Source organism: Vespula vulgaris, chromosome 20 (genome assembly GCF_905475345.1).
Source record: "Vespula vulgaris chromosome 20, iyVesVulg1.1, whole genome shotgun sequence".
Taxonomy (NCBI): domain Eukaryota; kingdom Metazoa; phylum Arthropoda; class Insecta; order Hymenoptera; family Vespidae; genus Vespula; species Vespula vulgaris.
In genome coordinates, this window is record NC_066605.1 from 1 (window position 1) to 922,500 (window position 922,500).

The 922,500-nt window shown below is 38.9% G+C and overlaps 77 protein-coding genes and 10 long non-coding RNA genes across 244 annotated transcripts in view; 43 read left to right on the forward strand and 44 right to left on the reverse strand.

The window, feature by feature from the left end:
- Positions 1-5,867: 5,867 nt before the first annotated feature.
- LOC127071013 (uncharacterized) lies at positions 5,868-17,909 on the reverse strand. Of its 34 annotated transcripts, none has more exons than XR_007784800.1 (14): positions 17,603-17,909; positions 17,004-17,088; positions 16,681-16,831; positions 15,819-15,898; positions 14,922-15,738; positions 14,374-14,518; positions 14,185-14,194; positions 13,213-14,032; positions 12,752-12,841; positions 12,488-12,573; positions 11,343-12,401; positions 7,420-11,249; positions 6,199-7,084; positions 5,868-6,119 (listed from the first exon to the last, which is right to left on the reverse strand). It is a non-coding gene; the product is annotated as an uncharacterized LOC127071013 (long non-coding RNA). The 34 variants fall into 34 exon arrangements; XR_007784797.1 differs by lacking the exon at positions 14,185-14,194 and having other exon boundaries at positions 11,343-12,039; positions 12,116-12,401; positions 17,603-17,908; XR_007784783.1 differs by lacking the exon at positions 14,185-14,194 and having other exon boundaries at positions 7,420-7,603; positions 7,937-11,249; positions 17,603-17,908.
- A 6,011-nt stretch (positions 17,910-23,920) lies between these two features.
- Positions 23,921-34,419, forward strand: LOC127071005 (synaptotagmin 1). Of its 4 annotated transcripts, XM_051009698.1 has the most exons (10): positions 23,928-24,425; positions 27,699-27,846; positions 27,940-28,065; positions 28,316-28,461; positions 28,543-28,641; positions 28,820-29,014; positions 29,103-29,279; positions 29,428-29,679; positions 29,843-30,063; positions 30,269-34,419. In XM_051009698.1, the coding sequence occupies exons 2-9, from the start codon at positions 27,702-27,704 to the stop codon at positions 30,035-30,037; spliced, it is 1,335 nt and encodes a 444-aa protein (XP_050865655.1). In that variant the 5' UTR covers positions 23,928-24,425; positions 27,699-27,701; the 3' UTR covers positions 30,038-30,063; positions 30,269-34,419. The 4 variants fall into 4 exon arrangements, with proteins under 4 accessions (XP_050865657.1, XP_050865658.1, XP_050865655.1 ...); XM_051009700.1 differs by having other exon boundaries at positions 23,921-24,425; positions 27,684-27,846; positions 29,843-34,419; XM_051009701.1 differs by having other exon boundaries at positions 23,926-24,425; positions 28,549-28,641; positions 29,843-34,419.
- A 479-nt stretch (positions 34,420-34,898) lies between these two features.
- LOC127071007 (pancreatic lipase-related protein 2-like) lies at positions 34,899-40,063 on the reverse strand. The gene is made up of 7 exons (XM_051009704.1): positions 38,677-40,063; positions 37,812-37,923; positions 37,086-37,234; positions 36,679-36,933; positions 35,953-36,144; positions 35,589-35,757; positions 34,899-35,221 (listed from the first exon to the last, which is right to left on the reverse strand). The coding sequence occupies exons 1-7, from the start codon at positions 38,741-38,743 to the stop codon at positions 35,107-35,109; spliced, it is 1,059 nt and encodes a 352-aa protein (XP_050865661.1). The 5' UTR covers positions 38,744-40,063; the 3' UTR covers positions 34,899-35,106.
- Positions 40,064-40,695: 632 nt separating this feature from the next.
- Positions 40,696-51,481, reverse strand: LOC127070996 (vesicular glutamate transporter 1). The gene is made up of 9 exons (XM_051009681.1): positions 51,226-51,481; positions 49,408-49,588; positions 49,062-49,282; positions 48,634-48,947; positions 48,370-48,544; positions 47,987-48,279; positions 47,317-47,697; positions 46,976-47,185; positions 40,696-46,897 (listed from the first exon to the last, which is right to left on the reverse strand). The coding sequence occupies exons 2-9, from the start codon at positions 49,479-49,481 to the stop codon at positions 46,643-46,645; spliced, it is 1,923 nt and encodes a 640-aa protein (XP_050865638.1). The 5' UTR covers positions 49,482-49,588; positions 51,226-51,481; the 3' UTR covers positions 40,696-46,642.
- Positions 51,482-51,556: 75 nt separating this feature from the next.
- LOC127070992 (uncharacterized) lies at positions 51,557-58,633 on the reverse strand. Its single transcript, XM_051009671.1, has 3 exons — positions 56,121-58,633; positions 51,773-55,935; positions 51,557-51,687 (listed from the first exon to the last, which is right to left on the reverse strand). The coding sequence occupies exons 1-2, from the start codon at positions 56,417-56,419 to the stop codon at positions 53,046-53,048; spliced, it is 3,189 nt and encodes a 1,062-aa protein (XP_050865628.1). The 5' UTR covers positions 56,420-58,633; the 3' UTR covers positions 51,557-51,687; positions 51,773-53,045.
- A 209-nt stretch (positions 58,634-58,842) lies between these two features.
- LOC127071011 (uncharacterized) lies at positions 58,843-60,562 on the forward strand. The gene is made up of 5 exons (XM_051009709.1): positions 58,843-58,998; positions 59,168-59,263; positions 59,339-59,720; positions 59,914-60,098; positions 60,159-60,562. The coding sequence occupies exons 2-5, from the start codon at positions 59,189-59,191 to the stop codon at positions 60,228-60,230; spliced, it is 714 nt and encodes a 237-aa protein (XP_050865666.1). The 5' UTR covers positions 58,843-58,998; positions 59,168-59,188; the 3' UTR covers positions 60,231-60,562.
- A 126-nt stretch (positions 60,563-60,688) lies between these two features.
- On the reverse strand, positions 60,689-62,320 carry LOC127071009 (uncharacterized). Its single transcript, XM_051009706.1, has 5 exons — positions 62,063-62,320; positions 61,887-61,999; positions 61,511-61,754; positions 61,236-61,434; positions 60,689-61,116 (listed from the first exon to the last, which is right to left on the reverse strand). Exons 1-5 carry the CDS (start codon positions 62,318-62,320, stop codon positions 61,040-61,042), a joined length of 891 nt encoding a protein of 296 aa, XP_050865663.1. The 3' UTR covers positions 60,689-61,039.
- Positions 62,321-62,718: 398 nt separating this feature from the next.
- LOC127071006 (intraflagellar transport protein 52 homolog) lies at positions 62,719-64,536 on the forward strand. 2 transcript variants are annotated; one of them, XM_051009702.1, is made up of 6 exons: positions 62,719-62,906; positions 62,976-63,193; positions 63,259-63,367; positions 63,434-63,716; positions 63,826-64,074; positions 64,160-64,536. In XM_051009702.1, the coding sequence occupies exons 1-6, from the start codon at positions 62,767-62,769 to the stop codon at positions 64,454-64,456; spliced, it is 1,296 nt and encodes a 431-aa protein (XP_050865659.1). In that variant the 5' UTR covers positions 62,719-62,766; the 3' UTR covers positions 64,457-64,536. The 2 variants fall into 2 exon arrangements, with proteins under 2 accessions (XP_050865659.1, XP_050865660.1); XM_051009703.1 differs by lacking the exon at positions 63,826-64,074.
- Positions 64,537-64,670: 134 nt separating this feature from the next.
- Positions 64,671-66,894, forward strand: LOC127071008 (nuclear transcription factor Y subunit gamma-like). The gene is made up of 5 exons (XM_051009705.1): positions 64,671-64,836; positions 65,124-65,256; positions 65,349-65,816; positions 65,962-66,135; positions 66,244-66,894. Exons 1-5 carry the CDS (start codon positions 64,814-64,816, stop codon positions 66,415-66,417), a joined length of 972 nt encoding a protein of 323 aa, XP_050865662.1. The 5' UTR covers positions 64,671-64,813; the 3' UTR covers positions 66,418-66,894.
- A 6,189-nt stretch (positions 66,895-73,083) lies between these two features.
- LOC127070998 (eyes absent homolog 4) lies at positions 73,084-82,654 on the forward strand. Of its 3 annotated transcripts, none has more exons than XM_051009684.1 (9): positions 73,084-73,881; positions 77,050-77,171; positions 77,409-77,574; positions 78,161-78,344; positions 78,460-78,595; positions 78,751-78,834; positions 79,082-79,347; positions 79,481-79,937; positions 80,012-82,654. In XM_051009684.1, exons 2-9 carry the CDS (start codon positions 77,060-77,062, stop codon positions 80,191-80,193), a joined length of 1,587 nt encoding a protein of 528 aa, XP_050865641.1. In that variant the 5' UTR covers positions 73,084-73,881; positions 77,050-77,059; the 3' UTR covers positions 80,194-82,654. The 3 variants fall into 3 exon arrangements, with proteins under 3 accessions (XP_050865641.1, XP_050865640.1, XP_050865642.1); XM_051009683.1 differs by having other exon boundaries at positions 73,084-73,858; XM_051009685.1 differs by having other exon boundaries at positions 73,108-73,216.
- LOC127071015 (uncharacterized) lies at positions 74,133-77,052 on the reverse strand. Its single transcript, XR_007784808.1, has 2 exons — positions 75,877-77,052; positions 74,133-75,757 (listed from the first exon to the last, which is right to left on the reverse strand). It is a non-coding gene; the product is annotated as an uncharacterized LOC127071015 (long non-coding RNA).
- LOC127070997 (digestive cysteine proteinase 1) lies at positions 81,493-85,872 on the reverse strand. The gene is made up of 12 exons (XM_051009682.1): positions 85,658-85,872; positions 85,361-85,484; positions 85,117-85,269; positions 84,864-85,036; positions 84,676-84,780; positions 84,412-84,571; positions 84,133-84,325; positions 83,817-84,034; positions 83,624-83,724; positions 83,399-83,530; positions 83,112-83,301; positions 81,493-83,039 (listed from the first exon to the last, which is right to left on the reverse strand). The coding sequence occupies exons 2-12, from the start codon at positions 85,398-85,400 to the stop codon at positions 82,855-82,857; spliced, it is 1,650 nt and encodes a 549-aa protein (XP_050865639.1). The 5' UTR covers positions 85,401-85,484; positions 85,658-85,872; the 3' UTR covers positions 81,493-82,854.
- Positions 85,873-86,066: 194 nt separating this feature from the next.
- LOC127071003 (caspase-8) lies at positions 86,067-88,636 on the forward strand. Its single transcript, XM_051009691.1, has 6 exons — positions 86,067-87,233; positions 87,331-87,575; positions 87,657-87,849; positions 87,931-88,056; positions 88,128-88,265; positions 88,334-88,636. Exons 1-6 carry the CDS (start codon positions 86,654-86,656, stop codon positions 88,522-88,524), a joined length of 1,473 nt encoding a protein of 490 aa, XP_050865648.1. The 5' UTR covers positions 86,067-86,653; the 3' UTR covers positions 88,525-88,636.
- A 142-nt stretch (positions 88,637-88,778) lies between these two features.
- LOC127071016 (sodium channel protein Nach-like) lies at positions 88,779-92,947 on the reverse strand. The gene is made up of 10 exons (XM_051009714.1): positions 92,790-92,947; positions 92,494-92,700; positions 92,216-92,381; positions 91,978-92,129; positions 91,758-91,869; positions 91,326-91,635; positions 91,178-91,228; positions 90,874-91,066; positions 90,661-90,767; positions 88,779-90,556 (listed from the first exon to the last, which is right to left on the reverse strand). The coding sequence occupies exons 1-10, from the start codon at positions 92,945-92,947 to the stop codon at positions 90,390-90,392; spliced, it is 1,623 nt and encodes a 540-aa protein (XP_050865671.1). The 3' UTR covers positions 88,779-90,389.
- Positions 92,948-119,007: 26,060 nt separating this feature from the next.
- LOC127071004 (putative mediator of RNA polymerase II transcription subunit 12) lies at positions 119,008-132,136 on the reverse strand. Of its 5 annotated transcripts, none has more exons than XM_051009695.1 (7): positions 126,947-132,136; positions 125,241-125,625; positions 124,473-125,040; positions 123,213-123,759; positions 122,647-122,972; positions 121,613-122,159; positions 119,008-120,672 (listed from the first exon to the last, which is right to left on the reverse strand). In XM_051009695.1, exons 3-6 carry the CDS (start codon positions 124,554-124,556, stop codon positions 121,680-121,682), a joined length of 1,437 nt encoding a protein of 478 aa, XP_050865652.1. In that variant the 5' UTR covers positions 124,557-125,040; positions 125,241-125,625; positions 126,947-132,136; the 3' UTR covers positions 119,008-120,672; positions 121,613-121,679. The 5 variants fall into 5 exon arrangements, with proteins under 5 accessions (XP_050865652.1, XP_050865651.1, XP_050865650.1 ...); XM_051009694.1 differs by having other exon boundaries at positions 122,638-122,972; XM_051009693.1 differs by lacking the exon at positions 124,473-125,040.
- Positions 132,137-132,269: 133 nt separating this feature from the next.
- On the reverse strand, positions 132,270-136,834 carry LOC127070993 (coiled-coil and C2 domain-containing protein 1-like). Of its 7 annotated transcripts, none has more exons than XM_051009673.1 (11): positions 136,640-136,834; positions 136,430-136,565; positions 136,263-136,363; positions 135,820-136,159; positions 134,970-135,737; positions 134,514-134,884; positions 134,249-134,424; positions 133,914-134,180; positions 133,416-133,454; positions 132,882-132,972; positions 132,270-132,793 (listed from the first exon to the last, which is right to left on the reverse strand). In XM_051009673.1, the coding sequence occupies exons 1-11, from the start codon at positions 136,694-136,696 to the stop codon at positions 132,674-132,676; spliced, it is 2,466 nt and encodes an 821-aa protein (XP_050865630.1). In that variant the 5' UTR covers positions 136,697-136,834; the 3' UTR covers positions 132,270-132,673. The 7 variants fall into 7 exon arrangements, 4 of the variants coding, with proteins under 4 accessions (XP_050865630.1, XP_050865629.1, XP_050865631.1 ...); XM_051009672.1 differs by having other exon boundaries at positions 134,514-134,887; XR_007784767.1 differs by having other exon boundaries at positions 132,735-132,793; positions 132,882-133,111; positions 134,514-134,887.
- A 30-nt stretch (positions 136,835-136,864) lies between these two features.
- LOC127070991 (DNA-directed RNA polymerase I subunit RPA1) lies at positions 136,865-142,699 on the forward strand. Its single transcript, XM_051009669.1, has 5 exons — positions 136,865-137,184; positions 137,294-141,690; positions 141,775-141,930; positions 142,011-142,314; positions 142,397-142,699. The coding sequence occupies exons 1-5, from the start codon at positions 137,007-137,009 to the stop codon at positions 142,495-142,497; spliced, it is 5,136 nt and encodes a 1,711-aa protein (XP_050865626.1). The 5' UTR covers positions 136,865-137,006; the 3' UTR covers positions 142,498-142,699.
- A 65-nt stretch (positions 142,700-142,764) lies between these two features.
- On the reverse strand, positions 142,765-144,432 carry LOC127071012 (thioredoxin-2). 2 transcript variants are annotated; one of them, XM_051009710.1, is made up of 4 exons: positions 144,265-144,432; positions 143,407-143,523; positions 143,209-143,322; positions 142,765-143,062 (listed from the first exon to the last, which is right to left on the reverse strand). In XM_051009710.1, the coding sequence occupies exons 1-4, from the start codon at positions 144,295-144,297 to the stop codon at positions 143,000-143,002; spliced, it is 327 nt and encodes a 108-aa protein (XP_050865667.1). In that variant the 5' UTR covers positions 144,298-144,432; the 3' UTR covers positions 142,765-142,999. The 2 variants fall into 2 exon arrangements, with proteins under 2 accessions (XP_050865667.1, XP_050865668.1); XM_051009711.1 differs by lacking the exon at positions 144,265-144,432 and adding an exon at positions 143,593-143,613.
- Positions 144,433-147,092: 2,660 nt separating this feature from the next.
- On the forward strand, positions 147,093-153,677 carry LOC127070994 (oligo-1,6-glucosidase-like). Of its 5 annotated transcripts, none has more exons than XM_051009678.1 (8): positions 147,093-147,576; positions 148,179-148,312; positions 148,499-148,712; positions 149,223-149,359; positions 150,780-150,961; positions 151,017-152,034; positions 152,100-152,368; positions 152,458-153,677. In XM_051009678.1, exons 1-8 carry the CDS (start codon positions 147,561-147,563, stop codon positions 152,681-152,683), a joined length of 2,196 nt encoding a protein of 731 aa, XP_050865635.1. In that variant the 5' UTR covers positions 147,093-147,560; the 3' UTR covers positions 152,684-153,677. The 5 variants fall into 5 exon arrangements, with proteins under 5 accessions (XP_050865635.1, XP_050865633.1, XP_050865634.1 ...); XM_051009676.1 differs by having other exon boundaries at positions 147,094-147,576; positions 150,768-150,961; XM_051009677.1 differs by lacking the exon at positions 147,093-147,576 and adding an exon at positions 147,583-147,759 and having other exon boundaries at positions 150,768-150,961.
- LOC127071014 (uncharacterized) lies at positions 148,275-150,316 on the reverse strand. 2 transcript variants are annotated; one of them, XR_007784806.1, is made up of 4 exons: positions 150,014-150,316; positions 148,883-148,991; positions 148,490-148,746; positions 148,275-148,423 (listed from the first exon to the last, which is right to left on the reverse strand). It is a non-coding gene; the product is annotated as an uncharacterized LOC127071014 (long non-coding RNA). The 2 variants fall into 2 exon arrangements; XR_007784807.1 differs by lacking the exon at positions 148,883-148,991.
- A 5,017-nt stretch (positions 153,678-158,694) lies between the features above and the next one.
- On the forward strand, positions 158,695-161,769 carry LOC127071010 (odorant receptor 4-like). Its single transcript, XM_051009707.1, has 6 exons — positions 158,695-158,793; positions 160,375-160,660; positions 160,819-160,918; positions 160,984-161,094; positions 161,175-161,330; positions 161,486-161,769. The coding sequence occupies exons 1-6, from the start codon at positions 158,730-158,732 to the stop codon at positions 161,534-161,536; spliced, it is 768 nt and encodes a 255-aa protein (XP_050865664.1). The 5' UTR covers positions 158,695-158,729; the 3' UTR covers positions 161,537-161,769.
- A 183-nt stretch (positions 161,770-161,952) lies between these two features.
- Positions 161,953-171,689, forward strand: LOC127070990 (small subunit processome component 20 homolog). 3 transcript variants are annotated; one of them, XM_051009668.1, is made up of 12 exons: positions 161,953-162,069; positions 162,169-162,384; positions 162,464-162,744; positions 162,834-167,978; positions 168,099-168,354; positions 168,442-169,047; positions 169,128-169,691; positions 169,780-169,962; positions 170,060-170,399; positions 170,495-170,907; positions 170,987-171,256; positions 171,337-171,689. In XM_051009668.1, the coding sequence occupies exons 2-12, from the start codon at positions 162,340-162,342 to the stop codon at positions 171,484-171,486; spliced, it is 8,253 nt and encodes a 2,750-aa protein (XP_050865625.1). In that variant the 5' UTR covers positions 161,953-162,069; positions 162,169-162,339; the 3' UTR covers positions 171,487-171,689. The 3 variants fall into 3 exon arrangements, with proteins under 3 accessions (XP_050865625.1, XP_050865623.1, XP_050865624.1); XM_051009666.1 differs by having other exon boundaries at positions 162,016-162,086; XM_051009667.1 differs by lacking the exon at positions 161,953-162,069 and having other exon boundaries at positions 162,081-162,384.
- A 35-nt stretch (positions 171,690-171,724) lies between these two features.
- LOC127071002 (probable cytochrome P450 305a1) lies at positions 171,725-178,749 on the forward strand. Of its 3 annotated transcripts, XR_007784771.1 has the most exons (9): positions 171,727-172,825; positions 173,023-173,277; positions 173,510-173,747; positions 173,823-173,982; positions 174,078-174,189; positions 174,250-174,430; positions 174,516-174,772; positions 178,219-178,363; positions 178,453-178,749. XR_007784771.1 is itself a non-coding variant. In XM_051009689.1 (8 exons), exons 1-8 carry the CDS (start codon positions 172,732-172,734, stop codon positions 174,889-174,891), a joined length of 1,317 nt encoding a protein of 438 aa, XP_050865646.1. In that variant the 5' UTR covers positions 171,725-172,731; the 3' UTR covers positions 174,892-175,020. The 3 variants fall into 3 exon arrangements, 2 of the variants coding, with proteins under 2 accessions (XP_050865646.1, XP_050865645.1); XM_051009689.1 differs by lacking the exons at positions 178,219-178,363; positions 178,453-178,749 and adding an exon at positions 174,872-175,020 and having other exon boundaries at positions 171,725-172,825; XM_051009688.1 differs by lacking the exons at positions 178,219-178,363; positions 178,453-178,749 and adding an exon at positions 174,892-175,371 and having other exon boundaries at positions 171,744-172,825.
- Positions 175,364-177,894, reverse strand: LOC127070999 (methyl farnesoate epoxidase-like). Its single transcript, XM_051009686.1, has 8 exons — positions 177,757-177,894; positions 177,383-177,634; positions 177,032-177,320; positions 176,537-176,775; positions 176,258-176,469; positions 176,076-176,162; positions 175,864-176,005; positions 175,364-175,793 (listed from the first exon to the last, which is right to left on the reverse strand). The coding sequence occupies exons 1-8, from the start codon at positions 177,842-177,844 to the stop codon at positions 175,600-175,602; spliced, it is 1,503 nt and encodes a 500-aa protein (XP_050865643.1). The 5' UTR covers positions 177,845-177,894; the 3' UTR covers positions 175,364-175,599.
- Positions 178,750-179,258: 509 nt separating the features above from the next.
- Positions 179,259-183,750, reverse strand: LOC127071001 (uncharacterized). Its single transcript, XM_051009687.1, has 4 exons — positions 182,714-183,750; positions 181,823-182,524; positions 181,019-181,134; positions 179,259-180,865 (listed from the first exon to the last, which is right to left on the reverse strand). The coding sequence occupies exons 2-4, from the start codon at positions 181,844-181,846 to the stop codon at positions 179,521-179,523; spliced, it is 1,485 nt and encodes a 494-aa protein (XP_050865644.1). The 5' UTR covers positions 181,847-182,524; positions 182,714-183,750; the 3' UTR covers positions 179,259-179,520.
- Positions 183,751-186,594: 2,844 nt separating this feature from the next.
- LOC127071142 (uncharacterized) lies at positions 186,595-191,427 on the reverse strand. The gene is made up of 4 exons (XM_051010077.1): positions 191,413-191,427; positions 189,985-190,167; positions 189,567-189,628; positions 186,595-189,456 (listed from the first exon to the last, which is right to left on the reverse strand). The coding sequence occupies exons 1-4, from the start codon at positions 191,425-191,427 to the stop codon at positions 187,893-187,895; spliced, it is 1,824 nt and encodes a 607-aa protein (XP_050866034.1). The 3' UTR covers positions 186,595-187,892.
- Positions 191,428-197,535: 6,108 nt separating this feature from the next.
- LOC127070977 (forkhead box protein C2-B-like) lies at positions 197,536-198,527 on the forward strand. The gene has a single exon (XM_051009653.1). The coding sequence runs from the start codon at positions 197,679-197,681 to the stop codon at positions 198,525-198,527; it is 849 nt and encodes a 282-aa protein (XP_050865610.1). The 5' UTR covers positions 197,536-197,678.
- Positions 198,518-201,250, reverse strand: LOC127070974 (GDP-mannose 4,6 dehydratase). Of its 2 annotated transcripts, XM_051009649.1 has the most exons (7): positions 200,939-201,236; positions 200,520-200,762; positions 200,239-200,431; positions 199,931-200,163; positions 199,642-199,857; positions 199,497-199,565; positions 198,518-199,396 (listed from the first exon to the last, which is right to left on the reverse strand). In XM_051009649.1, the coding sequence occupies exons 1-7, from the start codon at positions 200,990-200,992 to the stop codon at positions 199,334-199,336; spliced, it is 1,071 nt and encodes a 356-aa protein (XP_050865606.1). In that variant the 5' UTR covers positions 200,993-201,236; the 3' UTR covers positions 198,518-199,333. The 2 variants fall into 2 exon arrangements, with proteins under 2 accessions (XP_050865606.1, XP_050865605.1); XM_051009648.1 differs by having other exon boundaries at positions 199,931-200,431; positions 200,939-201,250.
- Positions 201,251-201,399: 149 nt separating this feature from the next.
- LOC127070976 (uncharacterized) lies at positions 201,400-202,916 on the forward strand. 2 transcript variants are annotated; one of them, XM_051009651.1, is made up of 3 exons: positions 201,400-201,672; positions 201,736-202,017; positions 202,091-202,267. In XM_051009651.1, the coding sequence occupies exons 1-3, from the start codon at positions 201,547-201,549 to the stop codon at positions 202,121-202,123; spliced, it is 441 nt and encodes a 146-aa protein (XP_050865608.1). In that variant the 5' UTR covers positions 201,400-201,546; the 3' UTR covers positions 202,124-202,267. The 2 variants fall into 2 exon arrangements, with proteins under 2 accessions (XP_050865608.1, XP_050865607.1); XM_051009650.1 differs by having other exon boundaries at positions 201,736-202,916.
- LOC127070980 (protein SGT1 homolog) lies at positions 202,644-204,199 on the reverse strand. The gene is made up of 5 exons (XM_051009656.1): positions 204,032-204,199; positions 203,820-203,930; positions 203,529-203,730; positions 203,230-203,429; positions 202,644-203,097 (listed from the first exon to the last, which is right to left on the reverse strand). Exons 1-5 carry the CDS (start codon positions 204,071-204,073, stop codon positions 202,990-202,992), a joined length of 663 nt encoding a protein of 220 aa, XP_050865613.1. The 5' UTR covers positions 204,074-204,199; the 3' UTR covers positions 202,644-202,989.
- Positions 204,200-204,577: 378 nt separating this feature from the next.
- LOC127070981 (transmembrane emp24 domain-containing protein bai) lies at positions 204,578-206,449 on the forward strand. Its single transcript, XM_051009658.1, has 5 exons — positions 204,578-205,010; positions 205,202-205,331; positions 205,479-205,549; positions 205,641-205,767; positions 205,862-206,449. Exons 1-5 carry the CDS (start codon positions 204,831-204,833, stop codon positions 205,981-205,983), a joined length of 630 nt encoding a protein of 209 aa, XP_050865615.1. The 5' UTR covers positions 204,578-204,830; the 3' UTR covers positions 205,984-206,449.
- A 27-nt stretch (positions 206,450-206,476) lies between these two features.
- LOC127070984 (iron-sulfur cluster assembly 2 homolog, mitochondrial) lies at positions 206,477-207,479 on the forward strand. The gene is made up of 3 exons (XM_051009663.1): positions 206,477-206,693; positions 206,915-207,136; positions 207,219-207,479. Exons 1-3 carry the CDS (start codon positions 206,617-206,619, stop codon positions 207,394-207,396), a joined length of 477 nt encoding a protein of 158 aa, XP_050865620.1. The 5' UTR covers positions 206,477-206,616; the 3' UTR covers positions 207,397-207,479.
- Positions 207,480-207,672: 193 nt separating this feature from the next.
- On the reverse strand, positions 207,673-210,093 carry LOC127070970 (protein phosphatase 1 regulatory subunit 21). Of its 2 annotated transcripts, XM_051009626.1 has the most exons (6): positions 209,626-210,093; positions 209,435-209,482; positions 208,634-209,308; positions 208,386-208,532; positions 208,067-208,300; positions 207,673-207,994 (listed from the first exon to the last, which is right to left on the reverse strand). In XM_051009626.1, the coding sequence occupies exons 1-6, from the start codon at positions 209,686-209,688 to the stop codon at positions 207,968-207,970; spliced, it is 1,194 nt and encodes a 397-aa protein (XP_050865583.1). In that variant the 5' UTR covers positions 209,689-210,093; the 3' UTR covers positions 207,673-207,967. The 2 variants fall into 2 exon arrangements, with proteins under 2 accessions (XP_050865583.1, XP_050865582.1); XM_051009625.1 differs by having other exon boundaries at positions 208,634-209,482; positions 209,626-210,090.
- Positions 210,094-210,445: 352 nt separating this feature from the next.
- Positions 210,446-300,850, forward strand: LOC127070968 (RNA-binding protein Musashi homolog 2). 15 transcript variants are annotated; one of them, XM_051009618.1, is made up of 6 exons: positions 231,445-231,469; positions 243,340-243,461; positions 269,846-269,954; positions 272,417-273,204; positions 282,032-282,272; positions 283,464-300,850. In XM_051009618.1, exons 5-6 carry the CDS (start codon positions 282,039-282,041, stop codon positions 284,328-284,330), a joined length of 1,101 nt encoding a protein of 366 aa, XP_050865575.1. In that variant the 5' UTR covers positions 231,445-231,469; positions 243,340-243,461; positions 269,846-269,954; positions 272,417-273,204; positions 282,032-282,038; the 3' UTR covers positions 284,331-300,850. The 15 variants fall into 15 exon arrangements, with proteins under 15 accessions (XP_050865567.1, XP_050865572.1, XP_050865571.1 ...); XM_051009619.1 differs by having other exon boundaries at positions 272,417-273,200; XM_051009610.1 differs by lacking the exons at positions 269,846-269,954; positions 272,417-273,204 and adding an exon at positions 210,446-210,665 and having other exon boundaries at positions 231,290-231,469; positions 243,293-243,461.
- On the reverse strand, positions 263,387-307,938 carry LOC127070982 (uncharacterized). 7 transcript variants are annotated; one of them, XM_051009659.1, is made up of 5 exons: positions 307,096-307,938; positions 281,593-281,684; positions 281,445-281,520; positions 278,274-278,372; positions 263,387-263,936 (listed from the first exon to the last, which is right to left on the reverse strand). In XM_051009659.1, the coding sequence occupies exons 1-5, from the start codon at positions 307,198-307,200 to the stop codon at positions 263,766-263,768; spliced, it is 543 nt and encodes a 180-aa protein (XP_050865616.1). In that variant the 5' UTR covers positions 307,201-307,938; the 3' UTR covers positions 263,387-263,765. The 7 variants fall into 7 exon arrangements, 2 of the variants coding, with proteins under 2 accessions (XP_050865616.1, XP_050865617.1); XM_051009660.1 differs by lacking the exon at positions 278,274-278,372; XR_007784764.1 differs by lacking the exons at positions 263,387-263,936; positions 278,274-278,372; positions 281,445-281,520; positions 281,593-281,684; positions 307,096-307,938 and adding exons at positions 276,225-277,804; positions 278,708-281,008.
- A 214-nt stretch (positions 307,939-308,152) lies between these two features.
- Positions 308,153-312,941, forward strand: LOC127070965 (dipeptidyl peptidase 9). The gene is made up of 11 exons (XM_051009605.1): positions 308,153-308,539; positions 308,646-308,905; positions 308,982-309,116; positions 309,181-309,343; positions 309,424-309,665; positions 309,725-310,036; positions 310,112-310,386; positions 310,475-310,803; positions 310,881-311,132; positions 311,213-311,485; positions 311,559-312,941. Exons 2-11 carry the CDS (start codon positions 308,733-308,735, stop codon positions 311,904-311,906), a joined length of 2,502 nt encoding a protein of 833 aa, XP_050865562.1. The 5' UTR covers positions 308,153-308,539; positions 308,646-308,732; the 3' UTR covers positions 311,907-312,941.
- Positions 312,930-313,887, reverse strand: LOC127070983 (39S ribosomal protein L51, mitochondrial). Its single transcript, XM_051009662.1, has 2 exons — positions 313,727-313,887; positions 312,930-313,481 (listed from the first exon to the last, which is right to left on the reverse strand). Exon 2 carries the CDS (start codon positions 313,477-313,479, stop codon positions 312,988-312,990), a length of 492 nt encoding a protein of 163 aa, XP_050865619.1. The 5' UTR covers positions 313,480-313,481; positions 313,727-313,887; the 3' UTR covers positions 312,930-312,987.
- A 53-nt stretch (positions 313,888-313,940) lies between these two features.
- On the reverse strand, positions 313,941-315,994 carry LOC127070979 (uncharacterized). Its single transcript, XM_051009655.1, has 6 exons — positions 315,273-315,994; positions 315,004-315,147; positions 314,790-314,918; positions 314,432-314,575; positions 314,243-314,362; positions 313,941-314,136 (listed from the first exon to the last, which is right to left on the reverse strand). Exons 1-6 carry the CDS (start codon positions 315,334-315,336, stop codon positions 314,072-314,074), a joined length of 666 nt encoding a protein of 221 aa, XP_050865612.1. The 5' UTR covers positions 315,337-315,994; the 3' UTR covers positions 313,941-314,071.
- A 685-nt stretch (positions 315,995-316,679) lies between these two features.
- On the forward strand, positions 316,680-324,458 carry LOC127071143 (uncharacterized). Its single transcript, XM_051010078.1, has 15 exons — positions 316,680-316,833; positions 317,563-317,730; positions 317,803-317,937; positions 318,023-318,160; positions 318,228-318,497; positions 318,621-318,767; positions 320,167-320,403; positions 321,690-322,007; positions 322,227-322,355; positions 322,916-323,056; positions 323,143-323,271; positions 323,344-323,601; positions 323,683-323,778; positions 323,851-323,922; positions 323,999-324,458. Exons 1-15 carry the CDS (start codon positions 316,764-316,766, stop codon positions 324,088-324,090), a joined length of 2,400 nt encoding a protein of 799 aa, XP_050866035.1. The 5' UTR covers positions 316,680-316,763; the 3' UTR covers positions 324,091-324,458.
- On the reverse strand, positions 324,400-327,225 carry LOC127070966 (glucose dehydrogenase [FAD, quinone]-like). The gene is made up of 5 exons (XM_051009606.1): positions 326,568-327,225; positions 325,793-326,145; positions 325,431-325,697; positions 325,023-325,315; positions 324,400-324,863 (listed from the first exon to the last, which is right to left on the reverse strand). The coding sequence occupies exons 1-5, from the start codon at positions 327,128-327,130 to the stop codon at positions 324,507-324,509; spliced, it is 1,833 nt and encodes a 610-aa protein (XP_050865563.1). The 5' UTR covers positions 327,131-327,225; the 3' UTR covers positions 324,400-324,506.
- A 785-nt stretch (positions 327,226-328,010) lies between these two features.
- LOC127070973 (cystinosin homolog) lies at positions 328,011-336,435 on the forward strand. 4 transcript variants are annotated; one of them, XM_051009645.1, is made up of 11 exons: positions 328,011-328,365; positions 328,441-328,783; positions 329,264-329,353; positions 332,243-332,293; positions 332,358-332,442; positions 332,679-332,864; positions 333,654-333,894; positions 333,994-334,113; positions 334,194-334,482; positions 334,563-334,665; positions 336,317-336,435. In XM_051009645.1, the coding sequence occupies exons 4-11, from the start codon at positions 332,254-332,256 to the stop codon at positions 336,396-336,398; spliced, it is 1,146 nt and encodes a 381-aa protein (XP_050865602.1). In that variant the 5' UTR covers positions 328,011-328,365; positions 328,441-328,783; positions 329,264-329,353; positions 332,243-332,253; the 3' UTR covers positions 336,399-336,435. The 4 variants fall into 4 exon arrangements, with proteins under 4 accessions (XP_050865602.1, XP_050865604.1, XP_050865603.1 ...); XM_051009647.1 differs by lacking the exon at positions 336,317-336,435 and adding an exon at positions 335,230-336,238; XM_051009646.1 differs by lacking the exon at positions 329,264-329,353 and having other exon boundaries at positions 328,441-328,639.
- A 60-nt stretch (positions 336,436-336,495) lies between these two features.
- LOC127070986 (39S ribosomal protein L55, mitochondrial) lies at positions 336,496-337,482 on the forward strand. Its single transcript, XM_051009665.1, has 2 exons — positions 336,496-336,820; positions 337,061-337,482. The coding sequence occupies exon 2, from the start codon at positions 337,062-337,064 to the stop codon at positions 337,392-337,394; it is 333 nt and encodes a 110-aa protein (XP_050865622.1). The 5' UTR covers positions 336,496-336,820; position 337,061; the 3' UTR covers positions 337,395-337,482.
- A 1,991-nt stretch (positions 337,483-339,473) lies between these two features.
- Positions 339,474-351,678, forward strand: LOC127070962 (uncharacterized). Of its 3 annotated transcripts, XM_051009601.1 has the most exons (9): positions 339,474-339,821; positions 340,174-340,409; positions 345,774-346,020; positions 346,402-346,601; positions 346,792-346,995; positions 347,604-347,831; positions 348,271-348,596; positions 348,728-348,862; positions 348,946-351,678. In XM_051009601.1, exons 2-9 carry the CDS (start codon positions 340,352-340,354, stop codon positions 350,638-350,640), a joined length of 3,093 nt encoding a protein of 1,030 aa, XP_050865558.1. In that variant the 5' UTR covers positions 339,474-339,821; positions 340,174-340,351; the 3' UTR covers positions 350,641-351,678. The 3 variants fall into 3 exon arrangements, with proteins under 3 accessions (XP_050865558.1, XP_050865559.1, XP_050865560.1); XM_051009602.1 differs by lacking the exons at positions 339,474-339,821; positions 340,174-340,409 and adding an exon at positions 344,869-344,988; XM_051009603.1 differs by lacking the exons at positions 339,474-339,821; positions 340,174-340,409 and adding an exon at positions 345,031-345,144.
- Positions 350,792-367,419, reverse strand: LOC127070963 (probable serine/threonine-protein kinase DDB_G0282963). The gene is made up of 6 exons (XM_051009604.1): positions 365,882-367,419; positions 363,343-364,947; positions 359,087-359,208; positions 355,743-356,289; positions 354,804-355,337; positions 350,792-354,633 (listed from the first exon to the last, which is right to left on the reverse strand). The coding sequence occupies exons 2-6, from the start codon at positions 364,513-364,515 to the stop codon at positions 354,109-354,111; spliced, it is 2,901 nt and encodes a 966-aa protein (XP_050865561.1). The 5' UTR covers positions 364,516-364,947; positions 365,882-367,419; the 3' UTR covers positions 350,792-354,108.
- Positions 367,420-368,096: 677 nt separating this feature from the next.
- Positions 368,097-370,711, forward strand: LOC127070967 (guanine nucleotide-binding protein-like 3 homolog). Its single transcript, XM_051009607.1, has 8 exons — positions 368,097-368,264; positions 368,417-368,521; positions 368,600-368,967; positions 369,045-369,432; positions 369,507-369,861; positions 369,925-370,144; positions 370,209-370,380; positions 370,461-370,711. Exons 1-8 carry the CDS (start codon positions 368,246-368,248, stop codon positions 370,553-370,555), a joined length of 1,722 nt encoding a protein of 573 aa, XP_050865564.1. The 5' UTR covers positions 368,097-368,245; the 3' UTR covers positions 370,556-370,711.
- A 765-nt stretch (positions 370,712-371,476) lies between these two features.
- Positions 371,477-373,429, forward strand: LOC127070978 (uncharacterized). Its single transcript, XM_051009654.1, has 4 exons — positions 371,477-371,791; positions 372,051-372,232; positions 372,341-372,507; positions 372,586-373,429. The coding sequence occupies exons 1-4, from the start codon at positions 371,563-371,565 to the stop codon at positions 372,785-372,787; spliced, it is 780 nt and encodes a 259-aa protein (XP_050865611.1). The 5' UTR covers positions 371,477-371,562; the 3' UTR covers positions 372,788-373,429.
- Positions 373,430-373,565: 136 nt separating this feature from the next.
- Positions 373,566-395,926, forward strand: LOC127070971 (cardioacceleratory peptide receptor-like). Of its 16 annotated transcripts, none has more exons than XM_051009641.1 (8): positions 373,566-373,630; positions 376,046-376,457; positions 389,090-389,225; positions 390,574-390,771; positions 392,783-392,877; positions 392,978-393,233; positions 394,812-394,992; positions 395,125-395,926. In XM_051009641.1, exons 2-8 carry the CDS (start codon positions 376,278-376,280, stop codon positions 395,321-395,323), a joined length of 1,245 nt encoding a protein of 414 aa, XP_050865598.1. In that variant the 5' UTR covers positions 373,566-373,630; positions 376,046-376,277; the 3' UTR covers positions 395,324-395,926. The 16 variants fall into 16 exon arrangements, with proteins under 16 accessions (XP_050865598.1, XP_050865584.1, XP_050865588.1 ...); XM_051009627.1 differs by having other exon boundaries at positions 373,575-375,698; positions 375,912-376,457; XM_051009631.1 differs by having other exon boundaries at positions 373,575-375,698.
- Positions 381,508-382,292, reverse strand: LOC127070988 (uncharacterized). Its single transcript, XR_007784766.1, has 3 exons — positions 382,231-382,292; positions 381,831-382,136; positions 381,508-381,743 (listed from the first exon to the last, which is right to left on the reverse strand). It is a non-coding gene; the product is annotated as an uncharacterized LOC127070988 (long non-coding RNA).
- LOC127070987 (uncharacterized) lies at positions 383,716-394,950 on the reverse strand. The gene is made up of 6 exons (XR_007784765.1): positions 394,801-394,950; positions 390,867-392,855; positions 389,794-389,952; positions 389,059-389,230; positions 386,443-386,818; positions 383,716-386,361 (listed from the first exon to the last, which is right to left on the reverse strand). It is a non-coding gene; the product is annotated as an uncharacterized LOC127070987 (long non-coding RNA).
- Positions 395,927-398,159: 2,233 nt separating the features above from the next.
- On the forward strand, positions 398,160-399,195 carry LOC127070985 (uncharacterized). The gene is made up of 3 exons (XM_051009664.1): positions 398,160-398,497; positions 398,562-398,673; positions 398,876-399,195. Exons 1-3 carry the CDS (start codon positions 398,325-398,327, stop codon positions 399,032-399,034), a joined length of 444 nt encoding a protein of 147 aa, XP_050865621.1. The 5' UTR covers positions 398,160-398,324; the 3' UTR covers positions 399,035-399,195.
- Positions 399,196-405,390: 6,195 nt separating this feature from the next.
- Positions 405,391-417,135, forward strand: LOC127071168 (pleckstrin homology domain-containing family M member 2). 2 transcript variants are annotated; one of them, XM_051010114.1, is made up of 9 exons: positions 405,391-405,666; positions 406,877-407,072; positions 407,212-407,399; positions 407,888-408,082; positions 408,144-409,841; positions 409,964-410,188; positions 410,258-410,839; positions 410,936-411,055; positions 411,138-417,135. In XM_051010114.1, exons 1-9 carry the CDS (start codon positions 405,427-405,429, stop codon positions 411,252-411,254), a joined length of 3,561 nt encoding a protein of 1,186 aa, XP_050866071.1. In that variant the 5' UTR covers positions 405,391-405,426; the 3' UTR covers positions 411,255-417,135. The 2 variants fall into 2 exon arrangements, with proteins under 2 accessions (XP_050866071.1, XP_050866073.1); XM_051010116.1 differs by lacking the exon at positions 405,391-405,666 and adding an exon at positions 405,936-406,540 and having other exon boundaries at positions 407,195-407,399.
- A 14,414-nt stretch (positions 417,136-431,549) lies between these two features.
- LOC127071144 (uncharacterized) lies at positions 431,550-433,456 on the reverse strand. Its single transcript, XM_051010079.1, has 2 exons — positions 431,675-433,456; positions 431,550-431,580 (listed from the first exon to the last, which is right to left on the reverse strand). The coding sequence occupies exons 1-2, from the start codon at positions 432,691-432,693 to the stop codon at positions 431,550-431,552; spliced, it is 1,050 nt and encodes a 349-aa protein (XP_050866036.1). The 5' UTR covers positions 432,694-433,456.
- Positions 433,457-440,508: 7,052 nt separating this feature from the next.
- LOC127070953 (uncharacterized) lies at positions 440,509-441,083 on the reverse strand. Its single transcript, XM_051009593.1, has 2 exons — positions 440,755-441,083; positions 440,509-440,659 (listed from the first exon to the last, which is right to left on the reverse strand). Exons 1-2 carry the CDS (start codon positions 441,081-441,083, stop codon positions 440,629-440,631), a joined length of 360 nt encoding a protein of 119 aa, XP_050865550.1. The 3' UTR covers positions 440,509-440,628.
- An 11,823-nt stretch (positions 441,084-452,906) lies between these two features.
- Positions 452,907-455,210, reverse strand: LOC127071155 (uncharacterized). Of its 11 annotated transcripts, none has more exons than XR_007784909.1 (4): positions 455,065-455,210; positions 454,643-454,757; positions 453,588-454,546; positions 452,907-453,280 (listed from the first exon to the last, which is right to left on the reverse strand). It is a non-coding gene; the product is annotated as an uncharacterized LOC127071155 (long non-coding RNA). The 11 variants fall into 11 exon arrangements; XR_007784911.1 differs by having other exon boundaries at positions 453,588-454,335; positions 454,432-454,757; XR_007784910.1 differs by having other exon boundaries at positions 453,588-454,124; positions 454,221-454,757.
- Positions 455,211-456,258: 1,048 nt separating this feature from the next.
- Positions 456,259-457,820, reverse strand: LOC127071125 (39S ribosomal protein L47, mitochondrial). Its single transcript, XM_051010053.1, has 5 exons — positions 457,428-457,820; positions 457,161-457,328; positions 456,879-457,093; positions 456,645-456,804; positions 456,259-456,565 (listed from the first exon to the last, which is right to left on the reverse strand). The coding sequence occupies exons 1-5, from the start codon at positions 457,547-457,549 to the stop codon at positions 456,427-456,429; spliced, it is 804 nt and encodes a 267-aa protein (XP_050866010.1). The 5' UTR covers positions 457,550-457,820; the 3' UTR covers positions 456,259-456,426.
- Positions 457,821-457,959: 139 nt separating this feature from the next.
- On the reverse strand, positions 457,960-477,513 carry LOC127071122 (plexin domain-containing protein 2). Its single transcript, XM_051010048.1, has 8 exons — positions 476,729-477,513; positions 462,149-462,732; positions 461,575-461,979; positions 461,299-461,491; positions 460,987-461,196; positions 460,240-460,638; positions 459,976-460,112; positions 457,960-459,768 (listed from the first exon to the last, which is right to left on the reverse strand). The coding sequence occupies exons 1-8, from the start codon at positions 476,868-476,870 to the stop codon at positions 459,700-459,702; spliced, it is 2,139 nt and encodes a 712-aa protein (XP_050866005.1). The 5' UTR covers positions 476,871-477,513; the 3' UTR covers positions 457,960-459,699.
- LOC127071127 (uncharacterized) lies at positions 462,727-474,048 on the forward strand. Of its 7 annotated transcripts, none has more exons than XR_007784846.1 (8): positions 462,727-463,060; positions 463,159-463,675; positions 463,830-464,250; positions 464,316-464,539; positions 465,721-466,474; positions 466,725-467,014; positions 467,094-471,986; positions 472,326-474,048. It is a non-coding gene; the product is annotated as an uncharacterized LOC127071127 (long non-coding RNA). The 7 variants fall into 7 exon arrangements; XR_007784847.1 differs by lacking the exon at positions 466,725-467,014 and having other exon boundaries at positions 467,094-471,719; positions 471,816-471,986; XR_007784848.1 differs by lacking the exon at positions 466,725-467,014 and having other exon boundaries at positions 467,094-471,677; positions 471,816-471,986.
- A 227-nt stretch (positions 477,514-477,740) lies between the features above and the next one.
- LOC127071145 (cilia- and flagella-associated protein 69-like) lies at positions 477,741-479,890 on the reverse strand. The gene is made up of 6 exons (XM_051010080.1): positions 479,822-479,890; positions 479,465-479,721; positions 479,079-479,386; positions 478,800-479,014; positions 478,298-478,729; positions 477,741-478,229 (listed from the first exon to the last, which is right to left on the reverse strand). Exons 1-6 carry the CDS (start codon positions 479,888-479,890, stop codon positions 478,038-478,040), a joined length of 1,473 nt encoding a protein of 490 aa, XP_050866037.1. The 3' UTR covers positions 477,741-478,037.
- On the reverse strand, positions 479,673-481,812 carry LOC127071126 (uncharacterized). The gene is made up of 4 exons (XM_051010054.1): positions 481,579-481,812; positions 481,007-481,436; positions 480,585-480,825; positions 479,673-480,505 (listed from the first exon to the last, which is right to left on the reverse strand). Exons 1-4 carry the CDS (start codon positions 481,810-481,812, stop codon positions 479,959-479,961), a joined length of 1,452 nt encoding a protein of 483 aa, XP_050866011.1. The 3' UTR covers positions 479,673-479,958.
- On the forward strand, positions 481,713-502,541 carry LOC127071120 (protocadherin-like wing polarity protein stan). Of its 5 annotated transcripts, XM_051010042.1 has the most exons (14): positions 481,713-481,840; positions 482,616-482,814; positions 483,171-483,303; positions 490,817-491,392; positions 491,487-493,040; positions 493,148-493,988; positions 494,054-497,022; positions 497,117-498,649; positions 498,714-499,286; positions 499,359-499,785; positions 499,876-500,113; positions 500,179-500,496; positions 500,592-501,171; positions 501,666-502,541. In XM_051010042.1, exons 4-14 carry the CDS (start codon positions 490,944-490,946, stop codon positions 501,694-501,696), a joined length of 9,513 nt encoding a protein of 3,170 aa, XP_050865999.1. In that variant the 5' UTR covers positions 481,713-481,840; positions 482,616-482,814; positions 483,171-483,303; positions 490,817-490,943; the 3' UTR covers positions 501,697-502,541. The 5 variants fall into 5 exon arrangements, with proteins under 5 accessions (XP_050865999.1, XP_050865997.1, XP_050866000.1 ...); XM_051010040.1 differs by lacking the exon at positions 483,171-483,303; XM_051010043.1 differs by lacking the exons at positions 481,713-481,840; positions 482,616-482,814 and having other exon boundaries at positions 482,851-483,303.
- A 640-nt stretch (positions 502,542-503,181) lies between these two features.
- On the reverse strand, positions 503,182-538,086 carry LOC127071121 (dedicator of cytokinesis protein 3). Of its 2 annotated transcripts, XM_051010046.1 has the most exons (18): positions 537,865-538,086; positions 529,904-529,987; positions 529,520-529,713; positions 528,966-529,114; positions 510,308-510,392; positions 509,698-510,156; positions 509,273-509,572; positions 508,966-509,170; positions 508,673-508,855; positions 506,803-508,528; positions 506,675-506,692; positions 506,438-506,600; positions 505,687-506,124; positions 505,467-505,608; positions 504,705-505,380; positions 504,187-504,548; positions 503,724-504,067; positions 503,182-503,620 (listed from the first exon to the last, which is right to left on the reverse strand). In XM_051010046.1, exons 1-18 carry the CDS (start codon positions 537,899-537,901, stop codon positions 503,456-503,458), a joined length of 5,730 nt encoding a protein of 1,909 aa, XP_050866003.1. In that variant the 5' UTR covers positions 537,902-538,086; the 3' UTR covers positions 503,182-503,455. The 2 variants fall into 2 exon arrangements, with proteins under 2 accessions (XP_050866003.1, XP_050866004.1); XM_051010047.1 differs by lacking the exon at positions 506,675-506,692.
- On the forward strand, positions 513,811-528,544 carry LOC127071124 (innexin inx3). Of its 2 annotated transcripts, none has more exons than XM_051010052.1 (5): positions 513,811-514,517; positions 525,068-525,256; positions 525,687-526,114; positions 526,244-526,639; positions 526,719-528,544. In XM_051010052.1, the coding sequence occupies exons 2-5, from the start codon at positions 525,094-525,096 to the stop codon at positions 526,923-526,925; spliced, it is 1,194 nt and encodes a 397-aa protein (XP_050866009.1). In that variant the 5' UTR covers positions 513,811-514,517; positions 525,068-525,093; the 3' UTR covers positions 526,926-528,544. The 2 variants fall into 2 exon arrangements, with proteins under 2 accessions (XP_050866009.1, XP_050866008.1); XM_051010051.1 differs by having other exon boundaries at positions 513,811-514,298.
- Positions 538,087-539,471: 1,385 nt separating the features above from the next.
- On the reverse strand, positions 539,472-542,206 carry LOC127071123 (dihydrolipoyl dehydrogenase, mitochondrial). Its single transcript, XM_051010049.1, has 7 exons — positions 542,041-542,206; positions 541,418-541,703; positions 540,976-541,342; positions 540,530-540,874; positions 540,351-540,442; positions 539,951-540,276; positions 539,472-539,870 (listed from the first exon to the last, which is right to left on the reverse strand). Exons 1-7 carry the CDS (start codon positions 542,080-542,082, stop codon positions 539,805-539,807), a joined length of 1,524 nt encoding a protein of 507 aa, XP_050866006.1. The 5' UTR covers positions 542,083-542,206; the 3' UTR covers positions 539,472-539,804.
- A 749-nt stretch (positions 542,207-542,955) lies between these two features.
- Positions 542,956-564,131, forward strand: LOC127071163 (uncharacterized). Of its 5 annotated transcripts, none has more exons than XR_007784919.1 (7): positions 542,956-543,400; positions 543,680-544,113; positions 557,956-558,013; positions 562,316-562,475; positions 562,587-562,758; positions 562,902-563,873; positions 563,979-564,131. XR_007784919.1 is itself a non-coding variant. In XM_051010093.1 (6 exons), the coding sequence occupies exons 2-6, from the start codon at positions 543,691-543,693 to the stop codon at positions 562,992-562,994; spliced, it is 906 nt and encodes a 301-aa protein (XP_050866050.1). In that variant the 5' UTR covers positions 542,956-543,400; positions 543,680-543,690; the 3' UTR covers positions 562,995-564,131. The 5 variants fall into 5 exon arrangements, 3 of the variants coding, with proteins under 3 accessions (XP_050866050.1, XP_050866051.1, XP_050866053.1); XR_007784920.1 differs by having other exon boundaries at positions 562,902-563,753; XM_051010093.1 differs by having other exon boundaries at positions 562,902-564,131.
- Positions 564,132-564,878: 747 nt separating this feature from the next.
- On the reverse strand, positions 564,879-567,298 carry LOC127071162 (methionine aminopeptidase 2). The gene is made up of 6 exons (XM_051010092.1): positions 567,116-567,298; positions 566,553-566,642; positions 566,126-566,463; positions 565,633-566,037; positions 565,299-565,566; positions 564,879-565,209 (listed from the first exon to the last, which is right to left on the reverse strand). Exons 1-6 carry the CDS (start codon positions 567,258-567,260, stop codon positions 565,004-565,006), a joined length of 1,452 nt encoding a protein of 483 aa, XP_050866049.1. The 5' UTR covers positions 567,261-567,298; the 3' UTR covers positions 564,879-565,003.
- A 938-nt stretch (positions 567,299-568,236) lies between these two features.
- On the reverse strand, positions 568,237-572,031 carry LOC127071160 (coatomer subunit gamma). The gene is made up of 7 exons (XM_051010091.1): positions 571,709-572,031; positions 570,429-571,533; positions 569,775-570,354; positions 569,387-569,706; positions 569,132-569,330; positions 568,660-569,048; positions 568,237-568,335 (listed from the first exon to the last, which is right to left on the reverse strand). Exons 1-6 carry the CDS (start codon positions 571,746-571,748, stop codon positions 568,662-568,664), a joined length of 2,631 nt encoding a protein of 876 aa, XP_050866048.1. The 5' UTR covers positions 571,749-572,031; the 3' UTR covers positions 568,237-568,335; positions 568,660-568,661.
- A 441-nt stretch (positions 572,032-572,472) lies between these two features.
- LOC127071043 (protein shisa-5-like) lies at positions 572,473-577,718 on the forward strand. 2 transcript variants are annotated; one of them, XM_051009835.1, is made up of 5 exons: positions 572,473-572,819; positions 575,299-575,458; positions 575,599-575,729; positions 577,172-577,282; positions 577,370-577,718. In XM_051009835.1, exons 1-5 carry the CDS (start codon positions 572,762-572,764, stop codon positions 577,447-577,449), a joined length of 540 nt encoding a protein of 179 aa, XP_050865792.1. In that variant the 5' UTR covers positions 572,473-572,761; the 3' UTR covers positions 577,450-577,718. The 2 variants fall into 2 exon arrangements, with proteins under 2 accessions (XP_050865792.1, XP_050865791.1); XM_051009834.1 differs by having other exon boundaries at positions 572,474-572,819; positions 577,169-577,282.
- A 402-nt stretch (positions 577,719-578,120) lies between these two features.
- LOC127071038 (transcription initiation factor IIB) lies at positions 578,121-580,740 on the reverse strand. The gene is made up of 5 exons (XM_051009827.1): positions 580,567-580,740; positions 580,030-580,140; positions 579,764-579,950; positions 579,217-579,687; positions 578,121-579,130 (listed from the first exon to the last, which is right to left on the reverse strand). The coding sequence occupies exons 1-5, from the start codon at positions 580,617-580,619 to the stop codon at positions 578,969-578,971; spliced, it is 984 nt and encodes a 327-aa protein (XP_050865784.1). The 5' UTR covers positions 580,620-580,740; the 3' UTR covers positions 578,121-578,968.
- A 2,028-nt stretch (positions 580,741-582,768) lies between these two features.
- On the reverse strand, positions 582,769-597,661 carry LOC127071032 (eukaryotic translation initiation factor 4 gamma 2). 6 transcript variants are annotated; one of them, XM_051009815.1, is made up of 8 exons: positions 597,517-597,661; positions 587,360-587,471; positions 587,020-587,236; positions 585,931-586,873; positions 585,657-585,791; positions 584,686-585,572; positions 584,271-584,576; positions 582,769-584,084 (listed from the first exon to the last, which is right to left on the reverse strand). In XM_051009815.1, the coding sequence occupies exons 4-8, from the start codon at positions 586,832-586,834 to the stop codon at positions 584,010-584,012; spliced, it is 2,307 nt and encodes a 768-aa protein (XP_050865772.1). In that variant the 5' UTR covers positions 586,835-586,873; positions 587,020-587,236; positions 587,360-587,471; positions 597,517-597,661; the 3' UTR covers positions 582,769-584,009. The 6 variants fall into 6 exon arrangements, with proteins under 6 accessions (XP_050865772.1, XP_050865771.1, XP_050865773.1 ...); XM_051009814.1 differs by lacking the exon at positions 597,517-597,661 and adding an exon at positions 597,350-597,510; XM_051009816.1 differs by lacking the exon at positions 597,517-597,661 and adding an exon at positions 595,403-595,551.
- Positions 597,662-598,222: 561 nt separating this feature from the next.
- LOC127071039 (syntaxin-12) lies at positions 598,223-602,379 on the forward strand. Its single transcript, XM_051009828.1, has 6 exons — positions 598,223-598,382; positions 599,306-599,509; positions 599,596-599,761; positions 599,857-599,993; positions 600,443-600,576; positions 600,772-602,379. The coding sequence occupies exons 2-6, from the start codon at positions 599,307-599,309 to the stop codon at positions 600,945-600,947; spliced, it is 816 nt and encodes a 271-aa protein (XP_050865785.1). The 5' UTR covers positions 598,223-598,382; position 599,306; the 3' UTR covers positions 600,948-602,379.
- Positions 602,266-624,601, reverse strand: LOC127071030 (ankyrin repeat and BTB/POZ domain-containing protein BTBD11). 4 transcript variants are annotated; one of them, XM_051009803.1, is made up of 15 exons: positions 624,210-624,601; positions 623,721-624,063; positions 616,365-616,603; positions 609,034-609,238; positions 608,402-608,647; positions 607,660-608,139; positions 607,047-607,377; positions 606,606-606,841; positions 606,320-606,522; positions 605,417-606,139; positions 605,045-605,313; positions 604,758-604,963; positions 604,396-604,689; positions 604,139-604,321; positions 602,266-604,064 (listed from the first exon to the last, which is right to left on the reverse strand). In XM_051009803.1, the coding sequence occupies exons 3-15, from the start codon at positions 616,568-616,570 to the stop codon at positions 603,858-603,860; spliced, it is 3,789 nt and encodes a 1,262-aa protein (XP_050865760.1). In that variant the 5' UTR covers positions 616,571-616,603; positions 623,721-624,063; positions 624,210-624,601; the 3' UTR covers positions 602,266-603,857. The 4 variants fall into 4 exon arrangements, with proteins under 4 accessions (XP_050865760.1, XP_050865759.1, XP_050865761.1 ...); XM_051009802.1 differs by having other exon boundaries at positions 623,721-624,601; XM_051009804.1 differs by lacking the exons at positions 616,365-616,603; positions 623,721-624,063; positions 624,210-624,601 and adding an exon at positions 615,144-616,343.
- A 213-nt stretch (positions 624,602-624,814) lies between these two features.
- LOC127071044 (ADP-ribosylation factor-like protein 1) lies at positions 624,815-626,220 on the forward strand. 2 transcript variants are annotated; one of them, XM_051009837.1, is made up of 5 exons: positions 624,815-625,058; positions 625,129-625,228; positions 625,449-625,565; positions 625,673-625,784; positions 625,880-626,220. In XM_051009837.1, the coding sequence occupies exons 2-5, from the start codon at positions 625,173-625,175 to the stop codon at positions 626,087-626,089; spliced, it is 495 nt and encodes a 164-aa protein (XP_050865794.1). In that variant the 5' UTR covers positions 624,815-625,058; positions 625,129-625,172; the 3' UTR covers positions 626,090-626,220. The 2 variants fall into 2 exon arrangements, with proteins under 2 accessions (XP_050865794.1, XP_050865793.1); XM_051009836.1 differs by having other exon boundaries at positions 624,816-624,987.
- Positions 626,221-626,803: 583 nt separating this feature from the next.
- Positions 626,804-632,034, reverse strand: LOC127071031 (DNA polymerase delta catalytic subunit). 5 transcript variants are annotated; one of them, XM_051009806.1, is made up of 14 exons: positions 631,881-632,034; positions 631,627-631,729; positions 631,429-631,470; positions 630,997-631,108; positions 630,741-630,913; positions 630,400-630,659; positions 630,073-630,299; positions 629,841-630,007; positions 629,516-629,761; positions 629,120-629,422; positions 628,581-629,051; positions 628,105-628,511; positions 627,379-628,032; positions 626,804-627,286 (listed from the first exon to the last, which is right to left on the reverse strand). In XM_051009806.1, exons 1-14 carry the CDS (start codon positions 631,931-631,933, stop codon positions 627,190-627,192), a joined length of 3,315 nt encoding a protein of 1,104 aa, XP_050865763.1. In that variant the 5' UTR covers positions 631,934-632,034; the 3' UTR covers positions 626,804-627,189. The 5 variants fall into 5 exon arrangements, with proteins under 5 accessions (XP_050865763.1, XP_050865764.1, XP_050865766.1 ...); XM_051009808.1 differs by having other exon boundaries at positions 627,176-627,286; positions 627,372-628,032; XM_051009807.1 differs by lacking the exon at positions 631,429-631,470.
- Positions 632,035-632,163: 129 nt separating this feature from the next.
- On the forward strand, positions 632,164-639,195 carry LOC127071036 (tyrosine-protein phosphatase corkscrew-like). 2 transcript variants are annotated; one of them, XR_007784814.1, is made up of 13 exons: positions 632,164-632,341; positions 632,745-632,867; positions 632,964-633,158; positions 633,292-633,454; positions 633,581-633,693; positions 633,811-634,082; positions 634,155-634,234; positions 634,319-634,498; positions 634,576-634,752; positions 634,879-635,095; positions 635,177-635,328; positions 635,403-635,549; positions 636,403-639,195. XR_007784814.1 is itself a non-coding variant. In XM_051009825.1 (12 exons), exons 1-12 carry the CDS (start codon positions 632,328-632,330, stop codon positions 635,454-635,456), a joined length of 1,740 nt encoding a protein of 579 aa, XP_050865782.1. In that variant the 5' UTR covers positions 632,164-632,327; the 3' UTR covers positions 635,457-639,195. The 2 variants fall into 2 exon arrangements, 1 of the variants encoding a protein (XP_050865782.1); XM_051009825.1 differs by having other exon boundaries at positions 635,403-639,195.
- LOC127071045 (60S ribosome subunit biogenesis protein NIP7 homolog) lies at positions 637,251-640,325 on the forward strand. The gene is made up of 5 exons (XM_051009839.1): positions 637,251-637,392; positions 639,265-639,468; positions 639,576-639,801; positions 639,892-640,032; positions 640,105-640,325. The coding sequence occupies exons 2-5, from the start codon at positions 639,413-639,415 to the stop codon at positions 640,222-640,224; spliced, it is 543 nt and encodes a 180-aa protein (XP_050865796.1). The 5' UTR covers positions 637,251-637,392; positions 639,265-639,412; the 3' UTR covers positions 640,225-640,325.
- A 54-nt stretch (positions 640,326-640,379) lies between these two features.
- Positions 640,380-642,126, forward strand: LOC127071037 (uncharacterized). The gene is made up of 2 exons (XM_051009826.1): positions 640,380-641,621; positions 641,697-642,126. Exon 1 carries the CDS (start codon positions 640,584-640,586, stop codon positions 641,613-641,615), a length of 1,032 nt encoding a protein of 343 aa, XP_050865783.1. The 5' UTR covers positions 640,380-640,583; the 3' UTR covers positions 641,616-641,621; positions 641,697-642,126.
- A 305-nt stretch (positions 642,127-642,431) lies between these two features.
- On the forward strand, positions 642,432-648,624 carry LOC127071034 (zinc finger MYND domain-containing protein 11). 2 transcript variants are annotated; one of them, XM_051009817.1, is made up of 9 exons: positions 642,432-642,750; positions 643,481-643,545; positions 645,637-646,049; positions 646,135-646,465; positions 646,546-646,859; positions 647,062-647,094; positions 647,209-647,709; positions 647,864-648,046; positions 648,152-648,624. In XM_051009817.1, the coding sequence occupies exons 3-9, from the start codon at positions 645,654-645,656 to the stop codon at positions 648,272-648,274; spliced, it is 1,881 nt and encodes a 626-aa protein (XP_050865774.1). In that variant the 5' UTR covers positions 642,432-642,750; positions 643,481-643,545; positions 645,637-645,653; the 3' UTR covers positions 648,275-648,624. The 2 variants fall into 2 exon arrangements, with proteins under 2 accessions (XP_050865774.1, XP_050865775.1); XM_051009818.1 differs by lacking the exon at positions 647,062-647,094.
- A 396-nt stretch (positions 648,625-649,020) lies between these two features.
- LOC127071042 (protein LZIC-like) lies at positions 649,021-650,316 on the reverse strand. Its single transcript, XM_051009833.1, has 3 exons — positions 649,972-650,316; positions 649,769-649,904; positions 649,021-649,700 (listed from the first exon to the last, which is right to left on the reverse strand). The coding sequence occupies exons 1-3, from the start codon at positions 650,070-650,072 to the stop codon at positions 649,356-649,358; spliced, it is 582 nt and encodes a 193-aa protein (XP_050865790.1). The 5' UTR covers positions 650,073-650,316; the 3' UTR covers positions 649,021-649,355.
- An 84-nt stretch (positions 650,317-650,400) lies between these two features.
- Positions 650,401-654,089, forward strand: LOC127071147 (uncharacterized). Its single transcript, XM_051010081.1, has 9 exons — positions 650,401-650,537; positions 650,605-650,860; positions 650,942-651,402; positions 651,476-651,664; positions 651,743-651,854; positions 651,959-652,243; positions 652,805-653,260; positions 653,341-653,692; positions 653,777-654,089. Exons 1-9 carry the CDS (start codon positions 650,497-650,499, stop codon positions 653,998-654,000), a joined length of 2,376 nt encoding a protein of 791 aa, XP_050866038.1. The 5' UTR covers positions 650,401-650,496; the 3' UTR covers positions 654,001-654,089.
- LOC127071041 (short transient receptor potential channel 7-like) lies at positions 654,055-656,063 on the reverse strand. The gene is made up of 5 exons (XM_051009832.1): positions 655,924-656,063; positions 654,936-655,063; positions 654,715-654,863; positions 654,502-654,655; positions 654,055-654,426 (listed from the first exon to the last, which is right to left on the reverse strand). Exons 1-5 carry the CDS (start codon positions 655,931-655,933, stop codon positions 654,211-654,213), a joined length of 657 nt encoding a protein of 218 aa, XP_050865789.1. The 5' UTR covers positions 655,934-656,063; the 3' UTR covers positions 654,055-654,210.
- Positions 656,064-656,069: 6 nt separating this feature from the next.
- Positions 656,070-669,962, reverse strand: LOC127071046 (serine/threonine-protein phosphatase 6 regulatory ankyrin repeat subunit A-like). 3 transcript variants are annotated; one of them, XM_051009841.1, is made up of 14 exons: positions 669,153-669,961; positions 668,944-669,045; positions 667,851-667,952; positions 667,650-667,766; positions 666,905-667,105; positions 665,962-666,345; positions 665,558-665,878; positions 664,111-665,338; positions 662,920-663,095; positions 662,412-662,840; positions 661,070-662,084; positions 660,313-660,426; positions 656,789-657,056; positions 656,070-656,645 (listed from the first exon to the last, which is right to left on the reverse strand). In XM_051009841.1, the coding sequence occupies exons 1-14, from the start codon at positions 669,468-669,470 to the stop codon at positions 656,189-656,191; spliced, it is 5,232 nt and encodes a 1,743-aa protein (XP_050865798.1). In that variant the 5' UTR covers positions 669,471-669,961; the 3' UTR covers positions 656,070-656,188. The 3 variants fall into 3 exon arrangements, with proteins under 3 accessions (XP_050865798.1, XP_050865797.1, XP_050865799.1); XM_051009840.1 differs by lacking the exons at positions 656,070-656,645; positions 656,789-657,056 and adding exons at positions 657,505-658,184; positions 658,421-658,688 and having other exon boundaries at positions 669,153-669,962; XM_051009842.1 differs by lacking the exons at positions 656,070-656,645; positions 656,789-657,056; positions 660,313-660,426 and adding exons at positions 657,505-658,184; positions 658,421-658,688 and having other exon boundaries at positions 669,153-669,962.
- LOC127071047 (uncharacterized) lies at positions 658,695-660,269 on the forward strand. Of its 2 annotated transcripts, none has more exons than XR_007784815.1 (3): positions 658,695-659,573; positions 659,654-659,797; positions 660,112-660,269. It is a non-coding gene; the product is annotated as an uncharacterized LOC127071047 (long non-coding RNA). The 2 variants fall into 2 exon arrangements; XR_007784816.1 differs by having other exon boundaries at positions 658,695-659,272; positions 659,337-659,797.
- Positions 669,963-670,449: 487 nt separating the features above from the next.
- On the forward strand, positions 670,450-675,051 carry LOC127071035 (medium-chain acyl-CoA ligase ACSF2, mitochondrial). 4 transcript variants are annotated; one of them, XM_051009822.1, is made up of 9 exons: positions 670,450-670,506; positions 670,962-671,167; positions 671,257-671,794; positions 672,610-672,793; positions 672,999-673,208; positions 673,297-673,428; positions 674,033-674,146; positions 674,226-674,462; positions 674,684-675,051. In XM_051009822.1, exons 2-9 carry the CDS (start codon positions 671,056-671,058, stop codon positions 674,975-674,977), a joined length of 1,821 nt encoding a protein of 606 aa, XP_050865779.1. In that variant the 5' UTR covers positions 670,450-670,506; positions 670,962-671,055; the 3' UTR covers positions 674,978-675,051. The 4 variants fall into 4 exon arrangements, with proteins under 4 accessions (XP_050865779.1, XP_050865780.1, XP_050865776.1 ...); XM_051009823.1 differs by having other exon boundaries at positions 670,474-670,556; XM_051009819.1 differs by lacking the exon at positions 670,450-670,506 and adding an exon at positions 670,653-670,878.
- Positions 675,052-675,160: 109 nt separating this feature from the next.
- On the forward strand, positions 675,161-676,772 carry LOC127071040 (splicing factor U2af 38 kDa subunit-like). Of its 2 annotated transcripts, XM_051009831.1 has the most exons (5): positions 675,161-675,325; positions 675,409-675,496; positions 675,577-675,643; positions 675,704-675,992; positions 676,077-676,772. In XM_051009831.1, exons 1-5 carry the CDS (start codon positions 675,282-675,284, stop codon positions 676,309-676,311), a joined length of 723 nt encoding a protein of 240 aa, XP_050865788.1. In that variant the 5' UTR covers positions 675,161-675,281; the 3' UTR covers positions 676,312-676,772. The 2 variants fall into 2 exon arrangements, with proteins under 2 accessions (XP_050865788.1, XP_050865787.1); XM_051009830.1 differs by having other exon boundaries at positions 675,577-675,992.
- A 77,815-nt stretch (positions 676,773-754,587) lies between these two features.
- On the forward strand, positions 754,588-760,434 carry LOC127071157 (uncharacterized). Its single transcript, XR_007784915.1, has 4 exons — positions 754,588-755,212; positions 755,415-755,617; positions 755,788-755,964; positions 760,209-760,434. It is a non-coding gene; the product is annotated as an uncharacterized LOC127071157 (long non-coding RNA).
- A 43,021-nt stretch (positions 760,435-803,455) lies between these two features.
- The window catches only part of LOC127071019 (hemicentin-1), a 149,446-nt gene continuing 30,401 nt past the window's right edge, over positions 803,456-922,500 (forward strand). For 2 of the 6 annotated variants that reach the window (XM_051009772.1, XM_051009773.1), the window contains exons 1-2: positions 854,135-854,152; positions 857,710-857,824. In XM_051009772.1, coding sequence (XP_050865729.1) covers positions 854,150-854,152; positions 857,710-857,824 — 118 coding nt within the window. In that variant the 5' untranslated portion in view covers positions 854,135-854,149. Of the gene's footprint in view, positions 804,593-854,134; positions 854,153-857,709; positions 857,825-922,500 lie in introns of those variants that run through there. The other 4 variants (XM_051009776.1, XM_051009778.1, XM_051009775.1 and 1 more) reach the window with 4 other exon arrangements.
- LOC127071029 (uncharacterized) overlaps positions 890,890-922,500 on the reverse strand; it is a 70,620-nt gene continuing 39,009 nt past the window's right edge. Inside the window, exons 3-4 of the long non-coding RNA XR_007784813.1 lie at positions 892,233-892,441; positions 890,890-892,164 (exon numbers count right to left, since the gene is read on the reverse strand). This is a non-coding gene — a long non-coding RNA (uncharacterized LOC127071029). The remainder of the gene's footprint in view (positions 892,165-892,232; positions 892,442-922,500) is intronic.

Sequence of the window (922,500 nt, forward strand, 5' to 3'; positions counted from 1 at the left end):
CCAGACGCAACCCAGACGCAACCCAGACGCAACCCAGACGCAACCCAGACGCAACCCAGACGCAACCCAGACGCAACCCAGACGCAACCCAGACGCAACCCAGACGCGACCCAGACGCAACCCAGACGCAACCCAGACGCAACCCAGACGCAACCCAGACGCAACCCAGACGCAACCCAGACGCAACCCAGACGCAACCCAGACGCAACCCAGACGCAACCCAGACGCAACCCAGACGCAACCCAGACGCAACCCAGACGCAACCCAGACGCAACCCAGACGCAACCCAGACGCAACCCAGACGCAACCCAGACGCAACCCAGACGCAACCCAGACGCAACCCAGACGCAACCCAGACGCAACCCAGACGCAACCCAGACGCAACCCAGACGCAACCCAGACGCAACCCAGACGCAACCCAGACGCAACCCAGACGCAACCCAGACGCAACCCAGACGCAACCCAGACGCAACCCAGACGCAACCCAGACGCAACCCAGACGCAACCCAGACGCAACCCAGACGCAACCCAGACGCAACCCAGACGCAACCCAGACGCAACCCAGACGCAACCCAGACGCAACCCAGACGCAACCCAGACGCAACCCAGACGCAACCCAGACGCAACCCAGACGCAACCCAGACGCAACCCAGACGCAACCCAGACGCAACCCAGACGCAACCCAGACGCAACCCAGACGCAACCCAGACGCAACCCAGACGCAACCCAGACGCAACCCAGACGCAACCCAGACGCAACCCAGACGCAACCCAGACGCAACCCAGACGCAACCCAGACGCAACCCAGACGCAACCCAGACGCAACCCAGACGCAACCCAGACGCAACCCAGACGCAACCCAGACGCAACCCAGACGCAACCCAGACGCAACCCAGACGCAACCCAGACGCAACCCAGACGCAACCCAGACGCAACCCAGACGCAACCCAGACGCAACCCAGACGCAACCCAGACGCAACCCAGACGCAACCCAGACGCAACCCAGACGCAACCCAGACGCAACCCAGACGCAACCCAGACGCAACCCAGACGCAACCCAGACGCAACCCAGACGCAACCCAGACGCAACCCAGACGCAACCCAGACGCAACCCAGACGCAACCCAGACGCAACCCAGACGCAACCCAGACGCAACCCAGACGCAACCCAGACGCAACCCAGACGCAACCCAGACGCAACCCAGACGCAACCCAGACGCAACCCAGACGCAACCCAGACGCAACCCAGACGCAACCCAGACGCAACCCAGACGCAACCCAGACGCAACCCAGACGCAACCCAGACGCAACCCAGACGCAACCCAGACGCAACCCAGACGCAACCCAGACGCAACCCAGACGCAACCCAGACGCAACCCAGACGCAACCCAGACGCAACCCAGACGCAACCCAGACGCAACCCAGACGCAACCCAGACGCAACCCAGACGCAACCCAGACGCAACCCAGACGCAACCCAGACGCAACCCAGACGCAACCCAGACGCAACCCAGACGCAACCCAGACGCAACCCAGACGCAACCCAGACGCAACCCAGACGCAACCCAGACGCAACCCAGACGCAACCCAGACGCAACCCAGACGCAACCCAGACGCAACCCAGACGCAACCCAGACGCAACCCAGACGCAACCCAGACGCAACCCAGACGCAACCCAGACGCAACCCAGACGCAACCCAGACGCAACCCAGACGCAACCCAGACGCAACCCAGACGCAACCCAGACGCAACCCAGACGCAACCCAGACGCAACCCAGACGCAACCCAGACGCAACCCAGACGCAACCCAGACGCAACCCAGACGCAACCCAGACGCAACCCAGACGCAACCCAGACGCAACCCAGACGCAACCCAGACGCAACCCAGACGCAACCCAGACGCAACCCAGACGCAACCCAGACGCAACCCAGACGCAACCCAGACGCAACCCAGACGCAACCCAGACGCAACCCAGACGCAACCCAGACGCAACCCAGACGCAACCCAGACGCAACCCAGACGCAACCCAGACGCAACCCAGACGCAACCCAGACGCAACCCAGACGCAACCCAGACGCAACCCAGACGCAACCCAGACGCAACCCAGACGCAACCCAGACGCAACCCAGACGCAACCCAGACGCAACCCAGACGCAACCCAGACGCAACCCAGACGCAACCCAGACGCAACCCAGACGCAACCCAGACGCAACCCAGACGCAACCCAGACGCAACCCAGACGCAACCCAGACGCAACCCAGACGCAACCCAGACGCAACCCAGACGCAACCCAGACGCAACCCAGACGCAACCCAGACGCAACCCAGACGCAACCCAGACGCAACCCAGACGCAACCCAGACGCAACCCAGACGCAACCCAGACGCAACCCAGACGCAACCCAGACGCAACCCAGACGCAACCCAGACGCAACCCAGACGCAACCCAGACGCAACCCAGACGCAACCCAGACGCAACCCAGACGCAACCCAGACGCAACCCAGACGCAACCCAGACGCAACCCAGACGCAACCCAGACGCAACCCAGACGCAACCCAGACGCAACCCAGACGCAACCCAGACGCAACCCAGACGCAACCCAGACGCAACCCAGACGCAACCCAGACGCAACCCAGACGCAACCCAGACGCAACCCAGACGCAACCCAGACGCAACCCAGACGCAACCCAGACGCAACCCAGACGCAACCCAGACGCAACCCAGACGCAACCCAGACGCAACCCAGACGCAACCCAGACGCAACCCAGACGCAACCCAGACGCAACCCAGACGCAACCCAGACGCAACCCAGACGCAACCCAGACGCAACCCAGACGCAACCCAGACGCAACCCAGACGCAACCCAGACGCAACCCAGACGCAACCCAGACGCAACCCAGACGCAACCCAGACGCAACCCAGACGCAACCCAGACGCAACCCAGACGCAACCCAGACGCAACCCAGACGCAACCCAGACGCAACCCAGACGCAACCCAGACGCAACCCAGACGCAACCCAGACGCAACCCAGACGCAACCCAGACGCAACCCAGACGCAACCCAGACGCAACCCAGACGCAACCCAGACGCAACCCAGACGCAACCCAGACGCAACCCAGACGCAACCCAGACGCAACCCAGACGCAACCCAGACGCAACCCAGACGCAACCCAGACGCAACCCAGACGCAACCCAGACGCAACCCAGACGCAACCCAGACGCAACCCAGACGCAACCCAGACGCAACCCAGACGCAACCCAGACGCAACCCAGACGCAACCCAGACGCAACCCAGACGCAACCCAGACGCAACCCAGACGCAACCCAGACGCAACCCAGACGCAACCCAGACGCAACCCAGACGCAACCCAGACGCAACCCAGACGCAACCCAGACGCAACCCAGACGCAACCCAGACGCAACCCAGACGCAACCCAGACGCAACCCAGACGCAACCCAGACGCAACCCAGACGCAACCCAGACGCAACCCAGACGCAACCCAGACGCAACCCAGACGCAACCCAGACGCAACCCAGACGCAACCCAGACGCAACCCAGACGCAACCCAGACGCAACCCAGACGCAACCCAGACGCAACCCAGACGCAACCCAGACGCAACCCAGACGCAACCCAGACGCAACCCAGACGCAACCCAGACGCAACCCAGACGCAACCCAGACGCAACCCAGACGCAACCCAGACGCAACCCAGACGCAACCCAGACGCAACCCAGACGCAACCCAGACGCAACCCAGACGCAACCCAGACGCAACCCAGACGCAACCCAGACGCAACCCAGACGCAACCCAGACGCAACCCAGACGCAACCCAGACGCAACCCAGACGCAACCCAGACGCAACCCAGACGCAACCCAGACGCAACCCAGACGCAACCCAGACGCAACCCAGACGCAACCCAGACGCAACCCAGACGCAACCCAGACGCAACCCAGACGCAACCCAGACGCAACCCAGACGCAACCCAGACGCAACCCAGACGCAACCCAGACGCAACCCAGACGCAACCCAGACGCAACCCAGACGCAACCCAGACGCAACCCAGACGCAACCCAGACGCAACCCAGACGCAACCCAGACGCAACCCAGACGCAACCCAGACGCAACCCAGACGCAACCCAGACGCAACCCAGACGCAACCCAGACGCAACCCAGACGCAACCCAGACGCAACCCAGACGCAACCTCGGACACAACCTTCAGACACAACCTTCAGACACAACCTCGGACACAACCTCGGACACAACCTCGGACACAACCTCGGACACAACCTTCAGACACAACTTTCAGACACAACCTTTAGACACAACCTTTAGACACAACCTCGGACACAACCTTCAGACACAACCTTCAGACGCAACCTCGGACACAACCTTCAGACACAACCTCGGACACAACCTTCAGACACAACCTTCAGACACAACCTTCGGACGCAACCTTCGGACGCAACCTTCAGACGCAACCTTCGGACGCAACCTTCAAACGCAACCTCGGACACAACCTTCGGACGCAACCTTCGGACACAACCTTCTGACGCAACCTCAGACCCAACCTTCAGACACTACCTTCAGACACAACCTGCAGACACAACCTCAGACCCAACCTTCGGACGCAACCTTCGGACACAACCTTCAGACCCAACCTCAGACCCAACCTTCAGACACTACCTTCAGACACAACCTGCAGACACAACCTCAGACCCAACCTTCAAACACAACCTTCAGACACAACCTCAGACACAACCTCAGACACAACCTTCAGACAATACTTTTTCTACAACTTTTACAGAATTTTCTCACAAGTTTTACGCACCTTTTACGTAAGTCTCACACAACTTTTACACACATTTTGCACATCTCACACAACTTTTGCACAACTCTCATACAGTTCTTATACGTCTCTTTTACAATCTTTCCACAGCTTATGCCGCATAATTTAACATGAAACAGAAGGAAGTCTGATAGAATACTGAACGCAAATCAGACGTACTGCAGGCGGAATGTCATGGAAGCTCAGTCGTGTCTCTTATTCAATAAAGACGCAAGCTTGATGTAACCGTTTTCTTTTTAGACGATTATTCAGAGGCGTCGTATAAATGATCAATCACAAACATTCAAATTCTGATGTCTACTTATAGTTTCTCCTCTGTTTAATATTATATAATAAAATCACACAAATATCATGCAATAAAATTAAACAAATAGTATATATTAAAATGAGACAAATATTATACAATAAAATCAGGCAAATAGTATACAATAAAATGAAACAAATATTAGACACTAAAATCAGTCTGAGAGTGATTACACGGAAATTACGGAGGCCTGCTACCTGTTTTAGAAAATGGCCGGTAGAGGCACTCTACGCTCTCATTCGTACGTACACACTTACGTTCACACCCATATGGCGGTGCCCCTGGGATTATGCAAATATGTTGTCATTTATCGATTCTACGTAATATTTAGAAAAATAAGCTGGGCATTACAGATAAACAGGAAAAACCAATCGATTACCTAAGAGAGAGGAACATAAGAAAAATAATTACTTCATATCACTGGATGGTTTTTATGCGATTACTGTGGAATTACGTCGAACCACTGTAAACCACCATAATACGTACTAGAATTTTTGCAAAATTTGTAAGGGTTACATAGAAACGAGCTTTATGGAAATGCTGGTGGTTACGCCGATTTTTCGATAATAACGCAAACGCCCCACGGACTATGCTAATTGCTGTTTATTAAATAACTACGTTAATATCTAGGATTAGTAAGTTGGTGGATGAAGATACCGTGGAAATTACACGGACATTTAGGAATTATGCAAAATCGACAAGCATTTTGACAAGCATTAGGTAAAAACAAATTTATTCGCTTATGCGGACACTATGACGTTACGCCTGACGCTCGGAGGCCACCTAAATACGTTCTAGGATTGACGACAAATCTATGAGGATATACAGAAATGCTGCACTTTATGAAGACGCTGGTCGTTACTTGATTCGTAGGAAATAACGAATATGCCCCTGGGATTATGCAACGATGTTGTCGTTTAAGTAACCTCTCTAGAATCTAGGGAAATAAGATGGGTACTACGGATAACCTAGAAATTACGTCGGTATATTAGTAATTATTGAAGACAGATATTACATAAAAATAAAAAATAAAGCACAAATACTTACTTCAAATCGCCAGTCGGATAAGCCAAAATCTGTAAGGGTTACCCAGAAACGATGAGCTTTATAAAGATGCTGGTAGTTCGTATAGTCTACGTAAATAATGCAACCGCCTCAGGGACTATTCAAAAATGCTATCGACTAAATAACCTCGTTAATATCTAGAATAAGCTGATCGTTACAGATATCCTGGAAAAAAATGAGATTACGGAGAAAGCTCGGAGGCCAAAAATGTCGTTTAAGTAACCTCGCTAGTATCTAAGAAAATAACCTGGGTATTGCTGATAAACCTAGGAACTACGTCGGTACGTTAGGAACTATTGAAAAACCGAGGGATTACCTAAAAAGAAAACGGACAAATACTTCTAATCACCGGATGGTAAAGCGAAAACAGTGGGGTTAAGTCCCACGCTGTAGATTGCGTACTTAGATTTTTGTAAAATTTGTAGGTTACGCAGAAATGCCGGACTTTATGAAAATGCTAGTAGTTACGCAAATTCGTCGGATATAACGAGTGCCCCGCGGATTATGCAAAAAAAAATGCAGTCGATTAAATAACCTCGGTAATATCTTCGATTAATAAGCCGACAGTTGTAAATACACGGGAACTACACGGTCATCTACGAGTTATCGAAAACCGACAGGAATTTACACAAGTATTACGTACAAAGGCAAGTACTTACGCGAAATCACAGGGTGGTAACGCGGAAACAATCGGATTACGCCGCATTCTCGGAGGCCACCTAAATACGCCCTATTACCGACGCCAAATCTACAAGGATTACACAGAAACGCTGCATTTCCTGAAAACCCTAGTATTTACGCAGATTCGTCGAAAATAACGCGAGTGCCCCACAGATTATGCAAAAAAAAATTCAGTCGATCATATAACCTCGGTAATATCTTCGATTAATAAGCCGACAGTTGTAAATACACGGGTACACGGTCATCCACGAGTTATCGAAAACCGACAGGAATTTACACAAGTGTTACGTAGAAAGGCAAGTACTTACGCGAAATCACAGGATGGTAATGCGGAAACAATCGGATTACGCCGCATTCTCGGAGGCCACCTAAATACGCCCTATTACCGACGCCAAATCTACAAGGATTACACAGAAACGCTGCATTTCCTGAAAACCCTAGTATTTACGCAGATTCGTCGGAAATAACGCGAGTGCCCCACAGATTATGCCAAAAAAAAAAAAATGCAGTCGATCATATAACCTCGGTAATATCTTCGATTAATAAGCCGACAGTTGTAAATACACGGGAACTACACGGTCATCCACGAGTTATCGAAAACCGACAGGAATTTACACAAGTATTACGTATAAATGCAAGTACTTACGCGAAATCACAGGGTGGTAACGCGGAAACAATCGGATTACGCCGCATTCTCGGAGGCTACCTAAATACGCCCTATTACCGACGCCAAATCTACAAGGATTACACAGAAACGCTGCATTTCCTGAAAACCCTAGTATTTACGCAGATTCGTCGGAAATAACGCGAGTGCCCCACAGATTATGCAAAAAAAAATTCAGTCGATCATATAACCTCGGTAATATCTTCGATTAATAAGCCGACAGTTGTAAATACACGGTAACTACACGGTCATCCACGAGTTATCGAAAACCGACAGGAATTTACACAAGTATTACGTATAAATGCAAGTACTTACGCGAAATCACAGGGTGGTAACGCGGAAACAATCGGATTACGCCGCACTCTCGGAGGCTACCTAAATACGCCCTATTACCGACGCCAAATCTACAAGGATTACACAGAAACGCTGCATTTCCTGAAAACCCTAGTATTTACGCAGATTCTTCGGAAATAACGCGAGTGCCCCACAGATTACGCAAAATAAATACAGTCGATCATATAACCTCGGTAATATCTTCGATTAATAAGCTGATTGTTGCAGATACACATGAAAGTACACGGTCATCTACGAGTAAAATCCTAGTATTTACGCAGATTCGTCGGATCTAACGAGTGCCCTACGAATTATAAAAAAGAAAAAAAGAAAAAATGCTGTCGTTTCAATAACCTAGCTAGTATCTACGAAAATAAGCTGCTTAGAGTATTCTACGAATAACGCAGCTGTTAAGAATGTCAAAAAGAAAAACCTCCGACAACCATTATGAAAAAAGAAAAAAGAAGTACTTTCGACAAATCTCGGGATCGTTATGTAAAAATACGTTACGCTACGTTACACTAGGGCTTTCAAATCGTGCAAAGGTTTCGCAAAATCGCTTGGCGTTGTAAAGAAGTTGGACATTGCAACGATTCATCGGAAGTACCCCTGGGACTATGCAAATATTCTGTCGGGTAAGTAACCCATCCAGTATCATGGAAAATAAGCTAGGGCTCTAAATACCCTCCAAATTACTATATACGCGAAGAATTACGCGACGAATAGAGATCACGTTAAAAAAAAAAAAATACGGTCGATAACTAAGTGATAATGTGGAAACGTTAGAGTTAAGTAGACACGCTAAAATGAAGCTAAATACACGCCACGGTTTACACAGAGACGTTAGGCTATATAAAAACGCGGATTCTTCGGATAAAACGAAAATATCCCGAACTATGAAAAAAAAAATGCCGCAGTTTAAATAACTTCGCTGGTACCTAGGAAAATGAGCTGCGGGTTGCAGATACTATGCAATTTACGCAACACGCGTAGAATTACGGAACGAACATAAAGGCATTTAAGTGAGAAAAATACTTACTGCAAATCGTTGGGTCGCGTCTGGATTACACCGAAGTTAGACCACAGAAGTTCGGCTGAATACACGCAAAGGTTTACACAAAATTTGTAAGGATTATATAGATACGGTGGGCTTCATACAAAAAAAAAAGAAACTACTGATTACGCGCATTCGTTCAAAACGCAATGCCCTTAACATTATGCAAAAAAAAAAATACCATCGCTTCAGTAATCTCGATAGTATGTAGGTAAATGAATAACTCCGAGGTTGCAGATAACCTGAAAAAGACAAAACTCTGGGTGTCCACGTCGGACGTTGCGAAAAATCGATAGGACTTACGTGTAAAAAAACCATACCTTGCCAAATGGATACTTACGCCAAACCACGTAGTGGGCGAAATCGCTGCGTTGCGTCTGGCAGAGCCAGAGAATTTACCTAAATAAGGGTTAGGGGTTTACGCAATATTTCTAAGGGTTACGCCAATCTGTTCGGAATTACGCAACACGCTTAATTACGCACGAATGGATTCACGGTAGTTGAAACGCTCTACCATGCCCTAAAATTTCCGGTACACGCGTTGGACCGCGTTGAACCGCGCTAAACCTAGATCATTTTTATTTTTTGTCGTTTTACAATCATTTAAGCAATGTACGCTACATATGTACGCTCGGTAGTATCAAACTAATATTTACAGAATACAACCCCGCCGCTCAAGCTTTATACCGCTCGTAGTACGTAGAAAATAATTTTAATCGAACGTTTCGCAGAACAGAAATCTGCTTACATACTGCCTTCCTTTTTTTCGACGCTTTCTTATTACAATGATAAAAATAATATTTTTTCTTTTTTAGTATATGAGCATTTCAATTATTCGCGAAGCTGGGGTCACGCGATATCCTAAGAATTGTCTAAAAAGATGTTTGTTGTTACGGATAAATACTGGACGACGGTTTTCGATACGCCCAACGGTGGTCTAAAATTCTCTTAATGCATCAAATTTATGTATGCTTTCTATCACTTTACAATTATTTAAACAATTTTACAATATACGTTTGTTCGGTATAAAATTATAATTAAACGATAATTCTCTCAACGCATCAGAATTTATGTATACTTTCTATTAGTTTAACTAATTATTTGAACATTCTATACTATACGTTTACTCGAGTTAAAATTATATTTAAATATTTTTCTCAACGCACCATTGTTTATATACGCTTCTTATCACTATACAATTATTTAAACGGTTTACAATATACGTTTGTTCGATATAAAATTATACTTAAATAATAGTTTTCTTAACGCACCCAAGTTTATGTATGCTTTCTATCACTTTACAATTATTTAAAGAATCTATAATATACGATTGGTCGATATAAAATAAGATTTAAACAATAATACAACCGCTTAAACGTTGCACCGCACGTAATATCTTGTGAAGTATAAAACAATTTTATGTTAACATTCCGGAAAGAAAAAATCAACTGATGTACTACCTTCCAATTGAAGTTTCATTTTTTCAACGCTCTATAAACTCCAACAATATTATAACAATGATTCTAACAAATTTGTTTCTATCTTGTAATTTTTCGTAAAACATCGCAATTATGCGCAAGACTAAAGCAGGGGAATCGTTTGAAATGCTGGTGGTTACGCAAAACGCCTGAGAATTGAACAGAATACGACGTTAGGGATTGCGCAGGTACGCTGAGGGTGTCGCAGAAACGCTCAGGGTATCATGCAAGATCGCTTAGGGTATCCAAGGTACGCTCAAGGTAGTGTCGCAGAAACGCTCGGGGTGTCGCAGAAACGCTCGGGGTGTCGCAGAAACGCTCGGGGTGTCGCAGAAACGCTCGGGGTGTCGCAGAAACGCTCGGGGTGTCGCAGAAACCCTCAGGGTGTCGCAGAAACGCTCAGGGTATCGCAGAAACGCTCAGGGTATCGCAGAAACGCTTAGGGTATCGCAGAAACGCTCAGGGTATCGCAGAAACGCTCAGGGTGTCGCAGAAACGCTCAGGGTGTCGCAGAAACGCTTAGGGTATCGCAGGATCGCTTAGGGTGTCACGCAGAAACGCTTAGGGGTGCGCAATATCGCCGAGAATTACGTAGAACGTTGGAGCTTAAGCAGATTTAAAGAAGCAATACGCACGAAGGAGAGGCGAGTCTTCTTTCGGTTCGGTAAAATGAAGGAAGCGTTGTTTTCCTGCTGATTTTAATCCAATGGAAGATTCTTCAAGATTCCATCCTTCGTTATTGCTTCCATCGCATCTTCCTGGCTCCTTTCCTTTCCTTTCTCATCTTCATATTCATGATAGATCCTAGAGGAAGGAGGCTTTCCTATTTTAGGAAAATAATAAAAATGCAGTATTGAAACCTATAATAAAGTACATGGCGATAAAAAATACTAAAATATCATTAAACAATGCTAACCATGAGTCGCAATTTTACAAAGACCATTTCCAACTAGAGCGTTGAATTGTTCTTTTATCCGTATCCAAACAGTAGAACGAAATTACAACATAGGCTTCCTAAAAGAAAAAAAAAAAAAAAAAAAAAAATTAACAAAGTTAATAAAAATAGTGTTATAATAAAAATATCAAAATGTTAAGTATTCCTCATCAGACAAGAGAATAAAGAACCATCTTGCTCTAACGAGCGTGATACTTAGGAACTACTATCCGGGAATCCACGACCCAATTAACACATATATTTCGATTTAAACAGTGTTCGTTCTGTCGTATACTATCGACGAAAAGCCTATCGTTTCTATTTCGCAGCGATATTTCAAGAGAGACCATATGATTCGTTGAAATAGTGTTATTTAAGACGCGTTCGCTTAAATAGATTTTTTCATCGATTAAAGGAATGAAGTTACGATAACGTTATCCAACTTGAATAAACTTTGAATTATCAGCTACTCTATGTATATTAAATGAAAAATGTAATCGGAAGAAAAATATACTCGGATGTAAAAGTATCGTTAACAGAACACTGTTTAATCGAAGAATGAATGTGTAAACAGATGTCAATTCTGTTCGACTGTAACTAAATTCACCATGCTTATTTCAAGGAACACGGGCCACGATGCATTGTTAACAATAACGGACGAAATCGCAATGCCTATAACCTGAAAAAATAAATGTAGAATTAGCTAAACGTTATCGTAAAGGGTAACGTGAAAATAAATAATAATATATGTCAACTATTGCTTATCAGTTGTCGTCCTGTGTCCAATACCATTGCTTATCATAGATAAGTAAAACTCATGACGAAAATTTTGAACTTTATACTTCTTTCTTTCTATCATCGAAAATAATGATTCCTTAGCTGGTTGTTAGATCAAGGAACGCTTCCTTCCACGATTTAAGTAGCGTTCGTAATGTCAAGATGTCAATTCTGTTCGAATGTAACTAAATTCATCTTGCTTATTTTTAAGAAAACTAGCCACGATGTAATGTCAACAATAACGAAAGAAATCACGTCTACATCCTGAAAAAGTAGATATAGAATTAAGTAAACGTTCTCGAAAATATTATAGTGACAATAAATAACTATTTTTTTCAACTAACGCTTACCAGTCGTTGTTGTGTGTCGAACACCATTTATTATTGTAAATAAGTAAAATTGATGACGAAAATCTGGACGTCCTACCTCTTCCATTCTATAATTGAAAGTAACGATGACTTAGATGGTTATGTTACGTTAAGGAACGTAGTAAAATATGTTATATTTCGTAATTGAGCGTGATCGATGTTAATAAATTTACCAGCGAAAATTGTTTTCGATATTCTAGCGGTATATAACATAGGAGTGTACGTTAAATAAAATATTCTAATTACCTGCAATCAACGAGGATTCTGAGGCAGTAAGGGGGCTGTGGACCGCCGCGCTTGCGCATTACGTCACCTTTGCAATGGCTTCCCCACGTGCTTGTAACATTTCGATCCATTTGTACGAAAATATCGGAATATTAAAAATATGATATAAATTTTTCAATTTAATATCTCTCAAAATAAAGCTCCTAAGCGTGAAAACTATATTTTTAAGGAAAATGTACATAAGCCTGCATGCAATTACATATTTCTCCTAGATCATTTCTATATAATATCTTGTAGAATTTCTTCTAAGATCATATCTAAGTAGAACGCAGATCTGCACTATTAATGGTCGAAAAAAAGAAAAAAAAAAAGAATGAAATCAAGAAGATCGGTTTTCTGAGAAACCCACAATAAAATAAACTGTAGAATACAAAACGAAATACAGTTGCAGTAAAAGCATGAATAATTCAAAAATATCTTACGGCTAAAGAACTGTCAACCGCATTACAGCAATCAGGAAACGATCCGTCGAATGATACATCCACTCCGTGATTTAAGCAGTATTCGTTCTGTCATGTACTATCAACGAAAAGTCTACAATTTTTATTTCGCAGTGATATTCCAAGACGGACGTCGACTCGTTAAAATAATGTAGATTAAGCGCGTTCGCGTACATAGATTTTCCCATCGATCGTCCTCGACGTGAGATCAATTAACGACATCTGAAGCAGGTCTAAAAAATAAGGAGGAGAGTAGAATGTCCTCGGTTATTTTATAATGCTGGACGAAGGCAGAGCAACCAGCGTAAATGCACAGAAAATGGTACGAGACAAATCTCGACCATAAACAAGTGCTCGATAAAAAGTGGGTTGCGTCTAGAAAGATTCAACTGCGCGGTGACGACCGTGCACAACTCCTCCCTATCCTGATGATGTCGATTATTAATCACATGACGACGATGAAGGTTGAAAGAATCCATATAAAATCCACTAATGTAAAATTAAAGAAATAATGTTACATCAACGTTAATCAATTTGAATGAATTCCGAATTATCAACTATTCCACGTATATAAAACGCACTTCCCAAAAAATGTACAATCGAACAAAAAATATACTCTGACGGCAAATTACTAAAAGAAGTTTCGCTTAAAGAACACTGCTTAATCGAAGAATGAATGTATAAACTTAAACGGAAGACGTCTACTCTGTTGAACTCTAGCCAAATCAATCTTGCTTCTTTCTAGGAACATGGGCCACACTGTGTTGTTAACGCTGACGAACAAATTTACAGAATCTACGCCCTGAAAAGGTAAATATAGAATTAACTAAACGTTCCCAAAAAGATTACAGTGACAATAGCAATATTTTTTAACTATTGCGCATCACTCGTCGTCCTGTATCGAATATCACTTCTTATTGTACGTAAGTAAAATTGATAATCCGAACATCGTACCTCTTCCATCCTATAATCGAGAGAACGATGGCTTAGATGATTATGTTAGGTTAAGGAACGCAGTAGAATAAGTTATATTTCGCAATTGAACGTGATCGATGTTAATAAATTCACTTGTGGAAATCGCGTTTTCGACATTCGATCGGTACATAAAATTAGAGCGTACGTTAGATAAAATATTCTAATTACCTGCAAGAAAAAAGCTTGGTCATAACACGTGCCAATCATTATTCAAAATGGTGGATTCTGAGGCAGCAAGGAGGCTGTGGACCGCTGCGCTTGCGCATTACGTCACCTTTGCAATGGCTTCCCCACGTGCTTGTAACATTTCGATCTATTTGTACGAAAATATCGGAACATTAAAAATATGATATACGAATTTAAAAACTATCTAAATTGATATCCGACTACTCCATACTATGAAAATTAATCGTTTCAATTTAATATCTCTCAAAATAAAGCTCCTAAGCGTGAAAACTATATTTTTAAGGAAAATGTACATAAGCCTGCATGCAATTACATATTTCTCCTAGATCATTTCTATACAATATCTTGTAGAATTTCTTCTAAGATCATATCTAAGTAGAGTGCAGGTGTGCACTATTAATGGTTGAAAAAAAGAAAAAAAAATGAAATTAAGAGATCCGTTTTCTGAGAAACCCACAATAAAATAAACTGCAGAATACAAAACGAAATACAGCTGCAGTAAAAGTATGAATAATTCAAAAATATCTTACGGCTAAAGAACTGTCAACCGCATTACAGCAATCAGGAAACGATCCGTCGAATGATACATCCACTCCGTGATTTAAGCAGTATTCGTTCTGTCATGTACTATCAACGAAAAGTCTACAATTTTTATTTCGCAGTGATATTCCAAGACGGACGTCGACTCGTTAAAATAATGTAGATTAAGCGCGTTCGCGTACATAGATTTTCCCATCGATCGTCCTCGACGTGAGATCAATTAACGACATCTGAAGCAGGTCTAAAAAATAAGGAGGAGAGTAGAATGTCCTCGGTTATTTTATAATGCTGGACGAAGGCAGAGCAACCAGCGTAAATGCACAGAAAATGGTACGAGACAAATCTCGACCATAAACAAGTGCTCGATAAAAAGTGGGTTGCGTCTAGAAAGATTCAACTGCGCGGTGACGACCGTGCACAACTCCTCCCTATCCTGATGATGTCGATTATTAATCACATGACGACGATGAAGGTTGAAAGAATCCATGTAAAATCCACTAATGTAAAATTAAAGAAATGTTACATCAACGTTAATCAATTTGAATGAATTCCGAATTATCAACTATTCCACGTATATAAAACGCACTTCCCAAAAAATGTACAATCGAACAAAAAATATACTCTGACGGCAAATTACTAAAAGAAGTTTCGCTGAAAGAACACTGCTTAATCGAAGAATGAATGTATAAACTTAAATGGAGGACGTCTACTCTGTTGAACTCTAGCCGAATCCATCTTGCTTCTTTCTAGGAACACAGGGCACACTGTATCGTTAACGCTCACGAACAAATTCACAGAATTTACGTCCTGAAAAGGTAAATATAGAATTAACTAAACTTTCCCGAAAAGATTAGTGACAATAGCAATATTTCTTAACTACTACGCACCACTCGTCGTCCTGTTTCGAATATCACTTCTTATTGTACGTAAGTAAAATTGATAATCCGGACATCGTACCTCTTCCATTCTATAATCGAAAGAACGATGGCTTAGATGATTATGTTAGGTTAAGGAACGCAGTAGAATAAGTTATATTTCGCAATTGAGCGTGATCGTTATTAATAAATTCACTCGCGGAAATCGCATTTTTGGTATTCGTCGCTATATAAAATCTGAGTGAACGTTAGATAAAATATTCTAATTAACTAATAATTCTAATTAACGAGAGGACGAAGCTCGAGTGCAACGCTTGGCACGAGACAATTTAGAATGGCGGATTAAGCGGCAGGAAGGAAGCTATGGACCGTCGCGCGTACGCGTTACGTCATCATTCCAATGGCTTCCCCGCGTTTGTTGTTTCGATCTATTTGTATGAGAATATCGAAACGTTAAAAATATGATATACGAAATTAAAAACTATCTAAACGGATATCTTGTTACACCAAACTGTAAAAATTATTCGTTTCAATTTGACGCCTGTATAACTAAACGTTCATGTAGAGACTATTGCGACGATAAAAAATAATCTTTTTCAACTAACGCTTACCAGTCGTCGTTGTGTGTCGTACACCATTTATTATTGTAAATAAGTAAAATTGATGAGGAAAATGCGAACGTCGTAGCTCTTCCGTTGTACGATCGTAAATAACGATTGCTTATATGGTTATGTTAGGTTAAGGAACGCGGTACAATTTACGATTCGCAGTTGAGCGCGACCGATGTTAACAAATTTTATCGGAAAAATCGCGTTTTCGGCATTCGATCGGTATATAAAATAATGGTGCACGTTAAATAAAATATTTTGATTACCTGCAATTAACGAGAGGACGAAGCTTGGTTGGGACACGTGCCACGAACTGATTCAGAATGGCGGATTAAGCGGCAACAAGGAAGCTGTATCGTCGAGCATGCGCGTTACGTCAGCTTTGCAATGGCTTCCCCGCGTGCTTGTTGTTTCGATCTATTTGTATAGAAATATCAAAACGTTAAAAATATGATATACGAAGTTAAAAACTATCGAAACGGATATCTTGCTACATAAAATTATGAAAATTAATCGTTACGATTTGATAAAATGTTCGAGTAAGGATTACAGCGATAATAAATAAGAACCTTTTTCGACTAATGCTTACCACTCGTCGTCGTGTGTCCAACACCATTTCTCATTGTAAATAAGTAAAATTGAAGACGAAAATCCAGACGTCGTACTCTCCCATTCTATAATCAAAAGTAACGATGGCTTGTATGGTTGTTAGGTTAAGGAATGCGGTAGAATAAGTTATATTTCGTAGTCGAGCGTGATCGATGTTAATAAATTTACCCGCGGATATCGCTTTTTCGACGTTCGATCGGTATGTAAAATAATGGTACACGTCAAATAAACTATTCTAATTAACTGCAATTAACGAACGGACGAAGCTCTGTTGCGACGCGTGCCACGAAACGATTTGGAATGGCGGATTAGGCGGCAGGAAGGAAGCTATGGACCGTCGCGCGTACGCGTTACGTCATCTTTTCAATGGCTTCCCCACGTGCTTGTTGTTTCGATCTATTTGAATGAAAATATCGCAACGTTAAAAATATGATATACGAAGTTAAAAATTATCTAAACGGATATCTTGTTACGCCAAACTGTAAAAATTATTCGTTTCAATTTGACGCCTGTATAACTAAACGTTCATGTAGCGACTATTGCGACGATAAATAATAATCTTTTTCAACTAACGCTTACCAGTCTTCGTTATATGTCGAACACCATTTATTATTGTAAATAAGTAAAATTGATGACGAAAATCCAGACGTCGTACCTTTCGCATTCTATAATCGAAAATAACGATGGCTTGTATGGTTGTTAGGTTAAGGAACGCAGTAGAACATATTTCGTAGTTGAGCGTGATCGATGTTAATAAATTTACCCGCGGATATCGCTTTTTCGACGTTCGATCGGTATATAAAATAATGGTACACGTCAAATAAACTATTCTAATTAACTGCAATTAACGAACGAACGAAGCTCGGTTGCGACGCGTGCCACGAAACGATTTGGAATGGCGGATTAGGCGGCAGGAAGGAAGCTATGGACCGTCGCGCGTACGCCTTACGTCATCTTTTCAATGGCTTCCCCACGTGCTTGTTGTTTCGATCTATTTGAATGAAAATATCGCAACATTAAAAATATGATATACGAAGTTAAAAACTATCTAAACGGATATCTTGCTGCATCAAACTCTGAAAATTAATCATTTCGATTTGATATCTGTAGAAATAAAGTTCGTAAACGTGAAAATATATTTGTAAGGAAAATGTTCGTGCGCCCGCGTACGATTATTTTTCATATAAATGTATATTATTTTCGATGTTAGTACGAGGAAAGTATTGATTTTGAAGTTTCTGCTTTTAGAAAGAGAAAGAGTAACCATCCGATTCGTTGAAAGGTCCGTTTTTGTTGACGGTCCATCGCTCGTTGTTTTATGTTGGTTTACGCCAACGATAAATACATGTATAATTTTTTAACGATTTTGACGAACGAGATCGCTTTAAAGATATTCGAGTGAGAATACGATTCTTCCGAACTTTCGAATACGCGCTTCGTTTTGTTTGAAAAAATCGTGTCAAAAAATGATGTTTTCTCGACGATAATTCAGGCATAAAAGTAAAGAATAAGGTTAATTTTAAAATTAGATAGTTTAAATCGTCGTTATAGCAAAGTCTCGTTGCGCGCACGTAAGTTTGTCTGTTTTTGAATACATACAAAGAGGCTCTTCGTAGAAAAAGAAAGATAACATTAGTATATAGATAATAGCTTAAAGATTCCTTTACCTATTGTTTCCGGCAAACAACGAAAGAAAAATCGGTCGAGCGTGATAAATTGTCGTTACTACGTGTGTATATATACGTCGTACGTGTATACAATTCGGAGAATTGGGGAAGTCTTGTAGTGAAAAGTATTTGTAAATAAACAAGGGACGATCGGAGAGATCAACCGTGGCACGATTTTTCCACATTCGTCGTCCTTACTAAGGCGTTGTTAGTACGCAGTATTCGTTCCTCTAAGCATCTCTCTGGACGTGTTTTATCTGGACGAGGAACGAGTCTAACAACGCTTGCATCGTGTAAGTATCATATTTCTTAACTATTTCTCGTAACTTAATTTACATTGATAATCCAGTTAACACTGGATATAGTTTCACTCGGAACGATAAAGATTATGCTAGTAATGAAATTCAAGTTGCAAGACATTCGTAACTTGGTATACTGTTGCATATGCGCATACATCACATGTGCAATTCAAAGAGAGATATGGAAACACGATATTATAATTGTTAAATTTCTTATCGATTTTTAATGTATAGATTATAAGTAAAAATGAAAAAGCTTTTATAATGAGGATTAATTTAAAAAAATACTAAATGTGCTCTGTGTAATATATTTAAATTTCATAAAAAAATGAATAGTTTATTCACTTAATTGTAATTGTGTATTCGGTAAAAAGTAAAGAATAAAATATATTTAGTTTTATCATGATCATTTATCGTGCACATAAATTTCCAACTATGTCCAGTTGACAATAGAAGAATTCGTAGTCCTAGGATGCAATTTATACGATTATATAAAACTTAACATCTTCGATTTTCAGTAAATATTTATCATTGAATGAAATAAAAGTCTTATGCCTCGATATTTCTTATTCCGATGATGTTCATCGCTAACTACACGTCAACAATAAATGTTGAAAGAATCCATATTAAATCCATTACTGTAAAATTAAAGAAATGAAGTTACAAGAATGCTATGAAAGTAAAATGAATTCAGAATCTTCAGTTATTGGATATATGTACAACACATTCAATAAAAAATGTATAATCAAAAGAAAAGGACGAAAGAAAGTTTCCATAAAAAAATATTGCTTAATCGAAGAATGAATGTATAAACTTAAACAGAAGACGTTAATTCTGTTAGACTCTAGCCAAATCCATCCTGCGTATTTCTAAGTACATACGCCACGCTATACCGTTAACGATAACGAACAAAGTCACAATGCATACGTTCTGAAAATATAAACATAAAATTAATTACACATTCTTGTAAAGAATACAGTGATAATAAATAACATTTGTCAACTATTGCTTACCAATTGTTGTCGAGTGTTGAATACCATTTCTTATTATGGATAAGTAAAATTGATGATGACGAAAATTCCGAACGTCGTACTTCATTCTATCATGGATAAATAACAATTGCTTATATGGTTATGTCAGGTTAAAGAACGCAGTAGAATAGGTTACATTTCGCAGTTCAGCATGATCTATGTTAATATATTCAATTGCGACAATCGCGTTTTCGGCAATCGTTTGGTATCTGAAATAAGAGTGTATGTTAAATAAAATATTCTAATTACCTGCAATTAATGAGAATGAAATAATTCAAAATAGCTGAATCAGCAGCAGCAAGGAAACTAAGTTGACTGTCGCATATGCATATTGTATCATCTGTGCAATGGTTCCCCACGTGCTTGTAAAGTTTCGATCTATTTACATGAAAATATCGTAACATTGAATATATGACATACGAACGGATGTCTTATCTAAACGGATGTCTTACTAGTCCATACTAGGTAAATTAATCATTTTAATTTAATGCCTGTAGAAACAAAGCTCGTTAAGTTTAAAACAAAATTTGTAAGAGAAGTATTCACGGGCGTACGTATTATTTATTTCTCATACAAATATTTTCTATTCTCGAACTATAAAAGTATTAATTTTGAAGTTTTCATGTTTAGAAAAAGAGTTCAGTCATTCAAAAATACATTTTTTTGACATGATTTAACCATCTTCACGCTGTAATAACGTCATTATCGTTCCAGTTTGTACCAGGTAGACACGAATCCTTGCTAATTACGGATAATTAATAGATTTTTTCTAATTACGCTTTTAAACGATGTCTTGATCAATAATTTTGTTTATAATCGTAATGGATCAATATTTTATATTATATGAATATTTTCATGACAGTCATATGCGCACGCACGCACACACATGCACGTACACACATGCATGTACGCTCGTACATACGCACACGCACGCGTGCGCATACACACACACGCAGCTATGGATATTCCATACGCGTTACATACATACACTTTTCATCTTATCCTGTTTAACATGATCTCATACTCTTTAGATTTCTAAGAATTGTACGAGGTAGAATAGTAAACACTACCACGCCAGTTATAGACGTACCTTCTCTTTGTTACGTACAGGTATATTCATTTCTTTTCTTTACATAGAACGAGATTTAACAGGAAGAGATAAATAACATTCAACGTGGTATTAGCAGTCGAGTGTATTTCTAGGAAATTCTCTGGTCAAAACAAAAACAGTGAAATGTTTTGATTTCCCTCAAGGATAGGAAAGAGGTCTTCATTCGTATACAGCATTTCGGCGAGTACAAATCTACGATAGCATTGGTTAATATTGATTTAATTACGCATTTTATTACCGAACATTTTTATTCTAATTTTACCAAGATTAATATTATAAGAAGTTTACTAGTACATAGAATAATATAAAAATCTATATACTTTCTAGGTTATTCACCATTGCATTTATTCTTCTCGTCATTGTTTTATTTTAGAAAATGTATTAGATTTTTGTTAACAATTGGGTCTTGGTATTCAGCTACCTCCGAATGATAAGAACTTGAATCGATAATATTTGGAATATATCAAAATATGTATGGGAAATATCTATGAATAATATATCAAAATAGTAATGCGATGCAAGTACTACATATACAAGCGAATATAACACAACATATCAATCGGTCGCAACTATTAATGCGAAATTATTGATCGGATTTTATTTTTACGAATATCTTTTAAATGCGATGATATACAGATTTGCGAAGGCGGCCTCTTAAAAATCGCACGTTTATTTATGGATTGGAAAAGGGTGTACGTTAGAAAAAATCTACTGATTATCTTTAATTTCTATTTACAGAAAATGTACATTTTTATTTATAGAAGTTTCGTTTGTCATTCGGAATACGTATTGACTTTTATTGATTTTATACCAATAGTTCTGTAAAAATTGATGATCATATGTTGTCTGATGCCACATTATCAGTTCAGTTTTTCAATTCACGCACACCGATACAAGCGCACATATACTTACATACGCATATGTAATTTATATAAGTATACGCAATGTAATTTGTACTTGATACAACCATACGCACTGATAAGATGAATCGAGAGAAGAGACAGGGTTTCCTAACACGCTTTTGGTTTATTTTTTTTCCGTATTCGTCTGTGAAGTCACAAGCGATACATTTCGAGCGATATTGAATGAATAGTTTTAACCTGAGCACTGTTAAAACACAAGATTAGTTATGTGATTAAGATTAGTTATACAACTAAGAGATTACATAAAGAGTCTTTAATTAATAATTATCACTGGATATCGATTCGAAGAAGCGGGATCTACATGTGTGAGGAAAATATATACATATGATAGTTGGACTGTTTCAAAGAGAACGTTTTTGTTTAACTATCTTTATAGAGAGCGCGTTTTATTTTTCCAAAAATTTGGAAAAAATCGATACGCTATTCGCATCTAATCGTCAATTTTTCGACAGGATATATTTACGTCGTTCGGAGCGAGAGAGTTAATCCGTAGCTCAACGATTGCACCACTTTTAATTACGACTATTGGTCTTATTTTTTCTCCTTCTCTCTCTCTCCCCCCTCCCTCTCCCTTCCTCTCTCTTTCTCTCTCCCCCCCCTCCCTCCCTTCCTCCCTGCCATTAGTTTATTTTTATAGCTTGCGATTATTTATCATAAATTTGTTTTGTAAGCATTAATGAAGGTGGTTTAATCGATAGACGATGTTCTTTGAGAAATGCAATTATTCTCGATTTTCGCAGGCAAAACAAGTCCGATGCAGAAAATATCTTGATTTATTCGTTTCCTTTGTCGAAACGTAATCGATAGTATCATAGAATAGCAACGGAGAAACCGCTGTTACAATTACATATATATAAGAGTACTTTGTGAATACCTATAAAGTACATATAAGAATAGACCGTGATGTCCAATTATTGAAATGATTATTTCTAAATAAAAAAAGTCAATATTTAAAAATTATTGAAATTATTTCAAATAAGAAAATGATCTAAGTTAGTAATATAATGATGATACAATAGTCGCAAATCTTTATCGAATATCTTGTCGAAAGTATGATAGATCAAAAGAGAAAGTCAAAATGTCAAATCGGCTATCTCGTATATGCCTAATTCATTCTTATTTCGAAACATCAAGATATTATGCATATAAGAGCAAGGTTAGCCTAAAAAAGTTTTCTTCTTCATTCGCAAAGAATTATCCATTTCGAAGAATGTAAAGATTCGAGGGAAAAACAAATTCTTTTCACGAATGATCGTAGATTTAAGATAATTCCATGAATGTCGCGCAACAAGGGTAACTACAAAAATCAATTAAAGGATAGTAAATATAGATAGTAAATATAGATATATATATACATTGTACACACATATACATATATATGCAGACAAATTTTAACAGAGGAACGACACACATTTTTTATATAAAAAACATGTAAGAAATTCATGAAAAATGAAGCGGCAATTAAATGAACTTATAGTTATTGCGAGTGATTCGAGAGGAGAATCCGCAGCTTACGTAGAGTGACACCCTTGTCGTTCTTTTCGTAGGGGTTGCTATCGGTTCTCCTCCTGCAACGACGTCGGCGCGAACCAGCTCCTCCATAAGCGCAGGGGGTTACCGCGTTATCATCCCTCTCTCGGAGCTTCTTCTCCATTGTATTTCTCTCTCCCTCTCTCCCCCCCTCTCTCTCTTTTTCTTTTTCATATCCTTTACGTCGTCTATCTCCATCATTTTCTTTCCCTCTCTTCTCTTCTCTCTCTCCCTCTCTCACTCACTCACTCCCTCCCTCCCTCCCTCCCTCTCCCTCTCTCTCTCTCTCTCTCTCTCTCTCTCTCTCTCTCTCTCTCTCTCTCTCTCTCTCTCTCTCTCGGCGCAAAACGCCGGAAAACGTAACGTGTTTTATCGATTTCGTCGTACGTGGGTCGGCCATGTTCGCGTTTGCCATCGGTCAGGCGCACTCGCGTCCTACCTACCTCCTCTGTAGAAGAGCCGTGCCACGGATAGATTTTCCACCGTTCTACCATCGTCGTGGATGTCGCAAGGGCGTTCGACGACAAAGACGAAGACGAGGTGGATGAGAACGATGCGTCTCTAAACGCGAAATAACATTTGTGCGAGTTATCAATCTTCTCCAATACCATCGTTTATAGTTTTTTCCTTCTTTCTCTGTCCGTCTATTTCTCTATCCATCTATCTCGGTCTGTCTACGTCGAGAGAGAATACAACGACGAAGTATCCACTACTACGATCTTTTCTTTTAACGTCATTTGTTCTTCTATCGGACGGCGGCACAACGACGGGGTGGATCCTTGGGCTGGTGGAGATAACGCACTAAATAAAAAATCACGTTTGATAAGGAATATTAAATTACGTGAGTACATTTATTTTTACATCTATCTTTTCTCTCTTTTTATTTATTTAAGCCTTAAGTCTTTTAAACGAATCTTTTATTAATGTATTTTTCTGTATATCGGTTTATTTGTATAAGCGGCTATTGAAATGGTGACACGCCACGCTCCCTAGAATCGATTTCTCTCTTTCCCTACCTCTTCCTCTCCAACTCTCCCTGATTTTTCGACCCAAATTCGAGATCCGATCTCTATTCATTTTACACGAACAAAGTTTGATCAACCATGATCTCTCTCTCCCTCTCTCTTTCTCTCTCTCACTCCCTTTCCTTACTTTCCATCTATTTACCTGAAGTATCAATATTCATTTCATTCGTAATTTTCGTTAGGATCGTGTGTTTCGTGTACGAGCACAGTTGGCAACATTAGGCAGTTTCGAGAGTCTACCTCGGAATGATTTAGAAGCCCGATACGAGGCTCTCCTTTTTTAGAAGATGAGACAAACTTCTCTCCGATCTTTCTCTATTTTTCTCCATTTGTCTTCAAGTCGCGTAGTCTCAAATTTCTGAGGCTTCCATGGATCATTACCCCTTTGTCGTTCGATTCTTTCGTGCAATATATCCAACCGACTTTATATTAACCGATTTAAAGAGGGCAAAGCAATAAGATATTTTTTCTACGATATAGTTACGCGATCTAGACGTGATTTCATATCCAACACGTGATTTTATCGAAGAGAGATCATCTTTTCTGAATGCTTCTTTGTAAGAAGACGGAGGGGGTGGTTTATTCATTCATGTTGGAAGGGCGTTGGATGCCTCCTGCGTGACGATCGTGACGAGGACGTCCTTGAGAAAAGGATGTGGGACAGTCGATAGTGTTAACGAATGACCGTTATCGTAAAAGGGGGGAACGCCGAGAGTTGGCGAAAGTATCAACGAAAAGAAAGACCGAGTGTTGTTGGAATTGAATCAAATCTTTTTTTTTTTCCTTTTTTTTTTACCAATCATCGTAATCTTTCGCTTCGAAAAGCAACGCCATTTAAATGGCAGTTTTTAATCTCGCATATTTAATACGATGCACGCGATATGTTTTGACTGCTCTAATGATCAATGTTTTTCTTATCATTCAAATGTTAATCACTTTCATTTTGTAGGGATCAGTTAAATTCGCCTCGCGAGCTCGACGTTCGAGGAGCCTTTGAAAACGCGTGTAGACGGAAGTGTCGTTGGTAATATTATTGGACCGGCAGAGTCTATAACTATCCGCTTGGTATCGATTTACCTTCCAAGCATACTCATGGATGGGTACATACGTAGACACAATACTAACGTAAGCGTACATAATACCGGGATGGACTCTGGTTAGTTCGCGCGAATCCAATCCCAATATCATTGTACGTTCGGCCAACGATCGTTACGTTCTTATTTTAAACTAGATCAAACGGTACATTTGGATAAAAAAAGAATTTATCGAAATAAAAATTGAAAATGTTCTTTTCGCATATATAAGATTTTTTAAATACTTATACATCGGCTTATGAACGCTCCGGGAAGTGAAGCTCAGAGAAATATTATATTTTATATATAAATTCGATCCTTAACATTTTATGGTTATTATCGGTCGCAGAAAAGAAGCACGAACCTGTAGATATAGGATAACCTTTGGCAGCGGTCGTAGCGTCAGCGGTCAGAGCGTTATGAACAAGTTCACCGGGCGGTGAAATAATCCTATTGAAAGACGTCCGTATCGATTTTACATATATTACGTGCCACACAAGTAAGATGCTGTGCTGCTGCCTTTGGGATTTGAAAAAAAAAGAAAGAAAGAAAAAAAAAGAATATGTCAACGTTCACTTTGATTTAATCTTGTCTAAATGTAAAAGAGCTATTACTTAAATGTGACGGATAATGTCCTGCTCGATGGGAAGGGGACGGTGGTACTCGGGGAGAGAAGATTCGAAAAGAGAAAAAATAGTTCGACCGACTCTACCTATCCTAACGAAATGGGAAAGCTTATCAACGTCATGCTTGTCACTCATATCGTCGCGACGAGTGTTCCCCGTCGTGTTGTCGAATCATTACGCTCTCGCCACTCTCCTTCGCCACCTCTCAGCTTTTTAACCAAAGTGCTTTAACCATGCATGTATGTACACATACCTATGTACACGTGTAGATATATATCGGCAACTATTCTAAAGATACGGATTTATCTCATGAAAGAGACAACGTAGGACGATAATTCATCGAAAAAAAAGCTATGCTGCAGGGAGTCAGCTATAAGATGATTTTATAGCGGACATCTATACTAGTGGGTACTTGGAAAAGAAATAGAAATCAATAATTTCGAAGGCCCTCGCCAGACTCAAAGACTCCAGACGGAAGAATGGTTACTCTCCAACTTCTCTTTCTCTTTTTTCTCTTCTCCCTTGTCGTTCCAACTGCTTTTGTGGAAGAAGTGTATAGAATAGGAAAAAAAAAAAAAAAATAAAATAAAATGAACAGAAAGGTACTTGAAGTAGAACTCACGATATTACCGAGACATTGTACGAACGACGAGCGAAAAGTAAGAAAAAAATATTGACTCCTCTCGATAAGTTTTGGCACCGTACCTAAATAATGATTTTCCTTTTTCTCTTTTTCGCAATAGATACTTCCTGCTTTTTCTCTATTCTACGATCCTTCTACTTCCTTTCTTTGTACCTTTCTCCAGTTTGCTCAACGTTTCCTCATGGATGGTGTACACCGACTCCCACGCATTGATCGATAACGTATTGTGTCGTGCGTGCTGGACTCTGAATTTCTCTTTCGCATCATCGTTCCTCCTTCTACGTACTGTCATTCGATCTTTTACTCTTTCATCCACTATCATTTGACATTTTTGTTTGGAACTTTCCATCGAAATATATGATGTTTTTACTCGATATAATCGCTCGATTTGTAAGAGAAAAGTCAGCGCGACTTTGGCCTCGAAATGCATTTTAACCACGATAAAAGAAAAAATTTATTTATCAGGACTCGCTGCGCGAGCGATACGCATACGAGTTTTGAATGCAGTGCCTTCCGCGGAAGCGGACAACAGATTAGGGAGAAGAACGAACGCGTACGAGCACGAGATTATTTCGAGTCGAGATACTATTTCCAGTTAAGAAGCAATGAAAGCTACTTGCTCATATTGTCGTTTTCTCTTTATTGATCTTTTCCAAACTTTCCGGACTGACGTAGACGTAGCTCGTATGATGTACGTGATAAAAAATATACATAGAACTATCTAATGGATAGTTTTGAATCGTCTAGAAAATGCCACCTGTTAAAAGAGAAGCACCATCAGAACCGGCGCCTGCAGCAGCTACCTCAGAAAATGTGGAAACGCAAGAGGAAACGTCGAACCTTCCGCAATTGACGTTGAAGGCGATGACGAGTACCGAGGAAGCGGTAAGAAGCGGTGAGTTTTCAAAATCCTCTATCTATTCGATTCCATTATTCTTGCCCTAACATTATTTAGACAATCTTTTATTTTTTCTTTTCTTTCACCCAGAGACAGAATCGGAAGTCACGACGGAAAGTACGATGAAAAATTTAAAGGATCAACTCGGAACGTTATCGAAAGATTTGGCCGAAGAAATGGGAATACCAACGTGGGGCTTGGTCGCGATTTTAATAGGTATGGACAAATTTGGAGTTAAATGGTTTGCATTAAAATGTTGCCAGACTCTGATAGGACGAAACCTTTCTTGATGAAATTATTTCGGAAAACTGTTCGTATTTGCTCGTAATCGCGTAAACTTTTTCACGTAAAAATGTAGAGGAAAGAGCCTAGCTTTGCGTAGGCTCTTATACATATTATACGTAGACATTTATTGCACTCGTATATAATCGGTGATCGAATTATTTATTTATCATGTCGGACGCAGCCGTCGGCGTAGTCGTTCTTGGAATTTGTTTCTGCTGTATAAGAAGATGCTGTCGCAAGAGACGTTCCAAGGACGGCAAAAAGGGCCTAAAAGGAGCGGTAGATCTAAAATCAGTCCAGTTACTTGGAAGTACGTATAAGGATAAGGTACGTAGTCGGTGTGCCGTGGTTATCTGTAGATATTAGAAATACATTCTACCCTCGTGGAATCCACTTCGATGTCCTTAGGTACAGCCGGATATGGAAGAACTCACGGATAATGCGGAAGAGCCCGACGAGGCTGAAAGCAAGCAGAGCGAAGTCAAACTCGGAAAGCTTCAATACAAGGTAGAAAAAAGAAAGAAAAATAAATAAATAACAACGATACTCGATACCATCGTATCGTGTATATACGTTTTTTTAGAAAACTAGCATTACGTCTCGTTAAAATTGCTCAATATTTCTATTAAATTCCTCATATCTTAGTTGCGCCGACTCGATCGACCTCAAAGTATTGAATTTTCAGCTCGAGTATGACTTCAATTCAAACAGTTTGGCAGTGACGGTGATACAGGCCGAAGAATTGCCAGCTTTAGATATGGGCGGCACTTCGGATCCTTACGTAAAGGTATACTTGTTGCCCGATAAGAAAAAGAAATTCGAAACGAAGGTCCACAGAAAGACGCTGAGCCCAGTCTTCGAGGAGACGTTCGTTTTTAAGGTCCGTTTGATTTTCATTTGATTCTTTCATTTGGCATCGATCGATCATTGACCATTTGTCATTTCTCTGTCTATTTTTATCGTTACAGAATGTACCGTACGCGGAGGCCATGAACAAGACTCTGGTATTCGCGATTTTTGACTTTGATAGATTCTCGAAGCACGATCAAATCGGTGAAGTGAAGGTACCGTTGTGTCAGGTCGATCTCGCACAGACCATCGAGGAATGGCGAGAATTGCAGAGCGTCGAAGGAGAGGGTGGACAGGTGGGCTCGGCTTTCCTTTCTCAAGGAAAAATAATTAATTATACTTTACATTTGTCGCACAGGACCTAAGAAAGAAAGCTGCCATTTTCATTTTTTTTGTTTTTTCAATCGTTTCAAGAAAAAAAATTTTTCAAATTGTCTATTGCAGGATAACAAATTGGGTGATATCTGTTTCTCCCTGAGATATGTACCAACGGCTGGTAAACTCACGGTGGTCATCCTCGAAGCTAAGAATTTAAAGAAAATGGACGTTGGTGGCCTCTCGGATCCTTATGTCAAGATTGCGCTCATGCAAAATGGCAAGAGGCTCAAGAAGAAAAAAACATCCATAAAGAAGTGCACTCTTAATCCCTATTACAACGAATCGTTCACTTTTGAAGTTCCCTTCGAGCAGATCCAAGTAAGGAATATAACATTTGACGATTCAGTTCTGCATTTCTTGCAATATCATATAATTTTAATATGTAGAGAAAGGGAGAACGAAAGAAATTGAAAGAGAGAGAGAGAGAGAGAGAGAGAGAGAGAGAGAGAGAGAGAGAAATCATATAACTTGTATTTTACAGAAAGTGCAATTGGTCGTAACAGTAGTGGACTATGATCGCATTGGTACTTCGGAACCGATCGGCAAGGTCGTATTGGGATACAACGCGAGTGGAACGGAATTGAGACATTGGTCGGATATGTTGGCATCTCCGAGGCGTCCAATTGCCCAATGGCATACCCTCAAGGATCCCGAGGATGGAGATAAGAAGGATTAAATTGATTAAAAGAATATCCAATCGAGGTAACGTCCCTCCTCTGCTACACCTAACCAAAAACATACCAAAACTTTCTATAAGATGGGCTCAAGAGATATAGACGGCGCCTACACGCATACCACATCCACATTATAATTTCTTTCGAAACGAGATCCGAGAAAGCGTTCGAGAGAAGCGAGAACTCTGAGTGTCGAGAGAATTCGTTGGCAATAACTGATCGTTTCTTTGCAGGAATATATCGCACGAGAGAGACAGAATAAAAGGAAACAAAAATGTGTGAGAGTGTGAGAGAGAGAGAGAGAGAGAGAGAGAGAGAAAATTATGCAGAAGAAAATAACATGATTAAAAGAAAGAGAGAGAAAGATAGGAAGTAAGAAAAAAATACTTAGCAGATATTAAACGATCTATGATTAAACTAAATAACAATAAATACCACCAAGGATTTAGAATTAACAATATGTTCTCATGGAGTGTAGTGTCTTGTATATATACATGCATACATACATACATATATCTACTATTACTTCTCTCCGTAGTTGTAACACATTTGAATAATAATTTCCCGAATGAACACGCGTTCTCTATTCAACTACGAGAAGCATTTTGAAAAAGGAAAGGAAAAGCACACGCAACATGTATGTGTATATATGTGTGATGTGTGTGTATGCTACATATATATATATCCGCACACACATACATTCATTCATACATACATACATATACAGACGTATATATTTATCCAGTTATCCCGAATAGAATTCTTTATAAAGCTAAAATAAGAAAGATAATAAGAAAAAGACTATTCTAAGGCTCTCACGGTCCCTTTGACGTTCCAGCGCAGATTTAATAAGACTCTTTGTAAAGTAATCGATATTGTTCGTGTTAAATACGTTGAACTGAATGAGAAGCACATAAAACAACTGACATTATATACACGCATATGTACGTACAACACGCGTGTCACGAAAGGCGTGCACGTTGGGTAACCAATGTGTGAACATTTCTCGGGAGAATATAAGTAAATCGTAAAATGTAATAAAAAGAACAAAAAGAAAAAAAAGAGACATAGCGAGCTTCGTGCGTAATTAAGTAAAGTAATTAAGTAAGTAATCACAAAATAGTTGTCTTTTTGTGTACAAAATAACGAGAGAGAGAGAGAGAGAGAGAGAGAGAGAGAAAGAGCGAACGTGCAGAAGTGCGAACGTGCGAACGAGCGAACGAGCGAACGAGCGAAAGAGAGAGAGAGAAAGAGATGAATAAACAAAATATAGAAAAGTAATATTTAAAAGGATGACAACGAAGCTTCCGTCGATCTTTCGACGCTTTTAATTCGCCACGTACCATCGACGCCTATGACATGTGGAGAGACAAAAAAGAAAGAATACGTAAAAAGGGTAAGAGAGAAAGCATCGAGCGACGGCTTCCGGTTGTGGCAAAGATTCTCGAAGAAAGATGTTAAACACAATGATTCAGAAAAAAAAACGAAAGAAAGAAAAGAGAAAAAAGACGGCTATATCCGTCACAGAGAAGACGCGTTATCAAAGCAGACCAGAAGTGAAAGAGCTATGGAAGAAAAGGAAAACATAAATTTAGAGAGACCTGGAGATGACATTTTTTGCTAGGTTGTCAAGATCGAAAGCATGCAAGGGTTGTTTCATGTGAAGCACTCGTGAAAAGTTTTCCCTCATTGAAGAAATGTCTGCTTTGATGAATGTCTTCCAAACTTCGTAAAGATGATGCGACGAAGCACATATATATGTGTGTATATATATATACACATATATACATACACACGTATACATATATGCATATGTATATATACACATCGTACATAGCATAGTATACGTATAAGTAGCAACGCGCTCGCTCGTTCGCTCGCACTACGCATACTCATATGTGATAACACTTACGATTTTCTTTCTTTCTGTATGTCGCGTATGAAACGAGTGAGAAATAATTACAGAAAAAGAAAAGAGCGTAAGTCGTTTCTATGTTGTATACACGTGCAACGCGAAGGTGAGCGCGCATACGTATACGTACATACGAGTGTATATCACGTAACACATACACAAACACACAGAGATACAAATACCATAAGTTATATCCGCAGATATTGTTATTATTGTTTTACAAAAAACAAGAAACTATGAACAGGCCTATCCTATTGTATGTACGTGCTTGTCACACACATTTCGCCCAATAAATTATCTCGATCGAACGCGGACTTGAAAACAATAAAGAAGACAAAATGGCGAAGATAATAAAAAAATAATTGATTTAAAAAAATTTAAAAAGGAATCAGTGACATGAAGAAAAAACGGATAATAAAGAGAAGAAACGGAAAGAGAAGGGGAGAGAGAGAGAGAGAGAGAGAGAGAGAGAGAAATACAACCTACATTCTACGCATTAAACAATATTTTTAAATATTTTATGAATTACAAGGGTAGAACCGTATCGCCGTGATATCCGTCTTAAATGATTGTAATAGAATTTTATGGAAGAGGAGGAAAGTTGAAGGATTGAAAAGACAGTGAAGCAAATAAAATAGAAAAAAGACAAGAATTTGTCTGACGTATGTTATCGGAATGTTGCAACTCCTCGACCATCCACCAAGAAAATTAAGACAAAACCGTCGTTTGGTTCTATCGTTTTCCATTCAGGACCAATTATCTCGCTAACGCGTTTCAGATAAAGTACTCATTACTATTATTATGCAGCATTGTACTTAAATGAAAAGCAAAAAAAAAGAATCTTTAAAGCGAGTTCGTAAGTTTAACTGTTAAAAAGCGTCGCGGTTAGGACGATGACATCGATGAAACGACGACGAGAAAAAAAATATTAAATCGAGCTCCTCGTCGATTAATTCTCGTTAATTAGCATCCTTCTATCTTTTTCTTTCTCTTTCATACGAGCGAGAATAAGACGACGTTACGCTAAGGCATTATAACAATACAAGCAGTAGACATTTTGTTAAGACGTGGAGAAATTACACGTACTCGTTGCATGTTTAGAAGCTAGATTTTGGTAATATTCGAAATTATGGTGGGTACAGTGTGCGGTATACATAGGTCGGAAGTTGTGGCTCACACGGCGACAGTTTATTATTATCTTCATTATAGCCTTTTCTCCTCGTTTCGAAAATCTCTGTCTCGACGAAATTTCACAATTGCGGTTTTTCCGCGTGCGTGCTTTTTAGTAATACGTGACGTAACGTCTTTCTTGCGACAGAAATATTTAATGAAGGATAGGGAAAGAGGGAGGGAGGGAGGGAGGGAGAAAGTGAGAGAGAGAGAGAGAGAGAGAAAAGCGATTTTAAATAAAAGCGTACGCACCGGTTACCCCTATAATTTACGATGGTGGCGTGGACACATTAGCTATGCAATAAACGGCCGCCTTTCATTCCTTTCGAAATGATTTCCGCGCATTCGTATTGCGTATTTGCCATGTTATCGCAACCGATGATGATGCTGGTAATGGTTCATCAATGTCATCGACCACGTCTTTTCGCGACGTTACTTCAAATATTTAATTGGAGATTAGGGTGATGAGAATAAAAAATGAAAAAAGGAGGACGCGTTACAGGTGAAGTTTGTTGGTTTTGTGGTTAGTTTTCGCAAGGGAGGAAAATTGTCCATTTTTTACAGTAGATCCTGTGCGTTCTTTACATATAAGATAGGAGGATGCTTGTTTCTTGTTGTATAATATCTAAATTAAACGAATGGTGAAAAAGTGAAAAATCTATAAAAGCAACAAAAAAAAAGCAACTTTCCTGCGTTTTAAGGGGCCGATGCTTGATTTCGTCCGCAGGATCTACTTCTCTTTTTCAACGTAGACGCTCGCAGACTTCTTCAGATCTCCATTTAAGAAATTAAACAATTAATGAAAAAGAAAGTTAGAGAGAAAGAAAAAAGAAAGAGTACGTCTTGAAAAGTGGGAGAAAGAAAAGGAAATAGTGATCCTGGCGGCAAGCATCTTTTTGAAGCGTCCCATCTGAAAAGAGAAATAATATATAAATATAGATATATATCCCAGATGCATATATATCTTCTTCGAAGTAACGTGGACTTTTAGAAGAGATAGAAAATGAGAAAGAAAGCAAGACAGCGAGAAAGAAGCAGTTGAAACTCGTATACTTTATTGTCTCGTGCAAATGAAATCTTTAAAAGAAAAGAAAGGAAGAGAAAGGAAGAGAAGAGAAGAGAAGAGAAGAGAAAGAAATCCATAAATGAAGTCATCGATTGAAACGAGGATTGTATCGGGAACTTGTAATCATTCCATTGCATATTATACATATTAAGGTTTAGTGCGACAATGTACTGTAAATCCATAGAAGTTATTATGTCCTTAATTATTATGTAATAAATATTGTTGTTAACATAAAATTATACGAGCATGTTCTCTGGTAACCAGGAACGATGTGAAACAAGGTAAGTTGGTTTTATATGAGAAATGCAATAAAACATTGTATAAAGCGCACATCACGCACAGATACGTAAATATATTTGCTTGATCGTATTTCTTGAAAAATGTGAAAGACGTTAAATTCGAGCAATCGATAGATCGAACTTACGCAATATCATTCGAAAGGTATCTTCATCGAATTGATTAATATTACAACGAAGCCGCACGACGCGACGTTAAAGTAATCAATGAATAATTCATTAAGACGATTTCATAGATCGACTTAAGAAAAAGAAATTACATCGTATTTATCATATCGTATCGTATCTCTGAAAAAAAAAAAAAATATTGAAATTAAAAAAGTGAGAACAGTCTCGCGTGGTTATTTTTCTTTTTATTTTAGCCAACAGAGAGAAAACTTAACGGAGCCATGATTGGATCAAAAGAAAAGTATCGGATGTGAAACGCGATAGAAAGATGTTACGTCTTTATTATCGTACAACTAATTGACGAACGTGAGAAACTGAAGAGAGAGGAGAAACATAGAAGGAGCGTCGTTCATCGGGCCGATGAACGCTTAGGCGATTAATGATATTAATTAATTAATCGATAAGTAGGTACACAGATTCGCTATTCTATAATTATATTGATAAGCTGCTTAAGCAAGCTTAATACTGGCGGTAGGACGATTGCTTCCGACTTGTCTGTCGCTGCTTTTTTGCGGGAAGTCCTCGGGCGTACGGTCTGTGTGCGTTTGTTGACAGATAGAAGATGCCTCGTGCTCTTTTCGAATGCAATCGATGAAACAAAAGAAAGACGATTAGATAAGAAATAATGTAGTAAAAGGACGTTCCAATAGCGGATTTATTTATCAAGAATTTCTAAACGATCTTCTGATAATCACGTCGTTTAAATGGACCATCTTGAGAAACGTTTGTTTTCTTTTTTTCTTTCAAGTATACTTTTCCAAAATCCCAACGATTTCTTTACATTTTTAACGATAATAAGATTTTTAAACAGCAATAGGATTAAGTTTCTTTTTTCTATTTTCTGTTTTTTTTTTCCTCTCCGAAACAGAGATCGTCCGACAACATGACCGAGGTAACATTAAAAAGAGGCGTAAAAGCTCAGATTAATTGTGAAAACTAACGTATGTGGCGTGTCCTCTCCCATGAGAATGTACTTCTCCAACGGCGGATTGCACCAGCCGATCAGGTAAGAGAAAAGATTGCCGCAGGGTGCTGCCCAAAATCCTTTCTTCGTTACGATCGACTCGATGTAATACGGGGTCACTTTGGTGTGGTCGCAGGAGAGCGTTTCTAAGAGGTGAAACTTTTATTCGGCTCGTAATACCGATAGGTATAGTATGACGAATAATGAGGAATAATAATATATATCGCGAGACAGACGGACTCTTTCTATTCTTTAAAATTATCTTTCTAAAAGATCCAATTATTTTTCTAATAAATGAAACGATTCGAATGACGGAAAGAATGGCTGGCGATCGTACTCACGGAGCAGAGAAGAGGTCGCGCATCCTGGTTGGCTCGATCCGCCGTTAACGTAGAAATCCGCGTGTCCGTTCGGTCCCCATTGGCCTAAAATCCCTGCGCCGGTGTGTATAACGTCGACGAAATGGGCGTCCGTCTCGTCTAAATCCATCGAACGATTCCCGTTCATGTAGAAAAATATCGTCGGATCGAGGCCTATCCCACAAAAGACATAGACGGTTAGACGATTCTCGATTTCTCGAAACGAGATACTTTTCGACTTTGTCATTCGATTTTATTCCTTTTCAATAGACTTTTCTTTCCGTTGAGTTCGAAACGTGTTCTTTTAAACAAGTTTTCGTTTGGTAGAAACACTTTCCCAAATAAATGAACGGCCAAGTCCAATAACGAGATTAATATTGTATAAAGGGGACGCGAATGAACCAAGTGAAAGTAAATGCCGATGCGAATTTATACACGAAGAGATAGGAAAGCTCGAGTGAATCTCTCTTTCTGCCTTCTTCGAAAGCGTGCCGGACAACGATCGAAAGTGAAACGAATATATTCGAGGTGCAAATTTATCGCGTGGGAGAAAGGTTGGTTAGAAATGACATGCGAAATAACTACGGTGCGAGTAAAAGACTATAAGAAACAAAAAGAAAATGTATGCAATATTGGTGTATAGGAATAAATACTACATAGAGAAAAATAATGACGAAGAAGAATGGATAAGAATATTGGAAAATTTACCCGTTATTCTGCCGAGCTTATCATCGGGCAAATAATTGGCGATCAGTCCGGCGATGTGAGCGCCGACGCTGTATCCAAGGACATGAATATTCTCCGGCCTTGTGCCTCGAGGATGATCCCTCAGGTACCTCACCAATTGCGCGATACATCGCGAACAGAAATCTGGTCCCCATTGTATTTGAGAGAGACAGGGTTCGCGTACCAGCGTGCCGTAATCAACAATGATGATATTATAGTCGCCTCGAGTGAAGTACGCTAAAACGTACGAGGAGTTTTATAACGAAGATCCCTTGTAATCTTAGTCAATCATAATAAATCGATTGGCGTTGACTTGCATTTATAGAGGTGATATCAATTTTTTTCTTTCTTTTATTTATTTATTTATCTTTTTTCTTTTTTTTTTTTACCACGTCTAAGATCCGTACTAGGGGCCAGGTTTCTACCGCCACCAAAACCGTGAATAATGATTTTGGTTGTATGGGATTTATTGAATCTGGAATAGTAAAGCGACTCGAAGCTTCGGACGTCCAAGAGTAAAGGATCCTTTTGCGTCTCCCTGAAAGTTTTCAGACTTAAGTTAACCCGATTAAGTTCTCGATTACGATTTATTTCATTAATCATCATTCGATTAAAAATACAATCAGAGATTATATCTACGTTGAATTTATATCGCGAATATGCGTACATTTTCTCATGCGTTTCACCATAGTCAAGGTGACTGTGACGTAAGCAGGGTCAATGGTAAGCATTCGTATTAGTGTAGTGAACGTTGTTGTTCGTACAGAGCATAGCGTTCGTGTTTACACGAACGTAGATATCGGAGAAAGGTGAGCTACGAAAGGAGGACACTTTCGTTACGAGAGATGAGAAACGGTCGTGATCTTGAAAACGAGAGTCTCTTTATCCGCGATAGCAACGCTTCCTCGCGAGGCTTTTCAATACGAATACGAGAAGCTCCTTAATAATTTTACGTCAATTGTCCAATACGATCGCCTTCGCAATTTTTTTCATAAACTTAGTAATAAGCGAATAACAAATTAGTGAATAACAAAACTTAGTAATAGCGAATAACAAAGGATCGCGAGAGGGAAGGAAGACGATATGCATGTTTATAAAGAATATAACAAGTTTACCTGGTGTACAAATAAAATTCGATTTGAGGATGTGGACACTCGAAGGGCGGCTTAGCGCAGGACGTGCTGTTGAAGAGATCCTTCAGGGTTTTGTTATCTGCGCCTACGTGGTCTGCGAACAAAATGGATAACGCGATAGGATGGAAGTGATAAAGGATTAATTAACGGACGTATCAACGGAGTTATAAGTCTGAAAACTTAATCAAGTAACGGAATACTTAATATCCGATGAATCGCGCAACCATTATTATTATATCTCTCGTTTTTATCGGATCGTTGAAAAAAAGAAAAGAAAACAAAAAAAAACGAGGCAAGTGGGTGAAGGTCGAGCAATCGTAGCCGAGCACGATCGACCTTTCGGATTTTTTCACGATTTTTTTTCCAAGATGTTACCAATCGATATTCTTGCAAGAAAGAAGAAGAAAAAAAGAAAGAGAAAAAAGAAAGAAAAAAGAAAAAAAAATTACAGCATGTATTCGAAAGAAGTTCACCTTTATCTCTCTCGTTATAACAGTTGTAATAAATTTGTTTAATATCAACGTGCGTTTTTGTAGATGTTCAAGTTTGTAGCGTTTCGTAGAAATGCAAAGCCACGTGTAACGTCGCTATTACCGCGAATCAAAATATCCATTCGTTATCTCACATATGAGAAACGGGCAATTAGAGGAAGACGTGTAACGGATTATCGATTCGAAACTTTGTCTTCGCTTTCACGCTTTTCAAATACGTACGTACGTACGTTCGACTTAAGACGAATGGTAATCGTTCGGCTCGTGAAAACGCTTCTGGCGCCGATCCAAGATAGAGAGATATAGGTATTCAACCGAATCGATTAAATTCGGAAATGAATTTTGATTTTACTCACGTTGACGGACGAAGATCGAGGAGAAGAGGACGAGAAGAAAAAGGTATCTCTCGAGACTGACCGCCATCTCCCGCGCTCCTTTGGTTCGTGATATAACATTCAGGCACGTAGGTGATTGAAAAAGAAAAACAACGTTGAATTTGTTTTACCAAAGAAAAAAGGTGCACAGTGTCAACGAAGTTGGCGGCTTCTTCGTTCGCAGAAGGAGAAAGGAATAAGGAAGACGGAAGAGGGGAGAAACGTTCGAAATTAATGGAACGTTCTCTGCGAGACGAAACGCGCAATGAGCAAAGCGTAAGAAAGATGCGTGCCGGGCCTCCGAGTGGCCGAGAGCGCTGCTATGAGCGCAGCGCGGCTGCGCCTACGGACGAAAGAACTCGAATGTGCTCGCGTGCCGGCGAACACGTGGAGGACCCACTTTCCCCTACCATTCTTTTACCTTTTTTTCCCTCCTCAACGATTCTCGCCAGAGATCCACCACGTTGCTCCGGTTTTATGCAAATAGTCGTGGTTTTATCTCGACCAATTGGAAAATAATACTAATACTCCCATTTTATATTTTGAAGTATATTTGAAGTATTAAACAAGAATTAGAGATTAAGCAGAACGATCGAAAGGGATTTTTGCTTTTAGACTTGTCCACGATAAATTCATTTTTTCTTTTGCCTTCTTTCACTTTGCGATAGAATGACAGCTACGTATGTGGCACGTGTGTATAATGGCCCGAGGAAAATGTATTTCTAGTCAGTCTTCTTTCTCCGATTGAAAGCTCTCTCATTTTTCTTTGGGTCGTTACTTAATACGTAAATAATGGAATATACGGCCGCATTGACGTCGTCATATCTTTCCTCACACTATCGAATAAAATATTACATAACTGTGATATATCATTGATCTTATTATCCGAATAATTGTGAAAAATTAAAATATATCTTTTGTGACTCATATTGTTCGTTATCCCAATGAAAAGTTTCTAGCGCTGATCGTTTTGTGACAAGTGCAACAAATACGTGTCAAGGAATGTTTCTTCCACGTTTCGAATGGCAGCTGAAAAGGAAAGAGGAACAGGAAGAGGAAGCTACGTCGAAAACGAGCGATCTCCTTAAACGTCACACGAGAAATTCAAACGCGAAAATGATCTTTACTATTATCGAGCTCGGTAATTGCTCGAACGTTCCGACGATCTTTTCTTTTTTCTTTCTAATTAAAACGTTGGATCGTTAAACCGTATGTACGTAAGTACGTACATACATACGAAGGGCTAATTATGCTCCCTCGTGTGCGTAAAACCGCGTATCACGTACTTGTGTATTGTAAGTACATCCGTCGACGATTTTGCATGACGTGCTGTTGCAACGATTTTCCAAAATGAACAAAAATTAAAGGTATTAGCTCGTAGAAAGTGAGAGTCGATTATCGATCGGTTATTTAAAAAAAAAAAAAAAAAAAAAAAGAAAAAAGAAAATTAATAAATTGTATCAACGATCATAATACCATTTAACAAGCTCAAGGCTTAATGAGTCTTGAAAAGATCGGCTTGCACTTTATTGTCAATAGCCGTCAATAGCAGTGTTTCACGGTTTAATTACACAATACACTCACATTACAATATACATACATATCTTACATAATTGTCGAGATAGTAATTATCAACAAACCAGATGATACCGGCGTGTAACAAGAATTTGATCGCTTCTAAATTTTGCAGCTATGGTTACAGAATTCGACTTTTTAACGTTTTTATGCATTTTCTTTTGTCTTTTTGGCATTTTCTTTTCTTTTGGAGATATAACAGGTATATCGATCGAACGTACGTTACTTCCTCGACTTTTATATTTTTTCCTTTGTATACGTCACTTGAATTACACACACACACACTTGAAAAGTTTATACATATACGAGAAAAAGAGAGAGGGAGAGAGAAAGAGAAAGAGAGAGAGAGAGAGAGAGAGGGAGTGAGAGAAAGGGTGGGAGGGGGAGAGAGAGGGATGAAGGGAAAAAGTAAAAACATCGAAGAAATAATAAATTTCAATTGCGGGATATAATCGATCTTTTTTCCATTGAGAAGGAAGAATAATAACAAGTTTCTATCTAATTGCAAATCGAACACTACTGTATCTACGGATTTTCTTCTACGGCATACAAGAATAACCATCTTTCAACATTAGGAATGGAAAAACGCGTAAAATGTGAGATCGGAGATGTTTTCGCCACAGCACGTAAGAGCAAAAGATTTATTTTGACCCACACCGCGTCTTTCTACTTTATAAACGCGAAACGTATTAATAGAGAATAATTTATGCATATTTATTGTTCGCGAAAGAGTAAACCATCTCTCGGATGACGTGCATATATCCTTGGAATATTAGGATGAATCCTACGATCGATCTACATATAGATACGCAATCAAATATTCTCTTCAGATTTAATTTATCAATTTAAGTAAATAATTAGTATACGCCGCATCAGGAAGTTTTCTTCGCGTGTTAAATTTAATAAAAATTTTTTATCAATTTGACGATGAATTCTCAATCAAAAATGAAAATTCCTTATTCCGTTATTATTACCGAGTTCGCCTCATCGTTGTAATTTTATCCAAACATCTGATAGAAGCTACAAACTGACAAGCTGATATATTGTCATCGAGCGGGTTGGAACGTTCGTACCGAACGATTCGCACAGGAAACGGTCTAGCTACTATTCCTCGGTGCAGGAAGCAGACGAAATGACAAAACGGTTCGCGTGACGCAAAACGCTCTCTCTCTTTTCTGACGAGGCTCGTCGCTTGTAACGCGGAGGCTTATAATTTTAAACTTTCACGAAAAAACAGAAATACAAATACGATATAACAATAAGAGATTGTGAATGTCTATCTTTATCTATGCGTGTCGTATGCGTGTGCGTGTGCGTGTGCGTGTGTGTGTGCGTGCGTGTATGTATGCTTTCATTTATTTATATATTTCTTTTTTCGAGATTTAATATACATATAACTAACGGCGAGCCATCGAAAGCTTAAAATTGTAATAATTTCATCACGCCTATCTCGTCAGTGCAATCGTCGATACAGTCGATTGGTGTGAAATTTCAATTAACGCCAAACGACTTTAAGAAAACTTTTCGTTCAAACAAAACGATCGGAAGAGAACGAGAAAAAGAGTGGTGTATGGCCAGCAAGACTCGACGATGCTTTTCAAAAACCATCGATTGAATTGAAAACATGTAATCTACCAAAAAAGAAAATATCTACCGATTGCGATAAGACGATCGCATGACGAAAGAGAATTGATTCTTTTTTATTTATCACCTTATTGTCATTATAACGTATTACTTTATCTGTTAACTTTGTCCGTTATTGTCTATTATGATAATAATGATAACAACAATAACAACAACAATAATAATAATATTGATAATAATAACAACAATAACAACAACAATAATAATAATAATAAAACGAATAATAATAATAATAATAACGATAACAATAATAATAATAGTAATAATAATAAAAATAATATTAATCCATTATGAATTCTCGAACGATCATGCATACCTAACTACATCCTTACATATGTATATATCACATACGAAAGAAAAATTCAACTATAAATAGATAAACGCTTATGATTGCTTGTCTGACAATGCCATACGATGTCATTGTTATATATTAATTTTTGTTTATTATTAATTTTATTATTATTATTATTATTATTTTGTTGTTGTTGTTGTTGTTGTTGTTGTTGTTATTATTATTATTACTACTACTATTATTATTATTATTATTATTTTCATTATCATTATCATTATTACTTTTATTAGTATCGTTAATATTATTGGTTTCTTGGGGAGAAGTGTCTTGGCAAACTTTACCATTTTTCTGTTCAATATCTTTTATCTTTTCGATCGATGACCTTTCCCCATTTTTCTTTTTTATCATTTTCGCTAATGATTTCAAAGTAACATATAGCATTACATGTGTATACAAGTATTATGTCATGTATATGTAGGTACTTAGGTATATGTAAAGCTAACTATTATAAAGCGTTCTCTACCGAGTGTACCGATTAAAATAGAACACAAAAATGAAGATTAATGAGTTAACATCGATGTATACGTATATTATCCATACCTATCTTTATAGTGAAACATAATGGAACATATTGTGTAGCGTATTGTCTCTGAAAATATTGTCCTCTCGAATACACATTTATCTAATATATTCTAAATGCTTTTCTATTCGTCGAGCGAACGACATAATATATTCGCAAGGCGATCGTTCGCAGCACATCTGCGTCGGTACACTCTATATTGTTTATACATACATATGTATATTGTCTCGTTAAATTATTATCATTTTTCGAGCTATATTTGTATTACGTATGTACGTATATGTATACATATGTGTATATATGTATATATATGTATATATATGTATATATATATATAAATGTATCAGTATTATTGTTCGAACAGCATTAGAACTTATCCTAGATATTTCGTGTAATAATTCTTACAATCAACGTCACGTTACAGTACAATCTCATTATATCTTCGTTTCCAATTTCCCATATTCCATCAACGATGAAACCGCGTGTTATCTTTAGGCCGGTCACTACTCCAATGTATAATGGTGAATATTACATATAGTACACTCTTAACGAAATAATATTAATTTTATTTTTTCTTTCCACATTAGGACGAGCCACGATTACGATTTATTTACAATTATAAAATAACCTTGTTGACATCGAGTATTTGCGAATAAAATCGTAAATTGGTACGTATGAAAATGGTTCGCATTGATAGTTAGTATTCGATATAAGACGACTTCTTTCAACTCGAATTTTACTCGAAAAATACAAATGCAGCATTTTATTGTGGAATATTATTGAACATTATTGAATATTATTGTCAGAGAGAAGACGACGTAATCGTGGCTCCAATTATTATCAGCACAGTCTCTATTGTCGAAAAGGTTTTTAGATCGAAGCGATATATATATATATATATATATATATATATATATATGCATATATACCTGTATAGGTGTATATACTTAACGCGCGAACGATATACACATGTATAATAATTTGTTCTAATAATCAAAAGGCGCGAAATAGGCGAGTTAAACGTGTAACGTTGAATATAAATATTTCATTAAAATCGATTTAACGACTCGATATAATAGATTGATAATGACGCAAGAAACGAACGACTTTTAATAATAACGATTCGAGTAGTCATAACCGCCTTCGCACTTTTTTCTTCTCGTAGAAAGAGAATAAATTGCCCAAAGGACCCATAACGAGCGCTAATCTCTCGATTGTGGCCCTTACTACTCTCTCGATGCCGGTATTGTCATAAGTAGAAATAACGAATATCGCACAACAAATCCTAATCTACTCTCCAAGTGTTGCTCCGTTCGTCAACACGTATAAACGATTACAAGTGAATTCGTCATTATTGTCGACACATTGCGAATCTTATAAGAAAATCAATTAATACACCAACAATTTCTCAATCGTAATTCTAAATTTCTGTTTTTTTTTTATATTTTGTTTTTTTTTGTGTTTTTTTTTTCCGTTTCTTTTTTATTTTTTTTTTGTGCTTTTTTTTTTTGAGAGACAGAGATTCTCCTCGATATAAATGTCTACCCACGTGTACCTTGTTTTATTTGTAATCTTTAATTAAACGCACGCTCAAATCAAACCTTTCAAAATCATCCTAATCTACGATGGATATAGACGTAACATTTGCAAGTAGATACGCGCTGAAAAAGAGTCATAATCAAAGTGTAGAAATCAGACGACATTTATCTTATTAAATGCTTACACATAGCTATATAACCGGGTATGCAACGTTTCTCGTAAAGCTCTTGTCAACTTTAATTAACGTTCCTAACACGATTATTATCTTTGCTCGCCCATACGTATTGCCCCCGATTTAATATAATTATTATAGTCGTTACTCACGATAATTATTACGCAACGATGCGTATTCTTCTATAAACTCGTTCGCGTACATTTCCTCTCTCGTTTCTTTAAATACGAATTACGAACAGTAATAATAATAACAATAATTATAACAATGGGTGTATATACCTATTATGTGTTTGTGTATTTGTGTATATGCGTACGTAACACGAATTTTTCATTTCATTAGATTTACACGTATATCAATATCTATATATGTATCTGTCATCTTAAAAAGGTCTCGCATAAATTGACTAATTCTTTGGATGTTCGGGCAACGAAAAAGATGCTGCTCGATAATTGGTTTCGCACACCTCCCTTTTTTTCTTAATACAGACACACATCTGAATCAATACGATTCACTCCGCGAAACTATGCAAATAGGTGAGATCCATTCATTTTCCCACATAATCTCATAATTTCTCTCAACTTGTGGTCAAAAACGATCATGACATGCCTACGTATACGTGCATACGTTGTATACGTAAGTACACTGCAGTAAATTCAGAACGTGACATAAATGACATCATTTTAAGGGAGGAAAAAAGAGAGAAAGTATCGTCGGTACCGATAGAATGACTACGTCAATTTTGTTAAGTGAAGATTGAAAGTAGGATCTTTTTTATCTGAGGAATTAACGCGATAAACTTACGTCAGAGATTCAATACAGGTACTTAGTAAACACCCTGCATATATACACGTATTATAGTTACGATCTCGTGTATATGTGTATAAGTAGAAGAGGAGCATTTATATATCCATATACCTATAATATCAATAGATAATAGAAATACATCTAAACCATGTATAATGTAATATATTTTTTCTTAATTTCACGATTAAAACTTTCAATTTACTTTCATCGATTTCATTTTGTTTTCTTTCTTTGCATCTTCTTCGTCTTTTTTTCTCTGTTTTAATTAATAATACTTTCATCGTGTTTCATTTTACGACGCTAATACTTTCAATAATATTATCACTTCCTTGTGAATACTTTCATTCGATTTTCGCAAATCACGCGTTGAGCTTTCTCGCGTGTTTTTCGATTCGGGAAAATTCTCCTAATATCCGTATCGACGAAATAAATCTTTCTCTAGTTTATTGCTATATTTCTACGGTCACGAGACGACTTTGATTCGTCGGCTTTTAGAGAAATTGATGGATAGATAGATAGATAGAAAGAGAGAGAGAGAGAGGGAGGGGGAGAGACAGAGAACTGAATAAACTAGATAAATAACGTGGCCAAAGATATCAGCCGCATTCGTAGGAAATTCCGACTTTCTTCCTTTCGTTTTTTCTTGAAGATTTGCCGAATTAAATGCCTCTGGGCATTTTTTTCGCGTAATCACTAGCGCATACCTATGGGTACGTTCTCTATTCGATTATTGTCGTAAAACGATTCTTATTGTCGGCAAAAAGATTCTTATTGTCTTCGCTTTGATTTCAAAGCGTTTGCCTATACATAGGTAGACGAGTACTCATACCCGTCCTCTAGATTTTCGATAACTAACGAAGAGAGATCGTTTCTCCTTTTCTCAATATTCTTTACCATTAACGGCTTCTTATCTCGCGATGGTTCGAGATTAAACTCTTCCAAGTAAAATCTTTCCAAGCTAACAAAAGTTTCTGATATTGTCACGGTTATTTTCATTAATTATCTCTTGTTGCGTCCGCAATAGCGAACGACTTTCTGGAAAAAGTTTCCTTCTTAGATCGGAGAATTCGAATTGATTCGCACGCACCGAATCTCCACTTTTCCATCGTTGATAGAGCATCGTTCTCTCGATCGTTTAGGCATCGCGATGTTTATTGAAAACGAATACGCGTCTGTGCCGACGGCTGAACGCAAGTTGAAGAAATTCAAGTGGGGATTAACAAACGAATAAAGTAAACTTTCGAAAGTGGAAGGAATACTTTCCTCGCTCAACTCCGTCCTCCCATTTCTTTTTCTCTACTCGTAGTCAGCTTCGAGAATCAGCGCGAAGAAATCAACTTCAATTCCATTGATTCTGCGTAAGGTCGTGCGTATAATCGTCTCTGGCCGGTGGCTGAACCAAAATCGCGTTTAGATCCGTCGCGAACGGATTCGTCGAGTGGAAAGGATTGTTACTGTTTGTCTCCGTCGATCCGTAATTTATAACGGGTGTCTTCTCTTGTGGTTGACCGTACGTATGATCGGCGGTCGTCGTCGGTTGAGCATAATTGTTCCAATCATCGGCGGTGGTGCCATCGCCGAGGGACGGCTGTTTCTGAAATATACATGATATCGTAAAGAGAGCATTCGGAAACATTTACGATACGTAAACGTCAATGGCGTTAAAACTCACAATAAATTCTGACTGCATCGTCGCCGGGGGCGGAGGTACAGGTGGTTTCGTCTGACTAAATTCGTCCATGGGATTCCAGTTCTTCTGTTCCTCGACCGTGGAATCGGCCCAGGGTTGCAACTCTCCGGAACAAAATATTCCATAAAATACGACACCGAAAAAATGAACGCAAGCGGCAATGATGAATACGTTTCTCCACTCTTCGGAGGCCTAAAAGGTTGTTTCTAAATTAGATTCTAGATCTCTTTCTTTTCGTCTCCGCCCGTGTAAATGTTGCATTTTGTGAAATTGCCTCGATAAGGAACTTCTTCAGATTCGATCGATCGAGCGAGCTTACTCACCTTATTTTTCGTGATGTAGTCGACAAAAAACGGTACCAGAAGGCCGGCTACCGTACCTATACCGTTTGACATGCCCATCAGGATGCTCGCGTATTTCGGTGCGATGTCCAAATGATTAACGTTGAAGCCGGAAATGGCGAAGCCACTGCAGGCGACACCAAAAATGAGAGCAAAATTCGCCGTCGTAGCGTCCCTGTGCATGGTCGCGTTCGCGACTAACAAGAAGGAGATTGCCTCCATGCCGAAGCCACCGCAATTAAAGAGCTTTCTAACGTTCGTCGTCGACATGATGCCGCGTCTACGAAGATAATCAGCCAACAAACCTCCGCACGGGACGATGATCGTCATCATCAAGTGGGGGAGCGAACCGACCATGCCAGTCTGATGAAAAAAGAAACAAATATCTTCGATCAGCCGAACGGATATCTTTGTTTTCGAGTAACGAAAAAAAAAAGTTGAACAAATTCAAATGCTACGACGACGACGACGACGACGACGACGACGACGACGAAAAGATGAAACAAGCTTTACACAATTCGGCTTGTTCCAATTACAACATACGTTTACTCTTTTTTAGGTACTAATTGAAGGAATAAATGGACATCGTGCTACGTATAACTACATATAACTTCGAAAATAGAGAAAAGCGTTAATAATAACTCGTAGGTACTTCGACGAGAGGAATATCGAAGGCCTCGTGCAGGAAGCGAGCTTGGAAAAGAACCAAGAGGTAAAAGTTCCAGGATCTGCAAAAGTTGGCGACGATGATCGCGTAGACAGGCATCGACGTTAAAAATTTCTTCCATGGTGTTGTGGCGAACGTAGGTATCGGTGCTGGAACTTGTCCTTGACCCAACGAATCCTCGATATATCGTAGCTCCTTCGCGGAAATCGAAGGATGCTTCGATGGTTTCTCAAAAGCCAGCCAAAGCCACAAACAGAACCAAATTAAACCGGCGATACCTAAAATGTGAAAATTATTAAAATATTTCGCGTATGCTACGTCGATAGGATTCTTCGTCAACGTTCGAACTTTATTATCGAAAAATTTACCGTAAAAGTAAAAGGACGCCGTCCAACCGAATCCGTCGCTCAAGAGACCGGAAAGCGGCATTCCTATCACCATCGCGGCATAGGATCCGCAAAATGCCAAGGTAGCTAATCGTGATCTTTCCAGCGGGGGCGCCCAAAATTTCCAGATCCCGTGACAGGCTGGATATGTAACGCCCTGAAGAAAATGAAAAAAAACTTGATGCGTCCGTCAAGTATCTAAATACGTCCGTATATGTAGGACATGAACTCGGAAGGATATCGTACCTCGACAAAACCTTTCAAGACTTGAACGAACATCTCGACTACCGGATGGACCGTGAGAGCAATAGGCACGAGAAGATTCAGGAACGAAGACATCGCTATAGCCATACCAAATATTTTATTTGCGGGATAACGGGAGGCCAGAAATCCACCCGGGATTTGAGTTATAAGATAACCCCAAAAGAAGGACGAATCCATGGCACTTTCCGTAGCGACCGTCCAGTTGAACTTCATCGGCTCGCCTTTCTCGGTCGAGTTCATCATCGCAAGTTTTGCCATTCCCATGTTACACCTCATACCAAACGAGATAACGAATCCTACAATCCGATCGTTTCCCTCTGTGATCTCTGCCGGCGATACTTTTCGACGGAGAAAACACTATTTCTCCCATTCGGAGTGAGAGGTACTAGAAGAGGTAAGAGAAAACTCACCTCCACAAGCCATTACGGCGATGGTATATCTCTTGGACAAACAGGGACATTCCGGTTTGCAATAAGTATCGATATGTCGTAACGGTGGTCTTTCTGGTTCCGGAAGCGAATCGTAAGACGCTTGTCTACTGTATCCACGCTCGTCCTCGAATCCTCTGTTGTCTTTGCTTGCCTCTGGAGGCATTTCAAACTCCTCGTAGCCGGCATTACTCCTTCTGAATCTGTATTCGTTATGTTAGAAAGAAACGTTAACGACGACGTCGAACGCAACGGCGTTTCATACAAAATCCACAAACAGAAAATGATTAAATTTTTCGATAAACGTTAGAAGATGCTGATGCATTACCCGGAAAGTTTCTCCGATGCTTTAGACTTCAAGGTATTGAAGGCCACAAGACTCGCCGCCGCGAATTCAGACATTTTCCAATTATTGGGCTTGCTTCGGGACTTTTTGTCGTTGCGTTGTTATTCGGCAGTCCCTTGAGTAGGCCAAGTCACATGATTTTTCATTTACGATACGAAATCCCCTGAAAGGATTAGCAACAACTCGTTACGCATGGACTAAAAATTCTCTTCTTTTTCTCATCGTCCAAGATTTTTTAATCTACTTTGCCTAGGTACGTGCATCTATCGAATAGAGAGGAATAAGAAGAACTGGAACAGGAAGAACTAGATGGTCGACAGTTTTATAATTACTTGGGGAAAACAGATCGGGACGAGGACTTTGGAGGATTATATCCTGTTTAATACCTTCTTTTACTCTATCGAGCTACGTGCTTACATACGTATATACATAGGTACATTTATATATATACATATATACATATATATACATACATATCTTCCTATAGATAGATATATAAGGGTGGAAAAGTACGGGAGTGTAGGGGTGTTTATTTGGAGTGGCAGTCTCTCCATCCCTAATCCCTGAACTCTCCGGGGAATCTCTATCTCGAAGGGAGCAGGATCGTGAAGAGAGAGAGAGAGAGAGAGAGAGAGAGATAAAACTCAGCCTTGTCTTACGCTCGTATTTTTCACTTCAACTCTCAAAGTTTCGTCCGCCCTATTTTCATTCTATCGCCATGCTTTGAACAATTTCTACTTTCGTCTTATTCGTAGAATATCAATTTGGAGATATTATACGATTCCTCCAAAGCGTACGTACATAACGTGCGAGAGAAATAAAGTATCGATTTCCACGTGAGAAATTACGTAATGGCTTCCTCGCGCGCGTATCAAATCGATGTATACGTTTTGTAAATCGAGACTACGTCGTTCTGCTTTTGATAAGAGCTGCAAAAAGAAGAATTTGGAAGAGAGAGGAAAAGTCGCGTGACGCGATGATCGAGGAACGATCTTTGAAATGGAAGTGTAAAGATTAGAAGGGTGCGCCAAGATGAGGAGATAAAGAAAGTTATAAAGGACATCGAACGCGAAGAAATGACAGTCGGATATTAAAACGGCACGTGACGAACAAAAGGCACAAAATGCACAGCACGTGTTAACGAATTAGGGTGGAACGACGTCGATGGGAAACGCTGACTCAACTCTTAAATGGACACTGAGCATCCTCCATGTCGATAACTACTCCCCAAAATCTTTTCTTCTCGCTTAGATCGGTTTTATCGATCTCTCTCGAAAGGACGAACGAACGAACATAGTCTTTTTTACTTTCATCTTTCCCAGTTAATTAACATAGTTATCATCTTGTTCTTCTTTCAACGAATTTTCGCAACCCCGATATATAGAATTTTTAACTCCAGAGAGAGAGAGAGAGAAAGTACTATCGAAATACAAAATTCTTCGAAATCTTTAGAAACCTCCACTAATGATTATTCTTGACTGAAGAAAAAAGAGAAAAACGAATAAACGTACCGATCGATAGTCTTTCCAGGGGACGACTTTGTCTGATCCTAAAAACTTTCGGAAAATTCACTGAAGAAAATCACGTCACCAGAAACGTATCACCACTCATATGTAACTTGCAATGCACAAAGACGTAATTCAAGAAGAAGCAAGATTCCTGATCCCTGACGGACGAAACGTGTTCGACTCCACAAGATAATGGAAAATAAAAAGCAAGCATATCGTGAAAAGTTAAAATGAAGATTGGAAAGGGGCGTAAAAATTTAATTCGAGAGAAAAATAAAAGAGAAAGACTCACCAATAATGCAATCCGGATATGATTACGAGCAGGACGATGCGGGGTACGCGACGGAGAACGTCGTCTGACGCTTAGGTCGCCGCCGCCGCCGCCGTCGTCGTCGTCGTCGTCGTCGTCGTCGTCGTCGTCGTCGTCGTCGTTGTCGTCGTCGTCGTCGTCGCCGTCGTCGTAGTCGTCGTCGTCGTCGTCGTCGTCGTCGTCGTCGTCGTCGTCGTCGTCGTCGTCGCCGTCGTCGTCGTCGTCGTGGTCGTGGTCGTCGTGGTCGTCGTAGTCGTCCTCGGCGTCCTCGAGGAGTCGACTTGGAAAGACGTTGTCGGCGCATCACGACGAGGTTGATCGCTCCCATTGGCCGACGAGCTCGACGCATCGATATCACTGGCCAATAGAGTTTATCCAACGACCCCACTCGTGGCCACCCCAGGCGGAGCTTCTTCCACCCCACCTGCCCTTCGACCACCCACACTGCCATGGGAAAACCGTTTGCAACAACAAAACGGCACGCGCAAACAACCATAGTAATGGTATTAAGGACGTTCAACGATCGTACCTTGGATCGAACTCCGATCGAACGATTCACCTCTCTTCCTTCGTTCCTTAATCGATATAGTAACGAGTTTGATCAATTTCAATCGAGGCTCGCGATTTCTTCGACGTTTCAACGAACCGTCGATATTTAATCCTCAACGCGGGTGATTAGCATTTTGCAAGATATTTCTTCAAATATAACTTTTTAAGCGATAAGCTCGAGACGATAGCTTTCCTAGAAAATATACCTTATCAAACATGCGACGTTATTATAGGTATTTCTTTCTTTTGCTTCTTAAACTTATTACTTTACGTTGAAATATCGCTTGCTTCGAAAAGTGATTCAAGAGGTTCCGCAAAAGGATATCATTAACTACGAGTTGAGACGAGATCGTCTTATTCCGACGAAGTAGCAAGCTCGTTGTCGTCGAGAAAAATGACAAATCCTCGGCAATTAATTTCGACGTCTCTTATGTAAATATCGTAGGTTTCTAAAAGGAAGTCGATGTATTTTAATGAAAATATACACGTAGCTCGTTTCTTAGCTCGCATCTTCTCTTCGGGGTTTCGACGACTCGCAAAAGCGAATACTCCTCTCTTTGATCGATCTTAATTATCTCGTTGTTAATATTAAAAGAATTAATATCGGCGAAGGAGGAAGGACATTTGAAGTCAACGCTCGACGATATAATACGATATAAGGTCGAACGATAGAACGAGGCTCGAGAGGAAAAAAGCGATATATCTTTGGTGAGCGAGGAAACGAAGACGAGTCTTGTCCGTCGGTGCGCCGGCTCGAATCCATCGCTAGACGTTAGGAGGCGACTCGCATTGTTACAAACAGAGGGTAAAGCGGCCGCGGCGTGGGCACCCTCTCCACGGTTGCCAGGAAATATCGATCTGCTCCAGAGGCTGCCTGCTATTCTCCGAATGGTAGCTCCGTCATTCTTTATCCTCGCATCGGCAGTCCTATGACCCGAATACGACTCGAATTTCACTATCGTCTCGTCCTCCTCGCGGCTAATATCCGCCTATTCCTTACTGGCGTGTCTTACCGCTGATCGTTAATCCGTCCTCGGTAGGTACGTACTATCAATCGGTCGTTTTTAAATATATAAGATAGGACAAGGATTTGATTGGGAAAACGAGACTCCAAGTCCCGAGCAAGCGCGAGATATAAACGCTACGACTAGATTCTCCTCTAACGTACGCTATTTGCTCTCGTTAAGAAATTTCCTTCCGCTTATTTCTTATTTTAACGAATAAGAGCTCGAGCATCGACCTCGAATAAGAATTTATTGTTTGGTCATAACGCCACCGACATCCTCCCCTTTCCCATTACCCAACAAAGAATACTTAATGTTCTTGCAGAGCGCCACGTATTGTTCCAGCTTGGATCGAAAATCTAAACCAAGATCGCTGATAGATTTCTCGTAATCGTTCATGAATCGTTCGTTCGAAAGAACATCTTTTCTATCTTCGCACGATAATCGTTGAAAAATGTGTTCGAACCGTTTCCCGTTGGTCGAAGTTCCGTCGACGGTCTTTCGATCGTTTAGTATCTGCTTCGATCTTTTCGCACTCTCTCCGTCCGTGAAATTTCTTTTCGAAACCAGATCGCAATTACGAGAACGAGATGTGGATCCGTCGACGAGTTTAATACTTTCCTCGTTCGATCGTCGAGCGCCAGTCGGTAGAAAGCTATCCCGGCGAGTCGACGATCCCTCTCCGATTTTCGATAGGGAATAGGTGGTCGCTCGACGACCTATCGGGGATCGATCGTCGAGGGACGATCGTAAATCGTAAATCGTAATACGATCGAAATGCTTTTCCGGAGTTTTCCGCGAATCTCTCGCTTCCGTTCCTTTCCGATCTCTTCCATCTTCTCTCCCTCGATGAGGTTTCTTGCTCGACGGTCCTCCGGAGGAGCGCCTATCGTCGGCAGTCTCCTCGACGTTCCCCTCGGCCCTTTGTATCAATCTTCGTAAATTCGCACGGAGCATATTCCTCAGTCGACCAATGGACCTCCTTCCACCGTAGAAGGAGCTCAGACAGAAATTCTTCGAAACCAAGTTCGAGCCTCGAAAGCCAATGTAATTTTCTATTCTCGACGTCCACGACTCGTCGCTCGAAAGCTTCCTTCGCTTTCGATCGTAGGAACATTTCCAAGTGTCGCAGGTACAAACGTAGGGCAAACGACTTTTGTATTTTCCCGCGAGGAATCGTTTCTCGTAATCGGCTTCTACAAACGGACGCCTCGACTCCTTCTTCCTCCCCGGCGTTTTCACGCTCGATGACTCTTTATCGCGAAATCTCCCTTCTCTCAGCTTTTCCTTCGATCGCGTTCTCCTCTCCCTTCGCTCGCCGACGGCGGCGACGGTAACGGTCGAACTTGCGTTCGCGTACCTCGACGACGTTCGCGCTCTCGACGTTTGAATCGACGACGATACAAAGTCCCTGTTATCCCCCCTATGACTTTCTCTCAACACCGGACAGAGGAGGCGATCTTGATCCTTTGGGATATCCTTATGGAACGAAGCACCGATCGTGGATGCATTTTGCGCTCGTTCGATCTCTTCCCCCGACGCGCTTCGAAGCTTTTCCTCGTTTTTCGAGGAAACGACGCTCGATGCAGCAGCACTTTTTCGTCCCACGTGAGAAGTAGAAGAAACTTTCGAACCGCAGCAACACCTCGAGTCGCAATCGATCGTCGCTTCTCCCTTGGAAAAGATTTTTCTCGTCGTTGAACGATCCGTGCTCGTCGAAGAACAGTCACAACTGCTAACGATTTCTTCGTTCTCGTCTCTCGTATCGACCGGACGAACGATTTCTTCGGTTTCCAAACCGCATAGCCTTCGAGTACAAACGTCTTCGATGATCTTCGAATCCTCGCTCGTTTTCTCTTCCCTCGGTAACTCCGTCAAATTCAATGTGTCATCCTTGTTCTTGCGGATATCCGACGGAGAAGAGTTCATCTCCTTCAAAATATTCGCGTTCTCGTCGATCCACGGATGGGACAGGACGATCGGAGTTTCGCAAGAAGGAAGACAGGAGCACTCGGTGGTTCGATCGAATAGAATTTCTTCGTTTGAAAGACACGTAGGGTCAACATCGAGTCGTTCGCCTGTCGTTGAACGCGTCAACGAGAAATCCTCGCTGATATTCCCTATTAACGATTCACGTCTCGTACGTACGGAGAGATCCTTCTTTTCCTCTTCTTCTTCTCCTTCTCCTCCCTCTGCCTCTTCGTTTCCCTTTGCTTCGATCGATAAATCATTCATTTCGTCGTTATAATCGTTAGTTTTCAAAAAAACCGTACCTTCGTCGATCGGGCCAGCCTCGCCGCCTTTGCCAGCAACGCCTACGTCACGCCCGTGCACGCTCTGACGGATCGGTACTCGGACTCGATTGGAAAAGAACAGAGAGGCCCTCGCCTCGTCACTTTTTCTACCTGTCAATTTGAAGTTGATGTAACCTGTACGAATGTCCAAAATCAAATGTAGCTCCACGATAGTAGTTTGGCTGAATGTTTTTCGAACGACGTCGTTGAGGCATGAGCATAGATTCAAGATTCCCATTTCGAATTTTCTTTTAGTCGCGATCAGGCACGATTCGCGGAGGAGGCTTGGATCGACCTTGAAAATCTCCCGCGTCACATCGTCGGCTTTAAAGGGCAAAGATAAACGACGTTGTCTTCTTATCCTTGGCTTTAAAGAGATCAAGCAACGGCAACGACGACGACGACGACGACGAGGACGAGGACGTCGACGACGACGACAATCCCAGGTTGAATTCGGCGTAAATGAACTTTGACATTTGTTCCCTTTCTCATCGTCTCGAGGAGACACGTTCGAGGCATTCGATCTTCCGGCATTATCGTTTCCATCGTAGCGTACTGCATCGGGCAAGTCGGAAGAATTTTTCAATCGACGAGAATACTCCTCGTTCGATTCAAAGATGCCCCGCGATTCCACACGTTCGGTACGATCGATTTTTTCGTTGCTAGGAGAATCGTAAGTAGCTGCTCTTTTGCAAGCGCTTCCGTTCAACGGATGGATGGATGCTGCGGATGCTTTCACACTTCCTAAAATAACTTCTGCTCTGTGATCGCGAGAGAAATCTTCTCGACTCTTTCCCGTGCCTTTTTTTCTCATTTTCTCCCTTCTTCTTCTTTTCTCCAATAACCTGCCAATGAAGGAAGAACTCCGTTGAGATCGGTAAGCGTATTTTCGGAGAGAATTTTAATCACAGACGATAATGTCATCCGAACGAGACAGCATTGCCTCTTTCCTAATTTGCCTTTTTATGCTTCTTGAAACGACACGTTAGGAAACGATTATTCATTATCATTAAGCGTTTCGTCTACTCACACGCGATCTTTCTCGCAGTCTTCTCTCGACAGATTGAAATTACTAAGGACGTTCGAATCGAAACCCAAGGCGTCCAATTCTCGGCATATCTTGATCAATCTGTTGTTCAAAACGATCGAATTGACGAAGCAGCCAAGCAGTCCGTCGTTGAGCAAACATTTGGTCGTGTACTTGATGATCTCCTCCATCGCGTCGATCTCCCAGTACCTGCCACGAATCATTCCCAAAGGTACGAGCACGTCCAAACGTTTCTTCGCCCATGAACATCGCTTCGCCAAATCGGAGCCCCATGAATTCATCGAATTCCTTTGATCCACGTTCGATGCTACGATCTGAGAGCCGAAACGGGATGTTTAGTGTACGTCTATAATGTACAGGACGAACGGTCCGAACCATCTTTATTCATTTGGAAATTTTAACAATTATCGTAACACGTACTCGTAAAGATCGAATAGATCTTTTTCGGGCTTCCCAGGGATCCTCAATCCTTTTTATCAAGGACAAAAAAAAAAGAGAAAGCCATTTATGGGAAAAGTGATTTTCTAACTTTTTTAACGACGAAAGAGATAAAGACGATAAAGACGTTCCGTCGGACGTCAATAATTAGATAATTGCGAGGAAAGGTTATCTTTCGCTCCTCCTTGCAGCCTAAATATCTTTCTACCGCCAAAATTACTTCTCTGTCGTTGGAGAGGTGGTATGTACGTACGATTGATCTTTCGCCATGATTCGATCCGATCGAGGAACATGCGGTGCTCCGGAACTTGCACCGTAACCGTTATGAGATTAAAACGTCCGATTAAACGTAATCGATACTCGTTGTCGGATATCGATTAAAAGTAGATTGGCACGATCCGATAAACTACTTTATTATTTTACTATTCGTCAAAAAAATTTAAGTACCCGTACACCCTTTGATATCAAAGGGAATACACGCATAATACCGAGTATAATAAACTAGTTTCGGTCGAACCACCTGACTTCGTTAACTCGGTGACTTGCAGCGACAGCAAAATTCAGGGTCCACCGAATATGCTAATGTGTTTTACGTTAAGTGCCTCAACGCATTGGTGCGAGACCCTTGACGCGGCGAGATTCCGATAGGGGAGAGACATAGAGACGGAGAGAAGGGGAGAAAGGAACGAAGAAGGGACGACGAAAGCGAGGAATAAATAAACGAAAAGAGAATTTCAAACGGTTCGAAATACGAGAGAAAGCCAGTGAAAGGATCCAGTTTGGACCGAACTAACTAACAGGACTAACGACGAACGTTCTACGTTCCGTCGAAGAATTTTTGCGATTTTACAATAGGATTAAAATCTCAAGAAAATTAAAAAGTGATATAAACTTTTCGGAGAAGAAAGGAGAAAGGTCGCAACATTTGAAAGAAATACCAAAGTACGTGTATATTAGATAATCGCACGATCTAATTCGTGAGAAAACGTGACAAAGCGAGGACGGAATAAATACCCAGTTGAAGAAAGGAAGGAAGAATGAACGAGAGAGATGGGAATCTATTTCCGAAATTTTTCGGAGAGACGGGTGTACTCCATTCGCATAGCCGCTCCGTGGGGATCAATACTCGTGACGCCGAGACAAAGCGTAACAACCCCTCAACGCAGACGTCATTAAACAATGTATTTATACTGGTTGCTATTTAGTACATATTCTATTTCTCTCGATTTTCCGCTCATCCGATCTCTTTCTCATTCGCGTAGATAGCAGAGAAAAAGGAAAGGAATAATTCAAGAAAAAAAGAAAAAAGAGAGAAGACGAGCCAATCGAAAGAATTCTACGGCAATTTTACAGACGCGATCTCTGGCCTTTCGCCATGCGAGAAATCGGACGAGCTATGTCTAACGATGATTTTCCACGTTTGACCTCTCCTCTGCTGACCCGTATTTTACACGCTAACGATGGATCGAGGAATTTACAGGGAGCTATAAACCTCTCGGGCGAGATTGAAATCTCTCTCTCTCTCTCTCTCTCTCTCTCTCTCTCTCTCTCTCTCTTTTAACTTTGCTCCCATATCGAGAGCTACACACACCACACAAACGCATATCCTTGGAATCTTGCAAAATGATTTCATACGACGAGAGAGAGAGAGAGAGAGAGAGGGAGAGATCCATCGATTTCCATCGGTATACCAAACTAGGAATTAAATTTGAAGAATTGCATTTGAAAGTTCGTAAACGCGGGACAACGACTAATAGACGTTTATACACCGACCGTAATGAGAAGGGTCCTTTGATATCTTCCCCTTTTATCTCTGGCAAAAATGATCCCTTCGACTCTCCATTTATATTTGATAAAAGCACGGAACTCCCTCGAAATTTCAGCCGTGATTATCGAAGTAATTATCATATTATTTCGATCGAACATGAACGATAATGTACGATAACTACGAAAGAAATTAAAAAGAAATTCTTTGGGCTTTTCTATGATGCAAGTGGAATAAGTTGCCACTAACGTAGATTCGACTGCTCTAAAGACATCTTTGAATGCGATAAGAGAAGAATTATTTTGCGAGTAATTGCAAATGACTATCCAAGTACGAACAAATATGAAATTTGATATGTTATAGACATATGTATTCATCCCGCTCACAATCTTCGCTCGTAATTCGGTTTCACGAATGTGGGTTGCCAGAAACGTAGTGGAGCAGCGAGTGGGAGGTTCGAAGGTTCCCTTTTTGCTCCCGTAAAATCGAAAGGATCAATACTTTGATACTAGCTGAGACCACCAACGGCGCTCTCTTCTCGAGGATTCCGAGAGTGCGATTGACGCGAATACCGGCAGCCATCGGAGAAAAAATCTCGTCAAGGACCCGTTCGTTTGTTCCGTTCGTCTACTTGGATCAACCACCTATCGTATCCCGGTAATTAAGAAAACGTTATTCTCTCGTTTCAGACCAGTCTGAAAACTAATTTTTCTTCGCTTCTCGATGACCTTTTTCCTAGATTCTGTGCATGCGCGCGCGTGTGTCAATCAAAAAATTGGCATGTTTCATTGTCGTACCAATAATCATTTTCTCCTCTTAATTACAGCTATAATTCACTCCTCTCGCTATGCCGTACTGTATTCTACTTCTCTTGATAGCCGTTGCTACCCAGGCATCGTTATATTTACCACCTACGATTCAGGTAAAATTAATCGAGCGCTCTTGATTGTCACTAACGAACAAATCGATTTCAATTAGTCAATCTATCGATTTTTAGGAAGAACATTTCCTGGAGAAAAGACATCATCAAAATACCATCGATACGTTGAATGATTTTATCGACGCTGTCAATTCCTACGCCAAATATTTTGGCAATTCTCGATTGTCCGATGACTTTGACAAGGCCAAGGAAATACCGGTAGATTTACCGGCTGATTACGAAACCGTCGATACGTTCAATCCCAATCCAAGTATTCGCGATCAAGAATACCTGCAACATAGTACTTTGTGGAGCCATCAGCATGCGAATGATTATTACAGGGGTAATGACAGACATAGGATACAGGCTGCTAGTTTAAAAAGTGGAAAAGATGAGAAAACTGAAAATGCATTACCTGCTTATTGCACACCACCGAATCCTTGCCCGATAGGATATACCAGTGAGTTATATTTTCTCGTATCTTCCACGTATTTTCCGATTAAAGTAGCGCACCCGTCGTATCAATCTTTTTTTTTTTTTTTCTTCTTTATCTCAAGCGTTCTTCTTATACAAGCAAACAATTAGCTGCCTTGTAAAACCTTATATAATATATATATAATATCATAGAAAAAACCGTACTTGATTTCAATCAGGTGAAAACAACTGTCTTGTCGATTTTGAGAACACGGCGGCGTTTAGTCGTCATTATCAAAGCATACAGGATTGCATGTGCGATACCGAGCACATGGCAGATTGTTCGTCTAATTCTATTAGCAATAGTGGACTTCCTGGTATGCGTATTTCAAATTCCGATTTTGATCAGATCGTCGAATTTCAGGTAAGTCGACGAACGTTTGAATCTGAACTTTTTAGCTTATTCATACGATTTTCTTTTTAGGAAGAGAATCCGTTCTTCCAAGGAGAAAAATTACCGATAGCTGCGAAAAAAGGTACAAATGTGGTTTACTAAAAAGGCAAAGATATAGAAATGTTATCTATCGAGTATTTACGATCAAGTCACATTGAATACTATGCACTATGCTCGATGGAAAAATATTATATGTGTGTTAAATAAAAGGATTGTAATACATGCTTATGTCATGGATATATACACATACATACATGTGTGTATGTATGTGTATATAAATATGTACATATATATATATGTATATATGTATATATATATACATATATATATATATATATATAGAGAGAGAGAGAGAGAGAAAGTTACATACACATAAAAATTTGTTCTACATAAATTATTCAAGATTTTTTGAATATATTATACATTAAAATGATCGTCGTCGCAGTAAAAAATGCTATTATTAAAAGGAACCATTTAGTTTATGGATGTAAACAAATGTAATATATATATATATTACATACAGACACACACGCGCGCACACGAAGCAGGCAGACAGACGGACACAGACACAGACACACGCACAAATTATACGTATCTTAACGTGACATTTATCGTTCAATTTTACCCGAAATTCCATGAAAAAAATGAATTTGATATAATTACGTACAAGATATCTCACATTCCGTTTCATTGCATTCTTTGAAAATGCTACCGATAAGATATTCAATAATTAATCATTATTTATCATATATATGATGTATGAAAGGCATCGGGTCGCGAGGGATTGCACCTTATTAAGTACATCTCTATATTTGAAATGTAATATCTCTAGCAAAGTTAACAATTGATAAATTACGAGAAATATTATCTTATAAAGATACAACGCGAGCGTACAAAATGACGATACCGTCTTACTGCTTTCTAAAACTTTTCAATATCGGATAAATGTTATTTAATGCGTCCTGTAATTCGGACCGTTTCTTTGCACCTGCAACATAAGGTAATCTTAATATTTACATCTACAGACAACTTAACGGGAGGATAATCCCTTGAATCGCATACACACGCTAACTATTATTATATCGATTTAACATTGTTCGATCTTACCAGTTAATACAATCTTTCCATTTACAAATATGAGTAATACCACTCTTGGTAAAACCATCCTATATATTAAACCTGAATAGAGCTCTGGTTCGTAACTAGAAAACTGACCGTGCATTTGATTTAAATTTTCCAATTTAATAGGAAATTTAAGATCGCACGTGGCAACTATATTTTGTACTTTAAAATTATAAAATTTGGCCTGCAACGAACGAGCCGTTATAGTAAGAATATAAGTAAAAGATCAATCTTTTAAAAGATATCAAGCGACGTCTTACTGGGAAACCCAATTTTTGTATAATCCTAGCAAACTTTCTTGCTGCCAAACAAGAATCCGCTTCGCTTCTAGCACCGGTACAGACTAATTTTCCAGAACGAAAAATTAAAGCCGTCGTCGTGGGATTGCGTATTCTCATTATTAAACCGGTGAATCTTGCTGGATTGTATTCCGAATTCCTAGTTCTTGTATTAATGTACATCAGTCTTAATTCCGTACCTAAGTTAACGGTAGAGACGACGTTTCTGAAAAATAATGATAAAGAGGAGTAATCGTTTAATAAAATTGGACGTTAAAGATATAGCGAGGGTAAATGGACGAAGATGGATAAAGATAAATTTATTCTATGCCTCAGAGATCTAGGACGGTTTTCTTACTGTACGCAAGCCTCTGGAATTTCTTTTGTACCGTTGGCCGTATTGGGTACCACTGGATTCATGGTAGTAGATGGATTAACATTTTGAGATGTACTGGGCCGTGGCACGTTAGTCTGTAATCAAGCATGTAATCAATCTGATTTCTCAAAAAAATTGATTCGCATTTAATAACCTACCGATAACGGCGGAGCCATACATATATCCTCGGTGATATTTCTCACAGGAGCGTTCAATAATTGTTTCAACTCTTCGTTATCGTCTTGCTCGAGAGTTGCCATTCCTCCTTCTTTCTTTCGAACTAAGTTTGTAAATTTGTTGAAAAAAAACAGAGTTGTCCAAACACGTGGCTGCACCGGTTGACAACCGTTGTGCCTGAAGTTGGCCCAAAATGATCCAAGCAAGATGGAAAGAGTCGAAACCATCTTGAAACGCATGCGTGATACTTTATCGATTGGCCCAATTCAAATAAAGGCGGCAACTTCGGATAGATGCGTATATCGGTTAACGTTAGCAGGTGTTATCGTCATAATTCAAAATATTATATTACCGTTGCAAGCCAAATCGAATTCCATAGGCAATAAATAGTTCGATATTTGTGCGTAACTCTCCCCTTAATGCTATTGGCTGTTAACAAGCCTATCGTTTAGCCAGGTTTTGATGTCAATTCGTTGCCGTTGACAACGCGACGTAGCGTTAAGGTTACGGAGTAAGTGGTTGCGGAGTCGGAACGAAGGGACGACAGGAAAACACCGTTTTCTTCTTTTTTCGAGTGGACGAGTGTAACGCCACGAGAGTGAACTTTTAACTCGATACTTTGAAGTAAGTACTTTCGTCGATCTATCTCTCTCCCTCTCTCTCTCTCCCTAAAGAAGAAAGGAAGATGAGTTCGATCTTTGGTGGGGGGAGTAGCGACAATAACGTTAACGTTGTCATCTTCGATACGTCAAAGAATGAAAGAAAATTGAACGAGGAGTTCAAAGTGTTGCAGAGAAAGTTAAAACCAAAATGGAAATTGGTCGAGTAAGTAACCTTCCTCGATCGTTTTGCGCGAACGCTGTACCGTTTGATCTTCCATGGAATTTCTTTCAGAAACAACGATACCATCACCGAAGAGTCACTGACGAGTGGAAGGGTCTTTGTACTCCCGGGACCAAGAAATAAGTTCACCGAAATCGAAATGAACACTATCCGTAATTTTGTCAACAACGGCGGCAACGTTCTGGTGATGTTAGGCGAAGGTGGCGAAAACAAATCGAACACGAATATTAATTTCTTGATCGAGGAATACGGGGTGATGGTGAACAATGGTAGAGTTATATATCGATCGACTTTTCTTTTCGATAGTACATGCAAATGCTTTGGAATGTTTCAGACAGCGTCGTACGTATGGGCTATAATCAAACGTTGCACCCGAAGGAATGTCTCGTCTCTCAAGGCTTGTCCAACAAATCGACGTTTTTGAAGAATCACAACGAATACTCGTAAGAACATCCGATGAGATAAACAAACGGTCGCCGTCATTAATGTTATATTCCTTGATCGATCAGAGACATCAATTTCCTATATCCATACGGCGCAACATTGAACGTTGTGCAACCATCGGTGGTCGCGTTGTCAAGCGGCTCGATTGCTATTCCAATGAACAGACCTATCTGTGCTTACTATTCGGGTAAAAGCGGATCTGGTAAACTGGTTGTTTTGGGCTCGGCCAGGATGTTTACGGATCCGTATATCGAGAGGGAGAAGAATAGTGCCTTGCAAGAAATGATTTTCGATTTCTTCGATTCGAACGATACGGCCGAGAAAGATTTTCAATCGGACGACGTCGATGTAAGTCTACAAAAAAAAAAAAGAAAGAGGGAAAAAGAAAAAAAAATCAAAGATTCACGATCTATGACCTTACGATTTACGACTCTTCGTCTTTGGGGTATTTTTTTAGTTTTGGGAGTACAACTTTGTACCCGATATAACGCAACAAGCGGACAATCCAAAAGTTTGTACGCAGGATCTCGACAACATCGAGGTTCCGCGAGAATATACGAAATTGTTTAAACATCACTTTTATTCGATAAACTTGAATATGGTACCGGCTGCTATAAAGGCATACGAAACTTTGGGAGTAAAGCACGAATCGTTGAGCTTGATACCACCTCATTTTGAGGCACCTCTACCGCCGACCCAAGCATCGGTAAAAATTTTACGGAGAGATCGATTCGATTTCGGAACTCGTTGGAAAATAATCATTCTCGTTGTTAATATATAATCGTTCTCAGGTGTTTCCACCGAGCTTTCAGGAATTACCACCACCAGCGTTAGAGTTATTTGACCTGGACGAAGCATTTAGTTCCGACTTATTAAAGTTATCCCAATTGACGAATAAATATATGTCGACTAAGAATTTAGCGAGCGACACCGAATTAGATCATTATATTAGAGAATTTGGCAGTATATTAAGGATCAGCAGTTCCGACACTCATACGGCCAGCGAAGTATTGAATCGTGTTTTTCAAAAGATATCCAGCTATAAGACCATGCAAGAGAGAAACGAATACGAAACCAAAATTTTCTAAGATTTCTTGTATATAATTATCTTTTTTATTGTAAATGTTACAAAGTGAAAAATAAAAATTTGTATGACGTTGAGAAAAAATATCACAATATATATAATTTTGAAGAAAGGAAAAGAAAAGGTGTGTTCCAGCGCCATCTCGCGTAGCGGCGGTGAACTTTCGTGTGATGCGAAAAAATGTTTGACAAAAGATGGCAGCAACGTTTCCATTACAAACATTGGATCTGTTGTGCATTTTCTCTGATAAAAAACACTGTTGTCTGTTTTAGATCGTTAGGTGAAAATTTTCAAAGATTAAAATGCTTTGTTTAATGTAAAAATTAATGATTTGTTCAAACGTGTATATAGTGAAGACAGAATGTCGGTATTCTTCGTGAATACGTAAGTATATGTATACACGCGCACACGCGCGCGTGCACGCACACGCACACATTAGTCCACACACGTACGTATATGCATATATGTATATATGTATATACGGACGTGTATATAAAGATGGTGTTTTAATATGTTGAGGTTATATCTAAAATTATGCCTTTTTCCCAATAAATATTGCACCTTATCGCGCGTATCTGTGCGACATGTGAATTCCTATAATAAAGAATTTATAACAATTTAATCGTACAACTCTACTCGTTGTTAAATATATTCTATATTTGTCATGATAGTAACCAGGACAGCGAAGTTGAAGGGGACTCGAACGGGGATTTACAAATTGCATCACCTGGCAGTTCGGAAGCCCAACAAAACTTAATTCAATTTTGGCCAAAGGTTACGGAAGAAATAAAAAAAATTAGGACCGTAAGGAAAACTTGTTTTGATTTGATCGTTAAATACGCTTAAATAAGATAAGGAATAAGTAAGTTTTTTGACGTAATCTTATTGATTCATAGATAGATCAAAAAACTCAATCTCTACCACTAGCTAGGATAAAAAAGATCATGAAGTTGGATGGCGATGTTAAAATGATAAGCGCGGAGGCTCCAATGTTATTTTCTAAAGCGGCAGAAATCTTTATTCACGAGCTTACTCTCAGAGCATGGGTTCACACCGAAGATAATAAAAGGCGTACACTTCAGAGGAACGACATAGCGATGGCAATAACGAAATACGATCAGTTTGATTTTCTTATCGATATTGTTCCTAGAGACGAATTGAAGCAAAGCAAAGCACAAACAGAAAGCACAGTGCGCACGTCCATGAACTCGGATCAAGTTCATTATTACTTTCAGTTAGCGCAGCAACAAGCTTCGGCGAATCAAAACGTACAAAATAATGGCACGGCCACGCAACCTATACAAATTGTACAACCTTCGACGGGACAAATACAAACGATTAACATTGGTAGTCCTGTGGAACAGGTAATCTCTTTCGCGTTTATTGTCTTTGTATTAAATGCCGTAAGAAAAAATCTTTGTTAATGATAACAAGTTCTTATCGCTGAATGATTTCTTATTTCTTTTTCTTTTTTCTTTTTTTTTCTTTTTTTTTTTTTTTTTTATCAAGGAAACATCTAACGCGAGTACAACTCAAACCGTCACTGTGCAAAGTCCGCAGCAATCGTCGGGCCAACAAATAATTCAGTTACAACAGGCGCAACAAACTCCATCTTCTCAGACTGGAGGAATTCAAATTGTACAACAAATTGTAACTCCCACTGGGGAAATACAACAGATACCTGTAACTATACTATAGAAACAGATACGCGATCATTATACAGCAAATTTTTAATGAAATATTATTAAATTATTCGTTATTTTCTTCTATTCATATTCGTGTATTCTACAGATCCAGTTGACTCCTCAGCAACTACAAATGATACGCATGCAGGTTCAAGGAGGTAGCAATCAGCCTATCATAATCCAGACCGCTCCCATTCAAACTCAACCACAACTCATACAAGTCGCGCAGGGTGCACAGGCGCCAGTTTTCTTACAGACCAGTGCCGCCGATAACGAGTAACAATAACATATAGTTTTAACTAATATTTAACTCTTTGCGCTGAAACCCCGAGATATTTCTGGTACGAGTGAACAGGTAAGCTGTATTTAACAAGTGAACTCTATTTCTGAACGCAACTTACTCGTTACTGTTGTGCTACATGCAAGTTCTCTTACAATTCGCTTCATAAGCTGTGCATATGAAGTATGTATAAAGAAAGAGAGAGAGAGAGAGAGAGAGAGAGAGAGAGAGAGAGAGAGAGAGAGAGAGAGAGAGAGAAATCTTTGGGAGATGCTTAATCGATAGGAGGGGCAAAGTTTCCGGGCAATAATCGATCGAAAGTACGTCACTCGCTGTACGAGCAAAAATCATTACGACCAACAGGGTAGCCAGAGGAAAAAGTATTAATGACAGCAAAGAGTTAATTATTACTCAAAGTATCAGGTTAAATGGTTAATATAAGATTGTATGATAACGAATAAAATCTTTTGTAAATTATTCCTAATATTCTAGAGAGATCCTTTTACCGTATATCCTGGCTTAATAAAAGAAAAACGTATGTATGTCAGACGACGTGGCCAAATCATCGACGTGGGAAGCATCTAAAAAGGGCGGATTATCAAGATTCAAAAGGCCTATCTATAAAACGGTTTACGCGCGGATTCGAATCATTCGTAATCGCCTATTGAATATTTCTCCAAGGACGATCGAATATCGCGAGCACGTTATAAGACGCCTCTCGAAGGGTTGTCACTGAAGTGAAATGAGGTGAATTGAAGCGAGGTAAGGCGAAGAATAAAGATAAGCAGCGAACGCAAGATGTAATCTGATTCGTGCGTCGCGTTTCTTGGCCGCTGGCTGCTTCGCATGGTTGAGCTTAGGACTGGCTGGTGCAACTTGTATTATGTTTCACGTTACTGTGGTTCTTGTCTGGTAAATCTCGAGACTCCTTGCTGCCTTCGACGATCTCGAAATATCGCGCAGCGATAAAATAATAACATATGAAAGCTTATAAATCCGGTTAACTTGCATACGTACATGTATACGTACGTAGTACATACGTCCGCCTTAACGTACGTTGGTCGGAAAACGCATAGATCGGAAAAAGAGATCGATCTCGCGAGAAGTGGATATACGCGCGTATGTACGTACGATACGTCAATGCGATATCGAGGAGAGAAGGAAAATTCAAAGATGATGGCAAGGACGACAGTTTTTAATGGGAAAAATTCGGAAAGGACGAACGAGATAACGGAGAAGATCGATGATGGCTTGCTCGAACGTGGTTTACTACTGTAGTCGTTGACCCTCTGGGTTAACGGAAAAGAGAAGAAAGGAAAAAAGAGAAGCTTCTATTAGTACGGAACAAAGATGTACTCCATTTAGTGACGTTTCTCGAGCATAGTCCTCGGGGTCGTCAAGGATACCAACGAAATGCGCACGCAACATTGCGGTCTCTCTCTCTCTCTCTCTCTCTCTCTGTCTCTCTCGGCCTTTCTCTCTTTCTCCCTGAGAAAAGAGACAGAGAGAGGGTGAGAGAACGAAAGATGGAGAGGGGAAGTGGGAAGGCGAAGAGGGCCGAGGAGGATCTTGGAGGCGTCTGGAATACGCGCCTTAGCTCTTACATTAGAGCACCAAGAGATATATATCCCAACCAGGCCACAATCCTACGCCACTGCCTGGATACTCGGATTTCACGACATGTTTACAAAGATCCTAGAGATAAGTTGAGAATGGCCGCCGCGCAGCCCCATGCCTTCTCCAGCATGGGTGTAAGGTGACAGCTGCCTGCGCCTGCGTTATGCTTGCACACAGGGTGTCCGAAAATTAGCCGCCCCGGGGGCCCTCGTAAATCACGAGTTCGCGCCACGCGATTGACCCGTTCCAGTAACGCCTCGTAACTTTCGCCGAATTGAAATTTCCTCCGTGATCCATCCTCTTCCTTTCTCTTACTTCCTACCTCTATCTTTCTCTAGCTTCGCAGATGACATTCGAATTTCGTTTTAATATTCGGATATATGTATATTACCGCGATCGTTTCGTCCTTCCTTACGTTTCACTCGATTCGAATCGAGACACCGAGATTTTCTACGAAACCAAGGGAAGAGTTAAAAAACTGGTTTGGCGATTAACAGACCGATAACCGACGCAATCGTTTTAATCCGTTCCCTCGACGGGGGAACGCGTAAAAAGCGTTGATAAATTTCTACGATAGCCATCGATGGATTTCGGCGATTATTCTTTTGTCTATTACCTTGCTCTTAATAGATAAAAAGAAAAAAAATAAATTATGTTAAAATATCACAAGCGTCCAACGTCGCGTTTCTTTCTCTCGTACGTGTACACCAAAATGGAGGACGGTGGTCGCGGTTGAAGCTAAATGCGCGAATGCCATAAAAAAGATACGTGTACGTTTCTTAACAAGCCGAGACACCCCGTATAACGTGGCGAACGCGCGCGTTCCCGTGTTCGTCTACTCTCGTCGACGTTCTCCAAAGTGTTCTCATGTGAGAGTATGTCCCCCAATCCGCTCTCCCACACAAGGAAACAAGAAAGGGAGAGAGAGAGAGAGAGAGATGTCGTTTACTTAGTACCCTACGAGCCCACCTTCGTACCACAGCTCTGTGCATCTGTACGTACATGCGATCTTTCTTGCGTGTACGTACGTGCGTGCGTTGGATACTTTTGCAAGTAAAATGTATACAATGTTATCGAAATTATAATCTTTTTTGTTTTGCTTCGATACGATATCGTTGATTGCTGATAATGCGAATAATAATTTTACGTTATAATTCTAATTCTCATATTACATCCTCTATTACACAACGTTCTAAATGTTGTGCGCAGAATCGTTAATTACGTTTCTTCCACGTACCAACGAGAACTTGACCGATAGTTTGTGCATTATCCTAAGTTCACGTATCGCGGCTGTCCGCGCGCTCGAGCGACTCTCACGAGCATCGAACTTTGTTGAACAGTTAAATTCATTCACGTACGATAGCTCTATGAAAACTGTTCGAATCGTGAGCTTTTTTCTATCAATTTCGAGTAACTCGGACGGATCAACTACGAGTTTACGTCCGATCTGCAACGTTCGGAGGACTCCTGGGACAGGCGTGAAACGTGAACAGGCATCCATAGGAAGACGTGCCCAGAATTCCCCTTTTCTTTTCGTTTCTTCCTTTTTAGAAGGATGCTCGTCCAACTTCCATCAGAGCTCACAAATTCAACGGCACCCGACGTCTCGTTGTTACAAGAGGACGTATTACTTTGATTATTACGATCATTGCAATTGTTATTAGACTAAGAACTTTGGGGACACGCTTGAAAATTTCTTATCGTAGTTCTACCTAGGTCATTTTCGAGGACTCGTATCATTGTAGAGTCATACGAAACCTTATCTCTCGATATGTTCGGCGTGTACGCGCGCACGCATACGAACAAATTTGCACGTGCGTTCCTACGAGTTAAACGTGCAACAACGGCGCGGGCACCGGTCGATAATACGAAAATTTCTGACGCGCCTTTGGAGGAAAGAGAGAAAGAGAAAGAGAGCGAGCACGTGCTGCCCTTTTGCAGCACGACAAATAGGAATTATCCGAGGGATGGGAAAGCGAGCCGCGTTGGGGGTTGCTTCGTTGCGAATATTCGACAAAGGGGATTAGTACGTTCGCATAATGAGGGATAAGTGCGAGGAGGGTAGTCGGAAGAATCATTCGCCGACTGTAATCTCTTTCTCTCGAACCTTTTCCTTCGTTTTACTCGAAGGATACCTACCGCTAGATCGTACCCGGGAAACTTTCCTTGCGTCGGGATTGCATCTCCGATGAAAGACGAACATTTGAGGCTATATCGAGAGGAGAGTTTTGCAATTTTCTTATCATAATGTTACGTTGCACATATCTGATACGTACAATATTTCCTCGTTATTCATAAAGCGTCGTGCCAAACAAGGGCACGTCGTAACTCATAATATAGTAGAAACTTGCGTAAGAAGAAAGTTAGATGCTGAACTATATGCATTGCAAATTAGGAGTATGTTAGCTCACGTTGTCCTTGGGAACTTTATGTAAAGTTTTCAGGGAAATTTGAGAATCCATCTAACGGAGAACGCAACAACCCACGACGATGGGGACGATGTAAGTGATGGAAGCGCTGAAACAAACTTCCTACCCCTATTTCGCTTCCTCTTCATTAGCATAATCGAAAGACGCAGGTACAAGTTTCTTATCTTGTCTCTCTCAGACTTTTTTCTCCTTTCGAGGAAGCTTCATTTTTAAATAGCTTCACATCTCGTACGAACGATAACGGAGTTTTTCCACAAAAACGTCCAATTCCGTGATTCAAATTACTTCATTTCAAATTGGAAAATTTTAATCGTCGTTTTGGTCGCGTCCAATTATTAGAATATTTCACATTGTTATAAAAAAGGGAAAAAAGCGGTACGCGTACCGCATTATTTTGTTAACGAGATAGCTAAAATAAATTATATTGTTATCGCTCGATATTTCGTTATCGGATAGCATTGCGAAAGGGAAGAAAGCCGAGAGTTTATTTTGACGTTAGGACAAACGGAAGAAGCTAACGCATCTCGACTCGAAGGCTCGCTTATCGTACACCGTGATCGATAATAAACGAGAAAAGAGAAGACAGTCTTCTTTCTCTCTTTCCCTCCGCAGTTCCGAGAAATCGAACGTTATGACGCACCGACGCGGACGGCGGACCTCCCGTCAAGAGGAACGTGTCCTTTTACGAACTTTGACCTCTCTTCTATAGACGTGGAAGAAAAATAACACGTAATGGTGTCCAGACGGAGCTCCAAATTTCTCGGTGCACTTTCGACAATAACAATGCTTTCCGTTGTTTTTTCCTGAAAGTATCTACATACGTACCGTTCGTACGTCGCATTGAGAAAAAAATATGAAGGAACTACCAAACCTGACATAATAACTATGACTATAATAATTGATCGAAGAAACAAACGTATCTTGAAACGTCTGCTTGAAAGGTCAGTTGCGTTATGTGATTTTCACTTGGATTTCGATAGATCGCGAGTAAGTCCGGATCTTACCACGCGAGGAGGTTGTCGCGAAAATTTTTTGCTCATGAAAATCCTCGTTTAAAGATGAATCAGGAATGTGCGCAGATAAGAATTGTAGGGAATCGAGGAGAGACCGTTTGTCCTATCGAGTACCACGTTCAGATAAAACAATAACGAGTGTTTTTCTCGGCTGAAGGCCAAGAGCGCGACCGTCTTCCGTTTCGTTTAGATGCCCTCTTGTTTCGCTCCAAGCCTTCTCTTCCACACACTCTTTCTCTCTTAATGCGATGACAGTGTACGGTGTAAGCCTACGATCGAATTTGATTTTCTTATATTTTTTAAACGGATGCGTACTCTCGAATGTTCTTCGACAATGGCCTATAGAACGAATATAGAATGATTCGACGATTGAATTATTATTCTTACTCATCGAAACGGTACGATATGCATAGGTACGCTTTAATCGAATACTAATTGTAAGATGCCGATTGGTTTCTAGCGGAAGTGGAATGAAGTAGAATGAAAAATAAGTAGATAAAGAAGGAGAAAAATATTTGTAATCGATCTATCACACGAGAAGGAAATAAGAGAAATCGTGATAAGAAAGGAACGAGGATGACAAATAGGAGGAAAAAATAAAAGACCACCCTGAGAAGGGACGCGTCGTCGCTAATTCAGCAACTATCGAAATTTACATTCCACCGGCCTTATCAAGATCGTCCCCGAATCGTTTCCCTTAATTACTCCTTCCTTTCCCTTCTTCCTTTCGCTCTTCCAGACACTTTTACCATTCCTCTCCAGTTCACCTAAAAAAACCTGTCCTTAAAAGCCGAAAATGCGACGATCTAACCGATTCTCGCCAACGAACGGAAACGTCTATGAGCGTCGCGTTAGAAAATTTCGCCAAGATTCCTTTTTTCTTTTTGATTTTTTACTAAAACGCAAATTAAAAGTTCCCTTAAGACACGCCATTTTAAAGAGTGAAACTCGAAACGAATAAAAAATTTGTCTATACCACGTATCACTCTTTGCTTCCTAGTTTTGATTCGATTCGGGATACTTTCTTTTCTCCAGATCGACGACGCGTGCGAAAAGACAAACGGACGACGGATAAAAGCGCTTTTCCATTTTCTCCCTCCCTCTCCCTCCCTCTCTTCCCCTTGGGATCCCTTCCCCTTGGTGTGTATTGCGTTCACGTTCTCGAAGAAATTTCAAGCGATAAAAGTAAATACGATCTAATCGATTCTGTAACAAAGAAACTCCAAATATCGTAGTATTAATCAACATGTTTTAACCATTACTGACAACAAATTTATTTTAATTTCTTTAACCCTTTGATAATAATCTATAAAAATTGCATATCCGAGTAGACAGATAAACACAGTCGGATGAATAGAAGAAAAAATTGGCCGAAAGGTTGTGATTTTGAGCTAATATTTATCACTTTTGAAAAAATTGCACGCACGGGCGCGCACCAACATATTCGAATTCTTTGGAGGATGAAGAGAGAAGGACCGAATACATGGCAAGGAATCAACGTAGACAGAGTGAGGAAGATAAAGAGATGGGGTAGTAGGAGAGGGGGTAGTAGGGAGATGGAGGGAGTCGGACGACCACGTGACCACCGGGCGGGGGTGGCCAGGCGACATTTCGCATGCTCAGAACACGCCAGGCTGCGGCGTATCGCACATTGAGGGACGCAAACAGAGGGAAAAAGAGAAAAAAGGAGATTAAAAAGAGAAGAAAAAGAGGGAGAACAAAAGGGAAAAGATAAAGAGAGTGAGTTCGCCGATTGCACACCTCGTGAAAAGTTGTGCTCAACGTCGTTCGGAAAATTCGTTACAAAATCGCTACAAAATAATATCTCGTACGAGAGGGAGAGAGAGGCAGAGAGAGAGACAGACAGACAGACAGACAGAGGCAGAGAGAGAGAGAGAGAGAGAGAGAGAAAGAGAGAGAACAAAGTGCGAAATAAATTGTCGAGGAAGAAAGAAGGTGGTTACGTTCGTGTCGCGCGTGTCATATTCGTTTGTTTCGTTTGAAAAGGAAGAAAGAAATCAAAGAGCAGAAAGAGGAGAGTGAAAGGGTTGTTTGGAAAGATTCCTTTTTCATTCGAGAATTGTGCATCGTTCTTTCTCTTTGTAATTGATTCTTTCTCCGATTTTTTTCTTCGATCGACGACTGAGAAGAACAAAGAAGAACACAACAAGTTTTATTCATTGAGGAGCGTGCTTGCAACATCGTTCTGGACGCGAGTCCTTCGTTGGCGAGATGCTACTATGGATGTGGAAAGTGCGAGAAAAGTGAGATAACGAGAGACAAAGAGAGAAACAAAGGAGATCTCTCTCGCAGGAAAGAGGAAGGGAGAGAGAGAGAGAGAGAAAGAAAGATTTAGACAGAGGAAGAAGGTATACCGTGAAAGTACGTAATTGCGCTTCTGCCAGGTAGGATACTTATTTGTTATTTCAATTTTTAAGTATTTTATCGGCAATTTTAAAAAGATTCTTAGATGTTTCTTTCTTTTTTCTTTCTTTTGTTCTTCTCTCACCATGTCAAAATCACATGGCCCGTCAACTTCGAAAAATATCCTTTATGGAGGCAGCCTCTTGTTTCTTGAAGAAAAAAAACTCAAAATATAAATATATAAGATTAAAAAAAAAAAGAAAATAGCAAGCCGAATATGTTTTCCTCGAGATTTCGTATTTCATAGAATTTAGGAAATACGAGAAAAACTAGAATACACAGACTGGTAATATTTTGTAAGAAATTGTTATTGGGTTTTTCGCCTTACACTGTTATTTATATTGACAATTAGTAACAACACTCGGAAGGCACGTAGACGAGCATGTATAAATGTTAACGCGTACAAGCTAACAGCTGTTGAAAACCGTCATTATCAATTGAGCATGCGTAACATATGCATCTAATTCGGCTCGTTACCAGTAATGTATTTTAATTGGCCGTACGCGCTCGCAGCATCAAGGAACGCGAGCGTTTACTAAAAGTTCTTCCGCGCTAAGGATAATCTCCTAATCCCGTTTAGTAGAAAGCCGCGTTGCTTTGCGAAAGAATGAAGGATTGATTTTTGATAAACGAAGTTTTGGGATAATTGTTGTTCGGATGTATGCGAATTAGCGAATCAAGTTGAAAGAGAGACGTAGCATTTCGAGAATATTTAATCGATTAAATAATTCATTGGTACTAAAAATCAATTGGAGATGTTTCTTTTGTCAAATAAATGGTATAATTGTAAACTGCTTCTTTTTTTTTTTCATTATCAATATCCTTAGAGTGTAACAAGGAGTTACGACTTCGTCAATTTATTTAATTATTTATATTTGTTTTTTCAAATAAATAAATTTTCATGGTATTGTTGGGTCGAGCGATAAGAAAAGAAAAAAGGAAGACAACGATATCGCGGAAAGAGAAAAGTGTTTTTGGAAAATCGACGAACACGCTTTGGTAGGCACGTCGAGTCGAATCCATCGAAAAGCAAGCATCTTAAAAGCGGTTGGTCTCTCGAATTTCTTCTCTCTATCCCTTACACATTGGTAAGGTCTGCCAAAGGACCCGTACCAAAGCCCCTGGGTCCTTTCGGACAAGAACCTTTTGTCTTGCCCGGCTGCAACTATCCCTCTCTCTCTCTCTTTCTCTCCTTATTTTTCTTTCCCTTCTTTCGAGCGCGTAAACGGAGAAGGAGCTAGAAGGATCGAACGTGTGTCACGGCCAAGAAGGAAGCTGCGAGTCGCACGCGTTTTCGTCTTTTCCCTTTGAAAGAGAAAGGATCTTAACGAGGACTGACGAAGAGATTAGGTATAATACGTACACGTGTGTGAGCTTCATAGAAGCAGTTTGTATGCTTGAAATAAAAAATTAGATAAGTATATATCCTAATTACAATAGAACTGTCAAAGTGTGATAACGATATACGTACATGCTCTCGCGTCTTCGGTTATTATAGTATGTGCGAACTAAGCAGTTTCTTCCAACGACGGATACATTGCTGGTAACGTCTGTCTGTCTGTCTGTCTGTCTGTCTGTCTGTCTGTCTGTCTGTCTGTCCGTCCGTCCGTCCGTCCGGCCGGCCGGTCGTCCGTCCGTTGTCTCTCCGTGTCCGTGTGTTCATGTGCGTACGCACACCGGTAGATAGTCCGTTTAGATAAGCGGAATTCCGTTCATCTCGTTTCTCTTGCTTATCGTTCTAGCGAAACTTGCAACGCGACTCGCAAATCTTTCGGCCGAATCAGCGACTATTATTCTTTTTTCTTTTCTCTTCTTTTTCATTTCTTCTTGCTTTTGCGAAACTCTCCTTCGTCGTTCCTTCTCGATCGTAAAAAGATTACAAGCGATTAGAGAAAAAGTATGAAACATTAATACGCACGCGCACGCGCACACGCCTAACTCGAGTAGTGAAATTGAAAAGGAATTTCTGAGCGTACCAATAAAGAATATGTAATAACGTCTATGCTCGAAAACGTATCAGAACGAAGTAGTAGTTTCGGTCGCCTCTACCCTCGTTACCTCCGCTCTGAAGATTCTCGACTTAACGAGAGAAAAGCTGACTCCGTTCTTTCTCCTTCGTTTTATTTCTTTTCTTAAAGCAAAGTCGTGGAGCTCTCGCGCTTGATAGAGTTACGAGTTGCGTTCCGAGACTCGTCCGTGGTGTGAAAGGGCCCTTACGCAAGAGTCTCTTTCAGCCACAGCGATGGAGCTAGCGATGGAGCTAACGACGGAGCCGGCGGCGAAGGTCGGAGGTGGTCGGAGGTAGTCGGACTTGGAGGTAGACTCACGCACAAGGGCGGAGCACGCCGAGAAAAAGAGAAAGAGAGAAAGATAGTGACTTGGCAACATAAAGAATACGTAATGCAAAACGACGCGAAAAGAGATTTCATTGGCCGACTCCAAAGGTGTTCCTCGTGCACGCCTACCGATCCACCGTTCTCTCCACCTCCTCTTCTTCGACACGCAATTGGCAGGGCTTAATGACGTTCTTCGTACTAAGGCCGAGACCCTTTAAACGTCCTTCCTATGTCCTCCCCATCGGAACCATCGGCAACTTCGAAATCGAGTAGCCAAAGACTTTGACCACTACTGCCGTACTTGCTCCTGACGGAATTCGAAGATAAAATCGTCCGACTATTGGGACTGATCTACCAGTTTTATTGTTAACCCTTGAAAGTTTAATACGTAAAGAAATCATGTTAATGCCATCGTGGGTGAAATTTCATCCCACAGTATTATCTTTCATTTTACATAGCAATAGGAAAAATGTGAATGCGATTAAAAGTTTTTATTTTATTATTTAATATCGGATGAAAGTATGGAGATTAATTATTGGGCTGAAATTTCACCCACGATAGCTTTTAAGGGTTAACGAAGTAATTCATTTATTTATCAGATTTTTCATCCTACATGGAGATCCACATATTGCATAACAAATTACATAAAAAAATATTCACGGAATTATCGTACGAACGTCCCGCAGAACCACGCCGCGTCTCCATTATAGAAGCCATTTCTCTTTCCTTTGTGCGATCATAGATCGAATACTTTTGAAAGAACGATCTTCGAAAGTAAAATTTTCAATCGGCTCGTGTGCGTTCGTGTTTTAGGTAGAGTGATATGTTAACCGAAGACAATGACCCGACGAAACCAGCAGGCGTTTTAGACAATGCTGGCAACGTGTCTTCCTCGACGGAGGCCTCGGTACAGCACCCTCGCAGCACAAACAATGGTGGGCAATATTTCTCTAACTCCATTGGCGTAGAACCCGAGAGAAAATGACGTGATAACGTTTCGAGTATCAATATCATCACATGCGATTGTCCAATCGCTTATCGTTTCATTCATTATTTTCATTTAATTCCACGGAGTTCGATCGGTTATGAACGAAAGAGCGCTCTGATGAATTTCGCTTGGAATAGAAATATCTGCTTGACTGTGTTATATATTTGCTTGTTCGTACGGGCAGAAACCGAAGTTAAAAACGAAGTCCAGGACTGTCCGGAGAACGAAAGTGTGCCGGGTAGCGAATTGTACATCGACGAGAATGCCGAGGAAAAGGAGCAGGAGTATCCGGATTCTATGGAAAAGGCTGACTACGGTACTCTCTATGGCGCCAATCAATACTATAACAGGTATGCGATTGATTATCGCCGATGGAATAGTATGCCTCTAGATAGTTCCATTATTTCCTGGTCGCGTTGTGATTATGCGATTAATGATGACGACGGCGACGACGTCGATAGAACGTCGTTCCCTAATCCGTTCAGTTTCGAGTGTCAAGAATATTGCGTTTTGTATTTTACATAGAAACAGCCCGCGGTGATTCAGGCTTTCATTTTGCTTGGATGTTTCTACGTATATACGTACGTCACGTAATTTGAACTCTGTGGTTAAACTTGGTTTTAATCAATGGCGGATGATCGTTTATACTTTATGTTATTCGTAACTTTATTCGAAGCCCATAAGGAACGTCCGCTAAAAAAGTGGTCACTTTTGATTTTTATTCGAACTCGACAGATCGATAGAACAAACGTTTTACGACTATATCATAAACCGCTGGAGATAATCGAAGATACTAAGTAAAAAGGATGACGTGTTTTTTTTTTTCTTTTTTTATGGCTAATCGCGATACGATAAAAAAGGTTTCGTACGCGAACGCACTTTTTCGTCGTTGTTCCTTCGATTAATTGAGATTAGCATCTATTAATTCGATTTTAGCATATACAATTCGCCTACTTACGGATCGACGACGGGCACCAAGAACACGTCGAGCTTGCAAAGCTCTTATCTAACTTCGTACACAACCCCAAGCACGATGACGCAGTATTCGTCGTATGCCGGCTACAATAGTGGTACCACGACGTTCCCTAACGTAGGACAAAATATATCCTCGGCTTCCCAGGTGAAAAGCAAGAGAAAAAAATATGCGCGCGTGTACACGTTTCAAACGTTGCGATGAAAAATAGACTCGAACCATCTGTTTGTTTAAAACCGAACGCATTTATCTTCCTTCCCAGAAGCTGGACTATACCGCTTATGGTAGCAGTTTGTACGGAAACGACAGGGTACCCCTTCAATATTCTGGCTATTATCCGATGCCTGGTTACCACACGACTCATACGTCCTTCAACATAGGAAATCTCAACTTTGCTGGTAAATTAAATCATCGCGTGCATGCGTTACACGGCTCCAAAAAATAAGTCTGAATAATTATTCTTATCGTTTCATTCGTACGATCATTTTTAAAATTGATTTATTGCATCTTATTAATTGTCTTTTTCACGCAAAAACAAAAAAAAAACAAAAAGATTCGACGAAGACAGCACTCACGCTGGACGCGAGCGCTCATGATGCGAGTGACCCGACCGCACGAGAGACCACAAACGTCGAAGGTAATACGAGTCATTTCGGATCGATCGTATCGCTTTATCGCTGGTATTTTCGATAAACGTCAACACCGGTTCGGAGGATCGAGCGCACGAGTCTGTAAACTTACTTTGACGAGCATACGCTCTAATTCAAAGTTTATCTGCAAAAGTAACAATATTAATTAATCGTTCGTGATCATCGAGAAAAACTATTGAATCCTTTAAAGAGCGATTGAAAGATCAATTAAATCGAACGATATTTTTTCCATAGGGACTACAGCGAAGCCCTGCAGACGCGGTAGGCGGCAGAGCGGAAGCGGAAACAGTATCGGTTCCGCGGACACGACGGAAGCCGGCCCCGATCGTATATTCATTTGGGATCTCGACGAAACCATAGTCGTGTTTCATTCGCTTCTCACTGGTCAATTCGCTACGAAGCACCGAAAAGATCCTACCTTGCTCGCACAGGTAGCCTACAGGATGGAGGAAATGATATTTAATTTGGCCGACACACACTTTTTCTTCAACGACATTGAGGTCAGTCGAGAGGTCTCGAATATCGTTATCTCTCTCTCTCTCTCTCTCTTCTAGATCTCGATCGAAATACGTTTGATGTTCTCAAATACGTCCGGACACATCTTACCCAACCACGTATCTCGTTGTTTGTCAGGATTGCGATCAAGTACACATAGACGACGTATCGTCAGACGACAACGGACAGGACCTATCCTCGTACAATTTCGCAACGGACGGCTTTCAATGTGCTTCGGCGAACAACGGTATATGCCTAGCCTCCGGGGTACGCGGTGGCGTAGATTGGATGAGAAAGCTCGCCTTCCGTTATCGCAAGATAAAGGAGATCTACTGTAATTATCGCAACAACGTTGGCGGTCTGCTCGGAGCGGCGAAACGCGAACAATGGGTCCAGCTGCGTTCAGAGATCGAAGTTCTCACCGATAATTGGCTGACGTCGGCCGTCAAGTGTCTCAGTTTGATCAACAAGAGAAGCCATTGCATCAACATTCTCGTAACCACCACCCAACTTGTGCCGGCCCTCTCCAAGGTCCTTCTATTCGGTATCGGTGGAATATTTCCTATAGAGAATATTTATTCCGCATCTAAAATAGGTCGGTGTACTACCTCAATTCGTACAAGTTGTTATCGAAAAAATACGCATAATTTTGTTTCCTCTTTGCTTCAGGAAAAGAGAGTTGCTTCGGAAGGGTGGTGGCTCGTTTCGGTCGTAGATGTACGTACGTCGTGATAGGAGATGATTCCGACGAGGAGACGGCAGCGAGAGCGCACAATTTTCCTTTCTGGCGAATAAACAGTCACTCGGATACTCAGGCGCTTTATAACGCTTTGGAAATGGGATTCCTTTAACCTGCTTCCCTGATGAGAAGACAAAGGCAAGAGAAAAAGAGAAAGAAGAACGAGGACGTTTCTTTAAAGACGAGTTCTCTTTTGTGAAAAAGAGTGAAAAGCTTATAGCAAAAAATCAACGATAAGGATGAAATGAAAAAAATGGGTCCAGGGTCCACAAGTGATATATAACAAACGAATGAAAGTATAACGAGCGGAGATAATTAAAAAGGGGTGAAAAAAAGATGAAAGTATACAAAAACAGGGTGTTTTCTGAGTATCTGCGATAAATTTCTATCATAAATATATAACGAATTTATCATTTGAACGAAAAAACTAATGTATCGCTGAAAGCTTCGAAAGTACGTATATCTCGGCAGGATCACTTTCAATCCTGAAGAAATAATAAACTCGTGTGTTAACTTCTATCGTTAAGATACGGTTCGCAAAAAATGGGTACGCGCATACATATCTGAAAAGTATTCAAATAAAAATTGAACCTTTTCGTTAAGCGTTTGACTCCAATCGTCGGAGATCCTTGAATAGATCTAATTTGTCGCGTACGATCAGTAAACACCCTGTAAAATTGACAGTCGAACGAGCTTATTTTCAGTCGATCGTTCAAGATCTTTTCGAGAAGAAATTTCATTTTTTTCTTCTTTTCCCTGTTAATTGCGACAAACGATTCATCCTTTCTGTGTACTTAAAACAAAAAACGGAGCACGGTACATACCGGCTTTTTTCTCTTCTTCTTCTTCTTCTCCTCTCGTCTATTCATTTCCTTTTTTCTTGCCTCGTTTGTCGATACTCGCGTAAAAAACAAAACTAGCAAAATCTAAAACGTCGTACGTCTCTCGGTTCGAATTCATTTTACTGTTTTAATTGTTCTTTTCATTGTTTCCGTTTATTTTCAAATGTAAAATAAGAACGAGCACAAAGTTATATTGATTTTAAAGTTATACTTTAGTATTAAAAGAACGATGTATAAACTTTCGCCTCTAGTACATACAATAGCGTGACACTCGACGTGCGTTGCGAAGAAGTTAACAAACACGTGAATTTTATTTTTGCCGTGGAAGCGATCGACGTGAACAAGCGTGAGATTAAAAAACGATAGGAGATTAATAATTATTAAGAAAACAGAAATTAATAAATATAAATATGTGTGTATATGTACACTATAATGGAGAGAGAAATTGAGAGCGGAAGGGAGGGAGGGAGAGAGAACAGAAACAAGTGCGAGAGTGATCAAAATTAATTAGATAATCTTATTAAAGCATAGGATGGGACACGATTAGCGCAAAGTTAAAGACGTTGAACGACTGTGAAAGTAATTTAATGTAAGTTTCATGAAATATAAGCTCGTTAGGGGGAGACTGTAATTCGAAATATAATCAAGTTACATTGTACAGCGGCATTTTATGTTTTATCGATCATCGAGAGAGAGTTAACGAAGGGAGAAAGAAGCAAGACGAGAAAGAAGAGACGAAACGAAAGTAAAATAACGAAATAGATATTTCTTCCTGTTGAGATCGTATGTACATGCAACGTATACGAGCGAATCGCTATCCGTTTCAATTCGCCAAATAGTTTGCGTTTCTCTTTCCTTTTTTAAATTCTATTTAAAGGAAAAGAAAGTAAAAGTATATCGTTGCAAGTTCGACGATCGTAAAAATGTATGTATGTACGTATGTAGATACTTCGAAATAAGTATGTACTTTACTTTTTTCCTTCTTACGGACAAACGCACAAACGGCATACAATTACATCTCTCTAATTTTTATCATTAATAAGAATAATTAAGTGTCTTTTAACAATTCGAACAAGTCGAAAGGTAAAGATCGCGTATCGACGTTCCAAAATTTTGTTTAATGCATGTTACCTCTTTGTCGCTGGTTGTGATGTAGCCATTATTGACCTATAAGAACCGTTTATAAGGAAATATTTATGAAATCAAACATAATTACTTTGTTATAATAGATTCTTATCGTTAGAAAATTTTTAGCAATTTTTATAGCGACAGCGTATTTTTATAAAACGCTTTCATTAAAGTCTGATAGATCTTTTCTTACTTATGGTATGGCTGCATCACCATTCGCCGCTTACGAAGCGTGCGTGCATCGAGTAAAAGATACGACACAAATCAATTTACCTGTACTTACGTCAATCTTCTAATACACATACGATACCATATCATACCACGCCATACGTCAGATAATTTGCATTTCTTTCTGGTAATATATCCCGACCGATCAAAACGAATTAGAGGCTACTTCTTTGCCCAAACAAACAGCACATTTTAATTTCCAAATTACATAAGCATAGATTAATCGAGCCTCTTCAAATATTTGACTCTACGATTAAAGATATACAAAAACAAAAAAAATCTCACGAGAAAGCGATATCGAGTAATTGTTGTTAAAAATATTTTTTTCATTTCCTTAATCCTTTTCTTCCCTTCTTCTTCGTTTTTTTTTTTTTTTGCATTCAATAAAAAAGTAACATGCTACTAAGAAAATATGAACAGTCAAGTTCGTACATAGTGATACGCGCGCACGCACACACACACACACAGACAGACATCTATAGAGCGTGTAGTTTACCGCATAGAGAGAGAAAGAGAGAGCTAAGATCGTTAAAATCTATTCTCCGTAAGAAGAAGAAAAAAATAATAAATCCCTGTTATATCGTAACATACGTCGGTGCGGTCAAAACGCCGCAATTGTTATCCTGTTGCGCCATAAGTATGTAACCATCGTTACCCCAGTAATTTGACCATGAATTCTTTATTAGCCAATAAGCCTTTCCTTTCAGTATACCATAGCCAACAGCTAAGACGGCGTGATCCAACTTGTCCTCCGTATTACCTAAATCACAAAAACTCGATGCATGCAAGACATAACTACTAGAGTTAGAAGTTAAAGATAAAGATTACTTACCGCACGCGGCTTCGTAATAGACACCATGCGAATAAAAGGAAAATGTTTTGTGAGATGCGTCGATAGCGACAGAAATTGGACCATGGTTCGCTAGAGCTATCTTTAAAGCGTCCACGTTTCCCGGTGTGACATTAACGTATCCCGAAATCTTAGCTGCCATAGTAACATTGTTAACATGACAAAATCCATCCTAAAAGATATCGCAAAATGATTTACATTTCTGAAGAATAACGACGAACGAAGTTGCACCAGGACAAAACTTGAAGACTTTGTCAAACTTTTCTCACCTGGCCTAAATAACCGCCATATTCATCTTCGGATGGTAATCCGCCATGCTTCATAATCCACTGATAGGATCGAAAATCCTCACCGCCATCGCATCCGTTATTACCAAAGCCCCATGAACAGTCGATGAGGGCCTTGTAAATAAAAGAAGAAAAAAAAAAAAAGATCGTAATTCGGCACGGTGAAAGGAAGGAAGATTTCTTTTGTCATCAATCAAACTGTCGTACCTGTTGAGATAAGCGTACTAACTTTCCATATCTCATATAATACGCCCCTTCCACCGCACCGGTTGTGCCAAAACTCCAACAGGATCCGCATACAGATTGATCTGCGGTATAGACGATTTCGTTATACGAAATCTTTCCTCTCATTTTTATATACGCGATCTTTGTCATCTACATTTATACCGATATACGTCACCTTTAACGGGTGTCACAGCACCATACAGCCTCCAATCCAAATTGTCGGGAACGCTGGCTATCTCTCTTTCGATATCATGAGGAAATGGTTCACCGCCATTGTAACCTTTTGTATACTGTTTGCCACGCAAAGCTTTCATTTCAAGAGCAGAACGATCGGCCAGATGATTCACATCCAGTTGATATCCCAAGTTCGCACGGTTGATCGAATGAATGAATCTGCAAGATTTCACACATGTTCGACTTTGATCTTTTGCCCTGTTATCGCAAAATTTAATATGGAAGAAAAGGAAGCGAGAAGAGAAAACGATATAGACCTCATATTCTGTCGAAATAATTCCTTGCGTTTAATATGTTCGGTTTCGTTCTTGTAATATTTTTTATGTGTTTTCTTAAACTTCTTAAATGCTACATTTACGTGCTCATCATAATTATGAATAAATTCCTGCATAGGATTGAACGTATATATATGTTTATCTCCAGGTCCAGGGAAACTAATGCACGTAGAATCTAAAATTGCATATCATATATATTTTTGTATGGCAATTCATTAGATTTAGATTTATTAATATTATGAGAAAAAATAAGACAAGTACTTTCCGTAACTCTGAACACATCTGGGCTGGGAGCATCGAAGGAGTACCAATCGTAATCCAGATAATAATGATCGTAATGAGAACCGAGCAAGCTGTTAAAACCGATCATTTCGTATCTCACCGGTATAGGTTCCTTCTTTTGCGGTAGATATGGAGATTTCTGTGGTGCAGTAGATTCGTATATTAAAAAGGACAAACGAACGAACGAACAAAGCAAGAAACTTATCGACTAAGCTCCATTATCTCATCTTATCATTTCAATACCTTATAACGTATCCACAACGTATACTTATTCTGTTTGTCACCAAAGTTTTCAACAAGCCTCCATTTTTCACACGACAAACCATTTAAAACATCCTCTCCGATACACTAAATATTAATTTTTTATTATATCACTATATTCCATTAACGTATAAATTGTCAAGGGTAACGAGAGAGGAATAATCGTATACCTCCATTCCAGTTGTATCAGGAATAATACTCTGCGGATGAATCTTAAAATCGCTAGAACCATTTACTTGAAGACACGTTTCTTCATTCGTGATAGATTCCGTAGTAATAGGTGCAACTTTGATACTAGTACCATACAATCCTTTACTGGCAAGTTGGAAAGTCTTAACTATTCCTGGAGAAACGAATTGAGCTTGTTCGCATAAATCTAACAAAACCGACATTCATTTGAACCGTTAAAAATCCATTGATTACCTCCATAATAATCAATTCGACTAGATCCACTTTTCCCATCGTACCATGCATAAAAAGGTTCGCGTATTTCGGCGTACGGAATGTACAATGTACCTTTTGCAGTGTAAGCTTTACTAAATGTCGGAGATTTTAACTTCTCGGCATAAACAATACCTGAAATAATATAATTGGAGAGTACAAATTTGATAAACGTGTAAGGAGCGTCTTATATTCTATTAGAATAAAGTAATTGAATTAAACTTACCGAGAAGTATTAGAACCAAAGCACATCTAATGTGAATCATTGCACACTAATGTCTATAACAGAAATAATAGTTTCCACAAGAGTCGAGTTCGCTCGATTGTTGCTCGAAAGATAACAAGGTGACCTATGTAATTTATTTTATTGTTATGTATCATAATCTGTGATGATATGAAAATACTTAATACAATATAACAAACAAGTTAAATAACGTTTAAACGTAACGAAACGTAACATTTATAAAACACATTTTTAATTTAGTTCTTTTTTTTTCTTTTAATAAGAATTATCAGAAAGTACCTTGAAATAAGTAAATAAATTTTTTTCTCGATTTGAAACTCCTTATTCTCTAAATGCGTAATTCATTTTCTTCTAACTTGTTATCACCTTCTCTTCAATTTTTTTATTCTTATACTTTAGTCTTTTTGGCTTATAGTGACTTATCTGTAATAAGCAAGAAAAGAAAGAAGAAAAAAAGAGCAACAACAAGTAATCATCTTTCTCTCTCTCCCACTCTCCCTCTTTCCCTCTCCCCCTCTCCCTCTCCCTCTCCCTCTCTTCCTCTTTTTCAATTCAATTAATGTCAACACGAGCGTCGTATATACATTAGACATACACAAGTATATCAATCAGTATTACCAAGCATTCGATATTGAAAATCCCCAAACAAAAGCCTATTCGTATTTACTTAGATAAAAGTATAAACATAGAACTTACTATTTATTATTTATAACAGATTACAAGTTAATGCTACTAGTGCTGGGATGAATTTAAGGAGAAACGGTTGACGTGATACGTATCACGAGTATCGGATTCTTAAAAATATAAAACTTTTGTTTAAATGGCGAAAGTAATAAACGACGAGTTTTCAGACACTTCCGTTTCCTTTTCATTATCTCGGTATTTCTACGAGATTAAAGAAATGCAGTTATCGCTAGTTACATCGTTGTCCATGCATATTTGACGTTGTTAACAACGATAACGTACTTACGACATATGCGTATATGTTTGTCGTACGTATATTGCGTATTATTTGCAACTTGCTACCGTCGAATTTTTATAATCGTCAAAAATGTGAGAAAAGATAGTGAAAGTATTAGACCGTAAGATTTATTTGACATTAAGATATAAAGGAAGTATTTTTTATCGAAAGAGAAATTGTCAATGGTGTTATATTTACGGTATTATATCTCCTTTTTTCTTTTTTCTTTAAATTAATCACATTACCAAACGTGTTTTACTAATCGTACATCTTTAAATTTATCAACGAATCGTTAATGCGATATAATATCAACGATGTCGTTGGTCTCCGATGCGATTCCTCATATGGACGTAGAAACAAATATGGCAAAAGAAAAAATAAATTTAGATATCTTAGAAAAGATCGAAAACGATCTTGACATAGACGATATAATTTCTATATTATTTCTAATGGCTAGCGATTATAAGAATGTATTTCCGAAAGTTTTCGAACTTTATTGCAAAGCTAAGGAACATGGAACGTTTGTGATAATAGAAGTTGTCAAAGAAAATCAAGAAAATTGGGAGGACAAATTATTAGAATCTATTTGTATTTGTAACAATAGAAAAGTCATAAAAAAATTGGGACTACGATATGAAGATTTGAAGAAATACTACCTGTCAAATTGCGGATTGTATACAAAACAATTAAATCCGATTGCAAAGTGTTTATACATATTATGCGAATCGTTAACCGAGGAAGAAACAAAAGCGTTGTTGCATTCCGTCAAAGAGGATAAAATCTTTCTTTCCATCGACAAGGATAAAAAGTACGAAGCAATGCTGGAAGATATAGATCAATTGGAATTACATCTATTATATTGGATGAACATAGGATATATCTCTATTTTTTCAGGTACATTATCTTCCGATTCTTTCCTAATATTTCTTTAACTTTAAAATATTTTTTTTTAAGTTCTTTGGTATCTCATACAAGACTAATCGATCTACAGCCAAGGAAGGAAATTTAAAAGATTTGTTAAAACATTTGAACGCCTTTGACGATATAAAACAAGTAATTCGAGATTTAAAATGCTACGACAGGAATCGAAATATATCGAGCGCGGGTACGTTGGAAGAAGCAACTTCTTTCTGTCAGACTAATGTAATAGAACCTGGCTACAGTGACAAGAGCATACGTAAGATAAAAAAGGGATTGTGCGTAATTATAAATGAAATAAATTTCCGTGGACTGCAGGTAGTATGAAATTTTTTGGGAAACGTTATATATAACTTAAAATCTCCCCTTACGATCGATTGCTGTCATTAAAAATTTTAGTACGAAACCCGTTTTGGAACAACGGTAGATGCCGATGCATTATTGAAAACGTTTAAAGGATTTGGATTTACCGTTGATATCGTCGAAAATTTGACGAAACATGAAATACTTTCAACTATCAGGAATCTTTCCAAGCAGTTTGGATGCGACTACGACTGTATCTTTTTATGCATATTGAGTCATGGCTATAAAGGTAATCTCCACGAACCAATATCGCGTTCCAATGTGCGCTGTTCTAATAAGTATATGCAACTTGACAAAGTTTATATTCAAGGAGGTATCATCGCGGTCGACGAGAAAGAAGTATCTATCGAAAGTATCAGTAATGCTTTCTGCTGCCCAGAATTTAGTAAAATAATAAAGATAGTTATTATTCAAGCTTGTCAAGGAAAAATAAGAGGTGAAAGTATAAGTATATTCAACGGTATTTGACGAAGAAGCACAGTATATTTAATAGCTATATCGTTTTAGGGAAAGTTCTAAACCACGATAGCATAACAACGGATGGGCTAGATGAACCTGTGACAGCCGATATAACGGCACGCATGAACTTTTGTATTTTTATGTCTACGTTGCAAGGTTTTGTGTCCTTGCGCGACAAACGAGAAGGTATTGGGCATGAATTTCGACATTTTCAACAAATTCTTACAACCCGTCTATTTTTTTTCTGTACGTAGGTTCGTGGTTTATTCAAGGATTGTGCAATATATTCCAACGTAACAAAAGCTTTTTTGAGTGCGTAACGAAAGTCATCGAAGTGATACAAAATAAGCGTGGAACTATAAACGACGATTGTATCGCCCAGTTGCCTGAATTACTCAGTTGTCGTTTACATAGCGATTTTGAATTACCGCAGTACAATCCTTAGGACAAAGGGAAGAAATTCTTTTAATATAATGTCTGTTTTGTGTATTTACTCTTTCAAAGTATTTTATTACTCGTTGTACACTTCTGCATATTATATATTTATAGTATTTTTATGACGTGATACACACACACACACACACACACACACATATATATATATAGAATATTTATACATCGTGAGAACGTAATGAAAAAGAAAAAGCAAAAAGATCATTTCAGCAGTGATTTTAAAATCCGCGGTACGATTCCCAAAGAAATCATAATAAAGTTATATATTATATCCGTTGCGATAAGCGATATGTAATCGTTGAATAGTACGATATGATGTTAAAGATAAAAGAAAAAACATTTTGGAAACGTACCAAAGTATGCGACCGTTGCACGGTGCTTTTTTACGTTGCTATTCGATCGTCACGGATAGCAATTGATACGGAGTAAACCCGAAGGCCACCACGCGGAGCTCGTTGCTTCCGAAGATGCACGGAGCATCGTTAAATCTACTAAAATTGTCGTATTTCCAAGCACCTTTGCTACGTCGTGTTACCGATCAATTTATATTTGGAGCTTTACAAGTCAAACGAGACGGTTGAAAGTATCGTGTGGGTGTATATGGGAGATATATAAGAGGAGGGTCTACGTTAGAAAAAAGAAGAAAACTAATTACCTGAAATTAACGAGAACGATACGGAGCCACGTCGAACGCAAAAACGGTTGAATAATTCGCGTCGCGTATGCGCACAGCGCCCCTTCGACGTACTCGGCGCCGATAAATGTGTAGGCTTTGTTTTGTCTTCCCGACTGTTACGACGAAATAGCGTGCGATATAGAAATTGCAAAGGAAAAAATCCACGAGGCACTTCAACGATCGGTATCCGTACGTCTCGTATCGGTGGATGGGTAGTTTTTAACTTTGCTAAGATTCCCGCCGCGCGCGCACTACTTCGTCATTGGGCATACGCGAGTACGCCGTGACGTACACTTTGAATCGTACACCGTGAATCAAAAGACGAACGATTAATAAATCGTACGAATAGTTGAAGAATTAATCTCTACATTCGTCGTACGTCTATCTCGCATATAATATTCTGAGACATCGACATTTGCAAAGTTCGCGTGTGAAAATCGAGTGTCCCGAAAATGACGTTTAACTTATAATTTAAAGTCGTGGATACGGACTCGGTAGTACTCGGAAATAATTGAAAATGCGTTCGAAGAAGCCGGAACGGGAATTTCTTCGAGGGAATGTTCCGATGGCGGTAAGAAGAAAGATGATCTACGTCGGACGTCACCGAGGAATATGATATTTGGAAAATAGCCGTCTTCTCTCCGTGCCAGGGTAAGCGAGCAAAGTACTCTCTCGCGCTACTTATCGAGCGGACGCGAACGCTCGACGCACGTACTTGAATTCTATGGATATCGCGGACAAATCTTTTCGTTTCGACGTACGTTCGCTGGATGATTCGTGCTTTTTGTCTTTCGGAAGGGAATAAGGGTATCGGGGACGGAAAAAAATGAAATTCGATGAAAGGGATGGTTTGCGCTTTTACAGAGATGAAAAAAAATTGCAGAAGCACTGATCGGAAAAATAACATCGTCTGCCATCTCGAGACGTATATTCGAAATCGTGCTCGTTGCGTTGGTAAAAAAAAAAGAAGATTAGGACAGCGATTTTACCTCGAGTCGATAATGCAGATGCGTTCGCGATAAGAAACAGCGCGGCGTGGATCCGCGACGAATGCACGATCGAGCGACGAGATGCTTGTCGATGACGCGGAACGCGGTAACGTTCGGAAATTATCCTTGGCGATCGACGATGAGCGTCGACACGGTTTTAGCGTCGAAAGCGAGACGATCCGTGGGTAATTTCTAATTACTTTGTATCTCGGAGGGGAAGCTTCGCGATTTGTTACGATTCTCCCGATCGTTGTTTACGAGTCTATCAGTGATTATTCGAATGATAAAGAAATATATTATTTCGAAGCCGGACATAAGACTGAATCCAACGAATAGTCCCAAGAGTCCGCCGAACGAAGCTGAAACATCATTCGGACGATCAGACGAGAGTATTTAACACCAATAGGAATGGATAATAGCCGTCCGTTCGATCGGTTCGCTTATCGTTCATCGTAGAACTTACCGAACAAGTTACGCCAATTATAATGAACTCTTCGACGATACTGAATGGCTATCAAATCGCTAAAGAAGACATGGATTATGCTTTGATTTTGGGATCCTTCGTGTTTCCTTCGAAGAGAAAACTCATCGTTATTATCCTCGTTAGAGACGACATAGGAATAATGAAAAATTGCGATTCCATGGGCTCGACAAAAGTCGAACATTTGTCTTTTACCCGGTCTTCCTTAGGTAACGAAATCCATCGAAGGAAACGTTGGTATCCAGAATCCCTTGGGAAACGTCTACCGGATATCGAAACAAGGTACAATCGGGGATACATCCGCAAGGTCTCTCGTACACCACGTCCACGTTATCCTCGAGCGTAATTCGTTCCGTGCCCTCTCCGGGCCACGACGTGTCGTACCAAGCTGCGAGAGAGAGAGAGAGAGAGAGAGAGAGAGTGAGAGAGATCTTTTCCTCATTCGGCGTTACTTCAAACGAGTCGGAGAGTCGAACTCCGCCATTGGAGTTATACCTACGTCTGTACATCGACAAGCACTCGACGTCCTTCAAATTGCAGACTCTGGCATCTGAAACGTTCAATGACAGAGGTATAAGGACGTCGAAGAGCGTACGAGTTCTAGTTACTTTCTCCCGAGCGAAGACGGACGTCGTCGATATACTGACCGTTCGATGGAAAATAATATGGGATGCAATCGCACTTATTCCTAATGGTATTGGCACGGCATTCGGCCATGCAATTTATGTAGGAGTATCTTCCGGACGTTAATCTTCTGTAGCCAACGTCCTTATCCTTCGGTATCTCATCCCCTTCGTCGCTAAAAATGCAATTTCTCGTTGATATCGCGAGATCCTTAACGTCCAACATCGCGTAAGTTTCTTCGGGCGAGACGCTGAGGAACGCTTGCCTGTTCAAACCGATCAGCTTGTCGTTCGCGTTGTGGTCCGGATAATCGTACGGATAGTGAACCAAGACCTTCGACAGAACGCGACGAACTCGTTGTTAACCTCTTTCGATAATCGTGAAAGATCGTTTGACGATTGAGAACGCGCGAAGGAATCTAAGGAAACGTCACGTGGCTCGCTCGCGAGATTTACCTTGACACCGAAGGATCCGAGAATGGTCGCGAAGTAGTCCTCTGGATCGGGATTCACCGTTACGGCCAGACCAGTTTGATATCCGCACGCTGGTATCTTTCTCGGCTTCGAGCTTGAACAAGAGAATAATACGAGTGTAAACGCGACGCACGCGTCCTTCTCCGCTCGAATTAAACGGATCGAAACGATCCTTCGTATATCGACTCAAGCATTTTCGTACTCGTACGAATTTTCGACGTCGCGCGGCGAGACGTAATTGAAGCTGCAACAGATACCGTCCCTGGTCAGTATCCGATCGAAGAATTCCTCGCACTCGAACGAGTCGTCGTTCCACTTGCACGACGTTAGGAGATCGCTGCAGTTCTTCGTAACCTTGAAAGTTTGACGTTTCTAGAAAAGAGGGCAAGACCCTCTCCGGGAGAGAAGGATCGTCCGTTAGTTGTAAATTCCATCGTTACCTTTTCCATCACCTCCGTTATCGTTAGTCCGTTATCGTCAATAATGTCCTGCAAACGAGTAAGATTTTCCGTAACGTCGTGCTCGAACACGCCAGGATCGAGTAACTCCAAAAGCAATCGAAATTCTTGAACGAGAAACTCCTTGGACACATTCGACGGATATGACCTACGGAGAAACGTCGACGGTCTCTGAAGCGGACGTCGAGACGAGATGAAGCAAACGAGCGATGAGACGAGGTAAAGCGATCGCGCGTATCCCAAACCGTATATATACTCACAGCATCTCGACCAAGCTTCTCGTCAGGTTGAGGGATATTCGATTGATATTGCAAATCGTTACAGCGGGAAACGGATAATTCCATATACCTCGATGAGTCGTCTCTATCACCGTGAGCGTTGGATGAGAAGCGTAGTAATCCCAAGCGATCTTCATAAGGACGATCGCACAGCACAAGGAGCCGAACAAGACGATCGCCCAAATTATTCTGAAGGAACGATACGAGAACGAAAGAGAGGTTGAACGTTGAGTATTGGGAGTAAGTGTTCGGGAATCGCTTTGGAAATGGCTCCGTACCGTTCGATTTTCGAACGTTGAGATTGCGCGACGTACTTGTACCCGTGGAGTCCTGTCGCGAGACAAAATTCTCGGGCTTGATTCTTGAAAACGTTCCAGCGGATTTTCTTTGGCCCGGAGGAATCCCTCCTGCCGTTCTTCCTCAGCAACCTTTTCATATTCCTTCCGTCGAATTCGAGAATTTCTTTATTCCCTCGTCCTGTCTTTCCTTCGCTCGAATCGAAAGCTCGTTCCTTTCCCTCTCGCGTTGGAGGAAAACGCGTAGACGCGAACTGAGCGGTATTTGAAGCGGAATCGTCGTGCGTGCGACGGCCACCTCGTACGACTATAAAATATTCATTCAATGTTTTTCATCGATTCTGCTCGTCGACGCGATAAATCCAACCTAACCGATTACATTCGATATGCAAATGGTAAGGGCATCGATCGGGAGAAACAGCACGCGTGTGTCGTATAAAGGTGGACGTAAACCGAGAGCCTTCCTTCTGGCGACCTTGACATTAGATGGCAGGATATTCCCTTTCCATTCCGGAGAATAATCAACGTTAAAATCATTTCTCTGGAGATATCTGGAAATGGGAAAAGAGTCGTCCTACGTATGGATGAGTCTACCGCGGAGCTGTATGGGGATAGAATTCGGAGCGATTGTTTCGTCTCGAAGGGAATGGATGGCACGTATCTCGAACCTCGAAAGGAGGAGATGAACCTCGTGGAGGAACGGAATATTTGGACGTATCGAGCCACTCGTCGTCCTGGTCCTTCGATCGAAATTAAATGCTCTCGATGCGACCGCGACGCCAGGAGGAAGGAAGGCGATATTGAAAGTCGAAACGTATCCTCCGCAGCCGTCTCCGTAGATTCCCTTTCTCTCTGTCTCTCGTTCACTCGAGGACTGTCTCGGCCGAGTGACTCGGTTGTTCGGATATTAAACTTTGAAGATGCCGCTTCTCACCGCTCTGCCGTGTCTGACTCAGCGAGTGTCATTAATAACTCGGAGGAGATAGATAAAGTGTTAAACACCGTGAACCGTGTGCTCGAGCACACGTCATTAGCCAGACTATTGAAGGGCTCTGATGCTAATGCGGCTCGCGAATCCCACCTAGAGAATACCCGGTCGCGTATCGCACCTTGAAACGACGATTTTCTCTTCCGGACGGAGAATAAACGCGAGAGAGACTCGGTAAGGCCTCGATCGATGCGCTACGATCGAGAAGACGTAATAACAGGCAATGTAGCGTTCTTTTCTCTCTCTCTCTCTCTCTCTCTCTCTCTCTCTCTCCCCCTCTCTCTCCTACCGTGTAAACGATATCGATATAATCCAATATTAGGGCGATATCACGGCGGCACGAATTCAACGAGCCGAGGAACTTTCGTTACGCGACGAGAGGGTGGCCGCGTGCGACGTTTTAAATCGGGACCGGGGATGGGAATACTGGAAAGGGGCGAAAACTGGTATTTGATATCAGCCACCCTAACGATTCTCCGAGACACTCGAACGAAGCGACGCTTCGACTTCGGGGCGGGGATGAAGGAGAGAGAGGTTAACGGAGACGAATTCGAATCGACTCTAGATCGTTTCTCACGCAACATCCGATTCGATTACGATTTAATTGTCGATCCGTGCGAACGATTGCATCGTTGACAGCCGATTGCCGTCTATTATAAATCGAAATGACGTCAATCGTATCCCTTGAGGACAAGAAAGGTGCGTTGATCCGGCAGAAAATGTTTTAAACCGGTCGCAAAAGCGAAGGAACGACTGCGAGGAGTTGCTTCAGGGAATCCCGCAGTTCGGTCTTTAAACGCAAGTATAGTGGGGTAATTTTAATTATGAGATAGTTCATCCAGCCTTCTCGTATAGGGAAAATTACTGATCGCTGGGTCGTACCGGGCTTGGTGGATGGGGTAACAATGTATTATGCGTTCACCCTGTCAGCCCCTCGTGCTAACCGCAAACCCCTTCTATTCATCCCCAACAATTCGTTAACTGCTATCGAATTGACTTCTACGGCACGGTTGGTTTAGAGCGCACGCTCGTTAAACCTTCTCCGTTTCGGTGTTTCTAGCATTCGACGTTCGTGTCCTCTTTTTCCATCCATCTTTCTTCCTTCCTTTATTTTTATATTTTGTCAGGATTTCGAAGCGAAAGCGCTCTTATCATCGGAACCGGGAGAACGCGTAGCAATTTGTCAAACTTTCGGAAAAAATCTAGCGAGGGGTCGCGCGTCCGATGGAATTGTTTAAAACTACCCCGCTGGAACGTTTCACGGGTTCTCGAAGAGAAGATGGATAAAAAATAGATAGCATAACCGTACGAAGAGTTTCCCGGGGATTTGTGTATCCGTCCATACAGCGTCTGTATTACGAGGGCGAGATTGCATTATGGGGACGACGTATTTCGCGGCACATTGAGTCGACGGACTTAAAAATACACCCGCTCTTTTCGTTCTCGACGAAAAACGAATCCAGCTCTCAGTCCCCGCTCGGCTCCCGCAGATTATTATCATCCGTCGTCGTCGTTGTTGTTGTTGTTGTTGTTGTTATTTCGTTTTCTTAAAAAGAATAACATTTAAAGGGTTGACGATCGAAACTCGACCGATCGAATTCCATTGTCATCGTTTCCAAGTTGTCTATACGACGTTTGGTCGTAGGATCTTTTCGTGGAACATTTACGTCTATTTCGTAAGCCGTCGTTCTCGTTTTTTTTTCTTTTTTCTTTTACCGTTTTTTTTTTCTTCCACGAGACTTCTTCCTTTTGGAAGACTCGGTCTTATCCTTTGGCATGTGCACGTCGCCGTTCGTCGATTCGTAAAAGAAGGGAAGCACATAGTAGAAGGGAAGTACATACGGAGCATATAGGGGTTTGCACGCGGGGAGAGATTTTATGGGGGCTCCGAGTATATTTCCTGATTGAGCGAACTAATCCACGCAAAGGAGGTTTTATCGTTGAGGTATACCTAATCGAAGGGGCTCTGAGTGATCGTCCTCGTGTCCTAGTATCTTCGATCGGTACCGATACTTTCCGAGAAACGACGAAATATTCCGCAAAAAATTCATTCCTCGAGAAGTTGAAAGTAGCACTGTACACTGTTACAAGCTGCAATTATTCTTATCGTTAAGAAGAGGTTAAGAAACTTTGCTGGGAAGAATGTGTGGAGAGAGAGAGAGAGAGAGAGAGAGAGAAAGAGAAAACTTCGGAATCCCTCGTTAGAGAGATATTTACGAGAACGTATCGGAGCGTATCACGAGTAGGTTCGAATACCTCCGAGCGAGTTCGTCGAAATCGTTTTCCTTCTGATCGCTCGAGACGGGCCTTGTCTACGCCGATGTTTACGATAAACGTAAAACCATCCTCCTGGTATCGTTTCGATCCTCTTTTTCGGTTCCGAAACGACAAAGGAAAAGAGAAGGAAAGAGAGTATCTTTCGCAAAATCGAGTCTTTTCTTCCTTTCTTCCTTGCTTGAAGCTTCGCAGCTCGCAACCTTGAATTCGAAACACGGTCTGGGCGGTCCTCCGATGCTTTTAATCGTAACTTTTAAGCTGGGCCAGTGACGCGAGCCGAATCGAAAGTTTACTCCCACGGAGAGGACTCGTGCACGCTTTTATCGTTCCTGCGATAGTTTCGCTATTCCGATCTACTTGTATTTATAGAGATTGGGGTAGAGAGAGAAACGGAGAGAGGGTTGGAATTTTTCTCTTCTTTCAACGTAACCCTGAAAAGAGGAAGAAGAAGAACAGAAAATTATATGACAAAGAATGAAAGGAATCGTTCTGGTCTATCGCTTTAGACTCTGCTTTAACAATCGTACGACTTTGGAATATCGGCGTTCGTGCTTGCTCGCTACGGAGGTACGTTAAAAAGAAGAAAGTAGTCACGGTAAACGTATGGTCAGCCCGAATCTGGTTAATGTGTGGACACAGAAAGAAGGAGAGAGAGGGGAGGTGGGGGGGGGAAGAGACGCGTGTTCACGAGCCGCGTCGGGATCGAAGAAATGAATATTCAACGGTAAACACCGCTTACGCTTGTAAAGGGTTCCATACGAAGATGTGAGCGGAGATAGAGGAGAGAGAGAGAGAGAGAGAGGGAGCGAGAGAGAAAAGTCGACTCATCTCGCTTCATCTCCTTCTCGTTCTCTCTCTCTCTCTCTCCCCCCTCTTTCCTTTAAAACAGGGAGACGAGAGAGCTCGTGACTTGTGCAGATATAAACGCCCTCTCTCTCTCTCTCTTGGTCTCGTGCAAGCTGAGAGAAACGTTGTTTACGATATTACATCTATAATACCGGTCAAGTGGGCAACGTCCAGGCGTGGTGTAATCTCCTCTGCGGCAGAACCTCGTTCCTGGCCAGATACAGCACGTTGACTCTTTTGGAATTATGATAATGCGCTACTAGGCTTTCTAAACCGGGAAACTATCGTTCTCTCTTTATTCCTCTCGCTAACAATAAGACGCGATACCAGAGCGTACCGATGAAATCTTGGAAAGTAACTTTACTTTTGTAATTTATTACGACTAAATGCTGGAAATGCTTATTTTCTGATAAATTTGGAAAGGGACGCGGGAAACGTTAGAGAACCTCGAAGAATCGGGATTATAATATCGGGAATAGTCCTTTCCCTCGTTTCGATAAGTTAACTGTAATTAATGCAAGCAACATCCTTCGAGATAGCTACTCGTGTCTACTGCAGAATCCAAAGGACGTAGGAACCGTAGAACAACGTTCTACTCGGCTAAGGGGAAAAGAACTGCCTGTTTTGATTCTGGACGTTATAGGAAAGACATATATCACTTGGTCCACCCCATTGCCATGGATGGCAGTAGTTAGGGGTGGCGATGCCGGGTAAGGGCCGCTGGACGCGACTCGATTTATTGCTTCGTTCGATATATATGATTATTTAAATCTCATTCGAGTTCTACGTCGGAAGAACGTCTACCATCGGAAGAAACGCCGTTCCTTCGATCCGTCTTTCGTTGCTTTTTCGAAAGGACGATTCATATCTTTGTCTTATCCATTCGTATCTTTTTTTCTTTCTCAAGGAAGTGGTTACGTTGATCGAAGTTGAGTCGAGAGACGTTAACGAGCACGAGGATTACGTACGATCCTTTCATTGGGAAAAGAGCGTGGGCAAAGGAGGAACATAGGTGAGGTAAGACGGTAGAGTGAATTTCTTAGTGGCAGGAGTAACACAGGAGGAATACGAAAATCGTTTCGATCGATCATTCGCAAAGGATACGTAGCGGTATGCGCGCGTGTAGTGGCAGACGCGTACGCGTACTAGTCGACGGTTATAGTCGGAAATGCGCTCGCGAGTGTTGTTGGAAAATATTCGAAGCACACGGCGCATTTCACGCCTAATTTCGCGCAAATTCGCCGTCGAATATTCCACTCGTGGTTCTCCTTCTCGATCTCATGCGAGCCACGTGCCATTTATCTCGCGAAGAAGACGTTAGACGTGGTATCTACGGTTATCTACTACGCGCCGCGCGAATCCATTTTATCGTCCGCTTCGAACGACAGCCGCCATCGCTCGCGTATAAGTGGAAGAAGACGTTCGCGATCGAACGTTATTCGAACGTATCCAAATTCCTGAAGGACCCGCGAGAATCTCCCATCGTATTCCTTCTTTCTTGTTTTTTTTCGTCGACAAAGATACGTTACGAATTTAGAAACAATTTCGGAGACAAATTTAAAACGCAAAGGAAGATAAAAATGCGAACGAACCTCTTTCGGATTAATTACTAAAAGCGCCTGAAAAAAGAGGAGAAAGCTAGCTACCCTATATTTCTTCCTCCTCCTCCTAGTGGACCAAGAGAACGCGCGAGCGCACACACGCTCGCAGAAATTCATTAGGGGTATCTGATATTTCTGGTGGGTGCTTCGCGCCGGAATAAATCATAGCGAGCAGAGAAGCGGAGCGAGCGAGAGAGAGAGAGAGAGAGAGAGAGAGAGAGAGAGAGAGAGCGCGAGAGGGAGAGAGTATCGGCTCGCTTCTTTCTCGCTGCACGCGCGATCCATTCGTTTATCTTCGATCTCGCATGAAAGAGACAGAGAGAGAGAGAGAGAGACAGAGAGAGATGGGGAGGCAGGGGAAGGCTAAACGATCGAACGTGATCCGAGCTTAAAGCGTTCGTGGACATGGAGAAAATCTCGTTACGGATTCGACCATCCTTTCTTCGTCCTCTTCTCCGTCTCTAGAAGAGTGTCCCTTACACGGAGATGTACCCATACAAGCGTACGTCTGCACGAGGAGAAAGAGAGACGGTCGGAAAGTTGGAAGGAGCTTTGCTCTGTCTCAAGGATATCGGATCGACTCAATCTTAGGAGGCATATTCGTGATCGTCGAAGCGTGTTAGAAAGCGTCTTACCAGCTGGGTACCTACGCGTACGAAGATTGAAATTAATTTCGATATTGGACGATTGAAAACTCCTGCCTCTTACGATGACCATCCTCGGAATCTCTCGATACGAAGATTACCAAGAGAGATAGCAGCGGCTTCTCGAATATCTCTCAGGGCGATATAGGGATTTGAATATCACCACCCCTTTTCTCGAAAAGCGGTTCAGCCTCGGACGAGATATCCTTTCGTCCTTTGAAGAGAGTCGTCCCTTTGAGCTGTACATAGTTTCGAACGGTTGGATCTCGTCAAATCCTTTTTCCTATCGCAAAGGTGCACTCGACGACTACGATGGATTTTCACGGATATCTCGCGCGTCGTACGGCTTCGATGCGAATTATTCATACATTACCGAATTGAAATTAATTTCACGGCGCGGCGTGGCGCGGCGTAAATCAAAAGCGTTCCGCTCTATAACGGGTAGGCCCTAAATCACGTCGCGGTAATTGCGGTACCGCTCGGCCGGATCCGTGCGCGTTATACGTACCGGAACCAACGCTTAACGAAGAACGGATATCGAACGGGACGCGATTTCGTTTCGTCGAAAAGAAGCCGAATAAAATCGAAAGGAAACCGAGCGGAATTTTCTCTTTGGCGAGAGAATCGAGAGAGAACTAAAGAGAGAGAGGGCTGAACGAAGGCTGCGGGAAGGCGAAGGTAGCGCGCAAAGGAAAGGCGGGAGGAAGGAGGGAAGGAAGAGGCAGAGGGAAAAGGAAAAAGGAGAGGAAAGCGTTTCGCGAAAAGCACCCCTTGGCGAGCGAGCAAAGGAATACATTTTCTCCAAGGTTTTTTTCTCTACCCTTCTCTCGCGGCTCGCGCACCAGTATAAAGGGAAACGATTCCTCGCGTGGGTTAACAAGGAAAAGGTAAAAAATTCCGAGCTGGAGGCACGTCAACGTACGGCGTACGTACGTTCGTGTGTCGGACCTGTCTCGGCTCGGGTCAGTTCGAACGAAGAACCTATGCGCGCGTACACGTACACGTCGGATACGTACACGCTTACATAAATTTTTCCCTTTTCTTTTGGCGCTTGAGAATAAAAGGGACCGCCACCTTTGCCACCCCCGTTCGGCAACAAGGCTAATTTATCCGCAAAGACCCCTCTCCGGATCGAGATCACGTATGCCATTCTCGCCCCCGGGCACGATCTTCCTTGGAATTTCACGCATACTCCTTTCGAATTCACGTGCGATTTTCTTCTAGCTGCCTCGGCAGCTAGACCGAAGCGTCTACGTACGTAGACGTCCGATCTGTGTATTTTCGCGCGAAAGGAGCGATAAAGTCGGTGCGTAGCGAGACCGTGAACGTGTCTCTCGGTCAGAAGATTGCACTCGAGTAACGATGGCCACGAAGAACGATGGAGCGACTCTTGGGGCTCGACGAGAGGGAGGATACCGTGTGAGACGTATAGAGGACGCATATAGACGCTTTTCGCCGAGAGAGAAAGAGAGAAAGAGATAAGGAGAAGAAAGGAGCGTGGCTAGTGATTGGATTACAGTCAGGGAGTCCCCGTGGACTCGGCAAATGACCGGGACAAATTGCCCCTTGCCTTCGGGAATACTTATATATCCAACGGCGATCGAGCGTGTCTCTTTTTGCTTCTCTCCTTCCATCTTTCTTCTCGTTCCATCGATAAAAAAGACTTTCTCTTCGGCAAGGAGCCTTCTACGTTACAGAGAATGTAGAATGAGTCTGGGATTAACCTAGAATCGAGTAATTTCTACTGCTCTTTCGAACGCATCGATCCTCCTCCCTGTACTTCGAAAGGACACCGGCGTACGTACCTCCCCGATCCGCCCGGCCTCTTCCTCTCCTCGCGACATAATAACCGGGCGTTTACCCCCGTTGTTTATGGTCTCTCAGGATCGTAAATTCTGGCGGTGGTAGTTGGGTGTTACACCGCTCGGCTCGAATTCGAAACGATTCGACGAGGAGAAAGAGGTTGGCTCCTTCGGTAAGGTCACTTAGGGATGGGATACGATCGTTGCATCGTCTCGCCGTTGCACCCCGTGCATTCGTAAAAAGGGGATGGAAAAGAGAAGGACGGACTTGGTAACGACTCTCTCAGGGGCTCTGCGAGTGCCATCTCGAAGCGCTGTCGTCGTCGAAACGCCGTCGACTCGAGCTTTTACATGCCCGCTCTCCCAGGACACGTAGAAAAAAAAGAAACGGAAAGAGGAGCGAAAGAAGGAAGGAGAAAAAAGATGGAACGAGGAGACGTCGGAGAACGTCGAACGAATCCTCGACGAGTCCGATCGCCCGAGTTTCCTCGCGGTTCGTTGCCTTCATTCCGACAATGAGTCGTATCCTTCGACCGTGGATGAATATATTTGAGAGAGAAAATCGTTCTCTCTCTCTCTCTCTCTCTCTCTCGGTAGGTGTACGATGATTTTTCCGACCATCGTTGATCCTACGTCCGAACGCGAAAGCGCGTGGATTAGACGAATTCGAGGAGAAAGATGGAATAGGAGAAGAAAGACTCGAACGGATCGAAGAAGAAACGAAGAAACTGGAAAAAGGTTCGAGCCTGGTCGAGGTACCAGCAGCGATTAGTTCGGCCATTAAAGAAATCGCTGGCCATGGGAAGGTTATTACCCGGGTAGAAATCGACGGTATTATCTCCGCGCTCAATTAGATTTCTAAAGAATCGCACATAGCCCATTTGGTACTCTCGTTTGATCGACCTCTTTCTCCTTTCTCCACGTCCTCTTGGCCATACTTTTTTTTTCTCTTTTTTCCTTAACAGGAAGCGAGTCCTCGCGTTCTGAGATATCGAGTTAATCGTTCGCAGCTTCTTTTCTTCTTTCGACGAAAGACCTCGCGCTGCTCCTAGGCGCGTGATGTATCGTAGGACTTTTATTCGGCCAACGGCGCTCTTGCTAATCTCAATCCGATTGAAATCCAACCGCGATTACGCCGAAATCTACGCGAACCGCTTTCGAAGCGAGAGACGCGAGCAATGGCAAGGCTCGTCGTCGGTCGAAAGCGTACTTCGAATATCGTTCGCGATCGAACGATATCGGAAACAACGAGATATACTCCTTCTCTCCTTTCCGTCTCTCTATTTACAGAATATTCGTCGTTATCGTCGAAACGAGCGCTAAACGCTGACTTACGTTTCGACCTCTCCGACGAAGAACGGCTATGAGAGTCTAATCGTTACGAGATAAGCGCCGTTCCAAGCGTAACTTTGACATCGCTTCTCTAAGAAAACTTTTCGATCGGTCGTCCCGATAAGGATGCCGAAAGTAGCGCGGTTTCTTTCGTATCCGAACAGACGAGTCTTTCGTTCTCCGTGTCAGTGGGTTGCGTCGAATCGGTCTGACCGAGCCGTATCGACGCGTGGGCTTTGGAATAAGAAGGAGCTCGGACCGTGTGGATCTTTCGGTGTGAACGAACGAAACGATCGAAAGAAGAAAAGAGATGGAAAGAGAAGAGATTTCCCTACGTATCGTACTTTTCGAACCGTTCCCTTTCTCGGTTCCATCGCCTGGCGTAATAGACGCGAGAGAAAGAAACTTTACACATTAATGTACAATTCGATCTAAAATCGCAAACTCGATCGCGTCGATTATTCGGGATAGATTTGTACGTAAGAACGACGCGAAGAATCGATCGGAGTCACGGATCAGGGATATCAAGAAATCATCGTTATCCCATCGATAGGGCATACGATCGAGAGTTTGGCCAATTAAGTAGTTGTAGTCCTCTCCTCCCAGTTGACGAGCGGAAGAAGAAGGGTGGAGAGGATTTACTGCCGTTTAACCCCACGGAAAGTTCTTCGATAAATAAGCTATACAAGCGCTGGCTTCCGAGGCGGGGATGCCGAGAGGCAGAAGGGGCGAAGAAGGGGTGTCAGAGAGCAGTAGGAGGAGGAGGAGGAGGAGGAAGAAGAAGAGATCGAAACGAAGGGTAGGACCACTCCGTGTTGTCCCAACAGAGGCGATCTGATTGCCCGTTAACGGACTCGAGTTAGCGCCAGTTCTGACTTTCACGGCTCCGCTCGAGCTTCCGAAGAGCGAGCGATCGAGCGAGAGAGAGAGAGAGAGAGAAAAGACGTGGCTAAAGCGTTGCTCCAAGGACCAAACTCGTTTCGACGAAGAGAGGGCCGAGTGCAAGCTCCTGATTAGTGGCCTTCGTTGGTCCTTCCGAGAGCCGAACAATCGTCGTCCAATTTAGCCGCCGATTCGATCTACTTTCCGCCATTTATAGCCTCCTCCCACTTCTTTTCCCTCGTCTTTCAAGCGTCTTCTTCGTCTTTCGATGATCGATCGCGTTTAAGAAGGATCCTTCGTTCGGGGACTTTAACGCGTTAAAGCGAGATCGCTTTCGAAGGAAGAAGGATCGAGACGAAGGTTCTCGTAAAGTTCACGTTGCTTTCTTAATTTCCACGAAAAGGAGAAAAACGATAACGTTCCGATGGTAATCGATCTAGAGGAGCATTCGAAAAGATTTCTCATCGAAGCTCGTTTGTCTTCGAACGTTTTCCTTTTGACCCGAGACCCCGTTCCCAAAGGTGCATTACCTAATTGCTTTCCCCGATGATTTTCCGCCGGAGCGACTAGACATCCCGAGTACGTTCCAATCCAATCGGTTTACGTTCGAGCAAATCTTTGCGCGTATCTCGCTGGCTCTTATCTCTCTTTGTCCTTAACGTTTTAAGAAGAATTTTCAACGAAAGGATCATTTTTCGTAGTCCCTTCGTCGTCGAAGCTGACGCTAGTTCGTTAGCGGCGGACTCGCGAATGGTACCTTCGAAGAAAAACAGAAAAGTAAAAGAAAAGGGAAAAAGAAAAATAATCTCAATAGGACGAAGGAAGTTCAGCCGAATATCCGGGACGAAGCTGAAATATGTCCGTGGCAGTAAATCCTATCGCTTTCGATCCCACCTCCGGCACGAATCATATAACTGTCTTTGAGGGGGATAGTTGTTAAGGGGTTGACGTATCTCTAGGTGAAGGGTCGTGGGAGGCCTTAAAGTCGTAGGATAGTCCCAGTATGGATTTAATATGGCAACGGTCTCTTCGTATCCGAGCAGTCACTAACTCACGATCTTCGACGTTGCAGGAAGCAAACGGCTAACCTCTTCGGAATAAAGGCCAGACGACGTAAAAACTTTAGCCCCCTCCGACTCGGCATCCCGATGGCGCGACTTTAGCCACGCCATCCTCTTTTCATTTTTCCACCCTTTTCTAGGTTAGTGCCGGTAAGGCCGCTTCCCTCTCTTATGCCTCGTAAAAATGTGCGATCTCTTAATTTCGACGAGGCGAAGAATCGTATCGCTCGCGATCGGTTACAAATTTTCCGCGTAAAGGAAGGTACCTACGTGGATGAATATACGTGTACGTACACACATCCGCATATATCTATACGGATGGCAGGTGTAGCGTCACGGACAAAAGAGCAATACTCGCTTCTCTCGACGGTTCCGATAGCGTATTGTCGGTTCTTGCCGGCAGCGTGCAACGTGTATTGTCCTCGCCATGGAGGTCCACTTGATCACGATCCAGCGGCACTCTAAGCTCGCTCGTGTACCAGATAAGATGTCGATTGAAATTCATGCAGACCTCTTCACCATCTTCCACCCCCGAGCCACCCTCCATCGGCGTAGCCCTACTCTTGCCACCTATCGCAGCCGCAAATCGCTCCACGAGTATTGTTTCCGGCCTCGAATCCGCGACTCGATCGAGCTCGAACACACGACTCGACGCTTCTCTCTCGGATCCACGCTTTTCTCGCCTTTTCCGTCCAATAGGATTGACACTCCTTGGAGCGGTTCTCCTGTCGTAATCGGACGATCGTACGTTCTCGAGAGCGACTCTCTTCGGGATTTATGCCGAAAAGGAGAGGGGGGGGGAGGCGAGGGAAGCGCGAAAGAAGAAACGACTTGGCATACGTACTCGCGTACACCCGGTATAGATCTGTCGTCGGTTCGCATTGTCTCTCGGACTCGAGATAACGCGAAAGGTCTCGCGTATGTGCGTCCCCGAGACAATCGTTCGGAGAAAGAAATACTCTGACGAGTTGATGGAAAGAGAAGGAAAGGAAAACGTCGCGAGGTATTAAATAACGTAAGAAAGAAGAGAACGAAGAGAGAGAGAGAGAGAAGTAGGAAAAGGCGCTCGGTGGAGGGCGTAAAAGCGAGATCTCGGGGTTAGAAGCGCGCGTCAAATTGACTGACATCGTCGACTTCTTCGACGGAAGGATTTGACTTTAGAAAAGTAGAGCGAACGTCGATAACGATTTACGTCGGTAACGTGCGAGCATCGTCGGAAACGATCGATCAAAAGCTCGAGCGAGTTAAAAGCTAAAGGAACCGAACGACGAGGGTGCGAGAGAGTTGGATGGATGAAGCTGGACGGGATAGGATAGGGTGGGAGAGAGAGAGAGAGAGAGGAGTGTCAGGAGGGTCCTTTCTTTCTTTCGCATCCCCGAGGAGTAACTAACTGAACGAGAGTCGGGATAGAGGGTGTTAAGGTAATGCCCCATTAGTATGTGGAACCCGTAGTAACACCGTAACACCACCACAGACGGTGGTCAAACCGTGGTTTGTCCCTTTTTCCTCTTGCACCAATACGTACAAGAACGAAAGGTCTTAAGCACTCGTCTCTCGGATTTCCAGCGAGCGACGTACGCCGCACACGTATGCGAGCGTCGTAGGAGAGAACGAGACCTGTCAATAGCCGGCTTGTTACAGCGACAATGATCGGCTTAACCAACGGGAAAGATCCACCCGCACGTACTGGATTTTCACGAGAAAGGACACGGGATAGCGATGTCAACACAGTTTCCTTTCCTTTCCTTTCCTTACCTCGACTCCAGAAAACTCTCTTTCTCTATTCCTCGCGTCTCTCTTTCGGAAATTTAGTAGCGATACCAATCGTACGTACGTGTAATTCGTTTATTCCTGCTTCCCTTTTAGGCGCGTTCGACCCATCGATATACGAACCATAATGTATACCGCTATGCCGAAATCTTTTCTGAAATCTACGTGGAATCTACGATCGCGCGATTCGGGATTGGGAGCACTCTCGAGAGTCGCAATGAACTGGCATAGAATTTCCGAGATTTTTTCTCGACGTTGAGCGAGGGATTAGGTTCTCTATTTTTTTTCTTCTTTTCTCTTCCTTTCCTTTCTTTTCTTTTCTTTTCTTTTCCCTCTAGGTTCGGTGGGTCACACGAGACGCGTGCGTGACGAGAGGCTTGCTTGGTTATCAGCGTGCAGAACGGCGCGGCGTACATCGGCTATCGCAAAAAGCACCGTCGCCATCTCTTTTGCTTTCGTCTTCTGAGAAGCGAAACTGTACTATATGTATATACCGTACGTTCCGCTATTCTATTATACGTGTACGTGTAGGTGTGATATCTATCGGTCGAGTTTATCCTTCGTATACATACATTTATTCGTTATTTCGTAGTACGCGTCGAAGGTTTCGGGGAATAAAAACGCGTTTTAACGAAGACGCGACCATTATCGATTAACCGTACGATGCGTATCGAAAACAATTTTTCCGTTATTATTATTATTACCCATTCGAAGGGACTTTTGAGACGATATCTGGACAGTTTCTTAGCGACTCGCGATCGTCACCGTTACGATTATTTTTATTTCCAAAGACGAGTGTCCCGTCGAACGATTTCACTCCCTTCTCTTACTCTTTACTCGCCGAACTTTTCAAGATAGCGGACACTTTGTCCTTGTTTCGGGACAGTTAGACTCGTCCACGAGGGATCCTTCTATCGCGATTTTCTCTCCCCCCCCCCCTCTCTGTAACGTGCCAATCCGATTTTCCTTCCCTTTGGTTCTAGCTCGAGGATCGTCGTACATACGTTTTCCTGTTTTTCTCGCTCTTCGAACTACACTCGTATACATCGATCGATTGGACTCTCGGAAAATGATATTGTTCTTTGCGAGATAATCATTGTTCGAAGAAAACTTAACGCACACAGACACACACGTACACGTGTTTATATATCGATAACCTTATCCTAGGAAAGTTATAGGAAGGAACGTGACGTAAGTAGAGGTATCCTCTTTCGAGAGCACCCATCGACTTATCTCGATTCTGCAACAAGGATGCAAGTCACCCGCCTCGTACTGTAGGAAGACGTTGATGTGAATTAATGGAGGCTTTAGTCGTAGTTAGCTCGCGCGGGAACGAGCGAGAAAGATGGGGGAGGGGGGATTTGTCGGCGGTACGATATTAATTAACTCGACCCCAAAATCGCTTCTTAACCCCCGTGAACTCTCTTCTAAACGATGCCGCGTCTCCCGCGCCGGGAAACGCAAAAAGGGGGAATGTCGGAGACTCCGCCGTGATTCTCCTACAAATCTCTCATAAATATTACCTCTCCTCTCGCTAATATTATAAATATGGCCGTTTGGTATGCAACGATAGTCGATTAGACGGTCGCTTTTTTTCTTTCCTTTTATGTTTCTCTTTTTTTCTCCTTTATCGTTCGTTGAGTTTAGACCGATTTCCATGGGAATTGCCACAACTCGAGGAGGTCCGCGATAAAAGAGTAAATTACTTTGAAAAGAGCTTCGACTAGGATAGTATCCAGATTCGTTAAGGAAAAAATAATATTTCACGGATTAGAAGGATCGACCTTCCACGCATAGGAATGATTTAATGGGAGGGAGAAAAGGATTTCTCGAAGACGTACGAGAGGAGTTCGTCGAGGAGTCGACGCGCGACCGGAGGAGAAAGGAAAGAAAATTTCAGGTGGAGAAAAAGGGGTGTGAAAGGAGCCGAAGGAGCGACGGATCGGCTTCGAGGGAAGTAAAAAGCGAAATTTATAATCCGTAAAAACAATTATGGAGCGGGTCTCTCGAGGAGAGTTTCGCCGGGGCACCGCTACCGTCGCCATCGTCGACGACAAAAACGACGGCCAATATCTCTCCTTTGATTTATAACTCGGTGGTGTCCGTATTCCCCGGCAAAGACCTCGTATTAAATAGAATATTAAAGATTTAGCGTGTCCGCCACCCGACTCGTACGACTTTTCTTAAATCGCGTAGGCGCGCGTGCGTCGTTATACGCGAAGCTTATACTACGAATCGAATTTTGGGGCGAACGTCGAGCGACGAGAGAATGGGGTTGCCCGGCGAAGGTGAAACCGGCCTAGCCGTTTCAATAAATTCAACCCCATAAATCCTACGTCCTATGTGCCGGCTCCTTTGTGTACGTATGCGTGTACGTATGCACTTATGCATATGCCGCCCATCCGGCGCCACGACGTTTTCGCGTTCTACAAGTTGCCTAACCTGGACGGCTCCGTTCGTTCCTCGAAACTTTGGATCTTCGATTCTTTTCGTCTTTTTTCCTTTTCTTTTTTTTTTATGCGGAAGCTCACTGATTTATGCTACGCCCAGACCGGCGGACAAAAGTTATGGGACGTTTTTTACGAAGATGAACGATCCCGGAGAACGTCGTTGAAGAAGTTTTCCGCGAGAGAAAGAATTAATTAGGAGTTACGCCGATGGATTATTTTGCAAGTTTTCCGTCGGAATTTCGTCGTTTTCAAACCGGAAACGATCGTCCGCGAGTCCATACGTTCGTACACCCACGCGCTTTTTCCTCCTCGAAATGCGAATCTTTCCATCCCTTCGGTCGAGTTCGTAAAATTCGTACGCGCCTTTTTTTGCACCTCGAATTTCTCTCCGTTAGTATGCCTGCGTCTCTCTTTCTCTTTCATCGACGAACACCCCCACCCCTTCTGCGGTCGGGCAATAAAATCGGACTGTGGGCAGTTTCGGCCAGGCGGGACGAACGCCTTATTGCATGTAAAACATTTATGTTCGGCGGATATTGGCATAGCCTTGCGTCGACTCGACGCGCGTTACTTCTTCCTGCGTTGTCCTAGAGAAAAGGAAAAAGCGATAAAAGATGATAACGATCGGCGAACCGATGACTCGAGAAAGAAAAAAAGAACGGATGGAACAAAGAAAAGAAAAAGAGAAATGGAAAATCGTAATTTGCCGGGGCGTATGTACGTACGTCGTGGAGTAAGGAGTTATTAGGCACGTCACATGGCACAGCACGCGTCCCGTGACAGGATTATAACGAGCGGTTCTCGCGTCTCCCGTAACGCAACGCCGTTGAACCGGTCACGTTGACGTTCAACAGTTGCGTGGTGCGTCGCGACGGCCGACATTAATAACGCGTCGAGACGTGACGCGTCGAGGCCTTCCGTTTCGTCGTTGACGAGCTTATTACCCTCGTTAGCGCGACCCGGCGAGACGTTTCCAACGCCTTCCTCTTTCCTCCCAGATTCCTCACCGATACTTCTTCTCCTTTGTAGCACCTCTCGATCGGGAATGGATCCTTTTCCGTATTTATTCGGAGAAAGGATAACGAAGAGTATACGAGTAACGTAGAATCGAGGACTTTTGCATTAAACGGGGACCGCGAGAGTCGTTCGAGCGATATGAACTATTTTTCGAGTCGATGGCGAGCATAAATATCGTTGTTTCGAGGATCTGAGAGCGGGCTAGTGGAACGCCGTTTAGGGTAGAACGCGCACGACCGCCTCGTTACCGCGTCCGCCCGGGGTGGGTACCCTCGGAGGCTCGTCGCGGCGGGCTTACACGCTTGAAAATTCGATTCACTTTGCAGTCGGTCTCCCCGCTTGTCTCACCCTTGAAAATTTCACGCGGCTCGCACGCGCCCAGGGACCGTTTAAATGCCCTTTACCTCGTCCGTTTTAAACAATTCTCCTCTTATCCCGTTTCAAGGGCGATAAATCAAACTCCCGAGTGGACGAAACGAGAAGGACGTTTCTCGCTTATATCTTAACCCCTTTGGCCGTTCGTACTTTTCATCGAGAGCATTTTTTTAACGATCAGCTGTTGGCTCGTGGAGCGCCGTGTCAAGTATGATCCAATTATCTCTGACCCTACGCTATTGACATAATACCGGTGGCAAAGTAGCCCGATGGCCGGTACAGTCCGGACTCTGTCCGCTCGTTTGCGACACAACACGCGCGCACGCACACGCACACGCGGTGGGGCTTCGATTCGCAGCGTCCGTTCGTTCGTTGTACGAAGAGACGGAGAGCCGGCGATGAGGTAACTCCGACCACATTTCTACCCTTAACGCCAAACGGTCTTACGCCCTCGTCCGTTGCATCCGTGAGGCTTCCGTTCTCGACTCAATCTGCACCTACTTAACCTTATTCGACCGCCGTTGAATTCCTGCTCCGTGTCCGAAAGCGTAAAAAATAAGAAACTTCCCGCGGTCGTGCTCGGAGAGAAAGCAACGACAAAACTTGCCGAACGAAACCGAAAGAAAAATAATAAAAAGGAGAACGGAGGAGTCTTTGTCTTCGGTATCGAGTTTTTCCTTTTCGGTCCGGGGACCTCTAAAGCCTTCGGTAAATTTCTTTTTATGGGTCGAATCTCTGACATCATCGACACCCATAAAATAAGACAGACGAACCTCCTTCTTCCATTCTCTTTTGTCTCTTTCGAATCTCGAAGCGACTAAATCAATCCTGTTCTTACCAAAAAGAAAGAAAAAACAAAAAATAGAAAATTCTTCGTCGATCTCTCGATAATACGAGCATATCGAATGAGAAATTAAATACCGTGGTGACGTTAATATAAGACGCGATCTCGAGAGGGGATCGACGTTTGCCGATAGATCCTTCGGGGAGAACGTAGAGTGAAACACAAAGTGCCATATGAGTTTGATTTTTTGGAAGAATGCCATAGTGATTCGGGGTAGAGAAGGCACCCTCTTTTCTCTCTCTCTCTCTCTCTTCCACCCTCTACAAACCTATCCTGCCGTTCCAAAGCTATCTGATGTCGGTGCGCTATCTTTATGGCAGTGGCGCATATATGTAACAACTTATGTACACGAGACGGACAGAGGGAGAGAGAGACAAGTTACAGACGCTACACTCCGTCGACGGAAATATATTTTTAGCGGATTAACGAGCATCGAAGGAGTGACGTGGCTCGATTAAAAGAGGCGATCCCATAAATACGTAACCTTAGGATCTAACGATAAACCGCGAACGCGAGACCGCCGAAACATGTTCATGCTAATAAGAGGAGTAAGTTGGAACAGTCGGACATTTCGTAGTTCTTTTCTTTGTCCCTGTCGAAAAAGTGTGAGAGAGAGAGAGAGAGATCGTCAACGGCACCCTTCTTTCCGTCTCTCCACTATAGCAAGGGATGATCTGGCAGTGCGGCGATCGCGCAATAATACTAAAAAGATAAAACCTCTGGGATGAAGGAAAAAGTAGCGAAGGCGAGTGAAGGACAAAGTAGAAGGAGAGGGAAGAGAGGAAGGAAGAAAGGAGAGAAATGGAGGGTGGTTCGATCCACCCTTCGGACAGTGTCTCGCTATTGCCTCGGAGCCCGGCAAGGAGAACCATAAGCTGCCGACCACCGACTCGCTGGCTTTGCGTGCTTCCAGACGCACACAAGGATTTCTTAGACGATCGGACGTCCGATCGGGCGCGTGTTTGTGTGCTGCGCTAATAATGGGCGGGTGGTCCGATCAGCCAGTTGACCGTGACTAGATAAAAAATACTGCCGGACAGCCCTGGACCGTTCTATCCACTCCTCTTTCACCCCTTGCAAACTACCACGAATATATCGTAGGGGTAACTCTCGCATGGCCCGTCCATGTGCGAACGCATAGATCGACACGAGGGAGGGTAAGAAACTGTCTCCTACTCCCGGAACGCGTTGTCATGCTAATCGCGTGCAAGTCGACGGTGATACGCGATCGGGGATGGTTTTACGAAGCTACCGAGAAAAAAGAATAGCTGAGAGACGTTAGGTGCGCCTTCGACACTCGTAAATCCAAACGAGGAGATTCAGGACGAGTTTGCGATCGACTAGATCCCACCGCTTTATTTTCCGAGAGCGTTAACGGAGAAAAATCGAAATCGTCATGCTCGTGTCCGCGTTCTCTGCCTCTGCCCCTGCCCCTCCCACATATCCGTGCAAGGACTTGACTTATGAATTCTCCCGGAGGATGGACGATGGTCAGATGCCTCGAGACATAATAAAATAAACTGTCAGCGGCAGCTCGCATAAAAATGCTAAAGAACCCGATGGCCCATATCGCTCCCTGCGCGTGCACCGCACAGATGTTCCATCGAGTAGAAGAAAATAAAGAAAAATCCCGAACTCGAGACCTACCGAGAATTTCTTTAAACGTTTTCGAACCATTATCTTATCTTTGATACGATAGACGATAGACGTCTTCGAATGCCAATGGACTCCACCGAATGGAATTGTTTCCAGCGCTCGATGGTCATTCGCGAGTGCGTCCTTGATAAACGCATCGTCGATCGATCGATATCTCCGTTTCACCCTCCTCTAAATCATTGCCGAAACATTTAACCTTTGTATCGTAAACGACGTCGCCGATTCCGTCCTATATCGTAACGATCCATTCATAAATTGGTATTTCGTTATATTCGCTCTCCTTTTTCTTCGATCCCAAAGAAAAGAAATCTTTTACGGAGCAATGATTAATTATAATCGATGATACTACTTTGGAAATTATTATCACGTTCGAGCGTTACTTTCGACCTCTTCCTACATGCGTTTGTACGCTTTCGGGCAAAAAGAAAGAAAATACCTTGATATAAAGATATACCTAGATTCCAATTTTGAATATCGCTACGGATTAAAGAATTTCACTACGGCGGGAAGAGAGAGAGAGAGAGAGAGAGAGAATAAGGATAGTTCAAGACAGTGTGCGCCGAATAATGATGATAATAACTGGACGGTGCTCGGGGTAAGTGAGAAGTGGGGAAACGGGAAAAGTGGAGAAGTGGAGGGTAAAGGGAAGAGATGGTCGAAGGTTGTATCGCGAGTAGGCGGAGCAAACGATGGCTGAACTGGCGCCAGGCGCCTCGATCGCAAACCAGGAGTACCAGAACCACCCTACGAGCCGATAGGTATTTCCCTGTACCTCGTGGGAACACCTCGTGAAGAGCGACGGCGCGAGAAAACCCTGCTACCCTGCTACCCTGCTACCCTGCTCCCCGACTACGATCTCCCTCTACGATCCTCTCTCTCTCTTTCTCTATCTCACTCGCTAATTCTAAATTGGTCTTACCCTCTTCGTCTTTATAATACATTTTTATACTTTTCCTAATGCCTTTTCAATGACAGATTCTTAGTAACAATAAGGTGTACACGTGCTACTTAGCTATTTTTATGTAGAAGAATTTTAAATAAGAAGAGTATCGTACAACTTGTATATCGATCGAAGGGATAAAAAATACGGTTGGATTTACGTAAATGAAAGAAGAAAAAAGTAAAAAAAAAGACGCGGGAGACTGGGGGGAGGAAAAGGACCGACAAGATCTCTAACGAGATCATCGCGCTAAATCGCTCTCGCCATCCAGGGGGTTACGTCTTTTAAAACCGTTAACGATATCACTCGTCAATCACGGTTGATGACGAGCCGGTGAATGAGTGATGTATACGAAGCGAGAAAAACGCGAAAAAGAGAGAAAGAAAAGGAGTTGAAACGCAATCAAATTTGTCTTTTGGCGGGGGGTTGCTTCGCACCAGTGGGTGTCCCTCGTGGCTACTCGCATGAACGATCGCGAATCGAATTCACGACAACGACGACGACGAAAGCAATTCCATCTGGCCAAAACGGACAGGAACTTGCCGCATCTTACCTCTCTTTCCCTTCGTCTTTACAACGCGCTATTTCTAACGCATTTCGTTGTATTAAAAATGAACGAAAGATGAGAGAGAGAGAGAGAGAGAATAAAGAGAAGGTCTAAAGATTGTGGCGGATGGTTTTCGTCGAGGCGTCGTCATAGTTGCCACGAACAATTTGAATCTCACCCCTTGCTATTTCTCTCTCTTTCTCTCTCTCTCTCTCTGCAGTCTACTCTTAAAGGGAAAAACGAGTGCCGGCACCCCGTAGCTGTTTGACTTAATTTTATGAGGGGTCGCCTGGGACGCTGGGAGGGTGCCGAAGTCATCCTCCACCCCCGTACAGCCCCGTTCGCCAGAAGCACCGACGACGGGAGTCGTTTCTTCTCATCTCGTGGCAATCGGCCCTCGGTACGAGGAGGATGAGGAGAGGGCTGGGAGATGAAATCTACCAGCGTGGTGGCTTAGCGGATAAAAATTATCCGTTTAAAGTCGGGAAGCGCTATAAAAGTGTAGTTAAGCTAGGCGACCGAGAAGCGAATCGCGCGATGTGTGCTCTCTCTCTCTCTCTCTTTATATATATATATATATATATATAATTGGTAAATATCCAAGCAAGGGTAGCGTCTTAAAGACTGAAACTTTTGAGAAATTAACGACGACGTTTATCTTCTCTTCTTTTCTCTCGTAGGCCGAGGTAAGATATCTCGAATATAATCAACGTGAATTTGACGAAACTATTTGACGATGAAAAGAAAAAAATTAAAACTAAGAGAAGGAAAGAGAGGGAGAGAGAGAAGGTAGAAAAAGAGTCGGTCGTTTGTAAAGAATTGAAAGAGATCCTAAGAAGAGAAAGAAGAAGAGGAGGAGGAAGAAGGAGGAGGAGAGAAAGGGATGTTCTCGGTAACGAGAAGACGAATGTGCTGGTAGTCACCGAGCTTGACTCCCTCGGTCAGAGGTCACACATTGTTCGAAAAAGAGGAAGGAGGACGAAGCTATCGCGTTACGTCGTCTCACTTGCGCGAGCACCCTCGTCTGCGTGGTAAAAAAACACCTGATATTTATGGTCCAGCTGATCGGATGCTGGACTTTACTCGCTGATCGGATCGCACTAAATCACTACCGGTCTACGCCTAGGAAGGGCCTGGCTCCGTCTGCCATTGCTGGAACGAACCCCAACAGTCTTTCCTGAACAGCAACGACGACGAGATTGAAATTGGAAAAAGTTAAATCCTTATTCATTTTAAAATGTGTAGTGTTTCGCTTTAATATCGATGAAAGGGTGAAGCCAAAGATTATCTCAAGGGATTCTTCTAATTCGAATCGAGCGATATTATATGCAACGTAGATCAAATGAAATTAAATCGAAGGTAAATCAAGTAGCTCGAATCCGTCAGAAATGCGTGAGATCTTCGCGTTCGACGAGAACCACTCGATCCTATCTGCGGGCATCCGCGATAGAAAGGAGTGGTAGGGTAGTTTGATCTGATTAGCTAGTATCGATTCTTTTTGACGAGCCGACTCTACGACTGGGTCAGGGTGGTCTTCTTCAGGGTCGTTAAACCGGGCCTCCGTCAATGTCTCTCGCTCGACATGTCTGAGAAAAATATCAAAGTATTGTCTCCAAGAAATTTTCACAAGATTTCAACGAATCAATTAATTCGACCAATCGATCGGCCATAGAACGTCATCGTTCGACGGTATACTTTTAGCACGCGAGCGTCGACGAAACGAAAGGAAAGTTCGAGAATGGTATTTTCGGTATCGATCTACGATTGGTGGTCGCCGAGACTCGGTCAAGGTGCTCGTCTTCGTGATCTCTATACTTCCGCGTCTCTCCGCAGGTTTCGTTCATTCGTTCATTCGGTGAATGCGGAAGCTTCCATGTGTGTTCCCCCCCCCCCTTCTGTTTGTGTGTGCGTGCGTCTGTGTGTCCGTTCGTAGGTACGGATATAACGTACGTGCCGCGTCATCAACCACCGCGAACCTACATCGTCATCAGAAGTGAAAGATGCTGGCGTCGCCGAATCTTCCCTTTCTCTGGATTCTCCGTCGCGGCGAGAGTAAACGTGACGTCACCGGCTTAAAGCTGCGACGACGAAATGAGTCGGACCGATTGATTTGTCCTTCCTTCGACCCTCTTTTCCCTTTCTATCGTCATCTCTCTTTCTTTCTCCCTTTTATTCCTTCTTCGAATTTTTCTCACCTTCCGAGCATGGACGAAAGACGCGAGAACCGGAACTCTACAAAGTATTTTTTTATCCGCGTAAAGTTCGACGTCCTCCTCGAAAGGACGTAGATCGCTAAAGCGATCTTTTCCCGAAACGATCGGATAATTCATAATTCCAATTCTTACACTTTTCTCTTTCCCATCCTCCAACGTTCCTAGTCAGCCAGAAGGCTTATGTAGAGAGAGAGAGAGAGAGAGAGAGAGATGGAGAAAGATATATACGTATGTAATATTACGTAATAGTTACACGTGTGGTCCACGATAAAACATCAGATTCGAGATATCGAGTTGCGAGAAGAAATGCTCTCGAGATTAACGACTGTAAACAACGATCGTTCGACTTGGTAGCAATGAATTGACTCCACTTACAATCCCGAAGCCCGGTGTCGTATTTCTATCGACGTTAAGAAAGACGATAAACAGCGTGGCTGGCGCGATCTCCTTCGACATTGACGACTTGGTCAAGATTCGCATGCCGACTCGTAAATCATAATAAATATTATTATCGTCAAATAGAAAATTCGTATATCGATTTTTCCGCCGGTACTTGGGCCAAAGTACTCGTTTGCTTCCAACGGGAGATACGAAAAAGACGAAAGAGGAAAAGCACGGACGAGCGCTAAGAGCGTAAAAGAGAGGAAAGTGGAAGAAGGCGCACGTGCGCTGCACTATCGCAGGAAAGAAAGAAGAGGAAGAGAGGTGAGCGAGAGTAGCTAGAGAAGGGATGTTGGTAGGATGAGGCCATCTACGTCATGGACGAGAGAGAAAGAGAGACAGAGAGAGAGAGAGAGAGAGAGAGAGAGAGAGAGAGAGAGAGAGAGAGCTGGCTGCAAGAAGGGTGAAGCTGGAAGATAGAGATAGGACACGATGCTGGCGTGACTTGACAATAAAGCTCGTCTCACCTCCAACTCGTTTCCTGCCTAGTCCTTTCCACCCTTCAACCCCTCGCCCGCTCTCTTTTACTCTCTTTCTCTGCAACCCCTTTCCGACTGCCCGTCTTTCTCTCTTCAACATCGTTCGTACCTAGTTCTAGTCCTTTTTCTCGATGAAGTCTCTTTGAAATATATAAGCATCGATTAACGTTTATCGATGTTAATCGTTAATGTTTATAAAATGCCAGTCGTGATTCGTGACACGCGATGCCTTCATTGCCCCATTTTAATTACAGTCGAATTATAACTAGGTCCCAGAAAAAGAAATGACAAAGGATGCGAGTCTCGAAGAAAATTTGATTATTTATTCATACTTCGTAAATGTCTTCCTTATTCCGCGTATTTAAGAATTTTGGAAAGAATTTCCAAACGTAAATACGAACCTGTTGGAAGTAACGATTAGTCGATCCAGTCGAGTAACGAAGCAACGTCTGTCGTTAAGGGAGGGTTGTCCGGAATCGAAGACAAGCCCATTGTCGAGCAACCCCCTGTGTGGACGAGTCGGTTAAATCCTCGTTAGAAGTTTATCAAACTTCAAGCCTGTCAACTCGTGCGATCTTTCGCGCTCTCCTACGTTGACACTCTTTTAACTCTAGTTTCTTTATATCTAAACGATGTAAAAAAGAAAATCAAGGAAGAGCAGACTTTCGATGTGTATAAACTTGCGTTCAAGGGTCTTAGAAAAATATGTATTTCCGTTAAAATCCGCGCTCGCAAATAATAATAATAATAATAATAATAATAATAATAATAATAATAGTAATAGTAATAATGATAGCAATAATAATAGTAATAATAATAATGATGATGATAATGATGATGATAACACTGATAACAATAATAATATAGACGTGAATTAACTCCGTAGAGAACTGAGATGGGGATAGAGACGGAGATAGAGATAGAGATGGAAAGAATCGTGCAACGCAAACTCGATCAAAGTTTATCGCGAGCTACGGGCTTCGGGAGGTAGTGCTCGTGGAGGTGGATGGTGGGGTCAGGTTGGAAGAGGTGAACGTTTTGTTTACCGACGTTCCATCCCGATGGATTCATCGTCGAAGCGACGCAGTCAGCAGAAATGGCGTTGCAAATAAAGCGAGGGAAGCGCGAGAACGCTAAAGTTACTCCATTCTGTTCGTTTTCTGTTTCTCTTTTTTTTTTCTCCGTTTTCTTTCTTTTTTTCTCCTTTCGCTTCCTTTCTTTTCTTTCTTTAATAAGCCTTGTCTTTCGTTACTATAATACATATTTATTACGTACGCGTGTACGTATTTCTGACATTATTCTTGAAAAGAAACGATCAATGACGACAATTTATTATCAATAAATACTTGACGATTTGTTCTCGATTGTAAATTGAATTAAAGGCGATTAAAAATTCGCGGGACAAGGGAATATCAAACGATTTCATTGACAAAAAAAGGAAAGGGAAGGACAGAAAAAGCTTTTAACGAGAAAAGGAGAGATTTCGATATAAACGATTAAGAAAGATAATCAAGGAGAGTCTACCCGGAATTCTTTAAATAAAGATTAACTCGGTGCGTGACACATAGCAGTAGGATTTAATTACCACGACGTAAGCAAGATATTGGTTTCGCTACTTGAAATCCGAGTAGGTAGAATGCGCGAAATTGTGACGGCGGGGGGGAGGGGACATCGCAAATGGAGAAAGAAGAGGAGGAGAAGGAAATTTGTTGGCTGGAAGAATATTGTTACACAGAAGAACACGCGATAAGCGCAAAGAGGGCTTTTCCCTTCTCTCGGTTGCGTGGGTTCAAACGAAACGCTGAATCCACGATTTTCGTGCGAAATGCGAATCGCTCGGCTGAAGCGAGTCCTCGATTTTTCTTTCTTTACTTTCATTCCTCTCCTCCTCTTCTCTCCTTAAATCTTTCTCGTTTATCTCTAATCTCTAATCAATCGCGTTGATTAAAATTAGCGGTCAACGGGTCATATCGACGGGAGCTAGCGGTCAAGGGAGATGGTTTTGGATGTTTCGAAATAATACGACTCCGTCGGCTATCTGAAACTGTCGGATTCTGTGTCGACGTTTATTTATAATAAGAAGTATAATAATTACTTTTATGTACACACGAGAGACGATGTAACGGGAATTAAAACATTCTTAAATCGAATCGGACAAGTTTCGGCCCGTGGGGTCGTGGCCGAGCGTGGTCCGTACGAGAAAACAATAATATATTTATATATATATATATATATAATATGTATATATATATACTTTTTTTATATGCATAATATTCTTCTAATTAGGATCGGTGGCGTAGCTTTGCGCGTAGGTAAGCGTTTTCGTTGAATAGACGAAGACCATTGGCCCCGACTCGATTTTTCACTTTATTTTCTTCTTTAATTTCGTCCTGTTTTTGAAATTTCGTCGAATTGAATATTTCCCTGGTTTTTCTTACCTTGTCCTTCTCACGCAAAAGGATCGTCGTTCTCCTCAAAAGTCAAAGTTACGCCATCGTCTAACGCACGTTAATCGCTCGACTTCTTCGTTCGTTCTGTCCAATTTGTAGAATCGAGATGGAGATGGAGATCCTTCTTCCTTCCTTAGTCTTTCCTTCTTCCATGATCGAAGAAGCCAAGTCGTAGAGAAATACCGTACAGGTATACCGTATACCGATTATTTTTTGTGCCATAGTCATATTAAAACGATGTATGCCTGTTTTTCGGCCCTTTGCGCGGGAGATCTAATTACGCGATAATATATATTAACGATCAAAGTTTCGCCCTTCTCTTTCGTTCTATTCGACTCACGGAAGAGACAGATCGATCTAGATATAGGTAAAATAGAGTTAAAAGGAGTAAAGAAAGTAGAAAAAAGGGAGAGAGAGGGGGGGGGGGGAGACTAACGTCGAGATAAAGCGAATAGACAATCTCGTCTAGGGAAACGATAACAAAAATACAAACGATAATAAAGAGATGGAGAAAGGAGAAAGAAGAGACGGGACGAACTCGTGTCTCGTATCGAAACTTCCGTGAATGCCCTAATCGTAAGTAAAATTGACGTTAGAAGAGAGCGCGAGTTTTTTGCTCGCGATAGTCTTGAAAAATACTGTCGACGATGGCCTCGCGACGATCGATAGGCTATTCTTCAAAGCGACGCGATCATATATTACATAAACAATGTAGGATGAATGTAAATATGTACACACGTAGCTCGAACGCCAGACTCGGGGGAAAAGAGCCGTCGGCGTTCGTTGGAAAGTAAGCGAGAGAAAGAAAAGAAATCCGTTCATATTCCTTTCGCGTTCCTTAATTCTACACTTTTGCTTAACTCAATTATAAGTGTCCTATCCTCCTATTTCTCCGTTCCTCTTGCGCGAAACGCCAATCCGTCTCGTCCCTTTTGCACCGTTTTCATCAATTTTCTTCGTATCGAACGTAATTCCATGCGGACTGCGTAGATTCGAGCGCGACGGAGGAACGAGGAGAACGCACAACGAAGCGTCGTGAAAAGAAAAACGAAAAAGAGTAACCGAAAGCCATCTATCCTCGTATAAACCTTTTTTATAACGTGTATACACGCACGCATAGAGCGTTCTCGCTTCTATCGTTTTTCGGAATCGAGGCGCGCCGTCGAGATAACGCCATCTCTCAGAGGTATCGCTCGCACCTTCCTTCCATCTTCAATCCCATTTCTCGATCCACGATCGTTCTCGAGAAGCTGTAAAAAGAAAATTATCGAGAAACCACAAGCGATGAAAAAGAAAAAAAGGAAGAAGGATAAGAGAGAGAGAACGATCCAACGCCTTGAAAATTTGCCGACGAACGTTTCGGATCGGTTGATTTTTTAATCGACTTTTAAGGAACGTTTAACACCACGCGTCGACACGTCGCACACGCTTGAAACGTAAATTTCTAATGGAAGGTGTCCTGGCCCGTGGGAAGCAACGAGGGATTACAATGTTGATCCGATCCGGAAAAGCTGCTTGGCGCGGGCTTAATCTTATTTAAATGCTGACCCCGAATCGACCTCGACCGTAATGTCGTTAAAGCGAGTAACCGCGACGCTTTTTTTCATTTATCCGTGAAAATACGCGAATCGAATCTTAATGAAAACTGTTTCGATCGTTCCAAAGGTATCCTAGCAGAGATCGCTACGAAGCACGTAAAGGGTGTCGTTCGTATCTCGCAAGTGGATCGCCGCAAACTGGAAAAAAGGAAAAAAAGGGCAACGATATAACCGTTTACGGCAGCATCGATCTCTTTACTTTTCCGACGGAGCACGGGACGGGGCCAGACCGACCCGAGCCGACGACGCGGCCTCAACGACCACGATGATAAACCTGTAACGCTCGCGGAACGATGATGTAATAATTTTTACGAAGGCGTTAACGTCGGCCGTCGCGTCCGTCGTTATCTCGTCGCACATCTTTCCGCGTGCCGCGCGTAAACGTTTTTAAACGGGTCCCGGCCGGCGATGCTATCGCGCGCGACGTGATTCCCGGTTTAATGAATTTTTATGCGTTGATAACGCTCGGCCGGAATTTTCCCACAAAGTCGCGTGTCTTTTACTACGAAATATCTACGAGGTCGCCAGTTCTTTAATCGGTTCCGTTTACTATACCCCAGCGAGGAAGAACGAAACGTTTCGATCGACTCACCGGCTCAAGGATTCGACATCGAGATAATCGTTCAGGTCCAGCAAGCGCCTCCTCGGCGCTGTCGATGTCATAGATAGACCTCCGGGCTGGCCGGTGCCGGTTGTTGTTGATGCTGCTGTTGCTGCTGTTGCTGTTGTTGTTGTTGTTGTTGTTGTTGTTGCTGCTGCGGCTGTTGTTGTTGCTGCGGCGGCGGTGGTTGCTGTTGCTGCTGAGGATGTTGATTCTGGGACTGATGTTGTTGCTGAGCCTGCTGCGGCTGTTGTTGCTGCTGCTGCTGCTGGGTCGGCTGAGGGGCTTGCTGTTGATGATGATTGTGACTGTGACTGTGATGATGACTTTGACGAGCCCTCAATATTTCACAGCGTTGCTTGTAGAGATCCCGCTCTTGCTGGGTCCGAGCCAACTCGACCTTCATTCGTTGAAGCTCGTTTTGTAGATTACTGTTGGTCGTCTCGAGATCGTGACGTTGCTGTAGTCGTTTACTGCGACAGTTTTGCGCGTATCCCCGATTCTTCAAAGTCCGACGTTTTTGCTTCAAACGGACGACCTTCGCAAGAGGATCGATCGCTTATAACGTTTTCGTTCGTCCACTTTTGGCTTAACTTTTCTGTCATCTAATTTCTCTCACACACACACACACACACACACACACACATCGCACTCGCATTCGCACAATTTTATAGAGAAATCACCACCTCGAGAACCATTGACTTTCGTAGTCTACGCGGAAGGGAAAAAATCACGATCGTGTCCTTTTCCTAGTTTCAACTTGGATCAAATTGTATTTGTCAATTTTAGGACGTCGCGATTTGAACGAGTCGAAAGTATAAATTTGTCCGGTTCTCGAGGTAGTCAAGTTAAAAGCGACAGAGTTAAATTCCCGATCGATCGAGACGGACAGTGATAAGTCAAATGATCGAATTAGCCCGTTCTCGTGTCTTGACGGTAAAGCGATCGAAAAGCAGAAAGATCGATCGAGATTTGAGCCGCGTTAGGTCGATCGCGTGCTTGAAAAAATGAGAGACCTGACTCACCTCTTCCCGCGGGCAACCATGGAGGCGTTTGTTCAATTCGCGTACGGAGAGCGACATGAGGAGCTCGTCGTTCATGAGCTCCTCCTGCGAATTGGCCGGTCCACAGCTCGAGTAAAGTCCATTGGCAGTTCTGTGAGCAGGACTGGGACCACTGGCTCCACAAGAACTGACCGAGCAAACGCTCAACGGTCTACCCGGTTGCATGGGCATCCCTTGCATGCTATCCTCCATGCTCTGCATCACACCCCCGCCCGCGGGAAGCATCCCGCCGCCTGAACCTGGACCGCCATAGTACTCGATGTGACTGGACATTGTGATGTACCCACCTGTGGGCGATAACGAGCCTCTCTCGTCGTTAAATTCTTTTATCCGGTCGCGTTATCTGATACGTCGTCCGATCTATCCGACGAATCTCTCTCTCTGCTATATCGCATAATCTAACCCATAGATATCTATGTCGTTTATGACGAGATCTTTATCACCGAGCGTGATACGGATCATAAATTTCTATTGTTTTCGATCTAAGAAAGAAATTACGACGGTGGAACAAGTAAAGGAGACGTTACCGGGATGCCTGGTATGTCTAGGCAAGTGTTGAAGCTCCTGAAAGTGATGATGGTTCGCGGTCGACGAGGACCAACCCTCGTGATGAGGTTCCTGCGCTTGTTCCTGAGGACAGTGAGGTCTCAGATCCAGCGGTTCCTGCCTGAGGGATTGGGTGAGCCAGCCCATGCCGACCCCGGGACCGACTTGCATGTCATCTTGCAATATGGATCCAGGCTGTTGCAGATGCAATAGGAGTCCGCTGCGTTCGCGAGGATCTCGCTCGGCGCGATGCAGCTGCAACGGGGGTGGAGAGGCAGAGACCGGCGGCGTGTCCGGTGGTGTGCCTGGATGCGAAAGGGTCGTCAAATGTGGAGCACCACCGGGTGGTGCCTTCACCAGCACCCCGTGTTGCACCTGTATATGAGGTTGCCCGTACAACGGATGAGGTTGCTCTAACTCGTGAGCCGGTGGCGTCAACGGCGCCAGAGCCAGGCCCTGAGCTTGTACTTGTCCCGGAATTTGCACCACGCTTCCGTTCACCATCACGTTCGGCGAACCCATTCGTACCTGAAACCAAAGACCCAACGTCGCGAGCTGTAATCGTTATCCGAATAGATTGATGTACCGATAGGAGACGGTGTCCCAAACGCTCGAAATTCATTTCTTACGCCGCTTTCTACAACGGATATTACGCGCGTACGATAACAACAGTGATATTCGCGCGGTACAACGTAATCGATCGATCTCACGATCGATAATAACGTTGGAACGTTGAAAGAAAGAGAGTCGTTAAAAGTTTATGACGTTATACGCTGTAATTGAGCGAGCAGCGATACCGTCATTATCTCTTGAACTTCGCTAATGAACTTCAACTTTTATGAATGGTACCAGAGAGATAAGGATATACAAACGTAATACTCGGACCGTGCGACATGCTGCAACGTCATCGATAATTCCTGTTATATAACCAACTTTAAGATTCATTCTTCAACGTTTCGCGAAGGGGAGCACGTGCGTTCGCCGGCAAATACACGATTCCTTCGAGTCATCTCAGCGACTCGTCCGACTTTGTTTAAAAATATTCCTTTCTTCTTACTATTTTTGCGGCGAACACGTCCCTTTTCGATGTCCTTCGGAAGGGGTTTTAGAGGAGGAAGGGGAATTGAAAGAAAAAAAGAAAAAAAGAAAAAAAAAGAACAAACGAACGAACAAAGAACAAAAAGAAAGAAGGGAAACTAAAGCGGAAAAAAAGAAGATCGAAGAAGTGAAAAGGGGAGCACCTCTCGCTTGACGTCGGCGGGATCGAGATGATCGAGGACAAACTCCTGGACGTATTCCCTCGCTAGATGGTCCTCGGCTTCCATCTTAACCTCGTCGACCTCAACCTCCACCTCCTGCGCCTCCACCTTCTCTACCGCGTCCGTTGCAGCTGCATACGTGAGCGTCTCCTCGGTGACAACGGGTATTCCTCCGGCACCTCCTTGACAACTCGTCGCTGTTTCCAACGTCGTCGTGATCACTTTTCTTTACAGCCCTCGAGCAAAAAAAAAGAAGAAAAAAGGGAAAGAGCTGCAGAAGATCCACGTGAGTCTGAATCAACGATGCACCGACACTTTCTACGGTTTCTTCTAAAAGATGCGTTCCTTCGATCGACGAACGGAATGATTTTCGTCGTCGTCGTCGTCGTCGTCGTCGTCGTCGTCGTCGTCGTCGACACTTAACACTTTTCCTCGCACTTCGATGCCACTCGACGTTTCCTCTTTCCCGCCAAATAATAATCCTTCTCCTCAGCCTTCCGAGCAGGACTTTTGCTCGCCGAAATACGCGGAGAACCGAGCGTCGTTTTCACTTCGAGAAATATTTCGATATTAAAACGCGAAACGAAGAAATGGACAGAGAGAGAGAGAGAGAGAGAGAGAGAGAGAGAGAGAGAGACGAGTGGAGACACAGAGAGAGAGAGACAGAGAGAGAGAGAAGAGAGAGAGACAGACAGACAGAGAGAGAGAGAGAGAGAGACATTAAGAGAAAAAAAAGAGAGGGATGCGCACCGGCAGAGCAGAGAGATGCGTCGTCGTCGGTGTCTCCGTTATCTGAGTGGTGGCCGATACGCTCGAGCGCAGCGCGACGCGCCGAACGTGACGGGGGTGACATGACATTGGCGCGCATGTCACTTGGTGACGTCACCGTTAGGGTGGGCGTGCTCTTTGGGACCACCCCAAACGATCCACGCGAGTTGGGATTCGTTCGGTTGCCGCCATTTGCTCACGCCCCTTATCTCCGACTCCTTCCATTTCCAACCACTTCTTCTCTTCTTTTCTCTTCTTTTCCCCTTTCTTCTTTATTTTCTTTGCTTCTTTGGGAACGTTCCTCTTTTCCAAAAACTCTTATATTATATACAGGGTGGCCCACCTAACTGGAACCACTTCGACGTCTCTGGAAATATTAACTTTAATCAAAAAGTCTCAGTCGCGCGATGCACCATTTCGACTTTCTTCTTCCGTTCTTTTAGTTTTTTAAACGGTGAATACTTTTACTTCCGTATCCTCACTTTCGAGAGAATTATTCAAATGAAAACTTTTCAACTTTTGCATGCAAAGCTTCAAATACGGAATCGCAAATTAAGGCAAATTGTAAGATGAGTACAAATGTATAGGAACCTCGGTAGGTTACCCGTAGCATCGTTTCGATATATCTACTTATCTCGATCGACTCGCTCGATGAAAGTCGTATCGCAATAGTCTCTCTTTCTCTCTCTCTGTCTCTCTCTCTCTCTCTCTCTCTCTCTCTCTCTCCGTCTGTCTGTCTTTTTCTGCATTTCACGTAAAGGACGAACGATAAAATTGGAGCGCGCGTATTCTCGCGCGAACGAGGAGAAAGCTCAAGGATCACGAAGCGTTTATGAAGAGACGGTGATTCGCGAGGACAAGGGAAAAGAGGAAATCGCGGCCTCGTATCTAAATAGCTTTCCGCAGACGTCCACGGGTCTTAACCTTTAGCCCTTCTTCCTACCCATTTCCGAGATGCCACGACTTTAAAATACTTCATGAATATCAAATTTTCCTTATTCGCTGTCGCACCTCTACCTCTCAAGCCCTCGCTTCTCTTCCTTCTCTCTCTGTCTCTCTCTCTCGAGCACGATACCAAAGATCTTGGCCATTTTGTCTCTAATCCTTTACGAGCGTCTAATCGAATCGAATTCAAACAAGATGCGTCTAATATCATTCGCGGTACTATTTCTTAAGGCTCGAATCTTTAAGGTCCTATCCGTGCTTTAATCCGACGAGAAAAGAAGGTGACGAGAGATCGGAGAAAATTTTGTTGGTCTAGACGGGGCGAATGTCGGCGAGGGCCGAAATAGAAGGAACAACGCCGATAGGATTGGCCATTTTGTTTGAGCGAGGAATTTGTCGACGCTGCACCTCCGACATCCTTCGGTCCCCTCCTCGTCCTCTTGCTCCTCTTTTCCCTCGTACGAGACCGCCGCGCACGATTTCTCGACGCGATCGCGAAATTTTCCACGATACCAAGCTCGACGTTCGACTTTAAAAGCGAGAAACTCGATGCTTATTTTTTTCGAAAGGGCTTCGATCGTATTAATTAGTGAAAGAATTCGATCGACCAATCGTGCGTACTTTTCGATAATAACGAAAAAATTGGCAAGATGCGACTTGGACGAAGACCTACGCGCTCGAAGCACACGTTTCCAAGCTGAGCTCGGATCAATTATTCGACGAAGAAATAAAAATATACCTACCTATGGCCTACGTCGATGAACGGATATAATTCGTGGTAATCCTAGCAAAGCGAAGACGTTCTCGGTGAGTCCTTGCAGAGAACGATTCCACGAACGAGAACGAGAAAAGGACAATCGAATCGGAAGATGCAAACCGAACGACGTTTGCTCGATATCTATGTCGACGGGCGAGATCGATCTTCGTCAAAGGCGAATAAGTTCGCTTGACTTCGCGATGCTATTAAATCTTTATACCGCGAGGTCAAGAGACCGATCTATCGTATCGTTCGGAAGAGAGGAAAGTCTGGCCGTGGTATTGCCGCACAACAAACTTTACCGCGAGATTTACGACGGCAATTGCATTCGAAAGGCAAAGAGAAGGACGAAGAGAAAGAGAAGTTTCGCTCGTCGAAATCCGACGAATCGTTCTTTTCGTCTTAACTCCAATGCCAATCTCGGACTCGTTTATCCATCGGCATTCAAGATTTCGGAAGACTGGTCAGAAAATTACAGACTTATCCGATCTTCGTGTATACCTATACGATAGAAGAGTTGTTCGCCCTGGACGAACGAGATATGCTCTGGCGACTAATATCAATTAGCCGATATTTATTTTGCATCAGCCTCGAAACGAATCCGACATCGTCTTTAAAAATCGAATTAAAGTCGATACTCTCCGACGATGACCCTAAAAAATGACTCGATGATCCATTACTTTCTAATTTAACTCTTACGACGACATTTCCTTTTTCTTTTCTCTCTTGGTCATTGCTCTTTCGTCGTAGAAATTAAGTCATCCGAGTAGGCTCGATGGCTCTAAGAAGGTTAAGTTTATGGACGAGTTTCGGGACGATGTCGAGACCGAGGCTGTCCTAGGACCAAGAGAGTAAAGCTGCACGAGAGAGAAAGAGAGAGAGAGAGAGAGAGAGGAGCCGGGGGATGAGAAGCAGGAGAAGGAGGTGGAGAAGGAGGAGGAGGAGAACGGATGAGGAGGGTAGCGGAGGAGGAACGAGGGAGAGTGCTGAGCCAGCATAGCCGGCTTGCCAGGCTGCACATCGATACCAAGCAGTCAGCCAGCGAGCCAACCTACCGATGAACCCACCTATACTCACCTAACACCCACAACTCTCCCTCTCTCTATCTCTCTCTTTTCCGAGAGACGACGCCATCGACGACGATACGATACAAATTATTGCAGCGATATGATACAAGAGAAATTCTTCGATTTAAGAACGTTCGATATGATCTACCGCAGAATAATATATAATTTATATCTCGTATATGTAAGAGAGAGGAAGAGTATAAATGATATTTGCCGCTTATCCAATGAATAAATTATTATTTCTCTTAGCGACAGCGCTTCGTTCGTATAGCGAAGAGCGGTTCTACAGCGACTACTCGTCGCAAGTAGAAAACTCATGGATTGACCAGCCGCGAAAATATATATATCCATTTAAATCTGAATCTTTCGTCATTTATTCGCGATAAAAGAGTGCTTCGTCTTGGAAGCCGTGGTCCTTGTCGGAAGTCGGACGTTTATACCGTTAGTCGAGCGTGCATCGCTTTGGTCTTCCTTCGAGACTCGAAGATGAATCGAGATAATGCCTCGGATACGATCTCGGAGGTCTATGCGCAAACTGTTGCGGTGATCGAGTGGCCACGGCCGATATTTCGAAGGAAACGCTACACCCTCGTTCCATTCGCGAGCGGATGAAACGAGAAAGAGAGAAGGAGAGGACTATAAAATATCAAGAGAAAGAGATATGACGAAAGGAAGACGAAGAAACGAAAGGGAAACACGCACACGCGCGCGCACGCACGCACACACACACACACACACACACAGAGAGCACATTCGAAGGATAATCCTCGAGTCATTTGTCTGGCAACCGTTGAGACGTTCATTTGTTCGTGGCGCGATGACGGATGACACAATGAAGTAGAGATCGTGCGACGGTCTTCGAGCGGTAGTCGAGAACAACCCTCTCCCTGTGACTCGCCAACCCCTAGCTCGTACTTTATACTCTCCCTCTCTCTCGCTCTTACGAATCTGTTTGCCGTCGGTGGCTCAATTATTCTCGGATCATCGCTTTGCATCGGCTTCGCGAACAATCGAATCCTCGCTATTTGTGTCGCAGCGATTAAAAACATAACGTTCATTGACAACAGTTCGGTCCTTCTACGATTTTAAATGGGGGTTGACAGGACCTAACGATCGCTCAGAGCGAGACGAAAAAAGTTTATCTTACTCTCCTCGAGTTCGTTCGTCATCTCCAGGATCAAATCGCCGCGATCCCTACATTCGACGACGAATATTAAAGATCGCGCGAGAATTTCGTTCGTGTTTTCCCCAATTGTTTGATTTCTACCGAAAGCTCCTGCTCCTTCCCCCTCTCTATCTCTCGTTAAAAAATCGCTTAGGATTAGCCGATAATTAAACGCGTTCGTCTCGCGTGTAATGGTACGAAACGGTTGGCCGATCGTTCGTCAACGATCGAGATTTGCGCATCGACGATCCGCTTCGTATTCACGGCGTAAATCATCGAGCGAACTATCAATCGACGGAGGTAGATAACTATTTGATTCGATGAGAAAGAATCGCGTCGGCCGAGTAAATATAAAGAGATAATCGGTGGAAGGCGACTTGGGACGGACGTAAACCACGATGCGGAACGCGCGAGAAGAATACGAAACGGAAGCAAACGCATTTGGTGATCTCCGGCTCGGTGCCGGAAGTGCCGTCATATTCGTCACCGGAACGTTATCAACGAGCGGCACTTTATTATTTCAGCTCGACGAGAAAAAAGCGAAAGAGACGAGAATCGATCGCAAGAAAGAATCGTTGCTTCCCTTTCTTTCGCGGGAGCTATTCGATTTAATAGCCTCCGCTTTTTCTTTCTCTCTCCCTCTTATCGTCTTCCTCGAAATCCGCTTTCTACGTACGTACCTCTACTTCTCCACGTGGAGTATTCGCCGCTCGACCGCCGTTCTCGATAGTTCGACGATACGCCCGACTATGAATAAAACGGGAAAGAGAGCGTGGGCAGTTTTCGTGAATTTCGCTTAAAAAAATTATTCGCACGGAAGCACAACGATACGTTTGATCCGTAAAAATATTACTCCATCATCCGAGCGTTCGCTTGCGTCAGCCTCGATTTGCTCGCTCGAAGGAGCAAATTGGATCGATTTAACGTTGAAAGAAACATTAAGATGTTATAGAAGAACGAGGCCGGTATATCTGTAGCGTTGGTTACAAACATTATGTAACAACGATCCGTTACGCGCTAGTAAAGCGATATTTACGCGGAAGTACTTCGGTACCTAGTTGGGTTTGCCTTCGAATGTATTAGATCGGCACAATCGAGGTGTCGTATCACGACGAAGGCATTCGCGTTACGTTCGGGTTTCGGGTTATATCGTCTCCTCCTTCCAAAGTACCTCTCGCGAACGAGCTCTCCCAACTCGCATCTCGGTAATGCCTCCTTTGACGATTAATGCGAGCTCGGAAAGATCGACGAGATTCTTAATTCCATTTCCAGTAGGAATGTACCGACGATCGAAGGAAGGGCTATCGTTTACGATTCGTAACAACCTGGATCATAAAGCGAGACCAACGTTAACGAACGTGTTACTCGCATTGATATATTTTCATACGTTTCGCGTGGGAAGGAGTCGAAGGGAACGGAGAAGCTTCTGGTGTCAAGTCACACCTGGCATCCAAGATCCACGGCCGTGAGTTCCAGTGACGTCACGTCCGGCAGTATGCGGCATAAGCAGAAATCGCGTAATCGGACTCCGCCGCGTCTTGCAGCGTCCGATTTGGAAAAAGAAGAGACACGCGTTCGCCACGTCGAACGACGAATTTAAAAAATGTGCGAACTTTACCAGCCGATCTCTCGCGAGAAAAATTTCTGCTTTATAAGAGAGGAGGAAAGAAAAAGAAAAGAAAAAATGAAATTTCTTAATTTCATTATCTTCAATGACTGTGTCAAAGAGCTCTCCGATACATCGCTTCTCGCAGAGTCGACTAATCGCCGCTAACGTTGTTATACTTTGTCTAAAGAAAAATATTTTAATTGGTCTTCTCGTTAAGCAATTTTGCAATATCCTAAGCGATCCGATACGAAGAGGAAAAAAGAAACGTTATCTTTGAAATGTTGCATTTCTCAAAGGCTATCTTATCGCGGACCTTGCAATTTTTCTACGCTTTCGCTATTTATATACATACACGTATATCGTTCCACGTGGCACATTCTTTCCATTTTCATTGCACAAGGCCAATTCTCCTTGTTGCTTTATTTCAGACGCGATCCAAACGCGTCGCTCCGATATTTTCGCAGGAGAAACGATCGAGACTAAAAAATTCGTCTAGGAGCTAAATAAGGAGAGCGGACGCAGCGGCGAAAAATAAGAGAGAGAGAGGGGGGGGGAAGGGGGAGATTAGGAGAGGGTTGCGCCAGGGTCGAGAGAACGGAGAAGAGGTAGAATCAAGACAGGGCGAAAGGGTTGAGAGCAAACATCGTTAATTTGCACGCAGAATGGATCTGGCAAAAGGTCAACATTACCGCGGTATGTATATGCTCGGCAAATACTCTGCACTGGACCGTGTAATCCCGTTGGATATTCGCTCGCTCTTCTTCCAGCGGCGAATTTCGCCAGGTCTCGCGTGCGGCCCTTGCCCTTTTCGATCGCTCTTAATAGTCTAATTGGCAAATAGATCCCGCTGTTTTCCAATCGGCCATTCGTACGTACGATCGATCGATACGTAACTCGGAGTTCGCTGCGGGCGCTCGCGCTCTCCTGCATTTCTTTTTTCCCCCCTTTTCAACTCGTAACACTTTAACTCGACATCTGCGAATGCGACGTCCAACTAAATCGATCTATCATTACTCGATGTCACTCGTTTCGCTATTTGCGATTGGAAACGCATGCGATCCGAAAAGATAATTTTCTTGCAGCGATTAACACGATCGTTGATTAAATTCGCGCGTGGAATCTCTAAATCGTAGCGCAGCTAGCTGAAAAGAGACAGAGTCGGGCGATTATCGGACAATAGTTTGTTAGTGGGGATTCACCTGGATGTATTGTTCTCTGGAAAATGTCGATTCAGCTTTAATCCCGCGAATCGTTCCTTCTCGAATCGTGTAAATCAAACGATGCACGTGTTTGCCAATTCTTTCCAAGGGCTTACGTCCCCTACGTACCCACGTGTACGTACAGGCACACGCACGGACGTCTACTTCGGGCAGAATCGTTCGTCGTCTTTAATTTCAAAGCTTCGAGGAACCCGACCCCCGAGAGATCGAAATTTGTATCGCGAGATATAAAGTAACCATAGTTCATATTATTTCCGTAGAAACGTGCCATAAAGATTCGTTTATTCATAGAACTTTGTCAATTCTTTTCGTATAAACGCAATTAAATGCAATCGCAAACTTTTCATTATCGTTTCTTATATCACACGCGTACATTCGATACATATTTATAATATAATATATACAAGCGAAGTATAACGGAATAGATAGGCTTAAAAAAAAAGGGCTTATCTACATACACGTATTCGTCTATCTACGAGAGTAAGATAATCGATTAATTACACATTTACATGTTCGCTTGCGAGATAAATAATATCGCTGGCTGAGAGAAACCACGCGTTCTACCATTTACGTAGAAAAACCACAGTGCGCATCTTGCCGAATCAAATACGAGTGCATTCCGTCGATTTCTCTTCGACGAAACGAGAAGGCATCAGTTGTCGATGATCAACCATTTGTCGGTTATTTGTTCTATCTGTTTCGTGAGAATCGGATTTCTAAGACGTATCTTCAACTCGAGCTTTCCTCCCGTTGGCTTCCTCCCCTCCATCAACTGCCACAAAGAGGTCGCATTATGAAATATGAAATAGGGAGTGTAACGTCGACTTTACGATCGTACGATGTGGATTGAAGAAACTTACTGGAAACGAATCGTGTAGAATACATTGCATCTCGAGCGATTGCAATTTTACCGTCACGGTACCCAGCAAACTATCGCTTCTGAAAAATCCTCTATAACGATACAAACGTATTGATTGAGTTACGACGGGATTTTCGTTAAAAAGATCTAAGTCGTTCGAATAATGCAGCACAATAGTCGTAACGTTGCTACAGCTTGCTCGTAAATGCTCGTGAAGACACGTTCGAGAATCTGACGCAGCATACGAAAGTTGGAGAATATTTGAGAACGAACGTTTTACATTTGTCTTTTATCGATTGATAATTTACTGTCTCGATTTACAATCAAGCTTACGTGAAATGAAACGTTTCTAATTATGCCAAGCGAGACGATCGAATCGATCGTATCTAAGCACTTATTTCAAAGCACCGTGAGAACGACTACGCGTTCAAAGCTGTTTGCTCGTACGCATTGAACATCGAGCAAACGAAAAAAAAAAAAAATAAATAAATAAAAGAAAAGAGATCTGTATTCCTTGAGTATGAAAATTTCATACCTTGGATGAGTGCAACACAGGATGGGGTTCAGCGAGCATCTGTAAGCAACGTCCTAATCCATTTACTGCAATAATCTAATATCGACTAGTGAGTAAGTATATTGGAATTTTCTCGACGTCCAAGATTTTTCATATTTTCTATTTTCAATAAAATTCGATAATTAAGCGCAATCAACCTCGAAAGGAAAGTTTACACAGGGAATGAAAAAACTCCAGGAGAGAGAAATAGGGGACCATTCGTCTCTAGCCAGTGGAAAATGTTTGCTTATTAGGAGCTGCAAATTATAGCCTGTAAATTATTAGACACGCATATGGTATGGAACGCAACTCTCTCTCTCTCTCTCTCTCTCTCTCTCTCCCATCTTTCGAACAAACGATTCGACTGCTTAACGAATCGATGAAAAAGCAAAATCACTATCGTATCTATGCCTATTGAGGAAAATCAAATAAAATCAAATGAAATAATAAATCATTTTTAAAGGGAAACGTAAACTTTACCCTTTCGCCCAAACTTGACACTTGAGAGCGTGTCGTTTGAATGCCCGTTGACATTGCCGCGAGTTGCGATCCAGGATGCCAGTTAGCGGAAACGTAGCTTGGTACTCGGGATTGCATGTACCTTTGACCGTCGATGTTCTGTCTGCAGGAGGACTGTCCGAAGGATAGGGAAACTCAAACATAACGTAAGTATCCGCGTCACGCGGATAATTGATACCTCTTATTATCGAAATTTCAATATCGCTATCGTTCAAGTCGGTGCAACTCCTAGAAAATAAATAACATGAGCTTCGAGCTGTTTTATCGTTGTAGAAAGAAAATAAAATCTCTCGTACTGAACTATCGCGTATGTTTTGGTCTCGTAGTGATGCAGCGGAGGCGGTAACGAATCGCGTCTTCTAACGCGTAACATGTCCAAATCCCTGGTATATCCTAACGCGAGTCGTTCCCATCTGTTATATCCTGGAACGTCTCCCAATTGTTTCGAATGATCTCTCGTAGAAAGACACCACTGAGATAGAAAGATATATATATATATATAGGTTTCGATTTCGATCGAATTTCAAACGTCGATTGAAACGGGAATTTATAACGTCGTACTTTTATCTGTTTGATCAACTGGTTCTCCAAGTTGTCGTAAATTTGTTCGTCGCTGCCACCGGATTCCTCCAAACAATCTTCGCTGTGGATCAATTGGAAATTTTCGTCCGTTTGTCCGGTTAAACCGTGCGCACTGAGTTCCATTTTGGCAACTGGCGATAAGGGTATAGAATTCATATCGACCGGTAGACCGGCGATGCTGGCTTGGATCAAGGGCTGTATTCCCTTCGCTTGTCTCAAATAATCGCGTGCCAAGTCCAAATCTCCGTCATTCTTAGCTTTTAACGCGGCCTCTTTCAATTCGTATTGACGTTGTTGCAACATCACCATCTGTTTATCCGCTCGTGTAGCGTGCTTTTTATTTTTATTTACTGCTTGAAGAAAAGAAGGATATACGAGTAATTAATCGCGATGGCGAAAAAGCAATGTACGAATTATTGTTAGATTTATAAATACCCATGCTCGTTCGCGGAGGTGGACTTGGCACATTCGTCCCGGGCGTTCCCTCCGAATTGGATTCCGGTTTGGATCTCTCGTCTTCCTTCGGTCCCTCCGATACGCTAGACTGGACACCCGTAGAAAGCGGTGAAAAACCCGGTGGGACAGGAAGTTCGTCCAGAGGCACGGGCTTCCCACGCGCGTGCAGTTTAATCGCTTCTTCGAACTGCTTGCAAATACGAGCGTACCTTCGAACTTTGGAAGAATTCCCTTCGTTCTCTGCAATCGCTTTTGTTCGCTTATATACGTCGAGACGCTCTTTAAGGGCACTTTCTACGTCTTCCAAGCCATGCCGTTGTTCCGTTACTTCGTCCATTTTATTTGGAGCCGGTGTATCTGGCTCGGCACGTTGTTGAACCTCAACGTCTTCTTTCTCGATGGAAGGCGACGCGGAAGGTGCAGGTGATACGGAAGCCGATACAGAAGGTCCGGTTGGCGCAGCTGGCATATCGGATAAATCGATTGCTTCTCCGGCATTAGTCGCCGCGATAACTATATCAAATTGTTTTGCAACTTTTACACACTTCATAGCCTCTTGCATGTTACCAGCCTTCTTCCACGCAAGCGCAGCGACTTTATACTCCTGCTGTCGTTTGTTTAACAAATCTAATGCTTCCTGATCGACCTGAACAACTGGTGCCGCAGGACTCGGTTCGGAATCGACGTCCCCTTCGGGACTCGGCGACGTAGGATCTTCCACCGGTACTTTGGGGGACGCGGCATCGTCTATAACGAACAAGTAGACGTACAAGTTTGTAGATTCTTCCAAGGGAGGAAACGTAACGAAAGATAAAAAAAGAAATTATACCCGTAGGTCGCTCTGTGAATTCGGAGATAGCCGAAGGAGGTAAAGGAGGTGGAATATCGGCCTCGTTTATAACAGTACCCATCTCAGCGTCCTTTAACAGCTGTTGCAACGTCTTAATACCCCTACCGAATCTTCTGGCCTTACCGGCTTCGTTTCCTCGCTTCGCCTTCTTCTCGGCCTTTTGATAAAGTTCTAGCCTTTCCCGTAATAACTTTAGCCTATCGTCTCCTACAGGACCGTCATTTTCTTTACGAAGACCATTCTCAGAATCGTTTGCTTCCTGGTTCGTCTCTTGATCCGACAAAGCAGACTCGTGTTCGGTAAGCATATCGAGTTCCTCCTGTTGTTAAAAAGTTCTTGCACGTAATTGTGCGAACAAAACGTTTATTCGTGCTACGAATGTGAAAGCGGCGAAACTTGCAATTCTACACGATTCTACATACCAGTAAATCTGGATCGTCCTCTCCGTCAGAAATATCCTGGTCCATGTCCTTAACGCTTTCAGACACCATGGCGTTTAAGTCGGAAGAATCCGTTCTCCGAACTGTTGCGACAACAGTTTCCATAAAGTTATCGTTACAGCGAAGAAGCTACAAAGGATCCTACTTACCCCTATGCTTTTGTTCGAGCGACGTACTGGCACCGCTCGTTAAAGCAGCCAATTCGGCTTCCAAATCCTCGTCGTCCTCGTCTTCTCCTGCACCTCCAAGATCGTCCAAACTTTCGGGTACTTCGAATATTCCATACTTCGAAAGAAAGTATCATTGAGAGAATGCATCGTGAAACGTAATACGAACGAAAATTTATCGAGGAGTTTTACCTGAGCAAGATTTCCAGACCTGGACTGTCCCTTTGGCTCTTTCTTTTTGCCAAACATATCGAAACGAAGGTATCGTCGAAAGTTGCAACTCTTCAAAATTTCATTAAATTATCTGCGTACTTTTATCGATGCTAACGACAGAAAAATATTTGTTGCCTCTGTCATCAGCGCTCGCACACAATGACTCAGTCGTCGTAATCTATCGATATATCGAGTTTTCGATTTCATTTACGTACGACCAATCGAGAGCTTGCATCGTTCGAGCCGACTCGGTCGATTCGCTTCAAGCGTTTGCCATGTGCCGAGCAGGAGTTTGAGGTTAAGTGAGTTACTGGTGCGTTACTCGACGTTAAAAATCTTTCTCAAAATGCAAAAGTATCAGAAGAATCGTTCGAGCCCGAAACACCTGGATCCGAAATGCCTGACGTTTTCGATTTTTACAACGGAAGATGTGATAAATTTGAGCGTTATAAAGATTAGAACGCCTCTCTCGTTCAATATTTTGGGCCATCCATTGAAAGGTGGTTTATACGATCCAGCATTAGGTAATTTCTCGTCTATATCGCGTGGTATTATTTGGAAAATTATATGTATCTATATATATATATATATAATACGTAAGGTATATAATACGGTCCGATCGTTAAATTTCAGGACCTCTGCTCGAAAGTTCGGACCCTTGTGCAACGTGTGGCTCCACGGTGTTCAAATGTCCCGGTCATTTTGGCCATATAGAATTACCTATGCCAGTCGTCAATCCGTTGTTTCACAAAGCGTTATCCATGTTGATCAAGCTGTCTTGCTTAAACTGTTTCACTTTGCAAATCCCGACTCACATAAAGATGCTGCTACGCGGAAAACTAAAGATCTTAGAAATGGGATTGCTCAGCGACATAGACGGTTTGGAAGATGAGATAACATCCGCCAAACCAAAGTCGCAAGACGTACACGAATCGGATCTGGTATATATAAGGGACATAATAGAGACTTATATAAGGAATCTTGCCAACAGAACGAGATATACCCCTAGCGACGATCCCAACGGAATTCTCTTAAATACGAAGAACGTTAACGCTCAGTGGCAGTCTTACGTCGACGGCGTCCTGAAGCAGTACACCGCCGGCAAGATTTGTATAAATTGTCAAGAAGCTATACCGAAAATTACAATTTTAAGAAATAAGATTATGACGACCAAAATCAATGACGCCAATTTTGCATCGACGAACGTAAAGTCTCATACGGTAGTAAATAAATTGGAAACAATCATCGTAATGCCAGACCAGTCGAAGGAGTACTTGCGAAAGTTATGGCAGAACGAGAAAGAATTTCTCAAAGTGATTATACCTTGTTTGAACGATGTAAATACGGAGTACGCAACCGACGTATTCTTCTTCGACGTTGTACCAGTTTTGCCGCCCATAGTAAGACCCATCAACTTTCTCCACGGACAAATGATCGAACATCCCCAGAGTCAAGTGTACAAAAGTATCATACAGGACTGTCTCATCCTTAGGAACATCATACAATCGATACAGGACGGTGACACGAGTCGGCTACCGGAAGAAGGAAAGATCGTTTTCGAACAAATAAAGGGCGGTACGGCCGTAGAGAAGCTACACAACGCGTGGCAAACGTTGCAAACGGACGTGGATCACTTAATGGACAGAGAATTGAACAAGACTCCGGATTCGGCAAATTGTCACGGATTGAAACAGGTTATCGAAAAGAAGGAGGGCGTCATAAGGATGCACATGATGGGTAAAAGAGTGAATTACGCGGCACGTTCCGTCATTACGCCCGATCCGAACTTGGACATCGATGAGATCGGCATTCCCGAGACTTTCGCGCTTAAATTGACCTATCCGATACCGGTGACACCCTGGAATCTGCTCGAACTGCGACAGTTGGTTTTGAACGGGCCGAATGTTCATCCAGGCGCGGTCATAATAGAGAACGAAGATGGTTCCGTCCAACGTCTTAGCCCTTTCGACGTGACCAAGAGGGAGGCCATCGCGAAGCGTCTACTACCGAGCAGCGATAAGGCCAATCGTTTCTTCAATGGCATTAAAATCGTGCACAGACATCTGCAAAACGGCGATATGCTCTTGGTGAATCGTCAACCGACGTTACATAAGCCCAGTATAATGGCGCACAAGGCGCGCATCTTGAAAGGTGAGAAAACGTTGCGTCTCCATTACGCCAACTGCAAGGCGTACAATGCGGATTTCGATGGCGACGAATGCAACGTCCACTTTCCGCAGAACGAACTCGCAAGAAGCGAGGGATACTTGATCGCGAACGTGTCCAATCAATATCTCGTGCCAAAGGACGGCACTCCATTGAGCGGGCTTATACAGGATCACGTGATATCCGGCGTACGTTTAACCACGAGGGGTAAATTCTTTTGTCGCGCCGACTACATGCAGCTGGTCTACTGCGCGTTGGTAGCGCATAAAGGAAACTTGAGGTTGTTACCGCCGACCATTCTGAAGCCCGTACCGTTGTGGTCGGGCAAGCAAATAATATCGACCATACTTATCAACGTCACTCCCCCGAACACCGCACAAATCAATCTGAAGTCGAGCGCGAAGATCGGTGCCAAACAGTGGCAAACGGGTAAGGCTCGCCGATGGAAATGCGGCACCGAACTGAAGAATCCCGAAGAAATGTCGGAGGCGGAGGTCGTGATAAGGAACGGGGAGCTACTTTGCGGCGTACTCGACAAAACTCATTACGGCGCGACCCCTTACGGTCTGGTGCATTGCGTTTACGAGTTGTACGGTGGATCGTCTTCCAGCAAATTGCTAAGCGCTTTCGGTAAACTTTTTCAGGCATTTTTACAACGAGATGGATTTACGCTCGGCATCGAGGATATTTTGATAGTTCCGAGCGCGGATGCGAAGCGCAAAGAAATCGTATCGGAATGTAGAAGATTGGGGGAAGAGATGCAAAGGAGCTTGTTGGAAATGCCCGGCGATGCGCCTTCGGACGTCGTATCGTCAAAAATGGAGGAATCTTATAGGACCGAGCCAAAGTTTCGCGCCCAGGTTGATCGGAAATACAAGAACGTGTTGGACGTTTACACGAACGATATTAACAAAACGTGCTTACCGGCAGGACTCTTGAAGAAGTTCCCCCACAATAACTTGCAATTGATGGTACAGTCGGGAGCTAAGGGGTCCATGGTAAATACCATGCAAATCTCCTGCTTGCTCGGTCAAATAGAGTTGGAAGGTAAAAGGCCGCCGCTGATGATAAGCGGCAAAAGCTTGCCGAGTTTTCCCGCCTATGATCCAACGCCGAGAGCGGGAGGATTCATAGATGGCCGCTTCATGACGGGCATACGACCTCAGGAATTCTTCTTCCACTGCATGGCCGGTAGGGAAGGCCTGATCGACACCGCGGTGAAGACCAGCAGATCCGGTTACTTGCAAAGGTGTCTTATAAAGCATTTGGAAGGCCTGGTGATTAATTACGATTCTACCGTTAGAGATTCCGACGGTAGCTTGATTCAAATTTATTACGGCGAAGATGGCCTCGACGTACCCGCCTCGACGTTCTTGAAAAAGGATCAAATGGATTTCCTGGTCGACAATAGAAATGTCATCGTCGATCCGAATCTGGTGACGTACCTGAAGGAAGATTCCAATTACGAGTCTACCTTGAGGTCGATAAGGAAGATAAAAAAGTGGTCGAAGAAAAATGGCGGTAGCACGTTGAATAGAAAGAGAAGGAACGAGTTTTCGTTATTCTCCGCGGACAACTTCAATCCCAACAGTTCGAAATTTAAACGCATCGACGAGAACAGCGGGAGGAGTAAGGGAACTCTTTCGTTGATAAGGAAATGGATAAGAATGGACGAGGAGACGAGAAGGTCCTACAAAAGGCAATGTACCGGGTGCCCGGATCCTCTAACGTCCAAGCTCAGGCAGGACGTAGAATTTGGGGTACTCTCGGAGAGATTGGAAAACTTGATGGACGAGTATGCGTCGAATAAATCGTTCGACCGCCCGATAGGAAAGACCGAACTGAGAGATCTTTTGTCTATGAAGGTAATGAAATCCATATGCCCACCGGGGGAACCCGTCGGTTTGTTAGCGGCGCAATCCATAGGAGAGCCGTCGACGCAAATGACGCTCAACACGTTCCACCACGCGGGACGTGGCGAAATGAACGTCACCCTGGGCATTCCTCGACTGCGCGAGATACTGATGATGGCCTCGAAAACCATAAAGACTCCCACGATGGAAATCCCTTTCAAAAGGGACTTGCCAAGTCTCGCCAAACGATCTAACAAATTGCGACAGAAATTGACCAAGTGTATACTCACCGACGTACTGAAGAACATCAGAATCGACAAGGAAATGGAACGTTTCCCTCAGAGACGTTTGATCCATACGTTGCGCATCGAATTTCTACCCCACAAATATTACAAAAACGAATTTTCGGTGAGCCCAGAGCGGGTGATCGAGAAAACCGAGCAAATCTTTTTCAAGGCGATGTTTAGAGAGATAAAGAAGATTGCCAAGGTAACCGGTACTCTGATACACGTCGAGGACGAGAAGAAGAGACGCGGGAACAAGGAAGATTCTTTATTGGACGAAGACGAACCCGAGGAGCCGGACGACGAACCGAAAGCGTCCAAATCGACGAACGTTAAGAGAGATTTGGGAGAACAGCACGAGTCGTCCGACGAGGAGGAAGCCGCGGAAGATGCGGACGCAACGGTCGCTCGAACGATGTCGCGTCATCGAGAGAATCAAGAGTACGAGGAGGATACGGAAGAAGATGAGGTCGAGGATAGAAACGAGAAGGACGACGAGGACGACGTCGCAGAGACGATAACTCGTGAAACGAGGATCGAGGAAGGCGAGACGGAGGAGAATGACGACGACGACGACGACGACAGTTCCGAGTTTGGAAGAAGCGGCGCGAATGACGACAAACGTACAGCGAATACGAAACGCAAGGATATAGTGAATACGTACACGTATGCGCTGGAGTACGAATACGACCAAGTTAAATCGTTGTGGTGCGAATTAAAATTCTGGGTCGGTAAAATTATCTTCCACTTGTATCGTATCGCCGGTACGCTCTCGTACGGTTCAACGAGATAACGTTTCGCCGCGTTGCAGTTGCCGCTCAAGATGACCAAGATAGACCTGCCAACGATCATCAGAAACGTAGCCGGCAAAGTGATTCTCTGGGAGACTCCCGACATCAGGAGAGCGTTCACGATCGAAAGTTCCGACGGGGAGACTATTCTCAAAACCGATGGAATAAATATAATAGTGAGTAACTCTGCGACGAGCGAAGGTAAAGACGCGGGACGTCGTAGGTACGCGTAACGCGGTTTTGCTGCTTTTTCCAGGAAATGTTCAAATACGACGAGGTTTTAGACTTATCCAGGTTGTACTCCAACGACATCTATGGAATTTCTCAAACTTACGGGATCGAGGCCGCCAACAAAGTGATAATAAGAGAGGTCAAAGACGTATTCAAGATGTACGGGATAACGGTGGACTCCAGGCATCTGTCGCTGATCGCCGATTACATGACGTTCGACGGTACATTTCAACCTCTCAGTCGCAAAGGCATGAACGATTCTGCCTCGCCTTTGCAACAAATGAGTTTCGAAAGTTCTCTCAATTTTTTGCGAAACGCTATATTACGAAGTGAGAAATTTCTCTTCGTTTTCTTCCTATATCTTTATTCGCCAAGTATCGTAACAATTATATCTTGCCTCTTTATTCGCAGGAAAACAAGACGACTTGAGGTCGCCGTCCAGTCGATTGATGCTGGGTCAACCCTGTAGATCGGGTACAGGTGCATGTTCTTTATTAACGAAAATACTTTAAAAACGAAACGTTCGAATACATCCGCGATGGCAATCGCTCGACCTGGGAGGATCCTTCTTATCCATCATGGGAATATCGCTCGCTGGAACGGCTATAGCTCGAGTCTTACGACGGAATCGCGATAAATCGAACTGCATAAAAAAAAAAGTCGCAAATAATGTATATACTGTACAAAGAATACAAGTATCATATCTTTCTTAACGTTGCAGAGCGAACGAACTCTCTTCCATATCCATAAAGATTTATAAAAATCATGCTTAGTCCGTACACATGGTAAGCCGAGTACACTTTATTTCGCAAAATAGTAGACATACAAACGGTAGAAAGGATAACGTGTTACGAAAAACCTAACCTCTTGAGATGTTATGCCATATGCATCGTAAAAGGAATACTGTCGTTAAAAGTTATAATACGCTGATCGTGTGACTCGTGCGTGCATATCGTTGCTATGTAATAGATTATTTCGCTTAAAAATACAACGCATTTAAACGCTTTATTTCGTCTATTTGTGAGTTTGGATCGTGCTTAACAACAAATCGTAATTAGCACCGGAGAACGTTTCCAACTAAAACAAAGATCATCGACAAGAAGTGTTAATAAATGTCCCCAACATTTGGCGTAAGAAACTGTTACGTAGAATCTTTGATCGTGCACGACATATATATATATATATGTGTGTGTGTGTGTGTATGTATATGAGCTCATACGTACTATCTTGCCTTCTTTGATAAAAACGAAAGTAGGCATGTTGGTTATTTTGTACTCGTTCACGATGTCCTCGCATTCCTCCACGTCGACTTTCAGGAAAATAACATCCTCCGTTTCCTAAAAGAACGAGAAAAGGTGGTATGACGGCGAACCGTTGTCTCCGGAGAGAAGGCATTCCGTTATCGAAGAGAATCGACGTACCTTGGCTAACTCTTCGATCTTTGGCCCGATCGCTTTGCAAGGACCGCACCACGTCGCGTAAAAGTCGATTACAACCAAGGTCGAGCCAGCCTTTTCGAGTTTCTCCTCCAAATCCGCCTGCAAGTAAAGCAAAAACGATATACGCTTCGGCGTGCAATAGGAGCGTCGTCGTTTCTTGGAACGCACTCGCATGGAAAGGAATCCGTCCGAAATAGACCGCGTTAAATTTCGTGTAAACGAACAGACGTAGAGAGGGCCGAAAGGTTACATATCGAACGAGATAGAGCGATTACGATGCGTTATCGGAGACCAGATAACGAGTCGATATCTCGAGTACACGTGTCGGGAGGATCGGTGGCGTCGCGACGAGTTCGTTTCCTCTCCCGATCGAGGAAATAACCTCGACGAATGCTCGATCGATCTACGATCGATCAGCGAGCTCGAGGAAGGGCTTGGGAGAGAGATATCGAACGACTATCGAACGAAAATAAGTAATTAGTTAAAAGTTCGATAAAGCGATATCGTGTGACGTAGTAGACGCGCGACGTACCACGTCGATAGCACTAGTCATCGCGGAGTCCCCGATTCGATCATTCTCGAAAATAAGTCCACGTTACGTCGCGACGAAGCGTGCACGTAAATATATCGGAGCGAGGTGTTTTTTTCTCGCGTTCTGGAGATCGATCGGTCGAAGGTCAGTTACTGCCACGTAAAGGCATGATATAATCGTGGCGAAGTGTGTCACCCGACGACGCGTATCCGCTTTCGCCGCATTTCCAAGGTTATGCCATTATCCGCCGCCCGTTCGATCGTTCGCAGAAGAAAATATCAAGAGCGAAAAACGTCGATGCAACTTACGTAGCTCTGAACGTGTTCGACCGTTTTCACCATTTTGCTCCTTCTACGGGTACCGTTCGGTTGTATCGTAAACGGACGAAGCGAAAGAGGAACGTTCGAAGCAGCTAACTTCTCGCCACCGACTGACCCGCGCTCTGATCGAACGCGAAGCCTCGCGCTCTCCCTTTCTCTTTCTCTCGCGCGCAGAGATATGCGCATGATCGTCCCTCTTTCTCCTTTCCCCTACACGACAAATCGAGGAAGCCGGCAACGGCAACGGCAACGGCAACGGCAAGGGGAAGGGGCGCGAGCAGGGCGAGGCAAAGCGTGCGCGAGCGTTCACGAAATTAACCGAAGTCGAACCGCTACCGAGAGGACGCGATCTTGAATGGACCGACGACGAATCGCGTCGGCGACTTTTCGTTCTTCTCGAAAATTCCTTGCGCCTTTGCCCTCCGTCCCTTCGTCTCGCTTCCTTCCTGCTCCCCCCGCCCCTCTCTCACGCTCTTACTCATACGCACGCCGATGACTCTTGAAAATGATTTCCTCTCGGCGGCGTTCGTCCAAGTTCCAAGCGCGCGATTTTTGAAAAAAATCCGTATAGCCGACGGACGAGGAGCGAACTCGTTCCTTCGTCGAACCTTGAAAGATTCGTTTTCGTCGACGTCGTTTACGCGAGGCTCGATGGATCGATGCTCCCCGTCCCTGAAGTATCGGTACTAACGAGGAGAAGAACCTCGATCGAGTTCGTCTATAGAAAGGTTCGTGCGACGTCTCGAAGAACGAGTCGGGGGACGATCGCTGTTCTCGATCGTCCGAAAGAAACGACGCAAGAAAATCGCTCGAGGAGGAGGAGGAGAAAAAATTCGTCATTCGCGACGCTACGGACGTTCTCGAGAACCAAGTCGTGGAAGTAGGTACGCTTCGAACGTTTGTTCCTCTTCGACGCTCGTTCGTAGCTCTCCTGCGTCCTACGCGATGGATCGACGTACGCGTTACGCGTACTTACCTGTACGTTGCGTCGGTAACGTTAGTTACCTTCGTACGAGCATGCATACTTCCGTTCGTTCCAGCATCGAACCAACGACAAGAGAGAAAAGCAACGGGACGATTTATCTTGGACGAAACGCAGAGAGGCTTGTATCCTCTCGCTGCATTACGACCGGTAAGACATAACCTTATCTCGTTCGGTCCGACGAGCTTATCCGAAGGAAGGAAATTCGAACGATAACGTTTTTCGCAGAAAGTTTCCCAGAAGCAACGATGTTGCTTCCTACGGAGGCGTATCGCCGTTCTTTCGAATCGATGAACGCTTTTACGGCGACATTGAGGATTTTCAAGGCCCTCCGCCCTTGGACGTCGAGGCGCAAACATCGCCGGCCGTAACCTCGGTGAGTAAAATTTAATGTAGGTTCGTTCGATACTCGGATCTCCGGAAGCGGCAACCTCGAGACCTAGGCAATTTCGGTCTGACGCGACGTCCTGTTTTCACGTCGCATTCGTTTCGAGTCGCCAGTAATATCGAGCTGTACGCATCCGTAGGTTCTCGATCGAAAGGAAAAAGTATCGAGGCGAGAATCGATCCTTTTCGCTTCGAGGTCGTACGTGAGCACGCGGGCTGCGCGTGGATACCCCTCGCGACGTGACGCGACGCTCGTGATATCTCCAATCGGAGGATTAAAGATCTTTGAGTTGGATCGTTCCTCGAGCGTAATTGCTAACTCTCCGATTGCATCATCGTTAAACGGCTCTTTCGTTCCAGGAAAATTACAGCGAGGAGGAAATATTTTCACCGAACTCGTCGTATTCCTTCGTTCGACGTCGTAGCCTAGAGAATATCGTACCGTGGCGGAAATTTGAATTCTAATGACGGCAGCGATTCGAAGAAAAGTCGCCGCCGAATATCGTCTCTCGATACCCCTGATGACATCTGGCGTGGCGAGGCGTCGCTCGTTTTCCTCGCTCGTTCCTATAAAAAAAGGAAAAAAAGGCAAAACGGTTGCTGATTGTCCGAGCTGCGATCGCCGCGTTACGACGGATACGAGCGAAACTTTTTTTGTATTTACGATCCGTCGGTGGCTCGTCGCGATCGAACGCGCCGTAAAAAATACCGATGGTATTATTTTCGTCGATCGCGACGCAAAAAACCGTTTTAGCCGATGAAACGGACAACGAGTCGATAAAAGGCGTCTTGGCGATTCGAGACGAAAGGATCTCCGGTGAAAGTTCCTGCATTACCAACCGTTAGCCTTACCTTTCGTTTTCCGATATCAGATTCAAACGGATGCAGCGTAGGTGACGCACGCTCGTAGAAAAGACGAGTCGAGGTAGGCGAAACGTCGAACGTATTCGAACGAATTTCGAACGAATATTCTTTCCAAGGAGGTACAGCTTTTATTTTTCCGCGATAGAGTCTTGCGGAGATGGAAAGGAGGCGAAGGCGAGCGGATCGTCGTCGTTTTCGTCGTCGTTTTCGGGGCGAAGCGGTATAACGGCCGCAGAGCGCAGAATCGAGGAGGGCGCGGAAGTCGGGACGCAGAAACGAGAGGAGAAACCGCGTTGCTAAATATAATACGCCGAGGCACGCGGTTTTCAGGTTCGAACGGACTGGTCGGTCGTCGAAATAGTCGGTGAAATCGCGTCGTTCTCCTTCGGAGCTCGCAGGGATCGCGCTGGACATCCTTTTGGAAAGAAAATTTCGAGAAGGAGGGACGAGTGGACCTACCCGTTGTCGCGTGGACTCGTCGAGGCCGGTGTCTCTCTCTCTCTCTCTCGCACACACGCCCGGTCGCGAGGGGATGAAAGTGTCACGAGTATCTCCTTCTCGTCCTACGTACGTATTTTCGTGTCGTCGGTGAGCGATAGCTACGAGCGACGTAAGGCGGTCGAATCGTTTCCGATCGTGAGAGGACGAGAGGATATCGCCCTTTTCCTCGTCGATCGTCCTCTTTGGCTAGAACCTTCGGATCGACGTCACGAGCTTTCGATCCACTCTTTCGACTCGAAATTTTACGCGTCGCGTTAATCTCGTATCATCGATCGGCGATTCGTCTTTGCGCAAATGGCAGCGTCGTCGTAGTCGACACGCGGGAGCTACGAAGAAATTCTTTTAACGCAAGATCGACTCACGCACGCATGTAAATAAATACGTGCCGCATTCGTGCCAATCGCGGTTTGTTGACGATAGTTAATTTCGTTTCGGAGAGGCATTGTTTTCTTTTGGCATTGTTACAAGTACACGCGTACGTAATACGAGCTCGTTGAACGCGGCACACAACAAACTCGGAGTCACGCAGTCACGACACGATCGTTGGACGATGGTGATGTACGACGGTGAGCGAGAGGATAGAACGTAAAAGAATATCTGTGTGAAATTGAAACTCGTATAGATTTTCTCTCGATTCGCTTTGAGCGCACGAAGGAAGAAGGAACGACTTTTCGACCAGCGAGGAAAAGAAAAAACGCTCGAGTGTCGAGCGCGAAGAACGAACGATTGCGTGGTTGAATCGATGAAAGGTTCGCTCCTTCTCTCTTCTTTTTTTGTTTGTTTTTTTTTTTTTCATTCGACGTTAAACGCATGTACGACGAACGAACGTAAAAGTCAATATACTCGAGACGAACGATTATTTCTGCCGATGGTAGAAGCGATTGTTGTTTCGATAGTTTGCATTTCCTTTTTTCTTTTCTTTTTTTTTTGACCTTGACTTTGACGACGAAAGTTATTCGATAGAACGTTCGTATCGTTCTCGGACGCTCGCGTTAGAAAGCACGCTCGGATCGATAAAAAAGAGTCGGTCGACGCGTTACGCCTCGTCGAAGCGAATCGCGAACGCCTGCGTGTTTACGTGCCGACGACATTGTCGAGGACGAAAAGCTAATTGGTCTTTTTTCTTCCTCCTCCTTTACGCCGAAAACTACTACGGACTCGTTTGTAGACGCTGAAGAAGAATCCAAGGAGATAACGGACATGAATATCCCGAAGAGCGATGGCCTCCTGTCGGTGGTCTTGCCTTCCGAAATTCCGTCTTCGGCCAGCTCGCAACAGCTCTTTATAAGTCAGGACCAACAGGTGTGTGTTCGTTCGACGTAGACGGCGAGTTATCGTCGACTTTCGCTCTAATTCGCCCTTAGTCACGTTTCTTCTTTCGTTAGATACTTAAGCATTGTGCGAACTCCGTAACTGAAACGTATCCTCGTAATAATAACGACTATCGATCTAATACCATCGATATATTCGATTGCTTACGAGGAGCAGGACGAGGAAGCTTCGGACTGTCCACTCTTGACGCCGAGTCCACCTCCGGCCGTGCAGATAAATAATTCTCTCGAGTCGGCGCCTATATACAGGCCTCTCGAAGGAGCACCTCTGGAAATGATAACGACGCCAACGCTCGAAAATATTAACGAGGAGGACGGGCTTAACGCGTTCATGAATCTCGTCAACAGTTCGTCGAAACCTCTTCACGATGGTAGGTATCGCGTCGAAGAGAACGTTAATCGTGGCTAAAAAAGTAGAAAAAAAGTCTGAAATTTCTTCTCTTTCCTCGTCGATCGTCCGTCTCACGGGTTCGATTAATGAGAAGAGAGAAGCAACGAAGGGAAGAGCGAGTCGCCGTCGCCGTCGCGCGACGCTAAATACCTTACGTAATCACGCGCGTGGTCGTCATCGTCGTAAACGCAAAGCGCCTTGACAGGATCCAGTTTCAATTTATACCGCGATTAATCTTGACCAACTCGCTCACGAGTTCCTACGCGGAAGAAAAAAAGAAAAGACATTTCGTCATTGAACGAAATTGAAATTAATAGGAACGAATTAAAATCGATACTCGCGCGACTCCGAGCCGGATTTATCGCATTTTAACGAAAGAACGAGAAGAGCCATTTCTTTGGCAAACCGTTGATCGATACGATCGCATGAAACAAGTAACGATAAGTTATTATCCCATTCTTTGATTCGATCTCTGTCACGATTCTTTCAGAACCGAGTTCGCGAGATCCGATGGTGGAATCGAGCACGAGCGGTAGCAGCAGTGACACGAACGAGCCGGTTTGCGCTCAATTACTTACACAGCTGAATACCGCTTATCAACATTTAGCACCAGACGCTCAAGCTCTAGTAAGTATTTAATTAAAGTGTCGCGAATCGAGTTACCTTTCGCGTCGACTTTTCTTGGATGTACAAACTCGAGGTGCGTCATCGCGAGGCCGACTTGGCATTTTTTTCTTCGAGTCTCACGATACTCGCGAGTGTTCCTTATCGAGTATCGAATCCGTTTCGTTTTTGCACGATGGAATCTACGTTATTGGTACGTACGTTTTATTACGTCGAGCGAAAATGATTTTTCGATTTCGTACGACGATTTTTTCGTTTCTCACTCGCGGGGACTAGACGCGCTAATTTCTATCTTCTAGTTTACTTTCGAGCTCTTTTTCCCCGACTTTTTTTTAGTCGCGTCTCGTCATCTCGACTAGTTTCGATAGAGCGGTACGAAAAGTCTCGTGACACGGCGGCTGAGAGGAAAAAGATTTTTCGGGGAAGGGAATGTATGCTCTTCGTCGGTCGTAAGAACTCGAAAAGGAAAAAAGCGGAAAGAGGGAGAAGGGAGAAGGGAAGGAAGAAAAAGCCGATCTCACGGTGGAAACTTATTAAAGCGAAAGAAATATATCGAGAGACGATGGTTTTACAACGGGTCGGAGCGATCGTTAGCTAAAGAGTCGGCTGATAAAGCATCGATACGTAACTTTGATAGGCTCCTTGCATAGTACTTACCTATACAAAGATATCGTGCGTGCGTAATATCGCTTGCACGGCAATAAAGCGATAATGAATCGTACCGTTAGACGCAGATAGACGCGTTTGTCGCACACAACGGCCCGGCGTTATTTATAAATCTTTCGTTCGTACGCGCACTTGTTGCTCGGGCCGTCACCTGCTTCTTCCACTTCTTCTCCCCCCTTGTTCGTCCTTCCTCTCGTTGATCTTTCTCGACCCTACGCGATCGAATAGAAAAATGTTGGATACGAGCGGCCGTATGGCGTTGGCTATTAATACGATAACGTCGTGTATCGCTCGAGCTCGTGACAGGACTTATTAATAATAGAGTCAGCGTCGAGCAAGAGACTCGAGAATGCGCGAAGGCATTTGCGACGATGGCGGCGGCCACTGGCAAGATCAACGATAGATCTCGAAAGGCGAGACAACTTCGTACGACGTTCTCGCCATGGAGAGAGGCCGAACCGCGGAGAGGTCATATCTCTGGCAGATGTCGAATCCGAATATTTGCGCCAAGGGTTCGATCGATCCCTCTCCCTCGCTCCCCTCGGACGTCTCGAAGGATAGAGTTTTTTGTCCGTTCGCGAACATCTTTTGATCATCGTCTTGCTCCGAGCACCGATCTTCCAACCTTTTCTTTCTCGCTCGTTCTTGGTGTCTCGTTTACTAACACCCCTCCTCCGTGCCTGGCCCCAGTGCGGATCGCTTTCTCTAACAAATCACAAGGTATACTCACGCCGTAACTCTTCAGTTTTACAATCAGGAGAACGGTGGGAAGCCACCGCTCGTTGGAATACAGCTGGTCGTGCCCAAGTCTCCGAAAGATTATCGATTCATGAAATGGAACTGGCCGCTGATAAGAAAAACTTGCTTTTGGTCGTTGATGTCGGTCCTGGCTGGGTGCACTGCTCTCGTCATAGGCGTCCTCGCGACCATGCCTAAGAAGTAAGGACTCCCCTCCGCATCGAGCGATACCGTTTCTAAATATTCTAACTTCCAGATGCGATCCTCCCGTAGAATGGTGGCAAGGGAGCGTCTTCTACGAGATCTTTCCAGCCTCCTTTCAAGATTCATCGAAGGGGGGCGACGGTATCGGGGATTTGCGTGGTATCACGATGCGATTGGATTACCTAAAGAGACTCGGCGTTCGTGGAATTCGTCTCAACTCGATCTTCCCGGCACCGCACTATCCGGAATATTATTCGGACATCAGCAACATGACGGATATAAACGTGAATCTCGGTACGTTGAAGGACTTTGAAAAACTCCTAGATGAGGTACATCGTAGAAACATGAGCCTTATCCTCGATCTACCGCTTTATCCGTACGCGAAGACGCTTCAAGGCGAGGAGGGACAAGTCACGAACAAGACGAACAAAGGGATCCGCGAAAGAAGAGGCCTGATCGAGGATTCGATGCTCGAGGATATGGTTACGACGACACCTTCCACGTCGATTAAAAACGTTCGAAATACTTTCTCGACGGTTAGCGGTAGTTCAGCACCGTTCGAGGAGCCAAGAGCTCTACCGGTCGTCTCGGCGGATTCGATCGGCAACGAACGTTCGATCGGTTCGGCCATCAAAACGTGGATCGACAGAGGCGTCGATGGATTTTATTTGAGGGGTCTCGAACGTTACGTTCACGAAAGTTATTTTCCCGATATCTTACGGCATTGGAAGTCGCTGCTCGGCCCTCGAAAGATTCTCATTTGTCACGTCGACGCGCTTAACGCTGCGACGCATTTCGAGCCATCCAGAAACGCGATTCTTACGAGAATAGATCTGATCGACGTCACTTTGCGCGTATCCAATGGAACCGAGGATATAAAGGCTCAAGTAGAAGCCGTAACGAAAGGTATACTTTTCGAGAGAGCGTCCTATCCGTGGGTTCACTGGTCCGTCGGTGGCGTCGATTCGAGAAGAGTCGCTTCCAGCATCGACGTCAAGAACGCTTCGATGGCTGTCTCTCTTTTGGCTTTGATGCTTCCTGGAACGCCCAGTATATTTTACGGAGACGAGGTATAAAGTTCAACCAAATACGAAGTTCGTTCGAGCGAGCGCATTCAAAGTATTTTTACGTTCAGATAGGTATAATGGATTGCGAGTGCGAGGATCATCAGGATCTGGCACATTTGCATAATCTCGCACCGATGTACTGGGAGAAGAAAGACGGATTGGACGACAAGTTTGCGTCGGTCGGTGTCACTGCCTGGTTGCCGGAGGCATCGAAACCATTGGAAACCAGTCTGATCGGCACGATCGCCGAGATGGCTAAATTGAGGTCTGACACTCCGACGATTTACGTTAAAGCTATTTCCAAGGATAGCGATGTCATGGCTAACTGTGATATTAGGTAAATAGTTAGGAACCCGTATTTGACGATCCGTTCGGAAATCGTTTTGGGATCGGAGCTTTCAACGATTCCACTTTTCCTTGCCAAAGGTACACGAAGGATGAGATAATCGTGATAGAACGATGGTATCCTCGGAGAAACTCGTACGTCTTCGTCGCTAATCTCGGCAATGGGTCCAGACTGAAGGACTTGTCGTCCCTTTATTACGGTGGCCACGTCGTCGTCGGACCAGCCAACAGATTGAATCAAGACGTTTTCTTCAAGGAACTGAATGTTCCACCCGGCGAGGCTTTCGTCATCAAATTGGACAAGTGAGAAAGTCGAAGCAAAAAGTCGAAGAAAAAAAAGAAATTCATGAAATCAACATTCGCGTCTGAGCCATATTTTTTCGTTGGCACGTCGAGTGCCAAGTGTGATATATCTATTCTACGGAGGGAGTTTCACGCTCCTTTTGGGTGCAAAGTGCGCGCCTCAATAGTTCAAGTTCCTCTTTATGATCGTAGATAGAAATCGTTTTCTTACGAGTCGACAATTTCTCCAGTCAAATTTTTTCTTTAAAGGATCAATCGGTCGCGGCAACTGGCAACCAGTTGACTATACGAACATGTCGTTTTATCGAGATTAATTTCCAAACGAGAAAAACGGCTAAAAAGTTTCGCAAGGTTCTACGATATGGTTCTGCGACATGGTTTTGCGACATTCTTCTGCGGCACGGTTCTGCGATATGGCTTTACGAATAGCAAACGCTGTTCTCTCTTAATCGGAATGAAGAAAATCATTTAACATTTATACGTATTGTATTCGAGTTAATCGTCCCACATGTAGAATCGTTATTCACATTCCGAAAGAACGATGACACTTTGATTTCGTAAACCGGGTTTATCACTTTGTACAAGTCTCTATGTGTTCACTATTTTTAACAGTTTGACCTGTGGAACTTTTGCTTCAACGACACGACGAACGTCCTCTTTTTCTTTTTTTTTTATTACTCTTCCTTCCGATTGAGCCTCCATGGAACGTTCTTTACTTGGAATTTTAACGATTCGTAACTACTTGTCGAAACGTTTCTACGTCGGCTAATTTTTAAGTAATACAGATATACAAAGATATTTTCATGAGAACATTTTTACCGGGAGAAAACAAACGGTAATATCTTGTTAATACGTACCCGCGTCTAGTGGGATTTTGATCAGGCGTCAAAACATTTCTTTTATTCGATCGTATACGTTCGATAGTAATTGAAATATATATTCTCGATCGATTGGAATTAAACCAACTTGCATTCGAATTATATATTTTCTATATAATATATCATTTGATGTGTGTGCGTTATTTCTGAAGAACCTTATCATTCATAACATAATCATAAACATCCCGCAGACATTCTTTGTCCCACGTTTATTAATAAATCAATTCGTTTTCATCTCCATTCAGCACTCGGCTCAATAATAATCGACGCGTTCTTTTGGATCGTTCTCTCTGTTTCTCTCATTTTTGAAATAGAGAGTCTTTAAAAGGGTGAAGGAGCGAATGTTGTGTGAAAAGCGTCGCGAAAGGCATTGCGTTTCGTGCATCGATTTTCGAAACTATATCGACAAATTTGCGAATTACGTCGAGAATAGAAAAAGCAGTTGAATCGTCACGATGGTTTCGCTTTGAAAAATTGAAAGAATATCTTCCGTACGTTCGTCGCGAGTAACAAGCAGCGATGAAGGATAATTAATTTATGTTCTCGCAAGAGCAACGAACCGACGAGCGTTGAAGCGACGACGTGTGCGCGTGAGAGAGAAAGGGAAAAGTACTTCGATCTCAATAGGAATAAAGTATTAAAAGGATCGTTGCGAGCGAAAGTTTACCTTAGAAACGAATCGTCAATTTTACGATCAGTTCGTCGACGGCCTTCGCGAGAATAAAATGGAAGCTGATTTAAAAGTACGAAACAAGAACGAGTACTTACTTAGTCAAGCACTCGCCCGTTTAAAATTAATTTGCTTTTTCATAGATCGTTGTTTTGTTTCGTTTTCCTTTGATCGCACGATGGAATCTTTTCTTTTCATTTTGTTCACTCCAGTGGTTTTATCGTGACGTATTATTCGATTTCAGCCGGTCGATCTATCCGATAGTATCAAAGTGTTTACGTGGAACAGGAGATGCCTTAGTATCGTGGGAATATGGCCTTTGAAGGTTTACGACCCGATATTCCTTTTTTCCTTCGTATATCTGGCAGTTCATTGCGTCTTCGGAATCCTCGATTTAACCAATTACTCGAAGAACTTTGATCTTATCGTAGTAAACATTACGGAAAACATGGTCATGCTAAACGCTCTCATAAAAATGTCTATCTGTAGATTTCACAGAGATTCATTGGCGCAATTTTTGATAAAGATACGAAAGGATTTTAAGGTCGAAAGTTACAAGAGCCGAGAAGAAATTTTGACGTTTTTCGGTTACAATAGACTATCTTATCTGTTCAGTGTAACATCTCTATCTTTTATGAGTTTCATCTCGATAATATATTTCTTGCGATCATTGGTAGCGAACGTGCAGATGGGTAATTATATTTAAATGGTCGAAGGCTATCATCGAAATGATGCGGAAAAGAACGACTATCGGTCTTCTTGTTACAGTTATGGATAATTCGTCTTTTGGTTATCAGCTGCCTTATAAGACACGACCTCTCGTAGAAATTAATGACGCTACGACCTATGGACTTCATTGTTTGTATCAAGTTATCGTTTTACCGCTGATTACGTTCGGTTCCGTTGGTTACGATTCCTTCTTCATCACTTTGTCTCTTCACGTTATCGCACAATTGTCCGTATTGAAGTACAGAGTTAGATTAGCTCTGGAAGATCCAAATGGTTGCCGATGCGGGATAAAAAAATTGATTAACAAGCATTATCAACTAATAGGGTAACGTTGCTTTCGTTGATATTTTTTTAAACGTTTAACGAGTAAACAACGTTGATAAGCGTCTACGATCGTCTATTCGCAGATTGGTGGATATCTTGGAGAACGCCTTCAACCTGGGAATTTTAGAACATCTTCTAGGAACGACGGTTAACTTGTGCGTCTCCGGTTATAACGCGATACTGGTATACTTTATTTGTCGATAACAACGGCAACGGCAACGAGCGAACGCAAGATCGCTGTGAACTCTTTTGTCGTTTCAGCGTTCGTCCAATGGTGAAAATCTCGAGCTGTTCCTGTTTTTTATATTCTCAAGTATCATCTTGAGCACGTTGTTCGCCTATTGTTATACCGGCGAATGTCTTATTCAGGAAGTAATTATCGATATAAACGTATACAAAAAATTTACATACCATTTTCTAAACCGACCGTATCTTAATCGATGTAGAGTACGGACTTTGCCGTGGCGTTTTACGAGTACGAATGGTACAACGTGTCACCGATGGATTCGAAGATGATCTTAATTTGTATGATAGGAGCAAGTAAACCGTTGCAACTGACCTCTGGAAAATTTTTCGTCCTATCGTTATGTACCTTTAGCGACGTAAGAATTTCTCCGATCGCGTAACGCACAGCACATTTTTCTTACGACTTAAACTACTTTTCACTTTTAGATATTGAAAACTTCAATGGGATACCTGTCGGTGTTACGAACGTTGTTATAATCGACGGAAGTGGTCGAACGCGCGCCGACAAATGCTCCTATCTCCCGTCCCATTTCTGTGAAACTATAATGTCGAAGCGTTCATCGCGACGTTTACGCGATACGTCTTCAATAGAAATGTTCTTTAGATACTTACGTTGCTGTTCCTATTTTTTTTTTTTTTTTTCATATTACGAATTTTTATTCCGTAGCTGTTAATGAAAGAACTCTGAATTTTTTCAAGAAAATTGCTCCGATTCTTCGGAGACTGTTTCGCTGAGAAAGTTTTTTCTTTCGACGAAGTAGAAAAAACGTAGAAAGAAATGCTTCGTAACGAGAGAAATATCGTATACGTTCACGGTTAGAAAAGTTTCCTTCCTTCGTATTTTTATATCTCTTTCTTTTTCTCCTTCTCCGAGTGAACTATTCATAGATTCGGTTGTAACTACGAACGAGCGAATTTTAAGACTAAACTATAAGTAATGAGAAAGGGCTTGTAATTGTAGAGTTTCGAAACTCTCCTAGACGCAACCGCGTCTTTTTGTTAAAGAAAGAAACGAAGAACGACTTGATGGAGTTAAATTGCACGGTCAAGAGACCGGGCAAAACAAAAAGAAAAGAGAGAAGAAGAAGAAGAAGAAGAAGAGAAAAGAAAAAAGGTAAATTATTGTTAAGAGGTAGGTAACTCTATCATTCATGCATCGTTCTATGCTTGTAATCGAGGCTCCTCCTCCTCCTCCTCCTCCTTGGAGCAGACCTATCAATTTTTGTTTACGAGACTTTTAAGAGACTCGTTTTTTCCTTCCAACGTTTACGTCTATGGAGGATCGACGATTTGGGGGCCAGTCTCTCGACAACTTTTGTGCGAATCAAATGGAAAAGGGTGGGAAAGTACGAGCAGTACGATATAATGTATTCTAATTAATTTCGTTTTGAAGACGAACCGACTCTTTTTTTCTTGCTTCAAGTGAAATTTCATGAAAGATCGTTGTTGTCGTTCCAGGCTCGTCTTGGCTCGTTCTACGCTATCAAAGTGTTAACATGGAACGAACGATTGCTTTGCATTTTGGGTATTTGGCCGTTGCAAGTGCGCGACTCGATATTTTTGTCGTACTTTATCTACGGATGTCTAATGCAGTTTATGGGTTTCCTCACTCTCCTCGATAATTTGTCGGATTTCGATTACTTTTTGACGAGCCTTACGGAAAATATTTTATTGTTCATGACCCTTACGAAAATGTTCACCTGCAGGATAAATAGCCGATCGATCGGTCGATTCTTGAGAGAAATCCAACGAAATGTTTTCGATGAAAATTATGGAGACGAGGAGGAGAGATCGATATTTCGTCGTTATAACAAATTATCCTACAAATTTATCGCGACAATTGTACCAATGATGACCGTCGTAATCATCTCATATTTCCTTAATTCTGCCCTAACGTCTATTTTGCTAGGTAACTTTTTCTGGAGGAATACGATAATATCGTCAATGTTGTTTCATATCATGAGATTAAAACGTATATCACGTAAATTCAAGTAATGTCTAATTCGACTTTGGAGTACCAGTTGCCTTATACAATAAAGCCGATCGTAAAGCCATACGATTCAACGAGTTTTCTTCTTGGATGCGTGTATCAGTGTCCGTGCATCCCTATGATCGTTTCCGGTTACATTGGAATCGATTGTCTTTTCGCTAGTTCAGCTCTTCACGTAACCGCGCAATTTGCGATACTGAAACACAGAATCACGAAAAATTTTAAAAATTGCGAACGAGGTATAAGAGAAATAATCGTTGAACATTGTCATCTCATTAAGTAAGTATCGTTTGTGCTCATCGATGTACGTCAATGAAGCGAGAAAGTTAAAGAATTAATTCTAGTTAGGAGACATCCAAGTATCATTCCGGATGTATACTAAACGCACGTTTCAGATTGGCAGAAACATTGGAAGATAATTTTACTGGTATTATTTTTCAACAATTATTAGGGATTACGTTCCAACTTTGTATATCTGGTTATCACATGCTCGTGGTATAACGAACAAATATCTAAATACGATAAATGCTTTCTTCTTCTTTTCTCCCTCTCAAAAGTTTTAGCGTTCTTTTTCAGTACGTGGCAAACAACGAGGACGTTCAAGTCGCTGTTTTCCTAATATATGTTCTTGGTTTATCAAGTATATTATTTGTCTACTGTTACATCGGCGAATGTCTCATTCAGGAAGTAATTCTCACAATTCTAATGTAATTCGATCGAGCGCAAACGCGCGACGCTATTTGCAACCTAATCAAATTTGTTATTAACGCAGAGCACGAACTTGAACGAAGCGTTCTACGACATAAAATGGTACGAAATGTTAAGGAAAAATTTAAAGTCAATTTACATTTGCATGATGCGCACGAGGAAGCCGCTCCAACTGACGTCTGCCAAATTTCGGGTCTTATCCTTGTGCACCTTTACCGACGTGAGTAAAACGTCCTTATAGTATAATTTGATGTCTTTGTATTATATTTTCATATGAATTTTATGCGAATCAAATATTTATCAAGTTTATCCGTAGATACTGAAGACATCTATGGGATACCTATCCGTTTTGCGAACTTTTTTATAAATTAATTCACCCTGTTAATGCGCTCGCGCAAATTGTTACACTATAGACAATCTATTCTATTTATTATAATAAAAATCTGAGTGATCCGACACACGAGGAAACATTCAGAATTACGAAACTGCCGTTTTTATCGTGAAAATGTTCACAAACCATCCAACTTTTAGTCGTGTTTATGCATCACTTCCATGGGAAGAACCGGATGGTAAGGTGGATATTAGAAGTATCTTTTTTTATAAAAATGTTTCTAATATTCAGGGTTAACTGTACGCATTCACGGTGGGTGTACCATGTATACGTATATACGTAGATTACACGTGGTAATAGTTGAAAAAAAATTCTCCATAACGAACTGTTCATAAGGAATTGTTAAATCCATGCGTGTACATAAAATTTATAGATATACTTGGATCATATGATGCATCTCGTAAGAAACTTTTTATGCAAATTGTGATATAATTGTAAAGAAAATGTTAGAAAATAGAGAACTATCTATCGTTCGAAATGATTACAAGTCGCTACGACTTTTTGTTTCGGAGATATTCCCATTCGAATGAAAGACAAATTTGTCTAATTTTTATCAAGGCTTCAGGCGTAATTTTTGAACTATTTCGATGAACGCGATCTGATTATTTTAAAGATGAATGTTTAAGCGAATACGTGACTTTTTCGAATTTTTTTTTCTTTTTTCCTTCCTTTTCGCAGTACAATAGTACGATTAAACCGAAAGTAATGGAAAGAGAAAGGATAAATTTTCCTCTTTCTTTCGGTTTGAAACTTCGACGACTAACTTAATAACCGTACAAGTTGAAAGGCTTTCAACTTTGCCTCTTCTCGGTGATCGTTTTTAACCGTGGAAATATTCACAAACTATCCAACGCGTGAACGGCATAATAAAACTCCTGGAAAATGAAAGAGAGAAAGAGAGGAGTACATAAATTGTTTATGTATACTTTGTCGCATTTAATCGATGATCAGAACGTCAATGACAGTCGTTGACTGTTCGGTACTTCGTCGAATTGGAATAAACTATTCAAAGGCTCCGTTTGTAACCCTTTGAAAGAAAGTTTACATCGAGGGAGAATTGACCCTTTCACGGTTAGTTCGCCGAGAACCATCACGAGAGAGAGATGGAAAAGATGAAAAAAGTACGAAAGGAAACGTAGTATCAATCGTGTAAATCGTAATTGCGTCTAGTGAAAAAAAAAAAAAAAAGAATGGCAAATGCACAATATATTCATTGGATCGCACGTTTCAGGCGACAGATGTTTTTGAGAGCGAGAAAGTTATTACATGGAATAAACGACTACTCAGATGCGTGGGTGTTTGGCCACTCGCAGTTTACGATCCGCTCTTTCTCTTCTTCGTAGTTTACCTCCTTCTTCATTGTTCGTTGACGCTCGTAGATTTCATAGATCAAGCAAAGAATATCGATTACGTAGTCAGAGTCTTGACGGAGACCGTACCTCTTTTAATGGCACTTATAAAAATTACGATCTACAGACTGAACAGACGAGCGATCGCTCGGTTATTGATCGAAATTCGTGAAGATTTCTTCGTGGAAAACTATGCGAACGAGAAGGAGAAATTGATCTTTCTCGATTATAATAGACTTTCTCGTAGATTTACCGCGATAACTTTCGTGTCGATGTCCATCGTCACCGGACTTTATTTCTTTAAAGCCATTATGACGTCGGTACTAACGGGTACTACCAAATATCTTATTTAGATCGATTTTTCTTTTCCGAGCTCGACGCTTTCGAAAATACTTATTCTTCTTAATCAGTTATGGGAAACTCGTCCTTGGAGTATCAATTGCCTTATAAGACTCGAACGATGGTTGAACTTAACGATATAACGACGTATGCCTTCTACTGCATCTATCAATGGTTAATCGTGGTAACCATGGTCTCCGGTTACGTTGGATCGGACTGTTTATTCGCCAGTTTGGCATTACACGTCACAGGACAATTGGCGATACTCAGATGCAAAGTTAAGGAAGCGTTCGAAGACTCTAATGGCTATAAGCGAGGTATGAAGAAATTGGTAATCAAGCATCATCGACTGATTGGGTGAGTACATTCGTTTCCTTTATCGAAATACGAGATAGCTATTCAATGAGTGTTCATATTTATATTTCATGAGACGAGTGAGCATTTATTGAACGTTCGTACGCGCAAAATTGTATCGACGATGAATGACGTGCAAATAACAGATTGCGGAATTTCAGATTGGTCGAAACATTGGAGGATGGGTTTAACATAATGATTTTTCAACAATTATTAGGTACAACGTTGAATCTCTGCGTATCGGGTTATCACGCGCTCGTGGTAAGTTTACGTCGTTCGAACGATCGTTGATAATCTTTTGTTACTTTTCAATGAACAATTTGCAGAGTTCAGCGAACGGAGAAAATATCGTATTAGTCACTTTCTTTGTCTACGCATTTAGTGTATTGAGCACGTTGTTCGTTTATTGCTACATCGGTGAATGTCTCATCGAGGAAGTAATGCAAATAATTTCGTTATACGGAAAAAGGAACGAGGTATTAACGGAATATATTAATGAAATTCTTTATCTTTATAGAGCATTGGACTCGGTGATACGTTGTATCAGTCCGATTGGTACGATTTGTCGACGGTCGACTTAAAGATGATGTACATTTGTATGCAACGAACAAGAAAACCGCTGCAATTAACGTCTGCAAAATTTTGTGCGCTATCCTTGGATACGTTTAGCGACGTAGGTATTTCATGGGTATCGAGAAATGTTCGTTCGTTTTAATAATCGACGAGATACGTACTCCAAAGTTTCATTAAAATCAATGTTTCCACCTTAAGAGGATACAGACGAGGATACAATTCGGTACGGTTTTAAATAGTTTAATAAATTTGCAGATATTGAAGACCTCGGTGGGATACCTGTCCGTTTTACGAGCTTTTCTATAGATCGACTCGCCAAAAACATTTAAACGCCGATTAAATCGTGCCATAGAAATGATCTATTTTTCATTAAACGTAATAATCGATATGTCCGTAAAAAGAAAACTAATAAATAACGTCAACGTAGAATGACAAATTGATGATTTCATGTTATACGTATTTGTCGATGAGCGTTAATTTGTTAAAGATTACAGTCCGATTAAAGAGAAATTTCGCTCCTCTTCGATCTTTTTTATAAAGGAGATATTAAGAAGCAAATTTGTTCGAACGGATTAAATTTAATAATACGGATTAGGGATGTGTGTAATTAAAAGCGTTTCGATTATTTTTCAAAACTGCAATCACGCAATTTCTTCGAGTATTATTTCAGACGATATATTCTTACGTTTATACGTATTTCGTTTCGTTTTGCTTCGTTTCGTATTTGGTAAAGTTCCCGCCTCGGCCACGTGACCTCCGTAAGTTCTCCCGAAAACCGCTAGAGTGCTTTAGCTTCGTGAAGAACTCATTCGCTCGTGGAGCTTCGTCGATTCACGTAGGTTCGTTTCGAGTCAAGGTATTTCGTCGACGAGATATTTCTTTTAACGAATAAATTATCAATTTTCACGTACGAATGTAATAACAAAAGGATTATAAAGTTTTCCAGGCATATTACGAACGATCGTTCGAGGTACTATCATTATGGCGTCACGTGAGTTTCGTTCCCGGTAATTCTAACCTTTTAACTTGTTGATCGCCTAGTGCGTATACACGTGTATCGTTAATATCGTTTAAATGAAATAAGTGTAATTTTGGGATATTGTATCAAGATGAAGAACAAGCCGATACGTCACAAGGAAAAAAATACTTTTCAGGTAATATCGTAAAACGAACGTCATTTTTTACAAGATTATATCTCATTTCATCCTGTATGTGTAAAATTTAATGTTACAGTTTAAATCATTTTCCGAACGGGTAAACGAAATTGATATCGACGTTTTTCATCGCGTAGTACATAAAAATGAAGAAAATAACGAGGAAGTTGAAACGTATTTTCATGAAACGCTTCAAAAATTGAATTTTTTGAATTTAACAGAGGGTTATTGTAGCTTTAAAAGACAAGTCCGTGAAATCGTTACTCTTCCGCAATTGCTCAATAAGAAGCAGTATGTAATTGATTTACTTTTGGAATATTTAAACAAGCGAGATGTTTTGTTTTTACAACCAATACTGGAGTAAGTACAGTCTTGTAATTATTTCGATGTATCTGTGTTAACGATATTTAAATATGTATGTAACACGCGCGTATAATCACATATTTTAGGTTAGTGGTTGCCTTGGCAAAAGATCTGCAAAAAGATTTTTACGAGTATTTCCCCGAATTTTTAAGCGCTATAATCGGCTTATTACAAACTAAAGACCCGGAGCAAATAGAATATGCATTCGTAGCTCTTGCCTACTTATTCAAATTTTTATGGCGATATTTGGTCAAAAATGTAAAAACTGTTTTGGATTTGCTATTGCCACTTTTAAATGACACGCAACCAGGTTATGTCAACAACTTTGCTGCAGAAAGTTTTGCTTTTGTCGTTCGCAAAATTAAAGACAAAGAAGCATTTGTTAAATTACTGTTAAATATATTGGAGGACAATCGACATAGCGTTACCGGCTGTGGAAGATTAATGTTCGAAGTAATATCCGGCACACCAGGTCAATTTCATTCCTGTGCAGATCAAATTTTATTACTTTATTTTCATTCTCTAAAAGATGAATCCGTAAATCAAGATCTCGCATACGGCGTTATGGGACAAGTGACGAATTGTATTCTACAAAATATACATTCTTCCAAATGCGACGTACTTTGGAACACTTTCTTGAAAGTGTTAGACACAACAACCAAGGAACTGAAGATCGTATCAGGAAGAAAAAGTCATTTAGAACTTGTTTTGCGTCTCATGAATGTTGTTCTTACTCATAAAAATGGAAGGATGCTCAACGATCCTGTACCTTTGATTAAAAAACTGGTAAATATGATCGATGATTTTCGAATGGATAATAGCGTTTCATCGGAGATTATCAATGCACTAATTAATATTCTTCTATCTAACGTTAAATTGGCTCAAGAAACTTCTAGTCATTTACTTCTTAAAGTAATGTCTATAGATAACGTAGAATTATTATATAATGCGGTTGAAAAACTGATACATTATTCGTCATTCGAGTCATTGGTATTACCGCATCTGTTGAAAAGGTGTAATTCCATTGGATTGAAATCTGAAGAAGTAAGGTTGTTGGGTAAAATAATAAGACAGAAAGCACCTCCTTGCCTCAGCGGTTTGACTTTAAACAGATGGAAGAAGTTCAACCTTGACGTAAGAAACGTGTCGAAGGAAAGTATTGATTACTTCTCGAAAGAATTGAACGCCGTAACTGATTTCACATCATCAGATGCATTTTGGATTATAATGATCGTACCACATTTAAAATTTTTACCCGAAGATATTAAAGTCTTGATAAGCACGCAACTCCGAACGGTTTACAGTAAAATATTACATCACGAAAATATGGAAAATATTATGGAACTTGAGAAACTTAATCTCATATTTTTGTTCTTACTCGATACGACGATTCATATTTTGGAAAGAGACGAATTTTATGAATTCACAAAGTCGCATGACATACAGATAATGCGTGTAATGGAAAAACAGAGTAATGATCCTTTCGTTCTCAATGCTGTAGACTTGTATCTAACATTTTACAATGGATCGCAGTATCATGAAAAATTCTTCAATCTGGTAGTATTTGACGCGCTACACGACTGCATAGTAAAAAAGTTAAATTCGTCCGTTCATTCGACACGCTTGGTCGTAACGCATCTGTATTCGTTGTTCGCTAACGTCAAAGGTATAATGCTATCCAAAGAAAATATCGACAAGAATGCTCTGGATCTGATTTATCTAGCTGAAAGCGTACCGGCGACGATACAACGATATCGAGATAAATTGTTGCATTTACAGAGCTTAACATTTGAAAGTAATGCTACGACCAATTTAGATCCTAAGTACTACGAGATTCCCCTTAGATATTTATTAGGAAATTTTTATGTAAACTTCTCTTTATTATGGGATCCTGTAAGTAAAATTATTGCAAGCTACGCTACCAAAGAATGTACTCAGTTTTGGTCGGTATTTCTTTCCGAATTGAAAGATGCAGATGCGACTAATCGGACGTGTCAACAAGTACATCGATCTGAAATAATTCAAAGTTTGGAGTTGCAGGTATACGAAACGGATGATAAACCAGATTATAATAATTATAAAATTCTTCTTTGGAAGTGCATGCCTCTTTTCGTAAATTACTGCGAAATGAAAAACAGAGATTTAACAAGTCTATTTATTGAATTTGTAAATAATAACTTCTTCAAGTCTAATTCCGAGGATGCTAAATTTTGTAGTATTAAGAAACATGAAAATGTATCCATCGCAAACAACGATAATACGGACGAAGAAGAGGATGACGATGACGAAACAACGGAGAAAGATGAAATATCTTCGAAAGCGGACAATAAAAAATTACCCGCTCGAGCAAGGATATACAAAATAAAATTATTACTGGCGCAAATGGAAATATATGGGAAGATGATGAATCCCAACGTGTTATATAGAGAAACAGAAATGCGTAAAATATATTTGGATTTGCTTTCTTCTAAAAATTCTGAAATACAAAGTGCTGCCTTAAATTGCCTTTGTACGTATAAATATAAATATCTTTTACCATATAAAGATCATTTATATAATTTAATCAGTGAGAAAAATTTTAAGAACGAACTTGCGCGCTTTAAAGTCGACACGGAAAGTAATTGTATATTGGATGAAGATCGCGACGGGCTTATGCCCATGCTGATGAGAATCGTTTATGCAAAGATGATAATGAAAACTGGAATGCGAACTGGTGGTAAAGCTGGTGGATCATTAAGACGCAAAGTTATATTGCGCTTTCTTGCTGGCTCTCGGGAAGACGAGATGATTATGTTCGTTGAAATGGCCTTTAAACCTTTCCAAAGATATTTATCATTCTCCTCGAGTGCGTCTGTTGACTTGAACGTGTTAATAGAGAGCATCGTCAATACCGTTGATCTAACTAACGTCATACCGCCGAAACGTTTGAGAAGCGCCATGAATTTATTGGGGATTATAATGGAGCAATTTGGGGCAAAAATGTCAACAAAACTTTTACCACATTTGCTTGGTCTATCGATGTGCATTGGGGCTATAGTCACGGGGATATTACAAAGATCGGATCAAGTTCATTCTGGTTATTTATCGACGATCAAAAATGTAAAAACTAATTGCATTGCTATAATGGCAAGATTCTTTTCCCATTTTGAAAATTACGAATGGAAGAAGCATGAAATAGATGCTGTTTTCAATGTCGTGGTATTTCCTTGGTTGGAAAAATTACCTATAGAAGGGATTCATAGTCCTACTGCTTTGTTGAAATTATTTATTTCTTGGAGCCAAAATTCACGTTACTATCCTCTATTCGTGAGGCATCGGGACAGCGATACGAATATTACCGTTCTTCCTTATATCATGAAACTTTTGTTGGGACCTAAAACTCATTCGTCCGTAATTAATGCTATTTTGGAAATGATCGAAAAAATGTTAACAACGGAGGATTACGGAAGAATTAATCCAGACGCAGACAAAATGGATACGGATATACCTTTTCTACCGTTAACGTCTGTCCTCGCAAATCTACTTCCCGTGAATGACAAGCTTCTGTCAGAGGGAATTAATTATGGATCCATTATTTTACTTCCGCACGTCGACGATATTTTAGAATATATGAAGAGAAAGCTTAAGAATTCTGGCAGAGGTATGAATAAAACTGAATTAATTATTCTATCGCGCATTTCTGAGTTCGCAAAAGATCCGGATACGTGCGACACGTTATTGGTACTTATTTTACCGATATTAATGAAGAAAGCAGTAGCAAACGAAAGCGAAGATGTTATTATCGAATTCATTACGACCGTTACGAATCTCATGAAACATGTAAAATCAGCAGAAACTCATCTAAGAGCTGTCGCACCTTTGCTCGGTGCGGTATCGGCGGTACCTGCCCGCAAACTTTCGATTCAATTGTACAATATTATTGCTGAAAGATCTGCCGAAGAAAATCAACGATTAATCGTGCAAAATTACAACTTATTGCAAGGGCTCAATGCGTGGGATCACAGATGGATCGATCAGCCTGATTTTCAAAAAAGGTTGAATGCCTTCGGTGACATTAATAATTTGATAGAAAAAAATGAAATAGCCCTAAATTGTGGCGTGTCTATCATATATAATTGCTTCTTCTTCTTAAAAAATGAATCGGATTTAGCTATAAAGGATTATGCTGGTCAGTGCCTTAAGAATCTTGGACCCAATTTGGCAAGAAAGTATAAGGATAATCCATCTGACAGACGTTATTTGATGGATGAAACGATCTTACAGCTTATAAAAAAAGGAATAAATAGTAAGTCCGAAGTATTATGCTTTCAGTCAATAGCGTTTTTAGGACACATGTCGTTAGAATGTCCGGAGATACATCCCGTTTTACGCGACTTATCAGGATTGTGCAACAAAGCAGATCCCGAGGTAGATTTTTTTGAGAACATGCGACATTTGCAAATGCACAGGAGAGCTCGTGCATTATTGAAATTTTGCGCTGTGTCAAAGACATTGACCAAACGTCCAAATCCGAAAACGCTCACACAATTTATTCTTCCTCTTGCTTCGACCTATCTGTGTAATGAAGCCTACGTCAATAGAAACAACATGATAGATGCAGCAATCGAAACAGTTGGTACCATATGTAAACTTTTGCCTTGGTATCACTATGAGATCATTTTAAAATATTATTTAAATGCATTGAGAAGAAACGTTCAATTTCAAAAACAAGTCATCAGACTGATCGTGACGATATTGGATTCTTTTCACTATGACCTCTCGAAATACAAGCCTTTGGAAGAAATTTCCTTAAAAGGAACAGCCTTGTCTGAAAGTGGAAAAGATCTTAACCGTGAGAACGATGAAGAAGAAGATGAAGGTAACGGGGACGAACGTGAAAATGAAGAAGACAAAGAGGAAAGAATGGACATGGAATTGAATAATGAAGATATTGTCGATGTAGAAGATAATGATGAGAGAATACATGCAGATTTGCCTGTATTGCAAAGACAAATTATACTGTCGCAATATGGAGCAAAACGAGTTATATTTGGTATATCAAAAGGATTACTACCACAATTATATAGGTCTATCGCGGCAAGGACTCGTCAAGATAGTACACACAAGATTAATAAAAAAAAAGCAGCAGCAGAAACGGAAGAGGAAGATTTAACGAGAGTTCCCATTGCGTTGGCGCTAGTCAAGTTATTGCAAAAGCTTCCAGAAGATATTTTGGAGTCCCATTTACCAGGGTAAGAGCATCTCTCTAAATAAGCACACTTTTAAGATCCCATTATTTCATTTCTTCTTTATTCGTACGTTCAATATCGCCTAACACTCATGGCGTTTCCTTTTCTCTCTTTCCATTGTAGGATCTTCATGAAGCTGTGCACCTTTTTGAAATCTCGTCTAGAATCTGTAAGGAGAGTTACTCGTGAAGTGTTACAGAAGATAATGATCACCTTGGGACCAAAGTATCTTCATCATCTTTTAAGAGAATTGAACAGTCTTTTAACAAAAGGCTTTCAAGTTCACGTTCTTGCGTATACGATACATTCTGTTTTAACCGTTTTAAAGCCACATTTCCAAAAATTTGATATTAATAGAAACTTGCAAAGTATTTTATCAGTAAGTCTCTTACCTTTCGATAGTACAATGCTTCGTTGGAACAAACGTACATTATAAAAAGCTTTTGTGATAAATCTTTTGATATAGGTTTGCAAAATTGATCTCTTTGGATTGACTGCGGAAGAGAAGGAAGTCATTGGTATCGTAAAAAATATTACAGAAGCCAAATCAACAAAAAGTTACGATATTTTTCATATATTGGCGGAATATATGACAGAATCTTGTTTGCTCGATCTGATAATGCCGTTAAGAGATGTCCTTATGAGAACACATTCGCATAAAACGGTGCAAAAGGTCGTGGAATGTTTAAAAAACATTGTCCTTGGTTTAGCAGATAATACCTTCATACCACTTGAACAAATGCTTATATTCTTGTATGGGGTTGTATCAGAAAGTATACCAAAATTATTGGCAACAAAGAAGCATGAACAATTGACGGAAAAGGAAGTAGAAGTATTGCAAAGGCAAAAGCCAGATTGTTTTATAATACCTGCAGAACCAAAAAATAGAATGGGTATGAAAGTTGCATCAAAAACAACGACAAACACGAACGTTCATGTAATGGTCGAATTTGGTTTGAAGTTGTACCATATATTTCTAAAAAGAGAAAAGATATCTGATGCGATATTTAAGCCCTATTTGGAGCCCCTTGTATTGGTTTTAAGTAACTGTTTGAAGTCTCAACATGTGAAGGTAAAGTTAGTTTTCGAATGAGATAAATTTTTAATTTTCTCTCGCTTTCTGTCTCTTCCTTTCAACTTTTTTCTTTATAGCTGTGCACTCTAACTTTACAATGCCTGAGCTGGATGCTTAAGATGGATTTAATGTCCGTACGCGAATCGATAAGTGACATTTGCTCTTCCATCTTCGAAGTTCTACACAAATATGCAGCAGCTGGTTTGGGCAAGGGAGATAATTTTGATCTCGTAATGGCAGCTTTTAAGTGCATGTCAGTGCTTGTTCGTGACGTAAAGCATTTTACAATTACCGCTGAACAATTAAAAATTTTACTTTTGTATGCCGAACAAGATCTCTATGACGGCGACAAACAAGCAACAGCGTTTGCCTTGCTTAAGGCAATAATTAAAAGGAAATTAACGGCTCCAGAAATGGATGTAGTTATGAAAAAAGTAGCCACGTTGAGTATCACATCGGAATTGGAACACGTGAGATTGCAGTCGCGATCTGTATTTTACTCATATCTTATGGAGTATCCTCTTAACAGTCATCTCGACGATCACATAACATTTTATTTGTTCCAATTGAGTTACGAAATGCAGTACGGCCGTGTTAGTGCATTACAAATGATTAGTAGCATCATCACAGGATTTCCATTGGTAAATTGTCATATCTTTTTACATTTTATACTTGTAAATAATTTCTTACGCGTTACATACGTTATTATTGTCAAAATCGTTGTTACAGAAATCTCTAATTAAACGTGCAGGATTCATATTTTTGAATACTAGTGCTAGATTGGTGAACGACGACGATCCGACGTGCCGAAAGCTTTGTGCATCGTGCATCAAAGAAATGTTAATACGATTGCCTCACAACGAGAGAGATAAACTGTTCGATATTGTATTTGCCTGGCTGAAAGACTCCCAGGTATTTTTTAATCTAATGTCGATCGTTTTAAAGGACGACGTTTAAAATGTTTCAAGAAGATTTGGAAAAGAGAAAAAAAAAGTTCTTTTTATTGTAGATCATTCATCGACGATTGGCCGCACAGTTATGCGGTATATTTGTCGTGGTTGAAAAAGAAAATTTTGAGCCGCGTCTCGCAAATACGTTGCCTATTTTATTGCAACAATTTCATGACGATATCGATGCCTTGAAAAAACCAGAACCTGGTCATTATGTAAAATTACATTCTGAAAAGGAAAATGATAAAAAACGCAAATGGAATTCAAACATAAAAGATCCGGAACGATTAAAGGATCATCATTTATATCAAGTGCTGCAATTATTGTTAAAACTATCTGGACAATGTCCAGGTTTTCTAAAAAATAAAAGATACAATACGGAGATATCTTCGTTTGCCGGTTGGTATAATGATTTGGTATTAAGACGGTAGACTAGTGCTTAACTAGTTGGCAATTGGATATCATTGTCCATGGTAAATCTTATTCTTCTTTAGAACACAGTCAGTCATTGTTGGCACATCCGCACCTGTGGGTTCGTTTAGGAGCTACGCAGCTGATCGGTTTTATACTATCTGTACTCGACGTAGAGAAAATCGTGGAACTTATAAAGAATCCGGAAGATCATGCCACAATCGATAGTTATATCTATTCGAACCCTGTCGATACGTTAAGGAGTTTATCTTTAGACTTAATTGCACAATTACAGCCAGACATGATGTTCGAAGAATTGGCGGACCAAGTCGTGAAAAACTTGATCTTCGTTGGAAGAATTTTGAAATCAGTTGAAAGTCCAAATAACGAGGATATAAATAAAGACGGTAATTCTTTATCTCTCGGTTGGCTGATGAGAAGATTAAGGAAAAGTGTAAATATAGAAGTGATTCAGGCACCCAAGTCGATATCGGTGGTAAGCGTTCTATTTCGTATAACAGAGATATTAATTAACGTCGATGCTCGCAATACATATACAAATGCATTTTTCTCAGAGAAGCGCAGTATTCAAGTGGATCGCCGGTATAGTGGCTACTGTACCAATCGAAGAATTAAATGCGTTACTTTTTAATTTAATGTCTCCGTTGGTACGAGAAATGACCACGACCGAGGAATCGAATGCTCCTTTGCGTCAATTGGCAAAAGAGATAGCTTCTATGATAAAAAAACAAATAGGTATCGAAGAATATGCGAAATTACTTAGTAAAGTGCAACAAAAAATCGATAGTAAAAAAGCAGAACGCCGGAAGATACGAAAGCAGCAGGTAAAATTACTTGAAAAAAATGTCGATATGACCTCTCTAAAGCAAACTTACTTTTGTATTTAATACGTTTATAATTATAGTTTGTGACAGATCCGGAATTAGCAGCGAAACGTAAAATTGCGAAACAACAAAGAAAGAAAGAAAGTAAAAAGAGAAAGCTGAACAACGCAAGGGGTAAAAATATATCGAGGAAACGATTAAAAAAAGAGATCGATTTGGATCATTTTTAATTGTACAAGTGTTTTGTTTATTAATCTTTACCTTTTTACGAAATAACAAGTTTTCTTATCGTTGTTGTGTTATCGACTTGCCATTGTAAATATGTAACATATACGTATATACACACACACACGATGTAGAGCATCGAATACGTGTGTTCACGTTTCATAAGAATTTTATAATGAAAATTATAATTAAGTTGTGTGTTATCTTATTTTTTGTTTTTGTTTTTTTTTTTTTTTGTTTTTGCGAATATGAACTAATTAAGAAAGTATATCCAAATATGTGCGATATGCGAGAAAAAATACGTTAATCGATGAATGTCTTTATGCAGATATCACACGTATAAATATGAGGTGGAAATAACTTTTATGCTTTCCATGTAACAAGGGATATATTGTTCCTTCGGTTACTTGCGGTAAGTGTCTAAGAGCAAAAGGGTATGTATATAGTAAAAAGTTGTTTTCGGTTATGGAGATAAGGAACTATTGCACAAGAGCGGTAGCATTCATCTTTTCTATCTTAATACTCGAGACTCGCCCTGATTACGTAACGATCGAATCATCATCTTCGATCTTATGATACCGATACTATATTATTATCGTCTCTCTAATTACCATTTTTTATTTGAAATCTCGTGTTTCGAGTCTTTCGTAATAGTTTCTTTGCGATTGCTCGAACTTGAAGAGTATTTTGTTGGTCGAACTCGAACGAAAAAGAAAGGGAATTTTTGTTATTAGCATTCTAGTAAAACCACTATTAACTACGAGTCGTTGTTTTATCAAAGTTCAAAACGAATATGATAGATCACCGTTTGAAATTATTTGAAACATTTTAACGAAATCACTATTGACACTGTGTCGTCATTTTATCGGGGTTCGAGGTTCGATTAGCATCCGACCTATCCCTGCTCTTCGACTCTTACACTATAAGTATCTAACGTACGTGTCATAGTACATGTACATACGTCCAGGCACAGCCAACTAAGAAACTTCTTTTTTTTCGTACCTCCGACATCCATTATAGTTACGGGCGAAGAGCCAAGTACTTGATTTGAATAGTCCGTTGGTTTCTTATCAGTGTGATATAGATCATAGGAACGGTATACGATGATATATTTTACAATATCATGATCTAATAACATACCTTTTCGAAGGTGACTCTTTTCCTAAACCATCTAGTCGTTACTTTGCTCGAAGTAGAGCTAACACCAGGGAAAGAGAGAGAGAGAGAGAGAGAGAGAGAGCGCTTTGACAATGTACGCCAGTGTATTATTACTTTTCATAGTGATCATTTTGTTGATAATCTTTGAAAATGCACGACGATGGATCCAGAAGAATTTTCCACCAGGTATAAATATTATTGATCGATATGATAATAATTATATGTAATGATAGTCACGTGAAAAGCAATACATAATCGTATGATAGATGATATTACGTATTTGGTACTAGCTTTCGCACCACTCGTACTTTATATAATTAATACATAATTATAAATATAATTACATATGTTTATGTGTTAAATGTAAGTCGATACATTTGTAGGGCCCTTTTCTTGGCCGTTTATTGGAAATCAATCCCTTTTGAAACGATTGGCTCGTAAGCACGGTAGTCAACACGTGGCATTTTGGAAGCTTGCTGAAAGATATAAGAGCGATGTAATAATGTTGAGATTAGGTATGCGTAACATCATTGTGGTTTCTGGTGTGGTAGCCGTTCACAAATTACTGCGCAGCGATGATTTTGATGGTCGTCCCTGGAACGAATTCATCAAGTTACGCAATATGGGTATGAGGAAAGGTAAGCCCGTTTAATACCTGATATATGCATTATTATTACCCTATAATCAAAAAAATATTCTTATCTTTTCCTATCCTATTTAATGATTTAAGTTCATAAATATACAATACGTTTATAAATATACAATTTTCCTTTGCCAAGTCGCGCGTTATCGAAGTAATTTATTATCCGATAAAACGACATATATAAATAAATTTGTATTATTTATTATATTTATCGTATCGATATTTAGGTATTACTATGAACGATGGAACGGAATGGAAAGACGTTAGATCGTGGGTGGTACGAGCGCTAAAGACCGTTGGATATGGCAAACGAGAGATGTCGAACCTCATCCAGGACGAACTAGCTATAATTCTGGAAAATCTAAAAAAAGGTGGTATATATCGAATGAAGACGACGATCGCGCCCGCTGTCATAAACGTTCTTTGGACTTTTACAACGGGAAAGCGAATCAACGAGGATTCGAAGTGCGTATTCGCATGATTCGTTTGAAATATCTCCAGAGATATAGGAAAGCTTATTTCTATACTAATTACGTACAGATTACGATATTTCAACGATCTGATGGAACGACGTGCTCGTGCCTTCGACATGGCTGGAGGAATGCTATCTACTTTCCCTTGGATTCGTTACATCGCGCCGGAGACATCGGGTTACAATCTTCTCATGAAACTCAACAACGAATTGAAGGATTTCCTAACGGTAGACGTATCTTTGACGAAACGAATTCACCAAACGATCTTAACGACTTTCTTCATTTCTTTCTTTCCTTCTTCCTTTCTTTTTTCATCATTTAGGAGACTATATACGATCACAAGAAGAACTATGTTCCTGGTAACGAGACCAATTTAATCGATATGTTCCTTCGCGAGATGTACGATCAGAAAGGATCGAAATACATTTTCACAGGTAAAATCAAATCATTCGTTTTTCTATTCACGTGTATCGATCTGTTCGATATTTTCATAGGCGAGCAGTTGTTGATGATATTGTTGGATCTATTTCTCGCCGGCTTCAATACCACCGCTACTGCCTTGGATTTTCTCTTTTTACACATGGTCGTTCATCAGGATGTACAACGAAAAGTAAGGGAAGAGATAGCGACGAAGATAGGTTTGGACGAGTTCCCAAAGTTGGAAGATAGATCCAAGTAAATCTTTATTATCGTTGTATCATCGTATGGAGGTGAGGAAAGGTATGTCGAAGAAGAAAGCTGAAATTTTCTATCGTCGCAGGCTCCCTTATGTAGAGGCCGTTATGACCGAGGTTCAACGCATGTACGTGGTAACTCCGATAATAGGCCCGCGACGAGTCTTTCGAGATACGACGTTGGAAGGTTATTCGATACCAGAGAATACCACTATCCTCGTCAATCTATACAGCGTCAATATGAATGCAGATCTCTACCCGAATCCGCACGAATTTAAACCGGAACGTTTCTTGAAGGACGACGTTCATCAACCCGATAAGAACTTGGTGCTCTTTGGCAAAGGTAAAACTGTGCTACGAGTTCATTTCTCTTTCTTACGATTCTTCAATCGTCGTCTATTCCACCAGTCCATATGCCAACGCGTAATAATATCGGCTTAAGTTTTTAATTTTTTTCGTTAGGAAACAGACGATGCCCCGGCGAGCATCTGGCAAAATCCGCACTTTTCCTACTTTTCGTTGGTATTGTACAAAAATACGCGCTACTTCCCGTACCAGGCCAAGGACCTTATGCCGTCGAAGCAATTCCAGGTCTAACGATCGCACCGAAACCATACGAGGCGATGGTTGTACCGCAATGACAAATCCTTATCTTATGATAACATTGACTCTTTTCTTCCTTTTCTTTTTTGTTTTTTTCTGTAAAAATATTCACAAACTGGGTTACATATTTTTATTCTATCGAATAGTTTCTTGTGATCGACAATATTAGATTTCGACCAATTTTTGAAATCTCTATTTATACGTAATAACTTCATTTATATTACGAAGTAAAATATAAAAGAAGCGGAGAATTCTATTCCGTGGAAGACTATTTCTCTCTCTCTCTCTGCACGGATCAGCTTTTTAATCAGTAATAATAATAAAAATAATAAATAATAATCATTGGATTTATTTGAAGTAAATTTATATGTTAAGCTCAATCAAGATCAGGCAATCTCTAAACGCTAAACGACGCCACATTTGTTTGGCGTCTCGGAAGAAAATCTTCGTTAGAATACGGTTTGTTGTTTCAACCGCGTAAAAGTCGTTTTACGCGTTCGACGAAATCAAGCTGTTTCGCAGAAGTCCAAATCTATCGACGGTGGCATGTGCCACGTGGCGTGCATTTCAGTGCTTTATATCGGATCTCATCGAGAGCTTGAGATAGTACGGTTTCGGTGATAAAGTGAAACTGTCGTAGCCGTTTAGATTGGGCATTTCATGTACAGGTGAGATATCAAAATCGAAATAATATATAAAGTAGACGAAATATAAGAAAAACGTTGAACGAGCAAGTAATTCTCCGAGACATCGCCTCTTTCCTAAAAATGATGGTATGTATTAGAAGATAATCAACGAAGACGGATCATTTTCTTTCGAAATAGAAATTACCTAATCCGAACGGTATGTTCGCGTTGTTTTGACAAAATTGACCGTTCTTATCGAGAAAACGTTGAGGCCTAAATTCTTCCGGACGATCCCAGTAAACTGAATCATAGTGAACGCTGTAATAGTCGAAGAGTATCAATGTGTCCTAAAAAGAAAGAAACTCCTTCAACATTTTTTTCCTACGTTCCAGCTTTCAAAATTTCCTCGAATCTGACCTTGGGTATGCGATATCCGTTAAAGTCGACGTCCGTCATGGTTTTGTGTGGTACCCCAAAGGGTGCCATGATCAAGTATCTTTGTACCTGCGCAAACGATCGCATTAAGATTCTCGATCGTTCGTTACTTGCAAGCACCTCGCACGACTTTACTAATTTATCGATTCAACGATGTGTCGTACCTCTGCTAAAAAGGCTTCTACCGTTGGTAAAGATGAAGAATCCTCGAACGTTGGTGCCCGCGTTCTGCCGGTTTGCTTGTCCAATTCTTCTTGAAGTGGCTTTATCCATTGACGATTCAACGACAAAAATAATATGGTAATCGCCAACATGTCGCTCGTCGTTTTGGTGCCAGCAAGCAAGAGATCGAGACACAGGATCAGTAAATTCTCGCCTGATAGTTCTCATTATTTTCAAGAAAACGAATAAAAGCGTAGTCACTTAGAAAAATAACGACTTACGATCGAATATGTCACTGGAATCGTTTCCTTTGCGAGACGATATTTCAAGAAGAAAAGCTTCGATCAGGTCCCGCGGCTCTCCATCCGTCAAGTCTAGCTCGTGCTTGGTAATCTCCTCGTCGATAAATTTCCATTGTTTTCTGAGAAGACTCATGGTCTCGTTGTAATTACACCAGTTCGGTGCGATGAAGCGTAAGAAGGGCATATGGGACAAAAGTCCACCCATGGTATCCGTCAGCCTGCGTTTTGAAAAACCTACAATTTTATAAGATGCGCAACCGAAAAACTTCTTCTATAACAAACGAGATCGACTCAAACAAGTAATTACAGTTGTTATTTGACATTCGAATAGCGAAGAGAACACCCGAAGAAAGATACATTTTCTTCTTTCTTTTTAATTAAGACCAAATCAACGTTTTGTATCCCTTTTAAGGTTTTTTCTTCCCTTCTATCGTACAAAAAAAAAAAGAAGTAAGTAAGAGCCGAGGTTTGCACCTAAAGGAATTATGAATAGTTTCCAGTATTTCCTTCGACTTTTCATCGTTGTATTCGAATCTACGACCGGCAAACATCGTCCACAGCGCGTTGATAACGGCTACGTCAAAAGCGTTATGCATGAGCACCGATCCATGTTCGCTTTGTTCTCGTAGATTCTCCATGAGATACTGTGCTTCTCTCGTCAGCCGTTTGTTCATCAGTGATTGGCCCAAACCGAACGTTCGTAAGTGACGCATCGTGAATCTTCGACATTGAGACCACGTTTGACCCTCGGTGAACAATACTCCTAATAAATAATTTCAAACTGTGATCGACTACGAATTAATAAATGATTATAAAGAATTAAACCTTTTTTCTTCCCAAAGGCACGAATCTTGAACGAGAATGACTCTGGTCGACCATTAAAATCATCCTGAAGCAAAGCTTGTTTTACAAAATCATAAGTCGAGATCGTGACGATCTTTTGTCGTCCCAACTTTAGTCCCACGATCGGTCCATAAGTTTCCTCCAATTTTTTAAATGCCAGATGGGAAAATCCGTATTTAGATTGTAATCTTTTGAAAGCCGCTAAACATCCTATTATGGGTAACCAAGCAGGACCTGCATGTAAAAATTCTTTTTATCTTCTTTTTGGGTTGGACGTACGAGAGAAGAAAACTTTTGCACAAGCATTATCACTTTGGCATTTCTTAATCTAGACACGTTTGATCGATTTAACATACCAGGTGGGAAATATCTTGGCTTAAAGCAATCGTAGATGCAAAAGAGGCAGAAGATTGTCAAAAGAAGGTAGATCGTCGTCAACAGCATCTTCGCTCGCACTGACGGCACTATTCTTTTTGTGATCTATATAATGTGTGTGTATATATATATATAGAGAGAGAGAGATATGTATATATATTGTATATACATCGCACATACACATGTATATATATATATACGTTACAAAAGGAACACATGTAGCTATGCTGTAGACAGAAAAAAAACAACTACATGTCTAAACCCCGCGATCTTATCAAAGTGATTCTTCTCGTGACCTTACACGAATATAATGTCTCTGTAATGATGCTTATTTCTTGTCAAAAAAGAATTTGATTTATTCACTCGTACAAAAGTTTGACGGTGAACCAAAAGAAATGTGTCTATGTAAGACGTTTGACAAATGCTATTCCTTCTATTTTTAGAATATACGTAGAGTTTCCTGCTTCGACATAAAAGACCATGATCGCATAAAGGAATATAGATCTTTCATGAAGAATCGATAAAAGCGAAACTTTCGAACTTTTCGTGAGATTATTTTCTGTATCGACGAGATAAGTCCGAAGCGAGGTAACGTAGTGTTGGATGAAATTAACAGTCAAATTCACTGCTATTCAGCTTCGCGAGTAAACTCCGTTAATCGATTTTTTAATCTTTAGGAACAACAAACCTGATATCGCCGTGTTCCGTGAGAAGGATTAAAACATTCTACCCGAAGAGAATGAATGCTCGCACAGAAACAATGGAAGTGAAGCGACTAAAGTCTAAAGACTTTATTTCTCTTTTAGAGTGACCTCTTTTGTCATTTCCGGAATATTTAAAGTCCGATGCTCTTCGTTTATCAGTAATTCCCTTGCATATATAATGTGTGTGTGTGTAAATAATCAAATACAATTACAACTTGTAATTATCTGTTTTAACATTGCGAATAAAAGAAAACTCGCTTGCTTGGAAAATACTCTCTAACGTAGAATCCATAAGGAAAGCCGATGAAAGTGAAAAGTAGGCTTTTCACTTTTTATCCGTCCGATCGGTCCATCGTGATCGATGGAATCCGGTCTTTTGTGCCTCTCTTTCTCGTCAATGTCGCGTTGCACATGTGCTTCTACTTTTGACCGACGTTTAAACTTTAGAAACGTGCGGTTCTATGCCAGCAATTAATTTATACAATCGTTGGAGAGAAGAGAAGCGTAGGCGCCGAATACTTTCACCGAGAGTACGGATGTCTTTCATGTAAAAAAAAAAAAAAAAAAAAATGCGACTCCTACCACAACGGAGCCTACTTTCACTCGGGTGACGGACGTAGGAGTGCGTGCCTCGTAGGCACGTTGCGTCATATACAGAGCACGTCGCCCCCACACACACACACATCGTATCGTCGTATGACGCGACGTTAAAAAGGAAGAATGAAATAGACGATAGGGATATTAACAAAATATTCATAAACTTTATTCGTAACGTCATTAATTAACAAAGAAAAAAGAAACTAAGAAAAACGATAATACAACAAGGAAATTGGTATAAAAAGAAAGAAAAAGAACGATAAGAGCGATAAGATTCCCTGAAGCGTCGAAACAAGATGAAGTACCTCGAAGGGATATCTTGAGCTTACATTGAGCTTATTAAGATAATATATACACAAGGACGTATGTTACAATATTCTTAGAGCGAAATATTTGTACAGGTATCGAGAGTCGGTGCGTCCGCATCAGAGCTCTCAAAACGGATCAACGGGTGCGGAAGGTAAAGTTGGAAGGGGCGGCGTTTTGATTCGACGTTGGAACTGGAGGTGGTAGCAAGCTTTCCGCGGGTGACTTTACATCTCCTTCGAACGATCTGTTCCACCTGACTTGATTCCTCTCGACCAGCCGTTGCTGCTCGCTCTTATTTTGATTTCCTGCGAACTCGGGACTAAGCGGGACTGGTTGCGCGTTCTGTCCTTGGCTGTCCTTTCGATCGGCCCATCCCTGATGATGATGATGATGATCCTCGTTAGGGAACCACTCCGATATCCATACCGGTTTCCATATCTTCTTCCAGGCGGGAACCCAAATTTCTTTCCAGGCCGGTACCCAAATCTGCTTCCATGCCTCTTTCCAAGCTAATTTCTTGTCCGGTATCCATTCGAGTTTCTTCTCCGTTTTCCAAATCTGTTTCCATGCTTCCTTCCACTCCAACTTCTTGTCCGGCACCCAAATCAACTTCTTGTCCGGCTTCCATACTTGTTTCCATTCTTCCTTCCACGTCAGTTTCTTGTCCTCGACCCAGATTTGTTTCTTGGCAGGTCGCCAGATCTGCTTCCACGCTTCCTTCCACTCGAGTTTCTTATCCGGTATCCATATTTGTTTCTTCGCCGGTTTCCAATATTTTTTCCACACCGGCTTCCAGATCAGTTTCTTTTTCCACAAATCGTGACTGGTATATTGCCAGCCGTGGTGGTCCGTACCGTGATAATGTTCACCGGGTATACCGACCTTCACCCATTCCGGTATCCAAAGTTTCTTCCACGCCGGTACTTGAATTTCCTTCCAAGCTGGAACCTGTATCTCCTTCCACACGGGCTTCCAAACCTTCTTCCAATCGGGCACTTGAATCTCTTTCCAAGCTGGAACTTTTATGGGTACCCATACGGGCTTCCAAATTTTTTTCCACGCAGGTACTTGAATTTCCTTCCACACTGGCACCTGTATCTCCTTCCAAACGGGCTTCCAAATCTTTTTCCAGGCTGGTACTTGGATTTCCTTCCAAACGGCCTTCTTCGTCGGCTCCCAAACAGGCTTCCAAATCTTCTTCCACGCAGGTTTCCAAATTTGTTTTTGAGCCGGTTTCCAAATTTTCTTCCAGCCTGGTTTCCAAATCATTTTCTTTTTCCAGTAACCAGGATCGTGATGATCGTCGTGATGTTCTTGCACGTGGTGTTCCTCGATCGCTCCCCCAACGTCGTCTCCGCCACCTCCGACATCTCCACCGTAATCTCCACCGGCTAAACTACCACCGTAATCATCCCCGCCATAGTGACCCCCGGCATCTCCGTTCCAATCGGCCAATCGTTTCTCAGCCGCTGTACCGTACCTGCGTGTGCGTGCGTACGCGTGTATCAACATTTTTCTCTTTTAATAATAATAATAATGACGATGATAACGATAATCGCGTATGTGTATGTACACATTTATTGGGTCACTCCGAGTCGGTACATTGCTCGAGAAAGTATTGAAATATACGTACGGGACTTGCTGCGGTTGTTGTTGCCGTTGCTGTTGCACTTGTAGCTGTATTTGCTGCGTTTGCTCCAAAGCCTTGCCCGCCGCAAGAACGATCTGCAGTAGCACTGCTAGTGCAGTCTGGAAACGTTGCAATTACAAGAAAATTATAGAATTTCACTGTGAGACATCGGTCTATCCACTTCAATGGCATTCATTCCACAATAATTTACTGTGAAACTTTCAGACCCGGGGGGTTGGTAAATGCTTAGTTCTTAGCATTGTTTTCAATTTTGTTCGAAGTGGAAGCGACACACATAACGCGCATCAGGAAAACTCTTTCTGGTTCCTTCTCGGCTCGTTCGGCTAGTGAAATCGCAAGGGCCTGTCGAACGCGCTAAAGAACTTTCGAATTTCACTGGTGCACGATAATCGATGACAACCGATCGACCATAATTCCTTCCGTTAAATCGATTTCCCTCTTTAGCACGCTCGGTAGGGAATTAATTTCGCTAAAGAGCGTTAATAGAATATGAATCATCCTTTGATCGACTGGCTCGACTGGACCTATCACGAATTTCATATACAAGATACATATATATTTACATGTTAATATTTTTAATCGAACGACACGTATATGCACGACCTATTTAAACTCGACCAAACAAGACCAATACCGGTATCTTCTCATTATAGTCACTATTTAATAATCATCGATGACGAGGCGAGAGAGAAAGAAGAAGAAGAAGAAGAAGAGGAAGAAGGAGTTAGAGAAACGGCCGAGAAGATAAGAGATTAAGAAAAGAAGAAAGAATTTGTTCCCACTGACCGCGCATCCCGGGCGAATCCTCATATTTCTTGGAGTGCCGCCCGTTGGACTCGGGCTGCGTTCTCTTCTTCCCTAGACGCTGGAAAACGTGGCTTACTTCGTCCAATCAGTGGAACGCCGTAGTTATATAGGCGCGTATCCTCCCCCGGGGACAGAAGGAAGGAGCCAAAGCGGAAAGTTGTGGCGATTGGAGACGCGGTGGGGCTGTTGGTTAAGTACGGTGGAGGTGGAGGTGGACTCACCTGGGTGGAGAAAAAGATATTCTCGAGCCTCACCGTCCTCAGCGCGTCGATTCCGCTAGTGTACCTGACTCTGTCCATGCTTGTATTGGTCTTGATTACGAGGGCGATCGAACTCTCCTTCCTTTTTCTTTTTTCTCGGTCCACCTGCTCTCGATATTTTTGTATCTATCCATTCGTTTTTTTCTTCTTTTCTTCTTCCTTATTTCTTCCCCCTTTTCCTCTTTTATCTCTTCCTCCTTGGTTGTCCTCGGCCAGGCCATCGGTCGGAGAAAGTGATCGAGCCTGCGATCCGATCTTAACGGGCCGTGACTTCTCCGACTTCTTCGCTTCTTTGAGCACGTACGAGTACCCGTTGTACTTTCAACCGTGACGTCGAAGTTCACGGAGCAAGGTTATGCGCCAAGGCTATGCCTCTTGCTCCAGATTCTTCTCCTAACTTTTGGGGAAACGTCGAGTTTCGCTATAATCGAAAGTTTTATCGATTTATCTCGATGATTATACGATTCCGATCCAATGTCTATTATCCTCAAAGTTCCGATCGATTAAAGACTCGTAAGTTATAGTTTAAAAAATGCTATTCCGAACGTTAGTTACAGCGATAGCTCTCGTTCTTACTTTCCCTTTCCTGTGGGTCAAATTTATTGCTTACCGCGAGAACATAAATGATTCCGGATGTACGTTCGTGGTCACGAAGCAATCGACGTTAGGAATATTTGTTCCTCCCGAGTTGTCTCTTGGATTTTGTTGTTCGAAATACTGGTTTCGCAACGATTTCTCTCGGCCCCAAAACTGGAGCGGACAGTAGCCGCTTTTTCTTTTCTTCCAAGATGATTACTCCAAATCTAGAGTAGTTCTTATTTAATAGATTAAGAAATCGAACGCGTCCGAAACTGGAAAAGTTCATTTTTAGTAGTTCAGTCAAAAGTATAATGAAGGACTAACGACGGAAGCGCCACACTCGTAAAAATTGCGATATTGTTAGTTTTATCGCGACGTAAGGAGAACATAGGCGATACCTGAACCGTTTCTAATGAATTTCTAATTGCAAGCAATTTCTAGACACGCGACCCAGACGCGACGCGAACGATTCCTCTAAGCGTCTCGTTATTATCTCACTATTAACGAGCTTCGCTCGATTCTCTCGGTTGGAGTTCCTGTTTTATACGTTTGCGTTATTAAACGTAGATATTATTCGACAAGCTATTAAAATCTCGTCAATATATTTTATATATTTGAACGATTGTCTCGTCCGAAAGCGAAACGTATCGTTGGTTATAACGATTTCATCAATCGCTACGATTACATGATCGCTCCAGATTTCCGAAGGTGCACGCGCGAGAGCAATAGGCATACCGAGAAACGTTTCACCGTGACCCATATCGACACTTCCGGAAAGTTCGAAATAGGAATTATTCGAACATACATTCATGTCTAAGGTCTATCTTGATTTCATTTAGAAGAAATTTATGCTAGAAGAAACTCATCCAGGTGATACGTGGGTGAACGGACCACGCTTTTTATTTATTACGCAGCGCAAAAAAGGAGAATCGTTGGTTTTTTTCTTTTTTCCTGTTATTTTTAGAACGACGATGCTCCTCCACGAGCGAACTATCCAATATTTGAAAAATGTCAAAGGTGTGACGGTACATAGGTAGATCGATATGTATTTTAGAAATTCCAAATTGAGGGGCCTGTTTGACGTACGTACGGTTCAGTACCTCTCTCTCTCTCGATTCCTTCGAAATACTCACGATACAATCTCTCGAAAGTTTTCTTCTTTGATATTTGGGTCGTGTCGAAGGGAAAAACTCGTGATCCTTTCTTACGAAAGCAAAAGTGGTAACGTAGTCGAAAGACCACTAGAATCTGGTCCAATACCATAAACACGAAAGAACGGCGTGTTGGCTAATCGACGAGATAGTTCGTACTCATTCTTAAATATCTATTCGAGACACGTCTTCATCGATTCGACATCGATTTTGCCTCCCATGGTGCAAACGATTAAATACAATCGTCATCTAACATCGTGTTACGTGATCGATCAGAATTTTTAAGTGCCGCGTGTGATAGTTATTAATCTATATAATTCGAAGGACCGTTATTTTAGCGTTATATCATTTCTCGCGTGCGGAGTTAGACCGATTCCGTTCTGGCATTTGGCCTCAACAGGACGCTCGAACGCGACGTTAAATAGAGAACGTGGTTATGTGTACATGCGGCCCGGTGTAAAGTCGAACATCCGGCCGTTTCGGCGTAGAAAGAAGAGTTGCTCAGTGAAAGTAACAAGTGCAAGTGGGCAATTGATGTAAGAGCCCGGCGCTGAACCATAACTGTCTCTCATCGTCGCGTGCCGATACCGTTCTCTTACCGAGTCCTTCTTCTTCGTATTACGTAGATTTTAATCGTGTACGTTGTCGATCGATCGAAAATCAAAGAAATTATCAAGGAAAGAACTGCCGTTCTAGATACATCGATCGATGATATTTAGAATTGCAAGAATTTTTACAACAGGAACGTTAAAGAAAGAAAAGAAAAAGAAAAAAGAGGGTGAAGAAACGTTCGTACGCCCTAACAAGTTCTGCGACCGATTCGAGATTAGCGCTGGACGTGCTAACGTCTAAATCGTCTGTCATTAACTTTCCTCATTATAAGCGGCTTTATGAACCTGAACGTATTCTCAAGAATAGTGGAAGTCATTATAGAGTAGAATGTACGGTTTGCCCGTAGAATTGTTGCCGAGTTGTAGCATCGCCATAATTGAGAAGACTTTTTAGCGTTGGTAACTATATCTGCGTACTATCTTAGAAAAATAGTGAATTTTTCTGTGTCATTCTTTTCATTCGCGTTTTCTTGCTTATTTCATAAATATATAAAACGTTTTCCCACGTAGATGGTTCGATGCTCCTCTACCTCTATCTATGTCCCCGTCCGTCCGTCCGTCCGTCCGTCCGTCCTCCACGGGAAAGTCACGGATGAGAAAGGTATATACATACGTATATCCTCGTTGAATCGCAAAGTCGTGTTCCGAAAGGAGTACGAAGAGGCACGGGAATAAGAAGAAAATGAACGTGACGAGCAGGTTTTCGACCTTTTTAAGATACCAATGGTGCAGGCACTTCCGCTATATATAACGAGCGAGAGTCGCTTACGGTATACGGTATATAGGCACATGTACGTACGGATACGTAGGTAGAACCGGTACAAGGATGTACCGATACTATCCTCGATACCATAGCATTTCGAGAGTGAAATTTATTAAGATCTACGATCAACGATCAGCGACCTACGGAGTGAAATCTTCACGTAGGTATGCCTAACAGACGCTGACTCGAGTCGTGCGCGACAAAAGATCGTACCACGTTAAGACTCTTATTTCGATCCAGGATTATTGAATGAATTTCCAATTAACAGCTATGCTATCATTTATTCTGGTATAGTAATTTTGGTAAAGTAAAGAATTGAGAGCCACTGGATAAAGGAACCGGATGGAAGAGATCAGAGAGACAAAGAAACGAGGAAAGGAAAGAAACGTGCGCACATGCTCGTCTCTTCGGGCTGTATATATTTACGTGAAAGTGGCCTTGCCAGACTCGGGCTTACTTTACGAAGACGATCCTTGGCTATTCGCGTTCTGCATTAACTACGACAATTGGCCAACATCGAAATATTTTCAAAGCCGATACTTGCTACGTCGACGATTTCAAAAACCTTACCGACAGAGCCCCGAGAATAGTGTAAAAGTTTCGGTTTATAAATCTATCATATGCACGTTTCGCTTTCTATTGAGTAACACCGGTGTTCGTATAAGTCTCCATGGGCTACGGTGTGCCGTACATAAAGTATTAACGACTTTCGATAGCAGAAAACTCGAGTTGATAGACGACAGTGATTCACGAAAACGAGCTACGTGGCCTAACATCGATCGGATCGATCGATCGAAACTAGAACGTTTCGACCGAGCAAAAGCTACAATGACGATTAATTTACAATAATTAAAACAAACGAAACTCTATGGAGAGATAGTTAGTTCGTACTTTGTAAGAAGAGAGGGAAAACTTTGACGAATGTTCCACTACCGCTCTAAACGCTAGAAAGTCATATAAAGAAAGATCCTGGGAAAGTATATATAGCGGTGGTAACCGTTAGAACAATAATATATCGAGCGTGGTGGGGAAGTAGCTTTTAAATTTGCTCTACGCGCGATCGCAAGTGTCATACGCTTGCTTATGTTCGAAGCAAACGCTATTCGATACCGAAATACGCTTCCTTTACCGAATAGAAAATATTCGTAGATATTTCTACGGTAGATTCTCCAAGTTATGCTTATTTTCCTCTATTTGTTATCCACACAGGTATCTACGAATCGCTCGAAACGTCCTTACACTTTGCAAGCAGATACGAGACGCGCCGTTATTTTCGTCGTCGGAAGTTTATATAAATCGCGTTCCCGCTTGTAAATCATATTGGAATATCTCAAAGTAGTAAGTAATATAGACATCCATAAATCAACTTGTATTTTCTACTGTATAATTTATGTAGTTACGCGTTACTCTCTGCCAAAGAGATAAAATCTCATCATCGGTCGGGACGAAGGCGATGGATTCGTGCGAATCCGAATGCACGAACCGTTAATGAAACTGATAATTAACAAAATATCTAACCCAGTTCCGGCATGAGATAAAGAAAATTAATGGGAAAAAGGGAGGAGATAGCTCTTAATTAAGATTTAAGTCGCAAAGATTCCGCCGGATTGATGGCGTCGCTCGTCTTTCGTGATGTACGAGAGATAAAAAAAGATAAGATGCATGTCGTCGTACGTCTAATTTGATTCGAGCCGTGTTCGTTCGTCTATCATACAACTAATTTATTCATTAGGGACAATGACAACGTCATCGATCTTTTTGTTTTTTTTTTTTTTTTTTGTCGACTCGAAAGCGCCATCCACTTTCTTCGATGCGTTTAGTAGATACTGGTTTGCGTTCACTGGTTCATCGAAGCTCGGAAGGAGACCGAGAAGACGAACCGGTCGTGCCACTTCCGTTCTCCCACCGACGTCTCCACGTTCTCTCTTGGTAGATTCTTTATTTCTCGATCATCCCACACTTGCTCCGACACGATCACGGAGAAAGTAAAGGTCGTGAGTCCGTCTCGCGACCCTGACATCTGCATATACGCTTCCCTGGAAAGCATCTTCCTTTTCTCCTTCCGTTTTCCACCTGATAAACCTCCTCCGTCGTCTAGAAAATTGTACTTTCATCGAGTAAACGGGAAAGCTACTGCCGATTACACTACCGACTTCGTTCCATCAGATCTACTTAAACTTCGAACAATCGTCTTCTTCGTTTCTTTTTTTTTTCAAAGTTATTCTTTCTTTCCTTTTATCTTGCTCATCTAAAACAATCCAGATCGTTGTATACAAAGCGAAAGTTTCTAACTAGATCATCGCTCGATTCGGGATATCAATCGATTAAGCAGGCACGTGGTAAAAAAGAATATTTATTAGATTAAAGTAAACGCAAAACGTACAAAAATATCGATGCGCTTGCAATCTTTTAATCTCCTTATTTACAGGGGGCAAGGACTTGTAGCGATTCATTCGGCATTTACGGAATACTTAAATCGCAATATCACGAGTCTACTCTCCTTATTCCGACGCGATCGACGAAATACTATGCTTTCTGTCTCATTCGTTAGGATAATCGTCGAGCAAGGGATCATCGTCGAGTTTGAAATTATCGATCCGTACTTGAAACACGTTCTACGAACTTTGGAACGTTAACTAACGAGATTAACTTTGATCTCCTAACGACTACGCTAATATCATCGTATTAGTTGTAACCATGGTGGCCTCCGTCGTGATGGGATTCTATTTGTACCCAAACTTTCTCCCAAACGGGCTTCCAAACCTTCTTCCAGGCCGGTACTTGTACGTTCTTCCAAACCGGTACCCACTTGCTTTTCCATTCGTCCTTCCACACCTGCTTCTTTTGCGTGACCCAAATCTGTTGTTTTTTAGGTAACCAAACCTGTACGGACTCTTCCTTCCATACTAGTTTCTTATCCGTCACCCAAACTTGTTTCTTTTCGGTTTTCCAAATTTGCTTCCATTCGGCTTTCCATTCGAGCTTCTTATCCGTAACCCAAGCTTGCTTCTTCTCCGTCCTCCAAATTTTCTTCCAGATCGGTTTCCAAATGAGTTTCTTCTTCCAGAGATCGTGACTGGTATATTGCCAACCGTGTTGATCCTTGCCGACGTACTGTTCGCCGGGAATACCGATCTTTACCCACTCTGGTATCCAAATCTTCTTCCAGTCGGGCACTTGAACGTCCTTCCAAATCGGTACTTGAATCTCCTTCCAGACAGGCTTCCAAACCTTCTTCCAAGCTGGTACCTGAATCTCCTTCCAAATGGGTACTTGGATCTCCTTCCAAATAGGTTTTTGTACCTTCTTCCAAGCTGGCACTTGAATTTCCTTCCATTCTGGCACCTGTACTTCCTTCCAAATTGGTACCTGAACCTTCTTCCATTCCTGTTTCCACGTTAGTTTAGACTCCGTTTTCCATACCTGCTTCCACTCGGCCTTCCACGTGAGCTTTTTTTTCCATACTCCTTTCGGCTGATCGTGAGCAGGTGGACCATAAGACGGTGCCGGTGGACCGTAGGAGGGCGCCGGGGGACCGTAGGAAGGCGCCGGAGGACCGTAGGATTGCGAGGGTGGACCGTAAACGGGACCGAGCGCGGATCCTCCTCCTCCTCCTCCGTGATGTCCTCCTCCGAACGAATCGAAGCCTCCACCGCCTCCTCCTCCTCCTCCACCTCCGTGATGTCCTCCTCCGAACGAATCGAAGCCTCCACCTCCTCCTCCTCCACCTCCGTGGTGTCCTCCTCCGAACGAATCGAAATCTCCACCGCCGCCTCCTCCGTGATGTCCTCCTCCGTACGATCCAACATCACCACCGCCTCCTCCACCTCCACCTCCGTGATGTCCTCCTCCGTACGATCCAAAATCTCCACCAAAACCGCCGCCGCCGCCGCCGCCGCCATACGACGATCCGTGTCCGTCTCCCCCGTAACCACTGTCGAACGATCCTCCGCCTAACGATCCGTGATCCGATCCATGATCGCCTCCTCCGAAGGATCCGTGATCACCGCCGAAAGAGCCATGCCCGGAGGATGGGGCTCCGTAGCTGGAAGATGGCGCGCCGTAGGACGACGAAGGAACGCCGTAAGACGATGATGGTCCAGACGGGGCACCGTAGGAAGACGATGGTCCAGATGGTGCACCGTAAGACGACGATGGCGGTGGTGGAGCGCCGTACGAATCCGAAGGACCTACGTTCGGTACACCGTAAGAAGCAGCAGGCGGACCATACTGTGGACTAGGTGGTGCTCTGAAAACGTTTACGATTACTACGAGGTAACAAGTATCCTTCTCTCTAATGTACGAATTGTTGCGCGTATAATTTAATTGATTCAATTAATCATTCGTACACGAACTTACTCTTTCTTCGTTCTGATCGGATCGCCGATGGCGGAGACGACGAACAGGAGTCCCAGCAATATCTGAAAATACGTAGAATTATAATATACGTAAAGGTACTGGACTCCTCAAGGATAAAGCCTTTGTTTTACGGTCAATTACACGGCAGTTCGACAGTAGTTATGCGCATGAACATAATCGACGTGTAGCCGTATAATAATAAGACGCTTTTCGCACGATAATAGTTCGCGTTGCTGATATTACGAGAATGAAAAAGCAGCGGTAAATGTTTGATCGTTCAATTATAAATGCAGATTAGAAGAAGGGAAACGGTAATCGCTCGGCTTATTACACCGCGTCTCTTTAATTAACACCGTACAACTTTTCACCGAGAGAAGCCGACCTTAAGCGTGTCGATGCTTCACGCGGATTTCTATACCTTGTGCGATTTTATGAGCGCGTCATTCAAAAATGAAAGTCTGGAAATTGGGTCGAGTGAACCCTCGCTACTCTCGTGTTTTCTTTTTTTTTTGTTCTTCACAGCCGGAGGAACGTGAAACTTCGGCCATCCATTAGGCTGGACCAAGCGAAAGTATGCGCCATGATTTTGTCTTTCTTTCTCCTTTCATTTTTATCCTCGAGCGCAATTTCGTCTTACGCCCGGCTCTTTCCTTGTCCCTCCTGAAGATATTATTACGAGATTCGTTACGAAGCATATAGGTATATCGCCTATCGATATCGAAACCGAAGATATTCGATTTTTACGATCTTGCAACGAATTACATGGATCATGATCGATCTACGATCGTCCCGACACTCTGAAGATCGCAAAACGAATTCAAATCTCATTTTATCGTTGACGCTATAGCATTCTCATGGATTCCTCCTAAATATTTTCGTGAATTTCTCCTTCTTTTCCTTCTCTCTCTCTCTCTCTCTCTCTCTCTCTCTCTCTCTCTCCGTCTCTTTCGCGCAACTTTCCATTTCACCGAGTGAAAATGATGAGAGGACACCTACTTAACTGGCTGATAGCGGAGAATGCTGACGATTCGCCGACGTATCTATATTTACATTTCTATTTAAATTTCTATTGAAATATCGCTCGTCTCCTATTGCATATGCATAAAGGTCTATATAACAAATAAATTACCGAACGAATTTCATTCACGAGATCCTACATATACCTTTGCCACGTTACAGATAATAACGGTACCTCTTAATTCATTCAGCTGAAATAACTAGAGAGACTCGTCGTGCATTTTTTGTCTCGTGTACATGGCGACAACACCATCTCTACTACGATGTACCTTCTTCCACGCTCTTCCTAGTACCCGCTTTCTTTAGATCGCGAAATAACAAATGCTTGATGCTCCTTGACATTCGACACTCGACACGCAGTTCTTTACGTCTAAACGCCGTATTCGAGCGTGCATCCTATCGTGACACGTCGATGCACTTTCTTGTTCGCAAAGGATCATGCGAAAGCATCGAGCGAGCAGAACGATAAGATCGTTCCTTCGTACGTTCGAATCTTTACCGAATGATTTATAATATTTTTTCTTGTTTCGACGAATAACTTCTTATCCCGTTCGTCGCTTAAGATCGGACGACTACAGATATTTACTAGAAGCGTAGCCAATAACGTCGAACGGATCGAAAGAAGGCTTTGAGATCGAACGAAGAAAATGCACTTGTTCGTCGGACAGAATGAACACAGAATGAATCACATTTCCGAATCGCTTCTCGTTGATTGCACTGACCTCGCGCACTTTGTCACATCTAACATCGAAAAAATTATAGCCGAAGATAGGTGCGAGGAAACAACGCCGCGTGATTTAATTAATAAAGATCAGGGGGGGACACTGACCAGTGCGAGCCGCATCTTCGACTTCCAGGAGTCCTCTCGTTCGCGACGAAGAACTAAAAAGGAGCAGCGAGTATTGGCGCTGCTTTTTTTTTGTTACGGTTCGTCACTCTTCTGACGAATTCCTTCGAACATACGAAGCTTTTATAGCAAATGCGTTTCTCCGGTTAGGCTCTTAGATGCCCTAGGCATAGAGACACACATAGAGAAGTGGACGAGTAGACGGTGGAGGGGCATCAAATAGAGGAAGAGCGTTCTGTTATACGGGACTCCCAACTCTTCCAAGCCAAGCTACAACATCCTGAGTTCTCTTTTGGAGGGGATCCAACGACGAGACGTCCTCGTTACCCACCTCGTGGACGAGGAACAAGGCGAAGGAGACTCGATCGACGCCAGTCCCTTTTCGTTCGAGGATTTTTATTTTCTTCTTATGTAACTACGCTCTCTTAAGCACCTGCTTCTGTTCGATCGAAGGTTCCTTCTTTTCTTCTCAAACCGTCAAAGGGAATTGTAGACAGAGGCGCATGTGTGTGAAAGCAAGGAGAATGAAAACAAGAATTAAAAAGTGTGCTCTTCTAATGGAGGGGAGGAAGTACGAAGAGACGATATCCGACGACGAGCTCGTCGTTATGTAAAAAAAAAGGAATAGAAAAAAAAGGATAGGAAGTAAGGATCGAAAAAATGCGATTTCATCCCATAAGAAAAACGGCAGATCGAGAGATCGCGCTTTCACTATCGCTCGGATACGTCGGGGATTACGCTCGATCGAGCTTAGGTTAAGTTCAAGTTCTCGTATTAGAAGATATGACTTCCCGAGCAGGAAGATTTAAAGCGTGCTCGTTGCACAATGATCGAGTCGCTCTGAGCTCGATCGTTCTCGACGATCGTCCGCTGCTTGCGCAATTAACTACGAAGATTAAATTTGCGTTGTGAGAGTCGTCGGCCGTCTACGAGGAATCGGAACTAAATTGTCCCGAAAGACGAATGATCGTTTTTTTCGTGCTAGAAGAGGAGAGCTGTCTTACGAAACGTTTAACGTTCTCTAATATACTTAGAAACGACCGAACCGGTCGGATCTTTGACTTTCTTCCGATTCGGGGTTGTGAGAAGTCGTGCTCTTCCTTTCACCGTCTCTCTTTTCTATACGAGAAAGACCCCACGCTTTTGACAATCGTGTCTCTATCGATCTATATTTTCGACAGTAATTCTTGCTTTTGTTTAAGTTGCTAGACATCGACGTAACTGCGATTAATTTTCCAGTTACGAGGAGAACCCTACCGGTTTTCTCGGAACCGCTTCGAGCAGTCCGGCATAATCCTCGTTGGGTAATTTTCCTTTTGAAAGGATGACCCTTCGACTTCGAAATCTTCAAGTTTTACAACTATAAGCTACAAAAGTCTACAAGAATTAGACTGGATTTCACTTTTTTTTGTTTTTTATAGCTCGCTTTCAAAAACCAAGCAAGTCGTCGTTATACCTCCAAATTGGAAAAGTTCTTTTTTATGCGTTCGCAATTCTATTGATAATTGCAGCAGCGTCCACCTTCCTCGATACTGTGTCAAAACGTTCGTTTCTCGTTCCTGCAACACTTACTTTATTTAGTACTTTTACGAAAGCACGATGGTCTGAATTAGCGGCCACGCGGGCCTCGTAACTTTTATTAATAATCTATATTTAATGACGGACACTCAAGCGGTGAAGATCTCCAGAACGGTCGACATCACGAAACGTTCACTTTCTTTCCGCGTTTACATGGCAATAATCGGTCATTTGCAGCAGTGAAAAACTCTCTATTATATGTGTCTACGTGTCAATGAACTCGCAAAATAAACAAAAACAAAAAAAGAAAAGGGATATGTACGCGTAACGATCGACGATACGTATATCGAAGAATCTTCCGCTCGAATATTCGGCGTTGCCTCGTACAAAATCGATGGACGTAGCGCGAACTAGGAAGCAGGAAATCATTTTTTCTGTACTTTGTCTCTTTTTTTCTTTTTCATTCCTCCGTCGATCGTAACTCATGCGGGCCGCTCGATCTCCTGCTGGTGGCAAGTTGGGCAATCGATCGACTATTTCGTCCCCGTTGCTCGTAAATTTGCGACCGAACTGTCGAAACTCGTATGGATTCGTTATAGGTTCGTTTAGACTAGATAATTAGGCTCGATATCGATCGATCATTCGATCCCGCTGAAAAATTATAAATAGCCGATCACGTTCTCATTAGATCGCTTCTCGTTAGTTGTTTCGTTATTCGCTGGACGGCCATGCCGATCGGAAAGTTCTTCTTTCCTAAGGCGCATCTGCGGTACGACGCTAAAGCGATCTGTTTCAAGCCATTCGTCTGTTACTACAAACCAACGGACTATTAAAATTCGCCAAAAATACCTTGTATAAACTCCATGCCGTATATCCCAGAGTCGTTTCAACATCGAGTTCGCATTTATTTTTCGTCGTAATTATCGACTTCTCTATGAGAATTTTCACGGGATCATCGAAAATATCTGATCGCGCGCAAACGCCCAATCCCTAGTTTTCGAATTCGTTGAAATTATACGAATATGTCTGTACGAGGGACAACGAGCGCTCTTTTCGAAAGATACATTCGCGATTTAGAGAGCATACGTCTATGTACGTACACGATCGATGAGAATTTCACAAATTCAGCATTCCGTTCACGCGAGGAGAAATACTTTCCTCTGTACGCGCGTATGTAAGTACATGAATATGTACACGGATACGTGCGTACAAAAGCACATGCTAAACAAAACTATTTTGTAACTATTAGCGTAAACTTACCGCGAAAGTTACCGCGAAGTATAATCCGAACAAACTTTGTCGATCGTAACCAATAGAGACGTTGGAATATATATTATGTAAGGAATAAATGGATCTCTGTTCGATACGCGTACTTCGGATCTATTTTGTAGTTTCTTTTCTTTTTCTTCTTTTTTTGTTTCCTCCAAGGATTACAACGATCGAAGAAAAAGAAACGTCGTATTCATCGTCTTCGCGATTCGTTATCGGTCAACCTCGATCGTTGCATCCTGTCCGCGCTACGATCGATCTTCCTAATTGCCTCTACGCGTGTCAGCGCGTCGTCGATATCTAATTGATCTCGCTAATGACGATGCCTCGTACATTTATAATTTCGCAAGCTTCGCGGACAGACGCACTGTTCCCGCTTGTAAAAAATGTGCGTCATCGGATTTGCGATCGGTGAAAATTATTTTCTAACGTTAGACGAACAAATTCTTTTCAACTCTCCGATAGATACGAACCTTCGTCGAAACCTTTCGTCGAGTGTGACTCGACGAAATGCATCAAGAGAAAGAGAGAAAGGCCGATTTGCCATTTCAAAATTCGCAAAGTCAGTAATCGATAAAGTCCACATTTGAAAAGCGATTGTCCTATGCATTCGAGGAAGTATCTGCATGTACTTGGGTGCGTGTACGTGCTATAATATATTGAGCTACATAGTTGAGCTTCTAGAAAATAACGGATAACGTTGTATCTCCGTGAGAGTTTCTCAAATCGTCTTGTCGTTCTCGCGTAGAAATCGACAGTTCTTTTTTCCATCTCCTTTCTTTTATTTTTTTTTTTTCTTTTTTTTCTGTATCGTTCCTACAACAGCCAAATACTCGAACGATGACGCCTCTAGCTTCCACTTTCTCCTTCGTATCTATTCTCTGCGATGTGCCGATGTGCCAACGAGAATCGTCTTGCAATTTAGAATCTCTCCACGATCCAGAATACAAGATGGATACGCGTCGAGAAGACAGGAAACCTAATTCGCCGATCAAAACGTTACGATCCAATCGCAAGCCGTTGTTCGCCGTGTCCGCGATTCGATCCTGACTGCAAAACTAAATTAATTACGGATACGATATTGGTTTGTCAGTCGAGTAAAATCTTTCGATTTTTTTTTGACGATTCGATTTGATCACACTTCGCATAGTTTGGAATCTTTTCGTTTGATACTACGAAATTCAAGCCCTTTTCTAAGTCGGGACCGAATTGCGCAAGAACGTTAGGAAGTTAAGTGAATGTTTGTAAATGACGTGCGTGACATGAGTTCTCATTTTCTCTCTGTGACGTGCCTCATTTCTTCAACTTCGTAATCGTTCGTTGTATAACGCGAATTACTCGTGTTAACATCTTTTTTCGCGATTAGAAACACGCGTTATTCCTATAACATCGTTTTCTTGTACTAAAAAAACACTTCGTTATTTGTACGATTAATCAGCTTCAAAAATTAGATCAAAAGCGTTCTTCCTTTTTTTTATTTTTCTTCGAGTAAATCCAGAAAGGAAGGGACGCGATACGCCCTCTTTTTGCTTTACGCCGAGCGGAGTAGGATTCGATAGTTAAGATCAAATAAAACGTTCGCATTGTCGAATGTCATGAAAAAGTTTCTCCGAGCATGAAATGAACGTATTAATTCGCCAGTTCACTTTCGCACCTACATATTTGGCTCTCCAATTAAAGACGTAACTTTCTTCGCGTTAAAAAAGAAAGAGAAAAAAAAGAATCACGGAGACGTCGCTATGTACAATTAATAACTCTTATAAATAACATTACAGTAAGTCAACGAGGAACTTGCTTCGAGGAACTTAATTAAATGCGACGTATGTATCTGTAAAAAGATAAAAGGATCGATACAGACTTTGAAGTAATCCTCGTTTCTTAGATCGATCAAGATTTTAATCGAAGGAGAGAATTCCAGAAAGGAATATTTTTATCTTTCACTTTGCGCACGTAATCGTTCGTGAAACGTCCAAGTTCCTGAGACACCCTGAATCTGAAATTAATCTGGAAACATTTACACATATACGTATATAAATATACATACATTTTCAAAGCCATCATTTGCAGGAGCTCGCTACAAGTACAAAAAGGAAAAGGAAAACCTACGAGGGTACCGCGCGAGGTTATAGAAACATATTTACATTGTCATTTCTTTTAATGCCTAGCAAATATACCTAAGCTAAAGTCGAGATTCCAATTGGTCGGACTACCTGTCTTTACATTTACTAACTTTCCAATTACCACGAGAGAAATAACAAGACGGTTACGTGAGGAACGATCCTAGGAAAGATGTTAAAGAGTGACCTAACGACGAGTCGAAGATTACTTTAACGTAAATAATTAGATCTTTTAGATAATGATTCGCGTTCGATTCGAAATAATGATCGATAAGACGCAGAGAGAGAGAGAGAGAGAGAGGAAATCAGTAGGAAGGAGGAAAGGATCGACGCGGTGGTGAGACTTTACGCGCTGTTAATTTTCTCACAGTCGTAAACGTCGCAAAAGCAACAATCCAAAGTCAAGACGGCAGACGCCGCTATAGATCTTATCAATAATCAAGGATTTCGATAAAACGTAGCTGATTTTCGATCGATTTGATCCAACTCGATTCCGTACTAATGAAAAGGAGAGAAAGGTTTCTCCCTTTGCATAAGTAACGATCGCTTCCCGCGCGTTAGCTTCCTCCGGGATAAAGTCTAAAATCGGTCTCGGCTTAAACGAGAGCAGTAAATCGTCGCGCTTTTTCGGAAGAGACAAGGCGCTCCCTCGTCTATCTCTCTGTTTTTCGAGGAGATGCCGAACATAGTTCGAATACGTAGCCCCTTCATCGCGCATATCCACTTTGATTTGTTTCTTCAACAAATTTGTCTCTTCAAATTCTTTTCGTATCACAAGCATCGGGCACGTAATAAAACAAGAAGAATAATAAAGAGAAAAATACAGGTCGTCGGCATCTCGGAAAATTTTTTCAAAAGCAACGTCCCCCCTTTGCCCCGTTCGCGACGCAAGGGAAAATAATAAGAAGAAGAGCGTTTCCAAGAAAGCGAACGCCTTCTCGGTATAATTACCCACGACTGCGTTTACATATTGGCTCGGTTACTGGCGGCGTGGGTGTTAGGAGAGCATATGTGTAAACAGTAATAAAACATGTTAGTCGTGGGGCTCCTGGACCGATCCGGAGCGTCCACCTCCTCCCGATCGTCAGCGAACGCCAAACGAGAACGTTCCTTGGAAAGCTGCCGATGGGCGGGGCTGGACCAGCCTCTAAGATCTCTCCCTGTCAAATTAAAGGCCCTAAAGAGCTTAGAAGAATCGGCTTAACGAGCCGAAGATTGCGGAAAACGCAGTCTCGCGCGAGCGACGTGCTGGCACGTCGAGTTCTTCGACGTTCTTCGAGACGTTCTTCGACGTCCGTCGACGAAGCGCGTTCGATGTAGAAGAGAGATATACCCGAACTATCAATGATGGAACCAAATGGGAATTATCATCGAGAATCCTTTCTGTCGGCGAGGAATCAAAGATTTCTCGAATTATCTGGGAGCAACGATCTTGGCAATTGGACCAGAGAGATGTTACCAACCATCTGTACCTTGCCGACCGAATATTATAACATCACTGGAGTCCCAGAAATGTTCAGATTGGAGACTAATCGAACGTCGACCACCACGAGTATGAACGGCCCTCGTCACCATCATCTCTCCTGTTGGACCTTACCTCTGATCGGTTACAAAGTAAACCACTCGCCTCGTTACGAGAAACCACCCTATTCTTACATAGCCCTGATAGCCATGGCCATAAATTCGTCGCCGAAACAAAGACTTACTCTGTCCGGTATCTACAAGTTCATCATGGAGAGGTTCCCTTATTATAGAGAAAATCGGCAGGGCTGGCAGAATAGTATTAGACATAATCTAAGCTTGAACGATTGCTTCGTCAAAATACCACGTGACAAGAGTAATCCCGACGAGGACGAGGAACATGGTGCGGCTGGCAAAGGCAGTTATTGGTGTCTCGATCCATCCGCCAACGAAATGTTCGAGCATGGTAATTACAGGCGTAGGAGAACTCGCAAACAGCGTGCCTTTTTGCAGAACAAAGATGAGTCGCGAAGATCTTTGTTGCAACTCATAGGGGACGATCGAGGAAAGATCGAGAGATGGTGCGACAGCGTGGAAATTAGAACCAGAGATAACGATGCGGAGAAGGAGAAGGAAGTGGATTACGCGAGTGGTTCGGAACGTTGCGTTAAATCGACCATGTTCACGATCGATAATATCTTACGAAAGGCAGCGCCCGAGGCTAAAAGTTAAACTTCTATTCCTTGTAAATCCTCCATTAATTTTCTCTTATTTCTATTTATTCGGGAGAGACGGAATGTGTTCCATTTCTTCGGTCGTAGCGTTGCTCCCCTTCTTCTTTCTCTTCTTCCTCTTCTTGTATATACAAAGACCAAAATGTATAACTAAAATGTAAAGCTAGCGTACGATACATAATACGTTACATTGTAGTTACATGTATTAGGTACGAATTAAACTACGACGTAAGAGCCGTTACTTTGGTGGAAGACAATTAATAAAATGGTGATACACATCTTCTTCTACCGTTTGTGCGTACAGCTTGTATGTAAAGCTTTCATAAAAAATATCCTATGTTTATGTACACGCTTCGCAAGGAGGAGCCTTCGTCTCTATCATAAATCAATTTATAAACAGCCATCGGTTCCTTGCACGCAACCCGCGGACGCAAACATACGCATTCGAGGCTCGTACGAAATTTAATAAAAGAGTATGCGTTTTTCTTTCGAATGCTATCAAGTGAACGTTTGTGTATCTTATATTGCGTAGATTCTAGTTATAAAAACTTATATACTTCGTATATAAACAATTCGTTCCTGCTAATTCGTTTGTTGTACGATTTATAATACTTTGAAAAGGATCCTATAACCTTCTTACCTTACAACTTGAATATTCTTACTTTGTAGAAATGCAGTAATGTGTGATACCGACGTGTGGATTATTTATATCGTATCTAGCTGTTGCATATATCTCACAATATGCAAATATATAGGACGTTTTTCATACCTTTATGTAATTATCTAGATTAAAATAAAATGACACTAAGCGTTCGGATTTTTTTTCATTAGATTTAGGTCGAAATCCATCATATCTTTAACTAATGCCTGCAATAGCATAATGAACGATTAAATGAAGTCCTTCGAAGTTAGATCAAAGCATACAAGCAATTTCGTTATGGGAAACGACGAATAAATTAAAACGAACCTCGAATGTAACGGTCGGTTTCCATCCAAATTTTTCCTTTGCTTTAGTTGCATCACCCAAAAGAACATCCTGTATGATAAATATTTCGTGTAAATAAGGCCAATCGAATCTATCTTAAATATTAGCATTTCTATTTGATTCTTACAACTTCCGTAGGTCGAAAGTATTTTGGGTTAACTCGTACTAATATTTTTTCGTTATCTGCGTCTTTCCCCGTTTCGTTCAACCCCTCTCCTTCCCATTTAATCGTACGTCCAATGTGTTGGAACGCAGCCTCTACAAATTCTCTGACACTGTGAGTCTCCCCCGTGGCTATAACGTAATCGTCTGGCGTTGATTGTTGAAGCATAAGCCACATTGCCTGTAACGGGTGTTTCGATTAAATTAATATACGCATATTAAAATATTCAATGGAGGAGAAGAAGATTACTCACTTCTACGTAATCCTTGGCATGACCCCAGTCCCTTTTGGCATCAAGATTTCCTAATTCAAGAACATCTTGCAAACCTAAATGTATCTTTGCTATAGACCTTGTGACCTTTCTAGTTACAAAATTTTCTCCTCTTCTAGGACTTTCGTGATTGAATAATATACCATTGCAGGCAAACATATTGTAAGCCTCCCTATAATTGACTACTATCCAGAAGCTATACAATTTGGCGCATGCTAAAAATATAGTAAATAATAAAATGAAGAAAACAGAGGTATCGTACCAAGAAGAAATTCGGAACGAGCGGTTACCGTACGGGGAACGTGGATAAAACGGAGTCTTTTCGTTCTGCGGTACTTCCACTGCCCTGCCGTAGAGTTCAGACGTCGACGCGTGATAAAATTTTACGGATTTTTCTAAACCACACGTTCTTATCGCGTCTAGTAACCTCACGGTTCCTACCGCATCTACCTCTGCCGTATACTCGCTTACTTCAAAACTTACCTATATAATATACGAGATAACGTAGGTATAAAAAAAAATATATAAATTTGAAGGCGTTACGGCGACGAGTAATTTACGTTATACCGACCATAACGTGACTTTGAGCCGCGAGATTATAAATCTCAGTTGGTTGCACGGAACTGATTACTTTTACCAAACTACTAGAATCGGTCATATCTCCATAATGTAATTTCATTTTACCCTGACGATGACACTTAGGATCCGCGTACAAATGCTGAATACGAGCGGTGTTAAAGGAACTCGCTCTTCTAATAATACCATGTACGTTGTATCCTTTTTCTAGTAAAAATTCTGCTAAATAGGAACCATCCTAAAACGAAAAGAATAAATATTAATAATCGAATTAAACGAATTTACCTGGCAAATACCACTAAAGTTCGTCTAATTCTCTAATCCTAAATAAAATTTTAGACAAGAACTCTTGCTCGCAATTTATAACGACACGAAGAAATGACAGATAAACATCTGTCAAAAATGTAAACTTACTTGTCCAGTGATACCCGTGATTAGTGCCACGCGTCTATCATCTCCCGTTGCCATTTTATAAACGGATATCAATTAATTCTTCTTTTTGTACGCTAAAAGTCGAATCTTGCAGTTTTTTTCCTTACAATATTATCGGTGTTTATCAGCATTGATAGCGATAAGTTAGCCATTAATGTACGCCATGTACAATAAAATTGTCGATAGTTTAGCGACTCCACTATCAAAATTAGAAAAATTGCAATTATTCAAATTCACGCGACGACATTTGCCGCCAATTTAGCTAACAATGATGTAACTCGATATTTTCTTTATCTATCAAATATTATAAATATTATTAATCTTCGAGAGAGCAATGTATAGAAAACTTTTTAAAAAGGTCTTAGTTCATCTGCGTAAGCAGATGGCGCGACGATATGCAATGAGATATTAAAATCAAGTTCACACTGCGATAACCATCATTGGGGCGTCTGTCTTATGGAGAGTATGTTATCGTTGATCGATCGTAACGATTGATATAACGAAGATACTGACATAACAATATCATCACTTTTATTTCTTTATTGCTATCCTAACACAGTGATGTATTATGTGTTAGTGTTTTTATTAAAATGGCGAATAATATACAAAAATTAATCAAACTTGTAAACAAAAAATTAAACGAATATAAAGCTTTTAACGATGTGAGTACGAAATTCGAGAACGTAGTGAAGAAAACACGAGATCGTCTTACGAACGTAAGTATGAAAAAAGAATGTTTAGTATGTTATTCTATGATTTAGATTATACATTGATTTTAGAATATCAACAATTCCACCATTATACAACAATTGCAAAATGCGTTGATAGAACCAGAAAAACCATTGCCACGCAAACTCGTTACTGTGTGGCAATGGTATCAACAATTAATAGGTCTACATACAGTGGAAAAATGCAGAGAGCAAGTACTTTTGATACAAGATTGTTTATACAAGTGTCAAGAAAAGAGACGTTATTTTCGTCAAGAAGCATTTGTAATAAGTAATAAAATGAAAGAAATATATGACGAATTGTTAAGGACAAAGAGAGATGATCCAAAATATGTAAGTTTAACGATAATGGAAAATAAAAATCTTCAAGAACAAAGTACAATTACAGAAAAACTAACTTTACTAGAAGAGGAAGAGAAAGATCGCTTCGTACAATTGACAACTGCTATCAAAGAATATCACGACGCGCAAATAATGAGTTCTCAAAGGTACAAATACGTATCTATCTTGGCATCTGTAATTGCTGCAATATTTTCGCTTATATGTTCAACGATATATAATAATAAAAGAATAGATGACATGAAGGTAGCTATGTCAAAGGTACAAGAAAATAATAAATCTACCATTATTAAATGTTTTGATTCTTTGCAATTACACGTCGACGAAAAATTATCAAAAGTAAATAAAGAGCAATCGGAAAGTACGTGGTTGATTATTGGGAAATGGAGTGCCTATATAATTTCCTCTATTTTGGTTCTAAGAATATTAATAGGATCCTAAAGAAGATGGGTTTTTGTTAAAGCATTTCATTCCATGGTACTTTTATTAGGCATACTCGATTATGTCGTGATAACAATAACTTCGTTTCTCTTTTTATTTTATTAAATACTTAATTTTGTATTTAGAAGAAATATCAACATTTTCAGAACTTTATATAGATTTAACAAATGAAGCCTGTATCGGTTGAAATACTAATTCAAGAAACTGTTTTATTTGCATCCTTTTACAGGTCCTTTTTATAATTTGGTATTAATATATCTTAAGATTAATAAACAGGAGTATATTTTAACGATATAAAGTTTTGTTTATGTATATGGGTGATTTCCTTATGTAATAAATAAATTAAATTGCAAAATAAGGATATGCACAATACAGAAATTTTTTTACAATTGAACTCTTGCTTATAATTTAATCGCAAATAAAAGTTTTGTATAAAATCTCAAAAAAAAAAATTGCAAGAGTAGGTGTGTGTGTGTGTGTGTGTGTGCGTGCGCGCGCGCGCGCACGCGTGTGCAAGTAAATTTTTTACGAATTCCACGATCTCCATTCCATCCCATCTGGTGGTTTCCTTTCTACCTTTCCTTTACCTACTACCGACCAGTTCGTACTTAAAACTGTACCACCTGATTCTAGCTGTTTTATTCAAATAAAAAAAAATCAATGACAATCACACAATCTTCATATTTTCAAATACACAAGTACGCAATACTATCTTTATCATATTTCATGCAGCCTTTGTTAATTGTTAAACTAAGTGCTACTTACAAAGGATTTGTTCATTGCACGTCTGACTTCATCAGAACCACTGCCATATATCTGTTGAAAAAGAGCATTAACAGCAGCTTCTCCTTCAGGTTTTTCCTCTGCCTCTTGTTTTTCAATTTCTTTTTCTACCTTATTCCAATCTCTGGATTTTTTGCAGGAACTGGGATACTTTGGTGGTTGATTACCACTTTGAAGTATTTCTTTGAAAGCATTATTTTTTAATAAATTAAATAATCCGCAAAATCAATTTGCCAAAAAATACTCTAATACCATTGAATTCTAAGAAATGAATAATTTACCTTGAGGTATTGGTTCTACCAAATTTTTATCAACTGGATTTCCCTCTAAAGTGGCCCATCTTATACCATCTTGCTTCTTCAATTTTATTTCTATTTTAGATGCTAAAATCTTGTGCGAACATTGATCCGGTACTATTGGATGAGCCAGATCCAACTCCAAACTATAATCGTTACCAGAAGGTAACTTGGCGGATACGCTTAGCTAAAAATTATTACATTTTTTTATGGATATATATAAGAAAAACTATTAAACTCCAAAAAAGTAATATATCAAATTTTACTCTTACATACCGTAGTCTTTTCATAGAAAATTTTTAAATTTTCTATATTTTTGGCGAGAATTGTGATAATAATATGTGTTTCTGTTTGATACCAATCATGTTTGATCTTCGGGATTGGCATCTACAACAAATGGAGATGCTATGTAGAATTTCTTTTGTACACAAATTGTTAAAATATATTTTATTAATAACATAGCAATAACATTAGTATGTAATTCTTACGTCATTATCTTGCATTTTAATCGATCCATCTCCATTAGCCATTTAGTGTGTTATCCTTCAAGCTTTGGAGCACTGACAAATGCAAGTTTTCTCAAATCGAAGAAAATTTCTCGAAAATTCACATTACTCCGAAACGATTTGCTCTGAAAATTTTCTCGCTAGTATCACCAATATGACAGATAATTTTTTAATGTTGGTATGAATCTCAAAGTTCAATGACCAATCAGCTGCTCGCGCCTTTACTTGGTTACCAAATAAATTAATGACATCAGAAATGACATTTTTAAATGGAATACTTTTATCGTTCGTATAAGATATTGGTTTTATTATTATTTTTTTTAATAACTTGAAATTTTCTATTCAAATTGGAGCAAATAAATGTATATACCGTTACATACATATGAATTTACCGCCATTTACAATTAGAAGCTTTAATTCTATCGAATGCAAACAGTACTGCCAATAGTCAGATTTGCTATTTATTTCTGATATAATAGCAGCCTGTGAGATTACGTTACATATTAAATAGACAATATAATGAGATAATAAGAGTCATATGATCGAAAGAATATATACCAAGAATATATACCATAACAATTTTCTCGGTCGTAAGGTCGACACATAGGTATGCGACCTAATACTAATTATAAATTCCACATAACTCCTAATGGCTGCCAACTCATCAGAATGTTGACAAACGAGCAATTCGTCTTATAATATTTTTAGAAAAATATCGATTTATTTTCAACTATTTAAAAGAAAATTGTTTATTCTTATCGTCGAATAAAAGTAAACCACGATGAATAATACGAGCATCGGAATAATTCTTCTAATTTTAATGGTAACTAATGTCAACTGTATCAGCTGGTATTTGGAACCAAATACTCACAAGTGTTTAAAAGAAGATGTTCAAGCAAATGTACTGGTTACGGGAGAATACGATGTTTCCGAAGCAATGGGTCAAAAAGTTGATTACGTGGTACTTATTCTTTGTTTTTTTCTTGAAAAGTTTTTCGAAGTGTTTATAGATTATATATCACTAACCTACAATATGTTACAATTATTTAGTTTATTTCAGCAGTGCTATTTCTTTTTTCTATTACAAAGTGACGATCATGCATTACTTCTTTATGCTTAAAAATTACTTATCTATTAATTTTAATATTTTAGATCAAAGATACCAAAGGACATATACTTTCTCAGAAAGAAGATATTCCACATGCAAAATTATTAAAGTTTTCATTTATCACCGAAACAGCGGATACCTTCGAAGTTTGTTTCATTTCACATGTGCCAAGTCGTAAGTAATCAAAGTTATAATTATAATATTTTATAATGTCATGCGTGGGATATACGTTATTATAAGTAGGAGATATCTATAAATACTTATTAGAATGATGATAACTTGTTCAAGGCTATGTTAAATTGTCTATACAAACTTTTCCAGATCAACGTGGTATGAAACAAGAAATTACGCTTGTTACAAAACGTGGTATTGAAACAAAAAATTATGAAGGTGTAAGTTATTAATGCATTCAGACTGTTCCATCTATTTCAATTTCGTATATACATATACATACATATATATATATATTAATTATTAATCCAGATTGCAGAAGCAGCCAAATTGAAACCTGTGGAAGTAGAATTAAAACGCTTGGAAGATTTATCCGAAGTTATAGTACAAGATTTTGCACGAATGCGTAAGAATGAAGAGGAAATGAGGGATACTAATGGTATAATTAGATTTTTGTTATTTTTCAAGATTAAAACGGTCAATGCAATTGAAATGTAAAAGTAATATTAACACTCTTATTTTTTTTCTTTCAGAGACAACCAATGCTCGTGTGTTGTATTTCAGTATATTTTCTATATGTTGTCTTTTAGGACTCTCTACTTTGCAAGTGTTTTATTTAAGACGTTTTTTCAGAGCAAAAAAACTGATAGAGTAGAAAATGTATTCTTTCCATTCAGAATATATCGAACGATATGTCGCAATTTCGCATGAAATTACATTTGGAAAGATCAAATAACTTTTTTAATAATCGAATTGTATCAAAAATACGTGAATATGTCATGCGTATCGTTAAGATTGTTGTACAAAGTAATATCTAATCATCTCAATCCATTGCAAGTTTTCTATTCTCGATTGTATAACTCTGATTAAAGACATATTGAATTTGTCAAGTGACAAATGTATTAATCTAATTACTAATTTAGCCGGTATTTAACGCGATAATTGCTTACAATATATATACATATATATATGTATATATTGTTTTCGTTTTTGTTATCTTCAAATTATTTTTTTAAACCATTGCGTTGCGAATTCAATATCCATTTGATTTGTTCAATTCGACTCAAACATATATATAAATGTAATAAATCATTCAATAAATGATACACGATTTGAAAATATCCGCCGATATGACGTAAACGAGAGTAGCCATTTACATTAACGCTTTCCCTTTCGACCAATTAAAGTTTCTCTCGAAGTGAACACGTGTGTGTAGCGTGTATTTACTATATACTTCTTGAGTCACGTACACATGTAAATCGATAGCGACAAGGTTTAGGTTAGGAAGATGGCGAAACTGAGACGCGCGGTTTGGGGTCTTTCGTCCAATTTTGCGTCTAATCGGTACTTTTCTCGTTTATTAACGTAAGTGATCCTTCAACGCGTACTTTTCCTTTACTCATAATTAGTTTTTTATTATGGAAAAGTTTCGTACTTGTCGAATTTACATGTCGTCGCGTGACGACGACATTTATATGATTTGAAATTGAAGGAAACAGGTTCATAAATCATAAATCGTTTTTTTAAAGTAATAAAGATTTATTGTAAAATCTCTTATAGTGATAAAGTTTGTCAAAAATCCACAGTGCACCATGGTGCAATATCCACACGACTTTGTCACTTAATGGATTCTCCTCGAATACTGCCGTTGCCACCGATAATGCATTGATTATCAGCGATAGTTGCGTGAAACGTCTCAAAGAAATAGCAAACGAAAACGCATGTTTGAGAGTTACCGTAGAAGGTGGAGGCTGTTCCGGATTTCAATATAAATTTGATTTGGATTCAAACATACACGAAGACGATAAGTAGGAGTTAAGAATGTGTTGTTATAGCGCTTGACAAGTGCAAAAAGTGTGACATAAATGTATAGATGTATTTTTGTTGCAGAATATTTCAGAAGGATGGTGCTAAGGTGATTATAGATTCGACGTCTTTAGAATATATAAAAGGGGCAACTGTAGAATATCACACAGAGTTAATACGTTCTGCGTTTAGGATAATCAATAATCCTTTAGCGGAACAGGGATGTAGTTGCGGTGCTAGTTTTTCCATTAAAATGAATTAATTTTCTTACGTATTATTTTGTAGCTAGATATCGATAGGGATCTACCTTATATGTATAATACTTATAAATCTCTGCAATTTCAAGATCTATCTTATTCCCTCTCTCTCTTGATTATTATTACAAATATATGTCCGTATCCCGTAGAACGAGAAACTTGTACGAAGGTACGTTGTAAATGTAAGCGTTCGAACGATATTGTATCTATAGAGCGTACGAGATAGCGTTATTGTTTGAAAAATATTGAAATACTTGTTGGGAAATGAAAGAAATCGAGGATTATCTTTGATATAATATATTTCCTATCTAATACTTTGTTCATAATGTTTTCGAAGAGCATATTCGATAGTAATATTTTATTTTGATTTCATAAATAACATAACACGTAACAGAGTCAGAGAGCGCTTCGGCCTGTGTTGTCTTGCTAAAAATCCGGGTACGAAGATAGATGGTAATACATTGCTCGTCTGGTATGAATTCTTTATATACATAACTTTAAATCGATCGATGAATATGATTATACTAATATTATCAATGGAATGTCTCTGATCAATGGTCGGGAACCGAGTATAAATCACTTTTGTTTTCCTTTTTTATTGTTCTATAAAGTAATAGCAAAGGGATACGTTAACCTTAAAAATACGATACGACGAAACATTGAGTGTCTTTTTACCTTGTTTGCCAATTCAAATTTTAATTGTTGGATTTCTTCTGTCTGACAAATGAGCTTATCGTTCATATTAGCAAGATGCTCGCTCATTGTACTGAGCTGTGCTTTATAATTTCCTTCTTGCGTCTCTTTATCCTTTTGCAGGCTATTACAGTTGGATAGCGCTTCCAAAAGTGCCACCTCGCATTTTTCTCTTTTCGACTCGCATGTGTCTAAATGTGCGTGCATAACTTCGCTCTAAAATAATAGGTATTATTTTTTAATAAAAACGATCATGCACCTCGGAATATAGATGTTGATAAGAGCGTAACAATATAATCACATTAGCAGCCATGGCCAAATTTTTAACGTGACAAATGTGCTTTTCCATTATTAATTTGTTTATCTCATCGAGAAAGTATTCTCTTATTTTTCCTTCGCGAGCTTCTATTTCCTCTGGCAGTGCAAATGGCGCGTGTAACCTTCCAATCTGCGAACGGCGCAATAAACATTAGACTATCGGTAAGGGATCTTGAAATTAAAAAAAAAAAAAGAAAAAAAAAGAAAAGGAGAGAAAGAAAAGGAAACTACCATATTATTTATTCGCACGGGATTGAGAGATTCCTTTGCGATCGATCTGTTTGTTTCTTGCTCTTTCTGTTCGTACTCGTCATACTTGATCTTAACGATGTGATACTGCGTTTTCCAATAATGCAATTCTTTTTCTATATCGTAAGATTTCGTGGACTCGTAATCGCTTCTTTCGTCGGTCAATTTTTGAATTTTACCGTCGTTAAAAGATTTCGATGATCTACGAGAGGGAGAGGGAGATGAAACAGGAGAAGAATCTATTTGATAATGATTAGACAGTCCTGCTCTTTGTTCGCATTCGTATCCTTCCCTCTTGCCTTCTGTACTGGACCACGATATAGTTTCTTCTTGCCTTTGCTTCTCATTAAGTTTTCTTTGTAAGTCATTTCTCTCCCTGTCTAACTTGTCGATCTCTCTGCGATGCTGACAATCTAATTCTACTTTAGATTTTTCAACGCGCTCCAACTTATATTCCAACTCTTGTATTCTTTCGCTTAAACTTTCAATTTCACTATCCTTGTCGGCTATTTGCGACAGCAACTGGGCATTTTCAACTATTTTCTTTTGAAATTCTTCGTCTAAGATATGATTAGACGAGGCAGGTACTTGAGTATTGTTATCAGACAGCTTGCCTTTCCCTTTCCTGGATTTGTTTTGCGCTTTATCAAGTTCTTCCTGCAATACAGTTATACGTTTGGTCAACTGTTGATTGCGGAAAGTTAGACTATCTATTTCTTGTTCGGCTCTACGGAATTCTACTTCTTTCTCTTTTAATTGTTCTCGTATTTCCGCATTACGTGCCTGTTCATCGATCACAGCCTTCTTTAGAACGTTCGCCTGAGCACGAATCTGCAAATAAATATTTTTTTTTTTAGATTTGGGTAGATATCGTTCGAAAAAATAGGTCGCACGTATCGAGGGAAGACGAGGTAACAGATGGTAAACGAAGATATTCCTATGTGGATTTACGTTATTCCATTGGATTTGCTCACTTTCGAATATTCCGTGGCTATCTTTTGATATTTCGTTTGCAGTTGCCCATCGACTCCCTCCATAACTTTGCTCCACCGTCTTTCCGTTCTTATCGCGCTACTCTAATTTCACGATATATATATACCAATTTAACAATCCGGCATTGTTATAATATTCGCCGCATAGCACTTCCTGTCGCAGGGCACATATCAACCCCGAAAACGAATGACACCTTCCGCGAATAGTTCATAAGTCTCTATAGCAAGTAACGAACGAACGAACGAACGAACGAACGAACGAAAGGAAGCCACACTGTGCGAGATTGACCGTATCAGTTACGAAAGCTTAGAAGCTAGAAACATGCAAGAGCTTAAGCGAAACGTCCCTCTTTCTCCGTATCTCTTATATATCGAGTTTGATACTCGGTGCAACAGCACGCACCACCGAGTGACAGCCAATTGTCAAGATACGCCGCAAATCGGGAACAAGTTGATCGCACTTGCGTTTCGCGGATGTATTAGGAATTCGATCGGTATTTTACCGACGGTAGGAAGAGATTTATATCGACGAAACAAAACGAAAAAAAAGAAGGTACATTTTTTCATGCCTCTTGAAAGATTTAGTTCTTGCGAACGGTTGGTAATACGGAACGCGATGTAATGCGATAATAATGGAATTTCATCTTTGGATAATTGTGCCTTTCTCGCCCGCTTGTTTCTTCGACGAGCACGTATCATTTTTATTAGAAACGATATAAACGCGATCGAACGACAATCGCAATCGATCGTTAAAAATATTACGCTTGATATCGATCGATCGTTTCTCCAAGGTAATGACTTTCTTCCTTTCGCCGATAGGTAGCGCTCCGAACGGTCGCGTCGATCGGCACGATCATTCGGAACGCGCGAACGCAAATATGGCGCCGGCCGGCCAATTTCTTCTAGTTGCGTCGAGTTCTCTGCAAGTTTTTCGTTTATAATTCGGTATCGTGAGAATTCTTTCGGAAGGTTCATCGACGGACGAAGGAACGCTCGTTTCATTTACGGAGGATCTTGAGAAGGTAATCAAACGATATCGCTGTGTTTTTTCCTTATAGTTTTTTCTTTGCTTCTGCAATACCATCATGGCTATTCGACGTACGTTTCTCGATAGATAACCGTTTCGTCGTTCGTATTTCATGTATCGCGTATTACGTACGTAAAATATTCCGATGCGTTCGTCGACTAAAATAATTTGTTGTCTTTTGTCGGCTTTGTTTATTAATCGATGGCAAAATTTATGTACATACGTAATACGCATAAACACGTTACGAAGGCAGCGTGCGAAGACCGTAAACACGAATACAATGCGAACACGTATTCGTTCTTTGATTACTTAACCTTACTTGGAATCGAAGGTATCCGTCGAAAATGAAAATATCTATTTGTATATAAACGGATCGAAACTAGAACATAGAATACTTAATCCTGTTTATCGTTATTATTCGGAATATCATCGTCGAACGTACACGCACGAGGATGAACTGGAAAGCACCCGATATAACAGGAATTGCGCGCACGATATATTTATTGAAGTCTTGCGATTTATAACTTGGAAGATAAGCAGCTTTTATTGCTCTCGTTTTGCATCGTCCTTCGATTCTGTTATTCGCGTGTCAATACTTGGAGACTTTCGAAGACGAGCCTGATTGCTGATAAAGAAGATCGGCGATATGTATGTACGTGCATACACACAGACGCGTGTGTATATATATATATATAGAGAGAGAGAGGAAGAGAAGGAGCGGAAGACAGTTCATTGCGCAGTTTGCAATTTTAATGCCGGTTATACAAGAGGGAACATTCTCCACCCTCCGAAGGCTCCTGCAAGCCTTTTCTGCCGACGAAAACGCTGAATTTACATTTTCGCTTTTGTGAAAGCCGCAGACACGCTGATGTCGCTTATTAAACATTCTAAAAGTCCGTTAGGAACGATGGTTTATATTCCTCGTCTCTCTCTCTCTCTCTCTCTCTTCTTCTTCGTCCAAGTTCATCGGTTCCTTACCGGTAAGATTTTTCTGCACTTTTGGCATTTGATTCTTTCTCGTTCTCTCTCTCTCTATCTTTTTACTTGATTAGACATTTGTAGCAACACGTGCAAAGGCGTCATTCGCGTCTAATTACGTGTCTCGTCTCTCCGTCTCTCTTCTTTCCTTTTATTCTTTTCTTATCGGCCGTTGGTGTTTATGCGGAACGCGATACCGTGCTCCAAGTGAAATTATACGCGGAGCTAATTACGCATTTAGGTATGCAGGAGGCGATTCGCGCGTGAGGAGGAAAACGAGCGTTGAAACGAAGAGATTTTATAAGACGAACCGAGAGGGAGAGAGTCCTAACGTTCGTTTAAACGTTCTCGCGAGCCTCGTTATTCGCCTATACCAAGTGAGAAATAATTTCCGTTTTGAATCAAAATTTAGTTTTGACTATTTTCTCTCTCTCTCTCTTTTTTTTTAATTATACAAGAGGAACAAGAGCAAATGACGATGTTAGTTCGCTGCAACAGGTTTCTATTTTTTGCACTTTTTACTTATAGCTTTTCGAGAAGAAGGAATCATCGCTATTTCTTTCCCGAAACTATTTCCTCGTGACATTAGACGAGCTCATTAGTTCAAAGTTCGTTATCTTAATGCAAATACTTGCGAAGGTACATTCGTTTCCAGTCGAGCCGTTCATAGATTCTCTCGCAAACTATGTCGGCATTCGTGGCGGTCGTGTAATTTATGGTAAAACGATCCTGCGGTTAGTCTAGAAACGATCATTAGGTATGTATGTGTATACACTCGCGCACACACCTCTTGAGCGTTCTTCCAAATATTTCTAATAACTTCGCTGGATGAACGATTATATCTCGGACGTTTTGCGTGGGAGAAATACGTTTCTATGTCGTATTATGATTTAATGGCGGAAATTTAGGACCATAAAATTCAACCATCTTTCTTATCGATCGGACAGATATTCTTAGGTCTCCGATAATTATTAAATCGTCTCGTGTATGTATTTTTCTATCGTCGCGTTTAGAGACCGTATAACGTAACGTCATTCGAGTGCGACACGGTCGTGATCCGATGGAAGCGAAAAAAAAAAGGATCCTACGACGTCATCGAAGGCTATTTATCGTGCCTACCATCGAATTTCCGATGCGACGGAGAGCGAGAGGAAGAGAGAGGGGGAAGAGAAAAACGAAACCGCTCTGGGCATCTTACGAGAATAATTTTCGTCTCGTTGCGACAAAAATGGAGTTCCAACTCGCGAAAAATCGAAGCAAACTACGTCCATTTCGATGGATATTCGCTCGAAATTAGTCGTGGAACGCGGTAATTGGCATCGAGGAGTTTCGCATCGGCAAACGATCGTGTACACACGTAGGTACGTTTTCCCGTTCCGTACGCGGATCGTCCCTTTATTTCTATCTTTCTCTGATCGTCGCAATTACACTCGGTCCCGCGTCTATTCGTATCTCTTTCTAGCTCGGGAAAGAAGGCTCGGCCGAGCGATCAAAGCTCTTGGTACGGCCACGAGGAGCCTCGGTTGACGTCGATCGCTTCGATTTTCCGTCCTCGCAAGCTTCAACGAGCAGCTTTTTCTATGCTCCCGTACGTTGTATGTCGTACGGGGCAGGCAGGCAAGCCTGTTTTCCCTTTTCATCGCGTGCGAGAGAGAGAGAGAAAGCTCTCCTTTTCCTCCCTTCTGGGTTCGGTCCATCGTTAGGTGCTTTCTAAAATTAGATCGACACTCGATCTATCTAATATCTAGCCACAAGATTTTTTTTTAACCCGCTACTTCGATCCTACGATCTCCCGTTCTTTTTCCCGTGTCTGAGAGGAATTTTCAAATTTTCTTCTCTGATCTATCGAATTTAGTTAGGTGAACGACGATCGTCACCAGAGACCGTTCCAATTTTCTCGTCCGAGTCTACGCTACGTTCGGCTCTTTCGTCGTCAGAGGCATAACTTCGTTCAAGGATACAATAAGCGAGGAGCATCATCGTGGAATGTAATTAAGCTAGCGACGCTGACGGAAGACGGCTAATGTCAAATTACAGGATGTCCTCCTGGGACTCTCTTTCTCCCCTCCTCCCTTGTCTCCTCTCCCTTTCATTCTCTCTATCGCTATCTCTCTCGTCGTTCGTCATACTGATATATTTGCCAACCGACCACAGCTTCAAGGCCTCGTCGGGCAATTCGGTTTCACCAATAAAGGTTACACTCGCGTCGATTAATCGCCAAAACTAGTTATTCTTAATGAATCGTCCCGTTCGGAGCCGCGATATGTTTTTTGCTAAAGTACCAAGTATCCAAAAAGATCGATAATCTTTTCTAAAAATTCGACCATCTCGAATCTCTCGATGAATTTTACCGCTCTCTTCTTCCTGAGATCGACTCGTTAAATCTCTCTCTCTCTCTCTCTCGAATACGGTGAAAAGCGAGTGATATTTAATGGCGATGGAACGAGTCGCGCACCGTTAAAGTCTCATTTCTCATGGCGATTTTTCAATTAAAACGCTATCATCTCGCAATACCGATCGCGCGCGAGATATTCTTCGCGAAAGTGGTCCGCAACGATTGTCGATAATGCGATGACGCATTTCCATTCGTTTGTCTATTTAGAGGGTGTGCGGCGTGGAAACGAAATGCACGAATATTTCTTTCGAAATAGAACGAGATTCTATCTACGAGGTTTCTTCTTGCTCACCCAGTATACACGAGCAACCCGGACTATTATACGGAATAGAAATGTGAGCGTAATAGGTTCGTCCTTACGAGCGAGAGGAAATACGTAGTTAAACGTTGCATAAAGTCACGCGTGTGTAGGACCGATTGCGCGTTTCGCTCGTCCTTCCCGTAGATTGCAACGATGGGAAGCAAGGCAGGACTTTTAGCAACGATTCGCCGTTTGCTCCGAGAGCCTCTGAATTATAGCGGTTTCGTTCGAAAGTTCAAACAATGCCGGATAGGACCGTTTGGAGTATGCGTTTTTGGTCTTTCATATGCGAAGCCGCGAATGAGGACGACGGGCGCGTGCGCCCGCGCGCGCAGACGTAAAGGACAGAGGTGGAAGGAGAGACTATTACCAAACTTTTGAGATATAGGAATACTTGTTTTTTTGCGAAAAGTCAGCGCGCACACCGCTCTCTCTCTCTCTCTCTCTCTCTCTCTCTCTCTCTGTCTACCGTAGTAAAAGACAAAGTATTCGCGGCGTTGCGATTTTGAAATATGCGCGTACGTAGCATGAAATATGTGGGTGCCGTTGAATATTGAATTACGTTTGTCCGGAATATTAATTTCTTTCCTAAATATTATGGACATGTAAAATGTTTAGATTATCTCGGAACGATTAGTTCGCCGCTTAATCGTTCGGTACGCGGTACGGTAGCGAAAGGTCGTCGACAAGGTGAAACCCTTGGTAACTTGACCCGTCGTAAAAGCCACCGGCTCTCCCTCTCTCTCTCTGCCTTCTCCATTTATTTTCTTTTATTTATCCTTTCGTTGTTTTTCAAAGCTTTGGTTACCGGCTAGATGAGTAAATATGCTCTACTACCGTGGGAGAGGGAGAGAGAGGGACAAACTTTTCTCCGTTTCTGTCTCTCTCCCTTCATTGTTTCCTTTCGCGTCTCCTCCATTGTTTTGTTCCAGCTCGAAGCGAAACCTTCGCACGACGAGCTTGAATTCAGATGTATCCGTTGTCTGTCACGCTTTGCGTCGTTGTCTTCCTAAAACCCCATCGCGTCGTCGCGTTTCAACGAGGAAGGCATTAGTCTTTACGTCGCGTAAACGTCATATTTAAGCGAATACCGCGATACGCTCCTCTTTTATTTTGATTTCTTTCGAAGCTTATGAGGGATTTCTTTTTTGACGAGAAGAACAGAAGGGCAAAATTTGGACGGAGTTCGAACCGCGTTGGCGACGAAACTTTTTGCCAAGAATATCATGACTCGACGTTTTCTCTTTTTCTTTTGGAAAGCGAATTTCGGCCTGCAGTGTAAGAAGAAAAAAAGAGATTGATAGTCGTTCGATTCGATCAAAGATCCGACCCAGCGATACCTTCCGAATCACGGTGTGAGACGTTGAAGGAGAGCGATCCAATTTGCGGGAAACAATTTGCAGGCGGATTCGATGGCGACAACCCACTCCTCGATTACACCCTACGCGTCCTCGTAGGGCTTCTCGAGGGCCGACCCACGTAATTGACCAAAGTTTCCTTCCCTGCGCAATGCCGCCGGTATACTCGTATCACGGATCAGAAGATTAATTTCCTGAGGTTCGCCGGGACTTTTATGGCGGTCGCTGCCACCTAGCAGCCATTCTTAATCAGCCTCCAATTTCACCTTCGATTTATCGATAGCTTATCGTCTTCGAGAGGACTCTTTTAAGGTAAAATACTTAACGACACGCGTCTACGTTTATTCTCGATTCTCCTTGTTTGGAGAGAAAGGAGAATGAGGATAAATGGAAAACGAAGTGCTTAGTTTTATCGATTATAATAATAATTTTTGGAAAACGCATCGAAGCTTTTGGATTCAGGTTTCCCGGGCAAGGATTTGCATTTTTCGCGACGTACCACGGAGAAGGAGATCGAGACTCGTTCGAGCGTACCGTCCCGAAATAACAAACGACGTAGCTGGTATTCGAATCCTGAGGGCGCGTTACCGTTCACCGAACACGTAGACATTTGTTCTTGTACCACGTTCTCCCGGGTATCTCGAGAGTAGGATCTGCGAGGATCGATTCTTGGATCCGCGCGAAACTGTGAGTTACGATCGTGTCGCGAATATCTCGAGTCTCGTACCCTCGTTATTTTCCGAATATTTCCGTCGACGAGTTAAAGCTTCGAGGGATTACGTATTACGAAAATAGCCGATGGTTTAAACGCTTACGTGTTATCCGGAAAATTTGACGCAACGCGGAAAAGCGCTCCGATGAGAGCGAACCGTTCGAGATTATTCCGATAGAAAGCGAAAAGGCTCTCGAAAGTATCTCATTTGTTTCATCTGCGAATCGCGGTGATTTTTCTTGGAGGGACGGGGGGACCCTCGTATTTATCCTTTAGCAAGTTCGAAACAGTAGGCCGAGCCTACTGCGGGAAACGGTCCTGGGTACTTTTTATTCTTCGGGTAAGAACGAAATTACGAATAATACGAGTTTACGTGGGTGTATATACGGTTTAGCCCGCCAAACGAACGGAAGTTTTCATCTCTCGGGAGCAGGTGTCTCCTTTATCCGTTTCTCTCGAAACTTCCGGCAAGTTCCTCGAATTAAAATTCCCATAGAGTTCGCGCGTTTCTTCCATCGTTCCTCCCTTAGGGTTTCGCTAGACCCCCGTACGCGTATTTGGCTAATTTAACGAGTGTAGAAGATATTAATTAATTAGGAGATCGGTGAGAGGAAGCGAGCGCGCGTCGACCAATTAGAATTAATTGAATCTCCGCGTTCCGCTACGGTTCTACGGCGACAATGGTAGCGACAGTATTTAAATTTTGAAATTTGATTTCGCGATATTGTCCGCATATTAGCGAAATCGACGCGCGTGCATGTAGATTCTCGCTCGAATATCGTTATAACGAAAGGACATTGTTGACGACGGAAGAAGTTTCGACGGGAATAGCGGGGATACGTAGGGACGTTCCGACGGAGGACAGAAATCTAATCGATATATCGAACGATAGGAAGATCGTCGATACCCTCGAATATTTAATGTTTAACGTAATAATTTATCGAGCGTAGACGCGAGAGGAGGCTCCCTTTTGGAGGCTGGCTCTCTTTCATAAAAATTCCATGGCCGTAGGAAAAACTCAAAATAAAAGTGGGAGCGAGCTCGAAAATGCGCGTCGATGAAGGGAGGAATCCGTGGACGAGAAGGAAGGGAAAAAGACAAAGAGGAGAAAAGGGCAAAAGATTTTTATTAAAAAATCATCCTCATTCGTTGGCCATATCGTTAACATATCGCTCGTTTGCACATTTTCGTAATAGAATTTTCTACGCTCGGAATTCGCTTCCTCTCGATGCGATTTTATTGTTTGGAGAGACGTTTGTATGACAAACGATTCTGCCGCGGTTCGCCTGTTTGCGAGCTTTATCTCCGCCCCTTTCGTGTTCGCCGTCGAGCGATGGGAGAAAAAATGGCAGAAAGAAAATTTATACGAGCCATGCCCGCCGCTACAGTCCCCGCCGCCGCCGCCGCCGCCGTCGCCGTCGTCTTGCTCCTCCTCGAGGACCCTGCTGCTGCTTTTGTCACGAAGGGTGAACTCTTCTTCCTCTTGATTTATACCGAGAAGAGGAGGACCGACGATGACGGTGATTTTTGACGAATCCGAGTTAACCGATGACGTCCTCTCTCTTCTTTCGCTGTTTTTTTCTTTTCTTTTTTTCCTTTTTCTTTTCTCTTCTTTTCTTCGCAGATATATCAGCGAATCTATAACAATTCGTCCGCGTCGCGTTATCCCCCTTCTTTTCTTTCTTTTCTCATCGCGTTTGAAGCTTCCCCGCTCGCAAGTCTATTTGCAGTTTAGTAAATCCGCGATACAATAGGCTCCGTGGCTTAATCTGGCTCGTGACTAATCCATCTCGGAAACTTGGCCCGACGCAAACTTTGCCTTTCTCTGCTTCGCCAAGACGGATGGACGTGGAGGTTTAGGTAGTTTACGTAAATGGTAACGTCGCTATGCGTGGCTCGCCAACTTTTAACAGGATTTCCTTCTAATCGTATTCATTATTTATCTACGAGGCAGAAGGAAACTTCGTTGAAATCGTCTCTTCTATCTCCACATTTTTTCATTTCTCTTTCGTTCTTCAAACCGATACGGTCGAGCCTCGCGACCACGGCGATGCCCCTTCGATCCGTTTTCGAGGACTCTCAAGACTCGGTGAAAATAACGGGACGGCGTCAAAAGCGCTGAGCGCTGAATTCTTCGAGCGATAAACGCCGTTTCAGGGGTTCAAAGTGCTCGAGATCACGAAGGGCTTCGTCCTGCCTACCCTCATACTCTTTCCCCCTCCCTCTCCTTTCTTTCTTTCACTCCGAGGAACGCCATTTGGCCCCCCCCACCCTCGGGGGGTGACAGATCCTTTGAAAAGGAGGATAATGAAATCTGCGGCTGGCTTCGCGCTATGGGACATAATCGTCTCGTTGTACATTAGATTTCGTTGTAACGCGCATCGAATCGGCTTCTATAATAGAATTTTATCCTCGTTCGCGTTATCCCGAGTAGAGCTCTAGGTAGATCTGGTGTTTCCTTTGCACATACGTGTTCCAAGTTTATTTATTATCTAGCAAGGATGGATGCATCCTTCTTAGCGAGATATGAAAGGGCAACATTTCCAAACGTCGGTTCGAAGAGGATCGATCTTACGTAGAGACGATGAAAAGGAGAAGAAAGGTTTCTTTTTCGATCTCAACGATTTATCGATTCGTGGTCGAGAAAGTTGTTTTTAAATTGAAACATGATAGAGAGGGATAGAGGAGGGCGAAAGGAAAGGATCTGTGCTATCTTTCCGCTCTAACGCGTTCATCCGTAGAAAGGAGGAGGATTTCACCTTCGAGATATTGTACGAGGGGGAAGAGAGGCGGAAGAGGAGACTATTTAGCCTAACGAGAATATAATCGATGATTTACAGTCCCGCGGCTTAATCACGCGAGAAGATAAAACCCGACGCTTTATCTCCTCTCCTCGGTAGCTCGAAGAAACGGAACGAAATCTCACCCTCCGACCGACCGACCGACTCTAATCAACCCTCTTCTTCTCTCTTTGTATTCAATGAAAGCAAACCTAACCAAAAACCTTTGGCTCAAGCTCGTATCAAAATTAAAGTTACGACAAGTCGTCGCGAGTGCGAACGCTTTCTTTAACGTTTATTATTCGACGAACTAGACTAGGTGTCTTACGTTAAATATCGTTAGGTACTTTGCCGATGATCTTTCATCGATGGATGGCTAGAGGATCTGGGACGGCGGCGATGATGCCGAGAGGGGAGAGAATACCCAAGTTGGAACGTCGCCAGGAACAAATAACCTATGTCCGCGTGACAGCGCGTCGCTTTGTAATGCGAGTGATTTTCTGAACATTGTGTTCGCCCACCTACAACGCCGACGCCACACTTTCTCTCTCTCTCTCTCTCTCTCTCTCTCTATGCGATTGAGATTGGAGGCGCACCCTCGAAATGCATCGCGTATCGCGTGCTGCCTTTCTCTCTCTGTTCTCTCGCGTGATGCATCGGCTCGAGTTTACAAACAAATATCGTTCAATGCGAACACGCACGGGATCTGTTATCTTTACACGCTTCCACGAAGCTTCCTTCCTTTTTAACGGCTCGGCGATAACAAAAACGCAGAGAGATCGAACGTTAGTCAGAAATATCTATAATTTTGGATTATTCGCGAAATCTGTTTCGACGATCGTAGTCGTTATCTCGGGTAAGATTAAGTACACCTTCATTAAGGAGAATTTGTGAATTGATTAGAACGAAAGGAAAAGCAAAGACTTTCGATATCGTTAACGGGAAAATGCGAATCGTGCCTAATCTCGGGAAGAGAGAGAGAGACGGTATATGCTCACGAAGTACAAACAGCGTAGATTCGTAGTCTTTCTTCTTACGCGAAGAAGAAAGAAGGAGAAGATAACGGAGAAAAAGATGAGAAGAACTACGAGAAGACGCGGCGCGTCGCGTTCCATTGAAAAGCTCCGTAAAACCGGCCGTAAAAATCGTTCGCCGTTCACCTTCTCTCCCCCTTGGCACCTCCACCCTTCTCCTTTGCCGTTGCATCGACGCTTCATTGAAGGTTTTATGCACGAGACCGGAGCTTCTTTACGGTGCCGCGGGTTTTATGAGATGCACACGTATGTATATATACACGTATATGTACACATGGATAGCCGATATCAAAGAGGGAGAAAAAGAAAAACGAAAGAAAAGAAAGAGCTTTCTCGCGCCTACGGCTTCCGAGACCTTCGTGAATATCACTCGATATATCTACGTACGCGTGGAACTTCGTTAGTCGACGTGGGAATAGATTCGACGTTTTTTCGATAAAGATCCTTAGGAGAGACGTATTTTTATTTTTTTTTATCTTTTATTTTTATATTTTTCTTTTATTTTTTTTTTTTTTATTTATAATATTCAGTCGATGGGAAAGGTGGACGTTTATAAATAAGAACGGTCAGATTATTGGAATTTCGTTTGGAATGTTTCTCGGTAAAATCGTCTTAATTTTCTCGTGTAAGGACGACGGAGATGAATATGTAGACATTCATGGGATTTCTCATGCGTTGATTCGTAGGCGAACGCTCGACGATTCGCGGATTATCCGACTCCTGTCGTATCCATTATGTATGCATCGACTAGTCGAGTGGATATAGGCATCTACTGATTATGGATTAGCTTGCCAGTTGGGTCGTAGTCAGTTAGAGGAGATAACTGGTGCAAGCGGATACCCACTGTGCAATATCTAAGGGGAAGCTGCGTAATCGGCCTTAGGTTCGATCGTTAGAAACCAACTTTCAATAAACAATATCTATATCTAAGCGCAGCTCGTTTTAATTCGTCGAGTAACAAGTTGGATGCAACGCGGACGCAACGTTATCGTTGTTGCTTCTTCTTTTTTTTTTTAATTCTATTTGCATCGAAAGATCGCCCCTTAAATGCGACGACTCGGCGTTGAATATATCGGTATTATTAACGGACGATGCAAGTATTTAATAAATTGGATGTTCCCTCGTTCATCGGCAAATATTTAAATCGAGGGAATCGAGGGGTTTCGCTCGGAAGCGATATAAAATATCGAGCGATTGGTACTCGGAGAAATTGTCGCAACACTCAGCCAACACCGCGTACGAAGAGCGGACCTTTTCGGTTCGGGGAGAGGGGGGGGGGGGGAAAAAACGGCAAGAAAAAAAAAGAATCGAAGCGTAAGCTTATCGAGGCGAACGAACGGAAAAGGATTTTCGTCGGGTTAGGAGTGTTTTTTTTTTCCTTAATATATTTTTTTTCTTCCCTCGCGAGCAAGTACGTACGTAGATATTCGTGCCAACGGCAAGGTGACGTTAATTAAGCCGTGCGAAAGCAAGTAAAATCGATGTGTGCGCTTTAAAGCGGGCTTTCTCCTCGCCCGGAAAATAATTGGCGGCATTCTTTTTTCATTGAAATAGGCGTAGGTACGTAGCTCGGCCGTGCGCCTGCGTGGAACAACGAGAGCGTTTTAAAAAGCTGCTTAAATAATTCACGAGCTTGCGAGCTTGCGAGCTGACGGCGCTTCTCTTCTCTTTCGAAGCTTTTACTTAAAAATTATTAGACGAGCGAGGGCGACCACGAAGCGAATCGATCCCCCCAAGTGGATTATTTTATGCCGGCCGCGTTCGAGTCGTTTCGTGTCGTTACTCGAGACAAAGCCGGGCAGGAGAAAAAGAGAGAGCGATCTTACGTCCTGAAATAAGCGAAAAGTGCGTCCCGTGGAAAAGTTTGGAAAATTTCGAAAGAAGCCCAAGTATTATTCATATTGGTCTAACGTTGATGGAAAGTATCGAGGAAATATCTTTTCGATCACAGAGGCAGGTACGTCGGGATTTCGACCATGGGGATACTCCTTTTCTCGATTTTGATCTCTTTATTAATCATATCGCGAATTCTCGTTCTCCGCGTTTCGTTACGTAAGTTCTCGTTATCGCACCTCCCGGCAACTTGGTCGCAATTAAACGAAACGACCTCGTGTAAGTCGAGAGATACTAGTGCCATTAATAAAAAAAAAGAAAAAGAGAAGGGGAGAGAGAGAGAGAGAGAGAAAGGATGGCCCGAAGTTTAACGACGTCTTGTATCTCTTTTCCTTTTTTTCTTTTTCTTTTCTCTTAAATATGAGGCATATCTCGCGAGGTCGTAGGGTCGACCTTAATAACCGTGGCTGTTGCGAAACGAGGGAGGAATAGAAAAATGAGATTAATGGCAAACCTAAAGAATATTGCAAACAATCGATATCGCGTAATTACGAGCGTGAAATTATATCGAATCTTTGAACAAAAAAATATATAAACGCATATCGTATAAACGTAAACGGTAAATCGAAAGGAAACGATTAACGTAATCTCTCTTGATCGTTTTTCCTCGCGATCGAGAACAAGAAGTCTCGAAGAAATTTCGTGATACTCGGTGGCATGTCGAGGTAATCGTTCGTGCAAGAAGCTGTCATTGCCAGAAGAAGTACGTCCTTTCCTTCGACTTTTCGCGTATCGTCGAGCATAAAGTCGTCGGATGTCATCGACGCAACAATGGAGCGAAGGAAAGATCGGCCGAAAAGTCCAGCGTCTCTCTCTCTCTCTCTCTCTCTGTGTGTGTGTGGTGAACTTTGAGAATGGGAATACGGGTCATCGGGTATCCCGAACAGAAATAATACCTGGAGTACCGTTTTGAACGTTAGAGCCGAATGCCAGAGGCCGAAAATTCTCGACTACAAATAGAAACAACCTACGAGAAGATGCTGTATCGCATCGCGTATTCCTGGTGTCAAGTACGTGTGCGAGGCATCAAGTATGTGTGTCTATCGTACTTGGCAATAATCGCAAAGTCCGATTTGTATCTAAGACGGACGAGAAGAGCCTTTGTTCGAAAATAATTCGATAAGAAAATATTCGATTCGACGTGTGCGGATAAGACGTGTAGATACGAAAATTTGATCGTTTCTCTCTCTCTCTCTCTTTCTCTCCGAAAGCTTAGACGTTCGTATTCGTCCTCGCGAAAATAAAAGGAAGTAGAAATTACTGCGAATCGTTGTACCGGCCGACTTTGCGAGATGTGAATCGCGATTCTCGAAGCGTTCGAGCGGAAGTGCAGATTGCGAGAGATGCCCGAGTTAGAGTATACGTGCACTGGGAAAACTCGATTCGAAATATATCTGGTAGATGTGCCGTGACACCTGCTTTTGACCGCTTAATTGCCACGACGAGGCGTTCTGGAAACGATTCGAAATTATTTCGGGACGAACCTCGTCGTACTCGTCGTCGTACTTGATATCGTATGAAAAATAAAGCCTCGACTCTCGTGCTTCCCGTGAAATCAGCGAATGGAGAAAAGTTTGGAAAACTCGTTCCTATCCAATCTCATTTATGGGATCGACTTTGGAGCCACAGGTGTTCATTTTTCTAAAGCCTTACGTTTATTAATTTCTTAGGGTGAACTTTTCGCTCGATTAATTTCGGAGTGGCACGACCTAGACGCGTACATAGATATGTAGTTTTAATATCGTTGACATCACGCTGCGTGCTCTCGGAACATCTCTTATCCCGTTAGAGCGTAGCTGCAAGTAAAAAGTTTGTTATTAGTTGAATCGTTTCGCCTAATGGCTGAATTATCCGAATATCCAGCGACCCGTCCAACTCCGTCGACGTTGGAAACGTTCTTAGTCCCGTAGATAGGCAAGCAGGCATCGTCGAAATCGAATTTCCGTGAAATCGAGCGAGATTCGGTTGTCCGACAAAGTGACCGGAGTGGTTCTTGCTCGATTCGACGAGAAGAAATTTCTCTCTCGCTCGCGTTTACTATGTTTCGGCTCTCGAACAGCCAGAACGTTTTTTCCACGGCGATGATTTTTCGAGGTAGGCGAATTACACGCTTGTCGGATGCAGTGCCACGTTGTGTCGTCGGTAGGGAGGCACATTGCCAGCCGTCGTCGTCGTCGTCGTCGTCGTGCTGACTTCGTCAAGAAAGAAAAAAAGAGAGGGAAAAAAGTAGTTTGTCGCTTGATAAAGAAGCTAAGAAATTGAGCGTGATACTTGGAAAGTTTAGCTCGCGATAATTGAACCACTACCCGTATTTTTCAAAGGCAACTCTCTCTCTCTCTCTCTCTCTCTCTCTACACACACATACAGAGAGAGAGAGAGAGAGAGAGAGAGAGAGAGAGAGAGAGAGCTATATATATATAGCTGTCCGGAAATTCCCGCTCGAATACTCTTCTTTCTTGGCCTTTTAAACTCGTCCAAAGTTACGTATACCCGTGTGTATCTATCTGGTACAGATATCGGAGTATCGTTAAAATCGAATTCGTATCGATCGACGAAACGATCGTTCGTATACTTTGGAACGAAAAGTTGGCAGTCGGCTCGGAGGAAGGAAGAAAACAACGTAGACGTTGAAACTGCTCGAAAGAGCATTTAATTTGTTCGGAAACAATAAGAATATCTCTGCTTCTTCGGTCCGTCGTGAAATGGAAAGAAAATATTCGCGTGCTCGCGAGAGGAGCGCTCGGCATCGTAAGATTAAAGATGTCGCTGCGAAGAAAGTATTAGTAGTAAAAAAAAAGAGCGCGGTAGAAGACAATCTTTTAAAATAACCGCGTCGTCCGCGCGTAATTCGCGAGAAGAGCACGGAAGAAACGTCCTCGTAGTTCGTGCTCGTGCATCAGGAGTGGGATTAAAATGGTAACCGCCGAGCGGAAAGAGAAGAATCGTCCTCTTAGAGAAGACGATTTTCTTTCTTTTTTCTTTTTTTTTCTTACATATTTTTACATTTTTTCTTTTAGCTCGTCGCGAACGTATCTATTTCGCGATAGTAATCGTCGCAAAGAACCTCTTCCTCGAGAGATCCTTAATGAAATTGAAGGAATTCGATTCGAGATCTTTCTGTGCAGGGAATTTTTACATACGTTTCCTTCTTCTTCTTCTTCTTCTTCTGCTGCTGCTGCTTTCTGGAAGAGAAAGTCGTGAAGTTTATGTCTCGCCGTGTTTTCACGTAGATGCATGTTTATTGCTGCATTAGCAGGAGACCGCAGCGTGCGAGGATAAAGCCAGACTGCCGCTAGGATTCTCTTGGTTTACCCTAGGATTTGATCGTACCAGCCGCAAAATATCCTCTCTCGAGTCGAGTATCTCCCTTCACCCGTTTTCGTATTACCGAATGGTAAAACTCTGTTCTCCATTCCGAAGGAAACGAGTTTCGTGCATTATATATCTCTTTTGACTCTTACGATCGCGCATCCACCACGAATTCGTCCGCTCGTCCGATACCGGCTAACAACGAGCAATAAGAGAGGGTAAGAAAAAGGGCGGCCAACCGAACACGGAGATAGCGATAACGTTAACGCCGATAACGTTGGCCGAACGATGATTATTAATCATGTGCAGGTCGCGCGTGCGACTGTCAGCACTGTGTGGGGTCTGCAGGCAAGCTTGACTAATCGTTTCGCCATTACGGATTAATATACCCACCGGTGGTCGACGGTTCTCTTGCATTTACCTCGTCTCCCTATCGTTTTACCAAGCCGCCGTGCTTCTTGTTTTGGAGAAACTCTGTCTCTCCCTCTCTCTCTCTCTCTCTCCCTCTCTCTCCTTGTCCTTCTCTTTTCATGCCGCAATATCGACGATTTAATATGCCATAACTCCGAGACAAATATCGCGAAATTTACCGGCCGAGTTAATCCACTCGACGGATACATATATTTGCGCGATCAAGAGAGAAAGAGAGCCGACTCTTAATCCGTTTAACTCTAACGCGATTAAAACTTTTCTCGTTCGAACGTTCCGGCCTTCCGTCGAAAGATGTAAGTGGTAAGGTGGTAACCGTAAGTCTTTCGGAAATACGACTCGCGATCGGCGCTAATTAATCTTCTCCGATATTAATTCGTATTTATGTGCGATTCGAATGAATCGATATTATGAAATTCAGTGGACTCGTTAATCAGAATTCGAGCAAACTTTGGCTAATTAAGTTAGAACGCAATCATTGCTCTTTATTTTATTCCGACGAACTCGAAACAACTGGACGAGTCGTGGCACGATATTCGTTATGCAGTTTACATGCGTATGCCGTGTATTCCGCAAGAGAGAGAAAGGGATGAATTATTCGTTGTCTCCTGCACTCTGCACCCTTGGACACTGACACCGCGTTGTCCTGTCCAGCCTGCTGGCCCCTCTGTCTCTGACACTGTCATCCATAATGTCTGTCGTCCAGGTATGACGTTACTCACGGTTCTTCTCGACGGCAAAATATCGCTCTGCGCGCTCGTCTTCCACCTCTGTTTTTCTTACTTTTTACGGGCCCGGACCAAAGTCGATTTCAAGGATCCTCCTTTTTTTCCTTCGAAGCAGCGATCGTTATCGCGTCCTTCCATCCTCTTTCGATTCTCAAAATCCTCGCTCGACTTTTCCTTTCCGAGTATCGCAAAAGCGGCTTTCGAAAAGGGGAGGGCGGGCGAAATCGGATTAAGGGTCGCTACAGACTTCCGCTTATATCCCTTCGCCATTTTCAGGCATTTAGAACGATCGCGAAAGTAGTCTAGGAAGCGATATTTTCAACTTGATTGAAAATTCAAGCGAAAGGAACGCCGGAGAGAATGGTTCGATATAAACGATATCAATAGTATTTCCTCGCGTTTGCGATCAACCGGTTTCAATGCTCTACGTACTCTATACCCTGTATCGTAGAGATATCGACGATGAGAAACAGTCGATATCGGTGAGCGTAGAACTTAACTATCTGTCTCTCTCTCTCTCTCGCGCGCGCGCGCGCAGAGCAGACAGATATAGCGAGAATCCCGCAGCTCCTTTTGCGGAGAGGAACGTGGTCGTCCGTATGTGCGGGAGTCTGGAATATCTGAGCTTCGGGGGCGCTAATTAATAGGCCCGTAAATTAGCGAAGCCAACAATGGGCAGCCGGCGAGTCACGGTATTGTCGGCACGCGTGCGAACGTAAGAATATGCGTGATCTATGCGGTATTCGGGTTCCCGCGTCTCCTCCATCCAGCCGCACGATTCTATCCGTTCGCGAAGCGCGAGATCGTAGAAAGCGAATCTCCTCTTACAACCCTCCTTCGCATTCTCTTCTCTGTGCCCAAGTTGGCTGCCTGGTCGATAGCCAAATTCTTTAAGCGAGTGCCGAAGACTTTGGAAAAGAGAAAGCGAATCGATCCGAGATAGAAAAAGGAGCGATTGACCAAGGACGCGTTCGATTATCTTTCGAGGATTCGTCCGAAGCGTGGGAGAATGCGAGCATAGCGGGAATCATTATTCGGGATAGATAGATAAAGAGAGATAAAGAAAAAGTAGTCGACGGAAACGAGCAAAAAGTCATCGGGAAGCTTTCCGCCGTCGGTGCCTGAGTAAAAACGAGCCAGAAGCGACAAAAAGGACAAAAAGACGGCGGCAGTCCGCTAATGGCCAGACAACGAGCGTCGCTTAGGGACGCGAGAGCGAGTCAAGGAGTTTTCTGCGCAGAAACTCTCTCTCTCTCTCTCTCCTTCCCTCCCTCCCCCCTTCCATCTCACTCTCTCTCTTTGTCAGTCGATGGCTTGATGGCATCTCTCGCAGGTGACGCTTTGAAAATACTATTCCGCGTTTCCACTTCATCCCAAAGTAGAAAGAAAGCGGTCTTTCGCGAGATCGTTTCCGTCTACGCGCTCGTTTCCGCGAAGGAATCGCCATGGAAATCGATCGATCTCTCTCTCCTCCCCCCTCCCTCTCTCTCGCTCTCTCTCCGACAAGAATTTTTGTCATTTTTTCCTTAGCAAGCGTTTCAGCGGAAAGCTGCTTTAATCCTCTGTACAATTTTACCTACGTTTTCGACAAATTTCACTATCTTTTTCTAGGGTAATCGCGTTACCGTCGTCTCTCCTTGTCGCGCGTTTCTCCCCAGTTTCGTTCGTTTTCAAACGAGAGGAAATGCATTTTGCCTTGGTCCGTCGCGATGCAACGATGCGTCGGACGACGATGAAGTCGTCGGCAAAGCGTTATCGAGCTTCCACCCAATAACGTCGGTATGCTGGATGCTGCGAGCGAGCGAGCGAGCGAGCGAGCGAGCGAGCGAGCGGACGATGGAGAGAGGGAGGGGTGGAAGGGAGAGAGAGAGAGAGAGAGAGGTGCGGTGAAACGCACACACGCGCATGTGCATAAGCGATCAAGCGCTTAAACCTTATCCGCCGTCGACGACTAAATACACTTAACGGCTACGATCGTTCATAACGAATAAAGAGAGAGAGAGAGCTGGATTCGATTTTTGTTCCTCATCCTTATACCATCCCGGTATCTTTTTCTTTACAACGAAAAAAAAAAATTGCAAGTATGCATCATAAAATGGAAAGAAAAGCGTCGTTCGTCATTTCCGTTTGATTTGATACTTTTGTCAAAGTTTCCGCTTCCAGTTTATGTCACGAATAACTCGCGACGACAAGTTCGCGTAACGTATATTACATATGCATCGCGCACGTTACAAAGAGTCGAGGTATCGTGCGATTAGCATTAGGACGATGACGGTTCTCTGCGACGGTGGTAGTGCATCGCGTGTCTATGTAAATACAAGGCCGAGACGGCGCTTGACGAGGTTTGCACCGGTGCCACCGGTTGCCACTTTGCGGTGGAGAGCGTTCTACCGTCGACGTAGATGCTACCACAGAGAGAATCAGAGAGAAGGGGGGCCGGGGGACGGGGCGGAGGGGCGGGGGAGGTCGGGGAAAGAGAGAGAGAGAAAAAGTGCGCACGCGCGCATCGACGTTAACGTTATATCGTTTCTCGCTCGCTCGACTGCTCGCTCGATGTGTGCACATACATGCATATACCTATACGGATATATTTACACAGGGACATGTACTGGGTGTTCGCATAAATTTTCCATGCATTTTAGAAGCGCGACATGTTTATACGAGCCATCCGCATTCTTTTATTTCATGGATACGACGTGTTTACGCGAGTACGTCGAAAAAATGAAAAGTAGGAGCGGTAATTTGTGAATCGTCAATTTTTGATAGGGCAAAGACGACGTCGAACACCCTGTAGAGAGGAGGAGGGTGAAGGTAGACTCGGGGAGGAGGGAGGTGGGGATGCAACCCTCTATCGGGGCGCCATGTGGCGACGAGCGTTGGCGAGCGAGGACGAGCCGAGTCGACTGAACGGCTCGTGGCGAAGGCAGTGGGGGTAGAGCTCTCTTTTCCGCGCGGGACACCCTCGCGCTCGAGGATAATCAAAGCTCAGTCGCAAGCCGAACATCGTGCCGCGTATACGTGTGCCTTTTGCGTATATATACTTATATATTTCTCTTTTTCTCTCTCTCTCGCTCTATACATAAATATTAAAGAAAAAGAAACAAGAAGAAAGAAATCGGAGAGCCACGAACGGAGATCTTTCTCTTTTCTTCGTTCCGTTTTCCTCGCTCTCCCCCCCCCCCCTCTCTCCCTCTATCTATCTATCTCTCTGGCCCTTTTTGTGAACGTGTGCTCTGTGTATTCTTCTTGTGCTTGCGCGCGCGCGCGCGCAAACTGTCCGTCTCTCCCTCTCCCTCATCCTCCCTCCCGCCCCCCTCTCCCCCGTGTGTATCTGGAATTTCATCGACGACGTCAGCACGCCTTCGCTTTCTTCGATTTCGAGTTTCTCGTCTCGCAGTGGACAGAGACAGAGAGTTCCGGAGGAAGACGCTTTTTCCTGAATAACGTCGAGCGAGTTTCGTCATGAGGTGATCAGATTTCCATGGATCTTCTTATCCTCGATGCGTCGCCAACGAAGGACAAAACGACGCGCGTCTGCCCGTCGGAACTTTTCTAATAGTTCAAAGTAGTCGTAAAAAATTGAAAAGTTTGTGCGTCGCAACGAAGAGGATCGATCGATCACATGTCTCTACGTGTATTTACATTTACAGGCTCGATGATATTAAACGTTTTTATTAGCGGTTTTATCATCCGGTTAAAATCTAGTTCGCGATTCGTTCGTATGTAGGTGAATGAAGAGCGATGATTCCGTTTGACACTGGACGTTGCGTGCGTGCGTGGACGTATACGCGTACGAGTTACGTCAGAGACGCAATCGAGTCGATCAAATCCGCTCGATCTTAATTGGCGCGATTTCTCTCGATAGAATTTCTTTGTACGATTCCGTTCCATTCGAGGCATCGAGAGAGAAAAAGAACGAACGAGCGGACTCGAAATTTTCGGCAGATCGTTTTGTCCTTCGGGCCGTGCCGGCGGAAATTGAAGAGCATCGTCGGGGCGCATATGCCAAGATCGATAACTCGAAGGGCAGAACGTGGGAAATGCGCTGCCCCGTACTTCGATTCCAGACATTTACGCTACACCGTATTAGTTTCGTCATTTAAAACGCGTTCTCGTTGCCCGTCGATAACGACGACGCTCTGCTGGTGTTTGTGTTGACATCCTTGTGACAGTGTATCGACTCCTTGCACCGCTCGAAACGCCGCCGATACGTCGGCCTTGCGCAATTCATTGAAATTCTTGAAAGCCCCTCCGATCGGACACGCATACGTGTGTACGTAAAAAGGAGTATCTTTCCAATTTTCGAAAGTGCAACGCGTGCATATGTTTTATCATTTTTTGTTCCTCTCTTCTCCTTTCGCGAAAATCGATTTGCGAATATCGCGATTGTCTGCGATCAATCCGAATGAGAAACGCGAAACATTTCCTTCCGTTGCTTCTTGCTCCTTGATATTACACCTCTTTCGCGTTTCGACGAGTAATAAGTTTCGAGTTTGATCGATCCGTGAAAGATCGATGGAGTCGTTGGTCGAAGTAACTCTTAGCATTTTTCTTGCTCGTGCGACGGACAAACGACGGATTCGCGTTATGCGTCCTTCGGGGGATCGGATCCGTTGACAAACACAAAAAAATGTCGGTTGCTCGAGAAGGTACAAGTCGCGTTGGAAGAGCGGCTAAAAAAAGTATGTGATGTATCTCGCAGGAAGGCGGAGAGAGCCGCAGTTAACGACGACCTTGCCGAAGATCGAGAATGGTATGCAGCGTGTACGCGGGTGGAGTCGTAATTCTGCTGGCAGCACGATCGTCTTCAGGCTTGCGTCCATGCTACATACGTCGTGGAACGTCAACGACCACCCAGCCGCTGTTATCGTAACGCCTTCACGTATGTACAACGTACAAACACTTGGTATTTCATCTTGGCAAATAACAAAGATTTTTATTTCATTCACAAAGATGAAAACGTAGGAAAGAGAACGAATCGCGATGTTTCGTAGGAGAGCTCGAAAGGTCGAATCGAATCCTCTTTGACGCGTTTAGCCTCGAATCTTCCTCGTTTGGGTAGGCGACTTTCGAAGAAACCGAGCGAGTCGAGAAGAGCCCAAACACAGTTATTTCGAATTCGATCGGTGCTTCGTAGGCCGAAGAAGCTACGCGGAATGGACCGGACCAGATGTTGGCTAAATCCGTACCATCAGACGAGTTCGCCTCTTGTCGTCCCTCGGACTCTACGTCCGAGGCATCTTCTCTCTCGTATCTCTTCTCTTTCTCTACGAGCGATTATTCCTTTCTCCGTACGAGTAACAAGTCGGAACTTGCGACCTCGGTATCGTTTAGATTTGATAGAGAATATTCCAACGAGTCGAGTCGACGAAAGGGAGGCAAAGAAAGAAACGGGAGACAGATCGAGAGAGAGAGAGAGAGAGAGACAGACAGACAGACGAACCAACGTCGTCTCTAGTCGTTGACGGTTGAAAGATCGCACGCGTTGGCACTCTCCGGAAGAAATGCCTTCTCGGATAGCAGTATTTTGGTCTTCGAAGGATTTGCCACGTCCACGACTCGGTTGTGTGTGCCAGAAGTCGATCTTTTTATTATTTCTAGAGTGCGTCTTGTCTAATAAGAGAGTCGGCTCGACGCTCTCGAGTCTAACTTGTATTTGCAATAGCGTCGGTGATTACGAAAATAGATCGAATTGGAAGATGCAAAGGCAAAAACGAACGAGTTGGTATTCCCAATTAGCAACACGCGTAATAATCTCGAGGTTTTTGGAGAATAAAAAAAAGGCGCGAGAAGGAGATCTCCGAACGAGGAGGAATAAGTAGGCGTGGACGAGGGTACGTTGGGTATTATCTTAAGAGGCTCGCAAGCCGGTTAGCAAGAAACGAGAGGAATTCTGATTCGCGGAGCGATGGCGGAATGTCCGGCCGAACGAACGGCAGCCAATCGATTCTCGAGGCATGGCTCGAGAACCGTGCTGGCAAAGTCCACGAGAGGGATCCCTGCGAATCGGCCTTTCGTGGAAACTATCCAAACGTTGCTGCCTCCAGCGACTGCTTTTGCTTCGTGCCGCTACGCGAATTCGCCTCCGATGCTGATTTCTCGTCGCGCGAGGCGCGGACACGCGTGCGCCTCTACGCACACATCCTCGTTAAGAATCTACGAACGGGATCTACTCGCGTATCGAGCGTTCTCCTTCGGTCCGTGTATGTAATTCCAGCAAATAAGCGGTTAAACGTTGCGTCTAACGAGCATCGCGGCGCGTGTCGTCTCTCTCTCTCTCTCTCTCTCTCTCTCTCTCTCTGTTTCCCGATGCGGAGCTTGACATTGCGAGAGCAAAGTCAAACTCCGAACGTGGCATCAATTATTAAACCGAGCGCTTGGATCGTAAAGCCACAGAATACGAGGGCTCTTCGAAGCAACGCGCTCGTTTCTTGAAAGATTCGTAAAGACTCGCGTGGACGAGTGCCGATGTATACCTACGAACGTAGAAACGAAATCTTGAATCGTGTTACAGCCGATTGATTAATTCGTTATCCGACTCGCGTTCCTTCCATCGTGATAAATTTTGCAAGAACGTCCAAACGAACGACATCGGGAGAATAAATCAAGGAAGGGTTCGAGTCTAAGGGCTCGATATTCCTTTGTGCGATATACCGACGTAACTACGATACGAGTAGATCCGAGTGCTATGATGCGGTAATATTGGCATCGAGTGACGTATTTCGGTGTTGCGTCTGACGTATCACGGAAAAATACGTACGTAAGTACTTGTGTACGCGTCTTGGAACGCGCTCGATCGATATCCATGATTGACTTATTGCCGCGCTTCTCGAGAGACGTAACAATTTCCAGACGAGTGCGCTCGCTGAATCGGTTTAATTTCATAGCGTTTGAAAGAAAAGAAGAAACAAAACGTATTGATTTAACTCGAAAACGTTTCGATCTTGATCGATCTTTCGTGATAAGGGCACGCGTCGACCGATTAGAAGAAACTTTAAAGCTTCTCTCCTGCTCTCTCTCTCGTTCTCTCGTCGGGAACGAGTACTCGAAAATGTCGGATCGATCGAGATCCGCGAAACAATTAGTGGAAAGGTCTCGGAGGTTTCGTCGATGATCAGAAAGAGAGAAGAAGAAAGAACGAAAGAAAGAGAGAGACAGAGAGATTGAAGTTGGAATCTAGCTAGAAGAGAAGAGATAGGACCAAGTAGAAAGAGAGAGAAGAGGAAAAAAAGGAACTCTTCGACTGCGTAGCTTTCTCATTATCGCGATTGTTCCGCGCTGTGTACCGGTCGACAATGGGCGACACAGTTTTTTCGTCATAGCCTGGGAAAAAGAAGAGAAAAAGAAGAAAGAGAGCGTTCCTTCTAGCTCTCGCACTCTTCTCGCGTTCTACTCCCTTCTCTCCATCTTTTCCATCATCATCCTCCTCCTCCTCCTCCGTCATTTGCTTCTTTCCTTTTTCCTCTCTCGCAGCTAAAACGACTCTCCGCGGAACGTCGATAGTAGGGCAACGACTTACGCGTTTCTCTCTGTCTCTCTCTCTCTGTAACTTGGTCCTTTGATCCCCGTCGAAAGAAGAAGCGAGGCGAAGGGAGAAAAGACAGAGGAGCGAGCGAGTGCCAAGCACGTCGAGCACCTTCGCTCGATGCGACTTTTACGAGCTATTTTGATTTCGGTTCGTTGTTTCTTCTTAATCCTAAAAGTCTCCCCAGACACCTGACGCGTTCCTCGGATCGGCCGAATGCACCCTAAGATCGAACAAAAATGTGTGTCATTGTCTGGTTCGAGCTTTATCGAAACTTCCTATAGACATTTTCGAGAGCCTAAACTAGCGTTGCCCGTTTCGACGTCACGTAACATCTCCACGCTTTTTATCCCGTCTATCTGGCTTTTTCGTTTGAAAATGATAGCCAAAGAGCGACGAACAAAGGGATACTTATCAACGACGGCTCTTTTATAAAGAGTACCAAACGAAATCTCGGAATAAACCGATCTTATCGGTTCTTTTTTCGTTTCTTTTCGAAGAGGTATAGACGTTTACAGCTCGAATATTCGATAGCACCGCAACGATCAGGATTTTCGATGCATCTACGTTTTACCGATGACGCGTTTGATACGTCGACCGAAGGAGAAAATTAATTCTTTCTTATTACTCTTATCATCTCGATATCGGGAAATCTCTTTCGATCGATTTCTCCTTTCGCTTTTCGCTCGGTACGGATTAACTTTTGGACGGGATGGAATTTTCTCAACGATTTCGTGGACGTTTCACGAGACACGAGTAGAAAAGAAACATAATTTGCTCTCGGGGCACGAGTAGAGGTATGTGCGTCGTGTTTCGCGGCACACACACGCGCGCGCGCCCTCGTATATCTCGAGGAGAGAGACGATACGCGACGGTATCACGAAGCACGCTTTTATTCTACTTTTCCGTGCTTAAACACTGAGAACGGGGCTTAGAGAAAATCCTAACCGTCCACCGGTCCGAAGGAAATCCGTAAAGCGGGTATGTGGATGAAACGGAGTAACTGCGAAAGAAATGTTCGCGTTTAATGGAAAACTGAATTTTCTCGGGCGCAACGTTGACGATAAAAAATTAATAAGCGAAGTCGTAAAAGAAAAACAGAAAGAAAGAAAGAAGAAAATAACTTTCGAGGAGAGGGTGCGGCTAAAATCACGCGAGTTCGTCGATGAAATTAATCGTCGCGTTCGCCTCGATAGTCCTAGGAAGATTATCGTCGTCCTACGATTACCACTTCCGACGGGATAGAACAAAAACGTAATTTCGTAATTGCGACGTAATTACCCGAGCGGTCTAATTGCAACGCTCGCTTCCTACGTACCTACCCTACCGTACGCGTCCTATGCTTTCTCACGGAATAATTTTCGAAGAATTTCTTTCGAGGAAGACAAAGCCGCACGACGGCACTTTCGTCTTTTCCGCGACGACGCTCGACGGACTTTTCAGAAGTTAATGAGAAAAGAAAATATCTAATTGCACCGTTATCGAACCGAACTTTGTTCTTTGCTCTTCTCTTTAGCGACCGTTTCTTCTCGCCACTCCGTACAGTGAAGGGAGAGAGACGCGTCCGCGCGCCTCTGTGTTTTTAAACGTCGCGCGTGTGTGTCTATATATATATATATATATATATATATATATATATATATATATATATAAATGTCTAAATTATAAAGAGTACGAGAGACGTTTCCAGTTAGCCCGGTGTGCGGCATTCATGGGATTAGTCACATTTGGCCGGGGTTCAAACTACCCGCCCCGACGACGAATTTGGCTTGGTCCGAGCACGTTTGCGACCTTGCCCAGCGAGAGGGGGGGGGAGGGAGAGGGAGAGAGAAAGAGATACCTAGTCTCTTTCTTTTACATCGGTTCTTCCCCGTTTGCATAGAAACTTCTCTAATGATTCGTTGCGGTATGTTTGCGGTAAAACGTTCGATCCGATATCAAGCATATGTATAACATCTAGGTAACACGTATACGTAGCGAAAACACACACAAGCGTAGACATATATCGTACCTAGATATATTTCGTGCTTCGACGAATCGTAGAGAATTCAATGCCTCGAATAGGTTCGCTTCGCGAAATGAAACGTTTGAGCGGTGTGCACCTATCGCGTTTCATCGATCGAATTAGAAGTAGAGAAATACGCGCGGATATTCGAAATGACGTCGGGGAGGAAGGGAGACTCGAATAGTTTGGAATATCGATTGTAAAAACCGTTGGAATATCGAGCCATTGCGATACTCGTACTTACGCTCGTCTTCGATCGAAAACTCGAAACGAAGCCTCGTAAAGAGCGAAAAAATTCGAAACGACTGGAGCAAGTCGAAGGATGCGCATAGCCCGAGCTGGATAATGCAAGCGCTAGCTCGAGAACTTTGACTCTGGGAGCTCGTTGCAGGAAGTTTAAGTGAAAAGTTTGAAAAATATCTACTCCCGTAGAGTTTGGACTACTTTGTCAGGGAGACAACGATAAGTCGATGGAAGGAAAACGTCGATGGCTCTCGCTTCCACGCGACACCGTCAAACGTTACCTGCGATATTAATTAAGAAGGAAATTTATCATCGAAAAATATTTTAATCCGATCATTTTTCAAAAGATAGGAGAGGCTCTCGCATCCGACTGCCCGTTCGCGTCTGATCGCACGCGACCATTAATCAGCTCCCTACGTGGACGTAAATTACAACGCGAGGCCCATTCTCTTCGTTACCTAGTTTACGCCGATGCCTGCTCGATGTCTCTTCTCGGAGTCTTTCCTATCGTTCGGGAGCCACGATCGAGCCACGTAAATATTACCGAGCTCTAAAAGGCAAGCTTCCTATTTACGAGTACGTACGTGGCTACGTTTCTCTTCTAAAAGGCACCCTCGTAATTGGAACGAGAGACGCTCGAAACTACGTCGACGATTTTCTTCAAGACGATTTATTTACGAGACGAGTCGATCGTGATTATCTAAGAATATTTTAATCGATCTCCACTTTTTATCCGATTAGAATTCACTTTTTATCATCGAACGTTTAGAGAGCACGAGCTCTACGTATAAACTCGATACTTTGTCTCTCTTTTTTCTTCTCTTCTTTTTTATCTAGGGCGTGAAACAAACGAGAAATTTTCATACGAAACGTCTATATTTGCTTCTTAATTGGCTACTGGTGATCATTGGAATTTCAAAGCAAGAGTAAGAGACGGAAGAACGTCCGTCGAAGCTCGTAAATCCGTACGTCTTCTTTCGAGAAAGATTAATGTCGATCGAAAAACAGACGGAGCGAGAGGGAGAGAGAGAGAGAGAGAGAGACGAACTTGCGGATAAAAGCAGGGAGAATGAAATATGTTGATTCTACCGCAAATATAAATACTTATGCAGCCGTTTGCACGAAGCGACGAATACTATCGATCAAGTTTCCCGCGTAAAGTACATCGTCGAGGTATATTCGGGAAGATGTCAGACACCGTGGACTTAAGTAGAAAGAGAGAAGCGAGAGAGAGAGGGGGGGAGAAGGGAGCGAGCAAAGGAAGTGTCGGTAGTCGTCGAAGAAAGGCGCTAATCGACGTCTGATTTCCCATCTCGTTTCCTCGCTACACTGCTCTATCTCCTTCCATCCCCTCGCTCTCTCCTTCTTCAAAGCTTATATACCGCCGAGCCCTTTAAATCTCCCGTGGCGAGAGTTCCGCCAACGATGATTCGATTCTCTTCACCTCGGTCGTCTTGCGTAAAATCGATCGGCTTTTGATCATGCTAACGACTGGCATACCGATTATCTATAGCGAGTCATGAAAATTATCACGCTACGCAAATACGTCTTTTGGCAATTTTATATACAGAGGAATATATCGTCAATTCTCGTTGCTCGTCGCGATCCTTTCTTCCTCCTCTTTCTTTTTTATACTCTCCTCCACTTGATTAACACGGTAAATTATTCGATGGTCTGGGAGAAAGGGAGGAAGGGTCGGAAAAAGGAAACTAACGCAATTTGAGGAGACAAAAGCAGAAGCGAAGGGACAAGCCTGGGAAATCCATTAAGCTTTCCGACTCGATCGTTCTTCCTGCAACAAGAACGTGACGCAATAGAGAGAGGGAGATGGAGTAGAGACAGGAACAAGGTGCTCGCGGTACACGGACCATGACCAACGAACGTTCCGATCCGCCCACGTGCTTCTTTCGTAATCTTCGTTGTCGTTCATTGACGTTCAGCGAAAAGCAATCCTAGTTATTCCTCGCGTCTTATTTATAGCTTACTAGTCGTTCGCGTATTTAATTGTGTTCGTTCGGTTTATTATCTCGATCTGGCGATAGTCGCCAAGGTTTGATCCCCTTCTCGAATACCGGATTTACGACTTCCTACTTATACCAGATAAAGAGAAAGTGAGACCAGTATTGAAAGAATCAAAGATTAGACACTTTGAATAACTCGATTAGATTATTTTCTCTCGACGATTTTTCTTTTCTTTCGCCTTTATTTTCTTTCAGTTTTTGTTTCGAACAACGAGTTAACAAAATCTTCCTCCGAGCTAGCAGATCTTATCCGACGAAGATAAATGATCCCAACTTTCTAGATTACCTGTCTCACAAAGACGATCTAGGAATCTAGGAGGAAAATGATAAAAAAGCGCGACAGAAGTATATCGAACGCGTTCGATGTGAAAAGTTCAAGGGTTAAGTAATTAAAAAAAGAAAGAGGGAGAGAGTTAAAGGAAAGCGCAAGTTGAGGGCGCGGATCCCTTCGAACGGAAGGAGAAAAAAGGAAGAGGAAAAAAAATCAAGAACCAGCGTGGACCACTCGAGGACGTGCAACCTACATTTGGAGTGGCGTCGCACGCGAACCGTGAAGCGAGCACCGCGAGCAAAAGCGTTCCCCTTCGTACGACTACCTACCGTTCCAACGTCCTTCTCCTTCTCCTTCCGCCTTCCCCTTCCTCTTTTTTATTTTTGTTAAAAACAACCGTTTGAAAGTCGTTGCAAAGTACAAACCGTAAATACGGGGACGGGCGATAAAAGTTAGTCTTCTCTCGTCCTTTCCTTTTATTTTGTTTTCTTCGTAGGTTCTTGCGAATCGAAGGACGCAAGTACGCGGATTCAATGTCGAAGCCAGTTCGTGCTCGGATATCGTGCCGTTTGCTTCGCTCCTCGATCGCTTTCTATATACGAACATTATTTTTATCGTATTTATTACCGATAGATACATCCTTTACCGCGTGTCTCCATTTTCTCTATGGACTTTCACGTCGTCACCGAGATCCGCTTTCCAGTACTTCGACGTACCTCGACGTCATTCGAACGATAAACGGTGATGGATTCCCCCATCGAGATTCCGGTATCATCGCTCTTTTCTCTTTCTACGGCAATCTTTTTCATCAAATTCAAAACGGCCAATGGCCAATCGTCGAAGGACGTCGGAACGAGAACGATCGACGGATAATAGCCGGACGCTGAGTCGTCGATTTTTCTTTCTTCTCGGTATCGATCTTTTCTCTTCTCTTTTTCCACCTTCTTATACAAAATCCGGCCTTTCGTCCCTTTCTTTCTTTCTTTTTTTTTTTTTTTGCGACATCAACAACAATCTTTTACAGATTTGAGTTATCAGATATTTTTCTTGTTGCTCGATATGGCCGAGTGAAAATCGAATAAACGCAAGAAAGTTGGGCTCCGCGTACTCCCGTTACATAACGATTATGCAGGTATCGCTGGTATTAGTTTCGCACGACTTTTTCCTCCATCTTTTTCTAATACCTACGGATGCTCGCGTTCGTACGTTAAATTTTCGACGTGGACGTAGTTTAACGCGTTGAACCTCGGCCAAGCGGCCGGAAGTCGGCTTGGAAGGTTACCAAAAGAAAGCTGGTGGGGAGGAATGGGGGATTAAACAGTCACCCTGGCGCCTGCGCAACCCCATTTAGTAAGATGACGAGGAAATAAAAATCAAAGGAAGAATTTCCGCTTGGAAGAAGCGGTCCGGGCCGCGGATTTACATGCCAACTTGTACATTATGCGATATTATTTATTTGTTTATATCTGGATCTCCATGGTGCAAGATTCGACGATTCACGGCGTATCTGGTAAGAGATTCGTCGATGATACTTTGTATTCATTCGTAGGTACGCCCATAAATATACTTAGCTCTCTTATATCAATTACAATAGTCGAGATTCGTATACAGATACGTAGGGTAGACACGTTAGCGAGCGCACATTATTCGAATACGTTACTACTATTATATTATTATCTAGACTTGCCGGTACTCGAGGACGGTGCTATACAACGGCTGGTATCTCTACTCGTGGCCAGAAATGATACGGAACGGGAGAACTGCAAATGGCATTACCGTGCATCTTCTCTCTGTCCGTCTGTCTCTCTCTCTTTCTCAGCAGTTAGAAACTTGGAAACTCTCGCACAATTCCGTGTATAGTTTTCGAGAGGGAGCGAGAGAGAGAGAGAGGGGGGGAGAGAGGGAGAGGGCGAGACGGAGAAACAGAGAGAAAGATGAAAGATAAAAATATAGGATTTCTTGAAACGAACGAGGTCTTCGCTAACGAAATTAGGTTGAACGGATCGTGTGCCTTTTTAGCTCTTCTCCCTCTCTCGCGCGCTCGTGGTCTCTTTCTCGTCATGGAAAATGATTCAAAGTAGAAGACAGAGAGAAAGAGAGAGATAGGTATTGTGCACGTGAAAATAACGTCGGTTTATGAAGAACCCGGTAAATGGATAGTCTTGGAAAAGATGGATTATCCTCAATTAACCCAAATATGCGGGCTTCGAGTCCTCGATTTTTTTAACGACGTGCATGCGCTCGCGCGACAACGATTCACCGGCCGAACTGGTGCGGGACTATCGATTTCGCTCTCTCTCTCTCCCTCTCTCTCTCTCTCTCTGTCTCTGTCTCTCCCGATGTTAATTAGCCAGCTTCGAGTGTATTCGTCCTCCTCCTCGCGAATACATCTCATTCGGCTTCTCGTTCGTTAGTTGACAAAGTTCGGGCCCAAACTTTCCCAAAGAGGACCAAACTAGTTTCCTCTCCTTCCCCTTATTCTCTCTTGTACCTGGTACATACATAAATAACGATGCGAATCTTCGAACGGACCCGAATTATCGCGTACGATCGTCGATCAAATATTCAGACAACCGACGAGACGAGAGGGTAGAAAATGAAACTCGACGAAGAAAGAAAAACGAAGACATCGGATCGCAAATGATAAACGTACGGAGAGAACGGCGATTGATCGTTTGCCGATCGAACCTTTGGCCAAATACTTTTCTCTCTCTCTCTCTCTCTCTCTCTCGTTTTCCTCTTGAAAAACATAGCTTGAAAATATTAAAATCAAGGATGGGGTAGATCACGATTGATAACGTACGACGATGAAGAGCCTCGTACTTTCTCATTATCCTGTCCGATGATCTAAATCGCGATAACAAAAAAAGAAAGAAGAAAAAAGGGAGAAAAAATCTACCAATTTTCAACGTCACGTTTAAGCGTCCTAATGAAAACGATCCCACCTAACGTTGCTATTAGAACCGCTATATGTTTGTCTAGGCTGCATTGCACTAGGCTTGAACCATTGCTTCGTCCCTCTCTCTCTCTCTCTCTCTCTCTTTCTCTCTGTCTCTCTACACCGCCGCTAAAAAGACGCGCTCGGGCACGATAATGATGCACAACGGCACGATATGTACCGAGACGAGCTTACACGTGTAACAAATCCACCTTTCTCTCTCTCTCGCTCTCTGTACGCTTGGGGCTTGTTAAAAGCTGCCTCGAAAGAAGTGGGAGTTGGAGAGAGAGAGAGAGAGAGAGAGAGAGAGAGAGAGAGAGAGAGAGAGAGAGGGAGGGAGGGAGAGAGAAGACGGAGAGGGTAAAAGTGTCTGGTGGGAGTCCATTAACGAGTACCGTTTTCATACCTCTTCTATACTCTTTCCGTAGCCCTCCTCGACCATCTCGCTCGTTCAGCACCCATCTCTCTTATTTTCCGTTTCTCCTTTCCGTCGCCTCCTTCTCTCTCTCTCTCTCTCTCTCTTCTTCAAAGAGCATCCAACGGCACAATAGATCGTTCATTACCGATACCGACTGCCTGCGGGACGAAGTGCTACCCGAAAGCAGAAAGATAATAATGCGAGAAAGGAATACCGACGAGAAGGATAGAAATGGAGATAGCGCGTCGCCGTGTGGGTGTCCATGTTCGCGACGAGGCACATACAACGCGCGCATTTTGAATAACTTTGAAATTACGCTTCGTAGAAAAAAAATTGTCGGATAGGAAAGTTGCATAATTTGGACGAGGATATCGTATAAGAGGAGCCGTTTGCTTTTAGGCGCCGTTATTTCGTAGGTCAACGTTGTTCCCGTAACAATTCTTTCGCGATAATGTTTTCGTCTCGACGACGTCTTCCTACTCGAAATAATTCGTTAGTCGTAAGATAATAATGGACTTTTCTTCCCCGGCGGATTTCATTAGAAACGACAGTGATTTCCGAGTATTGCGTCAACCCTTCTCACGTTCGTTCGTTATCATTGAGATTCAAATTACCGACGTAGTAAACGTCTTCGAACGCAAAGACTTCAACGTCGACTTTGAGAAGCAAGACGCGAAAGTCGGTCTACGTTTGCACCGTTAATTCCAAGTTTCTAACGCGTTCCGTTTCTTAGAATATAATAGAAATTTCTCAAGCATAAGAAATTCTTCCTTTATAACAGCGGTATGTCTTATTTAACCATTTATGCCATCTTCCCTAAAATTGATCATCTCGTTTGCCCGACGATAAACTTTGTTACTCGTCGAAACAAGTCGGAATAGAGCAGGGAAACTCGAGTTTGAAAACTCGTAATTGGATATAGTAATGGTACCGTTTTATTTCGACTCGAACTTGTGCTTCTTATCGTCGGACGTAACGTTGCAAAGGCAGCTTGCTCTCGGTAGCCTCCTACCGATACGTACGTACGTACGTTCGAAGGAAACGTTCGGGGTTGGGACCTGTTGAGAGTTATTATCGTGCATTCGGGTATCGGGATCTCGATACGTTGCGATGGAACACAATGGAGAACGTCGTAACGTGTTTCGACGTAACGTTCAATTCGTATTTGACGCTTAATCGCATCTCGTTTCTCTCGGCAATCGGAAGCATTTACGTCGATTTCGTTTACGAGTCATTTGATCTAAAGCAAACTCCCTTTTTTCTTTGCTCTTTTTCTTTTTCCAGAACCGAAATCCCCGTCGTCTAATCGACTTGTCGTCTTTTTCTCGCAGAGCTCGTCGGTGTCCCCGAAGAGAGACGGAAGTGACGGAGGCTCGAGTAATCGGTCGCGACCACCTATGGCGGCCGCGAGCTTTCCACCGAGTTTCACGAACGTCGGCGTCATAGAGAACTGGTAAGTGACGTGACTCAAATGCCTCGTCGTTTCCTCGATATTCCGAATTCGGAAGCCTCTTATAAAAGCTCTCGGCGAAAGCTTAGGGCTTTCGCACCGGTCAGAAACTGCAACGTAAAACGTGAAGGCACTTTGGCACTTTATCAGGGTCGTCTCTATCATTTTCTCTATCAATCGGAAGACGTACCCGTGCGTTCGCAAACCGTCCGAATACTCCTTCGGCGAATTTAAAAGCGGAATTCGAAATTGAACGAAAACGTGCTACAATGGCGTACGGTTTCGCGAAAGGAAAAGAATCTAACGGCTCGTGTGGTAGTTTTCCTCTCTCTCTCTCTCTCTCTCTCTCTCTCTCTCTCTCTCTGCTTTTTTCTCGCATCCTTTCTTTTCTTCGTTCGCGAGTTTCCGAGGTGCTTTCACGCTCGTAGTGCGTAAAATAAAGCGGTAGAGAGCTGTTATCGAAAGCTTCACTTGACATAGATACGTACGTACAGCGTGTGTAGAAGTCCGTGTAGTGCATGCATGCCTATAGAAGTAGTATATAAGAGTATGCAGAAATATCTGGAATATATCTTAACGACGAATGCCCGAGTACCCGAGACGAGAGAGAAACTTGTAAGAACTTTATTCGCGAAGCTCGCTGAAATTTAACGTCGAGAATATCTCGAATACCGTATACTTTTTAATAAACAATACTTGCCAAAGAGTAAACCCGGATAAAGGGGTTACGTTCGATATATCGTAGGTCTCTGCGCCGTCAAACTTGTCGCAACGTAAAATATATATCGCTTTAACGTTGTCACGGATAAATTCCAATCCGGTATATCGTATCTACCCGCTGCTTCTTTTTTTTTCGAAAGCGAGAAACAAAGGCGATTAAAAGTTTCCATTAGGGTTTAATTTTAGGTGAAAATCCACTGTACTCGTGCTAACAACGTTGCGTTCTAATAAAAAGGAGAACCATTCCTTCGATTGCTTCCCTCGACTGATCGGAATTAGAAAAAAAGAGAGGGAGAGAGAGAGAGAGAGAGAGAGAGAGAGAAAGAAAGAAAGAAGCCGGTCGGACGAGAATTCTCGCACTGATAAAAAGATCTCGCCGAGTCGGTTCTTTTCTCGAGCAGTGTTCGCATCGGCGACCTTTCGAAAAGAAAAGCTTAATCGTTAGCGATGTTTCCATCCGATTCCACCGGCTTCCCTTTAGCCGCTGTTCCTTCGATTTACCTGCGACGTCGAGGAAATAAGATTTCCCCCGGCTCCCTTTCGAGATAGCTTACGCGTCTAATCGCGACCGAATCGAACCAGCATGCTCACTTTGCGCGACTATCGATTTTACAAGAAATATAATTGACGGCTCTTACGATGTTTCTCCTTAAAAGGAACCCTACGAGAACGACGCGTTTTTTAATTAGACACTCGGTCGTAAAGTGGTCGAGTAGTTTGGGATCGACGACACTCGCGACGGAGTGACGCGTTAAAGTATCGATTAAAACTCGGATATTCGTAACAACGAGAGTAATTAGTAGGACGGAAGAACGAAATGCATTTTCCCGCGCGGATCGCGTCGTCGGATTGCGCGATCGAATCGTACTCGGAAGGAAGGAAGGAAGGAAAAATGGAGACGAGCATCGAAGCGTCTCGCGGTCCGCGGTATATCCATTAGACCGACCACTCGGAATAACGCGGATTATTTAGCCTCGGCGAGTATTCCCCTCTTGGAATCGAACGATCGAATTCCTAAAGAGCCGACAATATTCCGTCCATTTCTAAGCGATTCTAGCCTAGCACTTGGCTATCCGTTTCGCCAAATGCCGCGGAACGAATAGATTAGAGCGTTTCGTTAGAGATCGTCGACGCGCAGTCATCTCGCCACGGATTCCGCGCACCTCTTTCGAATATCATTTTACGATGACTCGAGACAGATCGATCTGGTTAACGAGTCGATCTCTTTACTCTCGTTTATCGTTCTCGTTACTCGTGCCACCGTACCGATCGAACGCGCCTACATAAGATCTCTCTGCGTCGCGAGCTGCACTTTTCTTCGTTGCTCTTTTATACTTGTCCCTCTCCTCGGTCTCGTAAAGTTTCGAGGAAAAATAGCTTGCGAGTCGGAGGGTAGAGTCGGACCTCGCGTTGTTTAAATCAAACTCGGGCTTCGTTGGAAAACGACGACGACTGGGATGGTCTTCTAACGGTCGCGACAATAAAGTGGCATAGACAATGTAGCATCGTTGCCAGGCACGAGGCATTCTGCCTAGACTCTTCTCCGGCTACGCGGTACCAACGGAAAGAGAAAGAGAGAGAGAGAGAGAGAGAGAGAGAGAGAGAGAGAGAGAGAGAGAGAGAGAGAGAGAGAGAGAGAGAAGGTAGCAGTCGGAAGCGAGGATGAACGAATGAGAAAGTAGGTCTCCTCTCTCTCTTGTAGTTTTGATTAAAGTTCTTTCAGGGGCAGAACGCCGTGATTTTGCACACAGACACGTACGTAAGCGTGTAAGTAAACGCACGAGTTACGCACACGCGCGTCTCTTTTTTCAGCCTCTTCCGTTGTTCTTCCCCAACTCTCTCTCTCTCTTTTACGTTGCCAGTAGGAGGGGAAATAAAAAAAAAGAATCTAAAGAACGGCGTCTGCAATTAACTTCTTCTTTCTAGCGTAGCCGCTCTTTGTTCCCACGAGTCTCTGTCTCGCGAAGATTTTTCGAAGATCGATAGGAGAGAGAGGGGGAGAGGAGGTAATAATCAAAAAGCTTTGTTAAGGGACGTGCGAGAGGTTAAGACGTTGCAATAGGGTGGCAACGCGAGCGAAACAATTTTTTCTGGATTCGCGATCTTTCGATATTTCTACGAAATCATTTCTTCGTTGTTATTGATATTTCTCGTTGCATCTATTAGAACGATATAGATAGTACGTTCGTATTTACACTCACGAGACCACGAAACCATCGTCGAGCAAAGCAAATGCAATTGGTATCGCCGATATATCCGCACGATAATATCGGTTTGCCGTGATTCGAGAGATGCTATACAATCGGAATATCGAACGATTCGCATTTAGATACCATTATGGCGGAGGATTACGCGTACGGTTTATAGCGGAGCTGCTCGATTTCTGCGGGACGCGATATAAATACCACGTTGCAGTATTTGTTGTTACAACATTGTATCTCGCGTTGACGCATACATAGGAAAGGTTCTCGCTCGGCGACCAAGCAACGTCTCCAAATTTTCCCCAAAATCGTTTTTTCGACGCTCTGATACCAAGAGACGTTGACGTCCAGGTATCGATGGGGAAAAACGTCGATAGGAGTCGATCGCGTCCGTCTCTCGTCGCTTTCCAAATTTCATCGAAATCGGATTGCGGTTTCGACTTGGCATTAGACGGATACCCTAATGGAGCAATTAGGCGTAACGCTTTAATGACAGTCCGTGTGCTTTACCACCGGCTGTAATCGTTCCGTTCGTCCATCTCTCTCGGGCTGTTGCGAGATTCCAAAGTTTCGTTAAAGAGAGGCGTATGTTAACGAAGACGTCGACGACAGGTGCACGACAAGACGCGGACGCTCCACTTTGTTCCTTCTTCCTTGCCTTTGAACGAAGATCGAGTGTGAGAATGGCCAGGCGACGACAACGATGATCGAACGTATAGGGTGTTCCGAAAATAGGGTGCCTCGTTAGCACGCTCGTTCGGTTCGCTCATTTTTAATCGTTTACGCCAAGTCTCGTTCGGAAAGTCGAACGGAATATTCGTTTCACGAATAATTTTCTCTCGATCGATTAAACGATCGCTCGACAAAGATAATAATCGAACGGATAGTTACTACTAGCAGGTAGGATAACGTTGTCGGGAATAGCGAAATAATAGGAGCGTCGACGATACGTCCGTACTAATCCTCGGAAATCTCCTCTTTGCTTTCTAAAAGGACTAACGGGGATACCGATATTCTATAAATATTCGATCAAACGGTAGATATCGGAACGCTCGATGCGACTATTCGGAAATATTCTCGAATCCCGCGTGATCGAAATTATTAATTTCGTTGGGAAGTGTGTCACGTCCGAGCGAAAAATTATTTGAATATTTCTTTGGCGCAGCGTGTAGGGAAGATCCGGCGTAAGAGAGGAGAAAGAAGCTTAGGGATTCGCGTAAGGATAATCTCTTGAAACTGCCGGTGGGAAAGCCGCAACGTGGTTTCGCTTCGTCGAATAGGCGAGCTCGGTTAAACGAGTTCGTCTCGAGATGATTCCCGATAGTTTTCGGTCTCCACGGCGTTGTTGGGCAGCTCGCTAACGGGACGTCCCCTTTCCCGTACGAAGTCACGTTCGACCCTTCGCTCCCACCCTCCCCCGTCTCTCTCTCTCTCTCCATGGAAACCAGCTTCGATCGGAACTAGGATGATCTTCGTTTCGGTGTGTTCCTCTCCCACCTGCTGCACGCTCCGACGCGACCTGTAGATTCCAACGTAATTACTCTAATGGTAGGATTAATGTAAACGAGCGATAAGCGAGTTAAATGGATTCGAGGATATGCCAAACGTCTTTTCCTATCGAAGGAGAAAGATTCGATTCGTCTCTTTACGACGTTCGATTTACGCGCCCGTTCGTAATAATCTCAAAAATATCGAGAGCGCGTAGCTTCTCTCTATCGATTATCGCAAGCGTGTAGGCGTGAGCGTAGCGAAGGACGGTTAGCACGCCCACGCAGGAGGCCGCGTTGGTAATCGCGCGTGTAAATGTAATCGCGCTCCTTAACGTCGCATTTCCGTGATTAACGGAGAGGAACGAAGATTAGACTAGGAGAAAGGAAAACGTCCGCCGCGTCGGTGTGTTGAGTCGTGCGCAACGATGCGTGCCACTTTCGTAAGATTCGACCATCGTCTCTCTCCTTTTTCATTTTTTTGTTTTTTTCCTCTTTTTGTTTTTTTTTTGTTATTTCTTGCTTTTTTCGAAATTTTCTAATCGGATCCAATCGCGCTCGTCGACGCGGCAAGACTTTCTACGATCGGTCTCTTTTACGACTTTTAGAAATTCATCCTGTCGGAGAAAAGGAAGCGGGAATAAAGGGGAAGAAAAGTGTCGAGAAACGTTCGAGCCAAGACGTCGTTTCGGCTATAATTGTAAACTCGAGGGTAGGCTTGGCGAAGTAAGATCTCTCTCTCTCTCTCTCTCTCTCTCTCTCGGACCAACTTTGCTCCGATTTCTTTTGTCGGAGTATTCGTGAGAGGCAACAATCGAAAAATCTTCGATCGCAGTGACCTCAGGGCTGTCGATACTGCTTCCGGTCTCCGATAAGAGTAACGAAGAGGGCCGCGTACTTTTGTACCATCCTTTTCTCTTTTTTCCAGCAACATTCTCTCCGTTTCTACTTGTTTTCTCTTTTCCATCGGGTCTCCATTCGTTTCTCTTTCTTCTACTTTCAGCCCCACCTCGAGCTCCTTGAAATCGATACGGTATCGGGCTCGACAATGGGGCCAGAAACTCGATGGTACGACGAAGGACGAACTCTGCTAACGATCGCGTCGGACGATATCTCTGCCAGGAGATATAGCCCAATGACACGATCTCGTGGTTACGCCGTTTACAAACAGATTCGTAATAAAAGATCTTTAGCCTTAGCGCGCTCTTTATCGTCGCTTTCGATTCGATCGTAGCGAGGGAAAAAGGACAAGAGGAAGGAAATGGATAAAAATCTGATAAAGAGCGAACAAAATGATGTCGGACAGCCAACGATTACGTATTTATAAGCACGTGTCGCGAATAAGTGGTGGATAAAATTACGCAAAGCGGCGGAAAGCGATAAGCTCGGGAGAGAGAGGGGGGAGAGAAGGAAAATACGATAAGAAGGAAAATCTCGCAAAGTCTCGACGGAGAGCGAGCGAGCGAGAGAGAGAGAGAGAGAGAGAGAGAGAGAAGGGGGAGAGGGAGGGAAAGAAGGAAGGATGGAAGTTAAGTGAGTGTTCCGGCAACGAAGGGTGAGGTCGAACGAGACTAAGGGTGAGAAGAGTGTGTAGCGGTAGTGGTAGTAGCAGTGGCAGCCAGTAGTAAAGACCGGCTCGTGTCTGGCACGCCGTACCACCCGGTGCAACTCGTCGTGACGAGAATACGTTCGCTACCGACGAGAACCATTTTTGATCTCTCTCCGTGTGTCCCTCCCCCTCTCCCTCCCTCCTCGAAACGATCAACCGAGCGCCATTTTACGATTTACAGGTTAACGTTTGCTCGAGCGAGTCCTCGAAACGTTACGAAGCAAGGAAAGAAACTATTTTCGTTTCGGCGAATAAAAGACTTTTAAAGAACGGACGTTAATTGGTGCGTTGTTAGCGACTAAGAGAGTAGACGCCGTAAAAAACAAAGAAAGATCCTTGTACACGTAACAGATTTCTCGCGAAAACTATGTAGTCGATTCTTTCCTGTCACGTAGCTACCTGTTATTCGCGTTTGCGACGCGAGAGGAGAATGATAAAATGAATCTTCGTAAGTAAGAGGCCTTTCGGACTCGTAGCCTCGAGGTGAGAACGTTCCGAAGTAGTAGCTAGCTCGCGCTCGTTATTTCACAGTACTTACGACTTTCTCTCTCTCTCTCTCCACGAGAGCCACGAGAGAGAAGAGAGTTTACGCTCGGTAAGTCACGGAATTTATGGGATCGCAGAATTTATAGTTTCAATTTCCGTGATATTCAAACGGCGCTAGCTGCCAGTGGCGATCGCTTAAAATTCGAACTTGACTGCGCCTATTAATCGTTCCTTCATTTTCGATATTCCAATGCGAGTTAATGCGCGGGAAGATAGTAAGCCCGTAATTATCTTTTCTCGCTGTAAAACGAGAAGAGATCTTTCCTATCGATTTTCAGCTCTGTCCAAAGTAAAAAGGATACGTTTGACGCGACATAGATATTTTTTACGTCCGCCCGTTACTTATATTCGCGTTTCGCGCATTAAAGTAAAGTTCCATTTGGCGAAATTGCGAACGGCCGGCTTTGTCGAGGCAAAATCGTTACCGCGTTTGTTTCATTCTCTTCTTCCATCTCTCTTTTTTTCTCTATCTCTCTCTCTCTCTCTCTCTCTCTCTCGTACGACCCGCAGCACTTGTTAAGAGCTCCCTCGGATGAGTTCCTTTGTAAAATAACCCAGATAGCTTTCACCGGGGCCGAGTTACTCGGCGTAACGATCGCGGCCGAATGTGCGTGGCCGATGTAGTTGCGGCTTGTCGGTATTCGTCCGCGCGCGTATACGTAGGAGAACGCGAAAAGTGCAACGCCGTGCACTGGAACGTCGAAATTATTCGACGCGATCCTCGACGGGTATGTCTTTTTTAGATAGCTCTCTCGTATCTTTGCGAATCGATCGCGAAAACTTGGCTGCTCTGCTCGGCGCGTTAGTCCGTCTAACGGTTCGTTGCTCCTCGACGACGCGATAGACGAGGTAAATTGAATTTGCGTAATAAAGTTGCTACGACCGCACCGTCGTCCTCGTCCTCCGTATGCATCGGGGAGTGTGTGCGCGTGTGTACGTACATACACACACGTATACGTATGTATATATAGCTAGAATATAAAGGGAAACACGTGGCTAGAGGGTGAACGACGCGATTCCAGTCTCCGGGAGGACGGGGAAGCACGACGAGTGCCGTCGAACGGGTCACCCCCAGGTGTCTCCTCTCTCTCTCTCTCTCTCTCGAACGAACGAACGAACGAATCCTCTTAAAGGGAGCTCGTATTGCAGAGAGGAAACACCGCGAGTGAACGCTTCCTGCTTTTTGTTCGCAACGACTCGAGTGGAATTCGCGCGCGATTTTTACGTTCCACTCTGACGTCTTTCTTGCGTCTCGTTCGATCGACTTTTCCATATGTATGCGCCCGTTTCGAGGGAATCTTTAATCGAGAGAATACGTACGATGGCGCGACGACGTTGATTTCCAAGTACAAAAGTTGCACACTCTCGTCCAGTCGAGTTCTTCTCCTTTGGCCATTTTTGTTTTCCCCCTCAGCCACGCGCCGGTACGACGTAGGCACATAGTTGCGTATATTTACCGAATAAGGTCAACGCATTCACCTTGAGACGTTCCTCGCACGCTCGGAATCCGTCCGACGATTTGGAGGTTGGCCAGCTATTTCCGATCGTGACCTATCCTCCTATCGGCTCACCGTGTGGTCCACGAAAGAAAATGGAAGGAGGAGATCGATGGGGTGGAAAGGAAAAGGGATAAGAAAGATATCCGACGTCGATCTCGGCCAGCTCGTAGAGAGTACTCGGTCTAAAAGATCTCGCGATATATCTCGCCGAGAGATAATAACTCCGTCGAACGTTCTCCTACGAGCGCACAAGCCCACGAACCGTACGCGCCTCACGGTTGCATAACTCATGGCGTCGACCCACGGAGAACCGCCGTCGCTTATACCGGTTTCGCCGCGAGCCCACGTACTCGGTTATTCGCTCCTTGCGCGAACGCTTACCACGCGTGCTTCTCCCTCTCTCCATTTTCCTTTTCTTTTCCTCGGCGGCGAACAACGCGCGCGACGAGAGAACCGAAGCGGTTCGTTAACGGGTTTTCGAGCGTGGTCGTGTCGGTTGCGAAATCTCGAGCGAATGAATTCATATTTCATCGTTTTTCCCGTCGCGCTTGTTCCTCCGTCCGCGAAAAAACGTCGTTAAACGATCTCGCCGCGAGAGATTTCGAATCCCATATAAATCGCGCGACGTTCGATCGCTCGCTCGCTCGCTCGCGCGTAAACGCGTACGTAGGAACGACTCTGATTAATTCGATCGAGTTTCCTGCACACGGTTTACCGACCGAAGGGGACGCGTCATAATTTTGGCCAATGCCGTCGCAACGGATTATAGCTTATTTAACGATGCAGGGTCCTCTGTCGAAGGGCAGAGGTACTACGGATCATTGGCACGCGTCGATCGCGTCGATACTCCTCGTTCCGATCGAACGTATTCCAAAGAGATAACGCGTTCGTTTCTCCGTGGTCGATCGGTCGGTCGGTCGGTCGGTCGATCGATCGATCGATCGATCGATCGAACGATCGTTCGTTACTGCATCGAATTTAGAGCGGCCATTGGCAGAAAAACGCGAAACGTTCGTTCGCGGATCGCGTACGATCGGGCTCGCTTTGATCTCACGATCGCAGGAACGTACCAACGTTGTCCCGCTACGACGACGGCCGTTTTTAGAGCTCGCGGGAAAACGGAAAAGGATATCGAGTCGGAAAATGTATCGAAAGTCGCGACGAACTTCGAGAGAGAGGAGAGAGAGTGCCACTAGTACGCGCGACGACCGTCGCGCGTTAGAGGGGGCGCCCGCGTCGCGCGTTCATCCCCCCCGCAGCCTAGCGACCCGAGTAGGGGCACCCCCTCCTGACCTCACCTCCGCCTACCCTCCGGTAAACGCGTTCGGCCAACGAGCTACGTTCCCCCTCCCTCGCGACAGCCGGCGCGGCGCCACTGCCGCCTAGCCGGCGAGGCAGGAGCTACCCCCACCACTCGAGCACCGGCAGCCGGTGCGAGCGCATAGTCGACGCACGTCGTTGAGAGAGAAGCAGGGACGCGCGTTTCCTTCTCGTTTTCTTCTTGCGTTCCAAGACCGTGCGCGAGCGTCTATGCGCGTGTGCGTGTGTGCGTGCGTGCGTCCTCAGGACGAAGCTACGTTTCGACCGACGACTTCAGCCGACGGAAAGAAGAGCGTCTTCGCGGGCTCGTCCTCGCTCCTCGGAAGAGAATCGAGAATCGAAATCGAGAGAAATTTGGCGCGTCCCCTCGCGCACGCGTGACGCGAGGAAGAAGAAAGCCGCCGCCGCCGCCGCCGCTGCTGCCGCTGCCGCTGCTGCAAGGATAACGAAGAGAAGAAAGGAGAGACGACCGAGTATCCTGCGATCCCCGGAGTGCGTTACCGTGCCTCGTGTGCGTGGCTCTCCGTGAAAAAAGACGAGGAGTAAGAGAGAGAAGTACGTGCGGCATCTGCCCTTCTTTCTTTCTCTCTCTCTCTCTCTCTCTCTCTCTCTCTCTCTGTCTATTTGGTTTCGCGTGCGGCTGCCAGAGCGCTGCTCGCAGATCCCTTTCGTCCTTTGTCTCGCGCGCCCCGCCGGCCCTCGTTCCGTTTCGTTCCGCGCGTTACCACGCGAGAGAAGAAAGAAGAGAGGAAGAATTCTCGACGATTCGTTTCTTCGCTTTCTTTTTTCCCTTCCCCCTTCTCCCGACTTCTCTCGGCCGCGTCGCGTCGTGCTCCGTGTGCTGCGTGCTCGGAGACCTTGAACTTGCTACCGAGTCGTCCTCGCAGCCGTCGCGCGCGTCCTCGTCGTCGTCGTCGTCGGCGTCCTCGCGATACTGGATCGCCGCCGGTATCTGGATACTTGGAGAAACGCGGAGCGAGAGGGAGGGAGAGCGAGAGAGAGAGAGAAAGAGAGAAAGCCGAACGCAAGCCAGGGATCCTGGAAGCTAAGAAGAGCCAGGATGTTTCCTTACACGACCTTCCCGGCAGTCGGGTAAGCTACGAACCACTACAATCTCTTTCTTTCTCTTTCCAAGCGACTATCCTCTCTCCCTCCCACTCTCTTTCTCGCGAACACTCGTCGTACGATCCCGACGCGCGAGACGGGAAAGAGTTTTCTCGTCTCTTTCCTCGAGACACGTAACCTCTCTCGCTCTTCGCGCGTCTTCTTTTTCTCCTCTCCCCGACTCGTTTGTTTCTCTCTTCTTCGTCGTCGTCGACGACGACGACGACGACGACGACGACGACGACCGGTCGGATGAGGGAGCGAGCGAGAGCGAGAGAGAAAGCAAGCAAGCGCTGCTCCTCTCTACCTGCACGCTTCGTCCTCGTGCGTCCTCTCCCCGCGCCCCTCCCCCTTTCTCTCCCTTCCCGTCCTGGCGCACAGCCGCTGCTACGCGCTTTGTTTCCTTTCGTAGAACGACTCGCTCGAAAAAGGATATCGCTCGTCTCTCCCTTCTGGCTTTGTACGCGTCGTATCGTCCGCTCGTGTGCGTGAGCGTTCGCGCGCGCTTCGTAGCTACGCACGTCGCGCACGAGAGGTGTACGCCCGGACTCGGGAGCGCGTCGTCCTCCTCGTCGTCGTCGTCGTCGAAGCTTTGTCTATCCCCTTCTGCCATCTTTTGTCTCTCTCCTTCGTCCTAGGCTCCCCGGTCCGCTCGCTCGCTCGCACGACGCGCTCACCCTCTTTCTCTCTCTCCCTCTCTCGCCTTCTCCTCGTTTCTGCCTTCTCGTCGCGTAGTTACCTCCCCTCCTCGACGACGCGCACATTTTCACGAAATCGCGACGCCCGTCTCCTCTTCCTCCTCCTCTCTTCTTCTGCTTCTGCTTCTGCTTCTTCCTCGCGTCTATCGCGAGGAAAACAAACTCGTCTTTTTCGTGCGTTCGGCCATTTGAATTTCGTGCTCGACTAGCGGCGGAAATACGTACTATCGCGTACCAACTGCGCGTTAGTCAATAAAATCGTTCGACGAGCAAAATGCGCGTTTCTCGTTTTTTCTTTTTCCCTTCTCCCGATAATCGCGCCGCGAGCGAATTTTTTGTTTTCTTCGCTTTTCCTCGCGCGATGGTACGTGCGCCGCTGCTCGCGCGTTGTGAAAAATAGTCGGTGAAGGAGCGTCGAGATCCGTTTCGAAACGAACGAAATCGTTTGCCGTATATCGCGCCTCGTAAAACCGTTCGGAAGGTGTTTTTTAGAAGCGTTTGATTGTCAAATCGACCGGCACGTTTACGTATCTCGGATATATTCTGGACGTTCCACGAAGGCATATAAATGTTTGGACATCGAACGGCCACGGCACGGTACGCTTGTATATAAATATTAACCCATTAACGTCCGTGCGATCTTCGGACGCGGAATGGATACTGCGTGGCTCTGTACAAACGGATCTCTAATCGTTTACGTTTCGCTTCTCCGTTGGTCTCTCTCTCTCTCTGCTGGTCGTCGCGACAACGCGTTACGCCACGATCGCCGGAACGGGGAGAATCCGCGGAAAAGGCGAAGGGTGTCGCGGTTGCGTTACTTTCTCTCTTTCGCGGCCATCGGCGTCGTCCCTTCCTTCTCCGACCGTCCGAGCGCTCGTCGTCCTGACGACGCAAAAACAGATGGTGCGTTCGATACCCTCCATCCTTCTCCTTCTCTCTACTTTTCTCGCTCGTTCTTTTATTTGTTATCACGCGGGCAGGTATATTTTTCTTTCGCCAATAAAACCGCTCGATCGCTTTTCGCGCAGTTACGATTCGACGGCGAATGAAGTCCATCCGTCCGTCGAGCTTGTTGGCGCCGTTCGTTCTCTCTCTCGTCGAGCGTTTTCTCCGTTTTTGATCCATCTTCTTTTTCCGATACATTCGACGGAACACGCGAAAGTACGCGTGTATCGTCGTCGCGTCGCCAAGCACGCGCGCGCCTTTCGTTGCGTCGACCGTGACTCTTTTTCGAAACGTAGGAGAGGAAAACCTATCCGGAGTTGCTAGATCGGGTAGTTTTCGTCCGAACGTTCGTAAATTCTCAAGGCGGGAAACTCGAAATCGTCTCGCGACGCGATCCGCGCGTATCCTTGGAAACTCTCGCCGTGGCGGCGTTGTTTCTGCCGTCGACCTTGAAAGATTATTTTCGCTCGGCCATCGAGAGTACACGGAAGTACGCGAGGACGAAGATGGCTATTCACGCGCTCGCGCCGGCGCTCGTTTTTGCGTTTCTCTCTGCGGGCCGACGTTCCCGTCGATGCTTTTCTTCGATCGGTGTACCTTAAATTTCCATCATTGAAGCTTCAACTACACGGCAATTTCTTTTAGGCGCTAAATTAAATTTTTGGGGATACGCACGCTCCGACGGGAAATTCGGGCGCGAGCCACCGGTGGTACGCGTTAGACTTCGTTAAGGGAAGTTCGTTGAGAGCAGCGGTAGGAAAAGCGAGATTGGACTCCATCCGTGAGAACGCGTACGATCGTTAACGAAAGGTGGAGAGAGAAAAATCGCAGGGTATTCCCGCGGAAGGAGAAGCGGTCGGTTTTCGGGAAAGGTAATTTGGTTGCTTTCGATAAATAATTTCCGATGCGAGCGATCGTTAGGGAGAGCGATTAAAGTGTACACGTATATCGTTGATAAGCCCCTCGTGCATGATAATCCCCGATAAAGTGGAACGCATGGCTCTCGAGTGCCGTCACGAGAGTGACGTCCCACCGCAAAAGGCTAAACCGTGTGTATGTCCGTCAAATCTCGCGCCCTCGTTTAGGTTAATTAATTGCGGAAGGAATAATTACGACTGCGTCCAAACTCCCTTGGCGACGATGACGATAATAGTAATAATAATTATTCGTTCGAGCGATCCAATTTTTCGATACGCCCTCTCATCGCTTTTTTCGTGCTACCGACAAAGTTCGGACGGCCGGCCAGTCCGTCTTGGCCTCCTCGTCGAGCGCTTTGAAAGTTTTTCTCTTCGAGTCTCGCGTATTTTTCCTTCAGCTGCGGCGAAAAGGAGGGGAGGCGAGGAAGAGCGCGCGCGACGTTGAAACCAGAGAAATCTTTTTCCGCGTACGCGACGCGACAACGACGAACGTCGAATCTTTTTCTTTGGATAAGACGTCTTGGACGAGGGAGAGGGCGTACGATTAGCGTCTCCGTCGACGTCGAGAGGAACGGCGCCGCGGTAGGAGGTACCATCGCGCGTATTTTTCTCACCCGATCGAATTCGATATCTTCGTTGGAAGATTTTTCGAAATAGGAGAAGTTCGGCTTCGCGTTACGAAGAATAGAAAAAGGGAGAGGAAGAGAGAAATCGAGCACGGTGGTTTCCAGTGACAAAGACCTCGGTCGATGCACGTGGTGCGCCTAGCACTCTCTCCCTCTCCTCTCGCGAGTCGAGCTTCTCCCACCAGACCGGAGCGCACCGTCGTCCGTACCTCTCTCTCTCTCTCTCTCTCTCTCTTCCTACACAACCCGCATACGCGTTCTTTCCACCTCTCCTGCGAGATGGCCCGCCGTCCTCCTCCTTTTCTCCTCCTTATCCCAGCTCCTTTCGTTCTCTCGATCTACGAGCTTCCTTTCCACCGTCCGTCCGTCCGTCCGTCCGTCGATCGATCGATTTTTCTTCCTTTCGTCCAACTATATATTTCGGGGTGGGAGGGACGACGACCGAACGAACAAGTCGAAAGAAAAGTCAGCCCGCTTTGTTGACCCGTATACGAATCGTCGATAACGTCGTGCACCGGAGAGCGCGCCTTTTTCGCCGGCTGCGATATTAGGCGAATCGATCGATAGTTTTGTTTCGAAAGTGGGATACCTCCGTGACCCGAATTAATTCGATCGTCGTTGTCCCATTCTCCTCTCATTGCGCGCGGCACATCATTTTCTGTCCAACGGTGGAATTCTCTTTTCGTTTCGTTAAAGTTTTTCGAGTTCTCTCACAGGGAGCAATAACTCGCGTTTAACCGACGAATACCGGTTTTATCCTCCCTTCGGATCTTTCGATGCGCGTACAACGCGCGTCTGTGTACGAGTGGCTCGTCGAATTCGTATAAAACGAATTGCATTCCATGCAAATCTTGTTCTATTTGGATAGGTATTAAGTACAAAAGCTTCGTTCGCCGTGTATTTCTCTATCGGCTCGTCGAATTTTCATTCGACTCTCGTAATGACGTCGAGAGTTATAAAAGCATCGGCGATGCGTGCGTCGATTATTCGATTTTAAAGTAGTTTACGCGATCGGACGTTTTCGGTCGTCGTTTCGCGTGATTCTTCCAAAGAATCGTGCCATCGATTTTTCCCGGGCGTAAATAACGCGATAGGCTTGTTCCCGCAAGCGCCAATTTGCTCTCGAAAAAAGACGCTACTCTTTCGTCGTTATTATTATTATTATTATTATTATTTCGCGCGTACAGCCGCATCGACTCGAGCTAAAAATGTAAACGTCGAATCGGGATTAGTGTAACAAAAGCAATGGCGTCGGGGTACTAGGATACATCGATTCGTATAGTTCGTAGGATCGTTTTACCTTGGGCGTTTTGCGTGTAACTTTGGAACACGGTCCAGCGAGTCTCGAATAACGAGATAACTATTGTCGGATTCTTGTTCTCTCGACCGAGCGGAGAAACGCTCGTTATTTGCTACCAGCGTCTCTCTCTCTCTCTCTCTCTCGTTCCGTACATCTCCGTCGAAGCACGAATTCGCCTTTCTTCTTATTTCTATTGTTACTATTATCGTTGTTGTTATTATCATCGTCATTACCCGTCGTTGTTATTTCCTGAGAAGAGGATCGGCCGAACTAAGTTCGTCAAATTAAATCCGTCATTCGTGAAACGCCTATCCGTTCCCACCAGACTGTAATTAATTCTAGCAATTAACCGATTCTAACCTTGTATCCGGGAAATTTTTGTGCGTAACGACGCATCTCGCGTCGCCTCGATTAAAATGGCCAACCACAAAAGTCGCTGGAAACTTTTTTCTCCAGTTTCATACGTGTTATCGTTTCGGACGAACGAGATGTGTAAGAGAGATCGATTATTGGCCAAAAAGTAGAGAACAAAAGGCACAAAGTTCGATCAAAAGACGTATAACGCGCATAGATATACCTGGTTACTCTCAGCGACGTTCTTTAACATTCTTTTCGGTCCATTCCCGGTGGAAGCAGCCGCTGTACTTTATTTCTCTACCTCTCTCCCTCGTAAGCAAGCTCCAAGGCCTTCAGACACCTTTTCCGTTTACTTACTATACGGATGATACGTATATTCTCGCATCTCTTTCTTTCTCGCATGCACCCAACACCAACGTTTACATTTCTCCTTTCGCGCTGTAGAGCGATATCAAGAAAGAAACGGAATATTCAGTGCTCGGCCTCGTTACAGTCAGCACATTCCCATTCAATTCTCCTTTGTCAAAAGCGCAACGGTGTTGCTGATACCGAAGGCGATTCGATATAAAGCCGAAGAAGAGAAGGAGAGAAATGCCAAGTTTTACTGGGATTTTGCAAGAAACTTTTTTTTTTAATCCAATGCGTAGAGAATATATATTATTCCAATATATTCGTTAATACGAGCGATAACGATAGCAGATGTATTTCATAAAGTTTCTTTGATTAACAATCGTCGTACGTTCCTTCGGTGTAGTCGTCAACGCTATTCTCAAAGATAACAAAAGAACAATACTAGCGTACTCGTACGCGGGACTTTAAACAAATATTTCATACAATAGCAACGCACGCGACCTCATTGATTTCTCTGCCTCGAAGTTGGCTCGGCGAAAGAGCTCCGTATCGATTCGGTAAGCTTCCTTGTTAATTCTCCGTTACGCAAAATTTCTCGCGAAGAAAAAAATTGTCTAATCGATCCACTTTCGTCGAGTAGAACTAGCGTCCGATCGCCGAAGCCTTAAAATTTGGAAAATTTCCGCTCGGCGAAGACTCGGCTAGAATTACAGGGCCACTTCCGATCTCTCTTTTTCTGCGTTTATTACGGCTGGAAGGATCGAAAGGTTTCCTCGCCAGGTGCGAGACAGCAGCTGCGAGCGAGCTCTCTCGTTTATTTCATGTGTAAGCTACAGAAGGAAACGCGAAATTCCCCGCTCCTCGAGCTACACTACCCTTTATATTTTATTTAACGTTACGTTTGAAGAGTTTTCTCATCGCGCGCGATACCGTTCGAAGTAATTTCAAACGCGTATCTCTCGTATCTAGACGAGAGAGAAGAGTCGACGAGGAGGGGCTGTTTTTCTATCAAAAAATGAAATTACAAAGCGATGAATATCTATATCGGAGCGATAAGGGAGGAGGAGGAGCAACGTTTTCGAGTCGGTAGAGACGAACCGAGAGCAAAGCGCTCGCGCGGTCCGTAAGGTTAAAAGCAAAATCGTTAATTAAAATCGTTGGCCGAGCTTCGGAATACAAACTTTCCTTATTACAGAACGTTTAGTCGGTCACTCGTGAGATCGTTCGGCAAACTTTATTCGCCTACGCGTCTAAAAAGCTTTTGATTATCCTACCCGACGGATTTATCGTTTACTCCTTATTTGTTATATTACGTTCGAATAATTACCGACAAAAATGTTTGCGCGTATTCGTCGAGAGATTTCTCGATACGGTTGGCATTCGGAATAACAAAGTTTTTGTCGCGTTCGAAAGGAGAACGTTTGCGTGTTGGAGCGAGAGTAATTAAGATTTTAACGAGTCTAACCTTCGATGCTGCAACGTGTCACGAAATGTCTGCCGTTTTAGAGTCGCTCGCGGCCGCTTTTGCTACATCGTGTCGTTGCGTCGTTGCGACAGAGAGCAACAGGTCATGCGTGACTTTGGCGAAGAAAAAGGGATTTAGAGATACGACTATACGACTTTGAATCTTAGTTGCTTAGTTTTATTCGTCGGTTCTACGTAGAGATCGCACGTGCATGTGCGTCTATTCGAGAGACGATAGAGGCCAATTTACTCGGGGGTAAAGGAGAGAGAGACGCGTAGCGTCCGTAAGACGATCGGGGAGTACTCGCGAGCATCGTGTCTCTCTAGCCACTGGAGCAACGTCGTACTCAACCAATAAAATCGAGTCCGTGGTCAGGAGCGGTCGCTTTGAAGGTAGAGCTGCTACTTCTCCTACTTCGTTGAAAACAAGCAGTTTAGTCCGAGCAGACGGCACCTTCCTCTCATCTCGCGGTTCACCTCGAGCACCACTCGTCCTCTTCCACGTATATTGTACATCTGTGTGTATGTGCGCGCGCTCGTGCGCGTGTATGCACCTAGAGATATATTCCTCCTTCGTGCAACACAAGCAAGCCACACCCTTTCTCGAGTAGCTCGCTTTTACCAGACGAAACTCTGAACTGGCATCGCAAGAGATAGTAGCTCCTCTCTCTTTCTCTCTCTCTCTCGCGCGCGCGCTCTCGCTCTCGGTTCCGCGGCTATACGTACGAAAGAAAGAGAAAGGGAGATGTATGGAGGACCATCGTGCGTTTCTCTCCTCGTTTTTCGTCTCGTGAGAGGAGTCTCGGAGCGAAGAAACGAGAAAAGAGAGACCGACTTCTCTCTTTTTCTCGGTTCGTTCATCCTGAAGGAGCTTCGTTGTTGCCGACAGCGAGCTTTGCTAAATTGCTAACGGCACGATGGTTCTCATTCAAAGAGCGAAGGCCAACCACGATTGGGATGCATCAGACGCTCATCTTCGTCGTTCATCAGGCTCGGCACGCGATGCTTTCTCTCTCTGTCTCTCTCTCTCTCTCTCTTCTCGCTCTAGTTGTCTTTCTTTATTTTCGTGCCAGTCGTTCAACAAACGGTCTTGATGAATCCTCGGCCATCCATCAACCGTCTTGAAGGATCAATGATCTGACCATTTACGGCACCCATATGTTCTCCTTTATCTTTATCTTTTAAAGTTTGTCCGAGTGAAATATGTGCATACGAGTATCTAAAAAATCCATCGAAGCCCATTGGCAATAATCTCTCTTCCAGTTTTCGGTTTTCGAGTCTGTGTTGGAAGCACGACACGAACGGTGCCGTTGTAAGCCGAGAGAGAAGGGAGAGGAGGCCCATTGTCCGCCGTTGAATGAGCTCTTTGTCGCGAGAACACATGGCGTGTGTGTTGTGTGTCGTCGATGACGTTGCTAGCGGCCACTGACGACGATATGGCTGCTGCTGCTGCCCGGTGACCCGTTGGTGCGCTCCTTGCCGATGATACGATGCGTCTCCTCTCTCTCTCTCTCTCCCCCTTCTCTCCCTAGCACACACTCTGGCCTCCTGAAAGCGGCTCGTAGTCCTTCAGACCGCATCGAGGATGAATCTCGAGGAAGAAACGGTCTACCTTGGCACGAGAGAGGAGTGTGTAAGGAGGACGTTAAACCAGCCTTAACAAGATATATAGTCGTGTGCGAGGAGGAGCAACAGCTGCCGAACATTGACTGTACTCTAACCATTATGGCGGAAGATCGACGTTGAACCGAGAAGGAGGGAGCGTTCGAGCTTCTCCGTTCTATCGTTGCTACCACCGTCGTCATCTGGTGTATCTATACGATCTCTCATCGACGTTGATTCCTAATCGTTGTAGAGTTTACGAGCTCGATCGAAATAGAAGGAAAAAAGCGCGTGGTAGCTTTGGGGGAAAAAAACAAAAGAAAAAAATATGCGCGTCGCGAGTTAAATCGACGCAATCGGGTCAACGTCGACAAAGTTTTCGATCGATTGGTGGGGGGGCTATCGACACGACTTGTCATTTTCCTTTCTTTTACGAGCCACCAACAGGCACCGGTACCACGCCCTAAATTAGTACGGTGCAAGATTTCAACCTATTTTCGCTTGTACTCTCGATATAACTCGAGATAACAACGTTCCGGATATAACTCGATCGGCAAGCTCAAACACGGCCGCTTCTATACGTCTTGTCCTGCCAAGAAAGACGTCGGCGCCATTATTATCGTTTGCGATTATCTTTGCGCTTTTCCTTTTTTTCTTTCTCTTTTCTCCCCCCCCCCCCCCATTTTCCGCCTCGATTGTTTGCTCTAAAAATATCGTTTCGATCACGCTCGATTCGGCAATTAAAACTAGAATTTACTTGGACGCGAGATGACCTCGTCGTTCGGATTGCCTCACGACGCGAGGCATCAGGGTGTCGGGGATAAGACGTCGAGTGAAATCGTTCGTTGCGAACGACAACTGTGCGTTTGCGAGTACGTTCTCAAAGTTCGCTAGATTCTTGAAAAAAAATTCGTTCGTAGCTAAAAGAAATTATTTTACGCTGGAGCTGGGAAAAATAAGAGAGTAGAAAAGTTTGCGATTAGTAGCTCTTCTCGACCGTCTCTCTTAATTAGATACGTGAATGCGGGCACGTTTTGATGCGGGGACGAGAGTAGGTCTCTGGAAAATTAAAATTCCAGCCAAAGTTTCGAGGACGGAACGCCCTCTTTCTCTTCCTCGATCGTACGTACGTGGAAGGTCAGTTAGCAGAGAATCGTTCGAATGGGAGAAAATACACGACGATAATTTTTCTTTTAGTTCGTTTATTTCTACGAGGAGTTTTCATTCTACACAAATCTTGCGCGTCCGGAAGAATCATTTTGACGTTGACCGCGGGTAGCAGGGAAAGCGAGAGGGAAAAGGAGAGAGGAAAACTAAGGGATTTTGGGGATTTCGAAAGGAAAGATCAGAGGTCGGAACGAGACGGTCACCGGTTCGAACAATTTCGTACTTTACGACTTTTAAAGAGTGCCTAAATCCTCGACTCGGGTTGCGAGTCCTTCGAGGATCGACCTCTCCGATTTTTGTATTATTTCTCACTAAAGATTTTACCTTGACCCTGCTCTTCGAGCAAAAGCAAAATTTTATACCGCCGAGATTGAAATGGATTTAAATTAATCGTTTATTCCGGAGCCTTTTCTTCTCGCCTCAGCAGTTCCTCTATGTCGATCGAATCGTCCTCGCCGATCTCGTCGGTTTCCTTTCCATCGGCGTCGAGCATCGGCTCGTGTCTCATGAGTCGATATCGATTGTCCAGATGAATGGCCGGCTTGAGCTTTTTCGTATACCATAACTGCAAACGAAAAAAGTTTTTTTTTGTTTCAATAAAATGTAAACTTTGTAGTATTCCTACGATAGGCGGTGTAAGCGCAACCAAGCAAAACTTTCTATTTCGAGGAGAGGAAAGAGTTTTGAAAAGTATCGATCGATGAACGCCCGATGACTCTCGTGATTGGAAACGTTTGAACGGCAGTCCATCGAGAAAATCTTCGATAAGAAGCTTTCGCTCGAGACTCGAACGACATGTCAAAATCGATCTAAAATTAGAAAGATTTTCTTTGGTAAGCTAATGGCAGTGGTGGTAGTGACTTCGATCGAGCGAAACTTTAACGAGTCGATGGAATCTACGATTCCCTCCGAGTAGAACGGAACTCGAGATCATTCCGTATTCGCGCTCTCTCTCTCTCTCTCGGTATAGGGTGGAATTCACGATTTTAATCGCGTCTCGACGAGCTCGGGGAAGCGCAGACCACTGTGCCTGTTAAGTGCTTCCACGCGTTTCCCTCGATCTCTCGTCTCCCTCCCTCCTCCCTCCTCCGCCCTCGCTCCCTCCGTCGCGCGCGCGCGCTAAACCGACGAGATTGTCAGCTCGCTCAGGGAATAATACGTCCTGGAATCGCTGACACGACGACAACGACGAGTAAACACGCTTTTCTATCGCTGTTGCTGCTCACCGAGTCAGCCCCTTCGAAACCGCTTCGCCTCGAAACGAGTGCAAAGCTCTGCAATTTTTTCTCACCCCCGTCCACAACCCACTCTTTTCTTCAATCGCTTATGATCCGCCGGTAGCATACCGTGTACTCCGTCGCTTCTCGGCTTTCGGTCAATTTCATTAAAAAGAATCATTACCGAAGGAGCATTCGTACTTTCATCGAGACGATTATTGGCAGCGATAAAAGTCCCCCCGGCCTTCCTTCTTTCCTCTCTTCTTTCGTCGAAAGCAGCTTAAAACTATGCTTCCCTCCTCCACGAGTCTCTTACTATCTCCGGAAAGAATTTTTTACGTCGGCTCGTCCGAAGAGCGAGGAGAGAGGGGGGCTACTCGACATGCGTTTTCCGTATTTACTCGCCTCTCTCCTTTACCCGTTTCGTAGGAAAGTTCGATACTCGGAAACGCACGAGTGGGCCGAATCGTCGGGTACGAATAGAGCCGGTTCTCCCTGTACGGGGTGACCCATTTTGGTTTGCGAGCTAAACGCCGAAAGATGTCCGTTCGAATAAATCGGTGGATCGATCGATGCCGAGTAATTAATTTTCTAAGGGGAATTTTCTCATCGTGGCCGCTTGCGCGCAGAATCTCTCCGATAACGTCTACGTACGTACTTGGGTAGACGTATATACGTGTACCCTTTCCTCTCTTTCGACGGACCTGTTGCACCTGTAATTTTTCTTTTTTCTTTCTTCTTTTTTATTTTCCCTTCTAGGCGACTCTCTTTCAAGAAGAATCAATTTCGTAAGTCGCGAGTTTGCGGCGAGAGGAGAAAAGAAAATGTTTAAAACACGAGGCGTCGTCGTACCCCTCGAAAGGGAGAAAGAAGGAGATGGCAGTAGTGGTAGAAATCGAATTATCTCGTTAGAAGCCGCAAAGTGGACTCGCGAAGAAACCTTTGCAAAGCACTCTCCTAAGCCAAATACCCGACCCGAATTCGCGGGTCTTCCATATCCATACATCCGGCTCCTCCGTGGGGTTTCCGAAGAGCACGCGTTTCCAAATCGTCTGAACTCCGCTCGCATTTGTTTAACAAGCTCTTCGCTAATGATCATCGATTGCCCAAGAAGGCGCAGCAGCCATGTTGAACAGCCCCTCGGTCGATTCTCTCTCCCTTGGCAAACGCGAATAAATTTCTAGCGACTCTGGAGAATCCGCGTCTCCGTCGAACGCGCCCAAAGAAATTGGCTTTGCTCGAACACGAGGAAATTTTGCGCACGACTGCGAGCGACGAGGATTAGATCGATACGGATAGGAACGTCGTCGACGATCGACGACGATAGGACGTTTGTAAAATTGAAAGAGAATAGCGGCCGAGACACGCCAGACTTTGCATTTTACAGACTACGTGCCCATTCGCGTACGGAGTATTGATCTTAGGGGGATGATTTTTAAGACTCGCTTCGAGACCACCAGTACAGATGGCATCACCTTACGCCTGCAATTTCCAGGGAGAGCGAATTCGTACGAGATCGTCCGTCGCTGCACTCTCGTCCTTCGAAATTCTTTAATCGCGTGCCTATCGTCGATCTCAATGACTCCGGCGAGCCCGATCGAGCGAGGATCGATCGATGAATGATCGATCGTCGAGATTTCGGCGCGATTAATATCCGTTACACGTTTCTCTCCGCTCTCGTTTCCTCCGAACGGAGGAAACTTTCTATTAATCGTATTTGACAATGGTCGCCTCCCCTCCGTCATAAATAATAATTCCTCTCTGATCGGCATCGACAGGGTACGTCCTTTTAAACTCTCGGATAGTTTCTCTCTCGCTCTCCGGCCGTCTACCTCGAAACATTTACGTCGTGATAACTTCTTAAGGCTTCCCTCGAGAGGTAAGTTCCTCGACGACGACGACGACGACGGTGGTTCTCAACGGAGCTCCTTTTCGCGATGCCGTCCGATGCGGCGGCTCTGATATAGAACGATCTCGGTAATTTATGCAAGATAAATCGCTGAGATCGGATATACGGATGTTTCGGAGGAAAGAATTCGTCTCGATAAGAATCGATAGGAAGAGGGAAAAGGTCCGACGTAGAGAGCAGAGGCTCTCAAACGAGGAGACGATTATAGACGTCGTACGCGAGAGCACGGAGGTTATTGACCAGGCGAAGATAGGTTCGCCGAAGGGGTGGCGTCGGCGACGACGACGGTGGTTCGGTAGGGTGTTGGTGGGTGCGAAAGGGAGGTGTCGCAGACGACGTTGGTGGCAGCAGTCGTTCGCACGTAGGTAGGAATCTAAGTTTACCGACTGTTGTTCCGACCTACGAGAGAGGGAGAAACGGCGAGAGATTTACCCCCCGAAGAACCTTCCTTTCTCTCTTTTTTTTTTTTCTAAGAGCGACGCGTCTACGGGTTTGTCAAAACTTAGGATCGCCGTTATTCCCTCTTTCTCGCGAAGAAGAACGACGAGGAGGTTTCGACGTCGCTCGCTCGTTCTCTCTCGAACCAACTTTCGTTACGATTTTCGGCGGATCGTCGTTGCTCGCAGCTCGTATCGAAACGTAATTATTCGTGGAACGAGACCCAAAACCCGTTCGACATGGTCGACGAAGGAAAAGTCAGGGAAATGGCAAGAGGGGAGGGGGATAAAAACGAATTTCGATATTCTCGTGGTCTTTCGCGCGCATTTTCGCTAGGAAACTATTCCTATTCGTCGACTCTCCGACACTTGGCACCACTCGTCGTACCCCGTACTTCGCAGCGTCGTTAGCGTTCGAGCACCCAAACGATCCCCGATTCTCGGGGCTCGAGTGTAAATTATTTTTAAGTGCCCGAGACGCCCCAGCTAATTACCCACATGGAAACGCGAAAGAAAAAGCAATCTCCTTTTGTTTCAACGGCGCGCTTTATTGATCGAGCCTTGGATCGCTGTTACCTATATCTTAGAATCTACTCGACGCACGGATATATGTATGTATGTGCGCGCGCGCGCGCGCGTCTGTGTACGTATCGTTTTGCGAGCGAGCTGGATCATCGAACGGACCTGTCTCAATGGCACTTTATTCTACTATCTCTGCTCGCAAACGAATGCGTACGCTCGTGTGTTTGCGTGTGGATTAGACGAGTCATTCGGAAGAATTTTCTCGATTCGTTGGAAACGAGTATCGACCCGATGTGCCGGCATATAGTCCGATCTTTCTCCCTATCGTGCCTTTTTGCTTTCTCTCTCGCTCTCCCTCCCCTTCTCCTCCTCCTTGTCTTCCCTCCATCGTGTCTAGCCTCATCCCCCACCACTTTCTCGAAAACTGTGCGAGAGAGCTGCGTGTTGTGCGCCCGCGCGCCTTTTACGCCTATGGATTTCCTCCTACGTTATTCTCCCTCTCTCTCTTTCTCTCTCTCTCGCTCGCTCTCGCTCTCGCTCTCGCTCTGGCTCTCTACTTCTTCCTAGATAGTTGTCCTGTCTTTACTAGGAATTGCAGGAAAATTAACCAAGTGACCTTGTTGCGCTGGAAAAATTAAGCTCGCTTTAAATAAAGGCATTTTTAATATTTTCCTTTTCGCAACCGTATATAAACCGTATAAAATAAAAACGAGAAAAGCTGAAGGAACTCGATGACAAACGAATACGCTCTGCACGGAGGAGAGGACAAAATTTTTCAAGCTACGTCGTTTTTTCATTCCTCTCCTTTCCCTCTTTTCATGCACTTTTTTAACTTCATCCACCTACGTTCTCTCATTAGAGAATTTGTGCGACATCGAAATTTCCACTCTCTTTCGAGACCTTTCCTCGTTCTTTTTATTTCTTTTTCCCTTTTTTTTGGTTTTCTTTGTTTTTTTTTCCTGCTTTTTTCCCAACCTCTTTCTCTTTTTCTCTCTCGAGATACTTGAAGGTAGACGGAACGTCTACCATGACGATCGTTCGAGTATCCGAAGCTTGCGAGAACTTTGCAGAAAACAAATTCCAATCGAGTTTGAAGCTCGTCGCGAAGCACGAGTACTTTTCGAGTACGAAAACGATGGATCGGCGACAAAATGACGAAGGATGATTCTTCTGGACTCGTACGGCTCTAACGGGAATACCTTTTTTTCCTCGCTAGGGTCGTCGTTCCGTTCGCGAGATGCGTCGTTTCTCCCCTCTCCTCCTTTTCCTCCTTCTATAGTCGCGTAATCAATTAGTCATATCGGTAGGAAATCTTGTTGTATCTCGATAAAAGGAGAACCCCTGTATATTTCGACGACAAGTACGTAGGACGAACGTCGAGCGTAGTACGAAGCTTCGACGACTTGAAAAACGCTGTCGTAGCATAATTATCATATTACGTTATATTTATATATCGCTTGAGTAGTTTAAAGCGAATCACCGATTTTAGAATATCCGTGGCTTTATTTTTTATGCAATTGTTATGGCGAGGCACTGTTACACACCTATTACACACGTATATATTATACATTTGATATCTAGTAGTTGCGGCAGACTCGACGCGTCTGATTTATATCGGGTATACGCCGTATATATATGTATGTGTATGTTCGTACGTACGTATATATATATACGTATACACGTATACGATCGGATGTATCGTCGCTTATTTTTTAAAATGATCACTTTTCGTTTTACTGCGCATATTATCTATTGATATGAGTGTGTGTGTGTATATATATATACATATATATATGTATATACGTATATATAGTTGTGCGTATCGTTTAGATCTAGATGTATTGATAATTTAATGGTCGTTAGTATATCACCCATTGCTCTCTAACGCATAGCCACGTTTGAAGTAAAGCGCAAGAAAGAAGAAGGCGTATTTGTATCATAGCGGATTTTTGTGATTGTCTCTTTCGTATTGAACTTGCGTAAGCTTCTATGGTAGACTATGTTATATTTTTTACGTTTCGTCGGAGCGACGCTGGAATGAGTAAATCGTTAGATATTTGCTGTGTGTTTGAGCGGAAGCGTTTAGACGTTCGAGAGGAAAAAGAAAAGAAAAGAAAAGAGGAAAGTCTCAGACACGTTTTCTTGGCTCGGTCGATCGGCCAGAGAAGGACATTCTTCCGCAGACTTTCCCGACGACGTTTTGCCATCGAGCGAAATGAAAGAGTGGGAAAGAGTACTAGACGGATGAAAAGATGAAAAGATAAACAAGTAGAAAAGAAAGAAATTAGATAGAGAGAAGGACTACGCTTAAAAAGCGGCGAGCCACCGTCGGCCCGTTGATGAAAAGTCTTTTCAGCTGAGAACCGCTGTTGTCTCTTTTTTTTTCAAGGATGCAGGTACGAAATCTGGTTGTCGGGCCTGGTGAAGTGACTGTGGACCACCAGGTGCGGGCGCGAACGGTGGACCAACGGTGACCAAGACACGGTGTATTGTCTATTGTGAGTTTCCTCTAATTACCAGATCCTAACCGAGTCCAGGTAAAGAAACCACGATGGGAGAGCGAGAGAGAGAGAGAGAGAGAGAGAATAGCTTCCTTATCTCTTAGCAAAGTTAAATGGAGCACGCCGACGAGTTTCTTCCGAACGAAGTAATGATAAAAAGTTCGTTTCCGCGTGGGTAAGGAAAAATGGCGGACGAAAAATCTCGAAATCTGGCACACCTCGATACTTTCTACGTTTCTTAAGAACCTGCAATAAGTTTGGCTCGATCGACTAGAGTCACGCACGCGATCGAATTTAGGTTAGAACGTCCTCTCGACGTTCGCGTAGCGAAAGCACCGCGTCGTCGGCGGTTTTAATCCAACGACCGGATCGAAAGGAGGGAAAAAGAGCTTTTGCCGATCGTCGATTCCGCAACGATCGAATCGATGGGTGTGGTCAGGATTTCTGCCTCTCTCGCCAAGAAATTCCCTTCGCGCATTCTATCGCTCTCTCCTTTTTTCCTTCGTTCGTCGCCCTTTCTTCTCTCTCTCTCACTCTCACTCTCACGCTTCTCGTTCTTTTTTTAGCTTACTCTCTCGCACCGATCGACCTTTCTCTCTTTTCCCTCTCCGTTCCATCGTTCCTATCTATCTCTTCGCACATTTTGACTCTTTCTCGTTATGTATATCACATGGAAGTAGGGTAATCGTTAGAAAAGCATCACTAACATACATAACCACGTAAACGTAACGTTGCAAAAAAAAAAATAACGAAAATGATTCCTCCCGCGACTTAGATCGCTCATAGATCCTCTCGCAAATGGTGTGTACGCGTGTGTGAGTGGCCGTTCGTTCGCTCGCGATTTACTTTATCGCGTTCCGCGTTACGTAGCCGTGGTAAACGCGAGCGCGCGTTTACGGTGTAGTCGGTAAGTAGACTCGTAGGTACCCGCGTTACCGATGTCAGTTTCTCAACGGGTTCTCTCTCTCGTAATCTCGAAACGGGTTTGGGCTCCGCGCGATGCCACGTAGAAATGGCAAACGCCGGGATATCTTCCTTTTCGATGGAAACTTGTTCGTCCTTTTTCGATCGACTCGACGTGGGAAGCGTTTCGTACGGTTAACGCGATAACGAATCGCGTCTCCGTATCGTTGAACCGTTCCAACGAATTTCTCTCTACTTTTCCTGTTTTATTTCATTTTTTCGATCGGGGTTATTACGAGGTCGTAAAAGCAACCACAGAACGAGTTCGCGTTTTATTCGACGTTCGTATCGCTCTCTCTGCCTCTCTCTTTACCGTTTCGCTTCTTTTTGTCTCGTCCTTCCGCTTTTTCCCTATACCCTACTTCATCTCTTTTTTCTCCGTCCTTTTTTGTTTTTTGTTCCTTCTATGGTCACGCCACGCGCACACGTTCTCTCTTTCTTTCCTTTCTTCATCGGAAGCTATTGGATCGTAACGACGGAGTTACTCTCGCGCGCACGTTCGAAATCGAGCGTTTCTCGGCAAAAACGGTCTCTTTTCTTCGTACCACGGTATCTTTCTAATGGTCTCTTCGAAAGGAATGAAACAAAAAACAATAAATAGATAAATTCGGCTCGTCCTACTCGGAGTAAATCTTTCATTCGTCGAACGTAATTACACGAGTCGCGAAAATAGCGTGGTAGCAGTGACGTAGTTGGATACGCTCGATGGTGGTAAACGCTCGCGTGAACGATCTTCGGCCAGGGTGTTCGCTTAGAACGATTAGGAATAATCGGCTATGCGCGACGCGTCCGTCGATCGTCGTTCTTCGCGAGATACCTGATCGATCGATCGATCGATCGTTTCACGGGCTACCACGACGATTTTCGAACCCACGCGCGATCGGAAACGTATTTCTAATTAACGTTTGATCGACGATTGATTTCGTAACGTTCGGGTAACGAGCCAAGAGACTCGAGCGTTTGTCTTTTATTCGTAGACGTAGAAAATCCGTTCTAAGCTTTCACCGACCATCGTCCTTCGTAGCAAAAATCCTATAGGTCCGTAGAGATTCCGTTCGATCCGCGATTCGATCGACTCCGCAAAGTCCGTTGACTTTCTTGCGGCGTATCTCCGATACGTGCTGTACACGCGTACATACGACTTATATAATTGCGTTTGTCTCTTTATATTCTTACGTAACACCCGTACAGTATTCCCTCTCGTTTGATCTCTATTTAGCAACTAGTCCGTAGTGCTCTTCGGAGCGAACTCCAATATTAACGAAGCATCGATAACAAAGTATCCCGTTGTTTAACCGATTAACTATGTATCACGTTGTCGATTGGTTGAGAGCATCGTAAAAGAGCATGGGTATATACATAAGTATGTACGCACACGCGCGGGTGTGTATAAATGTGTGTGTGTGTGTGTATTGTTTCAAGTAACTTGGTTGATGTGTTGCACACTCTCGTCGTATTAAGAAACAAGCACATCCGCAAGTACTCTGCTTCCGTAGGAAAGGAAAGAAGTAAAATCGATCCGGTTGGTCGTCGATGGTGTGTAGTAGCGCGAAGAGGAACCATGTTGGATCTCAAGATGGCGCAGGACCAGAACGTACGAGACCTCGCGAAAGCTTATTTATTAAGGGTGTCGTCGGCGGCAGGAACCTCGAGAAGGTTGACAAAGAGAAAGGTGACGAGAAGGCGCGCGTGCTCCGTTCCTTTGGGAGAAGACAAAAGAAGCAGGGATTTCGAGGAGAAGCTCCTCTTCTCTCGCGTTTCGCCGTGTTGCGTACAAAGGACAGCGAAGAGCAAAGAGAGTCCACGAGCGTGTTCTCTCTTTTGTCATGCCAACGACGAGGAGAAGAGAGTGCACGAGAAAAAGGGACGAACGAAAAGAAAGAGGGGAAAAGAATGGAGGACGCGCTTCGTCCCGAAGGATCTCGCGTCATCGATCGATGCGATAAGAGGCGAACGACGTTCTAAAGATCGACGGAGGGAGATGGAAGCGATTGAGCAGAACGAGCTAGACGCGGGCCAAATCCGAGAGCGGCGTCGATGAAAACTAGTCCTTTTCTTTCGAGCTCCTTCCCTCCTCCCCCCCTCTCTCTCTCTCTCTCTTCTCTCTTATTATTGTACCGTCACTCGGATGATAACGAAATCGTCAGGTGATGGTGGGTTTTGGAAAGAAAGTAGTACGAGAGAAGGAGAAAGATCGATTTTCCATAGGAAGGGAAAGCGAGAAGAGAAGAGCGGGGGGAGGCTGGCGGGGAAGAACTCTTGTACGACACTGATTTAGCGGTAGGTCAGTAAATTGGTTGAAACAACCGAACACGACACAGACCGTAATCCCTTTTCTTTCTTCTTTCGTTTTCCGTTCTTCCTATATTCTTTTATGTTTTTCGCTGTTGGTTTTCTCTTCTTTTTCCTTTCTTTCGCTACTCGTTTCTGCAAGATATCTCAGTTGTGTTGTACCTTTTAACAGAAGTAGTCAACCCGAAATTAGATTTTTCACGATCGTCGTCTTTGACCGTCGATTTGTCGCGTGGTGCTCGATGGGGGGTGTTCGATACTCTCTCTCTCTCTCGCGCGTGGACGCCTTCATTTCAAGACGAGTACGACGAGTAGTTGTCAAGATGTCGAACACTCCTTCGAAATATCGAAAGTAGCATTCCGTTACACGTTTTTTAATCAGAGTGGTTTTCTTTGTGTTGTTTTGTATATGTAACATGTCGTGTCGTTGAGTTACGAGTTTCCAACGTAGATAGTCACTAGGATACATCTACGAGCGATCGTGTCGGCTTCGCTTATTAGATGGGAAAGAAAATTTAATTAGTCTTGTTTAGCCAACTTTTGACAGACTTTATTTTTCTCGAATTTTCTTTCTCAAGTAGGCAGAGATGTATGTTCAATTCTTTACGGTGTATAAATTATAACATGGCTTACCCAGTTGCAGTTATACCGTATCGAATAAAATCTAAATATTTAGAAATAAAAAACATAGTACATAGCGATAATTAACAAGTAGTATCGACCATAGAAACGAGCATTTTCTAATTTTAGTGGAATTATTCGGCGAGGAACGAATAATAAAAGAAGAAGATATCGCCCCAGAGATTTCATTAGTTTTTACGTAAATTGTACAAAGATAATTACACGTTGTTATATATATATATATTTTTTTGTGAACGAAGACCGAAAGAACGGCGGACGTTGACTGCGTTACCACGGGAAATTTCTACCACGGCAAAACAGATTCGATCGGTATTGCGGAGGAAAGGTTGTCGATAATGTAGAAATCTTTATCGCTGGTACGAATGCGAGCTACCTTTTCCGCAATTGGTAAAGAAGTCTGAACGAATTTCGACGGACGATCTCGTTTCCTTTCCTCTACGAATTTCGATTTATTACAATTCGTTGTTTATCGTACGAACGATTAATACGAGTTTTCTGCAATTACGGAATTTTATCGCTGCGAATACGATTCTCTGACCCTCGATAACGATTATGCGATAGAAAAATGCAGACGAGTCCAAACTTGTCGATTACTTCGATTAGCATTTCGTTGCACAAAAAAGAGAAAAAATTTCTCGAGCCTATCGGATTGCACAAAACTGTCGTGCCATGCGAGACATCATCGGTATTTTTTATTTCCTTTCGAGAGAATACGAACGAGATAGTTACGTAAATCTGAAAGCGTTCCTCTCGTTGAGACGACGACGTAGCGATATATCGCATATACAAATTCTTCTCTCTAACGTCCATCGATTTTCGAACCGTTTCGCGTGCAAGCTATAACTCTCGATGGCCTCTTCGCGAGAAGAAGGTACGTATTACGAACGCTCGGTCGGTAATTCCAAGCTAGGTAATTCCTAGATTTGTCCGTTTTTTATAAGATTGAATAAAAATGGCACGGCAGAGAGGGAGAGGGACGGAAACTTGGCACATGGAGAAATTATTCTCATACTTCCTCGCAGAAGGAAAAGAAAAAGTTTGAGGATCTTGAGGGATTCTCGTTGGATGATTGGGACGATGAGAAAGATTCTCGAGGATAATCGATGATCGGAAGGAGGATCGTCGAGAAAAGAGAAAAAGAGATGAAGAATTAGTAGGAAGGCCTTTGCCTTTAATCAAGACTCGCTCGTCGATCGTCGAGCGTGCTAGACTTTCCACGTTGCTAATGAAAATGCGAGGGAGGGGAAAAGAGAAAAAATCTCGGATCGGTCGATGAAAAGAGCGAAGAGAAAAGAAAGGAAGAAAGAAAGAAAGAAAGAAAGAAAGAAAGAAAAAAAAGGGATTTCTCGTTCCTATCGATAGTCGTCGTTCGCATCAGCTATTCCTTCTGGCCTGGGCGTGCCCGGGATACATTCTACGTACAAGATACGTTGTTGGTGGTGTGTTGGTGTCGGTGATGGCGATGCTTGTAGCGGTCGTTGTGGATTTAGGAGGGTTACTACACTGGGGTATGGTGTTTCCCGTTGGCCATCTGTCGAGGGTGCCCCCCGTGGATTAATTGGAGCCCCGCGTATTGATCCAATAACATAGAGGTACTGGATACACGAGCCACGAAGAGAGAGGGAGCTAACGCGAGTCGTCAGCCTAGGAGAGTAGGGGTTGATAGAGGGGGAGAGAGAGAGAGAGAGAGAGAGAGAGAGATATTCCTGGGATATATGAGATAGGAGAGGCACTGGGAGGAAATAAGGAAACCTATTAGCTAATGGAAAAATCGTCGGTCTTCGTTAGACGACGACGAATCGTCCAGATTTCAAAATCTCTAATGGGCGACTCTTTGAACATTTTTGATCCTCGCGTCGATCGAATTTACGTAGGACTAAACGAAAAGAAACTAAAAAGGGAGATGTTTACTCGTTCGAAAGGGCACTCGCAGTTCTCTCCCGAGCCTCCTCTCGCTCGGCGCGTGTGTTAATTTCTTAAAAGGATTCGGTACGCGAAGCTTGCTGGAAAGAGGAGGGTGGACGCGTGTAAGGTGGTAACTTAAAAAGCGACTACCCTACAAACGACTTTGCTCCAAGACTTTGAAGCAACCCCTCTAGCTATTACCGCCTTGTTTCATCTCCAGCATCAACGCACGTTGCTGTTTCACCGCGTTAATCGTCGGTCTTAATTAAAACTAATATCGTCCAAATTAAAACAAATTGAGGACGCAACGCCCTTAGTCTTCTCGTTCGGAGAAAGAGAGAAGTGGGAGGGGAAAAAAGAAAAAGAAAGCAAAAAAAGATTATATACATACATATATACGTAAAGAATCTTGGCGCGTGTAGAGTCGTAGAAGACGGAGAAAAAACGAGAAAAAACTACTCGTAGTTCGGAAATGAAGCATGTAACTGAGTTTTCTGTTGGTTTTATTTCCTTGAAATTTGATTTATTATTCATTGACTTTCCATTTTTCTTCGGCGCACAACGTGATCGTTATAATTCATACAGTTTCTATTGGATTTCAAAGTTCTATCGAGTTTCGTTCTTTTTCATCGATCGAATTCTTCCTACACGCAACGACTCGACGAAAGTTTACACGAGCAACCTTTAATAATACATACACCATATAGATATCTAATACGCGAGTACTCTTTGAATCTCGGATTCGGCTCAACTCGGAAATATATACATATCTAAATTCTACGTGTGCATATCTAAATAGGTACACATAAGGTAATGGTGCTTATATAAACGTTTATACGGTTAACGTGTACGTGTGAACATAGCTTGATTACAGCTGCCACTGCGACGTGCAACGCATGCAACCTGCTTTGCCGCAAATACATATATTATATCGATCGCGGCTTCTCAGCCCGCCGGAAAACGCCGTCAACTTTACGTGTAGCGTTTTATATCGCGATGCTATGAATTCTCTCGTTTCTTTTTCTTTTTCTCTGCGATCGAGAAGAAACTTTTTTTCGGGAAAATCGGTTTCTACGACGATTCGCGTAATTGGAAGAAGAAAGTAAAAAAAAAAAGGTAAAAGAGAAATGAGGGAATCGGCGCTGATACTCGGACAAAAGTGCTAATATTAGAAAATTTCCAAAAGTATTATCTAAAATCTATAGTAATGCCTACACAACAACGACATCTGCATGTGGCAGCATGTACTCTACGATCTACAACATCTATGGGGTTCTCTGTCTAAGGTCTCTCACGCGAATAAATATGGCGGACCTTTTTCTCTTTTTTTTTATATATATATATTTTTCACAACGAGCTCGATCGGCATTCTCTTCCACGTTCTTCCTTTTTCTCTCTCGTTGATTCGTTTCCGCGTTCGTTGGGTCGTTCCTTTTCGTCTTCTCTGCTTTTGATATTCCTCGAGATAAATAGAAGGTAGCTAGCTTTCCACTCGTTCCTCCTAGCATGCTGGTGTCCTCTCTCTCCCTTTCTCTCTCTGTTCTTATCGATGAAAGATTCGCCACCTAGCGTCCATGCCCTGAAGCAAAGTACAGAGAGAGGGCGAGCCGACAACGCGTTCCCATCCACCCCAATCGCAACTTCTCTGCTCCACCCCGTATCGTTCGAAGCACCACAGAAAAGCACCACTATCACAGTCATCACGGTTAACAACTTGTCACCGACGTCACCAACACAGTTATCATCGGCACTTCCACGCAAACGGTCATCGACGTACTCGTCTCACGATCGTCACGAACGAAGAATGACCTCTCCATCTCCACTCTATATCTGTCCTTTCTCGAATATCAATTCGTCGTCGAGTTTCCGTCAAATGCTCTTTGAGAAAGGGGAGAAAAAAAAGACGAAAACTACGAGCGACCTCGATGTTAAGGTTTGCATCGATCCCGTTCGAGACTACCACCACCCCTCTTTTTATGGAGTCGCTTTAATTTGGTATATCAAACTGGGCTTGGATACAAAATCGATTCGTTGCTCGATAGAAGCTGCTTTAAAAGAGACATCAAATTATTTCTTTCCAACAAAATGACGGAGAGTCAAGTTGCACGTCGAGTCGAGAAACATTTGCAGGAGGAGACTCGAAACTGCCAATTATCGTGTTTGAATTGTCCATAATTATTTTAGAGGATACTTTAAACTCCTCCTTTTTTTTCCATTCTCGGAAAAACGTCGAATCATCGTACGTTACGCGATCTTTTTTTTTTTTTCTTGCAAATTCAGTGATAAAAGAAAAAAATAGAATTTGGTGAAAAATTCTTATATCGTGTTCGGCGTTCAATACCGGCCATCTTGGGTATGCCAAGCAGAGAGAACATGCTGCGAAAACGAAATCCGTGGGTCTTTCTCGTTCAAAATATATCTCGTTCCAATCACTGAGAGTTTTCGATCGAACGTCATCGCGACGACTACGTCGAGCAAGAGAACGAGGAATCAGCCGCGCCTTCCAAAAGCTACCTTATCGACCGGAAACACCACATCGCTCGTGGTATCCACGTTGGCGATAATACGAGAGACATCTCCGTGGAAAGGTTCACCTCGTGGCCATCTTTCTTCCTAAAATAAAACGAGGCTCGACTAGTAGATTCGGTTTTTTTTTTTCATAGCAAAAGTTTGCGATTTCTCAAACTAGGAGCCCTAAACCCGTTACTCCGTTAAATATGTACATGCACGGTAAAACGTAATGGCTGCTCGATCAAACAAAGTTTGTCACGAAGCACCAAAGTAAGATAAGACGACACACTGCCGTGTTTTACCGATCCAACGAAGAAGAAAAAAAGGAAGAAGAAGAAGAAGAAGAAGAAGAAGAAGAAGAAGAAAAGTAATCAACACAGAAGTACAGATTGTAGGAGGTATAGGGGATAGAGAGGTCAGCCATCGTAGCGACGAACGTGTTCTTCCTGAAAAGAATCCTCGCCGTTGAAAGTAGAGTAGGGTAGAATATCGGCGTCGAATGGACCACGAGACGAGGACAATGTCCCATCACACCAGTAACTCTTTGAAGGCGTACTGCTGTGACAGGACAATATCCCCGGCACTGGTACACATGCGTGATCTCCCTCTCATCCGATGATCGTGGCACTGAACAGTCCCGATACGTTGACAATACACGGGAGTCCCTTTAAAGAAAATCCAAAGACTTTTTTTCCTACATTCTGTTACATTTTGGCCGGATCGATTACTCGAACGCGACGCGCCAACTCGTCTAGGTTGCGTGTTTGTCCTCGAGTTAGCTCGTTGGATAAAAATACGAAGCTTTGTCAATGCGAGGCCGACGACGACGACGACGGCGGCGGCGGCGACGACAACGGCGACGACGGCAAAGTTTTTCTTCTCGTTCGCGTTCCACCGATCGGGAAACTTTGCTCTCGTCCTCGAAGAAAGAATGTTTCTTCCGCGTTTAGTGCGCGTATCGCTCGGTCGAGCGTCCCGACGGCACTGCGTCTCTCGATGGCGGTGCCGCCTCCGCACCCTGTCCCTCCCCCACCCAAAGCGGGAGAGAGACGATCGGCCACCTCGGAGCCCCACCAGAGCAGGACTCACCCTCGAAAGTACCGACGCACCACAGCCAGAGAGAGACTCCTCTCTCTCTCTCGGTGAAGCTACGCGCGTCTCTACGTACGTAGCTCGCGCTTGCGCTTTGTCAAGTGCGCGCGCGCACCCCCACAAGAGAGAAAGGAGGGTAGACGAGTTACTCGATGTTGCCGTGGGGCCACTGCTGTTTACCGGCCATTGGAGTATTCCTCGATACACTGAAAATACTTCGATTTATACTCTCTACCATCGCGTCCTTCTCCGCTTTTGCTTTCGCTTCTATCTCCGTGCGATTTCCTTGCGAGTATCTTTGCTCTCTCGAGCCACCGTGCGATTCTCTTCGCACTCGACGTCACGTTTTTCCTCTTCTCTCTATTTTTCATATTTCTTTTCCAGGCTTGGCTATGGCGAGCCAAGCGAACGGGGTCATGGCTAGAAAGAGCGTCGTAGTCGATCGCAAGTTTGACGAAGCTCTCTCGATGTCGTCCCGATCGATTTCGAATTCGCCGATGGATTCTACGAGGTCGTTGATACCGCGACTAACTCCAAAGCCAGTCGTCCGTCTTTTTCTTTCCTTTTTTGTTCCTTTTTCTTTCTTCCTGTCCCTGCGTCGGTCGAGTAACGCGGCAGTAGGGTACGAGCTCGGTTTGAGGAGCTCGATCGAAAGGCGGGGACTGCTGCCGAGGGAACGAAGAAAGTAGAAGGATGAGACAAGCCGTGTCCTCTCCTCTTTATCCTACGACATTCGTCGTGCGAAAATTTGCCTTGCTCCGATGTGTGCGATGGAGCTAAGAATTTCACGAGAAAGAGAGGGAGGGGAAGAGAGAGAGAGAGAGAGAGAGAGAGAGAGAGAGAGAGAGAGAGATCCCCATCGCGATCGATTCCTTCCGCGAGCTCGGGAAAGACGGTCTAGGGAATTCTCGGCTAGAGAAAGAGATTCGAGGAGAGGGATATATGGCAAGAAGATGTAACAACGAAGAGAAAGAGAAAGAGAAAGAGAAAGAATGGAAGATACGAGGAGAAAAGGAAGGAAGAAAGAATTTTCGCAGGGGTGGATCAGGACGCACGCGGTGCGGCGCGGCGCGGTGCGGAACGCGACAACCCCCGGAAGAACCGACTGGAGAGGGAAAGAACGGAGGGGCGTATTGATCCACCAGCTGCGCGTTCTCTCACCCTCTCCGCCTCTACCGTTGCCACCCCCACTACCAGCAGCTTCTCTTTCTCCGTTCCTACATCGAAACACGTTCGCTCGTTTCTCTTCGACCCTCTCCGGCAGGCAGGCAGGCAGGCAGGCAGGCACTCTACTTGCCTCGGGACCTTCTCTCCGCGATCGTGCATCCCCTTTCTCGTCTCGCAAACTCGACGCCGCACCCCACCCAGCGCGCACCCTCTCTCTCTTTCTCTCTGACCGTGCCCGCGAACGTGCACGATATATCCAAAGCGAACTAACGCGCGACCCGTCTTCTTCCCTTTTCTCTTCTTATTCTTTCTTTATTTTTTTTCTCTGTTTCCTTGCTTCATCCATTTTATTTTATCGGTCCTGATGTTTCTTCCTTTCTTCGTCGCATCCCTGCGATTCCTATTTTCTTTCGTTTCTTTTCCATCCACGTAGTCCCTCCTTCCTTTTCTCTCCCATAGAGTTTTAAGATAAAGTCGCCCGTTCCTTTTCTCCTTCCCTTCTCGAGGATCGACGTGTCATCGAGAACGAAGAAACGGATAGAGAATCGATCGATCGAACTTCTCTCCCATGCGACCATTCCATGAGAATAGCTCACGAAGACCGAGTAGCTCGTCGTTGGTTCCTCTATAGTTGGACGAATTTTCGAATTATTCGCCATTTTCTTTGGACGTCGACGAGTCAAGCTCTCACCGACGTGTCGATCGATATGACGACGACTGGCAAAGGTCGATCGTACCTTTCAGGGATCGGACACGAGCTGTCCGATTCGATTCTCGTGGTACGCCTACTTCGTCCTTGTTAAATGAAGAGCTAGTAGTAGGCAGGGGATATGTGTATTACGTGCGTACGTACATATAGGCAGGTCGGAAAAAATTAGCGTTAGTTGTATTTTAAGTAGATGATAGGGGACGTACCTTGAGAACACGGGGGTTGCGCAGGTCGAAAAATCGTGGCACCGAAGGAATTTCGAATCGGTGATAATCTCTGAGACTAAAAAAGCAAAGAAAGAAACGCTGACTAAGTGGTCGTTACAAAGGAACACGGTGTTACCGAAGGACTTACGTTACATCGATCGTAGTCACAAACATCCTGTGGTAGCACATGAAAGAGATGGAAAACAATAGCGCTGTTTTAATTGCCAACAGTGGTATTAACTGAAACGTACGACATAAAATGGGTAAAGAAAAGCTGTGTCGGGTATCATCGCAGAATTTTCACGCGCTTGGTCGATTTTCACGTTAGAGATTTTAGCGTATGTAGTCCCCGTATGTACGTATCGAAGTTGTTTAGTCGAAGGAGATAACTGTATTTGCCTTTCCCTCCCCCTTTTTTTTCTTTGTTCTTTTTTCTTGAGAACCAATGCTTCGATCGAGGAGTAGGGGAATTTCAAAGTCCGACGCATAAATTTTCAAGCTTCCCTACTGCTCCTCGTCCAAGCAATGGTAATCGAAACGTTCTGATCTATCGTCGTATCGATGAATCTGTGGGATTTATGTTTCAGCGCCGGCATGGAGGCAGCGAACGGTGCCATCGAGCACGATTTTCACAATGCTCTGGTCCCGATAAACGGTAGCCATTCCGGCAGTTCTGGTAGAAGTACGCCAAACGGAGGCGATCCAGCCCCTGGAAAACTCTTTGTCGGTGGTCTGTCGTGGCAAACCAGTAGCGAAAAGCTCAGGGAATACTTTGGCATGTTTGGAACCGTAACTGACGTTCTCATCATGAAGGATCCTGTTACTCAGGTCGGTTTTATCGTCATGACTCTCGAGGAATTAGAAGGAGCGTCGCTTTATATGAGGCTGTTTGCACCGCGTTAGAGTCAATCTTTCTCTCTCTCTCTCTCTCTCTCTCTCTCTCTCTCTCTCTCTCTCTCTCTCTGTCTCTCTCTCTCTCTCTCTCTCTCTCTCTGTCTCTCTCTCTCTCTCTCGTTTTGCAAAATACGTTTTCATGGTGGACGTGCACGTACTACGAGGCGCGCATCGTCCAATCGTGCAAAGCAGCAGCTTCGTGTATTTGCTCCCAAATCGACCAATTTTTCGTCTCTTTCTCGATAGGTCAAATCGTTTAAAGCAGTTCTTTCCTTGTACCTTCCAAGTATCTGATTTAAACGTACAAGGCGCGCGACGAGTTTATTTTCAAGGAGATTCGATGCACCAGTTTCTATTCCTTTCACTTTTGCACGAGACTTTATACAGTAGAAAGTAGAAAGAGAGTTGTACTAATCGATGTAACTAATAGCTGAGAGAGTATAAAGGAAGTAGAACGTAATAGTACAATGTATTATATTGACCGTAAAAAAGTGACGAAGGGCAGAAATATATCGAAAGTTTGCTAAACGTAATTGGGGAAACACGTTTCGCGTAGGGGAATCGAGATTACTTACGATCCGTAATTGATACTTAAAAATTTTATTCTCCTTGTCTTATATTTAACCCTAGAATGTTTGTCTTTAAATTAGCTTGGAAAGCCTTGCATGTAAATGGTAGTTTGGTAGCATTAGCTAATTGTAAATAACAACATTTATATATACATTATATATATATATTTATTTGTAATACGACTACTTTTTCGATGCAGTTAGAATCAGGAATATATACGGATACGGACACGCACATATATGTATAGGTATATGTGTGTATGCATTTCGGCGATTGGAAATTGTTCGGTGAAAAGAGCAGGGCGAGAGACGTGTTATCGAGTTTTCGCGATATTGCCCAGGTGAGAGAAACGGTCGAGCGGCGTGTTTGAATTTAGGCGAGAAACGGAAAGAGACAAAAAAGAAACAAAGCAATACAAAAAAAAATAATAATAATAAAAGAGAAAAAAATCCGAGCTAAGTTTAAGAAAAGAAAAGAGAAAAAGAATGAAAGCCCCAAAAGGTAGAGAAAGCGGACAGTCGTGCATCGTGGCCGTTCTGGCTTTATCGGTTACAGCGTAGTCGTGGGTTCGGTTTCATCACGTTCGCCGAGCCCGGCAGCGTCGACAAGGTGCTGAAGTGTCCTATCCACACCCTGGACGGGAAGAAGATCGACCCGAAGCACGCGACGCCGAAGAACCGCGCGAAGCAGGCTAATCGGACGAAGAAGATCTTCGTCGGTGGGGTGAGTCAGGAGACGAGTAGCGAGGAGGTAAAGGCCTACTTCAACCAGTTCGGCAAGGTCGAGGAAACGGTGATGCTGATGGATCAGCAAACGAAGCGACATCGGGGTTTCGGCTTCGTTACGTTCGAGAACGAGGACGTGGTGGATCGCGTCTGCGAGATCCATTTTCATACTATCAAAAACAAGAAGGTCGAGTGTAAGAAGGCTCAGCCGAAGGAAGCGGTACAACCGGGTGCCCTAGCCCTCGGTAAGAGAGTGGTTTTGGGCGCGTTGGGCGTTAGATTGGCGCCCCAACCGCCGCTCCCGGTGGCCGCGGCGGCATCTCAGATCGTCGCCGCACAAGCGCAGGCCCAGGTACAAGCGGCCGCGGCCGCGGCTGCGGCTGCCCAAGTACAAAACGCCGTCGCTGGCTACGGAAAGTTGTTCGCTAGCAGCTATCCCGCGTTATCCGCCTACAGATACGCGCCCTATCCGATTCCGGCCGCGGCGGTCGCAGCCGCGGCCGCGGCCGCGGCACCCGCCCCGGCACCGGCCCCTCCTGCGGCTGCCGCGGCCGCCGCGGCTGCGGCTGCGGCGAGTCCGGCTGCGGCGGCAGCTCCTGGCAATCCCTATCAAGGATATTCCCTCACCAACGTCGACATGTCGAGCTTCCAAGGTGTCGATTGGGGCTCTATGTACGGCATGGGCATGTACGTCTAAGCTCCTTTCTTCTATCGTCACACCTCTCTCTTTCTCTTTCCTTCCTCAAATTCTTTGCTTCCTCCGTCTCTCCTCTCACCACTCTTACGTCCCGTTCGCGTCGTTTGCCTTTCGCTTCTACCAGCGACTCCCTCCTTCCCTCCCTCTTTCCTTCTTTCTCCGTCTCCACTTTGACTCGTCGCCCATTCTTCCTCTCTTTGTCTATATGTTTCTCTCTCTCTCTCTCTCTCTCTGTCTCTCTCTCTGTCTCTCTCTCTCTCTCTCTCTCTGTCTCTGTCTCTGTCTCTGTCTCTGTCTCGACCATCACCAGCTTGACCGCCGACGCGAACATTCGGAGAAATCGAATGCGAGATTTACAAGTGCCTGCTGCTTATCTCTCTGGAGTCTACGACGATGACAACAACATCAATAAGAAGATTTCTCGTCTATCTTCGCGAGAAATATCGAGGCAACATCGATCCCTTGGTAGAAGCGCGAACGCACGGCGCGAAGCGGCCGCACCTTGACATATTTGTTATCTCCTTCAAGATCAAAAGTTCAAACCGATAAAGACTGGAATACGGGTATGTACCGCAGGATGACTGATCTCGTCGATTAGAGAGATACTCGTAGCCACGAATTCGAATTAGAGGAAGAAGTGTAGCTGCGAACGAGTCGCGATATATATATGTACCTCTAGTTAAGGACGAGGCGAGCGCGTGGAGAAAAAATGGGAATACCGAGGAGCGAGAAGAGAAACACGATGCTTCGAGACGAATTCCAAGGTTTTTTTTTTTTACGTTCTCCTCGTTATTTTTTTATTGTCTCGATTCGAAGCTATCACGATTTTTTGTTTTCTTTTGTCCCCCTATTTTCGAATCGTACATTCGTATTTCGCGCTTGTCGATTCGCAAGTTACGCGTCCCCCGTGGCAGCGTCACGGTCTCGTTGTCGCGGTCTCGTCTTGCGGCCCCGATCGTAATTACCGATTATCAATTAAAAAAATTCGCGTCGCCGAATCGACCCTTCGATTAACCGGTCGTTCTCCGTTTTTGAACGCGACGCGTGCAAGCAATAAAATATAGCGTGAAGACAAAAAAAAACGGGGCCAGACTCGATACCGCCAACGAACGAATACGTTCCAAAGGTCTTTGTCTCGGTTTATTTAAACATTTTTTTTTTTTTTTATTCTTTCTCAAATGTTCTTTCTTTTTCGCGTTACGTACCCAGCGAGAACTTGCGTTTTCCCAAGAGATAGTCGAAAGTATCTATTATATCGATCGTATCGATCCCGACTACGATCGATCTTTCCTCGACTTTCGATACGTATTTTCGTCACTCTCGGGAAAGCGTAACACGGCGACTCTACACTTTCCGTAAAAAAAGACACGCATACACGGGGACACGAGAGATATTTGCATGTATATGTACGCGAATATATATACACACACACACACAAATATATACTCACACACCCGCTCACCCCTCGACACACACACACACATACACGCAGAGAGAGCACACGAAATACATACGTACACGTATATACACGTGTGGAAGGTCGCTTTGGTCGACAAGAGTACAGACAAATACGTCTAGATATATGATGTATAGCGTAATACATATATATTTTTCTTCGAGTAACGGAAGACAATATTTCTCCGATCTTGATCGCGCGTACGTTAATATTAATAATAACTTTTTAGATGACGCGTTCGCGTAAGATTAGGTTCTCTTGCGTAAAAAGCTGGGTTAACGTTACATTTACACGAATACACACATGCGCGCGCGCACTTACACACGGCGAGAACGAAACACGTAATTGTACGAGACACGGATAGTATTTAAAAAGACATTTCGACATCCGTTTTGAAATTCCGCGCGCGCGTGTACTCGCTCGGAAATGACTACGGACGACTCTTTCTGAAAGATGGTGTAACGGAAGGACTCTTTGTTTTCATTGAATTGCGAACTCGGCGAGTTTACTTAAACGGAATAATTAATAGCGATAACGACAAACAAGACAACTTTTGACGAATAAGAAGAAGGCAAAATACTTTGTCTGCGCTCTATCCGCGCGAGTATAATAATAAAAATAATAATAATAATAATAATAATAATTACTATTACTAAGAGAAAAGAACAAAACGGAGAAGATACTCGTTCATAGATTACGTTTTAACCGTATGCGTATATAAATGTATACACGTACGCGCGGGCCTACTCGACGTACGACAGATGCCGCGCGTCCGTCCTACGGAAAGTATTAACGTACGTGCGTGTATACGCGTATATATATGTATGTAAATTATATACATAAATATTCTATAACCATGTAAGTCTCGTTCGTACGTTGGCAAACGGACGAACCAGGAACCCAAGATTGAGATTAGCTGGACGCGCGTTAACCGAGCGAGTCTAATTAGATTAATTAAATCTTTAAGCGCAGGATTAAGTTTAGTCGTTAAGAAGCGATTAATTTATACGAATCGCGCGTAGAACGCGTCCCGAGTTTCTTCGAAGTCCCAAACTTTCGACGTTTCGAACCTAGAATCGTCGCCAAATTCCCTCGGTCTCTCGCGAAGATTTCGCTCCTCGCAGCTCGATGCCCACCGTGTATATTAAGCGATTCGATCGAGCGATCTTAGTTCGTTAATTCTCCCACCTTGTATTTATTCGTAATTACGTGTTAAGACTCTTCGTTATCTTAGCCTTCAAAGTATTATGCAACGAGTCCTCGTACCGCGTACGATTTGTTCTATCTATCCGTTCGTCTTTTTCTTCTCTTTCGTTTATTTACAACCTTTGGCTGTGCAAGGCGAATTTAATTTTATAAATTATTATTACTTCCTTTCTTTTTTCCTATTATTTCGTAGCTTTTAAATCAATGATCGCTATAGACCGAGGGACGGTGCGAGCAGAGAAAACGAATAAAAGAAAAAACAGAGAGGGGAAAAAGTTGAGGCAAGCAAAATATCAGGGTACGTTAAAAAAGAAAATAATAAAAAGGGGACAACGTTTATTATCATTATCATTATTATTATTATTCCAATCATTATCGGATGTCGATAATCTCGGAACGACGTTGTCGTCGCGCGAGGAGGACGAAGGATGTGAGAAATTTCGAGCAATAAGCGATAAAAACAACCTTATAAAGCATCTACCGTATTACCATTTTATCGATATGTACCTATAACGATAATTTATAACTATAAGCGAGCGTTGCGTACGTTAGTCTTACAAGATGAAAATAAAGTCTAGAGATACGAAAACGATATACTTAAGAATATGCTGAGAAAGAAGAAGAGAAAAGGACATTGGGGGTGGGCTTGGGGAAAAAGATGAAAGATTAAATAAGCGAGAAAGGGAAAGCGTGAGAGAAAGGGCATACGCGTATGACGAAGGAGGAAGGGTTTGTCATCCCTTCCGAACGATAAGTAATATACTCTAGTGATATACGCATATACATATATATATTACTATATATGTATATATCTATATATATATATATATATTAATTATATACGATATTATTATGACGATAATCATCCCGTATTATTAGCGATGAGAAAACTCGCGAGTGATGTTTATGACTTATAAATGAAAAGAACAATACATTTTAGGAATGTAAGGGATATTAAGCGAAAATAAGAAAAGGAAGGGATGAATTGGCCGAATGGAGGAAGAGCGTACGCCATCGACGATAACGAAACGTGGACGGGTGCGTGCGTGCGATAATGCGGACGAAAAGAGAAAAAAAAGATGACGAAGTATCGGCAAGGAGAGACGAGCGAAATACCGGGCCTGAATTTTTACTTATTCTTCTAATCTATCGAGTACTTTTTCCTATAGATTCCTTCATTTTTTCTTTCTCGATTTAATCGAGAGATAATAACGAGAGATAACGCGCCCGGTATCGCAAACGTGTCTTCCCTCTCTCTTTCTCTCGCTCTTTCCCTCTTCTCCTGCTTCTCCTACTTGACACACGGAATTTTTGCTTCTCGAGGGGGAGGGGAGAGATAAAGAGAGAGAAAGAGAGAGAGAGAGAGAGAGTGTCCGTGTGTTATCCGACGCACGCACGCATACACGTATACGTAACGATCTTGGTTTTAAGATCAATTCTCTCTCTCCCTCTCTCTCTCCCCCCTCTCTCTCTCTCTCTGTTGTAAGGCTTGCTCGTCGAAAACAGTCGAGCTTTCGTGATATTTGTACTTAACTGTTAAGCTCACTCAAAGTTGGTGTGTTGAATAAAATAACACATGACCGATTAATCGATTATAACGCGATTATCAAAGCGTCGATAGCAATAACATTTTTGGTAGACGATTACGACAAAGTTTGGTGCGTTCGACTCGACGAGCAAGCGAACGAAATCGGCAATAATAAAAATCGCATTAGGCGAACGGGGAAAAGTATTGATCGTCGTCGACATTTCTGTGTTCGGAAATCGTCGATCGTTCTTCTTCAGCGTTTTTAATAAAAAATTGATAGAAAAAAGCGTAATAATTATAACAAAAGAAAAAGAAAGAAACAAGTTTTTGCGGTGGAAAGCTCGTTCATCTCTAAGAAGACGATCGTGATTTCACGGTGCACGAACTAGAAAAAAAAACAAAAGAAAAAAAGATAAAAGGTGAGACCATTGCTGTCGAGAATTCGTTTTCGATTGGAATGCGTCGAGAGATTCGATCGTTCGATCTCTCTCTCTCTCTCTCTCTCTTTCCCTCTCTCTATCTCTTTCTCTTTCTCCCGATTTTTGTTTCTTCCGACGAGAGAGAAGGAAAGAGAAAGAGGGAGAAAGAGAGAGTGTCACAGATCTTTCTCTCTTTTCGTGCTTCGTTCCAATTTTTCATCCCGACGAAACGAATCTCCTTCCTATTTCTCTCTCATTTCTCTTGATTATCCCTTCTCTCTCTCTCTCTCTCTCTCTCTCTCTCCCTCTTTTCTCTCTCTCTCCTTGAAATTCATATCCCACGCCAAGAAAACACCACTTTGGATACATACCTACCTACTTACTACCACCGACGATCATATGTATTTTACACTGCGGATGTCGAGAGTAATTTATTATTAGCGTAGCTTGTATTTTGATGAGCGCTAACCACCTACTAGTTGAGTGTATGAATCATTAGGTGAAGCATGCTGGTTGAATTATCTTCCACTTAATCTCTCTATCTCTTTTTCCTTTCATCGATATATCAAATATATATATATATATATATACACATGTATATATACATATCTACGATCATTTCTCTATCGCAAGATGAAATCATTTTCGATTATCTATCTTTGGAAAGATAGAGAGATACGAGATCGTTAATAACTTTAACGAAATCATTATTATTTGTTGCGAGAAACATCGGCCCCATTTTGTCGATTTAAAACGAGCCAGTAAAAACTTAATTTACCTAAAGATAATTACTGACTCATCCTGTGTATGTATATGTATATTATAAATCCTGCTTCCTTCGCCTTTTCCTTCCATTGGCCATGCGATCCAGCATCGAAAAGAGGAGAAGAGAAAGAATATAGATCCTCGCAAACCTTTAATATTTTCGTGATTTTTTCTTTTAAACGCTTCTTTTAAGAACCCAGTCTTTCCTAAAGATATATCGAAAGAAACGATAAGTATGGAATTTATGAGTCGCGTCGAGTTTACTTTCGAGATCAAGATGTGATCCGTTGGCCAATCCACTTTTTTATCTCTCTTTCTCTCTCTATCTTTCTATCTATCTATCTATCTATCTATCTATCTATCTGTCATCTCTCTCTCTCTCTATCTCTAACTCTAATCCACCGTTCTTCGTAATCTTCCCACGTATTTTCTTTCATTCCATTGGAATAAGTTCGTAACTCCCCCCCCCCCCCTTTCTCTTTAATCTCTCGTTGCTACGATTTTTCATTTAAGTCGTTTTTGTTGTCTCTTTTCGTTGCGAATATTCTCTCTCTCTCTCTCTCTCTCTTTCTTCGTCCATCTCTTCTTTTTTTTTCGCCTGTGCTTTTGCGAGGAAGAAAGATGAATTACACGAGAATGGGGATAGGTATAGAAAAAGAGAGAGAGAGAGAAAGGGAGGGAGGAAGGGAGGGAGAGAGAGAGTCGACGAACGTAAGAAAAGAGATACAGAATCTATCTCTCTCTTTGCTCTCTTCATTCATCCATTTTCTTTCGACAATCGAGCCACCCTTAGCCAGCCATCCAACGCCTAATTGTGTAAAACCGATACTCGAAGACTTGTATTATTACTATTACGTATGATTATGATTATTAATTAATTGCCATTATTATTATCATTACTCTTATTATTCTTATTATTATTAATATTACTTATTATTATTCTTATTATTATTGTGCATCAGCATCGCTATTACTATTATTATTCTTATTATTAGTATCATTAATGTCATTATTATTAGTAAGCTACGAACACGCAAGACACAAATTCAACACACGCGATATACGGGCGCGTAAAATACGTATTCTGACAGACAAGTACACGTACACAGAAAATAAAAGTAGTATAAACGCGGAGTGCGTGCGTGCTCGTAGTATATTCTTTCGTGACTATATACTTTGCCCTTTATTTTTCTTCGTGCCACTCGCATGTGCCATAGAGAACGCGACTTTCACCCCCTGGTCGTCTTTTCTTACTCGTCCTTGTGTTCACGCAGACAAACACGCGCACACGCACACGCGCACGTAGAGATTAATAGAGAAACGCAGAGAATTTCATTCGTTAGGGCTGAGAATTCACGTCTTCCTCTCTCTTTCTCTCTCTCTCTCCCCCTCCCTCTCTTTCTCTCTCTCTCTCTCTTTCTCTCTCTCTCTCTCGCGCGCGCGCGCGCGTAGTCACAGACATAGAAAACCCCAGCAGCACAATCTCTTCATTTATTTAGTCGATTTTTACTTACTACACGTTGGAATAACGTCCCGAAAGAGAAGGGCCAAGGGATGAGAGAAATGTGCGCGCGAGAGCGTGCCGAGTGCTCGTTTTTCCTAGTCAAGGGTGATGTACCATCCCCCAGCCACCCTCTGTGCGTGTGCGCGTGGGTGTGCGTGCATGTGCGTGTGTTATACCACGAGAGAAAGGCGATCGATGGTGTGGTGCGATGCTGTATATCGTTAATATCGTCTGGGGATGTTACCGTCGCGCCAATATTTCATTCAATTAACAATTAACGATTACAATTGAAATGTAGAATCGTTGAACGAAACTCCCACATTGACAAGCTACTTCGTACAAACATATTTTTCAATGTTAATAAGGAAGTAATATGTTCCAATTGTGATGGTTAATATTGGCCGGTACTATCAACGATTTCAATCCCCGAACCTTCGACTCTCTGTCATCTACCGGGTGTTTATCGATAATCGGTCCTGAATTTCCGATTTCGCAAGTGTAACTTTGTATCTCGCGATGGAGTAACGAGCTTGGGTTATATTCGTTCGTTATATTCGTATTACGATTTACGTTCTAAGGCACTGATCCTTGTCTTATCGTTTTCTTTTTTTACGTACTTTTCATTTTCTTTTTCTTTCTTAATTCCTTTATTAATTATGTACTTACTAAATATTCGTTGTATTTAATGTGAACGCAGTTGTACTTACATTCGCGAGAATCAGCTATTTTTTGTTTCGACGAAAAAAATCGTTTTCGTCGTTTAAATGATCGCGACTGTTTGATCATATTTTTCTTTTATTTTGCGTTAGAAATCATTTTTGTTTGTTTAAAGTTCGTGATTGAGAACGATAACGTTTTACGTGCACGCACGCATCTCTACACATAATCATGTTACACACACATAGGCATACAGCTATGTTCATTCACTCGCTAAAATTTCCTTGTTCATTAATCGGACCCAGGAGCGAGAGTAATACGCGACGAATGAAACGTCGAACAAAAAAAAAAAAGAAACAAAAAAAGGACATGAACGTATTAATTAGTTTAGATAAATGCTTAGAAAATTTGCCAATAAAGTAGTCGTTTAAAACTGGTAGCTAACATCTTTGTGTATCTTCCCTGTATATTCTTTGATGATTCACCCTGCAATTTCCCAAACCCCCTTTAACAACAATCCGATGCCGTGCCTTTTTCCCTTTTGTAATTGATTACTATTGTTATTATATTATTATTATTACTCATTATATTACCTGTAACTCGCCTAACCGTTCGGCAATTATTAGTACTTACTTTGGTGCCTGTGTATTTTATTATCTGTTCACACACACACACGCATACACAATGTTCTCTCTCTCTCTCTCTCTCTCTCTCACTCTCTCTACCTACCTATCTATCTATCTATCTATCTATCTATCTATCTATCTATCTATTTGTCTAGATCTTTCTTCTCTTCCCAACATCAATTTCTTCCTAATCTGAGTATTTATCTCTGTGTATTTATTATCATAATCATCAATGTCCTCGTCACCGTCTCGTCGTCCTCGATGTATATCATCGTATTCATCGCTACTGCAATCATCGTCATGATTCTCATCATCGTCATCGACATCGTGATCATCGTCATCATCATTTTTGTTGTTCGTTATTAAAAGGCAACATCGGTCCTGTTTGTGCCAGTAGCGCTCGGCGCATGCCCCGCGGGGTCTCCGCTAATTGGCTAATTAATATTAAGCCGTAATTACCGTCGTTAACCCCGCTGGGCACTAGTTTCACGCCGCCCTCTGGTTGGTCAAAATTCCACGGATTGTCCTCGAGTTCATTTGCTCTTTCTCTCTCTCTCTCTCTCTCTCTCTCTCGCTCCCTCTCTGAGAGAAGGAAAAAATCCGGCAATTTAGTGAAAACGAGACTGCTAGATTTCAACTTCGAAACGACGAGCTCTAATTTCTCAAATTTAACAAGTGGAGCGAAAAGAAAGAGCTTCTCCATATATTCATCAATTTCAAAACGTTTTCCTTTTTCCTTCCGGATATATCCAATGGTTTTTACCGACCGAACAGAGAGTGGCGTTTTACGTATATATTTCTAGCATATAGATATATATATATATTTGGTATACACTTAGATATCCCTTTAATATATATTATTCCAACCCTTACTATCATCATCCTCCCTCGTTATCTTGCTTATCGAGCGGTTTAAGATAGCCAGTGGAATTGTTGTAGCGGCGCATGCATCTTAGCTAGACTGACCCTGGCACATTCTAACCGGCAAGTAAGAGTACAAATAAACGTAACTCATATATATTTATTCATTCCTCCTTCTTCCTCTTTCCCTATCGTTCTCTCTTTATCTTTTATCCTAAAGAAGATCCCAGAAAAAGAAACACCAATCTCTCTCTCTCTCTCTGTCTCTCTCTGACTCTCTTTCATCTTCCTTCTCCTTGCAAACGCAGTGATACATGTAATTCTAACGATTTTTTTAAGTATATCCAGATCGTTTTAACGAAGGAGAACGTTTCATCCCTTCTACCTCGACTGTCTCTTTTTAGCCCACCTCATCGGAATTTATTCTAAGTCGATATGCCGCGATATTCGTGGATATTAAAAAAAGAAACAAAATGAAGAAGAAGGAAACGAATTGTCTTGCCTTTGATAACAAACTAATGATCTCAGCTGTGTTGTACGTACGTACATACATATATACATACATACATAGATACGTATACCGTAATCAATTTCTAATGGATTACGGCTAAGTTGTCCGAAATTTCGGAAATTTTCTGCGCGTTTTCTCGAACGTGTGTCTGATATAGTAGTAGTGCGTATCGAAGGAAATCAAATAATGGTAATACACGCAAAAGGACAAAACTTTCTCTGTCGGAACAATAAAATGCGTGATAAGTTAAGGCAAAATTTATTTAAACGTTCCTCCGTTTCTAATCGTTTCTATCTCCTTTATAGAAAAAATAAGAAAAAAAAAACAATTAGTAAGAAAAAAAAAAGAAAGAGAAACGCAAGAAATAATCGTGAAAATTTTTCTTGGAATTGTTGAGTTACGCGCAAAAAAAACAGGACCCAAAGGTAACGTGAGATGCGTGCGCATCTTACGTACGTAGAGTGTGAGAAAGGGCCGAGGCCGGGACCGTATCGGTAGGGATAACCTGCCTCTGCATCGACGCTTTGATTCATTAGAGTGTGTAATCGCGTTGGGTCCGGTACTTAACCTTGAAGTTTCAACGATTAGTGCGATTAGATCGTTCAAGATTAGAGTAGATCGATATTAGCGTGTTCTCGCAGTAGATCATCCTAAACGATATATTGAAATATTAATTAGTGTTATCATTAATTATTACTACATACATATCAGTACGTGCAGAATTTTTGAAAGAAATCGTAGTACTTTCTTTTTAGATAAAGTGTGTTTTTCGCGGTGTGTGCGTGTGTGATATATTAAGTAGATATCAAACAATTTTTAACTCGTACACCGCGATTAAAAAAGTTCGATCGGTTAATAATTATCGCCCATGTATTGTCGTTCATCTAGTCATACTTGTTTATTAATTCCTAATACGGGCGTGTTATCACTCGAACCTAATATCCTTCTCCGAACCTTTTTTTCATTCCTTGTTTAGACCTGCTTTTCTCTCTTTATCTCTCTCTCTCTCTCTCTCACACACACACTCTCTCTATCTCTATCTCTCTCTCTCTCTCTCTCTCTCTCTCTATTCTCAACGTGCAAACGAATCTTCCTCCGTGAGTATCGGAATAACCCGTGTGCCTTAATCCGAACCTTTTTACCCATCTTTTACTCCCGAGTATGAGCAAAACGAAATAAAAGTAAAAAAAAAAAGAAAACATAAACAAAGTCAAAGGAATACCAAGGACGATTTAGATGCATATTAATCCTATAGGCAGTAGAGAGTTGTGTGTCGATCGCTAGAGAATCCGCCGATCTTCGTTCTCTGGGTTGTTCAAAGTGACCGGGGCGAAAGGACGACGTGATCAGGTAAGAAGAAATTCATTTTATTCTTTATCTCTACGTATATATTCCGCTCTGTTTACCTCTCTCTCTCTCTCTCTCTCTCTCTCTCTCTCTCTCTCTCTCTCTCTCTCTCTCTCTCTCTCTCTCTCTCTCTCTCTCTCTCTCTCTCTCTCACTCACTCACTCACTCACTCACTCACTCACTCACTCACTCACTATAAAGTACAGATATATCTTTCTATCTGTCTATCTATCTATCTCTATTTCTCTCCTGTAGATGACAGATTTAGAAGTACACATAGATAATCGTATATTTAGCGTGTTTAGTGCAAGCATAATTTGTTGAAACTAACAAGAATTTGTTTAGGAGTTCGGCTAATTTACTAGCACTCTGCTTTCGTTTTCTCTCGATGATGGAGGAAACGATGATGCATCGGACGTATCACGCATTATTTGATAATGAATGTAATAGCGTAATGTGTCTTACTCTCGGGTGATCGATCGGTCGTCGATCGGTGGTCTACGCGTGTAGTTTCTCTATCGAATTGAATTTTCCGATCGCTCTTTTAACCAATATTTTTCTAGGAAAATTCAACCGGTTTCTCGTTTAATATAATACTCTTTTTAATTTCTATTTCTTTGTATCCGTTAAATACATTTTATTCCAAATCAATGTGTGTATTACGATCTACACAACACGATAACCAAGGTTTCTTTTTTCCTTTTCCACTTTTTTTTTTCAAACGTCTATTAATCCATTTTTAGAATACACACGACGTTACGACCGTGAAAGACCGAGCGTTCCCTCATCAGCAGCATAGAATAGCATATATTAACAATGTAAATGCTACTCGCGTTGATAGTTTAAAAGGTCAATCTGTCGAGTTGGTGGTACGACGCAAGTATCCAACGTGCATGCGTAATAAAGCCTATGTAACTAATCGATATATAAACCGATTGTCTCGTATCCGGTTTGTTTCTTTTTCTTTAGGATACGACAAATCGTTAATGAAGTAAAATATTAAAAGAGAGAAATGATGCGATCATTGTCGATACGAGACAACGGTACGTACGATGAATGTGACAGTGGAGCCTATACTTATAGTAGTCGCATGCGAGATTTGAAGAAAAGAAAGATCGTTGATCTCGGCAACGGTGAATGCCTTTACTGCCATCATCCATTAAACCAACCAACAACAACAACAACCATTACCTCAGTCGACGGCGAATATCGAGGGAACAGAATTATAAAAAAAAGAAAAAAAAAAGAGAGATAAGAAAAAAGAAAAAGAGGACGCGTTTCATCGACGCATTCGACACACGAAAGTTCAGATGTCAATTTTTATGCGAGTCATTTTCGATAGTCGGTGCTTTGAGAGAATCCTTTAAAATAATTCGTTCTTTTGGTCATTTATAAGAACTTATCGAGAGATTACAACTAATCGTATATTATATACAGGGTGTTTCGACAAGATTATTTGTATTTCGAAGTACGCAAAAATGTTCGTACAAACGTTGGGCCGTCAGTTCGAAATTTTGAAAGAAACGTTATCTTTCTGTCTTGTTTTTATTTACTCTTCTCTTTCTCTTATTTTATTTTTTCAAAAGCCATGGGACCCGCGCATATTTCATAGCGCTTTTACAAAGGTTGATAGCCTTATTTCTGGCGTGTGCCGGCGTCTTGTTCTTCCAGTACATACTTATACGTATGTAATACGTGTAAATATATTCGCATATATCGCATATGTATATTTATATTTGTGCATTTTATCCGTGTACATTGATTCGTCTAATGTACGAGTATAAATATGCGTATATATTATAACGGATGTACGATTAGTATCGTTGGCCAATGTGCCAAGCATGCGTTGAAACCGTAGATCAGTGTTTTTAGATTTTACGAGAGAAAACCAAGTGGAGTTCTACGAGACTTTCCAAAGATGACAATGATCGTTAGAACGTTGATATTATATTAAACCGATGATCGTTTGGACTTTAACGATTTATTCGTGCATTTCTGTTCACGAATAAATAATGCAATGAGGTTTCGATCGTATATTTTAACAAGAATCTTACGACATGGAATATTCGATCTCGATGCTTGCAAATATTCTGCCCGAATCGATACATTTCCTTTGTACAAACTAACAGAATTCGATATTTATTTATTTATTTATTTATTTATTTATTTATTTATTTATTTATTATAAGAATTGCATCGATTGTAACATTAATTTTTTTCCCAAGACGCATTCAGTCTCATAGATCTTTATTATTTCTCTGACGATTTATTGCAAAGAAGAATGATTGGTACGTGACTCTAGAATCTTCGCTCTAGAATCTCTCGTATCTTTGTCTCTCGTCTCCTACCTTTTCTCCAAATATATATATATATACATACACCTATTTCAATTCCCGTTTTCGTGTGATATGGTACATATCGTTGTTAATGAGATGAAAAGAAAAAAGAAAAATTCGTTGAATTTGCTACATGCCTAAGTACGAGAGAGAGAGAGAGAGAGAGAGAGAGAGAGAGAAAGAGAATAGACAGATAGATATATAGATAGATATATAGATAGATAGATAGAGAACACACCAACGTGGCCTTGACACGTTTCATTTCTTTCCCTTTTTCTATGAAAAACGAGACAAATTGAAAAAAATGTTAAAAAAAAAGAAAAAAAAACGCTTCAGGCAGTATAATTGTTGCCGACTCAAATGCAATTAGAGTAATTTACATTGATCGAAGAGTGAGACAGCAGATTAATTAGCATTGCATGTAATCACGCAACGAATTCTTCTTTAACATGGGAAAACTAATGGGGATCACCGTTGATACCACTTTCTCTTCTTCTACAATTAGTACTATTTAGAATTTCTTTTTCTTTTTTTTCTTTTTTTTTTTTTCTTTTTTTTTTAATGAAACGAAGAAGGCAATAAGAAGCTAGCTAGCTAGTTAATATCGACTCGACGTGTACTTTTCTACAACTTCTTATTCACTAATTCTCTCGTATCGTACAAACTTTAACAAATAAAAAAGAAAAGAGACCAAATCGAAAGAAAAGTAAAATTTGTATCGTTCTCTTATTAGAGATTATTATTAGGACAAATTCGAGTTACGAAAAGAAAAAAAAGAGAGACAGAGGACAGGGAGGGGGAGAGAGGAGGTTATCGTGACTCGCGTTACGTATCAAAATCAAAAATTATTCGAGCGGGAGAAAAAGGCGGCAATAAGATAAATAAAAAATGTGCAGTCTTCCAAGATCGTCGCGTCTAGGGAAGCAGAGGAAATAAAAAGAATAAAATAAAATGTAATAAAATATAATACTTGAATCGGGAATTGGAACTCGCGTAGATCCTGAGACATCCCATAGTCACATAGTCGAGTAATGTAAATATACGTGTATGTATGTACGTATATGTATGTATATCGTACATGCATATTAACAGACATACTATGGACATTTATGATATATACTACGCATACACATCACACGCGCGCACACCACATATATATATATTTTTTCAATCTAATCCGAGTGATCTCCCTCATCTTGTTGAAAAAGAAAAAAAAAAAAGAATAAAAAAAAAAGGAAAAAAAATAAAAATAAAAACAATAAAGAACTCGTTTCCGATATCGTTCTTTAATTAATATACTCGTGTGATTTCTTTTTTACGTATAAAGAAGAAAAAAAAGGAGTCCCAGCAATACTCTTTAAAGAATGAAAAGTGATTGCCGAATTACCTCGATTTCACGATTTCGATTCTTTTCGCGCGATATATCGATGCGAAACTCGAAAAGAATCTCTCTTTCTTTTTAAATATATATGCATACATATAGATATATATATATATATATATATATACACATATATATACACACACACTGACACACGTGTAGTATATATTTCTTTTGTAAATAGTTTCCTCTTAAGCGATCTAAGCCTTATTCTAACCGGACGAAAATGCTCTCAGTGAGAGTAATTAGAAGAGTTAATCGATCGAAGTTCATTAACGATACGATATCGAATCTAAACCGTGCGAGATAGATCGTCGATTTTCCCAAACGATATATAACGATATAATGTGTAAATTGGTTTGTGTTCTTCTTTTTTTCAAATTCTATTCATGTGTATGTACATACGTGTTTGGACAACAAGTTAATCATTAAGAAACGTTCAGAGGAGACGTCACGGTTTTGATCGTCGATACCGACTTATTTCTCTAGAGAGATTTAGAAATTAGATTTAGATCTTAGAGTCCCACTCTCGCAAGATTTCGTCGTTTGTGCGATTATTAACTATTCGATATTGCATAAGATAAAAAAAAGAAAAAGTAATCGTTGTTCGTATCAAGAGATGTTGTGAAATTAGTCCTTTCGACGAAAAATTGCAGAAACCCGGAACACACTTCCTCGTAATATAGTATACGTAGCAGGTAGAGAGTTATCTTAAAAAGAAAAAAAAAAGGAAGATACTTTAATCGCTAATTATCGTTAACCGTACACGAAACGTAATTATTGCGAAGCAAGTAGTACTCCAATGTTTCTCCTTTCGTCGAATGTTCTTCTCCATACGTTGTCGTTAGTATCGTATTATTACGAATTGTTCGTTTCGATGTTCGATATCGATAACGTCTAGAAAATCGAAAGGATTTCGTCAGGGAGGACGAGAGATGATTTTTCGGACGTTCGAGATATGGAACGTGTTCTCTATTTAAAAAACACTATGTATGTATGTATAACGTAGAATAGTATTCACAGTTTCGTTTACTCCTAAAGGAAAGTATTCCTTTTTTTTTTTACCGAGATCATTTTCACACACGTAAAGGGTTGAAAACCTGTATCGCATTATTATTATTATTATTATTATTATTATTATTATTATTATTATTATTATTATTATTATTATTATTATTACTATTATTATTATTATTACAATTATTATTTATGTATCGTTTGTTTTCCTATCGTCGAAATAAATCGACAACGTAGTTAAATCTTTTGAACCCGTGAACGTATGTACCAAGTGGCAACGATTTCACATTGTTTCTCAGTTTTATTAGTACAAGAAAAGATCGATTTGGAATTAGAAATAATTTCTAATACGATTCGTTCGACTCGACGAAAATCGTCTCTAATGTCTGATCTCGTACTTATAATTTCTTTTCTTCCCATTTTTAAGACTGATGCTAGATCGTTGCCAGTAGAGAAAAACCCCGAATTCCGTAAAAGATACAGCTATCATAGAACGCTAGTTAGACACAACCAAATAGTAAGAAAATACGTAGCGACTGTGCGTTATCGATAAAAGCTATACTTTGATTATTAAGATTTGAAAAGACAATTAATAATTATTTATATGTATATATATATATACACATGATTATACAAACACAATCCACACACGCATATATATATATGTATAAATACATATTAGCGAGTAGTAACGAGAATGGACAAACGAGAAAGAGATGCGAGAGCGACAGGACGGAGAAAGGATTGTAAGCGAGAGAAAAAAAGAAAAGAAAGAAACGAAAAGAAAAGAAAGGAAGAAGAAGAGAAAGAGAACAAATAATTACCAACGTATTTACTGCAGGTAAACTGATTAACTGTGTACCTGTTGTTGTTGAAAACATTAAAAATACTCTTATTCCACGCTAAGCGCTTGCGGTATATGTCTTTTTGCTCCTCTCCACCATATCGTCCATTATCGAGAAGCTTAAAAGGACCGTCGTCTTCTCTTTCCTCTCTCGGAAAACTAAGAACGATTTCAATCGCGAATACGAGTTTCGGTCGAAAATAAATTTTCGTTGAATAGATATATGTATCGTAGTACCGAATCTACGAAGCGATAATATTCGTTTGTTGGCAAATAAGTTTTGACCAATTTTCTTTTTCTTTTTTTTTTCTTCCTTCTATCAGCGCGAACGCGAGTGTCAATATTTGTAAATATCGTAGGAACGTTAGTATTTGAAGGAGTAGATGATAATCATCCAATATTTGTGTCCTTTGACATACACAAAGAGAGACGAGTAAACAAACATACACGTATCCCATTTATACATATGTACACATACATTCCAGCTGAGCTACGACGTTGAAGCCAGTAATTATTAACCGAGCATGAAGATACGTAATAACGAAGTGCGTATTAACGAGGAAATCACCGTTGAAAGTATATCGAATCGAAATAATTATTTTTCTCTTCGATCGGAGAATGACAAATTTCCTTATCGTTCGTTTATCGCAAAATTCTTGAGATGTATATATATATGGACCTTTGAGAGATTTAGATTCGATATACTTTCGAGTAATACGTACAACGACGAAGACGAGACGATCAAAAAGTAGATTACTCGCTTATTCGTACCAAGTCGGAAAGTAATTAGGAAAGTCGAGAGGTGAGTGACAATAAAGGACGAATATTTTTGCATATATTTTTATCTTGTAACAAATATATATGTGTGTGTATATGTATATATATATATACACACACGTATATGCATATGTATATAATTGTGACGTACGTACGTTACAATTCGTTTACACTTTACGACATCGTTCGTTCTTAACATTTTTTGTTCTAATCATCCTACCGTTAAAACCCTTCCTAAAATATTCCACCGTGAATCCAAGTAGTTTTTACTCGATATATACATAGATTACTATATGCGTACTTGAACCAACATTAGAGTAAAATAACGTAGGAAGTCGTCTTTACTCGTAGATATTAATATAAATTGATCGTCGATGTGTGTATCGTGAAATTGTATGTAGAGAAAGGATCTCTAGTGACGATTCTTTCGTTCTTTTTGGCAACGAATTTCCGAATTTATCTAGCATCTATCGAGAACGATGTGGCCTACGATGACGTTAGAAAAAGTAAAAAAACAAAAAAGAAACAATAAAGTAGAAAAGACATTGTACGTCGTCTGATCCATTATTATTAAATACATAGACGTATGATTCCATAGGATCTTTCGGCCAAGGTCCTTTACGCGCAGGGAAATACTTGCAAAGAGTGTTACGCTCGAAAGAAGAAAGAGGAGGTGGATGCAACGACAACGAAATTTCGGAGGAATATTTTTTTTTCCAGGAAAATGGCAAAGGGAACACCAGGGAAAGCACATCGATTAGGAACTAATAATAATAATTATTATTATGACGATAATAAAGATACATACACGTTAGAAAATATTTGTACGTTGCAATCTTAGATGAAAATAATATCGACGAAATGAAGGAAACGAATCGATCGATCCTTTTGGATCCTAACAACCTCGATTATTCTTCGCATGGACCAGAAATTCGTTCGTTTGATCAGGACCATATAGTTTTCATCCGTATGTACACCGTGTCTCATTTGTCTCGAAGAAAATTGTTGGATTTCGAACGATTCGATCGAATGAGACGCCTTGTATGAGTGAGCTCGTAATTTAATTGTACGACGTATATATATAAAATATCTATAAAGATTAAGAAGCGATCTCGAAGGTCTTCCACGTACGCTTTTCTCGCGTTTCACAGATTCTTATCGTCTCGTTGTCGTAAGAGGAACATTTTTTTGTATCGTTCGATCGTTAAAAAGAAAAAGCGAAAAGATCTCTGACAGGTGCGATAAAGAGCGTTCGATCAAGCAAACTTGTAACATTAATATGTATAGGAAAGCGTGCGGCACTTTTCAAACGGGCAAAACGAGATCGAAAAAGCAAGCTGCGTTTATTATTTTGCGGTATATGAGGCGCGCACATACATAAACATGTTTACGTATATGAACGTATAAGGACGTATGTGCGTCAAGCAGCAGTAACAACACCGGCGGCGGCGGCGGCGGCGGCAGCAGCAGCAGCAGCAGCAGCAGCAGCAACAGCAGCAGCAGCAATAAAGCGTTAGGAAAAGTGACTTAAGTTAAGTGCTTTTATATGTTTATCCGAGTACAAAGGGTGTACATAGGATACATATACACATATACGTATATACGATATAAATATGTATTATTTATGCTAGTGTATGCGTGTGCGTGTAAGCTTCGAAACGTGTGCTCGAAATTAAAACGGCAATAAGAAAGTTATTGTATTATCGGGGGATACGATCGTCGATAGGGGAAAAAAATATCTATGTAAACATTTGAAATAGGATAGACGCGTTCTAGACCCAGTTGATTAAATGTTTTCTCACTCAGTCGTTCCAGTGCGATCGGACGAGGAATACATTTTCAACGTTTCTTACCAGAGGGAAGTCGTCTTGAAGATAAAAAAGAAGAGGAAGGACCAGGAAAAGGAGATCGAAAGCAAGCTTTGATTACTTACGAATCGAAATATTGATTGATATCGTAATATTATATAAATGACGTCGCTATACTTTTTGTTCCATTGTGATTATCATTATCATTATTACTATTATGATTATTATTATTATTATTGTCATCAGTACCGACTTTCAATCCTATCGCTGTGTGTTACCACTCTTATCGTTACGTAAAACTAATTTATAATGGAAATACTAATAAGGCGAAGGCTTCCGTGTAATAACCCCATGACCCCGTTTTTCTCGCACGACCAAAGGATATACGTATATACAGGGTGTCTCGCCAACGATGGAACGACGAAACAAGTAAGTAACGTAGTACATTATATCGATCGAAGCTAAGCAACGCGTTACGACGATTTCACCAGATTATCCCGATTATATTCCTGCCGGCGGAGAGAGTAGAAAATTAAAGTCGAAAAATAATACTCGAATCTTGGAGCGGAGCGAGGAAACAAAGTACACGGTAGTGATAAGAGGAATAGGAGAAGGGCGAACGTATCGTCGAGTAATAACGTTCGAAATCGAAACGAAAGGTTAAATAACGTGTTACTCGCGTAAGTAGGTATATAAGTTTGGGTCACGTAAGGAACGGGACAATTATCGACCGCTAAAAGTTGCGTTATCCCATTAGGTGGAATAAATCGTTCTCTCTTTCTCTCTCTCTCTCGATCGTCTGCTACGATATATCACGGCTCGAGAATCGAGAATAAGGGAAAAGGTAGGGAAGAAGGTCGTGACGTTATCCCCTTAATATCGGTCGCATGTTCTCTCTCGCATTCGTTGCGTTTCGTTCGAAACGAGTTTAATACCTTGACACGAGAAGACTCGTGTCCTCGAAGGTCACCCAGGCAGATTTACAGGCTTGGAAATGCCTGTCGTTGACCCAGAGGAGGGCGAAGGAACGGCTCTGGATCGTGGAGGATGAAGAGGAGGAAGGGAAAAGGAGGAAGGAGGGTATATATATATATAGAAGGGAGGAGAAAGCAGATCGATATTGAAACCCCCTGGGGTATACACGTTACCTACGCTCCTGTCTGCTAAATAGCAGCTCGACCTGAGAAAAGGCTGCTTCAGGGAATGTAGACCGTGTGTGTGCGGCTTTTCTCTTATAGCCTTTCTATCGTCGACGAGAAAAAGAGGATAGAGAAGAAGGGAGAGAAGGGTCGGACAATCCTAGATAAATTCTTTCGTACCTCGAGCCCTTTCGCCCGTCTCTTTTCATTTTCTACGAAATCGATCGCCCTACGCCATGTTCGCTCTTTAATACCTAGAACATGTTTCAACGCGAAACGACGGATATCGTTCGCTTTGTCGAGTATGTTTCAAAAGCTCGAGATCTCGTTAGATCGTGGCATGTTTTCGTTCCGCACACACGCACGTTCCTGGAAGGAAAAGAGGGTGCGAGAGGGCGTTTACGCGAATCTTCTCGCGGACACACCCCTGTTCCGACACGAGCGTCCTACTCCATTTCCTTCCTTTCTTCGTCTCGCGAGAACGCGAGAGAAAGGGAGCGAGTCACGACGGCTCATTTGTTTATTCCTTCGCGAGAGATAACGCGATAATTGCGACGTCGCGATTAATCGGACGAGTTTTAAAAAGATATATCCGACCGAACTTGGATCAGATCTTTTCGAGTAATTTATTCCTTCCTACTTGTCGATATTTTTGTCGAGATTACTTCGTTCGACCGTCCGAAACGCGACGATGATAAAATCGCGAACGTTTCTAGGCTCCTATAGAATTTTCGTTTAAGAAAAAAAGACACGTAGGAGAGGAGACGCCAAAGATTTTTTTTTTTCTTTCGTCGCGGACACTCGATTTCGCTGTGTAATATTCCGCGTACGTCGGCTCGAGGGGCTTTTCGAGGATTTCGTTATCACTTTGCTACGACGTGATATTCAATATAGCTGACTGCATTATGTAGCGACTCGGACAAGACGTTGGCTGGAGCATGGGAAGGGAGAAGGAAGAAAAAAGAAAGAAGGGAGAAAGTCGAACCCGAGTAAAGTATGTCGTTTGCTGGTCTTGCATGCCAACTAAGCAAAACGTATACGAGTATGTAGAGCGCACGAGTATCTCTGACATTTCTTCCGATCTTTCGCGCGTAAAAACGTCGAGATCGTTTGGACCGATAGACCTTTTTCTAACCTTCTCTAGAGCGTAGAGAAAAACGAGGCGCGAAAATCGTACCACGGATATTTTTCTACCGAACGCGTATGTCTAATCCATTTTCTCATTTCCCTAGTAAATGCACGTTTCCTGTAACTCGTTCCATACTCTCGTTTAATGCTTCGCTCCCTTGAGCGTAGAATCGGGGGAGAGAGAAGATGGGTCGAGAGAGAGAGAGAGAGAGAGAGAGAAAGGGTGGTAGGTCTCTTGGTAAATGTTGAAAAGAAAGGGAGGGAGGATAACGAAAGAACGAACGAACGCGAACGGCAAAGAGTCGCAGAGCTTAAATCTTTGATGCTGGAGGGCTCGTCTAAATGCCCGCTTCTTCCTCTACGGGTTACTTCCTTTATTCTTCGTACAGCCCGATGCAAAACTTAATAAAGGTAAGAAACGAGAGGCATCGTCTCTCTCCCTCTCCCTTCTTCTCTCCTTTCTTTCGATCGAGCCGAGCAAAGAAGATCCAACGAGAAAATGTCATTTAACGAGCACTAACTTTACTATTATTCATTTTTATAATCTCGATTTGCTCGATGAAAGTGTCTCGTCCCAGACATCGAAAAACATTTCCCCTAGAAAAGCGATCGTTTTACGAGGGACGACGTCGAGACCCGGTTTCCGGTAGAGGGAGAGGAGGAGGAGGAAGAGGTCGTATCGAAGAGAAAAAAAAGAATTCCCTAAAGAATTCTCGGTACCGAGACGTTTCCTTATATCTCAAGAAAATATACTGCCCTCGTAAAGGAGAGAGAGAGAGAGAGAAGATAGAAAATTGCAGCTACGTGTGGACCATCGAGATAGTACGTACGAGACACGCGACATTTTCTACTCCGCTAAAACGGACGAGCTCTTCTTCTTCGCTCTCGAAGAAAAGAGAAAGGGAAAAAGAAAAACTGAAGAAACAGGGAGTCGTCTCTCTCTCTCTCTCTATCTTCCTCTTTTCCCTTTTTCCCCGGGTAAGTTGTTCGCATCTTTGCCCTAAACATGTCCGGCTCTGCCGTCGGCTCGGCGATGTTTTAAAAATAAACTCGCGCTGGAATATCGTTTCTACCGTTGCTCCCTCCGTATCTTCCATCACCACTACCACCACCAGCAGCAGCAGCAGCAGCAGCTCACCTCCACCATTACTATCCGAGCTACGTCTCTCGGGTAGCGCTCTCGTCGCATTCGAAATGATGCTTTTATCTCGATTGAACCGCGCGCGAATTCCATGGCCGAGGCTTTCCTCCAATTAATATATCGAACTTCCTGGCACTCGAAGGATTTTATCGACGAGAATCCTGTGAGATATACGGCCGCGATCCGAGTCTAACGCACTTTTCTTCCTTTTCGTTCTCCCACCCATCCCGTCGGCCGTTCTTTCGTCGTACAGCGAGGTAAACGATCGAACAAAGTTGAAACTTTGAGAGCTATCGATAGAAAATTTCACTCACCTCCCACGAATGGCCTTTCGGAAGTTTTAAGTTCTTGAAAAAGTTCCAGCGGTAATGACGCTGAAACTGCGAGCTACAATCGGGCCTCTCCTTGTCGTTCGTCATTGCGATCTCAAAGACGTTGAGATCGTACGACCGACGTAGATGGAATAATTACGAGACGATTTCGCGCGTCTTTGTCTCTCGTTGAAATACGCGATTACGTCGTACGCGATCGAAACGACGATCCTCGTTTCCCTTCTTTTCAATGTTTTTCGCCAGACAGGAAATTGACTTTTTCATTCGTAATGCTCCCGATTAATTATTCTCTCTGTCTCGCACGTGATTGGTCGACGCGTTTACAATATCTCGACGGCGGCGAGTTACGTGACAATGCAAGAAAGATTTAAAAAAATGTTACGCGTCACTCGATGCGTATTCGATTCGATATTTGTTACACGGGTCGTCAAGGATCGCATTTCGTTCCTCGCTTGTCGATCGTCGTTCTTTTATCTCGAAACTAATCGATACGACGTTTCAGAAACTTTCGATCAGTTTCGATCGTACGGGGTTTTCGCCCGGAGAACCGCGTACACGCTTGGCTGCCATTGGTCGCGCGTACCGGATTAAAAATTTTATGCTAAGATGGCGATAAACGTGAGCGATGGCAAGCGCGCAACGTTCGCGTTTCTATACGCACGTGCACCTAGCCTTTAAGCGCAACGAAAAGATCTTTCGATCTCATTGGTTAGGGCGAACGAAATAAATCAATCGGTTGTTTAAAAAGTTTTGCGTTGCGACGCGTTGATTGGTCGAGCTGTCGACGGAGGATGTCGACATTTTTTTCTACGATGCGATTGGTCGTGGAAAAAAGATGGTGGAACTATTTGGATGGTCGTTTAAAAAAATAGCTAAAGCCGGCGTTGTTCTCGAAGAGGAAGGAAAGATTTGTGGTTAGTTTTGGCGCGGTCTTTCTTTCTCCTACTCTCGTTCGATCTCTGTTTCTCCCGTTCGGTCGCCTTCGCGTCAGGTATCGCAAAGAAATTCCCATCTGGCTTATACGCCGGTATCCGCGAGACGAAACGAGCTCTTCTCGGTCGTCGTCGCCGCCGCCGCCGCCACCGCCGCCGCCACCGCCGCCGCCACCGCCACCGCCACCGCCACCGCCGCCGTCATCGTCGACTAGGGAGAACGAAGGAGAGAGGAGAGGATAGCGAGCGAGTAAAAAACAGTTGTCATGCTGCGCCGTTCTAACGGCGAGGAGAGATTTTTGGCGGTAGTAAAGCACGCGCATCCGCGAATCGCGAGAAATTGATGCCGTGCTTTCGCGAGAGAAGGGAGATCTCGAGAGCGTTAGACGAGGAGCAGCAGCAGGAGGAGGTGGAGGAGGAGGAGGAGGAGGAGGAAGGTGAAAGTGAATGGACGGCGGTGGAAATAACCTAAAAATAATCGTTCTCGTAGGAAGGTGCGTGGAGCGATAAGAAACATCCTCGCGAGGAAGAGAGAGAAAGAGAGAGAGGGAGAGAGAGAGAAAGAGATAAATCTCAGGGTGACGTCGCGAATCGTTACAGGTGATCGTCATGATCGTTCCACGATGTCGTCGCATCTCGTACGCGTGACTTAGGAGATAGGAGAAGCGTGCAATTATCGCAAAAAATATGGACGCCTGTAACGAAGGCGTAGACCGGACAGGATCGTCCGATGATACTACCGCGAGAAAAACCTGGCCAGAACTACGCGGTGTGGTTAGCGACTTGAGGAGAAGATTGTCAGGCGTATCGGCGGGGTCGGTGCCTGGATCCATAACGTTTCGATCTTTGCCCGATGGACGGTAAATCTCTTTCCATTCGTCGTTCGGACGATCGTGTTTGTAAGTTGCGTATCTAAAATATCACTCCACGTTTCAGCACCAGAATATACTTTCTCAGTACTCCGAACAATGGTTGGGAAACTACGCTTTTGTACGTCGATATTGCACACTCCGATCATGCCAATGGGTATCGGCTTCACTGGCAACCGGTTATAGAAGCAAATTTTCAAAGGTAAGACGTTGGACCGGAGTCTCAGCCTTCTAGGTTCTGATCCCTCGCTTCCAAATGACTTCAGCGTATCCAGTACAAATAGATTGTCGAGGGAGGAGCAGCTCTTGTGGGAACGGAAGAGGCTAGCTACTTGGGGTATAACTAGTTACGAAATTCATGCGGAAAGCGGCAAGTTAGTTTTTCCAGCTGCAAGTAGTTTGTATCAATGTATAGACACAGGCTTTATGGTAATTAACTCGAGATTGTTGGTCTGGCGCGTGCGTTTGTCCCTCCAAGGAAGGAATAATCGTTTATCTTTTCTCTTTAGCCTGGACCCTTGTTCCCATCCGAGATTAGAATATCCGCTTCCGGTGCTAAACTGTGTCCTCAAATTTGTCCGTGGAACAACGCGTTGGTCGCTTACACGTGCTCCGGTGACTTGTATTTGTCGCACAGCGTCACAGGATCGTCCGTGAGATTGACTCATGCTAGAAAAGGGGGCAGAAGCTTGACCGACGATCCTCTTACCGCCGGTACCCCTTCTTACGTCATGCAAGAGGAGTTCACTAGGTTTGTAACTTTGATCGCTCTGTGCCAGTGCTTATCTCTAACCGAGAATCCGTTCGTAGGTATATAGGTTTCTGGTGGCAACCAAAGTCTAGCGACGGCATTTATAGAATAGTCTACGAAGAGGTCGACGAGAGCGACGTGAAAATATTTTGTTTCCCTTCGACGTCGAACTCCGAAGAGATAGATGAATTTAGATTTCCTCGAGCCGGCACGTCGAACGCTAGGAGCAACTTGAAAATGGTGCAGTTTCGATTAACGGAGACTCTGCAGATCGTTGACGTTGAAATATTAGAACTCCAGTATCCGCTGCAGATCATGTTTCCTTGGATGGAATATATGGTCAGAGTCGGTTGGACGCCCGACGCTCAGTAGTAAGCACCTCGTCTACGCTCGTGCAAAGTGGTTCTTCGTTAATGTTCCTTCTTTCTTCTCCCTCCGAATAACAGCGTTTGGGTGCAGTTATTGGACAGGAAACAACAAAAGCTCGAGCTGGTCCTACTGTCGGTCGACAACTTTTCCGAGCCTCCTACGAGCGTATACAACACCAAATCTTCCTCCGCGAGCGTCCAGGTTTTGTATTCCGAGCAGAGCACCGTTTGGGTCAACGTGAACGATTTGCTTCACTTCTTGCCCTCGGACGAACCGACGGAAGTAAAATTTCTTTGGGGCAGCGAGGAGTCGGAATTTCGACACTTGTACCTCATAACGTCCAGCATAACCGGTATAATAGAAAAATACTTGTTCTCGTAGAGCTCTTCGCGAACGTTACTTTCGTTGGAACGACGCTGACCTTTTCTTTGTTCGTTTAGGTTTGAGCAACGGAGTGGAAGAATCGCTGGATCGAATGGATAGTATCTTTCTGCAGCCACGCGTTACCTCGAAGATCGCGTTGACGCAAGGCGATTGGGAAGTATTGGGTAAAAAATTATGGGTGGACGATAGCAATTCTATAGTTTATTTTTGCGGCTTGAGAGAGGGTCCGTTGGAACAACACGTGTACGCCGTCTCCCTTCGTCGACCGTTGGAAATAAGACTTTTAACGAGACCCGGATATAGTTACAACAACGTATACTTCAACAAGGAGTGCACTATGCTAGTTACCGTCTACAGCTCCATCAAAACGTTTCCCATATGCCAAGTACGATCGATCAATGTTCGAAATCTCTCTCTCTCTCTCTCTCTCTCTCACTCTGCATACATGTCTTGTTCTTTTAGGTGTTTAGGGTGTCTCAGTCGGATTGGACGGTGGAGAGTATAACGCTTACCCCGGTCGGGTACTTGTTGGAACCGTCTTCTCCCGAATTAGATTTATTTGCGCCAGAGATTTATACCTACAAGATAATGTCGGGGGATACGATCTACTCCATGATTTTTAAGCCTCATAATTTTCAAGCGGGAGTAAAGTATCCTACGATATTGAACGTTTACGGCGGACCGGAGGTACAATTGGTATCTAATACGTTCAAAGTGAGTACGAGATGTTCGTGCCGTATCCGTCGAAACTAGAGTGTCTTTACCATTATATAAAGGATTAAATATTCACGCAGGGTATGAGACACTTAAGAATGCATATGCTGGCCGCGCAAGGCTATTGCGTTGTTTTAATCGATTCTCGTGGCTCGCAGCACAGAGGATTGGTATTTGAGAGCCATTTGCAACGTCGAATGGGAACCGTCGAATTGAACGATCAGGTCGAAGTTTTAAGATGGCTAGCGGAGACGACGGGATACATCGATTTGAATCGCGTCGCCCTTCACGGTTGGTCTTACGGCGGATACCTGAGTCTTATGGGTTTGATACAATATCCCGACGTATTTAAGGTACGTCCCCAATTTTGCGCCATTGCGATCGAGACGAGAGACTCTCGATAAGAAAAAATCTTAACGTTTGCAGTTGGCGATAGCCGGGGCACCGGTTACATCCTGGAACTTTTACGACACCGGTTATACCGAGCGTTACATGGACCTTCCTCAAAACAATCCGCACGGCTATATGACCGGTTCGGTTTTAACGTACGTTAGCAAGTTTCCGGACGAAGAGAATAGACTTTTGATCATTCACGGACTCATAGATGAAAACGTTCACTTTTTCCATACCAGTCAGTTGATAAATGCTCTTGTAAAAACTGGAAAGCCGTATCAATTGCAAATCTATCCGAACGAAAGGCACAGCCTCCGAAATTTAGATGCTAGTAAACATTACGAAACCACCTTGCTATCGTTTCTGCAAAATCATTTATGAACCTGCTCTTTTACACACCGATTAGGTCAATTTTACACACCGATCGCTCGTCGCAAGAACGACCCTTTTTTAAAAATTTAAGTAACTGCCATTGTTTTATGTATATAGAACTCAAACCGAATTAACGATCTGTCGCCGTTTTTCTACATCTTCGCGATGGTATAGACAGGTATTCGATTTTAGCCCCTGTGTCGAACTCGAAGCCTCGGGGTATGTTTAAGCAGTATTACATTTTTACTACGAGAACTTGCAATAACCTCTAGACGATACGTACGTTCGAGACGTACGCTATCGTTATTAATATTATCGAAGAGACCTGTCGAATATCCCATAAGCATATTAAACGAAAACGATCCACCGTCTGAAAGCGCTTGAAACGCGAGATTGAACCGACGTTGTACTACTTTGTTATGCCATCGGAACCATCGCGGAATACGTTGAACACACGTCTCTCGAGTCCGTGACACAAGCTCGTACGTTTATTACGAAGGCTTACCATCTAACAACCGTAATAACGATCCTAGATATTTTTTAAGAAAATCGACAATACTCGCAATTATTTTGTACATATATATATATAGATACATACATACATATATATATATATACACACACACACACACATAAATACGTGCGTATAATCAAACGTAGATCTGCATAAGATTTTTGTAGGGCTTTTACCCTAATTGTACTTAGAACGTATTTCTGCTATACGAGATGATACGTATATATGTATGTATGTACACGCACATATACATATATACATATATCTGTCTCTTCTTTTGGTTATCACAATTTTCCGCTTGATTATGTATATACGTGTGAAACTGTCAGATCTTTTTACAGTAAACAATTATGAAAAGTATTTTAGCGATAACACTATTTGCGATCTTGATCATTGTGAAATTACCGTATATCCGATGGATAATCATTTGTCAATAAATAAATTCGCTATTTTATACTTTGTACGATGTTCGATGATGACGAGCAAAGGACGACGTTGTCTCGACGGATACAAGTGGCTTCTTAAATCTAGATTCGTTTATCTTTATTAGCTACAACAAATCACATCGTTCGTTTCTTATTGCTTTCTAGAGAATCCAGTCTTAGTCTTTCTGTTCAATTTCTTATATAGGAACCTTATCCTCTTTTGCAGTTCTTTCCATTTGGTCGGTCTTGCGATGGGGAAGATACCGGACTTCCACATCTTTTTCTTTCTCAGTAACACTTTATATTCGTTTCCTTTGACTCCTCTCAGCCAAGATGGTACCTTGTAAAGTATTCTCGTAGGATGCAAATTTTCGGATCCTAAAATATCGATGTAATCGTTTTGTCCAAACAATGCTCTTTTCTCCGCCCAAGCGTTCATTGGATTGTATATCGGCATTGGAAGTCTGTTGGTTCCTCCGGTATGAGGCAATAATCCTCTCATATCTATCGGATCGTTGTAACCGTATCTTCGTACCAACCGGCCTCTTGCTATTTTGTCGGCGTGATAACGATACCGTACCGTGGTCACTTGCGGGGTCCAACTACGTATAGCAGTGCGTATCGTATTTACGATAAACGACATGGCTGGAAAAACGATGAAACATTTTTCAAATTTTCCATGTAAAAAAAGTGCTAGAATAATGCTCATGAAAGACACCGTTACGTAATCAATCGGCTAATATTGCGTTCAAAAGTGTCCAACGTGTTTTCGTCGAACGTTTAATATTTCTTCTCGACTTAACCTAACTTTTCTCGAATCATAGGACCCTTCGCGTGTAACGCGTTTCTTAAAATCGTCGCTTAACGAACATGTATTCGCAAACACGTACCTTTCTCTTCTGACGCGTAAATCTCTTTTCAAACTGCTCTTATTTATCGTATTATCGTGTAATCGTCTCGCGTTAATCTATATAGTTGTAACAACACCGTCCACCATCTTTTATCACGCTGTCGTTCCGATTCGAACACCGAGTGCGCTGAGGTTTAACGACAGCAAGCAACTTTGAAGAAGAACAATTCGAAAGGGACGTGTAAAATTTATACTTGTTTCGTGACGCAATGGTCGTTTTATTTATTCGAAAGAGGAGGAGAAGGAACAAAAATTGTATCTTTCTGTACAAAAGTCTTGCGTTTTTTCTCCGTCGATAAAATCCTACGATATATTCTTACGTTAATCACGCTATCCGTGCTACGATCGTCGATACGATCAGTCCTATCGTCGTTGTCGCAACGGACGAACCTAAAGGGGAAAAAAAAAAGAAAAGAAAAAATGATGAAAACAAGAAATAGACAAAGTATTAACGTATAGGAAAAATTAGTAGGGGCTAAACCAATCCCCCGTTAACCTTTACTGCATCGCGGATCGTTATCTCTACAAACGCATTCGCCGTTTTTACATTGTAAAACGTTCGGTGTGCCATCGTCGAGGAAGCACTCGTAATCCTTGGTACACGAGTTATATCGGCCTTGAAAAAGAAGAATTCGTCGTTATCGTATCTCCGTGAAAGCATTTATTACGAGGATCAAGGAATTACCACGAGCCTGAATGCATTTGCCAGTTTCGTTGACGAAACGAAGGCCAGTGATGCAACGACACTTATTATCGATGCATATCGCACGTTCCATAGCTTCCTCGCAGTCGTCCCTTTTTTGACAAGTGTCGCCTTCTTTCGACGGTCCTAAAAAATTATATATATATATATATATATGTGTATATAAAGCAGTCAGAAAAATCGTAATTTACCGATCGAGGAGCCAATCGACGAAGCAAATCTACGCGTATGATAACTCGAGTCAAATTTACCGACCGAGTTTTCTAATCTTTTGCATATTTTGTCGTCAAAAGCTCGTCGGTGATACGGATATCGAAGGAAAAACGGCACAGCAGCTTACTACTTATACAATTAGACGAATTGTTTATATCCAGGGTAAATGCGTCCTTGCAAGTACACACGTTTTGACGACAAACCGCATTGGACATGGTACCGCAAGTAAAGTCATCGACGCAACTCAGTCCGGCTGCTGCAAAGACGAAAGAAAAAGAAGCGTACGTTTTCGTTAGATCCTTTTAATCATCGACCTGATTCGCATTGAAAGAATCTCTTACTGGCGAGACAAATCGTCCTCTCGGGATTGGGTGCGTAATATTGCTCGCATTGACAGATCCGTTGAATACGACAATATGCATGTTCGATGCAATTGACGTCCCTTTCGCACGGATCTCCGAACAACACCGTTCCATGTTGTTTCTCTACGATAGAAAAAAAGAAAGAAAAAAACAAAAAAAGAATAATGATCAAGTCGACAGCCAGGAAACGTTTACTTCGTGCGACTGATCGCTGAATGTAATCAGTTTGGTATAAACGGAGCACTTACCTTGCGCCGAACACAAAAGAAATTCAACAATAACGAGACAAAAGAAGACAACGAGTCGTCGCATAATCGTTATCCTCGTACGAGTTAAGAATCTTTATCTAGAATAATTTGATATCTCAATCGCGAAACAATCGGAGCATCGTACTCGACTCGTTCGAATGACGAGGATATAAACGTTAAATTGACTCCAATGCGTGCACACTTTCCGTGATAATGCTTATCTCTTTATCTATCTCCTTCGCTGTATACGTTTCTAACGACAGGGTTTTGAAGATTTTTTGTTCAATATGAAATACATATATATATATATGAAGAAAACCTAATCAGTTCTGTCAAACGTATGACGCATAAAGGACACATTTCGTACGACGCATAGCAGAGATATGACACATATAAAGTTTCTTCTACGTGGAACGAAACTTGGAATTGTTTGAAATCAGTGTGCATAGGAAATACGAGCTCTTATCTATCGAATGTTAGGCGTCACCGTCGAGAAACGTTTTGAATGAGACGGAAATAGAAACGAAAAGGATAACAACGCGAGAGGCCTTTCGACGATAACAGCGACGATAATTCGTTCCTTCGTTTAATAAATCTCATTCCGACTAACTTATCGCGAGATCGATTTAAGAAGAATTGATGGATAATAAACGTGGATGACAGTGTCTCATGCTTCTCGGCTTACGTGGACTGTAATCGACGTAGAAGGTCGTACAGGAACGTAAGTATATAAAATTTAGATAACATTAATATTCGATCTCCTTCATTTTTGATTTCATTCGAACGTAATAGGAGTAGCGAGCGAGGGCGGAGAAGATGTTACATCAAAAGCGAGGTACTCTCGAAAAAAAAGAAAAGAAAAAAAGAAAAAGATTTATCAATTTTCAGGAGGTGCGGAGAGAATCGTAAAAAAGTATCGACCCGTTTAAAATAATCTTATCTATCCGGTGCTCGGCGTTAACGCAAAAACCAAAGCTACAAAAATATTTTCCGTTTCGACGTGCCGAGTAGAAATCACCAGTATACAAGAGGTGTCCCATTTTCCACGGACTCGGTGAAATCGTCGAAATCGTAGATGGGACGAGACACTATAGACGCGATACGAAGCGTCGAGGCGGAGTTGCAACAACGGGATCGGGAAAGACAGGAGATAAACGTTGTCGCGCCGCCGGTGAAACGAATTTTTGTTTGGGTCGAATGAGACACCTTGTATAAGAATCACAAATGCCGATGCGAAGTAAACAGGGCAAGAGGGAGCGAGAGAAAGGAAGAAAGATAGAGAGGGAAAGTGGGAAGGCAACGCGAGAGAGTGGGAAAAGACCTTCGTAAGAGAGGACACGGATTCGTATTCACCAGTCGCATGTTACCATCTACGTTGGAAACGCGTCCTGTCCTGCGAAAGTAAAGTTTTTTTTTTTTTTTACGAGAGATCATAGACGATCGGCGATCATCGTCATCATCGTCATCATCGTTATCATCGTAATCGTCATCATGAAAAATTGTCTCCTTCTCTTTGGAATTTTCCTATTGATCGATCGTCCGATCGACGCCCTAAACATCGGTAATTCCTTTTTACTTCTTTTTTGTTCCGTGCACGTGTATATGAGTCATCGCATTGAAATTCAACGAAGCGTCGCCTCTTATCGTCGTTAATTCGCGAGCGTGCATCGTGCGTCGGACGAGATTCGAACGGAATCCTCCTTCTCTCGTCTCTCTTGCGATCGAGAACGCGCCAACTCCGTTCGTTCCTTCGTTTTTTCCCTCGTTTCGTTTCTCCAATTTTTAGTTCGATTTTTGCTTCGATACAATCTTTCTTTCGTACGATGTATTTGCACGTAGATATACGCGTATATAAATATATCCACCGCAAGAAAGCTGTTTACCGTAACTTGACATTGAACTTTAGTCGTTTGTTTGATTACAAGTTTGTCGTCGAGTTGCTCGTCGTTTTCGGTTCGGAGAAATTTGTCCAACGGATCGACGTAATCGGCGTATCGGTATGCGGAGATTGAGGTTAGGACGGTCGTCGATCGAAAAAAAATTGTTTCGAACAGACGTTGTTATTGCTTTCGGCTGGCAAGAGGATCGTCGCGTTAATCGTCGCGGACGACTCGATATCCTTGAAGATATTAAAACTATAATCTTGATGAGTCGACGCTAAATATTCTCGTCTCGCGTTACTCGTTGCGCGTTCGCGAGGCGACGAATCGCGACTCGAAGCTCGGTGAATGCGATCGTCTCGACCTTTCTCGTCACTCTTTTAAAGTTTTAACGAGATCGTTGATTACAGATCCATCCGTGCCATGTCAAAGAGACATCGATTGTTCGCTATTTTCGAGAGATCAGAAGAATTCGACGTGTCGGCAAGGATTCTGCGCTTGCGAGAACGAGCAAGGACAAATGAAAAATTGTTCCAGGTTACAACTAGCAGCAGCTTCTCAACAGGAGAAACCAGCCGGTAATTCTCCGATTAGCTCGTTAAATCTCCAACGACAAATGTCTGGTTAATTCCTCGTGTATCGTGTTTCAGTATCGCCGATTTATCACACGTGCAAGCACGAGGTAGATTGCAAGTTGAACAATAGCTTTTGCAATACGAGTCGAAGTCAGTGCGAATGCGTTAAAGGTTACGTGTCCTCGGCGGATCAGCAGCAATGCCTTCAAGGTGAGGATTCCTGAATCGGATTCAGGAGCAACGAAAGCGTTCTCGATCGCTTTCGATCTTTTTTCTTTTTCCTCTTTTTTTACAGTGGCCAAGTCCTTGAATTTTGTCTGCACGGAGGATAAGCAGTGTTCGATCTTTCAAGCGAACGCGACCTGCCGACGAGAACGTTGCGTTTGCGTCGATGGTTATCACGCGGTGAACGACGTTTGCTGGAAAACGATCGGTAAGAGGATGCGCGCGTAAAGTTCAACCGGTCGCATTTTCATTGGTTTCGTTTATTACACTTACAGTTTTCGGTGATACGTGCTCGAAATCGGAGGAATGCTATCACATAAAAGGAGCCATTTGTACGGATAAGAAGACTTGCGGGTGCAAGGAGAAAGCCGCGATCGACAAAACGGGAAAACATTGCGTTCCTTACGTGGACACCATCGACGAATATTGCACGGAGAACGACACGTGTTCCACGATCCCCGGTTCGATCTGCCTCGAGAATAAATGTCAATGTCCGAAGGAAAAGCATTTCGTGAAGGAACTCGCGCAATGTGTCGTCAGCAGAGGTGCGTTTGCGTCACTCGTGGAACAATAATTCTACCACGTGATGATAATTAACGTCGGCGAGTCGTCGATTCACCCAAGGTCAACGAGATCCTTCGACGATTGTAATATGTTCGATTGTACAGGCATCGGCGAGCCTTGCCAGCACGATTACGATTGTTACCAGATCGAAGACTATACGGATTCGGAGAGAAAAGGGTTTGTATGCGTTGGCAGCTTGTGCGACTGCGCGGTAGATTATTTTATAAACGGAGACAAGTGCATTAGCGCAGGTAAGAAGAAACGAGGATCAACGAAGAAAGGGTAGATGGAAAAACTTGGGAATCTTCTTTCTTTCTTTTCTTCTTTTTCAGGCGTTCTTACGAGTTTCGATTTCTCTCTCGTCGCGATCGTCCTCCTCTCGACCATCGTTTACGGCCTCTATCTGCAATAGAGAACCGAGCCGTTCCGTCTCACACCGGAAGAAGAGGTTAAAATGAATCTGCGAGTCGAGCGTTCAAGTACTTCGTTTAATTTTCATTGCACACCGACGTACGCGGGGCTGTACGAGCGAAGTAGAAGAAAAATTGTCGAGAAAGAAGTCGTTTCGAGCGTTACGCGTGGAAGAAAGATAGAATATACGCGAAGGATTTGAAAAATATGCGAAGAGCGTCGAGGCGATTTTTCGAGAGTTTCACGATCGTCGTCGACGTCGCCGAACTTTCTCCTTGATTCCATAGCTATAGTTCGATTTCGATTAAACACAGTTGAAACTCGTCTTAACCTTTTATCGATATTCAAAGAACAATGCGATACCAAAGAACAAGAAAATTTCGAGCGGGGAAAATCTCTCGTTATCGTTCTTTCTCTTGTTTGCTTCTTTTCGTTTCGTTTTTTTTTTTCCTTTTTTCTCCATCGTTGCCTTCGGAATAAGCAACAGAGAAAGATTCTTGTATTTTATTCGAAGAGTATTATGCGTTTTATTTGGTTGTAGCATATATATACATATATATACGTTTACATGTAGAGAGACAAATTGTTTACAGAGTGCTTTTATAAAACTATCGGAGCTTGATTTTTCTACGAAAAAGCGTTGAGTTATTTTTTGATTCTGTGAATACGTATGCACGTAAGAGTTTTATGAAATATACGCGTGTTCGTTGATACAGAGGGAGTTAATAACTTTTTCTTCTCAGTTGTAGCAAATTTTCCACGAATTTTCGAGACGAAGCGTTATATCTTTTCCTTTATTGTAAATGTCTAAAAAAAGACACCATTCTAGACAGCTATTAACTCGCTCGGTTTAAGCACGATCACGTCTTCTTCGTGGATTCGTCTACGCACGAAGAAAAAAGAAAAGAGTACGAGTCCCACCACTTCCCAAGACTCCTCCTTCCACGAAAGTACCGATGACACATCGCTAGCGGCAATCCTGTCGCGGATGATTTTCACCTGGCATGGACGATCACGATTCCGTTTCGTAGTCGCGCCGAGGAAAGATACTCGTGAGACTTACTCGCGCAGATGCGTAAAACGATAGAACGCTGTTCCAACGCGTTCGTTCGTTCGTTCGTTATCTTTCTCTCTCATAGACGATTAGATAAGATAGCGAAAAAAAAGGCATTGCCGGAGAATCGCGGTTAGACGAGCGAGCGCGTGCAATATTTCGTCGTCGAACGATTGCTTCGCATTGATCTAACGAAAAAAAAACAAAAAAAAAAAAGAAGAGATCTATCCGGGATCATAGGGAGAAAGAAGAAACGAGGATGAGGAGGAGCGAGGGTGGAACGAGGAAGAAACGGTGGTGCTCACCACTGCCGATTCGAGCGCCGGGACTTGCTGCCGCTCTGCCGGTAGTCTTTCTATGTTTCTTCGCGCGAACATCAGTCGTCCTCGCGCACGGACAGCATCAACATCTTTTGCAAAGACGTGAGTGCGACGTGATTTTAACTGTACTTTTGTTATTCCTCTTGCTCCTTCTTCTAGCTTTTTTTTTTATTTTCTTTTTATCGTTTTATCCACGAAAGCTTTCTCGATCGCTCGATCGCATTCATCGGTATCTTCGATCGTAAGTGAGAATCGCTTTTTAGTATCGTTTTTAATATCGATCGGTGCGTACCTCGTCGTCGTTCTCTTTCTTTTTTTCTTTTTTCCCTCTTCTCCTCGACGTTCGCGCAATTTCTCTACCGTCAGCGTCGAGCGATAAAGTTTCTTGTAGCACGAATTATATCGATTAACGTTAGCTCCCGAGGTCGAGAAGGAATTATCGATCCGAAAGGTCGGTTGTAAGACGAAACTCCCACCGGTACGTGGCAACCGACAATAAATTTTTCTACTCGTTCTACTAAGAAACGCTCGACCATTTTCTAAAGCATTTCTTTCGGGTCGCCTATCTTGCATTTTATTATTTGCAATTTTGTCTTATTCGTTCGAAATCTCGCGTTAATCCCTTACGGCCAACGGAAAGACGGCTCGTTGAGATCATTGTATTCCGTTCTCGCGACCCAGTAATCCTTTCTTCTTTTTCACGGGGAATCGTAAAAGGCCGAGGCGAAGAAGAAGGCCGGATTTACGCTGTTGATTCTCTCCCGGTTAGGTGAACGTTTCGAACGTGGAATAAGAGGCTCGTGTCCGTAATTAGTCGAGTAGAAACGATGAGATCTCTGGCCGTCTGATATTTCTATTTAATTCTAACGAGTTTCGAAAGGGAAAATAGATGCAACCATTCCGTACCTTCCACGAATAGAACTATTCTTTTTTCCTATCAACAACGTCGAATTTACTCGTCTAGTCGATAAAGACTTATAGCGATACGCTGACGTAACTCCGACAGTCTTACGATTTGTTTACGTAAACGTTGCAGAGTATTCCGTACTCTCGTGCATTTGACGACGACGACGACACGAAAAAGGAAGAATAAACCTTCGCGACGAAATTGACCTATAGAATAAATCGTTTTGAAAAGGCTCCCCCGCCCCCTCCCTACGAGCGTGGCGGATTCGAGTCAGTTGCAAAGCGCGGGAGATTGAAAAATGACGCGCAATCCATTCCACGTCTCTCGAGCAACTCCGGGAGAAGAAAACAAATCGCGCTAATCGGGCGTGTAAATATAATATATTAGGAACGAAGTCAGGGCTTCGCGCGTCGGACGTCGAACAAAGCGCATAATCGTGTTGCGCAAGCGATCGAAACAATAAGAGCATCGTCCATTGAAGGATCGGCCTTCGGAGAACGTCGAAGAAGAAAGAAAAAAGAGAGAGAGAGAGAGAGACGGATAGAGAACGTCCTCTTCACCGTGCGATTCGGATGTGCGATCGTGAAAGAGGTGGAGCTGTCGAAGCAACAGGAGGGGGAGGACGGTGCCGATGGAACGTTCGAAAAAGGACGAAGACGAGGAGGAGGCATTCGTAACGTCTCGAGGATGGTGATCGGTCTCTCGAGGATCCTCGTCCTCGTGCCCGTCACCGTCTGCGCTACCATTTCCTTACCCTCGGAGGATTACCCGAGATGCAACGATCGCAGATCGCCACCTCGTACGTAACCCTCTCCGAGGAACTACCGATCTCTTTTTTATTTCCTTTTCTCGCGTTTTTCCGTCGTTCCGTTGGTATCTTACGTACTTCGAAACGGAAGTTATTCCGTCCAGGAATAACGAAAGAATAACGAAAAAAGGCCGATCGTGAGAGGTCCGCGCAAGAGCGAAGCCAACGAAGATCCTCCGATGTCTTCCACCTTTATTATTTTTTTTTCAGAGACCCTAGCGGCATGTCGTTACGACTTGGACTGCATGGAAAACGCTTACTGCTGGAATCAGGAGGCTTGCTACTGCAAAGACGGCTACGTCGTTTACAGAAATCGCAGCGACTTCCACTGCTTGAAAGGTATCAACGCTCCTCGTTCCCACGTTAAGGGCATTAACATTTTTCATTGTTTCAAAGTTAAACTTCTGAGAAAAAGAAAACGCGAGAACGGAGACGTGCTTTGCCAAGACGATTTCTTTCGATCGTCTCGAAAGTTAAGACGAACGATAAGAGATAGTTGCTCGAGGACGCGACCGAACCGCCCCAGAAACCTTTTGATTAATCGCCCTTTGCTCGGTCGCGTTGGTCGAATCGGTGTCGGCGACCTCCGAAGGTACGACGCGAGTCTCCTCCGTTCTACCGATCCTCGTGCTCTTCCCTATTCCTACCCCGGCCCTTTCTCACGGTCTCTCTCTCTCCCGTCTCACTCGGAGCGTATCGTCTCGTTCGTCGTGCTCGCCGATCCAGCAAAACTCAAAGAGAACGAAAGAAAGAAAGGGACGGAGAGTAATTTATATGTACGTATAAACGAACCGAGAAGTCTCCTATCGGCCTCGTTTCGCGGCACGATTTTCTTTCGCCTCGAGATCATATTCCTCTTTAAAACCTCGTACCATCGTTCTCCGTGTTTTCTTTCTCAGTGGCCAACAACATCGAGGACCCGTGCGTGGCCAACGTACAGTGTCACTTGACCTTTACCCTCCACTCGGAGTGTCGTAACCACGTTTGTCAGTGCTCCTCCACGGCGCATTTCGTAAACGGAAGGTGTTACGAATCCATCGGTTGGTCTCTTTTTTCTTTCGAAAGAATCGCAGGATCGAGACGTTGGAACTAATGCGCGTTCGCGCGTCTCTTGTCCGTTTAACAGGGCTGGGTAGAATATGCCAAACGAACAATAATTGTTACGTCAAGGACAGTTACTGCGTGGAGGGTTACTGCGTTTGCGATCATAGTCAACATTCGAATCCCGAGAGAACGAAATGCATAAAGAACGCTTGTGAGTATATCGCGTTAAACGCCGTTAACGCGTAATCTCTTTTATGCGTAATTGCTCCGATACGTTCGACAGATTTAGGCGACAAGTGCGAACAGGATTACGAGTGCGTGTCGAAGAGCACGAGATGCATGGAGGTCTGCAGGTGTAAAGTCGATTACGTACTTTCGGAGGATGGTACGAGATGTTTGAAAGCAGCCAACTCCGTGGGCGAAGATTGCCAAGAGAACCCGCAGTGTCAGGAATTCTTGCAGAATAGCGTCTGTCAGAATAACGTTTGTACCTGTATAGAGGATTATCATCGTCGCGGACCTGTTTGCGTCAGGGACGTCGGTCAGTTTCGGATTTCGTCGGATTTTCGTCGGTAAGGAATATCTTTTTAATCCGATGTTTAATCCGATCGTTCGCCGTTAGGTTTGGGTCAACGTTGCGTCTCCCATAACGAGTGTGTGACACGGACGTACAAGCATTCCAATTCGAGCGAACTGATGAACGTCGATTGTTCGAACGGTACGATATTTTATGATGCGATCGAATTCATTCGAAATAGTTCGCCTCTTAACGTTCTTTTCGATTTTCAAGATCGCTGTACTTGTGCCAAGGATTACATAATGTCGCAAGAATTGGACGATTGTATTCGATACAGTGAGAGCGGTAAAACGACGAAACAACTTTTCCTTATCTTTTCTTCATTCTCTTATTTCTGTCTTTTAATCGAGCATACTTTCAGGTGCCACCAGTTGGCGAGCTTGTGGAATCTTCTCACTGACGATACTCGCGAACGTGTCTCTTTGGATGTTGCGAAGGATTACGGAATCGTGAAGTACCACGTGGTAGAGCCACTGCGAAGCACCTTCTATCCATCTCATAGATTTTTATTATGCTTCTATTTATTTCAATCTTATCCGGTGAATCGTGTAAATAAGAAAGGGACTCGCGATAGGCATACATGTGACCAAAGACAACGGACGGACAACGGTATACGTATACATATCACGTCGACAAAGTTCAAGTATTTATTTTCAGGGTTCAAATATGTAAAATTCTATTATTATTATTAGTCGTACCTGGGAGTAGGTATCGAATGTGAAAATAAGAGCGAAGGGGAGAGAGAGAGGGAAAGGTCTCCTGTATCATTCCCAAGCGATATTTATTCATTAAGAGATAGAAATAAAAGAAAGTTATTATAACGTATCGCATTATGATAACTTATAATAACGCATATTAATAAAACCGAGTTAATTCGTTGGGAATTTCCAATCTTCCTTTATCATGTCGGCTGCTTTCTCGGCTATCATGTAAGCCGCAGCAGCCAAATGGCCAGTGATCATAATCGGTATTATACCGTTGTCGACGACCCTCAACGATTTAATACCATGAACCTGCAATCGATGATCGACCACGCCCGATTTGTTTCTCGGACTCATAGTACATGTCCCGCAGTAATGGAACGAAGACGTGCTCATTTGTCGAATTAGGCAACCCCAAAAGGCGTCCGACAGATAGACAGTGTGATTGCACGCAGGTAAACGATGTAACGGCACCAAAGTGGTATTGTAACGTTCGAAGGCTTTTGAGGAAGCTATCTGGAGAATCTGTCGTTAGAAAAGGAAGAAAAAAAAAGTCCAAGAGATTTTGCGTAAAATAGAAATTAAAAGGTATCGCGAGATTCGAAATCCTGATCGAATCGTCTGTCAGAAGGAACGATCAATATCGTCAAGATCTTGTTCGTACGAGTCAAATATAGAGAATACCTTTCTTATACCATGGATCATAGTCTTCACGTCGTCCTTTTGATCGAAATAATTGAGGTCGATGATAGGCTCTTGGAAAGGATTGGCACTTTTCAGGCTCATTCTTCCTCGACTTTTAGGACTTAAAAGTGTTGTACTGATGGAAAAAGCATTTGATCCTTCGTACTTGGAAAAAATGGAATTGTAAACCTCGTCGGATAGCCCAGATATGTCGCGAAAAATTTTTGGTTGGAAACCGAAGGAGCCATGCTTCAACATCAACTCGATGTCTGGTTTTCCCGTGGAATTCGAATCTATTTTCATTGAACGTATGGTCAATCATCTTTAATATTGCCAATCTTTTGAAAAGTCTGTTTCGAGTGAAATTAGCTTTGTTCAAAGATCTCGGACGTCGCGAATCGTCCTTACCTTCCGAAGATATAAAAGCAACAGCTTCTGTACCACTAGGTATAGTCAACGGACCAGTCCCTTGGATGATGTATTCAGCGAAATCGTTGAATCTCGGTATGTCGATGTTGACGGTCTCGTTTATGAGAAAGTTCGTTTCCAAGATCACATGATCCTGTAAATTTGAACCTACCGGAAGATCCACGATCGGTTGGATTCCTAAAGATTTTAGATCATCTTTCGGTCCTATACCGGAGAGCATCAGCAGTTTCGGTGAACCCAGAGCACCTGATCGTTTGGTCGAAAGCGAAAACTCGTTTTATTTCTCTGGATTTCAACGAAGGATCTTTTATTTTCTTTTTTTTTTTTTCTTTTTCACGTACCAGCGCTGAGTATGACTTCTTTGCTGGCCCTAACAAAGTAACTTTTCCCCTTCTTTACGAATTCGACGCCAATCGCGACTTTACTGTCTGGATCGATCACTATCTTCGTCGCTCTGGACGACTTGGATAAATAAAAATTCGTTCGATCTTTGATAGGCCTCAAGAATGCTTTGCTAGCACTCATTCTATGTCCATTTCGTAGATTAGTTTGTATTTTGGAAAAACCTATGGTCTTGGCGTTATAATCGATCAAGTCGTAACCCAATTCCGCGCTAGCATTCAAAAAACATTCTCTAAGCGGCGTGGCATAGGGAATATTGACAATTTCTAAGTATCCTTCGTACCCGTGATATCTGGTAAAATACATTTAACGGCATATAATAAAAATCTATAAAGAATATTTTGTTAGTCCATTTCGTAGGATACGATGCTTGCAAATGCAATAAATACACTCTCGTACGTATGAGGGACTTTTCGTGCAACTTTACCTACATTTACAAATCTCGAAACATATCGTCCAAGAAACCTTACGATAACTCGACAATTCTTTTGAGAACGCACATTGAAGAGAGATGCAAAAGGATCGCAATGGGAGAAGGTTGTTAAAGAAAGTTGTCGACGAGTAAGTGCGAATTGAGGGGATACGTGCGAATCGAACGAGGACTGGTTTGCCGTTAACTGTTTACGACTTTTTCTCGCTTCGTCTATGACGTTAAAAGGTGCATTTGAAAGAGTTTAAGAAGTAAAATTATTGGAACAATATATGCAACGATACCTGGGATCCAAGTCGGCTATTCTGCAGTTTTCAGACTTTTTGAAGTATGGAAGAACGTTCTCGTAGCTCCATCCAGGATTTCCAAGAGCCTCCCAATCGTCGTAAACCAACGGTGATCCTCTCGCATACATCATGTAATTGACCACGGACGTACCGCCGACAGCGTTGCCCGTAAACAAGTTACAACGGGTATCCTTCATCGAGAGACAGAAGCCATCCTTCCCTTTTCGTGATCCTGGCTCGCTCTTATACGAATGCACGTAATCGGTAAAGTACAAAGCCGGTGCGAAATATGGTATATCGGTCAAATAATTTTCTTCTTTGCCACTTTCCAGCAATAATATTTTCCACCGAGGATTCTCCGTTAATCTATTAGCTAGAACCGATCCTGCTGAACCAGCACCGACTATTACAAAATCATACTCTTTAAGGATCGCCTTGTCGTTCAGATTTTGATGACTCTCCGAGAGAAGTTCCCATATGGCAGGCGTCAGAAAGCTGCATCGTGCATTCAGAAATGAAAATATTACGAGGACGAATGTTTTGCCAAAGTGTCTGTTCATCTTCAAACTCTGATAATTTCGGTTGCTTACAGCTTGACTGACGGTGCCCGATGCTCGCGAAATATTAATATTTTAATTCTCTACACCCCCCTCCCCCCCTCTTTGCTTCCCGTCGATCCTTATATTACGTGGATGAAAATCTTTTTTAATTTTTCTCTTTTACTTTCGTTGCGTATGTTATTTTTTACGTATTTGTTTTATTCCTTCATCCGGAATGAACAAACATTAAAAAAATCTTTTCAAAATAATTTTCTTTTTAGTCCAACAAAATTATTTGTGTTTTATTGATTTTTTTTGAAATTATGTATGTTCGCATAATTAGGTATAATGAGGAAACCAAGAGAAAAATTACAAATGAATTCGTTTGCTTGAAAAGAATGTAGAATATTAGGCCGGTGAGTCAATATAATTTTTATTATTTCTTCTTTTTATATGTAAAACGATTGATTAAAACTTATTGATTTTTCCATTTCACGCATGAATTGCTTTTGAAAGTGTAACGACGTCTCTTTTGTACGAAACGATAACGATTAGCGTGACTGGCATAAAACTTCTTGGCCGTTTATGGCACGATGAGTAAGAAGGAATAAAAGGAGAAGGAGAAGGAGGAGGGGGAGGAGGAAGATGCAAACAATATGCTTTCGTCTATCGCTAACAAGGATCGATCGACGAGTACGTCGCGATCACGATCGTACTGTACTTAAAATAGTATCTTGGATTCTGAAACGGTGATCGAACTAGGCCGATGATATCGATCGATGAACGATTTCGCTGACGTAAGAACGAAACAACCTTACAAATTAATTTTATCTTTAACATTTCGAAATAATTGATTCTTATATACAATAGAATTTTCCGGACTAGAAAGCTGTATCTCACTGAGATATCTAGTAATCCAATAAGCCGGGGTATTTATAAATCTCCGATTAAAACGATTAGATTGTAAAAAAGTTCCGCTTTTACGAAGAAAAAGAAGAAGAAAGGTAAGGAATGAAGGAATTTTAATTCGAGCAAGATAGGACGTAAAATGATATGATAGAAGAAAGAAGAAAGGGTTGACAGGAGAGAGAAAGAGAGAGGAGCATTTGTAGGGTTGGAGGGGAGAAGAGTCTTTTTCTCTTTCTCTACTATAGAAGAGAGAGAAATTTATATATACGAGGAGCTCGTGGTCGTGCAAGTCATTGTGAATCTCGTGTTCGCTGATGTAACGTCTCTCGTATAGGGATATTGCATGGGTACATATAACAGTTCTCTTTATCTCATTTAATCTAGTCTAGGTGTCTCAACGAAATGAAATTACTCGATTTCAGTCTAATCGACTACTCGTTCGATTCGTCGTCTTCTCTTAGTGCCGAAGAAGAAGAAAAAGAAGGAGGAGGAGGAGAAGAAGGAGAAAGAAACGACGAATAAAAAGGGTTCGAAAAGTCGATCGAAGGTCGACGATTTCTCGACGAAAGCGGATCTCTAGAAGAAGAAGAGGAAAGAAGAGGAAGAAAGCTTCGCAAAAGAGTAAGATGAACAAAATAACGAAGGGGATAGATCATCGTTGGCAAACCGGATTGCCGGAAGTCATCTGAATTCGATGAAATATTCGACTAAAGTGTGAATCGCAGGATCGTTCAAAATTCAAAGAGAATAGAGGATAACTTGGAGGTAATTCAAAATAGATTAGAAACTATTTTAGTCGCGACGTCATTTCTGTTATATCACCTTGAAAATGTAAGAAACTGTCGTTTGTGATAAACGAGCGAGATATCGATTGGTCGAGTATGCAAAAAACACCTGTTCGCTAGGAATGCTTTAACTCTATCGATTCTCTCTCTCTCTCTCTCGCTCGTTCGCTCGCTCGCTATCTTTCTCGTTAGACTTAGCAGATTAAAAAGCGTAATACTAAACGTTTTCAATGGAAACAGTTCTATGTTAAAAGCGATTAGGATATATCGATAGATGAATATCAAATATTCAGGTTTATCGATGTACAGTTACTTCAACAAATATTTTTCCAAGATATTTTGTTGATCAAAGTGAAAAATTTGATGTTACTGTACGTAGTTGAATTTCGTATAACTTTGTTGTTAGTTAGACGGATGTCAAAGTTCGCGCGAACAACTTTAAGCTTTCTTTTCTTTTCAGAAAAAATCTAAAAAATCCAAGTCCCTTAAGAAGATCGAAATCTATATTTCAAATTCATCTGAGAAAAAAGGTATCCGAGTTTTTTGATAGGTGAGTGAAAAATACGAAAGGCATGAAGAATGTTGGAATACTTTTGTCATCGAAAAAGAATTTGTTACAATCGCGATTTACGATCACGAGCTAATTTTACTTTGAGAAAATTAAATAACTCGTCGATCGAGACTCACGAGCGTAAGAAACATGAGAAATGAGGAGAGAAAGTAAGGAGGTGACTTCGAACTATACTATCTGTCATTGTCATTGAAAGACGGACAACGCGATTGGCTCGTATCGAGATATTGACCGTGAAACAGAATTGATTCGCGCAAAATCGATTTCTATACTCGCAATCAGCAAAATATTACAAGAGTGTAATTTTATATCGAGAACGACGTTGTTACTTTCGAAATACTAAAAAATCGAATCGTGTAAATTACTCTACGTCATTTATTTATATATCTTCGTTTCGGTCTCTCTCTATTTTTTCTCTATTTTTTTTCTTTTTCTTTTTTTAATCGTTAAAAAAGACCAATAGCGATAACGCGATCAAGAAATCGTTCTAATTAGAAACAAAATAAATTATCGATAGGAGAAAGAAATTATTGCGAAGAACTAGGCTATAATGGTTGGAAGGCTATAATAATCGTGCCACTAAAATAATTTGATATCACATCGATCGCAATAAACCGATTGCGATTTTGCGTATATGTAGATTCTTTTGACCTTGCTGAAAATATAACGTACGATAATTATATGATAGTCATAATATTTTGATAAATAATACAAATTATTTTTTTTTTTTAATATTTGATAAGATCTCTCTCTGCTTATCAAGAAGTCGAGTCATTGTTTAATCGGATTTGTACATACAATCGAATCAATCCTTTTTTCGATCGCACAATATTTATTCGGATTAATTAGGAGTAATATTTTGAATATTTACCAGATATATATTACACTTTTAAAGTCCGCTGACAACCCGTACAAATATTTTCATTGATCTCTCGTCGGAGAGATGAAGATAAACGACGTTACTAATATTCGTAGAATTCTTTCTATTCGTCGCATATTTATTCTCATTCATCGTACGCTATCATTTTTCTTATTTTATCGCACTGACGCCTCTCTTCGATATACCAAATCGTCTCTGTAATCTCGATGGAATTTCACCAAGACTTGACCCACTAAAGTTTATTGAACATTTTTCTATCGTTACGTGAATAATGAGAGAACGAGAAAGATACTTATTTGCAAACAGATATCTCCGACGCACGGACATAGTACACGTGAACGCATCTTCGTTTCGTTCGTAAAAATTTCTAATCTTTTTTGAATTTCGTTCGCGATAATACAGAATACATCGTATCGATCTTCTTTGTTTCTCGATACTTAGAATCCGCACGTCGAACGCATTCTTCGCGATATTTTCAAATAAATAAATTATTTGAAACTTTTGCCTTTTCTTTACCGCATTCGTACGAAAAATGTTTGAAGAAACGATGATGCTTACGAACCACTTAAGGATCGATACGATGATTTACGTTTACGTCAGCCGAAAGGAAAACTTTTCGTAATAAGGTCAAAAATTTTCCAACGCGTTGCTTCCTCCCATATCTTTTTGGAAAATAACAAATTCTTTATAAACACGGAAAGCATTTTCTGATTTACGAAAACAAAAAAAATTCCATAACATCTTGAGAGAATGAAATATTTGTCGTCTCTCTCTTATCGCGATAACATTTCGATAGCTACTTTTAACATTATTTTTAATGTAGCAATAAGTAATGGAGCGTATAAATTATAGACATTTATCATCCGGTCAAACGTCTAGATTTTGTTCTCGTTAATATCCACTTCGTTTCTGCCTATGGGTAGAGTCTATAAGCGAATATCTTGTCAGAAAATTAATTGCTTCAATCGTTTCAATAATCGTCCTCGAGAACTCATCAATCTTTAGGGTCAAAGAATAAAAAAGATCGCGATGTAAATTTCAGTTACATCGTCGATGAAAGATTAAACTATATAAAATATCCTAATCGAGTTTGACGACGGCACTGTAAAACTACGTGTAAACTGATTAACGTGCTTTTTATTGCACGTGTCTGTCCCATCATTGAGTCTATCATCGAGTCTCGATCAAAGTCCCGTTCTTTCGTCGTATATCTTTCTCTCGAAGGTTTTTGAACCTGGATGAAAGAAGCGATGAAAACGGAGCAAAAACCGTAAAAGCAACACGTACTTAAACGTTATGTATCCCCTATTAGCAGGAATGAAAAACTTTATCATTTTTATTGTCCCATACAAACATACGACGACCTTCGAGGTCGTCGTGCTTTTGAGGTTAAGTTCACTGGTGGCGATATCGACTCGAACGTTTTCTCTCTTTTTCTCTGTTTATTTTTCTTTTTTTTTTTTTCTTTTTTTTTCTTTATTATCTCGAACGTGCCCGAGAATATTTTTTCGATGAGTATCGTCGCACGGTATTCTCTATCGTCATCGCGAAAACGTGCGATTGGCACTGAAAAGTTTATCGAGCCATCAAAATTATTCGTCGAGAACACCTGCGACACGTTCGATCGAATACATACACGTGTGAATCCTCGCAGGAAGTGGTAGAAATCGTCGGGCCGATGCAATTTATACATAAAAATATCGAACGTGGCTCGCGATTTCTTAATTTCACCTACGAGTCTCGTGTTACGAGGTTAACCAAGCAACTTTCTCATGCTGTCCGTACTTCGATACTTTCTGTGATATGTCCAGGTTTATAAAACAAGTTTGACGTGCATTTATCTTATATTCTGTGATACGTGCAGGGTTATAAAATAAATGATGACTGTGTGCATTTGTTACTGATCACTCGAAAATGTAGAATGAGCGAGTATTGCTATTTCTGTGTCAAGGATATTATCAATCGAACCCTATGATTCTTTTTTCCAGAAGTCAGAAAAATGATTTTCCTACGTTACATCTGCTTCTTAACGTTGTTAGGTAAGTTTTCAGCGAGAAACGCTATTGTCACAAATCCTATAAAACTGTTCTATTGACATTGTAGTTACTGTATGGGCGGATTTCAACGTTTCGACGCATGATCTTAAAGTATTACTTTATCAAAAGGAAGCTTTTACCGTATACTCGACGTACGTATCTTTAAAATTATATAGTTATTTATTTTTCATTTTATGCGACGTCGTCGTACGAGGAAATTACTTTTTTTTATCTACTTTCGATGCTTCGGCAATGTTGATAACGTTAAGTATTTTCCACGTACTTGCGGCGATACGTTAATATTTGATAGGTGCATAATTAATCGTCATAGATAAGTCCTATTCGTAATATCCCAACGATCATAAAATTTATGGCATTAATTTTGTAGGAAAGCCGTAACAGAGAACGTAACGGTAAGCATAGATATACAGCACAAAGATTTAATTTCGGTCGAGCCGTCCGAATTTAATGTTACAAATGATACGTGGAAAGTACCAACCAAGATATACGTAACAGGTATTGCTGCTGGACATTCAACTCTCAATCTGAATGTTGTATCTTCGAATGCTGCACAGTACGTACATGACACAGATATCAAGATACATATAATCGGTGATAATCGAATAAAATCATTTATATATTCATTTTTATCTCGCTCTTTTTTCTATTTTAGCTTCGATCTTAGATAAACTTCGTTTTTTTTCTAAATAGTTATCCTACATATTTATATTATTTTTATAACATCTTGCAACGCAGTAACATTCGTTGTTAAAATATCGTGTTATTTTAGATTAGTAATAGATTAATTTGTTTGACCGACAGTAGCTCTGTAACAATGCCACATTGTTTGTTTTCTCTGACTAAGCTTCAAAAGATTCCAATCATTACATTTGCCATTTCAGTATTCAACCATAGTTACGTAGATAGCCTCTTGACCTGAGCTTGTCATCGAATCTGAAACTTGAGGTTCGGTCAGTCTATGCCCAGATTTTGAGCTGTCCACTTCCTCCTCTGTGCTAAGATGCTTCTATAGGGTGTTCCGTTATTTCAGTGTATACAAGTGTCAAAATATTTTCCAAAAAAGTTATTAGAAAAACATATTTCTACGTGCCTAGTGATATTACGTTATATAACAATGACTGCTTATAAAATAATTATTATACCTCAAGATCAATTAAATACCCTTAATGTGAAGTAAGAAAATTTCATTTAGTTTTATCGTAGATAAAGTTTAGTTATAATATCAAAAATATTCGATAAAAATATTTCTAATGTTTCCGATTGATGTCGCGAATGAACGATATATTTGAAATATATCTTTGCGATCGTATTTAACAATTATTTGTTCGTTTTTTTTTTACAGTTTTTCGGAAGCATTCGTTAGAGTGACGGTGGAAAAATCGGATACGATTTATCACGTTAGCGTCGTAGTCGGATGGATATATTTCTTGGCATGGAGCATAAGCTTTTATCCACAGATATATAGCAATTACAAACGCAAAAGCGTCGTAGGTCTTAACTTTGACTACTTGTCGCTTAATATCGTTGGATTTATTATGTATGCATTGTTTAATTGTTGCTTGTTCTGGATACCAGAAATAGAGGTACGTTCGCAATAATACGATTTTAATCGACAAAACTTAATTAAGAGAAATGAATCTTTATAGATATTTCTCTTTTGATTATTTTTTTTTTTTTTTCAGCAAGAGTATTTTAATAGGTATCCAAAGGGATTGAATCCTGTGCAAGTTAACGATATATTTTTCTCTCTACATGCAGTATTTGCCACTGTGATAACTATCATCCAATGTTTTATATATGAGGTAATTTGACGAGCGAATCATCGTAACGATATCGATCTACTATCGTCAAAATACATGGATTAATTTTATTGCATTTTTAGACTGGTTCTCAAAGAGTGTCCACGACAGCGCGTATCATTCATGCGATATTCGCGATATTTATATTCACCTCTATGTTACTGGCCATAACGGTAGTAATTGCATGGCTCGACTTTTTGTACTACTGCAGTTATGTCAAACTGTGTATAACTCTTATAAAATACGTGCCACAAGCGTTTTATAACTACCGAAGGAAGTCCACCGTTGGTTGGAGTATTGGAAATATATTTTTAGATTTCACCGGTGGCATACTGTCGATGCTACAGATGATATTGAATGCGTATAATTACGGTAAATGTACTTTAATAATGCTAACGTCGTTCCCCTCTCTTTTGTACATTATATTTTAACGAACTTATTATTAATATTAGACGACTGGGAGAGCATTTTCGGAGATCCAACTAAATTTGGACTTGGATTCTTTTCCGTAGCATTCGATGTGTTTTTCATTATACAACATTATGTTTTATACAGGTATGAGTTAATTCTTAAAATATTACAGTAATTGCCATGTTTAGACAACTTTATATCTGCATGAATAGCGTATAATACGATGCGAAAGGAAACAACTATTAATGTTATTAACTGCATCTTGCATGTATAAATAGAAATATATCACTCGTTGATATATTTATCAATCAATGCTTGGATAAAACGATATTAATATTTTCGAAAAACCGTTTAAGAATTTTTATCGCCGTAGGAATGCATGAATTCATTATCTTATTAACTCGTAGAGAATAAATAGATAGGTAGAGCGAAGTTAACGATATAATCCATTTCAATTGTGATCTTTTAAAAAGTTTAACGTATGATTTATCAAATCTTTTCCAAGTAGAAAAATCGAAAGATTCGAGTTCACTGTGTTCGCCGGATAACAAATAACAATTTGTTTTTCTTTGCTTGGCATTAATATTATTCGTTTCTTAAATATATCGATAATAATTGAAATAAATGTGCTTCGCAAGTGCCGTTTAACTGCTTCTCTCGTCGAATTTAATTCCATGTGCAAGCTAGGGAACAATTTTGATTTTACAGATTTATCAGTGAAAAAGAAATCGACCTGAATGGCAAAGTATAAGCAACATCTATCAACGACATATTTTTAGCATCATCCAATAAACATCCATTATTTCTTTCAATAAAATAAAAGATCGAACCATTAAATAATTTACATAGTTAAAATAATGAATGTAATTTAACGATCCTAACAATGGAAATGCCTGAGCTATAAGAAAGCAAAAATCTTTTTTTGATACAGTAGAACTCATCTTATTTATTTTTGTGTTAGTATTATATGACTGCATATAAACGAAACGTGAAAGTATTTTGATTATAAATACGTATGATATTAACACAGTATTATATTGTAGATATTAAAGAAACTCTTAATAGAGGGTTTTTTTTTTGTATTTGAGGAACGATGAAGTGATGTTTTTTAAGATAAATAATATAAAAGAAAATGATATACAAATACCTAATATATACGTACACACGCACGCGCGCACGCACACACTTAATACGTTCGCAAGAACATTAAACTCTAAATCTCCACTATAGTATAATATGATGTATTTGTTCACGATTATGGAGATGACTACTTACAATTAGTTTAAAAATTAGATTAAAGTTTGAATAAATCGAGAATTGTTAAGTATACGCGATCAAATGTTTTTCTATACTTTATATTAATTTTTGCTTTGTTCTGTTTTGGAAAAATTCTATTTTGTACATTTATAACGAAATAAGTAAAATAAAAACCAACATATATGTCCCAAGCATATTCCCTATTTATTCAAAACCGTTAAGAAAAAATGGTAACAGTATAACGATATACGACTATTTATCTAGTCTTTAAAAAAAAAATCTAACATCTGTTTAATGTTATGTTTGTGTGATATGCATGCCGCATGTATATATTTAGCATGTTTGTGTTACAATTTTCATTTTATAGAGCCGTAATTAAAAATTATTTAGTAATATTTTTTACAATTTGTCCAAAGAGCGAAAAATTTATATATTAAAAAAAAAAAAACAAAACAAAAAAGAGTAGTACTAATAGAAATACGCCTCGTTATTATAAATTCTTTAAATAGATAAAAATTGCTTCAATTCCTTTCCACAGGGACCGTAAAGACTACTTGGACATTCCTGGTGACTGTCATGGAGATTTACAAGAAGGCACTTCTAGCAACACGCTTGCTTAATGATATTCCACCTTCTCAATATATATTTTTTTCTATATATAATGCAATAAAATTATTTATAAATATGACGAGCCGCGCGCAAAGAAAGACTACTACGAGATAACAAAAAAAAAAAAAGACTACAAATATAGAAAAGGCGCAACATTTTTACTCTTATTAGTACAACAAAAAAAATTCGTTTTGAAAGGAAATATATTTTATTATTTTATGTTGCACGCAATAAACACGGAAAAACACGCATAGCACGCAGAGATATATTTATGCTAAAGTTGCGATATTATATTTTTAAAACGTCGATATCTCGAACGAATGTCGACAGACTTTATCAACGCGGATTGGTCGAACGGAGAGATCACGTGATCAGCACAGCATTACATAGAACGTGGTATCGACTGCTGGATTTTCGTCTGTTTAAATGACAGGTAAATTCGCACGTAAATTTTACAATCGACTTCTTGTTCGTTATTACGTAAAATATAAGTAAATAATATAAATTTTCTTATATCTTTTCTATTAGTTACAATAGTTCGATTTTTATCGTACATAACCTCGTCTAAAGAAAATGCTACAAAGTTATCATATATTTATCTTATTTTTTCAATGTTTTTACGTTACGTCGTAAAACTCGTAATGAATTTCTGAAATATTTTTTGGTGTTTCAGAATGAATACATCTTTACTTCTGCGTATCTCAAGGTTTAAACCAATTCTGGTTAAAAACTTGAATTGTTGGACAGCAGCTATAACAAAGAAACACCAGAATGTTTATGTAAATACATATCCTACCGTTCTTGTTCTCCCCGATGGAAGTAGCATAAACATTGAATATAATGAACCGAGAAAAATAATTGTCCTTCCAATCGACATCTCAAAACTTTCGGAAGAACAACAGAGGATTATGATTAGTAAACGCAAGCCAAAGACTAAGATCGTTCTAGACGAGGAGCAAGAAGATGATTTCAATGAAATGAAATATATAAAAATGAAGAAACGATAATTAGAAAAAAAAAGAAAAAAAAAAATACTTCTAATCATATTTAAGGATTTCTGCATGTTAATAAAATGACAAAAAGAATTGACGTAAAGCGCAATAACGTAATGTTTCACTTCCTTTTTCGCATTTATATTACGTCAAATGTCGCGCTATTCGTTGCAATTGCAATGCTGTGTTTTTCTTTTTTTCATTTTTCACACATACATAATTTACCAGATGACCCTGTAGATAGATATAACAATTCAAAGAGCATAGAATTGCGTTAACGAAGTAAATATCGAATAAATTAAATGTAGAGATAATTCAACAACATTATGTAAAATTTGACCAAGTACGAAACCACACGTTACAATTGTCGTGATAATTGTAAATTACGTAATCTAACATGGATTATCTCATTGACCTACGATCATATTTTTTTCTATTGCATAATAAACATTTTCATATTGCTCATTATTATCGAATGAACGAGTAAATAAATTCAAATCGATCGATGACGCGCTCGAGAAGGAAAGAATAAGTCTGATCGTTTTATATTAAAAAAAATCGAGTCGTATACGCATCGAAGCATATCTTAGCAGTATTTTTCGTTTATAAAACTGATGCGTTTATTTTTTTCTTTTAAGAGATGGCCAAACAAAGATTGAAAACTTTCTCCGTTTAACGCGTCCGTCATCTTCCTCTTTCTCTCCCTTTTCCTCTTACGTGCTCCGAGTCCGCGCTAACCACAAATAATTGTCGTACGTACAAAACAGAAAATAAACTTTCGAGTAAGTGCTATGATAATACTCGAGAGCTCGTCGTAATATGGAAAAGCGAAAGTAAGTCTAATGTAGGTGTCATTAATCGACGATAAGCCGGACTTGCACTTTCAAAGAGGGAAGTAAATATTTGTTCGCGTATAAGAAAGCATAGAAAGGACTATAACGAGCTAATTGATTTTTCAAGAAACTTTACTTTTTTTTCGAAAAATTAGTTATTCCGTACGCACGCACGCACACACACACACATATATATTTATCGAATTTGAAATTGAAAAATGATTTTATCGAAACAAGCGACTACTGGCACGTCCTCTAGACGTATATTACGTAATTACATACGATTTTGCTCGGTCGATTTCACAAATTGGATGCCGCAATAGGCCACTTTTGTATTTTCCGAGTTTCTGCGGGTAGATAAAGGTTCACCGTGCCGTGATTCAATATTTATGGTATAATGCATATTAGATATCAGAGCTCTCGATTATCTCATCATCGCTTATCGTTTACTTTGCCGTAATGGGAAGGAAGACAGAGATACGAGTCCTATATCTTTCGATGTTTTTTTACGATTTCAAAGTAATTACTCGAAGAATTTTGTTGGACGATTAAATAGTATTCGAGAAATCGATTAGCACCGTTCTTCGTGATATAATATTTGGTAACGCGCTATACATCACAATGGCAAGCACTTTCGATGACGGTGAAACTTTTCTATTGCGACAACTCGAGAAAATTCTGCGGTCTTAGTTAGGCAATGCAATGAAATATTCGAAGCACCTATAAGGTGCCAAAATGTAATTAGTATTCGAGCTCGACGAATAGGACGCATCAAACGCTAATCTTCTTCGTTTCATCGTCGAAGAGCGAAATGATCGATTAACGTTGTTAGCAGAAATTGACGTTACCGATGATCGTTTACTCTTCTACAAGATTTAATAAAATTATAATCGTGATAGTCGAATAATAATCGAATCGATGAGATTAATGATTATCGATCATAAAAATCCCAAGAGAAAGTACTCTTACTCTTCCAGAAGATCGTTCGCAATTTTGGAAATAGAAAAGAAAAAAAAATTTCTTTCGAATTCGATTATAGCTCGACAAGAAAATGAACGTCGAAGAAGGAGAAGAAGAAGAAGAAGAAGAAGACAAAGAGAAAGAAATTCGTTGTGACGAAAGATCATTTCTAATGGATCGTGGTGGCATTATCGATAGACCAGGTAGAGAGGAAATCATAGTAGCTGAGGCCATTCGCTTATGGCAGGTAAAGAGACGGTGTAACTTCTCGGTGGGAGTCAGTTCTGTTATAGTAGGCCACGAGGCAGCAACGACTCGTGTTCCTGCAGGCCTCGACTCTCTCTTTGCGTTCTTCGAAAGAACTCGTATTTGAAAACTCGCGTTCGTCATCGTTCTCGTCTACGATCTTTCTCTTTTTTTTTCATCCGTCAAAAAAAAAAAAAAGATCTCGATAGACACGAGAATTCGAAAAGAAAAGTTTGCCCAGACGCGTAGGCAGCCATTTTGGAGAACGCGAAATTCGATCGAGGAGGATCGAGTGAAAGAGAAGAAAGTGTCCAAATGGAATTTCGTCGATATACGATGACGACGATAGCCGTTTGATAAAAACACTCTCTTTCTCTTTTATATCCACGCATATATAATTCGAGTAGGCATTCTCCGTTAAGATCTCCTTATCTAGGAAGTGAAAAGATCGATACGCCGAAATCGAGAAGATCAAGAGGGAAAGATTCCTCGGAAATGTTTTGAGTTAGTCTCGAGCTAAGGAAGCGCGTGCGTGCGTGCGTGCGTACTCTCCTTCTTTCGAAAGAGAAAGCAGACGTTCGTCGATCGATTTTTTCTTCTTCCTCCTCCTCCTCCTCGAGGTTTACTCGTATCGCTAATTTTCTGACCTCGAAAGAAATCTTGAGGTTTTTCTCGGGAGAAGACGAGAGTAACGTCACCGACTTGAAATTCGCATCGAACGACAAACTCGTTTAGATCGACTTTACGATTTGCAGTTGTTCGTTTGTCGACGAAGAATGAAAGAGTCCTGAACGAGGCGACGACGTATTGTTACAATTCGTTGATCATATTTCGCTATCTCGAAGATTTCGATTCGTTCGGTTATCGATCACCGACAATGGTGCTTTGACGTACGATCCGTCGTTACTTCCGCGCTGATCCAGGATCCGTGCGATGATCGGCAAGACATTATTATTGGTCCTTTGGATACTTCGATGGATCAGCTTTCTCGGTAAGTCTTTTACCGTCGTCTGTCTTTTCTTTTCGATTTTTCTTCTTCCACGATATCGTACATCTACCTTGTACAACGTTGAGAAAATCTTTACGTTCGTCTATTATTAATTGGGATAATTTCTAAACGGATTTTATCGCACGTACGTACGAAAGATCGTACGTCGATAATCTGCGCTAGCGTTAACCACATATCATTGAAATATATAAATCTCTCGCGTCGAGACGCTAGAAGTTTAAAGTCTAGATCGGCGGCAAAAACGTTAAACGCGGTCTAGGCCGTCGTTTTATCGCAAAGGAGAGGATCTAGGGAGGAACGCGCGAATGTGTACCCGCCTTGACGTTATTTTGCGAGTAGTGAAAGCGCCGCGCGTTCGCACATTCGTAAAACTCACCCACACTTCGATACATTTCAGATATTTCGTTAAATGCGACCATCGAAATAATTTCTCCGTTCCGAGAAAAAATGTTTCATCCTTCGTTCAACTTTTACTCGACGCATTCATTTTTTTAATTTTAGTTATCTTTAGTCGCGTTCGATTAATTCTACGGAGAATTAATAAATTATTAGGCCGATCAATCAACGCAATCCTCGTAGTTTAGTTTACGTCGCTATGGAAGACAAGCTTTCACGTGACATTGACCGAGAAATGACATATCGTAGATCGTGATAATTAAACGTAGAAAGTAAGTTTGGCCGATAAGAAAATAAAGAAAGAAGGAAAATCGATCGAGTCTCTCGTAATCGGACCAAGTGTAATGACGTTATTAAAAGACGCCGATACTTCTTCTCGAGTATATACTTTTCTGTTTGCACGCGTATGCGTGCGTATAAGTTCATACTCTCAGGTCCGTTCACTGACTCCCCACGGATTTGACCCTTTTTTCTTCACGAGCACACGGTCCAGTCGCCTTTCTCCGGCCAATTAATTTCTCCCCGGAACATTATATAGTATTTCTGTGTGCGCGCGCACGTTTGCTGTGTGTGTGTGTGTGTGTTAAGAGAGAGAGAGAGAGAGAGAGAGAGAGGGAGGGAGCAAGAAAGAAAGAGACGTACTCCACGCTTCAAAGATCGCGTGTCTCGAAATTCGAGAGCACCGTTTACCTTCGATCGCGATCGAATTCGTTCGTAAAACGTCATTTCGACTTTTTTCGTGATTCGTCTCTCACTCTTCGATAGTTTCAACGCCGTTCCGAACGCGATATACGACGCATCGTACCACCGTTCGGTCAATAGAATCCGAATGATATGCATGTACGAGTTCGTTCCATGTTTCAGACTCGTAGATTAAGGTAGATTGGAAGAGAAGAAGAAAAGAAAAAGAGATATTTGCTTTCGCAACGTCGAGATTCGTCGCTCCATCAGCTTTTGTACGATGTACCGAGCGATTGCACTTGCGTTATTTTTACTCCTCTTTCAAATTTATTTCGTTGCCGAGTAATAGACGTTTCCTAGATTAAGAAATCTCGGGAATGGAATTATTATTACGAGAGACAAGAGAGGAAAAAAGTAAAAGATAGATAATCACTTTCGACCACGCGATTACTAACGGAGGAAGAACGGTTCTTCGACTGGCTTACTCTCCGTTATACTCTAATATTTCGTAATACTCTTCGTTCCACGTTTTAATTCCGTCTGGACGAATAGTCATGAATAATTTCGAGCCAGTTCGAGCTCTCAATGTCAGGGCAACGAGTGGCTTGGTTCGTCGACAAAAACGAATAAATGATTTTTCTCAAGAAATTTCTTTCCCATGGATAAAGTTCAAACGCGAATTCAAGGTTACTTTATGAAACATCAAAGCGAGCGTCCGAAACTTTCTCGAGACGGAATGAGATTCGTCTGATTTTTACAAGTAGAAAAAAAAAACGAAGTTTCTTGAAAAGAAATAAAAGTTCGTTCGCGGTTGGAACTAGCGTACGAGTCACGCGAGACTCGTTTCGTCGCTAAAGAATGCAACTCTCGTCCTCGTTATCGACATTTTCGTACAAACCACTCGACTCTTCCTCTTTAGTTCTTCCGGTTAGAAATCTCTTGGCAGTTGAGTCGCAAATAACGTTAGAGCCCACGTCTGATTGCTCGCGTCGTCTTTATGCGTTGGATTAAATCTCGAATTAACGTGCGATATGCGTTCGCGTACGCGTACGGACGATTTCTAATTCGTCCGGTAAACGACTCGCGTTAAACCACATTCTAAGCGTTCTCCTCGTTTATTTCAAGCGTATCTCGTTTCGCGATTACGACGATTACACGATCCCTGTACGAAATTGATCGTAACGTTGCTGGACGTATTTATATAAAAGCTGTCGCTGCATCGTCGCACTTTAAGATCCGATAACGAAATGCGTCCGTGCGACTTAGTTTCTTCTTGCAAAGTGAAATCAGGAAGAATTCGTTTCCGGACGAAGACAAGTCGAAGCTACGTAGAGACCGAGACTAGACCTTGAAACGTAGAGATTTATTATGCCCGCGTTCACGGTGAAACGAGAAAGGCCGATAGCATGTAGCAGTCCGTGTTATAGTCTTTAAGGATCGTCTGACTTTCATCGCGAATCCAGTCGCGTCCACTTTCAATGCGAATCCTTTCGGACGTAAATCGGAGCAACTTCCTCTTGTTTTTCGAGACTCGTACGACAAAATTTGTCAAAGTTCTCTTTGCGAAGAGTTGCACGCACGTCTCTCGTTCTTCTCTAATGAAATAGTTATAAAAAAAAGACTCGCGCAGCTAAAGACCTCGATCTTGATACGAATGCGAGCGAATCGAAGTTTGCAAGATCGATCGTCACCGAGGAAGTTTTCGTAAATAGTTCTCGATGGCCTCGACTCCGACGCTCTTAACCCGGAGATCACGTAACTGGGTAAACGACTACGTAGGTACTTACCTACTTCTGTGGAGAGGTCACAACGAAGTGGTTACGGTTGATCCACTTTACCGTTTCGTTCCTCTTCTTCGAGCGATCGATCGATCGATCGATCTGGCGACTCGAGCGTCGAGAAAAAGAATCGACGAAGATCTCGGAATATTTTCGAAAATCAAATCTCAGCCGTTGTCCACGTTCCTCGTATCTTTCGTACGTATCTCACGTCCAGAAAGAAATACGGGTCACGACGAATGACGAGATATGTCGGCCGTCTACCTAGCGATTTTTCTTACGTCGCTCCACCTTCCTTATGTCAGAGACAATGAACGTAATTCAGCGTTATCGTATGTGTCTCCGTATACGTGTAAAACGCATAGAGGACAGGAGGAAGATGACACGGTTTCCACGAATCTGAGGTTAGTGAACCTCCGCGAACAGCCGTCGTGGACATCTCGAAACATAAATTCTACGTGTCCGACGGTAAAGATTTCGTTCTTGTTTGTCGACCTATCCGATCGAGTCGCGAACTCTTTCGACATCCCATCGTTGTCCTTGAAAAGCGAAAATCGATCGTTTCTCATTCCACGCGTGTATCTTTTTCGCTTCGATCGCTTGGAACGCTTTGACCTAGGGTGAACTACGAAATGAGAATAATAAATTCTCGTTAAAAGATGAACGCAACGATAGGAAGTCTCTCTCTCGTCGAGTTTACCGTTAATCGTATTGTCTGAGATATCCTAAATCTTCCGAAGCGATATCTAAACGTGTCGTGAGACGTCGGTCGCACCAATTAAGATTCGCGTAATTACACGTTGAAGGAGAACAGAAGGAATCTTTGTACGCTCTTGAAATGAAACGTTTTGATCGCTGATAAGAAGAAAACGAGAAAATTGCTAGGTAACCGAACCGACTTGAACGATATAAATTAGACGTTTGGTTTTGTCAAGGATTAATTCATCCGTCCATTAAATTTGCAACGAGCATAAAACGTGTCTCGCGTGATCCCGTTGCCGACGAGCGTCGTAGTCGCGTCGGCCCAGACACGGTCTTTTGTCGTACCGTTAAGTCGTCCCTCTTCGAGGCTCACCCGACAGCAATTCGTGTCTCTTGTCACTCGGAGAATGGCCATGACCATTACCGTTTCAAAGATTACGAGGTAAAGAAACGATCGAACGATACCGAGCGGACGAAAAAGACCTCGTTTTTACGACGCGTCTCTTTTGCAGAGCCTTTGCTAGCCCAGGGAGAATAGATATATCCATGACATCCGACTGGATTGACGTCCGACTATTCCGCGCGGAGTCTGTAAAATCTTTGTATCGTAACAATCCGTAACGAACTGATTTTTATGAGATTCACGAATCACGAATCCTGCGCGTTACGTAATTTCGACAAAGTCATACGTGCGGACGCACGGATGATCAATTATGGTTAACGAAGGAGAAGCAACGTTCTGGAGTGATTTCGCAAGCTCCTCTGCGGGAGAAATTAAGGTCGAGATTATCATCGAGTGAGAAACGATAGAAATAACGCGTATGTACGCTCGACAGCGTACATACGTGATGCACACATCTGCAATCCTCTAGTTGAAAATGAAATTGACGGATGAAGTCGTATTCGTCGTTCCGTCGACACGCTTAGAAGATCCAACGAGTGCAACGTCGGCTCTCGCGTTATCCAGATAGGATCCTTCGATGCGATCATATTCTTCGCTCGAAGTAGGGAGTAATTGGAAATTAGATAATTTTTTTATTTCATTCCGAAACGATCGGCTTTGATTATTCGCCGACGACAAGGAACGTACCCCTGTCGTTATGCCGTTTTACGCTCGTGCGAGTTCTTTTTCTACTAACGAGCGCAAATAAATCTGGGTCGTAAGTTCAGGACAGACTTGTGTACGCGCTCGGAAGAATCATCCAAACGTTGCGTCTCCTCGAGTTGCAAAATTTCGTCCCATGCGCCTGATAAGATTTTTTCCTTTCTTTCTTTCTTCCCAAGACTTATCTTTCGTTCCATTTAAAAGAATCTTATGGTTTTATGAGTTTTTAGATCTAGAAAGTTTCTCCTCTCTAGATTATTTCTTTCCAAATACGCGTACACGCGCGATAATTATTCGCTTCTTATCCGCGTTTCGCGATAAAAAAAAATAGGGTTCGATCGAAGACGCGAACCTCGTTACGATCCGTCGACGATTCTGCGAAGCCGAGACAATCGGATACGCTTTTCAGAGCAAAACGAGGTGGAAATGTCGGAGGTGGAATCTATAGATCGCGAAAGAACTTATATCTCCTTTCAGGACGATCTTGTTCCGGGCTGAGTATTTAGGAGCGTTATGCTAATCAAAATAATTGCTGTCCGTGCAGCGAAGCGAGGACACCGTTAAGATTACTACAATTTCTTATTTTGCATAAGAATCAAAAAAGGGGAGAACGCGCGTAAAAAGAATTTTGCTTAAAAAAGCAAGAGGCTTGATTGTTGTAAAAGAGATGAAAATATTTTTTAGGAGATCGCACGCTGGCCGAGGCATGGCCGACGAGCCTCGACGAGTCGCTCGACGAAAGGAACGACGCAGAAATTTTCCGGGCGGTCGTCGAGTCGATGAGGGAATGGTCGCTTCACAAACGCGAACGTCATAGAAGCAAAAGGGAAGTGTCCAAGGTTTGTTACGAGGACGTTGGCTGTTTCGAGGATACCGGACCCTTTAGCTACCTCGAGATGTTACCTTCGCCGCCAAAGGACGTTGGTACCAGGTACTGAGAGAAACAGGATTCTCTTTTTTCTTTTTCCTTATTTTACATCGATCTCTCGTCGATCCCAATCAAATTTCAAGATCAAGTGCGTACGTACGACATGTAAAGTAATCGGGTTTAACTATTACGTATGCCAATGATACGTTTCTGCTAGATAATCAGCCAGTCTATTATTTTCTATAACGCGAAGAGTATTAGAAAAGGAGCAGTCGTTTCCCGTAAACGCGATTGGAAAGTATTCGATCGGTGTTCGCTTCGACCTATCGAGGGAAGCGACAAACGACTCGTTGTATAATACGTCTCTTGATTCGTGTTACGTATGCCGTTTAATGTTTTGTATGCATTGCGCATTTTACGTATCACTTTCGTAAATACGTGCAGATTCCTGGTTTACGGTAGCAGAAAGGCAAGATCTATACCTATGGAAGTGCCTGCCGAAGATATAAACGATAACGCTCACCGTGCCATAGATCCCGATCTGCCGACCAAAGTTATCGTACACGGCTTTGGATCTAGTTGCGATCACGTGTGGGTTTACGAGATGAGATCGGCGCTAATGACGGTTCACGAGTGTAACATCGGTACGTCATCGATCTTAAAACGACGGCTAAACGTTGAAACGTTGTTCTACGAGCTGGTTGGTCGATGATCGAAACATCGACGAATTATTTCGTGGACGCGCGTCGTCGATTACTTTTCTAGATCGTTTCAATGTTCTTTCGAGGAAGGAGAAAAGACGAAATAATGGCTTTTGCTTTCGTTCGCGTCCAGTGTGCGTCGATTGGGGTCCGGGAAGTGCCGTGCCAAATTACGTTAGAGCGGCAGCCAATACTCGACTGGTCGGACGACAATTGGCCAAATTGATTCGAAACTTGGAGGTTCCCCAAGAGAAGGTACATTTGATCGGCTTTAGCCTTGGCGCGCACGTAGCTGGTTTTGCCGGAGCGGAGCTTGGAAACGTTTCTAGAATCACCGGTAGGTAAAACAAAAAAATACATCTTTTGCTTTTTTTTTCTCTTTAACGCGGTCGAATCAACGCATTTCCACGGACTCGAAAGCTGCTTCGTTAATCGAATCGATCGATACTCGTTTTACCTTTTTCACGAATTCGTTTAAAATTGTTACGAAATGCGTCAGTTATGTAGTTCACGAACGGATAGATACGTTCACTCCACTGATCTTGTACAAGAACTTTGCTAGCAGAGTCGAGGCAGAGTTACGTGGAAAATCGATGACAATAATTGTAGAGCTAGCGAAAACTTGGCGTCCGAGTATTTTAAATCGCTCTTTCGAACGATTCAATGTAACTGAAACAAAAAAAAAGAAAAAAAAAAGGAAAAGCTAATTAATTCGCTGGAAGAAATGTAAAGTTAATCTATTTGCTATTCAAACAATCCTTCTTAAGAAAGGTATACTTTACGCAACTCGAAGTGAACGTGGCTGTTGATCGATCAATTTATTATCCGATGAAAGAACTGTAACAAGGTTGATCGTTCGTTAAACCATAAATTTTCTATTACGAGAATATATACGTTATCGTTTAAGCGAATAACAAAGAGCAATCTGATTTACGTACCCATCAGGATTGGATCCAGCTGGACCGCTCTTCGAATCTCAAGATCCCAGAGCTCGATTGGACGAGACAGATGCTAATTTCGTCGACGTGATACACAGCAATGGTGAACAGTTGATACTCGGAGGACTCGGCTCTTGGCAGCCAATGGGTGACGTTGATTTCTATCCCAATGGTGGAAGAATGCAAACTGGTTGCTCGAATATTTTCGTCGGAGCTGTGTCTGACATCATTTGGTGTATGCAATTTTTTACGCAAATACGTATATAGGAATAAGTAAAAAAGAGAAAAAAAAAACAATCGGCAGAAATCATTGATTCGTTCGAGGGTTTGTTAATTTTCAAAATTGATAGTCGATCGAACGCCCACGTGTACGTCGCGCGGCGTAGATCGACGATTAGAAAGCACAACTGTCCATCGTCTTTCTTTTTATTTTCGCTTCTCTTTCGAATCGAGAGTATCTCATTACCTCCTACACGAGGGAAAAACAGCTTGGATACTTCTTCCTCGAGGAAAGTGGGTCGTCGTATGGTTATACGGGTCGAGGTAAACGATACGACACTTATCCGTCGACTAATTTGTTCGAAAAATGACGGTGGTCGTACGATTCTGCTCCGTTGTTAGAACGAGCGCTACTAATTCGATTAATTTCTGACGACGAAATTGATACTTTTTAGCTGCCCCGGTTGAAGGCAGATCTCTCTGCAATCATCGACGCGCTTACAAGCTCTTCACCGATTCCGTCAGCCCGAAATGTCGTTTTCCTGCGTTTCCCTGTCCACGTGGCTACGACGGTCTTCTGAAGGGCGACTGTTTTCCCTGCAACTTTAATGGCGAGGATAGGCCTTGCGGTGACATGGGTTATTACAGCGACAAACTGCCAGCCAGAGGTCAGCTTTATCTAATAACGAGGGACGAAGAACCGTTTTGCGCTCATCAATACAAAGTGAAGGTGTACAACAGTCGTGGCGAAAGGCCGACGAGGAGTTACGGCAAATTGCAGGTGAATTCTTTCGCGCATTTATCAACCGGTCTAATCATCGCCGTCTATGTTTCGATAGAACATTTCAATGCAGACCGATAATCATTACGATATTACCCGTGATCATGACGAGAAACGAATTATCCATTCAGATAACGCTGATCGGCGAAGGATCCTTCAACGAGAGCTTTGCCATGACGCGAAAGGACGAAGAACTTTTGGTAGGAGTTACGCTTCAAAAGATCGTTGTACCTCATCCGGCGGTGACCAACATAGAGTCCATCGAGGTACGTCCATCGTCATCTTTTCAACGCGATCGTATTGTCGCACGATAAGTACATCCAAGTTTTCGTGTGCGAACTTTTGACAGATCAAATATACGGCGTACAGTGGATGGTTATCGTCGGGCCTGGTTACTTGGAGTATAGACAAGGTAGCGTTGGTCGATAGTTTCGGTAAAACGCTATCGATATGTAAAAAAGGTTTAATCCTGGAGTCTGGACGAGCCAGCCACCTACCGCTCTACCCGGGTGATTGCGAGGTACCTGTTGAAGGAGAAAACGTTACGAATCCCATGATAGTTCCGTTGGAACGCATGGTTCAAGACAGACAAGGCGGTATAGGTCCCTTCACGAAGGATCAGAATTATGACATTAGAAATGCTTACTCCAACGAGTTCGCATCGAGGAAGAAACCTGGCTCGAAAGGCGTCGGTCCGTTCACGAAGGAACAGAACCTCAGATCGATCGAAGGATCCAACGATTACGAGAAATCCGACGATCGTCCCGACGATACCTGGAAAATCGTTGATATTTCGAACGACGCCGAGTCTAATTCTTTGGATAACAGCGAAACCGAGGGCGGAAGGAGTTTCTCCGGCTCGAACTTCATCCAGCGAGTTTCGTCGTTCACCGAGATCAGCGCTGAAGACGTCACAACGAAACAATACTTGCCGGAGATCCGAGAACCCGTGTTACGTTCGAACAAGAAAGAATCTGGAAGATCTCTCAAGTTGTCGGAGATCACCGAGCCGATTCTGAGACCACGTTCGACGAGACAGAACCTAGGAAGAAGAAACGTATCCTCGGACGAAGAAGGACAAGACGACGAGATTCAAGAGACCTCGTCGACGTCTACGAGAGGCTTCACCGTACAATTTCTACCAGAGAGATTAGCCGGGATACTCGCACAAGCCGAGAAATATGCGAGGCAAACGTTGCTGCCATTGATTTCGCAATACACACCTAGCTTCGTGGGTGGCCTACGTCAGGAGGAACCTAAATACTTTCCACCGTTGGGCGATGGGTTGGACAATAAAGAGTCTTTCGAAAGCACGGTAAGATCGAGGGATCAAAATGCGAAGCGGTTGGATATAGAAAAAGAGAGCGTTGAAAATAGCGAAGAGAGAGACAAGGATATCGTCGTCGATCGACCGAGCTCGCCGGATAACATCGAAGATAAAGAGGATAACGCGACCGTAAAAAGGAATGAAAGCGACGAGTGGGTGCCGATCGAGGAACCGGATGCCGCGATGTCTCGAAGAAACTCTAACCTGTCTCGGGACTCTGACTCTGTCGACGAGAAGGATCGAGGGATGGTTGCTTCGACGAAGAAATTGAACGATTGGGTACCGATGACAGAGAGCATACGCCAGTCAACGGCTAGTCCCTTTAAAGAGGATCTTCTAGGATCCACGAGTTCTTCGATGGATTCCAAAGATCCTATAACGGCTACTGAAAGATCAACGTCCGAGGGAACGAACGACCAACGTAGGTTCATACCGTTGATAGATTTTGAAAACTCGAGCGACTTTTTTCCGTCGACGAGTGCAAACGAGATTGCCGAGTCTCGTTCGACGAGTAGTCCAACGGCTTACACGTCGCACATACAGAAGATCCCAAGGTCGACTTTGAACGAGAAGAGGGAAGCTAAAAGCTTCCCAAGGAGAACGATGATCTTTCCTTACGCTTACGAGAGAAGAAAGGATCCAAGAACGAGGTACATACCGTTGATTCCCGAGGAGGACATCGGTAGATCCATGACGTCCGTCGAAAGGGATCGTTGACGATCTATCATCGGCCATAGCTAGATTAACACGATCTTGAACTATGCCTAAGACGTTGGACTCGAGCGCGAAACGTTTCGCGCTCGTTCAGATCCGTACTTGTTAAAACGAACGCAAGTGCCGATTAATGATTTTTATCGAGAGAGCAAAGTTAATTTATTTTGTTTTTATTATTATTTGTTTGTTTTTCAAAGGGCACAGTAGATACTACGTTCGTCGATCGTATCCCATTCGCTTCTTGCGCCTATCGTTGTAGAATTATTTTTATTATCTCCTTGCGCGAGAAGAGAACTAATTGGTCCTTTCAACAATTTTAAAAACTTGCGTTCGAATGTCGAGATGTGCGAACACTCGTAAATCCTTTGTCCATTACATTCCTTCAAAAGTGATCGACTACTAGTCCGCCAAGCGATCGATAAAACACAGCCGAGGACATCACACATCGTGACCTTCGCGAACCTTTATTCCGATAAAGAAGAAATTTGCAAGGCATCCACGGGGATATCGTTGTTCTTCATTTTTTTGTTTCATTCTAAGATTACGTTTTCCATTTCTTTTTTTGTTAACTCTTTATCGTTCATCAATGAAAAGTTTAAACGACCAGGTCGACGACACTCCGATGGCTTTAGAGAAAGGCTTTAAAAGTTATTCGTTTGTCTTACTTTCTTTCCTTTTCTTCTATTTTCTTTTCTTTTGGTAAAAATTGGGAGTCCTTAGTTTTATTACTCTTGTATATAGGAATCTTTACAATATAATATAGTTTATCTATATAGAGCTCCACCAAAATTCTCTCTTTCACTTATTACCGATTAATTGTTATAGCTATTATTATCTTCGTCTCGCCACACCATTTCTCATCGTTTACTCGACTTTTCTTTCTTTCATCTCCATTTCATCGCACATCCATACTCGACAGACGTTCGTCGAAAAACTTTTGTAACGCCCTTTCATCGCTCGTCGTAAAAATGTCTGTGTTTTGTAACGAGATTTATACGTACTCTATGTTTTTACTTAAAATAAATAACCCTTTTTCTTTTCTTTTTCTCGAGAAATGCGTCTCTCGGACCACCGATACTGTCTTCATTCTCTCTCTTTTATACATACACACATACATACGAATACTCGTTCCTATCTTTACAATTCATCCTTTTTACGAACGAGAATTTCAGGATATGTCCACTCCCGATATGTCCGCATAATTAATAATAAAAACCTAACACGTTCGCAGTCCATTCGTCTCGATTCTTCAGGTACCGATTGACGCGTCGTGTAAACAAAAACATCAACGACATGAGGAAAGAAGGGAAGATATAAAGAAGGAAGGGAAAAAAACGAGAAAGGAAACGAAGGAAATTCTGCAAGATCGTTGCAGTCCACTGGCCGAGGAAGAGACTGCGAATATCGAGAGATAAAAATTCAATCTACTGTTTTCGCTCGCTCATTCACTCTCTCTCTCTCTCTCTCTTTTACAAACAATATCTAACAAACGCGCAGTCTTATCAGGTAAAACCCGTGAACGAACTTGGATAAGTAAAAAGGTGTATATGTTTATGTGTACGCGTGCGTGCGTGCGTGTGTGTGTGTGTGTGTGTGTATAGTCTATCGATTCTATTTAAAAAAATTTGGTTCGACTCGTCCTATAAGAAGTAGCGCGACGAAACGATTGAACGTTTAAGCGATTTCACAGCTGCACTATTGTAATCAACGCGAACGCTTTTCATTGGACGTAACTAAGGACCACCGTATATAACGTGCACTCTAATTCGCTCTCTCTCTCACTCTTTGTATTTCGTATAAATAATCCGTATCGAAAGGGGAAAAAAAAAGAAGAAAAAAAAAAGAAAAGATCACTCTTACGTCCTATACTGCTTATCTATCGAATTTCTAACGCCCTAAGTTTCTCTTCGATTTAACCATTACGACGTACAAAAGATAAGGCCGCCACATTTAATTACACTGACTAGATCAGTTTCATATGTTTTTTTTTATCTTTCTTTCGTAAACGATTCATTCATTCGTTTTCATTCACTCGTTCTTTTTTCACCTCTCAACAAAAATATTCAGGACACGGATTTTCCCGCCAACAAAATATAGTGTGTATATATATATATACACACACATATATATATGCACGTATATGTATATATATGTGTGTGTGTATCTTCCGTTCTCTCGTCCTGAGTATACTAATCTATGGATATATCTTACTACTTTAACGATCGGGCACAAAAAGATCGACGAGTCTCGACTATCGATTTTCGTCGGATTTGGACGAATCTCTTTGCCGAGACTCATTCGCGGAAGTACGGAAAAGAACTTAGGCCCTGGCGAAGTTCTCTTTGAAAATCGAAGAAACACGCGATCGTCTATCTATGCATGTATGCGTATATATATGTGTGTGTGTACATACATACATACATATATATATATATATGTAATGTATGTACATTGTAAAATTTCTTTTCTCTTTCGTTTGTTCGAACAATCGTTCCTTCTTCTTTAAGTTAAGGAGTTAAATAACGCTCGCAGAGACTCCTAATGCGATCCTTCTTTCGATCCTTTCAATCGATCTAGGCGATTTAACGATCAATTATATACGCGATCTAGGAAGCTCAATTACCGATCCGGTGTCATCGCCCCTTCTCCTAAAGGTTCAAACGGTCTGGATCTGCATACGTGCGGAAGGACGGAAATGGATATATACTAGGAACTGCGAGGCACTGCAAAAAGATAAGGGCGCGAACAGTGCTCCTCCCTGTCGCACTGATCTCCGTTATTTCAACGAAACGTTTCTATTGCTTTGTCCTTTCTTTCCTCGAACATGGATATGTATATACGGTGTACGTCTGGTCAAACGTGCAAACGTTTCGCAAAGGTATAATTCTGTCGCGTTCATAGTCGATCAGTGTGCGTCTAAGGTTTACTATGAACGAACGATATCAGAAAATATTATCAGAATCGCATAAATCTCCGAACGAAGGAAATTTCGAGGAAAAGAAAATTAGGCCACCGATCGCAATTTTGTTTGGACGAACGACGAAAAGAGATTATCGATCGATCCGAACGGGAAACAGACGTATCACGTATGATCGAAAGAGTTTAGAAAGGAGCCTAGCGTTGCGCATAAGAGATCTCCGGCGCCGGATCGATACTCTCTATTCTTCTTCGTATCGAAACTCGAGCGGTCACGTTCGCGGTATTTTTATGTAGATTATCAAAAACATCACAGTCGGGTTCCTAGATTTCAGTATTTGAGACACGACGCAAACGCACTATCCCGCCGGGATACTTCTCGTTTGATCTTTTCCTTAATCGTCTTCAGCGACACCTATTATGCGCAACGGAACGTGCTCGAGCTACTCGAAAAGTTCCTTCCTCCGAAACACGCGGAAGGCGGATATATCGCGGGAGTATCCTCGAAAATAAGAAACTCTAAGTAACGAAGGTCTCGCGTCTCAACGGACTCGATCATTTCTTATCGAAAAGAGGCAATTTGCTGCGAACGGCTCCCTCGCACACGACTAGCCTCTGAGCTGCCGAAATACTGCACAACGGAACTGGACCCTCCAAGCTCGCTCTCAACAAGCTCATCCTACTAGGAGCTACCGAATCGTGATCGCAAAGTCTCAGGCTACCTGCCGTAGCCTGTTTCCTCTCGAAATACTCGACTATCTTTGAAATCGTTTTACTGGACGATCCAATCCCGCTCAGTCTATCCTCCCAACAGGAAGAATCTCCGCCGCCAAGACTGGCTATGTCTTCGGAAGAATCCGTGTATATCGAACTGGTCCTATGATCGTCCAACAGGAAAAGACTACTGGCCGCGGAGCTGCTAAGGGTCGACGTGTGTCGACGATTCGGCGGTTCAGGGCTGAGGTCTTCCCCGACGCAACTCCAGAACCCTGATTCGCAGCTACCTCGTCTTCTTGGTTCCCAGCCATCTCGGAAGAGAGGATGAGCGAAGAGACTAGCCGCGCCGACTTTCGTAGCCACCTGTAAAACGATACTCTTGTCCAACGGAATCTAACCCAGGAAATCTCGATAATATAAGTCCCCCTGGGAGCATTTTTCGATCATACGACCTAGAATACGCATATACCACCTTGGCTAGTAGATTCTAATTTACCATCTCGAAAGCGAACAAACTCCAGACTCTCGCATACCTTCCTTTCCCACTTCTTTCTCGCCGTAGGACTGCTGGGTTCCGAATTAGGCTTCTTCCTATCCAGGATTTTGGCGATACTGTCGTTCTGCGCCGGTTTGAACTTGCCAACGCCGTCGGTAACGCTTGGCCTGACGTCTTCGAGCGACGGTAACTCCAAACAACTGGAAAAAAGGTCCCCGAGGATCTTCTTAACGCCGCCCAACGCGTGAAACGGATTCGCTGTCATAGGTCTGTAATGCGGATCCCTCCGGCTGGCCAGTTCAGCCACTCTTCTCGACGAATGACATCTGGCTTTGTCCGATGGCGTCGCGTTGTCGCAACCTCTGGCGTCGGCGGATTGACTTCTAAGTCGAGCCGTTCTACGCCGCATCGTACGACCTTCCCGAACGATCTCGTCCATGCTCGACATCAGGGCTGGATCGGCCGACTGCCTGTTACCGATGCTGTTCTTCGATTCCTCCTCGTAATTGCCGATCATGCTGTCGAGACTGGACATGATCTCTGGGAAAGTTGGCCTCGATTTAGGCTCGTACTAAAAGTAAAATCAACGCTTATCTAAACAGGTACATTCCAATTCGAGAAAAAAGAATTCGAGCATGGCGTATATGTTCGTCTCGTCGACACTTTCGGCTTGCTTCCTTTCCTTCTCCTTTCTTCCTGTTCTTTTTTAGAGAGCAGCCATAAAAAATATGACAAGAAAAAGAAAAAGAAAGGTACAACGACGACAGTGATAAAGCGAATAATCCGCTAATACCAAGCAGCCAGTTGAGAATCAGGCTCTCTTAAAATACCAGCGCATGTAGTTCGTTTCCGAGTTATTATTTGCTTTAATCGTATTAATCATATTACGTAGAGGAATATATCCAGATGCCAAGAACCGTAACAGTGGCAAACATATACGTTACTCCATCGCGATCTCAGCTCTACGGATACTTACGGTACAGCAATCGAAGGCTAGCTGCAGGAAGGCAGGTGGTGGGTCGGCAGCCGCACAGATCTCCGCCACGGCCAGATAATCGAGGCCAAAGTTATCTGAGCGTGGTAGAACGTCTGGATCAGCAGGAACGCGACCGATCAGCTCGCAAACGACGATGCCAAATGAGAAGACGTCTGATCTGTGATCGTACCATTGACCCTTCAAACATTCCGGTGACATCCAATAAGGACTGCCGACCGTGCTCAGTCTATAACCCGAACTAGGATCCGGTATCTTAGCTGCTAATCCAAAATCGCCGACCACGGCAGTCATCTCCGTCGTATTCTCGTCCTTCTTAATGAGGACGTTCTTTGAAGTTAGATCGCGATGAAAGAGGCCGCGACTGTGCAAATAGGCCATCCCACGTGCGACGTCCCTTGCAAGATTCATGCGTATCAGGTGGGGCAACGGTGTATGCCGTGACATTATCAGTTGCTCCAGGCTACCACCGTTTATGTATTCCGTCAAGGCATGTAGTTGACCCTCGTGAACGCAGACTCCCATGAACCTAGAAAAAAAGGAACGTGCGAAGATGCAATACGATCCATCGATTGGAGATCTTTCTTTTCTCTTTACGCGTGCAGGCTATTCGCTGTTTTTTTTTTTAGTTAGTAATCTCTTCCAGAGATAAAAAAAGATAGGAGAAACCGTTATCGATTCATCCGATAAACGAGATAATTAGGATATAGGACCGACTTTATACGATCGAAGTCAGTTCCTCGAAAGAGAGTTACGTCGAGTTAATCGGATTAATTAAGTTACTTTCAACGTTTTCGAAAGATTTCTTAAGCCGATAGCGACGCACCTACGTCAGAGTCTATTACTCGTACGTGTAAATCTTGATAGCGATACGAGCATGCTGGAACTGTTTAGTATTGAAATTTCTAATCTATTCGCATTCTAATTTCGTTGGTATCCAGAAACGGAAGGAATCTCCCGATGCATAAATATGCCGGTTATTGCAAGTGTAACGAATTAATCGCTTCCTACGTGAATCATGCGAACGTTTTATCGAGACCTCGAATATCTCGAGGTCTTCCTCGCAAGATGTGATTCATATTTATTGTCTTTCCATTTGCGAAACCAGGGCGTATCGATCGGATAAATCGTTCGTTCTTGATCCATGGTAGAAACACGATTCGTCAAATACGCGATCGCGAATCATCTTCGTAGTATTCTATCTAAATATCTTTCAACTTTCTGTTACATCTCTTCGACGATCGATTCGACGGCGCTTAAAAAAGGCGTCTGAAAAAGCGACATTTAAGATTCGAAAAGATTCGAACGCTTTGCTCGCGTATCTTTATTCGCACCGATTAAAATGCGAACCAACGAGCGAATTCAAGGTTTTCATCGTCGAGATGAATCGTCCGTACGTGACTTTTTAAATCCACACGCATCAACATGGAGTGTATGAGTTTGTAAAAAGGTCGTTTCACGCGTTAGTCATATTTCCTTATAAAATACGTAACTCTGCTAAGTCGTTCAATGACGGTAAAGGACGATAGCCTCTCTCAATTGGATTGCTCATCGGATAGAACAAACGATCTGTGATAGATAAACCAATAACGTTTTCTTAATTGGTTTCGTTTCGTTTCTTTTCTTTTTTTTCGTCGACGAGGTTCGGTAAAAGCGGGAAGGAGAAACTACCTTGCGCGGAGGTACTAGAGCGAATTGCATTCCGCGGAAGGTAAAGGAGGATGAATATGCATTCATTATTATTCAGTCGCTTTCATTTCGCACGATTACGACTTTCAAATTTTTTAAGAGGAACGTCTTTCTCTTTTTTACGAAATACGAAAAAAAGGAAAAAAGAAAAGAGAAATAATTCTTAGACCACCTAAGCTCTTGATCAAACTTATACTTATCGCGAACGAACGCTTACCATAAATATACATGTACCGATGTGATCGATGACTCTATTTCCTTTCATAAAGATGAGCCAACGATCGAGATCAACGCGAAACAGCGATCGTAGATAAAGGACAAAGTTGAAAATTACGTTGGCAATCGTTACGTATTGCCTCGTATACAAGAATGTCGTACGTATAATGTCAGGCTACCTTTCAAGCGTCAGCCAATAAAAGTCCAACCGAATAATTTCGTTCCATGTTAAAGATTATATCGATAGATATCGAATTTCTCTATAATTTTACACGTTTACTTTCGAAGCGCATTAACGTACAAATCTGACGAGTTATACCGGATATACTTTGGTTGTTTGAAAAATATGTAGAAAAAAAAGAAAGAGAGAGAGAGAAAAAAAGAAAGAAAAGAAAAAATTTATAGTAGAGCCCGTCGCAAGGATACGAGCTCGTAAGAATAATCTCTAAATGTCACACTTTGCAATCGGTGAACCGAGGATCGGATCGAAAAAAAATCCCTTCTTTTTTCTTTTCTAATAATAAAAAGAAAAGGTCGACGTCTTTTTTATCGTACTTTACAAGTTCATACTTCGATACTTTTTTTACGTAGATAATAAATATAATTTACTTTTCATACGTCGACGTGCAAAAATGTTAACTGAGATTATTATTTTCCAAAGGAGATAGAGCAGTTTGTAAAGGAGATAAGATAGGATCTTATCTTTCGAACGACTACGAGAGGATTCGTCGTGGACTGTATAATCTCCTCGTATTATATTTGTCAAATGCATCTGCGATATTTATTAATAAATCTAATCATTCTTAACGTCTTATCGAGCAGGATGATATCACGCTTCTTTTTTTTCCTTTTTTCGAATGGCACGACGAAGAAAAAATTAATCGCGTTTCGTTCGGAGCCAATGAAAACGATATCTCCAAAGACTCGCACTTTTCGTAGCCTTCAAGGAGAGAAATGCCAGAAATAAGATCCGCTAGAGGCAAAGGGGAATAAACACATTCGAAAGTGGGCCAAGCCGTTTATAACGACGGAATGCGTTGTCGCCGGTGAATGCGCACGCGAGCGCACGTTTTCCTTCCCCCTTTCTACCCTTCGCCCTTCTCCCCGTCATCTTCCTTCTCCTCCTCTTCCCCCTCCTCCTTCTCCTCCTCTTCTTCTTCTTCATCTAGCAACATCGCGCGAGACACCCGTTATGTCATAACTTCAAGTGTATTACAACAGCGTAGCCGAACTCTTTTTATTCTTTTTCTTTCTCAATGTTTAGATCAGCCATAAAGTGATTAACTGATCTTCTATTTTCTCGATAAAAAAATCTGTCCAATCGTTATTAATATCACGTATATTATCCTGCACGAAACCCAAAGCGAAATCTCTCTGTTTCTTTCAAAAGTGAACCGGATTTGATCGAAAAGTGATCTCACCTGAGTATGTTCGGATGGCTGAGCTTGTTCATAAGTTGAACCTCTTTCAACATGTTCGGCCTGTTTGCAGGCAGCTGGTTCATTTTTAGGACCATCACCTGACCGGTTACCTTGTGCGTAACCTGAAAAAAACATAAAGGACGAATGTCAGAAAGGAATTGCAATTAAGTCCAATTACGTTCGATTTGAACAACGCGAGATCCATTTTTAATTAGTTAATTGCAGAGTTTCACCGAATGAATTCTTTAGAAACGAGTATTGAAAAGTTAATTTCTTTGAAAGACAAAATCTTTGTCGTTTCTAATCTCCATAAAAGACAATCCGACCTGGTGATTTTCATAAATTGTTTCTACAAAAGAAAAGGACGATTCGCGACGGAAAACGACGCGCGATTACGCGAGTTCTCGACGATGACAATGCAAGAAGAGATGGTTTCCTTCTCATCATCATCATCATCATCGTCGTCGTCGTCGTCGTCGTCGTCGTCGTCGTCGTCGTCGTCGTCGTCCTCCTCGTCATCATCGTCATCGTCATCATCATCATCGTCGTCGTCGTCGTGTCCTCGTCCACCTCGTAGTCTTGATACGGATCTTGCGTTGTATTTTCACAGCTCGAGTGGAACGCAGTGAAAGAACGCCGAAGAGATTCTCACGAAAGAGAAACTTATTAATGAAACTCGACAACATCTGGCCGGCGAAGAATATACACGAAACATAAACGTCTCACGAGAACGTATGGCGACCTCAATGAACGCCAAAAATGGCTTTGAAATGAGACGAACTTTATCCTTTCTCTCCCTTCAAAATCGCTGATATTTTCCTTGAGATTTTAACGATAAGACCTCGGCCTGTTAATTATCTCATTACTTGTCTTGAGATAACGATTACGTTTTACGACATGTTTCTTCATCGGAAAGGACAGAACGAGTGACGCAGAATTATGACTGATATACTGAGTAAATAATAAAGCGAAATAGATAGATAAAGATGGGTAGATAGAGAAAGAGAGAGAGAGAGAGAGAGAGATGCATCTTCCTCCAGGGAGGAAATTCTCTATTTCGAAAAATTCTCGAATATCCAACGTCGAAAATCTTTCGCCAGGATTCCTTGGCAGTAGCTGACTCAATTGGGCTACAGCCAAAACGATGACGAGTAAGAGCTGAGCAAGGCGAATAAACACTGCCAAAGCGAATCTTCCGTTTACACGTTCGAAAGAAAGGAAAAAGAAAACGCTAGAATAAAGAACAACAAATTTATATGAAATAGAGAGAAACTCGTTCTTGTCGAGTCGTTAATAACTCAACGACGTAGAAAAATTTTGGCGAAACATTACCCGCTTCCGTTTCGTTTGAACTATCTACCGAAACGCGTCTAGCAACAAAGGAGGAATATTTGCTTGGTTAATTAGTAAATAGTCTCGTTTAACGCGAGACTCGCTATCGCTCTAATTAAATGTTAGCTTTACGCGCACGTACCTATAAACGTGTGCATGCGAACGAATGCAAAAGACTCGGGAGAGGAAGATCGATAATTTTGATCTCGTAAATCGTCGTGAATTCTTACGGAATAAAAAAGAAATATTTGTTAAGTTCGTCCACTCGATTATAATGAATCAAGTAAGAACCACGTTGGTGGTTGTGGTGGTGGGGTTGAAATTGGAAGTGGGGAGGATCGAAAAAGAGTGAACGACCGGGGTCCGTAAGAGGGTCTCATTAGAGAGTGTTCGTACTCCATGGCCAACGCGCCGTGACCGGCTTTCTCGTCTCTGCCTCCTCCTCCGCCAAGGCACAACATTCAACAACATTCTTTTATACGCTCGCTGCTCGTTCGCCATACTCGAAAGACGAAGAAGAAGAAGCAGAAGAAGAAGAAGAAGAAGAAGAGGAAGAAGAGAAGGAAATAGCTGGTGCGCGCGAGCGCTTGCTAACTCTTGTGTCACACAAGGCAAGGTCGTCTTTTTGTCCTGACACTCTTCCTTCGATCCTATCGAAGCGCCACTTTCCCCACCTTCGTTATTTATCGATGTTGAATATCAAACGAGAGAATCGATAACGAGGTTTCTTTCTTTCTTTCTTTCTTTTATTTTTCTTTCTTCTTTTTTCTCGGCGATTAAACCGATGCATCATCCATCGGTGAATATGAAAATAAATGAAAGAGATATCTTCTGTTCGAAATTTCGATAACGATAACAGAGGGAAAAATAAAAGGAAGTCGTGAATTACTGCGATGTCAACGATTGACAAAAACAATGAGTCAACTCTTGAATTCCGTCCAAGATGGACGAAATTTCGTAATGTTTCAGACGAAAATTGAACTTCTCTCTCCATCGGACTTATATTCGACTCGAAGCCATCGCACGTATTTCTACTCGCATCGATTAACTCGCTCGTTCATATTTTAAAGCACAGATCCAACGAGGAAAAGAATTTAATCGTCGAGTGATTAGAGAACATTTTTTAGAAAGGTCGATAATTTTATCGAAAAAAATTGGAGGAAAAAGGAACTCGATCCGCGAGAGATATCTCGATAAAGTCCTTGACCCCGATTGATTCGCTGCAGGATAATTAATCAGGTGACCTTCGCCTGAGAAGATCGCAATGATAACGTCTTTAACGAAGTCGACGAGAGAAGCTTGGATAGGGAGACGAATCGTTTGTGTTGCCAACGAGAGAGTACCGTCTCTCTCTCTCTCTCTTTCTCTCGCTCGCTCGCTCGCTCTTCGAGATCGTCGTCATCGTTGAATAATTCTCACTCGGGAAAACTGCTAGAGCAGCAGTTTCGGCCCGAAATCTTGGCACCAAACTCGTACCATCCTCTTGCCCCGAGTGCCAAGAATGCGTGACCTCTGGCTAGCAAGAGCGACCCTACATCCACGTTGACTTTTTTTTCTCTTTATTCATACATGCTTAGAATATGAATCAACAATAAAAAGTCCGAGCTATTAAATTCTTTTTATATAAGATACCGATCATTTAGAGGTAATATATCGAAGAAACAAATTGATCGATCACTTTCATTCTACTTTGATATCGCGTTGGATCGTTCGTAATATACTTTCTAATTGAAAAATCGAAGAAAAGAGAGAATCGATTTTCCTGATGCTTTTAGACGTCGGTACCTCCTCTCTAACGCATTTCTAACTACCACGCGTTCTCTCTGGGATGCATCTGTCGGTTAAATCGTAGCATCCGAGCCGCTAGACGTCAAACAGCAACATTCGTCACGTGTGCTAAACGACCGCTGATGCGCTTTCTAAAACTCGCAAGGAGGATTTTTCTATCGATATCTAGTACAATACGAAAATGATTCAATTTTCTCGAGAGTCGAACCGAAAAAGGTCGAAACGAAACTATCTACGAGTAGGAAGTCTTCGAAAAACAACGACGATTCCCCCGATTTCCGCTTTCCTTATGCAAACCTTTTATATAACGATAACAATAATCGCTCTCTTTCCTTTTCGTTATCCAGTATATCTAATTCTGATACATATTCCACGCTACACTAAGCACCCCGAGCTCGAACAATAAGGATTCCTCAAGCTCGTGCACGCTTCGCATTTTATCGCTTATTTCTTCTCAGTTAGAATGCAACGTTTGACAAGTGTAAACGATAGATCGATCAGCTGATGTTAGTCCGATAATTATCGTTTACAAGATTCGCGTGTACCGTTCGAGGAATAGATACGTCGATATCTCTTGCAAATAAAACGAGATGGGATTTAATGTTGGAACCGAGGTAAAAGTCTGATTCGAGTTTCTCCGAAAGAGAAGTCTCCGGCGAGACCGGAAAAAAATAAAGATCCGATTACATCTTGGAGAAGTGCGAGTAAGAGCGCGATTTAAATTTTATTACGAAGCGTAGAGAGAGGGGGGGGGGGGGGTCCAAGCTCGTCCGAGTAGTTCTGCGTGCTCGTTTCTGACGCGCACCCATATCTTATCTAAACCGATACTAATCTGCAAAAGATAACATTCCTTTGGTGCGAAACCGTATTCGTTAGTTTCTACGGGTTTATTTGTCTCGAGAAACGATCGATTCGATAAGAGAAAAAAATGAACGTTTCAACGAAGCGTTTCTCGATAAAACGTATTTGCGGTAATGACGACAGTAATAAAAAATAATGAGAGAAAAATTGATAGTAAAAGCAGCTCCGATCGGGAGTCGAACGGGAGCCTCGGGTTTTACGAAATTTGCTCTGCGAGCGGTCAAACGGTTAATGAAGAAATAAAATCTAAGGGTAGATTTAAAGTAGTCTCGTACCTTGTACACCTCGGAAAAGAAACCAGCGCCAATTTTCTCCATGTAAAAGTCATCGAGACGATTCAAGGAAGCAACGGCGTGCCTGAGGGCTTGACAGGACGCACCGGTTCTCCTCTTGGTGGAGGTACCGTCTTGGAAGGAGTCACCGGAACAAGAGTTCAGTCCGCACAAATTTCCCTCCATCTCGGTCGGTCTCCAAGTGTCGCGAGTTTTTTCACGATCCTTGTAACTTCTCGGCGAGGATTGCAATTCGGTCGGTAAATCCTGAATGACGAAGTCGATGCAATTTTGTTGCAAAAGTTCGGCCGGTGTTCGGGCAAGATTGTTGCGATGATGATGATGATGATGATGGTGATGATGGTGTTGATGATGATGATAATGATCCTTGGACTCGCCTCTTTCCGTCGTTCTTTCGAAGCAACAAGGATTCTCGCCCGTCGAGTTCGACCTAGACGCAGACTTTTGAGCAGCTCGAGCTTGATGAACGGTCGAAGTGGCGCTCGTCAGGATCGCCGAAGGATCGACGAGGTCCTCCTCGACGACGTTCGGAACTTCGTCGACGCTCTGAGAGGTAGCATCGTTGCTTTTCGATTGAACCGCGTCTCTGAAGTTGGACTTGCACGAGGACGACTCTCTGCCGGTTGCGAACTCTCGACTACCGACCGAGTGTTTTCTCGTCAGTTTCGACTCGAGATTCGACGAGGCAGAGCCGATGGTAATCCTTTGGGATCTTGGCGAGAGACAACCGACAGACGTTTTCGTAGCTGTACTCGATAGACCGGGGCAATTGGGATTGGAAGAACATCTGTGGATCCTCGTAGAGTCCTTGACGGAAGACGAGGATTTATTGCCGAGTTGCAGGTTCCTGTTCGCCGAGAACGAAGCTTGTTGCTCGTTTCTCGTGGCTCCGTTGATCTCCGTAACGGAGGACGAAGTGGACAGGGGTAAGGAACGATCCTGAGAAGGATTACACGGCGATGACTCGGACAACACCGGGCACCAAGACTTTGCCTTCTCATCGGAAGTACCGGATTGACTACTCGGTACTTCGTAACACGAGAGGCACGTCGTCCCAGTCGTTGGCCTGACGTAAGGGACCTTGCTCGTAGGATTTTGATGGGGCGGTCCAGGGCCTGCGTTCGAATTGATACCGGACGGCACCTTCCCGAACATCCTCTCTGCGTTATTCCTCCGACTTCCGCTCTGCGTAGCACGAAGAATACCTGCGCGATAAAGTTCGGCGACGATGGTGCCGCATTGCCATATAAACGATACTCCTCGACGTCGACGTCAACGACGAACCAGAAGAGATCGATTCTTCTCAGATTCGAATCAGCAACGACTCAGCTTCTTCGGGAAGACTTCCAAGTTATGCGAACTCTCTAAACTAATCTAACGGCTTGGCATCTTTCTCCGTCTCTCTCGAAACTTCGAAAGTCTCCTCTTTTGGCAGTGGAATCACGATTTCGAATCACGATCGATCGTTCAAGAACGATCCTTCGAAACGATCGGAAGGGAAGACTCTGTTGTCTCGTCGATTGGCACACGTTCTCTTCTCTCTCGACTTTTGGAAGAACCTCCAAAATTCTCCTGCTCCTTTCGTACCTACGACACGAACCATGAGTCAAATAACATTCGGAATGCGAACGATCGACTAATGTAAAATCGATTACAATTTACATTCGACAAAAAGAGAAATGACTCGACCGTCACGATTATTTCGTCGAAATACGTTCCTACGGTGTATTCGTATCGCGTAAAAAGCATCGAACTGATCGACGCGCGAATAGCTCTACGATCGTTACCGGTAAACCGATTATCTGGTTAGTTACGTAAACGAACTCGCTTGGACGCATTCTAATCTTAATTGAATACGGCAAGGAGCATCTATTTCTTACTCGGCTATATTCGTACGGACGCGCACAGGATATTTCGTATATGATTTATCGTCGTTACCGACCATTTAAAAAGGAGAAATACGTTCGCGTTCGAATCTTGTTGCGTTCGCACGTTGAATAATGTAGTATATCGATCCATTCGTTGTAACGACGATCGACGAATCGAGACGTGCGTCAATATTCCTCTTTTTTTATCGGCCAACTAAACGCACGTGGTTACGAATAAGCCGGCAAAAATGTAACGTGTCGCGATTCTTATCGAAACCAAATACACCAAATTCGTTCCACGTGCTGGTAATTACGAAGGTGGCTCGAGTCGAGTTTTCATTTTTCTCCTCCCCCTCACCCCTATATTTTTAACTCGACGTCGGACGGTCAAGATTTATGGCTTGCCCGTATATAATGCGAGTTATTTAAACGATTTGTTGTTACTCGATAACGTTTCGAGAATACTATTCGAAACGCGCCAATCGGTGTTCGACGATCAACGTTGCGCATGATCATTGGGAAAAATAAAACGATAACGACGATGCTTTCTTGTGACGAGCCAAAGATTATTCCTTCGTCTTTTACACGAGCATCGTTGATAAGCGAAATATTACGAAATATTGAAAAGGAAAAGTTAGACAATGCCTACACACCTGTTCCTGTTATTTCTTCTCTTCGCGTTCCAAGGCACGTTCGTTCGACGATTCTTTTTCTGCCGTCAACATCGACATCGACATCGACATCGACATCGACATCGACATCGACATCACAGTCACCGTCAACTTCTTCTTCGCCGTCGTCGTCGTCGTCGTGCACCAGATCGCAGCGGAATCAAGAAGAAAAGCGAATCGTTTTTCTCGCAAAGAGAAATCTTCGTCGTCTTCTCGAGGAGCCTTGGCAGGCAGTAGACGACTGCACGTACTTGGATGATTTTAGAAGACCTTGAACCACGGTGGAGAATTCGTAGCGGGGCGGCGTGAGCGTCGAAAGTCGTCGACGGGTTTCCTCCGTCTCGACGACGTCCACCGACTCGTCGTCTCTCTTTCCTTCTATCCTTCTCTCTCCTTTTCCTCGTCCAAACCGGGCTGTCACTCTTCCGTTTACGACGCTAGTTAACTCGAGACGACACCGCGATACGGTGTCTCTTCTTCCGTCTATTTTTTTCTGTCTAGCACAGTCTCTGCCCTCTCTCTCTCTCTCTTCTTCGTCTCGAGGAGATAACTCAGGATTAAGGCGACGAACAAGCGTCGTCTCAATTTCACCTATCCGCTATCTTCTTCCTTCTTCTAAATAAAATCACGAAGGACGCTCGTCCACGCGTCTTCGTTTTCGTTTTCGTCTTCGTCGTCGTCTTCGTCTTCGTCGTCGTCTTCGTCGTCGTCCTCCTCTTCCTCCTCCTCCTCCTCCTCCTCCTCCTCCTCCTCCTCCTCGAGTAATCGTACAACCGAGAAAAACACACTACTCACTACCACCAGTAGTGGCAAACGCATAGGCACATTTGCGCTCGCGCGCACTAACTCACTCCAACTCTCAACTCACATCCAAACGTACACATCCAAAGCACTAGGTCCACCTCGGAAAAGAAGGAGAATCTCGGCGTGTGCCTCGCGCGTACTAACCGCTACTACTGCAACGACGCTACAGTATCCTCTCGACGGTGCGTTCTTTCGTGTATCCTTCGTTGCACGAGAGAATAACGAACGTTTTTAAAGACGACCAAACACTTTCACACCACGCGACGTTGATCGGCGCGCACTGAATTTTCACGACGGCACGTCCGGAGTTTCTTTTCACGCTCTCCCTCTCTCTCCCTCTCTCTCTCTCTCTCTCTCTATTTTTCTCCCTCTCCTTCCCGTTTTCTCGCGCTCTCTCCGTCGCGCGCGCGAAGAGAACGCACTCAGCGAACAACGCTAGACAGCGGCCATTACGGATATGAATGAGGGTGCGGGAATGGGCGCCTCCTTCTGGTCGTACCAGAACTAACTTCGACTACTCTCCCTCCCGCCAATGGCGCTTTGCAGCGACGTCCATTGAACGAACACGTTGCATCTTCCTTTTTATGCAACGAATCTTTTCCCCTCCGGTGCCAGGAATTCAAAAGAGAAGACGAGCGACGCGCTTCGAGAACTCGAGAAACCTTCAAAACCCTCTTCGATATCGAGCATTTTTATGTATCACGCGCTACGTTCAATAAATAAATCAAAGAAATTGATCCCATGACTTCCCTATCCGTCTTCAGTAAAATATCGAACGAGGTTCGGGTTGTCAGTATTATAGAGAAATTTGATCAGAAAAACGAAAGTACGGTGTGCTTCGCACGGGAAAACAATTTGTGAGAATTTGCTGTTCTCTTCTCTCCCAACGTCGGCTTCGTACATGCGTGCTTGTGTATACATACATGTGCGTGTATGTGCGTTTAGCGGGGAATTTTTTAACGCTTTTTATAAATTCCAATGAAAGTGTGAGAATTCTCATATGCGTATAACAATGCCTTTCACCGTTTCAATTGTTCATTCTGCTCTTGGACGAATCAAGACGATGAAAGTATAGTTAATGAATTTTTCATACAACGCGAAACTAGAACGAAATAACTAAAAAGAAATAATATTCTCAAGCGCACCTTCTTCCTCCTCCTTCGATCGCAACAACGATCCACGATGATTCCCGATAATTATTTGCTTAAACGGCTTAAATTTACGGACAAACGTTACGATCATCGATTTACATTTTTTTATTACATTTTGTAAAAAAGCGGACCAAGATACAGATACGAAAAAAAGTTATGTTTTCGATGATTAAAAGTAACTAATATCGCAACGCGAAAAGTGTCAGCGCCAAGGAATTTTTTGCGTGGCTATGTTGCTCAACGTGTTAATTCCTAACCTAATTTGTTTTGACGTCGATGCACGCACGTGAGTGCTTCTACAGCGATCCGTGTTTCAACGAACGAACAGAGGGAAAAATTGGAGATAATATAAACGTCGCGTTAAAAAAGCGTTCGCGAATAAAAGAGAAAGATGGCAAAGTTTTGTCTGAGTAAGTTCCACAATTATCGCAATTGTACAGAAATCGATAAAGAAGTCGTAGGGTTAAGTTCTTTTTATTCCAATTGGAGAAAATATTTGGAATGTCTTCGTTTGTTTTTTGTACGTTGTCTTATCTCGTTTGACGTAAATTTTTTTCAATAGAGAAACCGAGCAAACGTATACCGGCAAGAAAGAGATACAAAATAGAAAAGAAAGTCAGAGAGCATAATCGAAAGATGAGGAAAGAAGCTAAAAAGAAACTAAAAGGTATTTTGCGAACTTGGTATCACGAAATTAAGTTATAAATCGTGAAATCTATTTATAGAATATTTTTCTTCGAAATAGGAAGATCTAAGGTGATCGAAGTCCCGAATCAGTGTCCATTCAAAGAAGACATACTCAAAGAAGTAGAAGCGATGAAAAAGCAAAACGAGGAAGAGAAGAGAAAACAGCGCGAAGCAGCACGACAAAAGAAACGCGAAGATCTCGCAAAGAATGGTCTATCAGGATTGGTACAAGAGGCAAGAAAGAAAGACGACGAACACGAAGCTATGGATACGGATGATAAAAGTCAAGAAATTAAAAATGCTGTTACCAGAGAAGAAAATTCGTTGAAGGCTTATTACAAAGAATTCAAGAAAGTTTTAGATGCCGCCGACGTTATCTTGGAAGTTGTCGACGCACGAGATCCGTTAGGTACTAGATGCAAACAGGTAAATAAGCAAATATTGCAATAAACGCGATCGTTGTTAAACGACGACGACTGGTCAAATCGATTATCTTAATTTAGGTAGAAGAAGCGGTACAAGCGGCCAAGGGCAATAAGAGATTAGTTATAGTGTTGAACAAAGCGGATCTTGTACCGAGAGAAAATTTAGATCTATGGTTGAAGTATTTGCGTGGGAGTTTACCAGCGGTCGCATTCAAAGCTTCTACTCAAGATCAAGCCAAAAGATTAGGCAGAAGAAAATTGGGAAAGAAAACGGAGAACATGATTCAAGGTGGAACATGCTTCGGAGCTGAGTTATTATTATCCTTACTAGCAAATTATTGTAGAAATAGTGGTAACGTGAAGACGAGCATCCGAGTAGGAGTTGTTGGACTTCCGAATGTAGGAAAATCAAGTGTCATTAATTCTCTAAAACGAAGTAGAGCATGCAATGTTGGAAGTATACCAGGTATGTTCCCTTGCCCATACAATCTACCAATTGTTTTCATCCACATAACGACTACTATCTTCGTACGCTTTTAGGAGTTACAAAAGCAATGCAAGCGGTACAGTTGGACTCGAAAATAAAATTATTAGATTCTCCTGGTATAGTTTTTGCTGGTCGTCAATCGTCCAACGAAGATGATTCATCCATAGCTCTTAAAAATGCAGTAAAAGTTCAAGCCCTTAAGGATCCTTACACACCAGCTACTGCAATCTTGCGAAGAATTTCCAAACAGCAAATTATGGAATTATACGATATCCCTGAATTCTCTACGCCCGAGGAATTTTTTGCTTTGAAAGCTAAAAGAATGGGGAAATTTAAGAAAGGTGGTGTTCCAAATCAATTGGCCGCTGCACGTTGCGTTTTAGAAGATTGGAATTCAGGAAAGATTAGGTATGTCCCCCAAACCTACATATCTCTTAAATTTCCCATTGTATTTCCGAAATTATATTTTAGATATTATACGGTACCACCTGAACAGCCGATATGCCACTTGTCTGCAGAGATCGTCGGTCAAATGGCCAAAGAATTCGACATCGAAAGTTTTGCTGCAGAAGAAAGAATGATGTTGGACAATGTAGAAGCGGCGAATAGAGACGATATAAAGGAGCCTGTATTATTTGACAGTACAGGACCTGTTACATCGGTTATGGAAGTAGAAATTCAAAAGGATGCGGTAAGTAGACGCTTGTGTCATCCGACGTTCCGATATATGAAAGTATATTCCTTCTGTCATCTAGGAATTCAAGTTACAAAAGAAGTTAAAGAAAAAGCTCGAAACTAAACCTAAAGCAACTACTACCGAACAAAAGAAAAAAACGGATCCACTATCCGAATTGGAGGGTAATCAAAAATTAAATAAACTACAGAAGCTTCAATATAAAAAAGAGAAGAAAGATAAAGCTCGGAGAGGTACGGACGTTACAAATAAGACGATGTACCTATAAAATCTTTGTAGATTTATTCAATGAATATCAATCATATAATTTTAGAGAAAGCAGCTGCAACCTTAGCCGATAAATTGGGAGGATTTAATCTGTCGACATCCGATAATTACGATTTCAATACCGATTTTACAGCAACGTAGAGTAACGCCTGTTTAATTCAATTCCTGTGAAATTCAAAGCCTTTGATGTATTGTATATCTTGTATAAAAAAGTTTGTCTAAGATAGACAAAAATAAAAATAATTGACCGATTTGCAATACGAAAACGTGTTGCAAAATGAAATATATAAATGAAAATTGTTGGTCATCTATCTCTTAACGTGTGTGGCAGTTCGTATACGCGTAGTAATGATCTTTGACAATCGTTTATAAAATATTTCTAATCGCTAGCGATAACGTTATGTAAGATTCATTCTAACGATGTTTAAGTATTATTACCAAACAATCTTTTTAAATAAGCAAGGTCAAAGTTGATCAGAACGTACACTCATGTTCTCATCGAGATAGATATATATTTAGTTGAAAAATAATAGACAATTAGCTACTTAAATAATTACAAGTAATTTGGTGTACACGAACCTCTTATTATCGTTCGTTCTTATCGCTTACATAAACTATAAACTTGTTTAAAATATCCGATTCTTCCGTGGATGTTCTTACTACCGTATTCGTGGTGACGCGCGAACTAACGAATGAAGAAAAATTTTCCGAGTAAAATCAATTAAGACGAATTTTCGAACGAAATCTTGAGCTAACAAGTAAGTATAATTTAGTAATCTATAAATAAAATTTGTGTTTAAAAACGAATATTTGAGAGCGCAAAACCAAAGACAAATTATTACGATTTAATTATTCGTTAATTAACAATTTATCGTTGTAAGAAAAAAAAAATTAATAATAATGTCAATAGTTTGTAAAATCAAAAGTCTAAAAAGTTAAAGTCTAAGAAAAGTGATACGTAATCGTCTTTGAGTATGAAGAGATAAAATAGGCTGAGTATACAATTTCCTATAATTTATCGCTTGCACGAGGGTCCGTCGTTTATAAAGACAGTTGTGTAATCAAGTAGAGCACATTTATAGTCAGTCGCGCGAACATGACACATTGAATTTTTCTCTCCACGCATAATTTTGTGAACAAAGGGAAGGATGAGTCGTGTTATCGATGAGAGCAAGAGCGAGGAGATAATTTTGCCTTCGATACGAACACCTGGACCGATTAAAATCTGGAAGACGGTAGATGGATTTAAGACCATTGGCGGTGAATCGAAACCCGTGAAGATCGTTTTACAAGAAATACCAGAGGATAGATACCAAGATATTCTTGATCATATGGCCGCCTATTTCGTTATAGACGAGCCTTGTTGTGTCAGTCTCAGTGAGTAGCGTAATTATTCATATAATTTATTTCTTTATAGTCTTTGCGAGGCTTATCTCCTTTTTATCGTCAATTATTCCATTTTTCTTATTCCTACTTACTATTATATTCTAATCTATCACAAGCTTATCACGGATTTGTACGATTATGTTGGAAAAATATCTCGACGTGATATCAGAGCGAGATAATAATTAAAAAAAATTTCTCGATACGATATCTATCTTTCTATCGTAATGAACGAGCGAACGATCGTTTACAGATTTAAAAGATGATCCAATGGCCGTGAAAGATCTCATAAATATATGGAAAATTATTTTAAAGCAAGGCTTGTCGGTTGGTGCTTTCGTCGATGATCCAAAAGGAGGTAAACCCGAAATAGCGGGGGCAAATATAATAGGCTTTGAAATTAAAGACGACGATAGAAGCCTCGATAACTATAAGGTACCTAAATAACACATTGTACTTTGACATGTACCTTGTAATTATACATTGTACTTGTGAGAAAAAGCTCGTCGAAAAAAATTTCAAATGCAATTATTTTTTTCCTAGATGCAATCATCCACAGCTAAGAGATTAGTCGAACCTGTATTAAAATTGTGCAAAGAAGCAAAAATTTACGAGCATTTCAACACGGACAGATACATGTTTGCTTTTGGTCTAAGCGTTGAACCTTCTTATCGCGGGCATAATCTTGGTGCGCACATTTTACATGTAAGGTGAGAAAACGTTTACATTTTTTTATATCGGCGAATTAATGTTGAGAAATTAATAATAATCATTTTTTTACTATTTAGGGAAAATATTGGTCGCGAGTATAAGATTTCTGTGACGGCGACGCCATTTAGTTCCGCGATTTCTCAAAAATCAGCTGCTCGTTGCGGATTCGAAGTTCTTTTAAGTAGAGATTACGATCAGATATTAGACGAGGAAGGAAAGGAAATATTTCCTAACATTAAATTTAAGACATTCAAAGTGATGGGAAAAAGATTGAATTGAAGCATCGTCATCTTTTTTCTTTCACTCGTTTGGCAGTGGTATATGTAAACGTTTAGACGTCAAGAAAAATCGTTAGCAATTCGATCATTAAGCGTATGAAATGAAATCAAGGGAAAAAGAAAAATAGAAGTAATTAAAATTGATTAGCGTAACGCTGCGCGACGTGTTGCGAAATTAAATACCTATCTTCGTGTTTTGCATCTGAAATTTTAATTATTTATAACAGCCCTTGTGCCAGACCGTTATTTATTGCCTCGCAGAACCCGAAATACGGGTGAACGTGTTTCCGTTCGAACGATCAGCTTTTGCATCCGAATGCACTTCGCTAAATTATTACACGTTCGAGTATTAACGAAAAAATACGCAAAATTTTTTGAGTAATCCGATAAAGAGTATTTGGTAGTTTCCAGCAATTTTATTTCCAAGTCTAATCTTTTTAACGATTAGAATACATTTGCGATACACACACACACACACACACACATATATATATGAGAATAATATAGCATGGATATAAATTGTTATGCTATTTCGTATGAATTATTAATCGAATTAAGGACGTTTCGCAAGAAAAACTTGCGTAACAATAATGTTTCTTGTAAGAGAGCATTGTAAGAAAGAATAAAAACTTGTTGCAAAGTCCAGGGTGCACTTTGGAAGTTGCTAGAAGGAGGATCACTAGGATTCGATCGTTCATTCTCCCTTCCCTTTTCGTTCGTCTTGCTATCCCTCCATCGGCGTGCTCGTTCACTAGCGTGCGCGCGAATTCAGTCATCGTCGGCGATCTTTTCAAGCGACTACTCTCTCCGCTCTTCCTTCAGTCGCGTTCCGCGCTTCGTACGAGTTAGTGTACTTTTCGTCGTTCTCTTTTTCGTTATCTCTATCTGTCTGTCTGTCTGTCTGTCTGTCTGTCTGTCTGTCTCTCTCTCTCCCTCTCTCTCTTTTTATAACATAATATCGAACCATCTCTATTTTTTACATTTGTAGATCGGACGTATTCCTTCGTCGTTTCAACGATCAGTTTCGTTTGTTCCTTGGTTTATCATTAAACGTTTCTATTTGCAAAACCGGAATTCGGTGATCGATCGTTTGGATATCTTCGATTAAAATAATAATTTTTATATACGAAGATATTACGAAATAAAAGACTGAGAGGGATGAAACTACTTGGAGAGAGAGAGAGAGAAAGACTATTTCCTAAAGTAAAAGAGACGTTATTAACGCGTCGTCGATGATTTATTAGATAGAACCAGATCGTTTATTAGATAAAAACTTTTGATAGGAAGATGGAGAAGGAGTCACTTTGAACATCGTTTCGCTCTCTAAACGAGAAAACTCCCTTTTCTCGCTTTTCAGCGTCGCACGTGGAGGATAGATTTCCGTTCTAATTCGATTTTCGGTCCTAAGTTACGTTTAAAGTGGTTAGAAAATTTCTAGAACGGATTAAAGAGAAAACGTCGATACGTATCTTTCCATCAATTCGTTTCTTCCCAATTCCAAGTCTACATTAAAATCTTGATTTGATCGAGCTACGAACACTTCAAAGAAGATTATGTAAATGATTTTGATAAAAACTATTGCATGATTTCGTGCAAGGACGATTCGCCTTTGTTGTTCACTACTCCGTTATTATCTTTACCGTTTCTTCTATCATCGAAAGAAAAAAGGTTGAACTTTCGAGACCAGATGTCAATTGTACCGATCATTTCTGAAACGATTACATACTTTTGCAAGATGTTTATTACGTAGCTAGGATTCGTAAATTATTTAGCTTTATCTGATATTCGCAAAAATATGATTCGACGTAGAAGAGCGTTTTATCCATTTACTTTTAAATTCATGTTATAAAGATTTAAATCCAAATTACGCGTTATTAATTATTACGATATCATAAAATTTGAACGAGGAAGAGGAGAAAGTATTAAGATTAGCGTAAAAGGAAAAAGCGTGGGTTTAGTTGGATTGTACATCGATAAAGTCGAAACGTATTAGATTTACGTTGAAAATGCTTGGTAATCTAATCGAACCCGTATCGTAGATACGCTGATCGATCCCTTTAAAGTGCTGTAATTCGATGTGAAAATCTCCATTTTCATAATCGATTTCTCCTTTGCTTGTTTCCATCATCTTATTTACGAAGACAAAGAGATAATTTTTTCCAACTGAAGCGAAAATAAAAAGAAAAAAAAAAAAGAGAGAGAAGAAAAAAATAAAGAAAAAAGAAATAAAAAGCCGATCGTTTTATTCGAATATTCGTCTGAAAAGAGGTTGTGAAAGAAATCGAACGATTCACATGGGTGAAATCACATCCGGCATCCCGTCGATTCGTTTTTCTCTAGGGTGACTATAGATTTATCCCTCGTTTTTTTTTTCACGTATTTCCTTCTTCCTCGTTCTTCCCTTTTTGCCTTCGTGGCCCGGTACAATCGATTCTCGAAAAAGTTTGAGAAAAACAGGTGCCGAGGATATTATCCGATAGATGAGCTAAGGGACTTGTGGTTCGAGAGCTGAAGATTAACGAGAGAATCGAGCTACCCTTCTCGATCATCTTCACCTTGATTTTTTTTTCTAATATCGTTTCTTGCCCTCTTTTTGCGAGACTTAAATTTCTATGTTAGCCGGACAAATGCTCTTTCTTGAAATTATTTAAGAAAGCTACAACACGTCTCTTTTCCTACGGCATGGTCAATTACTATCGCGACAAAGAAAATGCGTCCTTTGGATCTCTCCTTTCGCATTAAATTCGAAACGTTGCTCGACGGACGCTACTAGTTTAATTAATCCTCCCTTCATATCGCAACCTGTTGATCTCTTTTTATATTTCTTTTTTTTTTTGTATTTTTCTACCCTCGACGTACCACCTGGGAAACTTCTTCTACGTCGCTACGAGTGACGTCGATCTCTTTTCTTGGTATGTCACTTGAGACGCGTTTATATTTATAGTTATAACATTTCTACCTTCGAGAAAAAACGGAAAGGATAGAGGAGAATCCGAGTTTCATATTTATCCGATTTTTCTCCTCTCGAACTCGGAACGTTACGAAGGGAAATATCGAGAGAAAGAAAGAGAGATAGAGAAAGGAATATTGCAAACAAATGGATCGTGCAATCTCGTATGATGTAGATTTCCGGTCCAACAAACAATGTAGAAAATATATTTGAAAAGAGGTGTTTAAACGCATGCGTGTGTGCGCGCGCGCGCGTATGTATGTGTGATTCCGTGTATGCGTCATGTAGTTTGTTCGTCTCGTTTAAAAGATGCTTCATAAGAGAAGGATTTGTTGGAAGAAAGAAGAAAGCAAGGTGCCGCGAACTTTATCGTTTAAATCTCATGAAAATGAAGAGAAAAGAAGAGTGATCGAAAAAGAAATCTCATGAAAATGTTGCGAGATCTTTGCTCGATGATAAATCTCAAGGAAAGAGATCGTTGAAGGTTGATTATTGTGAAAGAGAAAGAAATAAAGGAAGGAAGGCTCGAAGATCTCACAAAATGTCGTCCGTCGTCGGTCCGAATAGAGAGCAAAGAAGTAATCGAAATCAAAGCTATGACGTTGATGTAACTGTTGGGAAAAACGCAACCGATGGCATATTTCTAATACCAGAATATTTCGACCTCACTTCTCTGAATATTAACGCAACCGAGGAAATTGACTCTTTCTATTTCTATGAGGTAAATTACTAACTTTATTGTTTATTTTGTATAACTAGTTTTGAGAAAGTTCTTTGCTAGATCTAACATGCACGAGAAAATCGTTTCGCATGTAACGATATCATCAAAGGTTTATGGTAAATAAGGTTTACCAAGGATTAATCGAATTTTATTAAAAAGAATCATGGTTGGAAAGAGAGAAATTTAGCAAGTGGAATTATCCTTTGACATTCGAATACAGTAGCTTTTAAATGATATTCGATTTGTGAGATAATCGATCCTCGCTTTACTCGAGAAGATCTCCCTAATCCACAAAGATAACGTGATATCTGATTTTAATTATGACGTATAATTACGGGTAAAAAATTATCGAAATATAAAGCCGATAAATTTGCGTGGTCTTCGTTTTATCGATTTGATCGAGTGATTTTTGATTATATAATTACAACAAATGATAACTCGAAACTTCGTCCGGAAAGTTTGGAAAGTCGAAAGAAAATAATTCGTTTTATTGCGTGTTCGCGATCGCGAATATCTCGGACGTCGTATGAAATCTTAAGAGTATCGTAGACCGGTCCGTTGTTGAAAAAAAGCGTTAGAAATGACTAGTTCTGAGATTCCTTCGAAAGCGATAAATCTCGAATGAATTTCCACGTGCTTCGATCGGCCTCCTTGCAGTAATAATCGTTTGCGGTTGCTCGAGAAAAATCTCTCGGAATTTATTATGAAAGACTCGTTCATTAGCTTCTGCTTGCAAAATCTTATAACTTCTCTCTAGCTCGAGACTTATAATATTTTTATTTATTTAATTATTTCGGACAAGTTGAAAGAGTATAGCCGATTACTATTTTCAATAGTTTTTTTCAAGAAATTACTAAATAAAATGTAAGAAATGTGCGAACGTTTTCTTTGCAAGACGAGTCTCAAAGGAATCTTAACGTAAATCTACTTACATTGTTACTAGCTTTGTTAAATCGATATCTCTCGTTCTATTCTACCGATCATAAAGGTGTTTTTTTCCCGGAAAGTCAAAATTCGTATTGATAACGTCAGGTATTATCGTGAAAAATTTATCAAATGTCTCTCCTACTTTCCTACGGAAAAGATTCGTTCGATCGTGCGAAATCGACTCGTTAAGGAAGATTAGATCGTCTCTTCTGTCCATTTATAGCATCTATTTTCTCTCTAGACTCTATTTCTCTTAGATTCGTTTATTTGTAATTACTTTAGAATTTACAAAAATCCGTTCTTATTATAAAATGCACGAATGACGTACGAATAACATGCGAATGAGAGAATCTAACGAAATATTAATTTGCCAAGTCCCACGATCCTTCAAAGTTTAAATTAAATTATTATTGGCACGTTTGTTATCGAAGTTACAGCGACGAGAGACGCATAGCGTTGTTGATGAACTTTCGCACGTAGGAAAAGTAATACAAGTTTGGCGACATTAGGAAACAACATTTTTTTCCTTCCATTAAATTAAAGTTACGTGTATTCGACGTTCAATGCGTTTCTTTCGGAAATTATTTAAAAATGTTATCTGATCTATTTATCTATTTAAGTGCGATTAGCAATGCATAATGTATTTTAATGTCTAGTTACGATCAGAAAGAAAACATTTTGAAAACGCACTGAATTATACAGCTATTAGTCCGATAGTACTTACGTCACATGATATACAATTAGATTTAGATAGATCGCAAATAATACCGACCCAGATCTCAGTACGTGAAGGCTGCTGCATCTGGAGATCTACGGGCTAAGTTAACATACTTAATTAGTCGCGTTTAATGAACCTTCATTCAACCCGGTCGAAGCTGATTGAAGATGCACCAATCGCGACTTTGCCCTAACCTACTCGCGAGAAAAAGCATGGATTCGTTATTAAATATTTCTTTAAAGAATGCAAAAAAAACTATCTCTATGAAATTAATCAATAGAATTTTTTCATATAATTTGCACATCCCGGAAATGTACAAAATATATGAATTTTTTAATCACTGCTATTTTAGATTTACTATCAATAGGATTGTATTGCTAAATTTACTTATTGTAGAACAAACGCATTTAAAACTATTTTTATGTACTTTCGAATTATTGATTAATCTAAAGTTAGAGATTTAAAAGTAAAAGGGAATTGGACAAAAAGACAATTGAAAATATAGGGAAAGTATTGAGTTATTTCATTGATAAATGCCACTTTATTTAATGGCACTTATCTATGAATCAACTACATATCCATGCTTTTTAAACTATCTTAATATCTAAATAATCGGATAATCGACCAATAAATTGGCCATCAAAATATCTTCATCTTAGAACTAGAATTCTTAATAGTACTATTAAGATAAACGTGCTAAAGCTTAAACAGATAGAGCATAAGCATCCCAGCGTGCAACAAGCATCATGCCTTATAATTATATTCTTACAAATTAACATGCAATAGAGATAAGAAACGTCGACGAAATAAAAACTTACTAATATATTTTATCAATGTGCAAGATAATGCACAAAATAACTATTATTTTTTCAATCTACACAATCAATCTAATCACAGAATACCTGAAACAAAAAATATAGAGAATTTAATTATGTGCCTGCATATATTATTGATATAGAAATCGGAAAACATAACAGGCGTAACAACGATGGAGGTGGCGCATCTGAAACATATATTTTCAATAATTAAACATTTCATTAACAAACATTCCTGTAGTGATAAATATTGTTACGACGATAAGTATTATTAGGTACTGAATTTCATTAACTATAAGTTCAATAATCATACGAGTTAAAAAAATGCAATAAATTTCAAAACTCTTCGATACATCTCGAAAATATATAAAATTATATTCGTTTTAAAAAGCAACTCTAAATAATTATATTTCATATATTTAATATTTATTGCGTTTGCCTTTGGAAATGCTTGTATAGACATGTGATATTTTGAACGGCAGCTATTTTAGGCGCTTTAATAGAAAAAAAAAACCAATTAGAAAGGACATTAACGAATCCAACGATGATTACCTGAAACAAAAAAAATATATGTTAGTCATATAATATTATAATAACAATTACTCCAATTATGACGATGATTATAGACGAGCATAATATAAAAAATATAATAGATAGGACTATGTGTCACTTTCGAAGGATACGATATATACTGTGAGCCTTCGAAAAAATGACTCATAGTTCATAGTCGCCCTCTTGAGTCACAATTGTGCGGGCCTCTTCGGCATATAGCCTCTTCTTTGCTTCGTGTCCTAACCACTGCTGAAGGGCAACGCATATTGATATACAAAAATTAAAAATGAAAGAATGTCATAACATATTCCATGAATTATTCTAGCCTGCGGACGATCATAAACACTTGCACATACATATTCACTCGAATGCCCCAGCAGATATTCGATCTAATCGATGAACCTATTATTAACGCTTTGCATTTGAAGCATTAGAAAATAATATCGAACAACAGCAAAAAATCTATCATACGCGTTCTTACTCTTTGAATACTTAGTTCTATTTATTGCAGATATATAACAAACGAAATATTCTCTAGAAATTACGAAAGTGCAAAGCGTTAATATACTTAATACTAAGTACCCAACGTATTCAGAAATCTTTGCTAATTCGAAAGAAATACATCTCTAAACAAATGCAAAGACTCTTGAACTGTTTGATACTGATATGTATATCGCAATGCATCAGCAAAATATGAAAAAAAGAAAAAAAAACTGACAAGCTAAAAAATTCTAAAATTTGCTGAAACTTTGCAAATATCCGGAGACGTTAATTTCCACTTCTGAGTGGAAAGTAAATCCAGTCATCCGATCCTACCTACTTAAAAATTAAACACACATTCGTACCTAAGTATGCTACCTGCCTACCTATATCTATATTTAAAAAATGGCAAAACATTCGTTCCAACACACTCACTCCCCGATTCTCTCACATACCGCCAGGGTGCAAAAGCCTACACTAGAGAGTATGCCCCGGGGCATCTCCGACACCCTAGCTCAAACGCGTATGATTCTTAACTAATAAGGGATACGTACCAATTGCTGTAATCGACTGTCAAGGCTAATGATTATTGCGTAAATGATTAAAGCAAAAAGTACTAGTACATACCAGCATACCAACATACTAGTAATATACGAGTATTTACAGTGTCCACAAAATGTGTTAAATCTACTATGCAAAACGACGTCGATATCAATATATTAGGTTTATAGAATTTGTATTTATTTAAAAGTCACCGCGGAACGATGTACAATCCACCACCTAACACGCGCACACAGGTGCAAGGTACATCGTGCGCAATCATTAACGCAATGACAGCCGCCAGATAGGGAGAACTTAAAACTAAACCCATACTAACTGTTTCTCACCCATACGAGTAACACCTGGGTATGCGCATAGATGAGAACGCAGAAAGCACAGGGGGGAGAAACGGGAATTAGTATGTTAATTGCTGAAAATCCTATGCTAAAAATGATTAACTTATCAACTAGGCCTACGGACTGATGACTCTATAAGACTCCTTGCTTTTTTAGCAATGACTCTACTCGACTTTTTTCTTTCAAAAGCAATGATTCTATTGAGACGTTATTTATCAACAAAACTAATTTTTTATGCAGCAATAATCAAAAAACCTCGGGCAATCCTTTTCTACAAGCGACTATTCTAATTAATCGACAGTATCATACTTTGTCGCTTATAGTTCGGGACTTATCCGTCGCGAATGTCTTCTTGTCTATTTTCTGTATATTATACATCGAGATACTGAAATAGATCGAACGTTAATCATCCGATTTCTATGTAAAAATTGTAAAAAACCGAACAAACGCAACATGCACGTATTTTCTTACTATTAATTATTAATATTAGCAAGTTAAAACAAGAAGACCCTATCCTGAGCTAATATAAATAAGCATGCATAAGAGAGAAACAATGAAAAATACACGCAATTAAAAATATATTACCGTGAGTAAATCCAAAAGAGGAATTACTTACGTGCTCGTCAATAGTTTATTTAAACGATTACAACCAGTAACTCGTGCCGATTCGGATCTTTCATCCTCGGCATGATTGAGCACCGGAGGGACTTAAATTTATTCGCTCACTACTTAAGAAGTTCTGCGATGGCTCCAAAACACTCGTCCGCGTTGTAGATCAGAATAGAGGATGGCTGATCCATAGGAGGTTGAAATTGAGATGGGTCGACGTAGAGGTAGATAAAAAATGAGCAAACTCAACATCCTTATAGACTAATAAAAGCAGAATTTCAACGACGATCTGGAAAAAATTGAAAAGACAAATGTTTATTAAAAATTTATTGTAATCAAAAAAATTGTAAAAATGAAATTTACAAAATTAACTTACCAATATTCTTCTATAGAAGAAGTATACTAATCTCTTCACCATCTTCAATGATGCACTGACTCTGATACGCGAACAGTCTGTGCGACTGTTTAAAAAGAAAAAATACTTTTTGCGAAAAAAACTCTAAATCTACAACTGACTGCTTTGCTCGCAGTCAATTTAAATATATATGTTTCTAAAATTTAAGACGCGAAACACGAACGAATAATAATAACGAACGAACGTTGCTTCTACTTCGCGATTTTTATTTTATTTATTTAAACGATGCAATACTCTATTCATTACTTTCCGCGCGATTGTAATGACCTGATAAAAAGAAAAACAAAGTTATTAATATCATCGTTGTAATGAAAAGTTATGAATAATTATGAAGGATACTTTTAAAGAAAGATTTACTTACTAGAGTCTTCGTTGATCCTTGCATGATGAGCGTCCTACTCCAGGATTAATAAAAAATGATTCTTCTTTAATACAAGCTGAAAAAAAAGAAATACAAAATTATTAGTACCATTTTTATAATAAAAAATTGCTGAAATTGTTGAGGAAAGAGTTAAAAATTTATTTACCAGAACCTTTGTTGATCCATTGCAAGATGAGCATCCTGCCCCAGGACGATGAATATGCACTGACACTGACTCTACTTTGCGAAATTATATCGACTCTAATTTTATTTAATCAACTTGTTAATTGTACAAATAAACATAAATATTTACGAGCAAACACTGCTTCCACATCACGATTTTTTTCTATTTGTTTAAGCGATACAACATTCTATTTATTTATTGCTTCTTGCATGATCGTAATGATGATCTGAAACAGAAAATTATTGATTTCATTATAATAAAAAAAGAATTGTTTAAAAAGTTAAAGAAGAAATGTTTAAAAAGTTATTTATTTACCAGAGCCTTTGGTGATTTTTGCACGAGGAGTATCCTACTCCACTAACACTACACTACTGCACTCCACTAATATGCACTAACACTGACTCTACGTCGCGAATTTCTATTGAACTGTAATTTGATTTGCAAAATAAACAGAATATTGCAAGCAAACACTGATTCTAAGATCGTATTGATAGATGATCACAAATAATTTATGAAAACAGGAAAGCTGAAACATAAAACAAATTATAGAACAAATAATAACATAACATTTACAAAAAATATTTCCTGTAAATCATTTCTGAAGGCAACGCATTAAAAAGTACATTATTCAAAAGTATTAATCGTAATTAAAATACATTTTAAATTTAATCGAATGAAATTATTCAAAATTAAATAAATAAAAATTACATTTGGAGATGTATAGAAGTATGCAGCCATCCGCACGGCAGTGCTTGCTTTATATTTTCAAATACAATCTCAAGCAATACCGTCCCAGGTCCCACCGCTTGGAGGTTGCTGCATATGGAGACCCATAGTATTAGAAATTGTTTAAATAATATAACTGCACTAAAATAAACTGTCAAGAACTGCCTGAAAATTTTCTATACTTTTCCTTGTAATAATAAATTTACTGTGGTATTAATTAAAAGAGGCGATAAATTTAAATATATTAAAATAAAAATATTGCATAGTAAAGTAATTAATCTAAAAAAATCGATCGATATTCTCTTATATGTCTACACAGCAACGTACTGTACATAAATAAAGCAAGCATTTCTTAAAGATCTAAGCATTAAAATATACAAAATAAATTTATACGTTTCTCACGAATTATTAATGACATTTCTAACGTTAAATATTTAATATTAATTTAAATTATTAATGTCAAATTAATAAAATTATTCATAAATTAAATCTAACGTTAAATTATTAATATTAGACATTTCAACGAAACAATTCGAATAATAATAATGCGAGAACCGTCTCGACTATAGCATTAATAATCAATAATATCATTGAACTAAAAGCGCAAAGAGAATCCAATGAAATACATACACGCAATATTGAAGAAAAAATTTCGAAATAATTTAATATTCAATTTCTGAAGTTTTATAAATAGAAGAGAAAAATATAATTTTCTAAAAAGAAAGAGAGAGAGAGAGAGAGAGAGCGAGAGAGAGCGAGAGAGAGCGAGAGAGAGAGAGAGAGATACAAAAAATGGAAAATTCGCATGATTTACATAACTGGATTTCTAGTAGATTCACAATATTTTATTCTACCTCATTTAGCATTCTAGACACACAACGAAATACTAATTCGCTATTCATTATTTCTGTTCATCAATTATATTCGCCCTGGGGTAAAATTCCAACCATTGAATGCCCCTTCTTATTGTTAGTTCGAATATTGGTAGTTTCGTCATAGCTAAGAGAAATTTCCTTTCAAGTTAAGCAAAGATCGACGCCAAACGTCTTCTAGTTAAACATGCGGTAGAAAAGAAGATAAATTTATCTTTCCAAACTAAAGTCAGGAACTTTGGAAGACAAACAAACTCGCTTATGTCCTATCTAATGAATTAATTTATACGATCGATATTATTACAACCCAAAATCGTCTCATACTTTCGTATATTCGATATATATTTTATAATAAACGTTATGTTAATTGTTTATACAATAAACATTAATTATTAATTTTTAGTAAATTTTACATCGTAATTACTAGATAATATAAAGAAAGAATATTATTTAAAAGCTGTTCTATACCGTTTTATAAAAAAGAGTAAATGAGAAATTAAACGTAGACTCGCGCTTTTGTTACCTCTAAGTAATTAACATCGAGAAAAGTTAATTACACTTTCGTAACGAGTGTGAAAAAAGTATCGAAGAGAGTCGTTTACTCGTTAAATCGCGTACAAACGGTACAGAATTGTAATTAGTGCGGCTAAGAAACATATTTCGAAACAGAGAGAACGCAGAAAAACCATCAAGTTCGATTAATACAATACCTTTTATACAATTAACAAAGTGATCTTACAAAGCTGACTCGCTTGAAAATAATTTTCTAGTTTGAAGGTACATTAATTACTTGATGAATTAATTCTTACTAAACGAATTTTTTGCAAAATCATTCTAAAATACATTACAATACTCGTAACGAGATGAACGTGTCGACATATAAATTATTGAACTTTTAACAGTTTAACGAGCAAAAGTTACGTCGACTTCTCTGGAACGATCCTAACTATTTACCTAAACGAATCTAAAAATCTATTTTTTTTTTCTCGGAAACGCAGTGTGTCATGTGCATACTCGTACGAATTTCCTACACGTACGTTCATTAAAATTTTTAATTAAAACAGCCATCTCTCTTTCTCTCTCTTAATAGAAAAATCGAGAGGTAAAAGTTGCAGGAACAAGTTCTCAAACATTATTTTCTAAAGTATGAGATTAAAATCATCGTTTTCTGTATCAAAAGAAAAGAAATATTTCAAATAAGATTTTTGTCAGCAAAAATCAGTGACACGATAATTATGAGACGTTAATCATCCTATAATTCCTATAAAGTTGGTAATTAAACGAGCGCTAACTTTCGATCTCTCAGGTCGTCCAGTTTCAAGATTATACCAGCAAATAATAATTCTCGATCATGCTTTCTCTTTCTTATTTTTTGTCTACTCAAAAGAAAAAACATAATTGCGCTCGAGAAAGAAAGAAATGGACATTTGATTCGCAATTAAGTATATAACGAATTTAGAATTACATTATTGTGAAAAAGCACGTTCCCAGAGATCGTAATTGGTTACTTATGGTAAATCATGTCCCATTTGGTAAAAAGGAAAAAAGAAAAAGAAAAAAAAGGAGAAAAAAAAAGACACGAAGACCTGACGTTTTACGAGGCGAAAGAAATATCAATAATGTGATTTTATTCCTTTAAAGACATTTTCCTTTCTTGCTTGCTTTCTTTTTTCCTTTTTATTCTACGTTCCAGGACGAACGAAAGGAAAAGTAATTACAGAAAAGTATTAATCCGGGCGTCGTGCGCGCCCACCTTCCAGAGTATTTTTCAACAATAATGCGTTCTAATGCGTTGCACGTGAACGTCGAGTCTTGTTCGCCGAGACAGTATCACGATTTAAATGTAATTTTCATTGAAACCTTTACTATTACTATCAACTATTACTTATTAACTTTACGATCCCATTTGTCTATCATTGTAGACTTCCTATCTTCAGTTTCTATGCTCGCTCTAGCAAGAATCCTGCCGCGTTAAGATCGAGTTTCTAGTTGCTCGAAATTTCAACGAGTTTCTCTGCGTGGCAATACGACGATTTACACCTTTGGTCGTTTTCAACGTTTCCTCCTTTGGAATCGATTGACGAGCATAAATAATCGATGCACTTTGATTCGTTACTTTGTAACGTTCTCTCTGGAATTACCTTTTTACTCTTCCTTCGTTCCCTCAATCCTATTTCTTCCTTCGAATAATCTCTTTAAAGATTTTATCATACTGCTACTTATTGATCATGACCACTGAATAAAATTCAGCAATGGTAATCGACTGTATGCAATACCGTTTACTCTATAAAAGCATAGAAAAAGATCAGTTCTATTCCTATAGTTTCACAAGAAAGTAGGCCGGTCTATCTGTAAAGAAGAAAAAGAAAAGATTAAAAGAAGAAGGAGAAAGAAGGAGAAGAAGATTAATGTTAGCCAGGAGAGTATTACATTCGGGCGGAGATTCGACGATTCGACGATTCGACGATATTTTGTCGTACGATAGCTAGATAATTCAACGTTTGGAAGAAAATACTGTTGCTACGGGCTAGTCCTGTACTCCCGAGGGGTGTAATCTGCGTTCGAGGACGTAAATAGGATGTTTTACGATCCCTCTCGATCCCCTTCTTCACCTTCGCCCTTCGACGATGACGTAGAGCAGAAAAGACCGCTAGATTACCCTCACCACCGTCATCATCATCAATCCTCGTACACGTTTCGTTTTAAATGTTCTTTCCACGAAACGTGATTCACATGTACTCTCGTAGGCTCGTTATCAAACGTTGAAAATATTCCTCGTACAACTTAAAACTTTGATGGAAACCATCTGCAACAAATAAGAAAACGATAAGGAAACTAGGATTCTTCGTGCATCAGAAAGCTTTGCATGCATCTCGGAGATTAAATGGTCGCTCGTTTTTAAAAATACTGTACCGCGTTAATCGAGTATACAATATTAAGCTATTAGTGTTCTAATTCGAGTGCTTTTAGATCGATATGCGTTTGTATCACACACGTGTATACATATGTATACGTGTATATATATATCCATACATAGACACGTAGATACATGAAACGTTGCAATTTCGTAACTGCCATCGACGATACGTGCACGATCGTGCGTTATAGGTTGTTATACGTTGAGTGAGTAATGGACGAACTGATTTCTAGTACTCGCTAACGTCGCTTACAGCTATCGCTTATGAGAGTAGCACTATCGTACTGGTTTCCATTCGAGGAGTCAGGTCGATCTTGTCAGAATCGATTTCGATATCACAACTAAGCAAGGAAAGATTTCTAATTTTGATACAAATAACGTAAAATAATTTCTGTCGCTGTACGATACGTACAATAATTCTTGGCTTGGCGAGTCGAAGGAGAACTTTGATTCAATTCTTAAATAGCAAAAATTAAGAAAGAGAGAAAGAGGAAACAAAAGGATAATTCCATTTGGAAATTCTTGTAAAACGTGCCTCTGTTAAGCTTAGTTTACTCTGTTGAGAAAAATAGGAAAAAAGAAAGAAGAATAGAGAGAAAATCTGGAAAACGCAACAGACGAAGAGAGTATAAAAACAATTAACGAAGACGATTAATGGATCGGAGTAATTTGCCAAAGAGCTTCGTGAAAGTAGGAAAAGGATGGATGCGATTTACCTCAGCTGTGTACATACATACTACTCTCGGCAGGAACCCGCATGAAACGATTTAAGAACTGACTGCAGTTCCTACGAGAGATTATTTTTAAAGAACAGAAATGCTCTTCATACCGGAACACGAAGATGCGTTCTATTTTCACGACGATTAAGTAAATAAACCGAGGAACACAATTTTTCTAATCTTTAGGAGAACGCGAACACTCGGTCATTCGATATATATATATATATATATATATATATATATATATATATATGCCTCATGCATATCGCACAAGTCTTGTAATATTAAATCGTAAATTAAATCGAATTTATTCTCTGCTATATTGCCTTCGGTCGATTAATATTAAAGAGAGAAGTAGCGATTTCTCATTGCATTATCGAGTCGGCTTATTAAAACTGTTGAATGGATAAACATCTCCCTCTATTTATATATTCTATAACATTGATAATAAAAACGACGAGTCTTAATTTTATTGATAACGCCAATAAATTGTAAAGAATATAAGACATCTTTTTCTTCGCACGTCCTACATTCTTTTGCAATAACGTTAGAGATATTGGCGACGAGAGAGAGAGATAAAGAACGAAAGAAATAAATTTTCCAAGGAAAAAAAAATAAAGAGAGGAAATAATTTTGTCGCGAGAAACGAAAAAATAAAAAAAAAATAAAAAATAAAAAATAAAAAACAAAAAAAGCAGGACACTAGCTCTCTTTTCGTCGCAATTTCGGGGAGAAGTCGAGCGCGTAATTATCCTACTGATAAATATACAGGTAGGTGGTAGTCGTAGCACATAGCGCATGTGATTTACGAGAATGGCATAGCAATTAAGAAGAGGGGCGATATCTTAATTCGAATCGAGTCAAGCATGAGAGGAGAAGGAAGAGTCGGTTAATAGTACCTTCGTCGTTGCTCACCTACGCAAACAAATCAATTATGTTGAGACGACGACTATCTCTCTCTCTCTCTCTACCTCTTTCTCTCTTCTTTTTCTATTTTTTTCGAAGAGCCTTAAGAAAAGGCGGAAAAAAGAAAAATTGGGAATACGATGACGAGGAGGAAGACGACGAAATAGCGTACGTCTCGCTTTACGACGGAGAAAATAGATGAGATTCTCGAGGAGGGACGATTGTAATAATTCTCGGTCGTCTCCCAAGTACAACAACACTGGATTTGCCACGAACATTATGTCGCCTATTAATTCTCAACAGCGTACTTTTCGTTTCGTTATTCGAGGTTCTTTTTCTAAAGAAAGACGGAGAGAAAAAGAGAGAAATCTTTTCCGCGCCCGAGATTACACGACCGATTAAAATATCATTGTGTGGAACACGCCAACCTGTTTTTTTAATCACGATAAAATAATTCAATTAATAATACGTATGCGTATCAAGTTTTCATATATGTAAACTTACGTTTGTATACAATGATTTTTCTTTTTTGCAGACCGAACAATTCACAGTTTTGTGGTTGCTATTCGTTGTGATCGTTGCTGGTAACACTGCAGTTCTCGCTGGTCTCTTGCTGGGAAAACGTCGAAAATCTCGGATGGACTTCTTCATCAAGCAACTGGCGTTCGCAGGTTACCTAAATCGATTACAAAGTTCCTTTCATTTCATTGTAATTCCATTTTATTATATCGTATTCCATACGATAGAATTTCGCGAAAAGTCTTTTACTCGAAAGACCATGAGGGAAAAACCCGTGGATTTCAATAAAAACTATTAAGTGGAAATCCATTTTACGCTCAAAAGATTTCTTTTCTTTTTTTAATAATCCTAGGCTGATCTATTTCCGATAAAATTTCAAATTGGTGCTTCTCCGGTAAATTAATCTGTCGGTTCGAATCTGACGTTTTCGTTCGCCGTGCACGAAATTGTTTCACTTTTAGTTAAAACGTTACTCTTTTCTATCGAGAAACCGTAATAAAAAATTTCTTCCTATATTACTCACCGCTTGTGTTGGTCATCATTTTTACGTGCACATTAATTTTGCGATCACTCCTGTCGAGATACGCGAATTCCAATCAGATTTTTATTTGGAAGACAAAATATGAGGAAATCATGAGGGTAAAGTTGGTTTCCTATAAGAAATGATGATGGGAGGGTAGGATAACGCTTGAAAAGGTCTTTATGGACGTGGAATCTTACTTTGAGAGACGCACTGCTCGACGATATTCTCGAAATCGTTTCCTCGTACTATCCTTCCGTGAACCACGAGAAATCATAATGCCGCATAGAAAATAAATATTTCTGACAAGAAAAAATCATGAGAGAGGGATTCAGCCAGGAATATTCGATGAACGTGACCTGAACACAGAGAACGAGACATACACAGAATTTATGTTAGATTAATTTTGATTTTATATTTAATCATAAAAAGTACAAAGTGAATCATACAAAAATCCTAAATTCATTCTATCGATAACTCGTATGATTCATTTTGTAGAGAAATTGCCAAATTTATTCATATATGCGTCTGTCTTAATTTAAGAATTCTCCTTTAATATTTCTGCTATAGTAGAAAAGCCATTCCTTGTAATGTTTTATATATTTCATGCAGCACGTTGATTTTTCCATGGTTACTAAAAGTTTTCGAATGTATCGGAATACTTCTATGACGGTATGTGTATGTATATATACATGCTTGTTTTATATGAAAATAGATAATAAAGGAGAGTTTGTCGTGAAAAATCAAAATCGAAAACGTTTTCTCGATGATAGGAGAGAATATAAAGAGCATCGTTTCCCTGTCTCTAATTCCCTCGTCGCTTACTATAGTCGTTTATTTCAAGAATTCGCGTAATGACGTCACCTACATCGGTCTGTATATTTATTCGTTCGGAAATGAAGTGGACGAAACTCGGATAGCAGTTAATAATAACGCACTACGATGAATCATTCCACTTCACTATCCATCCTTGTTCACAGATCTTTTGGTCGGTTTGATATCAGTTCTGACGGATATAATTTGGAGAACTACAGTGACCTGGCATGCTGGTAACATTGCCTGCAAACTCATCAGGTTTATGCAAGCCGTCGTCACCTATAGCTCTACGTACGTATTGGTTGCACTATCGATCGACAGATACGACGCCATTACTCGACCGATGAACTTTTCAGGAAGTTGTAAGTATATTTTTTTCTTGTTACAAAATAATTGGCATATAAAATAAATAACAGTTCGGTTTATAATAAAATTTCATTCATTGATTTATGTTTACCTTTATGGTGTTTCCGAAATCTCTTTTAATATTCGTAAATGAAGAACGAAGCAATCTTTTCGAATTTACTGCAAGTAACTTGGAAAGAAATATATAAATGTATTCTCACACACGCCCATATATATATATATGATAACATAGAAAAAGTGTCGAGAAGATCCTTTCGTATCTGCAATATATAAAAATAATCGTGAGTTGCGGTGTCGACCATTGTACACAGAGAAAGAGAACGATAAAGCTCGAGAAGAGAAGTAAATTGTTGGATTGGTAACACCTTGCATTCTTTCTCTCTCTCTCTCTCTCTCTCTCTCTTTCCCTTTCTCTTTCTCCTATAAGTAAGATTTTTATGACTTATAAAATACAGAGTTACTTCGAATAAGTAGAAGAAGCTCTTGTTTCCTCTTTCTCTCTCTCTTTCTCTCTCCGTACATTTTGAAGTTGTATTCGAAAAAGCCGAGGTAGCAAACGCGTACACACATTTCACGTTATTCTCGAGAGAAAAGTCACCAAAGAGTGGTGAGCTGGATGAAGAGGCAGACACGGAGGAAGAAGAAGAAAAAGCTGTAATTTAAAGGTCGCCAGTCAGTCGCAAGCTTTCCTCTTTTCAGACTTTATATTTACTGTCGACCGAGAAATTGTTTCCAACCACGAAGCCGATTTTCAAAGATTTGCGTATATGTGTATGTTTTACATTTTAAACTTTGTCATTTTTCTCAAACGTAACTCTTTCTGGTTTCTCTGAAAATCAACTAATTCATATCGTCTAATTCGTCTGTTTATACGATGATAAAAATATTCTGTTGATCAGAAAAAGTTTGAGTGAAATAATTTTTTGTCAAAACACCCTATACATTTTGTTCCTTGCCTTCTCTATTCTCGCCTCATTTCACCCTGATATTATATCTCGCGTAAGTAAATCCTCGAGAGAAGAAAAATAGAAAAAAGAGAAAATAAAAAAGATAAAAAAGATAGAATAACGAGAGAGAAAGATACATTTTTCATCGGGTAAAAAGAGACCACTTTCTCGAGTACGACAAAAATACAATGTTAAATACATTAAATGAAGGTTCTACAAACTTACCAACGCATCTTTAATGAACGAGAAAGATTTCCATCGCTTTTGATCGTTTTTCTCTCGTTAACCTTCTCATTTAGTTAACTCGATGCAAAAATAACGAAGAGATAACGCGATTTTTCTCGCAAAATAATTATAGGTCTAACTCACCGTTAGCAGAGTTAATTAGAATGATTCCTATAGTAACAAAGTTAACGTCGATGCGATTTCCCACAAATGGAATTGTTTTCGAACTCCGCCAGAGCTGATATCTTTTCTGCTTTTTCTTTTTCTGTAAAACGACTGAAGCAATTTGCTTGATTGCTACGTTCTATTCGATAAAATTCCTCTTTTTTGATAAACTTCTTCGATTTTTAATACGACAGTAATGTCCCGTTAGAAACAGAAGATTGAATATTATTTATACGAAAGAATGGAAACCATCAACGTGTAATAAATATTTAAGCAAAAGTTGAAAAGATAACATCAGCTGATGCAGTCAATTTTTGTCTTGACCGTAAGGTCTTTCTCCTATGTATTTCGATGATGTCTATAGCAGAAAGCATGATGTATCGTCCATGTAAAACGAGGATAAACTTGGAAGAGTGCTTTAGGGAAATGCTCGATTTAGACCACGCGATAAACGCGAAAAATTCGAACCTTTTCGTTATACGTATCTACTTACGTGCATACAGATTTAATTAGAACAAAAATCCAATGTCCATGATTGAAAATCGTTGGATGACAATCCCTTCTAGACTCCTAAGACGTCGAGATATTATCTTGGTGTTCTTCGTAACAAAAATATTATCGGTGATAATACCAGTTGGTAAACACTTGTAAGGTGAAGAATTTTATGCAGGGTGGAGAGCTCGAGTATTGGTGGTGGTTGCATGGAGCCTCTCGGCACTTTTCAGCATTCCCATCATCTTTCTCTACGAGGAAAAACGTATACAAGTATGAGAAAAGAAAATACATACATATTTTTGTCCCCTATTAGAAATAATAATAAAAGACATCGTCCTCTTTTTCTTTTTCTCTCTCTCTTTTTTTTTAGGGAATGAAGCAATGCTGGATAGACCTAGGATCTTCGATTCAATGGAGGATTTACATGAGTTTGGTGAGCCTTACCCTGTTCATAGCTCCCACCCTTATAATAGGAGGCTGTTATATGGTCATCGTAGCAACGATATGGTCACAAGGAAGCGCATTACGTCAGGGTCCTACCAGGGATACTAGAAGAGCTTCGTCCAGGGGTCTTATACCAAGAGCCAAGATCAAAACCGTTAAGATGACCTTCGTCATAGTATTCGGTGAGTCGTTTCAACTTTTCCCCATCTCGAATAAACGACTGGACTTTTTATTACTATTATCATCGGCCGAAAGTTTAGCTTTAGCAACGAAGATCAAGGATTAAATGGAATAAATTAAAAAGTAAATTTGATGCATTTGTCAAAATTATCCCACGTTCTCTTTTATGAAACTCGTTGAAAGATCTAACGTACAACGTTCGAACGATCGACAAGAAATATCTGTTTAGTTGCGAGCGAAATAAAAAGCTCTCTCTCTCGAAATAGAATTTGTGAACGATTAGGAGCTCCTTGGAAAGTTGAACGAAAAGTGACTCGGCGGATTCGACAGTAAAAAGCGATAACCCTCTCTCCTATGCGACACAGTTCCCTATAGGTAGATATATATCCTACTAGCACGAATATCGTCGAACCGTTTTATTTGCACGGCGTAAAAGACGCGGCCACAAGAAGATAAGCGAGTGTTTTTTCTCTCTTTCTTCCTCTCTCTCTCTCTCTCTCTCTCTCTCTCTCTCTTTCTGTTCTCAGCATCCATATACGGCCTTCAAAGAAGAGAGCAAAAGACGCGTGGAACTTCAATATACAGTGTGTCCGTTGAATATACAATCGTTCCGAGTTACATCGAAGAACATTGAAAAGACAGATGTCAAGGAATATAAATGTTTCTCGCACGAACTATGAATTTAAAAGCTATGAACGTTCTTCGAGCAACAAAGATATACAATAACGAACAGTCGACGTCGATGGTTCAATGAATTTAAAAAGAGATCAAGTAGAAAAAATCAAAGTGAAAGCATTCGTGGCTGGTGTTTGAATTAATTCGAAAAATAAGAGATAAAGAAAAGAATTTATCGAGCGTTACATAATCGAGCGAACTCGTGTCCCAAGACACCCTGTATGTACCGATTTCTAAGCCTCGCGTACATCGTTCGACCTCCACCCCCTCCTTATCTTGCCAGGGACAATTTTACGCGTACGAGAAATCGCTCGAGCTAATCAGATTCGCTTCTTGCGATTGGCCTTTTCGGAGATCTTTTCTTTTCTAGCTGACGACGATACTTTCGCGAAAGGAGGAGCCCGAGGTAGGGACCCATCGATACGACACCCTTGATATTCTCCGAAAGTGAGAAATTCTTTGAGAGCGATGATGCAGCTTTGATAACTCCTTGCTGTTTGTTCGAAAAAAAAAAGAAAATAAATAAAAAATACGCATCAGAAAAAAGAAAAAAAGAGAGATCGATGACCTAGCCAGATTTCAAACGTACTTACGAACACTCGAAATAACAGTAACTACCATTCAGTAATCGGATTAAAAGGGAACGAATACAATCTGCTCGTTCATCGGGAACATTCTTAAAGTGTTTATACAATTGGAATGGCTATTAGAGCTCTGAATCACGATCCAAACACGTGGCCATTACAAAAGCTTCGTTTGCATTTCCATCGACGATTTACCGGATCGATCATACGAGAGAAAAAGAAAAAAAGGAAAAATGGGATTAGCATCGTATATGTATTAACGTTAAAACGTACGAAGAATCGATTTTCTAATAACTCTACAAAATCTTACAATTATTGCAGTATTCATCCTTTGCTGGAGTCCATACATAATCTTCGATCTCCTTCAAGTTTATGGACACGTGCCGAAAACACAGACGAACATCGCAGTAGCGACTTTCATACAAAGTTTAGCGCCATTGAATTCTGCTGCCAATCCCATAATCTATTGCCTCTTTAGCACGCCATTCTGCAAAAATGTACGGTGAGTTATCGAAACTGCAAAGAATACGATTTGTCCTTAGAAACTGTGAAAAGAAAAGAAACAAAATTACTAGACTCGTAGACTATTTGTAAAAACGATAAAACACTCTAAGGAGCAACTGTTGCACGGTAGGAACATGCAGGCGATTTCCTGGGTTTCGGGATGGTGCACTGCAAATCCACATCACTGCTTTGGCACCGGTGGTGCTAAAACCGCAAGTACAAGGACGACAGTGACGACGTCCCTGACGGCACATTCATCTCGTAAAAGTGGACCAGGGATGCTGCACTCGACAACTTCGAGGAAGCACGTGATGGTGTCGTTGGTTTAAATTGTTTAAAAGACCATCGAGAGAAGGAGAGCGAATATCTTAAGCTTTTAGTTTTACTTATATTTCTTTCCTCTAACTCTCGAAGGAGCCCAAAAAGAAATGGTCGAGCAGCCTACTTGCGAGCCACCAATCAACGACCTCTTTCTTTAGTTTACCAGGGCAAGCTCGGCTTTACTTTAACAATAAATCACCTTAGGGCGTTCTTTGATCCTAAGTAAAGTGTCTACGCACTTTTTATTCTTGTTTTTTTTTTTTCTTTCTTTCTTTTTACTTTTTTTTACGACGTCTCCAAATTAAACTACCGTTATAAATTATAAATCGTTGAAATGATAAAACTGTTCGTGAAAGTATTATAAATATTATAATTAGAACATTTCCTCGAACTGGATCTCAGTTTTTCTGCTGCAATATCTCTTTCACAATTACTTTTAATTTTCTGTCTTTTGGTATCTCATCGAGATGTCTCAAAGAAAGATATTTTTCTCTCGTATCGCCATTTAAATTGTATCTTTTAACGAGCACGGACTTTAACCTACATTTATGAACGCTTTAAAGTTTAAATCCTTGGAGAAAGGAAGCTAATGAAGAAAAAAAAAAACAGAAAGGAGAATCATTAAAAACGTTATTGTAATCGTTACGCGATTTCTCTTTAAAATTAACAACTTTAATGAACGCGATACGAATAATTTCCAATAATAAAACTATACTATTATCCTTTACTGTCTCTGTTTGTATCTTACAATTATGTTAATTTTTGTTTACCATTCAAAAATCGCTAAAAGATAAAATAATAAACGAGGATGTAAATAAATTTAATGTAAGAAGTACGAGATACCGACATTATTAAGAGAATAGTGTCTTTTTTACGTGAAAGAAACGTAAAATGTCTCGAAAAAGAGTTCGCAGAAAGAGAATATTTCATCATTAAATGATATCCATTGCAAATAAATAAATGTGTGTGTGTGTGTGTGTGCGCGCGCGCGCGCGCGTGTATACATACATACATACATACATAAATATATACACATATATACATAGAGATCGAACAAAATCGAGTTGGTATTTCAAAGCGAGCTCGTGGAAATATGAAATTGACATTTTCTTTGCCCTTTACATGTACCAGTGAAATTCGATGGAAAATAAAATGCTCAGAGATATATACCAACGTGTACATACATCTATATACATATATACGTAGTAATAATAATAATAATATTATATATAAAGTCTCTCAACTTCATCTCGATGTATAGAGAATACACATACGTACATATTTAGTCATAAACTACATCGCAAGTAATAATAATAATTTATTATTATCAGTGTAATTGAATCTCCATTGACAATAGAAAGGACCTTGTAAATATCACCGAGAATAAAATTGATGAACGAATAGAAAATCTTTTTTTCCGAATGAGAATTTTCCTGATACAACGATTAATTTTTAAAAACCGTGGAATATCATCTGTGAAAAATAAAACTACTTTTCTCTCTTCTCCTTTATTTTTCTGAGAGAAATACTTTTTCTGAACATTTTCAAGTATGTAAAAAATTGACGAGAGGTAAAGTTGAATCGTGTGTTCGTCGTCGTGGACGAAATAAAATTTCTCCGCGTTCTTCCATTCCCTTTTACGGCTTAGCTCGCTCGTCGAGCGTGTAAAATCCAATGGCTGCCATCGGTGTCGAGTCAAATAGAAACGGAATCATTGCTTTACGCTTCTCATTTTACTTGTTATTTTCTTTGACGTGCGATCGCAATTACGTGAAGATTTTTGTAAAGACAAACAAAATGAATTTCGGAGGAAAAGGAAGATAAAATATTTGTTACAGTTATCGTAAAACGTTTCCAATTAAATCAAATGGTCAAATGAAGATCAACCTTTGAGTTCGATTTGAAATTAGTACGAACAAAAGAAAATTATGATTATAAAATAATAGAAATTTCAGAGTGTAAAAGGATGTTCGCGTTCATTCAAGAAAAGTTATAATTTTTCCTTTATCGTTGATATTACGTCAACGATCGCTAATATGTGAAGATTTCGAAAAGAAAAAAAAAAAAGAGAAAAACGGGAATTTTCTCTTTCCTGATTCTAAGGAACCAATATTTAGGTTGCAACGAATAAAAATATCAAACTAGTACGAGGAAATATAGTCAGAAGATTGCGATATAACAGGATCCAGGATGTCTTGCTTGAATTGTCAATCGATGGATCATGGGATAGAACGGATATATCATCTGGATACTCCACGTTCTTACGATCAATACAACACGATACATTCACCGAACATTCGTAGTCCTTGTAACGAAATGTATACTGGTAAGTGGCGAATACATTCGTTAAATATATCTTTCACTAACTCTTCGATTAATCTCGAAAGTTATTCGATCGTTTACCGAATAGAGATTTCAGTTTCTAAGCTTTCTTCCTCGAATAGAAGATAACGATAAGGTTATACTATTTTCATCAAAAGAACTATCTTACGTATCTATGGGAAATAGAACTCTCACCAAAAGGGAAGTTAGTTTTCAAGCACGAACGAGCAAATTTATCATCCTTTCAGGAAGTTACACAACAGCTGGATGGATCACTCCAATGTCCGTGGATTATAGTAGAAGCACGACCGGCACAGATACATCCGGAGAGAGCCGATTTAACTGCAATATGATAAATTGTAATTATTCCGAGCGGCATTCAAAGAACGTAGGACGATATAATGGACTAATCAATTTTTCGTTACAATACGTTGAAATATAATAATAGAAACCACTCGCTTCGTTGTAGGGTCTCCTTGTTTTTCCAAATTTTTATCTCTACTCATTCAATTTTATAATCAATTTCCTTTCCACCGTTGTCAAGAATCTACCTAAAGAAAATCTAATTAATTTCGAATAAAAAAGTTGAAAGAGAAATAAAATATTTAATCGAATGTTAACAATAGTCAAATTTTGAAAGAGAATTTCGTAGGTAGAGGCGATCAACTTACATTCTCAGAGAACAGGATGGAAATGAGGAAAATAGCGAGCGAATCGGCTCGAGATCGACGAATTTCAATCGCTAATGCAAAGTCCGTAGAAAGTATTAAAGCTAGATTGAAATTGCTCGAAGAGAAGAACGTTACGATGCGTGAGAAGTATCGTGAGCTTCTTGCAGAAAAAGAAAATTTGAAAAGTTGGTGAGGAATTCTTTATAAAATCGACCGTCTTCGCTGGTAATTTTTTTCCTTTTTTTCCTTGCAGTCTTGACGGGGAGAAAAGTAGAAACAATGAGCTGGAGCAAAAAATAACTTTGTTGCAAGTAGAATTGATGGAGAAGAAAACAGAAATTACTGGAAAATCGAATAAACGAACGGTAAGCGTTTAATGGATAAACGAATCCTAAAACGGAAATAGACGAACGATAAATCCATCTCATATTGCGTCTGCTTTACAATCGCTTTATCACACTTTATATCTCAAAATATATATATTTATGTATGTATGTACGTATGTATGTATGTATATTGCTTTTCGTTCGTATCAGCGAGTGTAATTATCACGTACAACTTCTTTAGGAAGACGAAATTCTAAATAAAATGGAAAATAGCAGCTCGACGACCGATATCATTGCGACCGTAGAAAGGGGCGTACAGAATTGGTCTCTTTGTCAGGGATGTCAGAATAAATTGGAGAATTTTACAAACGGTGTACCTACGGTCACAATTACAAGGTAATTATATTCGAACGTTTTAATAAACTTTATTAATTATCTATCGAATGAACGATCAAAGAATTACTAACCGTGGCAGACTTATTACATAGACTCGATTTAATTAAAAACAAAATCGATCGTATTTTAAATTGTTAATAAAACGTAAGTAGATTTGAATTTTAATTGTACATGGCTTAGATTTAATTATATATGGCTTAATAAAAAGTATAATGGCTTAAATCGATTTCTAATTTACTTTGACATTTTTATTTTATATTTTTTGCCATAATTGTTATATCCCTTCGCATTTCGCGAAAATCCTTAAAGCATTTGAAAGAACGTTCGCATACTCTTTCTTTCTCTTCCTCTCCGTGATTTATCCGTTCATGAGTAGAATTTTTAAGAGGACACGTCTCTTTCGTTCCGCTAACGTTAACCTCGTAGATCGGAGCTGGATATCCTGGAAAAGGACATGCAAGTCCTGAGAGACGCAGTGATCGCGAGAGAAGAAGCTTGGGACAAGGCAATGGAACGGGAACAAACGTATCGTCAGCAAATACTTAGGCTAACATGCGAGACGATTACTATGCGTCACATTCAGGAATCTCGTGAAGAAGAATTAAGAGTTATCGGGGATGTTTTGAAAGTAATCTAATAGATTCCGTAGAACGAATCGTAAGAATGTTCCCGAAGATTAAAATAAAGTAAAACAATAACGACAAGATGTCGATAAAACGGGAATAATTTGTTCGCAGGAGAGAGAAGCCGACCTGAGGAATCTACAAAAGAGAGAGAGCAGTCTAAAGAAGATCGTAACGAAGCTTAACAAGTATCAAAGGTGAGCGAAATATTCGCGAAAATAATTCGCAACTCGAGTAAGTCGCTCGAGATTAACGGAAAGCGTGCTCGACCGTAAAGTCGAGCGAAATTAGATCGCAAAGGACTTCCCGCCGTTTCTATTTCTATTTCTATTTTTACTTCTACTTCTACTTTTATTTCTATCCGCAAAACTTTAACAGAAGCTAATCAAAACGCGTTTGACGTTAGGACGATTATCATCATCGTCATTATCTACTTGTTATTATCGTGATTATTATCATCACTAATGGCTTTTCATTTCCTTCGCGAATATTAAAAACGACAAAGCGGATGAGAGAATTCCTTTTTTCTTTTATCAAAGATTTAGAGCACGCTATCTCGTCGCTTAGTTCGCCGTTCTTTTATTCGCCTCTCTCTCCCTTTTTTCTTTCTCTCTTTCTTTTTGTTTTTTTTTTGTTTGTTTGTTTTTTTTTTCGAAAAGTATAGAAAAGTAATGAAAGTAACGCGAAGTGGTGAACGTTAAAGTCGAAGAGTAATTTCATCTTCTTCTGTTTTATCTTGTCTATTTTTTCAATTTCCTATCGCTTTAACCGAGAGAGCCACCAGTAATGCATACGGCACTGGCCCACATTTTAGTAGTCTCATTTGCAAGTTCTCCGTAATGGACCGTGTTTAATATTCCCCTTAATTTTTTTTTAATGATCCATTTCTTTTGATAACGATAACATCTCTTTCCTCTGTCTAATAATCAAATAAATTAACGAACGATTAAAATTCAAAAGGATGAATACAATGCATCCTCCATTTTATTATAAACTATAGTTTATTTCATATAGACGTGGTAATAAAAATGTACGTAAATATACGACCATGTCCTTTGAAATATACCCTCGCGTTTTCACAGAGATCCAGAAGGGAATCTTGGAAATTTTCCGCTAGAATTGACTGAGAAAGAGCAGAGAATGATTGAAGAGTGCTCGAGACAAGTATTATCCAGCTTGAAAGGAAAACAGAGAATAAAATCAAAAGGAAATGCAGTAAGCGAATCACAACGAACGAGTCCTCGAAATAATAACAATAACAATAATAATATTAATAATAATAATAGTAATAATAATAATAATAATAGCAACAATAAAAGCATGATTCAGAGTAAGGACTAACAAACAGGTTCCTTAGAAGATATCTAACTTTAAATCGACTGTGAATTACACGTTCAATTTCGATCACGTTGTTACGATGCATCGATGAAAGAAATAAAAGGAAAGAAACGGTTCGAATAATTTGAGAAAAAAAAAATTAAGAAAGTGTAGAGATATAACGACGATATTGTTAATACATTTAATGTAACATTTTTTTTTCTATGAACGTTTAAACTGTTTAAATAAATAATTTTTATGAGACGACTCTTTTCTCATTTCTTTCCTTTTTCTTTCTTCTTCTTTAATAACAGAAGGAATGATAAAAAAAAAAAAAAGAAAAAGAGCGAGCTAAGTATGAGAAAATAAGTTATACGTTCGTATTAGTTCTACCCTTGACATCCATGCCTGGTTTCGCGTGAGTAAACAGAGCAATGTGCATATCTAACAAGGAAATAACGTATATGAGAAAAATAGTTTCGGTCTCTTTCGTAGAAATTGAATAACAGAATCTATGAGAAGCTCGACAAGAATGCCAAAGGCGTATAACATATTATTCCCTTGAGCGTGTGTCCAACGAGAAAGAGAAAGGCAGAGAGAAAGAGAGAGAGAGAGAGAGAGAGAGAGAGATTATTGTTACTTGGTTTGTTACATTATCCTCAACTAATAAATGATACTTTTTAATTACCTTTAAAGATGGAACTAGATAAGCGTATTGAAGCGTTCAAATGCATTATAAATTTACATTAATTTTTAACGTAGACAAGAATCTGCAAATGAATAAGACTGATTGCGCTTTTATATACATACGTACGTTTTACCTGGCATACGAAAAATGTTTATTGTATTTTCCTGGTCTCTCTATTTCTCGATTTTATATTCTTCGTATTGTACGTACGCGAAATAAAAGGGAAACGCAAAGCACCGGAGCTCGAGACACTACCTTCCGCTTTGTTGCTGCGTCAGCTTCTAAAATTCTACACATTTCGTTTCTTTCAGAGCATTCGTCGAGCTCTGTGAAATAGAGACGAGCGTGTTACTACGTGTCTACCTATGAAAAATATGTACGTATTATACTTGTATTTCGAGTATGTTCAAAAAGTGGACATAATGCAATATTAAAAGCTAGAATTCAACGAGTTGTCGAACGCGATTGTTCAACTAAATTACTTCGATGATACTTGCCTTATGGTTTACTATCGTACGATGATGTTTCCATTGCAAACAACATCGATTATGCCCTGGTAACATTCTGTAACGTATCGAGAGTTTCCTTTCGGTCGACGAATAGAACGTTCGCAATTACAACTCGCTTACTTTTCGACTCGTCGTAAAAATTGATCGACATGAAAATTAATACAAATCACACGACTATCATCAATTCGGTAGAAGGATCGAGCCTCGATCTTTTTCACCGGTAAAAGAGATCTTACGTCGATCCATCGCTCGTCTGAAAAACTCAACTCATTAATTGTAGCAATAATAAAATGCATAAAATGATCGATGTCGTTAGATCTTCTAAAATGACGCTAATCGAACGTTTTCGAGGTTAAAAAAGATAACGTAATTAACGTTAACAAGAGCAATTGCCGCGTAATTATCTTTTAACTACATTACCGACTACTTTTGCCATCTATCGAAAGAAACGCGTCAACGCAAACGTGGAATGCTTGACGGATAAATTCACTTTTTTATCGACAGTGGTCACAGGATAAAACAGTTTAAAATATCTACGTAATTGTTGTATTAAAATATTAGATCATAGAATTATTAACATTCTCATTCTTAGAAAGCCTGATAAATATTTCATACTATGTTGCAACTGTATCGGCACGTCCTTTCGTCGTTTCATTTCCCCTATGATTGAAACGTCAAAAAGTAATAATTCACGACACGAAGGAAAGGATGACAGGCATAATAAGATATTGCGTAAGTTCTTATCCTTTTACAGGATAAAAGAACGACGTACGGACGTTTAGCATCGAATTACGTTCGAAACAGGTTCGAAGAAAAATTTCATCGTTCTCGCTAATCTACGAGATCTGTGATAATTATATCGCTCGCGAAATCATTCGTGAAAGAAAAACGAAATCGTAATTTCGATTATACGTACAACGTTTATGTAAAAAGATCTAGTTCGATAGAGAAACGTTTTTACAAAGTAACTAATGCAAATCTCGCGGTAATATTCTAGAAAAATCTATAAGAGAATTTTTGTCCGATGCAAAGAATAAATTAGAAATCGATCGATGATTCGCTATTCGAATTATACAGAGATTTGAGGTTACGTGATTAATTTCGACAAAGGTTGACATAACCTACTTTTTTTTTGTTCGCATTATCTCTCTCTCTCTCTCTCTCTCTCTCTCTCTCTGTCTCTTTGGAAGGTCAATAAATTATCTCATTAACGAGCAATGAATGTATAAGAAACACTAACGAAGAACGATATGTTCATCATTTTTCAACGATACGATGTAACGATAACGACGAGAAATTTTCGAGTAATTCTCGCGATACCTTCCAATTTCTTTTCTTTCGCGTCAATGCAATGAAAGCATTAAAACAATTGAATCTTACCTTTAATCAGTCGTTGTTTCGTATCTCGACGATCTCTCTTTCTCTCTCTCGATCGATGATCTCGGACTTTCAGGAAACGATAAAGAAACGATTTGTTCGTCGTCCTTCGTCGGTCGAAAAATAAAACGATCGATCTATTTAAAACTTGTATCGTAAATCACAGCACATTTATAAGCGTCGTGATTGGACCGAGGGAAAAAGAGAAAAAGATCGTAAACTTTGACCTCTCGTAAAGGATTGCAACGTTACGCTCGAAGAAAGGTGACCCCTGCTAGGCTCGTCAGATAATACGAATATTTTTAAGGATATCAAGAACGTCTATCAGAATTGCCTTTCCCATCTACTTTTCTTCTTTTTCTTTCCTTATCTCCCTCGAATCTTCACTAATAAACGTCGAATCGAAAATTTCCACCCTCGAGACTCGAGATTAACCGTTACTTTTTAAGCGATGACTACCAAAGTCAATGCAACGATTTCTAATACATAGGGTGAACTATAAAAATCGATCGATTAAAAACTCACTTAATTGGCAACTTTTGTTATTTACGAACGGTTGTTTTTATAAAAACTCTTCGCCTTTATTCCGTACAATTGATTAGAACGCAGAATTAGCCGTAGCACGCTTCTTATATTATTTCTTTAGGTTCTTCCTCGAATTTCGAGTCGGTCAAGTTTTTATTCGATCGACCGTCACGTTTTACTTCTATCATTCTTCTACCATTCGCGTACTCTCAAGATCGTTAATAAATATCGTAATAGCAAAGTAATGAGATATCGCAATTGTTGGTTTTCGAAACGACGACTGCCGAGGTCGATGCGTGTCCTCGGATATACCGGGTGGGCCAAAAAATGTGATCGATCAGAACCTAGTCAATCGACGAATTACGTCGCGAAGGTATTGCGACGACGAATCGCGAAATCTCGATCGTTCTTTCATTATTTATAATGAAATAGACGGGAAATCAATCGTCGCGCGAGAGAACGAGTATGAAAAAGGTGAGAGAAACTGCGGACTATTTTATCGTATCGTGGTAAAACTCTCGACGTGTACTTGACCCTGAAGTTTTTACCTTCCGGTAGGTACTTGCTCGAAACGTCTCTCTCGTCTTTCTTTTGTTTCTTGTACCTTCCCGTTTCTCAACGTTTTATTGCCACTTATATCGTCTACGGTATATACTTACGGGTAACGAGAAAGCTCCTTTGACGAGCGAAAATTGATACGAAAAGGTACTTGCAAAAAGGTCTCGAAAAAAGTCTTCGTAAATTGTAGATTAAGCGAGCGATATCTTTTCGGACGAACGAAAGTGTTCTAATTTTATACGATTATTTTTGGGATCTTTCGAGATGAACTTTGACGCCTGAAAAATAAATATCGAAAAGGTTTAATCGTGAGAAATTGTCTATCATTTTTTATCTTACATCCGGTAGATTTTGTTAAATCTACGAGACTTGTGCGATCGGTGCAAAAAGGAGAGGAAAAAGTGGAAAAAAGAAAAAAAAAAAAAAAGAGAGAAGAAGTAAACCACATTCGCGCTTGTTTAGAGATAACGCGTTATCGAGTGCACCAGGAGTTATCCATGACCTGTTCGCAAGCACCCGACACTTTGTTGTCGGATTTATTTGTAATCTCTTACAAATGCGATTGCTGTGAGTATCCTTAACCCCTCCTCTTGATTTCTTCACTCCTTTTATTTCTCTAAAGATACGTGGCAATTATTTTACCTATCGATTTGCAGACGCATGGAATTCATGGAGAGAAAAGAAAAAGAAATAAAAAAGATGTATCGTTTTAAAGACGGCCGGTAGAGACGATCAACGTCAGTCGATCGGCGCAGTGCATTCAAATTTGCCGCGCGACTTGCGCGCCTCTAAAAAATCAATGAGTCCACCCGGCGACGAGTGTGCCAGCGTAACCCCGTCGAGTCGGATCGGAGACGTGCTCGGCGTTTCCCTTGGAAAATTCTCGCTGTTGTCGTCCAAATTTCTCTATTGTCTCAACAAGAAAGATGTAACATCATCGCATTACGAAATGCCGAGTCAGGAAGACATGGACCTTTGCACCGACAAGGTCCTATCCAAGAGTAGAATTCTTCAAGAATTGACGAAAGCCGTCAAATTGGTGAGTGCGTGTACGTTGCTGCCTACCGTGAGTGTGCGTGTGTGTGTGTGCGCATTTCGTATAGGTCTTTTACAAGTAAACCCTATTTCCCTTCTCTTTTTACGCGGAGACGTGTCGTATCAATATCCAAGGCCATTTATGTATATATATACGTACATACATATATATATACATATATATACACGCGCTAGAAGGTACGCGCACACAGACACGAAAATATGTACAAAGAGAAAAATCGACGTCTGACTCGAAATGCAAGGAGGAAACTAGGAGAGAAAGAGAAGGAGAGTTGAAAAGAAAAAATCTCTCTATAGGTCTCCTCCTTCTTCAATCGACGGTGCATAACTCTGTTTCGCGTTACGATCGGCCTGACTTTCACGCGCACAGTCACACAGGAAATGCAGTTTATGGATCGCCGCGCGAAAGTCTGATAAGGAAAATTGAGAGGATGACGTCAGAGGAGAGTCGAAATTGATTCTCCGTCGTTCGATTCGGTGATGTCGAGGATAACTCAAGTTTTCGTTTTCACCTTCCTCGTCGTCGTTCAATTTTTCTCCTTCGATTTCTCGTTCGAATGTCGAAAAGTCGCAAGAAACGTCAAAGATGACGGTAGTGCCGCTGGTGACATCGCGAACGTGCACGCGGCCGTCAGTAAGCACGAGTTGCTGCACGAGCTGCGTACCGTTGAATATCGCTCTCTCATATTCTTCCAATCAAATTCGAGACTGCGTTAATCTTCTCTTTATCTTTCTTTCAAATCGATCGAAGATCGTTCGAACATTATCGAGGATTTCGAGGTCTCCTTTAGTCGAGTTGACGTCTTCTTTGTTCCATTTAATCGACGTCGCAACGCTGAAATGATTCCCGCGAAAAGGTTTTTATAATTTCATTACTTTCTTTCTTTATTTCTTTCTTTTTCTTTCTTTCTCTTTTTTTCTTCTCTTTTTTTCTTTTTTTCTTTCGTTTACTCGGAAAAAAAGGACGAGAAGATCGATCGAAATTTAGCAACGTCCCTGTCACGAGTAAATTAAGAAAGACACGTCGTGCATCAGTTATTTTTATATATTTTACATGTTGCAAAACACGTGCTATTCTTGTACACAACCATCGGATCGGTTTGAAAAGATTTTTATATTTCGTACTGTCGTCGAGCGCCGAATTTTTTTTCCTTTCATTCGCCGATACTAATGTCCGTTTCATCTTAATCCAGGTTTATGCTCAGAGTCTCTATGGCACCGTGGTCTTGGATGGAGATTCCTGGCTTGTTTATTGGCTAGATCGAGCGTTACGGCATGGTTTACGCGTAGAAAGACACGGATATTGGGGTACGGCCAGAGAACTAAGTCATCAGGATACCGTCGTGGTGATCCATGCTCTCCAAAGCGTACTAACTTCCATAGGAAAAGGTGAGTCTTTGTGAAATGCGGAGATACTTTCTATCATGTTACGTTTATCCTGTATACGTTTCTTTGCGAACAATTATTGTGAAGTACCGTAATACTTGAAATTTGGAATATTCCAAAAAAAGTTCTATATATTTTCTAGGTAGAGCATGGTTATATCATACCCTCAGCGAAGGCAGCTTCGAAAGTTATTTAGCCTGCTTACTGCGGGATAGCAAAACTTTAAAGAAACAATACTTTCCCCATGCGCTTGTCCGCGACGCCGATAAGACCAACCAACTTGTGAATCTCCTCGCTGGTCTAGAAAATGTGTCCTTCACTTTACAATTAGTACGTATATTAACGTACGATTTAAATTAAAAAATACAATATTTTTATTATCTCGCGCGAGACGAGTCGATTGGATGTTTTAGCGTCGTGATTATTCTCTTATACATTGTTGTTTGCAACTTGGGTAATCTTCTTTCTCTTATTTTCTAAGATAGCAATATGTTGACTCAAATTGGATAACGTTTTCCTTTAACCTGTTATGTAGTTTTTATTAGACTTCCCCCATGCAGATATCAATATCACCCCCTAGTTACAATTATCTTGGTAATAAATAATATCTGTCTTGTTGTAAGAGACGTACGTGTGGATATATCTGTTTTTATAAATTCAAGGGTCAATATGTTATCGCTGTATATAGTATATTTTTATGGTTAGAATATTGATACATATATGTAGTTTGTTCTTGGAAAAGTTTTGGAAAAAAAAAAAAAAAAGGATTTATGTATCGAGAATAGTTTTGTAAAATAAAATGATGATTTTAAATATAGGATGTGACACACTTGGACATCTGCAATTATATGCCGCAAAGGCCTATGAGCATAAACTCTTCTGGAACCGTGTTATCTTTACATCTGAGATCTTCTAGCGTATGTTCGAGCTTAGCTTCGCCCGGCGATAGTGGTGTTGCGTTTGACAGTGACATGGACCTCGCGAATGAAACCGATGCCAGCAGTTATAAAGAAGTAAGTTCTCAATGTTTTAAATTTGACCATGCATTTGTATTGACACCGACACGTATTTCAGGAAGACTCTTCGATGGATGATATTCCGGATTATCGAAATAATAGATACAAAGTTATCATCAACAATTGCATACAAGAGAACAAAAATTTTAGCTCGAGCGATTCCAGCGAGGATGGAAAGACACCGATGCAGTCTCCTGCGGTTACAAAATTTCAAAATGTGATTATGACGAAGAGTGACATCGCGAATCAAAACTTAACCAGGAAGCTCGAAGATAACGAACTCAATTGTTCGAGTTTGGACACTTTGAAAAGTTATGATTTTTACAGCAGAAGCCTTGATACCGTTCACTTGGACGCGGTGAACAATAAATGTGACAACGGAATAAAAGAAATAAATAAAAGGAGCAGCTATTACGGGGACGGCAGCTATAGCTTCAAGAAGAACATCGATCCTCGTAATTCCTACGTGATTAATAACGATACAAATCTCTTGGAATTGAGTATGACCATTTCTGATTGCGATAATATAGAGCCTCCTTATGGTATTCTGAACACACTTAACGTGACGGATGCGAGCATTTTGTCGACATCCAGCTCCGAAGCCATAGTGCAACGTAGACAACGTAAGAAGAAGCGCGAGAGCAAGAAACGCGTTAGTTTTCACGAGGATATTCTAAAAACGATGAAATTAGATGACGATGAGAGCTATGCGGATTTCTCTATGAGCTTTCTAACACCGAACTCGATTCAAAAGAAGGACGCTCAGAAGGGACGTTACAGTTGGTGTGGACACGGAGATTCTCCTTACGTTCAAAAGAGTACCAATACGAGAAACGCGCATTCCGATTATTATTCCTTTTCTTCGTCGTCGAGCGTATTCGACAGTGATATCGAAAAGAAGGGAACGCAGAAGTTATGCAACCAGACGTTGTGTCAGAAAAATTGTAAATGTTCTTGCGATCTATCTCTGCCAGAACGTGGTTCGCCAGAAGGACAAGAAGATCCAGCTAAAAGTTTAAGACCAAAGATGGAGATAGAATTGGAAGAGAACGAGGCACAAGAAGCGTACATCGTTGAAAAGCAGTACGGAAATATCGTCGAGGATCCGCCGGTAAAAGTAGAAATGCCGAGAGCACAGAATTCTAAGAAATACGCCAGTTCTAGCGATTGGTCCGACGTAGAGAGCGTCGCAACTTCCGATTTAGAAGAGCGCAAGATCAATAGGCATTTGGCTTCGCCGTCTAAAAAACGTAACATGACCTCGATATTAACCGGTGAAAGCAGTAGTAAATTATTAGCGCCTCCTTTACGACAAGCACCATCGAAAACATCGTTGTTGAGTAGATTTTTGAGATCTATCACGGAGAGGAAATTTGAAAGTAAAAAAACCAAGAAACCACAGAAGGCTAATCCGTTGTACATCAAAGGGGTCAAAGCAAATTACGATTCGTTTAAGGATTTCAACGATAATCTCGATAGAGAGATACAAGAAAATGTTGCTGCAGAGAAGCAAGAGTTTAGCGGAGAGAAGATCAGCCTAAAATTACGAGAAACCTTTAAGAAGCATATTTACAGAGACAAAACAGAAGAGTTGTATAAAGTTTATAAAGTTAGAAGTTCGTACATGACGAACGGAGAGAGCAAGCCGATGATCGCTTTATTAACGGACAAAACATTATACTTAACCGGCTCGAAGTTGGATCATTCCTACAGTAACCAATTCGTAATTCCTTACAACGAGCTAGACGTTATAATGGTAAAAATATAATTTTGTGTGTGCGCGCGTGTTCAGCGTCCATATATATCATTTACGTTCCATGTAATAATTTCCGTAATCAGATAATAGACTCCGACAGTAAAGTTTCAAATTCCTTTCAGATTGGACCAAATGCACAAACGATTCTTATCTCTAACGCCGATTATGAGATGCAGTATCTATTTTCCACTGGCAGTTCGCATACCACCTCGGAATTAATTACGCATTTGGAAATAGCCATGAGAAGATCACCATCGAAGCCTCGATTGCCGGCTGTTAAAGAATTAAGTTATGAAGACATGCATATTCTGAAGCAGTCGATATTGTCTGATACTGCTGTACATCCTGTAAGTATATTATATTATTAACTAAGCGATTTATTGCTTTCTTCTTACTTATTTTAATTTCATTTTTAGGATGAAAAAATAGAACATTACAGTCTTATTTATATGGAGGATGAACATATGTCTCCTCCGAGCACACCGTGTGGCCCAACCAAAGAAGGCGATCTTATGTTTAGACCACACACTTATCAGCAGATACATCCTAATGCACCAATAAATCCTTGGGAAGCTGGATATTTTGTTCTTAAAGGAGGCGTGGTTTACATGTTTACAGATTCGAATCAACGCCTTCCTAAACGTGCCATTCCGTTGAAGGGTGGTCTTTGTCAAGGTTGCCGAAGAATTCCCAACTCACATCGACCGCATACGTTCGAAATACTTTTGAAACCAAATAAAGCGTTTCAATTTGCTGCTCCGGACGAATACGTTGCTTCCGAATGGTTGCAAAGTTTCGTGCAAAGTGCGTCTGGTTTGTTTGATTGTTCTGATAAGAGAGAACCTATGCCCTGTAGTCTTGTCACGACTACAAGACATCTAGTTGCCATGAAAGAAGTATATCCAGGTACTCAACGCAATCAAACGTTATCGTGTGCTTCTGTGGAAGACTTAACAGCTTTCAGAGTACCCTTACCCGAACAATCTTGGTGTATATTGGTAATTATATCGAATTATAATTTTCATTTTACGTTTTTTTTTCTTCTTATTTTTTATAATAATCTTTCGAGTACTTATGATATTTCAAACGTTTAGGAATTCGCTTGTCGGGAGGTTCACGAGAGTAGCGGTGATTGGGTGATATACTTTACCAATTATACCGAGCTCTGTACTTTCAGAGAGATTTTACAAACGTTATGGGCTGATGCGGATTTGGTATGATTATCATTCATATATATACACGTATACATACATTGTTTAATTAACAATTATTAAATACTTCCTTATGTAATTTTAGGGTGAATTTCCTATGGTTACGCTTCCTCCAGAAGATAAACTTCATCGACGCTGTTCGGACGCTAGTAAAGATTTAGAATATGCTTGGCAATATTTATTACCGTCAACGATCGAATAAGCACTAAGGTGTATTCATATACACCTTACACACGATAGAAACCCTTAAGAGAAATATTTTACTTTATCTCCTGATAAAAAGAAAAGATCGAAAAATTGCATATTGATAACCTACAAGGTAATATTGAAGAAACGTAAAAACGTAAAATGATATAGTACACTATACATTTAAAATGCTATGTTATTCTATTCCTGTGAAGTAGCATACAACTAAATTTTAATGTATGTATTATATTTTAGTTTGATTAATTAAGCAGAAAGTTTGTGTAACGAATTGAATTATTAGGTTGCCTGATTCGAATAGATTAGTAATTCTAAGTGATATTAATCGTGCTATGCACAAAACGGTGCAATATATCGTCTCTAGTATAAAGTTTTGTGATTATTTGCTAGTAATTTATATTGATAAATGAATTGTAATATAATGGCAATTGTGAAGGGTTGTGTTGCATCACATTGTATGAATGTCTATGTACTCACATTTATCCAAAAAGATAGGGTAATATGCATTAATTACGATTATCTTTGAGACAATGTTCTTCAAAAAAAAAAAAAAAAAGGAAAAAAAAAGAAAAAAAAAATCATAAGCTTAGATTAACTTCGCAAAATAATCTAAAAATATTACTCTGTATACTGCTTATACAATGAGTATACAATGTATGATTAACATTCCTAGTACAGGTACAGGTAACAGAGCTTTCTAATTTTATTCTTACAATCGTACCTACTGATTTACACACGCTATTGTATAATATCTTAACTTTTCATTACATTATGATTTTTCACGAAGATTTGCTTGAAACATTGAAAATGTAAAGTTACATATATGATCTCAAAATATTACGTTTACGCTATTGAATTAGATGGTTTAAGAGACTTCACGAGTCATTATGCGATTTGTAATGCTAAAATCTTGTGAAGTATCGTGGCAAGACAAATAATAAAACAGTTGTATATTATTAAAATTGCATACATACAATTTCTGTTCGATCTAACGAAATAATAATTATATTATAGAGTACATCTATTGCTAAAATTATAAACGACTATATTACGATTACCAATTCACTAAAAAGCACATGTACCTTCATCGAATTCTAAAAAGTAAGTTATATAGGCAGCTTTTATTTGTGGTCTAAAATAACATCCTATTCTATAATTTCATAATTTTGTAAGTTTACCTATTGAATTTATTATTGATGCATTATGATTAAAATTCATACTTCATCATTTTCTAAATCGTCAATGTAGATTTAACAATATAATTTGATTTATGTGATATATAAATCATAGTAATATTAATTTATATATTGTATTCCATTTCTTCTTGTAAATTATTTTCATTTATGTGGAAAGCATATAGTGATAGATTTTTTACATATTACAGTTAGCATCTAATATAAATATCAAATCTGTATACTTTCCACATAAATTTTTATTCGACAGAAATACTATAACAGTTAAAAATTAATAAAACTATTCCAAACTAGTCAAATAAACAAGCTTGTTACATTCTGTAATCATTGCCAAGAATAATTTTTCATTAAAGTTAAAACTTTCGCTCGAAGCGTGTGACTTTAGCGACAAACATGGACGGAATATAAACTAAGAGTGCAACAGGGGAATACTCCTTACTATGCACTCCTTGCATTAACGAATAAGCTCGTGCGAGCTATACTTTTCTCGCGTGAAACCAAACAGTTAGTTAATTAATTGGTAAAGTTAGCGCGTGATAGAAATTTTGTAATAAAAGTAGTAATATATCTAATGAAAGCAAAAATAACAAAAGTCAGATTATACTTCCGTGAAGACAGATTACTTTTCAGTAATGTTCAAAGTGTTTCTTAATTCTATAAACTTTATATTTTTTGTTTCTAGTTAAACTTACACATATAGCTAAAGTTTATTTAAGTAGCCATTCGCCCGGTACTACTTGCGTTGTATAATTTAAACATAGATTTCGACATATCACAAGCATTATCAACCCAGATCACACCTCGTGGAGGATGTGGCACGACGGATTAGCGGGGTTTCTCCTCTAAAATTCGTGTTCGAGATACCTTTCCGCTTCGGGAGCTTCAGGCTTCTCAGCAAACTGGAGATATGTAAAACTCCGCTTACAAATATGCAGCCATTCGCCCGGTAGTACTTGCGTTTTATGATAATGTATATAATTTAGTTATAGATTTTAGATATAATTTAGACATAGATTCCGATATTGCGCAAGTACTACCGACCCAGGTCCCACCGCGTGGAGGTAGCTGCATCTGGGGACCCACGAACTAACGGGGACTCTACTCTCTAAGATTCGCGAGACCGGCGTGAGCAAATAATCGCCGAACAAATAAAACGAAGTCCCCGGTAGGACTTTTAATCGCGCTCGGACACTCACGTGAGTGTCCGAATGACTCTACTGCAAAATACGCATTACCGGCGTAATCTTATCTCTATATTAAGCAAATAAAACTAAGTCCACGGTAGGACACTTAATTCGCGCCCGAACACTCACGTGGTGTTAGTACAACGGTAATTCTACTCTAAAATACGCGTTCCCGGTGTTCGCGAGGCAACATGAGCGAACAGAGACATCAAGTCCGCAACGGTATCCTACTAGGGATGACGTTGAGGCCGTCAGCCTCGGATGCCCACATCCCACCTTTAAGCACGACCGTCCGTGCCTTTCGTATTTCGAACAATAAAACGAAGTCCACGGTAGGACTTTAATCGCGCCCGAACATCCACGTGAGTGCTAGAATAACGGTGACTCTACTCTAATTCGCGGTCCCGCGGGGTTGCATACACCTCACCATGGACTCAGGTGACTATAGATATAAGGTGGGTCAGTCAACGGACTGAACATCCTTACAAATAGCCATATACCATCCTCCTCAGTAGCACATAGACCGTCTCACTCTACAGTCATCCGATGACCGTATCACGACCGGTCATATATTCGTTTTTAGCAATCAAACGAAGTCCAATATCGTAGGACTTTTCATCGCGCCCGAGAACACCACGCCTGTGTCCGCCGACACACGCGCGAGTGTTCTTTCTATCCTACCCGTAATCGCGCCTAACAATCGAATATGAAGCAAACCCTTCGACGATACATCGAACCTGCGCCGACATATCGATATCCGTGAAGAAGAGGAGAAGAAGAAGAGGAAGAAAAGAAAAGAAAGCCGGAACGTGCGCGCATGTGAGAACCATAGAACTCGGAAGAGAAGAAAGAAAAGAATATCAGTAGGATGCGATGAAACACGTGCACGAACGCGTGAAATAGATGAAATTGAAAAGAAAAGATGGGCATAGAACATCGACCAAAACCAGAGAACGAAAATCTAGCTGGGTTTTTGGTATTGAAAGAAGGAGACCCGCACAGAAGCCCACGCCCATGAGCCCCTCCCATGGGTCCCACCCGAGAGAGACTATGATAATTAATCTCGAATAAATATTTCAATATTATAGATCTAACAATTTCAAAGAATAGATACGTGAATTGACTAATGAATATACGGAAAGTGTAAGAAAGAATGTAAAATGTACGTCCTTCGATGTTTAATTTGGAATTACATAGGAGAAATTTTGGAGAAGTCTTAAAGAACGCAGCCATTCGCTCGGCAATACTTGCACACCATAAGATATTGATGAAACACAAGTACTTCCGACCCAGGTCCCACCGCGTGGAGGTTGCTGCAGTTGGAGACCCACGGGCTGACGGGGTCTCTAGTCTGAAATTCGCGTGACCGGCGTGATCAAGTAATCGGCGTTCAATAAAACGAAGTCCCCGGTAGGACTTTTAATCGCGCCCGAACACTCCCGTGAGTGTTAAAATAACGGTGACTCTACTCTAAATTCGCGTTCGCGGCGTCCACGTACCAACCGAGAATTCAGGCGGCTAACAGGAGGAGGGTCAGTCCACGCTTACGGATAGCAAACCATATTACTCGGCAGCACACGAACCGACACACGACCGATCATTATTCGGTTTAGCAATCAAACGAAGTCCATTACCGTAGGACTTTTATTCGCGCCCGAGAACACCACGTCTGTGCCCGCCGACACAGGCGGAAATGTTCTTCCTATCGTACCCGTATTCGCGTCTAACAATCGATCATGAACCGAACCTTTCGACGATACATTGGACCTACGCCGATATATCGAAATCCGCGAAGAAGAGGAAAAGAAAACCGGAACATGCGCGCACGTAAAACCGATAGAACTCCGAAGAAAAGATGGACATAGAATATCGGTATTCCCGACATAAACCAGAGTACGAAAATTGAGTTCGATTTTTCCGTACTGAAAGAAGGAGACCCGCACAGAAGCCCACGCCCATGAGCCCCACTCATGGGACCCACCCGAGAGGAACTGTAATAATTATCTTGAATAATTATTTCAATTATTACATACGTCAAATATATTAATATTACTACGCGAATCCACGAATAAAAATGACTGTGAACTTATTGCTGGATATACGAAAGATGTAAGAAACAATGTGAAATGTAATTTGGAATTACATAGAAAAGATCTTGGAAAAATGTAGAAATGTGCAGCCATTCGCTCGGAAATACTTGCAGCTTCCAAGATTTCGATACACAACAAGTACTGCCGACCCAGGTCCCACCGCGTGGAGGTTGCTGCATGTGGAGACCCACGGACTAACGGTGACTCTACTTTTTACTACTTCTACTACTATCAAGAAAGCAAAGCAACGGGGCGACCTCCACTCCCGACGAATTCAAGCCTCCAAACGCTAAAATTGCAGCCCCATGCGTCTCCGCATTTGGGAACCGACTTACGCATAGCTCAACTATCCAACATCGGAAGCTTCGATCACCACTTAAGCACGACCGATTGTGCTTTCGCGACAAACGCCGGAACCCAAAATGGAATCTACCGCAGTCACGATACTTACGCGAGCATTCCGGAAACACTCACGCGAATATGTTGAATGCGTTAGAGCCAATTTTGGACTTAATCGCGCCCGAGAACACCAACGCCTATGCCAGCCGACATAAGCGAGTGTTCTTCTATCTTGCCCGAACGGGAGAAAAGAAATCCATCTACGCCAGAGGTAGAAAGATTCTTTAAACACCCGTGTAAAAATCTAAATCCCTCCATGGTCCTTGGGCGGTGGAACGGTTGCGGCACGTGGAAATGCACGGACTAACGTGGACTCTACTCTAAAATCCGCGATCCGAGATGCCTTTCCGCTTCGGGAGCTTCAAGCTTCTCAGCAAACTGGAGATGTATAAAACCCCGCTTACAGATCGCTCCACCGTCCACACCGTCGGCTTCAGACATCTCGAGACACGACCGGTCGTGTCTATTTCGATTCCCAAATCAAAACGTAGTCCTCGGCAGGACTTAAACTCGCGTCCGCGAACACCCACGCGCGTGCCGGCCGTCACGCGCGTGGGTGTTTTCTCTATCATTCGCGTACGGAAGCAAGGAGACATACCCTCCCTGCATATAATAAAGATTATATGCAGAGAAGTTCCTTTAACTCCCGTGTAAGAATCCGTCCCTCCATCACCTAACCTGAAACAGAAAAATAATAAAAGAGTAAAAGATAATCCTGTAAAAATTACATGCGAAATTATATGTAAAATGCCATTATATACAATAACTTCCCTGTAAAAATATAATTTCACCATGGTAGATCCGTCGATGACCTAACCTGAAACATAGAAAGAGAAAAAGGAGAAAAGCATATTATAATAAGTAGAAATATAGATATTAAAAAGAAGTGCATAAATAAATATAAATGCATATAATTAATACGTATATATAGGATTAATAAAAGTCTATATTGAATCTAAATGTATGTAATTAATAGAAATGAAAAGTAATTCAATAAATGAAATTCACGATGATTCGTCTTTCGATCATTTAACATGAAACAGAAAAAGAGTTAAAGAGGAAGAGAAGAGAATAGAAGCGAAGAAGAAAAAGAAAGGAGAAAAGAAAAAGAGAAAAAGAGCAGTAAATGATGCCGAGACGGCAGCCCGCCAAAAGGCCCACACCCGTGGGCCCCTCCCAAGGGTCCCACCCGAGGTTAACAATTAATAAAACTTAATGAAAGTAACTCATATAGTAAATGAAAGTATATAATTAATATAATTATCAAAAGTATACAATTAATAAAATTGTATAAGTTAAAAAGTAAATAAGAATAATTACGAATGATAGATAATATAAGTGCGACAGAAAAGTTTTCTGTATGTTCTCTTAGAAAATTGATTTAAAATTTCGTTATGTTCAAATTTATTTATCTGTGGAAATATAACTAACAATTTAAAATGTAATAAATTTAACGTTTAATTGAACTTAGACGAGAGATATTGTAAAGATATTAAAATATGCAGCCATTCGCTCGGTAATACTTGCGTTTTATAATTATATGTATAATTTATTTACAGCTCTTAAATATAATTACGACATAGATTTCGATATTTCGCAAGTACTACCGACCCAGGTCCCACCGCGTGGAGGTAGCTGCATCTGGGGACCCACGGGCTAACGGGGATTCTACTCTATAATTCGCGTGACCGGCGTGATCAAATAAACGGCGTTCAATAAAACGAAGTCCCCGGTAGGACTTTTAATCGCGCCCGAACACTCCCGTGAGTGTTAAAATAACGGTGACTCTACTCTAAATTCGCGTTCGCGGCGTCCATGTACCGACCGAGAATTCAGGCGGCTAACTGGAGGAGGGTCAGTCCACGCTTACGGATAGCACAACCATACATCTCGGCAGCACACGAACCGACACACGACCGGTCATTATTCGGTTTAGCAATCAAACGAAGTCCATTTCCGTAGGACTTTTATTCGCGCCCGAGAACACCACGTCTGTGCCCGCTGACACAGGCGTGAATGTTCTTCCTATCGTACCCGTATTCGCGTCTAACAATCGATTATGAACCGACCCATTCGACGATACATTGGACCTACGTCGACATATCGAAATCCGCGAAGAGGAGAAAAAGAAGAAGAGATGGAGGAAAAGAAAACCGGAACATGCGCGCATGTAAAACCGATAGAACTCCGAAGAAAATATGGACATAGAATATCGGTATTCCCGACATAAACCAGAGTACAAAAATCCAACTCGATTTTTCGATGCAGAAAGAAGGAGACCCGCACAGAAGCCCACGCCCATGAGCCCTACTCATGGGTCCCACCCGAGAGAAACCATAATAATCTATTCCGAGCAATTATTACATTATAGAGCTATGCGTTTCGATGAATAGAAACTACTATAAACTTACTGTTGAAGATACAAAAGACGTATGAAACCATGCGAAATGTAACTTGGAATTACATGGAAAAGATTTTGAAAAAGATTTTAAAGTATGCAGCTATTCGCTCGGTAATACTTGTATCTCATAAGATTTCGACATAGCGAAAGTATTACCGACCCAGGTCCCACCGCGTGGAGGTTGCTGCATGTAGGACCCGCGGGCTAACGGGGACTCTACTCTAAAATCCGCGATCCGAGATGCCTTTCCGCTTCGGGAGCTTCGGGCTTCTCAGCAAACTGGAGATGTATAAAACCCCGCTTACAGATTGCTCCACTGTCCACACCGTCGGCTTCAGACATCTCGAGACACGACCGGTCGTGTCTATTTCGATTTCAAAAATCAAAGCGTAGTCCTCGGCAGGACTTAATCTCGCGTTCGCGAACACCCACGCGCGTGCCGGCCGTCACGCGCGTGAGTGTTTTCCTTATCATTCGCGTACGGAAGCAAGGAGACATACCCTCCCTGCATATAATAAGAATTATATGCAGAGAGGTTCCATTAACTTCCGTGTAGATATCCCACGTTGATCCGTCCCTCGATAACCTAATCTGAAACAGAAGAAAAATAAAAGAAGAGGTAAATGTAAGAGTAAAAATTAAAAAGTCTGTAAAAATTAAATATAGAAGCAACGACTAAAAAGAGAATAAAAATTGAATACAAGAGCAAAAATTAAAAAGTTAATAAAACAAATATAAAAGCAAAAATTTAAAGGTTACTGAAAATTAAATAATAAAACAAAAATTAAAAAGTTAATAAAAGTTAAATACAAAAGCAAAGTTAAATATAAAAGCAAAAATTGAAAGTATAATAGAAATTAAGTATAAGAACAAAAATTATACATAAAATTAATTGCACGATGATCGGTCCCTCGATGATGGGTCCCTCGATGATCGGTCCCTCGATGATCTAACCTGAAACAGAAAAATATGAATTAGAATGAGAAACAGATATAAAGAATATAGCAAAAGAAAAGACAAGCAGGAAAAGGAAAAAGAAGAGAAAATTTGCGTATGTACGCGTGAGAAAATTAAAATTCTGAAAGATTGGTATGTATCTCGTAGATCGGTTCAATCCACGAAAATCAGAATTTCATAATTGAATTCGATTTTTCTTTAGTGAAAGAACGAAACCCGCCTAAGGCCCACACCCGAGGGCCCCTCCCAAGGGTCCCACCCGAGAAAAGATAGAAGACTTAATGAACAATTTAATCAACTGTTTGAAATAATTGTTCAATCTACAATATGCAGCTATACGCTGGTTAATACTGGCATCCTGATAGGTATCCCTCCTGTAAAAGTAAGCTAGTAAAAGAGGAGAATATGCTACGTATTTAAATATTCTTGTTTCATTCCCATGTGCACTTTTATTTAGTGCACTTTCAGTGGTCCTCACAATTGCCATATTTTATACGTTTCAAAATTATTACTTTAATATAAAACTTGAATTTATAAAAATAAAATTATGGATGTAATTGAACTTTAGAAAAGTAATATGAGAAAAATTTATTAATAATAAAAATGTGTAAAATACGTAAAAATTCTATTCCCAATCGCATGGCACTGTGAGATGGGACCCGGAATGAATAGATCTTAGTTTCTGAAAATTATATTATTATTATATAAGAGCATTTTGAGTGACAACATGGTATAAATAAAATATGACTAAGAGTTATTCTCGAAGTGTTCTGTCGAAACTTCGAAAATAACTCTATAGTCTAATAGTTGCCCTCTTGAGCCACAATTTGTGGGGGCCTCTTCGGCACATAGCCTCTTCTTTGCTTCGTGCCCTAACAACTATTATAGAACATTTGAACTATCGCCAAGAAACTAGAACTATCTCTTATTCTAAAACGTCAAAGAAAACTAACAAATCTAACGCAACTCTAAACCAATCCTGAAACGAAAAATCGAGAAAGCATCGGAAGAGAAACGAGAATTAATATATTAGTTTCTGAAAATCCTAAGCTAAAAATCGATTAACTTATTTTGTGTTCTACGCGTTGTGATTCTACAAGTCTCTTTATCTTTTATCAACGACTCTACTCTATTTTATTCTTTCAAAAGCAATAACTCTATTGAGACTTTCTTTTATTAATAAAATTGATGAATCTTTATTTAAAAATGTAATGAAAAATCATTGGATGCTCCTTCTTACTAGCGATTTCTCTAATTATTAGAAAATAAATTATACAATCTCGCTTGTAATCCAGAAACTATCCATCGCGAATGTCTTCTTGCTTATTCATTATTAAAATTCGCGAATATCGCGGTACTTTACTATTTTGGCGAGAGAAAATTATTTAAAAATACATTCAAATAGTCAAAATTTCAAATAATTATAATTAACGCGTTTAAGCAAGAAGACTCTATCCTGATCTAATAAATAAATCAAAAAATAACGAACCATTCACGAGTAAATCTCCAAAGAAATTTACTAGTGGTCACTCATTGCTCTTCTACTAATTAATTACAACCAATCACTCGTGCCGATTCGGACCTTTCGTCCTCGACATGATTGAGTGATCGGAGGGACTTAAAAATTGACTTACTACTTTAGAAGTTCTGCGACGGCTCCAAAACACTGGACCGCGATTTAGGTCGAAATTGAGGGTGGATGATCTGTAGTTGGTTGAAAATGAGGTAGGTCGACATCGAAGTTGGTCGAGATCCTCTTCAGTGATGCACTGACTTTAATTCGCGGTAGTTATTTATTAACGAACGGTCACTGAATTTACTTAACGCAACTCTAAAATATTTTACAAGTACAGTCTGTGCGACTGTTAAAAAATCAAAAACTACGCGAGCAAACACTGACTCTAAGGACTGCATTGCACGCAGTCTATGCAAAAACACTTATGCTTTAAATCGCGAAACGCGAACGAACAAACACTGCTTCTACTTCGCGATAAATTTATTTTAGCGATACTATCACTCGATTACATCATTGCAACGCGCGCGATAGCAACGAGGTTCTGAAACAAAAATACAAACGAAATAATTAGTATCATTGTTATAATGAAAACTGTATAAATCATTCAACAAAATATGATAGAAAAATATACTTACTTTAAGTCTTCGTTAATACTCGCTCGATTTCGGCATCGTGCGAAAATTTCTAAGTCCACACATGGAGATAGATTTTCAAAGTCCCCCAAAGGTGCGAAAATTTCTAAGTCCACTCGTGGAGATAGATTTTCAAAGTTCCTCAAATGTGCGAAATATTCTAAGTCCACTCGTGGAGATAGATTTTCAAAGTCCCCAAGAGTTTCGAAAATTTCTAAGTCCGCTCGTGGAGATAGATTTTCAAAGTCCTCAAAGGTTTCGAAAATTTCTAAGTCCACTCGTGGAGATAGATTTTCAAAGTCCCCAAGAGGTTCGAAAATTTCTAAGTCCACTCGTGGAGATAGATTTTCAAAGTTCCTCAAATGTGCGAAATATTCTAAGTCCACTCGTGGAGATAGATTTTCAAAGTCCCCCAAAGGTGCGAAAATTTCTAAGTCCACTCGTGGAGATAGATTTTCAAAGTTCCTCAAATGTGCGAAATATTCTAAGTCCACTCGTGGAGATAGATTTTCAAAGTCCCCCAAAGGTGCGAAAATTTCTAAGTCCACTCGTGGAGATAGATTTTCAAAGTCCCCAAGAGTTTCGAAAATTTCTAAGTCCACTCGTGGAGATAGATTTTCAAAGTCCCCAAGAGTTTCGAAAATTTCTAAGTCCACTCGTGGAGATAGATTTTCAAAGTCCTCAAAGGTTTCGAAAATTTCTAAGTCCACTCGTGGAGATAGATTTTCAAAGTCCCCAAGAGTTTCTAAAATTTCTAAGTCCACTCGTGGAGATAGATTTTCAAAGTACACAAGAGTTTCGAAAATTTCTAAGTCCACACATAGAGATAGATTTTCAAAGTTCCTTAAAGGTGCGGAAATTTCTAAGTTCACTCGTCGAAGTCCAACGCACAACTGAACCAGGATCCCGACATTATTGTCGTCTCCCGAACCCGAGTATCCCCACCTCGCATTTAAATCTTGAATGAAATAAGCTGTTATGTATTTGAATAAACTGTTCGTTAATACTTGCACGAATGGCATCCCGAAATTTTCTAAGTTCACTGGTCGAAGTTCAAAGCACGACTGAACTAGGAACAACAAAGCTCGGTCAATGACTATGTTGTCGACTCACGCAGAAAATTATCCCCACTTCGCATTTAAGTGTAAAATCAAATAAACTGTTGTAGATATGAATTAACCGTTCGTTAATACTTGCACGAATGGCATCCCGAAAATTTCTAAGTTCACTGGTCGAAGTCTAACGCGCAACTGAACAATAAAGATCGGCCAAAGACCCGACATTGTTGTCGTCTCTCGAAGCCGTGTATCCCCACTTCGCATTCAAGTCTAAAATCAAATAAACTGTCGCATATTTGAATTAACTGTTCGTTAATACTTGCACGAATGGCATCCCGAAATTTTCTAAGTTCACTGGTCGAAGTCCAAAGCACGACTGAGCTAGGAACAACAAAGCTCGGTCAATGACTATGTTGTCGACTCACGCAGAAAATTATCCCCACTTCGCATTTAAGTCTAAAATCAAATAAACTGTTGTAGATTTGAATTAACTGTTCGGTAATAGTTGCACGAATGGCATCCGCGAAAATTTCTATGTACTCTCGTCGAGTTCCAAAGCACAACTAAACTAGTAAATGTCAAAGTCGTTTAGAGATCCGATTTTGTTTTCGACTCACAAAGAAAATTATCCCCGCTTCACAATTTAATTTTAAAACAAAATATTTCTCCGTTATTGAAAAAACATTGAAATATGCAACTATTTGAGCGGTGGTATATGAGTCCTTGACAACAGTTAAAGACAAAGATGAGAAAAAAAGAAAAAAGAGAAAAAGTAAAGAAAGAAGAAGAGAAAAATAGCACTGCAAAGATACTGAAAGAGTAAACCGCCCAAAAGTCCACGCCCCTCCCAAGGGTCCCACCCGAGACTATTGAATAATAAAAGTTAATAAAAGTAATTAATATTATAAATAAAAGTATATAAGTAATAAAAGTAGAAAACAATAAATAAGAATGACAGAACATAAGTGCGACAGAAAAGTTTTCTGTGCGTTTTCGTCTGAATTTTATAACTTTATTAATTTAGAATTTTGATATATTCAATTTATCTATATGTCGAAATCTAACCAACGAGGTAAAATGTAATTAATTTAACGTTTAATTGAACTTAGACAGACGAGAGATATTGTAAAAATATAGAAATATGCAGCCATCCGCCCGGTAATACTTGCGTTTTATAATTATATGTATAATTTAGTTACAGACTTTAAATATAATTAAGACATAGATTTCGATATATCGCAAGTATTACCGACCCAGGTCCCACCGCGTGGAGGTAGCTGCATCTGGGGACCCACGAACTAACGGGGACTCTACTCTTTAAGATTCGCGAGACCGGCGTGAGCAAATAATCGCCGAACAAATAAAACGAAGTCCCCGGTAGGACTTTTAATCGCGCTCGGACACTCACGTGAGTGTCCGAATGACTCTACTGCAAAATACGCATTACCGGCGTAATCTTATCTCTATATTAAGCAAATAAAACTAAGTCCACGGTAGGACACTTAATTCGCGCCCGAACACTCACGTGGTGTTAGTACAACGGTAATTCTACTCTAAAATACGCGTTCCCGGTGTTCGCGAGGCAACATGAGCGAACAGAGACATCAAGTCCGCAACGGTATCCTACTAGGGATGACGTTGAGGCCGTCAGCCTCGGATGCCCACATCCCACCTTTAAGCACGACCGTCCGTGCCTTTCGTATTTCGAACAATAAAACGAAGTCCACGGTAGGACTTTAATCGCGCCCGAACATCCACGTGAGTGCTAGAATAACGGTGACTCTACTCTAATTCGCGGTCCCGCGGGGTTGCATACACCTCACCATGGACTCAGGTGACTATAGATATAAGGTGGGTCAGTCAACGGACTGAACATCCTTACAAATAGCCATATACCATCCTCCTCAGTAGCACATAGACCGTCTCACTCTACAGTCATCCGATGACCGTATCACGACCGGTCATTTATTCGTTTTTAGCAATCAAACGAAGTCCATTATCGTAGGACTTTTAATCGCGCCCGGGAACACCACGCCTGTGCCCGCCGACACACGCGCAAGTGTTCTTTCTATCCTACCCGTATTCGCGCCTAACGATCGAATATGAAGCAAACCATTCGACGATACGTCGAACCTGCGCGACATATCGAAATCCGTGAAGAAGAGGAGAAGAAGAAGAGAAAGAGAGGAAAGAAAGCCGGAACGTGCGCGCATGTGAGAACCATAGAACTCGGAAGAAAAGAAAGAAAAGAATATCTGGAAGGTGCAATGAAACACGTGCACGAACGTGTGAAAAAGATGAAATTGAAAAGAAAAGATGGGCATAGAACATCGCTATACTCGACCAAAATCAGAGTACGAAAATCCAGCTGAGTTTTTTGGTAGCGAACGAAGGAGACCCGCACAGAAGCCCACGCCCATGAGCCCCTCCCATGGGTCCCACCCGAGAGAAACTATGATAATTAATTTTGAACTATTTCAATTATTATAGAGCTTACAATTTCAAAGTATAGGAATCAGTGTGACTTTACCAATGAATATACGGAAAGTGTAAGAAAGAATATAATATGTACGTCCTGCGATGTTCAATTTGGAATTACATAGAAGAAAATTTAGAAAAGTCTTAATGAACGCAGCCATTCGCTCGGCAATACTTGCACACCATAAGATGTTGATGAAACACAAGTACTTCCGACCCAGGTCCCACCGCGTGGAGGTTGCTGCAGTTGGAGACCCACGGGCTGACGGGGTCTCTACTCTGAAATTCGCGTGACCGGTGTGTTCAAATGATCGACGTTCTATAAAACGAAGTCCCCGGTAGGACTTTTAATCGCGCCCGAACACTCTCGGGAGTGTTAGAATAACGATGACTCTAAATTCGCGTTCGCGGCGTCCACGCACCAACCGAGAATTCAGGCGGCTAACTGGAGGAGGGTCAGTCCACTCTTACGGATAGCAAACCATTCTCTCGGCAGCACATAAACCGACACACATCCAGTCATTTCGTTTTAGCAATCAAACGATGTCCATTATCGCGCCCGAGAACACAACGCATGTGCCCGCCGACACACGCGCGAGTGTTCTTCCTATCCTACCCGTATCCCGCGCGGATATATCGAGATTCGCGAAGAAGAGGCAAAGGCGATGAGATAGAAAGAAAATGAGAAGAGAAGGAAGCCAGAACGAGAGAATGGAGCAGAAAAGAAAGAAAAGAATATCCGTAAGATGTAATGGAACACATGCACATGTGAAGAAGATGAGATTGGGAAGAAAAGATGAACATAGAATATCGACCAAAACCAGAGTACAAAAATCCAGCTCGATTTTTCGATGCAGAAAGAAGGAGACCCGCACAGAAGCCCACGCCCATGAGCCCTACTCATGGGTCCCACCCGAGAGAAACCATAATAATCTATTCCGAGCAATTATTACATTATAGAGCTATGCGTTTCGATGAATAGAAACTACTATAAACTTACTGTTGAAGATACAAAAGACGTATGAAACCATGCGAAATGTAACTTGGAATTACATGGAAAAGATTTTGAAAAAGATTTTAAAGTATGCAGCTATTCGCTCGGTAATACTTGTATCTCATAAGATTTCGACATAGCGAAAGTATTACCGACCCAGGTCCCACCGCGTGGAGGTTGCTGCATGTAGGACCCGCGGGCTAACGGGGACTCTACTCTAAAATCCGCGATCCGAGATGCCTTTCCGCTTCGGGAGCTTCGGGCTTCTCAGCAAACTGGAGATGTATAAAACCCCGCTTACAGATTGCTCCACTGTCCACACCGTCGGCTTCAGACATCTCGAGACACGACCGGTCGTGTCTATTTCGATTTCAAAAATCAAAGCGTAGTCCTCGGCAGGACTTAATCTCGCGTTCGCGAACACCCACGCGCGTGCCGGCCGTCACGCGCGTGAGTGTTTTCCTTATCATTCGCGTACGGAAGCAAGGAGACATACCCTCCCTGCATATAATAAGAATTATATGCAGAGAGGTTCCATTAACTTCCGTGTAGATATCCCACGTTGATCCGTCCCTCGATAACCTAATCTGAAACAGAAAAAAAATAATAGTAGTGCTAAATATAAAATCAAAAATTAAAAAGATAATAAAAATTAAATGTAAGAACAAAAACTAAAAAGTTAATAAAATTAAATATAAAAGCAAAAGTTAAAAAGTTAATAAAAGTTAAATTCAAAAGCAAAAATTAAAAGTATAATAGAAATTAAATATAAGAACAAAAATTATATATAAAATTATATGCAAAAACTTCCCTGTAAAAATTTAATTTCACGATGATTGGTCCCTCGAGGATTGGTCCCTCGATGATCTAACCTGAAACAGAAAAAGTATGAAACAGAATGAGAAACAGATATAAAGAAAATAGGGAAAGAACAGACAAACAGAAAAAGGAAAGAAGGGAAAATTTGCCTATGTATGCATGAGAAAAATTGAATTCCGAACGATGAATATATCTGGAAGATCGGTTCAGTCGATGAAAATCAGAATATCATAATTGAATTCGATTTTTCTTTAGTGAAAGAACGAAACCCGCCTAAGGCCCACACCCGAGGGCCCCTCCCAAGGGTCCCACCCGAAACTAACAATTAATAAATGTTAATAATAGTGATTCATATAGTAAGTAAAAGTACGTAATATATGTAATTATCAAAAGTATACAATCATCAAGGTATGTAAGTGATAAAAGTAAATCAGAATATATACGTATGATAACTAACATAAGTGGGACGAAAAAATTTTCTGTGCGTTCTCTTAGAAAATTAATTTAAAATTTCGTTATATTGAAATTTATTTATTGTGGAAATATAACTAACAATGTAGAATGAAATTAATTTAACGTCTAATTGAAATTAGACAGAAAAGATTTTGGAAAAATATTGAAATACGCAGCCATTCGCCCGGTAGTACTTGCGTTTTATAATTACGTATATATTTCAATTACAGATTTTTGATATAATTTAGACATAGATTTTAATATATCACAAGTACTACCGGCCCAGGTCCCACCGCTAGGAGGTTGCTGCGCTTGGGGACCCACGGGCTAACGGGGACTCTACTCTAATATTCGCGTGACCGGCGTGATCAAATAATCGGCGTTCTATAAAACGAAGTCCCCGGTAGGACTTTTAATCGCGCCCGAACACTCCCGTGAGTGTTAAAATAACGGTGACTCTACTCTAAATTCGCGTTCGCGGCGTCCACGCACCAACCGAGAATTCAGGCGGCTAACTGGAGGAGGGTCAGTCCACGCTTACGGATAGCAGATCCATACCGCTCGGCAGCACACGAACCGACACACGACCGGTCATTATTCGGTTTAGCAATCAAACGAAGTCCTTTACCGTAGGACTTTTATTCGCGCCCGAGAACACCACGCCTGTGTCCGCCGACACAGGCGTGAGTGTTCTTCCTATTCTACCCGTATTCGCGTCTAACGATCGATCATGAACCGAACCAATCAACGATAAATCGGACCTGCGCCGATATATCGGAATCCGTGGAGGAGCGGAGAAGAAGAAGAGATAGAGGAAAAGAAATCCGGAACATGCGCGCACGTGAACACCATAGAACTTAAAAGAAAAGAAAGAAAAGATATCCGGAAGGTGCAATGAAACACGTGCAGATATGAAAGAGATGAGATTAAAAAGAAAAGATGGACATAGAAAAGAAAAGAAAAAAGAAAATGAATTCGACCGAAGTCAGAGTACTGAAATCCAGCTCGATTTTTCAGTACAGAAAGAAGGAGACCCGCACAGAAGCCCACGCCCATGAGCCCCACTCATGGGACCCACCCGAGAGAATCTATCATAATTAATCTCGAATGATTACTTCAATAATTACATAGCTATGCGAATCAATGAATAAAAATGACTGTGAACTTAATGTTGAATAAACGAAAGATATAAGAAACAATGTGAAATATAATTTGGAATTACATAGAATAGATATTGGAAATGTCTTTGAAGCGTGCAGCTATTCGCTCGGTAATACTTGTATCTCATAAGATTTCGACATAGCGAAAGTATTACCGACCCAGGTCCCACCACGAGGAGGTAGCTGCATCTGGGGACCCGCGGGCTAACGGGGACTCTACTCTAAAATTCGCGATCCGAGATGCCTTTCCGCTTCGGGAGCTTCGGGCTTCTCAGCAAACTGGAGATGTATAAAACCCCGCTTACAGATTGCTCCACTGTCCACACCGTCGGCTTCAGACATCTCGAGACACGACCGGTCGTGTCTATTTCGATTTCGAAAATCAAAGCGTAGTCCTCGGTAGGACTTAATCTCGCGTCCGCGAACACCCACGCGCGTGCCGGCCGTCACGCGCGTGAGTGTTTTCCCTATCATTCGCGTACGGAAGCAAGGAGACATACCCTCCCTGCATATAATAAGAATTATATGCAGAAAGGTTCCTTTAACTCCCGTGTAAAAATCCCACGATGATCCGTCCCTCGATCACCTAGAGCCTGAAACAGAAAAAGAGTAAATGAAGAGAATAATGTAAGAGTACAAATTAAAAAGACAGTAAAAATTAAATATAGCAGCGAAAACTAAAAATTTAATAAAAATTAAATATAAGAACAAAAATTAAAAAGTTAATAAAACCGAAATATAAAAACAAAAATTGAAATGTTAATAAAAGTTAAATACAAAAGCAAAATTAAATACAAAAGCAATAAGTAAAAGTATAATAGAAATTAAATATAAAATATAAACAAAAATAATATGTAAAATTATATGCAAATACTTCCCTGTAAAAATTTAATTTCACGATGATCGGTCCCACGATGATCGGTCCCTCGATGATCTAACCTGAAACAGAAAAAGTATGAAACAGAATGAGAAATGGATATAAAGAAAATAGGAAAAGAGAAGAAAAATAGAAAAATGAAAGAAAAAGGCAAAATTTGCGTATGTACGCGCGAGAAAAATAGAATTGCGAACGATGTGTGTGTATCTCGAAGATCGGTTCAGTCGACGATAATCAGAATACCATAGTTGAATTCGATTTTTCTTTCGTGAAAGAACGAAACCCGCCTAAGGCCCACACCCGAGGGCCCCTCCCAAGGGTCCCACCCGAGAGAAGATAGAGAAGTTAATGAAGAACTTAATCAACTATTTAAAATAATTGTTCAATCTTCAATATACAGCCATACACTGGGTAATCTGAAATCCTGGTAGGTCTCCTTCCTGTAAAAGTGAGCAGAGAATATGTCATGTATTTAAATGCACTTGTTTCATTCCCATGTACACTTTTATTCAGTGCACTTTCAGTAGTCCTCACAAGTGCCATATTCTATACGTTTCGAAATCATTTTTTTAATATAAAACTTGATTTTATAAAAAGAAAATTATGGATTTAATTGAACTTTAGAAAAGAAATATGAGAAAAATTTATTAATAATAAAAATGTGTAAAATACGTAAAAATTCTATTCCCAATCGCATGGCACTGTGAGATGGGACCCGGAATGAATAGATCTTAGTTTCTGAAAATTATATTATTATTATATAAGAGCATTTTGAGTGACAACATGGTATAAATAAAATATGACTAAGAGTTATTCTCGAAGTGTTCTGTCGAAACTTCGAAAATAACTCTATAGTCTAATAGTTGCCCTCTTGAGCCACAATTTGTGGGGGCCTCTTCGGCACATAGCCTCTTCTTTGCTTCGTGCCCTAACAACTATTATAGAACATTTGAACTATCGCCAAGAAACTAGAACTATCTCTTATTCTAAAACGTCAAAGAAAACTAACAAATCTAACGCAACTCTAAACCAATCCTGAAACGAAAAATCGAGAAAGCATCGGAAGAGAAACGAGAATTAATATATTAGTTTCTGAAAATCCTAAGCTAAAAATCGATTAACTTATTTTGTGTTCTACGCGTTGTGATTCTACAAGTCTCTTTATCTTTTATCAACGACTCTACTCTATTTTATTCTTTCAAAAGCAATAACTCTATTGAGACTTTCTTTTATTAATAAAATTGATGAATCTTTATTTAAAAATGTAATGAAAAATCATTGGATGCTCCTTCTTACTAGCGATTTCTCTAATTATTAGAAAATAAATTATACAATCTCGCTTGTAATCCAGAAACTATCCATCGCGAATGTCTTCTTGCTTATTCATTATTAAAATTCGCGAATATCGCGGTACTTTACTATTTTGGCGAGAGAAAATTATTTAAAAATACATTCAAATAGTCAAAATTTCAAATAATTATAATTAACGCGTTTAAGCAAGAAGACTCTATCCTGATCTAATAAATAAATCAAAAAATAACGAACCATTCACGAGTAAATCTCCAAAGAAATTTACTAGTGGTCACTCATTGCTCTTCTACTAATTAATTACAACCAATCACTCGTGCCGATTCGGACCTTTCGTCCTCGACATGATTGAGTGATCGGAGGGACTTAAAAATTGACTTACTACTTTAGAAGTTCTGCGACGGCTCCAAAACACTGGACCGCGATTTAGGTCGAAATTGAGGGTGGATGATCTGTAGTTGGTTGAAAATGAGGTAGGTCGACATCGAAGTTGGTCGAGATCCTCTTCAGTGATGCACTGACTTTAATTCGCGGTAGTTATTTATTAACGAACGGTCACTGAATTTACTTAACGCAACTCTAAAATATTTTACAAGTACAGTCTGTGCGACTGTTAAAAAATCAAAAACTACGCGAGCAAACACTGACTCTAAGGACTGCATTGCACGCAGTCTATGCAAAAACACTTATGCTTTAAATCGCGAAACGCGAACGAACAAACACTGCTTCTACTTCGCGATAAATTTATTTTAGCGATACTATCACTCGATTACATCATTGCAACGCGCGCGATAGCAACGAGGTTCTGAAACAAAAATACAAACGAAATAATTAGTATCATTGTTATAATGAAAACTGTATAAATCATTCAACAAAATATGATAGAAAAATATACTTACTTTAAGTCTTCGTTAATACTCGCTCGATTTCGGCATCGTGCGAAAATTTCTAAGTCCACACATGGAGATAGATTTTCAAAGTCCCCCAAAGGTGCGAAAATTTCTAAGTCCACTCGTGGAGATAGATTTTCAAAGTTCCTCAAATGTGCGAAATATTCTAAGTCCACTCGTGGAGATAGATTTTCAAAGTCCCCAAGAGTTTCGAAAATTTCTAAGTCCGCTCGTGGAGATAGATTTTCAAAGTCCTCAAAGGTTTCGAAAATTTCTAAGTCCACTCGTGGAGATAGATTTTCAAAGTCCCCAAGAGGTTCGAAAATTTCTAAGTCCACTCGTGGAGATAGATTTTCAAAGTTCCTCAAATGTGCGAAATATTCTAAGTCCACTCGTGGAGATAGATTTTCAAAGTCCCCCAAAGGTGCGAAAATTTCTAAGTCCACTCGTGGAGATAGATTTTCAAAGTTCCTCAAATGTGCGAAATATTCTAAGTCCACTCGTGGAGATAGATTTTCAAAGTCCCCCAAAGGTGCGAAAATTTCTAAGTCCACTCGTGGAGATAGATTTTCAAAGTCCCCAAGAGTTTCGAAAATTTCTAAGTCCACTCGTGGAGATAGATTTTCAAAGTCCCCAAGAGTTTCGAAAATTTCTAAGTCCACTCGTGGAGATAGATTTTCAAAGTCCTCAAAGGTTTCGAAAATTTCTAAGTCCACTCGTGGAGATAGATTTTCAAAGTCCCCAAGAGTTTCTAAAATTTCTAAGTCCACTCGTGGAGATAGATTTTCAAAGTACACAAGAGTTTCGAAAATTTCTAAGTCCACACATAGAGATAGATTTTCAAAGTTCCTTAAAGGTGCGGAAATTTCTAAGTTCACTCGTCGAAGTCCAACGCACAACTGAACCAGGATCCCGACATTATTGTCGTCTCCCGAACCCGAGTATCCCCACCTCGCATTTAAATCTTGAATGAAATAAGCTGTTATGTATTTGAATAAACTGTTCGTTAATACTTGCACGAATGGCATCCCGAAATTTTCTAAGTTCACTGGTCGAAGTTCAAAGCACGACTGAACTAGGAACAACAAAGCTCGGTCAATGACTATGTTGTCGACTCACGCAGAAAATTATCCCCACTTCGCATTTAAGTGTAAAATCAAATAAACTGTTGTAGATATGAATTAACCGTTCGTTAATACTTGCACGAATGGCATCCCGAAAATTTCTAAGTTCACTGGTCGAAGTCTAACGCGCAACTGAACAATAAAGATCGGCCAAAGACCCGACATTGTTGTCGTCTCTCGAAGCCGTGTATCCCCACTTCGCATTCAAGTCTAAAATCAAATAAACTGTCGCATATTTGAATTAACTGTTCGTTAATACTTGCACGAATGGCATCCCGAAATTTTCTAAGTTCACTGGTCGAAGTCCAAAGCACGACTGAGCTAGGAACAACAAAGCTCGGTCAATGACTATGTTGTCGACTCACGCAGAAAATTATCCCCACTTCGCATTTAAGTCTAAAATCAAATAAACTGTTGTAGATTTGAATTAACTGTTCGGTAATAGTTGCACGAATGGCATCCGCGAAAATTTCTATGTACTCTCGTCGAGTTCCAAAGCACAACTAAACTAGTAAATGTCAAAGTCGTTTAGAGATCCGATTTTGTTTTCGACTCACAAAGAAAATTATCCCCGCTTCACAATTTAATTTTAAAACAAAATATTTCTCCGTTATTGAAAAAACATTGAAATATGCAACTATTTGAGCGGTGGTATATGAGTCCTTGACAACAGTTAAAGACAAAGATGAGAAAAAAAGAAAAAAGAGAAAAAGTAAAGAAAGAAGAAGAGAAAAATAGCACTGCAAAGATACTGAAAGAGTAAACCGCCCAAAAGTCCACGCCCCTCCCAAGGGTCCCACCCGAGACTATTGAATAATAAAAGTTAATAAAAGTAATTAATATTATAAATAAAAGTATATAAGTAATAAAAGTAGAAAACAATAAATAAGAATGACAGAACATAAGTGCGACAGAAAAGTTTTCTGTGCGTTTTCGTCTGAATTTTATAACTTTATTAATTTAGAATTTTGATATATTCAATTTATCTATATGTCGAAATCTAACCAACGAGGTAAAATGTAATTAATTTAACGTTTAATTGAACTTAGACAGACGAGAGATATTGTAAAAATATAGAAATATGCAGCCATCCGCCCGGTAATACTTGCGTTTTATAATTATATGTATAATTTAGTTACAGACTTTAAATATAATTAAGACATAGATTTCGATATATCGCAAGTATTACCGACCCAGGTCCCACCGCGTGGAGGTAGCTGCATCTGGGGACCCACGAACTAACGGGGACTCTACTCTTTAAGATTCGCGAGACCGGCGTGAGCAAATAATCGCCGAACAAATAAAACGAAGTCCCCGGTAGGACTTTTAATCGCGCTCGGACACTCACGTGAGTGTCCGAATGACTCTACTGCAAAATACGCATTACCGGCGTAATCTTATCTCTATATTAAGCAAATAAAACTAAGTCCACGGTAGGACACTTAATTCGCGCCCGAACACTCACGTGGTGTTAGTACAACGGTAATTCTACTCTAAAATACGCGTTCCCGGTGTTCGCGAGGCAACATGAGCGAACAGAGACATCAAGTCCGCAACGGTATCCTACTAGGGATGACGTTGAGGCCGTCAGCCTCGGATGCCCACATCCCACCTTTAAGCACGACCGTCCGTGCCTTTCGTATTTCGAACAATAAAACGAAGTCCACGGTAGGACTTTAATCGCGCCCGAACATCCACGTGAGTGCTAGAATAACGGTGACTCTACTCTAATTCGCGGTCCCGCGGGGTTGCATACACCTCACCATGGACTCAGGTGACTATAGATATAAGGTGGGTCAGTCAACGGACTGAACATCCTTACAAATAGCCATATACCATCCTCCTCAGTAGCACATAGACCGTCTCACTCTACAGTCATCCGATGACCGTATCACGACCGGTCATTTATTCGTTTTTAGCAATCAAACGAAGTCCATTATCGTAGGACTTTTAATCGCGCCCGGGAACACCACGCCTGTGCCCGCCGACACACGCGCAAGTGTTCTTTCTATCCTACCCGTATTCGCGCCTAACGATCGAATATGAAGCAAACCATTCGACGATACGTCGAACCTGCGCGACATATCGAAATCCGTGAAGAAGAGGAGAAGAAGAAGAGAAAGAGAGGAAAGAAAGCCGGAACGTGCGCGCATGTGAGAACCATAGAACTCGGAAGAAAAGAAAGAAAAGAATATCTGGAAGGTGCAATGAAACACGTGCACGAACGCGTGAAATAGATGAAATTGAAAAGAAAAGATGGGCATAGAACATCGACCAAAACCAGAGAACGAAAATCTAGCTGGGTTTTTGGTATTGAAAGAAGGAGACCCGCACAGAAGCCCACGCCCATGAGCCCCTCTCATGGGTCCCACCCGAGAGAGACTATGATAATTAATCTCGACTAAATATTTCAATATTATAGATCTAACAATTTCAAAGAATAGATACGTGAATTGACTAATGAATATACGGAAAGTGTAAGAAAGAATGTAAAATGTACGTCCTTCGATGTTTAATTTGGAATTACATAGGAGAAATTTTGGAGAAGTCTTAAAGAACGCAGCCATTCGCTCGGCAATACTTGCACACCATAAGATATTGATGAAACACAAGTACTTCCGACCCAGGTCCCACCGCGTGGAGGTTGCTGCAGTTGGAGACCCACGGGCTGACGGGGTCTCTAGTCTGAAATTCGCGTGACCGGCGTGATCAAGTAATCGGCGTTCAATAAAACGAAGTCCCCGGTAGGACTTTTAATCGCGCCCGAACACTCCCGTGAGTGTTAAAATAACGGTGACCCTACTCTAAATTCGCGTTCGCGGCGTCCACGTACCAACCGAGAATTCAGGCGGCTAACAGGAGGAGGGTCAGTCCACGCTTACGGATAGCAAACCATATTACTCGGCAGCACACGAACCGACACACGACCGATCATTATTCGGTTTAGCAATCAAACGAAGTCCATTACCGTAGGACTTTTATTCGCGCCCGAGAACACCACGTCTGTGCCCGCCGACACAGGCGGAAATGTTCTTCCTATCGTATCCGTATTCGCGTCTAACAATCGATCATGAACCGAACCTTTCGACGATACATTGGACCTACGCCGATATATCGAAATCCGCGAAGAAGAGGAAAAGAAAACCGGAACATGCGCGCACGTAAAACCGATAGAACTCCGAAGAAAAGATGGACATAGAATATCGGTATTCCCGACATAAACCAGAGTACGAAAATTGAGTTCGATTTTTCCGTACTGAAAGAAGGAGACCCGCACAGAAGCCCACGCCCATGAGCCCCACTCATGGGACCCACCCGAGAGGAACTGTAATAATTATCTTGAATAATTATTTCAATTATTACATACGTCAAATATATTAATATTACTACGCGAATCCACGAATAAAAATGACTGTGAACTTATTGCTGGATATACGAAAGATGTAAGAAACAATGTGAAATGTAATTTGGAATTACATAGAAAAGATCTTGGAAAAATGTAGAAATGTGCAGCCATTCGCTCGGAAATACTTGCAGCTTCCAAGATTTCGATACACAACAAGTACTGCCGACCCAGGTCCCACCGCGTGGAGGTTGCTGCATGTGGAGACCCACGGACTAACGGTGACTCTACTTTTTACTACTTCTACTACTATCAAGAAAGCAAAGCAACGGGGCGACCTCCACTCCCGACGAATTCAAGCCTCCAAACGCTAAAATTGCAGCCCCATGCGTCTCCGCATTTGGGAACCGACTTACGCATAGCTCAACTATCCAACATCGGAAGCTTCGATCACCACTTAAGCACGACCGATTGTGCTTTCGCGACAAACGCCGGAACCCAAAATGGAATCTACCGCAGTCACGATACTTACGCGAGCATTCCGGAAACACTCACGCGAATATGTTGAATGCGTTAGAGCCAATTTTGGACTTAATCGCGCCCGAGAACACCAACGCCTATGCCAGCCGACATAAGCGAGTGTTCTTCTATCTTGCCCGAACGGGAGAAAAGAAATCCATCTACGCCAGAGGTAGAAAGATTCTTTAAACACCCGTGTAAAAATCTAAATCCCTCCATGGTCCTTGGGCGGTGGAACGGTTGCGGCACGTGGAAATGCACGGACTAACGTGGACTCTACTCTAAAATCCGCGATCCGAGATGCCTTTCCGCTTCGGGAGCTTCAAGCTTCTCAGCAAACTGGAGATGTATAAAACCCCGCTTACAGATCGCTCCACCGTCCACACCGTCGGCTTCAGACATCTCGAGACACGACCGGTCGTGTCTATTTCGATTCCCAAATCAAAACGTAGTCCTCGGCAGGACTTAAACTCGCGTCCGCGAACACCCACGCGCGTGCCGGCCGTCACGCGCGTGGGTGTTTTCTCTATCATTCGCGTACGGAAGCAAGGAGACATACCCTCCCTGCATATAATAAAGATTATATGCAGAGAGGTTCCTTTAACTCCCGTGTAAGAATCCGTCCCTCCATCACCTAACCTGAAACAGAAAAATAATAAAAGAGTAAAAGATAATCCTGTAAAAATTACATGCGAAATTATATGTAAAATGCCATTATATACAATAACTTCCCTGTAAAAATATAATTTCACCATGGTAGATCCGTCGATGACCTAACCTAGAACAGAAAAAGAAACAAAGAAGAGATAAAGATAAAAGAAAAAATTAAAAAGATAATACAAATTAATTATAAGAACAAAAATGAAACAGATAAAAATTAAATATAACAACAAAAATTAAAAAAATAATAAAAATTAATTATATGAACAGAAATGAAAAAATAAAAATTAAATATAACAGCAAAAATTAAAGAGATAATAAAAATTAAATATAACAACAAAATTATAGGTAAAATTATATGCAAAGAGATATTTATATTTAAATACATCCCTGTAAAAATTTAATTTCATGATGATCGGTCCCTCGATGATCGGTCCCTCGATGATCTAACCTGTAACAGAGGAACAGATATAAAAAAAAGAAGAAAAAATAAGAAAAAGAAAAAAGAAAAAAGGAAGGAGTACTTGTGAATATGCACGTGAGAAAAATAGAATCAGAATACTATAATTGAATTCGATTTTTCCTTAGTGAAAGAACGAAACCCGCCTAAGGCCCACACCCGAGGGCCCCTCCCAAGGGTCCCACCCAACACTAATGGTTAATGATAGTTAATAAAAGTAATTAATATAATAAATATAAGTATAAAATCCATATAATTATCAAAAATCAATAATTAATAAAAGTATATAATCAATATAATTAATAAAAGTATATAAGTAATAAAAATAAAGTTAAAAATCATGAGTGACAGAGAACATAAGTGCGACAGAAATGTTTTCTGTGCGTTTTCGTATTTCTTTTATAACTTTATTAATTTAAAATTTTCATATATTCGATTTATTTTTCTGTTAAAGTACGATTAGCAATTTAAAATGTAATTAATTCAAATTATTCTAATTGAAATTTTACAGAAAAAAGAATTTCGAAAAACATTCGAATATGCAGCCATCCGCCCGGTAGTACTTGCGCTATAGGATTATATATACAAATTCGTTATAAATTTTAGGTAACATGTACAATTTAATTATAGACTTTAGAAATAATTTAGACAGATTTCACTATATCGCAAGTACTACCGACCCAGGTCCCACCGCTTGGAGGTTGCTGCATCTGGGGACCCACGGGCTAACGGGGACTCTACTCTAAAATTCGCGTTCGAGATGTCTTTCCGCTTCGGGAGTTTCAGGCTGATCAGAAAACTGGAAACGAACGAGACCCTGCTTACGAAAAACTCCACTGTCCACACCGTCAGCTTCAGACATCTCGAGACACGACCGGTCGTGTCTATTTCGATTCACAAATCAAAACGTAGTCCTCGGTAGGACTTATAATTTCGCGACCGCGAACACTCATGCGCGTGACGACCGGCACGCGCGTGAATGTTATCCCTATCATTCGCGTACGGAAGCAAGGAGACATACCCTCTCTGAATATAATTTGAATTATATGCAGCGAGGTTCCATTAACTTCCGTGTAAACATCCCACGATGACGATTCTCGATGATTTAGAAACAGAAAAAGAGAAAGAGTAAAAGCAGATGGGAAGACGAAAAAGAAGAAGAGGAAAAGAAAAGAGATACCGGGAATGTGTGCGAAAGTTTTAGAGAAAGATAGAATTTGATACGACGGATGAATATCTTGTAATTCACTTCACTTGAGAAAAATCAAAGTACCAAAATCGAGAGAAAGTAGAGTTTTTAATCTCGGATAATATTTTAAATAATTATACATCCATGCGTTTGAAGAAGTAGAAAAATATGTAATCGATAGAAATATATGTAATAAATATAATAAATATGCCTATAATAAATATATGCTTGCTTATACATGAGTGGAAATGCTTATAATAAGTAGAAATATGTAGAAGAGATAGAAGTGTATAATAATTCAAGAAATAAATATCACGTTGGCCGTTCCCTCGATGATAAATCCCTCGATGATCTTCCCTCGATGATCCATCCCTCGATGATCTGACCTGAAACAGAAAAGGATTAAAAGAAAAGAAGAAGAAAATAAAAAGAGGAAAGAGCTTCTTTGCAAGATACTGAGAAAGTAACCCGCACAAAGGCCCACACCCGAGGGCCCCTCCCAAGGGTCCCACCCGAGAGAAGCTTGAGTACTTAAACTGGATCAGTTAATTTGGAACAATTTCAAGTTGAAAGTAAGAGAAAATCAGAGTGGGAAAGTTTCGATCCTAATCTAAACGAATATTCTCTTCCCGTACCGCACGAAAGAAAGAACTTGCCTTGCATATCAGTGCGTCTGTATCAATTCCATATGCACTTTTATTCAGCACACTTTAGAAAGAAAACATTAGAAGAGAGAATAAAAAGAAAATAAAAATTTACAACTCGACGTTAATAGTAAAAATGAATAACATATGTAATAATTCCATTCCCGTACGAGTACCAATGTGGGGTGGAAGACGGAGTGTTACGTCATCCGGGTTTCTGAAATCAAAATTATTATTACATAAGAGCATTTTGGGTGACCACATCGGAATTAAAATATATCTATTTCAACAAATCTGTCGAACCTTCGAAAATAAAACTACAATCCAACAGCAGCCCCCTTGAGCCAAAGCTTGTGGGACCCTCTTCGAGATATAGCATTTTCTTTACTTCATGCCCAACAACAACAGAACATTCGATAACCACCATTAACTAGCCTTATTATAAAACTTGCAAGAAAACTAATAAATCTAAGGAAACTCGAAAACCATTCTGAAACGAAAAATCGAAAGAAATTTCCTAGTGGTCACTCAATACTCTTTTACATAATAATTACAACCAATCACTCGTGCCGATTAGGACCTTTCGTCCTCGACATGATTAAGTGATCAGAGGGACTTAAAAATAAACTCACTACTTAAGAAGTTCTGCGATGGCTCCAAAACACTGGACCGCGATTTAGGTCGAAATTGAGGGTGGATGATTTGTAGTTGGTTGAAAATGAGGTAGGTCGACATCGAAGTTGGTCGAGATCCTCTTCAGTGATGCACTGACTTTAATTCGCGGTAGTTATTTATTAACGAACGGTCACTGAATTTACTTAACGCAACTCTAAAATATTTTACAAGTACAGTCTGTGCAACTGTTAAAAAATCAAAAACTACGCGAGCAAACACTGACTCTAAGGACTGCATTGCACGCAGTCTATGCAAAAACACTTATGCTTTAAATCGCGAAACGCGAATGAACAAACACTGCTTCTACTTCGCGATAAATTTATTTTAGCGATACTATCACTCGATTACATCATTGCAACGCGCGCGATAGCAACGAGGTTCTGAAACAAAAAAACAAATGAAATAATTAGTATCATTGTTATAATGAAAACTGTAAAAATCATTCAACAAATATATGATGGAAAAATATACTTACTTTAAGTCTTCGTTAATACTCGCTCGAATTCGGCATCGTGCGAAAATTTCTAAGTCCCTTCCTGGTGGTAGATTGTCAAAGTCCCCGGAAGGCACAGAAATTTCTAAGTCCATTGCCGGCGGTAGATTGTCAAAGTCCCCGGAAGGCACAGAAATTTCTAAGTCCATTGCCGGCGGTAGATTGTCAAAGTCCCCGGAAGGCACAGAAATTTCAAAGTCCACTCCCGGCGGTAGATTGTCAAAGTGCCCGGAAGGCACAGAAATTTCTAAGTCCCTTCCTGGTGGTAGATTGTCAAAGTCCCCGGAAGGCACAGAAATTTCTAAGTCCATTGCCGGCGGTAGATTGTCAAAGTCCCCGGAAGGCACAGAAATTTCTAAGTCCCTCCCTGGTGGTAGATTGTCAAAGTCACCGGAAGGCACAGAAATTTCTAAGTCCCTTCCTGGTGGTAGATTGTCAAAGTCCCCGGAAGGCACAGAAATGTCTAAGTCCCTCCCTGGTGGTAGATTGTCAAAGTCCCCGAAGGCACAGAAATTTCTAAGTCCCTCCCTGGTGGTAGATTGTCAAAGTGCCCGGAAGGCACAGAAATTTCTAAGTCCCTCCCTGGTGGTAGATTGTCAAAGTGCCCGGAAGGCACAGAAATTTCTAAGTCCACTCCCGGCGGTAGATTGTCAAAGTGCCCGGAAGGCACAGAAATTTCTAAGTCCCTCCCTGGTGGTAGATTGTCAAAGTCCCCGAAGGCACAGAAATTTATAAGTCCCTTCCTGGTGGTAGATTGTCAAAGTCCCCGAAGGCACAGAAATTTCTAAGTCCCTCCCTGGTGGTAGATTGTCAAAGTCCCCGGAAGGCACAGAAATTTCTAAGTCCCTCCCTGGTGGTAGATTGTCAAAGTCCCCGGAAGGCACAGAAATTTCTAAGTCCCTTCCTGGTGGTAGATTGTCAAAGTCCCCGGAAGGCACAGAAATTTCTAAGTCCATTGCCGGCGGTAGATTGTCAAAGTCCCCGGAAGGCACAGAAATTTCTAAGTCCCTCCCTGGTGGTAGATTGTCAAAGTCACCGGAAGGCACAGAAATTTCTAAGTCCCTTCCTGGCGGTAGATTGTCAAAGTCCCCGGAAGGCACAGAAATTTCAAAGTCCACTCCCGGCGGTAGATTGTCAAAGTGCCCGGAAGGCACAGAAATTTCAAAGTCCACTCCCGGCGGTAGATTGTCAAAGTCCCCGGAAGGCACAGAAATTTCTAAGTCCCTCCCTGGTGGTAGATTGTCAAAGTCCCCGAAGGCACAGAAATTTCTAAGTCCCTTCCTGGCGGTAGATTGTCAAAGTCCCCGGAAGGCACAGAAATTTCTAAGTCCATTGCCGGCGGTAGATTGTCAAAGTCCCCGGAAGGCACAGAAATTTCAAAGTCCACTCCCGGCGGTAGATTGTCAAAGTGCCCGGAAGGCACAGAAATTTCAAAGTCCACTCCCGGCGGTAGATTGTCAAAGTCCCCGGAAGGCACAGAAATTTCAAAGTCCACTCCCGGCGGTAGATTGTCAAAGTCCCCGGAAGGCACAGAAATTTCTAAGTCCCTCCCTGGTGGTAGATTGTCAAAGTCCCCGAAGGCACAGAAATTTCTAAGTCCCTCCCTGGTGGTAGATTGTCAAAGTCCCCGAAGGCACAGAAATTTCTAAGTCCCTCCCTGGTGGTAGATTGTCAAAGTCCCCGGAAGGCACAGAAATTTCTAAGTCCATTGCCGGCGGTAGATTGTCAAAGTCCCCGGAAGGCACAGAAATTTCAAAGTCCACTCCCGGCGGTAGATTGTCAAAGTCCCCGGAAGGCACAGAAATTTCTAAGTCCATTGCCGGCGGTAGATTGTCAAAGTCCCCGGAAGGCACAGAAATTTCAAAGTCCACTCCCGGCGGTAGATTGTCAAAGTGCCCGGAAGGCACAGAAATTTCAAAGTCCACTCCCGGCGGTAGATTGTCAAAGTGCCCGGAAGGCACAGAAATTTCTAAGTCCATTGCCGGCGGTAGATTGTCAAAGTCCCCGGAAGGCACAGAAATTTCAAAGTCCACTCCCGGCGGTAGATTGTCAAAGTGCCCGGAAGGCACAGAAATTTCTAAGTCCACTCCCGGCGGTAGATTGTCAAAGTGCCCGGAAGGCACAGAAATTTCTAAGTCCCTTCCTGGTGGTAGATTGTCAAAGTCCCCGGAAGGCACAGAAATTTCTAAGTCCATTGCCGGCGGTAGATTGTCAAAGTCCCCGGAAGGCACAGAAATTTCTAAGTCCATTGCCGGCGGTAGATTGTCAAAGTCCCCGGAAGGCACAGAAATTTCAAAGTCCACTCCCGGCGGTAGATTGTCAAAGTGCCCGGAAGGCACAGAAATTTCAAAGTCCACTCCCGGCGGTAGATTGTCAAAGTCCCCGGAAGGCACAGAAATTTCTAAGTCCCTCCCTGGTGGTAGATTGTCAAAGTCCCCGAAGGCACAGAAATTTCTAAGTCCCTTCCTGGCGGTAGATTGTCAAAGTCCCCGGAAGGCACAGAAATTTCTAAGTCCATTGCCGGCGGTAGATTGTCAAAGTCCCCGGAAGGCACAGAAATTTCAAAGTCCACTCCCGGCGGTAGATTGTCAAAGTGCCCGGAAGGCACAGAAATTTCAAAGTCCACTCCCGGCGGTAGATTGTCAAAGTCCCCGGAAGGCACAGAAATTTCAAAGTCCACTCCCGGCGGTAGATTGTCAAAGTCCCCGGAAGGCACAGAAATTTCTAAGTCCCTCCCTGGTGGTAGATTGTCAAAGTCCCCGAAGGCACAGAAATTTCTAAGTCCCTCCCTGGTGGTAGATTGTCAAAGTCCCCGAAGGCACAGAAATTTCTAAGTCCCTCCCTGGTGGTAGATTGTCAAAGTCCCCGGAAGGCACAGAAATTTCTAAGTCCATTGCCGGCGGTAGATTGTCAAAGTCCCCGGAAGGCACAGAAATTTCAAAGTCCACTCCCGGCGGTAGATTGTCAAAGTCCCCGGAAGGCACAGAAATTTCTAAGTCCATTGCCGGCGGTAGATTGTCAAAGTCCCCGGAAGGCACAGAAATTTCAAAGTCCACTCCCGGCGGTAGATTGTCAAAGTGCCCGGAAGGCACAGAAATTTCAAAGTCCACTCCCGGCGGTAGATTGTCAAAGTGCCCGGAAGGCACAGAAATTTCTAAGTCCATTGCCGGCGGTAGATTGTCAAAGTCCCCGGAAGGCACAGAAATTTCAAAGTCCACTCCCGGCGGTAGATTGTCAAAGTCCCCGGAAGGCACAGAAATTTCAAAGTCCACTCCCGGCGGTAGATTGTCAAAGTCCCCGGAAGGCACAGAAATTTCTAAGTCCCTCCCTGGTGGTAGATTGTCAAAGTCCCCGGAAGGCACAGAAATTTCTAAGTCCCTCCCTGGTGATAGATTGTCAAAGTCCCCGGAAGGCACAGAAATTTCTAAGTCCCTCCCTGGTGGTAGATTGTCAAAGTGCCCGGAAGGCACAGAAATTTCTAAGTCCCTCCCTGGTGGTAGATTGTCAAAGTCCCCGGAAGGCACAGAAATTTCTAAGTCCATTGCCGGCGGTAGATTGTCAAAGTCCCCGGAAGGCACAGAAATTTCTAAGTCCCTCCCTGGTGGTAGATTGTCAAAGTCCCCGGAAGGCACAGAAATTTCTAAGTCCCTCCCTGGTGGTAGATTGTCAAAGTCCCCGGAAGGCACAGAAATGTCTAAGTCCATTGCCGGCGGTAGATTGTCAAAGTGCCCGGAAGGCACAGAAATTTCAAAGTCCACTCCCGGCGGTAGATTGTCAAAGTGCCCGGAAGGCACAGAAATTTCTAAGTCCCTTCCTGGTGGTAGATTGTCAAAGTCCCCGGAAGGCACAGAAATGTCTAAGTCCATTGCCGGCGGTAGATTGTCAAAGTGCCCGGAAGGCACAGAAATTTCAAAGTCCACTCCCGGCGGTAGATTGTCAAAGTCCCCGGAAGGCACAGAAATTTCTAAGTCCACTCCCGGCGGTAGATTGTCAAAGTGCCCGGAAGGCACAGAAATTTCTAAGTCCCTTCCTGGTGGTAGATTGTCAAAGTCCCCGGAAGGCACAGAAATGTCTAAGTCCATTGCCGGCGGTAGATTGTCAAAGTGCCCGGAAGGCACAGAAATTTCAAAGTCCACTCCCGGCGGTAGATTGTCAAAGTCCCCGGAAGGCACAGAAATTTCTAAGTCCCCCATGGAGAAAGACTGTCAACGACTTCCGAAAGTGCAAAGTGGAAATCTAAAACAAAAAGAATAGCATAGAATTTGGAAAATAAGAATGATACGACATTGTACTTGCGTAAAATCTTCGTGAGTCCTCGCTCCTATAGCATCCCATGGAAATTTCTATGTCCCCCATGAAGGAAGACTGTCAGCGGCCATGGAAGTGCAAAGTGGAAATCTAAAACAAAAAGAATAGCATAGAATTTGGAAAATAAGAATGATACAACATTGTACTTGCGTAAAATCTTCGTGAGTCCTCGCTCCTATGGCATCCCATGGAAATTTCTATGTCCCCCATGGAGAAAGACTGTCAACGGCCATGGAAGTGCAAAGTGGAAATCTAAAACAAAAAGAATAGCATAGAATTTGGAAAATAAGAATGATACAACATTGTACTTGCGTAAAATCTTCGTGAGTCCTCGCTCCTATGGCATCCCATGGAAATTTCTATGTCCCCCATGGAGAAAGACTGTCAGCGGCCATGGAAGTGCAAAGTGGAAATCTAAAACAAAAAGAATAGCATAGAATTTGGAAAATAAGAATGATACAACATTGTACTTGCGTAAAATCTTCGTGAGTCCTCGCTCCTATGGCATCCCATGGAAATTTCTATGTCCCCCATGGAGAAAGACTGTCAACGGCCATGGAAGTGCAAAGTGGAAATCTAAAACAAAAAGAATAGCATAGAATTTGGAAAATAAGAATGATACAACATTGTACTTGCGTAAAATCTTCGTGAGTCCTCGCTCCTATGGCATCCCATGGAAATTTCTATGTCCCCCATGGAGGAAGACTGTCAGCGGCCATGGAAGTGCAAAGTGGAAATCTAAAACAAAAAGAATAGCATAGAATTTGGAAAATAAGAATGATACAACATTGTACTTGCGTAAAATCTTCGTCAGTCCTCGCTCCTGTGGCAGCCTGTGAAAATTTCTAAGTTCTCTCGTCGACGTCCAAAACACAAATGAACTCGTAACTGTTATGGTCGGCCAAAGAACCGACTTTGTTGTCGTCTCTCGTCACCGAGTATCCCCACTTCGCCTTTAAATCTAAAACCAACAATATTTCGTATATTCGTATTAACTGCTCGTTAATACTCGCTCCTATGGCATCCTATGGAAATTTCTATGTCCCCCATGGAGAAAGACTGTCAGCGGCCATGGAAGTGCAAAGTGGAAATCTAAAACAAAAAGAATAGCATAGAATTTGGAAAATAAGAATGATACAACATTGTACTTGCGTAAAATCTTCGTCAGTCCTCGCTCCTGTAGCATCCCATGGAAATTTCTATGTCCCCCATGGAGGAAGACTGTCAGCGGCCATGGAAGTGCAAAGTGGAAATCTAAAACAAAAAGAATAGCATAGAATTTGGAAAATAAGAATGATACAACATTGTACTTGCGTAAAATCTTCGTGAGTCCTCGCTCCTATGGCATCCCATGGAAATTTCTATGTCCCCCATGGAGAAAGACTGTCAGCGGCCATGGAAGTGCAAAGTGGAAATCTAAAACAAAAAGAATAGCATAGAATTTGGAAAATAAGAATGATACAACATTGTACTTGCGTAAAATCTTCGTGAGTCCTCGCTCCTATGGCATCCCATGGAAATTTCTATGTCCCCCATGGAGAAAGACTGTCAACGGCCATGGAAGTGCAAAGTGGAAATCTAAAACAAAAAGAATAGCATAGAATTTGGAAAATAAGAATGATACAACATTGTACTTGCGTAAAATCTTCGTGAGTCCTCGCTCCTATGGCATCCCATGGAAATTTCTATGTCCCCCATGGAGAAAGACTGTCAACGGCCATGGAAGTGCAAAGTGGAAATCTAAAACAAAAAGAATAGCATAGAATTTGGAAAATAAGAATGATACAACATTGTACTTGCGTAAAATCTTCGTGAGTCCTCGCTCCTATGGCATCCCATGGAAATTTCTATGTCCCCCATGGAGGAAGACTGTCAGCGGCCATGGAAGTGCAAAGTGGAAATCTAAAACAAAAAGAATAGCATAGAATTTGGAAAATAAGAATGATACAACATTGTACTTGCGTAAAATCTTCGTGAGTCCTCGCTCCTATGGCATCCCATGGAAATTTCTATGTCCCCCATGGAGAAAGACTGTCAACGGCCATGGAAGTGCAAAGTGGAAATCTAAAACAAAAAGAATAGCATAGAATTTGGAAAATAAGAATGATACAACATTGTACTTGCGTAAAATCTTCGTGAGTCCTCGCTCCTATGGCATCCCATGGAAATTTCTATGTCCCCCATGGAGGAAGACTGTCAGCGGCCATGGAAGTGCAAAGTGGAAATCTAAAACAAAAAGAATAGCATAGAATTTGGAAAATAAGAATGATACAACATTGTACTTGCGTAAAATCTTCGTCAGTCCTCGCTCCTGTGGCAGCCTGTGAAAATTTCTAAGTTCTCTCGTCGACGTCCAAAACACAAATGAACTCGTAACTGTTATGGTCGGCCAAAGAACCGACTTTGTTGTCGTCTCTCGTCACCGAGTATCCCCACTTCGCCTTTAAATCTAAAACCAACAATATTTCGTATATTCGTATTAACTGCTCGTTAATACTCGCTCCTATGGCATCCTATGGAAATTTCTATGTCCCCCATGGAGAAAGACTGTCAGCGGCCATGGAAGTGCAAAGTGGAAATCTAAAACAAAAAGAATAGCATAGAATTTGGAAAATAAGAATGATACAACATTGTACTTGCGTAAAATCTTCGTCAGTCCTCGCTCCTGTAGCATCCCATGGAAATTTCTATGTCCCCCATGGAGGAAGACTGTCAGCGGCCATGGAAGTGCAAAGTGGAAATCTAAAACAAAAAGAATAGCATAGAATTTGGAAAATAAGAATGATACAACATTGTACTTGCGTAAAATCTTCGTGAGTCCTCGCTCCTATGGCATCCCATGGAAATTTCTATGTCCCCCATGGAGAAAGACTGTCAACGGCCATGGAAGTGCAAAGTGGAAATCTAAAACAAAAAGAATAGCATAGAATTTGGAAAATAAGAATGATACAACATTGTACTTGCGTAAAATCTTCGTGAGTCCTCGCTCCTATGGCATCCCATGGAAATTTCTATGTCCCCCATGGAGAAAGACTGTCAACGGCCATGGAAGTGCAAAGTGGAAATCTAAAACAAAAAGAATAGCATAGAATTTGGAAAATAAGAATGATACAACATTGTACTTGCGTAAAATCTTCGTGAGTCCTCGCTCCTATGGCATCCCATGGAAATTTCTATGTCCCCCATGGAGAAAGACTGTCAACGGCCATGGAAGTGCAAAGTGGAAATCTAAAACAAAAAGAATAGCATAGAATTTGGAAAATAAGAATGATACAACATTGTACTTGCGTAAAATCTTCGTGAGTCCTCGCTCCTATGGCATCCCATGGAAATTTCTATGTCCCCCATGGAGGAAGACTGTCAGCGGCCATGGAAGTGCAAAGTGGAAATCTAAAACAAAAAGAATAGCATAGAATTTGGAAAATAAGAATGATACAACATTGTACTTGCGTAAAATCTTCGTCAGTCCTCGCTCCTGTGGCAGCCTGTGAAAATTTCTAAGTTCTCTCGTCGACGTCCAAAACACAAATGAACTCGTAACTGTTATGGTCGGCCAAAGAACCGACTTTGTTGTCGTCTCTCGTCACCGAGTATCCCCACTTCGCCTTTAAATCTAAAACCAACAATATTTCGTATATTCGTATTAACTGCTCGTTAATACTCGCTCCTATGGCATCCTATGGAAATTTCTATGTCCCCCATGGAGAAAGACTGTCAGCGGCCATGGAAGTGCAAAGTGGAAATCTAAAACAAAAAGAATAGCATAGAATTTGGAAAATAAGAATGATACAACATTGTACTTGCGTAAAATCTTCGTCAGTCCTCGCTCCTGTAGCATCCCATGGAAATTTCTATGTCCCCCATGGAGGAAGACTGTCAGCGGCCATGGAAGTGCAAAGTGGAAATCTAAAACAAAAAGAATAGCATAGAATTTGGAAAATAAGAATGATACAACATTGTACTTGCGTAAAATCTTCGTGAGTCCTCGCTCCTATGGCATCCCATGGAAATTTCTATGTCCCCCATGGAGAAAGACTGTCAACGGCCATGGAAGTGCAAAGTGGAAATCTAAAACAAAAAGAATAGCATAGAATTTGGAAAATAAGAATGATACAACATTGTACTTGCGTAAAATCTTCGTGAGTCCTCGCTCCTATGGCATCCCATGGAAATTTCTATGTCCCCCATGGAGAAAGACTGTCAACGGCCATGGAAGTGCAAAGTGGAAATCTAAAACAAAAAGAATAGCATAGAATTTGGAAAATAAGAATGATACAACATTGTACTTGCGTAAAATCTTCGTGAGTCCTCGCTCCTATGGCATCCCATGGAAATTTCTATGTCCCCCATGGAGAAAGACTGTCAACGGCCATGGAAGTGCAAAGTGGAAATCTAAAACAAAAAGAATAGCATAGAATTTGGAAAATAAGAATGATACAACATTGTACTTGCGTAAAATCTTCGTGAGTCCTCGCTCCTATGGCATCCCATGGAAATTTCTATGTCCCCCATGGAGGAAGACTGTCAGCGGCCATGGAAGTGCAAAGTGGAAATCTAAAACAAAAAGAATAGCATAGAATTTGGAAAATAAGAATGATACAACATTGTACTTGCGTAAAATCTTCGTCAGTCCTCGCTCCTGTGGCAGCCTGTGAAAATTTCTAAGTTCTCTCGTCGACGTCCAAAACACAAATGAACTCGTAACTGTTATGGTCGGCCAAAGAACCGACTTTGTTGTCGTCTCTCGTCACCGAGTATCCCCACTTCGCCTTTAAATCTAAAACCAACAATATTTCGTATATTCGTATTAACTGCTCGTTAATACTCGCTCCTATGGCATCCTATGGAAATTTCTATGTCCCCCATGGAGAAAGACTGTCAGCGGCCATGGAAGTGCAAAGTGGAAATCTAAAACAAAAAGAATAGCATAGAATTTGGAAAATAAGAATGATACAACATTGTACTTGCGTAAAATCTTCGTCAGTCCTCGCTCCTGTAGCATCCCATGGAAATTTCTATGTCCCCCATGGAGGAAGACTGTCAGCGGCCATGGAAGTGCAAAGTGGAAATCTAAAACAAAAAGAATAGCATAGAATTTGGAAAATAAGAATGATACAACATTGTACTTGCGTAAAATCTTCGTGAGTCCTCGCTCCTATGGCATCCCATGGAAATTTCTATGTCCCCCATGGAGAAAGACTGTCAGCGGCCATGGAAGTGCAAAGTGGAAATCTAAAACAAAAAGAATAGCATAGAATTTGGAAAATAAGAATGATACAACATTGTACTTGCGTAAAATCTTCGTGAGTCCTCGCTCCTATGGCATCCCATGGAAATTTCTATGTCCCCCATGGAGAAAGACTGTCAACGGCCATGGAAGTGCAAAGTGGAAATCTAAAACAAAAAGAATAGCATAGAATTTGGAAAATAAGAATGATACAACATTGTACTTGCGTAAAATCTTCGTGAGTCCTCGCTCCTATGGCATCCCATGGAAATTTCTATGTCCCCCATGGAGAAAGACTGTCAACGGCCATGGAAGTGCAAAGTGGAAATCTAAAACAAAAAGAATAGCATAGAATTTGGAAAATAAGAATGATACAACATTGTACTTGCGTAAAATCTTCGTGAGTCCTCGCTCCTATGGCATCCCATGGAAATTTCTATGTCCCCCATGGAGAAAGACTGTCAACGGCCATGGAAGTGCAAAGTGGAAATCTAAAACAAAAAGAATAGCATAGAATTTGGAAAATAAGAATGATACAACATTGTACTTGCGTAAAATCTTCGTCAGTCCTCGCTCCTGTAGCATCCCATGGAAATTTCTATGTCCCCCATGGAGGAAGACTGTCAGCGGCCATGGAAGTGCAAAGTGGAAATCTAAAACAAAAAGAATAGCATAGAATTTGGAAAATAAGAATGATACAACATTGTACTTGCGTAAAATCTTCGTGAGTCCTCGCTCCTATGGCATCCCATGGAAATTTCTATGTCCCCCATGGAGGAAGACTGTCAACGGCCATGGAAGTGCAAAGTGGAAATCTAAAACAAAAAGAATAGCATAGAATTTGGAAAATAAGAATGATACAACATTGTACTTGCGTAAAATCTTCGTGAGTCCTCGCTCCTATGGCATCCCATGGAAATTTCTATGTCCCCCATGGAGAAAGACTGTCAACGGCCATGGAAGTGCAAAGTGGAAATCTAAAACAAAAAGAATAGCATAGAATTTGGAAAATAAGAATGATACAACATTGTACTTGCGTAAAATCTTCGTGAGTCCTCGCTCCTATGGCATCCCATGGAAATTTCTATGTCCCCCATGGAGAAAGACTGTCAACGGCCATGGAAGTGCAAAGTGGAAATCTAAAACAAAAAGAATAGCATAGAATTTGGAAAATAAGAATGATACAACATTGTACTTGCGTAAAATCTTCGTGAGTCCTCGCTCCTATGGCATCCCATGGAAATTTCTATGTCCCCCATGGAGGAAGACTGTCAGCGGCCATGGAAGTGCAAAGTGGAAATCTAAAACAAAAAGAATAGCATAGAATTTGGAAAATAAGAATGATACAACATTGTACTTGCGTAAAATCTTCGTCAGTCCTCGCTCCTGTGGCAGCCTGTGAAAATTTCTAAGTTCTCTCGTCGACGTCCAAAACACAAATGAACTCGTAACTGTTATGGTCGGCCAAAGAACCGACTTTGTTGTCGTCTCTCGTCACCGAGTATCCCCACTTCGCCTTTAAATCTAAAACCAACAATATTTCGTATATTCGTATTAACTGCTCGTTAATACTCGCTCCTATGGCATCCTATGGAAATTTCTATGTCCCCCATGGAGAAAGACTGTCAGCGGCCATGGAAGTGCAAAGTGGAAATCTAAAACAAAAAGAATAGCATAGAATTTGGAAAATAAGAATGATACAACATTGTACTTGCGTAAAATCTTCGTGAGTCCTCGCTCCTATGGCATCCCATGGAAATTTCTATGTCCCCCATGGAGGAAGACTGTCAGCGGCCATGGAAGTGCAAAGTGGAAATCTAAAACAAAAAGAATAGCATAGAATTTGGAAAATAAGAATGATACAACATTGTACTTGCGTAAAATCTTCGTCAGTCCTCGCTCCTGTGGCAGCCTGTGAAAATTTCTAAGTTCTCTCGTCGACGTCCAAAACACAAATGAACTCGTAACTGTTATGGTCGGCCAAAGAACCGACTTTGTTGTCGTCTCTCGTCACCGAGTATCCCCACTTCGCCTTTAAATCTAAAACCAACAATATTTCGTATATTCGTATTAACTGCTCGTTAATACTCGCTCCTATGGCATCCTATGGAAATTTCTATGTCCCCCATGGAGAAAGACTGTCAGCGGCCATGGAAGTGCAAAGTGGAAATCTAAAACAAAAAGAATAGCATAGAATTTGGAAAATAAGAATGATACAACATTGTACTTGCGTAACATCTTCGTTATTCCTCGCTCCTGTATCATCCAGGGAATGTTTCTCAGTCTCACTACTTCACTACTCTCCTCTCGTCGAAGTAGTGAAAGACAGTCACAAGGCCAATTTCGTTATGGTTGCGCGCAGCGATGATTCCACGAAGATAAAAGCTGGAGCATAAAAGGAATAGGAGGGGTTACAAAAGTAAAAATTATGGAGATAGTAACCCGCCCGCAGGCCCACACCCTTGGGCCCCTCCCAAGGGTCCCACCCGAAACGTAAAATAGAACCTTGTAATATGCTGCCATCCGTAGATTAATATTTCAAGATGTAGTTCTAAAACAAAACAAATCGTATAGATTATTGAATGAATGAGTGATCGATTGTTGTGCTTATTTTTACTCTTCTCTATTACTCGCGGGGCGTGCGTACCGCGAGGATTGAGATTTGAGTGGTGGAAATTCGTGGCATGACTGGACCCACTGTCAAAGGCGGCGGCCTTATATTTCCCCCAAGTGGCACAGTATCCCCACCACTCCGTTTCATTCTACAAAGTTAGAAATCGCATAGATTATTGAATGAATGAGTGATCGATTGTTGTGCTTATTTTTACTCTTCTCTATTACTCGCGGGGCGTGCGTACCGCGAGGATTGAGATTTGAGTGGTGGAAATTCGTGGCATGACTGGACCCACTGTCAAAGGCGGCGGCCTTATATTTCCCCCAAGTGGCACAGTATCCCCACCACTCCGTTTCATTCTACAAAGTTAGAAATCGCATAGATCATTGAAAGAATGAGTGATCGATTGTTGTGCTTATTTTTACTTTTCTCTATTACTCGCGGGGCGTGCGTACCGCGAGGATTGAGATTTGATTGGTGGAAATTCGTGGCATGACTGGACCCACTGTCAAAGGCGGCGGCCTTATATTTCCCCCAAGTGGCACAGTATCCCCACCACTCCGTTTCATTCTACAAAGTTAGAAATCGCATAGATTATTGAATGAATGAGTGATCGATTGTTGTGCTTATTTTTACTCTTCTCTATTACTCGCGTGGCGTGCGTACCGCGAGGATTGAGATTTGAGTGGTGGAAATTCGTGGCATGACTGGACCCACTGTCAAAGGCGGCGGCCTTATATTTCCCCCAAGTGGCACAGTATCCCCACCACTCCGTTTCATTCTACAAAGTTAGAAATCGCATAGATTATTGAATGAATGAGTGATCGATTGTTGTGCTTATTTTTACTCTTCTCTATTACTCGCGGGGCGTGCGTACCGCGAGGATTGAGATTTGAGTGGTGGAAATTCGTGGCATGACTGGACCCACTGTCAAAGGCGGCGGCCTTATATTTCCCCCAAGTGGCACAGTATCCCCACCACTCCGTTTCATTCTACAAAGTTAGAAATCGCATAGATTATTGAATGAATGAGTGATCGATTGTTGTGCTTATTTTTACTCTTCTCTATTACTCGCGGGGCGTGCGTACCGCGAGGATTGAGATTTGAGTGGTGGAAATTCGTGGCATGACTGGACCCACTGTCAAAGGCGGCGGCCTTATATTTCCCCCAAGTGGCACAGTATCCCCACCACTCCGTTTCATTCTACAAAGTTAGAAATCGCATAGATTATTGAATGAATGAGTGATCGATTGTTGTGCTTATTTTTACTCTTCTCTATTACTCGCGGGGCGTGCGTACCGCGAGGATTGAGATTTGAGTGGTGGAAATTCGTGGCATGACTGGACCCACTGTCAAAGGCGGCGGCCTTATATTTCCCCCAAGTGGCACAGTATCCCCACCACTCCGTTTCATTCTACAAAGTTAGAAATCGCATAGATTATTGAATGAATGAGTGATCGATTGTTGTGCTTATTTTTACTCTTCTCTATTACTCGCGGGGCGTGCGTACCGCGAGGATTGAGATTTGAGTGGTGGAAATTCGTGGCATGACTGGACCCACTGTCAAAGGCGGCGGCCTTATATTTCCCCCAAGTGGCACAGTATCCCCACCACTCCGTTTCATTCTACAAAGTTAGAAATCGCATAGATTATTGAATGAATGAGTGATCGATTGTTGTGCTTATTTTTACTCTTCTCTATTACTCGCGGGGCGTGCGTACCGCGAGGATTGAGATTTGAGTGGTGGAAATTCGTGGCATGACTGGACCCACTGTCAAAGGCGGCGGCCTTATATTTCCCCCAAGTGGCACAGTATCCCCACCACTCCGTTTCATTCTACAAAGTTAGAAATCGCATAGATCATTGAAAGAATGAGTGATCGATTGTTGTGCTTATTTTTACTTTTCTCTATTACTCGCGGGGCGTGCGTACCGCGAGGATTGAGATTTGATTGGTGGAAATTCGTGGCATGACTGGACCCACTGTCAAAGGCGGCGGCCTTATATTTCCCCCAAGTGGCACAGTATCCCCACCACTCCGTTTCATTCTACAAAGTTAGAAATCGCATAGATTATTGAATGAATGAGTGATCGATTGTTGTGCTTATTTTTACTCTTCTCTATTACTCGCGGGGCGTGCGTACCGCGAGGATTGAGATTTGAGTGGTGGAAATTCGTGGCATGACTGGACCCACTGTCAAAGGCGGCGGCCTTATATTTCCCCCAAGTGGCACAGTATCCCCACCACTCCGTTTCATTCTACAAAGTTAGAAATCGCATAGATTATTGAATGAATGAGTGATCGATTAATGCGCTTATTTTAACTCTTCTCTATTACTCGCGAAGCGTGCGTACCGCGAGGATTGAGATTTGAGTGGTGGAAATTCATGGCGAGACTGGACCCACTGTCAAAGTTGGTCCCCTTATGTCTCTTCACGAGTGGGAGAGTATCCCCACTACACCATGTAATTCTACAACGAAACAAATCGTATAGAATATTGAATGAATCAGCGATAAAATTTTTTACTGGCATTAACTCTTCATTATTACTTGCAAAAATGCATTCTCTGAGGCAACTTTAATGTACTCTCCTCGAAATGCCATGGAGAATTGATTCTGTAACTATCCCAGTCGATCGGAAGTTTGTATTTGGCGTCGTTAATTATGACCAGAACCGCCTCTTTAAATTTTTAATCGAAGAGAAAATAAATTGAAATTATTTTATATTTAATCCGTGTTCCGTGCAGTGTAATATTTAAGCATATTCATTTTTATTTAATTATTAATTTATTTAACTTCACGTATTATTATATCGTTTAAATAAATCTAAAATTAGCAAATATATTAATTTTATACCGCTTACCTTTCGAAAGAGTGTGCTTCTGTGCTTACTCGTCGGAAAGCAAAGTAGAATTATTCGGTCGCCGTAATAGTCGATTAAAAGTTTGTTTTTATTGACATAACTGTACAACTATCATACATTATTACTCTATTTTAATATTAATTTCATTCTGTTTAATATTTTTCGCGTGTCTCGTGCTATGAAATGTTTGAATAATTCTTGCTATTAAATATTAATTTTAAATACGATTATATATTAATTTTTTATAGACCGCTCATGTTTTCGATCATATAAATAATTGTTTACTCTATTTAAATTTACGCGTTTAACATATCTCTGTTTACGCAGGAAACTAATAAGATTTATTTGTTTTCGCGGGTGAAAGAGTGCTTCGATGTTTACTTGACTATATCCAAATCAAAACATTCGTTTCTATCGACAGTGAACATTGTATTGGACGAAGGCAACGACTCAGTATTGGAATGTTAAGGTAAAATTATTTTATATTTAACACGTAAGGAGTAAGGTTTATTAAATTCCTAAATCTACAAAAGTGTTATTGATTTAACAGATGATAAATACTTTTCTTAATATACAGTACAGTTGTTTTATCTACAATTCATTAAGTTATTATAGGTTACATTTTTATGAAACGATTATTGCATTAAGATACAAAATGTCCTTGTGCTTTTTTATAACGTTTTGCTTTTTCTATATCTATAGATGGATATTTCTCTTTCAATGCATTAATATCCATATTTGGAAATCTCTTGAGCAAGACTAAAGCTTGCTGAAAATCGCGGCTAAATGAATAAAAAAATAATTAGTAAAACAATCATATAATAAATATAACAAATCATATAATAAATATAATAGACGTACTTTCTTGTTCTGCGCTTAATATTCCATAATTTTTCTCTATACAATCGTAGAAATTTGCGTACTGCATAACCCTGATATCCAAAGAAATGTGTTTTATACCATTTATTGTTCATAAATTGTGGTATAGAATATTCACGCATTCGATAATAAAATCTGTAACCTACAAAAAGGAAAATATTGCAAAATTGCTTTCAATCTGATGTAAGTACAAAGGAAACTTTTAAAATAACATACCAAGTGCATTATGTATCAATTTCCCTGGACGTTCTCCTGTTTCTCCAGTTTCAAGTAAATGATAAGCTTTATTTCTTTCACGAACTACAGATTCTAAATTTGACATACTCATTTCAACTTTATCTATGCGTTCAGGATTTGGAAAAATCTTATATTTTCTTTTACATGCTTCTTCCATCGTTAAGAGCATATTACGCTCCTTTAATAACACAAACCTGTAATTTCTTGAATTACATTTAGAACATAGTTACCTAAAATTAATAATCAAAGGAATAAATTTACCATAACTTGTGAAGATCTTCGTTACTTTTTAATCTTAATTCATCCATCTTCCATGAACGTCCAACTTTTACTTCATCTTTCCCCCAATTAATCGTATCATCAAAGAATTCCATTAAATCATATTTCGTTGATGAAGCATGCAAAAGTGCACATGGTTGTAAAGGTAATCTATATAGTTAAAAAGTATAACAATTAGAAAAGCTTATTCTGGACATTATAATTAGAATTGTAATTAAACGAATAAAGTATTATCGATTATACATAAACCTTCGAATGAACTTAGCGTTAGAAACTAAATTAGTATTGCTGGATAATGATAAATTCGTAATAAGTTTCGTCACATTGTTCACCGATCTTGAAATTTGTACAGCCTTCGTTAAAGATGCCATTTTTCTTTAAATTCTAAACTAATGGGAAGACATTAGTCCGCATTGATTTAGTTAATCATTTAGACAGCTGGTGGCGTTACTGTAGGATGGTACGAAGTACGAATCACGAGTCGTTTCTGATGACGCGTTGTTTCAGCCAATCACGATGTTATTCTCATTTTTCTGAAGTAAACGCGATCATGGTAGGTGAGTAATTTCTCATTTATTTCTCTATTTTTTGTTTAATATTTCGTACATTTTACGAATAATATTAATAATTTATATAAAAGAATGCGTATACGTTGAATAATTGCACATAGGTGTTTAAACAGTTGTTCGTACATACATATTGCAATGCACGTTTATCTTAATTTGAAATTTCATGAACGATTTCATGCAAAAAAGGCGGCAGAATATCTGATAAAATTAAATATCGTAATAATTATAATATTTATTATCACAAACTATGAGTTAAATCGTACAATAATGTAAGAAAACTAATAAGGATTCTTTTATAAATTGCTATTTTCTTCGTGCGCGATTGATTAACATCCAAGGTGTTAGTTCGTAATGCGATCCAGAGATACAACTTTCGTTTTATTTTGTAATAAAATGTGGCCATAGAAAAGATCTCTAATTGATTATATTCGCATAAAGATCGTATTTAGTCACGAACAGAACGAATACCTATATTCGTGATCAAATTGGGCATTCCTTTCTACAATTATAAACATTCATATATTTAAAATACATAATGCGTTCTTGCGTTCAAATATACTTAAGAAAATATTATGGAGATTATTATCCTCGTCGATAAATTGGTCAGAAAAATCGATAAAAGGCACCTTTCGACAGTGAATTGGCTTAAAATTAGATAAAAATTATATATTGCTTTAAAAAACTATTATATATATATATATACAAACGTGACCTAATAATATTATCAGATATAGATATAAATTTTTTCTTTTTTTTTTCTTCTTATTATTATCTTCTTTTTTTTGTCATTTTCATATTTTCGTGATCGTTTAAAAGGGAAGGTGCTCTCGTTTATATAAAACTTCGAAAATATATTCTTATCTATACATACGCATATACTATGTGCGTATATCAAGTATGTATATTCCTAGAGAAATGAAGAAACTACAATCGAAGAATAAGCTGTTGCATCTCGTCTTTATCGTATTCTTCAAAGATTTTGGAATGTACCAAGGCGAATGCCATGCAGAAAATACGGATTAAAAAGTAAACGATCAAATGATTTACTTCTTTACATCGTCTCTCGATCAATAAGACTGTAGTTTCAACATTACTACATGAAAAACGGATCGTTTGAGAGTGGTCTTCGATTTGACTTTTTTCTCAGACTAAGAAAATCACATACTTAAAAACAATATTATTGTAATTGATCTAACGATAAAAAAAAAAACGAATTCTTAAACAATAACAAGATATACCACATGCTGCTAAAATCACATAAACGCCGGACACTCGGGCTAAGTTACCCGTCCTTCTATTCGTCCTCTTCGATTCTTACATTTGACCGTAAGGGTTAACAAGTACATCAAACGCTTTTGTTAAAGGTCCTACGCGATAATAGAAACGCATCGGTTTTAAAATGTACGCGACGATGTAATTCGCAAGACGTTTGACTTTTATGATATATGTTCGGCTTACATCGTAGTTCATTTGACCGCAGAGAAGATATCTCGAAAGGCGTTATTTAGAACTTGCCAATGTAATAAACAAAATGCATATCGTCCTCCGGATCATCGTTCGTTAGTCCAACGGATGCGAGTGTCTCACTCGACCTTCGAGAGTTTATTGATCCTTGGTTTGTTTATAAGTAATTCGTAGTATTTCATTCATTGATGTCTCTTGTAGGAACGATAAGACCTTCAGCGTTGTTCTTCCTCAAGACTACATCGTTTGTTTACGAATGATACGATAAAACCAATTTGAACGTATCGGCCAATGGATAAAATGTATCTGACGTGGTGTTATTGAAAATTTTGCAGAAAGGACACGTTTGTCATCGTCTGGGCAAACGTTTAGCTTGTGTATGAACTTTCGCCGTGGCTCGTGTTTACAGTATACATGTAGTAGGAAGTTTCTGACAGTTCTGTATTCCTCGACTCTTGTTGACTTTCTCATATCTCGCCCACGTGCGATCACATATGGATTGTTGCCGCAGTGTAACGTGCTTCGCCTCTTCGCCAGCTCCACTGACTTGGACGATACTGAAAGACAAGGAGGTACATGAGTTAGCTTCGATTGAGTAATCTTTTTCCGCGTTTATCGACGGTGTCACGATTAAAAAAACGATGCGACAACTATTATCTCACTCTTTGTAAATTATAAATAACGGTCGATTTAAAACTGTAGGATATCAGAGACCTTTCAATTAATTATCAATCAATTTCTTTGCCATAATCTAAACTACATACCCTGATTAACATCTGTCCGGATGCACTGTGAGGATTACGATATGCATACGCAACCCATCCTCCTAGACCAGCGATTAAAGTGACGACGAGGAGGATTCCGATTATACCCGACACGCTCATGTTCATATTGTCTCGAGCTGCAAAAGACGTTCTCGTTATACAGTTCTTTTAACTCGATAATCGAGATCTCATCTATATGACTGAAGAGAAATTATGACTAATTTATACTCGCAATTAACAAGTTCTAATCGTTTCTAAACTCACGATGTTCCAGTGGACTGCTTCCAGGACTTTTCTTCTTCACTACGGATTTACTCAAGTTCGCATCTTCCTCCGTATGAACGTGTCCATCGTGATCGTGCCCTTCTTCCTGTTCCTTGTAAATCGTCGTAGATGGCGGACATTTGTCCACTTCCTTAATATGTCTGATGTCACAACCTTTCAACAGCCAGTCCTGCCGTGATCTAAATGTGCCAGTACTACACTGATTCAATTCGGAACACCATTTGCAGTCAAACTCTGTTAACTTTGTTAAGCAATCCGTGCAATTATCCATTTCCAAACAAGTAGGTAACGCACGCAGATAAATGACGGTCCAATTCTTGATGTCTTGTCTATTGAAATTGACGCGATGATACTCGTAGATCGTTTTTCGACGAACAACTGCGAAAAGAAACGATAAATAATAAGTTATATTTTAAATTCGGGTTACGATCATTGGTTAAAAACATTCTTTATTCGCTTTGTAGAATTTCCGAACGAAGGGGATAAGGAAGAATAACAAAAGGAACGAGAGAAGAGGTCGGACTATGTTCCAATAATCTCATATGACGTTTTTAGAACTGGCGAACGGCCAGCCTTTATGCGTCAGGTTAAAATTAAACGAGACCAGGTGGAGGTTGAGACTGTGTGCTCGAGTTAGTCTGCGACATGTCTAGAGCAGCCGAGGAAAGAACGAAAGCTTTTGTTTGCGAGAAGAGAAAAGAAGAAAAGAACGAAAATGATACTTACAGAACACCGTCCTGTCCATGATGTAGGCATCGCTGAGCCCAACTTTGACAGGATGCGTAGTATCTTCTATTTGTTCTACTATGAAAGGAATAACGGAATACACGAAGACGATGTCACCGTTCTGATGCAGAGTTACCTGGAAAGTGAATGAACCGTCGGTCCGCTTCTCCTGTAGGTAAACCTTTTCCCATTCGACCGTAAATGACGTACCTAGAGACATGACAAATGTTCGATTAATATATAAAAATGATAGGGAAGATCGGTACGAGAACATAAATATATTTTATTATTATTGATGATTGAATCGCTCACCATTATCGGCGTACTTAACAAAACTCTCGTTGGAAAGTCTCGTGTCGAAATTGGCCATAAGTGGTGCAATGTATTGAGTGGCGGCCAGCCAACTATGTACGTACTCTCCCGTATATAAAAACCCACCCGTTGCGATGGTGATGTTACGGACCTTGTGACCGTAAAATGGAAAGTCGAATTTCAATTTGACGGTCTAAACAAAAATGAAATGCGTATAAGTATTATTTGTTAACATTAATTACTATGTTTTAGAAAGAGAAAAGACTATTTTCTTACTGCTGCACGACGGTGACTTTTGCTAAGCAAATGATTAACACGAAGATCAGGATGATTGTCCATGTCAACCCAATAACCCTTTGCAACTGACTCATTGACGATGAACGTGCTGTTGTAATACTGATGCGTATCCATCTCGGTCTTTGTGATGTTGTTCTGCGCGAGCGATTTATTAAACGAATTCATGTCGGAGAACTTGGTGATGGATATACCGCCTATTTCAGTATCGGATTGCTCCTTCTCATTGCCATTGTCCTTCCCAGTGGTAGGCTCTGAAACCTCGCTCTTTTTACTTTGGTTGTTGACTGCTTCGGTAACGTAACCTCCGGAAGCACTTTCATTTAGTTCCTGTTCCTCGGCAGTGTCACCCGACATCGTGGGTTGCTGCGATACACTTCCAGTTACCTTCAAAAGCGATTATACAAGATTAACAGACTCGTAGAGTTTAGTAACTGACACTAGTAAAACAGATGTAATTCCTTGTAACACAAAACTAAGAATATTATTTTTTTGAGGTGGCAGATCTGAGATATATGTACATATATATATATATTGGAGACTATTCTAAACGTACCGGATTCATCGGTTGAGACACAAGGACAGAGTTCTTCTTCGACGTTGCTTCAGACTTTTGCGTAGAAGCCTCCATGCTTGGTATAGTGCTGGATGCTGCGTCGTGCGTTTCTGATGCTCCACTAATCGTCGAATAAGAAACATCGTCCGATTGTGAGTTGGATGTAGCATTTACAGGTTTTTGTTGTTGTTGCTGCTGCTGTTGTTCCTGTTGTTGTTTTAAGTTTTGCTGAAGCGTCGATGATTGTTGTTGAATTATTTGATGATTTATAGAAGTTTGCTCCAACCCTTGCTGTTGCTGCTTCTGCTGCTGCTGCTGCTGCTGTTGCTGTTGTTGTGGGAGTATCGGTTGTTGTTGTTGTTGCTGCTGTTGTTGTTGCTGCTGCTGCTGCTGCTGTTGCTTCTTGTCGCCGGTCTGTTCAACCTGGGGCTCCCTATCGGAGTTTATCGTGTCTTTATCGTTAGTCATTCGGCGTTCTCTAACCAGTAGTTCTTCTTTAGGAACGAAGGATAAATATAGCGGACTATAGTCGACTGATGATCTCGCGTTTGACATGATTCCAGAATAGCTATAGTATTCGTGATCTGTAAAAGATTAACAACAATCGAATGAAGTATAGATATAAATGTTGACGATTGAAATGTAAGAAAATCAGTCATCGAAGTAAAGATAATATAGCGTAGAAAATATAGAGTTGGAATCAGGTCGACGAGATCTAATTGATGGATTAGACAGGGCTAACTTTCAATTCGTATTCCGTTCGCGTGCCTATACCAGCACGTCCAATTCGATGTTATTAATTCGTATGCTGAGGACGAGTTAACGAGTAAGGGCAATTTATTCTTCGTCGATGAATCACGTCGAATAGTCGCATACGTGCTTGTTTATGTCGAATTTGCATCCTCGCACTTGGTACGTATTGAATTCAGTTGATTTTTAACATGAAATCTAGTGCGCTTAATTTGTTATTTATAATAATTGAATTTCGTAATGTTTTAATAATATTACAGATTATTAATTTTTTTAAGTAACTTCATGTATAATATATCGGCATGCAACGAGCTAGTAAGCAGGGCAAACGATCGACCGGATAAGGCAATGATTGGCGTTGCAACGGATCACCATGATAGTAGCTGACGTCGGGAATAAAATATACGAAGCCATGTCTTTTTTGTCATCATTACGTATATCTTACAACCGTCAACATCTTGTTTTAAGATAAAAATACGCGAACGTTGGATCGCAAGCAAGAAGAAACATTCTTTTCCGGATTTTTTTTCTACATAGAAGAGAAGAGAATTCGTTAGCGAGCACATCGAGGAATGTGCACGGCGTATAAGTGAAAACCCATGACGTGCGCACGCGCTTCTATCGGCAACTATAATAATTTTCTCAGCGTGATTCACGATTTAACTTGTTGACCGTTAATAGTCGAAGGAAGTAATAGAGAATCGTTCTGAATGTGATGACGTTAACACGTCAATGTTTTATGTGCAACATATTATTTTAAATATTACACACAATATGGTAATCCAATGACTATTAATACTAGAGACAAATTTGTTGAATAATATTTAAGAACTTATTTTTATATAGTTTCGGAGATTTCTTTTCACGAATTGACCAACCTTTTTGGTTTTATTTTTCATAGACTAACTGTAATGTTTTCTACTCTCTTTAGGTTCTAACAGGAAGATAGAATAAGAATGAGAAGGAATTTTGACACGTATACCTGACCTTGAGCTATCGAGAACGAGAGAGAGAGAAAGAGAGAAGATGTCTGCAACGTCTTTGTCTCGGTGCTAATGGAAATTACATACCTCAACGATATTTCCCTTGCAAATACGAAGATTAGTCGATACTTGTCAAGGACGAGTACTGGAAATCATTCTCGCGATTATGAACATTCCATTTGGTAAATTATTCCAAATCATTCGGACAACGACACGATCTTTATTGTTACGTATACGATTGCGCTATTAACCGTTTTGATCTACAATTGGAATAATGAATTAATAACGAATAACGATAGCTTGGCAAGGAAATGAACGATTTAAAAAATGCCGCGCTTCGTTTTACCTTGGAGTAACTCGAACGATAAGGTAGGTTCCTTTTTGCATCATATCGTTAATTACAAGATATAATTATATAAAAACAAACTATGCAGACTAAGTGACAGAACTGAAACGAATCGTATCTTGTTCTGTTTTTTCCGGAAAAGATAAAAAGAATGTTAAAGAAAGAAGTAAGCAGAAAATGAACGTCCTCGGGGAATACCTTCTTTTCACATATTCGGTATTCGCAACGACCTCGTTCTATATACTTTTAAGGAAGTTTCATTGGCGAGAGTGTCCTTTGGATTAATTTATGCACGACTTTAAACATACATCGGTGAGTATAGTTCAATCATAATTTTGAAATGAGAGAGAAGAGAATATTTTTTATTGCAACTTCATCAGTGAAAAGTGTAATTAAAGTGTAACATATAGCGATTGCTTACGAACATTGTAAATAAAAAATAATTTTATCGCGTAGCAATTTGATATTAAATAACTATTCGTTGTTACTCATTGATATAAAAAATGTTTCTTGTTTTAGCTATGACATATGTATTACTACATCGTCATGAAAACTTTTTACTGTTGTGGATACACCTACGTATCTTCTCTCTCTCTTTCTTTTCTATTCTCCATGTAGCACTATCTAACCGGAATTGGTGTGGCAATGTCAATGTTACTCGCATAATTAGTATTAGAATACGCTTAGAATAAACACAAACTATGTATAATCCACAATCGATTTACAATCTTTTTACGTTTGAACATTTATGCTAAATCACATGAAAGTGATCTTAATGATATATTCCATTAAATATAATTGGAAAAACTTGACGAAAGCATATAATCGAATTCTGGTCGTTAGTTTTTCCAGTAATAAAAGACGTATTAAACGTGTCTTTAATCGTAAATCGAGTGAAGGAAAGATTAGAAACTATCATTAGCAAATGGAAAAAAAGGATGATTAAAAATAATGAAGGAAGATATCTTCTATAGATAGTCGAACGAATCGAGGAAAGGAATCTACTAAAAGAATCGTTCATAGAATATCATTCGTTGTTAAATTTTACACAAATACAAAATCGTGAATTTTCGATTAATTTTCAAAATCGTTTGATGGTATCGTTCGTTAATTAATCTTTTTCGAAGAAAAATTGAACGACGCTTATCGTCGTCCAATTTGAAATATCCATTTCCGTCTGAAACTCTCCTCATTTTTTTTCTCTTCTCTTTTCACTTATTTCTTATTCGGCCTTTCCACCGAGCGACTCTCTCAACGTTCGCATTTTTCAACTTCCTCGCATTATCTTTGATCGCGTGGCAAAGCAAATCATAATTAGCACGCACACGCGAGATACGGCGTTATCTCTTTCTACCTAAGACACGTACCCCGCCATTTTGCATCTTTTCCAACGCGCAAAATTCAACAAGATTATTTGTGTTATGTTATATAATATTTTTTTATTTATATATGACGTTGAGATTAAAATCTGCTTTAATTTTCTTCTTTATCAGATTCACGAGGAAATACATAACTACAACAACAAAAATAGAATGACATGAACATCTCCATACCTTGTAATCATTGTAAAATCTCTAAGGATCTTGTTATTCCAAGAAAAAGAATAAGAAAATAGAAGGAAAGACAGAGTTCGTGATTCGCACGAAAGATTCTTCCCCGTGTCTGGGAGAGAAACGTTGACGGCATAAAGAATCGATTCTTCGGAGTCCAGCGACCCTTTTGCTTCGTCTGCGAATTGAAAACGTCGTTGACCATTGAATGCGTCTGGGATGCATCTGTATATGCATTGTATCAGTGTATATTGATGAGATGTACAGGGTGTCCCATTCAACATCCCAAAATTATTGATGAACTAACAGTCTTTTCCTTTTTATTAACAGGTAACGATATTCGAGTAATGCATTTCGTTACTAATAATCATAAGGAAGAAAGAGAGAGAGAGAGAGAGAGAGAGAGAGAGTGAGCGAAATAATGAAGTTAAGAGAAGATAAGATAAGAAGAAGAAGATAGTATCGTATGGAATTTACAAGTCGTGTCCACTTCAAGGTTTCTCGAGATCCTGAACGAAGTGGAGATGAGCGTAGGTCGTCGCCGAAGAAACGAAATAAAAATTCCATAAGTGTATAGAGAAGGAGGTGATGAGGGGGAAGTAAAGTAGGAGGAGTAGGCGCCGTTGGGTAATCGACCGATCGAGTTTGACCAGAGTTGATCGTTGGACGACCTTGGAAAGTATCGTCTCTCTCGCAGGTAACTTCATCAAGAAGACTTCTTACATCTTCTCTTTTGTTGGATCCTTCGCACATGAATAGATATTCAGAAAAATAATTATACTACTCTCATTTTATTTTCGAACTGAAATAGTTTATGTAGAAATTATAAGAAAGGAAAAGAAAAAAGAAAAGATACTTTAGCTTGAATTTTGATCTAATTAGGATATAAAGCTCTGTGTACATAGGTAAGAGAATCGTGAACGATTTTTGTCTTATTTTCTAATCAGAAGGCAATAAGAGACATAGGGCACGACGCGCATAAATCGCATGGGTCGGGTGTCTCCTCGCAGGTATAAGAATGCGGGTAACTGCAACGAAGCACGGAACCAGTTTTTAAAACGTGACTCACGATTGTCCCGTATCATACGCGACACCCCGTAAAAATAGCATCGGGGAGAACCCGTTCTTAGGGCTTGTCACACGGTTCAGCTTGGTTCGACTTTCCTTTGCGCTTTCTATAAACAAAAATCTTTCACCGTGGTGATTCTAGAAAGAAGGAAACGAGGAAACACGTTTGGTTTTTATCAAATTGTTAACTATTTCTTCTTTATACGTAATTTGCTTGATAAATAATACATGTAAATTCTTCTTTATAGATTCGTTTGAAAGGTGTAGAAAATCTCGTTAGTTCCGATCATCGATTTGACTCGATCAAGTTGGAAAGTCTCTCGAAAGAATCAAGCGGAAAAGGAAAGGAAAGCTTATTTGCCTCGGTTAACGTGGCAACATTAAAGTCATTATGGCATACTATGTCGTTGGTTAAACGAGTAAGATACCAAGAGGACGTAGATATTGCATAAACTTCTCTATCGCATCCGGAAGCACAAGCCGAGACGCATCCTGTTCGTTGAAGTTCATTCAAGAATTTGTACATTATCGTCTGAATTCAAGAGAAGAAAGTATATGTATATATACGTGTATGTGCGTGTCTACACATTTATATAGACAAGTTTATTTCTTCTACGATAAAAATATTAACAAGAACAAAGGTATTGCACCTTCAACGTCGTCAATTCTTTTTTCCAATTTCTATGTGAAATTCAAATAATCGAAATGCAGCGATTGGCACTTTTGTAGAACGATTAACTATATAGATAGATGATGGTTTGAAATAAAAGAAATTGAACGCGTTGGTGCAATAGCTTCGCATAATTATTGCGAGAATAATTAAGTCCCTGCGCCGGAAAGTAACGTCGTACATACATTCTGACCCGATTCTCTTACATTCTCCGAAGTACCATTACACAATTAGAGATAACAACGGATCGTGGGACCGACCGAAGTCGAAACGATGCAGCCAGTTCCGATCGTAAACGTCACTCCGATATTTCATGATCTCTCTCTCTCTCTCTCTCTCTTTCTCTCTCTTTCTCTTCTTATCGTTACCTTTGTTCTTTATTCTCTCTACGAAAGGCGAGGTTTATCTACCATCGATCTAGAATCAGGATACTGTTAGTACTTTTTAATGACGGGAAAAAAGTCGAAAATTTATATAGTCGAAATCAATATACCGTTTTCTTTTCTTTTTCTATAACAATATTCGACAAAAACATATGCGTTATCCTAACTACGTATCTTTCACCGGTGTTTCCAACAACTTTTCCAAATCATATATCAAGTACACACAACGAACACATGCACGTGTGTACGTATGTACGTACGTATATATAAATGTATCGGTCGGTGATCAGTTTTCTTTTTCCAGCATTTTCTAGTATAAGATTAAGTGTCCTTAGCAAGTGACACGTCACGAGCTCGCTCGACCCGTTTCGTGGAATTTCGTTTATATTGCCAGATGTCGCGAAGAGTTGTAATTCACGACTTTAAATGACAGATAATTGCTATGTATCTCTCTCAACGCTGTAAGAAACAAATCTAAGAAAAGAAGTAAGAGGTTTCCTTGAAATTTGTTCTTTCGAGATACGTAATTCTAATATTTCTTTTATACTACAAGGATAATTATTACGTCAGAACAAACAAGAATCAGAACTCTGATTGGTCAGTACAAACGATGATTTCTATCGATCGATTCAAACGATGAATTTTCGCAAGACGATTTGTTTATTTTCTAAACAGTATTTCTAATTATTCTATCATTGTGTATTTCAAAACATTGAAACGTAAATAGAGAAAGAAAGAAAGAGAGAGAGAGAGACAGAGAAGGACGGTAAAAGGTTATGTACATAGCTCGAGGGGCTCAGTCCTGTAGCGTTCGTCACACGAGCCACTCAAGAATCTTACGTCTGGCGCCAAGCCTGATCATGGAAAATGGTAGGAGAGAAGATGGAGAGAGGAAAAAACAAGAAAGAAGAAATAAGCGACGTCGAAAAAAGATATGTAATCTCTCTTCTACGTGTTCAGTTCTCGCATAAGCCTCGACCAAGTAAAAGAGACGAAACGAAGGATTGCGTGTAACCAGTATATACGTATATAAAACCTGTATATTCTTTTATTTTTTCTATTTAAGAGATATCCGTTTAAAAAGTCTCGCAAGTTTGAAGAATCTGTTAGAAACGATTCCGTTTATGACGATTGAACGATCGATAGAACGCGAAACGTAGTCGCTTTTTTTTTTTTTCTTTTTGAGACAAAACTCGTGTAAATCCTTGTCTATCCCTTTGTCTGTTAACACATATGTATATACGTAGGCTATTATTAGAACGAAACGCACGTGTCTCACGTTCATTTTGTTATAAAAGGCACGACGAACGCGTTGCAATACGTTGACGTTGACGAACACGATCGCTCCTGTGCATACGAAGAGCCATTTAAACGACAATGCGACGATGAAGTACAATTGCGTTCTCGTTCAAGGGGGGAAACCGACAAGTACACCCTTCATAATAATCATTTTCGCTCTTTAAACTAAGCTCAATGATCTTTCGAGCTTACTCGATAGGATACTTTAATAAAATCGAACTAAAATCTTTCTTTTCTTTTTTCTTTTCGTTTAGTCATTCGAAACATTGTTCTTTTTTTGATCTAACAAACATGTAACATTAATTTAATAGTACATCATTTTGCCATAATTATATCTTTAGATTTTGCGATGTAAATGTTTAATGCATATACACTGTCGAAATACTAACGGCAAAGGGAAGTAACGTTATGTCCGCTTTCCCTTCCGCGATACCGCTTTGGTATGACCCCTGGAGAAATCGCTCCGATTTACAGTACTAAGGACGACTGTTCGCTCGAGTAGAAGAAGAGGAAGAAGAAACTTATTATTTTCTTTATTTTATTTCTTTTTCTTTATCCGATTTCTATGTAACCGATGACTTGCATATCAATTCGTTCCGATATTATTTTATTAATCTTTCAAGTAGGAAAATGAAATTACATTTGGACAAGAAAAAGATATAGAAGTGATATTTAAATGTTAAAACGTATAATTCTCCTCATTGTTTATACTCGTTGTCCTTTTTAATTAATCAACAAAGTCGTCAAGGTGATTCCTAAGTACACACGATACTCTCCGGTTTATATTAAACGTATGTATGTGTACGTGCGTGCAGGCATATAATAATATTCGACCGAATTAGCACGTTAGAATTTTTGTCATGGTTTTGAAAGTAATGCGAAAGTAGCGAGATAATTAATTAGTTTAAACGCGTGAACGATATACAAAACATAGGTCGAACCTACAGAAGGGGGATTCGGTTAGTCTCTCGAAAGTATTCTTCAAAAGGCACGATCGGTGACGGTGTCCTGAGCTCGTCGATACGCCACAAGGATTTTCAGGCCAGTGAACAGTATAATAACGCGAGCACGAAACCGTGTAGATACGAAAAAAAAAAACAAAAAGAAAGGGAGAGAGAAAGAGAGAGATAACTCGAGTAATTTTCAAAAAAGATTAAATCAGGGAAAAGTGATTATTAACTTGTTAATTTATGAAGCGGATCCAAATATGGAATATTTTTATGTCGAACGAATATCTTAAGAATACGTCTCCGTTTTCGTTGTTAATCCCCTTTAATACGTTTTTAATTTTAAGAATTAGAACGGGAAAAAACTCTGACGAGTCTAATTGTAGGATATTAATTGATACAACGTCGTATTACTATCTCGATTAGAACTTTCAGGAAGGATATTTGATTTCAAGAAATCTGCATATATCTAACGTAATCTTATCATTTTCAGTGAAACTTCTTGAATTGGTATTAAATTTTATAACAGTATATAGATAAAATTCCTTGATTAATTTAGAGGTCATGTTAATAGAATTTTACTTATCAATGAAATTTATTTAACTGACGTTGCTTCGCTAAAAAAAGTAATATATATATATATAATTATAATATAGATCAGTCAGTATTTTATGTATTCAATTGTTAATATTTAATTCGAACTTCGAATTGAATTTTTTACTCGTTAAATATATTAACAGTTTTTGTCTTTGTAAACATTTGAGATAACTGATACAGAAAGCAAATTTATTTTACGAAATAAAGTCGTCTTTGTTGCTTCAAGTGAGCATGACTTACTAAGCGATTATATTCTTTACGTAATGTGTACGATTGTCGAGGATACTTGCGCAAATGCAAGGACGTATTACACATCTATTTTATACAAACGAATATTTTTTAAAAAGTTTGTTACAAAAACTGTAAACGTTTCTTTTTTTTTGCATAATCAGTTATTAAATTTCATTGCCATTCGTCGATTATTATGAATACTTTGTATTGTTCGTTGTGTTGAATACGTAGTATTTTATTGTTCGATATATGTACGATTCGAAAGGGAAAAAATTTTCAATGTATGTACAATATTAATATTATGTATATACAATATATAATATGTTATATATATATAATATAGATATCTTTACTAATATTGAAATATAAAATTCAAGTATCAATTTCATGAGAAAAAAAAAAAAAGATCTAAATCTCGGTAATTTTCGTAAACAAATTCCTCTATCGAAGAAAGCGATGATTACAACGATGATAACCAAATGTTTTTTCTTCGTTTCTAGCAGAACGATTATAAACATTATTGGATGAAATTCGATCGATCATTCGTCGTAGTTATATTGCACTTAACCACGATATTGACCTACTCGTGATGAGAGATAATTTCCATTTTTTATTTTTCCTCTCTTTCTCTTTCCAGATACTGTACAAAGAACTATCTAAGAATGTTTCTCCAGACGTCTTGAAAAGACTTGATAATAACCATAAGTAAAATCTTTCTCGTGTTCGATTAATCATCACGTCATCATTGTAATAAGATATTTGAATCATCCACATAAGATTATTCAAGGAATATAAATTGTCATGATAATTCTGACATTAGCATATGAAAATTATCATCGACAGGTTAAAAAAGAAAGACAAAAGAAGAAAAAAAAGAAACTTGCAGCTAATCGTAAAAAATAGAAACGGAAGGGCTTGTATTATTGGTCGACGAGCTTCCGGTGTGAAACCCTCTCTCTACGCAGAGACTATTCTAAGCATTTGCCTGGCCTCCTCCGTTACACCTACGCACGTGTGAGTACATTTTAAACATGCATATGCGTGTGTGTATATATATATAAATACATGTGTTTTACATATATATATATATATATATATATATATATATATATACACACGCATAGATAAGTCCGACGTATATTTTTACAACGCTTTACATGCATGCTTACTAGCATGCAGCAAGAGAAGCTCGAGTTCATTGAACTCATTGCATTTTCGCGCTTCGACCAAAGCTTATGTTTCCTCATTCGATTCGTCAAATATGAAAATTCAATGATTTCATATATTATACATATTTATTGTAAATTTAATCGAATGTGCGTAGTAAATAAACAAATGTTTTGTTACTTTCAGATTCTATAAGCGATAGTACTAGGAAATAGTCGACGTATACGTGTCCTTGGTAGAAACGATAAGAAGAAATCTTTGTTTACAAATTAGAGTAAACAGTATCGTCATTGGAAGAAATTCACCGTTCATTTACGAAGAAGCGTGGCATGTATACAAACGTTAACGCGTATTAGCTTGCGAGACGCAGAAGAGACACGAGAAGCAATCGAGTATAATCGTTCGTAAACCGTTCCGTTCGCATTAGGCAAGCTTAATGACCGTATAAAAGGGTGCCACGTGGGTGTTCGTTATCTTCGCTGAGCTGCACCCTTTTCCTCTTCAAAATTCGTCTCGCTCGTCTTTGTCGCATACGTCTACTATACTGGCTGGCCCCGTTTTAGTTTCGTCTTTTTGTGTCTTTCGTTTTATGTTCCACATGCACTACTACTAGTGTGCATATGGTATATACGTATGCGTATATATAATGATATAGATACATGCGTTATTTTAAGAACAGAAGCTCATCTAAACGTTTCTTAAGAGTATTAGAAACTTAACAGTTTATTTCTAAGTCGACATGCGTAGATTAAACATTTGGCTTATTATAAAAATGAAGCGTTGATCGGAAGAATTTATTTAAAAGAAGAATGTAACATTATTTAATTGCGTTATAACTATAATTTCGAACTGTACTTTTATCTAAGAAAATTGAAAGCCTTCGAGCGATTTTTATATATCTATACAATGGATATGCGTATATATGCGTATGAATGTAACAGGTGTAGAGTATATATGTAAGCACGTAATACAATAGCTATAGATTACACAGGACGGTAGACGTTTACGCATGAAGCAGAAGCCAGACACGCGAGTAAAACTTGAAGGTGTGTGTCGTGTTTACGATTTACATTGAGATAAAAAGATATCGGGTGAACGTTTGTATCTACGAAAGGGTTAACCCTTTATCTGTAACAATATAGATTTATTACATACATTATACAATCATTTTTGCGGACCATGCAACTAGGTTTTTTATCTTTCCTTTTTTTTAATTTTTTTTTTCGATGACGTAGTCGCATAATATATCGCATTAAATAACTGAAAACGATCGAAACGTCTGTAATTATTTTTAACTCGACGATATGGCCAATAATTTGCTTCTTTCGGAACAATGTAACTAATAATTTGTACATACGTATTTGTACACCACACATGTGTACATGCAGATAAAACAAAAGATACGTGTCGTCGAATCAAACGTATTGCGTTTAGTTATCTTCTTTTTTTCTTTTTCTTTTTTTTTTTTTTTCTCCGAGGGAAACATAAAAGCGAGTAGTTATATAAAGAAAGAAGTGAAATTATTTTTCGAGAAATGTAGATCTTGAAACACTTCCAAGAACATCAACGTGTACAGTTCGTAAATTTTGTGATTATTTTAGAAATTCGTCGAAAAAAGAATTTTCCTTTAAATCGAGCGAGTTTAATTTTAATTTTAACTTCGCACTGATAATCTGGATACGTAGCATGTAACATACAAACGTATAGGCGTGTATACACATAAGTATTAGAAACGTACGCAAAACGTTTGGAACGTAGGTTGACGAGTGGCCACTCGTTGAACTCTTTCACTCGCTCACTTGGAAGCTCTCTAACAGTCTCGAATCATAATGATCGCGTTGACGGCAGAAAAAGCACTCGAACTCGACGCTTCTCTCACCATTTCGAAGATCGTAGTCAAGAAGAAGAAGTTGGAAGAACCCTTGGCGATATCCCTACACCACATGTGAACAAGAACGTTCACAGGAATGGTGTAAAAAACGAGAGAAAAAAGGGAAATAACGCCGGGTCCAAGTTTCGTCAAAATTTTCTCTCCTCTTTAACCATTTCTATGATTTCTAATTTTTCTCTATATATTGTAAATTATCGTTCGTCCAATTGCACGTGATAACGTCGAGAATTTTCGAAGATATAAAATTATATGTATTTTGTTTTACAAAAAAAAAAGAAACGTATTCATGTAAAAAAGAAAAGAAAAAAAGTAAGCTACATTCGCATAACGTAAGAGAAATGTAAAGTCAGGTATCGTTTGAATAATTTAGCATTTGGACAACGCGTTTGCAAGAAAAAGAAGTCGATGGCTACTATGATTTCTCGTCTGCTTCGCAATGTACAAGTGTACATATGGTACATATAACATTGGTTAGCGATAGAAAAAAAAGAAAAGAAAAAGAACGAGGACAAAGTATATTGGAAAAGGTTCACAACGACATAAAATACGGTCAGATAAAAACAGATTCGCAAACATCAATCTATACTCGAGCCACTATACTATGGACGTTAAAGAAAAAGTTTTATCGATTTAATGGTTCATCGTACAATCGTAAAGAACGCGTTAATACTCGTTTTCGAATTTCGAATATCCCGCCATTGTGTTTCTTTTCAAAATGGTCGCCGTTCTCTGCGTGCAGTCGCGGCGACTTTCTTTTTGATTTATTTACTTATTTATTTTTTATTAATAATCGTAAAATATATTTAATATAGAAACGAATCGTCTAACGTTAAACTCTTCTTATATCGTGATAAATCAGATCAGATTAGAATTTCATCAAGAATGCGAGATGTAATCGTTTATATATCGAAATTAGTCACCCGTTATATTAGCGCGAGCATCGTAAGTACGTAACTTATACAACTAACGACTGCATCGAAGGAATTATATACGGTTGTTCGTGGAACAGGTGGTTAGAGAAGGACAAGGAGAGGAAAATAAGAGAAAGAGAGAGATAAAGATATTCGTGCGTAGTTACGAAGTTGATCTTATAATAATATTTGTTCGCGTTGAAGAAATTCGATATAAATCATCGAGATACGAAGACTTTTGTGCGTCGTACCAAATCGAAGTTATCGGTTGGCGTTCGATCGTTCGTACGTTAGAAGGTATTTAAGAAAATCTCAGAAAATAACAGGACAAAATTATCAAACGTTAGGGTCGCCCTTGCGTAATTCACGTCGTCGTGCCGTACGCAACGATGTGTGTATGTGTGCGTATCATTTTATGATCTTAAACGAGCCGCTTACATTCTCGAGATAGTAACCTCTTGCAGACAAATCTTATTTCTCTTATGCGTCATTTCTTTGTTGAAACGTAACCTAGAGAAAGCAACGATTTTAGGAATCGTTAAAAGCTTACATTTCAACGTATCTTTTCGTTCTTTTCGTCTTCCATTATTTTCGACAGAGTTCGATCAACCAATCGTTATTAATGAATATATAATTCAATATTGCAGATACGTAATAAATAGCCAATGAACGTTGGATCTGGTCGTCACAGTCGACCAATTAGAATTCATAGGTTTCTGCGATCTCGACCAATCAGACGCGATCGATGTATGCGAAAAAAATCGTTAACGGTCAAAAGTATTCGTACGTGCACGCGTTACCGGTCGGTGGATAGAATAACCATTACAAGGCAGTTCTCGAGGGAAAAAAAATGAATTCCATGCATTTTCACACGAAAAAGGAATACTCGAAGAAAAATCTGCAAGATTCATCGCTGGTGTGAACGACGAGAAGCGAGAAAACTGTTGAAACAAACGAATTCTATAAGGACGTGCGAAGACGACGTTCGAATGTTTTACGGCGCGAATTTCGAAAACTCGAGCAAGTTTCAAGAATTCATCATTGAATAAGGTATCGTATTACGATATTATACACGTTACGATTTTCAAAACTCGCGCGCGTTAGAACGATAGAAACTAAGGTGAATCTATATTCTCTCGAAGCTAGGAGAGCTCTCGAACGAGAAGGAGTCGGGGACTCGATGGAATTGCGTAGTAGCTCGCGTAGGAAGAGGCGTTTCTTGCTCGTTCAACGGGCTAACTTTTCCCGTTCCCCCTCTATGTGTGTGTACGTGTAGAAAGATATATATATATATGATATATATATATATACACACACACACACATATCTCTTTCTTTCTTTCTTTCTTTCTTTCTTTCTTTTTCGTTCTCTTCGTCTTCGTCGCGTCAGCAAACTCGCTATCCTTCTCCCCCGACCTCGCAACTGTATTCCTATCTTTCTCTTTCTTCAACGCTGCTCGTAGCGGACAACCTTCTTCCTTGCGTTGCTCGCCTCTCTCCAACTCCTTTCTCTCCGTCTCATTCGTTCGTTCTCTCTCTCTTTCTCTCTCTGTCTGTCTATCTATCTGTCTCTGTCTCTCTTTCGTGTGCGCCCGTCCGCTCGCTCGCTAGCTCGCTCACTTGCACGCTCTCTCTCTCTCTCTCTCACACACACACACACACACACACACACCACAGACACTCTTTTATTCCAACTCTCAAAGGATCTTAACGCGTTGGCATCCCGAAAGAAAACCGTCTCGTGTCCTCTTATCCTTGCGGATAGGAAGATGGAAGTTAGAGACTCACCAAACTGGCCAATCGCCAGAGACGACGATCCACAGCAGAGTAGAACGACGAGGAACAGCAATACGTAAGGCCATTGTGAGGGAGAAGAAGAACCGGTCGCCTCGTAGTCGCCACGTTCCGAGCACCACCGTTCACACGCCATATTTACAACCTCGCTAAAACTCTCCCGCGCCCAAGGAATTTAGAAATCCCCTGTGCGCGGTCTACGTAGCGCACGGTGCCGTCTACCTCGCGCCTTCGACGAAGAACGCTTAGGAAGAAAGGAGGGAGCAGGAGGAAGAGAAGAAGAGAGAAGGAGAGAGCGGATGCTACGGAGGAGGTGTTGGAGTGGGAGGAGAGAGAGAGAGAGAGAGAGATCGAGGGAAGAAGAAGTCTTGTGATTTTTTGATGTTGCAAAAGGAGAAGAAAAGGCGCACGACTCTCCTCTCCAACTTCTTCTTTTTCTCTTTATTTCCCGGAAACGTAGCTCTCCTTTTTCCTTATTTCTTAATCCCCTCGTGGTACGAATTCGATCCTATATTATCCCAAGTTTCAGGGCGCGATAACGACGCGACGACGTCTCCTTTTTTTTTGTAAAGTTCAATTGTCGGAAGCGAACGCGTGCACGATACGGCACTTGTACGCGAAAGAAGGCACAAATGCGCGAGGAAAGGCGCTGAAAGGGGAAGAAGGAACTCGGAGGAACTTTGTCTCGACGCTCTCAAACCGGTACCGGACGAACAACGACAACGAGTGCCTGCGGCGGGAACGGCATGTCGGCTCTCACTGCCGGTCGAACGAACGCTCGCTCCTTCGCGAGGGAGCCCTCTCTTTTCCCTCCTCTTTTCCTCTCTTCTCTTGTCGTTTCTTACCCTTATTCTCTCGTCTCTCTCTTTATCTCTTTACCCCTTCCATTTTGTTCTCTTGTTATTTTAAAGAAATTTATCGACTGAAGGTAACTCGCCGCGAGCGCGGATAAAAAGAGTTTCGTAGGTAAAACAGGATTCGGTTGGTAAAACAGAAGCTCGGTCGATAAAGTCGGAATTCGATCGATAAAACGACGTACGCAGGCACACGTGTTTCTAATTACTATTTGCTATGCTCGAAGCTTCCGCATTTGTAGGAGAAGAAGTATTCTCTTCGAATCAATTATGAGCAACGCAAACGAAGGGACTAATCCAAATTTATGACGTTCGAAACGAGGAGGGTAAAACAGCGATGATACTTTATTATCTTCTTTACGTCGATAAAGTGCTATTTCTTATTAACGATAAAGAAGAAAGCTTGCAAATTCGACTGACGTAGAGGGCGCTTTTAACCGTCTTCTCTTTCATTCCACAGCCGAAATTTCAAAGGACGAGTTTTCTACGCAAGACAAATCTTCTGAAAAGGAAACGTCGTAGAAAGAAGAATTCATCCACAAGGACAAATCTTCTGGAGAAATAGGCGAGGGTAGCGTTAGATCGGTGTCGGGATCGACTGTAACTTTACCGATAAGATGAAGATGCTGATTGAAAACTGCCTGCAAAGAGAAAGCACGTAAGCCGTCCATTTTTTAACGGTTTTATCTTTTTTCGAATTATAACGTACCGTAACATTAACGTTATCTTGAAACGTCCTATGACACTGTATGATATCGGCGATCGAAGGAAAACTAAGATACGTGTTCACCTGTCGATTTTGAATAGTCTTTTTTCGTAACATGTAAAATCTATCGGTTGTTCTACGAATATACTCGATCTCGTCCAGAGCATCGAACGTTGGTGCTAGCAAAGAATCACGAATTCTAGCGTAGTCGTCCTTTTCCTTGATTTCCTCGTTGTTCTTAGCAGCGGCATTAAGTTTATTTTGACGTTCCTGAATAAAGAGACCCCAGGAATGATATCTTTGCGACATTAGAAACATAAGTTGACCGTCCATTCCTAATGGTGTAACACCTAGCTGAGCTAAATACTTGATGATCTCGATCCAAGTCTGTCCAATTTTTAATTGAAAGTAAAGATTCGCAGTGGACATTGTAATCTGATAGGAAAAAGAGAAAAAAAGGTAGTTACGATCCTACGACGAAAATAATAATTTTTCGTGAATTTACGCTATCTTCGATGGATAAATCATTGATTAGAATCTTGTAATGATCTTTAGCCATCTGATATTGTTCTCCATATCTCTCGATGATTTGACGAAGAGCATAAATCTTGGATCTAGACGAGCCAATCAAGTCGATCATCGCAGGACTAACTTCGTGCCTAAGTTTGTTATGATAAGTTCCTAACCATTGTTTGAGACCCATCTGAGGTAATTCGGTGTCTGTATAAATGAAAAAGATCGTACGTAAAGAATTGCTCGTCAACGATCGATCTTCGAGATTCACCTGCGATCGAGCCATCCAAGCGTTTCTTCACACCGATTTCTCTTTCCTCTTCTCTCCAAATCATTGCCAGCAAGGAAATAAATCCTTTGTTCTTATCCACACCACGCCAAGTACATAGATAATGACCACAAAAGATATTTTCACAAATATCTGTTAATAGACCGAGAAATAAACATCTGACAGGAGAAGATGCGATATCGATCACGTCGATTATAGCGTAGACCGTACTCTCGTCGACAAACTCCTTCAAATATATTGCGCATGGTACTATAGATCCCCAAATATAGGAACCAATCGCTAGCAAGAGACTGTCGTAATTATTTTTCTCTTTTTTTGTTTCTGAAAAAGTCGATTCAACTGATTTAATCGATCTTTGCTAAACCTACCGCTGATCCATATCATCGTCTTTTCGATGATGAAGATATTTGTTTAACAATTGTTGAGTAATTCTTATATTGTAGTATCCGTACAACAATTGGAGGTCTGCTTTTTCTCTAATTATTTCGTCTGCACTGATGAATAGTATCGTAAGAATTCTCTGATGTTCGATGGTTAATTTATCGTTGCGTAGAATACAATCGATAATGTCTAGAAACGGCGTTAGAATATTCCTCAGAGTTGTTATTACTCTATCGGGAATGGTCTATCGAGAAATTTGGCTCACCGAAAAATAGGAGAATTATTTCGCGTTCGCGAAAATTGTTTAACAAGATAGGGTTTTTAGAAAGAACGATGGAACATACTGCCTTGATAGAAATCATTGTAAATTTCAAATCAAATTCGTCCGAGCAACAACATTGCAAAATGGACATCAATCTGCAATGTCATTGGCTTTCAAAGTTAGTTCGTAGAAACTCGAAATTAAGAGCGAAGGTTGAAGTTACTTTTCGGTTCCATCGTATTTAATAAATTCCTGGGGTAGTTTCGGTGCAAGTACGATCAAAGTAAACATTGCATGTTCGAAAAGATGCCAGAATTGAGGTGGACTCCAAACAGACTGCGAGTTCAAATCAATGAAGCCAAGTATTGGTGATAAGATGTTCAGTTCGATCATGATCTGGAGAAATGATTTATTCAAAATGATTCCCTGTAAATTTTTACGATTATAATGAGAAAAGTTATCTACGTGGATAGAGGCTTTGAACTTAGCAAGATCAGACACGATTAATAAAAGCGTTTTCAAGAAAACGAGATTCTCTTTGCTAGGAAGGAATTTGATTTTCTTTGACCAGATATGAATTGTACCAGAGAGACAGTCATTTAAAAGAGATAGGACGTCGTTGCATATACCACTGCTAACAGTGATATAAGGTGGAAAAAGTTGAAGTATGAGAAGGACGAGCAATGCCATTTCGTTTCGAAGTTTCGCATTGAATGTACAATTCTGACCTTTGTATATTTGTTTCTTGAATGCATAACGAATACCCCTGAAGTTGAAAAAGAAATTTTACTTGCAATATTTTCGTGTCGGTGTATCAAACAAGAGTAAAGAAAGAAGTGGAATACCACATAGCACAAAGCATCGGAGTACCAAAGTCCTTGGAACAAACTGGTACTTTTGTGGAAGGTAAAATAGATCTCATAAGGGTCCATAAGATATTCATTATCAAAGACATTGTATCATCCGAGTACTCGTCTCCTTTTACGAGCTCGTTCGGCGGTGGTTTACAAAACACTTGAGTCGCGTAAACGAGGTCCATTCTAATTAGCAGGGTATCAAGAATACCAGCTTCCAACATTTTGTGACCTATGTTTGTAAATGGTCGGTTTGTTATCGTTTTATGATCGTTGTTTCTTTTAAAGACCTGGACTAACTTTTCTACTTGTTTTTTTATGCTACAGATCTTAGCTTAAGAATGATTTCAACTGATGTACTCTATTTTATGTACAGGAACGCAATGAAGATGAAACGCCAAAGATTTACTTACAGCAGACATAGGAAATAGACGAGAGTAGGAAGATCAATTCCAACATCATAGGGTATTCTTCGGTGGAGGAAGTATTTAATATTCCGATCACCGTAAAGCACAGATTCGATTTTTCCATAGCAGCACGACAAATCTCGGACTTCACGGCGGAAGGATCAGCTGGCACAGTCCTGATTAATAAAGAACGCAGGGCTTCGTGCACTTTAAGGAGCTCTTGCTTGCTACGTAAGATTAGCAGATAGCCAAAGAATGTGAAATATTGTTCCATTATGTCCGAGCAAGTAATGTTCTGAGAGAATTTTTCCAATAGGGGTGGACGCTTAGAAAACTCCAACATCTGATCGAGATGCAAACGATAATCTTCTACGTGCTTTGCGTTCGTTTTTAAAAATTCTATTATTTTTATCACCATTGGTAAGTGTTTTACCATCTAATCGCAATGAGAATGGATAAACGAATAAGGAGAAAACAATGCGGATCATCGCGCGCGTGGTGCGGGTAATTTATATGTTTGTGTGTGGGTGTGTGTATCAATAACTTATAAGTTAATCGAATTTCAGGTTGAAGGATACGTAAGCCCGATCGTAAAGTTGTTCCTGATAATCATACAACAGTCTAGAGATTCGTGATACGTCATCTTTAGTGACTGGATTGGATATAAGTTCGTGCAGTTTATGTACGACATAATCCACGTCTATTTCTCGACATTTTTCTTTGGCAAATCTCGTACTATTAGGACAAGAACATTTGATCATTTTCTCGAAAGAAACTTGCTGTTTTTTATCTTGATATTTCTTCCTCTCCATCGACACGATTGTTTCGTCGATTGTTAAGGTAAATATGGAAGTTAAAAATACTGATATTAATGATAGGAATGATGAAAAGTATGTTTGTTGAATGGACAACACCTAAATGTCAAGTCGAAGCTTTCATTTCTAACAGCATTCAAACAAAAGAAAGCCAAGTGCACTCTAGCCGCCATTGAAATCGGCAGGAGAGAGAAATAACAGGTGGCGCAACGAACGAAAAAGGACAAACTCTTGTTGCTCTTGAAACGAAGAGCGTAGTATAGTTGCTGTATACAAAATCGTGCTCTCCTCGTCGTCCGCAGAACGCATTTGCATTCAGAACGAAGCGCGTACTCCTCGCATGAGACGGCGAGGAATTTCAAACGCGTCCCGTTCGATCTTCTTTCCTTTCCTCTCTCTTCTTTACGAACGTGTCATGATTTATTGTTATTAATCTCAAAGTAGTGGTGCCCTCTCGATTGACACGATCAATGGCGCGAGATGTTCTAAAGAGATTCTAATCGATCTTAATACAGATATTATTCCTTGGTAAAGAGGTTAAAAAACTTTGTACTTTTGTGAATTAAACGTTTCAATATATTTTATATCATCTGATCATATGTTAATTAAGACAGTGATAATAATTTAGGTAAAGAAGAGTTAAATATTTAGATTGAAACTATTACTCTACGAGTATTATTTGTTTAAAAGATAATTATAATTTTAATGCCATTGGAAACATAATTTTCTTTTGCAAAAAAAATACTAATTGTTAGTTTTCTTCTATCCTGTTAGTATTGACTCAGTTCTTTATTTTCCAGGATCGTTATGCTACCGCTAGACGGCTCCACCTTCGCTCGCTCCCTGGATAGTAATGGCTCTCTTGATTGTATGTGATAGTAGAGGCGGTACGCCTTCGGCAACGTTGAGAGCACCTGAGCGACGCGCGTGTTCCTCGTGCGAGAGAGCCGAGACGTTAGTACGATCGCGACGCTGTCGTTGGCACAGCAGCCGGCTAAAGTGAGTGTTCATCTCCCATTCACTGTTTTTTTTTGCTTTTTTTTTTCGAAGGACAATGTGTATCCTCGCAAGCAAGAGTTCATCATTGTTCTTAAACATTTCACGTTAACGCTAGGAGAACACAAAGAGGAGCAAAATATCCATTTGTTCGTTTTCTGTTTTAAAAGGTGATCGAAGAAGTATATAAAAAAATCATTGGTGTATCGAAAAGATCTTTCTTTTTCTGTCTTCGAGGAGAGTTTTGGTTTACGAACCGGTTCTGAGTGAACTCCTCGTACACGTGAAAAGGGGTAGAACGTAGCTTCTCTCTGTCTCTCTTCCTCTCTCTCTCTCTCTCTCTCTCTCTTTTTCTCTAGATATACTAAGTATTCAAATTGATCGATCTTGCATGAGTCCTTGGAGTGAAAGTGTGTCTGGATTTTGAAATCGACACCGTGGACAAGGTACTCGAAATGTGAGGGATTTAGCAACGGTGACCTTGACGGGCCGGTGAGTGACCTTTTTCAACGACCTCTTACTACTCCTTCATTCGTTTTCTTCAATACCATCAGCGTCCTTTCTTCCTCGTCCTTGCACGGTGTCTGTACACCAAAGAAGAGAAAGACCAGCTCACTCGATCTTTACGCTCGCACGCGGCTAAGTTATGCTTGTGCTTCCTTCCTTTCAGGATTACCCTGACTTTTCTTCTTCTTCGAGTTCATTCTGCGTTCCCACGGGAAGCAGGAGGCGTCTTGCGTGAAGAGGAAAAAAGAGAGGGTTCTTAATGATAATATCGTTTTATTACAGCAAGTCCTTTTGATTAGGTTTCTTTCAAACAATTTTGAATGATTCATTTTTTAGCTCTATGACTTAGGCTTATGATAGTGATTTAAGTTGATTGAGAATATTATAATTATCGTATAATTTTTATTCATTCTTTTGTCGTACATTATACAGACATCCCTCTCTCATGTTATTCTAATTCGAGGTCTCTCTCGTCGGAGTAACGACTTCTCGAGTGGTCTCACCACCGACGCTAGCCTCAATTCTACTCTCTCAACATTTTTATCTCTTCAGCGAAGGCTAGAAATTAATTAGGAGCGAGCTAAAAATATTACAGATAATTCAACGATGTTAATACTAATTTTTTTTTGTCTCTTTATATCGAACAGAAAAATAATTTACGACAAAAGACAGAGGATTTGTTAGAGTAGTTGGATCGATCGTAGACTCTTCAAAGTTCTTTTCATCAGCGTCGTCCATTCACTCTTTCAAAGATACCAAGTATGCTTGAGCACGGACGTAGAAATTGCGTCGGTCGATACTCGCAGGAGCAACCACCCGCCATTCGTTTATATAAAGGTGGGGGTGAAATCGAGGGCGAAGAAAGTAAGAGAGAAGCCGAGGAAGACCGAGAAATACCGATGAGAAGGGCACCAGACCCTTTTCTCTTTCTTTCTTTTTTCCTTCGCTTCCCCTTTCTTGTCCACTCTAATTATTATTCCTGTTGAACATTGCTAAGGATCAAAGGTTTCAGACGTCCACTTAAGCCGAAGATGAATCTTTTCTAAAGTTTTTACTTCCTATACAAAATCTCTGCTTTCTCTGAAATAATTGTTAGGTTGCGTATACGAGATAGTCGTTTAAAAATGTTCTAATCAGCTGGTATCATGTTAAAATATTTGATCTGTTTTTTCTTTTTTTTTAGACGCTCGTTTTATTTTAACAACTTCACTGTTGAGATCAACGTTGGATTTCTCCAAGTAGACGATTAAGAGAGATATTTTTCCCTCTCGTTTTCGATTGGTTAGAAAGATTTATACATACATACATACATACATACATACATATATATATATATATATATATATATATATATATAGAGAGAGAGAGAGAGAGAGAGAGAGAGAGACGAGGAAGACAACTAGGGGTTGACTCGCCACGCGTTCGTTTGCAGCACCGGCGAATCAATATTTGGAGGGTAGACGTCCCGACGTGCAGCGTCGAAGCTACGAACCGTGAGTCACTCACCCCTGGCAGAGAAAGGGAGAAGAATGACTTCTCTTTTTTCCGTACCCTTCTACCGTCTCCATTCTACTCGAGCTAGATGCGTTCATGAGCGTCACGCGCATACGTTCGAGACTCCAAAGTACATACTCTTTCGTGGTGAAGCGTAAAGCGCTTCAATCTCGACTCAATTGTTCTCTCCTCTCTCTTTCTCTTTTTCTTTCATTCTATTCATTTTCTCTCCCTCGTTAAGAGACTTTCATCGATCGGCTAGGGACTTGTTATTCTTTCTACAGAGAAAAATTTATTTAAATTAATTTCTATTCGCATTTTTTTTTCTTTTCTTTCTTTTACCGAAGCATATTCGTTGTAACAAACTAATAGTTAGATACGTAAGATGATTTAGAATGAAACCGATGAAATATTTCAAATCTTATCTTCTATTTATATAAATATAAAAACTTTCAAGATTTATTGTTGGGATTTAAAAGGAAACTACTACGCGACCACGTACGATTTATAAGCGTACCATTTATGAGTTATTACGAGATACACGATAAGTACGAACGATCGACACACTGAACATGAAGGCTTAGAGGATGAAGTAATCGAATAAAATGAAATAAAAAGATACTATGCTGCTCCGACAATATCTCGACAAATGAAAATAAGATTTAAAAAGTTGATTCAACTTCTCTTTGATTCTTTTCTTCTCTTACTCAAACATGTTCGATTCGATTCATAATGCACGATTACTCAATGATAATATTTATTCATTCGCATTGATTAACGATTGAATGATTAATTGTACCCATGTAAAATCGTTAATTATTTATATTTAATCATATTCTATTTTTCAACATCGAGCCAGACAATTTTTTTCATGTAGCTTCGGAGAATAAAATTTAATTAAGATATCAAGAATTTTCGGATTCCCTGGTTAGACTCGTAACGATGAAACGTTAATTTACGAGCTTTAAAGGCGTCCCTCGTATGCGTACAAGCATGAAATGTATGCATCTAAGTAAACCCGTTTGAGAAAGAGAAAGAGAAAGAAAGAGAGAAGATGGAGTCTCTCTCGGTGGGAACAGGTTCCATAAAATTGAACGTTCTTCCGTGAAACCTTTATCCGCGGCAGGCATCTCGTCCATGGTACAGTTGAGACTGATACGGTGTAGAGAACGCACACGAGTTCCTTTCAAGTTTCCTTTACAACAAGGAGCATCATTGAACCCTTGGCAAACGTCTTGAATCCTCTTTGGATCACTTGCTAGAACGATCAATCCAGATCTTCTTCATCTATTGGATCTATTTCATCCAAACGATTCTCTCGCGTTAACATCTTTTTAACATTTTATATCATTCGTTTCGTTAGGGAATTGAGAAAAATTTAAGGGATATAAATTAGGCTGTTAATTAGAATCAATAATGTTAACGAATGTTAGTAAAAATGTTCGTTTATATATCAGGTCTTTGTAGTTCAATTCATTTTTTATGGCGAACGAAAGATATTTATGTATAAAACTATTTATAGGAAAGATGAAAAAGATACATTAACATTCAGGAAGCCATTCGATTGCGAAGGAAATCGGAGAAGAAACGAAAGGAGAGGACAAAAAGAGACGGATAAAAAGAGATTCGTTAATATCGTCGTTTTAATTCGATTACGGAAGCCTTATTACTCGGATTTCGATGAAATCCAAAGAGAATTTATTTCTTCATAGATCGAGAGTCTAGCATTCTATGTGCTTGTTAGTTTCTCTCTTTCTCTCTCTCTCTCTCTCTAGTTATTCAAGTCATATTCAACATATTACATTCTTCTCGTTTAATATCTCTTTCTTTTATGCACCAAGTATAGGATTGAGGATTTAGAGTTTCAAAGTTCAGCTTGAAATACCAACGTCATTGATAAATTGCGAATGTTTTTTACTTGAAGTTAAAACGAGCGTGTTATTAACATGACCACTTATGCTCGATCCTAATCTCGTCTAAGAACTTCATTAGAAATAGAAAAAAGAAAGAACAGAAGGAAAGCGTTGATTCGCTAGGGTAACACGAATTTAATGGTCTGATGCGTTTATTTACACGTTTTCTTCGCCGTTGGACACAAGGAGCAATTAACGATAGATAAGAGATTATTCTAAAACCCATCTTCTTTACTTTATCTTCAATTCCGTCATTTTCATTTTCATCTTGAATAGAAAATCTAACGTCTCGGCTCTAAAAATTTTCTCTTTCTTTTTCTTTTTTTTTTTATCTCCACTATAGAAAGTAAGTCCTAGGTATAATGCACAGGTTTTCATTCTTTTCATCTCTTCCTGTAACTCACCGTTAAGGAAGCTACAGTCTGCACTATCGCGTTCCACCTAACGGTTTATATTGTGGTCGGACAACGAGCCTTTTCTTCGAACTTGGAAATTTGCCTAGAAAATATATTCCTTCTTTTTTCATTATTATTTTCTTTTAGCAGGAGATACTATCCGTGTGAAAAGATTTATCAAATTAGCAAAGTTTTTCAATTAGTATGACTGACAGCAATCCTTCGCTCGCCTTAATTAAGATGATCAGATTAGAAATATAATAGCACAGAGATATTACATTTTACTTTAGATTGGATATAAAAAATTGAAAGTTGAACAAAGATTAAAACGTTCGAATATTGTAAAAGCATCAGAGAAGTTTCTTCGTATTCGCGTAATCATGTAAATTTTCTTCCTCTTGCTAAGGTGCACACCTATCTCTTTCGACTTTGATTGTCGCGGCCTTGACGAAGAAGAGGAGAACCACGTACACCGGTTATTGTAATAGCTACGCGCCGTCCCTCGCGTGTTCCAAGCAGATGAACGAACAAAAAGGACGAGGGTGAACATAAAAGAAAAGGAAGAGGAGAAGGCCGACGTCCCGACATTACCCGAAACTTCCCTTCCGGCGAGTCTACGATGGCGTGCACATTATTTTTCTAGTTTCTTTTTCTTTCTTTTCTTTTTTTGCTTACCAAGAAGTTTTTACGTTTCTCCCTAATTTAGATCGATTCTTTGTTATCCTATAATCGTCCTAATCCAGCTGGAAAAGTTTTAGGAAATAATAGAAACATTGAAGATATTTCTAACAAAAATTATAATCGTTTCTAATAGAAATTGCAATAATATTTCTTTAGATTATGCGAATACGTATACATACATTTGTACGTAGCTGCATTATTGCGTGACAAGCAAAATCTGTGTAGTCTTAGAGAATACCGCTGGAGAAAGTAGGAATTATGTTAAAGTCTATTATCAAATCGTTGATCTGTGACAAATGAATTTCTATCTAGGAGTGCCATTTTCTTTCAAAACTCTTCAATAAGAGAATGAACTGTTTTGGTCTATAAATCATGATGAATTTTCTATTTTATAATTTCTTTAGAAAGAAATTATTATAGGATCCATTCTAGAATATTGGAAATAGATCTTGAGGTCGATTGTTTCGTAATCAAATTTTGTATCAGCAAAATTGTATCATAGAATTAGGTAGATTTAATTGAAAGATGTGATAATGCTTATGACAACGGTCGATTGCCAAGCGATAACGGGTCAGTTAGTTCCAGTAGAGGTAGCCACGCGTTCTAAGAATGAAGTTCACAAAGGTACGTGTCAGGTAATTAGCTTTTACGGTCGTTTGAACTAATTCAAAATCGATTGGATATAGTCGTTCGAGTTCGAAGAAACCATAGTCAATCGAGATAAAGAGAGAAAGGGTGACACCTTCGTCTTCGAGTAAAAAAGGGTCAAATTCTCGAAGGGACCTTTCAAGACTTGGACCGAGGGTCGAATTGTAAGCTCGATCATCTTCCAAGTCGTTTCGAATGACAAGTATCGTGATTCCAGACTCATTTCTAAGGTTTTATTTATATAATGTATAAGTTAAATAATGTATTTTTTTTTTTTTGAATGAAATTTTTTCTTGATCGTGCAAGAAAAAATTTTGTTGAAATATTATTGACTTTGATTGGTAACATTGGAATTTTCAATGATAATCCAGACTTTTATGCTGTACTTTTTTCCTAATTACTTTTTCTCTCTCTTTCTCTCGGTGATAACTTTTCAAACTTGGATAATTTATTCTTTTCAGGCCCTTTTCGAGCGAGGTTATAATCTCAGAAAAAAACACGAGGCAAAAGTTAGGCTCGTTGCCTGTCCAGACAACAGCGACTTCGAAAGGTTCCTTCGAGATAATTGGTAGGACCGGATTCCACGTCGTCTTAAACCTTCCTCGGCTTAATTAATAGTTTCACGGCCAGTAGCGTCAAGATATAGCATTCTTCGAACTTTTCGTTCGACCACGAGAACAGACACGCGTTCGCATCTGCGATGAAACGTCCAAAAATCACGATAAATCGTTGTAAACGTTTATTACTTATTCTTATGAGTAATAGCATTCTCCTTTTTATCGATATTTTTATATATTTAACTATTGCAATTATACGTGTATGCGTATTAGGTACATGTATATGTACACTCGAAAATATGATCACTATAAATTAGGATCAATTATCGCCTTGTACGGCTCGTCGCCTAAGAGAACGCGAGAGAATCGACACGGATGCTGTGGTCGTTCGAAGAGAAACGAGATGAGACGGCCCTTTACGATTCTCTGTCTCTCTCTCTCTCTCTCTTTCTCTGACTCGTCCCTTCGTTTTCGTTTTTCTCTCATCTCTCGTTTTCTTCGATCGAGCCAGAGAGCTCGGTCATGTTAGTCTATCGTCTACCTGTTCTCAAGCTGAGAACGTAGGGATTGGTTGGTGCCGGTACATCGGCCATTGGGATTGGCGAGAACCGGATCGGTTATACCCTCCGGGCGAGGTGCACCCAGAACAGACGCCGCGAGAGCTATCGCGAGGTTCTCTCGGCACGGTCAACTAGCCGAGTGCGATCTTCTTAGGGGACGAACGAACCGGACAATAAGATAAAGAAAAAACCGACTCGAGTGGCTGCTCCTCGCGTCCTGAATTCTCTTTGCTCGCTCTGTTGATTCTTTGATAGAAACTCTGATGAGGTAGATTCTTCGAGATCATTACGGTTTCATCGTTTTATTTTCCCTTTATTTGTTTTCTAATAGAATAGAATAATCTTGATAAGAAAAGTTAGGAAATTTCGTTTAGATTAGATCGGTTATTAGTCGGAGAGTAAGGCTCGTCCATTTGAAGAGAAAATTGTTAGGTTCGTTCGATCGATTCTATAATTTAATATAAAGCTAAATTATCTTCGCATAAGGTTTATAAAATAAGAGTGGCGTTTCTCGTGGCCCTCTTAGGTACTTTGAAAGGTGCAAAGAACTGTAAAACGGAAACACGTATTCCCACGTTTTTCCTCGGTAGAACCACGTTCTGTGGCGAGTTAAATACACTTGGAGCAAGGAAAAAATTACGGGCACTGCGAGAAATTTCTTTCGATAGCTCGGATAAATTAATTTCACGTGACTCTTCGTTGAAGATAAAGGTACGTGGCTTTGGAATTAGGTGAACGGCTTTTCTGGATCTCTCTTATTACATGGAGACTCGTAACGCGATACCGTAATATCCTGAAATGGGAGAACACTAGAAAAGAACAAAGACACGCAGACGGTCGATGACTCCAATGACATTTTTATTTTGCCCTCTTCGAATTTATTCTCTTGATAATTTTCAAGAAAAAAAAAGAGAAGAAAAAAAGGGAACTCGCATTTGCCTATCTCGATCTCGTGCGAATCTCAAGATGCGTCGATTGTTCTGCAAAAGCTGTTGCTCGTAGTTCCCTATTAGGAGTATTAATTAGCAAATTGCAAGCATGTAGGGACGGTTGAAACTATTGAAACGATGGAGGGATACGATATCCATGCGCGTAAACTTATGTATTCCCACAGTATATACATTTGTGAACTTTTTAATTGATCAATTTTAAACATTTTTATCTGTAAAAATACCATTCATGAAGTTTGATATAAGATGCAAGACCTGTTAAAGAAACTCAAGAAAAACAAATGTCGATTGGTATTACAGAGAGCACAAGATGGTAGTCCGTTGAACCCGGAAGAAGCAAGAAAAACGTAGGCGAGAATGGGACGACAGACGCCTGGATGAAGATACAAGGTGAAGGCTAGCTTGGTAGAGGCATTAAGAGGGTGTAATGGCAAGCTGGAAATGGATAATATTGCCTATGTGTCTGGCGGCACTATGGACACTGGCGGAAGGTTACCTCGCTGTACTGTCCTCGAGCACGCCGGTTGGTACCATTGTTTTCGAGGCGGGAGTACCACAGCTAGGTGGTCGCCGAAAGTACGAGGTTTCGAACGAACGAACGGCGTGGTTCGCGCGAAAACTTCTCAAGGTTCATCCCCATACCGGTCGTGTGACATTGGCTAAGCCACTAAGTTGCGAAGGTCTTCAATATCCTCGAATTTTCACCTTCTACGTGGACTCCACGAGTTCGAGATTAGGCAGGCCAACCATCGATTATTACAGTTTGCCATTAAGGATATTGATAACCGGTTGTGGCGAGGAAAATCGGGATCTTGCTGCTACCAGAGGATGGATGGCAGAGACCTTGGCTTCTTACGCTATGCCAACTACGGAAAGGTAACGTTAGCTTCCTCGTTCGTTAACCGAATTCGATGTTTCATTAGCGAAGTCAATGACGACAAGAAATTGTCTTCTGCGTGATTACCTACAGGTTCATCGAGGTCTGCTTGAGAACGTCGCAACTCGTTGCAGCTCTTAGAGACTTCCTACCGCAGACTGCACTGAAGGAATGCGAGACCAGGTGGGGTGGCGTTGCCGATCCTCGTTTTTTGATCGAGGGAGCAGCCGGGGATTTGGTCTCGGCGTCGGAACAATGCCTGGTAGATCCTCTATGGAAGATCTCCGTGTCTATGAATCTGAGGTGTGACGCGGAGTCTCGTTTGGCGGATGCGGAACATCGGTTGAAAATCGTATTTCATCATCGGCAGCTCGACGACACCGATCTTGGTAGGAGAGTTAGGAGAGAGTTAAAAAATCAATCGCCATATTTCGAGCAACCTCTCTACGTCGCGGCGATCGAAGAGGAAAAAGAACCAGGTGTTTACGTGACGTCTGTTCGCGCCAGGGATCCCGAGGGTGGAACAGTGCGATATTCCATGAGTTCTATCTTGGACGCTCGCTCTCAGACGTTATTGGTTCTGGACCCGGTTACTGGTAGAGTAAGCACGCGTGCTAGATTGGATAGAGAAAGCGTCGATGTACATTACTTCCGAGTATTGGCTGTGGACGACTCATTTCCACCAAGAACAGGAACTACCACTCTTCAAGTGAACGTATTGGACGCAAACGATCATGCCCCCTGCTTCGAGTGGCCGGAATACGATGCATCGGTTAGGGAAGGCGTACCGGTAGGTTCGACGGTCGTCACAGTAAAAGCAACCGACCAGGACACCGGCAGAAACGCCGACGTTGAATACTCGATCGTCTCGACGAGCGGTGGCGGTACGACCGTTCATGCCGAAGATAGCTCTACCTTCAGAATCGATCCACGTTCTGGCGTAGTTACTACGAGGATGCCACTTGACAGAGAGAAGACCGAGATCTACACTGTGATACTTTGCGTTTCCGACCTGGCAACCCCACCGTCGACGCGTAAAACCGCGAACGCCACGTTGATCGTACGTGTTCTCGATGACAATGACAATTATCCTCAGTTCACCGAGCGTACATTTTCCGTAGCGATACCAGAGGATCTTGATTATACTTCGAATCCGATCGTGGCTAGGATAAGAGCAACCGATGCAGATGCAGGCAATAATGCTGCTGTGAGGTACGCGATAATCGGTGGTAACACGCAGAATACTTTCTCCATTGACAACATGAGTGGTGACGTTGCTCTCGTGAAGCCTTTAGACTACGAATCGATGAGGAGTTACAAGATCGTCATACGAGCTCAGGACGGTGGAACGCCACCGAGATCGAACACCACGCAACTCTTGGTCCACGTAAAAGACGTCAATGACAATGCACCAAGATTTTATACCAGTCATTTTCAAGATGCCGTTGCCGAGAACGTACCGATTGGTTACTCGGTGCTTAAAGTCCAGGCTTACGATGCCGATGAAGGTGTAAATGCACAGATTAAGTATACCATAGCTTCTCGCGACTTCTCCGGCGCATCCACAGATAATTTTCCCATCACTGTAAATCCTGATACCGGTTGGATCTATACCACGAAACAACTCGATCGCGAGGAATGCTCCAGGTAATTATTTTGATCTCGTAACAACCGTTAGCCGGTCTTGGATTCGATTAAGCGTTGCTCTTAGACGTGAAAAAACTAGATTAAAGCAAACTTTTTGATTTCCACAGGTATCAATTCACAGTAATCGCCTCGGATTCGGGCGAGGAATCGAAATCGGCGAGCGTCACCGTGATCTTGACAGTCTCCGACGTAAACGACAACGATCCTTACTTCGATCCAAAGAATTACGACGCTGTAGTGTCGGAAGATGATCCGCCAGGTACTCCTGTAACGTCTGTCACTGCTACGGATCCTGACGAGGACGCGAAGATACACTATGAGATTACTGCTGGGAACACGAGAGGTCGATTCTCGATAGCCTCGCAAAATGGACGTGGCTTGATCACGGTGGCTCAACCTTTAGATTACAAACAAGAAAAAAGATTCGTACTGACTGTGACGGCTTCGGACAGTGGTGGAAGAACTGACACCGCTCTGGTCTACGTGAACGTTTCCGACGCAAACAATTTTTCACCGGTTTTTGAGAATGCTCCTTACTCGGTTTCGGTTTTTGAAGATGCGCCAGTTGGCACGACTGTTTTGGTGGTCAGTGCCACTGATTCCGACGTTGGCAAAAATGCTCAGGTTACCTATAGCCTTGGAACGGATGGGGACGAACAAGAAGCAGCAGAGTTTACGATCAATCCGCAGACTGGTGCCATCACTACCACTCGAGCACTCGATCGTGAGAAAGTTCCGGGCTACGTGCTAACTGTAACAGCTAGAGATGGTGGTGTACCACCTCTTTCTGACACCACGGACATTGAGATCTCTGTTACGGACGTTAACGACAACGCACCGATGTTCGAAGCACCTCAATATCAAGGTTCTATACCCGAAGATGTTTTGGTTGGTACCAGCGTGCTCAGAGTCTCCGCTACCGATGAGGATATAGATCTCAATGGCAGGGTAAGATTTTTCTTCTATATACCTATATGTGCGGAATAATTATATTAATCGCTGATTTACCTTAGGTAAGATACGCTTTGGAAGACGACGGAGATGGTGCCTTCGCGATAGACCCAACCACGGGAATAGTGAGAACTTCCAAATCGTTGGATCGAGAATCCGTTGCAAGATACATTCTGAAAGCCGTAGCTGCTGACAGAGGTTCACCTTCGTTATCTTCGGTGGTACCAGTTATCGTAAAGATCGAGGACGTTAATGATTCTCCTCCAGCTTTTGAAAACGATAAGATCGTACTTTACATCGCTGAAAATTCTCCAGTGGGCTCGACTGTGGGCGAGATTTACGCCCACGATCCAGACGAAGGTCCAAACGCCGTTGTTCAGTATTCTGTTATCGGTGGTGAAGATTCCAATAGCTTCGCCTTGAATGTAAGACCGGGTGGCGATCGTGCAGAACTGGTTACTCTCGAAGAACTCGATTATGAGTCACCAAAGAAGAAATTTGAGTTGGTTGTACGCGCAGCCTCGCCGCCATTGCGATCGGATGCTCTAGTGCAAATTATGGTGACAGATGTCAACGACAACGCGCCAGTACTGAAAGATTTCCAAATAATCTTCAACAACTTCAAGGATTTCTTCCCGACCAGTCCAATAGGCAAGATACCGGCTGTAGATGCCGACGTTACCGATAAGCTGGTCTACAGCATTCTCGCTGGTAACAATGCTAATCTGATAGACCTGAATAAGACGACGGGTGAAATACGTCTCTCGCCGCAATTAAATACAAATGTACCACGAGTGGCGACGATGGAGGTATCTGTGACCGATGGTGTCAACGAAGCAAAGGCTACCATGACTCTGTCAGTACGATTGATCACAGACGAGATGCTCTTGAATTCGATAACAGTTAGACTCGACGATATGACGGTCGAAGCTTTCCTCAGCCCGCTGTTGGGATATTTCTTGGATGGGCTTGCTGCCATTATACCTTGCCCAAGGGAGAACATTTTTTTATTCAGCATTCAAGAGGATGCAAACGTGCAAGGGAAGATATTGAACGTTAGTTTCTCGGCTCGTAAGGTCGAACCAGGTACGGCCGACGAGTTTTACAGTCCGCAATTTCTTCAAGAACGAGTTTATTTAAATCGTGGAATCCTGGCGAGGCTTGCCACTGTCACGGTATTACCCTTCGATGATAATCTTTGTGTAAGGGAACCTTGTCTCAATTTCGAGGAGTGTTTAACCGTATTGAAGTTCGGGAATGCTTCTGGCTTTGCCAGTAGCGATACGGTACTCTTTCGACCAATTTATCCGGTCACCACTTTCGCGTGCAAATGTGCAAGAGGTTTTACTGGTAGCAGAGAAGCGTACTTATGTGATACAGAAGTGAATTTGTGTTATTCGAATCCCTGTCAGAACGGTGGGACTTGTCATCGAAGAGAAGGCGGATACGCTTGTTCCTGCTCGCCCGATTATACCGGAGAGAATTGTCAAATCTCGTTGGACAAGAACGCTTGCGCACCAGGCATCTGTAAAGGTGGTTCTCAGTGTACCATTAAGAACACAGGAGGGTTTACTTGCGAGGGATGTCCGGTGAGAGTTCTAGAAAATGTCACTCCTTTGTGCGAACTGAAAGCACGTAGCTTTGGACCAGCTACGTTCCTTACATTCGCCTCGTTAAAGCAACGCCACAGGCTCCACTTGAGACTGAGGTTTGCCACGGAATCATCCGATGGTCTACTTCTTTACAATGGTCGTTACAACGAAAAACACGACTTTGTGGCCTTAGAGATCATCGAATCTCACGTACAATTTAGCTTTTCGCTCGGGGACGAGGTCACCAGAGCGTCGGCTGAAATACCCGGAGGTGTATCTGACGGACAGTGGCACGAGGTTGAAGTATCTTACATTAACAAGACAGTGACGATTTCCTTAGACAATTGTGACGTTGCTTTGGCCTTGGAACATGGCGAAAGGTTAGGTCCAAAATGGGCTTGTGCCGGAAGAAGCGAACAAATACTCGAAGATCGTTGCAGTCTCATCACGGAGACCTGTCACAGATTTTTAGATCTAACAGGACCTTTACAATTGGGCGGCTTACCCGCCATTCCCTCGAACTTTCCCGTCAGGACGAAGGACTTTGTTGGTTGCATCAGCGATCTTTACATCGATCATATATTCGTCGATCTAAACTCGTTCGTCGCAGATAATGGTACCAACGCTGGTTGCCCAGAGAAGAATGCATTCTGCTCTTCCATACCGTGTAAAAACAACGGCGAGTGTCGTGAAGTCTGGGACGGTTTTATTTGCGAGTGTTCTGAAAACTTCGCTGGACCAACGTGCGAAGACGAGGTCGGGAAACCATGGAAATTTCATGGCGATGGTTTGTTGAACTTCAATCCACTTCTCAGGCCGATTCAACTACCGTGGCTGACGGCACTCAGTTTAAGGACAAGAGCGAAACATGCGTTCGTCATGGCGGTACAAATTGGACAGAACAGTTCGGTCCTGTTGGAGATTCGTGATGGAAAGCTCGTAGCTTCGTTGGACGGTACGGACATCATACGAACATGGTATAACATTGCTGATGGCGAGTGGCACAGGCTCGAGGTTCTTTGGCAAAGCGGTCACGTTTCCCTCGACATGGATTATCGCGATAAACCTTTGAGTTCACCGCTACCCGCGAAATTGCAAGGACTTTACGTAGGCAGGATTTTAGTCGGCGGTCCGGATCAATCCATAAACACTGAGTTACCATTCTACGATGGCTGCCTACAGGATCTTCGAATCGGTACGAACCAAAGCGTGTTGCAACGACCGACCGTTCAAGAGAACGTCGAAACTGGCTGCATATCCGAATCCGTATGCAGCATAGACTGTCCAGAAGCATCGATTTGCGTGACGAAATGGCAAGCGAGCGAATGCGTTTGCGCGGCTGGTCGAGTCGGACGCAGCTGCGAGCTCGTTTGTGATTTAAATCCTTGTAACGATACTGGTACTTGCATCGAGGAAAAGGATTTCCATAGAGGATATAGGTACGTCAATTCTCGTTATATTTCCATAGACCAAACGTGTATCAACGATATTCCATGAATACTTGATCGATGTCAAATCCCTGTCAAATTTTAGATGCGACTGTAACTCACCGGAATACTCTGGAGATTACTGCGAAATAAAAGCTGACCAACCCTGTCCAGCGACATGGTGGGGATCGCCGGTCTGTGGACCTTGTCATTGCGATGAATCCAAAGGTTACGATCCGGCTTGTAATAAAACGACTGGCGAATGCTATTGCAAAGAGAATCATTATCAACCACCGGGGCAAAAGGAATGTATTCCCTGTGGATGTTACGCAATCGGAAGTTTTGGACCGCGTTGCGATACAGAAACTGGCCAGTGTCGTTGTCGTGTCGGTGTTATCGGCCGATCTTGTACAGCTTGTCCAAATCCTTATGCAGAAGTGACTCTGCAAGGTTGCGAGGTGATCTACGACGGTTGCCCTAGGTCCTACGCAGAAGGTTTATGGTGGCCTAGAACTAAATTTGGAATGACAGCTATCGAGGATTGTCCTGACACAGCGGAAGGGAAGACTTCGAGATCTTGCGACGACAAATTAGGTGGATGGCAACCACCCGATCTCTTCAATTGTACATCAGAGGCTTTCGTCGAACAGAGACACCAGTTGGCTGCTTTGGAGGCTCAAGATCTTATGTTGAATACGTATGTAGCTGTGAAATTGGCCAAGGATGTACACGATGCTGCCAACGTTACGAAAAACATGTATGGTGCTGATTTGCTCGTCGCTGAATCTCTATTGATCGCATTGCTTCGTTACGAGGAGAGTCTCGTTGGCCTTAACTTGACTCACAGTCAGGACAAGGACTACGTGGCTAACCTCGCTGGCATAGCCAGTGCAATTTTACAGACGAAATATGTCGAAGATTGGAGGAGAATCGAATCCCTCAACGGCGACAGTCCTGACAAAATCTTGAACGCGATGGCCAGATACTTGAACACTCTGACCGCGTCTCAGCACGATACATTTACCAGCCCCTTTGAAGTCGTTGATCGTAACATAGTATTGGGATTGGATGTAGTAACTTCGGAAAGTCTCTTCGGCTTCGAAGCAGCGGAATACAAAGAGGATCCTTCGATGTCTACCGCAAGACCATCGGAAGCAGATCGGAAAGTCGTTTTGCCCGACACATCAGCGTTTCTAAGTTCGACTACACACTTCGGACCATCGATAAGTTTTCCAAAGTACAACAATTACATGGCAGATCCCAAGAGATTCGATACGCATTCCAAGATACAAGTACCTCTGAGTATATTGGGTATCAAACCATTGGCACAAGGGGAACTGAACGTGAAAAATAGTTTGAGCAATCGCAAGGCTGTACTGAGTTACGTGCAATACAAAGAATTGGGCTCGCTTTTGCCTCAGCGGTTCGATGATTCGGTGGCCGTTAGATGGGGTGTTGAAGTGTCAGTAGGATCACCTGTGATGACCGTATCAGTTTTGGTACCGTCCAAAAATGGTTACGAATCGATGACTGGAGTTCCATTGCAATCACCGGTTCAAGTAAGATTGTGGCTCAGTGAGAACGACGATTTTAAGACGAGGACCAATCCACAATGTGTTCATTGGAATACAGCGAAAGGGTAAGAAAAATTAACGCCATTTCAACGTCCAAAACTATCCGATTTCTTGTTTCCCTTTATACAGAACCGGAGAATGGAGTCGAATGGGATGTACAACGGAAGTGGAGGACAACAGTTTGTCCTATGGTTCAATCGTCAATTGTTCCTGTCTACAGTTGTCGACCTTCGCTGTGTTAACGGATGTACTAGACCTCGAATACGTGCCTGAACCATCCTTGTTGGAGGATGTTACCAGTTATAGCGCTTTCATGCTCGCCCTACCACTTCTACTCTCAGCCCTGCTCATTTTAGCTTTGATACGTGGCACAGGAACGAATTCAAACAGCATTCACAAAAATCTTGTTCTCTGTGTGTTCCTCGGTGAAACGTTGTACCTGATAGCTCTCAAAGCAAGAAGCCCATTGGTTACCAACGAATTTCCCTGTAAATTGACTGCAATTGGTTTGCACTATGCTTGGCTGAGTACTTTCGCTTGGACCTTAGTCGATTCTATTCATCTTTATCGAATGCTCACCGAAATGAGGGACGTCAATCATGGACAGATGAGATTTTATTACACGATGGGCTATGGCATGCCTGCAGTGATCGTCGGTTTGACAATAGGCGTCAGAGCGGATCAATATGGAAATTTCTATTTGTAAGTTGAATCCGTTTGTACATTTTTTTCATCGAACGTCACTGAAATATCGCTTATCATGTTGATTTACAGTTGCTGGCTGTCGATCTACGAAACTGTGATCTGGTCTTTGATAGGGCCAGTTTGCGTGGCAATTTTCGTCAACTTTTGTATTCTCGTCATGTCCATAAGAGCAGCGTTTACATTGAAGGAACACATCATGGGCTTTGGTAACTTGAGGACATTACTTTGGTTATCCGTTGCGTCATTGCCCTTGCTTGGTTCGACATGGACTTTGGCAGTCTTAAACGCTTCAGAGACGTCTCCGACTTTATCGTATTTGCTCAGTGTTGCTATCGTCGTTCATGCTGCGTTCAGTCTGATCGGATATTGTTTCATCAATGGTAGAGTGAGAAGGAACTTGTACCTGAGTCTTTTGAGATGCGTTGGAAAAAAGGCACCCTTATTGGAAGGTAGCATGGGTAATGGAAGCAGCAGTCAGAATGTTAATGGTCATTCGGTGAGTTTCTTACGTTAATTAACGTCTTAATCGCGTCAACGTTTTGTTCTACCAGGACGTAATCAACGAGAATCGTTTGATATTTCACAGAGATCAGCATTAGCTTACTCGTCGACGTACAGCGGAGCCGAATCAGTGTGCAGAAGAGTTCACGTAGGAGTATCGACGAGCAGTACGACTTCACGTAGTACAAATAAAACTGGTTCTAGCCCTTACCGCAGCGATACACATTTGAGACACACGTCAACGTCAACCAGCAATTACAATAGCGATCGAGACCCCTACATGTCGTCGAGGAGTCAACGATCGGTTGTCCATCCTCGACAAGGTATGTAAATTGTCTTCTATACGTTGTTACACGATCGTTATACGGTACATAAATCAACGGTGTAGAGTCGAGTGAGTCGAGAAATCCACGGAGAGACTCGGAGTCCGACTCCGACGGTTCTCAAGCGGAAGGTGGTGGAAGGAGCCTGGATCTTGCGAGTTCGCACAGTTCTGACGAAGACGACGTGACCTCGAGGTCTCACAGGAACATGGGTGTTTCGGCTCAACAACCGGTAGCTCATAGCTACCTTCCAAACATACACAGTAATCCTGCTGAACACCTCAACATACTTTGTTCGAACGCTGAACTATTTCCAAATATAAAACCAATTTACGCACCGAGATGGAGTTCCCAGCTACCAGAAGCCTATCTCTCATCTAACGGTAAAGAGTTTGTTAAAATTAATTCTACCAGTTCTCCATAACGTGAGATAAAATTATAACGAAATAAAAAGTTAACGATTTGACTCGTTCCTCAGTGATGGACGTTCGAGGAAGTCAATGGTCAGGTGGCACCATGTCGGACAACGAAATGGCCTCCAACAAAACGTCCAGTCCAAATCCATTACCTTATCCTGAGATGAATTCGCCGCAAAAGAGTCAACTTGACGAGAATTATTCTGAGGGGGAAGAGAAGATACATCACGTTGGTGAAAAGTATCTGTTCCCTTACACGGCTGAAGAAGATCATACGATCTCACCTACACCGTACATGCTATCGATGTCTTCGCGAATTCTTGCCTCGAGCATGAGCCATCATTCTCAAAATTCAAATCACGAGAACATGAGTGGTTCCGAGAGGTATGGTAGCCTGAAAAGAGGTCAAAGCTTGCATGGATCTCAACACGACAATATGAGCGGCTCCGAAAGGTATGGAAGTTTAAAGAGAGGCAAGATAACTCCAACCGTGTTGGAGGATGCACCAGAATTCATTCTACCGATGAGTGGTAGGATATTGTCGAGCTCGTTGACGCATGATCTACAACATAGCAACGAATTGGCGGCTCTGAGACAGCAGCAGCAACAACAGCAATACGAACAGACGATCACTGAGACTGAGTGAGTATAAATTTATTCGATTAGATGATAGAAATGTAACGTTATTCGAGGTGATGTTTTTTCTAAGCTAACAAGGAGAGAATCAGAAGTTGAAACGATCTAAATCTTCCTAGCAAAAGTTTATACGTCGTTAACAATTTTATAGTTGAAACGTCGTTAAGAATTTTACAGTCCACACACTTCTGACACTCTCAAAATATTGTCCGGCTTGACTAATGATCAATCTTCATTGTCCTTTCGTTTTTCCATTGATGTTTTCATTGAAAAAGATGGTGCTGGATCATATTAATCTAATCGTCTATCTTTTCTATAATCCATGCTTACCCTGGCAAATGAAACGATCAGCGAGGAGGTAAGCATGCATCTCCCACAAGATTCCTAATGACTTTCATTAGAAACTTACGAAAAATTCTAGTAGAGTAATATTGTTTCTTTTTTTTTTTTTTTTGAAAAAAAAGATCGTATAATCGATTAACAACTTTGTTGTGTTACAGGAAGGATACTAACGCGGAGACGTCTGTATGATCGTCGCGACGTGTCGCATACAAAAAGATATCGTACAAATTAAAAGAGTTAGCGATTAGGATCGAGGTGGCTTCAATCGATAATTTCTATCGCTCGAATAGCTTTGCAAATCGTTGGAAGGAGATTGAGGAAAATTCGAACGATTGAAATCTAAATCGTAAGCCACGATGTATATCGATAAGTTTTAAAAGAAGAGGCCATGACTGTACTTATAAACTTAGCCATATTTTAATTAGCACGTATGTGAGTGCCTGTTGATATAAACTATATATATATATATATATATATATATATATATATATATATTTAGTACATACATATATATATAGTATACGCTTGTTATTTCAATTCGAGTGATTTAGAGCTCCGATCCTGCGAGCACTTGCATCCAGCGTCCGTAAATAAAAAATTATGGAGAGTAACATAAGGAAAAAATACAAAAATAAAAAAGGAGAGAAAAATGAAGGGATAATCGATAAATCGGACGCTCGATGATAAACTGATCTCTAGCTCATCTTATCATTAGTGTACTTAGTATCATCCCCCGTCGTAATTTAATTTCTCCATTGAATATTCGTGCAATGTATACATTTTACTTCATCTTTTTCTCTCTCTCTCTCTCTCTCTTTCTCTTTCTCTTTCTCTCTCTCTCAGTCTTTACATTTAGATTCTATTATATACGTTTTAGGTATTTACAGTCCTCTTTTCTACATGCCATGAGAGATAAAGTAAGTCGATCGATCGCATCGTTAACTGCGTCGCGTTTTCGTACTTTTGTATATATTTATATGGAAAGAAAAAGAAACAGTATGTGGAAAAGAATATATAATTTATATACCCTCGTCTATGACGAATCCTTTTATCTTTTACGTTATCTCTTTAAAAAAAAAAAAAGAAAAAAAAAAGTACATTCGCGATACGCTCGAGTACTCATACTAGTCGATAATCGTTATTGATAAAAATGACTTTTTATTCCTTATTGAAAATATAAATAAATTACAAAATATAGCTAGGTTAATACTCGGAAGAACGTTGTCTTTAACATAAAGTCAATGCACCGTGTTTTCCGTGCTCGATTATTATCGTTCTTGGCATAGTTACTATTAGTTATTTATTTTTGTATTAACTTTTTGCTTTTCTCTTTCATCTTTGCATGGCACAGATTATCGTTGATTAAAAATAATCATATATAAATAATAGCCGATCGATATAGGGCACTTGAACACGATGCATTTGCTAAGGTACGTTATACGCAGGTGGGTATAATCCATTTCGAGTTACGCCATAGAAGATTTCATTTAGATTACATTAGACATCTTAACGCTATTTGCATATGTATATTTTGAGTGTTGTGCAAATGATTTGCCAAACAAATCCTCCAATCTTTTTTTCTTTCATTCTTTTTTCTCTTGATTTTTCTTCTGCTTTTTTTTTTCTTTCATTTTATTTCATTTTTTCTTCTTTTTTTTATTTTTTTATTTTTGTAGATTTTTTTTTTTTTTTAATTGTTCTTCTTATCATTATATCATCACCAATTATAGAATCATTAGAACGATGTTGTAATCATACTTAATCTTAACAACGAACTATCCAAGATATCGGATTTGCCGGACTATGGCACTTACACATTATTTTTATTATTATTATTATTATTAATATTATTGTTATTATTATTATAATTATAATTATAATTATAATTATTATTATTATTATTATTATTATTACGACTAATCGCTAAGGACTAGGAGATACGACATTGCTACACAGTACTCTCTGTGTCCGATGCCACGGACAATGTTTGCATTTTTGGTACAGAATAATTCTCCGTATGTCCATGGTAACCACCTGATCGACTCCTTTCCAAAGTCGATGGTGCTGATGGGGTATCTTGATGAGCTTTGGGTGGAATTGGTGGAGGGCTTACCTATGATTTAGATATAACAAATTCAATGAGAATGTTAAACAGGCCTAAGTCACAAATAATCGAGTCTGTTCGAACCCAAATTTATAATTAATTGATCCATTACCTCCTGAGCAGAAAGGGAGTTCGATCCCTGGAATGTACCACTAGGGAAACTACTCGTAGAAACATTGAGAGAATTAATCATAGACGGTGGTGAGATGTTCATTATGTCGTTACACCTCGTGCGTGGTTCACAATCCTCGTAACTGAGATTATTTAGATTAGTTAAGTGAGATTGGAAATCTAACAGACTGGCCGTTGAGATGCCACTATCTTGAAGATCATTCGGTTCGTTTTGAGTTTCTGAATCATCGTCTGTACTCCACTCTGTATTACGTTTGTATGCCAATCTTTTTGGTGGCGCTGGAGGTACAACGGTATTCGTATTATTATCTCTTTTATCGGGAGCTGAAATACGAATTCGAATGTATTAATTTGTTTTGTTTTGTTTTCTTTTGTAAAAATTTAGACAGGAATATCTATTTGAACATGTATTTGTTATTTTCTTTCGAAGGAAATGCACTTACTGCAGCCTCTAGGTGGTAACGGTGGTGCCGGTTCTGGGCCAGGCTCGCTCCAAGAACTTCTCAAGCCGCTCTGATCTACCCCGTCTGTCGGAGTTGGCAAAGAATGCCTCAGTGGTAGCTTCGGACTCAATGGTTTACTTAGAGTTCTTTGATGAGTAGGTCTAGGTGGTGTTGTGCCATAACCCACGGATCTTGGCCTTACTTCTCGTTGAGGAATGGGTGGTGGTGCACCATCGACTCTAGAATAAAATCTTTCGTCTTCTGGTAGGCCATCGCTGTCGGCATGAGACATTCTTGAACCTACGTTTTCCAAAGTAGCTGGCCTTTGTTTCTCGCTGGTAGGTAAGGGTGGCAATGGCGAACTGAAAGCATCAAGAGTCTGATGTAATGTAGGAAAGTAAAAGAGATAATTCGATGAAGAAAAAGAGGATTTATCAGTGAAATGTCATCTTTACAATATGAAACTCCATATATTTTATTTACAAAAAATGGATGAGAGATATGTAACGATCGATTACTTGACTATGCTATCCTGGTGAATCGTTCGCTGTCTGGCAAGTGGCCCGAGACCTTGCTTCAGTTGGGTGAATCGTTCGATCAGTCTTTTGTGTAATGGTTGAACCCCGGGCGGTGCTATTTGACCGTGCAAAACCAAGCCAGACTCTAGGACGCTCATTTGATCAAGTATTAAATTTTTCAGCCGATTCACGTGCGGTACCATGTCCGGATTTTGCCTGGCGAACTCAGTAGTCAAGAATGCTTCCTGATACTTCGTTATTCCACCCATAACGTTGGCATCGATTATACCTTGTAGCCTCATACTGAAGGGATTGATGTTCCTATGAGGCTCTGCCGTGTATTGAGCAACGAGTCTTCTCAGTTCTCTTTCGACGGATTGCATCGTTTCACAGGCATACTGGACTGGTGCCAAAAGCTCCGATCTTTTCTCGATCACTTCGAACCACCTCAAAATACCTGGCAGCTTCGCTTCGGTAGTTAGAGTTGTTCTCTCGATCCAAAGTGATTTGAATTCATTTTCACGATCGACGGGCCCTCGATGAAGTGGCCGGTCGAATGTAAATCTTCGTACGTCGTTTACCAAATAAAACGCTACCACACGTTCTGGAATTTCTGCTCCGCTACATGCCAAACTACCTTCTTCCGGTATCGGTTTTACATTACATATCTGTATATCTAAAAACGAAACAAATCAGACATTGATTGCGTTGAATCGTTCAGTTATCACAATGAGAATGCAAGAAGAAAGTTCGAAATCGTACATTGACCCTCGGACGTTAGAATACTTTCATCGGGCGGTGAATTTTTCATCAATATTTGTGCGCTTGGGAATTCAGTTTGCAGTCTTTGAGTGAACGCTCCTATTCTCTCGTATTCCAGGCCACGATAAATGAATAATTTGTTCTGGTAAACGAATCCAAGTATTAGCTCTTAACTTTTGCGCTACATGTTATCAACGTTTCGCTTTGTTTAGAAACTTACTCTAACGAAAAGTGGGAAACTTAGACCGTAGAAACCGACTCTGAAGTATTCTGGTTCTGGCCTGAGTTGAGTCAAGATATTGTCCAGGAATTTAGCTTGTAGTTTCAACACGTGACTGAGTTTGGCGTAATCGTAAAGTCTGGTTTCGTACAAAACAGCCAGTTCCTTGCAAAGAGGTATACCCTTTTCCCAACATTTACCACGGTCCAAGTAATGAATGATCTTGTGATAGAGAACTTCTTTTCTTTGCCATTCTGGTTGCTGAGGATGCGCATGATCGGACGGTAAAACGTTCGAGCCCCATCCTAACTGATCGGCATACAGTTTCATCGTGAATCCAGCTTCCGTGTAATTCTCAGCGGCGAGATGAAGATCGTGTAACTTGTAAATGTAACGAAGATACATCTCCTTACGATTGAACTCATTCTTGTAGAAGTTCTGCAAAAAATACAACAATATACCCATGTTGCGTTAGAACGTGACAACGATCATCGAAAGCCGTCGAAATACTGCTCGTTTTACGGAACGATATATTTTCCGTTCAAATGCGAGAGATAAGTGCTCTAAGTATCGATCTAAAATTGTACAACAAGCCATGTGCAAGCTTCGCTAAATACCAGCACATGGAAGCTTCTACATATATCTGCTAACGGTGTCTAATACGATTAGCACATAAAACATCGTCGTGGCAGATTAAACAATCGAATAGTTGGCATTATTGCGCTGGTATATATCGTCGAGATAAACTCACCAATAAATTCACCGTACATGACATACGTTTGTCACGATTTTCATCACCCTGAATAACGCTGCGATAATCCAGAAGTCTTTCCAACAAGCGAGTGATCGACGTGATGAACGCAGTCCCACTATCTTTCCAAGCTGGATCCTCCGACTGGACTCTATCCAACAATCTGTAACAGTAACGAGAGGATAAAGAACGATACCGAGTAAAGTAGAAATGCTGTTTGCATTGGACACGACTTACACAGCACTAAGATGTTCCCTAAAGCGGCATGAAAGTATAAACGACAACACGTGATTATGAAGTACGCATTAAACGACGAACGTCTTATTTACGAATTAGCAAAGAAGAGGATTATACTCGATACCTACATGGTATTGAACAATTGTCTGTACTCGTCGTCACCCTTGTTCTCACTGATGAGTATATCCAATTTGTCTATAAGTTCTGACTCGACGGATTTAAAGCTGCCGCGTGCACGTTGTTCACACTCCATCATGTCAAAAAAGATATGTAAAGTCGCCTTTCTCAATTCACTTTCTGGTACGAGGGTGACCTCGAGGAAAGGTCCGACCATTCCAGGAATAAACTCGAGTTTGCGATCACCCAAATTCGACCACATCGACAATATCTGAAAGCCCATCAGCACTCTCATATCACCGTATTTCTCGACGATCTTCTCGCGTTTGACTTCGGAGAATTGTTCCAATTGAAGAGAAGGTTGCGTGAGATAGGCTACGGCCAAATTAAAATACGTCGACCAAAGTTGCGAATCGAAACTGCTATGAAGAAACCGAAAGGCCAGTGGTTGGGCGAGCTCTTGCAACGATTTCAGTATAACGTTGTTAGCTTGCATCCTGATGACCAACCAATCGGGCGGGAAAACTTCTTGCTTAACGAGATCGCGTAGGACTAAGAAGACTCTCACGAGGAAATCTTTCAGTGGTTTTCGTTCAGAGCCATGGGACAATTCCTCCCATAAACGCGAATAATGATACTCGTCCAGAAGTTGAAGCAGTCCTATCAAACAGGCGACCAAACAGCCAAGTACTGGACCGTTCGCATTGATAACTATAAGTATCGTTTGTACCAATACGTCGAGAATGGATAGACACAGTGTTTCGACGTCATGATGAATGCAGTTGTTGACCTTGTTCGTGTCTCTGCCTCTCTTGTGAAGAAAGCTGAGTATCTCGCCGAGAATATCGGTGCAAGTACGAAGTTCCTCTCGCCTGGCCAAATGGATCCTGAGATGTCTACAGATCGTTACCAGTAAGAGATTTCTACTTTCGTCGTCTTCGCGAAACAAGCTGGACGTTGTTAAGTTCTTGATGGCAATTAATTTAGCTTGCGTCAGTTGCAACGGTGGCTCTCGCGGTACGGAGTCCAACATGGTGCATGTCAACTTTGCGACTTCGAGAACAGGTAATACGGCTACCAATTGCTCGAAGACAGCTGCGATCGAAAGTAACAGAGCTATTTGCGACAGTAGTACCATTTCGTACGGTATACCCAACATCTTGTTCAATGCAGAGAAAACACAGTAGAGATCTCGCTTGAAACTGTCCTCGTATTGGCCGGCCGTGGCACGAGCAAAAAGCAATCGGCTTTGTATGATAAATTTAAAGATATATTCCAGAGATCTGAAACATTTCATTATCGGTTCCTGCTTCTCAGCCGCCGTCACCCAATCGGCACAGTGTTGTACACTGCTTAGAAGGCCTTTGTAGACCAAAGCTGCGGCGAAGTGTCCAGATATATAAGCATCCATAACTGGCTTGAAGTGTTCGAACTTGGAATCCTCGAGTAAACTGAATATCGAGACAAGTACTTGAAAGACCAATCCTGAGTGTGCCGTTGAATTGCCATCCTCGGTATGAAACATCGAGAACAAAGCATCTAATATATCCTGAAGGAACTTTACTAATTCCTCGCCATCCAACCTAAGAACTCGTCCTAATGCTTCGGATATATGTTCGGGATGAGCTTTCCACTGAAGGAGACTCAACAAATCTACGTTCTGAGTGAGCTTCGTACTGCAGAGAAGAGTATGCACGAATACGGCCTCTTTGGGCGACCTGGTGAAAGGTGATGTACCTGAAGAAAAATTATCGATTAGAAAAAGCGGATTTTTTCTATACGAAAATACTTCGAAGATACGATGTATCGACTTTTCTCATCTCCGTAGGCACGAAACCGTCTCTTGGTCTTCCTTAAGGTCTGTATAAATCTTAAATTCACCTGTAGCGCTTGGTTCTCGAGCACAGCTGGGTAAAGATAAGTAGCTAAGTGAATCTAATTTCGCTCGTTCTTCGCACTTGTAGATGTACAGTTCGTGAGAGCCATCTTGAAGCGTAGCACCGCCAGGTTCCATTAAACGTACAAAAGCGAAAGCAAAGAGTTTCTTATCGTTTTTCTCTCGAGCTGAAACAAGAAGTTAAGTAGATCGAACCGGTACTTGGATAGGATTAAGGATCTCAAAAGTATCGTATAAACTATTCGAGCTATTCGTTCATCATATTACAGAAACTCACTTGAACAATGGCGAAATTCAAAGCGTACGTGACTGCCGTAGAACTTGTCAATGGGTATAGCTAATCTTACAGTTTCTGCCCACGAAGGACTATTGTGATGATATATGACTAAACTTTGATATTCAGAGCTACCATCCGTTCCTGCTGCGCCAAACAAACATCCTTCCAATGGTTGTCCCTCTGCATCCAAAACCAAGATAGTGACCTGACGATTCACAATTTATTCGAATTGAACAATTTATTCGGGAAGATCGGGATACGCGAAACATCGTGGTCGTCGTCGTCGTCGTCGTCGTAGTCGTCTTACCTCGATGTTCTTGCCGGTCGATTTTCCACCGCGTTCGAACTCACCACGCTCGAGCTTCAAATACAAATCGTTTCTAACATCACCGGGCATTATCACGTCGGAGAAACCAAGCTTCTTCGTAAGGCAAATGTTTTTGAAGAGTAATGGATTTTCTTCTCGCACCTGAGATAATTCACCGTGAAGTACCCTAAGGGATACTATTATACCATAATTTGGTTGCCCAGGAAGTGGAGTACACTTGTTATTACGAATAATTTGCTCGTGCAATTGATGGAACTCTTTCTCTTCACCTTGGTATACCTGGGCGAATAGTACAAGTACGGAAAACTTGCAATTACAATCAACTTTCCATTAGGCAGTTGGTTATATCGAATTGTCGATCGATTAATCCTTCGCGAAAGGATTAACGAGCCAAGTCAATTTACCTTAAAGGGCAATTCGAGCTCCTCCGCGTGATCTTGAGTAGCGTCGGCCAAAGAAAGTACCGCGACCCCATGAGGTCTTCTGTAAACGGCGCTTCCTGCCTTGTTTTTGCCAGAATCAGAATACAGCATTCTACCGCAGCGCATAACGTGCGCAACCATGTAGAGATCACGACTCAAATCGGCATTACCAAGATCCGTGAAGATCGTACAATTGCTGTGTAATTTTTCAATGTAATTCGAGAAGCCTTCCTTCGATATTCGTACCAAGAAACGCTCGCTCAAATATTGTCCTCTTTTTGCATCGTAAAGAGAAAAATAAATCTCAGTGTCCTCGCCAACCGAGTGACCAAAGTCTCGCATGCAGAAATAGAGATGATGCGTTAAAACTTTCTTGTGTTCTTTGCGCTTCAAAGTGCCTCTTGCCGATGCGCCTTGCGAGTTTTCGGCACTCTGAACGTGCTGTGAAAATATTCGAGCGTCAACGGCTTGAAAGAAAACCGCGCGATTGGACTTTCAGTTCTAAGTGTAAAATGTAGCGAAAGGCAAACGACAGCGCTAGAATTTTTATCGGGGAATTATCACGAATATGCATTATTTGATAAATAATTACCACGTGGTAGAGTTCGACGACGGACATAGTATCCGGATCCACCATATGCGCACCTTGACGCGGTACCAGGTCCAAGCCAAGTTTTCTGAAACGTACGAAAGGAGTCCGTCTAATTAGAAATTCTCATAAATATTATCGTCGTGATCAAATACGTTAAACGATAAGGAAGAGAAATATTTATCCAGCTGAATCCAAATCATAAAAGCGTTTCATAAAATCATAAAGGAGACGCACGAGATGTAGGTACGTCACAAGTTGCGTCATATTTTGGGCTTATGCTTTTGGAAGAGTCCAAAGGTACTTCCTCCGACCCAGGTCGACCGCATGCCACAGGGACCTACGTGTTCGAGAACACGATGGGTCCATCAGGGCCGTGTTAGTAGGGTTCTCACGTGGGCTTTTTGCAACGCAGGAATGTAGCTCGAACGATTGGCACTCGATTCGCGCATTTCCTTCGTCTGGATCAACCACGGCCATTTCTAACGTTTGGATTCGTTCGATCTCATGGTAAAACGATCGGAAAGAGAAAATCTCAAAACGCGAAGGACGATCGTTTTATCCAGAGGAGAATATTAATGCGCGTACGTGTATATAGTATAATATCTATGTTACACGCACCCTTCGACGTGGGTGTTAACGTAATAACGTGGAAAGATTGGATTAAAGTTATCTACGCGGTAAGTAATACGACCCTGAGGGTCCCGAAAGATTCCCCTCCGGGGCAAGCTTGATGGAATGCAGGTGAGCAAGCAGACTTCGATGCATGGAGACAGGTTCAGGGAACGCGTACAACGTCGTTGGGACCTATGGCCCGTTCCAAAGATATTGGATATATTCGAGAAAGGAGAGGACCCATGAAACTGCTCGCAAAATTACTTTCAACGCTTACTGCCATATTTTTTCTCTTCCTTTCTATTGCATTATTCCGTAAGTACGTCGGATAATCTTACTTTCTACGGTACTCCACGTAGTTTAACAATTAGACGATAGACGAACAAGAGCTCTATTTTAGATTACGATTCGTTCATATCAGATGTAATGGAACATCCTGGAATCTTATGGAGTCCTATGCCTGGTCGATAACGTAGGAAATTGTCCCGTGATTCAATTTCCTTTTCTATTTCCGAATCGATTTGCAATGACAGCTTGGCTAAAAACATTTTGATCGACGGTACAGACGTAGTCATATGCATCTAATACGTCGCCACCGGAAATATCTGCAGTATACATCCCAAAAAGAAAATATGCCATGATCATCTCGGGACAACTAAAGAAAATAATCCTACCTACCTATATATAATATAATATCTACATGGATTTACGCCGTACTACGGAGTACTCGCGCGCGACTGCATCCATACCCGTTGCAATCGCATGCTCATGCCAGAGTAAAAGGTAGTGGTAATAGATGTCAGGGCCAAATCTCAAAGCCCCCCACGATCTCAATTAGACCAAATCGCGAACGATTAAGCGCGATTACTCTCGCGAACCTTTCAATTTTTACCATTTGCAGTCTGTAAACGTACCACGACTGCTATTATTAACATTCTATTCTCTTGCATGGGATACACCAGCGTTATTTATCGTAAAATATACGTACGTATATTTTTATTAATCGTATAATAATGTCAAGCTCGGTTTGAGCTCAATGAATTATTCCTGTACGTTTTTGAAAAATAATCATCGAATCGATTTGTAGAATCATCCTGTACGGGCGTACGCGAGATGTTGTGCATCGTTACATTCCTCGAAGCATTGCTTTCGAGAGAAGACGTTTCGAAATCCACCGGAGTCTTCGAGAAGTATACCACAAGTCGATCGGGATCATTCCTTTTAGATAGTCACGTTTGCGAAGGTGGTAGATATACCGTAATGTTTCTGCAATTTCTTCAAATACATCAGGTAAAGGGTAAGCGTCAAAAAATATAACTTTATTAAAATGGAAGCTTTTAAAATGTTGAGAAAGTGAATCATAGTCGTTCGTTTCAGGTCGGAGCACGTACTCCGCAAAGAGTGCGTTTAGATTTCTTGTAGTCTTTCTTGCTCGCTTTTATGATGAGTTTCGACTCGCTACGGCCCTGGGGGTTCTCCGTTGCTATACTGTGCTACACGCTGACGCAAAAAGAAAGGAAAAAGTTGTGGGTGAACGGTGGATCTCGACGCTGTTACGCAGACGAGGAGAGTATCCTGCGTATTACAGCGTTACTTCAACGAAGAAAGGAAAAGGGAGAGCGAGAGAGAGAGCTAGGTAGGGAGAGAACAGGGCAGTGCACGCGAGACGGAGCCGCAGGTCACGCTAATTAGAAATAATAATAATTACCCCGCCATAGATAATAAATGTTGGCCGTTCATCCGAGGTCGTATTATAACTAAAGGAAGGAAGATAAATGCGAAGAAAGAACGATAATTGAACTATTCCGTTTGGGGAGAGGACAAAAGTCTTTCGTCCGAAGTACGAATCGATGTGATCTCGCAATATGAACCAGCAGAAATCTCAGGATCCTTCCTATCGCTTTAATTATTAATTCCCATGGACGTATAAAGCGTATAAATGTTTCTCCCATAATGGACAGGCGTCTTAGATTCGTTAGGACATTAGAAATCTCGTAATTTTCTACTCTCGCGTTGAAAAGTCAGACGTCGTAAAAATAAAAGAAAGAGAGAAAGAGAAAGAATATCGGAACGCAGCCTTTAAAGAGGTAAAGCGAGCCCTCTTACGGGGGAACAGGTTCTCGGCATGGATACCGTGTATTCACCGAGCTGAAAACCTTGGCCAACGAGCAAACGAACCGAAGAAAGAGAAGGAGTCGTGCATCTCTTTTCCCTTCGTATATATACTCGTACGATGTCTGTCGTGACTGCGGTCTTTCCGCATGGTCATACGATACAACAAGTTGAGACTCCAAAAGCAAGCTAGTGCGGCATATAATGCAGCTTCGAATCGAAAATTCGTAGGTAACGCGAGAGCTTTTGCCAACTAATCTTTATATTTCTTGCTCAGTTTACTTTTTCTCAGAATAAACTGCTCGCTATACGCTTTTATTTTATTGCATCGATATTAATATTGACTTTAGTCTTTTTCCCGAGGAAACAAAGAGACTAAGTACTTGCTTTATTTTTTTACGTTACTTTTACGTAGCGAACAATATCGTACAAAATCCAAGTACCACGATACGACGTGTGCATTATATATATACATATATATATTTGTATGTGATAATATACGCAGAAACATGATTATAATATTACGATACAAATATCGTTTGTAATATTGATACGATACGAATATAATAATAACACAATTGATGAAATGAGTAAATAGAAATTGTTTAATAATAGTTAAGAGTACGCATGTAAATTGTAAAGAGAGAGAGGGGAGGGGCTAACGTACGCACCTGGGTTGGGATTAGCGCTCGTCCCTCGACGCGTGGGGGCGCGACAACAAGATGGCGGGTGGTGGGGCCCGAGGAAACCCTTCGACGCGGTCAGTCGCACTTCGGGCCCCGTTCGCGGCAGACGTGTCGTTACTCTCTTTCTTCCGTACGTACGACATATTCTCAAAGAAATATTTTGTATCATTCTTGAAGAAGACTACAGAGCATTAACTTCGTTAAGAAAGAGAAAGAGGAGAGAGAGAGAGAGAGAGAGATATATATACATTATTTTGTTACATATACACATATAACAAAAGAAACGCGCTAGAAAAAAAACTCGTCACATTTTCATCTCGTTTGATTGCTCTCTTCCTCTCTTTCTCTCTCCCATTTACTCTTTTGCATGTATATATCTATTTCTCTCTTTGTTCATTCGTGTACGTACACGAGTACATGATGAAGCTTAACGAGAGATAAGCGTTTAATATCGGAGGTGAAATTTGTAAAAGAGGTGTGACATCGTATTCGGTGGGTGCTCATCGTTAAAAAAAAAAAAGAAAAAATACTTTTTCACGAACGAACGAAAGGAAGAAAGAAGAGTAGCTGCTATTCGTCCGGTGAGTTTGAAAAGAGACCAGTGACGTAGAAAGAGGGAGAGAGAGAGAGAGAGAGGGAAAGACCTGGATAAGACCAATAAGAGAACGTTCTCGGTTCTCCTTTCAAAAGGTCGCACGAAGAAAGAAAAGAAAAAGGAAGAGAACGAGAAAAGGACGAACCTTTTCCTCGAAATCCTACGGATAATCCAGGTTGTGTGTCTCGGCTGATTAAAAATAAAGGTATTTTTCCATCTAACGTTCGTCATCTCATCAAATATTCATTTTACGAAAAGGAAAACTAGTTTTATGACGACGTACGTGATTGAAAAAAATCGGAAGCTTTGTCGATCGAAAAGTTTTTGTTCTGAAATTCTCTCTCTCTCTCTCGCGCGCGCACACACTGTGAATTAGCTAACCACATTTAAATCTAGATAAAATCGTTTTAGTCAGGTTTTTCTAGTTACTTTAATTTACATTTATAGGCTCTTAGGATGCCTCGAAATAATTCGACTGTAACAAACTTTCACCTAGGCGATATTATATAAAAAGAAGAAAATTTCTTCATTTTTAAAAGAGGAAATACGAAACTGTTAATCTTAACCGCAATCTTTATATTCATCTAAGGACATTTCAGAGGGCGAAGTTAATTCATTACGATAGTAGCCTGTTAAACGTATAAACTTCGTCGATTGTTGTTCTTTGTACGATCAGTATTTTGTTTTGTTTTCTTTTGTTCTCTTTTTTTTTACAAAATCGTAATACGTGATTGTAGAAGGAACAAAGTGACCTTCGAAGACAGCGACTTCGAAGAGATCGCATCGACCGTTCTTTCTATATTTCTTTCTTCTCTTATCGTCGACGATTATTATTCACGTATTACATATGTAAATTTCAAAGAGATTCGTCAGATCGTTTATATCTTAAGAATGTACGTGCGTATGTACTGCGTGTATTTAGTTACATATTTTTATCGTATTACACTCACTAGCTACGATGATTAAAAATTGAGACTAGTTATATACATAATAGAGATTATTATATATTGTTAATAAGTTTGATTTCAATCGTATACGCAGAATGTCTTATTTTAATCGATCAACGTCAAAGAACTTATTGATTAATATATTAATATAAATTTTTCACTTTTCTATATATCTCATTATTGAATGTATCTATTTTAATTCCGATTCAAAGAAATTGTTTATATAATAGTCGCATAATCGATTCGACTTTGATCATAAAGCTAAACCGATCTTATCGTTGATTAAGTTCTAACGATAGCTTCTTGGATTCCATCCATGCCGCAGGCTAATTAAATCGAATCGAACGTCGAGGAAGGTAATAGTTAAGGAGCACTAAATTTCAAAGCTCGTTAAATCGTATCTTACAATGACGAACTATAGTTACCGTTTAAATGTCTTTATTCATTTTTTAAACGTGATATTTCTAACTATACTATATACAAAAATATTTAAATCGTCGATCGAAAGACGAATCTCCTCCTTTGAATTCGTTCGCTATATATAATTTTATACGTAATAATTAATAGGAAAAAAAAAAGATACAAAAAAAAAGCCTTCGTTGCAAAGATCAGCATTTTCGAGAGATACTGGAACTCTGAAAAACCTAGATAAAAGTTTGATAAGGGGATGAGAATTTGATCTCGGAGAGTCGTCTTTTCCTCTCTTTCTTCTTTTTTTTTCTTTTTATCTCTTTTTCTCAGTACTACTACGCTCTTTCCTGATAAATTGTAGAACCTGTGAAGTATAAGTTTTTTGTGTCCCTTACGAGTGACGTTTATTTCGTTTTTTCTTTTTTTTCCTAGATAAAATTCGATCGACTTCGTATCGAAAAAGGAAATATTTGTATCGTAATATAGTCTACAAATGAGAAAGAAAATTTAATTAATATTCATCTTAGAACGAGAAGATCACGTGAATTTATGATTAGATAAAATCAAGGGCTATTCGTTGTAAGAAAAAATTCCTCGAAACCGGTATGACGAAGAAATGATATTATGTGTTATACGACTCGTAATAGATTGAATCGAGATTCAAAGATATCTTCGGGATGATCTCAGTATTCAACTGGAATTCTCTTTCTCTCATAGTAACGATGGACGTTAGTATTAACGGTAGTTTCATGCGACACAAGTTCGGAGCTTTGAAACTCGTCATTGAAGTTCTTTGACCTCGCTTGCTTGTCTGCAAGCAACGAACGAGAGAGAGAGAGAGAGGAAGAGAGAGGGAAAGAGAGCTCTTAACCCCGTTCAAGAAGTCATCATTTTACAAGGAGCCTCCAACGAGAGAAATATATCATCGTTTTCTATGCTGTAATTTCTATCTCAAATAACATACATTCGCTAGTAGCATAAGCGCAATCATAAATGAACTGCTTACGTTACTGCTGGCATAGGAAACAGATTACGTTCGTTTCTATCAACAACTCTCAATGGCGATAGTATTACGTACGTAAGTTTTACAATGTGTTTCATATTATTTCGTCTTTGTTTACTATTATATTGCGATCTAATTCCTTCTTTTTTTCATCATCTTATTCGATGAATTATCGTTTATTATTAATATTTTGTTATTCTATTGATATTTTTTGTCAACTACATTTTATTATTCGCGCATTTTTAGCTATACCTTTTTACGTATGTGTGACACATATTGCGTTTTTCTAAAAAAAAAATTCTGATTATTTGTATTTGAGCGATTGAAACCATGAAAACCTTGCAGTACGGACTTGAAGAGTTTGCCAGGAGAATGCGAAATACAGGAGAACAAAGAGGCTATGGGAAAGCTCTGCTCTTAGCATCTCGAGAGGCGACTTTTATTGGCGCGATACTCGATATCGAGTCGCGGTAGTGCCGCGTTGGATTACTAAAAGTAGGCGTTGAATGTCCTTTTGTCTCTCCGAGTTTCATGAATTACCTCTCTGTGATAAATCAATAGCTAGCAAAAGAAACGGGAAAATCAAAAAACAACTAAAACGTTAAAGGAACGTGAGAAAGTGGAAAGAAAATAAAAGTATCCTAATAATAGATCCGTCTATACGTTTTTGCAATTTTACTTACAGAGTATTCTATAGAAAAAAAAATTCATTTTCCATAAAATTATATATTTCATTCTTTTTATCAATCATCTATATAAATTAATGATATATCAGTACTGTGTATTTTACACATATATATATATTATTATTATATAAATAATATGTTCTAGAAAGAAGGGCAAAGAAAGGCTAAGAAACACATTTGCACTTTTCTTCGTCGTTGAAGTAAAAGGAGGAGCATTTGACCTTAATAGATACATACGTATAGATACACGAACGTACATGCATCGTACGTTATTGTAGCTATCGCCCGGAGAAATGATTTTTTTATGCGATTAAAATTATGCGTAGGGTTTCCGGAAGTAGATAAAAAATAATATTGGAACGCGTCTTCGACACGGGTCTTGTGAATCATTCGTTATATATATGTATATATGTATATATATGAGTGCATATATCGAAGTATATAATACTGTAATACGCCTACAAGAATCGAAGTAATGGAAAGGATATGAATATTAAATCATTCCGAATATACTGGATCACCTACGAGATCGTCGAGATATTCCCGACAAAATGGCGGACCGGTCGAACTTAATCTCTTTCGAACGATCGAAAGATCTTTATGACAATGACATATTTATAGATATACACTCTCTTTATTTTATATATATATATATATATATATATATATATATCGACAGATTTATTACTAAACGATAGGAAATATTTAGCGAGAAAAAGAAAAGAGAATTCGATCTCGTCCATCGAAGCACGACGATAACAACGAACGCATCGACTTTTCAATATCAATAGAAAAATATTCTTCTCACGCAAGGAAAGAGGCATTCACGGTCACGTATTTTACAACGTATTGTAAAACACGGTACGCTCGTCACGACTCGCTCGTACCTTTCCTTCTCTTTCCATTATCCCCTTGGTACTTTTTCTCTTTTCTCTTCGAATACGCTCGTTTCGAAGCAAGACGAGGGTCATTCGTAGGCGGACAAGAAGACAGGCAACGTGATTCGCCAAACGTAAAGAGGATATGTATGTATACTCCGTTTCCGGAATCTTTATTACATTCGAGGATAGTCGGTATTTCATTAACTTTATTTCGTTCCCTTTTTTAAATTATTTTCACAGACCCCTTTCCCGACTCCGGCTCGAAAATAAATCGACAAAAGTAATCGCAATGTTTAATTGCAATTAAAAATAAGTTTGCAATATCCATTGCATAATATATTATCAGGCGGAAGAAAACTGAGAAGACTAGGCGATTCATTATATTTCATTACTTTTATCCATGAACTTTGAACTGTACTCTCGAATGATATTATTATTGAAGTTCATTAATCATTTCTCTTGATTACTTTTAAAGTTCTATCCTCTCTTTCTTCTACAAACTGCATACCGATGGATTCGATCGATTATTACCTTTTTTTAAATATACTAACGATCTTCTCGTATTTTAAAGATATCGATAGAATTATAGCAGGATCGAAAGTTATCTGTGTCGACGTTTTATCCGGCCTCCAAAGACGAATTATTCATGCGCGAAGATAAAAAAGAGAGAAAAAGTAGTCAGGATATTTCGAAAGATGTAGTCAACGAAGTCTCGAGAACTCTAAGGAAAAAATACTTTGTGTGATGTAAGAAGCGTTCAAGTGCATAAAGATTATAATATTCTTATAGAAAATTATTTTCTCTTTCAATAGAAAATTCTTTTATAATATTTTTCATTGGATCCCTTTTCAACTCTGTGCACCATTCCTTTATATTAAAAATAATAATACAAAATTGAAGATAACCGTAAAAACGACTGACCTTTTCTCTTAACGTATTATCAAAAAAAAAAAAAAAAAAAAGAAAAAAACTAATAGGTAAACGTATCTCTTTTTCAAAAAAACAATCGCGTTGAATATCTTAGTTACATACATAGGTATAAACAAATAGAAACATAACGAAAGATCACGTCATCGCGTATACGAGTAATGTTTACAAATTAGTCCTTCGAATAAGGACATAAACTTCTTATGTGTATAATTTTCGCGAGACGCTCTAAACGTTCAGTTTAACCTCGACAACGAACGGCTTAATACATATTCTTCGTGAACAATCATACATTCGCGACTAATTAAAAAATATACCGAAAAAAAAACAAACAGGTTCCGATACGTACTAAGTGTAACGAACACGAGCACGTGTAGCATAATCACTACCAATCAATAACAACCTGTCGCAACGCTAATAACGTTATTTCATTAACACGTGCCGAGTTGAAACGTACTTTGTGATCGGGAATTCATTTACAAATATCATGATAAATTACAAATAAATGAATCAATTAGTAAATTCATCTCTTTCTCTCTTTCTCTGTTTTTTAATTATATATCGAAATATTATAATTTATTTTAATTAACAACCGTATTCATTGATTCATTCAAATGTTATCAACATTTTCTATAATTATATAATTATATTATTATTGAAGTAACTCCGATGGTGGTCGATCACTACATTTTCTTTCAGCCTTCTTCGCTTTTTGTTACGAACTTTGTCGCGTTTATTGATATTTCCATTAGGAAGGACCTCGAGAGGTAAAGTTTAAGCGATTTTATCTCTCTTATTCTTCGAAAACGGAGCACTTTCAAAGAGGATCTCGTGGAAGTATATATATATATATATATATATATATATATATATATATATATGCGTATTGTAAACAAACTTTGGATTGAATTTCGAGATATGTGCGTATAATTTCAAGAGGTTCGTCTACGAAGGAAGGGAATTCATCTATTAACAAGTAATATAAACCGTGTATTTTTTCGGAACTTGTAAAATTATCTCCGCCTCTTTTTTTTCTTTATTAAAAATTCCGTACGTGAAAAATTATGTATTTTCGATTGAAGAAGTTTTTTTTCGACGGAAATGAACTAATAGAAATTTGATAATCGTGTCGTGTAAAAGGCTTAGTCGGCGTTCGACACTTCACATATGTAAATACATATATACATATATACGTACGATGTATATTAAAGCTAACTGTAAATCCACGTGCCATCTCATTAGCGTCGAGCGATGGACTCGCCCTTTTACTTCCAACGTGGCAAATCCTGCGCACGTCGACGAAACTACCTACGTGTCAAAGTTTCCTCGTCTCATTGCTGTGTAATAACGTGACTCAAAGTCATAATATAGAGGGAACTTTTTATATTAAAAAGAACAAACATTATCTATCATTCTCTATCATCATCTATTTTTAATCATTTTCAATCACGCAAAATTTTCACCAATTTTTATTCTTTATATTTTCTCATTGCATCATTTTGAGAAATTTTTGTTAGAATTATTAATTAATATATTGTTATATATATATATAATGTTCTCATTAAATTAAACGAAACATGAAAAACAATAGGATCGTAAAAATGATGCAACTAAAGATCCCATTCGTAAAACCATTCTCGTTTAACCATGTTCAATGGTATATAAGTTGCACCTGGCGATTATGGCCAGTTGGTGAACAACATAGAATGTGGGAACATGGCTATTCTCTCTTTCCCTTTGTACGCATTAGAAGCTATAATACCGTCTCTCGCTTTGTTAAGTAAAAGCTGGTATAAATCAGCGTGTTTACTCGACCGCGAAACTAATTCGTTAGTGCTCGTTATGCCTTAATTTAATGCAAATGAATGTCTCTTCTCTCACGTTTCTAACTAGCAAATGTAAATCAGAACGCATGTACGTGTGTATGCGTGCGTGCGTGCGTATGTAAAAATATTTTTATTTATTTTTATAAAAAAAAAAATAATAATCTGCCGTAACGAACGTCGATCGATCGAAATTAAAATTTTTTAAATACATAATGTCGGAAGGTTTCTGTTAGCGAGATCATTCGTCAATGATTTTAAAGTCTATGAAATAGTTAATCAATGCAATGATCTACGAACTATTTCGTCAATGATTCACGACCGATTTAATGTTTCCATTAAATTATTAGAAAGGATTACATTATTTTGATCTTTAAAGAAGAATTAGCGATGAAGGATAAAAAGAGATAAACGTATTTCGAGAACAGAAATCACGAAACTCGTTTTCAGCATCCGTAATTCGATTCGATTAATTCGTACGATCGACTCTCCAGCGATCGGGAAGAGAAAAGCCTCGACATCGAAAACCACCATCGGAGTCGTGGTTTCGCAGGAGTTAACATTTAATCTCTTTCTCCCGTTTCTCTCTTTCCTTCCTCTTTCTATCTATCGATCTATCTCTATATCAGAACTTCGAATTTAATATCCCAGACGAAATCTCACGTTTTATATAGAACGTACACTCGGATGATTATTATTGGAAAGTCCTATTATTGGATATCGGCTTATAAAATTCTACCTTTTCGATTTTAACCATGTTTTCTATCTTTCTCACCGCTCTCTCTTTCTTCGAAAAGCGAAGAAGAGAAAGTATTTCTTTTTTTTTTCTTCTATAAATGTAACTTGCATCCATAAATTATTTTTAGATACACACGCACTATTTTCAATTCTATACGTATCAAGATAATTTATTCTTGATTCGAATGTGTAGGTATTACTTTTATCATTCGTTGTTTTAAAAACGTTCAATCGGTCATTGTTAAAGAGGATAAATAAGAACAGAAAATTTCAGAGAGAGAGAGAGAGAGAGAAAGTGTCTGAGAGTGGGAGACAAGGTGTGAAGAGAGACAGAGAGAAATGGAAGGAGGACAAAGAGTGGGGAAGAGTGTATCAGCCTCTCTCATCTCCTCGTCATTCTCATATATAGTCGGTGTCCTCTTGGTTTATCCCTCCTCTCTCTCTCTCTCTCTCTGACTCTCTAGAGACAAGACCAACTGGTTTAACTCGTCTGTTCGTTAACCGGCAGCCTTTCGGGGAATCGTATAGGAGTCGCAAAACGAGCGACAACCGATTCGAAGGACGAAACACATCGGAGAGGAGAGAGAATCGTCTAACGGGTGGATAATATTTGTTAACTCCTTTATTATTATTTTTTTTTTTCTTTTTATTCTTGTCATAATTAAACATTAAAAGTTTTTTCATCGTTGTTTAAATTATCGTTACGATAGAACTTTGGAGCGAGATGAAAAATGTTATATCTGCGAGCGAACCGATTGACATTTAAAACAAAAAATAGAACGAATATACGAGGGGTTTATCTTTTGCTAGACAGGAAATAGCAGCAGTTCTGATCCGCTGTTGAACTTATCGAAATCCGATGCGAATAGTCAAAAGTCGAAATGATACTCGGTAGAGTGATATTATAAAACGTTCTGAGAGAAGAGATATCAAACGACGTGATGACACAACCGTTGCTAGTAGAAGCCGTAGATCAGTTGAAATTATCCGCCATAAGCGTGCAACTGCGACAGTGGATCCGAGAATGGTTTGAAATTTCATACGTTCGTTCGTTCGTTCGTCGTCGCGTTGCTGTCTTGCATACAGGAAACTTAAAACATGTGTGTATATGTAGAGAATGGACGTTGAATGATTTCAACAAGTTATTTTTTCCAAGTGATTCCAAGAAAAAAAAAGTGGAAAAAATAGAAAGAGATTCACTTGCTATCGCTCGTATCGAATGATCAAATGATTTAGATCTTGTTCGGTATTTATAAATAAAATGATTAAAGTTAGATATCCTATATATTTTTAAAAATCAATATATATATATATATATTTGTCGCGAAAAAGCAAAACTAAATCCAGGAAAAATAAATTACAATGAACGATAGCATTGCTGTGAGGAAACGCTCGTACATCACGCGGAACAAATTGGTAGTCGTGTTGTTAACACTTGGTGTATTGCCTGACAGAGAGAGGATGTCGTGTGGAAGAAGTGTGTCGTCGACTAGAAAAAAAAAAGAAAAAGAGAAAATAGAGAGAGAGAGGGGGTGGGAGGGAGGAAAAAAGAGGAACATAATTTATTTCCCGTAATAAAATATATAAAAATACAAATAAAAAAGACGGAATAATTAACACGATTGTCGCAATAGTTAATAACGTTAATAATAGGATACTAGAAACAATCATATATAAATAATTGTATATGCGAGTATAGATAAATAGAATATATAATAATACTAAAAATATTAGAATATTATTAGAAATTTTTAATAAGGATACAAGGATGCTATTCACACGGAACTAAAATCCGATTATTCGTTGACATTTTTAAGCTTCCAACTAAACGCTATCTTTCTAAGAAATAAAAAAAATTAGAGACAGTGAGAAAGAGAAAGATAAACGCTGCATCTCGTCGAGAGAAGAAGAACTTTGAGATTGACCCCGTCGCAATGGCACGCGTGCCGTGCCGCCTGTTTTCAATTGATTAAGTAATAAAATTCTAACGACGTATAACTCGGTCGCTCACTTCTCTCTCTCTCTCTCTCCCTCTCCCCCTAACTCTCTCTCTCTCTCTTTTTGTCTCCCTCTCTAATGTTTCAAGACCATATGTGAACAGTTTGTTCAATTTCATCTCGAGCGAAGATCAACGAAAATGTTTATCGATCGATTTTTATAGATTATTATATAATAAAAATATATTATAGCATTCATCGATCATAAAATGCAAAAAGCAATTTCTTAAATTTAATTAGAAAATATCGACTGGATCGTTTTCTTCGTTTTCTTTTTTAATAAGATCAATTGCATTGAAAAGAAATTTTAGTTATATAATGGGAAGAAAAACGTTCGTTCGTTGAAAAACAAGTAATTAGTATGGATAAGTCAATGACGATGTTAACTCGTAGGAATTTGTTAATTCTCTTTTGTTTCAACATTCTTTCGATTCATTGTCCGGGAAATAATCAACGTAAGATTCTCAGAAGACGTATGTATGTATGACTCAGTGTCAGGATCATGAACGCGGGACTTTTAAATTACCACGTGATTCTTATTGTCGAATCTAACTAAGCTGAAATTTCATTCAAAATTTGTATCACTCTGATAGCGGGATAAAAGGGTTTCTATGGGACTCGTCGTTAAAATCTTTCTTTATTACGTCGCAAAAAGCTTTTTTCTTTCTCTCTCTCTCTCTCTCACACACACACACACAGACACACGCGCGCACATACACGTGTTCGCCGACATAAGCGGCCATTTTTCTTTCTTTCTTTCTTTTCTTTTATTCGAGTTCGTCCTACCTACCACGGAAATTTGTAGAATGGAACCGAGCTATTCTCTATCGTGTTCTCTCGTCTCCTTTTGTTTCGCCGATGAGAACAATTTGCGAGCTGAAGAGGCCCCTCTGTGTGTGTGTGTGTGTGTATATATATATAATATATATATGTATATATATATATATGTACTCGTCCACGACAGTCTTCTATATCGATCCCCCGTTGCATCTGCCATTTCCGGCCATGGAAGGTTAACGTTGGCAAAACTTTCAACGAAATCGTTATGGACCTTGACAACTTGGCAAATTTTTTTTATCGAAATATTTGTCGATAATTTTGTTCAAAGAGTCTAATGTGTGGGTTCGTCAATGCAGGGAGTCTATCGAGTAGTCGAGTCGATGCAAGAGTCTACGAAGTAGCAGTTAAATCAATGAAGACGGGTCTCGTTCATTGACGAAATTTCATCGTAGACCCAGGGAATTTTTCAAACTGCGAATAATAATTATCGCATATATGATTTTCGACCGTTTATAATTTTATTAAAATCTATGTTCTAATAATATCGTTTTATTTTTTTTAGACTGCCAGTAAAGGGAAAGAAAAAGAATGGCGGTGTTCGGTTTGGTTTCGGCAGTAGCCGGGTTCGTTAAGGTGCGATATCTCATCGATAGAGCCATCATCGACAACATAATATTCAGAGCTCATTATAGAATCACTTCTGCGATTCTTTTTGCCTGTTGCATCATCGTTACTGCCAATAATTTGATAGGTACGTCATAATGATTTAAAATAATCCCGAATATTTTATTCTACGTTAATCGAAATAAAATAATAAGATTATACGATGGAGCAGCGATTTTATCGTTACATAACGAACAAACAATCCTGCGATCGGCCGAGTACTGTCCGACATCTTTTAAGTTTGTCCGATATTTACTGCGAGTTTAAAAATAGAAACTTAACGAGACAAGTTTTGAAAGGTCAAACGTCTGCTTACTCGGCCTACTACGTTCGTTATAACTCGTGATTAGTATCAAAGATGTCCTCTTCTTCTCTTGACGTTAAAGCTATCATATATCCGACGACGTGAGCCTATTTATCGAGCACGATTGTACTATATTCGTCTCTCGAATATAATCGTTCATAAACGTACGATTAGATAGAACTAACGGTCTGTCTGTTTCCGTTGATGGTTTTAGGGGATCCCATAAATTGCATAGCGGACAATGCGGTGCCAACTCACGTGATAAATACTTATTGCTGGATAACGTATACTTTTACGTTGCCGACAAACAACATGAAACAAGTTGGCACCCAAGTAGCTCATCCTGGTCTAGGTGGAGATTACAACGAAGAAAAACTATATCACTCGTATTATCAGTGGGTACCCTTCATGCTCTTCTTCCAAGGTATTCTCTTTTACGTACCGCACTGGATGTGGAAGCAGTGGGAGGAAGGCAAGGTCAGAATGATATCCGATGGTATGAGGGGTGCCATAGTCGATAGCAAGCAGGAACGCGAGGCCAGGACAAACAAATTGGTCGAATACATCCTAGATACTTTGCATTTGCACAACAGTTACGCCGCCGGATATTTCTTCTGCGAGGCACTTAATTTCGTCAACGTTGTGAGTATACGAGAATGTCCGATATCGATAGTAACAAATTAAGCGATTGGATCTTAATTCCGCGTGGGTCAAAAAAGAAAGAAAGAAAAGACGACGGTTCGTCGTTAACATCGACTATCATTTTTCCAGGTTGGTAATATGTTCTTCATCGACACCTTCCTAGGCGGAGCATTTTTGACGTACGGTACGGAAGTCATAACCTTTAGCAACATGAACCAAGAACAACGTACCGATCCAATGGTCGAGAGATTTCCAAGAGTGACCAAATGCACCTTCCATAAATTCGGTGCTTCCGGCACGATACAGAAGCTCGACGCTTTATGCGTGCTCGCCTTGAATATTCTCAACGAGAAGATCTACATCTTCCTGTGGTTTTGGTTCATTATACTGGCTGTGATGTCAGGCCTAGCTGTTCTCTATAGTATGGCAATCGTTCTTTTACCTAGCACACGCGAAACCATTCTCAGGAAACGATTCAAATTCGGTTCGGCTTCGGATGTCAGTGCACTCATCAGAAAGACTCAAGTTAGTCGAATTCTTTTTAGTATTTCTATATGTATATATCTATGTTGTATGATCTAATATTTTATTTCCAACCTTTTAGGTCGGTGACTTTCTCCTCATACATCTGCTAGGTCAGAACATAAACACGATGCTATTTACCGACGTACTGAAGGAACTCTGCCGTCGGTTCCACATTGGTTCAGGAAGTAGTGCATCACCTACGTCCGTTCCATCAGCACCGAGCACGCTCGAGATGTCACCAATTTATCCGGAGATCGAGAAATACGCCAAGGACACGGAGATCTAAGCCCTAGCTTCTAAACGTTTACTATACCCATACGAATTCCTTCCTTCCTTCCTTCCTCTATTTCAATTTCCTTATTGTGATAATACCGTCGGTGCCTTTAATCAGACACCACGTTCAAAGTTTTCGTGCTACGATATGATGTGTATTTTATTTTTGCTAAAAAAAATATGTATTTGTGTGTGTGTGTATGTATACATATGTATTTATATATGTATCTACGTATACACATACTTTTTTTTTTTTTTATATAGAAAAAAGAAAAAAAAAAGAAATTCTTTAACTTTCTCAAACATCGAAGCACGACGAGCTAAGAATAGATTTATATTATTAAGAGTATATTTTAATCCCAAGTACGAATTATTTAGATTCTGATTAGGAAGTTAAATATATTCGTTCTATCAATCCATTCCTTTTAATAATCAAATCGAAAGATATGATATATTTTCAGATATATTTTCTTATCGAGTAGACGACAATAAGCAGCGAGAACGAAACAAAAAAAGAATGTAAAATTACTAATCAATGGAAATTCGTCGAAGAAGCTAACATTCGTTATCTCTGTTCTCTCATCCGGGAGGATGCATTTCTGCAAGAATTTAATTAGCCATTGGAATCTATGTATATGTGTGCGTGTGTGTATGCGTTCGCGTGTGTGTACATACACCTACACATATTACAGCAGGTGATAAGAATTTTTTGTTCGATGTTTCGCAAGATGAAAGAAAAAGAGACGAATTCTAAATATTTTTTTTTTTTCTTTTTTTTTATGCTTAAGTAACGAAGCAAACAAAGTTGGTAGATTTTATTCGTTCTCTTCTATCTCGTTTTCTCTGTTCCTTTCATTCCCTTCTTTTTTTTTATATATATATATATATACGTATATTTACTAGAAATGTCGATTTATTCGTAATTGGTGCAATGGCTGGTAGCAAGGTAAAAAGCAAATAAATAAATAAACAGCGAAGGCTTAATATAGAGTTCGTTATGTGAGTTTGTCAAAGAAGATCTTTAGCTAACTCGTTAACGAATTAAAATTATTTTTTGCCGTGTCTTTTAGGATCAAAGCAGGGTGGAACGTTGATCGTAATCCTTGAGTTTCGTGCAAACGAGTATGATAATATTAATTTTTTTCTATTAAATATATATATATATCTTTGTTTTTTGCGAAACCTCGTGTTAATTTTTTGTCTCGAATTATTCATCGAAAAGTCAATAATGAGAATATATATATATATATATATTACTGAAGCTGCCAATAGTAATGTTATACATTTATTATATACAGTATATATATATAGTATATACATGTACGTATAAAAGTTTTATTCCCACCTTAGTATATAAGAGAAACGAGTGAGGAGATAATTGCAACAATTGTTTAAACGATGTGCCTTTTATAGAATTAAAAATAATGTTTAATACGTTAAGTACGATAATATTAAGTTAGAGGATTATTATAATTGCTCTGCTACTGTTGATTAGTACGAGATGATAAGCGAAATTTACATCCGAATTAAATTAGAATTCTTCAAAAAGAATTCTATATGTATTCGTCCAAGTCTTCTTTTTTTTTATACGAAAGTGATAGAAAATAATAAAAGGAAAATACCTACACGGAACGATTGACATAATGTATATATATATTTTCGTAATATGTATAGTATATAATTATTTTTGTATGTTCGTTTGACATACTCTTACACAGGGTGAATCAGTTATTATCCATTTGTTTCGAAATTAAGTTTTATTAATATTTTTTTAAAGATTAATTAATAAACAAAGTTGTATGAAATGATAATAATTATACTGATCTATCCTGTAAGTATGTGTAAAATGAACGTACATGTATTTCAATAATTTCCAGGTACATATATGTACAAATACATATATTAGTTCCCTATATGAAAGAAAATAGTCACAAAAATATTTACAAACGTTTCTTTTTTTTTTCAAATCGTAAGTTTCGTGAAAGTCAACAAAGTACGCAATTTCATTCATGGACTTGAGAATTTGTTTGTTTGTGTTTTTAATCCGACTTACCGATTTCCCCAGTCGACCTTGTTGATAATCCGGAGTTTGAGTTCTCGAGTTTGATCGGTGGTGAGGGTGCCAGCTAAAAGTTGTCGTCGCCATTCCAGTAGCTCTCGCATCACTTTCCGCAGCGTGTTAAACTTGTATGTTTCTCGTTCCTAAAAATGAAAGGAATATGATGTGTCGTACGTGAGGTTGACAGCTGAACATGAAAAAAACTAGGATGAAATCAAAACGAGAAACAAGAAGATATATATATATATGTATATATATACACGTATGTGTGTGAGAGCGTATAGTAAATTTTTATATCGATTGATGAATTAATAACTAATAATTAAAATATCTCTAAGTCCTAATCTTCTCGATTGATTGATGACGCGTAATTATACGAAATGTTCGGCGTTAATAAGACAATCTATTGTTAGCTTAGCTTGCATTACAGTGTAATGCCAAATTGGTATTTATTCAAAAGAAGAATCACCGACGAAAAAAAAATGAGAAGAAGGTCGATTCAGATAATACTAATACATACGTATGCATATATGTATATATGTACTCACCACGTAAAGCCTTTTCCAAATACCACCCCATTCTCTAAGGACGAGGGTAACTTCCCGAACGACCGGATCTTCCAAAGGGATAACAGACTCAAAGAGACCCTCATTGTCGATTTTACAAGGTTTCAGGTGTACGTAGGAACTAGGAAATATTCCTTTCACTGCACGATTCTTTGTAGAAAATCCTCTGTACCAACCTGAAAAAGTCAGACGTCTCGATAATATACATATAAAGTGTCTTCCATTGTTTGCAAATTTTTCAAACAATTTTTCTATACTGTTGATACTTTCTTTTGGAATAGTTTAATATGAGATACGCTTTTGTATAGACCAAATTGAAAGGATATTGAATTTTGGATTATTATTATTATTACTGCATTTTGTTACCTGCGCATTCTTCCAAAATCTGTACCGTTTCTCCAATTTCAAGAGGAAGTCCATAACGTGTCTCTCCTCGCCAATTGTAGACAGCTAAAAATAGAAGGAAAAGAAATAATAATCCATCATTAATTGCATATATAATTAATAGAAGAAATATTTGTGAGATTTAGTTCGTTTGTATATATACATACACACGTACGTACGTACATGCATATATATATATATAGGAACGTAGAAATGGACGATTATGTAGATTTCAATGTTCTTTTATCGTTGATTTGTCCTTGAATCTGAACCATTCATGAGTCGAGTCTCCCTTAATCGAGATCAAGGGCTCCGTAAAAGGCAGCCTCGAGCGAAAAAAACAGAGAGAGAGAGAGAAACTCGCAAACGTTAAAGTTCGCTTATTTATTGACTAGAAATTGTGAGACCGACGGACTTTGCTATGCTCTTTATGATCTTTCATCTACAAGGAAATTGCAAGTATACAAAGAATCGATTCAATTGCTGTCGCAAGATCGTTTTAACACTTTGACGTTTAATATTATATAGAGATTCTGGACTGTTAATCGAATATATTTTCTATAAGTAGATATATATATCCTCGATCAGACAAGAAGAAAAAATTCAATAGAAAATTGATTAGGAATGATCTATCGATTATTCTAAAGAAGACTTTTATAGAAACTCGATAGAGAATATGATCGATATGATAAGATCAAGAAGAGGAATGACCTATGGATCATAGTGCGTTTCGTACAAATTAGTACACGTCCATTCCTGGAATCGATAAGCGAGTCTTGGGGCACCGGATACGCGTGACGATGCACGTATGACGAGCCAACTTCCGGTCCTTCGCTGGAGAAACGTACGCGAGATGAATCTCGATGAGTCTGTTCGTCTCTCTCGCTCTTCTTTCTACTCCTACGAGAAAGAGAGAGAGAGAGAGAGAGAGAGAGAGAAAAACGATACGTACACGCACGTAGAAACGAAAATAAGTACATATACGTTCATAAGCATAAGTAGTATAAGTTGAAAGGCGTCACGTGTATGTTTTTCTGTGTTTGTGATGTTCGAATGTAACTAAGTTTCATTTACTCGCCCACTACATGTGCCAATGAACGAGCAATTGCATCGGACATCCCACAGAACGATTTTCGACATCTTTTACAACAGCTCTATTATTTTTTTTGTATTGTTCGGAATAATTTTTTAACGTTGTAAACGAATACAAAGAGCGTCGAAAATATTCCTAAGAAATAGAAACGATTAGATATAAAACTTTCTATTTTTTATCTTGGAAATAATCACGATTGTTACGTAAAGGTAAGATTTTTAATAGTTTTAATTGTCTTCGACGACCCTCGAAGATAATGGTCCATTAGCAATTAAACAAAAAATATGCTCTCTCTCTCCCCCTCCTCCTCTGTCTCTCTATTTCTTTCTCGTTGTAATAGAAATTCCATTAGCGAGAAAAATAATAAAATTTACAACAATCCTTCTATCGAATCGTTTGTTTGCAATAATTTCGAGATTGAGTGGTAAACTCGAACCAGATGAAAAATCGATCGAGCTAAACGTCGATGGAATTCGTAATTCGTAAATTTAAAGAACGTTTCTCTTTTTTTCGCGTATATCAAAATGAAAAAAAAATAAAAGACAATTGTTATGAAAGAGTAAGTCGAAATCGAAGGTGACACATTTCGTTCGAAGCAATTTTGCTTGTGAGGCACGTTCGCCGAGCATATCGATGATAAAACACATGGGAATTAATTTAAAAGAAAAAAATATATATAACGCGAGAAGAAACTAAAGAGTATTCTCGTGTATATAGATAGAAACGTAGATATAAATTTTTTTCTTCTTGAAAATAATCAACGCGATAATCTTAATAAATTATTTCGTTTGTCTATCGCGCGAATACGCTAGAGAATTATTATAATAAAAATTAGGTAAATATCTTTTTAGAGCTTGAAATCGTAGAGAGTGGTATCGATCCTCTTGAGAATAAAATAGAAGGGACAAGAATTGTCCCGAGGAGAATTTTTGCCTGACATGAAAAAAGAAAGAGGGAAAGATTTGGCAGAAAAGTCCTACCTACAAGATCGTGCGAGCTTCCATCTGCTTGTCTTCCTTTCCACGAAAAGAGATCAATAATGTCGCTCTTCTATCAATTCGTTAGATATACTCGTGCGAATACACTACAATTTCTTTAGTAAAACATACGCTACTGCTCTCTTTAAAATTTAACCAATCTGGAGACAACTATGATAAATCAACGTATTTATTTATTCATTAAAGAATAACAAGATTGCAAAAATGACAAAAAAAAAAAGAGAGAAGAAAGAAAAAAGAAAGTTTACTTTTTGGAAGTCGTTTAATATCGATCGTTTGTCGAAATGCTTAGTTCTTTTCTCCCGTTTTCTCCCTCTTTCTTTTTTTTAACGGGACACCCCGTATACTTTAGGAAACATCGACGAATAATTTTCCAAACTAAAGGAGGTCCCACGAAACGCTTTCGTCATGAGCATGGAAGCTACCCCGTAGCTTTTCCCTCGTTTTCTCTCCGTCCTGAGTTTTCCCGGGGAATTAAATCGATAACTCCCTTTCTCCTATATAAAACATTCGCAACGGGGGACCCATAGTCTCCTCGTGGCAGGCGCAGAAGGTATTCTCCTTCCGTCTTTCTCTATCTCTCGTTACCCCTATATACATATATATATATATGTATGTATATGTATATGTATATACATAGATAAATATGGTATACAGGGTGTGCTATAAAATAAAAAGAAATAAAAAACGAACGAATCAGCCCGTTAAAAAATACTTGAAAATCACCTTCCATTCCATTGAAATAATCTCATTAATCGTTCGATTAATTCGTTCTACTTTTTATGATTATTCCGTTGATTATAAAGAAAATAATAATTTCATATAGATTTCAAATATAAATAAATTATATGTTAAGGATATTACATCCAAATGAAAAAGTATTAAATATAGAATGATACTTCAAGTAGAATTGGATGATTATTCTGATGGATCTTTCGTTGATCGTAATTGTATGGGACACCTTGTATATGTGTACACAGCATCTCTTTGTATTTCTCTCTCTCTCTCTCTAACTCACGTGGATTCACACGTGTCGAGATACTTGCTCGGTGTACGAGCCACGCTGAGCTTAACGACGACAAGGAGGGGTTCTAATGCCTTCTGGCACGTAGGGATCCAGGCATGACGGAAAAGTCTCGGATGAAACGAGCGGACGTAAACAATGACATCTGAAATCATTAACGTCCATCCGTGGATGAAGAGACTTTTGCCTGGCTTCCTCTAGCCTCCTCTTTTTTTCTCTTTTTCCTTTTTTTATTATCTCTCTCTTTTCCTCTCATTTTCTCTCCTTCTCTCTCCTCCTGTACCTCTACCTCTTTTCTTTTTTACATCTTTTTATTTTTTTCAAACCATTACAATCTTTTTCATTGAAACACTCGACTACTTGAAACTTGAAACGAATAAAATACGTTCTGAATCGTTTTAATAACATATCCTTTGGAACGAATTAATTTTTATGGACTCGCGGTTAAAGCGTTTCCTTTTTTTTTCTTTTTTTTTTTTCTTTTTCTTTTTTTCCTTCCTTTCCCGTTATTTATGTTTGGGGAGACGTATGAAAGTAGTTTAATCACGGTCGTTTTCTTTTTTGACTAACAATACGATACTTTAATCTTATCTAGTCGGCATTTATCTCACTCACATTCCCTATCTAAATTATCGTTTTATCAGGATACGAAAGAGATAGATAGAGAGAAAGAAATAGAGACGGAGAGACGATGGGATAGTTTTTTAATTAGATTTCGAATCGACTGTTCCATTTATCGATTTTCGATTGCATTAGGCAACAATATATTGAAACGAATGGTCATCGTCTTCTTTTTCTATTTCAACGCTATTATTTATCATTGTTCTTTGTTATATTTTCTGATCGTTCCTTTTTCGATTTATATAAATGCCTGCATATAAATCAATATTTTATTATCGATGTTTTATTTCGGACACGTCGAATACCAATCGAAATTTATATCCCCAGGACGAATGTTCTCTTTGGAAAAAAAAAAGAAAAGAGGAGAAAAAAGAAGAAGTTTTATAATCGGACGATGAAGACAGAATGAAACGACGAGGAAGCAAGGAAAAAGCTACGTGCCAATTCACCCACGTACTTGCTACATTTTTCCTCTTTGGCTTCGGTCCATAAGTAGGGATGATTAAATTTCAAGAGACTTATCGTGTGCTTTGAATTAATGTATTTTAATATGATATTTTTATTTCATGTATGCGAGATAACAGCTACGCACACAAACATATATATATATATATATATCGCTCGATTGATTGAATTCATTTAAGTATTAAAAAAAAAAGAAATATTCTGTAAAATAGAAAAAGCATGAAAATTGAAATACTTATTTCAAGCTTTTCTTTTTCTCCGATTTTTCATCTCTTTCTCTTTTTTTGTTTTGTTTTCTTTAAGAAAATCTTTCTTCTCACATCGTGAATTTCTATTCGAAAGAAGAATCAAGAGCAAACACTCGCTAGTTTTAAAAGACCTAATCTACTCGAGTATAACAACGAGGAAAGGTGGGTAGGTGGGGATACGGAGAGGAATAAACCTTCCTACGAAGGAAATCCATTCTTTTCAAGATTTTCTTCGACGATAACCTCACGTTGGATACAGATACGAGATTTCGGAGATTATCCTCGACCTAGCGAACACGAGATTCGTGATCTCTTGAAAACTTCCTTTCTATGATATTATCTTCGTTTAAATCATTTTAGTGTACAAAGTATCTTTCTCTCTTTTCTTTTTAATATTATACGAATACATATTTCGTTTCTTTTTATTCATTCGCACGTGTCAAATAAAACGGGTACAGGGTCGAACAAATTTGTTCTTATTAAAAGACAATTCGCGTTAATTAAAAGTCGACGATAATCATTTAACACCTTTTGAAATAACTTTTTAAACTGATATAGATCATAATTGTGTGAAATATAGATCATAATGTCTCGAGCAATTTTTACATTTAATTTTTAATAAAAGAACGTTCAGAATTATATCACGATAAATCCTTCACTGAGAATTTTCAAAGGCTTATTTATCCGAATGTACGTAATCCTTAATTCGTTTCTTTTTTTTTCGTGTTGATAAAAAAAAAAAAAGAAAGAAAGAAAGAAAAACGATTGTCACGTTCGAAAAGTTTATGACGCAAAAATTCTTTACATACTTGGCTTGACGCAACAGATTGCATTACATCACGTCAATACTACTGTCTACGATAATGATTCGAAGATAATATGCTTTTGCCAAACACTCTAGAATTCGCAGATACGTTAAATCTCTTACACAATGGCTAAAGAAAGAAACGCGGAGGTAGAAGAGGTAAGAAATGAAAGAAAACTCGAAAACAATGGGAACGAACGACGAACTGAAGTATACAATGCACGACAGCAAAAAATGAGAGATGCACGTGATCGTTGAATTCGTTGAGAATGAACTGCTAAGTTTAACAAGTCAAAAGAATTCGTTAGTTTTTTAATGCCTATAAAAAAAAAGAAAAAGAAAAGAAAAGAAAAACGAATCTATGGAATTTCACGAATGTTTGAATTTCGTAAACCGATCGAGCGATATAACGATAGAGTGATGAGTTTGATATAGTTCATCTTGCAATTAACACGTGTACGTTTCTCGAGATAACAGTACGATAAATTAACAGGTCTGTACCTTCTTTACAAAAATGTCTTAACGTAAAATACTGTCATTCAGAGTTGTATATAACACGTATCTGCAATAGCGATAGCACAATGGAAATAAAAAAGAAAGAAGTTGCGAGGGCATGACCGCTCGGATAATGTCGTAGATTGATAGATTGAAAGATTGTGCTTTAATCGTGTTGCGGGCATAGCTCTATGGCTATGGCGACGTATTTTATGATGTAGCAACGTCTTTAAACGTTCGAGTGATTCCATACCGGCCGATTCGACGTGCATTACACATTAAATTACATACAATTTTTATATACGAATTTATGATGCATGATATTTCTTTATGTTTTTTGCGAACGTTCGTTCGTGATCGATCAACGAGTTGGTCGTTAGTTAATAACGAACGATCGGCACAATTTTGATCGGTGATATTTCGCTAAAATTATTATTACCATCGTTGTTATTTGTATTTGTCGTTGTTCAAATAATTCTATGTAATTTTAAAGAAGCTAATGATATATGTTTCTACATATAAAATCAACACTCGATCGAAAGCAACGGACGCTCGTGAAAAGAGCGAAGTTACATCGCACTCGGTCTGGAACTCCGATCGTTAATTAAAGCATCGTCTATATATATATATAGACATCGCGACAGTACGCGAAACAGAGAACGAAGAATTGCGCGTCACGATTTGAACGAATAGTTTGGCCGAATGCAATCTTTTCTTTTCTTTTCTTTTCTTTTCTTTTCTTTTTTTTCCTTTTTTCCATTCTTTTTTGTAGGGGTTGGAAGATCGAGCTGCTTTCTCATCCCTGTCTCTTTCTATCTTTAGATAATTTCGAGAGCAATGGAATCATTGAAAAGAGAGAGAGAGAGAGAGAGAGAGACAGAATTTTTATTAAAATTTAGTTTGTCGTTTCTTATGTTAAAAAATGAATGACGTTTTTGAATGAAAGTAATTAAAAATATAAATTTGAAAATCCTGGCCAGGAAATACTTGAGATTTTTCTATAAGGTATTCGGGGAGTACTAAGCGATCAAAAATAAAAGCAAAACGAACGGCCTTCTTCTTTTGGCGACTTCCGTCGTCGGGAATGACGATCTGCATTGCGATACGTACGTATATGTAAGTAGAGATAGTAAACGTATATATTTCTAACTTTTACAGACACTTGCATATATTTTACGTACAATTCATTATCCTTTATATACGTACAATATATGTTTGTTTATTTCTAAAAGAAGAATGCTTTCGACTTATCTTGGAAAAAAGAAAAAAAGAAATAAGACACGTGCAACGCTTCTAACTTTTTTCAAATATATTCGACTTAATTGTCAACGTGAAAAGAATAGAAAACTCTGATATATCTTATTTTTTAATCAAAAAAAAAATAATAATAATAAATAAAAATAAAAAAAAAGAATAAATGAAGGACAAAATGGTAAATAAAAGAAATAGTTCATGACCATCACGATCACTAATGCGTCTCTCAGACGGCGCGAAATCGCAAAGCTAATTGCAAGTTAGCATATCCTTCTGTCTCTATTTATTTTTTCGTTTTCTCTCTCGCTCGCTCCCTCCCTCTCTCTCTCTCTCTCTCTCTCTCTCTCTCTCCCATTTGCCTTATCAAACGCGCTCCTTACGCTACTCGTGTGGACGATCAATGCATGAATGGACCCACACGTAGGAGGCGCGCGTACCCGCACTACCTCACAAATACACACAAAAACACATACATATATATAGGTAGGTAAGCACGCACACATGGATTAGTAGCAGGCAACAGGATCATACGGAACGATCTTTCGCTCGATTCTCTGTCGTCGTTTATGAAGCATACCCAGTGACGAAAAAATACACTATTTTTTAACTTTGCCGATCCTTTTTTTCTTTTCCTTTTTTCTTTCTTTTTTTTCTTAGCGAAAGGTACGCAGTATATTTCTTAGTTTTTTTTTCTTTTTTTTTTCTTCCACTATACACGTGTATCCTTTTTCGTTCCTCTTTGAAAAAGTTTAGTTAGATTTTAGAGAAAAACGATCGGGTATATAAAAAAAGAAAAAGAGTAAACAAAAAGACAGGATAAAGAGATTTTGACAGATCCGTTCGAGGTCGATGCCGGATGATGTATAATCTCTCTATCTCTGTTCTAAGAGAAGGATATCGTTTCGTTATCCCTGTCTGTCATGTTTGAACGTAAACTCACCGACGCCATACTTGGTCGTTTTCGTCGTCGTCCACATCTCGTAAGTATTTTCACGAACTCGGCTACATGCCCTGCCAAGCGGTCCTTCCAAGCACTCCTAGTATCACGAAAAATTCGAAAACACAAACATTGGGTGTGTTGCCGCACGAGTGCTACACTCACGGGTATTCTCTGGCGCCCGAAGCGACGTTGCCGTGATACGAAGCGCGAGCACACTACCGACACTCATTTCTATCGGCAACGTCGTTCGATCTCGGCGTCACGTGGTACTCATTCCCGTATACATATACAAATTCGCCCACGATCATTTATCATTTTTATTTCCTCCATGTTTCCAACGAAATATTGTTTCTTTTTACTCCTCGATCATTATCTTATACCTGCTGTTGCGATCGTAACCATTTATTCAAATTTATTGAAAGACGATATTTATGATAAACATTTTCTACTAACTTTCTTTTGATTTTATTTACATTATTATCTTGATTAAGCTACTAAAACTGTAGAATATGTTATGGAATATAACCGATAGGAATATTATTGTTTTTGAGATATTAATGTTAGTTTAGTTTGATTCTTCGCATCGTGGCCCGATAATACCATGATTTGAAGGTTATAACTACGGACCTGGCCGAACAAAATCTTGATGTACATTTGCAGTCATAAACGACGGGCAGTCAAAGTTCCCTCTCCCGACTAAATAATTTTTACGATTTATCGACATTTAAATATTGAAAAGTTGTAAAAGTATCTTGAACGTATATAATGTCGAACGGCGAGTGATATAAACGATAACAAATGCTCGAACGACCAGTCGTGTTTGCTCAGTCTTATCTTCTATTCAGTGTAGTACATATCGTGGACTGTAAGGAGTAAGTAAAATTTTATATATATTAATATATTGATATAATTGAGGGTCTTCGGAAGCAGCAACCTCCATGCGGTGAGACCTGGGCAATCGATATTATTTTCGATATAATATGTATCATGATTTGTGCGAATTAACAGTCTTTTTTCTTTTTTACAAATTCTAATCATAATCACGGCATTCTGTGTACTCTACTTCGTACACGTAGCTTCTCTTATTTATATGATACATATTACATTCAAAATAATATCGAGCGAATGGCTGCTTAAAGTAGGTTAATTTTAGGTTAAGTTTAAGGACAAAGAGTTCATCTATTTAATAATTAATTAACGTTGCAAAATGGTCGAGGATAAGTGTCGATTATCGAGCGTAGCATTCGTGTCACTTCGCAATTAACAACGTTCTTTAATTTTTTTAGGATGATGTAAGGTTAATACAATTTTAAGAAAAATGTTTCGTAATCGAAGAAAAATCGTTAAACTTTCGAGAGAATTGGAAAAGCGAAGTGTACGCGTAATGTATACACCTACAGGTGTATATATGCTCCTCATTCAACAGGTGAACTCATTGTTATGTCATAGATGGTAGTCTAACGTACATTATCAAATCAACCAGGAACTGTTTGCAGTTGAATCATATCACGGTTCTTTAAATTTTCAGACATCGTTCAGACGATATATAAAAAATTGTTTTTTTGTTACATAATATCTCTAATATCGTGTAGCAAAATAACATGCACTTGTTTTCGAGTGTTCGTATTTATTTAAATGTACATTTTTTTTATATCGAAATACAAGGACGTGTAACTATGACAATCTACTGGGTATATCTCCAAAAAATGATTTTTGATCCGTACAATAAGTAAGGCAGAGAAAAACCTAATATCAAAGTTGTTATCTTAAAATAAACGCTTAAAATTTTTATTTACAATTATAACCTTTACATAAATAAGCGATGACGAGTAATACTCATTGTGTAGATCGACACACAAGGTTGATACGTAGACTAGATCGAAGCTACGACGTGATCAAATTCATTACTTTCGTGAGTTTTTAAATGTTTTTTTTTTTTTTTAGAAATTAATTGGTTTTCCAAATGCAGCTGCTGTGTGGGCTTCTCTAAGTGCTTCCGAGCATGTCTGAGAAAAAAAATAGATACATTATTACGCGTCGTTCGCACATATTAATTAATTGTATAGAAGAAATTTATCATACTTACAGGATGAGCGTGACAAGCTCTGGATACGTCTTCGGCACTCGCTCCATATTCTATTGCAAGGACAGCTTCGTTGATAAGTTCTCCAGCCACGGGACCTATTATATGTACTCCAAGAATTTTATCCGTTTTGGTATCAGCCAAACATTTAACAAAACCTTCGGCTTCGAGATTCGTTTTCGCTCGGGAATTCGCAAGGAACGGAAACTTGCCGATCTTGTAATCGACCCCTTCTTTTTTTAAATCTTCTTCGGTTTTCCCAACCCACCCTACTTCGGGATGAGTGTATATAACGCTAGGTACGCAATTGTAATCTATATGTACCGGTGCTGTTTAGAAAGTAAATGTATTGGATTAGAACGTACTAGATTATTTTTGTAAGGTTCAATGATTACGCTTATACCTCCTGTTATGCCTTCCGCAGTTATTATTCCTTCGTCTTCGGCCTTATGCGCTAACATTGGACCGTGAATACAATCTCCGATAGCATAGATACTTTATACATATATATACATATGTATATATTAGATTATTGTTATTTTCGATATGTATGTATAATTAGGATTAAGAGTCTGTACTTACTTAGGTATTACCGTTTGAAACCTATTATTAACAGGAATCCTTCCCTTTTCATCTCTTTCAATACCCATTTCTTCTAAACCTAAATTCTCGGTATATGGTCTTCTACCAACACAAACTAACAAAACTTCACATCCCATTTCCTCCTTTTTGCTAGGATCCTTTACATTTTCTACGGAAACTTTTATTTCGTTTCCTACTTTTTTGGCAGTGGTTACTTTAGTACCTAGTTTAAATGCTACACCTTGCTTCGCTAGGATCTTTTGTAAAGCTTGACTAACTTCGCCGTCTATTCCTACGCCACCAATGGTAGGTGTAAATTCGACCGCGGTTACTTGAGAGCCTAATCTGGAAGTATAAGTCTCTAATAATAACAAGATTCAATATTTTCACAGATATAGATGTATTCCTGTAGACGTAGCTTTGTTACAAAACGAATAGAAACAAACCTTTGCCACACCGAGCCTAATTCCAAACCGATAACTCCAGCACCAATAACTATCAATCTCTTTGGAACTTCGGTCAGTGATAATGCACCCGTAGAAGAAATAATTTGTTTCTCGTCGATATCAATACCTGGGAATGGCGTTACTTCGCTACCAGTAGCTATTATAATATTTTTAGCATTGATAGTGGCTCCCACAGATCCGTCCGGTTGAAGAACGTTGACTTGATTTTTTCCAGTAATTTTTGCATGACCCTTAACCCATTCAATTTTATTCTTTTTAAATAACCCAGCTATACCGCTAGTCAATGACGTCACTACATTTCGTTTTTGTTCCATTAGCTTGTCCAAGTTAAGTCGAACATTTTGAACTGCAATGAGAAAACATAGATCGATTTATATTACGTAAATTACTATTAGGAATATACAATATTTAGAGTATTTACCTTCTACACCTCGCTTTTGTAAATTTCCACTATTTGCCATATGATAATAATACGAATTATTTAAAAGAGATTTCGACGGAATACATCCGATATTTAAACAAGTACCACCCAATGTAGGATTTTTCTCAACACAGACAGTTTTCATACCCAGTTGTGCAGATCTGATCGCTGCTACATATCCTCCAGGACCTGCACCTATAACGACTACGTCGACGTCTATTGCACTGGCGTATCTTCTTTGCTGGGCGGCTGTCAAGCCTGGTATAATGCGCTTCGCGCATGTTGGCTAAAGTGAAACATCGGAGATCAGCTCGTATATTTGAAAATTCAAGATGTTGTAAGACTGTTCAATGACATAATCGATACAACTCATAGCTCTCATAAAATATAATGATTTTCATTGGAAGTAGTAGCTTCACATCGTAAGACCTAAAATTCTTACATCATTAATAGTAGAAAGCGAATGAAATCGTATAAACTTTCTTATTAATGACACAGAAAGTTTCTATGCTCGAGTTGCCCTTCAGGATATTACGAAATAGTTTTCTATGACGAACGTCTTACAACGAAGAATCGAAAGGTAGAAAAATTCATCGTGAATGAAAGTCTCGTTTTTAGCTTACCCTGATGGAAGTGGTCACTAAACTCCAAAAGCTGCCTTGCATGATGTCTTTTATAATATGTCTTAAACTAGAGTACACGGGTCAAAAAAGATCAGCAAAGTCCTCAATAGTGCAAACTGAAGGCCGCCGGTTATCACAATATATTATGCGATAACTCGATATATTCATGCATTAAAGATCTCGAAATTTCCTAGTTAGATGGCACCAGTGTTATCTTTCAACTCTTTAAAAAGTATCAGTCGACAATACAGAGATTAACGCGACTGTATAAAACGATTAAAGCGAAAGGTTAGAAAATGGATCGAGAATAGTTGAAATCGATCGAGTATAGTACTCAAAATGTAGACCACAATTCGAGTAGAAATTCATAGATAATTATCAATAACGGATCAATATATCGTTCGATATATTATTTAAAAGCAAACTTTCATTTTATTAAAAGCTCGGAGAACAAATAATCGACGAAATTAGTTATCGAAGAACGAACGACGATCGAGTATCGTTGATCAGTTTCAAACTTTAGCGCCATTTTGGCAAAATAAATCGAACCAATAGGAAAGCTCATATTCTCCGTCCTCTTTTCTACGTCTTTCGTATCTAAAATTCGAACATGAGCGGGAAAGGAAATTTCGGGGCTGACATCTTGCGGGGTGCATTCAAGAACGTCTTGCGCGACGAAAAGTCTCGAATCGATTTACACGTTGAGTTTTAACTGCACACACATATATATATATATACATACACATATTTATATGTACGATACACACATATATATATATATATACATATGTAGAGAGAAAATCGTCAGAGTAGAGAAACGTCGTCTGTCGTGTCTAGGAGCCTAAGCGACGGCCCTTAGGGTTCGTACAATTTTTTTATGTGCAAAGGGTGGCGACAAAAGAGAGCGTACAACGAAGAGGGAGAGAAAAGGAGAGAGAAAGAGAGCCAAATAGTCGGAGAGAGAGGGAAAGAGACAGATAGAATAAGTAGTGCCACGTGATAAACGAAGAAGAGGGAGAGACGTTAAGGGGAAAGGGCTCGGAGGGAGAAGGACAACAGATGTCCTACTGTATGACGCACGGGGATATTTAGCCTTCGCGAGGATAGTCGTTGCCTTGTTCCTGCACGTTGCGGAAGTATAGTGGTTACGAAAAAAAGAGGTTAATTTCGCTCTCTCTTCCTCTCTCTCTCTTTCTCTCTTTCTCTTTTTCTCTGTCTCTCTCGCTCTGCTCTGTGCGTGCTTTCTCTCTCTCTCCTTCTTTCTCTCTTTCTCTCTCTTTTCCTCTATCTCTTCTTTTCTCTTCTATCACGCGTGCCAAAACAAGATTTATTTCCGAAAGGATTCTCCTCCGAATTACAAGTACGTATTTCCTTTCGAATTTATCGAAAACGATTTGATTAATTCATTCGTCGTTATTAAAAAATCGACGATCACGTTCGATATTAATTTATCCAAGCATTCGAACGAGTTTCGTCGATTATTTTTCTCGTATTTTAATTACTTGTAATTATGATTGTAATTACGATTATACATATATATGTATATATACGCGTACACAGTAATCGTTAATTTGGTAGCATTGTTTCCAAAAAAAAAAAAGAAGGACGATGTCCCCGAAATAATAAGTGCGCATATTAGGATAATCCTCGATGATGTGCGAGATTTCGAAGGTCCAACGAAGGATCTTTCGCGATCAGGACCCACCGCGAATATGCGAGAAAGCAAAGGATAATCGTTTTTTGAAAAACGAGTCGGAATTTTCCAAATCTACGCCGAATTCACCGACTGCATTGCAACAAAGAGCATCCACGGCCAGTTTGGAAAAGTGTTTGAGCGAGCCAGGATTCTTAGAAAAAGAATTGAAGAACGAGAATTGTTCGAGAATAAAGACGAAAGAATTAGCTTCTTTTTCGTCAACTACGTCGTTATCTCTGAAAGTTAACGCCGATGAGAAACGAAAGGAATCGTCTTCTTTTGTATCGACGAACGTTCAAGATTTCATCGTCGAACTCTCTACGAAAGTGCCTTCCTCTTCGTCTTCTTCGCCGTCTTTCTCTTTTTGCGATAAAAAGGTAAGAGACATTCGTTTTCTTGTATTAAAGAGAGAGAGAGAGAGAGAGAGAGAGAGAGAGAGCATCGTAATAATCATAATATTAATAATTTGCTAATTGTATGCCCGCTGCGTCACGAAATAATACATACCTGCGTCGTTGCAGAATGACGCGTATCACGTGACCACAGCGCGTGATTCGAATTAGTAACTACGTAATAACATTTAGCAGATAATAATGATAATAATGCTCCAATTTTGATCGTCTCTCTTAATTGATTATTGCGACAAATATTACGACGTTCTCTCGATCCTCTTTCTTAAATTTCTATCGAAATCTTAGATAATATTTGCGCCGCGTAGTGATATACTACGTACGTTAGGCGTTCGTAGAATGCGCGTTACGTAAATTATTTACGTAGTTTATTTTAAATAGCGTTATTCAATGAACCGAAGCGAAAGTAATCTCAAACGGTGTTACCACGTTTATTGTTAATGATCGGCGACGACGAATCGATTAAATATGCATAGTTGAGAATGTCGAAATGGGAAAGGCGAGGTTATGGTCTCCGACGTATGGAAATTTTCAGTAAGTAGAATTGATTTATTGCAAAGTGCAAAAAACGTGTCCTAAACAAATTCCAGGATATATCGAGCGTACATACGATGTCGTATACGATACGAATACAAAGATTACGCATCCGTGAAAAGTTAAAAATGTCACGTTGTGTTCTGCCGAAGAAACAGTAAAGTCACTCGTGCGGAATAAACCTTGAATAGATATCGTTCGTTCATCGACATCGAGAAAAGCTTTAACAAGTTTTATTTTGTTATATATAAACGTCGATTGTTACATTTAACTCCGACGATGCAGTGCGATTTTTTTTTCTTTTCTTTTTTTCTCTTCTTCTTTCTCAGCGCGTTCGTAGAGAACATAATGATGCGTACTATTTAACAATTACGTAGAATTCAATGATACTTCATCTAGTTCGCATCTTCGTGTTCTCGTTCGTACTTTACAGAATTATATTATATTTTATGTACATATTAATACATATAGCTTTTATATACGTAGATACATGTAAACGGATACGTAGCGCAATCTTGAATCGTGAAAACGATTCAATCGTGAGTTATCCTCGAGGAAACGAAGAAATATAGTTACTTTTGACCGCAAGAACCAGTTTCATCGTTAATGAAGTTTCCACTGGTGTCAGGTTTAAAGAGTTCACACATACCCAGGTATTATATTATAGGTACCTACTTGGTATGTCATTAGTAGGACGAAAGGAATATAGGAAATAATGTGTTAGAAAATTATATCTGCTGCTCCAATAGCTTTTTCATCGATAGCTATAGCAATCGGGACAAAAAACATTTTCAATCGCTGTGATTATTATTAATTTGATAATGGTGTCGTCGTCGTCGTCGTCGTCGTCGTCGTCCTCGTCGTCGTTGTTGTTGATCATCATCCTGGAGAAAAGGTGAATGATGCGTTGTACGGATACGACAGATGTTTCGTTCTTAAAATTCCTGGAAGAGAGACGCATCGTAGCGTGCAAGGTGATCGTACTACGACATGCAGAGGGCCCCGAGATGAATTAGGTTCGGACCTGGAAGATGCGGGCCTGTTGCAGGTTCCTTTCCACGGATGCCTTCCTTTGTGCGGAATTTGGATTAAGGGGCTTTCATACTCACACGTTATTTTTCACGTTATTATATATCAAGAACTTATCGTATCATCGAAAACATAGCCGTCATTTTGTCTAGTTATACGTAATAGGACAAGTAGGTACCTTTTTTATCGACCGCGATCAATAATTATTTAATTGTTAGAATGGTATTAAATTTTGTTTTAATTTTTTTTTTTTTTTTTCTTAGCATTGTCATCTCTTATGGATTGTTGTAAAACGTTCGAAATCTAATGTAGATCGAGTCAATCTCTAAAAGGTTCAACAACTCCAATGACTTCCTGAAGATTTCCATGTTGTACCGTTTTATTTTACGTTCGAGCCACATACGAACGCGAATAGCTTTAAGCGGAAATTCGCTTGCTAATACTACGTACATACGTTTATACATAGATACGTATATATATATATATATATATATATATATATATATATATATATAACAACATGAGGGCATTGACCGCCTATGTTAACATTCGATCGGAATCGCGCTATTTTTGGTAGAAACAATTTCTCAGTCTCGTAACTGTATTCTCGAGAAAGAGAGACGTTTCGATGAATATTTTATCCAGTTTCTCATCAATTGCACCGACTATCTCAGATTGGTTATCGTAGAATCGCATTAAATGTTCATATTTATTGAAAAGGCTAAAGAAAAATTGTCGAATTAACGTTTAATGACAAATAACTTTGCTAATTATTTATAATATCTTATTTTGCGTTGATTAATCTTACAACTCGGTAATTAGAAAAAGGAAAAAAAATAATTACAATTTTTATCTTCAATTCTATTCAATTGATCTATTTTGTCTCTAGAACTCGAATAATATCTGAAAAATATAATCTTTTTATCTCGCATTGATCAATTTTATCGTCGTATTCTTTTTTAGTGTTTGAAGGGTCCGTGAGTCTTCTCGAATTCTTTTTCTAGTTAGACCGTCGGACGAGAGAGGCGTGAAAACATTTAGAGGCAAGCGTTCAGTGTGAAAGCAGCCTAATTAAGGCTGGAGCCAGCGTGGTCTCGAGGTGCAGCTTGCCGTAGCGGAGCTTCAGTTCGATGTTTACGCTCGTACTTTAAACATTTTTCTTGACTCCCTTAGTTTCGTACGTACCTATCGTACCAGGTGTTGTCTTCTTTTTTTTTTACGTTTATCGATTTTATTACATTATCAATTAAATCAGTGGTGACAATCTTCTTTAGTGATCTCTTGATGTTCATCGAGTTAGATTCGAATCGAACAACGAAGTTGTTTTTTTTATATATATATATTTTCTTCATTGAAATTTCTTTGGAGCATACTTCTTTTTTTTTTTAAACAGTACGACTTAATAAACAGATTTTTCCAACGGACACTTAAAATCTGCTGCGAGTGATCCACGTCGAAATTCTAGTATGTATTTCTATGTATTTATACTTTTAATAATCAAAATCATTTAATTTAGATTAAAATCGAAAGCATCGTGTATGATAGAAGGATTGTACGATGTGAATATATGGGATAACATTATTATTGTTATTATTATTAATGAACGAGATTCGTTGTTAATTCAAACATCATTGCACTAGAATAAAAGGATGCAAAAGTTCAAGTTAACTATCCCATTTTATTTTTTTATTATTTTCTTTTTTTTTTTAATTAAAACACACGATGTACATGAGTTTTTTCATATCTGAATAATCCTCTTCAGTATGTGATAACGAACGTTTCATTCGAAACGTATTTAAAAATTTACGTGTGTGTCTATGTTGTGTATGTGTATATATATATAATATATATATACACATATGCTTGTTTGCAACGATGTAAAATTGCGTAACACGAAGGCGTTTTGTATTTGCACGCCCATTTGACGTATTTCGCCTACTTAAGTTCACGCACGTACACTTATCGTACACCTATCTATATAATTAATATTTGTTTGCTTAAACAACAGAAAAAAGAAGATAGTCTTTCGAGTTATGGCATATAACAGACATTACTACATTGGGTGACCCACTAATTAAAAAAAATTCGCAGTCGTACTCATTGAATTTATGAACGAGGGAGTGTGTGTTTTTTATGAATTATTTAAACGACTTCGCCAAGATATTCTTTTTTTATTTATTTTTGTTTTGCGTGTAATTCTTAATAGTTGATTATCTTATATTATGATACGAGATAATTAAGAATAATATTGAAAAATATAGAAAGTGATATAATAGAAAATATTTAAATAATATAATCTCTTCGGTATTAATGATAACGATATCGATTTATTATACATTCGATTTGAACGTAGCACGAAGCTCATGCCTTTTATAAAAGGCGACCCCGTAGCGTGCATACTATGGTTACATCCGTTGAATAATTATAAGATAACGCTTATCGTAGGTTCGCGTCTGGCGTACTTTGCTCGTAAATTTAAGACAAAGATTTGCTTTGAAACCGCCAATCGTTAGACTAGATATCGACTACATAAACCTTTTCGATAGCTCGATTAGCGTCTATCTAGCATTAACAAAACGGAAAAATTATATCTCCTTTTTTGTTTTTTTCCTATAAGGATAAAAGATATTGAATATGTCGTTATCTCTGTAATTAATCGTCGGCTAACTACCACACATTCGAATGATTTTTTATTAAGAAACTAGTTTATAATGTAGATACATTTATTTTTATTCTTCCGTTTTGCTTTTACAATGATTATTTCAAGTGGTAATTTTAACTTTCTAATTGTTTTATTACATACACTTTGAAACTTTTTATCTACGACCAAGCGATCATTCTTCTCTCCATTGTCCTTTGAATTAATATTCTCGCAAATATTTATATCTACGTACGTCTAGAGACATAAGCTCATAAAAATGCGATGTGGAATTTAATAAAGAAATTTTTAACGATTATTTTATTCGAGTTGGAGCAGGAAAGTATTTGGAAACGTATGAATTTCGAATGTAATAATTTTCATGTATATATAATATTACATATATATATATATATATATATATATATATATACACTCGTTTTTGTCGCATTATTTTTATAATGAAAAAAATTTGCTAATAGTAAGGCTTTTTATAGAGAGAAAATATTTGATAATTGGTCGTATTGAGAGTCACGGTTTTGAACGATTTAAACGATCGGTATACTTTCAAAGTGACCAAGTTGTCGGTCTTAAAAGATTAATTCAACTGCAAACTGGTTGCACCGCGTTCAGAACTAGATTCTCCTTGTGAGACTGAGATTCTTATATACAGGGTGTGAAATCATTTCCTACGATCGACCGGTCAACAATTTCGAACGACTTTCGATCGACTTCGTTTCGTACGATAAAAGAAGAAAAAGGATAATTAAAAACGATTTATAATACATGCTTATATACGTTCTCGATCGTAGTTATTTTTTAACGTGTCTACTCGCTATTGCTTTTTTTCTTCTTTTCTTTAACATTTAATATTTCCTTAATCCATTCTATTTTCTCTAAGCAAAAATATTGTTTAAGTTTTGAATAATGTTCATCTAGAATGATGAATGATTTATAATTCGAATTTCGCGCGCGTTGACGTTTATCGAGATAAATCGACTTGGACGTCCTGGATAAAAAAAGAAGCAGATAAAAGAAAATAAAATAAAAGATAAAAGATAAAAAATGAATAGCAAAAACGCGTGTTAAATTTGCAAAATGACAGACGTAATCGTGAACTCGAGCATAAATGCACGTGCGTCTTATGTACGCGGAAGTACGTAAGTACATGATGGAGAACGAGTTATATTTTTAAACTTACATACGTATGTACATATGTAGTATAACGTCGACGATCTTTAACGCCGTTAGAAGAGAACATGGTGCACGTTCCAAGCATAATAGTCTTCATTTTTCATCAATGAAATTAATAGTAAATAAATATAATCGTTCGATTAAAAAATCTCGTGTAAAAACAAAGTAGTTTTGAAATTAATTTTAACGCGCGAGAAGAATTGGTTCATGGTTAGAAAATTTCCAATAACATTCTATTTTTATTTTTATTACGAATAACCTTGGACTATAATATCATACGTACTTAGATATATATATATATATATATACATATACGTACGTATATGAAAGATTTTTAAATAATATGAGAACAGAGAGAGACCGCGTGAAACGATTATTTTCGAATGCAAAGGTAAAAGTGCACTCGGCTATTGTTCGTGTACTCTATTGCTAGTAGTCGGTCGTTGCAGGAGCCAAAAAAAAAGTTTAAAAAAAGGAAAGAAAAAAAAACAGAAAAAACAAAATAACAAAAGATGCAGAATTCTCTCGGTTCTAATGTTACTTTCTAAGAATAAGAGGGACAGATCGCGTAAAATTGTTGCGTCTGACGACTTCACGGCATATTAACGTCGCCGTGAGCATTTAAAAGTCATTACCACGAGATAGAAAGAGAAAAGGCCTTAAGATTTTCTTACGACTTTGCAAGAAAATGACTATGTGACTTCTTTCTCGCTGAGATGATTTCATGACGATAAAATTTAACGTTCGCTTTGCTCAGATACCATGACCGATCGGTTTTTAATCAGAGACTAATTCCTTAAATATTTTATGAATCGCGAACGTATATATATATATATATATATATATATATATATATATATATATATATTATAGATATATGTACGTAAATAAATTTCATTTGAAAGCTATCGTGAATTTAATAATCAATTTAAAAACATAATTATTATCTTTTATTTTGAATTTGATAAAAGGAACTATCTTTATTCTAATATTTTCAAAGTGTTATCACTGTAATTACGACAGAGAGAGATAGGATTGTGTGATGACTATGAAAATAGTAAATGATGAATCACGTTTTCGTCATTGTTTCTACTAGCTCGCGTGCAAAAAAAAAATTGCATAGGACAATTGCATTAGTCAAAAAATAGAATCGTTTCTTCCCGCGTGTTAAAATATCATAAAGTATGAAAGAGAAAACGAAGATTCCTGTACAAGTACTCAAACGGTGAGTAGGACGATTTAACGAATGACCGTGTATTTTCCTGTACGCTATCATTTTCTTTTCCTCTTGATGTCTGTGATAAATTAAAAAATTTAATATGATCGTCGTAACGTCGTCGATTATAGTACGGAATAATTGTTTACTAAATTAATTTTGTTTTTTACTTCAAATATTTTCGTAACATAAAAAACGAGCTTCTTATTTTATTTTTTAAGAGGAGTTCATCGACGAAGCTCGAAATAGCGTCGTATCCTTCCCCTCTTCGAAAAGAGTTGGTTAGGGAAACAACATTCGGTTTCGCTTTTTCCAATTCTCAGGGATGCGAGAAAACAAAGCCTAACTTGCAGGCGTCGCGTTCGCTTTCTAAACGGTTGAACGAATTTCCTCTACTCGTGATGAGAATCGTTCAACGCTTGCTGTTACTGTTACTAGCTACTGTTGCGTCCAGTTCGATGCGATCGAGTAGAACGCGATCCTCTGCTTGAAGTTCTTTTTTTTTATCGTCTAATAAAAATCGATTCAAGTTAAATTCACTCCTTTACGAAGAAAACTGTTTTGAATAATTTGGAAGAAAAAAGAAAAAGAAAGAAGAAAGGAGATAAAGGAAATATAAATAGAAATTATTAGACAGGAATATTCATAATCAATTAATATTCTTCGTGTCATTTTTAACAAATTTTTCGTCGATTTGAGAATATTATTTAATTAAGTGATTATCTATAGGACAAAGAAAATATAATCTGGATTAAAGGACGCGAAACGATGACAATAACGGAGATAAAAGAGAAATGGCTGACGCGACGAGGAGAATTAGGTATTCGATGATGTCGGAAGTGCAACGTGCTCGTTATCGGCTCTCGATTGCTTTTCCGAACTTCTCAATCAGCCACAATTTCCGGCTCGCCGTCGAGAATCGATCGTCGAACCCGCCGATGTCGTCTCGTCTAATAGACCAGAGTACAAAATTTATCGCTCGAAGATGCGCCAGAAGATGCATTGATGAGCCGGAAGATGCGTTGATGCACCTGCAACTTTTACTTTAAAACACTTTGCCGCTCCGCTTCTTCTTTCTTTCCTTTATTTTTTATTAGACTTTTATCTGATTTTTTCAAACCTTTTTTATCAGTTCGTTGCACGCAATACAACATCTTGATTTGCTCGATCGAAAACAAATCGATTAGCGTTATTTACAATTGATTTTTATTTAACGAGTAACTTATCGAAGGATCGAAGGAAAATTATTTTTAATGTTAGTTGAGCTTTGAAATATTTTTCCATTCGTTTCTTCTTCATCATCGAACGGATTTAATCGTTAAGATAAACGAGGAATTCGATTAAACGAGTCGCGAAGACGATCTCGATGGTCAGATTACGAGAGAGTGAAAGTACTCGGTGAACAGGTGGCTAAGACGGGAAGCGTTTTCTAGCGGAGATTTCAGTCTTGTGAACGATCTCGAACGAGATCAACGCGTTTATATTTCCTCGTATAGATACGCGCGAATTTCAGAAGTTACACCAAAAGTTGTTTAAATTAAAAGATTAGAAGTAGGACGTATGGATCAACAATTGTCCTAAACCAAATTTATTAGATTATTTACAAATCCTTCGTATAACAAATTCATTTCTGTTGAAATATTACGAAGAAGGACATTATTTCACAACTTATCATTTTTACAAATATTTTACTTAATTTCGAATTAATATCACGCGTTTGTAACGAAGATAGAATGAAAGAAAATTACACATAAAAGACAAGTAATTTCTAAAGTACAGAAAATATTTCGCACATGTGCGAGTGCATCGTCCGCGAGTTCTTTGCTATCGACGACTCAAGGAGGATTCGAGATGCGAGAAGGAGAAGAAGCAGGTAATAGCCAGAGGTCGTATTGCTCTTATTAAAGGGTCGCCGTGGTCTGATGCAGGTGGCTGCAGCCGTTGCAACGGCGAAGAAAGCTTTCGATAATAACAAAGGGCTCGACGAGAGATAGCGATCGCCGTTTCATTCTGCCGCCTTTCGAATCCACCTCTCCATGATTTTTAATAAAGGTCGAGTACGGGATCGATCTATCTTAAAAATTTATTTATCTTTTTTTTTTTCTAAACTAAGGAACGTCCGTATATATATATTTTTTTTCTTCGTAGCAAATAATCGCATTTAATTTAATAATTGCAATTATTTATTTTTACAATAATTACTCGCGTTACACTAATCATAAAGTTTGATATTGATACGTGATATGTGCGATCGAGATAAAGCTTTTCTTTTTCTTCCTTTTTTTCATACCTTTTTTCCTTTATCTTCTCCTTTCTACCTTTCATTGATATTCATTACTCGTATGATTTCAAAGTAAGAGCAAAAGTATTTATGATCGACGCTGAAGTTAAAACGTTCTTTGGAGCATGTTATCTCGACTACTAGAAAGTGTATATGATTTTCTTGCAATTATTCGATGCATCATCAATCCTTTTTCACGATGTCGAAGACAATATTAATTTTCTTTTTTCTCCATAAGTCGAAGAATCTTTGAAATAATTTCTATGGGACGATAAATCATTTAATTTTTGTTTTATAAAATAATACAAAAAAGAAAAAGGGAATTTCAACTCTCGAATCATCGACTTGTAAAGTTTCGACCACGTAACGTAAACTCATAATTAAATGTCGGCGAACTTCCGTTTAGGGTAAAAATGGAAGGATAGCGGTTTGTGCCCTTTCACCTTGTTCCCACGAACGTAAAAAAGAAAAAAAAAATAAGTCGAGTACTCGGATAATTTGAGTTAAGACAAAAATATTCTATCATGGAGAGAAAATGATAGAAATAGAGAAAGAGAGAGAGAGAAATTCTATTTATACGAATATATATGTGTGTGTACGAAGTACATTGTAACTAAGTAAGTACGTGTCTCTCTATATAAATTATCTGTGTGTATGTGCGTAATATATATTATCGCTTTCCAAGTATTAGTTATCTGTACGTACGTCGTCCTTCTGTGGGCATTATCTATGCATGTGTAGGATTGTTCATGCGTATGGAAGATTATGGGTGTGTCGGTATCCGTTACACAGAGAGAGGTCACATGGGCAACGAGCGCGAACTTGTCTCCTCTCTTGCCTCGTGCGTCTGTCAGTTTGCATCGTGCACTCGAACGAGCGGGAAGTGCATTCCCTCTCTCTTTCTCTATCCAACTATTTATCTATCCATATCATTATTATATCGCGAAGACGTGACATACAGGACTTCTCGGAGCTTTGTTTTCATCCCAAAACGATCCCGAATTATTGGAATTTTTTTTCTTTTATTTCTTTTTTTCTTCTTTTTTTTTTCCTTTTTCATCCTTCGCATCATCGACGAGGTAATTATTATCTTCAAATAATTTTTAAAGGACACGTGTACGATAGATTTTTATTTAGTTTATTCCTTTTCTTAAGCATGCAATAATTTTCTTAACGATTTTAATTACATTAGAATTATTAGTGAAAGATTTCGATGATAAATATGACGAATAATTAATTTTAATGATGATTATTAAGCGTCGATATACGTATCACTCTTTTTTTCTTTTCTTCTTTATTTCTCTGTTTAATTTCTCGTAGATGCATCAACAGGACAATTATGTATCGTTTGTCTCGGAGATCCATTATTTAGACCATTATCTTGTCCCAGTAAGATCACAGATGACATTCTAAAAGAACACTTACGCTTTTCCGTCTTAGTTAATATCATCGTGAGTCATAAAGACGAGTCATTTCAACGATCACGTAAGGAATTCCATGGTCAAAGTTGTCCTTTTTTTTCATATACATAGTTTTTTCTAGTCTTTCGCAAAAATCTCTTTTCTTAATTCGCGACGCGTAAGTTATAAAAGAGAGATCCCTTTTCGTTCGTAAGCTATGCCCTTTAAACTTGAAGAGTACCCTCGAGTAATGCGATCGTCTTCCGGGGCTCTAGACGTAGTTTGTCTTGTTTTCGCTATGCCGACGCCTTTTAAAAATCACGAAATTATTCAGACGACTAAATTCGATATCTCCATGGAGTTTAAAGTTTAATCCAACAAATCGTCTCGGATCTTTTATAAAAGTCAAAATTTCTTTCGAAAGAATACAGAACAAACGAGCTGAGAAATATGAAAGTACTTTTGAAATTTAATTATTTGACGAATGAAGAAGTATTAACAAAAATTCTCTACCGTGTATCGTAGTATTAAAATTTCCAAAAAAGGTGACGTAAGGGTAGTAGTACGTGCTCGATGTTCGATTGCTCGATCGTCTCAAAGATTTTCATATCCGTGTCAAGAGGGTGCAACGAAGCATAAACGTGTTCGAATCGATCGGCTTAAGAAAAGAAGAGAGTGGGGCAGGGGTAAAGGGGAAGTGGTTGGCGAGAAAGAAATAGAAAATTTGCTTTTCTTCCTTCAGATCTGTGTTCTGTGCATAGGTATATTTACGTATTTTCCCGTGTAAAGGTAGCTTACAATTATTTAGACGCGATTCGTGTTCCATTCATAGTCTCGGCGATCGGAAAAGGTCGCTTTTCGTCGAGCGATATAACCAGAGTACATTTTTTCCCGTACGTGCGCTTTGCTGCATTCGTGTTTCGATGCATCTCTTTTCCCGCCCTTTCTCTCTTAGCTCGAGAAAAGTGGAAATAAAATATGATTCGTTCATTGGTTTAATAACACTTACGAAATTGGCCAAAGTTAATTATTTCTCTTTCGTTGTTTTTTCTTTTTTTTTCTCGATATTTTAGATAATCCTTTGATTTTTTGTATCTATTGAAATCACGAACATGTTGTTCCACGATGATACTTTGGTCTTTCGAAACGAAACGAAACGAAATGTAGAAGATATTTGTAACAAAAATATCGTATGCACATTGATGCGCTCCAAAAAATCAGGACACGTATGCACAATGTATAAAAAAAGGAAAAAAAAAGAAAAAAGGGGTATTACGTCTGGTGTCATTATGCAAGCAGTACGTTTCTCTGTAGGACACCTTTTGTACGATCTTTTGTTGACGCACGAAACTGACTGTGAGTGAGATAAAGACACAGAGAGAGAGAGAGAGAGAGAGAGAGAGAGAGAGGGAGAGATAAAGAAGAAAGAATAAAAAAGAACATCGTTCTCCGTGAATGTGCACAAAGCTTCTCGTGCGCGTAACGAGTTCGTAAGAGATACGCCTGGCTCTCGCACGTTAACTCGTTCATATTTCCATGAAAATCCGTTTCTTTTTCCTTTCTGACGAACGATGAAATATGATTAAGCATAAAGAAAGATAGAGAGAGAGAGAGAGAAAGATAGAGAGAGAGCACGTGTCCTTCAAAAAGTTTAAACGATTTTATTTATTTTATTGATTTTATTTATTCTAAATAAAAAAGAATAAATATATTAATGAAAAGAAAGGAAATGTATTAATCGTATTTAATTGCATATTAAAATTGTGATTTTTGTCAATTTATTTTTTACATATTAACGAAAGAAAATTATCTATAGAAATTGTTTTGAACAAGATATAAGAAAATATACGTAATAAAATAAAATAAAATAGATATTTTTTTTTTTACATTGATGACTCTCTCTCTCTTTTTTTCTGGATCATCTACAAGAAACTTTGTATACGAGTAACTATAGAAAATATTAAGTTCCAAAGCGTGCAAAAGATGATGATGAGCATCGAAACGAGTCTCTGTGAACACGCTACGGTACTCAAAAGTTTCTTCACCGTGACCAACAAACGATAAGTTTCTTCCTTTCGAGATGCACGTTAACTCGCTCTTCGAATACACCAAGCGCGAAACGCTTGAAAGAAGGCGACATTACACTAACTATATACATACATATGGTGTCTGTGATTGTGTGTATATGGTGTCGTGGTTAGGAGAGATCCCCTAACTTTTTCTTTCTTTCTCTCTCTCTCTCTCTCTCTCTGTCGTCCCTCTTTCGTGTTTACGTACGCGTCAAACAAACAAGTTCTAATGAATTCGGTTAGATAAAGGGGAGAGAGCCAGAACTCAGGAAGGAAGTGAAAAATATTTCATACTTTTTTGTCCGGAAGTTCTTCCCCCTCTTTTTATTTATTATTTTTTATTCTCGTGTCAAGTGTGCTGAGAAAACACAAAGGACTATGATAAATTTAGTAACAATGGATTGTATTATTAGAAATTCCATTGAATTAAATTGATAATGAAAGGTGGTAGATATAGATACTACAGAAATTTAGTCGTAATCTAATTACCTCGTTCGTTAATTCTCTTAAATTACATTCAGTCATACGTCGGAGCATGTCCTTTCGTTTTCAACCGTGATTCGTTAGGAGAGTAAAACGAGAGAAATCATCGTCGAGCATTCGTTTGTCATGTTAAAGATCGTTAGCAGATTGTTTGTTCTCACATCGTAAAAAGAGAGAAATTTTTTGTCATTGATTTCAAAAGACATTAGATCGTGAAAACACATAGAACAAGGATAGAAATTACTTTTTATGACATTAACGATCGATTGAAATTACTTTATAGCGTAGAATTTTTCAATTAGGACAATGAAATTATCGTCCATATTATTTCAAGTAGAATAAACTAGTTTATTAAATCGATGTTTACAATATACATATAGTCAATGAATCAATCTCTGAACTAGAAAAAATAAAAGAATTAAAGAACAACAAGTACGTCGATGAAGATCGATAAAATCTAATAAGGAAGTCACGATCGCAGGATCGAAGAGAAGACTTCCGAATTGTTGTTATTAACAATTATTAAAGAAGAAACTTTTGTAAAGAAAAATAAGAAGAAAAATAAAACCAAAAATCGAAAGGTTACATAATAATTTTCGACATTTTCCATTGGTCATTGAAAGGAGAATAAATACACTGCAAGTGTTCGTTTGTACGTAACTAAAAAAAGAAAAAAGTTCGATGTATATGGCAGAAGAATTTTTTTCATTCCAAATTGATCAAACCGGTTGTGTTCGCATAGATTTTATATCATACCTGCGATTATAAGATGCAATCGATGCAATTTCACGAACGAGATATATCTAATAATAATAATAGTAATAATAATAATAATAATAATAATAATAATAATAATAATAATAATAAAGAAATTGCAGCGATACTCCATAAAATATTTATATAATAATAACTGTATTACCAACTGGTAATAACACCGTTAATCAAGTTAACCACTTGTTTTTCAGGTGATTGCTAACGGTCTAAAGAACGATTCCTCGGACAGCTGCGACGTTTTGACGAACGGTGAGTCACTCATTTTAGATTTCCTCTATGATCTTCATTCTATCTTCTCTTTATTCCTTTCTTTTTTCCATCGCGTGTCATCGTAAAGAGTTATAACCAGCTACAAAGGGTGATCCATTAGTCGGATTAGACGAGTAAATCCTGTGTCATCGGCCTGGGATAGAAATGATCTATAACCTTCAGTAACATTTCCTCTTCTCCTTTTTAATGTTACAATATGGATTTAAAAGGAAATCTTTATAGGGGCTGTCCTTTCGTTAGAATTTTCAATTATTTTTTATTTCATTTTATTTTATATTTTAAGTTTATCCTACATTACCGACCGTATTAATATTCATTCATATGATTCATTGATTATTGAATGCGTAAAATCAGCTGATTTATATATATATCAATGAATTAAATCTAACGCAACACAGTCGGTAATGTAGGATACATTTAAAAAACAATGTATATATATATATATAATAAAGCTAAACGAATTCGAGTAAAAAATTATTACTTATTAAATTATTAAAATTAATTTTTCCTTTTTTTAGATGTTATTTAATCAGATACATTTTTTTGCGAAATTAGTATAAAATCGTTCCTGAACGTGTCCTTAACTCGGTATCATTTAGAGCAAGCGTTCATCACGAGCTGCCTGGCACGCATTTTCTCACGCTACTTCAGCTGCTCCTTACGGTGCAATGATCTCTCTCTATCTCTCTCCTCCCTTTCGTGCCCGTACACATCTGCCTGAAAATTACTTTTATCTCCAGCCCTTTCCCTCTCGCCACGACAATTCGTTCGGCTCGTTCGTTGCCGGACCTTCCTTCTCTCTCTCCCTCCCTCTCTCTCTCTCTCTCTCTCTCTCTCTCTCTCTCTCTCTCTCTCTGTATCTATCTATCTATCTCTCTCTTTAAATTAATGAACATAAGCCTTTCGGTATAGTGACTATCATTTCGTCGAAACTCGTCTGTGGTTTTGATTGCTATCAATTTTTTTTCTTTTTTTTTTTTTTTCAATGAAAATTGTTATTTTAAATAATAATTTTTATTTTTATAATAAGCCATTTAACGATTAGATTTACACTCTATATTTCAGAAACATATCTTGATTAAAATTAGAAGTAATTATTTCTGAAAATTATCCTTTACGTGCACAGTCTATAGGGTCAACAGTTTCTAAATGATTTTGAAATTGTAAAATTACAAATCTAGAAACTTTTGGTCCATCCTGTAGATATATAATCCAAAAAATATTTCGATTTCACACGGAACGAATTGTAATTAGAAAGTTCGAAGATTTACTGTCGATAACGTGTTTATAAAACGAGAGACAGGCGAGAAAGTCGTCGAACGAATTAGATTGATTATTACCTTTGCATCGATGGTTTCACTTTCGATAGAAAAAATTATGCAATGCTCGTTCCTTTTTTTATTTCTTTTTTTTTTATTTTTGTTATTATTTTTTTTTTTATTTGAAAGAATTAAAAAAAGAAAAATCGAAAGAGACAGAGAATAAGTATTTTGTAATAAGGATACAGCAATAGTTAGAGATAGTAATTCGAGAGATTTGTCTGGATTCGTTTCTCTTTAGTAATAAAACGTCATCGTAGTAGTTAGTTACGTTACTCCAATTTCTCTCTCTCTCTCTCTCTCTCTCTCTCTCTCTCTCTCTCTCTCTCTCTGCCTCATGGTTTATTACCTCATCAAATAATTTTCGTTCGGCGTATATAACAAAGTTAACAAGTTATCAAACAATCTACACTAATTTTATTTTCGCAATTTGCTCAAAGTTAATATTCTAATTAATGTGCAAAATTTGACTTGAGAAAAAAGAGAAAAAAAATATAAGCAAATTTCTTAATCGACATTTTATCATTTTCGTTCTTCTAATTGTCCACTTTCATTTAGAAACTTTTGAAAATCATTGTTCGTAGACAACATAGAAAAGTCATAGAAAAGAAAGAAAGAAAGAAAGAAAGGAAGAAAGAAAGAAAGAAAGAATGTATTCTCTCTTGTCTTAGAAAATATCAGGACACTTTTCATCTTCTTTCTCTCACGACTTTGGAAAAGAAAGGAGTATAATCGTTGTAACGAGAAAAGGAAAGGGGAGGTGGTTGGGAGGAAGGAGGGATTCTTTTACACGACTAATATCGTCACGCATGGTCGACTTTTCGTTCGTGAAATTCACTTTCCGCTCGTAAAGTCAAATAATCCGAATCGGATTCGCTTCCCCGTTTGACGAGAGAGTAAGAGAGAAGAAAGTGAGAAGCCTCCTTGTGATTCGATTTCATTTTATTTTCTATCGATCGACGATGACTTAGCACTTCTATTGATCATTCTTATGTTACTCAATTATTAGAAAGAAATCAAATGACGAAGAATCACAATAACGATCCATTAAAAGAAAAAAAAGAAAAGAAAAAAAAAATAAAAAAGACGAAGAACAAGTAATCTCTCAAAACTGTGTAGATACGTACATAAACGGCACGAAAATGCATAGGTGGTTTGTGCAAGATAGTGCATATTTTTTTTTTTTTGAATGCGCCCTGCGGTTTCATTCTCACCAAGAAAAAGATTTTTTTTGCATGGGGAACACTCGGTCAGAGATATACTACCTATCAGTATAACGAGCCGTCTCAGTTGAAACAGAAGAACAACCATCGAAACAAGAGAGTCGTACGTCTAACAAGCTACCGTAGAATGCATGCAACGTCGAAATGCATCCATGGTGCAGTGTCGCACTGCTTGCTTGCTTTTACCAAGAGAGACCTGCTGCGCTAATCCCGGAAAAGAAGTTCGAGGCTCTCTTGCTCCTTGTTTTTCTTATTACGAAAGTATCCGTTTGTTCGTCTGTCTCTCTCTCTCTCTTTTTTCCTTCCTTTTTTATCCTTCTATTTTTGTCATTATTTTTTGTTTATCATTATTTTTCTACAAATCGATCTTTTCCATATCCATCATATTTCTTGTCTCGCGAAATATCTGTACGTATTATTAATGTATTTCTTTATCTTTATTTTTGTTCATTTTTCTTTTCTTTTTTTTTCTTTTTATTCTTTTCACAAAAAAAAAAAACAAGTTTCGCATGGCCTCGCGTGAAACTTCGCGAGACAACCTTGATTTTGTTTAGTCGTTAGACACCTTATCAATGTCATATTATTTATTCAACATTACCTATGCAAATATTTGACGTATGTAACGACATCGTGACACACTTCTACAAACCTCCATTCCAGTTTTTCTCCTACTCTTTCTACTCCTCCTCCTCCTCCTCCTCCTATTTTTTCTCTTTGATCGCAACGACAAGTTTTAAGAGGGTCGATCCATTAGTTTTAACGCGATAAGCCGATGGTGAAATAAAAAATTCGATGTTTAAATAAACGCATAAATCATTTAATTCAAAGAATCTCTAACGGATTCCAATAGTTAACTGCTGGTTTAAAAAGTTTTTCTAATTTCAAATATTTCCCATCTAACGTTATCAATATCTTTTATTATTTTTAAAAATCTATATTCGTATTAAATGAATAATAAATGAGAAAACTAGAACGACGAGAAGAATCTATTTAAAATAATACTCGTAACTATTGTTCGGGTTAAAGTACTACGGTTATCTCGAGTTGAAGAACGAACGATAAGCGAGCAAATTCAATCGTCAATATTTAACTAATTAAACGTTTATAAATTATTCGAGAATATGTCTTAGATAAGCCGACATGGGAAAGACGTTTTAAAGGAGAAAAGAAAGCTGAGAAAAATCGAGGTTTATTATATCGAATGAGATTCAAATTTTATATACATAATATTATTAGCTTCACCTTGAAATATTACATACGTACATACCTACTCACAGACATATATATATATATATATACACACACACATACGTATACGTACGTATAGGACGTATGTAGTGCTCCGTAGACTCGTTCAAACTCTAAACCGATTAGTGAGTACGCGAAGCCATAAGCAAAACTATATAGAAAAGCATACTCTTTGATACGGTTCGTCCGGAAATGCTTCAGTGTGATATACCACGATGTCCGAGGAGGGTTCAGTTAGGGAAAAAATTGCATCGTTGGAGGGTGAATATTAAAATTATTGTCTGAGCTCCTTACGAAAGGGGAAAAGAAACGAGGGAGGGAGCTGGGAGCGAGAAGGAAAAAAAAAGAAAAATCGTTCGAATTTCATTTGGTCTGATACAAAAAATACAAATGATCAATGATTATTGATCGAGTTCATCGTATCGCGAATAATCGAATAAGCGATGACTCCTCTCGTTTGACTAACTCCAAGTGTATGATTGATTGTTCAGGAAGAAAAATGGCACCGGTTTTGGGTGTCCCACCGCCACCACCACCTGCACCTCACATGGGACCTGATGGCCTAATTTTACCTAGGAAACCTTACAACCCTTGCCTCACATCTACCAATCATAAAGATCTACGTAGAGAGTTACTTTTTAATCAGAAAATGTAAGTTGAGTAATATCATTTATTTATACATATGCATTTTTAAATCGATCATTTTAATAACGATTGTTATGCGAAGCATTTATTATTTTTTTTTATTCTTTTTTCTTCCAGAGGTAGAAACGTGTTAAATCAAAAAAGTGAGTTACAGAGAGCGTTAGAAAAGCAAAGAGAGAATGCATCTAGAAAAGAAGCTGAGAGAATTCGTGAAGAAACTTTTAAAGATGATCCAAGGACAGCATTGCAAAGGGCGATAGAGCAAAGAGCAAAACATATTCAAATAATGGTGAGTTTAGAAATGAAAAAGTAAGTAAAGTAATTGTAAAACATTGCTCGTTCGTTCCATTCAATTTGTAATGATCTATTTTTTTCATAAAAAAAAAATTACTCTGTACCAAATATAATTATACCATTTTTATTCCATTCCAGCAAGAGCAATCACAACCAACGATGATTGAGCCACCAAATAATCTCTTGATAACGGCAAGAGCGAAATTAAGACCGCGTACTGACTCGCAATGAATTAGAACAAATGTGGAAATTGGATCGAGTGAAACGTGAACAAAACTAACGATCATTACGTTTTCCTTAATGGATTTTAATATCGGACGATCATTTTTTTAGGACGTAATTTTGTGTACATAGATATACATACATACATACATACAACATACATACATACATACATCATACATACATACATACACACACGTGCATATATATATATATATGCATATTAAAAATCATTTTTTAGAAAAGCAGGACCATAAACTCGCACTCCTTATAGCCATAGGTAACAAAAAAAGGCAAACGCGCGTATTTAAGGAAAAAAAAGATATGTATGTTCCACATGAGAATGACGAGTTTGTAATATCTCTTTCTTTTTTTCATTTGTAAAGATTGAACAGAGAAAAAAGATAGAAATAACTTTAGACTATTTTTATGAGGAGTACGATTCGTAGTAAACGTTCATACATAGATAGTTCAATGATAAAATACGAATCGTTGTGTCGACTGTTAAATGTCGATATTAATTGCCCTACAAGTTGCTTTCTGCTTAAACGTGGAAGTATTATGATGATGATGATGACGACGACGACGACGACGACGATGATAAAGATGATGTAGATTCGTGTTCAACAGACAAAGACGAATTTATTTATAATGATAGTCTCTACACCATGGTGAGAGATTCTTCCGTGCCTCTACATGGACTCGTTGCTGTTAGTTGGGACACACTATACTTTCACTTGATAATAACCATGAACCATGAAAAAAAAAGTGTGTGAGATTTACTCGACTCGTAGAAAAAAATGTCGATTTTCTTTTTCTTTTTCTATCAATTTTATTAACTCAATTAAAGAAGGACCATAACTCTGACGCTTTCGGCTAATAAAATATGTAATGATTTTTAAACTTTCTGAATCTGGTATAATTTATAGTCAGGCAAGCGGTCGAGACGCAAACACTGAAATAATAATAATTTTTTTTTTGGGTGAAACATAGAGAGAGTATTGGAATCAATATCTTGGGACCATACACATAACGCAAGATTGGATGATAAAGAAGAAGGCCTTAAATGTAGTAGCAAAGCCAGATATATGATATAAGATTTTGTGGAAGAGAAAATATATATCTGTATTGTATCATACCGTTTCATATAGTAATAGTTAATTAATAAATAGAAGCATGTGGTTATTGATAATGCATACTGTTTCAAGACTGAAGGAACATGGACGAGATCAAGGCTTGAATATTCTAATATGTTTTAAATTACTATATAGCGAATTAAACAATATGAAAATAGTATCTATTTGACGCACTTATCATCTCATTGATCTGAAATATCGTTGAGTATATAGTTCTCTTGATATATATATAGTAATTATAATGAAATCGTTTTTTGTATCACTGCCACGTTTTCTGCACTAAAATTTGTTTATTGTTCGAACCAAGTTAAATACAATATATCAAGAGCGTGACGATTATCACAGTGGTACAATTAAAATTTCAAATATATTTTATTTCATATAGTGATCTATAAAACATTCCTGTCATTTCCGATAATATATAGGAGAAATTAACAATAAAGAGAATACAAAAGCTATTAAGAGAAAAACTCAACGAATGAAAATAAATCTCCAATATACTTCGGCAAAAAACGATCGATCGATTTAATTTTTTCAGGTACGTATTCGTTCAAAAAAAAAGACGTAGAGAATATAAAAGACTTCTTCGTTAATATTTGTAAAACAAATATTTTTAACTTCAACGTCTGAGCTGTTATTAAAAGTATAAAGTACTTATTTCTTTTTGTTTTTTTCTTTTTTACATTACAGGGGCTCATAGCACCCATTACAATATTTTTTTTTTCAAGGGCAAAAGAAAGAAAAGATAATACTAATATTATGATGGTAACAAAATACTTGATGTACGTTTACTTGCGATGAATGCTAATTTTACATTGACGAGACAACTTTACAATGATCACGCTAAGTGCCCTCTGAGGGAATCGTAAAAGTGAAAATATTTCAATAATCATCTCCTCGAGAAATAACTTCCTTGCAAGTAGGACGTAATACAAGAGTATGCTCAAATTGGGCAGTATAGCATCCTTTGACATCGACTAGTGGCGGATAAGCTTCAACTGCCCCTTTATCGCACAAATCTTTCAATGCCATTTGATACTTGGTACAACCGACGCGATCCAACCAACGTTTACAAAATGCTAAAGTACCTAGGAAACGAAACGAAATCATGTTAGAATTCTTTTCCCTAAAATATTCATCGAAATTATCACGCGTTATAATAATTTCTATTCCTTACCAAAGTGCTTGTTAATAACATTAAGTAAAAATTTGCTGCTCTGTAATCTGAGCGGGACATATCCGGTATCAAAACTTTTCATATAATGAGAACAATCCAAATCATCGTGGACGACACCTCGTCCGGTAGATCCAAACGTTTCGATCGCATAAAATTCATTTTCTTCCATTCTTGTAGCCTCGCCACCTTTAACTATCGGTACCGTTTTCCCTGCGTGTATTCGATAAGGTGCGATTGAATGTCCATTCAAATTTCTGATTGATTTAACCTGAAAAAGAAATTCATTAAAAGTTTATATACTTATAGTAGTGTAAATTCTGCTCAGTTTACGTACCTGATAAGTTTTACCATCTATTTCAACTTCGTACGATTCCATAACTTCTTGAATAGCAGCACCAACGTCGCAAAGCTGAACATCAATACCGGCAGCTTTAATTCCAGTATTAGTAGCATCGCGAACTGCTTCAATAAGTTTATCATATTTTGGATTAAATGCTAAGGTGAATGCACAATCGATAATACGTCCATTGATGTGTGTGCCGAAATCTATTTTCGTAACGTCATCGTATTCCAAAACAGTTGGATCTCCAGCATTAGGAGTATAATGAGCTGCGCAATGATTTCTCGAACAACCGGTTGGAAATGCCAATCCTGCTTTCAATCCATCTTCTCCTATTAATTTTCTAGCTGTATCTTCCAATTCATTGCAAATTTCTATCATGGTCATTCCTGATTTAACCTGTAGAGAAAATAATTAATATAGGAGACTTATATTTTAGGGATTTATAGGAATTTATCAATAATATTAAAGATATATAATTATATACCCATTTCATAATATGCTTTCTTGTCTGTCTATGTGCTTCTGCAGCTTGTCTAGCTTCGTTGTAAATGTCGCTATGCATTCTATCCAAAGCACGCGCTTCTTCGCTTGTAAAACGGTTCTTAGCACTTCTTTCGTCGATTCCAGCAGCAGGAGGATAATCCATTATTTCTCCAATAGGGAAGTTACCATCGGGAAATAATTTTGAGACAGGAATCGAAGGTCGTTCAGTTTGTTTAACTCCACCAGCCTTATTACGCGGTTTACGTTTCTTCTTCTTTTTTTTAGCGTCTTCATTTTCTGTTCCAGTTTCAGCTTCATTGTCATTGACTTCTATCGATCCTTCATTAAGAACAAAACAATATTGTTTTATTAAATATATCCATAATAGTATTCTGATAATTAATAATATAATTAAGGAAGGTGAATACCTTCAACCGCTGTATCATCATTTTTTATTTGATCATCCTCCTTTGTTTTATCATCTCCTTCTGGTACGTCGGCACTTGCTTCTCCAGCACCTAGATATAGAAATGTTTGTAAACATTAAATAAATAAAATATCATACGTGTATTTTTTAATATTAAATTACTTTTTTTATTATAATTGTTATATATATATATATATATATATATATATATAAAATAATTGTTTACGAACTATTTATATAAAGGTTAATTAAACACATGAAACAGAAATGAATAATGTTCATGTTTTAAGTATAAATCGTTCCACATGTTACACATTTTCCGTATCAACTTGTTATTAAAAAAAAAAATAATATTAAAAATGTTTTACATAAAAAATATTATGATCAACTAACACAAACGTAATAGTTTATCTTACTTAAAAAATAAATAAATATTCATTTAGAAAAAAAATCTTTGTTATAATCACAAATAACAAGAGTAAAAAAGTACATTGAACAAAACGTTGTTGGAAGCAGCACGAGTGGTCGAGCGAACACACCCAAAAAAATCATAATGTAACATACCGGCCTTCTTCTTCTTCTTCTTCTTCTTTTTCTTTTTCGATGCTTCTGCTGCTCCACTTTCATCCTCTTGATCTACGATCTCATCTTTTTCCTCGTCTATTAATTTTTCGGCTGACTTGCCGACTTCTTCTAGTACAGCGGCCATTTTAAAGAGGAAGCTAAGCAATGTGCATCGTAGATATCGTATGCGTCGGTAACGTAGAGCGAACTCTCTATTGAATTATCAACAAAAAATCTATAATAAACGTGGGTATGTTTTTATTTAAAAATATACTGTATACACATATATATATATATATATACACATATGAGTGGAACCACGAGACTAAAATAAAACTAAGTGTCCGATTATGAACTAAACTAGACTCGAGTAGAACAATAGACTCGAGTAAATCATAAATAGATATTTTTCTCTAAGATTATCAGTTCTCTGTTCTACTACGCGTGGAACAGAGAAAGAGAGAGAGAGAGAAAGATGCTAAGGCACGTGTGAATAAAAAGAGAGGGCAAGATAGTACTACTTGAGACGGAGCGATGTTTTTGGAAGGACAGTCGAATGCGAGATATCGATAGTAATGCAAGTTGCTAAAATTATACTGCGAGATATATCGAGAATACAGTGCGAGTTAAATTTAGTTACAACTTCAATTTTCAAGAGTTTCAACGCATTGTTTTTTTCTTTTTATTACTATTTTTTATTATTATTACTTTATTAATAATACTACTATTTTTTATTATAATAAAAATTATAGATTTCAACGTTTAAATATAATCTTAAAAAAATAATTACTCTCTCTCTCTCTCGTTTTGCAGACTTAATAATTGTCGCATGCAATCAATGTCACGTATATGTACATACTTTATTTATATAGATTTTTTGTGACCGATTCAACTACGATTTAACCAAGTTATGGAATCTATAGCTTCATCGCCGAACGAATCAAACACAAAATAACTGCAGAAGAAACGTCTTATGTCAATAACCTTCTTCTTTACCGAGCGAGCGATACTCGGTCTTCCAAGTATTATTTTTTTATGAGGGAAAGAATGTTGGGAAAAAAATCATTTAGTTATTATTTAGTTTAGTTTGGATCTTTTGTTTAAAAATGTACACCGTCATATTTACATACATATATATAGTATTTTATTCATTTATTTACTAATTGGTTTTTGTAAAATCGAATGTGTGCTATCTTCCATTATATTTGTTTCATTCTCATCTATAACATATAATTAATAAAATTCTAAGAGCTTATGTAATTACAAATTATATTCTAACGATAGTTTTTTTGTAATTTTGTAAATACAATGGGACCATTGGATGTTAATACCACATTCTATTTATATATATATATATATATAATGTTGAAAGATAAATAACAATTCGTTAATTGTTATAAATCATGTATATAAGTCTATGTAATATAAAATGGAACGATTGTAACGAAAGGTATTTCTTCTTTTATAGATTCTCCTTTCTTTCGATTAGAAAAATCATTTTGTAATGCATAAATATATTCATTCTCTAATAAAATTATGCTTACGTTTATCCTACTGCAGAAAGAATTAGTTCGGCAACATCTGGGTCTGTACATAGGACACTTAATTGCATCGTTACTTGATTACCTGACAATGCTAGTCTTGCACGTGCAAGTACTTCCTTACCACCTCTAAAAACACCACTTAACAATAGATTATGCGACGCAGATCCTGGAAGTATTCTATCGCTACGTTCCACCGCATCTAATCCCAAAAATCCTGTAAGACTTTGTATTGCTCCTTCTAAATTCGTTACCGTAGCTCCCAGAACAAAAGTTTCTTCCAACTTGGCATATCCTTTAGCAGCAGATGCATCCCAAAATGCACCAAAGTCTACTCCTCTACTTCCCATACCTCGAATTTGATCAGCTATTGTAATTTCCAAATCTTCCAGCTAAAATGTTGCAAGTACAATTACGAACGCAATATAAACGATGCGTAGAATCGGTCACGTTAAAAGATCAACGATTGTAATACCATGTATTCGTCGCAGTAACCCTGATCAGTATCTGGAACGCCTGTTGTAGGATCGCAATCACGTGCCATGAAACGAAGAGTCGTAGGCATGGTTGCGACACTAGCATGTACATCTCCTGGATAAGATAATACCGTGTAAGTCGTTCCTGGTTCATTATATGACAGACGTGGACACGGTACTTCACATAGAACAGTGTAACTAAAAACATACATTTTATTAATATAGAGCTATCTTAGAAATAAAGTACATCTTACCCTTCGGTTGCTTCGATAGCAATTCTGACGTCTTCCAAAAATTGATCAGAAAGCGTATTTATACAATCGAATTGCAAAACGAGATGTTCCGCGAACGTGTGTTTGATACATTTCACGTTATATTCTGTTTCAGATTCGGTTAATTCAAACACGGCAGAAGACTTGAGAAGAGAAGAGCCTCTGATGATATTCGCTATCTGCGGTATTTGCGATAATTTTTCTATGAAGCTCTCTTCTCTCGTTAAACGCGGTTGTTGCGGCTTGATAGTGGTATGTATTTCTACTTGTGCTGGTTCCTCTATAGTTTGCGCCGGTGGTACCTGTATGATAATTTCATAAGTTGGAATGTATAAGATTAAATTAAATTAAATTAAAAAAAAAAAAATACCTGAGAAACGTCAAATGGTTCTTCCATAGGCGTTTTCATATAATTTCGTAAAGCTCTTTCCAAACTAGGTATAGAGAAAAGAGGTGGCTGTATTAGTGGCAATACAGTTGGATCACTTTGTTCTTGTAAAATCGTACAATAATATGCTGCACGATCGCGAACTTCGTCGTCGGAATCTAATTGACAACGAGATAAAAGTACAAGAACGTTTGGAAGAAGAAGCGGGCATGCTGCAGCGAAACGTGCTAAAGCTGTTACAGCTGCAGCACGTACACTTGCACTTTCGAGAATGACGCGATTATAGATAAAACGTATGTATCTGGACGGTTGTTTGGATGTTGGCCCTTCTTGTCCCAGCAGATGTAATATACGCACTGCGAGAGAAATGTGTTCGCAATCTTCTATAAATTCGCACAAGTGTGCCAAGCCTGCCTCTTTGGCTTCGGCATTTCCTTCCATGACGGCTATGATAGTATCGGCTATGGCCGCTTTGTATTCAAGGCCACCTTCGTCTCTTAACATAGCGGAAAGGAAATTCATTAAAACTGTGTGCTTGCGCGGGAATTTTTGACACAAAGCTCTGTAATGAAATAGAAAATAATGTCGTCTGAGTAGAGATAGTGTTATCGATTAAATTCTGAAGACGAAATGTACCTTATCGCTTGTACCACAACAACTTTGAATTCATCTGAAATTTCTGATACAAAAGTAGCAATCTGTTTCATCAAACGATCCACAGAACTTTCTGCTCCAGTTTTCAAAAGCGTCGTAATAGCTAAAGTAGCAATTGATCTATTGGAATCTGTGATTAAGTTTTCTAAGTCCAAATTACATGCCGTAACCGCTGCTGGATGAGTCATTGCGACTTTATTTAAAGTTCTAACGGCAGCAAATCTAAGAGCTGGCTTAGGAGATCCGCAGAATAATTGTAACACACTGATAGCAGGTCCAATTTCTTTAAGACCGCTTCTTCCAAGATTAACCAATGCGTGCGCTGCTTCGTAAACAATAATTTCTGATTTATGACGCAAGCATGCTTCGATGAATCCTAACAAATCCTCTCCTTCTTCCACGTCGTCTAGGAGTTTGCACGCCATTCTTATCAGCATACAACCTGCGTAAGGACTTTTAGGACTGGTTCTCATGAGTTTTGCTACTAATTTGATGACAGCAAGTTTGTCAGTTTTTCTTGCTTGATACAAAACTCCTAATGCATGGTACTGTACCATTACGTTGGTAGAGTTTAAAGCCTCTTGAGCTTCATAAGCCCATCTTCTAGCGACGTCACTGGAAACGCTAGTCAAATGTAGAGATGAAACCAATGCAGCGCTAGATACCGCCGGAGAACGATCGACGATTGCTTGTTTCATATAACGTTCGATTGCTGCTAACATACCGCCATCGGTGATAGTACACAAAGCTCTTATCGCGGCTGCTCTGTATAAATCTTCTTTTCCAGTCATATCTTTTGTAAGACTGGACGTAACTATGATCACGTCTTCTGCCAATGAACTTAATTCTTTGATACCCAAATAAACTAAACGCCTTAATACTACATCTCTGGATTGGAATAACTTAGTCATCGCAAAAAATGCTTCCGTTGCTTCCATAGTACCTAATTGTTCTCCTTGATTCAATAGGTACAAAATTTTGGTAAGAATATGAGCACATTTTCTTGGATTTACAGGGGTGTCATTGAAAGTACGTGCCTCTTGAAGTACGGTTGTTTTCTCCAAGTTTTGGAAAGGATTTCCACCGCCTGATAAATCGAACAGAGATATAAAATACATTACATTTGTAATAACAATAATTTCATAAGCAGATGTTTACAAATAACTGTCAAATTAGGCTATATCCCAAGATGCAATGACTTAAAAGGTTACGTATCAACGTATATAGTTATATGGATATAATTATTATTAATTCATAATTACCATCTTCCTCTTCTTTCTTGTCGCGTTTAAAAGCATTCATTTTGCGATATTATAAATGAAAAACGTGGAAAATATCGGACACGTCACCTTGACTCTCTGACAAACCAATCATCGAAACTTCTTTTTCAACGGAGTAATATGGCGTGTGCGCTTGTATTTTGCCGAATTATCAACGAAATCGTATCGCACAAGAAATTTAAAATGATTTTACTAACAAGATGACTATATATTGAACGAATTTTAACTATTATGTATGCAATATTACACGTGATCAATGTTCTATCTTACAGCATCCTCGTAATCTCAATGAAAACGCATCTAGGATAACACGCGTCAACGATAATGCACATCTTTACCGACGCAGTAAGATCATATTTTATTATCGAAATCCTATGTATAAAATCTATAATTTATCTACAAACGTAAACTAATCGTTTAATCGTCGATTACTTAATAAAAAAAAAAAAAACGTTCACTTGGCGCGGTCAAAAAAATAAAATCAAATAAATATTCACGATCGTAGCTTTCCTAAGGAGACGATAAAAACTAAAAATTCTAAGATGCAATGATTAGATAAATTATCGCACGCAAAATAAACATTATTCTATTAATAATTATTACAATATATTTTTTTTTTTTTTATATACATACATCCATGCATACATATATACATATATAAATTCTCATCTAACTTAGTTTACATAAATTCCGTAAGAGGAGCCACAATGAGAATACTATACGACGCATAGACTTTGTGAAAATTGAACGTTGCCGTTGCTGGCAGCCGAAGTTGAACTTTCGCGTATATCGCATGTCGTCGACGATTGCGCGCGAGTTTTGTCCCTTGTCTCGTTACAGTCGGTGGTCGAACTTGATTCTGGTGTCAGCAACGCGCGTGTCTCTCGTTCTCCTTGTGTTTTGTCCTGGGTCGCTTGTATATATATATATATAAGGACATAGTCATCGAAGAGCAAAGTTTTTTGGATTGTTTCGGAACGTCGTTTGGAGTGCAGTCCGAATAATTATATAAAAAAAAAAAAAAAAAACAACAAAATGTCGTACGCTATCATACTTTTAACGATCTCGTGTCTCTGTACCGGCTTTGCAGTAGGTAAGAGGAAAAAATTAATTTTATCTCATTCAGACATTATCGAAAATGAGAACAATTGAATTTTTTACTTTGGTTTCTCTCTCTCTCTCTCTCTCCCTCTCTCTCTCTCTCTCTCTCTCTCTCTCTCTCTCTCTCTCTCTCTCTCTCTCTCTCTCTTTCTCTCTCTTTATTCCTATCTCTCTGGTTCTCTTACGATTTCGTCGAATCGTCTTGCTGATGACGCGCGTGGTATGCAGCGATTCTTAGAATGGACGAGTCCATCGTTCCTTTCACGCTCGTCGATACGTATTATGCGAATTCATTGGTGACCCATTATTACTCCTCTCGTACATGTTTACTTTGAATAACGTAACACGGTCCTTTTTCCCATGTCCGATATTCGATAAATAGCGTTCGATATTCATGCTATTCTTATGCCATTACACCTTCATCAAACTCTTCGATTTCCGATCGTAGCTTTTTTTATACGCGAATCCGGTTTTTTTTATTACATACACTCCAAGGATCAGATTGGGCAACGTTCAAAACAGGAGTAGCTTGTTACGTTGCTATAAAGAAACGATATAATCAGTTTTATTTATCTATTTTTAGGATCATTAGATTTTATTCGACGAATTCGATGAATCATTTCAAGTAACTTTCATTGTTCCATTTTCTTTTGGCTGGGTAGTTAGTAACATTTTTTTTTTTCGAGTAAATGAAACAAAAAAACAAAAAAGATTGAAAAGTGTATATATATATATATATGCTTTTCGTCGTTCAGTCGGCTTTTTGCTAAACCATACTTGGCTATCGCCTGCCTGTTCGATTTCACCATTGCTACGTACGAAAAACCAATCGCTGTTTGAAAAAATTTTGGGTCGACCTTTCTTATCGATTACGTGTGAACATTTTTACTGGAATACAAGGTTGAAATATTTTTTCGATATCCTTTCGAGCTTTCTCCAAGATTTCTGCAGATTACACGATGTAAATAAATCGGAGATGCATCGTTTCAAGCACATGGATGATGATGATGATGATGATGATAATAATAATGTTTGATTATCGTTTAATTTGCGTTAGAAACGTAACTTTATATATTTTTATTTAATTTGTAATTTTTTATTACAATCAATAATCACAACAATAGTCACTGATTTCACTTGTTTTGGACTCGTTACATTAAAAAAGCACGCGAAATGTGAACGTGATCCTTTTTACGGACGTAACGTCCATTATACTTTTATTTGATCGAATGAATGATTCTCGATGAAAATAAATGAGTAAAATTATCAATGATTTATCGAATGAAAGTCGTTCGCAGTACATTTACATGTAAAATCCCAATACATTTAATGTTTGCTTAGGTTATGAGTCAAGTTCGAACAATGAATGTGACGAATCTTGTTTAGTGAATTTCAATATTGATTAAATATAAGACATTATTCGTAAAACACGTTTGTTTGAGCGAATTCTATGCACTATTTTCATACTGTTAATCTAAGTATATAGATAAGTGCACACGTTATCACATTATGATATGCTACTAACGAATCTGACGATAACTAATATCAGCAAAGATTTATTGTATCTTACTACGCAATTTTATTTAATTTTATTTGTTTAACAAATAATATATATATATATATCTTGAAAATAAAATAACATGATTTTTACGCTACTTGTATTATCACTAAATTACGTATTAAATATTAATATGTACGTATATTAAATATAAATAAGTAATTTGTATACTCCTTTTTCTTTATTTTTTAAAACAATAAAATTTCACAGGAAACGATTTTAAATAAACCATGACCCACAAGGAATATTTCGATGTAATTAATATTCGTGTAATATATATACCTTCTGTATGATAAATCTGAATAATAATAAGTAGAATCTGATAAAATTTTTCGATAATAATCTGCGATAATAGACAAAAATAATATATAAATTAGTTTTTAATTGATATAGTTTCTTTAGATAATATATATCTATCTAATAAATACATCATATTAATTATTAAATTATTTGAAGTGAAATGAATTTCTGAGAATAGTATTTAATTAAATCTTATATTTGTGATATCGGTCATTAAAGATTACAACCTTATCTTCTTGAATCGCGAATTAAAAAAAAATATATGCTTGATCGATAATTATTTTTATTTGATATTTTCTTTTTCTTTCATTCATTTATTGCACGTTTTATATACAGAACGATGTAATAATAAGAAAGAAAAAAGAAAATGTAATTTGCAGACGAAATAAGAGCTAAATATTTATTTATTTCGAATATCCTTTTCGTCGTCGGGTTGACGAATTTAATATATGTTTTACGAGGGGAAGTAGATAAGGAAGAAATAATACGAACGTAATCAGAGGAACATAATATCTGAATAAAACAATGAGTCATGCTATATACATAAATATTAACTCGTTGATCGTTTTATATACGTAGGCAATATCAAATAATTTCTATTTTTCTTTTCCAGGGATGGAATGTACTTATAAAGAGTCAAAAAATGTTTTCGAGAAAATGATAACAAGCTGTCCCGTATTATGGGGTGATTCTAATAAATCATATTGTTGTTATGATTTAACAAATGAAAATTTTTACTGTTGTACTAAAGAAGAATTTGCTATGACAATGGGGTACATATGATCCGGATTTATATATATTTATTGAAATTTTATATAGAAATTTATATGAAATATTATTATTATTATTATTATTATTAATATCTCTGTAAAACAATTGTTATTACACTAATGAATATATCATCGTATTTTAGACTCGGAATCATCGTACCTGTGGTTATCGCTGCTGGTATTATTATATCATTAATAGTTTGCTGCATTTCTTGTTTATGCTGCAGCTGCTGCCCATGGTATCGTCGACGCCATCGTGGCACCGTTTATGGCAGTAAGTAACTATTTTGAGAAAGTCTGTGAATTGATCCAGCTTATTGCAAAATATTTCATTCGTTTTAAGATTCAAGTTATAATAATCGATTCTATAATACATATTTTTCTTATTCCCTAAAAGATAAATAACATATTAATATGATGTAATTGTTATAGTTTTTTTTTTCTTCGTATAACATTACGATGTTACATTCTTTTTACAAGTAACTATTGTCAGAGGCAGCTAGGACGAATATTGTTTAGAAATTATTTGAGAAGCAAGCACAAATAATTAATAACTATATAAATAATTATACAAGTTTATAATAAGAAGTTTTATTATTACGAATCTAATTACTATTACGTATTATTAATATTATTAAAACGATGTCTTATCATTTGTTTTACACTCAATAACTAATTGAGTTATATAATTCTTTTTAGGACCAACTATGGCATAATTTTCTGGCATCATCTATTTGAATTAGGTTAAGATTGGCTTATATCTAACATCTTGTGCAGCTAAAAATTTATAAAATTTTATAAACAGTGTGTGTATATATATATACACACGCATATATTACATTCCATTTTAGAAATAAGACATAACTTTTTGTATAACTTTTTTTAGCATAATCTTCATATATTTTGCAATTATAATTAATATGTAATATCGAATGTTATAATTATATTTAAACGATTGCAGAAATATTTAGAAATTTATAATACTTTTAAGGACATAAAATATATGAAACAATTATGCTATATAATGCTTCTTGAAAAGAAGTCTCTCCACTGTTTTTTAGAATTCTAAATGTAATAGTGTTTAATTTTATATGTTAATATATTCAATATTTTTTATGATACACATAGTAGCAAAAGAAAATACAATGTTCCTATACACACTCATGTACTATAATCCATATTCCTCTCTGCTCATCTTTTATAAAAAAAAAGATGAAGAAAAAATGTTTTACTATATTATGTTTTATACAAAAAAGAATCCATAATATTTTTATCTTAAACATCAAACAAGAAACCAGTGAGAAATGACATGGATCTAAACCACGACATATGTATTATAAAGATCTAATATATTGTATTTGTTTAAAAACACACGTATTATAATAATACAATATTATTATAGACATTTTATATACACACGCATACACACATATATATATATGCTTTTTATACACATGTAATGATAAATAGGTAAAATAACGCGAGCTTCTTGTACTACTTTAATAATAAAAAAAATTTGTGCAAGAAAATTACATTTCTTTTTATCCTTGATACGAAATTATTTTTCAATACTGTGCTTTCTACATTATTTTTTATTAAATATTATTTTTAATGTTAATATCAATATTTAAATATTCGCCCGCTGTCTCTGAAAATGGAAATTATTGAATATCGTTCTTTCGGAACATAGCAGTACATTAATTTTTGTTATAGAAGTACAAACACCAAGTGTTGTTCAAGTGATACAAACTTCAACAAATCCTCCGTCTAATTATGCCAATCAAACAGAGCAAAATCATTATACACCATATCCAACTAATGTTGGAGGTAATCTTTTATTATATTCTATATAATTATTTTATCTCCCAATGAAAACGTACATATGTGATTTCCATTATATATCTCATTTAATAGGAACACCACAACCACTACCAGCATATACGATCGAACCTTATGCCCGGCAGGCACCATATAATCCCGGATATGTACAATAATACCAAAAACACCAGTTTAATCTATATGTGAATACGTTTAGTATAACTTCGATCAATTTGTTACCTTCGATGTCAATAATACAAAATACGGTTAAAAAGAAAAAAAAAGAAAAAAAAAAAAAGAATCGAATGCCACAAAAATGTTCACATTTTGTATTATTACAACAATATGAATTTTATATCTGTTGAAACTTAAAATAAATCTGTCGGAGATATCTTTAAAAAAAAAAAAAATAAAAAATAAATAAATAAATAAATATTCCTCGTAATATATTTAATCATTTTCAAATAATAAGAATAATTTTCATTTATCAAATATACAAATAATTCTAAACTATTTTCATGCTCTGTTATATTTATATATTCTCGTTTTAAATATACGGCGAATATATTAAGTTTAATATACTAATTTTTTTTTTCATTTACCCAGTGTACATTGTCTACGCAGTTTTTTTCTTTGTAAGTTAAATGATTAACATAATTACGTAATTATGACACACGATGGAGCATGTACGTTACTATTTATTTTATATATATAAATTATCCAGTCTTATTCATCTTAATTGGAAGTTTTCAATGTTCCTCTTTACAACAATGTAAATATAGAATTAATTTATTTATATTATAAGATTTTCACCAGCAGTTTGTATATGTTATTATTAATCATTAGATAAAATATTATGTTATCTTTATTATGTTTTCAAAGATAATTATTTCGTACAATTACTTCTAATACTACGTTTTTCTTACGTTACAGATAAGGCAACAAACGCTCCTTTTTTGGTGCTTTATAAAGAATCTAACAAAGAATCATTGTGCTTTATGGATATCTGTCATATTATAATTACCAGCATACTCTGTAATGATAATTATGTCAGGTACAAGTTGCTGGAGAACGTTACCAACTCGACAAACGAACATTTTCTTTAGATATTCGTTTAACATAGCACATTGATACTCCCATTATACATATTACCACCTCTTAAATATAAATAAAAATTATATACATTTTTTGCACACTGAACAACGGATTAAAATAGAAATTTTTATGTGATTTATACAGAACAATTTTCCAATAATTTTGATAGTATCAATAGACTTAATAATTCCAAATGAAACGTCTATCATGTTCCTAAATACATTAGTAAATACGATGATAATCACTAAGTAGAGCGAGATCTGCTTTGGTCATAGAGATATGTAAAATATCTTATGAATTCACTATAGCACGTGTCCAATGTGCATAAAAAAGCGAATTAAATATAATCTAAGTCATACATTATTGTGCTTATTAGGAAGTTAATTGAATTAAATTATTCTAAAAGGAATCTCACATATTTCATAATTTGGTTGGCATTCGACAAAAATAAGAATCATATAGAATCTAATTTCGAAACATTATTTCGGGAATGTATACTATAAAAAAATGTTATATTCGTTATACTATTATTATACATGAAAGTATCCTTGCAATAAGTAAAATATATACCAAAAGCTCAAAGAGAGGATGTTGTTCAATTCACATTTGCGGTAACTGATCAATAGGCGTTGCAAATTTGAAATCTTCTGGAAATAGTTTACTTGCATGCGGATACATGAGCTTGTAAGATTGTCTGATGGTAACATCTGCAACTCCTGCAATATCACCAATTTCTTTTTGCGATCTCTTGTCTTCCGAAGCCTATTTAATCAACAAAAAGAAATTGAAAGATTTGGTTAAATTATGAAGAACGTTTTCTCAACTATATTCGTAAATAATATACGTACTTGTGATGCCATATAAATTGCAGCTGCAGCTACTGAAATAGGTGACCTTCCAGGTACGATATCAATTTCTACTGCTTTTCGAGCGATATGCGTTGCAGCCCTTTGTACCATATTTGGAAGACCAAGATTAGAACAGAATCTCGACATGAAGTCTCCTGTCGTGATGAGATCCACACTCGTTTCCAGTGCCTTCAATATCAACTTAAAACATCTACCAATTTCTTTTTTGCTAATTTTGCTAACAGCACAAATTTCTTTAAAGGTACGTGGCACTCCTTCTTGTCTACATGCAATATATAGGCAGGCTGATGCAATAGCGTCATTAGCTCGTCCTTTCAAATTTTTCCCATCGTGTACTTGCTTAAAAAGATTATTAGCTCTGTCCACAATAGTTTTTGGTAAATTAATACGATCTGCCATTCCATTGATCTCGCGAAATGCATTGATTAATGCTCTGTCAGAGCTACTCATCTAGAATTATATTTTAATATTAATTTTTTTATCGTAAAAAAAATATGCAAGTGCGTGTTAAATGCGTTATACTAACTGTGCGTCTATTTTGATATTTGGAAGCACCAAATGCATCGAAAGAAGCAGCACCAGTTCCTGGTCCAATCATGGTAGACAAGTCTGACCCATTAAGTAGAGGATTCTCAGGGCCACCGACACGGGACGGATCAACGCCAGCTTTTTCGTTACTAAATGTCCTCCATTCTGAGCCCACGTCTATGACCCTAATATCGTCAAGACAGATCGATACTTTTAACATTGTTAAACATTGTTCTTTATCTTTATTTATTTGTTTTTTCTTACCTGTCACCTACTACTAATCCACACTCTGAACATATCTGATCTCCAGCTCTATGATCTTCGATAAGCGGTGCATCTGGATGTGCATAACAACACACTTTATTCGTGTCATGCCTGTAAAATATTACTTGCTTTATATAACGTATTCTATAAATTATTTATCTTTTATGATAATGATATTTTACATATCATTTACTTTTTATAACAATGATGCATTTAATTACAACTAATCACATGCAATTATAATAGACGGATTCTTTTCGTTTTCATAGTACAATAATAATGTTACAACGATTGAATTGCTTCTTAATAATATGTAAATTAATTTTATAAAATTAATAAATTAATTAAGAATGGAAATATGACTGTGTCAAAAATCATAACCTCAAAAATCCGATCGAAAGACTTTTAATCCTGATATTTAAATTTTTGAAAAGTATATTTTTACAGAATAATATTATCAGATAAATGTTGTAAAATAAAAATTAAAGACAAAAGAAAAAGAAGGAAATACATAAGATTAAAAATTGTTTAACTCACCTTGAAAAACTTGCCATATTTCTCAATCGTATATGCGGTACACTACATGCCATACATCTATCTAACAAATATGGCTGCAATACAATTCGTTTTATTCATGCATGTCGGTATTAGTGTGTGTTGTCTACCAACATAACAAAAAAATCCGTGAAAAGCTGAGATAAACATAACCTACGACGCAAAACAAATTATATACTATTTAGAATAAATATAATCTAATAATATTCTTTTTAATTAAATAACGACATTAAAAATATGTATTCATATTAAAAATTACATTTTCTATTTCGTTTGTTCCTTTATAAATTATATTCCGGTAATAACAATTTCCATCATAAATTTATAGTTACGAACAATTAAGATTTTCTTTTTTTTTATATATATAACACATATTTCTAATAGTGCAAAAATTAATATATAATGCAAAAGTACAAAAACATAATAGTCCTGAATATAAAAAAAAAACTCTTATGCAACGTCGATAATGCAGATGCCTATCAAACCTCGTTTACCTAATCTGCTAAAAAAATTTAAAAAAAAAATAAGAAAAGAAAAAAAAGAAAGAAAAACGAAAAAGAAAAAAAATTATAGCGATCATAAGTATTCGTAAGATGCATCTTAAGCAAGTTAATAATCTGATAATCCAAATTAGAAGGATACTAATTTATCTCCAAGATGTATAATATAATATGCAATTACTGCAAAGAAATAATAATTATAATTATAATAATCATCATAGAGAGTTAGAAATAACGAATAATTCTAGGAACAGCTTTTATTGATAGAGATAAAAGAAGTTTTTCATTGTTTTTAATGTCTATGGCCAATTAAAAATCGTTATAATGTTTAAATCTATTATGCAAGAAATAATACTGACGAGATATTTATACATGGATTGTTTGTGTTTTCAATTGAATTTCATAAATTATACACGTGTGAAAAATAAATTAACGAAATTGGCATACAATATCGTTTGATGAAAACTAAAATACGGATGACATATTTATTTTATGTGGCTTGTGTTAATTTGACATACAAGCCCTTTCTTTTTATATACGGTTTGTATCTCTATTATAAAGCAATCGGTGAAACATATAAATATACCACAGATACCCATTAAATACTACGCTAATGTCTACAAATATATTTCATGTGCAAAGAATATTATGTTCAAAAAAAAAAAAAAATGAATATTAAATTCCATCTTGAAATAGGATTCTTTCATCCAAAATTCTACTATAAAACAAAGACGGGACGAAATTATACATCGGATACGCATGATTCATTGTCTTTTTTTTTTTGTTATCTTCTTTTTCCTATTTTTTTCTTTCTTTCTTTCTTTTTTGAAACTTTTTAGTAAAATGAAATTTTTGTAGAGCATATGTAAAGGTTCAAAAGAATGTAATTGAGATTTTGTGAGCGAGTCTTAAATGCTATTTCTCTCTGTGTATGTTCGAAGACTGATTTCTCTTTTACTTTTTTTTTCTTTCTTTCTTTTCTCTTTAATAATGCACGTTACGGAATTGGTTAGATAAACAATTCGAATACATTAGATCCGATTTTATGAAGCTCCGCGAGCATATAATGCATACATTAAATAAACGTGACCATTTAAATATAACACTTTTCAGTCCAGCGATAAAACTTTAAATACAGATTCTTGAATAATCAGAATATGTACATCATTATTGTGAGGATAATAAATAACAAAAATCTATCCAAATCGTTGTGCCAATATTCAATACCTGTATACTATATATACGCACGAGTTTAACATTGGTCTTTATAAAAATGAAAATGTATACAATTATAGTAACCGATTTTTAGCTGCTAAGTTGTTACATAAGTACTCTTTTATGAGTAGAGCATACCGCAGAAAAGAATTAGTAAGTTTATTCTCTCCTTTCTTTCTTCCTCTCTTTCTTTCTTTCATTTTTTCTTTCTCTCTAAATCTCTCAATTTCTCAATCTCTCTCTCTCTCTCTCTCTCTCTCTCTTTCAGTCTTCTGTAACAACAAGTTCTCGCCCAGCGATCTTATATTGCGATATTGCACTAAACAATAGACAAAACTATGCCATTAACGTTTATAAACTAAAAACCATTTCGTACTCAATCGATTCTAAACAAGGGAAATTACTATAAGACAGGAAATAAAGGTAAAGGTGGTCGGTTAACGACAGAACCACAGGGAACCATCTGTAATAAATTACACCAAGGTATGTTTATTTTTTTTAAATACGATTTAGTCGTGTCACTAGTTTTTGCTATTTTACGTTACGTGGATGTGATGTTGGCTGCTGGTTGTTATATAATTGGTAAATGATTAGTACTTATTAGAATCACGCCGCAGCAAGTAGATATTACAGCAAAAAACAGATGTTTAATCGGTCATTTAAAGTATTATATATCTGACTCAGGACATTTATATTGTATCACGAACTTTTCATTAAATTATTACTTGTAACTTTCCAAAAATTGATTTGCGTTCGTAATCGATTTTTTCTTTTTTCCTTTTCTTTTTTTTTCTTTTTTTTCTCTTTTTATCTTTTTTTACTGAGTCAGTCCTGCCTGTGTGTGATCGTCTTTTTGATATAATAAATGTAATTGTTTTTTTTTCTTTTTTTATAGCCGTAATCAATTGTATGTATAATATAGTAGTAGTAATAATAATAATAATAATAATAATAATAATAATAATAATAATAATAATAATAATAATATAATATAATATTATTAATATTAATATTAATAATAATTATAATAATAATAATAATAATAATAATAATAATAATAATAATAATAATAATAATATGTAATCATGATGATGATAATAATAATAGTAGGTAGCAGTAATAATTCATCTTAATAAATGTAAAAGCTGGTACACAGAGATAACAAGCGACTCGCAAGTTGTCGCAGAGACAAAAAAAGAGACTTACAAAACGCGACACATGCACAATACTAGACAAAAACTTGGACAACACAAATCACCAGACTAATTTTTCTCCTTTCGTTTCGTTTCGTTACGTTTTCATTTCAATTCGTTTCAATTCGTTTCAATTCGCTTCAATTCATTATCAATTCATTTCTTTTCTACACCGATAATCGAAACAACAACGTCTCATGATACCTGCTGACCCAATATTAATATAAATCATATTAATATGCAATTATCTAAAATCTTCTAGAACTTCTTGTTTACGGGGCCTGTCATATATCTCGAAGGCTGTCATCTATCCAATAATTTTGGACATGATTTAGAAACCCTTCCTTTATACGAGAGCCTCGACAGACTAACAAGATGTTGTGATAGTACTGAGTGGAGATATAACTCAATTCAGTGAAACTGAAACCCCATAGTGGTTCAGTAATATAGATAATAAAACCCTATTCCAAATTATAGGTAGTCTGAAAAACACATCCTTCTCAGGGCCTTCTCACAATTAATTCTTTTCATCGTTTTCGTGTTCTTCCTCTTCAGAATCTGCATTATCGAGCCAGAGCAACCAACGGTACACCTAAATAATAATGACATGTATAACGCTCTGATGTGCATAAATGTTCAGGTACATGCTCGTTACAGGAGACACGTTTTATCGTACGCAGGATGGACAACGCACAACATGGATGCAGCGAAAGATGTTCTTGCAAGAAAGGAAAGGTATATAAATTGTGTAGTATAAAGGATGTATATCGAGCCTTACCTGGAACAATGCTTCGCCCTTGCCAGGATAAGCATCAGTGACATCTTCTCTCCATTTGCTAAAGGCATCTTCTTCGATGATTCCAAAGTCATAAAGCGCCACGAACCATCTTCTCAGCATCCCTTTAGGAAAATTTTGCGAATAGCAAAACACTTGTAACGCATGGAGAGCTGTAACTTGCGACTCAAGAGCCTTAAGGAATGTGTCAAGAAAGCCAGCATATTTACGCAATAACACACGTTCCTTTTGTACCAAATCTTTATCAGGAGACTGAGTTTTGTCGACACCAGGCGCCAATGTTGTTTCCTGTCGTTAAAAATGACGCATTCGTAATAACGTAACACCGTGGAAATCTTCGTCTAAGAAGAAACGTGAAAAATTTGCAAGAGTATCTCTTTTTTATATTAAGACCAACCTGAGTTATATATTTAAGAAGAACGTTCATCAACGCGTTAATGAACGCAGCATCGCAGTAGTGTAACGGGTCTAATTTCTCCTTAATCCATTTGTAAAGTGCGTTTGGAGTCGAGTCGATTTGTATTTGACGCCACATATCTCCTTGGATCCTTAGAAGTGGACACAAGAACGTTAATTCCCTGTCCTCGAGGATTTCTCCTAGTCGTTCCTTCGTTTTGTCTGCTTCCGGTAACTGGCTGATCAAATTCACTTTGCTGCTGTTGAAAATCTGCAAGAGTTTTGCTTTTCCTTGAGTACGATGTAGTTGTTGAAGCGTCAGTAGAAACAGTGGATGATATTGGCCATTCTCTGTTACAGAAGTAAGATCTGTTAACAGTATTAGGTTGTCCACAATGGCCTTGGCTGTTAGAAAAGCAACGTGAGATGTTACACAAGGCACGCTCTCTTTTTCTGGTATACTGGCCACTAATTCCTTCCAGCCTTCGTGTAATTGTTGTGCATTAATAATAGTTTCTTTTTTCAATTCGGATACGAGTTTGGCAGCAAGATCTCGTTCGGAGTCTCCGCGATCCAATGTATTCGAATATATCGTACAAATCGCATGACGCAAAAATCGTTCGGGTATCTTAAGATCTTTGAAGGCTGTTATAGCATCCTGAATATTGGTATGATTAGCGAGATCGTCCATCAAGGCGTTCACCTTCTTTAAAATCTCTTCCTTCGAAGGACCTTTATCCTTCTTTTCCCTAGCTTTCTCTCTCTTATCCAAAGGTCCCTGTTTAATTATAATCGAAGGAGGCGTTTCTTTATGTAACAAAGGCGAACTGGGTTTGAGTGTGGCAGTACGCAAAAGCGGTAGATCCGATGTTCGTCCTGGGAACAGATCTAACGATTTTCACGTTTAATATATTTCATCGTGGTTACTGCTACGTCGTTTTCCGACAAGGAACAAGGTCGAGGGCTGCTTACCGCTATTCAGAGGTAGATTGGGATTGATGTTGGTCTGCTTAAACATCATAGAATTGGCCGAAGGTCTCAGAGACACTTCCTCTGGATGTCCAAGTAGCATCTTGTTTTTATTAAAGCGAAGTTCCTTAGTACTATCTGTTAACGGGAGAAGAAGAATAAAGATCGGCGTGTATAGATTAATCGAGAGTGTGAGGAGGGTGAATACGCACGCACGGACAGAGAGAGAGAGGGAGAGAGAGAGAGAGAGAAAGAGAGAAAATTAATAAGAGCTCACTATTATTGAAATTCTGAGATGAATTATGCTGTTGTTGATTGTGTTTGCCTTGGAAGTTATTCGGGTGACGATTCTGGTTCTGGTAAAATCCTGGTTGGTTACGTTGATTGTGACGGCCGTAACCAACCCCGGGAGTGGTTGAGAATCCATTCGGACTGAATGGAGACGGCATGCCAAACGAAGGGGAAGTTAGAGGAATACTTCCCATCATGTCCATTTCTAATCCGCCACGACCCATCTTTCTCAAGAACTCAGCTCCGAGGCGATCCTCTCGTCTATGGAAGCCATTACCCCTCGAAGTCTCCTCGTTATCATTGCGGATTTGATTGATAGGCATCGGGCCCTCGGTGGTTGTGGCCTTACGCGGCGCCCAATTATCACGGCGTAATTCAATGACATCACGCAGCATAAATTTAATGCGTAAAGGAAGATCACCTCTCTCTGCCAAGGAGTTCATACGTGTGAAGTATTGATCCATAAGTATGCGGCCTTTATCCGAGTCAAGGATACGGCCGCAGGTACGCATAATCTGGCAAAGGTATTCGATATCCTCGGCGTTGTCCCCCCTGGATCCCCTTCGCCTTTTCTTCTGCAGCAATTCTTGGATGCAGTTATGTAAAATACATTCCGACACGATCCCAAGCTTCCCAAGTTCTCCGATAAACTTGATGTGGCCAAGCATCTTACGCTTGGCGATCTGCCGGCGATGTTCGTCCAGAGGGCTAAGTTCATCCTGATTTTCGAATGCCTCGCTTGCTTTCGAACGATTTTCAAACTCGTCCTGGCACTTGTTAAGTAGGAGTAATCTGAATGTACTTTGAGCTTTTTGACCTTCAACGATCGATTTTCGAGGTTCAAAGTTTGCAGCTTCGTCGGACAGCCGTTTGCACAGCTGTGCATACATAGAACTGTACTTGGGCTCATCAAGTGCTTTTTCAAAGATCTGAAAAATGGTTCGATATCGATCATGCGATTTACTCATCTCCCCCGTGTTATACCATACCAAACGAATGACACCGACGATAAGAAAAATAACGAACGGTCCCCGAACGACGAGACAGACGGCTTACTCCTGTCTTACGTACTTACCAAGAATATGACACCTTTGAGAATTACATTGGAGTTGAGCTCAAAATTGAGCAGATCGTTGCTCAGCTTTGCGAACTTTTCCGGTGTGAGTTTGTTAAGAATACCCCGCACCTTTCTAAAGATGAGATCATTTCTGCTTTCTGGGGTGAGTGCATCGCGTCTAACAGTTGAAGGAGGGATCCAGCGTTGCTCAGTGGATAGGGAGCGAATATCGTCCCTGGAAGGCATCGAATTTTTTTAATCTCAGTGTTACAAGTGAAAATGCAACACGCAGGATTGGGTGTAATAAGCGGCTCGCGTATGATCGTTACTGTCAAGGCGTAACTTTGTAGACCCTGACCTTCCTCCCGAGACACGAGAAGCACCCCCCGGTCCTGTGGGGTTGTCCGTTGTTGCGCGTAGTTTGGCCCCCTTAGTGATAAATCACAGCATACAGAACTTCCTTTAGAAAGCTAGAACAAACGAGAAAACTTGCTATACTTTCCGTAATATCCTATGTCATATCTACGCGAAATTGCCTCCCTTCGGAAACAAGTGTTTGAACCTCGTCACGTGACCCATTCAAACTCAAAATGGCGGCGCAAGTCGATAAAGTAAATCTCTCTTTACCCGTACGCTATCTCGAATAATGCAAGAGTTTTATTCACGATAGCACCTTATCGGTGACTTTTACAATAATATCGATCGCACATAACAATTTCTTTCTTTCTTTCTTTCTTCTTTCTTTCTTCTTTTCAATTCATTTATCTTTCTATCATCGTGGAAAATAATTGACCGATGTAAATTGATAAGAGAGATTGAGAACCACTGTCCCGTAGATGGCGCTAGCGTTGTCGTTTCCCTACGTATCGAATATTAAAAGAGAATATCCTTTTCGAAATATAAATTCGCGAACTTTCACGTAACTTTAGGGAAGAAGAGAGACAAGGTACGAGGAAGCGTTTCGGCTTACGAAAGAGACGATCGAATGGCTTCGGGTATTTGATACGTACGAGAGCACGACGAAGACGAAGGATACTCTGGGGAGAAGCCTTCGATACAAAGGAGAAGCACACACGTGATGAGTCGCTCACGAAATTAGAAAGAGAGAGTGACTAGAGACCTTCCAAGAAACTCGAAGAAAACAACGGCTTCGATCTCTGTAAAGAAGCGTTTCGTGTGTTCTCTCTCTCTTTCTCTCTCTCTCTCTATCGAGTAAAAAGGAAGGAAAGAGAAGCGTATAATATAGGAGAAGAGAAGAGATATATATGTGGGGCGCGGCTCATGGTCAGACGGTCAATGACCCCTTCCTTCCTTCCTTTCTTCCTTCGTCCCACCTCGGTCGGTCTCGGCTCACCCCTTCGGCCGATTTCGCCGAGGCCATCCCGGCCTTCGTTCGTTCGGCGAAGGTCGGCTCCCTCCGGCTCTGATCGCCGTACCGCCGAGATTATCCCGGGCTTGTGGATGACGGTACGAAACGACGACGCTTCTCCATCGAACCTTCTCATAGTACATTTTCTCGCGATAAAAGTAATCCTTTGGTGCGCCTGCTTGCTTGTTGCCTTTCGAAACTGAACTACATCTCCTCGTTAGCTTTCAAATGCGCAGGTGCACTCCTCAGCATCCCTCTCTCCTTTTATTTTCTTTTTCCTTTCTTTTTTTCTTTTTTTTTACGAATCCATGTATATATGCATGAAGATACCACTACTGGGCGGTTCAAATAAAGTATCATAAATTGTTGCCTTAGAAACCATTGGATATAGCGATTCGTGTATAGTCGAACAAGAGATTGTAACATTTTATTTGAACCACCCTGTATATACAATTCGTCGCGTTCTCCTAACTAGTAATATATATAGTATATACACATATATACACGCGCGCACTACTACAAAGTGCAAGCGCACCAGAGTACAACGCCCTGTATGCGTATACTCGAGGTTGAATCTTCTCTTCTCTTCTCTTCTCTTCCCTACCCTTCTCGCTCTACTCTTCTCTTCACTTCACTTCTCGAGAAAGAGAGAAAAATATCTCCCTAACTTTGAGCGCTTTCTTTCGTGGAATTCTTCAACTACACAAAGAATTTTTTTGATACACAGAACACACCGATTCGTTTAACCACACGTCCAATTGATTAGATCTATCGTGTGGCAAGAATGATAAATAAACTGCTAGAGAAACACATTTCAATCTCAATTTCAACTGCATGCACAACAACAGTACGTCATATTCGTAAGAAATAAAAAGCTTATTTAAATTTTGGCGGTCTAATCAATCGATCGTCATCGAGAACATCGAGAAACATTCAGCGTGATGCTGTGTGAAACGAGAAGAAGATACAACAAATAATTATAAAAAAGAGAGAACAAAGAAGCTGACGAGAGGAAAAAACTCGATGGAAATAAGAGAACTTGGAAAAATGATACAACACGTGTGCAAAGTAATCATTCAAGCGACGGATGCTGATGCAAAAATTAATATTGCACTTCCGTTGGCCGGGTAATGTGATAAAACTGGCTACATTCGTGCAAGTTTCCATGAGAAAAATTTGCAATGTGTGCAACAAATGCAACGAAGACTTCCATGATTAATTGTTTAAATATATCCAACGCGTACGTCGTACATATGCTTAATCATTACGAGTCATACGGAATATTATCCAAGCATTTCTCATTTGCGTCAGATATGTATTAGATAACGCATTATTGTTATTTGTTGACATGCACAAATTTTAAAGGAATGATGAAAATAAAATAATACGAACGACAATACATGAATATTTTTTATCAGCGATATGAGCCTTGACCTTCCTACGAAATTCACTTCGAATTCGAAACGTTTCATATCGTTACGTTATTTTATTACCCGAAGAAATTATTCGCGTGGAAGATTAAAAGGTTAGGTTAGTTTTGTCGTCGATCATATGCACGTAATGATAAATAAACCTCTACGACGTATGTCATTTTGCAAGCGGTTACCAAATAAAGATTTAAGCATATCGTGAGAAGCATAATTATAAGGTTCTCTTTGTTTCTAATCGCTTTAAATTCGTCGGAATCCACAAATGGAATTCGTTGACGAATTTATCGCTTGCACGTAAAATACTTTCACGTAGTGATATTTATCATTTTCAATCGATGACGCATATGTAAAGATAAATCAAAATAGAATCGTAAACTAGATCATCCTAGTATGCTTAAAGAATGTGCATCCAATTGCACTCGCATATATTTACATCTACTTTCGGTTATACAGGGTGACTCGATATAATTACTACCATAGAAAGTCGTGCTGCAGTTTAAAATTTCTACGAATTATTTGATTCTACGATCGATATCACATATCTGAAAAGATACGAAAATCGTGTGTAATGTTCTGATTATGAAGATAATACTGTAAGCGACATCGACGTAACGAAATAAATCGCATTGCCAGATAAAATTATCATAACGAGCATCGGAGAAAAGATGGCGGATTCGTTCCAAGAGCGCGAAATTTAAATCGGAATAATGTTCGAGGTAGAAAAAGATTGCAGCCTCGAAGCGAAGTGGTCCTTGAGAGATCATGGTACATAAAAAGGAAGGTGGGGGAGAGAGAGAGAGAGAGAGGCTTGTGCGGCGGAACAGGAGACAAAGAGATAGCAATGGAGTGACGTAAAGGTAGAAGAAGGAAGAAAAGAGAGAAGGAAGACTCTTCCCTCCATGGATATTTCTCCCGAGACTACATCTCTTTTACTCTTTTTTTTCGTACACCATAGTTGTGGTCGTTGTGCGAAGAAGCGATCTCTCTCGATAGTGTACGTGCATATAGAGCTTTGCAAAGCAGAGTTGCCAACCTTTGTAGAGAAATATCGCTGGATGGACCACGATAGCTTCTATCAGGAATTAGAAAGAAAGAAAAAAAAATAGATTCTCGATTAGAAAAGACAACGTACGTGGTATGAATAATCATCTGAACGATGTTTTCTTAAGTTTCACGAAGAAGACTCGTTTCGAAGGAAGCTTCGAAAAAAAGACAAATGCAATTTGTCCCTGTTCGGTCTCGGAGGATTCTTTTTTAACGACACGAAATTCTATTTTTACGCGTCGAAGTCTGGCTCCTTTGGTCGAGACTGGTTAAAGACAGAGCACTTTTGGGAGTTGTTCCGGAAAAGGGAGAGAAGGAGGTGGTACGCATAGGTCGGTCGTGGAGCGGTTAAAGCGCTAGGGCAACGCCTCTTCTGTGCACGGTCGAGGGAAAGTTGTAGGGAAGGCTGCCTGTCTCGGGGGTGGACGGAAATGCCAAAGCAGAGGGGTGGCCCCTTTAGCGAACGCTCGATATCTAAAGCTGCCACTTTCCGTCTGACGCTTACATTTTTCCAAATTTCTACCGACTGCAAGAACAATTCGAATGCAAGAACAAATCGAACCATTTCGAACGAAATAAGAATAAGGACTTAACTATCGAACTCTGTAAAGAAAGAAAACTTGCAAACGAATTAAACAACAAAAGGGGTCAGGTTCCTCATAGCCTGGAGAAACAAGACTTGCGCCCGCGCACTCATAGTATACACACATCCTCCCCCAAACTCATCGATTAATTCTCGTAAAAATAATTTTCTTCTTCGCAGATACAATCGATCCTCGGTAACGTTTGAATTATTTTTTAGGATGTAACTCGGACGAGAAAACGTGTGGCTTACGTAAATGTGTGACGTATGTCGAGAGAGAAAGAGAGAGAGAGAGAGAGAGTTCACCTCGTGTTTCTCAAACACGTTGCCCTCGTGTTTCTGTGAGATACGTACAGCTTCGTCCATGACATTAGGAAACGTTCCAATCGATAACCTCCTCTCATCGCTATCGATCCTCTCACTCTCTGCCTTTCGCGCAACCTCCTTGCACCGTTCATGGTCAAAAACGAGACTACTTTTTTTATATGTTCAATGACAATACAAGGCTTTCGTTATGCTCGCGTAGCAACACAGCAGAGATTTTCTTAGCGAAAGAATTAAACGTAGATCGAACGGATAACGAGATTTTTAAATCCATGTCTTACGAGACAATCACTTCTGTAATCTATTAATACGATATGACTCTAGACAACTGACACGATAGATCGTCTTTGAATTATTTTTGTTCTTAGAGAAATTATAAACAAGGAATAGTACGAAATATTGAACTAGGACAAGCTTATGACCCTGGTAGTTCGTCGTAGTCATGTTATATACCGTGCATAGGCGTAAACTATAGTCTCTCTAGCAAACTGAAAGGAAATCAGTGCGTCTATTCATAGTCGGATGAGCGTTTGTTAAGTCCACCGTGACAAAGAGGCCACGTATGTATGTATCTATGTACACGTCAAACGTCACGCTTTTTTCGTTCCTTCGGTGATAAGAAAAACCGTCATATGGCTTTCCAAGAACGAATATAACTAAATCGATTGAATCTTCTCGACTATCTCTTTTTTATTTCTATCTATACCTTGGTTATAGATAACCAAGTTTGTCGTGTCAAAGGACTCTCGTTTTATCGTCGTTAATCTACGACCTAATTTTATTCTAATTTCTATTATAGACTAATTGATCTCAATGGTATTTCTTTCTTCTTTCTTTTTTCAGTGCGCGATACCATCAAACTTTTTGTGAATTGCTCCTAGATGGTGCTTCGAGTCAAGGATTCGATCTGTGTCACAAAATGGCCGCTTCATTAAACCCGGCCTCTCACGCAAGATCGTTTATTTGATCTTTCGAGACTGCGATGGTTTTCAAAGCGTTTCAACTCGATATCGAATCAATCGCCGATAGGATGATTGTAAATAACGATAAATAACGAATGTTTACATTTGCCGTTAGCCTGGATATATAACTGTTGATTCATTTTCGTCGCTTATTGTCAGAGTAATAATAGTAAAAATAATAAAGTAAGAAGTAGAGTGATATTTTATTTTTGCTAAAGGATTGTAATTTAAATGTGTCAGCTGTATACTCCTCGTTATCGCCAAGTATCAAACAAAACAGCGTCGACTCAAGACCACTGAAAGTAACTCGATAGACAGTGGCATGAATCATATACCGCGTCTGGCTTGCATTACCAGATAACGTGCGATAACAAATTAGTACAAAGAACTTTTCATTTTTTTTCGTTTATCGAGAAAACACTTCGATCGAATAATCCTTTATCTTTGTTTATAACAAAAGAGAGAGAGAGAGAATAAAGTGTTTCGTGCATCGAACGACTATTAGAGCAATGTATGAGTATACTAGAGATAAACTAACAATCCTTATCGCTTACGTTAGCAACTTCGAACTAGAGTGGTTCTCAACTTTTACTTTTTTGAAACTGTCCGTGATATCTCAAACATTACGAACATCGAAGCTACGAGGTTTAATTATTCTTGGTCCGTCTAATGATCGGAAGAGACTACTCTATTTTATCGTAAGGTACGATAAGGTTTAATAAAGGGCAAAAAATCGCGAATAGAAACAATAACGACAACTACAGTAGCAGGGAAGAAAGCAATCGCTCGGATCTAACGATCCATGACGTTCATCCGGTGGAAGGGTCGAGAGTTACTCGAGATTAGAGGTTAGAATCCATGGATGCTTGATGATCGATAACGAAAAGAGAGAAAAATGGATGAAAGATGATAAACAGAGATACAAGGAAAAGGAGTGAAAAATAAAATCACGCGTAGTCGAGCAAATTTCTCGATATCCAAAATTAGACCTACGAGAACAAGTACAGGGCCGTGCTGTTGAATTTAGCCTTACGGATGTGCTTCAAAAATAGAGCTACACTACCTCGCCAATCAAGTAATTACCTATGCCGAACCGGGCTTGTTTCTCACATTCGATGTGCATTGGCCAGTTCTCGACAACCGATAAAATAATAATAATAATTAAAAAAAACGATTCCTAGCTTTGAAATTCAAACTATATGGATGCATTTATCGTTTCGATGCAATCTATCTAACAATGTTTATGTGTACGTTAGTAGTTCTTTTTTGTTCTCTTCCGTTGAATCATATTTTTGTGTAAACTCGGTTGAGATAATTGTGCCATGACGTGTGTACGGCGAAGGTAAGTAAAATCAGTCGATAAAATCGATACTCTTTGTTGCAAAAGGTAGATTGTGAAACCAGGCTTCTCTCTCTCTCTCTTTTGTCATGACCCGATTCTGGAACGTGCGAGAAACAAAAGCGAGGTCTCGAACTTTTAGAAAATCACTAGCAACTATTCGTTTTTGGCGAACAAGTTAGTCTTTAATTTCTATGTATAAAAAAAAAAAAATGAAATAAACGAGATTTTCTAAAACACCGAAGGAAGGAATTAATTCGCGAGTAATTGTACAAGCAATGACGAATAATTTCAGTGAAGTAACGGTAATCTTGGAGGTTGGCCTTTAAAGTACCGTAACGATTGTACGTTTCCTCGTCCTAAGAGGCACGTCGTCCATTGCCAACCTTACATATAATGTCTACACATACTTGGAAAATAAGTTTTAGAATGTGGGAAATCGTAAATAGAGTTGAATAGAAATTTGGACTGAGAAAAGGTCAGCAAAGATAAAAGAGAAAGTTTTGTGAACTCTGTGTATGTGTGTGAACGCTTTGAAGCAAAGGAATGCAGTTAATCTTTCAAAGATTTTCATCCTAACCTAACTAAGATATACATATACATATACCGAGACTTTGAAGATCCTCAAAAGAGTCACAAAGCTTATTAAAATGTAAAAACGCTTTTCTCCTTTAATCGTTACGTGTCACGAAAGAAATGTATCCATCTTCTTCTCTCCTTTTGTTATAAAATATAAGACGAACGAAAAAAGTTCAAAACTACATAAATCGACCTACTCCTATAATATATATCGTCCTTCAACAAACGAACACAAATCGGATCGATGCTTTCTTTTAAGGTCCCACCAATGGTAATGGTAAAACATTGTGAAAAAAATTTCTCAGGGGACAGATAGGATTCACTAACCTTATCTACGAAATAATTATGTCCATCGAATGGTCAACAAATTTCAAATGTTTCTTATACGATATATATATATATATATATATATATATATATATATATATATGTATGTATGTATAAAGAAAAAGAAATTGAAGAAAGTCCATTAAGATTAAGAGTGAAACTTCTGCTAACGAGTAACTAATTACTCCGAAGAGAAAACTAATTAAATAAATACGACGATGTGAAATAAACAATTCACTCAAAAAATACGAAATCATTCCTATCAATAATTTGCACACGATTCGTATCACTTAATATTCACGAGGGACATATTTTCGACTAAAATTCACTACGCGCGATAGAAACAATGTAGGTATATAATATCTATATATGTATGTATATAAATAAAATATAATAGATAATTAAATAATAAAAATAATTGAAAAAACAATGAGAGCCACGCACCTACGTGAACCGGGAGCGAAGGACGAAGGAGAACTCACGAGTTGGAGCCGACGCGTTCCGAAGAGGAGCTTCGTCGGAACCATTCGGGTTTCTCGTTCCCTCCACCATTACCACTACTCCGCCAGTCTACCGTCATCCATATCTCTCTCTCTCTCTCTCTCTCTCTCTCTCTCTCTCTCTATCTCTCTTTCTTTCTCTCCCCTCTCTCGCCCCCCTCTCTCCCCTCTCACTCTCTATATGCGTATACACGCGTGCACAGGCACGGCTAATGATCGATGAACGAACGGTACGAAGTGAGACGAGTGTATTGCACGGCTGTTTACGGTTTTGCACGAAGCAGCACGCCAAGGCCGATTCGTTTTGCTTTGGAAAAAAAAATGAGAGAGAGAAAGAGAGAGAGAGAGAGAGAAAATCATCTATCGTGTCTCTCTTGGAACGAAGAAATAAGTATGTCGAGATAATCGGAATAAACTTAAGAGAAATGCGATCGAATACTTCCGTCACTCGAAATAATTTGCTTTCTGTTTATTTTTATTTACTTAGTTTTTTTTCATGCTAGCTGAATTATCTTTCGAGAGATCAAGATACAAAGAAGAGAGAACAGATTCGTGGGAATAAGAGAGGGAGAAAGGAGGAGGGAGAGAAAGAACGAGAGAGAGAGAAAGAACGAGAGAAGGGTTAGATACTATACATAAAGAAAAAGCAAACGCGTTTGACGTAGCCGAGCGTCGTCTCACGACGATGACGACCGACGCTTCGTCTCTCTTCGTCTCATCTCGCCTTGCCCCGCCTATATACGACGTCGATGGAATCTCTCTCCCTCTCTCTTCCCCTCCCTTCCTATTTTTCTCTCTCTCTTTCTCCCTCTGTTTAAACGAGAAAAAGAGAACTGGCATTCGCAAGCAAGAAAGCGAGATGACGATGACGATGACGATGACGATGACGATGACGATGATGATGCGAGGGCGTCTCGGGAATCTTTCGATAAAACTTGCGTCGGAATTCGTAAAAGAAACGTTCACAGAAGCAATCTTTTCATTCCGATTAATTTTTTAATTTTGTTATAGTTTTTTTTTTTCTTTTTTATAATAAGGATAATGATATTCAATCGACGCTTATTTAATATTCTTTTTTATTTCCCCGATACTATAGGATAGATTGTTCGTTCTAAAGAAAGAGCAGAGAGAGAGAGAGGGAGGGAGGGAGGGAGAGAGAGGGAAATTCGTGGAAACAAAAGTAAAACGTCAAGAGATGCGTGGATATATAAGATGATAGCTATAGTTTGGCGTCTTTTTTCATCTTTCTCTCACTCATACATATACCATACACACTCGTCTCTTTTTCCATTTGCCCTCTCTGTCTGTCTGTCTGTCTGTCTGTCTGTCTCTTTCACGAGTCCAACGCACTTTACAAATCGAAAAAAAAAACAAAAGATAGTGCACTGACGAGCAATCGAAACGATTCATTCGAGTTCATAAACGAAAGGCAGTCGTTCTCGTGTATTAATCTCGTCTTCGTCGTCATCATCGTCGTCGTTAAAGTAGCAGTGTATCTTAGCGTCGATTGAGAAATAGAAAAGAAAAAAAAAGGAACAAAAAATGTTGAAAGAAACAAGTACGAGAGAGAAAGAGAGAGAAAAAGAGAGAGAGAGAGAGAGAGAGAGAGAGAGCGAGAGAGCGCGAGAGAGAGAGAGAGAGAGAGAGAGAGAGAAATAGAGAGAAATAGAAAAAAAAGGGAAGGGAAGGGTTCGATAAACGAAGCACAAGTATCAACGCACTAAATGAGAATTATTTACTAAGAAATGTTTTCTGATATATTAAAAGCGCCATCGTTAGTTTCATCTATCTATTTATCTATCTATCTCTCTCTCTCTCTCTCTCTCTCCCTCTCTCTCTCTCTCTCGCCATAAACGAGGCATCGACGAGCCTCGAGAAAGTTCCTTCGTACCTTTACAACGGCCTTCTCGCACGTTTATTCCCCCGATGGAATTCACTTGACACGTTTGAAATGAGGTACGCGTCACCGACGCCTTTCGACGTCTCTAGACGACCGTTTCGAATCGCTCGTTCTTACGACTAAAGCAAAAGGGATATATCGTTAGAGCGTTTACTTACGGGCGACGACGGTTGTTGTTTCTGAAGACTTTCGCAATCTGTCGGTCGGACTCGGGAACTTCCGTACGATACGTCTCGTCAATTCAATGTTTACGGACCAACTAACCTTAGTCACCGTCAATCTTTATCAATTCGATCTATCGATATAATTAACGGGAAATGATTTTCTTATTTTCCTTGTATATATTACAAACGATATTTCTCGAATTTCGTTTATTTCGAAGAAACGTTTTAATCTCAGCTTGACTTCGTTGGTGATGATTTACGTTTGACGGTATTTTAGCCACATCCAGACGAATGAACGTTTAACTGTCCCATCTTTTTGTTTATTCACAATTTATCTCTAATTGCTTTCTATTCATTTTATATCCCGCAAAGTTTGGATTATTTTATAAAGATCAGTATTTCGATTGGATGAATAATTAACGATTGCGATGTCGTTTTAAGGGATTCTTGACTTTGGTAGTACTTCGGCGGTTCTCTAGTTTCATTAATATCTTTCGAGATTCGTTTGAAATTAAAAGGAAAAGGTAGAACGAAGGAAGATTAATATAATAAATTGCCGAGTGAATTTTAAAATGTTTTCGTACTGTTAAACATGTTATTTCGTTTATTTTCTTGTAAATTGTATACGATTGAAGACTCGAAAAAATTGTCGAGTCGGTGAAACAGTTACTTGAATATAGTCACGTCTCTCGGATACAAAGGGGCTATTGTCACATGGGCGGTGCATTAGATCGTTTAGGCAACTGTCATTTTCCAAGTTCGGTACGCGGAGATAACTCTCTCGGTTTTTTTTTAAATGTAAAACAACGGGACAATTTCTATATCTAGATATTAAGAATACCTGTGATAAATCTACTCAGGTATGTTCGATGTTATCCGTCCTTCGTCCTCGACATTTATTTATAAGTTTTAATAAATACTAATTTAATGTGCCTAATGCGAGTATTAGTTTGTCATGTACTATTGTTTCTATGTGCAGTTAAAAATTATTTTCTAAGGCGATATTCTACAAAAACAATAATACTTTTATTACAGCGAGTTTCGTTTGAAAAGCCAATGCCCGTATCGTAAAATCATTCTAATTTTGCAAAGTTGGACGAACAATCAATATATCTCTTCAATATATTTAAATATTGTTTTTATATATATACACATATATCATATACATATATTAATTTATAATTATTTGTTTCTAACAGGTTTCTACTTGAACGTTTGATCCATTAATTTGTCTCGTGTAACAATTTGATCTCCCAATTCTTTTACATTCTTTGCAATTCATTAATAATATATATATATATATAGATATACATATATATATATATATACATATATAGATATATATGTCTATCTATCTATCTATCCATCTATCAATCTATCTATCTATCTGTCTATCTATCTATCTATCTATCTATCTATCTATCTATCTATCTATCTGTCTATCTATCTATCTATCTATCTATCTATCTATCTATCTATCTATATATGGCAATAAAATAATAAAAGCGTGGTAAATATATTTTCTTTTTTCTAATGACCTTGTATGACAATGCTATAGCAATAATATATTATATTCATTAATGAACTATTATGGCAACAAAGGATAATTAACCTTTATGCTTCAATAGATAGTTAGTCTTTAAAATAGTTTGTATCATTCATAAAAAAAATTATTTTTTCTATGTCTTTACGTACAATTATATATCTATATATACGTAGGTCTGACTAATACATTAATTTATTGTATGACAAACTTTTTTATGACAAATTTCTTCTATTACAGAATGGCTCACAGTTCTCAAACTTATGGGTCCACAGACCAGCGGACAGATGTACCTGATGTAGGATTTAGTCCTACTGAACTTTATAATCTCAGTGAAAATATAACCACTAATATATATACAATTAATACAAACTGGAGAACGCTTGAACGTGCATATAAGAATATTGGGACAAATAAAGATAGTGCAGGACTCAGGGATAAAGTGTATGTAATAAATTTGTGATTTTACTATATCTTTCTTATACATATGTATACTCATATCATAATTCATAATTATTTTTGCTTCTTAGACACGAAACACAATACAACACGAATCAAGTGGTAACTCAAACGAGCAAAGATATAGCAAGACTTACTGTATTGATGAGGCGTGGAGACAAACAACAGAAATTGCAAATTGAAAAATTAACAACTGATTTCAAAGATGCATTACAACGATATTCTACTATGCAAAGGGTATAATGTGTTTTATTATGTTTAAACTAATTCTATCAAATTCTGTTTAATTGAATATATAAATTGAGTCTTATTTGACATAATACACTTTGCAGTTAATTGCCGAAAAAGTGAAGATTGTAGTCAAAATATGTACTACAAGTAATTTAGAAAATGCTTCTGAAGGAGATGATGAAGGAGAAAAACAAAGTTTGCTTCAAATTCAAGACGACGAGCGCAGAGCAGCACAAAGGTTTGAATGTGATATTTTTTTTTTTTTTGATAATTTTAAAGGTCATTCTGACCTTGAAAGGCTCTAGTTATTTGTACTTTTAATTAGTGAAGGTAAAATCACTTCTATTACTTCCTATGTTTTGTATCAAGTAGTTTTTCAATCTCTTATAAAAGCTATTGTTATATAGTTGCACAATTATCATGTCTCTGTAGGAATTTTTAAGAAAATTTTCATGAAGTAGTCATAGTTTGTGGATTTTATAGCAGGAATATGAAAATAGATCAAATTTAAAATTTCAGTGAAAGATTAAGTAATTCCATCATATATTATTTGTATAAAGAGCAAGCTATAAAATGCACTTGAGTGTATGGTAAGTCATTTTTAAGGTATTTTGAGATTATAAAATACTTTTTTTCATTTATCAAAGATAAGGATATGTAAAGTCAATTTTTTTGTGTCTTGCTTAGATTACTTGAGTTTCAACAAGGTTTACTGCTTGAGAGAGAAGAAAGGATAAAGAACATTGAGGAAGATATATTGGATGTAAATCAGATTATGCGGGAGCTAGCAGCATTGGCATATCAACAAGGAGATACTATCAGTATGTATTTTTTTGTGTTCTTTTTAAGTCAATTTAAATCTATTTAATGATCAATTTATCTTGTTTAGAAAAAAAAAAAAAAAGAAAAAACACGATTTTACAAGACATTACTCGATTTTGTTTATGATTTATGTCAAATGTAAATATTAATTCGGTAAATATTAAATACATTAACTCGTTCACGTTATTTTGCAGACACTGTTGATAACCATATAGAGAATATATATGGTAATGTTGAATTGGGAGCACAAGAATTAGTTAAGGGAAGTAATTACCAAAGCAAGTTTCGTCGAAAAGTTTATCTTTTGTTGTTACTTGCAATAATAGTCGTCATTGTATTAATTATTATTCTAGTCACTAAATTAAGTTAGCGCTTCTAACTAATATAGGTGACAAGGGTGTATCAAAAAGGGCTGTCTCAATCTATTATATACAATTTTTAGAAATGCTGCTATATTAAAGTTGCTATTATAATTTTGGTATTTTATATACTTCAATTTGAACTGGAAAGAGAATAGAGACTTGTTTTGTATATGCTCGTAAAGGAATTAATGTATATTTTGAATATATGAGAGAAACTTTGTTTATTCTCAAATTCATAAAATATTTGTTAACACTAAACACAAAAGCACATAAATTTTATTACACGTTGTGCTCTCAATGTATCTTTATTTTCAATTATATTAACAGTAATATAGTTCATTATTAAAATTAAACTTGCTACTCAGCAGTATAAATAGTTAGGGAGCACTTATACAAACAATTTTATCCAGAAGCTTCTAAAAATTGACACAATAACTTCGAAGAACATATTGTATTTTAAAGCCTATATAATAATCGTGTATGTCATTTTTATAGTACACATTCGTTCGTGCTTTGCCTGATTTTTATTTTATTGTCTTTATATTTTTTACTAATCTTGAATATAAAGATAAGCGTTGTGTGGCATTTCTGCTGCTGAAAGTATTCAATATGCATAAAGTTTATAAAGAAATGTTAGCATTGTTTTGTGACTTCAGATTTTATAACGATTTGTATCCTTTGTTAAAGCAATGGATTAAAATTTGCTGATATTGCTCTGAACTAATATATTTTATTATTTTCCTAATTAAGTAACTATTACTTTATTCTTTAAAGAATTTTACGGATTTTTTCTTTTTAACACGATGCACCGTATAAAAGATGACAAAGAGAGCAAATATATTAAACAAATCTTGTTCTAATCTATTAAATCGTTTTATCATATATTTTCGCGAATCTGCTGAAGCATAAAGATATTTTTAGTAGAAGGTTTCATAATCGTCACTTTAGCTATTGCAAAGTTGTATATAATGCAGTTTTAACAAGGAAATACATTGAGTATGCATTGGACAGATATTAAGATGCATTAGTAGTCTCGTTGATACATTTTCATGAAAAGTATATCATATTCGTAATGTTAATATGTAAAAGGAAGAATAATGAGCTAATTTAATAGATTAAAGATGAAGAATTACACGTTGTTTATCTATCATTGAAAGTTATATGCTAAAACATGTTATTATTTAATTTAATTTTTGTGCCATTATATCGGACACATTACATCACATTGTTGATTGGTCATTCTTATTTATATCAAAGTCAGTTGTTCATTACTCGTTATTTGTGAAGTACTAAAAACAATGATATTTCTCAGAATTTAATAATGCATGTTTCAAAGATTAATTTATATATGTATATATATATATTTCTATAATATATATTATAATATACAATTTAATATATAATATATAATTTATATATATATATATGTGTGTAAATTATTAAACGCAGTATATTTATTATTAATGAAGAGCCATGATAGTTAATGCCATTTATTTCAATACTTACTTCACTCTATGCATGATTATAAAATTGTATAGTATGAAATCTATACTAATTACTTAATAATCATTGATTTAGATATATTTACATTGATTATTTAATATTCGTCTTAGTATATGTATTATTTATGTTTATTTATATACTCAGTTTTTATCTACGATTTCCTCGAGTTGTTACGTTGTTCTGTTAGCACTTGTTACTTGAGGCTTCTTTCAATTAGATAATTTTATGTTTGCTGGTTTTGTACAGTGCTTAAGATATATCGAACACATACACATACACACATATATACATATACATACATACATACATATATATACATATATTCATATATATATACATACATATATATATATATAGTGTATGTATATATTCAGACTTATGTTAATTCAAGAAAACGTGAATATAAATATGATCCTAACTCATTATTTTTTTTCCTTTTTTCTTTTTTCTTTTTTTTTTCTTTTAAATCAATTCCGAGTTATACATTGAGAGAAAGAGAGAAAGAAAATACAAGAAGATTTTGGATTTATTGAATGTTATGTATTTATCATATATAAGGCTATAGAATCATTTATGATTGATTGAGATAGTCCCTTTTTGAAAATCAACTTGATTCATATATAATTATATTATAGGCATTCCACAATCCAAAAATCCAGCAATTACATTATCATTAGGATTATAATCTACATATTGTACATACAGATATTCATTGACATTCTAAATAAATAGCACTTTAACAATGATAACATTTGTTGTTTATTCGCTTTATGTCAATTTAATTAAATTTTTTTTTCTCAGGAAGTATTTACTTTAACAAATATAAGATAAGAATCTTAATATTTATATCATTTATACAAGTATTTAATATGTTATTCATCTGGAAATCTTATTATTTTATAACATTCTATTAAATAATATTTGTAATCAGTGTTTAGTATTTTCTCTTTTTAGAAAATAAATATATTAATGAAAAATGTATTATAAGTCGTTCAGTAAATAGCGACGCAAATACAGGAACTTTCGTGTTGGATTGTTAACAGATATTATTGTTAAAAAAATAAACTAGAAATATAATCAATGTTAACTTCAACTTTTAAAATGTAAAATTTACTTGCTTAATTGATAAATGCAGTTTAGCTTTGTTATGTTTGTTTGTCAATTGTAGAGAGCATTGTTCTATTTTTTACGTGATATATACACATAATATACATTTCAAGTAATTAACATTTAAAATTATATATATATATATATATATATATATATATATATATATATATATATATATAAAACAGCATTTGCTGATATCGTAATTACAGTATATGTTTATAAGAGTTATTTGAACGAATCTAATTTTCTTTAATTGGTACTTACGTTACTTTCCTGTGCATTTTGCTTGGCGAATTAAAAACGCTCTACGTTTTAATTTTATTTTGTTGCTGAGATCTTCTGGCCTTTATCCTTGCTTGCAGAGTAAGTAAAAGGCCTGCTAGAACATCATGATTTGGTAATTTTTTAGCAAACAACAAACGTTTAACAGAGTCATCATAAGTTAACAGTGCAACCATATTTTGCAATAAAAATCCTTGACAATATTCTAAGAGTTGTGCTGCATTATAAACCTGCAATCAATCAATTGTAATTGTACAGTTTAATTCTTGTTTACGATGTTAACAATGTCTAATTATACGTATACCTTGGCATGAATGTACATAGAAACAATATTATCTAAATCGACCATTGCTGAACATTGAGCCTCGCAATATCTCAGTAAACCATCAAGTTGAAAAAAATTGGCAGCTGCCATTAATTCTAAAACATCACTCTGATTAACTTCCAAAGTTGCGCATCCCCCGTGATAAAGAAATTCCATGACCATCTGTAACATTAACAGTGATAATATCAATTATTTAAGTAGTACGTGTACGCGATAGAAAATAGTCGTTTACTTACTTGGAAGATGTGATATCTAATGTCATTGATTTGTACGATAGGAGGATTACCCTCGCATAACTTTGAACTTAACATATTCCTAAATCTTGGAGATGAAGTTACCAGAACGATTTTATGTCCATAAAAGACTCTACCTTCGACTCTAAATTGTACGTCGCTCAGCTCAGGATTGTTAACAAATTTTGGATCGATTCTTGAGCCACTTGAAAGTGTAGTATCTCTGATCGGTTTGATTGGCTCCCAACCAAAACACGTGCAAAAGATATCAGCAAGTAGAAGCGTTGTACCTTCCTTCTACAAATATGAGAGTTTCGATAATTCATGTTCTTCGGTGTTGCTGACAACTTTATTTTTGGGTTTACCTTGCTGTAACGAAATATGTTGAACAAAAGTGGTAAGCATTCCTGAACGAATTGCGTTGAGTAATCATCGGGACAAACTTGTAGAAAGTCTTGAAGCAATTGATCTATGACCGAATCTATTCTCATTTCATGAGCAGTGGCAAGACTGTGCATCCAACAGTGTAACGTCCATCCTACTTTGAGCCCACGAAGTTCCATAGTAATGTCTAAAATAACGAAGAAATATGTTTATTCGTCATTTATCATAACGTCTACGTTCTAGTAAAAAAATAGTTGTTCGTTGTCACCTAAATGATTGCTTTCAGCACTATGATACATTGCTTCCTGAAGTGCCTTCGTTTGTAATTTGTTAAACACTGGTTCTTTGCCCTCTCTGTGACCATTTTTACCATCTACGGTTTGTTGCTGAGGATTGGTACTAGCATTACCTTCCGCGAGTATTTCCTCCAGAGACAAGATCTCTTTTTCTCCGCGTTTCGCTGAGAAGTTCAACGGATGAGATAGTAACTGATGAAGACAACTTCTTTGACCGTGCGCCGTTGCCACCGATACTGCACTGTGATAAAAGCTATTTGTATTCATATCCCATAGCCGGTACATTAAAACAAAGATCTTCGTCGTATCAAAAATAATGTTGTGAGAGTTTAGAAAGCTGTTACCTGTAGCAACCTCGTTGAGCCGAACCAGTGTAAGAAAACGAGTCTTTTATCAAGGTAGACAAGAATGGCTGTGCGCTATGAGCTAAGAGCAAAGCAACCATCTCGTTGTTGCCTGATGCAGTAGCAGCTTGTAACGGAGTAACAGTACACTTGTCTTCGCTGACTTTTGCACCACCTTCCACAGCTGCTCCTCTCTCCAGCAACATTCTAGCGATATTACAGTGGCCTAGCAAAGCTGTATAGGTCAGGGCAGTCCAGTGTTGCGTTTCAGCATTGAATCCAGTTTGAACGTAATAGACGTTACTCGAGTTACCGCAAGGAGTACCACCTGGCGACGGAACCGAACCATTTTTGCTTGGCGTTGTTATCACCGATTGATTAACGGGACTTCTAACGATAGCTGTACTCGTCGAACTGGATACTTTCGACGGGGTGCCAGACGACTGACTAGTACTTGGAGGTGGACTCTCGATGTTCAGATCTGCTCCAGCATCCAACAAAGCTGCTACAGCTTGCTCGTCGCCATTGATACAGGCCAACATCAACGCGGTAAAACCGCTATCGTTGACGGTGTTGATTTTCGTCGATGGTAACAATGGCATCGCCTGTGCTATGAGCTCCTCTCGACCACTGGTCAACATCTTGAAAGCCATGTCCGTGGTCAACAGACGAACGTACTCGGAGTCGTCGATACGTTTCGAGCAAACTGTGATTTCCTCGGAACTGAAGTTTTTGAATTATCGTCGATGAGGTATGTTACATTCTTTCTACGTATTTCGATATAATAATTCAGAGGAAGTTCGCCCTTACGTCTACATTTCTAATTCGCAAATATCCTGTGTATGTCTGCATCTACGTTAGTCTCAACGAAAGAGGAAGAAGAAAAAAGAAAGAAAGACTCACCATATCGGTCTAACCGGACAGTCGACGCCAGGTAAAAGCAATCTTGCGGCTTGATTAATGTCATCCTGATCGACGGCAAGAGCATGTCGATGCTCGGCATGAGCTGCCGCTATACGTAACCACTCGATCAAAGGTGGAAGAACGACGTAGGCTCTTTCGTAAGCTAACTCTTGTATCCCTGAACCTCTCTCGCCATGTTCGAGCTGGAAAGACGAATGATCATCGCCATAGCAATTTATTATCGTCGCGATCGAAGGATCTTCAGGAAATAGAAAAATTTACGTACTTGGGAACACCTCATGTAATAGAACAAAGCATTCAAAGCTTTTGCTGTTAAAGGTACTGGACATCTTCCAGACTGAGCTACCTTCGATATAAGCTCGATCAGTTCGGACATTGAACCAACACAAGTCGTTAGAAAGGAAGGCTCGAGCGTGGATCCTATCGCTTCTTTACCACTTCGAGAGGAGGATGAAGAATTCAGCGAGCTCACGCTTGCCCAACGTGGCATTGCGAGGGCACCTAACATAGGAAAAGATTATTATTACGGTCTCATCTAATAATCTCATTATCAATACTTGTTACAATCTCATACTATAATAACTCTACATTTATTAGGCCCAAGCAAATAATACAGTCCTAATCTTCACAGAGAGATAAACAAATACCTAGGTACTTGTAACAAATAGTAAAAATGTCAACATCATCTTTTAGCAATTTATTATACCAGATGCAATACGGCCAGCATTAAGATGAGCATAAGGTTGAAGCAGACCCCACAAGTCACCACTGTTTGCTATTACGTGTTCTAACATCGTAGCGGTTAGAGTCGTGTGTGGTTCTGTCGGCATACATTGCAACAAAATCTCTTCCAAGAGATTTTCGATGCCTGCCGTTAGGTACACTGCAGCATACTCGTGCACCATTCTTCCAAGTCTAACGTCCGACATCCAACGGAGAAATCGACCAACGGGTAATTGCAGTCCAGACCGAGATGCCTTCGATTGCTTCAACTGATCGCCGGACACAGCAAACATAGCGGCTGCTCGTAGACAAGCCTATGAGGAACGTGAGATTTATGTTACGCACGAAAGAGTTATGACCAGTTTATTCGTCTTATATTTCACGAACGATCCGTATACAAATATAAATGGTGAATCATTTTTTATATAAAGATTACAAGAAAACTCGACAAGGTTACGTGACTTTTAACAGGATTATTACCTGGTCTAATCCTGAAAGCAATCTTGCCATCGGAGAATGCACCAAGACATGTCGATTATTGGATTTAACGTTTAATTTCAATATGTAGATGGAAAATTATATGTATGTATACATACCTTTGTACAAGAATCCGCTAAGGCTGGACAAAGAACGATCTTAAAAGCGCTGTAGACTTCATGCTTGCTACAAAGACCAATAGGCTTAGCCAATCGTTGAGTTTCACGGCTGATCCTGACTAAGGCTCGTTGAAGTAAGTAAGAAAGTCTAGGAATGGTCTCCATTGAAACTTGTTCCATGTGTTCTCTCGTACGACCATTCTGTAATACTCGTAATACATCGTGATGAGTCCATGGTAGTTGCTGCAACTCGACCAGTCTATTATGAGAGTCGACCCAAACGAATTCGTCAGCACTGGTGACGTTAGTGTTGATCGTTTCTAAACTACTATGTCTCATCAGTCTTCTAACCGCCGGCTCTGAACTCTCCGAACCACTCAACGACGAATATGTCGAGGAAGACTTGTGGGAACGCATGGTTAGTTGCTGAATCGCTAATTTTATGTCCTCCAGACCAGAACCCGACCATGGTACCTGCAGCTGTAAAGAGGTCGTTGAACGTACGTAATACGAATCTCCCTAAAGGAAGAAGAACATGCGAGGAGAGATATGGACCGATCGTTATCGCGTCGAAACAAAATGATTCTAACTACGCTAGAAGGGAAACTTTGAAATCGTCAAGACCAACTTTAAAATACGATCGTAGCCGAACAAAATAATATCGTAAATGTCCCAATTAGAAAATTGATGTGTCGCGAAAAATGGAAAAAGGCAGATAAAAAGGAGAAAAAAGATGGAAAACCTTAGCAGGAGTAGCTCGATGTCTGTTACGATTCTGTCCTGATCTGCTTCTACCATTTCTTTGGGTAACCGAAGCCGATAGTCGATCATCTTCTGGTACAGAGTTCAGTTGCTGAGGACTGTGCGACCTGTGATGACGATGAGGCGGAGAACTGCTGCTTGTATGACCACCGGTATCCGACATGCTTGCGTGCCCGGACGATCGATTCTCGTCGGAGGAGCTATTACCAGCGCATTCTGGTCGCCTCTACAAAAGTCGTTCGTCTTTTACAACCGACCGCCATGATTTGTTAGCCGTGGTTACGTTCAACAACGACTTGGACTAAACACCGACCATCCTATTCGCCATTATGAAGAAGAGAAGCAAAATCAAATGACGATGATATTTTCAATGATTTTTACGTTTTAAGCGATCGTAAAGAGAAAGCTATTATTAGTGTCTTGTCATGTGCATTTCAACAATGATTTATTAGACGTTTATGTTACATACAAGTTAAGGAAATCTAATGGGTCTTAGCTGGTTTTTTCTTTTTTTGTTCGTGTTAAGATATTAAAGTTATTTCAGACGGTGTACGTAGATACATAAGAAAAATAATATCGTCAAATGATATATTAAAAATATGGCGACGATACCTGAAGTACTCGGAGCTCGTGCAAGCTGAGATGGTGATGCTGCGAGGGATGAGGATGTTGAGGGGTCGGAGTAGGCGCAACGCTATCCGTATCCCTCTCCGCAACCATGTGAACCATATTGTGGACGCCACTTTTCGACTGATTTTCCGTAAAGTCCTTTGTATATGGGGGACAGTACACTTCACGTCCACTACCACCACCAGGACTGTCGAAGGAACGTAACAATAATCTCTGTTATTATTAACTCGACAAGTAGAACGAATAAATAATTTTAAATTACAAGAATTTCTTTTTACATTACGTTGGATACGACGTAGTTACAGAGGATGTTTTAAACGATCAGTAAAAATATGTGAAATATTTTTTCTCACATGCATGCGCGCACACATACCATAGTATTTTTAAATTTTCTGTAGTATTTAATTTTAAACACCCTATATATTAAGGAAAGTTCAGAATACGACGGAAGAACGAGGAATATGCGGGCCCGTGGAATAACGGCGATAAATAATTGATATTTGATACCCCATGAAGGAGGACAGCTCGTTAATTACCGTCTGGACCAGTCGACGATTCGTTTTCGAATTGCCTCGCATTAAATTTCTATCTTAACAAGAGGAGAAGGAGGAGGAGGAAGAAGCAGAAGAAAGGGAGAAAGAGAGAGTTAGTGCTTAGAACTAACATAGTTAGGAATAAAGGAATGTGTTTTCTTCTCCATTCATCTTCTACAAATAAAATTATACACACACACACGCATACACACACATATACATACTTCTTTTTTTGGAGAATTACCATCAAAAATAGCTGACAACAAATTTGATTCATTCGTGAAAGATTTTGGGAGATAAGATGCTGGACCACGAAAGTATGCGTCCGATCGTTGGAAATAAAAGATCGTTTTAGAGATAACGCGTTTTACGTGATTTCTATTCTTCTTCTTCTTCTTCTTTCTTTCTTTCTTTCTTTCTTTCTTTTTTTTTCCTTTTCATTTTCATAAATATACATATTTATTCCCGAGCAAGTTTCTAATCAGGTTCTAATCTATTTCACGATCGCGTAGGAGTGGAATAGCTAGTTCAAATAAAAAAATTACTTTCTCCATGATGAGAAAAAGTAGCGTGTGAGTATGCTCGAGTAAGACGAGTTTTAAAGAATGAACGAGTTAGAAAGGTAAATGAACCGAGACGACGTCGTGGAAATTCTACAAAATTGAATAATTTCATCTACGATTGGAGAACATTCTTTCGTGGTTAATGTTTTTATTAATGAAATTCAATTAAAACGGTAAATCTTATGCAAGAGGAATAATAGAAATTCAAAGATGCATCATTAGGGGTGATGTACATCTCACGGAATCATTCTTAGAAGTTTAAATAAAGACTCGATTATGTTAGAACTCGAGGCAATAAACGAGTAGAGAGAACGAATGCGATATCATTTTCCGAGAATCTTGAAATATCTCGTAATTGATTCGAGAGAGACGTTGAATCGTCGAATAGTTCGGACGCTGTCGATCTTACAGCTATCCGTCCTTTACCACAGGACGCATTACTGTGAGTTATAGATACGGAGATTAATTATTCCTAAACGGAACGTCGATACGCTCGCGACGTTACTTATGTCGCAACGATCTTCGTTCCATTCTACTGAGTTTCCTTAGGAAACGTTTATGCATCGTTAACTATCATCGAAGTCGAACTAGAAATACGAAAATAAGATTTAGAAATTCTTTGACAAAACATATCGGAATAATTTGTTAGTCGATTAGAGAAAAAAGTGTCCAGAAGCAAACGGGAGGATTTCGTGCACGTAAGAATATCGAACGAGATTACTCCGAAGAAACGATTTGTCTTGAACTCGATCGTGATTTACCCCCTAAGGCGCCATTGCTGAACGAAACTCCAGTCAGCCTTGAACCCAGTGGTGTCCCCGGGCAAGGACCAATAATCCTCGATCTGGCTTTCGTCCTCCTCGATCCTCAGTACGTCTTCTCTGCTGGGAGTGACGTTTACAACGATCTCGTGACTTCTCTTTGTATTATCTATCGTCGAGTTTTCGTCTCTTTCGAGATTTCTAGAAGGGACCTCGTCTCGACGAGATTCCGTAGAACCTTTTTTCTCTCTTTCTCTTTGACTGGTGTCGCCAAAATAAATCACCGTTTTATGAGGAACATCGATGGTTCTCGTTGATTTCGAGCCAACTCCGACGACGATTTCAGTTTTGTCGAATCTCCTTCGAGTAGGATCTTCCAAGGTCGACGTTTTTTCATATTCACTGGTTTCTTGCCATTCTCGTGTTGGTTCGCGGCTAATGAACGTCACTGGACGACGTAGAATAAAGTTGGCACCGTCCACCATAGGCTGTTGAACTTCCACCGTAGTACTCATCTCGTAGTCCTTCAGTTCACGACAGAGTAGACATGTACAGTCCTTGTTGGAACAGGATCCTCGCCTTGAATACGAGGAGGATGACGAGGAAGACAAGGATGATGATGGTCGCATGTCATGTGTTCTTCATCCTCCTTCTCAAATTATCACAGCGATTAAAGCCCTCTTCTTTTACCTCTCTCTCTCTCTCTCTCTCTTTTTTGTTAATTACGAACTTTCCCAAATTTCGACGTTTTTCTCAGCGACGAGAACTTATTCCTTCTTATCTTTGATTTATCCTTTGTTATCATTATCATGTGTCGGGGATCGATGAATGAAATCACTTATCTCACGTTACTATCCGAACCTTTTGCACGTCACCCACTGGAAGGTCTTAAAACAAAACGAAAGAGCGCTAACGAGCTCTTTTTTTTCCTTTCCTATTTTCTACAAAACCTCAGTGAGATCCGTGCTCGTTAGAACCTCGAACGAAAAGGGGGAAAGCATCTTCTCTCGATAGGATCGTTCGAAGAGCAAGCTCGCGTTATCCGAGTCATCGGTTCGGTTTCGATGTAAACAGATGACTGAGCAGACTCGACGTGCAGGCTTCCTGTGCATCAGCAGGTGAAACGCGTGCACTTCCTTCGGAGAGACCACAGCTTGTCCCTCTCTTTCTCTTTCTCTTTCTTTCTTTATTTATTTCTTTCACGTCACTGATACTTCTCTTTCTTCCTTTCTTCCTTCATGCACGCCGAGTTGGAACGCGTATGTCGAGGGAAACGTTATTTACGTTAATCGTGGGAATATCTTTCTTTTTCTTCGACAAGAGAGAGAGAGTAATATTTTCTTCAACGATTATTTGTTTGAAGAATTCGAAGCTAACTCGATAGATCTGTCTATTATCGATAAGTGCGAGTATTACTTATAAATGCCTTGTCATCGACTCGATTTCCATCGGGGCAAGGTGATCGCGTGTCTCCTCTGTGGTCTATTCTCTATTTCTATTTATCTTTCTCCCTCTTCTTGGTGTTTTCTCTTCCTCCAGTTTCACCTTGCCTTCGTTCGATTTTATCTCCTCTTTTTCTCTCGATCCACCGGGAAGACTTCTCCAAAAGAATGAAAAGGAAATAAAAAGGAAACGTAAAAGAAATAAATGAAAAAAAAAAGAAAAAAGAAAAACAGAAAAAAAAGAAATGACTCCGTAGAGAACGGAAAAGAGTCACGTGAAACGTGACTTCGATCCTCCTTTCAGAGTTCGTGCCTTGTTTCACGATAATCTCTATCTTCTTGATACTTGTATATCCCTTTTTAGTTAGAGCTAGAGTATATACACAGTCCGTGAAGAACGTAAGTATACGTACGACTACTCTCTCTCTACGAAAATCCGAGCAGGAGTTGAGGTCGCTACTAGCAAACTGTTATATCAACTAGTAGCTGCTAGCTGCTTTTAGAGAGAGAGAAAGAGAAAAAGAGATAAGGATAGAGGGAGAGAGAGAGAGAGAGATCGAGAAAGAGAATGGTACCCAACCATGCGATTTGGGGGAGAGCTTCCGGTGACCATCCTACTTCCTTACGTCTGCTTTACTTACGAATCACAACGCCCTCTTGATCGCCATCCGTGACGATCTTATGTCCAACCTTCTTTTCTTTTCTTCATTTTTTTTTCTCTTTCCATTGTCGTCATTACGTTTTCTTTCTTAACCGAGCAAGACACCCTCGTGTCTACTTTCCTTCCTGTGGATTTAAGTTAGTATTGTGTAGGTGTGTGTGTGTTTGTATACTTTACGTATAACTTTAGAGAAATTCAATCGTAGGAAATTTTAATCTGTGCAAATCAAGATTAAGTGCATATTCATATGATTGATTTGGTCTAACTTGACATTCGTCACAATAAATTAGGGATCAACGTGGAAAAACTGGCGAAGGTGTTGCGCAGAAAAATCCTCCGAAAAGGACAACGACCTTTGATAAGAAGAGAAGGAGAAGGAGAGAGAGATTTTTCAAACTACTGTACCTTATCTTACTCTTCTTTATAAGCGCAATAAAAAATATTTAAGAGCTTTTTGGAAGAAAGTAATCGAAAAAGTAGAAATGTGATGCAACGTCGTATCAGCCGATGTCAAAGCGGGAAAATTTGAAAGTAACTTGTTAAGAGATTAATTTAATACTTTTCCTCATGATTTGGCCTATTTTCTATGTTAAACCGGTATTAACGATCTGGTGCAAGAAACTATGTATTTCCTCTGACGTTTCGAAGTTGCCGTCGCTAGTCGTAAAACCAGTCATGTTATACCTATACCTTATCTTCGTTTTAATATGTTCCTCACAAGTGCCGGTTGGCCGACATTTTTCCAAGAGAATATTGATACTTGACGCAATCTCTATCTACTTTTCTCTCTTTCTCTTTCTCTCTCTTTCTTGATCCGCTTTATAACAGTGTTTCAAATACCTCGAGATCTCGGCTCGTTTCTTTGGTATAGCGGTGCTTAATTGAAAGTTCCGAGAGGATAGGATGAAAATTGTACTCATCGGGGTGTAGCTACTCCAATTTTTACGATAACACGTCCTACATATCTTCTTATCGACAGAGATCCAAGAGAAACTATAATTTACATGAAGATTGATAGAAGAGTATTTATTTCGATCGATCATTCATAAATGAAAAGAAAATGATCGAAGGAACCTTTTAATCTGTAACGTCTGTGTCCTACTACATGCGCCTCGCCTTTTACGAGAAAGGCTTTTGGAGGAAGACTTCAAGGCAGACATTGTCCGTGTTCACTTAGGCGAAACTCCGGTGTCAAGGGCGACAACGCTTACAGCGAAGACATTAAATTGATTAACGAACCGTATCTTTACGGTAATGAAACGACAATATAATCGAAAGTTTTTTTTTCCTTCTTTCTTCATCCACCCGATCATTCACAGTTTTCATTGTTAAAATACATTAACATTTTAATACGATTACAAGTCGTTCACTTATGTGAGAACAAATAACAGTGTTTTTTAGTCTACTTCTTTTTCTTTTTTTTTTTTTACTAAGTAGATTATGATTAAGATTAAGGTGAAAATGCAAGTAAAAAATGGTGAAAATTAATGAGACGATACGTCCCTGACCTAGCAAGATGCAAAAGTGAGATATACATTGCGACGATAGATAGGAGAAAAAACGATGAAAGGAAGAAAGGGGAGCATTGCTGTGAATTGTCTTTTCACTATGTCGAGCCATCGCTCTTTTTCATTCCCAAGCTAATTAACTATGTACTTGTAATTGTTCATCGTCAGCTTTTACTTCTCACAGATATATAATGTCTGAAAAGAAACGAATATTTTATCATAGAAATTCTGAATTGTGATCGTACAATAAAATATCGAAATAAACAAAAAATAAAACGATGATAATCGATAATGAATTCAATAGAATCTATGAAGAATAGCGATTATCTTGGGATCGATAAAAAAAGAAAAAAGATCAGACAAATGATAGAATTAATCAAAAAAGATTAATGAAGATTCTTTTATTTTTTTTTTAATTTTCCTATCGAAACAAAATAGGTTTAAATCGGATAAGGAGAGAGGTTGAAGACGTCACGTCCCTGACCTACCAGTGATTTAACGCGTGCAGATCGGTGCTAGTAAAAGCCAGTTTAAGATCAACGTAGTGGTATGAAGAAAAGGAGGAAAGAAAGGATGACTCCTAAGGCCATTAACCTAAATATTTTAACTTGTGTGTGTAGTTACCTAGACATCATCATCATCATCGTCGTCGTCGTCGTCATCATCATCATCATCATCATCATCATCATCATCATCATCATCATCATCATCATCTTCTTCTTCTTTTTCTTGTCCTTCTTCCTCTTCTCTCACACGCGTCATTATCTCGATCGTTTCGTTCTCAGATAACCTTCCCACTTTTTCTTCGAACATTTCCCACTTTCGGATAACCAATTAAACTCAAACTCTCCTTTCGCACGATCGCTAATTCTCTCCTAACAATCCTCATAGACCAATTTCTATTTCATCCTAATTCGCCGTCAGTTAAGTTACTCCTTTAACAAACGACTTATTCTCTTCCACTACCTCGTATCTCTCTTTTTTCTTTTTCACACGATCTCGAGGAGAAAACGAATTCCAAGCGATCGAAAGAAGTCGAAGGGAAGTTACTTCGTGAGAAAATTTCATTGTGATCGCTTTCAAATCGATTTTTTTTTCTTTTTTTTTTGTTTTCCTTAAGGAAAATCAAAAGTTACGAATGGAGTTCCCCTGACAATCAACAAGAAACTTAAAAGCTTGAATGTAAAATCATATTTCTTGCTTTCTTTCTAATACTTAAAATCTACTGCAAAAGATCAGCTACAAAAAATATAATGCCCAAGTATATATCTTTATTCTTTTTCCAGTTAGTATAAATTTTAACAAGTTCCCCTTGTCGAAAATTATTCACCTTTGTGTTTGCCATAGAAACGTGTTTTTAAGGAGACAAATAAACACATAAATTTTTCATAGGAAGATAATTATGCGAATTTCAAATGCGATCACATGGACTTGCCTGGCAACGAACCAACGAGCCCAAAAACTCAGGCCCTCCTGGACGAACCAGTCATAAGGATAAGCATTAAGGAATGCGCAGACGTAATCTTCGACGAGAAAACGTCTGATAATCGTGAAAGGTGGTCTCGCTCAACGACTAAGAGCTGACGTCTTTCTTATAAGCCGCTTAAAAGGCCATGAGGAGCCTTTTGACTCGTCTCTCTTTGCGTTTAACACGCGAAAACTTGAACGTTGAAATGTTTCTTCGAATAATCTCGACTACTTAAATTTTACAAGTGTAAATACAAATGGTAGCAACAAATTTTTCGTTTCTTATCGTTCTCACACACGTTCTCATCATATTTCATATATTAATAATATTGAACGAAGATATTAATGTAAATATTATATCAATATAAAGAGACTCACCGTCTTGGTTTTGGTCTAAGTATCTCGTGGCCAGAATCAGATATACAAATACTCAAACTCAAAGGTCCACCATAATGTTCAGGAGGTGTTGCATTGGTCTGAACGTTTTGTTGTTGAGGAGCGGAGATCCCAGCTGAAGCAGAAGTACCGCTCAAAAACAAAGGTTGCTGAGAGCAACCATCTATCGTCGGATGTTCCAAATTCATCCTGCATCCGGGTCCTTACTCGTGTCGAAGGACCTGTACATTTTTAGCAATTTTTATTTATCTTTTTCACGTTGAATGTTTTTTTTTTTTTTATTTTTAATCGAACATAACGCAAAACATATACCTATATCATTTACACGATTTATAGGTCAGTGTATTTTTTTTTTTTTTTTTTATAGAAATAATAGGACATGCATAATCGTCTAATTAATTAGTATTGTCAAAGAAAGGAAAAGTCGCTTCTCATTAAATCTTTATCTATCGCCAAGTTAGCTTCCGAGACGAATGAAAATCGTTCGAAGGAAAGTAATTACTGTAATACTTTCTCGAAGGTCATTAACGATCGCTCGGATAATTACCGGTGTAATTAGCACCACTATACTATTTTTGCCACGAGAGAAATAATTGCTTCACTGATACCTCGTCCCAGTGGAAGTTAGACATTATCTCTATTTATTTAATTACTTTATTTTTCTCTAAGAATATCGTACGAATGATAACATTCGTGTTAGAAAATGGAACTCTCGAGAGAAAAAAAAGATTGCAATTAATAATTCTTATTAAGTTAAGAATTTCGTGATTTACTAGCCTTGTAATTATTTTAATTATCTCTTGGATATAGCCTGTAATTTGGAAGGAATTCGAGGAGTCTTCGTCGTGTATATATATAAAGTATATAATAAAAAATAAAATCTTACGGCATTTATGAGTGCAAAATAAAAAATAAATAAACAAATAAATAAATAAATAAAAATAAAAAGGAACGAAGAAAATAAAAAATGAGTTTCTATGTACATATATCTATATATATTAAAACGACCTCATTTGTTCTATCTTTTCTTTATCATTTCAAGTATAGGTAAGGTAAGACGATAAATTGCTTTAACGTAGAAAGGGGTAAAGATAAGCCCTCGAGAGAAATAACGTTTCTTCCCGTAGAGGAAGCAATCCCATAATTCACGAGTCGACAGGAGGAGAGTCGTTCGTTCGTTCGGTCGATCACACGAATCGTTTGGCCGATGCGTGGGTGTTGACCACAAGTCGAAGGACAATTTTTGCATCGTCGAAAGAAGGAAGAGGAGAGGACACGTTGCAAGAGCCGCTGAACTTGGAACAACGAAAGCGTTGACCGCAACGGTATTTCGAACATGTTTGATACGACCTAACGCTATACATTCAATTCGCACGACTACGTCCCCCAACTTTAATTTCTTTTTCTTGTCAACTCTTTCCAAGATCGTTGAAAATAATCCTGATACCAGGACAAGTCGAGCAATTTGTTGTTTCGTTAAATGTTAGGATGCTTTCTCTTCTTCATCGAGAAAGTCGATCATCCCAGATAGAAGATCTATCAAAGATTTTCTATCTTTATTTTGTCAAGAAATTATTGGAAAGATTCATGATGAGAGTATCTTCGAATGTTAATCATATGAAACAACGATACGCATATATGAAGAAAAACCGAAACTACCACTTCGCTTTAAAGATATACATATGTGTTCGTACGTGCGTGCGTGTATATGTAACTTTGACTGCAGTCTTTGCTTGCAATTTTGTTAAATTGCATCGTTTTACTTGTTGAAGAGGCGAAAAAATAAAAGCTGGGGGTTGGGGTTGGGGAACCGTTTGGTGTACGAACGTACCGAGAAATATTTCAACATGTTCTGGTTCTCGCTTATATACGAAGGAAGAAGGGACTCTTCTTTCTTTATCTCTCTCTCTCTCTCTCTCTCTGTGTGTCTCTCTTTTTCTCTCATTCTACGCATACACCGTGTTTGTGCATCGCTCGTGTTGCTCGCTTTGACGGGCTCTCGTATGCAATTATTCTGCCTGGCTTCCAAAGTGCTTCCTTAAGCGTTCGGTTCTCTCCCTCAGCCTCCTCAACCCCACCTCCTCCTTCTCCTCCTCCTCCTCCTCCTCCTCCTCATCCTCACCCCCAATGCCCACTACAAGCTCTTCTCATTCTGCCGGTTCGCAAAGTGGAAGATCCTGCTGCTCCGTACGATCCACTTTTCGCGGAATTTTTTAGCGAGATAGCCTTCGACGAATCTCATCCAAGTCGTTCTCATCATGATCATCCTCGTCGATGGCAATTTTCGAAGAAAATTTTCCATCGATCCCCAGAGATATTGATATTTAGATCATAGATCTTTTCGTCCTAGCGAATGAAGAATGATCCGTAGCGTATTAATTTTTACTAATGTGATCTTCTAATCTCACGAATTATTCTTTCGAAAGGAACGTACGCATCGTGAATAAGTTTGGCGATTACTATTATGTTCGAGATAAAGGAAATAGCGTAGTAGTATCGATCGTACGATAATAACGAAGAATATGTTTTCCCGTTCATTTTGTAAAACGAACGATGACATTTCACGCATACTAACTTTCTTGATGATGCATGTGTCAACGTTCCATGCCGTCCAACATCGCATCTTGCGAGGACATTAGCGTGAATCAGGTTTTTCGGGTTCCTCGCGAATACTTTTAGTATATTCACGTATACGATTTAGTTGGCAATCAAACGAGTATCTTCAACTCTGTCTACTTCGATTAATTTATAAAATTATCCGTGAGCTAACTGTTTAAATATTTCTCTCTTATCAGATAATGTAGTATTATTGTTAAAATTGCCTGCTAACGGCCATTTTATTTTTGTTATACTTAGTACGTATAAAAATGTATTTACATTTAAGTTGATTTCCGATCAATTTAAAAAATTCGTCGATCGAATAAAAAGACAAGAAGAAGACGAGAAGCTTAATAACGGCGAACGATCGAAAAGACTGACTATGCCTGAGGGCAATTCTGGAAGCACGGTAAAATCGTTTAAGCGGAGCGAGTGCACACGGAAATTCGGGTTTGGGTAACTGGTTTACTGTACGAGGTCTTGGAAACTGGTTTAATGTAAACGGACTCGCCAAAAATGGCGTTGTCCCGACTGTATTTAACTGACCTCGGCTGCCCTCACCCTACGTCTGCCTTTCTAACCGATCAAGTGGCATGCGTGCATGATCGTATCGAGGAACGTATAACTATGACTATTTAAATCAACCTACATACGCAGCTGTACGAATTACTTCATCATGTGTGTCAAACTGCCCAATGTAAACTACTTTAAATATAAAAAAAAAAAGAAAATATTAATTAGAACACTTGTTAAACGTACTTCAAAAAATTGCATCGTCGAATGCGTAATTCGCTTGATCATAATTGCATCGACATCTTTCGACCGTTTTTATCGACCAAGTTAAAAAAAAAGATCGATCGAGAAGATCGATATAAGGATCAATTAGGAAGCTCGATTTTCGGATAAAGATAGAGAGATGATCTCTAGACGTGACGGAGGCTGGGTAAGAGGAGATCCTACGAGTCATATCGCTTAGGATCCCATAAAGAGTGAAACCGGAGACAAGTGCACGGGCTGCTATCGAAGCGACTCTTTCAACGCAAGATTCGAGAGCTGGTATTACAAGCGAGCCGTGTTCCACTTCGCGTCAACGTTACGTCGGTCTCTTATTTCTTCTTGGATATATATATATATATATATATATATATATATATTCATATAAATATTATAGTCCTTCCGTCATCTATTTTATTTTTATATCCAACTGTAAAAGATGGCATGTTAACATCAAGAAGATATTTAAATTATTCTTATTTCCATACCATTATCGATGCAATTCAATCGTAAATTGCAAAAGCTGAAAAATCCCTTTAAGTGCTGCAAGCAAAAAATAAAGAAAATAAGAAAAAAGAAGAAAAAGAAGTAGAAAATCATAAGGAAGTTTCTTGACCGCGAGCCTCTCGCGTATGGTGTTTATGTGTGCTTCTGATGAGGATAGATTGCTATAGCTATATTTCGAAAGTCACGTGCTGCGTTGAGGAAGGTTTGGGACTACAGAGTGCAAGCAACATCAGCAACAGCAACAACCAGGAGTGGCACGACCACTCTTCTCTCTCTTTTTTTTTTTTTTTCTTTCATTTCTTTTCTTAACTTGTCTATCCCGCTAAGAGATCTTTTATTTTTCGTCCTTTCTACTTAGGTAGAAGAAATCAAGAAAATGATCGATAAAAATCATGCCCGGAAAAGAAGATCGATCTTGATCCTATTACAAAATTGCAATCGTCCAAATCGATATAAAATAATTAGAAATATATAATAAAAGAGGGGGAACGTAAACGATTGGAATGTTAACGAATATATCCCGATGAAAATAAAATATGTGAGAATGTAATAACCATTCTAATCGAGTTACGTATCAGCAGTTCGATCTACGGCTGCGATAACTATCGATTATTTGCGATTAAAAGATAGAACGGAAGTTCTATAGGAGTGGCAATCTTATTGATCGATGATTTAAGCTTATCGATTTTACAAATCCGTAAATTATGTACCAAGGCACAATAATCAGAATAATCAGAACAATAACAATAACAATAATAATAATAATAATAATAATAATAATAAATCGTCACAACCTTAAAATTATTTTCTACCGTAATGAGATCTATCGAGAGATGGATCATCAAGTACGTTGATCGAGCATGTATCATCAGGAACGTTGGTAAACCGACGAAAGTTTGCGTAGGTGTAAGGTTTAAAAGGGCACTCATGTACAAATCGTGTGGGTGTGAAGAAAAATATGAGCCTGCCCAGGGCACAGAATATTCTCGACACAGCTCTGGAAGCAAGAGTACTTACATACGGCAGCCCAGCAGTGCTATTGCTTTTTACACACGAGCGCAACGTGAATCGTGTGGTATAATGTGTACGTAACTACGTATGTGTTTCAAGTGAATATACACATATATAAACACGTATAGCTACTATACATATACGCATTGGTGTCTCATGGCGCACGACGTCAGGCCCGCGGCCACTACATTCCAAGGGCTGCCCAAACTAAACCCTACATCTTATATACTCACTCCCCCTAACCCCTTCCTTCTTTTACTCCCTCCCCTCTTACGACCAGGCTCCTGCTTAGTCTCTCTCTCTCTCTTTCTCTTTTTTATTTTTTTTTATTTCTTTTTATTTTTTTTTATTTTATTTTTTTTTTGCTATCCCCTCCAACAACTTCGTCTCGACTTCGAAAGACTCGTGTGTCCCTTCTACCACCAAAGATACTCCAGAGAAGGAGAAACGGTAGCTCCTCAAGTACCTCTCTCTTTCTCTCTCTCCCTTTCTCTCCCTCTCTCGTCTCTTTTTCTCTCTCTTTCTTTCCACTGGTAATATCGTAAACGACACCTGGCGAGATCATCTCCCAGAGTACACCATCGAATTTTTCGATCAATTTTTCTCCCGTAGATCGTGATCCTTTTGGTTTCGTTGCAATCTTTTCAATCTTTTCTTCGATTATTTCTTTTCTATTGAGAAATAAATATCGAACGTAATTTTGGAGATATCGAAAAAAAAAATTGACTAAACGATTCAAACGATTCTTCTTTCTTAGACTAATATTTTGATATCACGACTCGTCGTTATACTCTCGTTTATTTCTCCAAATTCATTAGTGTGTTTGATGACGAGAGACACGGTCAAGTCTATCCGCGTAGGTGGATTAACTCGAATGAATTCTCCTTCCTTCTGCCGTTGTAATCAATTTGACTAATTTAATTTAAGTACGAAACCGGTTTAGTTGGGCCATTTCTCACATTCGTTCAACAGCCACGAGTTCGGACCGTACCCTTCTCCTATAGATTTTAACGTTCGTGTCGCTTAATCGGAGGGACCTTCGGAGATAATTTCAATGCAAATCAAATACAAAACGTGAGATCCTTTAAGCGATCGCTATCGGTCATTTAAGAGACCGATTCGATTCTTCTTCCTCTTTTCTTCTTTTTATCCTTACATCGCTCGTGTCTCGGCTCTTTAAAATTCATTCTAAACCGTTTCAACGTTAATGATTTTCTTTTCAATGCTCGTTAATTACAAATTCCTACCTCCGCGATACTATCATCTTTAACGGATGCATTTATTATTAAAACTGCGTTATCTTGAAATAATCTAATAAAATAAAAAATAAAAAAAAATAAAGAAACGATTTAGAGTTCGGAACGCGAGAAAGGACAAGGGTAAAAAAGAGAGAAAGAAAAGATTAAAAAAAAAAAAAAAGATAAATTGGAATTCTTTTGTCGTCATTTCTTCGAGAATAACGGTAAATGATATTTGCACGAAATGATCGAACGTCGTGGATCTTAGCGAGGAGTGCATTCTCTCTTACGATCGTCGAAGTCGACAAGGAGGACAATAATGTATCCTCGCGTGTCGTCGTCGAACGAGCGAAAGTCTCTCGGAAGAAGAATCGCTGTGTTAGAGTGAGTACTCTTGTGAGTACCATGTTCTCTCTCTCTCTCTCTCTCTCTCTCTCTCTCTCTTTCTCTTTCCATCTACTGCTCTAACCGGTTGGCAGTAAATCCTTTAGGACGATCCAAATCGTTCTTTCCTGAGATTCGTGTCGACCATTGTGACGTCGAATAAAATAGTGCGAATCGCCCGACGATAAAGAAAAATTCAATGAAAACAAATACAATGAGAACAATATCCTACGATACTCATCGCTCTGAAACGAAAATAAATAATTTTTTTTTTTTATTACTCTACTCTACTACGTATTTCACTCTAGGTCTGTCGACCTTCGCGTGACTCTCTCGAAAATTTTCATTGACTCGCTACAAGGTCAAAGAAATTACGTATCACGAGTGAAACAAGCGTCTACGTTGAACCACGTAATTTCTAACAAATTGTACGTCTCCGAAAGGACAATGCAACGTTATTCGAATAAGGATAAAGATCTAGATTCTTTCGATAATCGTAATTGACGAAGGATTATCTTCGATGATAGATAGGTTCGTACGAATTTAGAAAGAAAACTTTGAGAGTGATCTCGACAGACGTCGAAGAAAGTGACTCGTGTGCGTTCAAACGAGGCTGCAACGTGCGAATTTCTATGTACACGTTCTTCTTTCGGCGTGTAAAAAGAAGTGTGTAAAAAGAAGTAAATTGTATATCGAATCGTATGACTCTCGGAAAAAAAAATTAAGCCGAATTGTACGAGTGGTCTCGCACGTAACAGAATGAAAAAGAAAAAAAGAAAAAAAGAAAGAAAGAAAGAAAGGAAAAAGAATTCTTGTTTTAACTTACCAGAGCAGTATCGATGAGATGGAACGAATGAAATGAAAGCGGAGACATGTCGAATTCCGTGTTGAATCTAAAGGACACATTCACGAATAATATCCACATTGACGAGCCAAATCGTCGAAGCTCCTTCCTTCGATCTCTTCTGATTTAACACTAGCATAGTTTCAATGACACGTTACGATGAGTTGGCCGTTAGTGACACAGTAATCGTTTGATTCTTCTCGCAAACTCGTGTCACACTCTTTAACCTCTCTTTTTCAAATCCTGACGCACACGTGTTCCCATTGGCACAAGATTTATTTAGACGATATCTAACGCACGTTAATTTTACAAGTCCTCGACGAAACTGTAAGAGAAAAGCGAAACGAAAAGATAGACGGCAGACACGAGAAATGGAAAATTTTGTTAATGGGACAACGACTCGACCGAAAGATGCTTCGTCTCGATATTCTCTAGATTTTGAAAAAATTTCTTTTTATCTCTCGATCGTACCGCCGCGCAAGGATTGCTCATCTTCGAACGCGTCCAATCGTGTCGCCTCTTTTCGGCAGCTGTCAATTACTAGCAACAGAGGCGCCGCGTCTCTGCAGCATCCCAAGCGGAATCGCTTTCGGTCCAGACTGATTGTGAGTAAGGGAAAAAAGGACAAAAAAAGTAGTAATGGTCAACGGAAAGATCAACGTGGAAAAGGACGGTGGCGCTGTGGGCATTGCGCGGCAAATTCGCCAAACTTCTCGTCGAGCGCCGTCGATATTATCGACGTAGGGTAATCGATGGTAGAGCATGATTTTATCTACGAATCACTACGACTATTCGATCGCTCTCGTTTTATAATGGCTTACGTCGACAATGCGTAATTCTTGAACGATTTTGACCAACTGAAATTCTCATCTTAAAGATGAATATTCGAGCCATTGGACATGGCTTTTCTCGAACATTTGGAAAACCTTTATTTTTTTGAATTAAAAAACGTTCCTTGTTTTATTGAAGAATTCGAATTCTCGCGGGCTGTCAAGCATCTGGCGGGAGTTTTTGAAATAATATCGTTCATCTTGAAAGGTTTGTATTCAATGCATTAGTGAAACGCGTGCGCAATGACGTGAGACGAATTTCGTGCGATTTCTCGTGCGAGTCAGCAAGGAAATCGTATCTGTGATAAGTGAGAGGGGTGTGCGCCCCCGGTTACTTGGATACAGTCGTGGTTATCACATTTGACAATAAACTTTAATCGGTGCTGCATGGTTTTGAAAATAACATTTTATCGATATGGGTGAGTTGTGTCATGAATTAAAGTATACGTGTGCGTTTTTCTGGTTGCCTACAGAGCTGGGTACAAACACTGTAAGATTAACATGCGACTTATTTTATCATTTCGATACATATATAAAAGTTTGAATATTTTCTCTTTCAGGAGGGTTGCTCAGTTATTTCCGTAATTTGTTGGGAAGTCGAGAAATGCGGATATTAATTTTAGGCTTGGACGGAGCCGGTAAAACTACGATTTTGTATAGGTTCGTTATTTCAATTTGAACACTGACAGTTCGTATTTAATTGATCTGCTTAAAGTGCCAACGAGTTTTAATCGTTTCCTTATTTGTTAATCATCGTATTTATATTTTTCCTTTGCACCTTTGTGATATATATGCTATGTCTTATCTATGCTGATAATCATCAATCAATATTTGTCAGCTCTTCGTGTTCTCAAGTATATATTTGACAATCTTATGACAGATTGCAGGTTGGTGAAGTAGTAACTACGATACCTACTATAGGATTTAATGTAGAACAAGTTACATATAAGAATTTAAAATTCCAAGTGTGGGATCTCGGAGGGCAAACCAGTATACGGTAAAGTCTAAGTAAATGATTTATCTAGATAACTCTGATGTTACATGAAATTGGGTTCTTATCGTTTGATTGTTATTCGAATATTGATAATTCCTCTGTCGTTTCAGGCCATATTGGAGGTGTTACTATTCAAATACGGATGCAATAATATATGTGGTTGATTCTGCTGATAGAGACAGAATAGGCATATCAAAAGATGAACTAATATATATGCTAGGGGTAAGCAAAGATGTATTTGGCATGTGTCAATAATGTCGTGCACTTGTTACGCGTTCCTTCGTTAATTAAAACGATTTGATATTTACTTTATAAAGGAAGAAGAATTACAAGGTGCCATTTTGGTGGTACTGGCAAACAAGCAAGACATGGCAGGGTGTTTAAGTGTTGCAGAAGTGCATCAAGCTCTTGGATTGGATGCACTTAAGAATAGAACATTCCAAATATTTAAAACTTCAGCAACAAAGGGAGAAGGTCTGGACCAAGCAATGGATTGGCTGTCAAACGCATTACAGAGTAGAAAATGATCTACATTACATCGTCATTTTTCTTACTCAAGCCTTATAAAGAGACTTGTCATATGACTGTCACTTAAAATATCCCACGTAATTGGGAAGCTCATTCTTGTTTATTTATTAAAAAATTATTATATTTTAAATACCTTGCATTTTTCACATACAAAACCATCACAAAACTGACCATACTTTTCACAATATATATATATATATACTACATATATATATATATGACATAGTAGATGTCAGAAATTTTATCTTTCTTACAAATCAAGATAAAGAATAATTAATTTTTTCAAGATACACAAATATATACCTTTGTATTTCAATGTAATTATATCATGATTATATCTCTTCTCTTAAGATGAGTATTTCATCATTTCATCATTATGTGATTGTAGAGTTGCATACTTTCTCGATAATGATCTACTTCTCCCTATTTAATATTATTTGTAAATGAAAGTTAATATATTGGAACATACTGTCACAAATAAAGACTTAATTTCATATGCTAACAGAACGATATAAAGCAAAAACGATTAATGAAGCTAGTTAATGTTTTACATTTACATATGAATAATCATTAGTTATAATATACCTAATAAATAAGTTTGCTGAGTGTAAAGTGATGAAGTATCTAAGTGGAAATTTAGAATAAAATGGACATGTAAAGATATAACCGTTTAAAAAAAACTAAGCATACTATCTTATAAATTGTTTGTAATTTAATATAATTGTTGCATAATAATACTGAAATAAAATTAATGCTGCCGTAGTGAAAAGTAACAATATAAATATTATGGATTTTGAATGATAGTTCAATATTATAAAATTTTTTATATATATATACATGTATATTTCTGTATCAACAATTTCTGTTCAAAAACGAGTTAGAAATTTTCATTATCTCGATCAATATAAAAAATAATATAATTGGATTTCCATTATTTATCAATGTCTAAATAATTAATCTATTACTAAATAAATTATATCATTGTATATAAAAAGCAATTAACATGGATTATAGATTACAGATCCATTATAGAATAACAGTAAATTTAAGGAAATACTCATACCTAAGCATAAACTTTAAGTGTTCCTTCGAATCTTTCTTACCACTCTGGAATTCCAAATCTTTCGATCCGTTTTATTTGAGTATCTAACTCTAACTGAATCTTTTTCCGCATGTAGAATATAGGACAGTCACGACTGTAACGAAAATAGAAAAAAAAAATATATATATATATATAAACACACGCTCACGTATTTAGCAATGTTTCAAGAAAATATTTACAATTTACCTAGTACACAAAACTTCTTGATGTAAGCTTCCTTGACATCTTTGACACTCTGTCCATAGTCTACAAAACTTTTCCTCTAATTTTCTTTCCACTAATATTTCAGCTTGATAAATTTCTGCTTCGCGCGTTTCACAATACTCGCACACAGCCATTTTTTCTCTTTTCGATGGCAAAACAGCTTTACAACCAATACACGTTTCTTTCTTACGTGTGAACGCTGCCAATGCACCTACTTTAGAAGTAGCAACAATTTTCGTACGAGTATGATCCCCTTTTAAAAGTAACGATTGCGCTTTTTCACCAAGAATTGGTTCAAAAATACGTACTAATGGTTTCGATAATTGATTTTCTAAATAATATGTTGTATCAATGGGAATACTATTTTCTAATACAAATATAGGATCCTCAGCTTTCTGATAAGCTGGAGTACCCTTAGAGGCACTTATAAATACATATGGAACACGATCACCAAGTTTTGGTGCAGTTCCTGCATCGCGCTTCTTCATCTTGGCTGCTAATTCAACGTGTGCTTGTTTCGCCGCATAGTCAGTCTTTGTTAACTCTTTTGTGATAACCAACTGCGAAATGTCGATACGATTACACAAAAGATCGCTTATTATTTGTTTGGCATAATCAATAGCATCATCGGGATTCCTACGGATAAAAAAAAAATACGTGAAAATACAACATCGTTAAATTATACAACATACATAACGTACTACATACCTATCAATAAGTAATTTTTGCAAACAGGTGTTCATCATGTTTGCCACTAAAGGACAATTGTCTCTTCTCACTGTTTCTAAACCTTTACAATCCATTTTATCATATTTATCGGGCTTTGTAAAGTAAAGACCCGCGTATCTTTTCTTGTTTATTAAAAGATAGGGAAAATAGACTTTTTCAAATTCCAATTTGATGGGTTTAATAAATTTTGACGTAACATACTCTGCAGCTTCTTTACCTAGTTCCATAGCTTCTTCTATCTTTTTCACGCCAAATTTAACCATGACAGAATCTGTATCGCCATAAATAACAACAGCATCGTTTTTGTAACCATTGTTAATACAGTAATGTTGTTCAACTTCGTGTTTCGTTTTTTCTATCATAGTGCGTCCGTAAGCAGTAACGCTCTGTAATAAATTAGATTATTATTGTTCTACTGTATATATATAATCATAATATCAACGAGTTGTACCTACAGCAGAAATTTCCAAACACGGTAACTTTCCCATCTGTGCACCTGTAAATCCATAGACAGAATTTGCCGATACTTTCAAAGCATATTGTCTGCCATCCAAGACTTTTTGTTTAAGCGGATCAGTTTCCTTCTTTAATTCAGCTTTAGCAACTTTTCTGGCTGTTAAAAGATTTTCTAAAATTTCAGGAAGCAACCCTTTTCTAACAGTAGATTTTACAAACAATGATTTGCTTGGAGTACGCGTAACTTCGTCAGTTTTTAAATCATATTTATTTTGTTTGTCAGGCGTTAATAAAGTTGTGTAGCATAGATTATGAGCCATAATAATACTAGGATACAGGGAACTGAAATCCAATGTAGCTATAGGATCACTATAATAACCACGTTTTGGCTCTATAACAGTAGCTCCTTCAAACTGTTCATCCGAGCCACGTCCCGTGTGTACTGGCATTAAATAATCTTTTTCTCGCATCTATAAACATATAGACATAAAAAAAAAAAGATATATATATACGCATTATTTATAAATATTTAGTATACCTTTCTCAAAAGTTGAGAAACAACTTTAATTTGTTGCCCTCGAGTTAATAAACTCATCAAAGAAACACCAGTAACTCTCGCCATTTCCATATAAATAATTATACACATTAATTTGTCTAATAATCTTAATGGTAAATATGCATCTTTTAAACAATACACAGCAAGACGCCTTCGAGTCTGTGCATTACCATTTTGCAGATCAGTGATAATACTATGATGCACATCTTCTTTTTGCTCTTGTAAAAAATGATAAGAAACAGCGTTCAAAGAATAGGACCTCAATTTATAATCTCTTACTAATACCTAAAATACATATAAAAAGAATATATAGTACTAAAATAATACACAAACGTGTTTTTTTTTTTTTATATATCAATTGTTTCTTAATTTCCTTACCAAGAGTAAGTCAAATGGTACTCTGCCTTCAAAGTTTATAACTTTGTATTCACGTCGTCCCATTTGTTTACTCTGCAATATCTGATCTTTGATTATAGACTTTATATTTTTGATTCTACCAAGATATTCAAAGTCCTTCACATTAAGATATTTCGCGCGATTAAGTAAATATGGAAAATCAAAATTATTAATATTATATCCTGTAAAAATATCAGGATCTAACTGTCGTACAAATTCAGCCCATTTCTAGAAAACGAAACTAATTAATAATATTGATGTTATATAGAGAATATATATATATATATTTGTTGTTATTCCAAAGTACCTGTAAAAGTTCCTCTTCTTTGTTAAAACTAAGTACTTGACAACCGACAATAGGTGCACATGTATTAAGAGTAAATATGTTTCGTAGAAATGGTTCTGTTTCTCCCTGTCTGATTACCATATTCGCAATTTGTATAACAGGATCATGATTAGGTTCAGGAAATATACCTACAAACAAGTATATGATAAGCAAGGTAACAAAAAAAATCAATTTTATTAAGTATTATATATACCTTTTCTTCCTGCACATTCAATATCAAAACTAAGTATTCTAAATGGTGCAACTTTAGACCATTCACCTTCTGCTGCATGAGCTATAAAAGTATCCCATGCAACATCTACTTCCAACTGGCATCTAGATATTACTGGCAATGTATGTCCATATTGACCTCGTAATTTCCATGTATTTGGTAGTAGTTCAATCCAACAACAGCCTACAACTGACGTATCTACCATAAATCTGTTAAGTATAATAAAAGAAAAAAGAAAAAAAAAATCCAATTTAAGAATCCTTTCATAATACAATGATATTTTATATAAAAAATTAATATTATTTATACCTGATATCAAAATCAATATTTGTTTCAAAGGGTGTATAAGTATGATTAAATTCGTTATAAACAATTTCTTTTTCAAGCAATCTCTTACAGGGTGCTATTAATTTTGGAAGTGCAACAGTAATTTTCAAAAATGCATTTTTGTCATTTCCTGTATATGTATATACTGTTTGTTTATATACAATTTCAACAGCTAAAATAGCTTCTTGAATGTTATTTTGATTTGATTTCATATCTTTTTTAACAGCTTGATCAAGTGCATCCTGTAGTAAATTATGGTGGTTATACAAACTCTACATTGATAATATTTATATAAATTTCAAAGAATGTTTTCTATAGTATACCTTAAAAGGTTTGCAATGAGCATTTGTAAAGTTCTGTGGTGCTGTTACAAATAGGTATGGGCAAAATCCATGAACATGACAACAAATAGAATTTCCTTGTTCAGTAACACCAAACATTCTCATAATTGGAACAGGACCAAATTTACTACCTGGCATTCCTGGTAATGGCTGACCTTTTTAAATAATAATTAATGATGAAATGAACAATTAAGTTAATCATATTTCATAAATATAATTTAATTTCAATGTTTTTTACCTATATAATGATCAATATCTATCTGTTGAAATGTTAATGTATCAATTTGTGGATTTAAATCTGGTGGAAGCGGTCTATTCCATTTTACAGATATATTTTCTTGTTCTGGACCCTATAATAATATCTTGAATTAACTAAATATCACAAAATCTGTATATATGTTAGGATATTATGAATGCATTATAGACAAATAAATACATTAATAAAATCTGATATAACAATACTCTTAAATTTGACACATTACGTAAATAATATGATTGCATAGCTTAGAAAATAAAACATATAAAGCAAGCATTTGTGATATAAAACAATTAAAAAATGAATTAATGTGTGAAACTTTTATCAGTTAAAAAAATATATATAAACAATCATGTGAGTATGATATGTATGTATTGAAAAGAACTGGCAATTATCAATACCATATTAACTCACTGCTTTTGGCTTTTCATTTGTCATTTCGCAGTTGTCAATAGGCTAAAGAATAAAATTTATATATTTAATAATAGACATTTCAACCTTATGTAATACATAGTTTAAAATTGCTAAGATATATATCTTAATTTATTCGAAATAATTGAAAATCTTATTATTATATTTAATTATTATATTTGTATATAAACATTAACTTACTTCACCAATGATTTGTGTTAAATCAAATTGATCATCCATATCATCCATAGTAGCCAATTCGGCTTCAAATGAACCAGGGTAATCATCTTCATCGTCATTTTGACTAAAAATTAACATTGCGTAAATATAATTTTATTATTTAAAAAAAAAAAATACATGAATTAATAAATTCTGAATGAATGTGAAATTTTTATAAGTTCGACGCAATAAGATAAGGTTATGATCAATTCTATTTGAAATATTCTACAAGATACCTAAATTTGGCTTTTTTCGTAGCTCCAGGCCCCGAATACTGTCTTCTAATCATTTCAAATAATTTGATTTCTAACACTTTAAATGCACAAAAACAAAAGAAAAACACAATATTTTACTTGCACCCAGATAAAGCAACTAACTCATCCCGCTCGAACTTGTACAATACAGCGGGAATTTTTATTCCTTTATTTCCGTCACAGATGGCGCTGATCGTTTCGCCTTGCGCCATCTTCTGACTGAAAAGTATATTAAATGAGAGAAAATAAATATGAGTTGGTCCTTCTAGTATGCGGTGGTGTACTATGTAAAATGAATTATGTCAAACAGCGTTATAGTGCTTAGTTAATGTTTAGTTAAAGTATTTAGAATTTTGTGGTCGCCACTGTGAATTTCAATGTGTTACAATGAAGAATTAATTACAAGCAGGGCGTAGTTGTAATTGCGACATGGCATCCCGCAGGTAAGACATGTTTTTATACTTGTATAAAGAAAATACGATTATCGTAATTCATGGACATTCCGAGAACAATTTTACGTATCGTCGGCACAACAGCAGGTTAGTCAGACATACTTGCAAATAAAGTGTCAGTGTTAAAATTAAACAATCCTTTTTGTATGTTATCACATTTAAAAGGTAATTTTTTTAATTTTTTACAAATTGCAAGACTATCATAATTTTTTGCAAAGAAAATAAATTTCTACGTTGCGTATTTCATGGAATATTATGTATTACCATTGTTTACAACAATGTTTTTTAAAAATCTGATATCTCATTGATGTAATAGAATATTAATTATTTAATTTTTGAAGTTGTGTTATATATAGCTTTGTCTAAGAATTAAAATAAATAATTTTAATTACAGATGGTTTCACCCTAACATATCAGGATTAGAGGCAGAGCGTTTATTAATGGAACGAGGTTATGATAGTTCCTTTCTGGCACGTCCAAGTTCATCCAATCCTGGTGATTTTACATTATCTGTAAGGTAATAATACAAAATTACTTTCCTTCAATTTATATATTAAAATATATGAAATAAAAAATATATATTACTAATTTATATAATTTTCCTTGTCCTTAGACGAAATGGTGAAGTGACTCATATTAAAATACAAAATACAGGAGACTTTTATGATCTTTATGGAGGTGAAAAATTTGCTACGTTATCAGAACTTGTACAATTTTACATGGAAAATGGTGGCCAGCTTCGTAAAAAAAATGGAGAGATAATAGAATTGAAATATCCTTTGAATTGTGCTGATCCAACAACTGAAAGGTATTGTATAGTATACAATAAAAGGTGTAACCCTTTTTGAACTGCAATTTAATATGTTAGTATAAAAATCTTCTATTATTACTTTAAATGCGCACATATAGCATGGTATGTTAATAGTAAAATATGGGTAAAGGTGGTTCCATGGCCATTTATCAGCAAAGGAAGCAGAAAGATTGATGATGGAAAGGGGAAAAAATGGATCTTTTCTAGTTCGTGAATCACAGAGCAAACCTGGTGACTTTGTATTATCAGTTCGTACTGATGACCGTGTTACACATGTTATGATACGATCTCAGGTTAATTATATTTGTGCTATATAACGTTATTATTCTATATTTTTATCCTATTTGGATCAGATTACATTAATTTATATCACTTTATATCCGATCGTTTATAATCTATAAAATTAATCCCTATTGTAGGATAATAAATATGATGTGGGAGGAGGGGATAAATTTGACAGTCTTAGTGATCTTATAGAACATTATAAACGTAATCCAATGGTTGAAACAAGTGGAAGTGTTGTTCATCTCAGGTACGAATATTTCTTATTATGTTTTTTCTATGTTAATGAACTACTTGTATACTACTTGTATACTTCTACAATTACAATTTTTTTAATAAAAATTTTAATGTCTATTTTCTCTATTAGACAACCATTCAATGCAACTCGTATAAATGCTAGTGGAATTGAAAGCAGAGTTAGACAGTTACACAAAGAAAACGGGTGTTCTAACGGATTATTATGTCGAAATGGCGCGACGGATACTAATGAAGGCAGTACAGGTCGTGGTAAAGGAAAAGCAGGCTTTTGGGAAGAATTCGAATCGTTACAACAACTAGAATGTCGTCATTTGTTTTCCAGGAAAGAAGGTTTAAGATTAGAAAATCGAGCTAAAAATCGATATAAAAATATTTTACCATGTAAGATACATTATAAAGACTTCAGAAGGTGTTTCTTCGTTCCTAGATTATACATTGTATAATTACTTACAGTTGATCACACGAGAGTACGCTTGAAGGATGTTGATCCTAATGTACCTGGATCAGATTATATCAATGCTAATTATATCAGGGTATAATTTATATATCATATAAATATAAGTGCGTGCGTGCGTGTAAACTTTACATCTATTACATATAACAAGTATTGTTTGCAGAATGAAGAAGGCGATGGAGCTGTACCTGGTATCAGTGGAAACGATGTTGGCCAGTTTAATAAATGTTATATTGCTACACAAGGTTGTCTTCCAAATACCATTGGAGACTTTTGGCACATGGTGTATCAAGAAAACACTCGAGTAATCGTTATGACAACGAAAGAAATGGAAAGAGGAAAAGTGCGTTAAAAAAAAATTTCTTAAATAATAGATAATAATATGTAGTAAATGGTAATACACATATCATTGCTTTTTAGAACAAATGTGCTCGATATTGGCCCGAAGAGGGAGAAATTGCAGAATATGGAGGCACATGGAAAGTTCATGCTCTTTCTTGTACTGTAACAGCAGATTATACTTTACGTGAATTTTTATTACAAGGAAACAAGCCAAACTTCATGGTTGCCAGAAGAATATTCCATTACCATTTTCAAGTTATTATTTTTCTTTCTACCATTGATTATAGTTCGTAAAAGATTATGAGAATCTTGCTGCATATTACAATAATACAGTCATTTAAAATATTACATTAATAATATTATTCTCAAACTGATTTATAGGCATGGCCTGATCATGGTGTACCATCAGATCCTGGTTGTGTTTTAAACTTTCTTCATGACGTAAATGCTAGACAAGAATTGATAGCTGCAGCTGTTGCATCGAATACTCAAAATGCACCAAGCATGGGGCCGATTCTTGTTCATTGTAGCGCTGGAATAGGAAGAACTGGAACTTTTATTGTTATTGATATGATTTTGGATCAAATTAAACGCCATGGTAATTATCTTCGATTATTTGTAATCTAACAATATCTCACTGTACATAACTAAGCTGTATTTATATTATTAATCGTGATAGGTCTCGATTGTGAAATTGATATTCAACGAACGATTCAAAGAGTACGTTCTCAGAGATCAGGTATGGTACAGACTGAAGCACAATATAAATTTGTTTATCTCGCGGTCTTACATTACATTGAGACTGTATCTCAGAGAATGCAAGCTGAACAGGTAATATTGATATCGTAAAATTTCTAATAATCTGTTATCATTTTATAATAACCTTTTGTATCTGTTTTCCACAGAAATCACTTCAGTTAGGTCGTGAATATACTAATATCCGATTACGACGGTATTGAATGTTAAGATCGTGTAGCGAATACGACGAGGAATGAGCCGCGGGAAGCTGCTCAAACCAATTCTCTCATCGCAGAAAAGTAAATGTTTTAAAAGTAAGATGGTTTTCACCGACGTAACTGGTATCTCGGTTCGCTTATTAACATTATTAAGAATTGAGCAGTTAAATCGATTATCACGTGATAGGTGTAATTCGCCAGAACCGAGAAAGCGTAGTTATCGGGGAAAAAGAAGTGAAAGAAACAAAGATGATAATTTATTTCATTGCCTAGCTCGCGTTGAAGAGGGAAACTCTCAATCGAAAAAAAGAGGTTAAGACTACCAAGATTCTATCTCGGAATAAAAACAACTTTTAAATAATTAACGTATGTTTATGTGTGTATATATATGTGTATATATATATATATATATATATATATATATATATATAAAATGGTAAAGATGTGAAATTCCGACAGAAATAAAAATATAAGTAATTATAAAAGGAAATACGATAAATTTCAACAAGGAAATTGGACAAAATAACTCGTGTCTTGATGATAGAAATGTTCGGGCGAAACTGTTATATAAACAAGTCGCGAATGTATACATTTTCCTAATAGTACAAAACACAAGAGGTATTCGATTTAATATACGAGCGAAATACATAAACAATACTCCTGTATACATATCTTATAATCCCGATACACGCAACAGAAAACAAATTATTAAACGATCTTCCGACTAGGAAGAAAACTCACGAAAGAAACATGGAGACAGTGCTATGAATCGCAGAATTGTATGTATGATATGCCGTATGTGCATACTCACATGCACTCAAGTACTTACACATGTTAAAACGTTCAAATCTTTACATAAAGATTCTTAAGAAAGAAAAAAAAAAGTAAACAAAAATCTAATACTTGTGAGCTTCGTCTAAAACAAAATAAGAAAGAAATATCCTTTCAGATGTTTCATCAATGAATGGTCTCGACTTATAACTAGTCGTGAATTTCATCAAAACGAGCTTATTCCTAGTCCAACGTTTAATATTTTCTGAAGCTAAGGAAATAAGTATAAAAGCTTATATTCGTTGAAGAAAAATAGAAGAAGTCAGCAAGGTAAAGTGTGTGTGTTCTACGAGAAAGATAAACGATGATGGAGGCCAAGTATACAGTGATTCACTACAGGAATTTAACCTTGACAGAGATTATAAACGAAATTATAATACGTTTCGTAGAATTGAAAAGATCAGATGGATTAAATATCTGAATTTAATTAAAAACCTCCCGAGTAAATAATCTTACAGAAAAGGATCGTCTATTATCTGCGAAGAAAATCTGTATTCTGGAGTTTTAATTGTCGTCGTTTCGTGTTTATTTGTGCTTAAAATACGAAAGTTTTCTAATTCGCACTTGGAATGACCGCCATTTGTATCACGCTTTCATTAAAACAAAATGTGCGCGATTTTGTCCAGCATTGCCAACCTAATTTTATCGTTAATCGATAATAATGTTGGTACGCATTACTCTTTGTTATTATCGATAATATTTCGATTATCAGAAGAAAGGTATCGACAAATGTTTACCTAAATCGAAGACAATTTGGAGAAATATTAGTTTAGTAAATTTCGGCGAATTATAGGAGGTTTTATTACTTGTGTCATAATATTTTCTTTACAATAAATTGATTACCTTGCAGAGTATATGTACATTTATGTATGTATGTATACTTTATTTATTCGAAATTATGATACAAGTAAAATGTGATTATGTGCTTAGTTACATAAGTACGGACAATACATAACATCCTGTAAAGAATAATACTTCCTATGGGAAGAAAATAATCAGATTATTGAAAATAAGAACTAGGATTGCATAAATAAGACAAATTTATCAAGAAATTACATATATATATGATATTTGAAGCAGCAAACAACTATTCACCAGTATCATAATGGTTAGTCTATTATACATCTATTGTTCATATTGTACCATAGTATATATTTTAAAGATAAAAGTTATATATGGTTTATGAACTACAGGATAGCAATCTTTATTAAAAAATTTAATACTTTCATTATAAAATATACAATCTTGATGCAATTGTTTTTTTTTATGCTGCTAATACTCTTATATCTATGTCGTATACATAGATTATGAGATAAATTCAACTTTATTAATTGGAAATTCATTTGCAAAAATTTTATGAATCTCAAATTATATAAAATTTTGAATATTGATTTTATAAATTAACTGATAATTTTAATAACATAATAAATAATGTCTTTGAAAAATAATAAATGAATGAAGACAGGTATAAGTATTAATTTCATATAAAAAAAAAAGACACCTAAAGATTTTTGTGAGTGGAAAGTTTTACAAAATCCAATTACTATTGCATAATAACTAAGACAAATTTTTACAATTTTGATTATATTATTATTATATAGATATACTTTTTTTTACTATGACTGTATAGTTCTATATAGATATTTTTTAATAACAGTTAAGATTGATTTTATCATTAAAGTTTTTATTATGTGCTTTCAAATCGAAGCATAAAAGTTTGCCCAATTGAATAATAACCTGAACTAGCTTTATGAGGCAAAATATATAAAGATGTGATACATCATTTAAATATCTTTTATTGTTTAACATCTATGGACTTATTAATTAATATAAAATATCTTATACGCACATATGACAATGCTGCTTAAAAATTCTAGCTTTTCTTTTTAATTTATTGTACTTGAGTGTATGTTTGTCAAAAGTTTAAATATGTATACACATTCTACAGTAATGATGTACTTTATTTAATAGTTGTCAAAATATTAATCTCTAAAGAATTCTTGGTACCATATATAAACATTTGATAGATCCTATCTTAATATAAACATTTAATAAAAATTTTAATATAAGAAGTATGTTCTTTTATAATTCCAATGTTAGTAATTGATTATTATTGATCTTAAATCATAAATGTATAATAACTTTATAGCTCAATGAATACTTGTAAATTTAAATCTTTTTATGGATTATATTAAAATGTACATTTATATACTTATTAGTTATAATCTTTTTATTTTTATTTTTAATGCAATAACACGCTTTCTTATTATTTTTTATCAATGTGTTGTTATAGTTATTCAAAGAATTAAGTTAAACATTTACATTACAAATTAAAATCAATACATCATTTTGTAGAAAGTTTTATAAATTCTGATTGTCATTATTATAATATGTAGTATGTATATGTCATTATAACTAACATAAATTTCATGATCCTGTAAATTTGTATACAAGAGAACATATAATTCGTAAACAAATTGTTTCTTCACAAAATATATAAAAAAATTAAATCACATAAGAAAAATTATCAAAATACCAAATCCTTCTTTTTCAAATGTCTTAAAATGTTTCAAAGTATATCAGTTAGAAGTATCAAAAGAAGATAATTAAATAGTTAAGAAAAAAAAAAAAAACTGTATTGTCCTAAACTCTCTCTAATTACTGAAGCACATTTATTTAAACTGTAGAATAAAATAACAAATGAATATATGAATGTAAATAAAAAGAAGTTTTTAATTATTAAAACCTAGTATTGGTTCGAAAAGTATATAGGACAAAAGAGTAGTGTTGTAAACGAGAATTCAGAGAATATAAAATAATTCTATAGTTTATTTTTTTGGAATAATATTATTATGTATAAACTGCCAATGTTAATGTCTTAATTAATATATTAATACCAATCATAATAGTTCATTATATGTATTACTCACAATACTATCGAATTTTCTTATACTATTTCCTATTTGTTCGATACTTGTAGACTTGCCGGCAGCATGGTCGAAAATGGTAAAGAGGTTATGTTAGATTAACCTAACCATTCTTACGTGCTTTGTGTTTATGTCGTGCGTTGGATTTATTTTTATAAAATTCGCATTTAAAATTATAGTGAGATTTAATTTATAATAAATATGAAACGTTTATCAGAAGAAAGAACAAAACTTGTGTTCGAAAAATTAAAAAAATAGTAAGTAATTGTCTCAAAAATAAATAAGTAAATTGTTAAAATTTAATTGAAGTAGCTTCTATTGTTTCTCTTTTTGTTAATTATTTTTTTAATTGTTTCGTTTACAGTATTGGAGAAAATATAAAAAATTTAATAGACCGACCAGATGGCACGTATTGTTTTCGTGAAAAGAAAGATAGAATATATTATGTTTCAGAAAAAATTTTGTCATTAGCACATACAGTTAGCCCAGATCATTTAGTTAGTCTAGGTACATGTCTGGGAAAGTTTACTAAATCAGGAAAATTTAAATTGCATATTACTGCTTTAAATTATCTTGCACCATATGCTCAAGTAAATATAATTAGATATATATAAACATTTAATTTTATAATTAGTAAAAATTATTATAATTAGTAATTGTTAATTGTATTCTATTTTAAGCATAAGCTTTGGGTAAAGTCTTCGGCAGAACAACAATTTTTATATGGACATCACGTCTTAAAATCTGGTTTAGGACGTATAACAGAGAATACAGGACAGTACCAAGGTGTAATTGTTTTTTCTATGAATGATATACCTTTGGTATGTATTGTATTATGTTATTTTAATAATAGAATTACAAGATATATCAATAATCTTTGAAATATTAAATAGGGATTTGGTGTAATGGCTAAAAGCACATTGGAATGTAAAAATGCAGATCCTATGGCAACAATTTGTTTCCATCAAGCAGATATTGGGGAATATATTCGATCTGAGGACACGTTATTATAATTTCTAGGTTTTTAAATCATTTCCTTGTACATAAATATTAAGATGTTACATTTATATATATGTACATTTATATTTTATATAAAAATGAATAAGTAAATATATATATATATTCTTATTATTACTTTCATCGATACTAAAGTTTTACAAAATTGAATGATATTACATAATATAAAAAATATATTAATAATTAGATAAAAACAATTGAAAGTATAGTTACACCTGTCAAAATTTTCATTGTATAATTATCACTTTATCCTAGTTTAGTACAATTATTCATTTTTAAGTTAAAAAGTAAACAAACAAAAAATAACAAACATTATGTTATAATTTCTAAGACTGCATTGTGGATTGCATTCATCATGACTAATAACAATTGTACGAGTGTAAACGACGAACAATTATTTGCATTAGAAGTTTTTGTGAAAGATGTGACTCTTTATGTAGATAAATCACAAAAAAAAGAATCAACTGAGTTAGGAGTCGATTTTAAATTCATTGACTTTCCTGTAATTAGGATTTTTCAACATGAATACAACCTAACCAAAACAGAAAAATCGAAAGAAGTTTATACTGATACAAAATTTCGTATCATAAGTTTCAATTGTGGACAAACATATTTATTTCCAAGAAATCCATACGAATTAATAAGTGCAATGAGATCTTCGCTATTAACTTTAGATGTTTATAAAATAAAAGGTATATCCCTATGTCCATACGAAGTTATAAAAGATCCTTTAGGCGTAGCAGAAATTCCTTTGTATGGATGTTTATGCGATCAAATTTCGATGGCAACTAACGATTCCAATCACATGCCAAAACCATACGTTATTAAAAACAAATTCATTTTATTAAATCAAGAACGTATGATGTCTGGAATGATAGCTATTTTTTTAAGACTTTTATGCGTTGGAAAAAATAGTATTGTTGACTTTGCAAATGATGAAAAAACATTGTTGTTTAAAAATCAAAATTTCCCTGATGAATTTCGATGCATGAAAGTCCCTATTTATGACGAAGCTTTAATAAAAGCGCAAGAAAGAGAAAGAAAAATTTGTTTTCCTGATGAAAAACCTAAGTTATCTGAATTGGATACACCGCCTGATTCACATCTCATTATTAATTTGACTCAAATTTGTACGATGTTGGCAGAACAAGATGGACTGCCTAAAGATCTTTTCTCTAAATTAAAACTTAAATTCACTAACAACTGTGAGACTAACGATAAAGAAGAATATTATTCTTGGACTCCTGAAAAATTAATAATAGATACTTCTGTTTCTAATGTACGTATAAAATCTCACTTAGGCAATAGACCTTGTTATTCTGTTGGTTGTTCTGGTGGACTGTGTATTGGTGGAAAATCAATATGGGAAGATAAGAAGTACTTGTAGAAAAATGTAAATATTGGTTTCATTAATTTCTTATATTTTTATATTAAAAATGATAATTGATCATTTTTTTTTTGCGCGAAGAAACTAACACATTGGCTCAAAATGTAAGTACTATATATCGAACGAAGCGACGCGGAGTACTACACAAAGGGATACGAAGAGACACGAAAATATTGCACGAAGGCACACGAACGTACTGTACGAAGATACACGAAGAGATACGAATGTTTTGTACGAAAGAGACATGACAGATGTGAACATATTGCACGGAGAACACGCAGCAACTTAGAAATATTGCACGAAGAGGCATATACGAAATAAAAGCTTAGATAATAATCGACGATGTATATATATTCATTCCATTTTAGTAATTAATAGCTACGGGTGATTATAAGTTTAAAAAACAATAAATTCATATGAATCATAAGAGCATATTGCAGGTTATTGTAGATGGTAACTAAAGATAGTTAATAGCGCGCAACGAGCGATATTTGAAACTATTTAAAAATTATTTCTATTTTATTTATTTCATTATTTTATTATTTCAATTTATTGACGTAATAAAGAATCGATATTTGTTCATAAGTTATCCTTCTATACAATTATAATTTGGACAATTATTAATAAAAGTTTATTTCTATGCGATTGAAAAACAATAAGGTTTTGTAAGAATGTTTTATTAATACGTAATATTTTTTATAGAACGAATTAGTTGACGATACGCATACGAATTGTAATCAATATAAATAGAAAAAATATAAATAGTTCGTAAGTTTGTATTCTATATAAAAAATTATTTTCTCTACATCAGAAAATTATAAATAGTGAAGCTACAAAAAAAAATATTTCATCAGTAGGTAATTACGATCGTACCGTTGCGTGCGCATCATTGAGGTTATGTTGGACTCGTGACGTGCGCACAGTATCCGTACGCGTCTTTTATCATTTAATTACCACTTTGTTTCGTGTTGTTGGGCGTCGATAAGAGTTTCTTTTTTCTAATCTAGCGACCTTCAAGGATTCGTGTTAATAATCGATTGGATCTTTGATAGATTAAGCAGGATTTCTATTTTTTCGCTGATTCGCAAATAGAGTAGTTGCATGAGAGGATCGTCCATTATCTTAACGAACATAAGTAAGTTTGCAAGAACATCAGATTTCAGTTATTCAAATTAGAATAGTTTAATATTATGTAAATAAAGTACTACAAAAATATGTGATACAATGAACTTGATTAATGATGTTACATTTAATTGTATTTTTGTAGTTAAATCTTTATCCATTTTATACAATTACGTTACTTTATGAACTCATAAAACTACAATGGAATGAAGCGTTGATTAGGAGAATTTATAATTAGCTTAACTAAATAATATTATAATAAAATAACAAGTAATAGTAACATATTATATTTGTAGTACAGAATAATACGACAGTAGGATTATTGATAAGTACATTCATATTACATATTGAATGATCTACTTGCTAGGATGTACAGAGTTTTCTTTTTTACTAGAGCTTTTTGGAATTTCTTGTATTGTAACTATATTTAGATTAAAAATGTTTCTTATGATATCATTAAATGTAGCACATAGAAATGTACAGTCTGTAATCCATGTTGATACATTGATACATAAAAATACTTTGAATATAATTTGTAAAAAAATAGGTGTCCATAACATTATGCCAATTATTAAAGACACTTTAATTGTTTTTAATAATCTGTTAACTTGTATTGATTCTTGTAATATGTTGTCATATATTTTAATCTGATTACATGCATGGTCAGATCTTTTATTATTATACTCCATGTTGAAACAAGTATTACGAGAAATAATGTATCTAATTGAATTTTTTTCTTTCAGTTTACTTAATACATTCTGACAAATAAATTTACTACGTACTTGTAGAACGGATGACAAAATAATTGGTAAGAAATATATTATAAACATAAGCATAAGAAAATATAATCTTAAAAATTTTGTTGATATAATGCATTTATCCATGGTACATGTTGTAGTAGTCTCAAATAACTTGTCAATATCTTGGTAGAGTTCTGTAGTAATTGTCACTGTTTCTGTTGTTGAGATATTATTTTCAATATTATAATACTGTAATCCACTTTTTTTAATTTTGGTTCCTTCTTTCTTTCTATTGTCTTTAAAGGTACTAGTTTTTATTCGTGAAATAATATCCAGAAGAATTTTTTCTTTAGATATTGGTAATAAAGCTTGTTCTGTTCTGTTTTTATCTTTTACCAATAAGGTGGTCATGTTTTCATCATTGATAAGACCATTATCTTGAGATATATTCTTATTCATTTTATTTTTTTCAAATAAATTTAATTGAATTGAAGAAACATTCCGTGGCAGTAGTAATTTTTTAATCTGTTCTTCCTTTTCATTTTTTATTTGAAGATTATTTTCGTGTTTAAAAAAAATATTAGACCAATTATAAGTTATATTATCATTTTTTATTATCCATTTGTTGTAACTTATTTCAGAATCAGTGTTATTAATGTTATTGATGCTATTATTTGGATCTATATAGTTTTTTGTGTATATTAGATCGGAAAGATCACTGAAGTTTTTATTTTTCAAATTATATGTATTGTTTAATGCCAAATTCATAATATTATATACTTTCGAAATTATTTCATTTTCTGTTACATTCAGATTGAATAATTTCATTGAATTTGTATCACTAACATAATCATTATAGATTGGTATCGTAATTCTTGAATGTGAATCTTCTGTATGTATCATGTCTTCATTTGTTGTAAAACAATTATGAAAAGAGAAAGGAGATTCGTACATGCACTCTGCATTTTCATTTTGTAACATCATACCTATGTTTTGATAGTCTGCAAAATATAAAATTCCTGTGGAAACAATTGGTATCAACCACTGACTTAATACACTCATTCCAACAATGCTTTTATTTTTTGCAGAAATGTTTTTAAATTCTATGTTATGAAAAAATTGTGGTATCTTTTCTTCAATTTTTAAAGTAGTTGTATTTTTGTATGCATCTTTTGATCTTATTAATTCTTCATTGTTAGGACTTGTATCACCTTTGTTTACAACTTCTATGTTATGGTATTCTGAGTTATTAATATTATCAGAATTTCTAATTGGATTTTGTTCCATGTTTATTTCTGATTGCAAATAATTGTTGTATTTATCACTAATAAATGTAGCACTTAAATTACATTGTATAGAAAATGTTATTAGTGATATAAATGCATTTGTAAAAGGCATTAAAAACATAGCATTGTGCATCAGCAGATTTTTAGTATTACATGCCGTTAGATTAAAATAATTTATGCCAGATAAGTTATATGTTTCATAAAATTGTAAAAATGTATCTGAATATTTATTTTGAGTATTTATATTTAAAATCCGCTTATTTTTATGGAAATAATTTGTATTGGCCATCATATCAGCATGATTTATGAGTAGCACTATTGCTGTGAGAACTGAATTTAATACGTCAGATGTTGACAAGATATAAAATGAAGACACTGATTGACACTTAAACTTTTTTTTTATAAGTATTATTAGTACAAAAAAATTAAAGAATAGTAGAATATATCCTGCTACACCTATAGTTATGACGTTCATTTTGTTATACTATCAAAACTATTACACTTTTAATACATTTAAATTTTTTGTAAAAAATAATATTTTGTTATATACAAGTCACTTGCCTGGATACTGTCACTAAAAGAATTTCTAGACTGTAACTAACTCATCTGACTACTGTTAATCTCTGGTAAAGCTATTGCATGTGGGTAGTGAATATGAGGGTCTGATACTATTATATAGATAATACATTTAAATAAAGATATAATGCTTGCAATAAATATTATCTGACAAAAAATAATTTCTATAAATACTATTTTATGATGTAATATTTTAATTATATCCTTAATTATACCATGGAAATATAATGCAATTAATAATTTTGTTATTAATGAAGTATTAATGTTTTATAGTTATTATTTTATTTTTATTTGCAGTTTGGTTCACAATAATCATGTCCATACGTCGGAGAACAGATCCTTTTATGACTCAACGTATATGGGATGCCATAAAAATTACAGTACATCAAAGAAGTTTACCTAGCAATGATCGCATGGTACGACATTTGGCACGTGTTTATGGAATTACGGAACAGCAAGCTCAAGAAGAATTGAACAAAGCTGTAGAAGATAATCTTGTTTTATTAAAAAAAGTACCATCAAAAACAGGAATTGAACAAGAAAGTTACAGATTACCCATAGAATCACCAGGAAATAGCGATCATGATTGGTATTGTTATAAATGCCAAAAAGCTGGATTAGTAGAATCTTGTCAACAATGTTACAGAGTATATCATCTTAGTTGTCATGTGCCTACAAATACAAAATTAAAAGTTTGTGACTTTTGCGAGGTTAATATAATAATAATAACTTAAAAATATTATAAGATATTAAATTTTTAATATAAAATGAATAACAAATATAAATATTTTTCAGAAAATAAATACTGACACATATCCAGATAAATCTGATCTCAATCATATACTTAGCTTTACATGTGGTCATTTAAAAGCAAAATTACCACTAGAAATTACGAATCGAACTATAGTTTTTAATAACGATCCTGTTGTTACACCACCAAGTGGGTTTTCTGGACCTACTTGGATAAGTGAAGGTGAAGATGCATGGCGTCCAGGTTTTCTTATAAAAAAACATATGGATTTGGCAGTTATGGATTCCAAAACTAACAAGAACGAATACAATAATTTAGTGGAATTTCAAGCAGATGCACACAATATTCTGCATAATATTCTTTTATATCATGGAGGTAGAATATTTAACTTCTAAAAGTTATACATTACTATATATACTATGTATTTTATTATATATTTATTACAAATTTTATAGCTCACAGTATAATCGGGGAAATGGGCAACACAATGTATCAAGATTGCTGTTATGATCTTCAAGAAATTCGTCGGTGTGCAGACTGTTACCGAATATCGAATGAGAAATCGGAGAAAATGTGGTTCTGTATACCATGCAACCCACCGCATCAACTTGTTTATGCTAAACAAAAAGGATATCCTTATTGGCCAGCCAAAGTTATGCAAATTAATGGCAATGTCTACGATGTTCGATTCTTTGGGGGACATCACATGCGGGCTAACATAGAAAAAGTTTTTATTCGGCCGATTAGCGTCAGCTTACAAACTTTACAGGTAAACACGCGTTGCGGTATCCTTTGATTATACACGCGAAACTATTACGCGACCACTTTGAAAATTCTCGGTTTAGGTTACATGCAGTTAACAGTCTATTATATCACTGACATGATAGGAGAGAACAGTTGAGAGAAAACCGATTTAAAAATTGTTGTTGCACTTAGATAAATAACTATCTTAACAACGAATTCTTGCATAGCCTTCGGAAAAGGGAAAGTGGAAAGAAATGAAGGTAATGCCTATAAGGAAATAAAAAAAATGCGAGTAATTGTCCTATCATTGCATTTCAATTTCAATTTTGCAATGATACATTTTTTTCACACTATTTACTACTATTATTTCATAGATAAAGAGATCAACGGCATGGAACAGAGCTTTTGAAGAATTGAAACATCATCAACACTTACTACAAAAGTCGGGCAAGAATATTGAAGACATAGATGGTGGCAGTGACTATGATGGACCCAAAGCTGCAAAAATTCGGCATGTAGATTCAGCAAGTTTGAAAGAAACTTCTCACAACAGCAATACAACGAAACAGATTATAAAAGATTTAAGAGTTAAAGTCGAACGTCTAAGTACTGATGGTCATGGAGAATTAACAGTATCTCAAGAGACCAAAGGAAATAAATCTCCAAGAAGTAAAGCTGGAAGTGAAGAAAGACAAGTCCCACACTTGCCAGTAGCAGAGGATGAACCTACAAGAGAAATATCCAGTACATGTCCACAAGGTTTAAAGAAGGAGGGATCTCAAGAAGACATGGTAACATCTAGTTCTCAAGAACCAAGATCTAAATGTGTTCTCGTGCAAACAGAGCAAATTCAAACAGAAGTAATACCAGCAAAGGTATATTTAACTAATAATATATTATAAAAAAAAATTATGATGTCTAAAAAAAGTATATTTTATTATATAACATGTAAAACGTGCGTTAATATAACACGATACCGATTTTTTCTGCAAAATGTTGTTCTTATTTCTTATGAAAAAAATGTTGCAGATAAAAAGGGAACGTAGGACTTCTGAACAACCTATAACAACGGCGTTAGAAAAACTACGACGAGAATTGGAACTTGACAAATGCAGAGAAATGGAAAGACTTCAAGCAGAACATGCCAAAGAGTTGAGGCAACTAACTGATAGACATCAACAGATTATATCTGAAATTAAAAAGAAACAATGGGTATTTTTTGCATATACATATTTATAATTGTTTATGTTTTAACAACAGCGACAACAACAACAACACACACATACGTTTTAATTAATACTCGTTATGTAATTACAGTGTTACAACTGTGAAGCTGAAGCTATATATCATTGTTGCTGGAACACAGCTTACTGCAGTACTGATTGTCAACAGGTTCACTGGCAACGTGAACACAAAAGGGTCTGTCGACGTAAACGCTAATTAAATAGGAGGTGTAATAAGTCTTATAATAATGATTTTATTATGAAAATCTATAAGAAATATCATGTTTGTTTTTTTTCTTTTTTGTTGAAAAAAGATAAAAGCACAGTAATATATATATATATATATATATATATATATATATATATATATATTCTTGACACTAATCTATTTTCTTCTTGTAGACTTCCTTCTTAAATGGAAGTATTTTTTATGCATAAATTTATATTTTTCGACCATACTATTTTATATTTAACAATATAAGTTATTAATTCTTTTATTCAATTTGTACAATTGTTGTTTTTTTATATGATACAACATTTTACAATTACTGATTTCAAATTAAAAATCTATAACTTATGTTTTTAGAGAAACTATCGATTTTTCGTTATAATTGTTCATTATAATTGTCTAGATGAACAAATTACTGTCCTATTATACTTTCATTTAAGTATTTGATTTAATAATTAATTAATTATACAGACATACAATTTTGATTGTTCTTAATTATACTTATATTCTTCTCTTAACAATTCTGATATTACATAATATTAAGTAATAAATAAGTATATTTAATAAGTCACAGGGTTTGTGAATAAAAACAGTGATATTTCAATTAGTAAAAGATAGTATGTGTGCACAAAAGCAAGTTATAACATACTAGTCCAATATTTTTATTCATTCCACTGCTTCATACTTAAAAATATATATATTTTGGTTTGTAATTATAAATCATCTGTAGAAAGTTATTTTTTTTTTTTTTATTTCATTACATAACTTTTACATTTATATGAATATTAATTGAATTTATATTAGAGTTTAGATTAAATAAATGAATTAATCAGAAAGTTGTAGATTTTAATTGTGTAACAACAATTTATATTTTTTTTTCTTTTTTTTGTTCTTATTATCATTTGAAAATAAGCGAGTTGTAAAATAAATAATTTAAATAATAATCATAATATTTAAAATAAGATGTTCTAATTAAATGTAAATTAATATTATTTTAAAATTATTATATGGAAATAGGAAATATAGATAATATATAGACACATATTGATATAAGATATAATTAAAAATTCTAGGTACTTTGAGTAGCTCTAACTTCTTTACCAACTGCTGCTAAAGCCATTTGACCCTTTTCTACAGCCTCTGTCACTTGTACATAGCTTGTTGCATCTATAGTATTTAAAGAAAATTTTTCTAATAATTGTAATTCAGAAGGATCCAATTTTTCTCCAAGCTGTCTTAAAGCACTCAGTACTTCAGCACGTAATCGATCAGCAGCATCTTTATTTAGTTTTCCAAGTTTTATGTCACGTTCAATTTGAAACAGCCGTTCTCTGAGTTGATCAGGCTCGCGTCTTCCAAACATTCTAATTACAGCAGGAGTTTTAAAAGCTGCACTTATTGCTGCTTGAGCTGCCTAGATTACATAATTTATATTAGATCGAATTTTTTACATATCATTTATAATCAAATATTTTTATATACCAATTGCATTGCTCCAAGTTGATTGATAAGAGTCATATTTCCAGAAATCATTCTTTGTAATGATTCATTTAATTCACGAAGTTGTTCCATTGTTTCTTCTTTGGCTTCTTCATATTCTTCATTAGTCATTTCATCTCTGCATAATATTAATAGTATATATAACAATATATAAATATTTTTATATTAAAAATTCATTCTCTTACTTGCATTCTTCAAGATCCTCCAATTGTTGTACTAATCTATCAAGCTGTTCTTCTAAATTTTGTTTCAATCTTTCGGTTTCTGCTTTACCGTGAGAACTCATTATTTAATAGTATATATATTAACTTTTTCACTGATATTAAATAATAAAAAACTGCAGATTATATGTCAGAAATATATGTATGTATTGTACTTTTATTTAGAAATGAAGCAATGTATATTATAGTAATTATGTTGTTTCATATTGTTTACTTATAAAAAAATGTTACGTACATTAAAATCAAGTTTATATTTTCGTAATATACTGCTGTATTTAATGTACATGCTTGTGTAAAGTAGAAGTTATTGTTTCTTTTTTTAGGAATATTTCGATATAGGAGGTTACTAAGTACATTGGTTTTGTTTACACTAGTTCATAGATGTCACTGATGCTCATTTGATTCTTTAATATAAGATAGTCTTTTGTTATGATCGAACTGTTTAAAGATTTCTTTAGATATATTTAATATAATTATAAAAGATTCAACATGACAAAGCCTTTAAATCTTCGGGATGGGTTTACATTGAGGTAATAGAAAAAGTATATTATTGAATGTATGTATGTATTAATAAACTGTAATAATTGTATTTTTCAGTGATTTATTGTCTCCAGACGGTTTTACCGTTGAAATTGGAGATGAATATTTCCAGGAAGAAGAAGAGGATAATTTTTCATATAATCCGAATGTATTTTTGTCAAACGAAGAATTAATCAATATGCTTAATATGGATGATTTCAAAACTGACGAAACTGAAGATGATGAAAATGATGAAGCTACAGGTACTATGCTTTGTGGAATAAGCTTCGCAACAATGAAAACAAAAATGATTCCGATAACAAAGGATGGAAAGGTATATTGAAATTAATAATAAAAATTTAACATTTTTAAAAATGAGTATTAGATAACATCATTGGATCGTTCTTAAATATAGGTTATGAAATTAATTAAACGAAAAGGAGTTGGTGAGATTGTACCATACAATGCTCAGGTCACTATTAAATATATAAGTTATTTTGAATATAATGATGAACCTTTTGATTCAACATATGCGCATGGGCATCCAAAAACTGTTCGTCTTAATCAAGACTTATTAATTCCTGGTCTAGAACTTGCTATAACCTCTATGGAAAAACATGAAATTGCTATTTTTATTATTCATCCTGATCTTGCATATGGACGTTTTGGATGCCCTCCTCGTATTTTACCTAATGAAGAAGTTATGTTTGTTATTCATGTGGTTGACTTCCTTGATAATGGGTCAGCTGATAGTTATCTTGATTTAAATATGGAAGAAAAAAAATTATTTTCAAATATTGTTAAATGTATTAACGATTTGCTTAATACAGCCAAATATAATTTTATAAACATGAAGACTAAAAAAGCTATACGGGTGTAGGTAAAAAAAATATATTTTTATTTGATACAAATATTAAGATATTACTAGTATTTTAATTTATTTTTGTAGATACGAAAAAGCTATACGTTTATTGGAAAATGCAGAATTAAAAGATGATAAGGAAGAAGAAGAAGTAAAAAAATTACTTTCCAGATCTTATAATAATCTTGCAATATGTTTTAATAAAGAAGAAATGCCACGCCGTGCTTGCATGGCTTGTAACAAAGTACCCATACCTACTGTTAAAACTTACTTCAAGTATGTTTTCCATTCATATTGTTTCAAAAGTCATGACATTAGAAAATAAAATGAATTATTTTCTTTTTTATATTATAGTCATGGCAAAGCACTGGTGAAAATTGGGGAGTATGTAAAAGGTTTGAATGAATTGCAAATTGCATACAAAATGGAACCAAAAGATAAAGATATATACAAAGAAATTTGTTTGGTTAGTGTGATATTATTCCATTATTTAATATTTTTTTCTTTTTCTCATTTTTTTCTTTTTGTTTTTCTAAAGTCTTCACTTTTTATTTTCATGGAAAATAATAGGCAAATGAAAAATATATTAAATATAATGAAATAGAAAAACGATTATGGTCCAATTGTTTCAATTTTTCTGAAAAAGAGAAAAAAGAGACTGAATTTCAAAAAGCAGCTCGAGAAATGTGTGAATCTTTTGCTAAAGATAATTATCTATCAAGACAACCATTTCCTGAAGGCTTAACACGAGAAGAAGAGAATTATATACGCGAGCAAGCAGCTGCATTGGGTCTTAATGTTGTTTCTCAAACAAAGTATGGCAAGAAGATGTTATATTTAACTAAAACAAAATATTGACTATGAAGATTGTTTTAGTGATAAGCTAACAATAAAAATAGTATTTTTTTTTTTTACGAATCGATCGTAAAACGATGTGTTTAGTGAAAAAATAAAAATGATATTTTTTTTATTAATAGTATGAAGAAGATAAATGTATAATTTTTTATTTTTATATTATTTTTTTCTAATGAAATATTCAATAATATATGATAAAATTATATGCAAACATTTTATTTGCCATTTATTTGTCAATAAACAAAAAGAAAATTCATTCTAGATAAACCAACTTAAATCATGTACTGCAGCGGAACTGATTACATTAGATAGATGATAACCATTAGTTAGGAAACAATTTTGTCCTATTACTTTACTCAAGAGAATTTTTAAGGATAGAAAATTGTATTGTTACATAAGATACGAATACATAAATAATAGTACCTATTGTTGGTCCGAGCAAATGCGATCATGTCGTTCATCGCTCAGTTTGTGTTCTTGTTAAGTTTTTTAAGTAAATACTTTGCAGTCCTTTTTTAATATAGTGTCTAAAGTTTTTAGTTAATAAAATAGTAAAGTTAATCTGTTATATTTACAGATTTATCTAAAAGTTCCACCAATGATATGCAACACCGTTTAACAGCGGATAAATCACAAGGATTTTTTTTAGGAGAAGTACTTTTAGATGCTCTTGTTAATCCAATGGGTACAGCCCAAAATGATCGATCGGTTATAAATAATATTTTCGATCCGAATTTGATAGCCGAAGATGTTACATTCGAGCTCTATACAAGAAATAATCCTGTTCAAGCATATTTTTTGAAGGTGGATGATATAATAGGACTAAAAGAATCTCCATTTGAATCTGAAAATCCTACAAAGATACTCATTCATGGATGGACCGATAGTGCAAACACTTATTGGCTGCAAGATTTTCGACAAAATTACCTAACAGTGGGAAATTATAATGTTATTAGCGTCAATTGGTTCCCTGCATCGCTGAAAGAGTATTGGATCGCTGCAAAACTAACTCGCCAGGTTTGTATGAAATGTATCGATTTATATAAAAAATAAATTGTTAGTTTTTATAATTCTGGATGGATATATCATGCTTATAGGTCGGCAAATATATAGCAGAAATGTTGAATTTTCTGGTCTCACAAACTGATCTCTCGCTGGACGATATACATATATTAGGACATAGTTTAGGAGCTCATGTCGCTGGATTTGCTGGGATGGAAGTATCCGGAACAATTGGAAGAATAACTGGCATGGATCCAGCTCGACCAGGTTTCGAATCTTCGAGTTTGAACGATTTAAGAATACGTTTAGATTCTAGAGATGCCAAATTTGTGGATATCATACATACTTGCGCAGGGACACTTGGCTTCATTAGATCGATTGGTCATGCAGATTTCTATCCAAACGGAGGAACGTTCAGGCAGCCTGGATGTCCTGTCTTCTCAGCACGTAAATAATTTTAAATTAAACTCTCATTTAATACATGACAATGTTTTCTTATAAGTGTAAACTTTTTTGTATCATTGTTATCAGAATACTGCAGTCATGCTAGAGCTCACGATTTTATGGGCGAATCTATTATCAATCCATTAACTTTCGGTGCTGTTCAATGCAATAGTTGGATAGAATTCAAAGCAGCCAAGTGCAGAGATAACTCTACTATGGTGTTCATGGGTGAAAACGTTAGTCGGAATGCTCGTGGTTCATTTTTCTTGGAAACTAATCCACAACCACCATTCGGAAAAAATGAGATATAAAATTAGAACGCCAAGGAAGATTTTCATACTATTCTCAATATGTTCTCGCATCTATAAGGTAGTAAAAATGTATATATATTTAAGAAATACGACTACATTTGTGGTACAGAAACCCACTGACTGGAAAGTAATACCTTGTTACTTTGAAAGTATTACTTGAAATAATTTGAAAGTATACTTGAAAGTAATACTTGAGATAAATAAGATTATTTATATCGTTCCATTGACGATGTCATCCTCTCCCGACGGTTTCTCTATCTCATCTCCAAAACGCATCCTATATTTCCGACGAACGGTGTCCCATTCAACTACATTTTCAATTTTTGACGCCAAAATTAAAGATGATTGGCTTTGAAAAGGACTCGAACGTAGCAGAGCGAAATTATCGTTGTCCTTGTTGCGATCCAATGGAAGTATTTTATTATCCTGCAGAGGCAAAAACTTCATTAAATTTAACACCTTAAATTTTCCTATTTCATCGACTTGACTGTTATAACGTACTTGAGAGAATGAACTTTTCGAGAGTGTACGATTCTTCATAAAACCATGCATTACACTCATTTTTTTCTTCTTATTTGCTTTCTTCTTACACATCTTTACAAGATATGTTATCCACGTGGTGAACAGATTTAACGGCGAGGGAGCAGTTCGTGTTCTCAAAGAAAGAAAAATCATTAAAACGTCAAGCATATTATCCCGATAAATGATACTTACTTTTGCATTTTACGTATAAGTTTACTGAGTCCGTATTTCCACTCTATATGACTTTGCGACTGGATATTTTGATAGGTGTCACTCATCATAGCAATTAGAAGGTTGATCAAGACGATAACGGTGACAAGCATGTAGAGAGAGAATGATATCTGGAAGCATAACAAACGTTTAATTAGAGCGAACGGCATAGTATATAAATGTTTTTTTGAAAAATCACCAACCTTAAATAAATATATTGTCCATTTCGGTTGCAACTTGTGCCTCACCGAAATCGAGAAATCGTCGGTATTTTTTTGTCCAAAAATTGCGAAGAAAAGGTATTCCGTAATGTGGATAGGATTGACTCTTACTGAAAAAAGAAATCTATGTTATAACATCATTCTTAGCGACAAGGATATAAAGAGAAACATTTCTCGCAGCAATCCTGTCTCTACTGATATCTTACTTTCCTAATTTCCTAATGATCTAAGCTTTGATATATCGCATAATGATTGAGTCGTATCGATTCGTGCTGACTGATTTCATCTCTCATCAAGTATCATTCATTCGCAATCGATTGAGAGAAGGAATGTTCGTTGTTCTAATAAACCTAATAACATGCGATGATATGTGTGAGAAGAAATGTTGATTAAGTCGAGATAGAGATAAAGAAGGAGAGAGAGAGAGAGAGAGAGAGAGAAAGAGAAAGGGAGAAATAGAGTGAGAGAAGACATATGTCAAAAATATACTCATAATTAATAAACCTTTAGTTGCATGAAGTAACGCTGAAGAATGTGAGTATAACGATCAACTAGCAGCATTGAGAACGGTATAACTATATTCTATAGTAATTAGGTAAACGTAGACACATCGCATGTGCATGATGAAATGAATATTTTTTTGAAGTCTTGTGGGATATGATTGATCATTAGCTGACAAGCTTCGGAATTCACATGCCACATCGAGTACATTACGCTACGTGTAAGACTACAGGCAAGTTGTACACTCATAATTTGTCTATGGCACGATTAGGATGCATTCTAATTACGTGACCAACTTTAACAACGACTGTTCTTAATCGTTTCTCGTGAGTAACGTCAGCACATTGCCGTGCCATGCATTACTACGCATAACATTTTTATGCAGTCATATTCTACCTTCAAACAAATTGATCGATTATAAAATTCACAACAGAAAATATACACTACATATTACATGTAAGTGACTAACCGTAACACATAACGTGAGGTGGTTCCCTAACCAGACAGGTATATCCATGGTAGCCTCTAAAATATGGTACATGTAATCGATTAGATCATGGATCGACGTGGGATTAGGTCGAGCAAAACAAGTAAAGCGTACACCGCTAACACAAATCGAGATCTAATCGTTTATTTGAAAAAAAGGGACCTATGTCTTAAGTTCTTATGAGCGATAAGAGTACAAAGAATTATCTAGTCGATCAGAGATGAGTTTAGAGTTCCTCTTCGCCTCATCAAGCGTTTGGTAAGCCAGACGTCACGTTTCTAGCTGGATCAATGGACGATGATTCCTCAAAGGCAGTTAAAGGATCCATCTCTGTAGTTTCTTTTATTTCTTCGACAGTTTTTTCAACATTATCACCGTAGAGATCACGATATTTTCGTCTGACGATATCCCAATCGACAACATTGTCGATCCTAGTCACATTATTGAAGGACAGCTGACTTCCTAATGGACTTAAATGAACTACAGACAAAGCCACACTGTCCTTGTGCGTAACTTGTGTCTTCTTCACCTTCGACAGCCACTTTGCTCCCATTTTCGAACGTGGTGACATTCTAGTCCTCTGCAAGCCCATCATATGAATCAAAGATGGTCTTTGCTTCTTTGCCGCACGTTTCTTGCAGAGTTTGAAGAAGTACGTTAGCCAAGTGGTTAAAAGGTTCAGAGGAGACGGCGCCGTGGTTGTCCTATATCATCAAGAAAGACAATCAATTGCGTGCCTAGTGATTATTGATATCTTGAGATAGTACGATAATGTTTCATACATTACGATGAAGGGATGATAGAGAAACACGACTAACGAAACAAAGCTTAAACTCGTTGCCGTTACCTGTGCATATTTCTAACGAGTTTGCTCAATCCGTATTTCCACTCGATATCAGATTGAGCTTGTATCCGTTGATAAGTGTCGCTCATCATGGCGATCAGAAGGTTTATCAACACGACCACCGATACCAGCATGTAAATGCCGAAGGCGAGCTTGAATAGGATCGTGGTCCACTCGGGTTGCTTAGGTTCGACCTTGAACTGCTCGTGAGTGGTCTGTCCGAAGATGGCGAAGAACAATAATTCAACAGCCAGTATCGGGCTCATCCTGACTGGAAATACGTGCCAACAAGATATCTGATAAGACACATCGACGCGAGAAAGAAAGAAGCTTGCATACAGATAATAAAAACATTCTCTTGCATTGTTTACTCCCTGACATGTGTCATGCCAGTGCCGGCTAACAATTGTTTAATATTTTTATGATGATTGTTAGTCGTTCTAAGGACCTACGTTTACGTCAGTGCATTCACACACTAGGCTCCTTTCGTTCCTGCCGAATACGAGAACAAATCAATCTGCACGTAACTTTGGACATGCATTATGTTAAATATATGAGAAAAGACCTAAACTTTTAATACTTCGCGTAAGTTCATTAAAAATATTCTTAAAGATATATTCCTGTGCCACATACAATGAGATTTCGAGCTAGTGTAGATGATTCGATGCAAACGCATGTATCTGGCCATGCTGACTGAGTAGGACGCAATCCCAAACTCGTAAAAATAAAGGTGACGTTTATTTCGTATAAATACAGGCACATGTAGACTACGTAACGCAGACTTACTTAGCTTCTAAAATCATATAGTCGATCGTCCTTCGAAAAGCTCGCTCTTTCATGTCTCCTTTTGTCTCTTCTCTTCGTTTTTTTTTTCTTAGTCAGCTACATAGACCTAAAATTATTATTTTAATTTTCACGCTCGCGAGATCATATTTATATAGGTGAAGTGGTCATCGCTGTTGGAACCATCGAAGCATTTGAAACAGTAGGTCCATAATCATCCTCGTTCTCATTTTCGTTGTCCTTGTCATCCTTCTCCTTGTCTTCTTCCTTTTCAGGCTCGTTCCCAGTCAAAGCAAGATACTTCTTCCTGATTGAGTCCCAATCAACCACACTCTCGATTCTAGTAGCACTGTTAAAGGACAATTGACTGCCTAATGGGCTCAAATGCATTACCGAAAGAGCTACGCTGTCTTTTGGTTGGACCTGTCCCTTCTTGACTTTGGCCAACCACTTTGCACCCATTTTGGATCTTGGAGATAATCGACCGGTACGTTGAAGACCCATCATATGTACCAGAGACGGTCGTTTGCGTTTTGCCGCACGTTGTTTGCATACTTTGATGAAGTAAACGATCCAGGTTGTTAGCAAGTTCAACGGGGATGGAGCTGTGGTCGTTCTGCAACATGGGGACGTATTTTCAATGTGTTCCAGTTTAGCCACCTAGATTGAATCATAATGGATCATAACAAAAAACAGAGGATCTGAATCTCATCATACTAGGCTATATTTTATCAAGTAAATGATTCATCAGCTAAAGATCTACACGGCAAAGTAAATGTCACATTTGCTTTCCTTTTCGATCAGATTGATATTAAAGAGACAAATGTGTTAAAGAAAAAATATCAGGCTTACCTGTGCATATTACGGATTAATTTACTAAGACCGTATTTCCACTCAATATCCGATTGTGCTTGTATCCGTTGATAGGTGTCGCTCATCATTGCGATAAGCAGATTAATTAACACCACTACCGAGACCAACATGTACACGCCGAAGGCCAGCTTAAAGAGGACCGAGGTCCAGTCCGGCTGATTGACCTCGACCTTGAGCTCGCTGTGTGTCGTTTGACCGAAGACGGCGAAGAACAGATACTCGAAGGCAAGTATAGGACTCATCTTTACTGGAATTCGAGGTACACAGAGGCATCTTGATTTTCTTTATCGTTTCTTTTTGCAATCTTGCTTTTTCGTGCCATGGCAGGCTGTGGCTACTGGTGGTACTCACTACGAATTGACTCGCGTGTTTATCGTAACGAATACATAACGAATGAACGAACGAACGAACGAACATGCTCATGCTTTTGTTATACGATCTGTGGTCATGCTCGGGCTGAGTATAACGTTGAATGCATGCCAAATTTGATTGATTTAATTTGTTTTTATTTATTTGTTTTTTTTTCCTGGACTTGTATCATTCTTCTTCTCTACGCATAGCATGCGTGTGTTGTTTATTGATTACATTATATATTATATGTCATAGATTTGTTCTAAGTCGCCGCGAAGATATTCAAGCCCCGTGCAAGGAACTGCAGCTAATCGAAGATGCTTCAAGATGCAGCGATCCTTTGGAATTTCTCAACACAGCCACATTTCATTATTTTTATCAATTCCATCGATTCTTTTGGGTTAGGTGATCCCTTCCAGACGAACTTCACTTTCTGCGTTTTAACAATGAAACGCGTGCCGGAATACACCACGAACATACGTACGTGTTTGATTTGGTTTGCCGTGAGTGAAAGGATGCAACATGCAAATTAAATCATTTTCAGCATCCGGATCACTGAAGATCTCATTGATACGACGTGGAGATGATACGCTGATTCTTGATTTAAAATGATGACATTAGATGCGATGAATGCATGCAAATTTTCTCAATGAGATTGCCTTGATCAAAAGTGTCAACGTACCAGTTAGTCAACAATTCGCCTTCGACAAAATTGAAGAGAGTCGTAGTACACTTGGGAGATGTTTCTAAACGGGGTATCGAACGTAAAGATAATAATAGCGTTCGTATATCAAAAATCGATTCATTCGATTTGGTATTCCTAAGACGTTGTTTTTGAAATATTATTATCTTCCCCATTAGACGTAAAACGCGAGCTGGAGTCGAGGAAAAACGCAAGTACAAGTACATATTATAAAAAAGGATGAACACAGACAATCGGGGGAAAGAGGATGGTTGCAAAGAACACGGCACATAGAAAATTGGCGTTCCGACGACATGCCGACAGTGAGTTAGCTTTGAATTGTTTATCGTGATATACATATAAACGTACGCTGCGTTTCGGAAGTACTTCATGAGTTTGTTTTAGGTCTTTTTTTTCAACATGTTCGTTTAGGCCGGATTAGTTCGCTTTCTTATTTAGACTTCAAAACTGTAGATATATAAAAATGTTTTGTAGTTGTTGGGATTCTATAAAAATAGAAAAGAGTCCCTGTGATCCTGTGAAAAACAAAAAAATAATAATGAACAAAAAAATTGTCCCTATCCGAATCGCAGCGAAAATGCACGGATGGAAAACACAGTTCTCGTCGATTTTGCAGAATATTGCTGTTATCAGGCAACAGTCTTGGCAGGCAGCACACAGACATGGCGTACATCATTCAAGATGCACAATGCAGACGGGACGACACTGACATCGAGCGTGTCCTGCATTCAATTTTTGCGCACGTGCCACTTTGCTTTGTTTTATCATTGTTCTCAATTTGCTGCTTTGTCATTCTTGTCGATCTGGCAAAACTTACTCTCTTTGGAGTTATCGTCACAACATTCATTCTTTTTCTTGTAGCGGCTGAAGTGACGAGGAGTCGCCGGTGCTGGCGTCTCCATTATCCATTCCGTTAAATTGGCAGACATATCTATCATTGTAATTTTCTCTAATTACGTCTTTGCCTCGTCTTAAAGGAACCTAATTTCGACCATTCCTATTATTTTAATTAATGTATAATATCTCAAGTTTGAATCAGTTTTAGCCTCTGAAAAGTTTCCCCAGTAAAATTCTTTCCCTTCGGTGTATATATATACACATACATAAGATATAGAAACATTTACATATTTACATATTTCACGGATAAGAAATCATCGATTAGTCGAATGAAATTCCTAAAGATATCAATAACCCGAAGAAATTTGTACGTGATCTACAATTACCAGGAAGCACGGATGATCTGCTACAGAAAACGGTGTCTTGCTTCGTTTCATTATTCGGACGCAATGACGTACCGATGAAAAAAAGCACTCGCTACATCCTATTAAATAGTTGTCTTTTTTGGATTAATTGGCCTTAAAGCGATTTTCATTTCTAAAGTCTAAACCTACGTTAACATCTACGCTGCTACCATCTATATATGCGATCATATTACGGACATAAGAAAAGAATATTATGATAAATAAATTTGTAACGTCGGCAAATCTGAAGAGAGCGAAGATAAGATAAAGGAAATACTATGAGCTGGCTCGTACGTATCACGAAGCCAGTTATTATAAGTAGACCGAACTTACCGTCGTGAAAGGCACTCTCAGTTTTTCCGTTCACAAGATTCGCGTTGTTCTGGAATGCTTGGTTGAGAGCGACGAAGTGCATGGAAAAGCCAAAGACGAAGATGGCCAATACAGCGAGGAATCTGGCGAGATCCTTCATGAGATTGCCGATGATGATGGCCCATGGTCCAAAGAGGTGATGGAAGGATAGAAAGTCCAGGATCTGAACGCAAGCTAGCAGGAAACTCAAGGCGAAGAGTTGATTTCTTAGATATAATAACGTTGGCCAATATGTATGTTTGATTATGACGAATCCCATAAGATGAAAGGCAACACCGAAGATACCGAAGAGAAGGACTGCTAGTTTGATCCAGCCAAGGCCACTCTTATCACTGGGATTGGTCAGTTCGAAGAGTAGAAGACCCGACAGCATCACCAGAAGACACCATTCGTACCAATAAGGTAAGAGATTGGATCTTACGACTGGATATATTGGTGTTATCCCAACTAGCATCAGAAACACCATCAGATAAATGTGGGACGTTAAGTACGACATGAATTTTATGATCGGCACGTTGTTGTACTTGTGTCCAAGTGGCAGAGCAAAGACTACCCAAACTGGTGGGCAGATCAGAAAGGCTATGAATAGGAGGATCGTTCTGAAAGCGTTCCAGTTTAGGCTGCCTTGCCAAAGTTCTTGGAGATAACGTTGTACAACTGTATGAGCTATCACCTCCTTCTGTTCATTTTCAATCAGCACATCCAAGAATTCTACGTTTCTTCGATCCATAGACGTTAAAATTCTGCCAGCTGAATCGGCACCTGCTGCAAGAGCGAGTAATTCTGTTGCCATAGCCTCGCATTGCTTTCCAGCTGCTATCAAATCTTTTGCTCGTTCCTTTTCCTTCTCCGATAATTTCATATAGATGTTGGAAAGTTTAGCTGCAGTGTCCACAGGTGCTGGAGACACCAAAACAAACTCCTCGATAGGCTTGTTGTTGTTACTCTTACTGCAAACCATCATGTTGTAGACGAACTGAAATAAAGAGATGTTTCTCTGTTAACCAGTGGGCTTTTCGAGTTTGAAGACAAATTAATTGAGTTGATAAATCGTTGATAATACAGGTATGAGAACTAATAGCGTTTTGCGATGTTTTTTTTCCTCAAGTAAAGAAAGGATATTCAGTGGAAGGTCATAACTGCAATTCCATATCGCGTGTACGACTCGCGTTAAGTGCTAAGTTATTACTTTGGAATATCGATTCTAGCAATGAGAAAAGTTTTCTCATACTTATCATTGAGAAAACCAGGGTGTGGTTCTAGCATCTTTTATCATTGCCCTTGATAACGCATAAAATTTTACCCTTCTGTCTTCCATAAGAGCATAGGTGTCGTGTTCCTTTTCCATCAAATACTTTAAAACGTCATTATGGCCTTCGGAAGCAGCGAACCAAATAGGAGCACAACCAAGGTTTGTCTCGCTTTTTGGTGAAGCTCCACTTTCGACGAGTAGTTTGACGACGTCGAGATAGCCAGCACGAGCAGCGCAATGCAAAGGAGTCCAGCCATTCTTATCGGTAGCATTTATTTCTGCTCCTTGACCTAACAATACCTCTACCATTTGATAATGCCCATGTGTTGCAGCTATATGCAGGCCAGTTTTTCCATAACGATCGGAACTGTGCAACAATTCTGCTGACCTGCTGAGAAGAAGACCAACCACAGTGATATGCCCACCGAAACAAGCTAAATGCAAAGGATTGAATCCATTCTCAGTAGTCGCTGCATCCACCTACAAAATATTTTTTTATATACTATTCCATTGTATTTTGGGCTTTATTCAGACGTAGTCATTCTGTAGTATTCTTTACCTGTACTCCAGCAGAGTTTAAAAGAAGTCGTACGACGTTTTCATTTCCTGAATAGGCTGCTAGGTGGAGGGGTGTCATGCCAGATTCGCTTCCTAATTCTCCTACCAAGGAACCGCCGGTAGGTGGATCGGATTTGACAGTTCCAGGAACATTCGTCAATAGCTCTCTGACAGTATCTGGAAAAAATTGTAAGAAAGGAGTGAAAGCAGGAATTGAGAGAAATTGTTCGTTGTTAGCTCGTTTTTGTTAATTTTGTCGAAGTATTTAGGTCGATGGGCATTTGAGGCGACGAGATACAAATAATTAACGTGACTGGACGGAACAAAACGGTACTTGAACATTCTTGCACGAGCTAGTTATATAGTTTCTAAGTTCGTGACCAGCGACACCTAAATCTTAAACTTCGAGATCAGGAATTTACGATTAGGTAGCGCAAATGGTCTTGAACTTTCGACCGTCGGTTTAAAATAAAACTCGAGCAATTCGTTGATTTTCTTCGAAATTCTCCCAGTGTACAGTAATCTGAGAAAATTCCTATGAGCAAACAAATTCCGCATTGTCGTTTAATCGCTTAATCGTGTTTTACGAGCTCACGATAACTATTATTTTATTCGATGAATGTTGCTCTACCTTTTACTGTTTTTCTTAAGGAGGCAAATTTCAACTATTTGTTACGACCTAACGATTATGTATTTCCTTTTGCACGAAAGATCAAAGATAAGTCCTTAGAAAATCTATGCAACGCAACAAAAGAGATTTTCGCGTGACCGCATTCGTCCTCGTGGGGAAAGTCTCACTTTCGGCGACATTACCGATCACTACGTTTGACTTTAAACCAGTCGGAAGAGTCACGCGAAAATCCTATTCCTCAATGTACACATGCCAAAATACATGCAATAGGGTACGGTGAAAAACGATTTGCTGGAATCACGCATGGGTATGATGACCCTTTTCTAACGGCCAAACCAAAAGGTTCGTACCAGTTACCGTTGATAGATGGTAGTTAAATACGCGAATAATACTGCAGTTTAAGGATGATAACTTGCATTACAGCGTGTAAGTGAAACTTTCATTAAAAATAGATTCTCGACCGAGTTTTTTAATCGAATATCAATTGACTTTGGGATATTAGAAGATCAGAAAGTTTCTTGAACATTTGTATATTTTATATTAAATATAAAACAGACTTACCGGCTTGGCCAAAGTAAGCAGCAACGTGGAGCGCCGTTACACCCAATTTCTTGCTCGAAATTCTCAAAGATTGAGAAGATCTCATCACTTCCAGAACCTGTCCATGTCCGTGTTGTGCTGCCAAATGTACTGCAGTGAAGCCAGCACGATTTTCATCGGCACAGGAAGCACCTGCTCTTACCAAGGCCTTCACTACTTCGGCATGACCACCTTCGGCAGCTAATTGAAGGGGCGTTGCCTCGGTCAACTTGTTTCTCGCTGAAATTACACCCTGACGATCAAATTTCATAAGTTCCTCTATCACTCTTACGCTTCCTTGCATCGCTGCTATATGAGCGCACGTGTTTCCGTCTTTGGTGCATGCCATCACCAAACTTGGGTGTCTCTGTAGAAAGAGTTGTGCCACTTCGGCGTAATTATTCATGGCAGCGGCATGAATGGGCTTCTGTCCTTGATCGTCGGTAGCGTCTATGCTAGCACCAAGTTCCAAGAGAAGCTTGCAGACTTCCAATTGACCAGCGCCTGCTGCCAGATGAAGAGGAGTCTGTTTTCTCAGTGTAAGCACGTCTATCGCAGCGCCATGATCCTGAATGAGAAATCTGACCAAGTGAGAATAGCCATTCATCGCTGCCAAATGCAACGCCGTTCTACCAACGCGAGACTTTGAGTTTATGAACGCTTTGTTCGCCAGTAAGGCATCACAGACTTGAAGATAGCCATGTTCCGCGGCTAAATGAAGTGCCGATCTACCCTCCAAGTCGAAGACGTCTACTCTGGCATGATTAGCTAAAAGATTCGTCACCAATTCCATGTGACCACGATGAGCCGCTATCAACAGAGGTGTCCATCCAACTGCACTTTGCCTGTTCAGAGCCTTCTGAACTTCTGTAGCTGACATATGACTGATCATCTCGGAAAGTACTTCGTTGTTTCCAGCTAAGGCACAGTGATGAAACGCAGATTCTTGAGCTTGTCTAGTTTGTAACGAAACATCAGCACCTCCTTCCAAAAGTGCACGTATAACTGCACGATCATCTCCTGGTGTTATAACTTCGGATGGTTCGATTTGAGCGGCGTAATGCAAAGCACTGGCACCCTCGTTCGTCACGCTGTTCACGTAAGAAGTTGCAACCTCTGGTCCTTTGTTCTGCTTTACAAATTCGATCAGATGACGGACCACGTCTGCTCGACATCCCCTGCAGGCCAAATGTAGAGGCGTTTCACCGTTCTAACAAAAGAGAAACAAAACGTACAAGTAGGATCGAAGAATTAAAACAACAGCAATCGGCCTAATTTCAACACTAAGTCCGATCATATAAGCCTGTGAACTCTAAAAATACGTACATTGGTGCCATCATCGAGTGCCATTAAGCGTGTTTGTTGTGCAATAATCGTTGAAACATAAAGAAGTAACTCAAAGGTTGATAGCCAAACGTATTTCTCGTACTTTCGACTTGAACATCGGATCGCCGCCGTCCTCGAGCAGAAGTAATAAAGTTGCCAAGTTCCCATGACTGGCAGCTACGTGAACAGGAGTTTGTCCATCGTCCGTTGTCAAATTGGGCCCAGCTCCAGATTTTAATAACATCAAAGCACACCTATCGCCGTCTGGAACTCGTGCTGCTATATGAAGTGGAGTCTCTCGAAGTTTGCCACCCCTAACGTGCACCTCAGCTCCATAACCCAATAAAGTTTCAACGACAGCTGGCTTGGCACTCTCCACGGCTATGTGCAACGCCGTGTAATTGTCGTTCGTTGTTGCATCCACCTGTTCAGAAGAATTTCATAGGAGTCAGTTCTTCGAAATCAATTTATTCGCGTCTTCGAAAAAGAGGATTAGAAAGAACCGACCTTTTCTCCTCTTTGTAGGAGTGTACTAATGATTCCCACGTGACCATATTTAGCTGCGGTATGAATAGATCTTGCTCCGCGTTTATTTGGCATGTGCAAGTACACACCCTTTTTAAAGAGCATCGTGGCACATTCCGAGTGCCCATTCAAAGATGCTATATGCATTAGGGTGGAGCCGTCTTTCGTTCTCTCAAAGATGCTGGCCTTGAATTTATCAGCAAGAAGTTCAATTATCGTGGCATGTCCATTTTCCGCAGCCAAGTGCATAGGAGTACGATCTTGATGATCAGCGATTGATGCCGATGCTCTAACACCGTAGAAGTACTTGACTAAAATCTCGTCACCTTCGGCGCTTGCAATGTGCAATGCTGTTTGACCTTCACCCTGCAACAATTATTAGATTTTATTATCTTTTTATGATATTGTTCGTTCATATCAGTCGTAAATCGATCTCTCGTTTGCTAGTTAAATAGAAATAATATGTCTAGAAAATAGAACCTTTTTTTAAGATCTACGAAGCGTTTCCTAATAGATCTCATGAACGACTAAAGACTTATTTTCGAACTGAATTTAAACCAATATACGCACTGCGACGATTAGCCTCATACATTACGCATGCATGCCTTTCAACCCTAATATTAATGATAGTAATTAAATTAAGATGACGTAATTCGGTTGTTGGAGAATTATAAAACAGTGTGTCGGAGAGTTATAAAATGATTTAGCATTTTGGTTAGATGAAGAGATTTTAAATCACAATGAATGATGACTTTTCTCATTACGTTGAACACGCATTTCTTAGTCTAGTAAACGCCTATGAAATTAAGTTGACTCGATCGATACAGTCAGCGCGAAAATGTGATTAACATTTGTTGGAAGTCTAATTGTGAAACTTGTTGCTCTACGAATTCCATTATTGTATTTTCTTCTTGGATTAACATACATTTTGCATGTCTATCGGAGCTCCGTAATCCACCAGAATCCGAACCATGTCAATGTCCCTTCGTCTAGCAGCCAGATGAAGAGCCGAATCTCCAGCTGGAGTGGTAGCTCGAAGTTGATCTGGTGCTTGCTGAGATAATAATTCACGGCACATGGATTGATTACCAGCTTCGACTGCCAAGAGAAGTGGTATCTTTCCTCTCTATCAAACGATTAAAAACATTTTCTGTTTAATAGCTTTATTGATTTTGCGATTAACATTAATTGAGAACATTTTATTAAGTTTATCTTTAACAAGAATTCTATTGAAGGAAAGGAAAAATCGATCTCTCATAAATCTACAGCGCTGATCGATATTTATAGATATTGTTTATGATAGTCGTGTAATCGGTACGAAATTGGCATCGTGGAGAAGAGAGAGAGAGAGAGAGAGACTAAGAGGGAAAAGAAAAAGCAAAGAAAAGAGGAGAATTATGAGGCAAGTCGGTGCCAGGTAGCGATGTTCACCGATTTGCAAGCCTCGTGTCACGCGAGAAGCAAACGAGGATCGTTTCGAAATTTTTTTATCTTCTTTCAATTGGAACTTTTGTACGATTAAGTTGAGATCGTGCCTTCGGTGCAAGGAATTACACGAACGTTCCACTTTTTAACTTTAATACGTATCATTGATCTTCCTTACCGAAAGCAAAATCAGAGTTATTTCATTCAATTTTGGATATCGACACATTTCCGGTGCATTCACTTACACCATCAACTTTCAATCTGATGTCTTTTCCTGCTGCAGCCAGTAGAGCACGTAAAATTGATGTTGCTGTACCAGTTTGCCTAGATGCAACCAAATGAACTGCCGTTTGTTGCCTTGCCTAGTATAAAATATTTTTTAGAATCTTTTAGATTTTATTGCATCGTTTATTTTTTACAACTTTGAATTTCTTTTCGATTCTTACCCCTCCGGTAGCATAAGGATCAACACTTTTTTTCGAAAGAAGCAACTTGACCACATCTTCTCTCGAATACATAGCAGCAATGTGCAAAGCATTGTAATTGTCCTAAAACAAATTAAATCTGTATAGCACATTGTCATCGTTTTTAAAGAGATTATTCCACGAACTTTATAATCGTTACAGTTCAACCTTCTATTAATTCAAAGAGAAGCATTTCCCAAAGTAATAAAGTAACACGATCGTAAATTGCACTTCGCCGCACCCTACATTAATCGGACGAATCACGGCAATGGTTCCGCCGTTTCAATCACGGTTTATTAGCGTGCAATTTGAAAATTATATTGAAGCCGTAGCGAGGGCGGTGGCCGTGGTCGATATTCAACCAGCAAGGTACACGATCGTGCTATTGTGTTTCAAAGTTTAATATGGGTATGGAAATTCCATCAAATTCCTTACAATGATAAACGAAAATCTCTGTATATTAGATGTCGGATTAGATAATTCATGTTAGGCAATTTAAATGATAGTTATAGAAAGGGACATTTATTATGTTTGATTCGAGATTGAAAATGAAAGTGAACGTCTGTAATGACAAGTAAAAATGTTAGCATTATGTAATGTAACTTTAGTGAATTCTCGGGTCAAGAGCTTCGATCAGTAGAGTATTCTTAATCTCAACATGATTATCAGACTTCCTTTTTTTTCGTCCTATTAAATTGACCGGCCTAGTTGCTTACTTACATACTCTTTGTCGGCTCGACAAGCCCCTTGGCCTTGGCCCTCCTTCACGCAATCCTACCACCCTCTCGACTTTGCACGGATTAGAGGTAGATCATTAACTGTACAGGTTTCGTGTCTAACGCTACCTTTGCTAACTCAGGCTGGTCAAGCGATATTATTATGTGTTAGGGTACCACGTATAACGCACGAACTAAACGTAATGGCAATGTCACTTGGCCGAGCTAACTATTTTAATTTTGGGGTAATTTTAAGGTCGTCAAGAGAAAAGCTTCGACTTTCTAATTCCTAACATTCTTATTATTCTCAGAAAGAAAAAAACTGTTCATGGTCGAACGAATCATTACTGGCTACTTGCATTGTTCCGTGCTCCAACATCAGCACCCAACTCTATCATCCTGTCCAGTAATCCTGTACGATTGTCCTTCACTGCATACATCAAAGGCGTCATTCCAGTCGTCTGATAATAATATATTTGTTTGTTTATTTATCATCCTCTCACACTTTTTAAAAATAATTTCTATTCTTTTATTGAGTCAATACTTTAATGATAATGATTTTACTAACCGGGTCCATAAGACCAGCCAGAGGTGCAATGAAACCTTCCTCAGCCGCATTTTGGACCGCCTTTTCCATAGATTTGAGCAGCTGGTCCACGGGTGCCCATTCTCCGCGTGCAGCAAGTGCCAAAAGTCTTTGGGCACCTTCCCTGACAGTGGCACCTGCCGATCCAGGTTTGCTACCCGGTTGAGATGGTTCTCCACCTCCATTGCTACCCGTTGATACCGAAGCACCATCATCCTTTGCACCAGCTGGACTATCTTCTTTATTCGGAGTATTCTTTTTATCGTCTTTGTTGCTTTGAGATCTCTTGTTACTGCTCATGTTACGTCGTACTGTCTTTCTTCGCCGAACATGGTTCGATCTAGTTCTTTTTCCACATCGAACGTGATATTATCTTGAAAGAAAATCTAATAAGATCTTTATTGATTTTGGATTATCGAAGATTGTTTAACAATAAATTAGAAATTTGATAGCGTATCATTAATAACGTCAGACATTAGGCTTCTAACGAACGCTTTAGGTTCGTCCTACCACCACGGTAATCCTGACGATTCTGAAGACGAACTGTTAAAGCCGAGCAAAGTAGAAGGCTTGCTCTCCGACGTTTGTAGGGGAATCGACCAATCGTAGTTCGTTAAGGTAACGGTAACCAACACTAAGAACTTGATAGGCCATTCGAACGTTTTCTCAGTGTGTTTTCGTGACTAGGCCGTTCGTACTGCTTTCGTAGAGTGCAAGAAAACGAAAGCTGGTGACTGTATCGAGGTGGTGGTTCATAAGGAGGTTGCTTGTACATCGACGTGGTGGGAGTTTGGATTTAACGTCGACACGCGACTTCCGGACCAAAATGTTGGCACGCCATCCAAGTCCAACCTCTCCTTCTTTCTTTCTTTCTTTATTTTTTTTTTATCATTTGAGACATATCTTCTTTTTTTCCTTTTCAACTTTTTATTAAAAGTCTACGTGCCGTCCCTTCTTTTACTTCATAATGATAAGATTTCATTATCTATAGATAATATTTTATAATATTCCCGTCAGAATTTTTTTTCTTATTATCATTTATTAAGATTTGTTTCTTTTTTTTCACTTTCTCTCTCTCTCTCTCTCTCTCTCTCTCTCTCTCTCTCTCTCTTCATTTTGATAGTCTAATACACGAAAATATACATATAAAAAAAGATGATAAAAACAGAAAGAAAATGATTATGAAACAAAAACACTTTTATAGACATATTCAACCGTTTGACCTTCTTCCTTATAAATAAGCGGATAACGCATTCTGTTGGTAATAATTGTATTTAGTTAACGTATAGGAACATGTGTCATTGTAACTCCTGTGATCAACTTGTTTGTTATATAAGTATAGAGATATGCATTTATTATATAGTAGATAAATAGAAATAAATATTTGTATGTATAGCTGATAAGACTGTATATATATTATGTTTAACTCAATAACGTTCACTTATATAATAATCATATCACATCTATATATAGTTTAATACGTTCGTGCATACTTTATTAAGTTGAATCTGTGTGTAAAAACTCATTTTGTATTATACATAGTACAATTGTTATTACACGTAATTTTTTTCACACTCGTATATACCTCCATATTGTTTAATGTTTTCATTGTTAATGTTGAAATCTCGATGAATATATTTTGCTTCGATAAATTAAGGAAGTTCAATAGGCTAAATTGATTCAAAAGTTATAATAATGTAAATTAATGGTAATATATGCAAAACGTGGTTAAGAAGACTTACGTTAAAGTATGTACTTGAACAATTTAATATATTATTTCGTTCTTTATAGATAGCTATATCCAAGTATTTGTCGGAGTTTTAGAAAAGTTAGACGCATTTTAAGATAAACTGTATTCTTCTTTGGCAAACGTAGTACATTGTTAATGATGTTTCGCCTTCAAACTAAATGTTTTTCTTTGTGTGGTGATACACGTATAATTTCAAATATAAAATATTTTCCTAGATGTTCATATTATTCGAATACAGATATCAAAGGTAAGTGAAGAAAAATTTAGATCGTTTAACAAAGAGATTAATTAACGAATTTTAAAATATGGTATAGTAATATTTTACAATGATTTTAGATCAATCAACTTCTTCAAAATTATTTATTATTCAGAAAAGAAAGAAATCTATTTATCAAGTAATTGACAAACAACATGCTTATCATTATCATCCCAGTAATAAGCCATTGAGAGATGAGACAATCGGTCAATTGTTAGAAGAAGCTGCAAAAAAATGGTCTAATCACGAGTGCATAGTTTCTCATCATCAAAACATACGATTAACTTTTTCCGATGTGCTTCTTCGTGTTGATAAATTAGCAGCTGGAATGAAGAAATTAGGTTTCCAGAAAGGCGATAGAATTGGCATATTTGGTCCGAACGATATCGAGTGGTTTATTACATTTCTTTGTGCCACTAGATTGGGTCTTATTACTGTTGCAATCAATTCGGCTTATCAACGAGATGAATTAATTTATTGTTTACAAAAAGTTGGAGCCAAAGGCATCGTCTTACCTGCTAAATTTAAAACACAAAATTACGTGAACATGGCCTTGAGCGCCAAAGAATTTTGTCCCGACTTGGAGCATATCATTGTATGGTCAAAGGATCACGTAACGTACGAAAAGAAGTTCATGATTATTAGAATTTGTAGTTGACGTTTTCTTCTTTCATGACATTTTGTAGAGACTTTATGTATATATTGATGAATATCGCATGAGCTATCAGCTTTGTTTGTAATCGCTTTGCTACATTGAAAATTAAGTTCGTACTTAAGATTACACGTGTTTGAAGATATTTTTATCTTCTTCTTACTTTCATTTTAATCAGAAATCAATTGAAAAATTAATATCGACGAGACATCAATCGATTAGAGCAGAAGTTCCTAAAGTCTGAGTCTCGTTAAATAATGAAATATCGAAAGTAATTAAAAAATTTTGTCGAAATTTTTTATTGAAAATAATCGGATGTACAATTCGAAGTTGATTCAGTTAAAAGGATTGCATGGGAATTATTATGTTTGTCTAGTTTTTTTGTTGAGTTCGCAGATCTATCATATCTCATATTGTTTATCAATAAGTTCTCGATAGCAATTACTGGATTGCGAAATATAATTTTTAAAAGTGGATCGTTATCCATAAAAGTTTGAGAGATCTCTAAATTAGAACATAATACGTATCTAATGTAGGAGATTATATTTATCAATTGTTAATCTTTTCTGACTTTGAGATTTTCTTTCAATAATTCTCAATCTTTATTCGATTTAATTTTTAATCACGTTTGTTCGTTCAGCAGTTTAATCGATGAAATCTGCAAATAGAATAGATATGTAATTAGGTTAATGAGATAGAGAAAAAATTTTCTTCGATCGATCTCAATAGCGACGAAAATGTCAACGTCATGTTTGCAATCGATCACTTTCTCGTTTTTCAGTGGTACCCGCCGTTTCGTAGACGTACAATCTTTAGCAAGCAAAATCGAGGTTGAAGCTGTCTCTGCGGAACAAGGTAATGTCTCCTCTTACGACGCCTGTAACATACAGTTTACTTCCGGAACGACTGGAAAACCGAAAGCTACCTTACTGTCTCATAGATCCTTGGTGAATAACAGTGAACAGGTAAGGATAGATCGTTCTATGAATTTGATTATACGAATATGAAAGAATAACTATACAATAAGAATTTTATTATTTTATTTCGCTTGATCAAGAGGAGTCATTTATCGTAAAAGAATTTTTCCAAGTTTTTTTTTTTTTCTGAATGAAAAGTCTTCTTACTCGTGATATTTTTCTAATTTCCTAAATCTTTTCTATGCCATTAAAGGCAGTGAACAGAAGAGAGTTACAACTGGGCCACAAAAGTTGTTTAAACGTTCCGTTATTCCACGCATTTGGACTTATTTTTGGGCAAATAAGTGGCATACTTTCAGGTTGTACGACGATTTTAGAATCACGTTCGTTTGATCCTGTTAAGTCTTTACAAGTTATGGTCGAAGAAAAATGCAACGTGACTTATGGAACTCCAACAATGTGGGTAAGACAATCTTTCTAATCGTTTTACGATCTTTCTAATCCCATTTACATGCTGAAATTCTACCATTTATTGTGTTCTTATCATTTAGATAAACTTGATAGATACTCAACAACTATTACGTTTGCCTATACAAGCTCGTATGGGTGTAATCGGTGGTGCATCTATACCTTGTGAACTCTACAAACGTATTAAGGATGTCCTTGGTATCGATGATATGAAGGTATAATTAATATATTAACGACATTTTATGATATTACGTCACTTGTTATTTGTGCGTTATTACGCATTCGGTTAATTTCTATAATTAGTTTGGCAAGATATGATTAAATGTTATTTTATCTCATTTTTTATTTTATTATTCTCGTTATATCAAATTACGAAAGACACGAGATTATGCCAAAGCAAAGATAAGTCCTTCTCCTTCGAGAGAAAGAGAGAGAGAGAGAGAGAGAAAGGAGAAAGGGACAGAAAAGTCGACGACCCGAGTGGCTCGTTGTTATCTATGCACATATCTTTGTAGCAAGCCCTCGGTTCGTATGCATAAAAGCTAGTCTAAGGAGGAATATCGCCTCGCCTTTTGCTACGATCGATATGTAGAGCTTTCTTTGCAAAATGTATTTTTGGACTAAGCCGATTTGAAAAGTGGATTAATCCATTACGATTATTGCTTTCTGAGAATTAAAAGTGATTAAGTGCTGTTGCAATAACTCATATTTTTTTCACAATATATTTTATCGTCCTAGATTTTTAATCGTAATTAATTTACATTCATTTTTATTTCAATAGTTTCTTTTTATTTATTTATTTATTTATTTTTTTTTTAGATAATTTATGGGCTCACTGAACTTACAGGAGTTACTTTTCAAAGTTTACCTGGAGAAGATAAGATATTAACTCAAAACACGGTGGGATATGCATCAGATAATGTCGAAGTTATGGTAAATTGTTTCTATTGTGGTAATTATTTTTGTAAATGTTTGATTTTTCTCTCTAACTATTTTCTTTCTACGAGAATAGGTCGTTAATGAAAAGGGTGATCCAGTACCATTTGGATCACCAGGTGAACTTTGGGTACGTGGTTATAGTTCTATGATTTGTTATTATAATGATCCCGAAAATACTAAAAAGACTTTGACCGAGGATGGCTGGTTGAAGACTGGTGACCAATTTATTTTACAATCTAATGGATATGGTCAGATCGTAGGAAGAATAAAGGATATTATTATTCGCGGAGGAGAAAATATTTTCCCTAGGGTAATTATTTATATAATAATATGTATTATATATCTACATACATGTGCATATCGGTACTGTGCGAATTAGTTTTACCTGCTAATTTCTTTTAATTTTATTAACGTAAAGAGATAGTGATAATAGCGTGTTAATTTTATTTTTATTTAACAATTTCATTATCGTTACGAGCGAAATGTATCTAAAATTTTTACTAATCCCAACTGTAATTAATAATTATTTAGGAGATCGAAGACTTTTTAATTACTCATCCAAGTATAGCAGAAGCTCACTGCGTAGGAGTTTATGACGAAATATTTGGAGAAGAAATTTGCGCATGTATTCGTCTTTTTAAAGGTACGAGTTTAAGCAAAGAGGAATTAAAAGCATATTGCAAAGGGAAAATAGCACATTTTAAAATACCAAGATACGTTGTCTTCGTCGAAAAATATCCGAAAACTATAAGTGGAAAAATACAAAAGGCTAAACTTAAAGAGGAATTAGAAAGTAAAGGTGTTATATCTTCCACACCTAAATAAAAAAAAAAACAACATTTAAATATTTATTTTTATATGAAGTAACGAGAATATTTCATTAAAGCAAATTAAAAATTTTTTTTTCCTCTCCTTTCACCTTTCAATAATATTAATAATAAACGCGGCAAAGTTTGAAATATCGATATAGAGATTAAACGATTATCGATTTTATCGAAAGAAGGTATCGCAAGATGCCGCAAGGTTGTAGACCAGTCGTATGTTTAGCGTCCCTCCAGAATGAGAATTGTGAGCAAGAAGCAGATAAATAATTTTTACATTTTTTTTATATAATTAATAAAAATTCGTAATGGCCGAATATCTGGCATCGATCTTTGGTACAGAAAAGGATAAGTAAGTTTGAAGTTGATTAAATTTTGTATGATTTATAAGAAAGTGATACGACTTAACCTCCATTGGATACATTTTGTACGCAGGGTAAATTGTTCGTTTTATTTCAAAATTGGTGCTTGTCGACACGGAGATAGATGTTCACGTATTCATAACAAGCCAACATTCAGTCAGGTAAAATAATGATAAATTATAAGTATTATTACCAGTAGTATCGTTCTTAAAACTTATACGTATCAATATGTGTTTATTAGACGTGTCTACTACAGAATCTCTATGTCAATCCACAAAATTCTGCTAAAAGTGCGGATGGTTCTCATTGTAAGTATGATATGTTTATATATTTGATAATTATTATAATTTTTTTGTTTTTATTTTTAGTGGTCGCGAATGTATCGGATGAAGAAATGCAAGAACATTACGACAATTTCTTCGAAGACGTGTTTGTCGAATGTGAGGATAAATATGGAGAAATCGAGGAAATGAATGTTTGCGACAATTTAGGTGATCATCTGGTAGGGAATGTTTACATTAAATTTCGTAGAGAAGAAGACGCGGAGAGAGCAGTTAACGATCTAAATAATCGTTGGTTTGGTGGTAGACCAGTTTATGCAGAATTATCTCCCGTCACCGATTTTCGAGAAGCTTGCTGTCGCCAATACGAAATGGGGTAATAATATAAAAGAGTACACATTTTATATATAGCTAATATGTTTGTTATAAATGCAAATCTAATCGGTCATTGAATTTTCAGCGAATGCACTCGGTCTGGATTTTGTAATTTCATGCATTTGAAACCCATTTCAAGGGAACTTCGTCGATACTTGTACAGTCGTAAAAAAGGAGGAAAAATTCGATCTAGATCTCGTTCTCGGTCTCGGGGACGCGATCGTAAACGTAGATCTCGATCTCGTGACAGAAGATCCAGATCGAAGGATCGTAAAAGACGAGACGATAAAGGCAGGGACGGACGATCTGGACGTTACTAATAATTATTCTCTAATAAGTTTTACATACATAATACGTGCATTTAATTCAAACTCTTGATCATTATCAAGTATCTATATTACATAGTGTGCAAGTTTCAATCGATCCTTGCGACCATGTAAATTTGACCAAATGAAACAAAAAGATTTCTGAATATATTAAATATTGTAGAGGAAGCAACGCGATAATTTAGACTATTGTTTTTATATTTTTTATTGAAGGATAGTAATCTTGTAGGTAAGAAAAGGGTTTTATGTTAATACTAAATAATATGTCAATGGAACATGTAGTAATAATCAATGGAACATATAGTACATTATTATAGTTACAAATATTAATCATAAGCTTTTGGCGTGAATTGTATATTATTAATTGTGCAATGTTGCTAAAGATACGCACAATTTTGTTTATACTTTTGTAGAAAGGGAAGATCACGCAATACGATCAAATTCTGATACGAAAATATTGCATTTGTATTTCATGAATTACCGTAAAGAAACAGTCATTATCGACGATTAATACCGACGATGAGGTAGTTGGAGGAAAGCGTTTGTGGCGCCACCTGAAGAACATTCCTGGAAACTTCTTAATAAGTTACAATTTTTTACTCTATATTGTCGATAGTTTATCGATTGCAGAATTATCGACAGTTATCGGCTTGATACCGACTTACCGTCGTTATATAAGCGTTATCGTGTCAAAGTTTTTATCGAAATTTCATTGATTCACGATGCGGAAGATGCACGAGTTCCGCGAAGTGGACGTATCTTCGATATCGTCACTCAATGGCAACCTTTAGGCGCGACAAAGGGATGATGCTCCGAAACGCGAGATGGTAGCACCAAGTTTTATCCCTTTAAACTAATATTTATCTAATAGAGATTTATGTTACCTAAACGAAATTACGATATCGGCGGTATAATTATTGTAATATTATTTTGTCTTCGATATAATTCATCGGCTCGATCGTTTCAAGTTTTATAAGAAGATTCGAAGAAGAGGATCGAAATCGATATATCCGGGCACGTGTTTTCAGGTAGATCTAATTGGCCCGGAGGGTTTCAGAGCAATGTGGACCATTTCAGCGTCGGGCTGTGCATCGAACAGCCGTGCATTACCGCGGCAGATGGTGCTCGTCGTGATTGCAGCTGCTCTCAGAAGAACACCTGCCGTGGCCGTTCTCTCTGCCAACTATCGAGATGCACCGTATCACTGTCAGTCCTTTCCGACCTCCCCTTTCCCTTCTCTTCCATTTCTCTATCTTCTTGCGTTCTCCGTCTGTCGGATCCACGCAGTATTAGGTACGTTCATTTTACTATCTATCTTGGATCACTTAACTCGGAATTGCTCTAATAGATTATTGCTGTAAATTATTATCGAAGGATAATCGTTAAAGAGAAAAAGATCTTTTCCATTCGTTTTCAAGTACTTTTCTTTCTCCCTTATTTTTTCATTTTTAGACGAGTACTATAGTTTTCATTTCGACGCAGACGTATATATCTTTGTTAGCCCAATACGGCTTACAAACGATGTCGGTGGATTTTTACACGCAGCTAATATCGATTCATAAAACTTCCTAGCGCCGGTAATCTCCACGCTGATATCTGTTTTACGATCCGTCTGCGATATAGCAATGGTCATAAAGCATCGAGTCGATCGATCGCAATGATTGGAAGTCATAAGCGAACGAATTTCATTGGGTCGATTCCGATAGGTGCAATGAAATTTCTAGTAGTAATCTCATATTTATGTTTTCATTAATATTACTTCGCGTATAATTATTGTATAATGATACATTATAAAAGAGGATCGATCAATTAAAGGGAGGGAAAAATCGGGATGAAAAAAAAAAGAACAAAACGACGATACTTTTTCTGTTCGTCGAAGCAAAAACGACGAGGGAAGGGAAGAGATGAGGATGAAAATGAAGGGAGGGGAAGGGATGCAATGTTGCTCGGTAACCGGCCCACCCAAAGACCATAATTAATCCTGGCGATCTGCCAGAGAATCGAATCGTGGAAGAGCTTTGCTTGCTCTCGTTCGAAAAAAATTTTAGGAGGAAAAATACGTCGGGAGAAAATTGCACGAGTTAGGACGGACACTTTTGACCATGATTTCCCTCGTCGAGGAATGACGAGCTAACGAGCTATCAAACGTCAAACGTCAAACGTCAAACGTCAAACGTCAAATGTATCGAAAGCTAACGTTATTGACTTCCTCCTTTTTTCTCTTTCTTCTCCCATCATCTCATTAACTTCGAATTTGGCACGATGTGACGTCATTATCGAATAATTAATATTAATCATAATGTAGTACGTGGCATAAATATGGAATTATCTGTGTATGCGTGTATGCGTGGGGGTGATGTGTGTATACATACAGAGAGAGAGGTAGTTAAAAAAGAAAAAAAACCGAGAGAGAGAGAGAGAGATAGAGTTTTTCAAAGCAGACTCTATGAGAGAAGTTGTTCATTCGAAAACAAAGAGGAAAAAGGAAAAAAATATGCTCCGCAGCAGCCATTTAATCGCGAAACGTGAATGTCGGTACATAGCAAAGAGAAAAAGAGAGAGAGAGAGAGAGAGGGAGGGAGGGAGGGAAGGTGAAAAGCCTGATTGAATCCTGGCTATGCGTGTGTAAAGCAGGTATCCGTTTGTTTTCTCGAATTTGGTGGAGTATCCTTTTGATCGGTTACTTTTGGCCATCGATCGATCATAGAGAGAATCCATTAAAAAAATGAAACTTGTTACTTTCGTACATTTTGCATTATGTTTATCTTTCCTTTTCTACATATTTTCGTTTTTTACTTTGAAAAAGGGGTCATTCGTTAATTATCTTTAGAAACGAATGTAGCCGATCGTTTATGTTACTCATAATTCATATTTAATTTGCGAGTATGCTAAATGGAGCAGAAGCTTTTTCTAGGAGAGATATCGATCCGTTTAGTTTTTACGTGAGAATTGTTTCTTTTTATTCGACAGTAGGACATTTTGCTTTTGTTATTATTATTGTCTTTAATTCTTTCTTTTTAAGCGGACGAGTAATTGCGCGCGCGCGATCTAGTTTTTTCTTTCATTTACGAGCACGAATTGAAAGTTATGTAAAAAAAAAAAAAGAAGAAAAAACGTATCGTCCATCGTATTCGCGAATGTCCACGCGAATATAGATAAATTTATATAATTTTCATAATCGGATTTTGGTTAGGATGTATAATTCGTTATGGACGTCCTTTCTATTCGCAAGAATGTTATAAATCGGTGGCTATCAGATTTCACGCATCCCCGGCTTAAATTTTCACACGAGAGTGATCCTTTCGCCGGCACCTCTTTTATCTGGATACCAGAATATCGACTCTTTTCATCGATTCTACCGATTATATCGTTTCGTTCGAACGTGCGACGTGCGGAGTCGAGTATTATGCTTACGAAGCGCGCCACCAAGCGATGCATTTTAATGAAATATTTCCAGCTGCCGTTTGAAATGTTTGTAAATGATTTATAAAAGGGAATTTAATTCTCTTTTAGATATTAACGTGTTCCCATACGTTATTGTTCTCTCTCTCTCTTCTTTTTTTTTTATAGTTTACACGTACAATACTTCATTTTACCATAGGGAAAAAGTGTACGGTAATGATAATAGATAATATCTTTCAAAATGTCATTTAAACATATTTATTATTATTTTATTTATCATTTTATTATTCATATTCCATTTATTTATTACTTTTATTTTAGATACGTCATTGGATTATACATACGCATGTGTACGTGCGTATATATAAGACAAATAAACAAACGCGAAGGATTCGTAAGAACATCGTCGTTGTTTCGAAGAAGGGAAAACAAAAATGTCAAAGTGAATGTCGAGAAGCAAAAAGGAGGAGAAGAAAATAAAAGCCTACTTGTTCACCGTAATTGTTGTTAGAACGAGAGAGACAGAGAGAGACAGAGAGAGAGGAAGGGAAGATAACTTTCGTTCTCTCAAACGTGAGTAGAAGAAGAGGCTCTGGCACGCAACGTCGTCGTTAAAGAAGAGGAAAAGATGGTGAAGGAGGAGGTGGAAAAGAAGGTGAAGTAGCGAGAGGGTATCCACGGGACGGCAGTAGACACTCGCATTTTTTATGGACGAGCAGACCGTCCTCGAGGCTCGGTCGAGGCTCATTTAGTAGAACGCTCTGAATAGGAGAGCCTCACTTCGCGGAGGCTTTTGCTTTTCTCTCCTTCTCCTTCTCCCTCTACCTCTCTCTCCCTCCTTCTCTGTCTCTCTCTCTCTTCTCGAGTACTCTCCCGAGTTTACTCGGACTGAATGCGTCGCTCGTTAGTCCGCTCCGTCTAAGAACGTCCGGCTTCCGTTCGCAATACTTTTGCGATTTTTCATCGTATCGATGCTACGACGATCTCTCAATGATCTTGAGTATTATCGATATCATGCAAACTTTTAAGAAGAGTTTTCTTTCGTTATTCGAAATCGATTGAACGATTTAATTTTTTTCTTTTTCTTTTTTTCTTTTTTTTCTTTTACAGCTGTCTCGATGCTTTACTTATTTGGAAAAATCATCGATTAGATATCTAAATAATTGTTTTTGTTGTTACTATTATTAAATATAATAAGTGTCAATATGTGGGTTTAATCGAAAGAAAGAACGGTAGCAATTAGATGATATCCTTGTTTCTTTTAAGTATTAGTAACGATTGTACGAAAAGCAAGTTAATAATGATAATAATAATAATAGTAATAATAATAATAATAATAAGGAACGATATAGAAGAAGCAATTATATGGGTTTCGTCTCTCGGAAAAGCTGTACTGTGGCATGCCGACAAATGAAGGGACAAAGGGCCGCTTTATTTCGGTCTCGCGGTCTCGACATTAACGAGAAGACGACGACGGATCGTTTGAAAAGGGCTAAAGAAGGCGAAATTTTCAAAGAAGAGAAGGGCTTCTTTGTTAAATTATTTCTTTATCTCTTTTTTCATGTAAGTTTCTTGACTTCTTCGTCCTTTGCATTAGAATCGAATTCTTTTAGTTTTTCTCTATTTCTTGATTTCTCTTTTCTAGGCACCTCGTAGCATAGAAAAAGCTTATCCACCCGTTCTTCTTTTCATAAGAATGAGAAAAATAAAGTTAAAGAAGAAGAAGAAGAAGAAGGAGATGAAGAAAAAAAGAAGTTAGAACACAATCCATTTGGGAAATCGAAAGGAACGTTCGGACGTTGCGTGATATTTCTGTGGAATCAAGTTTCAGAGAGTAGTATCTTGAAGCTATCGCAATTTTTATTCCACCATGGGTTATGTGGAATACAGGGGTTGTGAGTTATCACACTTGTAAGAGAAAAAAGGATAGGAAGGGTATGATAGAGAGAGAGAGAGAGAGAGAGAGAGAGAGAGAGAGAGGAGCATAAAGTAGGAAAATAAATTCAAATAGTTCTTTTTAAAACGCTTCGAAGCTCTCGTAATGCCAAGAGAAACTCTTGCCGCGAATACTGTCGTTGAGTTTAATCGTGGACGAATCGATTCGGAACATTCAGAGGAGTAAGGAAAGTGGATGGACCAAAAGGATAGAGAGAGAAAGAGAAAGAGAGAGAGAGAGAAAGAGAGAGAAGTTTCACGGCACAACGACCGTTCCTAATTAGTTCCTTGTATTACTTAACCCGACTCGACGTTGGACACAGCGAGAAATTGTATGAGTTTCGAAGCGTTGCACAGTTCAACCTTGACTAATTTGGATCGTTTGCGTTCTAGCATGCGCATTCACCTAAGTGCGGGCCTCGATACGCTTCTTCCCTCTCTCTCATTCCCTCTCTTCATCCTTCTCTTTCTGTCTTGTTATTCTCTATCTATTCATCGTTGTCTTTTAGACCAGATGTGCATAGAATTTCATCCAAGTATTCCTCGAGGAAAACTAAGAATCGTATTAGAAGAAAATTAATTGTACATCGATGAGACTTTAAGGTAATTAATATCTTAATGTAATAATACTAATAATATTTTTTGCGTGTTAAGAAAAAATTGTATTTCAGTAGGTAGGTATCGTAGTACGATGCTTTAGGGAAAGCTTGTTATTTCGTCGGAAACAGAAAGAGATTCGTCATCCAGCGGAAGTTTGGTCGGTCCGTAGGGAGTCTCGTCGACTTAGCAACGATTTTGATGGAACGTTTTGGCGAGCAGGGAACAGCAGTGATAGCTTTTTGACCGCTCCTTCGTTGTACTTGGACTTCTCTTCCGGTCGTCAGAGAAGAAAAAGAAATAAAAGACTAGAAGAGATAATAAGGCAGGAAGTATAAAGGAAGAGCTTTGTGAGAAGAAAAAGAAGTAAGAGAGAGAAGAAATCAGAGATAGGAAGGGAAAAAAACATCCGTTCTAACGTCGTCGTATCTTTTACGAGGCAGCTTTCTGATATCGTTCGTTGGAAGACGATCCTGTTTGCGACACGACTCGACGACTCATTGAAAAGCTATAACGCTATTTCTATCTCTATCCTTCTCTCTGCCTCTCTCTCTTTTTTAAACGTTTCTCTCAACTCCAGGTCATCTCTTTCATATAGTCCTTCGTTGCGAAGAGTTAACTCGCAACGTGCACGTGCTAGGAAGGAGAACACGTGTGTCGACTCTTTCGCCTTCTACGAGAACCCTGGAGCGGTCACGTTTCAAGCGTTATTAAACGCTTCTTATCCAACGCGACCTTGATATCGATCCTTCCTCCCTCCCTCCCTTGGTCGTTGCAACGAATCGAGAGTGCGTACGACGTGCATAGGATTTCTTATGAATGTTTGAACCATCAACTGAATCGAATGCATATTATTCTTGTTAGATAATACATTTAGAACGTTTCTTCTTGAAGAAAAGAAGATTGATTATAGAGAATGTTTCGTTTAACGTTTGTGCTTATTATTTTCGTTTTGTTATATCAAATTGGAGAATTGGTCAGTTCAATTTTAAACAGCATACAAATACGTTTATGATATACTGTGGATGTATGCGAAAGAGATTTCAAGTAAAAATTTAGGAAAAATTGATTCGATTGAATTTCAGAAAGAATCTGATCTGAGAAGCTTGTCGCTTCTCGTCACTTTTTATCGCTTGAAACTTTACATTTTGTCAGAGACAAGATAAGAGAGATCTTCGGCAGTTTTCAATCTATCGCATACAATAGGAAAACGATTTCCTTGTGCAGTTGCTTCGAAGATGTAGTCACTTCGAGTTAAGTCGATTCTCCACGACGAGATCCGGGGAAAAAAGTTTCCGTGGAGGCTGCGATGAGAAACGGAAGGACGGAAAACGGCCGGTCGAGTCTCTCGCGAGTAAAATCTCGCACGGCCCGATTTATTTCCCCTTTCTCTCTTTTTCTCTTTATCTTTCTATTTCTCTTTCTCTCGGTCCTAAGAGGTCGTAATAACTCTCTTAAATTCATAGCTCGGCCTCTTAAAATTCCATCGTCTCACTGGCGTTCGCAGTTCTCCGCCATTGTCGTAGCAATTTATCGCGAATCCCCAAAGTGTCGTGAGCCGTTTGGTACGTCGTGGAAAAAGAGAAACGAAGATGAGAAAAAGATGAAGAAGAGAAGGAAGATAAGAAGTAAAAAAAAAAAAAAGAAAGGGAATCAATGTGGGCTATGGAGAAGAAGAAGTAGTAGAAAAAGAGGAAGAAGAAGAAGGAGAAGAAGAAGAAGAAGAAGAAAGAAAAAAAGAAAGAAGACAGGTCGAGTTTGAGAGCTTTGTCCGGAAGCCGAAACCTGTGTTTTATCTTCCAGTTGCCGAACTTTTAGTCCTTCCTCATCCTTCCTTCTCGACGTGGTCCTTGACAGAGAAGAAAAGAGGCCACGAAGAAAGAGGCTGTGTATGTGTCTGTAAGAGAAAGAGGTAAAGAAAAAGAGAGAAAAAGAAAGAGGTGATATAAGTTGCGAGATAAAAAGGAGAAACGAAGGTAGACGGAAAATGAAAGAAAGAAAGAAAGAAAGGAATAAAGAAAGAGAGAGAGAGAGAGAGAAATGTCGAGTTAGAATCGCTCGTGCTACGGTAAAAAAGGTAAAAAAAGAAGAAATGAGGGAAAGTGGGCCACGAGTTTCGTGGTTTATTGAAAAGCTGCCGCTTAAGTGCTTCCACCTTTCGACTCTTCCTGTCCAACGGGCTTTAGACAGGTGCTGGCCTGATTCTTGTACACTCTCCTTTTTCTTTTTTACTTTTTTCCCTTCTTCTTCTTCTCTCTCTCTCTCTCTCTTCTCTTCTTTTTCTCTTTCTTTCTCTCTTTTTCTTTCTTTCTTCCTTTCTGCAAGAACTTTTATTGGCTCACCAACGTCTCCGAGAGAGCACCGAAGACCGACATAAATATTTAGTCGATTATTTTAACGGGTTGCCGTAGTAATGGCCCGCCAAGCACTTCTCTCGTTTTGCGCTTCTTCTCGACGACTCGTCCTAGACCGAGGACTTCTGAAATTGGATCGAGCACCTGCGTCGAGCGTGGTATCGAAGGAGCTAAATTAGATGAAGCGATAGAGAGAAGTAGAGTGGATTCGTAAGATGCTACTTCGTATCTTACAAATTTTCGTACCTTTGTTGTCGCGTTTTTGCAAATGAAAAAGAAGAAAAAAAAAGCAAAAGGATTAAATCCATAATCGGTAGCATTAGTTCGATATTAAGAATTTAGTAATTATGATTATCGTTAGATCAGACAATAATCGTATTTCGTTAGACTAGAATAATTTCAATTCCGATCACATTATTGAAAATTATATTTACTAATATCCAATAATCGTTTATCAATAGCGAGGAATTTCCTTCGTTTCTTTGAAGTTTCCTTTATCGAATCTTCGATTAAATCCCTGCATTCCATTCTCCCTTGTCTTCTTCTCTAAATATTCCTACCCCTCGTTGGAGTCATCCCAAAAGAAGAAGATAGTCAGTGATTCGGAAACCCTAATCCCTTTTGTATATACCATGGTAACGAAACAAAGCAGTGTACGCATCGGAAGTCGAAACGTCGTAGGTGTCCTCTCGTTTCCTCCCTTACTTTCAGAACCGTGAACGTTAAAGCGAAAGATAGATAGATAGATAGAGAGATAGAGAGAGAGAGAGAGAGAGAGAGAGAGAGAGAGAGAGAGAGAGAGAGAGAAAGAGAAAGAGGGAGACAGCAGGAGGGTAAAATTGAAGGGTGCACGCGTGCGTTGGCACGAAGAATACAATGAAGAGAGGGAGAGAAAAGGGAGATATGGAAAAATCCGTATCCAAGAGTTTCCATCGAGGAACCTCGCTCGGATTCGCTCGTTAAAGCGACATAAAACTTGTGTACGCCTTTGCTGAGGCAATAAAAAAAATGTCTGCCCTTCTAATTGTTTCACTGTAACTTTAAGAGAAAGAGATAGAGAAAAAGGAATAGAGCAACCTTATCAAACCGAGATACTCTTTGTGCTCGTTGAATTCTTTTGTAGTGGAAGCAACGTTGATTCTTTTTCTTCTTCTTCTTCCAAATTTACGATTCATTTGGAGTACCCGGTGTATCTCCATGTCTTATGATTTTTTAGTCTGATCTTACTGACACGTTCGTATGGCATTATTTAAAATATTGTAGATTCAGGTACATATATGCTAGGAATTTTTAAAAATAGAAAAAATTCTCGAAAAATATCGAGCAAGGAAAATGTAGGACCGATTAGGAAATATATTCGTAATTTACATAGGTTATTTAAGAAAGTTTCTGTTGTGATTAGGGAATAGAAGAATCTGTAATTACTAAGTTCTCGGTATTGCACGATATCTAGTAGAATAAATCACGAAATTAGTTTACTCAGACGCTAAGAATGAATTCTGCATGTTCTTCCCTCGTTTCTCCGTACTTGCATGAACTTCCTTTCGAGTAAGTTTTGGATGCAGCCGCTACTACACTCGCTTGCGTGAGAAGAATGCGAATAGAAAAAGACTAGGGAAGTGAACTGCACTTTAGTTTTACCAGAGTTATCATTGCGACTAACTAACTTTACGAATTTTCTTGTAAATTAGAATTCTTTCGAAGAATTATTATTTATGAATTTTATTTTTCAACATTTCTCTTCTTTCGTAAAAATCTTTTTTACCGTTTCAATGAAAAAGAATAAAGAAATAAAAAGCAAATAATAAATTCAAATGTTATATGGAATTCAATTGAAAAGCTCTTTTCAAAGCATCAACCAGTAATGCACGAATTACATATATTTTCGTATTATTTCATACGAATTACTAATTCTTTCACTGAAAAACGGTAATAATGCAGTCTAGTATTTTCTGAATTCTCTTTCGATTTTAATTCGATTATAAGCGATAAATCTCTTTCGATATTATTCTACGTACATTTTGATATTTAACGCAGTAACGTTCGAAATTGATTAAAATGTATTAATCGCCATTGGAGTATTAACATTTTTAACGTTTCATTTCTGCTACAGAGAAATTTGTTAATCTTTTAGTTAGTTACCTGTATAACTTAAACTCACAAAGATGATTTTCGTTGTAACTCTTTCCTCGAAACGTTAGGAAAGATAAAGATATCTAACCATTTATCTATCCTCCCTAGACAGCCTTAAGGTTTGGTTCTCCGCGACGAAAGCTACGACGACAACGTTCTTCCAACCCCTAAAGCTGATAAATAGAACGAGTTTCGCCGTTGCAACGTGTTGCTTCGGCTTACTCGTCTCGTTATAGCGAGAGGAGGAAGCCTAAGTGCACGAAACTTCGGCCTCGATCCGCTACCACGGGAATGCGAATAGGTAATGGCGTGCGAGCTGCTCTTTGGGAATAACTTAACTCGCAAACTTAAGTTAACCGTACGGGGATAGAGAGATAGAGAAAGATAGAGCATCCGACAGAGTAAAGTAGAAAACAAATTAGGAAAAGAGAGAGAAAGACGTATACGTGTATATATCGAGATTAAGAAAAATATATAAATTTATAGAAAACGATAGGAGAAGTTAGTCCGTCTCCTCTCAATGTTTCTTACTTTCTTATTCTTACTTCTTGTATCTCATCTATCTCTTTCTGCTGTTCCAAAAAAGAGAAGAGGGTGTAACGCTATAATGTTAGGAGATGGAGAACTGCTGAGAAAGTGGATGAAGATGGGATATACTTTTTCTTTTTTCCCTCCCTCTCTCTCTTTCTCCCTATCTCTCTATCTATCTATCTAGTTCTTTACTCGAGTCCGTGAAATGTGGCTTAATATCGTCGCACAACCCGGAACGCTTCTCAACGATCTGGGAATCCGCTATGGGAATATTTCGGGTTTAACCTTTCCTCTCACGATGCAATCCGTTGATGATGTTGAAAGGGCTTCTCAAGCGCCAATTAACATTGCTCGATACTTCTCTTTCTACTCAAATTTATAGGTATATGTATTTCATTATATCCTAATGAAATAACAATGATATAGGAACTCTTGAATCGTTCATATCACGAATCGTAAGAATGCATTAAATTTAGATTTTTCGTTCTATTCTAAAACATTTAAATCTTGTGAAATACTATCTATTCCACTTTCATCTATAATATTCACTTGGTGTAGATAGAGTATCAGAATCCGATTCATCGAACATTGAATTTCAGTTAACTATCAATATATTAAATTCCCAGTTCTGCACGTAACGGAAGCTAGCTAGTTTCGTGATACGCGTAATCGAGTTATACGCATTTCTACAAATTCGTGTATTCGGAAATGTAGATGATACGTAGAAAGTGTTAGTAGTTTGCAGATTTGTAACGAATATTCACGAAATTTTTTTTTGATAGTTTTGAAGATTGACAGGGAAAGAAAAAAAAAATATATGTATAAAATTTACTTTAGATTATTTTCTTTTTATTTACGATACAAGATAATAATTTGTCGATAGATTCCAGTTACATTAACCATCCAACATTTCTATCGGCATTATGTATTCGACTTTGCATTACTATCGTATTATATAAAATGCCTTTTATCGGAATTAACGGTAATTGCATATACCAAATGTGGAAACGAGAAATGAGTCGTATTATCCGTTATCTTCAATTAATGAAATTGCTTTGGAAAAGTGGAGCTCTTTCGATAAATGATAGTATTTTGGCGAGTACAAATATAATTTACGTATATGTTACCAGTATTATCTGTATAACCAGATTAGGATATTAGAAAGGAAGTATTTTTATTATTTCATAACTACATTTCCAATATTAAATTCTCGAAAGTTATAGCAAAGATATCTTATCCGAATCGAATATAATGAGATTAATAACTTGATTTGTAAGTTTTATCTATAAGATAAAATTATAATACGTCTCACAGATAGCCGTAATCTTTTTCTTTTTTTTTACGTTGCTAGGCAGAAAATTTATTAATTATTCGTCTCGTAGCTAGTGGCCCTCGAGCTCGCGGTCAATGAGCTAGGGAGGACTTGTAAACTCTCAGTTAATTAGAATCGATTAAGTCGAGGAGACCTCGCTCGTCTTCTTTACTCTTATACTTTAGCCCACTAACTACCGACACTCCGTCGTCCACTTAAACTTTTTCACGAGCGTCTCCATACAATTTACTAAATATCGTATTGTCCCATTTATTTAAATATCCAATATTTCCATCGGAGATTCTTTTTTTTCCAATAATAAATAATATACAATTGTAAGATTATCGATAAATAATAGTGTCCCTCGTTAGATTCGATTTGCGAATTGAATTTTCGTGAAAAAAGGAAATTACAGACACGGGAAATAGTTTCAAGAGAGATAGATAGAAACTGGAAACCCTTCCAGAATGTACTGCACCCTTCGTACAGACCACAGATTTATGCCGTAATTTGAATAATCGCGGATCTCGCGATCGAACTCGAGCCTGTTCGAATCGAATACCTAATCCGCCCGTATAGACGGACGATAGAGTGTCGGAGTTCGTGCTCGGCTGCCATCGTGCGAAAATGGTCAGAGGAATTCGAGGTTTCTAGGAGGAGAGAGGAGAGAACGAAGGCACGAGTGTTTCGTGAAATAATCGGAATATAGGAGGATTTAAAGATAGAGAGTTATGTTAACAACGATGAGGATGATGATAATGATGGTGCCGATGAATTCTATTAGAGATACCGATTGCTGTTACATAATAAATTCAACCGTCTGTCTATAAATATCGATATCGGTTCAAAATATAAGTGAAATTTATTTCGATAGTATCCGAATCGTTCTTCGATCGTATAAGAAGTATAAAAATATAAATTAATGATTTTTTAAAGAAAAGGTATAAAGAAAATAACAAGTAAATAAAGAAAGGTAAACTAAATAAAGAATTGCGTAGGGTAAACTATTTTCGTCAAAAATCAGGTTACGGTTAAATATAAAAAATAATCGAACGAAGGGTAGAAAAGGTTAAAATCGATATCGCAGGTGCACGATTCAAGGGAATAAGATCGGACGAACGAAGCAAAGAGCCGAGAGCATCGTGGGGTTATTATTTTCAGGGTCGACGCAGATGTTGCTTACTCGTGTTCGAGCACGCGGAAAGAAACGACAGAACGGTGTCGTCGAAAACTCTACTCGAGAGTAGACGCGTTACAGCGGGTGTGTTATTCATAGGTCGAAAACCCCTATGGATCATCCCTGGTTATGGCCTGGGGCAGCAATTTCTTGTAGATACACAAGCTAACGACTACGTTAGCTTTCTCCCTATCCGCATGAGGTAATTATAAGCGTACCCTACGGAATGTCGACGATATTATATGACTTTCCTTGCTTCTAAGCTGAATTTCTTTGATATATTTGTTTAAACGACGCGAATATATTATATGCATCTGATCTTTTAAAAATAGTCGATTCTTGTCGTCTGTTTATTCGAAATCCAAATTTATTTTCAAAGTTATATATGTATATCGTACACAAAAACACACGCGCGCGCGACTCATATCAACTATAAAAATATATATAAAAAGAAACGATAAAAAGAAATGTCTCGAAGAAACGCGAAACATCTGAAGAAATAAAAGATCTCTTGACGGTTTCGCAGACGCGTTCGATGAGAGGAAATATGCGAGATCTCGAAGTAGTCTGTTTCGATGGTCCTCCCGTGTCGTCTAGAACGCATCGAAGCGTCGTATCGCGACTTTTAAACTTGCCTGGAACGAGCTTGGCCGTTTTCGTCTGCTCGTAACGCTCAGTACATGGCTTCTACACGGGGATATAGTACGTACTTACCTAACGGCGTGGACGACGATGAGAAGGACGAGGATGACGAGAAAGACGAGAAGGAGAAGAGAGTGGTGGAGGAAAAGGAAAAGGAGGAGGAGCACGAAGAGGAGGAGGAGGAAGTGGAAAACTCTGAGGAGAGAGAGACCGCAATGGCCGAGCACGAAGCTCCTTGAGATATTGCGCGAGAGTATACGTGACTCGAGCTTTGCGACATAGTTCGCGTGCACCTAAGATTCTTCTTCTTTCTCCTCCTCCTATTTCTCCTCCTCCTCCTTCTCCCCTTTTTTCTTTTTCCTCTTCTCATTCTTCTTCTCCCTTTTTACTCTGCCGAGAGCAAACGTAATCAGGATGCCGACTAGAAAGTCCAAAACGTATGTGTAGACATATACAACAGAGGGAAGTGAGAGAAACGTGCGATAGAACGCGGAAAAGAGAAGACATAATTTGAGTCGAAGGAAGCTACGAGCTCTCGGCTATTGCAGGAGGAGGGAACGGCGATTGTTGCGCGAGATATAGATCGTGAATGCCGGAGGCTGGATGAAAATGGTCCATGCGGATCGATTTTTCTCGAGAATTCGTTTCCAAAGATACGTTCTCCCCGCCTATAAACGTTCTATTCGGTCTTCTTCTTCTTCTTCTTCTTTTTTTCTTTTTAATAAATAAATATTCGATTACGCTCGAATAGCACGGAAATAACACCAAAGATTTTCAAGATCTTTATAAAGAGAACTTTGTTTAAGTTCGTTATAAATTGCGACTACGTTTTCTTACATTATCGAATTAAATCATTTTTATTATTGCTTTAGAAAGCGTTTAATCAGCTTTTCTTCCCCAAGCAATAACGCGGACCTCCCTGATAGGTCGCTTTTTTATTATTTAATAATTCGTAATAAGGATTTAAATAAATTGATAAAACACGGCTGTCCTGTTTAACGACGGTCTTCGCGGCGAGAACAAATTATGTAAGACGTTTACGAGCTAGTAATATACCTACCCACCTACACGCTGAGCGCGGAACGCATATTCTCTAATTATTTCCAACGTCGACCGCGCGCCTCGATTAATAGATTATCCGATGGGATGTACGGGTATAACGTTTCAAATTACGTGCCACGAGTAAGCAACCCTGTGTACCCTTTACGAACGTTTCAAGGAAAGACTAACGTTGTTACACGATGTCATTGATAATCTTCAGGAAAATGAATGAATCCAAATTTATTCGTTCGTTTCTTCTCCCTTTTTTCCTTTCAAGATTTTTTCCTTTACGATTTATTATCAATTCTGATTAATTCGTTATTTAGTAGGGGCTATGTGAAATTTTTGTTTTTCGTTTGAAGGTACAATTCTCGTGTAAAAGTTAATCTCTGTGAAAACGAATAGAGTTTGGTAAATACGTGGTAGTAGATCTACGTATTTACCGAACTCTAGATTTCTCTAGGTAGAAGTTGTTCCGAAAATGATTACACTCGAAAACGCGTTTGGAAAGTATCGGAAAGACTGGAAAAGTGCAGGAATGTTACATCGACGTTGAACGGCTCGTGTTTCGTACTAGCTGCAGGAGAGAAGCTATCTCTTTCTCTCTTTTATGGGCTGATGTTGGGTCTCGAACTCGTATGCAACGTTGGATATTCCAAGAGGAAAGCTGGAGAGAGGAAGTCAACGGTTATGAGTTCGCGTTGTACCAAGCTTTACCTTCTCTCTCTCTCTCTCTCTCTCTCTCTCTGCCCGTATCTCTATCTCTCTCATTTTCTCCTATGTCCTTTAACCCTTCTCCCTTTCTACCATACTTTCCTCTCTCTCTCTCTTTTTCGGCGTACGTGAGCGAGCGAAGAGCAAAGAACTCGAGCGTTTATTGCTCGGACGAAGTCTCGGCCATGACTACGGAATCCTTCGTGTGATAACGTTGCCGCGCTGGATGATCGGATGAAAGCATTTTGCGTGTGTGATATAAGACTACCTCTGAGGGATCAGTTTTCCCTTAACGTTTATCTAAAAAAATTTCTCTACTTTTTTTTTCCTTCTCATTGAAATTCCATCGAATTTTTTTCAAATCCTCTTTTACGTTAAACTGAGGATCTTCTTCTTTTTTCCTCTTTTCTTTTTTTATTCTTTTTTTTTTATATATATATATAGATAATCTGGATAATACTAATTCCTTTTTAGATTAAATATATTATTGTCAGGGATCTCTTTTCTATTCCTCTTTGTTAGAAGAAAAATAAATGAGATCATATTTTATTCTCTCGCGTCCCCGCAAAGTCTCCTCTTATCTTCGTTGTTTCTCGATCAGGAAAACGAAGAATCGACGTGGATAGAATTTTGATTCGTTGTTTAACTTTAATCAAAATCTCTCGCCTAGTCTCTTTCATCGGTCTATCTCTTTCGCTCCTCGTGTTTCTCTCTCGTACGCACGTCAAATAGAGCGAGAGAAACGAGAGCTGGGACGAGCCGTCAGTCTCTCGTGAAATAATTGAAAAAAATATGGAGCACGGAGGGAAATTCGGTAAACCAGAAACCGTGCGAAGTTTCTGCTACAGGAGCATGCTACACTTTTATAAACTTGATCTATGTGTGCGCGCGTGTGTGTCTGTTTAAACGTAGGAAGATGAGTAAAACGATATCGTGCTATAATTCATTATGCTAGACGTAACGAGGGGAGGTAACAGGACACTACTGACGATAAAACGTAAGAAACAAAAAGAAAAAAAAAAGAAAAGAAAAGGAAAGGATCTTGTAATAAAAAAAGAAGAAAAGCTGGGTTTTTATCACACCTAGTATACAAGCAGATCTCCCTTTGTGAATCCCTCGTTTTTCGTCTTTCTCATTTCCTCAAAATTCATCGTATCCATCGGGTGTAAAAAAAGAAGAGTTTATTCGTTCTCTGATATAGGACTTTTTGCTATTACAAGATAATTTTTTATTCGCAATATCAAATTTTCAAAGCATCTTGAAATAAATCACCCAAGTGTTGAACTCTTTTTCTTAACATCTTGTAGGACATCCAGTTACCTAGCCTGTTCGATAAATTTCGGAATTGACGCTCTCGAAGACGATTCCTTACGTCGGTTCCGTTCGAACTCGAAGGAATCGCTGAATATTAATAAAGGAAACGCCAGCACGTTCGCCCTTTCTAACTGCACACGTGAGAAAGAGAAAGAGAGAAAGAAGGAGAAAGAGAGTAGGAAGAAGCAGCGACGAAAGCGTCGCTCGTACGTTAAACTACTACTAGTAGTACTATCTAGTAGTTCTTGGCACGCTCGTTAGCATTTCATTTTTATTCATTGACCATGTCGGAAGACTGAAAATCCAAGCAAATTCTAGGGGAAAAAAAATACAGACTAGACCGACGATTCGTCTTAACCTTTTCAAATCTCTTCTCGTTTGTTTCAGTTTTCTTTTTACCATTCGTGAACCCACCAATCGTGACCATTAACTCTTCCAACGAATGGCAGACACTCCAAAGTGTCTCTATTAAATGCCTCATAAATCCGTGACTCCTTCTAATTGGCCAACTAACGAAACGCTGAACACCCTGGACGATAATAAAACGGTAATGTTTCTCAGTTTATAACTATTGTCCGGCTACAGTTTGCTCGAAGAACGAAATTATTTTTACGAGGATTTATGAATGTGTGGTAGTGTACGAATTGCTACTCGTTTTATTAACAATCGATGTCGTTATTCCTTTAATGTATAACGTTTCGTTTTTAATCTGTTTTTTTTTTTATTAATCAACTTTTAATTCGTTTGTTAATAATTTCCTTCTTTTCGAGATTTTAGAATTACATCAACGTTCAAAGGTCTTTAACTTCGTTATATTTATAGGAAAAGAGATAAATGAAATGAGTAATGAAGTAAAATAAAAGGAAATATAGAGAGAGAAGGGTCGGTGAAATAATTTTTATATTTAGATATCGTATATTTGGATCATAAAAAAGATATAATCATTTGACATATATTGTTATCTATTCTTCGTTTATTCGAATCCAATTTTAGGGCAGTTCGTAACACATGTGTTCTTCATGGCGAAACATTTCTGTTCGGTAAATATTAATATTTTTTAAACTTCTCGCGTTCTACATTCCCCGTTATTATACAAGTCTGTCTTGCACTTGCAGTATATACATCTTGCACGTGTCTTCTGACTCGTCAAATAGCTTACAAACATAACGTCATTTTTCTTATCTTCACTCGTGAGCTGCACCTGAGTCAACGATCTTTGACTTTTGCATCCTGTTCAATGAACATAATATTACATGTTATAGGTGTATGTTTATGTTGTCGAATTTACGATTTTTCTCTCTCTCTCTCTCTCATTTTTTCGAGCGAAGTTTGCCGATTTCTTTTTTTATCCTGATTTTTGTCGGATTTCACGTAGCGCTGTAAATTCTTCGTCGATGTACTCGCTTCCACCGACACATGAATTAACAATGATTCTCCAGCAAGACTTCAATTTTTGTTACTCTTTTCTCTCTTTTTCTTTCAAACGTCGCTATGTACAAGTTCAACGGAAAAGGTAGTCTTTAACAATTCATACATCACGAAGGGAATCGAATTCTACTCTTTGGAATAAGTTAGTCATACTTTCTAATAGAAATTTCTATTCGATTCAAATGAAATTGAATCAATTTTCGAACAATACAAGAGAATTATAGTTTTTTTTTTTCTTTTATTATGATAGAAAAGAGATTTGAGAATAGAGATTTGATTATTGAAATGTCTTGGACTGTTTGTTAATGATCTCAATTCGTAATGATTTATAAAAGTTCTCTTAACAAAAAAAAAAAAAAAAATATAAAGAGCGAAATCGTTTAGAACATTGCAGTCGGTATAGTAAGAGCTTTTTGAGTTTACCTACTCTTTTTTCCTCTTCGTAGGCTAGCCAACTGTTTTTCCAGGGTAGCGACTACTCCAAACTCCCTCCCTCTCTCTCTCTCTTTTTCTCTCTTTCTCTTCCTCTCCTCACCATCGTAGCTTCTATCAAGTTTTGTACGTGCGGCTGGATTCTACCGGTCTTTTGGCATCAATCCAAAACTTGTGCCATACGTGCTTACCTGCTGCCATTGGCCACGAAGGAAACAGTAGGTTGATGGTTCCAGGAGGGATGGAAGGGCTTGGGAAAATCAAACGGACGAGGGAAAATATGCGTTCCGGAATCCGCACGTACGCAGTCCACCCTTTTGTGATCTTTGGCGAAAGGAATACGAAGACAAAAGTTACGAAAGGTTCAAGTGAGAAAGAAAAAGAAAGAGATAAAAGAGAGAGAGAGAGAGAGAGAGAGAGAGAGAGAGAGAGAAATAGAAAAAGAGAAAAGATAAAGGGAGAATAATTCCATGCACGCACGGAGGAGCAGAAATTAGCCGCAATCTTTGCACCGCTTACGGACAATTACCACTGAGATTGCTTGCTCGAGTGTGTTTCTTTCTTCGTCCTTTTTCTTTCGCTCTCTCTCTCTCTCTCTCTCTCTTTATTTTTTCTTTTTTTTTCTTTTTTTCGAACGCATCGCTATCGTCGAACGACGCCTAAGGGACGATTTAGAAAAAAGATCATGGCTTCCGCACGCTAGGCGTTCCGTTTATCGAGTCGGTCTTAAACGATTCCCTGAGATGAAGCCATACAGGTCGTGAAATAAATCGGTAGCGAGCTCACGACGTCGCCAGGAAGATAGCAGCAAGAAGTCCTGCAGCTGTAATCCGAAATGACGCTGAGAAATTGTACGAAGCCTTGGCGAAGCTGCCTGCTTCTGCATAGCATAGCAAGATGATTATGCGATCATGAACGATGATCGTAATCATGTTAATTGCACGGCGAAGCGATTATACCGAAAATTTCATTCGTTATCCTTAGTTTTGATAGAAACGGAAAGGAAGGAGACGTTAGTTTTACTCGATTTTTGCCTTCTTTTTTTTTCTTATACTTTTTTTTTTTTTAATTCATCGACGTTTCAAAAAATACATTGAAAAACGTAATTTTTAAGTGTTTACTATAGCCGTTTTTTCCTCATATCAAATTCCTCGTCGAAGAAAAAGAATGTTAAAATTTTCTAAGAGAAAAAGAACAGTATCGTATCTTACGAAGGAAGCGAACGATCCACTTCCCGAAGTCACCAAAAGCATTAAGGGAATGAATCGAGAGAAGAATCGACGAGACACGAATGGGACGCGAAAGAAAGGTTCTAGAGAAGAGGACAAAGTTAGAAAAGGAGGGACCGAACGATTCGTAGAAAAATCGTTGACCACGTTGGAAAGGTAATTGCGTGGAAGCAACGAGAAGGAAGAAGACTCCTTCCCCATCGAAAGTTTTCTCCGCGCGAATCCGCATTGTCTCCTGCCCTTCGCCTTTTCTTATCCATAGAATTCTAAAAGTGATGGTAGTGGTGGTAGCTTGCGTGTAGTCGGAGGTACCTACCATCGAAAAAGCTCGTTTGCATATGCTATTCCGAGTTAAGCGCTGCCTGGATAAAACAAACATCCCTTTCCCTCTCTCTCTCTCTTTAATAATCGTCGCAAATCCCGCATTGTTTCCGACGATTTTGCAACGAGTTGCCGACACTGCCGTATTCATTCCTATGGGAAGTTTTCTCCCTCTCTCTCTCTCTCTCTCTCTGTCTGTCTCCCACTCTAACCTCATCCTCTTTCTATTTTTTCTTCTTCTTCTTCTTCTCCTCCTCCTTTCATTCTGCTATCTCGTTCCTCCTCTTTCTCTACTTCCAGTGCATTCGGCGTTGAAATTGAAACGGAACTGGAGCATCACGTCGTATCGACCAGCTACTGGTAGTATACAGAAAGAAAGATTTTAATAGAAACACTGACAAAGGTGAAACCCTTTCGAGCGTCCCTGTCTAAGCATCAGATTCTCCTTGGAAACGAAAATAGGAATATTTTTGGACTTTTCTCTTCCTTTTTCTTGTTTTTCTTCTTTTCTTTTGTTTTTTTTTGTTTTTTTTTTTATATGAGTTCATCTCTCGTTAATTTTTTCTAAAAATTCAAGCGTTTATTTTATTAAATGTAATCGTCACTCGAACGGATTTCTTTTAGATATCTTAATTAGATGGATCTAGTTAGAGGAAGAGGATATATCAATTATTCGTATATCAAGAGAGACCACGAATATAAATGACTTTTTATTTTATTATGTTTCCAAACAAATCTATTTCTTACTAATTACTTCAGCTAAACAAAAGTAATTCGAACGCTTATACCTTTTCCGTGTAAAAATAATTCAACATATCACAAATAAAAAAGCATTCTCATTTCGACTCTCATTTAGTAGCTACATTCATTTTGCATCGACCTTTTTTAAAGTACGCTTTTTCAAGAGCTTTTTGACCGAACAATTTGTCTTTTTTTCTATTTTTTCTTTTCTTCCTTTTTATTCTCCTACATTTTCGAGAGGGAAAAAGCAGCACCTTTTAAAATGTTCACTTCTTTCTCTGCGATTATTTTCTCATAGCTCCGATAATTATTTCGAAGCGCCGCCTTTAAATTTGCGGTCATGATCATGATTCATGAGATTCATACGCGAGCGCACGGTGTACGCGCCGTTGCGAAAATAACGCTGGGAAATGCGTTTGCGCTCCTGCTCCCGCTTTTTCAGGTTATTAATATTTCGTTGAAAATTTTCTCTCGCATCGTTATTATGATGCATTTTGGTGTCGCGCGAGCGTATCGTCGCTCGACGAGCTCAACCGTCCTTGTGCTCTTTTAATATCGAACGCTCTTCGTGACTTTGCGATTGAGGTGCATAAACACACGCGCGCACACACACCTGCATACAGATATATTGTTTCATATCAATTATCAAAACGGTATATCAAATGTATCGTTCTTATAACGTAATCCGAATAAATTCAAAAATGATTGCCTGAAACAAAACGATAATGTTAATATTGATCATTAATATGTTTTTATTAATCAACAAACTTTACAAATTACTCTAACGTTAATTCAAATTTCGTAGAAACATATTCTTTATTTATAAACACTTTATACGAGGAAAATTTTAAAGCCAATGAATGTTTCGGAGTTATGAGAAAATAATTATGGAGAGAAAGAGAGAGAAACCAGTGAGTATTGTTTTAAAGATACAATTTCTTTCCGAAAATAAATACGAACGTGTAAAGGAAGGAAAAAACTTGATCAATCGAAAAGTATAAAACTCGAAAAAATGTATTCTTAAAATGGTCAATGAAAAACGAGTACTACCATTAGAATGTCAATTCGTGGAATTAATCCGCTGTTTACAAATCCTTTATGCCTTGTGAATCGACTTTTAGATGTCTTTTAGAAAGACGTAAAATCAGGACGATAAAAGAAATTGATTGATATTCCGAAGACAAGTTGAACGAGCCGAACATGCTTCAGCAATGGTTGCTTCGTCGTGATAACAGCGAATGGAGGCACGTTCCCAACGGGATGTCCAGAATCAACGGAGAAGCAAAAAGAGAGTATGGCGAACGCTTTGGAATGTCTTTGCTACTTTAGACGGTGAGGTCAGTAGTTTGCTCGTCTCTATCCATGTACTGTGTGGGAAGGCACGTAAAGTATCTCGCGCCAAAGTTTCGTCAGCCGGTGAGCCACGTTGTCCCCGACCGAAGTCAATATTGTCGAGGTACATCGCTTTCTCTCTCCCTCTCCCTCTCTCTCTCTTTCTCTCTCTCTCTCTTTCTCTCTCTCTATCTATCTATCTATCTATCTTACTCTCTCATATGCACCTTATTCGCTTGGTGCAAAGACGGTCCAAAGGAGTATAGGAAGACGATGAGAGAGAAAGATATCAAGTAAAGAGAGAGAGAGAGAGAGAGAGAGAGAGAAAGAGAGAGAGAGGATAGGAGGAAGGGTCAGAGATTGCTTGGACGGTCGGGACGGTGAGGTGGCAATGCTGAAAATTGGATTTTCTAAAATATTCATAACGCGGTACTCTCTATCTCTTTCCCTCGCACAACTTCCCGGTTCCTGACTTGCGTTTTTCCGTGAGGTAGGAGGAAGAGGAGAAAAAGGGCAGGGTTGTGGTACGACGAAATATGTGGGGTATATTAAGAAGGCGTCGAAGAAGACTTGGGGTAGTAAGAGAAAGATAGAGAGACTTCTAGTATGGGTGATAAATAAAAGTGAAAGAGAGAGAGAGAGCAAGATCCTTTTCATTTCAAAACGGTCGCCGATAAAGAATTCACCTAAATCGAGTTTCTCGAATATTTCTGATGGAAAGCTTAGGCCTTGCAAAATGCTTTCAAGGGAGAAGAGAAAAGCCAGACCGAAGAGAAAGAGAGGGTCCTTGTCAGGAAAGCAACGATCTCTCAGGCGTCTGTACCAACGCTTTCTCCTTTTAGTAGACGATAGCATTGCCGGTTGGGTGCATTGGTGGTAGTAGCGTTGGTGATGGTGGTGGTTGTTGCACCGACCCCTTTGCATTAAGATTAGCGAGCTAATGGCACCGCGGAGGAGGACTAGCACTGTCTCTCTCTGCCGTCTCACGTTTCCCTTCTTATCCACGGCTTTCGCCTTGCCGTGCAATCTCGACTCGCTACGTGAGTGCTACTGCTGCGAATATACGCAGGGACCAAGCACGTATTTCGCCTGAGGAACCTGAAAGTGCTCGCAAGTGCGTTCCGACTACTTCGGGGATAGAGACGAAACGTGGAACCACCCTTCGATTCACCCTTAACAATTTCATGGAAGAACAATAGGACGGACTTTCCTATGGTGTATAATTGAAATTGTTAAAAGGACTCGTTCAACATTTTACAAAGTTTTTTTCTAGGTATATTTCCGATTTGAAAGCAATATATTCTGGTAGGTTAAATATTTAAAAGTAATTAAATACATGTTCTTTTTTTCTTTAATTAAATATATATATATATATATATACACATAAACGTTTTGGAGTTCGATTAAATTTCATAGATGGCCCAGTAAATATTCTTCACGTATCGTTCGATCGTAACCCAAGTGCGTAATGGAGAAGAAGCTCTAGGCAAAGTCAATTAGTATACGTTTCGAAAGTTCGTCTGGAGATCCCTCGTGGTCTCATAGCGTTTTCCCACTTGCCAGACATACCCTCGCTAAATGGACCGTAGCGTATAATCTAAAGTCCATATGGCCTCACTGCCGGTACTTATGCCATTACGTTGCATTAGATTAGTATCGGTTGTCTCCATTGTCGAGTACTTTACAACGAACGCGAGGTCCTTACTAACAAAAAGCGTCGTCTGTTCTTGCAAAATTTAACCGTATTTGCTATCCTTCTCTTCTATTCCTTCGAGATCTATACATTTCTTCATCGACCAACTCACAATGAGGTCACGCGTGCTACGTGGTGCGTTCTAAACGAATATAATCAAATAACTTGCTCATAGGAATGAATTTTAGATATTACATTTCAAATCAAAACTTTGGTATTTATGTTTGCATCATCGAATATAAAATTCTTTTTAGTTTTGGAAAATTATCCCTTTGGACGAACATCGACTTGAATTTTAACAGACAATCGTTTGGAAAGCTATTTATATGGCGACAGAAAAGTGCTTGATGGACCTGTGGATTTTCATGCTCCATCTCGAAATCGATCGATTGTCCTCTCTCTCTCAGTCTCTCTCTCCCTCTCTTTGGATCAGTCGCGCGTTTGGCCTTCACACTCTCGAAAAGGTTCGCCCGTCTGGTTTTTACGAAATTTATCGGTATGTCGGTGATAGTAAAATCTGTTTGACATGTACCTGTTAATCCACTCTTCGTGTTGTAAATAATTTTATACCCGGGAAAGCTTTTATTAATACCACCTGGTCGTAATTATTGACGAAAGAAAGAAGAGCGAGAGAGAGAGATTGAATGAGTGTTCTCGTTCTCTCTATTAAAGTCTAATTCGTATAAAAATATTAAGTCATTTAAGACAAAATAAATCAAACGAGTCTCCATAATAACATGTTTTATTTAAAAATTAATCCGTTGAAAAACATTTCAAATTTATTTCATTAATAATCGGTCATTTAGAAGCAATAATTACTTCTCGTTGATAAAACATGTTTAAGTTCATTTTTTTTAGTTCGATCGATCGATACAAATGTAAAGAAGGAAAAAAGTGAGATAAAAAAAAATGAGATAAAATTAAAACGTAGGAAGAAAATTGATGATCGAAATAATGATTCTTTTCAAGATTTTCGTAACGTATCGGTTTGGTACGGCACGTGCAGTCCCATCATTACATTGATGTCCCGGCAGCCGGCGCACGTATACGTTAGGCCAATGTTGTATATCAGAACGGATTACGGTGTGCATGGTACCCTCGAGCAATATGTATGAATCAAGAGGGTGGCCGAGAATGTGCACTGTGCGGGATTACGAAAGCGTACCTACCTACCTGATTCAACTATATTCGAAGGGCCTTGTTTCAAGTTCAATCTACTCGTTACCTCTTACTTCCTTCTCAGACAGGAATTATGCGAGGGCGACATACTGGAAAATTCAAGGGTGTTCTCCCTATCTAAGTATAATACTAAGGGATACACACCTCGTTATTTTTATCTCCTCAAATTGCTTTGGGTGAACGTTCATTCCAAAGAAAGTTTTTTTTTGCTTTACTTTCTTTAATATCAGCTGATTTTGACAGTTTCATTCATAATTACATTATTTTCCGATCGTCAATTTCATTCATACGATTTACGCTATTAGTAGTTAGAGGTATAGTAACGGGTACACGATGAATGGTGATTCATCAAAGATATATGTAAAATATAATTAAATCAGTATAATTTTTTTCTTTTAATAAGAAAAGTAAATTTCTCATCGCGAATGTGACACAAGGTAGATGTAATATAATTTGCTCAGAATAAATTATTCTACGGGTGTACTACGAGTATTAGATATAACTAAAATAACGTACAATTTTTTGTAGGAACAAAAGCGGACTGTCGTTAGAAATTTAAAATAACAAGGGAAAGCAAGGTACGAAAGCGTCGAAACATTACGTATACGCGTTTGATCTCGATCTCTCATTTCTTCCTTCTCTCTCTCTCTCTCTCTCTCTCTCTTTCACTAATTAATTCGATAATGGGCGAGGATAATGAAAATATTATCCGTGGCCGTATTTAAGCAATCCCCATGGTGGCGGTCTCGCGGCCATTATTGGCGGCGGACGTACTTCGTTGGTGCCGCTGCAATTACGAACTCGCGAAGCCGGCGGCGCCGTACGCGTGCGTTACAACGCATTGACGTACGATCGCTAATTATTAAATGGGAATTATCGTTCCAACGGATACTAATGCCACAGCGAATATTATCCGGTTGAACGATTCATAGATCGACAAATTTGCTTATGTTTTTTTATTTCTCTCTTTCTCCTTCTGTTTCTTTTTATCTCTATTTCTTTTTTTCTTACTTTTATTCATTTTTGCTTTTCATCAGAGATGGAACGAAGAATATAGAAAGTTTTCCGACAGATATATTATGTTATCGATATAGAGATATGCAATAGCTTTGCATTAACAAAAACACTCGTTTTAAGATAGAGATAGAAGAACAAAGAGAACGATATCATAATCCGCACGATTCCTATCGAAACACCACGCCTCGCTTTCGTGGCACGAAATTAATTAACGATAAGATTAATCAACTTCGAAGCGTATATTCCACACCTGCTCATTTTCTGTCGTTTCTTTCTCTCTCTCTCTTTCTCTCTTTGCCTCTCTCTCTCTCTCTCTCTCTGTCGCTCTGTCGCTCTATCTCTATATAAATTTATCTATTTGCATTACTGCAATAGCATAGACCACATGCTTTCATATCTAACAGAATTTCAGTATACACCTATTGGTTGGTATTATACGAGGTACTCGATTACATCTCTATGCTGATTGGCTAGCGTTTTGGTTGAGCGACTCCTCTATCTTCCCTTTCCCGTCGACCTCTTTGTCAGCCATTGTCCATTACTGTGACGCGTAATTAGAAGATTGTTGCATCGATTGCATCGACATCTTTGCGGATCCAACGAAATACATAAATCATCTATATTTGATTATTTTTCATTACGAACATACTTTACGAATATACTTCATTAAATCGTTGATATTAACTCGAGTAAGCAGATCATCCAATTAAATTTAGATACAGATTAATTATTATCAAAAGATTCATATTTCATATAATATAGCATTAATGAAATTTTTGAAATAAATTGAATTAGGAATTATGCACAACAAATCTGTGTATTGTATATATTACGTATTAGTATATTACGTATTATTATTATTATGATTATTATTATTCGACTTATCAAATATATATCTTACTGTATGTTTATATGTTCTATTATATCAAAAGCCTTATACACAGTATGTATGTATAAACAAAATAAGAAGTGGTCTTATTCGTCTTTGACCCGAACAAAGTCACTCGCCATTCTCTCTCAGTCGAGGATTGGCCTTTGTGGTGTAAGCAGCTCTCTGGAACGTGAAGGAAGTTGCTTCTTCTCATCGGAATTTTCTACAGTAATTATAAATATTTTAATTTTTCGTTTAGATAATATATTTTTAACAATTTCCGTCTTTATAATTGATAATTTATATATTGTAATCGATCGTATTATATATTCTATTATATCGAAAGTCTTATACGCAATATGTACGTATAAACAAAATAAGAAGTGGTCGCTTATTCGTAGTTGAGCCGAACAAAGTCACTCGCCATTATCTCGCAGTCGAAAATTGGCCTTTGTGGTGTAAGCAGCTCTCTGGAACGTGAAGGATCTTGATTCTTCTCATCGGTATTTTTTATGGTAATTATAAATATTTTAATTTTTCGTTTAGATAATATATTTTTAACAACTTCCGTCTTTATAATTAATAATTTATATATTATAATCGATTGTATTATACGGAATATCGAAGTTATCACGTCGCATACACGCATATATACACACATATGTATACATATATACTATATTTTATTTAGCGTGGAGAGAGGGAGAGAGAGAAAGAGGGTGAGTGAATGAAAGAGAGAGTGAATGAAAGAGAGAGCGAGAGAAAGAGAAAAAGAAAGAGAATTCTTAGAACAGCCAAAAGGACATGCGTGTAAACAAACAAAAGATAACGCACGTTGTTTAACCTTGAGCTTAGAAAAACGTTCGCTATTGTTTTATTTAAGCGTTCTATAAGCGTTCAACTTCGATATTGTAAACAGTTCCTTTTAGAACGTGTTCTCTAGTTCGCCTCTTCTCTCGAAATTTTTCTATATTCTTTATACATTTTTTAACAAGTATTTCTGTACTCAACAATCTCTATATAGTGAGATTCAAGTAATTGCCTAAGGTGTTTATACATTTTATATAGTACAAGTAGTCACTGTCAAGCTAATGGCTACCATTTGTTGTATTTGAATATCTTAACTTTTAAGGTCGTTGAAAAATTTTTTAGAAAGAACGAGATAATAGAGTACAATTTGAGATTTGTCAATTCGATTAGTCTAAAGTTTAAGATACATATTATATCTTAATATTGTTCATATATTATTGATTATATAAGTCTATGTTTTACGAGATATATAATATCACACTCATATTGGTATATTAACGCAGTAATTAATGTAATGTTTGTTCGTCGAGTTTTAAATTGAAAGTAGCTCTCTTTTTTCGATCATTTTACATTTTAAAATATATAATTAATTTTCTTTGCATGACCGTTGCTTGTTATTATCAAAATGTGTTAATTGAACGTAAAAATATAGAGATGTATAAAGAAACAAAAAGAGAGAGAGAGAGAGAGAGAGAGAGAGAGAGAATGAAAATAATGACTAGATATAGAGGACGTTCGGAACGAATGAGTCAGCAAATCGCAATCAGACGAGATCCAACGTCCTTTTTCCAAGTTCATTGACCGAAGATAACTCTCGTTATCGGTTCGTCTACCAACCCAATATCGAACGTAGTTCTCTCTCCCTTACCATCTTTCTCACTCTCTATCTCTCAGGGTCTTTACATCTCGATGCACGTTTGTCGCGGACACCAAGCCGTTGGGGTGGTGGTGAGATCGGTCGAGGGTGAACGCATAGTTGCACCGAGGGCAGCAACGAAGTACTCTACTAGTAAACTAAACCGCTTATCGGACGAATACCTCAACGTTACCAAATGCCAAGGAGAAATTCCGCTACTCTTCACTGAAAACTGTTGCCTGTCGACGAAAAGACCTCCGCTTATGTTACAAAGTACAAGGTATTCTCTTACTTACTTAAATCGTTTATCTGAATGTTAGAAATAGTTTAGTTTCTTCGACTTAATTATATATAATTCGAGCACGAAAAGGACAAGAGAATTATTTATGTAATATAATTGAATAGAGAAGCTGTGTACTCTCTCGAGATACTTGGATCGATCGTATCGTGCAATTATTTTTTTTATACACTTTTTAGAAGTTATTATTAAGAAATAGATGGACAAACTTTTTGTTTGGAATAGAACGAGTCGAGTTGATATTTAAAAAGTGTCTTTATCTCTTTTTCTTTTTCTTTCTTTTTTTTTTTTTGTTTCAACAGAAAGCACGTAATGCAGAGAGTCGAGAGATTCGGTCTTAATTAAGCGAAATTAGTAATAATTAGACTCTATAAGAATAAATAGTGCGAAATACAAAGGAGAAAGGAAAAGTTGTAGGGAGTAAAATCGTAGAATAGCTCGCTTCGTTTAGCAGTAGGGGCGTCGAAGCAGGATACTGGATAGTAACGAAACATCGCACGAGTGTACTATCTAGGTAGGAGAAACGAGCCGAGCCGACGGAACAATCTACTTGGCGCTTTAACGACCCAACCCCTCTCGCTCACGACTCTTGTAAACATAAACCGGTAGTGAGTCTCGATGGAAATTAGATTGTTGTTACGCCGTCGATGTCTAGGGAGTTTCACGTCAACGACATCCCTCGTTACGTTCTCTTAGACGACACATCGAACTTTCCTTTCATTTTATACTTCATCGAACTGTTCTTTCTTAACGACCACTAAAATTAGTCCGGGTTTTGAGTTCGTTAGGTTCATATATGTTTCATAGAATGAATTTATTTATTGCGATGATAATAGAACAGATCGTTAGTTTGACCAGTTTAATCAATTTATCTTTCTTGTCAGAAGAGAGAGAGAGAGAGAGAGAGAGAGAGAGAGAGAGAGAGAGAGAGAGAGAGAGAGAGAGAGAGAGAGAGAAAGAGAGAAATTTATACTTCGTTATAACTAATCAGATCGAATTACTTTTGAACTTTTAGAAAAGTCATCGTCGACAAATCGAGGAAAAATGTCGTACGTGTAATATTCATCCAAAAAAGAGCAAATAATCTCTAAGATTTATAAGATCGATTTGTGGGTGTAACCTTTGAAAAGAATCACCGGAGAAGAAAATTGCCGCTAAAGTCTGGACTTTGCCGTCTCTAAAGGCGTGATCTTTGGATTTATATTTTCTCCTTGGGGTACTCTTATCGATAATGTTACGAACGTTTCTCGAAATTCACACAAGTTAGAACAGTAAGTAGAATTTTTGTCTTATCGAGAAAGCAACGTTACGATTTATATGAAACGTAATAAATATGTACCTATATGTGTACATATGTATATATGTATTTCGATAATTGCCTAGAACAAATTAGTTCAAGTTATTACGGAATCACACATAAGCCGAATTTAAAGCATATATCCGTGGCTATCCGAGGCCGTCAGTTTGGCTGAAATTCGGCGTTAGGCCGATGTTGCTGTAATAATTTATCTATCCCTCGTAAAATATAGCTCTTCCCGCTGTGCTGTTAGTGAAGCTGGAAAAGCCCCCTGTTAAATCGCTTTGAAGAGCGAACGACGCAACCACGAAGGGTTCTTTTACATGAAATACATATGTACTTAGTTAGTGGTACGTTGGTATTTGGGCTACGGCTAAAATTTAACGTGAAAATGACCACGTCATCTGAGAGTACGCTGCTTTTTTGATAAGCCGACGGATTTTAATTATCACGAATAGAGTATATTTAAATTGACGTTTTATGCGAATTCAGGACGATCCTATAAGAACTTTCAATCATGTCGATTGATAAAGAATTTGATGAGATTTTTTTTTCCCGATGAGATATATGTTGGATTATAATAATTTCATAGTAATTACGTGATAGCAATGTTCGTCTCATTAAAAAATCTCTTTGTCAATTGATCTTGCGTGTATTTTAATTTTAACGACGAGACTTTAGAACACAACGATTTCCTGCACATCGAGAGAAATAGGATACCATTGTATTTGTTTCGTAGGTTTCATCGATATGTGGAAACGAATCCACAAGGAAGCACAATAGAGGACATCGATATCTGTAACTTTGTCCGTATAATGGATTTTACGGGGAACTTCTAGCATAACGATGATCCGGTGACCCAATGCTGTCATCGAAAATAAATCGACTTCGTTCGTCGATATCCGTTCGTTCCTTCCTTTGGTTCTAAGGTTAGCTAACTCCTCTCTCTCTCTCTCTCTCTCTCTCTCTTTGGTTCTTTAGTGATTGCATTAATAATCTAACTTACAATTAGATATTTGAATGCTCCAGCAGTTTAGAATATTGGGAAACGGTTGATACATCGATCGTGTCTTAATTTCCGTTTTGATTTATATTGTGAATACGCGGAAAATATTTTAAGATCGTCTGTTTCGATAGAAATGAATAATATCGTTATTACAAATTCCATAAATTATAGTGCTCGATGATTTCGATATGATCTTTGGTCTTTTCCATGGATAAAAATGAAATTGACGTGAATAAGATGTTCTTTGATATAGCTAGCTGCTAGACATCCGATTATCGTATTTGATTATTCGCTAAATCCGTCAAAGGAACTCTCGAAAACGAATCGCGATTATCAACGTAGACGATGTCTTGCTTTCGCATAGCTGCTCGTCGTAATCATCGCACGTAAAAAGCGTACAAAGTCTTTTGGGATTTTCTTCGTAGCTCGGTACACTATTGTATCTACGTCGTGGAAATATCAAGCTCGTAAAAGGTACGACGAGAAATCCTAAGAATTTCGTTCTACAACATTTTATTCTGCGTAATATTCGAAAGCTTTTCCACGATCGATACTTTAATTTCGTCTACAATTCGAAAAGATTTAAATTATCATTCTCTTTCACTATTTGTTAATTAAAATCGTTTACGATAGTTAAATATATCACAAAGATGTACTTATCTAGGAATAAAATCACACGGCTTTTGACGTTTAGATATCGTCGAGTAACGATAAAAAAGTAATGATAAAACGAAGAGGATTAGTAGTTTTGATATTACCGACTAGACGTATTCCTGCGGTGCACTGGCATATTTGGTTCGGTCCGATATCCACGCTTGCTAACGAGCCTAATTGCCATGATCGAATTGCTTTATTAATTGAGTCTGAGCGACACACGAACGGGCTTTTAGGTCGCTCGTTGGATATCCGATATCCGTTAAGCCCTCGAGTAAAGGGTAGAGATCGAGGAGGGTTGAGAACGAAAAGGGCTTGTCCGATGGACCTTCGAATTCCCTTTCGAACGAAAGAAACTCTTGGAAGAAAGCGAAACGATGTTTCACTGGTATTGCCTTTTTCTATACGTCGTTTTCTTCAAACCACATAACTTTTTCTTTCACCGAACTCTGTACTTTGTTTCTTCGAGCATCGAGCTTTAAAGGATCCGAAGGTAGAAGAAAACGATAACGCGTCCCTATCTTCCCGAAAAGATGCGAGGAAGGAACTTGATGAAACTTCCTTCCAAAGTGGAATTCCGTTAAATTAGTAAGGAACTTTCTTTCGATGGGTTTGACCCCGCTTTAAAGTTAAGTAGCAGGCTTCGAAAAGCGGGTCAACATTTTCCTGGAAACCAAAATGACGTTTAAAGTGTAAAAAGGAAGATCGAAACGAAGGAGTGAAATTTTCCTCCGATGTGCTCCTTTTTATTATCTCGACTACATTACCGCAAATAGTAATAAAATTGATAGACGTTAATCTTGTAAAGGGACAAGGAGAGAAACACGCATCGAAGGAAAGGAACATCCCTTTTTCGTACGACGTCGAAGAATAGAGAGACGAAAGCCAGTTGTAACGCTGCATGGACGTGGGAGAGAAAACAAGAAAATATATCACGTTTATCCACAAATTATCACTTCCTATTACCGCGGAACGTTAACGCGTACCGCAGCTCCACGCTTCGTTTCACATAATTACGGGGTTGGCTCGATAGTATAGCGTAGGAACGACGACACCCCCTAACTCACTGTACTTCCAACGACAGGGGATGGTACCATTACGTTCTGTATAGGGTTGGCCCTTTATCTCCTTTCTACTTATTTGTTTTTCTTCTTTTACTTATTACGAACATGCACTTTTTCTTTTTTTTCCTTTTTAGTCATCTTTTCGAGCTTTATGTTTCATCGCAAAATTTTTTCTATCTTTTTCTTCCTTCTCTCCCTCTCTCATCATTTTCTTCTTCCACCTTCCTCTTTTCTTCTTCTTCTTTTCCGTGTGTCATTTTGTTGTTTGTTTCTTTTTTCTCTCCTTTGTTTTTTTCGAGAACGTCAACGCACGTGGCACAGCATCCTTACGTTACACGCATTATTCGCGTACGCGAAGCGGACCGCGAAACGAGATTTCACGCGGGACGGAAGATGCTTCTTGCTCTTGGTACTATGCTCGTTTCTCCCAGATGACGCATACGTATTCTCTTCTGTTCTCTCGGATATCCTCCACGTAATGACTTTTCTCCGTTCTACCTGTGTACGTACAACGTATCTACGCTACGAACGCCAGCACGTTAGTCACTTTTAGCTGGGATTCGACTTATAAGCAAGAAACATCTTTCTACCGTGTAATCTACCTTTTTATTTAGACTTTTACTCGACATTGTTATTTCTTCAATTTACCTTTATTTATAGAATTGCATCGGATGTTTCCTGGAATAGACTATTACTTCATTCATTTATCTATTTCTTTTCTATCCTTTTTACTAGTGTAAATCGCTTGTATAAATTTATAGAAAAGATTTAGTCTTGTAGATATGATTAAAATTAACGGGATGAAGTATAAGTAGAAATAAAAATCCATAAGTAAATAATATCAAATTGATCCTAAGCTTTTCTATTAAACAACGTATAAACAGATACTTTAAATGTTTTATTCGATCTCAGGAGGAAACAAACGTATCGATCGATGTAAAATCTTATAACTATAGCTAGATAAATAGTATTGCGATATTTCTTCGTACTTGAAGCACGTGAAATAATGATGTAAAATATTAAAATGTAGATATTTTCGAAGCAATCGAAGCGTTGAAAAAACATAAAGGAGTCACGCTACCATATCGTCGTCGTGGCTTCGAGGATAAATTTATCGGGTATAGCGAAGCTGGGTACAAAGCGATGCGAGCCTAACGATAAGGGAGATGGGTGGGAAGAAGTATGGTAGACGAAACGCGTATGTACCTATGTATGCACGTACATATACGTCCAACGGTGAAATATTCAGGCTCGCATTAACGCGTGAAATATTAACTATCCTCCACCCCTCTTTCCACTTTGGTCGTAGCATCGTCGAATGCGGAATCTCCTGGTGAGTCAGAACAAACGAACGAGAAGAGAGGAGGAATAAGAGAAGAAAAATACACGGATAAAAAAGAGGAAAAAAATATATATGTATATATATATATATTATATATGTGTGTATGTATAGTTAAGATATTGCATAATTAAAGAAAAAAGAAAAAAGATATTCTTTCAATAAGTATACGTGTAAAGATCATCTATTAAAAATACTTGTAATTTTTACTAGAATTTTGTGTTTGCCTTTTATTTTTTCTTTTTTTTTTTTTTAAATATGAAATAATTACTCGATTTAATGTATATATGAAGTTACTACCACGAGTTCAGGTACTAAATTACGGCCGTATAATCCATATTTTTCAATGGAGTATTTAAAATCTTTCGTATATTTTTTTTCTTTCTTTTTTTCTTTGTTGCATTTATTATTTTCCCTCGGAAATAGAGAATAGCAGGAAGTACGAACTCGTTGAAAGCATTCGTTTAACGGGAATAAAATTGCTGACGATAATAACAATACGGAATTGCATCTCGTCGAATTGAATGGTCTAAAAGAAGACGTTCTCGGATATTCGATAATTAATATCAGGTCAGTCGTGACGATGTAAATGTAACGAGAGCTGCTGGATATTACCTCTCGATCGAACCTTTACCACATTTAACGCGGCGATCGGGACGTTAAAGGAGAACTAACGATATTTAATGCATTTTTTTTTGTTCTTCCTATAAATTTTCGTTCAAAAGTAGATAAAACGAAATATGCGTTTATGCATTTTGTAAAATACCTAAGTAATAAAAGTGTCCATTTTGTAATCATTATCAATTCTTTGAATAAAAGAGAATTATCGAAAGAGGATTATCGACATATTTGTCGAGACTCTCGGTAATAATAATCACAATAATAATAGTAGTAATAGTAGTACTACTTGTTGTAGTAGTAGTAGTAGTAGTAGTAGCAGCAGTAGTAGTAGTAGGAAGGGAAGTAATTCGATTCTCCGTACACATCGCATTTGAGATAATCGACCCTAACAGATCCTTTCTGGTCTCTGCAGCCATCTCGAAGGATCGAGCGATCCAGAACCGCGAGATCAAGCTAGAGATCAGGGATGAGAGCGCGTGTGGTAGCCTAGGAGCCAACGGGAAAGAAGAGAAGGGTGATCCCGTTGGGTTTCGTCTTTCGGCTAACATAAGAGAAAAAGTGGGAGAGAGTGAAAGAGAGTAAAAGAGAAAGGAGGAAGAGGAAGAGGAAGATAGTCAACTTATTTGAAGGCAAGCTCGATCTCGCGTTAAATAACAATAGCAGGACACCCTAAAAGGGAGAACTTAACGTGGCCATCGATCAAGAGGGATCAAGTTGAAAATAGGGGATGATTTCTCTTTATTTCCTTCTTTCTTTTTTTTTCGAGCGAACTGCAGCGGTAGGGACGCTGGGGTCAAGCGTAACGGAAAAGGATAATGCAGTAACAGCAGCAGCCGCCTTCGCGTTTCTCCTCTCTTCTAGCCCTTTTCCCTCTCCCTTTCCTGTTCTCCCTACCATTCGACTCCCAAAGGAGAAATACACCGGAAAGTCGAGAATGGCATACTTACTTAATTGCGCGCGGCCACGCTCTCTAATGCGTTATGCTAATGAGTTGAGATTTATGGCGGGGACGTTTAAGAGTTTACCTCGATTAAAGGTGAGCAACGACCACCGCTCTGAACTACTTTATTTCTCTCTGTTTCTTTCTCTTTTCTTCTCCCTTTCTCTCTCTCTCTTTTTCTTGATAAAATAAATCTAATAGTTCTGTTAAATACCTACGATATTTAATATATAACGATCGCGCGATTCTTATTTTTAATACTTAATTTATTAAGTCGTTTCACTTCTCTATTTTAATATTAAATATATATATGTATATATATACAGAGAGAGAGAGAGAGAAAGAGAGAGAAGAAAGGTTCTTCTTTAAAATAATTTTATTTAAAAGTAATGCTGCTCTGTACGATTTGACAATAAATTTTTGAAGGGTATTTCATTAGTACGAAAACTGTCGCGACAAAAAATGATATAGTTCTCTTTTTACGCGATAATAACGACGCTAATTTTGACGACGACTATGGAAAGCTCTAGTTGCCCTTTACTCGCCCTCGCTTCCACACCCCCACCCCTATTTCAAGATTATCTTTAATGAGCATGCTTTCTACTCGATTACGATCACCGACACGACGCGACGGTGAAAGAAGAGAAGGGTTCGAAGGAAGAGCGAGGAAAAGGCGGGAAATCCAACAGGAAAGAAAAAAAAGCGTTGTCGCGTTTTTGGAATCACTGAAGGGTGGACATTAAACGGTCCTGCGTGTCACGATTTCGTGACGTTCTCTTCTCGTAATAACACCATGTCGTTGCTTTCCACACGAACGTTCTCGAGAGGCATTGAAAAGCCTTGGGGTAGGTCCATACGTGTATGTGTGTGACAGAAACAGAGAGAGAGAGAGAGAGAGAGAGAGGAAGAAGGGGAGGAGAAGGCACTTAACCGAGCGTCGCTGCTCACGCACGCTAATTGACGTTGATTAATATCCACCTCTTCGCCAATCTTTTTCATTTAATTCAATTTCTTTGGTGCTTATCTCAATGCGTTCTATAAAAACAAACTAGAGAAAGAGAAAAAGAGAGAGAGAGAGAGAGAGGGAGAGGGTGAGAGAGAGAGAGAGAGAGAGAGAGGAAATGTTAGCAAGCCATCGAGAAAAGCGTTTGTTTTCTCGAGTAGCTTTAGCTTTTCATGAAATCCATTCAGATGGCTAAAAGTTTGTTTAGCTTTTGAGCTTTTCATTCTTCCCTTGTACTACTTGCACGTTCGAATTCGTTTTCTAGAGTTTTATTCTTTGTTCCGTAAAATTTGTCTTTGTTTATTATTGTACGTTCATATTATCCTTTTGTTTACTAACAAACACGCGCATACGATTCATTTGACTTTTATTCGACGAAACTAAATATCGTCTAACAAAATAGCGGAAGAGATGTGTACGCGTGTTGGAAATTATAGAAATAGTAAAAACGTTGAGTTCGTCATTTGAGAAAAAAAAGAAGGAAAATTGAAATCGTAAAAGTAGACAAAGTCTCTTCATTTTTATGTATAATAAAATAGTAGGATTTATGTTGGACGATAAAATTAATTAGATAGTTTGTAATAGAAAAAATTCACTTTCCGATAGATCCCATTCGTTTTAAAAAGAAAGATCGATGCGGTTCCGATAGAAAAGGTCGAAAGTCTGAAGCTTTTGCGACGTCTACGAGATCGAAGCTGGAATTATCGGCGTTTTCACTGAAATACGTTCTTTTCGTTTCGATAGACGTGTAAAAGAATAGGCGAGTCAAGTGAAGAGAATTTCGTTGTTCCTTTCTCTCTGTCTGTCTGTCTGTCTCTCTCTCTCTCTCTCTCTCTCTACTAGGAGTATTCGCAAATCTCTCCTAATCCGACGTACATACGAACAGAGTGGCGTACGGACTCGAGCCAAGGATTCGATGCGGATTGCAACTGTACTTTATTACTGGCTAGCCATCGTAAAGAGGAGGATAGCCAAGAGGATCGCCAGAGGATAGTCAAGATAGAAAGAGAGAGAGAGAGAGAGAGAGAGAGAGAGACAGATAGTAAAGAACTATTCAAAACTTCATAGAAAATGACTTGAAATAAGGTGATGATACATCGCCAATTCATCTTTTATCCTTCTTTTTTTCTAAAGACTTTTATTATAATAAAATATGTAGTATCATAGTCAAAATTAAAACATTTGAGATTATCTTTTTCGGTTTTATTTCTGATTCAAAATGTCAAGGCAGAATGAAATGACAGAATTCATTCGCTGGAATGAAATATTTAAGTTACTTTTCAAAAGTGTGCCTCTATTTCTCTTTTTCTCTCTCTCTCTCTCTCTTTCTCTTCCTCTTTCTCTCTCTCTTTCTCTCTCTGTGTCTTTTTTTCATTTTCTTCAACGAAAAGCCGACACATTGCAGAATGTTGAAACATGACGTGTTATATACGTATATATATATATACACGTATAGGTATAGATGTATACATATGCGATCTACAGTAACGTTTAAATCTGTGGCGGGAATGCGTTCGCGTGCACCCATTCGCGGAGTAGTTGGCGCAAAATGTCCGTTATGTACACACGAGAGAGACATAAATATTTAGATTCTTGCGATTTCCATAGCCTGCCGCTTTATCCAGCTGGCCGGCCATGATTTTTCTTTTCCTCTCGTCTCTCGCGACGAGAAATGAAACGTTCGTGTAAGAAAGAAAAAGAAAGGACGAAGACATATCCGGTGAAAACACTTCTCAGAGATAACGTTCTTTAAAGTGCTATCGTGCAACTCAGGGATGGTCTTAAAGGGCGAATTCTAAAAGAGAAGGAGAAAGAGAGAGAGAGAGAGGGAGAGGGAAGAAAGGTTATAAGACGGCCATTAAGGAGGAACAAAGGACCGAAGGAAAGTAAAACCGCTGCATTTAACTCGTTGAATTTCATCTTGATATAAAATGAAGCAATTTTAATAATTGATAATGTTATCGTATATCGATTGTAACAGCTATTATTTAACGACATGAAAAAGGTCGTCCAATCTTATATCGATCGCAAGGAAATCTCGAAGATCCAGCAAACTGAAACGACGATCCTTCGATCCTTTCTTTTTTTTTTTTTCTTTCTAATAGGATTTATAAAAAGTTATCTTCGAACTTGCCAAGGAAGATATTATTGAAGAGAAAATCTTGGAACAAACAAGATTTGTTTTTTTTTGTCAGATCAAGTTTTGCTTTTCACTTAGGAAGAGTGAACTTTCGTGGCACCGTGATAATGACTATAATATATCTCCATTTCGATAGATCGAAAAAGTGAAAGAAAATAAAGAATGTCCAGAGTTGGTAAACATTTTCTGAAGCTTTGACATTATCGATAACATTTGGCGCCAGAGTTGCCTCAGCTTCTATCAACGCGTTTCGCGTGTTATTCGCATACTGATCGTTCCATCATCCACTATAAGCAGCATCATCGCTTCGAACGAAAACTTTTCGAAATATCCGTGCGAAATTCCTCTTCTCTTCCTAGCTTTATCAAAATTTTTCCAAGCTAGAGGAATTTGTGTATCCCTGGAAAATTCAAAGGCAAAGAGAACGGACGAATGAACGAACGAACGAACGAACGAACGATCGTGTACATTATTCCCTCAGATAAAACTAGCTGGTGCTAGAGCTAGAACTAGAGTTAGAGCTAGAGCTAGAGCTAGAGCCAGAGCTAGAGCTAGGTCTAAAGCTCTTTGTATGCAAGTAAACGTGTATTTTATACGTTATATGCGATACGCAAAATGACCGACTAATATAAGCGTAATCTACGTAGCTAATACTCGTGCTCAGTTCGATGAAACTAAACACGCATGTTGTGATTATTCGATTAATTCTATACGCATACTACGAGTACGATGAATTACTATTGTTCGATAAAATGAGAGTGATATTGTATGCATTTACGTATCTCATAAATATGAAATTATTTACAAAGAGATTTATAAAACATCATCGTGTATAATTTGTCTCTGACAAGCAGCTGATTGTCTATCTGAAAATGTTTTTTATTAAAAACGAGATGTGTAGATTAGCTGATTGTCAATTTCGAAGTATTCATCTTTTTGCAAATATCGAACAATTGTAACGTCCACTTGAATATTTAATCTCTTTTGGATTTCTGAATATGATTTTTTTTTGTTTCTCGGAATAGTAACAACGTGCCACCGATAATTAAATATTAGTAGAAATAAATCGGTGGATCTCGTTTATTTTCCAACGTACAAAGCGAGTTTTCATTTACGTCCATTTCCACACGATCATTCAGCGGGATCATTAACGCGTTAAATTGCATCAAGACAAAAGGTTAATAACAAAATATTCTTGAAAATCATTTTTGAAAAATCGTTTTGACACAAGCCATCTGCAAAACCATCTGTCCATGATGACAATCCTATTTTCTTCTCAAATAGATAGAGAAGTTGTTTCTCATCTTGGAAAAGTCAAAGTTCACTGCTACTCGTCTTCGTAAGGTCGTCGATACTTTAATTAACGAGCTTCTGCCTGAACGAACGACAAAGTTATAATTGAGAGAAGAGAAAAATGTCTCTCTCTCTCTCTCTCTCTCTCTCTCTTGGTGATCTTGATTTCAACTTGAAACTTTTCTTCGATGTTCCATAATTATAAGAAATAGAATTAGAAAGAAGAAGAGAAAAAAATATATATGTATATATATATATATATGAACTATATAAGAAAATAGTCAAGGAAAGTGTAATCAAGCTAATCAAAAGGTAGACTCAGTCAGTCTGATCATAGAGTCTAGCTGGAAAGGTCCGAAGGATAGGAAAAAAGAGCGACGAGTGAAGAGCCCTTTGTCCCTTTTGCCAAGGGTGATGGTGGCAATGGTGGTGGTGTCGGCGGACTTCTGGATCGCGTCTTAGAGACTTGTTTGCGGTTATAGCGGCGGCGTTGTACCCGACTAATTCGAAACTACATATTTAAAGCTGGGCAAACTCTTTGGGGTTGCCGAGGCAACCGACGTACGTACAAAGAAGTCACTAGCCGCGAGGGACTTGAAAACTCTCGTTGGAGGAATCGTGGAGGCTCGAAAAGAGGACTTGGAGAGTGTCGAGTCGGCTGGAGAAAGGGCTGGAAGAGGAAAAGGTGCAAGAGAGAGGCTCCGATGACGACTATGACGAGGAGTATTCTATTCATCCTTTTCTATCTCACGCGTGTGTATACGTAGAAAAGAAAGAAAGAATGAAAGAGAAAGACGGAGTCTGACGTTCTCACTTGCTCGGTGTCCATCTCTAGATAAGAGATGAACAAGCCCGATGTCTAGATCCTTTTGCAATAGAACGTTGCTTTTAATTAATCACTTTTTCTCCCAAACGAAAACTCATTTCGTTAAGTGATGATAAGTATAAAAAACAATTTGAATTTAAAAGATAGAATGATTAGCGAGATTTCTCTGAAGAATTGTTCGCTTTGTTGAATTATGCAGCGAGCAATAATTTTTAGTTTATGAAAGAATCCAGATCGGTATCGTTTTAACGAGTAACAAAAATGACGAGTAGCTCGGTATAGCAGGGAAGTCTGATTATCGGTGCACGTTCGTTCCTCGAACGCATTAAAATCACTTTTCCTCGTATTAAGAACACGATCATAATAGGATGAAGCTTGAAATATCGTTGCGGTCACGAATCTCGTCGGCCTCGGTGTTACTTGCCTCGCGCCGTGCGCGTTACGTGTATGATGATGTATTCACGAGTGCTGAATTACGAGCGTACGCGCGAGCGATAAGTAGAATCGTCGCACGTAAATTGCAACGCTTTGAAGGATAATTATTATATGTGTATATGCACTCACGTACCTTCGCGTATACGTATATGTATATATTCTATACGAGAGATAACCGTGGCTTTTATCGATTAAAATGTCTTCAAGAAAGAAGCTGACAAATGTTATTTTTATGATCTCCCTCTATGTCTCTTTCTCTCTCTTTCTTACTCATCGATAGCAATGATATATTATCATTTGATTGAATGTTGAAAACTCTAATAATAATAATATACATTATAAATTGCTGAAATATTGAATTTAATTAAATGAATGACAAAATAGCTAATGCCTACAATTTTCGAAATAATTAACATAAACATAATATATAGATGTTGAAATGAGTAAATAAAATGGAACACAGACAGAATCGAATATCGCCTGTTGAATATAAATTGTTCTCATTAGAAATAACTATACACGAATGAGAAGCCAGAAAATTCAAAGGGTGGTCACGTAGTTTGCAATTAATTGTCCGAAATAGTAGCTCCATCTAGCCTGTTAATTAGAACGAACCCACGTTCTAACGATGGATGCAAGCTGTAAGCTGAGGTGCTGAGATGCTATGACGCCTTCCTTCTCCTCGTACCTTGCCTCTCTCTCTCTCTGTCTCTGTCTCTCTCTCTCTCTCTCTCTATCTCTATCCTCTCTTCTATGTAGAACGTTTAAGAGCTCGCGTATATTCTCGCAACATAGACAGGAACTTCCCACCTAGAGATAGGACGTGGTTTAATCTTGAGCCGATATGGCTTGGTAATCTTCTGGCTATTTCTCTCTCTCTCTCTCTCTCTCTCTCTCTCTCTCTGTCTATCTGTCTGTCTGTCTGTCTGTCTGTCTGTCTGTCTTTAGCTTCTATTTCGGTCAAGGAAAATTATGTTCGTGTCGAAGAACCACGCCTCCGAAGCCGATGAATTTCTACGGTAACGATCGACTTTGGTTATCGATGAGCTTCTACGTTCTTATCAATGGTCCATTTCCATGGCAAATCCTAATGGAAAGACACAATCACTTTGTGATTTTCTAATAGAAACGTAGATACTTATTATTGTAGCTTTTTCTCATCCTTTCCTTTCTTTCCCTTTTTCTTTTTCTTTTTTCTTTTCTTTGCTTCTTTTTTTTCGCCTTGAACAAGCGATAAAAAGATATCTTTGTTAATTCTATCACGTAGAGTCATCCTATCTTCCCCCTTCGCTTCATCCTGCAATCTCGGAAAAAGCTTCTTTCCTCTAATAATAATATATATTTTTCTTAACGAGGAGATCAAAAAGAGTTGGAGATAATTACGACACCAGATGCGATTTTTATCTAGAATCTTTCTTTCTAATAATTAGTAAGAGCTTTTTTGTCTCACTTTTTCTTGGTTCATTAGAAATTATTCTGATTTTTTGAATGAAGTACATAATTATGTATACAAAAAGATTGTAATAAAATTAATGTGAAATTGCATATGAGACGTGTACGAGAGAGAGATAGAAAGAGAGAGAGAGGGGCGGGAGGGAGGGAGGGAAAGAGAGGGAGGTCTAATCCACGTATTTTGGGTGAGAACATACAGTCTGTTCGTGTAACGCGATTCTCATTGGTGAGAAGCTGGAAGGGTGAGTGAGAGCGAGAGAGTAGGGAGATAGATCCTCATCCATCAAGGCAAACGGTACACGGACGACATTAGCAGCACTTAGTGCTCACGAAGTGCTGATTCGGTGCGACACCGATGCTCGAACGGCCGAATAACGAGAACTCGCTGCTCGTCAGCTTACGAGCTTTGTCGAGGCAGGAGTAGAAATGGACGAGGGAGGTTTATATTCAGTTGGTACGTCAACATCTTTTGCAATTTTGTCATACTGATTCTTTTCCCAGGCTCGATTAATGCATTCCAATCGTGTACAGTGTTTCATAATCTTTCTATTCGTCGTATAATCTTTAAGATGGTTCGAGATATTATTCATTAAAAAGTCGCTTGTTATTTTTAACGTTTCGTTAAAGAAATGATCCTTGACATTTGATTTTTTCTAACAACGAGTAATATTCGTCAAATATCATCCTTGTTTCTGTTTGATATTCTTGTATATACGTTCATTGTGATCTATGGAAGATTTTCGGCTTAATTCTAAGAGGGATACTTAACAGGTCCATCCCAACGCTTGTATCAAAGTCGTGGATATTTAGAAAGAAAAAAAGAAACACGTTTTCTGAGCATCAGCAAATCGAGTAAGGTAGGGTCGATTGGTCATGGGACTAGCGATTAGTAGGCATTAGAAATAGATGGCCGGTTTGTGGGGATCTCAACGGCTCTCCCATGGGATTAGAAAGGATTACGCTTAGGATTAGGCCTACGATTCGGCTCGAGCTCCAGATCGAGATTCTCTACACCCTAAGGAGATTCTACAAAGACAGACTATAGGTAATCATCGTCTCTTCTTTCATCGACGTTTCTTTTTCTCTTTCTTTTTCTCTCTTTCTTTTGTCTGAGAAAATCCCAAGCAGTTCGAAACGTCGATAAAATATCCATTCGATATCAACGGGAGAAGCTTATCGCGTTACAGATTTTCGCTCGAATCGATTCGATACTTTGACTTGTCGTAAAAGTCTTTCTCACGAACGTTAGAACGATATCATGGTAATAGCAAGACCGTAGAAATTTTTATGATCGATCGTATCGAGATAGAAAGCTCGATTAAACTCGCAGAACACGCATCTGCCTTCGATAATTCTACTTGTTACATCATTTCTTTTTTTTTATTGACCAATGAGGATATTTCTTTATGGTGACAGCTAATAAAAAAAAAAGAAAAAAAGAAAGAAGACAAGAAAAAAATGCAGCACGATAAAGCATTACTTTTGTGAATCGAAATGAGCAAAGAAATGATATAATAATAATAATATCGATTTTTTGAAACATTGGTTATCCCGTTTAGAGAAGAAATGATCTTTTAAAAGCTTCAAAAGTACCCTTAAAAATATTTCATCCTTAATCCTAGTCTCGTTAACGTTTATACGTTAACGTTGGTGTGCAATCGCGATATCATAAATAAATTGTACGTTGTAATTGTTGGTCTTTAGATAGCCCCCCACCCTTCTCATCGTAAGTCACTCCCTATAGGGGTGATGCTAGGGATGAGGGAGAGGGTCGAAAGAGGTCGTAGCCGATACCACAGGACGAAGCTAGTCGAGCGTTGGAAGTGCTTTAAAATGATTTATTCGATACGTTCTCTGTGTGAGGGAGACGAGGGAAATGAAGGCGTTTAATATGATAAAACGCTCGAGCGTAACTTTAATCGTTTTCCAGCGTGCTTTTGGCCAAAGTTAGGCGAACCTAGCGAGTTAGAAAAATTTACACTGCTCGTGAAAGACCTGGGAAGGGTTTCGGTTGACAGAGACTCAAGTTTGTCGAGTGAAAGAAAAAAGAAGAGAAAAAAGGAAGAAAGATTTGCTTTCCGTGAATCATAAAAATGGACAAGGTAAAATATATTACGCTGATGTAATAAATAATAAAAATAAATATTAGACGACATATTAATATAACAAAATAATGGATAAAATATGTAATATGAAATAAGTATACAAAGAACAAGAAGTAAACAAAAAAGAAACAAATTAAAAGAAATAAAAAAACATAGAAAATCAAGTAGGGAAAGCACAACTATTTTGATTTAAATAAGATAATAATATTGATTGTGTGCGAGGGAAAAGACAGTCAATTTCTTTGTTGGTCAAAAACGGAGAGCAAAGCGAGAGAAGGCCAATTTCGGCATTTAATAACGACGGCAAAGCCAACACCGAGCGACGATACAGGTCGCATTTATTTCGACGATCGCTGGACCCTCGTATAAGGGCAATCATCGAGAGAGCTCGCGGAGGGTGATCACCAGTTCTCTCGGTGTTCCCTATAAGCTCGTGTGCCACTAATCCGAAAGCCATATAGACCGACGTGGATGAAAGCCAAGGGATGGAGGGATGAGGGAGAAAGGGGAGAAACGAACGACGAGGGCGAAGAACTTGGCTCCTGGACTCACGCAAACGATTTCCGACTCTTTGGACATACACACACACATATATATAATATAATATATATACTTATATATATATATTATATGTGTATGTATATTGTGTATCTCTCTCCCCGAATGCAGATATGTGTCTGTAGCTATACTATACTCAAATTAGGGTCCTTGCGAAAATCCGCCTATAAACACTCGGCTCTGAACGCTTCGAATTTGAATATCTCTTGAACGAGCCATCGACGTGATACTAGCTAAACTACGAATGCAATAACGACGATGACGACTTTAGAGGAGTAAGAATCCGATATCCAATAGGTGTTTCGTAAAAACGACGTTCTCTGGGATAACATTGGATCCATTGGCACGTGTTCCCCACGTTCATTATCGAGCTACTGTAGTGGGATACGTACTTTGAAATACAGAGAGAAGGAGAGAAAGAGAGAAACAAGGGGGAAAGGGTGGCTCCAGTAAAAATCTGTACTCTACTCTACTCTACTCTACTCTCTAGCTTGGCTATCGGTCTAGTCGGTTCGTGTACACTTGGCTTACCGAGCTGTCTGCCAAGTTTTATGAAACTTTTGCGACCAACGTTCAGGATGAAACAACTTTTTCCTCTGTTCGCTTGATTAACTGACTTGTCGTTATGTCACTTCGGTTACGTTTTCTCTTCGACTCTTTTCAATTTAGAGATCATCGAAAAGGTCTTTTTCTTCTCTCTTATCTCATGATTATCTTATCTCAATTTTATTATTAAAAAAAGTCGAGTCAGTTTTTGAAGAATTTTTTTCTTTCGATTCTTCTTGATCAACTTGAAATAAAATAATGTCGTCTTGTGATTCTATATAATGTATAATACAAAAAGTGCTTTTAAGAAAAGGTAGGTTTGTGTTGTGCCTTTTTCATTTTTTCTTTCTTTCTTTCTTTCTGTTTTTTTTTTTCCTTTTCGTTAAGTCTGAGATTTGAAACGAAATGCGAGAAAGGCCTTTCGCAAGTAGGAATCGAGCGTTAACGTTCGTTGAATTTTTACGATAGCAAACGATAACGTTATTAGGCGGAACGGAAAAAAGGTTCGGCCTGTTTTCCGCGGCGCGTTATTTCTACGTTACGCTTAGCGGCACGACGACTTGGATACGCTCATGCGTTACCGTTAACGCCGAGTGCTGCTCGGCCACTTTAGTTGCAAATTATGAGCTCCGCTGTACTTTCTGCTTCGTGCTAATCCACACTACGTTTTATAGCAATATTTTTCATCTATGCTATGAGCTCGGAAACTTGTTAAACTTCGATAGAAAAATTATTTGAAAAACTTACTCCTTCTTTCTTTTTTCTTTTTATTTTCATTCAATTAATTTTTATTTTTTATTAATTGATGGATCGGTAACAAATTACATTTTAATTAAAATGATAATAATGGTGCGAGGAAATGTAGGCAGGCTTTATACTAATTGCATAATAATATCTATAAATAGAAGTAAAAAATTTAAATATATATATATATATATATATATATATATATATATATATATATATACATATAAAAAGAAATATAACGAGCTACTCTCTTTTTCCTTCTTTCTTCTCTCTCGTAACACTTGAAAGAAGATCGTCGTTCGAAGGCTTTGTCTCTTTAGGAAGACGTACGGCCATTGTCTTTCGGGAAGGCGCAACGTTTCACTGGGATCAAGGGTAAGAACGACTGTGGTCTGGGCAAACGGAGGAGGGCTTCCTGATGCCGATATAATGGTCGATGATAAAACACCCTGAGGCGCTACGGGACCCCAGACACAATAGCGTTCCATATAGATTCCCCATGGCCTGTGGGAATCGCAGGAGAGGCGCCGTAGGCGTCACCCAAGGCTATTCATTCGACGATCTTTCTAACGTTTATAGTATTCTTTTTCTCTTTTTTCATTTTCTTCTCTTCTTCTTTTTCAAGCTCGTTCTAGACATTAGAATAATCGTTTTATTCTGACATACGTATGCGTAGCTCCACTGAACATTTATTTATTTATCCAAGATAGTTTATTAATAGTCGATCAGAAAGCTAAAAATAACTAATATTGAAAGAACAAATTTATATGGCTTTTAAATATAAATCTGCTTCTATATATATATGTTAGATCTCACTAGCTTTAAAAAGTGGAAAGGTCAGAAAGCACGGTTTTTAATCCAGAATTGTATAAAGCTCAGTCTTCATAAACAAAACGAAAAATATTACGAGGAAAAGAACTTTAAAAACTTGAAAGAAAAATAATATTTATTATAAAATTCTCTCCGAAAAAATTATATATATATATAGTTGATTAATATAAAACCAAAAAAAAAGGAAATATATTAGAGTTTACTCGACATTCTATTTTCGTTATTTTGCATATGTCCCGACGTTTCGTGACGTAATACGTTTGGACAAGAACGGAAGAACAAAAGAGAGAGAGAGAGGATAACACGAATGGACGGTTAATGAAATGGTCCACGTTGCGGAACCGCATCAGTTCGGGCACATTTGCGTTTTCCTTCGGTCTCAAGCAACAACGTGTTCGTTGCTAGAGATGCAAGAGATCCTACCGGATTATCAAGCATATTAATTAGTCATACCTGTGTCTCGTCTCTATCTCTTTCTCTCTCTCCTTTTATGAGCTTCCAAGGACTAGCATGGTGACACTCGGATGCAACGAAGGAAGCTATTATTAATGACCATGGACTATTCAACTTCTGCTCACAAATACATCATACATTCTTTTCGCGTGAATAAACAATAGAAATAGAAAAATTATTATATAAAATATCGTAATAATATATTTAAAATTAATTCGTTTAAATAAAACCATTTTGGAATCTATCAAAAAATTTGAATTCCACTAGATCGATAATATATTGTTTGATCAGATCTTTGTTTGAAAGACTTAGTTTAAAGTAAAATTTCTTATATTTCCAAATTATATTATTTTGTTGAATTAATCGAACCGAAATAATCGACAGAAGCTACGTCGTCTTTGAAGAGGACTCTCTCTCTCCGTTCATCGATCGATCGTTACACTAATAAAGTTAGACCATCGACGTCGTTTTCCTAGCTCTTCGAGTCTCCTAAATAAAATCGCTTTACTAAACGTTCGTCCTGACTCATCAACGCCAGCGCGTGCTCTCGAGATCGCCGACGTCTTTACTTAAAAATTTTCATACCGAGCATCTCCTTTTATTTTCCTTGGCTTGCGACGTGCTCCATTAATTCATTACGTTTGAAATATCCCTTTAGAGAATTTTGTAATCTTGATGCCTTTTAAAAATTCTACGAAATACATACATATAAATATAGTAGGATACTTGGCTGTGAAAATAATTGTGTGTTTAACATAACTTGTTAAAATACCGAAGATCTTCTATCATTAAAATTCAAAATTAAAATCGTTTACGTTGAAAAATATCATTTTAATTTATTCTAAAATCATTTTACATAGACGCTTTATCCGTAGATATAGATGTTGTATTTTTCGAATGAATTGACTCGAGTAAATCGAAAAAATATCGATAATATATATCATGGACACTTTATTCGTTCTATTCGTTGATCTAACAAACGATATTTCTTCGAGTTGGAGACATCAACGAGGATCTTCTTCCTTTTCGAAATATCATAAGTATGACGGATTTTAGGGGATACGATTGGGGAGAAAAGAATGTTCACTTCATCCGTGAAAGGCGACGACAAAGTGAATTCGTGAAAAACACTTTTATTTTTCCACGACATCCATCTAAAATATTTATTCTCATACTCTCCAGACACGTGCATGATCGTTTAGGATCTTTAATAATTTCGTTGCAATACGTTTTAAAAGCGAACATTTTAAATGAGAAGAACTTTCAGAAATTTTCATAATTTTTTTTTTTAAATGGAATCTGAATAGAGTACAGTGGTGTCAGAAAGTGATACTTTATAGGATAGAAATATATATATATATATATATATATATATATATATATATGTAAATTTTCATGCATTTTATTTTCTTTTTTTTTAAATATAATTTTCTTTTTTTATAAATTTTTTTTTTCGTATGCATCGAACAATTCAATAAATATTACGAAATACAGAATTAGAAAAAAACAAATAGGATAATGGCAACTATCTCGATTTCTTTTGTATCGTAGAGATACATAAATACAAATTTCGCGTAGAGAAGTTCGAGCTTTTTCCGATTTTTCCAAAGCAATACTGTTTGATATTTTTTTTATCGGCTTAACGCCGGTCACTATCGAACATTTCCACTCTCTATCTGGCTCCCTATGGGAATCCCTTTTCCACGGCTTATTTAGCTGGATTTATTTTTTCTCTCTCTCTCTCTCTTGTCTTTCACTCTCCATCTTCTTCTTCTGCTTTTCCTACCTTTCGGTATTGACGATGCGAAGGATCCTTCAAATTTTTTTTCTTTTTTGATGCATCCAAGAAGAAAAGAAAGAGAGAGTGAGAGTGAGAGAGAGAAAGAGAGAGAGAGAGAAAGAAGGGGCGTTCACCGGTCGAATACATTATCGATCCTTGGCCAGTTTAGTGGTAGAAGGTTTGCCATGCCAAAACGGATGTGAAATTCGTCGGAAGTTGCTCGGAGAGCAAAATTCTCCCTGCCTACCGGAAATCTATACGGTTATTGCTCTTGAATAATCGTATAGAAGGGATAAAAAGAGGAAGAGAGAGAGAGACTTTCTCTAGTAATCATCCCTTTAAATACGATGGACCAAACGAGGATTTCAAAATCACCTTACGAATATTTAATAATTTTTCTGGATTTTCTGAGGATCAATGATAATAATAATCTTTAAATATATTGGTCGTATCAGTGATAAGAATAAGAAATTATTTTTAATATGATTTCAGTTATTTTAATATTTATTTTGCTTTCGTATTTAATTAAAATGGATGACATTATAGGTTTGATAATATTTTTATAAAATATCATTTGCAAATACATATTAATACTGTATGGTATTGATTACTCGTATTTAAAACAATATTGTCAGCTTTTTGAGATCGTCAAATAAATTTAGTATTTCGATTGAAATAGCTCGTAGTCGATCGTCGTCCAAAGCCACTCATACTACATACGTATTCTATTACGAATTCTTTATCCGATATAGAATATAGATTAATATCGACGTACTCCGTCTGTGTCCTCGTCGTCGTCGTCATCGTTGTCGTCGTCGTCGTCGTCGTCGTCGTCGTCGTCGTCGTCGTCGTCGTCGTTGTAGTCGTAGTCGTAATCGTAGTCGTAGTCTGGTAAATGGTCTGTCGCTTTGTTTTGTGCTCGATTTATATTTCGTTTTCGACGACCCTCCAAAAGAAGTAAAGGGAAAGGGTGCTTTGCTTTCGCGGTACTTGACAATAGCTGGCGCACGTTCGAATCATAACGTTTGTATTACTCGTATAAATGTTGCTTGATTTCCTAATAATCCGCTCGACACGTATGAGTCGTATATATATATATACTATATCTTTTTTTTATTTTTAATAAATTTATTATTACTAATAATAATTTTTTATTTATAATTTAGATTAATAATTTATTATTAAAAACATTTGGTTTCTCTAAGTTTGAAATATCATTTACTTACTTCTTATTAAATTAAAGAATAGTACATGCATAATATATAATTAATCGATTATTGATTCTTAATTAAAGAAAAAGGTTTGACTATCACTATTTTATCTCAATTTCGTAATTAGTACAAATCTTTGCTCAGAATAAGGACTAATGAGTATACACTTACGTTAGAATCTCTGTGAAACGAGGCTGGATTACGACGGAACCCTATACATACTATGTATATATGTATACTGAACGAAGTTTACTCGACGTACCCTATTTGAAGCAGCTTTGCGTACAATCGGCAAATGTTTGCGCCGTTAGAGTAGCGAAGGGACGGCAAAATCGTTCTCCCGCCTTCGTATTCCTATTTCTTCATCCCTTCCAACCTTTATCATTGTCTTTCGAGAGCTTTTCCATAAGTACAAACTCTCCCTTACAGTTCTTCGTGGGACCACTCGAGTCCAAAATCGGCATAGGGGAGTTTCACGTTGTGTGTTATAAACCGTGTTTCATCCTCGCGAATCTCGTTCCTTATTCTTTGCGATAGAAGCGTGAGAGAGAGAGAGAGAGAGAGAGAGAGAGAGAGAGAGAGAGAGGAAAAGAGAGAAAATGGGGGTGAAATCTTTGTTGTTTTCTTTCGAAATTCTCCAGAGACCCAAAGTCCAGGCAATTCGATTATCATGACACACGTGACGAGCTTGAGAAAGAGGATAATATTTCTGGAGAGTGTGAGAACGATACGAAGTTTATTTTGATTTTGTTACACGTGTTTCCAAGTCGTTCAAATCGGATAATATATGATAAGTGCGTGAGATACAATACATTTGCTTCTTTTGATTGCATGTATGTTATATTTCATTTGTTATTGTTTTAATGAATTATTAATATTTGTAAAAATTCAAGGGATTTATCTTTTGGAGAAATAGAGCATTGAAAAGTAGCTTAATAGCAACGATAAAACTTCACTAGACCGTTTATAAATCAACGCGTTAAAGTCGGCCAAGTTCACTCGATGACATTCCCAGGTATTCACGAGAGAAACGGTACTTTCCACGTAAACTCGCTGAATTTTGGACAGTTGGCACGAATGGTGCTCGAAAGGCTACTCCGAAGTTAATTAGCCTACGAAATCCTGTAAAATCCGGTCCCAAAGGTTTCGCCAATCTTCGAAGTCGAACTAACTTCCAATGTACTTCAAAAATTTAGTATAATTTCCCAAATATATTAACTAAAATATATAAATAGAAGTAATTAGTAATAAATGAATAGTAAAAAACAAATTATTTGCATTGAATTATTTATATCGAATTTAATATATTCATTTAATATAATTTCTACTTAAATTTATATACCCATTTACTAAATTATTTGTATATGTAGCTTTTTTCCAAATTTCTAAAATACTGTTTTTCTCTTTAATGGAAATTCTACTGTACATATATAATTGGAATAACACATATAATTAAAATAATAATTTACTCTGGAAATAGTTTTTACTATTATCATAGAAAACCAACGTGGACAAATGTAAGAGTAAAACAGGACAGGTTTAACGCGCTTAAACGAAGACTGTTTTCTTACCTTTATTTAAGACTCATGAGCTCATAAAATTAGCCATTGTTATCGCGTGAGCAAGCTGCAAGTTTTCGTGAAGTTGCTCGAACAGCAATTTTAACAAGCAACGTAGAACGGCCTTTTATCTCTCTCTTTCTCTTTCTCTCTCCTTCTTCCTTAATAACAAACGTTTTACCGCGAAAGGATAAGTAAACGATTTTAACCGAAAGTACCTTCAATCGGGAATAATACGCAAATTGCAATATTGCTGCTTGTAACAATAAAGTTTGCTACGTAATTACGTTCTTCTCTATTTATATAAAAAGTTTTGAAAACTCAAAGAAAAAAAAAAAAATACGAGAAAATTTTTGATTAACAAGTTTGTCAAGTAACTTACTTCGTTTCAAAAAAAAAAGGAAATATAAAAACAATTGCAATATGTACTTATACAAGAGTAGCAGACTTGTAAAATTTTGTTTCTTACTCGTGTGAAGTAACTAGAACGGAAAAGAACTGCACGTCTTTGCTAATAAACGGTACTCGCTAAAATATCGCTAAAACGAGCCAGAGCAACCTTTCCAAAGACTTAGGTAAATAAATTAGGTATACCCGGCGCTTTATAGAAACTTTAGACTTTTGCTGTGTCTCGAAAAGTGCTTCGATGAAAAATCGATGGGAAATCTTAACGCTTTCAAACTCGAACCATCGTATCGAGATGGATAATTGAAATTAAATTAGTAGAAGTATCGATTTATAAAAGAGAAAGAGGGAGAGAGGAAAAGAGAAAGGAAATAAGAAGTGAGACGGCTGGTAGCTTAAAGTTGAAATAAAAATAAGAGAAAAGAAAAGAAAAAAGAAAAAAATTGAAGTCGACCAATGTCTTTTTACTTATTATGCACGGCACATAAACCCCAAGATACAGTGTTGTTGGTGTTGTGCGATTACGATAGAGAGGGAGGGAGAGAAGGGGAGAGAGAGAGAGAGAGAGAGAGAGAGAGAGAGATGCAAGGCAGCTTTGGAATTCCAATCCCAAGGGAATCAAGGGATTCACCAAAGCGAAGGTACCCATGTGAATTCGCGCTCGGTTTCTCGCGAAATGCTGACGAACTGCATCTTCCTTCTCGATCGAAGTCAGAGAAATTGCGAATAAGGGACAGACTAGGATTTCTTCCGGTGTCTGTCCCTTTTTCGATTTCATGTTTCTTTTCACCATTTTTCAACTTCCTCTACTTTTATATTTTTCCAGGGATTTCATTATCCCTCGATCTCGACAGAGGATTTTCTAGTTCTTTCTTATTTTCATTTCAAATAAAATAGTCTCACATTCAAATTTGACTCGAAAAGAAATTTCATCGAAGTTAAATTATATATTAGAAATTAATGAGGAATTAATATTGTAGAATTAAACATAATTTATAACGTTTAGATATTTTTGTATTCTCGTAAAGAAATAAATAACAAAACGTATCATTTATAAAACAATTAAAATGTTAGTGTTAATATTAACGAATGATTTATAATGTTATAGTATGAGTTTATAGCGTCTACTTTAGTAAATTATTTCTTCGATATTAATTTATTTTTGTTGTTAAAATGAACAAAAAAAATTTCACTGCGGCTCTGACAAGGTTTGCATTTTTTTTATCTCTTTCTTTCTCTTTTTCTTTCTCTGTTTTAATTAGTCGGTGGATAATTTTCATTATTTCGTTGACAGCAAATATTCCAATACTTCCCTATCTCTCTTTTTTTTCACTGTCACTTTTTGTGGTCTCTCGATCATTTCTTCTTTCACACATATATATATAATATATATATATATATATCCTATCGCACGTTTGCTGCACTTCCGACTCTGGGTGCTCGGTTGAACCACACGGTGCGTCATAATAATGGCACTCTATACCCCCACGACTGCCGCCTACGTGACTCGCAATAACTCACGAGCGAGTGCGCAGCCACTCAACGTCGAGCTCGGGACTTACGTTTGGGGCGGGGAGTGTTGGAGAATGAGACAGTAAAGAAGAGGAAAAGAGGGATGCTGTGACAGAACTGTCTCTGACTCTCTTTCGTGGACCGACGAAAGAATGATTAAACAAAATGATATTCGAATGAATGAATGTGAGTTTTATTCGGTCATTTATAATATTTTATTTCATGATAAAATTAACTGAAATATATATATATTTACTTGTACATAAATATTTTTTAATTTGACGTGATAATAATGATTATTACAAGCAAGTGGTGTCCCTTCGAACGAACGGCCCTTTTTCGATAAAGAATAAAAAGAAAAAATATTTTTCTCTGGCGAGATGGTACACGGAAGTAGTAGAAAAGAAAATTGCACGTGTAAGTGGCAGTACGTGGTCGGTTCGATGAGTCGAGCTTGATAAGAAGAAACGTACGTTCTCTCTCTCTCTCTCTCTCTCTCTCTCTCTCTCTCTCTTTTTCTCACATTCTATTGGCCCTTTGTCGTTGCAAAGAGATAGAGAGGGAGAGGGAGAGAGAGAGAGAGAGAGAGAGAGAGAGAGAGAGAGAGGAACCGATAGAAGATGGCCTGAAATTGCCCTTATCCACCTGCTGGCGTTCGAGCTCGGCCCCTTACAAATGGATTCCTCTTATCCCATTTTCTGGAGTGCACTGCGATCGTTGTCGATGGACATCGAAGGTCGTGCGAACGATCGATAGATTTTGCACTACGTTATATATAGGTATATATAATATATAAAAGAGAAAGGGAGAGAGGTTATTGTCATCATAGTTTGAAGTATTTTCGTCTTTAACTATCTCGTTGATAGCTTTTGCAAAAAGAGGAACGTTTATTTTCTACACTTTTTTTTTTTAACAAACAGCCGAATAGAAAAAAAATAGAGAGAAAGATTCGCTTATCATTTATTTAGAAAAGTAAATTTTGTAAATGTTAGCTTTATAAAATTCGTAAGCTTCGATTAATGCTCTTCACTTTCGGATCCGCATTAAGTGCACTTGTCTTTTTCCTCTTCGTTAATTAACTTTGCCTCGTCGAATGTTTTACGTGGCAGCAAATATTTGTCGTAAACTAATCTTGATGTTTAAAGCGGAGATTCCCTTTGCCTTGAATACCTCGTAGAAGATAGAAGGTTCTCTCGTACATGAGACATACCTTTATCCATAGATTTGATCTTTGAAATAAAAAAGTGTAACAAAAAATACGTTGTTATTAACAAAAAACAAGAAAAAAATAATAATGAAAGAAGACGAAAAAATTTGCAATAAGGATAATGAAAAATTTTTTATTTTAGAAATCATAATATACTTTATAAATTTCTAAGTACTAATTTCTTCGTGTCTACTCGAAAAAAGAGAAAATGAAGGACACTCAGTCCAGTCCAGAAAATATTTAATTAAATGTCAAAAAGGTATTGCCTAATAACTTTTGCAAGTGACTGTACGTAAAACGTACTCGTTAGGTCAGAGCAAACTTTGGCCACGCTAAGGGCACCCGTAGCCGTGGTACTCATAAGCTCGCAATCCTTTTTATTATTTTCCTTTTTTTTTCCTTCGTATCAGTGGAGGTCTAACGAGAACGGAGCTAATAGAATTCAACTGGTATTCGCACATTTTCGTATCTGCGTTTACGCGCGAATTCATTTCGACAAGGAAGGAATCGCTCCAATTCGATAAACTCAAACTTCCTAATTCTATGTACCAACCTACATATATACGAAGGGATAAAATATAACTTGAAGATTTATCGACTCAAATACGTACTTTATTCCTTTTAACACGCTTAAATAACGTACTGCGGCAAGTTAATCGAAAGAAAAAAAGAAAGAAGGAAAAAAACAAAGAAGATGCATCCTTCTAAACTTTTTTAATAGAAAGAACGACGGCTAAGGAGTTAAAAGAGCTTAAACATGAAAGTCTCTCGGCGATGATTCTAACATAATCTTTTAATTAAAAATACAAAGTACCAACTTAGAAACAGATAGATACGTATATCTATGTCTCATCTCTTTCTTCTCTCTTTCGTTTTATACGACTTCAAGAAGACGGTCATAACAGGTAATAAAAATTTCCGATAAAACTAGAAAGAAGAGAAAGGGATGAAGGTAGGAGAAGGAGGAGGAGGAGGAGGAGGAGGCGGAAAGGAATAGAGATCGTTCTCGATCGATGAAAGATACGACGAGTTTTAGTGTAAAAGATCGTAACGATCACCTAACGCTAAAGTTTGTTAAAAATAGCGAAGAGAAAGAGAAAGAAAGATAGAAGAAAGTAGTGGTTCTCTCGGTTACGAGATGGATCCGGATTCTACGCTAACACCAAGATAATCCCATAGAACGTTCACGTATCCACCTTTTCCACCTTTCCACAAATACGAAGGAAGTTCATAGATTCTAGGAGTAATCCAAAGTACGTAGGTACATTCTCTAGGACGTTACCAATACACGCTTAGACTCTAGCTCATACATATACGCGAGCGCGCGCCCACACAAACACGTACAAAGAGACAGAAGTAAAGTAAAATGCAGGACAATTTACTGAAGTTCCTCCGGCGATCTTTCCGTCTCTGCTTCTTCTCGTTTCTCTCTCTCTCTCTCTCTCTCTCACTTTCTCTCGTTCTTGTCGTCCTTCTCCAACTCCTTCGAGTCTCGATCGAAAAACGGGTATAACGAAAAACGAAGATAGAAAGTATCGACCCAAAGAAGGCTATCTTTTTCCAATACTTTGTGTGTGTGGGTGTGGATGTGGATGTCTGCGGTATGTACGAATTTAGAATCCTCACGCCCACCTCAACGCAATTCTATCCAAAAAGGCGTCTGCATCGCCGTTTGCTTCTTCCGATCCTGCGAACTGTCGATAGCGAATACTTTCTATCTCTCTCTCTCTCTCTCTCTCTCTCTTCTATTCTCGTCTTTAGCCATTTCCTATCACCTTCTCTACCCATGACCCAACATCTACGGTCCACCTATCTCTACTTATTCGAAAAAGAGAGAGAAAGAGAGTATGTGTGTCTGTATATGTATATATGTGTTTGCGTGTGCCAGAGGTCGTATCTTTACTCTCGAAAAGAGAGTGAGAGAGTGAAAGAGAGAGAGAGAGAGAGAGAGAGGGCGCGAGCGAGGAGAGACGACGTCTCACGTATACCTTCGGATCGACGAAACTTTATGCGCCCTTAATCGCAGTAAGTCCCCTTTTAATTCCAAGCACGTACACTCGTGGATCTGAAAATTCTTGTATTATTCAAACAGAGACGGAGGAGAGTGTTGGGAGGTTCCTCGTTACGAGAGATACGAATTGAGATGACCCCCGGGACAACTTTTTATCAACGTCTTCATAGCATTCTGATCGATCATATTTTCTAATTTATTGCAACTTCTTCTTTCTTTTATATATATATTTTTTTTATAGAAACTAGAAAAGTTAAAATTTTTGATTAACTTTAATTTATATTCCTTTGAATATTTTGTAATCTCGTAATGTTATTACATAAATTGTACGACGAGACTCGAGGCAAAGGCGACCTACTTAAGACCGTTCATCGTCTTTACCTTGAAACCGTGTGTGATTTTAGCGACATTTATAGACAAAATACGAATTACTAGCGCAAGCGGAGAACACTGTCACCAACATGCATTCCTATCGTATCGGTGTATAAGCTTGTGTAGATTTTAACCTTCTCCTGCGTAATATAACGATTGGTTTAGTGTGAGTTTGAATAGGTAATATTAGTCGACGGTAGTATATGCCGTGCGTTTCGTAATGATCCATGCTAGATACCATGCATTTCCGATATATACATATTTGTTTTACGATATAAATGCATGAAGAATAATAAATATAATTGATACATATAATAACCGTGGAAACATACATAAATTTGTAACGAAAAAACAAGATTTTGTCGTGTTTTGTACAAAATAATAATCAATGAGACACAGGTGTACAACGCGATTTTGATCGTTTCCTTTTTTTCGTTTATTTTAATATAGTTTATAGATCTTCCAGTTACCGTATAATTTAGACGTTTCCCGATAAACGATAAACATTGCTATTAAGATTTTGACGTCTCTGCTACATATGTAAAATTTAAAGAGAACTAGATATTTTTTAAAAATTTAACGGTAAGAAAACTAAGACTTATTAGCATGAATATATTTTTTTATTTTTATCATAGAATCATCTATCTAAAGCTCATTAAGATTCCTGAGTGAGTTACCGTAGCTTTTCTCCGTGATGCGAAACGCATTTTTTGCGTTTGGAATGAATCGGAAAATCCATTTCAGCGTCGGTTTACGGTGTGTAAAAAAGACTTTCTCGAATTTTTGAAAAAGCTTTATTTTTATGCATAAACTATTCTCGAAAAAAAGCACCATTTTTTGAAACAAAATCAAGCTTTTCGAAAACTTGAAAAAAGTTATCTCGTCGTTTAAACTTTCATCTTTGAAACGAGAGCTTGTTTATCAAAATCGGTCAAGAATTACGTTGCCGTAAATCGTTATAAAGTTAGGAGTGATTAACAGCCTTAAATCCTTAAGTATTTTGTTTTCGTTTCTTTTTTCTTTGTTTTTCATATTTAAATCGTCTCTACGTGTAAACACTCGATCTTAATGCGACGATACGATGAAAAGCATTAAAGGAGAGCCACGCTTACCTTGATTTATACGTTCTTTAAAAGTTAATTAAGATCCTTGTAACTGGCATCAAAGTTCTCAACGATTTTACAGGATTTTAATGAGCACTTTTAGATCGCCTTTTTCATTAGCTTTGGGATTTGATTTTCTTTCGTTTTTCTTTTGAACATTTCGAAAGCTTCTGTATTTTTCCTTGCCGATCGGAATTTATATTATAAAACGTTTTGTTGAAAAATAACGTAGAAATAGTGTATAGCCGTTTTCTGTAAGAGAAAGAAGAAATAGTAGCTCGACTACTTCGTAGAGCACATGTAAATCTAGAAGCACGTACTTAGAGCTACTTTAAATGCAGAGCCGGAGTTACCACGAATTAGGTAAATCGGGATCTATGTATGTACCTACGTATATCTTTCGCACGCTCTGTCATACCACACGTGTGATTCATTATCATAATGAGGAGTTGAGAGTAATACCGTCTGCTTTTGTTCGGAGATAGTATGTAGTAGTAATATGCAGTACTACTAGTAACGTATAGATTATATATGATAAAAGTAATATTTTGCATGGTGAAATACATATTGCACGTACGTTTGTACCCTAAAATTCATTACAACGTTTTATACGGATGTGTAAAAGTTAAAGAGTTCGTTAATAAATATTTTCCAAAGGTTCTTTCTATTTTTTTTTTTTTTTCAATGTCCACGCATTAAATAGAGCAAATCTAATGAGTATGCTTGTGATATTAGAATATAATTTTTCATGGAATATTTTTGAAACCAAAATTGAAATCTTGTTTTGAAACTGTATCAAAAATATTCGTAAAAAAAAATATATATATGTATACATATTGGAACAAGATGGTTGTAAATTTTCGCGAAAAGCGGTACGGATTGAATTCACGAATAGCAGCATTTATTGGAGAACACGGATCTAACTTGTAGGAAGATCTATGAGACGTCGAAAGGAAGAAAGATCTTGGAATGGTTTGGAGTAGCAGATGTTCTCAAATATTCAGAAGACAAATACATATCGAATAAAAACTCTTAAAGAGATCTTTTTAATTACGCTTAGATCAACTCTATTCTAAGAAAAAATCTAAACGTAATTATATTCACATATTATTAAAAATTAAATAATGATAATTAAGTAGATACTAATTAATCAGTATGAAATATAACAGATTTTTAACGAACAGACGACAATTTTTTTTCCTGCAGTTTATAACAAATGATATATAGATACTAATTATTATTTATAAACAAATATTAATTTCAATTTACAACGAACCTGTTGAATATTAATAGTTTTATAAACGCTATCTTGCGTGTAATTTTATTAAAAGAAGATGTAAATTCAGGATTAATTTGTTGGAAAGAAGGAAGATGGCCCTTTATCGTGGCAGCCACAGATGGCTTTTATAGAAATTTCGAATTGTCACGAATCGCGCGCGAAACAATGGAGAAAATAGTGGCCAAATAATTTCGCCTCGATGTGGAACACGTAATCGGAGGAAGGTTTCAACGTTCCGTGCCGTGGTTCGTGCAATTAACTCGAAATGCTGGTGCGGTTCGAGAATGGGGCTGGGCAGGTGGAAATCATCGTGGTCCACTGACGAAAAAAAAAAAAGAAAAAGTGCATTCATATTTTATGTATGCCAGTGAGTAAATCGATTAAAAACATCATGCGAAAAAGCCACGGTGCGGTTCACGATGTGTGGAGCGATCGGTGTAAAAATAACATTACTAATTTAAAACGATCACAGAGAGATAACAAATATACTCAAATTAAGAGAATCAAATAAAAAAAAAAACTCTTTTTAAAAGATTTTATAATCAATTGAAATGTCTATATGATTTTATTACGTTATCGCTTCTGCCATTCCAATCTGACTTCGTAAATTATCAATTCTGTTATAAAAATAATGTTATAAAAAGTTATTAAAACAAGTTTTTTCTTTAATATTTTTCCATGCAAAAAAAAAAAGAAAGAAATGGATCGAAAAAGGAGACGGTAAGAAACTATAGAATAGGGAAAATAGTATAACAATTAATTCGAAGAGAGTAAAGGAACGAATCGCAAGAACGCGCTTCCACGTTTTCGTCACGGTTTCGTGCAATTAACCCGAGATTCACCGACTCGGGATCGTTTTAGAGGTTGCGGTGGTCCAGAGAGTTAAATGAAGAAGCTGAAGGTGGTACAGCTGCTAGAAGTGGTGGGTGTCACGAAACGCTCGAGGACGATGCGGATAGACCAACCGGGCCGCAACCGTTGCCGTTGCTTTTACCACGAATATGGCGCGACAATGAAGTTCCTTCTCTTTTTTCTCTCTTCATCTCACTCGCATGCAAGCAAAACGAGGATCCTATTCACGAAAATAATCGCGACCTCATTTTGCTGAAAGCCGCACGTACTAAATAATTAGACTGATTTTCTAACTGCAACAACAGTTTCCTCTCTCTCTCTGCTTTTCTTTTTCTTTTTTTTTTTTTTTAACAACGTCTCAACTATCACCCTAATTTTTTTCTTCGACTTGAAAAACCATCGAAACAACAACATTTTATTTAATAGATTTTAGTTAATAAAAAAAAAGAATATTCACTCGACTTCATATATAATCGGATAATGTCTGTATTATTCAGCGATTATGTTAAAAATATATTTTCCTTCTTCCATCTGGGACATATTACAAATTACTTTGTGATCGTGGGAAGCATGCCAGATGGAAAAACGTTCAAGGAGATCATCGTTTTGTCGTTGTTATTTGTAAATGTTGTTGTTTCTATGCAATCCTTCCGTCTCTCTCTCTCTCTGTCTTTTGATCTTTTCGTGATGAAGATCAAAGTTTCGAAAGAGAAAATGAAATAGGAAAAATATTCGTCATTTATCTTTGAACGTTATTAATTGCGGATTAAACGTTTCTCTCTCTCTCTTTATTTTTTATTAATTTTTTTTTTGTTACTTTACTACTTTACATCTTTCATTCCAATCTCCCGAGTAAAATTTGACTTGTAACTTTGATTTGTATCACGATTTCTCCGGTGAAATTATACGGCGTTTATAATTATCGACGGAAACGCAATAACTCGAGAATAAATTGCCAGTGGGCACGATGCCGTAACCAATAGCCAAGCTCGAGCTCGTAAACCTCGTGGCTTTCCGTTTCGAATTCGAGTCGTGCCATTTAATCGCTTATTATTCGTATTTTAGCGTGCTTCGTCAACGCAAACGGAAGGAAAATCATGTAATTCTTTCAACGATTTTCCTTTCGTCGTGGTACCACGGAAAAATAACAGTAAAAGAAAGCAAAAGTTTCTTTCTTTTTTAATTTCTCTTTTTTTTTGACTGTCTTTTTTCTTTTCTTCTTTTTCATTATTTTTTTTTGTTCAGAAACGTCCACGCTGATGTCCAAACGCTTATATGCATACACCGGGCACAATGCAAATAGTTCATAGTTGGAATTTAAAATATTTTTTCAAGTCAACTCAACATGGTAAGAGGAGTATACACAGAGGACCTGAACAATTAAAAATATGAAACTTCCGTCAAACAGATGGTACATCTATATACGTTTTTGCGAAACGAAATATAAAATAAGCAAACATATGGGCTATTTCAAAGTCTAAAATTTTCTAGGGAAAGAAGAAAAAAGAAACGAATGCTTTTTTTACGTTCAATAAGTTTTTTTTTTTTAAATAAAAATCTCAAGGACGTATCTATCGTATTAATATTTATAATGAATTTGTAATGTTTATATTTAAAACGTATATATAACATAACGTGTTTATATCGTAAGAAAATTTTAGATGAATGAATTGTTGTCGAGCCTCGTTGGATGTAAACAAGCATTGTTCTCTCACGCAGATACTTGGTACGCAGTTCGTTAAGGATAATGTCCTTCCGGAGAAGGGAAGAAGAGGAAGAAAGGGAAAGGAGACGCGTGCGGATCTCGCGTTGGGTAAAGCGTGCATTATTTACACCGTCAGGGACGAGCACCGCCGTTGCTGGCAAGTTTGCACTTGAGTCCATTATTACTCCTGCCTTGCGTGGATTATTCCGACAGCTTAACGCTCGACCGTTAAGTAAATCCTGTCCCACGAGCTCACCCTAGACCGTTACAACATGACACTTTACCCAGATCCGTGTAATACGTTATTCTCCCTTATTTCCTCTTTTCTCATACCCTTGTACACTTTCCGAATCTCTTCCACACCTCGAAATATATATTAATTCTTAATCTTCCTCTTGCGTTTAGAAATCTTTGCTAATGTCGATCTTAGACAGGATCAGATTTTCTAATATATGTCTTTTTTTTGTTTATATAATATATTTAACCTGTCACGTAATTATTGTTTTATAGACACATATTTTTAGCGTTGTCGTGGTTGATCTACGAAGGATCGTATTAGCGACAATTTTTAATATCTTTCGCTTTCACAATTTTTATATATTATACATGTATGAATTTGCTAATTAATTGACATGAAAAGGAAAGAGGAAGAGAGAGAGAGAGAGAGAGAGAGAGAGAGAGAGAGAGATTGAGAGAAAGGAAGTAAATTTTCTTAGCTTCTTCTTGCTTATCAAATATCCTTTTTTTTCTTGGTTTCTTTTTCTTTTTTTTTTTTTGAACCACAGGACGAAAGAAAAATTTTTCATACACGTGAGGTAGCTTGATGAAGAGTTAGTGCGAAGTATGGGAAAGAGTAAGGTAATTTACGTCGATGCTTGGTGGAAAAGAAGGCGCGTGGAAAAAGTGCAAAGACGTTGAGATTCTTAGCGGGCTTCGAAGTAAAGGGAGGAAAGAAAGAGCGTATAATAGCATTAAACGTTCGTGCATGAGCCCTCTCAGTGGTTCTAAACACGACACGAAGATAAACTACGGAATTTACGTTTAGAAATAAACGAATGAGATAAAGAAAAAAATATATAAATATATATGTACGTGTATATGTGTCTGTATATTATAAATGTAAATTACAAAAAATATTTTATATTACAAATTATATTCATAATTTAATGGAAATGACATGTAATACGTGTATTAACATTGACAGACCGAATGCATGTTTAAAATGATCGTAACATTCTGTGTTGTGACAGATCGAAAGAAAAAAAAGATCTACGTGGATCCATAGATACATACGCGTACGTACATCGATGTAGGAAAAGCATGTAACGCGTTTGTCGTTTCAGGACGTAGTCGTGTTTTCCATCGAAATCCGAATTTGCCAGATTATCCGTTTAAACCGAACACATAGAGACAAAGTAAATGGCGATCCTTCATAAACGACACTTTTTACTTGCTAACAGGAAAAGAACGATGCAATAAAAAACAAAACAACAAAAAACAACAGCAACAAAATATATAATAAAAGTGAGTATGCACAATCGACTTTGCACACGAGAGTGCTCGAAAATATCGTCAGCGTAAACCAGTGAAAATTGGAAAACTTCGTTAAATTGATTACATCATATTCGCGAGTACGACCGAAGGCGACATTGATTTTATTTAACAATGGAAACACGAGCCAAATGTTAATACGATCGATCGGTACTTACTACCACTACTACTACAACTGTTAGTACTACTGCTGCATATACCAATGTGAAATCTCATTAACGAAACACCGAAAATAATTTTCGCTCATCGTTAGAAACTTTCTCTCTTTCTCCCTCCCTCCCCCCCTCTCTCTCTCTTTCTCTGACAAATCTGTCGTTTTAAAATCGTACGATAATTTTTTTCTCTTTTTATTTTTTGATCTTCGCTAAGTCTCGCGAAAGACACACACGCGTGCGCGAGTACACACAATTAAAAGGTGCAAACGTTGTATGCACTCGATCGAACGAGAAAGAAAAAAGAAAGAAAAAAGAAGACAAAGGGAAGCGGAGAACGTTGAAGATTATCGAGATTGCGATCGACAAATTTATATTCACGTTAACGAGAGCGTTTCATAAAAGGCGCACCTTCGATTTATCGGCCGTATTCAAGCGAACGTTCCGCATTTCCGGGATATCGATTATCAACGCGGATTGCATCGGCCCGAGTTCTCCTTCACCCTCAGTCTCTCCTCCTCCTCCTCCTCCTCCTCCTCCTACTCTTTTCTCACCCAAAAAACGAACGAATGGAAGATGGAAAATAGAAAAGATAAAAAAGGAGAGATGGAGAGAAAAAGAGAGGAGACAGGAAGAATGAAATAAAAAATATGATGGAAAGAAAAGAAAAAAAAAGGAGAAGAACGAAAAAGAAAAAATAGAAAGTGAAATAATAAAAAGTTCATAGGTTTGAGTCTGGTGGCTTGCGTTTTAAGGGTTGCACGAATTTTCTCACGATTTCGTTTCTACTCTTTCGATCGGACCGCCCGCGGGAATATTATCGGGTTTCCTTCCCTAGGGAGTCTCCTTGGGACTCCGCAAGAGTTCGCAGATGTTTGCCAGAAGCTTTCCAGCGCTCGTGGCATCATGAGGGAGTAAGAGAAGGAGAAAGGGAGACCTATATTCCACGTGCGTCCTTGCGGTAAATGAATTAAACCAACCCCCCCTCTCTTACTCTCTTTCTCTCTCTATCTCTCTCGCTTTCTCTCTTTCTCTCTTTCTCTCTTTCTCCATTCCCTTCGCTATTCAATCCCTTCTAGTCTTCTATCGCGAGGCCTGGCTAAAGTAAACCGTGCTTCAGCTTCCAGACCGCTTTTGCTTGCACGTTTTCCTGCCGTCACTACGACGATCATGATTACGTATTTCGGTCGAGGTTGAGTAATCGGGAACTTGACAAAGATAGGAACACGTGAACTAGCTTTCCTAGAAATCCCAGCTTGAATTAGGGTCTTTTTCAAGAGACCTAAATTCCAACGATACGTGAAAAATTTAGGATTTTTTTAGCAAGTAGTTTTTCTTATGAGTAATTGTAAATGGATCAAATGGAAAAGAAAATTGTTTCATGTGTGTGCAATGATACGTTTATTCTATAATTAGCTAGCAAGATCAAGATATATAACTTATTTCGAAAGAAACATGAAGTGGATAAGGTAGTTTTGTTTTTTCTGCTTCTTTTTTTTTTTCTTCGAGTAAAACAAAATTTGAATAGTTAACAAAGTCAAATATAAACATCGAAATGAAATCTAAGGAATTAAACATTATTAACGATAATAATATAATTTCTAAGTTTCACTCAACAGAAAATTCTTATTCGAAACAGGAAACTCCCAATGGGGAAACGAAAAAGACTCTTGCTTAAGTTTGAGGTCCCTTTCTTGTTCTTTACCTTTATCTCACCGGAGACGTTCGTTCGCTCGAGGCTGGTCGAACGACCTAAAAACGAGCTCGGTTTCTCGTACTTTCTTTATCCCTAGATAATAATAAGAGTACCTTCGTACCTCCGAGGACACGCAGGACGAGATGGTCTTAGTCGCGACGAAAGTCTACTTTGAGCAAGGGAAACTCTACACGACTTGACTTGAATCGACTTGACTAGACTTGACTCGACATGACTCTCGGGATAGAAGGAAGAAAAATAAAATATACTTTGGGTTTCCCTTATCGGGGGTTGATCTTCTCTTTCTATCTTCCTTTCGGCCATTATTTGCCTTTAACCTCCTCATTCGTATCTCCCCCTTTCTTTCTATTTTTCATTCTATCGTCCTCGATCTTAGAAGATTGTAGAAAAGAGAGAGAGAAAGAGAAAGAGAAAGAGAGGAAGTAAGTAGACGAAGAAGAAGAAGAAGTTTCTCGGTCGGTTGGATGGGACGATCTTTCGAGTTAATCAGAGACCGCCAGTGCCAGACGTCTCGAGTTGAGTCGCAACGACAAGAAAAGAGGGATAGAGAGCCAGTTAAAAAAAAAGGGAAAAAGAAAGAGAAAAAAGGACAGAGAGAGGAGAGGAGAACGAGGAACAGTAGAAAGGGTGGACAAGGTTAGGGTGGCAGGAAGTAAAAATGCCTGCAGAGAGAAAAAGGTAGAAATAGTCGAAGTAGTCGTGCGTCACGTAGGAAGAGACTCTGAGAATCGGTACGAACGTGAACGGTAGCTGGATGTGTTAGTGACGTTAAGCGTACCTGCAGAGAGGGAACGGATAAAAAGGGTCGTCCTCTCTGTTCCTCGGAGGAAATAAAACCATCCGCGGATTACCTTTTTATTACTCGATCGAACGAGTTCAATTACTGTCGTCTCTCGGATTCAAATGAGTCACCCTTTTTTTCCTCTCTTTTTCTTTTCTTTTCTTTTCCTTTCTTTTCTTTTCTTTTCTTTTTTTTTAATCTTTTTTCTTTGTCGTACGATCGATCGATAGATAGATAGATCGATCGACTCCACGAAAAGAGACTATTGCTACATCCTCTCTCATCTTCCTCTTCCTCTTCCTCTTCCTCTTCCTCTTCCTCCTTCTCTTGCTCATGGTAATGGCCCGTGCCGACGAAACGGAATTTTTCTATGACTCGAGCCGGACTTACTCGGCGATTTTTTTCTCCGCCCACGTACGAGCTAATCCGAGCTTCGCCATAACGACGACGACGACGACGACGACGACGTAGCAATTTCTGTTACCACATAGGTCCCGATTTACTCCTATACATTGGAATTTATAAAATGAAATTTTAATATGATCCCTGCTAAGCATAATAAATTAATTCGTTTTTGAAAAAAGAAAATTAATTGAACACGTAGCGTAATAAGAAATAAGTCTTAAGCATCGTTCTATTATCTTCGAATATTACAGTGACATATGTACATATGTATATATATATATATTACGAGTTGAAATTAATCAAGTCGAGGAAGAAGTAGAAGTTAAAAAACAAGAGGGAGCACTTTTCCACCGTCACAGTTTCAATTGCACCCTGGTGGACCTGGCAGATGCGAAGTTGGCGCGTGCCACATTGAAATGAAAGATGAGAACAGGCTCTCGATGAGATCCCATTGTCCTCGATATACCTTTCCTACTAAAGGAGGGTGCGAGTCTGCGTTCGTTTATCTGTCTCTCTTATTCCTTCTCTGTTTCAACCCTCCTTATATATATATATATATATATATATATATATATATACACATATATACATATATACACATACATATATACGAAACGTAGTCGTTTTATTGCTGCTGCAGGTTCCGTGAGTCTAGCAGGTTCACCAAACGGGATAAAACACGAAAGATGTATCCAGTTACAACAGAGAGAACACGTTGAATGTCTGAAATATCATATCTAAGAATATTTCATTTGTTATGAACGAAAAAGCAGGTATTTCTACGATCATAACTCATATCAGTGTTTAGAATTTTCATGACAATGACTCTTTTTAACATTTTCCTTGGAAAATCACAAGAGAAATCTTCCGTTAAGGAATCTGTCAATAATAAAGCTGGATCGCTCACGTTTCTTCTCTCCCTATCTCTCTCTCTTTCTCTCTCATCTATCCTTTCGATTTCGAGAAATAAGCAACGAGAGGAGTGTTCTCGAATTACCCTCTAGAGACTGAAGGAAAGTGCGTAATATCGAGATAGATACAAGTCTCCATCCCTTTTCTTCGTTCCTTCCAACTTCATCTTTCTCTCTCCCTTTCACTTGTCTTTTTATCTCATCTCTCTCTTTCTTCTTCTCCTCGTTCACCCTCTCGGAGCTCGATAAATTACGCTTTGTTAAGTAAGAGTCAGTCGAGTTTGCATAGAAAGAGCCACTCAGGTTTCCCGAGCTTTCCCAGAGGATTTAAATGGAAAGTCCGTTATAATTTCCAACTCTGTTACGGGCCGACTTGACTCTCAAGGCACGAAAGACTCGCGAGAGCGTGCCCAGTTTATATATATATATATATATATATATATATATATATATATATATATATAAATACCGAGGACATAGACACCTTTTACTGATAACGAAAAAGATGTGTACTATTATTTTTCTTTCAACTCTCGCTTCGTTTCTCCTATGTTTCTTACCATTATACTTTTTCCCAAGTCCGGAGTTATCGAAACGTTAACGTAGTGCCCATGCTTCAAACTTGAAATTATTTATTTATTAACATATTTATCGCTAACATTGTCGAGACAACTTTTACGATACGATAATTTTTATTTTCTTTGGGATTTCTTTTTCTTTTTTTTAAACAAACACGAACCACATTCAATTAAAGTGCGCCGATGTTGTTGGAAAAACTTCGTCGATGAGAAGCTTTTTTTCGTATCGTAGAAAAGGATCGAAAACGAGGTTGTTTGAAAAAGAAAACGTTCGATAAAAATTACGTATGTAGGTATGTGTTTTCGAGTGAAAAAAGATTCACGCGATCGTTGAGCATTTTTCATTGTATATTCTTTTCCCTTTCTAAAGATAAGCGACTGTGGTAGGCGTACTTTAAAAAAAAAAAAAAAGAAAGAAAAAAGAAAAACTTCGCTCTCAAGAGGTCACGTAAAGAGAATAGTGGTAGTAGTAGTAGTAGTAGTCGTACTAGTACTGGTAATAGTAGTAGTAGTAAAAGTAGTAGATATCAACAACGCGTTGCTGCTTCGTTGTTTGCTTTGGAAAAAATATAGTAGAAGTAAGGCGAGTCAGCGAAGGCAATCGAATTGTCCCGCGTCACGAGCTCGTCGTACTACATTGCTACCTTTCTCTCTCTCTTTTTCTCTTACTTTCTCTCTCTCTCTCTCTCTCTCTCTCTCTCTCTCTCTCTCTCTCTCGTGTGTAAACTCGCTGATACTTGGAAGGAACATAGAAATAGCTATCGCGTGTTTGCTTGCGCTTGTAAGTGAAATGACAAAGAATAGAAAAAAGGAAAAAAAAGAAAAATAGAATAAAGAGAAAGAGAGAGAAAGAAAGAGAAAGAGAGAGAAATACAAAAAATGCAACTACAATTTGTAACTTTGAATAATTTTCATTCCTTTCAAAAAGCGATATACATAGATCCGTGAAACTAACGAGATAAGACCAAACGGCACGCGCGATCGAATGCCCGTTGAATTATGCATGCCGTCGATTAGCAATTAACAATAAATCGTACTCACTAATTAATGAACAACGTTTGTCCAGCCTCTGAAAACACACCACACAGAGGGAGGGAATGAGGGAGGGGAGGAAAAGAGAGGGAGAGAGAGAGAAAGCAATGGCAATGGTGTATGATCAATAAATCTACGGATCTATAATAATAACAGGGTGGCAGGAGGAACCGAATGGGAAACTCATTAAAATCGTACATCTAGCTCGCACGCGAGGCAAGGAAACAACTACGAGAGAAAGAGAGAGAGAGAGAGAGAGAGAGAGAAATAGATAGATAGAATGGAGATATATATGCAGATAAAAACTAGAGAGAGAGAGAGAGAGAGATGGCATGTGACGCGTTCGCGGTAAATGACAACCGATCATTTTAATAAATCCGAACTAATTGGCATTCAAGCCGCGAGTTGCGATCCATTGATGCATAACTTTTCGATTCGGCTATTTTTGTCGCAGTCGATTGAACCTGCGTGGCAGTAGTATTTAACGTCCTCGTTACGATTCTCCCCTGCATCAATGGTGTTCTCTACGCATAGTCACCCATCCTCCGGCCTAGAATACGTACCCACTTTTCCTCTATCTATCTATTTCACTATATCGAGCCCTCTCAATCCCTTTCGATCGGACGTACAAACGACACTCGTGTGACTACGAGTAACTATTATCAAAGGGACCAATCGAAACAATTGAAAATAATTGAGTGCATTCCGAATGTTCCTAGAATTAAAGAGATTTTTCAATGGGAATTCTATTAATCGACGTTCTAGAAAAATTAATCTGATAATGTTCCTTGATAAATGTACTTTACTATCCGCGATTTTTATGAAATTTTTCGTTATTTTCTTTTGTTTCTTTTTCTTTTTTTCATTTTTTTTCTCCTTTTTTTTTGTTCGCTCTTTTGGAAGGCATATGACAGTTACGTGGGAAAGTGCGATCGTTAGCGATGCATACAGGCACCGTTTGATGCATCCATCCGAAATGCTTTTCAACTTGTGCCATATTTTTACGAGATCGTGGTGAAAGGTCAAGTTTCATGACGTTCTCTTCTTCTCTCTCTCTCTCTCTCTCTCTCTCTATCTGTCTCTCTGTCCCTCTCTATCTATTTAGATGAATACTCTGTATAATCAGATGTACATATGCAAATTAATCTATGCAGATTGGCGAACGTCAAAAGGGTAAATTCTGCTACCGAAGGATGGCATTAAGTCTTAAATAAAAGCAGCTGGAAATTTTCGGTAGCAACGCAGAGAATTCAAACTTACTCACTCAGCATCGCCACTGCAATCTGCTCGTTCATTGAATTTGTTTATTTGAAATTATCCTTTCGTTTTTGTTTCTTTTTTTCTTTTTTAGATTTTTGTCTTTCTTCAAAATTTACCAATAATATTTCTTAAAACGATTTCGCAAAGAAAAAAGATTCTTTTCGTTTGTTGCACGAGTCGAATCATTAATCTCACGTTCTTTCTTTCCCGTTCATCTTACTTGCGTGTTATTCGTTTTTCTTCTCAGAAAAATAATACCGATCGGGATACAACTCGTATAGTTATCTATCATTTTCTTTACACATAAACGAAAAAAAAATATATATATATTTCAGTTTGTAAATAATTTTAGAAAATATTAAAGTCGATAGTTATGCGGTAAAGTATTGAACGATCGAATAAAAATAATGCATTTTTTTTCGTACAACTAATTCTTATTGTTATCATTATCATCATTATCAGAGAAAGAGAGAGAGAGAGAGAGAGAGAAAGAGAGAGAGATAATCTCAGAATTCCTTTTCACTGCCATTAAGATTTCAATAACGTAGGATAATACTACGATCGCGACAGGAGGTCTGCTGAAATTCTAATATACGGCTTTAATTTTAGATCCTTTACTTGGAGCTATCAGTCCCTAAAGTTTGTGATGAGTTATGGAAATAGAATGTTAGTACACGTATTATAAATTTATAATCTATCCTTAAAGAAATTATCAATTTGAGTCTATTAAAAAGAAGTGATAGATATATCCTTATTCCATATTCCAGAGATTAGAACGATGAGATTAAATGTACGGAAAAGAAGAAAATTAAAAATTTTTTCCTGGAATACTACTATCAGCAAAATTTGAACTTAGAAGAAAATAACGATCAAAAGAGACAAAACAAAGGATATTAAAAATCATTGTCGAAAATGCACTATTTGAAACTATACGATGGACCCAAAGTTCTTTGGCTTGCAGTTTTATAATGTGAGGATAAAAGAAAATTAGTCTAAAAAGTTCACGAAAAAGAGTAATTGATTAGAAAAAAAAAAATCTAGAAACTTTTGGTCCATTCTGTATAACTTGTTCCCTTTTGACCGAGCACTATCGATTGGTCGTACTTTTAGGTACGATAACGAGATAATCACGTCGAGGTAGAAACGAAGAAAAAAAATAGAAAAAAAAAGAAAAAAAAAGAATCTTCTGTCTCCGTTCATTCCCATCGTCTCGTTCTTTGGGTAGATTCCTTTATCGGAGAAAATTACGAGAATGAATATTAATGACCCATGGGCAGCATCGTCCTTAGCTCGATAACGAGGCTGGCTCGCTCTAATAAACGAGATTTCCCGGATGGAGAACGTCGTGTTCGTTGCTCGACTCGAGTATTAGTCGTTCGTACACCGATATAAAGCCGATAATTAAATATCGCTAATTAAATTTGTAAATTTGAATATCGGTAATTAATAACCAACCGTCGGGAAGGAATCGCCCGTTCGATACGATCAAACGTGACCTAAACTGAACAAAGTTATCTCGTTCAACATTTATGATAATCATTAGAATTAAATAGAGTAAGATTTGATTTCCTTTTCGTGATAACGTATGTATGTTTCTGACAAATTCAATATATATATATATATATATATATATATATATATATATATATATATATATATACATAGCTATTGTATTAATTAATTGGTTTATGAAAGATGAGACGATACACACGTATACGTTTTGAAGGTCAATATTGTCTATGGATTTCATGGTAAAGCTCAAGAGCTTTGATCAGCTGATTATTACGAGAATCTTGCTTAATAGAAAGAGATTGAGAGAGAGAGAGAGACAGAGTTTACTTCGAGTAAGATTTAATGGCGGCCAAACGATGAGAATTATCGCCCTTCGAGTCGTGGAATGGTAACAGATGCCGTCTCAGCGAGCACCACTCGCGTTAAACTTTCGAGAAATCTATCGCTCAAGGAAGGTGTAACGTGGCTTAGATTAACGCCCTTACCATTTCTCGCTCGCCCGTTTCACGCGATTGCTGCTCCTTTTCAGCCTAGAATTAACTGTCCTTGCGTGAGAACCAGGAAAATTCGAGAGGCGGACTGTGCCGAAAGTATTAAAAAAATATTCAATTTCGAAATTACAATCGTATTTGTAACGAAACAATTTCCAATTGCAATAATCAATGAAATTCATTTTAACAATGACTTTAAAGTATAGTAGCTTTAAAAATGGATAGTATGTTTAAAAATTCTATCAATGAAATTATTATCAGCATATTTTTTATAGTTCGATTAATATCATGAATCGTCTGAAATATCTACAAGTTGTTTATCAACGTGTTCTTTTTTTTCTACCGTTATACAGTTCTACAGAATCGATGACAAGAATTTCTTCGACGTTATAAAACGTTTTTGTGTTTTTATCGAACAATAGCAAGTCGAATCCATTTTAGGAAAAGACGCATCACCTCGCTCGATTGGCTTTCTCGCGTGCCTGGATATCTTCGATAGCTCTGATCTTTCTCTCTCATTCTCTCATTCTCTCTCTCTCTCCCTCCATCTCTCCTTCTCCTTCTGTTCGTTCAGCCGACTTGTCTTTGCGACACACCGTCGTTAACGTCATCGACGATTGGGGCCGCGACAGGCGATAACGTCGAAATCGGAGTTATCTTTCGCACTTCGGCACTCCGTGGAAAACCCTCGTCAAGATCAACGAGACGTTCCCGAATTCTCGTGAGACATTTTCTAGCACCAGTCCCTTCGGTCCTTTCGTTCACCAACGTCAAACCATATTCCCTATGTCCAACTCATCTTCGTGCGAATACGGAAGATAGAGAAAAAAAGAAAAAAAAGAAGAAAAAAGAATCAACGACAAATTTTTCTTCATCAAAACATAATTATATCTCAATCCCATACGACTTGATAGAATTAATCTGTTTGGTTAAACGTTTTTTTTCTTTTTTTTTATGATTATTCGATATAAATCTATCGAAAAATTGTAGACATATTTAGCATACAACTACGAGCTGAGAAATAAAACGAAGACAGGATGTTCATATAATTTATAGACCGATAAATATACGTCGAAAAATTCGATATACGATATAAGGAAGGCAAGAGTAGTAGATGACGAGGCATCAAAGCAAAATACTATAATAAATAGTAAATCACGGCCGAGCGGTTGGTTTTCTCTCGCAAAAGACGTGATAATCCATGCTCCAGCGGTTCGATCCAAAGGCGTCAGTCGAATGAACGATCGTTCGAGATTATCGTAGAGACGGGACGCCGTTCCATCTTGGCTTAGATAAATCGGTATGAGTCACGAAAAGGGACTATCCAAGTTTTGGTCCCTCAAGCAGAGCAGTAGCTAGAAAGTGAGAACCTAGAGGACTTTTCATCCCGAAAAGCAGGAAGGACATGATCGCGTGATCCTTTTCTAAAACGAATGATCGATTATTCCGATCGAAGGTGCGTTGCCACGCGATATCGGTCAAACGATTAATCAACTTCGATTCGCACTCGTACGAACAGCTGGAATTTGCAATTAGTTACCGCAGTGCTTTCCCCGGAGCTTGCATTCTTCTCATTCGCGAATCTCCCATTAATGAATTTCTCCAGGTTGAAACTTCTCAAACGATAAAATAAAATCGATTCTAACATATACGTATATGTATATATATGTAAATATATAATGGACATTTTCTATCTGGCGTCGTTAGACGAAAATAACACTAACGATCTTTCAAATAAAATGCGATATATGCATGTATGTATTTCGAAAATAGAATTTCAATTAACTTTCGACCGAACGACCCCGTGGAAAGTGGGACAATGCTCGGAGACAGAAGCTATCGATTAAGTATGGACCGAGTAGGAGTGGCTTATGTATACATACATACATACGTATAGCTATCGGTCTCGTGTTTGTTAAATAAACTGGAACGAAGCTGGAAAACTGATGGGAAAATGATTTCTTTGATTTGAAACTATCTTTCTCTCTCTCTCTCTCCCTCTCTCTTTCTCTTCCTTTCTCGTTCTCTCTCATTTTTTCTCTCTTTTCCATAAAATTCTAAAACTGAAATAACAGGGTTAAATCTTTTATTTCTATTCCATTTCGTCTAAGTGACAAAACTCGATTCGAATTTGTGTCGTCATAAATGATAGAGTGACGTTGATTTCATGTGAAAATACTCAATGTTGAAAGTAAAAGAAAAAGAACAAAAATATGAAAAGAAAGAGAGAAGAGGAGGTAGGGAGGGAAAAAGAGAAAAAATAAAAGAGAGCAATTCGATGAGGCAAATTCGAGCGTACTTCCTTCGAGGAAATCGGATAAGAATCTGGAACATAAGCGTGACTGCCTTGCAAACGTCTCTCCGCCTATTGCGTGTCGCCGTTACATGGGTGCCGAGGGGTGAATCGACGAACGGAAAAGCCACGTTACGTGAGCGTGTTCCCAGGAACGAACGCGTGCGCTTCTGACATTACGAAATTACGCGTACGACGAGTTTTCTACGATAAAAAGCTCCTAGCGCGAATGTTACTCGTTCGAAAATGTTGAAAACTAATCAATCGTCTTATTAACGATTAAAAACATTTATGTTTTATCGACGCGTTTAACGATAATAATTTACAATGGATTCTTGAAATTCCTAGACGATTTTACGTCCTAAAAGTTTCAATAGGACAGTCTTTTTTTTATATATAAATTTTATTTGATCTAAACGGCATATTTCTAGAGATTTTTTTTTTTAAACGAGTCGGTATCGTTCAATCCCACATAGGATTTAACCCCCCCACCCTCCGTATGAAAAAATCGAATTAGAATAATGTGCCAGGAGGAAAAACTTGGTGCGATGGAATTGAAACGTCTGACTCATCGGCTGGAAGTTTAGTGCTATCAACGAAGTCGAAGGGTCTGAGATTATTAAGAGACACCCTCACCTCCATCCCTCTCCCTCTTTCCCCTAGAGAAGAGTCTCGGATTCCAGTGGATTCTCTCCGTGGACCGTCGCTCTTGGCGCCGAAAGTCATTTGTCAAGAGACGTTGGTGACGATGGGAAGCCACCCTCTTCAAAAGCAGTCCTACCAACCTTATTCTTGTCCCTTGTCCTTGCGACAAGGCAATTTATAATTCGTCTCTTTGGTGTTTTATTTCATTCGTGGAACTCGATCTTCAATTCTTTCCTCTTTGAAGGATCGTCTTTGAAGATTATCAGTGTTAGAGAGAAAGAGAGAGAGAGAAGAGAAAGAGTATGTGCCTTCGAGCTAGCCAAAATCCCCTTAATAATTTCGTCTCAGAGCATGTAGCCCTTTTGAACCTTCCAAAGAGTCACTCCTACTTCCTAGCTTGTAGTAAGTAAAGTCTCTGTGAACAGAATATGGAGATAGATAGAGTGAGAGCGTGAAAAAGAGAGATTGTGCGTGCGTGTGAGAGAGAAAGAGGAAAGTAGAGGGAGAGGTGGTCGAAGCTTTGATTACTTTACTACTCGAAAGAAGTCCAGAAAAAAATCGTTATTCGAAAGACGAAATGCCAACTTTGATGGCGATTATTCTTTACTATGTCGCGAAGGAAAGAAGCAGGCTGAGTGGACGTTAAATATTAAAATTGCATCGTACGTCTTTGAGAAGATGAGAAAGATGAACATAAAAAAAGAGGAAGAAGAAAAAAAGAAATAGAAAAAGAAAAGGGAAAGCAAAAAAAAAAGTGAAAAGAAAGGGAAAAAGGGAAGAGGAAGGAAAATTCAGCAGACATGTACGTGCATTTACTTCTTTCCAAGAGCAGGAGAGAGAGAGATGGAGATAGATATATATATAGAGAGAAAGAGAGAGAGAGAGAGAGAGAGACCATCGTGAGAACAATGTGGAAGATGGAAGCTCGAGACGAGTTCTTAACGAAATAACGTCGGAAATTGAAAAGTGCCGAGGAGAATTTCTCTCGTGAGTATCGGTTCTTCCTGCACGTAGGTATGTACCTAGGACTTTTCGATGGCAAAGAGAAAATAAAAAGAAAGAGAGGAAGAGACAGAGAACTACGAAGATCAAAGTTCGTATTTTGTAGCTTATGTTGGAATATCTCTGATAAGGAAATAACATCTTAAAGCGTCGATTTATTTCGAAACTCGTCGTGTGCTGGCAAAGAGATCATGTTTGGTATGAAACCCTCTACAGAAAATACGACTATGATTCTTTAAAAAAAAAAAAAGAAAAAGAAAAAAAAATGACAGAAAAAACTCTTTCCAGTTCCACGATTTTTGTTTGTAAAAATGTTCAGGAAAGAAAAAAGAAAAAAGATTAATGAATAGTTAAACTTTGAAAGGAATATAAAAGAAAAAAAAATATTATTTTTTCTTGGTATTATGGCATTAGTGATGTCTCTAGTTAAAAGTTGATATCCCCGTAGACGTCTAGGACGTTTGTCTTCGAAGGACACTCTCAAACCGGACGTTACAGTGGCTTTCCTGTCCCAGTGGATGCGTTCGGAGGACTTCGTTATCCTTTCCTTACCTAGAAAGCCATCGTACCGTAACACGAAAACGGACGATGCTGCGAAAAGAGTGTGGATACAAAGAAGAAAAAAGTAAAACAAAAAAATGGAAAGAAAAAAATATAGAGGTAAAAAAAAAGAAAAAAGACACGGAAGGAAGGAAAGAAGGAAGGAAGGAAGGAAGGAAGGAAGGAAGAAAGGAGAAAGGAGAAAGGAGGAAGGAGGAAGGAGAAAGGAGGAAAGAAAGAAGAGGAGGAGGAAGGAGCGCGTCCTCGAAACCACATAATTTGCCCTGCCAACCAGGAATTTCTCGCGAAACTTTCGACTCTGTTTCCTCCACTTCTGCTTTTCTCCACAAAATATTCTTCGTAAGTATTATACGACATGTATATATATATATATATATATATATACACACACATACAGAGAGAAAGAGAGGAAATATATATATATATACATGAACGTCTATAGATACCCTTACTATCTTACTATATTTCCTCTTCTCTATCTTTTTCCCCTTCTTATCGTTAAACTGAATTTCTCACGAATTTCTTTCTAAAATACACCTAGAAAATGCGATGGCAAAAGAGAAAATCGACTTTATAACAGGGAGCCAACACGAAGCACCTTTCATTTCCTGTCTTTCCACACGGACGAATTGTCTTACAGATGGACGTCATCATTCCGAGCCTGGCTTTAGCTCGTGCGATCTAAAACGAAAGATGATAGATAGATCTTTGGTATATACCGAATCAATGAAATATAAAAATTTGGTACGTTCTTCTTGGATTTTCATCTCTTTTTGTCTGAATAGATTTAAAACCTGCCTTTTAAATCTTCATGTAATTAAGATAAATAATGAACGAATAATTTCGTTGAATTAATCTTCGATTTACTATCTATTACTAATATATATATATATACAAATTATTGGATGTTTTAGAAAGACCTTCTATAAATTCGGACGTAATCATTCAGAACGGAACAGAAAGAGGATACTTATCTCAAAAAGGAGCATCTGAAATACTCGCGCATTGAAGGAAAACTTGGATGTGTACAGACGTCCACGTGCAGTATACTCGGCTGCTTTTCTTGCTGCCTCTCGAACGTCTTCCTGAAGGTATCGATGAGTAGATAAAGATAGAGATAGAAAGAGAGAGAGAGAGAGAGAGAGAGGGAGAGAGAGAGAGAGAGAGAGAAAGGAAGCTATTGCGAAAACTCTTCGACCTTGTCCCCCGTTAATGTTTGCCCAAGTACGTTCGTTTTATCCTCTAGACCCTATTTCACGATCGACAAGGGGTGCTGGCTGGAGGACCCTTCGAAAGAAATTGAATGCAAATACGTCGGCAATGCGCTGGCCCTGCTAGAATTCCACCCTCGTTGTCCCCATTTTCTCTTTCTCTCCCTCTCTCTCCCTTTTCCTCTCTCTCTCTCTCTCTCTCTATTTCAGTATATGTGTGTAGCGTATGTGTTTGGTGGGCAGTAGTCTAGCGTTCTCTCGCTACCGTGAACACGTTAGCAGATTTGGAGAAAGAGGGGATTGCTTTGGATAGGCTATGAAAGAAGACTCACTGAAAATAGAAAGAGAGGAAGAGAGAGAGAGGAAGAGAGAGAGAAGAAAGGGGGAGAATGAAAACTGTGTGGAGTAGCAACGATTCCCAAAGGTCCCATGGGAATCTGGACTCTTTATTAATTCACCGTCAGACTAACCAGAATTACTTGCCGTGTGTACGAGAGAGCAACATACCAACCAGCTGCCCGATCGCAACCCTAAGTCGACGACACTTTGCAGAAGCTTAGTCCGGCTTAGCAGGTGGCTGCTGAATCTGTGCTACTGCTGAAAGGCTTCCGCGAAATTTCGAATTCAACCTCACTCTCTCGTTCTCTCTCCTCACCGCTTTCGCTCTAGCTTAGAATGAATAGAGTCGTCACGTGACGTTCACAAATTTGAACTATCTATATCTTAGAATATTATAGTATTTTCAGAGTTATATCTACTCCATTGCTACCTTTTTTTTTCATGTCGAAGATTGAATAAAAGAAACAAGAAAAAAGGAAAAGAGAGAAAAAAGATGTATTAAACGATATAAATTAAAAATGAAATAAACTAAAATAACTGCGAAGCTCTACGTGTCACGGGGTCAGTTAAAAAAAAAATCGTCCCTTCGTATCGAGCTTAAACGATATAAAGCTCGATCGATGGTATATGATAAAGACTGGCTCTAGAGATTACAAAACTCTTTCATATAGGTATTTTGTATTTACGTTGAACGTTCGGAGGAAATAAACAATAAAAGAAAATCTCTCGATCGATTTTTCATGCGTATTTTGCCAATGCTATATTTTTTTTCCCTTTTTGTTTCCTTTTCCTCTTGGTCTCTTTTCTTTTTTTATCTGTTTTTGTCATTAATCTCAAAGACTAAATCATTAAACGGAAGAGTCTCGTTTATAGATCGAAGGAGATAATACCAAAAGTAATAAAAATCGATCGCTCAATTCATTCATAGAAAAAACAAAAAAATAGATAAAAGAAAAAATCGGCGAATTTCAAAAGAGATAACGTTGTACATATCTCAATTCGATATATAAAAGTACATACTCTGAGCGTACCTGTGTTTCGAGATGAATGTCCCGTGCTTTATCGGTCCAACCTAGCGTGCTATTTTTTAAGTTGAACAGTCGAATCTCACCGAAAATCGTCGCACCATTTTTTATTCCAGGGACGAACATCCCTCTCCGATCGAGAGATATCGTCTAGGTATACGTATAGTTCGTACGAATGCCAGCGCATAATCTTTGCCGTTCATTCCCCGTCAAAAACTACGCCACGTTTTTTCGCGCGAACGCCGTGCCGTGTCACTTACAACGCTCGATCGATTCTCGATGCCAACGACGAGTCGCATCGGTTAAACGCTCGGATGACAGGGAGAAACAACCGCTGTTTTTTTCTATATTTTTTTTTTCTTTTAGAAACAGAAACAAAAAAAGAACGAGCGTTGTAGCACGTTTCTGCGAACATTAAAAAAAAAAAAGATTATTTTTCCTTTTTTTTCATCCTTTTTTATCTTTTTTTTTCTATGTCTTTTTTGTACCCTTTTTTTTGTAAAACAAACATATATCAAAGCGAATGAAAACGTAAAGTTTGAATATTAATTACGAAAAAAATTCGTTCCAATTCGAGATCAAGTGTAATTTGGATGTGCATGTATTTGGGAAAAATTTAAATAAGTAAGCTATATTCGTCGTTCAATTTTGTAGAATTTTATAAAGTTATCGGGAGGCACAATTCACAACGATATAAATTATAACGTCGAAGATGTTGACGTTAAAACGTTAATTTTGCCTGACATTGGAAGATTTATGATCTTCCATTTTGTCGTCGGCTGTTTTAAGCGACTTTCATTATGATCGTTGCCTACCGAGCAATCGTATATAGAACGCAACAAATTCATTTGCCCACCTAGCGGAATTAATTAATACGTGGCGATCTCTTTTTCTTTGTGTTTCTCGTTGCTTTTACGTACTACTTGTCGGGAAAAACGAAAGCAATCGGACTTACGAAGACATGAAATTAATCAAGTAATAAAATATTCTTGTTTAATAAATCGGCGAGCATATTATGATTTAAACATGAAAATTACTTAAACTTTTAAACATTAAAAGTCGATGGAACAAAAGTTCAATTTTAGATAACAAATTAAAAAATAGAAAAATGTTGAGAAGTTCGATTTAAAACATACATTTCTTTTTTGGCATATGTGTACGTATTGGTATTGAAACTTGAAGCAACCGAGGGTCAGAATAAAGAGAAATAAAAGAGAACTTGCCCTTCGAACCTTCGAACTTTCTCGTCCTGATTTCCTGCGATTGAAAATCTTCTCGCTCGATCGTATCACGCCCTAATGTCTGCCAACGACAGAAGCTTTTCGAAAAGAAAAATGACATTGATAATGGGCCAAGCATTAACCAGAAATTACGTGTTAACGTCAAACGCATCTCATCAAAATGAATCCTACAGATCACACTAGAATAAATCAACTTTTCAAACAAAATTTACTCGCTATATATATATATATATATAACCGTAATTAATTACAGTTATTGTAGCATGATAATAACGAAGCTAATATATTTATACATAAAAATTAAATAAAAATAAGATTTAAAAAAGAAGACAACGAAAATGTCAAAAAGTATCACGCGAATATCAGCTTTCGCTGGGATGTCGTTAGCAGACTAATTGGAATCCAATCAGCGCGATTAATCGTTTAACAAGCCGTGCGCGAACGCGTATCGGCCTGTCGAGGTTCGATGGTATTTAGGTATTTAACTGCGGCCACCCTTTCGGCCACCCTTTCGGCCACCCTCCGACCGCCTTTCACCATCCTACCTTTCTTCTCGACGCATGGGCGTGAACCTCTGGCAATATTTTACGTTTAGCTTCTACGTGCCTGCCGCGTGCAGACGATCGAGAGTTCTCCTATCTCCGAATTTTGAATTTTAGAACGTCGCGTAGGTTCTTCTTTCCTATTCTCTTTCCTTCCTTATTTTCTTCCTATCTACCCAGCTCAGACGTGTCATATCAAATTTTTTCCCGTAAAAACTACTACCCACGTTTTTCATAATCATCCAATATTACAACATAGAGCAAATATATTGTTTAAAAAACTATACTGAGTTTATAAGTTATACCTTTTGTTTCTTTTCTTTTATATAAAAATTATAACCTATAAGTTATTAAATATAGTTTCGTTTCACACGTAATTGAACGAATTTTTTATTTATACCTAAAGAAGTCTTAAAAAATCGTCCTCGACTATTTATACCATTAACTATTATTAACTACCAATGAAACCATAATATTTGAATACTTAGTGATATACAAATATCAAATCCAAAGCGATGGAAAAATTATTATTTTCTCCAGGAGGCCAAATTTTTACTACTAGAAAATAATCCGTAAAGAGAAGACATAATGTGACGTGCCATCTTTTCTTGTATTATGTGATCCTATAACAAATACTGATCCTATTACAAATACTGATTCGTTGGCAGAAGTTTCGCACAACCAATAGCTTATATTTCTAAACAAGCTGTATCTCACAAGCTATTTTCCAGTCCCTTTTACCTTTTCTCTCTTAGATATTTTTCATTATTAATTATTAAACCTATAATTAGATGATGTAGATTTATTTCAAAGTAAACTTCTACTTTATACTTTATATTCTTCTACAATATATCATATTCTTTAAACTTAGATAATCAACAAAAAAAAAAAAAAAAACAACCATCGCATGTAATCGGTAATCATAAAGCTATTCAACGAGTATTTCTAATATATTTTTCATTTCTGTCCTACAACAGATGGCTCCAGAATATTCTGCATCCAGTTCTACATTTACCACGTCCGAATCACCAATTACAGTACAAGTAAATACATCGCAGAGGAACAGGCCGAATATGGCTATCCAATAAATCGTAAAACAACCAAAAGGATAATCACCGACCTGAAAGAACTTCCAACACATCCAGGGAACTGTCGCCGAACAACACACCATCTAACAAGAGAAAAAATATTTTAAAAACTTCTCCTAATTTAGCGAACAAGTAATGGACATCCATATATTATTAAGACATTCTTATAACACATATAATATTTTACTAACAAGCAAAGCATACTTTAATGTAAATACCAGAAAATAGAATTAATAAATATAAATTGAATAACAAAAATAGTATTATTCATTTATTACCAATATTTTCCCCAAATCATATAAAAACATCACATTCTGAAGAAAACGAAAATTAACAATTAAGGAATTACAGAAAACTAACAATTAAGGATCAGTATCATGATCACATGAGAAGAGATCGCACGCAGAACAGTCCCATTCGCTTGTAAGATACACGCCCTTATTTGTAAATACAAGCTATTGGTTGTGCGAAATTTCTGCCGACGAATCAGGATTTGTAATAGGATAACATGATGTGCGAGGAGATGGCACGCCGTATCATGCTATTCGCTTGTAAGATACACGCCCTTATTTGTAAATACAAGCTATTGGTTCTGGGAAACTGCTGCCGACAAATCAGGATTTTTAATAGGATAACATGATGAGTGAAGAGGTGGCACGCCGTATCATGCTATTCGCTTGTAGGATACACGCCCTTCTTTGTAAATACAAGCTATTGGTTGTGCGAAACTTCTGCCGACGAATCAGGATTTTTAATAGGATAACATGATGAGTGAAGAGATGGCACGCCGTATAATGCTATTCGCTTGTAGTATACACGCCCTTGTTTTGAAATACAAGCTATTGGTTCTGCGAAACTGCTGCCGACGAATCAGGATTTTTAATAGGATAACATGATGTGCGAGGAGATGGCACGCCGGTCATGCTATTCGCTTGTAAGATACACGCCCTTATTTGTAAATACAAGCTATTGGTTCTGGGAAACTGCTGCCGACGAATCAGGATTTTTAATAGGATAACATGATGAGTGAAGAGGTGGCACGCCGTATAATGCTATTCGCTCGTAAGATACACGCCCTTCTTTGTAAATACAAGCTATTGGTTGTGCGAAACTTCTGCCGACGAATCAGGATTTGTAATAGGATAACATGATGTGCGAGGAGATGGCACGCCGTATAATGCTATTCGCTTGTAGTATACACGCCCTTGTTTGTAAATACAAGCTATTGGTTCTGCGAAACTTCTGCCGACGAATCAGGATTTGTAATAGGATAACATGATGTGCGAGGAGATGGCACGCCGTATCATGCTATTCGCTTGTAAGATACACGCCCTTATTTGTAAATACAAGCTATTGGTTGTGCGAAACTTCTGCCGACGAATCAGGATTTTTAATAGGATAACATGATGTGCGAGGAGATGGCACGCCGGTCATGCTATTCGCTTGTAGGATACACGCCCTTGTTTGTAAATACAAGCTATTGGTTCTGCGAAACTGCTGCCGACGAATCAGGATTTTTAATAGGATAACATGATGAGTAAAGAGGTGGCACACCGTATCATGCTATTCGCTTGTAGGATACACGCCCTTCTTTGTAAATACAAGCTATTGGTTGTGCGAAACTTCTGCCGACGAATCAGGATTTTTAATAGGATAACATGATGAGTGAAGAGGTGGCACGCCGTATCATGCTATTCGCTTGTAGGATACACGCCCTTGTTTGTAAATACAAGCTATTGGTTGTGCGAAACTTCTGCCGACGAATCAGGATTTTTAATAGGATAACATGATGTGCGAGGAGATGGCACGCCGGTCATGCTATTCGCTTGTAGGATACACGCCCTTGTTTTGAAATACAAGCTATTGGTTCTGCGAAACTGCTGCCGACGAATCAGGATTTGTAATAGGATAACATGATAAGCGAGGAGATGGCACGCCGTATAATGCTATTCGCTTGTAGTATACACGCCCTTATTTGTAAATACAAGCTATTGGTTGTGCGAAACTGCTGCCGACGAATCAGGATTTTTAATAGGATAACATGATGAATGAAGAAGTTGCACAGGGAAGTATTACATTTACTTCTTTATAATACGCCCTTATGTTGAAATTCATGCTTTTGGCTCTTCGAAACTTCTCATAACTAATTGTTTGTATTTCAAAACAAAGACGTATATCTTACCAGCGAATAACATTGTTCTGCGTGCGACCTCTTCTCATGTTTATACGATTTTTTTATATGATTTGGGGAAATTATTGGTAATAAATGAATAATACTATTTTTTTCATTCAATTTATATTTATTAATTCTATTTTCTGGTATTTACATTAAAGTATGCTTTGCTTGTTAGTAAAATATTATATGTGTTATAAGAATGTCTTAATAATATATGGATGTCCATTACTTGTTCGCTAAATGAGGAGAAGTTTTTAAAATAGTTTTTCTCTTGTTAGATGGTGTGTTGTTCGGCGACAGTATCCTGGATGTGTTGGAAGTCCATTCTGGTCGGTGATTATCCTTTTGGTTGTTTTACGATTTATTGGATAGCCATATTCGTCCTGTTCCTCTGCGATGTATTTACTTGTACTGTAATTGGTGATTCGGACGTGGTAAATGTAGAACTGGATGCAGAATATTCTGGAGCCATCTGTTGTAGGACAGAAATGAAAAATATATTAGAAATAATCGTTGAATAGCTTTATGATTACCGATTACATGCGATGGTTGTTTTTTTTTTTTGTTGATTATCTAAGTTTAAAGAATATGATATATTGTAGAAGAATATAAAGTATAAAATAGAAGTTTACTTTGAAATAAATCTACATCATCCAATTATAGGTTTAATAATTAATAACGAAAAATTTCTAAGAGAGAAAAGGTAAAGAGACTGGAAAATAGTAGTCAAACTGGGATAGTAGCATATTGCTTCGATACTTTTATAAATTTAAGTTCCACTTTTTTGTCTCTCTTAGTTAACTATAGACTGTATGGAACAAGCCACAGTGACCTAAGAAATTAGACAAGTTCGGTTTCCTTTACTGAAAGTTGTTGCATTGCTCTTTCGACTCCCTCTGCTTTGCGGAATCGAAAATCTAGGTCATCTCGTTAAAGGAAGAGAACATAGGACGACAAGGAAAGGTTCGTGCATAGGCGAATCGAACAAGTTCTGGACTAGTTAAAGTATCTCGTTTCATTAACTGTTAACCATCCCTTTTCTCGTATCTCTTTGTTTCTTTCTCTGCCTCTTTCTCTTTTTTCTTTTTGCTAACAAGACAAAGACCTTCCTCTCTTTCTCTTTCTCTCTTTCTCTCTCTATTTTGTTCCTCTCTCACTTTTCATCAAGCTGCTAAATATACACGCTACTGTTTACAGGTAAATAAATTTATTTACCTTGGCTGGGTGTCGTTTCGAGAAACAGCGTTTACAATTAAATCTTCGAACCTTTCAAGTCCGAGAAAAGCAAAGAAGGAGAAGAAGAAGGAGCAGAAAAGAGGAGGAAAATGAGGAGGAGGAGAAGGACAAAGAAAGACTTCTCGAGCTTTCAAAACCTACAAGATTATCGAGTTTACCGATTAAGGGAAAGCAAGTAAATTGATGAAGAAAGTAGTCGTTGAGATCCAGTCTGAAATTGAACGTAATTTTCACTGGCAATTTATACCTAGCCCAGTGGAAAACAACATTCAACTCTCTTGCGGTGATTTCTCCTTCAGAGGCAAGAAATCGTACGAAATTGTAGATGTAACGAATTGTTCTCGAGGTATAAACTTATTTCTGCGCATCTACCTAGTAGAGAAGTTTTAGCATTACTCCATCACATTCTACGGAAAAGTTTTCATTCTCTCTAAAGTTTAACCGAAGTGGCATTCGCATCGTTCTCCCATCGTTATATTATGCAGATCGCATCAAACTTCTATCAAAGCATAGAACGTTGTGGATTACGAAACCGATACGTGCAGCTGACTAGAATATCCTTTTGTCTTTTGATTAGACGTCTGATTCAGTTATAAATTATTATTTATGATGGACAATTTTACACTTAACCTCAAATAATAATTACATTTTCGATTCGATAAGAACTTTGATCGATAAGGATTCTTTCATTTGTCTATTATAGAGAATATATAAATTTGTATTCAACGAAGGGAGGAAAGCCGGATAAGATGCAAAAGAAGAAGAAGAAGAAGAATATATATTCTCTAGAAAAGTTGCAAAGTACTCTACCGTAATTCATTAAACGTTATGGGAAAAAAGGAGATGCACGATGACGAAGTAACATAGACGTCGAAGGAAAAGAGGTTCCGTGCATTCCTGAGGGTATCGTTGGTTGAGTCGACGGTAGAGGAAGAAAAGAGGTAACGCGGTGTTAGAGAAAATAGGGAGGAAAATGCGAAAAGCGAGGCGTATGCGTATCTGCATATAACCCGGTTTCTCACTCTAGCCGAGGTACTTGCGTTGAGCAAAGAAAGAGTAGGTATACCAAAGAGAAAGGCTTTCCTAGCTTCGGAGAAAGAAAGAAAGAAAGGAAGAAGAGAGAGAGAGAGAGAGAGAATGGGGAGAGAAAGAGAAGATCCCTCGGGAAGTGGCCTACGGTGGATATCCGTCCCTAGCTCGTTGGATATCCTGGAGAAGACCGACCACTCCTGAGGGAGCGGACTAGTGCTTCTCAAACACCGACTCACTGGCCCCTCCATCCTTCATTACCTGCCTTCTCATTCGAGCTCGCCGCCCCGCTGAGAGTTTCCCTCGAGTGGGCCCACGTGCCACGCAAACGTAAACGTCATGAATCCATCGAGCTTTAAGAGCTTCGAACGATTTCAAACCACCCTTCTCCATCTCTCTCCATCTCCTTCTATTTTCTTTTTTTAATATATATATATATATATATATATATATATATATATATATATATATATTGTATATGTATCTTTAACATTGCGTTATCATAAGAATTATAATCTATATCATCTACTATTAATCATTTTAATTTGATCATTGTGCTGTTATATCGTATATACATGTGTGTGAGTGCGTGTGTATCTATCTCCTCCAGGTGTATTTTATCAAATCTTCAAGAACGATAAGACAAGATGTTTCTATAGAGAAAAATAAGTTTGGTCTCTAAGCAGCAGCTGTCGAAGGAAATGTTCTTTTCTATATACGTACAAGGACAAAATTGCTATCCATCTTTTCTCTCGACCACTCTGTTGGAATCTAAACAACGATGAAAGCCTCGGGCAGGTAAGAGAAGTACCTATCTACCTACCTACCTACCACATTGCACATCGGAAGCCTCGAAAGGAGTCGGCGATAACCGGAAACGATTGAAAGCGTTCCCATTGTGTGGACGAATATCGACGAGCTGACATCCAGGAAAGGGATGTCTCTTTCTCTATCTCCTTCTTTCCTTCTCTCTTTTTCTCCTTCTCTCTCTGTCTCTCTCTCTCTTTCTCTTTCTTTTCTATCTGCGACACGAGAATGTACAGTACGCGTTGAGAATACGTGGTACCCCTTTCACCCTCCGAAAACATGAAAAGTAGCTATCTCGTCCTTCCTTTTCACCTTCTTTCAACGTTCGAACAGTCAGGCTAGTAACGACGACTTTAGCAAAGTACTATACGAACGAACGTGTGCTGTCTTCTCGATCACATTCCAAATACTTTTACAACGATATTTGCGTCCATCAAGAAAATTTCCTTTCAAAGAAACTTTCTTTTCTCGGCGACTATTTTACTTTGAGTTCTTTTTTTTTTCTTTTTTCAATTATCTACTTTCTTTCTTTCTTTCTTTCCTTTTTTCTTTGTTTTTTTTTCTTTTCTTTTCTTTTTTTTCTGAGATCGATTACTGTACGATTATTATATTATAAATTTCATGACATGCACACGCATACTCACACAACGCTTTCGTATGTGCGTACAAGCGATAGGTAGCTCGTTATTATATATTTTGCCATTAGATTAGCATGACTAGTCAGATTCGTCATTTGAGGCTAAGAGATTAATTGTAATGAACTTCTAAAAAGTGAAAACCGAAAAAAAAGAAAACAGAGAGAATACTTTATTCTCTTGATACTACAGTTCTGATTTCGTAATTAACAATTTCCAACCGTATAGTTTTCCACTGATTAATTCAGAGATACGTGTACGTAACGATGGAAATCGTTAAAAAAGTGCGCTTTTCGATTCGGATAGATAATATTAAAAAAAAAAAAGAAAAAAGGAAGAAAAACAGAGAGAGAAAAAAGAAAGAAAAAAAACAAAGAATAAAAAAAAGAAATAATTCTCTTCGGCTACCGCGATTTCTATGATTTTTAATGTATTTTACATTCTGAGCTTAGGCAAGCGAATAAGGGAACAAGAAAAAGAAAAAGAGAAAGAGAGCTTGCTAAATCGTTCGTGATAACTGAATACGTAGGACGACAAATCGTTATGCACTCGAATGCAGTTTGTGCACGATTATTTTTGTTTGATAATATATTTCACTTGTAGAATATTACTTGATTGGACTGATGACTAATAAGCCACGAGTTAATAAGCAAAGTTTCTCTCTTCGTAAAACAAAGCTTGGGGTACGAACGTTATTAATGAAAAAAAAAGAAAGAGAAAGAGAGAGAGAAATAGAGAGAAGGGAAAGGGAAACAGAGAGTAGGCGATATATCGATATATGCGAGGGCCAAACCAGCAATATCGAGATGAGTTATTGTTCGTCGAGCACAATGCACTCAAATATGGAATGAAGCCGAGAAATTGATAGAAAAAAATCCACAGGCGAGTCTACCGAAGGCTTTATCAATTTCGATCGAGGCCACTATCTCTATTTCTATCTCTTTCAAGGTTACCATTCTCTTTTACCAAAACTGTAAAAAAAATGAAAGGAATATATAGAAAAGGATAAGCCTTACTGCAGGTGTCCGTTCACCGTGAGAAAAATGTGAACATCGAACGATATAAAAAATAAAAACTTTGTCAACTTCGATCGATAAAATTGAAATATCTATAAAGAAAAAAAAAGAAAGAGAGAAAGAGAGAAGAAATTAAGTCGAGTTAGTTTAATAAAAAAGAAATATAATAATGATTTTTCTCATTGATATCTTTTCCTAATTAATCATCTTTACGATCAGACTTGATATTATTAAACTGACAAGCATAGTTAGCAACGAGACTCGTTACTATCATTAATACTACTTTTAATTTTGATCATTAATTCATAATCCTCCTCATAACTAAAATTATTAATAGCTATTAAAGAGCGCAATATGATAGGGGTGTTATTGATTTTCATACTGGTTCTTATATAACTTTTACGGAAATATATTATAAATAATCTCGGATAATTTTCAGGAAGAATGGTATATTAATCATCATTATCATCATCATTATCATCATCATCATAATCCCTTGAAATTATTATCAAGAAATTTTATATCTAACCCATATATAAGCTTTGTCAAATATTTCGAATATTATTCGTAATAAATTTATTTAATATATTAATTTTTAATATATTAATTTATTTTATTAATGTATTATTTTTAATATATTAATTGATAAACGAAGGTAATTAAGGAAGGCTATCGATATAGTAATACGATACAGCAAATACGTTCGAGTGCGGGTTGGATTCTTAGTACGAACCAAATAGGGGTGAAATCACGTAAATGCTTTCGTCGTCAAAGCTTCTATCGAATTGCTATCACAAAATTAAGATTTAGTTTAAGAGGAGATCAAAGATCTAAGCAATTATACGTTAATTGCTTTTTCTTTCTTTCTTTCTTTTTCTTTTTATTTTTTGTAGAGGAAAGACGTAGGAGAAAGAGAAAGAAGGAGACAGACAGAGAATGCATTCTTTTAACACATACACGCATACGTGCTATTTCGATGGAATTCGAATGAAGTCGTCTTGCTTTCGAATCTCGGGACGAGATTCATTGTCCTCGTCGTCGTCGGTCCTCTCTTGATAAAGCCAACAGAGAAATTCCATAGTTCTAGGGGAAAGAAAGAGAGAGAGAGAGAGAGAGAGAGAGATATGCGGGTTATTAGGTGTCGGTATCTTAATCCAAATACGGGCGATCTCCTAATCGCTTTAACGCGCGTCTCACTTACGTCCTAGACGCGTAATAATTGGATGAGATTGATATAACGTAAATATTTATAGATGTTATAGTCGATCACATTACACTATATAATATAATAATAGAATAAACGATAATGTATGTCAATTCCAATATAAAACCAATTACTCATGATCAATGTTCATTTCCGGTTATCACGATAATCAATGATTACACGATTATAACTAATTAGATTTCATTTTTGATAGATAATTAGATTTATCGTTTATCCTTTTAATATTGCGTGCTAGATATGTCGACCGAACGTAAATATATATTTATCTGCATAACAATAATATCTATATAATACGTAAATAATATATATGTGTCAATGATTACACGCTTTGGAGGAAAGTTAAAATGATAAAGACAATGCTTGCTCGTTATGATTCGAAGAAAAAAGAAACCAAAAGAAACGAAACGAATATAGAAAGGGAAAAGTAAGAGAAAAGAAGGGATGGGGAAGCATCGTTGATCTGTCTTCGACTTTTCCCTCTCCTACCCTTAGTTTTTTTTTCTTTTTTCTTTTCTTTCATTTTTTTTCTCTCTCTTTTTTTTTACGGACCAACTACGTTCAAACGAGAAAAAGAAACGCAGTGAATTGCTCTCCTCGTAAATCCATTACGTCGACAGGAGACGGTACGACTGGGTGTCTCTCCTTCTCTTTCACCCTCTCTCCCACTCTCCTCCCCCTATCTCTCTCTCTCTTTCTCTCCCTCTCTTTCATCTCGTGGACCACGAGCAAGTAAATTCGAAATCTGCCCAAGATCGCGAGAGAATCCGTTCTCTTCGAGTGGAATAGAGGTAGAGGAGAGACTTTTCACACAGCGTCTCGAAACGTTCTGAGAATACATAAAGAGCATTAGTAGAAAAGGAATTTTCTTTTACTCTATTTGTCCCTCCTCTTTCTCTTTCTCCCTCTCTCTCTCTCTCTCGTTCTGTTTCTCTCTGTGTTTCTTTCTTTCTTTCTTAAGAGTTTCATTTTATCTACGAATTCTCCTTTAATTCCAGCTTTTCACTACCGACCAAGAAAGAATCCTTTTTTCTTCTTTTTCTTTTCTTCGTTTTTTTTTTTATTTTATTTTCGAATATTAACACTCGAATGTTCTTCCTTTTGATCGTGTTTCTCACTTGGATCAATTTTTTTATTTTCAGAATTATCCCTACTAATCATTCATGTATATATGTGTGTGTGTATACAGGATATTTTTGGAAATTGATTAAAATAAATTAAATAAGAATTAAATAGTACTTATAAAATACTATAGAAGATCATTACGTTATCGATGTCGGTTTTATTTTCGATATATTCTAACCGATATGTATATATATATATATATATATATATATATATATATATATGTATGTATGTATACCTATCCTGTCCCTTTCTCTCTTCTCCTCTCTCTCTCTCTCTCTCTCTCTCTCTCTCTCTCTCTCGCAAGCTTGCTACGGTCCGAACAAACGTTTGTTCGATTTTAATCCGAAATGAGAGTTCGTCCGTTCGCGAAAGCAAATAGCGATGTTATTTTTCGTATCGACGCTACGGGATATTGGAAGGAAGAAAGAAACGAAAAAAAATGAACTATTTTAAAATCGGATAAAATGTGAAGAGAGGATGAAAAAGAGGGGGGGAGAGAGAGAGAGAGAGAGAACAGATAACGAAGATTTTAACGAGAATGACGATTTTTCTGATCGATAAGATCTCAGATTTCCACCCACACATATATATTTTTTTTTCAAACTTTCGTTTGATATTATTTACGAATCCAATAATACATATTATAAGAAAAAGAGATGATCCTATCGAGGAGTCTAAAGTGAATAATTCGTAAATGATCAGACAACACAGAAATTATAATCTATTAGAGACAAATATTCCATGAAATATTTCAAACATAATTAAGTAAAAGTAATAAAAAGAAACTGTCTCGACGGTTGATCGATAGATAATTGAAAGCGATACTCTATTTTCCTCTTAAATTTGTAAGAGATTGAAGAATCAGTAGTAAAGTGGTGTCTCTACGTTCCATAGGATCGAACGAGAGGAACTACTCGTCGAAGAATCGTTCGTCGTAAATCCATTAAGAGATAGCGAAGAAGATAGAGATAGATAAATAGAGAGAAAGAGAAAGAGAAAGAGAAAGCCACAGTCGACGCCGCTAGCTTTGTTCGATGGGAAAGACCAAGATGTGTTTGCGTGATTCTCTCTCTTTCTCTTTCTCTTTATCTTTATCTTTATCTTTCTTTCACTTTTACAATGAACGACGGAAGAAACGAGATACGAAATGCTCCTTAAGTATTCCATCTTCTCCACAAAAGCCGGAAACGTAGAGGTAACGCAAACGATCGTCGAACGCTGATTTTCTTTTAACTCTCTTCTCTACCACCTCCCCCTCGATCCTCCTCTTTCTTCTACTCATCCTTCTCTTTTTCGTCGTACGAAATAAAAGGGTTAAATCGTGCCGAGGATACCCTTTTAGTCTAATTCGTCGTATAAAATCCCAATTAAAAGGCGAAATGGGTAAAGACTATCCTTCTATCTATCTCTCTCTCGCTCTCTCTCTCTTTTTCTCTGTTAATCTATCTCTTTTTTTATATTATATCTCACTCTCTTCTTCTCTTTCTTCCCTTTCCCTTTCTCTCTCTCTCTCTCTCTCTTTCTGTTTCAAGCTATCTATCCGTTGAAAATTCTGCACAACGAGCAGCAACGATACCACCGTCGAAAATCCAACGTCCTCGTAACTCTTTGCACTCTTCGACCTTTTTTTCGGCTTCAGGAGTGCTTTATTGGCGAGAGAAGATTTACAACACGGCGTATAGCCGAGGCCGATTTGGCCACACTAGACGTCGATCTTCGATCTTCATCGAAAGCTCCAATGTTTCTCCTCTTTTGCGATCGATCGATCGTTCGATCTCTCTCTCTCTCTCTTTCTCTTTCTCTCTCTAGCTTACTCGAAAGACGATAAGCTCGATGGATAATCTTCTCGTTTCTTCTCGTGAGTCGATATCGATCAGCAACGAAAGGATTTCAAAAAGAATCCCGGTTAATTTTGATCATGATTTTAATTTTCATTTTGTTATTTAATGACCGCGTTAATTTTTCGCATTAGATCTTTATAACATTTTTGTTTTTATTAATAATAAATATAATGGAATACTTCTTTAATTATACATATTACTAATATGATTTCTAGAAAAGAAATATGTCGATAATTTAATTAATTCCGTAGCATGAAAAAAATCAAAAAGAATTCTCGAAATGTACTCGAAATCATGTGATTTTTCTTCTTCGTTCTTCGTCAGTTTTGTCCAATTCTTTCTTTTTTGTTCTTTTTACCTTGTATTTTTCATTTTTTTTATCTCTCTATCTGCGATACATATGTTCTCGTATGTTCCAACATGATAACTAGATAGAACGAGTCTCGGCGCACAGCGACGGTATATCCAATTAATAAGTTCGCCCGTTTTAATTAATCAGATCTGCTAAAGAATTATAGGAAACAGATAACGAGATTTAACGGACGTGAAACGAAGCCACGTGAATTATCGCCACGTAAGCGGGATTCGTCAAAATCGCTTACCGAAATAAAAGTGATTCTCTTTTTCTTTTTATTTTCTTTCTTTCTTTCTTTCTTTCTTTCCTTTTTGTTTTTTCTTTTTCCTTTTTCCTTATTCTTCCTTTTCTTTCTTTTTCTGTGGAAACATTATCCGCTCGGAATTAATCGAGCTAGAATGCTGTTGGGAAAAAGGGCTACGCGAATTTTTCGTCTCTCGATGCTTTTTCTCTTTCACGAATGTTCGCAAAATGTGTCTATAGAAACATTAAAAAAATATAACAACTAGCGAAACGAAGCGCTTTGATTTCTAGTAAAAATTCGAAATAGAATATCAACGACAAAAATACGATGACCATTTTAGTCATAATTTATATAGATCATTCTGTATGGATCGTATGCAGCAAGATCGAAATGACGAAACAGAGCGAAGCGATTTGATCTTATCTGATTATATATGAAATATTCCGACAGAGTTTGATTTTTCAAGAACAGCTGTAAAGCAAAAAAAAAAAGACATTTCGCAAAAGAAAATTGAAAGCAAGAAAATTGCAAAAATATAATGATCGTCAATTCAAATAGAATAGTTTATATAGACGTAGTAAGATTAAAATACTTCTTTCTATTTTTTAAGAATTCAGAAATAAAATGAGATCGTTGGAAAGTAAACTCATAAAAAAATTAGAACGGATCGAATAAGTGGAAAGATCTTATATAATATATATGTGTGTGTGTCGCAGGAAAACGCGATAACTTTAGTCCAGCTCGTAGAATTATTTCTTAAAAGGAAAAGGAGAATAGGAGGTTGGCTGAGGAGAAAGATGAAGGAGGATGAGGGAAGATGAGGAAGGATGAGGGAGGATGAGGGAGGCGAGAAAAAGTCGACGAGGAGTCGCGCCACGTCGATGGATCGTTTCTCTACTCGCAACGCTCCATTAACCTCCTTCGACCACTCTCTTTCTTTTCTCCGGACAGAGATTTTCGCATCCCCCTTTTGCTTCTTCTTCTACTTTTACTTCTACTTCTACTTCTACTTCTACCTCTGCTTTTGCTTCCTTCCCTGTCGGATAATAATTTCTTTCCGACTGTTCGCTCGAACGACAAAGCGAATACCTTCGAGCAAGCTCGATTCTACGCGACTTTTTATCGGCTCTCTTCGATACCTCTACTAATTTTTATTCGAACGAATTTCAATGCCAAAGAAAAGTGATAAATAAATTATTATTGTTGTTATTACTCTAAAAATATTTCCATTTATATATAACTATTATATATTTTTAATATTACGTTGGATATTGTCGAATCGATATTAATAGTATTCGTATGAACTAGAAATAATATTCGTAGAAAAAATATTGCTCACTTATCGAGAGTTATAATATTATATTAAATATAAATACTGATATCCAATGTTGTTATGAATTTGAAAAATAATAATGATTCTTTCTATAAAAAAGTATTCCGTATTCGATGACGCACGAGAAAGAATTTACCATCAATAATTATTTATTCGTCTTCTTTTTTCTTTTCTTAAATTTCGTTTCAGTATCGAAGATTTCAACTTCTCCTGGTCTTCTACATTTTTTGGAATTACCTTACTCCCAATATTCTTTTCGATTAGGCTTATTCTCACTCTAGCTTAAATATTCCAAATTTATTAAACGCCATCATTCATCGTCCCTGTGTTATCGACTTTATATTTAATTATGAAATTTCTTCTTCGAAGAACTCTCGATCGTGATCGATATAGAGACACTATCTACTCTTGCCTAATACGCTCGATCATTTTAGGAACTTTGGTATCGTGCCAACGAGATATAATATCTTGAGAGAAAAAAAATATATTGTAATATCATACAAGTTCCATTCCTCAATTTTTTTTCTTCTTTTTGTTTTTTCTTTTTATCCCTGTTTCAATTTCGATAAAAGTATAAAAATATTCTATGTGTCAGCTTGACAAGGTGATAATTTAAACGATTTCAATTTTGGCGAACAATGTCGATAAAAGAAGAACAAGTCGATTTTTGTTCTCGAATAGTGGGACTGTTCGATAAGTCGTAGAAATGACATTTCGACGGGTATATTTCCTGGACCGTTCCTACGCTTATTACTTTCTCTCTTTCTCTCTCTTTCTCCTCTCTCTCTCTCTGTACTTTGGTAGGAAACGTCAGACTATGCTCGGGTTTTCTCCACGTTTAGCGGCGAATTATTATTCGCTCGGAGCGTTCCCCATTTTCTCCATTTCTGTAATCCGTCGTGCTGCTGTTAGCCAGAATGACGACAAAAATGTGAATGTGAGAAAACAAAAGAGAGAGAGAGAGAGAGAGAGGGAGAGAGAGAGAGAGAGAGAGAGGGAGAGAGAGATAGAGATAGAGCAAGAGAGAAAGAGACAAAAAGAATGCATTTCGACCATCGTCAATTATATGTAAGTTCTTTCTTTTTTTTCCTCTCTCTTTTCTTTCTTTCTTTCTCCTTTCTTTTTCTTTTTTTTTTTTTTTAACAAATTTCAAGCGCCAATCCATGAGGAGAGCCATATTTGATAATATCCTTTATTAAATTAATTTTCACATCAGCCCAAAGTAATTAATTACACTTCGAGTATGTACTCTACATGGATTGTTGATGAAATTACATACGTACAATAGATATATGCAGATACATACATCGTTGCGGGTATTTCGATTTTCCCCTATTTTTCTTTATATTCGTTAAGTGTTAACCGGAACAATTCGAAATGGGTTTGTTACTATGTATGTTAGTGTACATAGGTAGAAATAAACGATGAAAACGTTGATAGAACAAAAGGTATGGGTGGTAGTTTTGTCATTTTCTCTCTCTATCTCTCTTGCTCTCTATCTATCTACCTACCTATCTATCTACCTATCTATCTATCTATCTATCTATCTATCTATCTATCTATCTATCTATCTATCTATCTATCTCGTTCGATTGGAGTTTTGTGTACGAACGGTGTCAGAAACAAGACGGGTATATATCAGGAATGATGTAATTGCTCTCGAACGTACTTCCTAGAAACAATCCGTGATGTTCGATGGTACTCGTGAACGTTGTAGCGTATCGAGCATAAAAAAAACGCCTATGCTCGTCGCCATCCTCATTTCGCTTTGATCGTCGATCTCTCTACTAACGGCATGGACTCGCGATTTCACGACTGAAAATGAGAGAGAGAGAGAGAGAGAGAGAGAGAGAGAGAGGGAGAAAGAGAGAGAGAGAAGCTGATATTTATGCACTTTGAATCTTTCACTATCACGGTGAATGCAACGTTTCCCATCGATCCGTTGGTATTCGAGTGTTTGCGGTGCTCTCGAGAGACGCTCGAGTCTCCGACAACCGGCGGCCGCTTGTATTTGAATATCGTCGTCTCTGTCCGGAACAAATATCCGGACGATATCGCGGACAAGATGGGCGCGACTTTCGACGGCTTCGTTTCGTTCATCCAAAGAGAGACTAACACGAAAATGAGATTTTTTTTCTCTTTCCTCTTTTCTTTCTCTCTTCCTTTTTTCTTTTCGTTCAAATCACCATATAATAGTGATTCGAAAAGATACATAAACTTGATAGCGTAAACTATATAAGCTATATAAAAATGATAAATATCTAATGATATGACCCATAAAATTTGTACATCGTTTGGTCTAGCAAAAAGACTTGATCAGATTTTATCGAATAAATTACATCTTCAGAAATAATGAAATAAATCCGAAACATAACTCGTATCATAGATCTAAGCGACATAAGCGATAATATTAAAAAGGTAATATATCAGAAAATTAAGTTCTCCATTGTTAAGAATAAACGAATCAAAATTATGATATACGTAGTAATCCCTAAAGAAAAAAAAAAAGAGAAAAGGAAATAAGGAAAGAGAAAAAACAAAACAATAAAAATTGCAACATTAATATAAAACTTTTCTCTTCCCCGATGTCGAAGTAATTACACAAGCGGCTTCTAGGATCACCACGGTTCCGTTGAAAGGGAAACGAAGACGAAGAAAAGGAAAAAGGGCAAAAAACGGATGGACATTGCGTCGAGTCGATTAAATGATTAAACGAGGCCCCAGGGGCGTCTACTTAAATTCAACGTTATTCTCCTTCCCAGACTTTCTTCCATCTTTTATCTTCTTCCTTTCTTCGAGTTTCTCTTCTCTCTCCTCCCGTCTCTTCTCACGAGTTCTTCAACCCCTCTCCTCACCCCTCACCGCCCTCCATCCTACTACCGCCCCCACATTTCCTCTCTTCTCTCATTCTTTCTCTCTCGACTCTTTATTCTCATCTTGCACGCACTGACAATGTCTTTGTCCTGGGCGACGTCGTCGCGACGGAAATCGAAGATAGAAAGACTGTTAGAAATAAAGAGAAGGAAAGAAAGAAAGAAAGAAAGAAAGAAAGAAAGAAAGAAAGGAAGGAAGAAAGGAAGAAAAGTGAATCGATGATTTCACTGTCGTCGCAAAAGTACGAATTACCAAAAGCCTCAAGGCTCGACTCGCTTTTCAATCGTACGATACCTTTTGACGTTCCTTCCTTTAGGCAAATTTTTCAAGTCGTTTTAACGTGTAAAATGTTACATCCGTTGTTACATGATTCCCTTATGAATTACGAGAAATTGTCATTATGATATTTCCATATAAAGATATCTTCTGAAGGGATGTGTATATATATATATATATATATACACACAAGAGATTGAGTCATTTTCTAGTGCAATTGTTAATTGTTGTAACCCTTACGACAAAAGGGTCAAGTGCTGTCAAACGAAAAGTTTAATTACTCACGTTCTAACTCTCTCTCGTAAAGATCGTTCCAACGCGAGATCATTATTGTTGTCGTTAATATTCCTTTTCGAGTTCTGCCTGCGAAGATGTTTGAAGGATCCTACAGGAAAAGGGAGATGGAGAAAAAAAAGAGGGTCAAAAGCGTTCTAGAAGTGTATTTCTAAGTTGATTCGTTCGGTCTCCAGAAACTTTAAATGGCACATGACTATACGAATATATAACGAACGATAGATCCTTTTCGTTTATAAAATATATGATATAAACGGTAATAGAGAAAATAGAAAAAGGGTAAGTATGTATCACCATGATTCAACAGACGAAGAAAAATAAACTGAAAGAAAGAAAGAGTTAGAAGGAAGTGTTACGAGGCGTTCGTTTTCTTCGTCACGGTTCTCTGACTCGATTCAGGGTCAGCGGTACCCATCGAACCTTGACTCTTAATGTACAGACAACACACATACAACTAAACTAAGGAATCTACTTACGTATGTAGTAGCAAGCGAACCAACGTTCGTGGATGCGGCCAAACGTTATGCTTGCCACCTGTTAACCGCCACGTGTTACTGGACATCCGTCGACGACCGTTGTGGACACGCTCGAGAGCCGGAAAACCGTTGCCTACATTAAAACACCACGCTTCCCTGCTCACCGATCTATCGAATTATTAAATCCTACTTGTTTTCTTTCCACGGATCTTTAACTCCCTTTCTTAACGCGTTCAAGAATAAGAACATTTGTGTTCGATCGTAAACGCACTTGTACCATCTACTACTTTTCTTGTATCTTTTTACCTTTTACTTTTTATTATATAGATATATATTTTTTGAACGTTTCATTATTTTACCTACGTCCATGATTCTTTTTAATTAAAATATAATCTCCGCACTGATTGTTAATAAAAGAAGTAAAATAAAATTCTCAAATGTGCATAAACGTAACATATCGATTTTGGTTTATCTCAGATTAATAACAGTAGATATTATGAAACAGCAAAAAGTTGCATAAATAAATGCAGATTTAACTAGCTCGTATCGATGCACGAATAAAGTCCCGTTAAGTACGCGTCGAGCAAATAAAGCTGGTTAAATATGTGTGCCGAGAAAAACGTATTACGAGTAGTCCCTCTCTCTTTCTCCCTTTTTATTTTTGTGTAAGAAACTGGACAGTAAAGTTTCGTTTAATCCGCGATAAACTTAATCTCTTTTTCGATTGATTATAAACCTATATTCTCTGTGTAAATTAAGTTAATATCCTATCACGGATTACAGTAGAATTTAATGTACTTGAGAGAATACTCCTTGAGGACTAATCGTATGTTCTCTAAAGACGTATGTGTGCGTGTATGCAGATATATCGATATATACTATCTTTTACAAAATGACACGTCATTGACTGCAACGATTTATGATAGATCTTTCCTTACAATGTGTACAGATCGAATTATTATCACAGTGATTTATGATATATCGCAGAAGATATGTAGCTACATAAAAGGAAAGTGAAACTCATCGGAATAAATGGTACAAAACGACTTCGAGCGTGTTCCATTTGACTCGGTGATAAGAGATTATTGGTAGATAAAAGAGAAGATACAAAAGATAAGAGAGGAAGTAACTCTTTGAACACGTTTCTATATATGATCGTCGCATCGCATACACGCGACGTTCGGTCAAGTCGATTCGCTCGATTCTAATTGGAAATAAAAACGTCGAATATTATCTCTCGATGAAAAGCAGAAAAAAAAGCGAAAAGAAAAAGAAAAGAAAAAAAGAACGTTCCACCCTCCTCCGTGCAATTTAAATCAATTCGCAATAACTATCGGCCAAAGCGACGCCTCGCGTGCTCTTATATTGAATTTTCTCAGAGCTTCCGTTATTCTAGCCTTTCGTGAGAAAACCATATATACTATAAAATGAAAGAGAGAGAAAGAGAGGAAAACACGTATCCGTGGTTTAATGTTGAGAAGCACTCGCATACGATCGCGATACAATCACAACCATTTACGAACTAAATTATGCAGTAGGCGATCATGAAAACGAGCTCCTCCAACGTTACACCAGCAGAAATCTCTTTCGATCTCGCGCTAAATTCACCGAGACTGTGGTAGAAGCTTTGCGTGAGATTTTTAAATAATTATTAACGGCACGCATTATATCGACAAATTTATTGACTCTTATATCGAAGGAAGATTGCACCGAAATTTGGACGGCTATTCTTTCTGAATTAATTTTAATATTAATATGTTTCTTCCTTTCTTTTTCGATGAAATACGTTCATACAATACTATCGATAGAAGTGCCTAGGATTAGTATGATTAATAATAATAATGAATAATGACGAATGAAGAAAGAAAAATACCTTTCATATCTTTTCTCTTGTTTCTTTTCCCTGTTTACACTTGAATTTTTCTTTTTACCGATGTCAACAATTCTGATATAGTAGAAATTCTAACGTAGCCTTGAATTATGCGACGTACTGCCGACATTACGAAGCCATATCATAAATTATTACGTGATCCGTGACAAGGGGCGAAGGTAGTACGTTCCGTAAAGGAAACCGAGGAACATCGATCTCGATCGTGAATTCCGTTCTTGTTCTACTTGTCATCATTCTCGTCGCCTTCTCGAGATCGAAAGTCATATTTACCGTGATACAATCGTATCGAGTAAAGTCACGAAATATAGATTTCATAGATACTGTTATCCCTGGATATATATATATATCGATATATACAATATATATATACATATATATTGTATATATCGATTGAAACTTTATCGGTCAATGTTAGATGGTATCCTGCACGTGTATTATATCGTTACATAATTTTGTTCGTTTTTCGTTTTCATCGGAATTGTTCGATAAAAAGAAAGAAGGAGAAAAAAGAAAAAACGATAAACTAAAGTGAAATTATATCTATATGAAATTTTATCTAAAAATACGACAGAAATTATAACGATGAAGCAAAATAAAAAAAAAAAAACCGTAATTTTTACCAAGAGCCTCTCGTTCCTTCAACTCTAAATCTTTAACTCAAATCAATTTTTCTTCGTGAAAAATTTAAGGACCGCGCTGTATGTTTCGTGTCTTAACCTTCTTATACTTTCCTTTTAATAAAAATCTTATAAATGTATACCACGACGTAGAAATCACAATGTAAGATTTTACAAGGATCCCGGAGATTGGATCATCGGATTAAAGAGAATGGAATACACCTCTCGGAAGTTTCCAAAGCTTTCAAGAATCAACACCGTAACAAAGTGAAATGAAAATTGCTAAAGAAATCATGCGATAATAAAGAACAAAAAAAAGAGAAAAGAAAAAAAGAAAAAAAGAAAAAAGAGTAAAAGAAAAATCAAAGAATTGACAGATAAATTTGTTAATGAAACCTATGCATTGAGATAAAGGAAATGTTTCGTCGTTTATCTCGACAAATAAATCGTCACGTCTGTTTTTTTTTTTCCTTTTTTTTTTCTTTCTTTTTTCTTCTTATTTTCAAGATGAAAAGCTTAAGCCCGTTTGTCGAGCGAATAAAAAGATAATAATCTTTTACGAGGAAAGATTTGAAACGTTCTACGACGGACGGAGTAGGAAAAAGATGCTTTTAAAAAGATACAAAAAGAGAATACGAAGGAGAAAGAGTCGAGATACGCTCGAGACAAGTCGGCGTCATCCCTTGGCCCTTCCGTTGTTTGGCCAATGCTTGACTTCCGTCTCCTTAGTATCCACTTCCGCCTCTCGCGCTCGCTAACTCTCAGAGGTCTCGAATGAGAGTACCTGGGGCACGCCGCTGCGTTGCTTCTTTTCCTTTGTTTACGTCGATGATTCTTATAGGATTTACACACTACAAAATAAAAACGAAAAAAAAAGAAAGAAAAAAGATCGTGTACAAATCACAACGAGTGGTACGACAAACTAGTACAAGAATAAAAAAAGAAATACATATATATATTTTTTTTATAAAAACAATGAATCAATTTGTTTTGTAAAATTCCCGTGTTTCTAGTTCTTATCAAAAATAAAATATATTGTATACGTTCATATATATATATATATATATATATATATATATATATATATATATCGGTAAAAATCAAATCATCTCGTACTACAGTCATTTTAATTACAGAGGAAATTTCGGTCGGTTAAACGGTTTCTGTTCTTTCGAAATGAAATCCCAGAGAAAATCGAATCGGCAAAGATATACATAGATAGGCACCTACCTGCCCCTGTCTATCGTTTCCCACGAAACAATCACCTTGATACAAGAACCATTAAATTCATCCCGGAAAGTTCCTCTTTCTCGATCTCGACGAAACAATTTTCCATTCAATGTAGTATATTATACACTGGACGAATACGCGGTTGTTAATCCCCCGTTCCACCGAGCTGTATCATCGAAGAATTCAACGAGCTGCGATAAAGTAGCATTTTCACGGGACAATGGCACGATAAAAGGCGTATTTGATCGAGGCCCATTTGCTTTCCTCCTCCCCTTGCTATACTATTCACTCTCGTCTAGAGGAACGTAAAGAGCTAAGCACACCGCCCGCTCGACCTTTCCTTTATCTTCTTTCCCGTGGTTCCGTGCGTGTGTAGGCCGTGTGACCGGAAGTCTTCGTCACGGTTCGTCGATTCATGGTTTCGTACTATGTTGGGAGACAATACTACTACTCTCTCTCTTTCTCTCTCCCTCCCTCTTTCTTCGTCTGTCTGTCTGTCTGTGACTGTCTGTCTGTCTGTCTCTCTGTTTATCGTAAGACATTTGTTTTTCTTTTTCTATCTCTTTGTAAACTCTGAAAAAACATACACACGATCAAGATAATTACTCCTGGTTCTCATTGGCTTCTTTATATCTCGAGCTTCTGCGGTGATTTTTTCTGTTCGTTCAAATAACATTCTAAATATCAATATGGAAATATCGATCGATTTTGAGGAATATTAAAAAACAGATCTTTATCATGATGAATACTTTACGTTTTGACGTGATCACTAGAGGTAATTGGTTTTCGATCTACACGACTTACAAGGATTAAAGGATCAACAGAGTTGGAACTAGACGATAAAGCAGCATGTCGAACAAGGAAGATCGAAACCCTTGGTAACTCTTGTCGAAGGAGCTTGTTCCCTTTAACATCGTGTAATAGATCGATCAAGGATCTGTTAAGAGAGTCAATGGAGAAGAAGAAGACGAGGACGAAGAAAAAGAAGAAGAAGAATGAGAATAAGTAGAATAAGAACAAGTAGAATAAGAATAATGAAAAGGCGAAGAAAGACGGAGATGAAGAAAGTCGACTATGCTCGAAAACAATCTTGACCGAGTCGTCAGACAGATAATACATGATTGCGTTGGTGTACTAGGGTATTTCAGATTAATGTTCTAATAACGGATGATATCGAGGCCCAGCGGGATATCGTCCAAGTAAACTTAAACGTAGCTACTTGAACAAGTTCGAAGGACTGGTAAGAGGATATACTGTGACCGGTCTGTGGCGTAGTGTTATAAGCGTATCACATGGGAATTCGATAGAACGGAGAATGTAAAGAGAGGGAGAGAGAGAGAGAGAGAGAGAGAGAAAGATGTAAAAGTAAAAGAAGAAGAAGAAGTATAAGAGAAGGAAGAGGATAGAGAAATACTCGTCGTTTGTACGTTGGTGTTGCCGATGGCATACTAGTAGCACGGTTGTGGCACTACTACCTCTGTTGGCTGCTGCTGTACTAGCAGTGCACTAGCAAGGGCCACAAATTTTGATGGTGCTTCAGGCGCTTATTAACTCGAAGGGCTCCCCGAGTGGCAGATGCGGCTATCTATATATCGAGCAAAAGCTCAAAGAGACTACGCTTCCTTCTCTCTCTCTCTCTCTCTCTCTCTCTCTCTCTCTCTCTCTCTCTCTCTCTCTCTCTTTCCCTCTAGTTTTCCCTCTCTCTCTCTCTCTCTCTCATCCTTCTAGGCCGTTGCCTCGCTAATGATATCTCGAAACGCCGTAATGCCTTCGACACTTGTTAAACTTGCGCAGTCAGCGGAACGATCTTCCTACCTTCACCTCTAGCTTTACTATAGTACTACTATACATACCTATCTTGAGTATTCACCGAAATTGAAACTCGCGTGCTGACTGTTTCCTTCGTGATTTATGTCGATTTAAATGAGCCCAAGGGAGTGCCACTTCTATCCACAAATTTGAAAATCTGCCGAGCCTGTTATTAATCTATTCTTAAGAAAGGACATACGAATCTTTTCACGGTGAAAAGGATCTCAACCTTCTTGACAGCAATCGCTTTTGGTATTTTAACTAACGCCCGACCAATTTACGAGAATAAGAAGGGATTGGTTCTTTCCTGTCTTCTCTCTCTCTCTCTCTCTCTCTTTCTTTGTCCGTCTGTCAACCGAAATGAGCTTTAGCAATTAAATACGCTGCAAATGATCCTTCTCTCTTTCTCTCTCTGTCTCTGTCTCTCTGTCTCTCTCGAGAATCGCCGATCTTCCACGCTCGCTAGTCCTAATCCTCTAAGCGTACGACACCATATACAATGATACTAGACAACGCAGCTTCGACAATGCTTAGGCACGGATGTTGACTGTATGGTAAGTGATGCGCGAACTGACCGCGACATACCGTAACTAGGGTGATTTCTCATACCTACTATAACTTCATTACCCGATGTTTGACGTGTACCTACAATCCAGGAGCGAGCGAAGGCGAAGCTAGATTCACGTTTGCGTAGCTCTCCTCTAGTCCGAATCAATTCGAAGGTACCCTTGCGGTTGTCAATTGGATTCTAGTTCCTAATGATGCTCTCTGTCTTCCATCCTCTTCGTCTATAAATTTTGATCGAATCCCAGAGTACTATTCTACATATATCTACTATCCATTCCGATTTTTGATTATACGTCGATGAACGTGCCGAAAATAGACTCGTAAAGATATTAATAAATTAATCTAAGATTAATTAGGAAATTACAAATACTTTTTGTACTAAACGTGCTTATTTCAAACGATTAAGATAAGTTATTTTTATAAATAAAATTGAAAATAAATGGTCGGATCGTTGTAATTGATTTTTCTCGTTCAATCGAGGATTTCAACGAGGGCGTCGGCTATAAAAATCACCCTATGCAAACGTCATAAAGGGGAGAGTGCCAAGCGTCTGCGCGCTGAAGGGGGCGCTTGCCCGTAAAGCACGACGACATCTATTTTATGGCGGAAGATTGCCTGTCGGAAACACGTGTCCCTCTCGCTGCAAAGGCAACGCGAAGCCGCGTGCGTTTTCGATCCGTTGTGTACGCGTAAACTTCTCTCTGTCTCTCTTTCTTTTTCTATCCTTCTCTCTCTATCTTTACGTATCTACTGTATTTTATTCAGTCGGCTTTAACAGACTTACATGCGAGTGGTGTCCTTGTAAAGGGCATCAGGATGCTTTTGACGTCTTATAATCGCCATCTGAAAGACATCCTTTCTATTTACAACTGTTCTGCGATATTTCTTATATTTATATTTTTCATTTCAATTTCATGAATTATATTATATTAACTAATTGGAGAAATTGATTTATGTTATTTGAGTAATTCTCTTAATACAGGATAATATCATTTTAATTAATTACAATTTCAAAATAATTGTGTTAGTAATAATGATCTCCGAATTATGATTTACGAAGATATGATATGTGTGTGTGTGTATGTATATTATCTTTAATAGTATTTAGCTGTATTTCCCTTTCGGTTAATATGAAACATCCTATACAGGAGATATCCATTAAAATAATTCGCAAAGGGTCTTTCATCTAACGAATGAAATCCGAGGAAGTCGGAGGACAGTCTCGAGGTTACTCAGGTTCGTCGATGATGAACGATTCGATATAAGAGGTCTTCGAAACGACGATAAGACCATGATGGAAGGAGAAGGGAATGCAACTCGTCTTCTACACTTTCTATCTATCTATCTTTCTCTTTCTCTCTCTCCTTCTCTCTCTCTCTCTCTTTCTCTTTCCTCTCATTTTCTCTATCGTTCTCTTCGTTAGTCGGTGGTGCTAGCCCGATCAGGTATGCAGGCATCGTCGAAACTTTTCCAATCGGGCCAAAACTTTGTTCCGGTAATTAAAGCTGCACGAATACTGGATGGCTTATCTACATTGGTTACCTTCCCGCTTCTGCTTCCATTCTGGGTCCATCGAAGCGAAGAATTCCTAAAGACGAGACTCACTACTACCTATCGTGTCCTTCTCTCTCTGCGATCTCTCGTCCCGTCCCGACGTGATCGACTCTCTTACCACTTGCTCTTCGTCAATTCCAAGAGAGGAGGGAGAGAGAGAAAAAGAAAGAGGGAGGGAGAGAGGGATTCGTTACTTCGATCTTTGACGCTCGGGTCAATGTCGATGGATCGACGAAAATTTTTCAATCTCTCCTTATAGTTTTTCCAACTTATCGTATATTATATCGAATTAAAAATAAAGAAATAGAAAATAAAAGATGGAGGATCTTTTGTCAGATAATTTTACTTGTTTTCTTCTTGCACACCTTCTCAATACGAATCCTTTTTAAAGATGGCAGCATTAAAGCAACATACAAGATTTGTTACACCCACCGCATAGAATTTCTGAACGTGGCCGTGCATAACGTCCCATTCTATGCATTTTAATACAACAAGGATATAGACGTGAATACGAATGCAAAAGTTATTTCTCTAAGCACTAGAACATAAATCTTCTTAATATGAAAGAATAAGCAGAAGATATTTAAAACTCCTTGGCATCAATCGTGCCAAACTATTTTCCATGTCACTTCTCGTAAATCCTATGCGAAAATAGCACCGAGAGATTAAATGCATCAATTGCATTTCTATCGAAAACAATCGTGAACATTCCCTTTCTTTTTCATAGTTTTATCACGAAAATAAAAAAAGAGAGAAAGAAAAGAATTTCATTGGACAGACATAATGATTCAGAAAGTTCTGATGGTCTAGGTAATCACGATTTAAATTTCATCGATAGGGATCTCGAATTCGCATTCGTTTAGTTAAATTTCACGCGCTACTCGTCGCAGGAGTCGAAGCGTGACGCGAAAGGAGAAGAAGCGAATCGATCGAAGACTCGAGAGGATTTCTGAGGAAGGTTGATGAGAAAGAGAGGGTAAGATAGACAGAGATAGAGAGAACAGAAGAGAGAAGAGAAAGGGAGAAGTGAGGAGAGTTCGGTTCTCGTATCACGTGGAAGGATAACGGCTACGATGGAGTCTAACGAAGAGACGTCTAGGGAGCCGTTCTCTCTAATCTAACTGCGGAACCTGCGGACTAGCATCAGCATCAGCAGTAGTAGTAGCAGCAGCAACAGCAGCGGTGCTAGCGGCAGCACCAGCAGTAGCAGCAGCAGCAACAGCAGCAGCAGCTACGTGAATAGCGAAATCATACAACGCGAGTCCTCGCAAACATCGGAGAAATACGAAGAAGAAGAGAATAGCACACCGAATTAGTTTTATTCGGTAGAAGAAAGCATTAACGCTTCTCTTTCTCTCTTCCGGCACTTCGCAGGATCCACGAGATATCGTGTACTTCAGAAGAACTTTTCAAGAAGGAAAAGAAGAACTTTTCAAAAGCTTCATCCGTTTGGGTCCTTTAAAGAAAAGCCTCTGGGAACGTCGTTACGGTGATGACGTGGCACCAAGGATTTTCGTGCAACACCTTGCAAAACTTTTCCTTCGGTTTTTAAACTTCCGCTTTTATCAGTTTTATTGTTCGCATTGATGAAATCGTTATATCGGGATTGGCAAGGAAAGAATTATAATTTTCTATAAATATTCTTATTGTTATATCCGATTAGTTAAGGAGATATTGTCATTTAGAATTATGAATTATGATTTTTATAAATAAAAAGAATGATATATTAGATCTTAATGTACCTGATTACGATATAATATATCAAATGTACCATTAACATAGATTTTAATCAGGAACTCGAGGATTTTAGGTCGAAGAGTATGGACTAGGAAAAAACTGTGGAACTCGTCCCGATAGTCATCGGTGGGTGTTCGCGGTGACGCGGACGCTGGTCAAGCCAACCGGAAAAGAGTAATTTTCCAAACCACGTCACAATATTAATGTAATGTTGGAAAATTGGGTCACGTGGTGGGTAGTGATATGCCTAGTCATAACGAGTTAGCGGTACAATGGCCCCGTCGTTAATTGCTTCGATCGACGAGCTCGGACTCCATTTCCATAAATTTTTCAAATTACCGCGAATAACATTGCGCCGCCGTTTGTCGCGAGCTCGTTCATTTTGTTTTTTTTTTTTTCTATTTCTTTTTATTCTCGTTATTACCACAGTAACGTCCCCCGAATACAGTCTCGCCAAGCTTTCTCTATTTTTCCTGACCTTTCCGACTGGTAAAAGGAAAAAAGGAAAAAGGAAAAAAAATAGGTCGTCGAACAAGAAGTATCAAATAAAAAAAATAATTAAAAAGAAAAAAAGAAAAGGGAAATCTATTCGTTTCTAACGAGATATCGTAAATTTTTCTAGATTTAATCAAAATCAAACTACTCATCGTCAACGTAGATAAAATCACGTTCACAGCAAGATTGTTAACCAATCTATAAGCAAACGCGAGACGATGTAAATACTCTGTTCCATTTAATTTCGTTTTCATCAACTATACCTTTCATTATTACATTTTTCTTTACTTATAATTACATACATACGTTATAACGAACTATATATGTAATTACATCGAGAGCTATCGTTTTTAATTATTTCGGGCAAAAATTACCGAGCGTACTACCGCGCCGATATATATCTGTGTGTATGCCTGTGTGTATTCTTGAAAGTAGAAACGAAATGAATCGGAAAAAACAATTATTCCATGGGGAAGGAGGTTCATTGAAAAAAGCTTGACAAAATATCGATCAGTACCTTCACTTACTTCTAATTGTCTGTGTTAACACACGTGTATATATATGTATATAGTATATGTAGGAGTGAGAAAGACAACAAAACGATTAATTCGATGCTACAGCACGTTTCTCGTGTTCGTTTTTCTCTCCCCTCTCTCTCTCTCTCTTTCTCTCTCTCTCTCATCCTCTTTTTACGATCTGGGACTCGATCGTACTTTTCCAAACGAAAAGGTTGGTTGGCGAAAAGTTCACTCGCCTATTGGTTCTACGGCTCGATTGTCTTTGATCAAGCACAATATTTGGATCCGAAGCTCTCCACGCGTCTCTTTCATCCGAAATCCTATTTGGCTAATCGAGTTTCTATCTCCTAACTCGATTTTCTATCAGCCTGGCACACAATGATCGTGTATCTATTACATATACGTCTCCAATATAAGTATATATATATATATATATATATATATATATATATATATATATATATACATGTGATTGAACGACCAACGTCCAAATGATATATGATTTTGTATATTATAGTCTCTTGAATGCAGCACATCCATCCTACGAAATGTTGAATATAAAGAGGAAAAAGAAAGGAGAAAAAAAGACATTAGAAAGAAACGATAAATAAAAAGGGTATATCCAATCAAACGATAGTCATCGATTCACCCTTTCCTTATATATCTGTACATACATACATACATATATATATATATATACACACATATACATATATGTAAATATAGATGTTACCTTTTCCATTGATGCTGAGAAACGACGTAGAGAGATTAAAGTACTCCTATCGATGCGCATCTTCGCGATTTGCTTTCCTTCTCTTTTTTTTTAAAAAACAAACGTAAAAAGTCAAAGAGACGAACGTACAAACGTGACTTTACTATTTCTCTATCTATCTCTATTTCTCTTTCTCTCTCTCTCTCTCTCTCTTTCTTTCACTTTCTTTTTTTTTCTTTCTGTTACCCGATCGACCTCATATGTTGATGTTTACGCGCTTTGCCGCACGCACCTCATGCATCTTTTGCTTTTACCTGAAAGACGTAAAGAGCGGAAGGGTAGAAAAAAGTGGAGAAGAGAGAGAAAGAGATAGAAAAGGGAAAGGAAGGATCGTGGTTCCTCTCGACGAGTCTTTCTTCCCAAGCAACTCTGAATAATGCATAAGACGACGACTACGTTGGGAACGACAATGACAACAGCTCTCTTTTTCCTTCCTGTATATATACATATATATATACATATATATATATATATATATATATATATATATATTATACAGAGTCGTAAGAGCGACGATCTTAAGTCTCCAACATTTTTAAATTTTCTTATAATTCTTTCGCATTTTAAAAAACGACCTTTGGAACTTTAATCATTATGATCCTACGAACTACGCACTGGCGACACAATTGATATAATATATAATAATTATGTATATTTGTTTATGCTTTTAATCGTCACTTTTTTATTGATTATACGATATTTTTATAAAATATTTATTTATACATATATATATATACACATGTGCGTGCATGTGTGTGTGTGTTCAATAAACTCTGTTATCAATTTTATATCGCTATTTTTTTCTTTTTTTTTTTATCGATTACCCATATCCCGTTCCATATTGCTCTATTTCATCAAAATTGCTACGCCGTCCATGTATCGGAAAATACACGCAACTTCATCTATTTCGCATGCCAATATTCCTTTAAAGTCTGAGTTTAGTCGATCGGACGAAGAGAAAGACGAAGACGAGGACGAGGACGAGGACGAGGACGAGAATGAGAACGAGAACGAGGACGAGGACGAGGACGAAGACGAAGATGAAGACGAAGACGAAGACGAAAACGAAGACGAAGACGAAGAAGAAGGTAAGATAAAAATGGCGGAGGGTATGGTTATCAAAAGAGATCCATCATCTTCGAAAGAGTCTTTTCACGAATCTCTCACGATCGTCAACTATGAATAAGAACACGGTGGAATGCGATTGAAATTAATCGCTTTGAATCATCTAGAGAAATGACACATTCTCTTTTCTAGACCGTTCTCTTTTATATCTCTCTAAAGAGTTCGAGAAAATTTTTGTCACCATATAGAAAGAAGATCGTGGCAAAACACGACACCAGACTTTTGAGTATCACTGACAAAGGGGTGATGCTGCTCGTTATACGTCCTTCGTTCTTCGTACTTGCAATATAAAAAAATATCTACAACGTGAAGGAAACGAGAAACGAAAAAAAAAGATGAAAAAGAAATAAAATAAAATAACAAGACATTGGTAAATGAAATAATAAGTAATATGTTGGAAGAAATGAGACATGTTGGGAAACGTTCGATCTCTTCGTTTGCACGAACGAGCAATTTTCTAGTTTTAAAACCGGTCTATAGATCATTACATTTTCTCGTCAGACTTTGTATCATCTTGTCAATTATATAGATAAACATCGTGCCTTTTTGTCTTTTCCCAATAGCTTTTTACTAATATTCGGAAAATCTCGTTCGAGACTAGAGTCGTTCGACTCTCGTCGACTATTGATCGACCGTTGATTTCTTCATACAGTAGATGTAGATATATAAGTTCAACGAACGCGTGGTAAAGATCAGGATTCTTTGATGATAGATATGACTGAACGTTACTCTTCCGAAAAAAGCTTCTCCGCTTTTGAAAGCGTTTTACTATTTCAGATCTACTCCTCTTCTTCTTTTTTTTTTTGAGTTACCCTTTTACAAAGAACTATTTCCTTTTTTTCTTGTTCTCTCTCTCTCTTTTTCTTTTCTTTTTTCTTATTATTTATAGGAACTAACATCGATCCATTAAAAGTATAATAGATAATCAAATTCTTTTGTTCTATCCAAAATATAATAAAATCGAATATCGAATTAATTTCTAATGTATTCATGAAAGTACACGTTGTCGACGTATTAAAACAAAATCAGTAATAACGTTATCGTTCGTGATGTTCGTCATGGAATTAGAATACTTTGCGTCTCGATGCCGTTGTTAGACGAACATTAGCAGATAGGATCGACAAGGCGAAGCACAGCTGGTATATTCGGTCTCGAACGTTGATCCTCTTAGAAATTGTGCTACGCGCCGCCTCTTCGCTACAACGTTTCCGACTCCAACGAGATTCGGCCAAATTGCCGAGCGGTGTTTCATCTTCTATGCTTTTGAATAAATTGTCCGGTGATCTCCTTCTTCTCGTCCTCGTCATCGCCTTGTCGTCGTCGTCGTTATCGAAAGAAAATAACGAAATAGAAACGAGATATACCGAATAAAATTCACTTCAAGAAAAAAAAAATAAAGATAGATAATATAATCGAAAGATCGACGAGTTTTGTTTTCAGTCGTTCGACGAATTAGCAATTTAAATTAACCACTACGCTGACAAGGCCGTATTTAATAATCAACGATGACGCAAATGCATACTACTATCGAATATCACTATGGGTTAATGAAACGGAATTGATAACTCGATACATGCTTATGATTAAAAAGGAATACGCAATCTCCATTTCCCCGAAGCATATCCTCCGTTTGAATCCATCCTATTACCTTACCGATAGAAACTGAAAGTAAATAAATACATATATACGTCGAACGATCGTGAGAACGATCGATTCATGATTTTTATTATTTAGAATTAATAACTTATTCATATTATTGGATATTTTCGACAATTTTAAACGATATCAATTCTTTAACAGTAAGATAAAGTAAGATTGCTGTAGTAGGTTGTCTACGAGATTGAGAAATAGACTACGAAGAAGTGGATGAACAAAGGGAAAGACAGACACGAACGGACGGACAGACAGAGACAGAGAGAGAGAGAGAGAGAGAGAGAGAGAAAGAGAGAGATAGAGATAAAGAGAAAGAGAGAATAGGCGTCGCCGTCGTCGAGACAACTCCAAGCGAGCGTGACAAAGGCAGCGCCTTTGGACGGGTGTCCTCGTTTCCGGGATATCCTAACCTGGATGGTAGCCTGCTTCGGAAGGAAGGAAGTCTCGCTCAGAGTTCACAAGGGATCGCGGTACTACATGCCACCGAATAACATGCAAATTCAATACTCCCTCGGTGAGATCAACTCAAAGCCTCAAAGACGGCAACGGCAACGGCAACGGCAACGGCGGTGCCGGCAACGACGGCGGCGGCAGAGGCGTCTGCTACGTCGAGCCTTAAGGCTTTGTAAATTCACTAACTTCGGGTGACCTACCAACGACGAACCCCTAAACATCGTGTTCGATATCGGTAAACAAACGCCGCGAGAGACATTGAAAAGTAATCGTCGACTATCAACAACCGATTCAAATTGATACGGTTTGTTTGTTATTGATCGTAGATATTATTTTTATATCATTGCTTACGTCGAAAGTTTTGTTTTTCTTTTTCTTTCTTTTTTTTTCTTTTCTTTTTATTCCTATTTCTTTTGATTTTTTTCCTAGATACTTTAAAATAAATGTGTAGCAAATCGTTGTACTATTTACGTTCATTCGTGTTACACAAAGTGTTTCCTTCGTTATTTAGACACGCGATGAGAAAACTTGTGCTTTCTTCGTTCAATTTCATTTATATGAGTTTTTATTCTACATTGTTAATCTTGTGTTCGTTATAAAAAAGAAAGATAAAAAATAAAAAAGGATCTCTTTCCGCATTCAAATTCTCTCGGCTCATCCACTGTTCTTTTTTCTTTCTTTCGCTTTTTTTTTCTTCCACTTTTTTTTTTTTATTTCTTTACCAAGCAAAAAATTTAGATAGCAGTTGCTAATTAATTATACGAGAACTACTACTGTTTTATTGTTCTCTTTTCTTCAGTACGAAAAAAGGGATCTCAGAAACAGCGAAAAAACAAAGAAACAAAAACAAAAAAAGAATCGTAGAAAATTTAATTAAATATATTCTAAATACTGCAACGCAGACGTTATTTTATTGTGCGATTAACAATACGATCCCAAGTATGTACGCGCACACATACACACACACACACACAGATATAACCAGCGTTAATTAACTGACCACTGTAATTTATTAGAATTTTTCTTTTTCTCTTCTTTCTTTCTTCTTTTTTTTTTAATATCACTTCTCCCCGTCATCTCAGCTCCATAATAAAATACTCTAGGGAATAAAAAAGAAAAAAAAAGAAAAGAAAAAAGAGAAAAAAAAGAAAAGTCACGGAACGTGAAATATTTAGGAACGTGGCCAAGATCGAATGTCCAATCTACGATGACAAGTAGAAATTCGATTCCTCGTGAAATCAACTGGTTACGTTTTATCGAGGGAGGGTAAAGGTGAAAGAGTGGTAGAGGAAGGGGCAAAGCGTGCTAGCTTTCGATATAAAGGGATAATATACTAATTTGACGATGGAACAATAGCGAGATAGAATACAAGCGCAGAAACGATAAAAGTTTCCTATTCGTTACGACGCGACGCGACCGAACCGCATGTAGCGTTGGTAGTATTTCATTATCGATATGGCCCTTCGTCGAATCGACTACTTTCGCATAAATTACGCATCGATGAGCATTTATAACGCGATAGAGTTCTCTATAATAATTTGATGGAGCCGCTCGGGATATTTCGCAAACATCGTAGCGCGTAGACCACAAAGGATACGAAACTCGTTCGGCTGTTTTCGTTCGACCTTTTCCCTTCTCTATCCTATATCCCACCACCACCACCCATTTTACCATCCCGTTCACCACCACTCTTTATTGCTCGATGCTCGTTCATACGACGAATGTCCTGACTATCGATTTGGGAATTCGACGGGGATGAATTTTTTTACAATATTCATATCAATACCTTTTATTAACTTTTATCTAGACAGAATCTTTTCAATTAATGAATGTACCTTGATTTATTCTTCGGATTATTATTTCGAAAGTAGATCTCACTTTAACGGGAATGGAATTTTTTTAACAACTATTTCCCGACAAATGCGAGCGTTCGTGCACGAAATTCAAGAGAGATATCGTTTATCGACTACTTTTTCATGGCCCTTGCTTGCGTCATGGGACGTAGGAAGAGGTGGATAACGAGGTGAGCCATTAGATCGGCGAAAGCGTCTTACCAAAACTGGTCTTTCATCGCAAAAGTCTCTCGATTTGACGCACCCGCCCACGAGAGGATCGAGTAAAAAGATTTCGTCTCCTTCGTTGATAGACATCGCAAATTAAATTCATCGAACATTTTTTCCTTTTTTTTTTTATCTCCAGCGTTAAGAATTTCTCGACGTGTTACAATTGTGACTTCGAGAAGTAACCTACGTATGTAAATGAAAGAATTAAACGAAAATGGATGAGCCTCGATCGAGAACAAGCAAGTACATTGATAAAAAAAAAAAAAATCGAAAGCTTCGAATTAGTTGGAAGATGATCGTAACAAAGAAAAAGTAAAAAACTTTGCAACATTTAACATCCTACAACTCTTCCTCTTCCGAAAGTATTTTCCATTGCACAAATGCTTTCGTTTCTTCTTCTCGAAGTTCTCTTTGCATTTTTCTTTCTTTCTTTTTTTTCATTCTTCTTTCTTTCTTTTTTTTCTTTTTCTTTTTTCTTTTTTGTCAAAGTCGTCGTCCACGTCCTAACGGCTGCTTTCCAACTGTCGGGTATCACACGTTCGTCGAGATCGTCGTCGACGTCTACGATACAAAGGCTCGCAATCGCGACGAAAGAGAGTGGAACCAAAGCACGTTCTCCTCTCTCTGACAATGAGCGTGCTGCACGAGCCCTACTCGACTGCCGGCACCAATACCATCGTAATACCACGTACTACCACTAATACCAGACACGTAACACAACACGCTCGCTCCATTAACGTTACATATCCGCGACGTTGTTGGGAGCAATCCTTTATCGTTCATGGCGATATGCTGTAAGTGTATCCCCTTTACATTTTCCTGGAATTACTTTGACGTTTGTCTAAACTCTCTCTCTCTCTCTCTCTCTCTGTCTCTCTCTGTATGTATGTCCGTCCGCACGTACGTTCGTCTCTTTCTATCTACATAATTCGCAATCGCGACATTACTTTTATTACCAAAAATGTTTATTTCGTCGTCGAATTAAAACGAGTGGGAAAGTTACTTTTTATTCTTAATAATTCAAACCAATGATTAAAAGTTTATTATTCATCAAATTAAACGAGTTTTCCTACGATATTATTCATGATAACTTTTAAGGACTGAAGAAAAACCGAATGAACGTTTCGCAGTGTGACGCTTTCGTGCAATTTCAAGCGTAACGTAATTGTAGAAAGATCGAAACGAGTCTTCTCACTGTCTCTCTCTCTCTCTCTCTCCCTCTCTCTTGTTCTCTCGGAACGGAAGTATCGAAGAGAATTCAAAGTGAAACGAGTTTGTTCTCGGTTTACGGATCTACCTTCAGACTGGCGTTAAACTAGCCGAAACAATTAAAGTTTCTCGGATAGCAGTTACCGCTTAATCATCCTGTATTCCATACGAAATGAGATCGCCAAGAGATAGCATTTGTAATCCGGACGTTATCGCGGGTCACCGTAAATCGTTGGCGAATCGACGACAACTCGTAAATTACTGGAACGCGTTCGACGTCCTCTCTCGTTCTCGATCTCCGAACTTCTGAATTTCTGTTTATCGTATTTCCAAACGATATGTACTTGGTCCTGTGTATGTATCTATCTGTCGAAATTGAAAAGAAAAATAAACGGGAAAGTATGTAACTTATAATCCGATTGCACTCCTTGGAAAATCAGAATATTTCCTTCTTTCGTTGCGATCGAGAAAATCTCAAAGACGAGACACGATCGAACTTAGAGTATGTGGAAAAGAGAGAGAGAGAGAGAGAGAGTTCTCATCTTCCTTTTCTATCTCGCTGTGAAGCTACAAAGTTTCTTATAAGTGCCACTACACCAAGGTACCATCTTCTTTTCGTCTTACAACCTCGTATGTCATTCTCTTCTGTGTCTATCTCTATCTTTATCTTTTCCTTTCTCTCTCTCTCTCTCTCTCTCTCTCTCTCTCTCTCTCTCTCTCCAACTTTTGCTGAACTCTACGTACGCACGCGTACTACGCTCTCAAACGAAAGAGAGCACTTTCCTTGGAGTCCCGAAATCCCCTCGATGTCTTTGACGCCGGAACAAGGAAGGTACGAAAGACTACTCTATGTAATTGTGGTACACGTGTGTGTGTGTGTATTATGCGTTCGTGAATGTAAAAGAGAGAAAGGAGAGAGAGAGAGAGAGACGGAAGACTATCGTACGAGGAAAGAGTTTTTCTCACTAATTAATGGATGGATATAATTACAGGAGTCGAACTCTTCCTCGAAAGGGTCTGACAACTGCGAAGGGAAAAAGAGAAAGGGAGTTAGTCGTCGTTCCCTTCGCAAGGCCTTTAACATTGAATCCGTCGAAGAGGCAGAGAGAGAGAGAGAGAAAGAGAGAGAGAATGTATTTCCAACGTGTATTTCTCTAGCAGCACGTATACAGGGTGTTCCGCTTTAAACGACGACTCGACGACCAAAGGAAACCGGCTGCTCGCTCCAAGCTACGCCCTTAAGTATATACCTACACATCGCGGAGGATCGCTACGAGAAACGAGAGAGAGAAAAAAACAAAGAAAAAAGAAAGTGTCTGCGGTTAGGAGGGAAACCGACGACAAGTTCATCGCTTTTCTAAAATGAAAAAAACAAATGATACGTTTTATTTTCGACCTGATTTCATTCTTTATTGCATATGTATATTTTCTATGTATATATATATGTATGTATGTATGTAAGACGACAGGAAACATTAATATACGTTTCTATGAGACAATGCTGGGATCGCGAAGAAAAGGAAAGAGAAGGAAGGGAAAGAAAAGAAAGAAAGAAAGAAAGAAATAAGAGAACGAGCAACGCCTGTATGTAACAGATTGAGATAAATTTAAGTTTGTGTAGAAGTATAGAATAATATGAATCTTCTTTCTCTCTTTCTCTCTCTCTCTCTCTTTCTCTTTCTCTTTCTCGTACCATTGAAAAATGCATGAACTTTACGCTTAGTCGCTCGACCGTACGTGCTTGCGTATGCATTTACATATACGCACATAGATGACTTGCATACAGTACGATACATGATACGTATATGTTTGATATCGATAAGAAAAAATTTATGCGTGTGGTTCAACCGGTTAGTTGAAGTATGTCTTAGCTCGATTATTTTCTTTCTTTGTTTTTTCTAATAACGATATTCGAATATTATACGAAGATCATTTGCATCGTTCGATCTTTCGATCGTTGGATCATTCGTCGTATCGATTCGTTTATCTCTCTCTCTCTCTCTCTCTCTCTCTCTCTCTCTCTCTTATCTCTTTCGCTCTCTATCGTTTTATAACGATATTTAATACAAGATTTTATTAATATTATAATATTACAATTCGTGTATGCGTTCGTGCGTGCGTATGCTACGTGTGTGTATATACGAATCAGCTGATCATATAAATGAATGAAATAAAGAGAATACATAAACGTCGAGAGGTTTTATCGAATTCTCTTTTAAAATCCATTATTTCGGTCATGTTCCTTTTCTCGTACGATTAACCGGAACACGAAAATCCTCTCGACATCCTTCGGAATCCAATTGGTGCAATTTCGATTCTAGGCTCGTTAGAAATTCGAATGAAAAAAAGTAAAGCGATAGAAGGATAAAACGTAGAAGAGAGAGAAAAAGAGAAAGAGAGAGAGAGAGAGAGAGAGAGAGAGAGAGAGAAAGAGGGAAGATGGAAGAACGATTCAACGAGAAAATCGAGTCGCCATACGTAAATCGCAGGACCGTGTGTATGTATTCTGGGATCGGTCGAATCAGGTAGGATGAAAAAGCTTGCGGCTATGCGTTCGAGCTTTTTACTCGGTCCTCCGGTACTGTGAGTAAAGAGGAACATGTGCGCATGTGCCCTGCCCTATGAAAATATGTAGGTATTGCCTCGGTTTTAAACGAGCCACGGTAACGTCGGTATTTTCAATAAACTCCCTCCTCTCTCTCTCTCTCTATCTTTTTCTCTCTTTCTATCTTTCTCTCTCTTTCTTTTTTACACCCTTTTTCTTTGTCTTATTTATTTCTGACGGAAAGAAGACATCGATATTATGGAGTTTCTGCCAGCACGAGTTCACTTTTAAAAGAGAGAGAGAGAGAGAGAGAGATAGGGATTATAGAAAAGTAGTTAGAATGAGAGAAGAAGCTTTTCTTTTTATCTCTCTCTTTTTCTCTCTTTCTCTCTCTCTCTCTCTCTCTCTCTCTTTTTATCTCTGTCTTTCACGTTTCTTCGATGTTCAGTTTCTCAAACAAATTCGTCGATACATGGCGTCGTCTTCTTCCTGACGGTTAGCCGGACGGATAATCGGTCAAAGAGACAAACGCGCTCACGTTCGCGTTCAGGGAATAGCTTTTGCCTTTTTACCGATACCTTCGCTTTTATTACTTTCTCTCTACACTTTTTCTATTCTCTACTTCGTGTGTCGGCGATAGTACGGCGGCCGGAAGATGATCGAGGTGCTTTTAACGTCTCACGACGTCGACATATATATATATATATATATATATATATATATATATATGTATGTATGTATGTATGTATTCTTCGTTCTTTTGTTTCCAACATTTTCTATCTTTTCGATCGGATTTTTATTTACGATAGTGGACGACGTTCGATGATAAAAGTTACGTCCGCCAGTTCTCTCTATCGGCAATTTCTTCTGTAAATTTTCTTGTCTAGTAAGTTCTCTTTGAAGAAAGAAAAAGAGAGAGAGAGATATCTCGATCAAGGTCGGAGCGATTTATGGACGATTACGAGAAAATCCATGGACCGTATCGTTTCTCGATTTGAAGGTTCGTACATGCTCGGATAATCACAAGAATATAATTGGCTCTACGTTCATGCACTGCTAACAAGATTTTTCTTAAGAAAAGTGCATACTTGAAAAATATAAGGTCAGTATAATGGTTCTTTGACACATTTCACTTTTTCCATTAAATCTTATGATCTACAATAAGAGGAACGGAAAAAAACAGAAACAAGAATGAAGAAAAAAAAAGAAAATGAAAAATAAAAGAAAGATCGAAGATAAAATATAGACCGATGGGGTACCGATGATTTTCTAACGTTGGTTAGAGGCTTGAACAAGAAAAAAGAAGAAAAAAAAAGAAAAGAAAAGAAAAAAAAAGAAGTCGATGGCACAGCGTAAATGCAGTGGCAAAGAAGGTAAGAAACAGCCATGCATCTTTCTCAACTCCTTTTACTGCAGCTGCATCTGCCGCATGGATCCCGCCAAGCCGTTATTTCCAAGTCTTTTTTACGTTGGCCTTGCACGTCTCCTGCCATTATTCGACGTCTTTCTCTTCTCCTCTTCTTCGTAACTACATACTATCTTTCCCTCTCTGTCTTTCTCTCTCTTTCTCTTTCCTTTAACTGGTCCAGACTTCTTTTCTTCCAGCTTTGGAAGCGAAGTAGATGGACGAGCAAAGTTTCGCTTATCTTTCTAAACAAATGTAGCTATCGTTTGTACCGAGGTATCGATAACGTCATCCTCTCTCTTTCTCTCTCTCTCTCTCTCTCTTTCTCTTGCGTTAACTTGATCTCGTTGGATGTTTAAGAAAAAAGAAAGAGAAGGAGAGAAAGAGAGAGAGAGAAAGAGAAAAGTTAAATCTAAAAGATTCTCATCAAGTGAAATGGAAGGTAATTATACCGTTAGTAATTAGAGGTTTTATTTTTATCAAACGGCGAATCAATTTGCAGGAAGACTAAGAAAGGCTAATAATCGCGAGAATATTGCACTTTAACGTCTGAATCAGGAAACTTTCGAAAGATTAAACACTCTTTACTGTTTACTTTTGTCTTCCTCGTTTTGTTATATATATATATATATATATATATATATATTTTAAAACTCGTAAATAAATCCTTTTCAAGCGAGACGTTCGAAGGATAAAAAGAGACGATCGTAAGAAGAGATCGAGATGTCTGGAGAGATGAAAATGAAAAAAAGAAGAAAAAAGAAAATAAGCTATGAGATCGTCTCGATAAAAGATAAAGAAACGATGATAGAATAAATTTGTCGAAAAGTTTCGAGGAGTCACGATATAATGTTCAAAGCAATTTGAAATTTCTTACGTTGGTGGATATATACGAATGTAACGTAAATCGAAAATCCATCGTGGATTCTCGACGTTTCGCTCCTCACGAGGTCTTATTCCACGAACGTGGCTCCGACCATTGTCGAGCCATTCGAAGAAAAATCTCAAGCTTGTAGAGCCATTCGTAAGATGTGTCCGAGAAGGAAGAGGAGCACGCCTTACGTCCACGAAAAGAAGAGATAACTCGAAAAATGATCCTTCGTCCAAGAAAGTAATCTCTTCGAGTGGTTAAAGAAGTATCGACGAACTCAGAAAAGTTCAACGATTATTCGATCCTAGTGAAAACGATCCTTTCGATTGCTCGGATTCCTTCAAAAATTTGATAACGACTTGATAATATACACGATTTATTACAACGATTTACTACGAAATCTAAACGTATCTTACCGTTTACATTAATTTTTTATATAGTAAAAAAAAAATTGTACAGTGAATAAAAAACAATTTTCACGCGACTCTACTAAAACGAACGATTCGTCCCAAAGTCCCAATATATTTTTATATCAACACTAATATATCAATTGATCTGAAGACACCTAAATTATATTCTCTACGAATTTGTCCGATAAAAATGCGACAACGATAGCGTTCAAAATTTTCTAAATATTTTCCCAAAAATCTACAATAGAAACGAGGTGATATTAAACGTCAACAGATTTTGATAGGTGGGTTCGGACATATATACACACATATATATATATATATATATACATATGAATAGGTACATATATTTTCTATGGAACGAGGTTCGCGTGTCGCCCTTTTAACGTTGCCAACGCACGTAGGAGCGATTAGAAAAGAGGAAGAGAAGAGGTACGTAGTATGTACGTACGAACGACGCAGGTGGATATAGTCGGAGAGTTCGCCCCGAAGCAGTGTATTACGCGTAAGGGGTTGAGAATTGTGTGAGAGAGAGAAAGAGAGAGAGAGAGTCGAGGGTTGAAGGGAGATCCGAGAAGTCGCTTCGGAGGGTTTCGTGGTTGGACGAGCGGCATGGTGTGCTAGCGAGGAAGAGAGGAGAGAGAGGAGGAGGGACGGGCAAACGGAATGCCATAAATCTCATGTAAATTCGGGTCGCTTGATTTGCAAGCACAATGCCAGACAATTCTACGGTCTGCCGGGCGGCGCGCGGATGCGGAGTCTGCAGCAGGCTGCTTCGATTCAACGTCCGCGTCGTCGTCTTCTCCTCCTTCTACTCCTCCTACTCCTCCTATTCCTCCTACTCCTTTTACTCCTCCATCTCTTCCACCTCCTCATCCTTCTCCTCCTTCTCCCCCTTCTCCCTTTCGCCCCTTCTCTTCCTCCCACCTTCGCACGTTGCTTAACGTTGTTCGTAAAAAGAAAAAGAAGGAAAGAGAATATTGAAAAAAATATCTGAATAGAAAAAAATTTCGCACGGAAAAATCACATCATTTATGCGGAATATAATAGGAATTAATTGCATGCTGATAATATTTTTTTCCCCTCCTTTACAAGCAACAACAATAATAATAATAATAATAATAATAATAATTTTTTACTGTTAATAATTAACTTTCCGAGGTGAGAGAAACGCGAGGATATCCTAGAGGGATTTCTAGGCGCTTTGAATTCCGTAAAATCATAGATAGATAGATGGACGAGGGAAAGGGGTTAATAATATTTTTTTCTACTGTCTGACAAAGAAAGAAAAAGAAACGAAAGAAGAAAACGATTTAAACTTCGTCGATTAGGAATGAATTTTCTTATCGAAAGAATTAGATCGATGGACAAAAAAATGTTTCGAACGTTACAATTTCTGATTTCTTTAGAAACGTAAGTGGACGAAGAGAGAGAGAGAGAGAGAGAGAGAGAGAGATAGAAAGAGAATCTAGTGTCGGTTTAAAGGGAAGTATCCTAGACGGTCGCAGCTCGTTCGTTCGTTCGTTCGCTCGTTCGAGGTAACGCGACGGTACTCGAAACGGTAGGAAAGTGTCAGTATGGAATGCACGCCAGTATTTCACGGTAGCCTGGAGCCCGTGCTCGTTGCACGGCCCGGTAGGCATATTAATGGTTGTCGCGCGACATGGAAACGCTGACACCCACTACGTTAAGAAACCCATTAGATACTGCTGCCCGTACTAAGCTCGGCCATTGTTCCGCCGCGGCTGAAATATCGCGCGTTGCCCAAGACCCTACAGGACCTACTCTCTCTGTCTCCTTCGTCTCTCTTTCTGACTTGCGTACGCGCGAAACGTGCCGTTTGGGGAGAGGGAGAGACAGAGAGAGAGAGGGGGGGGAAGAGGGAGAGAGAAAAGTGAATCTGGGAATAGAGTGCCGAGAGGTCGATCGATCTTACCACGACTGTGATAGATTCGTCGTCGAAAGCCTAGAAAGAAAATCGAATTCGAGGATCGGAATATTATCGACGAAGAAATTCTTACGATTTGTTCGAATGGATTTCTTTTCTTTTTGTTTTGTATATTTTATTTCATTTTCGTGTTTTTTTTTTTTTGTTTCCTTTGGTTTTTTTCGTAATTCATTTTACGTACTTCGCGAGAGCAATCGCGATGGTTCGTGCGAGAGGAAAATGATAAAATAAAATCGTTCGTACGAAAATAATATCAAGAGAAACTCGTCGTATTTGAGCGAGACTGAAGGTACAAGTTTTCATCTTGCTTCACGAAAAAACCTTCTCTCTCGTCTTACTAAAAGGAAAAGAAAACTAAGATTGAAATTATTCTCGTTCCCGATGCTGTCGATCAGAGCACCCGACTCTCGATCGTTGATACTTTCAAACTTATCCCCCTCTCTCCGATATGTCTCGCTATAACTGAGAGAAGCACGATTAGGAACGAAATTAAATTTTCAAAATGCTCTCTTTCGGCGCTTTAAATCGTCGATCAACTCCAGACGATGTAAAATGATTTCGCGCTAAGCTGCCAGACGCAGTGCACGTCTTCTCAACGAGGACGGCTTCGGGCAAGTAAGTAATTTGAAAGAAGAAAAAGCAAAAAGAAAAAGCAAAAAGAAAAGAAAGAAAAAGAAGGAAGAAAGGACGAAAGGAAAAAGAAAGGAAATAAAAAGGGAAATAAAAAGATATTCCCTAGAGCTATCGCATATAAATATTAGATATAAACAAATCTGAAAAGAACGAAAAAGATATCGAGCTAGACATATCGATTGATAATATCGAACGGAACGTTATCGAGGCGTGGAAAAACTTTTCGATTATTTGATAACTAAGAGTGATTAAATAAATGAAAGTTCAAAGTTTATCAAAGTGTTGACAAGATTGGAGCTTCTTGGATAATCAAAGAAGAAGAAAAAGAAGATAATAATAATAATAATGATAATAATAATAACAATAATAATAATAATAATAACAACAACAATAATAATAATAATAATAATAATAATAATAATAATAATAATAATAATAATAATAATAATAATAATAATAATAACAACAATAATAACAATAACATCGAGAAGAATTAGAGCGATGCGCTTGGTATAAGGGTAAAACGGAGAATAAGCCCGCGAGCTTGCGAGCTTGAGAACTCGATCGGAAGTTTTGCCAGAGGCATGCGCGTACCGCCCCTCTCTTTCCTTCTCACTCTTACACCACAGTCTCACCCTCTTCGTCTCGTACACAACGCAGAATCCACGTCGAAGCTTCCACGCTCGCACTTAACCGCCGACTATCGAAGTGACACCTTCGAGCTTTCCTTCGATAGTAAATTTTCGCGCGCGTTCGATAGATATTCTTTTTGTTGACGAGTCGAAAAAGAAGAAGAAGAAGAAGAATAAGAAGAGGAGGAGGAGGAGGAGGAAGAGAAGTAGGAGGAGTCGGAGGTTTATTATTATCCTAGAGTGGATCGAAAATCGATCGAAGAAATTGATCGGGAAAGCTCTCTCCCTCTCCATCTCTCTTTCTCTCTGTCTATCTCTCTCTCTCTGTCTCTCTCACTCTCACTCTCACTCGCTCTCTCACTCTCTCTTTCTCTCTCTTTCACTCTCACTCTCTTTGTTTCGCTTTAAAGGGGAAAAAAAAAGAAAAAAAGCTCGTCACCTTCTGCGTCGTGTTAATGAACGACCGATAGAATGGTCAGACGATCGTTTCATCGCGAGTGTTCGATATACACACAGTGCGTTACAAAGTAAAAGCTCATAAGGGTTCAGTGCAACGTCGATTGAAAAAAGAAGAGAGAGGAGGGGAGGGAGAGAGAGAGAGAGAGAGAGAGAATTATCGAAGGTGTCGTGAAGTGTCAAACGTGAAAAGAATTCCTTTTTTTTTGCCTCTCTCTCTCTTTCTCTTTTTCTCCCTTTCTTTCTCTTTCTCTCACTCTCACTTTTTCTCTCTTTCTCTCTTTCCATCTTTCTCTTTTTTTCAAAAGAACAATGCGTCTATATCGAAACGATAGTTGGATGACTTGTCATTGTCACGCGAGGAGACTCTCTTCTTCTATTTTCGGATAAAACGTTCCTATTTTGTGTAATCTAAAAGTGACAAAATAATACTACATCGAAGAATAAGAAGAAAATATGTACTTTGTATTCATATGAGACGCTTACTGTGATTACTTTCATTTGTTAAAAAAAAAAGAGAAAAATAAAGAAGAAGAAAAAAAGACGAAGACGAGGACGAAAACGCAGAAAAAGAAGAAGAAGAAGAAGAAGAAGAAGAAGAAGAAGGGGAAGAAGATAGTAATAAACCGGTGGTGAGAAAATAAAGAAGAGAAAAAAAGAAGAACAAGAAGAAAGGAAGAATCATGGCTGTGCCGAGGATCAGCTGGAGGATTCTCTTCACGCTACTCGGAGTTCTAGGTCAGTGTACAACATCTCCTATCCTTTTCTCTCGCGTTAGTTCATTTCCTAGCCGAATTTCTCCAACTAATGCACTGCGATCTATTTACCAAAGGAAATAGTAAAACACGAGAGAGATGATAAAGCAGAAAATTTTACCTCTTTTTTCTTTTTTCTCTTCTCTCTGACTGAACGTACAATGAATAAAAAAAAAAAAGAAAGAAGGAAAGAAGGAAAGAAAGAAAGAAAGAAAGCAAGAAATAAAGAAATCCAGAAAGCAAACAAAACCAAGAAATAAAAAAAGAGTTAGCAACTCCATTTCTAGATAGGATGAAAAAACATTTCATGAATAATACAATAGCTCGAAAAATTGGAAATTAAAAATAAAGGGAAAACAAGTTAGGAAATACGCAGGGAAAGGGTTGGTAGAGTATAAGAGAGAGGGTGGTGGGTGTGAACGTTACACGTTGTAAAGTTGCTGTGCATAAAACGTCGGAAAAAGACTCACTCGAGTCGGTCGCACGATGTTTCAACGTCACTAATGAAACTCTCGAAATGGTACTAAGCGAAGAAAGAAGTATGAGAGCGAAATGGTGGAAAAGGGTCGCGTAAAAAAGAAAGAGAAAAAAGCAGGAAAGAAAGAGAAAGAGAAAGAGAAAGAGAAAGAAAAATGGGATGGAAAGGAAGAAATAAAGGGAGAGAGGGAAAATAAGGAAAATGCGAAAGAAAAAAGAAAGAAAAAAAAGAAGGAAAAAAAGAAGGAGAGATAGAAAGAAAGAAAAAGAAAGCGTGTAAGAGGAGTGCTGGTAAACGACTCTGAGTCGAAAGTAGCGGGTAATTCAGCACAATTCTTCTTCCGCGCGTTCCACCGTGGTATTATCGTCGATCGAAGCGGATCGTACTCGCGGAAATTATGCCAACGCGTGCCGAGCTGTGTGTCTATAGCCAAAGCGAAATAAAATATTTAATACCGCTGGTATATCGTGGTACCTACTACGTATATACGAACCACTACGCAAACGTTCTACTCTCCGTTTTCTCTCTCTCTCTCTCTCCATCTCTATGCGAGTATCTCTTTCTATCTCACTTGGTCGAACCGAAGCCAGTTCTAATTCGTACGAACCATGCGGCGCTTTCGCGAACGGTAATAAGGCTGGAATTTATGGAATTCGATAACGCAACGCGTTTCCGCGTGCTCGACCATTGCGAACCACGATGATATTCCTACGTCCGTCGAAATTATAGTCGTCGTCTTTTTGTCTCTCGATGAGAAAAAAAAAATAAAGAGAAAAAGAAAGAGAGCAAACAAAAGGGACTAAAGTTACAGTCCTGTATTTTTATCATATAAAAGAGCAAAAAGGAAAAAGAGGGAAAAAAAGTGTAATACATATCGTAGAAACGAAACTCGTTTTATTCGATTTCGATGGCTAACTGATAAGACAGAGTCATAGAAAATCTGTCTGTTACTGTATTTATCTCTTGGTCCTTTTTATATCTACGATAATGCATTTTTATCCGTGTATATCCGTCAAACTTTATAACACGTAGACATTATTCGCCCGTAGAATTTTGTCTATTCTACGTTTTTTGCAAAGGTCGTTGACCCTTCTCGATTTTCGCGAGAATCGAAATTACTTTGAAACTTAGTAGATGTTTTCCATTCTCGACAAGACAATAACGCGAAACTCGTGTCGTTGCTTTCCCGTATCTCGCTTCGTGGCGCTCTCTTTATTTCGAAATGAGCGAGAGATGACTAACTAACTCGGCAACGAAATACGACTAACCGGATATTAAAAGCGCGCTGCGCCTCGTCGGAGTATTCGAGCGCACTCTTGACCCGAATGGTAAGGGGAAACGAGGGGTACATCTGCCGTAATTGCGAGATCGCCTCTTTTTCCTTTTTTTTTTTTATTGTTTTTCTCTTTCTTTTTTATTTTTTTATTTTTTGTTCCTTTTGGTTTTTGTTCTAACGCCATGCTTTTTATAGTTCTGCCTGGCTCGTCCGCGTGTACGTGCACGCTTACGCTCGTACGTGTTAGTTCGTTCCGTAAAAACGATACTGTCGCTGTAACTTATACGCGACTGAACAAATAAATACGTCGATAAACAAACGTTTTGTTTTTTTCTTTTCACGAGAGACACATACGAAAATATTGTTCTTTCTACGATTAAATTTATAGTTTGATGTTTCCATACATTTTTTTTGCCTTCTCTCTGTATAAAAAGAAGAAAAAATGAAAAAAAAAGGAACGAGCAACAAAAACGTTTATTATATACCCCATGTGTCGTTTTATAACGAAACTTTTCAATAAAGTTTTTCCACTCGAATATCTTGTAACGACTTTCGAAAACGTTCTCGCGATAATGTTTATCGATGATCAAAAGTCATTGAATTTTTGCTCTTCTTTATTACTACTATTATCATCATTATTCGACGAGACGCGACAAGGAAGAGCGAATAAACGAAAATCGTTCGAGTGATAGGAAAATTTTCTATAATGTACCGCGCCGTGTGTTCCGTCCTTTTACGATGGGAAGTAGTATCGCGAGACGAGGTGTCACAGGCTCAACAGGTTATTCCAGGTTGTCCTGGTACGAGCGTCAGCCGGCTCGTTTTTCTCGTCGAGGGGAGCAACCGATAGTAGAAAGAACGTTCGACGGCTGCTCGATCTCGAGTGTCGATTTGCCCGCGAAGAGGAGTATACAGCCGGTAAACGCATACCTCTAGGAAAGAGGGAGAAAAGGGATATAGATAGATAGATAGACAGATAGGAAGAGAGAAAGAGAGAGAGAGAGAGAGAGAGAGAGAGAGAGAGAGAGTTGGTTGCGGCGTGAGTTCGCTCTACCGTATAATTCGTTCGCGAGAGACATCGAACCACGAAATTCGTAATCGATAGGTATCGCGTGTCTCGATGCATTCCAAACGAATCCTGCAAGCCGATCACCTAGAGACTTACCATCTTTCTTTCTCTTTCTTTTTCTGTTTGTCTCTCTTTCTCTCTTTTTCTGTGTCTGTCTGTTTTCTTTATCTCTCTCTTTTTTTGTTCTTTTGGAAATTCCAACAACAAGAGACACCATCTTCTTTTATCATGACACAATTCTTCATTGCGATCCTTGTTAACCGAGGTGATCTTTAAACGAAAATAAAACAGGACAATAAATAAGAGGGAAGGAAACGTTCCTAGTTAATTTCGATTAAGTAAATAAAATATCAACGAATCGTTAATATTGATTGTTTAATCACGAGAGAAGTTAAATCCTCCTGACGAATAAACTCGTTTTTCCTTAATTAATATGTTAAATTTCAATGAATGTAGTTGAAACTTGTATTGATTATCTTGCCCTATTGTGGAATAAATAAAATCAAATATAAATGATTAATGAAACGATATTAAATGATTTATTGTTTCAATGACGAATCTAATGTTCTGTTTTGAAAAAGTATTTTATCACATCGTCGATTGAAAAATCGATTATCACTTACGTTCTATCTTATATCTATTTTCCTTTTAATCTCGAGCTTCTCGTTAGCCTATAAGCACGTTCCGAGCTAATAACGGCTGACAATATCCAAGGCGTTTTCCCAGCACTTTACAATGCAAATTCGATCGCCGTTAACACGTTGGTATATCCGAGAGAGACAGAGAGAGAGAGAGAGAGAGAGAGAGAGAGAAGATCCGTCGACGTCGGCTTGGTTCTGCGAAGCGGATATTAACCAAAGACGCTTATTACCTCTCGATATTCGATAATGATAATAATATCCGTACGTTAACGGGGTTGCCTAACCGCGGACCAGCTCGCGTCTTCGATTTTGCGGTGGCACGTACGGTTTAATTTCACCAAAGTTCTTGAGTTCTCGAAAAGTATGTCTTGGGAAAGAGAGAGAGGGAGAGAGAGAGGAAGGGAGAGAGAGAGAGAGAGAGAGGGAGAATGAAAGTACACATGCATATGCATGTATATGTACATACAAGACGAGCTAGCAACCACGTGTACGAATTAGCGTAATCTGAATTTAAACACGAACGGCAAGAAGGGTGCCACGTGGACGAGTAAAAAATAAAGTCTAAAAGATAAAGCTAAAAGAAGGAAAGTGCATGGAGGGTTGGTTGGTTGGTTCGGTGCGTTGAAAAAAAAAAAAAGAAAAGAGAAAAAAAAGAAGAAGGAAGAAAAAAGAGAGCAGCCAGAAAAAAAGAAGAATACGAAAAGGGAGAATAATTTCTCTTTCTTCTCTTTTTTCACGTTAAAGAGGAGAAAAAGTAGAAAAAAAAAGAAGAGAAAAGGAAAAAAGAGAAAAGGGGAAAATGAAAAAAGAAAAAGAAAAGAAAAAGAAGAAAAACAGGGATGAAGATAGAGAGAATGAAATAGAGTTGGTTCGGTGCCAAGTTGTAGATAGAACCGCGTGGACGATTCGCGCGAAGGATTCTTAGATAACTTCCTTCTCTTATCCTAGGAATATCTTAGCTTGGATTTTCTCAGCTCCTTCGAGTTTGTCCCTCGTTAGGTTGACGCCCCAACTAAACTCACTCTTTCCGTCTCTCTCTCCCTCTCCTCTCATTTCACTCTTCTTCTTCTTCCTCCTCTTCTTCGACTATTCCCTTTCCCTTCTTCCACACGTCCCGCAGGAGAACGCAGAGTTTGCCGTTATGCGATCGCGAAAGCGGATTTCCTCTTGTGCACAGCCAACCCACTCTTCTCCTCCTTCTCCTCCTCTTCTTCTTCCTTCTCCTCCTCCTCCTCCTTTTTCAGCTTCTCTCGTCATATTTGTCGGGTTTCCTCTCAACCCAAATACGCTCACGTGACCTCTTGACGGCCTCTCGAAATGTCGCCTATGCAAACTCACCGATATTTCGTTGGATTCTTCTTTCTCTTTTCCTCTGTCTCGCTCTTTCTCTCTGTCTCTCTCTTTTTTCTCTTCTTTTTTTCCTCTTTCTCCTTCATCTTTTTTTTTATTTCTTTCTTGTTTTTTTTTCTTTTCGTTTTTACACTTTTCTCCGCTTTAGATGTTTCGTACGAGAAGCTTCCTAGTCCCGAGCTACGGAGAATCCCTTTTGTCCGATAGAACGAGGACCTGGATAAAGAGTAAGAAGGAAGGGAAAAGCTCGTAGAAAAGCGTGCAAGCTCAAAACCAAGCTCGCTCCGATGCTTGTACTGGAATTAGTCTCGAATTACGGCGGATCGCTCGTTTAGTTCGCTTTCTAAATTAACTACGGAAGGAAACTCTCGAGTTCTCTCTCTCTCTCTCTCTTCTTTTTTCTTCTTTTTCTTTCTTTCCCCACTTTCTTCTATCTATCCCTTCTTTTTTTTCTTCTACCTCCCCTCCTCCTCGTCTTTCTTCTTCTTCTTCTTCTTCTTCTTCTTCTTTACGACTTAATGACACCCAGCACCGCTTTTCAGATAAATCACGAGTAGCTACTTCGTTTAAGAGCAAAGAGTAGCAGTAGATGGTACCACGGTGCTTTCTCGCGTCGTGCTTCACATACTAATTACCGTGGCCTCCTTCTTTTTTCCTCCCTCCCTTCTTCTCTCTCTCTCTCTCACTCTCTCTGTCTCTCTCTCTCTTTCTCTCTCTTTATCTTACTTTTCTTCCTTTCTTTCGTTTTCTTCGTAAGGGTTGAGCCGAGCCAGCGGCGAAAGATTTCCACCGGTATTAAGTCTTCTTAAGAGTCTGTACCGTACCTCTGTACCTCGAGCATTTTCTGTTTAATCGATAAGGTGGAAGTAGATGGACGAGGTGGCCATTTATTTCCAAAGCTCTCATGGTAATATCCTGGAAGCATTGATTAATATTTTCAAACTGAAGACGAAATCTGACTTCCAATGCGCGAGCGTGTACACACACAGAGAGAAAGAGAGGGAGAGAAAGGGAGACAAATAAATATTATTTCGAAATTAAATTATTGTAAGCGACGTTAATCGATTTAAATCGAGTTTTCAATGCTCGATTATGATTTCTATACGATGTTTAAGGTAGACAGGTAGATTGATATTCGCATTTTGGTATCACATATCATAACAATTTTACTTTTCCCCAAAAGTATTATTATTTTAAAATACCATTTAGTTATTTTTCTCATACGTTATTAGTACGTATCATGTTACTATATTTTTAATTTATAATAATAATTTTCAAAAGCCCATCGATCGATCGACGTCGAGTACTTAATTGATGCGTAGTAATGGACGATGCACGCATAACCTGCCTGTACCTATCTAAAAGTTTGTTATTCGTTCGATATAAATACACTACACGAGGATACCTCTTTTAATCGTCATTTGCATCAACGTTCAAACCCATCCATCGCACCTTTTAATCCTGGCATTATAACGAGGAATAACATTTCAATACTCGTAAAGAGTTACATTTTGTTCGACGATCGATGATTAACGCATCGTAGGTATATATCATATGGGCACGTATACCTACCTACGTTATTTTCTGGAACGCACGCTCGAAAGAGTACGTTACAATACGCAGGTGAAAGAATCGATGGGGTTATAAGTAAAAGTAGCTCGTAACTCGACTAACGATCGACCGTTTCCTCCTCGTCGTTGTCGTCGTACTCGTAGTCGTAAGCGAAAGACCGGTGCGCCGTTATTTATTTGAGGATAGCTATACTCCCACTTACCCTCTCTTCACCATCGTTCACTATCACGTAATTCTCTTTAAATTAATTTTACTTACACGAAATTTTTATCTTCCTTCTTTTTTATTTTTTTTCTCCTTTTTTTCCGTACAATGAAAAAAATTCGCACGACTTCCTATAAGTCGTGAGAGACAATTATGGTTTCGCTTGAAATTTTCACGTGCTTCTCTCTCTCTCTCTTCTTTTTTTCTTTTTTGAATTTTTTTTTTGTTTTTAATTACTATTGTCGAGGAATTGGAGACACAATCGTTAACTACGGAATAATCGAACAACCAGAAGAGAAATCTCAAGACGGTGGATGTAAAATTGGAGAAAGTTAACTTTGTATAATTCTCTCTCTTTCTATGCATCTATCTACCTATCTACCTTCCTCTTGGAAGGGTGTTTCCTGCAAAGTCTAACCGAGTGAACGTTTCCCCGAGTAATTCGTTATTATCACGCAAATGATCGTTACCATTCGCGAGTATCGCAAAATTGCAAGAGAAAGAGACAGACAGATAGACAGGATAGCTTAATTCTCCGAGGAATCCGCTTTTGCGATCGTAGCCAACTCTCTCGGCTAAAACAATTTGGTTTATGTTTAATAATACAACAGTCGAGTGCATTTAACGAGCGAGGAAGAGAGAGAAAAAAGAGAGATAGAGATGGTACGATAACTTTATTCTTTTTTTTTTCATAGCAGCAGCTACTACCATTTTCTTTTTCTTTTCTTTCTTTTTTCAGTTTTATACTTTGTTCGCTGATCTCTTTCCAACCGACTAATTTTTGCACTTTTAAGCATTTTTCTCATACGACTTTTTTCTCTCTCTACTTATCTCTCTCTCTCTCTCTCTCTTTCTCTTACGATCGTTAAGAAGCAATAAAAATATATTACGAACTTTCTTCTATTTCTTTTGTATCGATTAACCATACGAAATAGAGTGAATTTTAACGTCAAGATATTACAGTCTATAAAAAATGCGTAATGATAGATGAAAAATAACTCAAAGCTTTTAATTATTCTCATGATCCAACCTTCCTAAATGATAAACTTTATCTACCTCGTCATTTTATCAATTAATCGTTGCTTTTGATATGCGTACATCGATGTATATTGGAATACAATAAACATTGAAATATTTTGTATTAACGTACGTACATACGATGAAAAGCTTTATGAGAAATAACGAGACCGGGAAAATATGCGAATGAATGTATTCTCATCGAAGAGGATATAAAGAGAATAGAGAGCCAAACATTAAAAAGAAAAAAGGGGAAAAGAGGGAAAGAGAAAAATCCCATAAACATTCTGATAGGCATGATCGCACAAAAGTTTTCAATCAAATTGCGAAGCAAAAACCTATTTTCATTGGCACACTTGACTATATATAATACCAGTGATTATACGACGTCCAAGCTTGATTCCACGTGATTCACGTCGAACGAATCGTTGAAAACTGTCGCCCACTGCTCGTTGCATATGTATGCAACGAGTCAGGCAATTTTTAACGATGCTCTAACGGATGACCGTCATTGCAATGCCGATTTTTCACGAAACTGGGATTCGTCGAAGAGATCGGATCTACGAGCGATTCTAGTGGGAGTAGAGTCGAGTACACGCATTGCAATATATGATATATATATATATATATATATATATATATATATATATAAACATGAATTGCGTTTAACGTTATCGGGATGTTATAAGAGTATGTGATACCGATTGAACATCGGAATATACGATGCCCTCGTGCGAATAAATTTTTTTTGCTTTTTTTCTGGTTTTTTTTTCTATTTTTTTTTTTCTTTTTCGATGTCCACTTTATTTATTGCTCGATAAATTGGTGAGCCGATTTCAACGATAATCGACGATGAGATAGGTGGATTTACATTTCGGCAAAACTAACGGAAATGACGATTTCCAATCTCGTCTGAATTCGAAATTCGCAAAGCTTACACCGAAAGTAGAAATTTCCAACGGAATTTTTTTTCTCCCTACGTTTAACTTTTTTAACGACTTTCATGTTCTATACATACTTATTCCTATCGTGCCTCCTTCGGATATGCAATTTTAAATGGGAAAATCGCGTTCTGGCAGGGGATGAGGAGGCGTTCGGAGAGGGGAAATCTAATTTCGAAAAGGAACAAGAAAAAAAAGAGAAAGAAAAGAGAAAAGAAGGGAAAAAAAGGAAAGAGAAAGAAACGACAGATTACATCGAGAGACATAAAGGAGATCGAGGGATAAAAGCGAGGCTTTCGAGAAATCGGCTATTTCCGAGAATGCTAGTAACGCTCGTGCAGTTCCGCTACCATTTCGATTCTTGAACGTAGCTTTTCTTTTTCCACTTCTTTCCTTTTTTTTTCTTCTCCTTCTTAGAGAACGCGCGCGAAAGAAAGAGACGGCGAGAGGGAGAGGGAAAGAGAAAGAAACGATTGTGACTTTCAAACTTTCCACCCTCGTGACGTAGTTATTTCATTAAGAGTTGTTAGCGACCAATTTTTTCCTTCTCCCTTATCCCCAGTCGACGAGTTAAGACGAAGTTTACTTGCGATTTACTCGATTGCAGAATTAGCCTTAAAAATTACTTCGACGACACGGCTAAATCGTTAAAGGCGATAAACAACTCGTTAGAGAACTCGAACCGAACGATTGTTTTAACGATTCGAATGCTTCTATGCAGGAAACAAAAAAGGAAACACGTTTTCTGTTCGTCTTATAAAAAATATTTTATCTCTACGAGAAGAAAGGAAGAAAGAAAGAAAGAAAGAAGGAAAGAAGGAAAGAAAGCTAGAAAGAATAAAAATAAAAGTAAAAATAAAAATAACCGGTATCTGTGCTTTTCCAAACGCATTTAAAGATGGTCGACGCGTACTCGGGTTGTACGTAAGCGTGATTACCATTTACAATGCGTTCTAAAATGCTTTCCCAACGGCGATTCAGCGAAAGACGCTAAATTGGCATTAACGCGAGGCACGTAAACCGTCGACGGCAGAGAAATGCCGTAGTTTCCAGAATCAGAGAGAGAGAGAGAGAGAGAGGGAGAGGGAGAGGGAAAGGGAAAGGGAGAGAGAAGGAGGTGCCCATGGCGAGAGACGAGCTCGACGTTAGCCTTCGGGATTCGCAGTATTAATTAATTATTATGCTTAATCGACGGACTAGCAGCAGCAACACCACCAACAGCAGCAGCAGCAGCAGCAGCAGCAGTACGGCAAAGCAATAGCAGTGGTAGTAGTAGTAGTAGTAGTAGTAGTAGTAGTAGTAGTAGTAGTAGTAGTAGTAGTAGTAGTAGTAGTAGTAGTAGTAGTCGTCGTCGTAGTAACAACAGCAAGAGAGAAAGGTGACGCGGTGGGACGAAGGAGAAGCGGAAAGGTGGGATGATGGTAAGGGTTGATGTGTGAGGCTTACACGCAGCGACCTTCTCTCTCTCTCTCTCTCTCTCTCTCTCTCGATGATTTCCATCCTGTTGCGAACGGCTACCGTATTATGGAGCGATCGGTCGATGGATTTTCCGGCGGTTAAATCGAGGCACGAATTAACTTCCAGTCGGAAGGTACGAGCTCGGCTTCCGGAATAAAGCCGACCTATCCCAACGCATGGCTAGTAGTAACAGCAGCAGCAGTAGCTGCAGCCATGGCGGCGGTAGCGGCGGCGGCGGCAGTAACTCGACTACTCCCCCCAACGTGCCTACCCTTTCGCAGTGTTTAAACTGCCCTCCGAACGCGTACCTCCAGTACTCTGCAATTTATGGAGAAGCACGTGTCGTCGTGGCTCGATTAATGGATTCTATCTTCTGTGAACGAGTTCACGAATTCGATTTCGGTTACACCGTGATTTCCATTCTTTCGAGGATGATGATCGAAAAAAAGGAATGTAAGAAAGAAAGAAATTGAGAAATGGAGAAAATATTAAACCGAGGAAATGTCAAACTAGTTTTGCTTCTTTCTTTTTCTTTCTCTTTCTCTCTCTCTTTCTTCCTCTGTTTCTTCCTCTCTTTCTCCATTTTGTTTCTTTTTTCGTTGGTTATCCTTTCGCAACATTTTCCCCTGAAGCTCTGCTTGTTAACCAAACGTTTAATGTAATCGAGTCTGTCGCGGCCGCGACGAAACTGCGCGAATGCATCCAGTTCGCCTCCGGGCTTCGTATTTCTGTCAGAACACTCGAGGAAATATGAAACTTGGCGGAGAGTGGACGGTACTCGAATTCCCATGCGTTTCCGCGTACTCGTCCCTTCTAAAACGAGCAAACTCCTACTCGAATATGTGGCCGATGGTGTCGTTTTCATATATCATATGGAATCGCTAATCAAGTTTATAGTATTTATCTCGAGCGACGAGGTTTACAATCGTTTAATCATTGATTAATATTATCGTAGATGAACATTTCATTAACAAAATTACATATTCTCTTTAAATATTTAATCAATTTAATAGCGCAACGATATATCGAGAATATAAATGCGTCGATCTAAAAATAAAACGAATCGAGTTCAATAAGAGTTAAGATTCTTGTTCCTTTTTTTTCTCTTCTTTTCTTTTTCTTTACCTATCACCTTAATCCGAATATTCGAAGAATAAGGTAAACGAGGACTCTCGAGTTGATTACCACGCGAGCCCGCAAAATCGTAACGCGTTGTCCCGCGGGCTACGTACGCTAATGTTTCGCTGACCGCAGGAAACGAGCGGCAGTTAGCGCGTTAATATCATAAGCATAGCAGCCCTTTGCATCCCAAGAGATTCCTGCTCGACTGTGGCTTCGAAAATGGTCGATATTTCACCGTTAACAACCGACACGTACATACGCGTTATATATATTCGCTTTCTCTCTCTATTTCTCTCTCTCTCTCTCTCTCTCTCTCCCTTTTTCTCTCTCGGTGCTCGCGTTGTCTCTCTCGCTCACATTCACACACTTGCCCTCACTCATATATACACACACACACACATTCTCTCTCTCTCTCTCTCTCTCTCATTCTCGTCCAAAAAGCACTCATACCAATGCTCTCTGTTCCTTGGAGTGCACGAGAGAAGCGCATCACACTTCGATCCCTCGACGATTCTCGATGTTCCAGTAACGTTCGAGCGAGAAGAGAGTACTTAGCCGTCCTAAAAAAACATACCTACGATATTCTTCGTTAGAAAGAAGCGAATTTACTCGGTACCATCGTTCCCCTTCCTTCTCTAACAAACGAGAATCAACTATGTAGTTGTGTAACACCATCCTCTACAACGCGTCATTTCCGACGATCTACTACTCTAAGTTTACTCAAAGACTGAATGTTATCATTGTATACTCTCTCTCTCTCTCTCTCTCTCTCTCGGTCTCTCTTTCTCTATCCATCTATCCATTTATCTATCTATCTATCTACGTATGTTTCTATAGTAGTAAGTACGTCTGATTTTTGCTTAAAATTTTCACTATTTTATATTAAATGACGTTTTCTATTATAATTTGTTATCTTCGACCATAGCGACTCTCTTATTACCTTCGAGTCATTTAAATCGAACTCGCTCGGTTACATATGTTCCGATAGATCATTCGAATGGGCTAACGTTATCGAAGTAGTTCTCGCCGGCAATTCCGAAGATGTTGATACCGTGCTTAGGGAATCCGCATATACGTCACAGTGAGAGATATCGTCTCGTTAGGAAGAAGTATGATGCGTCAGGATGTTTCTAAAGGTCCTATGAAGATCGATTAACTATGAACTTGTTGACTTACAAAACAGTTTCTTCGAAACTCGATTATTTTTCTACAGAAATTCACGAGTACGTTAACGAGAAAAATAATATACAATAATCTTTTCAATTCGAATTCGTATTTTAATATAAAACGGTATTAAATATCGATAAATATTCCGTTTCCTTCAATTTCTTATTTCCCGTTGTGAAAGAAACGCGAAAGTATTCTTTCGCGTTTTCTACGAAAGGAATAAAGCTCGAAATAGAAGCTTTGCGTGATGGAATCACGCTAGGGCGTGCATTATCGTGATTAAGCAGGCAAGAATAGCGTTGTTACATAATAAGAGTCAAACTAGATATCCGGAGGATAAATGCTTGCCGAAGGATTATATACTTTCATTAAAGATCTATAATTAATATTAGAAAATACGATCGTTCGCAACTTTTCACTCGATCGGATTCAATCGATTAATATGTAACGGCAAATGATATAAAAAGTTTACATAGGAATAAATTCTACGATAAGCGATTGTCTTACATTCATTCAAATTAAAAGGTATAAAAATATGTACGTCTTACCTAGATTTTTCTACTCCAGAAATGCGCAGTTAAATGGTACGAGAAGACGAGCAGGAAAGAACACGTCCGTACGTCTCGTCCTTCGATGAACGACTGACCTTTTGTTATCGTACGACGTACCCATGTGTTTACTTCGAGGCTCGTACTTACGTGTGTTATCGTTTGTATTAGTCATCTGGGATTAACAAAAACATCAAAACAAAGATATAATTACACAGTTCGCTAACAAATATGTAAAAGGGAATACGTATGCCTACACACACATATACATGTGTATTTATTTGTCAGGATCTGATATATAAATATGAATAATGATAACAATTACATCAATGATAATTAATAACGATGAATGAAAATTGATATGCTCGAACGATGTTTTATTGATTTATATCAACTTTCTATGAAAGTAGTCACTATCAAAATATTTGATAGGTATATATATATATATATATATATATATATATATATATATATATATATCTTTTTCTCGAGAATGAATCAATGCCGATCGACGACATTCACTCGCGCGTGAACACACGTCCGTCGGAAATTACAAGCGGTTTCATTCGAGCAGCCAGTCACGTTCGTTCTCTTCGTTTCCTTCCTTCGTTGAATCAGGATTGAATTATGTACCTAACTAGACCGATCACCTACTCTCCACTAACTTCTGTTGTTAACTCGAATCTGGAATCAAAGAGAAAGAGAGAGAGAGAGGGAAAGAGGGAGAGAGGGTGAGAGAGGGGAGAGGGAAAGAAAGGAAGGGAGAGAAAGGCAGGGAGAGAGAGGGAGGGAATATGTGAACATTCAGACAGGTAAATGTATTTACATATATGTATGTAAGCGTCATATATGTATATATTTCTTATATGGACTATAGAATATCGATAATAAATAATATCTCTCGTGAAATGTTGAAAAAGGATTAATTAATAAGAAATTAGTGGAGAAACTTTATTAATATCGCATTTTTCGACTCATTTGTTTAGATCAATTTCCAATTTATTTATTTCTTTTTTATTTTAACCATTTCTCTCTCTTTTCCTCTCTCTCTCTCTCTCTCTCTCTCTGTTTCTCTCTATCTATCTACATATATCTTAATCGAATTTCAATAATATTCTGTGGACGTACTCGTTAAATAACGGAGAATTCACCGATGTCGATCGAACGGCCTCTATATTATATACGTTTTAATAATAATTATTATCGGGTAGAATAATGTGTCCGGTTGAAGAAGAAAGTCAAGTAAAAAATAACATTTACATATAGAATATTATTTAAGCTTTTCTAATAGAAAGAGAGAGAGAGAGAGAGAGAGAGAGAGAGAGAGAGGAGAGTCCAGAAGTGAGTTATTCCTGTTAAACGTTTCTACGCGAGAGGAAAATATATCAGCTGAAACGGAATGGTCCTTTATCCGTTCACCAAACACAACGGGCTCGTCTGAAACAACGAGACAACATCGGTAATCCTTAGCCTCTATACTCTATATCTAACGTTTGTCGTTTCACCCTCGTTGTCGTTTCAATTGAGTGGAACAGATCCGTCAGTGACAAAACCTACGGATTTTCTTTTTTTTCCCCTCTTTTCTGTATCTCTCTATCTTTTTCTCCTTCTTCATATATAGTCGAACCGTAAGAAATAAATTTATCGAAGTATAAATAGGCGAGGAGCTTACGAACCGAAAGAGACATTTTCTTGTTAAAAGAAAATTCGATCGTCTTCCTATGACCTATCGAGAAAGAAGAAAACGTCTTTGAAAATCGTTCCGGTGTGCAACCCCTTCAAGGATCAAATCAAGCGTAGAATATATCGTACATTTTTAAGCTCCTATATACCAGCTATTTTAATTGAAAAGACACGCGGAAAGAAAAATCGTCGCGTCGATCTTTTATCCTTTTTTTAATTTCTTTTTTCACTCTCACTCTCTCTCTCTCTCTCTCTCTCTCTTTTTATACCTCGTCGAATAACCCTGTTTATGGATTTTCCTTTTGTACGATGAAATAGTAGATAGGTGTGTACGTCCTTTCAATTAAGTAGAACAAATCAATGTCGAAGTTGACACATTCACAAAACCTCCTCCTCCTCCTCGTATGACCATCCGAATTGTTTGACGAATTTTAGTTTGGAGGATCTATGATTTATCATCGATCCATCGAACGGACAATACGTCTGCGATGAAATTGTGCGTTTCGTAGCGACGATAGCTCGTAAATCCGTACGGGTTCCCAAATTAACAATAAAATCATGTGTACATGCTTCGCGTGTTTTTGTTCGTACGCGAGAGGAACATTTTATTGAAATATTTGGTGATATAAAAAGGGAAAAGAGAAAGAAAGAAAGAAAAAAAAAGATTGCATTGCGATATGTAACAATGATTAATATTTTCAATAGTAAGTGATTATTGAATAAAACCAATCTTATTCTTAGGAAATTATACGATAATTTGATTGTAACGAAGTTAAACGGTTACCTTCAAAGTACGTGACTCTTTGGAAAATTCCAACGTTAAATCAATTTGCAAATTGACGAGGTTATTGAATTACTGTACGTATATAGTTGTTAACGTAGCGTGTAAACGATTGTGTCCCATCTCTCCCTGGGCTTTGTAATAATAATTATTCTTGCGGTTCGAGTTCGTCGTAGAAAAGGGGAATTACACGTAAAATACACATAAAAGGGACGGAGAAATTAAAAGAGATAAAATGACGGGGAAACGCTTAACGAGAACTCAGAAGAAGAAGAAGAAGAAGGAGTAGGAGAAGGAAAAAAATAAAATTGGAGAAAAAATATAAGGCCGACGTTTGTAATTCATCTCGCGAATCTTATAACGGTCGTAATCTGATCATTTACGTGACTCGTCTTACAACGAAACATGACGTTTCAGCGTAGATTAAACGAACAATGTTGAAAAGAGAGAAAGCAAGAAAACAAAAAAAAAAGAAAAAATACATAAATAAATAAGAAAATTAAAGAAAGGATAATTAACAATGTACAAATGCAACGTCTTTGAAGAATTCCTTACTTCTTATCGATAAAAATAAATGGAGGCGTCTAAATAAAAAATAGATAAATAAGTAAACAATAACAACAATAATAATACGAACAATTCAAGATATAAGAGAGAATAAAAAAGAATGAGATAAGGAGGATAGTTCCTAATAAATGTAATTGGAAATATCAAACGATCCTCGTAAGAAAGGAGGACTTAGAAATTAGGTAATATACAATAAAAGAACGAAACGAGATTAGCGAATAAGAGGGAACTTCTACTCACGTCGTACCTTTCTTGTAAACGGCCATGACCGACTGGAGTGTACTCGAGCACGCAAACAAGAGAGGAACCGCGAAAGAGATCACGGCCAGGGTAAACGCCGTGCTTACCTCAGCACCGTTTCGTGGATGAAAATGTCCCACTCCAGGCTAGTGGTCTCGTTTTACGTGCCCACGCTAATGACTACGCGATTCGTTAACGACGTAAACGGGGCCAGCCCTCTTACGCGGTCTATTATATAAATCCTTTTTCCAAGACTCTCGTTTATTGGAGAGAAAATTTGCTTCTTTTCTTTCCTTTTTTCTTTTCCTTTCTTTTCCTTTCCTTTTTGTCTTTCTTTCTTTCTTTCCTTCTCTCTCTCTCTCTCTCTCTCTCTCTTTCTTCTTTTTTTTCTTTTATTGTCTTGGACCAGACGACCTCAAGATAATTGCTCGTTCGAATGAATTAGAGAAGAAATCGAGTATTTTTCCGTTTCGACGTTTCACTTCGTTCTATTTAATTCTATTCTCCCTCTCTCTCTCTCTCTCTCTCACTTTCTTTCTTTCTATTTCTTTCTGAGAATTTTCCAAAGGGTAGATTATTATCGTCGGAATAGCTTTATCGACATACCTTTGATATTTCTCTTCCGCACATATTTTGTATCGCACCATTGGAGAAAGAATCGCGAAACTAAAAAGGGAGAGAGACGGGGAGAGAGAAGCACATATATACATATATACATATATATATTTCTTCTTTCAGAGGAAAAGGAAATCGGATGTTCTCTGTCTGTGACCTTTCAAGCAAATACTTTGAAAACCGCTTAACCACCTCGGCGTCGCGTCGTTTCGAAAATTAAAGCTCGCACGGTGCATCGAGAACTTTTCAAGATCGCGAGAGCTTAATCGAATTATACTTAAAAGGCTCGCGTTTGTACGAAGGCGTAATTGCGAACGAAAAGCTTTTTCTTTATCCTTTCAAATGAGAACGAAGAAAGCCTGATTTCTATCTATTTTGATCTTTCGAATCGTCGAGGCGAATAATAAAGTATTAAATTGGCTAGTGGATCAAAGATTACGCGAGACAATTATAAAGCTCATTATCGTCAAATTAATTATATTAATCGAATACAAACGATAGAAATAACTCGATCTTACAAATTAAATAACAACGTTTAATTCGAAAGAAATGAAAGAATCAATATTTGTAAGTACATCGATAAAGAATGAGGATCGCAAAACAGTGAAGTTAAAAGGAAACGCGATGGCGATTAATTCGAAGAAACAGGATTTCTTCATGTTTATCTCGAAGGAAACATCGACGAATAAAGAAGATAGTATCGCGAAGCTGCAAAGGAGATTTCAAACGGAAAACACGATACAAAAAGAGAAAGAGACAGGGAGAGAGAGAAAGATAAAGAAAGAAAGAGAATAGTGGATACTGGGCGATGCAACACAACGAGCATTTGCTCCTGGCGTACCCCGAAAAGTGCAAATAATTGCCGACAATTTACCGGCTCACAAATTGGAAAACGTTACTCGTTAACCCGATGAATTAAATCGCCATTGACGTTGGGAAAAGAGGAGAACGAGCTGGTTCGAGGAGGTGAAGGAAGAGGAGGGTAGAGAAGGAGAAAGAGAAAGAGGGAAGATGGAGGGCGCAAATGGCTCTCACCGCGTGCACGCGGTACATCGATTCGCAAAACGTATGAACGTACAAACGTGTTCGGGCTACGAATGAGACGTTTTCAAACTTTTACGATCCTACTTCTCTCCAACGTGCCCTTTATAAATCCCTTTACACGCTCCTTTGATCTTTTAACGTCTTTTAAGGACAAGTATCGACCTATCGACCTATCGAAAGAACGAACGAACGAACGAACCAACTCGTGTTTTCATACGGTACACTTTTTATTAATTTTTTTTCTTTCCTGTCTTTCTCTCTTTTTGGCCTTTTGTTCTTTTTTTACGTACACGCGACGAAAAGAGGGGGAGAAAAAAGAAGGAGGACAAATTCGAACATATTACGTTACGATTTTTGCGACGGAATGGTTTTATTTACTTTGTTTTTTTGTTTTGTTTTTTTTTTCTTATCTCAGAAACGTTCAGAAAAAGGAAAAAAAAAGGAAACAAAAGCATCTACCAGGGCGGAAAATATTTCTTCAGAACTAATATTAAGCGTGAAAATATTCGCCAATTCAGGAAATAAATAGTAAAAACGTTGAAAAGTAATCCCTTTTAGACTTTTCAAGAAAGACGGGTGCGAGCTTTCTTTAACAAGTACGTTGACATTTTTAGGGCGAAAGTTTACCTGCAGTTTCTTAACTACGGTCTAAGCTATGAGTCGTTTCGAGTATAGTAATCTTTCTTTCTCTCTCTCTCTCTCTCTCTCTCTTTTTCTCTCGTTTTTTCTCGTTTTCCTTTCTATGCCCATCGTACAGACTTTGCTCTTAGAAAAAGTATAACGCAGCTTAGTGGCACCTTAGCAAACAAAAACCGCAGTATTATGCCGATGGCGAGGTCTTGTTTGGCTCTTTGACAAAGAAAGAGAAAGAGAAAGAGAAAGAGAAGAAGAGAAGGAGAGAGAGAGAGAAAGAGATCTTGGCCTTCGATCGGCGACTGCATTCTTTCCAAACGCCACTCGGACAGTCGAGAATGCGACTGGTAGCTAGCAAGCAAGCTTTTCGAGTTTTCTGCTCGCGCGAATTCGAATTCGTTCGATTGTTTCGCCAAGGGTTAACACGGTATTGTTACGAAAAAGAAAAGAAAAATGAAATAGAAGAAAAAGAGAGAGAAAGAAAGGAAGAAAGAAAGAAAAAAAAAATAAAATAAAATAAAAAAGATTGAATTGTTCCATCGATTTCGAAGGAATCGGATTGAGGCGTTGGAAATTTATTGGAACGTCGATATTGGATTTCGTAGCTTCTTTTCTTTCTTCTTTGTCCGATAATAACGACGAAGGAAAATCCAGACGGCTAATGTTCGAAAGAAAAGAGGGGGAAACGTATAAATGGCTAAATCTATGGAATCATCGCTAGCGTCTGCGGTTCTTATTTATAGCTATGAGAAGAAGACATCGAGCTTTTATAAAGTAAGAAAGTTCACGGAATACCGGAGAAGCGATTTAGCTTGGAGAAAATCTACGTATATATGTATATACTGTATATATGTGTGTGTATATGTATGTATGTATGTATGTATATATCTTTGGGGGTGAGACAAAGTGCGCTTGAAAAAAGAGCTTTTAGCCACGTCGTTAACCTTCTGCCGGTAGACTACTCCAACATTATTTTACAAGTACGAAGATGTACCTTACTTAAATATTAATTCAGCATTTATACGATTGGAAATAGTATTTAAATACTCTAAATGTATTTCTAATAGTTTCATTAACTCATAAATTTTGTTTTTATTAATGATTTATTATTAACAAAGAAATTTTATAATATTCTTGTTTACTTTTGCAAATGTTTAACGTAAAAAATATATATATATATATCACATGCTTCACGAAGGATATAAAAATCGACATTGTGGAATTTACTTTTTATTATATTTTGTTTCGTTTCATTTCATTTTATTTCCTTTTATTTTATTTTATTACATTTTATTTCATTTTATTTTATTGTTAGCTTTTTTCCTCGTATTCATTCGAATATATTTTTTAAATAGACACAAACACAATTGCCGAACGTAATAAAACGGATACGAAAAGAGTGAAGCTCGAACGTCGATAATTTTTCAAAAGTTCGAACCATTCGTTCGTCTGTGAACTTCTCGACAAAGTGCCAACGGGAAATAAGCGAGTAGATAGACGATTTTTTCATTCTTCTTTTTTCTTTTTTCTTTCAAATAAAACCGTAACTCGACCACGAAGGAAAAGCAGAATGAGAGTGGAAGAAGAAGAGACGAGAGAGAGAGAGAGAGAGAGACAAATTTATCTCGCATTATCGAAATCGAAATAAGCTGGTAGCATTTTTGAAAGTAACATCATTCCCTCGGAAACTGTTTATACGAATTTTCCTTTTTCTATCTCAACGATCGATACCTCGTAAAATACTTCTTCGAGATGGCCCGAGTTTCCCTATAAAATCTCAATTCACCGAAAGTTCGAGTTAATGCGACGGAACAACAACAACGACGACGACGACAACGACGACGACGACGACGAGGACGACGACGACGAGGACGACGACGTCATCATGGACCTTTAAGAATCGAGATAAAATGCTAATGGATGTTACATTAAAAAAAAAAAAAGAAAAGAAAAGAAAAGAAAAAAAATTGGAGAAAAAGAAACTCGAATCTATAAAAAGAAAAAAAAAGTAAAAGTAGAAAGAAATATTACCGTGAACACGTTTGCTATGTAAATTCGATTGAAACGTGTAAGAACGAAATCAAAGTTGGACAATATCTTGCGCTATATAGGATTGTTCAAATTTTATGAGAATTTTTTTGATCTCGTTCGTAGCGAGTAGTAAATATCTCGAAGAAAATTTTCCTCCTCCTCTTCCTTCTCCCTTCTCTTCTCTCTTTCTCTTTTTATTTTCCTCTCTACATATACGCTGCAATGGGCTTCTAGGCTAATGCATTTTAGGCGCTTCGCCGTTTACCTTACGCGTCCAAGTTTACGCTCCTTTCGGCGCTCCGCTTTTTACCACGGACGTAACTATAAACATATTCTTTTTATTTTTCTTACTTACGTTGGAATCTCGGAGTATCGTCTAATGTAGCGTATAGCTGAAGGGAAGAAATCCTGTTTGTATATCATTACTGTAAATAAATGCGATATATAATGAGAGGACAGATACGTTAGTTGTAAAAACTGGAAAAGTAAATGAAGATAAAAATAAATGAAGTTAACAAGTCGAGCGTGTAAATAGCTCCTAGTTAACTATAAATACTTTATTCGATATCCAATGTCAAATATTTTCGAACAAAAGTAGATAGCCGAAAAGAAACTCGATTCAAACTAAAAAGTACCTAAGAGAGTCTCTCATTTTGATATTAGACAAGAAATAATTTCGAAGGAACGAGATTATTGTCTGGCCTGTAATTGGAGGTACACAAAAGAATTACGAAAGAAAATGTCGGGGATTCGACAAAGCCTTTAAACTATAGATAGGACCAGTGGCTGCATTTTCATGCTATTATCTCGTAAATGAAGAATCCTATCCGAACTTAATTAAAATGCAATTACAGGGAACTTCTTAAAAACTATTTCCAGACTTTAAATCCGCATCGAATGGAAACGCAGGGATGGATTAGATTAATCCAACGGGGTTTCTTCCACGGGAAATCTATTTATCGGTAGAACGTTTTTATGAGCTTCGTCAAAATCGAGAAAGAAAATGAAAAGACGAAAAAGAAAAAGGAAGAAAGAAAAAAGCAAAAAGAGAGAGAGAGAGGTGGGAGGGTGGGAGAGGAAGAGGGAGAAATGAACCATCGGCATCGTTTTTATCGCTCGTTATTATCTACTCGCGAACGCGCGAAGAGCACATACGGAAAAAGAGGGAGTGCGAAAAGAGAAAAGTGAAATTCGTTTTATACTCGAAAAACGTTAAGCGTTCGTTCGCACGGCTCTTCTTGGTTCTTTCGATATGCGCAAGAAGGAAAAATTGAAGAAAGAAGAGAGAGAGAGAGAAAGAGAAGAGAAGAGAAGAGAAGAGAAGAAAAGAAGTCACGGCGAGTTAATTCGGAGGCAAATTAAGAGCCTGGGAGAACTGAAAATAGGCGAACGGAGAGAAAGAAAGAGAAATGGAGAAAGAATGCAACGCCAGAGCGAATATGCCGTGCGATGAAAGAATGCTAGTAGAAAAACTTTTCAATTTCGTCGACTCGGAGAATTAAAATGGCTTGCAATCGTCCTTCTCTTCTTCTTTCTCCTTCTTCTCCTTCTACTCATCCTCTAGCACCTCCATCACCTCCTTCTCGTCCTCATCCTCATCCTCATCCTCATCTCCGTCAGGTCTCATCGTCCTTCTGCCTGTTCTCGTCCACGACAAACGTTCAAGACAAGTATAAACGGGTCGAACGCTCGTTTAGAAAACTAATTTCTCGTTAGATCTGTTCTCTCAGGAAATTGAGATGCCTTTTTCTCTTTCTCTTTCTCTTTCTTTTTCTTTCTCTCTCTCTCTCTTTCTTTCTAAATCCACGCAAAGAGTCCACGAAATTTTTATACACGGCGAATTTTACGTGGAATCGAATCCACGAATTTAATCCAATCGTATTTTTCTTTTTTTATTTTAACGAGAAATTTCCTTGATTTCTTACGTTTGTTCGTAAAAGAAGAAAAAAGGAATTACGAGGTTATTTCTATCGTGTAAAAAGTAACGATTAAATTATCTCGTAAAAGTCAGTCGATTGTGATTGTTTAAGTTATCTTCGAGTTTATTCAATGAAATATAAAAATGGTTTCTCTCGATTAATAATCTATTTGTGTCTCTGTCTCCTATTATAATCAGGATCTTAATAAAATCCATTTATCTTTTTTTTTCTCCTTTTATTTCAATCCTTCATCTTCTCGCGATTGAGATAAGTATAGGTTTGTGTGTGTACATATATACATATATATATATATATATATATATATATATATATATATATATATATAGAACGCTCTTTTTTCTCTTTCAAGTTCTACGAATTTGAGAAGAAAGCTAAGTAGTTAAAGCATCGTACGAGACTATTTAATTTCTGCCTTTTTTAGTGATCATATGCATAGAAGAAAAGAATGAGGGATAGAGAGAGAAAAAGTGAGGTCAAGAAAGTCGTAGCTTAAAGTGGACGGTAAATTAAGTGGCTTTCTGTATACCCAAACTAAGCAAGTTTTCTTTCTACATACACATATACTTTTCATATATATATGTATATGCATATGCATACATACATATATATATATATACACTCACATTATCACATAATGTACGCTTTTTATGCGAGGTAATGTACGATTATCCACGTAGATTGCGTACATAAAAAAGTTCGACCGAATTAATCTCGCCTTTAAACTATGTTAATGCTTAATGATAAATAAAAGTACCTACACGTAGGTCTAAAAAAAAAAAATAAAATGAAAGAAGAAAAATAACTAAGACACTTTGGTAATAACGAACACGCATACGTAAGCACGTGTATAAAATTCTAAATAATATCATCGAGATTATTTTTATGTCTGACTGATAAGTTATTATAAATCATTAAAAATTATAAATTTGTTTGTTATATTGTAACGTAAATCTTCTTTCATTCTCTCTTTCTTTCTTTTTCTGTGTGTGTCTATTAAAAGGAAATGGAACAAGTCGATCGATATCTCGGAAGTAAGAAGAAGAAGAAGAAACGTATTACGTTCTCGGGTTAGTTTAAAATTTACGAGAACGGGTAGGAAACGATATGCTAATTGCACGAAGCGGAAGCATAGTCGGTAAATAGCCTGGTCCTCTCGACGCTCGTGGTAAACCGTAAGCGGTTTACATCCTTAACTAGGACCGAATTAAGCTCTTAACGGTGCTCCTTGTCTCTTACAGACTAGTCCTTCCAAGGACAACCTCGTGTTCTAATATAAGCTTTGAAAGGAGAGCAGAGCATCGCGTCTAGAGGTCTACCCTTGATTATTGTTCCAAGAGAAGGAAAACACAAGCCGTTGAAATGTGAAATTCTCAAATCTACGTTGGAGAAGAGCTTCCTTGTTATGTTAGCTTGCTGCTCTCCTTCGTCGAATTCTACGAGCATGCTCTCCCAATTTCTACTATAGTAGAGAACTATCACTCGACTCGTTTAGAAAACAAACAAAAATTTTATATATATATATATACACTATACGTATTTTACGAACTTACGTATACTTCGATATCTGTCGTATTTTCAGAATGAACGTGATTCTCGACGAACAATCGTTAATCGAAAGTACAAATCGAAATTATTCGAATATCAAATCTTGATTTATCGATTTAAAGCAGATTTTTTTATTTATTCTACTATTTCGTTTTATTCCCAAGATGAATCAGTTCTTTCTCTTATTTACTATGCTATTCTTTACGTGAGAAGAAACGTAAAATGAAAGAGAGAGAGCGAGGGAGAAAGAAAGAGAGAGAAAGGGAGAAAGAGAGTGAAAGAAAATAGAAAAAGATAGATTTTATAGGATCTTACGAGAAATAGGCGTTCGACCTCCACGAAACATTTTTCCCTGCGGCATCGAAACGGTGTGCAACGTCAAACCGGAAACCTAAAATATCACGGAGAACACGGCGAGGCACTTACGCGCCTTCTCTATTCCACAACCTCCAACCACGAGATCGCGACATAGAGAGAGAGAGAGGGAGAGGGAGAGAAAGTGGGAGAGAAAGTGGGAGAGTGTGAGAGAGAGCTTGAGATAAAGCGATATACTAGAAGAAATACGAGCTTACCTGCAAAGTGCTTGCCAATGAACTGCGAACGTTCGTCGTATCTTATAGATATAAAAGATCATTTTAAAGATACTAAGTCGGATAATAAATCTGCATACTTTTGTCCCCGTCTTTCTGTCTTTTTTTTTCTCTCTTAATTACTATCAATCAAGAAAAAAAATAACGAGTCGTATTATTTTTTATAATAGTAAATATTATAAGCATTATCGAACGCAAATATGTGATATATTATTACAATAAATATTAGTCTTTTAATTTTTTTTATTTTGGTATTTTTTGTTTCATTTATTTATTTATTTTTTTTTTCTACGTTACTATCAACCTTCCAGTTCTTGTGCTCGTATTAAATATCTCTTTAATCATCTCTCGCAAACAGGGCTTATCTGGGAGACATTCTAATCCCTATCTAGAACGAAGATTATTGATATTTTTAAGCTTTTTATTATTACAAAATTCCTCAACCCATCGAGAATATTACTACGATCGTATTACATAAGACGTCGTATTTGACGATTTTTTGTCTGTCTGTTCGTTCGTTCGTTTTTATAATGAAATCATTACATCGGAAAGCAATTAATAAATGCAAGAGAGAGGAAGTAGCTCTAATGGCTCTATTCTCTTAATTCCTTCTTTAATTGGGAAAGTGTCAATTAGTGGTTACTGAGAGAAGAGCTTTAGAATTCGGACGTTCAATTTCACCGTGTGGTTCGTCCTCTTCTGATCGTAGAAAGCCTTGAGGTCGAATTAAACGAAACACGGGTGGTCCAAGGATGCGGTCCAAGTGACGGATTTCAAGATCGATAGATCTTCATTATTACTTAATTCGAAACTGAGAGTTTCTAACTTTCTATCTCATACCTACTTTTCTTCCCGCTTGCACAGCTGTTTAAGACACTTAACTTAGTTTTAATCGATCCTCTCACGCATTCGTGATAAGTGCCGTAATAAGAAAAAAAAATCGATAACGTTCGGCGCACAGATGAAAACGTTTCTATAAAAACGTTAGTCTTTAAATTAAAAGAAAAAAGAAAAAAAATATATTAATTACTCGTATTAAAAGCTTTTCAAAAGAAGAATTTTTTTTATAAAAAGAATACAAGATCGTAGATCGTTCGAATGAAATTTCAACGCATGGTTAACTTTGTTGAAAAAAAAGAACCAGAAAAAAAATCTATTAATCAGATAATAATTAATTTCGCGTAATGAAATTTTGTAATGAATGCTTTATAAACGTGCTAGATCTTATTCCGAGGAAGATTTTCCAAAGGGAAAATATTCGGAATCGAGACTATAGTGCGCTTCCTCCCATGAAAGGGACGAGAGATGAGCAGAGGACGTCAAAGGGCCAATCGAATCAAAGGACGCGCCGCCGGGGGTTGTTCCTGTATTCGAGATTTATTCCTACCCTACCTCTCGTCTCTCTCTCTCTCTCTCTCTCTCTCTCTCTCTCTCTATCTCCATAGCCAATAAAGAGGAACCATCCCTGATTCTCCGGATGAGTATTAGTACGCCTACACGAGCGAGTTAGCTTTCTATCTTTCTCTATCACACACGTTTACGCTCGTTTCCGCATGCGAACGATGCTAAGACTAACTGCACGTTTCCTGTACTGTTATCCGAGTATACTAGGAAAGAGTAGCATCTCTGTACTCGTACGTTTCGAAGCTTTCAAAGGGTATTACTGAATTTGGCGAAGAGAGAGAAAGAGAAAGACCACGACTAACCAATAGTTTGCTATATTGTCTTCAATGTTTTGCAAGACTGATGAAAATTATCGATTTTAATATCTAAACGATTGATGTTTTTAAAGAAAAAGGATTAAAGAAATTTAAATAAGAATAAATTCGATAGTGATGTCGATAAAGGAAATTAAGGATCCACTATCTATATGTTTATATAGAAATTGACATTCTTTTCTTTTTTTTTTTTAGCAAGCAAAGATTTCAATCAAAATTTTGGCGACATATCGACTTTGAAATTTGATCTGTATATGCGATCCTTTTTTGTTGCTTTATCGATCACAATTTACGTAATACGTTCATACGTTCGTTCTTGACCACCATAAATCTCTGGGAAACGCGTATCGACGTTGAGAGTAGTCGACTATACTAACGAGATTCTCAGTTCTACGTCCGTGTCTATTTCATTTTCTTTTTTTTCTATTTCTTTTTCTTTTTCTTCTTTTTTTTTTTATTAATCCACATCCCTCTTCCAAATGGACCGATTTTTTTTCACGAAGGCTCTGTACGAACAACGAAACCGTGCATTTTCCTCAACACGCGATGAAAACATCGACGAGAATGGGCTCTGCTTTGTATAGACGAAAATTCTGATAGCTTTGAATCTGGGACACGTGTTCTTCTTTCTCTCTTTATATATATATATATATATATGTGTGTGTGTGTGTGTGTGTGTGTGTGTATACATATTCTTTTTTTATTTTCTTTTTTATTATCATACCAGTAGGTATACTCTAAATATAAAGGCAGCCAAATATCAGAGTCGCTCGTTTCGTCGATTGTCCGCCTAAGCACAGTACCTCTCGCGATTAGAAATCATTCCTCTCTCAACCTCCAATTTTTTTATTTTCTGTAGATTTTGCAGTTGGTTCACAGCTTGATATTCACGTAGCTATGTAGGATAGAAAGAGCAGAGCGTGGAAATTTAAAAAATTTATCGCGAGAATCCCTGGCGCAAGAAAAAAGAGAAAGAGAGAGAGATAGAGACAGATAGATAGACAGAGAGAGAGAGAGAGAGAGAGAGAGAGAAAGAAAGGGAGAAAGAGAAAGGGAGATAGAAAGTTACTTTTTCAACGTTGCTGCACGAGCTTTTCTAACGGGCTCGATAATTTCATCTAGGTAAAATACAAAGGCGAAGCGAATGCGTGACTTATTCGATCTCTCGAAACAACAACAACAAAAAAAAGAAAGACACAAAAACAGGTAGACGAGCAGAAAGGCGCGTTCTAAAGGTAAAAAGCAATGTCGTGTTATTCGATAAACTCGTTCGACCGTCCGAGATTCTAATTGTAAAATCTTATAGGATTTTCATGTTAAATTCTATCACGTATATCACACGCAATATTTCCGAAATCGATATATTGCATCTTAAACTTTTTATCGAGAAGGAAATAAAAAAAAATGTGTTCTTCATATTTTTTATCTATTCTTGTCTTCATCTAATCTCTTTATTTAAACGCAATGTCGACAAATATCGCACTCGAACATTTTTAAATTTAAATCGACCCGTTTGCTTTAAAATCGAACTTATAAATTAATCAATCGACAAAGTTATTTCAATTGTCTAGAGATTTCTCGATATTTCTTAAATCTTTCGAAAACGGACAAATGTATGAAGTGCGAAATAAAAAACCGGATGCTCGTAGAAGATAAAGAAAAGGAAGGAAAAAAGTTTCGTGGATAGTCCACATTAAACGAGTAAGGTAAAATATAAGAGAGGAGAGAGAGACACAGAGAAGAGTTCTTCTTATTTTCGAGTAAAAACGCAGCACGTTTATCTTTCCGCTCACGCGTCCAAGCGGACAAATAAACCGCGGTTGTGATAATTTGGTGCACGACCTTATTTTCCGACAATATTTTTTATCCTCTTTCTTCCTTCCTATTCTTTTCATATCGATCTTTCTAATTCCGTCCAACACCGGAAATATATCGTAAATAAAGTAAGATCTATCGATCTACGGACCTTCTCGATAATTCTCGATCGTGTCTCCGCTTTTCATCGAAACGCCAGAACACAATGGCTTTTGCACGTTATTCTATTTTTCCACGGGCTTGTTTGATCGAATCCCACCATAATATTTCTCTCTTTTTCTATTCTACACCTATACACAAATACGTCGAGATAGCATGCATATATATTTGCAACGACTACATTCCTAATTGCATTCCGATAACCGATTCGCGTATCTCAATTCCACGAGAGAAATTATGTCCTTAATTGCCCTGGCTCTGCTTTTTCTTTTCGATTTTTCTTTTTCTTCCTCTTTCTTTCCCTTTTTTCCTCTTTTTTTCCTTTTTCCTTTTTTCATTTCTATTCATTTTATTAACGATGCCGGGTTAAGTGTCATTCGCATTAGCTTTGTGCTTTCTTCTATCTAATCTATTCGGGGTCAAACGTTTCAAGATATCTAAAGAATATGATATCGAATTTAAATCGTTATCGTGTTTCTGTCTAACCGGAAGAGTATAAGAATTTTGATTAAAATGTCTTTCCAAATTTATCATGACCCATTGGAAGTGATTTTCAATTTAGCGAGCATCGTAACGATCGATGCGCAGAGTCCATTAGAAGCGTATCAGTAGTACAAACGAAAGGGAATAAGAGAGAGATTGTAACTAGAAACCGGTAAAAGTTCGCTGTAATTGATACTCAAAATGAAAAGCGGAATAAAAGAGACGACGTGCATTCGCGTATCTCCAATGTTCTATATCTATCTATCTATCTATCTATCTATCAATCTATCTATCTATCTATCTATCCATCTTTTTCTCTTTCTATCTTTCTCTTTGAAAGATCGAAAAGCTTTGACCGTATACTGCAAGAAGTCGAAGCAGAAACTCGAAAAGGATAACACGAATGTAAAGAGACTTTGGAAAAGTGATCGGATAGATAGACATACATCCTGAAAAATTCGGTCAGTTTTGCTGTCATTCGTTATGCGCTCAGAGCGCATAGACGGAGAAAGAAGAAGTCTACACGTTTTGTCATTTATTTATTGGCTTCGTGAGTTTCCAGCGTAGGAACGAACGAATGGTTTTTTCGCGAGTCGAAGAAATAGATTTCCTTCTCTTCGACAAAGCCGTTTTACATGAAAAACATAAAAGAGAAGAAGAAGAAGAGGAGGAGGAGGTGGAGGAGGAGGAAGAAGAAGAAGAAGAAGAAGAAGAAGAAGAAGAAGAAGACGACGAAATAGGAGAAAAGATGTACAAAGCGATTCGGCTTCTTTTCCCTGAAAGTCATCCAGCCGAGTGCAACGCCGTTCCAGAAAGAAAATGTTAACGACGACGTCGACGACAAGGGGGTTAGAAGAAAACGAGAGGATCCGAGTACGAATGCGTAAAAATATGACGTAAAAGATACAAGAAAGAGGAATAGAGATATAGGAACGGGAGGAGAGAGGGAGGGAGAGAGAGAGAGGAAGAAAGACAATTTGTAGAGGAATGCAAATTGTGAAAAAGAGAAGATACACGTATACGCGTACTCGTAGATTTTTGTGTCGATCGTACGCGTTTCTATGTATCGTTAAAAATATACTTCTATAATACCACTGAAATAGTATTAAACGTGGATCTTGTATAAAAACTTCGACAAATGGAAGTGCGAAGAAAGAAAAGAAGAAGGAAAAGGGAAAAAGAGAAGAAATAAAGGAAGGTAGGAAAACACGGAGAAAAATTATTATTGGAAAATTTTTATTTTCTTTACGAGTGCGATTCCTAAAAAAAAAAGAAATGTTTAAAAATATCCCATCGGATATGAAATTCCTCGTGAAGGAAAAGGCACTAGTATTACGTCAACGTTGATATCGAGCGTACGTTTCAAGGCTAGGGCAAGCACGTTAAGACGACGACGGTAAACGTTAGCTCTCGTCTAGCTAGACCGAAGGGTGATTACGAAGTTCGCGTGAAAGGTGGAAAAAAAAAGAAATCCAAGTGAGGAGGAGGGAGGGAGGAGTGAAAAGAAAAGGAAAGAAGAATCGATCGGATACTCTCTCTCTCTCTTTCTCTCTCTCTCTATTTTCGTGTCTCCGACTCTCTTCAATTCGCAAGAGTACGGAAAGTAAAGAGAAGAAGAAGAAGAAGAAGAAGAAGAAGAAGAAAAAGAAGAAGAAGATCGTACGCTCGTACGCGTTTCTTCTTCGAGCTCGGTTAACAGGGCCGAAGAGACGGCCTTTTAAACGAGACAAGCATTGACTTTGAAGCAAACGGCTGGGTGCTTCTTTTTAACTCAGGTGAGAAAGAGAGAGAGAGAGAGAGAACGAACACATTCGCATCGTTAGCAACCGATAATGAGAGCGCGTATAATTACCATATTTTTCGATGTCAATGAACCCCCCTGTAACGATCCCGAAAAAAAAGAAAAAAGAAAAGAAAGAACGAAAGAAAGAAAAAAGATGATGACGCAAAGAGAAGACTGAGACGAAGAAAAAATGAAGAAAAAGTGAAGAAAAAAATGAAGAAGACGAAGAATAGAACGATAAAAGAAAGTTACAAGCTCGCGTGCGAACATTTCGCCCAACACACGCACACGGCTTCCTTCCACTTAGAAATTTATGAACGCGATCGAGCCAGAGGGATAAGGGCGTATCGATCAAGTCGCGTCGCAGCTCTCAACCCTTCGTGTGCATCGTGACTACTACTACCCTACTACTAGTACTACTACTACCCTACTATTGCTATTACTACTACTACCCTACTACCGATACTTACTAGTAGCACACTACTACTTGTAGGAGACATCTTGTCCGTCTTTTCTCTTCTTTCTACATTCTCGCACGAGACATATTTTTTACTACTTCTTTCTCTTTCTCTTTTACTATATATTTCTCATTGTTTTAAATAAATATCTACGTGTCAAGAGAACGAAAAGGGGAAAGGTTGGGGGTGGGGACGATGTATACTGTAAACAACGAACAACGCGTCGGCTGAAGTAAAGATGGAAAAGTAGAGAGATATAAAAGAAAAAGGAAAAAAAAAAGAGAAAAGAAAAGTGCTTTCCAAGCGTTAATGCATTTTTCACCGAGAAGACATATATGCCGTGTCGTCCCGCGTATGGCCGGTTCTTCTAATGGCTTTTAAACGAGTATTTTCGGACCCATGGAAAAAAACTCATCCTTATGTTGCTAAGCGATGCTAATGTTTGCCTTAGATGCTTACGAAATAATTAATGACTTTGTTGTAAGCATTCCACTTTAACTGGACTTTTATCTTTAATCATCGCGATACGATGTCTTCGAAACGATTATTAAATCGACGTCAAATTCGAAACGGTCTCGAACGAAAAATATTTTCCGATACTCGTTATAATATATCGAGTAAATAAAAAAAGAAAGAAAAAAAAGAAAGAAAAAAAAGAGAGAGAGAAAGAGAATAGCGAAGTAATGGAGGAATCGAAAAAAATTGTGTGCGAAAAGCATTAGATAACGAATGTTCAGTTATGTAGATACTATTATTGTGGCAAATTCGTATCCGATTCATTTGCTCTCACGTTTCGGTCCAACAAATTCTAGAACCAATCGTCGGATCCCTTTCTCTCCGATTTTTCCTATCGAAATACGCTAATCCTCCCACGCCTTTTCGTGCGCGCCGCTTAACTCCGTACGAAACTTTTGGAGAATCGACGGGACGCGTCCGAGTCTTCGATTTCGAGCGTGAAATTTATTCGACCGTAACCGTGCCGCGATTCTTTTGCGATAAAAGCTACCAACTGTATATATATGTATATATATACGTATCTGTGTGTGTGTCTATATATATATGCACACACATACGGAAGAGAAAGAGAAAGAAAGAGATAGAAAATAAATATTATTTTTGCATTTACGACTTTTATCGTTTTCCAATCCGGCCATCCCCTTTCCACGACTAATCGTAGATTCTTCCGACTGTAACTTCGCTATATGCGTTCAGTATATATATACATAAATGTGTGTATAAAATTCACGTGTGTGAGTATCTCTATGTGCCAGCTGTTTCCACGCGGATTGCCCTCGCGATTTCAACTCTTTCTGTTATCGGAATCCATGACGTGGTAGATACTCTTTGTTCATTGATCTTAAACAAAATATCGAGATAATATCGCAAAGAAATGATTTTAACCGATGTGGAATACCCTTAAACTCATACACTTCTAAGTATACCTTATTTCACATGGTTATCCCATAAAATTAATTATTCCTGATAAGCGGGTTTTCATGTTAAATGAAAGATACTCGTAGATACGATTTTCTCTCTCTTTTCTTTTCTTTTTCCTTTATCCTTTCTAATTACATTAAATTGAAAAAATTAATGGTACTTCTGTACGGAATCAACTTAATTTCTATTAATTTCTAATTACAAGTTTTAACATTTCCGTTAAAATCGTTTTAATTTATATTTTCACTTTGCCAAACAATTATGTAACAAAAGCTTACGAGTCTTGGAATGACGAGAGAGATAAAGAGAGAGAGAGAGAGAGAGAGAGAGAGAGAGAGAGAGAGACAGAGAGACACAGAGAGGGACAGGCGCAGCCTCCCAAAAGAGATTAAACTGTCGTGTCTTCAGCGCGTCCACGTACGTGACAGATGCAACGGTGTGTTCGCGAACGATCGACGCATGGTACCGATAGACTAGCGCGGACAGTAATAATTATCAAAACGCGAAGCATCGCCAGCCAGCAGCAAAAGCATCGCCAGTAGCAACGGCAACTGCAACGGCAACAGCAACAGCAACAGCAACAGCAACAGCAACTGCAACAGCAACAGCAACGGCAACAATAACAGGGGTTGTTGCTTGCTTCTCCTTTCACGTAGCTACGTGTCTGTCACTGGATGCGCTCGCGTGCATATAGAGATGAGCCAATAGGATTTTAGCTCGGGGAGATGCAACATCGTTGCTCTTCTTTTTTCACTTCTCTTCTTCTTTTTCGTGTTTTCTTTTTTTTATCTTTCCCTTTCCTCTCCCGCCTGCAACCCCATCACAGTTCTATTTTCGACATATTTCGTTGTTCCGAAAGTCACTCGTGTTCTAAACGACGAAGCCGATTCGATCTTCTCTCTTCTTTCTCCTGCGGTTGATTCTTATCGTATCGTTTTCTTTCTTTTTTCTTTCATTTCTTTTCTTTTCTTTTCTTTTCTTTTCCTTTGTGATGCCTCGCTCGACAAACTCGAAGGATTCGATTCGATCGTTCAAGAATAAGTCTAAAAAGATGGCAATCGTTCGAAATTTCATTCGAAACGCACGTACGTAAGAGCAACACGCTCGATTTCCACCTACCCTGACGAATATTTCATTTTAAAAGGACGAATATCTCGGGATCGTGGTCGTTCGAGGATACGAGAAGAGAGAGAGAGAGAGAGAGACGACGACGACCGACTCGACAAAATCGACGCTCGTCGTACAAACTTTCGACGGCTTTCGAGATTTGGCAGCTGTCCCGACGACGAATCAGACGAGCTTTCGAAACGAGTCCGAACTATCTACGTTTTTTTCCCCTTCCATTCGAATGCTTTTGACCTTTTTTTTTCTTTTTACACAGACATTTTTTCTGTTTCTTTTCCGACTTTTTCTTTTTCTTTTTCTTTTTTAACTAGTTGTTACAAAATCCCCACAACTTTTTTTCCATTCCGTTCAAACGTGATCATCGTTAACCCCTTCTTCTTCAAACATGATTTATTTTTTATAGAAATTAAAAAGAAGAAGAAGAAAATTAGGAGACGTAAATTATATCATTCTTAATTAATTTATGTCGAATGTAATCATACGCGTTGTAATTATTAAACAAATTAAAGAGATACGTTTAAGGGTTGAAACGACACGTCGGTGTCTTATCAATTACGATTTGAAGTAACCATGTTTATTCGATACTTGCGTATTCAACACCATAGACTAAAATCTCGATTATCCGCGTTCTCATTTTTCGAAACGATCGTTAATCGAGCCACGTATTAAACGACGTCTCGATTAAGCGACGTCCAATAAATCAACACTCTCCGCCATTTATCAACATCGCATATCGCTGACGGACATATAGCCGCGAGGTACTAGAACGATTTTTATATTCATGCCATGCAAAATCGGCCAAGCGGGAAACGGGAAACGGCTTCTTTCCTGCACCTGCCTATACACGTAGAGAAGATAAAAATTGTTTTTATTAACGAATTCAATAAACCGGATATATCGTGCTAATGTATTAATAAACCCGTCGTTAGGATATACGTATGTATGTATTTCTTGAATAAAAGACGAATTAGGTAATGAAATCGAACCGATTGTAAATTGAGTCATATTAACCATCGAAAGGGATCAATGAAATTTCTGTTAAATATGCAACAACTTCGTTCGATTTACTACTACGAGTTATAGATATCGAACAATAATTAAAAAACGTTTAATCCTACTTTTCGCGTTTCTTATTCTACGAAATAAAATAACGTAACATATTGAAATTTCATTCATAGCATATATTCGATATCGTTCGAAACTCTTGTTCATCTTTTTCTTGTAGTAGTAAGAATCTAAAAAGACAGAGAGAAAAAATGGAGAGAGGAAGAGGAAGAGAGAGAGAGAGAGAGAGAGTAAACGTTATCTCATCAGAAAGTACAAAACTACAGTTAAATAATTAATAAGAAGGAAGAAGCTTTTCGTCCTGTCTAAAATTACGATTATAATCCTAAGACATAATAAAAATTTGTGAAGAAATTGCGTAAGAATCGAATGGCTCGCAATTATCGTATACTATCCATTACGATAAAGACACACTATTATCTACGTAACATACCTATTTACTTATTCCAAGAGTAAAACGCGTTATCACGTACGATTTCATACAGAGAGAAATATTCGATAGGAATATCAATGGATTCGTATATAGCTCGTTCGACTAAGTTAATACGCGATTGCCGTGTTTCTTCCCCATTTCTCTTCCCGAAGTAAACTAGCTCGGAAATTAACTTGGAATGATTAATTACGAGGTAATTTATTTTCGAGAGATTAAAACGGCAATGCTCTTTCGCGTGTATCCGCGTTTATTGCCAAAGAAATCGTCTGGTCTTTTCAAACATTTTTTTCAAAGTTACGAATTAAATCTATCGCGTCGTAGTTTTTGTATATCCATTCGAAAAGTCGATATCGTTTTATATCGAACATCGAGTAAAGGGAATTTGTAAGAGCAGAAGGATGGTCTCTCTCTCTCTCTCTCTCTCATTCTCTTTCCCTTTCGCGCGCGCACATTTTATGGAAGATAATCGGTGCTTGAAATTCGAGAGCTCGGGCCAATGGTGTTCGTCTAACGGCGTTGGCACGCTTTGCACATACGACAAGCCGAGATGATATCGATCGTAATGCTTTCAAGATCGTTATACCGTTCTAACGTTTCTACGAGTTTACGAGGCGGACAGCTACTAGTAAATATTAATCCTTCGTATTCGAACAGCCAAGTGAATTGCCTCGATGCATTCTATTCAACTTCTGTTGGCACAGTTATCTTATCTTATTTATTCGTTTTATTTATCATCCAGACTTTGTATGAAATATGTTTTAACTAGATACATCTACATCAAATTAACGTTAAAACAAATCATTTTCGGTAGTTACTATAGATACGTTTAGTTGCAAAGATATAAACTCTCTTCAAAGATAAACGTCATCCAATACCCACGAGACTTCACTGGCGAAGACGGTCTAAGTACTTAACCTAACGAATTTTCCTATGGGGAATCGGTCGTAACTCGTTTCTAACTAAATTTAAAACCGATACCATTCCAAAGGTACCTACTGGGAAACTCTCTAAGCCGCACAAAGTTACACTTAATTTTCTAACGTCAAGTTTCTAAATGTATCTTGCAAGGTAAATACTCCGTCCTACGTTAGCTCGTTTTCCTAAGGCATACACAAGCAGCAAGGCTTCGCAATCAAGGCTGTCAATTTGGGTTAGGGCGCGAGCATGATAGGAGAATGCTATTCCATATCTCTATCAGGTATGAGTAGAACGCATCGATGACTATCGATGAGATTAATCAAGATCGTTGCGACGAATTTCATCGATTACCGACAACAAAACCACTACAATTTCTAACAAAATTTTACGGTAGATCGTAAAGAGATCTACGAAAATAAAAAAAAAACAAAACAAAAAATTATAGCGCTCCTAATGCTAATTATCTTTCCCATGGACAACAAACGAGCTTAAAAGCTCGCGTACTAGTAGTAACAAAATTGGCGTTCAGCCACCCACGTAATTTGAGACACGCTCGGTTTACGATACAAACTACTCGCGCAGCGAAGCTATCTTCGACACCTAATAATAATTACTATGCATTAGATAGTCTTGACTCGTTCGATCGAACGACGATATTCGTTTCGTCGAAATTTCGTTAGAAACTTTTCCAAACTTAAAAATATTTATTTAAAATATCATTTTCAAATTTAATCTGATCCATTCGTGCATCTTTCGTTCGTTCGTTATTAAAAATTTTGAAAATGCAATGAAATATGCAGCCATCCGCCCGGCAGTACTTGCGTCACATTAGATCTCGATATATCGCAAGTAATACCGACCCAGGTCTCACCACGTGGAGGTTGCTGCATCTGGAGACCCACAGGCTAACGGTGACTCTACACTGAAATCCGCGTGTCCGACGTGATCTTCTAATCGACGTTTCGAGGAAATAAAACAAAGCCCATGGTAGGACCTTTAATCGCTCTCGCGAGCACTCACGTGAGTGTTAGAATAACGGTGACTCAACTCTAAAATCCGCGTTCCCAGCGTTCCCGGAGTGACACGAGCTAACCAAGAATTTTGGTTCCCAACGCTATCTGGAATAGGGTCAGTCCCCGCTTACGGATAACAGGACCGTCCCAACATCGACAGCTACATACACCGCTATTAAGCACGACCGTTCGTGCTTTTCGAATTTCGAACAATAAAACGAATTCCACCATAGGCGACCTTTTATCGTGTCCGACACAACAACGTGAGAGTGCTAGAATAATGGTGACTTCACTCTCCAAATCCACAAAAAGTTTGTTTATATTGATACTAAACGAAACCAATGTCTGCGTGTTTCTAATTTAATTCCAATAATGTAAGAAATAAAAATTATTTTACGCTCAACGCGTGGAATTTTTCATCGAACGAACTTTACCGTTTAAATATCGATTTATACTTGTACTCCGTTTACATTAGAGATGATTTAATTTATTATAAAATTGTCGATAGTACAAATTATTCACCTTGAGTCGTACGAGAGGAACGAATTGCGATGTGTACTCCTCGGAATCTAGAAGAGAACTGTTTCGATACAGTCAAAGTCAATCAACCGTTTGTTTTTATTTATATTAGACGAGGAGGAATACTTCGCGTTTAAAATTTCAATGTATTGACATATGAAATTATAGTTATTTCATATTTAACCTTTGTTACATGTTATGTAATGTTAACGAGAATGTACTATTGTTTATATATTAGTTTATTATATCCCGAGTACATTATATATCGTTTAAATGATTAAAAGGTTTTCGAAAATATTAATTATTTAAGCTTAGCTGCATGGAACGAGAGAATTTCGTTATTTATTCGTTGGAATGCTAAATAATACTTACTCAATAACTATCAAAGTCGATCGAACGTTCGTTTTTATTGATATTATACGCATGCAACAACTTCAAGTTCGGAATTTACATGGATCGAGGTATTAAATTAAATTTATTTTATATTTGACGCACGTTACGTCCTATTGAATTTGTAAACAAATTTGTACTATTGTTTGAAACATTAGTTAATTAAATATTGAAATTATTTTTTTTAATAAATGTTATATAATCGTAAGTATTAATTATTCAATACATCTAAGTTAAAATCACGTTCGCTAATTATTGTTTTAAATGAAATAAGTATACAGATCGAGCAGTAAAGAATTATCTTATCAAAGCGATCGATAAATTCAGACGCTATGTTATTGCAAAGGTAAGAATGACGAATATAAAAAAAAAAAAAGAAAAAAGAAAGAAAAAATAAGTATAGTATAATATATACCTGCAATATTGTACCTTAAGGTTTAACACGACGTTCTCGATACTCGGCTATATTTAACGCTTCTATTTGCGTAAAGTGCTCTCTCCCACACGAAGGAAGGAGTATATCGATCTATCAAAGAGTACTATCGCGTCGATAGCACTGAAAGCGAAAGTCCATCTATTCGAGAGACTCTAACGAAATTTTAACGCCCAGAAGTCTTTTTATAGTGCTCATAAGAGACACAGGTATCTGCATAGAATATTCTGAAGTACATCGCGTTGGTTTTTCATGCTGAATCTGACCGTGCTAATCTACCGGGTAGCATGTTTCGAATGATTTAAGTAGTCCGATACTAGTAGATGTTGGAATAGTAGAGGGAGACCAGAACTCGAATATGGTGGCTGATGAGACGGGTGGGTGGAGGGTAAGAGTACGAAAATATCCATTGGCTTGTAGCCAACTTGCTCTGGCCGTTTCGCAGACCAACTCGCACCCTTTTCGCTTACGTACATATCTTCTAGGTATTTATGGAACCTCCTTCGCAGATTTATTGGTATCGAGTTTGTGCCTATATCGACTTCCCCCTTTAATAATACATTCATGTATTAATCTATTTGAGATACGTGAAATATTTAATTTAAATAGTACCTTGCGTTGTTATTAAATAACAATAATAATTTTGTTAGTTTGACTTATAAAAGATCGATCAGCATTTCGATACTCTTTCGCTAATATTCTCTCTATGAGCTAAGAAATTGATCTCTCTCTCTCTCTCTTTCTTATTTGTATAAACACGTGTTTAATATCGTTTATCGTTTGAAAAAGTTTGACAATTTTTTCAGAAAAAGAATTTCTAGATGAGCCACCCTGTATACATTTCCATCCACCAAGAGTTCATATCGAAACTTCACAGCGTTCCGTCTTCGTTACACCAACGACAGGCGACATCCACGCTGCGACCCTCTTCCATCGGGCCGATATTTACGACATGAAATTTGCAAAATCGATCTCGGCTTTCCCTAGCGTTCAAACTGGCGACTCATTTTTTCGTTTGTTCCTTTTTTCTTTTTCTTTTTTTTCCAAAAATATACAACCTTCCCTTCGCTTAGATCGAACCGGCCTATTTTTGAAACCAGATAATAAAGCTTTGAGGATCATTCTTCTCTCTCTCTCTCTCTCTCTCTCTCTCTCTCTCTCTCTCTCTCTCTCTCTTTCATTGAGATTAATATATCCAAAACGATTGTATATTCAGCAATTTTGATGAAACAGGATGGCTCTTTGTCTTCCAAATTCGCAATGAAATTCGTCGCGTAATCGTCCGTTTTAATCGTTCGAGATATTTTAATATACGTCTCATTGTTATGAGACTCTACTTAAACGAAAGAAAAGTATATCAAATGTATTCAATGTTTTAGATAACGAAAATAATTTTAATGAGGATTCTCAGAAGAGATGAATTTTAATTCGATTATATAAAATCGAATACGAAATGGTAAAATGCGTTCGTGTTTCGTTATTAACACAACGATGAAAATAATAACACGGCGTTTATTGTCTGGTATTGTCGAAGGAGAGTGCGATGATGAATATCCGTGGTCGCTATTAAAAAGTTCAAAACGATTAACAATAAACTCTTCGCGTGCCAGCAACGACGTGGAATGAGCATCGGACAATGCACACTACTGGCCAATTCGTTTCCGCGGCATAATGTCGTGGATTTTGTAACGACGACGTAACAATGTGCAATTTCTGCCGGAAATAAATAACTCTACCATGCCGGACACGATGGAAACCGATTCGGCGAATAATCGTCCGCGATGTTTTTCGAATGAATGAGAGATTACATTTTTCTCTCTCGATTCGTTCAAAAGAAACGATAAAAATCGATTATATTCCCTTTCTGTCGGCGATTAGTAAAATGATTCTCTTTCTCTTTTCCCTTTCTTTCTTTTTTTCATTTTGTCTCCTTTTATCTCGTATCTTTATTTCGTTGTTCCATCTTAATGAATTAATTGTGATAATCGTCTCGTAAATCTACTATTGTTTTTATGATAATTTTTCTTTCAATTAATTCATGCATACTTGTTCATTATTGTCGATTATTACATACCTCCTCGTTGTTATACACGGCAGCAACAAACTTAACAGCAATATCGTTACGTCTGTCTCTTTCTCTATACTAACGAATATAGAAGTGACCATAAAATTAAAAATTAAAACTCTACGAGATGGGAGGAAATAAACGTTTTAGACAAAAACCCACTAGTGTCTCGAAATAAACGGATGTGAAAGCGAAGCTTTTAAACGATATCAATTTTTTTTACATTAACGCTTCGTTAAGACCAATTTGCTTTTTCGTTTAACAAGAGAAGCGACGTTTTTTTCCGTTTTCCCTTCTCGCAGATTCTCGACTTTTCGTTTCGATATATCTTTTAATCGGACGAGTTATTAAATAGTCCAAGAGAAGCTTGTATTTCGAATTTATCGGACTATTTCGAGAGGAAAGTTTATACGCGATTATTAATTTCGTTTCCCGATCGAGCAAGTGTTTTATCAGCTTGATAAAAAATTTTCATTTTATTCGTGACGAAAAATCTCATCCGAAAATCTTACATATATGTACCAGCTAACTGATAACGCTATTTTTTTGTAATAATAGACATTTTGCTACAATCTTTTTTCATTCGATTAGCATTATTTCTTTTCGATTCTGTACCTTGATAATTATATTAAAAATTTTGTTCGTAATAGAACCTTGAGATATTAAATATCTTTTTAATAAGGAATTCGATTTTCTTTTTTAAATTTTCTTCTGATATCTAAGTGTAACAGGAAACGAGCTCTATACGATAAAAATTCTCAATACATTAACACACGAGATTCTGAAGATACATTTAAAATTGATTAATCGTTTGAGAATCGATCGAGAATCGCTCGAAAAGTTTTCCACGGCCGATGTATCACCGCCATCCCTGTTGATTTAAGAATCCCATACGTCAAGTACTTGATAAGTAACGTTATCGATCGCATTCCATTAACCTTATTTAACGTAAACGACGAGGTTCGCGCATTAACGTAATAATCCTATCTCGGTATACTCGTGCACGATTTATCGATAAACAAAATAAGCACGCTAGTGGACGACACACGTCGTCAAAAATAAATTTCACAAAATCGTTGGACTAATTTCATCGTAAAAAATTTATTCTCATACTTTTACCGATTCATCAGAATGTTTCGTTAAAAAAGAAAATAAAAAATACGAAATATTCGATTGATTGGCGATCGAAGAGAGTCTAACTAAAAGTACTATCGTCTTTTAAGAATCAATTATTGTTTTCTTTAATTTCTTCTTTTTTTTCCTTGCATACAAAAAAGCAGCGAAAGGGCGAAAAATAAAGGACAGAGAAAGAGAAAGAGAGAGAGAGAGAGAGAATCGTCGAATCAACCTGCTCGTCGCAGCTCGTTCGTTCTATACGGAGACTCGAGTAGATGTCACGCGATTCCGCAATCATGCGAGCCCGGAGTAACATGCACCCAAGTCCTTATCAACGTTCGCAAAGTGAAATTATTCTACGTAAGGTCCCGTCTCTCGTTCTGATAGAACTTGCTTTAGGGAGTTTCTGTAGAGAAAGGGCAGTGAAGTGGAGCGTAAGAGAAGGGTGTTAAAGCGGGGATAAAAATTCCACCACGCTTTTCGATCGCGTTTAAATAAAATAATAATCTCGGAATATTACGTTGTTAATGACCGAATCTACTATACGTAAATTCTAATGTTTTATAATATATTGGTCTTTTAAATATTAGCAAAAGAAATCTCACACAAGCGTTTCAAAAAAAAAAGAAATCCCAAAACAAAAAAAATTGATCGCTATTCAACGTTTCGATAATCGAAAGTCTATATGCATAATCGATTTTTTTGTCTTTTGCTTTCTTTTTCTTCTCTTGTCTTTTTTCTTTCTTTTTTTTATAGTCGGAAGGTACGAAGTCGTATTTATTTTTATCGAATAACGAGGGAGTGTATGGTAGCTCGATATCCATGGAGTACAACGAGGTGTACACTCACAAGAGACGTTAAACTTTGACGGATAATGATTGTAGAGGCGTGGGGTGGGGTTCTCTTTGCTGTATTTCGTCGTATCGCCGTAATTTATGACGAAATTGTGGCCGCGCTCGGCCGTAAATCTACTTCGTCTGGTTCGAGTTCGAATGCACGTGTCGGGCCACGCAGACGCGAGTTTCTACGACGACGACAACTACGCGCGATGAGAGTAAAGTATTGTCTTTAAAAAGGAACGAAGGAAGGAAGGAAGGGAAAAAAGAAAAGAAAAGAAAAGAAAAGAAAAGAAAAAATAAAGGAAAAAAGAACAAAAATTAAGAAGAGGGAAAAAAACAAGAGGAAAAATAAAAATTTTCTTATTTATCGTCGGATGATAAACGTTCGTACGAACCGAAGGAATAAATTATAATAAATCTCGATCTATCTCGAAGCGCACAAAAGTGAAACTTTTTATTAACTTTCCTCAACGATTTCCCCGTGGTCAAAGAAAGGCGCTAAACGTTTACGGTCGATGTCGATAAACGACGGACGATAGAAAAGAGGAAGAAAAAGAAAAAGGAAAAAGAAGAAAGAAGGAAAGGGGGGACAAGAGGAAAGGAGAAACAGGAAAAAAAATGCACGAGTTGTACGATAAACGAACGAGCTCACGATTGGGTTATCGGAAATGTTTCGATAGTGTAACGTGCCTCTGGGAATCGATAAGTCGCTATTAACGTTCTTCATTTATTGCTACCACTAGCGTCGTCGATGTAATTAAAGTTGCAAGTTTATCGTCACTACTCTTTCCCTTTTATTTTTTTATTTGCTATTATTATTATTATCATTATCATTATTATCGTTATACCGTGCTCCCTTAATTTTTTTCTCATTTTCCGAAGCCAAAAGTTTAAGAAAAGTCTTACGAATTTTTCGATACTCCGATCACGACGTCTTCAAAAATATCGTCGAGCGTTTCGTTACTAAAAGTCTACTACCGCTATTGCTATTGCTATTGCTATTACTATTATTTCCTCTCTCTCTCTCTCTCTCTCTCTTCCTCTTTCGCTCTCATACATACATAGACACCCACACACTCCCTTTTTCTTACGCTTCGTCGTCTCAGCGGTTTCCTCGTCGTCGGCCCTGTCTTCTCCCGCCCATTTAATTTGTCACCGTGGGTCTATTCAAAGTACGGCAAACTCGGCTGGCCGCCTTTTATCGGGATTACTCGAGAAAGACGACGACGAAGACGACGAAGACGACTACGACGACAACGAGGCGGAGAACGATAACGATATTCTCACTTCCGCCAACACTTCCAGTCAAATATTCCAACTTCTGTCTTTCTCTGCTTTCTTCAAACGAATAAGAGAGAAAAAAAAGAAAAGAAAAAGAAAAAGAGAAAGACCCGATTGATTTCTAAAGAGGAACGATTTATTAACGTCTCTTCTTGTAAATCACTCGTGATTCCATTTTTTACTCGATTATTGAATTATTTTGACGATTCGAAAAGAAGAAGAAAGAACCGAAAGAAAATCTCAATTATTCTTCCAGATGAGTCATTCGTTCTAATAATAATTTTAACATCATACTGGCGCTTGTACTACTTATACTTATTTTCGGAATCGTAATTTTCTATTCGTTCGTTTGGACGCATGATTAAATGAAAAATTAGAAGAGAAAAGAAAAGAAAAGAATTTATACATGGAAAATAATTTACGAGTAAAAGTTTTTCACGTGGAAAGAAAATTAATCGTACGAGAAGGTAACCCGGCACGAGAGGGAAAAGGTCGATTGTTGAAGTACGATCGCGTAGGTATTCCTTAACAAGAGTGTAATTTTTTTCAGTCATTAGGCGATCGCAATCGCGCTAACCATTGTGATTAGGCGTCGTAGCGAGGCTCACGTGCCCGACTCGTTACACGTCTTCCACAAGAGGAAAAGAACAGAAAAGGAGCTTTTAAACGGTGTCGTTAGAGTAGAGCTACTTGACGAACAAGAATACGAATTCTTCCTATCGCACAAGTTCCTTTACTCTTCGCGATCGAACGAGTTCAAGTAGATCTCGATGAGAACGATCCTTCTACAAATTTATGTTACCACTTAAACGTGAGATTTTCTTTTATCAATCCGTACAAATTAAACAATACGATTCGATATTCGAAAATAAGGATCGATCGACGATTAAAAATATCAAATATTTATAATATTTCACAAAAATTCTATCATGGTATTTCGTATTAATAATTCGATGATCGAAGATACGATATTCGAAAATGAAAGATCGATTTTAATTAATTAAAGCATCGTTAATTAAAAATTCGAAATATTTTATACATTATATCATGCTTTATCGAGTTATTTTTAATTTGATTCTATCAGCATTCCGCATATATATAATTCGATGATCGAAGATACAATATATTCGAATATAAGGATTGATCGTTGATACAAAATTTTTAATATCTCGTCTATTTATCATGTTTATAGCGTTATTTTTAATTCGATCATTTCGACGTTCCGTGAAAAATAATTCGATGAATTAAGGTAAAGCACGACGTTGAAATGAAAAGATTTGTTTTCAAAGAAAACTCGACAAATTTCTAATTATTTTAACGACAAAAGAGGGAGAGAAAGAGAGAGAGAGAGAGAGAGAGAGAGAGAGAGAGAGACTGCAAGTGCATTAATTAATAAAATTTTTTTACGGCGGAAAAAAAGAAAACAAAAATGGAAAAATGGTGCGTTTCGTTCTCCGCTCTGAAAGCTCTCGTTCCCATGGCTTATTCCAAGGCCGGCGGGCAATAGAAAGGAGACGACGCTGGGCGCTTTGTTCTATACGCTCGGAAATTGGCTTTTTTGTGAGCTATTGTTATAAAATTTAGGAACGCGTTTAAAACGCGAGGCAACGTACGTTGGGTCGCTTGGAAAATAAAAATGTCTTTGATATTATATCTCACATGCTGAGAGAGAGAGAGAGAGAGAGAGAGAGAGAGAAAGAAGAAAAATAAGAGACACGAAGAGTTATAATTCTTACTCTCGCATCCTTTACTCCTCATCTTTTGATAGCAAATCGAAATTAATGGAAGAAGAGAAAAAGAGGGGAGATGGAGTGACAAAAAAACTCAAAGAAATTTCAAAGAGTTATTGAAATCTACGTGAGTGTGAGAAAGAGATTAAGAAGGAAAACGAAAGAAGTTACAAGCTAAGAACGACTGTGACGACGTTTAAGCACGTTTTCTTTAAATCTTTCTTCTCTCTTTCTCTCTTTCTCTATCTCTCTCACACAAACACACAGACGCGTACAATGCTCCAAAGACCGTGACGAGACCTTTCTGGTGAAAGAAGAAAAGCAAAAAGAAAAAAAAAGGAAAGAAAAAAAGAAAATAATTTGTAACTTTCTAATCCTGAACATCTTCAACTTTGAAAGATCCATCAAAAACTCATTTCCACTAACGTAATACGAGAATGTCATAGACTTTAATAGGATAATCAATCGATTGAACTAACGTCAATCTTGACGAAACTGTTAAATAATGGAGCTAGTATTTATTATTTCTATCGAATGGAGGACGAAATCACGTAGCAGTCTGGATGGATAGAATATTCCAAGGACGTCTTTACGTCCACTGCAGAATCGCTTTCAACGGATAGAGAACCAATGGAAAGAGAAAGAGAGAGACAGAAAGAGAGAGAGAGAGAGAGAAAAAAATAGGAAGAAAGAACAGGAGAAGGAGAAAGGGGTGGTGCACGTACGCGATCGTGGGCGAAATCGATTATCGCGTAAAGTGGTTACGCAGAAAGCGATACGAACTCTTTCTCTCTTTCTCTCTCTCTCTCTCTCTCTCTCTTTCTCCCTCTTCTATTCGCTAGAAAGAGAGAGAGAGAGAGAGAGAGAATGGAATCGGTTGCTCCTCGGAAATGTCGAGAGAATTTTCTCGGTGGTCGGGCTTTCACGAGGACAGAGTGGCTCGATAAAAGCAACCGGATCTCACCTCGCGCCATCCCCGGAAATGCCGATGGTCAAAGCGTACGAGCTTATACGCGGCTTCGTAATGTTCTTTTACCTTTCCCTTACCATCTTACTCTCAACCCCTTCCACCCACCCCATCTACCACCTCCTTCTTCTCCCTTTCTCTTTTCTCCTTCACAAGGCCCGAATCTTACTTCCTTCCTCCCTCAATTTCTCTCGATATTGGATAAGAACGACGGGACGTGCCAAGGTACCTTGGTTTGTACTATCGATCGATCAATTCTTACGACGATCGAGGCCGATCTATATCGTCGATAACGGAGAAAAGTCGTCCTCCACGTCTTCTTCTTCTTCTTCTTGTTTTTTTTCCTTCTTATTTTTCTTACTTTTTTTTCCTTTCTTTTTCTCCTCCTTCTTCTTTTTTTTCTCCTTTCTTCTATAGGAATATCTGTTCGACGAGAAATGATCTTCTAAAAAGAGAGAAATAAAGTAAGAAAGAAAGGAAGAAGAAAAGAAGGAGTAAGGTTGTTACCACAACCGCAAAGACTTACGTGCTAAGATAAGAAAGAAACTTTGCGAATGCACGCTTCTGATAGGTCCTTCGATCCTTCAGAAGCCAACTCCAAATCGATCGAAAAGTCGCTCGTAACCCGTCCATCGGATTACCTTGAGCAATTTCTCTCTCTCTCTCTCTGTCTCTCTCTCATCTGGTAGAGCAGCAATTTCGAGAGATAGAGGAAAAATCAGAAAGTAAAGATCTTCGCGTTTTACTACAGCGGAAAATCGCGTGCTTTGCATTCGTCCTTAGTTGCAATTTGGATCGTTCAGGATGGGCCCGGTAAAAGAAGGAGGTCCTCGCCTTGACCTTCTAGAAAGAGGAAATAGAAGAAGAAGAAGAAGAAGAAGAAGAAGAAGAAGAAGAAGAAGGAGGAGGAGGAAATCGTAGGAAATCGTAGGAAATCGCAAAGGAGAGATAGGAACGGAAATCGCGTGCGAACTATGCCAGATGGTAACAAAGAGATACCAGAGAGAAAGACAGTACCTTGGAAAAGTCCTTTAAGAGAAGTTCGCGCGACCCTAAGCGAAAGGCCAAACGCGCGAAACGAAACTTCGAAAGACCCTAGGCGGATTACCTTCAGACGTCGAATAAGATCGGACAGATGCGACACTGAATTTTCTTCGGCGTTGATAATACTAGGATATATCCTCGGGAAAAGCACCACTGAGAAATTTTCTCTTTACTTTTATATATATATTTTTCTGATCGGAATATATTCGAGTTCTTATCTAACTGCGTTCAATGAAATTTCACAAAAATATTACGATAATCTTCTTTCTCGAGATATCTTTTTCTATATTAACAGCAAATCCTATATTCGCATTCGTTTTTCTCATTTTCATTAAAAGCTAGAGGACGTGTATACGTAGGCGTGCAAATGCGTGTATACGTTCTACCGAGTTCGTATACCATGAAAAATATTATACAGTTAACTTACAAATAAATAAATTTCATTTATTTAGTATCCGAATCTCTAAGTAGGCGTAAAATATAAATTAAAATTTCTGCTCGTTCGAAACCCACGAAACGATTCCTCTCCCTCGTGAAATGCACGTACATGTATAATATATTATATACGCATGCATGTATGTACGTACATCATAATATGAGCGAGTTACAGAAATTCTCTGACGAATTATTTTAATGAGACAACCTACGCTTTTGACACATTCACGAGATATGTTAACGAGCTGCTCGTTTACTTTTCCCTCGTATGTGTGTGACTGATCTTTTTCTTTTTCCTTTTTCTTTTATCTTTGTCTGCTGAAACAGGTGCATATAAAGATCCGAACGTAACCCCGGTAGACCAAATATCGTGAAAAATAAAAAGTAAAGTCTATATAAGGATACAAAGGGTAGTAGTAACAGCAAGCTTCAGTTGAAGTAACGATAGAAGACGTGGATGATTAAACGAAAAAAAGAGAGAGGGATAGTTGCCTTTCGCTACGCATTGTTAACGATAATAATAGCTTTTTTGTTTCTTCGTTTTGTTTTTCCTTTTTTATAAAAATACTACATAAGCGTGGCTTTATTTCGTAAAGCCATTATTTCGTTCTAAACCTGGAACCAAGCGTGTTAATAAATAAAGCGAAAGTCTAAAAGCATACGATACCGACGTTTATACAGGTCAACTTGTTAATAGAAACAAGAAAATAAAGAGAAGAAAAAGGAAAAAGGAAAAGAAGTAAAAGAAAAAAAATGTCGAAGACTTATACGAGCTCATAAAAAATCACATATACATCACATTGAATCCGATCTAAATTCCAATGTTTGTCAGCTCGGACCTGGGGCGGTATCAAGTTCCTCGTATATTTTTCAAGAAAACGCTGTAAGCTGCTTTACAGCAAGACTTTCAGTAGGCGAGAACAAACAGTTTCGCCTGGCGTATAAATATCGTGTGCAACGTATAACCGAGGTTCTTAACCCTACTTCTTTGGCTACTTTCCAAATGATGATTTTCATGGAAAACTCCAACTTTTTCTATCTCCGTCCTGCTCGCTAGTTTAGAAAGTTACCAAAGAAAAGTCGGATGGACCTTGGAGAAGAAAGATTTGGATCGTCCCCGACGAGAATTGTTGAATTTTTATAGGAAGCTTGAAAACCTCGTTTGATTTTATAACGTCTGTACATCTTCTAGATGACGACGAGAACGTGCAAGGGAATCAATGTGTCTCTTGTATCTATGCGTGTGCGTTTGCGTTTGCGCCTGTGTATCTATCTGTCCGTGTATTTACGTATGGGTCAGAGAAAGGTCAGAGAAGAAGGAAAACAACGCATAAATAAAAGACGAAGTAAAAAGAAGAAGCAAAAAGGGAGCGCATATTTTTCCATCGGGAAGGAAGAGGAAGAGAAGAGAGAAAACCGAGTCGTCTTTGTTGCTTTTTATCGAATACGTTCCCTCTTTACCGTTCCAAGGAAGCGGGAAGCCGATCGTTTGGGCCTCGAATGCATGAGCCGTCCTATGAGCAGAGAAAAAGATAGAAAAATTCCTTCAAGGGAAATATGGATCGGTTGAGAGGAAGAGAAGGAAAGGATAGAAGGAAGGAAGGAAGGAAGGAAGGGAGAAAGAGAGAAAGAGAAAGATGATAAAATGAAAAACGTTTGAGAGAGAGAGAAAGAGAAAGAGTGGAACGAGCGTCGCCCTTACATCGGAGGATCGTCGATGGATCTATGCGGCTGTTACGAGCACGGAAAATGATTTTCCAATAAACAACCTAGCATCTAGTAAAATCTTTTTCGATCGTCGCATGGTAATAATAAAGAGGATGAAAGAGAGATAGATAGATAGATAGAGAAAGAGAGAGAGAGAGAGAGAGAGAGACGAAGAGGTGTGAGTAAGTATTAACTTGTCTTTGGTGCCAATATAAATTCCTATTAAAAACAGTCTATTGTATTTTTCAATCGTCAGGATCGAAATAAAAAGAAGGAAATAAAAGGAACGTCAATGTCAATTTATTTATTCATCTAATATTTCAAATAATTCTTATTTCGTTCTTTAAATCGTCTCTAGACTTTTACTAGCAGAGCTCGTCGAAATGTTGGCTAAAGTAAATAGCTAGTAATTATATAGGAAGGAAAGACAAAGTAGAGAACGTGTGGTCGTTTAAAATCTACTCGAATACTTCGGATATTTTGACGGGAACGAATGTGCCCGGTGTAGAGAGAAACAGTAAATTTCAAGAAGATCGCTTGAAAAGAGCCGAAGCCTTTTATTAAAGCTTCTAACCCTAATAGCTAGCCTCGTAATTGGGTCGAACTATGGCAAAATCCTCTTTCTACACGCAATGTGGCTACTACGAGAGCTCCAGACCTGCTATTAAATACGTTTTGACGCTCTCAAAATATACAGGGTAGGCCAATACCTTTGTTCACCTTGAATACTTTCCTTCTTTTTTCGAGACACGAAGAAACTTTGTACACAAAAGTCGAACGATATAGATATATGAAGATCAACTATGTCGTTTTTGTTCTTAATGAAATTATCATGTATATCGAAAAATTATTAATTTAACAAATACAATATTTTAATTTAAATATTGCTAAACAATCATGTCAATGCTATCAAAATGTAGTAAAGGTGATAATAAATAAATATGGTTTCTTAGCTTACTTTGAATCATTCTTCTGCATTTACCTTATATCCACTATTTCACGTTTACGTATCGTAGAAAAAATTGTTTAAAAAACGTAATTTGTTATTAATTATTTATTCATTTATGTGATTTAAAAAATCTATCTCAATCTGAATTGTTTGTTAGTAAAATGACATGGATTTAATTAGTGATAATTTGTTTATAACAAATTGTTTATAACAAATTGTTAATTAATTATTAACAATACTATTAAAAAATAGAGCAAATCTTGCCCTTTAAAATGATATTTGATTCGAGTCTCTACGACGTTTAGTTCCGCAGATATTCCCAATTAAATGAAAGACGTTTATATTGGCCCATTGATCCATATAATTTCATTCAAATTGGCGCGGTGACACACTAACCTATATAAATTCCGAGAATTTACTCTACTACTACTATTACTATTACTACGAACAGCTGACTAACATATGTACGAATTATGAATGAAATCTTTCAAAGGCGATATCTCCGGAACGAATAATCGTAGAGACTTGAAAAAAAAACCGTTTTAAAGCATATTTTTTTCTTTATTTATTTAAATATCGCAATAATATCGATATAATAAAATCGTTTTTGTTAATAATATTCATAATAGAATTTTTTTCTTTTCTCTCGTAATAACGACACGATTATAATGAAATCATAAAAGTTTTTATTATAATTGTGTAATTGTTATTTTGTTTATGTAAAATAAAGGATATATCGGCAATTTATGAAATAATAAAATATTTATTTTATGTTTCCAATGCATATCTTCGAAAAACGAAATGAATGAATTTTGCAAAACGAAACTGTCGTCCTTTTTTTATCGATCGGATGTTGACAATAAGGGGAAAAAATAAAAATTATAAAAAATTTTTAAAAAATTGAAACCTTGTACACGATGAAAAGTACTGATTGAATTGGAACCTTGATAAAACGACTGGGATCATTTAAAACAAAAGCGAGATAAAATTACGTATATACATAGACGTCCCTTTGGAATTTTTAATCCTATGAAAATTTCATATAACCAACACGACGAGAAATTCGTGAAAATAACGAAAATTCGTTCGTTCATTCTTTAAACGGTTAATGAACTTTGTAAGCGAGTAAACGAATAACCATCGTGGTCGTTGGTATATACCTCCAAGTGAATTATTAACAACACGCTGGAGCTATTAATATCGACTGTGTCGAGTATCAGCTTGGGAATGGCCTTAAAAATGAATTCGTTTTACCGATTCGATTTCTCTCATTCTCTCCGTTTCTTTCTTTCTTTCTTTCTTTTTTTGTTCCTCTATACTGCACAATGACTATGATTATTCAGCTGAATACAATCGTAGACGATCAAAGTGAAATTCTCGAAGCGAATTAAAGAAAAACAGTCTGTGGAAGATATTCCTCTGTTCGTCGTTTCTCTATCCGGCGGTTAAGAATAAAGAGAAAAGAAGGAAAAGGGGAAGATGACGAACAGGAAGAGAAGATAAAAAAGAAAAAAGGAAAAGGAAAAAAAAAGAGAAATAAGGGAAGAAAAAAGAAACGACGTATTACCTAGGGCGTACGGTGCTCGGGAAATGCGAGAAAACTTAAATATTTATTGGAATTTAAAAGTTTCGGCCCTCGGAGTATTTAAGAGTTTGTCGAAGTAATAAGATGAGAGACTTTGGACAGGTGCAGCACCCTCCTAGGATGCTGGTAAACTCTACCTTCCCACCGCATCTCCATTTTCTTCTTCACCTCTCTCTCTCTCCTTTTCTTTCTATCTATCTTTTTATTTCTTTCTTTTTCTTCTTCTAACCACTCTCGACTTTTCCCTCGACTCCTCTTTCCCTTTCCTCTTTATCCACCGCCTTTACCCTCCATCTTTTTATTTCTTCCCTACGATTCACAGCATAATAGAGAAGAAAGAGAGAGAAACATTCCGTAGCAGACAGTACCTCCTGGGACTCGTTCGAAACTTGCTAATAGACCCCAAAGTATCTTAAACGAGAGACGGACGCGACGATGCGAGAATTTGATTCCCGATGTCGTCGTACTTCTTAAAAGAAATATCCTTGGATAAGCAAAAAAAAAGGGGAAGTGAATTAAATATGCAAAGATATCCATTTTCAAATAAAGATATTTCTCCTCTTTCTCTCTCTCTCTCTTTCTCTCTCTCTTCCTCTTTGTTTCTCTCTTACGATATTATATAGGTATATCCTATAAACTTAACGCTTTACATATCTTTACGAAAGATTTCCAAGCAGGATTCTGACTAGCATCGATTTTTTTCTGCTCCTCCATCAAAATTTCATGCCCTTGTCCTATCTATATTAGAGTAACGAATCGATGGATGATTTTTTTTCTTTCTCGAATCTCGAATACTGTTATACAAAAAAAGCCAAATAAAAATTGATTGAATTTACGCTAGAGCGTAACGTGACACCTGTAGATCTCGTCGTAAACGACGAACGTATGGGCTAACGTTTTTGCTTTCAAAAATTTCTAATCCCTTTTTATATTTTATCAATGCGAAAGCTTGTATACAAATTTCAATGATAATAGACAAACGTAATAAACAAACGAAACAAAAAAAGGAATCATCTCGTTTCTGTACGTTTAACGCGTAGAGAAATAAGTAGCTTGCATCGATCTCGATCATCGACTAATTAAAATGACTAACCGATCGTTGATCTTCGTTTCTGTTACAGGTAAGAGATATCTCACACGGATACGAGAAACTAACGAGCATCTGTTACATAAAACCAATTATTACACTGGACGAACGGATTCTTCTTTCGCTCTCTTTGCCATTTGTTAAAACTGGTGAGCACGATTTCACGCAAGAAAATGTTTTCTTTACGTTTCATTTATTTGGTGATATCTGTAACGCCATTAAAAATTTTTAATCATTCCAATAAAAATATATATATCGAGACAGTTACGTCAAATGTTACTAAGGAAAACCTTTTCTACTCTTTTCGCATAACGTTTCCAAGAATATAGCGTTATACGTGTAGTCTGTTATTAAGTCTTGTCCGAGGAACGTTTAAAAGAAAATTTACGACGACAGCTAGCTTGCTAGGTACTTCGTTGTCCTAGAAATATAGGACACAAGTAATATCATGCCTGTCATTTCGATGAAACTTCCTTCTTCAAGATTACTAAGAAAAGATGGATATTTTCTACTATCTTATATACTCGACGAAAATATATAAAAATGTTTTCTATTAGCAAGCGACCACGCGTATGCGTATGAAAGAACCTGAAAAGAGAGTTGGCCGCAAGATTTTCTTAAGCAGAAATCTCTCGGATTTCGCATTCGTTCAAATTTATTCAACGAATTCCTTTTCTATCCTGATTATATACCTTCACTCCGACTAATCCGGCTGACTCTGAAAATGATTAATTTTATCGGTTTTATATCGCGTCTCGGAAAATTTTTAACCGTTAAGCAAATAGTTTGATTTTATTTTATATTACATGACGCAACGAACAAGATACGTATTACCGTTTTAACTCGATAAAACGTATTCAGTTGTCGAAATTAATTCGAGTGCTTTCCCGAGCAAAATTCGTCGTAACTATATCGATTAAAAATTGCGGTCACATTCGAATCGTGTATCTCTATTAAGATTTCTCAAAGATCGTATTTCCGTTCACGTCGTTTCGAAGAAAGGAAAGGAAATGATGAGATTCCACTGCTAGTCACATAGTTTCTTTTTTTTTTCTCGAAATGAGTTTTTCGACGTTATTCGTGTAATTCCACTCTGGAAAATGATCGTCGAATTTTCCTGTGATTAGATATCGAATATTCGCAGTCAAACTTTGCAGTTTGTTAAAAAAAGAAAAAAAAGAAAAAATAAATAAAAAAGAAAAAAGGAAAGGAAGCAAAAAAAAGAGACAAACGAGTGGAAAGAGAGAGAGAGAGAGAAATTGGACAAACGAGAACGAAGGTAAAGTTCATTGGATAATACGATTATCACTTAAAATCGATTGGTCTCGTCCGTTTGCACGATATCCGTCGAAATAAATTCATTATACGACAGAGCCAGCGTAATTAAGCAAAGAGAATGCGTGTACGCGTTTAAAACGATACATTTGTTTGCTTATACCTTTCCTCTTTTCCCTTTCCATCGTTATAATTTCGTAGCAAAGGATCGATTAATCGATTATAAGTCGGAGATTGTCTCTCGACGCGAGAACCGATGTCTCCGAGTATTCGTCTAAATAATAAAGATGTTGATTAAGTGGTAAATAGAAGGACGGAAGTAAGACACAGGTAAAGGGAGGAAGGGAGAGAGAGAGAGAGAGAGAGAGAGAGGGTGGATTCTACATAGACGTTGATGACATGACTATGTGCGAGAGAGTGTGAACGATCGCATCACGGATGAACGAGAACAGGCGCCTCCTTCGCATAAGCTTGCCACCCTGAAGCAATACCACCGAGCTAATAATATCCCCGCGAAGCTTGCAAGCTTCTGTGTAAGCTCTACGCTCTAGTACTATCGTCGAAATGAAGGAAAGAGAGAGGACGAGAAGGAGAGAGGAAAAGAGAGAGAGAGAGAGAGATCGGTGAGACTCGATCGATAACTCACTGTGGTTATTATCAACGTTTTTCTTCGAGATTTTCTCTCTTTTTCTTTCTAACAGGAACACTACAGAGGGTGATACTAACCTCGTAGAAAGTAATCACGTTAGCCGATGATATTAATCGTGAACTAGATCGAGAAACAATGACGAGTTCGTTCTCCTTCTTCTCCTCCTCCTTTTCTTCTTCTTCTTCGTCTACTTCTTCTAACTTCTACTTCCAATCGTTCGCGAGAAGCAATCGCCTCGAAAGCGGCCAGCCTCTGTAATTTGGTCGCGTTGAACGTACGTAAAGCTCCGACCAATTACGTCTTAACCAGGCTACGAAGGAGTATTGCACGTTTTCTCTCCCTCTCCCTCTTCCTCTTCCCCTTTCTCTTCTCTCTCTCTCTCTCTCTCTTTTCTTCTCGAAAAGAACGGGGGTTATTTCGAGCACCTGAGCTTCGGTTGCTATGGATACGATAAATTGGAGGAACCCAGCTTTCACCTGCTTTAGGGAGGAAAAGTCGACAAGATTAATCCTTTCAAATTTGTCGATAAAATTCATTTTTTATCTTACGAAAATTAATAACCGATGTAACATTTATCTAAATACTTTGACGCGTGAAAAAGTATTTTACAAAAATAATATATATTTTTTTATGTGTGTGTATATATATATGTGTGTTATTTACGTATATAAGTTTTCGTTGTAAAATCTCGAGTGGAAAGATTTGAAAAAAACTCTTCTCTTTTCCATCTTTTCTTCTTATTATACTTATCCGATCAGATAGTTTTCGCGAATCGTAAACGTGTCTTCTCTCGAAGGAACATTTGTCCGTGTCGTGTGCGTCAAGTCGAGCGAAAAGAAACAAGAAAGACGAGAAAGAGGAGGAAGAGGAGGAATGGAAGAGTCGAATAAAGGGACGATCTTTCTTTTCTATGCGTTTCGAGAATATTTGTTGGTTCTTCTCGAGAGAAATCGACCGATCAGAAAGCACTTTCGTAAATGTCGAAACCCGTTGAATTGTTCAACTCAACGAACTATCTCTTTCTTTATTCCTTTCCACAGAGCTAAAAAATAAAAGAAAGGAAAAGAGAAACAATAAAAAAGACAAAAGAGAAAACAAGAAAGGAAGGAAGGAAGGAAGGAAGGAAGGAAGGAAGGAAGAGGAGGAAAATTAGAAAACGAAGACAAAAAAAGAAAAAGAAAAGAAAAAAAGGGCTCTGTGTCGACGAGAGACAGGCGTCCTCCCAACGTTGTTTTTCCAACCTTCGTGCTTTTCTACTTGAGAAAGCTTCTCAGACAAATCGCTTTTGTGGATTTCCATGAATTTCTACGTCTTTAGCTCGTTTCCCTTCGTCCCCTCGTTTCTCTTTAATGAACCCTTCTAATCTCAAATTGATTTTCTAAACAACTTGAAGAGCGAGGAGATTTCGATATCTCTAATTATATTGAAACGAAACGAAAGATTATTTCGATTTGCTCAGGAAATCGTGAACGTGCGTGACCTCCGCGTCTACGCGGATGGACGAGGGTAAAAGAGGGGTGGAGAGTATGGCGAGTCGTTTGGCGTGCGCAATGTACCGCATATCTGCACGTTATGTATTTTTACTTCCCTTCTGTACGCGCACACACTTTCTACGTACTCGTTCGTCGTGTAAAGGAGAAAAGCAGAGAAAAAGGGCTGGCTTCGCAGAGCAGCAACAGCAGTACCAGCACCAGCACCAGCACCAGCACCAACACCAACACCGACACCGACACCAACACTAGCACCAGAACCACCACGGTAAATTATTTTCATATTTCAACGTGCCTTTATAATCGCTTAGCAAAGCTATAATTAAGCTCTCGGCTTGCCTCTCTATGAGATAACAACGGAAAAATCAGAGCTCTTTTTTAATAACAAAGCTTCCTCCTCCTCCTCCTCCTCCTCCTCCTCTTCCTCCTACTCCTCTTTTCTCTTTCCCTTCTCTTCCTTTTCTTCTTTTTCTCTGTCTCTTTCTCTATATCTTTTGCCCCCTCGTTAACTCCAGCTCGTTGCACGATCATACTCGATCGAATGATAATTCCTCTCGGTTTTACTTTATCTCGATACACCACTTGTTTTAAGTTTTTATAAACGATGTAGAAAGGAGTACCTACTCGAGAGCTATGTCATCGTCGTCATCGCGTCTCAAGACACTTTTCCAACTCGAACGATTGTTAAAGTATTTTATGACAAAAGTATGCAAGTTATTTGATCAAAGCTTTGTTATTAAAAACGACGACGATAGATTCAAAGGAAAATTAAAAGATTCGAATATATCATCCTCCTTCTCTCTTTCTCTCTCTCTCTCTTTGACCATTCCCTTAATACGAATATCATCCTAAACGAAATGAAAGGAGGAAAAGGACGATAAATTTAATTAACCGATTCTACGAAGACAGTCATCCTCGACGCATGAATTTTAATGGATAATCGTCGCCGAAACGAACGAACGAACTAAATGGCTGGACGAACCGAAGTGCCGTTCGAGTTTCCAACGTGGAAAGGGAATCGAGAAACGAGAAGACGCTTGGCTTTGAGCTTACGCCTGGCTTTAATCAGATTCTGTTAACGTCGAACGATCAACATTTTTATACTTTGTTTTATCCCGATGAAATGGTCAATTGCCAACTACTCGAAGGGATTTCGAATCGATTCGAACGAAAAAAAAAGAGAAAGAAAACAAAGAAAATTATCTAACGAAAATAACACGCGTATCATTTAGAATCTGATATTTGATTTAGAAAATAATTTTTTTTTCTTCTCAATTTCTAAACATTCTCAAATTGATATATTCTCGTAATCCGATCGGCTTCTTCTCGGGTTACCGCAAAAATATACACGTGTAATCAAACTCCTCGATCGAGCTACTTTCGATCTCGTAATAAATCGCAAATATCGAAGGAAAACTTTGCTGTCACCTCGACAACGAAGACGACAACGAAGACGGCGGTAAACACGTCGAGAACTAACCACGACTATCTCAAACGAATCTTGGAAAGGAAGGAAGGAAGGAAGGAAGGAAGGAAGGAAGGAAAGCAGAACGAGAAATCGAATTAACTATTGCCGACTGCTATCGCCGTCTATGAATTTTAAAGATCTGAAATATCAGACTCTTAGAGATACTCGAAATCAGACAGGAATATAACGTCCGGATAAAAAGAAGAAAAATAAATTTCGATAATGATACATACATACATACATACACACACATATATATATATATGAGGATGATTCATAGAAACTGATCGATCGCTTTTAAAGAAAATAAATAAATAAATAAATAAAAATAAATTGCTTCGCTCTAAATATACGTATACATATAAAAAAGGCGTCCAGTACGGTCAGTCAGGATTGGGGTATAGAATCGGAGTTGGGTTACGAGTGTATTGAATTACTGAGGAATATATAAATACATATACATATACGGGATTTTAACGAGGGGTGCGATAGAAGCACAGCTATATGTAGCTTGGCTATATAGCTCGGCGCCACGTCGAGGCTTTTCGTATCTCCTCCCTCGAATTGGCATAGGGGAATGCAAATGGCTCGTCGCACGTACTACTATCGTCAACGTTGTCCGATACGACGAGATGGTAGTAGTATTAGTAGTATAGTAGTAGTGGTTGTAGTCGTCGTCGTCGTCCTCGTCGTCGTCGTCGTCGTCGTCGTCGTCGTCGTCGTCATCGTATCCAACGAGATCGTCCTCTTTCGCGTTCCAGCACGGCACCGATGGTTTTGCTTGTAAAAACGAATGCAAATCTCTCTCTCTCTCTCTCTCTCTCTGACCGTACGTAAGAATATTTTTTTCCTTTCTCTTTTTCTTTCTCTCTTTTTCTTTTTCTTTCTCTTATTATTCTTTTTTTTCTTTTCTTTTTATTTAATTCGTGTTACCAGAAAGACGTATATGCGTCGTTATAAAATGTAAATCGCAAAGCTTTACAAGAAATAATATCGATATCTCAAATTCCTTTTTTTCCTTTTCCGATTTCTTCTTTGCTTCCTCCTTTTTCTTCTTTCTTGTTTTTATATCTAACCTCTCCCTTAAACGAATTACGACGAAAACGCCAATTTTTTTTCTTTTTCGTCGACGAACAAATTTTCTCTCTTTCGATATCCACATCGGCCGTATTTCGTTCTAGGGATTCGTTTGCTGGGAAACTCGAAGCTACTACACTACTACCATTACTACTACTACTCTGCTCTACTATACTACTATTACTACTACAACTACACGTGTCTGCCTCTTTCGTCGCGTTATTATATCTCGTCGTTTCCCCTTTGTTCCATAACGCGTTTCGTATTCGTTGAGTGTACACATGTCGAGTAAATGTAAAAAGATAATAAAATAATGTGCTTTGAGAAATACGAACGTAGATACGTAGATATATTATGAAAAAGAGTTCTCTATTTCCCATTGATCTGCTATTCTCAAAAACACATACTGTACAAGCGCATACAAAGAGAAAGAGAGAGAGAGAGAGAGAGGGAGAGAAAGATTCACTATCCCATCCTTTGATAATTCCAATATAAATGATGATCAATCCTCCTCTTCTATCCTCCTACCCTTGAAAAGAAATAACCAGTTTAAATTAAAAAACCTTTTTTCCACTAAAAAAAAAGAAAGAAAATAAATTAAAACTAAATAAAACGCGATAGAAATGTGTAACGCAAGAGGATGTCGGTAAAGAGAGTGAGAGCATGTCAGCGACAAAGAGAAGCTTTTCAAGAGATTTGGAGACGTTCTACTATTAGAATTTCTTCGTCGACGTAACGAGAAGAACGCGGTGGTTAAAGACTTTGCTCGATGCCAAGTCCGTTCGCTCGCTCGCGAACGAAAAGTTTTGCATTGTAATCCGCGGAGACAAACCTCTCTTTCCCATTGTCTTCGAACGCGTACAATCTTCCTCCACCTCTTCCACCTCCTTCTCCCATCTCACCTCCTCATCGTCGGTCTCCTTCGTCTGCTCGTATTTCTTCTTCTTCTTCTTCTTCTATATCTTCTTCTTCTACTTCGTAAGCATTCTCGTCGACTCTTCTCACGCGCAACCTTTACGAACGCCCACACGTTCGCATGCCATCACCTTCGTTTCGTTCCTTACTTCGTTCCATCGTCTCTCGTCTCTCCATGCGACGCGAGCCGTAGACATTCGCGATAATTAAGAGCCCGAGCTCTTTCCTTTCTCAAGAATCCGTCGAAACTTTCGACGTCCTCTCAAATCTCAAGTAAAGCTTTCCTCACTGTCTCTCTCAATTTTGTTGTCATATAACAGAGAGAAAGAGAGAGAGGGAGAGAACTATCGTTAGTTTCGAGTCTCTGATTTTACTCGAGACAGTTTCTCTATCTCTTTCTTTCCTTTTCCATTCTGAACGTTAAACACTCTACCGAAATCGCACGTGCTTTCACGATAATGGGATACCTAAGATCACTTCGTACCATCTTTCATATTTAACTTCGCTGACATCTGAATCAATCTATAATAATGAACTCTCGGAACAACTCTTAAAAATGAATATTTAAGACGTCTCGTTTTCAAGCTGTTCGAAAAAAAAGAAGAAAACAAGGAGGAAGGAAAAAAGAAACAAGTGGGAACGAAAAAGCAAGAAGGAAAGAAGGAGAAGAAAATAGAAAATTAATTTAATCGAATCGCAACTGATACCGTTTGAAAAACATTTTCTAACTATACGCTCAAGGTTAGGAGAGTAAAGAAAAAAAAAAAAAGAAAAAGAGCAAAAAACGAGACGAGAAAATGTGCTACCTTTCGCGAGCTACCTATTACGCAGTATATAAAGCATAAAACATTATGCATTAAACCATAGGAACGCAAGGTAACGTGGTGCAAACGACTAGCGAGAAGCGAGCATTCGTTATTGTGCAATGCTCTTAGCATGGTGACTTGGCTACTGTTTAGCTAAAGAAAGAGAACACTATACTATGCGTTGTATGTACGTAATAGATACGCGTGTATTATTTTCTCTCTCTCTCTCTCTCTCTCTCGTTCTTTAACTACAAAGAAAATGATAATGATTCCATAAAACAAAAGAGATTATATTTCGATAACGACGAACGAATATTTCATTCAATATGAATATCGATATTAATTATACTACTGTAATTTATCCGATCGTTGATGAAATTCGATTGCTGCTTAAATATTTGTCTGATCAAATGTTAATTAACGCGAGAATATTTCGGTGCGTTTGTTATACTCGTGATAAAAGAAAAAAATATATATATATATATGCATGTATGTGTGCATAGTCCAAATTTTTTTTCTTGTCTTTTGTTTTCTTTTCTTTTTCTTGGTCACGCGATATTTTGCAAAGTAAAATATGTTTAACACTTTGGTTGAAATTCTACGATCCCTTTCACTATGCACTTTCCGTAACGGCGTGGAACGACGACTCGAAGTGCTACCTAGAATATATATATATATAAATACCCATACACATATATACATATATACATATATACATAATATATATAATATATACGTGTATACCTACATGTACGCACAAATGTATCGACGATGCAACCCGAGGATGCGGCTTCGCTCTCTCTCTCTCTCTCTCTCAGGGTCAAAGGAAACGCAGCATTATCGCCGAAGCACAAATTCCCCTCTCTCGCTTCCTCCCGACTGCATTGTACGCCTATGAACGTGCATTACGCGTGGTATCTATTTAGCTATAGCATATGTGCTCACTGTTAGATTATGCACCGTCTGTACGAGCAACTGTATCTGACTCTCTCGTCTTTTCTCAGTTGGCTTCATCAAAATAATCCCCATAGAATATTAAAATCTTTCCTTGATTTCGTAACAATTGAAAAGAATTGAAAAGAAAAGAAAAAATTATATATAAGGTGATTCATAAAAATGTATGCGTTGAAAATGCGTGAATAAAATATGTTGATAACGATGAATAAAGAAAAAGAAAACAAGAAAGAGAGAGAAAGAGAGAAAAGTTTCCTCTTAATTAATCATTATAATTAGAGTTCGTCTATTTTCTCAGTATAACGTGAAGTATAATAACAAACGAGACGTGTAATATACCGTTGTACAAGTGCTTACGACAATGACGATGTTGGAAACGACGGTGATGATGACGACGATGACGAGGACGACGACGAAGACGACGAGACGTGGAGTATCTCAGGTATAATTACGAGAGTAGCGATGTAACGTAATGATAATCGAATTCGAGGATGCTAGACATATGCTCCGGCTACGGGACAATGGAATAAAAATTTTATAGAGTTCGTGGTGAATATTAAAAAGTACGGATATCTCGTGTTCTCGCGTGATGGTGTATGTAAATTCAATATCTCAGCGTTCTCACCGACGTGACTTCGACGAAAGAAAAAAGAAGAGATAGAAGGAAAGAAGGAAAGAGAGAAAGAGGAAGAGAGAGAAAGAAAGAGAGAGAGAGAGCGGGAGAGTTCAGTAAAATTATTTTCACGAGCTTCCGTACGATTCGTTTCTTTCATGCTGCTAGCTTTATTAATTGCTTTCGGGAGAAGTAAACGAGGAAAGGTACGTGACAAAATCGTTCGGAAACTCGTTTGAATCATCGATGACAGTTACTTCTATATCTCCTAACGATACCTTCAAGAGGATATTACATTAAAAAAATTTCTTATACGCTTGCAATCAGAAAAGTACACGTCAAAAGGGAAATCGTTAGAAACTTCAAGTCCATTCCTATAATCGTTATTTAAATGGAAATTAATTATCGACCGAAAAATATGTTACGATATTATTACAAATCGATACGATCGTAGAAACGAAATTGAATTTGTCGATTGCAATGTAAGATCTTTTGCAAAAAATTTTTCCTAAGCAGATATGTTTCAATGAGAGAGAGAAAAAAAAAGAAAAAAGAAAAATTATGCGAAATAAGCACATCACGTTCTTCATCCTCTATTTACATACACGTATACATTTGGTATACCTATATATAGTCGGTTTCCATTTCTCCCTCCCTCTCTTTCTCTCTCTCTCTCTCTCTCTCTCTCTCTCTCTCTCTCTCTCTCTCTCTATCTATCTCTCTCTGTCTTTCGATTTTTACGGATAAAAGAAGAAACGTAGGCAGGCAGAGTTCTCGTGGGACACGAACGGATCGTTAAATCTTCGGCTTTGCGGTAGAACAATGCAAATTGAAGTCGATCGATAATACCTAATCGCTAGAAACAAAAGAGGCAGTTGGAAAGAGATAGGCGAAATTTCAGTCGGAATAAGGGAAGAACTGCATCGTCTGCAATCGTGAATTCTGCATCTTCTTCGATGTCTCTCTTCTTCTATATATTCGTAGTGGTTTCCCGTTTATCGACTCCGAGCTTGATTCTTCTTCTTCTTGCAGGGAACGCATTTTACGCGGTCATGGATTTATCACGTTTCCCTCTCTCCCTTTCTTTCTTTCTTCCTTTCCTTCCCTCTTTCTCTTTCATTCTCTCATTCTCTCATTCAAATAGTTGCCCTCTTTTCAACCTATTCGAATCGAGACGATCGTTTCTACAAGCTCCACACCGATCTCCATGCCGTACGCGAATTCTCGCGGCTCATCGATTACGACAAGCTCGTTTCTCTTTCTCTCTCTCTCTTCCTCTCTCTTTGTATATATATATATATATACACACACACACATACACGTGTGTCTGTTTGCATGTACATGTATATTCTCTTCTTCCCATGTTCCACGAATGTTCTCCCGAGGATTGCTTTCGCTCGGAATGGGATTGTTTCGAATGCCTCCTCCTATACTAAGTTTATTCGCTATGATATACACCAATCAATCGAATACGTCTTAGCTCATTAGAATTGTTTCTTGCTAACAGCTCGTACAATTTCTCCATTTAATACCTAATTAAAATACTATGTTATATCCTATATCCTTTCGACGTTGAAAGAAAAAATTATGTAAAACCAGACAACTCCATCCGACATCGTTTTATCAATTCGTGATAACTCGAGAAATGAAATTAATAAAAAGAAAACAGACGGAAGAAGAAAGAAAATAAAAAATACCAATAGAAATACATTTGCCTTCGTATTCCATTTAATTAGAGAACTAATAAGTATCGAATTAGCTGGATAACAAAAATCGACGTTTCTAATCATTTTGTTCGATAGAACGGAGGAGCATTGCCCAAAGTTTTCCGATAAAACTTTCGTGCGGACTCCAAGGGAATTACGACGTTTCGTTCAGGTTGAACCACAAGAGTTAAACCGAGCTTCCTAACGCCACGAGTTAACATTATCTCGATAAATTAGAGCAAAGTCGTAGTCAACCACGAGACATGAAATCCTAGTCCTTGCGTAGAACCATCGAAACGTGTCTAATCGCGTCTAATCGAGTCTACAAATTTACCACTAATGATTCCGAACTCGCGTTTTCACGAACTCGTCCTTAATACATAGACCAATATTATTAAATCTCGTCTACGGACAAACGCAATAGTAATTTATTTCGTAAAACAGCTTATATTAAGCCGTTTATTAATGATAGTTTTTCATACTTTTCCGATTAAAATATCTCTCTTTCCCCTTTTTCTTTCTTTTTTTTCTTCTTTTTGCTTTTTTTTTTTTTTACTTTTTTTTCTAATTATCGAGATACCTGAAACCGCGAAAGAAAGTTCCTCGAATGGGAAAAGTTTTTGAGATTTAAGAGTCTGATTAAATATTTTCATTTTTTCCTTTGCTATTTTGTTTGTTCTTTTTTACTTTTCTATTTCTTTTTCTTTTTTGGTTGTTTTGTTGTTGCCTCCAAGATAACGCTGCTAGTCTCGCGGATATATCTTCGCGAATAATTGAAACTTTTCACATACTTCAGCTCGTACAAGGGAAAAAAGTTTTAAGCGTTTTCATGCACACACAATAGAACGGAAATAAGTACCTTCTTGTTTCAACCTTTCTCTGCGTAAATAAATATACAAAGGAAAGAAAAAATAAATGAATGAATGAATGAATAAAGAAAGAAAAAAGAAAAGAAAATAGCACACGTTTCCTCAATCGAATTTACACGATAGGAAAACTTTTAATATCTTCGAGTTTTGAAGTAAATCGATCGTAATACCACATCGCAAAAGTTCTTTTAAGTAGCTATACCCCACAAAAGGGAAAGGGAAAGAGAAAAGAAAGAAAATAAGATGAAAAATAAAGAGAAGCTCCTTTTAAATAACAAGATGAAATTATTTATAGCGAGCTCTGCGATTATCGTTTAAAAGGATATATAATGAAAAAGAAAAAAAAAAAAAAAAAAGACCGAGGAAAAGCCTACGGTTAACACTCTAATGAGTCGAGTCAAGCTGCATTTACCTTCCGGAGATTTACTCGTTACAATGAATGAAAACCCCACAATGAATTTCAAAGTTCTTTGCTTACCTTGGATATTAAAATTAAAAAAGAAAAAAAAAAAAAAAAAAAAAAAATGAAAGAAAAAAAGAGGAAAGATCGCTTTTAATTAATGATCTAAACCGTGCAATTCTAAAAAAAAAAAAAGAAAAAACAGAAAAGAAAGAAGAAAAAAGAAAAGAGGAAAGAGAATTTATATTCCTTTTTCTAAATTTAAAAATGATTCCACGATATAATCTCTTCAAAAGAAAAAATAATTATCGTTGTTCTCGCTAATGAGTCCGAATTACATAAAATTTTCAGAGAGAAGCACCGACTTTGAGTTCGTTGCCAAATTCGGTAGTTCGTTTCGCGGGTGCATTCTTCTACGATGCACTCGTATTCCCTCTCCCCTATTTCTTTCTCTACATTCGTAGAAATATATTCGTCAGCGACGAGCAACGACTCTCGAATAGAATTCCCAGAGTTGGCGACGATTCTAACGATCCACCGTTTGGTTTGGTCTTCCTTGAATTTTCGAATTGCTCGTATAAAACTACGAAGGAATAATTCGATCTTTTGATATTACACATTTAATTTGATAAATTTATTATATATTGAAATAAACAATGGGAAAACGTCTTAGAACAACTATCTTCAAATTTCTACTTGAGATAAAGCGAGAAAAAATTGTGAACAAATTCTTGCTAACAATAGCCGATAACCTACCATTGAATTACAAACGATTTCAAATGAATTCTAAAGTGGATATCATAACGTTCTATTTTTCCATCATTTTAATCAATCATTTTCGTTTCCTTTTTCCTTATTTAAATTAGAACTGCAAGAATATACTTCGTAGAAACGACGGTGGTTCACCAAAATGACAAATTTCTTATAAGATGCGTTAGTTCCAAGTAGAAATTTAATCATCTCACCGGTGCAAGAGTGTCGCCGAGAGGAGAACTTGATTCTCTGAGTTACGATCGATGAGCTCGAAGAAGAAGAAGAAGAAGAAGAAGAGAAGAGAAGAGAAGAGAAGAAAAACCGAATGCTTTTCTGAACTTTCTCATGTTCTAAGGAAGAAGAACGTTATCTCGTCGATGCTCGTGTTTCTCAACTTTCAAACATTTTCGAAAATCACTTCGATATCCGTAAAAAAAAAGAAAAAAATAAAGAATTGTTTAGAGAAAGAAAAGGAAAAAAAAGTACGAAGAACATTAGAAATAACGAATGATGATATCGATTATCGTCTAATTCATGACTAATATAGTTTCTAAGAACGATCGAAAGAGTGCTACTATGTAAATCCTCTCTACGACCGGTTTACGATCCGTACAATGACCGTTCATGCAACCCGGACGTAATTATTTCCAAGCACTTGGAAAAGTGCTGTTTCTTTAAACGAACAAACAAAACTAATACTCGTCTTAGATTCTAAATATATCGAAAACGAAATAAATGACACGTTATTCGTATCATCGTTTCTCGCGAATCCTCCTGAGTTCTCTTAAAGAGAAACTATTTTGATTAGCGAAACGATTAGATCTAAGAGATAGTTAGAATCGTTTCTAAAACTCTCAATGATTATTACTCGGTTGTAACGAGACTTACAATACAAAGTTCTCGCATTATGTTCATGTGCAAGACGCGCTGTTATTTCATACGAAAGGTGATCTATCCTAGCATGCAATATTCTAGCTTAATATTACCTACGCCACTGTCTAGCTACGTGCTTTGTAAATTTCACAACATCGTAAATACTATTTTCTTCCCTTAACTTCGATCTATACGAGAAAAAGATACGCTTTACTACTACGCTAGGTATTATTTTTCTTTAGTTAAAAAACAAATTAGAAAGGACGAAAAAGGAAAATATTAAAATATATACGATGACCGAATTTACATAAAAAGTGAATTTTACTAAAAGCTTCAAAAGTATACACGAAAAAGAGATAACGAATTGAAAGCTTCTGCGAAATCGCAATCAAAATAAATACGAACTTGTGCTACAAGCCCGAATTTGCTTCCTACTGATTGTAAATTACATTAATGCGCGATGCTACGTGTTGAAACGTCAAGGTAAATACTGTCAACCAAATATGTGTTGCAGGTATTACGAATTTGAAAAACGAATGATCATCCTGCAATTAAAGTTTCGAAACCTCCACGAGAAACTACCATAAACATCTTTTTATATTATAACCTAATAATTCAACCGAATTATCTTCGAATCTAAATCTATTACTCTTCTGAATCGAAATATTAATCTTACGTCAATAAAATTTCATCTTAAATCTCTAAACTTAAATCTGAACAAAGTAACATCGATGTGGAAAAATCAAAATTTCAGAGCCGACTTAAACTCCCGAATGTAAACAATGTTTATGCTCTTGAGTCAAGAAGTACGTCCTCTCTCTCTCTTAGGACCTTCTTAAACGAGAGCCACTGAGTGTCCCTGAATTCTTAGAATTGTTTTTTTATCAACAGGTGGTCGAGTGATATACTGTTTCGATGTTTTTAAATCTTTGACAAATATATCAATAAGAAAGCTATAAATTTATAAACAAATATCGTCGTATTTGATTGAAATTTATCTTCGAACGAAACAATAATCAATTTATTCTTTATAACGCGAAATGAGAAGAAATATAAGCACGGATCTATCTAAATTTTTATCGACACGTGTAACGTTTATAAATATTTAACAAATATTTCGATAGAAAAATATGAATTAAAAAATTGTATACGATTGATAACTTCGGAATTTCAATGAAATTTATTCACGAATAAAATTGTAATCAATTTATACGCCTTACGCGAAATAAATAAAAACTGCACAAGTATAATCATATATATACATAAATATGTATATATATATATAAACATATATATATATAATATTATATATATACACATCTAGATAAAGATAGCTGGCTATATTTCTTCGGATATAATCTCATAAAGAAATCAAGGAGTAAGAAGTCCGTATCAGAGAGAAATGGACAGAGCGACGAAAAAGTAAGTTTATCGTGACGTTCTGAAGAAGTTTGTCGCTAACAACAAATGTTCCCCGTGCAGACGAAGAGGAAGAAAGTTTTTTCGCTTTTATACCTCGAACATACTAACACACCTTTTTTCTCTCTCATAGACGTTAGACTATATTTTCCCTTCTACTTCTATGTCTACTTCATATATACCTACTTTGAACGTGGAATATCGTAAGTAGAAAATCTCTAGTCCTATAAGGAAATTCGCAGAGCAATCGGTTATAATAAATTTCAGTCACGCACTCCTTCCGTGAGGTAGATCATTTTTTTGTTTTCTTTCCCTTTTTTTTTCCTGATATGCGTTCTCAAATCTATCGGATTTAATCTTATAGATGAATTTTTGACGCGCTCGTTTAACAAGAAGAACGAAATTCCTTTTTATATATTTGCGATCTACGTTGAATTATTTCGAGCGTAATAAAGCCAACGTAAAATAGAATATGACGTTATTTTACGTACGATCTTTCTTTTTTGGATCGTACGGAAGCGAAGCATAAACGTAGAGGCTCATAAATACGAGAGAGTAATAAAAAGTCTTTATAGTTGCCGTATTGGACCCGGTTCGATAATGAGCTCGAAAGCGATATGTTTCCCTTCGAATTCACGCTGGATTATATTTTCAACTATAATCGAACATCCCCTCTGTGTGCTTTTTATAATTTACCAAAGTGGATGAAATATTCAACGAACTAAAACTAAACACGTACGAGCTACAATACATTTTTAATATCCATACAAAATTTGTTTTTAGATGGATCGATATATATATATATATATATATATATATATATATATATATATATATACACACATTACACATATATAAGCTCGTATGTATCTAATTTATTTATAAATATTTTTTTGCATCTCGTCTTATTTTAACCATGAAAATTAATATCGACGAACTAATTGTACCATCGAAAATTTATCTCTATGTTATCCTTAAATAGTCGCTAGAGAAATTGTCTAATATTAAATTTATCCGTTGTATCCAGGAAATACCACAAGTTCTTCAAAAACAAAAAAAAACATTTGGACTTTCGAGGTTTTCGAGATCGAGCTGCTTGCATTATTATCGTGCCATGAAATTATGGTTGCAATAAGGCCGAGTGCCATCCACGAATTCGCCTTGCTTCCTTCGCCAAAGACTAGTTTTCTCTATTTCTCTCTCGCTCTCTCTCTTTCTCTATTTTCTGAAATATACGATGGCAGCTGTCTCGTTGTTTCCAATGAAACACGAGTATAGTTCTTTCTATTCTTTTCCAGAGTCTCTCTCTCTCTCTCTCTCTCTCTCTCTCTCTCTCTCTCTCTCTCTCTCTCTCTCTCTCTCTCTCTCTCTGTCCATTCCCGTTTCGCTCGATATCTTCTATTACTAACATTAATTACTTGTCGCTATGATTTTAAATCGAATAATTGGGAAATTTCGACGGAATGTAATTAACCTCGTTAATTCGATCTCAATGGGAAATTACAAAAACGAATTGACGATTGAATATAATCACCTAATTATTGCATATAATTCGTGATCCATTCTAATCGATCGATTTCCATTTCTCGATTTTACGATCAAACGATTAACGAGAGATCAAAGAAAATAATCAATGTATATATGGAAACGAATTAACACGATAAATTCTATTGATCGTTAATCGGCGCGAATTATCTTTTTGAAAAAAATAATTCAATCATTCATTATAATCCCAACATTTTACTACAAGAGTTTAACACGAAACTTTTAAGTATTCCTTTAAAAATGTTTCTAGATGGACGAAAAGAAACGAACAAAAACGAACAAACTAACAAATAAACAAATAAAAAAGAATAGTGTCTATCGTCGAGGAATATAGTTATATTTATTTAGTAGATAGGAAGGGAAAGCTTAAGATCAGCATAACGGCCCTCTTTACCCATCTTCATAGCGAAGGTAAGACGTCGTAGTCTGTGAAAGTAGCATCAGCAAGAGAAGCAAGCAGAACAGTAACGAGAGAGAGAGAAAGAGAGAGAGAGAGGGCTTGGACAAGCCAAGGTAATCTCATTTCGCAAAAGTTCCATTTCGCGCGTGGGAGTAAACGCTCCCGTAACCATCTCCTTCCTCAAGTTCTCTCCCTCTCTCTCTCTCTCTCTCTTTCTCTGTCTCTGTCTCTCTCTCTCTCTCTCTCTCTCTCTCTGTTTCTCTCTGTCTCTCTCTTTCACTCTAGTCCACGACGATATCGTAAGGTTTATAACCCGGTTGGGATGCCATAACGTAAACGTTATGTGGAAGATCTGGTTTGGTCTTTTCGAACTGGTAAACGCTTTCAACGAGCAACAGGAAATTATTTCTTGCTATAGAAAGACAGAAACAGATAGATAGATAGATAGAGAGAGAGAGAGAGAGAGAGAGAGAGAGAGAGAGAGAGAGAGAGAGAGAGAGAGAGAGAACGGATAAATGAGTATCATCACGAGAGGACATCGAAGGAAACACCACAAAAGAGGAAACGTACGATTCAGCAAAAGAATTCTTTTCTTTCAAATAATTGGACCTTCTATCGACCTTCGAATCGATTGTTCGATCTCGGTTAATGATTCTCCAGTGAGATTTTCTCTTAAAATGAAAATGCGAGATGTGATATCGTGAGATCAAAGAGAAGAAAGAAATTACATACATCGTGAATGTTCTTTTATCTTTCTTTCCTTTCCTTTCTCTCTTTATCTTTCTTTTTTCTTCTTTTTCTTTCTTTCTTTCTTTTTTTTTTATTATCCCCTTTTCATTTTATTTCTTCCTTGAGAGAACTACTATAGGAATCTGCATGTCCTGTAGCTTACTTCCAATCTTTCCTAGAGTTCGTGACAAAATATTAAAGAACTAGTCGATACGTTTCGAGTTCTCCTATTATTCTCCTCATCTTCACATTCTTATCTTTTATCTCTTAGCGAAGGAAAGAGAGAAAGAAAATATTCAAGATCTCTCATTTTTTTCACGCAAAACTTTTAACGCCTTCCCGATCTCATTCCAATGATTTAAAAGAGAAAAAGAAAAGGAAAAGCAAAAGAAAGTAAAGGGAACAAAACTATAAGATTTAAAAAGAGAGAAAACATTACACTAACAATCGAACCGAAAGTAAACAACAAAATCGATCTTCCACGGATACTTTTCTCTCGAACATGATTTTTCTCCGTGCATATTTGCTTTTCACCGTCACCGTATAAAAAAAGAAAAAAGAAAAACAAATAAAAATAGAAATAGCAAAGAAAGAAAAAAGGAGAGGGGAAAAAAAAGATAAACAAATAAATAAAAACAAGAAAGAAGTATAGGAACAAGGATCGCGAAGCTCGTAGATACTGGACGATGCCCAAGAGAATCGACGTTAATTCCTGGCACCGAGAAGCACGCTCATTAAAGATATTTTAATATTATGCAAATGTGATTAAAGAACGGTGGCATGGTGCGTACGATGGCTAGAAATCCCAGAGGTCTACTACCTCGAATATTTTCGTGGATATATTGGTCCACCATGCATCGTATTGAGAAAGATAGAGAGAGAGAGAGAGAGAGAGAGAGAGAGGGTGGGAGAGGGAGAAAACAAATGTATTCAGGATACGTATTGGCATGTTCGACGAGTTTCACGTTCGTTCGACCATCCTCTTTCTCTTTCTCCTCTTTGGACATGACCATCCTATGAAGAGAGCTAGAGAGAGAGAGAGAGAGAAGGATAGACAGAGAGAAAAAAAAGGAACAAGGTAATGACGTAACTGGTGAGCCTGTAAAGCCATATGTCATCGGTCCGCCCGCGATTCTCCTGCATTCGAACCCATAAATTCGATAGAGATGCAAGACAAAGAGAAAGAGAGAGAAAGAGAGGGAGATAACAACATGTAACGCGTATGATATCACCATAAAGAAAAGGACACTCGACGTAAATCATTCGACTTTAGGCGTGAGCTCTACCTATCAGCGTCTTTATGCTGGCAATCCAACGATAGCATCTTTTACGACGTTGCTTTTTTTCTTTTCTTTTTTTTATGAGATCGTCCGGTAGCAATGGCATCGGCAACGGTAGCAGCAACAGCAACAGCAGCAGCAGCCATAACTGGTCCATTTCGAATTCGATGAGAAGCACACAGTACGGTTTCGTTCCTTTGTTAACTTTATCCTCTACCGACGTTTACCTAGTATTTTCTTCGTCTTCTCTGTTGATTAAAAATTTTATGCTTCTTATTTTTACTTCCTAAAGTATATCTCCACATAAAAGTCGATGGAATTCTCCATAACCTACGCGTACGTATCCCTACCTATCGTCAACAAGAATGAACTTTTTTCTTCGTCCTCTTCTTCTTTTCCTTCTCTCTCTCTCTTTTCCTTTCTCCAACTTTCTCCAAGAGTTTAAGGGAACAAAAAAAGGATGAAAGGAGAAAGAAACAACAGGGAAAAATTTCGACGAGACTTTGTTGATCGTTGGACGGGCCATGGGCCACGGGCCACGGGCCATGGCACCCGTTCGAAGGATCGATCTCAACGTTTGCCCCGTTATGGCCGTTTAATGGACGAGCAAACCAGACGGCTCTAATATCGGTCGGTGGTTCATTAAGCTGAGCATAAGATATTAGAATAGTCGGAATAGCAGGAGGCTTGTCCAGGGGTTGGAGTCCAGCTATACACGTCCATATATGCGACGCTGGCATGCCATCGATGCCGAAATCTACCTATTGGGACAACCACGGGCTCGTCGTGCCCATAGCGAGAGACGACTCGATCGGCCCGAGACCGAGTTAGGCTAGATATCGCCTACTATACCCTAACGCTAGATCGCTTCGAAACCACCATCAAGCTTCTCCCGGTCATCTCGAATATTCTCCGTTCCGTGCGAACCTTCATCAAACTACTATATTACTACTCCTACCACTACCACCGATATACTACTAACCCCAATCTACCCTAACGACTCTAATCGAGAGATTTAATGAAATTTATAAGTCGAAATTGTCAAACTCGTCTCATATAAACGGAAATATCGATTCGCCCGAGTCCCTTTCCTTTGTCTCTCTTTATTTTCCTCCCTGTGTGTATTTTTTTCTCCTCTTTTTTTCTTCCCTTCCAGATGCAATACGATAAACATTTGTTCACAGATTCGTTTCGCTCGAAATATATCAAATCCTACCAGACGATCAAAGGGATTTGCCAGAGAACGTTGATGAATTTGGTTTGGGATGATTTACGAGTTGACCACGGAAAACTGACTTTCTAACTATATTTATTTGTACACTTTGATAAGCTCTGGAACAAGTGATGTCCGATCGATAAAATACGATACTATTCTATGACGTTTAATTCGTCGATCTCTCACTGGGAAGAAGAAGAGTGATACAGACGTTTGAAATTTAATCGAACGTATCTACGTGTGTATGTCCTATAAAGAAATAGACCCGAATTAAAGCTCTATTAAACGAACGATTGCGATTTTCGAGATGATCGTAACAAAATTAACGTCGACCATCGCAATGTTCTAATAAAAAGAAAAAAAGAAAAGGAGGAAAAAGCCAAAGAAACGTATCTCGGCAACGACGATGCAAGTAAGTACTTTGTATTTGAAACGTCGTATCCTTGGAGTATGTACGCCGACTGCGCGATTATAATCCCGAACGTGCAAGAATTCACGTACGAGCGCGATAAAGAAAAGAAAAGAAAAAAAAAAAGAAAAAAGAAGAAAAAAGAAGACGCAGAAGAAATACGCGTACGTTGTCGAAGTCTTCAACGACACGCGATGCATAACGAATCGAACACGATACTATCGTCTGATGCAAAATCGAGCGTGAAAGAATCGACACCTTCTCTCTCTCTCTCTCTCTCTCTCTCTCTCTCTCTCTCTCTCTCTCTCTCTCCCTCTTTTTCTCATACCGTGTGTTCCACCATTTTCCAACGCATTTTACGCGTCGCAACTTTTCAGATTTAAATCGGCATAGAAAATGAAACGGCACGTAAAACAAGCGAAGAAAAATAGAACCAGACGAAAAAAGCTTTGCGAAGTAACTGACTTTTTCAAACATAAAGGTTTTTTCCTCCTCCTCGTCCTCCCCCTCCACATCCCCTCACATCTAGCGAGTCTCTTCTACATTTTAAATACTGAAAAAGTGTGTTGGTGGGGAAAGAGAGATCGGTCATTCGAAAAGTCGATTGAGTCGGATGATTGATCCTTTCATCGTCGGAATGGAAAGCCATGGAACAAAGGTTAAAGCAAACGAGCACAGCATCGATATGGATTCCGGTCGGCGAAAAAAGGATTAGGGAGGATAGGGAGAGGGAGGGAGGAGTAAAGGATGCGGAGGAGGAGCAGATGGAAGAGGAGGTCGGAGAAAGAAGAGAGGAGGGAGAACGAAAATAAAAAAAAAAAGAGGAAGGAAAAAAAAAGAAAAAGAGAAAAAGAGAAAAACGAGAACGAGAGCCGCAAAATATATTCCGTGACGTTACACAGTTACCCCTTTTATATTGCGCAACTTTTGACAGAGGCAATTTTTGTACGCCTTGTCGTTTTAGAATAAATCCCGACGGTAATTGCAAAAGCAACACGGAGAAACTAAATAGAAAAAGAGAGAGAGAGAGAGAGAGAGAGAAAAGAGAGAAAGAGAGGTGGAATGCGTAACGTTTGCATAAAGTCAGCGCAATAAAAGTAGTTGTAAAAGTCAGCTGTTATAGTCGCCGTACGGCCGCCTCTCGATTTATGCTAATAGAGTCGACCGATCTACGTTTGAAGATGCTTTTCCGTTTATCGTGTGCCACCATAGAAAACTACTACGAAACTGGGCTCTCTTGCGTTACCTCGAGAGAAACTCAAAACTCTGAATCCATTGTTTTCCTTTTCTTTTTTGTTTCCGTTTTTTTTTCTTTTCCTTTCTTTCCTACTCTTTCCTTCTCCCTTATATCGCATTTCAAGTTAGTAGTTCCTAAGAATCGTCCACGTTACGTTTGTTTTTAACTTTCTCGTACGTTCCATCCGTACCTACTTCCATCGTTCGCCAAATTTATTATTAACGATATGAAATTGTGCAAGTTCGTATTAAAAATAAAATCAAATCAAAAAGATCAAAATATCCAAATGAATTATCCTTTGGGATTAAATAAATAAATCAAGCTAGATCTTGACCATGTAAATCATAGCGAAAAGGAGATTGCGTTTGATTAATTACAACTGATTTGTCCATCCAACGCACTACTATAAATCATTCGAATGAACTTGGGATCGTAGGGAAGAAGAAAGAAAGAAAAATAGAAAAACAAAGAAGGAAAGACAGAAAACAAGAAAAAGAAATCGTTTCTCGTGAAATCCTATTATATCTTCTTTCCAATTACTTTCTCCAAAATTCTTTACAAAATAATATTCCGTTCCGATATAAAACTGAAACGTCATTAAACGTTCCGACGCGTTTGCGTCGTCTAGGAAATCTACTAAGTATCTATAGTTCGTCGAATCGTACGTACAAGTAGAAAGCACACAACCTTGGGACATTTGTTACAACCTGGACGCGATCTCGTATCGCGTGCGCGACAAAGCGAGTGGCCGCGCAAGCCTATGTATCTTCGTCGGTGAAAAATTACACGAGTACGAGTCCGTAGAGGGATGATCGATGGGGGTAGTTGCACGGCCGGTTAGGTAAGCCCTCGTAACATCGCATCGGGAAAAACACATCGTGTGTTCGTTCTACTCTCCTCTCCTCTCCTCTCCTCTCTCCTCCCCCACCTCCTCCTCATTCTCCTCCTTCTCCTCTTTTTCCTCCACCCCTCCCCCTCCTCCTCTCCTCGTGAAATCGATTTTTCAAGACACCGATCGCAATAGACGATCCTATATACCTACCACATTTCTTTTCTTTTTTTTTCTTTTTTTTTTTGCTCTTCTCTATTCTTTTCCTCTCTTTTCTTTTCTTTCGATTGCTATATACGTACGTATTATCAATTATGATCAATTTTGTGAAATATCTTTTCTATTTTCTTCGCGATTTTCTTCGTGATTTCGTTGCATGATCTTTCTTCTACGATCTATATCGCAAGTTACTCAAGTGAGTATTAATCATGTAAATTATAATTCATTAATCACGATAAATTCACGAAAACAAATCTCGTCTGCTTTCTTATAAAGTTTGTTAACTTGTTCGCATGGCTCTTGTTCCGTTCGATCCATATCATTTTCCTGTTTAATTTAAAAATATACGATACACTTATATTGTTACTTATTAATCATAATAAATATCGACAAAAATCTTTTCTACTTCGTCGTGATATTTTCTAAAACCTACTTCGCATTATTCTATAATTTGTATACTTAACTTAAAAAAAAAAAAACTGTAGTAATTATATCATAATTCATTTAATTACGAGACAAATCTCGAGAAAAATCTGTTCTACTTTGCCGAGATACTTTATAACTTCCTTGCATGACTCTTGTTCTACGATATATATGTATATAACATTTAAGTATCAAGATGATAAATAATGTATATATGTATCTACATAAAGGAGTTGCAAAGGATCGATCGATCATCAAGAACAGATGTCCTTCTTCTTATCTACGTAGAGAATGAAGGAAAAAAAATTGAGTGTCCACTTTCATCGCCTGAAATCGACGTTTACGTTCGACCAGATAATAAAAGGGAACTCTCTTTCTCTTTCTCTTCCCCCCCCCCCCTCTCTCTCTCTCTCTTTCTAACAATGTTATCATAAGCACGGAAGGATCGTTTTGCTTCTCTTATCGGATTTCCCTTGGAGAGATATCCGAACACTCGCTGTTCTCCGATCGAGATTCTCCTCGTTCTACGGTTTCCATGGTGCTGCTAAGGGGAGAACTCGCGGCCACGAGCGAGGAAATTGAATTTTCCTCTTTAATTAAGCTACCAAACGATAGAACGAAGAATAAGAAGAAAGGAAGGAAGGAAGGAAGGAAGGAAGGAAGGCACTTGATACGTTAAAATTTCGAAATCTTAACAAGTATGAAACGTTTCTAACAAGTTCATCTTAATTTCTTATAATTTCCTTTCTTCTTTTTTTCTTTTTTTTTTTTTTAATCTTTTCTACAAATTTTATTAGCAAGGACTCGTCCTGTCCGATTGAAACTTAATCGTAACGATTAAATTTAATCAAATCGAAATTATCACGCAAATGATTCCAAACGCTTTCGAGTTAGCCCAATTTTCGAGAGATCAAATAATTGATTAATTTCAAATAAGATTTCAATGGGAATGATTAATCGAACTCTTGAGATTTCTTAAAATATATGAACTTTCGGGCTAAGAAAATCGAATTCTTTTTTTTTTTTTCTTTTTTTTCCCCTTTTTTCCTTTCCTTTCCTTTTATCCTTCCTTCCTTTTCGAAGATCAAAGAACGCATTTTCTGGCTCGAGACATCGGTGAGAGTAAAGAGGGTTAAAAAGTTGGGAACCTTGGAGGAGGACACAACGACTATAGACGTGGGAGAGTTTGCCAAAATCCTTTCTGGCTTGGCAAGGAATGAGCTTGAACGAGACGATGTCTCCCATCGTTAATCGTATTCGTTGTTCCATCTCACTCACTCACTCTCTCTCTCTCTTGCTTTACTTTGTCATTTTTTAAGCAAATCGTACTAATTAAATAAGAGAAAAATTAAAAAATTCAAATCATTCGGTAAAATAAATGAAGTAATCAAATCTGACGTTTAATATCCGAACCTTCCACGTGATTTGACAGCTCAACCTGTGACAGGGCTATAGAGCTTTCACTAATATTCGAGAAAAGTGAATCGGCGAGAGAGTGACGAGTAGATCGTAATTTCATTGTTAATTAAACTACGATCAAAGTTCAATTACTTTGGACGATCTTGTGATAAACGACTACGACGACGACGAAGACGGCGCTAACGTCTTTTTATGAATGCCTTACAGAGCTCTCCTTGTGATTCCACTTTATCTTTCGACTTTCCGATAACTTATCTTTTACCCTCTCTTTTCTTTCTTTCTTTTTCCTTTTTTTTTTTTTACTGAAGCTCGACAGATTTTCCCCTCCCCAATCGAACGTATACATATAAGTATATATATCTTTTTCTCGTTATCTCCTACCTTCCCTATGTCAGGAAAAAGATTACAAAATTACACCTGGATCTCTAACGTACGTACATACACTTACATTTATTTTCTAATAACAATAATAAAAATTTACGAAAATAAACGAGATACGTAGACGCACGTATTGAAAAAAAAAAATAAATAAAAATAAAGCAAGTTTGATTAGAAGGAAATTATAAAATGATATAATGATTAAAGTAATGTTATAAATTTTGTCTTCGATCAAAATCGTTCCCTATATAATACATACGTCCACTTTTATTTTGTAAACCTATAATATTCCATAGATATATGAAATAGAAGAAAATTTTTCTACGATATTAAACGAATGATGTCAATAAAAGCAAATAAAATGTCTTTTTAAATGAAATCGTTTGTTCGGGTCGCGTGGCAATGAGTGTATTATCAAATCGTACGGAGAATTTACCAGAGTGAATTGAAATCGATGGCCATTCATAGGGAAATAAAGGTTCGCAGTGAGAAGGGTTTAATAATCCGATCTGGTTTGACGAGTTTAAATCTCTTTCTCTCCTCTCTCTCTCTCTCTCTCTCTCTCTTTACGCACACACATACATACGTAAAAGGCAAGGTTCACCCCCGCATCCTGGCCACGTTCATTGCACAGCGCATCTTGAATACCGTCTGGCGACGACGATTGCCGCTGCCACTTCGTACTCTCGCCGTCGTATTGTGGCTGCACCTGCGCGACCAACGACAAAGAAGGAAGGAAAGAAAGAAATAAAGAAAGAAAGAAAGAAAATAGAAAAGGAGAAGAAAGCAAAACGCGTAGCTCGTACAAAAGACGAGAATGGTTTAAAGAAAGAACGCTTTAAAAGTCTTAAGAGAATCCTACGAATCGAGAGAGGATAGTGGGGGTGGTGGATGATCGAGAAGAGGGGGTGGAAGAGTCGCGTTTCTCTTAAACAGCTGCTTCGTACACGTTTCTTAGATCGCGATCAGAAGGATTAAAAAAATATAAAGACTTTAACGACAATAAATAATGAGAATATCACGATGTATTATAAGGTAATCTTAATATATATTAGAAAAGGTCGTAGAGAACTTTCGTTTTTTCTTATTCGTAAATAAGAAAGTTCGACTTTGTCTAAATTCACTCAATGGATTAACGAATTTCTTATAATTACAATGATATCTATTCGTGAATAAATAATAAAAAATGCATTGCGACTAACTGCAGATTAATCGATGAAATTATTTAAGACATTTCCGAGAACGAAGAAGAAGCATGAAAATTTCCTATCACTTCGAATTTACTTTGTATAGATCTTTATATACTTACTTATGTATACATCTATGTCTGTATCTATGTAACAGCGATAAAAAAAAATCACTATGAAGATTAATAAAGTGAAAAGAGGGGATATATATACATATATCTATGTATGTATACACGTGAGTAAAGGAAAGGTTGCGCATCTTTTGGATTTCGATGAAGAGAAGAACCAGTCCAAGTGGCAAGCAATTTGCAAAAGTGCATATCGAGACTCGTCCATCTTGAAATGAAAAGGGTTGCTCGCCTTCAGCTTGAAACCGAGCAGTTCCTCCACCTTTTTCGCGTCTGATCTTTTCGCGAGCTCGACCTTCGAGCTTTCTCTCTTTCTCTTTCTCTTTCTCTTTCTCTTTTCCTCTTTCTCTGCGGTCGACGAACGGCCGCCAACGTATGGAGGAGAAAGGGGATGAAGAGCCAGACGAGGTTCGCGTTAATCAGGAAATGCCTCCACGTCGAACTTTACGAACTCTGCGTCACGAATCCATATTCGAGTCTCGAATCAAACTGATTGTCATAACGATAGAATCTCGATTATTTTCAAAATCGTATCTAATTGAACCATCGTACGATTAATTAATCATATAAAATTTATATAATATTTTCCAATATTTGTGAATCAATTTTTTTTCATTTTTATTTCTTTCTTATTTCTTTTTTTTTTTTTTTACTTCCTTCGAACGAAACGACGAATCGAAATTACGTATAAGAACGTGCAAATTTTGATGCAATAGAAAAATAAAAAAAAAAAAAACTGTGCCGAATATTAAATAATTCATTTCTTTTAGACCGAAATAAGATTTACATTAGCAGATCAATTTCATATCTTCAATATTATTCTATTAAACAAAACGATGGATCATTTAGTTTTCTGAGAAATTGGAATCGGTCGACAGGTCAGCAAGTGAACGATCGATAGCTCGACAGAACGATTATGCACGAAACAGTTATCCTTATCGAGAATCGTGATCGGAACACGCGAAAGCATCGACCAAAGATGTCATGGGACAACGATTAATCCTCTGGTTGTTCTCTTGTATGCGTTTGTATGCACTCGTGTCACGCTGAACACGACACCTTTGTTCATAGTATAAACAAAAGTCCGAGCAAGCCCTGCGAACCTGTCAAAGTGAATCGTTACAAATGAGCCACGTATAAAGCTAGCAACCTAATCGTCTTATCTTCATTTCCATTATCTGTTACATGCAATACACTACTTTACTTTTATATATTCATTGATAATAAACATTATAAATAACAGTTACGATATTATAATCGAACATTGAATATTAATCGAATCGTTAAAAAAGAAAATTTATACGCATATCGATAGAAACGATATTAATAATTTTCAAATCAAAAAAGATTACGTATTAAAGACGGTTAAAAATTTCATGAGAGTAAAACCGTGTCTAATGAACACCCGAAGCACTGTGAACGAATAGGATTTAATCCTAATAAATAGCAACGATTATGAACGCTGTATACCGCATTATCTTAATAATTACAAAAAAAAAAGAATAAATCTAATTTATCGATATTCTACGATATAATCGATTTCTTCAAATGAGACACATCCTGTCCTTATTTAAAAGATGATTTCCATTTAATTCGAATCTCGATGGAAACGATTGAATTCTTCTAAGATCGAAGACCAAGAAAACTTGACTACTATCCGTTTCTTGCTGTCTTTGTCATCCGGAAGACGCACATCGGACGACGTCCCGTCCGTCCGTTCGTTCGTTTTCCACCATGAATTACTACGATAACGAGGATCCGACGGAGACAAAAAGAAAAAAAAAAGAAACACAGAAAAAAAAGCAGAAAGAGAGGAAGAGAGAAAAAGAGAGAAAAAGAGAAAGATAGAAAAAAGAGACGACGCAACGAGGCGACTTCGTAACTGCGCGTTTCCTACGATGATGCCATTAAGCCAACCGGTTCGTTCTCACGGGCCGTTAATATAGCGAATGTTTGTGCGACGTTGTTTCAAGCAAGCCGGTGAAAGAGAGAGAAAGAGAGAGAAGAGAGGAAGAATCTTATAGTTTCCTCTCTTTCTTTCTTTCTATCTCTCTTTCTCTTCCTTTTTCTCTTTCTTTCTTTCTTTCTTTCTTTCTATCTTCCGTTCCTTCCATGCTAATGGTGTTTCTCTCAAGCCAAGCTGTGTTTACCGCATAAGCTAATTAGAATTTTAATACTTAATACAAATTATGATTTGAATTGGAACAAATTATTAAATTCTATCCACCGACGCATTAGAATGAGTTTATTAATTAATTGCTATCAATAGAAATATCTCTTAAAGTTGAAAATATGGAAAGAATTGTTGACACTTAAAAATTAATCCAATCTGATTCAATAAATAGATTAAATATCTTACGCGTCAACGTATCATAGAGCGAACTTATTTCGAACTAGATATGAATAAAAAAATGTGAATTTCGAACGGGTACGAATTAGACAGCTTTTGGCATCGTAGCCAAAGTCTTATTGTTAGCTTAGAAGAATCTAAATGCGTTTTCTCGATCTATATTTGTAAAAAAGAAAAGAAAAGAAAAAAGAAGAAAATAAAAAAAAAGAAAAAAAAAGTTAACCATATTTTCGAGTCTAACGAATCGAAATTACGAATCAATTTTATCATTTCTTTTTCTTTTTTTTTTTAATATTATAAACTATGCTACGAAAATGCATACTGTCGTGCGCAATCTTATATTTCTAAAATAACCCGAGAGAAAAAGAAAAACGGAAAAAGAAAGAGAAAACGATAACGACGAAGTCGGCATCGAATGTTTATTATTACTTCTACTCCAAATAACGTCGATCGAGTCTTCCACACGAATACTCATGCATGAAATAACTCCATACGTGAATTAATTCGAGCGTGGATGCTCTTTGAATGCTGAACTGAACGACGGCTACGTCATAATTCGGATATCAGGTTTGCACGAATATCCAAATCCATGTATCTGCGTTTGCTATCTATATGAGAGTCGGAGAGAGAAAGACAACGAAAGAGAATGAGACAGAGAGAGAGAGAGAGAGAGAGAGAGAGAGAGAGAGAGAGAGAGAGAGAGAGAGAGAGAGAGAGAGAGAGATGAAGTGAGAGAGAAGATTCAGCCAGAAATTATGTCGGCCAGTAGGGTAGCCGAATATCGCAGTGGCTTTCGACCGCGTTTCAGCATAATATTCACACAGTTATAATCGTTCTCTATCCGTGAAATATATCAAGACCAATCTCCAATTGAAATTTTCCTACAAAAGGCACGTACGGAATCTAATAACTCTTATACTCATTTCACGTTTAACGAACAACGATAGTTTTTAATGAACGTTGAATGATTTACAGGCTTTCCTTGTTTTTCCAATTGCTTCCATTATATCTATCCATTGTATCTATTATATCTTATCTAACTATTAATTGATTCAATTGTAACAATAATCCAATTAATATAAACCCGTCGTCTCTTCATAAAAATCGACGTTTCAAATATTTATTTGATTAATAATGAAACTAACTTTTCTCTTTCTTCTTAAAGCCCCGAATAAAGGTCGAATAAAATTTAACTGGAAGAATGAAACGAAAAGAGATAGAAGAAAAGATATAAAAAATAAATAAATAAATAAAACTAGTAAAGTAACGTATCGTAAACTATCTAATACCTTCCTATATATTATATATATATATATATATATATATCTACATATATATATGTACGTAATTTATTAAATTTAACAAAGAGTTGACGTCCTATGGTCCGCTCGTTTCGGGCTCGTGCTTGGCGATGAAATATATATATCGGTTAGACGCTTACCCCCAACGTGATTTATCTCAACGTCTCCTCCTTTTCTTCTTTATCGTTTTCCTCCACGTTTTCCAGCGAAAGACGAAAGACGAGAAACTAGAGAGATAGAAAACTGGCTAGCCACGAGCTAACTTACCTAGCGAGAGAATTCACTAGCTCGCACGTTTACGCGCCAACGCTTCGGCGTTTGCTTGTTTAACTTGGATATGAGTTACGAGAGGAGTTGCAGAGATGCGGATGGGGGTTGAAAGACGAGTAGAGGAAGAAAAGGAGGAGAAAGAGAAAGAGAAAGAGAGTAAGAAGAAACTGAAACCTTCCGTTGTGTTACTTCGTTTCCCGGCCAGACTTCATAACGCATTTCTTCCTCTACCATCTCTGTCTTTCTCTCTGTCTTTCTCTCTCTCTTTTTCTCTTTCTCTTTCTATCTCCCGTCTAACATAAGATCGACTCGTGTTATTACTTCGACTCCAAAGAGAAACAAACAGTTCGACGACTTCTGGATTACGCGCAGACCGTTCAATCTCCGCACAGACTTCCTTCCTCTCTCTCCTCTCCTTTCCTCTCCTCTCCTCTCCTCCCTTCTCCACCTTCTCTTTCTCTCTTTCTCTTTCTCTCTGCAATGTTTTTCGAAATCGTTAAAGATCGTTATACTCGGTTAATGTCCGTTCTTACGCATGCTTTGATGTTTCTGGTCGGCTTTGATATTTTCGTATACGTAAGATAAATTTAGAAACTAATCCATATATTAAACTGTACAACTAACGCATAATAAGTCCTAGAAAAAAAAATGTTGTTACAATAACATACGCATGTAGCTAATACCGTTTGTTTGTACGATCTAATTATGACCTTCGTACGTACGTACGTAGAAATATTTTTCTGACGCATTAAAATTTGCAGGATACGTTAAATAAATTTAAGAACTAATCCATATATTAAACTGTATAACTAACGCATAATAAATCCTAGAAAAAAATATTGTTACAATAACATACGCATGTAGCTAATATTGTTTGTTCGTACGATCTAATTATGTCCTTGCTATCTGTGTACGTAAAAATATCTCTGTGACGCATTAAAATTTGCAGGATACGTTAAATAAATTCTTAAAAAACAAAAAAAAAAGAAAAGAAGCATTAATATAAACGTTAACACTCGTTGACACGAGATATTTGCTTATACTTTCCTTACGTTAATAATAACAAATAAGGAAAAAATATTCTTAATCTTATTCGTTTCGCATAAATGAATTATATAGTAGAAATATTCGGAATATAAGTAGAATATAGATAGAGAAAATGAAGGCTGAGCGTGTAGGTAATCGCTTGAAATATACGGAGTAAGCGTCAATTATATTCTGTACGGGATAATACAGCTTCCAGCTATGTCCCCCATACTCGTTCTACAGGTGGGATGGTGTATCGCACTAGTATCGGAGGAAAACGCTTTCGGCGATTCTGTCCAGAGAAAGAGCGAGAGCGAGAGAGAGAAAGAGAGAGAGAGAGAGAGAGAGAGAGAGAGATATAAAAGTAACAAGGTCAGGAAACGTATTAAATAATCTGACAAATTTGTACTCTTTGAAAAAAATCTTAAATATAAAAGCAAAAAATAAAAACGAACTTAATTAATTAACGATGAGATTCTCTAATAAATAGTTCGATCAATCGAAATATTACTTACGTGAGTCTTCTTGTTGAAAAATTCTGAGGAAATTATAATCGAAGAGAGAGAAACTCCAAGACGTGCGATCTCCACAGTGTCCCGATCGGTACTGCCTTACATCGAAGAACTTCAAGGGCAATGACGAGAGGTCAAACGAAAACGAAGGACCGATCAATGACTTTGTTTGGATAGAGTCGTGTGTGTACTTATGAGTAATGTAAGCACGTACTATTATATATACATATATATAAATACCTAGTAGATCAGGTTACCTTTATGTAAACAATATGATTTATCGATCCAAATTATTTTCTATGCTTTGTTATTACGTATAAATCATATGCGTAACACACGCGCACGTACGTAAATTTTTTTCTTTTGTTTCTTTTTCATTTTTATATATCGTATCATATGCGTTTCGTGAAATAAAATGTTCAAATGGAATAAAAGATACCGTTGAATCTTTTTCTTGAATTCAACTCGTTTTAAATCGTTTTCACATTTTTACTTTCGACCTTGGCCTTCTATAAAATAGTACTCTTTCAACTTCGACCCTTCGTTAACAAGCCCTACGTCGATGAAAGCTTCGAATCGGTTTTCTCCCACGAGATTCGAGGTTACGACTCTTTTCCCCTATTCCATCCTCCTCTTTCTCTGTCTATCCCTTTTCGAATACCACCCACGTTCGAAGCGAGCTACTTCGGTGACGGTGACAGAGAGAAGCCACCGGCGTTTTCAATTAAACCCATAATTACGAATTCGATGGGTTTTCGGGGACAGCCTGCAGCACGTGCGTACCCGCCAGGCTAATTAGAGCTTTGATATTTATGCGAGAACGTTCACCGTTATGCGTATGAGTTTTGTTTGACCCACAAAAGCACCAAATTTTTTATCAAAATTTTTTTCAGAATGAAAAGTTTGCATTTTATTCGCACGATTCGTTATCACGTCGATATGTGGGCGTATCACGTGTCTATGTCGGAATTTATCCATTGATATATCTTGTTTATAAGAGAAAAAATATTTGCTTGGATGATAATCGATAAAAAAGAAATGATAGAAAAAAAATATATATATATACATATATGCCTAAGAAGGATCGAAAGGATAGAGTGATTTTCTAGGAAATCGTGTTTTGTCGATTCATTGAGATAAAAATTGTCACTCGAGAACGTCGAGATTCTCAATGTGCGCGAGATATCGGAGAAACTGTCATCGACAAAATGTCTTGATACGAAAGGAAATTGAGTAGGTCGGCATCCTTATCGACTTCTTCTTACTGTCACTTATCGTCATTATTTAGAAGAATTTATCTACAAACGCCTTTTATTATCTCCTTCTGTGTAATATCTAATAAAAAAGATAAAGATAAATAAATAAATAAATAAATAAAAAGAAAATGAATAAAAAAATATATACCCGTGAAATAGATCGATTTGATAAATGTATGTATTTCATCATTGAAATATATATAAATCGAATAAATTTTTATAAGACAAATATACACGATCTATCGATTCGTTCGATAATCTATAGAAGAATAAAATAAGTCAAGATCATTTATTTACGATCTCAAATCTTATTATGTACGGTAGTATATTATTTTAAGTATGGTTGGAAATGTATTTTATCACTGACTACTCGGAACGTTCACGTCCAAGTACGCTATATTTCTTCTTTCTTTTCATCGTTGATACCTTTCTTTATTTTTTGTTCTTTTCTTTTTCTTTCTCTTTTCGTTCCCCTTCTCCTTTTGAAAACGAGACGCTTGCAATTTCGCACAGCCGCGAGAACGCGCGAAAACGAGCGTGGTTTAAAATGAAAATAATCAGAAAAACGCGAAAGGGCTCTCTATCCCATTTTATTCTCTATTGGAACTCTAGCTTAATTGTCTCGTTTCTACGCGTTCGTTTCTTTTATTCGACTATTCGTAGCGCAAATGTGCAAAATTCTTTTCTGTTTCTTCTTTTTTCTATTTCTTTTTCTTTTTTTTTTTTTTTTAATAAAGAATACTGTTCGGTTAGAATACACGATGAAAATATTAAATAGTATTAAAAGGCGGCCACGTCACACGTTCATTACGTTGCTAAATCTAATGAGTCTGTCAGTGAGTCTATTCTTTTCTTTCTACTATTTTTTCCCTTTTTCTTTTTTCATGTAATTATACATGTCGTTACCTTTTTCATCTCACTATTCCGCTGAATTTTTAATACCGTTTTGAAGTTCTCTAAAGCGGAAAAAAAGAATCTCGTAGAGAGCACGTTGTCGTCGTCATCGTCGTGTCGTCCTCTTCTTCTTCCTCCTCCTCCTCCTCCTCCTTCTAGGCAATGTCGTCGTCGTCGTCGTCGTCATCGTAGTCGTCATAGTCGTCAAATAAAGCTACATGGATACGTTAAAGAGTAACACATTTATCTGGATAATAGATAGACGTAGTAAAATGTACATACACGTATAAAAATATGTGTGCATATGTGAGTGCGAGCTGTCACCGAAGAAATATATTGAGTACGTTAGAGTCCAGTGAGTCGAACTAGTATAGTGTAATAGCAGTAGTAGTAGTAGTAGTAGTTGTAGTAGTAGTAGTAGTAGTAGTAGTAATGGTAGTAGTAACAGTTCGACTCCTCTGGGATTTTCTAAAACCATTAAACGCACGCACCTAGATAGAGAGAAATATTTGCGAAAGTTCATTAAAAAGATAACGACGTATTTAATTACGTGCAAAAAGAAAAAAGAAAAAAGAGAAATAAAAAAATAGAGAAAGAAAAAAAAATAGAGAGAGAGAGAGAGATAGAGAGGGAGGGAGGGAGGGAGATAGAGAAAGAGGAGGAGAATTTCAACTCGTTCAAGCGTGAATTCCCTCTCCCGTTCCGTTTTTCCCATTTTCAGAAGCAAGTCGCGGAGAGCGAAATAAAAAGGTAACGAATTCCGTTTCAGATTCTATTATAATTTCAATGGAAAAATACACGTTCTTTTTTCGAGGCACAAGCGGAGAGAGAGAGAGAGAGCCCTTGCCCGACTTCTTCTCGTTTTCTCGAAAAAAGAAAGAAAAAAAAAAAACGCTGAAAAAAATAAAAAAAAAGAAGAAGAAAATATAAAAAGAAAAAAAGGAAATAAGAGAACAGGTACAATCTGCTCTAGTTTTCTCGAAAAACTGCAAACGCACGATTAAAAGAAAAAAAAAAAAATGAAAAGAGAAGAAGAAAAATATATTTCTATTTTCGTCGCACCTTTCCATTTGAAGAAAGAGAAAAAGAGAGAAACACGCAATCGCTGAAAAAGTTTATCGTAAAATTCACTCTTTTTTACTTCGGATATCTCGACAATCGATAGTAATTATTTATGACGATCGGATGTATAATACAAAAACAGAAGGGAAAAAATGAGAGGGATAAGGATAAAAAGGGGATGTTTTTATAAAAATTAAATGCGATCGATGTACCTAACGAAAATAAAATCTACGTGCACGTGTAGAAGAATCGACTTTTGATACGCGATGACGTTAGAGGTAAGAAAAGGGAACGGTGGGGTAGGGGGAAAGAAAGAAAATAAAATAGTAAAGAGACTCGACATCTGCGAGCAGCATGTGATACACGAGAAGCTGGCCAAGTCGAACGGCCCGGAAATAAGCCTATGGCATTTTCATGGCTCGTGCTTGAAACGTGCTCGTAGCCTTTCTAGGGTTACGAAAACATTGGCTTCACCGGATATTAAACGACTTCTTCTTTCGTGACTAGCCACGCGAATTTATAAAAAGAGATGGAGAGAGAAAAAGAGAAACGAAAGAACAACGGAGAACAAAGAAGAGAATACAGGAAGACCTTAATCGTGCTCTCTCTCATTAACGGCTCGACGATTACAACGAAACTATCGTTGTACTGTCTTTCTTTCCACCGAAACAAATCTATTTGGAATATTTTCATCTAAAATTTCCAAGCATTTTTCTCTCTATTTTTATATTATTTTATTCGACTTTTTCCTTTCCCTTCTCTTTTTTAACTCGTGCTATCATAGGATTCGTTCGTTGACAGATAAAATCATAAAGATCATAAAATTGAAAATTAGTCATGTTATTTTATAAAACAAACGGGAAAAACAAAGGAAACCGTTCGAGTGCCTTGGGTCAATGTATTTTTAGTTTTGTAACATTAAATTGGAAGAAATGTCGAAGCTATAGACGCTATCTTTCTTCGAAAAGTATCCTATACTATAAAGTTCATAACGGAAAATGTTATTATTTTCGAAGGAAGTTCATTCTATAATCTTGGCAATATCGCACACAGCGAATGGTTTAAAATAACTTACGGTTAATTAAAAGCGAAATGGACTATCTACCGCAGCAGCTTATTGATATAGAAACGAGCGACGCGCTAAAAGAGACGGAAAGTTTACTGTTTTATGTTGAAATAGTGACTGAGTGAATAAGAGAAAGATAAAAAGAGAAAATAGAGAATTCATTTCCAGTTACGAAACGAGAGTTCACCGAAGAGAAATTCGTCAAAACTAGATTGCTCACAAGTGTATGTGTATACACATATATATATATAAAATATGAATGTTTGCTATCTTTGAAATAGTTTTATCCCATGGTATAATCGACTCTATGAATATGGATATCGATCGGAAAATATAAACACCAAAAAATCGACACAGGTTGGTATCCTTGACAAACGTTATAACAAAAATAAAAATCGATATGCATATTTGAAAATGAATCTACGTCGATTCTTGTGAAGTGCAATTAACGCGAGACAAGTATTGTGCATTCTCGTTATCTCTATTTTATATTAATAAACAATGATTTTTCAATGCCCTTATAGAATAATATAAACCTCATCGATATTCACAATTTCGATATTGAAAACGGATTGAAAACAAAAGGAGAAAATCATTTGAAAAACACTGGGGCAATTTTTTAAATATTAATTACTCTTTTCTCTCGTACACGTTCGATCGACGAGCATACTACTTCAACTTCTCTCTCTTTCTCTCACGCACCCTCTCCCACTCTCTCTCTCTCTCTCTCTCTCTCTCGCTTTGTCAACTTGGAAACTTATTAAACTGGTCTGAATTAGACAGTTGCGTAGTGAAAACGGTGGTTTCTATAAACCCATTAACAAGCTAAGCGCCTATCAAGAGCAGCAGTACTCGAGAGAAATAAGCGTACATACAGCAAGATTCGCATGACCGACTCGTTCTTTCTGTCTCTTTCACTCTCTCTCTCTTCCTCTCTTTCTTTCTCTTTTTCTATCTTTATCTATCTTCTCTCTTTGTCCTTCGTCAAGTTACAGTGAATGTGAGATATATGGAAGTACTACGGACCACGCGTCGACGTAAACGTCGATGATTTACAAGAAGAATGAATGAATAAAATAGAGAGAAAAAGAGAGAGGATGAGAGAGAGAGAGAGAGAGAGAGAGAGAGGACTGAGAACTGAGAAACGATTAAAAGGAAAGAGAAAAGAGAGGGAGAGAGACAGAGAGAGAGAGAGAGAGAAATACTAATTAAACGAGGTTTTTTTAAATACGTATACTCAACGCAATAAAACGACGTTGAACCTCGTTCTAGAATTAAACCGAGATCACTGTTTAAAAATAAAATAAAATAAAAATACCAGCCTGTCGACGACAGATTCGTAACTTTTGTCACGCTCCATAAACGCCGCAATTTTTCGTACCTTCGCACAAATCCATTCAGTTTTCGAGATAAAGCAACGACCTGTTCCTAAGCACATCGGCGGACCTTTCGAGGACGATAAGAAGAGAGAGAGAGGGAAAGAGAGAGAGAGAGAGAGAGGAGAGGTCACTTCGGGTCAAAGACACGCACGTAGTCTACGATGAAATCGATTCGAAGTGGTCGACAGTATTCGGAAGTAAATCTTAGTTACTTTTTTCTTCTTTTTTTTTACCTACATTCAATTATATATTCATATCCGAAAAGAAAAAAGAATATCGGAAGAAGAAGAAATTAACTAGATCGTCGATATAAAACACGAATCCATATAAAAAGAAAAAAAAGGACGAAAGGTAAGGTCTTTCTTTCGCGACGAGTTGACGTCGTTGAAATCGAGAAGCGAACGGGACACTAAACTCGAGGGTTATACTCGAAGGAAATCACCGCCTGTAACTTTAATTCCTCGATTATCCTACATTGTCCTGTTAAAGGATATTACTGGCTTTATAGAGGAAACTTTCGAGTAAAGTCCTCGCTATGATTTACATCGTCTTATTCGCGTCTTATTCTTTTCATCTCGAAGAATTTTCCATACGGCAAAAGTTTTCGTTTATCCTTTAAATTAAATTTTTGTTATCGTCGGTAGGACGTAACGATCGATCGAAACGTTACGTCGCGATATTATCGATCGTATTTGATCGTTAATGATGAAATTATACTCTGTTGTATCGCAAATATGAGAAGGAATTGTTTCAACGAACGTAAAGGGAAAATCTCGCGACAGAAATTTCGTTTGTTCCTTGTAATTGAATTTGCGATGGGAAGGCTGATGATAAGCTAATATAACGAAACAATGTTAGATGATAACAGGTTGAAAGATATAGAACGAGAATGAGAATGAGAAAGAGAAAGAGAGTGAGCGCGACAATCCGTTTGAAATAAAGCGTAGGAGTTGATACGTTTTAATGGGTAAGTGTAACGCGTTTGACGCTAACTCAAACGAGCAAAAGACAAGTTCGAGTAGAAGCTTAACGAGCTTCCTTGATATAAGCGAGAAGATTCTCTCCCGCGTTTTAATATAAAATTAATCTTTCGAAAGACGTCTCTCTTTGTCGTGGGTTAAGTACTTCGTAGCCACTGTAAATGGAATTAGCCGAGGTTCAGTCTCGATGGAATGCGATTCGTGATGATGAAACCTTTGCAATGGTCGGATCTACACAACCTTTGAAATATCTAACACAGGTTTACGCACGAGAAACAAGTACGCGAATACGTCGTCTTTATTGATTTTAATCAAATAAAGAACGAAGAGAAAAAGCAGCAAGGAAAAGAAGATGTCTTAAAGCTGCTTAAAATTTAATCCTTTATAACGCAATTTTTTAACGTCTACAAATATAAATTATATGAAAAATTTACGCTGGAATAGTCGTGCATAAATTTCAAATATTAATTATTACAGATATAGAAGTTACACGCGAGCACACGCGCGCGCGCGATACGAGTTAGTCCGAGGGGATAAAAAAAGAGAAAAGTTATAAAAGGAAAAGTATGAAATAGTTGAAAAAATAGAACTTTCCGGGTGAATTCGATGTATAGAACATCGAATGAGAAAGATTACGAGCATGCAGAGTTACGTCTGTTACAGATGCAATTACGTAAAAGTGTCGACCTTGCGACAGAAATGAAAACGAAATGTCGATAAGTTTAGCAACGATCGATTGCTTCTCTCGTCGCGACAACACGAAACTGTACCTAGGATATCTATCGACAGGCACGTTCAACGCAAGCTTACAACAGAGAGTACAACCAACCGGGTAGCACGAAGAATATTCTTGAGTCCGTTTAACGATTTAAAACGAAGAAGAAACGATAGAGCAGGAGGATGACAATTATTCATCGTCGTCCGACCCGCAAACCGTCTCATTAGAAAATGAAAGAGAAGACCGAGGAAAAGTATCGTTCAAAATGTTAGACATCTTGACTCTTTAATTATCTTTGCATCTATATATATATATATATATATACATACATTTCTCTTTTTTATTTTATCCTTTTTTCGCTTGTTCTTTCTTGTTCTTTCTTCCTCTTTTACTCGTGTTTCAAGATTCAACTTCGACATACGTTTCTGAGCACGCTGTTTAATGTCAAATCTATTTTCATTATTGAAAATAAAAGATCGATGCTTCTACTCCGATTTTTTGTACTCCGATCCTTTCTTCTCTGCTTTATTTAAAGAACGACGTCGATATTGCGACAATGTTTTAATAATTTTTTTTTTTCTTTCAAATATAAAACCTGAACACGTACGCAAGTAAACACACATATACAAACATCTTTGTTTGCTTAATTTATTGCCATATTATTCGTACGAATAAAAAAATGTGGATTATAAAAATTAATAAAAAATTAATGTCAATTCTAAAAAAAAAAAAAAAAACCGATAAGTCGCAGCTCGAGGGAATATTTGAAATATTATCTTGCAACGAAAAGGATATTTGAGATATCTCGTTATTGGAAGTTACAGAGAATAAGTTAGAGAGAAAGAGGAAGAGATAGGAGAAAATGAGGGTCTCTATAGAGGAATTATTCGTGACAGTAGCTCCGCATGTCGTTTTGGACATTTCTTTTTGTTCTTCTTCTTCTGACTGTAATGGAACCGTTTGAGTGCGACCGTTCGATTCTCTTCCCTTGCCGATGTAGATTGAATTGCTTTTCCAGGTTGCCACCGCCACGATCGTTCCTGGTACTCGTCCGTTATCTATCTTCCTCTTCGTTCCACTTTCTCGCTATCTCTCTCTCCCTCTTTCTCTGTTTCTCTGTCGGCTCGATATCTCGTCCACGTTCTTGATCCGTGCCATCGAATTGACCACGGATTAATTGAAAACGCGCGGTCTTACTTCGGATATCTACGGACAAAGGTCTTCATTCCGATTTCAAATTACGGTATTCGTCTCACTTTTTAACGAATTATTATTTTTAGTACGTCGTATTCCCTCTTGCTTTTTTCCTTTTTCCGCGCCACCGTCGCATTGCTTCTCATTTTCGGACACATTTTATCGAATTTTCTAATTTTCTTTTTATACCGAAAAAAGAAGTGTATAATAATAATCATCCGAATCGAGAACAAAAATCTGAGAATTGTTATTTGCCAGCCGACAAATCTACTCGATCGTTTTTATTTCTCTTTGTTTCGTTTCTTCCTCTTTCTCTCTTTCGTTTTTTCTCTGTTTTTTTTTTCCTTTTGATAAGTTTACTGCAAGAAGAAAATATCCATTTAACGACTTTAAAATAATAAGCATTGTACATTGTGTAGAAAATTCATGTAAATACTTTCGAACGATATTTTTCTAGGCTTTTTTTTCCCCTTTCTTTTTCTTCTCTTTTTTGCAAATTTTTGCATAAAGCGGACGAAAAACACGCTCGAATTTCAAAAAGTTACTCTGCCGACTGTCGTCGCTGGTTAACTTGTAGAGCAACTTCCGCTTTTTATAATATTTTTCGTGAAAAATTAAAATTTTTCTTCGTGGGGAAGGTTCGCCCCGTCCAACTGAGGAGGGACCGAAAGTGGCTACGAAATAAACTGAGAAACAAGATATTCTTACTCATTTTACGTTGGCACAAATTGCTCGGGAAGGGAACAAAAAATAAAGAGCACAAGAGAGAGAGAGAGAGAGAGAGAGAGAGAGAAAGAATCAAATGCGAAAAAGGGGAAAAAGCTCATGCGGAAGGAAAGTAAAGAATGCCAAATAAGAACGAAGCAGGACATTCTCGGTGTTTCTGCTACGCGTGTCCTCTCGTTTGCTCGGCCCCGAGCAAAGTTCTTTGAAATGTACGCAAAAATGGAAAATCAAGAAAGAAAAAGAGAACGAGAACGACGAAACGTAAACCGAAATAATCCTTTTATTTCCCGCGCGTTCGACGGGAGAAAATAAGAAGAGGAAAGAGGAAATGAAGAAAAAAAATAACGGAGGGAAATTCTGAAACGTGGAAAAGTTAGGAAAAAGGAAAATAAAGAAGCGAAAATAAATATGCAAAAAGAGAATCGAAATGAATAATTAAATTAAAAAATAAAAAAAAAAAGAAAACAGAAGGTACGGACGATTATTGCTATTCTTAACTTGTCTTATGCTCAAAAAAAAAAAAGAGAGAAAAGAGAGAGAGAGAGAAAAGAGAAAAAAAAAGATAATTAGGAGCCGAATAAATTCGTCTGAAAAGTCTGCAGGGAGAGAAGTAAATTCGAGCTTTTGGCTTGAAATTCTACCTATCTCTACTTTTCCTATCTTTCTCTCTCCTTTTTCCTAGAGAGATTCTACTTTTCCCATTCCGAAACCTTTTCCTCCTCCTCCTCCTCCACCACCTTTTCCTCTCTCATCCTTTCTCTAACATACAAAGCTCGAAGAGTGGTCAGTACTGTAAGCCATGTTTAGAAACACACCGAGCAACCCCTGGACATCGTTACGAATGCTTCAGACGAAAACAGGACGAGACGTCTACATTGGCAAGGATATACTCGAGAATACCTCGAGATTCGAGCCACATCTGGATGTTGCAATTTTCTTCAAACAATCAACAAAAAAAGAAAAAAGAAAAAAAAATAAGGAAATACGCCGACACAAATTCTCAAATGGGAAAACGTATAAATATCGAAGAAAGTCGATGAAACGATTTTACATTCTTTTTTTGTTTTCTTTAATCACAGATTTCGATCGAAATTATGGAAAGATGTTATGCTTAACAAAAAAAAAAAAAAAAAACTTAAAAAAGAAAAAAAAAGAAGAAAAACGTATCGTCTCTTTTCAATCCTACCCGTTTCGAAAAGAAATATGTTTAATTCTTAACATTACTAAATGCTAATTCCCTGCGATACCTCGAAGCTACTCGCTTTACTCACTGAAATATGAACGCCGAGAGGTCTACCAACCACTTTGTTTTACCACGCTCTTACCCACTTCTACTTATTTTTCCTTTCTCCGTGCGCATTTCTTATTCTCTCGTTAAATAACACGAAACGCAAGACGCAACAATCTCAGCGTCATGTTTCTCACCGATCGAATTATATCGTCCGAAAAATTTTAATGGTCGATGGAAAATTTGACGAAAAAAATTCGGTTCAATTTCTTTCTCCGTGTCTCTCTTTGTTCCTATATACAAATACTATGGAATATTGATTTTAACCTAAATAGGAAACTCGAGAAGGGTCTCTGTTTTTATTCGCTCGACGAATTTCCTCTGAAGTCCATTAAAACGGAAGGGAAAAATAGAAGAAGAAGAAGAAAAAAAAAAGAAGCCGATAACCCTACAAGTTTACTATGTCTCTCTCTCTCTCTTTCCTCTTTTTCTCTTCTATCGACCTAAATACGAGCATAAAACGTAAGTATACCTAATAAGTTGAAATACGTGGAAGGATGATGGTCTTCCAATCGAGGGTAAGCCGAGCTTTCGCTTAGACTTTCTGCACATTCGTATGGGAGAGGGAAATTAGAGAAATTAGCTTCATTCTTATTAATTAAAAATTCTGACTGAAGACCTCTTCGCAAAAAAGAAAAAAAAAAGAGAAAAAAAAGAGAGACAAACAAAAAAGAATATACAAAAAGAAAAGCAAACAAAAAATACAAATACTAAATCATTTCGAATAATATATTTGTTTCACGCAGTGGAAAAAAGAAAATTTGGACTTGGAATACGCGCGGTACGACGGATTAAAACAAATTTTCTAGGATCCTGCTTTGTAGTAGTTTCGTTAGTTTTACTCGTGAAGTACTTTTTGAAGATGAGAGTTTTTGGCCTACGTTAAGCCTCGACGATGAGTGAGGCCGTACGATGTACACAGAAGACCCACAAGAGGATGAAACAACGAACGTTACGTTGATGACGTTGAACTAGAAAATAGTTACTACATACCTCTCTTTCTCTCTCTCTCTCTTTTGTATTATTTCTAAAGAAAATAGAACTGAACCAATTACATGATTTCCATTACAATATCGATAGAAACGATTGATATGAACGATTATAATAAATTCGATACAGAAACCAGAGAAGGAAAGAGAGAGACAGAGAGAGAATAATTGCTCGATTATTCGAAGTTAGAACAATAACGTACACTATAGAAATGAATTAATAATTGCCTCTGAACATTCTTCTGTAAATAAGTACGATTTGAATGAACTACGTGTTCCTATAACTCCTATTGATGTTTAATAATTATAATAATGGTAATAATAATAGTAATAATAATAATAACAATAAGATTAATAAGTAATTACGACTAGGTATCGATCGAAATTTTTAAAATAATAAATTTGTTCTTCTCCAGTTCGATCATTATTCTCGTGACACAGCCGATTCCAACGTTGGACGTTACGTGACGATAAGAAAGATTATATAGACGTCTAGACTGTCTCTCTCTCTCTCTCTCTTGCTCTGTCTTTCTTTCTCTTTCTAGACTAGGAAGAAAAAGCAAGTGGATAAGATCAAGCCGAGGCAGGATAATTAAGTCGTCCTTTCTAAAGCACGCGTCTTTTGCATCGATGAATCAACACTTTCAAGAAACCCTGAGCGAGTTCGGTTCGAAGGACACGTTGATTTCGATTATGAAAATGATGAAACGAGACTAATGAAGATAATATACAAGGTGACTGTAAATCTTCTCTATAATGTTACATATAAAATATAATAGAGAAGAAAAAATCGTTGCATATTTAAAGACAAAGATTACATTCGTAATCGTATTTATGGGGACATGGACACAGAGAGAAAGAGACAGTAAAGAGAGAGAGAGAGAGAGAGAAAGATATATAATGGGACTAATGAAGCGAATACACAGGGTGATATTCTTTATAAATCCTGTATAAAATAGAACACAAAGGATCGTTCATATACGATGAAAAGGACCACTTTCATAATCGTATTTCTTGAAACGTGAAGACGGAGAGAAAAAGAGAAAGGAAAGGTGAAAGAGAAAGAGAAAGAAATAGTTGGTCGAGTCTCCAATATTATACTCGTACGAGAGATCCCCAAGAGTCTCACGGTGTTCTCGTCTGGTAAGAAAATACGTCCTGAACGAGAATGGTTAGAGGTAGGAGTAGAGAAGTAGGGGTGGGTTTTGTGGATCGCCGAGTAAGAAGGAGTACGAAGACGAAGAGAGAAGGAGGGAGAGATGGAGAGATAGAGAGACTGAGATATATGGAGAGGGAGAGAGAGAGAGAGAGGGGGGGGAGGGAGATGAGGAGAAAGAGAGAAAATCGTCGAAGCGAAAACGAGCTTGCCGACGAGACGGCGAACGATGGGAAATTTTTAAACGAGTTATCTCAAGTCCGTCCGATTGCACCGCTTCGACGATCGAATTAGCCGAAGCTAGCTAGGTCTATCCGACGCGAGCTATACCGGAATGATTCGATTAGAGGACGATCGCTATGTATCGTATGATGCAGCCTGACGATGAACGCGCGACGATATTTGACGAGGAGACTAACATTCGATTCAAATGTATTATCATCTTCCTTTGGATTATATATGTAGTACATGCATGTCTCTCTATATCTTTACACAATGTATACCCACGTATATTTTGCGTATATCTGTGTATACGTATGTATATATACGGAATATACAGATACGTATAGACGATACGAATATGTACGTACGTATGTACGTTCTATTTTCTCGAATACAACGATGGATCTTCCACGATCGAATCCGACTAGCGTTTTCCCACGAGTTGCATCTCGCTCGATTTACATCCAATTCTCTATCTCTTTCCAGACGTATCCCTGTCGACCTATATATCTCCTCGTGGAGTACCCCTTTCCGACAAGATGACTTTTACGAGTAACATCGACAATGTTTTCCTATCTACGACAGGCCCGATCGAATAAAGAAGATAAAATATTTTTATCTTAACAATTAAGATAGAATTCTTTCTCGATCTACAGCGATTCTGATTTAAACGCTATTACCTTTCGCGATTATACCATACAAAGACCTTTAAAAGCTTCTACTCGATACCAAGAGCGTGACCACTGGAAACAAAGAAGTGTCTTCTACTTGGCTAACCCAACAGCATCCCTCGATCGAGCAAGCGCATCTTTTGCGCAACTTGCTACCGAAGGTTATCGTGTTACTTCGGGCCGCCTCGTACTTACTTTTCTCAGCGTATCGTCTCGCACAGAAGGTTTTAACCTCGAACAGACGTTTACTTTCTTTTCGGTAAAAAAGGAAGACCGATCGAAATATGTGAAACTTAATGCGAGGGAGTTATCAGAAGGAAAGAAAAAAGAAAGAGACGCGCAGAAAAAAATACATGCAATTTTTATCAGAACGTCGGAGGAAAAGAAAAAGTAAAAAAAATTAAAAAAACGAAAGGAAAAGTTAAAATTCAACAAATTAACGTTTACGTTCGTCGACCATGAACGTAATAAAACAAAGAAAGAGACAGACAGAGAGAGAGAGAAAGAGAGAGAAACAAAGAGCCCTTTCATTTCGAGGCCAAAGCAACGAACACGCCCAACGTGCTCGTGAACCGATAAATCTTACGATGCCTGGAAGAAGAGTGAGAAAACTATTCTCTCTTTCTTTCTCTCTCTCTCTCTCTCTTTCTCTCCCTCTTTCTCTTTTTCTCTCTTCCTGGCACTCCTCCGAAAAAAGTTGACTTACCCTCCAAACGAACCTAAGAACTACCGCACGATGAATCCTTGAGAACTCGAGTAACGCCTTCTCCGTATAGATTCAACGTCACACACCAAAAATTCTATTCGACCAACTTCGAAATTCCTTGAAATATTGCCATGTACTTTCTTCAAGGGCACGACAAAGAACGACGATGGTTCACCAGCCGAATAGAAAGAATCCTGCTCGTTATTCGAATAAGAATGAGATATATATATATAGAAAAATTCTTACGATTTTATTTTATTTTAGATAGAATAGAATCGTAACGATTTTGTTTTCTTTCTTTCTTTCTTTCTTTCTTTCTTTTTTTTTAGTGTCCTAATTTCGTAATGATTCTTCATTCTTAAATGAAGAGTATCCAGAGCAAATACTTAAATTAAGGTATTGAAATAATAGAAGAAGAGAAGAATAGATACACATACACACATTTTATATATATATATATATATATATATATATATGGGTATGTCTCCAAGTTAAAGTTATATCTACCTCTCGTTAAATCAACGTAGATAGCTAGCTATCTAGAATCGTTCTATTCCGTTGTCCTTGTGAACACTGTTGAATTCTCGAGAAAGTCGAGGAGGTCGTTTGTCTGTAATTAGTCGACTCTCAGGGTTGTCGACACGCTCGAATGTAGATAGAAAGGAGAAGCGTAGTACGAAAAATCTTCTTTCTTATCTCGTTAAATGAGTTCTAGAATTTTCATTGTTACTATCAGAAAAAGAACGAGAAGAAATAATAATCGACTAACGTATCCTGCGAGGAAGTTTAAATTGACATTCTTTTATGAATGATCATCGATTAAAGATATTTCATTTAAATCGTCTTCCCTTAAACACCAACTGTTATTATTAAATCAAAAGAAAAAAAAAAAAAAAGGAAGACAAAAATCAATGGAACCTGCGGCAAAATAAAAAGTAATAAGCGTATCCTTATTTAAAAATACCAAAGTATAATAGCAAATAAACCCTATCGAGATATTCAAAACACTTTGCCGATTATACCCCTTCTTTCCTCCCTTCTGCTTTAGAATCCACGTGGTCGTTATTGCACCGATCGTGAGACAACACGGATCATCGTGAGATCCTTAAATACCACGTCCAGGGAGTCCTTCGAAGAGGAACTCCCATGTCGAGAGAGATGCGGGTTCTTTCTCTCTCTCTCTCTCTCTTTCTCTAGCCATTCTTCGACCCTCTTGCGGTACCCTAGGGAAAATGAATGAAAAATATTGTCTCGGACACAATGGCCTTGAGAACGAAAAAGAAGATATCTTGCAGGCTCTCTCTCTCTCTCTCTCTCTCTCTCTCTCTCTCTCTCTCTCTCTCTCTCTCTCTCTCTCTCTGTCTTTCAAGGAAGTAGCTGAGGAGAGAGGAGCAAGTTATACGGCAGGATTACGAGATTGCTGCGGGGGGATTACGAAGATGGCTCCTGGGACGTCCAATCTCAAGGATAAACACTTTCTGACGTTCTTACGCCCTGCTGATTCTCTCCTTTCGTCGTACCCTCGCGGTTTCCCACTTTTTTCCCTCTGTTTTCACCTACACACCTTCCTCTTCTAACCCTCTCTCTCTCTGTCACACTCTTCGATCCCCTTTTTTATTTTTTTCCCTCTTCCTTATGAAGGACTCCCGCAGACACGACCGAATTACTCGCGAAAACTCATTTTCCTTTCTTCTTGCTCTGCCACGACTGGCCGACTCCCGCTCGTCGTTGGAATATTAAAAATTTAATTATAAAAATACCTCTAGTCTCTCTCTCTCTCTCTCTCTCTCTCTTTCTCTCTCTCCGTCTCCCTTTCTTGCAAGTTCGACTTTCGCGAAGTATATCAGATCCTCTATCTCTTGGAACGGGTACGAGACTTTCCGCGAGACATTTTGTCATTACCCCCACTCTTCCATCCCACATTCTGTCTCTCGAAACTTGCCGAATTCCAAGAATTTTGTATTATTCAACGATGACCTTTGCAGGACATTTGTCCTTATAACAACATATTTATTTCATTCGACGTATCGAATTCTGGGCATGTTTCGTTTGGAAAAAATTGTTATTAACTGTAAAGCTCGCGATTAAAATTCCACGAAATATGTATCACCTTCGGAAATAAACTTTTGACCTTTTAAGAACATTGCTCCCCTTGTAATCTAAGCAATCTATCCATTGCTTAAATTTATCGTTGCACTTGTCTGGTAATACCAACGAAATTATTTATTTATCTTGAAAATATTCATCTTTTTACGTTGTAAAAAGAAATTATGAGTTTCTTAAATTCATTTAATCCCGAAACAGTAAAATGATAATCCGCAACGGACGAGTGGTTTCGGTATATTATTTCGTGAAAGCAAAAGATGGATTAAATTCGCGAGCTACGTCTACCGTGCTTATACCTACATATTTCCTACCACCTTCCTATAGTCCTGCGATTATTTGTGGTTTCACTCGGCCAACTTCCAAGCTTTTCGGATTAACGCAACGCAACGCCACGCCGTACCGCGAATGAAACGGATTTTGAGTTTAAACAAATGCCTCCGAGTTATCTCTCTGAGCGTTTAACCTCTCCAGTCGTCGTTTGTCCTATCGTGAAATTAACGTAATTAAAAAAGATAAAAAAAAAAAGGATTATTGTTACTAAACGAAAAATTTTATTCGCGCGACTCCACGATTTTCTTTTATCTTTTTTTTCAAATACGTAAAATAACTTTAGTTTTGAGATAATATTGGGAAGAAGTTTCTTAAATACGTATCAAGTATTAATTGTTAATAATGAATGTACGTCGAAATTTATACAATAAATAGATCTATTTAAGTGTTATTTAAAGTCACGAAATACGAAAGCAAAATATTCACGATTTAATCAGTAATGGGAATACGTTTCTGGGATAAATGAAGCTCTCGTTTTACATGAAATTTGCATTGGATATCGAAAATGACGTAATAAAAATAACAACCTCTCTCGTTACATTCTCTGAATGCAACGAATCAATTTTCATGTGTGTGTGTATATATATATATATATATATATATATATATATATATATATATATATATAAACAAAATATGTACCAAGTTTTCTATTTCATAAATATATTAAATATCAAATGATTACGTAATATCTATATTTGCACATTTTTATATCATTCCCCATAAAAGTATTAAAATATTTTCTCGTATGCTTAAAATTCGAGAAATAACAAATCAATTGCAAAAGAAAATATTTACTTTCATAATCGAACGTTCTCATATTCTTTAACGCTGATTACAACGAAACATTTGCATTTATATACTTGATCATATTTGTTTCTCTACACCGTCTAAACTATGTTATAAAATACGATAGTCCAACTAGTAGTATTTACCAACAATTAGCACTATTAATTTTAATAATTTACAATTTCCCCTTGGACACTGGCAATGTAATTGCCGTGCGATTGTTACCAAATGGTGCGGACCCTTTTGAATAATGCATATTCCTAACAACTTCAGCCATTAACCTTTCATTTCTATGCAACCAAGCGATGTATGTGTTTACCTTGAAACTTTAAAATCTGTTAAACGTTTCGAAAAATGTGCATTAATTAAATTCAAAAAAAAAAAGAAACAATAAAAAAAGTAAGAGAGAGAGAGAGAGAGAGAGTAAAAGCGATCGATAATACGATCATCGATATTGACAATTTTCATCCTTGTCCATTTTACTCATTTAATATTAAACATGCGATTAAATCGATACGATTAATAATAAATTTCGTTTTTCCAATAAACGTTGATTTTTATCTATTCGATTTCCAACGACACGTTGATAATTAGGTTTACGTTCATTTGCAATCTCGTTTATTATTATTTTCTATCTTTTCTCTTCTATTATTCTTCCTTCTATCTTCTATTCTATTCTCTTTTATTCTTCTTTTTTCTCTATCCAATTTCTGTTCTACTTTTCTATTATTCCCGCTATGATTAATTTCAAATTTATTTGATATAATGAATAAGACGTTTCGATATCGCATTAGGCGAATGTACTATATGTAGCATGGATTAACAACAATAGCCCGGGATATCGTGGCTAATTACCGTACGGACAATCACAGGCCTCTCCATGATTCATAGGAGCTCTGAAACGGAGAAGCATTTATAATGATTGTTATTACCTTTTGTTAGCTTCTAAAGATTAATTGTTCTTAGCTGGAAAATCTTTAAAAGTGTTTAAACGAAGTTAGACGAAATACTTAAGAATAAAAAGTATAACGATATAAACATACATATGTATATGTATGTATATACATATCATTAATATTAAACAAACGAGTAAATAGAATTTTTTCGATGAAAATAAAAAAGAAGAAAATATATCTATATATCGGATAAAAAAATATATATCTAGATACCTATGTACCAACTTACTTATATACATATATATATATATAGAAAATGATACTTGAAGTTTTTGAATCTCGATTGAAAAAATTTATTATGACAACTCGGGGAAAAAATATCAAAGTAATTCGAGAACGATGTTATCAAACTGCTATTAACCCCAAAAACTCTTGGACACTCGCGATTCTCTCAACACCGAAAGAAGAAGATATTTACGAGGGTCGTTGCGAACATTAAAGGCACATCGACGTCTTTAAACGATTTACACTCCCCCATTCCCGCCTTTCTCAGCAGGCGAGGCAAAGCAGCCGGCATTTTCAAACGCTTCTTCGTTTCTTCCATCGATTTGATTTGTCTATCTATCTATCTTTCTATATATATATATATACTTATCTGTTTCTTTCTCTCTCTTTTTATCGATTACACTCGACATCTTTTTCTCTTCTTGTTTCCTCGAACAACATTTTCATCGCATATAACGTTAACTACTTATCGTTGGATGTAATAATTTCAGACCAGTCATATCGCGCAAATTTGCCACGTGAGTTTTCTTTACGGCTTCTCGCCTCTGAATTCATTAAGAAAGTTTTCTTCCCCAGAGTATGCATCCCTTGGAGAGAGTTAGAGAGAGGGTTAGGGAGAAAAAGGAAGAGAAAGAAAGAGAGAGAATGAAAGAGTGAGAAAATTTAAACTCGCAATGTATAAATTGCTATTTCTTACAAAAGCTCTGCTATGTTCCATAGTAGAACGCTCGACTTACGAGCTAACAGAGATAGAGACGGAGAGAGAAAGAGAGAGGGAGAAAAATAGTATAAGTCGTAGCAACTATGCATGTCTAAGTTTATTTCGTTATTACCAGTTTAACTCTCTCTCTCTCTCTCTCTCTCTCTCTCTCTCTCTCCTTCTCTCTTTCTCTTTCCGTCTGAAATTTTCTCGAGAAAATTTATAAAATCGTTTCTTGCAAAACATCATTTGATTTTTCCTAGAAAAATAAAAAAAAAAGAAAAATAAAAAAAAAGGAAAGTTCACAGAAGAGAATCTTTCTAGATATCTACTCTAACTTCGACACTTTCGATGCATCAAACTATTTGAATACTTATACTTTCGTCAAACTGTCCAAGTCTCGTAAAGAAAAGTTACTTTTCGAATCGAATGATATCTTCTTCTTCTTCTTCTTCTTCTTTCCCTCCTCCTCCTCCTCCTCCTCCTTCTTTTCTTCCCCTACCTACACTTCCTCGTGGTTACGAAACGTGAGTTCAAGTCTACAGATATTTCTCTTTTCTCAAAGATGGGGCATCTGCTTAACGTTACGACTTAACAAGAAACGTGATTCTTTGACTGAGGAGTAAGGGAGAGAAGAAAGTGGGGAGAGAGATATACTCTATTCCTTCTTCTTGACGATTCCTTATAGAAAGAAAGAAACTGAGAAAAATTTGAGAGAGAAGAGAGAGAGAGAGAGAAGATAGGAACGAGAGAACGGATAACTGGGACGATTTAATCCGTCTAAAGGGAAATATCTTGATGGAGCACAGAGAGTGAGATTTTAAGAAAATCTAGAGTAAAGAAGGGAAACGAGAAAAATTACTTGAGATACATGATGGGTAACACGAGTCTTGTTAAATTGTTAAAAAAAAAAAAAAAAGAGGAAAAAGAAATCATTTGCACTGTTTTTTTTTCTTTTTTATTTCTCGTTTTTTTTTTCCTTTTTTTTTCTCATCGGACATGAAAAACCGATAATAAGTCAGAGTGCGGTTATCTCGGTTGGAGATGACGAATGTTTTCCTTTGGAATAATTTATTGGAACTTTCTTCTTGTTTTTTCTTTTTTTTCTTCTTTTCTTTTTTTACAACGAAATCATATCCCCGCCATATCACGCGGGTCTCGTTCTGTTATCGTTAACCAAAATTAAATAATGTCAACGAAATTTCTCGTAGCCGACAGGCAGGATTTACAACGCGTCGAGTAGAACGAGACTCGTTCTGACCTAGCAACCTCGGTGCTTCAAACGTCCATTTTAATAATTTATCCAATTCGAGGCTAAACGTTATAAAATTTAAACAAGGTCGTCGTTTACTCACGAGAAAGGTTTGCCATAAGCAAACCCCCGGTTATATTACAATCCCCAGTCAATTTTCGACTTATCTAAAGGAGGTTAACGGAAACAACAGCGTAGAAATTTTTCTCAAACGATACTTTAAGAATAATATAATTCTTAAAAGACAATTGTCTGACTGTATGAAAATTCCAAGTTCGTTCGAACTGCATACGTACGTATAGTTTATCTAAAACATAAAGAATGTTAAAGTCGAATATGTATCCCTTCTCGTTTTCTACCTCTACTTCTGTAATATTTCATCGGTCCAGTTCTCTCTTTAGTTTTCGTGGAAGGTCGAAATAGTCGAGGGAACTCTTGTACCATATACCTACTACTATGGTGGACCGAGTTGGATGCTTAGGAACACAATGGAACCACTGTTGAAGAGAAAGAGCACAGGCGTTTCAGAAGGCAGCTTCTCGGCAACTGAAATGTCGAAAAGAAGAAGAGAAAAAAGGAAAGAGAGAGAGAGAGATGCCTTTCAAGCTCCGATCTTTCACGAGAATTCTCGGATTCTTAACAAAGCGTCCAAGCTTTCTATCTTTCTGTCTCTTCTTTCGTACGGAACACGTTTGGAACGCGTTTAACGTGCTCGCGATACTTTGTACCCCGTAGCGAAATATCAGAAAGAATCGTTCCCGAGTTATCTTCCTTCTTTCTCTTCTACATGTTCGTTCACCAAAGCAACCTAGTCTCGTTTATTGGATCGACCCGAAGAGGTAGATCGATCTACGATCGAAACCCTCTAATCGTGCTACATGACCCATCCTCCAAGAGACATCGCCATTCTGCGATTTCTTATGGTTCTCTTTTCTCTCTTTTCTCTCTCTCCCTCCAATTCCTCCCTTTCTCTCTCTTCCTTAAGCCTCCCAAAGGATTTCGGAACATCGTTCGAAGGAACCTTTGTCATGCCGACGAAAGCTACGAATACCTTACTCTTTGAAATTTTATCTAAAGAATTTTCAAACGAGAGAAAGAATGATGCTGGGTAATAAAGAGAGATGCGTATTATTATAATAATTTCTTTTTCCCCTTGATAAAAATTGAAATTTTTATAAATAAAATTCTCGTAATCTGGAAACATTATAATTTAAATACTTTTTATCATTAAAAACGATCTCTCTTCGACGTTTGGAACGATATTTAAGGAATGAAGAAAGAAACACGCACACAGAGAAGGATAGTCGATCGATTTATATTTTTTCAAGATATCATATACCTACGCAGTTAAAATTCTGTGGTGAAGGTGACGAGTAATAAAAAGAAAAAAAGAAGAAAACAAAGTGTAAGAACTCGTTCCGTCTGTTTGGCCTATATTTACCTCTGAAAAGGGGTTAAGGCAAGGCCTTTATTGGGTTAATATTTCATGCTTGACGAGCGTCATGCGACACCGCCACGAAGATAAACCATCCTTCTCACTCCCTTTTCAAAACCCTTCGCAGTCGTCGTTTTACGAGCGACAGCCGAGGTATTACGTCCCTCTTTTTCAAATTTATCTTTTACGGAAAAGCGCTAACATAGCTAATGGAAAAACGAAAATGGCCACTTTAACATGGGAGGGTATTTTTTATTCGTCGATGAAGATTCCTTTTTTTTTAATTTCCTTTCTCTTTGCTTTCCATTTTTTCTTGTAACTTTCTTACTCCTCTTCTTTTTCTTCTTCTTCGTTACACACGAAATAGTTACGAATATATACGTACACACGCGTGTCCGCAAAAGTCCTACGAATTTTCCATCTGGCTACACTGCATTTTACTCTTTAATTAAAAGATCATCGTAGCTTCTCCCCTTCCCCTTCTATCCCGCCGCGCTACTCAATCCCCGATACATGTATGTACGTACGCGTCATAAAATGGAATTTAATTAAATTCGATCGAATCATTACTCGATTCGTCCAGAAGAAAGGGCCAGTAAATAACATCAGATAAATCATTGCGACTACGTTTTAATCGTCCGATGATAATTAATCTCGAACGATAGAAATCGATAGAAAGAGACAAAGGAAGGGAGGGAGGTAAAGAGAGAAAGAGAGAGAGAGAGACAGAAAAACCATTTATTTTCATAGATATTATCCTAATATCGAGAAAAGAGAGAGAGAGAGAGGAAAATAGTCATCGGAGAATTAACCACAAAATACATTAAAAAATCGGTACACCGATCGAGTCATTAATGGATTCGTTCCGAAAGAAAAGACCAGTGAATAACATGAAATAAATTATTGTTCCATTACATTTTAATCGTTCAATAATTATTAACATGAAATGCATAAAAATCGAAAAATCGAATGACAAAAAGAGACATCGAAGATGAATAGAAATTTCGTTGAAAAGGAACAAACAATGAAACATAAAAACGAATAAACATTAAACAATCGTTTAAGCGTATCAAAAGGGAATGAAAAACTTTTCATTGAACCATTGATAAAACACGATTGTTATTTACGTATTTATCGTTGGTATAAATGAAATTGTGCAAGTACAAACGCCGAAAGGGAAACGAGCGAGTGAGAGAGAAAGAGAGAGGGAACAGGAGGGATGGTGAAGGGGAAAAGAGACAGAGGAGGAGGAAGTTGTGCTGGTGGTGGTGGTGATATGGTGGTATGGTGGTGGTATAGGGATGTCTCCCTACGTGGTCGTTCCAAGTCGTTCCTCGTCTTAAGAAGCACAGACTATCATCGATATTCTTCCCTCGAAGCCGAGTTCAAGCGGGGAATACCGATCGAAGTGTCCTCTTCTACCTTCTTCTCCAGCAAATATTTTTGCGCTCTCCTGATTTCTTCTTCCCAGCGGAGACCACCTATTCGAATTCTCGATACGTAAGGAGGACACCGCGTTTGTAATTATCCGTTTCCCGATCTCCACGGAACACACGCGCGACACTCGTCTCATACGATAAATAAATTCAAACGCTCTTTGAGAAACGTTTGAAGAAATTGAAGAAAAACGAAAAAGAATGAAACGAATGGATCTGGCAAGTCTTTTACATTGAATTTAATAATAATAATAGAACAAGTGCGTGTACGTAAAGTTTGGAAAAGTGAATATTCTATGCGGTAGGGTTTATTGAAATAAAGGAAAGAGAAAAAGAAAGAATTAAATATCCTAGCCAATTACTTGATAAGACACGAAGAGAGACACGGCGAGTAAACCGAACGAGAAGACGAGAAACTCTGTGGAAAATGCGAGAAATGAGGAAGAAAGAGAGAGAGAGAGAGAAAACAAGTAAACCAACTTAGACCGAAGATGCTCATCCATACATGCAGGAAGAGTAAACCATACGTAAATGTACGTACACAGGAAGAGCTATAGTAGTTAGATATATACATATATAGGGTGAATTCCACGACTAGAGCTTTACGAATTCCTATCATCCTTCTAGAGTTTTCTATCTCATTGTTGAGCAAACGTGCCGAACAAAGCAAAGATTCATAAAAGCAGCAACAATTTCGTTACCTCTTTGGAGTCTATCCAAACAAAGCGGGGATATATTTCGTGTAAAAAAAAAAAAGAGGAAAAAGAGAAAGAGATAGAAAAGCGAAGAAAAGGAAAGGAAAAAAGAAGAGAACGACGCGATATAATGGATAAAAATTCATCGTGGAAATTGAGCTTGGTCATAATAGAATTCATTGTAGTTAGGCTAGGTTTTGCAAGAAACGTCAAATGAGTCACCCGGTATAGATACTTTTAGCTCGCATCCGCGTTCGAGATGTTAAGAGCGTGCGCACACGTACGAAGAAGCTCACCAATATATCGGAGCAAGCTATCCCGTAACTCGGAGGTTACGCGCTCCGCAGGAAGACTTCGTAATTCTTCGTGCGTCACAAACGTGCCCGTGTTCTCCGCGTGCGTACAAGGGATCGAGTACTACGAGGTAAAACCGGCAGAGTTACAAGCTTCGTTCACACGAGCCTAATCAAAGTGAAAATATTTCGAAGAAAATTATATCTAATTTAATCGAACGTTATCAATGGAGTCGTTGCTTTAATTATTTTTTTTTTATTACTACGAACGTACGCGTACATATATCGATATATATACGTACATATGTATTTTTTCTTTTATGGATGCACGATAAAAGTTTTACGTCCAAAGAGTATACAAATGATTTATAGTTTATAAATAATAACGTTTGTTTATCACGATATCCGATAGTAATTTAATAAACCGAAGCAACGCTATCGCAGCTGCACACTCGCTTTCGAGCCTAATTTTCGCTCCAGTGCACACGGAGTCTGTTGCAGAGATGGAAAGCAACGCGTGTTTTATATATACGAACGACGAACGAAAGTAAGCATTCTACTTGTAACGCGTATCGAAAACGTCGTCCAAGTTATTTGAATAAAAGATCATCTGTCAACAATGAGAGGAGAATCGCTGTAAAGTATATTTTTTCCCCCTTCTTTTATTCTTTCTTCCTTTCTTTCATTATGAAAAGAAGTAGCTCACTCGGTCGACATGTGAAAGCATTTTTTATTGTATTACGTCAAAACTAGCCGAGCAAGTACTTTGAAAACACGAAAGAACGTGATCTATTGTCTTGATAAAAAGCAGGAAGAGGCAAAAAGGGCAAACTCCTTATCGTTAACGACACACGTTCAAAAGGCGCAGGTTAATTCGAGTGGCAGGCCAAACACAAAGTATCGCGTCTAAGCTCGTTTCGAATAGAACCGGAAGAATCGGATAGGAAAGGAAAGTTTTCCTGCTAACCTCTTCGGCCCCGTCTACATTTACTCTACTTAATAGGTTTACTCTTCGTCAAGGAAGAAACTGTTAACCGTAAGGAAAAAAAGAGAGAGAGAGAGAGAGAGAAAGGAAAAAGAAAAGAAAAACGAAGGAATATCAAAATAATTTCGACGAGTTTTTTAACTCCTTTGATGAAAGAAATGAATGAAAAAGAAGAAAAAAAAAATTATCGATTTACGGTTTTTAACTTCGTTTCGTCCTTCGGAACTCGATCAAATACAAGAAGAAGGAGCTAAGGAACGATCGATAAAAATGTTTCACAGTTATAAAGCGAATTAATTCGTCGAGTTACTGTATAAAAAAAAAGAGAGAGAGAGAGAGAAAAAGAAATAAAAGAATGAGAGAAAAAAAATATTGAAGCAACTATGAAGTTTCTCGTGAAGCTACATTCCTTCGGTTAACTCGCCTATATACCTACTATGTGCCCTACGAAAAAAGGAGACGAACTTTAGTGAATAAAGAATTTTTAATGGAAAAAGTATTTCTTAACCAAGGCTACGCTTTAAAATTGAACAAATAAAAGAAAAGAGAGAGAGAGAGAGTGGGAGGGAGAGGAAAGTTAAGCTGTTGTAGTTAGTCATGAAGGAACTTTATATTCCCTATGAATTATATACGAATAATAATCTAACGTAATATCAAAGAGAAACTTTCTTATCATAGATTATACATTTAACGGTGGATTTAGCAATCAGTCCAAACGATTGGTTCCAATCGTTTCTATACAAATTGCAATTTAAAATTTCATCAAATATTATCTCTACTTATTATAATTTTTTTCTCTTCTAGAGACACGATCGTTCTTATAAATCTTTTTTCGCGTGACACTTACGAGATATATCCTGGTGTATCTCGAATAATTATGAATAATTTTTACAATGGTTCAAACTTTGAAAAACAATTGTCGACAAGGGAATTTCTAATTCGTTGCGAAACGAATTTACTCTCGTCGTTGATCAAAAAAAAAAAAAAAAAAAAATAAGAAAAAAAAGAACAGAGAGTAAAAGTGAGATTGAAAAAGATTTTCTGTACCTTCTGCTTGTGATATATCTTAGGACCTTTAAATCTCAGGATCAAAGAGGTTGTGAGAGAAGCTTAATGCTTTGACATACCACAGCGGATACGACATATGTATGTGTGTGTGTGTGTGTGTATGTGTAAGCGTAGGTTTCTTTAGGTGACGGTGCTATACGTACGTACGTAAGTACGATACGTACGATAGGAGAGAGCAAAGAGAAAGAGAAGTAGAGAGAGAGAGAGAGAGAGAGAGAGAGAGTAAGGTAGAGAAAACCGTGTGGTAAATCCGCTGGAGAGACGAAGCAGGATAGAGAAAGAAAGGTAACGGCGTGGTAGGAGCGGCAACTGGCCCGACTGGAAACCAGTGGCGTGGATCGGTACAACTTGATCTAAGATTTTCTTCTTTCTTATCATAAATCTTTAACCAAGATTTATTTCCGATCTTCGAAAACCGTTCATGATTTGTCTTAGAATACGATTATTAAATATTGAGATAAATCGATCGGAGCGAGAGCGAAAGAGAGTGGGAGAGGGAGACATAGAAAAAGCAAGAGGGTTCTAAACGACGTGATAAACTGGATGACAATTAAACGATAATTAATGGCTGAATAAAAACAAAGACATTCAAACGTACTTATATCAATTTTTTCTAAAGAGCAATATCAAATATAGAAAAAATTAATAGCGTTACTTCGAGGTACATCTTCGATTATTAACGAACGTCTGATCTGATGAGAACAAAAAAAAAAGACCGATGAAGGGAAAGGATTCGCCGATTCGATGATTTTTTAATGACGAATGGAATAACGGAAGAAAATAAAAGAGAATAAAAAAGAGGCGAGAAGGAAATCTTTGATATCGAATTAATGATTAAGCAACGAAAGCGATAATGTCAACAGGGTCAGACGGTGACGAGATTTCATTGCGAGCGAATTATATCTCAAGGATCAAAAAAATAATGAAAATATATCGAATGATAAATAATAGAAGATAAAGGAAGTAAAGGAGATAAAGAAGAGGAGGGGGTAGGACGAACCATGGACCCTTGGATTCTACGCCAATGAGAGAAGTGGGACCGGTGTGACGGGTCCGCAGATGCGCGAGCGACCCTCGGCTCTACCAACGCGGCCATCTTCGACAACATGTGGTCGAGACTGGTGGCTGACTGCTTGCTTGGTAGCTGAATTCCTCCTTATTATATCGTTCACAAGTAAAAAGAGAGTAAACGTGAACGAGAGAAAGAGAGACAGAGATGCTGCGAAGAGAGGCTTCCTCCTGATTTTTGGACGAACCTGCCTGCTGCTTGCTGATGCGTGCTTGCTGATGGCTGCTTGCTGATGGCTGTTTGCTGATGCCTCCTGGCTGCTGGTCGCTGGCTATTCGCTGCTGGCCTTTCGACTGGTTGCTGCAGTTGCTTCATTCGCATCTTCGATAATTAAGGAACTTTTACTTCGTTTCTACTATTTCCAAGTAGTCTGTTTCCTTTTTTCTTTCTTTTTTTTTTACCTTTCTACTTTTCTTTCTTTTTTCTTTTTTTTCCTCTCTCTCTCTCTCTTTCTCTCTTCGAAGCATCTCTTTTTTGTCGCTTGGACTAAACTAAATCATTTGTAAACGACCACCGAACGATTAATCGAATCCTAATAATTAATCGAATTTGTAAGAGTCATGCCGGAGAAATGGATTTTCAAGAACAACGAAGAATCTTTATAATCAACAAAACTGATAACTGTTGTCTCTATGATCCTGATAACAGTTGCAGTTCTTTCTTTTTTCTTTTCTCTTCCATTCGTTTCGTTTATATCGCGAATTTTTGGGAAACATTTAATGGGTGGATAAAGAGAGAAAGAGTCGAGGATAGAAAAACGGAGAGGGAGGAAAAGAGAGAGGAGAGGGAAGGAGAAACAAGAAGAAGAAAGTTCGATTTTCGTTAAGATGAAGTAAGTTTGGTTCGTGTTATAGAACAAAGCAAACCTGAGGAGGAGAAGGAAGAAGAAGAAGAAGAAGAAGCAGAAGAAGAAGAAGAAGAAAAAGTAGAAGAAATAAAAAAAGTAGAGGAAGAAGCAGAGGAGAGACGAGACGTAGGACGAAGAAAAGAGTCAGTTCGAAGAATTCACTTTGTCTTCCTTGTCGCGTAAAAACACGGTATCCAAGGTGCTCGGTCACGTAGGAGTACCTCGCACGTTTCACGTTGAAAACGTGTCACGAAATACGTTGCTTTATGGAATCAAACGATCTGGAGTTCGAATTCGTTCAAATCGTTTCAACAAAAATAACGAACGTTTGTACGTCCTGATTGCAAGTAAAGTTTAATAAGATCGCGGAAAGACAGTAAAACTTTCTTTCTCTCTCTCTCTCTCTCTTTTCATAGATATATATATATTTATAAATTTCTTCCTTCGGATATTTCTAACAAAAAAAAAAGAAAAGAAAAAAAAGAAATCGATGCATCGTTTTCCTACGCCATTTCATTGCAACGCGCGAAAAGACGTCCTTGGCGTGCATTAGCGAACGCTACATTCTGTCATCGATGTATGCCGACGAGATGACTAATTACCATATTTATGAGTAGTCGAGCGGATTACGAGCGACTCTCTCTCTCTTTCTGCGAGATATCGCAAAGCGAATATTTGAATCTCTATGAGGCCACGTTTAGAAGCTTCGAACGGGATACAATGGAACGTCCGTTGAACGTAACTCCTACGCTTGCAAGAGAAATTTCAAACGAGGGAAGCGACACACACAACGCACACCCTTGAATGCCTTCCTATCATTAAGTTTTACCTTATCAGCGAGTTATATACATTATATATGTGTATATATATATTTCAACCTGTTTCTTTCCATTTTTCCTACATACACCCTTGACATTTTTATCGTACGATACAAAACTGGTATTATTGATAATGTTTTAAATCGAGAATTTAGATTATCTCTTTCTTTCGCTAAATCCTATCTACTCTAAGGAAAATTCGAATCTCTCTCTCTCTCTCTCTCTTTTCTTTTCTTTTCCTCTTTGCTTTTTTTTTTTTATTTCACAGTTTATATTACGATAAATAGGACCTTTATATTTGAATCGTGGCAATGATTAAAGCGAAGAATTCAGATAATAAAATATCGTATTTATTATTCTTCCTTTTCGATTCCACAAATTCGTCGGAAGTCAAGAAAGAGCGAGAGAGAGAGAAAAGATGAAATAAAACGCTTCGCAAAAGTTTGCAAATTTTTAACTTCCGATAAAGGTGCTCCGTTTGAAAGGGTTGAAGGTGTTCGCCGTTAAAAGTTTTCCGCGCGAAGTGCCGTTCAGTAGTGAGAGAAAGAGGGAAAAAGAGAAAGAGAGAAAGAGCTTCAGAAACGAGGGGATAGAAAGAGGAGGAGCAGGAGGAGGATGAGGATAGGGAGAAAGAGAGCACAAGTTAGGAAAAGTTGAACGAATCGCGTAGTTGAAAAACATTTTGAACTTGGGATCTCGCAATCAAGGAGCGATAGAGTTCTCCGTTGCAAAGGGAAGAAAGAGAGAGATAAAAAGAGAGAGAGAGGCCGTACGTAATTTTCTGCTCGAGATCAAAAGCTCGCTGTTCGTGGAGAACCACGAAGGAAAAACAAAGGATAGTTCATTGTCATCTTAAGATAGCCGTGAAACCTTCGAAAAGTTTTTTGACTAATGATCGAACCTTCCATTTTTTATTATCTCTTTCTCTTTCCCTTTCTTACTTTCTCATTTTTATTAACAACGACAATGGATACGACGAACCAACGTTTATTGTTCTTCGATCCAAATAGACGTGATAATTACAAAAAATTGGACTATGAAACATTTACGCGTCTCGATAAATACAAATTATATCTTTTCGATAACGATAAAGTGTCATTCACCCCAGGAAACTTCCAAATAGGCGATAAAGTCAATCGAAATTTCATTTGACCGTCATGGATAAGGTATCTATATGTATACATACATGCATACGAATATAAATATATATATATTTTTTTTTCAAGGCACGAATTTAGGAAGGAAGATCGTAAGGCGCCGACACGAAATACGTCATTCCACGAGTGTTTAAGAGAGAATAGAAATATGCGTGTTTGTGTGTGTATATATATATAAAGATATATATAGATGCGTTTGTACGTGCGTTACCCCTCGTTTCTAGTAGTCGAGGTAGTGGAAAGTGTGCCGGAAATCCATGCAACAGGTGCCGCTGACGGGGCTTTGGTACAGTTTCGTACAGTTTTGGAGGCACGACAGCGAACGAAAGGTCGCAAAGTCGATATCGATCCTGGCAGAAACGTACGAGAATAAACACGAACCGCGAGATCGGCTTTATTCCATTTACTACTCCGATACCACCCCGAGCTATTTCTCATTTACTTCGACAATATATTTTCTATATTCTTTCATCGTTTCTTATATAATATCCGAGTTAACGTCCGAACAAAATCCAAAAAATATTTTACGAAATTCATTGTAATTGTCGCTAATTCGAAGACAAATAAAACTAATAAAATTACATAAAAAGTCAAAAGAAAATTTGTTTTCGAAACAGAGTGTAGCGAATTTATCGATTCGACTTTTCTTCGATTCAATAAACACCGACGTTCCAGTTTTCATTTTATAGAAAAATCAAGAGAAACAGCAAATTCCGCTTGATAAATCTCGAAAGATATCTACTATCTCTCTTTCTAAGTAATTTCTTGTAATTCTCATATTTTCTCGGAAAAATGTAGACGACACTCTTCCCGTGTAAGTTTTCATTCGCAGATGTTTCGAGAGATAACGCGCGAAATGGAGCCTCGGTGATCCAGATGCGTGGCCCCGTTTTCTACCCTTTGACTCTCTCCCCTCCACTTCCACTTCCCCACTCTCCTCTTCCCTTCTCTTTCTTTTTTCTTTCCTTTTTTCCTTTACTCCGACTGCCTTTTGCTTCTTAGCGAATGTCTGCGAAAGAAAGATCTTTCTTTCTTTCTTTCTTTCTTTCATTCTTCTTTTCTGTCTCTCTCTCTCTCTCTCTCTCTCTCTCTTCCTCTCTTTCTTTGCATCTAATGTAAAATATACGAAGACCTACTTCGAAATATCCTCTTGTACGAATTTCTACCTTTGATAAAGTTGAAATATTTCCTTTTTCTCTAATTCTCGCGACGTCGTCAGTCTCACGAAAAAAAAAAAAAAAAAAAACAAAAAAAGGAAAAGAAAAAGAAGAAAATCCATTATGACGAAGCTAGAATTCGTCGAAGAAAGATACACACACAGACACAGACTACACACACACACGCATACATATATATATGTATTTGCATATTAAATAAATAAGAGAAATAATTTCAAGCTTCGTTGTGCTTTCAAATAATTGTCAATTTAATGATAATTCTCTAAATTTGTCGTTTCGTTGATAATTTCAAGAAAGTTAAACTTAGCTAGAGTAAATCTCCGAGCTCTTCTCGAGTGGATACTATGAATTTCAACTCGTAAGAACGATTGAATTTCATTAGTACGTCTGAATACGCGGAGATAACCGAATTCCGTGTACCTTAAAATATACACACACATACACGGAGACGTAGAAACGTTTAAGCGATATATAAGGAGTAAATTATTCTCTGACATTTCGTTTTACGTAATTATGTATGTACGTGTGTATGTACGTATGTATGTATCCAAGAAATCAATTGCGCAGCTGTAAAACGTGCCGATCTACGTTTCGAAGTGAAACTTCTTAACGATCCGATCGGTAGTACGATGCCCTCGTAAAAAGAAAGAAAATTAAGCAAATGGGGAAATAAAAAGGACTCTTCATTTTGAAAAAAGAAAAAAATGAAGAAGAACTTACTTCCTTATGAAACATAGAAAGTAATACTTAAAAGGTCACGATCTTTCTTCCTCGTTACGCGAATGAGATTTCCTACTTTCATCTCAATAATATTTTCAACGTTCCCAATTACTGAAACGAAATTAAACGATATACGTAACTCACGATTATTATTCGAGATATTTCGGGCAACTTGGAAATAATTTGACGGTATGAAAAATTGCCGTGCATCAAAAGTTTTTTAAATTCATCTTAGAAAGATTACTTCGGGGGTTGATAAACATCAGCGAGTGAACGTCCTAGAGAGAGAGTCTTGCTCAAACTTTTTTACGGTAGTTAAACTCGATGTTGGACG

Bases quoted from the DNA above. Each gene is read 5' to 3' on its own strand.
- LOC127071044 (XM_051009836.1), top strand. The intron at 625,229-625,448 runs GTTCGTTATTTC...ATCTTATGACAG, and splicing joins AAAACTACGATTTTGTATAG to ATTGCAGGTTGGTGAAGTAG. The intron at 625,785-625,879 runs GTAAGCAAAGAT...TACTTTATAAAG, and splicing joins AACTAATATATATGCTAGGG to GAAGAAGAATTACAAGGTGC.
- LOC127071010 (XM_051009707.1), top strand. From the start codon at position 158,730: ATGTTCACAAACCATCCAACTTTTAGTCGTGTTTATGCATCACTTCCA. The intron at 158,794-160,374 runs GTAAGGTGGATA...CTTCTTAATCAG, and splicing joins TCCATGGGAAGAACCGGATG to TTATGGGAAACTCGTCCTTG. The intron at 161,331-161,485 runs GTAGGTATTTCA...ATAAATTTGCAG, and splicing joins CCTTGGATACGTTTAGCGAC to ATATTGAAGACCTCGGTGGG.
- LOC127070953 (XM_051009593.1), bottom strand. From the start codon at position 441,083: ATGGACTTAGAAATTTCTGTGCCTTCCGGGGACTTTGACAATCTACCA. The intron at 440,660-440,754 runs GTAAGTATATTT...TTTTTGTTTCAG, and splicing joins AGTATTAACGAAGACTTAAA to AACCTCGTTGCTATCGCGCG.
- LOC127070974 (XM_051009648.1), bottom strand. From the start codon at position 200,992: ATGGCAACGGGAGATGATAGACGCGTGGCACTAATCACGGGTATCACT. The intron at 200,763-200,938 runs GTAAGTTTACAT...TTTTCGTTTTAG, and splicing joins TCACGGGTATCACTGGACAA to GATGGTTCCTATTTAGCAGA. The intron at 199,397-199,496 runs GTTCGTTTTAAT...ATGCTATTGCAG, and splicing joins AACCGACCGTTACATTCGAG to GCATTAGTTAAAGATATGAT.
- LOC127070976 (XM_051009650.1), top strand. From the start codon at position 201,547: ATGGCGAATAATATACAAAAATTAATCAAACTTGTAAACAAAAAATTA. The intron at 201,673-201,735 runs GTAAGTATGAAA...CATTGATTTTAG, and splicing joins CACGAGATCGTCTTACGAAC to AATATCAACAATTCCACCAT.
- LOC127071016 (XM_051009714.1), bottom strand. From the start codon at position 92,947: ATGAAAAGGTTGCTGAGGAAGAACGGCAGGAGGGATTCCTCCGGGCCA. The intron at 92,382-92,493 runs GTGAGTATATAT...GTTTCTCCGTAG, and splicing joins AGAAGCTTGGTCGAGATGCT to GTCATATCCGTCGAATGTGT. The intron at 90,768-90,873 runs GTAAAAGACAAA...TTCTCTTCGAAG, and splicing joins CGTTACCTAAGGAAGACCGG to GAAACACGAAGGATCCCAAA.
- LOC127071009 (XM_051009706.1), bottom strand. From the start codon at position 62,320: ATGCGTTTCAAGATGGTTTCGACTCTTTCCATCTTGCTTGGATCATTT. The intron at 61,435-61,510 runs GTAAGACGTCGC...CGTTCGTTGCAG, and splicing joins TACAAAAATTGGGTTTCCCA to GCCAAATTTTATAATTTTAA. The intron at 61,117-61,235 runs GTAAGATCGAAC...CTTATGTTGCAG, and splicing joins TGGAAAGATTGTATTAACTG to GTGCAAAGAAACGGTCCGAA.
- LOC127071039 (XM_051009828.1), top strand. From the start codon at position 599,307: ATGGCTCACAGTTCTCAAACTTATGGGTCCACAGACCAGCGGACAGAT. The intron at 599,762-599,856 runs GTATAATGTGTT...TACACTTTGCAG, and splicing joins GATATTCTACTATGCAAAGG to TTAATTGCCGAAAAAGTGAA. The intron at 599,994-600,442 runs GTTTGAATGTGA...TGTCTTGCTTAG, and splicing joins GAGCGCAGAGCAGCACAAAG to ATTACTTGAGTTTCAACAAG.
- LOC127071163 (XM_051010093.1), top strand. From the start codon at position 543,691: ATGATGTGCGAGATTTCGAAGGTCCAACGAAGGATCTTTCGCGATCAG. The intron at 558,014-562,315 runs GTGAGTCACTCA...TTGATTGTTCAG, and splicing joins CTGCGACGTTTTGACGAACG to GAAGAAAAATGGCACCGGTT. The intron at 562,476-562,586 runs GTAAGTTGAGTA...TTTTTCTTCCAG, and splicing joins TTACTTTTTAATCAGAAAAT to AGGTAGAAACGTGTTAAATC.
- LOC127070994 (XM_051009676.1), top strand. The intron at 152,035-152,099 runs GTATAAAGTTCA...TTTTACGTTCAG, and splicing joins GTATATTTTACGGAGACGAG to ATAGGTATAATGGATTGCGA. The intron at 152,369-152,457 runs GTAAATAGTTAG...TCCTTGCCAAAG, and splicing joins ATGGCTAACTGTGATATTAG to GTACACGAAGGATGAGATAA.
- LOC127071122 (XM_051010048.1), bottom strand. From the start codon at position 476,870: ATGGCGTGTGAACGGTGGTGCTCGGAACGTGGCGACTACGAGGCGACC. The intron at 462,733-476,728 runs GTGAGTCTCTAA...AATCTTTTACAG, and splicing joins TCTGGCGATTGGCCAGTTTG to ATCACGAATACTATAGCTAT. The intron at 460,113-460,239 runs GTGAGTTTAGAA...CGTCTTTTGCAG, and splicing joins AAGCAGTCCACTGGAACATC to CTCGAGACAATATGAACATG.
- LOC127071142 (XM_051010077.1), bottom strand. The intron at 189,629-189,984 runs GTATAGAAATCC...ACGTATTTTCAG, and splicing joins CGCTCATAAAATCGCACAAG to ATATTGCTGGGACTCCTGTT. The intron at 189,457-189,566 runs GTAAGTTCGTGT...AAACGTTTTCAG, and splicing joins CCGATCAGAACGAAGAAAGA to AGCACCACCTAGTCCACAGT.
- LOC127071168 (XM_051010114.1), top strand. From the start codon at position 405,427: ATGAGTCCACCCGGCGACGAGTGTGCCAGCGTAACCCCGTCGAGTCGG. The intron at 410,189-410,257 runs GTAAGTATATTA...TTTCATTTTTAG, and splicing joins CTGATACTGCTGTACATCCT to GATGAAAAAATAGAACATTA. The intron at 411,056-411,137 runs GTATGATTATCA...ATGTAATTTTAG, and splicing joins TATGGGCTGATGCGGATTTG to GGTGAATTTCCTATGGTTAC.
- LOC127070979 (XM_051009655.1), bottom strand. From the start codon at position 315,336: ATGCGACGACTCGTTGTCTTCTTTTGTCTCGTTATTGTTGAATTTCTT. The intron at 314,919-315,003 runs GTAAGAGATTCT...TCGTCTTTGCAG, and splicing joins GAGGACGATTTGTCTCGCCA to CAGCCGGACTGAGTTGCGTC. The intron at 314,137-314,242 runs GTTAACGGGGGA...TTTCCCCTTTAG, and splicing joins CGATCCGCGATGCAGTAAAG to GTTCGTCCGTTGCGACAACG.
- LOC127071045 (XM_051009839.1), top strand. From the start codon at position 639,413: ATGAAACGTTTATCAGAAGAAAGAACAAAACTTGTGTTCGAAAAATTA. The intron at 639,469-639,575 runs GTAAGTAATTGT...TTTCGTTTACAG, and splicing joins TTCGAAAAATTAAAAAAATA to TATTGGAGAAAATATAAAAA. The intron at 639,802-639,891 runs GTAAATATAATT...TTCTATTTTAAG, and splicing joins ATCTTGCACCATATGCTCAA to CATAAGCTTTGGGTAAAGTC.
- LOC127070983 (XM_051009662.1), bottom strand. From the start codon at position 313,479: ATGTCGTTTATCGTAAATACGATACGCACTGCTATACGTAGTTGGACC.
- LOC127070984 (XM_051009663.1), top strand. From the start codon at position 206,617: ATGGCGAAACTGAGACGCGCGGTTTGGGGTCTTTCGTCCAATTTTGCG. The intron at 206,694-206,914 runs GTAAGTGATCCT...AAAAATCCACAG, and splicing joins TACTTTTCTCGTTTATTAAC to TGCACCATGGTGCAATATCC. The intron at 207,137-207,218 runs GTAGGAGTTAAG...TTTTTGTTGCAG, and splicing joins AACATACACGAAGACGATAA to AATATTTCAGAAGGATGGTG.
- LOC127070968 (XM_051009610.1), top strand. From the start codon at position 231,343: ATGCAGCGTGTACGCGGGTGGAGTCGTAATTCTGCTGGCAGCACGATC. The intron at 231,470-243,292 runs GTATGTACAACG...TTCTTTTTCCAG, and splicing joins TGTTATCGTAACGCCTTCAC to AACCGAAATCCCCGTCGTCT. The intron at 282,273-283,463 runs GTCGGTTTTATC...TATCGGTTACAG, and splicing joins TGAAGGATCCTGTTACTCAG to CGTAGTCGTGGGTTCGGTTT.
- LOC127070991 (XM_051009669.1), top strand. From the start codon at position 137,007: ATGCAAAAGTATCAGAAGAATCGTTCGAGCCCGAAACACCTGGATCCG. The intron at 137,185-137,293 runs GTAATTTCTCGT...GTTAAATTTCAG, and splicing joins TTTATACGATCCAGCATTAG to GACCTCTGCTCGAAAGTTCG. The intron at 142,315-142,396 runs GTGAGAAATTTC...CTTTATTCGCAG, and splicing joins GCGAAACGCTATATTACGAA to GAAAACAAGACGACTTGAGG.
- LOC127071046 (XM_051009840.1), bottom strand. From the start codon at position 669,470: ATGAGCAGTAACAAGAGATCTCAAAGCAACAAAGACGATAAAAAGAAT. The intron at 666,346-666,904 runs GTATGTTAATCC...TAATTGTTGCAG, and splicing joins CTCCGATAGACATGCAAAAT to GGTGAAGGTCAAACAGCATT. The intron at 665,879-665,961 runs GTCGGTTCTTTC...TCTTCTGAACAG, and splicing joins TCCTACAAAGAGGAGAAAAG to GTGGATGCAACAACGAACGA.
- LOC127070970 (XM_051009625.1), bottom strand. From the start codon at position 209,688: ATGGAGGGAGTCGATGGGCAACTGCAAACGAAATATCAAAAGATAGCC. The intron at 208,533-208,633 runs GTAGTTTCCTTT...CGCCGTTCGCAG, and splicing joins CCGTGCGAATAAATAATATG to ATTGGAAGGTTACACGCGCC. The intron at 207,995-208,066 runs GTAAAAAGACAC...ATTACTTTATAG, and splicing joins AATTTGAATTGGCAAACAAG to AACAATAAAAAAGGAAAACA.
- LOC127070999 (XM_051009686.1), bottom strand. From the start codon at position 177,844: ATGCTGTTGACGACGATCTACCTTCTTTTGACAATCTTCTGCCTCTTT. The intron at 176,163-176,257 runs GTACGACACATC...TCGTTTGCGCAG, and splicing joins TAGAAGCCTTTTTAGCAGAG to GTACAAAGATACTTGATCAT. The intron at 176,006-176,075 runs GTCAGATTCGAG...CTTTCTTTTTAG, and splicing joins ACGGATATCGCATACCCAAG to GACACATTGATACTCTTCGA.
- LOC127071124 (XM_051010052.1), top strand. From the start codon at position 525,094: ATGGCGGTGTTCGGTTTGGTTTCGGCAGTAGCCGGGTTCGTTAAGGTG. The intron at 525,257-525,686 runs GTACGTCATAAT...TGATGGTTTTAG, and splicing joins TACTGCCAATAATTTGATAG to GGGATCCCATAAATTGCATA. The intron at 526,640-526,718 runs GTTAGTCGAATT...CCAACCTTTTAG, and splicing joins CACTCATCAGAAAGACTCAA to GTCGGTGACTTTCTCCTCAT.
- LOC127070967 (XM_051009607.1), top strand. The intron at 369,433-369,506 runs GTATGTTCCCTT...GTACGCTTTTAG, and splicing joins CAATGTTGGAAGTATACCAG to GAGTTACAAAAGCAATGCAA. The intron at 369,862-369,924 runs GTATGTCCCCCA...ATTATATTTTAG, and splicing joins TGGAATTCAGGAAAGATTAG to ATATTATACGGTACCACCTG.
- LOC127071002 (XM_051009688.1), top strand. From the start codon at position 172,732: ATGTACGCCAGTGTATTATTACTTTTCATAGTGATCATTTTGTTGATA. The intron at 173,278-173,509 runs GTAAGCCCGTTT...ATCGATATTTAG, and splicing joins CAATATGGGTATGAGGAAAG to GTATTACTATGAACGATGGA. The intron at 174,431-174,515 runs GTAAATCTTTAT...CTATCGTCGCAG, and splicing joins AAGTTGGAAGATAGATCCAA to GCTCCCTTATGTAGAGGCCG.
- LOC127070973 (XM_051009645.1), top strand. From the start codon at position 332,254: ATGATTTTCCTACGTTACATCTGCTTCTTAACGTTGTTAG. The intron at 332,443-332,678 runs GTACGTATCTTT...TTAATTTTGTAG, and splicing joins GCTTTTACCGTATACTCGAC to GAAAGCCGTAACAGAGAACG. The intron at 333,895-333,993 runs GTACGTTCGCAA...TTTTTTTTTCAG, and splicing joins TCTGGATACCAGAAATAGAG to CAAGAGTATTTTAATAGGTA.
- LOC127070992 (XM_051009671.1), bottom strand. From the start codon at position 56,419: ATGAATTCATGGGGCTCCGATTTGGCGAAGCGATGTTCATGGGCGAAG. The intron at 55,936-56,120 runs GTGAGTAGACGA...CTTCATTGGCAG, and splicing joins GACTGCGAGAAAGATCGCGT to GTTATTGGAGAAAAGAAGAA.
- LOC127070977 (XM_051009653.1), top strand. From the start codon at position 197,679: ATGATGGAACCAAATGGGAATTATCATCGAGAATCCTTTCTGTCGGCG.
- LOC127071123 (XM_051010049.1), bottom strand. From the start codon at position 542,082: ATGCAAGGCAGCTTTTGGAGTTTAGTGACCACTTCCATCAGG. The intron at 541,704-542,040 runs GTAAGCTAAAAA...GTTTCACTTTAG, and splicing joins TAGTGACCACTTCCATCAGG to CCAACATGCGCGAAGCGCAT. The intron at 540,277-540,350 runs GTATAAGCGTAA...CTTTCTAAACAG, and splicing joins TGCGGAAGGCATAACAGGAG to CACCGGTACATATAGATTAC.
- LOC127071003 (XM_051009691.1), top strand. From the start codon at position 86,654: ATGTCGTTGGTCTCCGATGCGATTCCTCATATGGACGTAGAAACAAAT. The intron at 87,576-87,656 runs GTAGTATGAAAT...TAAAAATTTTAG, and splicing joins TAAATTTCCGTGGACTGCAG to TACGAAACCCGTTTTGGAAC. The intron at 88,266-88,333 runs GTATTGGGCATG...TTCTGTACGTAG, and splicing joins CTTGCGCGACAAACGAGAAG to GTTCGTGGTTTATTCAAGGA.
- LOC127071160 (XM_051010091.1), bottom strand. From the start codon at position 571,748: ATGAATGCTTTTAAACGCGACAAGAAAGAAGAGGAAGATG. The intron at 569,331-569,386 runs GTAAGATGTACT...GTATGTTTTTAG, and splicing joins GCTATCGAAGCAACCGAAGG to TTACACTGTTCTATGTGAAG. The intron at 569,049-569,131 runs GTATTACAATCG...GCAACATTTTAG, and splicing joins GTTACTGCGACGAATACATG to CTGGAAGATTTGGAAATTAC.
- LOC127070971 (XM_051009641.1), top strand. From the start codon at position 376,278: ATGTCGTCCGTCGTCGGTCCGAATAGAGAGCAAAGAAGTAATCGAAAT. The intron at 376,458-389,089 runs GTAAATTACTAA...TCTTTTTTGCAG, and splicing joins ACTCTTTCTATTTCTATGAG to ACCGAACAATTCACAGTTTT. The intron at 394,993-395,124 runs GTGAGTTATCGA...GTTGCACGGTAG, and splicing joins CCATTCTGCAAAAATGTACG to GAACATGCAGGCGATTTCCT.
- LOC127070998 (XM_051009684.1), top strand. From the start codon at position 77,060: ATGTTAACCGAAGACAATGACCCGACGAAACCAGCAGGCGTTTTAGAC. The intron at 77,172-77,408 runs GTGGGCAATATT...TCGTACGGGCAG, and splicing joins CCCTCGCAGCACAAACAATG to AAACCGAAGTTAAAAACGAA. The intron at 78,596-78,750 runs GTAAATTAAATC...AAAAACAAAAAG, and splicing joins AGGAAATCTCAACTTTGCTG to ATTCGACGAAGACAGCACTC.
- LOC127071007 (XM_051009704.1), bottom strand. From the start codon at position 38,743: ATGGCGGTCAGTCTCGAGAGATACCTTTTTCTTCTCGTCCTCTTCTCC. The intron at 37,924-38,676 runs GTGAGTAAAATC...TTTTGTTCGCAG, and splicing joins CTCGATCTTCGTCCGTCAAC to ACCACGTAGGCGCAGATAAC. The intron at 35,222-35,588 runs GTTAGTTTTCAC...GCATTCGAAAAG, and splicing joins GGAGAGGACACGCCACATAC to AGCACGAGGCATCTTCTATC.
- LOC127070986 (XM_051009665.1), top strand. From the start codon at position 337,062: ATGAATACATCTTTACTTCTGCGTATCTCAAGGTTTAAACCAATTCTG.
- LOC127070982 (XM_051009659.1), bottom strand. From the start codon at position 307,200: ATGACGAACGACAAGGAGAGGCCCGATTGTAGCTCGCAGTTTCAGCGT. The intron at 281,685-307,095 runs GTGAGTGAAATT...CGTACGTTTCAG, and splicing joins CGAAAGGCCATTCGTGGGAG to TTAATACCACTGTTGGCAAT. The intron at 263,937-278,273 runs GTAGCTTTTGGA...TTTCGTTTGCAG, and splicing joins TGGTGTTTCCGGTCGATAAG to TTATGGTATACGAAAAAGCT.
- LOC127071004 (XM_051009692.1), bottom strand. From the start codon at position 125,348: ATGTCATGTCACCCCCGTCACGTTCGGCGCGTCGCGCTGCGCTCGAGC. The intron at 123,760-125,240 runs GTGCGCATCCCT...CTTTGGTTTCAG, and splicing joins CGCATCTCTCTGCTCTGCCG to GTACGAATGGGTTCGCCGAA. The intron at 122,160-122,637 runs GTCTCTCATTTT...CCTCTTGCGAAG, and splicing joins CGCGGGAAGAGGTGAGTCAG to GTCGTCCGTTTGAAGCAAAA.
- LOC127070985 (XM_051009664.1), top strand. From the start codon at position 398,325: ATGGAAATGAGGAAAATAGCGAGCGAATCGGCTCGAGATCGACGAATT. The intron at 398,498-398,561 runs GTGAGGAATTCT...TTTTCCTTGCAG, and splicing joins AAAGAAAATTTGAAAAGTTG to TCTTGACGGGGAGAAAAGTA. The intron at 398,674-398,875 runs GTAAGCGTTTAA...CAACTTCTTTAG, and splicing joins GAAAATCGAATAAACGAACG to GAAGACGAAATTCTAAATAA.
- LOC127071037 (XM_051009826.1), top strand. From the start codon at position 640,584: ATGACTAATAACAATTGTACGAGTGTAAACGACGAACAATTATTTGCA.
- LOC127071030 (XM_051009801.1), bottom strand. From the start codon at position 611,537: ATGCGACCATCATCATCCTTGTCTTCCTCGTCATCCTCCTCGTATTCA. The intron at 607,378-607,659 runs GTATGTATACAT...CGTTCCTCATAG, and splicing joins TAGCGGATTCTTGTACAAAG to GCTTGTCTACGAGCAGCCGC. The intron at 604,065-604,138 runs GTATACGTATAA...GATTGATTGCAG, and splicing joins CTATGTACATTCATGCCAAG to GTTTATAATGCAGCACAACT.
- LOC127071038 (XM_051009827.1), bottom strand. From the start codon at position 580,619: ATGGCATGTAGTGTACCGCATATACGATTGAGAAATATGGCAAGTTTT. The intron at 580,141-580,566 runs GTGAGTTAAACA...AATATTTTACAG, and splicing joins AATATGGCAAGTTTTTCAAG to GCATGACACGAATAAAGTGT. The intron at 579,951-580,029 runs GTAAGAAAAAAC...TGACGATATTAG, and splicing joins GGATTAGTAGTAGGTGACAG to GGTCATAGACGTGGGCTCAG.
- LOC127071034 (XM_051009817.1), top strand. From the start codon at position 645,654: ATGTCCATACGTCGGAGAACAGATCCTTTTATGACTCAACGTATATGG. The intron at 646,050-646,134 runs GTTAATATAATA...AATATTTTTCAG, and splicing joins AAGTTTGTGACTTTTGCGAG to AAAATAAATACTGACACATA. The intron at 646,860-647,061 runs GTAAACACGCGT...ATTCTTGCATAG, and splicing joins TCAGCTTACAAACTTTACAG to CCTTCGGAAAAGGGAAAGTG.
- LOC127070996 (XM_051009681.1), bottom strand. From the start codon at position 49,481: ATGTCTGAATTCGCGGCGGCGAGTCTTGTGGCCTTCAATACCTTGAAG. The intron at 48,280-48,369 runs GTAAATTTTTCG...TTCACATTTTAG, and splicing joins GGCGTCCTTTTACTTTTACG to GTATCGCCGGTTTAATTTGG. The intron at 47,698-47,986 runs GTACCTACGAGT...TTTTTTCATCAG, and splicing joins TCGATATTCCTCTCGTCGAA to ACTGGCATGGTCGGTTCGCT.
- LOC127071001 (XM_051009687.1), bottom strand. From the start codon at position 181,846: ATGAGGATTCGCCCGGGATGCGCG. The intron at 181,135-181,822 runs GTCAGTGGGAAC...CAACGTTTCCAG, and splicing joins GGATTCGCCCGGGATGCGCG to ACTGCACTAGCAGTGCTACT. The intron at 180,866-181,018 runs GTACGTATATTT...ACGCACACGCAG, and splicing joins CAACAACCGCAGCAAGTCCC to GTACGGTACAGCGGCTGAGA.
- LOC127071043 (XM_051009834.1), top strand. From the start codon at position 572,762: ATGTCGTACGCTATCATACTTTTAACGATCTCGTGTCTCTGTACCGGC. The intron at 572,820-575,298 runs GTAAGAGGAAAA...TTTCTTTTCCAG, and splicing joins CTGTACCGGCTTTGCAGTAG to GGATGGAATGTACTTATAAA. The intron at 575,730-577,168 runs GTAAGTAACTAT...TTTTTGTTATAG, and splicing joins TCGTGGCACCGTTTATGGCA to AAGTACAAACACCAAGTGTT.
- LOC127070990 (XM_051009668.1), top strand. From the start codon at position 162,340: ATGAAGAACAAGCCGATACGTCACAAGGAAAAAAATACTTTTCAG. The intron at 162,385-162,463 runs GTAATATCGTAA...TTAATGTTACAG, and splicing joins AGGAAAAAAATACTTTTCAG to TTTAAATCATTTTCCGAACG. The intron at 170,908-170,986 runs GTAAGCGTTCTA...CATTTTTCTCAG, and splicing joins CACCCAAGTCGATATCGGTG to AGAAGCGCAGTATTCAAGTG.
- LOC127070965 (XM_051009605.1), top strand. From the start codon at position 308,733: ATGGACGCCTGTAACGAAGGCGTAGACCGGACAGGATCGTCCGATGAT. The intron at 309,117-309,180 runs GTAAGACGTTGG...AAATGACTTCAG, and splicing joins ATAGAAGCAAATTTTCAAAG to CGTATCCAGTACAAATAGAT. The intron at 309,344-309,423 runs GTAATTAACTCG...TTTTCTCTTTAG, and splicing joins GTATAGACACAGGCTTTATG to CCTGGACCCTTGTTCCCATC.
- LOC127071008 (XM_051009705.1), top strand. From the start codon at position 64,814: ATGTCGGTATTCTTCGTGAATAC. The intron at 64,837-65,123 runs GTAAGTATATGT...TTGTCATGATAG, and splicing joins TCGGTATTCTTCGTGAATAC to TAACCAGGACAGCGAAGTTG. The intron at 66,136-66,243 runs GTAACTATACTA...TGTATTCTACAG, and splicing joins GGGAAATACAACAGATACCT to ATCCAGTTGACTCCTCAGCA.
- LOC127071041 (XM_051009832.1), bottom strand. The intron at 654,864-654,935 runs GTTGGTGATTTT...TTATGCTTCCAG, and splicing joins GGACAATATATTTATTTAAG to ATATCATTCTCTCTCTACAT. The intron at 654,427-654,501 runs GTACGTTATAAC...TTGCCTCTGCAG, and splicing joins CGAAAAGTTCATTCTCTCAA to GATAATAAAATACTTCCATT.
- LOC127071143 (XM_051010078.1), top strand. From the start codon at position 316,764: ATGAAAAATTGTCTCCTTCTCTTTGGAATTTTCCTATTGATCGATCGT. The intron at 317,938-318,022 runs GTGAGGATTCCT...CTTTTTTTACAG, and splicing joins TCAGCAGCAATGCCTTCAAG to TGGCCAAGTCCTTGAATTTT. The intron at 322,356-322,915 runs GTATCAACGCTC...TTTCTTTCTCAG, and splicing joins CGACTTCCACTGCTTGAAAG to TGGCCAACAACATCGAGGAC.
- LOC127071012 (XM_051009710.1), bottom strand. From the start codon at position 144,297: ATGGTGAAAACGGTCGAACACGTTCAGAGCTAC. The intron at 143,323-143,406 runs GTACGTCGATTC...TCGTTCTTTTAG, and splicing joins AGATCGAAGAGTTAGCCAAG to GAAACGGAGGATGTTATTTT. The intron at 143,063-143,208 runs GTACGTATGAGC...TCTTTGTTTTAG, and splicing joins TTATCAAAGAAGGCAAGATA to TTGGAAACGTTCTCCGGTGC.
- LOC127070980 (XM_051009656.1), bottom strand. From the start codon at position 204,073: ATGGCTAATGGAGATGGATCGATTAAAATGCAAGATAATGAC. The intron at 203,931-204,031 runs GTAAGAATTACA...CATTTGTTGTAG, and splicing joins TTAAAATGCAAGATAATGAC to ATGCCAATCCCGAAGATCAA. The intron at 203,098-203,229 runs GTAAGTAGCACT...TGAATAAAACAG, and splicing joins GTGCAATGAACAAATCCTTT to CTAGAATCAGGTGGTACAGT.
- LOC127071120 (XM_051010042.1), top strand. From the start codon at position 490,944: ATGGCAAGCTGGAAATGGATAATATTGCCTATGTGTCTGGCGGCACTA. The intron at 491,393-491,486 runs GTAACGTTAGCT...GATTACCTACAG, and splicing joins GCTATGCCAACTACGGAAAG to GTTCATCGAGGTCTGCTTGA. The intron at 497,023-497,116 runs GTACGTCAATTC...GTCAAATTTTAG, and splicing joins GATTTCCATAGAGGATATAG to ATGCGACTGTAACTCACCGG.
- LOC127070966 (XM_051009606.1), bottom strand. From the start codon at position 327,130: ATGAACAGACACTTTGGCAAAACATTCGTCCTCGTAATATTTTCATTT. The intron at 325,698-325,792 runs GTACGTGAAAAA...CCAAACGATCAG, and splicing joins AGAAGTCATACTCAGCGCTG to GTGCTCTGGGTTCACCGAAA. The intron at 324,864-325,022 runs GTATTCTCTATA...TTCTAACGACAG, and splicing joins TGATCCATGGTATAAGAAAG to ATTCTCCAGATAGCTTCCTC.
- LOC127070997 (XM_051009682.1), bottom strand. From the start codon at position 85,400: ATGATTCACATTAGATGTGCTTTGGTTCTAATACTTCTCG. The intron at 84,781-84,863 runs GTATACGATTAT...ATTAATATTTAG, and splicing joins CTGATACAACTGGAATGGAG to TGTATCGGAGAGGATGTTTT. The intron at 83,040-83,111 runs GTAAGTAATCTT...TTTGTGATTTAG, and splicing joins CTATTACGAAGCCGCGTGCG to GTAATACGGAGGACAAGTTG.
- LOC127070993 (XM_051009672.1), bottom strand. From the start codon at position 136,696: ATGTTTGGCAAAAAGAAAGAGCCAAAGGGACAGTCCAGGTCTGGAAAT. The intron at 135,738-135,819 runs GTATAATTTCTT...TGTTCGTTATAG, and splicing joins ATTCACAGAGCGACCTACGG to ACGATGCCGCGTCCCCCAAA. The intron at 133,455-133,913 runs GTAAAGTTTACG...CGTTGCTTACAG, and splicing joins TGTCAAGTTTGGGCGAAAGG to ATGCTCGCTGAACCCCATCC.
- LOC127071040 (XM_051009830.1), top strand. From the start codon at position 675,282: ATGGCCGAATATCTGGCATCGATCTTTGGTACAGAAAAGGATAA. The intron at 675,326-675,408 runs GTAAGTTTGAAG...TTTTGTACGCAG, and splicing joins TTTGGTACAGAAAAGGATAA to GGTAAATTGTTCGTTTTATT. The intron at 675,497-675,576 runs GTAAAATAATGA...TGTGTTTATTAG, and splicing joins ACAAGCCAACATTCAGTCAG to ACGTGTCTACTACAGAATCT.
- LOC127070978 (XM_051009654.1), top strand. From the start codon at position 371,563: ATGAGTCGTGTTATCGATGAGAGCAAGAGCGAGGAGATAATTTTGCCT. The intron at 372,233-372,340 runs GTACCTAAATAA...TTTTTTTCCTAG, and splicing joins GAAGCCTCGATAACTATAAG to ATGCAATCATCCACAGCTAA. The intron at 372,508-372,585 runs GTGAGAAAACGT...TTTACTATTTAG, and splicing joins GCGCACATTTTACATGTAAG to GGAAAATATTGGTCGCGAGT.
- LOC127071006 (XM_051009702.1), top strand. From the start codon at position 62,767: ATGAGTTCGATCTTTGGTGGGGGGAGTAGCGACAATAACGTTAACGTT. The intron at 63,194-63,258 runs GTAGAGTTATAT...GGAATGTTTCAG, and splicing joins CGGGGTGATGGTGAACAATG to ACAGCGTCGTACGTATGGGC. The intron at 63,717-63,825 runs GTAAGTCTACAA...GTATTTTTTTAG, and splicing joins TTCAATCGGACGACGTCGAT to TTTTGGGAGTACAACTTTGT.
- LOC127071144 (XM_051010079.1), bottom strand. From the start codon at position 432,693: ATGCCATTCGTGCAAGTATTAACGAACAGTTTATTCAAATACATAACA. The intron at 431,581-431,674 runs GTAAGTATATTT...TTTTTGTTTCAG, and splicing joins AGTATTAACGAAGACTTAAA to AACCTCGTTGCTATCGCGCG.
- LOC127071042 (XM_051009833.1), bottom strand. From the start codon at position 650,072: ATGAGTTCTCACGGTAAAGCAGAAACCGAAAGATTGAAACAAAATTTA. The intron at 649,905-649,971 runs GTAAGAGAATGA...AATATTATGCAG, and splicing joins GAGGATCTTGAAGAATGCAA to AGATGAAATGACTAATGAAG. The intron at 649,701-649,768 runs GTATATAAAAAT...TATGTAATCTAG, and splicing joins AACTTGGAGCAATGCAATTG to GCAGCTCAAGCAGCAATAAG.
- LOC127071125 (XM_051010053.1), bottom strand. From the start codon at position 457,549: ATGGCATCTTTAACGAAGGCTGTACAAATTTCAAGATCGGTGAACAAT. The intron at 456,805-456,878 runs GTATGTTATTTT...TCCTTTTTGTAG, and splicing joins ATTGATACATAATGCACTTG to GTTACAGATTTTATTATCGA. The intron at 456,566-456,644 runs GTACGTCTATTA...TTATTCATTTAG, and splicing joins ATTAAGCGCAGAACAAGAAA to CCGCGATTTTCAGCAAGCTT.
- LOC127071035 (XM_051009822.1), top strand. From the start codon at position 671,056: ATGATGTTTCGCCTTCAAACTAAATGTTTTTCTTTGTGTGGTGATACA. The intron at 673,209-673,296 runs GTAAGACAATCT...CTTATCATTTAG, and splicing joins ATGGAACTCCAACAATGTGG to ATAAACTTGATAGATACTCA. The intron at 674,463-674,683 runs GTAATTATTTAT...ATAATTATTTAG, and splicing joins GAGAAAATATTTTCCCTAGG to GAGATCGAAGACTTTTTAAT.
- LOC127071145 (XM_051010080.1), bottom strand. From the start codon at position 479,890: ATGTCCATTTTGCAATGTTGTTGCTCGGACGAATTTGATTTGAAATTT. The intron at 479,722-479,821 runs GTATGTTCCATC...ATTTCTCGATAG, and splicing joins CAATGATTTCTATCAAGGCA to ACCATTCCCGATAGAGTAAT. The intron at 478,230-478,297 runs GTACGTTATAAT...TTCTCTTTGCAG, and splicing joins AAGATAACGTTAATGTTACG to GCAGTTTTCAATCAGCATCT.
- LOC127071162 (XM_051010092.1), bottom strand. From the start codon at position 567,260: ATGGCCGCTGTACTAGAAGAAGTCGGCAAGTCAGCCGAAAAATTAATA. The intron at 565,567-565,632 runs GTACGTAAACTG...TTTCTTTTTCAG, and splicing joins TAGATGGTAAAACTTATCAG to GTTAAATCAATCAGAAATTT. The intron at 565,210-565,298 runs GTAAGGAATAGA...TTCGTTTCCTAG, and splicing joins TGTTATTAACAAGCACTTTG to GTACTTTAGCATTTTGTAAA.
- LOC127070962 (XM_051009601.1), top strand. From the start codon at position 340,352: ATGATCGGCAAGACATTATTATTGGTCCTTTGGATACTTCGATGGATC. The intron at 347,832-348,270 runs GTATGCAATTTT...GATACTTTTTAG, and splicing joins TGTGTCTGACATCATTTGGT to CTGCCCCGGTTGAAGGCAGA. The intron at 348,863-348,945 runs GTACGTCCATCG...AACTTTTGACAG, and splicing joins CCAACATAGAGTCCATCGAG to ATCAAATATACGGCGTACAG.
- LOC127070963 (XM_051009604.1), bottom strand. From the start codon at position 364,515: ATGTTCGGGAAGGTGCCGTCCGGTATCAATTCGAACGCAGGCCCTGGA. The intron at 355,338-355,742 runs GTAAGTATCCGT...TTTTACTTTTAG, and splicing joins TAGCCTTCGATTGCTGTACC to TACGAGCCTAAATCGAGGCC. The intron at 354,634-354,803 runs GTATGCGAGAGT...ATCGTTTTACAG, and splicing joins GAAAGAAGTGGGAAAGGAAG to GTGGCTACGAAAGTCGGCGC.
- LOC127071121 (XM_051010046.1), bottom strand. From the start codon at position 537,901: ATGTGGACGACGACGAAAACGACCAAGTATGGCGTCG. The intron at 510,157-510,307 runs GTAATTATTTAT...ATATTTTCACAG, and splicing joins TCGTCGAACTCTACCACGTG to CACGTTCAGAGTGCCGAAAA. The intron at 504,068-504,186 runs GTAAGTGCATTT...TTCGTATTTCAG, and splicing joins GTTACCACCTAGAGGCTGCA to CTCCCGATAAAAGAGATAAT.
- LOC127071147 (XM_051010081.1), top strand. From the start codon at position 650,497: ATGACAAAGCCTTTAAATCTTCGGGATGGGTTTACATTGAG. The intron at 650,861-650,941 runs GTATATTGAAAT...TCTTAAATATAG, and splicing joins CGATAACAAAGGATGGAAAG to GTTATGAAATTAATTAAACG. The intron at 651,665-651,742 runs GTATGTTTTCCA...TTTATATTATAG, and splicing joins ACTGTTAAAACTTACTTCAA to TCATGGCAAAGCACTGGTGA.
- LOC127071126 (XM_051010054.1), bottom strand. From the start codon at position 481,812: ATGGAGAGGAAGAAATATCAAGATAAAAAACAGCAAGTTTCTTTCGAG. The intron at 481,437-481,578 runs GTATCCTTCAAC...CATTGCGATTAG, and splicing joins AACTTTACGATCGGGCTTAC to ATGGTAAAACACTTACCAAT. The intron at 480,506-480,584 runs GTATTCCACTTC...TTTCAACTTCAG, and splicing joins CCGATGCTTTGTGCTATGTG to GGGTATTCGTTATGCATTCA.
- LOC127071005 (XM_051009700.1), top strand. From the start codon at position 27,702: ATGCCACCTGTTAAAAGAGAAGCACCATCAGAACCGGCGCCTGCAGCA. The intron at 28,462-28,542 runs GTACGTAGTCGG...CGATGTCCTTAG, and splicing joins GAAGTACGTATAAGGATAAG to GTACAGCCGGATATGGAAGA. The intron at 29,015-29,102 runs GTCCGTTTGATT...TTATCGTTACAG, and splicing joins AGGAGACGTTCGTTTTTAAG to AATGTACCGTACGCGGAGGC.
- LOC127070981 (XM_051009658.1), top strand. From the start codon at position 204,831: ATGAATAATACGAGCATCGGAATAATTCTTCTAATTTTAATGGTAACT. The intron at 205,550-205,640 runs GTAAGTTATTAA...TTATTAATCCAG, and splicing joins AAACAAAAAATTATGAAGGT to ATTGCAGAAGCAGCCAAATT. The intron at 205,768-205,861 runs GTATAATTAGAT...TTTTTCTTTCAG, and splicing joins GGAAATGAGGGATACTAATG to AGACAACCAATGCTCGTGTG.
- LOC127071031 (XM_051009806.1), bottom strand. From the start codon at position 631,933: ATGATTAGAAGACAGTATTCGGGGCCTGGAGCTACGAAAAAAGCCAAA. The intron at 630,914-630,996 runs GTAAAAAACATT...TTATTTAAAAAG, and splicing joins AGATATTGATCATTATATAG to GTCAGCCATTACCAGGAATG. The intron at 627,287-627,378 runs GTAAATTGTAAA...TTTTCGTTACAG, and splicing joins CAAGAAGTTTTGTGTACTAG to TCGTGACTGTCCTATATTCT.
- LOC127071032 (XM_051009812.1), bottom strand. From the start codon at position 587,247: ATGCCTTCCAGGGACGATATTCGCTCCCTATCCACTGAGCAACGCTGG. The intron at 585,792-585,930 runs GTGAGCTCTTAT...TCCCGTTAACAG, and splicing joins ATCTCAGAATTTCAATAATA to ATAGTACTAAGGAACTTCGC. The intron at 584,085-584,270 runs GTAAGGCTCGAT...ATTATTATTTAG, and splicing joins AGGGCGAAGCATTGTTCCAG to GTGTACCGTTGGTTGCTCTG.
- LOC127071036 (XM_051009825.1), top strand. The intron at 632,868-632,963 runs GTAATAATACAA...CCTTGTCCTTAG, and splicing joins GATTTTACATTATCTGTAAG to ACGAAATGGTGAAGTGACTC. The intron at 633,159-633,291 runs GTATTGTATAGT...ATATGGGTAAAG, and splicing joins GCTGATCCAACAACTGAAAG to GTGGTTCCATGGCCATTTAT.
- LOC127071011 (XM_051009709.1), top strand. From the start codon at position 59,189: ATGCCGTACTGTATTCTACTTCTCTTGATAGCCGTTGCTACCCAGGCA. The intron at 59,264-59,338 runs GTAAAATTAATC...ATCGATTTTTAG, and splicing joins ATTTACCACCTACGATTCAG to GAAGAACATTTCCTGGAGAA. The intron at 60,099-60,158 runs GTAAGTCGACGA...TTTTCTTTTTAG, and splicing joins ATCAGATCGTCGAATTTCAG to GAAGAGAATCCGTTCTTCCA.